Here is a 1,153,433-nt window from a genome sequence, read left to right as displayed (position 1 = left end):
CGCAAAATGCTTTAGGAATCATCTGGTGGAAATTTTATGGCCAAGGCTGATATTCAGCTAATATGCACAATTACAGCCTTAAAAGTTTTCAGGACTTGTAGAGTCACCTTGACTATCGGTATTCATTGTGTTCTGATTGTTAAATTTTTTAAAAGATTTTATTTATTTATTCATGAGAGAGACATACAGAGAGAGAGGCAGAGACACAAGTAGAGGGAGAAGCTGGCTCCATGCCGGGAGCCCAACATGGGACTCAATCCCGGGACTCCAGGATCATGCCCTGGGCCAAGGTCAGGCGCTGAACCGCTGAGTCACCCAGGGATCCCCCTGATTGTTAAATATTTTTAATCCTTCTTTTAGCAACATGATGTCATAGCACAAGAGAAATATATATCTATATCTATATCTATATAGATATATAGATTTTTTTTTTTTGCTTTAAACATGTCTTCATAAACTGTTTAGGATTCAGGCCCTTTCTTCTGAATAACAGTGACTGGGTTTATCCGAGTTTAGAAATGGTCAAGGAACAAGTAGAGAAGTGAAACTATCAGGAATAGGGGCAGGCATGGGGGTTGGGGATGAAATCATTGTATCATGCCTGGTTTTTTTTTTTTAATTTTTTAAAAATTTTTATTTATGATAGTCACAGAGAGAGAGAGAGAGGCAGAGACACAGGCAGAGGGAGAAGCAGGCTCCAAGCACCGGGAGCCCGATGTGGGATTCGATCCTGGGTCTCCAGGATCGCGCCCTGGGCCAAAGGCAGGCGCCAAACCGCTGCGCCACCCAGGGATCCCTCATGCCTGGTTTTAAAGATGGAGACTAGGATGTCAAGATATGGTTTTCCAGAGGTGAAAGTGTCAGGGACACAGGAAGTCAGAGTTAGATTGCTATTTATATGTTAAGAACAAGGAGGTGAGATATCTTTTCAAAATCCTGTTTTCATTTCCTTTGGGTATATACCTACAAATGGAATTTCTGGATTGTATGGCATTTCTATTTTAAATTTTTTGAGGAACCTTTGTATTACTTTCCATAGTTGTTGACATATTTATATTCCCATCAACAGTGTATAAGGGTTCCCTTTTCACCACATCCTCTCTAGCACCTGTTGTCTCCTGTCTTCTTAATGACTTTAACAGGTGTGAGGTGATATCTCACTGTGAATTTGATTTGCATTTCCTTGATGATTAGCTATACTGATCATTTTTTCATGTACTTGTTAGCAATTTTGATGTCCTTCGTGGAAAAATATTTGTTTAGCTCTTCTGACCATCTTTCATCAAATTGTTACAACCCTATCAATGGATGAATGATTTTTAAAAAGTTGTAAATACGATGGAATATTCTTCAGTCATCAGAAAGGAGAATATCCTGCTATTTGTAACAACATGGATGGATTTGAAGCACATTATGCTAAGTGATATAAGTAAGACAGAGAAAGACAAGTATTGTATAATAACACTTCTATGTGGAATCTAAAAAAAAGTAAATCTGAAAAAAAAAAAAACAGAGAGTAAAATGATGGTTACCAGGGAAGAGGGAGCACAGATGGATATTGATGCTATCTGAGGGTATGAACTTGCAATAAGTCCTAAATAAGCCACAGAGCTCTAATATACAGTGTAATAGTTATGGACAACAATATTGTACTCTAATTATGTAATGTGATAAATATCACTATAATTACAACACATTACAATATATAAATTTATCAAAGTAATAGCTTGTAAAACCTTTAATTTACCCAATGTTATATACAAAATTTAGTCAATTTTTAAAAAGGAACAAGGGAGTTCAGAAGCACAGGCAATAACAAGACTGATCACAAGAGGCCCACCCTGTCTCCAGCAGAGAGTTCAGCTCTGCTGACATTCAGCACCCACTCTTTATCAGCCTTGGTCAGGTTAACCACGTGTTTCCCCATCAGCCTATTCCCCTACTAAGGCCTAAATAACATCTCAAATATTGACTGTCAGCTAAATAGAAACTTTCAGTTTATTCCCTTTAAGAACTACTGAATTTTCCTCTTCCAGGAAGCAAGGCAATGTTTTTATACAATGCATGTGTCGTGGTGAAGGAGTGGTACTCCAGGACTAGGTTAGTGTTGTAAAGGCAAATGTGCCAAGATATTCCATTTTACCTTGAAATAGACTTTTTATTTTATTTTTTGAAAGATTTTATTTATTCATGAGAGACAGAGGGACAGGTAGAGACATAGGCAGAGTGAGAAACAGGCTCCCTACAGGGAGCCTGATGTGGGACTCGATCCCAGGACCCTGGGATCACAACCTGAACCAAAGGCAGATGCTCAGAGCCACCCAGGTGCCCTGAAATAGACTTTTTAAATACTATGCAGACTCATAAAATGTTCTTGGCCATTCCCAGGTTACAAATGCATGCCATTTTAATATCTCTCATCTTACTAAAGTCATTGGAGATCAACCTACTGTATAAAATTGTCAAAGTACTAAAGAAGTACATTTCTACCCTTCATTCATTAATGTAAATGTCGAAATCCTAATCAACAGCTCCCAGTGCTTACAGCCCTGAGAAACACCATCAGACTCAATATTGCTTGATGATTTCTTCAATAATATTCTGCAGAATCACCTTCTATATGGAGAAAATGGTAAAACTCCTGACTGGATTCAATTTGACATTTTTAATGGCCCAGAAAAAGCTTCTAGATGGTGAAATAGTATTGCTAAATGTTTCCTAAATCAAAAGGGTAGTTAACAATATTAATCCTGCTCAAAATATGCAGAGTTCTGACCAACTGAGTCAACAGAGCACAGATAGCAAACTCTACAGGTCATTTCAAATATACCAACCTCTGTTCTGGCTCTGGAGGATTATATTAATGTTGTATTTGCTGACTCAAAATTATAGAATGCAGATTCTCAAAAAGGAAGGGCCATTCTTGGACTTTGCCTTTCAAAATCCATTTTTAAATGTCCTATCAGTATCACATAATCTCACATTACCTTACTTCAAGTAAGCATTTATGCTTCAAGGTAGCAAAAGACAGAAGTTGTAGCATATTCAGAGAGTTGACAGCAAGACATTTCTGAATATTACAATACTTGCAGCAGTACGAAACAGGGGCCATGGTATAGAAGCATGGCCCTAATCTGTTAAGGCACTTTCCACAACTTTGTTTCAAAGGCCCATTCTCCAAGGTTATTGACCTTCAGAAATAAAATAATGACAGTCGATGTGGCTGAAAGCTTCCCCAGATATATATAGTGTGGCTCCTCCACAGAGATGCTTGCACTTGTTAGGGTTAGAGGGTGGAACAGAAACCTATTAGGAAGTAACTAGATAAACATCCTTGGAAGTGCTGTTTTAGAAGGTGATAACAAAATTTCCTAAAGTGTCTTCCAGAAAACTGGGAGGTTATAGGAAGTCCATGCTATAGACACCATTTATATGTACTTATCACCCACCTCCTTCTGCCAAGTACTTAAAGTCATAAGCATAGATAAAAGAAGAAAAATCAAATAGTTTAAAGAAACATGGCAAATGGAAAGTAGTAAAAATTGGGTGGGGGAGGAGACAGGCCACCAGAAATAGACACCTATGGTCCTATGGAGCTATTGAAAGTGGGCTTCAGATTTGGTTTTAAGTGATCAGCCCAAGTGAAGAAGGAAACTTATCAGTTATAAAATTTAATGTGGGCAGGAAAATAACTATCTGAATGCAACCTTTGCATCTACATGCTTGAGAGTTAAAATTATATCTTTAAAATTGAACAAAATGTGGTAGCATCTGAGTCTCAGGAACTCATATCCAAATGGTTATAATAATACTGTTCATCCCAAATGCACTAAACACAAAGGACAGAGATGTTAAACGGTAATTTTAAAATCCATAAAAAATAAGCTTGATAGTTGAATGAGTTCTCAAAAATCAAAACATCTTGCTTTATAAAAACAAAAAAGTAAAAAGACTTGAAACCCTCAGAAATCAAAATTCAGATTTCAAACCACACATTGAAGTTTTTAATGAGTTCTTTTGCTGCCAAAGAGCAGAACGAAAGGGAAAAACCATAAAGAACTGCAAAGGAAAAAAAATCAGCTTTTGTTGTAAACTGGCCAATATAAAAGCTACAGGCCATTCCAGAATTGAGGGAAGCACCAAGTATTAAATGATCCAGATTTAAAATGGCAAGAACTCACAAAAATTACTCCAGTGAAGCAAGCAGAAGAAGATCTTGAGGATGAAATCTAGATGTTATGGGCACCTGGGTGGCTCAGTGGTTGAGCGTCTGCCTTTCTCTCAGGTCATGGTCCCAGGGTCCTGGGATCGAGTCTCACATCGGGCTCCCCGCAGGGAGCCTGCCTCTCACTCTTCCTATGTCTCTGCTTCTCTCTCTGTGTCTCTCACTAATAAATAAATAAAATCTTAAAAAAAAAAAAAAGAAATCTAGGGGTTAAAAGCTGTGGAAGTAAAAACACCTATAAATTCTAAGCACTCTTATAACAGAAACATCTTCATACTGAAGATCTCCCCCCACACACACACACACATACACACCACACACTTGCTGATTATAAAATGGTGCTGTCGGGGCTGGATGAGTGTTGTGTATTTAAGAAGCCTAGTGTCATTTATTTGTATGCTAGAGGAGATGGGGACTACATGCTTGTGCAGTTCTTAGCTCTAGCCAATTCTATCATTCAGCTTCTTTCTGTTACAAGAATCCCAAAACTCTACAGAATATGAATCAAATCAACTTGAAACTTTTGGCTCAGATTCAGTCCAGTTGCTCCCATGCAGACATAGAGTGAATCCTTTTCTTTTGAAAAAAACAAAAAAACTAAAAACATGATGAGGCAAAAAAAAAAATTAAAGCACACTAAAAAAAACTCACTAAAAATGTTTAACAGAGGCTGATTAAATTCAAACACTGGACCCCACAGGGCTACAAATGTAATAGTGACATTTGCAAGGTGTGTGTGTCCATAAACCAGTAATTTACACTTGTGAATTACTATCATGAAAACACTGAAGCCTCTCTTCTCCCAGACTTGGAAATGGTATTGCCTTAGCATTGAGAGAATAAATGAAATAAAATTAATTATGCTCTGCCAACATGACTATTGACAATAACGAACATTCTTAGAATCTGGCATGATTTTACACCATTTTATAAAAGTGTCTCTTAGTTCTTAAAAGATTTGTCTCTATTATTAGAGCTTTATTATTAACGACTGAAATTACAAATATACAAAATATTCTTCAGAAATAATTTCAGAACCCAAGGAATATGTGAAACCCTTAGCCAAAGGCAAAGGCCAATGCGCCCACTCATCTAGCCTATAGAACAGAGGTAAAGCATTCTGTAGAGTTGATCCCGGTCTTTCTGGTTCAAATCCTTAGCCCCACCTATCCTCTCCAACACCAAGGATACTTAGACCACCTGACACAAGGTCTCTCATCGCTCCTCCCTTCTATCCCCAAACCTCACCTTGGCCATACTTTCCTTTCCTAAATCACAGAGTATTAGGTGTTCCACTTGTACTCTTTTCTTCCCAACCTATTTCTTTCTTTAAAAGATTGTATTTATTTATTTGAGAGAGAGCACGCACAAGTGAATGAGTGATGAGAGAGAGAGAAAGAGAGTATGAGCAGGGGGAGCAGCAGAGATAGAGGGAGAAGCTGACTCCCCACTGAGCACCGAACCCGATGTGGGACTCCATCCCAGGACCCTGATCATGACCTGAGCCGAAGGCAGAAGCTGAACCCACTGAGCCACTCAGATGCCCCCGATCCTAGTTCTTATTCCATCAGCCCACCCTTTTTCGGGGAGCATCTTCAATCTCTTCTTCTCTATTGCTCTCTTCTCTCTACATTAAAAACATGCCCAGGTCACCCACCCCTCCAAGTTGTTTTTTTTTTTTTTTAAGGAAAAAAAACCCCTGTGACTTTGTGACTTCTTTCAGTTACTATCCTAATTCTCCCACCTGTGATATAAGCATTTCCTCAACTGGCACCTCCCTTCTTCTCATCATACAATTGTTTTTTACCTTTAGCAATCTTTTTTTTTAAGTTTTAATTATTTATTCATGAGAGATGGACAGAGAGAGAGGCAGAGACATAGGCAGAGGGAGAAGCAGGCTCCTCGTAGGGAGTCTGATGTGGGACTTGATCTCAGACTCTGGGATCACGCCCTGAGCCAAAGGCAGGCATTCAACCACTGAGCCACCCAGGCATCCCACCTTTTGCAATCTGAACTGCCGTCGTGAAAACTCCCCTTTCCAATGTCCTTTTCATTCACTCACTTAACAGGTATACATTGACCACTTACCATAAGTCAGGCACCATGCTAGGAAAATAAATGTATATAGTGAAAAACTCAATTCTTATCAGGAAGATAAGAACTCAATTGTTAACTCAATTGTTATCGGGAAGCAATGAAACAAAAATGAATAGACTACTCAAACTAATCATCCCTGTTTCCTCTGCAGATGTATTGGAAACTGTTGACCATCACTTGTCTTTTGTGTAGATATTCTAGTTCTACTTCTTGAACCCTCCTCTATTGGCTTTGCTAGTTCCTTCTCTAACTCCAGTTGGTGGGTTTGCTCCAAGATTCAGGCTTGAAGTCCTTTTCACATTCTGTACTCTTTCCCAAGGTACTCTCTTTCCTCTTCTGACTTCAGTTTTCATCTATGTCACTTCCATTACAATCCAATTACTCTCCTAAAACGCCATTGTACAATTGTACATTTCAGCCAAATTGTTGGATAGCACTACATATTACTTGACCAGCACATTAAACTCAGTCTACCAAAAAGAAACCAGCAGTTGTTCTTCCAGACTTCCATTTACGTGCCAATAAAAATCTTTTAAAATATTAATAATGAAAAAATAATAATAACAGAAAACACTGAGCACTAAGTGCCAAGCACTGTTATATAGTGATATACATTTAGCATCACACAAATCTCATAATAACTTTACAGAACAGACATTGTCATTATCATAATTTAATGGAAAAGGAATCTGGCACTCCAAAAATTAAATAACTTGCACAAAGTTAATAGCAAGGAAGGAAGGAAGGCAAACTTCAAACCCAAACACACTACGCTAAACTCCTAAGGACTGGTAAGCAAAAATCCAAGCAGCAGGAACTAACTCTGCAATGATTCATTTTCACCCAGTCCATTTTGCTGAATGTCAAGGACATCATGACCCAGCAGCCAGGGTTGTAAGAAATTGGAGAAAAGAATATTCCAATACTATTTTCTTTCTTTAATGAGTACCAGTGAGACATTTGAATATCTCCCTCACTGTACAATATGAATAATGCTTCTGAGTCCACTGATTCATTCATTTACTACACATTGGTGAAAGTAGCTCCGATGAGCCTAAATTGTACTAGAATTCGAGGTCAATCTGCAACATGTCACGAAAATACAGAGCAAGAAACTATTGAGAAGACTCTTATGAACATGGTGCTTCTAAATTTTCATGACCATAAACACTTTGGCATGGTAACTGATTCTCCTTGTACTCTTTTTTTTTTTTTTTTTTTTATGATAGTTACAGAGAGAGAGAGAGAGAGAGAGGCAGAGACACAGGCAGAGGGAGAAGCAGGCTCCATGCACCGGGAGCCCAACATGGGATTCGATCCCGGGTCTCCAGGATCGCGCCCTGGGCCAAAGACCGGCACCAAACCGCTGCGCCACCCAGGGATCCCCTCCTTGTACTCTTTGATCATAAGGGCATTAAAGACTCCCTTTTAATGTCAATACAAGTTGTGACATATGAGCCTAACAAGAAATGTCTTCACATTAGTCCTTCTTAAATGGTGAAGAGAAGAAATACATTGAGATTTATCCAACCTATGTATACCTCAAACCTATTCTATACTACAGAGGCCCCAAAGAAACAGACCAGGGAAAACAAACATATCTTGACTCAGTTAAGGTGCACAATGATGATAATTCATATTTACTCCAATACTCCAAACTTCAAAATATGCTCACAAAGAGACATCATATCAATTTATATAAAAGAGAACAGAAACTTTGCTTTCAGCAGAATAATAAACTGTACTAAGTCTATCTTTTAGGCACCTGTCCAGGCCCCCCAAGTTATAACCTCAAGTCTACCCACACACCTTTCTGTCATGTTCATCTCATTCTACATATCTTCTGGACTTTTCTTTTGTCCCTATCACCAATCTTCCAACTCAGAAGAGTGGGTCTTTCAGAAAGAACATACTTCACTAATCCATTCATTCAAGAAAGATTTCTTGAACTCCTACTATGTCCCAGGCACTAAGCTATATGTTAGGAATTAAACTGTAGAAACAGAGGCTTGCTCCACCACCAACAGGAAACACTGTAAGTTGCACAAGATGTAAATGTCCTGGCCCCATCTTATTGGCTCATCATATCAGATTTGTCCCTCCCAACTCCAGTTTTTGTTTGCTCTTATTAGACTTAGAGATAGTTTCTGAACTCAGGGATCACGGTTTGGTTCATCAGCATTCTACTTTTAGACTATATCCACTCTTTGGCACCCTGTCTAGTGTCTATTCACAGAAGCCGCCAATCTGGCTTTGAAGTAGAAACTTCAACAGTAAGAGCTCAACTGGTTTGTAAGCCCACCATAGATACTAAGATACCTGACTTCTTTCTTTGAATTCCTGCTCTTACATCTTTTTTTCAGTTCAGTTATCCTCTCATCTGTACTGGTCTTATTTTCCCCTTCCATCCTTCTTGCTTCACCCTTTTTGTCCTCTGGCCTGTACCCTTTAAAACCCTGGTAATCTACACTGGTAATCTCCCAAGTCACTCTTTGATAGAGCCTGAAAACCCATCACACATTTCTTGATGGATTGTGCATATTTTCCAGACTTCCTGGATACCAAGGCTGACATAGTTGACATGGAATCCAGCTAGTCCAATCAAAGATATGTACTTCAGTGAGGTCCTTAAAAACATCATCCTCTGGGTCATTTGCACATTGTGGTCATCATCATTGTTGGGCAAAGATCTAAGCTTCCTACTTTGGTAGATGTAAGGCTTTGGATTCTGGTCCTCTCCAGAGGTTTGGGAAACCTCCCGAATTCCATGGCATAAGAAGATGCCCATATTCACTTGATGGGATGAGCACTGGGTGTCATACTATATGTTGGCAATTTGAATTTAAATTTAAAAATTAATTTAAAAAAGAATTATAACTTTAAGGGTTAAACACAGCCTGTTATATAACAGGCTCTAGATAAATGCTAAAACAAACAAACAAACAACAAAAAAGATGTCCATATTGCCTCAGTGGAAGACTGGACCTAGCCCTCAAACACTCCCCAGCAACAATGTATTGCAGTAGAATGAATACTAGACTGGATATCAGAAAGTCTGGGTTCTCCTCTTATGCCACTGATTTACTTCGAGACTATGGGCAAGTTCTTTGGGGGCAGCCTTCTGGTAACTCACACGCAGAATGTAGAGACCATTCTAAGTCATACTCTATTTTCAGCTCACGATGTCCACAAATCTGTTTCTGCAGCCTCTGTAACCAATAAGAGAGATTTTTGTAGCCATTTTATTCTGTTTGGGAAGCCACATGTTTATGGTTCCTAGACCACTGTGGCTACGCTGGGTAGAGCTACGTACGTAAAAACAAACAAAGCCCAACAAAACAGAAGCATCAAGATAAAATGTGGGCTGCAGGTGCTTCTGTTTCACATTCAGACACAACAAAATTCCAGCAGAGCAGAGCTCACAGTGGTCAGTGTCCTGGAAACCGCCGCCTGAGAGTGTTACAAGAACCACCAGTAAACAGAAATCTCACAGAGGAAGACATAGACATGGCCAACAAGCACATGAGGAAATGCTCCGCATCACTTGCCATCAGGGAAATACAAATCAAAACCACAATGAGATACCACCTCACACCAGTGAGAATGGGGAAAATTAACAAAGCAGGAAACCACAAATGTTGGAGAGGATGTGGAGAAAGGGGAACCCTCCTGCACTGTTGGTGGGAATGTGAACTGGTGCAGCTACTCTGGAAAACTGTGTGGAGGTTCCTCAAAGAGTTAAAAATAGATCTTCCCTACGACCCAACAATTGCACTGTTGGGGATTTACCCCAAAGATATAGATGCAATGAAATGCCGGGACACCTGCACCCCAATGTTTATAGCAGTAATGTCCACAATAGCCAAACTGTGGAAGGAGCCTTGGTGTCCATCGAAAGACAAATGGATAAAGAAGATGTGGTTTATGTATACAATGGAATATTACTCAGCCATTAGAAACGACGAATACCCACCATTTGCTTCCCCGTGGATGGAACTGGAGGGTATTATGCTGAGTGAAGTAAGTCAATCGGAGAAGGACAAACATTATATGGTCTCATCCATTTGGGGAATATAAAAAATAGTGAAAGGGAATAAAGGGGAAAGGAGAAAAAATGAGTGGGAAATATCAGAAAGGGAGACAGAACATGAAAGACTCCTAACTCTAGGAAATGAACTAGGGGTGGTGGAAGGGGAGGTGGGCGGGGCCCGGGGGTGACTGGGTGACGAGCATTGAGGTGGGCACTTGACGGGATGAGCACTGGGTGTTATTCTATATGTTGGCAATTGAACACCAATAAAAAAATAAATTTATTTAAAAAAAAAAAAGAACCACCAGTAAAGCAGTAAACCGAAAGCACCGTGGTAGCTGATGGAGGAGACAGAAGTGCAGAGGCCCCTCTGCAGACGAGTTTCTTCCTTTCATTGAACCACTCCAGTAGCAGGAACCAAACCGCACCCCCCTGAGACATTTAAACGATGTTCATATTTTAGCACTTGAACATCAGCTCTGGGAAGACCTAAAATGGGGCTAAGCGAAAATTGGCTAACATTTGCCTTGACATTGTCAGTGGCCTTTCTCTAATGTCAATGATGGATTTGCATAATGATGCTGTAAGCTTGGGGAAAAACTGTGCACAGCAGGAGGTTTCCTGGCTGGCTTTATGGTTCAGTTTAGCTCAGCGGTGACTCTCAAGATGAAGAAAATCTCCTTTCAGAAATGCACCCAGTGCACAGGTTCTCAGACAGAAGAGTAACAGCCTAATGACCATTTAACTTACAACCTGATTTCCAACTTATAATTAAGATAGGCCCGATAAGCAACCAATTGACTGGGCAACCTTTTGCTTTGGTATCAAAGGGGCTTCAGAGAAGAGAGAGACCCAGCGATGTTACCTCATAAATCTCTTCTTGATTAAAATTCTTTTTAAGCTGGCCAGATGCCTGATAGAGGCCAACTTCTAAAGACTGCCTCTGTAACAGGTGTGTGAGATTGTGCAATCCTCTCTTTCCAAGGTCACTACCAGTCATAAAATGTCTCTCTCGACTGTGTCCATAAGGGAAAAATGCTGAACTAGCTGAGGCCCGTTCAGTCACCATCTATTCAGTGGCCCCCCTTTCATGCGGGGGCACCAAATAACCTCAGGCTCTTTCCCAAGTGCTTTCTCCTGATCCACCCCTGCTCTCACAAAAGGTTTGAGGACCCTTCTCCTAGTCCCTGAGGACTACCCTACAGGATCACTTCTCATAGTCTGTCAAGAGGCTGTCTAGTTTTGTTCTACTTCCGGTTGTGAACAACAGATCCCATTTTCTAAAATGTTCAAGGAATATATAAAAGCTCTTGCAATACCTTGAGAGGAAAAATTAGAAGAATAAAATTCTTAAGGTACTGGAATGAAGCTGTTACTACAAGGGGACTCTCAGGAGCAGGCAGCCAGTGGACAGACAGATTTCTGAAGGCAGCAGGCTCGCTTGGCATCTGGGAAATCACAGCATTTGCATCAGCAGTGAGATGGACCTGTACCCACGCAGACCATATTTCCACGCAGACCATATTTCCACGAAGACCAAACAATATATTGCATGTTGAGATTTCATGGCTTACAAAGCCCTTTCTGTCTTTTCATATAACATATTATATATTTTTTCATTCTCTCATTGATTAAAAGAATTTCCACACAAAGTCTGGATTCATCTATGGAATTGATAAGTATCCAGGATTATTTCAAGCAAAAATGGCAAATAACCCCTTTTCATTCATTCACACTAATTAGGTTCAAAATGGAATTGTTTCTTTGTTTGGTTGTCCTGCTTCTAAGGCACTATCACGAAGAATCTGCATGTGTAGTTCTGCTCTGATCATTTTATCCTGTCCTGTGTAGAAATAACTTTTACCAGACTTCAAATCCCGCAGAAACATATCTTCCAGCTTATGTCTGGTCTGAACCAGAGTTGCAGCTTGTACAATTTGCTAACCGGCAATTGGCCCTAGAACCACATAAACACAGAATAGGCAGATAGATTGATTCAGAATTTCTGATTTTTTTAAGGGCAAGAGGGCACATGCCTAGCTTCTCTAAGGCGAAAAGGCAGCAGCAGAAACAAAAGCCACATCCATTTCTTAATACATTATTATTATTATCATTATGATAACACTGCCCTTGTACAGCACTTTACAATTTACCAAGCCTTTCGACAACCATGATATCATTTGATACTCACACCAGCCCCGTGGGGCAGATGTTCATCAACACAGGCACTTGACAGATGAAGAAATTCAGGCACAAAAAGGTTAAGTGACTTACCCAAGGTTGCACTGTGAGTTGGAAAGCATAAGAATCAGTTGCCTTCTGTGCTGGAAAAATGAGGAATGGAGGTATCTGAAGAACTCACAATTCTGTCCCCTAAGAGTCCTCCTGATTGAGAGGAATAGAACTAAAACTTTCATTTGGCGGTGTGTGGCATGCTCATCTTTATTTCCACTAGTGTTTGCAGTGTGTGAAACGTGCAGAAGCAGCAGACATGCAGGCTGCTCAGTGAAACTGGCATGATGCAGATGTGATAGCTAATATTCGATAATGAGCTAATGCTCGACATTATGTGCCAAATAATCAATGTGCACTGTAACCTAAGCACCACAAAACCCCGATTAAGGTGTGGATTCGTTTGGATTTCATGATTGTTTATTTCCTGATAATCTTGGTAAATGAAAATCTACCCCTCAGCCAGCCCACCTGACAAAGGCCAAACATGAACTTGTTGAACATTCACAGAGACAGACACATCTTAAGACTGAGATATTCCACAAGATCTGTTGGGATTAAATTCCATGTCCTTCAATAGCCGTGTTCCCCAGTCTCTCTGGAGTTTAACAACAAATACCAATTAACAAGAACATGGCAAAACCTTCTTCTCCCCTTCCTGCTGAAATTTTTTTCCAAAAGGGAAAAAGAATTAAATGGAAGTGCTAGCATATTCTATGAAGGTAGGCTTTCAAATATAAAAAAAAAAAAATAGGAAATTCGCAACATTGGTAGCAAACTTTGCTTTCCTTAGAGATGTTTTTAAGGTAATTTGATATTCTGTATTCTACAGGCCACTTCTACAGGGGAAAATGAAGTTTATTCACGGAATTTTATTGTTGAAAAATAGCTACTAAGCCTGCTAGCGGAAATGTGTTTATGTGGAAAGCTGCACTTTGAAGAAGGTAATTACTACTTTTATATGTTTCCATTGCCACTGCTCAATTCTCATTTTCATAGTTGAAAAAGAAAAACAGGTTTAAATAATGCAATGCTTATTAGCGTACAAATATGGACCTAATTGTCTCTTTTTGACTCTTAGAAGTAATTGGCAATGTCTTCTATGTAAGTGGGTTAAGAAATGTGCCACAGATGCAATTATAATAAAAACTTTCATTTGGAAATTGCAACCTTATCTTCATTGTCTTTTAGTAGTTCCACAATAGCTCCCTGTCACTCTGCACTCTCCTTAGAGGATCTGTTATAAGGATATGTGTAGAGCAGTAAAAACAATATACCCAGTGTATTGAATTATAGCAGTCCATCAGCGCCCTGTAGCACTCTGGAATACCACACATACTCAGGTTGCATTGAACAAAGCCAAAAGGAGAGTTGAAAATAAAAGCAAAATGGTTATTTGGCATGAAGTAGACCTTGAGATAACCCCCAGGTTTTTTTGTTTTTTGTTTTGTTTTGTTTTTAAAATTAGATTCAGTTTCCTTTTCAACTGGACAAAGCAATTCAGGAAGTAGCATGGCCTGACTGTTCTAGAATTTTCTTAGAACTCTTTTCACTGACCTTTTCTAAGCCTCGAAAAATCTTTCCGCCTAACACTGCACATTTCTTTTTCCTATGAGCTTAGAAAATTCCTCTCACATTTCAAAACATGTGCTAGAGATTGATGAGATTTTAGTTAAATTTGCTTGATGATTATAAACACTCATTTAAAAAACACTAGGCTCATTTCTATATGTGATTTCTCAACCTGGGAAAGTAAAAAACTCAAAAAAACAGATTTCTTTTTTGTTGTGTATTGCCAAATACTAGTTTAGCTGATTGTGTTTGTTTGTTTGGTTAGATTTTTATCTAGAATGAGTAATCTAATTGCCATTTCATAGATTCCCATATATATATATATGAATTTCAAAATATCCTTGCTATGTATATTCCATGAAGCCAGTTTTCAGTACATTTGTTTTATGTTATACTGACATCTATGGACTCCGTAAGAGAAATTCAGCTTTTTAGAAAAATTCTCTTGGCTGCTTATAAGCAACTTAAAATGTAACTCAACTATGTAAGATGAAGAATCTCTAAATCTACTACGAGTAAGCCACTGGCTAATCTTTGAATCTTATCACTTAACTCAAAATCATTACAAAGCTCTTCTACCTACCTACAATCAAAACTTAAGGAAGAGGTGCTGAGTCTCCACTAGTAAAGCATTAGCATCTCCTCTTTAATGAAGGATGGTCCTTATTAGTGAGACAATAAGGGGGGGTCCTGTCAGAGCATACACATTTGTTTACTGTATTCTTATGATAATATTCATTACTGTAATTACTGTGTCAAATACTGCACTAAATACTAGGGATATAATAATGCATAAATAGACACTGGCCCTGCCCTTAAGGAACTCACAGTCTAATGGAGGAGATGGAGAAATAAAACAAGCAATTTACAACAGAGTATGATAAGTACTATGATAGGATATATTTGTCAGAATAGGCTAAATGCTATAACAAATCTCAAGATGTCGGTGGCTTAACTCTGTAAAGGTTTTTTGCTCATTCAAGTCAAAGTCCAATGTAATCAGAAGGAGGCAGAGGGGCCTCTACTCCAGTCATTTAGGGACCCAGACTCCTTCAATCTTATAATAATAACACCACCTTCAAGACATGGTTTCTAAGATTGTTGTGGAAAGAAGGAGAGCTTGGGAGAAAACACAACCACCCTTACCTGGCTCTGCCCAGAAGCGCCACATCAATTCTGCTCACATTGCACAGGGGAGAACCGATCAGATGGCCCCACTTACAAAGGAGAACTAGGAAAGGTAGTTCAACTGTGTCTCTAAGAGAAGGAAACAGGCTTGGTCAACAACTATTGATAAGTTGATATAAATACTGGCAAGTAGAGGAAGCCAAGAAAGTAAAAAAAAAAAAAAAATCCTCTCAAATCTAATCTTATATATATTGTTAGAATAAGAACCGTAGAAAACTGGAGAAAATGGAGGAGAAAGTTAACTAGTAACTAGCTAACTAAGAGCTAGATAATGAATAACTTGGGTAAGCCAAGAGGCTTAGAATGATAATTTCACCTATAAGTTCTCATTTCTTGCTTGACTGTTGATAACTAGATGTAACTAGTGTTGACTACACAACCACTTCAGTGAAAATAACAATAAGCAGAGTAAACCAAAAAGCTTAAAAACTCAATCTTTCAAAATCTAACTTTTTATTTTTTTGTTAAATAGCATAGCAACTCAGAACTATATAAAACTAGAGAAAAAAGAGAAAAAATGTATAACTAGTTACCTAGTAACAAGATAACTAACAGCTACATACGACAGACAACTACAATTGGAATAAGCCAAGAGAATCAGAAATGCACATTCCACTCCATACTAATGTCCCATTTCTTACTTGAATAACAATGGGTTACTAGACATTGCTGGTTGTAACGATGTAAATAGTTAACTAGAGAGAACTAGAATAACTAGAGGACACCAAAAACTGAAAATCACATTCTTCTCAACTTTAACTTCTTATTTCATGCTCTGAGTATTGTCTAGCTCTGGATTTCCTCATTATTGTAATATGTCCCCTATTAGGGTGCCTCACTGTTTCATTGTAAACCCTATCTGCTCCTACTTCATACTACCCTGATGTTGAAGAACAATTCCTTGACTCAATGGCTACTTCAAAATGTATGCTCCATTACAGGTTAGAGCCCAATACTGCTGGATCGTGCTTAGTGGTAGTGGGCCACAAAAAGCCAGGTATGGAGTAAGGTCCTGTTTATGCAAAAGGAGAAGGAGCTGCTAGAACATGGAATATATCTGAAATACAGAGAGAGCCAAGCAACCAGATAGACAATGGAAGTTATGGGAAAGTACATTTGCAAATGGCATAATCCCAGATCGAAGTCACTTGAAAAGAAAAATAAAATTATTGGCTCATATAACTGGGAATCAAGGTACATCTGAAATATCTAGACCAGACACTCAAGTGATACCATCAGGAATATCTCTGTCCATCTTTTGCCTTTGCTTTTCTTTGTTTGTTGGCCTCATTCTTTTCTAATAAGTTAGGTTTTTCTTCATGGCAGGTTTTTTGTTATGGCAGGGATGATGACTGCTTACAGCCCTCTTTCTCCTAGATTTCTGACACAGAAAGCAAGGCCATTTTTCTCTAGCTCAAAATTGAAAACCTCAAGGAAGGACTCAAATTGGCTAAGCTTGATTACATGCTTAACCCAGAACAATCAATGTGGTTAGAGGAATGAAGTTTTATGTTTGGAGGGGCCTGAGTCAGAAGCCCACCCCTGTGACCAGTGAGACAGGGCACTATGATTAGCAGCTGCCTCACCAGAATCACTCCATTGGACAGGAGAAGCATTCCCCCAAAGGAAGTGGGGATGCTAGACAGTAAAACCAAATACAACCAGCACCAGGTCCAAGAACCTATAATTTAATTTTTCTGAGAAAAGTCCAAACCTGGACCTCTATTAAGATATTATCCAGGGATTTGACACAGATTGGAACTAAATTTGCTCTAGGATGTTGCTAGCTGAAGGATATTTGTGCTGTTAGAGTCTTTATTAGGCAGTCACATCTAATTAAGATAGCAGGAGGCATGGTTGGAATTGAAAGACACAAAGGTGAAGCCACATTTGGTGTAGAATGGAGGACTCTCAAGAGATATGTAATCTAGAAGATGTGTAATCTTATAATAAGTCCAGTGAGGCAACCTGTATATTTTACTACAATGGGTACAAAAATGGAGTCATTGATCAAAAATCCAGGGATGATGTACTGAAGAGAAGTGTAATGTACTGACTAAGGTGTCAAAGATGAAACCTCCAGATCCAGGAGATGAATCAGGCCATAATTGGAGATGTAATGGCCAAGGAAAGATAGGGTGCAGGATGTTTGCCCAAAGATGCATATATTTGTGCATATTTTTGAGAGAATCCAGTTTAAAAACAACGGAGAGCATCATAACTCCAAAGTTGTGACACACCTATGACCAAATTGTGAAGGTCCATGCATAAAATAGTGTTTGGATATACTAAATTATATAATGCATATAAAGTATTTTTTACAATGAGCACATATTAAGTATTCAGTCAATGGTTCTATCATTAATACTACTATTACTATGCACATGGCATTATGCCCATACAATATATATAATCTGTGACAATTTTATTTAATAGGTATTGCTCCTCCATTTTATTTTTTTAATGGAGTGAAACAATAAAAACAAAAAGAAACACAGTAGGGGAGAAGGTAGGAACTACTATGATAAAAATATGGAATGCTTCATGAATTTGCATGTCATCTTTGTGCAGGGGCCATGCTAATCTTCTCTGTATCATTCCAATTTTTGTATATGTGCTGCCAAAGCGAGCACTGCTACTCCATTTTTTTATTTTTATTTTTTTAAGATTTTATTTATTTATTAATGAGAGACACAGAGAGAGAGGCAGAGACACAGGCAGAGAGAGAGGCAGAGTGAGAGAAGCAGGCTCCATGCAGGGAGCCTGACGTGGGACTCCAACCCTGGTCTCCAGTCTCACACCCTGGGCCGAAGGCAGGCGCCAAACCGCTGAGCCACCCAGGCATCCCATTTGAAACAATTTGCAAAGATAACAGAAATGTTCATTTGTGGAGTTGGAATTTATTTTTTTAACTTTATTTATTTATTTATTGGAGAGAGAGAGAGAGAAAGAGACAGCAAGCATGAGCAGGGGAATGGGCAAAGTGAGAGATGCAGGGCTCAAACCCAGGGCCCTAGGATCATGACCTGAGCCAAAGGCAGATGCTTAACCAACTGATCCATCCAGGTGCCCTGCAGAGCTAGAGTCTAAATCTAATCTGTATGACTCCAAGATGTGTATTCTTACCAGTATGCTACATCTCATGGAATGCTGGTGATATCCTATGAATGACCAGGCAATTTACAGTCTATATTTGATGTTTAGAGCATGGTGTAGACTCTGGTAGTTGGCATTTTTATCCCTTATAGGATGAGAAATCTGTTGTTTAGAAGGTTGACTTGACATTTCTGGAGTTTTTCATAGAATTAATGATGCCACTAGAGCTGTGCAGAATGAGGTGTTCTACTCACTCAAGCAAGGATATTAGAGTACATCATATTATAGCTGTACATCACATTATTGCTCAGGTAGACTGAAATCCCAGGGTGTTCTAGTGCATAACGAGATACAGTGTTGTTCATAAGTCTCTGGGAGACTTCAGGTTTGTTACACAGGGGAACATGATGTGATATTCACGTTATCTACCTTCCTTGGAAAGTGGATTTCTCATCTTCCTTTCAAATCTATATCAATTTGTATGTCTTCCAGAAATGTAGGCAAAAGAAAATGTAGCCTAAGAGTCATGCATGGATAAGAGGCTTCAGGCCTCAACCCTGGACAGTGAAAGCACGGAAGCCTTAATAATAGTTTAAAAACTCCAGTGGGGGGCAGCCCAGGTGGCTCAGCGGTTTAGCGCTGCCTTCAGCTCAGGGACTGATCCTGGAGGCCCGGGATTGAGTCCCGCATTGGGCTCCCTGCACGGAGCCTGCTTCTCCTTCTGCCTGTGTCTCTGCCTCTCACGTGCTCTCTCCCTCTCTTTGTCTCTCATGAATAAATTAATAAAATCTTAAATTAAAAAAAAGCTCGTGGGAAATGCAACGTGGTTGGGGCTAGCTCTTTGTAAGAAGTTCTTAAAACCTTTGAACTTATGGATTTATAACTTAGTTAAACCTTTTGGCAGAAATCATCACCCCAGGCATTTGGGGGATAGTCTAATCACCCTCAAAGTTGAAGGTACCACCTTTGGCATCTTGCTTATTAAGCCCAGTTATGAATCCTACATATCTGGGATGCTTCCTCAGGGCAGCCTTTGCCATTTCCTGGATGGTTCCTACCTACTCACTATGCTTCTGAGATCCATGGAACATTAGGGTCCTATCACATATATATTGATGTTTCTAGGGAGGAAAGTAAAAATCAAATTAAATCAAATCAAATAAAATAAAAACAAAATAAAATTAAAAGATGAGGTCAAAATGTTTGGGAAATAGTGGTTAAATTTTCAACAGGTTTATCACCCATTATGGGACATCTTAGAGGTTTTTTATAAGCTTGTATATGCTATGAATCTTTAGGAGAAGCAACTAATATGAAGTTTTCCAAATGTATTTGACCAGGGTTTGTTTCTTCTTGATGACTACATACTACCATCTTATAGAAAACTAGTATGCTTCCATGAAACACAGCTTAAGGAATGCCAGTCTAGGCTAGTGCAGCAATAATAAGTATGATGTATATCCACTGTATTTATACTAGGGGATCAAGGTGGTGTCAGAAGTTTCTGGCAGCTCATCTAAAAGTTCTCAAGTCAATGCAGAGAAAGATCAAGAAGAACGCTATCCCCACCAGGCAGCATGTCTGACAACAAGTCTTTCGAACTCAGAAGCCAATGTCTGACACAGGTCCTTTGAGCTGCACCTTTGAGGTGCACCTGAGCTATACACCCTCCCCCTGCTTTGCTCTGCTCTGCTCAGTGTTGAAGGTTGGGGTTTATTGGTGTATACTGCAGTTTTGTCACTGGCATGGAAGCTCCTCTCTACATCCCAGTCATAATGGCATTAACCCTGACTATTTGCCTCGTTCTCATACCCCTCTCCCTGGTGACGATACATGATTAAATGATTGACTATGATGAGTAAATAAAATCACATATGTCTTAGGAGGTAAATTAAATTATATATGTAAAGCACTCAAAATAGTGCCATATGACATTCACTCAGCAAATGTTAGTTCCCAAATGGATCTTGCAAATCTCCTTAAAATCTGTAGCATCCATTCAATGCTTTTACTTTTCATTTGTGCACATCTTGATAATATATGGAATTTTTTTTAAAGCACAAACATGAATCAACTTCATTTAAAAAATTAAAATAGCTACAGAAACCTGTCACAAAAAGACAAGTACTATATTATTCCATTTATATGAAGTGGAGTAGAGTAGTAAAATTCATGGAGAGAGAAAGTAGAATGGTGGTGGCCAGGGGCCGCGGGGGACAGTGGATGAGAAGTTACTAATGGGTAGGGAGTTTCAGCTTGGGAAGATGAAAAATTTCTTGAGGTCCATGGTGTTGACAGTTGTACAACAATGTAAATGTACTTAGTGTCACTGAATTGTATACTTCAAAAATGGCTAAGATGGTAAATTTTGTTTTGGGTTTATTTTACCACAATTTAATGTTCTTAATTAAAATTAAAAATATAACTAAACTAAAATGTTTCTCTCTCTTCCTCTTCTCCTTAAAAAAACCTCTGCCTCCCTTTAGTCTCCTATTCAACTAGCTTTCCATACTGCCACTAGAATGGTGAGTCTGGCCACAATCCTCCGTATTAACCACTATGAGATAAAATGCAGTATTCACCCTGACATGCAAGGCTCTTCCCTTAATGCCCCTACCTAGCCTCATCTCCGAACACTGCCCTGCTTTGTATCTCTAGTCAAACCACACAAAATTGCTCTTATTTTTCCAAATGTGGTATTTCATGACTTCTTGTCTTTGCCTAAAATGCCTTCTCAGACTCCCTTATCTGCCTGACAAACACCTCATCCTTCAAGGCAAGGTTTGGTGGGGCCTTCTTTGACACCCTCACCCCCTCAGGCCAGGCAGAACACTGCCTCTTTTGTGCCACCACTCTCCCTAATATGGCACTCTATCACCGCAGGTAGCACGCTGCATTGCAATGGTTTGTTTATATGTCCATGCCTGTCACTAGATTGGGAGGACCTCAAGGGCTCATTCATGTTTGTATCCCCAGGGTTTAGAGCTCATTGCTTGCTATGTAGGAATTGATTAATGCATTGTTGAGTGAGTGAATAAATATAGAGAAGTGGAACCACTGATCTGTTCATTTTTATCCCGGTTTCCACCACTACTATCGATAGAAATTCCAAAACAAATTCCTTAAAGACATTGTGTGTTGTCTGGGCAGCAGGTTGATCCATACCTGGTGACAGAAAAGAAAGAGTGGCCAACCTCAAACGCCTAAATGTGTCTGCCTTCTTTTCTGCCCCTAAAGAAACCACACCAGGCTTGGAACCAAGAATGTTTCCCTTTCACACTGTCTAACTAATAAAGGATTTAGAGTTGGGGTAAGGAGTAGCACCGGAGGGGACTCCCTGAAGGAAAAGGAAATTTTTTCTGGTTTTCCCACATTGGAGCTGAACTCTGTTTTTCATAGAAATGCAATTATATATGATGCACACACTATTATACTTCAAGCATATTATGGGTTAAGTAGCCTTGGGTGAGCTGGTTTGGGAGTATGCCTATAATTTATAACATTGTTTATATGGGAAAATTGTTTCTGAGTTCAAAAAAACAAACCTTTGGAACGTAACTTGGTGACTTCCGGAATTCTTTTAGAAAGTACCGTCAGCATATCAATAGAAATCTAGAGATACATGAAAATGAAATGTTTTAATATATGATGATGGCTACAGTTAACGGTCACATTACAGGTATTCTGACTAGATTATACCAACTCTGGTCTGTAGTTCTTGAATTACACATTATTGCCACTTGGTATTCTATACCAAGGTAATCGAAATAAAGTTGAAAGAATGGAAGTTTCCGTTTTGACCCCCTCTCACAAAGGTCTACTGTTCAGTACAACCTATGAGTGTCATACAAGATTCCTGCAACTTTGCTTTAGGACACAAGCAGCCAGCAAAAGGGACACACCCTCTTTCAAGCACTTTTACAGCAAAATGTCAGGCCATGAAAATGACTCACTGGCTTACAGTTTGTCATCAGGGTAAAATATTCCCTGAAATAAAACAGTCTTCTGTAGGGACCCTCTGTGCGTAAACAGATGCATTTGCAAGCCCACATGACCTAAATGGTTATTTCTGGCCGTTCTCCTTCCCACATCCAAATGTTTGTGATATATTACTATGCAGTTGAAGGCTGCAAGGCAATATGCATGATTTGAGAGGAAACAGTTCATTTACTGACACTACACAGAAAAGTTGAAGAAAGAGGCTTTCTTAAAAAAAAATAGAAGCAGAAATCTAAAACTGCTTTTAAGAATCACCATTTTCCTGTTAGAAAAAACAATCATGGATATCTGTCAAATACTAATGACAGGTCTGTCAATCACACCCCAACCGCACCCCTCCATGTTTTCAAGAGCTTGTCTTCTTATTGTAAAACTAGCTTTTAACTATTTCCAAAGCAACAGAATTATATTGCTGCTATGTGTGACTGAAATGCATGACAGGTTGTTTGGATTGCAATCCCAAGGCCCCAGTTATGACCCTACCAGGGAACACACTCTCCTCATTCAATAGAGCCTTGTGTCTACATAATGTCAAACAAATGGTAGGGCACTAAACAAATAATGAGCTGATTCAGTAACCTGTGGAGTGTCTCAGGTTGGGCCTACACCAGAGGTTGGCAACTTGAAATTCTTCTGAGAGGCACAGTCAAGCCTGTTCTGTGAAGTTGAGGAATTGTCTGGGCCACCCTCCGACATCTCATCTTGATACACAGTTCTGAACATGTAGAACACATTAATTCATTAAATACTTAAATGAATGGACTTTAGGGAAAGACTCTCAAATCTGTATGAGGTGTACTAAAGTCACCTGATTTTGTACTCTTTTATCCATCTGATTCATACTCATTTAAAGGAACCATCTACTCAGGCGTGCAATATTTTTTTTTTTTTTAAATTTTTTTTTTAATTTTTATTTATTTATGATAGTCACAGAGAGAGAGAGAGAGAGGCAGAGACATAGGCAGAGGGAGAAGCAGGCTCCATGCACCGGGAGCCTGATGTGGGATTCGATCCCGGGTCTCCAGGATCGCGCCCTGGGCCAAAGGCAAGCGCCAAACCACTGCGCCACCCAGGGATCCCCAGGCGTGCAATATTTTTAAAAATGTTCCGCCAGAGACATCTTAGGCTAAGGCAAATTAAGGGGACTGATCTGCTTGTCTGCTGACTTAGGGCAATACTGGGTTCAAAAAAAGCCATATATTAAGGGTGGGTTCTATGGAGGGTAGGAGTAGGCAATGAGCTGAAGTGTTCAGGGCAGGTGACAGAAAAGATAGGGTTTCTCAGAGGGGCAAACTCGTCCTCTCTACCTCTGCTTTTCACAATCTCCGAATTCATCTTTTCATCCTTCCCTCTAACCTCAACACAAATTGGATACCCAATCATTATCCAAGCTCAACTTTCCTGCCTTTCCTATGAACATTTTTAGTGTCCCATTTAGTATGGACAGCTCTTTTTTTTTATTATTCATAGAGGCACGGGAGGGGGGGGCAGAGACACAGGCAGAGGGAGAAGCAGGATCCATGCAGGGAGCCCGACGTGGGACTCGATCCCGGGTCTCCAGGATCACACCCTGGGCTGCAGGTGGCGATAAACCGCTGCTGCCCAGTATGGACAGCTCTACTGACTAATACATCCATTACACAACTGGATTGTAATGTATCTAAAGAGAGGGACCTTGACTTCTGTTTCTTAGGATAGCTATGCAATGCTGGACATCTCTTCCCTTCTTGCTCCTGGTAGATATATTTTTTTTAAAGATTTTACTTATTTATTTACAGGAAACACAGAGAGAGGAGTAGAGACATAGGCAGAAGGAGAAGTAGGCTCCCTGTGGGATCCCGATACAGTACTCTATCCCGGGACTCCGGGATTGCCCTGAGCCAAAGGCAGACACTCAGCCATTGAGCCACCAGGTATCCCCCGGTGGATATATATATATATATATTTTTTTTTTTTTACAAGATTTTACTTACTTATTTGAGAGAGAGAGAGAGAGCACAGGTTAGGGTCAGAGGTAGAAGCAGACCTTCCACTGAGAGGGGGGCCTGATGGGGGTGCTCGATCCTGGGACTCCAGGATCATGGCCTGAGCCGAAGGCAGACACTTAACAGACTGAGCCAAACAGGCACCCCTCCTGATAAATATTTTACCTTGATCTTCTTTGTTTACATACATGTACAGGGCCCTCTGATTATTAAAAACAACAAAAACATAAATCTGCCTTCTGTAAGGTTTTCTCTTCAATCTGCTTCTTTCTTACTAGAGTCTTTTCCCTAGGTGATATCATTCAGTCTCAGAATTTCCACTATCCATCACACAGATGGGGTGTTTGTTTGTTTGTTTGTTTGTTTTTTACACAGATGGTTTCTTATTGGTGGTCCCCAGCTCTGATTTTGCCTCAGAATTCCAGTGCTACCTCTCCAAAGGGACTGACGATCTGGATCACTTGCTGTCTTCTCATACTTGGCTTGGGAACAAAATCCCCCTCTTCCTCGCAAACTGACTTTTCTTCCCTGACATACAGATCCCTGCTAATGGAGCATGGGATAAGTTCAGTAAGTTCAGCTTATTTCAACAATTATTTATTGGGTGCCTACCATGAACAAGATATTGAGCCCAGAAATCATGCCAGCATCTTTAAATGTTCCGTCTCATTCTCTGCCTTCAGCCTATCCAGAGGCTCGGTCAGTTCTTCTTGTGAAATGTCACCCATGTCCAAACCTTCCTCTCTATTCCCTTTGCCACCCACTCCAGCAGTCCCAGGACTCGTGGTTTTAAGCTTGCCTTGGAATTACCATCTACCTGGTTTCCATGCTAGTATCTCTCCTTCCTCCATTTCAGAGGTTCTCAAACGTTGCTGCCTATTAGTGAAACTTGGGGATCTTTTTAAAAATCTAAGGCCCAGGGACATTTGGGTGGCTCAGTTGTTGAGTGTCTGCCTTAAGCTCAGGGTGTGATCCCGGGTCTTGGGATTGACTCCCACATTGGGCTTCTTGTAGGGAGCCTGCTTCTCCCTCTGCCTGTGTCTCTGCACCTCTCATGAATAAATAAATAAAATCTTAAAAAAAAAAAACTAAAGGCCCTGGCTCACACCATTAAATCAGAATCTCTTGGGTTCAGACCGTGGTATCATTATTTTTGTAAAGCCCCCCAGTTGTGCATCCAAGCTTGTGTGTGAGTCAATGCTTATTTCATTCTATGCACTACTGCCAGGACTTCTACAAACACTGCTTTCCTTTTATGTAACTTACTGGCTCAAAACCTTTAATAAGCTTCCACTGCCCAGCATCAAGGCTCCTTACAATCTGACTCAATTCAGTCTCATGAAACCTGTACTGCTCCACCTCCATGACCATCTGCTGAACACATCTTCTCTGCTTATCCAAATCTCACTCATCCTCCAAGGTCCAGGTCATCCAAGAAGAAACCTTCCCTAAGGAATCCAGACCCACAGTAATTATCTACCCTCTGGGCACCTCTAGCACATTTGCCTATATCACCTTATATGGGTTAACATTCTCTGCTTTTATGTTTCATTTTCGTAATTAGTTTCTAAGTCCTGGGGACATAAGTCTCTATCTGCTTTAGATCCCCCACTGTACTTAGTCCAGTGCTTTGTACATTATAGACATTCCATAAATATGTGGTTGGTTTATGTCCAACCTATCAAAAAATGTTACAATCAACATGTAACTAACTTTATATGTTTGTGCTGTGTTGTAATATAAAATTAAGCAGTATGCTTAATCTCTCCTCTTGTCACTAGACTAACTGACAAAAAACAGGACAACGTCACTTTCAGATGGGACTGCTTATCTTGAATACCTCCTGGGTATAGCTAAGGCATGTAGATATACCATATATAATAAACCCAAGGGAGGCTATTAACAATTCAACATTTCCTGTTCGTGTGGGAATGCTAATTCCATTTATCAAACAAGGACAGAAACATTGTTTCTTTAGGCTGGTCCTCCCTTTTTGGCTCCTCCGGGTCCAAGGCTATAATCCCTATGGAGCCAGAGAAAGGAGAAAACCCTCCCACTGACCTCCTGACCACTGGCTTAGAAAGTCAGGCTGAAAATAGTTAAAGATTTCTATGTTCAGAATTGTTGAAATGGGCCATTTGTGATTGTGGTGTAGTATAAGAGGTACTAGACCTGGGGCCAGAGGGGATGGGTTCATATCCCAGATCTGTCATGTAATTGTCCTGTGATTTTTAAGTAAAATACTGAGCCTCTATGAACCTCAATTTCTTTATCGATGAAAGAGGATTAGTAATAAATGGTATAGTGTTTGGAGGACTAATAAATAAGACTTTATGTGTAAGTATTCCTAGCACGCAGTAGGACCTCAATAAATGTTCGTATATTTGAATAATAATGCTAAAATATGTTATTTGCTTATTTAGCCTAAAATGCAAATATTTTAACAAAGGGGAGACATCCAGTTCTTCAATTAACATTCCATACATTTTTAAATTGCTTTTTATTTGGTAATAATTTCTAATAGGGGCGCTGGGGTGGCTCCATTGGTTAAGCGTCTGCCTTTGGCTCAGGTCTTGATCCCAGGGTCCCAGGATCTAGTCTTGCCACCAGCAAGAAGCCTGCTTCTCCCTCTCTCTCTGCCCCTCCCCCCATTTGTGCACACACGTGCGCTCTCTCTCACTCATTCTCTCTCAAATAAACAAAGTCTTTAAAAAAATTTCTAATTTAAAAAGTTGCAAGAATAAAATGGCTTAAAGAATACTCACATACCCTTTACCCAGATTCACTTATAATTAACATTTTTAATCATTTTCTTTTATCTATCCAATCTATCTATATTCCTGAATCATTTGAGGGTAAGTTGCATGCATCGTGACCTTTTGCCCCTAGTACTTCGGTGTATATTTCCTAGGTGTAAGGATATTTATTCTCTTATGTACCACTTAACAACTTCTATGATATTAACATTAGTACAATATTTTATCCAAGCTTTGCCAATTGGCCCAATAAGGTCCTCTATAGCATGGGGTAGGACTGAAACATTTTCCATTTGTTTTCTCAATATCTCAGTCCTTCCTGCTTCCTCAAGAATCCTCCTTTCCCCACCTCTAATATTTGCAAACTAGAGAAAATAAACATATTGTCACACTGAAAGACTTTGAACAAAGAGCCTTTTAAAAAAGAAAGGAAGCAAACCAATCATGATGAGGATGGGCATACCATTTGTCCAAGTAGATTAAGATATTAAAAGCATGGCCATGCAGAAAAGATTTTAGACATTTTTTTCTCTGAAAAAGAATGTTCCAGAAAGAGAGAGTGAGAACTTGACCATGGTGGAGATCAAGCCGAAAGCTAGGTTTGGAGAAGGATTATGTCCTCCAAACTTAATAACCAAAGAATGCTATTAGGAACCTGGGCTCATTTGGGTCCTATTGTGGGTTGAACCATGATCCGCAAAAGACATGTTGAAGGCCCAGCCCACAGAGCTTGTGAATAGGGTTTTTGCAGGGGTGCCTGGCTGGCTCAGTCCAAAGAGCATAGGAATCTTGATCTTGAGGTTGTGAGTTCCAGCCCCACATTGGGTTTAAAGATTACTTAAATAAATAAATAAAAATTTAAATTTGTTTAAAAAGAAAAAAGAAAGAAATAGGGTCTTTACAGATATAATAACTTTAAGATAAGGTCATTAGGGTACACTCTAATCCAATATGACTGGTGTTCTTAAAGATTTTATTTATTTATTTATTTATTTATTTATTTATTTATTTATTTATTTGAGAGAGAGAGCAAGTAGGGGGAGGAGCAGAGTGAGAGGGAGAAGCAGACTCTGCACTGAGCTCAGAGCCCAATGCAGGGGTCAATCTCACAACCCTGAGGTCATGACCTAAACTGAAATCAAGAGTCAGACACTTAACTGACTGAGCCACCCAGGCACCCCAAGACTGGTATTCTTTTAATAGAAAAAAAGACAGACACATACAGAGAAAAACATTATGTGGAAATATAGAGACACATAGAAGAAAGATGGTCATGTGAAGACGGAGGTAGAGATTGGAGTATTATGATGCCAGAAGCCAAGTGATCCCTGGGGTTCCCCTCTCACCTTTAGAGGGAGTGAGGCCCTGTTAACATCTTGTTTTTGGACTTCTGGACTCCAGAACTGTGAGAGAATAAATTTCTATTCTTAAAAGCCATTCAATTTGCGGCACTTTGTTATAGCAGCCCTAGTAAACTAATACACACCCTTATTCGGGCATTGATGAGACATTTACTGAATAACTACCACATGCCAAGCACTATGCTAGGCACCAAGGAAATACAAAGATAAGATGGGACCTATTCAGGACGCTTGGGTGGCTCAGCAGTTGAGCATCTGCCTTGGGCCAAGGGCGTGATCCCAGAGTCCTGGTATGGAGTCCCACATTGGACTCCCTGCATGGGGCCTGCTTCTCTCCCTGCCTATGTCTCTGCCTCTGTGTGTGTGTGTCTCTCATGAACAAATAGACTCTTAAAAAAAAAAAAAAAGATGGGACCTATTCTCCCTTTAAAAGCTGACTTCAGTTTTCTATGATGGATTGGACTATTATTTTCAGGATCCCAGAGATGCCTTTACCTAACCTATAACCTGGCAAACACATGTTCTTTGTCTTATTTGCCCGTGTATGTAGCATATTTAGGTACTCTAAAGACCACGTTTCTCCTGGCATTTTGGACTATACCATTTATCCAAGGACACAGTTCTTCACAAGCTCACTCTCCCTGGGGTGGCTATGAAAGAAGAGTGGGGACGGTTCTAGGACACCTTTCATGTTGTTTCCTGCCCGTATCTTTCCTGATGTATCCATATTCCCAGTGATATTTTTCCTGCTCTAAAATGAGCTCTTCACACATTTCATGAAACACTATGCAGGGACCACAATGTGGCACTGTTTCATTCTTAAAATTTAATAAAATACACAGTTCATTTTGTGTGACAAAATGAGGTCTTCACCTCAGGGCTTATGGCTTGGGAAGGGGAGAGTGCATATCTAAGGCCCATTAAGTGTCAACCTCAGTAATGGAGCCCAGGTCATACCTCTTGAACCTTGATACCCTTGGGGCAAGCCCTTGGCAAATGGATGAAGTAGGCAGTATTCGTCTTTATTTTACTCCTACATCAGTGGTTAGAGACGCCATTTTCCATAATGGTCCCACCTTCTCCCCGCTGCCTACACCCAGTAAGGTGCCCTGACTTGTGTCCTTCCACATTCTTGCTTTGGCTGTGGTTATTCTGCCTGCTAAGGTAATAACTCATAGCAAGGGGTCAGCTAGAGGTGTGACCCCCCACAACAGAAATATTTTCTTTTTAAAGGGGACTACCTTAGAGATGAAAAAGCCATAAAAACCAAAAGGAATATAGCTGTAAGGATGGACTGGCATGCAATGGGTCGATTGTTTGGGGCAGGAGTCCTGTACTCTGTCATATTTGTGAAAATTTTTGTACATCTCCTGTGATTCTGGTTTGAGTAATTAGGCAATGAGGTAGATAGTGGTGTCACGCATGGACATGAGGGATACAGGAAGAGGCAGGTGAGAATTATGGGTAGGGATGGAGGCAGATGATATGTTTGGTTTCATAGATATTCATTTTAAGATGCCCATGTAGCATTCAGGGGATTTCAGCAGGCAGTTTGATACATGGATCGTATAAGAGATGTGGCAGGTGGTACTAATTTTGGAATCATCAGTCAACAAGTCTCCTCATTCTTCTGTGAGGTCATCATAAGTCTGGCTTCTGAGAGAACATTCAACAGCAGGTGGATGAGACATTTTTAAAGGGATAGACACTTGCAGGTATCCTTGAAACACTTTCACGGTCTTGGCCACTAGCTGGCTTTAGCTCTCCCACTTCAATCTAACTGCTCTTGACCCAGGAGAGGTATGTGGACTCTGGTTGTGAAGTGCGATGTAGGCAGTGGTTAAGGTATTCTCCGGAGAGTGGCAAGAGACCCTAGAAAGTCCAATGTCAGCCTTCTTGCCCCCACCAAGTAGCATTTATGAATCAAGGAGAAATGGACAGAATGAGTAAGAGGTTGTACACTCTTGGCTTTGGCTGTCCTCGTTCTTAATGCTTTGTCAAATCTTCCTGGCCTCCAGTTGGTACACCCTCCAAACCATTCTGTACACCATCAGGTGGTTCTTCATAAAACACCACTTTCATCAGTTCCCCCAAACCTCCAAAAGAACAATTTCTATTTGTTTTAGTCCATATTCAAAGTTCCTCAAAATTTTAGCCCTACCTTACAAAGCTGAACTAAACCTTACCTAGCCTAAACAAATGAATAAGTAAACATTTCCTGGCCTCTACACAAACTGTCTACTCGGTCTGAAAACAAACCAGAGTTTTTCAGACTGTAAACTCTTGTAATGTTATTATCCCACAACCTTGGAATACCCTCTACTAACTTCTCTACCTATATTGACTTCATTGAACACATACCATATACCTCCTTTGGCAATCAAAGTTCATTCTGCTCCCAACCTTCTCTTCCCTATTACAGTGAGCATGGTTACAGCAACCATATAGTCAGGATCGGATGACAATTTGGCAAATGTATCTGTGCTATGGGACAATCAGGGAGACACTACTTAAAACGGAGGCTATTCACTCCTCTGAATTGTATGGGAGAACTCCTTGCCTCATTAGTTTACCATGTTGTCTGTCCAGCTACACTGGAGGTATTGGAGGCTGAAGTACCCCTCAAGGCACCAATCACATGGTAGATATGAACTAGTTTTTTCAGTAAGTGTTTGTGTTAGGACTAGCGGCTGATGTTCTTTGTTGGAGTTTGGCAACATTATTTAGGCATGGCCCATCCTCTAAGAAGGCAGTGCACAAGGAAAATTAATGAGAGTAGACTAAATTCCGCAGAAAATACATTTTAACGGAGGAGATGAGCCCTTCTGCTGAGTAAGCTGAGCCCTAGTAAGGCGATCCTGCCTTCTTCTGAAGAGCTATGGAAAGAAATCACCTTGTGGGTGGTGAAACAGTTAGTCTTCATTTGCAGGGGGGATTTTAAGTGTCTTTATGGCTTTAGTCTGCCACAAAAGTCTCCCCATATTTAACATCTGCTCCTTCTTCAAATTACCTCAGCATTTTTCTAAGACGCTGTGAATATGAGCAAGGAGCTCTCACTTTTCGAAAGTGTCCAGCCAAGCCAAAGGGACATTAACTAGAGGTAGGTGGGGAAGCGGACCAAGAAGCTGGTCTCACCAAAGGAAGTTAGTTTATTCCCTGGGAAAGAAATGAAATGTGAGTTGAGTTCAAGAGGTAGAACAAAAACCATTTAAACTCCTCACGGCTAGACTAGAAATTGAATGGAAGCGGTAGATGAGATGGTAAAATAGGGCAATAAATAAGTCAGAAATTTCCTGTAACCTTGGGAGAGAAGGTGATAGTGTCAAACTGCTTCACACTGTTTTTGGATATCAAGAGAAGCTCTAGGAAGTCAGCAAACGTTTTTCTATAAAGGGCCAGATAGTAAATGTTTTAGGTTTTACAAGCTACAAACCTATAGTCTTGGTGGTACAGTCTCCTTTTTTTTTTTTAATGATCCTTTAAAAACATGCTTTTTAAAAAAAGATTTTATCTATTTGACAGAGAGAGGATGTGATTGAGCACAAACAGGGGGAACGGCAGAGGGAGGAGAGGGAGAAGTAGCAGGCTCTCCACTGAGCAGGGAGCCTGATGCGGGGGCTCGATTCCAGGACCCTAGGACCATGACCTGAGTCTAAAGCAGATGTTTAACTGCTGAGCCACCCAGGTACCCCTAAAAACACTTTTTTGTTTTGTTTTGTTTTTTAATTGTAGCAGCAGTTTGTCCACCTTTACTATAAAAGATGCTATATGTGTAAATTTCAGTTAGATTTCAACTTGAAAAATTCTCTTCTTGTGGTTATGATTAACTGCAGAATGGGCAGTGGAAACCCTCTAGGATAAATACGAAGATGATTTTGAATGAGGGAAAGACTAAAACCTAAGACTGACTAACTAGGGATCCTCAGCCAGCAAAGAAAGCAAGTACTCTCAGCCCTGAGTGGCTAGCTGGAGGAAGGGAGCAGGTTTGAGTGAACCTAAGTCTGTGCAAAAGCTGTTCAAAGTGGGGGGAAAATAGGACTGTGATTTGAGCAGGACAGTGAGCATCTGGCCAAATTAAAGCTGGGGAACTCCCTCAGGAGCCTTCATAACAGACCCAAACACAGTCTGGAAGCCGGGGTCAAAGAGACGCAAATTTTGAGGGTGTTTTTTGACCACAAAGGCAGGGGGAAGTCCTGGGCTTTGTAATTACCAAGCAACTGAGACTGCACTTTGGGAATAAGTGAAATTTCTGCAAAATGTAACTTACCTGCCTAGGATCAGTCTAAAATACCATAAGGGGTACACCCTGATGGATGGAAAGAAATTATGCCTGAAAAATTGGAGTCTGGGGACACTGGGAGTTCTGGTGCAAGAGAGGAAGAGGTTAGAAAGGTTGCCTTTCCCCTTCCCCCACAGGAACCACTTTTCACTAGGGAGCACAAAGCAGGCCAGAAGGTAGAAACTACAGACTTTCTAAAGCACACCTGACAAATATGCTTATGAGAAACCAAGGGAGGAGCTCCCCCCTCAAATGCTGACTGAAAAGACCTGAGGGCAACAAGTCTTAAACTGAGATCAACTTGTCAGGAAGATAGGAAGAACAATGCCTCGCTCACCCAGCTATAGCCCAGGGCTAGAGTGCTCAGAACTGAATAAATGCTCAGTGCCTAATTGGGAGGAGGAAGGGTTAGTGTGGGTGGTAACCACACTTACCACACGTGTGCTGAAAATAACCCTATATTTCAGTTTCCACAGTCTTTCCACAACCACTGTTTGATTTGAAGCTCACAAGCCAGTGTGATCCTAAGATAGGACAGAGATTATTTTCCCAAGTTTTACAAGACAATGAAACTGAGGCTCTGAAGGGTTGAGCTTGGTGCCCAAGTTCACACAGCTTTCAAATAACAGCAGCACACTCAAATCTCTCAATATTCCAAGTGCAATGCTCATTGAGAATTTAAAAGGCTCTTAAAGATTTATTCATTTATTTGAAAGAGAGAACACTCGAGAGCGGGTGTTGGGGGAGGCAGTGGGAGAGGGAGAGAGAATCGCAAGCAGACTCTGCACTGAGTGTGGAACCTGACTCTGGGCTCAATCTCAGCAACCTGAGATCATGACCTGAGGTGAAAGCAAGAGTCTGATGCTCCACTAACTGAGCCACCCAGGCCCCCCGAAAGGGCTTTTAAATGGAAACAGTTCCAAAGCCAGAGTCTGCATTCTCAAGAAAATGTTGAGGCTAACCTAAGAAAGCCACAAAGATGCAGTTGGGATAGTTTTTCATCCCAAACCCTTCATACCCAGGGTTTTCACCTGAAGCAGAAGGATACACTAAGCCATGACTTAACCTGCTCAGTTTATTACAGATGCTGAGAAAAATAGCTTTGATTTTGGATTTAAATGCAAAGTAGGATGGGGGAATTGAAAAGGGTTATAAATGACTCCTGTGCTAGGTGTTGGGGATACAGCAGCAATTAGGACACTGTCTATGACCTCAGGGGAACCTCAAGTCTAGTTGGGAATCCCAAGATAAATAGCTACAAAACAATGTGATAATTAATCTGATAGAGAGGGGAACTAGGATGAGAACTGAAGCCCAGAGAAAGAGGGGCAGGAAGTCCCACAGCACACCACCATGCTTCCCTAACACACTGACCCAATGCCTATCCCACTCCTGTACAAGACGGGAACAGTAATGCTGGAAATGTGATAGTACATGAAACGTGACCCCTCGTGAAATGAACTACATACATTGTAAAACGTAAGTCATGGCTCTATTGTTCTATTACAAGATGTAAACTGCAATTTTTTTTTATCAAGCTAGACACTATAAACTGAAAATCTATGAGCAGTATTCCCTTCTTTTCCACCTTCTGACACTATGCTTCTAGAAAGGAGGCTATGGCACTGGAAGGGTGGAACACCAAACTTGAGTTAAAAGTCTGGTTGGTTAACATCACCTGGGTAGGAGCATGACTGGAGTGCTTATAGGGTAATGTTATGTTCCCAGATTTATGCTCTTTGATCTCCTGGAGATAACGAAGGAGGAAAGTTTATCCAAATGGAGCTTCAACCTACTGGCTTAATTTTGCCACAAATGGAACTGCTGTTGAGGAAACCATAGTAGAAAAAATATTGTCACTTAGGATGGAAAAACTCATACAAGTTTCCTGCTATTACCTTATTGCAAGAATCTCAAGTACTTTGTTCAAGCCATCTATTGTCTTTTACATAGAAATTACTTGGCTTCACCAGTTTCTTTGTTTCTTTTTGTCGATCCTTGGTATAGAAATTTAAGCTTGTGTAGAAATCACCTGGTTTCACAGACGGTGATTACTTTATTAAATAAAAATAATAATAGCTACTATTTATTGAGTACCCACCATGTTCCAGGCCTGTGTGGACAACATCATGAAACCTCACAGATTTAAAGGTTTACCGGCCATTCCTACACCCCTGCAACATGTAATCTTCCTAAGTGCAGGCATTTAGCCTGTTTTGTTTACCAGTGCATCCCAAGTGCTTAGAAAAACGTTGAAAACATAGTGGATCCTCAATACATAGCCAATAGATTATAAAATTGAGCCTTGAGAGGTTAAGTGATTTATCCAAAGTCACATAATCAATTGAATATGGGGATCTTAACCCCAGTTCTATCTTAATGACAATCTCTTTGTTTCTTCCACAACACTAGGCTGCCTTTTGGTAAATGCGTTCCTGGTTTACGGTTGTGATGGAGGCATACGAAGTGACACCATCCATAAAGTCATCTGGAACCATCTTCTTGACATCAAAGTTACTGGTGTCTTTCTAATTCGTCTACTCTCCGGCACTCATGCCTGAACTACCTTTCTTCTAATCTCAAAGCATTCATTTGCTAGGCACCAAGTAAACATACCACCTTCTGCAGAGACAGTTCACACCCACATTTCCACACCACTCTTCAAAACTCTCCGTTTATACACCAAGATCAAGGCACTGGGCAAAAGAAGGATGTGGATGACACTTCTGATACAGCTCCCTACTCTGGCATTCAGAAAACTTGTCAGCACTCTGACAAATGTCAGCAGTAGAGAGTTGCAAGGAACCCCAAACATCATCTAGCTCAATGCCTCACCTAGTGCTGGAGCAATTCTAAAAAATTACTAATTCAGGCCAGTCCATGGGTATCACTAAGGGGGTAGGCAAGAGAGTGCCAGGATGTATGCAAAATTACAGGATAAGCCTGAAGTTTCTTCCTGGACCAATAATTTTCTAGATTGGGAGACAAAGTTAAATAATTCACCTACTGAATAAATATCACTTTTATATTTAAACCACTTCTGATATAGTTTATCACATAGAATACCCAACTCAACTAATGTTTAAAGATAAACAGGAGACTGGGGTACAGGTTACTGCTCAGGGAGTATTTCCTTGAAGAAGTGATATTTGAATTGTGGCCTGATGAGTAAGATTCAGTTAGCAAGGGGAAGAGAAGGAAGAGAATGGAATGAAGGGAGGTATGTGTTGTGTCCTTGGCAGGGAGAATAACATGTGTAAGAGTTCTAGGATGGGGAAAAATGCAGGATTTAAAGAGGTGGAGGCCTGAGTGCCCTAGGCCCACACTCCACAGTGAGAATGTTCTATTATCCCAAGATCTCTTGCAGCCCCTGCTAGGAGTCCTTTTTGCTCACATCCTGCCAAAACGCTGAAAATCCTAGGGGAGAAGGTCCAACAGCTTGGAACTGAGATGTTCACAGCTGTTCCAGCATCACCCCCAAATTCCTTAGCTAAGACCAGGAAGTCAGGAACACATAGTTATCATTGCTTAAGGATTTTTAACACATTTGCTAAAACCATCCACTCATTTAGATTAGAAACTGCTTGGTATAAAAGTAAACTAGTCAGGGGGATCTCTGGGTGGCTCAGCGGTTTGGCGCCTGCCTTTGGCCCAGGGGGCAATCCTGGAGTCCTGGGATTGAGTCCTGCGTGGGCTCCCGGCATGGAACCTGCTTCTCCCTCTGCCTGTGTCTCTGCCTCTCTCTGTCTCTCTATCATGAAAAAATAAATAAAATCTTAAAAAAAGTAAACTAGTCAGTGCATTGTACACACCATCGCAAGTAACAATATCAGCTAATATTTATATATTTGATCTTCACCATCACTTTTTGAAATAGGTGCTCTTACGGGTGCCTGGGAGGCTCAGTCAGTTGATCATGGCTCGGGTCATGATCCCGGAGTCCTGAGATTGAGCCCCACATCAGGCTCTCTGCTCAGAGCCTGATTCTCCCTCTCTCTCTGTCACTCTACCTACTTGTGCTCTCTGTGTCAAATAAATAAATAAATCTTAAAAAAGAAACTGATGCTATTATTACTTTTATTTTATGAATGAGGAAACAGGCTCCAAATGTACCCAGAGTCACATAGCTAGTGAGCAACAGAACAAAGACTATGACACCAGGTCCCTCTGGTGCTAAAACCCATATACTTAGTACCATGCTGCCCTTCTGAGCAGGGTTTGTAGGGAAGAGAAATTATGAGGACCTTAAACCCTGTAGGCCACTAAGCAAACCTGTTGTTCTACCCTCTGGGATTCCCTAAGATTGGATGGAGGGGCATGAAGAAATAAACTGTGTCAACTAGCTACCAAATGCCGGGCCTCGTGATAGGTAACCCTAAATGTGTTATTTCATTTAATCTTCAGAGCAACTCCTCATGGTGAAAAAATTATTATCCCCTATTTATACATGTGGGAATCATGGCCCAGAGTGGTTAAGCTATTTACCTCTTTGGTGAGTCCTGGAGCTGTGACCAGAATCCAGGCTTTAGCAATTCCCAAAGTCTGTACCCTTTCCATGAGAGCACATCAAAGATGGCTTAATATTTAACCCTTCCCTGGTTACATATTTGCACTTTAACAGGGGTATTTCTTGTGTGAATCTCACAGGACCATGGACTGGGAAGCAAGGCTGAGTGGGGACGGCAGGGTGGGCCTGCCTTAAATCACACCGGAATGGCATTGACCTACCTTCTTCCTGTAGTTCCTGAAGTGGGGCCATGTGCCAGGGAAGATAAATCTCCACTCCTGTCCCAGGCTTCTTCTCCTTCAACTGGGATAACAACTCTCAGACATTCTGGCAACCATAGAAACGGAGAGAGAGAGAGAGATTGAGAGAGAGAGAGGAATCAATCAAGAGTTTATTTGCAAAGGGTAATGTCAGAGGACAGACTTCCTTTAAATCCTGCTAACTCTGTACAGTTAAAAAGGTTACTGGCTCAGGAATTTGATTTCCCCCTGACTTGCTTTCAGTGGTTTGTTTTTTATCATTGACCAGATCATATTCTTTCTCTCATCCCACCACCTACCTTTTGCAACGCAGACTTGGATGTGTGTTCTTAAGTCTTCCCACCTCTCTCTTGCTCTGGCTAACCTAGGACTTTGGAAACAAACCCTACTGAGAAGTATGGACAGCCTGGGCCTTTCTAAAATCTCAAGCTGCTGAAGGAGATATGGTATTTAGTTAAGCTGAAGTGAAGCCCTGCATAAATCATAAAGAGGCCAACCTGGGTTACTCAAACAGGACCCTAGGAGGTGCTTGGGGAATAGTCTTGCAGGCAGCTTTATTTTTCTACAGCCGATTTACTTCCAAAATGCTGGGGCCCATGAGTACCCCAGGAGTAACTTGGCTCCCAGATGCTGGAGCGGGTCTTGGCCTTGGAGCACAGTTCTGGTGTTGTTTCCTGAATTCCCACATTGCTGTTTTCCACACATGGATCAGGCTTCATACTTCCTGTGTCTGGACCGTTTGTGTGTGTGTGTGTGTGTGTGTGTGTGTGTGTGTGTGTGTGTTTGTGTTTATATACTTGCAAAGGGTGGAAAGTGGGGAAGAGGGATCCAAAAGGAAGAATTTATGTTTCATATGCGTCCCTTTGTTCCCTTCCTGTTCAGATAAAGCTGCTATATTCTGACCAGCTGGCTTCTGCATGTGCAGGGCTAGTATCCTTGTGCATAAATAGGAGTGAGTTTAGGAGTTGTCCTGAAGAAGGCTACTTCTCAGTGTTTGGCTAATATATTATTTTGTAGGGTGTGTTTTGGGGGCAGGGGAGGGAGAGTTATGTGGGGTCTTAAATCCTTAGGATTTATTTTCCCTGGTGTACGTGCTTGCCTCTGCTTTTGTTTCTAGATGCATTTAAATGATTTAGTTGTTCACCAGGCAATTAGAGGAAGATGTGCTCATTTCACACTCCCAGTTGACTTGGTGGGTGGAGGAGAATGCCACTCAACACAAAGCACTATGGTTTTGTGGTCTTTCCCTCTAGAAGAACCTAGCCAGGGATGGAGGAATAGATTACAAGCCACATTCTCCTTCCTACTTTTCCGGTACACTGGGCCAAAGACTGCATGCAAAGGGCAGATTTTCAAAAAATTAAAACATTTCTTAATTGTCTAAATTAAAAACCAGGAAATTTCACATTAAAACATTTCATTTCTGGTTGCTCTTGACAAATCACAAGTCCTGGACACATGGAGCCTGCATTTCCCATGGTGTCGACCAAGCTGCTCCCTTTGCATGCCTGCTTTGCTGCCCAGAAGAAGGCAGCCTCGATCATTACCCTTGCCTCCTGACACCTAGCCTGAGGGTTGTCACCTCTAAAAAAATTTTTTATTGCAGTCAAATACACGTAAAATAAAATTTACCAGTTTAGCAATTTTTTAAGCATACAATTCAGTGGCACTAAATACATTCCAAATGTTGTATAACCATCACCACAATCTATTTCCAGAACTTTTTCATTATCCCAAACAGCAACTGTGGTCATTAAACAGTAACTCTGCATTCTTCCCTCTCCTCAGGCCCTGATCAGCACTAGGCTCCCCTCTGCCTCTATGAATTTGCCTATTCTAGGCACCTCATACAAGTGGAATTGTATATTTGTCCTTTTGTGTGTGGCTTCTTTAACTTAGCGTAATGTTTTTAAGGGAGAAACTGATTTTTTAAGTTGCCTTCTTTTTTTTTTTTTTAAGAGCATAGACACTGATTTTTATTGCACATTAAAGGAGCAGTTGCATTTTAGTGGGGGGAGGAGGCCAAATGGGTCAGTTGGTTTGGTGTAGAGGCTCTTTATTTACAAGCTTAAAATGATCATTATATCCATTATTAATACATGGAAGGTCTTGATGTACTTGGGCAACCCAGTGTCTTTACACAGGTGTTTTAGTTAGTGGCTAATTCTCCTGGTATCCCCCAGACGCCTCAACAGATTTTATAGTTAGGATATGAAGACACAGGGATGCTCCAGGGATTAGTTAAATGTGTGTGGCATAATTTGCTGTATAAACTCACTCTCTGGAACTAGTTTTCACTCCCTGCTCTCAACTTCCACAGCTTTTACTGTCAATCCCATTCATTTAACACTTAGCACACGCTTGTTAGTTGTCTTTTTCTGTACATACCCTGGAAGGCAGGAGCCAAGTCTCATCTCCCTTTGTTTTTTCAGTCCTGTCCATAATAGCAGCTTGATCAATGTTTGTTGATGTTGGCCTTCCCCTCCCCCTTCCTTTTAAGTAGAGCTGGCAAAGCATAACTTTAAATTCAAACCCAGTTTAAACAAACTGCAGGGTTTTCAGGGTAAAAACAAAAGGAAGTCTTGCGTGGCAGGAGAGAAGGAACACCTAAGACTCTTGAAGAACTGGGCCAAGCCCAGGTACCAAAAAACCTGTTGTTTGCCACAGGCCTAAGAAGTGACTCATGCATAGCCTGAATCCACCATTAAATTCAGAGCTCTGTTCACTCTACTCCATCAAAATTCACATTTGGAGAAGAACAGTAATGCCCCAGGCAGGATCTGAGGGGGGTATTAAAGGATTTAAGTATTTTAGGGGTTTCCATAGCAGGAAGGCCCTAGTAGCTGTAGGGAAGACAGGCTGGAACAGTCTTTTGAGGGCAACTTCAAAGCCGGGGACAGACATTCGACAAAGAGCTACCACGCCTTTGCCACTAGGATTTGCTTCCCAGCCTTTTCCAAAATGGCAAAAGATGGGAACGAGCCTCAGTGGCCTCTCAATAGGGGGACACATAAAAGTCTTGGCACATTTGTGCAATGGAACATTGAGCTCTCATGAAAAAGAACTAAGTAAAGGAAGTTATACTGAGATGGAAGGATATTAAGAAATGTTGAGTAAAGAAATCCAAGGGGTGCTGTGACTGATGATCCCACTTATAAGGGGCAAAAATGGAACATCTCAATGTCAATAATATATTTTGAAGATTACACACCGGCAGAGAGAGAAGGGGAGAAAGGGACTATAAGAACAGAGTGGTCGAGAAGAACTCTTTACCCCTTAAGGTACAGGGTTGATTTTATCATGTGCATATAGAACTTTTTCCATTTTTCCAGCATTGTTGATTTTAACAAGTATCCCCCTGCTGCCACTATGATCAGTAGGAGTCTGCAGCATATACCCGCCCTGTCTCTGCCATCCACTCTTCCAAATAAGGCTGGAATAATCTTCCCTTGTCTCACAAGCCAGGTGCCTCCATGTCTTTAACACTCAAAATCTTACTTTCCCCATTAAAAATCACCCAAATAACTTCACCTCACCCATCTCCTGAATTATACCAAGAATCCATCTTGCCCATGTTCCTGCTTCTGAATCTTTGAGCACCCTGCACATCCAGGCTACCCCACCGCATGCCAGCAGCCTATTACTCTTCCTGGACCCCGTAATATTCTAGGACCCTGTTCACAGTCAGGTAGTGTTTCCTTTGCGCACATTTCCTCTTATGTGCCTTGATCCATGGCCTCTCAGGAGGCTCCCTTTGGGCAGGCTTGAATTGGAAGTCGTTTTTTTCACAGGCATGAGTTCATCATAATATCTCTGCATTGTCAAGACCTTTACAACTAGACTCATTTTCATCTTGTAACGTTTTCTAGGAAATATGGATCTGCAGAGAATGGTGATTTCCATGGTAAGTGTTCCCTCATGTATGTTTTCACAAGCTCACTTTGGAGATACACAGCATGATTTCCTCTTTCAGTACCAGCACGACAATAGATTTAGGTCCTGGCGCCACTGCAGAACTGTTTAAAAGAGAAATCTCACCCACCCTGGTTAGGAAAGGGATAATTTATTATTCTAATTGTGGGGATCTGACTTCATATCCACCCTCAAAAGTGTAGGAAAAGAATTCACTTTTAAAAATAAGGTCACAAAGCCTACACACCTTGGATGTAGATGCTTAAAACAGATGAGCAGAATATTTGATTTTCCTGGACACATTCAAGACTGTCCATCATGGGACATATACAAGGAGGAAGACATACATGTGTGGAGTGCTCTGTGGTTTCCAGTTTTCACACACATTTCATTTTATTTTCATATGCCAGTGTTGTTAATAGGGTATGTCTTACAGCTTTTATTTACAGATAGAAAGATTAAGGCTCGGGGAAGTCAAGCGACTCAAAAAAGTTGCACAACTGGCTGGTAAGTGTACAGTCCAAAGTGAGTTCCTCCCTTCCAAGTTCCGTGTCATTCTGTTACCCCTACAGTGTTCCTTTGGGCTTTTGTTTCCCAGATGTAAAAATGGTAGATTTTCAGTGTCCCAGGATGCTGTTCTTAAGTGTCTGTGCTCTCAGGCAGGATCAGTTTTTCGCAGCCGGGAAACGTGAACAGCACAGTGATACTTGACGTACTTCTTCCCCCTCCGGGCCTCATGAATTAAGGGGAAAGAAAAGTTACCTATTTGGGAATAGCGGGCCGGACCTTGCCACAAAGGTGTACGGGAGCCAGCCGACGCCACACTGTCGCACTCTCTCGGGAGACCGAGAAACCTAGCGTCTCTTCTTTCTCTGCTCAGCAGTAGCCGGGGGTGGGGGGTGGGGGGGAGATGGAGAGCGAGACAATAGTCTCTTGTTCAGTTTTATTAATTTTGAGAGCGGGTGGGACAAAAAGATCGGACCGACGACGCAAGTGACCAATCCCGACCGAATCCTGGACGGGGATTCGCCAATCCGGAGCAGCGAAAGAACGCGGGGTGGGACTTAACTCTTCACCGCCCGCCCCGCCCAGGCCGGCCCTCCCAGACCGCCCCGGAGGCGGAGACTCCGCGGAGCCCCGCCTACACCATCCCCGCTGCCAACGCGGCCCGCCAAAGGGAAGGGGGGCGGGGATGCGGGGGTGGGGTGGGAACCGGGAGGCTACCGGGAGCAGAGGAAGAAAGAAGGGTGTCGCGCAGAGCTGCGACCTGGGTGGGGGCCTGCTGGTCATAGGAAGCAAGAAGGGAAGGAAAACGGAGGAGCGCTGCTCCTTCCTGCATTATTTTGAGCAGGCTTTGCGAGAAGCTGCTTTTCAGCATTTCTATTATTTGTGTTTCTTCCTCCCGCTGTGGGGCGGGGGGCTGCACGGGCTCTCCCACGCACCTCCCCTCCGCTGGTGTCGTAGATTATTGTTGGAGTCTTTGCAGAACCCTTTCTTTCCCCCCAGCCAGCGCTTGCGTAGCCTCTCAGGGCCGCAGTCAGCACGTTGAGCCACGTTAGCGGATGGACGAGAACTAGGACCCTTCGCTTTCGCTGGAGTGGCTAGACCCCGCCGTTCAATTGTTTCAAACTTCCCCGCCCCCTGGCCCCGCCTCTCTTCCGCCCCCCGCCCCTCCAGGGTCCTGGACTGCTCCCTCCCTTCATTCCCCGCCCTCTACTCCGCCCCATTCTCCAGTCCACCCCCCTCCCACCCCCCCACCCCCCGCTCCTGGGCGGTCCTAGCCGCGCACCGCAAGAAGAAAAGCCACCCATTCGTCCTCCTCCCCTACCTCCCATCCTTTGCCCAGGAGCTGCCTTCATCGCAGTCACGCCCCTTCCTTCCGAGGAGCTTTCTGGCTGCCTAAGCTGGTCGACCCCCTGATTTATTATTCCTCCATCTCCTTTCTGTTCTGCCTCATCCTCTCTTAGTTCTCACCGCCCCCTCCACCCCCCACCTCCAGCCTGTCTTGCGTCCGACCATCTGCTGCTCCACCCTCTGGCCCGGTATCCTGCCTGTCCACTGCCACCAAGGAGAGCCCGGACGGAGCAGTGAGGAGCGGAGCAGCCGGAGTTGGGGCTTCACCCTGCCCATCCCTGGCCTCCGGCCCGGGACCGAAGCCACTTGAGCGAGCAGAGAGTCGTCACCTTGTCTTCGGTGCCTTCAGGGGTAGGAGAAGCATGGTTACTTTACGCGGGGAACTGGGGCAGGAATCCATGGTGGCATGAACTTGATCGTGCCCTCGGCGTGAGTGAGTTAATCTAGATGTGTCTGGTGATGCCCGTGTGTTCTACTTTCTTTGCAGCTGGTCGTTGAGTTTTCCAGGATGAGCAGCAACTTAAATCGGTTAAAGAGTGTGCGCTCCTCTCCCGTCCTACGGAATGCTAGTGGGTACCAGTACTTGATGGTACTTTTACTTCCTTGCTCCTGGGATCCTTGTAGGTCCCTAGGTGATTAAGCACAAAAAGGAATGAGGGAACTTCAGGTCTACATTTACTAAGGAGGAATGTGTGCGCTTATCTCAGATTGCAAGATGCGTTCCTCCCTAAATGCTTAGGGTTGGGGTGGGGGCCCACACTGCCCTCCGCCGGGGGCTGTGAATTCTTGAAGTCCTAAAGTCTGGGAGTAATCTACCATGCTACACTCCTTTTGGTCTATGTGTGTGTGTGTGTGTACATGTATGGTGGTGAGGACTGGATTGCCCAGTATCTGCTTTAGAGATGTTAGTAAGGACTTCTGCAGGATCATGCAGGTGTCTTGAGGCTCCCAAGCCCGGGTCACTGTACATTGGTGCGTTAGCAGCAGGATGGATCGATCAATATATGAAAACAAAGAAAAGGAAAAATGAGAGGGAAAGTGACAGTCTTTGTAGTCTGGTAAATTGCCACTAATAGTAGTTTAATAATCATCTGCAGCAAGGGACTAGATACAATTAAATGAGAGAGGAAAGGGGGCGTTTGTGAGAAACAGCATTAGCAATCTCTAGCATGTGTTTTAGAAAGAATCGTAGAGTTATGTCTAATGTAGCTCTCCTTCCTCCTTCCATTTGCCACCCTTAGGTTAAGAGTAGAAGTTGGGAAGCGTTTAAAACTTTTTTGAATATAACCTTTTTCCATTCAGAGAGGAAGATAATTAGTCACCATAATCTCCAATAATGGAGGGCTAAGGTTATTTAAGTCTCCTTGAACTAGGTTTTGTGAAAAGTCCTTTCGTGGGCCAGCCTTTGTGAAGCTTTCTTGGTTAGACCTTTCAGCACCTTCATTTAGGAGCTAACAATACTTTGAAATAGCATTTTGGATGCAGGATAAATTTTCACCCATCTCCCACCTCTCTCCAGTCAGGCAAGCGTAGCAAACTTAGAAGGGTGGTGGTATTTAGAGACCTGTTACCAAGATGTCACCAACCCATTGCTTGTTTGGGAACAAATCATTCACTTTATTTTTAAATAGTTGTGTTGGTTGATTTTAACAGGGGGAAAGCAAAGCAGTAAGGGAGAGAAAGAATGTTACAGGGCGACAATTTTAAAGGCTATCGTCTTTCAGATCAGCTAGGAGGGAAAAGTTGGCCTGACCAAACTACATTTTATAACTGGCCTGGGACATTTTAATAGCCAGGTGGTTGTAGAGTAGTTGCATCTATTTACAGATGATAACTCAGGTTCCAGTTATTCTGTAAGGGTTTATCCGGTGTCATTTACAGACACTTTCTGGCACTACATCATACTTCATTTTAAGATCCTTCTTTCTTTGGAAAACTCTGTGGCTCTGTAAAATTGAAAGTGCTTTTCCTAACTTCATAGTCTAGATAGGCAGTAAATCTCTGACCATGCTTGTTGTAGAGTCACTTTTAGGGTGAAAGTGGTGGATCTGTTTACCTACGTAAAAGATTTTAGAAGGAAATTTTAAAATTCGCGTTCAATGCTATTTTGGATTTGGAGATTGGAAGGTCATTTCTGGTTTGTGAGATAGGAATTATTAGACAGATGCAAACCCATGGCACTTTGTGGAGTTGCTTTTTCTGAAGCTTTATAAAGAGTGAATTAGACTTTCTAGAATGCCCTTAAGAACAGTCTATTCAGAGCGCAGAGGGATGGATGCTATGACCTTGAGGTCCCATTGAGTGCCAGAATTCTAAGTGGGTACATCTGCTTCTGTGCCTCTCCTAAGAGCTCTCTCCCAGGGCCTGTGCCTTCTTTAAAAGGGTGTCTTTGTAATTAAGCAGCCTGTCTCCCCCATCCCCCTTTCTTCCTTTGATCCAGCTTTTTAAGGCCTTTTTTTCCATTTGGAGACAAGAGGAGTTTCTCACACTCTCCTAGTCCCCTCTTAAGGTTTCTTTTCCTTTTTTCCCCAAAGAGTCCCCCGAAGTTCTTGGGATGGTTAGAAGTTGTTTTGTTTTGTTGGGGTGGAGGGAATGTTACCAGTGAGGAGAGGTAGAGGATATATTCCTTCTTGGGAAATGCTTGTGGCCAGGTAGCCTCCTCCATGGAGACTGAGCGTTTGGAATGCATGAGAACAGTCTATTCTTAGGGACTATCTGGAAGAAATTGTCCTTTGCACCCATTAAGTGCAGCTAAAACCCACTGAAAGGGGTGGAGAGAGGTGTGTGTGGTCGTGGCCCAGCCTTTTAGGATGGTAAGTGGGTAAATGTTCCCAAATCTCCTATTACATCACCTCTTTCCCCCATGGATTCAGTGGGTTTGGAGATCTGCTTGACAGGTTAATTAGCTTGGGACTAAACCAATTTGTTCAGAATTGTGCTCTATTGATTTCCTGTCCCCAGGAATTTTTGTTGGTGGTTTTCTATGATGAGTTGTCTTTAGTCTTTCTTACTTTTTCGTTCCTTGCTGCCTTTTGTGGACTTCGGTCCAAAATCTAGGGTCCCACCCCCAAGTCAAAGGTTAGAATTTGGTCCCAGGAACTAGGAGGGTATGAAACACGCTGTACATCCTGCACTGCTCTCCTCCATGGTGGGCTTCTGACCCCTTTTAACCCAGAGAAAGGAGGGAAGTTGCCCCTTCCACACACAGCACACAAAATCTGAACTAAAAAAAAAAAAAAAAAAAGGCAAAGGAAAATAAGAGGTCATCTGCTTTATAAAAGAACCCACTGCAAGTTTCATTGAAAGAACTAGCTTTCCTAGTTAGTGCCTTTGAGCTATGACTTGTTAATATAAAAATTCACTCTGACTGGGTCTTCTCAGAAACATCTTTATTGCATAAAGGAAGACATTAGAATTTTGTTGTAATGATTATAGCTTGAACTAAGTGAGGCCATTATTTGGCCTTTGAAATCTTTTTGTTATATGGGATAGAGTAAATTGTCTAAGTCATTTTGGCTTGTAATAATGCTGACCATGTTTAGCTCCAGCCTACAGCCACTTGTAGAAGGGAGTTAGTATGACTTTCTGAAAATAAATCAGACTTCACAGATTTTGATTAGTCTAAGGATGGGACTGCCTACCCCATATAGGTAAAAAATATATATATATATTTATTGTATTTGAATAACCTCAGGACCCAGAAAATTGCTTCTGGTAAATAACAGCAATTGATGCCATTTTTAATCGAAGCCTATACAATAAATTTTCCTAGTGAGCCTATTGGTGAATGGGACCTGGGCTCTAGGCCGACCTCTAACTTAGTTTACCACCCTTGGCAAGTCCTATTGTAAATTGTGAGAAGTTGGACAGGGTGATTTTGAGAACCAGTTCTCAAAAGTTTATGGTGCCCTTCCTACACTTCTACTTGTGATGTGAATGTGAATGATTCCTCCTAGAATGAGGTACAACGATTGTTAGAGATACAATCATATAGTCATCTGGATGTTTAAAAAAGCCTAAAATTATATATCAGTATAAATGCATTGTGTTTTGTATTTTAACAACATATCAAATTAAAGAGCTACGATCCTGCCCAAAATTTCATCAAGGATCTCATCATCCTAACAGATCACCCACTTGTGTTTTTCCTAGTTCAAATCCTTGTTTCTGTATTTAACATGAATTTTACATAGGTAAAATATGTGTGTGGGGGGGTGCATAGAAATTTACAAAGTTTCTTTTAAATACAAGCTCACCTAACACTTAGCTTTGTAAACCTGTGTGGAAGAATGAAGTGAGAACCTGAGTATGCATGAAGAATCATGTATGTCTGTTCCTTGAGTGCCAGGAGAGACTAAGAGACTTAATAAGTAATCCCTAACCCTTTCTGTGATTCTGGGGGGTTCATATATCTAGCAAGGCTGTTCACTCCACTCCTTGGACTGCCTGTTACCCCTCCCCCATTCTTTTCAAGCAAAAAGGAAACTAGGGTCCACTGTTTACTTTGTCTAAACCATTAGCAATGGATTCTTAAATCACTGTAGCATGATATCCCATCAAGAGAGTACACATTTGGGTAGACTATAAAATTTCCCCAACGAGAAAGGAAAAGCGGGAAGGCACAAATGTTATGGTTTCATGGCTTTGGAAATAATATGTTTAAATTAGACTAAAAAATAGTAAGGAAACTCAGGATTTGAGACAAATAAAGACCTGTAGGTGTGGCAGGATGACCCACACATAATGGGTTCTTCATTTGAGGCTCTCACTCTATTGTGGAAGCTCAGCTACACAGTCCTTTAATTTTCCTTTGATAAAGAGAAAGTATGGTATACATAAGTTCTCCATTTTGGATGAATTCATTCCTGGAAACCAGTGGCTCATTGTAAATTAGATTAAATTTCTTTAACCAGAATAGAAAAGTGAAGTATGGGTTTTTAGTCCTTAGAAAGTTCCAGCAAGGGCACTGGGGTGGCTCAATGATTGAACATCTATCTGCCTTTGGCTTAGGTCATGATCCTGGGGTCCTGGGATCGAGTTTCTTATGGGCCTCCCTGCAGGAAGCCAGCTTCTCCATCTGCCTATGTCTCTGCCTCTCTCTGTGTCTCTCATGAATGAATGAATGAATGAATGAATGAATGAATCTTAAAAAAAAGAAAGTTCCAAAAAATTAAGTAATTCGTTAATTTTTAAAAAATAAAGTCCATGGGCAGCCCCGGTGGCCCAGCAGTTTAGCGCCGCCTTCGGCCAGGAATGTGATCCTGGAGACTGGAGATCGAGTCCCGCTTCGGGCTCCCTGAGTGAAGCCTGCTTCTCCCTCTGCCTGTGTCTCTGCCGCTCTCTCTCTCTCTCTCTCTCTGTGCCTCTCAAGAATAAATAAAATAAAATCTTAAAAAAATAAAAAGTACATATTTTATGATATGTATTCATGGGGAAATGCAGGTGGATATATTTGCTAATATCGCATAGCTTTTGCAAATCTGCTTTTTTTTTTTAACTCTATAGGCTGTCCTTGACATTTGTAAAGGCACTTTCATTATTGCCCCAACTCCATGAAATATCGTTAGACTGTGTGACTTGACGCCAGGATCTGAGTTTCTGTGCCCAGCCCTCTCTGACTTGCTATGTGACCAAGGGTAAATGAATTAGCTGCTCTGAGCTTCAGTTACCCTTCTGGGAAGCAGGGATATTAATACTTCACAGAGGTGTTTAGGCATGCTTCATATTAGACACAAGCTTCGAGATCATTGGATGAAAGGTGTTTGCATGATGGCAGAACAGGTTTATTATAAGGTCCTGAGCAGGTGTTCACTTTTAATGAGTTTTTCTCTCTTATAGTATACAGTGCCCTTCAGTGCCCTATTGCCTTACTGACTATAACTGATCATCCTAACATTGGTATTACTGACACTCCTGGCTCCTAAAAAACAATTAAACATTTTCATTCTATGCGGTAAGTTGAAGTTCTAATAAGAGGACTCCAGCATCCTCCAGGATGATGAAAAATACCTTCAAAAAGAGACATTAGTTGAAATGTGCCATAGAGATCAATGAGTTCTTCAAAGCCCTTCCAAAAGATTAAAAAGAGTACAAATTTCTGCGTGTGTGTGTGTGTGTGTGTGTTTTAAGGGAGAAAGTTTTAGTAATATTTGCTTGTGACACATACTGATGATAGCCAGTAACTGAAACCCAGCCATTGTAGTGTTTTATACACAGCTGGTTTTTATTAATGATGGAATATTTATGCTTGCTGTACAATTCGTGGCTCATTTCCATTTGTATGTCAGAACTCAAATACCCCCAAAGCAACATTAAGATAACATTAAATATACATGTGGCCAAGCTAGGAAGAGTGGATTTTGGGGGGTCTCCCTTATTCTAACTGGTGTTGCTTCAGATCACCATAATTTGACCCCCAACTTTAGGCATTGGTGCTGATTTTTTTTTCCTTTATATAACTCATAGCAAACTTCACATTTTGATCCTTTTGATATGGACAAATGATCTCCCCCCCCCCTTCATAATGCAGATGAAACTGATGTATGTGTTTTTTAAGAGCATATTTTCCCTGCACATGCTTCTCATTATCCGAGAGGCCTGGACTCAATCAGTAAAGGAGCAGAGAAACCACATAATTGAAAGGAGAATGACGGTGGTGCATACTTGGAATATTTGTGGGAAGGGGATTGCTGACATCAGAAAATGTAGTGGCCTGAGTGTTAACAGCATTGAAGAGAAATAAGCTTTCTGTGTTTCTGTGCATTGAGAATTATTTTTAAGGGGATAAAAAAATGGGCCAGGTTTGACATCCTTTTATGAAGTTGCCCTGGAAACTTTGATGAAGGTTGTTATAGAATAGTTCAATCAAAACCTTCCCCATTAGGAAGCTAATTAGTACATCACTTACTCATTTTGGTCGTTTTCAAGGGGCAGGATTTGCATTGAATTAATGGCATTTCTTTCCATATGACAGCAAACTAAGATAAAAATCACAGATGGGGAAAATTATTTAGATAGTCTATTTTGAAGAAGTCTAATTTCATCTTTATTACATTTAGGTTTTTGGTTCAGATTTTTGTTTCACTCTGTATACAGTGGTCACATTTTAGTTTAGTAACCAGTTTTACTTTTTGGATCATGGGCTGTAAACCAAAGGTTATTAATTTGAGTTTTCCGTATGAATTGGAGAAATACAATGAACGACAATAAGCCATTTTATTAAGGTAACATTTGCTTTTTTTCTGCAATTAGTTTCTCTTTGCTCAGTGTGTGTGTGTGTGTGTGTGTGTGTGTGTGTGTGTGTGTCTGTCTTTGGGGGAGGCGAATTGTTTTTTTAAAAGCAAACAATTTTTTCAGCTAAGAAAATTTGGATGACCCTCTCTATCCCTAAAGAGCATTCTGTCTGCCCCAGGCTCTCCATTAGGCTTTCATGAGGGCACTGTGATGACTTTTCTAACCTGGTACTTTTTGTGACCTGGCTAAGCAGTTATCTGTTGGCAGCCTGGAGGAGATTGGTCATGTTGGGAACCGGAGTGCAGGATTCCTAGTGCATTCGTTCTACTGTACTCTGTCTTTTTTAGGGGAATGAATACTTGGTGCATGAGATTTCAGGGCCATTTGTAATAGAACAAGAAGTACTCTGGAGCTAAATGCGTAATATGGGCCTGGCGTGGTCCTTTTCTCCAGAGCTAGTAGAGAACAGTCATTCTGTACGTATATTCCCTGATGCTCTGCCTGCAGCATATGCCTACACTAGTTTCAGAGAGTGGGAAAGTTGGCTGGGTTATATGATTTGTACTTTAACTGACTTTACCCTAGGCCTTCCCGGGAAGGCAGAGTCTACATTTAGTTTTTCAATGGCAACTCAGTCAAGACAGGTTCCCGGGGCTTGCAAGTCAGGGTGAGGAGGAGGGGCTGCCTTTGGGGAGTGACTCAGGCCCATTGGTATGAAGATATGAAACTCTGGCTTCCTTCCATGCACCTGCTGGATGCCACACCTGCAGTCAGCACCTGAGCCCCACTCTGACACAAAAACCAGGCTGAAGGCAGATGGGGCTCCCTTCAAAAGGGGTACAGCAGAACAGGGAACTCCCAATTACATTAGTGCAGCACTCCTGCCAATTATATTTAACTTTACAGTGTGGATAAGGGAAAGTGTCTTAGGTATTTTCTTATAGGTGCAGCGCACTGGCTTGCTCAAGAGTCCCCAGAGAAATTCGCTTTCCTAACGAGTTTCTCTTGTGAACTGATCTCTTAAAGACTGGAGAGTCAGGTCCATAGAGGTTTGTGTCTAGTAACCCAGCCCAGGGCAGAAAGTCACCAGACCTGGGTTGTGATCCTGGCCCCACCAGTAGGCCCAGTAGGCCGCAGTGAAACCTTGGTCAAATTAGGTATCATTAGCTACCTGATCTGGGCTTAAAGCTTCTCCAGTTGTAAAATGGAATCAATGACATCTGCCTTTATTTCCTCGCAGAGCGGCTGAGAAGGACAAATACCATAACAGAAGTGAAAGTGGTTTTCTCTCCTTAGAAGAAAAGCTGAGAAACTAAAGGTAACAGAATTATTGTTCTTACTCTTGTAGGTCTTTCATTACTTGTCTTCTCTTTCTGTTGCTTCCAGCAAAGTCTTTGGGAAGTTGTGATTTACTCAATATGCAATATGCAGATCTTCTTGGATATTTCATGTACCAGTTATCGTTTTAGGTGTTGAAAAGGATACAGAAGAAAGTTATGCACCCAGCCAGTGACCTCTAAGATCTTATATTTCTAGCTCAATCTGATAGAGTGATTTCGGCCTGGGTATTTAGAAGCTTAGAAGACAAAATTAACTTCTTTTTCCTCTGTCTCTGTCTCTTTTACTCTCTCTGCATTGCAACCAGGGACTTCTGTCCCTGGGGCATGTATTGAATGTCTAGATTGAAGGTATGAGGGGCAGGTGGCAAAGCAATGGGGTAAATAAAGAAATTCCTCTCTCATTACCGCATTTGCAAAGTATCTGATCCTTGAATGATCATTTCTTTCAGGGGGTCCATCCTTAGCTTCATTCTTGGTTCTGTTCCGCTCCTGCCCTACAGGTCCTAGCTCACTCTTTGACCTTACCTGTTATCCATATGCTAACGACTCCCGAAGATCTATCTCAACCTATCTTTGGCCCCTCCCTTTCCAACTTCCCCAACATCAAGTCCATTATCAGATGTCTCCTATTCGGCTTGTTCATCTTTTCCTCTGGGAAGCTTTGCTCAGGCGGAGCAGAGTTTTTGGCAGGGTCCTCTGTGTTGCCAGCATGCTTCCCGTTGGATTGTGCCCCCTCTGCTTGACGGGGGAGCTTCTTGAGGACTGGACTCTGGTTTATTTCTCCTTTTTATCCACCCTAGGGCCTAGACAATGCCTGGCTACAGCAAATGATCAATAAATATTTGTGGAAATGACATTGTGTGTGTTATTGTACTGCATTTGAGATGGGTCCAAAGTCCAGTGGCAATACCACGGAGGGAGAGAGAATTAATTTTCCAGATTGAGCAGAGTTGGGAGTGGAGGGAAGATGGAGAAGGATTAGAGAAAAACCCTCAAGGAGAAGGTGGAAAGTGTACCTGGCCTCTTCTGAGAGCTCTGACTAAGCAGCCCAGGAAAGAAATGCCTGTTGTGTCTGCTCTTGCTAAGACAGGGCATCTCTGGCCTGTTGCCGTCTCCACTTAGGACTGGATGACTTTTATGGTTGGGTCTGCAAATAAACCTCTGTCTATAAGACATTGACCATTTCAGACAGGTGCCACATAGTCATATAATATTAAACAGGGCTGACCTTAACTGTGCCACCCTAACTGTGGCTGAAAATAGAGGTACACACACAGGCTCATTGGTCATGTATGCTTAGTTCTATACAGAAAGATACCCTTGAAAATATATTGAAGATTGGCATCTGAAAACTAACAAATGTAATTCTCCGAATGTAGCAGGCTGGGTCACTAGAACTGAATGTCTTCAAACTGACTGTCAGATCTTTCCAAGGGCAAAAATGAAACATGATATAAGCCATTACAGGCCATGAACCTGTTCTCACCCACCTGATGCTTTTACTAATTAGCTTCTTGGCTGGGTGGCAATTTGGGGCAAGTGCATGCAAGTTGGATTCACAGGGGAGCCCACATTCCACTCTGCCATTTCGCAAGTCGCTGGGATACTACACTGCTTCTCTTGGCTTCTTTCCTTCCCAGGAGTCCTGGTCTGCCCTGGTGAAGAAATGGGAGAGGAGAACTCTTCCTTAAATGAAGGAGAGGTTTCATGGGGCTTTGGTATTTTGCTACTCTTATTTTTTTTTTAGTGGGCTGTCTAAAAGCATTCATGCACCTTGACCCATTAATTTCACTTGTGGAATTCTGTCATTAGATAACACTCCAGAATATTGAGAAAGGCTAAATTTTAAAGACGTTTTTGTAACATTGTTTAGACTAGGACAAAATTGAAAGCAATTTAAATGTCCTAATAATTGGAGAATGGGTAAGTGAATCTTGATACACTCCTGTCATGGATTATTACAGAATCATTGCAGTGCTTGTTATGAAGTCTACACCACAGTCTATACCGTGGAGAAAGTGAAATGTAGGATCCGAAATTATATGTACATTAATATGTCATGGCTTTGTAAAAACACAAATGCACACAGAAAAACCTGAAGGCAATCTATTCTGTTTTGCTAACAATGCTTAGGTTGAGGTACTGAAATGGTGAGTGATTTTTCCCCCCTCCATTATGAATATTTGCATGTTGTGTTTATATTACTTCTAAAAATAGAAATAAAACAAAAGTGAGTAGTATAGCATTGAAGGTAGGAAATTGGTAAAGCAGGTGGCTTCTAGGTATATTTTTAAACTTTTCTCAGTTTATGCTCAGTCTGATTGCATGGAATGTGTATCCTTTTCCTGAGGCAAGGAGAAATAGGATGGGATGACATGCCCTGTTCCTCCCTTAGAATGGGTTGTGTGGAGGGAGGTGATGTGGTAGGGGCAACAGGATTCTTCTTGTTACTCAATATGTCACTGCTCTTGAACACTTCAGGGTTAATCACCTTTGTTGCCTATTAACATGTTCAAGTTAATTGCTTTAGAGTAAAGAAAAGTAAAACTGGGACCCAGTTGGCCACACCTTTGAGTTAACCATCTCAGAAATAGATACCTGACACTGATTGTCATGAGATTTGGAAATGCCAAGGCCTTGCTGTGGTTCAAAATAATCTTCCAACATAATCTAGATATAAGTAGAACTAGAAGCAAAGAGGTGGGGCCGCCTCAAAGCCTTTTCTTAAGCCAGTGCTGGACTTACATAAGGTCAAATTCCAAGTTAGTATGATGTTGGCAAGACCCAGAACATGGCCATGGACACATTGATCTGTGGAGGTTCATGTTACTCTCCGACTCACCTGCAAATCTTGGCCTAAAAGGGAAAGGTTTTGCAAGGTCCTTCTGTCATACTTGTAGCTACACACAACTCTCTGTCTCACCTCCTTAAATTTTTCCCCCTGCCGTTAACATTTGACTTCTGATGAAATTGGAAAATTGGTGGTAGCATTGAGCCAGGTTTATAGTCTCTCAAAACCAGAGTCAATTCAATCTCATAAATGTTGATTAAGCATCTTCTATGTACAAGCTAATATGCTAGATCATATCTTACAGTGGAAGGACTGTTGCCCTGGGAGTCATAAAACCTGCATTCTGGCCCTGGCTCTGACCCCTGTTAAACTCTGGCACCTTCATATACAGACCACTAGATGGTCTTCTTAGAGTCTTTCTAGTTCTAGCTTTCGCTGATCTAAGAACCTCTGCACAAAGACTGAGTTGCGAGTAAAGGTTTTAAAGAAAACCTTAATTCATAAAATTGCTGTGGTCTTCTAGAAAAAAAAGGCCACTTTGAAATTATTATAATATTAATAGACTTTATTGAGCCTTCACTATGTTCCATGCTCTGTGCTTAGCACTTTACATGGATTACCCACCCCCCCGCCCCCGCAGTCTTTATAACAACACTATGAGGTATGAGCACCATTATCTCTATCCTGAAGATGATGAAGTGCAATTTGGGGAGGTGAAAAGAAATGTATGAGGTCAGCTAAAAAGCCATAGATCCAGGATTTGAACTTAAGCAGTGTGAATCTAGGCCCAGGCTCTTAACCATGGTGTTTATACTGTCTGCCCGTCACGCATAGAAAGGTTAGAGATAACCTGCAAAGGGATTACTATTTCTCACTTCCCAAAGGAAGTAAATTAGTATCCTGGGTCGCAGGACTGTTGGGCAGGGTGTTCTCTAGGACACTTTAGGCTGAAACATGGACTGACCTGAGAGGACACGAGAGAATTCAGAGGGCTGTTTTGCCTTTCTCTTTGTGTGGGAGTGTGTGAGTGTGTGTGTGTGTGTGTGTGTGTTCAAAAATGTATGCACATAGATATGTAGACATAGGGGAGACTTTGAACTGGCTCCTTTCCATTTAGCTGGAAGTAAAATTATATGGAACAGGGAAATTTAGCAGAGAAATGGGTGTCTTAGACTTAGGTTCTTCATCTTGGTTGTCAGAGTGAGGGTGGGAGGAAGAACAGGGAGAGGAGGTAGAAGGGATAGATAGAAGATCTTATAGGGATATTTCAAAATTTATCTGAAGGCTAGGAACGTCGTCTGTCCTGGCCACCTTGTAATGTTGATTTTTCTTGGACACGGCTTGAGAAACATCTGGGCTCTCACTAACGTGTTTTGGTTCAACCTAAACTGGGCTTGATGGAGGTATCCTGGGAGAGGCCAAAGACTGCAAATATAGTAAGAATTTAGATTGGCCTTGCTGCCCTGTTGTTGTTACAGAAGAGTTGAATATATAGATTCAAATTGTATTTTTAAAGAGAGGACCATTGGAAATCCTTTTTTCCAGTATCAAATATCCTCAGGGACAGTCTGTTTGTCCAGGAGAAACAAGGTTATTTTATTGATTGAAGATGATGTCAGAACCCTGGCAGTGGCGTGATTAAAGCTGCAGGCAGATTGAAGGTTGCAGAGTTCATACTATTTTAGTTCTTGCGCATGAGACAAGGAATCCTTTCCCTTCTTTTCTCTAATAAATAAATGGAGTAGTGTTTTCCTTTGTATGTGACTCTTAACATGTAGGCAAATATAAGTTCTTGAAGAAAAAAAATCTAAACGGGAGAGGAATCAGCAAAGGTTTTTTCTTAGGCTGATTTCTTTTCCTCTTTTAGACAGAAACAAAAAAGGCCAGGGGGTGGGGTGGTGGAGAGGGACTATCTGTGTCCGGTTGACATAAAGTGATTTGGGTTTTGCAAAGGATATGGACGAGAGGGGACAGAATTAAGAGAAGAGAGTTAGATTTTGGGCAAGTGAAGTTTTCTTTGTGAGAAGCTAGGTAAGAGGAGCAAGCCAGTCAAAATCAGCATGAAGAATCTAAATCATCCTGGAAAATAATTGTATGGTGCTTTCTTGCCAGGGGCTCAAGTTTAAAGGCCCCAGGCTGTTTTCTGCATGTTTCGGTTGGAAAAAAAAAAAGACAACTGTTTTGTTCAGAATCACACAATAGAAACACGGTGGTTTTTATTTACCACACTCTGTTAATAATCCAGCTTTGATTCCAATTAGAAGTTGTTCCTCTACTTTGAAACTAGGAAAAGACACCCTCAAGTAATTACCTTGCATATTGGAGATGATTTTGCTTTTGATTGTGATTATATGTTGAGCCAAAACAAGATTGAAAGACAAATTTCCGTGTTTGCTCACTCTGTATCTCTTCACTTGATTTTTGGCAACGTTGCAAGGAAATAATGTTAAATTAATCACTGTGTGGTTTTGTGGATTTTTTTAAAACTTGGATGTTTTGGACAGGCTCCCAAAATACAGGGATGCTTGTGCACTTCCTTTGCATTGCCTTGCTCTTCAAATGGCATCTCTGATGTGGATTAAACCCTTTCTTTTAAGTGACATGAGTGAGTCATGACTAGGCTAGGACAGAAAACAGCAATGTGGATCATATGCATCTCACATAAACACGAACTCCTCAGTTTCATAACCATTTTGGTTGGGCCTGCAGGCCTTGTTAGAGGGTCAGCACAGTAATCAGAAATGAGGACTATCGCGGATCCATATCTGGTGGATGTTTGCATCTAGCCTTTACAACGTGAGTCCAGTAGTTTACTTTTGGGGAGATACTGGAGCAGTGGAAGTGCTGAGAAAGTGAGTGGAGACATCTTATCCTTGGAGAAGAGTTGCTGCTGTGTGTTGAGAAGAGCAATCACCTCTGCTGCTCCAGTGAGAACAGATGGGCCGTCAATCAGATTGTAAGCTCCGTGAGGGCAGACACATACGTGGTGTGTCTTCTGTATCCTTCCTTGTGTCTAGCTCGAGGCTGGCAAATGTCTAGAATAGCCAGTATGCAATAAATACTCAATGACTTGGGGGAAAAGCAGTTTGGATTTTCCTCTGTCCGCCTGAGGCTGCAGCAGTTAAATCAGGTGCTTCACTGAGTATACTTAAAAAAAAACAAAAACCCCTGCCTTCTGATGACTGCCTTCCCTTCTGGGGTGTGGGGTAGTGAGACTCATCTGCCCTGATACTGATAGCAGTTTAAAAGTCGCACCCTTCAGGCAACATTGATTATGTCTTTTGTCATCATCCACCATTCCAACTCAGAGCAGAAGCAGCAGCCTTTGGGCGCTGTGAGGCGAGAACAGAGCAGTCCTTTCCAGTCTCAGACCTGAACATTTCCATCCTCTGGAGATTGGTAGTGAGATTTCTTTTTGTCCTAACGGAAAGGGATTCTGTCACTCATATAAGACGCAAACACACGGGAGAAGTCATTCCTTTGGAAGGACTGGTTTGGTTAACTGTGCTGGCCATTGGTGGCAAAATAGAAACGACGTTTTTATTTCTCCCTCCCTCCCCCTCCTGAACATTTCAGAGTGACCAGTGGTTGGACTCTTGGCGGCGCTTACCCTGAACCTGAGTGTTAGGGGAGAGGGAATCTGCCGTTGCGGTTTCTGGAGCTGCTCATAAGCAAGAATTCCCTATCCTGATCAAGGCTTTAAGCCTAAAAGAAAGCAGAAATAGGTATGGACCATCTGTGTGTGTGTGTGTATGTGTGCGTGCCTGCGTGCACACCTGTGCGTGCCCCTGTGCGTGAGCGTGAGCCTGTGTGCGTGCAGGGTGGGGCGGGCGTGGAATGGGAGGGGGTGGTGGACTCTCAGGGTCTGGGGCCGCTCAATGTCTGGATTTCCCTGCCTTGTAGGATGAGTTTGCAAGTGATTTTGTTTTAACCATACATGCTCCTGTTTCCATTTTTTGAGAGAGGAAAGGTAGCTTGGTAGTCATCTTTCCAGTATAAAGGTACCAAGAGAGATGTATATGTTATGCTTGTCAGCCTATCAGAAAATCCATGCAGTCTGACAACATGCATACAGTCTGACAGTTTAAACACAGGAGTCCCTGGGGATACCTGGGTGGCTCAGCGGTTTGGCGCCTACCTTTGGCCCAGGGAGCGATCCTGGAGTCCTGGGATCGAGTCCCACGTCGGGCTCCCGGCATGGAGCCCGCTTCTCCCTGCTCCTGTGTCTCTGCCTCTCTCTCAATCTCTGTGTCTATCATGAATAAATAAATAAATCTTTAAAAAAAATAAACACAGGAGTCCCAGATGGTCACTGGGAGGGAGGGAAAGGGCAGGCTGCTCAGGCCTTTGGTGCACCCTTCCCCAGAGAATATGATGAATGGGATTTTAAAAGGGTCTTTGGAAGGTTAACTGTGGGTTCAAACTGCTCTTTAGAACAATTGGATACCAGGTAGCAGTAATGATGCAAGAAGTGCAAAAAAAAAAAAAAAAAAAAAGAAGAGAAGATGACCTTTTTCTATCTACCATACACATCTTCTGGCCATTCCCTGCAAGACTAAAGGAAAGGGATCATGTTTCCAGAGAGATTGGAGGCTGTTTAATATCATAGAAATCAGAGCCTGGGAGCCAGGATTCCAGAGTTCTCATCTAAGAACCCGAGGCTGGTTAGGTTGACCTTTACTGTGACTTTTTCTGTGACATCATGCCCATTCTCCAACACTACTTAAGATCCTTAGAGTACAACTTTCATCACTGAACATGCGTATTGAATTGCAGTACTTCACACGACAGATTTTGTCCAAAGATTTTATGAGCCTCTGATGAATTTCTACGTACCGTACCATGCAGAGAGAGAGGGAGAGGGAGAGGGAGACAGAGAGAGAGAGAGAGAGAGAGAGAGAGAGAGAGAGAGAGGTCACCTACTACTAGTTTCTCAGGTGGCAAAATAGAAGACAAGAAAAGAGGAAACCATTGCTTAGGTTTACCTGTAAATCCATTATCATGATTAGAACTTGAATCTTGAGTTGTCTTACTGCCAATACCTGTTTCACTCAATCCATATTTCTTCCTTGAGAAGAATTAGTGGTGGTGGTGGTGGTGGTAGAGGGGGAGGGATATGATAATTGGACCCTTTCTAGAAGGATGACCTTTTTAGTGTTCAATTTCTAAATGCTGTCAGAGGCACACTTCACATGAAAGAGGGCTTCCCATTTAAGCTCCTCCTAGCCAAACAACAACAGCAAAAACCAAAAACCAAAAACCAAAAAAACCTCAATGACTATTCCTGGATGGCTGAAAGAGAAACTTTGTCAATAGTAATTATCTCAAGCCCTTCTCTTATTAAGCCAAGGCGAATCCAAAATGGACAATACAGAAAGGATTTTTTTTAAAGCTATGTTTCAGAGTTTTATGAGATCAGAGAAAACGAGTTGCATCAAGCTGGGATCATTTCTATATGGTGCAAGCGAAGCTCTCGTCACCTTGTATTTATTTTAGTTATTATTTGGCATTTTGTAGCTCCCTCCACATGATGACCTGCTTTACAGATCCTGCCTATACATTCTCCCTACTGGCCTGCCCCAAGTCCCACAGCCCATAAGAGTTGGACCTTTTATTTAAATAGAATACAGAGAGATGAACTTTCTGAGTAAGGACCTAGGAAAATTGCCCTCTCTGGTCACCCTCCCCGACTGCTCCAGGTCTCCCCAGTTCTCATAGAAGTTAAGTCAAGATTGGATATTTAACCCATGCTAAAAGCAAAAAGAGGAAACAATGAGCTCTTATGCCCCTGAGTTCCTCATCATATCAATGGTAGATCCAGGAGTCACCAACAATTAATCCATTAATTCTAGATTCAATTCTCTACTTTGTCTCTGGAGTGGAATCCTCACCCCCAAATACCCATTTTCTTCCCCTTTAGAGGAATGATTTATCCATCAACTGGGTGTTAAGCTTCCTGTTTCCCCTTCCCAGGTCAAGGGCAGCCCAGGTGCCCAATTTCTCTCTCTCTTCACAAGGCACCACCAGCAATAGAGATGAGAAATTCTGAAGAACAGCCAAGTGGAGGAACCACAGTGTTGCAGCGTCTGCTACAAGAGCAGCTTCGCTATGGCAATCCCAATGAGAATCGCAACCTGCTTGCCATACACCAGCAAGCCACAGGGAATGGCCCTCCTTTCCCCAGTAGCAGTGGGAACCCAGGCCCTCAGAATGATGTGTTGAGTCCCCAAGACCACCACCAACAGCTTGTGGCTCATGCTGCTCGACAAGAACCTCAGGGGCAGGAAATCCAGGCAGAAAACATCATCATGGAGAAGCAGCTTTCCCCTAGAATGCAGAATAATGAAGAACTCCCAACCTATGAAGAAGCCAAGGTCCAATCCCAATACTTTCGGGGCCAACAGCATGCCAGTGTTGGAGCTGCCTTCTATGTCACCGGAGTGACCAACCAGAAGATGAGGACTGAGGGACGCCCATCGGTTCAGCGGCTCAATCCTGGGAAGATGCACCAGGATGAAGGACTCAGAGATCTTAAGCAAGGACATGTCCGCTCCTTGAGTGAACGACTAATGCAGATGTCATTGGCCACCAGTGGAGTTAAGGCCCATCCACCTGTTACCAGCGCTCCCCTCTCCCCACCACAACCCAGTGACCTCTACAAGACTCCCACAAGTTCCAGTGAATTCTACAAGGCCCAGGGGCCACCTCCCAGCCAGCATAGCCTGAAGGGCATGGAACATCGAGGCCCCCCACCAGAGTATCCCTTCAAGGGCATGCCACCCCAGTCTGTAGTGTGCAAGCCCCAAGAGGCAGGGCACTTCTATAGTGAGCATCGTCTGAACCAGCCAGGGAGAACAGAGGGGCAACTGATGAGGTATCAGCATCCCCCTGAGTATGGAGCAGCCAGGTAAGAGAGTTCCCTTTCTGTCATTTCCTGGCCTCATCCCCAACCAGCTTCTGCTGTGTGTTGGGAATCTTAAGGGAAGAAATGGGCAGGTGTTTGGTATAAGAAACTCTGCAGTGCATGTCTGGCCCCTGGCTTAGTAAATTTCCTGCGAATCTGAATTTCTAGCCCCTTCAGCCATAATTAGTGCTGTAGTAACATTCCCCTGACTTTGTAGGTTGAGCATGGCCCCAATTGCCTAGTGGATGAACAGGAACGCAAGTCTTGGTTTCTACAGCTATATGCTGTCCTGTCTCCTGGGATTGTGAAGAAAGGGTCCGTGTTCCTCTTCTTGTGAGTTGTTAAGCCCTTCCTTGAGAAGCGGAAGCAAATTATCTTGAACGTTAATGTGGAATATCGTATCCCTGTCAGTTATTCCCCTCCACAGAATGCTCATCACTTCTTTTTAGGAACGAATTGTTCTGCAGAATTACTATGATTCTTTCGGACACTAAACCAATACCTAGATATTACTGTGGGGGGAGCCGGATATGTGCAGGTTCAGAATGTCACTTGCCTTGGACATCCTTGCAGTTCATGAACTCTGGGCTGCTCCGTCTTTCCTCCGTAGAGCGTTTGTTAGTTGCCTGTCACGTTTTTGGACAACTAAGTTAAACTCCCATCATGTTACATAGAACTTTGGGTCAGATTCTAAGATGCAGAGAGAATAAAATCCCCATGACTTCTTTGCTACTTGTCATTGGTTCAGGAGGACAATTTCATGTTATTCACTTATTCCTAAATGTACTTCTGCAGGATTTGGAGGCCCATTGTCCCAGTGCTGTATCGACCAGACCTTACGATTCCATGATTCTGTTTGTTGTTCCTGTTGTTACTGTTGGGGCCATGTCTCTGATCGGTAGTCATTCGGCATATGGGGCAGAGGAAAGGATTCCACTGTGGCCAACAACGGTGGCAGTTTTATGTGGTATTTCTGTCCTGTTACCTTGGGTAATTATGGATAACTGTGAGGTTTGAAGTCCCTGGACCTGGGTGGGTGGGGGTGCTTTTTCCAGATCAGGCCTGTGATCTCTCTGACATCTAACTCTTTGCCTCCTGTCTCCTCACTTATTTGGGAAAGAACCGCTTGGCTTGAAATTCATTGAGTGACTCAGGAGAGAAGGCAGTCAGGGGGTGGGAGTAAGGTGAAGGTAAGGGAATAAGGGAATGCACCTAGAATTTCCTGGTATTTCATCACCCCCCACCCCCATCCTGTTTTACAGCCAGAAGCAATTCACTTTGGGCTCCACCCATAACTTGGCCAGTTTAGGATTTTTTTTTTCCTTCTTAACCAAGGTTGATTTCCTAACCTTTTTCAACCTCTTGTGTGCAGCTTTAAAGGGGAGGAGCCTAAGTTCTGATAAGTGGCTTAGAACAGGAAATAGGGCAATGGACAGGGCACTTCCGGTTTAAATGAGAGCGAGAACCTGATTCCCATCTGCCCAATGAAGCGGAAGACCAAGGGAGGGGTTGGTCATTTGGACTGCTTAGCTTAGTGGAAACCCATTCAAGCCAGCAAAATGTCAATGAAGCTGAGGATTTTTGTTTTACTCTTCCCATCAGCATGTAAGAGTCAGTGGGACTCTGTCCCTTATGTGGATGGGCTGACGTCTGTTGCCTTGTGGGAGGGGAGTATGTTGGCTGGGGTGTGGAGCAGAATCTGAAGCCCTGCTTAGCACAAGGCCCGCCTTCCCAGGAAAGCTATTTTCAGAACTCATTCACTAGTATTGTCTGTGATCTGAAATGACTCCCACAGTGTTTGAAGCTAGATGGAAAAGCCCTTTGATCTGCCTAAATAAATAATAAGGAGCCCACAGAGGGATTTTTTTTCTTGCCATACTGATTAAACCACCAGAGAAATTTAGCTGCATATAATTTACAGGAGTATACTTATAGTTTCTCCTCCCTCCTATATTATCTGTGGAGCTCTCTCCCTATCCCCCAAAACAGTAGAGCCCATGCTGATTCTTCTCTCTTGAGTAGAATTTTAATACACAGGTTAGCTCTATAGTTTTTTTCCCCCTTTTATGGGAGAGGAACAGGGTACTTGATATGTTCAGAAATAATCCAATCTAAAACAGTCCTGATCGGAAGATGCTCTGTGTCAAGTTTGGGTCTGCATCAGACAAATTTTGGCAATAAACTTTCTTCAGGGACTGGCGGGAGGGAATGGCACCTATGGACAAATTATTGGCAAGGGGAGGTAGTTGAACTGCTTTCCAGAAATGTACTGCTTTTAGGTGGTGACACATTTTTCCTCCTTCATTTCTTTGAGCCAACTTGGGAGACACTTGGTGAGTACCTTTCCAAGTAACTGCTGCTAGCACCAATTAGAGGACAAAATTCTTAGTTCTTAATCCATAAATTACAGATCAAGATTCACAACAAACTCTTTGAACAAATTGCTGTTCACAAAACCTTTGGTTTTCAAGGTATGGTGAAATGCTAGAGATTTGCTGTTAGAATTAACAAAATGTTATAAGCAATTTTCTTATTACTTCGTCTTCGCTATGCCCTCCTCCCCACTTGAAAAAGAAATATCCCGAATGCCCAGAACTCCAGATGGGAAACAAGGCCAAGCCATCGGAAGAATTAAAGAATTTCTGAATCTTTGTCTTTCTGAGTGCTGAGCCTTCTCTGCGTCTGGGGTTTACACAGTTATCAGCTGCTTTTAAAAATTAAAACCTTTCTGTTTGTAAAGCAGCCACCTCCTTTCAATTGTTGAAATCATGCCCAGATCTGAGGTTTCTTGAAATCCTTGTTTAGTGGAATCTAAGGGTGACCTAACTCCGTAGTTCAGAGCCGAGCTGGTTGTGCAAGAGAAACAATCAAGAATTTGCAGCCCTCTCCAGGATTCACAGATCCACCGTCACAGAGCCTAGGAAAGGCAGTTTCTGTGGGCAAAATAAATTGGGTTCCAGGCTGTTGGTGGCACCTACTCTGGTGAGAGTGTGCACATGTGGGTTTGCACACGTGTGGGCCTGGAGTGTGTAGTATGTGGGTGTGGGGAGGGAGGCGGTGTGTGTGTGTGTGTGTGTGTGTGTGTGTGTGTGTGAGAGAGAGAGAGAGAGAGAGAGAGAGAGAGAGACTGAGGAGGGTGGGGGCTCCCAGTGAGGTGGCAGGGTAGAAGGTGCTGTGTCAGCTCTTGATGGATAGGCTTTTGCTTTCCTTTTGTGTCCTCCCAAGCTATCCTCTGGAGGGAGTTCCCCTGGCTTTGGGGGAAGGACTGTGATTTTGGTCATTGGTCTCTGCCCTGCATGTATGCCATGCCCCTTTGCCACAGAGCACGGGCAAAGGGGGGGGGGTGCAGGTTGTCCCGGGAAGGAGCAGGATGAAGGGAGGGAAGGGGCAGGGAGGCAGGTCAGGGCTTCCACAGGATCATGTGATTCTATTGTCTGCAGACGACTTGTTGTTTCTGGTTAATATGCCAGCAGAGAAGCAATTCCTGCTGCTGTGCAGTGGAAGCACTTGGGGAGTGTGCCGTTCACCCAACTGCCACCTGTATTATTACCATCATTACTATTACTTTTATTATTTAATCTTGAGTGTAGTGGTGCTTCCTCTGACATCCCTCCCCCACCCCTGGCTCTTCCCCATCCCTGTCATGCCTCAGCCCTTCTCTGGGTAGGGTGTGTGTGTGTGTAGTGGGAACTTCACAGGATTGTTAATACAGTCCTGCTTTTTTTTTTTTTCCTGTGGTGGGTGGATGCTGGAGCCCAGATGGAGTTGGTTGGCTGGAGGGCTCTCTCTCCTTTTGTGACTGCCCAAGCCTTGCTTCTTGTTTGCAAACCTGCCAGGGATGGAATGCCTTGATTTTCTCAACATCATGGTGCGCTGAAATCTGCTTCCTTTTCCAGCCTAGGGGAGTCGGAAGGGCAACTACCTTGTCTCCATTATCTCTGAGTAGAGCTCAGAGTCATGGCCAGAGCCACTGCTGTGGCTTATCCGTCCCAAGAGAGATCTCTTTCCGGAGACCTTGTGGTCTCCTCCTTCCCGAGGCCCCTGAGGGGCCATGTACCATCTGTCCAGGGCATGGAGGAGCCCTTCAGCCTCCAGGCAGGAGGGATGTCTCAGTGGCCAGTCTGTTTGAAGGAGAGGCCTGGACTGCTGCTGGGGCCCAGAGGAGCTGGTGGGCAGGGGGGCGAAGCCCATTTCAGAACTGGGCATTCAGTCTTGAAAAGAGAACACCTCCCAGGCCCAGGGTTTCCAAATCCTGGCCACAAGGATAAAGGTTAATTTGGTTGTTTTTCTGTGACATTTTGAGAGCTGGATTGGAGAACATGAAATGTAAGGCCCTCTCTTCTGCCCAGGAGATCCAAAAGCCCTAACATCCCTGTACATTATATTTTAACCCTAGGGATATATAAAAATTATAATAGCTCTTACTCAAAGAGGAAGGAGCACACAGAGTCCATTTTACCCCTAAGGAAATTGAAGATTCCTGGTACAGAAAATGGGAGAAGACTCTTATCCCAAATAAATTTATAAATGGTTCCCAGGCTTTTGATTTGACGCCTGTTTTGAGCATTTTCCAAGAAAGGTAACATACAGTAGTGACTTTCCAGGTGTAATAATGGGAATCCTGTAAATTATTCTGTCTGTAAGTAGGTCAAGTGCCTTCTTTAAATATCCAGCAATTATTTGATAGTGCCATATGTATGAAATTGGAAGAACATCAGTATACCAAAGGCATCGATGGGGCTGAGATACAGAACCCAGGGCCCGAGCAGGTTTGAGGGCTCTGGCAAGCATCTGGGTTATTACTGGGTATCAATTATCAAGTGTTTGGAATGATTTCACAGATGTAAAAAGCCCTCACAGTGAGGATCTCTAGTAGAGATAGATGTGTGAACAATAACTGAAATGTATAACTGAAATGTATGTGGGAGGGATGTGCTTTAGCATCTGGAATGCCAGTTAAAAGTTAATTGCTCCTAGTGATTTGTCCCAGTTCCACCATGAATTTTATGCAATTTAGTGCAAAGATTAAATGGATATCCCATAAGTTAAATCCCTAACAGGGTCAACCTATCTCGCTGGGAGGTAGATAAGAGACTCTGTAATTCCTGTCGAGCTCAAAAATGAGAGGAGCCCAGTATTTTTGTAATTCATCTGTGACCTTAGGAACAAAACAGGCTCATGCAGATTAAGTAACATGAGCAAGGTTACACAGCCAGTAGGCAGTAGAAAAGGTTTCCAAATTCTGTTGGGATCCAAATCCCATGCTCTTAGCCATCTGTCTTCCTTGGATTGAGAAATATCAACTGTAGGACAAGCATCCACAGGATGTGGGAGTATATGAGGTTAGTTGGGCACGGGCTGGGGGATGAACAAACTTTTCGTCTCCATTGTATACCTACAGATATTCCTGCTGGTAGCAGTGATGGTGGAAGCGATCCATTCACATACTCTTTGTTTCCCTTAATGGCTAACAAGTACAGTATTGGGTGTGAAAATGGGAGAGACACATTAAATAATGTACTGAAGTTCTCTTTATGGAACTTTCTATAAGAAATAGATTGGGGAAAAAAAGAAATAGATTGGGAATTTGAACATATGTTGTGTGGAAGTCAATGTATTATGGTAGTGGAAGAGGCAGAAAAAGTGAATGTGGACATAAGGGTTCTACCCTGGCACTGCCAATTAGTCACTCGGTAATATCTGACAAATTGTTTCCTCTCTCTTGGACTTCAGTTGCCCAGTCTATCCAGTGAGAGAATGGATTAAATTATTTCTTGAAGGCTTCTCCAGTCTTTACATTTTGTGGTTCAATTCACCAAAAATAGTATGACAGTGTTGCCTGCAATCCCTTTCAGATCTTGGTATCATTGCTCCTAATGGGCCTCATTCCATTATTAACTGCACTCAACAATAATTATTTGGTGTCTTTAATGTAATAAGGATCTACATATCCTCAAGTCATTTTTTTGTGAATGTATGCATTATGAAAGAGAGTTGCCAGTATCGAGAAGAGGACTGGTTGTGATGTGACTGCAGTTTGCCATTTCCTGGTGGGCAAGTGGAACACACTTTCTGAATTGGACTCTTTGCATATGCTGACTGCATATAGAATGTCAGAAAAGGTTGTGCTTAAGATAATGACGTGAGGGATCCCTGGGTGGCGCAGCGGTTTGGCGCCTGCCTTTGGCCCGGGGCGCGATCCTGGAGACCCGGGATCGAGTCCCACGTCGGGCTCCCGGTGCATGGAGCCTGCTTCTCCCTCTGCCTATGTCTCTGCTTCTCTCTCTCTCACTGTGTGCCTATCATAAATAAATAAAATTTAAAAAAAAAAAAAGATAATGACGTGAAAATTACCTTCTGGAAGACTCATTTAAAGTGCTTACACTTGAGCAATGAGAGCACAGGTGCACATCACTTAGATTTTCGCCAAAGGACCCGAGAGGTCACCTGGTTCAGCCCTCCCGGGGATCACACCTCTGCGGGGCACTCGAAGCTCAAGCCTGGAAAGGGCTGTGGAGGACTTTGCAGAGATTGCCGAGTCTAACCCTGCCTGCTCCTCGTTTTTGCAGGTGTCCTGGGGCGGGGGGAGGGGGCAGTGACACCGGAAGGGAGGTGAGCAGGCTTCCAGTGCCGCCGCCCAGCGCCGCTGGAGAGAGCTTAACCCTAGCACGCCCTCCGTGTTTTACAGGCCAGCGCAGGACATCTCGTTGCCGCTGTCGGCCCGGAGCTCACGGCCTCACAGTCCTACTTCTTCCCTCACGTCTGGGGGCTCCTTATCCTTGCTCCAGTCTCCGCCAGCCACGAGATTGTCTCCTGCCCAACACCCCTTGGCCCCCAACCAAGGAGACCACTCAGCTCACCTGCCTAGGCCCCAGCAGCATTTCCTTCCGACCCCGGCTCACCAGAGTGATCATTATCGGCTCCCTCAGCCTGGCCTGAGTCAGCCCCCTCCGCAACAGCACCACCACCACCATCACCAGCAGCAGCAGCCGGGAGAAGCCTATTCAGCTATGCCTCGGGCTCAGCAGTCCTCCGCCTCCTATCAGCCAATGCCAGCCGACCCGTTCGCTATCGTTTCCAGAGCCCAGCAGATGGTGGAGATCCTGTCCGATGAGAACCGGAACCTGCGGCAGGAATTGGAAGGATGCTACGAGAAGGTGGCAAGACTGCAGAAGGTGAGGCCTCCGTTTCGGGATATTGGGGTCTTCTTTCAGTCTCATGTGTTTCGAATCGACACAAGTCTCCACTCGTTGGTGCCTTCACGACTTCCGCACGGGTCTTCTGGATTCCCGTGTCCGAAGGTTACGGGTGGATCCCAACTTTGGAAAAAGCCTTCTGCCTGTCTTTCTAGGAAGAGTCACATTTTACATTTATGGGGTGAGAAAAGAACTTATTTGTACAGTTTTCCCAGACACCATAGCCCTGATGAAAACCTAATTGATGGTTTTTGAATTCCAGGAGGCTGAGAAACTTTTTCATAAGGTCAAGAACACTTGACGATGCCTGTATAGGGGAAGGTCCTGCCAGCCTAAAGGCCTTTTGTCTTGATTATATTTTCCCAAATAACTGAATTTGGGACTTAAATGTAAAGCCATAATTCCTACAAAAATCTCCCCACTGACATTAGATCCTGCCCTGCCTTGTTCTGGAAAGGGCTTAGAACACTTTTCCAAGTGGGAGTTCTCATAGTGACTCTTTTTCAGCACCTCTTCCTTTGCCTCCTTTTTGCTTTGGTTTTTCTCTGCAGCTCACATTCAACATCTGCTGTCTTTCTCTGGTGTGTGTGGGGGGCATGAGGGGCTTACCACCACAGCTGGGTGACAGGTGACAGCCCTAGGCTGAGGAAGTAGAAAAAGGAGTGTGCATCCCATAGAGTTCACATTCTTTCCTGGGCCCCTCCTGTCTCCTCCAGCTGGAACTTTAGCTCTTGAGTGCCCTAAGCTAGGAACCTTAGCTCTTGGCTGTCGGTAAATAGGGTTATACCTTTGGCAGCCTCTTGGCAGCTTTTGTCATTGTGGAGCTCATGTGGTTTGATCTCCCGACAATGTGAACTGTTCCGGGGAGGTGAAGGTGAAGGTGTGGGAGGGAGGGGACTTTGCCCGGTTTTGTTCAGCAACTTTGTCCTTAGGAGACACCCAGGAGTGGAAATTTCAGGGGCCTGAATGAAACTGAGAATTCGTAAACACCAGATCTGGGTCTTGCAGGAGAGGAGGGCTTACTGTCAACTGAGAGTTTTTATGTAACTGCAACCCCCCCCACACACACACAGTGTTCCAAAATCTGGATGGCGTTTTGTTGGGGTTCAGGGATAACTGTTGCTCCCTGGCTTTGTCCCCAGTTTTACATTTTCTGCCTCCTCTCATTGAACTATACCCACCCCTCCCATCACATCGGTGCAACAAATTAATCATACTCACATGCTGAAGGCGGACTGGCCCGGTTTGGCTGATTGGGTTTCACTGTTGACACCCCTCCCCAAACTCTCTATTCAGGGTGGCCCCAGCCCCACCTTTGATGTAGTAATCGGGAAGGTGAGTGACAGGGAAGAGGTGCAGAGTAGGATTTGTAGCGTTTGCTGTTGCTTGTTCTCCAGGGAAGGGTAGGATGCCTCGACCAAGTATAATTGGCACAGCTTAAGGGCTGGGGGGAGTGAAGGTTGACCCAGTGCTGCAGTGGGTTAGAGGCCTAAGTGGGGTGGAAGAGGACAAAGAAAGTGGAAGGAGAATGGTGGTATCAGCTGATTCTAGAAAAAAAATACAGAGGCCCGAGGCTCCTGAGCAGAATAACGAGACAGAAACCCACCACCACCTCCCTCTTCCTTGCCCCCACCATCCCGGACCAAACCAGTGGATCTGCCCTTTTGTGACTTCTTTTCCTGGGAGGTCCTGTCGATGGATGCAAAACTTGCCCTTTTGGAGGGTACAGTATCTACAAGGTGGGGGTGGATGGGAGGGGAGTAGAGAAAGATCTCGGTACCAGATCTGGAAATAGTACTCTGAACAGCGTGAGTCAAGGGCCTGCCTTCCAGGTGCGGCATTCTGTGGGGAACTGAGAAGCCTTGCCCTCTACAGGCTGCCTAGTGCAGACTAATACCAACCCTGCTCTTTCAAATGGTAATGTTTATTTTCTGTACCCAGCACTTCAATTTCATGCAAAAGCTTTATCAGGCCCAGGCCTTGCAGATCTTGTCTCTAAATGCCATTCACCACCAGTTTTCACCTTCTGTGCTGCTATCTTGGTGCCATCTGCAAGGAGAAAAACACTCTGGGAGTCTGCTCTTTTCTGTGGTGTATGCCTCATTTGTTTGCAGGCAGCCCTGCCTCGGGCATAATTTTGGAGCTGGGCAGGTGGAATCTGAGTTGTTTGGTAACCCCACCTTTTCCCCAGTCTCCCACTGGGGGCCTGATATTTCTCCCCATAAAATACCCTGAGCTTTGTTAAGGATAGTGGGAAACTGAGAAGGAATGCAGAATGGTTGCAGGAGTCAAATTTAATTTGCAAATTGTTTAATAGGCCACGGGGTTTATTTATCTTCTTATACAAATTATATGCAAATATCTCTGTGGCTATTTCATGTGCAGTGAAGCCGTACTGGTTACAGAAAGACTGGAGTCTAATTTCTTATTTTCTTCCTGATTCGGGCTGATTTGGGGCAAGACCCTTTCTTTTTGATGTTTTGTGTGTATGGTTTTCCACCCCCCCCCCCATTTTACAAGATTTGCAGTGGTGTCATAACACACAACTCTGAGCATGAATTTCTGTTCAAAAATCTGTACTGGTTTCCCACTGACTACGGGATAAAGTCCAAATACCTGGCATTGAAGCCCTTTTATGATCTGACTCCAGTCTATCTTTACAGCCAGCTCTCACCAACTTCTCCCTGTGTACCCCACAGTGTCCAGCCAAATGAGACTGCTGGTCATCCTGGGAATGCATTTGCTCACTCAGAATAGAATACCCTTCCCCTCACCTCTGCTCATTGAAATCTGACCTAGGTTTTAGGATCTGACTCGAAATGCCACCTTCTGCCTGAAATTGGTCTCCTCTCCCCTCATCCCAACCAGGAATAACCTTTTCCTCCCTGGCACCTTCGTAGCACCCACTTCTGCTGTTCTGAGTAAGGCATACTTCTCTGTATTCTTTTACTTCATTAGATTGAAAGCTCCTTGAAGGGAAATGATCGTGTCCTCATTCATATTTACAGACCCCATGGGTATTTTAAAGAGTTAAAGAGTAAATATTTGGCCATTGGCAAAGGTTTGTTAGAGTGAACTGAATTACTGCATAAGGCTGAGGTTTGGAGTTTTTAGGGTTCGCCTTGGCCACTAACTTGATTTCAGAAAGATGACTTTCACTTTTCTTTTTGCTAAAGTGGGAAGAGGTGTTCTTGTGAAGGCTGATAGCAGGGCCAATAGAAATAAATATGGGAAAGTGCTATGGACACTCTGGAATAATGTTATCTACATACTATATACATTATTAATAGTATTTTGAAAATTAAGAAAATTCTTACGCAGAAATGAAAATCATTTATAACTGTACTTAGGAAATTTATTCTCTCCTACTACCTTCTCTGAAGACAGAAACTGTATTTATTTTTAACCTGAGGGAGTCTGATGACTCTGTGAGTTAGTTGCTCAGCTGAAGGTTGACTTTAGAAATCCTTCTTGAGAGGTGCCTGTATGGCTCAGTCAGTTAAGCGTCTGATTCTTGGTTTTAGCTCAGGTCGTGATCTCAGGGTTCTGTGATTGAGCCTTGTGTTGGGCTCCACACTCAGCAGAGAGTCTGCTTGAGATTCTTTCTCCTTCTCCCTCCCTCTGCACCTCCCCCACCCAGTACTCAAGTGTGTGCACACACTCTCTCTCAAATAAATAAATAAATCTCTTTAAAAAAAGAAAGAAAGAAAGAAAGAAAGAAGAAATAAAGAGAAAGAAAGAAAGAAAGAAAGAAAGAAAGAAAGAAAGAAAGAAAGAAAGAAAGAAAGAAAGAATCCTCCTGGGAAACTTTTCTCATATGACTGTGTTATGCTGGCCTCCTAGCCATCTGTAAAGCCCTGGGAGAAGCCGTCATTAAGGATTTGTATATATGTTTTCAGACCATCTTTCCCATTAAGCTCCTACCATCCCCACTATCTTTCCTTTTTTTTTGTTTCAGGTGGAGACAGAAATCCAGCGTGTCTCAGAGGCATATGAGAACCTTGTAAAGTCATCCTCCAAAAGAGAGGCCCTGGAGAAAGCCATGAGAAACAAGCTTGAGGGTGAAATTCGAAGGATGCATGACTTCAACAGAGATCTGAGAGGTGGGGTTCTCACTTCTGAAGCATTGGCCAAGATGGTGAAGGGAAGGGCTGAGGGATGATACATTGAGACTCTCAGTACTTGTCCAGCCCACTAGTATGGCCAGTAAATTGCAGAGCATAGACTAGGCTAGGTTTGGGGGACTGCAACTGAACTTGGTCCCAAGCTTGCTTAATTGAAGTGAGGTGAGCTGATGTGTTAATCAGACAGTAACTGCCCCACCCAACCCTGGGACTCCTGGACCCACCTGGCCTGCCCCCACAATCCATACTGCCTCTCTTCCCTTACAGATTTTGCAGAGGAGGCCTGTCTTTGGCTGTGCAAGCTTGAAATAGCAATATCCTCCATTGTTTCTGGGACTCCTTCCTTTTATTTTTACCTTAACATGATAATACTGAAGATGGTGACAAATGACCACTTCAACACCTTTAAAACTGATGACTTTGGAGATATTTTTTATGTCTCTAGATTTAGACTGTCTAATTGATAAAATGAGACAACTGAACTTGGTACTGCTCATGGTCCCCTCCTAGCTTTGATGTTCCATGATTTTAAAGACCTCATAATAACTTTGATGCTCTTTCACCTGGTGAATGAAAGATGTCACATATTCAGGGATAGATTCCTTCATTGGAATTTAGAATTCTGCACTTAGGTTTTGTCAGGGTGGGGTGAAAAAGGTATTAAGCACTCAACTCCTCCTTTCCAAACATAGTTTATTTTTGTTTGCAGCTCCATATTTTAAGTGTATGTCTGTGTCACCTATGCCTTAGTAACAAGAAGAAGCAGGCTCATTCTGCCTAAGATCAGTACTTAGACGGTAAACACCACGTGCTTGGGAGTTTGTATATGAGGCCCTGTTGATTGTCTCTGAATTCCACAGAGCGTCTAGAGACTGCCAACAAGCAGCTTGCAGAGAAGGAATATGAGGGATCAGAAGATACTAGAAAAACCATCTCTCAGCTCTTTGCAAAAAGTAAGTCTGACAGCTCTAGCAGCAGGTACTAATGTGTGGTTGGGAGTCAGATATGTAAAAAGGTTACACAGTTCTGCTTAATCCTTCTAGAATAGCCAGGGCAGAGCAAATGCCATCTAGAGATTCTTTTTCCTGTTCAAGCATAAAGTTGGGATTCTTGTTTTTTTGTTTTTGTTTTTTCTTTCTAGGCCAAGAAGGCTGCTTGCTGTATTTAGTCACATCAATGTGGCTTCTTCTGTATTAAACCAGAGAAGCCCTTTGATACCACTGCTTTTGTCACAGCTAGCTGAAAAGGACCTTAGTGAACATGGGGTCTCTTAATGTTGGAGGGATTTATTGTTGAAGGCTCCATGTGCTGGCTCTGGTAGAGATGGAATTAACATGGAGGATTGATGATTAGCCTTTAGAATACTGAATCTGCACCTGTGCCTCCCTTAGTTAAACACCCTGTATTATATCATGTCATTGCATACTGGCACAGTGCAAGGGGAGCTAGAGGAGGACCTCAGCTATGGCCTGAGCTACTGCCTCTGGCCATGGACTTGAGGATGTGGGGAGGGCAGAACTATGTCTTCCTCATAATAGCATTTCCTTTGTCTGGAAATACTCCGAGGACCATGACAATGAACTAATCCTCCTCTTTATTGGTCCCTAATAGACTCCACCCAGCTAGACAATGCCTCATTCTTTTCAATTGCCACAATAAAACCAGCAATAAAAACTCTGCAGTGGATTGAGCCCATAGGGGGAAACAGATGAACTACCCTCAACTTCTGCAAATGCCCGTAATTGGTGTTCCCTACCCCCAGTCTCCGTCACCATGGCTCCCAGCTGGAGTAGTGCACAGTAGGGACTTGTCAGGCCCCATCTTTGCAGGACCTCCACATGACCCTTTCAAGTCACTCCACGCAGCTTCCAGTCCGCTTTTACAAGTTTATTTGATCTTTACTTACAATATCCCCCTCCCTTCCTGGGGTTGCTCTGTTGTGTGCTGGCCTCAGAAGTGGGGCTTTTTTTTTTCTTCCTCATTTCCCTGAGCTTCCTGTTTCTTTGTCAGTATGTCTTAGAGGGAAGAATGTAGTTTTTCTGGTGTCATCAGTACCTAGTATAAATTGTTGTGAAGTTGCTATAGTGGTGTCACTCACGGTTACCCTGGAAGCTAGTTCCCTGATGGAGAAGGTAATGGCCTCCCAGGACAAAAAAGAACAAAAGAGAAAATGTATGGATTCTGGCCTTTGGATCTGCTGGTTAATACCCTTCCTCCTTGTGTGGCGATGGTATCTCAGGTGTCCTGGGAGCTCTGCTGGTGGTTTATAAAATGTGGGAACCTAGTAGATAAAAACTGTATTTGCAGCAGGGGGAAATACTGCCACATGGTTCTAGAAGGGAAAACTAGACTCCACTTATAGCAAGCAAGGAAGAGGGCATGGCTTGTGGCCTCAGTTCTTTTTGCCTTTGGACATCAACCGGGGGCTGCGTGGTTGGAACTGTGGCGAGAGGCAAGAAAGCTGTCTTGAAAAGCCTCCCCTGGGGAATGTGCTCCACTTCCCTTGAAAGGCCAAACCGACTCAACCCAAGGAGAAGGCAGTCTGGTTAGAAAGAGTTTAGAACAGCCTGGCCTTAAGTTTGGGCTCCACTGTGTACTTACTCACTAATTGTGAGACCTCATACCAGTTCCTCAAAGCCTCTGGGTCTCTGCTTTGTCATATACAAAACGGGGAAGAGAGAGTAACACTTTCCCTGCAGGGTTTTCTGAGGAGTAAGTTACTTGATGTGCAATAAGTATTCAACAAATGCTCATTTCTTTCCGAGGTACAGCTGAATAGATATATAAAGTCAGAGTGGGAAGGAAGGTGAGACTGCCCTCTTAGTTTCTCTTATAAACTTAAGTATCGTGGTCTCCAGAGGAAGGGCACACTACCTCCAAATGAGAATCCAAATTGCTCCTTTGAGTCTCTGGTATGAGGTCTGTCCTAGTTAAAAGAGGAGGGACCTAGAAATTCAGAGGGGATGAACTACGTGTGTCATGGGCTTCTGTACCTACAACACAATCCTGGATTTATTTCAATTGGAAATTAATGTTAGTAAAGAGTAGGGTTTGGAGTTTTATATATTCTGTGAAATACCATTTTCATTTTTTTAAAAGATTTTATTTATTTATTCATTATTCATAGAGACAGAGAGAGAGAGAAAGAGAGAGAGAGAGAGAGAGAGAGAGGCAGAGACACAGGCAGAGGGGGAAGCAGGCTCCATGCAGAGAGCCTGATGCGGGACTCCATCAAGGGTCTCCAGGATCACGCCCTGGGCTGCAGGCGGTGCTAAACCACTGCGCCACCGGGGCTGGCCCCCATTTTCATTTTGATTTAATATATTATCATGAGATAATGGGAAAATTTGAGGGGCTTAGTTGCTCCTACCACTTGAAGAAATAAAATTGAAGAGGCAAGCCTACCTGTTCCTCTGGTGTGTGTGTTTGTGTATTCTTTGCATAACACCTTTCATAACACTTTGCATCTACTTTCACATTGCTTCTGCACAACCATTGTTAAGTGACTTTTCTGAATTTACACAGCAAGTTAGCAGTAAAGCCAGCGAGAGAGTGCAGATCTTGGGTCTGCTGGTTCTTTTAGCTGTGTGTTAGAGAATGTTTAGTAATGGGTATGATTGTCAGTGTGCTCGGGTAAGTTTTTGAGCCAGCTCTGGAATGGCAGTAATGATAATTCATGTCTTGATAGATAAGGAAAGCCAGAAGGAGAAGGAGAAGCTGGAAGCTGAGCTAGCTACTGCCCGTTCTACCAATGAGGACCAACGGCGACACATTGAAATTCGAGACCAGGCCCTGAGCAATGCCCAGGCCAAGGTGGTCAAGCTGGAAGAAGAGGTATGTGTAGTTTTCTTAGGTAGCATATGAGCCTGAGGTGGGAAAGAACTGGGGAATCAAGGGCACTGGGGTCTCTCCATTTTGGTGTACTGGCAGCTACACAGTCCCCCAACAGGAAGGTACCATCTGCTTTTTTTTTTTTTTTTAAAGATTGATTGATTGATTGAAGAGAGAGTGCATGAGAGAAAACACAAGCTGGGGGAGGGGCAGAGGGGAGAGAGAGACTCCCAAGCAGGCTCCCCACTGAGAGTGCAGCCTGACTCCAGGCTCTGGGGTTCAATCTCACAACCCAAGCCAAAGTCACAAGCCAGACACTTAACTGACTGAGCTTCCCAGGCACCCTACCATCTGCTACTCCTAGTTAGAGCTGTGCTGATGTGAGTGGACTTTGATTTCTTTTCTCCTCTCTGCAAGTTCCTTCCTTTGGCTCCAGAATAGAAAATCACCAAGGTCAAGGAGCAATTTCCATTTGCTCCTTCACATAATAAGCTAACCACCCCCTCCTAGTTCTTACTATGGACCTAGCTCTGCCTTAAGCCTATGACAAATATATACTTTTTAATTCCTCCTCTTTTAGGGCTTTAAAGCTTTATCTTAGGAGAACTATAAAATGATTCCAGATATTTTAAAGTACTCCAAGGATCTTAAATCAAAATAGTCCTGGTCTCCCCATACTCGGTGGGAAGTTGGTCTCCTTACATCAAAATAAATAAATAATCTTAATGGCTATGCCCCTTGTCCTAGGATTTATTTTGCAGATTGGTTTTGAAGTAGAAGCAATCTTGAAGGGGTCTGGAACGGGTTGGGACCCAGGGACAATTTACAGTTTATGGCAGGCCAGGAGCTGTGCCCTGGGTCTTCCTGGCTAGATTGTGCAATGTAGGTACATGGTGAGGTGAAACTGTCGGTTATTTGTGTGCAAGGATGGAGTTTTTCTTTGACAAATACAGGGGCTCCCAAACCACAAAGCATATGATAAATATGTATCTGATTAGTCTTAATGTATATGTTATTAGATTGCAACACTGAACTGTGTTCATGTGAAATAGAGGGAATGTGCTGCTGGTCTGTCATTAATTAATCTTGGATGTCCGTTGTCATTGTATTGAAGTACTACTAACTCTTCGATGTTTTGTACTTCAGGGAATGGGTGTGTTCCAGCAAAAATTGATGCCAAAGTGTAACTTGGTGAAGAAAATTTCACAACTCACTCACTATTCTAAAATTTGAATTGTTTTAAGAGGAAAAAATCACCTCCATTGTGACAAATTGGAAGCTTTATAAACTTGAGACCAAAAAAAGTGTTTAGTGACCCTCAGCATTTTGCCTCTTGTATTTGAGCTGTTTTTCCACCTTTCATTGATTGCCTGCTGCTTCTCTCTCAGTAGAGGAATGGTTCTAGTTCCTAGAGTCTGACTTATAGATATCCTTTGCTTTGGGGGTGGAGATTAAAATGCTTATTGGAGGGGCGCCTGAGTGGCTTAGTTGGTTAAGCGTCCAGCTCCTGATTTCCACTCAGATCATGATCCTGAAGGGTTGTGAGATCAAGCCCCACATGGGGTTTGTGCTCAGCAGGGAGTCATCTTGAGATTCTCTCTCTCTGCCCCTCCTCCTGCTTGTTCACACTCTCACTCTCAAATAAATAAAACTTAAAAAAAAATGCTTGTTGGAGCTGGGTTGTGGGTTCATACATTTCCAGTAGGTAAGGTCAGCTAGCCAATGATGTCTTTGACCTGAATTGCTTAATCATTAAACTGCAGGTTGTATAAAATCAGGCTAATGTCTTGCTTCATCAGCTGTCTACATCAGAAATTCTGCAAAGTTGCTTTATTGAACATAAGGAATACTTGTATATATCTGGTATCCAGACCTAGGAGCACACCCTTTAACCTTTTGCTACACCTCATATATTCTTTTTCTTCCTTTCTTTTTGAGGAAACCACAGAGTAAATTACAGAACAAAGATAAGACTGTATTCTTTTGGAGAAGGGAACACTGAGAGACTGGCTGAGAAGTAGCTTGCTGGTGGTCACATGGCAAGTTTTGGGTAGAGCCAGTAATAAAACTGGAATCTCATGACTCTTCATTCCCTAGACCTTGCTGCTTGTCTCCCTGGCTGAATCATCCTTTGGTTCCATTCCCAAAGAGAAAATGTGGGCACTTGTTCAGATCTAGTAACCTCTGCATCTTTTCATTAAAAAAAAAATGTGTCGCCCATTGGGTCCCCCTTTCTCAACAAGACTATGAGAAGCTTGTCCAGACTGATTTGAGATTAGGGTATATACACAGCCCTGCTGCCCCTCCAGGAAGAGTACCCTTCTAGTAGGAGATAAATAGGGACAAAGACCCTGCAACTATATTGGTTTGCTGTGTCTTAGGGCTCAGTGGCAACTGGTTGTTAATCATGAAAATAATATACAATATACATCTAAGAAGAGGATGTTAATTTGTAATTCCCACTGGGCAGCCCTCACTGAAAGAGTTGCCTGGTATATATTTCTGGCTTCAGACTTCTGAGGCTTTTCTGGACATTCGTTCCAGAGATTTTTAGTTGCTTTCCAGGGCCCTGCCCCCAAACCCATAGATCTACAATTTAAGAAAGAAGTTCTAAAAATTGGACGAGGATTAAATCATGACATCTAGTAGCTATATCTCTCAAATAAAATCCTCAATTATTGCTAATTTTTTTAGCTCTCATCCAGCTTGTACTTTTGCGCAGAGTCTAGTTGTTGGGAAATTCTGAATTGTTGCTAAAGGAGGTGGAACATTTGATGGACAGAGCAGGCTGGGAGCCTTCTACCCAATGGAATTGCAAAGGCAGAGGCCATGTAATGTCTTCCAGACTCTCAAGCTTGGTTACCTCTAGCACATGTAGGAGCTTGAAACATGTCTCAGGAAAAAATCCACTGATTTTTATTTTCTTTCCTGTTTTAGCAGCCTGTCAGAACTGGGTTTGCTCCTGGGTGGTGGTTGTCTTATCTCCTTTTTGATATTCAAAGGAAAATATCCCTTTTTCTTACCCTCAAATACATAAATTAATCATTGGATTTTTGCTCTTCCACTGTGACTCAAGCCCCATTAGGGCTTGTTCTATCTGGGGTACAATTTTAATGTATGGGAACATTAGGGAAGGTAGCTCTGGAGCTAGTCTAGTAAGGAGTCTTTATTGTTCACAAAATTAGTGAATATCTCTAAATCAAGAAGGGTATTCATGAATAGAAAATGTATCCATCTATGTGTTGGAGATAACTTATGTAAAGTCATTTTTGAAGGCAGACGGATATGTCAGACCTTTGCCTATGTCTCATATAAACAGAGAATTTAGTTATGGCTTACACATGGCACCATGAGTTTTCCTTAGAAGTTCTTCTAAGGGAAACCTCTGTAGTCTACTTAGCAAATGAGAATGAAGGAAACTTTCCCAAATTAAGTCGTTGGTCTAGGGATCTTTTCTTAGCCAACTAAGTGCAAGGTCAGGTCAATACACATACCGAATTATTATGTTGTACACCTGAAGCTAATACAATGTTATATGTCAGATATATCTCAATAAAAAAAAGATGGTCAGGGAAAAATTATGACTAGTTTTAGTGGTCCAAGAACCCTTGCATACATTTATGTCTTTCTCTGTACAAAGTCCTCATTTAGATGCTCTTCCTGAAATTCATTTCATTTTTCTAATCCCATTAAGTCTCTTGCTCGTGATACTCTTCACTGTACTCTAAGCTCTATACAGAAATATGCCTCAGGCTTACAGAGAACCTTCTCCTGCAATCACAACTTCTTCCTCTTCCAAACTCAGCAGAGATTCTCTGATGGACCCTGTTCTGTTGACATCAGAGGAGGTATCTTGCTGGGAAGGTGCTAGCACTTTTACTAAAGGAGAGACCTGGTTTTTTGGTGATTCATTGTGATCCAGGTCTTGCCACAAATCTGCAGCCTATGCAGCAAACCCCAGCCAAGGTAAATGGTGCCTTTTCCATCCTTGCCCTTATCTTTTGGGATATGTATGAAGGTTGTACTGAAGTGGAGGCTCAGTAAACTCCAAGTCTAAAGAACTATGAGTCCCACGGCAACCATGGTGTTCTCGCACGCGAAGGGACCTCCCCCAACTTCTCCCCCCTCAACTACCACTAATTTGATCTCACTGGAGAGTTTTGACAGATGCCTGGCATATCCCACTCACAAGGCTCAAGGCAGCCCAGGCTTCTGGCTGACTACTGTCTTATGATGATCCAGAGCTGAACCACTCCTTGGGTAATTGTTTCAGGAATGGTGGGGAAAAGGCCTTGGCAAGATCAAAGATGGAAGATGCTGTGGGTGGGCTGCTTACTAAGCGGAGTGCACTAGAAGGGACAGAGGGAATGTGGGAGGGCTCGAAACAACAACAACAACAACAACAACAACAATAAGAACAAACCAAACCAGTGAGCCTTGTTCTTCAGCTTTAGGCTAGAATGACAGCCACGGAGATTCAAGGAAAAGGGGCCCAAGTGTTAAATTTTTCTGAACTGCAGTGACCTGGGATGATTTAGACATCGCAGTGATAACTCTTGATGGCTGTGCATGTTCTGGTGTCCTTTTGCCACTCCACTCAATTCTTCACAACAAAATTCATATTGTTTCCCTTCCATTTCCACCACTCTTTCATGGCTGATCTGTCTTTCTTATTTCTAATTCCCTTGCCATTTAATTGATTTGTCATTTGGGTTTTGGAGATGGACAGTTTTATGCTGTCACACTTATCCACACAGTACCATAACTAGTCCCCTTTTTCGGTGTTAGAGGAAGATGTGCTAGGCAGAGACGCTTATGTCTCATCCAAAATAATCTTCAAACAATAGCATATTGTGTGAATTCACACAATAGTTATGATGGATTATAAATGTGGTTGAAAGATCTGAGGGTGCTAATTATGTGTGCATTTAGAGCATTGATAAGAATTCAGATGATGTACATTTTGTACCCAGGAATCTTCCAGGGTGTTCTGCTGATGGATTATTGGCTTATTTGAAGGGTACTTCATCCAAGGACGACATTTCCCATATTTATGGCAGCATTTTTTTAGAGAGAGAGTGTGGAGAAGAGGAGAGGGAGAGAGAGAGAATCTTAAGCATGCTTCACACCCTGCATGGAGCCTGAAGGAGGGCTCTATCTTATGACCCTGATATCATGACCTGAGCTGAAATCAGGAGTCTGAGGCGCAACTGACTGAGCTGCCCAGGTACCCCCGGCAGTATATATATATTTTTGAAGTAGGTGCTGCTCCACCCAATATGTTAAGAAATCATGTCCCCACCCCAAATAGAGATGGAGTGACCTCTCAGAACTTGTGTTTCTCAGTTTTTCCTATGATTTTAACTTTTTACATTTCCAAATTGGAAGCCTTGTGTAATTTCTTTGGTCTTCTCGACAGAATGAACTCGGTTCTCTTGGTAGCAATTTTCTAGAGGTGCTTTCTACTCTTCACTTCTTTTAATATCCACCAGTAGACCACAGCCTCTTGGCAATAGATGGAGACAGCTCACTAATACCAGGGTAGTGTTACTAAATTGCTTCAGAGGGAACTCTTACTTGGAGCCAGGGGTTCCTCATTAAGGCTAATTCAAGATCACACAGAAATCACGGAAGGGCCATGGGGCAACATATAAACTAGTTGTATGAAGGAGAGGGGCAGAGAAGATACACTTTCACTGTGACCTCTGTGACACGGTGAGTGGGGTTGTGGCAATGGAAGGGAAGATGAAAATCAAACATAATGAAGGTTGTCCTCTATGGCACCGGACTTAGCTCTGCATAACTACTTTTAATGTCTTATAGCTAATGAGTTGTATGCATGTGATGATGTTCATCCAGCCAGTAATAATAGCCTACCCCCTCTACCTATCCATCTGTATATATATTTTCATTATTTTTTTAAGACTTTACCTTTTTTAATAGCAGTTTTAGGTTCCCAGGAAAACAGAAGGGAAGGTACAGAGATTTTCCATCTACTCCCTGCTCCCACACCTGCATAGCCTCCACCATTATCAACACCATCCACCAGAGAGGTAAAATCTGTTACAATTGATGAACCTGTGTTCGCACATCAGTGATCCAAAGTCCATAGTTTATATTAGGGTTAACTCTTGGTGTTGTACCTTCTGTGGGTTTGGATAAATGTATAGTGACTATATCTACCATTATGGTATCATACAGAGTATTTTCACTCCCTAAGAATTCTGTATTCTGCTTATTCATCTCTACCACCTATGTATTTTTTTAAACTTTTTTTAAAACATTTCCAAATATATTATTGTATCTTCCACCACGAGCCTTGCAAGTTTTGTCTTCTTTTGACAGATTAGGAAATTAAAGTGCAGACAGTGATAAATCTAGGACAAAACCCAGATCTCTTAATTCTAAAATATCCTACACTATGCTTTGTCCATCAGCATATAAATGGAAATGGTCAATGATTAAATTACTTCCTTGCAAATGGCTGAGATAAATGGGTACTCTGGAGCCCTAGAAGTAATTTTGTATATAGCCATCATTTAAAAAATAAATTTGAAAGACATCCACAGTTGTTGGAGGGAGTGAAGGGATGCCATCATGTGGTATTCATTTGCAGGGATCAGATTTTCCTGAGTCAGAAGGGGGTTAAGAGATCTGCCAAATGCTTGGGAATGGGTTCAAATTATTGCAGAAGTGCAATGGAAAAATATGATTGATTGAGCTCGAGGGTATTTGCCCTATTCTTCATTGGATTGCCTTTCTGCTGTTCTTCCCACTTTATGATTCCCTTTTAAAAATTTATCTCTGAATCAGAATAACTTGAAACCCTTAACTTGACTTTCCAGACAAAGTAAATACACTGATGAATGTGTTTATTGTTCATATATTTGTAGTGTTATAGCTAAGCTATGCACATTTTTATTCTTCTATTTGAGAGCTAAATAATATTAACTGGTCACCAAGAGGGTAGTGAACAATGAAGTAGAACTAGAATCTCAGAGAGATGCAAAGGAATAGAAGGTCCCTGCCCTTATGGGGCTTTTGGGGTACTGCTCTCCAGTGGGGCAGGGACTTTGTGTTGCTTCCCATTGCATCACTACTGCTCTCAGATGTAGAATAGGGCCTGACATGTGAAAAGTATTCAGGAAATATCTATTGAGAGAATGAATGAATCCACACATGAATAAAATCTTATACAGTGACTACTAATAGAGTACACATTATGAGAGGCTTTTGAGAAAAGCAGCAATCAGGGTCCAGTAAGATTAGTCAAGGAAAAACTCCTGTAGAGTTTAGTGATATGGTGAGGAGGGATGAAAAAATGATCAGACTAAAAACCAAAAAAAGAAAGAAAGAAATGATTAGATTAATACAGAGGTTGATCATTTGCAAGATAGGCCTGGTTGAATTTTAAGGCAATAGGAGGCTGGAACGTTTTGATAAAAGCATTTTTAAGAGCCATATCTAGACTGGACAGGGGAGTGTGCTAGCAGATTGGGGGAAATGAAAAGTATCAAGTAGCATGAGATATGGATGGGAGAGAAGAACTCTGGCCTAAAGAAATGAGATAGAGGGGCACCTGGGTGGTTCAGTGGTTGAGTGTCTGCCTTTGGCTCAGGTTGTGATCCTGGGGTCCTGAGATCAAGTCCTGCGTTGGGCTGCCTGAAGGGAGTCTGCTTCTCCCTCTGCCTATGTTTCTGCCTCTCTGTGTGTCTCTCATGAATAAATAAATAAAATCTTAAAGAGAAAAGAAGTGAGAGAGAAGGTATGAAGGTGCCTAGGATATAGTAGGTACCTAATCAATACTACTTGAATGGATATGCTAGCAGTAGATTGCTCTGTTCTTAAATAAAACAGTCCCATAACGTACTACTTGAGGAAGTCTGTTATAGCAACTGTATATAGGATGGACTGTGTGTCTGTGTGTACATGTGCTTATATGCAGATGGGAGAGGGCAACTGAAAGTATGGAGATCTGTTAAGTTGTTCTAATAACTTAGTTGTGAAATTAGAATTTAAAACTATGTAGGCTAAAGGAGCACCCAGGTGGTGCAGTTGGTTGAGCGTCCAGCTCTCTGTTTTGGCATGGGTCATGGTCTCAGGGTTGTAGGATAAAGCCCCATGTTGGGCTCCACACTCAGCACAGAGCCTGCTTGAGATTTTCTCTCCCTTTCCCTCTGCCCCTCCTGCTTGTGTTCTCTCCCTCAAGTAAATAAATAAATCTTTAAAGAAAAGAACTATGTAGGCCATGAAAATATACGGAAACAAGAATATGAGATATGTTAGAATTAATACATAGTAATAGAGATTGGGTATGGTGGACAGAGGAAAGAAGAAAAACAATAATTTCAAGATTTTGAGACTGGAAAAATAGAGTAAGTGATGATAATGACTGAACTATCAAAAGGATAGCCTTTTTAGGAAATATAAAAGCAGTCTGGGACACATTAAGTGTCAGAGTGAGAAATCTTGCACTTGGCTAGAGGTCTGTGACTAGAGAGTATGATAAAATTAACATGTGAATATAAGCAGTTGTTGAAAGTGGGGATAAATGAGATCTCCAGTAGTGCGTAAATGCAGATGAAGGATTCTCCACCTCAAGGCTATTGGCATTTGGGGCCAGATAATTCTTCACTGGTAGTCGTAGAGGAGGCTGTCTTATGAACTGTGGGATGTTTAGCAGTATACCTGATTTCTACCCACAAAAAGCCAGTAGAAGCCTACCCCTAGCTATGACAGCCAGAAATGTCTCCACACGTTACTGTGTGATCCCTGGGGGAGACATAGCTCCCAGTTAAAAACCATCAGTATAGAAGCAAAAGAATAAACTATCATAGATTAAACCTTTGTGGTATAACAAGAGGCAGAGATGGGGTTGGAAGGGAAGGTGAGTCTAAAATATCAAGACAGAAAGTAAGATTGATTTAAGGAACCACAATAGGAGAACATAGAATCAAAGAAAGCAAAGGAAAGGGAGCTTTGACAAGTTTTTGAAAATTGGTGTTTGGTAAGAAAACTTGAATGGATAGAATGATTTCCCCTATTCACTGAATATCCAGAGGGAATTTGGTTTAAATGATGGATTTACTTGGCTTCTTCTAGAGGCCTGTGGGTACTCATCTTTAGACCTGAGCCACTACCTTGACTTCGGAAATGTTTCAAGTAAACTTTTCACTTTCTTGAATACTGAAGACATAGAAAAACTATAGGATCATCTAGGATTCTATGGAGAGTACACACATTATATGTTCTGTCTTTTTCATGTACATTCATACAAAGGCAGAACTTCTGTTTTGTTTTTACCTCCAAGAATGTGCTCATACAGAATTCTAGGATTTTATTTTGCCTCCTTTCTTAATTATTGGTCAGTGTTGAAGGTGAAAGGGGAAGAGCAGATCCACGAAATATTTGTGAATTGGAAGACTATCAGAGCCCATCTGAGACCATCTATGTAACCTAGTGTGGGTTTCTTTTTTAATTTTTTAAAACTTACTGGTCAGTGCTCTCTCCTAAGACTAAGAATGCCATATCCAAGGGCAATGAGCCATGGGGTCCTCAGGAACCTTAAATTATTTAACCATGCTGAAGAGTCAAGTATGAAAAGATAATAGAATAAGGTAAGATGGGAGGCCCAATCTCTAGGAATCCTAGACAGACAGCATGCAATATATATTCCTACATATTTTCAAAAATGTTGTAATCTTTGTTTGGATCTTAAGTTTTATGTGGAACCCTAAAATATAAAACACATACAAGAGAAGGTATCTGATACAACTTACCTTCCATAGTGGTCTCTGAATCACTCCACAGAACAGTTTGAAAATCACTCCATTGTCTTGCACTTTATTTACAAAGGACCAGAGAGTAAATAGTTTCAGTTTTGTAGACCACACAGTTTCTTTTGCAAGTGCACCTGCTCAACTCTGCCTTTTTAGCCGGAAGGCAATGATAGTCAGTATGTAAAGAAATGGGGATGGATGGATTTGGCCTGCTGCTGACCATTTTGCTTTGCTGACTCCTATAACCCTCCTCATTTTTTTTTACAAATAAGGACCCTGAAGCCAAAAGTAGGGAAGCAAATTACCATCAATAGTGGAGCTAGAACTAGAATTCAAGTCTCCTGATTGCCACTATGTTCTTTTACCTTTCATTTTGCTGTCAAATAGAAATAGCTGATTCTTGTGTGTGCGTGCATGTGTGTGTGTATGTGGTGGGGAATGAGCTCTGCCTAAGGCTCTTTCAATGGTAATTTTGACTGTAAATATTTATTTCTCACAAAGTGGAGGTGCCCCCAAGTCAGGTAATTTGGAGAAAATATGGTGTCCTTGCAGCTACCTAGTCCTTGCTTCTAATTGTATTGCCAGTGAATGGCCTTGTCCCATAAAGATATCTGAAGCTCTGTCATATGAAGTGTTTGAGGCTTAGTTTTTTTTTCCTTTTTGTTTGGCGGGGGGGGGGGGGTGGCAGAAGGTGAGAGAGTCTTAATCAGTCTCCATTCCCAGTGCAGAACCTGGTATGGGCCTCGATCTCATAACCCTGAGATCATGACCTGAGCTGAAATCAATGCTTAACTGACTGAGCCACCCAAGCACCTTGAGGCTTAATTTTATATATCTTCCTGGGGGAAAATGGCTAGATTTTTAATGTCTTTTTTTTTTAATCTTTAAGTGTAGTTGACCTACAATATTAGTTGTAGGTGTACAGCATTGTGATTCAACAAGTATGTACATGATAAAATGCTTACCATGATAAGTGTATTACCATATTATTGGCTACATTCTTTATGCTGTGCTTTTCATCCCCATGACTTACATATTTTATAATTGGAAGTTTGTACCTCTTAATCCCCCTCACCCATTTTGCCCATCCCCCCCACTGCTCTCCTATTTGGCAACCACCAGTATGTTCTCTATATTTATTAATCTGTTTCTCTCTTTATTGTTATTTGTCTCTTTGGTATGTCTTAATTAGACACTGATATGATAATGAGAGTCACTGAAATGAAAACCATATCTAGGCTTTCTGGCATGAATGTTCAAAGTTGAAAGGATTAGAGCATGTGTGATTTGGCATTAACTTTCTCTTCAAAAAAAAGAACAATTTTAAGTACTTTTTGTACTGGGCAGTCTACTAAGCACTTCATGTGTTCTCTCATTTGATCCTTTTAGAGGTATATCACATCATCATCATCTCCATGTTGATGAATAAATAAATGGAAGCTCAGAGAGATTAAGGATCTTATCTAAGGTTGTAAACCTAGTGTGTGGTAGAGCCAGGATTTGAACACAGACAGTCTGAGGCCAAAGCTCATAACCATAACCATTTACTATGTGGCCTCTTTCTTTACCTAAGAAGGAACCACTGACATTTCTGATGACCTTGAAAGATGAAGTTGGGAACCCAGAATGTCCTAATTACCAGTTTAACATTTGAGGAGCTTATCACAGGAGACAATATACAGAGGAGAGGCAGAAAACAAAAGGAGCTTTATCATGATGAAGGTAAAAATGAAGCAAATAACGATTGTAGAGGAGTTAATGAGCCATACAGACCTACCTTTGTTTTTTTCTAAATATGGGTGAGGTCTAGGGGCACCTGGATGGTTCAGTCACTTGAGCATCCGATTCTTGATTTTGGCTCAGGTCATGATCTCAGGGTCGTGAGATGGAGTTCTGCATTGGGCTCTGCGATGGGTGTGGAGCTTGCTCAAGATTCTCCCTCCCCTTCCCTTTGCACCTCTACCTCCCTCTCTAAAATAAATAAATAAATAAATAAATAAATAAATAAATAAATAAATAAATAATCTAGGAAACATAGAGCACGTAACTTAGAATATAGCTGACTTGTTGATTTCATCTATAGGGTCTTGCATTGGTAGAATCCTAGAATTGTCCTTTTCTGTCATAATTTGTCCAGGGATTAAGTATTTACTAGGTGACTATGGGTATTTATGGGTGAGCTATACCTGTTTTTCTTATAAAAAAGGTAGCAGGAGAATAATGCCAGCAGCAATAGTCTCGGTACCTTATATATAACCATCCCAGTGGCAAAATATAATTGGATTTTTTTGGCCTGCTTTGTGGATGTTGTCTGACCTGCATGCCTGTCTTCAGCCATTTTCCCTTCCAGAAGGTTGGCTGAGTAACTCCTACTGCTGGAGATGCTTTTGCTAAGATATTAATGTTTCCTTTTTCCAGAAAAGCAGGGCATGGAAATAACCACCTGGCCTTGGACTGCTTATTTTTCAGTTCTCTGAGCTTACACCAGAGTACTTTACCATCAAGGCAAGAACTGCATGCTCACTTTAATTGCCTTTAAGTATAACTGCTATAAGCCTAAGTAATTATAGTTAACATCCTGTGCATTAGCATTGTACTGCTCCCTTGGGATTTTCAGAGTGATTCACAAATAAATGCATTCAACTTTAAATAGCTCATGAGGATTATAGAACCCAGAAGGTGAAGATAGAGAATATTCCTTGCTCTCCAATTATTCAAAGCTTAGCAAATAGGAAAGCAGAGACATGCATGGCCTAACAGTCTTCATTGCTGTACTCAGTGTTGTTACAAATGGTGACCCATCCCAGGAAGGAGAAGTGTAAGCTTACTGAGAGAAAGAGAATGATGAGTATTGTTTTGTTTTATTTCCTAGGGAAATGTCTATTTGATAAAAAACATGTAGACTTCCAACTCACCTCAGCTGGTTTATAAGGCTACATTGAAGTAGGTCCCAGAATTAAAGGAAATGTCAAAAAATTATAGGAAATTTTTTTTTAAAGTTTTCTTAGTCACCTAGGCAAAGCATACCACAGATCTAGTAGGAAAATATGAGACAGGTTTTCTGCAACCTAGATAAAGTTAAGCAATTCTGATTTGGGGAGAAGGCAATTATAAGACAAGGATAGTTCAGCACATGCTCTTGCTGTCTGACTGGCCATTCTAGACAGCAATGATTTGAACTCATTACCATTAAGAAGTTGCCTGGTTTCCTCGATGGGGGGAGTCTGGCTGGTCCTGCTGTCTTGGCCCAGCTAAATGGGGGTGGGCAATACTGGAAGGGTAGGTAAGTTCTAACATTGCAACTATCTGCCTAGGTAGTTCAAAGGGCTTGGGAATTTGTTGACAAGTTAGAGTTGAGCTGAATCCTTCAATTTCCTTTTGACAAGGTTATTGATAATATTTTGATTTAGATCTTAATAGTGAAAGTATCCCTAACCTCAGCTTCCATGAAAATTATAATGACAGATATGACTAGCTCAGAGGGATTTCTGCTTTAGAAAGAGTCCATAGGTTGATTTTTAAAACAAATGTTTTATTTATTTATTCATGAGAGACACACAGAGAGAGAGGCAGAGACATGGGCAGAGGGAGGAGCAGGCTCTCTGCAGGAGCCTGATGTGGGACTCGATCCCAGATCCTGCGATAATGCCCTGAGTCAAAGGCAGATGCTCAACCACTGAGCCACTCAGGTGTCCCCATAGGTTGATTTTATTATCAAGAGAGGCACCCCACAAATAATGATGAAAAACATAACCTCCTCGGGGTTCCTGGGTGGCTCAGTGGTTGAGCATCTGCCTTTGGCTCAGGTCGTGATTCTAGGGTCCTGGAATCGAGTGCCACATCAGGCTCCCCACAAGGAGCCTGCTTCTACCTCTGCCTGTCTCTGCCTCTCTCTCTTTGTGTGTCTCTCATGAATAAAAATAATAATAAAAAGTATAACCTCATTGACTAACAAGCTGAGAAGGCTGCACTAACTCCTCTCTTCCTAAGTGTTGAGGAGGTATATGCCTTCTGTAAAGAGCCCTGGGATCCTCCTCATCCCACCATTCCCATGGAGCCAGGATTTAGCTTATGAATTACAAGGGTACAAAGAACTTAATTTCGTTGTCCTAACCTGATTCCACCTTTGCTTTTAGTTATGGTTCATAGGCTTGGAAAGAGGAAGAATCATGTTTGATTCATTTAGTCTTAGATTCAATTCATTAGTTCGAGTCTTTAGATATCTTTAAAGGTCCCAGAATAAGGGTGAGAAATTATGGTCCAATGTTATCAACTCAGGCTCATGACTGAGGCAGAAACTGCAAGTGACCTGTGTTCTTTTAATAAATATCTAGTGGGGCAATGCTAGTCAATGAGGAGATTAAAGACCCTTAAAAACCATTGTGTGGTAGCTTCACTTTTGGGAAGCAGAAATTGTCCAAAAGGACAGTGATGACTATAATGGATAATTACAAGGACCACAGACTTCAAAAAGACAATTCTGACTTCTTTGGATCTTCAGCACCCATTCTTTGTCACTTGGAGAGAAGACACTTATATAAGGGGGAAGGGGGAGTGGTTTCCTTTCCACACCAAATTAAGGTTTTCTCCCTGGAGAGCCCCCCTTTTATCTTTTATAATTTCTCTATTGTAATGACCAAAATAAGACATCACTGCCCCTGGACTATTCCAGTTTAGAGTGAAGAAGAGCAGAGGTGAGGACCTTGCCATAAGGATTATTATTTTAATAATTTTAAAAGCTTGCCATCTAAGACAGACTCTACTGTTGGAAATAGGTCTGGGGAAAATAAGGGCGGGGGAAGAAGAAAAAATGAAAGAGAGCTCCTAAGTCCTCTTCCTCGTCACATTCTCTGTATAAGTACAAGGCAGCATTCTACTCATCATGAAGGACCTTCTTACCATTCATTCTTTTTTTATTTATTTATTTTTTATTTTTGTTTTGTTTTGGAGCAGGACTGAAAGAGATCTAAACACAAAGCTGGATTTGGGGGATGCATGATTGATCCTGTTCTCTTTTGTTCCATCTTGCAACCCTCCCAACCTGGAATTCCAGCTGAAAAAGAAGCAGGTGTATGTGGATAAGGTGGAGAAGATGCAGCAAGCCCTCGTACAGCTCCAGGCGGCGTGCGAAAAACGTGAGCAGTTGGAGCATCGTCTTAGGACGCGGCTGGAGAGGGAACTGGAATCCCTGAGAATACAGCAGGTATGGAGACCTGAAAGAAAATGAGATCATTCCTGGTTGGTTATTTTTCATTTAGTGTCTGACATGGTGACAAAAACCACACTTGTGCTCATCTTTAGGTTTTTTGTTTTTGTTTTTTTTTTTTTTTGGCCCCTACTTGATCTTATTTCCAGACTGCTTTCCAATTATAAAGATGAAGTTGGCTTCCTTTGCTTCCTATCCTGGAAAAATCCTTAATGCCTATTATCTTTGCACCTTTTATTTTCAGATGAACCATAAGCCCTGTAAGAAGTAAGATGCTGTGCAAATAGACTCCTAGACAGTTTAGAATTGGATATGGCCTTTAGAGTCATCTGGCCATAGCCCTCCTCATTTTTAGATGAAAGAAAATCAAGACTCAGAAAAGATTGCATGATTCACTTAAGGCCACACAACAAGTTAGGGGCAAAGTAGGGCCCCAGTCCTAGGTGTTTAATGTCCATTTCTGTTGTGTACCATGCTGGCAGGCAAGAATAGTGATTACTTCTTTCCTGACCAAGGGAGTCTCATATTGAAGCCCAAGATAGAAAGTCCCATTGCCTTAAGAGGAAATTTGGATGCCCCTTGCTTCTGAATCAGAATCCAAACTGAAGTGGCTTGGGCAGTAATCCTCTCCAAGATTGAGGGCTCTTCGAATGGGACTCAACCACCACGGTTCTCTCACTAACCTGAGGGGTCTCTGTATCTCCCCAACCAGCGCCAGGGCAACTCTCAGCCCACCAACGTTTCTGAATACAATGCCACAGCATTGATGGAGCTCCTTCGGGAGAAGGAGGAGAGGATCCTGGCCCTGGAAGCCGATATGACTAAATGGGAACAGAAGTATTTGGAGGAGAATGTGATGAGACATTTTGCTCTAGATGCTGCTGCAACCGTTGCTGCTCAGAGGTAAGTAGCTGGCTGCCAGAGTCACTGCTTGAAGGGTCTGGGTGGGTGGGGGCAGAACACAAAGGTGACTGATAAAATGGATTTTTCCATTTCTCTTGTTATTTTCTGTAATGTTCTTTCCCTCCCCCTACCCCCAGTCTCTGCTTAAATGTGTTTTCTTTCATCTGGTGAAACAGATTGTGAGGGCAGAAGGTCAGGAATTTGAAAATTGACCTTAACTTATGAACTCACTAGAGTTATAGCTTGGCTCTCCTTGGGAACCAGAACAATTGCAGGTGGGATCAAGTGAACGTTTGCACACCTCCTTCACCAGAGCCACAGCTTCTTGCAGTTTTCTTTGTTTAGCCCCAGGACTGGAGTGGAGGCCTCTTCAGAGGAATGCCACTCAGAAATGAAATGTCATTCAGGAGTGGCTGCCGCCATTTGGTAGCTCTGACTCACCCAAGCTATGCCAAGGGCTATACTCAACATGGCTCCATCCTGCCCTTTGAGCAGGTCTATATTTGAAGGCCACACTCTCTGTGTTCATGAGTGCATGGCATGGAGATGGTCATATTCCATTTGGTAAGGGAGAGAAAGTGGCTGGAGGATTTTGTTTTATTTTATTTATTTATTTTGCCTCTGAGATTTCCCCCTTTCATGTGAAAACATTAAATCTTGATCTTGGGAGGAAACAGTGTTCTTACCCCGTTTATCTGTCTCATGGCTGTTTGTAATCATGAACTGGATAAGAGAGAAAGAAACAGCAACAAAAACTAAATTTGAATCATGAGGTGGCCTGTTTGTTGGAGAGATGGACAAGAGCCTTCGGCTACAGTTGGGTATCTGAGGGGCTGCCAGAGCACACTACACCCATAGAGTGCTGTTTTTAACGTTCTCCTAAACATGGTGAGCTGGAGAAATGTGGAAACACTTGCTAGAGTCTAGGCTGGGATGTACATCCTGTGCGGAGGGGGTGGAGGACACATTTATCTGTGATTCCTTCTCCTGCCAAATCAGAGGGAGGGCAGTGCTGGAGAGCTGGGCTGGTGGTTTGCAAACCTACTCTTAGTTCTCCAGGAAGACATCTCTACCACACTCTTCCCGTCTCCAGGTATCCTCTAAAAACATTAAAAGGATGGGAATCACCTCTGCCCTAATTTTAAGGTCCTCACAAGCTTAAGCTTACCTGTCTTTGTTTTCTGCAAACAGTGTGCTTCATACATGCCAGGGCAGTAACAGAGGGCACAGAAGCCCAGTTGTGCTCAAAGATGCTCGGGAAGTTTGGAGGCAGATTAGAAGCACAGTTAAGTGGAATTCTAGCTGCTACCTTCCAAATAAACTCCTGTACCCTGTGCTTATCCAAAGGTTACTTGGCAACCCTAACACTGAAAAGGAGATACAGGACAATTTCTGCCATCTTTGCGCAGAAGCTGAGACAGATACCGCTTATAAAGGTGTGCAACATGAACAAATGTTGAGTGGCCAGGGTTTTTGGTGCTGGGAGATTCACTGCTAAAACTGACTCCAACATAGACTTCAGATTAGGAAAGGCAGTGAAGCTAAGAGGTTGTCCCTGGGATCCTTGTATAAAGAAATGAACCCTCCCCCTTCCTTCTTCCCTGGAAAGTTTTGAGTATTGGAGGAAACCCCCTGTCAAACAGATTTCTTTCTAGAATCTGTTGCCTTCCATAAGGTAGATTTAATTTAAATCAAATTTGTTGAAATCAGTCCATAGAAAGTTTTCATGGAATCACTGTTTTCAGTAAAATGTGTGTGTTTATTATTTCATATAATAAAAAGCAGCCAGTATACACCTAGTAGAAATACCTGATGTTAGTTCCTCAGACAAACATCCTGTATCTGGACTGTATACTTTTTGTATGCCTTTTAATCCAGTCCACAGGAGGAATTGAGAGATTGTGTTCAAATTCCTGCAAAATGAGATTATCGGACTAGGTAATTTCTCCAGACCCTTCTCTTCCAGGATTATGCTAATTTTTTCAAAGATAATGCCTTTTATGCTTGGCCACAGAGATTCCCTTTTCTTCCTTTCTTTTTTTAAAGATTTTATTTATTTATTCATGAGAAACACACACACACACACACACACACACACACACACAGAGAGAGAGAGAGAGGCAGAGACACAGACAGAGGGAGAAGCAGGCTCCTTGACCCTGATACAGGACTTGATTGTGGGACTCTGGGACCCCACCCGAAGCCGGAGGCAGATGCTCAACTACTGAGTCACCCAGGACTCCCCCCTTTTCTTCCTTTCCTAATGAGACTTCAAATTTGGAAGGTAGCATTCAGAAAACTTCATTTCAGAGCCTGTGAGCTCTTCCACCTTCCCTTCCAACATCTCTTGCCATTGCTTTTCTGCCCAGTGGTTTCATTCTGCCTCCTCTCAACCCTAAAAATTTGACCACAGTTCTGCTCTTTGCCCCCTTTTTTAAAAGTTCTATTTATTTATGATAGTCACAGAGAGAGAGAGGCAGAGACACAGGCAGAGGGAGAAGCAGGCTCCATGCACTGGGAGCCCGATGTGGGATTCGATCCCGGGTCTCCAGGATCGCACCCTGGGCCAAAGGCAGGCACCAAACCGCTGCACCACCCAGGGATCCCTCTTTGCCCCTTTCAATGTAAAAGGTTTATGTTCTGTTTTCTTTCCAAATAATTTTTAAGTGCCTAGGATATTGGCTGCAGATGGAAAGTGCTCAACATGTATTTGAGTAAGGAAGGAGAGAAAGAAGCAAAAAGGAAGGAAGGAGAAAAGAAGTGAAAGAGAAGGAAATGATGTGTAACTCTGTAACTTAAATCTGTAAATCTAGTGCCACATTTTAATGGCCTGCTTGGTTCCTGTGTATTTGGCTAGTATCTCAGTATATTCCCAGTGTAATAGCTCATAGGTAGATAACAGGCTGCACATTTAGGAACTGTTGCTTGGGCAGTATCAGTGCTAGTTGTAGAATTTTTCCAATTAAGGTATTTCTTACAAATTAAGTAAACACCTAGTTCAAGTGTATGCTTTGATAAACATTGGCAGGTGTATACAATAATGGAGCCACTGCCACAATCAAGAGAGAGGACACATTCTAAAGTTCTCTTGTGCCCCTTCAACTTGATCCCTTCCTCCCCCATCTGACCCCAGGACAACAATCAATCTGGATTTTTTTGGCATTATAATTTTTCTTTTTCTAGACTGTATAAAAGATTCATATAGTATATACTCTTTGTGTTTGATTTCTTTCACCTGGCATAATTATTTTGAGATTCACACAAGTTGATGCACGTATTGGTAGTTTATTCCTTTTCATTGCTGAGCAGTGTTCCATAGTTTGGGTTATACCACAGTTGTTTATCCATTCACTCAAAAATGGATATTTGGATTGTTTCTGGTCTTTGGCCATTGCGAATCATGAAAATAGAGATTTGAATATAGTAACAGACAACTGTCTTTTCTCAGGTAGAAGACCTATTAGGTGATCTTTTCATACCCCTCTTAGCACTTGCATTCTATGAAGCACCACTTGTCAAAGGGAAAATAGTCAATGCAAGAAATCACATGTAGTATTTTCTACATAAGGTACTCTGCTAAGTACTTTACAATTATTGCTAATCCTCACAATAATTCTTTGAGATAAATACTATTACCTGTTCCACAGATGAGGAAACTGAAGCACAGACAGGGTAAATACTTTGCCCAAGATCACACACAGTTACTAAGAAGAGGAATTGGGATTGCAAATGACATTTTGACACTGTCCTCTGCTGCCTCCCAGAAATGATGATTTCAAGGTAGTGAAATAGGGATTATGAACCATTCAAGAGTGACCATTTGAGGTTTATTAATTAGTCACTTAAAAATATTATAAATAATCACAATAATATGACACACAGTATAACTCTGTATTGTGGTGCTCCTAGAGATTATCCAGATGCTTAATATTAGATGAGGGCAATCCTACGGAGTAATTCATCCTAGAGGGATGGATTCAGCAATGCAGATTGAAGTTCACAAGCGGTGACTTTATTTCTGAATAGCAGCAAAGGGATAAAAAGATAGTAAACCCGTGGGCAGCCCAGGTGGCTCAGTGGTTTAGCGCCACCTTTGTCCCAGGGCATGATCCTGGAGACATGGGATTGAGTCCCACGTCGGGCTCCCTGCATGGAGCCTGCTTTTGTCCCTCTGCCTATGTCTCTGCCTCTCTGTGTCTCTAATGAATAAATAAATAAAATATTTTTTTTTAAAAAGATAACAAACCAAATGGGCCAGGTAATTGACGAGTTTGCATTTTCTGAATTAGGTTGTTAACCTTCTCTGAACGTGCAATGTTTTGTGTTTATTTTGGGCAATGTAAATCTGGGAAAGAAGTAAGGAAGAGGAAAGTAAGAGGTAGAAGCTGGTCACACACATATTATACATGCCTATCTGTTCCTTCCTTGGAGGTTTTTCTCAGTTTCTGTCCATGACTCTCTCCTCGTTCTACCTCTTGTATTAGTTATCTTGTTCTTTACTACAGCTTCACATAGTAAGTCTGACATCCCTTAGATTAAAGCTAGAATTGTCAGCAACTTGTTGGATATTGTCATATGGCTATTCATAAGACATGTTAACTCCGATGTAACTAAAATCAAAACTCATTATAATGCTTTCCCAAAGATTTCTCCATACTTTCCTATCATGGAAAGTGAGTGGTATGCCATTTTTTTCTAGTCATTTGAATTAGAAACAACACAATTCTCATTCATTCTTCACTCTGTCTAACAACTACATTTAAGCAGTCTTCAAGTTGTAGCAATTCTGCCTCCTATGCCTGTTCCATTCCCCCTACTATTGCATCACTTCGTCATTTCAGTATCTCTTGCTGGGATTATTACAATAACCCTTCTGACTGGTTTGCCCAAGTCCAGTGTATTCCTCCCCTACCCCCTATCATATTTCACCCAGAGATAATGCTATCTTTCTAAAGCAGAGCTTGGATCACATCACTCCCCTCAAAAAGCTCTAATAATCTTCAGTGCCAATTGTAATAAAGTTCAAATTCCCTTCTGTCCTAATTAAATTGTTTGCCTGTTTACTTTCTTTTAAAGATTTTATCTGTTTATTAGAGACAAAGAGAAACCGAGATAGCAACAGAGATAGTGAGAGAGAGCAGGAGCGGGGAGGAGAGGGAGAGGCAGGCTCCCCAAGCAGGGAGCTTGGGGCTTGAACCCAGGACCCTGGGGCTTGAACCTGGGACCCTGGGAACCATGACCTGAGCTGAAAGATGCTTAACTGACTAAGCCATCCCAGGTGCCCCTTGCCTGTTTATTTATTTTTTTGCCTCGTCTTGCAAGTCTCCTGCAGTCAGGGACTAGTCTTATGCATGTGTAGCCACTTTTTAGCATCGCAGTAACTTCAAACACAGTGTCGTACTCATAGTCGAGTTCACATATTAAATCAACAAAACGATGATACCCATTCAGGAAGGATGGATTTGAAGTTTAAAAGTTTAAAACACTAGATGTTTTAGTTAGGAAATCATGGGTGACATTCTAGAAAGCAATGTAAGCAATGTGATGAGAATTTCATTGGACAAAGGAAGGAGAGAGATGATTGGAAGGATAGTTGCCAGAAACTCATTTATTAAGAATTCAGATGGAGGATATTAAGCTCAGAGATCTACATTTTGGAATATGCAGGTGGTGTTTTCAAGCCAGCAGTTCACTCCAGATGTGTGTAAGGATGGTCTCAGAGTATTGGAAGTTAAGCAGGTCAAGTTGCTCCTTCCAAAGCTGTGCTTGCTTGCTTTTGCCTGAGCCATTGGCTTAGTAGCGCCAGTCTTCTAGAAGGAAGATTGATGTTGAAGGCCGTCCTGGCAGCTCTGTAGGAATTCACTAAGTGCCCCACATTTTCAGGCTCCATTCCTGAGGAGTTCACAGTGTCCATATCAATTAGCTGGCAGGGCTCTGAGTCCCCGAAATGGTCTTTTATGCAGTGAAAGTGGCATTGAGCCAGCACCGGCTACCCCAGTGACAAACCATGCGCTCATGTCCCAGTGTCCATAGACACCATGAACTCTTTAGAGCGGCCTGGCTCTGAAGCAGCCATCCCATTGGAACTATGCCCTGCAGGAATTGCCTCCAGGATATTATCTTGGAGCTGAAATTCTTTAAAGTCACACTATCTTGTCTGCTACTCTTCTTCTACCTACAGACTTTTCTCTCATAACTAATAGATGACTGTATTCAGTGTTTTTACTGTGCCTGCCACCATATCTTTTACAGGCATACTTTGACTTCTTCCCCCCCCCCCCCCCAGAATGCCATGAGATGTAGGTATAATGCTGATTTCTATCTTGCATAGAAAATTTCATATCTTGCATATGAGCTTACCGGGCTCATAGAATTTGTTAGTGGCAGAGTACTTGGGAAAGTGGGATTTGACCCTGGTGTAGTCTCTAGTCAGAACCTGTGCTCTCCACATTGCACAATGCCATATCCCCTTGGCTACTTTGGAACATAAGTGCCATTCCCAGTAGGACTATAAGCACGTGAACTCACCAGAGCAAGTGGAAAATTCTGAGATGCTAAAATATTTCAAACTTAGCAATTGATGGGAGCCACTTGCACTACAATTATTTCACCATTCAGATACATTGTTTTAGCTCTGCATATAAAGTACAAGCATTTGGGGAAACAGTGGTTTTATGTAAACTCACCCAAATTCCCTAACTTTAATACCAGCTTGCTGCCTCTTTATCCCCTGCCCTTTCCTTCCCATCTGCACTGGTCACAATCTCTAAGCTAAGAGAACACAGCTAGCTGCCAACAGAAAATTCTCCCACAGATCCTCGTTCTCATAGGAAGTATAATGAAACAGTGCCAATTCATTGTTTTTTTGGTCTATTGTCAGCTTTCCTTGAAGACCAATATAATTACATCAATATTCTTCCTAATCCCTTTTTCTTTCCCTCCAAGTGATTCAAAGGAGATCCAGTTTTCTTCATTCCCTTCACTTTTTTTCTACCACTAGTTCTAAATGAACTAAAGAAAGATGTATGACCTCATTTATCAAGACGATATAGGATTCCCATATGTCTTTGAGTTGTGCTGTGTAGACATCAGCCTCACCCACGGGCTAGACCCTCTCCCCACCAACACTGCCTTCCCTTCTTCCTCTTCCTCCTCCTTTTTTTTCTTCTCCTTCTCCTTCTCTTTCTCTCTCTCTCTCTCTCTCTCTCTCTCTCTCTCTCTCTCACACACACACACACACACACACACACACACACACACACTTTACTCCTTATTAATGAGTCTTTGAGTTAATGGCCTTAGAGACTTTCAAATGAAACAGGATGGTCCCTTGTGCAGTTGGGACCCTGGCAAGAGAACAGTCATGGGGGTGAGACTTGTTGAGTTGGCACTGGAATGTTTCTGATGTAGGTCAGATAGGAATTAAGTGGCACTGACTCAAAGGCCCTGTTTCTCACTTGGCTTGCGTGCCCTACCTGACCTTCACTGTTGATATGTTCATAGTTTGTTTCTAGCATTCGGGTATAGTTGTTATACATCTGTAGCAATGGCTGTCATTCTTTGTTTTTCAGCAAAGTCTAGCCGTTTCCCCTTTTCATAACTGTCATGAGAATAAAGTGGAAATCTATATCTTAAGTGTAATATAAATAATAAGATAAAGTGGAAATAGAAATATCTTCCCATTACCCGGCTATGATCGAAAACCTTGAAGGGACTCTCAGCCAGAAGGCTTTGGGAGCCTATCTGTCTAGTTTTGAAGGCAAGCCTGTGTTTCTCTCATGGAATCCTTCACTGACTTTTCTAACTGTTCTCAGGCTGAAAACCGCTTCTAGCTCTGAGTGCTGAACCTTCCCATCTTGGAGGTTCTTTTCAGTAAGTCATCCAGAAACCAGCCATTCCTAACAAGTCTCGCTGTAGCTTATGGCTTTCCAGCAATACTTTTGACTTGGGAGGGAAATGATAGGATTCATTGGTTTTGCTGCCTTGTCTTCTTCATCACTGTCATCTTCCTTCCCAGGGACACAACAGTCATCAGCCACTCTCCTAACACCAGCTACGACACGGCTCTGGAAGCTCGCATTCAGAAAGAGGAAGAAGAAATCTTGATGGCCAACAAGCGTTGCCTTGACATGGAGGGCAGGTAGAAAATCCATCCGGACCCTGGTAGATCTGAGAAGAAGGTATCAAGACCAGATAGATCAGAAGGGAAGGGCAGACGTCTTCATTCACAGCTGAAAAACCTGACAACACAGCTTCTCCTGACCCCCACATCCCTGCCAGCCTGTTACTTGGGATTTGAAATGCAGTGACCTTTACCTTGCTTTCCCCATTGGCCTTGGTAATTGCTTTCCATATTCCCTCTGCCAGAACTGTATCGCTGGTATTTGCACTCTGGGGTATTCTTTCTAGCATCGGACTTCAGCCCTGTGTTACAGCAGAGTGCACAGTAAAAAAACATCCATTCCAACTTGGAGGTAGGGCACCTGACACCTCTTATAAACTCATGATCATTTACTTATTAACTGAAATTGTGGCCCATTCATAGAAGTTCTTATCTTCTCACTAAATACGTTGTTCCCCTGACTCCAGTTTGTCACTATCGTACCCACTACATTGATTTACCTGCTCACATGCAGCTTCCCCCACAACCAGTACCTTCTTTTGGCCTCATGAGGTTTAAGCAACAACTCTCACATGCTCTACTATGTTCATTTGGGTGTGGAGAAAGGCATTTTAAAAAGCATGGCACACTGTCCCTTGCTTTACAACCCAGAAATAACTAAAGCACCCCTTAGTTGAAAAGACACTGGAAGCTTAAGTCCATGAAGGCCATGAGACCAGAACATGGAGGTAGCAACATCTTTATATGTTCTCTATCTTTGACTCCTAGGATTAAGACGCTTCATGCCCAAATTATTGAGAAGGATGCCATGATCAAAGTACTCCAGCAGCGTTCCCGGAAGGAGCCAAGTAAGACAGAGCAGCTGTCATCCATGCGACCAGCAAAGTCTCTAATGTCCATTTCCAATGCTGGATCAGGCTTGCTCTCACATTCTTCCACCCTGACTGGCACCCCCATCATGGAGGAAAAGCGAGATGACAAGAGCTGGAAGGGGAGCCTAGGTAATGACAGTAAAGACAATTAATGTGACCCATTTAAAGAGAGCCCTGGGGATGCCTGGGTGGCTTAGTGGTTGAGCATCTGCCTTCGGCTCAGGTTGTGATCTTGGGGTTCTGGGATCAAGTCCCACATCAAGCTCCCTGTGGGGAGCCTGCTTCTCCCTCTGCCTATGTGTCTACCTCTCTTTCTGTGTCTCTCTTGAATAAATAAGTAAAATCTTTAAAAAAATAAAATAAAGAGAGCCCTGACTTAGATATGTGCCCATTCAGCAAGGAAAAGGAGCGATGGTCCACATTCTAGCGAGGATGATATATACCAGGTTGGGTTTCTATCCTCCTGAAAGGAGCTCTTCCACATTTTGATATCTCACTGAAAGAACATTGATTGAATCCAAGGCCTTCAAAGATAAGAGTTCTGAGTTCTCCTTGGGTGGGAAGGAAGATAACTTCAGTTTCCTTTTAAAAATTCTCAGATCTGACCTTGCCACTTGAGATCTTTAGTCTTTGTCCAAAGCCCACATGAGCTTCATGTCAGTCAAGATTTCAGAATTCCAGATCTTCTCTGTTCTTTCCTCCTATATAATAGAAGGACTCAGAGTTCTAGTTAAGCTAAATGATGCTGGGTGGCAGGTTTTTGTTATCAGAATGTTCTGAGATGAGAATGGAATGTACTTTTTCATTCCATTCCTGTCCATGCCTTACCCTCTAATCAAAACCCCAGAAATATCATGGACACCATGAGGTACATTTTTAGATCCTGAGAAAACCAGCTTTGTATTTTAATTTTAGGTCTTTTTGTTGTTTCTGATATCCCTCTTGGTTCTCGGACACTTGCAGTATCCCTTGGCTAGAGGACGCTTTCCAGGGACCACGGTCTTGATTAGAACCTTCATTTACAAAATTATTTTCACACTCATCCATGACTACAAACTTCTTTCCCCAATCCTTCCCAGCTGACTGGTAGTGGATGATGTGGGTGATAAGTGGAACTGACTAGAAGCATTCTGAAAGCTCACTGGAAATCAGTGGCCGTTGGAAAAAAATCAAAACTGATTCACAGGACACCTAAAAGTGTCATCCACGGTGCTGGGGTGGAGAGTGAGGACCAGGTGGGATGAACCTGCCACACCCGCCTTCTGGGTTCTCCGGAGGCACAAGGAAAGTTCCTCCTGAACCTTCTACATGGAAGAAGAGGGCCAGTAGACGTGTGCATCTGGGTCCCAGGAACCCATACCTGCCTAACCCCTGTCTCTTTCTCCCCTTATAGGTATTCTCCTGGGTGGAGACTACCGGGCCGAGTCCGTCCCTTCCACCCCATCGCCAGTGCCGCCGTCCACGCCCCTGCTGTCTGCTCACTCCAAGACGGGCAGCCGTGACTGCAGCACCCAGACGGAACGGGGATCGGAACCAAACAAGACCGCCGCTGTCGCTCCCATCTCTGTTCCCATGCCAGCTGCTTCTGCCGCTGCTGCTGCCGCCATCACTGCCAACGCAGCCACCAACACTGCCACCGCTGCCGCCACCACCACCACCATGGTAGCCGCCGCTCCAGTTGCTGTTGCTGCTGCCGCCGCTCCAGCTGCCACTGCCTCTGCCCCATCTCCGGCCACTGCCACTGCCCTCGCTGCTACTGCTGTTTCTTCAGCTCCCGCCACTCCGATTCCCGCTGCTGCCTCTGCTGCTGCTGCTGCTGCTGCTGCTGTTGCTCCCACTGCTGCTGTTCAGGTTGCCTCAGCTGCTCCGGCTCCGCTTCCAGCTTCGGCTACCGCTCCAGTTTTGGCTCCGCAAGCGTCTCAGGCTTCTGCTTCGGCTCCGACTCAGGCACCAACTCCAGCTCCGGCTGCGGCTTCTCCTCCAGCTCCAGCTCCAGCTCTGGCCCTGGCTCCGGCTGAGGCTTCTTCAAGTCCAGCTGCCAGTTCTGGGTCCCGTCGTTTGTCTATACCAAGCGTGACCTGCAATCCCGATAAGACAGGTAATGATTTTTTTTAATAAATTAATTTTTATTGGTGTTCAATTTACCAACATAAAGAATAACACCCAGTGCTCATCCCGTCAAGTGTCCCCCTCAGTGCCTGTCACCCATTCCCCCCACCCCCCACCCTCCTCCCCTTCCACCACCCCTAGTTCGTTTCCCAGAGTTAGGAGTCTTTATGTTCAAGACAGGTAATGATTGTCCATACTGGGGAAGCTTTGGGTTCTGCCCTCAATTACAGGTGGTTTGTTGACCCGCTGGTCACTTGGCCACAGTCGTTCATGTGCTAAAGGGAATGGATCACAAGGCACAAGGGCAGCGTCTGTAAATGGCTTCTTGGGACACCAGGATGGGAACCGGGGTGAGCCAAGGCCCTTCTCCTAGTAGAAGCAAATGTTCAGGTGGACACGGGGAGGGGGTGTCAGGCAAGTCTCACTTTGCCATTGGCTTCGTGGCTTGGAAGGTGTCTGTTTCTAGGAATCGTCACCTTATCCCTAACTGCTTTCTAATCCCCTGTCTCTGTTTAGATGGCCCTGTTTTCCACTCCAATACTCTGGAAAGGAAAGCTCCCATTCACCTCCTGGGACAAGAGCCTGATGCAGAGATGGTAGAATATCTCATCTAAACGGCACATCCGAGAGCTGCGGTTGCTCAGCAAGAGTGCTTTTAATCATTTTTCCCTTTTGTTTGTTCTTATTTTGAGGGTGAGGACTAGGGTTGGGGGGGATGTTCTTTAAAGGGGCTTTCTATTGAGACGATGTAGTACTTAAGTAACACCATACAAACTCCAGCCTAGTCTGGTACACACTTAGAGTGTTACCTCTAAAGACCGATTAATCAGACTGTGCTCTGAAGTTTATTGTTGGGATTTATACAAATGCTAGGACTGTTAATAGCTGGATGTACATGAATGTTTTCAACATGTGTCATTTTATTTAGCCTTGCCATATTCCAGATCATTTTTATTGAAGAGCACAGTACGTTTGGAAGGCAGTGTGTAACATGTAGTTCAGAAGTGGGAAGCCAGAGAGAATTTGCACGTGTGCTGTTTTGTACACTTACCATCTAGGCAGCATCCAGAGAGAGAGAGAGCTCTCATCTCAGGCTCTTGGAAGAGAATAGTTTTGGGAGCTATGTAAGCTGGAGAAAAGGCAGGGGATATTGGGGTGTGGAAGGGTGCTGGAGCTAATTTTCCCTCCCGATTTCCCAGCTGCCCTGTGCCAGGAGTTTATCTTCATTTCAGTGGTGCTTTGGAAGTGGATTCTTTTGGTTCCCTCGTGGAAGTTCATACATTTCATATATATACTCTGGAGTAATTTATGCATTTGGATAATTAATATATTGCTTTCAGATGCTAGGAGAGTAAATTAGCTGTGTGATGATGTATAACTTCCTCTTTCGTAGGGAGTTAGACCATCAGAGGCCTTGATGGAGAGTTGCATGAGGTGCTGTGTGTGGCCACCAGCACAGCTCGCTTGCCTTTCCTGAGACCAATCTGCTTAGCGTTTATTTCTTCTCCAGCACAGACTCACTGGCTGTGTCACCAGTCTCAAATTTCTAGTCATTGGCAAAACGAGGAAGCATTTCTGGTGATGGGCCGAATGCTTTGAATCTCTGGTGACTACCCTGAAAGAACTCCTCTTGTTTTCCCCAATTCTTAGCATACGTTTTAAAAGGCATAGTTGACTATCACCTCCAAGGGAATAGCATCAGAAGCCCAAAGTACTGTGCTGCAGCCGGGGAAGACATGGGCTGTAGATGTATCCTTAGCTATGCCGTCTTACTGCCAGTGACTCCATCTCAGAATACCTTTGGAGAGCAGCAGGAAATGCGCATGTGGATAGGGACCAAGGAGGCCATGGCTCCAAGCTTTGTCATAGAGCTGCCTCCAGGGATGCAAAATGGCTGCTGATTGCCCCGGTCCCTGCTCTGTGTCACCTTTCTGCCCTTCATTAAGGTGACACATCTGCAGACAATGTCATTAAGATCAGTTTTCAGGGGTAGGGGAGGGTGAGGGGAGCGGGGGGTACTAGGTAAAGGGTGGGGGGTAGAACTTTGGGGATGTGTTAGTTAGAAGCCAAATAGAAGAGTAGGCCTGATATATTATGTTGTGGGGCATAGTGGCCAGAAGGAACTGTAGCAGTAGAGCCCTACCCCCTCAGTTTAGTGATGAGGCGTGTCTGAGACCCAGAGAGGTCACGTGACTTTTTTCAAGTTCACACAACACTGCTTTCCATCCTGCCAATTACCATGCTTCTTTTGGGAAACCCTTATCCACAACAAGCCTCGTTTTAAGAAAAAGCATCTTCATGGACCAGGGCATACGTATTTTGTAAGATGTCCCTGGCTTGAGTAGTCTGTCTGAGGTTCTAAATTCCTACCTTGCCTCTCCTGCAGTGCCTTTCGCAAGGTCTCCCCCTGGTCCTCATTTCAGCAGTCACATGAAACTCCCCCTGAAGAAATTGACCTCACTTTTTCTCTTGCTGTGGGATTGGCTGTCTCAGGTCATCTTAGAGGGTTCCTCGGTGACCACAGGAATGGCATATTTAAAATTATTTTTCTGCCATTCCTAATTCTCTTCCAGAGGAATTATTTTGTGGGGTAGAGGGAGAGTGATATGATTTTCAGCCAGTATTGACATTTGAATAATGAAGTGACCATCCTACACATTAGTCCTCAGTCGTCAAGTGAATCCCAAATAGAAATTAAAAGCGTAGTTGTGTTACTTCTAATTCACTTCTCATTCATACTATCCTTTGGCCATAAGGGAGAAAGTCCTCAAATAGTAGAAGCCACAAGTAGCAAACTTCAGGACTGCTACTTTCTAGACAAATAAATTAATCCAAATAAAATTAAACCTCTCATCTACTCCTTTTGTGGTTATAACACATTGCCAGAATTTTTGCTAGCTCTAGGAGCCCTGATTTTAATCACATTCTGTAAGGTGACAAATGTCCTACATTCCACACTATGTGGCAGCCATCTCTTTAGACTCATGTATTTTTGGGAAAGGAGGAAGTTCTTGGCTGAGGGTTACCTTGAACTTGCCACAGCATCTCTGCCCCCTCATACCAGAGGCAATCCTTTTGGGCTCAGTTTTTACTCCCAGGTAATTTGCTAAAGTGATATCGTACATCTAAGAGATGGAAGAAGTCCATGTCAGTGTATTCTGTTTACAAAGAAGGTAGATTCAGCCTTTTCAGAGAATCTCTAATAGGTGTCCTTTTAAAAATTCCGATTTATGGGAGAAATGTCATGTTAGTCACCTTTTCACAGTTGTGTGGATATGTAACATTTGGGGGCTCTTTCTGGACTCCCACTTATCTATGCATTTTACTGGAACCTCAGGACAGAAGGGTGACCTTGTTGTCTTAACTTGTACTGCCTGGTGGTCTCTGGGGACCTTTTAAGTCAGTTGTACCCCAATGTCCCATGTACAGAAAAACTTCATTAGAATGAACTTTACTTGATATAAAACTGCTATTAACAATTTTTTATTAAATAAAAGTAGCTTCAACATTCTTTTAAAATCATGTATCTGAATTGTTGTTTCAATGAAGGATTTATTTTCCATGCTGCTTTTGAGCTTTGGGATGATAGGATAGCAGAAATGGAAATATCTGCCATCATCTGCCATAGGAAACACCAAGTGTTCTTTTGTTACACAGTTGGGTGGGTACAACAATTGGAAAATGAACAAACTGTGCAAACTACTTTTTATGAAGAGCCTAAACACTCATAATGCGGCAGCTTAAGGTGTATACATAGGGACTAACTTTTATAAATGATATTCTCATGTCTGTTAGCCATACAATCTCCTGTTATCTCAATTGCTTATTCACATATGAAATGTGTTACTTCAAATGTGTGCATTTTTCCTAAACATGTTTTCAAAGGAAGGCATCCACTATGGGCTAATTGCCATCGATTTCAGTCTGCCATGATCCTTGGAAAGAGATCTCTCAAGTGTCATTCATCATCAGTAGGACAAGTGTCAGAAGTTTATTTTTTTCCAATAGCAACAATGGGTGACATGGAGTCATCAAACCTCCTTCTGGCCTCCCTTGTGATTAATGGCATGTGTTTATAAAATGGATAGCTGGGGTTGGCAGATGGCTAGAGAAGAAGCACCTTTGGTTGAAAATGTATGTGGCCCCATAATGATCGAGACCCTGTTCTGTAATTGAGCTAGTTCCAATAAAGTTAAGCAGGTTTGAATCCACGTTGTGCCTATCTTTTCACTGACAATAAAGTTAGCTATTTTAAAGTGCAGTGCCGTTTGGTAAATGCTTCGGTGTTTACCCAACAGAGGCTTTATTTATGAGGTATTGGTGATTACCTCCAATTTAGTATGCACTGAAATTGCCTTTCAAGGGCAGCATGCGACAGAATTTACATTTGCTTAAAGTATGGAATGTGATTATAAAGTATTAAGTAAGACAACACCACAGGCCACATGCTCTAACCAGTTCCTTTCTGTATTCAGGCAGCATAAATTAAAAGCTTTGCGTCTTTTTATCTCCTGTTACCAAGGGATAAAATGATGGCCACCCAAAGCAGAGAATTCATCCTTTAGTTAGCAATTTGGAAGGCCCCCTTGATGTTTCTTTTGTACCCTTGTTCTTATGCCAATTCATCAGTTTTGGTTGAGAGAGCTTGTTATTAAAAGCAAATCAAAACTGCAAACAAGTTGGCTTTTTTCACTGAAAATGTTAAAGCTGCCTTCACACTGCTCTCCCTGCACCTCCTGTTTACTGCTAGGTCCCACCCTGCTGAGGACGATGAGATGCCCCATGAGCTGGGCTCTGCAGTGACACTTTTTACAGTGAAATTGGTTTGATGGGTGTTGCAAAATGGGTGGGAAGAGGATATAGAATTCACGAGACTCTAAATTTGATTTGTTATGACGTTGGGCTGCATTCCCTTCATATTTATGATGAGTGTGTTGGAAACTATGTGTGAAAGCCCATTATGCTTTTTCAGGATGAAGAAGATGGCATCAAGTCAACCACACCTTCTTACAAAGCTTTGTGAAGCATTTCTTTCAGAAGTCTATCGTGCCCAGTTCTTAATGAACGGTCATTTGCAGGGAGAAAATTCAGTGTTCCTCCAAAAGTGACTGAGATTGCATTGTAGGAGCTTTGTAGATATTAGCTGGTATTATAACTGATGTGATCATCTGGGTGGGTACTTCATCTCCCCTTCCCCTGGGCCTCCCCTACTGTGATGAGCTATTCACAGTCTATCTGAGTTACACAGTTGTAGAAAAAAATACTTCCTGCTTCCCACCTTCTCCCAGTCCATCTTCTCTTGCAGGAAGGTTTTTATGGGAAAAAAGTAGTGTGATTTAGGTTTAGAATACTTTCTTCTGTGCTTGGCAGTCACCTTGATACTTGAGTGAAGACTCCTGGGGGACAGGACTCAGTTTCCAGAAAGAAAGCAATACTAAAATTTCATACCAGTACTTGCCTGTCAGGTGCACAAGCCAGCCAAATACAGGGTCTTTATTTTAGGCTCCCATGTTTTGTTTTGTTTTTTTTTGTTTGTTTGTTTGTTTGTTTGTTTTTGTTTTTGTTGAGTGCTCCTAACAATGGCTTCAGGCATGTTTGACTTGTTGAATAATGACATATAAGATGTTGCTATTACATAAAAGGCCCCAAAATTTAAAAAAAAGAAGAGTTCATGGTTCTGATTTACTAGAGAAAACGACACATAGACATGCACATACATATATTTATAATTCGCTGTGGCACACAAAATGAAAAAAGTTTGAACAAGATTCAGAACAGTGCAAAGGACAGTATGATTGTTGGGACAGTGCAGAGTATGTGTGTGTGAGGGGGGTGGGAGGATTAAGTTGAGCTTTGAAGGATGTGTTGGCGTTAACCCTAACAGCAGGAATAGCATGTGCAGAGGCAATGTCACTTTGTTGGACCTGCAATCAAACGAAGACCACTGTTTCCAAGATCAAAGGCCGGAGAGAACTACTCCAAATTTCAACACCTCTTAATGGAAACTTACAAGCTCACTCTATGAGGCAGTAGAAGGTACTGGTCCAGTAGTCAATATAACATGGGAGTTCTAGTCCTAAGTCTGCAGCTAAACAGATGTTTGCCTTTGGATAAGTCACTTCACAGGATCAGAGAGGTTTATTAGTAAAATGGGGTAAGAATCTGTCCTTGTGGACCTCGTGAAGAGGGGATAAGAGAGCTTCACAAAATGAGAACATAAACAGGTGCCAGTCAAAAACAATGGGCCGAATCTATAAGGATGAGGTTTCTGTAACTTTCTATTAAAGAAAAACTCAAACATACACAAAACATAATAGTACAAGGCACCTCTGTGTGTCTGTTAGTGGGCTTCAGCATTATCAGTACATGGGGACTCCTTCATTTATAACCCCTGCCCATCTTCCCTGTATTACTTTGAAGCACATCCCAGACATCATACCATTGCATCCATAAATATTTCAGTATGCATGAAAATGAAATTTTTAACAATGAAAAGTGTAAAGTGTTACTCCTGGAACCAAAGCATATAACCAAACAAGACAATAGCATGTCTATGCTTTGCCACTTACAAAGCTTTTGTTTGATCTCACAACTCCTGCCTTAAACCAAACCTACTTTCTCAAAATTGAAGGGGTACATTCTACAACCAAATATCAAAGGGAAATACATTTTCTTTTTAAAAAATATTTATTTATTCATGAGAGACACACAGAGAGAAGCAGAAATATAGGCAGAGGGAGAAGGCAGCTCCCTGTGGGGAGCCAGATGTGGGACTCCATCCCAGGACCCTGGGATCATGACCTGAGCCAAAGGCAGATGCCCAACCGCTGAACCACCCAGCAACCTAAAAAAGGAAATATATTTTCTTTAAAGGCTCCCAAGTGCAGGTTCCAAGCTATTTCTCCTCCACTCATAAAAAAGCTCCAGCTCCTTTAAAGTCCCTGTCATCTACCTGTTCCTTATTTATCATCATCTACTGATTGGTTCACTATCCTAGGATCACTGATGATTTTGGCCCAGAAGTCACAATTGTCCTCTCCAGGCTCAGATGACCCAATCAGCATCCTGGTCCTATTAGCTCAGTGTCCTGTCCAACTCCACTGACTGACCTCCACATCCACTTCACTTCAGCCTGCTGTGCTTTTGGTTAACCCAGATCTGGTCATCACGTAGAACTGATCCATCATGAAAATTCCATACACCAGTGCCCCCACTCTCTGGTCACAGGCTTCCATCCTCCCAGGTCTCGTACTCTGACTCTGTCTGCCCTTTGACTTCCAAGAGATCTGAAATCCTTTGATGTGCCATTTCCTCCTAGGCTTTTAGCCCTGACTTAATCTGGACTTCATGCTCAATCATCTGAACCCTCAAATCACACATACCCCGTAAAATCTCAACTACTCATTGCAAGCCAGAACCTCATGAGTCATCCTTGATGCCTCCCTCTTCCTCATCGCTGTTACCCAATCCATCATTAATCCTAACAAAATGAACAAAATCCATTCACTACTTTCCAACTATAGGCAACAACCTATTTTAGGCTACCACTATCTTTCACCTAGACTATTTTGTTTTTTGCTTTGTTTTGTTTTTTTTCTTTTATTTTTAAAAAAGATTTTATTCATTTATTCCTGAGAAAGAGCGAGAGAGAGAGAGAGAGAAAGAGAGAGGTAGAGACACAGGCAGAGGGAGAAGCAGGCTCCATGCAGGGAGCCCAATGTGGGACTCGATCCCCGGTCTCCAGGATCATGCCCTGGGCTGAAGGAGGCGTTAAACTGCTGAACCAACCGGGCTGCCCTCACCTAGACTATTTTGACAGCATATTAACTTTTGTGCCATGTCTACTCTTGTACTACTATTTAATTATATTTATTCAGCAACAATATATTTATTCTAGCATTTGTGTTTATATTAATGCAGCAGCAACTATAATCTATATCATGTCATTCCTCTGCTTAAAATCTTTCGAGTTTCCCATTGCAAAGTGAATAAAGTGCGTCACAAAATGTAAAACAACTAACCCGAAGTTCTACGGTTGATGGATTTAAAATTAAAACCCAGATATCTTGAACTCTTATTCCAGCAGGGTCATCATCATGCTTTGTTCTGAGTATCTTCTGTTCTCATGCTTACAGGACACCACTGCTATGGTGTCATTATTTTCTCTGATGTTAACCTAGAACAGTACTTCTTAAAGGCCTCTCCAAACCATCTGTATTGGAATCACCTCAAGTGTTTATTCACTGCCCACCACCTGGTCTTGCCCCCAGAGCAGTTTACCCTGTAGTGTTCCAGGGTAAGTAAGCCCCAGGAATTCTCATTGTAACAAACTTCCTGGGAGATTTTGATGTAGCTCATCCTGAGACTACATACTTGGACAAACATTGGCTGAGAATTTCCTGGCATTTATTTATCTTACTTCCCTTACCCTCTTCAGTCTCCCTGCTATATAATTGACACCCAACTGCACAAAGTTAAATGAATATGCCCAGTTTGGACATTAGCTCTCACACATACCTCTACTTCAATAGGCAGCCATCTTATTTTCTTCATTCACCCTTAGCATTGATGGCGAAATGGCTGTCTCTTCTCCCCAGATATGACTCTTAAGTGGATCCACTTAAGTGTCTGATCAAACAAGACATGTTGTTGGTTACTTTTATTATTGATTTACATGGGTTATAGACTTTGAAACAACCACAACCATATTTATGACCTTGGCCAGCTCATTTAGCCCCAGTGACTGTTCTGTAATATGAGGTCAAAGGATTATGGTCTCTAGTGTTCCTTCTGGCTCTTAACATTCCTTGACTCCATGAGACTAAATACTACCTCTGAGGTCATAGATTCTTTCACTTGCACCCAGAATTGGCCATGTGGCATGGATAAAAGACATTTTAAAAACTGAATATACTGAAAATATTCTGTAGGCCTAAGAGCTATTCATCAAGCTTCAATTTCTTCCCCACTAGTTGTGCCCATGCTTGACATTTTATTCGGTCTTGGCTATACCCAATCTGATCTCTTACTAGGCCTGTCATTTTCCAAAGAAGACATGTCCACAAGAATAAATTTCCCAGGAAAATCTGAGATCAGAACAGGAGGAAAGCAGGATAGTTTACATTTCTTTTAAGCCATGAGTCAATGATAATTTGCATTTATCCAATTGTAGGGGACTGAGTGGCACCAACAAAGGAGAGTAGAAGGGAAATAATCAAGGCATGTGTCACACTGCAGTAGATGGCCAAGAAAAGGAAGACACTTACTGAGCCACCATTACACCTTGGGACTAAGTGGAGCTATGGAAAGGGGAAAGAGAAATGACTTTTTTGTAACCCGTTAAGTGTTAGAAACTAGTTGCACAACAAACACATAGAATTTGTATTCTTCCCAACAGTCAAAGTTAAAGGATCCAAAAAATAAAAAGCATGTATTTCTTAGAACTCTTCTTTCTCTTCTCCCATGCCCGGGGGAGGTCCACATCTTGTGATTCTTGAAGTTTAGACCATTTGGAAGATCCTCTTAATTAAAAAGGACCTTAAAAAGTTACGCATACACTAGATACTATTTATTTAGAATGAGAAATCACAACTAATTATAATTTTTAAAAGCTGACAAATATCACAAGCATGATAATAAATAAAAACAAAATATTACTTTTTAAAGTTTTTATTTAAATTCCAGTTAGTTAACAGAGTGTAATATTAGTTTCAGGTGTAGAATTTAGTGATTTAACACTTCCGTACAATACTCAATGGTCATCACAACAAGTGCCCTCCTTGATCCCCATCACCTGTTTGTTTTGTTTCTTAAATTCCACATATAAGTGAAATAATATGATATTTGTCATTCTCTGACTAACTTATTTTGCTTAGCATAATTCCCTCTAGCTCCATCCATGTCATTGCATGTGGCAAAATTTCATTCTTTTTTATGGCTGGTAATATTCCATTGTATATACTACATTGTTATCCATTCATCATGGATTCATGGTCTGTTTCCATAATTTGGCTCTTGTAGATAATGCTGTTATAAACATCAGGATGCATGTATCCCTTTGAATTGGTATTTTTGTATCCTTTGGGTATATACATAGTAGTGCAGTAGCTGGATCATAGGGTAGTTCTACTTTTAACTTTCTGAGGAAACTCCATACTGTTTTCCAGAGTCACTGTGCCAGTTTGCACTCCCACCAACAGTGCAAGAGGGTTCCCCTTTCTCCACATCCTCGCCAACACCTGTTATTTCTTGTGTTGTTGATTTTAGCCATTCTGACAGATGTGAGGTGATATCAACACATTATTTTTTATTAACTGCCCAACGCACCTCCATAGTACTATTTTCCTATACTTTCCATCATATTTTTGTTTTCTTCTTCATATGATAATGGTTTTATAATATCCTTTTCTATAGAGAGAATGGGAAAATAATTTAGGCTTTGCTAGCATGGTTGATGAAAATGTACTGTTATTATTGATAGTTGAAAAGCTGACACATGCAACTTTACATACCTGAAGTAGAACTGATGGTCGTCGAACTGATCCAGGTTTGTCCTTTACAAATATAAGAATTCTGATAAATTGTATTTTATGTAATTCCCATCACAAAATGAGTAAAAGTGCTATGCATAGTTGTATACACTACATTATTGAGTATATTCTTAATGAAACAAAACGTCCTCTGTCTTTATACATTAGTGAGAACCGAATATTCTACATACTATTTTGCAAATCAGGTGGCTGAAGGCATTTAACATGGCTCGGCTTCTGGATCCATACATTTCAAACCTTACATGTTTTCAGTGTCAAGGACCATAAGACATGTTCGTATAGTGCTAAGACCTCTGGCTTTGCACCTTTGTATTACCATGCTGGATAGGTCAGCAGAGTGAGAAGCTGGGATATTTCTGGAGTCTATTCTTTTACTAGGATGGTTTATCAATAATTTATCTATACACAGGACTGACTACAAACCACATAAATATATGTCACTGATCACAAACTAAATTGATCTCCAACTGAACTTCCCCTTTGTTAGATCTGGAAGATGAGAGAGAATGTAATGGAAGTAAATCAGAGTGGAAAGAGACAACAGTTATAATGGGGTTCTCCAGAGAAACAACAACAGTATATGTATATGTATATGTATATGTATATGTATATGTATATGTATATGTATGAGAGAAACTGGCAAGTCCAAAATACTGAGGCAGAATTGCATTTACTCTGGGAAACAGTCTTTGCTGTTAAGGCATTCAACTAATTGGATGGGGCCTACCCATATTATGAAGGGTAATGTGCTTTATACAAAGTCTACCGATTTAAATGTTAATTCTAATCTAAAAAGATATCTTCATAGCAACACCTCCAGTGGTATTTGACCAAACAACTGGGCACCATGGCCTAGTGAAGTTGGCACCTGAAGTTAGTGATCACAGCAGAGACCCACCCTCCAACAGCACTGGTATGGGCCCATGCAATTCACATCCCACATCCAATCAATCCATCAGCAAATCTCATCAATTCCACCTTCAAAATATACTCAGAATATGATCATTCCACTGAGTTCTGCTAGTTTAAACTTCTGTTGTAACATCGTCTCTTCCAATTTCTTCATGGCTGCTTTGTATTTGTCAGCAGATTAGTTACTTCACTATTTTTTTTAATTTTATGGAGGAATATTTGCATACAATTTCTATCTACTCAGCAGTATACTTTTTTTTTTAATTTTTTTTTATTATTTATTTATGATAGTCATACAGAGAGAGAGAGAGAGGCAGAGACATAGGCAGAGCGAGAAGCAGGCTCCATGCACCGGGAGCCCGACGTGGGATTCGATCCCGGGTCTCCAGGATCGCGCCCTGGGCCAAAGGCAGGCGCCAAACCGCTGCGCCACCCAGGGATCCCTCAGCAGTATACTTTTTTAATGGTGTTTTGTTTTTGTTGCTCTTTTCCACTTCTTAAGACAGTATACTTTTGTCAATACTGTGTCAGTTCCTTTTTTATTACCCACCCTTGATTTGGATTATCTGGTCTCAGTTATTTGCAGAAGATTCTCACTATGGAAAATGGGCCAGAGTAGCCTTCCATGTTTCACTATCCAAAAGCTCAATTCTCTGGAGGCAGAGAGGCAGATATCTTCCTGAAAATGTGGCTTCTCTGTGGTTCCTTGGCTAGTCCCACCTCATCAGTCATCTGAGCCAAATCTAGTTCGGGAAGACCCCTGATCTACTCATCCTAGTGCCTAGACCTGTTATTGCAAGCTAGAGACATAGCTTTTACAAGTAAGGATGTACCAGTCAGTTTCAGGAAGTATATTTTTGTTGAAGCTTCCTGAGATCTGCTAGGCTCTTGCTATGCTCTCAGTTCTTCACTTCCCATCCTTTCTTCCCATTTCTCTCTTATCTCAGATACTTTTGGAAGCTGCAAGTTCATTTTTGCGTCTGTATATATCTGTCTTAGTGGATAGATGAAGATTGTAGGGTTTCTTTTATTCTCCTTGTTGCTTTTGTGTGATTTCCCAGGGAATGGAAGGAAAAATGCTTACATGCACTGTTTGATATTGTCAATCACCCTATTTTTGCTCATTATTATATCCTTAGAACCTAGAATAGTGCCTGATTAAAAAATAGGTGCTCACTGGAGCGCCTGGGTGGCTTAGTTAGTTGGGCATTTGACTGTTGAACTCAGGGTCATCAGTTTGAGCCCCACAGCTCCATTGGGTGTGAGACCTACTTTAAAAAAAAAAGTAAGTGCTCACTAACTTTTTTTTTTCAATCCAGCAAACTATATTCTCCATTCCTGTATCTAGGCTATTGTGGTTTCTGGAGAAAGATGAATAAATTGGTGCAACAATTTCAGAGGCTCCAATTTCAGCTGAGAACTTCTATATTTGCTCTTGGCCAGGTTCTTGTTCCCTCAGAAAGTATCTCACACATTTTAATAATATTTGTTCTTCCAATCCATAAGCATGGAATGTTTTTCCAGTTCTTTGTGTCTTCTCCAATTTCTTTCATAAATGTTCTATAGTTGTCAGAGTACAGACCTTTACCTCTTTGGTTAGGTTTATTCCTAGGTATCTTATGGCTTTTGGTGCAATTATAAATGAGGTCAATTTCTTAATTTCTCTTTCTTCAGCCTTATTGATAGTGTATAGAAATGCAACTGATTTCTGTGCATTGATTTTATATCCTCACACTTTGCTGAATTCCTATGTGAGTTCTAGCCATTTTTGGTGGAGTATTTTGGGTTTTCAACATAGAGTATCATCTTACCCAGAGCAATCTACACATTCAGTGCAATTCATATCAAAATACCATCAACATTTTTCACAGAGCTGGAACAAATAATCCTAAAATTTATATGGAACCAGAAAAGACCCCAAATAGCCAACAGAATGTTGAAAAAAGAACACCAAAGCTGGTGACATCACAATGCCAGACTTCAATCTATATTACAAAGCTGTAATCATCAAGACAGTGTGGTACTGGCACAAAAACAGACACACAGATCAATGGAACAGAATAGAGAACCCAGAAATGGACTGTCAACTCTATGGTCAACTGATCTTCGACAAAGCAGGAAAAAATATCCAAGGGAAAAAAGACAGTCTCTTAAACAAATGGTGTTGGAAAAATTGGAGAGCCACATGGAGAAGAATGAAACTGGACCATACACAAAATAAACTCAAAATAGATGAAAGACCCACATGTGAGATAGGAATCCATCAAAATCCTAGAGGAGAACACAGGCAGCAACCTCTTTGACCTCTGTTGCAGCAACTTCTTGCTAAACACATCTCCAAAGGCAAGGAAAACAAAAGCAAAAATGAAGTATTGGAACTTCATCAAGATAAAAAGCTTTTGCACAACAAAGTAAATAGTTGACAAAAACCAAGACAACCTACTAAATCGGAGAAGATATTTGCAAATGTCTTATCAGATAAAGGGCTAGTATCCAAAATCTATAAAGAACTTATCAAACTCAACGCCCCCCCAAAAAAATCCAGTAAAGAAGTGAAAGAAGACACGAACAGACATTTCTCCAAAGATGACCTACACATGGCCAACAGACACATGAAAAATGCTCAACATCACTTGACATCAGGGAAACACAAATCAAAACCATAATGAGATAACCACCTCACGCCATTCAGAATGGCTAAAATTAACAACACAAGAAACAACAGATGTTGGTGAAAGGAAGACTCTCTTACACTGTTGGTGGGAATGTAAGCTGTTGCAGCCACTCTGGAAAACAGTATGGAGGCTCCCCAAGAAGTTAAAAATACAGCTACCCTATGACCCAACAATTGTACTACTAGGTATTTACCCCAAAGAATACAAACATAGTGATCCAAAGGGGCAACTACACACCAATGTTTATATCAGTAATGTCTACAATAGGCAAAATATGGAAAGAGCCTAGATATCTACCAACAGATGAATGGATAAAGAAGATGTGGTATGTATACACATATTACTTAGCCATCAAAAAGGATGAAATCTTACATTTGCAGCGATGTGGATGGAATTGAGAGGGAGGCAAATCATAAGAGATACTGAACTCTAGGAAACAAACTGAGGGTTGCCAGAGGGGAGGTGGGTCAGGACAAAGGATAATTGGGTGATGGGCATTAAGGAGGGCACTTGATGTAATGAGCACTTGGTGTTCTATGCAACTGATGAATCACTGGACTCTACCTCTGAAACTAATAATACATTATATGTTAATTAATTAATTTAAATTAAAAAGAGAAAGTATTCCAGACAAAGCATTCTTCTCACTTGTCCTCCAAATACCCACCTCCCTCACTCACGGTTCGCCTCAACTCCCACCCCAATGTGAAAGCAGTTTTCAGGTGGAAATATGAGGTTCATATTAAAAATATATAGTAATAGAACATGCCATTGACCACTCAGAATATGCTTCAGTTCAATCAGCTGCTGTTGCCATGCTGGTGTTAACCAGCTCTAAATCAGCCTTATGACCACCCTCAATTCCCAGCCCTCTCCAATAGCAAACTTACCTATGGCTCTACTCATCTTTTTTCTGCCCCTGTCAGTCTCTGGGGATAAGGCATGCTTCTTCCAGATCAAGATCAACACCATCAACACCACCTTTGGTCTGGACTTCACCCTAATTTCATGTACTTTGGTCTACATGTAAAGTCCCCTCTTTCTCTTACCTGCAACCTCCCCTCTCCTCCCCTGTGTGTCCTCTCTATCTAATTAAGACACTTAAATTGCAGATAGCTCTTGTTTTATAAACTAGGGCACAGATGGGGAAGAAGCAGGGATTCAGGAAATGAGAGAACAAGGAGAGTGTCCCAATGTGGGGGGAGAAGGTGGACAGTGATTGGAATTTGGAATGGAGGAGGTTGAAGGTGGCCACTTGAGGACTTCCTACCCCAAGTGTCACTTGCTCTGAAACGGGATGGGCCCAGTCCTTGGGGTAGATTAGCAGACCAAGCTGTGGGGAGCTGGGACAAGTAGAGTCAGAGACAGGGAAGCTGAAGAGGGGGTAGCTGCTGAGGATACTTGCCTTTGATTATTTGAAGGGTTGCCAAGTGAAAAGGAAGATTTATATTCTGTGCCCCCAAGGCTAGGTCTAGGAGCCAGGGGTGGCAGCAAAAATGAGGAAGATTTATGCAGGCTGAGGAAGAGCTTTCTATCAGAACTATCTGAAAATGAAATGAGCTGCTTAGAGGATGATTAGATCCTCATCATTGGAACAATACAGTCCAGAGGCCAAATGATCATTTAACAGGCATTTGTCAAACTGTGTAACTATTCACAAGATTTCTTCAGGACAGGAGCACATTGGATTTATGTTTGTATTCTCAGTATTTGGCACAGTTCCTGGTTTGATGTCTGCTACATAGTAGATGCTCAATCAGTGTTAGTTATTAATGATAAAAATAATGGCAAGTTCCCAATGTTTTGTAAAATGAGTGCATTGTAATAGAATGAAAATAGCATCATGAGGATGAGGAGACAAAATGACCTTTCCCAACATACAATATTCTTGTAGTTGCCATAAAAATGGAATAAAATAATATATGTGAAAGCACTATGCAAGCTGTGAAGTACTATACCAACACTTAAGTATTTTTAGTGAGTTCATCTTTCTGGCTCAGCTCTATGCTAGACCTTATGGGCAACTCAATTATATAAAAACCTAGGTCCTTGATTTTTGAGAGGCTCACAATCTAAGGAGACTGAATAAATGTATATGAGATAATCGGAGGGTCTCTGGGTGGCTCAGTCGATTAAGAATCTGCCTTCAGGGATCCCTGGGTGGCGCAGCGGTTTGGCGCCTGCCTTTGGCCCAGGGCGCGATCCTGGAGACCCGGGATCGAATCCCACGTCGGGCTCCCGGTGCATGGAGCCTGCTTCTCCCTCTGCCTGCTTCTGTCTCTGCCTCTCTTTCTCTGTGACTATCATAAAAAAAAAAAAAAAAAGAATCTGCCTTCAGCTCAGGGCATGATCTCAGAGTTCTGGGATTGAGCCCTGCATTGGGATCCCTGCTCAGCAGGGAGTCTGTTTCTCCCTCTGCCTCTCCCCCTGCTCATACTCTTTCTCTCTAGCTCTCTCTGGCATTCTCTCTCTCTCTCTCAAATACATAAAGTCTTTTAAAAGAAAGAAATAATAGGAGAGGACTTCAGTACTAAACATGTGCTGCTATCTACTTAACAGCACCTCTAGTGCTCAGGGAGCCAGCGTGTTTCTGTTACATTATTGATGACTGCTGACATTCCTTAAGACTTCAGGATTAACTCTACAAGTAACTTGTTTGTGATCTTGGGCACTGTCATAGCTCATTTGTATCTCTATCTTCATCTGTCAATTGGGAACAATAATTCCTGGTTTACTCTGAGGACCAAATGGGGTAATGGACTAAAATGTACTTACTTAAAGTAAGCCATGCTCTACAGATGCAATCATCATTGTACAAGCATTTCACTTCTTTGCTCTTGTGCTACATACCTAGTATTCATTTTTATTACTCATCATGCTGATCATTGACACCCAATTTATCCTACTTCAGTACTCCTCCTTGGAGAGAGCATAAATCCACTCCTTGGGGGTACCTGTTGATTTTTTTTGTATATTTTTTATTGGAATTAGATTTGCCAACATATAGTATAGCACCCACAAACTACCAAAACTGGAACAGGAAGAAATAGAAAACCTGAACAGGCCAATGACCAGGTTGGAAATTGAAGTAGTCATCAAAAACCTCCCAAGACACAAAAGTCCAAGTCCAGATGGCTTCCCAGGGGAATTCTATCAAATGTTTAAAGAAGAAACAATACCTATTCTACTAATGCTGTTCTGAAAGATAGAAAGGGATGGAATACTACCAAACTCTTTTTATGAGGCCAGCATCACCTAATTCCAAAAGCAGACAAAGACCCCACCAAAAAGGAGAATGATAGACCAATATCCCTGATGAACACAGATGCAAAAATTATCAACAAGATACCGGCCAATAGGATCCAACAGTACATTAAGAAGATTATTCACCATGACCAAGTGGGATTTATCCCTAGGATGCAAGGCTGGTTCAATACTCATAAAACAATCAATGTGATAGATCATATCAACAAGAGAAAAAATAAGAACCATATGATCCTCTCAATAGATGCAGAGAAAGCATTTGACAAAATACAGCATCCATTCCTGATCAAAACTCTTCAGAGTGTAGGGATAGAGGGAACATTCCTCAGCATCTTAAAAGCCATCTACAAAAAGCCCACAGCAAATATAATTCTCAATGGGGAAATACTGGGAGCCTTTCCTCTAAGATCAGCACCACGACAGGGATCCACTCTCACCACTGGTATTCAACATAGTACTGGGGTACCTGTTGAAATGTGGGTTAAGGCAGACACTCCTTGGCAGAGCATATATACATCCAACCATTGGAGATGGCAACAGGGTGGGTGTGGGAGTTGAGGATGGGAGTTAGGGACTGCAGACTGTCCTTTTGGCATCTGACTCTTTGTCTGCGGTGTGCTCTTCTTTCCTGGGTTGGTCTTTACAGAAGCTATTTTCCAGCTGGGCTAAGTGTCTGTTTCCAGTCTTCCTAAATTGTCTTCTTGTAATTGACTGGTTTGTGACTCCCAGAATTCATATGGTAAAGCCCTCTTTCCAATGTGCCAGTCTTTGGAGATGGGGCTAAAAGGAAGTGATTGTGGTAGAATGAAGTCATAAGGGTGGAGTCCTAATCTGATGGAATTTGTGTTTTTTTAAGACAATGAAGAGAGATGTCTCTCTATGAGCAAGCAAGTAGGATAGGCCATGTGAACATACAGAGAGAAGGTAGCTGTCTGTAAATCAGGATGAGAGCTCTCACCAGAAGCAAAACCCCACTAGACATTTATCTTGGATTTCCCAGTCTCCAGAATGTGAGAAAATAAATATCTGTCATTTAAGCCAGCCAAGTTGACAGTATTTGTCATGGCAGCCTGAGATGACTAAGATACTTCTCATCACACTTTGGGCACATGCAGACTTGCACACAGAAGCAGTGGAAGAAAAGGCTGCAAACCAAGAGAAACAGAAACTCCACCCTGATTTCAGGCCCCTGAACACAAGGAGCGGTGGTGTGTGGTGTGTGAATGAATGGTGCCTATATTCCCAGACAAGGATCACTGAAGGTCAGTGTTGTTAGGTTTGTGGAATCAACAACTGTTTTCCAGCAAGGGGTCATTTGTGTTTTAAACAAAAGCCATGATTCTGAGCAAATTGCTGAAACCTTCCATAGTAAGGCTGTCTTGATTGAACCAGGAGAAGCTGAGTTGTTGAAGTAAGGAACAGTCTGTTTCTTTTTTTAGTGGTCAAGTTCTGTAGAGACATTCTGTAGCAGATGGGATTATTTCTGTAACTTCTTCTGCTGTGTTTTTTTCCTGTTTCTTTAGAACCAGAAGTAAATTAAAAATTGAAGTCCATTTAGAAATTAAACTATTTTTCTTTCCTTTTGTTTTTTTTTTTAAGTGTTGCTATTGCTGCTTCTGATTCTGTGCTCCATTTAACAGATCTATTTATTTCTAGGCATCCAAAGCCAACAGTGGCTCCTTCAGACTATATTGACACCTTAGCAGTCAATGCATCAAGATGGAACCAAAAACCACAGGCTTGAGGACTGCTTCCTATACAGACTGCACCAAGCTTACTTCACCAAGATGCCCAGGAAAACATTTGGTTTTCAGATGCTATGTATGACAGGGCCCTTGTTCTTTCTCATGGTCTGTGTGACCTGAGCTATGGATGCCTCTGGGCTATGGTTACAGCTACTTGCTATAGAAGGTTTTCTCAGTAAGTTTGTAATGTTTAGGACAACAGGACAGGTAGGTGATGTAGGCTTGGAAGGATTCAGTGACATCTACTGGCCAATCTTGACTATCTGTAAGGCACCACTTTAGAGTCATTGAGGCAGATTTCTTGAAATACAGGGTCCTGGAATATGTACCCCAAGGATATGATTTAGTAGGTGAGCCATGAGACCTGGGTATCCACCTATTTAATAAACTCCCATGCATAGTCTGGATTGAAAACCCTTGCCCTTAGAGGGTCTCCAAAATCAAGAGGTGGACATAACCAGAGAAGAGCCAACCTCAGCTTTCCTTACCTAGGTCAGTTCCAGATGCTTAGGCAGCCATGGTTTGAAGAAAGGCAGTTATTTCATGCTGATGCTTGATATATAAGGCAAAGGAATGATCTGTTATGTTTACTTTCAAATGAAGAACTCTGAAGTAGCACATTGAGCTAAATGGAATGAGAATATGTCATGTGCATATTGCTACTTCAGTGTCATTTAGTAAATATTCATGTTCATAATAAATCCCCGAAGTGGGCAGGAAGGAATTTTCCATGATACTGTTTGGTCAGAAAAATTGGTCCTACCTACTGATGTTATAACAGCTCCAGAACTTCAACCACATTTTTCATTCTTTCATGTATTTATTCATGTTCTGATTCACACCTTTAAGGACACTAATGATTAAAAAAAAGAAGCAGTAGCTGTCTGGAACAAATGTCACCAAAACAAAGTTGCACATAGGGTTGGACCATACACATGGGCAGAAGGGGCAAGAGCCTCAAAGAAATGTATGTGTTGTCATAACTCAACAGTTAGGTAGTACTTGCTAAGTACCAGGCACTGTTCTAAATGTTTTACACCTATTGATTCATTTCATCATTGAAATAAACTGAAGAAATAAGTATTATTATTCTATTTCATAGATGAAGAAACTGAGATACAGAGAGATTAATTAACTTGATTAAGATCACTGAGTTGTGAAGAAGCAGAGCTAAGAGTCAAAGGTCTTTGCTTAACCACTGTTCTATATTCCTTGGGAAAGGAATATTCCTTGATACCTGAAATCTCCACCACTAGAATTATGGTTTTCATTAACTGTAACAGCCAACAATGGTAATGTTTATTAAAATCTTACTATATATCAGGTATTGTACTAAGCATTTGGTCTATATGACTTTATCACTTAAACTTTACAGCAACTATCTTCATTTCAGAAAGAAGCTGAGAATCAAAGAGGTTAGTTCATTGTTCAAAGTCACACAGTGAGCTAGTGGCAAAACTTTGATTTGAAACAAGTTCGGTCTGAAGATCCCACACTCTTTTTTTTTTTTTTTTTTTTTTTTTAGAGCCCACCTTTTTAACTGCTATAGTATACTGCCTTCCACAAAATGGTGACACGATTACAGTAACATGACAAGAGACTTAGAGTTAAGAGCATTCCCCCTGGAGCCAGAATGCCTGGTTTTAAATTTGCTCTACAACTTTCAAGCTGTTGTGACCCTGAATCATTCTTTTCATTTATGAAATGAGGATGGTAGTGGTACCTGTCTCATAGAGTTGTGATGAGGATTAGATGGATTAATATAAGAAAATACTTGGAAGAACGCCTGTCACCTGATAAGCACTATGTAAGTACTGGCTGTTACTTGCATTATTTTCTGACAAGAAGTAGCCACCAGCCATTTCAGTAGAGTGTTTATCAGATGTTAGCTAGCTTGTCAGCCAGCAAAGCTCTGATAAACTGTGCTATCGGATTTGAAAGGGGTGGAGGTGGTATGGAGAAGGTTATTCCAGGCAAAGGCATGAAGGTAAAAAAATAGCATGGTGTGTTTGGAATTAAGGACTGCAAGGTTCTCAAGACAACTGGGGCAGGGCATATTTGAAGAAGAGTATCCAAAGCAGAAGTCACATAATATGAGTCTTTCATGAGTCTTACACAAAGATGTAGACTTGGCCCTTTGCAGAGTTAATGAAGAATTTAAGCAGGAAATGGATGTGACCAGCTTTGCATTCGGAAGAACATCACTCCGGCAGCACCCTGGTTGGATAGATTGAATGGGGACAGACTTGAGGTACATTGTTCCCATCGTTTTTTCCCTCCATTTTCCAAAAAGTAACAATTAATGCCTGAACTAAGACAACAAGAAGCAGTGAGAATGGGAAGGAGGGATGGATGTCAGAGATAATTAGGAGGTAGCATTTACAGGATGTAGTGAATGATTGAATGTGGTATGGGAAGGTAGAGAGAGGAGTTTAGGATGACTCCCAGGTCTCTGGCATGGATGTCTTGGGAGAATAGTGAGGCAATGCCCTAAGCGTACACGTGAAGAGAATAAGGGTTGAGGGGAAGAGGTACAGATAGTTGATTTAGTTTGGGACATGCTGAGCTTGAGGTACCTTTGGGACATCCATGATGAGATGACCAGTTGGCAGATGAGTATATGGGTTTGAAGCTCAGGAGAGAGATGTAGACTGAAGATAAAGATGTTAGAATCATCGACCTGTATATTGTATTTAAGCCCAGCTGAGACTGGGTAGGAATACTATACAGAAAAAAAGGAAAGAATCAGGGAAAGAACCCTGGCTTACAGCAGCATTTAAGAGGTGGACACAAGAATAGGGGTTAGTAATGGAGCCTGGGATGGAACAGCCAGAAAGGAAAGAAGAGAATGAATATGAAAGGTTTCTGTTGGGATTTGGGGTGAAATTTTGTGAGTACTTAGACAGCATTTGTCCATAGTATTTGGCCATGGTCAAATCCATCACTGCCAATCAGGTCTTTGCCCTCATGAGATTCCCAGGGAAAGACTTGCAAAGAACAGTAGCCAAATGGGGGACAAAGTACACTTAATAGAAAAGCTGAAAACTCAATGTGTGGCTCTCTAGGAAAGCTGGGTTGGTGTACATAGCTTAACTCGCAGGCCTAAGTAGGGCTTCCATCTCCTCCTCAAGCCTATCACTTTCTGGGTAGATCTGGAGGAAGCTGCAAGAAAACAGAGCCAAGAGCAAATTTTCGTGACCCCTTATACACTCAGGTGACTGAAAGAGTGGCAATAGGAGAGAGAACCCCAGTTTAATTAAAGACAGAAAATAGATGAGAGCAGAAGAGGAGCCAGAGAAACAAAGAGTAAAACAAGCTAGAGAGGGAAGAGGAAATCCCAGAGTGTGGAGAGTTTCAAAAGCATGGTCACTAGTGTGAAAAGCTGCCAGAGAAGTCACCTATATAAGGCAGCAGAGGAAATTGATGGACTTCTTGCCTCATCTTCATTTCCAGTCCTTATCCCCAAGCACTGTGGCACCTGTGGTAGAACAGACCATCATCATAAGTTTAATTGTCTTTTGCTAGCAACCTTGGTTGGCAAAGATGGTGCAATGTGGGGTGCTGAATTACAACCTGAACTTGCTCCTGGCATGTTAAACGCCATAGAGAAGGGAGTTGTAAACTGGTGGCTGGCAGACATGATTTATTTGGCATGAGCAGTGTTTGCCAACATAAAAAAAATCAGGAAAGTTCACATAAAAATCTCGATTTCTGTCCTGTTGAAATATAGGAAAATATGGCAGAGCTGAGCCTGTACCATGAATGGTCAAAAGTCATGGCTCTCATCTTTAAATAGACATGTAATCTTTAGTTTGCCACATCTATCCCTATTGCTTTGTATCCAGCTTGCTTCACTCATTTATGGCGATTGCTTAGCACTTTCCAAGTACAGGACTTTGGGAGAACAGGAGTTGGCAAATTTTTTCTGTACAGGGACAGATTAAGGCAGCCCGGGTGGCTCAGTGGTTAAGCGTCGCCTTAGGCCCAGGATGTGATCCTGGGGACCCGGGATCAAGCCCCACGTTGGGCTCCCAGCATGGAGCCTGCTTCTCCCTCTGCCTATGTCTCTCTCTCTCTGTCTCTCTCTCTCTCTCTCTGTCTCTCATGAATACATAAATAAAATCTTATAAATAAATAAATAAATAATAAATAAATAAATAAATAAACAGATAGGAAATAGTATAGGCTTTATGGACCATGCAGTCTCTGTATCAAATACTCTACTCTGGCATTGTAGTGCAAGAGCAGACACAGACATCTTTATAACTAATGGGCTTGGCATAAAATTTCATATATGGATTCTTTTAAAGATTTTATTTATTTATTTATTCATGAGAGAGAGAGAGAGAGAAAGAGAGAGAGGCAGAGACACAGGAAGAGGGAGAAGCAGGCTCCATGCAGGGAGCCCGACGTGGGACTTGATCCCGGGACTCCAGCATCATGCCCTGGGCCGAAGGCAGGTGCTAAACCGCTGAGCCACCCAGGGATCCCCTCATATATGGATTCTAAAATTGGAATTTCATATGATTTTCACGGTCATGAACTATTATTCTTTTCATTTTTTTAGACATTAAAAAATGTAAAACCTAAAAACATTCTTAGCTCATAGGCCACACAAAATAGTGTGCTTGAGCAGATTTCACTGCTAGGCTGTAGTTGGCCAACTCTTAGCCTAAAGAATCCGTAAGTTTAACATGGCTGGGAGCATTTAGATCAGAGGCTTCCTTCCCCCCAGTTAGGACATATGATGAGGCAATAAGTTGGGAAAATGTGGCTATAACTATGATAAAGATGAGACCGGCTTATAGACACAATTTTGGTTGACTACAGGTAGGATGTTAATGGATCTGGCTTTATAAACAGCCTCCACCATACATGCAAGTCCCAAAGACAAGGCAAGAATAAAGAACGCAGAAAAAGATACCCACTTGAAACCTATCAGGCAGAAGAGAGTGGGTGCCAAATAGTGACCCATATCAGGTAGACTCTTTTGTTAACCTCTTTGGATTTTGTCCTTCTGATAAATGATATGACTATTCCCCAGGTCTTAGGGAACTTCATGTAGGCAAGTGTCTGAAAGAGAAACCAGCCAAGTCTTATGGGGATAATTCCAAGAATGAAAAAGCTGTTAGACTGATCAAGTAGCCAACCTGACTGATCTGAATTAGAATGGGTCCAAAGGGTAGCTGTGTGTGGAGCTGGGGAAGAGGAGAAAAAGGCTTTCTTTTTTTTTTAAATTAATTTTTATTGGTGTTCATTTTACCAACATACAGAAAAACACCCAGTGCTCATCCCGTCAAGTGTCCACCTCAGTGCCCGTCACCCATTCCCCTCCAACACCCGCCCTCCTCCCCTTCCAACACCCCTAGTTTGTTTCCCAGGGTTAGGAGTCTTTATGTTCTGTCTCCCTTCCTGATATTTCCCAACATTTCTTTTCCCTTCCTTTATATTCCCTTTCACTATTATTTATATTCCCCAAATGAATGAGAACATACACTGTTTGTCCTTCTCCGATTGACTTATTTCACTCAGCATAATACCCTCTAGTTCCATCCACGTTGAAGCAAATGGTGGGTATTTGTCGTTTCTAATTGCTGAGTGATATTCCATTGTATACATAAACCACATCTTCTTTATCCATTCATCTTTCGATGGACACCAAGGCTCCTTCCACACTTTGGCTATTGTGGCCATTGCTGCTAGAAACATCGGGGTGCAGGTGTCCCGACGTTTCATTGCATCTGAATCTTTGGGGTAAATCCCCAACAGTGCAATTGCTGGGTCGTAGGGCAGGTCTATTTTTAACTCTTTGAGGAAACTCCACGCAGTTTTCCAGAGTGGCTGCACCAGTTCACATTCCCACCAACAGTGTAAGAGGGTCCCCTTTTCTCCGCATCCTCTCCAACATTTGTTGTTTCCTGCCTTGTTAATTTTCCCCATTCTCACTAGTGTGAGGTGGTATCCCATTGTGGTATTGATTTGTATTTCCCTGATGGCAAGTGATGCAGAGCATTTTCTCATGTGCGTGTTGGCCATGTCCATGTCTTCCTCTGTGAGATTTCTCTTCATGTCTTTTGCCCATTTCATGATTGGATTGTTTGTTTCTTTGGTGTTGAGTTTAATAAGTTCTTTATAGATTTTGGAAACTAGCCCTTTACCTGATATGTCATTTGCAAACATCTTCTCCCATTCTGTAGGTTGTCTTTAAGTTTTATTGACTGTATCCTTTGCTGTCCAAGCTTCTTATCTTGATGAAGTCCCAATAGTTCATTTTTGCTTTTGTTTCTTTTGCCTTTGTGGATGTATCTTGCAAGAAGTTACTGTGGCCAAGTTCAAAAAGGGTGTTGCCTGTGTTCTCTTCTATGATTTTTTTTAATTAATTTTTATTGGTGTTCAATTTACCAACATACAGAAAAACACCCAGTGCTCATCCCGTCAAGTGTCCACCTCAGTGCCCGTCACCCATTCCCCTCCAACACCCGCCCTCCTCCCCCCTTCCACCACCCCTAGTTCGTTTCCCCGAGTTAGGAGTCTTTATGTTCTGTCTCGCTTCCTGATATTTCTCAACATTTCTTCTCCCTTCCTTTATATTCCCTTTCACTATTATTTATATTCCCCAAATGAATGAGAACATACACTCTTCTATGATTTTGATGGACTCTTGTCTCACATTTAGATCTTTCATCCATTTTGACTTTATCTTTGTGTATGGTGAAAGAGAGTGGTCCAGTTTCATTCTTCTGCATGTGGATGTCCAATTTTCCCAGCACCATTTATTGAAGAGACTGTCTTTCTTCCAATGGATAGTCTTTCCTCCTTTATCGAATATTAGATGACCATACATATCAGGGTCGACTTCTGGGTTCTCTATTCTGTTCCATGATCTTTGTGTCTGTTTTTGTGCCAGTACCACACTGTCTTGATGACCACAGCTTTGTAGTACAACCTGAAATCTGGCATTGTGATGCCCCCAGCTATGGTTTTCTTTTTTAAAATTCCCCTGGCTATTCGGGGTCTTTTCTGATTCCACACAAATCTTAAAATAACTTGTTCTAACTCTCTGAAGAAAGTCCATGTTATTTTGATAGGGATTGCATTAAACGTGTAAATTGCCCTGGGTAACATTGACATTTTTACAATATTAATTCTGCCAATCCATGAGCATGGAATATTTTTCCATTTCTTTGTGTCTTCCTCAATTTCTTTCAGAAGTGTTGTGTAGTTTTTAGGGTATAGATCTTTTACCTCTTTGGTTAGGTTTATTCCTAGGTATCTTATGCTTTTGGGTGCAATTGTAAATGGGATTGACTCCTTAATTTCTCTTTCTTCAGTCTCATTGTTAGTGTATAGAAATGCCATTGATTTCTGGGCATTGATTTTGTATCCTGCCACGCTACCAAATTGCTGTATGAGTTCTAGCAATCTTGGGGTGGAGGCTTTTGGGTTTTCTATGTAGAGTATCATGTCATCGGCGAAGAGGGAGAGTTTGACTTCTTCTTTGCCAATTTGAAAGCCTTTAATGTCTTTTTGTTGTCTGATTGCTGAGGCGAGGACTTCCAGAACTATGTTGAACAGCAGTGGTGAGAGTGGACATCCCTGTCTTGTTCCTGATCTTAGGGGAAAGGCTCCCAGTGCTTCCCCATTGAGAATCATATTTGCTGTGGGCTTTTCGTAAATGGCTTTTAAGATGTTGAGGAAAGTTCCCTCTATCCCAACACTCTGAAGGGTTTTGATCAGGAATGGATGCTGTATTTTGTCAAATGCTTTCTCTGCATCTAATGAGAGTATCATATGGTTCTTGGTTTTTCTCTTGCTGATATGATGAATCACATTGATGGTTTTACGAGTGTTGAACCAGCCTTGTGTCCCGGGGATAAATCCTACTTGGTCATGGTGAATAATTTTCTTAATGTGTTGTTGGATCCTATTGGCTAGTATCTTGTTGAGAATTTTTGCATCCATGTTCATCAGGGATATTGGTCTTTAATTCTCCTTTTCGGTGGGATCTTTGTCTGGTTTCGGAACTAAGGTGAGGCTGGACGCATAGAACGAATTTGGAAGTACTCCATCTCTTTCTATCTTTCCAAACAGCTTTAGTAGAATAGGTATGATTTCTTCTTTAAACGTTTGATAGAATTCCCCTGGGAAGCCATCTGGCCCTGGACTCTTGTGTCTGGGGAGGTTTTTGATGACTGCTTCAATTTCCTCCCTGGTTATTGGCCTGTTCAGGTTTTCTATTTCTTCCTCCTCCAGTTTTGGTAGTTTGTGGCTTTCCAGGAATGCGTCCATTTCTTCTAGATTTTCTAATTTATTGGCGTACAGCTGTTCATAATATGTTTTTAAAATCGTTTGTATTTCCTTGGTGTTGGTAGTGATCTCTCCTTTCTCATTCATGTTTCTCATTATTAATTTGAGTCTTCTCTCTCTTCTTTTTAATAAGGCTGGCTAATGGTTTATCTATCTTATGAATTCTTTCAAAGAACCAACTCCTGGTTCTGTTGATCTGTTCCACAGTTCTTTTGGTCTCGATTTCATTTAGTTCTCCTCGAATTTTAATTAACTGTCTTCTTCTGCTGGGGGTGGGGTCTATTTGTTGCTTTTTCTCTAGTTCCTTTATGTGTAAGGTGAGCTTTTGAATTTGAGTTCTTTCCAGTTTTTGAATGGATGCTTGTATTGCGATGTATTTCCCCCTCAGGACTGCTTTTGCTGCATCCCAAAGATTTTGAACGGCTGTATCTTCATTCTCATTAGTTTCCATGAATCTTTTTAATTCTTCCTTAATTTCCTGGTTGACCTTTTCATCTTTTAGCAGGATGGTCCTTAACCTCCACGTGTTTGTGGTCCTTCCAAACTTCTTGTTGTGATTAAGTTCTAATTTCAAGGCATTATGGTCTGAGAATATACAGGGGACTATCCCGATCTTTTGGTATCGGTTCAGACCCAAGAAAAAGGCTTTCTGAGGAAGGCGTAGTTCAACCTGGGCTGGAGTTGATAAAATGGGAACATGACAGAACACACCTTAGGGCCAGCAAGGCATCCTGGGGACCTTGTCAGAATCCACAAAGTAGGGCACCTGGGTGACTTAGTGTTGAGCATCTGCCTTTGGCTCAGGTCATGATCCTGGGGTCTTGGATTGAGTCCCACATGGGGCTCCCTGTAGGGAGCCTGCTTCTCCCTCTGCCTATGTCTCTGCCTCTCTCTGTGTGTCTCTTGTGAATAAATAAATAAAATCTTAAAAAAAAAAAAGAATCTGCAAAGGTACCAGGTGGGCGAAGGTATCAAAAGATGTCCCCTCACCTGTATGTGGAGATGGAAGTAATCCTTTCTGCCATAGATTTAATGTTTGTATCCCTTCCCCCAAATTCATATGTTGAAATCCTAACCTCCAAGGTAATGGCATTTGGATTTTGTCCTTCTGATAAATGGTATGGCTGTTCTCCAGGTCTTAGGGGACTGCATGTAGGCAAGTGTCTGAAAGATAAACCAGCCAACTCTTATGGAGCTAATACCAATATTGAAAATTTTTTGTGAGGTGATTAGGTTATGAGGTTGGAGCCTTTGTGAATTAAATTAGTGACTTATAACAGAGGCCCCAGAGAGATCCCTCATTCTTTCCACCATGTGAGGACACAGAGAGAAGGCACTGTCTATGATCTGGAAAGTTGGCCCTCACCAGACACTGACACCTACTGGTGCCTTGATCTTGGATTTCCCAGATTCCAGAACTGTGAGAAATAGATTTCTGCTGTTTATAAGCCACCCAATCGATGATATTTTGTGATAGTGGCTCACATAGACTATGACACTTGCCTTCTAGTTAACTTAAAAAAAAAATCTTGGTCCCAATTATCAAAATATAAGCTAGTGTGGAAATGTAATAAGCATAGTAAAACGGCATATAAAAGCATTCCTTATTACTCTTCCACTAGATGCAGCCACTGTTCATGATTTGGTTCACTTGTCTTCCAGCGCCTTTAAAACATCTCTATATAGTTGAGAATTGTATATATTATTTTTAGCTCGCTTTCCCCCTCACTTGATCTTAATGTTACTCCATATCATAAAAATGTTTTGCAAACATGGATGCTATACCCCAGCAGTGTTGAGCATTTAGGCATTCTCAAAGGTTTTGCTATTAGGAACACTGTTTCTACTGATATTTTTCTTTGTAAATCTCTACAATTAAAATTATTTCTCTAGGAAAAATAAAGCTGGAAGTGGAACTACACGGTCAAATGGTATGATATTTTTAAGCTTTTGCTACATATTTTTGTCTAGAGAATAGATAAAATTTATGCTACATATTTTAAGCTCTATATGAAGATCTTTCTGAAGGTTTTCATTACCTTCACATTTTTCATAATCTTCATTATTTTGAATCATTTAAAAAACATTTGCCAGCACTTATTGTTTGTCAAAATTCAGGTGGATACAAAGAATTTAAAGATACAAACTGTTCTTTGGAGCTTGCCGTCTATCCAAAAGACAAGCCCCAAACACATAAAAAGTTACCAAATTCTACCAGTAAGAATTTCCCCTACAGGTAGACTTGTTAAAGTTCACCCAGGAAATATGAAGAAATATTCAGTGAAACTTTTGTAATAGTAAAACAAGTCAAACCAAACACACCAGCTAACAAAAAAAAAAACACAATGAAAAACCTGGAAATTACCCAAATGTTTGCCAGTAGGGCACTTGAGAAATAAATAAGTTAACAGGTAAATATTGGAACAGCCATACATTGGAATGTTGGGCGATAGCCTTGAAAATTGGTACAAAAAAGATCCCTAATATATGTTTTTCAGGGAAAAGGTAAGCAAGGGTAGGACCATGGGTATAGTACCCTCTTTGTGTGTGCATGCATGTGTGCATGTGTGTGAGAGACAGAAAGAGAACATTAATATAAGGATAATACCTTATCTACTTTTCCTTAATCCCCAAAGCTCTGAAAATAGAACATTTTTCCCTCCTAAATTTGGCCTAGATTCATTCTGGGGAAAACCTGATATTAACTGATGCATGGATATTTGCAGTCTTTGTTTATCCCAAGTAGTGTGAATTTTCACTTTGTTCCATAAATGTTAATGTGATTGATTAATACTGAATGTGTCTAATTTATGTTTTTGCTGTCCCAAACCCTGCTGAGAGAGAGACATACTAAATGTCAAAGGCACCCTATCACCATGTTAAAATCTTACAATCGTTGAATTCCAATATATTTCTGCCCTCAAAGGTTTAGGATAAGCAATTATGTTCTATAATACAGATACACATATATATTTCAGTATATGTTACTTTCTTTTCTTTTCTGGATGATACCACATGAAATATTTTATAGCGATCTTTGTGAGAGGGATTAGGGATGGCAAGGAAAGGCTTTTGCTTTTCATTTGGTACCATCCCATAGGTTGAATTTTCTCACCTTTATTTTTTTTTAAGATTTTATTTATTTATTCATGAAAGACACAGAGAGAGAGGCAGAGACATAGGCGGAGGGAGAAGCAGGCTCTCTGCGGGGAGCCTGATGCAGAACTCAATCCCAGGACTCTGGGATCATGCCCTGAGCTGAAGGCAGACACTCAACCACTTAGCCATCCAGTCATCTGGAATTTTCTAACCTTTAGTGTGTTATCACTTTATGTATCAAAAACTCCAACAGAGTCAGGAAGGGCAAGATTATGGCTCATTTTTGTTTCCTTTTTTGTATCTCTCCACATGAAAAATTAAGGTGAAAGTAACTAAATTTTGAAAAGAAATGCATTTACAGTAATAAAAATGGGAGAGCGGTCTGATAAGAATTAGGAGGTGCACATCCCCAAAGCCACACATATTCAGAAGCATGAGTGATCCCTGTTGCCCAAGGGAGCTATGGAAAGCTTGCATGGGGGTGCTGGGACTTCCAACTAGACACACACTTTGGATTTGGTTGGTAGAGCTGTTAGGGAGTTCAGATTGGGAAAGGGGTCCACATAGAGGCCAGAAAGTGAGAATGAGCTCCTGTAATCTGGGAATTTGGGAGACGGAGTGAAGTGAGGGATACCACCTACCCAGATGGTGCAAGAAGAGTGAAGGATTCTATTTGCCTCTGAGTGTTTTTCTATGAAACTGGAGGCTGTGAAGTTAAAGCTTGTCTCCTACTCTCAGCTACCCCCAACCCCCATTTATTCCCTTTTCCTCACTCCCTTTGTGGCTTTTCATTAAATAGCCTCTTTTTTAAATTCTCAGGATCCCAGTTGATGCTCAAGAAACAGTTACCACTGGCATTTCTGTGCATGTTAAAGATACGCACAGAATCATTTGGGGGAGAGAAGAGCCTTTGGAAATCAGCAAGTCCACCCGTCTTATAAACTAGAAAGGGAATATGAGATCAAGAGTGAAGCATCTTGCTAACTTGCTTAGCTCTGATGCAGAGCTGCAGGTAAAACCATCATCCACCTTACAGACCAGTTTCAGCCTCCTCTTCTTCCTTTTGTACTTACTGGTGGTACAATTGTTTCCCAGACTAGTCTATGATCTGCTAAGACTCCAGCATGTTATTGATGTCCAGAAAAGAGGAAACGAACATAAAAGCTATGGAACTGGGTGGTCACTAGAGAAGCATCATGCTTGTGTGGATTGGAGCCTGATTACTAGTGAGTTACCATGGCAACATCTGGGCATGCATTTCAGGCTCCAGGGAGAAGATAGAATTCTCACATACTGCCTGGCCTCTCATTCCTGTCAAGATGGGATTCATCACTCAGAGAGCCTGGACCTCCAACTGTCAAGTGGCAGGGGGTGCAGGAAGAGGGTGATGGGAAGGTGGACATTCTTTTCTTCCTGTTTGCAATGTCCTCATATTTGAAGGTGAATGAAGGGAGGGGGGGAGGCAGAAAAGGAAGGAGGGTGGGAGAAAGAAAGAAAGGGAGGGAGGGAGGAAGGGCTTTTTTTTCCCCCATTGGTACTTTGCTTGCAATATAAAACACTGTGTTGCCATTAACCCTTTCTAGCCTGGAAAAAATTGTTCTAGCTCTATGTCCTTCCTTGGAAATCCAGCTCTCCTTAACGTTTCTCTCCTGATTTCATATGCTGCTACAGAATTCCACCAATGATATGATGTGGCTGAGAGATTCACAAGCTTTTGCAGCAAAACTGAATGTTTTTTATCTTAAAGGGCTCTCACCACCTGGAGCAAAACCCAATGGACTGGGGTCAACAGTGAAACAAGAAATTTAAATGAGGACAGGTCTTGGGGGGTACCACAAGGTTCTGGCTGTATTGGAATTGCTTTGAGATCCTAAGGTAGGGAATGGATCAACTTTAGCTCAGACATCGGGAGCTTCAGTCTCCTGACCCAGCCCAAGCACCTTGCCAAATCTCAGTGGGGTGCTAAGAAGGAGGGTTTGTGGCCTTGGAAACTGAGAGTATACCACGTGACCATTTTGCGGAGAGCCCAGCTGGATGGCCTGGAAAGCATGATGATCTAAAGTGGATGGAGTAGGGCAGGAGAGCAAAAGTTTGCTGCGGGGTAAGTGGTGAGTGGTAGTGTTCTATCTCCTCCCTAGAGCATTTCTTTATTGCCCCAGCCCATGATGATTAAGTGATAATTAAGCTTCTGCAAAGCTTACTTTAATTTTTTGTTACGCAGTTCTTTAATCTGTGTCTTGACGGGCTAGATGAAGAAAACGACATTAGGTTTCCTGTGAGTATTCAATTAAAAAAAATGCACTTTAGAAGTGTTTAGCAGGGCAGGTCCCAAAACATGAGTGCTCAATAAGTCATATCTGTTATTTTTATCATAGCAGGGCTTTGCATGGTCCATAGTTAAGACCAACACGCATTGCTTTAGGTGGTACATAGGAATGGCATTGAAAGCAGCAGGTAAGGGATGCCTGGGTGGCTCAGAGGTTGAGCGTCTGCCTTTAGCTCAGGTCATGATCCCAGGGTCCTGGAATCCAGTCCTGAATCAGGCTCCCTACCTGCTTCTCCCTCTGCCTATGTCTCTGCCTCTCTGTGAGTCTCTTATGAGTAAATAAATAAAATCTTAAAAAAAGAAAGCAGCAGGTAAGGTTCTCACTTGTGCTATGCATACACGAGAGAGTCCCTCACCTCTCAGAATAGGTAAAAGAAAAAGAAATCCACTGAGCGCTATGAGCCAGGCAAAGTCCTAAATGTTTTACTTGCACTAACTCGTTGAATCCTTATAAAACCAAGCATTTGGGGCTGTCATTCCTATCTCCAGTCTACTGGTGAGGAAAGAGGCCCAGAGACGTTGGGTAACTGGCTGCAGGCCACACAATTCAGCTAGCAAGCAGTAGCGGAGCTGGATACGAACCTAGACAGTGTGGCTCCAGAGCCTGCACTCTTAACCACTATGTTATGCCCTTGCAAATTAGAAGCTGAAACCCCAGGGAAGCCTCTGGGGAGCTAGGAGGCCACCTAGAAAAGCGAAGGGGATTTAGCTGGAATGTGTCCAGACTCTTAGAAGCACATGGGTTTTGGGGTGGCCCCCACAGACCGAGCAAGCCCTGCCTGCGAACCGGGTATACCCAGGCTCTCCTCCCTGACTCTCTCGGAGTAGTTTCAGTTGCATTCCAGGGGAACCCGGCCTGGAAGCCTGTGGTTGTCCAAATGACTCACTCTGAGGAAGGGTATGGCAGAAATGGGGAAAGGGAAAGAGTGTTCCAAGGCTGTGGGCACCAGAAGAGCCTCAGCAAGTACCAGGCCGTGGCAACCCGTGAAGCTGGAAGCGAGAAGTCTGCCAGTTGCTGCCTGGCCACTGTGGGATGTGATCAGCTTTCAGAAACTCAGCTTCATAAATCAAGCCTCAAGGTCTTATCTCTCACTTCTTTCTTGGCTCCTCCTTGGCCACAGTCCTGTTGTTTATCTGGAAAGAATTTCAAGTGTTACACAAAGCTGAGAGGGAACGTAAATACTTGGTTTCGATGAAATAGTGCTCAGAGGGGGATTGGAAAGCTTCTCAGAGCAAGGGCTGGGTGGGAGCTTTTGAAGAAAGGGAAACTGTTACAGCTCCCAGACCTTGAACCACAGGAGCTGGGTGGTTAGGAATTCTGACCTACCTCAAAGTGCACAACTCTGGGGTAAAGCTTTTATTACTTGCTTTGCTTTGGGCTATTCTCAAATCTCTGATGATGTCCCAAACACTTGGAATATTAGGTTCCACCAGAGGAACTGCTACAGTCCTGTGGGTCCTACCAGTAGGTACTCACGTGGTGTTTTAATCATAGGGAGTATTAGAATTTTATCCCTAAAATATTGACCACCACCATACCTGTCATCTTACTGTTGGCATTTAAAGTTTTCAAGGCGTGAAGTTTTATCCCCCATCTTCAGGAATGCCCATCTAAAAACTAGAAGGGCATCTGAGATGCACCTGATCCAGCCCAGCTAATCTCTATTAAAGTGTAAATATCCCGGGTGCCTGGGTGGCTCAGACACTTAAGCATCTGCCTTTGGCTCAGGTCATGATCTTGGGGGTCCTGGGGCTGAGCCCCACATTGGGCTCCCTGCTCAGTTGGGGAGTCTCCTTTTCCCTCTGCCTCTCACCCCACTCATACTCTCTCTCTCAAATAAGTAAATAAAATCTTAAGAGAAATAAAGTATGAATCACTCTTTGATGTGGGTAATATATAAACTAACCTGAGGCTTGTGGGTTTTCTGAATTCCCTGCAAGTGTATGCAGAGTTTCATGTGCCCGTGCATGTGTGCATTTTAAAAAATTTTACCCATTGTGAAGCTCTTATTAGGCTGGAGTGTAGTCCTTTGTGTTAATACTTGGGAGTCGGTGTGGCACAGTGAAAGGAATGGGCTTTGGAGCCAGAAAGACCTGGCTTTGAATTCTGGCTACACCACTGAATAGCTCTGTGATCTTGAACAATGTAGGTAATTACTCCGAGCATCATCTGTCTATTAAAAAGAGAAAATAATAGCACCTAATTTGAGTTGGTATTGTGAGGTTGCAATAAAATAAGGTAGATCAAGAGCAGAACATGGTGCCCAGCACAGAGTAGATGCTTACTAAATATTCATTTATTCATTCAACAGATATTTAGTGAATGCTTCCTCTGTGCCCTGCATTCTCCTGTGTTCCAGAACTATAGCACTGAACACAAGTCCTTGCTCTCATGGGGCTTATGTTAAAAAAGTAAAAAAAAAAAAAAAAAAAAAAGTAAAAGTGCCAAAAAAGACGATAAGTTCCATGAAGGAAGCAAACAATGGGGGCTGAGAAGGAGCAAAATGCAAATGGAGAGAGGAGACTCATTTTGAGTAGGATGGTCAGCCTACGACCCTTGGACGTGGTCACACTGAAGCTAAGATCCAAAAGATGGGGAGGAGATGACTATGAGGAGGGGAGGATGATGTATTAGGACTTCATTGCCCTTAGAAGACACTATTATAAACTTCGTCAACAAAAGAAACATTGATTTATTGTCTCACAGTTTCCATGGGTCAGTGGTCCAGGCACAGTGTGGCTCGGCTAGGTTTTCTGCTCAGGGTCTCCCAAGGCCAAAATCAAGAGGTAGGCCGAACTGCATTCCTTAGACTCTGGGAAACAATTGACTTTTGAGCTCTTTTCCTTTTCGTGTTTTCCACATGGCCCCCTCCATCTTCAAACCAGCAAGGGTCACTTGAGTCCTCCTCATGCTTCTGATCTCTCTGACTTCCTTTTTTCTGCATCTCTCTGCTTCTAAGATCACTCAGGCGATCACACAGGGCCTACCTGGATTATCCAGGATAACCCTTCAATATTAAAGGGAGCTTGCCAGTGATCATAATTCCATTTGAATAATTCTTTCTTACTTTGGCTGTGTCATGCTCCATAACAACAAATGTGATGCCAGGGGGTGATGGTTAGGTGGTGCCCCAATTCTGCCTACCACACACAGAAAGGATACACCAAACAGAGGGAACAGCATGAACAAGTACAGGGAGATGGACTCCAGCTGGTCATATCTGAGGAACCAAAAAAGCCATGTAGCCAAGACACAGCAACCAAGGAGGATAATGTGGCAAGATGAGGTTGGAGAGGCAGGAAGGAGCCAGCTCACATGGGGCTGGTGGGCTGTGGTCAGGAGTCTGTGTTTTAGTCTGAGGCTGATGAGAAGGGAGGAAAGAGGTTAAAGCTGGGAAATAACATGATCTGGTTGACATGTAAACCATGTGAGAAAGATCATTCTTGCCCACTGTGTGGAGAATGAACTGGAGCAGAGCAAAAAACAAAAGGGAGAGAATCGCCGTGCGGGATAAGGATTTTGATCCCAATCCTTGATTCTGGCGCTTTTAAACCTGTTTCAGTGACTCACTTTTAGTGACAGAATGCTCTGTTTTCTTTGCTTGTCTGTTTTTCATAGGACACAGCATTCTCTAAGAGGAGAGCAGTTTACCGGGGCATGGATACTGCTGTGGGCTAGACTCCAGAGCTGGCCCTCCCTGTGTCCTTTCGGCCCCATCTGGTGATCTTGGCCAGGAATTTCAGGTTGCCATTTGAAATGCATTATTACAGTGGGAAGAAACGCAAGGTGCAAAGGCTAGTGAGGTTAAAAAAAAAAAAGTCCAGATTCACAGTCTAGCCTAACTCATCAGTGGAAAGCACGATCTTTTTGACCTCATTTCTAGGTGGGTCCTGTGATCTCAGGTGGAAACAGCTCTGAATCTACCTGGCAGCCTGATCACACAGGCTCCCACGGCCTCACGGCCTGGAGCTCTCTGAGCACAAAGCCCCCACTCTCACCCCTCCGGGGCAGTTTCCCACCCAGATGCCTCCTCTCCTGCTCTCCTGCTTTCAAGAATTTCTCTGATCTGTGCAATTGCAGACACTCAGACTTCTTTCTCCTACTTTCTCATGCTGTCCGTCCATTTACACACCTCTCATTGAGTCCTTCAAATGTCCCATTTTTCTAAATAACCCCTGTGTTTCCTTTCATCATTTCTCGGTCCTCTCTTCCCAGCGTTGCACATCTGGGGCTCTGCTGGCACTTGTCCATTCCTGCCTCTCACATCGACTTTGTTCAGCTCACCCATGCTCAGAACATACATTTGCATGTCTAAAGTCCCATTAACATTATGATTATGCCGTCCCCATTCATCCTGCAGTTTTCTCAACATCACATACATTGAGAAGAGGGAAAGAGTTTCTATAGGAGCCAGGATGCAGGTGTCAGAATTGTGAGTGAAGCCTTAAAGGTGGCACTGTTGGTTTCCTGAGAGCCTGGGCTGAAGTAGCTAGGAGTGGATTGAAGAGGCGCTGGAATGTCCACTTGAGGATTTTGTGGGAGATTTTAGGATCGGAGAAACAAAAGCAATATTGTCATCCCTTTTGGAAAAGTCTACCCAGCTTCAAATGAAGCAACGCCTGTGTACCGCCACATCTTTATATCTGTTTGGGGCTTTGGGGGCTTCTTTGGTGATGGCGGGGGGAGGAGGGGCGTGGGGAGAGAGGCAGAGAGCACAAGGGAGCGTGAGAGAGCCGAGGAGAGCACTAAGGCGGGAGAGGGACTGATAAAAGAAAACCCTTTTCAGGATTTTGAGAAAGCATTTGAGAAAGCATTTGAAAAACTATGGAGGGTGTGGGCTAGATGGGTTCTGGTAATTACGCTGAATGAGATAAGACATTGCTGCAAAATACAGCTCAGGTGGCACCTGTTTTGGTACCAAATTATTGTAGTAATGTCAAACACTTGTTGAGAACCTATAAATATGTTTTGGATCCTGGGCCAGACCTTTTACTTGTCCCACCTCATTTAGTCTTCATGGTTACATGAATGACAGTGGTTAGTATTATATTTACACTACTGTGAGAAAACAGAGGCACAGGGCATGGAAGCAACTAGTTCAAAGACACACATCTGGGAAGCGGCATAATCAGGATTCAAGCCTGGGTCTGGCTAACTTTGGTGCCCATACCCCTAATGACTAAACTACATTGGCATCATTGGCCACTGAGCAAACCATCATAGGGTCCCGGAAGCCCCTCCTCATCCAGCTGACCTTGGTTTCTGGGTCCTTCTCTCCTCCTTTGCTCCTATCCCTGGTGCCTTCAGTACTTTCTGAGAGGCCCAGAGCTCAGGGAATGGGAAAGAGTTGGAGGAATTGTATAGCCAGTTCACAGCAGAAACACCTCTTGGTGTCTGTGCTCAGGCAACCATTGGTGACTAAAGAAATCACAAGCTATCTTCATGTGAGCCAAAGACTTCTTTTGTATTTTTTTTTCACAGAGGAAATTAAAATCTGTATACCCTTCCATGTCTGCTCCAGGGTCAAGCATCTGCTGGATGTGTTAAAGCCCAAGACTCCCATCTGGATTTCTTCAATTCTCTGTCCTTTACCTTGCCTTCCTCCCCTCTGCCTCTCGGCTCTGTCTCCTGCCTCTCTGTTCCTTTATCGGATTTTGTCTCCCACTTCTCTGACTCCCTTTTCATTTTTACTTGCTAAACCATAGCTAGAAAAGAGAGTTGTATTTTCTCCTCTCTAGGGTCATTTCCTGGCTGGTCACATTCTCCTCTACTGACTGTCTCTGATCATCATATCCTCTCCTAGCCACCCATGTAAATGTTTAAGATTTAGGAAGTGAAGGCGGGGCGGGGGAGAGGGGCTGGCTGTTCCTGTTCAGTGTGGACAAAGATGAAATCTCTTCTCTTCACTAAAAAAATGGTGTGATGTGCCAATAAAACACAATAGCACCACTTTGCGAAAAGGTTGCTTTCACCTTCTCGGAATGCCCTTTTCAATATTTGATATTACAAGGCATAGGTATTACATAGCCTGTGGAACCAACTATAGAACTCTATATTTGTACAACTCACAATTTTTTGGGCTACAGCTCTGGGAAGCAGGCTGGACAAGCATGATTAACCCCATATACTGACAAGCAAGAGAGAGAGAGAAGCAAAGCTAGAGGTTGCACCTAGGTATCTCATCCTTAGCTCCAGAAATCTTTCTTTCCACTGTTTCATACCCAGTGGATATGCTACTTTCCCCGTGTGATCTGGATTTGAGGAGGGTGCGGTTGGAAGTAGCTTCTGGATGGTGCTCTTGAGTGACAGGAGACATACAATAAATAGCCCAAACATTTTCTAGAAGCTTTCCTGTGCTTTACATGCATGCATTTTTATTTCATTTCATTCTCACAGACCCTGATGTGATAAGTACTATTATTGCCCCATTTTATAGATGAGAAAACAACTACAGAGAGCTCAGGGACTTCAGTACTTAGCAGAAGTATTCCTTGACCAGCTCAGGCTGACATTACTGAGTCCAGGATGACAGATGGGGGTTATCACTCCAGTTATAACTTCGGAATTTGGGTCGTGGCATCAGATGCCCTGCTCTCACTCCCCATTCTCCAGACAGAAGTATCCTAGTCCTCATCTCTCAGAGTTGGAAGAGAATAGAAAATCCTATTCAGATTGTACATTTCTTCCAAACAAAATATGGAAATGATGAAGTGTACAATTTAGTGACAACACCCCAGATCTGACCTCATATAATCTAGGAGTTAAAAGCTCTAAGGTCTGTCAGAGCTGGGTTCAGATCCCTGTAATTATTGGCTTTTTGGCCTTAACAAGTCGACCTCAGTATAATCCAGTTTTCTTACCTTTAAAGGAGGACAATAAGAATAATAATCACATTGAGTTTTGTGGGAATTAAAGGAGAAAACACAGGTAAAGCACAAGAAATCTTCTTGAAATTGTTATTATGCTTTTCGCCATGTTTTCTTCTGTTACTTCTTTTGAAAGTCTCACTCGCCTGTCTGTGAGGTAGAACTGGGACAGAGACGGAAATGACTTACCCAAGACTACTCAGGGTCCTGCATCCCCCACCTGGCAGGGTGGTGTTGGCTCTGGCAACAACACGAGCTCCACCTCAGGGTCTCCAGCTCCCAGCTGCCTGTGTATGGTTTAAAGGGACTCCATTGAAAACACATGTGCTATGGTTACCAACCCCCACCGTTTTCTTTCTTTATTTTCTTTTTCTTTTTTTTTCTTTTTTTATTTTCTTCAGGGAAGAGAAATGAAACCAGATGCTATAAGACCCAGGGAAAAAAATCCCAGGAAAGTCTTGTTTTCAGTTAATTTTGTATATTTTATTGGCATAGTTTCTCTTCATCCCCTCTGCACCTCCATTGGCTTCACCCGTACTTGAAATGGCCCAGGCGAACAGAACAGTGCATTCTAAAGGCAGTGGGCATGGGAGGTCTCCTCTGTGTCTCCAGGTCTGGACTGGGATAAATTCCGTGTCCTTGGAGAGCGTCTTCCTTTTCTGCAGGGCTTGGAAATAGCTCAGTCTCTCGGGCTTCACACAGTCTCAGGTTCTTTCCTTCAGATTCTCTGGGTCTCTGTTGGGAGCAAGGAGCAGGCTGCCCCCCCACCACCTCCCCTGCTCTGGTCCCCTCTCCTCCTCCTCCAACAGCCTCTTCCTTTATGGCAGTTGCAGCTGTTGGGTCAGCCTGGGGGCCCCAACCTCCTCCCCACCCCCCTTTACCCCAGGTAAAAATAAATAAAATGTCAGTGAGCTGATTGCTTTTTGGATTGCACCTCCCCTCTTTCTTCCTGTTTTGAACTTTCTTGGTTTCTTAGTGGGAACTCCAAACCTTGCCTTGACTCTGGTATGGGTGTGATTTCCTCCTTCCTGGCTCCTGTTCCACTCTTCCCCTACTCCCTCCTTTCCTGGCTTGACTCTCTTATCTTTCTAATTGGAATTTCTCACCAGCAAAGGGTTTCCATCTTCTCCCAAATTAGTAAGTGTCTGGAAAGGATGGTGGAACTATGTTTTCAGGAACCCAGCAACTGGAGCCAAGAAGTGAAAATTTCTTTTACCCAAGACTCATGAGGTGACTATGAGCCATTCTCAGTGACAGTGCCATTTGGGTTGGGGAAGAGGGCATGAATCATCTTCAGGTTACCCCAAATAAGTTTCCAAAAAGTGTGCTTGCTTGCTCTATAGATACACCTTCAAGGCAAACCCCTTACTCTTCACCAGCCTCTCTAAACCTTTTCTCACATAAATACAGAATGTGAACACAAACAGTAGAAGACATATGGGAGTGGCGAGGGGGCAGATGCCCATTTATAAATCCTGGAGCTACCACTGGCCATTCACTTTACAGGCTACTGTCTTTTTCAAGACGCTGAGCGATACCAACATTTAACATCTTTGAAATGGATGGCAAAGTTTTGTTGAATTTAGCTGGTGTATATAGATCCCAGATTGTGACCTGGATGTATCGATCAGACTAGCAGCCTGTGGGGTGAATTTGCAGTTCTGTTTGGAATCGCTATAAAACTATACTCAATAAAACAGTTAATGAATATTGATTGAAACCCATATGCAGTATAGAACCCTATTCTATTCACCAGAATTGCACTTGGGCTTCTCAGGTAGGTCTGGAATGCATTAAAGTCATTGAGGTTGTGTGAAGGAGGAAGCAGCAGCTGGAAACAGGTTTAGAGATGTAAAACGCTTAGAAATGTTTTAGGGCAATGGGGCTGAATTGCAGGGGGCAAGTGAGGGAGCAGAGCCAAAGTGCTAGTTGTCTAAGTTGAGTCTAAGGCTGGAAACCAGCATGCATATCTCCTCTTGGGAGCACACCTGAAAGAACTAGAAACCGTAAGTCTGACTTTTGGATGGAGGCAAAGGTAGTTCCTCTCCTAGAGGGGTTCCTCTCCTCTGAGGAGTCAAAATGAGAAAAGCGTACTCAGATGTATAATGGCTAAGAGCATGGCCCTGGTGCCAGGCCATGTGAATTCAGCTAGAGTTTCCACTAACCAGCCATGTGACCTTGGGCAAGTCATTTCTCCCTGAGTCACTGTAATCTCATTTGGAATGGGGAGGCAATAATTATATGTGCCTCATGAGGACGATTAAATGAGTTCATGCAGGTATAATCTGGTACAGGCTGAGAGCTCAGCCATGTCCGCTAATATGTATTCAGCACCTATGACATGCCAGAGTCTGTGCTATGTGCTTTACACACACTGTCTCCTTTACTTATTGCAATCACTCTATGAAGTAGAAGCTATCATAATCTTTCATTTTCCAGATGAGGAAACTGAGGCTTAGAGAAGTTAAAATGATGATTATAACTGAGTGTAGAAGGTGCTATAACAGATGGGTGCAATAGGAGTGCAAAGATGGACATGTCGTACCCTGCCTGGGGAGGCATCACAGAGAGTGGCACATCTAAGGAGGTCCATTAAGAGGGGTGAAAGTACACAAAGGCAAATTCATGGTAGTTGAGCATAGCTGGGGAGTACAGATGTGAGCAGGGTATGTATTGCCAGGAAATAGACTTGAAGGTCGGCCAAGACCTATTTGTGTATGCCACACTAAGGATTTTGGATTTTACCCACTCAAGGACCATCAAGGACACAGAAAGCCTGCATACAGAGAGAGCATTCAAGCTAGCACTATTGAGGGTCTGCACTAACATAGCAGCCATGGCAATGGCGAGATAAGTCTGACTGCAATGCAGCCTCTACTCTGATGTCAAGAAGCTGACAATACAGTGCAGAAGACCGCAAATAGAAGGAAAACCAACAGTTACAATACAATGTGGTACATTTAGTGAGACACACACACGCAAAGGTGTTGGAAAATCACAGAGATAGAACATTGCTCTGGGGGTAGGGGATTCAGGAAAGGTTTCTCACAAGAAGGCCCTCCGGAATGAAGTCTTGAGGGGTGAGAAGATTTATCCAAGCAAAGAAAAGGTCAGAATAGGGTTGTCATTCTGGTTGTAGGAATAACTCAAAGATGCAGAGGTACACAACAGCATGGACTGTGGGATGGACCACAAGTATGTCAGTATTGATGGAGCAGAAAGTACATTGAGGGTAAGGGGCAGGAGAGTGGTTGGAGATGGGGTGAGGCAGAAAGGCAAAGGCCAAGTTTAAGGGACTTTCTATGCCATGCCACAGAACTTAGACTCATTTAGTAGATGAAGGGGAGTCATTGAAATCATTTAACCAGGGGCTTACCAGATGTACCGATGCACCCATTAGACTCGCAGTGGAAGGTGGGATAAGAGGGAGTGGGATTAGAAGAGGCAAGAACTGAAGCAGGAAAACCTAGTGGGAAGCTACAGTCCACATTTGAGATGATGAGGGCCTTGAGACAGTGGTGACAGAGAGGAGGGGATGACTTGGGGTGGGGGGAATAAAGGTGGCAGGACCTGATGGCTGGTTTGATAGTCAGGTTGAAGGGAAATGAGTTGAGGAGGATTCCCAGGTTTATGGCCTAAATGATGAGTGAACTTGGGTTTCACCAACCAAGCTAAAGAATAGAGAATAGAAAGCAGAAAATAATGAGTTTAGTTTTGGTCATCTTGAGTTTCAGATGCTTTGGAGGCATCTCCAAAGTAGATGTTCACAGGACAATTTTCAGTATATGAGTCTAGAGCTCCAGGGAGATGTCAAGGTGGAAGATTTAGATTTGGAAAGCTTCAGCAGATGGATGATGGTAAAAATCACCAGAGAGGATGAGATCACCTAGAGGGAAGATGTACAGTGAGAACTGAGAAGGGCCAAAGGTAAAAAATTGGAAGACTCTTACTATTAGAGGGGAACACAGAGGAGAGGGTCCAGGAAAGGTTAGTGCTTGTCTGAATTGTGTGTTTTAGGGACTGTGGGATTGAGTAAGAAACCCCAACATATTAACCTCAATCTTTCGTTCTTGGAACTCTGTAAAAGTTTTGTAGCTTATAAAATTGAGCATATTAACAAAGTTTAGGACTGCATATTTTCAACTTCTAATATAGTACTTTTTCCTGAATATTGTTGCAAATTGCTTTGCTGCAACATTTACAATCAAGTTTTCTGAGCTCCTTACCTGAAAGCCCCTAAGCAGAAAATTGGATGTATTTCTTTGTTTCATTGACCTAAAATGCTTTGAAGTGTCACATCCTTTTTGTTCCAGTTAAAGTTTCTTCCTCTTAGCTTTAACCTATACAAAGGACTCTGCACTAAACACAGTTAACATGGTAGGTGGTCAACACAACTCAAATGGCATTACCTGCATTCACTGTTTACCTAAACATGCACACTCTATCCTGTAACTACTAAACATGTAAGTAAGTTAGGTCTCTCTGAAATAGTGATGGCTCAATTTAAATCTTGCCTTTCAGGGGCACCTGGGTGGCTCAGTCGGTTAAGAGTCTGACTCTTGGTTTTGGCTCAGGTCAGGATCTCAGGGACCTGGGACTGAGCCCCACCCCATCTGGCTCTGGGCTTAGCATGGAGTCTGCTTGAGATTCTTGCTCTCCCTCTGCCCCTCCCCCACCCATCCTCTCCCTGTCTGTATCTCTCTCCAAAATAAATAAATAAAATCTTAAAATCTTGCCTTTCAGATTTTTGTTTTAATTATTTTTGGCACTGAAGGGAAAATTAGTAAAAGAACAATAAAAAAAACGAGTATGTAGATTCCAAGGGCTGTTTCCCTTTAGATTATTACAGCATGTTAAAAATTGATTGCAGTTGATATACAGCAGCTTGCCGAAGTCTATGCAACATGCCTCAAATGCAAAAATCCTTGGTGATGGACGACTGTGGGTAAAAACATACATGTATCAGATTTCTTCTCTGATAGCTTCCAGACCCCATTTTAGTGGGTTTGGCTCTCAAGGCAAACTCCGTTCGACAGCCCAGGAGTAGCACTCAGTCATTTCCACCACACTTGGCCTCCATTCAGCAGGCGGGCCTGACTAGCTGCTTACATCCTCTCTCTCCTAAGGGAGTAGGGAAGTGAGAGAGTTCCCTGGTGAGTACTAGGTTGCCATCTGCGCCGAGGGTTTTATAGGACAGAACCAAACTACTCTGCTTTTTCTCAACATAAATGTAATAAATCTCTGAAGATACTCTCTGGTTGGATTATATTAGAAAGCGACAGAGACAGAAAGTGAGAGAGAAAGGAGGAGAAAGAAGAAGGAGGAGGAGGGGGAGAAGGAAGAAAGAAAATGGGGAGGGATGCAGGGGGAGAGACAGAGAGACAGAGACACAGAGAAAGACAAAAAGAAAAAGAAAAGGAGGAGAAGGGAAGAGAGGGGAGAGCAGATGCATTATGCACTACTTTTCTATGTGTGATTTGTACTTGTAATGGTCTCAGGTGTGTCCTAAATCCCACAGAGCTATGTCCTTCCCAATGACTAGTAGTAACAATCCAATCCAAATGTGACCCTTGATTTTTTTCATGAGAAGAGGATAGAATCCTTTGTTTCTTACATACCTTTTTTTTTTAAGTACAGTTTTGGATTTTAAAAAAGAAAAAATAACTCTGGTCAATATTCTAATAGCCTGCTTCTCCCTGCCTCCCCTATACAACGGCTGTTCTTTGGCTGCTCCACGGGCCAGCCGTGCTCTCATCCAAGGCAAGACTTACATTGATCAGTCGAAGTGAGCTTGTTAATCCCTTGCCAGGCTACAGCTACCATCCTTGACACATCAGTCTTCACTGTCCAAGTCCCTGTCACTGCTGCCACTCTATTGTTCTCTGTCTACGAGAGATGAGAGGAAGGGAAATGTTTTTGCAGCCTTTGGCACAAAAAGAAAAGGCAAGGCAAAGGAAAAGCAAGGAAAGAACAGGAAAGGCAAATGGAGTGAAAAGCAAAGAAAGGAAAAAGGAAAGGAAAGGAAAAAGAACAAAGCACTGAAACAAACAATTAGGCTTCACACCTAGCTCATGTGGCTGTCCCTTCTGCTCTGCTCAAGACTTCATTAAACAAAGAATATTAAAAAAAATAAAATAAAGAATATTTCTTTGAGCTACAGCTTTTCCAGTCCCTACTGTGGGGTCAAGCAAAGCATATGATATGATGAAGGGAGGAGAGGCACTGGAATCAGGTCACCCTGGGTTCTCACTCCAGGACCTAGCATAGTGTCTGACTCAAATCAACCCCCTTTCTTCAGAGGTTTCTATTGGAGTATCCCTGCACCAATTCCAACACTCTTGGGCTGTATAGTTTTTTTTTCTATTATTGTGTAGGGCCAGTAATATTTCACTGAGAATCCACTCTTCTCATACCTGCCTGGCTATGAGGAAACCAGATTCCAATTGACAGGCAAAGTAGGCTGTGACTTAATACACGGGAAGATACACATGTACCCACACAGTGTGTACATGGCAAACAATCCAAGCCTAACAAAAGGTATACAACAAAAGCTCTACTCCTTGCACAGCAACCCTCAGTTCATCTTGTAAATGGAACCACTGCCGAACCTCTGTTAACTTGTCTGCTAGGTAAACTGTACCATGGAGAGGAAGTCAGTCTGAGTTGCTTCTGGTTTGCACAGGCACTGAAGTAGATGGTTCTTGGGCCTTGGACTCTCATGGGGATAATGGCCCTGAAAACAGGTAAGAGAGGAAGATGGTAAACATGACCTGCTTTACAATCTTGCCTCCCTTGGGCTGTGACTCTTAGATCATGGAATGGAAAGGTCCCATCAGAGGAATTTTGAAATCTGGTCAAGGAAAGGAAAGGCCAGTCCAAAAATCACACACACACACACACACACACACACACACACACACACACACACACACACAGCCATTTAGAGGCAGTGTTACAATGTTAGTCCCTAGGCCTCCAGCTTTCTAGGTCAGTGTTTTTTCCTCAATTCCCCAGCACCTCCACCAGTGGAACAAACCAGGCTAGGACTTCTGCTTCTGGCACCTTCTACTGCTACTCTATTTCCTGTGTCTGGACTCTTGAGCCTTGCAGATCTCCTGGGTTCTTAAGAGGGAGGGTTTTTTTCTCTTTTCTCCTTTTATTGGAGACATGATAGTTTTGGGGGCCCAGAGACATAGTTTTCAAACTCCAAAGTGATCTGGTTCACCTGAGCTGAGTGTTAAACAGCTGTTATTGAATCTCAATGAGCCCTCTATCCTTTTGAAAAAGGTATCGTACTCAATGGACTTTATTATGTTTGCATGATGACTGTCCTTCCAATGCTGCTTTAAATTGAGAGGAAAAAGTCTTTTTTTCTTTTTATTATAATGTTTCTGTTTGATTATAGCGTTCATACACATTGATTGACAAAAAGTGAATATTATGGAAGAATATTAGGAAAATACAAACCAATAGATGCTGTTCTTAAAATCTTTTTGTGAGCTGTCAACGAAATCCCCATTCTAGACACAAGAGGGAGCTTTTAGCTAAAAGGAAAATAAAGGCAATTGGATGTAGGCTCTACCATCTTTATTTTCTTTTTATTAAAATTGAACTTTGTTATCTTTGAAAACACGCTAATTAACTGATCATGGAATCATATAATGGTAGAGCCGATAGGCTCCTCAATCATTGAGACCTCTCTTCGGTGGTTGATACGGTTGCCTACTCCTTTCTTGAAAGATTCTCTTTCCTTTGTTGCTGAGACGCCACTCTATCCCTGGCTCTGCTCATAACTTTTAGACCATTTATCTATCTTTGCTCTCCACTTGAGTGTAGGTGCTTTCTTGAGCACCTCAACCATCTTGTCTTCTCATTCTGTCATATATAATTTATACACACTTTCCTTGGCTGACCTCACTCATTCTCAGTTTCAACTCCCACTATGTGCTGATGAATAAGTCACCATGCATATCTCCCGCTATATGTCTAGTCTATGCTGAGGTACAGGTATGCACATTCACTTAGCTCCTGGACAAGCCCAAGAATACCAAATCTGCTTAGAGGAAGATGAATTGGCTTGAACCAAGCAGGAATCAATTTGAAGGCTACAGAACAGGTTGGTTAAGGGAGCCTCTGGGTTTTCAGGATCCACAGGGGATCACCTTGGATGACTATATAAATTCTGATATTGTTGAAAGAGAAGAAAAAACCAAGCAACAAAACCAAACCCCTCTACACCATATGGCACAACAAAGAGAGCCCCTTAGAGCTGAGCTCTCTAATACAGCAGTCACTAGTCACAGTGGCTCCTGAGTACCTGAGATGTGGCTGGTTTGAACTGAGGTGTAAGCAGACATAAAGTGCATATCACGTTTAAAAGAAAGCAAAGTATCTCATCAGTATTTTTATATTGATTCCAGAACAACTCCTGGTCCCTATGATGTGTTAACTGATCACATCCCCTATGTGTGTTCAAAACATGTTAGATGCTACTATTATTAGACACTCACTTCTGGTCATTCCAAACTTCTTAATATTATCAAAAACTGACCAGACACTTTGATGCTTCTCTACCTTTGTGAAGGCTGTTTCTCCCATTTGGAGTGTTCTACCTTAAGTTCTTCACCTATTAAACTCCTCCTCATCCTTTAGGAGCTAGCTTAAATATCACGTGCTGTTTGAAGCCTTCCTTATTACCAAGAGTAATTTTCTCTTCCATGGCACTGTGTACATATTATTGCTATTATTACACAAATTGTAGCATAATTACACTTGTAGCATACTTTGTTTCCTTCATTAGACTCTTAAATAGGGCTTGTCTGCTTCCTCCTGTTATCTCCAGAGACTAGCACACATTTGGCACATAATAGGTTCTCAATAAATGCTTTCCAGGCTGAAAACTGAATTATCTAATCAAACCAGGTGAAGACATTGAAGCTCAGGGAATTGATGGCACTTTTGGGACAAAATCACACTTTGGGTCCCAGTGGACCAGGTTTTTTTTTCTTGTCCCTGAAAAGAACAGGCAAAAAATGACCCCAGAAAGCAGCTATAACTGGAAATAAAACATAGATTAACTTGAATCCTTCAGTTTCTCCACCTTGTGTGAAAATAGCATGAGAGTAAATCCCAAACCTGATACTGAATTAAACGTATAACTTGTATCAAAACTTCCACTAATTTCCGATATCAGGATGTTGGTTAATTTTTTTTTAATTTATTATCCCTCTTTAGCTGGCTGGACAGCAGCATCTGCAAGTGATTGTAGGGTCCAATATAAATGTGACTTTGATGGCAAGAATATGGAGTTAAATGCCCTGTATGCTAGTCCTAAATCTGATGCTAACTCTTCACTAAATTTCTTAAACTTCACATCTATGCAACCAGGGTATTGGATCAGATGTCCCCCAAAGTCTATCGAACTTGCCTGTGACTGTGACTGTGACTATGACAGAATCCTTCAGAGACAATGAGACTCTTATTTTTAGAGCTTTCTGGAGAACTTAGGCATTTCACTTAGGAAGATCTTTAGTTTACTCTCAGGTCAGCAAATCATCACAGAAATGATTGGAATAGTGTTTGTAGATTACAAAGTTTTTTCATATGCAATATTTCAGTTTGTAATGCCTTTTTTTTAGAGAGGGAGGAGGAGAATCTTAAGCAGGTGGAGCCTGACCTGAGGCTCAATCTCCTGACCCTGAGATCATGACTTGAAGTGAAATCAAGAGTTAGACGCTTAACCAACTGAGTGACTCAAGCGCCTTTGTAATACCTTTGTTGAGGAAAGCAGGCTGGTTATTATACCAACTCTGCAGATAATGGTGATGATGATGATGATGTTGATAAGAGCTAATATTTTGTTGAGTGTGCCATACATTATTATTAGAACTCTCATCCACTACCATATTGAGTTATTCAAGTATGATAAGATAAACTGACCAAGTTGGTAATGACAGAACCAGGATTTGGATCCAAACTGGCTCAATTTCTGTGTTTTATATCAATTGCTCATCTTACTGCAATAGACTGTTTGACTTGTTTTGTGCACCATTGAAATAAAGAATGAATAAACGACATTTAAAAAAATGATAACCCTTCACCCCTGGAAGCTTCTGCACTTTATCTTTTTAACTTGGTCTTCTCTTCTGGATGTATTATATTTTTGGTCACAGAACTGGAGCTGGCTCACATCATCTTGTTGGAGCTAATTCTGTGTCTCTTCCTTCACTGATTCAATGATTCAGTGATATCACCTTGGTGAATTGATATAGGCCATAATTGGAGATTTTTATGCCAAAGAAATATGTAGATGCTACAAATCAAGACCTATTTCCCCCCTAGAGAGCCAGTTGTTACACATTTATCAGCACATGTCTGGTTCTGGATGAAAGAGAATGCTTGAAACTTGTTTTGAAGTCTATTGAGTAAAGTGGTCATTTGTATTTGAGTAAATATAGCAGTGTAGACCACAGCATCTTTCTTAGTCTGGAGAAAGAGAGAAGTTATTATGCTTTTGCTAATTTCCAGGTACACCTAGACTTGAAGTGAATCTACAAAGCCAAGAATTTATTGATCCAAATTGCTGCTATTCTCCTTTTTTTGGGGGGGGGGGGGTCCTAAAAACTGAAAAGGTCAAGACTCTGATCCATTGTTGGAAAAGATTTCTAGGTAACTTGCTTCAAAGCAACTTATATGGGCTTAAGGAGCCAACCTAGTGAATGGCAATGCCTGGGGTTCTGATGACTGGTTCATAGCTCTTGTCACCCATCAATGTATCTGAAAAAGGCATTATTTGGAAATATTTTAATATGTACTGATTGTTAGTGGTATATGAACAAACATACAATCTATATATAATCATTTTGAGCATGTTTACTTGGCGTTCACACTGTTCAGTCATCAGAATCCCTGCAGATCCAGCTATTACACATGTTCACGTTTAAGAAGAACTTTGTGCCCCTTATAATAATTTGAAGCTAGAGCAATCTCTAGCTTCATTCTCTTGAGGAAAGAAATGGTAAAAGGTCTGATCTGATAGTGCACAGCATTGACTACATAACCACCTCATAAAGTCCAGCTGACTGAGTGATGTTCATTTCAGTGAACTGTGATTCAGATTCCTTTAAAAAACTAGTCTCTACCTGCTCTCCAGGAACCAGAAGCTCTGGATCACCCCAAGGCAGCCTCAATTCCCAAATCTCTGACTGGCACTAGTCTTTTTGCTATAAAATGTGCCCTACTTTTTGTTTCATGAAAATACCATCGCTGTACACACTGGGAATGGGACTATTTTGCTGGACGAGATTAAAACAATTCATCATTATTTATAAATTTTGTCAGGGTAGTATTTTAGGGAGCTATTGTATGGTCTGGATGAGTGGGCAGAGCTCTTGAGCTGGACTGATGGGGAAGTAAGGAAAAGCTGAAGAAAGTCACTAGAGCTCAGGCTTCAGGCATACTTCTTAGTAGCTCCCCCTGAGGAGTTGCCTCCATGGCCCACTCCCCAGGACCTTTGTGTCTAGCCACATGTGTGTTCTGAGAGGAGGGCCGACTGTGTGTTGGATGCAGGGCAGACAGTACCCATGAGGCCCCTTGCTCCAAACCAGACCTCTGTTGCCATTGCTATAGCCTCTGAGAGAATTTCCTTCAGGACCTTGTCTGGCCCCAAGGCTCTGAAGGAGAGGCCAAAGAAGTTGCACTATGGGACAAGGAAAAGACTGACTAGGAATCCTTGTGAGTGCTAGCTGAGAAAAATATTATGGGCAGGCTCAGAATGTGATTGATTGAAGGATATCTGAGTAGGCTTCCTCTCTTCAGGAATTTCTGCAAGGGCAGATACCCGAAGACGGAACATTCTGGAAGCAGCAAATGGTGGGGTGTGAGGTCAGATGTGTTTGGTGGAAGAACAGCTGCACTAAGCCCCCTCCATTGGGTGTTTCTCTAAAGGTGGAAGAATGAGGACAGAGCTTTCTGGAAAAGAGCTATGTGATAGAAGGCAGAGCATAGCAGAAGCTGTTTTTAGATAGGGAGACTGATGATCATATGTGATCATGACTCTAAAGATTCTAAGTAGACAGTGGACCAACTGCTCTAATTATGTGGATTTTCTTTCCTTTATCAAAGTTAGCACTTTTCAGCCCCTTCTGATTATAAGTTACATTACAGGACCAGCTTCTTTGTATTATCTTGATTTGTTTGTTTCTGGACTAGTTATTAGCTTTGCCCGATGCATCTAAGTAAATCTTACCTGAAGAAAGAGAGGGGCAAAAATCACCACCAACTACATGGCCAGATACTCTGAAATATATACCACTTGTTTACTGAAAAGACTCCGGAGGCACCTGGGTGGCTCAGTGGTTTAGCGTCTGCCTTTGGCTCTGGTCATGATCCCCGAGGTCCTGGGATAGAGTTCCACATCGGGATCCCCGCAGGGAGCCTGCTTCTCCCTCTGCCTATGTCTCTGCCTCTCTCCCTGTGTCTCTCATGAATAAATAAACCCTTAAAAAAGACCTGCATGGATGTGACTGGCATTGGTTTTTATCCCAAAATTCAATTTTGGTGAAGAAAAATAGGTAGGCACATGAGAAAGTCTCCTAGTAAGAGGAAAACACAGGACATGGGAGAGGCAAGTTTTGATAGAAGTGATGGAAGTCTTGTCTCACAGTGGGCAGGGAAGTCTAGAATAGTAGCAAAGTTGTCCTGGGTCATGGTAGAAAAGAAAGTGGACAGCTACTATGGGAAGGAAACTCCAGCTACGGTGGCAGCAGATGAGAAATCTGTCAATGGATAGGAAATTCCAACTACAATAGAAAGCAAATCTGCTTTCATAGTGGAACGAAAAGTGGGCAGCCACACAGCTATGAAATCCTGATTGTGGATGAATAGCCAGAAATCTTACAGTGGAAAGGACTATGGGCAACGAGGGGAGGACAGAGAATCCAAGGTAAGTCAGTTATCATTGATCAGGTCTTCGAGTGGATAGAGATGTGTGCAGATAGTGGCCAGCCAACCATGATCTGCAGGGTCAGCAACATAGAAGCAGAGATCTTGGAGACTGAACTGCTGGACTTTTGAGAGAAGTGCCATGAGGTGTTGAACCCTCCACCCCTGCTCCCAGTTGAGAGCAGTCACAGAAGGATCAGAATCGGAATCGAAAGGCAAGACCTCGCTCTACATGGGTAAGATATCAAAAAGTAAATTGAGTTTATTATAATGATTTTAGTGAATATTTGGAGGGGATTAGGAGATGTGTCTCATTGTTCTGAGCAGCATGGTCTTATGACATGGTAGTTGCAGTGTGTGAAAGGACAGCATTCAGAATGTGCTCAATCATGCCATACTCTTGGCTTTTCTTATGGTGGTCGGAGGATGGATTTGGAACAGTAATAATACCAAATAATGGTTAACAAGCATTTTCAATCCAGAGATTACTTTTCCTATCAAGAAGCATTTTTCACATTCAATATTTTTCTAGAAATGACAATGCTAACCATATTTTGAGTGTAAACATGATCATATCCAGAGGTTAAGATCAGGGTAAAAATTTGGCTCTGAAATTTATCTGAACAGAATCCTGGTTTAAGGTGCTTCTTCTTTTTTATTTCCATACACTTCTTAGTTGAATGTTGCATTATATAGCCAGGCAATGCTTTTCCAGCTCTTTAGAGAAAGATATCTCTTTGTATTTCCAAAATTATGCTAGAAAAACGTCTCAGGAATAGCAGCTCTTCAGAACACCAGTGATTGTATATTTAGCTGAAACTTATATTTAAAGTATTTCTTAAAGTGCTAATATAGCCTAACTTAATTTTTTTACAGCATTTTTCAACTAGAGTTAATTTGTTGGGAAGAGCTTTTAAGCTTTATTTTCTAACACCATAGAAAGATAGCACTACTCAAAATCAATTTATTAAACACTTTGAGATAGAGAGCTTCAAGAAAATTTTGGTATCACTCATCCTGTGAGGAGACAGGTTCAATGTTTTAAATGATTTCATCTAGAACATAGCTGGGGCTAGCGCAAATCTTGCTTCCAGGTAAATTCTCCTTCCATTATTCATATGGATGGATTGAACTTTAAAATACAGTCCTTACAGTGCAAACTTAAAAGCTTAGGTAAGATATTACAAAATCTCCAGACAGAGTTGTTGATTTTGTTGGCTTTGAGCTTCCATAAACATTGATGTTGATTGGCACTATGACTATAAAGTGGGAAATTTCAGCTTTAGCAGAATATTACAAGTTTTCTAGGTATGACTTTTGTTGGCCTTGGTCTTCTGTAGACAATGGCATCAATTGCCAATATTGGATCAGTCTTTGTGCACAACCATTCTCTTAATTCTCTGTTGCTTACTTTGCTGAAAGCATGAGGAAACACTACTTATAATAGAAATAATAGAAGTAATGATACTTCTCATGGACAAAAGCAGAGGGACTTATTTTATTATGTCTATCTCCTTTCCCTCCCTCCTTCTTTCTCCCTCCCACTGTCTCCCTCCCTTCCTTTCCTCCTCCTCCTTCTTCTATTTCTCCCCCTTATTTTTCCTCTTCCTCCTCTTCTTTTTCTTCTTCTTCTCCTCCTCCTCCTCCTTCTTCTCTGCATGAATCTGAATAAATCCTGAGTTGTTCTTTATTCCTTAAGCCACTAGACCAATCTAAACTTGGCCTGCTATATAAAATTATGTGTATTTTGAGCTGGATCTTAATGCCTCACTGCTATAAAATAGAAGGATAATTTATACAAAAGAACATATAGTGTTTTCTAAAAATAATTTTTATTGTAAAATCTAACAGATGTAAGAAACTCCTTAAATTGAATGTGCAGGTTAATCAGTTTTTATGAGGCAAATAGCTTTATAACCACAATGTAGATTAAAAAATAGAATTTTGCAATCCACCTATCCTAATCACAAGGCTTTCTCTCTCCTCAAAAGTAATAACTGTCCTGACCTTTATAGTAGTGACTTTTAAATTTTCTTTATAAATTTATCACTCAAACGTTTCTTCCTAAGCACTAGTTTAGTTATGCTTTCCCCTTCTCCATAAGTCTCTTTTAATTTAGACTATCCTGCTTGTCTTTGTAATGTATTTGTTGAAGAAATGGCGTCTTGTCCTCTAGGGTTTTCCGTAGTCTTGATTTTGCTTGATGGTATCATCTGTTGTAGTTTAATAGGTTGCTCTGTCCTGAATTTCCTATAGATGGGTAGTTGGTTCTACAAGCTGGATCAAATTCAAGTTTATTTTTTCTTTGGCTTCATAGGTGGTAGTGTGTTCTATTTGGAGGTATGTAATGTTTGGTTGCCTTTTTTTTCCTGCTATTAATGATCAATGCCACCAGTCTTCAGGTTGATGAAATTTATCCAGGAGTTCTGGTTGTTAGAAGCTCATTCTCTAAAATGAGAGACTTGTAGGAACAATATTCCTTGAATTCTCACATGTTGATAAAATTGTTTGTGTCTTCTTATGTGAAAATCAGCCTGGGTATAAAGTTTTTGGTTCACATGTTCGTTCCTTTGAGTATTTTAAATATGCTATTCCATTTTCTGATGGCATGATGATTTATTGTAATAGTCTGATGATAATCTAGTTTTCTCTCTTTTATGAGTGATTTTGATCCTTTTACTGATTTTTTCCCCTTAAAGTCTAATAATTTTACTAGAATATATCTTTGTGTTAGTTGCTTTGGCTAGGTCAATTTCCTTTTTAGATATGTAGCTTTAAGTCCTATTTCAGGAACATTTTCATGAATTACACTTTTTCAAAATTATTGTTCCCTTCCTTTGATTTTCTTCTTTGAGGATTGAGAGCCTATGAAAAGTGAAATCATTTTGAACAGCTGCCTGAGGGGCATCAACACAAGGATGAATACGGAATTGTCAATCAGTAATTAACGCTGAACTGAGATTAAATGTCATACGTTTGTAGTGAAGCCAACTTTCTATTGCAGAATTCAGCAGAGACAAAACAAAACAGATGTTTGGGTATGGTGGCAGGGTAGAGAGCAGGGAAAGGCAGGGGATTGAGGGATTCTAGAATGCTTGCTGAATACAGCTGAAATAGTTACCAACATATTTTTTGAACAAGAAGTAAAAAATACATGGAGGTATTTTTGGAACAGTTTCAATTTTTTGCTATTTTATTTTAAATGAAGAAGATGTAAATGCGTAACTAAATGTGATTTAATTCTTCATTTGTAGGAATATTTGTAATACATTAGCAAATCAGAAAATAAAATCTTGATAAACCTTTTGCCCCAACTTGATTTGAAAAAATATATTCTATACCTATATGTCATCATACAGATTCATAAAAACAGTTACACATGGATTTCTATTATGCAGTAATAATGCCAAAACATCCTGAGAGTTATTTCTGCTAAATTTAAGGCAGAATCCTTTAGTTTTTGGGTATTTTCTATGTTTGCACTAAGCTTAAGGTAATACTAGACAAAATTGTAGTATTAAAAAGTATGAAGTTTTATTGCTCTTTTTCTCATTCAAGTAGTAAATGTCCCTGTTTGTCAAATCCTTTTTACTCTACTTTAAATTTCCTCTTGTCACATCAGACACCATTGATGCTTATTGACTGGTTGGTTTTCTTTACCACTTTCTCCTAGGTTCCAATTAAGCAGAGGCAATGTAAGGAGCCAAGATACTGATGTTAGCCCAGAAAAAAATATTTGTGTCCACATGGTCTTGTCTTGAGTGGAAGGGGAGGGAGGGAGAAGCTAGATAAACATCAAATCTCATCCATTAATCTCAAGAAATTCTGTAGTCAACTTGGAGAATCTCATAAGAGTTTTATTCTTCTAGCCAGTGACTCCTTCTTTCTGTTACTACAAAATCCATTTTTTCTTGGCCCCCTTCCTTACCATTGTCCAGTCAGCAACCTTGACTAGGATGGTGAAATGATGTTGGAATGCACTGGGATCAGCCAAATAAGATCTGAACATGAGCTTCTTGACTAATTTATCCAGCTTGCAGCTCTTGCAATAATATCCCTCTAAAGGATCTCAGCCAATTTCTATCCCTATCTATTAAGATGTCTCTTGCTGCTACTCTCCACAGATGACTTCAGGATGGATACTTCGCTAGGAACACTAACGCCTAAACTCTTTGTTGGACCAAGGCAACATTACTGATACTGAATCCCTCCTTGTAACAGTTCTGCAGATGCCTACATTTAGAGTACTAATACTGCCTCAAAGATATTGCATCCTATTACTGCCAAAGCTGTTGGCACCAATATTGCTGATTCTTTGTCTTTCAATGTCCTATGGAGATTTACTTTGTTTACTGTAGCCTTCTTGCTAAGGGATTCAAACTTAGTTGAGGCCTGGCCTAAAATACATTCTGATCTACACCATGCTATACTTAAACTCTACATTCCCTCTGTCTTCAAACACTAGTCTACTTCTGTTGAATCAAATTTGTTCATCTTGGTTCTTCCCATATGATTCTTTCCCAGAAGAACCTTAGATCCTAGTATAATATCCTTCCTAGCTCCACCAAATATCCTGATAAGAAGAATAAGAACATGCACTGCTATATTCTTCCCTGCCCCATTACCCTCAGTAAAAAGTTTGTTGTTTAATTAAGAGTCTATCCCATAAAATAATCAGCCTAAGTAACAGTACTACTTCAGGTGAAATCTTATACAATATCAAGTCATTGGGAAGAGGGAAAGGTGGAGTCATCTGGTTATTGTCTATTCATTCACACAAGTTGCCACTGCCTTGTTGCTGCTGTACCTGTCTGATGACTCATGGGGCCCAGCAGAGAGCTGCTGTTCAGTGCCTTCTCGGGACAAAGTGATTTTCCTATTGCTTCTGTTCCACATTTGGAACATGAGTATATTTCATGAGATTTCTTTTTGTCCTATCATAGACACACATCCCATAGACATTTCCTTTCTGGGGTCATGACACATCACCACCACACTGCCAAGAATCAGGATACAGGCCTTTGTTTTTGTTATCTGCATACTTCTTTCTTTCAATTTCTACTGTCTCTTACCCAGAGCAATATCCAGACTGTGGGGAAAAAAAAGTCTCCCCACCATTCGCTACCCATACAAATTAATTTAATTCAACATACTTCTACCATATAGCTCAGCTGGGGTGGGGGTGGGGTGAAGTTCACAGGAGCTGTGTAATTATGCTAGACAACCTTAGAGTGGGTATCTAGCAGATGCCTGATGCTTGCTTTTATTTTATTTTATTTTGTTTTATTTATTTATTTATTTATTTATTTATTTATTTATTTTTTAGAATGTGGTTGTGTGGAGAGGTAGTCCACTCTTACAGTCTTCAGATTTGGGATTTTTTTTTCAGCTTTGGGATTTTTAACTGAAACTATGACAAAAAGGTCCCACTTTAAAATCTGTAAATCTTCATCAATAAATGTCAATATTCCCCCTAAAGCATAGCAGAAGTGCATGTACCTTCTTAACTCCTACCTGTTGTTTTAGGAACATTACTCTTCCGAGACTGGAGGGGACCTTTTCTAGAATCCTGAAATACCCTGATTGCTTAATGCAATCCAGAATGGATAGCACTGTGGGACTATTCCAAAGGGAGTGCTGGGCAGAGGTACTGAGGAAAATAAAATAAGGTGGTGTTTTAGTTATCATATAACAGGACAAATCAAGGCTACATGCTTAAGTTTCTTTTATGAAAGTAGTCATCAGTTAGTGTAAATAAGCCAGTTGTTAGTATAGAATTCTTGGGGAGAAAGCAAGCTCCTGTGGCCCAGGGATAAAAACATCTTAATATCTTTGTACGGATAGGTGAAGAAGGGCTGGAAAACTGGCACTGTGAAGAGCACACGCAATAGACTACTTTGAGAGTAGCAGATTACCTTGTTCACTAGAGGGCCATGTTACTAGAGATAGTCCTCAGTTCAATTCTCAGATGCTTGGAAGCACAAAGTTCATAGGAAATGTGGAAATTAAAAGAATTGAAATGTATGGGACAGACTTTATGGGCAAGTTTCAGTGACTAGTGTGTGTTTATGTGGCATATTGCATATTTTTTTAAATTTTGCAAGAAGACAGGAGTGTCTGAAACACCACTCAGAGAGGAGAGAGTTTGCAGAGATGTTATTTTTTCCAGTGTATGGTAACCATCATAACTCTTTATTTTTTTTTTAAAGATTTATTTATTTATTTATCATAGAGAGAGAGAGAGGCAGAGACACAGGAGGAAGGAGAAGCAGGCTCCATGCCGGGAGCCTGACGTGGGACTCGATCCCGGGACTCCAGGATCGCGCCCTGGGCCAAAGGCAGGCGCCAAACCGCTGAGCCACCCAGGGATCCCCTATTTTTTTTTTTATAAACTTTTCTCTTTCCTAGCACCATCTGAAGTTGTGTAGTCACAGGTTAGAGTTTCCCTAACCAATGTCTACTTATGCTACAGCATTTTAATGAAAAGTACCCTGTGGGTCTTGGGCCCAACTTATTGATTCTCCATTGGACAGCCTCCTCAGTTTTGGTGCAAGGCTAGAGGAAGCAAGACCCAGGGTCTCAGGATATCATTCAGTTGGGAAGCCACATACCTCCAGATGCCACACATGTGATAATAGTCGTAGCCCTCGGGGCAAGGCCAAAGTCCAGATGGTAGAATTTTTCAATTGTACTTATTCCCAGATGCTGGACTCTGAACAAAGGAAATTGATGGGCTGTCATCCTGTGGAAGTCCAAATTTAGTAAAGAAGGCAAATGAGATAACTTCAGTTGGAATCATTTAACCACAGAGGTCTTGACAGTACTAAAAGCTGGATCAACTGTCCTTTTTTCTCTGTGATTTCACAATATATTCAGTAAAGTCTAGATGAATTGTGTGATTTTTATTTTAATTTTATTATGAATTAATAAAAAGAAACCTCACTAGAATGGAGTCAGGAGGTTGGCAGAAAGAAGAATCTCCCACACCATACCACTCATAGTCAATAGCAGACCCAACAGGAAGAGACTTACCTTGTAACTGGATACTGCTTTACTATCCAAACAGGAGGAAGGAAGATTTCTTCCTCCTTCAGTAACAGTCCAGCCAATGAGAGACAGTCACAGCTCAGCCAATGAGAAGCCACTATACTTCCAGTTCCCAGTTTACCCAAAGGATTTTTTCTTTACAACAACCTCTTCCCAACTACCCGTTTTCCTCTCTAAGAAAAGTATTCCTTTCCTTTGTTATTTGTTCCTCTCTTGTGTTCCTATCTGACCATTTTCTCTTTCACTCCAGATCACACTTGAAAATTTTCTATGGTCTATGCTGGTAATGGAAGCTTAGATTATAAACTATGTATTGGATATGGGGCACATTGTCTTTGCCTGGGAAATGCTTTCTGTGGGAGAGTAGGTATCTAAATTAGGCTATTGCTGTGGTCACATTGGTCATGATTATGTTTTCTGTCTTTTGTGGGTATAGGCATAGAAGAACATTTCTGTCTCCTAATGTTTACCTGTAGCTTTTGAAATGGAATTGTGAGAGATTTGGCGTGGCAGTAATTCAACATCAGAGGTGGTTCAAAAGGCTCATGAGTTTACCCTAGACTGCAACATGTTACTATCCATCATCCCTCTGGGACAATGGAATGAGTAGAAAATGGGAGAGGATGACACTTCTTACACATTTTTTTAGAAGGTATTCACTTTGCTTTATTTATTTACTTAGTCAATTAGTTTAGTTGTGCATTTTGATTATAAGTTGATTCATCTTTGGGGAGATTAATTTTGTTAAAACTTAAAATTAAAAAAAAAAGATTGAGTTGGCAAAGGGATAGACTTTGTAATCCTACATTTTATAGAGAAGCTAAATTTTGAAGTAGCACATCACTGATAACGTGCGTGTTTCTTGCACATGTTAAACATAGCACTCTGATAAGTCTGGACAACACAGCTATGTGTAATTTAAAATAGGAAATAGAATTAAAGGATGACTTCTACACAAAGAGATGGAAAAATATTCCATGCTCATGGATTGGCAGAATTAATATTGTGAAAATGTCAATGTTACCCAGGGCAATTTACACGTTTAATGCAATCCCTATCAAAATACCATGGACTTTCTTCAGAGAGTTAGAACAAATTATTTTAAGATTTGTGTGGAATCAGAAAAGACCCCGAATAGCCAGGGGAATTTTAAAAAAGAAAACCATAGCTGGGGGCATCATAATGCCAGATTTCAGGTTGTACTACAAAGCTGTGGTCATCAAGACAGTGTGGTACTGGCACAAAAACAGACACATAGATCAATGGAACAGAATACAGAACCCAGAAGTGGACCCTCAACTTTATGGTCAACTAATATTCGATAAAGGAGGAAAGACTATCCATTGGAAGAAAGACAGTCTCTTCAATAAATGGTGTTGGGAAAATTGGACATCCACATGCAGAAGAATGAAACTGGACCACTCTCTTTCACCATACACAAAGATAAACTCAAAATGGATGAGAGATCTAAATGTGAGACAAGAGTCCATCAAAATCCTAGAGGAGAACACAGGCAACACCCTTTTTGAACTCGGCCACAGTAACTTCTTCAAGATACATCCACAAAGGCAAAAGAAACAAAAGCAAAAATGAACTATTGGGACTTCATCAAGATAAGAAGCTTTTGCACAGCAAAGGATACAGTCAACAAAACTAAAAGACAACCTACAGAATGGGAGAAGATATTTGCAAACGACATATCAGATAAAGGGCTAGTTTCCAAAATTTATAAAGAACTTATTAAACTCAACACCAAAGAAACAAACAATCCAATCATGAAATGGGCAAAAGACATGAAGAGAAATCTCACAGAGGAAGACATGGACATGGCCAACATGCACCTGAGAAAATGCTCTGCATCACTTGCCATCAGGGAAATACAAATCAAAACCACAATGAGATACCACCTCACACCAGTGAGAATGGGGAAAATTAACAAGGCAGGAAACAACAAATGTTGGAGAGGATGGGGAGAAAAGGGAACCCTCTTACACTGTTGGTGGTAATGTGAACTGGTGCAGCCACTCTGGAAAACTGTGTGGAGGTTCCTCAAAGAGTTAAAAATAGACCTGCCCTACGACCCAGCGATTGCACTGTTGGGGATTTACCCCAAAGATTCAGATGCAATGAAACGTCGGGACACCTGCACCCCGATGTTTCTATCAGCAATGTCCACAATAGCCAAACTGTGGAAGGAGCCTCGGTGTCCATCGAAAGATGAATGGATAAAGAAGATGTGGTTTATGTATACAATGGAATATTACTCAGCAATTAGAAACGACAAATACCCACCATTTGCTTCAACGTGGATGGAACTGGAGGGTATTATGCTGAGTGAAATAAGTCAATCGGAGAAGGACAAGCAGTGTATGTTCTCATTCATTTGGGGAATATAAAATATAGTGAAAGGGAATATAAAGGAAGGGAGAAGAAATGTTGGGAAATATCAGGAAGCGAGACAGAACATAAAGACTCCTAACTCGGGGAAACGAACTAGGGGTGGTGGAAGGGGGGAGGAGGGCGGGTGTTGGAGGGGAATGGGTGACGGGCACTGAGGTCGACACTTGACGGGATGAGCACTGGGTGTTTTTCTGTATGTTGGTAAATTGAACACCAATAAAAATTAATTAAAAAATAAATAAATAAATAAATAAATAAAGGATGACTTCTAGCATATACTTTGGACTTGAGGTAAATTATTTCCTGTGGCTTCTAGGGGTCATAAAGTAATAGAAACATATGCATTCAAATAAAGTCCAATTGAGTTGAATCCAGAGTTTAATTATTTATTTTCCAGGTGATCCTTTCAACACATTTCTTGAGCACATACTATGGGCCAGGCCTCTTGAGATCCATCTGTGAATAAAAGACAAACATTTCTGTTCTTGTGAGATTTATATTCCAGGTTCTATGAAGATACATATAGCAACAGCAAAGGCCATAAATGCAGCTTCAAAGTACATATAAAATTTTGATAATCCACTGATTCTTGTTAGGAACAGCAACACCATTGTCTGAACATTGTATTGATTACTGAGCCCTAAAAAATCAAGAAAGAAAACAAGATGCTTAGGATAAATGTCAGTTATATTCTCTAAACCCTGGAAGAAAAGGAGAGTCTCAGGGCTTAAACATTTTCCTATAGCTTCCCCCTTAATGAAGAAAAACTAAGGGAAAAATAATGGAATGCTTAAGGATAAAATACCCAATGATGGGGTAGATGGCAATATATAGAAAAAAGGTTGAAAAGGTTAAAATGCCTCTATTTCTCTTTAAATATCTTTGATCATCTAATTTATGAGTAGTGAAGCAAGGTGACCCAGGGCTTTCCCTTGCTTCATAAATGGAGTTTATGGGATCTAAGCTGTGTTGTAGGCTACTTGGGTATAATAAGCCCAGACAAATATATACCCTTGTCCCTATAGAAGGAGGTGAGAACCCAAGTTCTAATTCATAATACTGAGCATGTCCTTAAAGTTTCTTCTGTGTATGAATCCTTTGTTATTCTCACAAATCAAATATGGATGGTAGGGACAGTGGCAAAGTGCAGGGATAAATGTTATTTTGTTTTGTCACATTCCCAATACACATCCTTGATTTTTATTTAGAACATTAGAACAGAAAAAAATTCTTAAAGACCCTCCTGTTCCATGATCTTTAAACCACTAGTCACCATCCTTATTGGACTGTAAAGTCAGTTTCATGAGTCACAGCAAACATTTTTTTAAAACAGCAATAGAACTGGGGATCCCTGGGTGGCTCAGCTGTTTAGCGCCTGGCTTCGGCCCAGGGCATGATCTTGGAGTCCCGGGATCGAGTCCCGCATCAGGCTCCCTGTGTGCAGCCTGCTTCTCCTTCTGCCTGTGTCTCTGCCTCTCTTCCTTTCTCTCTCTCTCTCTCTCTCTCATAAATAAATAAAATCTTTATAAAAAAAACAGCAATAGAACAAAAACTATCAGAATCCTTTACCCACAAGTAGTGGTAGGTACTAGTCAGCAAAAAATGTTTAGTTCTCAACACACACAAAAAAAATCTGGTCGCCTTGTAAAATCTATTTCTTATGTAGGTCATACTCAGCAAAGTTTAGAAGTCACTTCTCCAATCGAGAATCTCTACTTCACAGAATAGGAAACCAGGTGAGACAGTGACTTCCCAGGCTCACACCATTAGTCATTATACAAATTAAAGTGCAGAATATTCAGCCAGTAGGAGGGAATCTCTAAAATGACAATGCATACAGAAGTGTGCTTTGACTACCTGCAAGACATTATTCTTCATTAAAGATAGAAATTCCTTCCTGTCACTGTAAAAGGAAGGAAAAATGGGAAAGCTACCATAGAAAAGCTTCCTCTTTTTTATACCTTCATGTGATGAACATTTTATTTAGTCCTCTGAGATAATGATTATATTTTTCTCTGGAAGCAGGGTATTTGTAATTAGGAAGCCCAAGGTATGAAGGATGCATCTTCTACCTTGGACATACCAAGAGATAAATGGGGGCATATTTATTTCACTGTTTTCTCTCCTCCGTATAGAATTGGTGGCCTACAAGCTTTCTGCCTGGGAACTGGACAAAGTCTGACTCCAGTGCATAGCGGACAGTGTATGATGGTGAACAGTGTATAATTGTGCAGTAAAAGGAGACTGTTGTCATTGAAAGAAACCCAACAAGAGGGCTGAGTTCATTCAGACTCAGCACCAGAGAGTGAGAATTTGAGCAAGGGAAACAAGCCTTTAAATGGAGGAATGAAGGTCACTGGCCGGGTGAGAAAATACCTTGGTCCCAGACAACCTGTCCGCACACTGCCTTTGTGTTTTCCTTCACATATAGCATCACTGTATCCCCCACACAGACATGGAGCAGATGGGATCTCTTAACATGAGGTGTGATTATTCTGTCCTTCTCATGGCCCAGGTGCATCTTTCCCTAAGGACCATTGTTCTCTACACCTGTTAGGGATCGGTTCCCTTCACATTCCCTCACCTGTCTCTACTGGGTCTGTGGGACAGGTAGGCCTCCTTAGTCAGAGGTGGGGCTCCCAGGTCCCTGAGAGACACATCTGAGCAACACAGCCTCTGGCTGCCCTTCCTGTGGTAATTGGTTCTTTTGACATATCTATGTGTGTATCAGATTCTGCTACACTCTTGGGAATGTGTGTCCTAGAGGTCAGTGGCCACTCGCATTCTACATTGCTCTCCAAGCAAGATGTGGCTTCTTTAAAACAGGTATGAAAGTCCTGCTGCCTTCTGAGGGATAACTCCCTCCTGTGTAGGCTTTCATCTCAGGTCTAGTCACAGGAAGGGTCTGATATACTCATCCCTAATGAGGAATTATTACACATTTGGGGAATGCAAGCAAAAGCATCTGTGCCATGTTAAAGCGTCAGAAAGGCTCCAGGTTCTGTTTCAGTTCAGAGGTAGGAGAGGGCGTGGCCTTGAACATAAGCACTTGTGTGGCACCTGAAGAGAGTCTTGGTGTGGGTCTTCTTGGTCAAATGGCACCCAAAGGGCCTCCTCTTGAGGCTCTGGGATTTTGCTCCCTCAGTCTTCCTCCAAAAACTGAGGAGGCTGTCCAGAGGAAGGTCAGTCAGCTGAACCCAAAAGCTGAAGTACACTGTTATTAAAATATTGCAGCACAGATAGACATTGGTTAAAGAGTCTCCACTCTCGGGATCCCTGGGTGGTGCAGCGGTTTAGCGCCTGCCTTTGGCCCAGGGCGCAATCCTGGAGACCTGGGATCGAATCCCACGTCGGGCTCCCGGTGCATGGAGCCTGCTTCTCCCTCTGCCTATGTCTCTGCCTCTCTCTCTCTCTCTCTCTCTCTGTGTGTGTGTGACTATCATAAATAAATAAAAATTTAAAAAAAGAGTCTCCACTCTGGGTGAACACATGAAGTCAGATGATACTTGAAAAAAGGAAAGTCTACCAAGGAAAGCAAATCTAGTATATTAATTTTTAAAAATACTTTAACATACTACAATCATTCATAGTATGCTTTGGGAAGTTAGAGGCAGGTGGGGATGACAAAGAAAGGGGTAAGGCTAAAAGCTCACTTTTTGTGAATAGAAAAGTGAAATACTAATAGCTTTCTGCAAAGATAGGTTTCCAGTTAAGAGGATCTATTGGTTTGACTCACAGTTCGAGGAAGCAGTTTTCTCATATTAAAACGTTGAAGGATACAATATTTGAGGCCATATGAAAAATGAGTGATTCCTATTTTTCTAGATAGCTGAAAAGTTATATATACATATTATACGCACACACATATATATAATATATATATTTTACAAGATGAGAATTCCTTCCTTTTACCATTAGAGGGTTGTCATAGGACATCATCCCAGTCATTTATACCTCTTAAGGAGGTATACCTTGACCCACTGCTTAACCCAGAGGGCAAACATACTCTTCTCTTTGAGGATATCTCTAAATAAATAAGTTAGGAAAAATAACCTCAATCTTTCATTTTAAAAGAAAACAAACATAACAACGGTGAAAATGTTTGGGATTTGTGACAAACTTGCCATTCATTTATACCAGCATTCTAATGAATATTTGTTTTTTTGTTTCTTTGCTGTTGAGTTTAATAAGTTCTTTATAGATCTTGGAAACCAGCCCTTTATCTGATACGTCATTTGCAAATATCTTCTCCCATTCTGTAGGTTGTCTTTTAGTTTTGTTGACTGTATCTTTTGCTGTGCAAAAGCTTCTTATCTTTCACAGTTATCTACAGAACTTTACGTCCAAATGCAACTGAATACACATTCTTCTCAAGTACACATGGAACTTTCTCCAGAATAGACCACATACTGGGTCACAAATTGGGTCTGAACCGATACCAAAAGATTGGGATTGTCCCCTGCGTATTCTCAGACCATAATGCCTTGAAATTAGAACTAAATCACAAGAAGAAGTTTGGAAGGATTTCAAACACGTGGAGGTTAAGGACCATCCTGCTAAAAGATGAAAGGGTCAACCAGGAAATTAAGGAAGAATTTAAAAGATTCATGGAAACTAATGAGAATGAAGATACAACCGTTCAAAATCTTTGGGATACAGCAAAAGCAGTCCTGAGGGGGAAATACATCGCAATACATGCATACATCCAAAAACTGGAAAGAACTCAAGTACAAAAGCTAACCTTACACCTAAAGGAGCTAGAGAAAAAACAGCAAATAGATCCTACATCCAGCAGAAGAAGAGAGTTAATAAAGATTTGAGCAGGGATCCCTGGGTGGCGCAGCGGTTTGGCGCCTGCCTTTGGCCCAGGGCGCGATCCTGGAGACCCGGGATCGAATCCCACGTCAGGCTCCCGGTGCATGGAGCCTGCTTCTCCCTCTGCCTGTGTCTCTGCCTCTCTCTCTCTCTGTGACTATCATAAATAAAGAAAAAAAAATAAAGATTTGAGCAGAACTCAATGAAATCAAATATTTGTTTTTTGAAGATACTTTCTTTTAATGTTTTGGGGGAAAACTTGAAATAAAAGCCTGACATTGAGAAGAGAAAGAGTAAGAAGGTCCTGAGGTAGAAGAAGGTCAGGTTTGCTAGACTGAAGATGACAGCATGTGCTACTGTTTTAAGATTACAGAAAATGGAGATACCAGTAAGGACATTTCTAAGATAGCAACAAAGAATAAAATGAAATTACAATGAAAAAAGCAACGAACCTCCCCCTAACAAATACACATTCCACACGGAGAAGGAATCACCCTAAAGGGCTCTCATATGAAGCTCTTATATACATGCATGTGAAAGACGTATAGATTTCTTGAAGACACATTGTGTGTGTGTGTGCATGTGAGTGCTTCTTTGGCATAAAGCTGCAAGTAGGATCCAAGCAGAGAGCAAGAGAAATAGGAAGGAAGAGTAAGAGAAGGCTATTGGCTAAAGTATCACTCTGAGGACACTCTGAGTACAACCAATCATTGTTAATTAATTATAGAACCTCAAGACAGCCTGGTTGAGCCGGGCGTCTCCAGGCTGGCCCAGCGGTGGCGGCGAGGGGACCAGGGCTAGGGCAGAGGGCGGAACTTTCTGGCTCGGCACGGCGGAGTGGCCGGAAGATGGCAGGATTTCTATAGTATCTCTAGTATGAGTTCCAGATCTTGGCCTTGTATCCAACAGTATCAACAGTCTCAACACCACCTTCTGGAGAATAAATGGGATTTGCACGAATTCCAAATTTTGAACTGAAAAACAGACTGCAGTGTTAATATCCTTTTCTTCTGGTTGTTAATAACAGCTCTTCAGAAAATTAAATGTCGTCAGAAGATCGAGAAGCTCAGGAGGATGAATTGCTGGCCCTGGCGAGTATTTATGATGGAGATGAATTTAGAAAAGCAGAGTCTGTCCAAGGTGGAGAAACCAGGATCTATTTGGATTTGCCACAAAATTTCAAGATATTTGTGAGCGGCAATTCAAATGAGTGTCTCCAGAATGGTGGCTTTGAATACACCATTTGCTTTCTGCCTCCACTTGTGCTGAACTTTGAACTGCCACCAGATTATCCATCCTCCTCCCCACCTTCATTCACACTTAGTGGCAAATGGCTGTCACCAACTCAGCTGTCTGCTCTCTGCAAGCACTTAGACAACCTATGGGAAGAACACCGTGGCAACGTGGTCCTGTTCGCTTGGATGCAATTTCTTAAGGAAGAGACTTTAGCATACCTGAATATTGTCTCTCCTTTTGAGCTCAAGATGGGTTCTCAGAAAAAGGTGCAGAGAAGGACGGCTCAACCCTCTCCCAACACAGAGCTAGATTTTGGAGGAGCTGCTGGATCGGATGCAGATCAAGAGGAGGTTGTGGATGAGAGAGCTGTACAGGATGTGGAATCGTTGTCAAGTCTAATTCAGGAAATCTTGGACTTTGATCAAGCTCAGCAGATAAAATGCTTTAACAGTAAATTGTTCATGTGCAATATCTGTTTTTGTGAGAAGCTGGGCAGTGAATGCATGTACTTCTTGGAGTGCAGACATGTGTACTGTAAAGCCTGTCTAAAGGACTACTTTGAAATCCAGATCAGAGATGGCCAAGTTCAGTGCCTCAACTGCGCAGAACCCAAATGCCCTTCGGTGGCCACCCCTGGTCAGGTCAAAGAGCTAGTGGATACAGAGTTATTTGCCCGTTATGACCGCCTTCTCCTCCAGTCCACCTTGGACCTGATGGCAGATGTGGTGTACTGTCCGCGACCGTGCTGCCAGTTGCCTGTAATGCAGGAGCCTGGCTGCACCATGGGCATCTGCTCCAGTTGCAATTTTGCTTTCTGTACCTTGTGCAGATTGACTTACCATGGGGTCTCTCCATGTAAGGTAACTGCAGAGAAATTAATGGACTTACGAAATGAGTACCTGCAAGCAGATGAGGCCAATAAAAGATTTTTGGAACAGAGGTATGGTAAGAGGGTGATTCAGAAGGCACTGGAAGAGATGGAAAGTAAGGAATGGCTAGAAAAGAACTCAAAGAGCTGCCCATGTTGTGGGACTCCCATAGAGAAATTAGATGGATGTAACAAGATGACATGTACTGGCTGTATGCAGTATTTCTGCTGGATTTGCATGGGTTCTCTCTCTAGAGCAAACCCTTACAAACATTTCACTGATCCTGCTTCCCCGTGTTTTAATCGGTTGTTCCATGCTGTGGATGTTAATGGAGATATTTGGGAAGATGAGATTGAAGACTAGTTAACTCCTACTGCTCAAGATAAGGAAGTGGAATGGTTTGCCCTAATCTTTTGTCGAGCACAGAAAATAACTGCAGGATATTTAGGGTACCGTTAATTCACTCTTCCTTTGTAGAAGATGTGGAAGAACAAGGTTTATATTTTCGTGTGGTACTACTGATTAAGGCACATTCATATGTTTTTCATTGTAACATAGAGAAAATTAAAAGCCAAAGGTTCAGAAAATGAAAACTAGAGAATATTAAATACTACAGTGTGCCCGAAGCTCTGAATAGTTAAAAAATAAATATTTATTTTCTTCCCCAAGCTTTAGGTAAGGAGAGGAGTCAAGAGTTAAAAACCTTTTTACCTGAAAACATCCCTCTAAGACATGTGGGAGTCCCCTCAGTATTACTCCTTAAAACTGGGATGGGTAGAAAGAAGCCTTATTAAAATTGTACTGAGAGCCTGATCTCATTAACTCCATGTTACATTCCTTTCAACCTAACTCTGCCAAGTTAGTATTCTTTGGAGGAAGCCCTTTATTCTGTAACTGATTGGATGACCCAATGTCATTTTGATCTACTGCTTTTCAGAATAGAAGTTTATAGATAATTTGAAAAATATTTTTAATGCCACAAACACTGTGGGTCACCTGGTATTTATTAGTGGTGTGCAGTCCACTGGTTTTGAGCCAAGTCTAGAATTTCATGACACTGGCCCAGAAGAATTGGAGTCCCATTCAACTCTTCGGGGCTATAGAGCCTAGATGCAAGATGACTTGTCTTTGCTACCTTTTTGTTCTACATTCTCTCCCTTTCCTCTTACCCTACCTTCCATCAGTGAGGACAATTTTAATATTAACTCCAGCAGCTCATATTTTTATTTCTGCTGAAGTAAGAGAAAGCCTAATATATTCCCAAGCTGAACAAGCTGTACTTTCTTTAATTACCTCCATTTTGAACTCCACACCATTGTAGTTCCAGCCTTCATTTTCTGAATTCTTTTTAAAGGTCTTTTCTAATGAGCTATGGAAATTTGGCTCCCTACCCCTTTTTGTAACAGCACTGTTTTGGGGGATAATTTTGGCTTAATTCCTAGATCCCTGTTTCTGGGTTTTGATGGCTTTTTGAAAAATTGTCTTTCCTTATGGTTTGGTGAATGGCTTGGTAGCAAAATAAGATTTTTTGAAAAAGAGGACAAGAGGGATACAGCTGCAGCTGTGAACAGTTCTTTTTACCCAAATTGTCATTGAAAATTGGGGAATCACTTTTCACCATTTTATGCGTGTGTATCCAGAGTCAGCAGGGGCTGTTTCTGGATTGTCAATGAGGCTGCTTAATCTTAAAAATAAAAATAATTTAAAAATTGTCTTAAAAAAAAAGAACCTCAAGACATTGGACAGGGAGTCTCCAAGTTGATGTGATGACCACTATCTTTTTTTTTTTGCTTTGGTGGACTACAAACTTAGGGTTTTTTGTCTAAATAAGAGAAAACAAACACAAATTTCCAAAAGTGAAGACAACCATGAAGTATCTCTTTCCTGGATAATGCTTGGGAACCACCACACTTTCCTTTGATGCCAGGACTTAGCAGAAGACCATATAATGTTTGTCCTTCTCTGATTGACTTACTTCACTCAGCATAATACCCTCCAGTTCCATCCATGTTGAAGCAAATGGTGGGTATTTGTCGTTTCTAATGGCTGAGTAATATTCCATTGTATACATATACCACATCAAACTCCAATAAAAAAGTATACAAAAAAAAAAAACAAGTTCAAAAAGGGTGTTGCCTGTGTTCTCCTCTAGGATTTTGATGGATTCTTGTCTCACATTTAGATCTTTCATCCATTATGAGTTTATCTTTGTGTATGGTGTAAGAGAATGGTCTAGTTTCATTCTTCTGCATGTGGAGACTCCTAACTCTGGGAAATAACAAAGGGTTGGAAGGGGAGGTGGGCGGGGGGATGGGGTGACTGGGTGATGGGCACTGAGGGGAGCCCTTGATGGGGTGAGCATTGGGTGTTATACTATATATCGAACTCCAATAAAAAATAAAAATAAAACAAACAAACCCCCCCCCCCAAAAAAACCCAGAAGACATTTTGGTTTAAGTAGCTCAGGGAAGGAGGCCTTGTGGGTTCATCAGGGATACTATTTCTGTGGCGGTTGGTGAGAGTGTAAGAAAGGTCAGTCAAAAAACTGGTTCTAGTGAGTCACCAAAATGAATGCAAAGGGCCTTTTGGGAAAGCAACTCCCTACTCAGGGGGCCCATTGACTAGAATCAAAGTCAAGGGAACAGTGGGCTCTGATTTAAAAAGGGGCAGAATAGATACCCACGTTTTTTTTTGTTTGTTTTTTGTTTTCATTTTTTTTAGCTAACTACCAGGTGTTGTCCTCCATTAAAACATAAAAATTATTTCCCATTCACCAAAAAAGGAAAATAAGACTAAAATGAAAATCAAGAAAAACAGGAGACTACCACACACAGCCCTATAAGTCATCAATACTTTCATTGACTTTTACACTTTCTGGAGGCTAAATTGATTTTTAGTTTTTGTTCAAAAGGGGCAAAGCTCAGGGTAAGGTACTGGCAATAAGCAAACCCAAAAAGGAGAAGGCTGGCCAGAATAAGGTCCCCTTACACAGTGAACCATAGTGACCAACCACAGCACCTAAAGGACATCCACCTAAATAGCAAAGAGGAAAATAAACAACAGAAACATATATTAAATAAATACAAAAGACAGAAAGATGAAAGCATCTAAACTATACTCTAAAAATTTTTTAAAGACTGTACAAAATAGTAGTTGTCGGGATCCCTGGGTGGCGCAGCGGTTTGGCGCCTGCCTTTGGCCCAGGGCGCGATCCTGGAGACCTGGGATCGAATCCCACGTCAGGCTCCCGGTGCATGGAGCCTGCTTCTCCCTCTGCCTGTGTCTCTGCCTCTCTCTCTCTCTCTGTGTGTGTGTGACTATCATAAATAAATAAAAATTAAAAAAAATTAAAAAAAAATAGTAGTTGTCATTGAGAAGGATAACACATGAAGTGCACTAGCCTTGGGTGTGGTGAGGTGCCAGAGTATGCATTTATGGCTCAAGTGATTTAGGAGGCCTTGGAACAGGGTGTCAGTAAACATCACCAAATTTCCCACACCAAGTAGATGGGGAGCACATGGCATCTCCTAGCATAATGTATAATTATTCTTCCCCTTCTCATTGTCTCCTGGTTTCCATTCCCCTGATGATTGTTTTCTCCTATATTTTTCAGCTATCATTCTTCCTCACAATTCCACGTTAGACTCTGTCAGATTAGGCCTGATTGGTATTAGTAAAAATCAAGATTTCTTTTTTTTAAATTAATTTTTATTGGTGTTCAATTTACCAACATACAGAAAAACACCCAGTGCTCATCCCGTCAAGTGTCCACCTCAGTGCCCGTCACCCATTCCCCTCCAACACCCGCCCTCATCCCCTTCCAACACCCCTAGTTCGTTTCCCCGAGTTAGGAGTCTTTATGTTCTGTCTCCCTTCCGGATATTTCCCAACATTTCTTCTCCCTTGCTTTATATTCCCTTTCACTATTATTTATATTCCCCAAATGAATGAGAACATACACTGTTTGTCCTTCTCCGATTGACTTATTTCACTCAGCATAATACCCTCCAGTTCCATCCACGTTGAAGCAAATGGTGGGTATTTGTCGTTTCTAATTGCTGAGTAATATTCCATTGTATACATAGACCACATCTTCTTTATCCATTCATCTTTCGATGGACACCGAGGCTCCTTCCACAGTTTGGCTATTGTGGACATTGCTGATAGAAACATCGGGGTGCAGGTGTCCCGACGTTTCATTGCATCTGAATTTTTGGGGTAAATCCCCAACAGTGCAATTGCTGGGTCGTAGGGCAGGTCTATTTTTAACTCTTTGAGGAACCTCCACACAGTTTTCCAGAGTGGCTGCACCAGTTCACATTCCCACCAACATGTAAGAGGGTTCCCTTTTCTCCGCATCGTCTCCAACATTTGTGGTTTCCTGCCTTGTTAATTTTCCCCATTCTCACTGGTGTGAGGTGGTATCTCATTGTGGTTTTGATTTGTATTTCCCTGATGGCAAGTGATGCAGAGCATTTTCTCAGGTGCATGTTGGCCATGTCCATGTCTTCCTCTGTGAGATTTCTCTTCATGTCTTTTGCCCATTTCATGATTGGATTGTTTGTTTCTTTGGTGTTGAGTTTAATAAGTTCTTTATAGATTTTGGAAACTAGCCCTTTATCTGATAGGTCATTTGCAAATATCTTCTCCCATTCTGTAGGTTGTCTTTTAGTTTTGTTGACTGTATCCTTTGCTGTGCAAAAGCTTCTTATCTTGATGAAGTCCCAATAGTTCATTTTTGCTTTTGTTTCTTTTGCCTTTGTGGATGTATCTTGAAGAAGTTACTGTGGCCGAGTTCATAAAGGGTGTTGCCTGTGTTCTCCTCTAGGATTTTGATGGACTCTTGTCTCACATTTAGATCTCTCATCCATTTTGAGTTTATCTTTGTGTATGGTGAAAGAGAGTGGTCCAGTTTCATTCTTCTGCATGTGGATGTCCAATTTTCCCAACACCATTTATTGAAGAGACTGTCTTTCTTCCAATGGATAGTCTTTCCTCCTTTATCGAATATTAGATGACCGTACATTTCAGGGTCCACTTCTGGGTTCTCTATTCTGTTCCATTGATCTATGTGTCTGTTTTTGTGCCAGTACCACACTGTCTTGATGACCACAGCTTTGTAGTACAACCTGAAATCTGGCATTGTGATGCCCCCAGCTATGGTTTTCTTTTTTAAAATTCCCCTGGCTATTCGGGGTCTTTTCTGATTCCACACAAATCTTAAAATAATTTGTTCTAACTCTCTGAAGAAAGTCCATGGTATTTTGATAGGGATTGCATTAAACGTGTAAATTGCCCTGGGTAACTTTGACATTTTTACAATATTAATTCTGCCAATCCATGAGCATGGAATATTTTTCCATCTCTTTGTGTCTTCCTCAATTTCTTTCAGAAGTGTTCTATAGTTTTTAGGGTATAGATCTTTTACCTCTTTAGTTAGGTTTATTCCTAGGTATCTTATGCTTTTGGGTGCAGTTGTAAATGGGATTGACTTAATTTCTCTTTCTTCAGTCTCATTGTTAGTGTATAGAAATGCCATTGATGTCTGGGCATTGATTTTGTATCCTGCCATGCTACCAAATTGCTGTATGAGTTCTAGCAATCTTGGGGTGGAGGCTTTTGGGTTTTCTATGTAGAGTATCATGTCATCGGCGAAGAGGGAGAGTTTGACTTCTTCTTTGCCAATTTGAATGCCTTTAATGTCTTTTTGTTGTCTGATTGCTGAGGCGAGGACTTCCAGTACTATGTTGAACAGCAGTGGTGAGAGTGGACATCCCTGTCTTGTTCCTGATCTTAGGGGAAAGGCTCCCAGTGCTTCCCCATTGAGAATGATATTTGCTGTGGGCTTTTCGTAAATGGCTTTTAAGATGTCGAGGAAAGTTCCCTCTATCCCAACACTCTGAAGGGTTTTGATCAGGAATGGATGCTGTATTTTGTCAAATGCTTTCTCTGCATCTAATGAGAGTATCATATGGTTCTTGGTTTTTCTCTTGCTGATATGATGAATCACATTGATGGTTTTACGAGTGTTGAACCAGCCTTGTGTCCCAGGGATAAATCCTACTTGGTCATGGTGAATAATTTTCTTGATGTGTTGTTGGATCCTATTGGCTAGTATCTTGTTGAGAATTTTTGCATCCATGTTCATCAGGGATATTGGTCTGTAATTCTCCTTTTCGGTGGGATCTTTGTCTGGTTTCGGAATTAAGGTGAGGCTGGACGTGTAGAACGAATTTGGAAGTACTCCATCTCTTTCTATCTTTCCAAACAGCTTTAGTAGAATAGGTATGATTTCTTCTTTAAATGTTTGATAGAATTCCCCTGGGAAGCCATCTGTCCCTGGACTCCTGTGTCTTGGGAGGTTTTTGATGACTGCTTCAATTTCCTCCCTGGTTATTGGCCTGTTCAGGTTTTCTATTTCTTCCTGCTCCAGTTTTGGTAGTTTGTGGCTTTCCAGGAATGCGTCCATTTCTTCTAGATTTTCTAATTTATTGGCGTACAGCTGTTCATAATATGTTTTTAAAATCGTTTGTATTTCCTTGGTGTTGGTAGTGATCTCTCCTTTCTCATTCATGATTTTATTAATTTGAGTCTTCTCTCTCTTCTTTTTAATAAGGTTGGCTAATGGTTTATCTATCTTATTAATTCTTTCAAAGAACCAACTCCTGGTTCTGTTGATCTGTTCCACAGTTCTTTTGGTCTCGATTTCATTTAGTTCTCCTCGAATTTTAATTAACTGTCTTCTTCTGCTGGGGGTGGGGTCTATTTGTTGCTTTTTCTCTAGTTCCTTTATGTGTAAGGTGAGCTTTTGAATTTGAGTTCTTTCCAGTTTTTGAATGGATGCTTGTATTGCGATGTATTTCCCCCCTCAGGACTGCTTTTGCTGCATCCCAAAGATTTTGAACGGTTGTATCTTCATTCTCATTAGTTTCCATGAAACTTTTTAATTCTTCCTTAATTTCCTGGTTGACCTTTTCATCTTTTAGCAGGATGGTCCTTAACCTCCACATGTTTGTGGTCCTTCCAAACTTCTTGTTGTGATTAAGTTCTAATTTCAAGGCATTATGGTCTGAGAATATACAGGGGACTATCCCGATCTTTTGGTATCAGTTCAGACCCGATTTGTGACCCAGTATGTAGTCTATTCTGGAGAAAGTTCCATGTGCACTTGAGAAGCATGTGTATTCAGTTGAGTTTGGATGTAAAGTTCTGTACATATCTGTGAAATCCATCTGGTCCAGTGTATCATTTAAAGCTCTCGTTTCTTTGGAGATGTTGTGCTTAGAAGACCTATCTAGTATAGAAAGAGCTAGATTGAAGTCACCAAGTATAAGTGTATTATTATCAAAGTATTTCTTCAGTTTGGTTATTAATTGGTTTAAATATTTGGCAGCTCCCACATTCGGGGCATATATATTGAGGATTGTAAAGTCCTCTTGTTGGATAGATCCTTTGAGTATGAGATAGTGTCCCTCTTCATCTCTCACTATAGTCTTCGGGGTAATTTTTAATTTATCTGATATAAGGATGGCTACCCCTGCTTTCTTTTGAGGACCATTTGAATGGTAAATGGTTCTCCAACCTTTTATTTTCAGGTTGTAGGTGTCCTTCTGTCTAAAATGAGTCTCTTGTAGACAGCAAATAGATGGGTCCTGCTTTTTTATCCAGTCTGAAACCCTGCGCCTTTTGATGGGGTCATTAAACCCGTTCACGTTCAGAGTTACTATTGACAGATATGAGTTTAGTGTCACCATGATATCTATTCAGTCCCTGCTTTTGTGGATTGTTCCATTGGACTTCTTCTTAAAGGGGAATTTTGAGAGTCCCCCTTAAAATTTCTTGCAGAGCTGGTTTGGAGGTCACATATTTTTTCAGTTCCTGCCTGTCTTGGAAGCTCTTTGTCTCTCCTTCCATTCTGAATGAGAGCCTTGCTGGATAGAGTATTCTTGGCTGCATGTTCTTCTCATTTAGGACCCTGAATATATCCTACCAGCCCTTTCTGGCCTGCCAGGTCTCTGTGGAGAGGTCTGCTGTTACCCTAATACTTTGCCCCATAAAAGTTAGGGATTTCTTGTCTGTTGCTGCTTTAAGGATCTTCTCTTTAATTCTGGGATTTGCCAGCTTCACTATTAAATGTTGAGGTGTTAAATGGTTTTTATTGATTTTAGGGGTGATCTCTCTATTTCCTGGATCTGAATGCCTGTTTCCCTTCCCAGATTAGGAACGTTTTCAGCTAGGATTTGTTCAAATACATATTCTGGACCTCTGTCCTTTTCGGCGCCCTCGGGAACCCCAATTAAACATAGGTTTTTCTTCCTCAGGCTGTCGTTTATTTCCCTTAATCTATCTTCATGGTCTTTTAATTGTTTGTCTCTTTTTCCCTCAGTTTCCCTCTTTGCCATCAACTTGTTTTCCATGTCACTCACACGTTCTTCCACCTCGTTAACCCTCATCGTTAGGACATCTAGTTTGGATTGCATCTTATTCAATTGATTTTTAATTTCTGCCTGATTAGATCTAAATTCTGTAGTCATGACGTCTCTTGAGTCCTTTATGCCTTTTTCTAGAGCCACCAGTGGCTTTATAATAGTGCTTCTGAATTGGCTTTCTGACATTGAATTGTAATCCAGATTTTGTAACTCTGTGGGAGAGCGGGCTGTTTCTGATTCTTTCTTTTGAGGTGAGGTTTTCCTTCTAGTTATTTTGCTCAGTGCACAGTGGCCAAAAACAAGTTGTATTGGGAAAAGGAGAAAAAGAGAGAGAAGGAAAGAAAAGAGAAAAAGAAAAAAGAGAAAGAAGGGGAAAAAGGGGGGGAAAAGAGAAGAAAAAGAGAAAGAAAAAGAAAGAAAGGAGAGAAAAAGGGGGGTGGGGTGGGGGAAGCAATCAGAAATCAAGAAGAAAGAAAGAAAAAAAAGCACAAAACAAAACAAAAACAAAAAAAAACAAACAAAAAAAAAACACGGAGGTGTATCTTCTGATTCTGTATACTTTAAGTCCCTTGACTTCCCCTGGAACTGGTCCGTCTCACTGGTCTTCTGGGGGAGGGGCCTGCTGTGCTGATTCTCAGGTGTTAGCACTTGGGGGAGCTGCTCTGCCCCTGCCTGGTGCAGGGCTCAGTGGGGGTTGTTTACCCCGTGAGGCCCCGGGAGGAAGCCACAGTGGCGGGGTGGCAGGTCTGGGAACCTGGATTCAGCTCCCGCAGTAACTCCGGGGCTCTCCGTCTGCAGGGCCTGGGGGCTCCGGGGCGGGGCCGCTGATCTGCTCAGCTCCGGGCAGGAGCGTCCTTGCTGTCCTGGGCCCTCCCGGCCTCTGCCTGTCCCGGGGGAGGCCGGATCCTGGGCTGTGTCCCGGCGCCCTGTGCTCCGGGGCCTGCGCTGTTGGATTCGCGCTCCCGGCGGTGCAGCCCCCTCCGCGGAGCCGCCGCCCGAGCCCCTCCGAGCTGCTCCGGGTCCCGCCGAGCGCGCTGCAGCCCTTAGGGAGCTCGGCGCACTCTCCCGGCGCACAGGTGCCTGTTAGTGTCCCAGGGAGCCCGAGGGCATCCCCGCCTTTCTGGGGATCCTGCTCCAATTCCCCGGGAGGCCTTTCCGCGGGGAAGGTTGGTGCAGCTCCTGCTCCTCCGGGACGGGGCTCTCCTGTCCTGGGGACACTCGCCCCGGCCTCAGCCCGGCTCCTCGCGGGGCCCCTCCCCCTTGGAGGCCTTTTGTGTCTTTATTTCTTTTCCCCGTCTTCCTACCTTGAGAGACGCGCGAACTCTTCTCACTGTAGCGTTCCAGCTGGTCTCTCTTTAAATCTCACGCCGAATTCGTAGATTTTCAGGATGATTTGAAAGTTTTCTAGGTAATTTGTTGAGGGCAGGTGATTCGGAGACCCTACTCTGCCGCCATCTTGCCCTTCCCCCCAAAAATCAAGATTTCTATGTATCGGTTCTCCTCAATCAGAGGGACAAAGGGAGCCAATGGTAAGGGGTGGAAGTGGGATGCTTCCTTCAATAAGTCCATAGGATGTCTTTTATGGCTCATTCTCTTTTTTCTCAATATGAAAAATTCACTAGCCTCATTGTCTTTTCCTATCCTCTGTGCCAAATTGGTTCTCCTGATTGGCCACACTCCTGTCACATTTTTCCAGTAGCTTGGAACCTAGTCACTTCGCTGCCAAAGATGTGGAGATTTCCTCACCAATCAGTGTTGCCCTAGCAACCTCCAGAGCTCCCTCTCAGGTTCCTCTCAGTCTGTGCTCCAGGAGAGGGATCTCATTTTCTATCTTCTGATAGAGGCTAAGAGACTTCCTTTGAGATCCTGTGTTGGTGTAGAGAGAAAGCTAGTACAAATTGCCACCAAAGTATATAACTACCTCCACTCTGGCACATTAAACTGACCTTGGCCTTCCAAAGCATTCTCACTGCAGCCTGGGCCTCAGGTATGCTTCTTCTCAGCATCTCAACTGATAAACTGTGACCATGGTTCCTTGAGGCTCCTTATACACTATCAAGGACTTGCATGTCTAGCCACATGTGTCCCCAGATGGAAGCAATGTTCAGAAGCAGTCAGAAGGCTGGAGACAGGGGTTAACAATGCACTGTTATTTAAAGGTAACAGAACAGGTAGACATTGACAAGGGAGAAACTTTTAGGACCAACAGGGTTTCACCTTGACCAACCACATGAATAAAGTCCTTCTGTGAAAACATAAGTTAAAAGAACTATATAACTTGAAACACAGAGTTACTATTAGTAGTATCCCTTTGTGGAATAACACCTGAAGGCCACCATTCCTTTCTGTGGTGTCAGGACATTTATAATAAGACTTTGAAGCTTAAGTGGATAATGGAGTGAGAATACTGATTTTTGAGGTGGTGCAAGGCAAGAGGGCTGCCAAAGATCTGGCTTCCAGTCAATAAAAAAAAAAAAAGCCAAAATGGAGAGAACCTCCTGAAAAGATAAACGCCTAGTTTTGAGGGTCCACCGGTGCACCTGAACTTAGGGTTCAAGAGAGAGAAGAATGCTCAGATTAAAACATTTAGGGCTCCAGAATATGCAGTCATCCTGAGGAAATCTCTAGGCCTTCATGAGGAAATCTTTATAATGCATGCTGCACATTTACTCTAGTTAACTACATGGTCTTATTCTCTGTTTTAGAGATAAGAAATCCATTCCTTTGCCAAAAAGGGGAAAAAAAATGAGAAAAGGGAGGTCTATCACATTGAGCTTTCCCAGTTGTTCATACTTTAAATTACAAAACTCAAGAGTGCCAAGTCTGCCCCAAGGAGAATCCTTTGGCCTGGCCTAGGTGGTAGAGTGTACTATTACTTAAAGACTAGAGAACAGATAGACACTGGTAAGAATGTCTTTAAGTTTTTAGGACCCACAGGAGTTAGCCTTGGCTGATGAAACAAAGGGGTTATTTTTTTTTTTTATTAAAGAAATAAATGAACATTTTCCAAACTAAAAAAATAAATTAATTAAAAAAAATAAAAAAAGAAAGAAACAAAAAGCATTTATTCCAGGGAACACTCATGCAGGCCTCCAGTCCTTTGTGTGAAAGCTACCACATTAAAACCTACTAAGATGTTTTCATTTCCTGATGATGTCTTTTGCTTGTTTGTCCCTTGTGGCAAGCATACCAATAATTTATTTTCAGTGATAGAATGTTTTTATTAAGGGCTTCCTTTATTCCACAGGCTAAACACTGGAAAGCATTTTTCCTACTCTTTCCCAAAGGAAGAAAACAAAATAAATGACAGTAAGCTAAGCTAGGGGATAATCCAAGGGCTTATACACAGTGGTTCAATAAACCCTACACATTGTATAAGCTCTACATTTTGTATACTTTGATGTATATTTTTAAAGCCAATTTTTATAGAAATTGGAGTAAGAAAAAGCACCTGGATACTGGACATTTGGGAATCTCACAAAGGGGAAAATCAGGTCATATGCATCAAGGATTTGCTGTCCTTTTGGGAAACATGGAGATAAGCTGATGCAACCTCAGTTAAAGGTACAGTACATTTTTGAGTCAAAAATTTGATTGTCATTTCTTATTCTGCGCCAAAATGGAAGCTCAGAAGGGGCAGCTGTTGCTTTGAGTAACAACTCATATTTTAATGATTTCTAGCCAAGCTCAGACCAGATGACCTTCAGGACAATTGGCCCATTAATCACCAGAATGCCTCATGATTATTTGATGTGATTCAGCTCTCTATTTTCACACAAAACTCTATTATTAGCCTTATTTATATCAAAGAGCCATAGGCACAAAGCCAGCTTTGGACAACCTGAATATTTGCATTTACAGGAAGATGTTGTTCTGCAAAGTGAGAATTGAAGCTAGCTGTGGTATGAGGAGATAATAGTGGGAGTGTGTGTCACTGGTAAAGTCATAGCTACAGCAGCTAGAGAGTGGTCTTCCCTACAGGTGGTGCTCTCAGAGATGACTTTGAAAGGTCCCACTCAATAGAAGGGTCCAAGAGCAGCCTTGGAACCCAAGCACTCCGATATGGACAAAAAGGTTCACTCTGAAAGCAGTGTTATGTTAGTTCAGAGGGCCTGACTTGCAAAGATGTTGATTACAGATCTAGCATGAATACTCATTTTATTCTTTCCCTTTTCTGACTTCACAGAAAAGATTTCAAAGACCTCCATCAGCCTTGACCACAGCCAACTCAGGATTTTTTTTTAAGATTTTATTTATGGGGGGGGGGGCAGAGAAACAGGCAGAGGGAGAAGCAGGCTCCATGTAGGGAGCCTGACACAGGACTCGATATCAGGACTCCAGGATCACACCCTGGGCTGAAGGCAGGCGCCAAACCACTGAGCCACCCAAGTGTCCCACCAACTCAGGATTTTAAGGTCACAGAGCACTCTTGGCAAAAGACAATATGAAGGAAGCTTAAAAGTTTGAGAGTCCTTAAGCTCCATTCCATTTCAGTAGGAAGCAATATCAGAGGTCCTTAGGAAGGGACTTGAGTTGTTGAATCATCATATCATTGGTCAGAGTTGGTTACACAGGAGCAATGGGAGGTTTTAAAGAAGTGGCCTCATGAATGTGCAGGCAAGACTGTCTGATATTCTACAGACTTTCTTCATTGAGGGGACCAGCTACATCCCTGGATGACCATAGAACTTGCTCATTAAGCCACTGGATTTACAGAAAAAAAAAAAAATCTCAGTAGCATACACCTAACTTCTAGAATGAATTCAAAATACCCTCTCTCAGTCCACAGGAGGGATGCACTGAAGGTCTTCAAAGGAGACAGTACAATGTTTGAAGCTAAAAGTAAGGACTGTGATGAGAACAGTAAGTAAAAGAAAGCAGGGATAGAAATACTATTATCAGAAAAAGTAAACTCTAAGTCAAAAACTGTTACAAGAGACAAGGAAGGGCATTGCATAGTGATGAAAAGGTCAGTTCACCAAGAAGATATAGTTGTTATAAATATTTATGCATGAAACCTCAGAGCTCCTAAATAAATGAAGCAAACTTTGACAGCCTTCAGGGTAGAAATAGGCAGCAACATAGAAATAGGAGATTTCAATACTCCACTTATAAAAATGTATAGAAAAATCAGACAAAAGATGAATAAGGAAATAGATGACTTCAACAACATCATAAACTATTTGGGTCTAATAGACGTATACAGAATACTTCACCCAACAATACCAGAATACACATACTTCTTAAGTACACATGAAATATTCTCCAAGACAGATCATATGTCAGGTCAACAAGTAGGTCATAACAACCAAGAAGCTTGAAATTATACAAAGTATCCCTTCTGATAACAATAGGATGAAACTAGAAATCAAAGCAAAAGGAAAACTAGAAACACCACAAATATGTGGAAATTAAACAGCACATTTTTAAACAACTAATGGGTCAAAAAGAAGTCACATGGATATTAGAAAATATCTTGAGACAAATGAAATGGAAATACAAAAACCAAAGCTTATATGATGCAATGAAAGCAGGGAAGTTTAGAGATTTGTGTACATGAAGAAAAAGAAAAAGGATCTCAAATCAACAAAATAATTTTACACATCAAGAAATTAGGAAAAAAACCCAACTGAACTGAAAACTAGTAAAAAGAAGAAAATAGTAAAGATTAGAACATAGGTAAATGAAATAGAAAATAGAAAAATAACAGAAAAATTCAACAAAATGAAGATATTATTTTTTGAAAATATCAACAAAATTGGCAAACCCTCAGCTAGATTAACTAAGAAACAGAGCATATTCAAAAACTAAATTCAGAAATGAGAGAGAGAGCATTATAAGTGATGCCAAGGAAATAATAAGGCTTATAAAAGAATAATGTGAACTATTATGTACTCCCAAAATCGGCAAACCAGAAGAAATGGATAAATTCCTAGAAACAGACAACCTATCAAGACTGAATCATGAAGAAATAGAAAATTTTAACATACCAATATGGTTGTGGAATCAGTAATGAAAAATTTCCTAACAAAGGAAAGCCTAGGACCAGATGGCTTCACTGCAGAGCTCTACCAAACATTTAAAGAAACAATTAACTTCGATCTTCCTGAAACTCTTCCAAAAATATTGAAGAGGAGGGAACACTTCTAAGCTCATTCTATGAGGCCAGCATACCCTGATACAAAAGCCAGTCAAAGATACTGCAAGAAAAGAAAAGAGCCCTGACGAATACTGATGCAAGAATTCTCAACAAAATGGCAAATTGAACTCAACAGCACGTTAAAAGGATTATACACCATAGTCAAGTGAAATATATTCCTGGAATATAAGGATGGTTCAACATAGACTAATCAATCAATGTAATATAACAAATTAGCATATGAAGGACAACTCACATGATCATTTCAAATGATGCAGAAAAAGCATTTGACAAAAATCAACACCCTTTTATAATAAAAACATTCAACAATCTAGGAATAGAAGTAAACTACCTCACCATAATAAAGGTCACATGCAAAAAGCTTACAGCTAATGTTATACTCATTGGTGAAAACTTGAAATCTTTCCAAGATCAGGAAAGAGACAAGGATGGCCACTCCCACCACTTGTATCTGCCATAGTACTGAAAATCCTAGCTACTGCAATTAAGCAATAAAAGGTAAAAACATCTAAATCAGAAGAGAAGTAAAATTATCCCTGTTTTTAGATGAAATTATGTTATATGTAGAAAACCCTAAAGATTCCAGAAAAACGGGGGAGGGGCAAGATGGCGGAAGAGCAGGGTCTCCAAGTCACCTGTCCTCAATAAATTACCTAGAAAACCATCCAATCATCCTGAAAACCTCCGAATTCGGCCTGAGATTTAAAGAGAGACCAGCTGGAACGCTACAGTGAGAAGAGTTCGCGCTTCTATCAAGGTAGGAAGACGGGAAAAAGAAATAAAGAAACAAAAGGCCTCCGAGGGGGAGGGGCCCCGCGAGGAGCCGGGCTGAGGCCGGGGCGAGTGTCCCCAGGACAGGAGAGCCCCGTCCCGGAGGAGCAGGAGCTGCACCAACCTTCCCCGCGGAAAGGCCTCCCGGGGAATTGGAGCAGGATCCCCAGAAAGGCGGGGATGCCCTCGGGCTCCCTGGGGCAGTAACAGAGGAACTGCGCCCCGGGGAGATGCGCCGAGCTCCCTAAGGGCTGCAGCGCGCTCGGCGGGACCCGGAGCAGCTCGGGGGGGCTCGGGCGGCGGCTCCGCGGAGGGGGCGGCGCGGCTCCGGGAGCAGCTCAGAGGCGGCGGCTCGGGCGGAGAAAGAAGCTCCGCGGAGGGGGGTGCGCGGCTCCGGGAACAGCTCGGAGGGGCTCGGGCGGCGGCTCCGCGGAGGGGGCTGCGGGGCTCCGGGAACAGCTCGGAGGGGCTCGGGCGGCGGCTCCGCGGAGGGGGCTGCGCGGCTCCGGGAACAGCTCGGAGGGGCTCGGGCCGCAGCTCCGCGGAGGGGGCTGCGGGGCGGGAGCGCGAATCCAACAGCGCAGGCCCCGGAGCACAGGGCGCCGGGACACAGCCCAGGATCCGGCCTCCCCCAGGGACAGGCAGAGACCCGGAGGGCCCAGGACAGCAAGGACGCTCCTGCCCCGAGCTGAGCAGATCAGCGGCCCCGCCCGGGAGCCCCCGGGCCCTGCAGACGGAGAGCCCCGGAGCTACTGCGGAGCTGACTCCAGGGTCCCAGAGCTGCCCCCGCCACTGTGGCTTCCTCCCGGGGCCTCACGGGGTGAACAACCCCCACTGAGCCCTGCACCAGGCAGGGGCAGAGCAGCTCCCCCAAGTGCTAACACCTGAGAATCAGCACAGCAGGCCCCTCCCCCAGAAGACCAGCGAGACGGACCAGTTCCAAGGGAAGTCAAGGGACTTAAAGTATACAGAATCGGAAGATACTCCCCCGTGGGTTTTTTTGTTTTTGTTTTTGTTTTTGTTTTTTTTTTTTGTTTTGTTTTGTGCTTTTTTTTTTCTCTCTGTCTTCTTGATTTCTGATTGCTTCCCCCACCCCCCCTTTTTTTTCTTTTTTCTCCTTTCTTTCTTTTTCTTTCTTTTTCTTCTCTTTTCCCCCCTTTTTTTCTTCTTTCTCTTTTTTCTTTTTCTCTTTTCTTTCCTTCTCTCTCTTTTTCTCCTTTTCCCAATACAACTTGTTTTTGGCCACTCTGCACTGAGCAAAATGACTAGAAGGAAAACCTCACCTCAAAAAAAAGAATCAGAAACAGCCCACTCTCCCACAGAGTTACAAAATATGGATTACAATTCAATGTCAGAAAGCCAATTCAGAAGCACTATTTTACAGCTACTGGTGGCTCTAGAAAAAACCATAAAGGACTCAAGAGACTTCATGACTGCAGAATTTAGATCCAATCAGGCAGAAATTAAAAATCAATTAAATGAGATGCAATCCAAGCTAGAAGCCCTAACGACGAGGGTTAACGAGGTGGAAGAACGAGTGAGTGACATAGAAGACAAGTTGATGGCAAAGAGGGAAACTGAGGAAAAAAGAGACAAGCAATTAAAAGATCATGAGGATAGATTAAGGGAAATAAATGACAGCCTGAGGAAGAAAAACCTACGTTTAATTGGGGTTCCTGAGGGCGCCGAAAGGGACAGAGGGCCAGAATATGTATTTGAACAAATCCTAGCTGAAAACTTTCCTAATCTGGGAAGGGAAACAGGCATTCAGATCCAGGAAATAGAGAGATCCCCCCCTAAAATCAAGAAAAACCGTTCAACACCTCGACATTTAATAGTGAAGCTTGCAAATTCCAAAGATAAGGAGAAGATCCTTAAAGCAGCAAGAGAAAAAAAGTCCCTGACTTTTATGGGGAGGAATATTAGGGTAACAGCAGACCTCTCCACAGAGACCTGGCAGGCCAGAAAGGGCTGGCAGGATATATTCAGGGTCCTAAATGAAAAGAACATGCAACCAAGAATACTTTATCCAGCAAGGCTTTCATTCAAAATGGAAGGAGAGATAAAGAGCTTCCAAGACAGGCAGCAACTGAAAGAATATGTAACCTCCAAACCAGCTCTGCAAGAAATTTTAAGGGGGAGTCTTAAAATTCCCCTTTAAGAAGAAGTTCAGTGGAACAATCCACAAAAACAAGGACTGAATAGATATGATGACACTAAACTCATATCTATCAATAGTAACTCTGAACGTGAACGGGCTTAATGACCCCATCAAAAGGCGCAGGGTTTCAGACTGGATAAAAAAGCAGGACCCATCTATTTGCTGTCTACAAGAGACTCATTTTAGATAGAAGGACACCTACAACCTGAAAATAAAAGGTTGGAGAACCATTTACCATTCAAATGGTCCTCAAAAGAAAGCAGGGGTTGCCATCCTTATATCAGATAAATTAAAATTTACCCCAAAGACTATAGTGAGAGATGAAGAGGGACACTATCTCATACTCAAAGGATCTATCCTACAAGAGGACTTAACAATCCTCAATATATATGCCCCGAATGTGGGAGCTGCCAAATATTTAAACCAATTAATAACCAAACTCAAGAAATACCTTGATAATAATACACTTATACTTGGTGACTTCAATCTAGCTCTTTCTACCCTGGATAGGTCTTCTAAGCACAACATCTCCAAAGAAACGAGAGCTTTAAATGATACACTGGACCAGATGGATTTCACAGATATCTACAGAACTTTATATCCAAACTCAACTGAATACACATTCTTCTCAAGTGCACATGGAACTTTCTCCAGAATAGACCACATACTGGGTCACAAATCGGGTCTGAACCGATACCAAAAGATCGGGATAGTCCCCTGTATATTCTCAGACCATAATGCCTTGAAATTAGAACTTAATCACAACAAGAAGTATGGAAGGACCACAAACACGTGGAGGTTAAGGACCATCCTGCTAAAAGATGAAAAGGTCAACCAGGAAATTAAGGAAGAATTAAAAAGATTCATGGAAACTAATGAGAATGAAGATACAACCGTTCAAAATCTTTGGGATGCAGCAAAAGCAGTCTTGAGGGGGAAATACATCGCAATACAAGCATCCATTCAAAAACTGGAAAGAACTCAAATTCAAAAGCTCACCTTACACATAAAGGAACTAGAGAAAAAGCAACAAATAGACCCCACCCCCAGCAGAAGAAGACAGTTAATTAAAATTCGAGCAGAACTCAATGATATCGAGACCAAAAGAACTGTGGAACAGATCAACAGAACCAGGAGTTGGTTCTTTGAAAGAATTAATAAGATAGATAAACCATTAGCCAACCTTATTAAAAAGAAGAGAGAGAAGACTCAAATTAATAAAATCATGAATGAGAAAGGGGACATCACTACCAACACCAATGAAATACAAACGATTTTAAAAACATATTATGAACAGCTGTACGCCAATAAATTAGGAAATCTAGAAGAAATGGACGCATTCCTGGAAAGCCACAAACTACCAAAACTGGAGCAGGAAGAAATAGAAAACCTGAACAGGCCAATAACCAGGGAGGAAATTGAAGCAGTCATCAAAAACCTCCCAAGACACAAGAGTCCAGGGCCAGATGGCTTCCCAGGGGAATTCTATCAAACGTTTAAAGAAGAAATCATACCTATTCTACTAAAGCTGTTTGGAAAGATAGAAAGAGATGGAGTACTTCCAAATTCGTTCTATGAGGCCAGCATCACCTTAATTCCGAAACCAGACAAAGACCCCACCAAAAAGGAGAATTGCAGACCAATATCCCTGATGAACATGGATGCAAAAATTCTCAACAAGATACTAGCCAATAGGATCCAACAACACATTAAGAAAATTATTCACCATGACCAAGTAGGATTTATCCCTGGGACACAAGGCTGGTTCAACACTCGTAAAACCATCAATGTGATTCATCATATCAGCAAGAGAAAAACCAAGAACCATATGATACTCTCATTAGATGCAGAGAAAGCATTTGACAAAATACAGCATCCATTCCTGATCAAAACCCTTCAGAGTGTTGGGATAGAGGGAACTTTCCTCGACATCTTAAAAGCCATTTACGAAAAGCCCACAGCAAATATCATTCTCAATGGGGAAGCACTGGGAGCCTTTCCCCTAAGATCAGGAACAAGACAGGGATGTCCACTCTCACCACTGCTGTTCAACATAGTACTGGAAGTCCTCGCCTCAGCAATCAGACAACAAAAAGACATTAAAGGCATTCAAATTGGCAAAGAAGAAGTCAAACTCTCCCTCTTCGCCGATGACATGATACTCTACATAGAAAACCCAAAAGTCTCCACCCCAAGATTGCTAGAACTCATACAGCAATTTGGTAGCATGGCAGGATACAAAATCAATGCCCAGAAATCAATGGCATTTCTATACACTAACAATGAGACTGAAGAAAGAGAAATTAAGGAGTCAATCCCATTTACAATTGCACCCAAAAGCATAAGATACCTAGGAATAAACCTAACCAAAGAGGTAAAAGATCTATACCCTAAAAACTATAGAACACTTCTGAAAGAAATTGAGGAAGATACAAAGAGATGGAAAAATATTCCATGCTCATGGATTGGCAGAATTAATATTGTAAAAATGTCAATGTTACCCAGGGCAATTTATACGTTTAATGCAATCCCTATCAAAATACCATGGACTTTCTTAAGAGAGTTAGAACAAATTATTTTAAGATTTGTGTGGAATCAGAAAAGACCCCGAATAGCCAGGGGAATTTTAAAAAAGAAAACCATAGCTGGGGGCATCACAATGCCAGATTTCAGGTTGTACTACAAAGCTGTGGTCATCAAGACAGTGTGGTACTGGCACAAAAACAGACACATAGATCAATGGAACAGAATACAGAACCCAGAAGTGGACCCTGAAATGTATGGTCATCTAATATTCGATAAAGGAGGAAAGACTATCCATTGGGAGAAAGACAGTCTCTTCAATAAATGGTGCTGGGAAAATTGGACATCCACATGTAGAAGAATGAAACTGGACCACTCTCTTTCACCATACACAAAGATAAAGTCAAAATCGATGAGAGATCTAAATGTGAGACAAGATTCCATCAAAATCCTAGAGGAGAACACAGGCAACACCCTTTTTGAACTTGGCCACAGTAACTTCTTGCAAGATACATCCACAAAGGCAAAAGAAACAAAAGCAAAAATGAACTATTGGGACTTCATCAAGATAAGAAGCTTTTGCACAGCAAAGGATACAGTCAACAAAACTAAAAGACAACCTACAGAATGGGAGAAGATATTTGCAAATGACATATCAGATAAAGGGCTAGTTTCCAAAATTTATAAAGAACTTATTAAACTCAACACCAAAGAAACAAACAATCCAATCATGAAATGGGCAAAAGACATGAAGAGAAATCTCACAGAGGAAGACATGGACATGGCCAACAAGCACATGAGAAAATGCTCTGCATCACTTGCCATCAGGGAAATACAAATCAAAACCACAATGAGATACCACCTCACACCAGTGAGAATGGGGAAAATTAACAAGGCAGGAAACCACAAATGTTGGAGAGGATGCGGAGAAAAGGGAACCCTCTTACACTGTTGGTGGGACTGTGAACTGGTGCAGCCACTCTGGAAAACTGTGTGGAGGTTCCTCAAAGAGTTAAAAATAGACCTGCCCTACGACCCAGCGATTGCACTGTTGGGGATTTACCCCAAAGATTCAGATGCAATGAAACGTCGGGACACCTGCACCCCGATGTTTCTATCAGCAATGTCCACAATAGCCAAACTGTGGAAGGAGCCTCGGTGTCCATCGAAAGATGAATGGATAAAGAAGATGTGGTTTATGTATACAATGGAATATTACTCAGCAATTAGAAACGACAAATACCCACCATTTGCTTCAACGTGGATGGAACTGGAGGGTATTATGCTGAGTGAAATAAGTCAATCGGAGAAGGACAAACAGTGTATGTTCTCATTCATTTGGGGAATATGAATAATAGTGAAAGGGAATATAAAGGAAGGGAAAAGTAATGTTGGGAAATATCAGGAAGGGAGACGGAACATAAAGACTCCTAACTCGGGGAAATGAACTAGGGGTGGTGGAAGGGGAGGAGGGCGGGTGTTGGAGGGGAATGGGTGACGGGCACTGAGGTGGACACTTGTCCGGATGAGCACTGGGTGTTTTTCTGTATGTTGGTAAATTGAACACCAATAAAAGTTAATTAAAAAAACAAAGATTCCAGAAAAACTGTCAAAGCTAATAAATCCAGCAAAGTTTCAGGATACAAAATCAAGAGGCAAAAATATGTTGCATTTCTAGATGCTAACAAACAATCTGAAAAGGAAATGTAAAGAAAAATTCCATTTGCATTAGCATCAGAATGAATAAAATCAGCACAGCAGCCCCTTCCCCAGAAGACCAGCTGGAAGGACAAGAGAAGGGCAAGTGCTTGACCAAGCAGTGCTGGAAAGTTCCAGGGAAAGTCTGGGGACTTACAGTATATAGAATCAGAGGATACCCCTCCTTGTTTTTTGTTTTTTGTTTATTTTTGCCTTTTTCTTCTCTTTTTCCTTCCTTTTAAAAGTACAACTTCTTTTTAGCCACTCTGCACTGAGCAAAATGATTAGTAGGAAGAACCCACCACAAAAGAATGAATCAGAAACAGTACTCTGTACCACAGAGTTACAGAATTTGGATTACAATTCGCTGTCAGAAAGCCAATTCAGAAGCACAATTATAAAGCTATTGGTGGGTCTGGAAAAAAAGCATAAAGGATTCAAGAGATTTCATGACTACAGAATTTAGATCTAATCAGGATGAAATTAAAAATTAATTAAAGGGGATGCAATCCAAACTGGAGGTCCTAATGATGAGGGTTAATGTGGGAGAAGAAGAGTGAATGACATAGAAGACAAGTTGATGGCAAGGAGGGAAGCTGAGGAAAAAAGAGAAAAACAATTAAAATATCATGAGGAAAGGTTAAGGGAAATAAATGATAGACTCAGAAGGAAAAATCTATGTTTAATTGGGGTTCCAGTGGGCGCCAAAAGGGACAGAGGACCAGAAAGTGTATTTGAACAAATCATAGCTGAGAACTTCCCTAACTTGGGGAGGGAAACAGGCATTCAGATCCAGGAGATAGAGAGATCCCCCTCTAAAATCAATAAAAACCGTTCAACACCCCAACATTTAATAGTGAAACCAGCAAGTTCCAAAGATAAAGAGGAGATCCTTAAAGCAACAAGAGACAAGAAATCCCTAACCTTTATGGAGAAAAGTATTAGGTTAACAGCAGACCTCTCCACAGAGACCTGGCAGGCCAGAAAGGGCTGGCAGGATATATTCAGAGTCCTAAATGAGAACTTGAAGCCAAAAATACTTTATCAAGCAAGGCTCTCATTCAGAATAGAAGGAGAGATAAAGAGCTTCCAAGATAGGCAGAAACTGAAAGAATATATGACCACCAAACCAACTCTGCAAGAAATATTAAGGGGGCTCTGTAATAGAAAGTGGAAGTCCAAGGGAACAATCCACCAAAACAGGGACTGAATAGGTATCATGATGACACTAAATTAATATCTTTCAATAGTAATCTGAAAGTGAATGAGCTTAATGATCCCATCAAAAGACGCAGGGTTTCAGACTGGATAAAAAAGCAAGACCCATCTATTGCTGTCTACAGAGACTCATTTTAGACATAAGGACACCTACAGCCTGAAAATGAAATGTTGGGGAACCATTTACCATTCCAATGGTCCTCAAAAGAAAACATGGGTAGCCATCCTCATATCAGATAAGTTAAAGTTTATCCCAAAGACTATACTAAGAGATGAAAAGGGACACTATATCATACTTAAAGGATTGATCCAACAAGAGGACCTAACAATCATGAATATTTATGCCTCGAATGTGGGACCTGCCAAGTATATCAACCAATTAATAACCAAAGTAAAGAAATACGTAGAAAATAATACAGTCATAGGACACTTTCTGCAAATGACAGACATTCTAAGCATAACATCACCAAAGAAAAAAGGACTTTAAATAATACACTGGACAAGCTGGATTTCAGAGATATATACAGAAATTTGCATCCAAAGACAACTGAATGCACATTCCTCTCAAGTGCACATGGAACTTTCTCCAGAATAGACCACATACTGGGTCGCAAATCAGGTCTCAACTGATACCAGGAAATTGGGATTGTCCCCTGCATATTTGCAGACCAGAATGCTTTGAAACTATAACTAAACCACAAGAAGAAGTTTGGAAGGATTTCAAACACGTGGAGGTTAAAGACCATCCTGCTAAAAGATGAAAGGATCAACCAGGAAATTAGAAAAGAATTAAAAAGATTCATGGAAACTAATGAGAATGAAGATACAACCGTTCAAAATCTTTGGGATACAACCAAAGCAGTCCTGAGGGGGAAATACATTGCAATAGAAGCATCCATTCAAAAACTGGAAACTGAAATACAAAAGCTAACCTTACACTTAAAGGAGCTGGAGAAAGAACTGCAAATAGATCCTACACCCAGCAGAAGAGAGTTAATAAAGATTCGAGCAGAACTCAATGAAATAGAGACCAGAAGAACTGTGGAACAGATCAACAAAACCAGGAGTTGGTTCTTTGAAAGAATTAAGATAGATAAACCAGGATCCCTGGGAGGTGCAGCGGTTTGGTGCCTGCCTTTGGCCCAGGGCGAGATCCTGGAGACCCAGGATCAAATCCCACGTCGGGCTCCTGGTGCATGGAGCTTGCTTCTCTCTCTGCCTGTGTCTCTGCCTCTCTCTCTCTCTCTCTCTCTCTCTCTCTCTCTCTCTGTGTGTGTGTGTGTGTGCGACTATCATAAATAAATAAAAATTTAAAAAAGGAATAATTATTTTAAAAAAAGATAGATAAACCATTAGCCAACCTTATTAAAAACAAAAGAGAATAGACTCAAATTAATAAAATCATGAATGAGAAAGGAGAGATCACTACCAATACAAAGGAAATACAAATGATTTTAAAAACATATTATGAGCAGCTATATGCCAATAAATTAGGCAATCTAGAAGAAATGGACGCATTTCTGGAAAGCCACAAACTACCAAAACTGGAACAGGAAGAAATAGAAAACCTGAACAGGCCAATTGCCAGGGAGGAAATTGAAGCAGTCATCAAAAACCTCCCAAGACACAAGAGTCCAGGGTCAGATGGCTTCCCAGGGGAATTCTATCAAACGTTTAAAGAAGAAATCATACCTATTCTACTAAAGCTGTTTGGAAAGATAGAAAGAGATGGAATACTTCCAAACTCATTCTATGAGGCCAGTATCACCTTAATTCCTAAAGCAGACAAAGACCCCACCAAAAAGGAAAATGATAGACCAATATCCCTGATGAACACAGATGCACAAATTCTCAACAAGATACTAGCCAATAGGATCCAACAATACATTAAGAAGATTATTCACCATGACCAAGTGGGATTTATCCCCGGGACACAAGGCTGGTTCAACACTCATAAAACAATCAATGTGATTCATCATATCAACAAGAGAAAACACAAGAACTATATGATCCTCTCAATAGATTCAGAGAAAGCATTTGACAAAATACAGCATCCATTCCTGATCAAAACTCTTCAGAGTGTTGGGATAGAGGGAACATTCCTCAGCATCTTAAAAGCCATCTATGAAAAGCCCACAGCAAATATCATTCTCAATGGGCAAACACTGGGAGACTTTCCCCTAAGATCAGAAACACGACAGGAATGTCTCTCACCACTTTTATTCAGCATAGCACTAGAAGCCCTAGCCTCAGGAATCAGGCAACAAAAAGAAATAAAAGGCATTAAAATTGGCAAAGAAGAAGTCAAACTCTCCCTCTTCGCAGATGACATGATACTGTACATAGAAAACCCAAAAGACTCCACCCAAAGATTGCTAGAACTCATACAGCAATTTGGCAGCGTCACAGGATACAAAATCAATGCTCAGAAGTCAGTGGCATTTCTATACACTAACAATGAGACTGAAGAAAGAGAAATTAAGGAGTCAATCCCATTTACAATTGCACCCAAAAGCATAAGATGCCAAGGAATAAACCCAAACAAAGAGGTAAAGGATCTATACCCTAAAAACTACAGAATACTTCTGAAAGAAATTGAGGAAGACACAAAGAGATGGAAAAATATTCCATGCTCATGGATTGGCAGAATTAATATTGTGAAAATGTCAATGTCACCCAGGATAATTTACACATTTAATGCAATCCCTATCAAAATACCATGGACTTTCTTCACAGAGTTGGAACAAAAATCATCTTAAGATTTGTGTAGAAGCAGAAAAGACCCCGAATAGCCAGGGGAATATTAAAAAAGAAAACCATAGCTGGGGGCATCACAATGCCAGATTTCAGGTTGTACTACAAAGGTGTGGTAATCAAGACAGTGTGGTACTGGCACAAAAACAGACACATCGATCAATGGAACAGAATAGAGAATCCAGAATCCAGAAGTGGACCCTCAACTTTATGGTCAAATAATATTTGACAAAGCAGGAAGGACTATCCACTGGAAAAAGGACAGTCTCTTCAATAAATGGTGCTGGGAAAATTGGACAGCCACATGCAGAAGAATGAACCTATACCATTCTCTTACACCATACACAAAGATAAACCCAAAATGGATGAAAGATCTACATGTGAGACAAGAATCCATCAATATCCTAGAGGAGAACACAGGCAATACTCTTTTTGAACTTGGCCACAGCTACTTCTTGCAAGATACATCTATGAAGGCAAGGGAAACAAAAGCAAAAATGAATCATTGGGACTTCATCAAGATAAACATCTTCTGCACAGCAAAAGAAACAGTCAACAAAACTAAAAGACAACCTACAGAATGGGAGAAGATAATTGCAAATGACATATCAGATAAAGGGCTAGTTTCCAAGATCAATAAAGAACTTATTAAACTCAATAGCAAAGAAACAAACAATCTGATCATGAAATGGGCAGAATAAATGAACAGAAATTTCATAGAGGAAGACATAGACATGGCCAAGAAGCACATGAGAAAATGCTCCGCATCACTTGCCATCAGGGAAATACAAATCAAAACCACAATGAGATACCACCTCACACCAGTGAGAATGGGGAACATTAACAAGACAGGAAACAACAAATGTTGGAGAGGATGTGGAGAAAGGGGAACCCTTTTGCACTGTTCGTGGGAATGTGAACTGGTAGAGCCACTCTGGAAAAATGTGTGGAGGTTCCTCAAAGATTTAAAAATAGAACTGCCTTACGACCCAGCAGTTGCACTGCTCAGGATTTACCCCAAAGGTACAGATTCAGTGAAATGGCAGGACATCTCCACCCCAATGTTTATAGCAGAAATGTCCACAATAGCCAGACTGTGGATGGAGCCTCGTTGTCCATCTTAAGATGAATGGATAAAGAAGATGTGGTCTATGTATACAATGGAATATTCCTCAGCCATTACAAACGATGAATACCCACCATTTGCTTTGACATGGATGGAATTGGAGGGTACTATGCTGAATGAAGTAAGTCAATAGGAGAAGGACAAAAATTATATTGTCTCCTTCATTTGGGGAATACAAAATATAATGAATGGGAATAAAGGGGAAAGGAGAGAAAATGATTGGGAAATATCAGTGAGGGTGACAAAACATGAGAGACTCCTAACTCTGGGAAACAAACAAGGGGTAGTGGAAAGGGAGGTGGGTGGGGGGTTGGAGTGACTGGGTGAAGGGCACTGAAGGGGGGCACTTGGCGGGATGAGCACTGGGTGTTATGCTATATGTTGGCAAATTGAACTCTAATAAAAATAAATAAATATATAAACAGACTAAGACATACATCCAAGTGGAATAATATTCAGCCACATAAAAGAAGGAAATCTTGTCACATGCTAAAGCATGGATGAATCTTGAAGACATGATGTAATGTGAAATAAGCCAGTCAGGAAAAAAGACACAGATCGTAAAGGTAGTAAATATTATGTGTTTTTTAAACCACAATAAAAAAAAAAAAAAACAATGGTTTTCAGATAAACAAGGGATCTGAGATCTGACTGTCTGAAATTGACCATTGCCTTCAATAGTTTTATGAACTAAGAGGTCTAGGACAAGTTTGTAACAGTTATGTTTCAGTTCTTCCAATTATTAAAATCGTATAACATAGCATTTATTACACAGAGTTGTTGTCAGGATCAAATGAGATAATCTATGTAAAAGCACTTACCACAGTGCTTACTACTCAGGAAGTACTTAGTATTTGTTAGCAGTGATTGCTGCTAGCTAGGACACCCTTAGGCTATAATTCTAAAGTAGAGGTTTTTATATGATGAGGGAAACAAAACTTGAATTCTGATGACCAACATATTTTTCCTCTCTTTTCTCATAGACCTCAGATGGGTCAGAGAAGCAGCATCATGAAGGTATAGAGCCAGTACATTTTTGATGCCCTATTTCCCTTAAATTAGCCAGCTACATCCCAAGACTAAAGTTTTGTCTATTCAGCCCACTAAATTCACCAGAGAAAGAGAAAGAATAAAGGGTTAGAAGTATAACCCTAATTTCTACAATGATTTCAGAGCTTCCTCTCTTAACTCCATAGAAGAGGAGCACTCATGAGGGTCAAAGGGACAAAATAGTGTGATGTGGAGCTGTAAAGAAAGTTTAGATCGACAGAACTTGGATATGCCTCCTTATTATCCGTGAATTCTTATACAAGGTTTCTTTTATTTTCCTAAATATTTTATTTATTTTTGAGAGAGAGAATGAGCAGAGTTAGGGCAGAGGGAGGAGATAGAGAATTTCAAGTGATTTTGTGCTGAGCATGAGCCCGATGTGGGGCTCAATCTCATGACTCTGAGATCATGACCTGAGCTGAAGAGTCAGACACTTAACCAACTGAGCCATGCAGGTGACCCTTAGACAAGTTTTTGACACAGATGTACTTCAGTTTCCTCAGTCGTAGAATTGGGAATATAAATGTGAAAAATCCTCACTGGATTGTTGTATGGATCAAATTAGATAGCAAATGCAATCTCACCTAGCATAATGCCTGGCACAAAGCAGTCATTTAATAAAATGTAGCTGTTAATATTAACCAAGGTGATCCTTGGGCCATAGTTTTGGACAGTAGAGCTTTTGATGTTATGCAGGGAGTCATTAAATCTTTATGTCCTTGGAGCAAGCTTACTATATCCTCTCTCCATTGCTCCTTTGATTCATTTGATATTGCTGGGATGTTTAGTGGGTATAGAGAGAAAGCTCCCACCTTGAATCGAAGTAGGGAGAGTAATTGGACTATCTCTGCTCTAGATACAGAGACAAATATTCTCTTTCTCTCCTAGGGTTCTCCAGTCTTAGATTTTAGAATTAATTTTTAAAAGAAAAGAAAAAGCCATTGGCTTAGCACTAAGAGGTCAAGGAAGCTGCTCTGCATATATATGTTTAGCCTTATGAGACTTAGATGGAGCCCAAGGTGGCCCCAGATTGGCTCACTAATACCACAGGGAAGAAACACTGACACAAAGAGACAAAGAAAGACACTGCAGATAACTGGACTGAAGGAAAAAGTGGCTCAGCCACAATAGCATGGTACACTCAACACACTAGGGGACACCCACAAAATGCCATATCCTAGTGAACAGGAGACATTGTACTGCAGGGCATTACAGGACTTCTTCTTCATAAGGCCACTACTTTCAAGAGTAGGAGATGCGACTGACTTTTCTAACATACAGAAACAGACACGAAAAGTTAGACAGAATGAGGAGACAGAAGAATATATCCCAAATGAAAGAACAGGACAAAATTATAGCAAGAGACCTAAGTGATATAGAGATAAGAAAATACCTAATAAAGAATTTGAAATAATGATCATAAAGATACTCACTGGACTTGAGAAAAGAGTGCAGGACATTAGTGAGACCCTCAAGAAAGAGATAAAAAAAGGAGTGATCAGAGATGAAGAACACAATACAGAAAATTAAAAATACACTAGATGGAACAAATAGAAGAAGACAGGAATCAGATTAATGAATCAGTGACCTGGAGAACAGAGTAATGGAAAGTAATCAAGCTGAGCAGATAAGAGAAAAAAAATTATATGAAATGAGAATAGACTTAGGGAACTCAACAACTCCATCAAGTGTAATAACATTTATATTATACGGGTTACAGAAGGAGAAGAGAGAGAAAGGGGGCAGAAAATTTATTTCAAGAAATGATAGCCGAAAAATTACTGAATCTGGGAAGGGAAACAGAAATCCAGATCCAAGAGGCACACTATCCCCCAACAAAATCAACACAATGAAGTCTACACCAAGACACATAGTAATTAAAATGGGAAAGTGCAGGAATAGAGAATTTTAAAAACATCAAGAGAGAGAGAACTGGGTGGCTCTGTTAGTTGAGCATCTGACTCTTGGTTAAGGCTTACATCATGATCTTGGGGTCCTGGGATTGAGCCCTGCATTGAGCTCTGTGCTCATTGCTGAGTCTGCTTGTCCCTGTCCGTCTGCTCCTCCCCCTTCACTCTCTCACTCTCTCTCTCTCTGGAATAAATAAATAAAATCTTTTCTTAAAAATCAGTAGAAGAAAGCAGTTACATATAAGGGGAATCATATATGGCTATCAGGTGATTTTTCAGTAAAAAATTTGCAGGCCAGAAGAGAGTCCATGATACATTGAAAGTGCTGAAAGGAAAAAAATCTGCAGCCAAGTATATGCTGTCTACAAAACCAGTCATTCAGAATAGAAGGGGATATAAAGAGTTTCTCAGACATAAAAAAGTTAAAGAAATTCATGATCACTAAGCCAGCCTTACAAAAAAATGTTAAAGGGGACTTTTTGAGTGAATAAGATAGTATGTAAGAGTAAGAAAAGTAGAAATCACAAAAGCAGTAAAAAATAAGTGTATCTATAAAAATCAGTCAAGGGATGCACAAAGTTAAAGAGTGAGAGGTATAACACCATGTACTTAAAATGTGAGATGGCAGAGGACTAAAGAATGATTTCAAAATTAGGGTTGCCTGGATGGCTCAGTCAGTTAAGCATCTGCCTTTGGCTCAGGCCCTGATCCGGGGATCCTGGAATCAAGTCCCACATTGGGCTCCCTGTTCAGCAGGGAGCCTGCTTCTCCATCTCCCTCTGCCCCTGCCCCCTGCTCATGATCTCTTACTATCTCTCTTTCTCTCTTTCTCACTCTCTCTAAAAATAAATTAAAAACTTTAACAAAAGAGATGCCTGTGTGGCTCAGCGGTTAAGTGTCTGCCTTCTGGCTCAGGGTGTGATCCTGGTGTACCAGGATGGAGTCCCACATTGGGGTCCCTGCATGGAGCCTACTTCTCCCTCTGCCTGTGTCTCTGCCTCTATCTCTCTCTCTCTTTCTCTCTTTCTCTCTGTGTGTGTGTGTCTCATGAATAAATAAATAAAATCTTTTAAAAAAACAAAAAAAGAGAATGGGTTCAAAATTAAGCTACTATCAACTTAATATAGACTGCTCTATGCAGAAGACGTTATATACAAACCAAATGGTAGCCATAAATTGAAAACTAGTAATAGACACACAAAATGTAAAGAGAAAGGAATCTAAGTATATCACTTAAGAAAGCCTTCTTCTTTTTTTTCATGAGAAAACAGAGCAAGGGATGAAAGGAATAGAGAAGAACTACAAAAACCACCATAAAACAAGTAAGAAAGTGGCAATAAACATTTACTTAACAATACTTACTTTGATTGTAATGGACTAAATGCTCCAATCAAAATATATAGGGTTATAAAAGGGATTAAAAAAACAAAAACAAACAAAAACAAAACCAGACCCAGGATGCCTGGATGGCTCAATCAGTTAAGCATCCCACTCTAGATTTTGGCTCAGATCATGATCTCAGGGTCATGACATCAAGATCCACATCAGAATCTGTGCTGGGCATGGAGCCTGCTTAGGTTTCTCTCCCTCTCCCTCTACCCCTCTCCCCATTCTTTCTTTCTCTCTCTCTCAAAACAAAACAAAACAAAACAAAACACAACACAACAACTAAAAAACAAGACCCATCTATACTATATGCAACTTATAAGAGACTCATTTCAGACCTAAAAGACACATGCAGATTGAAAGTGAAAAAATGGATAAGCATTTATCATGCAAATGGATTTTAAAAGAAATCTGAGGTAGCAATACTTATATCAGACAAAATACACTTTAAAACAAAGATGGGGGATCCCTGGGTGGCGCCGCGGTTTAGCGCCTGCCTTTGGCCCAGGGCGCGATCCTGGAGACCCGGGATCGAATCCCACGTCGGGCTCCCAGTGCATGGAGCCTGCTTCTCTCTCTGCCTGTGTCTCTGCCTCTGTCTCCCTTTCTCTGTGTGACTATCATAAATAAATAAAAAATTAAAAAAAAAATAAAACAAAGATGGAAGTAAGAGACAAAGGACACTACATAATCATAAACAGAGCCATCCAATAAGAAGACATAAAAATTGTAAATATGCACCCAACATGGGAGCACCCAAATACATAAAGCAGTTAATTGCAAACATAAAGGAGCTTATTGAGAGTAATAAAATAATATTAGAAGGCATTAGCATCATATATATAGATATATATATCAATGGACAGATTAGCCAAACAAAAAATAAGGAAACAGTGGCTTTGCATGACATATTGGACAGGTGGATTTACCAGATATATTTAGAACATCTCATTTTAAAACAGTGTAATAGTGGTGCCTGAGTGGCTCAGTTGGTTAAGCATATGACTCTTGATTTCAGCTTAGGTCATGATCTCAGGATCCTGGGATCAAGCTCCATGTCAGGCTCCCTGCTCAGTGAGGAGTCTGCTTGAGATTCTCTCTCTCTCCTTTTAACCCTCCCCCCACCGTGCATCCTCTCTCTCTAACAAAAATAAATAATTCCTAATAAATAATTAATTAATTAATTAATTAATTCTTAAAAAAATAAAAGAGCACAATACACATTCTTTTCAAACACTGATGGAACATTCTCCAGAATAGATCACATATTAGGCCACAAAACAAGTCTCCACGAATTCAAAATGATCGAAGTCATAGCATGCATTATTTCTGACCACTGCACTATGAATATAAAAATCAACCACAAGGGGATCCCTGGGTGGCGCAGCAGTTTGGCGCCTGCCTTTGGCCCAGGGCGTGATCCTGGAGACCCGGGATCGAATCCCACATCGGGCTCCTGGTGCATGGAGCCTGCTTCTCCCTCTGCCTATGTCTCTGCCTCTCTCTCTCTCTCTCTCTCTCTCTGTGTGTGTGTGTGTGTGTGTGACCATAAATAAATAAATAAATAAATAAATAAATAAATAAATAAATAAAAATTTAAAAAAAAAGAAAAAAAAATCAACCACAAGTAAGAATCTGGAAATAGCACACATATATGGAGGTTAAGTAACATGCTATTAACAATGAAAGAGATTGAAGAGGAAATAAAAAATACTTGAAGACAAATGAAAATGAAAACACAGCAGGGTAAAATATTTTGGCTGCAGCAAAAGTGGTTCTAAGAGGGAAGTTTATAGCAATACCAGCATGCCACAAGAATCAAGTAAAATCTCAAATAAACAACCTAACCTTCACCTAAAGGATCTGGAAAAAAAAAGAACAAACAAAACCCAGAATCAGTAAAAGGAAGGAAATAATAAAGAAATAAATAAAATAGAAATAAAAAATAGAATAGATCAATGAAACAACGGGCTGGTTCTTTGGAAGAAAATCAATAAAATTGCTAAATCTTTAACATCAAGAAAAAAGAGAAAAGACTCAAATAAACAAAACTACAAATGATAGAGGAGAAATAACAGCTAACACCACAGAAATACAATTATAAGAGAATGTAATGAGAAATTATATGACAACAAATTGCACAACCTAGAAGAAATGGGTAAATTCTTAGAAGCATATAAATTACAAAACTGAAACAGGAGGGAATAGAAAATTTGAACAGGGTGATAACCAGGAATGAAACTGAATCAGTAACCAAAAAACTGCCAACAAACAAAAGTCCAGGATCAGATGGTGTCACAGATGAATTCTACCAAACATTTGAAGTAGTTAATACCTGTTCTTAAACTATTCCAAAAAATAGAAGAGAAAGGAAAACATCTAAATTCCTTCCATGAGGTCAGCATAACCCTTATACCAAAACCAAATAAAGACAGTACAACAAAAGAAGAATAATTACAGGCCAATATCTCTGATGAATATAGATGCAAAAATTCTCAACATAATATTAGTAAACTGAATCCAACAATACATTAAAAAAATCATTCACCACAATCAGGTGGGATTTATTCCTGGGTTGCAAGGATGGTTCAACATTCACAAATAAAAAAAATAAAATAAAATAAAAAATAAAAAAAACATTCACAAATAAGTCAATGTGATACACCACATTAAAAAAGAAAGGATATGATCATATGATAATTTCAGCAGATGCAGCAAAAGCATTTGAAAATGTACACCATGCATTCAGGATAAAGGCCCTTAGTAAAGTAGATTCAGAAGAAACATATCTTAACATACTAAAGGCCATTTATGAAAAAGCCACAGCTAATATCTCATTCAGTGATAAAAAACTGAGATCTTTCCCCTAAGGTTAAGAATAAGACAAGGATGTCCACTCTCATCACTTTTATTTGACATAGTCCTGGAAATCTTATTCATATCAATTAGGCAAGAAAGAGAAATAAAAGGCACCCAAATTGTTAAGGTGGTAGTAAAGTTTTCACTATTTGCAGATGATGTGATACTATATATAAAAAGATTGAAAAACCACCAGAAAACTACTAGAACTGACAAATGAATTCAGTAAGGCTGCAGGATACAGAATCAATGTACAGAAATCCGTTTCATTTATTTACTTTTTAAAAAAGATTTATTTATTTATTTATTTAAGAGAGACAGAGAGAGCAGTGAGCAGGAGGAGGGGCAGAGGAAGGAGGAGAGAACCTCAAGTAGACTCTCCACTGAGTGCAGAACCTGATACAGGGCTCTATCCCATGACCCTGAGATAGTGTCCTGAGCCAAAATCAAGAGTTGGACACTTAACTGACTGAGGTACCCAGAACTGTACTCTGAGAATTATAACACATTGGTAAAAGAAACTGCAGGTGACACAAACAGATGGAAGGATATTCCATCCTCATGAATTAGAAGAATAAGTATTGTTAAAATGTCCAAAGCACTTGAAGCCATCCATAGATTTAATGCAATCCCTATCAAAATACCAATAGCATTTTTCACAGAACTAGAACAAATAATTCTAAAATTTGTATGGAAGCAAAAAAGACCCTGCATAGTCAGAGCCATCTTGAAAAAGAAAAACAGAGCTGGAGGTATGACGATTCCAGATCTTAATTTATACTACAAAGCTGTAGCAATCAAAACAGTATGGTACTGGCACAAAAATAGATACATAGAACAATAGAACAAGATAGAAAATCTGAAATAAATCCATAATTATAGTCAATTAATCTTTGACAAAGGAGGCAAGAATATGCAATGGAAAAAAGATAGTTTCTTCAAAAAGTGGTGTTGGGAAAATTGGACAGCTACATGCAAATGAATGACACTGACACTGGCTCACTTTTTTACACCATACAAAGAAATAAAATCAAAATGAATTAAGGACCTAAGTGTAAGACCCTAAACCATAAAAATCCTAGAAGAGAGTATAGCCAGTAATTTTTCTGACATTGGCCATAACTACATGTTTCTAAGCATGTCTCCTGAGGCAAGGAAAATTTAAAAAAAAAGCTATTGGGACTACATCAAAATAAAAATTCTGCACAGCAAAGGAAACAGCCAATAAAACTAAAAGATAGCCTACAGAATGGGAGAAGATATTTGCAAATGACATACCCAATAAAGGGTTAGTATCCAAAAAATACAAAGAATCACTTAACACTCAAAAATCAAATAACCCAATTAAAAAATGGGCAGAAGACATGAAAAGGATTTCTCCAAAAAGGACATCCAGATGGCCAACAGACACATGAAAAGATGCTGAACCTCACTCATCATCAGGAAAATGCACATCAAAACCACAGTGGAATATTATTCAACCATTAAAGGAAGAAATTTTGGAATTTGCAACAACATGGACAGACCTAGAAAGTATAATGCTAAGTGAAAGAAGTCAGTCAGAGAAAGACAAATAGTATATGATTTCACTCATATGTGAAATTAAAGAAACAAAAGAAACAAAGGGGAAAACAAGAGACAAACCAAAAAACAGAGTCTTAACTATTGAGAACTATCAGATGGTTACCAGAGGTGAAGTCGGTGAGGGGATTGGTGAAATAGGTGAAGGAATTTAAAAGTACACTTATTTTATTTATTTATTTATTTATTTATTTATTTATTTATTTATTTACCTACTTATTCTTAAATTCAATTTGCCAACTTACAGAATGAAACACAGTGCTCATCACATCACATGCCTCCCTTAATACCCATCACCCAGTTACCCCATCCCCCCACCCACCTCCCCTTCAGCAACCCTCTTTGTTTCCCAGAGTCTAGAGTCTCTCATGGTTTGTCTTCCTCTCTAATTTTTCCCCCATTCAGTTTCATCTTCTTCCCTTGAAACCATATCATAATTGTTGTTCTCCAATTAACTTACTTCACTCAGTGTAATACCCTCCAGTTCCATCTACATCAATGTAAATGGTAGTCATTAATCCTTTCTGATGGCTGAGTAATATTCCCTGGTATATTTATACCACATCTTCTTTATCCATCCGTCAAAGGACAGTTTGACTCCTTCCACAGTTTGGTTATTGTGGACAGTGCTGCTAGGAACATTGGGAAACAGCTGTCCTGCCATTTCACTACATCTGTATCTTTGGGGTAAATCCCCAGTAGTGCAATTGCTGGGTCATAGGGTAGCTCTATTTTTAACATTTGAGGAACCTCCATACTGTTTTCCAGAGTGGCGGCACCAGCTTGCATTCCCAACAACAGTATAAGAGTGTTCCCTCTCTCCACATCCTTGTCAACATTTGTTGGTTCCTGTCTTGTTAATTTTAGCCATTCTTGTCAGTGTAAAGTGGTATCTTATTGTGGTTTGGATTTGTATTTCCCTGATGAGAAGTGATGTGGAGCATTTTTTCATGTGCTTGTTGGCCATGTGTAGGTTTTCTTTTTTTTTTTAAGATTCTATTTATTTATTCATGAGAGACACAGACAGAGAGAGAGGGGCAGAGACACAGGCAGAGGGAGAAGCAGGCTCCATATAGGGAGCCTGTTGCGGGACTCAATCCTGGGTCTCCAGGATCACACCCTGGGCCGAAGGCAGCGCTGAGCCACCCGGGCTGCCCTGTGTAGGTTTTCTTTGGAGAAATGTCTGTTCATGTCTTCTGCCCATTTCTTAACTAGATTATTTTTTGGGTGTTGAGTTTGATAAGTTCTTTATAGATCTTGTATACTAGCCCTTTATCTAATATGTCATTTGCAAATATCTTCTAATTCTGTAGGTTGTCTTTTAGTTTTGTTGACTCTTTGCTGTGCATAAACCTTTTATCTTGATTAAGTCTCAATAGTTAATTTTTTCTTTTGTTTCCCTTGCCTTCATAGGTGTATCTTGAAGAAGTTGTGGCTGAGTTCAAAAAGGTTGCTGCCTGTGTCCTTCTCTAAGATTTTGATGGATTTCTGTCTCACATTTAGATCTTTCATCCATTTTTAGTTTATATCTGTATATGGTGTAAAAGAATGATCTAGTTTCATTATTCTACATGTGGTTGTCCAATTTTCCCATCACCATTTAATGAAGTGATTGTCTTTTTTCCATTGGATATTCTTGCCTGCTTTGTCAGAGATGAGTCAACCATTGAGTTGAGGGTCCATTTCTTGGTTCTCTATCTGTTCCATTGATCTATGTGTCTTTTTCTGTGCCATTACCACGCTATCTTGATGATCACAGCTTTGTAATATAGCTTCAAGTCTGGGCATTGTGATGCCCCCAGCTTTGGTTTTCTTTTTCAACATTCCTCTGGCTATTTGTTGTCCTTTTTAGTTCCATACAAATCTTAGAATTTTTTGTTCCAACTCTGAAAAAAGCCCCTTGTATTTTGATAGGGATTGCATTGCATATGTAAATTGCTCTGGGTAGCATAGACATTTTCAAAATATTTATTCTTCCAATCCATGAGCATGGAATATTTTTCCATCTCTTTGTGTCTTCCTCAACTTTTCAGTGTTCTGTAGTTTTTAGAGTACAGATCCTTTACCTCTTTGGTTAGGTTTATTCCAAGGTATCCTAAGATTTTGGGTGCCATTGTAAATGGGATCAATTCCTTAAATTTCTCTTTCTTCAGTCTCATTTTTAGCATATAGAAATGCCACTGACATCTGTGCCCATTGATTTTGTATCCTGCCAAGTTGCTGAACTGCTTCGTGAATTCTAATAATTTTGGGGTGGAGTCTTTTGGGTTCTCCATATACAGTATCATGTCATCTGCAAGAAGTGAGAGTTTGACTCCTTTGCCAATTTGAATGCCTTTTTTGGTTGTTGTTGTAGTTGTGTCTGATTGCTGAGGTATGTTGAACAACAATGGTGAGAGTGGGCATCCTGTCCTGTTCTTGACCTTAGGGGAAAAGCTCTGTTTTCCCTCACTGAGAATATTCACTGTGGGCTTTTCAGAGATGGATTTATTATACTGAGATATGTTCCCTCTATCCTTACACTCTGAAGAGTTTTAATCAAGAAAAGATGCTGTAGCTTGTCAAATGCTTTTTCTGCATCAATTGGAGAGGATCATATGGTTCTTGTCTTTTCTTTATTAATATGATCTATCATGTCAATTGATTTACAATTGTTGAACCACCCTTGCATCCCAGGAATAAATTCCACTTGGTCATGGTAAATAATCCTTTTAATAAGAGTACACTTATCTTGATTAGCACTGAGTAATGTATAGAACTGTTGAATCAGTATATTGTACACTTAAACTAATTTAACACTGTATATTAATTAATTGGATTAAAAATATATAGTTAAGTTAAAAAATATTTTCCTTCTTTTATGGATGATTAATATTCCATTGCATGGATATACCACAATTTCTTTATTCATCAATCAATGGACATTTGAGTTGTTTCAACTTTTTGGCAATTGGGAAATGTGCTGCTATGGATATTCATGCAAAAGTTTTTGTTTATATACCTGTTTTCAGGGGGTTATTTTTGATATATATCTAGGAGTAGAATTGTTGGATCATGTGGTAACTATGTTTAAAAATTTCCAGGAATAGCCAAGCTGTTTTTTAATGGCAGTTGTGAGACTTTACATTCCCACCAGCAAAGTACAAGAGTTCTGCATTTTCCACTTCCTCTCCAACACTTGATATTTTCCATGCTTATTATTATCATTGCTAATATTACAGTCATGTTACTGAATGTAAAGTGGTATTGCATTATGGTTTTGATTTACATTTTCCTAATTACTAATGATGTTGAGCATCTTTCATGTGCTTATTGGTCATTTATATATTTTCTTTGGAGAAATATCTACTCAAGTCCTCTGCTCACTTTAAAATTGCATTGTTTGTCTTTTTTATTTTGAGCTATAAATGTTCTTTTTCTTTAAAATATTTATTTATTTATTTTAAAGAGAGAGAGTGAAAGAGAGAGCATGGAGTTGAGGGGCAGAGGGAGAGGAAGAGAGAATTTCAAGCAAACTGCTGAGCATGGAGTTTGACATGAGGCTTGATCTCAGAACCCTGAGATCATGACCTGAGTTGCAATCAAGACCGGATACTTAACCAACTGATCCATCCAGGCACCCCTGAATCATAAGTGTACTTTACATTTATCACTGTATCCCCAATACCTGACACACAAAAGGCAGTCAATGAACATTGTAGAATGAACAGTGGTTCCATCAGTAGTATGACAACAATGTCCTCCAAGTCATTTTTCAACTTAATGTATGATATGTCCCCACATTATTTGAGAATAGTTTTAAAATTTCTAAAATTTTTCCCTAGATAGGCAAATTAAGTTCTCAGAAGGGTAAAAGTGACTCTCCAAGGTCAAACGGAAAGTCTTTCACTTGTAGAGTGATTCCCACAGCATTAATTTAGCTTGTGGCATCCCACAAGAGTAAAGGAGAAAGACACAGGAGACTGTTCAAGGCCATTCTAAGGTCCTTGAACCTGCTTTCAGCCTCCCTGCCATTCCTCGAAATTTCTTTAAATTCAAGAAAGAAAATCAGGTAGTACTACTGTTGATGGTACTTTGCCAAGTATGCCAAATGTCAGCTACTGAGTGGCCCCTAAAATGCATTAAAAATGAAAGAGACTTGTTAAACAAGCTGGAGGTACAATTGTATTTCTGACTGAGACTGGTTTCTCACAGCTCATCCTTGGTTACCTCCGGACAATGGTTGGTCGATAAAGCACTTAACGCTGAAGGATTTTTAACCACTCTGCCCCCTTCAACCTCCATGTTCCCGCATCCTTCCTGAGCCAGTTCTTTCTGAGCCAGGTTTTATTCTTGAGAGGCTGTGGTGTGTGGGTAACAGGATGGCAAGAAGAGGACTGAGCAATCTTTGTCTCCTTCACAGATCCTTGTCTCTTTACCTATCCTTTAAATGTGGATGTTTATCAGGTTTTTTTCTGTCTTTGCCCAAACATTAGATTAGCATCTTGGTCATGTCATCTACTCCTAGGGCTTATGTATTCCATACTTGAACTTTCATCCCAGAGCTTTCCTCTGAGTTCCAGACCCACATAACTACACATGTACAATACACCAGAATGATACAGAGATGCTTCTCACCTAATAGCCAAGCTAAACACAATTATTTACAGCTCTTCACTGTCCATCATTAAAGAAAAGGGGTGTGGGGAGATTATACTGCAATCTGCCTTTATTCTTGTCTTAATGAAGTATATTTCCATGTACCCAGGTTCTCAAAGCAGAAATGCAGGAGTCATACCACATCTCTCCATTTCCCTCAAACCTTTTTTGGTCTCTCCTCTCTGTTCCCATCCAGCCTGTCTTCTATTCTCAAGTCCTTTTCTGAATCCATCTCTTACTAGACCTAAGAGCTCTGTGGCTTGGTCACATAACTTTTCTAAGTCTTAGTTTCTGCCCTGAAAATGGAGGTAATGCTTATTACTTCATAAGGCTGTTGTGAGGATCAAATTTACTATTCAAATTTAAGTGACAGTTTCTTGATAAAAAGCAAGTCCTGCTGGCAAAAATTAGGCTATATTTGCTCATAATTCCCAGCAAATATCCATGGTGAGAGACTCCTGGGAAGGTCTTGTAGATAGAAGGTATTTTAGAATCGCTGCTGGGCCTACAATGTCTCCAGAAAGTAGAACTGCATCCCACAAAGAGAGAGAACAAAGTTCTTTTGCTGCCAATTGTATTTTACTCACAGCTGTCAAGAAAACATGGTGCATGCTGTATGTTATTAGGCAAATGACCAAATGTGCCCTGGGGTGATCTTAGCCCAGCACCCAAATACCCAGGGAACAAAGCTGAGGTTCATAGAACAGGGCCTTTCCTATTGTGTGATCCTTGCTTCCTGCAGCTGTTTCTTCATGGGATTTTGTGGGCAAGTAGTCTGGCTGATAGCACTGTCTCCACTGGCCAGCCACTGACCCTATCAGATTGCTCCTGTGGAAAATGCTGTTCTATATTTCCTGAGCCCTACATCTCATTTCCTGAGCATATTTTAGTAATCCTGTAACCCTCACTTTTCCTTCAGCCTCTTAGCTATACCAAGATGGCAGGAGACACATTCATCCTTTCAGCTCTTTTAATGTCCTTCTGTAGTGTTGTTGCCCAGATCTTTTGAAGCAGCTGGATGGGCTTCACCATTCAGCAAAGCTAGTAAAGTGTAGTAATGCTGTGATAACCGACTGGATGCCTAGGAACCAGTCTTTGTGAATGAGGTCCCCAAATTGACAAAGCTCCGTGACTTGCTTCAGGAAGCAGAAACAAGGATTATAAGGATTTTTTGGTTCTAGAATGCTGCTTCTCTTGTTTCATGGAAACTTTTCTAACCCAGTTAGATTACCCTGTGGGAAATGAATCAGGGTGGTTTAGAAAATCAGTTAGGCCATGAGTGGTTACTCCTCCAAATTGTTTGGTGGGCTGTGAAGACAAGGACGTTAGTGCTAGAAAGGCTTCAAAAGACACTGATGGCTTTGTGATGGGAGAGGTGGAATGGGGAAGAATGATAGAGGAGATACTGTTGAGAGACTTGGGAGGAGATCATTTGTTTTTTCAGCTGTCTGGACCATCATTTAGTACACTGCCCTAGGAATAGAATTCTAGTCAAACCTTGATTAACTGGAGTATAAGAGAGTGGATCTTCTGTTCCTAGGCAAAGCAACCTCATAATTAGTTCAGTACTAGGATACTTTGAATGCAGAGGCCAAAAAGTAAATGAAAAGTGAGGTTTGGAAGTTGTAAATGCCAGACAATTACTGACAGAATAAGAAAGCTTTGAGAATAACCTGGGACCTGGAAATACCAGTTACAAATTTCTGTATTTTACAAGGAGACAGTTTTCAAATATGAATCAACTAATGCCTTAAAGCAGGCAGTGGCTTCCCATTGCTCTGACTTAGGCTGGACCAGAATATAGACCCTGTCTATCTTCTTAACCCTTTGTGCTTCCATTACTTAACACAGTGTCTGGTGCATGTTGGTGATTTGTAATTGTTGGCAGGTGGCTGCCTTTCTCCAAGAGGGCAACAATCAGCATGGGTGATGAATCCTCCTCATCTAATATATAGGACTTTTTAGGAATTTCATTTAACATCTTGATGAAAACTTTTTCTATTTTTTTCTTTTTAAAAGATTGTTCATATTCACTATAAAAATGCTCACAGAAAAATATTGGTAGTTGTTAATATAATACAATTTAGCTTAACTTACATTATACAATGTGGACTGAAAATATGGTATATAATTTAAGTATAAAAAGAGGGGACATGGGCAGCCCCGGTGGCTCAGCAGTTTAGCGCCACCTTCAGCCCAGGGTGTGATCCTGCAGACCCCGGATTGAGTTCCACGTTGGGCTCCCTGCATGGAGCCTGCTTCTCCCTCTGCCTGTGTCTCTGCCTCTGTGTGTGTGTGTGTGTGTGTGTGTGTGTGTGTGTGTGTGACGAATAAATAAATAAATAAAATCTTTAAAAAAAGAGGGGACGTGCAACCTGGTTTATTTTTCATCTGTTATAAATATAATAAAGAGCCTCTCTCAAAAGTTTTTAAAGCAGGAAGCAATGAATCTTTTAGGACACTGTCCTAGGAATGAAATTCTAGTCATTCTACATTCACGAAAAATTTACCTTTGATTTACTTCTATGTAATACACAAATTATACTCTAAAAAACTTGAAAGTTAGCATAGCAAAAATATTTAGCATAGCAATAATATGTTTAGTGTGTATAGTGGGTAGACATCTATATGTAACACGTGAAACAACTATGGAAACCACCCTATTTTGGTTCATATTGTATGTTACTTAAAAGTCTACACAAATGAGGACTGAAATAATTCCTTAAATCTGAGTTCTAGGGGTGTGCTGGAACTGGCTTGTACCAGCTCATGAGAGTAGATTGTGTATATTATCTTCCTAACTCCACTTTTACTGACTTCAAGTTGGTAGTTTACAATTGGCCATGGTGAGAGTATAAGCAAATGCCACCAATCAGGGCTCTCTTGCTCCCCTGCCACCCAAGTCCAGTTATTAAATATTTATGAGCACACTACATCATTAATTCACACTATCAGTTCACCCCCTGAAGACAATCAGAAAATTCAAGAAAATAGTTGTCAGTTCTGATTTTCATAGAAAAACAAATACAAGTTTCATCTCTAGATTTTCAGTCTAAAAATGTAATCATAGCTTAGGCAAGGTGTACCTTCCATTTTCAACCTGCATGGGTGACAGGTCATGGGGCCTTTGTGGTTTTAAATTGGCAAGCACTTATATTCAAGCTCTCCAAAGCTCAAGGATAATGGTGCTCTAGAAATGCCTCTAGAAATAAATGGCCCTTTCTTATAGACTAGAAAAAAATACGAACCCCATAGTAAAAAGAAACTGTTTAAAAAAATCCAAAGTATCCACCAAATAAGCAGCTTTGACAAAAGAGCAAAAAATATCTTAAAGTATATGCTATGAGGTTTGTTTTGGGGTTAATGAAAATGTTCTAGAATTAAATTGTGGTGAGGGGTTGCACACACAACTTTGGGAATATACTAAAAAAACTGAATTCCACACTTTATCAATTTTTTTAGATTATTTATTTATTTATTCATGAGAGACACACAGAGACAGGCAGAAACATAGGCAAAAGGAGAAGCAGGATCCCTGCAGGGAGCCTGATGCAGCTGGCTCCCAGGACCTCGGGATCATGCCCTGAGCCAAAGGCAAATGCTCAATCACTGTGCCAGCCAGGCACCCCTGAATTCCACACTTTAAAAGGTGAATCTTATGGTATGTGACTTACGTCTCAATGAAGTCAGTAAAAAAGAAAAGTTAAGTATATTGGCAAACAACATAAACACAGATTCAAAGGATAGTTAACAGAAATACATTTTCACGAGTTTACTGAATATGCGGCTTATATTGATCTCTAGTGTGTTGTTAACTTCACAGATTCTAAAAATCTGGTGAGAATTGATTGGCACCTCAACAAAGATGAAAGCAAGTAGCATTTTTAAAAATTTCACTCCACTCCCTTTCCTTTTCAGCTTCTTTTTCCTAACAATTGACATAATGTCTCTATCAGTGTGGGCTTAAACCAGGGGTCAGCATCATTTTTTCATTTTTTTTTCTGTAAAGAGCCAGATAGTAAATATTCTAGGCTTTGTGGACCATGAGATCCCTGTCAAGAGTACCCAAATCTGCAATTGTAGCATGAAAATTGCCACAGATGATACATAAATGGATAAGTTGTGCTGTGTGCCAATAAAACTACAAAAACAGGCAGCCTATAGGATTTGGTGCATAGCACAGTCTCTGGTTTGCTTACCCCTTGTCTAGACTGCAAAATGTTGTGGGGATGTTGATTTTGCTTGAGAAATTCTATTACATAGAGCAATGTTTTGCAAACTAGATTTGGGGGTGGGATATATATCGGAATCATCTGTCACCATGTCATGTCTTTGCAGGATCTCTTATTCCACACTGATCAAAGGCAAAAAGTATTCCCTGGGTCCCTGACCAATACTCATTTTCCTATTATTAAAATATTATATACCATCCTATCCTCTAAATAAATTACAAGTAGTGTTTTCCTTTTCAGCGCTTCCCCCATGATTTTATGAAAGTAAGGCTGAGGAGCAAATTTTATTTTATCTTATTTAAAGATTTTTTTATTTATTCATTTGAGAGAGAGAGAGAGAGCAAATGCACAGCAAGGGGGAGGGGCAGAGGGAGAGGGAAAAGCAGGCTTCCCACTGAGCAGCCCAGATGCAGGGCTCTGTCCCAGGACCCTAGGATCATGACCTAAGCCTAAGGCAGATGCTTAACTGACTGAGCCACTCAGGTGCCCCTGAAGAGCACATTTTTAAATGAAAAATTACCTAGAGCCACAAGGTGCAAACAAGTTTCTTTTTTCCTGAAAGAATTATCAACTTAAACTAAAAACAGGAAACCAAACTTTACCCAATAAATTAGATCATTCTTTAGTATACATTTAAGTTTTCATATTATTCCACTTAAGGGAACTGGGAACATAGGGAAAAAAGGATAAAAAGAGCTAAGTAAAAATGATTTCCACTTGGAGTTGCAAATGATGATCAGTTCTCCAAATGGTAGGTGTAGTCATTAAGCAAAGGGCAGTTTTTTTTTTAATTAATTTTTATTGGTGTTCAATTTACCAACATACAGAAAAACACCCAGTGCTCATCCCGTCAAGTGTCCACCTCAGTGCCCGTCACCTATTCCCCTCCAACACCCGCCCTCCTCCCCTTCCACCACCCCTAGTTCGTTTCCAGAGAGTGGAATCAACTATTTCTCTTATGTTGAAATTTTCAGCCTTATCTCATACACAGTTATTATGTGTATGTTAATATTGAGTTATTTTTAATGACAGAAGGTCTAGCATTTCCCCTTATACAGCCCTATATCTGAAGCAGTGAGTCTTAAAGGGACACCAATGGGAGATTATAAAACTTAACTCGGGAGCTCACACTGCCAAAAATCTGACATTCCACCTACGAGGTTATCTGTCCCTCTCTCAGAAACTGCCCTAGTAAGCCATTATTACAGATGGGAATGTGGTTTATCAGTACGTTGGGGCAGGGAAAAAATGATTAAAAACTGCTGATGGAAAGCAGCAAGATAGACAAATGCATGCATGAATATAAGATTGTATCACTGATAAAAGACAGGATGCCGACTTGTATCCATAGTAGGCAGGAAAAATTTTAACTTTATTAAATAGTTGGGGTGCAATAAATCTGTCAAACTGCTAATTCATTTATTCTTCTATTTTGAATTATTGCCACAGAATGCTAGAAAACAGGCCTGATAACCTTCATAACATTCTAGGAAGGCAAGTAGGATGTTAGAGAAGTAAAGATACTTTGGATTAGTCTAGTCTGCTCTATTAAGTTAAACTGGTTACCATTCCTCCTTCCAACTCATTTTGTTTAGCAAAGTTCCCTATTCACAAGGCAGCTGGGAGTGGAAATGAGACACATATGCCAAAAACTAACACAAGGTAGGAGGTGATAAGTTTCCCAAAATAAATATGGAGTGCCAGGGACATTCACAGGTGGGAGAGATGACATCAGGTTGGAGCAAAGCACTAGGCAGAACTCTATCAAACTCTGGTTATCTTCCCAAGCACAAAAGCAGTCATTGGTGCTTTGGGATCAGTTAGACACTGGCTTTTGGTAGTGCTGTCTTTGTTAAAAAGGCATTATTTAGCTTTTTCAACGTGTGATTTTAAGTTTCCTAAATGTAAAGTTGTTACATCTTGGGGCCATAGATTCCGCTGTTGGAGTATTGGACAATGGAAGTCAGTAAGGGGGTCGGCGGGAGAGGTTATTCTGTCTTACTTTGTTCGGACATGTGTGTTCCGTCGTTTCCAGCAACGTAGGTCTGCCACCTAATATATATGGTAGAGATTATTTAGGGCTTTTGAGGAAAGTTAGGGAGAACCTCTATTCCTCGGCAGACCTATGGCTGAGTAATATGAGACAGATATGTATTTGCAGCACCCGAGTGCGTGCACACATGTACACACACACACACACACACACACACACACACCGACTTGGCAGCTGTGAGGATGGAAGTGGGGGACTCTGTGCCAGCTAAGCTACTTCAAGTGCCTGCAAGTCTGAGGCTGGATTTGAAGCCTCCAGCGTGTTTGGAGTTAATTCCCATTAGATTGGACTCCGCCCCTCTCTCCCAAAGGTAAAGCAAGGTTTTCAGGCATCACTGCAAAGAGCAGCTGGGATTCCCATCCCCTTCTGACAAGCTGTGAGAAGAAGTTGTTTCTCAGATCTGAGTCTGAAGAGAGGAGACAAGTCAATCAGCTTCCGTAGTCAGAAGGTAAATTTGCAACTTGGGCCAAATGCAATGGAAACAGCTGGCTTAGAGAATGCTTTTGCTCTCTCTGTGCTCAGCCCTTCTTCTCCCTTTCCTTTCTCAGGCTTCCTGTACTTTCATCTCACAGCTCAGAGAAGCTGTTTTCTTCCCAAAGAGGGTCTGGTGCATTTTTTACTCCTTCAGACCCTGTTGTTTGCACAGAGGGTAAGAGGAATCTGGGCTGGATTTCTATTTCATATTGACGTGGTTTGAGGACCTAAGGGTTAACTGCCAGCTGGTTTCCTCAAGAGAGTTAGTAACTTGAGGAGAGGAAGTGCATATCTCTGGGAGTGGAGGGAAGGACTTTGCTCTGACCTGTCTATAGAAGGAAGAGTGGATCTGGTTTGCTGGTGTGCTGGGCTGATCTCTTAGGCCTGCCTAAATTGGGATTTGGGGACCAAAAAGGGGTGATGGGGTTAAAGTGAAATGCAGATGTTAAAGTCAGTCAGGCTAGAAACAAAAGATTGTATTCACTCTGTAAATATTTATGAGTTCCTACTATGTGCCAAGCATGATGATTTAGAGAAAAAACTGAAATAGTTTGACTGTAAATCCATTCTCAAAAAGAACACTGGGCTGAGTGGTTCCATTTTGTGGTGGGAAACTAAACACAGAAAGAAGCCGAGGGCTAAGAAGTCACTGGAAGAGTGGCTGGAGGAAAGGGAGAGGAGAGGGGAGGGGTGTTCTACTTCTTGGGAGACTTCAAGTCTTCTCTATTACTTATGGAGGAATGGTATCTTTTCCAGTAGAGGGAAGAATAATGGGCACTTATACTGGTGTTAGGTGTACACCAGATTTTATATCACTTTAATTATGCTTAATCATCTCCATTTTATAGATAAAAACTGAAACTGAGAGATTTTCAGTGATCCTCTTAAGTTCATATAAGGGGAAGACCTCTGGACCCTATCTCAGATCTGATTCCAAAATCTGGACCCTTTTCACTAAAATGGTTTTTCTCAATCATTAGTTCTCATCAGAATCAATAGAGAATCTTTTAAAAATGCAAATATCATAAATTGTAATTCAGTGACTGTCTTCATCTGCATTTTAAAGCACTGAGGGTGATTCTTTTTTTTTTTATTTTTTTTATTTATTTATGATAGTCACAGAGAGATAGAGAGAGGCAGAGACACAGGCAGAGGGAGAAGCAGGCTCCATGCACTGGGAGCCCGATGTGGGACTCGATCCCGGGTCTCCAGGATCGCGCCCTGGGCCAAAGGCAGGCGCCAAACCGCTGCGCCACCCAGGGATCCCACTGAGGGTCATTCTAATGTAGAAGGGTTGGGTCCACCATTTTGAGAAATGCTTTTAATACACCACACTGCCTCTCATGTCTGCCGAAGTGGTTGGAGATGCATCCGGCTTACCTTCTTCGTATACTGGCCAGGTTCACTAAATGGAGGTGGTCAGCTGTGGTGGCATGCTATTCCCAGTTGAGGTTACAGGTAGAGGGTCTACTGGGCAACAGTAGTAGGGCTGGACCATGAGGTGTGGGGAGATGCAGTACCAGTTAGCTCACTGTTGATAGAGCTTAACCGTGTCTTGCCATAGCAAGCTGGTAGGAGTGATTTCTAACTAGTGGAGGGGACTCCTAACTGACCAACTGCTAACTGAAAGTGGTGGCATCTATCCAGCCAGAATAAGAAATGGGATGAAGAGCTCTAATTGGCACCTCAGTTTCCAAGGCAGAAGACAAATGGGGAGCTCAGTGAGCACCATTTTTTTTTTTTTTTTTTTTTTTTTTGCAGGGAAGGGAGAAGTTCATATGAAATTTAGGGAAATCATTCCAATTTCCACCTTTCCAACCACAAATTATGGAGAAAGAGAGTAGCCCAGGACCTGACATAGAGCTTCTTTGTAAGGGCTCTCTCTGTCTGCATGGCCAACTTGATTATTTAGAAATGGCCTTCCAGGTTGTCAGTGACTCAGTTGATCTTCTGACTCCACTTACTCCCTAACTTCCTGCCTTCAACTGCCTTACCTGACTGTCAACATCTCAGATGCAAATAAATAAATAAAGCCAACACAGCTAGTTTTGCTAATCTTTCTATTCAAGAATAAAAGAGGAGGGAAGAAGAGGAAAAGCACAGAAAGAGGATCAGCGAGTATGACAGCTGAGGAATTTGAAAGACAAGGCTTAGGTGAAAAGTGAAATATTAAGCAGAGAGTAGATTGGTGGGGAGGGGGAAGTGGGGACTTGTTGCTCAATGAATATAAAGTTTTAGTCATGCTAGATGAGTAAATTCTAGAAACCTTCCGTATAACTTTATGCCTAAAGTTAACAGTACAGTGTTGTGCACTTTAAAATTAACAGGATAGATCTCACATTGTATCTTAACACATGCACACATACATACACCAAACCAATACAAGGAACTTTTTGAAGGTTATGAATGTTTTAGTACCTTGATTGTGGTGATGGTGGTACAAATATAAGCATACATCAAAACTCATTAAGATGTGTGCACTAAATGTGTGCAATTTTTTGTATCCTGATTAAACATCAATGAATTTTAAAACAGTGAGATCTTCTTTGAGTCACCAAGATACAAATAGGAAACAAAGCCCTTGGAGTAGCTACATCATGAGATGATTTCAGGCATAGGAGAGCTTGGAGTAACAACCATTGCAGAGATAAATAGAGGAGGAATAACCCCTGAAGGACTCAGGTGGCATTAAATGAGGAAAGAAATACTTAGGAAGGGGTAGTAGATTCTTTTTGAGCCTGTGTCTGAAGCAGAAAGATCTAGAATGTTCAGGTTCAGGCTGCTTATATACCCAAATTGATACAAGGGATCAGATTGGGTAAAGACATTTCTCTGGAATGTGGCTCTTTTTACCACTGGAAACATATGCCTGTGTATCTTGCTCATTTCCTACAAAAGTCTCAACACTGAGTATGATGCAATTGTAACAGGGTTGGCAGGTAGGCAATGTGCACCATCTGGGGGGCATGAGGAGAAAGGCCTGTTCATATTCCTTTGCCAACACCAGTGCCAACAAAGCTGGTCCTCACAGACCAGTCTGAAACCAGTAGTCTTGCAGCCACAATTTCCTTAGCAGCTAGAAGTCAGACATGACATTTCTAACCACCTAGTATTCTGGTCATTAACTCACTAGTTGCTTTGCCTGGACCCTGTTATCTTCGGTAAAGTAGTGCTTTCCTTAACTCAGAAGTTGTATGACAAAGCTCGAGTGGAAACAAAAGTATTTGAATTTTTGTGTATGGGGGCTGGGGAGAAAATGAGATAAAAGAAGGATTTGATTCCTTTTCCTCCACTCAGAAAAAAATAAGAGCAGTTTTTCCAGTTTCACTGATATTAAGTGCCTATGTGTGAGTACCTACACAGAGTGAAAAGGTGATAACAAATGATTAAAAACATGGCAATGAGACACCACAGAGAGAGTAGAGTGCTCATTTTGGGAGGGAAAGAGCTAAAGGTAAGATCCCAGCATTCTGAGTTGATTAAGGGCTCTCATCTGGAAGACCAGCCAAGCTATTCTCCTCTGAGGATGTGACCAAAGGAATTGGCCTTCAGTTAGAGCAGAAAAGATTCCAAATGATATGTAATTAATGATTTATTGACAATGAGAGTTGTTAAGCTACTGAGAAAAATCGGAGAGTCCTCTTCTCTAGAGTTCTTAAAATAAATAAATAAATAAATAAATAAATAAATAAATAAATAAATAAATAAAAGCAATGTAGTAGCCATTTTACCTGTACAGCTTAGGTGGATTTCCTGCTCCAAAAGATTGAAGTTATTCCTACTCATGAGTCTGCATTACACTGACGACCATATCTCTAAAGGTTAGTGAGCACTAGCCTCCAGTAAGGACAGTAAATGCAGGACACACTTTGCACTTCCACTCTGGTTGTTACAACTTTTGGGCCACACTCACTGCATCTTATACAACTAGTCTCAGAAACAGGTATGTGACCCTTTTAGGAGATGGAGGAACTAAGGGATGAGGGACCATGTGACACCTAAAGAGAGAGGGTCAGTAATCCTGTCAATGCCTGATTACTGGACCAATTAGCAGAAGCACCAGGGTGAGTTCTTGGTTTCTGAAATCTAGTGTGGCTATATGGCTAGAATTCCAGGACAGGGAAACAGAGCCATTGCATGTATGACATATACAGGAAGAATAAAGATAGAATGAAGTATAGCACTGTGTATGATTTTTATTTATGTGAGTGCAAAGAGACTTGGCTAGTTCCTGGGAATGAACTTGGAGGACTGTCATGAAGGGACATCCACTGTAGGCCATACAGGAACTAAAGGCATTTGTTTGAATGCACTTCCAAGTCTGGGAAAACATGTAGTAGTGTGCCTGCAGACTCCACATGGCCCAATGCCTCCCTGTCCAGTTACAGGAGAAGCAGCGTTGAGGCTTATTGTATGCTCTGAAAACATTGAGAATTGGATTTCTGAGCTCTCTTTCTTGACTTCATGAGGTCACATCTATGACTCCAATGAAGTTTACATTCAAAACACATAGGCTTCGTCTCTCCATTGTTTAATGCCATGGTTACTTTTAACTTAATATTGTTTGAGTCTTGGAGAGGGAACATTAGAGATTCTCAGCTTGCCTTCCACAGATAGTGCTGGTGCACCACACCTCTAGTCCTAAATAGGGTGACTAATTTTCCTAGTTTTATCACTGTAAGTCCCACATTCCAGGAAACCCACACTGTAAGTCCCACATTCCAGGAAACCCCTCAGTCCCAGGAGAACTAGCATGATTGGTCATCCTAGTCCTCAGTGAAATAAGGACAATGAGTCTTTCCTAAAGTTAAAAGTTTATTTAAAAGGTTTTATTTATTTATTCATAAGAGAGAGAGAGGGAGGCAGAGACATAGGCAGAGGGAGCAGTAGGCTCCATCCAGGGAGCCAGATGTGGGACTAGATCCTGGGACTCCAGGATCATGCCCTGGGCCAAAGGCAGGCTTTAAACCACTGAGCCACCCAGGCATCCCAAATTAAAAGTATTTATATTCTTTTTTTAATTTATTTTTATTTTTATTTATTTATGATAGTCACACACACACACACAGAGAGAGAGAGAGAGAGAGAGAGAGAGAGAGAGGCAGAGACATAGGCAGAGGGAGAAGCAGGCTCCATGCACCGGGAGCCCGACGTGGGATTCGATCCCGGGTCTCCAGGATCGCGCCCTGGGCCAAAGGCAGGCGCCAAACCACTGCGCCACCCAGGGATCCCAAAAAAGTATTTATATTCTTAAAGCCAATGAGTTTCGCTAAAGCTAAACATATGTAACTTAAACTGGATTTTATGGTTCTGCCTAACATCTTGGCTTCAAAATTCCATTTTACAAGTAAAATTATGGTGGCAGTGGTTGGTAGTATTGTTTTATTAAACAGCCTGATGTGCACAGATGATGATAATATTTTTTTATGGATTTAAAAAAATAAATAAAATATTTTGTGTATTGGGGCACCTGGGTGGCTCAGTCAGTTAAACATCTGCTTCTTGGTTTCAGCTCAGGTCATGATCTCGGGATCATCAGATCAAGCCCTGCATGTGGCTCCACACTCAGCATGGAGCCTGCTTGAGAGTCTCTCTCTCTCTCTCTCTCTCTCTCTCTCTTCCTCCACCCCTCACCATCCCTCGTGCTTGTGCTCTCTCTTTCAAAATAAAGTTGTATTTGAGATTATTTGAGAGAGAGAGAGAGAGAGAGAGAGAGAGAGAACACACACACACACACACACACACACACACACACACACCATGAGCAAGGGAGGGACAGAGGGAGAGGGACAGAGAGAATCTCCAGCAGACTGTGCATTGAGCACAGAGCTGGATGTGGGGCTCCCATCTCACAACCTCAAGATCATAACCTGAGCCAAAAATTGAGTCTGACTCTTAAGCAACTGAGCTACCTAGGTACTCTCAGATAATGGTACTATGTCAGAACCCCACCTCTTATTTTTGTATAGTTTGGTACCATTCCGTGACACAGTTTCCTTCTCTACCTTAAATTCTCTGCCCTCCTACTAGTTGTCATACCAGGACTTTTGATCTCAAGGTGATGATAACTATGGGCAACATATGGGGTTGGTTCTGAGAACATTTGCTGAGCTTGAAACAGCTTATGCTCTTGTTTCGCTGGTTTACACACTGCTTAGAGAAAGTGGCTTTCCTCCGACCTTTCCAGTATGCCCCTCTAGTTCTTTCCCCATTATTAAACATTTTTTGAAATCCTGGCTGGGAAACCATGGAGGCTTTTAATTGTAATACCATTGGGGTGATAAAGGAGAACATGGGGGAAGGTGGTGGGTGAATGGGAAATGGGAAGTCATGGCTGTGCCATGAAATTACTGTGCAACCCTGGACAAGTCACTTAGATTTCTGATCCTCACTGTGCTCATTTGTAAATTGGGAGTGACACCTTTCTTACCCAACAGAGAAGGTTGTTGGGCAGAGTTCATGAAATACTGGCTTTGGAAAGGAATACGATGATGCAGCCCTAAGTGTTTGTCAGCTGGTTTCCTCTCATCCTCCTGCCTGGGCTTCTTCACCAGGAAGTGAGACCATAACAGAAAAGTGCTGCTTGCATTTTTCATAATCTTACAGACTCTAATATAACAAGCAGAGGCATTACCTCATTGTGGCCAATGTACCTGTTTTCTAACAGCAGTTACTTAAAACTAGTTCCACTTCTCCTCCCATTGGCTTTCAATCCCTCATCACATCTTCTCGCTCCGCACCCCCCCCCCCCCTCAGGCACAAAGCCTCATTCCCAGGGGACCAGCTCAGGGCACTTTCTTCCCAAGCCCTAACATTCCAAAGTAAGCACCTGCAATTTATGATCTCTTCTCCCTTCCTACACAAAACACATAGCACACAATACATATGTTTCAGGAGGGGAATTGTGGTGGACTGACAACAGAGCATTATGCTAAGAATCAAATAACTGGGCTCTGGCCAGTGTACCTCACTAACCCTTTACTCTTGGGAAAATTACTTCCTCTTTGGATTCCCATCTGCAGAGTGATGGGGGGAGGGCTGTTAGTACTCTGTGGTAGAAAAGTGCTGGCCCAGGAATCTGCAGATCGGGTTTCTTATTCCAGTATTGCTGTTTGCAAACTTATTCTGTGGCTTGAGTGAAATGATTTCCCCCTTATATGCAAAACAAGAAGGTTGAATTAGCTGATTCATTAAGGTCTATACCAGCCTGGAAATTGGCTGCTTCTATGAAATGGGTTTCATTAGACAAACATGAATTGGAATGTCTAGTCTGTGCCAGACACTGTTTAGTGGTGTTCATGAAAGGGCTCATAGCTGGGCATGGTCCCCAAGACCCCGACTACAACTGCTGCTTGCTCCTGACAAGGTCCCAAATTTGTGGTATGGTGGCCAGTGACTTCAATCCCCTTACCTTGGGTCTCCCACAGCTGAGCTCCTCTCCCATCACCTGTAGCTTTAAGCAAGGGTGATGAATCCTGGCAAAGTTTCTGAAATATACCCCACCATCTGCCTGCTGGAGACATTCACAGTGCTGTCATCAAGCTGCAATGTGGTCTCTGCCCTAATTGAGGCCAGAAAGCAATGGCAGATTAATGGAGTTGGGAGGGAAATGGTTGGTTTTCGACTGAGGGGTCTGTGAAAGCCATTTGTGAGCTGGACTGCGAAGATTAGATCTGAAAAGACTCTGAGTGTCTTGAATCTGAGATTACTTGTTCCAGAAAGCACCCTGAGAGGTCCTTACAGCTATATATGTATGTTCCTGCTGCCAGGCAGGGGTACGCGATCCATTTCAGAGAGAGGAGAAGCTTTTCGGACTATGCTGAGCAAAGGAAGAGGCAGGTTTTCTTAGTTGCTCATCTAGAGTTAAACAACCCTCACTGGTTGGAAACTTGCCTCCCCATATTGTTTTTGGGAAAAAGTGACTGAACAATGCTTACTCCATGATAAGCATGAGGTATGAGACAGGCACCCCTTGTTTAATTTTACACATTTCATCCCTGTGAACAGCTCATACTGATACACTACTGGACATCCTACATAGGTCAGATGGGCACATCCTATAACTCCATCGTGAGCTCTCCTTCCCTCTTCTCCCTTGTAGGAGGGGCAGCCCTGTGAGTTGTCTTCCTTCTTCCTTCACTCTCTGAATACAACTTGATTCCTGACCCTCTTGAGATATCAACTCCTTCCGGGCATCTGAGCCCGGACCAGCAAGACCATTCCACTAACAGCTGAGGATTCTCTGGGAGGCTTTGGTTTCCTTCCAGCTTCCCCCTTGCCACTTGTTTCATGCTAGATGTCAATAGTTGAAAGCTGTCTGATTAGACTGCATTTGAGTTGGCAGAACAGTCACTAATTCAGTTCTATGGTTCTTCTATTTGTTGTAGCCTAGAGACCCTAGAACTTTGAATCAGCTGGGAGGAAGGGAAGATGGGAAAAATGCTGGAAAACAGAATCCCAGAAGGACCTAACTGGGCCTCGAGAGAATAATCTTATCCAAAGGGAAGAGCCAAGTGGTACATAAATGAGCCCTAGGACTGGCCAGCCAGATGAAAAATAGGCCAATGGAGCCTACATGCTAACTTTCTGAATTTGGTGCCATAACCCAACTCATCTCCCCATCCCTGCAGAGAAACCTGAGACCATGAGGAGCAGCCTGACCCTGGTGGGAACCCTCTGGGCCTTCCTGTCCCTTCTTACTGCTGTGGCCAGTTCTACCAGTTACTTCCTGCCTTATTGGCTCTTTGGATCCCAGCTGGGGAAGCCAGTGTCATTCAGCACATTCCGGAGGTGCAACTACCCTGTGCGGGGAGAGGGGCACAGTCTGATCATGGTGGAAGAGTGTGGGCGCTATGCCAGCTTCAGTGCCATCCCAAGCCTGGCCTGGCAGATGTGCACGGTGGTGACAGGTGCCGGCTGTGCTCTGCTGCTCCTCGTGGCACTGGCTGCCGTCCTGGGCTGTTGCATGGAGGAGCTCATCTCCAGAATGATGGGACGTTGCATGGGAGCAGCACAGTTCGTGGGAGGTAAGACTGTGTTGCTGGGATTGGGTAGGTCCTGGAGCTTGGTGGTGAGGGTGGGGGTGGGAAGTGCCTTATGGAGAAATCTACTCTCAGCCCCTCCCCTTTACCCAACCCAAAGGCTATGAATGGGCACTCCTTTGAAACACCCAGCCTAGGATGCCCCAAAGTGCCATCTACATCAACGCTTTATTTGCAAAAATATTGGCTAGCAGCAGGGTTGCTTTCTGTTGTTTTAGCCCTCTGTTTTCATCACCTGCTGCCTTAACAGTGCCCATTTAAGGATATTATCCAGGTCTGCTTTCCAGAGGCAGCAAGGTATACTCTAAATACACTTGATCACTAAGTGCCTCAATCACTAGCAGTTATCTCAGAGGACAGTGATCTGATAAACATATATACACAAGTGCTAATTACTAACAAGTTTGATGTATAGTCCTTACCAAAGAAATACAGCTTTACTAGTGAAATACTAGGTACCAAACAAACTGTAGGTGACTGCTTACTTGACCTATACCTAAGGCCAGACCTGTATGGTAGCCATTGAGAGTCTATCCCAATTTCTTTTTTTTTTTAAGATTTTAATTTTTTAAAATTTATTCACGAGAGACACACAGAGAAAGGCAGAGACATAGGCAGAGGGAGAAGCAGGCTTCTTGCAGGGAGCCTGAGGCAGAACTCGATCCCAGGACCCCGGGATCAAGACCTGAGCCGAAGGCAGATGCTCAACTGCTGAGCTACCCAGGTGTCCTATCCCAATTTCTTAGGGCCCTGACACACCCTCTTTATTTTTCCCTCATTCAGTCTCCATCTAAATTCCATGTGAAGACCTGAGATGTTGGTGGTGCATAGTTGGGCTAGGAAAGGGCCAAATGCAAAAATGGCAGACTGCAGGAAGGCAACAACGGCAGCTTAATTTGAACTTCATGAGAAGAAAAAGTTTAGACAGACAGGCAAATCTGCATGTGAATATGTGAATTTTATTTTATACCTGGATGAGGCACTGGGAAGAAGTGCTGGTAGAACCTGTTGCTGATGTGTGGTTGTTGCCCATGAAGTTTTAGAATCATTACTCAATTCATTATCATTGTCATCTCCATTAACGGCACAGTGCAGGAGCCAGGAAACCTGGAGCCACTTCTGGGTCTTGCCCTAAGTTGCCCTGTGGCCATGGGCAAATGATAATGACCTCTTTTGTTTTCATCTCCCTTCCATCCTTGAATTTGTTCATTGGCAAGATAGTGCAGATCCCAATTTTCTTTCTTCTCTCTAATGACTGTATTCGGGTGGCCATAGAGTGAGGTGATAGTGGTCAACAAAGACAGTGGTTCTCAGCAGGGGCTGATTCCTGCCCCACCCCAGACATTTGGTAATCTCTTTGAGACATTTTTGGTTATCACAACTTGGGAAGTGTGCAATTGGCATTCAGTGGATAAAGGTAAAGGAACAAGAACAAGACAGCTTCCCACTTCTAATAACAAATAAGTATCCAGCACAAAATACCAATGGTGCCAAGGCTGAGAAACCCAGAACTAAGATATCATAGTTTGCTGACCCACTTATAAAAAAGCACCAGATTCTTTTGGTTAGACCGTTAAGGTGATATTTTCTGGTTTCCTCTTTTCTCAGACTTACTGTACAAGTTTTAAATATGAATGAACATTCTAATCTCCCTTATATCTGCATTTTTCCACTCTTTAGCTATTAATGTTTTCCTGGCCAAATTGGAACATCATTAGATTAGTTTCTATATTCCCTCTTGAAAACCGTAATACAGAACCAGTTAACTAAGGCTGATCTAAGCCAATGACTTTGTCTCCCTTTGGGGCTCTATTACAAATGAATATCACAAATGAACCTTTAATGGGCTCACTTTTCACCTGCATTCTTGGGCATGCTATAGATAGCTCAGCACTTTTATGGACACATCATTTTAGGAAATGACACTTAGTTGACAGAAGAAAGGGGTGGCCTTTGCAACTCATATTTATAGTCTCAGGGCCCAGTTAAGTGCCTGGCACAGAGGAGGTGTTCAGTAACTGTAATAGGATGAATGCACAGCTAAGGCAACACCTAGCATATGTTGGGATAAGTTGGACATGTGAGAGCTGGGTTCAGTCACACCTTTCTTTTTTTTTCCAGGCTTCCATTCAGGAGGGTTAGAATCCTGAGTCCTTTTATCTTCTGATTTGAGAGTGACAACTTAGCTTCACCTGGATTTCTAAGAGTTGCCAGCAGGGAGTTAGGAGGGGCTAATTGGTGGGAATCAGAAGGCCAATAGCAATAGCTTCCATCAGACTCCAACCATTAAGAGTGGCTCCTGTTCCCAGCTTACTTAGGCTTGACTGAGACTTTTACAAAACCCTTGTGGTTATCCATATGACACATTTTAGTTAAGCCCACTTCCCAGGTTGAAAAACTCAAAAGAAATTCTTGAGGAGATATATGGGTAGGTCATGGAGCTTTAGACACTCATAGAATGAATGGGGAAGAACATTGGCTGAGTGGCAGGTGTCATATGGAGGAAGTCGAAACATCAGTACCATTTTCATCTCATATGATTCCCCATAATAGAATGATTCTCCATTGACCCTTGCTCATAAAACCATGGTCACAGTATTTATTCTTAGATGAGGTAAAGTTCAAGAATAAATTGCCACTTGACAGTGGTCATGGAAGGAGTCTTCAAGACCCAAGGCAAGATTTATCCCTGGACACGTGAATGATATTGGACAGGTTGCTAAATTTCCACAGCTTCCCATCCATAACTCCAGCCAAATAAGGATCATTCCTACCTCCTTTTTAGAAACTTGTGCCTGTCACAGTTACATCAGATGCGAAGACTACTTGGATGTATCATATTTTCTAAGAGCCTGTTGGCAAATGACCATTACCCAAGGGTCTTCAGAAACCTTGGATCTGACCTCTTAGAGATATGCTTTGCCAGTGTCAGGAAGCCAAACCTGAACAGCATGTTTAGCACAATGGATGAAAGACACAAGAGAAAGAGCTGTAGGGGTTAAGTTTAAGCTTATTATTCAGCTGAGGGGAATTGATTTTGTTGCTCTGGGCCTGGCGGCTTCTCGGCAGCTAGTGCATTAACCGAAATACATCAGGGGGTGGAGCCAATTTGTTTTAGGTCTGGTTTATCTCTGCCAGACCCCAAACCACTGAAGAGATCGAGTATACATTAAGAACTACCCCCTCCCCCGCCTGACTCTTGTTCCCCAGTTTGGCAGCTGCCCACAAAGATGAACGGTGGGAAGTGGGAGAGACAGGAAGAAATAAAGAGCTGCTGGCCTGAGTCAGACTTAGCAAGGTGACCTGATGGGGCCCTTGGGTCCCATTTGCTCCACCTGCAGCTGATCCAGCTGGACAAGCCTAGGGTCCAGAGAGCCTTCCACTGGGACCTTCATGCCTTGCTCCAACCGGTGAAGGAAACATCTGGCCAGGAGATTATTTCAACCCTGGGGATCCAGAGATTTCCAACCAGCTGGCCCCCAGTCCCTGAGAACAAGGTCATTATTCACATTCCCCTGTGTATACATATGAAAGATGCTTGTGAATTGTTCTCTACTTCAGTGAGAGCTAAACAAAGAAGAAAGAGTTGAGAAGTAAATATAAGGAACTTGGCAGGAAAAAGTGTAAGATATTGGATCGGGTTACTAGAGGGAGGCCAAGAATCTTTCTGGAGCAAGGAATGCATCAGGATCACCTGGAGTGCTTTAAAAATGTGAACTCCCCATCTCTCCCATCCTCTTTCCCATTCTGATATACATAGCAACAGGTGGAAGTCTGGTGTTTTGAAAAATCTCCCCAATGACTCTGATGTGTATGCTGTGTTCCCTTTCCCCAACTCAAGTGACAACCACCACCCTGGACATTCTTTATTATTAAGGAGCTATAATTCAACATACTCAGACAGGCACCAGTGTTTGAAAATTGCCATTGGAGACAGATCACTGAGAACTTGAATCAAGAAAAGGGGGCTGTTTTTCTAAAAACCATTATCTTCTCTGGAAACCATGCATTTCCTGGAAAATCCTTCAAAGTTTCACTGGCATAATTTAATTTATCCTTCCATGCTGAACAAGGATAAAAGTGGCTTTCTGTTTGGGAAAATAGTATTTAAAGAAGTTAACCAACTAGCAAATACTTAGGTAGCAAATTGGAGCAGAGCAGAGAATATGGGTCAGGGTTCCTGACTCTCAGCCCTGGGCTTTATGCACTGCTACTACTGATTTTTCCTTTTCACCTTGAAGATGAAATGCTATCACAATGTTTTTCAGAGTGGTCCATGAACCGCTTGTAAAAGAATTACCTGGGGTGCTTGTTAGTGCCATTCTAAGCCTACTGAGTCAGAACTGAGGCCTTCCACTCTATTTTACACAGCCTCTCAACTGATTTATTTTTTACAATACAGTATAAAATAGTTCAGATGTATGCACCACTCAGCTTAAGAAATAGAATATTACCGGTACAGTTATAGTCTCCTTCATATCCTGATCATAGTCCCTTGTTCCTACAGCAAAGGTAACTACTGTCTTTGATTTGTTTTTTATTATTCTCCATTATGATTCCAGTACATGCTAAAATTTGAGAACCTCTGCTCAGTTTCACTAATACTGTTGCTTTTTTCTAGAATTCCCTCTTCCTCCATCTCTGTCTGTAAACATCTGCCTGTTTCTCAAAGTCTGTGTCAAATGCAGTCTCTGTGTGAAGCCTCCCCTGATTTACTTTAAATCTCTCTCACAGAAGTAAATTGTTGTATAACTCTGAGAGAGAATATGGGGTCAAATGAATGGGAGAGTTGAGTGGGGAGCTCCCTGGGAAGGGAAAGCTGAGATTATAGCTGGAGGGAGGACTTATAAATTTTCTACTGAGTTTGAGTTGAAGAGCAATAAATTGAGCAAATTAATAACAAAGTAACAAATCAATAATATAGCAAATTAATAACATTAATTATTAATTAACAAATTAACGACAATTACTAGGCTTAATACTAAGTCTAGTATTAAACTAACACTAGATTTCTGCTCAGGTAGTAAATTCAAACTACCTAATATCCATATTTGAACAGATATTTGGGGATGAAATGGGGAGTGTAACAAAATGGTTGCACACTCAGTATTTGTACTTGTGAATGGCTGGGGGTGGGGAGAGAAGGTGGTTGGTAATACCCAGGGAGGGGGCTTTCTCTTCCCAGAGACAAAGATTTGGCATATGCCTCATGGAAAATGTGGAGTTAGGAGGAGGTTATGCAACTGTTAGGATATGAGGAAGTAGTAATTCTGGCATCAGTGGAAGGTTGGGTGTAGCTGGAAAGTAGCTACAAGGAGGGTTCTAAGTTCTGTCCCAGAAGGTAAGTCTGAGAGTATGTATGGGCATCAAGGTTGCCTGTCACAAGGGCTGCAACTGAGTAAAGTGTTGAACTACAGGCCTCTGCTTGGTCAGAGAAGTAAATTCAAACCATAGTAACCTGTTTGCGGAGGACATTTGGTACATTTTGAGATGGAATTCTTGTGGAAAGAACAGTTGAGGAAGGGAAACAAGATGGCAGCTCCAAAAAAGCTCTAAAGAGTTTTTTCTCCCCCTTTCTAGAGGCAGGTGAGAATAAGAAAGTACCCAGCTGAACCAAGGGACATATGTGGTTGGAGGGGTAATAAAACCAGGAGTTAGCAATAGCACATAGAGAAGTGGGAGCCAGGGCTACAGCTCATATGTGTCAGGGCTGGGATTTAAACTAGTTTTCCCTGCCATCAGAGCTGCTGTTCTTCATATTTTTAGTGGTGTCTTTCTTAAGTGTTGGTACCAGGACCAGATACATTAGCATCACTAGGATGCTTTTGAAATGACTATTCCTAGGTTACAGTTACTGAATCAAATATCTGTGACTGAGGCCCAAGAATCTACATTTTTAATAAGCCCCACTCTTCCAGAAGGTGGCAAGGCCTGGCACTGGCAAATGATTTCTGCATTTCTATTTGAAGCTCATCTTCAAAATCCCAAACTGATGAGAACTGTTGGAAACAAATATAACAGGATAAATTGCCCTGTGACCTCATTTTTAAACTATGTGTCCCAGGACACAACTCTCTCTAGCTATGAGCAAACATGATGGAATCAGCTGTCAGTTACAAACATCTCCAGGAAGCATGTGTACAACCTACTGCACTCATCTGTCTAAAAGGCAGGAGGGAGAATAGGGGATGGGAGGAGTAGGAGGGCCAGTTGGGTAGAGCATGGGGCCACATGCACTGGGGCAGAACACATGCCTGGCCAAGATCTCTAGTCTCTGGCTTGGTGCCTGCAAAAAATTACAAGATAACAACTCCAACTTTCTAATCAAGCCCCGTTGAGCATTTGACTTTTCAGCTGTTGTTTTTTTTTTTTTTTTTTTTATGAGGACAAAGAGGTGAGGAAGAAATTAGCATGGAGAATATAAGTGGAAAGTGAGAGAGGAGTCATAGGGAGAGGCTTCTGTTTAATAATAATACGTTGTTGTTGAGCACTTTCTATAAATTAGGCACTTTATAAGTATTGTTTCTTGAAACAGCCCAATAGGATGGAGTACTATTATTCTCATCTTAAAGGCAAGATAACCAAAGCACAGAGAGATTAAGTGACTTGCTTAAAGTCACACATACTGTAGATGGCAGAGTTGGAATTTGAACTTAGATCTTGACTGATTGCAGAGCTCATTCTTTTTTTTCCATCTTATTAAAATACAATTGACATATAACACTATGTAAGTTTAAGATGTACAACGTGATGATTGGATACACATACATATTGTGAAACGATGTTTTAAAAGATTTTGTTTATTTATTCATGAGAGATACAAAGACAGAGGCAGAGACATAGGCAGAGGGAGACGCAGGCTCCCTAAGGGGAGCCGGATGAGGAACTTGATCCGAGGACCCTGACCTGGGGATCACAACCTGAGCCAAAGGCAGACACTCAACCACTAAGCCACCCAGGTGCCCCCATGTTGTGAAATGATTACCACAATAAGGTTAGATAACACATCCACCACCTCACCTCTTTACATTTTGTGTGAGTGGTGAGAACATTTAAAATTTACCTTTTTAATAACTTTCAAATATATAATACAGTATTGTTTTTTTAAGCCACTGGGTTGTGCTGTCTCTATGGATCTAATGCCCTTAAGATTCCTAGTGCTTGCTAGAGATATTTTTGTCAAAAGGTGATCATTTCTGGACACCTGTCTCTAGAACGGCAGAGCTTCTAAGGGTTGATGAGCCCTCTGATTAGTGAGAAACAGTGTTGCCAGTCACTGGCTATGTGGCCATAGATAAGTTAGTTTCTCTTTCTGAGTCTCAATATCCACATCCGTATGGGGACGGATAGGAGTAGGTAATTTCCAGAGGCCTTTCCCTCTCTAAGATTCTATAGCTGTAGCAGGTGTCTAGGATGTTCTCTCATCCCTGCTATGAAGATCCCCTCAGAAGACTTCCCCCTTGGGTAGCATGGGCAAAGGAAGCTGTCAGGTATCCAGAGCATACTCTGAAGCAGATGCATTTATTGGGCGCTTAGTATGTACCAGGTCCTGAAGGTACACATACTTTAGCGAGTTCCCTCAGACCACAATCAGTTGTGAAGCATATATATCACAGGATATTTTAATCACAGGAGTAAACACAGGGTGCTATGGGAACAGAGAGAAGGAATATGTAACTTAGTCTGGGGGCAGGATCGTGAGGAAGGCTTCCCGGAGGAGGTAATTCCTGCTCCTCAACATGGTCTGTGACTGAGGCCCAAGAATCTACACTTTTAATAAGCCCCACTCTTCCAGAAGGTGGCAAGGCCTGGCACTGGCAAATGATTTCTGCATTTCTATTTGAAGCTCATCTTCAAAATCCCAAACTGATGAGAACTGTTGGAAACAAATATAACAGGATAAATTGCCCTGTGGAATAGACCTACTAGTCCTACTAGACCTACTAGTAGTAGGTCTGAGGAACAAGAGGGGACTGAGAAAAGTAGAATGTTCCCCTGCCATGTTGAGACAGACACTTGGTCAGTACAAATTAATACCTGCTTGCAAAATCAGAGTTCATGCCTATTCTCAGGGATCTGAACATGGAGGGTAGAAAGCAGAACTGCTGCTCTTTTATGAACTTATGTTCTTTTCTTCCTGATTTGTGGGGAAAAGCTCACTTTTTAGTAACTTCCCTCAAAGGATATATACTAGAAGCAGGAAAAGGCTTAGATTTCATTTCCAATTTTGTCCTTAATCCATTGTGCATACTCTGGGCTCCATATTCTGGCTCACCTTCTCATCTTGTAGGGCTTCAGTTTATCTGTGGTACAAACAAACAAAACAAAGGAAGCCCTAAACAAATGGGAGTGTTGTTCCATTGCCACTGGATAAATTTCAGAGCCTAGATAAGTCTTTGAGTGACCGGTTTCATTTCCTTTAAGACTCTGAGACAGTTAAGAATGCCTTCTAATTTTAAGCATTCCACTAAAGGGTATTTTTAGCCTTAATTGGTCATTCTTTTAGTTTCTAAACCCGCTCTCACTGTCAGAAAGTTACTGCTGTTTTCCTATTTAAACCTTTCTTGCTATTTCTTAAGGCCCTCATCTTTTTCTCTGGACTCATTGAATATTGAGAAAAGCCAATTGCCTTGTTGTGGACAAGCTTAGAGTACTTTGTGATCTTCTTAGAAAGATTCATGTTAAGGCAAATGGGGCTTATTAGCTTCTCAGAGTGTATATGGAATTTTCCTTGGTAGGGAAAGAGAGGTGAAGGTGGGGTGTCCAACAGTCTCTAGAGTAGCCTGGCCTTTCACTGTCTGGCTGAACCTAGAGCTCTAGAACCTATAAATATGCCATTCATTCATCATGGATCAAACACCTGCTCTGTGGAGGTTCTGTGTTATGTGCTAGTTTCTGCATTTATATTCGTGGCACATGACTTCCCATAACCTTTGGTGTGGTACCTGAGTATAGTGTCCTTGTTATTAGGCTCTCTTTGTTGCAAGTAGCAGAGACTCACTTGAGCTCTCTCACTGAAAGGGAGTTTATTCTAACACAAGGAAAATGGAACTGGAAAGACATTGGGAAGGACTGGATTTTCTCTAGCTCTTTCAGGGGGAGTATGGAGTTTTTTGTTTTATCTTGTTTTGTTGTTTTGCCATGATGTGTCTGCTTCATGCCACTGGATCCTCTTCCTCCAGCAATCAGTTCGCTCAGCTTCCTCAGAATTGATGTCTATTCATAACTTTGTATTGAACCTGGATTCAGCTTGACACAGACTTGATTCTACATCTTGGTGTTTTTTCCTCCTAACTTCTGTTCTATCTGCTAACTAGCTCAGCATCTCTGTTTCCTGATTAAAATTTTTTCCAGAAGGAAGAGTCTGGCCCAGCTCATCTCTTCATGCCAGGTTATGATGTCACCCATCACTGGAAAACCAATGAATTTGGTTGCTTTTGTGTCAGATATCAATGCTTAATCTAACCCACTGTCACCAAAGGCACGGGGCAAAGAGGGGCTGGTGTCATAGGTTATAAAAGGTAAACCTAGGCAGTAAGCAAGAGCTTAGAATGAGGCCATTGCCCTTAGAAGGCAGTGTCAGCAAGCAGCCCCAGATTGGTACCAGCTTCTCTGGAGTGACCAAATAACCTAAACAAAATAGATGTGAAGACAAGGGGGGCATGGTGGAAGGTATTGGAAGCCAAATAATAGAGAAATGCTTAGCATAAAGCTGGAATCATTTCTCAGAATAAGAAAGTCTTTCTGGAAGAGGGATTGCAGGGCCCTCCTCACCAGGAGAAGCCTACCCAACATGTATGCCTCCTAAAGATCTCAGTCTGGCAGCCGAGTCCAAGTGATAGAATTCATAACCGACCTTCAACTAGTAGAGACCTATCTGACTAATCTTAGAAAAGGCTGAATTTTAGGAAAGAGTAGCAGTCTCTACCTTGCTCTTCTTTGAAAACCAGACCAAGATAGAAGAGGAATCTGAATGGGGAGGCCAACCTAGCTTTATAAGTCATTGTCAAAAACCTTTGGGTTGTAAAAAGTACACTGGCCTGTCTCAATTCCTAATATTGCCTTTTCTTTATGAATTTTTCCCTCTCCTATCACCTGCAACTTACCACCTATGGCATGGCAAAAAAAAAAAAAATCCTGGGGAGTTTGTAGTGTCATAGACATTTAGGGTTATAGGGGAAACTTAAACCCTGAACAGAAGAGGCAGAAGTTGAGCCGCATTAATCCAGAGAGAAATTTTGGGTGACAGAAGACCTGTTGTACATTTTTTCTACCTGTGTCTATGCTTTTCTTTCCAGGGCTGCTGATAAGCTCAGGCTGTGCATTATACCCATTAGGATGGAATAGCCCAGAGATAATGCAAACATGTGGGAACATCTCCAATCAATTTCGATTAGGTAAGGTGACCTGGGCAGGATGGCAGTGATGGTTCAATGGGAATCTGGTTTTCAAAGTGCCATACCTCTTGGAGGGGACTCTGCTTGGTGGTGGTGCTTGTCTGAGTCTGTCATTTTGTTAGCTTGTGGGAAGTGGTGGCTTGGCCAGATTCATTTGGCCTTGCTAACTCACAAAGGACTTAAACTCCTCTTTTTAAATTATGTCTCTCCACATCTTTTATGCACTTTTACACAGAGTCCTGTGACCAGTTTTGGGAAACCCTACCTACAGGGGGATTTCAAATGCTTAGAGATTGATGATCTGGCATTCTCTGAAAAACTCCTAGTTGCTATTACTATTTCTTTCGAAGGCACTCTTTTCCAACTATAAGGCAACAGTATCTCTTCTCACTCTTTACCAAGGATATAACAAGAGGTAATTTGGTTTACGCCAAGCATTCCGAACCTAGACTAAATATGGGAAATTGTTACTGGCATTGTTACGTATTACTGTTATGGTAATGGCAAGAACTGTTAAATATTAGAATGGGTGACAGAAGTAGCTCTGGAATCTTCTGTGGTTGCCAATCCTCTCTGAGAATGGCTTAAGTTCACTAATGTGAATTAGGAATAGATCAGTCTCCAACAGAAAGACTTCAAAATATTTTCCCAACCTACCAAGATGGAAAGGAGTAGAAGGGGAAATGTCTAGGTTTCCTTGAGTATTCTCCATTGTAGGAGAGGATTTTGGAATAGTGAGGCCACCTATTACCTACAGCTTATGCTCCTATACTTCCCTTTCTCTCTGTTACCTCAGAGAGGTTTTTGAGTCTCACTTGGCTCGATTTTGGAGAAAGGAGTTGTTCACTATAAAAATATAACATGAGGGAAGGGCTATTATAGAAGATGTGACAAACATGGACCTGAGACTGTCCAGTGTTACTGGCTCAGGCCAAAGCTGACTAGCACTTTCTGCCATAGGTGAAAGGAGTAAATGTTTGGGGCAGGTTCTGAAGAAAAAGGTAGCATGCCACTGGTCCAATCAGCTGGGATGGAGAAAACGGATGATTTAGCACATTTCTTCTACTTGGTTGTTAGACACGATTCTCCTTTTTTATAATAACAGCTTTATTGATATAAAATTCACATACCATAAAATCTGCCCTTTAAAGTGCACAATTAGTAGTTTTCAATACATTCACAAAGTTGTGCAATCATCCTCATTGTGCAATTCCAGAATATTTCTATAGCCCCCAAAAGAAACCCCTTACCCATAAGCAGTCACTCTCCATTCCCCCCTGCATCTGGACCCCAGCAACCACTGTCAATATAGATTTGCCTATTCTAGAAATTTCATGTAAATGGAACCACATAATATGTGGTTTCTATGTCTACTTCTGTTACTTAGCATATTGTTTTTAAAGTTCATCTATTTGCAGCATGGGTCAGTACTTCTGCTTTTCACGGCTGAATAATATTCCATTGTATGGCTATAACACATTTTATTGATCTATTCATCAGTTGATGGATACTTGGGTTTTTCCACCTTCAGGCTATTATGAATAATACTTCTATGAACATTTGTGTACACATTTTTGTATGGACATATATTTTCATTTCTCTTGGGTATATTTCTAGGAGCAGGACTACTAGGTCAAGTGTGAATCTATGTTTAAGCCTTTGAGGAAGTTTCAGGCTGTTTTCCAAAATGGCTGCATCATTTTAGATTTCCACCAGCAATGTGTAAGGGTTCCCATTCCCCAACATCCCCGCCAATACTTATTTTTCATTTTTAAAAATTGTACCCATCCCAGTGGGTATGAAGTGGTATTCAAAGTGATTTTATTTTTTAAAAGATTGTATTTATTTATTCATGAGAGACACACAGAGAGAGACAGAGACATAGGCAGAGGGAGAAGCAGCTCTCTGCAGGGACCCCGATGTGAGATTTGATCCCAGGACCCCAAGATCATGACCTGAGCCAAAGGCAGATGCTCAACCACTGAGCCACCCAGATGCCCCTCAATGTGATTTAAATTTGCATTTCTCTGATAACCGATGATGTTGAGCTTCTTCTCATTTACTTTTTGAACATATCCTTCCTATATCTTCCTTAGAGAAATATCTATTTAAATTCTTTATCTATTTTTAGCTGGGTTATTTGCCCTTTATTGTTACTGTTGAGTTTTAGGGCTCTTTATGTATTCTGGACACTAAACCCTTTTCAGATAGGTGATTTGCAAGTATTTCTTCCCATTCTGTGGGTCATATTTTACTTTCTGATGATATGCTTTGAAGTACAAAGTTATTTCATTTTGATGAAATCCAATTTTGTCTATTTTCCTTTTGTTTCTTGTGGTGTCATATCTAAAAATATATTGCCAAACCCAAGGTCATGAAGACTGTTTTGGCTATTCTGGATATCTTGCATTTCCATGTAAATTTTAGGTTCAACTTGTCAATTTCTGAATGAAAGCCAGCTGGGATTTTGATAGAGTTTGCATTGAATCTGTATATGTTTGGAAAGTATTGCTACTTTCACAATATTAAGTTTTCTAATCCAAGAACACAAGATGGCATTCCACTGAGTTAGACTATCTTTTTTTTTCAGTTAGATCATCTTTAATTTCTTTCAATGATATTTTATAATTTTCAGTATATGTCTCACACTACTTTAATGAAATATATTCCTAAGTATCATAATTTTTAAAATTTATATATTTACTGGGACATCTGGGTGGCTCAATGGTTGAGTATCTGCCATCAGCTCAAGGTGTGATCCCAGAGTCCTGGGATTGAGTCCCACATCCAGCTCCCTGCAAGGAGCCTGCTTCTCCCTCTGCCTATGTCTCTGCCTCTCTCTCTGTGTCTCTCATGAATAAATAAATAAAATCTTTAAAAAAATATTTATATATTTACTTGAAAGACAGAAAGTAGGGGAGGGGTAGAGGGAGAAAAACTTTAAGCAGACTCCCCACTAAGCATGGAGCCCAATGTAAGGCTCAATCTCACAACCCATGAGATCATGACCTGAGCCAAACCCAAGAGTCAGATGCTTAACTGACTCAGCCACCCAGGTCCCTGTATAATTTTTAATAATATTATGAATGAAATTGGTTTCTTAATTTTATATTTGAATTTTTCATTGTTACTACATAGAAATACAAATGATTTTTCTATAATGACCTTGTATTCCTCAAGCTTCTTTTTAAATGGGTTTAAATTTGCCAACATATAGCATAACACCCAGTGCTCATCCCATCAAGTGCCCCCCTCAGTGCCCATCATCCAGCCACCCCCAACCCCTGCCCACCTCCCTTTCCACCACCCATTATTCATTTCCAAGAGTTACGAGTCTCTCATCTTCTGTCTCCCTTTCTGATATTTCCCACTCACTTTTTCTCCTTTCCCCTTTATTCCCTGTCACTATTTTTTATATTCCCCAAATGAATGAGACCATATAATGTTTTCCCTTCTCTGATTGACTTATTTCACTCAGCATAATACCCTCCAGTTCCATCCACGTCAAAGTAAATGGTGGGGATTTGTTGTTTCTAATAGCTGAATAATATTCCATTGTATACATAAACCACATCTTCTTTATCCATTCATCTTTCGATGGACACCGAGGCTCCTTCCGCAGTTTGGCTATTGTGGACATTGCTGCTAAGAAACATCGGGGTGCAGGTGTCCCGGCGTTTCACTGTATCTGTATCTTTAGGGTAAATCCCCAGCAGTGCAATTGCTGGGTCTTAGGGCAGATCTATTTTTAACTCTTTGAGGAACATCCTACATTTTTCCAGAGTGGCTGCACCAGTTCACATTCTCACCAACAGTGCAGGAGGGTTCCCCTTTCTCCACATCCTCTCTAACATTTGTGGTTTCCTGCCTTGTTAATTTTCCCCATTCTCACTGGTGTGAGGTGGTATCTCATTGTGGTTTTGATTTGTATTTCCCTGATGGCTAGTGATGCGGAGCATTTTCTCATGTGATTGTTCGCCATGTCTATATCTTCCTCTGTGAGATTTCTGTTCATGTCTTTTGCCCATTTCATGATTGGATTGTTTGTTTCCTTACTGTTGAGTTTAATAAGTTCTTTATAGGTCTTGGATACTAGTCCTTTATCTGATACGCCATTTGCAAATATCTTCTCCCATTCTGTAGGTTGTCTTTTAGTATTGTTGACTGTTTCTTTTGCTGTGCAGAAAATGTTTATCTTGATGAAGTCCCAATAATTCATTTTTGCTTTTGTTTCCCGTGCCTTCATGGATGTATCTTGCAAGAAGTTACTGTGGCCAAGTTCAAAAAGGGTGTCGCCTGTGTTCTCCTCTAGGATTTTGATGGAATCTTGTCTCACATATAGATCTTTCATCCATTTTGAGTTTATCTTTGTGTATGGTGCAAGAGAGTGGTCTAGTTTCATTCTTCTGCATGTGGATGTCCAATTTTCCCAGCACCATTTATTGAAGAGACTGCCTTTCTTCCAGTGGATAGTCTTTCCTACTTTGTTGAATATTAGTTGACCATAAAGTTGAGGGTCCACTTCTGGATTCTCTATTCTGTTCCATTGATCTATGTGTCTGTTTTTGTGCCAGTACCACACTGTCTTGATGACCACAGCTTTGTAGTACAACCTGAAATCTGGCATTGTGATGCCCCCAGATATGGTTTTCTTTTTTAATATTCCCCTGGCTATTCGGGGTCTTTTCTTATTCCACACAAATTGTAAAATAATTTGTTCCAACTCTCTGAAGAAATTCCACGGTATTTTGATAGGGATTGCATTAAACGGGTAAATTGCCCTAGGTATCATTGACATTTTCACAACATAAACTCTTCCAATCCATGAGCATGGAATATTTTTCCATCTCTGTGTCTTCCTCAATTTCTTTCAGAGGTTTTATGTAGTTTTTAGGGTATAGATCCTTTACTTCTTTGCTTTGGTTTATTCCTACGTATCTCATACTTTTGGGTGCAATTGGATTGACTCCTTAATTTCTCTTTCTTCAGTCTCATTGTTAGTGTATATAAATGCCACTGATTTTTGGACATTGATTTTGTATCCTGCCACTGCTAAATTGCTGTATGAGTTCTAGCAATCTTAGGGTGGAGTCTTTTGGATTTTCTACGTAGAGTATCATGTCATTGGCGAAGAGGGAGAGTTTGACTTCTTCTTTGCCAATTTGAATGCCTTTTGTTTCTTTTTGTTGCCTGATTGCTGAGGCTCGGACTTCTGTACTATGTTGAATAGCAGCAGTGAGAGTGGACATCCCTGTCTTGTTCCTGATCTTAGGGGAAAGGCTCCTAGTGCTTCCCCATTGAGAATGATATTTGCTGTGGGCTTTTCATAGATGGCTTTTAAGATGCTGAAGAATGTTCCCTCTATCCCTACACTCTGAAGAGTTTTGATCAGGAATGGATGCTGTATTTTGTCAAATGCTTTCTCTGCATCTAATGAGAGGATCATATGGTTCTTGGTTTTTCTCTTGTTGATATGATCAATGACATTGATTGCTTTACGAGTGTTGAACCAGCCTTGCATCCCTGGGGTAAATCCTACTTAGTCATGGTGAATAATGTTCTTAATGTATTGCTGGATCCTATTGGCTAGTATCCTGTTGAGAATTTTTGCATCTGTGCTCATTAGGCATATTGGTCTATAATTTTCCTTTTTGGTGGGGTCTTTGTCTGGTTTTGGAATTAAGGTGATGCTGGCCTCATAGAACGAGTTTGGAAGTATTCCATCTCTTTCTATCTTTCTGAACAGCTTTAGTAGACTAGGTATGGTTTCTTCTTTAGACGTTTGATAGAATTCCCCTGGGAAGCCACCTGGCCCTGGACTTTTGTGTTTTGGGAGCTTTTTGATGACTGCTTCAATTTCCTCCCTGGTTATTGGCCTGTTCAGGTTTTCTATTTCTTCCTGTTCCAGTTTTGGTAGTTTGTGGTTTTCCAGAAATGCGTCCATTTCTTCTAGATTGCCTAATTTATTGCATATAGCTGCTAATAATATGTTTTTAAAATCGTTTGTAATTCCTTGGTGTTGGTGGTGATCTCTTCTCTCTCAAATCATGATTTTATTAATTTGAGTCTTTTCTCTTTTGTTTTTAATAAGGCTGGCTAATGGTTTATCTATCTTATTTATTCTTTCAAAGAACCAACTCCTGGTTTTGTTAATCTGTTCCACAGTTCTTTTAGTCTCTATTTCATTGAGCTCTTCTCGAATCTTTATTAACTCTCTTCTTCTGCTGGATGTAGAATCTATTTGCTGTTCTATCTCCAGCTCCTTTAGGTGCAAGGTTAGCTTTTGTACTTGAGTTCTTTCCAGTTTTTGGATGGATGCTTGTATTGCGATATATTTCCCCCTCAGGACTGCTTTTGCTGCATCCCAAAGATTTTGAATGGTTGTATCTTCATTCTCATTAGTTTCCATGAATCTTTTTAGTTCTTCTCTAAATTCCTGGTTGATCCTTTCATCTTTTAGCAGGATGGTCCTTAACCTCCACGTGTTTGAAATCCTTCCAAACTTCTTCTTGTGATTTAGTTCTAATTTCAAAGCATTATGGTCTGAAAATACACAGGGGATGATCCCAATTTTTTGGTATTGGTTAAGACCTGGTTTGTGACCCAGTATGTGGTCTATTCTGGAGAAAGTTCCATGTGCACTTGAGGAGAATGTGTATTCAGTTGCGTTTGGATGTAAAGTTCTGTAAATATCTGTGAAATCACTCTGGTCCAGTGTATCATTTAAAGCTTTTGTTTCTTTTGAGTTGTTGTTCTTCGAAGACCTGTCAATTGTAGAAAGTGCTACATTCAAGTCACCAAGTATAAGTGTATTTTTATCTAAGTATGTCTTAACTTTGGTTATTAATTGATTGATATACTTGCAGCTCCCACATTCGGGGCATAAATATTGATGATTGTTAGGTCCTTTTTTGGATAGATCCTTTAAGCATGATATAGTGTCCCTTTTCATCTCTTCCTACAGTCTTCAGGATAAACTTTAGTTTATCTGATATAAGGATGGCTACCCTGCTTTCTTTTGAGGACCATTTGTATGGTACATGGTTCTCCAACCTTTTATTTTCAGGCTGTAGGTGTCCTTATGTCTAAAATGAGTCTCTTGTAGACAGCAATAGATGGGTCTTGCTTTTTCATCCAGTCTGACACCCTGAGCCTTTTGATGGGGTCATTAAGCCCATTCACGTTCAGAGTTACTATTGAAAGATATGAATTTAGTGTCATCATGATACCTATTCAGTCCCTGTTTTTGTGGATTGTTGCCTTGGACTTTCTCTTTCTATTACAGAGTCCCCTTTAATATTTCTTGGAGAACTCGTTTGGTGGTCACATATTCTTTCAGTTTCCGCCTATCTTGGCAGCTCTTTATCTCTCCTTCTATTCTGAATGAGAGCCTTGCTGGAGAAAGTATTCTTGGTTGCATGTTTTTCTCATTTAGTACCCTGAATATATCCTGCCAGCCCTTTCTGGCCTGCCAGGTCTCTGTGGAGAGGTCTGCTGTTACCCTAATACTTCTCCCCATAAAAGTTAGGTATTTCTTGTCTCTTGATGCTTTAAGGATCTTCTCTTTATCTTTGGAATTTTCAAGTTTCACTATTAAATGTGAGTTGTTGAGTGGTTTTTATTGATATTAGGGGGGAACCTCTCTATTTCCTGGATATGAATGCCTGTTTCCCTCCCCAAATTAGGGATGTTCTCAGCTATGATTTATTCAAATATATATTCTGGACTTCTGTCCTTTTTGGCACCCTCGGAAACCCCAATTAAATGTAGATTTTTCCTTCTGAGGCTATCATTTATTTCCCTTAACCTATCCTCATGATCTTTTAATTGTTTTTCTCTTTTTTCTTCAGTTTCCCTCCTTGCTATCAACTTGTCTTCTGTGTCACTCACTCATTCTTCTACCTCATTAACCCTCATCGTTAGGACCTCTAGTTTGGATTGCATCTCATTTAATTGATTTTTAATTTCTGCCAGATTAGATCTAAATTCTGCAGTCATGACGTCTCTTGAATCCTGTATGCTTTTTTCTAGAGCCACCAGTAGCTTTATAATAGTGCTTCTGAATTGGCTTTCTGACATTGAGTTGTAATCCAAATTCTGTAACTCTGTGGGAGAGAGGACTGTTTCTGATTCTTTTGAGGTGAGGTTTTCCTTCTAGTCATTTTGCTCAGTGCATAGTGTCCAAAAACAAGTTGTACTGGGAAAAGGAGAAAAAGAGAGAAGAGAAAAAAAGAAAAGAAGAAAAAAAAAACGGGGGAAGCAAACAGAAAACAAAAAGCAAGGGGGAGTATCTTCTGATTCTATATAGTGTAAATCCCTCGACTTCCCCTGGAACTTTCCAGTGCTGCTGGGTCAATAACTTGCTTTTCCCCCTGTCCGACTAGCTGGTCTTCTGGGGGCGGGGCCTGCTGTGGTGATTCTCAGGTGTGAGCTCCTGGGGGAGCTGCTCAGCCCCCTGCCTGGTGCCCGGCTCAGTGGGAGTTGTTTATCCTGTTTATCCTGTGAGGCCACTGTGAGGCTCAGTGGGGGTTGTTTATCCTGTGAGGCCCCAGGAGGAACAACAACAGTGGAGGCGGCCAGCTCTCCAGCCCTGGCGTCAGCTCCCACAGTAACTACCACAGCTCCCAGTCCACAGGGGCCTGGATGCTCCAGGGGTGGGGGCGCCGATCTGCACATTTCAGGGCCGCCCAGTGGCAGGAGCGTCCTTGCTGTCCTGTACCCTCCCGGCCTCTGCCTGTCCAGGGGGGTGCGCTGGATCCTGGGCTGTGTCCCCCAGCGCCCTCAGCTTCAGGGCCTGCGCCTCTGGAATCATGCTCCCGGCCGGGCAGCCCCCACTCCGTGGAGCCTCCGCCTGAGCCACCCCTGAGCTGCTCCCGGGTCCAGCCATGCACGCTGCAGCCTTTCAGGGAGCTCGGCGCACTCTCCCTGGGGCGCAGTTGCTCTGTTAGTGTTCCAGGGAGCCCGAGGGCATCCCCGCCCCTCCTGGGGTCCTGTTCCAAATCCCTGGGAGGCCTTTCTGCCCCGGGAAGATTCGTGAACCTCCTGCTTCTCCGGGACGGGGCTCTCCTGTCCTGGGGACACTCGCCCCAGCTAGCCCGGCTCCTCGCGGGGCCCCTCCCCCTTGGATGCCTTTTGTTTCTTTATTTCTTTTTCCCTGTCTTCCTACCTTGATAGAAGCGTGAACTCTTCTCACTGTAGCATTCCAGCTGTTCTCTCTTTAAATCTCCCACCGAATTCGTAGGTTTTCAGGATGATTTGAAAGTTATCTAGGTAATTTGGTGGGGGCAGGTGACTTGGGGACCCTACTCTTCCGCCATCTTGCCCCGCCTCCTGTATTCCTCAAGGTTACTGAACTCCTTCAATTCTAATGATGTTTTGGGGGCAGATTTCTTAAGATTTCTATATACAAGGTCATGTCACCTGAGAATAGAGATAGTTTTACTTCTCCCATTCCAATCTAGATATCTTTTATTTCTTTTCATTATCTCATTGCCCTGACTAGAACATCCACAACAATGTTGAATAGAACGGGTGAGAGCAAACATCCTTATCTTATCCCTGATCTTAGGAGTAAAGCATCCAGTTTTTTTACCATTAAGTGTTGATGTTAACTATGTTTCTTAGTATGTGGCTTTTACTAGTTTGAGAAAGTCCCCTTTTATCTATTCCTAGTGTGTTAAGTGCATTCATCATGAAAGTATTTTGTCAAATACTTTTTCATCACCTACTAAGATGATCACATGCATTTTATTGATTGCTCTTCATATGTTAAACCAACCTTGCATTTCAGGGATAAATCACAGTTGGTCATTGTGTATAATCCATTTTATATGTTGCTGTTTGGGTTGTTGGCACTTTATTGCGGATTTTTGCATCTGTATTCATTAGGAATATTAGTCTATAGATTTCTTTCCTGTGATGTGTTTGTTGGATTTGGGTATGAAGGTAACATTGGCCTCATAAAATGAGTTGCTACTTTGATTAATGTAAAATGCCAAAGTAAAAAATTGCAGACATGATTTGTATATAGTCATTTGGCAGTTTTCTGCACTAATCACCACCCCCAAGGGGCTAGTTCACAAATGGGCAATTTTGTGTGTGGCTGCCTTTGTTTCCAGTTGATAGCCATCAGTCACGTTCACCACAGGATAGTTATTTTTCTCTTTCTTTTTACTCAATTTTTTAAATTGTTTATTTTTCCATTGCATTATCCTCTTTTATTTACCCTTGTCTCCACTATATGTCTTCCCAAGGGCTCTAGCTCCCCTCTACTCAGTGCACTGAATACTGTTGTTCTATGAATATTTAGGGTTGAAAGGATTGCTGAATCCTGCTTGAGTTAAGCCCTCCAGTTTCCTTTTTTTGAATCACCCTTTGAAAGTCTTCCCACTGTCTAAGTGTCTCTCACCCATGAGCCACATTTCCTGACCATATTCTTTAATTACAGGCCTCTGTATTAGCCCTTTCCTGGTTAATGGTGAAAAGAAGAAACAACCTGTGCTATCCTTGACCCTTTTCTGGTCAGCTGCCCAAACATACATGATAGTGCCAACTGTATTAGCAGCTGTTCCCTCATAATATAGAGGGTCCAGGAGCAGCAGCAAAACATGAAGTAGAATTAAAAACTATATTTGGTGATATGTTGTGAATACCAAGCTATTAATACCAAAGTTTGGAAATACCAATGTGAAAAATATAGCCTTTCTCCTTAGATCTTTCTTTGACACTTTAGAGATTCTGGTAGTGTTGAAAGAACCCTCGGAACACCTTGGATATTTTGTGGATGGATGAATGAAATAGAAGAAAAGTATCCAGTATGCATACTTTTGTTTCTTTTTCCTTGAGAGGCAGTATTGTAGACTGAAAGATCATAGGCTCTGGAGCCAAAGATCTTAGTGGCTATCTAGGCATTGCCACCTATATAGTGGTTATGGGGGTAAAGTCATTTAATGTCTGTGTCTCACCTTCCTTCTCTGTGAAATCGAGAGTAATAATAATACCTGTTCCCAAAAATCTTCTCCAAAAACAATTTTCACATTTTATCCAGTGGTAGGTTTTTCTACTCTCTTGCTTGTGTATTTTGATGAACAAAATTTAATGATTATAATAATAAAACATAAATCTTTCCTATTAAAAAATACCTGCCCCAGTGTTGTTACAATGAAATAATAAAATATATATTAAAGTACCTAGCACGGCATTTGACTTAAAGTAGATGGTGGCCTTAAAAGATAGTAGAGCAGAATGTGCAAGAGAATAGACTATCAATTGGTGGTATTATTTTGATTCTGCTGTAGGCTCTATACTCTACTATGCACTCTGTATTTTGGAAAGGAAGTTTTAGAGTTAAGAAAGACATGAACCCTGCCCAAGGAACAAAACTTCTTACTCTGACTTGCTTGAGAGGGATGAAAGGAATGTGTAGAACAATGGAAGCAGACATTGTTAGTCTGCCAAGGTGATTCTGAGAGTAGGTAAAACAGAATTCTACTCTGAGACTCTGAATGGCCTCCTTTGTTTTCCAGTAGAAGGGGTCACATTCCTGTCTTTATCTCCTGTTTCCCTGACTTGGCATTTAAGTTATCCTGAAACATCCACAGTTAGGATTTTTAGTCCTAATCTGAATTATCCAAGATATAACTTGTATTAAGACAGCAATTTTGGTTGTCTGTATTGGACTAAAGATAGCCACAAATTCTTTGATGCTCTTCCGATAGCCTGGATCTATCTCTACTGCTTATCCCCTAAATCTGGGCTGGCCTATAACTGCTTTAATCAATTGAGTATGGCATAAGTGACAAAAAGCTCATTCTAGGCCTAGCCTTTAAAGCACTTGTAGTTTCCATATTGGTTCTTGGACATCTGAGCCATCATATGATAAATTTGACTACTCTACTGGAGGGACCAAATGGAAAGCCCTGGAGATGCTTGGAAATAAAGAGAGGCCCGGCTAGATCCAAACTTCCAGCCATTCCTTCCAAGGCACCAGACATATAAGTAAAGCAGTCCTGGACCCTCCATTTAAGCCGCCTGAATACCACTGAATGACTTTGGTTAAAGCCAATTGCAGTGGGAAATATTGCTCAGCTGGGCCCTGACCAAATTGTGACCAATAGATTCTTGAGATATAATAAAATGGATGTTGTTTTAAGCTACTATGTTCTATACAACAATGATTGTACAACAAACGAACCAGAAAAATGCCAAGTTATATACATATAAATTTAAGATTATTGTTTTTAATCGAAAGTAATTTATGTATGTGATAAAACAGTACATAAATGTATAAAATGTAAAGTCAAAGTCTTTTTCCTAATGCCGACTCCATTCCCAAAAGGAGCCATTAAATTTTTTTTGCATCTCTCCAGAACTTTTAATAAATATAAAAATATGAGTGTATCTTTTTTTTTTTAAATTTGTATTTATTTATGATAGTCACAGAGAGAGAGAGAGGCAGAGACACAGGTAGAGGGAGAAGCAGGCTCCATGCACCGGGAGCCTGACGTGGGATTCGATCCCGGGTCTCCAGGATCGCGCCCTGGGCCCAAGGCAGGCGCCAAACCGCTGCGCCACCCAGGGATCCCTATGAGTGTATCTTTACTTTGTCCTACCAAGAACATATTATGTATCTATTTAGCTTTGTAGCTAACTATACCATTCTGCACCTTGCATTTTTCACTTACCAGTATCTCTTGGAGAGCCATCAATGTTTATAGATCTTCTCTCTACATTTTAGGCATGTCATATTTTCCCATTGTAAGGATAGCCTAAACTCTATGAAGGTAGAGATTTTTTCTGTGAGATCAAGTAACTTGCCTAAGGTTACTCAGCTGATAAATCGGCAGAGCTGGGATTTGAATTCCAGAAGTCTGGTTCCAATAGGAGTTCCTGAAATGATGGAAATGTTCTGTGTCTCATGTTCCACTGTGTTCGCCTTTAGCCAGATATTATTGTTGAACAACTGAAATGTTAGTCTGGTGGGACTAAATGTTGAATTTAATTTAATAGATGTTTAATTTTATTAATTTAATTTATTTAATTTTACTAATTTAAATGTAATAGCTCCAATGTGACCAGTGGCTGCCATATTGGAGAGCAGGGCTTGAGAGTCTGTACTTCTAACTGCTATGCTCCTCTACAGAGAACAAAGAGTCTACTAAAGAGGCTTAGAAGGAAGATCCAGGGGGACATATAAAGAAAAATAAGTGCAGGGTCACAACAGACAAGAGAAAGAGAGTACGTCTAAGAAGAGGGTGTAGTCACTTGTGTTTAACACTGATTCAAGTTGCTGAGGATAGAGAAGTAACCATTGGAGTCAGCCAGACAAAAGTAACCTAGAGGGGCAGTTTGGCAGTTATAGATACTGGAGTAATTGTAAGATGAGGAAAATGAAAGCAGCATGTGTAAACAATTCTTTCAAAAAGTTTTGTCATGAGGGAGAGCAGAGAAACTGAGCTGCTGGAGGAGAATGAACATTCCAGCCTTTTCAAAATCCTCTTAGATCCACAAAACTTCTAGGAAATTCTTTCATACTGACGGGCCCATCACCCAAAAAAGCCCCACTGAGGATCAAAGCTAAATACTTCAATAGGACATAGCTGATTTCAAGCTAGCTTATAAAACTAATGTATTATCAATAGTAGTTAATTCTAAGGTAAGGTCTGTACCTTCTATCAATGGATCACATTTGCAACATGTTCTCATGAATATTATCTAACAGATTTTCAAAAGTGCATGGACAGCAGATAGTAATGTGCCCATTTTATGATGATGAAACCCTGAGGTAGGAATTGGTAAAGTGATTTGTGTAAGGTCATATAGCAAGTGAAAGGCAAAACTGTGAATGGAGCTTATCTCATAATTCACTGTCTTGTTTGTGACTACAATGATTTTTCCCCTTCTCCATTGATTGAGGGTATGTGTTGAGTCATCTATGAATTTCTCAAGATATGCTTTAGCTCTATTGTTTTCAGAAACACATGTCTGAAACATTGTGGAAAGTACCTAGTATTGCATCTTGTCTCCTTCACTTCTGCCTTCAGCCTAAGCCCCCTGTTGATCTTTTAGTATAATCAGGGTACACAAATATAGAAGGCAGCAGCTAAACCTGATGGGATTCTGGAAGAGGTCATAAGTGGAATGGACGTGTGTGGGAAGTTTTTAAAGTGCCTCTAGATTTGTCTTGCATTAATAAAGACACCTAAATTGTCTAGCTAACTTTGATCATAGGGGAAAGATATACAAAGGTTTTTGTTTCATATGCTTCAAGATCATATACACTCTACCTAGGGTCACTCTCTGGTCTTTTAGCATATCTACTCATTACAATAAGACTTGTCTTTGTCTGTCTTCTTGAAAGAAAGGGATTGGGTGGGGCAGGAAATGGAATATATAAGATCAGAGGTGGGTTGGAGAAGACAGGGCTCTCCAGACAAAAACACAGTTGCATAAGGAATCCCCAAACTCTGGCACTCCAAAAGTTTGCCTATCACCAGCTAGACCCCAAGACCTTGCCTTTACTGCCTGCCTGCTTGGACTCACCGACCTTTGTCACACATTTTTCCTTAAGCTCTTTCCAGCTTCTCTCTTAACTCAGGCAAATAGAAAGTGAAACTGCCCCTCAGGGCCATAGTGACTGCCCCGACAAGACCTCCAGCCTGCCCAGACTAGCCAGCCACTTTTAACTTAATCTCTGACTCGCACCTGTACAGATGGATCATGAGTGGCCTTTAGAATGACTGCTGACTACTTTTATTATAATACTAAAATCTCCACCCAAGGAGGAACCTCAGCCTCATTTATATAACATACAATGTATGTATAGGCACCTTTCCTTAAGGTGCATTTGTGACCTTATGCCAGCCTCTACATACAATGACAAGGCACCCCTATCTAAATGTTCTTCCTCACCCTAAATAAAGAGAACCTATCCACCCTTGCTTGGGAACTCACAGCTTTGGAAAGCTATTCCCTGTGATCCCTTTATATACTGCAAATAAAATTTACTTTGTGCAACAGCTCAAACCTGGTGCAGTTTCTGACTCACCAAGGAGCAAACTCATGTTGGTTCGGTTATATGACCACCTTCCTCCCACTGCCTCTCCTGTTTCTAGGATCTTCCCTCATGTCTCCCAGTCTATCCTCCAGGTCCCCTGCTGTCCCAATCCTTGGTCAGTGCCTGCTAACTAACACTCTGGAAACATACCTTACCTGGCTCTCACCCACCAGAGTCATCAGTTGAGCAGTTTAGGGAATTGACTCCTTTCTTCTTTTTCTCCATTAAATAAGAAGAAATTAACTTGTTTGAAACCATAAGAGACCCCTGAATAGCCAAAACAGATTTAGGAACGAATAAAAAAGCTGGAGGCATCATGTTTCCTGATTTCAAACTATAATACAAGTCTATAGTAGGCAAAACAGTATGATATTGACATAAAAGCAGATATATACATTAATGGAACAGACTAGAGAGCTCAGAAACAAACCAACACAAATATGTCAATTAATTTATGACAAAGGAACCAAGAATATACAATAGGAAATGGAAATTTTCTTCAATAAATGGTGTTGGGGCAGCCCCAATGGCCCGGCAGTTTGGCGCCGCCTTCAGCCCGGGGTATGATCCTGGAGACCCAGAATCGAGTCCCCTGTCGGGCTCCCTGCGTGGAGCCTGCTTCTTCCTCTGCCTGTGTCTCTGCCTCTCTCTCTCTCTGTGTCTGTCATGAATAAATAAATAAAATCTTTAAAAAATAAAAATAAATAAATGGTGTTGGGAAAACTGAACAACCACATATAAAAGAATGAAGCTGGACAACTATCTTATACACAAAAATTTACTCAAAATGGATTAAAGACTTAAACATAAGACCTGAAAACAAAAACTCCTAGAAGAAAACATAGGAAGTTAGGAAGTAAGCTCCTTTAAAGGCAACCTACCAAATGGGAGTCAGTATCTGCAAAACATATATCTTGATAAGGGGTTAATCTCCAAAGTGTATAAAGAACATATACAACTCAATAGCAACCCCCCCTCAACCAGACAATCCAATTTAGAAAATGAGCAGAGGATCTAAATGGTCATTTTTTTCAAAGAAGACATACAGATGGCCAACAAGTACATGAAAAGTACTCAACGCCACTAATCACCAGGGGAATGCAAATCAAAATCACAATGAGATATCACCTTACACTTGTTAGAATGGCTACTATCACGAAGACAGAAAATAACAAGTGTTGGTGAGGATGTGGAAAAAAGAGAACTCTTGTGCATTGTTGGTGGGAGTGTAAATTGGTGCAGCCAATGTGGAAAATAGTGTAGAAATTTGTCAAAAACTTAAAAACAACATTACCATATAATCCAGGAATTTCATTTCTTGGTATTTATTTGAAGACAATGAAAACACTATCTCAAGAAGATACATTCAATCCTCTGTTCATTGCAGCATTATTTACAATAACCAAGATATAGAAACAAACTATGTATCCATTAATAGATGAATGGATAAAGAAAATGTGGAATATGTATACAATGGGATATTATTCAACCATAAAAAAGAAGGAAATCTTGACATGTGCAACAACATGGATAGGACTTGAGGGCATTCTGCTCTGTGAAATAAGTCAGATAAAGACAAATACTCTATAACCTATAAAGCCAACCAAACCAACCAGTCATGGATACAGAAAACTGATTGGTTATTGCCAGAGGCAGGGGTGGGGGGTGGGTGAAATGGGTGAAGAAGGTCAAAAGATTCAAATTTCTAATTATAAAATTAGTAAGTCTTGGGGGTATAATGTACAGCATGGTGACTACAGTTAATAATACTCTATTGTATATTTGAAAGTTGCTAAGAGTAGATTTTAAAAGTTACAAGAAAAATATTGTAATTATGTATGGTAGAGGATGTTAACTAGACTTACTGTGATGATTATTTCACAATATATACAAATATTGAATCATTATGCTGTACACCTGAAATGAATATAATATTATATGTCAATTATATCTAAATAAAAAATAAATAAGAAATTAACTCAAATATTTAAAACAGGGGGGATCCCTGGGTGGCGCAGTGGTTTGGCGCCTGCCTTTGGCCCAGGGCGCGAATCCTGGAGACCCAGGATCGAATCCCACGTCGGGCTCCCTGTGCATGGAGCCTGCTTCTCCCTCTACCTGTGTCTCTGCCTCTCTCTCTCTCTCTCTCTCTCTCTCTCTCTCTGTGACTATCATAAATAAATAAATAAATAAATAAATAAATAAATAAATAAATAAATAAATAAATAAATAAAACAGGGGGAAAAACCCAAATATTAATCAGGAAATTGCACTGAAACCTACAATGAGAGGGACCTTGCAGATTAATCAGTGGGCTTATTTACAGTTAGTTAGTTAGACCCAGTAGGGGCAGGTGACTTTTTCAAGGCCCACAGCAAGGGACTTGGGATGAGCTTCCTGATTCTCAGGCATGATGTAGTTGCTGCTCAGTGGCAATCCCATCCCTGTTTGATGAATGAATCACTCAGTAAGAAGGGGAAAGTCAGACAAAGGCTTTCAACAACAGCTCTGTTAAGTGCAAACTTTCCCACACCTTAATTTGATTAAGTAAATGAAAGATTTAAGCTGAGAAAGATGTTTTGATGATTGTTAATTAAACTCTGGCCATCAGATAGAGATTTCAACAACTTGATCCCACACAAATAAATTCTAAGTTCAACATTAAATTAATGCATTTCACTCCACCTCTTAGTTTTCCTTCATCAAGTCTCTAATTGGCATCAACAACAGTGGGAGTCAGGGAAGAAACTCAAGGAAAGATTATCTAGTGGTAGAATGGACTTTATTTAGCATAGCTGCATCTGAGCTCTGTGACCTTGGGCTAGTTTTTCAGCATACAGGAGTTTATTGCTACCTCCTGAGGTCATTGTAAAGATTAAATGAGATCACAAATGCAAAACACCTAGTACAGTGTTTGGTATACAGTTACCAGTCAACAGTCATTGTCTGGTATCACCATCATTATTATAATACCAATTGTTGAGATGGAAACGTTCTCATTACAGCAAGGAGACATTACTTATCCCACAATGGCTTAAAAACACAGGATAAACTCTCCCTCTTCGCCGATGACATGATACTCTACATAGAAAACCCAAAAGCCTCCACCCCAAGATTGCTAGAACTCATACAGCAATTTGGTAGCGTGGCAGGATACAAAATCAATGCCCAGAAATCAATGGCATTTCTATACACTAACAATGAGACTGAAGAAAGAGAAATTAAGGAGTCAATCCCATTTACAATTGCACCCAAAAGCATAAGATACCTAGGAATAAACCTAACCAAAGAGGTAAAAGATCTATACCCTAAAAACTACACAACACTTCTGAAAGAAATTGAGGAAGACACAAAGAAATGGAAAAATATTCCATGCTCATGGATTGGCAGAATTAATATTGTGAAAATGTCAATGTTACCCAGGGCAATTTACACGTTTAATGCAATCCCTATCAAAATACCATGGACTTTCTTCAGAGAGTTAGAACAAATTATTTTAAGATTTGTGTGGAATCAGAAAAGACCCCGAATAGCCAGGGGAATTTTAAAAAAGAAAACCATAGCTGGGGGCATCACAATGCCAGATTTCAGGTTGTACTACAAAGCTGTGGTCATCAAGACAGTGTGGTACTGGCACAAAAACAGACACATAGATCAATGGAACAGAATAGAGAATCCAGAAGTGGACCCTGAAATGTATGGTCATCTAATATTCAATAAAGGAGGAAAGACTATCCATTGGAAGAAAGGCAGTCTCTTCAATAAATGGTGTTGGGAAAATTGGACATCCACATGCAGAAGAATGAAACTGGACCACTCTCTTTCACCATACACAAAGATAAAGTCAAAATGGATGAGAGATCTAAATGTGAGACAAGAATCCATCAAAATCCTAGAAGAGAACACAGGCAACACCCTTTTTGAACTTGGCCACAGTAACTTCTTGCAAGATACATCCACAAAGGCAAAAGAAACAAAAGCAAAAATGAACTATTGGGACTTCATCAAGATAAGAAGCTTTTGCACAGCAAAGGATACAGTCAACAAAACTCAAAGACAACCTACAGAATGGGAGAAGATATTTGCAAATGACGTATCAGATAAAGGGCTAGTTTCCGAAATCTATAAAGAACTTATTAAACTCAACACCAAAGAAACAAACAATCCAATCCTGAAATGGGCAAAAGACATGAAGAGGAATCTCACAGAGGAAGACATGGACATGGCCAACATGCACCTGAGAAAATGCTCTGCATCACTTGCCATCAGGGAAATACAAATCAAAACCACAATGAGATACCACCTCACACCAGTGAGAATGGGGAAAATTAACAAGGCAGGACACAACAAATGTTGGAGAGGATGGGGAGAAAAGGGAACCCTCTTACATGTTGGTGGGACTGTGAACTGGTGCAGCCACTCTGGAAAACTGTGTGGAGGTTCCTCAAAGAGTTAAAAATAGACCTGCCCTACGACCCAGCAATTGCACTGTTGGGGATTTACCCCAAAGATTCAGATGCAATGAAACGTCGGGACACCTGCACCCCGGTGTTTCTAGCAGCAATGGCCACAATAGCCAAACTGTGGAAGGAGCCTCAGTGTCCATCGAAAGATGAATGGATAAAGAAGATGTGGTTTATGTATACAATGGAATATTACTCAGCAATTAGAAATGACAAATACCCACCATTTGCTTCAACGTGGATGGAACTGGAGGGTATTATGCTGAGTGAAATAAGTCAATCGGAGAAGGACAAACAGTGTATGTTCTCATTCATTTGGGGAATATGAATAATAGTGAAAGGGAATATAAAGGAAGGGAAAAGAAATGTTGGGAAATATCCGGAAGGGAGACAGAACATAAAGACTCCTAACTCTGGGAAAGGAACTAGGGGTGGTGGAAGGGGAGGTGGGCGGGTGTTGGAGGGGAATGGGTGACGGGCACTGAGGCGGACACTTGACGGGATGAGCACTGGGTGTTTTTCTGTATGTTGGTTAATTGAACACCAATAAAAATTAATTTAAAAAAAACACAGGATAATAGTAGAAAGACCTGCATTGAAATCAAGCCCTGCCCCTTAGTGGTTGTGCATTTTGGGGCCTGCTATTTAACCTCACTGTGTCTCCATTACTGGGGATTGATAAAGAGTTTTCCCCATAAGGTTATTGAGAAGATTAAGTGAAGTGATACATACGTACAAAGCATTTAGCATAATAGCATGCACTAAAGGTAACTTGTGTTAGTAGGTAGTGGGTCCAGGTCTTAAAAGCCTTGTAAGGGAGGATGCCCCAGGCTTGGCTTCTGGGAGGGAGGGAGAGACCCACTCCAGGCCTGCAACAGAGGCTACCCCAAGGCTTTGTGTGTGCTCCCTGTGTTTCCTCTCTCAGAGGCCCATTTCCTTTGCTCTCTCATCATTTCCTCTCATTCTTGCCAGTTCAAAGCCTTTTACGGTGACTCGGGGTTTGGACATTATGGGTTCAGTTTCCAGACATTTCCTGTTACCTTTCCTTTCTATCAGTTTCCTTTTTCATGGACATTCTGTTTTCTTGTGCTCCCTCACCAGAGCACAATGAGGTGGCTAAACATTCTCATGTCCACAGAAGGGCAGCAGAGCATGGTAAAAACAGTCCTGGACTGGGTATCAGGACAGCTGTGTTTTAATTTTTCAAAATATGCGTGGGCATGTCACTTCCTCAACTTGAACCTTGGTTTCCCTGTTTTGAGAGAGAGAGAGAGAGAGAGAGAGAGAGAGCATTGACCTATACTGATGAGCAATTGGAAGGCCCAGACACCTTCCAAGTCCTTGCTATGACCTACCTTTGTGATGAGACCTTTGATCAAATTTCATATCTATCTATTGTATTCTTAAAAAAAAAAACAGAAGAATAGGGGCTCCTGGGTGGCTCAGTCAGTTAAGCGTCTGCCTTCAGCTCAGGTCAGGATCTCAGGGTCCTGGGATTGAGCCTTCACATGGGGCTCCTTGTTCAGTGGGGAGTTAGCTTCTCCTTCTCCCTCTGCCCCTCCCTGTCTTACTTGTGTGCTCTCTCTCTCTCTCTCTCTCAAATAAATAAATAAAATCTTTAAAAAAAACCCAGAAGGGTAAACCAGTCTATGTAAGGCAGCCTTCCTAGAGTTGAGGAGACTTTTAGTATCACTTACCCATGGGAGTGAAGTCCAGGCATTGGCTCAGTGAATTGGGAAAAAGCAACTCATTCATCAGGCAGCATCAGCTAGAATGCCCTGAGGAGCCTGTCCTTCTGGAAAACTCGTAGCTCAGGTGTTGCTTAAGGTTTTTCAGTTGTCCTCCCAGGTCACACAAAGAGGTGTTTCCATCTGGAGAAGTTGGGTGAAGCTGGAACAGGCAGGAGGCAATCAGTGAGTCAGGGAGCAACTTAATTTAACCATATATCCCTGGTGCCTGGCACACGCTTGGGTGCTCTCTAAACGTTGCCCTGAGTGAATGGAACAAATTGCAAGGTGGCTCCATTGCCATTTTCTGTGTGACCAGAACCAAGTCATTTCAGCTTCGTATATTTTTGTGCTTTTTATTGAAATATATTTGACCTATAACATTATGTAAATTTAAGGTGTACATGTTAATATGATACATTTCTATATCACAATACCATTGACATTGCAGTGATAATTAGCACCTCTATCATATGACATAATTATTTTTTGTAGTGGTTGGAATAATTAAGTTCTAGTCTCTTAGCAAGTTTGATGATTATGATACAGTATTATTGTCTATATTCACTATACTGTGTGCATTAGAGGTCTAGGGCTTATTGATTACTTGTTGCAAGTTTGCTTAAAAGCAATGTCTGTTCTATCTCCCTGCCCCTTTCCAGCACCTGGTAACCATCATTTTACTCTCTGTTTTGGACCACTTTGGCTTTTTTAGATTCCTCATATACATTTCACTTCTGTAAACCTAGTTCCCAGTGACTACGATGAAGATGATTTTATCTCTTGAGGGATTGTTTTGGCCATGAAATGACAAAGTGCACATAAATGTGCTCGATGAAAACAATGCCCTAGAGCTGTAAGGCATAGAAAATGAGAAAACTTACCTACTGTTAGATTCCTCCTCCCTATCATTTTAGCGACTAAACTTCAGTGCCAATTTTCTCACTGACCATCTTCTATTAAAAATAGTGAAGAATTCAAGTAATGAGACTCTATACACCCCCATGGGATGCTAAGCTATTCTTAATTTTGAACAGAAAAAAAAAATGGTGCTGCTTATAAACATTTCTGCCTTTCCTGAAAAGAGCCTGCATGAGAAAAGGGTGCTTACACCTGGCATAGTCGATCCCTAAGATGACTTCCAGCCTGATGACTCCAGAGGGTGGCAGCCTCTAAAAGGACCTCAAAGGGCAGGTTCTGTTTTACTTGGCCTTGTTTTCCCACGTAGTGCCTTGCAGAGGGTCTAGCAGGCTCCCCTATTGAAACAGTAAATGCAAAATTGTGAACTGGTTGACTGTCCAACAGACCACCACGAGATGGCGGTAAAGGCAGGTGAATTCATCCTGTTCTCTGTGCTTTCTCCATCCCGCCTCCCGCCCTCAGGTCAAATAGGGTTCATGCTTCATCTCCTTTCTTCCGTTTCCTCTGCTCAAACTTACTTCTATAAACCTCAGTAAGTCTTCTTTGTTCCCCTCACTTTTAGTGAGTGTCTTTCCCGGGCTGCTCTGGAACGACACAGTATCCTAAGCCTTCTCCAAAAAAATTAAAAATATATATACATAAACAGAAACCAGTTTTAAATAGGGGTGTTGGTACAGTAGCGCCCATTTCACGGGGCTCTTGTGAGGACAAAATGAAGTGAGGCACCTAAAACTTAGTACAGGGCCTGAACTCAATAAACATCAACAAGAACTGCCATGATTATTGTTGTTACTCTTACAGGTTAGATTACCCAGGTTATCTAATAAGTGAAAGAGCTTTCAAAGGTAGGGATCAGAGGGAAAACTGGGAACAGTTCTTGCACATCCCCAGGGCAATTCTTTGGCAAAGTTAGAGTTACAGGGGTGGAAATATATGTCTGTCCACTGTGTTGCATGACTTTCTCAAACAATTTTCACCAAGTCCCACTCAGATGAATTGGGAAAAATTGCATACACATGTATCTTTCAAAAGAAAGCCTGTAAGCACTTCATCAAGCACACTGTAGGTCCTTTTTTCTATTTTTAAAGATTTATTCATTTATTTGAAACAGAGAGAAATAATAGAAGGCAGGAGCTTAGGGAACAGAGGGTCCTAAGCCGACTCTGCGCCGAGTGCAGAGCCCAACGCAGGCTGGATCTCAGGACCCTGAGATCACGACCTGAACTGAAACCAACGGCTGACCACTTAACCAATTGAGCCATCCAGGCACCCCCACACCATAGGTTCTTAATTAAAGTTTGACTTTCATCTAAAAGTTGGATCAGTTTGAACTAATGATAAGGTCTCATTCAGGTGGTTCCCCACTGGACTGTGCTTTGCAATCACAGGGGCCTCTCCCCAGAGAGAATAATTCTATAGATCTGGAGCAGGGCCTAGAAATCTGCATGTTAAAGCTGTCTCCAGACATTTGTGGGAACTAGTGGGCTAATTGAAAAATGTTTAGCTGAGAGGAAAGGGGACCCAGAAGTATTGCTTATTCTGGGTGCTGTGCTGAGTGCTTTATATGTGTCATATCATTTGACCTTCACAGCTGCTCTGTGGTGTCACTTCCATTGTGCCCATAGGACTGCTAAAACTCAGAAATGTTAAATGACTTGTCCATAGTTTCAGTTTGTAAATAACAGGTCATGGTTGCAAATACCATTCTCTGCCATCCTCATGTTCATGTGCCAAATGACTTCCTGGGCACACATGGACCTGGCCCAGTCTCAACTCTCTGGCTAAGTGGCAATCTTTATCATATACTTATCTGTCTGCTCAATGACTTTCTCTATAATGACATTCCTGCCTCTAGCTGGGACCTGATGAATGAATAAAACAAATACAAGAGGATTAAATGAAATAATGGATAGAATAGGTGCCTTGTAAATTGTAAAATGCTATACACATATCGGGTGGTATTATTTGTGGCATTGATTGTTACCCAGACATACTGGGCCCAAGGAGAGCATTTAGGGTCTATATCTATTGGCCAATGGAACATGGATAGAAATAGCTGATGTTCAAACCTGGACTTGCAGATATGGGGCTAAGTCAATGGCTAGAATGAGGGTGCACCTGCTTCTGAATCTTGAGGTCTATCAGCTTGCCTGGTCTGGCATTCTAGCATTAATAAGAATTTGAAGATTCTGGCAGAAATATATAAAAGTAGAGCAGTGATGTGGCATGCTGCAGGAGGTGAGGACATGTGTGCCCTTGCTCCTTCCTCTTTTTGGACTCCATCTTTGCAGTAGAGGATGCAGCGGCTGCTGTTCAGTCTTGCTGGAGGACATCAGTCCAGAAGATCAAGTCTTGATCCTGACAGGTATATCCCCTAGAGGATGAGGCTATCCTGGGTCAGTGTGGAGTGGAGGCTCTGATCACCCTGGAAGTAGCAGGCCACGTACTTGGAGGTGAAGTCCATGGTTCCCTGGCCCATGTTGGGAAAGTAAGAAGGCAAACTCCCAAGGTGGCCAAATAGGGGAAACAGAAGAAGACAAGCTGAGCCAAGCAGAGGCTGCAGTGCAACTGGCACTTTGTCAATGTTGTACCCACCTTCGGCAAGAAAAAGGGCCTCCATGCCAACTCTTAAGTCCATTGTAATCCTGGCTTTCCCCAATAAAGGGACCTAGTCCAGTCAGAAAAAAAAGTATATAACACTCAGTAAGCATATTATGGACACTTACCATATATAAGATACTGAATGAGACACTGTACATTATTTTAAGAATTGAAACACATAGTCTTCAAGAAGCTTTGAGGAGACATTTTATATATATATATATATATTTTTAATATATCTATACATATTTAATATTTATTAAATATATATTTTATATAATATACATATTTAACATATATTATACATATATACACACTGCATAGCATTATAGCATTTTAAGAATTGAAAAGCATAGTCTTCAAGAAGCTTTGAGGAGACATTTTATATATATAAATATATATATACATTTATAGACATTTATTAAATACAACTATAATGATTTTAATCCCAAACCATAATGATATCAATTATCAGAAGTATTAAATACTGCTAAAGCACTTGAGAACTCTAGAACCCATTTTCTTTCTCTTATCAATCTTTTTCATCTATTTTATAGAAAAAAACCTCTGACTTTCTCCATATTCCTGAAGATACTACACACCACTTTCTTTTTTTTTTTTAATTTTTATTTATTTATGATAGTCACACATAGAGAGAGAGGGGGGGGGCAGAGACAGAAGCAGGCTCCATGCACCGGGAGCCCGATGTGGGATTCGATCCCGGGTCTCCAGGATCACGCCCTGGGCCAAAGGCAGGTGCTAAACCGCTGCGCCACCCAGGGATCCCCTACACACCACTTTCTTGATCCATTTCACATTCTGTGGCCAAAGTGATCTTTCAAAAATGCAAATCTGGTGTTATTCTTTAGCAATGGTTCCCCATTGCCTACAGGAAAAGGACTCGGGAAGCGTGGTCTATAGGGACCTTGGCCATCACTTCCATTAACACTCAAGCTCCTCCTCTTTGCCCTGAAAATACCACATTCTTTCAAACCTTCGCAACTTTGCATGTGTTCTTTCATTGTTAGGAATACCCTTCTCTTTCTCAGTGAGCTAACTTCCTACTTTTTCTTGAAAACTCTTTGCCCCCTTAGAACTGCACTTCATGCCCCTCATCTGTGTCATTGTATTGCTCTATGTCACAGCACTTATCACACTAAGTCTGTTTACTTGCTCCACTTCTGTCTCTGGCTCCCTTTTACTCAATCTAGTTTGTTGATCTTACCTATGTGAGAACAATGTATTTAAAGAGCTTACCACGATGACTTTATTAACTGAAAAAGTTCAAGTGGATGCAATCAGAAATCTATTGAGCAGATGCTAGAGGAGAGGGGCCAATTTCTAAGAGGCCAAGTATCTTACAGAGTACATGCTGAGTCAAGCAGGTCCAGAACTTGGTTTTTTACTAGTCTCTTTGAGGAAAGTACTTGTCTTAGTCTGTTTGGACTGCTGTAAGAGATGCCAAAGACTGAATGATGTATAAACAACAAATATTTTTCTCATAGTTCTGGAGGCTAAGAAGTCCAAGATCAGGGTGCCAGCAGATTTAGTGTCTGGTGAATTCTTTCTTCCTGATTCATATGTGGCAGTTTCTCGCTGTGTCTTCACATGGCAGAAGGGGGAAGGGAGTTCACTGGGGTCTCTTATATAAGGGCACTAATACTATTTATTAAGGCTTCACCCTCATGACCTAAGTGTCATGAGGTGTCCCAAAGGCTCCACTTCCACATACATTCACATTGGGCATTAGGGTTTAACACATGAGTTTTGGGGAGATGCAAACATTCAGTCTATAGCAATTTCCAAATCTCTTCTGAAATGCTGCTGCAAGTGTAGTTTGATGAGCTATAAAAAGAACAACATAGAGTGACATGAAGGTTTATTCAGGGGCAGGTGGGGGACAATCTCGAAAGACCCAGAAGCACAATTTAAGTTGACCTGAGACATGCTTCCTTGCCTTTATCCTCCATTGAAGAGAAAAGATGATTGGAGTAACTAAACCTCAGGATAGCTATGCAAGAAATAACATAAATAGGAAAGACTGGTTGACAACATACAAGGATGAGTCAGAAGCAAATGCTTACTAGTGCTGGGGAAGGTTTCAATGGCAGGGTTCAATTTTTTTGGCAAAGTGTAAGAGAAAACAATCAACCATATCAGGGCATCTCTGTCACCATGAGGATTTGGCTCTTTATTGAGTGCTACCCTGACTTTCTAACAAGTAGCTAGAAACAGTGGCTACTAACAAAAACATGGTTACCTGAATTACTGAAGTTTTTCAAAGGATTTTTTTTTTTGTTTTGCCTTTTTCTCTGGCAAGGGAGCCTAACAGGCTTCTGGAATCTTCAGTGGGTTCTGGGCCTCCAGTCTGGTCTTCTGTTGATACTCATGTTTAGCCTAGAGAGTGAGAAGAGAGCTATCCTCATGGTTTTGGCTATCTTTTCACTGGGGGCTACAGTGGGGTGGGGGTGGGGAAAGGGTGTTTGGCAATTGTCCTTGAATTCATTGGCTTTGCTTTATTTTTTACAATTATTCATCCATCCTGAACCTAGCAGAAAAAGTTCTCTCTTCATTTAGCTTGGCTGCATTGAAAATATTTTTATGCTGCTACCTATGGAGACCCTATAGTTAGCAGTATCTTTCTGAACAGATGGGACCACCAGCTTCTTCCAAACCCTTGCTGCCTGCTTAATACAAAATGCAAGTCCCCATGGCAAAAATATGTTGAATAAGCAAATAGCAACCCTATCATTCCCCTCCCCCCACCATACACACCAAACAGCAATTTGGGAGGTGGGTTGCAGCCCTGGTTTCATAAGCTCAGATGGTGCTACAGTGATGAGAGGAGCAGCTGATTTTCCTGAGCTGGGTCTGCTCTGGAAAAAAACTCCATCTTTATTAAGAAGAGGTCTGTTGAAGAGCTCAACCTCTCCACTCTGTCCCTAGGTACCAGATTCTCTAGTGTTCTAATCTTATACTAAGGTTTTCTAAGCAAATTCTCCCTGCCTTTCTTTTCTTCTTCTTCCACCTACTCCATTGACTCTCCCTTAGATTCTTTCTTCTGTAGATCTCTCTCTAGTTCTTCTTCTTTCCCTCCATAGAATTCCAAAAGAATCTTAGGTATCTCTCTGTAGCTGAGGTGACTGCTCTCAGGGCCAGTGCAGGCAGCCTGGTTTGAAATGATGAAGGCTGTGAAGGCCCCTCAGGTGGCTCCTAGACAGACATCTCTGCATATCTGTTCCATCTATTCTGGAAGGTGAAGTTGAGGGCAATATTCTGGTTCCCACTGCAGATCCTCCTCCATCCTTGGGGTCACTTCTTCCTTTATTTTGCCTCTGAACCTAGAGCAATGTCTCTCAAGTGCCCTGATTATTGGAGTATATAAGATGATAAAACAATATTAGTATTGTTCTATTTGCATTCTACCTGAACTACTTCCCCAAATCCTGACGACATGAGTTCCTAGAATTTGGATGTCATTTTTGTATAGGAATATAGTCTACAGTCCACACCCCAAAGATGTTTACATTGTTAAACAGCTTTATCCTTCTTGCCCTACCCCAAAGCTCAAGCTACTTCACAGTCCTCATCCCCTCCACCAGCCTCTTTCTTACTACATATCCAGGGCTCCTGACCTCTGATCCTGGGTCACAGCATGCCTTTTCCTAGAGTATTAGCTCCTAGAATTAGACTTTTGGCAACACTTTCATCAAATCAAAACTTCATATTATCTGAAAATTCCATTTCATCTAGGCTAGTCAGTGTTGGAAGTGTTAGTGGTCATTATATACTTGCTACATCCTTGCTTCTCTGTCTCTTCCTCCAAACTTTCAGGGGCCTAGACTTCTATCAGATGATTTTCTAAAAAGGAATACTTGAAAAACCCAAAAGACAGACTTACTTCATTTTTTATTTTTATTTTATTTTTTTACTTCATTTTTTAATGAGGACTTTAATAAAGCAATTTCAGATTCATAGCAAACTTGAGGGGAAGGTGCAGAGATTTCCCATATGCCCCCTGCCCCTACACATGCATAGCCTCTCCCTTTATCAACATCCTCCACCAGAGTGGTATACTTTTCACAACTGATCAGCATACATTGACACACCATAGTCACCCAAAGACCATAACTTTATGGTTCACTCTTGGTGTTGTACATTCTATACATTTGCACAAATATATATTGACATGTATCCACCATTATACTATCATACAGAGTATTTTCACTCCCCTATCAACTAGCCATGCCCTGCCTTTTCATCTTTCCCCAGACCTACCAACTCATGGCACCATTGATCCTTTTACCATCTCCATAGTTTTTTCCTTTTTCAGATGTTATATAGTTTGAATCCTACAGTATGTAGCTTTTTCAGTTTGGCTTTTCACTTAATAATATATATTTAAGTTTCCTCCACGTTTTTGATGGCTTGATAGCTCACTTCTTTTTTTATTTTAAAGATTTTATTTTTTTATTCATGAGAGACACACACAGAGAGGCAGAGACACAGGCAGAGGGAGAAGCAGGCTCCCTGTGGGGAGCCCAGTGTGGGACTCAATCCTAGGACCCTGGGATCAAGCCCTGAGCAGAAGGCAGATGCTCAACCACTGAGCTGCCTAGGCATCTCAATAGCTCACTTCTTTTTAGTGTTCAATAATATTCCATTGTCTGGATGTACCAGTGTAAATTTATCCATTCACCTATTGAAGGATATCCTGGTTGCCTCTGAGTTTTGGCAATTATGAATAAAATTGCTATAAGCATTCTAGTGCAGGTTTTTGTGTATACATAAGTTTTCAACTGCTTTGGATATATACTAAAGAACATGATTTCTAGATCATATGGTATAAGTATCTTTAGTTTTATTAGAATTTGTCAAACTGTCTTCCAAAGTGGTTTACTCTCCTATGCCTTTTCCCTCTTTCTCCAAGCAGGACTCCTTTCTTTAGATTAGTTCTCCAGCTTGTTGGGTTTTAAGCTGGCACTCTGAGCATGGCCTCTGCAAAGAGAGCCTCTCTGTTAGACTCTTTCCTACTCTGATTCCCAATTCTGATACCCATGCCAATACTAGACCCCACCAAAAGCATCAGCCCATGGCTAACTCCTCCCAGTAGTTCATAATGATTGATTTACAGTTGGCCAGACACCATGTCCCTAAGGACATAGGACTGGGGCTCTATGGAGAGGGGGGGTCAGTTTAAGTAGCAGCCAGTGACAGTTTGTTCTCTAAACAGCAGAGATGTAATAATATAACTTAATGCTGAATCAAAGAAAATAAAGTCAAACTCCAAACCAATTTGATTTGCAACTTGGAATAAAAGCAATGTGTCTTGATTTAAATGTCAGGCCCACTGCTGAGTGATGATTTAATAACTTTTATGAGGGATCTTGTCACAGCAAATTCAACACTGGAATAGAATGACTCACAGATAGTGTGTTAGAAATTATACAGAAGAGCAAAAAAGGAACAAGCTTCTCTCGGGGATCCTCTAGAAACTTTGCATAAAGCCAATTTGCAGTTAGGACCTCTTTTCTCTCCCTATCCTACCACCCAATCTTTCTCTTCACAGATACCTATGTATGTATGTAGAGACAATCCCCAGCTGTGGTGTCAGCTCACTGTATTATTTTCTGAGGACATGAAGAACAATTCTAGCATGGAGGCTTAGAATTGGTAGAGTCAATCTGAAAGGTGAGGCAGCAGTGAGCCTGGCTATTTCTGAAAGGGACCTCAAGAACTCATCTAGTCTTTATTGCTCTGTCTTTAGGCAGGCACTTAACTACTTTCTCCAATTTTAAGAGTGAGAGGGCTGAAATCCTATGGGGTTAAGAGATTTCTTCAGACTCCTGTCTCCTGACTCCCAGGGAATCAGTGCTTCCTCCTGAATACCTTGTGAGATCTCTCTCCTTAACTTCCCCAGCTTCCCTGGGCTAGCATACTAGAATTCTCAAAGCTAACCATGCTCCAGTTCCAGTCAGCTTCCCAGGTCAGTAGGAAACCATGCACAGCTGTTTTTAAGGAAGAAGATTCCATTCTGCTGGCCTAATATTCAGTCATCAAGATTCATTTTGGAGGTAATTCAAAGTGTAAATATTTGATGTTTACCTAGATGAGGGTTGCTTGACCTCAAAAATACTGACATTTTTTGCCAGATCATTTTTTGTTGTGGGAGGCTATTTTATGTATTGTTAGATGTGTACCAGCATCCCTGTCCTCTGGTTCAGTGGTCTCTTCCTAGAGTATACAACTGCCTCCAATCCTTTTTATACAGAGATTGTAGGTTAATCTTCCCAAACTATACTTCTAACTCAGTCATTCTTAATGGAAAGCAATTCACTCCACCCCTGCTTCCAGGAATACTTGACAATGTCTGTTGATATTTTTGGTTTCCATAACTCAGAGGGGAGGGATAAGGGGCAGGCATCTAGTAGGTAGAGGCCAGGGTGCTACAATACACAAGACAAGCCTCCCCACCCCAGCCCACCACACCTCACCTCACTCCCATACAACAAAGGTTTTTTGGGGGGCCAAAATATCTATAGTGCCAAGGTTGAGAAACCTTGTTTTATCATGTCATCCTCTGATCAGAAAATTTCCATGATTCCCCATTGCTCATGAGAAAGATGCCAGATTTCATGGCTCCTCCTGGTCTAGAGTCAGCTTATTATTTGCCAACTATAGCTCCTTTTCTGAAGCAACTCTGAATGGAGTACTGTTTCTGAAACATGTGGTCAGCTTTCTCACTTATATAACTTTGCTCACACCAACCACTCCCACTACCTAGAATGCCCACTTCCCACTGCTTAAGTCAAGTTGAAATGCTATCTTCCCTGCAAAACCATTATCTGAGCCTGAATTCTCCCAGACACAAATAATTCTTCTTTTCTTAGATGTTCCTATAGTATTTCCATCATATGTCTCTTAAAGCATTTATCATGTTCATAGCAAAATGGAAATTTTAGGTTGGAAGGGGCTTTTAAAAATCTGTCTGGCAGAATTCGCTTCACTTAAAGCAAAGGAAATTGAGACACAGAAAGCTGAAGTGATTAGTTGAAGGCATACTTTCCCATAAATCTTAGACCATAGTAACTTGTATCCTTGGCTCCACTCTCCTGGCGTGGTTAAAATAGATGACCATGGACTTTCAGTGCTGGCATTCACATCTGAACTCTGACACTTGTAAGTTGACAGAGTAACTTGTCTCTCTGAGACTCTGTCTTCTCATCTGTTAATGATAATAATTGTGGCTGTCATGAGAATCAAATAGGATGGTGTATCCAAAGTGTCTGGCACATAATATGTTCTTAACAAATGTTTGTTAGATGAATAATCAATGGTGCTTCAGAGAGTAGGATTTAGGAATTGGTGATGGTCCATGGACTTCACTAAAGAGTGATTGGAGGTGAAGGGTGATAGTTCATTGTCACTGCTCCTTTTTTTGCACCCTTCCATAGAAAACACAAATTCCTTTATAGGCCATTGGACAAATGTCCAAGCTTTCTGTGAAGTAGGTGAATATTGACAGCAGCTCTCAACTTGAATATATAGTTCTTGAAAGGTTTGCTTTTTCCCCCTCCTTTTGCAATGCTACTGATATAACCTCTCTATTTCCTCAGGCAGATAACAGGTAGGGTTGTTGGGAGAAGGTTGGATAGAAGATCTACTTACTCTACTTCTCCTGGGCAACCTACATGGAGCAGCTTAGAGTTGAGGTGCTGTTCAGTGGCCTAACAGGAGTCTCTGTGAAAGGCAAGTCTGAGTGCATTTGTTGTGGCAAGGGGAGCACTTTGGTCCTGGCTCCTGTGATACCTGGCTCCGACCTGACTGTTAAAAGGTTAATCAAGTCCTGTTAGCTAGCTCTTCACTCTGGAGCTGCCCACTCTGTCAGCTTTCTTCCTGCCTAGGGCTTTGGGGGAATCGCATGCTATGCATTTATTCCTTTCATTTACAGAAACAACTCTTTTCCTGATCCCAGGGTGCATGTATCTAATAAAAATATCCCTGCTACTCTAATGGAGGGATGACCTGACAAGCAACTCAAGAAAGAATGAGACGTCTGATGCCTTGTCTAGACTACATTGGGAGCATGCCAGAGAAGAGGAAGTTGGGTCCACCCCAGAGCTGGCTCCTGTCTACTCTACCATGTAAGCACAGGAGATTTTGGTTAGAGGGATTATGAGAGAAGCTCAGGTGAACCTATTACAAATTAATTTAGATTCCTCCTCTTTAGGGCTTACAGGTCAAGGGTCCTGGAAGAGAAAAATGGCTTTCGGGGGATGAGGAAACCAGTAGAGGGCAGAGTACCAGATTGATAGTAGAGACTTTGGTCTGGATCCCTGCTTCTACCTCCCTGCTTCTGAGAGAGTTCCCAGGGCTATCAACTAAGCCTCACATTCCTGTCTGTGAAATGGGCACAATAAAAACTGCAGCCTTCCCTAAGGATGGCTGAAGTTGAAGGTTTGCCCATCTCTAGAATTTTCACCTTGTGAAACCCAAAGCATTGTGTAAAACCTCCTAGTTTTAGTGAGTATGTGTGTATTCTAAGGGGAGGTGTGACAAGGTAGGGGGAGGGTACAAATTAATAAATTTGTATTTGCTTCCTCAATATGATATTCTTCAGTGGACTCTTCTCAGAGTCCCAGCTTTATTGTTCATGGTGAGGCCACTTTGTAGATAGTTGAATTATTTTTTCTAAGAAGGGTACTCTTTCAAATTCACTCCATCTGTCTAAGGATTGCTTTGTTTCCATATCTACTATAGTCTGGCTCTCACTAGTATTTTTTGTACGGGGCCATCGGACTTCAAGAAGTTATATGACTGCCACCATCTATTGGTAGAGTACTATCTCTGCTAAAGAACTAAAATTGTCACATTGGCCATGGCAAGGGATAAGGGATTCACTCATTCATTCAAGTATAGAAGGAAGTATACACAATGCTAATGAAGACCTCTGATGAAGGAATTTGACTTAGGGAAGTCAGGGAAGGCTTTGCTAAGGATTTATGATTGGGCTGAGCTTTGACGAATGACTAAACATTGACTAGGCAGAGAGTGGTGGGAAGTATTTGTTTTTATGTGCACATGCAGTAAGCATTTCAGGCAATGGAATATGCATAGGCCTTATGGTAGTAAGGACTGTAGCACATTCCAGGAACAAATAGAATAGTACTATAGCTGGTTTTATAACTTTAATAAAAAATTTAAGCCATAGGTTTGGATGTTGAGGATTAAAAATTCAAGTGTACCCATCTTTGGAGTATTGTTAGGCTAAAATATACATAATGATCAACCACTGTTAACAGAGCATGGGAGGCATTATCAAGAAAGAGACAAATACATTTGCACTGTTGAGCCAACAATCTGGAAGCGGGTAAAAGGCAGATGAAAAATATATGATATGTAAATTTTCCTCTTAATTTGTCAAACAGTAACCCACGTAAGGGATGCATGAATAAACTCTTGGAGGGCTACCTGGTTGAGGTGACTTGAGCCCACTGGCGTCAATGTGGGAAAGCTTCCTGAAAGTACTAGATAGTGTTCTGAGAAAGATATGAATCGATGAATAAGAGGAAAGAAGCTGTTTCTGGCAGGAGAGAGAGTATGAATAATAATTTGGTGGTGGTAGGAACGCTATTTCTGAGATAAGAAATTGAGGGTAAATTAGGCTGGCCTGAACAGAGGAACAAAGGAGTTTAACTTGGGGCCATCTTATACTCTTTATATGACATGCCAACTAGTCAATTAAAGGAAGGAAAATTAAGGTTCACTGAACACCATGTGAACAGAAACAATTGGTTATTAGGAAGTAAATTGTCAACATCAGTCTTGACATCTCCAACTGACTGACTGTAGTCAGGAGTAGCTTTCTGCAAGACTGTGAGGTAGGTGAAGGTCACTGCCTACCTCTTTTCTTGGGGCCCCTCTGCAATTTTCCATTAGTGGCATCTGCTCCAATTTCTGGAGTCTTGTTTGCTTAAGCACTTGATTTTAACAATTCATTGTTACTCTGTTCCCTTATAAATTAATGGCTCTCCTTCTTTCTTTGGGCATTGACATTTTTGGATGGAATGTTCTTTGAGAAAACACAAATATTTCAAAGGACAGAATCTACCTCTGATCGAAAGGCAGGTGGTGGAGTGGATATTTTTGAGCAGGTGACCTTTCCTATTACCCTTCAAAATGAAACTACCACCTTACAAGCTCTGACTTGATTCCAATGCGTATTTTTTCCCTGGAGATGCTGAAAGGGGTAGGTTAAGATAAAGGCATGTAACAAGGGGCAAGGGATTTTTATTTTTGTGCCTGTCAAATCTCCTGATGATGCAGAAAAAAATGGTTCTTTGGAAATAGACCCTGTACTGCAGTACATATGTGTGGTGAAAAATGTAGAGCTTTAGAGTAGAGATTTGCCAGGGTTTATATCCTGACTCTACTGCTGTGTGATCTTTCACAATTGCCTTAACCTGTGCCTCAGGTTACCTCATCCTACATAAAACAGAGATAATAAAGAGTGCCTATTTCATATAGTTACTGTAATGATCAATGGGATGTATGTCTAAGGAGTTTTGCATAGTTCTTGACACTTGATCAAGTTGTTCTTATCATCAACTTCATTAGCAGTACCACCACCACTACCACCCACACCACCCTCAGGTTCCTACTGTAACAAAATGACATTTTATAACTTCTTACTAAAGCAAATACCAGCCATTAGCAAAAAAGGAAAAGAAGAAACAAGAAGCCCAGTTGCACTCAGTTTCATAGTTTCACATTAACCCTAACACCCCAAGGAGAATGTCTGAGAAGACAACACAACCCTCATGTCTCTGTCCCTATTTCTACAGGTACCTGTCGGCTTGGCTGGGCCTATTACTGTGCTGGAGGTGGAGCAGCTGCAGCCATGTTGATCTGTACCTGGCTCTCTTGCTTTGCTGGAAGAAACCCCAAGCCTGTCATGTTGGCAGAGAGTATCATGAGGAACACCAATTCTTATGCCATGGAGCTTGACCACTGCCTCAAACCTTGAGTTTTGGCAAAAGATTGGAGAGAGTGGGAAAGAGAAAGGAAGAGAGCCTTGAAAAGAGGCCACTAATGTGGCCTCCTGTTTGCATGCTTTTTAACTCACCATTCATTTCCACCTTCCCATAAGCCAGTAGGTCAGTGGCTATTTACAAAATTCATCAACAACAATGATTCTCTTAAATGTTTACCTAGCTGGTGAGTACCCACTAGCCCTCATGTCCCAGAGTGCTCCTTTATGCAAAATAAGGAGAAGATCCTCACCTGAAAGGTAACTTCACAATCAGGCAGATCTTCAGAGTTCTACAGCTCCTGTCTATCACTTAAAGGCTGTGTAGGAACACATGTGCAGGGAAGGACCAGGAGATGAACAGGGCTGGTTCCTACACTCCATGTATATGGCCCTCCCCCTGGTATTTATTGCCATATCCAAACGTCTATGGAATGCCACTGTTCAAATTTTTGCAAACTTCTCAGGACTATACCTTAACTCTTCCTATTTTCTCTTGCTTCTTTTCCTTTCCACTTGTGGGGAAGCCTATGGAGAAGGTGACTCACAATGGGGAAAACACTAATCAAGGATAGTTGCATAGAATCTAAAACCCCTTCCTCATTATGCTTTAGAATATTCATAAGAGTTCATTTTGTGTTCTGGCTGGGTGACTGGCATCAAAATAGTGGCAAGTATTCCCTAATCCCTTATAGATACAGAAATGGCGTTCATCCAGTGTTCTGAGCAGAGATTAGCATTTGTTGTACACTCAATAAACATGAATTCACAATGATGATGACAAAGATGTTTCTGCTGGCACCTTATTAAAATTTCTATTAGAGTTCATTTTTATTGACTAGGAAATTCACAGTAGCTTTTTGTCCCTATAGTCATTCCTTGCATGATATAAGTTTCTCTTTCTGTTTCTAAGATTGCTCATCAAATGCCTTTCCCTCCATCATACCAGGAGTGAATTAGACATGAAAGAGCACAGCTCTGATTTCAACTAGGGCTGATATATTTTTAGGGCTGGCCTCCATCCCATCGGTGCTCAAAGCTGACAGACAATGTAGAAGAACTTGGTGTCTCCCAGGGACAGAATTTGTCTCCCCCTCCCCAATTAATTCAGGCCAGCTCTATTGTTCTATAACTATAGCTTTAGGGATTAGGGAGAGCCTGTGACTCAAAAGGCCAGCTCATCTGTTTCTATTCTTAATCACTTCAAAGTGGTTTAGGTACAGCCCTACCTGGAAGGGGAGAACTAGCAAAAATTGGCCTTATTAGTTACATGCCATTTCAAGGGTCAGGGTCCTGATATTGACCTTATGTAGGTAAGTGAATTCAAGTATATACTTCATTCATGAGCTCATTCATTCATCTAGTCACTCATTCAGGACACATCTCTTGAGTATCCTACTGTATGCCATACTTTGTGCTAAGTGCTATGGATAAAAGGAAGAAACCGTTTCTCACCCTAAAAGAGATAGTGGTGGGCATCGTCAGACATGTAGATAAATGATTGCCAGTGTGTTGCATGGAGTCTAAGTGCTAGTAAGTGAAGTAGAGGGGGCTAAAGGATCATGTAGAGAGGCTATTAAATCAACTTGAGGCGAGGGGGTTCATGAGAAAACTTCATCGGAAGGATGATGCCTAAGATAAGTCTGAGAGCTGAGTAGGGGCAGTTAGTCAGCAAAAGCAAGAGGGTACTAGACAAAGGAGCAGGAAAACCAGGAGCATGGAGACATGAAAGAATATGGAACCATTATGAAAGCAATGAATAAGGTTGTACAAAGTGAGTTGGCCAAAAATGAAGCTGAAAAGGGAGATACTGCTCAGATTCCACGAGGCTTTCTACCCCAGGACAGGGAGTTTGGATTTTATCCTAAAGGAGCACCATTGGAAGGGAAGTGACATGAACATATTTATGTTTTCTCAAAGATCAGTTTGACAAAAGTAAAGAGAATGAAATAGAATAGGGAGAAACTAGAGATGTTTTGGTAATCCAGGTGTAAAAGGAACCAGTCCTGATTAAGGTGGTAATTGTGGGGCTTGAGCAAATGGATGAATGTGAAAAAAGATATTTAGGAATTAGGTCCCACAGCACTTAGTCTAGTGGATACATGTATGTGAGGGCAAGTGAAAGTTTGCGGATGACCACTTTGGGATATGGTGGTTCCTATCACCAAGGGGGGAATACTAGAGGAATAACTGATGATTGAACTGGTGTCAAGAATTATCTTCCTCATGGAACTGGATTAAGTATTTAAGGTAAGGGAGTTGCACATGCCTCATTGGAAAGGAAGCAGTGTAATTTGGTTTGCAATTATAAGAAAGATGACTAAGAAGATAACTAAGAACAGGTAAAACAAAATGGAATCAGCTCAACCTCATTTTTATTAGGTAGACAAAATAATGCAACTTGAACTTAGGAAACTCCATGATATGGAGAATATGTCAAGCATTTGAGAAAAGGCAGACCACTCTCCTTAGAAAAGACAGACCAGGTGATCTCTCTTCTCAGGATAGGGAACCTTCTGGAATTCTGTGGGATGGAATTTGTGGAAGTGGTATATATCTTTAAGCCAGGGTCTTGGCAGAAAATAGATGGCATACTCAGTAAGGTCTACTTAGCCAAGATGAGCTTAATGCAGGGGGGACCATTTATTTTATTTTATTTTTTAAAAAGATTGTATTTATTTATTCATGAGAGACACAGAGAGAGAGGCAGGCATAGTCATAGGCAGAGGGAGAAGCAGGCTCCATACAGGGAGCCAGATGTGGGACTTGATCACGGGACCATGGGATCACGCCCTGAGCTGAAGGCAGATGCTCACCAGCCGTCCTGATGGGGGACCATTTATGGTGGAATGTGCAGGATTAAAGGACCTGCTGGTGCTAGTGAGACATAGAGATACTATGAACAGTGAGAAGCTGTTATTACCCCTAGGACTTAAAGGGCAAGGGGAAGAAACTGTTGGAACCTAGCAAGAGCTATTCTGGTGCAAGAGGGGAGCTGCCTGATAAGAGCTGTGACTTGAGGTAGCATAATGTGGACTCTGCTTAAATGCAATATAGCTGGTGGAATGAGGGGAGAGGGGTATAAAATCTCACTCTCTTGACACTCTGATCTCCTGCCAGTGCCCACCATTAGTGAGACCTAGCCAGATGCCAGCTAGCAAAGAACCCTGTTGCTACAATCTGTTGAGGTCAACTTTGGTACAGAACATGGCAAATAATAAGAGCACAGAATGGACTTTGGGGGTGGGAGGAGCAAATGGAAAATAACAGCTCAGTGAGTGTACTTGGCCCTTGACACTATCATTCCCTTATACATTGCTCTTCAGGAACCCTGTGCTTTTTAGAGTTCAGGAAGTCTACATGGTCCAGACACTCGAACACACTGGGAAGTAGTTACACCCTAAAGAGGAGACTGAGCAGGAAGGAATTAATTCCAAAGAACCATTTTAAATGACTGTCACCTTGTATAAAGTACTAGCTAGTTGGAATGCTTCCTCTCCTTTTCTAGGGGAAGGGGATAATATTTAAAAGGGATTTTTTTTTTCTTTGAGGAAACCAGACCTTTAGGGGCTTATAGTGAAAGAGGGATTCAGCCCCTTGTTCAATTTGAATTTAAATTCCTTTCTGCCTGTGTCTGTTTTCTTTGCTGCCAAGCCTTATTTTTGCATATGTCTGACTAGCCTGTTTTTCCCCCCTGTGGCCTGGAGTAGACTCTTGAAAGCTAAGCCTACCTCCTCTGGCTACTGTTGAACAGAGAGGAAGGAGAGATCATGGGTCAGGTGGAGGTCCAAATGAATCAAATGAGGACCTTAGAGACTGTGATTTGTCCCATGCCCGGCTGGCTGCCATGCTTCCCACCTGTGTACACAGATGGAGTGTTGTACCACAGGTCCTTTACTGGAAACACGTAGACCTTTTGGCAGGAGGTGGTGACAGGTGGGATGCTATTCATCTGGACAAGCTCACAATCCACTGATTATTTCATAAGAGCCCATTCAGCAGGACATTCTTTTAGGAAAGAATGCCATAGTGGCAGTAATTGCTCAATTAACATACCTTGATGTCTGTATGGTTATAGTTTCTACATCTCGGTATACTGCAAGTGTTTAGTCACTCAGGTATGTCTTAGTCAATGTCTTCTCCCTAATGTCCCTCATTATCCCTGCTCCTAGGGGAGTAGCTCCCTCCATTCACTTGTAGCGACTGGGGATTCCAGGCACTGGGATCCTACTTTGCCAAGATGGAAAGGAAACAAAGGAAACAAAGATGGAAAGGCTCTGACCTCTAGAAAAGGGGTTTTGGCTTCTGTAAGAATTGGTGGCAATATAAGTTTTTTGTTGGATGAGAGGAAACCCTGGGTAGATGAGGGGATAAGGAAGCTGTGGAGAAGCACAGGCTTTATAAATCGTCAAACACAGTGCACTAAGAGGGAGGGTCTGGCCCCTTCAAAATGTGATAAAGACTTTCTTCAGTCTGGCTTTCACTTTTGGTAGAAGTACTAATGTGGAGAAACTGCAGGATGGTATTTGGTTCCAAGGCAGCCTGTTGGTGGGGGAAAAAGAAAAGGAAGCTTCAAGAAAATAGGGAATGCATTTTGTAAAAGACGGAAGGCATTGCACCTGGTGGTTTAAGGGGAAAGGTGTGCTGTTTCTAGAATAAACAATCAATCTCTTACCAGGCCCAGTAAAGCTTTCCCAGCAGACAGGAAGCATGGCCCTTTCAAGGAGTCATCTCTACTCCATGACCTTGGTTTAAAAGCATTTCCTGAGCTTCAGACATTTATTACTGGCCTCTCTTTCAGATGTAGTTTTCATTTTCAATTTTCATTTTGTCTACTTATGAGTTTAGGCTCTCCCAGTGTTGATCTCTTCTCTGAATGCATCGAACCCCCACTGAGTTCTCAAAGCTAACAGCAAAATAAACAGTTGCTATGTGTGCACACAAATGATTTAGATTTTCATTATACAGAGCTGCTGATATGTTAAGAGGTAGCAGTAGGGGGAGACAAAATGCTTGGTTTTGACTGCAGCACTGTATCCTGTTCCTTCCTCCCTCTCTAGAAACGAGGCCCCAAAGAACAGTACTTGGGAAAGGGGGGCATTGAGGCCAGCTGGCATCCATGAGGGCAGCCCACAATGTTGTCTCTTTTTCATGTAGTGCGTCTACTTCCTGGAGAGATGGTGGCAACTACAGAAAGGAAACAAAGCTGCTAGAAAGGTCAAGGGGAATAAAAGAGGGGTAGATAAAGAGGTAAATATTGGAATCATTCCAGAGATATGTTGCTTCTTCCCACTGTGACCTATTAGAATCTCATTTGGGGAATTTTGGGTTTCTTTCCATGATATCTCTTTGTATCTTCTGAGCTAAAATACTGACCCCTAGGTAACATGGTAGAGTGAAGACTGTCAAGGCTTTGGAGCTCAGGCAGATGAGGTTTGACTCCCAGCCTAAAAATTTCCAAGCTGTGTCTCCCTGTGAAAATTACTTAACTTCTCTTTGTTTACTAAGCTTTCTAAGACAGCATCTCCTATTTGCTGTTGGCCTTCACATTCCCCAGGAGCTATGGTAGGCATTTACCATTCAGCAGCTCCATACCTTTCACTTCAAACTGATTATTCTAACAGTGATTTGTAATTCTGGTTCACATTAGAGTCCTCTGAGAAGCTTTGATAAAAGTTTGATGCCTAGGTCCCACCCCAGTTTAACTGAGTCAGAATCTCTGGGGGCCACTAGACCATCCCATCCCATTTTCATTATTGATATCATCTCCTGGCCTCCTACTCATCTTTCATTCATTGAGTATTTCAGCACGTGGTCTACTTCTTGTCAGCCATCCTTTTGGAAATTTCAACATTCATGTGAACTTCTGTGTCAACTTCTTGGCCTCCAAGTTCTTTGGCTTCCTTACCTCCAATTATATTTTCTTCCAACTAATCTCTGCTGCTCACACTCTTGAAATTAGCAAGAAACACACCATCACCTAAATCTTGATTCTAAGCCTCCCATTCCTGACCAACACCTCTTAACTTTTCAGTTCATGTTCTTAATATCTCCATTCTATCAACTCTTTGATCCCATCCTACTTACTCAATCTAGGATCCATAGTTCATCAATGTAATCATCTCTTGAATAAATGTTCCACTCTTTTGCTCCTGTCATATATTTGTCCCACAAAGCCTTAATACATTTAAATTTAATAATATACATGGTCTGTGCTTGTACCAATTTCCCAACCATTGAGAGAGGAAAACAATAACTGTTCTTGCACCTTTTCTCTGTCGACACCCACTCCCTTGATGAGTTCATCTACTCTCATGGCTTTAAATATCCCTACTTTTGCTACTCAAAATGTGAGCTATAGTTCAAAAACATAGGATTGCATTAGAAATTTAGGATCTTGGGCTCCATCCCAGACCCACTGAATCATAATCTGCATTTTAGCTAGATTCCCAGGTGCATTAAAGTTTGAAAACCAATGATCTATACCAGTGATTCTTGGCTCTGATTGCAAACTGAAATTAGGTGGAGAGTTAAAAGTCTGCTATTGCCAAGGCCAACTTTCAGAGAATCTTATTTAGGTGGTCCAAGATGGGGCCTGTACATGTATAGATTTTGTAAGTTACTATGTGATTTTAATGTGCAACCATGATTAAAAAACACTGACTTAAATATTGATAGCTCCCAAATTAGTATCTTCTGGGTCAAACTTCTCCCATGAATTCCAAGCTCATAAGTCCAACTACATACTCCGCATATCTACTTTTATTTATTTTTTTAAATTTATTTATGATAGTAACAGAGAGAGAGAGAGAGAGGCAGAGACATAGGCAGAGGGAGAAGCAGGCTCCATGCACCGGGAGCCTGATGTGGGATTCGATCCCGGGTCTCCAGGATCGCGCCCTGGGCCAAAGGCAAGCGCCAAACCACTGCGCCACCCAGGGATCCCATCTACTTTTATGTCTAATAGGCTTTACAAATTGTACATATCCACAACCAAGAGCCAAACCTTCCTCCCTAAACCTGCTTTCTATAATTATCCCAATCTTAGTAAGTAAATGGCACCATACTTATTTGGTTATTCCCCTACTTCCTTTGATGGCCCTTCTCATTGTTTTCTGGCTCTTCTGCCTCCTCTCAAGATGCAGAATCTCCCCAGCTGATCTTATATATATGATGATGATTTAAATATGATTAGGTTGCTCAAGTCTAACCTATGCAAAGAAAATTACTAGTTTCCTTTTTCCCCTCTCTAACCATTACTCCTGCCAAAAATTTGAAAGTTAATCTCTGATTCCTTTTCTTCCCTTGGTCCCTACTTCCAATCCATGTGCAGGTTCTATCAATTGTTTGTACAAAATACATTCCTTATCTGTTTATTTCTCTTATCTTTACTGGTACCATCCTAAGACATTACTGATTGTATTGTCTTATACAATGACAATGCTAATACAGAAAGTATTAGCAACTTGGCACTAAAAAGGGGATATCCTAACCTGACAACAGATTTCAAGCCTTCAACAAATATCATACTAAATGGTGAATTCTAGAAATATTCTTATTTAAGTAAGGAAAAAGTCATTGAAAAATATTTCAGTCCACAACAACAATCAAAAATATAAGGTACTTAAGACTAAAACGAAAGATGTAGAGGAAGTTACAAAACATTGCTGAAGGGCATGGGAAAAGACTAAAAGGAGAGACAAATGCATTTCATGAATTAAAAAAACTTGATACTTCAATGTGTCACTTCTCTCTAAATGAATCTGTAAATTCCATGCGGTTCCAATAAATATTCCATCTGTTATTTTTTTCTTAGTGTAACTTTACTTGCTGATTTTCACATTTGGATTCATATATCAAGGCTTCATGCAAAGCTATAATGATTGATAAGTGTAAAATTGACACAGGGATCAACACATAGACTGATGCAACAGAATATAGGATTGCTATAGACTGAATTGTGTCCCTCCAAATTCATATGTTGAAGCTCTAACTGACAGTGTGATAGTATTTGGAGATGGACCTTTAGGAGGTAATTAGGTTTTGATGAGGTCATGAGGATAGGACTCTTATAAGTGCCCTTACAAGGAAAGATACCAGAGAGTTTGCTCTCCCTTTCTCTTTCTCCATCATGTGAGAGCACATCATGTTCCCTGAGACTACCCCTCAGTATCATCTTCAGAGTGAAAATTCATGGAGAAAAGCTTCTCCAGCTGGTATACAAACCAGGGGAGCAAGAGAAGCAAGCTTGTTGTTGTAGACTTGATACACAGCAAAACTGAAAGGTACAGTGTTGTTCATGTATAAATATAACATGACACACACATTATATAAATATATATGCATATATATCTATATGCATATACATATCACCAAGTTTTCTATATACGTAATATGTGTATATGTGTAATAAAAACAGGAATAATAAGCACTAAATTTAATAGAGTGGTTATTTCTCAGGATAAGAATAAGGAAGTCTTATTTTCTTATATTCTTGCTTCATTTTCCCTCATAGCATGTGTTTGTTTATTGTTTTCCTCTCCTTCCCACTAAAATGTAAATTCCATAAAAGCAACCAACTTTTCTTACTTGTTGACTGCTGTGATCCAAACATCCAGTACATTGCCTAGTACACAACAGGAACTCAATAAACACTTGTTGAATAAAATAGAGTGGTTTACACATCCATAAGCAGGTATAATACTGTTGGCCAGGGTTATACTGAGGGTTAAAATAGCATAGGTCTGTGAACATGCATAGTGTTGAGCTTATCATCTAGGTACTCAGTTACATCAGTCTCCTTTTTTGTTCTATTCTGGATTTACAGTTTCTCTGTCAAACTATCTCAATAATGTATGGAACACTCAAGGTTTGGTTTCACTTCTTCTTAGCTGTACAATCTTAAGTTTTTAACCACTCCATGTCTTAGTTCCCTGATCTATAGCCTAGGGACAGTAATACCCACCTCATAGGTTGGTTGAGAGTATTAAATGATATAAAGACATTAAGCACTTAGCACAGGACATGACACATAATAAGTGTTCAATAAATATTTACTGTTTTACTACTACTACTACTACTACTACTACTACTACCACCACCACCACCACCTCTACTACAAAATAGGCAATTGCTTGTGTGGTATAAGTTCAAGAATATTTGGAAGGTTGTGGTGTTTTGTTTTTTGTTTTTTTGTTTTTTTTACTAAAATAATATCTTCTACACCAGCCAGACACTTATATATTAAATTTCACCATTATTCTTTGGTTTATGTCTGGTCCATTCCAGTTGCCTCTTATAAACTTCATTGGAAATATATTGTCAACAGTTTTGCATCATTAGTTTTGTGTAATATCTTGTTTTCCTCCATTCCTGGGAAGATGGGGAACATGAGGGCCTGAGTACAAGCTTGGGAAGAGAAATGAAGGGACACATTCCAAAAGCAACCTTGGGTTACTTGCCTTCTTTTTTAAGGATGGTCCTGTTCAAAATTGTTTCTAGTCATCATTCTCTTTTTCAGCAGGAAGCAATTCTCTAGCATCTGTTACTTACAATGTGGGTGAGAGATGGGAAACCTGTGAGACATCTTTCTTCTGTTAGGGTTTCCAAGTGTTCCATGTCTGGAGACTATTGCTAGCTGTTTTATGTCCCATCATCTTTTTAAATGTTGTAGATCTACCATGAGAAACCAATCCAAACTCACTACACAGGTGCTATCGGGCTGACTTCTTCCTGGGCTTGTGAATATTATCCTTAGTTCTTCTGATTATAAGGCTATATTATTTTGCTCATATCTTATTTCATGGACATGTGCTAGGACTCTTTGAAGTGAATTCTGGAATAATTATAATTGGTGAGTCAATCGGAGAAGGACAAACATTATATGTTCTCATTCATTTGGGGAATATAAATAATAGTGAAAGGGAATAGAAGGGAAGGGAGAAGAAATGGGTAGGAAATATCAGAAAAGGAAACAGAACATAAAGACTCCTAACTCTGGGAAACGAACTAGGGGTGGTGGAAGGGGAGGAGGGCGGGGGGTGAGGGTGAATGGGTCATGGGCACTGAGGGGGCCACTTGACAGGATGAACACTGGGTGTTATTCTGTATGTTGGCAAATTGAACACCAATAAAAAATACATTTATTATTAAAAAAAGAACACTGGAGAAAGGGAAAAAATTATATGTGTAAAGGTTTGTGCAAATACCTATACTTGGTTGACCTCTTTTAAAAAACAATCTTATTAAAGTATAAACATCACAAAATTCACCTATTTTAAGTATACAATTCTTCTATCCTTAGTACATTTATAGAGTTCTGCAACCATCACCACAATCCAGTTTTAGAATATGTATGGTTGACTTTTGAATGTATTCCTTGTACCATAACTTTTTTTTCATTTTTTAAAAGATTTTGTTTATTTATTCATGAGAGACATAGAGAGAGTGACAGAGACATAGGCAGAGGGAGAAGCCCTGCAGGGAGCCCAATACTGGACTCGATCCCAGGACCCTGGATACTACACTTGATCTTAGTCAAAAGGCTGAGAAGCAATGATCCCAGGACCACAGGATCATGACCTGAGCCAAAGGCAGATGCTTTAACACTGAGCCACCCAGGTGCCCTCACTTAGTATTCTTGATGGGAATCCTAGAGAACACCTAAACTTTATCTATATAGTTGTATGGAATAGGTGCCTTCCAACAAAGTGGTACAAAACAAGTTTCTGTAGAATTAATATAATTCTGAATGACCATAAGCTTTTATACTACTCATACAAGTAAAGTGTATTTAGTGACATGTGTGGGAAAAATATGTAAATCATGCAGAAGACTGATTTGGATATTCTTTTGAGGCCAGGATTGCATAGGACTAGTAACCACTAATTGCTTCAAAAGACAAATAAAAATTCCAGTATCTCAACACAACAAAATTTATTTCACCAGGTCTAATTCATGTTGGTGGGGATTTTCCTCCAAGCAGTGAATCAGGAATTCATGTTCCACCCATTTTGTGACATCAACACCTGAACACATAGCTTCCAAGATCATAGGAAGAGAAAAGAAATATGAAAAAGAAACACTAACTCTTAGTCCCTTGTACCTAGAAATAGTACATATGACTTCTGTTTAGAGTCCATTGGTCAGCGTTAGCTACATGGCCCCAACCTGACTGGAAGTTTAGGAAAATAGGTTAACACTTAGATAATTATGTGATCAAGCTTCAGTGCTTTTTTTCTCCTCCTTCTGCCCCTTCTTTAAGTCCTCAGAATGACTAATATTTCACAATCTTCTGATTCCACATTTTTTTGCTTTTAGAAATTAGATTCACTCTTGGTCATTTAAAATGTATACTTCCAGCTAGATTGTAATATTATGTTCACCAAGCGGTGACATAAGTGAACATACTGGTCTTCAGCCTGCAAAAACCTCCTCTAAAATCGTCAGTTCTGTACAACAAACTGTTTTACTTTATCAATTTGTTAAGATTAATTCTTTGTAAAGTTCATACATCTGTACCAATAAATATCCATGTTTTTATGGATCTTTTTAAAAAATTTTTATTTATTTATGATAGTCACACACACACACAGAGAGAGAGAGGCAGAGACATAGGCAGAGGGAGAAGTAGGCTCCATGCACCGGGAGCCCGATGTGGGATTCCATCCTGGGTCTCCAGGATCGTGCCCTGGGCCAAAGGCAGGTGCTAAACCACTGCGCCACCCAGGGATCCCTGTTTTTATGAATCTTTAATCATTTCTAGTTTTATTGAGATTTGATTGACAAATACATATTGTATAAATTTAGATACTACAACATTTTAAGTTGTATAATGTGATGATTTAATACACATATACATTATGAAATTATTACCATTATCAAGTTAATTAACACATCCATCACTTCACATTATTACCATTGTGTGTGTGTGTATGTGTGAGTTTGAGTGTATTTAAGAATCTTTAGATTGAAAAAAAAAAAGAATCTTTAGATTGCATCGATTACTTAACCAGCTCAATAAATCACCAATGATTTTGGTCACTGATTATCCTTATTTGGTGTTTATGGTAAATGTCACGAAGGGGTGTCTTTCCCTGTGTTCTAATTTCCTTTTCCTCAATCCTTGTCATATTTAATAACATTGTAAAATGATGTACTCAAGGTCAAGAGCCTAGAAACGAGAGCTGCCAAAAAGGCCAGCAGACATGGGATCCAGTCCTGGCTCCTGCTGCAATTAACTATATGACTTTGGATGAGCTTCTTAACCTCTCTGAGTTGTCTTCCTTATCTGAAAAAAAATTATAAGATCTGCCAATGATAAATGAGTGGTCAGGGTGACCTCCAAAAAGCAGCTTTGTGGTTGCTGTAGTTAGCTAATTTTCCCTACTTGCATTCTAGGGCTTTTTCCTTCTCTGAGAGCCTTACTCCTGGGGTCCCAATCTCTCCCTCAATTTTTGTGGTGCTTCTCTTCAATTTATATATATATATATATATATATATATATATATATTTTTTTTTTTATTGGAGTTCAATTTGCCAACATGTCGCATAACAACCAGGGCTCATCCCATCCAGTGCCTCCCTCAGTGCCCGTCACAGTCATCCCAACCCCCTGCCCACCTCCCTTTCCAGCACCCCTTGTTCATTTCCCAGAGTTAGGTGTCTCCAATTATTATAGATTGAAATATAAATTGTGTTTTTATAGTTTTTGTTGTTTCATTAAATGTCCTTATATTTCTATACTCCCCGTATATTGCCACATCTCAGTCCCAGCTCCCTCACTCCCCCAAAATGCAGTGTTTTTTGACCGAACTTTATACATTTCATCTCTCTTTTCTAGGTCAGACATGCCCTCATTATTTATACAAAATTCTGACTCAGTAGCATTCCAGGATCTAGAACTAAACTCCAAACTCTTTGGCATACAACCTAGGGAAAAAATGACCTTTCTCATTCTTATGCAAGCTTTCCCTCTCTCTGACACTACATTTCCACACAGATCTGTAAGCTCTTTCACACTTCTGCTCTAGAAGCCAGGACCAGCACATCTCCACACCATACTTTAGATCTGAGTCAACGGTAATGTAGGACATTAGCTCATTAACAACAAAATTGTCTTTTCTTACTCTAAACTGTTGCCAGACTAAGGTTTTTCAATTAGCAAATTGGAAGAGGGAGTGGTTCCCCCCCCCCCTTTTTTTGCATAGCTATTCTGTTACAGCTCAAAGGAATCCATGTAAATATACATGGCATATATCTATATGATAGGTATAGAGCAAACTCAGATACAGGGTGGAGGTATATATGAAGACCATCCTCTATAATTTATCTTTTCCTGGTTGCTCTAGAAGGAAAAAGGCTAGAATCTTCATACATCTTTTTTTTTTTTAATTTTATTTATTTATTTATGATAGTCACAGAGAGAGAGAGAGGCAGAGACATAGGCAGAGGGAGAAGCAGGCTCCATGCACCGGGAGCCCGATGTGGGATTCGATCCCGGGTCTCCAGGATCGCGCCCTAGGCCAAAGGCAGGCGCCAAACCGCTGCGCCACCCAGGGATCCCGAATCTTCATACATCTTAAGTTTCAAGAACTTTTATTATTTGTATGGCTCAAATGCTACTATTCAAATATATTTATTTTTCATACCTATTTGGTTCTGAAGAACAATGCACATCTCTTTCCTTCTGTAAATCATAGCAATGCATGAACATTAACCCTCTACTCAATCTGATTCCCAGCTGCATCACTAACTGAAATGTATCCTGCTTTCATCTCTTCACTCATGCACTATCAATTTGTAATTTAGACTATCAGATGTGACAGCAGTCAGAAACCCATTTGATTTCTAAATGATAAAATAAACATGAACATTCAAATAAATTGAAATATTTTAAAAATCAGCAACTCAAAGACAATTAGGGATCCACTATGAAATATAAATGGCTATCCTCCACCGCTACACACTATTGAGCCATTTTTGTAAAAATGGAAACCATTTTTTGGTCAACCATGAGGGAGAATTATTTCACAAAATGGTATTCTGCCACAACTATAAATTCAGTCACTCTTTGTAGTAGAAACCCAATGATTACACTGGTACCTGAAATGATGGGATTAGTAGGTTCTGTTTTATTTCCAGAACCATGACAAGAAAAGGAGACGTTTGGGAAGAGTCTGAGTATTGCTAGCTCTTGGATGTGTATTGATTTATGGGCTCACAGCTCTGCAAACTTGTGTGTGGGGAAGAAGGAGGGGTAAAGAGTGTATGTGGGTGCACACGCATAAACAAGTGTCCTTTGATTACTGTGGTAGGAAGAATTCTAAAAATAAATCCCCCCTTCCTGACCAGGTTGCATTCCCTAATATGATGATTACTGCTATGATTACATTATGTTATATGACACAGTTGACCTTTAGAGAGTAAGATTATCCCAGGGGGCATAATCTAACCACACGAGCCCTTAAAGACAGGAAATACTTTCTGGCTGGTGGCAGGAAGAAAATGGAGAAGGGGAAGTCATATTCAAAGCATGAGAAGGACGTGAAGTGCTATTGCAGATTAAAATATGGAGGGGGCCATGTGAGAAAAAAATACAAGCAGCCACTGGGAGCAGAGCATGTGCCTGGCTATAGCCAGCAAGAGGTCCCCAGACTTTAGTCCTATAACTGTAAGGAACTGAATTCTGCCACAACCATAGGAGCTTGGAAGAGAGTCCTAGGCTTCCAGATGAGAGTGCAACTGGAACTTATTTTCAGCTGACAACTTATTTTCAGGCTTAGAAGGCCCTAAAAAGAGATTCTAGTCACATTATGCTATACTTTTGGCCTATAGAACTATGAACTAGTAACTATGACTTATTTTAAGCTGCAAAGTTCATGGTAATTTGTTAGGCAGCAATAAAAACTAATACATTACTGAATTAATCTTGCCTCAGGACCGTGGAGCTCCTGAAGGCATGGATCATGTCATGTCTATGGAAAAGGCACACTATTCCTAACGTAGTCTGTCCAGTGCATACTCCAGAATTGTTAGCTGGTGACAAATAAACTCACTGGGCCAGGTGCAATTGCTCAATGTGCTCATTGCACTTGGAGTGTCATTGAGCTGCTTCTCTGGTTCACTGCTACTATTAAACTGCTGGCTGGAAAACAAGGGCAAGAGAGCCAAGGGGTTCAACTTAGGTTCTTTCTTCCTGTACAACAGATAGCAAGGGTCCCTCAGGCACACACGAGTTTAACAGCAACACTGTGTGGTCTTAAATAAGCAAGGCTGGGCTCCCTCCGGGACCAGGGAGATGATATCAAGGATAAAAATAAACCACTAGGCACTTGCTGCCCTCGTTCTTGGGCTGATGAGCCAGATGATGAAGTTGCACTTTTAACATGATCATGAGAATGGAAAAGGGCTCACTCCTCCTTCAGTTCTCATTAGAGTCTTTGTCCAGGGAGAGGCTATATTTACAGGTGCTTTGCAAAATGTAGCTTCCTTCCTGTTCTCAGCGGGGAGGGCAGTAGTGGCCACTGCAATGTTGGCTTGCTTTCCCTTCTGCCTCCATCTCTTCCTTTTCTTCCTCCTTTCTTCTCTTCCCCTGCCCCCAATTTCTGATTTCATTTTCTTCCTATTGAGCTGTTTGGTTGGGAGAGTTAGAGCCCCAGAGCAGTGGCAGAAAAAACCTCAGCCTCTCAGAGTGAGATAAATGCCCTTTATTCTTATTTGAGTTTCTCACTGTCTAGAGTGTAAGGATAGAAAATAGAACAGTCTAACAGAAGCAGAGAGCAAGACCTTTTCAATGGTGTTTGGAAAAGACTAAAATAGGGGGCAGAAAGGAGGATGAGGTGACCCTGTTCCTGTTCCTTGGTAGTCACTCAGTCAGCATTTCTGGAGTGCAATGACATTTACTGTCATTTCATGTCATGTCACTAAATAGGGTACAATGCGGTTTCAGTACAAGTGTCCCACTGTGTGCCCGGACATTTGCCGTCTGTTCTAGGCCTCTAAAGGAAACATAAGATTTGGTTCCTGCCTTTAAGAACTAATATGTTGCCAAGGAGCAAATAATCCGTTTATCAAAAAGACAAGGAGTCCTAGGATCATGCAGAAGAAGTGAGGGGACAGGGTGTTGTGGGAATGGAGGAGAGGAGTGGAAGGAATGTGACTTAGTAAAAGCAACAGTCATGGTTTTTGAGGTACAGAGAAAGGTTCTTTGCAGCATGTGGTTAGGAAGGATGATGGAAATATAATTTTATGGATGCAGGATGAGGTAAGGATGAACAGTCTTGTGCCCAGTTGTCACAGAGTTTTCATATTGTTCTGAAGTGAATTGTGTCCCCCTAATATTCATCTGTTAAGGCCTTGACTCCCAATGTAACTATATTTGGAGAAGGACCTTTAGAGAGGTGATTAAGGATAAATGAGGTTATAAGGGTGGGAAGCTAACCCAAAAGGACTAGTGCCCTTATGATAACAAGAAGAGACACGAATGGTGTGTACACAGAGGAAAGGACATGTAAGGACTCAGAAAGATGGCGGCTAAGGAGAGAAGCATCAGGAGAAGCCAATTCTGCTGACACCTTGATCTTGGACTTATAGTCTCCAGATGTATAAGAAAATAAATTTATATTGTTTAAGACACCTCGTTTGCGGCATTTTGTGATGGTAACCCTAGCATCTAGGTAACCTAGATTAACTCACATGTGAAGGAAAGTTGTTCTTAAGCTTCAAGCCCTGGTTCTCAATGTTCGATGAAGGTCATCCTAAAGTCATTTACTTTCATGGTGAAAGGTTTACACGTGCTAAGAGTGGTGGGTGCATCAGCACTGGAGGATACATGCAAGTTCTGGCACCACTTTCAGCTGGATGACCTTTTTTTGTAGGGGCATTTTTGCCTCTTTGATGAATTAGGAAATCAATAAGAATAACTTGCTAATGCATGGATATAAAGTTCAAGGTGAGGATCACAATAACCTTGGCATATTTTTCAAAACACTAATGTTCCACTGCTTTGCTTCCTGTTCCTATTGAGGGTTCCCAGTTTTGATATTGCACGCCATTTCAAGTCAGTAAGGTCTGCAGTCTTGTGAACCCATATATCTCTACTTCTTGCTCTTGATAAGACTTCTAGTTCAAAAGGAATCAGCACATTCTGCCTTTTGGATGGGTAGAGTCAAGAACATAATCCATCTCATGGTACCACCATTAGGTGCTAGGTGAGAAGAAAATGCCTCTTCTGAGGTCAAAGTTGAGAATGAGTAATGAATCAGGAGAGTGGTGAATAAGGGTTCTTGGTTCTCTCAGCTATCAGATTGCTCAATAGATGAGTCTCAATTTAGGACCTACTAATGCTTTCTTGTGTTCACTCTTAGAAAAGGTGCCCCTGAAAAAAAAAAAAAGAAAAAAAAGAAAAGGTGCCCCCGGCTTTGGAGGAGGTGTGTGGAGTACTGTGATTTCTCATTGTCAGAGAGGATTCCCCCATCTTAGCTCCCTCTGCTTTTTATTAACTAGGCATATATTATCTATAATTGTCAATTCATAAAGCCTGAATACAGATCTGTTCATAGAGATTGGGAGCCTGTGTATAAGAATGGGATTTTAAGCTCATGGACACAAGCTTCCTGGTTCTCCCCTGCCGCTAAACCTAGTTACTTCTCCCAATCTATTTTCGACTTCTACTATGCAAATATACACATCACCCACCTGAACTGGAGAGGCCAAGAACCCCTTGAAGCCCATACTAGAAATTCTTAGTACATCTGAGTAAGTGGCAGAATGATTGAGCATCTCTTCCTTTGGCTTTGATGAGCCTCTGACCCAGGCAAGAGATTTATTTCTGTTGTCAATGTTATTTTAGGGCTTAGGAAGTCTTGTCTACCTGATTCTTCAGTCAATCATAGGCAATGGTAAAGAGAGGGCTGGCAGGCAACAAGGTCCACTGGGGACAGTGCAGGTTATTTTGAGCTTATCTTATTCTTAGCCAGCAGCCTGGGGCGTTGGTGTCTGCACATGATTCAGTTTTGCCTGGTGGTGGTGGCAGCAGGACACTTTGCTTCAGGTGCATAGCATTCAATATTGCAGAAACGAATTGTGGGAAAAGCAGTTTCCTGATGGCAGCTTAGTCTCCCAGTAGACCTGGAGGGTCAAGAGGAATATTTCATGTAGGCAGCCTGCTATATAAGCAGGTGCAGAAATGCCAGTGCCCACAGGGAAGCCTGGTATTTAAAACAAAAAACAAACAAACTCATACCATTATATGTCTGGTCTGATTTAGAAGTCTGATAAACTAAGACCTCCATCGTTCTGATGGGGTAAGAATGGCAAGGAACTGGGCAGAGGGAGAGGGGCTGATAAAATGTATTAGGGAAGCGATGCCTTACTCTTTGTGGCCCTCCATCTAAGAGAACTGCAAAGGAAAGCCAACACCTGCACCTTCAGTGGGTCACACACTAGAGGATGAGTTACACTGGTTTCCAGTAAGCCCTTTTCCATTGTCTCTACACTTTTAAATCCTTGTTGTGAAGAGTTTTTTAAATAACGTTAACCCTTTCTTAACTTCCATAGGCATGTTTAGCACAGTGCTGGCCACATTGTAAGTATTCATTAAGTGTTGAATAAATGGTCTATATTGGTAGCTTTCATACTTTAAAAAAATCATCAAGACCCCTTCTCTGATTATACTGGTGTTGAGGGGGATGGGGGTAGCAGAACTATGTCTTTCAGCACTCCCTTCACTATATTCTATGGGAAAGAGTCAAGAATGCTGAGATTCCTTCACCAAGGATTCATTAAGTGTCTATGGTTTGCCCATCCCATAAGCATTCTGAAGTGTTTCAAAGGAATAGAAAGATTTATCATGGAGAGGACAAAGCTTAAGATGGACAATAAAATGTATATGTTAAATATATATGAGAGAACCAGGGAACCATGAGGAAAGAAAATATCACATTGGGCTGGATTCCACAGGAAAGGTTGGCTTTAAGCTAGGTCTTAAAATAAATGAAAACTTTCAGTTTACACAAAGAGTGGAAAGTGCTCCAGATTGAGGCTACAGTGTAAGCAAAAGCAGAGGAGAGGAAATGAGCATAGCAGTTGGCACAAACATGGAGGAAGGGGAGTGGTAGTGGAGCAGCTTGACTGTATAAGTAGAGGAGGGTGTGTGTGCCCACATGTGTGTGTGCACACGTGCATGTATGTTGAGAGGAGTGAGATTTACAAAGGATCAAGTGGGAGTCAGATGATGGTGATCTTGAAAATCTGCCAGAAGAATTTAGGAGCTGATATGCTGTGACATAAGGAACACATGCATGGAAAGGATGAAAGTCCACAAGTCAGTGTAAGAAGTTACTGCATTAATCCAGGTCAAGGAAGGGAAGAAACTGAGGAGCGTGGAAAGGATTGACTCAGAGGATACCAGTTCCGGAATCATATACATGAATTACCTCTGCTCTTCGCCTTTATTGGCAGGATGGGGTATGGAAATTTCAGACTTCTCATAAGGTGATTTTAACTTCACTGAGAGAAAGAAATCCTTTTCCAGGTCCAAAATACTTTTCATTCAACTTAAATTCTCTTTCTTAGGGAAGCAATCATGATTTTCTTTTTTTTAAAGATTATGTATTTATTTATTAATGAGAGACACATAGGCAGAGACACAGGCAGAGGGAGAACCAGGCTCCATGCAGGGAGCCTGATGTGGGACTCAATCCCAGGTCTCTAGGATCAAGCCCCAGGCTGAAGGTGGCGCTAAACCACTGAGCCACCCAGGCCTCTCAATCATGATTTTCAAAATAAACCAAGTAATAACAGGTTCCCTCTCTAGACAGTTTGTTAACTTTTTTCCTCTACTTGAGGAAATCATTATATGAATTTTGAATAATAAAACTTCTCTGTATCTCTTTAGACTGTGATTTATTAAATCTCAGATTTCCTATTAGATTATTAAGTAATTCTTGATGTTTATCTACTAATACTGTTCTTGTGAGAAGAAAGGATGGTGTTCCTGGTGTATTAGGATGCTGTGATGTGCCTTCTAATGTTGTTATAGTAAAACAAATGGATTATGTCAGTAAAAAAAGAAAAGAAAAAATTACTACTGTGACTCAGTCCTTATTGATTTGGACTGGGACAAACCAATCTGGAAAATTACTATTTGCATTTTCTTGTAGGCTGTATGGCCTACTCCACTGCAATCCATTTTTGAAGCAAGTTTCATCCTTAGTCAATAGCAACACCAGCCATCTGACTATTCTAGGAAGTCCAGCGCATTTCCAATAAAGACAAACAGCCCAGGGAAGGCAACTTCTAACTGAGTACTGGCTTGAGCCAGTACCGACCTGCCTTGAGGTATTGGCTTAGTGTGGCATCATGTTTGGTGGCACTCAGATTGGGTATACAGTGAGGATTTGTTTTAAAGTATCTGAAGAAAATTATACAGTACAATTGGATTGTAAGGATCCTGGGAACATTTGCTAGAGTTATAAGCTCTAAACAATAAATTTAAGCAGCCAAATCTACATAAGCAGTGCCGCAAGAAATGTGATCAAATCTGAAGTTAGTGCATGTATTCCTTCTTAGACCTGTAGTATACAGGCATGCTTTTCCAATGTTGCCAATTCACAGCCTGACCATGATTCAAATACCTTCACATGGGGTCCAATTTTAGGTGTCCTCTCTAGGTTAAGGTATTAGAGCAAAGAAGTGGGGGTGGTAGCAATCAAGGGATCATAAGGCCTAGGCAAAGGAAGTTCACAGAGAATGGAGAAGAATACATCAGGATAGGTAAATATGACCAGCTAAGAACATTCTCTGTACCTTGGGGATATGATGACTGTCATCATCATGAGTGAATTTGACTCTTTATGAGAAAAATAAGAAAGGATCGAGACACCAGGGATAGGAGGCGAGGGTGGTGCCATATATCACTGTGAGGGCCATCCAATGAGAAGTATTTAAGAAGAAACAAAATAGTCAATTCTACATATTCAATATATTTTTTAAATAACTAAACTATCACATGAACTAAAGAACCACAAGTGAATTGATATATCTGTCCTTACAGGTTTATATTCCAGAGTGGGGCAGGAGACTGGCAAGAAACAAAATAAACAGATTCTTTCCTTGAATGATCTCGTCCAGTTCTGTGGCTCTATTTACCATCTATAGTCTAACTCATAAATTTACATATCTAGCACGGGACACATCTCCCTGGGACTCCAGACTCATTTATTCAATTGCCAGTTTAATATCTCCACTTAGGTTATGGGCCCCTCAAGTTGAATATGACCAAGAGAGAATTCTTGATATTTTTTCCCAAAATCTGTTCCTTCTACACCATATCCCATCTTGATAAATGGCCTCATCCAGTTATTCAATTGAAGACCTAAAAGTCACCCTTGGGTCCTCTCTTTTCCTCACCCTCCTGCCTTCAATCTTTCAATAAATCTTGTCAATTCCACCATCAAAATACCTTCTAGATCTAATCATCTTCACTACTTCCAAGGCTATCACCCCAATCTGAGCTGTTATCTCTCACCTAAACAACTGTAAGAAACTCCTAATTGGTATCCCTGCTTCCATTTTTTTTTTACCATCTAATCCATTTTCCATAAAATAGTCAAAATGATCTTACATACTATGAATTAGATCATATCACCCTTTCACTTAAAAACTAATGATTTCCCATGACATTTAGAATTAAATGGTAACACTTTTTCAAGGCTGCCCACAAAGTCTGGTCAAGATCTGGTCAAGATTATTTCTACAATCTTATCTCCTATCAGCTTTTCTCTCTCTTCTTCTCACTAAGCCCAGAACACACTGGTCTCCTCCCTATTGGTTGAACCAGCAGCCCAAGCCCTTTCTCAGCCTGCCCTCTGCCAGCCCTTTGCCATTTATCTTCTCTCTGCCTGCTGCGATCTTTCTCTGGATCTTCACATGGCCTGCTCCTTCCTATGTTTCCAGATAACTTCAGAGTAGCCTTCCCTGACTATCTAAAATAGACCCGACTCTATATTTTTCTAGCATGGCAGCCTATTTGTTTTTTTTTTCATCATACTTACTGCAACTTGGAATTACTTCACCTGTGTTTGTGTGTGTGTGTGTGTCTGTGTGTGTGTGTGTCTGTGTGTGTGTGTGTCTGTGTTTATGTCTCTCCCATTAGGATGCAAGATCCAGGAATGCAGGGGCAATGACCATCTAATGTCCATGTCCAACTCAGTAAAAAGTGTTTTAAATGAACAAATGAGGGGATAAAGATTCTGAAATATAGGCATTATGAAGGTCTGAAGAGACTTAAAACTTAGGTTTTCTAGGCCCCAGACCTTGACACCAAGGACTATTCAGGTTAGGTATAAACTTTCAGAATAAGATTAGACCCAGAGCACATGGTATGGAAGCCAGAGCAGTAATTTCATCTGTAATAGGTCAAAGAGAAATACTGAAATAATAAATTCTGGTCTAGTATGAAGTTGGCCCTGTTAACCAATGTCCAGGGAACATAGAACTTTTCATTCATTAGAAACAGAGTACTACCTAACAAGAAGAAATAAATGCTTTTTGCATTAGACAGACCTTGGTTTGAACACTAGCTTAACACTGAGTGACTGGGCAATTTATTTAGCCTATCTAAGCATCAGTTTTCTCATCAGTAAAGTGGTTACAATAATACATCTACTGCATAGGGTTATATTGCAAGAACTAATAAGGATAAAATGTAGGACAGAAACTAGCACATAATACAAATGATGAACAAGAAGAACAAGAATGAGGTGGAGAAAAAGAAAAAATGAGCTCTCACAAGTTTACAAAGTCCTAGGATTCTGTCTATATCATTGTCTTGGTTTGGGTTCTCAAGAAGGTGCCTGTGATGGCCTGGCTGTAGCCATAGCTCCATGACCATACCAAAACCCAGTCAATTCATCAAGAAAAATAGAATTATTCAGGATAATTATATGTCCTAGGGCTCAGACCATAGGCCAGCGATGGCTTACTAGCCTAGCAGTTCTATGCCACCAATATCCATGTGGGTCACTTGACACTAAATCCTCCTCATAATTTAAGGTGGAGATGTATTGGTGTAGCAGAGTTCCAGATGGCCATGGAGCCAGGAGAAGCTTAAATATGGCTTCCTTCAAAGAATACCATAAATGCAGTATTGTCAAAAGAAGCCACTTAGCTCCAGAATGAAGGCATAAATTCCGAGAAGTAATCATACCAATAGTTGTTCTTGATGCACAAATAGAAGCAGCAGTGAATTATCAATCCTAAAATTAGAAAAGAATATTTTCTATGAATATTTGTAGTTCATTATTGACTTTTGAAGCTCATTATACAAGTACTAAAATATGGCATTTTATGATTACTTTGGATAATTATATATAGACAAAGAGAGCCAAACTCCCTTTAAAATCAGTGGGAGATATGCGTGAAGGATGAGCGATAAAATTGGCCCCTATGTATTTTTCAATTTTGCCTGATGTAGAATTCAATATTTCAAAATGACAAAAGACTCATCTTGTTTTCAAATAGACTATAAAGCACGATAACAATAATTTATTTACATAGCTGTGTTCTTCTGGGAGCTCACAGCATTTTTGCAGCTGTTCTCTTAGCTATTTTCATATTGGAAGGAATAAGAGTTTTTATTCTCTGCTTTTTTTCTAGCTATGGAAACTGAGGTACAGAGTAGCTCAGACATTTACTAACAATAGGCTATTGATACATTTGTCTTTTAAAAATGAAATTAATAAGAATGCCTGCCGTATCTCATACTGCTGCTTGCTATAAGGGCATGGATAAGATGCCTCTTGTGTGACTTCAAACTATTTTAACCTCACCTCCTACTTCAGCCACTACTGCACTGTTTATTTCCCTGAAGACCTCCAACCTGACATTGCTTCATCTTAGACCCATTACTGTTATCTTTTGCTCCCTACCCTGTGGTTTTGAGGACATCTAGGGTTTGGATGTCCTTGGGGCCAGTCTTGACCAATGGGAGCTTGAGTAGGTGGATAAATGCTTTCCACAGTTTCCCTCTAGTCTGGTAGTTCTGAGATATAATCATTTAGATACATCAGTTTCCAACCATTCACAAAGATACCCAACTCAAGAATGTCTCCTTGTATTGTCTTTTCCACCCTTCCCTGTTTCACTTCCCCATCTTTCTTTTTTTTAAAGATTTTATTTCTTTATTTATGAGAAACATAGAGAGAGAGAGATTGAGAGAGAGAGGCAGAGACACAGGCAGAGGGAGAAGCAGGCTCCATGTAGTGATCCCGACATGGGACTTGATCCCAGGTCTCCAGGATCAAGCCCTGGGCTGAAGGCGGCGCTAAACCACTGAGCCACCCGGGCTGCCCACTTCCCCATCTTTCTCCCTGGAATTGCTTTCCAAATCTATTAACTGCACCCAAGCCTCTCCCTTGGGCTCTGCTTTTAGGATAACTAAGGCCAAGATAGAATGACATGAAATCACATAAATGAGAGAAATTGAAAACCCAAAAGTGCTATGTAATATAAGCTATTGATATTACCTATGTAATGCTAGCAATATTCATACCAATTATAACCATCATAATTAATGCTCACATTGAAGCTATTGAAGGACTGAAGCAAAAATTGACAGGTATTTTTGAAACTCCAGAATCACCATAAATCAGTAGTATGCCTTTTTCTGGAGGAACACAAAAGTCTCAAGGGGTTCACAAGCAAAGAGTTAAGGGAATCAATTTCCAGGGTCATCTCAATTTGCATATGTATGATTCATAAAATTGATCTGCTGGAGAACATGCTTGCAGTCAAGATGTCCTACCAAGTTTTCTCTTTCCCATCTATTATTTTACAATCTTCCTTCTCTCCCTACACAAATGAGAAGCAGAACCCTACTCTTAGTATAATGGATTCAATCTTCAGGAATATGGAAGTCCTAAAAGAGCAAAGCAAAGATTGCACTGGTAAGAAATAACTTATGTGAACTCACTTCTTAATGGTCCTGTAGCTTCTCTTTAATGTGCTGTTAATTTCCACACATAGATTAAAAATGCCCTCATAAGACCAGAACATGTACTTATGTGTAAATGTAGGACAAAATGTTCCTAAAATGCTATTTAGAATGTGATGCCCAGAACTTTAGAAAACCAGTCTCATTTAATTAGGAAAAAAAAATCTTTCTCCTTAGCTGATATGCTTTACTAATTCTGTCAAATGAATAATTAGAAGCAATAAAATGAATAATTTTCAGCAATAAAATTAAATAACAAATCTATCTATATATAATAATTCTCAAAATGTCTTCCTCTCTATGTATCCTGAGTTTTAGTCACTTACAGAAAATTTAGATTAGGAAACTGAAATATAGCATATAAAATATGTATATAGGTCTATACATATATGTTCATGTGTTTGTAGCCCATGAAGCAAACTCTAAAATGCACAATTTCCTATTTTTTAGTTTGTGACTTCTTATTTTGAAACAATTTTGGATTTTGCCCTTGTGATTAATATAAATCTTGGGGGAGATACTTTGAGACTATGTGAATGTCCTGGTTATCTATAAATTTTGCCTACTATTTTGAGCATCTGTTGATGGAACTTGTCTGCTACAATTGCTATGGGGTGTTCTAACACTGTGGTACTCTATTTCCCTCATTTTTTCTACATTTGTTATTGGTATTATTAAGGAATATCTATCCCTCCTCCATTCATTCATTCATCCATTCATTCCTTCATTAAATTGTATATTTTATCAGTATGGACTCATGGATATTTCTTGTGTCTTTTTAAAAAAGATTTGTATTTATTTCTTCATGAGACACACAGAGAGAGAAAGGCAGAGATATAAGCAGAGGGAGAAGCAGGCTCCGTGCAGGAAGCCCGATATGGCACTCGATCCCAGAACTCCAGGATCATGTTCTGAGCCAAAGGCAGACACTCAACCACTGAGCCACACAGGCGTCCCTATTTCTTGTGTCTTGATGGGCTATATACTGTACTGTTGTTATTTATTTTCTCAAATTGTTCCAACTTCGACCATTGGTTTCTTTAATAATTGAGAAAGAAATCCTGTTGCAAGTCAGATGGTTTAAATTAATTGACTTTCAACAAAATGAAGGGACTATCAGCTGATTGATCATTAAAAACAATGTCAATGAGCAAACCCTATAATTTTTTATATGTAACACAAAGATGTTCAAAAAATTAAGTGACCAATTACATTGTAATAGTAATGCTTCCATCTCCAGGGATCCCTGGGTGGCTCAGTGGTTTAGCGCTTGCCTTCCGCCCAGGGCGTGATCCTGGTGACCCTGGATCGAGTTCCGTATCAGGCTCCCTGCATGGAACCTGCTTCTCCCTCTGCCTGTGTCTCTGCCTCTCTCTCTCTGTGTCTCTCATGAATAAATAAATAAAATCTTAAAAAAACAACTTCCATCTCCATATACTTATTTAGGTGGTCAAGATTTCTTAATATTTATTCTATAAAAATTAGAAGAAAAAATTGAATCAGTATTAAATCACCTAAATCTACACTTTCAATAACATTATCCCTTTTCATATTTAGCAGTTTTTAAAAAATTGTAATATATTTATATAACTTTATCAATTATGTACTACTCATAATAATTACTCATAATTACTCCAAAAGAAAAAAAAAGCTATTACCCACTATGATAACAAGAAATTTAAAAAAATTAGTCTACAGAAATATGTGAGGGTGGTCAATAAAATGCTTTTAAGTATATTACCATAATATTCTGTAGGGTGAGTAGAAAAGAGGCACAAGTTCAAGGAGAAAATGTGTTCACATATTTTTAAATAGACAAGGTTGGGCATCAAATCTCTGTGGTATTTTGATTACATTGGATATTTTTATAGGGATAACATGGTAGTTTTTTAAAAACAAGTCAGTATCTACAATATGCTAGAGAAGATAGCCTTTCCAACTGCAAAATTTATGATGCAAGTTAGATGTTAGTCTAAACTTGTACCAGGGAGTACATTGTTTTTCAAAAGTCTTTTGAGAGTTACATAAGAAAAAAAAAGGAAAGAAAAAAAACTGGTACAAATGATTGGCAAAAGTTTGTCAAAGTTTTAACAAAGTGATCAAAATTGCTAATGATCTATAACTCAACCTGATTTCACAAACATGCTTTGGGCAGACCTGAATTGTGAAGTAGTCCTGGGAGCTACTGTAGCTGCTTTTTCTTGGGCAGGTGCCCAGGGGCCATGCCTTTCATTCAGCAGAACCTCATGAAATGGCATTACAAAATAAGGTATGGGTAGCTTTGTAGGATATCATCCTTTTCCTAGGACCCTTCCTTTCTCATTACCTTCTCTCAACTCCCTTTAGCTAAAAGCTGCTCGTGGAAAAGGAGCTGTGTTTTTGTGGTTGCTTGTTTGTTTGTTTGTTTTTTTTTTGTTTTGGCTAGTGTGTTAAAGCCTATGAGTGGTCCTTGTCAGGGGAAGCTCATTTAAGATAGAGAAAAGAAGTTTCCGTAGTTTAGTGGTCATCACGCTCGCCTAACACACTAAGATAGAGAAAGGACATGGCTCTGCCCCCTAGGAAAGCAATGGTTGACCTTAGCAAGAATAGGTAGCAAAGCCTTTACAAAAAGCATACCAGCAAAAAGCTAACCCCTCGGGCTCCCAGCACCTCTGTTTTTACCTTCTACTGATAGGCCTGGTATTTGGGGGGAATGGACTGAGTGGATACATTTTGCAAGATTTCCTTCCTCTGTAGTCAGTCTGTATGTTACCCTGATCAGTCAAACATGCAATGGCCATCCTTTGCCAACTGTGCCTAGCTAGCTATCACCAGCAAGGCTGCACAGATAACTGTCCAGAAAGGGATCTGGGATTGAAAGTAAGTATGTTTCTCAGATGAGAGATGGATATCCTCTGGAAAGTATAAACACTTATATAAAACCATTTGTTCCACAAATATTTTGAGTGTCTGCTATGTGGTGGTTAAACTCTAGGCACTTGGGATATAACAGAGGAAAAGCAAGCCAAGATCCCTGCTTTCCTGAAGTTTATATTCACTTTGACAATCATAGCTAATACGTTTATGGTATCTGTATTAGTGCATTTGGGCTGCTATTACAAAATACTATGAACCTAGTATTGTCCTATTGTACTATTACAAAATACTACAAACCTAGAAATCATTTCTCACAGTTTTGGGGGCTGGAAGTCTGAGATGGGTACCAGGGTGCCAGCATGGTCATATGAAGGCCATCTCCTGGGTCTCAGAATTTTTGTTATATCCTCACATGGTAGAAGAGGCTAGGGAACTCTCTGGAACCACATTTATAAAGTATTAATCCCACTCATGAGGGTTCTACCCTCATGACATAAACACTTCCCAAAGGCCCTATCTATTAATACCGTCACCCTTAGGGGTTAGGTTTTAACATTTGAATTTTGGGAGGAGATGCAAACATTCAGACCATTGCAGCATCTATGTACCAGATCCTGTTTTAAGTGTTTTACACACATGAACTCTAAAGCTTACCACAGTCCTGTGATGTAGGAGCCTTTATTATCTTTTTACTGAAGAGGAAAACTGAGGCCTAGAAATTTTAAATAATCTTCCCCCAAATTTTTACACAGTCATTATTAACATTAGTAAAATAGATGTTATTTATCTTACTCATGCTATCCCTCCTAGACAGAGTCCAGAAAACTGAATAACTGTTTTGTTTTTTAATGTGGCCAAGTGCTCTGTGACAGTTGCTTTTGTATATCAGCTTTACTGAGCTATGAAGTGTCCAGATACTTGGTCAAACATTATTCTGGGTATATCTGTGAGGGTATTTTTGGTTGAAATTAATATTTAAATTCTTAGACTGAGAAAAGCAGATTGCTCTCCCTAATATGGTTGCTCTCCACCAATCATTTGAAGGCCTGAATAGAACAAAAAGAGAAGATTCACTTTTACTTTATTATTTTTAATTAAAGCTAATTTGTGCTCATTATATAATAAGTAATAAGTCAAACAAAACAGATATCGATTTATCTATCTTCACACTTCCATTATCCTCTCCACACAGTTAACCAGTTTGACACTGAATGTCAATATCAGTTGTGAATTCTTGTGTTTTGTTTGGCATTTCTCTGATTACTAGTAATTTTTTAAATGGGCTTCTCAGTTATATACAATTCAACTTGGGTCACTGGTCTATTTCTATCTTTTCCCCAGTTTTTCATTGGATATTTTATCTTTTTTTTTTTGCAAGATGTTTTAATATGTCCCATATATAAGCCTTTTATATCCTATATATATTGAACATTTTTTTCTCAGTTAATATTTTCCACACCCTATTGTTTTTATTGGGACATAATTTATATAAAGTGGAAAAATCCTAGGATGAGTTTTGACAAGTGTGTACACCTCTAGCCACAACCTCAATCAAAATATAGAATACTTCCAGCACCCTAGGATTTTCCCTTGGGCAAATTCCCTTTCCCAGACAACACTGCCCCAAGGTGGCTCTCTGGATTGATTTTAACATGTCCTTGAATTTCTTATAAATGGAGTCATTCAGTGTGCACCCTTTGTGTGGCTTCTTTTAAAAAAAAAGATTGATTGATTTAAGAGAGAAGGAGAGAGAGACAGCATGAGCGAAGGGCAGGGGCAGAGGGAGAGAGAGAAGCAGATTCCCTGCTGAGCAGGGAACCCTATGGAGGGCTCAATCCCAGGACCCTGAGATCATGACCTGAGCTGAAGGCAGATGCTTAACTGAATGAGCCATCCAGGTTCCCCTTGTGTGACTTCTTTTACTTAACATAATGTTTTTGAATTCATCAATGTTTTGTATCAGTAGTGTGTTCTTAAAAAAATACTGAGTTGTATTTCACCTTATGAATATATTATAATTTCATTATCTTTTCTATTATTCATGGATATTTGGGTTGTTTACAATTTTTGGCTCCTATTAGTATAATGACTATTAACATTTGCTACAAGTCTTTGGATAGATACATGTGCTCATTTATCTGGGATAAATACTGAGGACCAGACTGCTGGACCACAGGATAAGCATATGTTAAGCTTTAGCAGATAATACCAAATTGTTTTCCAAAGTGCTTGAATTAATTTATACTCCCAACAGCAACATATGAGAATTTCATTTATTTCACATTCTCCTCATCAATTGGTTTCATCAGTCCTTTTGATTTTAGCCATTTGGCAGGTGGGTATTGGTATCTCATTGTGGTTTTAATTTACTTTCGCTTATCTTTTGACTTTACATTTCTGGTTTCTCTTGTGGAGTCATCTCACTTTGATGTTAGTGGCATTTTCCCCTTGCAAGGAAAATCAAGCTGTGAGAGACTTGGACAACTGGAAATATAGATACAGAGGAAGGAGGCCAGGAAGTTTATCCCCGTGTTTAATAGACTCTATCATGGTATATATAACCACTAGTCATTAAGAGCTAGAATTGGGTCAAAATTCTTGAATCCATATAGGGCGTAAGACAATCTGAGTTTTCTAAATCCAAACCTCTCACTTGGGTTTGGACAGTGGGGTGGCTTCTACATGTAAATTAATTACATAGCTTAGCTGAAGATTGTTTGTACCAGCTTGGAGAGCAGGAAGACAACATGCAGACACTCAAATCTTCTTGGTAACAGCTGGTTCAATGTACAGCAGAAATCCAGGCTAGTTGGTCCATGAGCTCATATATTTTGGTTGGCTTTCCCAGTGTACTAGCTTCAATTGAAGCCAAAATTGAAAGATTCAGGAAGTTCACATAAAAATCATTCACATTTATCTACAATCAGCTGGAGCTGAGTAATAGCCAGGCCCCCCTCAATTGGGCCTGGTGATGTGTTCTCCAGCTTGTCACAGTCTTCGACATTTCCCATTGCTCTATGACAGGGCTGAGTATGAAGTTTTATCATGTCAGTCCCACATTACTCATTTATGTTATTCATCATGTTCCTATAGGTAATTGAGTTTGTAACTTGATATAAAGTACCGTGGAGAAAAGATTACATAAAATATAAATTTTAAAGACTAGCATTTATTAATGATGTACATGAATGGATGGTGGAGGAGAATAAAGGGAATAAGAGAGAGAAAGAGAGACAGAGACAGAGGCAGAGAGAGAGAATAAAGTCCTCAGATGGGACTACTTTACTTACTGGGCTCCTTGGTACCTTGAAGTTATAAATGTCCTTCTATACAACTTTACATACAACAAATATAAAGAATTATCTTTAGAAACTTCAACAAGTTGCAAGAGGTCCTTTTCTAATTAATTATTTTTCTTTGGCATTGGTATCATGACACAGAATTTTGAACAAGGTTTTCTTGTAACATAGGGAGACTGTGGATGCTTCTGGCTGGGAAGGAGTGAGTGTAGTAAAGTGCCTGGATTTTACTCTTGGGACCAACCCTCAAAGAGTTTCATCCCTTTCTTGACCCATTTGAAAGTAGCTCACTTCCCCAGCTAACAAAGAAGTTGGGTGCGTGAAGCAGTAGCAGTGACTATGCTGGCTAGCTTCTTAAGTTTAGATAAGAGGTTCATTAGTTCAGTGCACCAGAGGCACATGGAGGGCATATCATATCCAAAGTAGTGGAGCCTTATCCCAGAGTTTCCATTAAGTAGGTCTGGGGGCGGGGATCCCAAATAATTTGCACCTCTAACAAGTTCCTAGGCCATGCTGATGCTGCTTTGGTCTACTTTGCACTGGTGGTCCACTTCCCACTGATCTCAGATGTGGTTTCTGGACTCTGAGAATCCATGGTGAAATTTTTAACCTCTGGTGAAGAGGGATAACTCATTGGAGACTATTAGTGATTTATACTTATGAGGGTTACACATAAGAATTTTAATCCATAAGAATTTTAATTGCTTGTTCTTAACAGCAATTACTATTTACTCTGATTTTTTTTCTGCAAATAGTTCAAGAATTGGAAGTATTTAATTATAGGGTTTTTTTTGAGACATATATGCAATTAGTGGAAAATTGACTCAATTGAACCTGAGATCTAAGGTCTTCATTTTTCCCTGGGGAGTCACTCCAAGTAGGCAGCCAAACATACTCTGCCTTGTGTTTTTTTTTTTTTTATGATAGTCACAGAGAGAGAGAGAGAGAGAGAGAGAGAGAGAGGCAGAGACATAGGCAGAGGGAGAAGCAGGCTCCATGCACCGGGAGCCCGATGTGGGATTCGATCCCGGGTCTCCAGGATCGCGCCCTGGGCCAAAGGCAGGCGCCAAACCGCTGCGCCACCCAGGGATCCCTGTTTTTTGTTTTTTTACTAAAGCTTGGGAATTTGCCATGATCGGGAAGTGCTGGGCTTAAAGGGACCAGTGTAAAACAAAAAGATCAGGCAGGTTCTAAAACTAGAAGGGGCGTGCTGGGAAAGTGACAAAAGGATCTTTTCCTCTCCTTGATGGGTTTAAGAGTAACATCTTAATGTTCCCTAGAACAACTTGGTCAAAAGCCTTCTTGCTAAAGCACACTGTCTCTGTCTCATCCTTACTGCTGCCAACCATTCCAAGGTCACCAATCCATAACTTTTTGCTTGTCTGTGTTCTTGCAAAATCTGTATACGTTTTTAATTTACATAAATGTTGTTCTAAACCTCACTGCTGCTTTTCCGACTTAACTCTAATATTTCATGATTCATCTATGTTGCCAGGTGCATCTCTAACTTCAGCAGGCATTAAAATTATCAGGGGAAGCTGTAAAAATATCAATTTCTCAGTTTCACTCCAAGAGATTCTTGCTCACCTCTGGCATTGTTGGTGGGAATGTGAACTGGTGCTGCCACTCTGGAAAACTGTGTGGAGGTTCCTCAAAGAGTTAAAAATAGACCTGCCCTATGACCCAGCAATTGCACTGCTCGGGATTTACCCCAAAAATACAGATGTAGTGAAAAACTGGAACATCTGCACCCCAATATTTATAGCCAGACTGCGGAAGGAGCCTCGGTGTCCATCGAAAGATGAATAGATAAAGAAGCTGTGGTCTATATATACAATGGAATATTACTCAGCCATTAGAAACGATGAATACCCACCATTTACTTCAAAGTAGATGGAACTGGAGGGTATTATGCTGAGTGAAGTACGTCAATTGGAGAAGGGCGAACATTATATGGTCTCATTCAATTGGGGAATATAAAAAATAGTGAAAGGGAATAAAGGGGAAAGGAGAGAAATGAGTGGTAAATATCAGTGAGGGTGATAGAACAGGAGAGACTCCTAGCTCTGGGAAACAAACAAGGGGTAGTGGAAAAGGAGGTGGGCGGGGGTATGGGGTGACTGGGTGACAGGCACTAAGGGGAGCACTTGATGGGATGAGCACTGGGTGTTATGCTATATGTTGGCAAATCAAACTCCCGTAAAAAATATACCAAAAAAAGATTCTTGTTCAACAGATATGGGGTGGTACCTAGAAATCTATATTTTGAACAACTTTATCAAGATACAATCTACATATAAAATTCACCTGTTGTGAGTATACGGCTTAAAGATTTTTAGTAAATTTGTAGAGTTATGCAACAGTCAGCCTAATCAAGTTAGAAATCTTCATTTTAGCAAGCCCCAGGACCTTCTGATGTAGCAGGTCTTCAGACCACCCTTTAAGCATTATAGAGATTAATAGAATGGTTTTTGTGACTCTAACAGCTCTGTTTCTTCTTCCTAGATCTTTTCCTGGCCCTCACCTGTCTCATGCCTTTACCCTTCTCACTCATCAGGGCCCTCTATGCTTTCCTTTCATATGATGTGAGTTGTACTAATGGCTCCCATGCCTCTCATTTTTCTTTGCTCTTGCCCTTCACACATATATCAATATTTACTTGTTAGATGACCCCATCCAAAAGGCATATGCTAACTCAAATAGTTGCCTATTCTTTCATTTACGTGGTTCTTAGACCTCACTTAAAAATAATCTTTTAAACTGTGGAGAGGGAAACTAAATGAAGATCATAGGGGCTTCATGTCACAAGGCATATCGATCAGCCAAAGAAGTGATGTTGCTTGGCTGGGAAAGAAGGTGTTTCCTCATGTGAAAAAATAAAGCTGACCCAAAAAAGTGAAGCAAGAGGCCAGCTGTGGGTCACAGTTTCCAACCATCTGCAGGACCATGAGCACAGTAGGATCAATGATTGCTATCTTATTAGTTCATGTGTATAGTGCTGCTTTTCAAGACACAAGCAACAGCATCTCAAGTTCTTTCAGGGGCCTAAATTGGGAACAAAACCCAAAGATTGCTGCTTCTGGCTTTCAGGTAGATCCTGGGGATAGACGTCACTTGTAGGTGTATCAGACTCTGTGTCTACATACAACACCCCAAATTCTAGATGGCTATAATATGAACTTAGTAAACCACTAAAAAATATCTAGAGTTTTCTTTTTTTTAAATTTAAATTCAATTAGCCAACATATAGTACCTACTTAGTTTCAGATATAGTGTTCAATAATTTATCAGTTGCATATAACACCAGGGGTTCATCACATCATGTGCCCTCCTAATGTCCATTACCAAATTACCCCATCACCCTACCTACCTCCCCTATAGCAACCCTCAGTTTGTTTCCTAGAGTTAAGACTCTCTCAAGGTTTTTTTTCCCTCTCTAATCTATTCCAGTAAAAATATTAATTGAGCAACTATGATGTGCCAAGCACATTAGTTATCTGGGTCATTGGTGCACTTAATTAAATTCACCAGTGAAAATGGGAAAAAATATTTTGACCTTGGCCCTGAAGCTCTGATTCAATAGGTTTGAAGTAAGGTTATAAGCATTGCTGAGGAGGGACATGGTTGAAAATCATGGCTGTAGAGAAGGGGTTCCCAAACTTTTGTTTCCTCAATGTCAAAACCACAGTGCAGAAATGCTGGTTGCTATTCACAGCTAATACTAAGTTCATGCCTGTAAAAACAGTAACTCAGCATACTGTTTTTATACATTTTCTTCCAAACCCTCTGTAGTGGCATGACCACCATCCTACTCCCTAGAAGTAGGTGCAATGTGATTAGAATTCAGCACTCTGACAAATATGATGCCCCTAGAGGCTCCCTGTAGGTTACATTGTTTTTGGCTCACTACTGTACTGTAAAACCTCAGTGCAAAACTGAGAGTATCTGCTTTTTAAAAGGGTAATACATATGTCTAATATGGTAGGCAGAATTCTAAGGTGGTCCCCATAATGGGCTGGATTGTGTTCCCCTACAATTCATATGTTGAAGTCCCAACCTCTAGTTCCACAGAGTGTAACAGTATTTGGAGATAATATCTTTAAAGGGGTAATTAAAATTAGGATGTTAGAGTGGGTCCCTAATCTAATATTATTGATATCTTCATAAGAAGAGGAAGGGATGGGTGCACAGGAGAAAAATCTATATGAAGAGGCACCAACAGGGGCACTATCTGCAAGGCAAGGAGAGAGGTCTCAGAGGAAACCAAACCTACTGACACCTTGATCCTTGGACTTCCAGAATCATAACTGTGTGAAAATAAGTATCTGTTGTTTAAGACACCCAATCCATAGTATTTTGTTATGGCACCCTAACAAAGTAATACAAGCCCTGAAGACACCTATCCCCTGGTTTATACATACCTTCTCCCAATTATTCAATCAAAAAGAATTTTGAGTCTAGATACTGCTGTGATTTTGCTGATGTAATTAAAATTCTGTATCAGTTATCTTTAAGAAAGAGATTATTCTCTGTGAGCCTGACCTCATCAGTGAGACTTTTAAAGGGACTGGCCTTTTCCTCGCAAAAGCCACTAATTTCAAGTGCAAGACGGATTGAATATGAGGGAGATTCTCTGTTGCTGAAAAGGGCCATATGGCAAGGAATGTGGGTGACCTGTACTAGTTCAAAGCAGCCTCCAGCTGACAGCCTGCAAGGAAATGGGAACTTCAGTCCTGCGATCATAAGGAATTGAATTCTGGCACAATTACACAAATTTGGACGAGGACCTTGAGCACCAGATGAGAAAGCTGCCCACCTTGGTTTTGGTCTTGGGAAACCTTGAGCAGAGAACCCAATCACGCAATGCCTAGACTTATCTACAGAAATGTGAGCTAATAAATGGGTGTTGTTTTAAGCTTCTCAGTTTGTGGTAATTTGTTATGCAGCAATAAAAAATGAATTTGCATTTTTATGAACAAAGCCTAGTAGGTAATATTTCTTAATCTCAAGTATGCATCAGAATCACCTGGAAGGTGATATTCTTGGGCTCCATCCCAAAGAGTTTGACACAGTATATCTGGGATGAGTCACAGGAATCAGCCTATTTAACAAGCTCTTCAGGTGAAAGTGATATGTTGGATTGAAAAACATAATGTGAGAAACAAATTGATCCATTGGTTTCCGCCTTCTGCTGAGATGCCTCATGGATGGCTTAGAGGTAGAAGAGGTTTTTGGAGGGGAGGATGTTGTTAATAGAACAGAGTTCTTGGACTCGAACTTCAAGTTAAATCATAAAATTCCTCTTTGTTTTTTTACATAGTACCTTTTACCTTTTTCCCCATCCCCTTTCATTTATTTGACATTTTAGCCTTACATGAAAGATTTTCCTTGAATAAAGGATTCCACTATTTAGAAAAAAAAAATAGTGTGTGTGTAGCTTTCAGATTAAACTGTGTCATTTGTTTGCTAAGAGCTATCTTCGTACCACGTACTGTGTTGGATGATAATTACTTGAGGCACACAGATATGGGAGATGCCTCTTACCTTTCTTGTTTACCATTTTTAAAAATATTTATTTATTTATTTGTTCATGATGGACAGAGAGAGAGAGAGCGAGAGAGAGAGAGCGAGAGAGAGAGAGAGAGAGGCAGAGACACAGGCAGAGGGAGAAGCAGGCTCCATCCCGGGAGCCCGATGCAGGACTCCATCCCGGAACTCCAGGATCGCGCCCTGGGCCAAAGGCAGGCGCTAAACTGCGGAGCCACCCAGGGATCCCCTCTTGCTTACTATTGTATTCCCAGTACCTAGCGCAGGGTTTGACGTATAATAGGTGCTCAGTAAATTTTGAACACATAAATTAACAAATGAATAAATAACACTAATTAGGCTACATTGTAATTATTCATTTATTTGTTTGCTTTCTTTGTTAGACTGTGAACTCATCAACAACAGAAACCATGTCTCTTTCATTGTTCTATCACTGTCACCTTCCACCTGACCTGATACCTAGTAGGCACTTAATATCTGTTGAATGAATAAATTAATACAAAGCAGGTATAAGACCTTGCCATGGCAACATAAATTTAGTATAATAGAACCAGAAAATAGAACTTACAGTTAGAAAGCCATAAGCTCCGTGTATGAAGATGAGATATTTTGTGTGCTTTAGGACTCAGCCAGAATGATAAGCTGTAGCAACTACATTAGACAATATCAGTGTGACCTCATTTTTCCCTTTTCTGCCTCTTTGGCAGGTTTGATTGCCAGGTCTGTAGAGGAATATGCTAGGCTGCTGTTTCCTCCTTAGCAAGCAGTCAGACTAGCTGGATTGTAGCTGGAATCTGAAAGGGACACTGGGAAGGCCCCATGCCTTCTCTTCAAATGCATATACCACTGGGAGGGTGAAGGCTCAAATCTCCATTTTTCCATTTACAGTGAGTAACTTCACTTAGATAATCAGAACCCTTTCACCTGCTACCTGACTTTAACTTGCTCTCATTTGAGATTTTTGCTTGAGTAAGAAGAAGACATTGTGAATCTGTCACTTGCCGCAGAGGTAGATGGGCAGGCAGAAGACAATTGGCAACATGAGCAGAGTAAGGGTCCAGAGGCAGTATGGATTTAGCAGAGGTTAGTATGAAAGTTATTGGTCCTGAATTCAAGCTTCTCTTACTTCACATTTTACCAAGAATCTACTTGGACTCTGTCAATAAACCAGCATGCCAGCTTTGTCATCCGAGTTTTGACTGCTCCTGGTTGGAGCTACCATGATATAAGGCATGGCTCCACTAACCCTACACTTTCTCATCATTTTAACCTACAGATGGATGACTTTTTCACTCTTCCCAGGTTTGTATGTATTTTGTGTCTAGCTCAGAAATCGATGAGATAACATTGTACCTAGTTGGCCCTGCTAACTTTATGCTGATCATTGGATACAATAGAGTTGGCCATGTGTCTTAAACAATAATAAGGACAGCAAAACAGTACAATTGGGAAAAGCACAAGACCTGAAAATAAGAATCTCAGTTCTACCACTTAGTGGCCTTGGAAAAAAATAACCTCTTTTGGCCTCAGTTTTCTCATCTGTTAGTAGCACCTGCTGTACTCACCTTATAAAATTATTTTAAGGGATCCCTGGGTGGCGCAGCGGTTTGGCGCCTGCCTTTGGCCCAGGGCGCGATCCTGGAGATCCGGGATCGAATCTCACATCGGGCTCCCGGTGCATGGAGCCTGCTTCTCCCTCTGCCTGTGTCTCTGCCTCTCTCTCTATCTCTCTGTGACTATCATAAATAAAAAAATTAAAAAAAAATTAAAAAAAAATAAATAAAATTATTTTAAGTGTTAACAGAAAAAAGGATAACAAAGCCTACTGAAGATTATAATGAGCTATAAATATGTAAAGTGGTTATCTTTAAAGTAATGGGCTCAATAGAATGAACCAACAATGTACCTTCTAAATCAGGACAAATTTGGAAGTGAAATAATTAACAGTTGTTAATCTACAATGGGCATAAAATGGGACTATCCTAGGCAAATCCAGGATATGGTCACCCTTACATTGACTTTTATTTCATTCTGTCAAATCTGCCACCTATTTGCATGGCTTTTTTCACACCCCTTTACTCTAAAACACTGCTTCATCTTGTGGACCAAGTATCCTGTTCAGGAAGAGCAAGAAAATGTATGTGTATGAGAATATGTGTATTCTTTGAAATACCTGACCTAGAAAAAAGTTGGGCCATGAATAAGGTTGCTATTACAACCTAAATATTCCCAAATAGCTTCAATGCTCAGCTTTGACTAATGATTCATTATTCAAATGGGCTCCAGTTTTTCCCTGGGCTCTTTTTGTTTCCTCCCCTCTAATATTATAGTCTTTTTGCTTCTGACATGTTACTAAGTATAGTGTAAGGCAGATCTACCAGGTCCCGTCTGGATAGCCTCCCCAGCTGAGCAGCCAGACATAATAGCCTGGGGCACATCTTGTGTAGGTAACCTGGAGAGAAATTGAGAAGTGGCTGACTTCGGTTCTTGCAACAGAATAAGCAGGTGGCCAGCTTTGTTCAGGATTTTGGCTTAGGACGCAGCCTTGTCCTTTTCTGATGGGGTTTTCCCCCAAATTTCCACCTAGGACAAAGGAAGGAACTCACCTCCCTTTTGAGAATGGAAAGGGCTACTCTCAAATGGAAATAGATGAGAAATGATAAAGCCAAAGACCAAGTGGCTGGCCTAGTTTCTCCAGTATTCTTTCTCATCTCATAATGAGCCTTCAAATTCAGAAGGCTGAGTGAGCATACATGAATAAAACTCATTGGATAAAGTGAGATGAAATTTATAGCATAATTAATCTGACACATATTTAATAGTAATTAGTAAATATTATGTAATAGCTAAAGGCAGATATGCTGTTTTTCCATCAATATATATATACATATTAAGATATTAATGCAAATTATCATAATTAGAATTTATTTTAGACAATAATATAAGTATTTCTCTTACTTATGGACATCTGCCTTTTATTTTTCTTTGAAAAAAAAAACACACCCAAACCACTTTGGTTTAGTACCATATTATGGCAAAACTAGGCTAGTGCAACAACCACTTAGCTGGTCTCTCAATGGTACCTAAATCATCATGCTCTGTTATTCAAAGATTGTGAATGGTTTCCCTTTGACTTCTAAAATCTGACTCAAACTGATGTTTCCTGCCCCATCTCTTGCTGTCCTCTTACTGAAACTCTTTCCTCTAGCTACATAGATTACTATCTTATGGGCATTTTTAAATTTTTATGCCAAAGTTTCGATGGTATATCTGTACCTTAACTTAGAATGCAAAACTGCATGTGCAAAATCCTACCTATAAAGTGGAAAGAATCCTGGGTCAGGATACAGTAGGTCTGGATATTGGTTGTGGCTCTGCCATTAATTTGCCATGTGAAGAATGTAAGAAAGCCAATTCATTGCTCTGAGTTTCAACTATCTAGATCTCTAAGGTTCTTTCCAATTTGAAAACTAAAAAGAAAGAAGAAAGAAAAAAGAAAGAAAGAAAGAAAGAAAGAAAGAAGAAAGAGAGAAAGAAAGAAAGAAAGAAAGAAAGAAAGAAGAAAGAAGAAAAGGAATAAAGGAAGAGAAGAAAGAAAAGAGAAAAGAAAAGAAAAGAAAAAAGAAAAGAAAAGAAAAGAAAAGAAAAGAAAAGAAAAGAAAGGAAGAAAGAGGGATCCCTGGGTGGCGCAGCGGTTTGGCGCCCGCCTTTGGCCCAGGGCGCGATCCGAGAGACCCAGGATCGAATCCCACGTCAGGCTCCCAGTGCATGGAGCCTGCTTCTGTCTCTGCCTCTCTCTCTCTCTCTCTCTCTGTGACTATCATAAATAAATAAAAATTTTAAAAAAAAAGAAAGGAAGAAAGAAAAAACCATTGGTTAACAAAAATAATCATACCTATTTTCAAGGTCTAGTTCAAGTACTATCTCAACCCACAGCTTGAGGCTTACAATGACCTCTCCCTGTTTTGAGCTTCCATACTGCTTTCTTGCCCTCATGATTATAACATGGCTTCTTTAGCTCCAGTATCACTAACCCTGTCAAAAGAACAAAGGAGTAAAGTCTTCACGTCAGGATTCCAAGTAAAATCCTGAGATTTGCTCCGATTATGCTAACCACCAAATTAATAATTGTGGTCAGGGTAATGTCATACACTGCTTGGCTTAGGCTTGGGTCACATGTTTCACCCTCTAAGGTTAAATGTGGTCTAAAGTTTGGAAGGAGTGTTCAAGTCCATTACCAGAAGGAAAATGGACCTTGGAGCGGCAAATGTCCACAATATTGTCCCAATGCATTCATTCCACACTGCATTGTACAGTGGTTATTTGCACACATGCCTTATCATCTCATTCATTCATTCATTCAACACATATTTTTGAGCAACTACTATCTACCAGGCAGAGTGCTAATTGATGGGGACTCTATGGTGAACAAGATTAAGTGCCTACTCTCACAGTATTTATATTCTGGTGGAGAAGACAATAAATAATAATAAATAAATAAATGAAACAATATCAGTTGTAGTAAGTTTTTTTGAAGAAAACACAGGAGAGGAGGGGCAAGATAGCGGAAGAGTAGGGTCCACAAATCACCTGTCCCCACCACATTACCTAGATAACCTTCAAATCATCCTGAAAATCTACGAATTCGGCCTGAGACTTAAAGAGAGACCAGCTGGAACGCTACAGAGAGAAGAGTTCGCGCTTCTATCAAGGTAAGAACGGGGAAAAAAGAAATAAAGAAACAAAAGGCCTCCAAGGGGGAGGGGCCCCACGAGGAGCCGGGCTGAGGCCGGGCGAGTGTCCCCAGGACAGGAGAGCCCCGTCCCGGAGGAGCAGGAGCTGCACCAACCTTCCCGGGTGGAAAGGCGCTCACAGGGAGTTACAGCAGGACCCCAGGAAGGCGGGGATACCCTCAGGCTCCCTGGGACACTAACAGACACCTGCCCCCGGGGAGAGCGCGCCACTCCCCGGGGCCGAGCTCCCTAAAGGGCTGCAGCGCGCACGGCTGGACCCAGGAGCAGCTTGGAGGGGCTCGGGCGGCGGCTCCGCGGAGGGGGCTGCACGGCCGGGAGCGCGAATCCAACAGCGCAGGCCCGGGAGCACAGAGCGCCGGGGACACAGCCCAGGATCCGGCCTCCCCCAGAGACAGGCAGAGGCCAGGAGGGCCCAGGACAGCAAGGACGCTTCTGCCCCAAGCTGAGCAGATCAGCGGCTCCGCCCCCAGAGCATCCAGGCTCCTGCAGACGGAGAGCCCCGGAGTTACTGCGGGGGCTGAATCCAGGGCTCTAGAGCTGGCCCCGCCACTGTGGCTTCCTCCTGGGGCCTCACGGGATAAACAACCCCCACTGAGCCCTGCACCAGGCAGGGGGCAGAGCAGCTCCCCCAAGAGCTAACACCTCAAAATCAGCACAACAGGCCCCTCCCCCAGAAGACCAGCTAGAAGGACAACTTCCAGGGGAAGTCAAGGGACTTAAAGTATACAGAATCAGAAGATACTCCCACGTGTTTTTTTTTCTTCTTTTTGATTTCTGTTTGATTCCCCTACCCTTTTTTTCCCTTTTTTTCTTTTTCTTTCTCTTTCTCTTCTCTTTTCTTTTTTTATTCCTTTTTTCTTTTTCTCTTTTCTTTCCTTCTTTCTCTCCTCTCTTTTTCTCCTTTTCCCAATACAACTTGTTTTTGGCCACTCTGCACTGAGCAAAATACCTAGAAGGAAAACCTCACCTCAAAAGAAAGAATCAGAAAAAGTCCTCTCTCCCACAGAGTTACAAAATCTGGATTACAATTCAATGTCAGAAAGCCAATTCAGAAGCACTATTATACAGCTACTGGTGGCTCTAGAAAAAAGCATAAAGGACTCAAGAGACTTCATAACTGCAGAATTTAGATCCAATCAGGCAGAAATTAAAAATCAATTGAATGAGATGCAATCCAAACTAGAAGTCCTAATGACAAGAGTTAACGAGGTGGAAGAAAGAGTGAGTGACATAGAAGACAAGTTGATGGCAAAGAGGGAAAATGAGGAAAACAGAGACAAACAATTAAAAGACCATGAGGATAGATTAAGGGAAATAAATGACACCTGAGGAAGAAAAACCTATGTTTAATTGGGGTTCCCGAGGGCGCCGAAAGGGAAAGAGGTCCAGAATATGTATTTGAGCAAATCCTAGCTGAAACTTTCCTAATCTGGGAAGGGAAACAGGCATTCAGATCCAGGAAATAGAGAGATTCCCCCCCCCCAAATTCAATAAAAACTGCTCAACAAGTCGATATTTAATAGTGAAGCTTGCAAATTCCAAAGATAAAGAGAAGATCCTTAAAGCAGCAAGAGACAAGAAATCACTACCTTTTATGGGGAGAAATATTAGATTAACAGGAAACCTCTCCACAGAGACCTGGCAGGCCAGAAAGGGCTGGCAGGATATATTCAGGGTCCTAAATGAGAAAAATATGCAACCAAGAATACTTTACCCAGCAAGGCTCTCATTCAGAATGGAAGGAGAGATAAAGAGCTTCCAAGACAAGCAGGAACGGAAAGACTATGTGACCTCCAAACTAGCTCTGCAAGAAATTCTAAGGGGGGACTCTTAAAATTCCCCTTTAAGAAGAAGTTCAGTGGAACAATCCACAAAAACAAGGACTGAATAGATATCATGATGACACTAAACTCATATCTTTCAATAGTAACTCTGAACGTGAACGGGCTTAATGACCACATCAAAAGGCACAGGGTTTCAGACTGGATAAAAAAGCAGGACCAATCTATTTGCTGTCTACAAGAGACTCATTTTTGACAGAAGGACACCTACAGCCTGAAAATAAAAGGTTGGAGAACCATTTACCATTCAAATGGTCCTCAAAAGAAAGTAGGGGTAGCCATCCTTATATCAGATAAACTAAAATTTACCCCGAAGACTGTAGTGAGAGATGAAGAGGGACACTATATCATACTTAAAGGATCTATCCAACAAGAGGACTTAACAATCCTCAATATATATGCCCCGAATGTGGCAGCTGCTAAATATATCAATTAATAACCAAAATTAAGACATACTTAGATAATAATACACTTATACTTGGTGACTTCAATCTAGCACTTTCTACACTCAATAGGTCTTCTAAGCACAACATCTCCAAAGAAACGAGAGCTGTAAATGATACACTGGACCAGTGTATCTGGATTTCACAGATATCTACAGAACTCTACATCCAAACTCAACTGAATACACATTTTTCTCAAGTGCATGCGGAACTTTCTCCAGAATAGACCACATACTGGGTCACAAATCGGGTCTGAACCGATACCAAAAGATTGGAATCGTCCCCTGCATAGCCTCAGACCATAATGCCTTGAAATTAAAACTAAATCACAACAAGAAGTTTGGAAGGACTTCAAACACGTGGAGGTTAAGGACCATCCTGCTAAAAGATGAAAAGGTCAACCAGGAAATTTAGGAAGAATTAAAAAGATTCATGGAAACTAATGAGAATGAAGATACAACCGTTCAGAATCTTTGGGATGCAGCAAAAGCAGTCCTGAGGGGGAAATACATCGCAATACAAGCATCCATTCAAAAACTGGAAACTGAAATACAAAAGCTAACCTTACACCTAAAGGAGCTGGAGAAAGAACAGCAAATAGATCCTACACCCAGCAGAAGAAGAGAGTTAATTAAAATTCGAGCAGAATTCAACGAAATGGAGACCAGAAGAACTGTGGAACAGATCAACAAAACCAGGAGTTGGTTATTTGAAAGAATTAATAAGATAGATAAACCATTAGCCAGCCTTATTAAAAAGAAGAGAGAGAAGACTCAAATTAATAAAATCATGAATGAGAAAGCAGAGATCACTACAAACGACTTTAAAAACATATGAACAGCTATACACCAATAAATGAGGCAATCTAGAAGAAATGGACGCATTCCTGGAAAGCCAAAACTACCAAAACTGGAACAGGAAGAAATAGAAAACCTGAACAGGCCAATAACCAGGGAGGAAATTGAAGCAGTCATCAAAATCCTCCCCAGACACAAGAGTCCAGGGCCAGATGGCTTCCCAGGGGAATTCTATCAAACGTTTAAAGAAGAAATCATACCTATTCTACTAAAGCTGTTTGGAAAGATAGAAAGAGATGGAGTACTTCCAAATTCGTTCTACGCGTCCAGCCTCACCTTAATTCCGAAACCAGACAAAGATCCCACCGAAAAGGAGAATTACAGACCAATATCCCTGATGAACATGGATGCAAAAATTCTCAACAAGATACTAGCCAATAGGATCCAACAACACATTAAGAAAATTATTCACCATGACCAAGTTGGATTTATCCCCGGGACACAAGGCTGGTTCAACACTCGTAAAACCATCAATGTGATTCATCATATCAGCAAGAGAAAAACCAAGAACCATATGATACTCTCATTAGATGCAGAGAAAGCATTTGACAAAATACAGCATCCATTCCTGATCAAAACCCTTCAGAGTGTTGGGATAGAGGGAACTTTCCTCGACATCTTAAAAGCCATTTACGAAAAGCCCACAGCAAATATCATTCTCAATGGGGAAGCACTGGGAGCCTTTCCCCTAAGATCAGGAACAAGACAGGGATGTCCACTCTCACCACTGCTGTTCAACATAGTTCTGGAAGTCCTCGCCTCAGCAATCAGACAACAAAAAGACATTAAAGGCTTTCAAATTGGCAAATAAGAAGTCAAACTCTCCCTCTTCGCCGATGACATGATACTCTACATAGAAAACCCAAAAGCCTCCACCCCAAGATTGCTAGAACTCATACAGCAATTTGGTAGCATGGCAGGATACAAAATCAATGCCCAGACATCAATGGCATTTCTATACACTAACAATGAGACTGAAGAAAGAGAAATTAAGTCAATCCCATTTACAATTGCACCCAAAAGCATAAGATACCTAGGAATAAACCTAACCAGAGAGGTAAAAGATCTATACCCTAAAAACTACAGAACACTTCTGAAAGAGATTGAGGAAGACACAAAGAGATGGAAAAATATTCCATGCTCATGGATTGGCAGAATTAATATTGTAAAAATGTCAATGTTACCCAGGGCAATTTACACGTTTAATGCAATCCCTATCAAAATACCATGGACTTTCTTCAGAGAGTTAGAACAAATTATTTTAAGATTTGTGTGGAATCAGAAAAGACCCTGAATAGCCAGGGGAATTTTAAAAAAGAAAACCATAGCTGGGGGCATCACAATGCCAGATTTCAGGTTGTACTACAAAGCTGTGGTCATCAAGACAGTGTGGTACTGGCACAAAAACAGACACATAGATCAATGGAACAGAATAGAGAATCCAGAAGTGGACCCTGAACTTTATGGTCATCTAATATTCAATAAAGGAGGAAAGACTATCCATTGGAAGAAAGGCAGTCTCTTCAATAAATGGTGCTGGGAAAATTGGACATCCACATGCAGAAGAATGAAACTAGACCACTCTCTTTCACCATACACAAAGATAAACTCAAAATGGATAAAAGATCTAAATGTGAGACAGGATTCCATCAAAATCCTAGAGGAGAACACAGGCAACACCCTCTTTGAACTCGGCCACAGTAACTTCTTGCAAGATACATCCACAAAGGCAAAAGAAACAAAAGCAAAAATGAACTATTGGGACTTCATCAAGATAAGAAGCTTTTGCACAGCAAAGGATACAGTCAACAAAACTAAAAGACAACCTACAGAATGGGAGAAGATATTTGCAAATGACGTATCAGATAAAGGGCTAGTTTCCAAGATCTATAACGAACTTATTAAACTCAACACCAAAGAAAGAAACAATCCAATCATGAAATGGGCAAAAGACAGGAAGAGAAATCTCACAGAGCAAGACATAGACATGGCCAACATGCACACGAGAAAATGCTCTGCATCACTTGCCATCAGGGAAATACAAATCAAAACCACAATGAGATACCACCTCACACCAGTGAGAATGGGGAAAATTAACAAGGCAGGAAACCACAAATTTTGGAGAGGATGTGGAGAAAGTGGAACCCTCTTACACTGTTGGTGGGAATGTGAACTGGTGCAGCCACTCTGGGAAACTGTGTGGAGGTTCCTCAAAGAGTTAAAAATAGACCTGCCCTACGACCCAGCAATTGCACTGTTGGGGATTTACCCCAAAGATACAGATGCAATGAAACACCGGGACAGCTGCACCCCGATGTTTCTAGCAGCAATGTCCACAATAGCCAAACTGTGGAAGGAGCCTCGGTGTCCATCGAAAGATGAATGGATAAAGAAGATGTGGTTTATGTATACAATGGAATATTACTCAGCCATTAGAAACGCAAATACGGGATCCCTGGGTGGCGCAGTGGTTTAGCGCCTGCCTTTGGCCCAGGGCGCGATCCTGGAGACCCGGGATCGAATCCCACGTTGGGCTCCCGGTGCATGGAGCCTGCTTCTCCCTCTGCCTGTGTCTCTGCCTCTCTCTCTCTCACTGTGTGCCTATCATAAAAAATAAAAAAAAAGAAACGACAAATACTCTTTTTGCTTCAACATGGATGGAACTAGAGGGTATTATGCTGAGTGAAGTAAGTCAATCGGAGAAGGATAAACATTATATGTTCTCATTCATTTTGGGAATGTAAATATTAGTGAAAGGGAATTTAAGGGAAGGGAGAAGAAATGTGTGGGAAATATCAGGAAGGGAGACAGAACATAAAGACTCCTAACTCTGGGAAACGAACTAAGGGTGGTGGAAGGGGAGGAGGGCGGGGGATGGGGTTTAATGGGTGACGGGCACTGTGGGGGGGCACTTGACGGAATGAGCACTGGGTGTTATTCTGTGTGTTGGTAAATTGTACGCCAATATAAAATAAATTTATTAAAAATAAAAAATAAAAAACAGAGTGAGGTAAAGACACAAAGACAAGGGTATTAAAAAATGAACTGATCAATTATGATAGTGATTTGGCTCCATGAGGAAAGAAAAGAGTTTAGTTCTGTTTTATTTGCCATTGCATCTCTAACATTTTTCAGGAATGATGTTGGACTCCTCTGTAATTCATCCATTCATGCATTCATCCAACCATCCGGCTTACTCTGACAAACACTCTGCAAGGTACTGTTGATATAAAGTCAAATAAAATATGACCTTTTCCCTTAAATAACTCATGATATATTGAGAAAGAAAAACAAATGAATAAATATTTAGACGGATCATTGAGGCAGTATTGTAGACAATGGACTGAAGGAATACCTCCAGATGTGATTGCAACAGATGAAAGTTGCTAATGGTCTAAACTGAGGCAGTAATAGCAAGAATGAGTATGAGGGAAAGAAAAAAATATATTTAGAACACAGGGTTGATGAAATATAGAAAATTACTGGAGTGGTTGTAGGGGATGATGAGAAGGAAAAATAAAAATTGAGGTTGAATGAATCTTAGGTTTCTAGCTGGGGTAACTGGGAACTGTCATTAATATAGAGAGAAAATTCAAAAGAAAAAAATAGATTTAGGGCAAGAGTTAGGAAAGAATATTAAGCGTTCAATTACTGAGTTTTTGAATTTGATGTTTTTGTAGGATATCTAGGGGCAATTGCCCAATAAGCTTTTTAGGCTTTTAGATATTTGAGTCTGATGCTTAAGAAAAACATCTGTACTTGTGATAAAGATTTAGGAACCTCTAGCCTACTTGTCATAGTTAAAGCTGTAGGAGTGGATGAGATCACCCAAGGAGATTATGAAGCATGAGAAGAAAACCTGAGGAAATAGCAAAATATAAGTGTTGAGAAAAAGGAAAGCGAAAAGCAGTGGAAGACACTAAGAAAATCTCCGTAGTCAATATTCCTTACAAAATGTTCTTTCACTTGGAATGAGATAGGTTAGTAGCTAGTGGGAGCCAGTGATTCTGTGCACAAATTGGAATTCAGCAACCACTGCTCAGCGGCAGTTTGCGATTCAGTCTACACCCCAATATGTCAGTCCTACCTCATAGATTTCCCACAATTGACTTTGATTCCCAGTGTGTGTGAATATCATGGGGAGACTGGTTGAACCCAAAGGTCAACCCCGAGAAGCTTTCCAATAGTAAGTCTTTTCTCTGCTATAAAAATTATTTTCTTCTGGAAAAGAAGTCTCAAAGGTGAGAGAATGGGAAGAGAAAACTATTATGGTGGAAGATGGACAGGGGTGGGTGGAAAGTGGGAACCATCTGGATATCTGGGGAAAATCATTTCAATCATGCAAAGATTGAGTTACCCAGGTTTTAGCTGCAAAACCTTTAGTGAACACGTAAACACTCAGATATGATATAAACACTTCGTGCATTTCCATTCTCTCTCTCTCTAAATAGTTGGTTTCTCTTTAGTAATTTTGGGCCTTACCCAAGTCAAATTTTTTGCATTAGAATTTCAGTAGAACATGGTTGTGTTCACATCCTGTTCTTCACCAAAAAGTACTGTTGGCTAAGGCAAATCATTTGAATAAGTGTTTTAACTTATCAAGGCATCATGTATTGCACAATAAAATGAAAAACTCTTAGATTTTCAGCTCCATAGTTTTGACAGTTGTGTACACCCAGGTCAGGTCAAGTTTATAAGCTGCTTTCATTTCCCCCTGGTTATGTTTGTACAGGGTTCTGTGGACCATTTCCACTGATTAAGGGCTTATCTCTGGCTCAAGGCTTTGACTCAACTCTCTAAAATGTGGAGTTCAGGGTGTTCCTGGTACTTGAGTCATTCTCTTCTCCTGATCTGAATGCCTGTATTCCCCAACCCTGAAAGACTCAGTGATCAGTCTTGTCCCATTATGGCCTTTTCAGTCTTCCCACAACAACCAAAATGCTTTTTAAAAAGTTGTATATATTGCTCACATTATATTTCTATCAACATGCTTCCCTATAAAATGGATAGCCCCTCCTTTTTTTCTCTTTCATAGTACCCTGGCTCTTTTCTTCATAGTATTTAACACAAGCCATAATTATTTCATTTATCTTTGCAGCTTCGAACACATTAATTCAATAATGATTTCATTAACAAGTTGATCTGTCAACATTGAGTCTTGCCCTTCTCTGTTCCAGTCTTGACCCTGTAATCAGAGTGATATTAGAAAAATGTATAGTTGATCCCCTTATTCATCCTGTCAGAAACTCTTCAATGGTTTTATGTTTGAATAAAGTCCAAATTTCTTAAGGTTACTACTTTACTCTGGATACACCGCTGTACCATGGTAACAAGTTAACCCCAGAATCTCAATGGTAATTTATCTATTGATCATTATATGTTTCTGATATAGGTGGGGGAGAAGTAAGGGAAGCCTACTTCATACCACAGAGGCATTTGGAAGGTGTGGCAGCTGGTGGCCCTATTATGTAGCTGAACTACCTACAGTGTAAATACATTATATTTTAGACACTTTATCCCTCACAAACTGTCTCTCTACTAGTTTTCTCTAGCAACCATGAAAGAGCTAAGCCCTAATGCCCTAAGAAAGCCATTGTATGTAATGCATTAACTTCTCTTCTATGCACCTATAACAGTATTCTTTAGGCATAATCTTTGGGAGGATTGAAAAAAGTCACAAAAATCATTTTCTGTGGTTTGGATAAGGAACCTTGGTTGAGAGGTCCCCAAGTCTGGGAGGATTCCTGACACATGGTAGGTGGAGGATCTATGTCTATCTTTTTAAAATAAAGGAATCTGTAAAAATTAAGTCTAGAAGAGATCTTGTAAATCATCTAATCTAATGGTTTTCAACCCTGGCTATGCATCAGAATCTCTTGAAGACCTTCTTAAAACTTTAGATTCTTCACTCCACTTCTAGAGATTCTGATTCAATACATCTGGCAGGGGAAACCAGGAATGTATATTTTTAAACAAGACCCTCTGGTGATTGTAACACAGTTATTTAATTAGTGTTTTTGGCTAATGAGTGGGCACTTGAGTATCATATTTTATTTCCACAGTTGGAAGGAAGAAGTTCATTGGTTTTTTTCTCCGGCAAAGCCAACACTCTTATCCTTAAGTTTTAAAAAACAGTTCTTCCTGAGATTAAATTGAGCTGTAACAAGGCTAGATGCTTGTGCAAGGTCTTCAGCTCTAATATTCTTGGAGATTTCACTTTTAAGCCAGAGCATCTCTTCTTGTGGAAGAAAACAATTGGGGCACTTGCTCTTAGGAATGAAACCTTCTTCTAAAAAAGATGGTAATAGCAAGAATAAAGCCAGATGTGTTGGAAAACACTGTATGATTATGCTTGTTTCAAATCTCAGATGAGTCAAGAGTCCCGGTTCTGAAGAGACTCCTCAGAAGTCTACGAAGACAGCTTCTACCTGTGCCAATCTCTTCAATGTGACAAAATCAACTGGAAAATTCTAGGATTTTAAGCCTACATTCTTTGGCCTAACACTGGTGTCTTTTTCATGGTTACATCTTTCAAAACACATCATGGCCAGAACCTTAGCTGTGCAGAGAAGTTTTCTGGGCTATTTGGTTGAATAATGGAGCATAACCTATAGCTGTTTAGGGGCTGCACACAGGGCTTGGAAAGCATGCTGGAGTATATAGGTGCCAGCTCAGTGGAGAGTTTAAATATTTGGCTCACTTTCTCAAACTTCACTTCATTTCATCAGTAGTGAGGGGAGAAGGTCCTTTCCTTGCTATTGGAAATAAAACATGTGTTTCCAACACAGTTCCAATGGGAAATTCCTTTCACCAGTCCCAGCAAAACACAGCCTAGAAGAGTTGTATGTGTGTTTGGTGCAATCTTTTCCCTCCATGGTCTTCAAGACTGAAGACATATGTGTTAATGTAATAAATTTATAAAGCACATTTTATATAGTTCATTGACCAACATTTCCCAAACTATATTCTGATATACTGTAGTCCCTCAAGACACTGAGAAAGATGAATTCCATTATAAAATAAATCCAGTAAGGCTGCATATTTCAAATCTCATTCTGTACATTTACTGTCAAAATAAAGGGCTATAGAATGTCAGTGTTCATTACTGTATAGTTATACTGGCCCTTTCAATAATGAAAGGTTTGCTTTTTGCTTTTCCTTTCTGAACTAGAGAATGGCAGAAATGGATACTAGTACATAATCCAAATAAACCCTAAATGCAGGTTTTGCATTGCATTGGATGACTTCCAGAGGCCCCTTCACTAATATTTCTCAGTCTTTGAGAGCACTTTCCCAATGGTGATCCACAGTATATCATAAAATATTCCTCTAGGAAAACCTTTCTGCTTATATGACTGAGGTATGATGGGTGTAATAAAGACGAACAGGTTTTATAACTGCAGCACTTCTCAGAGCCTTTAATAAGATAATATGCATAGTAAATGTACAAAATGAGATATGTTGGAAATATCAGAACGCTGTCTACCACACCTGTCCTACATTGGGTATGCTGAGAATTCTGGGATTTGGACTCCTCTTCCTAGAATATCCCAATCTCAGGGTAGTTTCTCCTCATTGTCTCCTAAGAATTCCTCTTTCAACCAGGAATTTACTCCTTAGGTCAATAATGTAACAACTTAATTAAATCCTCAGATGTCTCTGGCTCTTAAATCTGGCAGAATTTCTTATTCATCTCTCCACAGCTTTTATTTTCTGGACTCCACTTCCCTTGCAGGAGTCTTTATTCCTACTTTTGATTAGCTGCTCTCTGAGAGTGTCCTTATTCCATTTTTTTCTTCTTTGCCGCCTTTAGTACTTCATCATTGTATGGCCTCTGACTGTTCTTTGAAATAAACCAGATTCCTGTTATTGTTGTTTAACATTCAAGGGACATGGGATCTAAAGTTTTCTTCATAGCTTCTAATCCCTTTTTCTTGATTAAAGAGAAAATATAAACCATCAGCCATCTCACAGAGGAATTTCGTGTCATTTATTCAAATTTCCTGCACTAGAGGTAGATACGTTTTCTATTCTTTAATCATAACAGAATCACTGTTCTACCCGGCAGTGAAAAACAATCTCCAAAGGGTAACATGCCCATTTGGCATGAGATGGGCCTAGCTTTGTATTTAATGAAGCCAAATTAAATCTGTTTCCACAGGAGAGGGACCATTTCCAACATTCTGCAGGATTGGTTTTATATCCACCATAAATTAGATAATCAACTAATATTTATTAAGTCCCTGTAATAGACCCAGAACTATTTTAGATTCTTAAACTATCCAGAAGAGAAAATAAGACTTGATGTTTGTCATAAAAAAAAAAACTGGATAATTTGTGGTTCTCCCAAAGAAGGCCTCCTTTGGATTAAACGAGACACATGACATGAATTCCAACAATATCATGGAGACATGTGAGGATGTGCTTTAGAGTATGGAGAAGATTTCATTGGCAGAGGCAAGAAGGAGAGAATAAGCATGAATTCAGATGCAGAACCAAGCAAGGTATAAAATAATATTTTCCTTTTCATTGTTTTTATCTTCATGAATGACTTCCCATTAAAAAACTCCAAACAAATAACTTCTCAATAGTGGGTTAGAACATGGGCTTGAGTTTTCTTGTGATTCTTACTGGTAGGGCAAGGCCACTTTTAACTTATATGCTGTCCAAAGCTGCCATCTGCCCATCCATATGCTCTTCTGTTTCTATTTCCTCCAGTTTATCACTACTTTCGTCTGCTTCAGGCTCAACTACTGATACTCGGTACAGATTTGAAAGTTGCCCTGCACTTGCACTTCCTCTTCTGTTCCTTATTTTTCTGCCAGCACTCTTATTTTTATAAGCATTTATAAGGTGCTTCCTCTAAACCAAGACTTGTGATCAGGGATGGACATGAATAACAAAGATCAATAAAACATGCTTCTACCCTCAAGGAGTTCATAGTCCAGTGGAGCATGGGGACAGATAAGATGACACCAATAACTCTCAATCAAGACAAACTGGCTAGTGCCATTGGAAATGCTAAAGCATGTTCCTAAGAAGAATGTGAGTTCTGGCTTTCTCAGTTGGGCATATAATATTTGTTTTCACCTATGCATTTTATAGACCTCAATTATGCCACGTTTTGCAATAAAAAAGTATGTGTATATATGCATGTGTGTGTTTTCCCTGGCTGGCTACTATATGGTCTCCATTCTGTTTTATAAGTAGCCGTTTGATCTCTTGAATGGCTGAAATGTCATTTTATAATGAGCTGAAGTTATGCACTCTGGTCTATTATCCTTCAATGGAACAGTTTCTGGTGGTGCTGTGGGAGGAGAGGGAAGAAGCTAAGACAAAGCTGTTCTTCTTGGCCAGGAAGCATCCCTTTGACATAACACCTGGGATTGGTGGGAAGAAATAGCAAATAAACTGAGTCACTGGCACCAGTGTTGAGTCAGGCCTTCCTATGAAATGGCATTCCTTTCATCCTTGCAGAACTGAGGAGAATAAGTCTCATCAAAATAAGCAGTTTCCTAATCCATCAGAAAGGAGGCTCCTCTATGCTGACTTTTGAGTCATAATGAAAATTTGATAAGATAGCAGGCAGGAGGTAGCGTCTGGCTGTACTGGCCTGATAACAGTCTTGTGCAATGGATGGTGTGTGGCTTTGGAATGTAAGACCTGTAAATGCAGCCCACACTTGACATGATGGCAATAGGGAAATTTTCAGAATATATCTGCCTCAGGAAAACTGACCCAACTCTCTACCCAGTCTCTTCAAAGTAATAAGCAATACTGCACACTAGTGCCTACTAAGACCTTAGCAGTAGCCATGATGAAAGAGATGGCCACAGAGATGCTAAGGTAATAGTTGCTTATTATTTGTACAAATAGAAGAATATGTGGGACTGCGGTGGAAAAGGGCTGGATGGGTTATAGTGAAAAAAAAAAAGTACTATCTGCTGAGTCAGTGTGGACACAATAAGAGACCATAGGTACATTTCTCTTTTTTTAAAAAAAAATTTTATTTATTTATTCATGAGAAACACACGGAGAGAGGCAGAGACACAGGAAGAGGGAGAAGCAGGCTCCCTTCAAGGAGCCCGATGTGGGACTCGATCCCGGATTCCGGGATCACGCCCCAAGCCAAAGGCCAACTCCCAACCACTGAGCCACCCAGGCGTCCCAATAGGCACATATCTAATGACCTATCCTTCTATTCTATTTGCTGGTTGAAGCTCTGTGATAGTGGTCCTCAATATGTGGGTGAAGGGGAACAGAATAGGCCATTCCAAAGTATGCCACTTTGGCCTAAGGATTATCCTGAGCCAAAGGCAATTCAGAAGCAGCAAACACAGGAAGAGCTCTTTGCTCTCCCCCATCTGCCTAAAAGAAAGGCATAAATTTCCCATTGTGAAATGTTTCTCATCCCCTCTTCCATACTATGAGAACAACCCTTATAACTAAACATAGAAAGTTGGTACAAGATGGGTCTGCAAAAAAGACATTACCAAAATAACCCTTAACTTCCATTAGTTTCTTCCATGTACTTTCCCATAATTTACCATACCTATAAGCCAACCCCTCTCCTTTGTACTCTCTGTCACTTCTTCACAATTTGCAGGCTCCAGGTACAGAACCTAAAAGAATGGAGTGAAAATATTTTCCTTCCCTACAGGGGCAGGGAAGTGGTATTGGAAATACTTGACATGCTTTTTGAAAAAGTTGCTCACCCCTGACTTTCAACTCATTGAGAACTATTGCTCTAGGGAAAACGCAGACCTTGAGGCCAAACTAAATGAAGTCAATTTGACTCTGCCTGATGATTTACCCTGATTCTGCCCCAGTTCCAGTGAACCAAGCACTTTGTTATTTCTCTTTGAGTAATCCTCCACTCTATACCCCTGTTTCAATAACTAGGCCTTTCTGCAGCCCCTGACATAAGCTCCTAAAAAGATAGCTTCCGCAGAACCCACATTCTTCTAAAGAAGTGGTTCTTTAATCTGAGAGTACACTGGAATGATGTGTATTCTGCCAGTAAATACAGGCTGCCTCATTAAATCTGAATTTCAGATAAACAACAAATAGTTTTTAGTATATCTATGATGAATGCAATATTTGAGACATAATTGTAATAAAAATAATTCACTATTCATCTGAACTTCAAAATTAACTGGATTCCTTTTTTTTTTTTTTAATCTGGCAACCCAGTCTGGGAACTTTGTTAAAAATGTAGATTTCTGGGTCTTACTCCCAGAATTCTTACTTGAATTCTGTTTTGGGGAATTTCTAACAGGTACATTGGGGCAGGTATTTAGCTAAAAAATACACTTTATGAAACAAGCCCTCACCTAATATTATATACCTGTTCGCAGCTGCTGTTCCTGGTACTTCTAGGTACCCTGGAACCTTAGTCCTGTACCTGGCCTCTGTTCCAATTCCAAATGCCCAAATGCCCAGCACTTGTGTGTCTATGCAAGGAAGCAAATTGGTATAAAAATACTTCTCAAAGCTCATAGCTCTAGGGAGTAGAGAGGAATTGTGTGAATGATTCAAAGTACTCTCAATTGATAATGGTAATTATAAAAATAAAAACAACAATATCTGTCACTTATATAGTACTTAGTATGTGCCAAACACTGTTCTAAGTGCTTTACATATGTTAACTCCTTTAATCCTCGCAACAATCCAATAATGTAGTTACCGTTATTATCCTCGTTTTAAGATGAAGAAACTGAAGTACAGAGATTTTTAAGTGACATGTCTAAGGTCACACAGGAAGTACATGGCAGAACCAGGCACTTTGATCTATTTGCAGTCAATTTAAAACAAATCCTTGGATGGCAGCATCCACTAATGTCCCTAAACAAAATTGTAGAGTGGGAGGTTTGTTTTTCTTTTCTGCACCTACCTTCTGGCCACCTTCTTTCCAGCCCCTAATCATTTTCCTGTATTTTCTAATTTCCTCCCCATGTCCTGCAACTTAGCTCAGCTGTCTGGATTCCCTAAACCTCACTAAAAACCCCAGGGCACAGAGACTATTAAGGCCCTTTTTGTTTTCAAAACTATTGTAACAAGACCGTGCAAGAGATCTGGAGAGTTACAGGGACAGGGAGGTGTGTCTGTATGTCTAAATGTCTGTGTTCTGGACTGGGCGAGAGGTATCCAAGTGAAAGTACCCATGTAAAACCTCTAGGTAAATGTGGACAGCTTTAAGGAAAACTGATGATCAGTTATTACTGTCAGAGTAAAATACACCTGACAGTTCTTATAACTAGAGTAAACAGGAAGTTTGTCCCCCTCAAAAAATTGGAGGTAAGATTTGACTATTCTATTGACTATAAAATCAAGCCTTATTCTATTAAACTGAGCTATATGTATCTCCTCTCTGGTCCCTGGAAATAGTTCCTGACTCAGAGGAAACCTGCTCCTTAAGCTGCAGAACTCTGGATAGAATATTTCCTGTCTGTGCCCTAATTAATACCTCAGTCCAGCTGAGTATAATTGGCCTAGAATACAGAGCTGTGTTCAGTGTCTCTTGGGCTGGCTACACAATAAGAGTTCAACCAAAGCTACAGAAGAACTTGTCAGCAGCAAGCAGAGACCCTAAGAAATGAAGCTATTCATGAAGGGCTGGGGAGCAGTAGAATGTTTTTGGAAGAGAAAAAGCAACAGAATAAATAAATTGGTGAAGCTAGCTAGGCAGGTTTAGTTTAGGGTTTTTTTTTTTTTTGTCTCTTTCCATGAAGAGAGAGTATTGGGAATGATTCATTTATTTAGTCAGCCATTCACTCATTCAGCCATTCCTTCAACATTTAATGTGGGTCTACTATGTGTCAACCACTATTTAAGGAGCTAGTTATACAAAACAGGAAAAGGAAAAAAAGTTCCAGCTTTTATGAAGTTTATGTTCTAGGAAGGAAAGATCCGGTGCAGAATTCTGTGATTTGGAGTCAGTAACGTGGATCAAGACCATGTCATATTGACCCATTGAGGTCATTACAAGCAGCGAGCCTAGGGTCACTAGCAGCCAAAAGTCAAAAGTAGAAAGCAGAGCTAAGTATTGCCATTTGAGTGTCCTCTCTCATTGCTTCTGGGTCAAAGTCTACTTGTGCCTCAGCGTCTCCCTTCTGTTCCTACCATCCATAAAGCCTTTTCCAACAACTGCTGATAATAAAATCTCCTCTTGTAATCTACATCTGTAGTCCTGCACTTGGTTATGCAGGGTCTCATTTCTTAGCCATCTTTACATCTATTCTTACCTTGGTGGTGGTAGGGATGGCCAAGAAGGTCTTTAGCTAATAGAATAAAAAGTGAGTCTGATTCTTTCCTATAGAAATCCAGGATGCCTTAATGTCTGGCTCTATCAGATTCCCTGCAGATGTTAGTCCCATTCTGATCCTCAAATATGACAGTGCATCAATATTAAAGGAGTTATGAAGACAATTCACTCTTCCAAAAGATTAAGGAATTCCTTAGTCACTCCTGTTTCATTTATGAGCAAATAGGAAGTCGCAATCTATATGGTCCTGGGGCTGGGTTATAAGGGTGGAGCCTATGCATCTTGGTTAAAGTTTTTAGTTATAAAGAGTCAAAACTGGGCAGCCCAGGTGGCTCAGCGGCTTAGTGCCACCTCCAGCCCAGGGCCTGATCCTGCAGACCCGGGATCGAGTCCCACGTCAGGCTCCCTGCATGGAGCCTGCTTTTCCCTCTGCCTGTGTCTCTGCCTCTTTCTCTCTGTGTGTCTCTCATGAATAAATAAATAAGAATCTTTAAAAAATAAATAAATAAATTACCTATCACAAGCCCAAATTCTCTAATAAGTCCTCTCTAATATTCTCCCTGCGCTTTGCATTTTCCCTGTAGCAGGGAGTGATAAACTCAACTTATTCATTTGCAAGGTGTTTTCCTGGTGGTCTTTGGCTAGAGAGCATTGAGGAGCCTGGGACTTCTAAGATGAGGAATTCTTAAGACATCGAAAGGGTGTTCAAAAGAGCAGGCTAGTTGTAGCTCCCAGATAACCTGGGGATCCCTATTCCCAAGGCGGACCACAGCCAATGACTGATTGGAGCAACAGTACAAAATATTCATCTTTCTATGTCAAGATAGGATATACTCATTGAAAGATCCATTTATATATGCCAAGAGCTGCCTGTAGGATCAGGTTAAGGCAGATTTCATCTGAAAACACATCCTTGCTTAGCTTCTTCCCCTTCCCTATTTTCCTCACAGATTTCTCCTGAGAACATTTCCTTAATAAATCATTCACACAAGAATTTCCCATTTTGACTGTTGTTCTGGTGGCATGAACAGCCCAAAATAGCCAGATAGCTGTCTTCTTTTCTAGATAGTGGATATATTGTCGTATCTCTGTCCAGAAGTATATCTCCTTTGAGTACTGAAATTTCTAAACCTGCAGAATCATACCATTTTTGAGTGGGCTATTAGATATAATATTGAAAAAGATACACTACAATTTCTACCCCTTGGTTACTGGAATACTGGTTATAACAGAAACAGCACTATTGGCCAGTAGTTCAAAGTATATGCCATGTCCTATAGGATAGCAATTTTCAGATCTTGATTTCTGGAAATTCCATGGATGAGTATTTAATAGGTAATTGCACTGCTCTGCCCGGATAACTGTTAGATAACTGGTTAACTAGATAACTCCAAGACATCTGGTTAATGATGTATGTGGTAAGATCAGTGAGTCTTGTATTTTTTATCACCTTCTTTCTTTCTCTATAAAATAAGTTTCTTGTAAAGTATACAAGGCAGTGGAAAGGATATTCATTAAGTCTATGGATGGTGGTGTTGGCAGAATCATTGCAGGCTGGAAAAGCAAATCTATATCAGAGTAAATATCATTCTCAGTGAGGAAAGATGGGTTCCTCTTCCACAGTGGAGGGCATCCAATGTAATCAGCCTGCTACCTGGTCACTCTGGAAAATGGGGCCCTATTAGTGGCTCAGTATGGGCCTCTGTTATTGGCATGTGGGAACTCAAAGAGACTGTAGCCAACTTAGCCTTGATAATGGGGAGTCCATGCAGTTGATGCTATGCATAACCTCTGTCTCTACCCCCAAGGACACTTTATGTGTAAATTCATTGAGCAAGCACTGGAAGAACTGGGAAGAGAGGCCGACTGACATCCATAACAGAGACATTTTGTACACTTGACCATTGACAGATTTCTCCAAAGTAATGACCTTTTGGTGAGTCATTATACAGGACACAAATATTCTTAGGAAATGGTGCAAATACTAGTCCTATAAAGCATTTGAGAGCACTTAATAAACTTTGAAGTGTCATATATATATATATATAAAATGAGTTATTGCCATAAAGGAAAGACTTTCATGAACTCTGTTTAACTTGGAGGGCCAAGCCAGATGCCATGACTTCCTTGGGGTATGGTCCAGGCTGATGCACAGGGCCCATAATTTCGAATTGCTTTAGCTCTCAGTTTTAGACCAAGAGGCCCGTGGAGCTGTCAGAAGTGCCATGATCTGGAAGAGTCCATCTGAAAGAAGGTTTGTAGTCTACTTGTGGCTCAAATGGTTTTGAAGGTTTGTCTCAGTTAATGGATAAACCAACATGTGGGTACGTGTTCTGGATTAATAACTCCCTTCATGGGTGACTCTGAAAACCAGGGGAATAGATAATGAGGAAGCCATAGGGAGTTTTTATTGGCACTAGAGCCAAAGGAATTACTTTTATAAGAATATGATGTTCTAAAACAATTCCTTTTTCTTCCCTACCTCAAATATTGGAATGTGTCTCACAAGTACAAAGTAAGATGGATAAGTGATGGTCTGCTTCCTTGGACTTATGTGGATGATCAATTTAAATGGCTCACAAAAATGTCCACTCAGGCTGTGTTTGTGTGCATGTGTGTGTGTATAACTCATCCATCCTTTGTGTGTACTCCCACCCCAAATTTTTAAAAAGCATTATTATATCTTTATAGTGCAACATCAAAAGGTAAATGAAAAAGCATAAGACTAAAGAAGAGTGGAGATGAATGATGTTTCTGGAGAAGTGAGGCTTGATCTGAAATGTATAGACCATGGATGGACATAAGGAATAAAATTACCTTTGACGAAGACTGCGGGGTTTGCTGTTATGCTGATAGCTATAGGTAATCTTAATTAGACAATGCTATAAAGGTAAGGGGGAAAACACTTGTTTTGGCTTTCTCAAGGTCTTGGCTCCCTAGCAGCAGCAGCTTACAGTGAGAACAGCAGGTGACATTGCCACATCTCAGAATACCATGGGCCAAAGCATTAGGGACTATTGAGCCAAAGCCCTCTAGATTCCTAACCTCAGAATCTGCTTTCTGATTTTTTGCTTCATCTTTCCAAAGAGAAAGGTCACATACCTATCAAGTGGCAGAGCCAGGATTCACATGCAGGCTGCCTAGTTCCAGAGCCTCAATTTAGATGATGGCACAATTTCTGCTTGCTGGGATTGGTGACACTGTGTGGGTTGTCAGCCTCCTCCATTTTGCAAACCTCCACTCAAACTTAAGGAAAAAAAGAAACCTGCAGGTTATTTTCCCAAAATAAACCATTCCCTATTATCCACCAGCCCCATTCCTCCCCACTTTCTATACCTAAATCCTGAGGTGTTTCCATCATTTTTTCGACCTCTCCCGAAATTACATTGCAGAGAACCAGTACCAGGTACATCCAGCTGAGGACCATTGGAGTCTATCCCTGCAGGTTTTGTGTGCAGAAGATTGAATTCTCAATTACATTCTCTCTGCTTCTGTGCCCTGCATCCTGGAGAATCATGAAGCAAGCCACAGAACTCTCGGGGATTTGGTCATTAGTTGTCAGGGCTGAAAACTTTTATGTGGCTCACTGTAGAGCAATGGGAGGTGGTGAGGACACTAAGTTATTTTAAAAGACACCAAAGATTATTTCTGACTGTCCTTTCCACTGAGGCTTATGTGCAATTTCAATACACAAGAATATCTTCATCAAGTACCCTGTGCCCAGCACTAAGCTAGTTGTTATGAGAGATCCAAAGCTCAAGAAATGTTTTCTGTTGCTAGGAGTCTTTAATCTAGTTGAGAAGACATGATATACACCTAACAGATCAGTAGAAAACACTTCATAATTATGCAAAAAAACTACATGTAACCTCATACCAGTAAAAAATGTGCTATGGAAAGTCAAAACAAACAGAAATAATCATAGCAATAGTAATAATAATAAGACTTAATAGTGAAAGGGAATATAAAGGAAGGGAAAAGAAATGTTGGGAAATATCAGGAAGGGAGACAGAACACAAAGACTCCTAACTCGGGGAAACAAACTAGGGGTGGTGGAAGGGGAGGAGGGCGGGTGTTGGAGGGGAATGGGTGACGGGCACTGAGGTGGACACTTGACGGGATGAGCACTGGGTGTTTTTCTGTATGTTGGTAAATTGAACACCAATAAAAATTAATTAAAAAAAAAAAAGACTTAGTGTTTACGCACCTGAGAAAATGCTCTGCATCACTTGCCATCAGGGAAATACAAATCAAAACCACAATGAGATACTACCTCACACCAGTGAGAATGGGGAAAGTTAACAACGCAGGAAACCACAAATGTTGGAGAGGATGCGGAGAAAAGGGAACCCTCTTACACTGTTGGTGGGAATGTGAACTGGTGCAGCCACTCTGCAAAACTGTGTGGAGGTTCCTCAAAGAGTTAAAAATAGAGCTACCCTACGACCCATCAATCGCACTGTTGGGGATTTACCCCAAAGATTCAGATGCAATGAAACGCCGGGTCACCTGCACCCGGATGTTTCTAGCAGCAATGTCCACAATAGCCAAACTGTGGAAGGAGCCTCAGTGTCCATCGAAAGATGAATGGATAAAGAAGATGTTGTTTATGTATACAATGGAATATTACTCAGCCATTAGAAACGACAAATACCCACCATTTGCTTCCACGTGGATGGAACTGGAGGGTATTATGCTGAGTGAAGTAAGTCAATCGGAGAAGGACAAACATTATATGTTCTCATTCATTTGGGGAATATAAATAATAGTGAAAGGGAATAGAAGGGAAGGGAGAAGAAGTGGGTAGGAAATATAAGAAAGGGAAACAGAACATAAAGACTCCTATCTCTGGGAAACAAACTAGGGGTGGTGGAAGGGGAGGAGGGCGGGGGGTGGGGGTGAATGGTTGATGGGCACTGAGGGGGGCACTTGATGGGATGAGCACTGGGTGTTGTTCTGTATGTTGGCAAATTGAACACCAATAAAAAATAAATTTATTATTAAAAAAAAAGACAGTGTTTATTGAGCACTGAATATGTGGCAGGTATTTCCCAAGTACTTGAAAGTATTAACTTCCTTAATCCTCTCAACGACTCTATTGAGTGTGGTACCAGTTTTGCCCCACTTTTAAAGATGAGGAAATTGAGGTACAGAGCAGTCAAGGAACTTGCCCAAGGTCTCACAGATGGTGAGTGGCAGCACTTGAATTTAGACTTAGACAGTGCGGGGCAACTATTGCCTGGAGCTCTAGTCTGCCTCCATTTCAGTGAATTAGTTGGAGTAGCCTTCATAAATGGTGTGGGATTGTCTTCCAGCTCTGAAGTCTACACTATAACAAGGCTTGAAGGATGATGTAGGTTTGGAGGATCAGGGAGTATATTGCAGTTTAAAAAATAGTAGAATCACATTGGTTATAACTTGCTATCTTTTTATTGAGCCCCTACTAGGCAACTTTCTTTTGCAATGCAATGGATTGTTTGCATGTCATACTGAGACAATGTGATATACAATAAGAAGAACATGGGCTTTAGAGTCAGACAAATCTAGGTTTGGTTTCTGGTTCTATCCTTATTAGGTGTACAACTATGGTTTAGTTACTTAACCTGTCCTAGTTAAATACAAAAGCACATTGGCTTTAATCAGTTCTCTTTTTATTGCATATTTGGTAGGTGCCATGAGCTTTACCTGAATTATCTCATTTAACCCTCATGGCAACTCATGAGCTAGGAATTACTATCCTGATTGTACAGATGAGAAAACTGTCCAAAATCAAATTATTAGTAAGTAGTAGCATAGGGATTCCAGTCTTAGTTTGTGATTATGTTCTATCACTGTCTGATATTCCCACTCAGCCACTACCAGTCTAGGCCATGATTTTAGCTAAATGACGAGAGTTAAGATTCAGTTTAAATGTGCAGAGCATTGAAAAAGATTCTTAACTGACCCAAATGCTTTGCCATTTGACTGCAATTTCACACAAATTAAAAGAAAAACAAAAAGAAGGGTTCCTGGGTGGCTCAGTCAGTTAAATATCTGACTCTTGACTTCAGCTCAGGTTATGATCTGGGGTCCTGAGATCGAACCCCAAATAGGTCTCCATTCTGGGTGTGGAGCCTGCTTAAGATTCTCTCTCTTCCAGGTACCTGAGTGGCTCAGTGGTTGAGCATCTGCCTTTGGCTCAGGTTGTGATCCCAGGGTCCTGGGATGGAGTCCCACATCAGACTCCCCATACGGAGCCTTCTTCTCCCTCTGCCTATGTCTCTGCCACTCTCTCTGTGTCTCTCATGAATAAATAAATAAAATCTTTTTAAAAAAGGATTCTCTCTCTCCCTCTCCCTTGTCCATCCCCCACTAAAGAACTCTATATTTATTTAGGTTTACTAAATGTTTAACTATTAACCTAAATATTTACTTAGATTATTGAATGACTTATTATTTAATTGTTTTTTTTTAATTTTTATTTATTTATGATAGTCACAGAGAGAGAGAGAGAGAGAGAGGCAGAGACACAGGCGGAGGGAGAAGCAGGCTCCATGCACCGGGAGCCTGATGTGGGATTCGATCCCGGGTCTCCAGGATCGCGCCCTGGGCCAAAGGCAGGCGCCAAACCGCTGCGCCACCCAGGGATCCCTATTTAATTGTTAATATAGAAACATAAACAGGCAATGTGAAGGGATAAGCAAATCAATAACAACAAAAATACAAAGCACTCAAATAGGTCCTTTTATAAAAATTAGTATATACACGATAAAGGTGCACATTAGAGTATTAAATAACAAAAAATTCAACCAAGTAAATTTTTAAAAAAGATATTAATTCATGAGAAACACAGAGAGAGACAGAGACATAGGCAGAGCGGATGTGGAACTCGATCGCAGGACCCCAGGATCATGACCTGAGCCAAAGGCAGATGCTCAGCCACTGACGCACTCAGGTGCCCCACCAAGTAACTTTTAAAGATCTAACTGGCTTTCCGAATTGATTAATGTATCAGGCAACATTCCATCTAGCAAGTAAAGAAGAGCTTCAAAGGGCTACAGAAAAGGGAAAATTTTTAAAGTGGAGAGGGAGTAGAAAAAAGGAAATTATTAGCAAAAAATCGATTGTCTTAAACAAAGTTGCCATCCCAAGGGGAATGGAAGAATGATATATCAGTAAAATTCGTAGTGCTGACCAAGAAATTTCTTGGTAACAGACTAAAGGTTACATTCTGGGAGGCTGAAACAGCAGTTAGATTAGGTATTAAGTATTAGTTTACTGACATCAGGCCTTAACTTAAATAACACCATATGGGGCTTGCAATTTTCTTTTTTTTTTTTTTAAGGTTTTATTTATTTATTCATAGAGATGCAGAGAGAGAGAGTAGCAGAGACACAGACAGAGGGAGAAGCAGGCTCCATGCAGAGAGCCTGACATGGGACTCTATCCAGCGTCACCAGGATCACACCCTGGGCTGCAGGTGGCGCTAAACCGCTGAGCCACCGGGGCTGCCTGCAATTTTCTTTTTAACATAGAAAAAGTTCCTTTTATGTGCTGAGCATCTTTATATATATTAACACCCATAAACTTTACAAAGGCCCTATGAAGTAGATATTACTCACTTTCATTGTGTGGATAAGGATAGAAGCTGAGAGAGATTAAGAAAGTAGGCCAAAACTGATACAGCTCGTGAGTAAACAAGACATAAACCCAGGTTATCTGACCCCACAGCCCATTGACCTATTACATCACACTGTTTTAGTATGACTACAACATGCAAACTATCCACTGCATAGCGAAAGCAAGCTGCGGGGAGGACACATAGCAAAATAGTGGTAATGTCTGTTTTAGGGTGGTTGCCTTATGGATTTTAATTTTTGGCTTTTTGCTTTTGCCTATCTATATAATTAAAAAGTATCTGTTATATAAAAATAGTAATGAACAGTGGAGAGAGTAAAAGATGTAAAGAGAAAACCAAGGTAACAGGACATTTTCTCTCTTAGAAGTTCTCAAGGACCAAGACCATGCTTCATGAAGGTGCTCTGTTAAAGTATATTATTGGAATCTCAATCTTACCTGAAATAGCAAGAGAGTTTGAGTTATGCTTAGTTCTCTGAATCTTACTCAGAGACTGGAAAGGCGACACTATGTACCACAGCTAGCAGCTGGGGTATCTGGGAACTACTAAAGCTATTCTTTTCGATCATCCCATCAGATATACATTTAACAATGTCTCTTGAATATAATCCCTCAGAAGGGACACTGGGAGATAGCTTATACTATACATGCACTCCAAAAGTTAGTCCAGGATTAATATGTGCTCATTCTGCATGGCAGAATGGTAGTCTGGTTGAAATGATTAACTAGTTGGTAATTTTCAGTATAAAAGACTGAGACAGGGCAGCCCGGGTGGCTCAGCGGTTTAGTGCCACCTTCAGCCGAGGATGTGGTCCTAGAGTCCCAGGATCGAGTCCCATATTAGGCTCCCTGCATGGAGCCTGCTTCTCCCTCTGCCTGTGTCTCTGCCTCTCTTTCTCTCTCTGTGTTTCTCATGAATAAATCAATAAAATCTTTAAAAAAAATAAAAGACTGAGACAGACCTTCTTTAAAGCAAGTCATCTTAGTATCATCATCAGCAGCAGCAGCAGCACCATTAACCCTTGGTGAGTAGGTAATATGTGCCAGGTCCTGTACTAATTGATTTACATGTCATTGACTCTCACAATAAATCTTGTCAAGTACATACTATTATTATCATCCCCATTATACAGAGGAGGACGCTAAAAGACAAAGGAACTTGCCCAAGGCCACCGAATTGCTTTAGCCAGGGTAGAGAAATTCCTTCTCCTGTCTTGACCATTGGTTGAGATTGTTACCTAATTGCATCTGAATTAAACCTAAGGAGAGGACACCAGCACAGGCACATTTTGCCTCTCCCTCCCCAATCATTGCTGGTAGGACTACGTTTTGCCTGCAAAGTGATGGCAGTGAAAAGCATGAGGAGGGATCCCTGGGTGGCGCAGCGGTTTGGCGCCTGCCTCTGGCTCAGGGCGCGATCCTGGAGACCCGGGATCGAGTCCCACGTCGGGGTCCCGGTGCATGGAGCCTGCTTCTCCCTCTGCCTATGTCTCTGCCTCTCTCTCTGTGTGTGACTATCATAAAAAGAAAAGAAAAGAAAAGCATGAGGATTTAAGATTTAGTCTGCTGAGCATTAATTGACCTTTGTCTGATCCACGTGTACACTGAAAATACCTGTGCACTCCCTGCCTGCCTCTCAGAGATGTTTTTCCATGAGTGGTTCTCTGTGTATACCAGAGTCTATTTCACCTGTTGAAAAGATAAACCATCAATCACAATTCCTGCCCTTGAGGTACTCACCATCTAGACAAATGGTAATGTTGTTTGTGGATAGCATAACTGCTTGCACAGAGAAAAAAATGTGGATGAAGCACACACAAGCAAGGCTAAATCCATTGAAACAAAGATGGAACATTCTGCATAAATTGAAGCCTTGGGGAGAATGACTAAGAAGGGGGTTTACCTGTTGGGAAAGATAGTACTCACAGAGATTTTGCACTAACTTTTGAATGTATGAAAGTCAATTGCAGGACCTTTCTTGAAGAAAAAGAAAGGATGGCATAAACATGGCACATAAAGGTGTGAGAGAAAATCTTGATATTAGCAATATTGAGAGAAGGCTTGAAAGAAGAAATGGAAAGCCTGAGTATGAGAGTATTGAGGGGAGAATACATATAGCTCTGAATTCACTGGATAAGAAAGAACTTGTTTTTATGTAAGAGAGAAGGCACATGGAAAGTGAGAAATAGTTAAGAAAGCTTTTCTACTCAGGGTGGGGGGTAAATATGGATGTTCAATATTTTATAGTAGAAGGAAACTGATGTGGCTCTCTGGATTCAACTGATCTGTTGAATTATTGCCTCTAAATTACTCTCCCTGCAGGTAAAGGCTAGCTTCTCACACAGAAAAGAACTGGCATTTACTGCCTACTTTCTGTGTGCCAGAATATGGCTTAGCCCTTTACATGTATTATATCATCTTCAAAACAACTCCACAAAGTACAATCCCTAACAGATGGGAAATTTGAGGCCTGTGGAGATAAAGTGACAAGTCCAAGTTCACACAGATTGTAAGTGGCTGAGCTCAGGGCTGCTTGACTCCAAAGCACACATGCTTTACCAGACACTTCATCTTGGGCAATCTACCAATCCTTCTGTTCTTTACAATATGTGACAGACCTCAAGAAACTAGTGAGACCAGCAGGCAGGCTAGTAGCCCTCTGGTGAGTTTTCTTGTACAGGATATACACAATCATTTATGATTCCACCTGCTTCTATTATTAAAATCCACACATCTTGTGAGGTAATAGTGTCACTCTCCAGTCCTCGAAGTTATATTCCTTACTGGGATACCCCATAGGGAACAATCATGACCAGTTTTTGCTCATTGGCTTTCTTTGTTGAAGAACATCTGAGCAAATCAGGCAACACATAGAAAACAGAGAAGGGAAATAAATGAGGCCTTCCAGCCATTAAAGCTCCAGTAGGCAGTTAACATATGAATTCATCTATGGCTTTCCATTAGTTACAGGAAAATGTAAACATAGATCTAGAAAGTTCTGGGTACTGCCTGGTCCCAGAGAATATCAACAATTTGGGGTGAGACAATTCTTCTAAGAGACTAGGCCACAAAGTTTTCTATAAATGTCTTTTTTATAAGAAACTCTAGTAGATCCAGAATCCCTAAGATTGCATTCATGATCCTATTTATATATTTTCCTCCTATTTTTAATTTTAAAGTTTTCTAAAATATTTTAATTGTGGTCAAAAATACATGACATGAAATTTACCATCTAAGCCATTTTAAGTGTACAGTTTAGTGGTGTTAAGTATATTCACATTGTTGGGCAACAGATCTCTAGAACTTTTTAATCTCGCAAAACTGAAATTCTATATCCACTAAACAACAACTTCCCATACCCCCTCCCCTAGCCCCTGGTAAACAACATTCTACTTTTTATTTCTATTAACTGGAGTAGTTTAAATACTTCAGATAAATAGAATCATAAGGTTTTTATCTTTTTTTGACTGGCTTATTTCACTTAGCATAACATCCTCAAGATTCATTTAGATCCTATTTTTATTTTCATTACTTTTAAAAATATTTTATTCATTTATTTGAGAGAGAGTAGAGAGAGAGAGAGCATAGGGGGAGAGGGAGAAGCAGACTCCCTGCTGAGCTGGAGCCCCACATGGGGCTCAATCCCAGGGCCCTCGATCTTAGGACACTGAGATCACAACCTAAGCCTAAGGCAGATGTTTAACTGACTAAGCCACCCAGGTGCCCACTACCTATTACATTCTAAATACTACTCTAGTTTACCAATACCATGGATCTTCCTCTTATAGTACTAACATAACTCTGTGCATTCTTATCTCTAAGCATAATGTATCATATTTTTATTTAAATATATATGTTGATGCCTAGCTTCTCAAACTAGAAGCCAGTTAATTCCTTCTAGGGCAAGAACAATCTTCTCTCTCAAATGTCCTCAGATGCATGTAGACTATAGACTAGTGTTTGCACAAAATATTGGTAAGAACTTGAGTTCTAGTCCTGGTTTTATCACTTAACGGTTTCATGACCTTGGACAAATTTTTTGCTTAGCTTGTCTGCGTTTTGGTTTCTTCATCCATAAACTGAAGATAATAGTAGCATCTATCTGCATTGGGGTTTTGTGAAGATAATGACTTAATGCATATGTGAGGTACTTAGAATAATTCCTGGAACATGGTAAATGCTCAGCAAATATTAGCTAGTAGTGATAGTAGCATTATTTAGGGTCAAGTGGAACTGAGTTTAAATCCCAGCTCTGTCAATGATTAAATATACATGCATGCTGTGCCATTGTGAGCTTGTTATGGTATACACACACATACATTCACATGTATGTATAGGAGCAACATCCTGTGATACAACTGTGTGACAGAGACAGGTGATATTTTTACTACCAACCTCCATCTGTGTTCTCTTCTTTGGCATCCAGTAAGATTGGACTTGTCTTCCTGTTCTGCTCCCCTTGTATGCTGGTTGGATGTGGAGGCTCTAGTAGAGAACATCAAGGGCTTAGAAGAAGATGGGAGGAGACTGGAATCCAGAAATACCCCTGGGAGGCTGCCTGCCAAACAACTTACTGGACCATGGAGTGAGTGAGAAATAAACTTTTTACTATATTAAGTCCCTAAGATGTTGGGTTGTTTGTCATAGCAAGTAACCTTTAAAACTAATATAATGATTTGCTAATTTTTCATGCTCAATATTCAATTGTATTAAAATTGTAGCAGCCTCAACTGAAATACACAAATTCAGGTATAAAATTCATTTCTAACCAAAGGCATTTCCTGCAGTTCTGTATAGCAGGGAGGATGATCAGGCAAGTGAGGTACCTAAAGGTTTTTCAATGACTCTCTGCATCCATGACTGCTTGTCATCCCCTGGCATCTGTGTGTGCTAGGACATATATGCCCATGGATCCCTTAAATGGAAGGGTTATGGCTATAAGCCCCAAAAAAACTTCATTTAGAAACCCAAGCCATTTTCAGGCCTGGCCCTTACTTGCTAAGCAAAGCGAGTTTGCATGTACTCCCTCTCCAGCAGATACTTTCCTGTGCTGAGCTGGCTGACCTGCCCCAACCTCTCCATAAAGATGGTCCACTGTGCCATGATTCCTTGGGGGGAATTAACTTGCCCTTTGCTTTGGCTTACTGGCTGACTATATCTCAGGGACATCTGTTCAATGGCCAGTTTTGGCCTTGGAATGGGCTCCAGATCCAGCATTTTGGGGCTGGTGATGAAGCATACATAGGGAGCTCTACCAGTCCAGCACTCTCCACCCACAACATGGCCCCAACACACATAACTACATGCATTCTTACTGTGCCTGCTGCTAAAATATAACCCTCTGAGGACTCTAGTAGAGGTAGCTCCTAGGCTGACTGTTCCAACTCTCCCACTTCATATTAGTAGTCTAGGGAATTGGGCTCCCATCCATTTTAATTTTGAATAAGAGAAGTTGGAAGAAGAATGGAGATATGGAGGATGGAGATGCTTTGCTGCTAAAAATAATGCTGAGAGAGATAAGGAGAAAAGGAGGAGGAGGAAAAGGAAGAGGAGGGAAGGAGAAGGAAAAAGAAGAGACAGAGAGATGCCAGAGGATAGGAAATCTGAAATAGAAAGGAGTGGGGGATGCTACAGGGAATAGGGATAGAAATAAAAAAAAAAGAAAAGAAAGGAAGAAAAATCAGAATAGAAAAAAACTTCAGGACACAAAATGAAGGAAAGACATAAATAGAGATGAGAGAAGGAAACAGACTGAGAAGTAGCAGTAGGGGAATGACAACCCTGGAGCCATTGAAAGGAGGAAGGGGGAGTGGTGGCAGGGCTTGTGCTTCAAACAGCTCAGATAATGCCAAAGGAGAAAGGCTAAACCTGCTGTGGCAAGCCTTAGGGTAAGCCCACTAGATCGTGAGCCTTCTGTAAGGCTCTGCTGACTCACCTGGGACCATCTCCAGAGTGTTCTCTGATATCTTAAAGAACTCATCACAAAGTTGCTGAAGCTTTATCTCATCATGTGTCTGTTATGAACACTGAATCAAATGGGGAAATATGAAAGATAACTGTCACTGGCCACTGCTCTTTCAGTTTTTGGTTCAGGACCCTAGATTTGGGCTCTGCTCTCAGAACAATGGTGAAGGAAAGAAAGGAACTATAAGGAAATCTGACAGGTAGGTAAAGGGTACTGGGTCAAATCGCCATTCACCACAGTCTCCCTTGTTTCTCCAAGGGATTCAGAGAACTGTAATCATTTAGAGGAAAGTAAGAGCATGAAGGGAATATGAAAGGTAGAGCTGGGATAATATGGGAAGCCATGTTGTTAGCTCCTACACCTCCTCTTGATGATGATGGCAGAGAAGAGGAAGTATATGCCAATTTGACAAGCCTGACAGACCCACTCCTTCCTTAGCCTCCCAGACTTAATGCCAATCCCTCAGGTCACAAGGGCCTCACAGAGACATGAAGCCTAGCTGAGCTCGGTAATCCTACTCTCAGGGTGACCATTAGGTGGGTAGGGTTAATGAAGAGTTGTTGGAGGCCAAAGGTGAGTGGGAAGTTTTGTAAGTTAAATACCTCCTACTCCTAAATGCTCCCAATTCTCCAACCTTACTTCTGTCTTTCTCCCTATCCCTCTCCCCCTTTCTTTCTCCTTTCTCTTTTTACATCTGATACACACAGATGGATTATTTATATATTTATACATATGATATAAATATATCGTGGTATATAACTATGTTATATCATAATATATATCGTATATTGTTATATACCATGATATAGTCATCATTGGCCCACACATGGATTGATTGATTGATTGATTGATTGATTTATAAGGCCAATATGATGATGGGATGCCTGGGTGTCTCAGTGGTTGAACATCTGCCTTCAGCTTAGGTCCTGATCCTGGGGTGCTGGAATTGAGTCCCACATCGGGCTACCTGCAGGAATCCTGCTTCTGCCTGTGCCTCTCTCTGTGTGTCTCTCATGAATAAATAGATAAAATCTTTAAAAAAAATAAAGCCGTTTCTAATCGCTGAGTAATATTCCATTGTATACATAAACCACATCTTCTTTATCCAGAAACGACAAATACCCACCATTTGCTTCAACGTGGATGGAACTGGAGGGTATTATGCTGAGTGAAATAAGTCAATCGGAGAAGGACAAGCAGTGTATGTTCTCATTCATTTGGGGAATATAAATAATAGTGAAAGGGAATATAAAGGAAGGGAGAAGAAATGTTGGGAAATATCAGGAAGGGAGACAGAACATAAAGACTCCTAACTCGGGGAAACGAACTAGGGGTGGTAGAAGGGGGGAGGAGGGCGGGTGTTGGAGGGGAATGGGTGACGGGCACTGAGGTGGACACTTGACGGGATGAGCACTGGGTGTTTTTCTGTATGTTGGTAAATTGAACACCAATAAAAATTAATTTAAAAAAATAAATAAATAAATAAATAAAAATAAATAAATAAAGCCAATATGATGAACACTTGTGAACCTACTGCCCAACAGAAAAACAAACAAACAGGGCAGCCCAGGTGGCTCAGTGGTTTAGTGCCACCTTCAGCCCAGGGCCTGATCCTGGAGACCCAGGATCAAGTCCCACGTCAGGCTCCCTGCATGGAACCTACTTCTCCCTCTGCCTGTGTCTCTGCCCCTCACCCCCGTGTGCCTCTCAATAATAAATAAATAAAATCTTAAAAAAAAAGAAAAAGAAAAAAACAACTAAGACATCACCAAGAAATTTATATCTGTTTATGTGCTCCTAGTCTATCTTATCCCTTTGTTCCCTTTGTTGCTACCAGAGCTAACAACTATCTTGTGTTCACAGTTTATGGCTCCTGTGATTTATTTCCCATTTGATCACATTTGTATGTATACAATGGTACTTTGGCCACTCAGTCATTTACCTAACCATGTGACCAAAGTCAGATTTCTCACTGTTTTTGAGTCTTAGTTTCCTCTAATAAAAAATGATAATAATATCTGCCTCAGAGGGTTGTTGTGACAATTCAGTGTCTTAATGCATATAAAGCACCTAGACAAGAGCTTTGCAGATGACTACAGGTAATAATAACAGTAACGTGCTGATATCACCTAAACTGCCCCTTTTTTCCATTTGTTAACTCATGTGCTATCTCCAGAAAGACTAACCTAATTTCCTTAGTTGAAACCAGTTGTTTGCTTTCTCTACATTCCCATGGTACCTATTCACACCTTCATTCTGGCCCATGTTTCCTACTAGTGCTAATAACAAGTCTGTTGTCCTTTAAAGCAGTAGTTCTTAATAATATAAGTACATTAAAATCATCTGAGATCTTTAAGAGTCCTGGTCTAAGCCCTATGCCAGACCAATTAAATGAGAATCTCTAGGAGTGAGACCCAGACAACAGCATTTATTATAACTTTTACAGATGATTCTAATGTATAACCAAGGTTAAGAACCATGCCTTGGAAAAGAAGTCGGCAAATCGTGGCCTACAAGCCAACTCCCACTCACTGCCTATTTTTGTAAATAAAATTCTGTTGGTCCATTTGTTTATGTATTTTCTATGACCAATTTTATACTATAATGGAACAGTTGAGAGTTGTAACAGATATTAATGGGGCCTCAAAGTCTAAATGATTCACTATCTGAATCATTACAGAAAAAATTTGTTGACCCTTACCTTAGAAAATAATTTGAGTATAGGGACCATGTCTTATGCATCTCATTTTTTTCTAAATATGGCTAACACAGTGCTTTGTCCATAGCTGCTTAATAAGTGATTGTCCAAAGAATGGATAGAAATGAGGTAAAAGGTCCTGTCTGCCAAATTCAAATCTGAAGTTGATTTTTCCAGGAGTGCTGACATCAGCCAGTATTTTGAAGTATGTGAATTCCAGTCTCCTTGTTGGTTGGGAGAAGATGACCTTGAAAGAGCACTGGAAACAGAAAGGAAAGCTACCTTGCCTTGCTCCTTAAATCAATTCTCAGAGAACAGTGCTGGCCTCTCCATTGCCATACAGCATTCTTTAGTTTTAGGATCTCTAATTGGCTTCCATCACTCCCAAGTCCTTCCAGTTTGAAAAACACTTGAATTGATTGCTTTTTGGAGATCTCTTCCAGATTTGTCTTATGGGCCGTCTTGTGGTTTAGTTATTTATTTCACAGTGGTTAAAAATTGATGCTGTGGAGTCAGGCAAACCCAGATGTTAATCTTGGTTTATGATGCTGGACTTGCTGCTTGCTGGCTCTAAATGTGTTTCTGAATCTGCAAAATGGGCATAGAAATGCATACTTCATAGGGTTCTTGGAGTAAATGAGATAATGCCTGTAAAACACTGAGTAATGGGCATAGAAATGCATACTTCATAGGGTTCTTGTAGTAAATGAGATAATTCCTGTAAAACACTGAGTACTGGACAAACGGTAAACACTCAGTTAAAGGTTGCTCTGACTTTCTTCATTATACCTATCATTGTCATCAAAGGTCTCATCCACTCTGTCATGTTGTAAGCAAGGGCCTTATCTTAGCCATTTCTGCCTCCCTGCCATGCCTGGCACATAGTGGGCTCTCAGTGTGCATTAACTGCTTGAAATATATAACCTGTCAACCCAAATAAAGCCATGGCAGGGATGCAAATGTCAGGCTCCACCTCACCTCTCACTTTTTACTGCCTGGATCCTTAGGCATCTGGGTGTTAATCAAGGCCATATATCAAAAATAGGCACTGACATATGTGGTAATTTTACCAGCCTTGGGGCTGTCAAAAATTAATTTGTCTACATTCTCCAAATGAACAGTAACTTTATTAAAATTCCCACCTGTGACAGATACATAGCACATTAATTTTTCCTAGGGAAAGGAACTGCCACTGAAGTTATATTCCTAAAACATTTGTCACAACAAGTCTAAATTACTAAGATAGTGCTTAGATTCAAATCTAGAGGACATATAAAAGCCAGCCTCCCAGTCTTTGACAGGAAAAAAAGATATAGAAAACATATTCTAAGGCTCGCAACCATTTTTCCTGCTTCAACACTGAATTGGGCTCAGGGACTACTATGTTAGCCTGGGAATAATGTGCTGTGTTTTGGAAATGTCATTGTATTAATAAAATGCTACTGTACAGAGGCTCCCAGGCCAGCATGTCTGGACATGGCCACTTCCATTGATTTACTTAAGATTGTCCTCAGGAGAATAAACAGGGTAGATACCTCAGTCAGTGAGAGATCACTGTGGGGCAGCTCAAAATTCTTGTCAGTTCAATAGCAATCAACACAAGATTAAAGGTCAGGTCTCCAAGTACTTAAAGCCAATAGCAAAACCCTCAGAGAGGGAAGTTTACTTTCCCTAGCTCAGGTTTCTTCTTTCTGTGACCTTTGCCTGGCTACCACATGAATCCCACAGTGGGTGATACATGTCTTTATACTTGGTCTTAAATTAATGACAAAGCTTAATGTAGACTCTTCCCAGGGAGAGTCACATTTATTTAGAAGTTACTGGGTTCAAAATAAAAGATCGACATGCTAGTAGTAGATAAATCTGAAGAAATTCATGCCAAGACACTTCTTAGTCAAAGTTCTATAAACTAAAGACAGAAGAAAATATTCTGTAAGGGAGAAATAACACCTGGCTGCGAGTGGGATTTGGGGGGAGGGTGGGATGTAACAGTTAAACTTACAGCAGATTTATCATCAGAAACTATGGAGGCCAGAAGAAAGTGGCACAAGATTGTTAAAGTGCTGAAAGAAAAGAGCTATCAACTGTAAGTCCCACATCCAGGAAAAATATCCTTCAGGAATTAAGCTAGAAGATTCTGTATTAGAGTGTTAAAAGTGGGAAAGAGTGCATAAGATTGCCCAATACCATCACTGCAATGTAAGACTCCTCCCACCCCATTACTAGGCATTGATTACTCGAATTGATATATTAGGCTAAAAGTAGTATAGTTTCCATAGGGAAAATCATTTTATCATGACTCTGGGTTTCAAAACACAGAAAATTCTACTTAATATGCCTCTATAAAAGGATTTTATTCACTTACATGGCTAAACATCATCAGGCATAGCTAGATTTTGTGATTCAAAAACCATCATCAGGATTTAGTTTCTCCCTACTCCTAAGTTCTGCTTTCTTTAAATGTCTGTATTGTGGTTGTTGTTGTTTTAGAGAGAGAAAGAGAGAGGGACAGAGAGAGAAAGAGAGAGAGCAAGGGAGGGGCAGAGGGAGAGGGAGAGAGAGAATCTTAAGCAAGGTCCATGCCTAGTGTGGAGCCAATGCAGGGCTTGATCTCATGACCCTGAGATCATGACCTGAACTGAAATCAGAGTTGTACATTTAACTGACTGAACCACCCAGGTGCCCCCAGGATGTCTGGGTTCATGAATGGACTCTCCTTTTACTTAAAGATGGCTGTCAGCAGTATTCCAGACTATATCTTTCCATATTCCATTCCAGTAGAAAAAAATGAGAGCACTTGTACAACATTTCCAAGAAAAGCCATAAAATTCACTCTGATTTGTAAGTTTAGGATACAAGTCCACACGTGGAGTAGTCACTATAGTCAGGCAAATGCTATGTGACCATTGATTTAGGCCTGGGTCTCAGGGCTGGAGGTGGAATTCCAGCTAGGAAGGTGGATTGATGTGGGAAAGAAATTGAGTCTCTATATGAAAATTAGGGTCCATTGGGAAGGTAAAACGCTTGCTGGGGAGGTAAACAGCAAATGCCCCCCACAACCAAACCTAGACAATCTCTTAGAGTTGTTTGATGCAGAAAGTATGCATGTTGATAAAAGGGTGCCAATAAAATTTATTTATTTAGGCTACCAAAACATCCTTTACAATCCTCTACAAAATCCCACTGTTTTGTTTAACTTTTTTTTTTAAAGATTTTATCTATTTCAGAGATAGAGCAACATAGATATACATAGAGAGATAGGGAGAGGAAGAAACAGAGAAAGAAAAGCAGACTCCGTGCTGAGTGCAGAGCCTTACACAGTCCTACAACCCCAAGATCATGACCCAAACTGAAATTAAATTGGGCACCCAACTGACTGAGCCACCCAGGTGCCCCCAAATCCCATGGTTTTATCATGAATATGGGGTTAATTTAGAAATGAGAAACAAAAAATAAGAATAAATAGGACATCTGAAAGGAGAAATATAAATAGTGAGATGCCCCAAAGGCTGGCCTGATTTACTACTTCAAAATGTTGTGAAAAGAAATGTTGGGAAATATCAGGAAGGGAGACAGAACATAAAGACTCCTAACCCTGGGAAACGAACTAGGGGTGGTGGAAGGGGCGGAGGGCGGGTGTTGGAGGGGAATGGGTGATGGGCACTGAGGTGGACGCTTGACGGGATGAGCACTGGGTGTTTTTCTGTATGTTGGTAAATTGAACACCAATAAAAATTAATTTAAAAAAATAATAAAAAATAAAATAAAATAAAATAAAATAAAATAATCAAAATGTTGTGGATCAGAGGTCAGGAAACTTTTTTTAAAAAAAGGCAAGATAGTTAGCAGGAAACTTTTTTTAAAAAAAAGGCAAGCAAGGCCCATATGTTTAATGGGCCATACATATCCTAGCATGAAAACATCCATGGAAAATAGGTAAATAAATGTGTTTGGCTGGGTGCCAATAAAAAACTTTATTTTTAGAACAGGCAGTAGGCTGGATTTGGCACACAGGCGGTCGATTGTCAAATCCTGTTATAGAGGGATAAGTAATGTACTATGTGGGAATATGAGCTCTATTTTTAGATGTATCTGGATTTGAGTCTTGCCTCTTACTCACTAGCTCTGTGTCCATGGATAATTTCCTTAATTACCCTACACCTCAATTTCCTCATTTGCATACTAGAAATAATAATAAAAGATATCTAAGAGAGTAATTGTGAAATTTAAAAGAGAAAATGCACATAAATCAGAGTATAATGCCCGGCATGTATGTATGTAAGTAGTCAGTAAATTGTAGCTATTATTATTATTATCATCATTATTATTATTATTATGAATGTCAGTAGGAAGAAACTATAGGAAAATCTTGTGAGAGGGAAGAAACACGGTAGTGTTGTTTTAAGGATACATATTTATTAAAACATTCCAACTATATTTTTAGAGTAGTGGCATTTGTGTCATCAATTACAACTTAGGAAAGAGAATTACAGCGTTCAGAGAAGAGTCCACAATTAGTCTTCTCTCAAGATACTGATGAAACCCAAAAATTCCCCAGAATTACTGGATGCCTTTTAAAACCATCAGTAAGTTTTTAAAAAGTATTTTGTTCAAATTTATTTTGTCTCAACATTATATGGTCTCATTCATTTGGGAAATATAAAAAATAGTGAAAGGGAATAAAGGGGAAAGGAGAAAAAATGAGTGGGAAATATCAGAAAGGGAGACAGAACATGAGACTCCTAACTCTGGGAGACGAACTAGGGGTGGTGGAAGGGAAGGTGGGCAGGGGGTGGGGGTGACTGGGTGACGGGCACTGAGGGGGGCACTTGATGGGATGAGCACTGGGTGTTATTCTATATGTTGGCAAATTGAACACCAATAAAAAATAAATTTATAAAAAATTATTTTGTCTCCACACCTGGAATTCTGCATGCATTTGTAATGATTGTCCTTCACTAAATACAGAGCAAAGCTGGAGAAGATTTGGAAAGGGCATCTGGAGAGATTAATGGTTTATATGGGTGAATGTATGAGGGCCCTCTATCTTCAAATTAAATTTATCACACTAACTTTATAAAGGTATGTTGAGCATTAAATGCCGAAATGGATATTCCATTTTTTAGTAATGTGAACTTAAATGAGTATCATTAACAAATTAAATTACTCAGCACAAGGCCTGGCACAAAGTAGGCATCCACCAACTACTAGTTCCCTTTCTTTAGATGCACACAAAGTTAGACTTTATGCCCAAAGGGATGAGTCTTCCATTCACAGGGAAAACTGAAATTCTACATGGTTCTCCACTGAGTTACTATAAAGCAAATGGGGTTGGTGGAATACAGTCACAACTAGGCTTTTCACTGAACTGGACCAATAAGAGAACCAGTGCAATGTTAGATATATACTAGAAATTAGTGTGCAAGAAGCAGGTTCAAGTAAACTCAAGAACCAAAGCCAATACCAGGAAGTAATACAGACAATTTAGTGCATAAATGCTCAAACTTATAGCAGCAAACAATGGCTGGACAGCATGGTCTGTGTACCAAGATCTTTATACTGACTCTGCTAAATAGTGTAACTCACTTCTGGAACTTCTTTTCTTAAATGTGGGTAGTGAATCTTGCATGAAGATGATATTGAAGATCCATGACACTATATTCCCTTGAAGGATTTTCCATTTTCTTGGCCAAGTGAGACCTGAAGCTTCATAGGGAGGCAATGAAACATACCCACCAATGTAGAAGGCTTTACAAATATGACTTAAGTTCCCAGAGCTCTCTCAAGGGCATGTGGTATTAGATTTGCCAAGAAGCTAGTATACCCTATATGCTCTATTTTGTTTCAGGGATGACTATTGTGGTCATAGGCTAGATGATGCTGGATGGAAAAGATCTTTCCAAGTCAAGAAAAGGGTAATATCTGTTTTACCATCCTGGATAGAGGTAAAGGCAGTGACAGCATGGGTCCTGTGTGCTGCCATCTGGACAGATTAGAGGTGGTGAAAGGACAATTATACATTCCTCCCTCTTTAAATGTGCTTGTCAGGGGCTCATAGTCATGTGTTATGTTATTACTCATGACGATATATTCTAATGGTTAGGGTGAACTGTGTAGTATTATAAGAAGCAGTTACTTATGGTAGGTATCATGGTTCTGGGTGTGAGCAGAGGTAACTGCAGGAATTAAAAACCATAAACATTTTGGAATTTTATTACAGCTGTAGACAAATGAGAAAGAATAAAAGGAGGATGACTGTTGATGTAAAGTTCCCAGGGAGGCCAATCTTCAGTTCTTCAGTGAATTCACAATGGTTCACACTGTGGTGATGACTTTGTATAGTGAGAATCTTATTTTTTTTCCAGTGCACTCAGTGGTAGATTAGAATCTGGAGGACTAAAAAAAAAAAAAAAAAGATTCTGGAGGACTGATGCTATTAAAACCCACAAAAAAAAACTGATATATAAGCCAAAAGCAAATTCATATTTATTTATTTACTTATAATGAGAATTAACTGCAAAATAGGCTAGAATACTCCATGTCAGCTGGTTAGTGAGTTCTCTCCCCATAACAAAGTTTATATGGGAACATAATTACAATCATATTACTTCTACATGGGGTCACAGCAAGGGTGTTAGGTGGCAATCTTAATGGCCATCTCACTTTATGTGGACCCCACTGTATGTGCACCTGGTAAATCATATATAATCAACATGCCCTCTTTGAGTTTAGAGATTACCAATGCCCTATGACTCTTTAATTGCCCCTTTTTCTAGATTCTCTGAAGACCATTCTATCACTAAAAATTCCTTCTTCAGACTTATCATAAAATGATTAGATTTTATCTTGCTGGATGGCATCAATCACATAGCAGATCTGCCTTCCTTAAACTACAATCTTGGTTGGACTTGGGGACTCCTCAAGCCTTTTGCAGACTACATCTTCAAGTAGGTTACCTCTCATCTGTTCTCAGTAGATTTTAATCAGTTTCACTCTCAGATAAGTTAACTTGGTATAAGTTCTTAGAAAAACATCTGTGTAACTTTATACTAAATAATGAGTTTATTCTATTGAAATGGATGGTGTTTTTATGATGAAATTTGGAAGAGGTAAACAAAATGATGCTAGCTAGTAGACAGTTAAGCATTATCCCAGTATCCTATTTCTATGCTCATTCTGATTGTTGAATCATATCACATAGAGCACAAGAATTCCTTGACTGGGAACTTATCAACAAGGGGTTTCTTGAAATGGGGGGATTTATAGCCCAAAATGAATTATCTGTTCTGAGAGGCTGTGAAATCTGAAGATTTCTTGGAGAAGAAGGTGATGCTGCTGCAGAGGGAAGGTCCAAACAGGAAATAAGGTAATGCATCTTTGTGAGAGAGCACATAATGATAAATTATGTCCTTAAGATAAGAAAGATTGGTGATGAATCCAACTGAATGATTCCCATCAGCATTCTGAGACCATACTGGGGTCAGTAAGGAAAGTGACTGGAGGCTACTGGGTTACTGTTTTGTTACAGCATTGGGGGTGCTAGATCAGGATACCTCCAAGTAATCCCAGAGACACTTAAAGTTTAAATAGATCTACTTGTTAGAGGCTTTCATACAATCCCAGTACTACAGTGAGAATTTATTGGCACAACTGGAATATGTGCATCCAGGTTTCCTTGTTATGAGAACATGTGGAGTAAAGTGGAATGTATAGCAAGCTATTGATAAAGGAGACCCCTTGTAAATGCAAATAAGGGTTGGCACAGTGGTGAGTGAGGCACTGATGGGAAAAATGATTTGTTAGTGCTACTGGATGAAAGAGGTAAGGGCCTAAGTGGATTTAAATATTGTCAAAGTTAGCATAATTCCCCAGAAACAAGGCCAAAGTACAATGACACTTCATGTTCTGAGAAGTCTTGATGGCTGCTAGGGAATAAGGAATTACTGATCTTTCTTTTAATCTAAAATCAATTATGGGGACATACATCCACACCAAGAAGCAAGGAACAGAGGACTGACTATTACTAGCAAACATCAATTGTCACTAGTTATCCTTAACATTATAGAGAGTTTTGTGTCTCAAGCATGGCACTACTTTCATTCAGAAGCATTAAGAATCCATACATAGAGCTGATGTGTGCCAAGAGCACAACACAAGCAATCAAACCCCTCAATCAAATTAAGATTTATGTAACTATGGTGTTGATGTCCATGTCCCAGGACTTGTCAGAAGGGATTGTTCAGACAGTTGTCTGCCATTATTTACTTTTCACAATTCTCAACTAGATAAGGGTCTCCAGAGGTGGTCCATAAGGATATACAACTTAACATCAATGGCAGTGATCCCAAATGGTGACCACACTGAAGCCTCTAGAGTCAGAAACTACTATAGGGCCTGACCCTAAGTCTTCAGTAGAGATTTATTTAACCAGATTCCCTTACCTGCCAGGTAAGGCAACAACGACAGGCTGTAGACATAATTATGATGAGACTCCTTCCCCAACTTTCATTCATATTTATCAGAGGTCATTATCCTAGACCTGGCCATTTTGACTTGGCCATTAGCCATGCTATAGCATAAAGTAGGTTGTTGAGGAAGTGGGGAGTAAGATGGAATTAGTAGGGCTTGGCTAAAAATATGTACATGCCTGAAAGGCTAGTTCTCAAGGAAGTGGACCGACAGTGCCAATCAGAGTCTTCAAATGGCCATGCCATCTGGTTTGTCAATAGCTAAGAGATCCAGGTTTTTTGAGCAAGCAGAAGTCTTTTAAATGGCAACAAATTACATAACTGTATGGAATGGTAGTAGAGTTGTATTTCCATGAAGGTTGGTTTGTGTTGAAGCTGGACTCCAGTCAATAGGTGGAGCAGGTTCCAGACTCCAGTAGAAAAATATTGGTAGGATATGGAATGCAATTAGGAATTCAACCAAGGATTCCTAAATGAACAGGGAACTAGAATGCAGACCAATGAGGGTGAGGGTGAAAGTCTTGGGCCTAATCTTAGGCACAGAAGACTTAGGCCAACAAACTCAACCCAGATCTCACCCATTGGAGGGAATGGGGTTGCCAGGGCACTTCCAGGGTTGTTTTCATTGGCTCAGACTGGCCAGAGTTTTGCCTACAGACTTTCAATCCTCTTGGGAATTTGGTACCACCTGCAGGAAGTTCCAGTGAATTGTTCTCATTATTGTTGAGTTGGGTTTGGTTTGGTGATGGGTCAGCAAATGAACAAGACCTAGTTATTTAAATTCCCAGAAGTACATGAGTTAAGTTGTGTCATAGTTCCCCACCTGTATTTTAAATGCTAGCACAGAATATAAATCTTTAAGGCTGGAGGTAAGAGGGATATAACTTTGCAAAATGACCTGCTCTCTTACTGGTGAGTTGAGTTATTTATCCTTGCTGGGGCTCGAGAACGTTTGGCGAGGCAATCTCTTGTAAAGTGACCAGCCTGGCTGCAGTAGAGGCACAACTGAGCTTCTTGCTGGCGGGCTCGTTTGGCTGGGGTGAGAGGTGGCTGGCTTCCACGCAACTGTATAGGTTCTTCCTTGGGTGGCAGATTTGTGGGGCTGGAAAAGGCTTGGTGGTGGATTAGGGAAGCCAACATTGGGAACTGGGTCTCTGACTGAAGAAGCTCTGGCCTGTCATTACGTTTCTTGTCCAACTGAATACACTGAGTGATCAGGTCTGGAAGGTTGTTCATCATATCTGTGCCACTCACTTCATTGTTGATGGAATCAGCTAGTCCTTCTTGTAAGTGATCACTCTGATTGGCTTCATTACAGATCAAATTTTGAGCAAGGAGCTGGAAAGTAGAAGCATCCTGCTGAGAAGAGGAGTTATCCTCTTTGTTCAGAGGGTCTATTTCCTGTTTTATAGGCTCACCGAATGATTGCTGGAATTCAAGAACAAACTTCTCATACTGTTTTAGCAGAGTGTTCTGGTCAGGCCTGGATATGACTCCACAACCTTCCATCTGCTGAGAAAGGTAGTCAAGAAAGAACTTGATTTGGACATCATCTGCAGGATTGGGGAACTTGAGAGTTGTCAACCGTGCAGGAAATCCTGAGATACTGGCAGGGTCACTGTGGAACTGAGAAAGATGTTCAAGTAAACACGTTACAGACATCATTGGGGTGGTCAGGGTTGGCATGACTTGGCCCCTCAGATCAGGGTTCTCTTCAGTCAGATGTTGTATTTGTGGTGGCAGAATCAGATTCTCTACTTGAAGGGAGGAATGCTCTACTTGCAAGGTAGATGGTGATTCTGTGTACTTCTCCATTGGGTTTTCTGGAATCAAGCGAGACTAGGTAAAATTAAGTGCCAGTACTGGAAACCAATGTGTGGACAGTAGGGTTTCCTCTATCATCAGAGAGATAGTGTCATGAGTAAGTAGCCAAAACTGCTACGTATAAAACAGTTGCAAAGGGATGCTGAGAGCTGAATTCGAGAGATGCAAAATTGTTGTCCACTATTCACTGTTGCCTCTTCTCATGGAGAATGCCAATGTTCTGCACATTCAGAAGTGATAAATTACCTTAGGACACATAGAGGATTTGGAATTAAGAAGGCAAATACAAAAGTCACAATAGATTTTTCTCTCCACTCCCTTTCCTTGTAATATAGGGGAAATTTGCCCTCAAACTAAGACTTCGATTCTAAAGTACCTCTTTTTTTTTTATCAAAAATCAAAGAAATTTATAACCCAAAGTGATCTTAGAGATTATCCAGGCCAAATTCATAATTTCATGAATGAGAAAACAGAGACCCAGGAAGGTAAAGATGTTTGCCCAAGGTCACACAACTACTTAATATCAGAGCTGGCACACTCATCAGTACTGCTGTTGAAAACAGCACTTCCTTCAGGACCACAGATGTACTCATTTGTACATGTTACTTGAGCATGATGATGGTTCATGCCCCCTTACTACTTAAAATATAATCTGGGAGCCAGCACCATCAGCATTACCAGGGAGACTGTTAGAAATGCAGACTCTCAGGTCCCACCCCAGACTTCCTGAATTAGTATTCCACTTAAACAGATTTGCCAGGTGATTCAAATATGCACTGAAATTTGAGAAAAGCTGCTCTAGAGAGCATGTTGACCTACTTGAAATAATGACTGGTTGGACTTGAACCTCAATGCTCCAATCCCAGCATGCATTGCTATAGTGATCTGATGGCTGTAGGGGTAGTTAATCCATATTTTTCTAGATTCCTAGTCTTTATCTAAGGTCACATTTGGTTGTCATGAAGATGCTTAAGATGCCATAGGCAAGATGTAGAGGTGAAGTTGGGAATTTAGTAAACAAGAACAGAATATTCTTAAAAGTATAAAGATCAGAATGTTTAGTAGTCATCCCTGCACTGATAATAAGAATAAAGCAACCTGTTAGAGTTAAAAACAAACCTAAAATATATGGCATATAAGTTGAACTATTCTGCAGTGTAATTCCCCTAATTGCCCTTTCCTTGTGTAGCATACCATTTAATTGTATTTACATTGGCCACTAGTGGGCAAAAATGTGCATCATTGAATGTAATATTTTTTTCTCTAGGTTTTAGTTGATGGGTCTTCCTCTCTGGACCTGTGGAAGAGATTACTGGAAGACTGAAATTGTATAAGATTGGAGGCCAGAAACTTGGCATTAATTAGTTGCATGACATTAAAGAACTAATTTGGGTCTCAATTTCCTCTTTCATCTAATGAGGATGACTATCTTGTCTACTTCAGAGGGTTATGGTATCAATGAGATAGTAGATGGTTCTCTGAGTGACAGAAAGAGAGATACTCCCAAGATTGTTCCAATGCAGCTAACAATACCATTTGTCATATATGGCCAAGATAGGGAGATACTGTCATATTCTTTCTTCCTTCCTTTCCATATCTCACCATTCTGGTTAGTCTACCTTTCCATTTTCCAGGGCCCCATCAATGAGTCTATTCCTGCCAGTCCAGTTAGGTGTCATTGAAATGTAAGATGTTAATTAATTAATGAAGGTTAGTAATTGGCCTTTCTCAAGTCATTCACTATTTCCTCAAAATTTAATGTGCATGAGAAACAACTTGGTCCTAATCCCCAACAATTTTGATTCAATAGGTGGGGTGGATGCCAGGAATATGTACATTTAACAAGCTGCCCCAAAGATTTCTGATGGTTCTAGTCCTTGTTAAAAACCCACCCAGATGAACCTCAAGGAATAAAGTCATATTATAGCATCACAGAGAAGTAAGAATGGGGAGGGGACATATTTGGAAGCAGGAGGCCTTCAAATGACATAGAATAATAGGTTGCAGCCCATTCTACTTCTGCATAAAGTCCACAAAGAGCCCACACTGTTCTTCACAACTGTACTTCCCTCACAGACAGTGGAGTGCAAGAGTTTAGCATGTAAATTCTAGAGTCAGACTGACACGGGTCCAAATCTTGGCTTGGCCAAAAGTTGTGTGACTTTGGAAAGTTGCTTAATCTCTCCAAGAATCAGCTTCCAAACTTCAAAATGGATGTGATTTTAATACTTTCCTCATAGTATTGTGAGGACTAAATGAAATGAAAAGAGATTAGGTAGCTTCATGCAGATGACAGGTGCTTCATAAATTTAGCTATCATTTTGCTAGGTCCATGGCCTGTTATCTATGTTTTAGAATTTAATTTTTAAAAATTTTTGAAAGGTAACACAGAGTATGTACTGTTTATTATATAACACTCCCAGTGGTATCTGGGAATATATCCCCAAATTAAGCCATTAACATTTCTGCAGGAAAAATGTCTGATATTCATATTAAAAAGAGACAAAGACTAAGTTAATATCAGTTTAGGTCATATTTGGTACTAAATTAATGAAAAATAGCTTCCATTTTACAGAGCTTTTAGATTTTAAAAATGAAAATAAAGGGTATGGACCTTTCTACCAAAATCCTCTTTGGGTTGGAAAAGTGCGATTTTAACTTTTCCTTCTCTGTTCCTGCCTTCTGCCCTTTCCCCTCCACCCTCAGCAATTCCAGAACATCTGTAGTAATCTCCTGTTTCTTAATAGAATTATGTATTCAAGGTGGCAGAGCATATAATTTTTCTAATTGTGTATCATTGGTGAAAAACTTGCCAAAATTATAAGCATTTGCCCAGATGCTAATCATACAATGGCACTGTTGTCGATGGCAATTGTTTAATCTCTCAAAGAAAATCTATCTTGTCTTATCATTTTGGAAATAGCTCTCCTTTTAGAGGTCAATGGCCTTCTATCAGATTGTTCCAGTAGATCCTGGGGTCAAGCATGCCAGTCCGGAGGAGCTCCAGACCTCAATCTTGGGGAGATAAAGCAGAGACTGAGCTGAAACCTCAAACGCACAGGTTTGGGGAATCAGACTAGTGAGCTTGAGCCAGGCCTGACAAAAAACTGCATACGTTTAAGTTTTTAGTTGACTGCCGTGTGTTTCAACTTCAAAAACAGCAAGACAAAAATAGGTTTAGTAAACACTAAAAAGGCCATTTGGGCATTTGTGTTCAGTTTGACTCCAGGTCATGGTTGACTGTTTCCCTGCATGAAACTACTCCATGCTGGAGTCCTCTGAAACTCCATTTGGTGAAGAGCCTGAAGTACCTTGCTGCTTATAAGAGAGATGTTTGTCCTTTTACTACTTAATTTTCAAGGTGTTCTACGCAATCCTTTGGAGAAGCTTTCAACTATTGCCTTCCAACTACCCAGAGCACTTGCATTTTTACTCCTGAACTCCAGACGATCTAAAGGTAGCTTTGGCCATGAGAACTAAACTGAGACATAAACAGGACTCAAGAGGTGAGCATAAGTGTATACTGTTTAAATTTGTCTAGAGATTTGGGTATGACCCTAGCTAGCTCTACCATCATTTAGACAGACAACCTTGGGAAAGTCACTTCCTCTCTCTAGGACAGTTTCTGTAGCTGTACAATGAAGAGATTGGGTTTCTCAAATTTTATCACATATAAGACATTCTGATTCAAGAGAGCTAGAAGGAGACTCAGAAATCTATATTTTTTATAGGCACTCCAAATGACTGTGGCAAGAGATCTTCAGATTTTACCTTGGGAATATTGGGTGACTGTCCAGACAGAGCTCTGACATTTGTCAGAGATTCTCAAGTTTCAGGGTACATAAATATCTCTTGGGATTTTAACATGCAGATTCTTGGGCTTTAACCCTAGACAGTATAATTCAGTAGGTCTGGGATAAGACCAGATAACCTGCATTTTAATCAAGCCCTGCAGATGATGTTGATGCACAAGTTTCTCTGATAATGCTTGAGAAACTCTTGGTTGAATATGCTCAAAAGATCCTTTCTGCTTCAGCACTATCTACAATTTTTGAAAGTAGAAAATATTTGGTTCCAAAAGTGGCACCTGAAGTGTGTGATATGTGGGTTGCTTCCTTCCAAGGCTCTTCCTGAGGCTGTATGGTCATATCTAAACAGTGGGCTAGTGCAGGCCTACCTCAGAAATATGAAAAGTAGCTGGCTTGGGGACAAGAGAGAGGGTCACAAATAAGCTGACCCTGCTCTTAGGTTCTATGGTTCCTGTTGGGAGATTTGCACTGCTCTGCTCTGCCTGTGAGTGAGGCAGAAAAGCCATCCAAATATCCTCATATTCGAGATAGAACAGCAGCCCAGCTGGGGTCAACCTGGCCACTGTTATATCTCAGACTTCATACCTTCCTTTAACCTTCAACCTTTCTTCTGGCTCAGCTGGCCCCATGGCCAAGCTGCTTATGAAGTTAAACATGTCATGAACACTCTCTACAAGTATTCCCTGGCAGTTTTCCAGTTGTCCCTTCTACTGTGCATAACTCCATTAAGGAGCCACACTTGCTATACCAGCCTTCCTCCTCTTTGCACCTATTTAACATTCCTCCTAAGGTCATATTTCCCTGTCTCCTCCTTTTCCTGCCTTCTCCCTTTTGCTTATTGTCTCTGCTGGCAGCCATGTCACATGGCTGAATGATCCTGCTCAGTCACCAGCTAGAACCTTGGCTGGTAACATCATCCCGGCAATAATGACCCATGTGCATCATTATTTTCTCTCAATCCAGCAGAGAACACCTACAAAGAATGGGTGAGTTTTTATACAAAGGCAAAAATAAGGAGGCTGGGCCGAGGGCAAGATTATCCACCAGACAGGCATCCTAAGACAGTAACAGAGCATTGTGAATAAAATATTATCAGCATATAAAAGAGCATTACACAGAGTCCAAGAAAAAAAACCCAAAACAGACTCCATTTTGCCTCTTTACTATATTTGCCTACTTGGTTCAGCCCCTGAGGGGTACCAACATTATATGGGTCTATATTTCACCAAATCATGATTTCAGTGGAAGTAGCTGTGTCCTGGAGGTTTGCAAACTCCCGAAGATCAAGTGTGCTCGTACTTACAACTCACAGAAGATGTTACAACACATGGCAGACAAGCTCTGTAGCAGGATTGAGTCTAAGTCTCATTTCAATCCTACAAGTGTTGAGGACATGGTGGGCCTCTGACACACTGGAAATGAAGAGGTTTGTATCTGTATTTGCTAAGAATGGAAGAGACAAGTTGCTTTTATCCTCAAAGACACTGTATGGGTCTTTGAGGTAATAACACTTATGATTTCTTGAGTGCCTAATTTATGCCACTTTATATACCCTGGTACTAGCTGTCTGGAGCCTTATTTAAAAGTATTCTGGACTTGTGGCTGGCCTCACTAGTAGAATGAAGTGAAGAACTGTCAGTGTCTGCCACAGACTGTGGAAGAACAAATGCAACGTGTTCAACATACATTTGCCACATCTCTACCAGAACACATAATCCTCATAGCAGTCTCATGAAGTAGGTATAATGATTTGCATCTTCCACAATAAGGAAATCAAGCCCCTACCTCCACTTCCAGACATGCAATCATGCCCACCTCTGCTTCTAATCTCTCTCCCCTCATCTGAAAGCCTCTTTCTTTCTTCTCCCTATGCCCAGCTCACATTCAGTCTCCTTAATGCAGCCTCCTCTGACTACTCAGCCCTTATTAATATCTCATTCCCTGAGCTATGGAAGGACATGTGATTGTATGAGCTCTCCAGGAGGAAGCCTCTTTCCTTTGAATCCCCATAATATTTTGCACAGGGCTGGTCCCATAAGCTTTATACAAATCTGTGTTGATAGATAAACAAAAGAATCTCAACTGGTAGTCTGATGTTAAAATTATGAGAAGAAAAAGAAGACCTGGAATCTAGTTATGAAAATCTTGTCAAAACAGGAGGAAGCAACTGGGGGCATAGAGTCTCAGTAGACGTGGCTTGGACTTGAGAAGGACCTGCAGGCATTGGTATTACCAGTTCTTAGCTTTTCATTCTCCTGTTTTCCCTTCTTCCTTAAGCTTCATATATTCAGTGATTTTATTTTCAATCAAAAACAAATTATGGGATCTGATAAAGACTTCTGTATTACTTCTTGGTTCAGGAAAGCAGTCTGAGGTGAAATAGGTGATGGAGATTAAGTAGCACACTTGTTGTGATGAGTACTGGGTGATGTATATAGAACTGTTGAACTGCTATATGGTACAGCTGGAACTAATATAACATTTTATGTTAGCTATACTGTAACTAAATCTAAAAAATGGACAAGTGTTCAGGGTGGTTTGGATTAGTAAATTTCACAGCTGTCACATAATTCAGGAATGAAGTTGCCATTGGAGTTCTGAAACTGAAATTCATATATATATATATATATATATATATATATATATATATATATATATTAAGAAAAAAGAAAGCAGGCTGAGGGGATGTTATACAAAACTGAATTTGCAATTTGCCACGTTTTACAAGAACAATGTGATAAAATATTTTAAATTGAGACCATCTCAGTAAAGCTGGATTGAGCTATTACCATACCCACCTAAGCACCATCTAATCAATATGTGAAAATATTACAAGAGCAACAAAAAAGGACGATTAGTTTCCCATCCTCATTGAGCTTCACTATGTGTATAAAGATTCAAATATCTTAAAAACCACTTTAATATTCATTATTTCATTCATTATTTCATGGCTACAGTTTTGCCATTTTCCAGGCCATAAAACCAAAGCACTGAGATATTAAGTCAAATCAAGGGGCAAAGAGGAAGGGTGATACATGTATAACTTTCTCTGAGGGACTCTCATGTAGAATACTTGTTCTCAGGGGCAAGGAAAGATGAAGATGAATTTGGGAGGGTAGGGGTGGAGATAAGATGAGCATTTTCATAAAGTAAGTTATGAGTTCCACATCATTGGAAGAATGTAAGCAGAGTTAGGAATACACTGGGCAAAGAGTTAGAGTGGGGATTCCAAGAATCAGATAAGAAGAGGCATCATAAGGATGATCTAGTCCTTTCAAAGCTATAGATTCTATAACTTCTATAACTTGCTTGAAGACACAGCTGAAATATGGGTGATGACACTGACTGAGAGTTATATACAATCTAGAATCTGATCCTCAGATTCACAGCCAAACTGTTTGTCAGTTTGAGGGCTTAGCGTGGCTTCTCTGTCCATCCCCAATGCCCCCATCATTTCAAACAGTATATGCTGTTTTGAACAAACTATTAGGGTAAGAATGGAAAAAATTCTGATCTCCAGATCTCAAATAGTCATAAAATTAGCCCTTTAAATTTGAAATGAAAGGTCTTCTCCTGCATTCATGCTCCCTGATGTCTCTTTCATCTTTAATTCATTAAGTGCAATTCACTTAGTGCTGAATACCACTTACAACTGATGAGCTGACAGAGTTTAGCCCACTTAGATTTGAACTTTTTTTGCATTTTCAAGTCCCTGTGGTATGCATGCAACCTGTGGCCCTGTTCAAGATGGAGAAAACTTAATATAAGCAACTTAGTATATATCATGCTTTTCAATTACAAGAAGCCTTCTAATAGTCACAGCTTAGAGAAAAGTTTCAACTTTACAGATGAAGAATTTGATGCTCAAGAAATGGAAAATGATTTTGGTCATGTTTATGACTCTCTTTGTTAAGTTTCAATTCCAAACCCTTTCTAGTCAGTCTTTCTCTCCCCTCCCAGCCTTGACTATGAGTAAATGAGCAATATAGGGATTGTAGAGTATAGTGCAGAAGCAACCTTTTAATATCATTCAATAATTGGTAACATCCCACACATATGCAGAACATTTTATGTGATCTATGTGTTCTCCTCCTGTCTCATCATCATCTTGATAAACTATGAAATAGGCAAGGGTGTATTCAACATTCTCTCCAACAGGTCAAGAAAGACACTTGTTTAGTATTAGACCTTGGACTAGAATCCTCAACTCTTTCTCATAACAGTATATCCTGGAAATAGTCCAAAGCAGTAGAAAAATCATGCACTCTGGAGTTAGACACAATTTACATTAAAATCCCAATCTGAATTCAAAGCCAAAGCTGTGAGACCTTGGGCATGTTATCACTTTGAGCCCCAGTTTTCACTTTTATAAAATCTATATTGCAAAGTAGCTATGATGAGTTGAGACACTATGTGTAAAGTTCCTTGCATCCAGCAGACATCAGAGGTAGAAGCCACTGAGTTCATATTTTCTACAAACACTGGAAGGTTGAGTATAAAATATCATTCTTACCAGCTCCAGTATCATGGGATTCTGGAGAAGGTGATTCTACCCAAGTCTCTTGGTGTGGAACAAGTGTCTTAAGCTTATGCTAACTCCCTTAGCATATAACCTGCATTAGTGTTTTTCCTTTGCAATGCTCATATCACTTATAATTAATTATTATATGCCAGTTTTCCCTACTAGACTGAGTTAAACAGGAGAGGAATCAACCAATTTCATTTCTGTGTCCCCAAGTCCTAGCATATTTCCTTAAACATTGAAGTGCTCAGTAATTCTTTGCCAGAATTATAGTATCTGTCCATGACAGCCATAGTTAAAACTAGATATTAGCCAAAGTGGTCTTACTGTTCTCCACTCCCTATATGTCTCTTCTATTACTTTTCTCTGATGTGAGCAAAATACCCATCCCTGCTCCAATGTATCTCAGTATGTTTTAATATTATAGATGCCTGAGTTAACCAGGTAGAAATATAGACAAAGACTTATGTCAGTGGGACTAATGCTCAGGAAGGCAATACGTCAGTCCTACACTTCAATGACCTTAGAGCAGTGAGAAACCTCAGAGACCCTTTTGAATGTACTTTGCCTAGAGGAATGGGTTGTTTAGTTTCTTATAAGAGTTTCAGATTAGCTCAGGCCCTAGGTCAAGACGATTATTTAGCAAATTTGGAAAGAAAACAAATGCAAAATCATCCAGACAAGAGTTATTTAAGATATTTTCAATTACTCTCAAGTGAAGATAGGAGAATTACTTACCTCTTACATGTTGTGTCCCAAGCAGTATCAGGTCACAGTGGGATAGTTTCTGGAAGATTTGAAAAGACAAAGTGAGAAGAGGTGGGATTCTTTAGCATCCCAAGCAGCAGCAGTAACCCTAATTCTGTGCTCTTCCTGCTAGAGTGCTCTGTTTTCACAGGCTGACATTCTCCACCCCTTTGGCACTGGGACAGACACAGAGTGGTAGAGCTCTGGGCTCTGAGAATTGAGAGTTGTGTGACCTAAGGCAAATTAATCTCTTTGAGCTTCATTTTCTTTCCTTTTTTTTTTTTTTGAGCTTCATATTCTTTATCATAAGATGTGCCATATCCATTCATTCATATAATAAAAATTGACTGCATGTCTATTATATGCACTGTGTAGGGAAATGGAAGATAGTAATAAGCCCACCATAGACCATGGGCGTTCTAGAATTACTAATGTATGCAAATTGCTTGTCACAGTACATGGCTCATAATAACCATGTAATCAGAGATAGCTATCATTTTAATAGTCTGAGATAGAAGGGATTGGCAAGGGATTAAGAGCCCAGGCCTGGGTTGTAGTTATAATTCAGAATATTAGGTCCACATGTTAGTCATGAAAACTTGGGCAAGTTTTTTTTAACCTAACATACCACAATTTTCTCACCTGTAAAATAACTAATAATGATCACAACTGTATATTAAGCTTGGGAATATCAAATAAGCATGAATGTGAAACTTTCAGTAAGTATTCTTCCCTCTAAAGTTTAATGACTCAGGACTAACACAAGTCTAGTTGGATAAAAAATAAAAAGCCTTTCAAGGAGTGTGTCTCTTGAGCTGCTTGAAATTTGTCTAAGGCAAGAAGAAAAGTGAAAGGAGAACTATTGTTAGAAGGGCTGATAACTGATGATATTCTAAGTAGAGCTATGGCAGAGAAATAGCTTATAGATGACACACAAATAGTTTCCTTCTTCACATCCATTACAGGTGAGAAAATGCTGTCATTGTATGTGTGGCCTTGGCTTATAATGCACTTCAAATACCTACTTTGCAAACCCCTTCTGTCTTGAGCCCCAGATATCAGCAAAGCCATGTCTTCTTCTCTCATCTTGTTCATAGATCATATTTCCAATAATGCTTAGTCATTTCCACCTACTTGTGTTTCTGTGTTCTTGATGACCTCTGTATCTAGGATGGTGCCTAGATCTTTGGAGTGACCAAAGAATAACTGGGGACACAAAAGGATGAGCAGTAATGTGACTTTACCAAAAGATAGCCTCTGCCTGGCTTTTAAAAAAATCTGAGGGCATACTTTATAGACAATAAAATTCAATTTAAAAAGTACAGACAATGAGCTTTGATAAATATGTACATTTGTATAACCACTACCACACTTGACATACAGAATATTTCCATAACCTCCAAAATTCTGTCATGTTTCTTTGCGATCAGTTCTCCCATCCCTGGTCCCAGGCAACCTCTAATCTACTTTCTGTTTATATAGATTTGTCTTTTCTGGAGATTTCATATAAATGTAAGCATATAATATGTGGTCTTTTGTGATTGGTTTCCTTCACTTAGCATAATTTTGAGGTTCATCTGTGTCATGGATATATCAATACTTAATTTATTTTTATTGCCAAAAATATTTTATTATATTGATACACTATATTTTGTTTCACTTTGGTTTTTTAAATTAAAAAAAATTTTTCTACTGGAGTTCAGTTTGCCAACATATAGCAAAACACCCAGGGTTCATCCTGTCAAGTGCCCCCCTCAGTGCCCATCACCCAGTCACCCCAAGCCCCGCCCACCTCCCCTTCCACTACCCCTTGTTCGTTTCCCAGAGTTGGGAGTCTCTCATGTTCTGTCACCCTCACTGATATTTCCCACTCATTTTCTCTCCTTTCCCCTTTATTCCCTTGCACTATTTTTTATATTCCCCAAATGAATGAGACCATATAATATTTGTTTTTCTCTGATTGACTTACTTCACTCAGCATAATACCCTCCACTTCCATCCACGTTGAAGCAAATGGTGGGTTTTTGTTGTTTCTAATGGCTGAGTAATATTCCATTGTATACATAGACCACGTCTTTATCCATTCATCTTTCGATGGACACCGAGGCTCATTCCACAGTTTGGCTATTGTGGACATTGCTGCTATAAACATTTGGGAGCAGATGTCTTGGTCTTTCACTGCATCTGTATCATCAGGGTAAATCACCAGCAATGCAATCGCTGGGTGATAGGGCAGTTCTATTTTTAACTCTTTGAGGAACCTCCACACAGTTTTCCAGAGTGGTATCTTGTTGATACCAGTTCACATTCCCACCAACAGTGCAAGAGTGTTCCCATTCTCCTTTCTCCACATCCTCTTCAAAAATTTTTGCTTCCTGTCTTGTTAATTGTCCCCATTCTCACTGGTGTGAGGTGGTATCTCATTGTGGTTTTGATTTGTAGTTCCCTGATGGCAAGAGATGCAGAGGATTTTCTCATGTGCTTGTTGGCCATGTCTATGTCTTCCTCTGTGAAATTTTAGTTGACATATTTTGCCCATTTCATGATTGGATTTTTTGTTTCTTTGCTGTTGAGTTTAATAAGTTCTTTATAGATCTTGGATACTAGCTCTTTGTCTAATATGTCATTTGCAAATATCTTCTCCCATTCTGTAGGTTGTCTTTTAGTTTTGATGACTGTTTCTTTTGCCGTGCAGAGGCTTTTTACCTTGATTAAGTCCCAATAATTCATTTTTGCCTTTGTTGCTCTTGCCTTTATAGATGTATCTTACAAGAAGTTGCTGTGGCCAAGTTCAAAACTGGTGTTGCCTGTATTCTCTAGGGTTTTGATGGATTCTTGTCTCACATTTAGATCTCTCATGCATTTTGAGTTTATCTTTGTGTATGGTGTAAAAGAATGGTCTAGCTTCATGCTTCTGCATTTGGCTGTCCAATTTTCCCAGCACCATTTATTGAAGAGACTGTTCTTTTTCCAGTGAATAATCTTCCCGCTTTGTCGAAGATTAGTTGACCATAGAATTGAGGGCCCATTTCTGGGTTCTCTATTCTGTTCCACTGATCTAGGTGTCTGCTTTTGTGCCAGTACCACATTGTCTTGATGATCACAGCTTTGTAGTACAACCGGAAATACAGCATTGTGATGCCCCCGGCTCCGGTTTTCTTTTTCAATATTCCCCTGGATATTCGGGGTCTTTTCTGATCCCACACAAATCTTAAGATGATCTGTTCCAACTCTCTGAAGAAAGTCCACAGTATTTTGATGAGGATTACATTGGCTGTTTAAATTGCCCTGGGTAGCATTGACATTTTCACAATATAAATTCTTCCAATCCATGAGCATGGAATATTTTTCCATCTCTTTGTGTCTTCCTCAATTTCTTTCAGAAGTGTTCTGTAGTTTTTAGGGTATAGATCCTTTACATCTTTGGTTAGGTTTATTCCAAGGTATCTTAGGCTTTTGGGTGCCATTGTAAATGGAATTGACTTCTTAATTTCTCTTTCTTCAGTCTCATTGTTAGTGTATAGAAATGCCATTGATTTCTGGGCATTGACTTTGTATCCTGCCACACCACAGAATTGCTGTATGAGTTCTAGCAATCTTAGGGTGGAGGCTTTTGTGTTCTCTACGGACAGTATCATGTCATCTGCAAAGAGGGAGAGTTTGACTTCTTCTTTGCCAATTGGAATGACTTTTATTTCATTTTGTTGCCTTATTGCTGAGGCTAGGACTTCTTGTACAATGTAGAATAGCAGTGGTGAGTGGACATCCAGGTCATGTTACTGATCTTAGGGGAAAGGTTCCCAGTGTTTCCCCATTGAGAATGATAATTGCTGTGAGTTTTTTATAGATGGCTTTTAAGATGCTGAGGAATGTCCTCTCTATCCCTACACTTTGAAGAGTTTTGATCAGGAATGGATGCTCTATTTTGTCAAATGCTTTCTCTGCATCTATTGAGATGATCATATGATTCTTGTTTTTTCTCTTATTGATATGATCTATCATATTGATTGCTTTATGAATGTTGAACCAGCCTTGCATCCCGGGTATAAATCTCACTTGGTCATGGTGAATAATCCTCTTAATGTATTGTTGGATCATATTGGCTCGTATCTTGTTGAGAGTTTTTGCATCTGTGTTCATCAGGGATATTGGTCTATCATTCTCCTTTTTGGTGGGGTCTTTGTCTGGTTTTGGAATTAAGGTGATGCCAGCCTCATAAAACCAGTTTGGAAGTATTCCATCCCTTTCTATCTTTCAGAACAGCTTTAGTAGAATAGGTATTGTTTCTTCTTTAAACATTTGATAGAACTACCCTGGGAAGCCATCTGGCCCTGGACTTTTGTGTCTTGGGGCGTTTTTGATGACTGCTTCAATTTCTTCCCTGGTTATTGGCTGTTCAGGTTTTCTATTTCTTCTTCTTCCAGTTTTGGTATTTTGTGGTTTTCCAGAAATGCATCCATTTCTTCTAGATTGCCTAATTTATTGGCTGCTCATAATACATTTTTAAAATCATTTGTAAAGACTCCTAACTCGGGGAAACGAACTAGGGGTGGTGGAGGGGGAGGAGGGCGGGTGTTGGAGGGGAATGGGTGACGGGCACTGAGGTGGACACTTGACGGGATGAGCACTGGGTGTTTTTCTGTATGTTGGTAAATTGAACACCAATAAAAATTAATTAAAAAAAAATAAATAAAATAAAATAAAATCATTTGTATTTCCTTGGTATTGGTTGTGGCTTCTCCTTTTTCATTCGTGATTTTATTAGTTTGATTTTCTCTTTTGTTTTTTATAAGGCTGGCTAATGGTTTATCTATCTCCTGGTTTATTAAACTCCCGACTTGTGGATCTGTTCTACAGTTCTTCTGGTCTCTATGTCATTGAATTCTGCTCAAATCTTTATTAACTCTCTTCTTCTGCTTGGTTGTAGGTTTTATTTGCTGTTCTTTCTCCAGTTCCTTTAGGTGCAAGATTAGCTTGTGTATTTGTTTTTTTCCAGTTTTTTGAGCGATGCTTGTATTGTGATGTATTTCCCTCTTAGGACTGCTTTTGCTGTATCCCAAAGATTTTGAATGGTTGTATCTTCATTTTCATTAGTTTCCTTGAATCTTTTTAATTCTTCTCTAATTTCCTGGTTGACCCTTTCATCTTTTAGCAGGATGCTCTTGAACCTCCACATGTTTGAGTTTCTTCCAAATTTCTTCTTTTGATTGAATTCAAGTTTCAAAGCATTGAGGTCTGAAAATATGCAGGGGACAATTCCAATCTTTTGGTATCAGTTGAGATCTGATTTGTGACCCAGTATGTGGTCTATTCTGGAGAAAGTTCCATGTGCACTTGAGAAGAATGTGTATTCAGTTGAGTTCGGATGGAAAGTTCTGTAAACATCTGTGAAATCCATCTGGTCCAGTGTATCATTTAATGCTATTGTTTCTTTGGAGATGTTGTTCTTAGAAAATCTGTCATTTGCAGAACGTGCCTTGTTGACGTCTCCCAGTATTAGTGTATTATTACCTAAGTATGTCTTTACTTTGGTTATTGATTGATATACTTGGTAGCTCCCACATTAGGGGCATAAATATTCATGATTGTTAGGTCCTCTTGTTGGATAGATCCTTTAAGTATGCTATAGTGTCCCTCTTCATCTCTTACTACAGTCTTTGGGATAAACTTTAATTTATCTGATATGAGGATTGCTACCCCTGCTTTCTTTTGAGGACCATTGGAATGGTAAATGGTTCTTCAACCTTTCATTTTCAGGCTGTAGGTGTCCTTACATCTAATATGAGTCTCTTGTAAACAGGAAATAGACGGGTTTTGCTTTTTTATGTAGTACAAAACCCTGCATCTTTTGATGGGATCATATAGCCCATTCACGTTCAGAGTTACTATTGAAAGATATGAATTTAGTGTCTTCATAATAACTATTCAGTCCATGTTTTTGTGACTTATTTCTCTGGGTGTCCTCTTTCTTTTACAGAGTCCCACTTAATATTTCTTGTAGAGCTGGTTTGAAGATGGTCACATATTCTTTCAGTTTCTGCCTATCTTGGAAGTTCTTTATCTCTTGTTCTATTTTGATTGAGTGCCTTGCTGGATAAAGTATTCTTGGCTGCAGGCTCTTCTCATTTAGGACCCTGCATATGTCTTGCCAGCCCTTTCTGGCCTACCAGGTCTCTGTGGAGAGGTCTGCTGTTAATCTAATATTCCTCCCCATATAAGTTAGGGATCTCTTGTCTCTTGCTGCTTTAAGGATTTTCTCTTTATCTTTGGAATTTGCAAGTTTCACTATTAAATGTCAAGGTGTTGAATGGTTTTTATTGATTTTAAAGTGGGACCTCTCTATCTCCTGGATCTGAATGCCTGTTTCCCTCCCCAAATTAGGGAAGTTCTCTGCTATGATTTGTTCAAATATGCTTTCTGGTCCTCTGTCCCTTTAGGCATCCTCTGGCACTGCAATTATATGTTGGAGGCTATCATTTATTTCCCTTAACATTTGCTCGTGGTCTTTTTATTGTTTTTCTCTTTTTTCCTCAGCTTCCTTCCTTGCCATCAACTTGTCTTCTGTGTCACTCACTCTTTCTTCTACTTTTACCCCTTGTCATTAGGACCTCCAGTTTGGATTGCATCTCATTTAATTGATTTGTAATTTTGGCCTTATTAGATCTAAATTCTGCAGTCATGAAGTATCTTGAATCCTCTATGATTTTTTTCCAGAGCCACCAGTAGTTTTATAATTTTGCCTCTGAATTGGCTTTCTGACATTGAATTGTAATTTAAATTCTGTAACTCTGTGGCAGAAAGTACAGTTTCTGATTCTTTCTTTTGTAGTGAGTTCATCTTTCCAGTCATTTTGCTCAGTCCAGAGTGGTTGTATGAGCAGGCTGAGTCAAGAATATCAACCATGATCTAAGTAAAGTTCATGCTAGATGATTCTGACGAGGTCAGAGACCAAAAATTGAAAACAAAATCCAAACAAAATAAAATAAAAGGATCACTAAAGTGAAAAACAAATTTTAAAACAAAGTAGTAAAAAATACAAGGCCAGAGATCCTAAAGAAGAAAAGAGGAAAAAGAAGAAAAAGAAAAAACAAAAGAAAGAAGAAAAAAAAGAGGGGACTGGGAGATGGTGGTGGTGAAGAAGTTGTAGTGGAGGGAGAATGTAGTCTACCTGAGGGGTTCTATAGGGTGATCCTCTTGTTTCTGAGTATATTAAGTTCTGTCTATTAGAAGATGCTCAGTCCCAAATTTATATAAACCAGCAATAGTTGTAGAAAGCCCCAACACTGACCACCAAAACATAAATGAGATAAAAGAGGGGGGCAGAATGGGAATGAGGAATCTCACAGAATGAACCAGCATAGTATACCACTTGCTTCTGGATGCATGCTGATCATGCTTTAGAAGGTATTAACTTCCATCATTGTAGAACAAAATGAGGCAGAGTAAAAAACACAATAGAAAACAAAACAAATATCTTGTATATCTCCCCAAAATGAGTTGAGTATGTTGAAGGGAATCTAGAAGTGGAAAATATATCTAGGACCTGTAATTGTAGAAATATGAAAGTCAGAAGGGAAGAATCCTACAAATGAAGAGGTGGTAAAATATTGTAGTTAAGGTGGGAAAAGAGAAAAAAAATAGAAATTTACAGTGTGATATAAAAACAAGTTGTACCTGGAAAAGGAAGAAAGAAAAAAACCGGGGGGGGGGGGCGGATATCCTTTGGTTCTATATACTGTAAATCCCTCGAATTCCCCTGGAGCTTTCTAGCGCTGCTCAGAAAAAAACTTGTTTTTCCCCTGTCCTTCCAGCTGATCTTCTGGGGGAGGGGGCTGCTGTGCTGATTCTCAGATGTGTGCACCTGGGGTAGCTGTCCTCCCTCCCCTGCCAGGTGCCGGGCTCAGTGGGAGCTGTTTATCCTGTAAGGCCTCTGTTCCCTGGCGGCCCTGCCTCTCCCAGGCACAGGGTAATACAAGGAGGAACAACCACACTGGCAGCGGCCAGCTCTCCAGCCCTGAAGTCAGCTCCTGCAGTAACTCCCGCAGCTCCCAGTCTGCAGGGGCCTGGATGCTCCGGGGCAGGGGTGCTAATCTGCACAGCTTGGGGGCTAGGAGAGTCCTCGTTGTCCTGTGCCCTCCCCACCTCCCCCTGTCCCGGGGGGAGCACAGGATCCTGGGTTGTGTCCCTTAGAGCCCTGAGATCCAGGGCCTGAGCTGCTGGAATCACAGTCCGGGGCCACGGCTCCCGAAGGCAGCAGGGCGCAGCACCCTCCGCAAGGAGCCGCTGCCTGAGCTGCTCCCGAGGCCCCACCGGGCGGCACTCCAGCCCTTTACTGAGCTCGGCCCGCGGGGTGTGGGGCGCTCTCTCCCAAGTGCATTTCCTCTATTAGTGTCTCTGGGAGACTGGAGGCTCCACCACCCCTCCTACGATTATGCTCGATTTCCCTGCTAAGCACCTTTCCATCTGGGAAGAATTGGTGTGGATTTTTAAAGTTCCCGCCTCTCCAGGGCTGGGCTTTCCTGTCCTGGAGGCTCTCGCCAGAGGACCTTAGCCCGGCTCCTTACGGGGCCCCTCCCCCACTGGATTCTTTTTTATTTTTATTTTCCGCCTTCCTACCTTGCTAGGAGTGAAAGCCCTCCTCCCTGTAGTGTTCTGGCTGTTCTCTCTTTAAATCTCAGGTCGAATTCGTAGGTGTTCAGGATGGTTTGAAATTTATCTAGGTAAGTTGGTGGGGACAGGTGACATGGGGACCCTACTCCTCCACCATCTTGCCCCACCCCCTTCATCACCAAATTAATGAGAGGAGCGGGTTCAACCAGGATCTCTGTCTTTACAAAGGTCCAGTTTTAACTAGTATCATAGGCCTACTAAACCTGTCCTTTGCCCTCCATACAATACATCTCATCTGGAACTCTTCTGATTCCAACGTTAAGAATCCAAACATGCATCAGCAGATCATTGAAGAAATCCCACTCTTCTGTTTTAATCATTACATTTTGCATTATACCAAGAATTTATACTCTAAATAGAGCCAAAATCCCAAGAGGAGGCAAATCACATACATCCTAATAATATTCATGCTTTTAGTTTGGGAGATAATATTGTCTCCTTTTACTGACAGTCCTTAAGTTGTCAATTCTCCTAAACACATCAACAATCACCCCTAAAAACTCAAGATTAGACTTTTTAACAAAGTAATGACAGCTTAATGAATATAGACCTTTTCTCACACCTTCGACAGATGACCTGGGGACCCTACCTCTCTGCAATCTTGCCCTGAACCCCGCCCACCCCCCGTTTCACTTTGTTGATGAACATTTGGGTTGTTTCCAGACTGGGGACATTACAAATAAAGCTGCTATGAACATTAGTGTACAAGTCTGTATGCAAATATATACTTTCATTTTTTGGGGGGTTAAATACCTAGGAGTAAGTCATATAATAAGACTTTTTAACTTTACAAGATACTGAAAACTATTTCCTAAAGTAGCTATACCATTTTGCATTCTTACCAGCCGTGTATGCGTATTCTAGTCATACACTCTTGTCAATACTTGGCATTGTCAGGCTTTTACATTTTATTTGTGTGAGTTTTTATAGAAGATCCTGAAGGGCCATGAGCCATTTGTTCTTTCTCCTATTGGCTGCTCATTATCATCCCTATCCCTATGTTGTTTAAAGAATATTGTAAGAAATGGGAGGAGAAACTGCATTAGGGGTAGGGCATTGGGAAAGCTGCCTTTACCTATCCAAAGAGTCTTCATGGGGACAAGGAAGCAATCTAATTCTGTGAATAACAAACACTAATATAATAGAAGCTTCAAAGAGGCAGATTTGGGATTCCTTATAGCATAGAACTTCCTGAAGTTTAGAACTGCCTGACAATAAAGCAAACTTCACTAAGAAAATAGTTGTCATTGGAGGTACCTCAAGTAGTAATTGGATGAATCCTTCAGGGATGTTCTCTTTTTTTTTAAGATTTTATTTTATTTACTCATGAGAGATACAGAGCAAGAGAGAGAGGCAGAGACACAGGCAGAGGGAGAAGCAGGCTCCATGCAGGGAGCCCGATGTGGGACTCGATCCCGGATCTCCAAGATCACGCCCTGGGCTGTAGGCGACGCTAAACCACTGCGCCACCGGGGCTGCCTGGAATGTTCTGAAACTGATAAAAGTTGGATGAGTGTCCTCAAATGTTTCTATGAGAGTGCGAAGTGTACAATATTGAAATTTTGTGACTTCAAATTCTCTACTCTCTGCCTTTTCACCTGGACTTCTGGATGACCCACAATCCTTAATGCCCTGATGCCATAAATGTCTGGAAATCAATCCTTACTAGAGTAAGCTGAAGGTTTCCCTTTTCAGCGTCGGAGTTGTAGCACATTCCCCAAATAAGAAGTGATAATGGTAGAATTTCAGGCAAAGTAACAACCAGTGAGTAATATATTTTGGCTAGAATCTCCCACCTGTCACCACTCACATTAGACATAGCATCCCTAGATCATTATCTAGTCTACCTACTGGCTAATAAATAATGCAGGACTTAACAGAAGTCAAAGAGAAAGGAAGCAAAGCTTCCAAATATGATTTTCAAAGCAGGGCAATGGATGAGGACTAACAAACTCCTTCTCAGCTAGGTTTTCACATCCGCATAGACCTATCAAAAATTGTCCATCTGCCAACTCGTTTTTTATATCCAACACCCTCTAGCACTGATATGATACTGTATGTTTTTAGAATAGTGCTTACATCGACCGACAGCTTTTTTTTATATATACCCATCAGGAGTGATGTATTTTTTATTCATCTTCACACTTTAAGTGTCTGTCAGACTGTCAAGTCGTCCTATCTTCTGTAAGGATGTATCACTGTAAAGGAAACTGGTTGTGACTTGCCACAAGACCTCCGGGATTCAGTCTGCAGGGAGACCCTGAAGAACTGTGTCAAAGTAAAATGTCTCCAAGCCACATGATCCCTCCCCTTCTTCATAAAAAATGAACCAAGAAAGAAATATTATGGAATTGCACTAAGAAAATATTTATTTGGATCTGAGGTCAAAGTTGTATACATGAGTAAACTAAAAATGGAATCAGTATACTCAGGGATGGCTAAAGAACCAGCTATTAAACAGATTTTAGTTAACCTATAATGGAGGCAGAGCACTGGGCTAGGAGGCCTCAAGTGTATTTGTCACAGCTGCATATTTTGTGTTCCTCTTCCTTCCATCCTTTTTTTCTGCCCAGATGGCTTTTAATTGTTCTCATGTGCAAATACCATTTGTAAAGTATTGGCAGACTATTTTTCAAAATCCTGAGAGAAGTATCTATGGGTAGCATCATCTTGAAATATGAAGTTCCCTCATCTAGGTCATTCTAGAAACATAATTGAGACACAGAGAAGGAATATGATTGAGTCTCAGTGATTCTAGGGGAAAGAAATTGAACTGTTAACTTTTTATTATATCCAACCCCAGGCCCCAGAGAGAGGACTGAAAGTCTAAGTATCAACAGTGGTGGAAGCCATGGTTGTGAGAACTCAGTCAACTTTGGCTATCATTATACAGGATAAAGGAATGCTGAAAATTTGGCATTACCTTCACAATAGAGTGTTTTGGACACAAGATTGTACTCCAGCTCTCCATATGCCTACCTTTGATTTTGTTATGTAGGTGAGGGATTAGTCTGCTGAAAGCCCTCATGACCCTACCAGCATTGGCTCAAGAACCAGCTTGAGTTGAGGCCTGCTGGTGAAGCATCTGGGAAGATAGAGCTATGAAAAACTGGAGAAAGCTAATAGGTTACTTCCCTGATTCTGGGTTCTATATAGATATTGACTTCCGTAGTTATTATTCAATTAAAGCTTGGTAGCTTCTATGATCTCCCAAGTGACTGAACTTTGCTAGGTTCAGAACCCACCCTTCATGTCACAGGTTTCACTATTTAGTGAAAGATGAACAACATGAAGCACAAACTCAGTTCAGTTTAATTGAATGGCTTCTCTGGCTTTATCAGCAGGTGAGTTAAGAAGGAAGCTTTGCTCAAAGTTCTGGGTAGTTAGTGTGACAACCAGATAACCATGCTTTAAAGCAAATCTATTTATTGAACCTCTGGGAAATCTATAGGATCCAAATCAACTTGTGTTCATAAAGATGAGTAGGAATTTTACAAAGACAAAAACCATATTTGAAAAATAATGAAAACAGGTGTTCAGTTACTGCAGGTATATAGCCTTTTGTACCAGCTTACACAATGGGCACTGGGCCCACCCCCAACAACATTAAAAGAAACTAAACACCTGATGGGTATGGGTTCCAAGGAGGGAAACAAATAAAGTCCACAACCACCACTTACAGAGTATTCCCTCTACATTAGTAATTTCATTTAATCATGAAAATAAACTAATGAAGGCATTATTAGCCTCATTTAAAGAAATTGAACCTGAAAGATTAAGTGGTTTGCCTGACTCCACAGTGAGTAAGTGGAAAAGACAAGATTCAAATCTATCTGACACAAAAGCCAATATTTTTAACGGATTATGCTGGACTCCTTGGTAGAGATGATCTGGTTACTAATATGCTGGTCTTGAGGGAAGAATCAATTTTTTAACTGGTGTAAGCCCTTGAGTTTGTTCCCTCTGCATCCCTCCATTCATTATCTGCCATTCCACTGTTCCCTAGTTCTTTCCCCAGGGAAAACATACGGAAATTTAGGATAGCTGAGATAGGAAAGCAGGCAGGAGCCAATGGCCAACATAAATTTGGAGTAATTCCTGTGGAATTTTTTCATAATTTCCATGTACTATAACTAATGATTTGAAAGACACTGATTATTCCTGTTTTATAGATGGTTAACCCAGAGGATAAAGTGTCTACTATGGGACTCAAATGCCCTCAACACTAGTCTAATGTTTCTTATTTAATAGGCTATCCTGTGACTGTTTTAGGGCTTCCTGTTGAGTGATGAGGAAATGATCCATGCAGTAGAATTAGTGTTTTGTGTCTAGTGCAAAGGGACAGACTGAACGTTATACTGAACAGCAGAGCTTGAGTTGTACTTCTCACATCTGGAGTGCTAGAGAAGCCAGTGGAAATTTACTCTGGAAGTTCTATAATGAAAAAAACAAAGCATTCCTCCTTTCACAAATTGGAGGAAAAGTGATTTATCAGGGGCTGCAAAGGAATTCTCTGGGTATTCCATATCTCTCATCAATATTTATATACATATAGAACTGGGAAACAAATCATATTTGCCTTCAGAAACACTACTCTATGTTCATGAGGAGACTGATAATTTTATGAGATCTATTGATTTTTCCTAAAATAATATGATTTAGTCTTGAATTCCCATGCTCACAGCTGAGGAGATGAGGGGTTGGCACTTTCAATTATGAAGATTTTTTCCATTGTGTGGCATAGGCTAAGGTTTTTTCAAATATCTATGACTTCTCCATCCAACCTTCACATTTCCTCATTAAATATCCATAACAAATCATTTTGATAAAGAGGAAATGAATCAAAGTTAATTTAGAAGAAGAAAACTCTAGTATGGTATTTATAATAAAATAATATAAAAACTATGAGAAGATTTTTCACAGATATTAAATTTATATTATAATTCAAAGCAAATAAGTTTTTGAAATCACATTAATATTTTCAAATTTGTATGAGCTAGCATGGAAAATTTAAACTTAACCAATCTGATAAATATCCTTCCTAAAGGGATAAAAGAGAGAAATAAGGGGCAGCCCAGGTGGCTCAGTGGTTTAGTGCCACTGTCAGCCCAGGGCATGATCCTGGAGACCCGCGATCGAGTCCCACGTCGGGATCCCTGCATGGAGCCTGCTTCTCCCTCTGCCTGTGTCTCTGCCTCTTTCTCTCATGAATAAATAAAGTCTTTAAAAAGAGAGAGAGAGAGAAATAAGATGCGTGTCTTTGTATTTAATAATCTAATGGATTATCATATCCTTAAGAAATAAAGGGTTGGGGGAAGGAATGGGTTAAACAGCTGATGGGTATCAAGGAGGAAACTTGTGATGAGCACCTGGTGTTGTATGTAAGTGATGAATCACTAAATTCTACACATGAAACTAATATTGCACTGTATGTTAACTCACTGGAATTTAAATAAAAACTTGGAAGAAAAAGAAATAAGGGCTTAAAAAAGAAATTTTAAAAGTCTTTCTTTATGCTTTGTTAATAGTTCTCAAGACAACATTGGTTGGCTCATTTTGGATTCTTCCTAGCTTCCTCCTCACATTGGGTTTTCTTCAGCCTCCTTTCTGGCACCTCCTAAACCTTCTGCTTTCCTTCCACCTCCATCTCTCCTACCAAAAATGAGCTCAAATTCAAAGGAAGCCAATTACTGGAGATGTGTCATGAGTGCATGGAGGGTTTGTTAGCAATCACTTCTTTCAAAATTGTTTCCTTTACAAACTATAATTTCCAAAAATGAAAAAAAATTCTCCCAAAAGACTGTAATGCTATTTCATAAAACTCTCAAGGAGATCAGAATAGTAACTGCATAAAAGTTGTAGCAAAAATTATAAACAATCACAGAGGTGCCAAGCACATGGGACTGTCTCCTTCAGAAAAAAAGCAAATGGATGCATATCTGTTATTCAATCTGAGTATGTTCTGAATAAGAATTCAAACATGTACAAGGGACTATGAGTATTTTGGATGCTTGGTAGTGTTGGTAGGGGGTGAGTATTGGTGTGGCTTTACCTATAGACTCAGCTAATACAGGAGATCGATGATGGGCCTGGGTGGCCCAAAAGACAAAAATAATTTTGTATCTAAAATTTCAGCTTTGCTTTAAGTTTCCAGTCATTTGAGGCGTTTAGAAGTTGCCACTCTATTTTAACAACAAATAAAAAGCTGAACAAACTAAATAAATATCAATAACTTTTCTTAGGTCTGGCAAAGAAGTGAGGTCACAGGGCAAACCACTGCCCAAAGATGGAGAGATACACGGAAGATGCAGAGTCACAATTTACTGGAGTAGAAACCTCCATGGGAATCAGTACTGGGTAAAAAAAATCTGGACTATAATTGAAAAATTGCTGGAAGCTCAGTGTAGACAACTCTAAGAGTTAAAAATCCCAGGGGAATCAATCATAGTAGAGCCCACATTTTTATGAGTTTTGCCTCCAGGAGTTCAATGTGACTCTCACAGAGGATAAAGGAGGAAAATTTCTTTGTGGTTCTAGCTGGAGAGGAAAAGAAATGACTATGAAATATGCTAGAGCATTCTTTTTTTTAAAAGATTTTACTTAATTATTCATGAGAGACAAAGAGAGAGGCAGAGACACAGGCAGAGGGAGAAGCAGGCTCCACATAGGAGCCCAATGTGGGATTTGATCCTGGGTGTCCAGGATCAAGCCCTGGGCTAAAGGTGGTGCTAAACCGCTGAGCCACCCAGGCTGCCCATGCTAGAGTGTTCTATTCTTCTTAACAAGTCCTGTTGTCAGAAGAAATATTTTACCAGATCCTAACCTCCTGGAGTTTTAGCAAAGTCTAACCTACTTGGGGAAAGTGAAATAACCAATGTCAGCCCCTCTAATTTTCCACACAAGGAAGGGAAATACACAACTTTAGCCCCTCCCCCTTAGCCATCCTGTCCCACCTAGGGGAAGAAAAAAAAACTGGGAAGCACTGGTGAATTTCACAGTTCAGAAGCATAGGCTTTTCAGAATACTGAAACCTAATCATAGGACTATAGAACGCTTCCCTTCTCCTGAGAGTTTACTACTACACTATTAAAATCCTACTTACTGTAGTTTCTTTTACTTAATACATCATGTTTATCTTTAAAAAAAATCATGAAGCATAATAAAAGGTTAAAAAACATAATTTGAAGACACTGAACAAACACCAGAACTAAAGTCAGATATGGCAGTAATGTTAGAATTATCAGAACAAGAATATTTTTTAAAACTATAATTAATATGCTAAGGACTTTAATGAGAAATATAGATTACGTGCAAATAATTGGTAATGTAAGCAGAGAGATAAAAATTTTAAGACAGAATAAAATAGAAATGTTAGAGATCAAAAACACTGTAACAGAAATAAAGAATGCTTTTGATGGCCTCATTAGTAGACTAAGCAGGGCTTTAGAAGAATCTCTGAGACTGAGATCGGGGATATGACAATAGAGGCTTTCAAACGTCCAACAAACCTGGAGAAAACCCAGAACAGAATGTCCAAGAACTGTGTGAGAATTACAAGAAGTGTAATATATACATTAATGGGGATATCAAGAGAAGAGATAAAGGAAAAGAAGCAATATTTGTAGCAATAAAGACTTAGAATTTCCCTCAAATTAATGCCAGAATTTCCCTCAAATTAATGCGAGACACCAAACTAAAGATCCAGAAAGCTCAGCAAACACTAAGATAAGTTCAATGCCTTCTCCAAAAGGCTACACCTAGACATACCATTTTCAAACTTAGGATGTCAGAGACAACAAATTTTGAAACAAGTCAAAGGAAAAAAACACTTTACCTATAAAGGAACAAGGATACGAATTACATCTGACTTCTCAGAAACCAAGCAAACAAGAAGAGAAGAGAATAAAATATTTAAGTGTTGAGAGGAAGAAAAAACAACTTAGAGTTTTGTATCCTATGAAATTATCCTTCAAAAGTGAAGGAGAAATAGACTTTCTCAAAGAAAAATTGAGGGAATTTATTACCAGTAGAATTGCCTTAAAAGAAGTTCTTTCTTTCTCTATTTTTTAAAATACTTTATTTATTAATGAGAGACACACACACACAGAGGCAGAGACACAGGCAGAGAGAGAAGCAGGCTCCATGCAGGGAGCCTGACATGGGACTCGATCCAGGGTCTCCAGGATCACGCCCTGGGCCGAAGGCAGCGCTAAACCGCTGAGCCACCCAGGCTGCCCAAAAGAAGTTCTTTAAAGATAAGGAGAATGATATAGGTCAGAAACTCAGATCTACATAAAGAAAGAATATCAGAGAATGAATAAATGAAGGCAAAATGAAAATTTTAATTTTTCTTATTCTTGACTTATAAAAATAGAAGCTTGTTCAAAATAGTAGCAACAATGTATTCAATTTTATGTGATTACATACATATAATTGCTTATGTATATGTATGTATAAGTGAAATGAGTGACAGCAATGATACAAGAGATGGGAGGAAGGAATTAGGAATATTTTGTTATTTTAAGGTACTTGCATTACCAATGAAGTGATACAGTTTTATTTGAAAGTGGACTTGGATTTATTGTAAACATATATTGTAAACTTTAGGACAACCACTAAATAAAGTAAAAAGAAACTGCAACTGATATACTAAGAGAGAAAATAGTGTCATGTTTTGAGTATTATATATAAATAGTATATATAGTATTATATATAATAAATGTAGTATTATATATATAGAAGGTTGAAATCATACCAATTATCTTTTCTGACCACAATGATATAAAATTAGAAATTAATATATATACACACACACATATATATATATATATATATATATATATAGGAAGAAAAAATGTGTAAGGTAATAGTAGGAAAAAAAAACAAGAGTAACAAATAGAAAGCAACAAGAAGTATAGTAGATATTAATCCAACGGTATCAAACATCACTTTAAATACCAATGGTTTAAACGTACCAATTAAAAGACAGAGACAGTTGTGGCGGAGTAAAAACACAAGACCCAACTATATGTTGTTTATAAGAAACCCAATTTAAATATAAGGATGCATAGATTAAAAGCAAATGGCTGGAGGAAGGTATACATGCTAACCCTAATAAAAAGAAAGTAGGAGTAGCAATATTAATTTCAAACAAAGTAAAAATTTATCAAGGATAAAGAGGGACATTATATAATGATAAAGAGGTTAATTCTCCAAGAATACATAGCAATCATTAACATGTATGCATCTAAAAAGTAAGCCATAAAAAATGTGAGGCAAAACTGATAGAAATGTATGTTAAAGTAGATGAATCCAGTATAAACATTGAATAGTTCAATATTCCACTGCTGGACAGATCCAACAAACAGAAAATAGAGAAGACATAGGAGAACTCAATCATACTATCAAGCAACTAGATATAATGGACATCTATAGATTACTTGATTTAACAACAGCCTAGTACACATTCTTCTCAAATGCACGTGAAACATTCACCAAGATAGACCACATTCTGGGCCATAAAACACTAACAAATCTAAAAGAATAGAACTCAAACAATGTATTCTATCAGGTCACAATAAAATTAAACTTGAAATCAAAAATAAAAAGATAGCTAGAAAATCCCCAAGTACTTGAAAAATAAGCAACACACTTCTAATACATAGATTAAATATAAAAATCTAAAGTGAAGTTGACATACTTTTTTTAAAAAGAATATTTATTTGAGAAAGGGAGAGATACATAGAGAGAGTGCATGGGGAGGAGGCGCACAGAGAGAGGGAGAGAGAAACTTTAGCAGACAACCATGCTGAGCATGGAGCCAGATGCAGGGCTCAATTTCAAGATCTGAGCTGAAACGAAGAGTTTGACACTTAACGGACTGCACCACCCAGGCTCCCCTACAAATATTTTTAATTGAGTGAAGATGAAAACACAATTTGTGGGATGCAGCAAAAGCAATGCTTAGAGGGAAACTTACAGCATTGAATGTATATATCAGAAAATAGACCTCTAAGATCAATTATCTAAGTTTCTAGTTTAGACAAATAGAAAAAAAGGAGCAAATTAAATCCATGGTGAGCAGAAACAAACAAATGATAAGAATTAAAACAGAATTCAACAAAATTAAAAACAGGAAATTAATACAAAAAAGACAACAGAACAAAAAGTTGGGTTTCTTTTACAAAATTAGTAAAATCAATAACCTTTGAGGTAGGCTAACAAGGAAAAAAGAGAGCAAATACTAACAGAAATAGAAGAAATAAACAGTGATAAAATGATAGTTGGATACTTTAACACCCTCTTGAGTAGTGGATAGGTTATCCAGACAGAAAATCAATAAGGAAACAGTGAATTTGAATAACACCATAGACCAAATGGACCTAACATATATACAGAACATTCCATTCAATAGAAACCAAGTACACATTATATTCGAGTAGACATGGAACATTTTCCAGGATAGAGCACATTGGCCCACAAAACAAGTGTTAGCAAATTATAGAAGGTTGAAATCATACCAATTATCTTTTCTGACCACAATGATATAAAATTAGAAATTAATAACAGAAGGAAAATTTACATAGCAGTTAAGCAACACACTCCTGAATCACCAAAGAATCAAAGAAAACAAAGGGAAATTTAAAAAATACCTAGGCACAAATAAAAACGGAAATATAATTAATATCAAAATGTATAGGATACAGCAAAAGCAGTCCTAAGAAGAAATCTTATAGCAATAAATGCTTATGTCAAGAAAATAAAAAGATCTCAAATAAACAACCTAATCTTAAACTTAAGGAACTAGAAAAAAAAAAAAGAAGAAACTAGAGCCAAAGTTAGTAGAAAGAATGAAATAATAGATAATAGAGCAAAAATGAATGAAACAGAGAACACAACAATAGAAAAGATTACTAAAATGAAAAATTTTTTGAATAAATAAAATTGATAAATCTTTAGCTAAACTAACCAAAAAAAAAAGAGGACCCAAATAAATAACATTATAAATGAAAGAAGAGACATTACAACTGATAATGCAGCAATACAAAGAATCATAAGAGATTACAATACACCAACAAATTGGACAACCTAGAAAACAGAATAAATTCCTAGAAACATATCACCTACCAAGACTTAATCACGAAGAAATAGAAAATCTTAAGAGACCAATTATGAGTAAGGAGATTGAATTGGTAATCAAAAACCTCCTAACAAAGAAAAGCTCAAGACCAGATGGTTTCACTCAAATTTTACCAAACTTTTAAAGGATAATTAATGCCTATCCTACTCAAATTCTTTTAAAATTTTCAAGAATTCATCTTATAAAGCCAGCATTACCCAGATACTAAAGGCAGACGAGGGCACCACAAGAAAAGAAAACTACAGACCAATATCACTGACAAGTATAGATGCAAAGATTCTTAACAAAATACTGGCAAACTTAATTCACATTAAAAAGATCATACACCACAATCAAATGGGATTCAACACTGATTTGCAAGGATGATTCAAAATATGCAAATCAATAAACACAATACATCACATTAATAGAATTAAAGATAAAAATCATATCATCGGGATCCCTGGGTGGCGCAGCGGTTTGGTGCCTGCCTTTGACCCAGGGCGCGATCCTGGAGACCCGGGATCGAATCCCACGTCGGGCTCCCTGCATGGAGCCTGCTTCTCCCTCTGCCTGTGTCTCTGCCTCTCTCTCTCTCTGTGACTATCATAAATAAATAAAAATTTTAAAAAAAAATCATATCATCATCTCAATGGGTGCAGAGAAAGCATTTGACAAAATTCAACATCCTTTCATAGGAAAAACTATCAACAAATTGGGTATAGAAGAAACAAACCTGATCAGAATAAAGGTCACATGTGACAAGCTCAAAGCTAACCTCATACATCATAGTAAAAGATTAAAAGCTTTTCCTCTACGATCAGAAACAAGACAAGGGTGCCCCCTCACACCACTCCTATTCAACACAGTACTGGAAGTCCTACCAGAGAAATTAGGCAGAAAAAGGAAATAAAATCCATCTGAATCAGAACATAAAGATGTAAAATTATTTGCAGGTAACATGATTTTAGTTGTGAAAAATCCTAAAGACTCCACCTAAAAACTGTTACATCTAATTTAAAAATTCAGTTATACTTCAGGATGTAAAACATACAAAAATCAGTTACATTTTGATACATTAACAAATGAACTATCTTAAAAGAAAATTTTTAAACAGCCAATCCCAAATCACTTACAATAGCATCAAAAACATTAAAATACTTAGGAATAAATCTAACCAAGGAAGTTAAAGATCTGTATACTAAAAACTGTACAATATTAATGAAAAAAATTGAAGAAGACAAATAAATGGAAATATATCTTGTGTTCATGGACTGGATGAATGAAATAATCATAATGTCCATAATGCCAAAGCCAACCATAGATTCAATGCAATCTCCATCAAGAATCCAATGGCATTTTTTACAGAAAACAACACAAAAGGACAATCCTAAAATTGTTTAGAATCACAAAAAGATCCTGAAAAGCCAAATCAATCCTGAAAAAGAAAACAAAACTGGAAGCGTCACATTTTCTGATTTCAAACTATATTACAAAGCTACAGTAATCAAATAGTATGGTACTGGCATAAAAACAGACACATAGACCAATGGAAGAGAATCAAGAGCCCAGAAATAAATCCTTGCAAAGAGGGTCAAACTAATATTTGACAAGGGAGCCAAGAATGGGGAGAGGATAGTCTATTCAACAAGTGATGCTGGGAAAATTGGTATGTACATGTAAAAGAATGAAGTAGGAACCATATCCTACATCACTAACAAAAATGTAATTAAAATGTATTTAAAAATTAAATGTAAGACCTTAAACCATAAAACTTCTAAAACAATATTTATGGAAAAATCTTACTGACATAGGTCTTAGCAATATTTTGGATATGATACTAAATGCACAAGCAACAAAAGCAAAAATCAACAAATGGGACTACATAAAGTTAAAAAGCTTCACACATCCCAATGTTTACAGCAGCAATGCCCATAATTGCCAAAATATGGAAAGAGCCCAGATGTCCATTGACAGACAAATGGATAAAGAAGATATGTGTGTGTGTATATGTATACACATATATACATAGATGTATACACACACAGGCAGGAATATTACTCAGCCATCAAGGAGAATGAAATTTTGTCATTTGGGAGAGGAGGGGCAAGATGGTGGAAGAGTAGGGTCCCCAAATCACCTGTCCCCACCAAATGACCTAGATAACCTTCAAATCATCCTGAAAATCTACGAATTCGGCCTGAGATTTAAAGAGAGAACAGCTGGAACGCTACAGAGAGAAGAGTTCGCGCTTCTATCAAGGTAGGAAGACGGGAAAAAGAAATAAAGAAACAAAAGGCCTCCAAGGGGGAGGGGCCCCGCGAGGAGCCGGGCTGAGGCCCGGGCGAGTGTCCCCAGGACAGGAGAGCCCCGTCCCGGAGGAGCAGGAGCTGCACCAACCTTCCTCGCGGAAAGGCCTCCCAGGGAATTGGAGCAGGATCCCCAGAAAGGCGGGGATGCCCTCAGGCTCCCTGGGACACTAACAGGCACCTGTGCCCCAGGGAGAGTGCGCCGAGCTCCCTAAGGGCTGCAGTGCACACGGCGGGACCCGGAGCAGCCCGGAGGGGCTCGGGCGGAGGAAGAGGCTCCGTGCAGAGGGTGCTATGCGGCTCCGGGAGCAGCTCGGAGGGGCTCGGGCGGCGGCTCCGCGAAGGGGGCTGCGGGGCGGGAGCGCGAATCCAACAGCACAGGCTCCGGAGCACAGGGCGCCGGGACACAGCCCAGGATCCGGCCTCCCCCCCCCCCCCCCCCCCCCCCCCGCAGAGGCAGAGACCAGGAGGGCCCAGGACAGCAAGGACGTTCCTGGCCGGGGCTGAGCAGATCAGTGGCCCTGCCCCAGAGCCTCCAGGCCCTGCAGACGGAGAGCCCCGGAGTTACTGCGGGGCTGAATCCAGGTTTCCAGAGCTGCCCCCGCCACTGTGGCTGTTCCTCCTGGGGCCTCACGGGGTAAACAACCCCCACTGAGCCCTGCACCAGGCAGGGGGCAGAGCAGCTCCCCCAAGCGCTAACACCTGAAAATCAGCACAGCAGGCCCCTCCCCCAGAAGACCAGCTAGACTGACAAGGTCCAGGGGAAGTCAAGGGACTTAAAGTATACAGAATCAGAAGACACTCCCCCGTGGTTTTTTTGTTTTGTTTTGTTTTTTGATTTCTGTTTGCATTCCCCACCCTTTTTCCCCTTTCTTTCTTTTTCTTTCTCTTTTTCTTCTCTTTTTTCCTTTTTTCTTCCTTTTTTCATTTTCTTTTTCTCTTTTTTTTCCTTCTCTCTCTCTCTTTTTCTCCTTTTCCCAATACAACTTGTTTTTGGCCACTCTGCACTGAGCAAAATGACTAGAAGGAAAACCTCACCTCAAAAGAAAGAATCAGAAACAGTCCTCTCTCCCACAGAGTTACAAAATCTGGATTACAATTCAATGTCAGAAAGCCAATTCAGAAGCACTATTATACAGCTCCTGGTGGCTCTAGAAAAAAACATAAAGGACTCAAGAGACTTCATGACTGCAGAATTTAGATCCAATCAGGCAGAAATTAAAAATCAATAAATGAGATGCAATCCAAACTAGAAGTCCTAACGACGAGGGTTAACGAGGAGGAAGAACGAGTGAGTGACATAGAAGACAAGTTGATGGCAAAGAGGGAAACTGAGGAAAAAAGAGACAATTAAAAGATCATGAAGATAGAGTAAGGGAAATAAATGACAGCCTGAGGAAGAAAAACCTACGTTTAATTGGGGTTCCCGAGGGCACCGAAAGAAGAAAAACCTACGTTTAATTGGGGTTCCCGAGGGCACCGAAAGGGACAGAGAGCCAGAATATGTATTTGAACAAATCCTAGCTGAAAACTTTCCTAATCTGGGAAGGGAAACAGGCATTCAGATCCAGGAAATAGAGAGACCCACACCTAAAATCAATAAAAACCGTTCAACACATCGACATTTAATAGTGAAGCTTGCAAATTCCAAAGATAAACGGAAGATCCTTAAAGCAGCAAGAGACAAGAAATCCCTGACTTTTATGGGGAGGAGTATTAGGGTAACAGCAGACCTCTCCACAGACACCTGGCAGGCCAGAAAGGGCTGGCAGGATATATTCAGGGTCCTAAATGAGAAGAACATGCAACCAAGAATACGTTATCCAGCAAGGCTCTCATTCAAAATGGAAGGAGAGATAAAGAGCTTCCAAGACAGGCAGGAACGGAAAGAATATGTGACCTCCAAACCAGCTCTGCAAGAAATTTTAAGGGGGACTCTTAAAATTCCCCTTTAAGAAAAAGTTCAGTGGAACAATCCACAAAAACAAGGACTGAACAGATATCATGATGACCCTAAACTCATATCTCTCAATAGTAACTCTGAACGTGAAAGGGCTTAATGACCCCATCAAAAGGCGCAGGGTTTCAGACTAGATAAAAAAGCAGGACCCATCTATTTGCTGTCTACAAGAGACTCATTTTAGACAGAAGGACACATACAGCCTGAAAATAAAAGGTTGGAGAACCATTTACCATTCAAATGGTCCTCAAAAGAAAGCAGGGGTAGCCATCCTTATATCAGATAAACTAAAATTTACCCCGAAGACTGTACTGAGACATGAAGAGGGACACTACATCATACTTAAAGGATGTATCCAACAAGAGGATTTAACAATCCTCAATATATATGCCCCGAATGTGGGAGCTGCCAAATATTTAAACCAATTAATAACCAAACTGAAGAAATACTTAGATAATAATACACTTATACTTGGTGACTTCAATCTAGCTCTTTCTACCCTCGATAAGTATTCTAAGCACAACATCTCCAAAGAAACAAGAGCTTTAAATGATACACTGGACCAGATGGATTTCACAGATATCTACAGAACTTTACATCCAAACTCAACTGAATACACATTCTTCTCAAGTGCACATGGAACTTTCTCCAAAATAGACCACATACTGGGTCACAAATCGGGTCTGAACCGATACCAAAAGATTGGGATCGTCCCCTGCATAGCCTCAGACCATAATGCCTTGAAATTAAAACTAAATCACAACAAGAAGTTTGGAAGGACTTCAAACACGTGGAGGTAAAGGACCATCCTGCTCAAAGACGAAAGGGTCAACCAGGAAATTAAGGAAGAATTGAAAAGATTCATGGAAACTAATGAGAATGAAGATACAACCATTCTAAATCTTTGGGATGCAGCAAAAGCAGTCCTGAGGGGGAAATACATCGCAATACAAACATCCATTCAAAAACTGGAAAGAACTCAAATACAAAAGCTAACCTTAGACATAAAGGAGCTAGAGAAAAAACAGCAGATGGACCCTACGCTCAGTAGAAGAAGAGAGTTAATTAAAATTCGAGCAGAGGGATCCCTGGGTGGCGCAGCGGTTTGGCGCCTGCCTTTGGCCCAGGGCGCGATCCTGGAGACCCGGGATCGAATCCCACGTCAGGCTCCCGGTGCATGGAGCCTGCTTCTCCCTCTGCCTATGTCTCTGCCTCTCTCTCTCTCTCTCTCTGTAACTATCATAAATAAATAAAAAAATAAAATAAAATAAAATAAAATTCGAGCAGAACTCAACGAAATCAAGACCAGAAGACCTGTGGAACAGATCAACAGAACCAGGAGTTCGTTCTTTGAAAGAATTAATAAGATAGATAAACCATTAGCCAACCTTATTAAAAAGAAGAGAGAGAAGACTCAAATTAATAAAATCATGAATGAGAAAGGAGAGATCACTACCAACACCAAGGAAATACAAACGATTTTAAAAACATATTATGAACAGCTATACGCCCATAAATTAGGCAATCTAGAAGAAATGGACGCATTCCTGGAAAGCCAAAACTACCAAAACTGGAACAGGAAGAAATAGAAAACTTGAACAGGCCAATAACCAGGGAGGAAATTGAAGCAGTCATCTAAAACTTCCCAAGACACAAGAGTCCAGGGCCAGATGGTTTCCCAGGGGAATTCTATGAAACATTTAAAGAAGAAATCATACCTATTCTACTAAAGCTGTTTGGAAAGATAGAAAGCGATAGAGTACTTCCAAATTCGTTCTATGAGGCCAGCATCACCTTAATTCCAAAACGAGACAAAGACCCCACCAAAAAGGAGAATTACAGACCAATATCCTTGATGAACATGGATGCAAAAATTCTCAAGAAGATACTACCAATAGGCTCCAACAACACATTAAGAAAATTATTCTCCATGACCAAGTAGGATTTATCCCCGGGACACAAAGCTGGTTCAACACTCAACAATGTGATTCATCATATCAGCAAGAGAAAAACCAAGAACCATATGATACTCTCATTAGATGCAGAGAAAGCATTTGACAAAATACAACATCCATTCGTGATCAAAACTCTTCAGAGTGTAGGGATAGAGGGAACTTTCCTCGACATCTTCAAAGCCATCTACGAAAAGCCCACAGCAAATATCATTCTCAATGGGGAAGCACTGGGAGCCTTTCCCCTAAGATCAGGAACAAGACAGGGATGTCCACTCTCACCACTGCTATTCAACATAGTATTGGAAGTCCTAGCCTCAGCAATCAGACAACAAAAAGACATTAAAGGCATTCAAATTGGCAAAGAAGAAGTCAAACTCTCCCTCTTCGCCGATGACATGATACTCTACATAGAAAACCCAAAAGCCTCCACCCCAAGATTGCTAGAACTCATACAGCAATTTGGTAGCGTGGCAGGATACAAAATCAATTCCCAGAAATCAGTGGCATTTCTATACACTAAGAAGGAGACTGAAGAAAGAGAAATTAAGGAGTCAATCCCATTTACAATTGCACCCAAAAGCATAAGATACCTAGGAATAAACCTAACCTAAGAGGTAAAGGATCTATACCCTAAAAACTACACAACACTTCTGAAAGAAATTGAGGAAGAGAAAAAGAGATGGAAAAAGATTCCATGCTCATGGATTGGCAGAATTAATACTGTGAAAATGTCAATGTTACCCAGGGCAATTTACACATTTAATGCAATCCCTATCAAACTACCGTGGACTTTCTTCAGAGACTTAGAACAAATTATTTTAAGATTTGTGTGGAATCAGAAAAGTCCCCGAATAGCCAGAGGAATTTTTAAAAAGAAAACCTGGGGCCTAAAAGAATAAAAACCTAAAAGAATAGCTGGGGGCATCACAATGCCAGATTTCAGGTTGTACTACAAAGCTGTGGTCATCAAGACAGTGTGGTCCTGGCACAAAAACAGACACATAGATCAATGGAACAGAATAGAGAACCCAGAAGTGGACCCTCAACTTTATGGTCAACTAATATTCGATAAAGGAGGAAGGACTATCCATTGGAAGAAAGACAGTCTCTTCAATAAATGGTGCTGGGAAAATTGGACATCTACATGGAGAAGAATGAAACTAGACCACTCTCTTACACCATACACAATGATCAACTCAAAATGGATGAAAGATCTAAATGTGAGACAAGATTCCATCAAAATCCTAGAGGAGAACACAGGCAACACCCTTTTTGACCACGGCCACAGTAACTGCTTGCAAGATACTTCCACGAAGGCAAAAGTAACAAAAGCAAAAATGAACTATTGGGACTTCATCAAGATAAGAAGCTTTTGCACAGCAAAGGATACAGTCAACAAAACTAAAAGACCACCTACAGAATGGGAGAAGATATTTGCAAATGACGTGTCAGAAAAAGGGCTAGTTTCCAAGATCTATAAAGAACTGATTAAACTCAACCTCAAAGAAAGAAACAATGCAATCATGAAATGGGCAAAAGACAGGAAGAGAAATCTCACAGAGGAAGACATGGACATGGCCAACATGCACATGAGAAAATGCTCTGCATCACTTGCCATCAGGGAAATACAAATCAAAACCACAATGAGATACCACCTCACACCAGTGAGAATGGGGAAAATTAACAAGGCAGGAAACAACAAATGTTGGAGAGGATGTGGAGAAAAGGGAACCCTCTTACACTGTTGGTGGGAATGTGAACTGGTGCAGCCACTCTGGAAAACTGTGTAGAGGTTCCTCAAAGAGTTAAAAATAGAGCTACCCCACGACCCATCAATCACACTGTTGGGGATTTACCCCAAAGATTCAGATGCAATGAAACGCCGGGACAGCTGCACCCCGATGTTTCTATCAGCAATGGCCACAATAGCCAAACTGTGGAAGGAGCCTCGGTGTCCATCGAAAAATGAATGGATAAAGAAGATGTGGTTTATGTATACAATGGAATATTACTCAGACATTAGAAACGACAAATACCCACCATTTGCTTCAACGTGGATGGAACTGGAGGGTATTATGCTGAGTGAAGTAAGTCAATCGGAGAAGGACAAACAGTGTATGTTCTCATTCATTTGGGGAATATAAATAATAGTGAAAGGGAATATAAGGGAAGGGAGAAGAAATGTGTGGGAAATATCAGAAAGGGAGACAGAACATAAAGGCTCCTAACTCTGGGAAATGAACTAGGGGTGGTGGAAGGGGAGGAGGGCGGGGTGTGGGGGTCAATGGGTGACGGGCACTGAGGGGGGCACTTGACAGGATGAGCACTGGGTGTTATTTTGTATGTTGGTAAATTGAACACCAATAAAAAAATTTTTTGTCATTTGCAATGAAGTGGATAGAACTAGAGGGTATTATGTCAAATGAAATAAGTCACTCAGAGAAAGACAAATACCATATGATTTCACTCATATGTGGAATTTAAGAAAAAAAGCCATGAACATAGGGGAAGGGAAGAAAAATAAAATAAGAGGTAAACCAGAGAAGGAGGCAAACCATAAGAGACTCTTAACTATAGGGAACAAACTGAGACTTGCTGGAGGGGAGGTGGGTGTGGGGTTGTGGTAACTGTGAGATGAGTATTAAGGAGTGCATTTGAAGTAATGAGCACTGGGTGCTGTATGCAACTGATGAATCACTGAATTCTACATCTGAAATTAATAATGCAGTTTATGTTAATTAAATTGAATTTAAACAATAAAAAATTTTTAAAGCTTCTGCATAGCAAAAGACGTGATCAACAAAATGAAAAGGCAACCTATGGAATAGGAGAAATATTTGCAAACCACAAGTCTGATGAGTAGTTAATATCCAATATATAAGGCATTCATACAACACAAAAGCAAAATAACAAATAATCCAAATAAAAAATGAACAAAGGATCTGAATAGACATTTTTCCAAAGAAGATATTCAAATAGCCAACAGGTATGTGAAAAGGTGTTCCGCATAATTAATCATCAATGAAGTATAGATCAAAATCACAATGCAATATCACCTTATTTCCTGTTACTATGGCTATTATAAAAAATATATAGAGAAATGCTGAGGAGGTTGTGGAAAAATAGGAACATTGGTGTACTGTTGGTGGAAACATAAATTGGTATAATCATTATGGAAAACAGTATGGAGTTTCCTCAAAATATTAAAAATAGAAGTACCGTATGATCCAGCTACTCCACTTTTGGGTATACATCCAAAGAAGATGAAATTATTAGCTCAAAGAGATATCTGTACTTCAACGTTCATTGCAGCATTATTCACAATAGCCAAGACATAGAAACAATCTAAGAGTCCCCTGACAGATGAATGGATAAAGAAGATGTGGTATATAAAACAGATGATTATTTAGCCATAAAATAAAAGGAAATCTCTGCCATTTGCAGCAACATGAATAAACCTTCAGGTGTATATTTTTGAATATATGGACAAACTGATTCTAAAGTTTATATGAAGAGGTGAAAGTACTAGAATAACCAGCTTGGTATTGAGGAGTAGAAAAAAGTTGAAGGACTGGCACTACTCAACTATAACACTTGCTATAAAGCTGCAGTAATCAAGAGAGTGGCATCAGTGAAATAACAGGCAAACAGATCAATGGAACAGAATAGAAAGCCCAAAGATAGACACACATAAATATAGTCAACTGATCTTTGACAACAAGCAAAGGCAATACAATGGAAAATTCAGTCTCTTCAACAAATAGCACTGGAATAATAACGACATCAACATCCAAAACAAATTAATATAAATACAGACCTTTTACCCCTCAACAAATTTAACTCAAAATGGATCATAGACCTGAATATAAAACACAAAACTGGAAAGCTCCTAGAAGATATCATACTAGGAAAACCTAATTGACTTTGGGTACAGTGATGATTTTTAAGATAGAACACTAAAGGCATGATCCGTTAAGGAAATAACTGATTAGCTGGACTTCATTAAAACTAAAAATTTCTGCTCTATGGAAGACAATGTCAAGAGAATGAGATTAACCTCAGACTGGGAAAAGATATTTGCAAAACATACATCTGATAAAAGACTCAACCAAAATATACATAGAACCCTTAAACTCAATAGTGAGAACACAATGTCATTTTATTTTATTTTTTTTTAATTAATTTTTATTGGTGTTCAATTTACCAACATACAGAAAAACACCCAGTGCTCATCCCGTCAAGTGTCCACCTCAGTGCCCGTCACCCATTCCCCTCCAACACCCGCCCTCCTCCCCTTCCACCACCCCTAGTTCGTTTCCCAGTTAGGAGTCTTTATGTTCTGTCTCCCTTCCTGATATTTCCCAACATTTCTTTTCCCTTCCTTTATATTCCCTTTCACTATTATTCATATTCCCCAAATGAATGAGAACATACACTGTTTGTCCTTCTCCGATTGACTTATTTCACTCAGCATAATACCCTCCAGTTCCATCCACGTTGAAGCAAATGGTGGGTATTTGTCGTTTCTAATTGCTGAGTAATATTCCATTGTATACATAAACCACATCTTCTTTATCCATTCATCTTTCGATGGACACCGAGGCTCCTTCCACAGTTTGGCTATTGTGGCCATTGCTGATAGAAACATCGGGGTGCAAGTGTCCCGACATTTCATTGCATCTGAATCTTTGGGGTAAATCCCCAACAGTGCAATTGCTGGGTCGTAGGGCAGGTCTATTTTTAACTCTTTGAGGAACCTCCACACAGTTTTCCAGAGTGGCTGCACCAGTTCACATTCCCACCAACAGTGTAAGAGGGTTCCCTTTTCTCCGCATCCTCTCCAACATTTGTTGTTTCCTGCCTTGTTAATTTTCCCCATTCTCACTGGTGTGAGGTGGTATCTCATTGTGGTTTTGATTTGTATTTCCCTGATGGCAACTGATGCAGAGCATTTTCTCATGTGCTTGTTGGCCATGTCCATGTCTTCCTCTGTGAGATTTCTCTTCATGTCATTTGCCCATTTCATGATTGGATTGTTTGTGTCTTTGGTGTTGAGTTTAATAAGTTCTTTATAGATTTTGGAAACTAGCCCTTTATCTGATATGTCATTTGCAAATATCTTCTCCCATTCTGTAGGTTGTCTTTTAGTTTTGTTGACTGTATCCTTTGCTGTGCAAAAGCTTCTTATCTTGATGAAGTCCCAATAGTTCATTTTTGCTTTTGTTTCTTTTGCCTTTGTGGATGTATCTTGCAAGAAATTACTGTGGCCAAGTTCAAAAAGGGTGTTGCCTGTGTTCTCCTCTAGGATTTTAATGGAATCTTGTCTCACATTTAGATCTCTCATCCATTTTGAGTTTATCTTTGTGTATGGTGAAAGAGAGTGGTCTAATTTCATTCTTCTGCATGTGTATGTCCAATTTTCCCAGCACCATTTATTGAAGAGACTGTCTTTCTTCCAATGGATAGTCTTTCCTCCTTTATCGAATATTAGATGACCGTACATTTCAGGGTCCACTTCTGGGTTCTCTATTCTGTTCCATTGATCTATGTGTCTGTTTTTGTGCCAGTACCACACTGTCTTGATGACCACAGCTTTGTAGTACAACCTGAAATCTGGCATTGTGATGCCCCCAGCTATGGTTTTCTTTTTTAAAATTCCCCTGGCTATTCGGGGTCTTTTCTGATTCCACACAAATCTTAAAATAATTTGTTCTAACTCTCTGAAAAAGTCCATGGTATTTTGATAGGGATTGCATTAAACGTATAAATTGCCCTGGGTAACATTGACATTTTTACAATATTAATTCTGCCAATCCATGAGCATGGAATATTTTTCCATCTCTTTGTGTCTTCCTCAATTTCTTTCAGAAGTGTTCTATAGTTTTTAGGGTATAGATCTTTTACCTCTCTGGTTAGGTTTATTCCTAGGTATCTTATGCTTTTGGGTGCAATTGTAAATGGGATTGACTCCTTAATTTCTCTTTCTTCAGTCTCATTGTTAGTGTATAGAAATGCCATTGGTTTCTGGGCATTGATTTTGTATCCTCCACGCTACCAAATTGCTGTATGAGTTCTAGCAATCTTGGGGTGGAGGCTTTTGGGTTTTCTATGTAGAGTATCATGTCATCGGCGAAGAGGGAGAGTTTGACTTCTTCTTTGCCAATTTGAATGCCTTTAATGTCTTTTTGTTGTCTGATTGCTGAGGCGAGGACTTCCAGTACTATGTTGAACAGCAGTGGTGAGAGTGGACATCCCTGTCTTGTTCCTGATCTTAGGGGAAAGGCTCCCAGTGCTTCCCCATTGAGAATGATATTTGCTGTGGGCTTTTCGTAAATGGCTTTTAAGATGTCGAGGAACGTTCCCTCTATCCCAACACTCTGAAGGGTTTTGATCAGGAATGGATGCTGTATTTTGTCAAATGCTTTCTCTGCATCTAATGAGAGTATCATATGGTTCTTGGTTTTTCTCTTGCTGATATGATGAATCACATTGATGGTTTTACGAGTGTTGAACCAGCCTTGTGTCCCGGGGATAAATCCTACTTGGTCATGGTGAATAATTTTCTTACTGTGTTGTTGGATCCTATTGGCTAGTATCTTGTTGAGAATTTTTGCATCCATGTTCATAAGGGATATTGGTCTGTAATTCTCCTTTTTGGTGGGGTCTTTGTCTGGTTTCGGAATTAAGGTGATGCTGGCCTCCTAGGACGAATTTGGAAGTACTCCATCTCTTTCTATCTTTCCAAACAGCTTTAGTAGAATAGGTATGATTTCTTCTTTAAACGTTTGATAGAATTCCCCTGGGAAGCCATCTGGCCCTGGACTCTTGTGTCTTGGGAGGTTTTTGATGACTGCTTCAATTTCCTCCCTGGTTATTGGCCTGTTCAGGTTTTCTATTTCTTCCTGTTCCAGTTTTGGTAGTTTGTGGCTTTCCAGGAATGCGTCCATTTCTTCTAGATTGCCTAATTTATTGGCGTACAGCTGTTCATAATATGTTTTTAAAATTGTTTGTATTTCCTTGGTGTTGGTAGTGATCTCTCCTTTCTCATTCATGATTTTATTAATTTGAGTCTTCTCTCTCTTCTTTTTAATAAGGTTGGCTAATGGTTTATCTATCTTATGAATTCTTTCAAAGAACCAACTCCTGGTTCTGTTGATCTGTTCCACAGTTCTTTTGGTCTCGATATCATTGAGTTCTGCTCGAATTTTAATTAACTGTCTTCTTCTGCTGGGGGTGGGGTCTATTTGTTGCTTTTTCTCTAGTTCCTTTATGTGTAAGGTGAGCTTTTCAATTTGAGATCTTTCCAGTTTTTGAATGGATGCTTGTATTGCGATGTATTTCCCCCTCAGGACTGCTTTTGCTGCATCCCAAAGATTTTGAACTGTTGTATCTTCATTCTCATTAGTTTCCATGAATCTTTTTAATTCTTCCTTAATTTCCTGGTTGACCTTTTCATCTTTTAGCAGGATGGTCCTTAACCTCCACGTGTTTGTGGTCCTTCCATACTTCTTGTTGGGATTAAGTTCTAATTTCAAGGCATTATGGTCTGAGAATATACAGGGGACTATCCCGATCTTTTGGTATCGGTTCAGACCCGATTTGTGACCCAGTATGTGGTCTATTCTGGAGAAAGTTCCATGTGCACTTGAGAAGAATGTGTATTCAGTTGAGTTTGGATGTAAAGTTCTGTAGATATCTGTGAAATCCATCTGGTCCAGTGTATCATTTAAAGCTCTCGTTTCGGGATCCCTGGGTGGCGCAGCGGTTTGGCGCCTGCCTTTGGCCCAGGGCCCGATCCTGGAGACCTGGGATCGAATCCCACGTCGGGCTCCCGGTGCATGGAGCCTGCTTCTCCCTCTGCCTGTGTCTCTGCTTCTCTCTCTCTCTCTGTGACTATCATAAATAAATAAAAATTAAAAAAAAAAAAATAAAGCTCTCGTTTCTTTGGAGATGTTGTGCTTAGAAGACCTATCCAGGGTAGAAAGAGCTAGATTGAAGTCACCAAGTATAAGTGTATTATTATCAAGGTATTTCTTGAGTTTGGTTATTAATTGGTTTAAATATTTGGCAGCTCCCACATTCGGGGCATATATATTGAGGATTGTTAAGTCCTCTTGTTGGATAGATCCTTTGAGTATGAGATAGTGTCCCTCTTCATCTCTCACTATAGTCTTTGGGGTAAATTTTAATTTATCTGATATAAGGATGGCAACCCCTGCTTTCTTTTGAGGACCATTTGAATGGTAAATGGTTCTCCAACCTTTTATTTTCAGGTTGTAGGTGTCCTTCTGCCTAAAATGAGTCTCTTGTAGACAGCAAATAGATGGGTCCTGCTTTTTTATCCAGTCTGAAACCCTGCGCCTTTTGATGAGGTCATTAAGCCCGTTCACGTTCAGAGTTACTATTGATAGATATGAGTTTAGTGTCATCATATCTATTCAGTCCTTGTTTTTGTGGATTGTTCCACTGAACTTCTTCTTAAAGGGGAATTTTAAGACTCCCCCTTAAAATTTCTTGCAGAGCTGGTTTGGAGGTTACATATTCTTTCAGTTCCTGCCTGTCTTGGAAGCTCTTTATCTCTCCTTCCATTTTGAATGAAAGCCTTGCTGGATAAAGTATTCTTGGTTGCATGTTCTTTTCATTTAGGACCCTGAATATATCCTGCCAGCCCTTTCTGGCCTGCCAGGTCTCTGTGGAGAGGTCTGCTGTTACCCTAATATTCCTCCCCATGAAAGTCTGGGACTTTTTTTCTCTTGCTGCTTTAAGGATCTTCTCCTTATCTTTGGAATTTGCAAGCTTCACTATTAAATGTCGAGGTGTTGAACGGTTTTTGTTGATTTTAGGGGGGGATCTCTCTATTTCCTGGATCTGAATGCCTGTTTCCCTTCCCAGATTCGGAAAGTTTTCAGCTAGGATTTGTTCAAATACATATTCTGGCCCTCTGTCCCTATCGGCGACCTCAGGAACCCCAATTAAACGTGGGTTTTTCTTCCTCAGGCTGTTATTTACTTCCCTTAACCTATCCTCATGGTCTTTTAATTGCTTGTCTCTTTTTTCCTCAGTTTCCCTCTTTGCCATCAGCGTGTCTTCTATGTCACTCACTCGTTCTTCCACCTCGTTAACCCTCGTCGTTAGGACTTCTAGCTTGGATTGCATCTCATTTTTTTTTTAATTAATTTTTATTGGTGTTCAATTTACCAACATACAAAAAACACCCAGTGCTCATCCTGTCAAGTGTCCACCTCAGTGCCCGTCACCCATTCCCCTCCAACACCCGCCCTCCTCCCCCTCCACCACCCCTAGTTCCTTTCCCCGAGTTAGGAGTCTTTATGTTCTGTCTCCCTTCCTGATATTTCCCAACATTTCTTCTCCCTTCCTTTATATTCCCTTTCACTATTATTCATATTCCCCAAATGAATGAGAACATACACTGTTTGTCCTTCTCCGATTGACTTATTTCACTCAGCATAATACCCTACAGTTCCATCCACGTTGAAGCAAATGGTGGGTATTTGTCGTTTCTAATGGCTGAGTAATATTCCATTGTATACATAAACCACATCTTCTTTATCCATTCATCTTTCGATGGACACCGAGGCTCCTTCCACATCTCATTTAATTGATTTTTAATTTCTGTCTGATTGGATCTAAATTCTGCAGTCATGAAGTCTCTTGAGTCCTTTATGGTTTTTTCTAGAGCCACCAGTAGCTGTAAAATAGTGCTTCTGAATTGGCTTTCTGACATTGAATTGTAATCCATGTTTTGCAACTCTGTGGGAGAGAGGGCTGTTTCTGATTCTTTTTTTTGAGGTGAGGTTTTCCTTCTAGTCATTTTGCTCAGTGCAGAGTGGCCAGAAACAAGTTGTATTGGGAAAAGGAAAAAAAGAGAGAGAAGGAAAGAAAAGAGAAAAAGAACAAAGAGAAAGAAGAAAAAAAAGGGAAAAAGAGAAGAAAAAGAAAGAAAAAGAAAGGAGAAAAAAGAAAAAAAAGGGTGGGGTGGGGTGGGGGAAGCAATCAGAAATCAAGAAGAAAGAAAGAAAAAAAAAGCACAAAACAAAACAAAAAGAAACACAAAAAAAACAAAAACAAAAACAAAAACAAACAAAAACAAAAACAAAAACCACGGGGAGTATCTTCTGATTCTGTATACTTTAAGTCCCTAGACTTCCCTTGGAACTGGTCCGTCTCTCTGGTCTTCTGGGGGAGGGGCCTGCTGTGCTGATTCTCAGGTGTTAGCACTTGGGGGAGCTGCTCTGCCCCTGCCTGGTGCAGGGCTCAGTGGGGGCTGTTCACCCCGTGAGGCCCCGGGAGGAAGCCACAGTGGCGGGGGCAGCTCTGGGACCCTGGAGTCAGCCCCCGCAGTAGCTCCGGGGCTCTCCGTCTGCAGGGCCTGGGGGCTCCCTGGCGGGGCCGCTGATATGCTCAGCTCCAGGCAGGACCGTCCTCGCTGTCCTGGGCCCTCCCGGTCTCTGCCTGTTCCAGGGGAGGCCAGATCCTGGGCTGTGTCCCGGCGCCCTGTGCTCCGGGGCCTGCGCCGTTGGATTCGCGCTCCCGCCCCGCCGCCCCCTCCGCGGAGCCGCCGCCCGAGCCCCTCCGAGCTGTTCCCGGAGCCGCGCAGCCCCCTCCGCGCGGAGCTTCTTCCTCCGCCAGAGCCGCCGCCGCTGAGCTGTTCCCGGAGCCGCGCAGCCCCCTCCGCGGAGCCGCCGCCCGAGCCCCTCCGAGCTGCTCCGGGTCCCGCCGAGCGCTGCAGCCCTTAGGGAGCTCGGCGCATCTCCCGGGGCGCAGTTCCTCTGTTACTGACCCAGGGAGCCCGAGGGCATCCCCGCCTTTCTGGGGATCCTGCTCCAATTCCCCGGGAGGCCTTTCCGCCGGGAAGGTTGGTGCAGCTCCTGCTCCTCCGGGACGGGGCTCTCCTGTCCTGGGGATACTCGCCCCGGCCTCAGCCCGGCTCCTCGCGGGGCCCCTCCCCCTTGGAGGCCTTTTGTTTCTTTATTTCTTTTTTCCCGTCTTCCTGCCTTGATAGAAGCGCGAACTCTTCTCACTGTAGCGTTCCAGCTGGTCTCTCTTTAAATCTCAGGCCGAATTCGTAGATTTTTCAGGATGATTGGATGGTTTTCTAGGTAATTTGTTGAGGACAGGTGACTTGGAGACCCTACTCTGCCGCCATCTTGCCCCTCCCCCCCACAATGTCATTTTAAATAAATGGCCTCAAAACCTGAACAGATATCTCATCAATGAAAATATACAGGTGGAAAGTAAGCATGAAAAGCTGTTCAACATCATATATCATTAGGGAATTGTGAACTAAAACAAATTTTTTATATATTTAATTGGAGTTCTATTTGCCAACATACAGAATAACACCCAGTGCTCATCCCCTCAAGTGCCCCCCTCAGTGCATATCACCCAGTCACCCCATCCCCCTGCCCACCTCCCCTTCCACTACCCCTTGTTCATTTCCCAGAAAAACAAAAATTTGATACCACTCACACACCTATCAGAATGGCCCCAAATCCAGAACACTGACACCACAAAATGCTGCAAGGATGTGGAGCAACAGGAACTTTCATTCATTACTGGTGGGAATACAAAATGATACAGACACTTTGGAAGAGTTTGACAAGTTCTTACAAAACTAAACATACTCTTACCATGCAATTCAACAAACATGCTGCTTGGTATTTACTCAAATGAACTGAAAATGTATGTCCATAAAAAACTATACATGGATATTTATAGCAGCTTTATACATATTTTCCCAAACTTAGAAGCAACCAAGATATTCTTCAGTAGGTGAATGGATAAATAAACTGTGGCAAATCAGACAATGGAATATTATTCAGCATCTAAAGTAAATGAGCTATAAAGCCATGAAAAGACATTGAAGAAGCTTAAATGCATATTACTAAGTGAAAAAAGCCAATCTGAGGGATGTCTGGTTGACTCAGTCAGTTAAACTTCTGCCTCTTGATTTTGGCTCAGGTCATGGTCACAGGGTTGTGAGACCGAACCCTGCCTCAGGCTCCACACTGAGCATGGAGCCTGCTTAAGATTCTTTATTTCTCCTCCATCTGACTTCTGCATTTGCACCTGCATGTGTTCTCTGTTTCTTAAAAAAAAAAAAAAAAGCGAATCTGAAAAAGCAGCATATTATATGATTCTAGCCACATGGAAAGACAAAACTGTAGAGACAGTTAAAAGATTAGTGATTTCCAGGGGTTAGGAGGGCAAGAGAGATGAATAGGCAGAGGACAGTTATTTTTAGGAGTGTGAAACTATTCTTTATGATATTCTAATGATGGATAAATGTCATTATACATTTGTCACAACCCACAGAAGATATAATACCAAGAGTAACACCTGATGTAAACTATGGAATTTGGGTGACAATAATATATCAGTGTAGATTCATATTATAACAAATATACTAACCTGATATTTGGTAGTAGAAGATGCTGTGCATGTGTATGTGTGTGTGTTTGTGTGTGTGTGTTTGTGTAGGGACAAGGAGTATATGGAAAATCTCTGTATATCCCATTCAATTTTGCCGTGAACCTAAAGCTGCCCTAAAAATAAAGTTTATTAATTAAAAACAAGTATTTTTTTAAAAATTACCAGCTTTATTTTTTCCCTATCTGCCCCATACATAAGGGAAAAAATACCAAGGCTGGCAAGAAGCTCTATCCCAGGTAGACATGATGACATTAATGCTTTTAAACTATTTCTCACATTGGGCCACTGCTACCTTGTTTGCTTTCGACTGGTTGCAACTTTAGCAGAGTTGTGCACATGGAAGATCTGTGTCTTGGGCACTAATCCAAAAAGGTCATTAACTGAAAGCCCAGATGTAGCAGTTGCCAAAAGATTTATTTTCAACCTCCTCACACAATGGTAATCAACCTTTATGTTTTCAATGAGTGTTTTTCAATGCCTGTGAACTTTTCTATAACTCAAAGTCTAGAAGATAAATCAGATAGAGTGTAGCTAGACCAAAGAGAATTTCTAAATGGAAATAATTCTGTCAAATATAGACTCTCCAAGGATATTAACCAAGCCTATGTATCTGCTGCCTTGTAAATAGTATATTTATTAAATATTTTTCAACACACTTCATAGCATGTCCTAGTGTTGTTATAACTGTACTTGAGCTAGTTTGAGTATTTTTGTTTACATTAAATCTTGAATTATCAAGTCCCAACTGGAAAACACTCTCTTTTTGGATTTACATGGCCGATTCTCATCAATCCATGAGTGGACTTTGCAAAAGCTAAAGACAGGTTTCAGCAATGGGTACTGAGCATCCAGATTTGAAAAAGGAAACTGGACAAAGAGAGGGAAGATGGGAAAGTCAAAGCCAAGTAAGTCAAGTCCTGGTTCTGGGATTTAAGATATTAGATAAGGGGAATATTAGATAAGCACAGTCCCAGAGCCTGGGCAGAATGTCAATTAATGATTCTACTAGTCTGATTCAAATAGGGATCAAAAGCCAGAGAAGATTGTCATGTACTGTATTTTCCAATTTTGTATTCATTCATTCGTAGCAAGATAGTTTAAAAAAAGATTTTATTTATTTGAAAGAAAGAGGAAGACAGAGAAATCATGAGTGGGAGTGGGAGGTTGCAGAAGGAGAGGGAGAAGCAGACTCCCCGCTGAGCAGGTAGCCCAATGTGGGGCTCTATCCCAGGATCCTGAGATCATGACCTGAGCTGAAGTCAGATGCTTAACTGACTGAGCCACTCAGGCACCCCACAAGATAGTTTTTTTAGCATATAAAGAAACCCCTGAGGTAGCAGACTAGGAAACTGAAAACTATAGTCTGAAAAGCACTGGGCTAGATAACCAAGGTACTTGTGGGAGGTATTGTTGACCAGTAAATTATAAGAATCTCTGCTTCCTTTTCTATGAAAGATTGAACACGTTTGAGCTTAAGGACTTGGGTCAGTCAGTAAGCTGCTTTATTTTTACAAGTCTGTGATTTGTACACTCACTGACCAAATTCTAACCAAGCCTGAGGAGCAAGTCAATCCATTCTCCCGTCACTTATGAAAATGGAGGTTTTTAGTGAACAAGTAAGAGAAACAACCTCCCCCACTCACATGTAACAAATGAAACAAGACAAAAACGTTTGTAAAATTACCACTCAGTATAAGTATTTTTTTCTAAGTACTCTTTTTTTAAAATATTTTATTTATTAATTCATGAAAGACACAGAAAGAGAGAGAGGCAGAGACAGAAGCAGGCTCCATGCAGGGAGCCCAACGTGGGACTTCATCCCAGGTCTCCAGGATGAGGCCCTGGGCTGAAGGCAGCGCTAAACCGTTGAGCCATGCAGGCTGCCCCTAAGTACTCGTTTGAGTCAAATCCAATCCTACCCAAAAATGTGAGGCAAAACACTTGGGGAATAATGACATAAAATGAAAGAATCAAAAAGAGGAAATGAATGGTTTAACACTTTTACAATTAGCCATTTGGTAGATAAGGCAGGTATTACTATTTCCATTTTACAGATGGGGAAACGGTCTCAGGGAGGAAAACCATGACTAAGAATGCAGGGAAGGACTAGAAGCCAGGTCATCTTATTTCTTCTCCAATGCTTTTAACTACATCTCAGCTTGTTGTATATGGAAAAGAACTAAAAACTAAATGAACATTTTACAAGCAGAACGTAAACTCTTAGGAGTCAATACTTGACATCATATTCCTAAAGCTTTTGAGAGTTGGGATAGACAAGTAGGCAGGACTGGTCTTGATCATTAAGCTCCTCCTGAAAGTATCTCATACCTAGCAAATTTATTTCTGTTATCAAAAACAAACAAACAAACTAGTTGCTAGTGAGTCAGGGATGAGTAGAGCAGTAGTAGAAGATAAAACCAGGGAAGAAAGACTTCATTTTTTAGTAGCCCTGGGTTATACTAAACAGATACTCATTATTAGCATTTGCTGTATATACCAGCTATCTCTCATCTTGCAAATGATCTGTATACTCCAGGACAGAGATGACAAATAGGTTTCATTTCACATGGCAAATCCAATTGATCGATAGTGACCATCTGCAATCTTGTATTAAGAATGATTCTGAGGTTGATTGCAGATGAGAAAAAGTGCTGTGATTTATTTATAATATCTGCCATGAGCATAGGACTGGGGGGGCAGCATCTGTGCCAAGCATTTGCAAGTTTTGTAAGAGCATGAACATTTGCAAGTTTTGCAAGAGCATGATGCAAAAAGATCACATAATGAGGCAGTTTTACAGAAGAGCCAACCCAAACTGTCAGGCTGAACTGAAAAAAGGGATTCTTTAAGAGTTCAGGACCATCACCTTAAAATGGCCCCTTTACCTCTAAGTGAAGCTCTCACTGCAACAAGCAAACAAATTTGTGTTTTATCAATCCCATACTGAAAAACTAGTTACTTTACATATAGTGTTTTGTTGACCTCTTGTTTTGGTCGTTTAAAAAATTCTTGTTTCAGGGGACCCACATTTTTCTACAATGTTTTCTTAAGTTCCATATAAAGACCCATCCTCTCTCTGCCTATCATGCTAATATGGAAAAAATGTTTTCAGGGTGTGAGGCTGTTGCTTTGGATCCAATGTGCCATTTAAACTTTGGATTAGTTTTTGTTAGCCAAGGCATTATTTATTATTCTATTTATTCCACTATGAGTTACTAGTGTTTTTCTCTTCACAAAATGTTTTCTAGATACGAGGCTATAAAGAGTCTTCCCAAACAGCTCTCTCTAGTTCCTCTGATGGTAGAACTTTCTTGCAGGTTCATTGACTCAGTCTTTTTAATGAAGACTCATCTTCCATCAACTACTAGCTATGTGATTTTGGGAAAATTAATTCATCTAAGCCTCAGTTTTTTCACCTGTAAAATGAAAATAATGTCCATACTCCTTCCACAGGGTTGTTGAGAGGATTAAATAAGAGAACACATGGAAACCACTTAGAATTATGCTTATCTTATAGTAGTTGCACTATAAGTGTTATTTTTTGCTATCTCATCTCCTAGGAATAATATTTTTCACTCCAATTATTTATTTGACGGCTAAACACCAGAGTATCTATATTTATTTAGATTTGCTATTTTGAGAAAAACAGTATGTGAGAGCACTTCATAAATGACAAAACATTATAAAAATACTCCCAGTAATAAAATTTTTATATTATTACTATCTTTGATAAAACTGGTTCTGAGATTGATCCATCTACATATTTAATGTTTTTGTTTGGTCTAAAACTATCTTTAAATGTATGTGTTCTATGTACTAGCTTTTTTACATATTTCCTTACATTTAGTTAAGTTCAACCACGACTTACAAGAATTCTCAATGCTTCCAGCAACTATGCTAAGCATTGTTGTGGATAACATATAATTAAAATACCAAGTCCCTGAACTCAGAAAGCTTATGGAATCAAAGGCAAAGACTCATGAATAAAGAATGCAAGAGTATATGGAAATGAATCCCCAACTGAAGAACGTCATCAAATATGTATATTACAGACAGGAATTACAGCATGTAATCTAGAAGGATCACATTTGTGTCATTCAAAGCATCACATCAGCTTTTACTGTGGATGCTGATGGTCGTTAGGCCGTTAATTTTCCCACTCTTTCTTTTGTACATCAAGGATCCATGTCTTCAGAGTGGTTGGGGATTGCGGTATCTTGGTCTAATAAAACTATCTTCCCAGTTACATAAGAGAACTACAATTATGTTGTCCATGAATTCTCAATCACTAAAGAATCAGAACACATCTTTTACAAAAGTTAATGATAATTCAGGAGGCACTTCATGAGCTGCAAATGCATTGGGGCCACTAATAGGTATAGTAATTATCATTTGACAGGACTAAAGAAGAATTCTCTTTATTTAAACTCTCCAGGTTGAATTCTGGGTAATCAATTCCTCCCATTTGTTTTTTTTTTTAATTTTTATTTATTTATGATAGTCACAGAGAGAGAGAGAGAGAGAGGCAGAGACACAGGCAGAGGGAGAAGCAGGCTCCATGCACCGGGAGCCCGACGTGGGATTCGATCCCGGGTCTCCAAGATCGTGCCCTGGGCCAAAGGCAGTCGCCAAACCGCTGCACCACCCAGGGATCCCAATTCCTCCCATTTGTATAAAACTTTACATTTTTGGTGCTTTCATGTATTTTTGTACACTTTTGCCTCATGGTAACCTATTACAAAATAGATGGAATAGGTATTCATAAGCCCCTTGACAAACCCAGTTCTAGTCAATGAACTTTAATGACTATGTACTATGTGCCAGTAACTATGCTATTCGTGTAAAAATATATTAAAAATGTACAGTTTTTGAAAATCCTAGCATGGCACTTAACCCATGGAAATACAAAATGTAATGGGAATACAAAAAGGCTAGCTTTAATCCTGCCTAGATTAAAGGAAGGAGAAAGCTCATAAAAGTGGTGGAACACTGGGCCCTGACCAGAAAGTAAGATTTTTAACTGTGTAGAAAAGAGAGAAAGGACATACTATATGGACAAAAAATTTAGCATAAGCCAAGAATGGAAAATGTGGACATGTATGATGAAATCTGGGACTGCTGAATACACTTGTGATCCTGTGGGGCCACACATTAGGGTATGTGGCAGAGAGTGATGGGAAATGAAGCTAGAAATATAGATGGATTAAATTAGGAAGGGCTTTGAATGCCATGCATGTACATAAAAATAACTACTTCCAATTTTAGCATTTCCTATGTGCCAGGTAATGTGCGACATGCTTTAAGTATGCAATATCATTTTCTCCTCATAACACTTGCACGTGACCAGTATTGTTTCATCCCATTATATATTTAGTTGAGAATATAAGTGGCAGAGCCAGGATATAAATCAGGTGTTTCTCATGCCATAGCCCATGCTCTTAACCACTCTGAAACACTGCCTGACATACTTATTTCGCTGTTGGAAGGATACTCTTCCCTTCCTGTCAAGTCCCATGAATACTTCCACTTTATTCCCCCTCTCTTAGCTCCCTACTTTGACTCTTTCATATTAAAATATCTCTCCGACAACAAATTGAGTTAGAATGGACTGCTGGAGGCTATTTTTTTAGTCTACCAGTTCCAACTACTAGAATATTTTGGGGCACTTTAGAGGTCAGCCAGTCCTTCAAGCCTGGGTAGGGATCTTGCCTTTGGTTCATCAAGATGACCCACCAACTGTTTCATTGGCAAAATGCCCCTGCCTATCCCATGTCCACTGGATGAATTATCTGAAGTTATCTGGACAGCTCTGTGTATGTGTGTGTGTGTGGGGGGGGAGATATAACAGGGTTAATCGATTTCTAAATCTTTCTTAGAATTTTATGGAGATTCATAAAGAACTTCAGAAGAAAAAAAAATCACAGCCACCTACCTACTTTCCTAATGACAGCTTAGCTCTTCTCAGAGAAGAAATTTCCCATTTCTGGGTGTGAATAATTTTCTCTGCTTTGGAGCCATACCCTGTAATCTAGGGAAGTTGACATTTTCGATTCTGTAATAGGGTGAAGACATTGGTTTGATGATTTTCCTTTGCCAGAAGCTCTTTTTCTTTTATGGCATATGGCAGCCCGTGCTGCATCTGTTACGATTGCCAAGAGTTTAACCATCCTCTGGGGAATCTTTGCAAAGACAATGGGTCTAAACCTATAAAAGCATCCCCATGGCCCTCTCTTATTACAAAAAGAATTTCAGTCCCTTTAGCCTTTCTGTGGGAGTAAGCTTGTCACCTGATTAGGGTCACTGGTTTACATAAATAAACGTGCCTTACATATAATTTTGTATCCTTCCAAGTAGCTTCATGCTTTTTAAAATGTGGTCTTATGTGGTAAAGTAAGCAGAGTAAATACCACTGTTCTTCAGTATATGAGGAAACTAAAGCCTAGAAAAATTTATTATTCTTTAAAGGAAATTCAATTTGGAGTGGAAGTAAAATTAGAATTCAGGTCTCCATACTCTCAGGATTGTGAAGACTCTACTTACATCACATTGCTTGAATAAGGCATGAATAGGTTGACCCCATTTGCCTAGGCACTTCAGTATTTATATGTTATTTTTTCCTTTATCACTTAAGAATCTCTGAGGCTCCTAGAGTTCTGGCTGAGGATCTCTAGCTACCTAGAACCAACTAGATATTTGGAGAGGCTCCAGGAAGAGCTGCTCCAAGGTCCAGCATACTGGGTAGGTATACAGTTGCAGTGTTGTTAGGTTAAGTATTGATAAGTCTCTTCTGTGCCATAGTAGCCAATAATGCCTAATATTTATTTATTGTTTGTCATGTACTAAGCACAGTAATATATGCTTTGAAGGGTTTACCTCATTTACTCCTCCTAACAATCTTATGAAGTATGTGCTATTTTTAATCCTCATTTTTCATGCTCTTAAAAACACTCAAGTCTGCTGCCATCCTAATAATTGCAGTATTAGGGACCTTCTAAAAGTCTGATGGTAAAGACTAGAATTACGAAGTTAATTTATCATGTGTTGGGATGCCTGGGTGGCTCAGCAGTTAAGCGTCTGCCTTCAGCCCAGGTTGTGATCCTGGAGACCTGGGATCAAGTCCTGCATCAGGACTTGCATGGAGCCTGCTTCTGCCTATGTCTCTGCCTCCCCCCCCCTCTCTCTTTCTCTCATAATAAAATCTTTTAAAAAATTATCATGTGTTTTCCTCCCTAATTCTTGTCTGATTCATATTTTTAACAGCTTTTTTGAGCCATAAGTCATACCATATAATTGAACCATTTACCAAGTACAATTCAATGTTTTTTAAAAAGGATATTCACAAAGTTTTGCAACTATCACCACAAATTTTAGATGATTTCCATCACCTCCAAGAGAACTAATCTCTCAATTTTGGTGGCACTTTGTCTTATTTTACCTTAATTTAGTAGAGAATTGAATGTGGCTTGATTCTAAATCTATTCTGGCCAAAGATCTAGAAGTATGGTCACAAACCTGAAAGTTATAGGGAAGCAAGAAGATAACATCAAAGAGTGGTTCTGCATCAATATGGAGAGGACCATGGTAGATCAGGAGGAGTCTGCCTTGTAAAAGGGAGCAGCTGCAATTGAGTCATTTTGAAATGTGGACTCAATTATTTCTCAGAAATAAGCCAGAACTATGGAATTTTATATAAAGTTCTCCAATTTGTTTTTGCATGATAGCAACTGAAATAAAAAAATAACGCCATAAAAAAAAACAAAAAACAAAAAAAAAAAAAAAAAAAAAAAAAATAACGCCATGTGGGCAAAACAAAGAATATCTGTGGGCTGCATTCAAATACTGAGTTACTATTATATGATCTCTGCAATCTAGAAACAAGGAAACTATCCTAAGTTTCAGTTTTCTTGACACTATCTTTCCCTATCACTTGCCCATCTACCAAACTGGAATTAGAGTTCTCTGGACTTAAGGCTTTGATTTGGGTATGCTTTTGCCCTAACAAGATATGGTACTAGAGAGCTTCTTGGGATGCCACAATAATAACCCTTCCTTCGTATTGATCTATCTTAGATCTGTGCTCATATCTCTGAAAAGAGACCTGAATGGTATATCCCTTGTGACAGTCAAGAGATACTAACAAATTTACCCTACTGGGGATCCAAACCTGATGCCCAGACTCAAGATGTCCCCAGGAGTCATTCTGAATGGAAGTGCTTCTGGCTCTCTAATCCTCTGATTATATCCCTAACATCAGGACAATTTGGTTTGCTACAGAGCATCCAGCACTGACATATGTCCTCCTCCTTTGGATCACACTGTCTACCAGGTGCTACTGCTTGCCTTTCACCATTAGGGCTAATTCTAAGGGTTGCACTTGTATGAATACCTACTTACAGGTTGTGTTAAGAATTAGAAATAATGTGTACTAAATCCCTGGGATAGTGTGTGGACCTTGGCAGATGCTTATTAAAAAAAACACAAGTACTGATTATGATTCTGCTGGGAACTTCTGGGAAGAGGGGGAAAAATAGCAGCTCTTGGCCAGCCCACCTTGCCAACAATAGAAGTGCAAGGTTTTTTTAGATGTTGGAGTTCATCTGCAAAAATAAGTTCATAGGCATATCCTTTCCTCAACCTGGGCCTCATCTTGCCCCTATATCCCTTTTTCCTACTGCACATAAGAATACATGGCTCCAGTTAGAATACTAGCTGGTGCTATGAATGTTTGTTTGAGTTACTAAGCCCACCAGGTAAAAGGAACATTAGCCTGACACTGAACACAGCCCAGCCACTGCATTCATTCTCTTGGCAAGTCATATACAAGTGTTGTTCCTTTAGGTTCACACATCACAAGCATCAGCTTTGCAGTAATAAAAACTGTAATTTTAAACAATGACATTATACCTTTTAATCCACTATGTTCAGTGCTGAATGGCTTGAAAGAAGACAGGTAGAAAGGTGTTGTGGGTTATATTGTGCCCCCCCCCCCATCAAAGATATATTGAAGTCGTAACTTCTGGTATCTGTGAACGCAACCTTAGTTTGAAATAGGGTTTTTGCAAATGTAATCAAGATACAATGAGGGCGTACTGGAGTAGGGTGGGCTCTTAATCCAATATGAATGGTGTCCTTGCAAGAAAAGGAGAAAAGACACAGAGACAGACGCACACAGAGAAGACTTCCATGTGACTGCATAGGCAAATACTGGTGTTATGCAACTGCAAGCCAAGGAATGCCAAGGACTACCACCAACAACCAGAAGCCAAGAGACAGAGTCTGGCCTTGCCAATGCCTTGATTTTTGGACTTCTAACCTCCAGACCTGTAAGAGAATAAATTTATGTTGTTTTAAGTCATGAAGTTGTGATGGCTTGTTATGACAGCACTGGGAAACTAATAGAGGACATATAGCAAAAGGAACATGCCCTTGGAAGTCAGACAAACCTGAGTTCATGGTTCAAACCAATCTTGGCTCTGTCATTTTCTAACTGTGGCCTTGGACAGATTATTTAACATCTCTGTAAAGAGTTCTTTTACTCATCAATAGAAAAGAATAACACCAACTATAACTTGGGTTATTATGAACATTAAATATAATATTTGAAGTTGAAAGCATCTATCACTTAACAACAGTGATTATTTTCCATCATCATAAATACGTTTCTGCAAAGCAATTTGGTACAAATATACATAAAAGTTTCAAATGTGCATGATCCACTCATTTCTAAGGTAAATATATAACAATAATTTTTAAATGTAATTTAGTAATTTCTAAATTTCTAACCAACTGCTAACTATATAGATGACTGAAATGCATCTACTACAGTGTTCATAGTAGCAGCATTCATGATAGGAAAAAAGTGACATGCCAATTAAGAGTAAGTGAATAGGGATGCCTGGGTGGCTCAGTGGTTGAGCATCTGCCTTCAGGTCAGAGTGTGATCCCGGGTTGGGGATCGAGTTCCACATCCAGATCCCTGGGAGGAGCCTGCTTCTCCCTCTGTCTATGTCTCTGCCTCTCTCTCTGTGTGTCTCTCGTGAATAAATAAATGAAATCTTTTTAAAAAAAGAGTAAAGTGAATAAATTGTGGTATATTCACCCGATGAACTACTATATAACTATTAAAATGAATGCCCTATATAGGGCTTCTGGGTGGCTCACTCAGTTAAGCATCTGTCATCAGCTGAGGTCATGATCCTGGAATTCTCAAGCCCTGCATGGGGCTCCCTGCTCAGCAGGGAGTCTGCTTCTTCTTCTCCCTCTGCCTCTCCTCTTACTCATGCTCTCTCTCTCTCAACTCAATAAATAAACATTTGTTTTTTTAAAAAATGAATGCCCCATAATTACAATATTGTAAATGTGTTAAATAAGAGATGTCAAAAACAAAATAACTATATACTCTATGTAAAAATCTGGCAAAACTAATATATGCTATTGGAAGTTCTGATAGTGCTTACCTTTAGGGGTTGTGATTTATGAGGCATGAGGAAGGCTTTTGAGGTACTGGTCCTATTTCTAGTATGAGTTGCTTATATGGGTTTGTTCGCTTTGTGAAAATTTTTTAAGCTGTACACTTATGATATATGCATTTTTCTGTATGCACAGTATGTTTTAATAAAAATGTTAAAAACTTCATACCACTTGACCTAATAATTCCACATTGAAAAGACACCCTAAGAGAAAACCAAATATGTCTGAGAATAGACAGCACAGTAATATATGTAATAGATGCTACAAAGAAATTTATGCAAATATACAACAGGAGAGACATGGTTTAATTATTTATGATATACTCATATAATATTATGTGAGAAAGGGTTTTTTATATCCAGTCCTTCAAATAAGGAGTTCTTATTTATTTAAACAACTCTAATAGATGGTTAGTTAAAGGGATCTTTTTTGTTTGGTATATTTTTTTATTGGAGTTCGATTTGCCAACATATAGTTTAACACCGAGTGTTCATCCCATAAAATGCCCCCCTCAGTGCTCATCACCCAGTCACCCCATGCCCTACCCACCTCCCCTTCTGCAATCCTTTGTTCATTTCCCAGAGTTAGGAGTCTCTCATGCTTTGTCACCCTATCTGATTTTTTCCACTCATTTTTACTCTTTTTTCCTATAATCCTCCTATTTTTTAAATTCCTCATATGAGTGAAACCAAATAATGATTGTCCTACTCCGATTGACTTACTTCACTCAGCATAATACCCTCCAGTTCCATCCACATCGAAGCAAATGATGGGTATTTGTCGTTTCTAATGGCTGAGTAATATTCCATTGTATATATATAGACCACATCTTCTTTATCTATTCATCTGTCAATGGACACTGAGGCTCCTTCCACGTCTTGGCTATTGTGGACATTGCTGCTAGAAACATTGGAGTGCAGGTGTCCGAATGTCTCACTGCATCTGTATCTTTGGGATAAATCCCCAGCAGTGTAATTTCTGGGTCGTAGGGCAGTTCTATTTTTAACTCTTTGAGGAAACTCCACACAGTTTTCCAGAGTGGCTGTACCAGTTCACATTCCCACCAACAGTGCAAGAGGGTTCCCATTCCCCTTTCTCCACATCCTCTCCAACACTTTTTGCTTCCTCTCTTGTTAATTTTCACCATTCTCACTGGTGTGAGGTGGTATATCTCATTGTGATTTTGATTTGTATTTTCCTGATGGAAAGTAATGCAGAACACTTTCTCATGTGCTTGTTGGCCATGTGTATGGCCTCATTGGTGAAATTTCTGCTCATGTCTTTTGCCCATTTCATAATTGGATTGTTTGTTTCTTGGGTGTTGAGTTTAGTAAGTTCTTTATAGATCTTGGATACTAGCCCTTTATCTGATATGTCGATTTGCAAATATCTTCTCCCATTCTGTGGGTGGTCTTTTAGTTTTGTTGACTGTTTCTTTTGCTGGGCAGAAGCTTTTGAACCTGATGAAGTGAAACAGTTCACTTTTGCTTTTGTTTCCCTTGCCTTCATAGATGTCTCTTGCAAGAGGTTGCTGTGGCCAAGTTCAAAACCGGTGTTGCCTGTGTTCTCCTCCAGAATTTTGATGGATTCTTGTCTCACAATTAGATCTTTCATCCACTCTGAGTTTATCTTTGTGTATGGTGTAAGAGAATGGTCCAGTTTCATTCTTCTGCACATGGCTGTCCAATTTTCGAGAGCCACTTATTGAAAAGACTATCCTTTTTCTAGTGGAGAGTCTTTCCTGCTTTGTCGAATATTAGTTGACCACAGAGATGAGAGCCCATTTCTGGGTTCTTTATTCTGTCCCATGGATCTATGTGTCTGTTTTTGTGCCAGTAACACACTGTCTTGATAATCACAGCTTCGTAGTACAACCAGAAATCTGGCATTGTGATGCCCCCGGCTCTGTTTTTCTTTTCCAATATTCTCCTGGCTATTAGGGGTCTTTTCTGATTCCACACAGATCTTAGATGATTTGTTCCAACTCTCTGAAGAAAGTCCACAGTATCTTGATAGGGATTGCATTAAGTGTGTAAATTGCCCTGGGTAGCATTGACATTTTCACAATATAAATTCTTCTAATCCATGAGCATGGAATATATTTCCATCTCTTTGTGTCTTCCTCAATTTCTTTCAGAAGTGTTCGGTAGTTCTTAGGGTATAGATCCTTTATGTCTTTGGCTAGGTTTATTCCTAGGTATCTTATGCTTTTGGGTGCCATTGTAAATGGAATTGACTCCTTAATTTCTCTTTCTTCAGTCTCATTGTTAGTGTATAGAAATGCCACTGATTTCTGGGCATTTATTTTGAATCCTTCCACATTGCCAAATTTCTGTAAGAGTTTTAGCAATTTTGGAGTGGAGTCTTTTGGGTTATCTATGTACACCATCATGTCATTTGCGAAGAGGGAAAGTTTAACTGCTTCTTTGCCAATTTGAATGCCTATTATTTCTTTTTGTTGTCTGATTGCCGAGGCTAGGACTTCTAGTACTATGTTGAATAGCAGTGGTGAGAGTGGACATCCCTGTCGTGTTTCTGATCTTAGGGGAAAGGCTCCCAGTGTTTCCTCATTGATAATGATATTTGCTGAGGGCTTTTCATAAATGGCTTTTAAGATGCTGAGGAATGTACCCTCTATCCCTACACTCTGAAGAGTTTTGATCAGGAATAAATGCTGTATTTTGTCAAAAGCTTTCTCTGCATCTATTGAGAGGATTATATGGTTCTTGTTTCTTCCTTTGTTGATGTGATCTATCACGTTGATTGTTTTACGAGTGTTGAACCAGCTTTGCATCCTGAGGATAAATCCCACTTGGTCATGGTGAATAATTTCCTTAATGTATTTCCTTGGTATTGGTTGTGATCTCTCCTTTTTCATTCATGATTTTATTAATTTGAGCATTTTCTCTTTTCTTTTTAATAAGGCTGGCTAATGGTTTATCTATCTTATTAATTCTTTCAAAGAACTAACTCCTGGTTTTGTTGATCTGTTCTACACTTCTGGTCTCTATGTCATTGAGTTCTGCTTGAATCTTTATTATCTCACTTCTTCTCCTTGGTGTAGGTTTATTTGCTGTTCTTTCTCCAGTTCCTTTAGGTGTGAGGTAAGCTTGTGTATTTGAGTTTTCTCCATTGTTTTGAGGGATGTTTGTATTGTGATGTATTTCCCTCTGAGGACTGCTTTTGCTGTATCCCAAAGATTTTGAATGGTTGTATCTTTATTTTCATTAGTTTCCATGCATCTTTTCAATTCTTCTCTAATTTCCTGGTTGACCCTTTCATCGTTTAGTAGGATGCTCTTGAACTTCCATGTGTTTGAGTTTCTTCCAAATTTCTTCTTGTGATTGAGTTCTAGTTTCAAAGCAGTGTGGACTGAAAATATGCAGGGACAGTTCCAATATTTTGGTATCAGTTGAGACCTGATTTGTGACCCATTGTGGTCTATTCTGGAGAAAGTTCTATGTGCACTTGAGAAGAATGTGTATCCAGTCACGTTAGGATGAAAAGTTCTGTAAATATCTGTGAAATCCATCTGGTCCAGTGTATCATTTAAAGCCCTTGTTTCCTTGGTAATGTTGTTCTGAGAAGATCTGTCATTTCCAGAAAGTGCCGTGTCTAAGTCTCCCAATTTTAGTGTATTATTATCTAAGTATGTCTTTACTTTGGTTTTTGATTGATATACTTGGCAGCTCCCACATTAGGGGCATAAATATTCATGATTGTTAGGTCCTCTTGTTGGATAGACCCTTTAAGTATGCTATAGTGTCCCTCTTCATCCCTACAGTCTTTGGGGTAAGCTTTAATTTATCTGATATGAGGATTGCTACCCTAGATTTCTTTTGAGGTCCATTTGAATGGTAAATGGTTCTCCAACTTTTAATTTTCAGGCTGTGCATGTCCTCAAGTCTAAAATGAGCCTCTTGTATAAAGCAAATAGAAGGGTTTGCTTTTTCATGTAGTCCAAAACCCTGCATCTTTTGATGGAATCATTTAGACCGATCACATTGAGAGTAAGTATTGAAAGATACAAATTTAGCATCATTGTAATACCTATTCCATTCCTGTTTTGTGGCTTATTTCTTTGGGTTTCCTCTTTCTTTTACAGGGTCCCCCTAATATTTCTTCCAGAGATGGTTTGATGGTCACATATTCTTTCAGTTTCTGCCTATCTTGGAGGCTCTTTTCTCTTCATCTTTGAAATTTGCAAGTTTCACTATTAAATGTCGAGGTGTTGAATGGTTTTTATTGATTTTGGGGGGATCTCTCTATCTCCTGGATCTCGATGTCTGTTTCCCTTCCCAAATTAGGGAAGTTATCAGCTATGATTTGTTCAAATATGCTTTCTGGCCCTCTGGCCCTCTTGGCACTTTCTGAAACCCCAATTATACCTACATTCTTCCTTCTGAGGCTATCATTTATTTCCCTTAACCTTTCCTCATGGTCTTTTGTTTTTCTCTTTTTCCTGAGCTTCCTTCCTTGCCATCAACTTATCTTCTATGTCAGTCACTCTTCCTCCACCTCATTAACCCTCATCGTTAGGACCTCCAGTTTGGATTTCATCTCATTTAATTGATTTTTAATTTCAGCCTGATTAGGTCTAAATTCTTCAATCATGAAGTGTCTTGAATCCTCTATGCTTTTTTCCAGAGCCACTACTAGCTTTATAATTGTGCTTCTGAATTGGCTTTCTGACATCAAATTGTAACCCATATTCTGTAGCTCTGTGGCAGAGAGTACTGTTTATGATTCTTCCTTTTGAGGTGAGTTCTTCCTTCTAGTCATTTTGCTCAGTGCAGAGTGGCTGTATGAGTGGGCTGAGGGAAGAGTATCAACCCGACCTAAGTAAATTTCACTCTAGATGATTCTGATGAGGTCAGAGACTAGAAAATGAATACAAAGATCAGAACAAAATAAAACAAAAGGATCACTAAAGTAAAAAACAAATTTTAAAACAAAGTAGTAAAAAACTAAAAGGCCAAGCATCTCAAAGATGAACAAAAAAAGAAAAGAAAAAAAAAACAAAAAGAAAGAGGAAAAAAAAGAAAAAAGAAAAAAAGGAGAAGAATGAAAAGAAGAAAAAAGGGGGGGGACTGGGAGACTGTGGTGGTGAAGAAGTTGTAGTGGAAGGAGAATGTAGTCTACCTGAGGGGTCCTAGAGGGTGATCTCTTGGTTCTGCATGTATTAAGTTCTATATATTAGAAGATGTACAGCCCCAAATTTATATAAACCAGCAATACTTGTAGAAAGCCCCAACACTGACCACCAAAACATAAATGAGATTAAAAGAGGGGGGCAGAATGGGGATGAATATCATATATAATCTCACAGAATGAAGCAGCACGGTATACCACTTGGTTCTGGGTGCATGCTGGTCATGTTTTAGAAGGTATTAACCTCTGCCTTTTTAGAACAAATGAGGCAGAGAAAATAAAAAACACATAACAAACAAACAAAAAAAAAAAACATATCTCGTAGATCTCCCAAAATTGATGTTAAAGGTAATCTAGAAGTGGAAAATATATCTAAGACATGTAATTGTGGAAATATGAAAGTCAAAAAGGCAGAAACTTAAAAATGAATAGGTGGTAAAATATTGTAGTGAAGGTGGGAAAGGAGAAAAAATATTGGAAATTTTTAATCTGATATAGAAACGAGTTGTACTGGAAGAAGTTGGGAAGAAAGCAAGGGCTACCCTCTAGTTCTATATACTATAAATCCCTCAACTTCCCCTGGAGCTTTCCAGTGCTGCTTGGTCAAGAACTTGCTCTTCCCCTGTCCTTCCAGCTGGTCTTATGGGGGAGGAGCTGGTGTGCTGATTCTCAGGTGTGTGCACCTGGGGAGCTGCCCTGCCCCCCCCCCCCCGGTGCCAGACTCAGTGGGAGCTGTTTACCCATGAGGCCTCTGTTCCCTGGCAGTCCCGCGCCTCCCAGGCACAGGTTGAAATAGGAGGAACAACAACACTGGTGGTGGCCAGGTCTCCAGCCCTGGAGTCAGCTCTCCATAGTAACTACCACAGTCTGCCAGTCCACACTGGCCTGGATGCTCCTGGGGCAGGGTGCGGGGAGCACTGACCTGCTCACTTGGGAGCCCCCAGTGGCAGGAGCATCCTCGCTGTTCTGTGCCCTCCCCACCTCTGCCTCTCTGGGGGGGAGTGCAGGATTGTGGGCTGTGTCTGGTTGGCACCCTGAGATCCAGGACCTTTGCTGCTGGAATCGCGCTTCCAGGCTCACGGCTCCAGAAGGCAACAGGGTGCAGACCCCTCGGCCAGAGCCCCCGCCTGCCTGAGCGGCTTCTCCCTGAGGCCCCACTGAGTGTGCGCTCCAGCCCTTTACCGAGATCAGCCCACAGTTTGCAGTGTAATTTTCCCCGGGTGCAATTTCCTTCACTGCCCCTCCTATGATTCTGCCTGATTTCCCTGCTGAGCACTTTTCCGTCTGGGAAGAATCTGGTACAGATTTTTAAAGTTCCTGCTTCTCCGGGTCTGGGCTTTCCCGTCCGAGAGGCTTTCACAGCCTAGCTTTAGCCCTTAGCCGGCTCCTCTTGGTGCCCCTCCCCCACTTGATTCTTTTTAAATTTATTTTTTCCCCACCTTCCTACCTTCCTAGAAGCGCAAACCCTTCTCTCTGTAGTGTTCCAGCTGTTCTCTCTTTAAATCTCAGGTCGAATTCGTAGGTGTTCAGGATGATTTGAAAGTTAATCCAGGTAAATTGTTGGGGCCAGGTGAGGTGAAGACCCTTACTCTTCTGCTCTCTTGCCCTGCCCCTAAAGGGATCTTAAAGATAGATGTAATCTCTTACTTTGTACCTCTGTTTTGTTTTATTTGTTTGTTTTCATTTATGAGGGAAAGTAACTTGCCTAAGACATGTATTTGCCCAAGTCAACTTGTATTCATATCAAAATCAGAAGATAATGAAAGAGGAATAATTTAGGATTAGACCACACAATTTTAACTTGAAGAGCCATTAAACATCCAGTTATTTGAGAGATAGCAAGTCTTTGAACTAACATATAATATTCAATATATAGTGCTGAAATAATTGTCTAGCCATTGGGGAGGGAAATAAAAGTAGATCACCATTTTATTTCTCACACCAGAATAAAGCCCAGATGGACCAAAGAGGGTAACTGCAGAAGCGGCAGAAAAGAACATGGGAGAATTTGTAAAGAAACAATTTTGGAAGGTGGAAAGTTATTCTGAAAGAAACTCAAACCCTTGAAGCCCTAAAGGCAAAAGACATATAAATAAGACAATGAAACATTTAAAAATTTTTCACGGGAAAATTAATATGATGAGAAAAATTCATAGAAAAGTTGAAAGCTAAAAAAGTCTTCAAAATATGGTAAAGAATAAATTTCCTTGATATAGAGCTTTCACAAATCAAAAAAAAAAAAAAAAAAAGAAAAAACCCAAAACCCCAAATCCCACAACTCAATGAAAAATAATGAGGAAAGGAAATTAATGAGAAATTCACAGAAAAACACAAATGGCACATGAAAACAATTAGAGTTTTTTAGTACTTATAATAGTCCAAGTACTGTTCTAAGTGATCTACACATTTGTTTCTCTCAGCAACCCAAAAAGTAGGTACTTATGTGATTTTCATAGCTAAAGAAAAACAGACACAAAGAAGTTAAGTGACCTGCCGAAGACCATACAATTGATAAATAACAGTGCTGGAGTTTTAATTTATCCTTGATTGTATATACCCTTGTACTATTTGAATATTTTTACCATGTGCATAGATATATTATTTTTCAATTCAAAATAATGCCAACTGTCAAATATAAAGATTGCCAGAGGGGAGGTGGGTGGGTGGGTGGATGGGTGAAATAGGTGAAGGAGATTAAGAGTACACTTATTTTGAAGAGCACTGAGTAATATATAGAATTGTTGAATCACTATATTGTACACCTGAAACTAATATAACACTATTTTAATTATACTTGAATTTAAAAAGTGACAAATTTTAAAAATAATGCCAAAAGCAAAAATAATTACATGAAATATTGTTCTATATGAGCTAAATGAATATGTTCAGATTCAGATTCAACTAATACTTTTTAGGGCATAATATTAATCATATTTTATTCTAAGCACCATCACAAACATCTCTTTTATGAACCCACTGGGTAAACTGGGAAGACAGAGACTCAGCAAAGTGCATTTTTCTGTCTTTTGCTCAAAAACTATAGGAGAAAGCCCACACTTTCTTATTTACTACTAGACTGTAGATGCATAGGTGATACAGTTTTGTTGTTGACATAACCCTCTATTTCTTTATTTTCTCTCAACAATTATAACAACTACTATTTACTGAGTTCCTATTATATGTCAAATGCTGCAATTTATAATTCCTATTTCATAGTGACAACCCTAGGAGGTAGACATTATTCTAACCTTCACACATAGAAGAGGGATCTAAGCCTAAGAGAAACTAGGTAACTTACTCAAAGTTAAGTAACATAATTAACTTACAACCCAGATCTGTTTGTTTATAAAGACCTGATCATAACTAGTATATGATTTTATGTTCTTAATTTTAGGAAAAATAAATAATAGCTACCATTTAATGGGAACTTACTAGGTTCTTGGAATAGTACTAAATACTTTATGTGAATTACTGCATTTAATGCCTATAACAACCCCATGACATAGCTTCACAATTTTTGTTATTCCTTTTTAAAGATGAGTTAATTGATACTGGTGGTGATGGGGAGCAGTATATAACATGTCTAAGATTATTCAGCTAGTAAGAGAAATAGAGTTTGAACAGGATTATCTACATGGCTTCAGAGCCTGTGTTCTTTATTCTAAATCACATAGCCTAAAAGAGTGGCTGATTGAATAAAATAAAAAATAGCAAACTGTATGCTGCCTAAGGGACATTTCGGCTTCCAGGACACACATAGTTTCAAAGCGAAGGGATAGAAGAAGATATTCCACGCACATGGAAACCAAAAGAAAGCAAAGGTACTTATATCAGACAAAATAGAATTTAAGTAAAAAATTCTAAAAAGAGATAAAGGAGATCATTTATATAAAGATAAAATGGTCAATTCATCAAGAAGACATGATAATTATAAATATATATGCATGCAACATTGCAGAACCTAAGTATATTCAGCAAATAATAACAGATCTTCCAGGAGTAATAGGCAACAATATAATATTAGGGGACTTCAATATCCCACTTTCAACAATGGATAGATTATTTGACAGAAGTTTAATAAGAAACATTTGGACTTGAACTATATTCAGATAAAATGTACTTAACAGAACTATAGAGAACATTCCATCCAAGAGTAGCAGAATTCACATTCTTCTCAAATGCATGTGGAACTTTCTCCAGGATAGATCAAATGTAGTTACAAAACAAATCTCAGCAAACAAGATAATTGAAATTACATCAATTATCTTTTCTGGGCAGGCCGGGTGGCTCAGCAGTTTGGTGCTGCTTTCAGCCCAGGGTGTGATCCTGGAGACCCAGGATCGAGTCCCATGTCAGGCTCCCTGCATGGAGCCTGCTTGTCCCTCTGCCTGTGTCTGTGCTTCTCTCTCTCTCTCTCTCTCTTTCTGTGTGTGTGTGTATTTCTCATGAATAAATAAATGGGGTCTTGAAAAAAAAGGATCTTTTCCAATCATAATGTTATAAACCTAAAAATCAATAACAGGAGGACAACTGGAAAATTCATAATTATGTGGATATTAAACAACATACTCCTGAACAAACGACAGGTCAAAAAAGAAATCAAACAAGAAATTTTAAAAAATGTATTGCAACAAACAGAAATGGAAATACAACATACCAAAGCTCATGGGTTGTAGCAAAAACAGTTGCAAGAAGAAAGCTAACAGCAATAAATGGCTACATTAAAAAAGAGAAAAAGAAATCTCTCAAATAAATAACCTAACTTTACACCTCAAAGAACTAGCAAAACAAGAACAAACTAAGCCCACAGTTAGCAGAAGGAAAGGTGTAACAAATACCAGAGCAGAAATAAATGAAATGAAAATAAAAAAACATTATGAAAGATCAGCAAAACTAAGAGTTGGGGTTTTTGAGAAGATAAAACATAATTGGAAAACCTTTAGCTAGAGTCCCAATAAAGAAAAAAAGAGAGAGGACTCAAATAATAAATGAAAAGAACATTACAACTGATATCACAGAAACACAAAGGATCATAAGGGACTACTATGAGCAATTGTAAGCAAACAAACTGGACAACCTGAAAGAAATGAGTAAACTCCTAGAAACATAGAACCTACCAAGTGTGAGTCATGAAGAAATAAAATTTGGACAGACCAATAACAAGGAAGGAGATTGAATCAGTAATCAAAATCCTCCCATCAAAGGAAAAGCTGAGGATCAGATGGCTTCGTGGGTGAATTCTAACATTTAAAGAATTGATGCCAAACCTTCTAACATTTAAAGAACTGATTGTGGGCAGCCCTGGTGGCTCAGAGGTTTAGCGCCGCCTGCAAACCACTGCGGGATCCTGGAGACCCAGGATCAAGTCCCACGTTGGGCTCCCTGCATGAAGTCTGCTTCTCCCTCGGCCTGTGTCTCTGTCTCTATGTATCTCATGAATAAATAAATAAAAATCTTTAAAAAATAAAGAATTTATTGTCCAAAAATACTGAAGAGGAGGGAATACCCCCAAACACATGTTATGATACAAGGATTACCCTGATACCAAAAATAAGGATAGTACAAAAGAAAATAAAACTATAAGTCAATACCCTGATGAATATAGATGCAAAAATTCTCAGCAAATCAAATTCAATGGCACATTAAAAGGATCATGCAGCATGGTCAAGAGGAATTTATTTTTTTAAGATTTATTTATTTATTTATTCATGATAGACATGGGGTGGGGGGTGCAGAGACACAGGCAGAGGGAGAAGCAGGCTCCATGCAGGGAGCCCGATGTGGGACTTGATTCCGGGTCTCCAGGATCATGCCCTGGCCAAATGCAGGTGCTAAACCGCTGAGCCACCCAGGGATCCCCCTTAAGAGGAATTTATTCCCGGCATGCAAGAATGTTTCAACATATGTAGATCAATAAATGTGATATACCACAATAGAACAGAAGACAAAAATCACATGATTATCTCCATAGATGTGGAAAGAGTATGTGACAAAATTCAACATCCTTTCATGATAAAAACTCAACAAGTTTGGTAGGGAAAATAATTAAAAAAATAATTAAAAAAATAAATAAAAAATAATACATGACAAACCCATAGCTATCATACTCAATAGTAAAAGGTTGGAAGCGCTCCCTGTAAAATCAGGGACAAGAAAAGGGTGCCAATCTCACCAAACCCATTCAACATTGTACTGGAAGTCCTAGCCAGAGAAATTAGGAAAAAATAAAAGAAGAAGAGAAGGAGAGAAAGAAAAGAAAGAAAGAAGAAAGAAAGAAAGAAAGAAAGAAAGAAAGAAAGAAAGAAAGAACGAGAAAGAAAGAAAGAAAGAAAGAGGAGAGAGAGAGAAAGAAAAGAAAGAAAAAAAGAAGAAAGAAAGAAAGAAAGAAAGAAAGAAAGAAAGAAAGAAAGAAAGGAAGGAAGGAAGGAAGGAAGGAAGGAAGGAAGGAGTGGGTTATCCAAATAAAATAAAAAGTGGTTGTAAAATTTTCTGTTTGCTGGTGGCATAATCTTGTATTTTAAAAATTTCAAAAAATAAAAATAAAAAATAAAAAATTTCAGACTTCACCCAAAAACTGTTAGACCTAATAAATGAATTCAGTAAAGTTTAAGGATACAAATCAATTTACAAAAATCAGTTGCATTTCTATATGCTAACAATGAACTATCTGAAAAAGAAATAAAGTAATCCCATTTATAATAGCATCAAAAATGATAAAATAATTAGGAATAAATTTAACTAAAAAGTGGAAGATATATAGACCAAAAACTATAAGACATTGAAAAAGTAAATTGAAGGGGACATAAATAAATGGAAAGATATCCTGTGTTTATGGATCAGAAGAGTTAATATTGTTAAAATGTGTATACAACCCAAAGTCACCTATAGATTCACTACAATTCCTATCAAAATTCCAAAGGTGTTTTTTATAGAAATAGAAAACAATCCTAAAATTTGTATGAAACTACAAAGACTCTGAATAGCTGAAGCAATCTTACAAAAGAACAAAGCTGGAGGTATCACACTTTCTTATTTGGAACTATATTACAAAGCTATGGTAATCGAAATAGTATGGTAATGACATAAAACAGACCAATGGAATAGAATCAATAACTCAGGTATAAGTCCATCTATATAAAGCTAACTAATATTCGACCAGGAAGCCAAATATACTCAATGAGGAAAGATAGTGTCTTCAATAAATGGATAGCCACATAAAAAAAGAATGATCCCTATTTTACACCACTCATGAAAACTTACTCAAAATGGATTAAGGACTTAAACATAAGACCCAAAACTATAAAACTCCTAGAAGAAAATATAGAGTGCAGGGGTACCTGGGTGGTTCAGTTGGTTAAGCACCTGATTCTTGGTTTCAGCTCAGGTCATTTGTCAGGACTGTGAGATGAAGCCCCACATCAGGCTCCATGCTTATCCCTCTCCCTCTACTCCTCCCCACTCTCCCTGTGAAAATAAATAAATAAAATATTTTTAAAAAAGAAAGAAAACATAGCATGGAAAAACTCCTTTATCTTTGTCTTGGCAACCAATTTTTGGATAGGACACCAAGATCATAACAAAAGCAAAAAAAAAAAAAATCAGTAAGTGCAATTACATTAAACTAAAAAGCTTCTGCAGTGCAAAAGAATCAATACAATGAAAAGGCAACCTATGGAAAGGAAGAAAATATTTGCAAACAACATATCTGATAAGTGACTAATATCCAAAATATATAAGGAACTCATACAACTGAATAGTAAAATAATAAATGATCCAATTAACTATGGGCAAAGGATCTGAATAAACATTTTTCCAAAGAAGATATTCAAATGGCCAACAGGTACGTGAAAAGGTGCTCCACATCACTAATAATCAGAGAAATGCAAATCAAAACCACAATGAGCTATCACCTCACATCTGTTAGAATGACTAGTCCCCAAAAGACAAGAGATAACGGGTGTCATCAAGAATATGGAGAAAGGGAACTCTAATGCAGTGTTAGTGGGAGTATAAATTAATACAGCCACTATGGAAAACAATATGGAGTTTCCTCAAAAAATTAAAAATAGAAGTACCATATGCTTAGAAGAAATCCCACTTCTGAGTATATAGTCAAAAAAGATGCAATCTCTACCTGTACTTATGTGTTCATTACAGTATTATTAATGATATCTAAGACATGGAAATAACCTAAGTGTCCACTGATGGATGAATGGATGAAGAAAATGCAATACACACACACACAAACACACACAGACACACACACACACACACACACACAGGAATATTATTCCGCCATAAAATAGAAGAAAGTCTCTGCCATTTGCAATAGCATGGATGGACCTTGAGGCCATTGTGCTAAGTGAAGTAAGTCAGACAGAGAAAGGCAAATACGGTACATGATCTCACTTATATGTAAAATCTAAAAACATCAAACTCAGAAAGAGAATAAAATGGTTGCCGGGGGCTGAGTGGTGGGGGAAATGGGGAGATGTTACTCATAGGGTACAAATGTTCAGTTATAGGATGAATAAATTCTAGGGATCTAATTTACAGTATGTTGAAATAGTTATTAATACTATATTTTATACTTGAAAGTTTCTGTGAGAGTAGAGCTTTAATGAGCATAACAACAAAAGTAATAAAATGGTAATTATAAAGGTAAAGGATGTGTTAACTAATCTTTTCTCATCAGCATTTTGCAATATATACATGTATCAAATTATCACACTGTACACCTTAAACTTAACAAAATATTACATGTCAATTATATCTAAATAAAGCTGGGAAAAAAACATATAGACTATGTTTTTAGGAGGAGGCCTTTTCAAACCAAATACTATTTTCCAACATCAGGATCTTTCCCAGTCCAGTGATTGAACCTACAAGAAACAGAAGTAAATAATATATTGACCAGGTAAGATGGAAGGATAAACACTCTAAAACAAAGCAGTCCTACACAGTATGAACTGAATGTTTGATAGGACTTCAGGGAAGACAGATAAGAGAGGCCATTTGAAGCCTTATAAAGGAGGCTACTTTCAAGGAGAAATGGGATTTGAAGAGAGAGGGGAAATAAAGCATTGTGAATGGCATGAGCAAAGGTTGAAAGGCAGAATTGAATAAGTTTAAGGCTCATATCATCCCTAAAGTGGAGGAAATTATTCTCACCAATCCACAAAGATTCCTGAGAGGTAAGCAAGCTAATACCAGCATTCTGCCTGTAGCCAAAAAGTGATGAGATGCATTTTTATTTTAGAGATATGGAACCAGGAAGAATTATTTGAGGGGAATTCTTTGAAAATGTGACTGTCAGACCACATTCTATCTCTAAGTCACAATTTGTCTTGTGGTGAATTCCTGGTACATCTGGCAGATCTGCCTCCAGTCTAATTGCCACAACCCAATCAAAAGCCAGTGTGTATGAAGTTATGGATTATCCACTTCTGTAAGCATCTACAAACATATGACCCAGCCCCCCCCCCCACACACACAAGCACCTATACTGCTATTAATATTAACACCTGAGTGGACTAGAGGGTTGCTTTTCAGGTCAAGTGACATAATAAAGATTAAAGTGTTGTGTAAACCATACAGCCAAATATGAAGTGTATTGTTGTAATGAATGACAAAGCCTCTAAAATGTTTGCATATAAGCCTTTAGGATCTCAGAGATTTTAGAGGAAAAAATCACACTGGTTATATCTTGAAAATAAAACTAAAGTGATACTAAATGAAACAGTTGTGCTAACACATAGGGATGGTGCTTTTATTTTTTCAAAGGTTTTTCTCATCCATTTTCTCATTTGATCCACAAAACAACAACAACCTGATAAGCTAATTAGGCATTAACCTTTGGAAGGATCACTTTCTTTTTTAAAAAATAAGGTTTAGTAAATTGCCAAAGGGAACACATTGTACTGGTAGCGGCCACAGATCTAAAACTCAGGAATCTGGACTCCTAAATCTAGCCACATTGAATCAAAATCTCTAAGAGTTTTGTACGACTTTGCTATTACTTCTATAACAAGTTACCACAAACTCAGTGACTTAAACCAACACAAATTTATTATCTTACAGTTCTGAAGTTCAGAATGTGAAGTGAGTCTCAATCAAGGTGTCAGGAAGGGCTGTTTTCCTTCTGGAGCCTCTAGGGGAGAATCCATTTTCTTGCCTATTCCAGCTTAGAGAGGCTACCTGAATTTCTTGGTTCATGGTCTCTTCGCCCATCTTTGAAGCCAGAAATTGCATCAAACTGATCTCTGATTCCATCTTCTCTGATTCTGTCTCTTGCCTCCTTCTTTTACCTTGAAAGGCCCCTGTGATTACACTGTACCCACTTACATAATCCTTATCTCAAATCTTTAATCATATTTGCAAATCCCCCTTTTGTCACATAAGGTAACATATTCACAGGATATGGGGTTTGGATGTGAACATCTTTGGAGGGGGGTACATCATTCTGCCAAGAATCTGCATTTTAAGATTCTCTAAGTGATTCTGATGTAGGACCACAACTGTAGACCAGTGATCTCTGAATTTCATGAATGGTGCACACTTATCTGTAAACAAATTTAGTACTGATAACACTAATATATATTTTACAAACTACATACAAACAAGAAGTAAAAAAGGATGCAATTAAATAAAATTAACAATAGAAGTTTGAGACTTTCTTTCCATATCCCAAATCATTGTCTTGTGTACTCCTTGGGTTGCCCACTACTTTGGAAAATAATGTTGTAGGTGACAGTCAGCAAAGTTTTTCTGTAAAAAAGCCATATAGCAAATATCTTTGACTTTATATGCTATATAGTCATATCACAAAGTCTGCCACTGTAGTGCAAAAGCAGCCATGGATAATATGTAAACAAATGGGCATGACTGCTGAAATAAAACTATTTACAAAAATAAGCAGCAGGCTGGTTTTGCCTGTGGACCATAGTTTACCACAGGCAATTAGCTGTGTTATTCTTTTGTGTATTTCTCTTTTTTTGTACTAAGAATTCATTTCTGCTATGGCACTTTATTATAGGGGTGCACATTTTCCCAAGAGCATAACCATAATCATGACTACAAGTCTTAATAAGTGTCAGCTGAGACAGCTGCTAGCCCACTGCCCATCCATCTTGTTTCCCCTCCCTGACATACCTCCTCTTACTATGTCTTGTCCTAGATAACTGGGTGCAAAGTCAGACAGACCTAAAGATTGGTGTAGCTCCTGGAGTTATTTCTTGAGTTTGAGATAAAGAGAAATAGCCATTATTTTATCGTACTGAAAATAATAGTCTCCCCACCCTCCACACACAAAGCTACTATTTTCCCATAGGTACGGATGTAATTACCAGAGGACAAGAGTCAACAAAGAAGAAAAACAAAAGGAATGATGGAGCTTGTAATAACCATTTTACAGCTTAGAAACACATATTATATAGAATATTACTGAGATTCTGTTCCCTTGTTTTCAACTGATGACTTTATCTGCAATGATTTCATAGCAAGAGAAATTTAGGATAGGCAGAGATACCATGAAGGTACAACAGTAGGCTCTTTGGAAAGATGAGATCACTTATGTTACTTTGGTCTAGTGGGATCAAGAGACTCTTGCCTCCAAAGTGGACTATCTTCTCATTGTCAAAGAGATCTTAGAATTTATTAAGCCAGCTTCTTCCCTGTTGGAGAAATCACTTTGTCATCAGCCGGGACAGAGGTCTTTTATTATCTCTTGTGATGAGGGATGCAATACTTCATTAGGTATTTCATACTACTCTTCTCATAAGATTTTTCTTGAGCATACATTGAGCCAAAATTTGCCTCCTGTAACCTCTTTACCCTCTGACAATTGGTCCTAGTTGTTTTGCCTAGAACCACACAGAATAAGCATAATTCCTCTTCTTCAAGGACAAAAATGTCTTCAAAAAATTGTGCCATATCTTTCTTGTTTTATCTCCACCAAACAAAAGATTATATTTCTTCAGTCATTCCTCATATGAAATGGTTTTTAGAGCTTTTCCAATCCTGGCTATGTTCACATTTGTAAGTGTTCCTCTTATGATTTGGTATGTAGAAGTAGTTATTGTATTCCAGATGGAATCAAATTACCAATAGCTGATATTTTTGAGTATTATTATGTGTCTGATATAGTGCTAAGCCCTGTAAATGCATTTGATTTAATCTTCCAGCATTTCTATGGGGCAGTATATGACTTTAAAAATGAAGGAACTGAGGCACAGAAGAAAAGTGAATTACCTAAAATCATACACCTAGGATGTAAACCCAATTTGGCTCCAAAGTCCATGCTCCACATCATTAATTTATGCATAACCATTACAGCCAGTGATGGGTTTTTAACACAGCCATGTATTAATTATCTTGTATTAAGTTTGTAGGAAACTAATAAACAACAATTAAAGAAATTCAGAACTTTCCTCAACTAAACTGTTGGCAAGCTAATTCTCCCCCATTCTTTACTTCAGTACATTATTTTTAAACATAAATGTTCAACTTTACATTTACTGTTGTTAAGTGTCATTTTGTTAGTTTTGAGCAAACACTTTCAACTGTTATATTAACATACTAGCTAGTCCTCCTTTGTCATTTCTACATTTGCCAAAAATTCTATGCCATCAAGGAGATTTCATAAAAATATTGACAAGAACAGGGTTTAATACATCTACAATGGAAACAGCATGGAGCAGACATCAGGAGAACTTGGTTTTAGCATAGCACTAGTTAGTGCCTCTGTCCTAGCAACTTACTTAAGCTCTGTGAGCCCAGTTTATATTTTTCCAAAAGTGGTAATAATCTTTGTCCTACCTACTTAATAAAATTATTGGTAGTATTAGATAATAGATATGAGGATATGCTACAAAGAATGGACTGCTATACAAATTAAAAATAAAAGTGTGTGTGGAAGGTTGGTGATATTGTCATGTCTCTAGGTTGTTTTGAAGAAAACAGTCCATGGACTCATAAGCACTATAAAAATATGTGTCAGCAATAGGCCAAGAAGGACTCCAGAGAGTACAACCTGTGGCTATCATAGTTCAAATCGAAATCCCTCTGCCACTTTTTGGCTCTGAGAGCATAAGCAAATCACTTAACTCTTCTGAACATGAGTGTTTTCATCTTTAAAATGGCGATAAAAATATCCAAGGATATTCTGTGTAACTTTTTAAAATATTCTAAGATCCTTGCATTGTCTGCTAAAAAAGATAAGAGCTAATTTATATTAGACTTTGATAAGTCAAGAAAAATATAATTTCTAAGTGAACCACTAAAAAAATATAACAACAGAGCTAGAGGGGGGAAAAGAAGATAAAACAACAACTACCATACAACAACTACCAAAAAAAAGCACCTTGAAACAGATTGAACATAAGGAAGAAAAACTGAGATCTATATTTATAACCAAATAAATCACAAATCATACCAAATATAAATGGACCAAGTGCTTCACTAAAACAGAATTGCCAAAATGGATTTGAAGGAAAACAAAACAAGTATAACTTTCTTACAAGAAACCCATCAAAATAATAGTGATACAGAAAGTGTAAAAGTTAAATGATAGAAAAAGTTATAGCTTGCAAAATTAACCAAACAGAAGTTGGTTAGCTATATTAATGTTACAAAAATAAACTTTAAGGAAATAAAAATTATTGAAGATAAAGCTACCTTTCAAAATTATAAAGGATTAATAAAACCCATTTAACAATTAGAGTGAGTTTATTTTTTTTTAAATTTTTTTTTTAATTTATTTATGATAGTCACAGAGAGAGAGAGAGAGGCAGAGACACAGGCAGAGGGAGAAGCAGGCTCCATGCACCGGGAGCCCGATGTGGGATTCGATCCCGGGTCTCCAGGATCGCGCCCCGGGCCAAAGGCAGGCGCCAAACGGCTGCGCCACCCAGGGATCCCTAGAGTGAGTTTAAATATGTCTCTCTTATAAAATGATAGAAGCAAAATATCAGCGAAGACATGGAATATATTTTAAAAATCAGCAAGAGTGTGGAATATTTGAACAATGCCATTAACCAAATTAATCTAACTGACATTTATAGATGATTACCCAACAACTGCAGAATACATATTATTTTCAAGTCCATGTGGACCATCTACCAAAATTGACCATGTGTTGGACCAAAAATCAAGTATCAAACATTTCAAAGACTGAAATCATACAGGATAGGTTCTGATCACGCTAGAAATAAGTAATGAGTAACAGATAACTAGAATGTCCTCCATTGTTTGAAAAGTTAAAAATACACTTCTAAATAACCCATGGACCAAAGAGAACATAGCAGTGAAAATGAGAAAATACTTTGAATTAAACAATATTGAAAGTTCTACATCCCATAACTTCTGGGATATATGTAAATTTATTCTTTTAGGAAAAATCTATAGTCATAGAAAGCATCTTTAAAAAGAAGAAAGGTTGAGAATCAGTGACCTAATTATTCTTGTCAAGAAGGTATAGACCAAATAGTTAATTAAGCCAAAGAAAAGAGAAGAAGATAATAAAAAATAAGAGCAGAGATTAAGCAAATTAAAAATGTATAATTAGAAGGACAAACAAAGCTGAAACTTAGTGACATGCATTGGTAACACTGAACAAGGGAAAAGAGGGAATCCACAAATTACTAGGGTGGCTATATATCCTGGTTTACATACCCTGTCATTCTAAAAATCATTTGGCTCTGGATGATAAATTATGGCCATCCTGCAAATCCTCCAAATCAGAAATCAAAAGTATACATCACTATAGATCATCGTCTACAATGCCTTCTCTCTTCATCCTCACTTTTCACAAAGACATGTTTAATTCTCCCCTTTGTTCTATCTCCACTGCTACAACCTTAGTCCAATTTACCAACTATCTGTCAACTGAATCAGTGCAATCCAGCCTTCTAAAAGCCTTCTCTACTTGCAACCAAAGTGATCTTTTTTAAAATGACAAAACCAATTAATTTGTTCCCAGGAGAGGGGTGTCACATTTAGCAAATAAAAATACAGAATTCCTAGTTAAATTTGGATTTCAGATGAACAATGAATAATGTTTTAGTGTATGTAGGCCCATGCAACTTTTTGGGATATATTTATATTAAAGTTATGTTGTTTTCTGAAATTCAAATATTACTGGTTGTATTTTATCTGGCAACCCTAGCCTTTAACAAAAATGTATGTGCATAATATATTACCTTTGATTGTATGTACAATATTTTACAGCAGATTTCTAGGGTTTATTCTATCTAGCCTATCTACCTATTCTATCTAGCTTAACTTAAGCTTTATGTCCAATGATTAGCAATTCCCCACTTCCCCCTCCCTCCTCCCAATCCCTGGCAACCACAATTCCACTCTTTGATTCTATGAATTTGGTTGTTTAGAGACCTAATATAAGTGGAATCATGCAGTATTTGTCTTTTAGACTGGATGATTTCACTTCTCATAAAGTCATCAGGGTTCATCCTGGTTGTTGCACATTATATAATTTCCACCTTTTTTTAAGGCTAAAGACTATTCCATTTTGTGTATATAATACATTCTCTTTATTCATTTCTCTGTTCATGGACATTTAGGTTATTTTCACATCTTGCTTATTCTGAATAGTGCTGCAATGAACATGGGAGTGTTTGAGACCCTGGTTTCTTTTGCATAAATACCCAAAGTGAAAATGCTGGATCATAAGGTAGTTCTATATTTTTTTAAAAATTGTATATATGTATAGTGTTATACATATATATAATATGTGTGTGTGTGTGCGTGTGTGTTGTTTCAAGTTTTTATTTAAATTCCAGTTAGTTAAAATATTAGTTTCAGGAGTAGAATTTAGTGATTCGTTACTTACAAATAACATCCAGTGCTCATCTGAACAAGTGCCCTCCTTAATACTCATCACCCATTTAACTTACCACCCCCTTCACTACTCACTTCCCCTCCAACAACCCTCAGTTCGTTCTCTATAATTAAGAGTCTGTTTTATGGTTAGCTTCTCTTTTATTCACCATATGTTCATCTGTTTAATTTCTTAAATTGCAGATATGAGTGAAATTATATGGTATTTTTCTTTCTCTGACTTACTTCACTTAACATAATACACTCTAGCTCCATCCACATCATTGCAAATGGCAAGATTTCATTCTTTTTGGTGGCTGAGTAATATTCCATTATGTATATATATTGCAAATTCTTTATCCATTCCTCGACTGATGGACATTTGAGCTCTTTCCATAATTCGGCTATTGTTGAAAATGCATGTATCCCTTCAAATCAGTATTTTTGTATCCTTTGAATGAATACAAAATAGTGCAACTGCTGGATAATAGAGTAGTTCTATTTTTTTAAAGAGAGATAGAGAATTGGGGGAGCAGAGAGAGAAGGAGAAAGAGAATGTTTCATGCCCATGATGGGGCTTGACATGGGGGGCTCCCTGAGAGAACACCCTGAGATCATGACCTGAGCCAAAATCAAGAGTCTGATGTTTAACTGACTAAGCCACCCAGACACCCCAGGGTAGTTCTATTTTTAACTTTTTGAGGAACCTCCATACTGTTCACCATTTTGCCTTCCCACGACACTGTGTAAGGTTCCAATCTCTCCACATTGTCGCCAGCACTTGTCTTTTCTCTTTCTTCTTCTTTCTTCTTTTCTTCTTTCTTCTTCTTTTTCTTCTTCTTCTTCTTCTTCTTCTTCTTCTTCTTCTTCTTCTTCTTCTTCTGATTATGCCCATCATGATAGGTATGAGGTGACATCTCATTGTGGTTTTGAGTTGAATGTCCCCAATGATGAGTGACATTAAACTTTTTTCCCTATTTTTGCCACTTATATATCATCTTTGAGAAATATCTATTCGTCTTTTTCTTTTTTCTTTTTTTTATTTTTTTATTAATAAATTTATTTTTATTGGTGTTCAATTTAACAACATACAGAATAACACCCAGTGCTCATCCCGTCAAGTGCCTCCCTCAGTTCTTATTTTAAATTCAGTCTATTAATTTTCCTGCTATTGAGTTATATGAGTTTCTTAAACATTTTGGAGATTAATCCCTCATTAGATATATAGTTTTGAAATATTTTCTCCCATTTGTAGGGTACCTTTTTATGCTGTTGATTATTTCCTTTGCTGCACTGATTGTTTTCCTTTCTTTTTATTTGATTTGCTTTCCTTTGCAGATGATTTTTACCTTGAGGTAGTCACGATGTTTTTATTTTTGTTTTTGTTACCTGTGTTTTTGGTGTCATATGTATAATATCATTACCAAGATCATGAATATCTTTTCCTATGTTTTTTTCTAGAAGTTTTACAGTTCTAGGTATTACATTTAAATCTTTCATCCTTTTGAGTTGATTTTAGGGTATGATGTAAGATAGATGTCCACTTTCATTTTTTTGCTTATGGATATCCAGTTTTCCTAACACCATTAGTTGAAGAAACTATCTTTTCCTCATTGCTTATTCTTGGAGCTCTTGTCTAAAACCAGATGACCAAACATGCATAGATTTACTTGTGAGCTCTGTATTCTGTTCCATTGATCTATACATCTGTTTTTAGGCCAGTATGGCTAAAAAACAGTCTGTTTTTATTATTATGGCTTTGTAATAAGGTTTGAAATCAGAAAGTATGATGCATCTAGCTTTGTTCTTTTTCCTCAAGATTGATTTGTCTATTCATGGTCTTTTGTGGCAGATTTAGGTGAATTCAAATGAACATTTTGCCCTCAAAGAATACCAATATAGTACTTCTCTGTTTTACTATGGAAGTTTAAAACTGCTACCTTACTTTTTCTGTTGCAAGTGCCCAATAAACTCCACCAACTCCTCTATGCAGAACATAGGGGCCTAAGAAGTCAGAAGAAATGTAGAGGCTTCTTAGATGAACACCTTTTATGAATGAGGTGTTCAATATATTGACAATATATTCAGCCTAGAACAGGGCTTACAAACACAAAGACCAACAGATGTCTGGAAGGTCAGTAAATTGGATGGAGCAAATAAAACACTTGGAGCTCTTGTTTTGATATGTTTTCTTACTTTTGATGGAGATATAGGTACAAAAATTTCCCTTTTAAATATGGTATAAGAACAAAAGCAGCGCAAATGTGATGATAAATTGTAACTGACATTCACCTTCAGTATTATAGGAAGTGATGGGGACTGCAGTAAACTGGAGAGTCAATGCCACATATAAAGAGTAAGCAACACAAGCATGATAACAAATGGCAACTACTCTTGGCCTCAGTGCCAGGGAGACAAAGGGAAGAAGGAATAAGTGGGTGATAAACCAGAGAGCCCAGGTTAAAAGGGGGTGTCACTTTTTCATGCCAGCTGGTTGATCCCTTGTGGAAATGAGAACCTCTTGTTTCCTGATATTATGATTTTTAAAAGATTGATTGATTGATTCATTCATTCATTCATTCATTTATTTATTTATATAGGAGAGAGAGAGAGCTCATGAATGAGCAAGGGGAGAGGCAGAGGGAGAGAATCTTCAAGCAGATTCCCCACTCAGCATGGAGTCTGATGCAGGGCTTGACCTTATAACCTATGAGATCATGACCTAAGCTGAAGCCAAGAGTCAGACATTTAACTGACTAAGCCACCCAGGGGCCCCTTTATGATTTTTTTAGAGTAGATAGAAATCTGGATATTTATGTGAGATCTTATGGTTTTTTTAAATGCTGATAATTAATTCAATTTTTTAAAAACCATGTTCAGAAAAGGAAAATAAATAAATTAAACACTGTGCTGGCAGACAGACAGAATTATAAGCTGGATTGGCCCTTGACTAACTATGTGAGGCCTCTAAATCTAGTTACAGTTAATAGATTTCTAACTTTCACCCATCAAAAGGGATGGAACAAACAAAAACAAAAGACCCAGGAAAGAAAACCAAGTATTAGTCTAGGAGATAAGAGAAGATATTCCTCAGAATCTAAGAATGGACAGAGCATCAAGGAAAAGACATATATCAGAAGCACTCATGCTACAGAATAGTCACAAATATGTCAAACATCAACCTTGAATTGTACCTCAGAGTTTGTATAGTTTAACACCTTAATTTAATAGCCGAGACAGCTAAACCACAGAGGTTAAGAGGGTTGCTCAAAATCAAACAGCCAGTTAGTACCTTGGTCTCATGATTCTTTGTCCAGTACTCTTTCTACAAGACCATGTTTTCTCTAGGGGGTCAAGTCAGTGAACTTGTTAATAAAGCAGTCTTGGAAAAAAATGATAAATGTTTCCCAGCAATTCAAATGACATGCCTTTATTTTCCTCCTTATAGACAGCTATGAAACATCTGATTGTGACCAAAACTTTGTGGTTCCTGTGTACAACAGACAGCTACATGGATTGTAGTCTGTTACTACAGCCAACTTGGTGGGTCAAGTAAACAAAAAAGAAAGTCAATAAGAGCAAAACTCTGAACATTTAATTTTGGCAGAGAAAGGCGTAGGGATTGCAAGGAGGTGGTATGCATTTATTCCAACACATCTATAGGAAACCAAGAAGCTGAGTTGCTTCCACTTCAGTACTTTAGAAGCCTAGGAATGAGTTCTGAGTTGAACAGGGCAAAGTGTGATTTCAGAAGCCTTAAAATAATGTTCATGCCGCATACTTAGTTACTCAAAACAAATTCAAGATGTTTGCTTCTGTGAAATTATTTCACAGCTCCCTGCTTCCTTTCCCTTATTTAGCACACTTTCACTTCCAAGAAAGTCTGCTGAGAAACTCTTTTTTTCCACCCTTCCTTAAAGCTCTCTGGTTCTTCAGGTCCTTGCCATTATCTGATTGCTTATCCTGGATGTACCATGACATAATTGTGTCGTCTCCTTTTATCCCCCTAATATTGGATGTTTTTCTTAAGCCATCAAGGTCTAGAGCTTTGAGCTTTTCTCACTCTCTTTGTCACAATGATTCACTCACAGATTTCCCAAGAAAGAGCTGCCAAATTCACTAAGGAAAGGATGATATAATGCAAACACAGCTTCTGCCATCCAGACAGATCTGCATTCAAAAGTCCCAGCAGAGTCACTAATCAAGGACTTGCTTCTGAAAACTTAGATATAGACAGCGGTCAGAAGGCACGTGCAAATGTTAATATAACATGGATACACATCAGCTCAAACTGCCTTGGGAACCAGAACTTTTACACATGCACACACATACATACACGCAATAACTCAGGAAAGGGGTGAGCTAAACCAGAGCTGAATAGCTTTTAATCAGCCAGTGAGGATTTCTTCATAAATACCACATGCTTAGGGACACCGGCATGGCTCAGTGGTTGAGTGTCTGCCTTTGGCTCAGGTCGTGATCCCAGGATCCCAGGATCAAGTTCCATATTGGGCTCCCCGCAGGGAGCCTGCTTCTCCCTCTGCCTGTGTCTCTGCCTCTCTCTGTGTGTTTCTCATGAATAAATAAAGAAAATGTTTAAAAAATAAATATCACATGCTTAGAAGATACCAAGAAAAGGAAAAAAATATGGGTTGTCTCCAAGGACCTTAAGTTCTGTATGGGGAGACAAAAAATTACCAAGCATGGACTACTCAGATATTTGGCAGTTAGACTTTGAGGTTTACTGAAGACGTATAATAAGGAGCATACAAAGTACAGAGATCATTGTGTTCTGAAGCAATAGTCAAAAGGCTTCGTGGAGTAAGGGGGACTAGAGCTGGGTTTTGAGGGTTAACTAGGACTTGGATCGATGGAAAAGAGAGTATACCAAGTTAGAAGAACTTTAGGCATGTGAACAGGACTATGAAGATGGATAATATAGATCATCCAGAATAAGGCTGAGAATTAATATTGGTGAGTAGTGGGGACATAAGATGGGATAAGTATTTTAAAAGTCAAAATAGTGAAAGGGAATAAAGGGGAAAGGAGAAAAAATGAGTGGGAAATATCAGAAAGGGAGACAGAACATGAGAAACTCTTAAGTCTGGGAAATAAACTGGGGGGGGCGGGGTGGAAGGGGAGGTGAGCGGGGGGTGGGGGTGACTGGGTGACGGGCACTGAGGGTGGCACTTGATGGGATGAGCACTGGGTGTTATTCTATATGTTGGCAAATTGAACACCAATAAAAATAAATTTATATAAAAATAAATATATAAAAAATAAAATTCAAGCAGAGGAACTGGTATTAAATGTGTCAGGAAACAGAGAGCTATTCCATGTTCTTACACAGGGATATGAGTTGATCTAGATGTAATGTACAATAGGGTTAGATGGAAGAAAGGAAGCTTGTTAGGAGACTATGGCATGAATGCAGATATGAGGTGAAGGCAACTAGCTTTCACAAGAAGGGCAGGCATGATAATGAATGTTTAATAATTTTTAAAGATTATTTTATTATTTGAGAGAGAGAGAAAGAGAGACCGCACAATTGGGGGGAGGGGCAGAGGGAAAAACAGGCTCCCTGATCCGCAGGGAGCCTGACTTGGGGCTCAATCCTAGGACCTTATGCGGTGCTTGATCCCAGGACCCACTAGTCAGACTGTAAAAACTCAGTATTCACAGATCACTGGATAGAGTACACTGAAGAGTTTCACCTCAAAAATAAAAATAATTAGTCCTAGACTAAGTAGCACCACAATCCCACCTATCAAATCTTCAAAGCAAACCCAAAGGGATTATTATGTTTTGGAGTACATGTCCCAGAAAAAAAGCTCAAGAATATTTATAGGAATACAAAAATATCCAGCACCCATCAGAGTAAAATTTATAATATCTGTCTTCCAAACAAAAATTACCAGTCATGCAAAGAAGCAGTTAAATATAACCCTTAATGAGGAGAGGGGAAATCAATTAATCAAGATTACCACAGAAAGAATACAGATAACAAAATTAGCAGACAAGGACATTTAAAGTTACATAATTTTATTCCATATGTTTAAGAAATGAAAAATGAAACACATTAAGAAGACATAAAAATAAGAAAGAATAAAATGAAGTTCTAGATGTGAAAAGTACAATGTCTAAGGAAAAAAAACACTGGATAGGATTAATGGCAGAGTAGATATTACAAAGAAAAAGATTAACGAACTTGAATACAATATAATAGAAATAATAAAAGATGAAACATAAATAGAAAAAATACTGGAGGGACGACTGGGTGGCTCATCAGTTGAGCATCTGCCTTCGGCTTAGGGTGTGATCTTGGAGTCCCAGGATCGAGCCCCCCATCTGTCCTGCATGGAGCTCCCTGCATGGAGCCTGCTTCTCCCTCTGTCTGTGTCTCTGCCTCTCTCTCTCTCTCTGTGTCTCTCATGAATAAATAAATAAAATCTTTTAAAAATATACTGAAAAAAAATAAAAAATAAAAAAATAAAAATAAAAATATACTGGAAAAAATAGAATGTCAGAGACAGTTGTGGGATAACTTCAAATATTTTGATATAAGTGTAATTGGTCCTTGAAGGAGAAGTCAAAAGGGATGAACAGAAAATATATTTGAAAAAATATTGGCCAAATTTTTCCAAATTTGATGAAAACAATAAATTCACAATTCTAAGAAGATCAAAACCCCTAAAAAGAATAATATGAAGACAACTATAGCAAGGGATGTCAGAATTAATCTGCTTAAAAAATAAAGATAACACCTTACAAGTGGAAAAATAAGGAACACATCACCTATAGAAGAACAAAGATGAGAAGGAGAGAAGATATCAAATCAAAAGAACAACAAAAGAAGAACACAGTGGAGTAAAATGTTTCTAGTATTAGGAAAAAATACTGTCAAACTAAACTACTTTACCAAAGGAAAATATCCTTTAAAAACAAAGGAGAAACTGAGACTTTCAAATATACAAAAGCTGAAATAATTAATATCCAACAGACCCATATCACAAGAAATGCAAGTTAGTCTTTGTGCAGGAGAAAATGATACTAGACAAAAATATAAATTTACACAAATTAATGAAGAGCTTCAGGAATAGTAACAACATGAATAAATACAAAGACTTTTCCTTATAATTTAAAGCACGTTTAAGCACAAGCAACTGTTTGAAGTAAAAATAAAAACATGTGTGTTGGAGTTTATAACATATGTAGAAGAAGTAAGATGTATGACAAAAATAGCATAAAGATTGAGGAGGAAAAAATAAAAGGATACTGTTGTAAGATTTCTATACTATGTGTGAAGTGGTATACAGCACTTAAAGAGGGACTGATAAGTTAAGATATATATTATAAACTGTAAACCACACAACAAAGGGCTATAGTTAATAAGATAAAAAGGATATGAAACAGAATCATGAAAATTATCCAAATCAAAAGAAGGTAGAAAAAGTGGAAAATAGATGGAGAAAATAGAAAATAGATAGATAAGAGATTAAAACTCAAACATAAAAATAATCAATTAGATGTAAGGTCTAAACACTCAGACTAAAAAGCACAGATTATCAGATTTGATTTTAAAAGGCGAAATTCAACTATGTGTTGCCTACAATAAACCCACTTTAAGTATAAATACATAAAATAAAAGTAAAAGTAAAAAATAAAAGTATGGGAATAGATAGAATATGCAACACTAATCAAAAGAAAGCTGGGGTGACTATATCAGACAGTATATTTCAGTACAAAGAATATAATCTGCAATAAAGAGTCTAACTTAATCATGATAAGGGGTCAATGCATCAATAGGACGTAAGAATCCTAAATGTTTATGCTTCCAGTAACAGAGCTTCACAATACAAAAAAAATAACTGATAGCTCTACAGGTAGAACAAAACAAATCCACAGTTAGAGCCAGAGGTTTAAAAACCCTTTCATAAATAACTGATAGAAGAATTAAACAGAAAATCAGTAAGGATACAGAAGACTTGAATTATACTATTAACCAACTTTGCTAAATTAGCATTTATGAAAGACCCAACAGCAGTAGGATACACATCCTTTCTGAGTGTTCATGGAATATTTACCAAAATATCCTGTATTGTTAACCATAAAATGAGCTTCAAACATTTTAAAGGATTGAAGCCATACAAAGTATGCAGTATGACCATAGTGGAACTAAACTAAAAACCAATAACAGAAAGATCTCTGGGAATCTGCAAATATTTGGAAACTAAATTTAAAAATTCTTCTTTTTTAAAAAAAGAATTATTTATGGGGTGCCTGGTGGTTCAGTGGGTTAAGCCTCTACCTTTGGCTCAGGTTGTGATCCTGGGGTTTTAGGGTCGAGCCCTGCATCAGGCTCCCTGCTCAGCAGAGAGCCTGCTTCTCCCTATCCCCGTCCCCCTGCTTGTGCTCTCTCTAGATCTCTTTTAAAAATAATAATAAAATAATAAAATAATAAATTTGAGGGAGAGAGAAAGAGCACATGAGCAGGGAGAGGGGCAGAGGGAGAGAATCTCCAGCACACTCCCTGCTGAGCACAGAGCCAAATGTGGGGCTTGATCTCACAATCCCAAGATCATGACTTGAGCCAAAACCAAGAGTCGGACACTTAACCAACTGAGTCACCTAGATGCACCTAAATTTAAAAACTAAATTTAAAAACTCTAAAAAAAATCATGAGTCAAAGAAAAAATGAAAATAGAAAGTATTTTGAGCTGAATGAAAATGAAGATGCGCTGTATTAAAATTCAGGGATATAGCTAAAGTAGTACCTAGAAAAAATTTATAGCATTAAAATGTTTATATTAAAAAAAAGAAAGGAGTCAAATCAATAACCTCAACTTATACCATGTGATTTCACTTTTATGTAGAATCTAAAATATAAATGAATAAACAAATAAAAAGTAGAATCAGACCTATAAATACAGAGAAAAAACTAATGGTTGCCAGAGGTGAGGGATGTAGGAGAAGGGAAAATGGGTGACAGGGAGTGGCAGACACAGGTTTCCTGTTATGGAAGTCAGGGGAATAAAAGGTACAGCATAGGGAATATAGTCAATGATATTATAATAGCGTTGAATGGAGACAGATGCTCACTATAATTGTGGTGAGCATCGTATAACATAAAGAGTTCTTGAATCACTATGTTATACACCTGAAACTAGTGTAACATTGTGTGTCAGCTATACTAAAATAAGACATACATATATATATATAAGCACTAGTAAAAGAGCAAATGGAACCCTAAGACATGAAGAAAAGAAATAATAGAGACCAGAGCAGAAATCAATTAAATAGAAAACAGGAAAGACAGTATTTGTAAAGCCAAAAGCTGGATCATTGTAAATGTAAATAAAATAACAAAGCCAGACTCTTGAGAATTTTAGATAAAATGAAGGAGGAAGAGAAAAAGGAAGGGAAGGAGGGAGAGAACACATAATATCGGGAATGAAAGGTGACATCAGTAAAGATTCTATAAATATTTAAAAATAATAAGGGAATATAATGAACAATTTAAGCCAAGAAATTCAACAATTTAGATGAAATGGGCAAATTCCTTGAAGGAAAGGAACTGCTAAGGTTCAATCAAGAAGACATAGAAAATCTGAATAGCCCTACATCGTTAAATACATTATAAAATCTTCCCTCAAAGCAATCTCCTGGTCCATATGGTTTCAGTGGGGAATTCTGCCAAATATTTAAAGAAGAAATAATACTTATTTTACAAAAACTTCTCTAGAAATTTTAAGAAGAATTATTCTCTAATTAAAAACAAAGGCATTGCAAAAAGAACAATACAGACAACACTCTCACGAACACAGATGCAAAAGATTCCTAAAATTTTAGCTAATCTGATACAACCATATATAAAAGGGACAATACAATGTTACTAAAGGGGTTTGTCCCAGGAATAAAAGATTGGTATAATATTCCAAAAGTAAACAATACAATTCATCATCTTATCAAATTAAAAAGAGCAAAACTACATGACCATCTCAAAAGATATAGAAGAAGTATTTGATAAAATCCAACATCCACTTCTAATAAAAAGTTCTAAGCAAACTAGGAATTGAAGGAAATTTCCTCAACCTAAAAATGAGCATCTACATAGAAAGTATAGCTAACATCATACTTTGGCAAAAGACTAAATGATTTACCCCCTAAGAGTACCCTAACAAGGGAAGAATGTCCACTCTCACCACTCCTATTCAGCATCATATGGGAATACCTAGTATGCAATGGGGGGCAGTGAGGAATGAATAAATTACCTGGATTAGAAAGAAAGAAAGAAATCTGTTCCTATTAGCAGAAAATATGGGGCAGCCCCAGTGGCTCAGCGGTTTATTGCCACCTTCGGCCCGGGTGCGATCCTGGAGACCCCAGATGGAGTCCCACCTCAGGTTCCCTGCACGGAGCCTGCTTCTCCCTCTGCCTGTGTCTCTGCCTCTGTGTGTGTGTGTGTGTGTGTGTATCAAATAAATAAATAAATAAATAAATAAATAAATAAATAAATGAAAATATTATTTCTCATGTAAAATAATCCTAAGGAATCTATAAAAACCTACTCTAAATAGGTGAATTTAGCAAAGTTATAGGATATATGGTCAATAATACAAAATTCATGGAAAACTTAAGTATAAACTTCCCCAAATATATGCAAGATCTGTAGGCTGAAAACTATAAAATAGTAACCAAAAATTTCAATGAAGATTTAAATAAATGGAGACATATACTAGTGTTTTCATGGATTGGAAGACTCAACACTTTTAAGACGTCAATTCTTCCCTAATTGATCTATAAATTCAAGTTGGTTTAGATCAAACTTTATTTTTATACCCCTCCCATCCCCACCTCTCCACCATGACTATGAATATGTGGTAGCTTGTGTGAATAGCTACCATATTCCACCATGAATATGTGGTAGCTTGTGTGAATAGCCAAATTAGAATTAGACAGTTAAATTACTCCATTGCAAAAAATCATGTTACATGGAAGGCTATAGGAACTACAATAGCCAAAACAATTTTGAAAAAGAATAAAGTATAAGGAATCAGTCTATCTAATTGCAGGACTTACTATCTAGCTACAATAATCAGGACTGTGGGGTATTTATAGAGGAATAGACACATAGATCACATAGATACAACAGAGCATCTAGAAACAGGTCTACATATATATGGTCAATCAGTTTGGACAAAAATCCAAAGGCAAACTAATGGAGAAATAATGGTCTTCTCAACAAATGTTGCTGAAACTATTGAATTCAAGTCATACAAAATATGATTGTAAAACAAACAAAAAACCTTTTATCATAACTTGAACCTTATATAATGGCTAATTTAAATGGATCAAAGACCTAAATGTAAAATCTAAAACTATAAAAACTTCTCGAAGAAAACAGGATCAAATCCTGGGGATCATGTATTAAACAAAGATTTCTTAGTTATATACCAAGTGCATTATTTTAAAAAAAATAGATGAATTATACTTCATCAAACTTGAAAATGTCTGTACTGTGAAAGACACTTTAAAAAATGAAATGTTACAGACTGGGAAAAAATATTTGCAAAACACATTCCTGCATATATGACAAAGAAGACTTGTTCCCAGAATAAATAAAAACTGTCAAAACTCAATAATAAGAAAACAAATAATCCAGTTAAAAAAGGGAGGGGAGACAAAAGATTTGAAAGGCTACTTACCAAAGGAGATATATGAATGGTAAATAAGCACATGAAAAGGTAATAACATCATTCGTCATTAAGGAAATGCAAATTAAGCCTGTAATGAGATAATATGTATATTAGAATAGATAAAATAAAAAATACTGACAATACCAAGTGCTGATAAAGATGCAGAGCAACTAGAACTCTCATACACTGATGGTGGGGATGGAAACTGTTTCAGCCACAATGAAATAGTTTGGATGTTTCTTATAAAGTTTATCATATCCTACTGCATGACCCAGCAATCTCACTTCAAAGTATTCATGCAAGTGACATAAAAACTTATGTCTATATAAGAATATTTATAGTGCTTTTACTAATAATCACCCAAAACTCATAATCCAAACTTCTTTCAGTGATCACCTGGATAAACAAACTGTGGTTTATCCTTACAATGAAATACTAGTCTGGGATAAGAAGCAAAACTATGTATGAATCTTGAATCCACTGTACTTCGTGAAAGAAGTAAGGCTCAAATGACTACATACTATATGATTCAGTTTATATGACATTCTAAAAAAAAGCAAGCATACAGGGACCAAGAATAGATCAATGATTTCCAGAGGTTGGGATTTGCTGAGTAGTTTAGTACAAAGATGAGCATGAAGAAATTTTTTTTCAGGTGATAGAATTGTTCTATATTTTGACTGATGATGGTTACTGGACAGCATGCTTTTGTCATAAATGATAGAATGTATTCCAAAAGAATAAAATTTACTGTATGTAAATTAAAAGCTAGAATAGAAATAAACATCTCTCTACTAAAAAAAATCAGTCGCATTAACGTTGTATATAAAGGAAAAAGATCTTATGATCATATCAATAAGTGCATTAAAAGTGATAAAAGTCAACATCTCAGAAACAAAAAGAATTGTTAGAAAACTGTAAGTAAAATGAAATGTTCTTATTCTGATTTAAATATATGCAAATTTGATTAAAATATATGCAAAACATGTACAGCAAGCATTATACTGAATGGTTACATGTTATAGCTTTCCTTCTGAGATTCAAAATAAGACAAGATGCTTGCTATTATTACCCCTATTAAACATTGTATTTGGATGTCCTATGCAGTGCAATTAGGAAGGATAAGATATAAAAAGCAGAATTGAAAAGGAACACATAAAAATGTCATTAATCTTGAACTATATGACTATGTATGTAGAAAATAGAAAAAAACAGCTCTAGAGAAACTACTAAAATTAACAAGTGAATTTGGCAAGGCTGATAGATACAAAGTCAATATACAAAAGTGAAATGCACTTATTTATACCAGTAACCAACATCTGTAAAATAAAAAAAAATATTTTTACATAATATCTTAGATCAGTTTCCCCGATCAGCATTCGTGAGAGGGCCTTCATTCTATTTTGGCACGTGCCTCCATCTCTGCCACCTTGGATATTCTACTTATGTTCTCATGTGCTAGCACTGGAGTTGTCGATGATAGAGGTTAGGCAATGTAAACTGGCCAAATAATTCTGTTGACTTGGTTGTTAGTGCCTCTTCCATGTCAGATGATTCTGATGGGCTTTAACATGTGATTTAAAGATCTTCATACTTAGGTGTCTCATCCTATAGGTCTATCCCCACTCCCTAAGTCTATCACATGCCTCTTTCCCAGACTTTCTTGTCCCTGATCTTTCAATCTTTTACTGTCATAAGTTCTTAAATATTCTTGATTTAGACCACTTATTTTTCCACACAAATTAAATAACCAAGTTTGCCACCTAAAAATCTGTCCATTGGGAGAATCTCCCCTCCAATCTCTCTTTCAGACAGAATGTATGACTCCTCGTGTTTAGGCTCAGTGTCTTTCTGAGTGGGGTTGTACTGCAGAAGTCCACTTTTGGTTTTGCACCTACATAGTGAACTGACATGATTGCAAACCAGGCTTGGTCTTTTTCCCCATTAATAAGCCAGTCATAAGAGATACCCCTGTACCACCACTATCACTTATATGGCATAAGTGTGAGCTAAGCGAAAGATACAAATACAATAGTGATGGATGACATGAAAATCTGGTCCATCTACTCATGCAACCTTCTTGTGCCATTTGGCCTTGCTCATGACCGATCCCAAATATACCACTTCCATCTTTCAGTGAACTGCTGCTAGCTCCATTAAATCTTATAACTCAGTCTACAATCTCTTACAGCCCAACTCATGATGGATAGTTCTGGCCACATAGCCACTTCATGTTCCATGGTAAGATGGAAGTTTCAACTCTACTATGGTTTAATAGCATGTTAGGGACTGTTTTTCAAATGGTATGTAACTTTCCATTGAAAGTGGTTTGGCTTTGCTTCAGAACATATCGGTCTATACTGTGATTCTCCTATTGAAATTTGTAATAAATTCCACATGGCATCTTTTTCTATCCCAATACCTTGAATACCATAGGGTTTGCTGGGAATCTGGGAAGGGAAACAGGCATTCAGATCCAGGAAAAAGAGAGATTCCCCCCCTAAAATCAATCAATAAAATCAATAAAAACCATTCAACACCTAGACATTTAATAGTGAAGCTTGCAAATTCCAAAGATATGGAGAAGATCCTTAAAGCAGCAAGAGAAAAAAAGTCCCTGACTTTTATGGGGAGGAATATTAGGGTAACAGCAGACCTCTCCACAGACACCTGGCAGGCCAGAAAGGGCTGGCAGGATATATTCAGGGTCCTAAATGAGAAGAACATGCAACCAAGAATACTTTATCCAGCAAGGCTCTCATTCAAAATGGAAGGAGAGATAAAGAGCTTCCAAGACAGGCAGCAACTGAAAGAATATGTGACCTCCAAACCAGCTCTGCAAGAAATTTTAAGGGGGACTCTTAAAATTCCCCTTTAAGAAGAAGTTCAGTGGAACAATCCACAAAAACAAGGACTGAATAGATATCATGATGACACTAAACTCATATCTCTCAATAGTAACTCTGAACGTGAAAGAGCTTAATGACACCATCAAAAGGCGCAGGGTTTCAGACTGGATAAAAAAGCAGGACCCATCTATTTGCTGTCTACAAGAGACTCATTTTAGACAGAAGGAGACCTACAGCCTGAAAATAAAAGGTTGGAGAACCATTTACCATTCAAATGGTCCTCAAAAGAAAGCAGGGGTAGCCATCCTTATATCAGATAAATTAAAATTTACCCCGAAGACTACAGTGAGAGATGAAGAGGGACACAATCTCATACTCAAAGGATCTATCCAACAAGAGGACTTAACAATCCTCAATATATATGCCCCGAATGTGGGAGCTGCCAAATATTTAAACCAATTAGTAACCAAACTCAAGAAATACTTTGATAATAATACACTTATACTTGGTGACTTCAATCTAGCTCTTTCTACCCTCGATAGGTCATCTAAGCACAACATCTCCAAAGAAACAAGAGCTTTAAATGATACACTGGACCAGATGGATTTCACAGATATCTACAGAACTTTACATCCAAACTCAACTGAATACACATTCTTCTCAAGTGCACATGGAACTTTCTCCAGAATAGACCACATACTGGGTCACAAATCGGGTCTGAACCGATACCAAAAGATCGGGATAGTCCCCTGTATATTCTCAGACCATAATGCCTTGAAATTAGAACTTAATCACAACAAGAAGTTTGGAAGGACCACAAACACGTGGAGGTTAAGGACCATCCTGCTAAAAGATGAAAAGGTCAACCAGGAAATTAAGGAAGAATTAAAAAGATTCATGGAAACTAATGAGAATGAAGATACAACTGTTCAAAATCTTTGGGATGCAGCAAAAGCAGTCCTGAAGGGGAAATACATCGCAATACAAGCATCCATTCAAAAACTGGAAAGAACTCAAATTCAAAAGCTCACCTTACACATAAAGGAACTAGAGAAAAAGCAACAAATGGACCCCACCCCCAGCAGAAGAAGACAGTTAATTAAAATTCGAGCAGAACTCAATGAAATCGAGACCAAAAGAACTGTGGAACAGATCAACAGAACCAGGAGTTGGTTCTTTGAAAGAATTCATAAGATAGATAAACCATTAGCCAACCTTATTAAAAAGAAGAGAGATAAGACTGAAATTAATAAAATCATGAATGAGAAAGGAGAGATCACTACCAACACCAAGGAAATACAAACGATTTTAAAAACATATTATGAACAGCTATACGCCAATAAATTAGGCAATCTAGAAGAAATGGACGCATTCCTGGAAAGCCACAAACTACGAAAACTGGAGCAGGAAGAAATAGAAAACCTGAACAGGCCAATAACCAGGGAGGAAATTGAAGCAGTCATCAAAAACCTCCCAAGACACAAGAGTCCAGGGCCAGATGGCTTCCCAGGGGAATTCTATGAAACGTTTAAAGAAGAAATCATACCTCTTCTACTAAAGCTGTTTGGAAAGATAGAAAGAGATGGAGTACTTCCAAATTCGTTCTATGAGGCCAGCATCACCTTACTTCGAAAACCAGACAAAGATCCCACCAAAAAGGAGCATTACAGATCAATATCCCTGATGAACATGGATGCAAAAATTCTCAACAAGATAATAGCCAATAGGATCCAACAACACATTAAGAAAATTATTCACCATGACCAAGTAGGATTTATCCCCGGGACACAAGGCTGGTTCAACACTCGTAAAACCATCAGTGTGATTCATCATATCAGCAAGAGAAAAACCAAGAACCATATGATCCTCTCATTAGATGCAGAGAAAGCATTTGACAAAATACAGCATCCATTCCTGATCAAAACCCTTCAGAGTGTTGGGATAGAGGGAACTTTCCTCGACATCTTAAAAGCCATTTACGAAAAGCCCACAGCAAATATGATTCTCAATGGGGAAGCACTGGGAGCCTTTCCCCTAAGATCAGGAACAAGACAGGGATGTCCACTCTCACCACTGCTGTTCAACATAGTTCTGGAAGTCCTCGCCTCAGCAATCAGACAACAAAAAGACATTAAAGGCATTCAAATTGGCAAAGAAGAAGTCAAACTCTCCCTCGTCGCCGATGACATGATACTCTACATAGAAAACCCAAAAGCCTACACCCCAAGATTGCTAGAACTCATACAGCAATTTGGTAGCGTGGCAGGATACAAAATCAATGCCCAGAAATCAATGGCATTTTTATACACTAACAATGAGACTGAAGAAAGAGAAATTAAGGAGTCAATCCCATTTACAATTGCACCCAAAAGCATAAGAAACCTAGGAATAAACCTAACCAAAGAGGTAAAAGATCTATACCCTAAAAACTATAGAACACTTCTGAAAGAAATTGAGGAAGACACAAAAAGACGGAAAAAATTCCATGCTCATGGATTGGCAGAATTAATATTGTAAAAATGTCAATGTTACCCAGGGCAATTTACACGTTTAATGCAATCCCTATCAAAATACCATGGACTTTCTTCAGAGAGTTAGAACAAATTATTTTAAGATTTGTGTGGAATCAGAAAAGACCCCGAATAGCCAGGGGAATTTTAAAAAAGAAAACCATAGCTGGGGGCATCACAATGCCAGATTTCAGGTTGTACTACAAAGCTGTGGTCATCAAGACAGTGTGGTACTGGCACAAAAACAGACACATAGATCAATGGAACAGAATAGAGAACCCAGAAGTGGACCCTGAAATGTATGGTCATCTAATATTCGATAAAGGAGGAAAGACTATCCATTGGAAGAAAGACAGTCTCTTCAATAAATGGTGTTGGGAAAATTGGACATCCACATGCAGAAGAATAAAACTGGACCACTCTCTTTCACCATACACAAAGATAAACTCAAAATGGATGAAAGATCTAAATGTGAGACAAGAGTCCATCAAAACCATAGAAGAAAACACAGGCAACACCCTTTTTGAGCTCGGCCACAGTAACTTCTTGCAAGATACATCCACAAAGGCAAAAGAAACAAAAGCAAAAATGAACTATTGGGACTTCATCAAGATAAGAAGCTTTTGCACAGCAAAGGATACAGTCAACAAAACTTAAAGACAACCTACAGAATGGGAGAAGATATTTGCAAATGACATATCAGATAAAGGGCTAGTTTCCAAAATCTATAAAGAACTTATTAAACTCAACACCAAAGAAACAAACAATCCAATCATGAAATGGGCAAAAGACATGAAGAGAAATCTCACAGAGGAAGACATGGACATGGCCAACATGCACATGAGGAAATGCTCTGCATCTCTTGCCATCAGGGAAATACAAATCAAAACCACAATGAGATACCACCTCACACCAGTGAGAATGGGGAAAATTAACAAGGCAGGAAACAACAAATGTTGGAGAGGATGCTGAGAAAAGGGAAACCTCTTGCACTGTTGGTGGGAATGTGAACTGGTGCAGCCACTCTGGAAAACTGTGTGGAGGTTCCTCAAAGAGTTCAAAATAGACCTGCCCTATGACCCAGCAATTGCACTGTTGGGGATTTACCCCAAAGATGCAGATGCAATGAAACGCCGGGACACCTGCACCCCGATGTTTCTAGCAGCAATGTCCACAATAGCCAAACTGTGGAAGGAGCCTCGGTGTCCATCGAAAGATGAATGGATAAAGAAGATGTGGTTTATGTATACAATGGAATATTACTCAGCAATTAGAAACGACAAATACCCACCATTTGCTTCAACGTGGATGGAACTGGAGGGTATTATGCTGAGTGCAGTAAGTCAATCGGAGAAGGACAAACAGTGTATGTTCTCATTCATTTGGGGAATATAAATAATAGTGAAAGGGAATATAAAGGTAGGGAAAATAAATGTTGGGAAATATCAGGAAGGGAGACAGAACATAAAGACTCCTAACTCTGGGAAATGAACTAGGGGTGGTGGAAGGGGAGGATGGCGGGTGTTGGAGGGAAATGGGTGACGGGCACTGAGGTGGACACTTGACAGGATGAGCACTGGGTGTTTTTCTATATGTTGGTAAATTGAACACCAATAAAAATTAATTTAAAAAAAATCAATGCTCCCATCTTTGAGTCTGCGCATGGAGTTAAGAGGAGCAAGATGCCCTGAAAAGCAAGAGAAATGTCTTTTTAAATGATGATAAATACTGCACAACAGCACTGGGAGTGACTCTTCTGCCTAAAGTAACATCTACTATATGAGACTTTCAGTCTGCAAACCAGCTGAAGATACCTGGAGCAAGGCAAATGCTTGCCCTTCTCAGAATTCCAGACAATGGTGCCTTCCTTTCCGTTGCATAAAGCAAACCGACAGGTGGCAGTTTGCATTTCAAACTGCTTTTCAAAATATTTGCATATGAATTATACCTAGAAAAAAAATCTCTTTACCCTAGTAAGAATGGATTCTTATTCAGCTGGGATTAATAATAATTATATTAGCCTGGAGAAAATGATAAATATTTATAACCAAATAACCTCTTTTTTTAATACATTAATTTTTATTGGTGTTCAATTTACCAACATACAGAATAACTAACACCCAGTGCTCATCCCGTCAAGTGTCCCCCTCAGTGCCCATCACCCATTCACCCCCACCCCCCACCCTCCTCCCCTTCCACCACCCCTAGTTCCTTTCCCAGAGTTAGGAGTCTTTATGTTCTGTTTCCCTTCCTGATATTTCCCACACATTTCTTCTCCCTTCCCTTATATTCCCTTTCACTATTATTTATATTCCCCAAATGAATGAGAACATACACTGTTTGTCCTTCTCCGATTGACTTATTTCACTCAGCATAATACCCTCCAATTCCATCCACGTTGAAGCAAATGGTGGGTATTTGTCGTTTCTAATGTCTGAGTAATATTCCATTGTATACATAAACCACATCTTCTTTATCCATTCATCTTTCGATGGACACCGAGGCTCCTTCCACAGTTTGGCTATTGTGGACATTGTTGCTAGAAACATCGGGGTGCAGGTGTCCCGACGTTTCATTGCATCTGCATCTTTGGGGTAAATCCCCAACAGTGCAATTGCTGGGTCCTAGGGCAGGTCTATTTTTAACTCTTTGAGGAACCTCCACACAGTTTTCCAGAGTGGCTGCACCAGTTCACATTCCCACCAACAGTGTAAGAGGGTTCCTTTTCTCCGCATCCTCTCCAACATTTGTGGTTTCCTGCCTTGTTAATTAATCTGTCTTCATAGTCTTTAAATTGTCTGTCTCTTTTTTCCTCAGTTTCCCTCTTTGCCATCAACTTGTCTTCTATGTCACTCACTTGTTCTTCCACCTCGTTAACCCTCGTCCTTAGGACTTCTAGCTTGGATTGCATTTCATTCAATTGATTTTTATTTTTTTTTAATTTTTTTAATTATTTATTTATGATAGTCACAGAGAGAGAGAGAGAGAGAGAGAGAGAGAGAGAGAGAGAGAGGCAGAGACACAGGCAGAGGGAGAAGCAGGCTCCATGCACCGGGAGCCCCATGTGGGATTCGATCCCGGGTCTCCAGGATCGCGCCCTGGGCCAAAGGCAGGTGCCAAACCGCTGTGCCACCCAGGGATCCCTTCAATTGATTTTTAATTTCTGCCTGATTGGATCTAAATTCTGCAGTCATGAAGTCTCTTGAGTCCTTTATGCTTTTTTCTGGAGCCACCAGTAGCTGTATAATAGTGCTTCTGAATTGGCTTTCTGACATTGAATTGTAATCCAGATTTTGTAACTCTGTGGGAGAGAGGACTGTTTCTGATTCTTTCTTTTGAGGTGAGGTTTTCCTTCTAGTCATTTTGCTCAGTGCAGAGTGGCCAAAAACAAGTTGTATTGGGAAAAGGAGAAAAAGAGAGAGAAAGAAGGAAAGAAAAGAGAAAAAGAAAAAAGGAAGAAAAAAAGGAAAAAAGAGAAGAAAAAGAGAAAGACAAAGAAAGAAAGGAAAAAAAGGTTGGGGGAAGCAAACAGAAATCAAAAAGAAAAAAAAAAAAACAGGGGGATGTATCTTCTGACTCTGTATAGTTGAAGTCCCTTGACTTCCCCTGGAACTGGTCCGTCTAGTTGGTCTTCTGGGGAAGGGTCCTGATGTGCTGATTTTCAGGTGTTAGCACTTGGGGGAGCTGCTCTGCCCCCTGCCTGGTGCCGGGCTCAGTGGGGGTTGTTTACCCCTTGAGGCCCCAGGAGGAACAGCCACAGTGGTGGGGGCAGCTCTGGAAACCTGGCTTCAGCCCCTGCAGGAACTCTGGGGCTCTCCGTCTGCAGGGCCTGGGGGCTCCGGGGCGGGGCCGCTGATTTGCTCAGCTCCGGGCAGGAGCGTCCTTGCTGTCCTGGGCTCTCCCGGCCTCTGCCTGTCCCGGGGGGAGGTCGGATCCTGGGCTGTGTCTCGGAGCCCTGTGCTCTGGGGCCTGCGCTGTTGGATTCGTGCTCCCGCCCCGCAGCCCTCCCCGCCGAGCCTCCGCCCGAGCCCCTCCGAGCTGCTCTGGGTCCCGCCGTGCGCGCTACAGCCCTTCAGGGAGCTCCGCGCACTCTCCTGGGTGTGCAGGTGTCTGTTAGTGTCCCAGGGAGCCCGAGGGCATCCCCGCCCTCCTGGGATCCTGCTCCAATTCCCCGGGAGGCCTTTCCCCCGGGAAGGTCGGTGCAGCTCCTGCTCCTCCGGGACGGGGCTCTCCTGTCCTGGGGGCACTCGCCCAGGCCTTAGCCCGGCCCCTCTGGGGCCCCTCCCCCTTGGATGCCTTTTGTTTCTTTATTTCTTTTTCCCCCCGTCTTCCTACCTTGATAGAAGCATGAACTCTTCTCACTGTAGCGTTTCAGCTGCTCTCTCTTTAAATCTCAGGCCGAATTCGTAGATTTTCAGGATGATTTGAAGGTTATCTAGGTAATTTGGTGGGGACAAGTGATTTGGGGACCCTACTCTTCCGTCATCTTGACCCTCCCTCCCAAATAACCTCTTGAGGCTTAAATATCACATGAAAAATATAGCTATTGTTGCCATGAGAAGAATGCACAATGGGACATGGGCAAAGGGTTAAGATTCTAAAGCCCAAACTCCATTCTCAAGGCTACTGGGGGCAGGTTAGATGCTGCAATGCTCACTCCACGAAAAGCAGGCAGTCAGAATTAGTCTCTAGTAAAACTGTAAAGGTCTGTTAATACTGGATCCAGATCTTGCATTTTTTTTCTCTATCTCTACACCCTTCCTTCTTGATTATCTCATCCAGTGTCATGGGTTTTATAGCCTCATCCCACATCCTTCTCCAAACTTGATTATAAAAACCAGTTGTCTTCTTGACATCTTGTCTTTTTAATTTGCATCCCAAACTTACTAGGTCCAAAACTGAATCTCAAAACATATACAGAGTTCCTCATCACAATTGGCAACTCCACAATTCAGATTGCTCAGATTCAAAACTTTGGAGTCATCCTGGGGCCCTCTCTTCTCTGACAGCCACATCCAATTCATTAGGAAATCTTGTTGGCTCTACATTCAAAATATATCCAGAATCCACCTTTCTTACCATATTCACTGCTCTTGTGCTGGTTTTTGCCACCATTTTCACTTGCTTCTGATCATTGCAATATATTTCTAGGTGATCTTCCAGCCTCTAGCCAGAGGGATTATATCAAAGCATAAGTCAGTGTCTTAGTCTATTTGGGCTGCTATGATAGAAATACCATAGACTAGAAACAGAAATTTATTTCTCACAGTTCTGGAGCCTTAGAAGTCCAAGATAAAGTGTCTAGCAGATACAGTGTCTGATGAAAACCTACTTCCTGGTCCATAGACATTTGAATTTTTGCTGTATCCTACCATGGTAGAAGGGGTTAAGAAGCTATCTGGGGCTTCTTTAATAAGGACACTAATCTCATTCATCAGGGTCCCATTCTCATGACAGAAGCATTCCTCAAAGACCCCACTTTCTAATACCATCAAATTGGGGATTAGGTTTCTACATATGAATTTTTGTGAGGGTTGGGAACACAAAAGTCAGTCTATGGATATCAGATTTGAAGATCCCTAAGTACTTTGGATAGTGTTGCCACATAGTGGACACTTAATAAATATTTACTGATAAAAAGTAGATTTGTCTTTCTCCTTTTTCCCTTCCAAGGAACTCAGAAGTTCCTCTTTGTTGCCCAAAATATAAAGAAATCATTTATTCATTCAACAGGCATTTATTTATTGAATGCCTACTATGTTCTGTGAAGGGCTGATGTAAGTACTCCATTGTCTACCTGGCTGTGGAAGACTCTGAATGGGAGTTCGATACCCTTACACAGATGCACTGAGTTTTATTACCTTCCTATTAGGAAGCTCCTGAGTAGTCCAGGCCTGACAGTGAGAGATACACCTTCAGGAAGGATGTCTTTTTACACAGAATGGGAGAGCAGCACTTGCTATCACAATTTAAGATATACCCTAAAGCCAAAGGCTTATAAAATATCTTGGCATGGGGTAGATACTCTGTGGGGGCTCTGCCAATGGTCCCATACATGGGACCTAAATCTGCACTAACAGGTCTTCTGGTGCAAAGGACAATTATAGGAGATACACAGCTTAGGCAGGAGCTGCCACAGCCCCATCATTTCTTTCCTGTTCCTTTGCCCTAAAGTACAAGTGGGTACACTACATGTTCAACAAAAAGAACATGGGCAAGAGACACTTTTGGTCTCTAAAAGGTTAGAATCAGTTTGCAGGTACACTCTAAGCACCATGTGCACATATATTCTAAATACCTGCAGCACATGATTCACCCCAAAACTCTTTAAAATTGGCTTAGGTTATTAAGACCACAATACCAATGTTTGGTTATTAACAGTCCTAATAATTCCAGTGATGCCTCATTTATCCAGCTGGTCTGCAAAAGAGAATCTTCCAGGTCACTACAGTTGATACCTTAAAGTGTCAAAATGTGCATAATCAGTCTAGCTTGTAAACTCATAAGCTTTGAAGAGACCTCTGAGTTTAATCCAAGTCCTTTATATTGTCTAGCCCAGGGTTTCACTTTGGCATTATTGACTTTTTGAACCAAATAACTCTTTGTTGAGGGGAAAGGGCTCTCCTGTTCATTGTAGGATCTTTAGCAGTATCTCTAGCCTCTACCCACTAAATGCCAGTAACACCCCTTCCCCGGGATGACATATTGAAATATGTCCAGACATTGCCAAATGTACCCTGGGTGAGGGAAAAAAATCTCCCCTATTGAGAACCACTGATCTAGTCCAAAATCTTCACTTTACAAATGAGGAAACTGAATTTGATTTAAAAGTTAGTATGTGGCCAAGTAGGACTAGTATATGAAATGGCACAGTCACCATCTGCCCTGTTTCACATGATAGGAAATTGGGTATTATCCTTGATTCCTCTTTCTGTGTCTCTCTCTGATCATACATTCACAATGTCCTATCAATGCCATTTCTAAATCTCTATCAAAGCCATCTTCTCTTCATTGATAAGGCCACTGTCTTAGACTAGGCTTTCATTTTCTTTCATTTGGATCACTAAAACAGCCACCCAACTCTACTCCCTGTCTACAGTCTTGCTTCCTATCCACGCTGTAGCTAAAGAAAACATTTAAAAATTTTAAAATTGATTCATGTTACTCAGTAACTTAAAACTTAAAAAAATTTTTTTTAGTGGCTTCCCATTGTCTTCATGAAAAATGTCAAACATCTAAACCTGTTATCTGGCACTCACACATCTTTCCCTCCCCACTGAACCACTTGTATTTCCACAAATATGCCATATTATTTTTCATTTTCTGTCTAACATATGTTTCTTCTGCATAGAACTATTCATCCTCACTTATTTTTGTCTGGCTAACTTATTAACTCAGACATCACATCCTCCAGGAAGCCTTCCCTATATGCTAATATCCAGTGTCTCTCCTGTGCAGTCTCTTAGCACCTTGCTAATCCCCTTCTAACGCTGCATTTTAAACATTTGTTCCCTTGTCAGTTTCTCCCACTAGAATGTGATCTCCAAGGTGGCATGGGCTATGTATTGTCAACCATTCTATCCCCAGTGTTTGACACATGGCCGAGTGCTCAATTCATATTTTACAAGTAAAAGAATCAATGGAAGAGATTAAATTGTTGAGTTTCAGTTTTTTTTTCATTTCAACATTCTTTAAAATTACACACAGAGGGCTCTGCTTACTTAAAGAGAAGGTATCTAATATAATTTAGGTTTTTTTCTTCCTAATGAGTCCTTAAGCATTGTGTGGTGCTTTCATGTAATGATGCCTTTAGGTACTTCTAGGTCAAGTTATTATTTGCCGTGGCATTCAAAATTCCCAAACAGCTGAAAGTTTCCATTATTGGGTCTTTTTAGTTATCAGTTTCCACTCCTGTGTCATTTCTTGAAGTTATCAGTATGTCTGACACTAATAACCTAGCGATAGGAATGGGGGCATTCTATGCTTTGTTTCCTTTCTATTTTGTGGTTTCCCATCTACTATAGACAGGGAAAGGAAATGGCTGATTATACCAAAGCTGTATACAAAATAAAACTATTAATATAGGGTGAGGATGAAAGGGTTTTCTTGCTGTATAAAGGATATGAATGTTAGGACATGTAATAGCTATTTTGACTACTAGTAGTCCTTTGTACAGCTTCCTTGCTTCTCAACTGTGCTCCAGGCAGGACAACTTGCCTGAAAGACAACCACCTAATCATCTCCATTACCCCCATAGCTGGGAGCCCACACCCTATTTATTGGAGTCAGAGTGGGCCTCTCAGGATTCTATTTCAGGGTTGGTCAAAGCTGCCTCAGACCAGATCTCCAGCCTTACCATTTGACACTTTGGGTACTCAACTAAGGAAGAAAAAATTGTCATTTTTATTCTGTCCCTATCAAGTACACACAGAAAAAAATTATAGGTATTATTTGTGAATACTACAAATGCGAATACATTTGAAGTTTGCACAAAAGTTTACGGATTGTGAATTTAAAAAGGGGGATTCTTTCAAAAGAAGAATTTGGCAGGCAGGGGTGCATGAAGAATGCATGTCAAACCGCCTGAGAAGGCAGCCTAGCATATTGGTGAAATAAGCCCCTGAATAAACAGATACTTAACTCTGGAGAGCAGAACAGTTATCTGGATGGAGAGGCTTAATTGCATGATCACATATCCTGCCATAAACTCCAAAATCATATCTCATCTTTCCCTAGAAGCAGCTGCTGGGCAGGGAGGGGTGTGTGGTATGTTTAGACTTTGTGAGAAGTCACTTGCCAATGCATGCACCTGAGTGTGTCATCTGTGTAGCTTATGTCAGGTCTGCATATATGATGACAATGGTGGTGATGTTGGTTATACTAATAATTATTACCTTGCCTTTTTTGAATATTCTACTTTTCAGAGCTCTGTCACATCCATTATCATCTCTTTTTCAAGAGGAAACCAAGGGACAGCAAAAAATAAATGACTTACTCAAGATCCCACAGCTAGGGCAGAGCAGAGCTAAACTAAAACTCAGGTCTGCTGATGCTCATGTACTTTCTATCTAATTACCTCCATTGTCATCACATATTGGTGTTGTCTAATGACTGAACAAAAGAAGCCTCTCTCTCTCCTTGGGGAAAAAGTTGAAAATGCCTGTGGGTTACTGCAAGCCACAGCTCAAACAGAATCTGAGTTTCCAGGAGGCCATCAGAGGTGAAGGAAAGAAAAGAAGGTCTTTAATTTAGTAGGTGCTCTGCACTAGAGGAGCTAGACACTTCCTGAATAACCAGAGGGGCTTAGCCAGGATGGCAGGCTTGGATTGGAAGACATCTAGCTTAAATAATCGGGGAAGGAGGAACTTAACTTGGGTTCAGAGGCAGCCATAACTGAGAAGGCAGAGGAAGACCCTTTTCTAAGTTGGATAAACCTGGGCCTATGGCCTACATTGTTGCAATTTGTACCTTCCTAATATCCTTACACTTAGGTAGCATGAGGTTATAGAAAGAGAATAGGAGTGAAAGGCAAACTACATAGGCCAGAAATCATGGGAATTCAAGTCAGAAGGACATTTAGAGGTCAATTAGTCCTATTAGTGGTTCAGACAAATCTCTAACATCAACATTGAATTCCCTGGGTAATTCTTTCTACCTTGAGTCAGGTGAACTTCCCAGGAAGTCTACAAACTTCTTATGAAGTAAGTTGAACTGGCACCAAAAACTACTTATTGGTGATTTGAAGGTCTTAATCTATGAAGAGTAAACCCTTACATAGCAGAGTGTCTCCTAGCCAGAGGAATGACAACTAGCAGAAATAAGTTGGAAGTATCTAACCCTGGTATGATAGCTTAACAGTATTTTAAGTTGTTTATAATAATTTAAAGGTATTTTCCTCCAAGAAGCCTTCCCCAACCCTACCGAAAACTGGATTAAGCACCTCCTTTATGCTTGTTTACACAATGACCTACTCACCTTCTTATATCCTATACATGAATTGCAATTACAGGTAATCTCTACCAGAATGTAAACTCCATAAGGGACTCTGTCACTGCTGTATACCCACACCTAGAACAGTGTGTGGCATACAGTAATATGCAGTAAATATTTTTTAATTGAATTAATATTAGTAATAATTTGACCTCAGAAAATGCATCATTTCAGAAACCATTCATAGCAGTATGATACTAGTCCATACCAGTAAATAATCTAGACTTTATTTAACCTACTTCATTCTCTTTTCCCCATCTGCTGGCCATTTAATCATATTTCTTCTTTCTCTTACCTCTTTTTTTTTTTATGTCACATTCTGCTCTGTATTGCTTCCCACCCTCTGGTGCCATAGCAGCTCAGAGATGCCCTTGTTATTTTTTCCTCCCCAGCTATGATCCATGCTCTGGAGCTCTTCTTTACTCCTTGTACTCCCACCAGCAACCCCCCATCAAAAAAGATCCATCTTTCTTTCCCCAGATCTCAGTGAGATATTATGCTTGAATGCAGTTCTAAATTATAAAGTCATGCCAAGATGCTGATGCTCAACTCAACAATTGTTTTAGGAATCTTAGGACTTCCAAAATTATTATTTATCAAGAGCCCATTTCTGAAGCCCCAGTGCTTTAAAGCCAGAGAAATAAAACTGCCATATTGGAATTTCAGTTGGGCTTCATTATTTGTGAATATGTCCTAGTGGGGAGCGGTGGCATGTTAGGGAGGGAGTGCCCTCCAGACTACACAATGGCCTAAGCAATAGCCTACCTGATCTCACTGTGATTGCAACCTTGTGTCAGGGAAACCATGGAAGAGAAAACCCAAGTCAATCACATTTACTTTCTTGGAAAGTTATCGGAAACTTTGTTAAAATTAACTTTGCAACTATTAGATAACATAGATTGTTATTACTCGTGTTCTTCCTGTTCCCATTTAATCCAACAAATTCTACTGAGTGCCTGCTTATAATGTGCATGGAACTGAAGGAGTTGACACTAGTGTCAATAATGCCAATAATGATTAGCTAAAGCAAAGCCCCTTAATAATCAGAAATTATTTCCCCCTCCCTCCTCACCCATCTTCCCCCAAAATATCCTCCATTAGTGCCTCTGGCTCCCTAACTAGCTGTGTGTTCCACTGTGTTTACCTCCTGTATGTCCTGCTTATGGGTCAGTCCTCAAACTGCTGAACAATTTGTGTTTAATATGGAGAGTGAGTCATATTTATGTCAATGGTGCTGAAGGTTAATGGTGTTTCAGATAATGAGCTTTTATTTAAAAAAATACAACAGCAAAAATAGGAGCATGTTAAATCAAAGGGCATTTCACAAAGTGCAATTGAACAGGAGCTGGTGTGTATTTTTGCAGTGAAAATGTGAGTCAACTTCTGTCTCTTGTTAATCTACCGCATGGTTACAGTTACACTTAAGATGCACATATCAGAAGCTTAGTACTGATTGGTCCCACTCTGGTGTAAGTGTGTGTGTAGGGCTCCCAATCTATGGGCAGTTGGCAAGCTGCTGTGGACTCCTGGAGATGACACCAACAATAAGCAGGGGTTTTATCTCACAGATGACCCCATCATTTCCCAATGCATTTCCCTCTTGCCCTTGATTTAAAAGCAGTTGTCCTCTTGGTAATGATTTCAATGCAGATAGCACCTTGTCCTGGAGACCCTCCAAGCATTTAACAGGGAGAAATAATGATGCATTTCTTGGTTTCCCTGCAGATAAAAAGGGCCATAGAGCCTTGCAGAGCTGATGTATTTCCAAGTCATGCTCTCTGGCATCGAGTGGGCCTTTGCTGCCAACCTGCAAACCTTTTACTGTTTTCACTGACTTCCAAGTGTTCCCATCACAAAGTCTGATTCAGAGCTGATCTCTCCTTAAGTCTCAAACTCACTGCTCTCCTACTTCTCCCCTCCCCTGAACAGATTCATTTGCCTCCTTGAGAAGGGAATAAAGGAAACCGAGGTTTGTGGTAAAAGAAGGGAGGTAAATAAAGTTGGTTGTAGAGTACAGTTTGTGCTTTTGCCCTGCAATCTTGGGAGAGATATAGCTCAGACCGTAAAATGGTATTTGTACATGTTAGAGACAGGGAATCTGAGATGTGATAGAATAACTATCCTGGTTTGCCTGGGCCTAAGGGGTTTCCTACGACTTGGAGTTACAATGCTAGAATCAGGACAATCCTAGGAAATCCAGGATGGTTGGTTACTAGATGTTGGTAAGAGGCTCATAGAGTCTGTTGGGAGAAGACACTGTAAAAGTAAAACTTCTGTGTAGACCTCTAAGCCATGGTATTATAGTGAAGCTTTTCCAAAACTTTCTTTATCAGAAGCTTCCCCTGTCCATTTCTATGATCTCATTTCTTACCATGCTGCCCTTTGCTCATTCTGATCCCTCTGCACTGATTTTTTTCGGCTTTTCAAACACTCCAAACTGAGTCCATACTGTGGCTGTTCTCTGTGCCTAAAAACATTCTTTCTCTAGATCTTTACTTGGCCTTTTCCTTCTCATCTTTCAAGTCTTGACTCAAACTTCACATCTTCAAGGAGACCTTCCCTAACTATTCACTATAAAATGGCCCCCTCTCTTTGCCTAGTCTCTTGCATATTATCCTCTTTCTTCCATCATACTGCTTAGAACTATAGGGGATCCCTGGGTGGCGCAGCGGTTTGGCGCCTGCCTTTGGCCCAGGGCGCGATCCTGGAGACCCGGGATCGAATCCCACATCGGGCTCCCAGTGCATGGAGCCTGCTTCTCCCTCTGCCTATGTCTCTGCCTCTCTCTCTCTCTCTGTGACTATCATAAATAAATAAAAAGTTAACAAAAAAAAAAGAACTATCACAAGTGATTTTATCAATCTGTTCACTTGTTTATTACGTGTCTTTCAATGAAATGTGTCACTAAATGAAAACTCCATGATGGCAAGAACCATGCCGTTTCTGTTCACTACTCTACCACCTGCAGCCAGAAGAGTAGCAAGGGCTCATTCTGTTTGCTCAATAAACAAATGCATGTGCTCATGAACTGCAAGATGTACATCACTGGTGGGGATGTTTTAGAAGTACTAGCTAAGAGACAGCTTTAGTTTCATGATCATATCTGAGTAACTTCTTAGAGGGACATTTATACAAAAAGGATCTGAATGTTTATGGGTCTTGCAAATATTCTCTGGATCTTTGTAGAAAATGAGGGTAAAAAAGGAATCTATAGTTACTTGGGAGTGGCACACATTCTTGGTAGAAGGTGGCTGTCAAAGTTGGGAAATGGAGAAAGAGAATTTAGCCTCCTTGGAGTCAACGACTCAGCAAAAAATCTGGCCCTACAAATGGGCCAGATATGGATTCTTGTTGCCATGAAAGAGTGTACATTCACCAGAATTAAGGATAGAGCCTCTTGATTTTCAATTAAGCCTCAAAATTTTCAATTAACCAAAGTGAGAATATAATTAAAGAGAGAGAGAGAGAAAGAAGGGGGGCAAGAAGGTATGGGGGGAAGGGTAGGGAGGGGTGGGAAGGGACAGTAAGGGAAGGGACTTAACAGGAATATTAAGCACATTTATGAGGCCAAAACAGTTCTCATGAAAGATACTCAGTAAGACTGTCCAGACAGAGAGAGGAACCTCTACTCTGTATGAAGAAGGTAGAGCATAAAGATTGGATTACAGGATAGAGTAAGGAGGTTGCTTAATGAAAACTTTTGGAGTTTTCTCTGAAAAGGGAGCTATCTGATCAAAATCACAAATAATGCATCCTAGAACACTCAGTCTTGAAAAAAATAATAAAAAGAAAATTATAAAGTTATATTTTGAACTTTTTGGAGATCGAAGTCATAAGTAAACTATAGGGGCACCTAGGTGACTCAGCTGGTTAAGTATCCAACTCTTGACTTCAGCTCAGGTCATGACCTCAGGGTCTTGAGATCAACCCCTGCATTGGGCTTTGCACTGAGCATGGAGCCTGCCTGAGAGTCTCTCTCCTTCTTCCTCAGCCCTTCTACTCCTCCCTGTCTCTCTCTCTCTCTAAAAAATTAATAAATAAATAACCTGTAAAAGTTACCTATTCCCATAAGGCAGTGGGAGGAGCAGTGAGAAAGAATGAGGAAATGGCTAAAAACAGAGACCCTAGGGATGAGAGTAGGAGCACAGAGATTTTTAGTTGATCTTCTAAAGCTATACACTAAAACAGTTGCTAATTTCTGTGTGTGTGTGCGTGTGTGTGTGTGTGTGTGTGTGTGTGTATGAGCAAATGCATGTACTTTTTTTTTTTCCCAGTTGGAATAGCAACCTATCTGGGGAAGAATTTCTTCCCTAAAGGAAGATAGCACTGCAATAGGGAAAATAAACTCCCAGGCAAACATTGGAGTGTTTTCGTGTGTGAAATTATGTGTGTACAATTTGAAAAATGTGAGGATTAGGGATCAACCCCTCCCACACACTATGCAGACAGAAACATACAACTTTCGACTCTTCTCAAACTTAACTACTAATAGCCTACTGTTGACTGGAAGGCTTACCAATAACACAGTCAATTGATACACATTTTCTATGCTATACATATTACATACTATATTTTTATAATAAAGAAAGCTAGAGAAAAGAAAATGCTATTAAGAAAATCATAAGGAAGAGAAAATGCATTTATAGTACTCCACTGTTTTTATTAAAAAAAACATGAATAAGTGGACTCATGCAGTTCAAACCCATGTTGTTCAAGGGTCAACTGTATGTATTTAAGTGACATGAATATTTTATTCCTTGTTCTGTGCTGTCTAATTCAAAATTAATTTTATTTAGAACAACTAAAGGTTTTCATCCTTTCTTTTTCTTCTGTTTCTCTTCTGGAATACAAAGAGCACTCTGCCTTCCTAGGCAATAAGTAACTCCAGAGACATTGGAATAAGTCATACTATTATGAATTGGGTTTCATAACGATCTTAAATGACTCATTGTGCCTATCAGGTTTAATGAAATGCTTCTTCTCCAGTTTTAAATAAGCATAGAGTAGGGAAAATGACACAAAATTACCAAGAGAGGAATGGAATGAAGAAACTCACTTACCATAATATTCTTGTAAACAAAAGGCCAAAGACAAATGTTGAAATGAGTTTAGGAAAGGGAACCAAAGAACAGAAGGCAGACATATATAGTAACATAGTATGAGGATGGAGGAAGGGGATCTAAAAGTTCAAAGATCTGTCAAATTAATACAAACAAGAGTCATTTAAACTGGATGTTTTGTGCCCCAAAAGAGTTCCTCTTAGCACTATTCTGATCTAGGTCTTTTGGTAAGCAACAAAAACAATGGTTGATTAGAGTTTGCATAGTTGTGGGATTTCTAAAGTTTTTTCTCTATATTCTATTATCTTACACTTTAAAAAACAATCTACATCTTGATTTAAAAAGAACCTGAATAGGGAAAGGTGGAGTCAGTATTAGAAGAGGCCAAAGGATAAAGAAGATCAGTTTAAGAACTGTATCTGCCAAAAAAATAAGCAGTGAGTAAGGGATGGGGAATATGAAAGAAGAAAACAAAATGACATTCAGACAGTCAGGCTCAGACAGAACAGGCTTAATGCATACAACTCTTGTGAAAAAAAAAGGCTAAGACAGGATGCTTATAGAACAAATATTTTTTTCTTGCAATTGCTATTATTATGGTTATTTTGTGTTAAATGCATAAGAACCTCTGGCTTTTCCATGTTCCTATAAGAACTTCACTCTGATCTAGTAAATTGCTGCCTCCATTTGAAAACTTGTAGCTTTCAAAATGTGCACTAGTTCTGGTTAGGGAGAACTTATATTGCCTCAGGAAACTGTACAATGTTGTGGCATCTAGAGAAGCAGCTTCGGACAGCTCCAAAACATGCTTCATTAAAGAGCCTGGACTTCAATGCCAGTGGCCGTCAGTGCTAGCTAAGAGAGAACTGTCAGAAGCACCAATTAAGTAAAAACAGATTCTTGCTTGAGTTTTTCTTTTGTCCCAGCTAACAGGGGGATGAAAGCACAGGAGCGTAAGAACCATTTGAAATAGAGGAGGAAAGATCACCCCGATTCTTAACTGTAAATCCTTAAGCTAGAGAAAGGGAGAGCACAGGAGACTAAAGTTTTACTTTACACTGGCTAGATTTTTCATTAACTAAAAAAGTCTTAAGGTTCAAGGTAAAGCAAACCTTATAGCTGAAAGTATGGAAAAGCTATATACTATTCCCAGGAGTCATTATGGAACAGGAAAAGGAGACTCCATAGCATGATTTAAGACAATATGGGGTGAACAAACAAAGCTATTTCCTGCTCAGACCTCTTCAAGTTCCAGTTATTGTTTATTAATTAGCTGGTTATAGTATCTAAATGCTTATCTTCGGGGATCCCTGGGTAGCTCAGTGGTTTAGCCCCTGCCTTTGGTCCAGGACGTGATCCTGGAGACCAAATGCCAAATGCCTGGAGACCTGGATCCCAAATGTGGGATCGAATGCCACGTCGGGTTTCTGCATGAAACCTGCTTCTCCCTCTGCCTGTGTCTCTCCCTTTCTCTCTCTCTCTCTCTGTCTCTCATGAATAAGTAAATAAAATCTTTAAAAAATTTAAAAAATACTTGTCTTCATAGAAAGATAAGGCGTTTCTGATATTTAACTAAAGAATAGAATTCTTTGGTTTGACATACTGTAGACCTAATATCTTTATTAGCTAAACATTGACTCCTGTTGTTTGCCTCTCTAGCAGCCATACTTCTCTTCCAGCAATGATACACTGATTGTCCTTTGAGGAATTCATTCTTCCTTGACTTTTAGTCATTATGGTTCGGACGGCTTGATTCCATCCCCTAAGTCCAGAGATGGGCATTGACTACAAATCAGCAAATTTCATCCTCTTGGCCAAAGTGATTAGTTCAAGGATGAATAGAAGACTTAATTTATGCTAATTATGGAGAATGAATAGGGCTAGTGCAGAAACTACTACAAGAAATTTTGTCTTCCCCTAGATAATACAGAGAAAATGAGAAGTCCAGAATTGCAGCCATTGGTAGCACTCATTTTGTTATCATGAGGTGGGAAAAGTTAGAACTGCCAAATATCTACCATGAGGATGTAGTCAGGACTGCAGAAGTCATAAAGTTGTAGAGAGGCTGGATTGTCAGTGACATTGTTTGAGTTGTTGGATCAAGCTTTATTTAACTCCAGGATTTTAAGTTATATGAGTTTCCTCTACACATCCTCTTTATTATATAAATTACTTTGAGATGGTTTTTAGTCACTTAAAACATAAAGAATTCTGACAGATAAATTAGTTTTATCTTGGTTTCTTTCTACAAAATGGGCCAGTTGGCTTTGACCATGTTTTATCTGCCACGTAAGTGTGATCAGCTGTTTCACATATGCATCCTAGAATTGGTTGAAAGTGAGTTTGAAAAAAAAAAGTGAGTTTGGATCATTCAGTGGAAACTCATTCCCATGACTACAAAGAAAAATTTAAAGAACAAGGCACATGCTTAGGGCATATGAATAGTATTGATAGTATAACCAAAAATCCTATTACTATCTATTATTTTGGGGCTCTGGACATGAGGATCAGATCATGCTTAAATGCTTGTCTTCCAGACAGGTGTCTGAGCACCTGAAGTTAAGTTGTATGTCAGTGTTTGAAAGGTCCTCGTTAAGCTTGTCTAGTATAACTACTCTAATTTGTACATGGGTAAGCTGAGGTTCAGAGGGAGGATGATCATCAGTTCACAGAATTATTAGCCAAACACACCTTGATTATATCAGTGTTGTTTGTATTTGGACATACAACCTCAATGTTATTTGTATAGACACATATAAACTCCCTGCATATACAGATGGTATCCTAAGAAGCCATCAATGCAGCATGCTTGATATTTTAATCTTTATGCTGCCCTTGAAGCTAGGTGGCTATTGATTTGAGAAGACTGCAGATGAGATTAAGGGCATTGTCTTAATCTTCTATGTGCCAGTGAGGTTGACATCAGTTATTTTTACTTGTCCAGTATCCTCTATTCTAGTTAAAAAGCCCACCACTTCTTTTTGGCTTAATCACTCCTTCCAGATCTAGAAATTGGCAAATAGGGATCCCTGGGTGGTGCAGCGGTTTAGCACCTGCCTTTGGCCCAGGGCGCGATCCTGGAGACCCGGGATCGAATCCCACGTCGGGCTCCCGGTGCATGGAGCCTGATTCTCCCCCTGCCTATGTCTCTGCCTCTCTCTCTCTCTGTGTGTGACTATCATAAATAAATAAAAATTAAAAAGAACACTTTAGAAATAGGCAAATAACCCAGGATTGGCCAATAAAAGGACAATATCATCCTGGTTTGAAAGTGAGCAGATATCCAAACCAGTTCAATTAGAGAAAATTTGGACACTAGTAGAAATTATTAGAGATGAGGAGCTTGTGGGTTTTTTTTTTTAATTTGGTTTGGTTTGTTTTTTTGCCAATGTTGTTACACTGGTAAAATGTTAAGTTTAGAGATACTGCCTTCTTCATCACCTTGTTGGGGATAGCTTCCAGCACAAAAGAAAGCAGAACCTAAAGGTGATAGAGATTCTTAAACATATCATTTGAATTCCCCGCTCTAGTCAGCCTTACTCCTGGAACTTTCAGATATGTGACCTGGTATAGTCCCTTTTATTTATTAAACTAGTTTGAACTGTGCTTTCTGTCACCAAAAGAGCCCTACGGTAGACTTTGATTTCTCTAAAATCTACAGATGGCACACATAGTAGATATGAGTTGTCACCTAGCCAAAGCCTCCTTATTTGAAATTGTCCACCTAGTTTTAGACCCTGATGAAAGGATAGTAGTCATATTTTGGATTGAGGTGAACACCTGACCCAGAAGTTACCAATCCATAAATTATGTTGAGGTAATTATTTGGACATAGTGAGTGACTAAATGAATTAGCTATAAGGTCATCTCTAGTTGGGCCAGAGTTGGTGCCATGGCAAGACAGAGTCACTTACAAACCATAGTTATGGGAAAACAGAGAAACCATGAATCAATATAGAAAGCTAATCTGTAAGGAGAGAACAGTTAAATGAAGTACATAGAAACAAAGAAACCATGTAGCACCAAGAAAAAAGGAAGATACAGCTGCCTAATGATTTTCTATACAAAACACTGTGTTTTTTTCCCTTCATTCCTTCCGGAGCCATGCCCTACCTTGGTCCTTCTGATGCAACTTTCCTTTGTAATTTAAACTAGCCTAAGTGGACTTCTATTCTTTACAACTGGCTTCCTCTTTCACCCACAGATACCAGCATTATGCCAAAGGATGAGGAAAATTCATTACAAACCTACCTGGACTAGAGGAAATAGAGCTAAAAGCAGAAGACTGTGAGATGTCTGTAGCATGAATTTTGAACATAAAGACCACCTGTTAAGCCTCAATTCCTTGACTCAATTTGAAGCCTAACAATCTGTGGACTGGCTTCCTTGTGAATGGAAGCTAGGAAAGATCTCCCCCACAAGTGTTTATAACAATGTTTAAATTATCATCTCAATTACTCTTTGTGTACACATCCATAAGCACTGTGCCTATCAATAAATGAACTCTGTGTGTATTCAGAAGGCTACTGTGGTAACATCAACATCTAGATCCAGTTCGCATTTGATGGGCACCTTCCCAGCTAGTATGGCTTATGGGATTATGTCTGAGATTTAAGGGAGAACAGGTGATTCTCATTGTCCTACATGAGGTAAATTAAAACAGTCTGAAAATGAGTGCCTTAAAATGTGGTATTATTCTGTTCTGGTCTGTTCTGTAGCTATACAGAAAAAGAAGGCTAAAATGTTCCTGGGGATTAAAAAAAAAAAAAAAAAGATCCAGTGATGCCTGGCAGGATGGGATCACATGGCCAAAGCAGCAAACACTTTTTATGGAATTCAGGTTCCCCCAACTAACTCAAGATCATCTTCCAGACGGCCAATCAATTCTTAGGATGATGCCATGCCAAGGCAGGAAAACAAAACATAATGTGGTCCTGGTCCCATCTTGCCACTATCCCTCTTAAATTCTTTTCTGAAGTGGCTCATGGGGACAGTGAGAGATTGGTTAGAAATAATGAGAGGGTTTCATGTATATAGGATGCATGTGAAGCATTTGCACAGTTCCTGGTACACTGTGAGGACTTGGTAAGTGGTAATTATCCATATTAGTGTTATTATTGTTATTACTATTTTATCATTAGTCTTAAATATTCATATTTGCTGTTCAAGATACCCTTAAAAACTGGCTGCCTCAAAGAGTCAACCTCAAAGAGGCTTTAGCACCAGAATTTCAGGATCTCTTAGCATTAAAGCACTTTCACATTTAAGACCTCATTTCTGTTCTGAATAAAGTTTGGATTTATAACTGGAAGATTTTAAGTCAGTTTTCTAGCTAGAACAGTTAAAAGTAAAAATAGTAAAAGCCTACTGTATTCAAGTCATTACTGTTGCAGGAAGAAAATGCTGAGAAAGGCAGGGGGGGGCGGGGGTTCCCTCTTCATAGAAGCACTAAATAGCTTAATTTGCAATGTTGATGACATGCAAATATTTTCAGTTTTATCAGTGCATAACCACAACTCTAAGTACTGAACAAAAATGGGGTAATAAACCACTTTATGGGGCTCTATTTATGTTTTAATAAATACTCATGATGCTAACAGACAGGCATATAAAAGTTTTACAAATATTAATCTAATTATCTTCAGAACAAGTCATAGAGGTAAGTTAGGCTCAATTATGTGTCCATCACCATTTTACTTTTGAGAAACTCCAGGCAAAGAAGGGCTATGCCTATAGCCTACCATCATGCAGCCAGTATGTAGCAGAGCCTGGTTTCAGACCTAAGCAGCCTGACTCGTCTGTGCTCCATACAATAATGCTGCACTGCCTCCCTCTGCAACTACACCTCCTTGAGAGGCTATGGACTGATGCTTTCCCAAGTAATTCCCCTCTCAGTTTCACCTTCTCAGCATCTTCAGACTTCTGGATAGAAAGCTTCTGGCAGCAAAATTATGCATTTGCTTTGTCCACTGCTCTATCTAGAAGATAAAACTACTGGCCAAAGGGAGGCATGGAATAATTGTACAGTTGCATGTGGGTACTGTAAAGGTAGTAGTCAGAACCATGGAAACAATTCTAGCTCCAACTCTAAGGCACTAGCTTCTATTTCTTTAACTGATGAATCAAAAAAAAGTCATTTGCTTTTCCTTTCCTGGACATTCACTCCATAATACACCGAACATCTCTTTCATTAGCCAATTACTTTCTTGGCTTGAATAAAAGAGATGGTGGGGTAGAGTTCTTTTTTTCTCAAGGCCATAGCCTTCATCTTTAACTGGTTAGACCACTTGGTAACAAATTCTGAAGCAGAAAGAGGGCATCCCTGTGGAGTCAGAGGGAGGCAAGGATAATGTCAGGCACACAGAACAGATGGAGTCATACTCCTCTAGAGAGAGAAAATGACAAGTTGATATCAGAACCCATTATGCATCCTTTATAGTTCATTGTATATAAATGTTTAAACTGAATGCAATTCTTTTTCTTAAAAATAGTATAGTATTTATACTCTGGATCCAGACTTCTTGTGTTCAAACCTAATTTCTTTAATTAATCTCAGTCTTGCTACCTGTGTGTTGCTCAGCTGTTACCTTGGGCAAGTCACTACTTTATGCCCCTGTCTCCTCATTTCTAAAATGGAGATAATAACAGTATTTACTAATAGAAGTGTTGTGAGGGTGAGACGAGCAAAAATATTTAAAGGTATTATAAAGGGTCCGGTAAGCATTATATATATCAGATAATACAGGGAGTTCTTATCTCTCCCTGTATCCCCAAATTCTCCACCATACTATTTACTCAGGCCACTGACTTCATTTCAATTCTAGTCATCTTTAACCACTTGTTCCTTGGTTTCTGTCCATGATCAAACAGAAAAAAGACAACAGCACATACAGTCAGGTTTTGGCACATGCGCAGACAGGAATTTGCCATATGGGACCTACTTTAAGACACAGTCTCTAGGAACACAGTACTGTACATTCAAATGCTGGGTCTGTCTGAAAAGTAGACATGTGCCACTTTCTGATGGCAACAATCCAGTCATGTTAGGTTTATGTTACTATCAGGAGAGATACAGCTATGTGGTCTGTTTTCTCTGTGTCTTTTTGGTTATCTGCTTATTTGTTTGTTGAGTTTTGCTTTTTATCTTGCATAAAAAAAGAGAGAAATAAACTAAAAGAAGAGTAAGGACCCCCTAACTAATCTGGAACACTAAAAGCACAAGCTAAAGTTATCCCTTTAATCAATTTTAGCAATCAAAATACAGAGATTATATTACTCATCAAGGAGAGAGGAAGAAAGTCCCTAACTGCTTATAAAGGAACTGATCAGGAGCCAACCTAACAAAATCCTAGCACCTGAAGTAATTCTGGGAACATGTCCAATCATAAATGGAGCATTTTAATAAAAACATAAGACCAGGACTTAAAAATACTGCTTAATAAATTCAACTAGTGTGATATATACCAAAGTGTCCCTAAGTGTTGATTGTTTACACCTGCTCTGTAAGATTATATTTAGAATGCAGTAAAGTCATATCTTGGTGAAAAAGCAAAGCTCTCAAAACATTTCCTGGTTTTTATCTGTATGTTATATAAAATATATGGCTTAGAATTCAGTTCATGAAATTATATGAATCAATGGATATACTGCAAAATTATTCTAGCGATAGGGAAATTATTACGCAAAAAGAAGTCTTGGATGCCAAACCTGTAAACTCAGAAGTATAAAGTTATGACAGATATTATAGCCACAGTTTGTACTTGAGGAAATAATTTGAAGATTGGTTAAGGGGCTGTCCAATAGTTCCACAGCTGGTCAGCAGCAAAAGTAAGAGATCAACCCTGTTACCTACCCCTTCTTTAGGCTGGAAACCACTCAATGGAGAGAAGATTCTATAGCTTTTTATTTGGTGGGTAATGAGCCACTTAGTTATATGGCATAGAATTTTACTTTCAGTCCTGCCTAAATAATCTAATTGGTCCTAGAGATAATTTCCAGCCAAAGCAATAGAAGGTCTCAGGTTCCTATTCCCCATCTCACCTCAGCTACAGATTTGCCCAGGGGTTTTCCTTGACTGTATCTAGTTCTATCAGGACTGATGTGGTCTGCTTTTCTCCAGACCTGGACCTTGAAACAATTAGGGAGTAGATAAAGTTTGACTTCTACACTGTCTTTGTGTATCTTCTCTTTTCCCTACCTGGCCAAACCTTACCTTTCAAGGTTCAGTTCAAGTTGCACCTTCCTGGTGAAGGGTTTTTTTTTTTTTTTGACCATTCTGGAAGGAGAAGTAATCTCTCACCGCTTCTGACTCCTATAGCATATAATATACTTGTCACCCTTTTAACAGTTACCATATGTCTTAATGATTATGGTGATAGTGATGGTGGTTGTGGTAGCTAAAATTTGTTAAATGTGTCTTTATACTAGAAGTTTTTTATGAATTATCTCACTCTTCATCACCACCCTCTGAGGTAGGTTCTTGTCATCTCTCTTTGAAGATGAAGCAACAAGGCTTAGAGTGTTTGGGTAACTTGGCCAATGTCACATAGATACTAAATGGCAGGGCCAGAATTCAAATAGGGTTTTTTTTCTGTCTCCATCTTCCAGGCTCTTAATCACTATATCACATTTTTTTTAGGGTGCAGTCCATAAACAACAGGCATCAAAGTCATCCAAACATAGTTTGTTTCATTTTGTCTTAAAATTTCTGAAGGACAATTTTTGAGAATGAAGTCTGGGAACCTGAATGTTCTCTAGCCCCTTGGAGGTTTGGCTATTCATTGAAGTTTGTGAGAACCACTACACTAGAAACCCTACTGGTAGCAGCTCCCTTGGGTTTATATAGGTTTTCATGCTCACAGAGCTCCTTGATACCCATTATTTCTTGCTGGCTATTTATTCCTCTTTATATGACTTTATGTTTTGTGTCTCCTGACTAGAGCATAAGAGACATGGTTTCTCTCTGCATGGCCTGCTCACTGCATACCTCAGTATTTTGTACACATTCAGAGTTTTCAGTTAGCCTACTCTTTGTGATTGTCAAATGGTCTCTGCTGCTTCAGAGAAGATATCATTGTATGTTTCACACTAGAGGGGGTATTTTTGCCTCCTGAGCCATTCCACAGAAGTGACAAAGGGTGGCTTGAATTTCAAGCATTTCTGTGTCCTGCTCAGTCCATTAAAATAGGGAAGGGGCATCACAATGGTTTGATCTTTCTGTCTCCACAGGAAGAATGGCATTTGAGTTCACTGCTAAGATTTTCCTTCCCTTTCTGGATGTCTTTTTTTCATCATTAGCTCCTTGCTACTGCCTCTCAGGGAGAAATGTGCTTACAGAAGAAGTTGAAGATATTGGAGGCCTGATGCATCCTGGGTCACAGAAGGAGTACTTTGTGAGATTACTGATAGGAGGAGTGTGCCTTTGGCCACAGTGATCAAACATTAAGATGATAACCAAATTTTTAAGCCTTTTATTAGAAAATTTATTTTTTAGAAAAGAAAAATAATATATTTTTAATGTAAAAATAATGTATTTTTTCAAGTACAAAAATATAAAATGCTCATCATAGATTACTTGGAAAATAGAGAAAAAGGCAAACAAAAAAATTCCTTGGGTACCCCATCATTTAAACAAAACCACTGTCAACATTTTTATATGTAGTCTTTCAGTCTTTTTTTCTACACAAGTATGTGTGTTACACATTTTTTTAAAATGGAACAATATTGTACACACGACTTTGGGTCTTGATTTTTATCATATCAATAATAAATGATGAACATTTTTTCCTATATTATTAAATACCCTTGTACAAAATATGATGTTGGAAAAGTTTATAAAGTGGTTAGATGAGGTTCTTATTTTGCTTTTTAAAAAAAATCTAATGGCCGTCATATCTGCATTAAGGATACTTGTCTTATTTTTCAAGACAAGTAAAGAAGGACCAGAAGTAGGGGCCAAGTTGGTCCAGTGAGCCTGTGGCTAATAGTCAAGCTAGAGTCCCATTGCGGCTTGGTTCATAAACCAAAGTGAGTCATAGGATGAAGCTGGGAACAGTATCCAGGGAACCAGAAGAGACAGAAAGAGCATAAGCAAAGTTTCAAATTACAGTATGCATGCTGAGAGTAATACTCAGAGAGGTCCAGATTAGTTGGAGGCCTAGCATAGGCAGAATCAGAGGTCAGGGATCAATGCTAAGAAGGCTAAATGTAAGCAGGAGGGCAGCATAGAGTCTGAGTGTACATAGGTGTGGATTAGGTATTCAAGACAGAGATAAACAAACAGTTGGGGAATACAGAGGGACCAAGTACAGGAACATAAGATCTGAGTCCGAAGCAGATCAACACAATAGTGTGATAACAAGTCCTTAAAGAGGGGATGTCTGGATATTAGCAGTCTTGGTGAAGGCAAATAAGAGTACAGTAAGAACTCTACATAGCCCTAGGGTTGTACTTATGGAACTGCAGTCCAGAGTTCCATTATAGTTGGAACAGCAACAACTATAGAAACTCTACTTGTTGACTAAAGGCAAGAGGATTCCAGTCATTGCTGGAACTGTCAGAAATCACTAGCCAGCAATAGACATAAGAGAAGGGTTGAAGGTTGGGCTGACAATACAGAACACCTTTGCAGGATAACTTTTTAAAAACCATATGAAAATGGAAATTGCTAATATTTGGCTCAAAAACTGTCAAATAATGGTTTTGCACAGTTCAAATCATATAAATCCTTGGCAAAAGAGGTGAGTGTCAGGTTGAGAGGAATTGGGGTTGGTGGAGTTCTGGAATATGGATTAATTAAGGAATTTGGTCATGTGAACTACAAAGACATGTAGTTTTACTGCACCAAAAAAAAAAAAAAAAAAAAAAAAGCTAACTTCAAGCCCTGTGTATAGTAGTTGTTCAGTAAACATTAATTAATAAAACATTGCTCAAGGCAGCACCAGGGTAGTCACAGTGGGAGATAGGAAAGAAGAATGTTTCACTGGGCTCTAAAATAACATTCCTTTTTGAAGAGAAACAAAACAATTAAAGAGAAAAAGATACTCATTTTCTTAGCATGTAGAACTAGAGCACCATAAGCAGTGAGCATGTAGGAGTTCAAAGAAGGGAAGCTGGAGATCAATATTGGGAGAAAGGCTGAAGAAGGTTTCCAGGTGGAGGGAAAAATTAGAAATAGGAAAGGTTTGGATAAGCAAAGGGACAAGCTATCTCTCATCACCAAGTGCCTTACCAATTATGACCATGCTTTCCAAACTAGTGTTCCTCAAGATAGATTATGATGACGACCAGTTCATCCATCCTAAAGAATGTTCTGCAATACACTATTCCTGAAATGCTTCATTTTCAAAGATTTCCATAAGTCGAAGTTGGTAAATGCTGCAATTTCCTTTTGGAGATTCACAATGCATATTAGCACAATAAACACTCTGAAAAGTCCTGCAATAAATAAAGAAATCAGTTCTAATGTTGTCTCATCCAGTATTTCTGAAAATAATTTGATTATGTGAATTTTTGTTTGAATAAATGCTTACGAACATTCCATGCTGCTTGTGTGCTACAGAACACACTGTAGAAGACACCGCTACAGAAAAGTAAACAATTTAAATTTTCTATCAAAATCTCCTGAAATGAGGGATAACAAACAGAGAAAACAGAGTAAGGGTCTCAGGAGTTAAGTACCAACTGCTGTCACTAAAGAGGGTGAGGGAGAAGAAATGGACCTAAAAAGTTGGCTTATTTATTTACAGAGTCATAGTTGGAAAATAGAGTTCTAAACCAATACCCATTTCTAATTTCCTTAGCCTGGGCTAAGATGCATATGGTATTTGAGTTTGTTAGGTTTGATAAACATATAACCATTTCAGCTTCAGGGTGAGAGTAAGCACACATGAAAACACCTTTTTTATTTTTTTGGACCTCCTGTTGCAAAAGTTCTCTGTCTCTGTCTCTTTTTCTCATCTATCTCTCCTATCTCTATCTGATAACTAGGCTCTTTTTAATTTTTAAAAAGATTTTATTTATTTATTTTATTATTTATTCATGAGAGAGAGAGAGAGAGAAGCAGGCTCCATGCAGGGAGCCCAACGTGGGACTACTCGATCCTGGATCTCCAGGATCAGCCCTGAGCCAAAGGCAGTGCTAAACCGCTGAGTCACCTGGGCTGTCCACTAGGCTCTTTTTAGTTTTTTGTTTTGTTTTGTTTTGTTTTAAAAAGATTTTATTTATTTATTCATGACAGACACAGAGAGAGAGAAGCAGAGGGAGAAGCAGGCCCCATGCAGGGAGCCCCACGTGGGACTCAATCCTGGGTCTCCAGGATCAGGCCCTGGGCCAAAGGCGGACGCCAAACTGCTGAGCCACCCGGGCTGCCCACTAGGCTCCTTCTGTTTCAGTCCTCCTAGTTACTGAGAATTGAGGTATGTCATTGGCTTTAGGAAATAGAGACATTCCCATAGTTTTTCTTGCTTCCCAGGAGAGTTTGGCTTAGCTATATCTTGGCTATAGCTGATGAGGAAATCACGTTCCATGATGGAGGGCTTCCTAGAGGCATCCTTTCCCTGGAGACATGTAAGCAGAAGGTTTTAATCACTTAGCAAGATTGTCAGGAGGTAGAGGTTAGTCTTTATGACTTCCGACCCTGAGTTTAGAATTAGGTTGATGATTCTCAAATCTCTTTGCACGTTAAAATCTCATAGCTTTTTGAAAATGCTAATGCCTAGCTTTCCCTCCAGATGAATAAAATCACAATCTGAAAGGTGGGTCCTAGGCATCTTATTGTTAAAAGGCCCCAAAATGATTCTAATATGCATGCAGAGTTGAGAATAGCTGGCTTAGATATTTTTAATTCTTCATTAAAAGTGCTAATCCTGGTATGATAGATCCTGTGATTTCATTATTTCATGCCAGATTTATATTCCAGCAGAGTATGTGTCCGCCAACATGGGATGATTTGAGAGGGAACTGGGTAGATTTATCCCTCCTGAGTTCCTAGATTCTCTTTGGGCTAACCACCGTGCTAGAAATTCTCCCTATTAGAGATATATTATTTTATGTTAGCCCCCCAGAGTCCCCTCTTAAAATGCAAATACTCTCTGGAGACCGAGTGCATTAAAGTCACTGACACCATGTTGTTTAATGGATCAGACTGTCACCTAACAAGGACAGGAAGGAGTAGGGAGGGTACATAGGGAAAAATATTACTTACTCAGAGATTATTCTAAGAATTTCATCAAAAGTTTACTGTATTCCTTTTCTGTACTCCTCCATTGCCCTCCCTTTTCAGTTTTAAGATTACTCATCTGACCCCTCTACATTTGCTGCCTGTGAACTAACTGTGAGTCATTTTTATCTATTTTGTCCCAGTTGGTGATAACATATTTGGTATTCTATAAAGAACTGAGATAAGTGAGGGATTTTTTTGATATTAACAATTTCTTTGAGTTTTTTCCTCTAAGCAATATAGTCAGAATAGCAAGTAATGCAGGTTGTGCCTATATAGGCCAACAAATTACCTAATTACCAAATTGATTGACAATTGGTCTGCCAAGTTAATAAAATCATCCTAATGAATTTCAGCAAAAGCAAAAACAAAAAAGTGATTTGACTCCCCAGCCCTACTGGGAACCAGTTATTTGAGAGACCTAACCAAACTGAACTGAAGTTCTGGTACCATGTTGTCAATTTCATTGGTATCTTCTCAACCCATCACCTGGCCACTGACTAAACCACTGGATGGGGTTTTGACTTCCAACTTCTTAGTAGACAGTTTTAGGTTTCCAGTGGAAACTGAGTATTGCAATTGTCATTTAACCAGTCTCTCTACCTGTAATTTAGGGGTTGGCAAACTCTGGCCCACAGGGCCAGATCCATGCTGCTTTCTTTTTGTAAATGAAGTTAGAGTGACACTCTATTTATTAACTCAGCCTGATTTTATACTATAATGGTGGGGTTGAATGTTATAACAGAAACAATATAGTCTAAAATATATACTATGTGACCATACCAAAAACATTTTCTGGCCCTTGCTCTTGTCTCTTCCTCATTGATCCTGCACATCTTTTTTTCATTTTTCTAAAACACCAATTTCTTCCTGTCACTCTCCTGCACAAAAGTCTCAAGGGCACAAATGATATTCAGCTGGTATACACTGTCATAGCCTTATTCTTCTCATTGTTAGTGCCCATGCCATGCTGATTATGTATTTTGAAAATCATCTTTGCTTAAATGATTTTTATTTGCATGGTATAAAATCAAGCTCCTTAGCTTAGCATTCAGGGCCCTTTCTAATCTTCTTTCTTGTTCCATGTATAAATCATCTTTGCTTTGTATAGAACACACCCAGCTCATCTTTTATGTTGCCTTTTCCTTTAAACCATTTATTTATTTTGAAATGCCAGCAACTAAAGAGAAGCAACACAAACTGAACACATGCCCAGTGAAGTAGAGCTACTGGAAGAAGAGCTACTGGAAGAAGCAGATGAAAACTTAAATAAAAAAAAAGTAAGAGCACTGAGGTTCAAGTAAGGAAAACATTTTTTTCTGGAATAGAAAAATAATTTTCATCTATCTTATTCTGTAAATAAGTTGAAACAGAAGATTGTCACTATGAAGACGTGAATTGGTATACATACATTAGGATAGGTGGACTGGGAATCTGTTTATGCTTGATAAGGACTTTATCACTTTATAGACTCTTATAAAACCCCGGTTCATAGAATGTAAGTCATTTTTATTGGTATCACCTCCACATGTGATTTCTGATCGATGGTATAAGTAAAATGGAGAATAAGCAAAAAAAAAAAAAAAAAAAAAAAAAAGGACTTAATCAATAAGGGACATACTTTAAGAGAAACTCTGTAACAGTTTAGAGCAGTATCACAAAATACAGCCTACAAGTTAGATCTGATTTGCCACCTATTTTTGTATGGCCTGCGAACTAAGAATGCATGTTACATTCTTAAATTGTTGAAAATATTTTTAAAAAGAATACTTCATGACATGTGCAAATTATACGATATTAAAGTTTTAGTATACATAAATGAAGTTTTATTAAAACACAGCTATACTTATGTATTATCTCTGATTTATGCACAAAATAAAAATGGGTAGCTGCAATAAAAAAGGTCTGCAAACATAACATGTTTACTATCTCGCACTTTACAGAAATTCAATCAATCCCTGGTTTAGAGAAGTGCTGTCAATAGAACTTTCTGTGATGATAGAAATGTTCCATAAATGTGCTATCCAAAGCAGTAGCCATTAGCTACATATGGCTATTGAGCACTTGATATGTGACAAGAACCAATGAATTATTGAATGTTTATTTTTACTTATTGTTAATTATGGCAAATATAAATAGTCATATGTAGTTTGTGGCTAGTGGCTATGTATTGGGCAATACAAGTTTAGAACAAAAGTAGTAGGAGGGGCAAGATGGCGGCAGAGTAGGGTCTCCAAGTCACCTGTCCTCAACAAATTACGTAGAAAACCATCCAATCATCCTGAAAATCTACGAATTCGGCCTGAGATTTAAAGAGAGACCAGCTGGAACGCTACAGTGAGAAGAGTTCGTGCTTCTATCAAGGTAGGAAGACGGGGAAAAAGAAATAAACAAACAAAAGGCCTCCAAGGGGGAGGGGCCCCGCGAGGAGCCGGGCTGAGGCCGGGGCGAGTATCCCCAGGACAGGAGAGCCCCGTCCCGGAGGAGCAGGAGCTGCACCGACCTTCCTGGGGGAAAGGCCTCCCGGGGAATTGGAGCAGGATCCCCAGAAAGGCGGGGATGCCCTCGGGCTCCCTGGGACAGTAACAGAGGAACTGCGCCCCGGGAGATACGCCGAGCTCCCTAAGGGCTGCAGCGCTCGGCGGGACCCGGAGCAGCTCGGAGGGGCTCGGGCGGCGGCTCCGCGGAGGGGGCTGCGCGGCTCCGGGAACAGCTCAGAGGCAGCGGCTCCGGCGGAGGAAGAAGCTCCGCGGAGGGGGCGGCGCGGCTCTGGGAACAGCTCGGAGGGGCTCGGGCGGCGGCTCCGCGGAGGGGGCTGCGGGGCTCCGGGGCTCCGGGAACAGCTCGGAGGGGCTAGGGCGGCGGCTCCGCGGAGGGGCTGCGGGGCGGGAGCGCGAATCCAACAGCGCAGGCCCCGGAGCACAGGGCGCCAGAACACAGCCCAGGATCCGGCCTCCCCTGGGACAGGCAGAGGCCGGGAGGGCCCAGGACAGCAAGGACGCTCCTGCCTGGAACTGATCAGATCAGCGGCCCCGCCCAGGAGCCCCCAGGCCCTGCAGACAGAGATCCCCGGAGCTACTGCGGGAGCTGACTCCAGGGTCCCAGAGCTGCCCCCGCCACTGTGGCTTCCTCCCGGGGCCTCACGGGGTGAACAACCCCCACTGAGCCCTGCACCAGGCAGGGGCAGAGCAGCTCCCCCAAGTGCTAACACCGGAGAATCAGCACAGCAGGCCCCTCCACCAGAAGACCAGCGACACGGACCAGTTCCAAGGGAAGTCAAGGGACGTAAAGAATACAGAATCGGAAGATACTCCCCCGTGGTTTTTTTTGTTTTTTTGTTTTGTTTTGTTTTGTTTTGTTTTGTGCTTTTTCTTCTTTCTTCTTGATTTCTGATTGCTTCCCCCACCCCACCCCACCCCCCTTTTTTTTCTTTTTTCTCCTTTCTTTCTTTTTCTTTCTTTTTCTTCTCTTTTTCCCCTTTTTTTCTTCTTTCTCTTTTTTCTTTTTCTCTTTTCTTTCCTTCTCTCTCTTTTTCTCCTTTTCCCAGTACAACTTGTTTTTGGCCACTCCGCACTGAGCAAAATGACTAGAAGGAAAACCTCACCTCAAAAAAAAGAATCAGAAACAGCCCACTCTCCCACAGGGTTACAAAATATGGATTACAATTCAATGTCAGAAAACCAATTCAGAAGCACTATTATACAGCTACTGGTGGCTCTAGAAAAAACCATAAAGGACTCAAGAGACTTCATGACTGCAGAATTTAGATCCAATCAGGCAGAAATTAAAAATCAATTAAATGAGATACAATCCAAACTAGAAGTCCTAACGACGAGGCTTGACGAGGTGGAAGAACGAGTGAGTGACATAGAAGACAAGTTGATGGCAAAGAGGGAAACTGAGGAAAAAAGAGACAAGCAATTAAAAGATCATGAGGATAGATTAAGGGAAATAAATGACAGCCTGAGGAAGAAAAACCTACGTTTAATTGGGGTTCCTGAGGGCGCCGAAAGGGACAGAGGGCCAGAATATGTATTTGAACAAATCCTAGCTGAAAACTTTCCGAATCTGGGAAGGGAAACAGGCATTCAGATCCAGGAAATAGAGAGATCCCACCCTAAAATCAACAAAAACCGTTCAACACCTCGACATTTAATAGTGAAGCTTGCAAATTCCAAAGATAAGGAGAAGATCCTTAAAGCAGCAAGAGAAAAAAAGTCCCAGACTTTCATGGGGAGGAATATTAGGGTAACAGCAGACCTCTCCACAGAGACCTGGCAGGCCAGAAAGGGCTGGCAGGATATATTCAGGGTCCTAAATGAAAAGAACATGCAACCAAGAATACTTTATCCAGCAAGGCTTTCATTCAAAATGGAAGGAGAGATAAAGAGCTTCCAAGACAGGCAGCAACTGAAAGAATATGTAACCTCCAAACCAGCTCTGCAAGAAATTTTAAGGGGGAGTCTTAAAATTCCCCTTTAAGAAGAAGTTCAGTGGAACAATCCACAAAAACAAGGACTGAATAGATATGATGACACTAAACTCATATCTATCAATAGTAACTCTGAACGTGAACGGGCTTAATGACCCCATCAAAAGGCGCAGGGTTTCAGACTGGATAAAAAAGCAGGACCCATCTATTTGCTGTCTACAAGAGACTCATTTTAGATAGAAGGACACCTACAGCCTGAAAATAAAAGGTTGGAGAACCATTTACCATTCAAATGGTCCTCAAAAGAAAGCAGGGGTTGCCATCCTTATATCAGATAAATTAAAATTTACCCCGAAGACTATAGTGAGAGATGAAGAGGGACACTATCTCATACTCAAAGGATCTATCCAACAAGAGGACTTAACAATCCTCAATATATATGCCCCGAATGTGGGAGCTGCCAAATATTTAAACCAATTAATAACCAAACTCAAGAAATACCTTGATAATAATACACTTATACGTGGTGACTTCAATCTAGCTCTTTCTACCCTGGATAGGTCTTCTAAGCACAACATCTGCAAAGAAACGAGAGCTTTAAATGATACACTGGACCAGATGGATTTCACAGATATCTACAGAACTTTACATCCAAACTCAACTGAATACACATTCTTCTCAAGTGCACATGGAACTTTCTCCAGAATAGACCACATACTGGGTCACAAATCGGGTCTGAACCGATACCAAAAGATCGGGATAGTCCCCTGTATATTCTCAGACCATAATGCCTTGAAATTAGAACTTAATCACAACAAGAAGTATGGAAGGACCACAAACACGTGGAGGTTAAGGACCATCCTGCTGAAAGATGAAAAGGTCAACCAGGAAACTAAGGAAGAATTAAAAAGATTCATGGAAACTAATGAGAATGAAGATACAACTGTTCAAAATCTTTGGGATGCAGCAAAAGCAGTCCTGAGGGGGAAATACATCGCAATACAAGCATCCATTCAAAAACTGGAAAGATCTCAAATTCAAAAGCTCACCTTACACATAAAGGAACTAGAGAAAAAGCAACAAATAGACCCCACCCCCAGCAGAAGAAGACAGTTAATTAAAATTCGAGCAGAACTCAATGATACCGAGACCAAAAGAACTGTGGAACAGATCAACAGAACCAGGAGTTGGTTCTTTGAAAGAATTCATAAGATAGATAAACCATTAGCCAACCTTATTAAAAAGAAGAGAGAGAAGACTCAAATTAATAAAATCATGAATGAGAAAGGAGAGATCACTACCAACACCAAGGAAATACAAACGATTTTAAAAACATATTATGAACAGCTATACGCCAATAAATTAGGCAATCTAGAAGAAATGGACGCATTCCTGGAAAGCCACAAACTACCAAAACTGGAGCAGGAAGAAATAGAAAACCTGAACAGGCCAATAACCAGGGAGGATATTGAAGCAGTCATCAAAAACCTCCCAAGACACAAGAGTCCAGGGCCAGATGGCTTCCCAGGGGAATTCTATCAAACGTTTAAAGAAGAAATCATACCTATTCTACTAAAGCTGTTTGGAAAGATAGAAAGAGATGGAGTACTTCCAAATTCGTTCTATGAGGCCAGCATCACCTTAATTCCGAAACCAGACAAAGACCCCACCAAAAAGGAGAATTACAGACCAATATCCCTGATGAACATGGATGCAAAAATTCTCAACAAGATAATAGCCAATAGGATCCAACAACACATTAAGAAAATTATTCACCATGACCAAGTAGGATTTATCCCTGGGACACAAGGCTGGTTCAACACTCGTAAAACCATCAATGTCATTCATCATATCAGCAGGAGAAAAACCAAGAACCATATAATACTCTCATTAGATGCAGAGAAAGCATTTGACAAAATACAGCATCCATTCCTGATCAAAACCCTTCAGAGTGTTGGGATAGAGGGAACTTTCCTCGACATCTTAAAAGCCATTTACGAAAAGCCCACAGCAAATATGATTCTCAATGGGGAAGCACTGGGAGCCTTTCCCCTAAGATCAGGAACAAGACAGGGATGTCCACTCTCACCACTGCTGTTCAACATAGTTCTGGAAGTCCTCGCCTCAGCAATCAGACAACAAAAAGACATTAAAGGCATTCAAATTGGCAAAGAAGAAGTCAAACTCTCCCTCGTCGCCGATGACATGATACTCTACATAGAAAACCCAAAAGCCTACACCCCAAGATTGCTAGAACTCATACAGCAATTTGGTAGCGTGGCAGGATACAAAATCAATGCCCAGAAATCAATGGCATTTCTATACACTAACAATGAGACTGAAGAAAGAGAAATTAAGGAGTCAATCCCATTTACAATTGCACCCAAAAGCATAAGATACCTAGGAATAAACCTAACCAGAGAGGTAAAAGATCTATACCCTAAAAACTATAGAACACTTCTGAAAGAAATTGAGGAAGACACAAAGAGATGGAAAAATATTCCATGCTCATGGATTGGCAGAATTAATATTGTAAAAATGTCAATGTTACCCAAGGCAATTTACACGTTTAATGCAATCCCTAAGAAAATATCATGGACTTTCTTCAGAGAGTTAGAACAAATTATTTTAAGATTTGTGTGGAATCAGAAAAGACCCCGAATAGCCAGGGGAATTTTAAAAAAGAAAACCATAGCTGGGGGCATCACAATGCCAGATTTCAGGTTGTACTACAAACTGTGGTCATTAAGACAGTGTGGTACTGGCACAAAAACAGACACATAGATCAATGGAACAGAATAGAGAACCTAGAAGTGGACCCTGAAATATACGGTCATCTAATATTCGATAAAGGAGGAAAGACTATCCATTGGAAGAAAGACAGTCTCTTCAATAAATGGTGCTGGGAAAATTGGACATCCACATGCAGAAGAATGAAACTGGACCACTCTCTTTCACCATACACAAAGATAAAGTCAAAATGGATGAAAGATCTAAATGTGAGACAAGAGTCCATCAAAGTCCTAGAGGAGAACACAGGCAACACCCTTTTTGAACTCGGCCACAGTAACTTCTTGCAAGATACATCCACGAAGGCAAAAGAAACAAAAGCAAAAATGAACTATTGGGACTTCATCAAGATAAGAAGCTTTTGCACAGCAAAGGATACAGTCAACAAAACTAAAAGACAACCTACAGAATGGGAGAAGATATTTGCAAATGACGTATCAGATAAAGGGCTAGTTTCCAAAATCTATAAAGAACTTATTAAACTCAACACCAAAGAAACAAACAATCCAATCATGAAATGGGCAAAAGACAGGAAGAGAAATCTCACAGAGGAAGACATGGACATGGCCAACACGCACATGAGAAAATGCTCTGCATCACTTGCCATCAGGGAAATACAAATCAAAACCACAATGAGATACCACCTCACACCAGTGAGAATGGGGAAAATTAACAAGGCAGGAAACAACAAATGTTGGAGAGGATGCGGAGAAAAGGGAACCCTCTTACACTGTTGGTGGGAATGTGAACTGGTGCAGCCACTCTGGAAAACTGTGTGGAGGTTCCTCAAAGAGTTCAAAATAGACCTGCCCTATGACCCAGCAATTGCACTGTTGGGGATTTACCCCAAAGATTCAGATGCAATGAAACGTCGGGACACCTGCACCCCGATATTTCTATCAGCAATGGCCACAATAGCCAAACTGTGGAAGGAGCTTCGGTGTCCATCGAAAGATGAATGGATAAAGAAGGTGTGGTTTATGTATACAATGGAATATTACTCAGCAATTAGAAACGACAAATACCCACCATTTGCTTCAACATGGATGGAACTGGAGGGTATTATGCTGAGTGAAATAAGTCAATCGGAGAAGGACAAACAGTGTATGTCCTCATTCATTTGGGGAATATAAATAATAGTGAAAGGGAATATAAAGGAAGGGAAAATAAATGTTGGGAAATATCAGGAAGGGAGACAGAACATAAAGAACTCCTAACTCGGGGAAACGAACTAGGGGTGGTGGAAGGGGAGGAGGGCGGGTGTTGGAGGGGAATGGGTGACGGGCACTGAGGTGGACACTTGATGGGATGAGCACTGGGTGTTTTTCTGTATGTTGGTAAATTGAACACCAATAAAAATTAATTTAAAAAAAAGTATATAAAAAAAAAAAGAACAAAAGTAGTAAATAATTTAAGCAAAATCTAGACATTATGGTGGTACTGGTGGTCATGAGAAAATAAATAAGCAGAACTGGCAATCATGATATCAGACAAAGTAAATTTACGGTTTAATGCACAAAACAGAATCAGCGGAATATTAAAGTAATGGTAAAAATCACACATGTCTGTATACAAAACTACATTAAAAACTACATAAAAACAATAGCTTTTATAAATAAAAGAAAAATGTCATAAAATAAAATGATAGTGTGATATCATATATACCATTATGAGATCAGATTGCTGTAGTAAACAAAAAAATAATATAAAGAAATTGAAGAAAACAATCAACAAATTTGATTGGCTAACTATATATAGGAACTTATGTCCCTCAAAGAACATACATTCTTTGGTATGAACATGGAACACTAACAAAATTGGTCAGATATTTGACAAGGAAAACCATAAAACAATGATAAAACATTGTACTGATTGAAGTCTTTGATCATTAACAATATTAAAAATAAAAAGTTGGACATAAAAATTTTAATGACTTGGAAACTGAATTAAGAAATATTTCTTGATAACCCTTGGATCAAAGAGGCTATAAAAGGAAATTATAAAGTACCAAGATGGCATGGAAAAGAGAATGCTTTATACTAAAATCTATAAGACACTGAAAACTGTAGTCAGATGAGAATATATAGCCTTAAATGTCTTCATCATAGATGAAGAATGAAAGTAAAGAAATTTACTCATCTTCAAAATAAGAAAAATAACAAAATAAAGTTTAAAAAATAGAGATAGAAGCTAAAACTTAATGAAATCTAAAAAATAAATAAATAAAAAGCAAATAAATCCAAAGCTGATTTTTTTTAGGAAAATAAACTTTTAAAGTTCCTGTTTCATAATGACAGCCAGAGTGCCAAAATCAATGCATAGGAATAAGAAACAAACATAATCATGAAAAGAGAAATAATGAAACTCGACAACAACAACATTGAAAATCTTTCCAAAAGTGACCCAAAAAGAAGTGAAAAACTTGACTAGACCAACTATCAGAGGAAAATTGAAAAAGTAAATGTGTTACCATTGAAAAAGGCTTTATGTGGGACAGGAGTAGTGCCAAGTTTTATATGACCTTTAAAGATTAAATGTTATTATGATATATAAATAATTCCAGGCCATAGAAAACAATGGAAGGCTCTCTGATACATTTTATAATGTGAGAAAAATTTCCATTTTAAATTTGATAAAAATAATATTTGAAAAGACTTTGCATACAATTGAACCTAAACTGACATTAATCCAAACAAGATTGTTATGAATTACAATGTTAACTGGGGTCTCTCTAAGAAAATAACTCAAAAAATAGACTAAAATAAATGACAAGGGAATTAAAATGATATATTTGAAAATATCTATTAAACACAGAAGAGGCATTTCATGGAGGAATGTAGGAACAAAAAGACATAAATCATATAGAAAACAAATCACAAGGGGCTCCTGAATGGCTCAGTTGGTTGAGATTCTGACTCTTGGTTTCAGCTCAAGTCATGATCTCAGGGTAATAAAATCAAGGCCTGCCTTGGGCCCCATGCTGAGGGATTCTCTCCCTCTCCCTCTGCCCTCCCGAACACACACACTCACTATCTAAAATAAAACAAATTGGGTGGCTCACAGGTTAAGCGTCTGCCTTCAGCTCTGGTTGTGATCCTGGGGTCCTGGGATTGAGTCCACATCAGGCTCCCTGTATGGAGCCTGCTTCTCCCTCTTCCCTTGTCTCTGCTTCTCTCTCTGTGTGTCTCTCATGAATAAATAAATAAAATATTTAAAAAAATAAAATTAAATAAATTAAATATTTTTAAAAGAAAATAAATAATAAAATGGCAAATGTAAATCCTGCTTTATCAGCAATTGCATCAAATGTTAATGGTTAAACACTCCAACTGGAGGCAGAAATTGGGAGAATAAATATATGATCTAACTACATGCTATCACAAGAGGCATTTTAAATTCTAAGGCACAAATAATTTGCAAGTGAAAGGATGGAAAAAAAGATATACCATTGAAATAGTAACCAAAAGAAAGGGAAAGTAGCTATACTAATATCAAATAGACCTTAAGGCAAAATTTGTTACTACAAAGAAGGACATGTTATAATGATGACAGGATTAATCCATCTAAAAAACATCACAAGTTTAAGCACATATGCATCTAACAGCACCAAAATGAATGAAGCAAAAGCTGACAGACTTGAAGGAAAAAATAAACAATTGAGCAATAACAGTAGGATTCTTCAATACCTCACTTTCAATAATGGATAGAATAACTAAATGGAAGATCAACAAGAAAATAGATTATTGAACAATGCAATAAACTAATTAGAAGTAACTGATACCTATAGAACACTCTACTTAACAACAGAAGAATTCATCTTCTTAAGTACAAAGTTCCCTGGTAGTCTATTGGTTAGGATTCGGCACTCTCAAGTACACATGGAACATTCTCCTAGATAGACCAAATGTTAGACAATGAAACAAACCTTAATAATTTAAAAGAATTGAAATTATACAAAGTATAGGGGTGCCTGGCTGGCACAGTCAGTTGAGCATCCACCTCTGGGTTTCAGCTCAGGTTGAGATCTCAGAGTTGCAGGATTAAGCCACATGTCAGGCTCCCCATTCAGCGAGGAGTCTGCTTGAAGTTTCCTCTCCCTCTGTTCCTCCCCATAAGTGCACTCTCTCTCTCAAGAAAGAAAGAAAGAAAGAAAGAAAGAAAGAAAGAAAGAAAGAAAGTCTTTTAATAAAGAAATTATATAAAGTATATTTTCTGACCACAATAGGAGAAACTACTAAGAAAATTAGAAACTAATTTGAGAGGAAACTAATTTGAAAACACAACGTACCAAAACTCTTGGGATGGAACTGAAAGCTTTCAGAGGGAAATTTACAGCTAATGATGCCTATATTTGAAAAAAATAAGATTACAAATCAATAACCTAATCCCCCATCTTAGAAAACTAGGAAAATAAGAGCAAATTAAACCCAAGGCAAGCAGAAAGTTGTAAATAAAAGACAATAAACAAATCATTAAAAAGGAAATAGAAAATAGAAAAACAATAGAGAAAGCCAACAAAACCAACAGTTGGTTCCTTAAAAAGGTAAAAATTGAGAAACTTTTAGCTATATTGACCAAGACAAAAATAGAGAAGACTCAGTTACTAAAATCAGGAATTAAATAGAAGATATTACCACCCACCTTGCAGAAATAAAAGAATTATGAGGAAAATCTAAGAACAATTGTATGACAAAAGCTTAGATAACCTAGATGAAATTAACAAATACCTAGAAAGAGACAAACCACTAAAATTGTCTAAAGAAAAATGAAATATCTGAATATAATAATAAGTAAAGAGGTAGAAATAGTAATCAATAAATTTCCCACAAACTCAGGACTGGATGGCTTTACTTTTAAATTTTACCAAAAGTTTAGGGGATCTCTGGGTGGCGCAGCGGTTTAGCGCCTGCCTTTGGCCCAGGGCGCGATCCTGGAGACCGGGGATCGAATCCCACGTCCGGCTCCCGGTGCATGGAGCCTGCTTCTCCCTCTGCCTGTGTCTCTGCCTCTCTCTCTCTCTCTCTGTGTGACTATCATAAATAAATGGAAATTAAAAAAAAAATTTTTACCAAAAGTTTAAAGACTTAAGCTCTTTTTTTTTTTTAAATATTTTTATTTATTTATGATAGTCACACAGAGAGAGAGAGAGAGAGAGAGAGGCAGAGACACAGGCAGAGGGAGAAGCAGGCTCCATGCACCGGGAGCCCAACGTGGGATTTGATCCCGGGTCTCCAGGATCGTGCCCTGGGCCAAAGGCAGGCGCCAAACCGCTGCGCCACTCAGGGATCCCTCTTTTTGAAAATAGAAGACAAAAAATAACACATTCTGATTTATTCTATGAAGCCAGCATTGCTCCAAAACACCATGACCAAGTAAGAGTTATCTCAGGTATAGCTAACATTATGCTTAATGGGGAAAACTGAAAACTTTGCCCCTAAGATCAGGACTAGGACAAGGATGCCCACTTTCACCACTATTCTACATTGTACTGAAGGATATTATCAGGCAAGCGAAAAAAATAAAATATTTAGGTTGGAAAGAAGTGAAATTATTCCTATTTATAGATGACATTATCTTGTATATAGAAAATTCCAAAGAATCCATAAAAAATAATATCAAAGCTAATAATGAGTTCAGCAAAATTTTAGGATACAAGACCAACATACAAAAATCGAGTCTTTTTATACACTAGAAATAGACAACCTGGAAATAAAATTAAGAAAAATAAATAATTTCATTTACAATAGTATCAAATGTAATAAAATATTTAGTAATAAATTTAACTAAAGTACAAGATCTGTACACTGAAAATTACAAAACATTATTGAAAGATATTTAAAAAGATATTAATAAATGGAAAAATCTACCATGTTAATGGATTGGAAGACTTACTATTAATAAGATGGCAATACTGTTGTAACAAATTTACCTACAGATTTAACTCAATCTCTTTCAAAGCCTTTCTGTTTGTTTTGCAGAAACTGACAACTGATCCTAAAACTCATGGAACCCAAATTAGCCACAATAATCTTTAAAAAGGAAAAAATTGTGGGACTCACTACAAAATTATTTCTGCATTTCAAAACTTACTACAAAGCTACAATGATTAGAACCACATGGTTTGACACAGGATAGACATATAAGTGAATACAATATATTTAAAAGTCCAGAAATAAGCCTTACCATTTTTATCCGTTGATGTTTGGCATGAGTGAAAACATTACTCAATGGGAGAAAGAGTAGTCTTTTCAACAAATGGTGCTGAAACAACTACCTATCCACATATAACAGAATAAACTACTATGCACCATTTACTAAAAGTAACTGAAAATGGTTTAAAGACTTGAATGCAAGTGCTAAAATGATAAAACTCTTAGAGAAAAAAACATAGGCATATACCTTTGTGACTTTGGATTTGGCAATGGTTTCTTGACATCTAACGCATGCAACAAAAGAAATAATAGAAAAATTGGGCTTTATCAAAATTAAAATTTCTGAACTTCAAAGAATGTTGTCAAGATAGTGAACAGAAAACCTACAGAATAAAAGAAGATGTTTGCAAATCATATATCCAATAAGATTCTAGTATCCAGAATATAAAAAGAGCCTTAAAACTCAGAAAGACTCCTAACTCTGGGAAACGAACTAGGCGTGGTGGAAGGGGAGGAGGGCGGGTGTTGAAGGGGAATGGGTGACGGGCACTGAGGCGGACACTTGACAGGATGAGCACTGGGTGTTTTTCTGTATGTTGGTAAATTGAACACCAATAAAAATTAATTAAAAAAAACTCAATAATAAAAAGAGGACATAAAAGTGGCCAACAGGTACATGAAAAGGTGCTCGATATCACTAATCATCAGGAAAATGCAAAGCAAAACCACAATGAGATATCACCTCACACCTGATAGAAGGGCTATCATAAAAAAGACAAGAGTCAATAAGTGCGGGTGAAGATGTGAAAAAGAACCTTTTTACACTGTTGGTAAGGACTATAAATTGGAGCTGCCACTATGGAAAACAATATGGAGGTTTCTCAAGAAATTGAAAATAGAACTACCATATGATTCAGCAATTCCACTTTTCAGCATATTTCTTTAAAAATGAAAACAGGATATCAAGGAGATATCTGAACTCCCATGTTCATTGCAGCCTTATTCACAATACCCTAAATGCCCATCAACAGATGAATGGATAAAGAATATGTGGTATGCTATTCGGCCATGAGAAAGAAGATAATCTTGCCATTTGCAACAACATGGATAGACTTTGAAGGCATTATGTAAGTGAAGTAAGGCGGATAGAGAAAGAAAAATACTGCTGGTTTCAATTGTATGTAGAATCTAAAAAAAAAATTCAACTTCATAGATATGGATTATAAAAGTAGTTGCCAAAAGCTACAGAGTATCAGGGAAAACAACTAAATAATAAAAAGACAACAGAGGGTTCCCTTTTCTCCGCATCCTCTCCAACATTTGTGGTTTCCTGCCTTGTTAATTTTCCCCATTCTTGGTGGGAATGTGAAATGGTGCAGCCACTCTGGAAAACTGTGTGGAGGTTCCTCAAAGAGTTAAAAATAGACCTGCCCTACGACCCAGCAATTGCACTGTTGGGGATTTACTCCAAAGATGCAGATGCAATGAAACACTGGGACACCTGCACCCCGATGTTTATAGCAGCAATGTGCACAATAGCCAAACTGTGGAAGGAGCCTCGGTGTCCATCGAAAGATGAATGGATAAAGAAGATGTGGTTTATGTATACAATGGAATATTACTCAGCCATTAGAAACGACAAATACCCACCATTTGCTTCAACGTGGATGGAACTGGAGGGTATTGTGCTGAGTGAAGTAAGTCAATCGGAGAAGGACAAACATTGTATGTTCTCATTCATTTGGGGAATATAAATAATAGTGAAAGGGAATAGAAGGGAAGGGAGAAGAAATGGGTAGGAAATATCAGAAAGGGAGACAGAACATGAAGACTCCTAACTCTGGGAAACGAACTAGGGGTGGTGGAAAGGGAGGAGGGCGGGGGATGGGGGTGAATGGGTGACGGGCACTGAGGGGGCACTTGATGGGATGAGCACTGGGTGTTATTCTGTATGTTTGCAAATTGAACAGCAATAAAAAATAAATTTATTATTAAAAAATGCAGAGAGATATGACCATATAAAAAAGACAACAGAGTTTAAAAATAATCAAAGAATTTCCATAAACATTTATCACAAAATGGCTGATAAACACATATAAAGATGCTCAATATATTTTGTCATCAAGGAAACACAAATAAAAATCACAGTGAGATACCACCTTACATCCACTAACTCTGCTTGTTAAAAAGACGGAAAATAACAAATGTTGACAAGGATGTGGAAAAATTGGAAAAAAGTACCCTCATACAATACTGATATGTGGTAATGTACAAAGGTCCAGCTGCTCTGGAAAAGTTTGCAGTTCTTCAAACTGCTAACCATAAAGTTACCATATGACCCAGCAATTTCACTTTTATGTAAATACTCAAAAGGATGAGTACATATGTTCACAGAAAAACTTGTATACATATATTCATAGGAACACTGTTTGTAATATCCAAAAAGTAGAAATAACACAAATATCCATCAACTGATGAATGGATTAACAAATCCATGCACTGTAATATTAATTCAGTCATATTAATGTAATTTTAATTAATTCAAAATGTAATATTGTTACATATTAATTCAGCCATAAATGACGAGTGAAGTACTGATACATGCTACAATATGGATGAACTTTGAAAACATGTATGTACAGTCTAAAGGAGTGAATTTTGTGGTATGTGAATTATATCTCAACATGGTAGTAATAATACAATGAAAATCTGTGAAAGCTAGGGTACTACATGCTACAATCTAGAGAGTGTATGAGAAATCTAGGAAGGGTAGAATCTTTAGATCAAAAGATGTTAATCAAGTATCAAAATATATTTGATCATTCAAAATTAAAAACTTCTATATGGTCAAATATACCACAAAAATATCATAATCAAAAATTCATAATGCTTATGAAAGAATATTACTATCCATAAACAAAGACTTCTTTTAACCTGGGAGGAAAATGACAAACCACTTAATAGAAAAATGGGTAAAAGTAATGAATATAATCAATTCATACAAGAGTAAAGACAAAAAGATTCACTAGCAGCCAGGGAAATACAAAGTAAAATAAAAATGAGGTAATACTTTAAACCCATTATCTGGCAAAGTTTAAAGACCAATAACACCCACATATTACTGGCAGAAATGTGACATATTATATCTATTTTGGAAAGCAATCTTGAAACATCTATTAAAATAAAACATTAATTTGCTTCTTAACTCAGCAATCCCATTCCTTATAGTTTCTTCCATTGTAATAAAGGCATATGTACAAGGATGTTTATTGCTACATTGCTTGTACTAACAAACTTACAAAAGCAAAAACAAATTAGAGAATACCCTGTACTATAGGGAAGACTGAATAAGTTATTTATCTACTCCACAGAATGTTATACAACAATTAAAATTAATATAGTAATGCTACCTCAGATGACTAGGAGAAGTTTCCACAAAGTATCCTTGATTTAGAAAAACAATATGCAAAAATGTATGTATAATATAATCCCACTAAATAATGACAAAATCCTATATATGTGTGTACATGAATGAGCATGTATGGAAGAATATATCCTAAGAGTAATATGGGTTGCTTGATGGAAAGAAAAAAAAAAGAGAAAGGAGACTGAAGCAAAAAGAAAAGGAAAAAAAGCAAACTTGCAGATTATGATCACATCTGTATAAAATTATATATGCATCTATATATTTTTGCTTTAAGTATTTGTCAATGAAAGTCTTACTAAAATGTTTAAATATATTTTCTTGCCTTACTAAGCATTCAACATGTTTGGGTGCTAGAATCTGTCTTCCTGGTTTCAAATCCAAGCATTGCCATTTATTTGCTGTGATCATAATTAACTTATCTATTCTCTCTGTGCCTTAGTTTCCACCTATAAAATAAGAAAGATGACAATACCTACCTTATAAAATTGTTTTGAGGATAAAACCAGATATCACACATGAATTGCTAGGAAAAAGTGCATATAGTGATCTCTCAATACGCATTAGTTATCATTATCTGTAGGGACTTCATTTTGATATGTGGTAGGAGAACTATACCAAGACTGATAGGAGACTTGGCTATTACCTTGGACAAATCACCTATTTACTATAGTGGTCTTAAGGTCAAGTAAGAAAGTTAATGTAAATGTACTTTTCTTTGTGAACTGAAAAGATCACAACAGTTTTTTTTAAATCATTATTATATAAGACTGTAAGACTCTAGTAGTACAAAATGAGGAGACATATGTAATCATTCTAAGAAACCTCCTACAACAAAAAAAAAACTGAAAACAGCTTAACTTCAAGCAAGTCATTAGTAAAAAATGTTATGTCCTTATTTTACTTTGATGTTATATGATACTGGAATTGGTTGGGGAAGAATTATTTTGATTAGGTGGAATTATAGATACAATAAGAAGCGTCATATAGAACTTACCTAGCAAATTTATACTTATTTAAGTCACTGCAAATGCCCCAAATGCCCCAAGTGCCCCAAAGCTATTAGGTCTGAAAAGCTACAATTTCCAAGGTTTTGATTTCAAGGTACTTGGCAGTCCGTAAGAATTCTGCATATATCTATAAAACTAAGGGTTGAAAGAAGTATGATAGGTTAGCCTGAAAAAAACACCATGGTTGGATTAAATAGTCATTAATAATATAATGATGCACTTTCTGATTATGGCTGGGAGTTTTTATTCATTTAAATAATATTTTAAATGTTCAATTTATTGAGACACATTGCTTAGCAGGAGAGTGTATAGGAAAGATAATGTGTGGCATTTAGACTCAAAATGCCTGGGTTCATTCCCAATTCTGATATTACCTAGATGTTTGACTTTGAGCAAGTTACTAATCTCTCTGTCCATGAGATACCTTTGTCTTTGTAGGCATTCAGTAAGTGTTCATTTTATTTGGTATTGTAATAAACATGTTATAATGGAGGCATGATGTTCAGAAGAGTCAGATGAGTGGAAAAGCACACTGGTCATTTTAAATTTTTTTCAACATATATAGGGAAGCTTCCCTCTTCAATTTGTGAGTCCATATCCCCAGAAAATACTATCCGGCAAATGGTCACTATGATACACAGAGGGAAGCAAAGCAAAGAGCTCCTTAATAGTCTGTCTTACAAACCCAAGACTTGGACATTGAGGCAGATGTTGCTTTGATAGGAACCTCAGTCTTCCTCTATTATTTAATGACTGTAATAACCATTATCTTCCCTGTGTGGCACTCATGCTGCTACTTCTCACCTTCTTTTCAAAACAAAGCTAAACGCTTTTTACACAAATATTTAGAGATGTTTAAAGACAAGTTAAACAGGTATGTGTGAGATTTGACTTTTTGTTGATGCTATTAGGAAGTAGTAACTGGAATTTAAGACAATTGTGTAACTGTGAACTTGATGCCATAAACTAAAGCTTATAGTTAATGTTTATTAGCTATAGGTAGAGTCAAGAAGATATTACTTTGAACTCCAGATACATCCCAACTAACAGCTTTGAGTAGTTTCTACTCCTCTAATCACCCCACTCTTTCTTTTTCTCTGCCTCTATCATTAATCACATCTGCTTTGTCTAAGATATCATTTTGTTACTCACAAAGCAAATCAATGGTTTCCCTAAGGTTTTATTGCCTGACCTTTATCACCATGGATAATATTCTATACATAAAGGGCATAGAACAGCTACTTCAGTATGTCCATCAACCTTGTCTTCAGTATGTTTATACTGTTGAAAGTTTGGTCCTTCAAATGAAGAAGATAAGTAAAGGAAACGGAATAAAGGTAGGGAAGGACAAAGGGAATCTATTATCTGACTAAATAGTGGGTACCTGCATTACATATGAAGACAGAACTAGACTTTACAAATTCTAAGACTTTCACAATTTCCCACTCTTCACGGGGCCTGAAGACACATACAAAGATTAGGTATCTTTATAATAAACTGTTAGTTGGCAAAGATTGGATATGGCTGCAAAAGTTGACTTTTGGATCCTCGCCTTCACAAAAAAAGCCCCACACATAGGTCCCATGCAAGCCTAGCTCCATTCAAGACTGCAGTAACTCTTAATATTTGAGTTCCCATGTAGGAGATCTCAGTGTTGGTCTATAGTCCTGACATTTAGAAGAACAAAGAAGATTTTAGAATGTTCTCTCCCTCTCTCTCTCCTCTTACTTTTTGCTCTTGGGATGATTATAGGCATATTAAGTTCATTCAGTTCCCTATTTATAGATTGTTATGAAATCTGGCTGTCAGTAATCAATAACCCAGGGTTTGAAACTTTCAGAAAGAAAAGTATCTTTTGTAGATATTAAAAGGTGTGCTTTTTATAAAGAGTAATTAAGGCACAGTGTCTGAATTGGGGGGAGTGATGATGATATCACATCATCTATAATGAGTACACCATGTAATTCAAGTGTCTTAAGAAGCTGGTAAAAGAGAAGTCATATAAAGATTAAGAAGCTGAAGTGTCGATATTTCAGTAAGGAAAAAATAGCTCTTAACAAAAGCTATCTGACATTATCACTAATATTATATAACAACCTGATCACACATATTTTATTTCACTCATCAGAATGATGAGGGCTCATGTAATCTCCTTCAACTGTGAAAATTATTTGCTTATTCATTCAACAAACATTAACATCTTTTATGTGTCAGGGATTGTTCTAGGTGGCTCTGAAGACATGTTGATCAAAATAGATATTGTATAAATCTGATGGTGTCAATTGCAATGGAGAAAAATAAAGAATGGCAGAAGATAGGGCAGGACAGAGACTTCTATATTGGATTGGGTGGTTAAGGAAGGCCTCTCTGATGAGGTAACATTTGGCCTAAAGGGAAGAATGTTTCAGAGGCTGGAAGAGAAAGTTCCTAGTCCATGAGATACAGAATTGAGTAAAATTGTGACAGGTTCTGGTATACACAGCAGAAAGCCACCTGGGGGACAGGGGCAAAGTGAAACCCAAGTCAGAAAGGAATTTGTAAGTTAGAGTTGCTTGTACAAGTTTTGCTGTTGGTGTGTTGCTTGACATACATAGATGTTTAAGAAATGTCTGTAAAATAAGGGCTATGTGTAATTACAATGAGCACCAATTTCAGGTATAAGAGCGATTAGAAACGACAAATACCCACCATTTGCTTCAACGTGGATGGAACTGGAGGGTATTATGCTGAGTGAAATAAGTCAATCGGAGAAGGACAAGCAGTGTATGTTCTCATTCATTTGGGGAATATAAATAATAGTGAAAGGGAATATAAAGGAAGGGAGAAGAAATGTTGGGAAATATCAGGAAGGGAGACAGAACATAAAGACTCCTAACTCGGGGAAACGAACTAGGGGTGGTGGAAGGGGGGAGGAGGGCGGGTGTTGGAGGGGAATGGGTGACGGGCACTGAGGTGGACACTTGACGGGATGAGCACTGGGTGTTTTTCTGTATGTTGGTAAATTGAACACCAATAAAAATTAATTTAAAAAAAAAAAGAGCTGATTTTGGTACAAGAGCTCTCACCCTTTAGCAACTTTCTACATCATTGTTGAAACAATATCCACAAATAAAGTTGTTAGAAATTATTCATGACAGTGATCGGAGGCGGAACACAGCATTAGAAAGAACATAAACTTTAGAGTCAGATAGATCTGAGTTTGAGACCCAACTCCATCAGGTCCTTCCGTGCTGTGCAACTGTGAACAAGTTATTTAACATCTGCCCCAACCTCCTCATTTATAACATGAACATAAAAGTGACTTTCTCACACATTTGCAAATATTATAATGGATGGGGCATGTGAAATCCCAAGCACCACGTCTGACACATACTTAAATAGTAACTCCTCCCTGTCCCTTACACATAACTGGTGCTTTAAAAATAAACAAATTTACCTGGCATCACCACATTTGATTTACACAACAGCCCTGGAAGGGTGGGGGAGCAGTGCTACAGTGAGCAATATGGACTCAAAACACTCAAAAATATTCAAGGGAAGGGACAGTCCATTGTCAAGTGAGCCCAGGGAAGGATGGTTTGTTCTGTTTAAGTCCTGTCTACTGGGCAAAGAGTATACATCAGTCCTATCTGGAAAGGGTTGAGGGTATATTTATGAAATCACTGATAATGACTCCTTGGGGATTTTTTAAAAAAAAGATTTTATTTATTTGCTTGACAGAGAGAGAGAGAGAGAGAGAGAGAGAGAGAGAGAGAGAGAGAGCAAGGACAAGCAGGTGGAGCAACAGAGGGAGAAACAGATTCCCTGCTGAGTGGGGAGCCAGACCTGGGGATCCATCCCAGGATGCTGGGATCATGACCTGAGCCAAAGGTGGGTGCTTAACTGACTGAGCCACCCAGGAACCCCAATTCCTTGGGGATTTTTAAGAGATGTTTAAATTATGCCACATCTACTAGGTTGAACCATATGCACTTTCTGATATTTGACCAGTTTTTGCCTACAAAAATTGCAATTTCACATTGTTCAACCTAAAACATCATGACTGATTTTTAAGGGACTTTAAAAAGTTTTTTTGCTTGTTTATTTTCTTTCCTTAAGGCCTGACTGGGGGGAGGCTTAGAAATTACTTGTTCTTCTCTGTTCCCCTGCAAAATAAGGGCATAAATGATGTTTACTTGGTGCCAAGAATGATGAGTACCATGTGACTGTCAGATGATAATGTCATATTATTAGCCCTTTGTGCATTTCATATTTACAGCAGCATGTGGCTGAACTCAAGCTTGTCTTTTATCTTCCTCTTGTTCTGACTGGGGGCAGCCAAGTCTGATAGGTCTGTAATTTGAACAAATGCTGTGAGGGAGACTAAAGAACAGCAGGAACAAATTGGTGCCATTCTGTTCACATGCTAGAGAGAGAGTGTAAAGAGGCAGTTTACTTCCCTGGTTGGGAGAAGTGGGAGGGAAAGATATGGACTGTTAGCTGAGAGTAAATTGCTACTATATAGAAAAATGAACTGAATGGATTTTTTTTGGTTGTGGGAGTGTTTCATACAGAAGGGGTTAGTTAGCACCATGTTTGATGGTTCAAGATGACATCAATGAATCACAAAATATTGGACCCTGAAAAGATCTGTGAGGTTATCTAGTCAAATCTAGTGGAGGAAATGGAGGCCAAGTGAAGGAAGCAACTTTCCCAAGATCACATGGCTGGTAACTGTACTCCCCCATATGATATATGCCTAACCCAGGGAGCAGGTCTAGGTGTGTGAGGGGAACCAGAAACAACAAGATTGACTTGACCTTTCTTGATTCTTGGTGCATCATCTTTCCTATGGATTGGTTATCTAATATAAATATGAGTCATTCATAATCAGAGATATGCAAATTAAACTATTCACTGGACTATTGCTTCACACCTCTCAGGCTGACAAAAAAACAGAAATTTGGATATTGCTAAGGATTGGAAGGGATGAGGGTAAAAAGGAACGAACTCTCCTTCACTGCTGGTGGGAGTCAAAGCTGGTGCAGTCATTCTGGAGAGCAATCTGGCACAACTTTAATCTAATGATAAAAACACATATTTTATAGCCCAGCAATTCTCTTCCTGGTATATACTCCACATGAATTTTCACATGGGTCCATATGGGGACATGTACAAAGATGTTCCCTGCGTCTATGCCCAGGGAGGGAGGGAATTGGCAGCTAGCTGAGTATTCATTCCTGGGAAAGTGGAGAGGTAAAATGTGACGAATGTACATTCTGGAGTGTAATGTCCTAGTGAGTAGCATCAGGTTAGAGGCATACAAAGAGCATGGATGACTCTTAAATACATAATGTTGAGAGGAAAAAAACTATAATAATGAAAAGAAAATACATAATAAATATCATTTACATAAATTAAAATGCATGCATGTAAAACAATACATTTGGAACAGTACATTCAAATAAAGAGACACCCAAAAACACATAGGCATGGTTACATATGTTGGGGGAAGAAAAAATGGGGAGGGGAGGTAGGGGGCTAAAAGGGGATAAAATTAAAATGAAATAAACAAGAGATAGAATGCCAGATTCACAAATTTTAAGAGAAAACAGTAGATTTCAAATACGTGTTTGACTTGAGATTCACTTTGGACTTTGTCTCCAATCTTGTGGAGCATAATCGTGGGGGTGGCATGGGGAACGTTATTGGTTCTGCCCTTAAGGCTACTGTGGTACAAGAATTTGAGAGGCCCTGAACTATTCATGGTAACCATGGGCTTCACGTATGGATCAAACTGCTCTACCTTGGCCCCTTCACTAACAACCTTCCATTCAGCATTCCCTGAGTAGATATCTAGGCCAAAGGAGTTGCTGGACCTACTTTGTATTATTTTCATTTTCAATTCTTGGTCATTTGGTTCCTGAAAGGAGAGCTCTCTGCCCTGATCACCTCTGTCCCTACTCTTCTTCCAACTTCTGGAGCTTTCCCTCCTCAGCAGAACAAAGGATTATTCTGCTTCCTATTGGGTTCTCCCAGGAGTATTTGCTGTAAGAACTGCCACTCTGTATTCACTTCCCAGGCAACAGGAAAATATTAATTACAGCTAATGATGATCCACAATTATTTTACAACTTCCCACTTTTCCAATAAAAAGGAAGATTTCTGCTGAGCCCAAAATTTGGGGGGATGGAATTAAGAGTCTGAAGCTGCACGAAGAAGGCAGAAGAAATAGGGGCTTCTCTACTTCAAGATCATCCAAAGGAGCCTGGTCAGACATGGAGTGTGTATGGAAAGGGAGATCTTGGGAAGTCTTAAAAACTTATAGAAGAGCTGGGCCGGTGGGACAGGTTCATTAGCAATAATGTCCTCTATTTATTAATAGCACATTGATGAGGAAATTGATAGAATAATTTGTGAGGCTCCAATGAAAGAGCAGATGTGGGAATAGTGTAAAGTTTGAAGCCAATTGTAACACTTAAGTATTTTCATATTTACAGTCTGTTTAGTTGCCAAAGCTCACAAAATTTCCAACAGACATCACCTACCATTTTTACAAAAATCCTTTCTATACCCTTAATCTGGATCACCTTCCTCATCACTACTGAATCATCTACTTACTTGGCTCTTTTGCTCATTTTATTAGGTATCTATCTCCCTGTTGTTCTGTAGTATTTATCCTAACCTCCAACAAAACGGTAAAGGGAGATGAGCTCTTGACAACCAGGGCCAAAGTTCCCATCCCTAGGATTACACGTGACATTAGGAAGCGGTATGTGACTCCAGGAAAACTAGCACCAGGAATCGCTTAAACAGTTTTATCCTATATTCTCAACTTTTAAACCTTCAGTAGATATTGAAACGTGCGATCTAGAACCAGATAGACTTGAGTTCAAGGCTTGGTTCTTTCTTTTTATACTAAATTTATTTTTTATGGGTGTTCAATTTACCACCATACAGAATAACACCCAGTGCTCATACTGTCAAGTGCCCCCACCAGTGCCAGTCACCCATTCACCCCCAACCCCCGCCCGCCTCCCCTTCCACCACCCCTAGTTCGTTTCCCAGAGTTAGGAGTCTTCATGTTCTGTCTCCCTTTCTGATATTTCCCACATATTTCTTCTCCCTTCCCTTCTATTCCCTTTCACTATTATTTGTATTCCCCAAATGAATGAGAACATAACAATGTTTGTCCTTCTCCGATTGACTTCACTCAGCATAATACCCTCCAGTTCCATCCACGTTGAAGCAATGGTGGATATTTGTCGTTTCTAATGGCTGAGTAATATTCCATTGTATACATAAACCACATCTTCCTTATCCATTCATCTTTCAATGAACACCGAGACTCCTTCCACAGTTTGGATATTGTGGACATTGCTGCTAGAAATATCGGGGTGCAGGTGTCTCGGTGTTTCATTGCATCTGAATCTTTGGGGTAAATCCCCAACAGTGCAATTGCTGGGTCGTAGGGCAGGTCTATTTTTAACTCTTTGAGGAACCTCCACACAGTTTTCCAGAGTGGCTGCACCAGTTCACAGTCCCACCAACAGTGTAAGAGGGTTCCCTTTTCTCCGCATCCTCTCCAACATTTGTGGCTTCCTGCCTTGTTAATTTTCCCCATTCTCACTGGTGTGAGGTGGTATCTCATTGTGGTTTTGATTTGTATTTCCCTGATGGCAAGTGATGCAGAGCATTTTCTCATGTGCTTGTTGGCCATGTCTATGTCTTCCTCTGTGAGATTTCTGTTCATGTCTTTTGCCCATTTCATGATTGGATTGTTTGTTTCTTTGGTGTTGAGTTTAATAAGTTCTTTTTTTTTTTTTTTTAATTTTTTATTTATTTATGATAGTCACAGAGAGAGAGAGAAAGGCAGAGACACAGGCGGAGGGAGAAGCAGGCTCCATTCACCGGGAGCCTGATGTGGGATTCGATCCCGGGTCTCCAGGATCGCGCCCTGGGCCAAAGGCAGGCGCCAAACCGCTGCGCCACCCAGGGATCCCAATAAGTTCTTTATAGATCCTGGAAACTAGCCCTTTATCTGATACGTCATTTGCAAATATCTTCTCCCATTCTGTAGGTTGTCTTTTAGTTTTGTTGACTGTATCCTTTGCTGTGCAAAAGCTTCTTATCTTGATGAAGTCCCAATAGTTCATTTTTTGCTTTTGTTTCTTTTGCCTTCGTGGATGTATCTTGCAAGAAGTTACTGTGGCCGAATTCAAAAAAGGTGTTGCCTATGTTCTCCTCTAGGATTTTGATGGAATCTTGTCTCACATTTAGATCTTTCATCCATTTTGAGTTTATCTTTGTGTATGGTGAAAGAGAGTGGTCTAATTTCATTCTTCTGCATGTGGATGTCCAATTTTCCCAGCACCATTTATTGAAGAGACTGTCTTTCTTCCAATGGATAGTCTTTCCTCCTTTATCGAATCTTAGTTGACCATAAAGTTCGGGTCCACTTCTGGATTCTCTATTCTGTTCCATTGATCTATGTGTCTGTTTTTGTGCCAGTACCACACTGTCTTGATGACCACAGCTTTGTAGTACAACCTGAAATCTGGCATTGTGATGCCCCCAGATATAGTTTTCCTTTTTAAAATTCCCCTGGCTATTCGGGGTCTTTTCTGATTCCACACAAATCTTAAAATAATTTGTTCTAAATCTCTGAAGGAAGTCCATGGTATTTTGATAGGGATTGCATTAAACATGTAAATTGCCCTGGGTAACATTGACATTTTCACAATATTAATTCTGCCAATCCATGAGCATGGAATATTTTTCCATCTCTTTGTGTCTTCCTCAATTTCTTTCAGAAGTGTTCTATAGTTTTTAGGGTATAGATCTTTTACCTCTTTGGTTAGGTTTATTCCTAGGTTTCTTATGCTTTTGGGTGCAATTGTAAATGGGATTGACTCCTTAATTTCTCTTTCTTCAGTCTCATTGTTAGTGTATAGAAATGCCATTGATTTCTGGGCATTGATTTTATATCCTCCACGCTACCAAATTGCTGTATGAGTTCTAGCAACCTTGGGGTGTAGGCTTTTGGGTTTTCTATGTAGAGTATCATGTCATCAGCAAAGAGGGAGAGTTTGACTTCTTCTTTGCCAATTTGAATGCCTTTAATGTCTTTTTGTTGTCTGATTGATGAGGCTAGGACTTCTAGTACTATGTTGAATAGCAATGGTGAGAGTGGACATCCCTGTCTTATTCCTGATCTTAGGGGAAAGGCTCCCAGTGCTTCCCCATTGAGAATGATATTTGCTGTGGGCTTTTCGTAGATGGCTTTTAAGATGTCGAGGTAAGTTCCCTCTATCCCTACACTCTGAAGAGTTTTGATCAGGAATGGATGCTGTATTTTGTCAAATGCTTTCTCTGCATCTAATGAGAGGATCATATGGTTCTTGTTTTTTCTCTTGCTGATATAATGAATCACATTGATTGTTTTATGAGTGTTGAACCAGCCTTGTGTCCCGGGGATAAATCCTACTTGGTCATGGTGAATAATCTTCTTAATGTACTGTTGGATCCTATTGCCTCGTATCTTGTTGAGAATTTTTGCATCCATGTTCATCAGGGATATTGGTCTGTAATTCTCCTTTTGGGTGGGGTCTTTGTCTGGTTCTGGAATTAAGGTGAGGCTGGCCTCATAGAACGAATTTGGAAGTACTCCATCTCTTTCTATCTTTCCAAACAGCTTTAGTAGAATGGGTTTGGTTTCTTCTTGAAACGTTTGATAGAATTCCCCTGGGAAGCTATCTGGCCCTGGACTTTTGTGTCTTTGGAGGTTGTTGATCACTGCTTTAATTTCCTCACTGGATATTGGCCTGTTCAGGTTTTCTATTTCTTCCTGCTCCAGTTTTGGTAGTTTTGGCTATCCAGGAATGCATCCATTTCTTCTAGATTGCCTAATTTATTGGCGTACAGCTGTTCATAATATGTTTTTAAAATCGTTTGTATTTCCTTGGTGTTGGTAGTGATCTCTCCTTTCTCATTCATGATTTTATTAATTTGAGTCTTCTCTCTCTTCTTTTTAATAAGGCTGGCTAATGGTTTATCTATCTTATTAATTCTTTCAAAGAACCAACTCCTGGTTCTGTTGATCTGTTCCACAGTTCTTCTGGTCTCAATTTTGTTGAGTTCTGCTCGAATCTTTATTAGCTCTCTTCTTCTGCTGGGTGTAGGATCTATTTGCTGTTTTTTCTCTAGCTCCTTTAGGTGTAAGGTTAGCTTTTGTATTTGAGTTATTTCCAGTTTTTGAATGGATGCTTGTATTGTGATGTATGTCCCCCTCAGGACTGCTTTTGCTGCATCCCAACGATTTTGAACGGTTGTATCTTCATTCTCATTAGTTTCCATGAATCATTTTAATTCTTCATTAATTTCCTGGTTGACCCTTTCATCTTTTAGCAAGATGGTCCTTAACCTCCACGTGTTTGAGGTCTTTCCAAACTTCTTGTTGTGATTTAGTTCTAATTTCAAGGCATTATGGTCTGAGAATATGGAGGGGACGATCCCAATCTTTTGGTATCAGTTCAGACCCGATTTCTGACCCAGTATGCGGTCTATTCTGGAGAAAGTTCCATGTGCACTTGAGAAGAATGTGTATTCAGTTGAGTTTGGATGTAAAGTTCTGTACATATCTGTGAAATCCATCTGGTCCAGTGTATCATTTAAAGCTCTTGTTTCTTTGGAGATGTTGTGCTTAGAAGATCTATCGAGTGTAGAAAGAGCTAGATTGAAGTCACCAAGTATAAGTGTATTATTATCTAAGTATTTCTTCACTTTGGTTATTAATTGGTTTAAATATTTGGCAGCTCCCACATTCGGGGCATATATATTGAGGATTGTTAAATCCTCTTGTTGGATAGATCCTTTAAGTATGATATAGTGTCCCTCTTCATCTCTCACTACAGTCTTCGGGGTAAATTTTAGTTTATCTGATATGAGGATGGCTACCCCTGCTTTCTTTTGAGGACCATTTGAATGGTAAATGGTTCTCCAACATTTTATTTTCAGGCTGTAGGTGTCCGTCTGTCTAAAATGAGTCTCTTGTACACAGCAAATAGATGGGTCCTGCTTTTTTATCCAGTCTGAAACCCTGCGCCTTTTGATGGGGTCATTAAGCCCGTTCACGTTCAGTGTTACTATTGACAGATATGAGTTGAGTGTCATTATGATATCTATTCAGTCCTTGTTTTTGTGGATTGTTCCACTGAACTTTTTCTTAAAGGGGAATTTTAAGAGTCCCCCTTAAAATTTCTTGCAGAGCTGGTTTGGAGGTCACATATTCTTTCCGTTCCTGCCTGTCTTGGAAGCTCTTTATCTCTCCTTCCATTTTGAATGAGAGCCTTGCTGGATAAAGTATTCTTGGTTGCATGTTCTTCTCATTTAGGACCCTGAATATATCCTGCCAGCCCTTTCTGGCCTGCCAGGTGTCTGTGGAGAGTTATGCTGTTACCCTAATACTCCTCCCCATAAAAGTCAGGGATTTCTTGTCTCTTGCTGCTTTAAGGATCTTCCGTTTATCTTTGGAATTTGCAAGCTTCACTATTAAATGTCGATGTGTTGAACGGTTTTTATTGATTTTAGGTGTGGGTCTCTGTATTTCCTGGATCTGAATGCCTGTTTCCCTTCCCAGATTAGGAAAGTTTTCAGCTAGGATTTGTTCAAATACATATTCTGGCTCTCTGTCCCTTTCGGTGCCCTCGGGAACCCCAATTAAGCGTAGGTTTTTCTTCCTCAGGCTGTCATTTATTTCCCTTAGTCTATCTTCATGATCTTTTAATTGTTTGTCTCTTTTTTCCTCAGTTTCCCTCTTTGCCATCAACTTGTCTTCTATGTCACTCACTCGTTCTTCCACCTCGTTAACTCTTGTTGTTAGGACTTCTAGTTTGGATTGCATCTCATTCAATTGATTTTTAATTTCTCCCTGATTGGATCTAAATTCTGCTGTCATGAAGTCTCTTGAGTCCTTTGTGCTTTTTTCTAGAGCCACCAGTAGCTGTATAATAGTGCTTCTGAATTGGCTTTCTGACACTGAATTGTAATCCAGATTTTGTAACTCTGTGGGAGAGAGGACCGTTTCTGATTCTTTCTTTTGAGGTGAGGTTTTCCTTCTAGTCATTTTGCTCAGTTCAGAGTGGCCAAAAACAAGTTGTATTGGGAAAAGGAGAAAAAGAGAGAGAAGGGAAGAAAAGAGAAAAAAAAAGAAGAAGAAAAGGAATAAAGAGAAGAAAAAGAGAAAGAAAAAGTGAAAAAAAAAAGGGTGGGGGAAGCAATCAGAAATCAGAAAGAAAAAAAAACAAAAAGAAAAAAACACAGGGAGTATCTTCTGATTCTGTATACTTTAAGTCCCTTGACTTCCCCTGGAACTTGTCTGTCTAGCTGGTCTTCTGGGGAGGGCCCTGCTGTGCTGATTTTCAGGTGTTAGCACTTGGGGGAGCTGCTCTGCCCCCTGCCTGGTGCACGGCTTAGTGGGGGTTGTTTACCCCGTGAGGCCCCAGGAGGAACAACCTCAGTGGCAGCGGCCAGCTCTTGAGCCCTGGATTCAGCTCAAGCAGTAACTCTGGGGCTCTCCGTCTACAGGGCCTGGAGGCTCCGGGGCGGGGCCGCTGATCTGCTCAGCTCCTGGCAGGAACGTCCTTGCTGTCCTGGGCCCTCCTGGCCTCTGCCTGTCCCGGGGGGAGGTCGGTCTTGGGCTGTGTCCCGGCGCCCAGTGCTCCGGGGCCTGCGCTGTTGGATTCGCGCTCCCGGCCGCGCATCCCCCTCTGCAGAGCCACCGCTCGAGCCCCTCCGAGCTGCTCCCGGAGCTGCACAGCCCTCAAGGCTTGGTTCTGCCATGAAGTGCCAAGGAATCTAATCTCTCTGAATCTCAGTAGCTTCACACTAGCAAGTGCTTGGCATGTAAATAGCATTTGTATGTCTGAAGAATTGAATTGAATGCAGATCTGTAAAATAATGATGAGCTTTTTAAATAGGACTGTGAGATAAGCAATATGTGGATAAGTTATTAGTATAGTCTAAGATATATATATATATATATATATATATATATATATATATATATATATTGATGTATGGAGGCATTCAAACATGGACCACTTTCCTTTTTGTATTTCTCTCCCCTCTAAATTCCATGCTGAAAATACTCACCTATTCTGCCTTTCTGCCCATTCTCTTTGGTATCCTTTAATTTCCCGTTGGTATACATTTTTTTTTCTTTTTGGCAAGGATAAATGATGAAAAAGATGAATTCAGTACAGTGTTTGTTCCTGAGATGGCAGTTGGGTTACACGGGGGCTTCAAATGTATTGTTAATGTCTCATTTCTTATACTAGGTAGAAAGTACATAAATGGTTGTTATGGTAGCATCCATCTTTATGAGTTTGTCATTTGAACAAGTTTTGCTGGTTCCTATGTCCCTTAATCACCCTCTTTTTCCTCCATTCTTTCCAGAGCAATGTTATCTGCAAGATCTATAACTGTTTGGCCCTCATATTACCATACCTATTTTCAATCTACTTTTCTAAGATTAGACATGTATTTTCTAAAGGGAGAGGAGGAGAGAAAAAAAGGGATGTGGGTAAGGAGAAAGGAGAGAAAGGAAGGGGAAAGGAAGAAAAAGAGAAAGGAAATGAGTAGGGAAATGGGGAGGGAAAGGGAGAGGAGGAGGGGGAAAGAGAGGGAGAAAAACTATATAGGCAACTTTGCTTTATTCCTCTTGTCACTCTGGAATCCTATAGCTCTGGGACCAAGCCCCAACTTCGTCACTTTTAAGCTGGGTGACATTAAGCAACAGTCTTCATCTCTGTAAGTCTTAGTTTCCTCAATTTCAGAATGTAGATAATTACACCCACCTTACAGGGCATCATGCGGACTGAATGAGATCATATGTAAGGTGGGAAGTACATCAGAAATTTTCAAACTTTTTACCATCTTATTATCTTCTTATAAAGCTGAATCTTATTATCTTCTTATTATCTTATAAAGCCCATCTTATTATCTTCCCCAACCACCACAACTCTGGAACCTTGGTTTTGAGGGGATTTTTTTGTACTGAAATATATAAAGTAACTATGCTTTTCTAAAAAACATAAATAGTTGCCAATCAGAACAGTTCCAAAGGTCAGTATTACATCTGTGAATTGCTAAATTCTTATCCAAAAGAGAGGAAAAAACACTTTTTATTCTGAGGAGCCATATCTTGAGTAAGTGTTAAATTTCAATTGACTTCAATTGCTCCACATCTAGAAATTATTAAATGATAAGCGTTTGCAATATACCTCCCAAACTATGCTCCCCTCTCAACGCCCCCACCCCCGCCCTTCCCCCAGGCTCACAATCCCTAACTATGGTTGGGCTATGGAGAACATGTTCTCAGCTCTCTTTTTTGATGCAGAAATAATAGGTAAAAGAAAATACACAATAAAGAACTGAGCTAGGGAAGAGGGGTAGGGGAGAACAGAAAGTCTCCATGAGCTTCATTTGGGAGAAAGATCTAGGGAGACAGAGCTGGGGAGAAATGGGACCTTTGGTGTGTGGAAAATATGAGAGTTCAGGAAATGGCCGAGGGAGTTTTGAAGAGCTCTCTCTGTTCCTTATGAATGTACTCTGTTCTTGACACTTTAATTTCAGAAAGAGCTTGCTGTGAAGATATCAACTGCTCTTCGATTCATTTGATGTGGGACTTGTTTTCCTTTGCTTATAACAGTGAGAAATGGGGCCATGATGCAACTGGGCTTTATTCAAATTATACAGCAAAATCTCTTAAACCAAGTCAAACTGTTTTCTAAACATACTGACTCATTCCATAAGGAAAAGAACACAGTCTTTAACTGCAAAATGTTTCCAAAGTTCTTCCAGGAGTCCTGAGGTATTTTCTCCAAAATGCATTAACTTCGTCTACAGCTAGGAGTCAAGCTCTGCTCTTTATTTGGCAGGATCTGTATCATTTACAACCCAAACCTTAGATTTTTAATGACAAGCTGTCATTTATTGAACACTTACTCTGTTAGCACTTTATAGATACCATCTTATTTAGTTTTCTTATAATAACACAATAGTGTTATTGTCCCTATTTTATAGATAAACAGATCAAGAGTTGAAGTGACTTTTCCAAGGTCACCCAGCAGAGCCATAATTCAAACCCAAATCTGTCCAATGCTGTGACTTGTGCTTTCAATTTACTATACTTTGCTGCCTGGAAAGAGACTAATGGGTTACTTATCTCACAAATATAAACATTTTAATTATATACCCAAGGAATGACTCTGTACGAAGTTAGCAACAGAGATGTTTTTGAGTGGGGGACTATTTCTTCCTGAAACCGTGAGCAAACCTCTTCTTCCTGAGCCTTGATTTCTTCCACTCTAAAATCTCTTCTTCCTGAGCCTTGATTTCTTCAACTCTAAGAATACGAATACCTGCCATACAAGGTTGTTTGCACGATTGATTGTGAAAAGAAATATAATACCAGAGGTGCTCAATGAATAGTGGCTGTTGTTGTCAAGAGAATGAAGGAATTTTTATTTTTTAATGGATATTTATAAAGGAAGCAGTTCGTTCAAGTGAACTAAGGTAACATTAGCTGTGGACAAGGCAATATGTCTAGTATTAATTATTTTTAAGGTCATATCTTTTTTATTTTTATTTATTTTTAATTTTTTAAATTTTATTTTTTATTGGATTTCAATTTGCCAACATTTAGCATAACACCCAGTGCTCATCCCGCCAAGTGCCCCCCTCAGTGCCCATCACCCAGTCACCCCACCCCCCCACCTCCCCTTCCACTACCCCTTGTTCATTTCCCAGAGTTAGGGGTCTCATGTAGTGAATGAAATTTACAAGGAATGGGTTTGGGTTGAGAAGGTCAGAGCAAACACTTTAAGACTTCTCTTAAATGCACAAGGGTACTAAAGGGGAAGGTGTCTATGAAAGTACAGAAAGGGAGTAAAAGGACCGAAAGGAAATGAATGTGAAAACTGGACAAATCAAGGAAATAGGGTGAGTTAGGAAATAGGCCAGAGCACCTACAAGGAAGATTTTAAAGCAAAACTCTGGAAATCCTAGATACACTAGCAGGTAGAGAATGCCTTTTAAGTTGTACTTAATTGTGGCTTACATGGTATAAGGAAGAAATGTGAGCTCATTACTAATATGTGAGCTTTCCTAAATATGGAGGAGGGGAAGAAAAAATGTCTCAGTGATATTGACCACATGTGCCTTCTAGAAAGTTTAAACAAGTTTATTGAATCAGAATTCTTGTCCAATGGTCCCCATTCCCACTGTCAGAAATGAAGCATGTTGGGATCCAGTGATTAACTTGTTTCCCTAGAACTTATCTGAGGACCATCTTAAAAGTACAGCTAACAGTCCATGTTTCCATCAGGAAGTCAGATGGAAAAAAGGTCACAGGAAGGTCAGCCCTCCCTCAACAAACTGAAACCGAGGAAGAAAATCATCTAGGGCCTCAGCTTCTCATTTCTGCCTTTTCTTCTCCTTCAGTGCTCTCCTATCCTCAGCCTTCTCACACACATTTCCATTTCTTTCATTCACATGCACGTATAACCTACTCCAAACAACTTCCCAGACCTTAAGGCTTCTTCAGGGCACAGCTTCCAGTGGTGCCATTAATACTGGAGCAGCTTATACAGCTTTGACAGTGTTGATTAAATCTCACTTCAAGTACCCATGGGCAGAGAAGAAGGAAAAAAGATTTCCCAGGGCAATGTCAGAGGTATAGCCCAAAGGGATTTGTTGCAAGACTGGAATTATTTTTGCTATCTCTCGTTTTATTGTAAAACAAAAGAAAGTTATATAAATTTCAGTCTATTCTACTAGATACTGCTATAGACTGAATTGTAACCCCCATGCGATTCATATGTTGAAGTCCTAACCCCCAATGTGGTGGTATTTGGAGATGGGTTTGAAGGGTACCAAGGTAGGAGGAAATTTTGGTTTTGATTTATTAGAATCATCCTAAACCTCCTGCATCCTAAACCTCCTGCATTTCCATATCAGTGAAGTGATTTATTCCATCGAGGGTTTGGGTATACTGGCCCCTGTGAGTCCCTGATAAGAACAGGAAAGGCTAGCACATTGAATGATTAATCCAGAACAAGAAATCAACATACAACTGCTGCCCCAATCCACTCATTCACCTAGACAACCACTGTTTACCAAACCTCTACTATGTGCTAAGCAAAAGACCAGATATTGAACATACAGAGAGAATTTAAACACAACCTGAAATGGGGAAATCAGACAAGGAAGGGGTGACTGGTATCCAGGAGAAAGGGAAAGATGCCCTTTTACCCCTATGCTCAACCTGTCCTCAAATTTCCTACTTATTAGCCCTTTATCCAATCAGAGAACTAGAATTGCTACTTATAAATAGTGTGAAGCTAAGTACTGAGAAAAAGTGGGGCCTTACCCACAATAGCTCATTTTTCACAGCACCAATTTGTATAGACTGTTAGCTATGTGTTTGCTTTCAATATTTGCTTTCATTATGGAATTGGGAAGATCCAACCCAGGAATAAAAAGATCATTTAAAAAAGGCTGCCAATGAGTGGATTGGGGCAGCAGTTGTATGTTGATTTCACTCTGAGCTTTGTCTCAGAGTAGCAGGTGATTTAGTTTGCTATATTTGAACAATGCTCAAAGTATTAAATTTATCTTCTCCCAGTTGAATATCAGATTTGAGACCTCTTAGGGACCTCTAAACCAGCTTACTCCATTCTAATCCTGGTGCTTTAGCAAAAACACCAAGTAAATGGTATTATTTTCAGTCAAAGTTTTATTTTAGAAGCCCCCACAGATCTCAGGTACTCCCCATACCTACTTTTGCTTGTAGCTAATAGTACTAGAGAAGACCTTCCAACTGGAGCAGACTGTGATCACAAGATAAGTATGCAACAAATGAGTCCACCTGCGCATGGCAATGAGGAAAAGGAGAAAGCCAGTGAGAGAATTATGAGGGGGAGATACCAGGCAGTTCTTGTTGAGAGACCAAACATGAAAGAGCAACAGAAAGATGATCAGGGCAAGATTAAGAGACTTTAACAGTTCTCCAAATTCAAAATAACCAAGCTAAGGTATAGTAAGGATTATGTATGAATGTGAACCCAGGAGGCAACCAGAAAAATATGCTGATTTGGGGTGAGATGAATTGATGGGTGAAAGGGAGGGAAATTGAAAGATACTTGAATGGATAAAGAAGATGTGGTTTATGTATACAATGGAATATTACTCAGCCATTAGAAATGACAAGTACCCACCATTTGCTTCGATGTGGATGGAACTGGAGGGTATTATGCTGAGTGAAATAAGTCAATCGGAGAAGGACAAACATTATATGGTCTCATTCATTTGGGGGATATAAAAAATAGTGAAAGGGAATAAAGGAGAAAGGAGAAAAAAATAAGTGGGAAATATCAGAAAGGGAGACAGAACACGAAAGACTCCTAACTCTGGGAAAACAACTAGGGGTGGTGGAAGGGGAGGTGGGCGGGGGGTGGGGGTGACTGGTTTACGGACACTGAGGTGGCACTTGATGGGATGAGCACTGGGTGTTATTCTATATGTTGACAAGTTGAACACCAATAAAAAATAAATTTATAAAAAAAACTTTATGAATGAAATTCACTGAATGGATGCATGTGTGTGTTAAAACTGGATAATAATAAAAACAGTTGAAAATCACCAAGAAAAAAAAAGAAAATGAAAGATACTTTTAAAAATACCCTGAGGAATCTCATCATGTGTATCCTATAGGGCCTGTACAATAGCCCAAAGATATTAAGAGATCATTTGCAGTGAAATAACCCTGTAAAGATAAAAATTTGCCATGAAGTTACTTCCTCAGATAGGAAAGCAACATCCAACCAGCCTGGGGATCCAGAATATTGACATGCTATTTCTGGGGTAATTTGGATTAGTGGACATGAGCATGGGTTTTTGTGTTAGAAAAGGCTGGGTGTGGGTTTTTCTCAGGGACTTACCTAATTGGGTGACCTTGAACATGTTAAACTCTGAACTTCAGCATCCCCCACTGTCAAGTGAACACAATATAAGTGCCTGCCTACAGGCTTGTATGAATTAAATGAGATACTGAATGTAAATGGTTGGTGCAGAGCCCCACACATAGAAAAATGTTGAATATGGCAGGTTGAGGATGGTAATGCCAGCATGAAGGGACCTGGGATCCCAGAGGTGGCATATTCATACAAGGTTTCTAATAGATGCCGAGAAGAGAGGGACAGGGACCCTGAAAAGAGCACAGAAAAGTGCCTAGGACAAGTTCCTCATCTTTCAGATTTTAGCTCTTAGTCATGTGTACAGACAACACTAGGACCACTGTAGAAGCTCTTCCACTTTGCTCCCACCAGCCTCCCAGGGAGAACAGTTTCCAACAGAGGTGGCAGGGAGCGCTAAATGTTGTGGGGAGACTGGTCTCCACTGCATCCAATGCCTCGACACAAAGCCAGTATAAAACAGAAAATGTTTGCCAAACATAGGGCTCACCCAACCTGGGCAAATGGTTCTGCTTCCCTCCTTCCATCCCTCCCCTCTTCATAAGTGATTACTTCCAAGGACACCTTTTTTATCCAGTTAAAAGATAAAACATGTTAGTTAAGAGCTCTGGGATCAGCTTACTATGTTTGAAAGCTACTCCTCTAGTAACTTGTGTGACCTTGGACAAGTCATGGAATCCCTCCAAAGGTTGGTTTCCTCACTTGTAAGATAAGAATAATTAGAATTGACCTTCTTTACAGGATTGTTGTGAGACTTGAGTGATATAATACATGTTAGGTTCTTTTCTTGGAGCCCTGCCTATGTCTAAATTCTAGATAAGTGATTGCTATGGTTATTTGGTTGTTACATATTGTTCTTTTAACTAGCACACCATAATTCAGTCCCAGACTGGAAATGAGATCTGAACAAATGTACTTCAAAATCAAATATTCATTGAGCATAACAATGCTGGAGGTTTTTTTTTTTGGGGGGGGGTATCAAGATGGACACCGAAACACCCGCCCACAATCAGCTCTCACTTACAAATCTGTCATTCTCTCCCCTCCCAATGACATTTGGCCAGGGGCTTTTGAAAACCAGCAATAGGTTTTGAAGGGAAGCATTTCCTCTGCATCCTCTACCTCACCTCACCCCAAGTTACCACCAAGGGGGCAGCAATCTCGTCAGACCAATCACAGAATTTCAGACCAGGAAGGGAAAGGCCACTCCAGGTCATCTAGTGAAACCTTCTCTGAGGTCCAGAGAGGCCAAGTGGCTTTTTCAAGTTCCCACAGCAAATTCATGGCTGAGCTGGCAGTGGAAACCAAACTCCCTAATTCTTGTGCAGCTTTCCAAAGGAGGCAGCACGTGACAAAATCTGAAAATTGCACAATGTCCCTCCAAGAGTACAGCACTGGCTGTACAATGGCATATATTATACAGGGAATAACAATTGTGTTTCTTCTCTCTCTGCTGAGCTGTATTTGGCAGTTGTTGGTACTGAAAAAGGTGTAGCTGTAATTCACTATGACTACTTCTCATCCTCTCCATGAACATGCCATGTGTTCAGCCATTTGCTTGCATATAGATTATTTATGTTATGAAGAATCTGCATATCCACCCAGCCCAGATATAGGAGCTACTAACAGCTCTTGAGGGGTGTGGAGTATTTTTTTTTCACCTTTTGACAACCCTTGGCATTGTTCCTGAAGCGAAAGGGATTCTTAAAAAGCTTTTGGTGACAGTCAAATCTCTTAGTAATGTGTCAGTGTTTGTGGAAGAGAAGCAAGGAGAGATAGGGAAGGAGATATGGAAGAGTAGGGTGGGGGAAGTGAAGCATGAGGAAAGAGTGGGTGGAAGGAAATAAGACAATAATGGGGAGCTCAAAAAGTTTATTAAGAGTTATTATATCTCATTCTAGAACAATATATGAGAGTTTCTCAAATCATGTGTTGTGGAATAGTGTTCAGTGGGCTGCCGCACAGGTAATATTTTTGAGTCAAAATAATTTTGGGAAAGAAAATTCTGGTAAGCAAAGAGTAATCAGTTTTCTTTACTGCAGGACTACTTGGTGTCTTTTATATGTTGACCACATCCCCATAAGATACTGCATACAATGCTCCCCCATATTTCTTTGGGGAACATGCTTTCAGTCCTTTCATCAAGAATAGGTCCCTCCAAACATTTTTAATCAGTAGTAAAACTAGAATTGCAGCCTACATCTACCCATTCAGGTGTTTATTAACATCTGCCAAAACAAGTGCATACCTTTACAGTACCCTAGGAGATAACATACTTATATATACACACACACATACACAGAACAGGCTGGTACCTTGAAGGGCATCTTGGCCACCTTCTCATGTGAAGTTTCCTTCCCCATTGCTAACACTATTGGCTCTAAGCACTGCTGTCTTCCTAGCATGGCCTCAGCGCCACAAAAAGACACAACTGGAGTTGTGAACTTTATCCTTAGGCAGCCTTCCTTGGACATCAGCCACAACAAGGTCCAGATCCCTCACTTTGAGGACTAAGGTCCACACCCAATTTCATGACCATACTCAAATCAAAAAGAGGAAGAAAGCAACATTAGCCTCTGTAAAGATCATAAATGTAACACTGGGGTCAGTAGTTGGGGGAAGATAGTAGTTAACAATTATTACTTTGTCAGCACTAGTTAGTGGGTGGCAGTAATGTTGTAGTAGTGGTTGTAGTATAGGCACCTCTACATATTGAAATGTAAAACGTTATTCAGAACATGTTATATAGTAGATTAACATAAAACGCAATCTTTTTTTTTTTTTTATAAAACGCAATCTTATATTTCATTGTTTTGAATGGGAAAATAACAGTACATTCCCAATTCATCCAAAGCCCCAACAAATATTAAATATTTATAAAACATTCCTAATTATTGCTTAAACACTCTTAAATAACTATATGTCAATTCATAAAGTATTTATTAATAGTATAAAGCATTTAAAACATCAATGTCTAATTATTTAACACTTTATAAACTCATCAGTAGGTACTTTTATGTTTGGTATACAACAATTTACAATTTCAGAAACAAATTATATTTCCTTTTTGAACTGCAATGAACATACACTGTAATTCAAATGAACAATGAAATGATATGTTTGAGATTCTCAAGACTCTGTCCCCATGGACCCTGGTTGATAGTATCCTCAGGCACTTTATTTTATTTTATTTTATTTTTTCCTCAGGCACTTTAAATAAGCAAACACTGAAACTCATGGATGGGCAGCCCTGGTGGCCTAGCAGTTTAGCATCGCCTTCAGCCCAGGGCGTGATCCTGGGGCCCCGGGATGGAGTCCCATGTCTGGCTCCTTGCATGGAGCCTGCTTCTCCCTCTGCCTGTGTCTCTGCCTCTTTCTCTCTCTGTGTCTGTCATGAATACATAAATAAAAATCTTTAAAAAAAAAAGAAACTCATGGACAGATAAAGTCTTAGGAAAGAAATGTGGGGGAGATGATAGTAATGTTTTTTACTAGTTTTTAATAGTGATGCTTTACATCAGGTGAGACCCAAGATGCCATCTTATCCAGAGAGGAGTATGCTCTATATTCTTTGGATGGGACTTACACATGACTTGAATGTTTCATTTGAGGGCTTTCAATTTGAATAGTGAATTTGGGGTAGACGTTTTTGTAACTTGTTATAATGATTGTCCAGATAGTGAGAGTTCAGATAGCAAGAGATATCTATATAGTAGTAGTGGTAGATTCTCATTTATTGAAAACTTCACTTACGAGCAAGATCCCTGTTTGGCTCATTTAGCAATGTATTCCTAGGGTCTAAGCACAATGCTCAGCACATTGCAAATGCTCAACAAATATTTGTTCAATGAATGAATTGAGCATAAACTAAGTAGCAGGCACTAAGCAATTTACCTGTGTTATCTCATTGAATCTTAATATTAACAACTTTATGAGGTAGGTTTTGGCATTATTCCCATTTTTCAGATAAGGAAACTGAAGCCTAGAATTGAAGAGGAACTTGGCCAACATTACATTTATGTGTCAGGGCAAGGGACTTGAACCTCTGCCTTCCTGAGTCCAAAACCAATGTTTTCAACTATTATCCTATCTATACGTGATTCTCTTCTCTCATTTAAAACTTCAGATACCGGGATCCCTGGGTGGCGCAGCGGTTTGGCGCCTGCCTTTGGCCCAGGGCGCGATCCTGGTGACCCGGGATCGAATCCCACATCGGGCTCCCGGTGCATGGAGCCTGCTTCTCCCTCTGCCTGTGTCTCTGCCTCTCTCTCTCTCTCTCTCTCTCTCTCTCTCTCTCTCTCTGTGACTATCATAAATAAAAAAAATTAAAAAAAATAAAAAAAATAAAACTTCAGATACCTGTTTGGGTTCCTTCCATAAGCTAGAGTGGTTTCTGATACCTCATGTCAGAAACCTTGAGAAAAAAAAAAATCTGCTTCTGAGAATTATGAATTCTGCACATGATTTCACTAATACTGTTAGGCCAAGCCTTTAATTTTTTTTTATTTATGATAGTCACAGAGAGAGAGAGAGAGAGAGAGGGAGAGAGAGAGAGGCAGAGACACAGGCAGAGGGAGAAGCAGGCTCCATGCACCGGGAGCCCGATGTGGGATTCAATCCCGCGTCTCCAGGATCGCGCCCTGGGCCAAAGGCAGGCGCCAAACCGCTGCGCCACCCAGGCATCCCAGGCCAAGCCTTTAAATGCTATGACATATTTTGTTTTTTTTTCTTTTGTTAGCATCAATAATAATTATAACTACCAAATGTTGAGCCTTCATTGTGTGCCAATCAGGCACTGTACTATGTAGTATTGTTTATAGGAAAACCACAAGCCCAAAATGGTGTCACGTAGGCCAAATCATCAAAACCTAATTTAATTGTAGTTTCAACCTCCCCCAGAATTACAGTCTTAATCAGTTAGCCAGGAATTTTTTGATCAGAGCCAATGAAATAATCTGCCATGTGGGCCCTCCCTGTTCTCCTAAGGAATATGAGGTAATCTGCATGATAAGACCTCCTGTTCTTCCTTTTAGGAAGTGACCTTGCCTGGGACAAACCTTTTCTTTTGCTAATAACTTCTTACCCCACCCTCCTTCCTATAAAAAACTTCCATTTTGGACAACTTGGAGCTCCCCTCTACTTGCTAGATGGGATGCTGCCTGATTCATGAGCTGATTAACAAAGGCAATCAAATCTTCAAATTTACTCAGTTTAATTTTGGTTTTGTTTTTTTTTAAAAAGATGTATTTATTTATTTGAGAGACAGAGAGCATGCATGCATGAACAGGGGGAAGGGCAGAAGGAGAAGGCAAGAATCTCCAGCAGACTCTCTGCTGAGCACAGAACTGAACACAGGGTTCCATCCCAGAACCCTGAGATCATGACTTGAGCCAAAATCAAGAGTTGAGTGCTCAACTGACCAAGCCACCCAGGTGCCCCACACTTTGTTTTTTTTTATCAATATCCATCATTTCAGTTAACCTTCAAAGTAGCCTGATGACATACTGTTATAATTCCCATTTTATAGACAAGGAAACTGAGACTTGGAAAGGTTAACTAACTTACTTAGGCAAATGTCCAGTAAATGATAGAGCTGAAATTTGAACTCAGTGTGTCAGATTACAGAGCACATGATTTCAGTCACTTATCATACCACTGATGACTAGCTGATAAACCAGCCCATATGACAAAACAGCAGACCTTACTGCTGCTGCCTTATCAACTGTTGTCAGGCCTTGATGAAGTCCCACCCTCCTTCTGTTGGCTTTTATAAATCCTACTGTTTTTCCATACTAAAACCAATTTCCACTTCATCCAAGAAGCCTTCCCCGACTTTTGTTTGAAACCTCAGTGATTGCTTTCTCTGCTAGGTACCCTCCATCACTGCATGTGTGAGCCTCAGAGAGTTGTCAGTTCCTACTTCCCCTGCACTGGCATCCAGCATCTCTGGTGTAGATGCCTTCTGTGCTCTCACTGGTTGGACTGGAAGCTCACATAGTACAAGACCCAGGTTCATTGTGAAGGGGAGCAGAATATGCCACCACTAGATATGTCTCTTTGGTATAAAGATTATATTGAGTGAATCATTTTTAAGAAACAGCAAACACAGGAAAAGCTCTGAAAACTGAGAAAGAAGTTGCTCTTTTGTAAGGGATACTTACATTTATTTTAAAAATCTCCACTTGTAAAAAAAAAAAAAAAAACTCCACTTGTAAGGGTATCTCTCTTTCTGTACCAGAAGGAGGAAGATGACCAAATCTCTAGAAACTCTTATCAGTGGGCAAGTCAATGAGTTAAACATGCATAATAACTTTACTTTTGTTTACTGTGCTTTCCCTGGTAACATCCCATAACCAGTTCCTCATTCCCTCCCTCAACATCTTTCTTTTGTTTTTATTTTTTTATTTTTATTTTTTTAATAATAAATTTATTTTTTATTGGTGTTCAATTTGCCAACATACAGAATAACACTCAGTGCTCATCCCGTCAAGTGCCCCCCTCGGTGCCTGTGACCCATTCTTTTGTTTTTAGCTGCAGATAGCATTTAAGGTGGTGGCTTGGGTCATTTAGGGGAGATATTCAGTTTTCCTGGGTCTCTCATGTATGCAGGAGGTATACATGCCATTAAACTTCTGCTTGTTTTTCTCTCATTAATCTGTCTTATATTACAGGAGGGTCTCTGGCAAGAATCTGGAAGGGTAGAGGGAAAATTATTTTTCCTCCCCTACCACTGGTTCTGGTTATGTATTTCTTCACCATAAATACAGTGCCATGAGTACAGTAGGGACAGGAGAGTATGGCTGCAGTGTCACAGGGTATAGGTGAATCTTTTTGTTGTTGTTGTTACTGAAGCAATGTACATCTACTGTTAAGAACTTAGAAAATATACATAAGAAAAATGGAAAAAATACTCTTTCATCTAACCACCTAGAAAGAACCCTTGTTAACAGCTTAACAGTTTTGTGCACATTTTTTTTACGTGTTTTATGCATGCATGCTCATAGATTTTACCTATCAGAGCTCAAACTATTTAAACTAACTTGTAACTTGCTGTTCCAGTAAAAAGACATAGTGAATATTTTGCCATGGCACTGAATGTGCTTTTACATCATTTTTAAAAGAGTATATAATATAGCATATAGCATACAATAGAGTTTATTTAATGTATTTCTTAAATATTGAACATCTAGATTATTTCAAATTCTTTGCTATTCAGACAAACTTGAAGGAACCTAAATGTTATTGCTAAAGGAGTGATTAAATAAAAATGGTACGACCATTCAGTGGAGTATTATGCCTGTTACAAAGCTTAATATAGAATGCCTACGTGATGATATGGAATGATTACCAAGATATATTATTAAGTAAAAAGAAAAAAACTGGAGGATCATGTGTGTAACATGGCCTGTATTTTGGGTAGATGGTTTTATTGAAGAGATTTTTTTCTGGAAACACATATAGATATAAAAAACACAACATGGTAATTAGTGGTTTTACCTGAGAAGGCATGGGACAAGAATGGGGCAGGAAGAGGCTTTTTCCCCCTTAATTCTATACCTTTCAAAAGGATTGAATATTTTATCTTGTGCAATATGTATACATATATACAGTATGGTGATGCAAAACCTTGTCACTAAATATTTGTACATACTTATGATATAAGATTTTTCAACATGTTGGGAAGGAAAAGGCAGGGACAAGTTATATTGTCACTGAGTAGCCAAGGACATTGATAGAGAACACACTGTCAGGAAGAGTAAACATGTCCCCTGGGAAGGCCCAGGAGGCACTCTGCTCCATTGCAGAGTTGCTGAAGGCAGGCTTCCCAGATCAACCCACAATTGCAGACATCAGAGCCCAAGGGGAGAGTGAGGCTTCCAATTCTTGCTCTAAAGCAGTGCTTTCTCAGTGTGTTCTCTGAAGCCTTCAGAGGGTGCTGAAAGAGATGCCAAATTGCCTGGCTGCCATTTTGCCCAAAGTAGATTCATCTTTTAAAGAATTTTAAATTGTGGTAAAATGCACATAACATAAAATTTACCATCTTAAACATTTTTAAGCATGCAGTTCAGTGGTATTAATAAAGTGGATTTACCTTTAAACTTATTCATACATTGTGGCTCCATAGTTAGAAAACATTTGATCACTAATGCTCTAAACACAATATTTCCTGATTTTTCCAGGCCATGGCACAGGTGAAAAATGATACAGTTTGTATACTGCATCAAAGTAGAATGAAAAGCAAAAATGGCTATATTGCTTATGGCCAAAGGCAAAGTCTGCTGATGGGACTCTGGCTGCCTCAGTATCTACCAGGGCATCTGGAAGGATGAATAGCTCAGCACACCTGTAACTCACTCAGGGCATATACAGTAGCTTGATACCTTCTGTCTGGTGTGATACAGACCTAGAAACCAGTAACAGTAGTATGGCTTCTGTACTGTGCTATAGGCACACACAAGAGGAAAACATTAATTCTATCTGGGGCTGAGGAAAGATAGAAAATGAGTAACATGAAAGATATTATCTTCTCTTCTAGAATTCCTATGGTAGGTGAGACAGAGTTCACTGGAATGTAAGAAAAGGCAGCCAGCACTGGAAAAGGAAAAAAGATGGACAAAATCTGTTCTCCCATTTCCTCAACTCCTGTCTTTTTGACCTAAGAATAAGTTAGGGAGAAAAAAAGGCTGAGGAAGACAAGGGCAAGAAAAGGGATTCTCAAGGGGGGAAAACTCAGAAAGGAAAAGAAAACAAGAGAGTAGGGAAGGATACTCTGAGGTCATACTGAGAGCTGGTAGGGCAGGGGTATAGGAGGAAGTCACAGTATCTCTACAGGTTTGGGGGTAGTGAAATATAGAATGGAGTAAAGCTAAAAGGGACTTACTTAATTCTGCCATAACTCCTAAGATGTGCCCAGGAATTCTAGAGTGGGACCAAAATTCAAGATGTCTTAAAATATGCATAAGTATTAGCCAGATAAAGGGGAAATGGGCCAACAGCATGAATTAAGGCACTAAGGCAATTCAGAGAATTGGTGAACTTCAAGGTCCTTTGGTGTGGCCAGTTTTAGGGTGCATGGGGAAGTGATGGAAAATGAGACTGGATAGAGAGGAAAGTCTAAGGATTAGAGGAAGGGTATTATACTATAAGGCCAGCCTTGGCAGCTGCCTCCATAGGGCCTTGGCATCTCTGAAGGAAAATCACTTTCCATCCTCCACCACCTGCAGTGTGGCAAAGGACAAGCAAGGAAATAAATAGCCACACAGTTCATTCCAGTATAAAAGAATATATTTCAGCAACATTTTTTGATAATATATTTTAAAATACAACTGATTGTTGTCACTCATCTGATTTTGGAATTGGAGCATTTGGGTACAATCTTTGTGTACTTCAATATAAAACACTCTATACAAATTGCATAGCGATTCCAATGGGAAAAAAAAAAAAGAATGGAACTTAATGACCTGTACTCAGAGTGCTTGATGAAGTTGGCATTATAGACGATGAAGGCAGGAATGGAAATAAACCCATTAAACTCACTTTTTCTGGGATGCTGCCCATCAGCCACAGCTGAAAATGATTGGCCATAAAACCTCAGAAGTTCAAGGCCCTGAATTTGGCTCTGAGGTTTGGAGTTGCAGAAGGACAGAAGGAGAGGGGTATGGCTCTGGTGTGTTCCAGCAGCATAGGTAGGCTGTCCCTGTGGCCCCTGATGTTCCTGTGTCCTGTCTCTAGCAGGCAGGCTCCTATAGTAAGGGCCAGTGATATGTTTGGTTTGGCCTTTTAAGGATTAGGGATTATTGAAATCACTTAAGAGCAACAAGTAAAGAGAAGAGAAGCTAAGTGTCTACACTTCAAGTGGGCCTGAAGAAAGGAACCTGATGGAAAATACCAAGAAGCATAAAGCCTCCGAAGCCAAGGAGAAGAGAGGATGTTAGGAGGATGAAGAAGGCAACAATATCCAATTAGGATGGTTTCAGTGGTGGGAGACTATAGAAGTGAGATGAAAGAACACATCAGTTCCTGCCTTGAGAGGCTTACTTCAAGGTTTCTGTGAGCTCCCAAAATAATTTTGGATGCACTTAAAAATAATGAATTAATTTTCAAGGAGATTGCTCTTGTGTTGCCTCCATAAAATCTTCTATAGTGAAACATAGGCATACTGAAACTCATGGTCATACTAAAAATTAAATGCCCTTATTTTTGGGGGGCAGCCCTTGGAGACAAAAAAAAGTATTATAAAGTTGAGTTATTTAAAAAAAAAAGTATTTGTAGCAATATCTAATAATAGTGGACAAACCATGTCCTGTTCAAAGATTGGTACACTGCTGGGTCTACTAGAACATACATGAGTTCTCATTAAAAGAGATTCATTTAGTATTCAGCAATCAGACCAGGTATTGAGCTTGCTAATTACTAATGAAATGAACTTCCTAGGATGTTAGCTATGTAAAAGATACCAGGGTAGCTACAATGAACATGCTATATATTCCCAGAAGACTAAGTCTGAGTTAAAGTATCAGGGTTAAAAGTAGTGTGAGATGTCACACTATGTAACAGATACACAAACGTTCTGAGGGACAAATAGTTGTTATTTTCGAGAAATCCTAGAACACACTGAAAATATTTGATCCACTGCCCTCATTTCCCAAAACCTTGCCTATGTTGTGGGTTCTAAGCCTGCTTGGGCTTATGCAATTAGTATAAGATTATCTAAATCTGCACTCAAAATCTGTGTACCTCTAACAATTATCTACAAAATATGGGTCTATAGGTATGTCTCTGGAGAGAATTGGTAGCTTTCATGTCATTCCCAAAGTGGTCAAAGACCCTCCACCCCCCAAATAAAGAACCACTTCTAGACTTATTTTATTTAGGAAGAACCATCCCAGTAAGGTTTCTTGAGTGTAGGACTTGCTATTTTATACATATTGATCAGTTCTAGACATCTAGCCAATGGGGCAGCACCTGTGGAAACTGACTTTGGAGTTTATGCTCAAAAGTAATAGACTTAGGGAATTTGGCCAAGTCACCATTTAGACTGTGTCTAATATTCTGAACAACCACCAAGCCATATGATTTCCATGTCCAAAAACTGGGAGGCTGTTTCTCAAACAATGTAACCTTAGAAACAGTTTTATGACCAGGAAATATTATAGATTAGAAACTAGTGTACTTTTAGTTAATATGATTGCCTTTGGTGCCAGAAAGAAAATTAATTTTAGCCAAGAACCATTTTAATTCCCTTTGTTCCATCCCAAGGGAGGTATAATTCCACCAGACACTCTGCTGTTCGGGTGCCTGCATGAGCCTGTCACTTCATTTTTATTGATTAAGATCACAAAAGTCATGAGCAGACAGTATACAGGTAATAGTGGCAGGTAACCATAACATCCTTGAAATCTCACTGGAAGTATATGATTCATTTTAACAAACTGAACAGATAATGGATGCCCTTTGTAGAGTTGGCAACTAAAGGGCAAGAATAAAGCAAAAGTTGGGGAAGATAAAGAACATATCTATTAGTGGAATGCATGCTTTCAGAATTGGGTATATAATTGTAGTTGGGGGCCATTAATGGAGACCCTCTGTGACTCAGCTAGCTACAGAAGGAAGATGAAAAGTACTCCTAACAGAGAGAACAGCTTGTCATATCTATCTCTTTAGACATCTTGCCCTCATAGACAATAATGACCATACCTGACATTTCCTTTGAGTTACAGAAAACAAGAGTTACAAAAAGAAGAAAAATCAAAGAGCTGCTGGAGGTCCAGATTGGCTTGTCCTTTGATTCTCTGCAGGCTGCATGTGTTGCCATTAGCAATTCTTAGGACAGAAGCTTTCACAAGCACAGTAGAAAGAGCAAAGTTTCCCTCTTTACACAGTAGATGTGTTCTTGGGAACTCAGATGGAACTTGAGAACTGAAAGTCAGTGAGTAACAAAACAGTTGGTTCTGTTAAAAGAATATTTGGTTTTCTAGTAAGGTCTTTATTAAAAAATTATATATATATATATATATACACACACACATATATATATTTCTAAATTATATAGCATATATTCAGACTTTTTCCTTATTGAATAGAATATATATATTTTGGATTTGAGGTATTTTGATCCATACATTAAGGGGTGAAATCTTTAGGTCAGCTCACAGTCCAACAAAAAGAAATACTGAGATGTACTTAGATTGTGAGTTTAACAAACTAACATTTTCTAAAATTTTAATTTTATGTAATTTTAATAGAGTTTGTGTTATAAACTAGATCCCATATTAAGTGCCTATTTAAAGGAAACCTCTAGGCAAGGAATCATCTTTTAATAATTGTGATGCTAAGCACCACATTTCATAGTACTGTGTATTCAAATTTTTGCTTATCAGGTGCTTTTGGAAACGGAGACACATGGGTATTCAATGTGGGGAACAGGCTCCAGAGGCCCTTGCATTGCTAATCATTATCCAGCAGCACTGTCAGTTCTCCTAATTTGGGGAGAAGGGGGTATAGAGAGATGCCAGACCACAGGTAGTTTTTCCTTCTCAAAAAGCAATAGGAAAAAACAAAGAACAACTAAAGGTCTTCTGTTTTATATATCCTTTCTTGGCCAAGAAAATTATTATAGTCTGGGTTCCTGGCTGGCTTTCAGCTCTGGAGGGGGTGGAAGCATCAGAAGTGGCAAACACATTTGGATATTTTCAGAGACTTGAACAGAGGCAAAAAGCGTGGAGAATACGGAAAATGCACATTCACTCCAGAGGTTATTGACAAGATTAATTACCTCATAACTGCCTTAATAGAATGACTCCAAGCATATTGCAACTATAATTATCCATAAAAATCCTAATGAATTCAATTTCTTCAGAAATCACCCTGCTGCAACTGGTGAGTGTAAGAGAAGTAGGGGGAGGAGGCAGTCCAGCTCCTAAGGAGGAAAAGCAGGAGGGAAAGATAAGGAGAGGTGGTTGGTGAAACTAGCAGGTGTCTAATTAGGTCAAGTAGTTTCTAGTGAATGGTGTTTATTCTGGCTTTTGCCTTATGATGTTTTGTAATGATCTATGGACTCCATTTTTACATGCCAGTGTTTCTGTTGAAAACATGCCCAAACATCACTCTTTCCCTCCCCCCCCCACGACCCCAATGTATTGTGTGTGTGTGTGTGTGTGTGTGTGTGTGTGTGTGGTTGTGTGAGTACATATACACACATCTATATTCATGAACTTGGCTCAAACCCTCTTTGCAAAATGCACACTCTAAACAGTGGGCCAACTCTCATCCTGGTCAAACTAAAAGGAAAGAAATCTTACTCAGTGGTGCTCTCCACATTTTCTGTATCCTGCTACCTACTTGGGTACCTTCCCACTTCCGGGACTTTCATGTTGCCTCCGGACTACTTAGGACCCTTTTCCAATACTCTTCTCCCATGCAAGGACCTACTTAGAATTGGTCCTGCCTCCTTCTTCCCATGTAAAATGTTCCTATCTTGCATCCTCTTCCCACAAAATAGTGCTGTCACCCAGCTGTTTTACTGAAAATGTAATGACAAAGAAAGGTATTTTAGACTAGAAGTCAGAATGACCCTATACCACTTAATGGCCATGTAGTTTGGGGGAAAATCACTAACTTCTCTAAACTCTAGTTTCTTTCTCTGAGAAAAATGGTTAAAAAATGAAACTTGTTCTGCCAATTTCATAGGTCAGCTATGTGCCCAAGTTTACCTGGATAGTATGTGATAGCAGAGGTGTATGGACATAGGTTCACAGACTCTCAGTCCAGTGCTCCTTCTACCACAGACTACTAAATGGTACAAATAGGAATGTGCAATACTCATAAAAAGTATTAATGCCATTGTCCTTATTTTATTATTGGGTTATCAGTTTGTAACATGACTTCTTACGGCAATCCTTCCTCTTCAGTCAGGACTATCTGTCATTGTCATTACCTCTCCACATATCATGCCTTGGTTCATTTTTCTTTTTTTTAACAATTTATGTATTTTAGAGAGAGAACAAGAGAACACATGAGCATGGAGCCCAACACAGGGCTCATTTCATGATCCTGAGATCACGACTCGAGCCAAAGTCAAGAGTCAGATGCTGAACCAACTGAGTCACCCAGGTGCCTCATTGGCTCATTTTTCTATGTGAAAAAGTTAAATCTTCAGATTCCACCTATTTCACAAAGAATTAACTCATGATTTCATTCTGTATTGACAGCCTCCTTTTTTGAAGACCTACAAACCTCATCTCTACCAAGAAATATGGCAGTTGTTTATAACTACTCTCAAATTGTTCTCTAGTTACTCATTACAATTAATAGCCTGCATTTTTTAAGTCTCCACAGTATTCTAAGACAATAACTTTAATAATCTAGTACTTTCAATACTCCACAATATTTCCTGACCTAACTTCCAGCTCTATAGCCTACTGCTCTCTGACATATACACTTATGCCATGTACAGTCTTAACTAGTTAATGCTGTCTGCATGTTCCATGTTTACCTGCATGGCAAACACAGTACAGCATTGTGATTAAGAGTACAGCCCCTAATATCAGGAGTAGACTACTTGAGTTCAAAAGTGAGCTCCCACTTACTAGCTGTATACCTTAATCTCTCTGTGCCTCAGCATTCTCACTTTTAAATGGGGATAATAACAGTACCTATCTCACCTACCTCACAGGGTTGTGGTAAAGATTAAAGGAGTATACATATTAGGTATATATATATTATAATCTTGGAATGAACATTGGAAGTATGCATGTGTATACATATATATACATACAGCATTTAGAATTGTACAATCACATAATAAGTGTTCAGTAAATATTAACTATTATTTCTTGCCTGCTAACTATCCACTAGGCTTGTTACATACATTATGCCATTTCATATGCACAACAACCCTGTGACATAGGTTCTGTTATTACCTGCCATTTCACAGATGAGTAAAATAAAATTTAGAAATGTTAAAACGTTAGTCCTAATCATACAAAACAAAGTAATAAATCCAATTTTCAAACCCAGATTGATCTGGATTCTAGTCAATGTTCTTTCCATTACACACTGTTTATTCAAATTTTCTTTTTTACTATATATCCTTTGTCTTCCCCATAGGACTATAAACTTCCAAGGGCAAAATCGATATTTTGTAATACTTTTAGATCCCATGCTATCTCTGCTGTAATCCTCAGTTTCTATTTACCACAAAGTTGGCTTCCAGTATACATTCACTGACTTGAAAAGCACATCAAGCCTGGAAACTATAATCCTCCAGGCACATGGGCATTACTTCTCTTATTGCTGAACTCATGAAAAGGGTTTCCTGTCTAAGACTTATCAGGCTCCCTGATCATTCACTACCAATCCAGCTAGTTTCTTATACCTTTTTCCCTTTGTACTTGTCAGACTAGATAACCCCTATTTCAAGAGATGAAATGAGGAGATACTTGTGACTCAAAGGGTCTTGTGCATGTTCAGGTTTAAGTTCTATTCATTCATTCATTCAATTATGTATGCCAATTATGTGCATCATTATGTGCCAAGTAAGTTTCTAGGTGCTAGGGACAGACAAGACTGTCCAGATTGAAACTCCAGACTCTATATTAGTGTTCACTGATGTGAGGATCACCTCCCTACAGAAGGATAATACTTCCCTCTCCCTTAAGGTTAGGGCGTGGGCATTTGACTTATTTGGGTCAGTGTAATAAAACACATGTCATTTCTGGGCAGAAGCTTTAAGACTTACTGTATGCTTGGCTACCTGTTATTTTTCCCTCTATAGCAATGAGCAGCAATGTTATAGATGATGACTATTCCATTATCCTAGGTCTTAGAATAAGGATGGCATAGAGAAGAGCCCCAGGCAATTCACAAGAAGTATGAAAAATAAACTTCTGCCAATTCAAGCCATTGTAATTTTTCAGGTTATTTCTTATTGCAGCATAATCTAGCACATCCTAATTGATAGAATTAGAGGAGGAATATAAAGAAAACAGCATCCCACTCCCCTTTGCATCTGCTGCTATGGATTTACTAATAGCTGCCTAATTGACTAATGGGGTTTGGAAGGCTGAATATGAGCACACTTGAGGGGAAACAATGTTAAATATCAATCATAGCTACACTAATACCCTCAACAAAGTAGGTAGCTCCTTCCTTATAGAATGTCAGTAAACACAGACACCAGTATGAGAAAACTGTACACATATATTTGCATAGACCCAGGGGAGCTAAGCTTGTGTGCTTCCTTCACTAACAACTTGGTAATCAATTTTTTATGTCGTACTATTTCTTTTGGTTGTTTTCCATAAAAGAAAACTTCTAACATTCTCCCTGGGAATCTATTCACTGTACATTTTCCAAGTAAATATCTGTGGTCTACCTAAGTAATCATAACTCCATACTGGGCTGTGGCAATCATGAGAATGAATCTACAAAGAGCATAATTGAACAAGGCCCTAGCTGCTGCCCTCCAAAATCTATCAGAGTATTTGTCCCAAGTCACACTTCCTACAGGCTACTCTCAACTGGGTATGGCAGAAAAATTAAGGTAGGACCATCCCTGGGAGACATGGGACCCCTCTGATAGCTGATGCTCCAAAGCCTCACCAACCCTTATTTATACTGCTCAGAAGTCTAGGACATTTCCCTGGACTTTCCTTCCTTGTCCACTTTACTCAGGGCCAGACTTAACATGTGGTCTAACAGCTCTCCCAGCCTTTAGTAACCCTCTCCCCATTTTCTCTCATAAGCGTTTCTCCTAATAAAATCCTTGGACATCAAGTCTCATCCTGGTATCTGTTTCTCAGAGAACCTTGACAAATATATGGGCCAATTTGCTGCCAGTCCTTAAGACGTCACACCTGGGATCTAGACCTGGAAGAAAGAAATCATGCCCACTTATACCATGCATATCTTTCAAATGAATGTCTTCACTGGTATGCAAGCCCGTTGAGAGTAGGGAATGTGAATCAATGTTTGAGTCCACAAAGCCTAGCCCAGTGCTTAGTACAGAGTGGGTACTTAATATATTTTTGTCAAATCAACAAGTCAGTGAATGCTCCCTAGTTTAGTGGCTTGTAAATTATACTTCTCAGAATCCTTCACTCCTAGAAGGGAGTTTAGAGACCATTTAGTCCATGTAGGAACAAACCTATTTTGTACTAACACCTGGAAATCTCGTTTGCTGACTATAAGAAATCTGATGCTACTACTCTTTGACTCATTCTAGGATTCAAGAATATTTTGGTCAGGTCTCCTGGGTGGCTCAGTGGTTGAGTGTTTGCCTTCCACTCAGGGTGTGATCCTGGTTCTGGGATCAAGTCCCACATCAGGCTCCCCGCAAGGGGCCTGCTTCTCCTTCTGCCTGTGTCTCTGCCTCTCTCTGTGTGTCTCTCATGAATAGATAAATGAAAAAATTTGGAAAAAAAGTATTTTTGTCAAGATATATTTTCTTATATCTAATCTCATTCTTTGATGGTACTTTAAATTGCTTATAGAAGATTGTCAGCATTCTCTTTATAATAACCTTTTTATGTTTATATTTACTCACTCATATATTCTTTTATCAAACAGAGTATATTCTATGGGCCCAGTTCTGTGATAGGCACTAGAGATACAAGATAAGATAGTCCTGAATTCCACCCAAGCTTTTAGCTTAGTGAGACAAACAAACATTAAATAAATAATCCAATGACTAGATATGCACCTACAATTTCTGGTAAGTGTTGTGAAGGAAAATGACAAGGTATATTATAGGAGCATGAAATGGGATTAACATAATTGAGGTTGAAGGAGTTAGACAAGGTCATTCCATGTTGTGATATTTAATCTTAGATGCTATTTTTCAATTAGTTTCCTTGAGAAATAGTCTGTGCTTTAATTGATCCTGCTACACATTTTATTTCATTTTACATGCTTCTCTTTCTGCCAGGAATACTCTTCTTTCTAGTCTTCACCTGAGGAGAATCAACAGAATCTAGCAATAGATTATATGTAGGGGTAAAGTAAAAGAAAAGACTCAAGAATGTACCCTAGGTTACTGGCTTGCAGACTAGAAGGGTGAAGGTGGATAGGCAAGTCCATTGGTCTACTTACAAAACACCTACTGTATTTAACCACTTCTTACTATATCCACTGCTATGGCTTTAGTCCAAGTCATCATCATCTCTCCCTTGGACTTTCACAATAGCATCCTGACTGGTCTGCCTGCTTCCATTCTGGCCCCTTCCAGTCTATTCTCCTCACAGTGGGCCAGGAATCCTTCCAAAATCTAATGTCATTCCTAACCTCAAAACCCTACAATGACTTTTTATCATTCTTGGAATGAAAATCAAATTCTTTTTCTCATAGCCTACAAGTCCCTATATGATCTGGCTCCTGGCCACCTCTCTGACCACATTTCTTATAACTTTTCTTTTGACTTCTTACTCCAGCCATTATGCTTTAAAAAAAAAAAGATTTGTTTACTTATTTATTCATGAGTGATACAGAGAGAGAGAGGCAGAGACATAGGCAGAGGGAGAAGCAGTCTTCCCACAGGGAGCCTAATGCAGGACTTGATCTAGGATCTGAAGATCATGCCCTGAGCCAAAGGCAGACACTCAACCGCTGAGCTACCCAGACATCCCCATTATGCTTTTTCTCAAACATACCAAGTATATCCCCATTCAGGGCATTTGCACTTGCTGCTTCATGTGAAATATTCTCCCAGATATCTGCATGGCTTATTCCTTTTTGTTCAGGTTTTCCTTAATTAATATCTTCTTCAAGAGACCTTCCTTAATCATCCTATCAAGTACAGTATGCTCCCCATCACTCTATAGCTCTTTAGTCCACTTTGCTTCAATTTATTTATGTATTTATTTATTTAAAGATTTTATTTATTTATTCGAGAGAGAGAGAGAGAGAGAGAGAGAGAGAGAGAGAGAGAGAGGCAGAGACACAGGCAGAGGGAGAAACAGGCTCCATGCAGGGAGCCTGAAGTGGGACTTGATCCTGGGTCTCCAGGATCAGGCCCTGGGCTGAAGGCAGCACTAAACCACTGAGCCACCCGGGCTGCCCCGCTTCAATATATATATTTTTTAATAATAAATTTATTTTTTATTGGTGTTCAATTTGCAAACATACAGAATAACACCCAGTGCTCATCCCATCAAGTGCCCCCCTCAGTGCCCATCAACCATTCACCCCCACCCTCCGCCCTCCTCCCCTTCCACCACCCCTAGTTCCTTTCCCAGAGTTAGGAGTCTTTATGTTCTGTCTCCCTTTCTGACATTTCCCACCCATTTCCCCTCCCTTCCCTTCTATTCCCTTTCACTATTATTTATATTCCCCAAATGAATGAGAACATATAATGTTTGTCCTTCTCCGACTGACTCATTTCACTCAGCATAATACCCTCCAGTTCCAACCACGTCGAAGCAAATGGTGGGTATTTGTATTTCTAATGGCTGAGTAATATTCCATTGTATACATAAACCACATCTTCTTTATCCATTCATCTTTCGATGGACACTGAGGCTCCTTCCACAGTTTGGCTATTGTGGACATTGCTGCTATAAACATTGGGGTGCACATGATATACATCAAAAAGCCATTGGACTTATTTGTTTTTTTTAAACTCATTCCCACCAATAAAATGTAAGCCTCAGAAGTCAGAAACCTGTTTATTGTATTTCTGATACCAAATATTGTGTTTGATACCTAATATGTAGGAACAGTGGTGGGAGAAGACAATGAGTTTTGTTTGGGATGTGTTGATTTGGAAATGATTTGGGGACATCCAAGCTGGGATATCCAGTAGGCAGTTGCATAGTAGAGTCTGGAGCTCAGATCATGTTGGAGATTGAAATTTGAAAGCCATCAGCATAGAGATGATATTTTAAGCCATGAGATTGGGTAAGGATGAGGTAAACTAGAAAGGACTGTATAGTGAAAAAAGGAGAGGACCCAGGACTGGGTCATGACAATCAGCAATATTAAAAGCAGTAAAATGGATACCATTCTTCCTTAATCTTTTTCCTTCAGCCTCTCCTAATTCTTCCTTGGCTCTTAAATGTCTATTTCCAGAAGGTTTGTCCTAATTTGGCAGAACACTGGGTTAAAAAGAGGCAACTACTCCTACATACACAAAATAAAACCCACCCTCAGAGAGTAACATTTTTCTGGATCTTCTAAAGGATGAGCCATATTTAGGAAGGATCTATCCATTGAAAATATGCTTGAACAATGTTTATTATGGTTTGTGATTTAGAATTACTTAAATCTATGAAGATACTGTTATTAGGAATTCCATTAATATTAAAACTGGGCATATGTCCTTGTAACTACTAGATCATCCTTGGCCTTCATTTAATCTACTTTCTGTGCTTGTCCCTCCTTCTTTTTAACTGAAGCACATTTGAAACCATTTAGGAGAAGCTGAACCAATTCTCATTCTTCAGTGTCTGGAACCCAAAAGGAGACAGGTCCATAGATATAAGCTCCCAAAAATGGGATTTTCAACTTTGATAAGCAAGTACATTGTAATCATTGGGCATGCACACTGACTGAGCCTTTGTTTTTAGAGAAATGAAAGCATCGATATTTGTCATTTGGCTTAGGTTGTAAAAGAAATGAAAAACCAGGGGACTTCAACTTTGTTGGATGCTTTAAGAAAATGTCCTTTAAATTATTCAGGGTCCATTTTTCTCCATCTAAGAGTGCACAAAGTGTCAGATTAATTTTCAGCAGTTAAGAATGAAGGCTCTGGAGTGATTCTGTGATCAGAGTGGGCAACTGAAATATGCTAAATTAATGACGCCTGGGACATTTCTCTTTTGTGTCAGAGGCACAATAAGCTTTCAGAAATTAAACAGTGTGAGCAGAGGAGTCATACAAGGCTGGATACCAGGTGCTTGTAAGTCATGCTCTAAAGGAAAAGAGGAAGGGTGGCACCTTGCCATTAAATAATTATTACAGCCTGACCCAGGCAAAAATTCCTTTAGATCACACACAACCACCTAAGGTACTTTGGTCTCTCAAAATGTAGAGAACGTTGCCTGCTTATCCCTAAATTTGGCATGGGCAGAAGACAGAAGGTTTGTGGAAGGCTACAACCACTTGAGATTCTAGGGTGAGAAGGTTCAAGGAGAATGCAAAAATAATTTTCCCTTACCTTTGGATTCTGCTTTTTCATAATATATGCCGTATGTTACAGTTGGTGAAAATGAAGCTGAGAGAGTGCTAAGTGACTTACCCATAATCATATAATCACAATCATTAAGAGAAAAATATGGGATTTGAATCCAAGCAATATTTTTTATATACTAAGTCAGATATTTGCTCTTTTTTATTATATATATATATTTATTGAAGCTCAATTTGCCAACATATAGTATAACACCTAGTACTCATCCTGTCAAGTGCCCTCCTCAGTGCCTGTCACCCAGTCAGTCATTTGCTCTTTTAAATTTGATTAAAATTTTTGAAGATGAACTTTTATTGCCTAAAAGCCATATGTATTTGTACATAAATATTATAATAAAAGTGGAGCTGATCTGGTTGAAAGAGAAGGAAGCCTGGAGTGCTATGAACTAAACCTTAATTCTGCCTCCCACTTCCTGACACAGCTACTCTTTGGATCCTGAAGCATTGCTATGAAATTCTAGGATTTTCAAAAATATAAAAAACGTAATTTTTAAAAATATGGAATTGTTTCCTTTGAGCATCTACTCATAATTTTCAGGTATGTACTAGATTGGCAGAGAATTAAGAGTAGAGATGAAGATCAAGTTCTGGAAAAGATATGGTCAGAGGAGCAGGTTATGAAATACCTTAAGTGCAGGGGTGATGGAAGAGAAGTCAGAGTGAGGTTGACATGACAAGATGAGAAATTGGAAGATGAAAATTTGCTACTTTTTTCTCTGCCTACCACACACATCTCCCATCTCTCTGAACTCCCAATGTAATCATATTTATTTTAGAACAGCATTTACATTACAACACTATAATAACCTTTGGCTATTTCCATTTTGCTGCACAACTTCTTTTTTTTCCTGGAATTAATAATTGTCTAGGGTTTCTAAGTTAGAAATATTTTTTCTTCAGATTTTTAAAAGCATGGCTCCATTATCCTCTGTCTTCCTGTTTTGCTGTTAAAAAGTCCAAAATGATTCTTGATGTTTTGTTTGTGACTTTCCTCTACCCCATCCCAGAAAGCTTGTGGAATCTTCTTTTCTCCCCAGTAGTCTGAAATTTCATAATAATGTGCTATGTCGTGAGCTCATGTTTATTCATTGTGCTGGGCACTAATTGGGCCCTTTGAATATGGAAATTCATTTTCTTCACTATGGGAAATTTTCTTATATTATTTTGCAGATCATTTCTTGTTTTCCATTTTCTCTGTTGTCGCATCTGTCTTTCTGCATTTCCTATTATTTAGATATTGGGCGTCCTTGATTGGTCCTTAAATTTTCTTACCTTCTCTTATCTATATTCTACCTCTTGCCTTTTTACTCTACTTTTTGTGAGATTTTCATACTTTATCATCCACCCTTTCCACTTATTTTTGTTTGTTTTTACTATTATGTTTTAAATTTCCAAGAGGTGTGTGTGTGTGTGATTCCTCTGAATGTTCTTTTTTTTCTTTTTACATAATCCTCTTCTCATTTCATAAATTTAATACAAATATTAGCTCTCTGATGATATTTATGGTAGTGCTTTCTGTGAGCAAGGGATTTTATTCCCACAGTATGGTCTCTGTTTCCTCTCTGTTGCCTTTAACTATGTCTTTGTTTTGATTATTATCTTTCAAAGTTAGAGGCTTTAATAAAATCATTGAAATGCTTGGCTCTCTGCTCATATATTGACAGACAAAAGAGCTGATTGGAAATTCTGAGATCATGGTTGAGATTGTTGACGAAGAACTTCACTATAAGTAATATAGACATATGTCCTGGTATTACCAGGACACTCCCGGGTTATGCCTGCTGCCCCAGCATAATTATTAACGAAGCCTCCTTTTACTCTCAAAAATGTCCTACTTTATATGATAAAATAATTGGATATTGTAAATACAGGGTGATCTGTCTGGGCCATTTGTTGGAAAACTGAATGTCAGTATATTTTTAGGTTTTTCCTCTTTGGCTGGTCAAATTTCCCAAGAAATACTCTTCCATCTTCTTACCTGGAGGTAAAAATCTGACTGCCAATATTTGAGGAACTGCCAAAATAAAACGTTTAAAAAAATTAAAACAAGATGTTCACACAAATTGAGGGTTGGGCAGATTCAAAGAATATTTTGAGGAACTGGACATGACTTATAATCACTTAAGAAGCAATTTTAAAATAAGATTGATTGATTAGATATACTGGTTAATGCCCAACAAGGCAATACAAACAATAGACTTTGAAGTTACATTTTCTACTATGCAAAAATGATTTGCACCTCTACTGGGTAAAACCTGCAAGTTAACTATAACTTCCTAGAGTCTGGGTCTTTAATACAAAAACTAAAGTCAAATAAAGATTTATTTCCCTAGAAAAGTACCATCATTGGATGGGCTTCTTAAGAAATGCTCCATATCACATCAAAATGACCTGCTGCAGTCTTTTAACCTTACTTCCAACCTTTGGATAATTTTTCCAAAGAGGGAGGCAGGGCAAGATGGCGGAGGAGTAGGGTCCTCAGCTCACCCGGCCCCACCAACTTACCTAGATAACTTTCACATCATCCTGAACATCTATGAATTTGACCTAAGATTTAAAGAGAGAACAGCCAGAACACTACAGAGAGAAGGGTTTTTGCTTCAAACAAGCTGAGGCAGGGAGGGCACAGGACAGCGAGGACTCTCCTGCCACCGGGCACCCCCAAGCTGTGCAGATCAGTACCCCCGCTGCCCTGGGAGCATATAGGCCAGTGCAGACTGGGGGACTGTGTTAGTTACTAGTGGGGAGCTGACTCCAGGGCTGGGGACCTGGCTGCTGCCATTGCTGTTGCTCCTCCTTGTGTCACCTTGTACCTGAAAGGGGTGGGGCATCTCACCCAGGTGCACACACCTGAAAATCAGCACAGCAGCCCTTCCCCCAGAAGACCAGCTAGAAGGACAGGGAAAGCAAGATCTTGACCAAGCAGCAATGGAAAGCTCCAGGGGAATTCGAGGGATTTATAGTATATAGAACCAGAGGGTACCCCTCCTATTTTTTTCCCCTTTTTTCCAGTACAACTTATTTTTTGTATCAGATTATAAATTTCCAATATTTTTTCTCTTTTCCCACCTTAACTACAATATTTAACCACCTCTTCATTTTTAAGTTTCTTCCATTTTGACTTTCACACTTCTACAATTACAGGTCTTAGATATATTTTCCACTTCTAGATTCCTTTCAACATACTCAACTTATTTTTGGAAGATATACAAGTTTTTTGTGTGTGTGTGTGTTTTTGTTTTCTCTACCTCACTTTGTTCTAAAATGGCAGAGGTTAATACCTTCTAAAACATGACCAGCATGCACCCAGAACCAAGTGGTATACCATGCTGGTTCATTCTGTGAGATTATATTCTCTTGTCATTCCCATTCTGCCCCTTTCTTTTATCTCATTTATGTTTTGGAGGTCAATATTGGGACTCTGTACAAGTATTTCTGGTTTATATAAATTTGGAACTGAGCATCTTCTAACATACAGAACTTAATATACTTAGAACCAAGAGGATCACCCACTAGGACCTCTCAGGTACACTACATTCACCCTCCACTACAACTTCATCACAACCACCATGTCCCAGTCCCCCATTTTTTTTCTCTTCTTTTTTCCTCTTTACTTTTGCTTTTTTCTCCTTTTTTTTCACTTTTTCCCCCCTCTTTTCTTTTTCTTCTTCTTCTTTGGGATTCTTGGCCTTTTATCTCTTACTACTTTGTTTTAAAATTTGTTTTTCACTTTAGTGGTCCTTTTCTTTTCTTTTTTTTTAAAAAAAGATTTTCTTTATTTATTCATTTGAAATACACCGAGAGAGAGACAGAGACACAGGCAGAGAGAGAAGCAGGCAGGGAGCCCCATGTGGGACTCGATCCTGGATTTCCAGGATCATGCCCTGGGCTGAAGGCAGCGCTAAACCCGCTGAGCCACCCAGGCTGCCCCTTTTCTTATATTTCATTCTGATCTTCTTTTCAATTTCTGGTCTCTGACATTGTCAGAATCATCTAGGGAGAAATTTATGTAGGTTGTGATTGATACTCTTGACTTAAACCACTCATACAGGCACCCTGCACTGAGCAAAATAACTAGAAGGAAAAACTCACCACATAAGAAAAAATCAGAAACGGTACTCTCTGCCACAGAATTACAGAATTTGGATTACAATTCGATGTCAGAAAGCCAATTCAGGAGCACAATTATAAAGCTACTAGTGGCTCTGGAAAAAAGCACAAAGGATTCAAGACACTTCATGACTGTACAATATAGATCTAATCAAGCCAATATTAAAAATAAATTAAGAGACGCAATCCAAACAGGAGGTCCTAACAACGAGGGTTAATGAGGAGGAAGAGTGAACGACATAGAAGGCAAGTTGATGGCAAGGAAGGAAGCTGAGGTAAAAAGAGAAAAGAAATTAAAAGGCCATGAGGAAAGGTTAAGGGAAATAAATAATAGCCTCAAGAAGGAAGAATCTACATATAATTGGGGTTCCAGAAAGCGCCAAGAGGGAAAGAGGGCCAGAAAGCATATCTGAAGAAATCATAGCTGAAAACCTCCCTAATTTGGGGAGGGAATCAGGCATTTAGATCCAGGAGATAGAGAGCCCCCCCAAAAAAAATCAATGAAAACTGCTCAACATCTCAACATTTTATAGTGAAACTTGCAAATTCCAAAGATAAAGAGAAAATCTTTAAAGCAGCAAGAGACAAGAGATCCCTAACTTATATGGGGAGAAATATTAGATTAACAGCATACCTCTCCACAGAGACCTGGCAGGCCAGAAAGGGCTGGCAGGATATATTCAGGGTCTTAAATGAGAAGTACATGCAGCCAAGAATACTATATCCAGCAAGGTCTCATTCAGAATAGGAGAGATAAAGAGCTTACAAGATAGGCAGACACTGAAAAAATATGTGACCACCAAACCAGCTCTGCAAGTAATATTAAGGGGGGCCCTGTAAAAGAAAGGAGAAACCCAAAGAAATAATCCACAAAAACAGGGACTGAATAGGTATTACGATGACACAAAATTCATATCTTTCAATAGTTATTCTGATCGGGAATGGGCTAAATGATCCCATCAAAAGATACGGGGTTTGGACTGAATAAAAAAGCAAGATGCATCCATTTGCTGTCTATAAGAGACTCATTTTAGACCTAAGGACACCTCTAGCCTGAAAATGAAAGGTTGGAGAACCATTTACCATTCCAATGGTCCTCAAATAAAGCTGGGGTAGCAATCCTCATATCAGATAAATTAAAGTTTATCCCAAAGACTGTAGTAGAAGATGAAGACGGACACTATATCATACTTAAAGGGTCTATCCAACAAGAGGACCTAACAATCATGAATATTTATGCCCCTAATAAGGGAGCTGCCAAGTATATCAATTAATAACCAAAGTAAAGACATACGTAGAAAATAATACACTCATAGTAGGAGACTTCAACACAGCACTTTCGGCAAATGACAGATATTCTAAGTACATCATCACCAAAGAGAAAAGGGCTTTAAATGATACACTGGACAAGGTGGATTTCACAGATATATACAGAAATTTTCATCCAAACACAACTGAATACACATTCTTCTCAAGTGGACATGGAACTTTCTCCAGAATAGATCACATACTGTGTCACAAATCAGGTCTCAACTGATACCAGAAAATTGGTATTGTCCCCTGCATATTTTCAGACCAGAATGCTTTGAAACTAGAACTCAATTACAAGAAGAAATTTGGAAGAAACTCAAACACGTGGAGGTTCAGCATCCTGCTAAAAGATGAATGAGTCAACCAGGAAATTAGAGAAGAATTAAAAAGATTCATGGACACTAATGAAAATAAAGATACAACCATTTAAAATCTTTGGGATAGAGCAAAAGCAGTCCTAAAGTAAATACATTGCAATACAAGCAGACCTCAAAAAATTGGAAAAACCTTAAATACACAGGATTACCTCGCACCTAAGGCAACTGGAGAAAGAACAGCATATAAAACCTACACCCAGCAGAAGAAGAGAGATATTAAAGATTTGAGCAGAACTCAATGAAATAGAGACCAGAATAACTGTAGAACATATCAACAAAACAAGGAGTTGGTTCCGGGATCCCTGGGTGGCGCAGCGGTTTGGCGCCTGCCTTTGGCCCAGGGCGCGATCCTGGAGACCCGGGATCGAATCCCACGTCCGGCTCCCGGTGCATGGAGCCTGCTTCTCCCTCTGCCTGTGTCTCTGCCTCTCTCTCTCTCACTGTGTGCCTATCATAAATAAAAAAAAAATTAAAAAAAAAAAAAAAAACAAAAAAAAAACAAGGAGTTGGTTCCTTGAAAGAATTAATAACATAGATAAACTACTAGCCTTATTAAAAAGAAAAGGGAAAATACTCAATTTAATAAAATCATGAATGAAACAGGAGAGACCACAACCAATACCAAGGAAATACAAACGATTTTAAAAATGTAGTATGAGCAGCTATATGCTAAATAATTAGGCATTCTAGAAGAAATGGATGCATTTCTGGAAAACCACAAACTACAAAAACTAGAACAGGAAAAAATAGAAAACCTGAACAGGCCAATAACCTTGGAGGAAATTGAAGCAGTCATCAAAAACCTCCGAAGACACAAATGTCCAGGGGCAGATGGCTTCCCAGGGGGAGTTCTATCAAAGTTTTAAAGAGGAAACAATACCTATTCTACTAAAGCTGTTCGAAAAGATAGAAAGGGATGGAATACTTCCAAACTCATTTTAAGAGGCCAGTATCACCTTAATTCCAAAACCAAAGACCCCATCAAAAAGAAGAATTATAGACCAATATCCCTGATGAACACAGATGCAAAAATTCTCAACAAGATACTAGCCTATAGGATCCAACAGTACATTAAGAAAATTATTCACCATGACCAAGTAGGATTTATCCCCGGGACCCAAGCCTGGTTCAACACTCGTAAAACAATCAATGTGATTCATCATATCAGCAAGAGAAAAACCAAGAACCATATGATCCTCTCATTAGATGCAGAGAAAGCATTTGACAAAATACAGCATCCATTCCTGATCAAAACTTTTCAGAGTGTAGGGATAGAGGGAACATTCCTCAGCATCTTAAAAGCCATCTATGAAAAGCCCACAGCAAATATCATTCTCAATGGGGAAACACTGGGGGCCTTTCCCCTAAGATCAGGAATAAGACAGGGATGTCCACTCTCATCACTGCTATTCAACATAATACTAGAAGTCCTAGCCTCAGCAATCAGGCAACAAAAAGAAATAAAGAGCATTCACATTGGCAAAGAAGAAGTCAAACACTCCCTCTTTGCATATGACATGATACTATGTAGAAAACCCTAAAGACTCCACCCCAAGATTAGTAGAACTCACACAGCAATTTGGCAATTTAGCAGCATACAAAATCAATGCCCAGAAATCAGTGGCATTTCTATACACTAACAATGAGACTGAAGAAAGAGAAATTAAGGAGTCCATCCCATTGACAATTGCACCCAAAAGCATAAGATACCTAGTAATAAACCTAACCAAAGAGGTAAAGGATCCATACCCTAAAAACTACAGAAGACTTCTGAAAAATTGAAGAAGACACAAAGAGATGGAAAAATATTCCATGCTCATGGATTGGGAGAATTAATATTGTGAAAATGTCTATGCTACCCAGGGCAATTTTCATGTTCAATGCAATCCCTATCTAAATACCATGGACTTTCTTCAGAGAGTTGGGTCAAATTATCTTAAGATTTGTGTAGGATCAGAAAAGAATAGCCAGGGGAATATAGAAAAAGAAAACCAAAGCTGGGGGCATCACAATACCAGATTTCAGGTTGTACTACAAAGCTGTGATCATCAAGACAGTGTAGTACTGGCATGAAAACAGACACCTAGATCAATGGAACTGAATAGAGAACCCAGAAATGTGCCCTCAACTCTATGGTCAACTAATATTCAACAAAGCAGGAAAGACTATCCACTGGATAAAGGACAGTCTCTTCAATAAATGGTGCTGATAAAATTGGAAAGCCATGTGCAGAAGAATGAAACTAGACCATTCTCTTACACCATACACAAAGAGAAACTCAAAATGCTTGAAAGATCTAAATATGAGACAAGAATCCATCAAAGTCCTAGAGGAGAACACAGGCAACACCGTTTTGGAACTTGGCCACAGCAATTTCTTGCAAGATACATCTATGAAGGCAAGGGAAGCAAAGCAAAATTGAACTATTGGGACTTAAGATAAAAAGCTTCTACACAGCCAAAGAAACAATCAACAAAACTAAAAGACAACCTACAGAATGGGAGAAGATATTTGCAAATGACATATCAGATAAAGGGCTAGTATCCAAGATCAATAAAGAACTTATTAAACTTAACAGCAAAGAAACAAACAATCCAATCATGAAATGGGCAAAAGACATGAGCAGAAATTTCACCAAAGAGGACATACACGTGGCCAAGAAGCACATGAGAAAATGCTTTCATCACTTGCCATCAGGGAAATACAAATTAAAACCACAATGAGATACCACCTCACACCAGTGATAATGGAGAAAATTAACAAGACAGGAAACAGCAAATGTTGGAAAGGATGCGGAGAAAAGGAAACCCTCTTGCACTGTTGGTGGGAATGTGAAGTGGTACAGACACTCTGGAAAACTGTGTGGAGTTTCCTCAAGGGTTAAAAATAGAGCTACCCTGTGACCCAGTAATTGCACTGCTGGAGATTTACCCCAAAGATACAGATGCTGTGAAAAGCCGAGACACCTGCACCCTAATGTTTACAATAGCCAAACTGTGGAAGGAGCTTCGGTGTCCATCGAAGGATGAATGGATAAATAAGATGTGGTCTATATATACAGTGGAATATTACTCAGCCATTAGAAACGACAAATACCCACCATTTGCTTCAACATGGATGGAACTGGAGGCTATTATGCTAAGTGATTTAAGTCAATCAAAGAAGGACAAACATTATATGGTTTCATTCATATGGGGAATATAAAAAATAGTGAAAGGGATTATAGGGGAAAGGAAGGAAAATGAGTGGGAGATAGCAGAGAGGGTGATGGAACATGAGAGACTCCTAACTCTGGTAAATGAACAAGGGTTAGTGGAAGGGGAGGTGGGCAGAGGGATGGGGTGACTGGGTGACAGGCACCGAGGGGGGCACTTGATGCATTGAGCACTGGGTGTGATACTATATGTTGGCAAATCGAACTCCAATAAAAAATATGCAAAAAAAAAAATCCAAATAGACCTAGATAGAGGAAAAGCCTGGGGCTTCAGCATTCAGATTCATTTCACACAATCCCATGTTCCTTATGATAATCAAGCTATCAGCTGGTCACGGTATCCCATGGCCAGAGACCCTAAATGTCTTACCATCTCTAGAGAATACATCTTTAATTTAATCCTGAGGTAAAGGAGAGGTAGTAACCTCTAGTGTGGAGTTGAGGGGGCACATCTAGGGACCTATTTCTTTTTCTTTTAATTTTTATTTAATTATGATAGTCACAGAGAGAGAGAGGCAGAGACACAGGCAGAGGGAGAAGCAGGCTCCATGCACCGGGAGCCCGACGTGGGATTCGATCCCGGGTCTCCAGGATCGCGCCCTGGGCCAAAGGCAGGCGCTAAACCGCTGCACCACCCAGGGATCCCTAGGGACCTATTTCTTAAACATCTTACTATCAATCCTCCTTTAATAGCTTCCCCTTTATGCCCAGTTCAAGCGGCACATGGTGCCTTCAGCTGTGATCCTTTTGATGATACTGCAGAGTAAACCATGTTTGTTCTAAGCTTTCCCCACTGCCAGGCTAAAATTCATGTTTCTTAGATTTGCTAATTCTGTTAATCTTGATCCATTTGCTTTCTATCTCCCAAAATATTGTTGTCTTCTCTCCATTTCCATTTGTGGGCTTTATGCCTTTAAAACAGAATCATTTTGCTACAGTTTAGAAGGCATTTCAGGAGGTTTGATGAACTCTCCAATGTCAATATCTTTGGATCTTTCTTCCAAAACTGGTAAGATTTCCCAGCAAATATGATTCCAACCTACCTGCAGAGTATAGTCCTGGCTGCCAACTTTCTAAGAGTTGAGTAGGGGAAGAAAACAGGAGGTTCCTGATTTCAGTATGCATAGATTCACATACTTCACCAGCTTTAAATACAGCACTCTTACCTTTTCTGGGTTACACTAGAAGTTTTCACTGGACCCAAGAAATGAGGAAAACTCATGGAGGGAAATTAGATCCATGTGTTCAATACACCAGCATGTTAACTCCTGAAGTCTGAGTATTTTTTCCTTTTTTATTAAAATTCACAGGGATAATTATAAATAAGAAATTTAGCTACTCAAGTCATTAACTTAGGACAAAACCAAATGTGTATTTTGTGAACTGAACATTTTATTCATTTCCCCAAAACAAAAAATGCACAACTAGGGCTATGTTAAGTGTACTTGAAAAGTGTGTAACAGTGCCTAGAACTCAGTAAGTGTTAATTATTTGTTATTATTATTTGAAAACAAATGACAGATGTAATAGGTAAATTTTAATGAAGTGATGAACTGTATCAGTGGACCCGTATCCATTTGTTAATGTGACCATCTGTTTCCTTTGCCTTTTGCTATACATTTAAAATTAATTCAATAAATCGTATGGTTCAAGCATCTTAATTTTGTCTGTGAGCCTTTCTGCTCTATGACCTATAGGATAGTCTTCTGGTACCATACTTTGAGATGACCATTGCATGAAGGTAATTTACCACACCAAGTTTCTGAGGTCAAAATTAATTTTAAGTGTTGGATAGTACAGAGTTACACTGATTTTCTTACTGAAAAATTATTTAGAGCTTGCAATAGACTAGTGTGGAGTATGGCTTTCTAAGAAGGAGTTATAGTATGCTCTATTTCTCAAACTTTTTGACAATATAAACTTTTTTTTTTCCTCAAGAGAATCTCATGAGGCTAATGTTCTACAGACCATACTTAGGGAAAGGTCTCATTAAGAAAATAGGTACTGCCATCTTGGTGCCTTTTCAACATCAATCTCTTGTTCATGTTTCCTTTCACTTCTGCCCCTGAGCAAAATGATTGGATTTACTGACACATTTTAGCAAAGAATATGGTTGAGGCTGTCAAAAGGTTGACTGGTTTGAATAAATGTCCACTTTAAATTGAAAGCCAAATGTAGTGGAAAGAAAATCCATAGAGACTGATGAATGAAGACCTTGGAGACCTTCTAAAAGATGACAGGTAAAGGAAAGAATGGCTGGTGAATCAGGCTCAGAAAATAACTACTGAGGCTCCCAAAAGTTCACCAGAGAGAATAACAGCCAAATGAACTTAGTGCTAACTCTGCACTATTTTTTTTCAAATATTGATTATTTCATTTTTTTCCTTTCCAACCATTCTGTGAGATTGGCCCCAGTTTTCTCAGAATTTTACCAGTGTTACTGATGCACAGGAAACAAGCAATTTACACAAGGTCACATGGTCAGCAAATTTCAGAGCCTGCATTTGAACCCCAGTTTGGATGCCTCTAGAGGTGCTGTTCATAAATATCATGTTAAATTCTCTCATTGAGGGGCGCCTGGGTGGCTCAGTCAGTTGAGTCTGACTCTTAGTTTTGGCTCATTATGAGGGTCATGAGATTGAGTCCTATGTTGGGCTCCGCACTCAGCAGAGTCTGCTGGAGATTCTCTCTCCCTCTCCCTCTGACCTTCCCCCCTACACATGCTCTCTCTATCTCTCTAAAACAGATAAATAAATCTTTTGAAAACATTCTCTCATTGGATTAGCTGTTAAAAGAGTCTATCATGACAATTTCAGCAAAAGAACCACAGTTAACTATGAGAGTAGTCCAGGGCTGGTCTAAATGGCACATTCCCACCTTTAACCACACCAACACATCCTCCCCTGGAGGGAGGCCTGGAACTTTATTTAGCTCTGTGCCTGGTACCCTATGTAAATTTGGTAACTTCAAGATTTTTTTTTACCCAGCTTTTGGACAGCTTTCATACTGGAGAAAAGAAAAAAAAAAAAACTAGACCTAACTAATGTGTTAATAGAAGATAATGGCCCAATAAAAGCAGTAAAATGTTATGTGTAACATGCAGATGTTGATGCCAAATTATTGGGGTTTGAATCGGCTCGCCATTTATCAGCCGTATGATTTTTCATAAATTCCTTAATTTTTCTGTGCCTCGGTTTTCTCATCTATAAAATGGAGATAATAAGATCTTTCTGATAAGGCTGTTGTGAGGATTAAATGAGTTCATATATGTAAAGCAAATAGAGCAGGGTCTGGCTCAAGATATGTGCTCTATCCTAGTTATGGTTATTATCCCACTAGTAGGACTATATCTGTTTATGGGAAGCTTTCTGGAGCTAAAGAAATGAATCTCAAAAAATAGAATTTCATATTGCTTCCTATAGGATTCTTAACATTGTATTTGTTTGGCATGACTGACCTTTCTCAGTCAGGAGGTTTGCTCTTCCTTTTACAACTTCTTCTCATTAGGTTTTTGCCCTTTAAAGAAGTTTGTGTTATTACTGTTTTAAAATACTGCTGAAGTTTTCTAATTAAGCTCTGCAAATCCCCTGAAGTGTTTACAGCAAGGACTCAGAACAGACTGCTGACTTCTAAAGGAAACACATCTTTCCACGGAGAATAGAAGACTTTCCTCTGAAAGGCCCCTCCAGCCCCACAATTTCAATGTATCTCACATCAGACTTGCCTTTTCATCCAGATTGGCACCTTCCTTCCCATTAGCCCCTGGCATACCACACCTGAATGCCCCACCTCCAACACGGAAATCCTACTATGGAACAGTGGCTCAGAGCTTCAGAGTCAGACAGACCTGGACTTGAGTTATTTGCTACTGGTATGACCTTAGACACACTACTAACTAGAATTTATCTGAGCTTCTATTTCCTTTTCTGTGAAACTAGGATAACAATATTTACCCCCTCATAGGGTATCTGAGGATAAGATGAGAAAAAGCATGTAAACCATCAGACTAAGTGCCTAGCACATAATAGTAGTCAACACCTACTCAGATTTGCTGTGCTGGCAGTGTTCTAGCACTTTTTACGTGTATTTACTCATGTAACCCTCATAATTCAATGCCATGATTACCACTATTATCCTTATTTTGCAGACGAGAAGATTCAGGCACAGAAAGGTCAAGTTATTTGCTCAAAGCCACAAAGTGGAACTAGTATTCAAGTCAAGGCAGGTTAGCTCCAGAACTCATGCTCTTATTTTAACTACCCCACTCTTTCACCTTCCATGCAATATGCACTCAAAATTCTCACCATTTTCAACAAATGATGGTACCTACTGAATGCCAAATACTATGTGCCAGAGATCATGCTGAAAGCTTTGCATACAGGAATGTTAATTAATCCTAAACCCTATGAGGTATGAATGCTTCTCTCCATTCTATAGATAAAGAAACTGAAGCGCAGAGAGGCAAAGACACTTATTTAACTGGCCCAGGTAGGAAGTGACAGAGTTGGATTCCAATCCCAGATCTGTATGATTTTAAAAATCCATGTTTCTAGGCACTACTATTCATCTTCCTGAAAGTTCTTTTCTCATATCATGGGGGAAAAGAATACTCCTGTTTTTAAGGTCACCGTGAAGTTGCTATAACCAGATGAGGATTGTCCATAGACATTGCAAATCACTTCATTAAATGGAAGATTCTTTTGTCATGAGATTTCAGTTGGGTATAAGAATATTAACATACCACACTTAGGTCAGGGAGAGTGTCACACTTAATGCCATCAACTGTGAATATTAATTTTAGGTTCTAAATGGCCACATTTAGAAGAACCCTGGAAGATAAAAGTCTGGAAAACAGCCCTGAACACCTTACTCTTATTTAATTGTTTCAATCTAAAATATAGTCTTTTCAAAGGCCCAGTGGCGTGTGAAATGGATGTGCTATAGTATGAAGTGATCAATAAAAGTGATCATGCCATTCTTTTACTCAAAAGCCCTATAGAATTAAAATCAGTAAGTTCAGATTGACATAAGAGAGCCTCCACTTATTTTCCTAACATGAAACCTATATTCTAGTCAAACCTTTGTATTCACTGCTACCAAGTACACCTTTTGCAATTCCTGCCTCTGCATCTGTGACTATTGCTTTCCCCCTCCTCCATGCCCATCCATGCAGTCCCAGCTGAGGATCAATCTTCCAGATGAATCGCAACTCCCAATGATCCCTTTGCTTCTAAATTTATAACTCATCTCTTTTCCCTACAGAAAATAATGTGAGACATGATCATTCAGGGCCAACATACGAAAATGATGATTTGACTTATTAATTTTTGGGTTTCTCAAATTATTTCAAGAAAATATCTGTGTCACCATGATTTTTAAATTGTATAATGATTGAAAAATCTTGCCTCCAAACCAATATCATAAACTGCTCAATGGCAAGAAACATATAGGTCTTCAATCCTTCTTTTTTTTTTTTTTAAGTGTTCCTAACTTCTACCTCAGTTCTAGGTACATAAGGGTTTGTATTAAATAAAATGAATGAAACAGAGTAATGCTATATGCAAACATCTAAAAAGGACAGACAACAGCAATTAATTATATGGATGAGTATGTCACAGAACAAAGAGAATAAATTAAGCAGTTGGCTGGGGGAAATTTTGTCTATCCCAATTCCTGCCAACCTTTCAACATGTTCAAACTGTCAATGATATATTTTTTTTTTAATCTTGCTTCTTTCAAAAGATTGATCTCAAAACAGCTCAGGCTTTCTGCCATTTCTGAGTCATTGCTAATCTCACACTCTGTCTTTATATATGAATCATTAGATTCTCCCGCCTTATCCTTTTGTCTCTGAAAGCCCTGCTTGTTCTCCTTAATCCCATCAGAGAGTATCAACTTAGTTCTCATTGTGTTGTTCTTATCTCTTTCCTGCAAACCCTAACTGATGTGGACTACTGTTGTTTCCTTCCGTTTTTTGCTCTCTTTAGGACCAAATCTTTCACAGCACTCCCACAGATTAGAGTGGGTGCCTCATTGATTCCTGACTGTGCTTTTTGCCCCTGAGGGGCTATGATCCCTAATAGGCACAGCTGGCCTATACATCAGTTACCTGTGTGTTCCTGAAGGACCTTAAAAAAAAGCCCACTAGCCTGCAAATACTTCTTTACAGTCGGTGATTCAGTAGAGAAGCAGCATTTCACATTACTCAGTTCTCTGGGTTAAGACTTGAGAGACCTCCATTCTCTTCAGGTGTGTATCCTCTTTTCCTCCAAGCAGAAGGCACTTCCAAGCACCAAACATCATCATGCCACCTCCCAATGGCCAACCCATTTCTCCTTCAGTGAATGGTACAGGCCTACCTGCTAACTGTCTAGAAAAGAAGGACCTAGTCCTAGAAAGAGAGAAAAAAGAAATGAAATAATAAGCTGATTCAGTTATAGCAATTTGAACCCATGCCCAAACTCCATAACCTCTCCTCTTCCAAGCAGGTTGACCTGTCCTCTGTCTTTGTCCCTAGGAATTTTGCTGAATAATGCCACTGTCATAAAAACTGGTCTGAGCAGAGGCACTAATAACAGCTAGCGTCTTAAAGCATTCTACTCCTATGTCAATCAAAACAGTCATTTGTTATCAACAGAACTGAAAAACCAGAACTACAAGTAATGTGACTACATTTCTTTTTCTTTTTAAAAAAAATTTATTTATTTATTCATGAGAGACATAGAGAGAGAGAGAGGCAGAGACACAGGCAGAGGGGGAAGCTGGGTCCATGCAGGGAGCCTGATGTGGGACTAGATCCCGGGACCCCAGGATCACGCCCTGGGCCGAAGGCAGGCGCTAAACCGCTGAACCACCGAGGGATCCCCTGTGACTACATTTCTAAGCTAGTTAATGTTTCATGGTTCTGCAGTATTATATAAAGAGCTTTATTTCATCATTGGTAATTTTTAAAAAATCATCCAAACCAGTTGACGTACCTGAGGAGATTCCAAGTACCTAGTAAACAGGATGATTCTTTCACCTTCCAACTGGTAGATATGACCCCTAATGAATATGATTAAACTTTCTCATCTAAAGGTGGGCTTTCCCAACAGAGTTTTTCCAGGGGTCAGAGAAAAGGCAATTGATTGTAGTAGAAGAGGGAAGGGAATGGGTCCTCTCGAAGGAGGCTGCCAATACTTTGACTTGACTGATATTATAAATGGTCCTACCTAGCATTCTGATTATCCTTCTTCGTAATTAATCCTCTCAAGCCACAAAGCTATGCACAATTATGTTTTTCTCCAGAGGGAACACCATGCTTCAGCATTACTGTAATATATGGCTAGAAGTGAATTGGACAATAAGAGGAGGAGAAAAGTGAATTCTAGTGTTCAAAGATTACAAATAATGCTTAGATACTTGGTTCAGTACTCTTCGTTTGAAAATGAATTATATTGTACCTAGGGACTAAAAAAACGCCACCTAGGTGAAAAATGACAGGGGCAAGTCTACATCTTGATCTGGGAGATAGGCTTTCAAGAAAAAGAGACGTGGATCAAGCCCAGTCCTATTTCTTTTTCTTTTTTTTAAGATTTTATTTATTTATTCATGACAGACAGAGAGAGAGAGAGAGAGGCAGAGACACAGGCAGAGGGAGAGGGAGAGAAGCAGGCTCCATGCAGGGAGCTTGACACAGGATTGGATCCCGGGTATCCAGGATCACACCACGGGCCAAAAGCGGCACCAAACCGCTGGGCCACCAGGGCTGCCCAAGCCCAGTCCTATTAAGCATGTGACCCTACATTTTTTATTTAACTTGGTCGAACCTCAGCTTCTTCAGGTAAAAAACAGGCATCCCCTTCTCACGGAGTTGTCATGAATTTAATTAAGTTGCATAATGCATATTTGGATTGGTACATGGGAGGTACTTAATAAGTGCTACTTCCCGTTTCTTCTTTTTCCCTAATGGGAAATCTGTGTTTGAGCAAAAGGCTTGGAAACTTGGGTTGTCAGAGCAAGAGGAAGCTGGGAGTTCATCATGTTGAATTACCTCCTTTTTACAGACAAGGAAATAAGAATTCACAAAAGTTGGGTCTGCCTTACTGGCTTTTTATAAAATAGGAATGGAGCTACCAATTCTGATATCAATACTCCAGGAAAGTCTGTGATTTACTCCTATCCATATCTGCAACATGAAAAGGAGGTGCTCTTCTCCAATCTTTTCATAGGTTTTCTACGAGAGAGAGAGAGAGAGAGAGAGAGAGAGAGAGAAAATTCAAGGATAGACTTGCCATTTCCTGAGATGCGAAAGACTATGGGAGAAGCAGGTTTGGAGGTAAAGATCAGGAATTCCATTTTGGAAGTAGGAGTCTACAAGTTAGAGAAGATGTCCAGACTGGGGATATAAAATTGGGGGTCATCATTGTACAGTTAGTATTCAAAGCCTTGAGGGGTGCCTGGACGACTCAGTAGGTTAAGCATCTGACTCTGTTTTGGCTTAGGTCATAATTTCAGGGTCATGAGATCAAGCCCAGCATGTAGCCTCATGTGGAACTTCTTGCTCAGCAGGGAATCTGCTTGAGATTTTCTCTCTCACTCTCCTTCTGCCTCTTCCTCCTGCCCCTGACTAACACTCTCCCCTCCAAAGGAATTTAAGCCATGATTCTGGATGAGATCACTGACAGAATGAGTATGGATAACAAAAAAAGGGGGTTGTAAGATGGAAACCTGGGGATCACAGAGATCAGAGGACACAGAAAGGAAGAGGAATCGGCAAAGGAGATTGAGAAGGAGAACCAGAAGTGGGCCAAGTCCTAGAAACCAAATGAAAAAAGTATTTTAGGAAGCATATTAATTGTGTTAATTGCTGCTGATAGGTCTAGCAAGATAAGGAATAAGAACTGATCACTTAACTAATGAAGTAGATGCCATTGGTGACTTTTACAAAGAAAAATTTTGGTGGAGTGATAGAGGAAAAAACCTGATTACAGTGAGCACACAAGAGAACTGAGGACAGCAAGTAGAGCATTTTTTAAAAGGTTCATTTATTTGTCTTAGATAAAGAAAGAGAGAAAGAGAGAGCGCGCGCAAAAGCAGGGGTAGGGGCAGAGGGAGAGGGAGAGAGAGAATCTCAAGAAGACTTCCCGGTGACCCTGGAGCACAACACAGGGCTTGACTCCTTGACCCTGAGATCATGACCTGAGCCAAAATCAAGAGTCAAATACTTACCTGACTGAGCCACCCAGGCGCCTGCAAGTACAGACAAATTTTTCTGAGGAGTTTTGCTAAGAAAGTGAGCTGAGAACCAAGGCCACAAATATATAGCAGGTGGAGTTAAGACAAGTTGCTGTTTTTTGGGTTGTTTTTTTTTTAGGATGTTAGCAGTAACAGTTTATCTATATAGCAGTAAGAATGAACCACTAGAGAGTGAAAATCACCAATGCAGGAGATCAAGGGAAGAATTGCTAAAGTGATATCCTTGAGTAACCTAGAGGTGTTAGGTTACTAACACAGGGAGGAGTTGGCCTTAAATAGGAGCTGAGATCATTCTTTCATTGTAACAAGATAGAAGAGAAAGAATATGGGTACATTTTCAGTGGGTGGGTAGATGTGGGAGTCTGTGGGACTTCTATTATGACTGTTTCAGAAGGTCAGCAATTGTAAAGGGATGTGAGGGAAGAAATGTTGAGGGTTTGAGGAAGAGGGTAAAGTATACAGAGAGAATGGTTGAATGGACCAAGGAAAGGGAGTGGCAATCAGAACCAAGGGTCTAGCTGAGATTGTCATGAAAATAAAGAGAAATCTGTTAACACAGGGCTTCATCTATATTCCCTCCAGCTCCCTAGCCTTCACCCCTACTCCTTTCTTTTCAATTATACAATAAAGTGGGCCTGGACCATGTCGTCAACTCCAAGCCATCTCCTTTTTGCCTTTGAGATGATCTCTTCTGCATAGCTCCTGCATAGCTCAAGCTGAAGGAGAAGCAGCCAGTTTGAAGTACCTTGTTAGATTTTGGAGAAGGTAAATCTGGGGCACCTGTAGGACATCCAAGTGATTTCAGATCTAAGGCTTGAGTCAGAGCTCTGGGCTGTAGGCACAGATTTTGGAATTGGTTCTCATGGCTAAGAGAATGGATGGTGTTATGCAGGGGAGGAAGGAGATAACAGAAGGGAAGAAGGTTCAGTAAAGAGCTGTGGAGTCTGACTACACTGAAAAAGCAGGTAGGGGTAACGGGAGGAAGATTTTATAGAGAAACAAACAGGGGACATGCTACCTAACTTTCACCTGACCGCTGTTAGGGAATGTTTGAAAAAGCACAAGTATGAACCCTGCCATTTTCCATCTATTTTTCACTATGCCATGAGCTGGTTGCTGCCTCAGTGCTTTACAAATTTTCCTGTCCCTAAGGATCTCAAAGGACAGAGTGTTCCAATGCTGTACCAGCTTGAATCATGGATGCTAGTTAAAAAAGAGGAAAACAAATTAAAACCCCCATATGTCCAGGTTACACAGGGACTCTCCCTTCCTCTCTTTTTCTGAATCAAGCCCTGTCCCTGGGAGTTAACATCCCTTCACATCTGTACACTTTTTACTTTGCAAAGAGATTTCATGACTGTCAGCCAAACTGGATCCTTACAGAATCTCTGTGAAGTGAGCAGATAAAGGATTATAACCTTCACTTCACAGTTGAGGACCCTGAGGTCCAGGCAAGCATAGATATGTAGAGTCACTCAGATGGTTGGTGGCAGAGCTGCGTCTGGAATGCAGGTCCTCAGCTTCCAGGCCTTGTGCCCCATCCCCAGCAGGGCACTGAAAAAGGGCTTCTACTGGGTGGCTGTTCTCTATGTGCTCATGAGAACCTGCCAGTCACACCTCCAACACTTGCCTCAGCTTAAGAGCTAATTTAGAGCCTCCCATGTTTCTACTACCATGCTAGTGCTTATGGGGTACCTCAAACAAGGTACAGCATGGCCCCTGTCCTCAAAGAAATGACAACTTCTGTATTCACCTTTATACTATCCCAGCCCTGGGGGTGGGGGTGATGGGTAGTGAGGGCTAATGATGAAGGGTGGGAAGATGGGGAAAGAAAGGAAAAACCAGAGTCCCTGCTAAGCGTCAGGCACAGTGTAGAGTACATAGGTTATATGTATATTGGTATGATGTTTGTAATACATATGTTCACACACACAGTTTCCATAGATTAACACTTAGCTAACTCCAATACATGGAAAGGGCTCAAAACAGTCTCTGGTACTTAGAAAACACTAAATGAATGTTAACTATTCTTCTTCCCCATCGTTATTATCAGCAGATATATCTCAAAGTTTGGAGAACTGCAGTGTGTGTGGAGCTGTTTACAGAGGAAGGTGGGAAGGCTCCAAACATGAATTTGATTGACCTCAATGCAATAGGGACCTGGAGCTAAAGAAACTGCTGAGGTTTGCTTGGCCATGGTGCATCTCTCTACACACTAGCCTAGAAATACCACTGTTAGGGTTGTTGAATTTCCAAATATTTGGGTAATAGTAGTACTAGTAGTCATTGTCATCGTCATCATTGCTGTCATCTTTTCCCCCCTAAATTCTCTCCTGGACACTATGGTTTTAGCCAGACACACCTGACTATCCTAAATCATACTCTGCCACCTCTCCCTTCACTCACTATAGCTGCTCAAGCCTCTTGCTTTGCTGAGAAAATCAAGGTCATCAAGGGAGACTTTGCTATTCAGCAACCACTCCCATTGTTGACTCCTTTTCTCCAGTCCCAAAGAATAAGCTATCACTCCTCCTCTCCAAGGCCAACTCATCCACTTGGCTTCTTTTGCCCCCTGTGTTCTCAGGTACACTGCTGTATAAGGTATCCCATCCCTCTCATCCTTAACCTCATTCCCTCTTGCTGATTCTTTTTCCACAGCACAGTAACATGCTCAAGGCTCTTTTACATTAAACAAAACTGAAAACCCTTCTTAAAATGCAACCCCTTCTAGCTGGCATCCTCTTGCTTTCCTTCCTTTCCCAGCAGCTCTTTGAAATGATAGTCCACCCTCACCATTTTAATGCTCTGATTTTTCATTAATACCTCAACTTATTGCAAATTGTCTTCATCCCTCACAATGCCACTAACACCACTCTCCCTGAAGTCACCAGTGATCTTCATAATTCCAAATTCTATTGATTCTCATCTGTCATCTTCTTAATTGATCTCTGTTGCATTTGACATTATTGCCTATTCCCTTAAATGTCTCTCTCATCTTCTGATTTCTTTGAAACCATTCTCTCATTGTCTTCTATCTCACTCCCTTGCTGACCATTCATCCTTTGTCTTCTATTCCAGATTCTCTTGCCCTGCACAATCTTCAAGTATTGTGCTCCAAGAATTCCACCTCAGCCCTCCCTGGGTGATCAGCTCTGAACCTGAGGACTTAGAACCGTATACTTCTCTCAACCGCTGCCCTTAGTCTTCTGTTTCATAATTGTCTTTCTATTTGTCTACAATCTCCTTGAGATCAGAGTCCATGCCCTGTTCATTCTTATATTCTCAGTGCTCTGCACAGTGTCTATTATGTTATGTACCTTACATCAATTTGTTTTGTAAATGACTTAAAGCTAAGATTTGGCCTTAGTTAGGCTTTACCAAATTGTGAGTCTCCCGGGATCAATTGCCAGGTTTACAATTTATACTTGATATCAGGTAACCATTCAATGTTCTGAATGAGGCTAGATAAACCCCTTAGCCTGCCTATTCCTCAAGGCAAAGTTGCTTACTTAAAAGTAGATATTCATGGAGTTCTTTATGATCCTGAGGCCCAAATCTGCAAAAGCTCTCTGCTATCGTGTTTAGACTCAGTATAAGGAAGGTGATGTATAGGTCTAGCTGGATTGAAGCAAGAAAGATGGGGCTTAAATGAATGGAAAATGAGAGGCCTGATGTCTATATGCTCGTTTCCATCAGCCTTGCAGAGACATTTGCCTGGATATGTAAAGACAGTAACACTGATGACAGGATATAAGAAGGATGGTAATTGTATTAATTTGGCTATTTGTGTATTCAAGTTTGATGTTAAAAAAAATTTGCCTTTAAAAAAAAAAAATTTGCCTTTAGAAGACCAAACCCTCCCTTTGAGACCTATTATCGACTCTCTGCTGTAACAATTCCCCAATATAATATCCCCACCTCCAGACAGTCAAGGCCTTCCTCTTTGAAAATTCAGCCAGATAACACAAACCTTTCCTTCTGAATTAATTGCACTTACTGCAATCTTTTTACTAGGTGCTTATTTCTCAATTGCAGAGTCAAAGACCTCCATGAGCTGAAAGAGAAGAACTTTAATGGGCAGTGGGACCTCCTTGGAACTCCAAATATCAAAGCAGATGGACAGTCTTAAAAGTTGTACTTGCTTCGATGACTCAGATCCATTTCCTTCAGGGGGTTCCATGAGCTGGTACAATAAGCATAGATAAATTAGATACTGCAGCCAACAGCCCTAGATAAATTTTTCTTCTTTCCAGCCAGCTGAGATTCTGTACCCTACCATTCAAGAAAAAAAACACACAAAAAACAGAGCTTTCCATCCAGGGGAGTCAGAAGACAGAATTCTATCTATCTCAAGCTTCAAATAATTGGCCTTATTGAGATCAAAAGTTCATATCACGAGAAATAACTGAAACAGGTTTTCCAAGAAGAAGAAAAGCATCTGTCTAGCCAACCAAAATTCTTTTTATAATAATCTAGTGCTAACCACCTTAGAAAACATTTCCCAATCATAGCTAGAGATTCCATGTTACTATCTTCTCAGTCCTCAAGAAAGTCCTGGGTGGTTATAGAGAAAATATGAAATATTTTAGAAATATTATAGAAAATAGAACTATGATTTGGTTAAGTGCTGAGAACAGAAAGACAGAGGATAGAGTTCCTGGGAATTACTTTTGTTGCTGATGGTTAGAAAATGAGTCATTCTCATCATGACTACCACTTTTTCTTGAAATGGAGATTGGAATTGCTTGTCCATTGTTCCAATGAAAATTTCAAGGCATAGAGTCTAGATGTATGGCAAAGAAGCCATCTGGGTGGCACCGTACTGCATACCCCTGGTAGGTTCATTACATAATATCCAAAAATAAGTTCTCCAATAATTATGAAATGGTTATTAGGTGCCAGGCACTGTGCCAAGCCTACATTATTTCCTTCAACCCCTGAAAAAGCTCTGGGAACTAGTAGTTATGATTATCATCATCAGTTTACAAATGAGGAAACCGTTAACTTTCATATTATTAGAAACCCTGATGGAAGTAAAGATTCTATTGAGAACAGAACCAAACAAAAATACGTAAGATTTCTATGAAGAGGACTTTAAACTTCAAAGTATCAGTGAGAGGTATAAAAAAACAGCTGCACATATAGAAAGACACACTGCTCTTGAAAATGAAAAATCGATATTGTAAAATAACAATTCACATATTAGTCTAAAATTTAGTCTATTTATTTGTTATGCAAATGAAAATACCAACAGGACTTTTTGGATTTAGACATGTAGGTATTAAGTTCATGAGGAAAAATAAACATGTAAGAATAGCCAGAAAAGTGCTGGAAAATAGACTATAAAGCTATGGTAATTATAACATTCTCTGGCTAATAAGAAAACAAACTGATCAAACAACTAATCACTTTTCTCTGAAGAGAAAAGTGTTCTGAAAGAGCACCTATACAGATAGGAGTTTTGCACTGTGTAGATGTTATTTAAAATCTGTCAGGAAATGAAGTATTCAATAAGTCATGTTATTGAATTGATGATTGATTGAAAACTGATGTTATTGATTGTTATTAAATAGGCTAATTCCCTAACCAGAAATACATCCCAGATAGTAAAAGACTTAAAAAATAAAATAGTAAAACTGTTAAATGAAAATATGGCAAGATATTTATAAATTAATCTAATATTGAGGAAGGCCTTTCTAAGCAACACACAAAACCTAGGAGTCAGACAGGAAAAGACATAAATTTCAATATGGAAAATATTTTAATTTCTAACAGCAAAAACTATTCTAAACATTCAAAGAAAAAGGAAACAATATTTACAGCATAGGATAAAGACATAATTTCATTTATATATAAAAGTTTCTTAATAACCTATAATAAATACAACTAAATGAAAATGGATAAACAATAAGGACACACAGTTCACAGAACAATTTTTAAAGGCTTTTAAATTTATAGTTAACTTCACCCATAATTAAATGTATATTTTTAATTAATAGATTCATTTTCTGGGATCCCTGGGTGGCGCAGCGGTTTGGCGCCTGCCTTTGGCCCAGGGCGCGATCCTGGAGACCCGGGATCGAATCCCACGTCGGGCTCCCGGTGCATGGAGCCTGCTTCTCCCTCTGCCTGTGTCTCTGCCTCTCTCTATCTCTCTGTGACTATCATAAATAAATAAATAAATAAATAAAAATTTAAAAAAAATAGATTCATTTTCTAGTGAAGTTTTAGGATCATAACAAAATTGAAATGTACAGAAATTTCCTATATGGCCCTTGTCCCCACACATGTATGACCTCCCCCACTATTAATATCCCCCACCAGAGTGGTACATTTGTTGCAATCAATGAAACTACAAGGACACATCATCATTCAAAGTTCAGAGTTTACATTAAGGTTCACTCTTCGTTTGTACAACCTCTGGGTTTGAACAAATGTATAATGACATGTATCCATCATTATGTCACCATAGAGAGTATTTTCACTGCCATAAAAACCCTCTGTGCTCATTCTATTCATCGTGCCTCCCCGCCCCTCAACTCCTGGTAACCACTGATCTTTTTACCTCTATAGTTTTGCCTTTTCATTATACAATATGCCTTTGCATTATACAGATGTATAATGACATATACCCACCATTGTAATTAAGTGAATTTTTTAGCGAGAATATTTTTAACCATCAAAAGAGAAGACTACAAAGAGCTTTATGCTAACTAAACTTAGGAAAATTGTCTCCAAACCAACCCATAAAGAAACAGAAAACCTGAAAAGCCCTAAAATTATAGTTGAAAAATTGAATAAGTAGTTAAAAATCTCCCTCAACCAAATTTCAAAAAGCAAACGTTCAAAGAACATATAATATCTAATTTACATGAATGTTCCAGAAAAAATTCAATTCTTTAATGAGCCTGGTTTAGTTTTGACATCAAAAGAGAAAAGGACAAAACAAAAATGAACAATTAAGCCAAGCTCAATTATAAACATAAACACAAACCACTAAATAAAATATCAAAAAACCAATCCATCTATATATATCACATCATGGCCATGTTTGGTATATCTGAAGACTACAATGATGATTTAACATCCTATAAAAAATATATGTTTGTTAACATTATATCAAACAGAAAAATAATTTGATGAAATGCAGGAAATGTTTTTGATATATATTAACACCTTTTCTGGATAAGAACTCTCAGAAAACAGAGAACAAAAGTTAAACTTCTAGGGGCACCTGGGTGTATCAGTCAATTAAGCATCCAACCCTTGATTTTGGCTCAGGTCATGATCTCACAGTTGTGGGATCATATCCCACATCAGGCTCCACACTCAGTGTGGAATCTGCTTCTGATTTATCCCCCTCTCTCTACCCCTCTCCTTGCTCATGCTCTCTCTCAAATAAATAAATAAATTTTTAAAAAGTTAATTTTCAAAAAGAAATAACTGTGGAGATAGTGAAAAATAGTGATTGCCAGTGGTGCTGTGATGAAATGAATAGGCAGAGCACAGAGAATTGGGGGGACAGTCAAAATACTCTATGATATTAAAATGATGGATATATGTCACTCACTATGCATGTGTCCACACACCCATAGGATGTACAACACCAAGAGTGAATCCTTAGGTATACTATGGACTTTGAGTGACTGTGATGTGTCCATATAGGTCCATCCATTGTAAAAACTGCACCATTCTGGTGAGGAATGTTGATAATGGAGGAGGTTGTGCAAGTGTGGATATAGGGGGTATATAAGAAATCTCTGTATTTCCCTCTCAATTTTGTTGTAAACTTAAGACTACTCTAAAAAAAAATACTCTTTTTAAAAAGTTGATGTCCTTAATAAAGGCTACCTACTGGAAAATGTATAACTATAACTGGTGATACCTTTGAAATATTTGCTTTAAAGTCAAGAATACATGAAGAATGCCTACTGCCACTGATTTTAGTGAATATTATACTGGGAAACCTGGCCAAATCAGCTGAACAAGAAATCAAATATTTCAATATGGGAAAGAAAAAATAAAATTGACATTGTTTGGACATAATGTTTGCCTACACAGAAAACCCAAGAAAAACAATGAGCTTTTAAAACTAAAATATTGTTGGATACAGTTAATGTATAAAGATTGTGTTCTTATACATTAAAAGTAAAATAATAAGTATATATATTATTACAATAGAAAAAATACAAGTATTAAAGAATAAATCTAACAGAAATATGACTTATGAAGAAAATTTAAAAGATTATTAAAAGCATAAGAAAAAAAATTAAAAAAAAAGAAAAAAAGAAAAAAAATAAATAAAAGCATAAGAGAAGATACAAATATATAAAGAAACATCAATGTTCATGTGCCATATTCATGGATAGGAAAATCAGTATCACAAAGATTATAATTTCTTTGAAGTTATTTCATAAAGCAATACAATTCCAACAAAATTTTTCTTCAAAAATGAATTGTAAAATTTATGCTAAAGAATAAAAGGACAAGACTAGCCAGGATAACAACAAATATAATAATAATAATAATAATAATAATAATAATAATAATAAATGGGGGGTTTACCTTCAACAAAACCAGAACTTAAAAAACTATCATTATTTTAATTTTTTTGAAAATATTTATTTATTTATCACCACAAAGCAGATTTGGGGCCCAATCTCACAACCCATGAGGTCGTGACTTGAGCAAAATTAAGAGTTAGACACTTACCTCACTGAGCCACCCAGATGCCCCTATTTTAAACTTTTTATTGAATAAATTTGATATAATGTCGTATAAAAGTATTTATTTATTTATTTATTTATTTATTTATTTAGTTAGTTAGTTAGTTAGTTAGTTAGTTTTATATTCCAGTATAGTTAATATATAGTGATATATTAGTTTCAGGTGTACAATATAGTGACTCAACAATTCCATACATCACCAGTGCTCATCACGATTGCCCTCTCTAATCCCCATCACCTATTTCCTCCATTCCTCACCCATTTCCTCTCTGATAACCATTAGTGTTCTCTATAGTTAAGAGTCTACTTCTTCATTTGTCTCTCTTTTTTCTTTGCTCATTTTTTAATTTCTTAAATTCCACATATGAGTGAAATCATAAAGTATTTGTCTTTCTCTGGCTGACTTGTTCTGCTTAGCATTTTACTCTCTAGCCCCATCCATATCATTGCAAAAGGCAAAATTTCAGTATTTTTTATGGCTGAATAATATTCCATTGTAAATATATATACCTCTTCTTACTTAACCATTCATCTATCAATGGCCACTTGGGTTGCTTCCATAATTTAGCTATTGTAAATGATCCTGCAATAAACATAAGAGTGCATGTGTATCCCTTCAAATTAGTGTTTTTGTACTTTGGGGATAAATACCCAGTAGTATATTTACTAGTTTCTAGGGTACAGCTCAACACCTGAAAAACAAATAATCCAATTAAAAGTGGGCATTCTAACATCATCATCAGGGAAATGCAAATCAAAACCTGTTATGTTGATTGTTATTTGTTTCCTTCGATGTATAAATTTGAAGTGTAAAATGTGTTACTTTGGTATATTTATATATTGTAATATAATTGCTATTGTTGCAATATTTATCTCTCCTTGGCCAAACTACCCAGGCTCCCCTGGGCCCCTTCTTGCCTAAGCCTCAACCTTAGCTTATAAAGGCTGGAATAAAAACTTTAACATGGAAAAAAAAAAAAAAAACTTTAACATGGTTTCTAACAGCTCAAAGCCACATGCCCATGATGACCTAGTCCCCTTTTAAAGTTCCTTCCTGTGAAAACTCAAGTCTGCCCATAGAATTTATTGCTCCAGCCAACATCTGAAGATAGAGCCCCTGTCTCCCAGTCTCTGTGGGAATATCAGAACCTAACTTTAGTAAGGGCCAGTTAGCAAATCCAGTTGGATTTCACGTGGACAAAACCCCCTCCTACTTTTTAATCTTTCACTTCCCTGACTCTACTGAGTCCTTGCACCCCTCCCTCATTCTCCCTTTAAAACTCTGTCATTTCTGTATAAATCGAACCTGAGTTCACACTAGTCTCTTTTTCCTGTGCAATAGTATATTATTGATTATAATCTATCCCTACAACTTTAATTAGTGTCCATATTTGTTAATCTTTGACAACATCTAACTGTTCCACAGGAGGAACATGGATAAATAAACTATGTTTTCTTTGTAAAATGGAATACTACATAATAGCTAAAATAAGTGAACTAGATGTACATATATCTATGTAAACCTCAGATATAATTGTGAATAAATAAAAGCAAGTTGCATAAACCTCAAAAATAAATTTAATCTAAAAAGCAAGTTGCAAACACAATATGATATCACTATATAAAGCTTAAAAACAGAGATACTACATATTAATGTGGGTGTATATATCATATATATGCATATACATACATATATAGAATGATACACATTATATATTTGTTATAAATATTATTACAGGTCATTACCTTGTATATATTTGTAATGTATATTAACATATTGCTATATAATATACATATTATATATATATGGGTAATGATATATATCAACATTAAGGTAGTTATCTCTGAGGATGAAGGGAGAGGAAAAGGATTGGAAAAAATGGGATTCTAGTTATTTCTATAACATTTTATGTCTTCTTTAAAAAGAAAGAAGAGGGAGAGATGTGCAGCAAATAAGGTGAAATAATAGCATCTACTTAATTGTTGCTATGTCTATAATACTATTTCCTGTGCTTTTTGTGTGCTTGAATTTTTTGTAAATAAAAATGAAAATGATCACCTAAGTGTCCATCTTCTAGATTAGCAGAAATGAAAATTTAATAATGCACAGCATTGAGAGGGTGTGAAGAAGCAGGCAATGTCTTACATTGGAGGTGGGCACACAGATTAATGCAACCTCTTGAGATGGCAATTATACAGTACTGTTTAATTAAGAATACCTGTTTTCTTTTACTTGGCCAGTACAATTTAGAAATATATTTCCAGACCAGCACACAAAGAAAAACATTGCTCATCGAAACATTGTTGCAGCATTGATTATAATAGCAAAAGATTGCTAACCTAGATGAACATAAAACAAGGGTCTGATTACAGAATTTATAGTTCACCCATGTGATAAAATAGTATGCAACTATGAAAAAAAACCATCTTGATTTGTATGTGCCAGAGGTTGGCAAAGTACAGCCCACAGAACACATCTGGCTTCCTGCTGGTATATAAAATTTAATTGGCACACAGTCAAGCCTATTTGTTTTTGTATTATCTGTCTACAGCTGCTTCCATGCTACAGCAGCAGGATTGAATATTTGTGACACAGGCCATATGGCCTGCAAACTTAAAACATTTACTATCTGGTCCTTTAGAGAAAGTCTGCTGATCCCTGGAACATACTGATATGGAAAACCTTCAAAAACATTGCTCAGCATTCACAGATATTTCTAGATCCTCCAGTATATGTCAGACATTTTTCTAGGTGCAGAAAAACAAACAAAAACTCCTGCGTTCCCAGAGCTTACTAGAATTATTATATGTAAAGGACAAAGTGCAGAGAAGTGTATGTAGTAGGCTATCATTTGTATTTTTAGTTGTACATTTACTTGTATGGAAATAGAACATTTTTGAAGGGATTCACAAGGAAATAGCAACAGTGAATGCTTCAGGGTAAGGGTTGGAAGACTATATCAACATAGGGTAATTTACTGGTCATTGTTATGAAATGTGATGTTTAGTTGAATGTGCACTACACACACACGCGCGCGCGCACACACACACACACACACATACACACAAAACCTAGCTTGAAGAAACCAAAAGTGAAATTTAGTGGGCAAAATGAAATCCTGTCTATAAGCTGAAAATGCCATTGTATATGTTCTGAATGAAGGAAAAGTCACTTAAACAGCTCATCTGAAAAATACTCCGACACCTTCGTTAACTATAGGCTACAGATGAACCAATCATATGGCATGGTTGCCAAAAAGGCTAATGTGATTTTAGGCAATAAAATAGTTTTATTATCCAGATCAAGAGAACTTATTGTTCTACTTTACTATATACTGTCTCAACCATAGAGTATTATGCTCATTTCATCTTTGTGTGTCATAAATTAGGAGAGATATTCCCTTCATCTAGGGGAGAATTTCCAGGAGGGAGAGAAGGAACTATGAAAGTGCTGAGAAAGATTAGTTTCAAGAAGGAAGTTTCAAGAAGGAAGACTTAAGGGAAATAAAAGATCCATCTTTAAATATGTGAAGGCAAGAAGGGTTAGTCTTATTTTATATACGTCCATATACATTCAAATAGCACTACTAGGACCTGCACAATCATGAGTTAAGGGAAGCGACTTTTGGTTCAGTATGAAAATGTTCTAACAATTTGGTTGCAAAGTGGAAGCAGAGTGGAAGAAAATTAATATTTGCTGTCTACAACATGTATGCATAATACTAATCTTCACAGCAATTTTGCAAGGAAGGTATTATTATCTATTTTCTGGAAGAGAAAATGGAGTCTCAGAAATGTTGAAGACTTCAGGGGCAACCCATTTGAGACCTTTCTCACTCTCTAGAGAGCTCTTTTTCTTTCCTTTCTGTTCTCACCTTCATTTAATGAACTTTCTGTTCACTTAAAAAAATAAAAAAGAAATGTTGAGTAACTTCATCTCAGACTCTACTGCTACTAGCAGCAGGGTAAGGATTTAAACTAGCTCTCAACATGCTACTAACTTGGTCCATACATCTCATCCTGTCCCTCCAATAACAAGTAGCCAGAATGCTCTCTTTAAAACATAAATCTGATCGTGTTACTTCCCTGGTTACTTTCCCTGGAAATTTCTTGGCTTCACTTAAGAAGCCCTTCATGATCGGGCCCTTGCTTACCACTCTCTAACCAGTTGCTACTTGGAACTCTACTGTAGCCACACAGAGTATCTTTGAATTACTCAAATACATATTGAAAAAAATAGTATTTTAATGGAAAACTATGCATCCTTTACAGCACACTTTTCTGGGTTATCAGATTCTATCCCTGTTCTTTGTCTTTGAGCCATTTTGTAAGTCACTGTAGGTTGTGTATAACTGAGAGATCTGTAAGTTATGTCCTATCTAGCAGTGATTTAGTTGACTCCTCCCTACCCCATGTTAATACCAGTTTTGTCATTTTTGCATTTTTTTCTCAATATTCCTTTATACCATATAAATCTGTCCGGTTTTGACACCAGTTACAAGATCTTCCTGGTTTGCTCATATCATTTAGTAATGAGCATTTTAAATACACATGCATTTTTATACATGTATAAGCACCATGATTTTACCTTTTCCTGAAATTATTTTTTAATATGTGCCATGCTCTCTCCTTTCTTATCTCTCTTTCTTTTTTTAAAAACAGATTTTATTTATTTTTTCATGAGAGACACACACAGAGAGAGAGAGAGAGAGAGAGAGAGGCAGAGACATAGGCAGATGGAGAAGCAGGGTCCCTATGGGGAGCCCCATGCAGGACTTGATCCCGGAACTCCAGGATCACACCCCAAGCTGAAGGCAGACGCTCGACCACTGAGCCACCGAGGTGTCCCTCCTTTCTTACCTATTTCTTTCCTCATGGCCTTCACATAGTCTGTTCCCTCTATCTAGAACAGCTTCCTTATCCCATTTTCTCCTGTTGTTGGCAAAGGGTTAATAAAATATCTGTTGAATGGAAGCAACAGGAAAGTTAGAAGAAAGAAACCAGCCACCAATCCAGATCTGACACCAAAGTTGTTGCTTTTTTTCCAGTTAGGTTCATGCCTTTCACATCTTGCACATCATCTAAATGGTCTACCTCAAAGTAATGAACTCCCCGTCACCAGAAGCATTCAAATTGAGCCTGGATGCAGTATGGTGGAATTCTGGCATTGAGAATGTTAAGTAAAAAAATATTGTGACACTTGTGAAAACAGTAAGGAAGATTTATTCAAAGAGTATTGCAATAGGGGTGCCTGGGTGGCTCATTTAAGCATCTGCCTTTGGCACAGGTCACGATCTCAGGGTCTTAGGATTGAGCCCATGTTGGCTTCCTACTCAGTGAAGAGTCTGCTTGTCCCTCTCTTTCTGCCCCTTTTCCCTGTTCATACTCTCTTTCTTTTTCAAATGAATAAATAAAAATTTTAAAACAACAACATAGTATTGCAATCGAGTTACTGCACTAGGGTAGGAAGATTGAGCTGAGTTCTGGCCACAACAAAGAGAGCTGGGTATTTATAGCCAATGGGCAGGGTGAGGGGATCAATAGATAGAAAAGTATTTATAGGAAATATCAAAGGGGGGATTCTTACTAAATTAGCCTAACAGGATTCTTGCTAAAGGCAGGCCAAAGGCATAAACAACAAGAGTGAGGGATGAGGAAGTCGATCAGATATCAAGAGTAATTAGATATCAAGAGTGGGAGGATTACTTACTTATCAGGATTCTTTGCTAAAACTAAGCTGAGCAGGCCAAAGACAGGGCAGGGGCGTAGTCAAGAAGAGGACTTAGAGAAGCATGACTATGTATGTAATACATTAGAACCCAAACCTATATGATATGTCTGTGGACACTTCAAAAGAAAGCAAGCCTAGAGCAAAACGAGTTCCACCTCTGTGAGTTTCCCACAGGACTCTGACACCAGCCCATGTGGCCTTTTGTTTTTTTTTGGTCTATTAAGTTCTGAGCAGAACCTAGCAAGGAAAGCATAAAGATGACTTCATAGTCAACTTCACAGTCACATTTCTGAAGTGTTCCTGGAAGGCTTCCCACTGTGGAATTCTTAGGGAACAGCCCCATGCAATTTTTAAGTGGAGCTGCTTCTATTTATGTGGGCAAGTCATATCAGTAACTTGCAAAAGAGAGAGAATGGAAATGAGTTCAATGAAAAGGTGAAAACACTTTGCCATAGACTCACCTCTTGCCTAGGAGCCACTTCTTTAACATTCATCAGAGAAGGTACCAGAGGGAGTTTCTATGGTACACCACATAGGTGCATCCAGCTAGGATGATATGCTCACCTACCACAGAGGCCCATGCTTTGTACCTCAAGAGACAGAAGCCAAATCAGTAGCATAGAAGAAGGAATGACATCCCACTAAAAGCCTTAACATGGCTCCAAAGCTTTTCATATCTATTATAACACATCAAGCATGGAGTAATTCCACCATTAGCATCACTCCATTGGGCTGAAGCACTTAACTCCAGAAGCTTACATAAAATAGGACATGGGAAGGATAACCTATTAGCCCTTAATAACCGGCTGTATGACTTTGGTTGAGGTAATTTCCATCTCTGGGCTCCAGGATCACCAAAGTAAAAAATGGGGGCTTTAGCTGGTGCAGCCACTCTGGAAAACAGTGTGGAGGTTCCTCAAGAAGTTAAAAATAGAGCTACCCTATGACCCAGCAATTGCACTACTGGGTACTTACCCCAAAGATACAGATGTAGTGAAACAACAGGATACCTGCACCCCAATGTTCATAGCAGCAATGTCCATAATAGCCAAACCGTAGAAGGAAACAAGATGTCCTTTGACAGATGAATGGATAAAGAAGATGTGGTATATATACACAATGGAATATTTCTCAGCCATTAGAAACAACGAATACCTACCATTTAGTTCGATGTGGATGGAACTGGAGGATATTATGCTGAGTGAAATAAGTCAATCAGAGAAAGACAATTATTGTATGGCTTCACTCATATGTAGAATATAAGAAATGTGAAAGGGATTATAGGGAAAGGAGGGAAAGTGAGTGGGGAAAAATTAGAGAGGAAGACAAACCACAAGAGACACCTAACTCTGGGGAACAAACAAAGGGTTGCATAAGAGGACGTGGGTGTGGATATGTGGTAACTGGATGATGGGCATTAAGGAGGGCACATGATGAGATCAGCACTGGCTGTTATACTATATGTTGGCAAATGGAATTTAAATAAAATATTAAAAAATAAATGAGGGGTTTAGGCCAAATCTCATCCAGTTCTCATTTTCTATGGTTCTATGTTTCTTTAGCCCAGGAGGGCACTTATTATCTTCTAGAAGGAGCTACCTAGTTAAGAGAGTTCAGAATAGGCAAGTTGTGATAGAGGACAGGGAGAAAGAAATGTACAAAGTGGGGATACTGTGGAGTCAAGTCTGGCAGGGCACCATAGCCAGGACTTGGGCACCCACAGTTGGAGCTTAGTATTATTAATTACAAACTTTACTTATCACATAATTTTGCAATGCACAGGCTCCATCCACCCTCCATGTTCACACACAGATCCATGCATACACACAGTCTCTCTCTCTCTCTCTCTCACAGTCTCTGTCTCTCCAAATATAATAGTTTACAATAGACACTACCTTTTCTTTCAATAAGCAACCTGACATTGGAGGTTATAAACAAACACTTCCCATGCTCCTATTATCAGAGCAATACTTGCTATGTGATTGAACTTAGAGATTAATGAGCTTGTAGTTTGGCAATTTACACGTTTAATGCAATCCCTATCAAAATACCATGGACTTTCTTCAGAGAGTTAGAAAAAATTATTTTAAGATATGTGTGGAATCAGAAAAGACCCCGAATAGCCAGGGGAATTTTAAAAAAGAAAACCATAGCTGGGGGCATCACAATGCCAGATTTCAGGTTGTACTACAAAACTGTGGTCATCAAGACAGTGTGGTACTGGCACAAAAACAGACACATAGATCAATGGAACAGAATGGAGAACCCAGAAGTGGACCCTCAACTTTATGGTCAACTAATATTCGATAAAGGAGGAAAGACTATCCATTGGAAGAAAGACAGTCTCTTCAATAAATGGTGCTGGGAAAATTGGACATCCACATGCAGAAGAATGAAACTAGACCACTCTCTTTCACCATACACAAAGATAAACTCAAAATGGATGAGAGATCTAAATGTGAGACAAGAGTCCATCAGAATCCTAGAGGAGAACACAGGCAACACCCTTTTTGAACTCGGCCACAGTAACTTCTTGCAAGATTCATCCACGAAAGCAAAAGAAACAAAAGCAAAAATGAACTATTGGGACTTCATCAAGATAAGAAGCTTTTGCACAGCAAAGGATACAGTCAACAAAACTAAAAGACCACCTACAGAATGGGAGAAGACATTTGCAAATGACGTATCAGAAAAAGGGCTAGTTTTCAAGATCTTTTTTTTTTTTGTTTGTTTTTTTTTGTTTTTTTTTTTTTAGTTTTCAAGATCTATAAAGAACTTATTAAACTCAACACCAAAGAAACAAACAATCCAATCATGAAATGGGCAAAAGACATGAAGAGAAATCTCACAGAGGAAGACATAGACATGGCCAACATGCACATGAGAAAATGCTCTGCATCATTTGCCATCAGGGAAATACAAATCAAAACCACAATGAGATACCACCTCACACCAGTGAGAATGGGGAAAATTAACAAGGCAGGAAACCACAAATGTTGGAGAGAAAAGGGACCCCTCTTACACTGTTGGTGGGAATGTGAACTGGTGCAGCCACTCTGGAAAACTGTGTGGAGGTTCCTCAAAGAGTTAAAAATAGACCTGCCCTACGACCCAGCAATTGCACTGTTGGGGATTTACCCCAAAGATACAGATGCAGTGAAATGGCAGGACACCTGCACCCCGATGTTTCTAGCAACAATGTCCACAATAGCCAAAGTGTGGAAGGAGCCTTGGTGTCCATCGAAAGATGAATGGATAAAGAAGATGTGGTTTATGTATACAATGGAATATTACTCAGCCATTAGAAATGACAAATACCCACCATTAGCTTCAACGTGGATGGAACTGGAGGGTATTATGCTGAGTGAAGTAAGTCAATCGGAGAAGGACAAACATTATATGTTCTCATTCATTTGGGGAATATAAATCATAGTGAAAGGGAATATAAGGGAAAGGAGAAGAAATGTGTGGGAAATATCAGAAAGGGAGACAGAAAATAAAGGCTCCTAACTCTGGGAAATGAACTAGGGGTGGTGGAAGGGGAGGAGGGCGGGGTGTGGGGGTGAATGGGTGACGGGCACTGAGGGGGGCACTTGACAGGATGAGCACTGGGTGTTATTCTGTATGTTGGTAAATTGAACACCAATAAATATACATTTATTAAAAAAATGAGCTTGCAGTTTAAGAGAAAGCTTTTTTTAAAATTCCTTTTTCTTTTATTTAATAACACAGCTCTTTGTAGGAATGCTGGAATAATTTGGGCCAGGTAAGATGGTATGAAACAGTTTATTTTAAACTCTTTTCACTTTAGGTAGATTTCATGGCACCTACCAATGCTGTTTATCTTTATGACAAAGAGGGAAGCAGCTGATAGTATGGAAAAAGTTCCACTTAAATCATCTCTCAGAGCTCAGATAGCAGAGAACTCAGAGATTGATCTGTCTCTCCGGGTGTCCTTTGGTTGCTGCTCACTTTCCATGTTTTAGCGTATCTCATTTTCATAACGTTCAAAGACACATTTTTTATTAGAATGCTTACAACTTCACCAACTAAATCCTTTGAAATCGAAGTGTACCTGTTTTTCTCTTAGGCATTGGGGCACTTTTTAAAATAAAGCTGTATATCTGCTTTAAAATGAAAAGCTGGGGCAGCCCCGGTGGCGCAGGGGTTTAGTGCCGCCTGCAGCCCGGGGTGTGATCCTGGAGACCCGGGATCGAGTCCCACATCGGGCTTCCTGCATGGAGCCTGCTTCTCCCTCTGCCTATGTCTCTGCCTCTCTCTCTCTCTCTCTCTGAATGAATAAATAAATAAATCTTTAAAAAAAATAAAACAAAATAAAATAAAATAATAAAATAAAAAGCAGTTTCATCCTAGCTTATTACCACCAGGTATTTGAGGGATAGAGACTGGGAGTTATGGCTATAAATCTTTCAGAAATGAGTGCTAGCCTGCAAGGTCAATATGGAGCAATTTCTAATCTCTTATCCTTGATTATAACACATACACCCACACCCACATTATATATGATCTATGTAAGTGTGAAAAATAGTCAAAGATAGTAAAACTAACCTTATATAAAACTTGGTTGGATCAAGACTTAATTTGTTTACTTTAAACATTGTGAATATTGGAAAACTCCCTTATTAGGCCAGAAGTTTTCAAATGACCTGATGTGCGGTGCTTTGACAGGATATAAATAGGGCCCATGCCACAAACAATGTCTTTCATCTTTTTACACATGGCCACTGAAGGAAAGAAGAAGAGCAGAACAAAGAAAAGGTAGGAATGAGCAGAGAAGAGGAGGCAAGGTTAGAAAAGAAGAAAGAGCTTGATGTTGGTCAAAGCACCAAGAAACAAAGATCTAACACACAGATTTTTTTTTAAAGAAATTAATACAATCCTTTGTATTTCAACAGTGGGTAAAAATGGACAGAATTTAATTTCTATTTAAACTGTAGCAGAGCGGGCATTTCTTTTTTCTTTAAGGTTTTATTTATTTATTCATGAGAGACAGAGAAAGAGAGAGAGGGAGAGGGAGAAGCAGGCTCCATGCAGGGAGCCTGATGTGGGACTCGATCCCGGGGCTCCATACCAGGACTCCAGGATCACGCTCTGGGCTGAAGGCAGACGCTAAACCCCTGAGCTACCCAGGGATCCCCAGCAGGCACTTCTTTTTTTTAAGATTTTATTTATTCATTTATGATAGACACACACACACACACACACACACACACACACACACAGAGGGAGAGAGGGAGAGAGGCAGAGACACAGGCAGAGGGAGAAGCAGGCTCCAGGCCGGGAGCCCGATGCGGGACTCGGAATCCCAGGATCACGCCCCGGACCAAAGCAGGTGCCAAACCGCTGAGCCACCCAGGGATCCCCCCAGCAGGCACTTCTAAATTACTTCCTTTTTCTCATTGAAGGAGCATCCATAAGTGAAGCTCTATGGCTGAAAATAGTCTTTTTGAGGATTAATTTGTTATATGGTAAAGCGCCTCAAATAGTGTCAGTAAAAATGCTGGGGTTCAGAGCAAATGGTCAAGAAGGAATTCTTGAGACATCTTCAGTGCAAAATGGTGGTTTTATTAAAGCATGGGGACAGGACCAATGGGCAGAAAGAGCTGCACTGATGTTTTGATGGGTGATTGATTATATACTCTCAAGTGGGGATAATAATCTCTAAGGAATCTTGGAAGCAAAGTTTCCAGGACCTTGAGGAGACTAGCTGTTGTTAGGATAAGGCCATTTACTACTGTCTAGTAAAACCTTAGTCATGAGACCCTTCAGATATATATCAGTGGGCTATATGCTTAGATGACTATTGCTAATATTTATCTTGGGGAGGGGGGAGTAATAGAGATGAAAGAAGTTTCCAAAGGAATTTTTATATGTTAAAGTAGACTAACAGGATCCTGAGTGGTCAGGATAATGTTAAGCTAAGATTGCATTTTGCCCTTCCATTAACATGGAGGCAGCTGAGTTCCTAGGGGAAGGTTACTGCCTATTTCAAGGACTTGTCAATGGGCTGTAAATAGTATGGAAATTTAATTTTCTTTTGCCTTTCCCACATCAAGTAGGTAGTAAATATTCAATATATAGTAGCTACTCTTACTACACCATCATAGTCAATATCACAGTTATCATCATCATTATCATTATCATCATGTTACATTTTCCCAGATAAAGATCTTGAATGGGAAACCATTCGTCTCTTACTGTTTCTTAAATAAATCCACAAAATACTCATATTTGTGCTCTCAACTACACACATAAATAGGATGATCTTTGAAAGTATGACCTGTCGGCTAAATATAAAATAAACTGCAAATGTGATCTTTTCCCTCTGGGGGCTAAATGTTCCCCACTACTGATAACAGCCAAGCATCTGATGACCAATTGCATTTTTTATTTTGCAACTTTAAATATGGCTTGCCATGTAGCCATAACAATGCTTTTGATTAGTCTTCTTTCTCCTGAAACATCTGCATACAGAAGGTGAATTATCAATTATCGCCTTACCACTTAACTCCACTGAAGCCCCCATATGCATGCAGCATTAGCCTAGAGCTGTACACACAACAATGCAATCTCTGCTCTGTGGACATTTAAAGCAGTAACACCCACAAACATAAGTGATGCCGAGTCTGGGTCTACATAACATTCCCACTCATCTGTTGGTCAGTCAATTCAGCCAGAAGAGCTGATTCTAGTCCCATGTAGTTATAGCTATAGACAATCAAGCAAGCACAAGGCTGAATTAATCAAGAACCACACAATTTCACTTCAGTTCTCAAAATCTTAAATCTACACATGGGTCTTTGTGATTATATGAAAGAAGGAAGTTATGGATTTAAGTAGGAGATAATTATTTCTTCCTCTTACAGGAGCAGTGCAAGAACATCCTACTCTATTATTCCAAGAAGGTCACCCATGGGAGAACTGGATTCATCAAGGGGCAAGCAATGGGAGTTTTGGTTTTGCATTAGGGATCCCCAGAGAAACAGAAATTGAATGTGTGCATGTATAGGAGAGAGACAGATTACAAGAAATTGGCTCACATGATTATGGATGCTGAGATCAGACCCAGGAATCCAAAGGCAGGAAAAGACCAATGTCCAGCTTGAAGGCAAAAAGGCAGAGAGAAAGTATTCTTTCTCATTCAGCCTACCCACATTGGGAAGAGCAATCCACTTTACTTGGTCTACCAATTCAGGTGTTAATCTCATCTCAAACACCGTAATAGACAGAATCAGAAATAATGTTTAACCAAATATCTAAGCACTCATAGCCCAGTCAAGTAGACACATAAAATTAACCATCACAGGATCTAAGGGTTGATCAAGAGGAATAGTCAGATAAATGAGTAAGCTGTTCACATACTCACATACTGGCCTTCATTCGACATCCCCCCCAAATTTTTATTCATTGGCATCAGTATTGCCCAAGGCTTATCACCCATCAGCACTTTCTGTTTACCCCAGCAAGTGTCCATAAAGGGGTTTCATTGAGTTTAGGAGGGTGAGAAGATAAGACTGTTTCCTTAACCCACTCACTAACCTCACTCTGGCCACATTGAAAACTATGGAATAATCCCACCTTTGTTTCTCTCCCCAGCCGCTTTAGAATACTGGGCTCTGGTTGACACCTTAAAGACAAAGAGCAGTTCACCCTAAGAGGGATGCTCCCAGGACTTTTAAAATGAGCTGGTGCCAGCAGCAATAGGCTATCACTCAGAATAAAGCTGGACTGCTTTTATCTCACTTTTCAGGACCATTTCTACTGCTACCTTGTAGCTAACCTAGGTTCTTATTTGTGATTCTACCTCCAATATTGACTCTGCATAGCTAAATATATCCTCCTGACATCCCCCCCAAGGGATTGTTTTGGAAAGAAAATAATCATTCAATGAGCACTCATTGGTTTTTGACCCTTAAACTCTCTACTTAAATTGGATCTGGCTTTGACTACACTTTAACCCATTTTTAACTTGGTATCACTCCCCATATTCAAACGGTGGACCACAATGGGATAGTTATCCTGCTATAGAAGAGAAACTTCCTGGAAATATATTGAAGACTCTGGTTCTACCTTTTCTTTCTCTTCATTTTCCCAATGCCACGATTCTTTCTCCAAATAGCCTGGCTCCTCCAGGAGCTATAAGAATGATAGGGTACATGAGATACTGTGTTCAAAATAGGCACTCTCCTAACAGATGGTGCAGAATTGTAAGTTAAAGAGAGAAAGCCATTGTTAGGCAACATTTCAAACAACAAAACCAAGTTGTGGGGATTGGGGAGGCAATTGTGTTTTGGTTCAAAGTAGCAAATTACCTGGATGCCTTACAGTATCTGACAATCTAAGAATATCAAATTACCCACTGAAAGTCTGGCTACCTAAGATGCTTTTCCCAACTGCACATTATTTGCTCAACAAATTTTCTGCTTGCAAGTCTCTGAGAGGAAATTTCAAAACGCTCTTTTCACCAGTAAAGAAAAACAGATATTTTTTCAAGAGACCATAGAAAGAATCTACAAAATAAAACACCAAATTTCTCCTGGAAATAATTATAGCTCCCTGTAGCAAATGATGCCTTCCACTTACATTAATTAAGCATGATAACCTACATAAATTACCACCAACCATAGTATAAAATAAATGTCTATTCCTTTCACCTAAGACCTCAAAGATTTGAAGATGCTTAACCCCTTTGTCATAGATGGGGAATAATATTAGCCAAATCTGTTGACATGCAAGCATAATTGGTGGCAAATGAAAGATGTGGGAGGCCCAATTCTGCAAGACTAGCTTTCATGGTTGGAGAAAACCAGTCCTTTCTGTTTTCAGGGGATCCAATTTAAGTCAAGACCAATAGAATCTTCAAATATTGTTACTATGACCAAACAATAATCATAACCAGTGATTGGAATCTCCAAGTTATCTTCCAGAACAGGTCCACCTTGTCTTGAATGGTGAAGTGGCATGATATAGGGGAACAAGCATGAGCTTTGGCATCAGACCTGGGCTTAATATTTGGCTCAGCCACTTACTAGCTTTAAGACATTAAGCAAATTAGTTAACCTTTGAGTTTCATTTTCCTTATTTATAATCAAGATGATCTTATATACTAACTTCAAAGAATTTTTCTGAATAGCAAACAAAATAAAGCATCTCAATGAGCCCATTATAGTTCCTGGTACCATGTTTTGTGCCCAATAAGTGAGAAATTTAAAAATAAGAAGCCATGCTACAACATGGAGGAACTTTGAAAACATAATGATAAGTAAAAGAAGCCAGTCACAAAAGACGATATGTTGTATGATGCCAATTATGTGAAATGTCCAGAATAGGCAAATATAGAGAGACAGAAAGTCAATTAGTAGTTGCCTAGGGCTGGGAATGGGGAGTGAGTGATGGGGAATGACTATTAATGGGTACAGGTTTCTTTTTGAGGTGATGACAATCTCAGTCATTTAAATGATATATTTAGACCACTTAAAGTACTCATATGTAGGGCTTAAGTCTGCTATTTTATTATCTATTTTCTATTTCTTTGTTTGGCTTTTTTATTCCTCTGTTTCCCTTTACAAGCCTTCTTTTGGGTCACTTGAATATTGAATAGAAATTTGGTGTTGACAGTTCCTTCAGCGCCACTTCCTCTGACATCAATGGCTTTAGATGAGAATTTCACTGACATTTGAATTACTGGCTCCCTACAGGTAATTTATTGTTTCTCTTTAGCCTCTTTCAAGATTCTTTCTTGTCTTTAGATTTCAGAATTTTATTACAAGGTCTTGACATGGGTTTCTTTGGATTTATCCCTTTTGTGATGTATTTAGCTTCTTAAATCAGTAGGTTTATGGTTTTTGCCAAATTTGTGAAGTTTTTAGCCACTATTTCTTCAAATATTTTTTTTCAATCTACAGTATTTCTTTTCTCCTTCCAGGACTTTGATAACACAAATGTTAGATGTTTTGTTATTGCTCACTGTCACTGAGGCTCTGCTCATTGTTTTTTCAGCCTATTTTATTCCTGTTGTTTAGATTGGGTAATTTCCATTGACATTTCTTCAAGTTCATAGATTCTTTTCTCTGTCATCTCCAATCTATTATTGAGTCTGTCTGGGAAGTTTTTTTAATTTTTTAAGTTCAATCATTACATTTTTCAATTCTATAATATTCCCGTGGTTCTCTATATTTTTTATTTCTTTACTGAGATATTCAATTTTTCATTTATTTCCAGTGTTTATTATTGTCCAATGAAGCATTTTTATGATTGTTACTTTAGAGTCCTTGTCAGATAATTCCAAAATGTGAGTTCCCTCATTATCAATTATCTTTTCTCATTCGAGTTCTGGTTTTCCTGAATCTTGGTTTAACAAGTGATTTTCAATTATATCTTAGAAAATGTAGGTATTATGTTGTGAGACTCTGAACCTATTTAAACTTCTTTATAGCAGGCAATCACCATATTTAAGCACCATATGCAGGTATAGGTGGAGTGGGTATTCAGCTTCTGTCTGGGCCGGTTAATACTACCTTAGCAAAAGTTGAGGCTAAATCAAACCACCCCACTTGAATGGTTAAGTGAAAGTTCAGCTCCTCTCTTCACCCCATTGATACTCTTTCAGTGAATATGGAGCACAAACTCACAACAAGAGGGTGTGAAATCTCAGCACCCCTCTGAGCCATGCTAACACCATGGATAGAGGAGGAGACAGAGGACCAACTCTACTTTGCACATCCATGTTCTGTCTTGTTGCTGCCATGTGTGAGTGAAAGATCAGCTACCCTTCTGAGCCTGACATCAACAAGGGGAAAAACAGAATGCTCATTTGCCCAGCCCTTTATACCATAATTCAGTCTTGTGTGAATAGCAACTCAACTCCCCATTGGTCTCTCTACTAGGCCCTGATAACATAACCTTGCTGTTCCTCACCCTACTTTGTTGATATTTAGCAGGGGTAGAATCTCACCTCCCCACTGGGCCCCACTGCTTCTGCCAGTATAGGGATGGAAAATCAGCTCCTTCCTGTATAGCCCTCCCAACACCACCCCAGAGAGGGAATCTGAATATCACCTAATTCCACAGAGCAAGAGGTAATGGGGTGAAAGGGTGAGAGAGTAGATCAGCTCCCTACTCTGCCCATTGATGCTACATGGATGAGGAACTCAGTTTTTCATCTGTTTTCCAGGTGGGGATATAGCATAAGATCTGTTTCCCAGTGGGAGAATTGGAGCATAGCTATCTGTTTCTGCAAGACAGGAGGATGGGGTGGAAAGTAGCTTCTCTTTGGCCCACTAAAACTATGGGAGGGGTGAGGTATAGTTTTTTTTGTAGGTGGCTAGTTGGAGTAGGACAGGTATTGCCAAAAATGTTTCTTAGATCATTCTTTCCCCAGTGCTTTGGCTAGGAGTAACAGGCTTTTCCTGATATTTTTTAGCTGTGTGTGTTGGTTCCAGGATAGAGGCTACTTCAGTATGCTGTCTGGGATTTATGGGAGGTAAAAAGGGAACTCAGCAAAATTACTTTTGTGTTGTTCCTTAAGTCCTGAAGTCTCTAAGACAGTCTGCCTTCTTTTCTCCTTTAGGTGATTTCTTGTTTATTTCATGTGCTAAGTCTATGGTTATTGGTAAGAGAGAGACTATGAAAGGATGAGGCTGCTCCATCTTGTCTGCAAAAAGGACATTCCAGTGCTCTTTGTAATAGCAATAAGACTGAAAATATCCTAGTTGTCCATTAAGAGGATAATAGAATAATTATACCTGGTGAAGTTCTTAAAATATAAATTCAACTAGCCAACATATAGTACATCATTAGTTTCAAATGTAGAGTTCAGTTAATCATCAGTTGCATACAACACCCAGTGCCCATCACATCACGTGCCCTCCTTAAATCTCATCACCTTGTTACCCCACCTACCTCCCCACAAGCAATTTCTTAGTTTGTTTCCTATAGTTAAGAGTCTCTCACGGTATCATAGGGGAAGGGAGGGAAAATTGAATGGGAAGAAATCAGAGAGGAAAATATCTGGTGTAGTTTTAAGGTGAACTACCACAGCAATTATAAGGCACGGGCTAGATCTGTATATATCACCATGGGCACATCTTAGAAAACAAAGGTGAGTAAAAAAAGTAATATATGGAATAATAAGTAAAATATGATGCCAATTATATAAATAAAAATTATATATGCAAAGAACAATATCCACTGTTTATGGTAATATACATAAGAATCTAAAATTTATTGTACTACTTGTCTCTAATGTGGAGAGGAATGAGACTGGGGTAGTGGTTAAAAGGGACTTTAGCTTACTTTTAATGTCATAGTGCCTAAAACAGAGTAGAAGGAAATAAGACAAAATGCCAAAAGTTAATTATAGTACTGGAGAGGGGATATGGGTACTATTATTCTTTGTACTTTTCTGTACTTCGTCTCACTGGAAGTCAAAGGACACATTCACTTTGTAGTAGGAGCCATGTTAGTGAAATAATCTCTTAAGAAGTGGTCAAGGATGCCTGGGTGCTCAAGCAGTTGAGCATCTGCCTTTGGCTCAGGGCATGATCCCGAGGTCCAGGGATCGAGTCCCACATCGGGCTCCCTGTGAGGAGCCTGCTTCTCCCTCTGCCTATGTCTCTGCCTCTCTCTGTGTCTCTCATAAATAAATAAATAAAATCTTAAAAAAAAGAAGTGAGCATTTTGCAGTCTCTAGTGAGCCACCTTTTTAACTCTAAAAAAGGATGTCATGTTCCTTCAGTAGATCATGGCTTTTAGCCTTCTTCATGTACCAACCTCACTGAGACCCACTCAGCATCATTTGACTCTCAGTAAAAACTGCTCCTCATTCATACACAAAAAATGTAGTAAGTGCCCCCTCTCCATGCTAAGTGCTGAGCATATACTCGTGAATAAGACACTGGCAATGTTTAGTAATAAAATATATCATATGAAAGCTATAATAGAAATGTATACAAAGCATATACCTCCATTATGGCAACATTCAGACTAATTTCCCCTTAGAGTTTGATATGGTATAATAATTGAGCTGTAAAAGCTTGAAGGGAGGAAAAAAATCTGTTTCCCTCCCTTAGGTTGTACTTCAAGTAGAGAAATATAGAAGCCAATCTTTAGAGAATAGTAGCCATCTGCCTCACTGCTGGCTGCAATTCTTCCCTTATGAACTTGCTCTTCAGAGGCTACTCAGCTTTAAAGGAGATCAAGCTGTAGGTCACTATCCTGATCCTCAGGGAATTTTCAGGGCAAAACTCCAGCCCCTGTGCACTTTGTGAATTGTATGAGTGAAACAGCTATGTGGCAAACCACTGTACTCCCATAGGCTGATATCTAATTGTCCCACTTCCTCAATGAACCACACAAGCCTTCCCTCCATGATTCTAATGTGAATTCTTATGAGCAAGGCAGCCCTTGAAGATGCTACTAAAATAAAACCATCTTGGCAGCTGACCTATCACTACATAATGCTAGTCCTGATCAAAAGAAGAGGCAACTTGTCTGAAATCTAGGATTATTTACTAAAGACCCTTTAATTCTAGGGCTCTTTGTGTGTTTTTTTTTTCTGAAAGTTCTAAGAAAAAGCCCTTTTCTTGCTTTTTTTAAAAAAAATCTTTTATTTATTTATTCATGAGAGACACAAAGAGAGAGGCAGAGGCAGAGGCAGAGGGGAGCCTGATGCAGAACTCAATCTCAGGACCCCAGGATCATGACCTGAACAAAGGTAGATAATCAACCACTGAACCACCCAGGTGTCCCCCTTTCCTTGCTTTTTTTCCAGCTTTTAGCGGCTTCTCATTTCTCTTGGATTATCACTCCCAACTTCAAAGCCAGCAATGGCATCACTTCAACTTTTGCTTCTGTTGTCACACTGCCTTCTGCCTTTAACCTTCTGGCTCTCTTGTACTAGGACCCTTGCAATTACATTGTCCCCACTCAGATAACCCAGGATAATCTTCCCATCTCAAAATCCAAACCTTAATTTAATCACACATGCAAGGCCTTTTTTGCCATGTAAGGTAACATATTCACAGATTTCAGAGATCAGGATGTGGACATCTTTGGCTAGGTTGAGGTATTATTCTACTTTGTTCTTTTATCCACCTCATAGTCTCGACTCCTGATCCAAAATTTGTCTCCAGTGTCTCTACTAATTCTTGATATTGACCCTGGTTTGAGTCTGGACACTGTGGATTTCTCTAGCTTTTGGTTACTCTGACAGGATAATATATTTAAAAGTGTACCTAGAGAGTGAAGAGCAGGCACTGTCCCATGGAGAGGGGGAAGGAAAGGACATTTAATCCTCACAATGAACTTGTGAGGTAGATACTATTATTCCCATTTTGTAAATGGGGAAATTGAGACTCATTGAGACATCATTTATTTAGATCACACAGGAAGTGGCAAACCATAGTGAAGAAAATGCTGTGTGACAGTGGGTTCCCATAATCAATCCATCAAAAGTAAGCAAAAATAACCAGATAGGTGTACTGCTAGGTTCATTCAAGCACTCATTTCCCTTCTCTCACACGAAGGCCAACACTGCAGTATAAATTATTTCACATTTTCTCTTCCCTTTCATCTTTTTTCCCATTCTACCTCCACAGCAATAACTTTCTCCATTTCCAAAAACATGTGGTGCAGCCTGGGATGCATGATGCTATATGAGTACTTGTAAGAAGCTATTTCCACAAACATTAATAGCACTAAAATGGATAATTTCCTCAGCCTTACTCATGTGTAGATTCTTGGAAGCTGAGATTTCCCTATATGCTTGTTGTAATATTTCCCAGATTTAAACAGCAAAGGACAGAGTGGGAGCAAGTCAGAATCCCTACACAGGAATGGCTTCTTCCTTGATGCATCGATAAAGCCAGTCCGTGGACCTTCTTGGAAGGGTGCCAGGTCCAACTTCTCAGTGAGACCTTGGCTAGCGCTTATAGAGTTCTAAATTAGCTTGGCGTTTCTATTGGATACAACTAATATTTATGCTTTTGCTTATGTCACAATAACTAAAATGATATTGCTCAATAACTTGGGCAGAAATATTTTAGAGCTCTGGGACTTAATTCCATGACAAGCCATATTGTTAAACCCTGACTTCACAGAAGACACAATCAGATGTACTGTACACTTCTAAGGCAAACAATAGCCCTGGAAGTGAAGGCAAATTATGGGGGGTTACTTTGGGCCTAAACTAAAGGAATATAGCTATTATAAAGCATTAAGTCATTCTGGGAACTTAGCAGAGCCATTCTAGAACTTGAAACATACATGTTGAAGACCACTCTCCTAAATTGAGCAGGCTTCAGTCTCAGGCTTAACTCAAATTTGGGATGTGTTCATGTCAATTGCTACTAAGGAGATATTCTAGTCTAGGGTAGCATTTGTCATTTATCCTTGACTGAAGCCACTGATATAAGTTGGCTATGGAGAGTAAGTGGTAGGTCGTAAAGAAGCCAAAACTGAAATGTCTATTCATTTAAGTTTGATATCATCTGTGGCAAATAATTCTATGAACAGGCCTTAATAATATTTCTTAGTTTTGCTGCCAGAAACAGCTTGAACTTAAAAAAAAAGAAGGCAAGGTGCCTGAATCCTGAAAACAGGCAAGTCTGAATCATAAGCTCCAAGAGCAGAATCCCGGAACATATCTAAAAAGCCAAGCCTACCCTCCCACTTAATATATACTAGCCAAACCTCAAAGCCAGGGTGAATATAAGCAGTCACCAGACCAAAATCATAAAGCTCTATGGTGCACTCCCCCTCTCTTTTGCTCCATTAAGTATAATGTGATCATAATGACATTGTTTGAGAGTTACAAATTAAGCCATCCAGGTTTGCATTTTACTGGGGGGAGTGATGTTGATCCCATTTGCCTGAGGTAGAGATTAAAAATCAGATTTTCTAGAGTACAAAAAGGAGCCCATCAACCTGGCTTCTCTCCAGCCACTAATTTCTCTGGCAAAGACAGAGGAAAAGGAGAAGGGAGGACAGGTGGGTAGGTGAGATTCAAAGATTACTCATGGTTCACAGCCCTTAACCCAAGGGCAGCCTGTGGAAATCACAAACCTTTGCAAGTTGACCACTAGTCCCAGAGCTGACCATAACTATGGAGATAGCATTCCTATATTTAAACTAAAAACCCTGGGGGTCCCCAGTCCCCAGAATAAATGGTGTTAATGATGGTGCCACTGCAGTGGAAGGCCCCAGGAAATTCAATTATTTTGCATGAATCCAGGTTAGGTTTTTATAGCTGCTGGTTTTTCCATGGTTATGTCCCACTTATGAAGGCTGATGACCCAATAGGAGGAACAAAGGGATAAGAGTATATAAGGTGACACTACAGCCCTGAAGTACCAGAACAGAATGTACTGGTTAACAAGTCTACCATTTACTATTTGTGGCAGAAAGTTTTTGTTTTTTTGTTTTGTTTTGTTTTTACTTTTTAAACTATTTTGTTTGTTTTATTCACTTGACGGGATGAGCACTGGGTGTTTTTCTGTATGTTGGTAAATTGAACACCAATAAAAATTAATCTATTTTAAAAAATAAAAATAAAAAAAAGAAAGTTTTTGGTTTTGTTTTTAAGGCAAATCAATATCCATATCATATTGCCTAATAATGCCAAAACAATAGGGGCTAGGGAATTGGTGCTTGTTGTATATCTCCTCTGTTGCAGGGCACTATGCTAGCAGCTTTACCTATGGTATCTCACTTAATCATGACTGCATGTCTGTGAGGGGTACATTATTAACCCTGTGGGACAGGAGAAAAACCACACTACAGCTCAGAAAGATTAGGTGAATTGCCCAAGGTGACATAGCCAGTAAGGGTTCTGACTTCAAAATCACAATCAATAGATCATTGACTGTTGAGAAAAATCTTCCAGTAAGTAAAACCAAAGTTCTAGAGTGACAATGGAACAATTTAGTAAGTCCAACAACATTCTTTTTACTGCTACTCTTTCAGTAGCAAATGGTTGACTCTTGTTTCTAGATATTTCTAAAGACAAGTGTTCAGTCCATTTGGATCACTTAATCACCAAGAGTCAGATACACTCAGTTGGTACCTATGCCATACAAAAACATATAGAAAATGGATCTAATTACTCCAAAAATGAATTTAATAGAAATAAACCCATTTCAACAGCCACTTTGAAGAGATCTATTATTTTCTTTTACCCTCACAATTCCTCTGTCAGATAGAGCGGAGACTATAATTTGGATCATACTGATGGAAAAACTGAGGTTCAAAGAGAGCTAACTTGCCTACTATTTCCCAGGGAGGAGATGGTGAGGCTCACAGTATGACCCACATCTTCTGACTTCTATGAAGATACCAGATATGATCCCTTTACTGAGTGCATCTATGCTACTATTGGCCTTAGCTGACATTTTGGGGCTTTATTTCCTGTAGTTGAATTGAAATTACCTGCTTTCTATTTCTTTTAACTTTTCTGACATTCCACTGGCTCACCTGAATTATAATACCTGCCTATTCCAAGTTCACCTACCTGGGCTTCTAGTTCTAGTTTACTCTGTCTTATTGTCAGTAATATGCTTTTTTGGCCCCTTTGTCCCCATGTAACAACCAAAGATCAATTTCACTGAAGCAGGGGAACATAGCAGTTAGGCACATGTGCTCTGGAGTCTGACTCCCAGGGCTTACATCCTAGCCCTACCACTTATTCCTCATATGACCTCAGGCAAGTCATATAACTTCTCTCAGTCTCCTCATCTACAAAATGGGAATGATAATAATATTTACCAAATAGGGTTTTTGTATCACATATCAGAAGGCAAAGTCTTTATCACAGTAATATACATGATTGAACAAAAGCATTGACTCTTGACTCTCTAGATCTAGAGAAAACTAGATTTAAAGTGTTATTACAACTTGTGGCCATTAGTAAGTTGCTGAATGTATCTATGCGTCAGTTTGTTCATCTGAAAAATGGGGATGATAATAGTACTTATCTGTATAGAGCTGTTGAGAGGATTTAAAAGAAAATACATCTAAAGTATCTGGTATATGATAAACAATACATAGTAACTATAATAATTATATTTTTAGCCTGAATGCCTGGCATGGTGCCTGACACATGCTCAGTAAATATTTATGGAGTGGAAGTGAACAGCCTAACACCTGCAACAGGAGGGACAAAATAAGCAAAACATCATCCTTTGAAAGACTGGATCTGAGTAGACAAGATAATTAGTAGGATGAATGAGGATTAACAATGTCCAATCCTTGTGGGAGTACATTTTTTCCTATAGAGGGGACACCTTTTTTTGTATAAATGTCAAGTTTCACTCATCTCACAGATGGTTTGAGTATCTGGCGTTTTGTCGTTATCAGGGAGTCAGTGAGGGAAGACTGGGTGCAGTTGCTTGGTTTTAGGAAATTGATTTGAAATTTTTTTTGAGATATTCCCAACTAATCAGATCTTGTTGAGACAAAATTAGAATTACATGGAGGGAAAAAAAAAAACCCTCACAGATTTCACTGTATTACAATTAAAATAAGAATAGTTTGAGGCACCTGAGTGGCTCAGTCAGTTGAGTGTCCACTCTAATTTTCAGCTCAGGTCATGATCTCAGGGTCATGAAACCGAGCCCTGAGTCATGCTCCATGCTGGGCGTGCAGCCTGCTTGCGATTCCCTCCCTCTCTTTCTGCCCCCCCATCCTGCAATTGTCCATTCTCTCTCTCTCAAATAAGTAAATGAAACTTAAAAAAAAAAAGAATAGTTTCTTTGAACTTGTGGGTATGGTACGGAAGAAGTCAAAGCAAAGTCTGTCATGATTCTGGGCCCCTGCCCTCACCATCTACCACCCTCCTCAACTAAGGCACTTTCAAGAAATGTAGTCTGCACTGATTTCCCTCAATGTCGTTCAAATCCTTACTTTTGACTCAGTGATACCCTCCAAGATCTCTGCATCCACAAGAGTGAGCACTGAAAAAGGCTGTTGAAATACAGCTCTGCAACCCTCCAGTCCCTGGGCTGTCAGCAAGTGCATACAAGTATGTCTAAATATTGTCACACCATTATCTACCACTTCTCAGTGCAGACCAACAGCAAGTAAAGTCGCTTGCTGTTTGGCAATTCAGGGAGCTGTTCTGAATCTGGGATCCAGAATCAGCCTAAGGCAAGATAGCAAAGTCTGTAAAGTTAGTCTATTGAGTCATAAAATTCCCATTTTTGAATGGCCAATTTTACTTTTAAAATACTCCAGTATTAAAAAAATACCCCAGTATTCTCCTCCTTCTCACATACTACTATTCAAATGCAATATTAACCGCTGCTCTGTTCTGATACCCAGTCAGCCCATTCTGGCCCAGTGTTAAATCTCACTTGCCTTAATCTCACTAAGCATTATAGAACACCTGACAAAAGATGCTGCACTCATTTCTACACAGGTATCAATAGCAGCTAGTGGCTCCCCACTCACAATGATTGTACATTGGAAGCAGCCTTCAATAATGCCTGAGTTGAAAGAAGAGCATTCCAGAATGTCTTTAGGTATCACAGAGTTATGTAGAGTTGGATAATCTCCAGCACACCAGCCTGGCAGCCATCATCCTAGGGGATCCGGGCCTAGGCTTGCAAACTCCAGACACATATGGCTCTTTCCTACCTGTAGGCCAAAGGCTGAGTTGGTGGACTGGTATTGGCTGTTTCTTTGACAACCTCTTCATAACTCCATCAGCCCACTGAGCCTGGTTACCATTCAAAGAGACCACAGTGCATGGAAAGTAAATTTTTATACACTAGAACTTTAGTATGGACATGCAGTACATCTCAATCCCAACTTTCTCTCTCCTGACTTACTCAGAGCCCTGAAAGCCATAAAAAACATGAGGCAGGAGGGGCAAGTGGCTATCAGGCAAGTGAGCCATTTGCAACTTAGCAAGGTGAAGGGCAAGTAAGGCTATAGCTCCCACACGGGTGAGCAGTCCTGACCAAGGCTCAGGGTGTTGCTGAGTCACCAAAGACAAACATGAATGCTGTTCTTTTTGATGGATGGGACAGGGAAAAGTATTCAAGGTTGATAAAGGAAAGCTACACTTATAGATGTTGCTGCCTTTGCTATCAAATAATTCAAGATACAGAGCCATGGGTGACATTTGCTGGCATAGGGCAAATGTATGAATAATAAGCAGCATTTATAAGTGCCTGGCACTTCCCATAAGTTCCTATTAATCTTTATAATGATCCTGCAGGGTCACTCTTACTCTCATTTTATATCTATGGAAACTGAGGCTTAGAAAGGAGACTACCTCTCTATACAGCTGATCAATATTGGACATGGGGTTTTGAGTTCATGTATGTATGGCTCCAAAACCCATGCTCTTACCAATGTGCCCCCATTGCTTTTTCTGCCCCATGCTACTCTGTTTTAAGCAGAGTGGACCTGCTTAGAGGTCCAATAATGATGCCTCTCTGTAATCCATCCCATAGCAATGGGAATAGGGAAATGATACAGGAAAGGCTTCAAGGAGGAGGCTGCAGCTGAGGAGAGCCTTGAGGGATGGGCAGAATTTTCACAGAGAGAGCTGAAGGGAAACAATCTTCCTGAAAATAGCTGCATAGTATGCACATAGTCACAGACTGAAGTGGGATTAAAGGCATGGATTTGGGAGTGAGAGAGTGCTGGCTTTAAATCACATCTCTATACACTACTCGATGCATTCGATGTCCTTCCCCTTCCTATGTGACTGCCAACTTCCTACTCACACCCTCTCACATTCACCCCTTCAAGCGTGCAAGTGCCAGTTTGTACTGGCTTGCAGGAATCTACTGTGCACGTGGCTTCCCAACTTGGAGTTCAAGGACCTCACATATGTAGCTGGAAATAAATCATGGTGGAAATATGTACACCACAAAAATTGGCAAATACTACAAATCAGACCTTTTTTTTTCTTTTACAAAAGAAAAGGTACCAGGATACCACCATGCAAACTCTCTTGAGGTAGAGCCAGAGCATCTGTGTTCTTTTAAAACCTCCACATAATTCTGCAGACTGGCCATTGACAAAGCTTCTTGGGGCAGTGGATCTCATACTCTGTTATGCATAAGAATCACTGGAGGGGAGCCTGCTAATATGTGTGCTAATATGTGCTATTTCTGGATCTTTCCTAAAATTCTGATTAAGTGGGTCAGGAGTGGATCCCAGGAATCTGTATTTTTATAATATTGCCTCCTGACCCCCAACCATGATGATTCTGCTGGAGGCGATCTAGGGTATTTAGTCTCATCTCAAGTACACAGGCACTGCAGGCAATGCAAGCAGAGCAAAATGCAGGGCTCTTAGCTCATGCCAATCACAGACATCTGAGAAATTAAAAAAAAATCACTCAAGTTTCTCACCAGGTTTTCTGTTTTCACCATTGGGAAAGCAATTGATAAAAGGGTTGGAAATAAATCTCTCCTCATAATGAAAGTGGCAAAAAAAAAAAAAAAAAAAAAGCACAAGAACAAAATGCCCAAAGTAAAAGAAAGCTTACCATTTAGGCATAGTGATTCTCCCAGCCATCTCTCTGCCCAAATCATACACTATATACATGCATAATGTACTAGAGAAGATTACTAGAAAAATAAGTTTAAGATAGACCAAAGTCTAGTCTTGGAAAAGAGATGAGTTTGGAGAGTGGGATGGAGAAGAAAATCGAAAGGGCAGAGAAGTACCGTAGGTAAGCAGGCGGCTTTTGAAATCAAACTGCCTAGCTTTAAATATTTGTCCTGCCACTCATTTGTGGTATGACTTCAGACAAGTTATTTATTAACTCTGTGCCACACATTCCTTATCTGTAAAATAAGGCTGTTATAAGTAACTGCCTCCTGTGACTGTCATGAAGATTACATGAATTAATATTTGTAAAGTACTTAGAATAGTGCCTGGCACATAAGAAGCCCTGTATGTGTTTGTTACATAAATAAATGGCCAGTTAGAAAAGAAAACATTCCTTAGGGTTATGGGCTAGACATTCTGTTCATGGCTGAATTAGAATCTGACCACTTCTTTAATGAAAATCAAATTGGTGGGGAATGCAATATGGATCCCGTCCAGTAAACTCTCACCTGCCTGGGAATGGAAACCACTATGATCATTTTATGTGACCAATGTGAGAGCTTGCCTGCCATTAAAGTGACATATGAGTGAATGAGGAGTGCAAACATCTCTGATATGAGTGGCTGGACTCTTTTTCTGAAAGAATATGGAAGGCTCATAATTATTTGTATTATTCATAATACAAATAATGCAATTCTCCAAACTCACTTGGTGTTACCCAAAATACAGAGTTGCACTATTCACTCTATGGGCCATATCTCTTCTGGCATGAGTCTCCCTCAGACTGACTATCCCTGACTGCTCAAGCAGTCCCAGGCTATACCTATTCTGGCTGTAACAGTAGGGAGCAATCCTGGGCTCTACCAATTCAGAACATGTGGAGAACCAGGTGAGGGCCAAAGAAAGAAGATAGCTAATCAACAGATATTCAAAACTGAGGCCTAAAAGGGAAACATGAAGGAAATAGCAGTTTTACCAGGGAAGTTGATTGTGATTTCCAGGAATTCTAATGCATCACTACATGAGGAGGAAGATAGTATTATAAATCTCCATTAAGGAAAAATGAGCAGTGAGATACTCCATCAGTAACTTAAGTTGGATATAAAGAAGAACTTCCTGAAAGAATACGGGAATAGACACTGCTGTGGATTGTTGGATAGGGCAGAGAGGGGCTGCAGGTCCTCATTCAAGTGGAGTTTTGAACTTACAAAAGGTCTGCTGGAATATTCCCAACATAGCTCCTCATAGAGAGAGGGAAATAAACTAAATGTCCCCTCAAGATCTCTTCCTATGAGTCTAATAACTGGAAACATTCATGGTGATAGCCTGAAGGTAGCACAGATGTCCCTAGGGACAGGAAGATGCACAACTGGGGGCTGTGTCCTCTTTTATTGACCCACATTACCCAGAAGATGTTGTCTCACAGGGGAGGCAAAGGTAGTAAGCACCTTACCCCATCCCCAGCTTATCCTTTGTCTTTAAACTATTTGTCTCATTTAAGATAGTCAGGTCCAAGTTAGATTAGATTAAAGCAAGGAAATAGGATTCTTTTAAGTAGATAATATAAAACATGTCTAAGGAAACTCAATGATAATTGCATTATCTCTGGCATGTTGTCAGGGAATTATCTGTATTGTATTAGGTGGTGGAAAGATGCCAAAAAGCTATTTAAAATGCAAGCCCAGTTGTGCTAGTCAATTAGCCATTGGTTACAAATGAATTAAAAAGCTGGAAGTTTTCATATTCATAATTCCAGTCACCCTTCTATACCGACAGTGATGAGAGCTGAATACAATTAACAAGTGACAGCTTGAACAGGCAAAAAAAAAAAATCCTTGTGATGATAATCTCATCTCCTGACCCTTCTTCCTCTATCCCGTACCCAGTTCAGGCTGCTTGCAAAATGTCAGCCAAAGGAGCAGTGTTCAGCATCCCATGCACGCTTTGGTCACTGCTGAGAATTGTCAATAGTTCTCTTTTCATGATACATTAACACTTGTATTATAATATGTTCAATCTGGACTAAATGAGGGTGAAAACACTGGTAGTGATTTCCCTCCCTCGACCCCCACTTCTTTCACTGGTGACTAGAAAGAAAGTACAAGACAGTTGTCAGCAATATGCCAGGGCCAAGGGACCTTCTTGCCAATTACATGGCATCAGCCCCATTCAGCATTTCTTTGACTGGATCCTAATGAATGACTGAAAGCTCTTTACTGTTAAAAACAATACAAAAAGAGCACTTCTCTGGCTGTGGCTGTGAAAGCTGGGCCTATTTCTGATTCTAGAAGTCTGCAGTTCTAGTTGATCTTCCAGGCTTTAGAATGTATTTCCTGTCCCTAGAAATAAGAAGATGCACTATAATAGAATAGAATAGAAATAAGAAGATGCATTATAATGGATGGGGGTGGGGGGAGAAGAGAGTGGAATTTCTGGAGACAACATAGGGAGAGTATTGTCTTCCCATCATTTTTGTTTCCTGGTCATGACTACAGACCTTGTGTGTCTAGTGAGCCTCTATATATTCAAGAAAACCACTTAAGATCTTGACTTCTTAGGATACTATACAGTTCTCATAGTGCTATCTTAGAACTCACTCTTGATTCTGAGAAATGAGCTCTTTTTAAAATATTTATTTTATAACGAGTGAACAAATGAGAAGTACAGAAGGAATACAAGATGAGCTCAAGATCTTTTAATTGTTTCACACTCATTGTTTCTGTTGTCTAGAACAGAACCTCACAGGAAACAAAACCATCTTGAACAATGAAAGCAAACTAGAAACCCCAAAGGAGTTCCATTCAGCCCAAGAGATGCCATAATAAAGAATTAAATCTTTATTTTTGATAGTCCATTGCTCCTTCCTTTGCTAATACCCTGACTTTCCTTAGGAAAACAACTTCTCATGTTATCTAGATGAGGCTGAGCCCCTCTCCCTGACTTCACAGAAGAGCAGGTGACCCAATCCTGGCCAGTAAGAGTAAACATCAAGATATTAACTAAAATTACCAGAAAAGAGGATTTTCCTGCTAGAATTGCCAAGCTAATAGAATATAAGCCTAGAGCTGTTAATGCCCATCTTTCTCAGCATTTAGGAAAATGTGGCTGAGACCAACAACATACAAAAAAGCAGAACCAAAAAGTAGAAATAGATTCCTTATGACCTGGCCAGAATACCCTGATCTAGCCATGCCTGGTGCCAAATATCTCCACTAGACTGTTTGGTTACATGAGCTAATTTTTCATTCAAAACCACTTTGAGAGTTTTTCATTTCTTACATAGAACTGAAAAAGTACTGATTCGTACACAACCAAATAATTATATCTGTTATTTAAAGAGCACTTTGGAGTTCTTTTTAATCCAATTAATTGAATGATTTCTGGCTATACTGCTAATGGTGTCACTATTGCCTCAATTGTGCCATTGCTTCAACTTGACTAGAGTTCTTTTAAAAATATTATGAACCTACAAAAAAACAAATATTTTTCAACTCAACAAATACAATTGATCTAGGTTATAAAAAAAAACTTGACCTTATTCTTAGTTTAAGAAGTCACTATTTCACCATACACTAAACCTCTTTTAGGATTAAGGAATTTATTTTCCCCCATTTTCTCATAACTTTATTATATATATTATATATAGGCACTATGTAAATGTTTTTGCATTACTGCAGTCATGGAAATTATATTTATTTATTATTTCACTTATTAAAAATGTTCCATGTTTCTACCTGTTTAAAAAAAGAAGTCACTGTTTCATAGGTTTAAAAAAGTACAATTATGTTCTAGGAAAAGGGGCAGAATCCATTTAAGGAAAAACATTAGTGTCAAGAGTCAGCTATAAAGCTGCTGTGAGAAGTTTTTAATGAGTAAACATAACTGAGTATATAGAGAGGAAACTACTGATTTGACAGTTTAGGTGGAGGCAGAGATAAAAATACTAGAATGATTTGAATCTAAGGGACTGGGAAAACAGAGAAGGGGGAAGTAGAGTAAAGGCTGACAAACACAGGGAGAATGTATAGAGGAAGAATGATTTTTCTATCCTAAGCAATCCTTAGAACAAAGTCACCAATAGTCTAACTGAGCTATATATAGCATAAGGGCAGAGATCATGTACCACATTACAAAATATTTTGGAAAGTATGTCCAAGTACATGTAAAATTATTTGCCTATAAATGATGTACATAATCCATCATGAGTCACTAATATCTCTAGGCAAAATATATACTTAGGATAAGATATGATCATTAATGATAATGAATATAAATAGAGGTGTTTTTTTTCCAAATAGTCTTCTCAATAATTTTTTTTTTGTTTTGTTCTGTTGGAAAACTGGTTTTCCAAACTAATTAGATCACCACTTTTTTAACCTGATAAATCAATAGCTGATGAAAAGTTCATGCCACAAATAGGAGAGGTGCCAGCTCTGCCATTTTCTTGTTGTTCATTTGTGCTTATGTCATGAGTATGATCTTGAATCCACAGTTGCTTTGAAAAAATATTTATGAAGCCACATACCCATTTTATGTTAGCTTAAAATCAGATAATATGATTCGTAAATTCACTGAGCTAAACATATCTAAACTGCAATGTAGTGCAATGTTCTGAAAGCAAATCAGTGAGTTTCTAGTTGTGGAATTCTTACCCTTCCTTCAGGATATTTTATAAATTTTAGGTGGCATGAGTCCCTTTAACATAGATAATGAATAAAGGTACAAATGTTAATTTAAGTATTAAATATAAGTATATCCTTTCATATAATGAAAGTTAATATATCACTAGATTTTCTAATAGTTTCTTCAAGCACACCATTCTGGAGTCCACTAATCTAGAACCCTCCACAGAAATGCATCTTCCTAAAAGCCCTAAGTCGTTTTATTTATCATACACCAGATCAGTCTAATGTGGTATTAGGAGCTACTCTGTCTACTTTATTTTTATTGAAGTATAGTTGACATACAACATTATATGAGTATCTGGTGTACATTTGACATTTATATACATTATAAAATGATCACAATAAGTCTAGTCCCCATCTGTCATCATACAAAGTAATAAGAATATAACTGACTATATTCCCCAGGTTGTACTATACACCCTTGTGACTTAGTTATTTTGTAACTAGAAATTTGTACTTCTTAATCTCCTTCACCTGTTTTGCCCATCCTCCACTTCTTTCCCCTCTGACAATGACCAGTTTGTTCTCTATATTTATGTTTCTGTTTTGTTTTATTTGTTCATTTGTTTTTAGATCCCACATATGAGTGAAATCATATGGTATTTGTTTTTCTCTGTCTGACTTATTTCACTTAGAATAACACTCCATAGGTCCATTCATGCTGTTGCAAATGGCAAGATTGCATTATTTTTGTGGCTGGGTAATATCCCATTAGATTCTTTATCCATTCATCTATCGATGTACACTTGGGTTACTCCCACATTTTGGCCATTGTAAATAATGCTGTAATAAACATATGGGTGCTTATACCCTTTCAAAGTAGTGTTTTCATGTTCTTTGGATAAATATCAGAAAAGAAATTGCTGGGTCATATGGAAGTTTTATTTTTAATTTTCTGAAAAACCTCCATACTGCTTTCCATAGTGACTACACCAACTTATATTCTGACCAACAATGCACAGAAGTTCCCCTTTCTCCACATCTTCACCAACACTTTTGTCTTTTTTGGTAATAGCCATTCTGACAGGTATGAGGTGATAACTCATTGTGGTTTTGATTTGTATTTCCCTGATAATTACTGATTCTGCCTACTTCTTAAAGCCAAAATCATCTTGTAGTCTTTGTGACTCCTAAAAATAAATTTTAAAAGGCAAACTTGTTTTCTTTGCTTATGTGTTGATAAAGAAATTAAAATGTAAATACTGGTAGAAGCAACATAAATTTCAGACACTGTCAACTATAGTCTACCATGACTATGGTTACTTCCAGGAACTCAGATTGTTATACCATAGCTGATAACCCAGCAGCACTAATGTCTACAGAGTGGTAGCTGCTTAAATCACAGGTAGAATATCTAATCAGAATTGTCAACAATGAATCATTAACCCTTCAAATATTTAGTGAAAACTGCTGGATTAAAGTTCTCATTAAGTGTACAGAGGCCAAAGACTTTGGAATAAGCGAAAAGATATCCTCAACTTATGGATAGATGTTGATGGGCTGCTCCACTGTTCTTGGGGGCAATGAGACAATTTTTCACCCTACAGATACTAAAGAGGACTTCTTATACCTTTGTATTAGAAAAGGTCAAAAGCCAAACTCCTTTGGCTCAGTGGGTTAAGCATTGGACTCTTGGTTTCAGCTCAGGTCATGATCTCAGGATTGTGAGATCCAGCCCTGTGTCGGGCTCTGTGCTGGGTGTGAAGCCTGCTTAAGATTCTCTCTCTCTCTGCCCCTCCCCTCACTCATATGTTCAAAATAAATAAAAATAAATAAATAGGAAATAAAATAAAATAAACATACTCAAGGAGACAATTCCATTCCAAGGCTCTCTAAGCCAATCATACTCTCCATCTTCACAAGTCCATCAAAAATAGGAGCCATCCAACATCATAGGAAAGCTCTTCATGGGGAGGCAAAGAAAGTAGGGGAAAGGGAGAAGAGAGACACCAAATTTAACCCAGAATTTTCAGATAAGTTTCATATAAGTTCTTATAACCAGAACTTATAGACAAAATAAGTAATGGGCCAGAATAGACAAAATATCCCTCCAGTACCCAGACACTAATCCCCAAAAATTCTTTCTTTAGGGATAAATTCATTTATGGGGGTACAAGGCTATGGCAACCATCAAAATATGAATATCCTATAGTTAGATATATGGCGATTATAAAGTCGTGATGTTCTAAAACATTCACTGAAATCACTCTTTTTGCTTAATTGCAGCATTAGTGCCTAATATGGTAGAATATTTTATTTGGATAAAGTTCAAAGAAGAATTGTATTTCAAACTTCCACTTGCTTCACCAATCTTCTCTGAAATGTCCCTGACAGATAGGTCTCCAAAAGCTGACTGGGAACTCTTTCTTTTTTTCCAAAGCAGCTCAGTTAATGTATGTGTTTCAAATTGAATCCAGATTGACTTCCTAGAATACATACTTGGATTTGGTGCTGCTTCCTAGCTTCATTCTGGAATCTAAGAAAGTAACACTGCCTTTCCCCAGCACTTGACATAAAGGAAAACAATATTGACAGATGTGAAATGTCCTGATCTTCATGTGTTGAAAATTAATCTGAAAGCCTTTAAATATACTCAGTAGCCCTTATGTATTACTGGTAAGAGTGTGAAATAGCACAGCTACTTTGGACAATATGGTAGCTCCTCAAAAATTTAGCATAGAATTACCGTATGACCCAGCAATTTCACCTCTGGGTATATATCCAAAAGAATTTAAAGCAGGGATTCAAACAGATATTTGTTCACCTATGTTCATTGCAGCATTATCCACAGTAACCAAAAAGTAGAAACAACCCAAGTGTTCATTAACAGCTGAATGGCTAAACAAAATGTGGTATACCCATACAGTGGAATATCAATTAACCTTAAAAAGGAAAGAAATTCTAGCACATGCTACAACATGGATGAACTTGGAAACATTAAGCTAAGTGAAATAAGCTATATACAAAAGGACAATTATTTTATTATTCCATTTACACGGGGTAACTAATCAAATTCATAGATACAAAAAGCAGAATGGTGGTTGCCAGGGACTGCGGGGAGGAAGAATGGGGAAAGATTTTTTTCTTATGTATATAACACTTTTTAAGAAAACTAGTCAAATCTGAATACTGTCTGGAGTTTAATTAATACTAATACGAAATCTATATCTAATATTATTCCACATTTTATCTCCACTGCCTAGCACAATGCTGATATATTACTTAGCACTCAATAAATACTTATGGGATGGAAGGAAGCAAAGAACAAGGAAGAAACTAAAACCCAGGTCAATCTAATGTCAGAGCCTATGCTCTTAACCACTGAACTACACTGCTGAATTGTTATAGGCTGCAAGCATGAAATTTTGGCCAACACTGATTCAGTCATCTGCAAGGTTCACAACAAACCCAGATCCATGTGCTGTGTCAAAACAGCCAAATCAGCAGCAGGAAGAATTCCTAAGACAGTCTTACTCTGTGTGCCACCCCCATGGTCCAATTCTAGGCAGCACTGTTCTTACTGGAATACACATTCTAATAAAGTATCCTACCACGCGGAGCTGGTCTGAGGTGTGGCTCACACAAGCAGATCCACAATTTCCTTGGGAAGCAAATATGCCAATGGACTTTTCCTGCATTCCAGTGGCCTCAGTACAAGAAGCATCCATTTCACCTTCTGTCCCTCTGTTTTAATTAGTCCTCTTTCTAAGCTCCTCAGTGGCTTTGCTCTAAAAAAGTTAAAATTAAAAGAACATTTTCCTGATTAAATCCCCTCCCTGCACTTGCAAACCTTCAGTTGTCTATTTATGACTGTGAGCTTCATTTTACTAAGTTCTATTTCTAGGCCGCTAATATCATCTCATGCAGAGAAGGATGTATTCAGCATTCCATGTGGTGTCATTTTCTGAAGGGGGTGAAGTCTCATCTCCAATGCCTTATTATTCTTTTTTTACAGGGAGTTTTAGAACACATAAACCAACTGTTTTTGAAGGAATAGCTCCCTTATGTCTTTGCCATTCCTATTACTGGATTTTAACAGTGAGGAATAAATGCATATCCCATGACATAGTAGAGACAGTTCTCAAGGAAAAATAGCTCTCCTTCAGGGAAAACATGATTTTCTCTAGGACTTGGTGAAATCCAAGCTAAATGAAAACTTTTATTCTCAAGTTCACAAAGAAGCTGAAAAATCTAAGACCTGCTCCAAGAGCCTTTTCTTCCTTGGATGTGATGCCCTGAAGCCCATCTGAAAATTTCGGTTGAAACTTAAATGAATGCAAATAGACTGACTCTGTCAATGGTTTGTATTGCTCTTTGTGGAGTCCCCACTGGCTCTACACAGCTCTGTTTGAAACTGGGATGAAAAGATACAGGGATTTCTGATCTTCAGGGAAGTAATAAACATGAATTTTGGATAAGATATAATGAGAAATGTAGTAATGTACAAGAAATGAAAAGATTAGCTCTGTGTGCCAATATCTAGAAGGTTCTTGTTATTATTGAACTAAGTCATACAGAACTGAACATGGCATGACTGCATGTTATCATATAATCTGTTATATCATATTTTGTAGCTTGGTCATAATGAAATCTACCATCAAATAAGCACTTAATATTTGTCAGCCACTGTGCCATGTACACATTTATTCAATTTTCACAAAATAACCTTATAACTTAGGTACTATTACTATTCTTATTTTTCACATGGGGAAGCAGAAGTACATAGAAGTAAATAACTTGCCCCATGATCACAGAGCTCATAAGTAACAAAGCTGAAATTATAATGCAGATCTGTCTGACTCCAAACATCATACTCTTAACTTCTCTCTTATAATGACTCTCAGATAAGACAAGGAGTAAAAGTTTAAGAGGACTAGGCAAGAAAAATGTACACAAAGCATGAAATGATCATAGTTGGGCTGTTTTTACAGTAAAGCAAACTCTAAGAATCTAAATATTCTAAGCCAGTTTTGAAATAAAACTGAAAATTATCCTAATGTCTAAGAAAACACCTTTGGAAAAAGAACATAGTTAGCAAGAGGAGAATTTCCAGAATAGGCAACCTATAAAGAGAGAAGTAGATGGGGGCAGGGAGGGTTTACTGTTAACAAGTATAGGATAATGAAAATGTTCTGGAATTAGTGGTGATGATTGCACAACTCTGTGAATATACTAAAAATCATTGACTTATATGTTTTAGAAGAGCAACTTTTATGGTATATCTCAACAAAGCTGTTATAAAAAAAAAAGAGGTGAGAATGAAATCAGAAGGCTTAAGTATATGATAGTAGAAACTTACTTCAGAAATAAAGATCTAAAAGGGCTGGAAGTTCAAGACCATTTGTGATCTACTTCTCCTGAGATACTAGGAGCTCTATTCCCAACGTTTCCAGAACACCTTGGAGATAGCAGTACTGCCTGCCCACACTACAGTGCCTCCTGGGCATTTGTGTATGGTGGTAGGAGTGGGTGGGGAAAGGATAGTTACATAGAACCTTCTTTCACTGGTGCATTTTGGTAAACAGGTTGATCCTGCTTCTAACCCAATCCTGTTTATAGAGATCCAATTGATGCATCAACCTGAAAGTCAATGTTATCATCACTAGGAACCCAAGAAGAGTTCACTGTGAACTCATAAAAGGATTTAAAGTCTAGAGAGACCACAGTATAGTCCTTCAGCCTGTGATATCACATTGGGGCTTTGCTACATATCATACCTGGATGGTTCTTAAAAGGATCAAAAATAGCCCTTTCTCCCAAAGACTGCAGTTGAACTATGTTCCTCAGGTGAATTTCTGGCCTAAAAACAGGATAGAATATCTATGGTTGTGTCTTTACATACACCCTCAGGCTTTCTGATAATTTAGCCTGTTTTTAAGCAGCTTAAAAGGTTTCCTTATCTAGCAAGACAGATAATGAAACTGACTTTCTCCTTTGATTAGAATAGCGGCTTAATTGAGGCCATAGGTACATAAGAGCTATATTGACTTTTTCAGTCTCTCCAAGTGACTGTTTACTATTACTGTTTACTATTTACTGGACATCATCCTAGCTCCTGGAAACAATTTTAGTGAACAACTCAAGGATCTTATTTTTTTGATCGATTACAGAAAGAATACAGATAAACCGTTGCCAAGACATCTCTTGGCCTCAGAACTACTATTATAAGGACATGATCCTTCAAGCAGAACGATATCTGGGTTTGACTAATGATGGTAAGGACTGTCAGATCAAATATGTCTCCTGAACTGGTCACTCCCACTATTTCCCAACACCACAGAGGTCCTATTTCCCATCACTTCAGAAGTCATAATTTGTATCAGCACCATTGATTTATAAATGAGGAACATGAGCATCTTCTCTACACAATCATTCAGTGACCTTTTTAGTTGAACTCCATTTCAACTAACAGTAGTTTCGAATCATAGTACCATCAGTTAATCTCAAGGGTAATTTCCCCTGCCATGGCAATAGATGCTCTGATTTAATCTTTAACTTCAGTATCATGAGTTCCTGTTCTTAGCAAACTGAACAGTGCCCTGGTCTAATAGCTGTCTAAATGGAATATATTTTCAGGCCATGGAATTCAATGGGGTCAATTTGTATAAAGTCTCTGATTTCTATTACTCCTGCTAAATATGTTTAGAATAAGCATAAGCTAGAGGAGTAGGGCCCAGTGTTGTGACCCTGCATTCAATTCTACTAAATACCAAATTCAGTGTTTCAAGCCATGTTTTAGATACCCAGAATTCAATGGGCTTTAGGGGCCTCTAGAGAAGCTTCAAGCCACAAGACTAAGACAAGCACAGGATCCCAACCTATCTTCTGCTTTACTAGAGCAATTCCATTTCTGTTTGATTTACTGGGGTTCTACAGAAGATTTCATTTGGAAACAATGACACCACTTTTAAAATATATATATTAATTTTATAAGCCACTACTGCAATTAATCCAAACATGATTGACCATTAATATGGATGGGGTCTCCAAGTAATGATATTGGAGTGTCAGGAATATGTCCCTGTTTAAAAATATGTGGTTAAGTTTGCCACCCATTAATTTATCACATCCTTTTTTGAAGCAATGCTTTCATCTTAAATCACAATCAAGTACTTTCAAATAGTCATACATACAAAGAAGAAAATAAAACAGGATTATGGGATAGCATGACCAGACTGGTAGACAATGGAACTATGTTAGATAGTATGAGAGTCAGGGAAGATCCTCAGGAGGTGACATTTGGGATAAGGTGATATGGAGAGAAAAACAAAACATTCAGCTGGCACTCAGTGAACCAGTGCAATATATACAGTGACTCAAGTTGAGGTCAGAGAATAATAATTCATGCAGCCACCAAATAAGTTTAAGCATGAATTGATTAACATTTGCAAAATATTAGTCCTGGGGCTTGTTGTGAAGGAGAACAAGTGAGAAATTGAGAAAACATTAAGGAGACTATTATAATAGTTCTGTTGAGCAAAGATGGTGACTAACTACAATGGTTAAAGGGGAGACTGAGAAAAGTAGTTATATGTGTGATATACTTTTAGAGGTAAATTTGAGAGCACTTGTTGAGGAATTAAATGTGTGTTGTGAGAGAAAGAGAAATCAAGGATGATCCTTGTGTTTTAAAAGTGTTAAGCATTTGGATGAATGATTCAGTACCACAAAGGGAGATTAAAAAATACTGTGTAATGAACATATATAGATTTAACCACTTCAGAGGAAGGAAGTAGGGAACAGAATCAAATGAATTATGTTTTGAGCATATTATGTCCACAATACCTATTAGACATCCAGAAGATACCAAGAAACCAATTGGATATAGGTGTCCAAAATACTAGGAAGATATAAATTTGGGATTAGTCAGCATAGAAATGATATAAAGGAAATAAAACTAAATGAGATCACCTACATAATGAATATAGATAGAGAATGAAGAATACAATTAAGCCCTGAGGAACCAGAGAAAAGGGTTTCCAACAAAATAGCAGAGAAAAAGCATTCTACCAGGTAGGAGGAAAACCAGGACAATATGGTGTCATGAAAGTTTGGAGAGGATAGTGTTTCAGAAAGGAGGGTGTGGTCGCTTCTGTCAAAAGTTTCTGAGAGGTAAAATAAGGTAAAGACAGAGTGATGGTGAGATTTCAGGATTTGCCAATGAGTTGGAAGACTGGAGGGAAAGGGGAAGTCATTATAGTCTTCCCACCTTTTCTGAGATCCTATCACTCAGCTGGCCACCTACTTTAGAGGTATAAGAATAGTTATAGTCAGTAGAGACCTTCATGAAAGAATAGAGAGAAAGCTATAAAGAGAAAGCTTTACAAATAAACACTGTTGCTTAAAACTGTTGCTGGGAGTGAGATCTGGCCCAGAAAATTTTAACAGATCAAGTCTTTGATTTACAAGGGACTAAAAGCAATAAAATGACCACAGATGTACCTAGAGAAAAGTGTACTTCTTCTACCACCCCTAGGAGAAGAACAATATTTAATAAATAGAGAGTCAAAGTATACACAGGGAACTTCCCATATTAACCCTGTGCAAACAGCATGTAAGTAATCTCAGCAGAAAGATGTGTAGGTAATTTAAAACCACAATCTATATCTAAAAAAGATATCCTAAAAGCCCTATCCCCATACGAGTATTGCAACATATAATCAACAAACCCTCTTCTAATGCACTGCCTACTTTGCTGGTCCATGTCTAGCCAGCACTTTCTCCATTGACTTGTTCCCCCTTCCCCCCCAGTATATATATTTTGACACATGGCAGAGATAAGGCTTCTGATCTAGACTGGTGAAATAGAATTATAATTACCACTGGGCACTCAACTGGCTAGTTCACAAATAAAAGATATCTCTATAACAGTTGATCTAAGTCTCTCATATTAAAATTAATGCAGATCAATTAACCCTTTGCAGTTAGGAAGTGTTCATGCATATGTGTGCATATGTGTATGCACATATGCATCTATGAATCTAGGCACACTGTACATTTGAGAAATTAGCTGCTCAGGATGATCAACCCAATTGTATTTACCTCCAATACAGGATCAATAACTTGATTTAAACCTTATTTTGTATAAACATAGTTCATAAATTATATGTGCTCCATTTTTAAGGTAAAATATCTTCATATAATTCCAACATCTGTTCCTTAAGTCTATTAAGGACGTCATTTTATGACCTCTTAAGTCATAAATGACCTCTTAATGACCTCTTAGGTCATCAAGAATTTCAATTATACAAGGACATTTTAGGGTAGCATAATCTATATGCTTTTTTGCCAGAAGGCTCCATAGCCCTGTGTATTTGCAGTTTATATATCCACCTAATCGTATCCCTCCACTCCTCATGTCAACTTTCCATATTGTACTGCTGTATGTGCACATATGCCTGAGGCAATCACTCTCCCTCCTAATTATCAGCCATCTTGGAAACCAGGCTCAGAAAGCTGTTAGAACTTTGAGAGGAATGAAAGTAAATATCAACAAGGTTGTAGCATACAAGATCAACACAGAAAAATTTACCACATTTCTATATACTGACAATGAACACATGGAAACAAAAATTAAAAACACAATGCATTTAAAACTGCCCCAGTAAAGTTAAGGTGTACACTTAAGAGAATATATATACAGGATCTGCATACTAAAAATTTAAAAATTCTGACAAAAAAATCAAAGAAGACTTAAATAAATGGAAATATATACCATATTCATGAATTGGAAGAATCAACATAGTAAATAATTTCCCCAAATTGATTTAACTTAAGTTTAAGTAATTTGTATCAAAATCCTAGTAAGATTATTTTAGAAATTGGACAAGCTTCTTAAAAAATTTATATGGAAAGATACAGGCCCTAGAATAGCTAGAACAACCTTACAAAGAAGAATAAAGTGGAAGAAATCATTCTGATATTAAGGATTACTATACAGTTAAATTAAGGCAGTATTGTATTAATGGAGACATAGATACATAGATGAATGGAACATAGATATGTTTATAGAACATAGAAGCCAGAAATAGACCCACACGAATATGCCCAACTGATTTTTGACAAAGACACAAAAGCAATTCAATGAAGAAAGGGTAGTCTTTTCAACAAATGGTGCTGCAGCACTTGGACAGTCATGGGCATAAAAAAAATGAACCTTGACCTAAGCCTCATATTTTATATAAAATATCTCAAAATATATCATGGACTTTAATATTAAAACTGCAATTTTTAAGAAAAATGGAGAAATTATTTAGGCTATAAGGAGGAAAATTTGATAAATCAGACTTCATCAAAATTTAAAACCTTTGCTCAATGAAAAACCATGTTAAGAAAATGAAAAGACAAGTTACAGATGAAGAGAAAATATTTGCAACCCATATATCTAAGAAAGTGCCAGTATAAGAATGCATAAAGAACTCTCAAAGGTCATCAGTAAAAATATAAACAATCCAAGTATAAAATAAGCAAAAGACATGAAGATAAATTTCATTGAAGAGAATATACAGCTAGCAAATAAGCATGTGAAAAGATGTTCAACATCATGAACCATCAGAGAGATGCAAATTAAAACCACAATGACATTACTATACACCTATTAAAATGGCTAAAACAAAAATAGTGACCACATCAAATGCTGGGGAATATGTGAGAGGGACTAAATTACTCATATATTGTCATTTGGAATATATTTTTATTTTTTTCTTTTAAAGTTCTTATCTATCTATTCATGAGAGAGAGAGAGAGAGAGAGAGAGGCAGAGACACAGGCGGAGAGAGAAGCAGGCTCCATGCAGGGAGCCCGATGTGACTAGATCCTGGGTCTCCAGGATCAGGCCCTGGGAGGAAGGCAGCACTAAACCACTGAGCCACCTGGACTGCCTGTCATTTGGAATTTAAATGGTATGGCCACTTTGGAAAACAGTTTGGCAGCTTTTTACAGAACTAAACATGCAAACTACCATACAACCCAGAAATTGTACTCTTGTATATTTATCTCAAAGAATTAATATTCTATGTGCAAATAAAAACATGCACAGATATTGATAGCAGTTTTATTCATACTACCCCTAAACTGGTTACAACCCAGATGTTAACAGTAAATGATTAACTGATTAAACAAATGTGGCATATCCCTACCATGGAATACTACTCAGCAGTAAAAAGGAACAGACTATTGATAATAGCAATGACTTGGATGAATCTCTCAAAAATTATGTATGGTAAGAAAAAAAACAATCATAACTTACTGATGATTCCATTTATATAACTTTTTTTAGGTGCATAAGCAGTTGTTTCCTCAAAACTATATTTTGGTTGACGTATAACTAACATACAGTGTTATATTAATTTCAGGCATACAATATAATGATTCAATAATACTATACATTTCTCAGTACTCATCAAGATAAATGTAATCTTAATCTCCTTTATCTATTTCACCTATTCTCCCACTCACCCTTCCCTCTGGCAGCTACTAGTTTGTTCTTTGTATTTAAGAGTCTGGTTTTTTGTATCTCTCAGATTTTTTTGTTTGTTTTATTTCTTAAGTTCCACATATGAGTGAAATCATATGACATTTATCTTTCCCTTACTGGCTTATTTTAGTTAGCATTATACCTTCTATGTCCAGTCTACTGAATGGGAAAAGATATTTGCAAATGATATATTCAATAGGGAGTTAATATCAAAATATATAAAGAACTTATACAACTCAACACCAAAATGAATAAATAAAAAATAAAAAACAAAAACAAATAATCTAATTAAAATGGGCAGAGGACCTGAATAGACATTTTTCCAAAGAAGACATACAGATGGCCAACACAAACATGAAAAGATGCTCAGCATCACTAATTGTCAGGGAGGTGAAATCATCAGGAAATTCAAAACCATAATGAGATATCACTTTCTACATGTCAGAATGGCTAAAATAAAAAACAAATGAAATAACAAGTATTAGTGAGGATGTGGAGGGAAAGGAACCCTTGTGCCCTATGGGTAGGAATGCAAATTGGTGCAGCCACTGGGTAAAACAGTATGAAAGTTCCTCAAAAGAACTAAAAAATAGAATTACCATATTATCCAATAATAAATGACACTACTGGGTATTTACTCAAAGAAAACAACCAACACTAATTCAAAAAGAATATTACTCAGCCATGAAAAAAGAATAAGATCTTGCCATTTGTAACAATATGGATGGACCTAGATGGTATAATGCTAAGTGAAGTAAATGAAAGAAAAACCAATCACAGTTATGTAACTTTTTTAATGACAAAATTACAGAAATGGGGAACATATTTGTGATTGCCAGGGGTTAAGGATGGGGTTGGGAGGGCAGTAAAAAGGTGAGTTTGGTTATACAAGGGCAGCATTTGACTCTGGTAGTGGTGGTCACACAAATCTGCTCATGTGACAAAACTGTATAGAAGTAAACACACACACACACCCAACATGTAAAATTGGGGATATCTAATATGATAATTGAGTTATATAAATATTAATTCTCTGGTTTATTATGTTCTATTGTTATGCATGGTGTCATCATTGAGGGAATGAGATAAAGTATGCTCTGGGATACCTCTGTATTATTGCTTATAACTGCATGTAGCAAAATTACCTCAAAATAAAACATTATAAAAATCAATCCACATAAAAAAAGTGAATAGGTAATGCAAAATCAATGTTCTAAAACAAACACATTTCTCATGCAGAAGGAGGCTCTCCTGCAGGCTCTTGATTGAACCTAATTTAATTCCTCACAGGCTCTTTTTCCCCTTATTACCTGGTTCTCAACTGTGTTCCCAATGAGTCAGGTGCTTTTTAGTCTTCTCTCTTTCTTTCTGTGTATTACTTGTATTTTTCTAGTTCTTGACATGTTTCAACGGCACTATAACCACTGATGAAAGGCACTTACTCTCTTAAAGATATCTTTGCAGGTGAGTGAAGAATTCTCCTTGGATGCTCTGGGACTGAATGTAAGCTATTGATACAACAAAGTAGAAATAGTAGAATGATAGAACAAGGAGGGGGTAAGACTCAAAGAATGGTAATAAAAGAGATCTTTCAAAGGGAGTATGACCAGAGCCAACCAGAATGACTGCAGACTCATGAATGATATTCCCACCCCAACTTCTAGTTTGTACCTGTTGGCTTTTGACTTAAAAACAACCCACCAACTTTGGTGCTCAAATTACTCCTACTCATATTTGGATGTCTTGGGTAATTGATCTCAATATCTGAGCTTGAACTTCTCTCTAATTCCTAATTTATTAACTGGATTCTGATGTCTGTTGCCTTTTGCCATCTTTGAATTCTTTGTATTTTGGCATTGGCAACCCATGATGGCATGGCTGACCATAAAGCCAAATAGCAGAGTGCCCAATCCAATCCCTAGAATTAGACTCCTAAATTAGACATCTTTCCATTTACAACATGGGAGATCTTAAACAGAAACTTATTCCTGTAGGTTTAAGTTTCATCTGTAAAGTGGGTATAATAATATTTCCTACCTTTAGGTTGTGGTGGAGAGTCAATGAGTTATATAAAGCACTTAGAAGAGTGCCTGGCACATAACAAATGAAATAATGCATGGAAAGCCATTACTCATGTGCCTGCTATGTATAAATGCTCCATAAATTTTAACTATGAGGACTACTACTACTATACTACTCTTCTTATAATTAAGAAAGGAAATTGTTTAAAACGTCAGAATAGATTATCTGAAGCAGAACTTTGGTGTACAATGTGATTAACAGCTAATTCTGGAAAGTATCCAGCATTTCTTATAAAATGTTTGAGCATTTTTGGTAGAGTTTGGTAAGCCCCAGAAGGGCCCTTCTGGGAAGTTAGATTCATCCAAATGGTCTTATACAGAGTTACCTACACATCAGTCAGTCTTGTGACAAGCCCTATAACTTTTAACCAGATATGCCTTTCTTGATTCTAATCTAACAATGTCATTTACTACTATTTCGTCCTATAAAGTCTCCATGAAAGATATAGAAAGGCAGACAGGGGAACTAGGAAGAGGTTAATGGAGCCTCTCACATCCATTATTCCACTCATTCTTCCTCAAGTAGCTTAAAAGAAAGATCAAATGTGCACATAGCTGGTCTTTTTGTACTCTTTTAAGGATTTACATATACTTGTCTCCATCTTGAATATTATCTCATACCCCTCTGCTCTCAGCTCATTAAACTCTTCCAGAGGGGTACCTGGGTGGCTCACTGGTTGAGCATCTGCCTTTGGCTCAGGTCATGATCCTAGGGTTCTGGGATAGAGTTCTGCATCAGGTTTCCCACAGGGAGCCTGCTTCTTCCACTACCTATGTCTCTGCCTCTCTCTGCATGTTTCTCATGAATAAGCAAATAACATCTTTAAAAAATATAAACTCCTCCATAAACGGATCTTTCTTTCCCTTAACACAGGTAAAGTTCCTTTATGCCTCAGAGCCTTTGTATCTGTTGCTCCCTCTTCTGGTAATTGCCTACCCACTTCTGCAACCCCAGTGCCCTTACCTAGTTTTACCACAAAGAATATTACCTAGCCCCTTAGCTTAGAAGTAATACATAGTTATATACTCCATGGTACTCCACAGTTCTCCATAGTAATATGCTACACAACTCCAATCCCTTGCTTTAGCTCTGACACAAATTTTTGTATATCTTAAAGTTCTTTTTTTAAAAGATTTTGTTTATTCATGAGAGAGAGAGAGAGAGAGAGAGAGAGAGAGAGAGAGAGGCAGAGACACAGGCAGAGGGAGAAGCAGGCTCCATGCGGGGAGCCTGACATGGAACTTGATCCCGGGACTCCAGGATCATGCCCTGGGCCGAAGGCAGGCGCCAAACCGCTGAGCCACCCAGGGATCCCCATATCTTAAAGTTCTTGTCACACAGTCAGTATTCAAGAGATGTTGGACTCTAAAGTAAATTCTATCAAATATTTAAAGAAGAGTTAATACTTATTTTTCTCAAATTGTCCCAAAAAGCAGAAAAGAAAGCTTCCAAGATCATTCTATGAGGCCAGCGCTGTCTTAATACCAAAACCAGATGAAGACACTACAAAAGAGAAGAAAAATACAGGACAATATTTCTAATAAAAATAGATGCAAAAATTCTCAATAAAATATTAGCAAACCAAATCCAACAATACATTTTTAAAAAATCATTCACCATGATCAAGTAGGATTTATTCGAGGGATGGAGGGGTGATTTGATATTTACAAATCAATCAGCATGATATATCACATTAACAAGAGAAAGGATAAAAACCATGTGATCATCTCAATAGATACAGAAAAATCATTTGACAAAGTACGACATCCATTCATGATAAAGCCTCTCAACACAGTAGGCTTAGAGGGAATACACCTTAACGTAATAAAAGCCATATATGAAAAACCCACAGCTAACATCATAGTCAATGATGAAAAATTGAAAGCCTTTCCTCTAAGATAAGGAAAAAGACAAGGATATCCACTCTCACCACTTTTATTCAACATAGTATTGGAAGTCCTAGTCACAGTAATTAGACAACTAAAAGAAATAAAAGACATACAAATTGGCAAGAAAGAAGCAAAACTTTCACTATTTGCACGTAACATGTTACTTATATACAGAAAATCCTAAAGACTCCACCAAAAAAACTACTAGAACTGATAAATTAAGTTAAATCACAAGATATAAAATTAATATACAGGAAATTGTTGCATTTCTATGTTCCAATAATGAAGTAGCAGAAAGAAAAATTAAAAAACAATCCCACTTATAATTGTACCAAAAATAATAAAATACTTGGGAATAGGGGCACCTGGGTGGCTCGGACTCTTAATTTCAGCTGAGGTCATGATCTCGGGGTCGTGAGATCAAGCACCATATTGGGCTTTGCACTGGGCATACAGCCTGATTAAGATTCTCTCTTTCCCTATCCTTTTGCCATCCACCCCCCAGTTCATGCTCTCTCTCTCTCTCTCTCTAAAAAAATAGTTAGGAATAAACTTAACCAAGGAGGTGAAATATCTGTACTCTGACAACTATAAAACAATGATAAAAGAAATAGAAGATGACACAAATGGTAAGATAGTTCATGGTCATGATTTGGAAGAACCAGTATTGTGAAAATGCCCAAACTACCCCAAAAATCTACAGATTTAATCCAATCTTTATCAAAATACTCAATTGTTATCAAAATACCAACAACTTTTTTCACAGAACTAGAAAAAAATAATAATAAAAGTTGTATGGAATCACAAAAGACCTCAAATAGCAAAAACAATCCTGAGAAATAACAAAGCTTGAAAGTGTCACAATCCCAGATTTCAAGATATACTACAAAGCTGTAGTAATCAAAACAGTACGGTACTGGCACAAAAATAGACACATAGGTCAAAGGCACAGAAAAAAAGAGCCTAAAAATAAGCCCATATTTATATGGTCAGTTAATTTATTAAAAAGGAGGTAAGAGTATACAATGGGAGAAAAGACAGTCTCTTCAACAAATGGTGCTGGAAAAACTGATACCTACATGCAAAAGAAGGAAAAAAAAGGACCACTTAGTTACACTATACATAAAAATAAACTCAAAATTGATTAAAGACCTAAGTGTGAGCCCTCCTAGAAGAAAACAAAGACATTAATTTCTTTGATATCAGCCATAGAAACATTTTTCTAGATATATTTCCTCAGGCAAAGGAAACAAAAGCAAAAATAAACTATCAGGACTAAACCAAAATAAAAAGCTTCTGCAAAAAAAAAAAAAAAAAAAAAAAGCTTTTACACAAGAACACCTGGGTGGCTCAGCAGTTGAGCATCTGCCTTTGGCTCAGGGCATGATCCCGGAGTTCTGGATTGAGTCCCACATCAGGCTCCCTGCAGGGGAGGGAGCCTATGCCTCTGCCTCTCTTTCTGTGTCTCTCATGAATAAATAAATAAAATCTTTTTTAAAAAAGCTTCTACACAGCAAAGGAAATAATCAACAAAACTAAAAAGCAACCTACAGAATGGGAGAAGATATTTGCAAAGGCTATATCTAATAAAGGGGTAATATCTGAAATATATAAAGAATTGATATAACCAAACACCAAAAAACCCACAAATAATCCAATTAAAAAATGAGCAGAGCACTTGAATATACATTTTTCCAAACAAGATATACAGACGGTCAACAGACACGTGAAAAGATGCTCAACATCATTCATCATCAGGGAAATACAAATCAAAACCACAATGAGCTATCACCTCAAACATGTCAGAATGGCTAAAACCAAAAATATAAGAAATTACAATTGTTGTCAAGTATGTGGAGGAAAAGGAACCCTCCCAAGCACTGTTGGTGGGAATGCAAACTGGTGCAGCCACTGTGGAAAACATTATGGAGGTTCTGCAAAAAATTAAAATTAGAATTATTATGTGATCCAATAATTCCACTACTGGGTATTTATCCAATGAAAACAACATACTAATTCAAAAAGATATATGCACCCTTATGATTATTGCAGCATTATTTACAATAGTGAAGATATGGAAGCAACCCAAGTGTCCATTGATAGATGAATGGATAAATGGATAAAGATGATGTGATATATGTGGTGGAATATTACTCAGCCATAAAAAGAATAAGCTCTTGCTGTTTGCAACAACATGAATAGATCTATGAATGGATCTGGAGGGTGTAATGCTAAGTGAAATAAGTCGGTCAGACAAAGACAAATACCATACAATTGCACTCATATGTGGAATTTAAGATACAAAACAAATGAACAAAGAAAAAAAGAGACAAACAAAAAAAAAATCAAACTCCTAAATCCAGAAAACAAACTGGTGGTTTTCAGAAGAGAGGTAGATGGAGGAAACGTTAAAATAGATAAAGAGGATCAAGAAAAAAACAAACAAGAAATGATGGATGGATGGATGGATGGATGGATGGATGGATGGATGGATAAATGAGTGGCTGGATAAGTGAATGAATAAGTGCATGAATGGATATCATATATAGGTTATAGAAAAAGTATACATAGTCACAAAGCTATAAGAATAAGAGAGGACAAAAGGACCTAAATTACCTTATAGTGTAATTTTTAACTCTCATAACTTCAGAAACTGAACCCAGGAAGAGAAACATGGCCTGGTTAAGACCTCTAGTTAGTGGTAAAGTCAGGAACAGAATCTAGGTCTCCCAATATCCAAGTTATTCATTCACTTATACATTTATCCAGTGAATATTTATTGGGAGCCTACTACATGCCAGACATCATTCTAGGCTCTATGTATATATTAGGAAACAATTCAGATGAAAATCCCTGTCTGCAACCTTCTTGCACTGTTGGTGGGAATGCAAGCTGGTGCAGCCACTCTGGAAAACAGTGTGGAGGTTCCTCAAGAAGTTAAAAATAGAGCTACCCTATGGCCCAGCAATTGCACTACTGCATATTTACACCAAAGATACAGATGTAGTGAAATGACAGGACACCTGCACCCCAATGCTCATAGCAGCAATGTCCACAATAGCCAAACTGTGGAAGGAGCCAAGATGTCCTTCAACAGATGAATGGATAAAGATGTTTTATACATATAACATTGTGTGTTATATACACACACACTGGAATATTACTCAGCCATCAGAAAAGACAAATACCCACCATTTTCTTTGACATAGATAGAACTGGAGGGTATGATGCTGAATGAAATGAGTCAATCAGAGAAGTACAATCATCATATGGTTTCACTCATATGTGGCATATAAGAAATAATGAAAGGGACGATAAGGGAAAAGAGGGGAGCTGAGTGGGAAAAATTAGAGAGGGAGACAAACCATGAGAGATTCCTAACTGGGAAACAATCAAAGGGTTGCAGAAGGGAAAGTGGGTGGGGAGATAGGGTAACTGGCTTATGGGCTTTAAGGAGGGCATATAATGAGATGAGCACTGGGTGTTATACTATATGTTGGCAAATTGAATTTAAATTTAAAAAATAAATTAAAAATTAACTATATATTTGGATTAAACTATAAAAAAAATCCCTGCCCTCATGAAGCTTCTTTACTAGTGGGGAGAGGAAGATGATAAACAAGTTAGTAAGAAAATTATGTGTTAGAAAGTGGCAAATCTATCTCTGTTCCTTGACCATATGCCAAACTCATTTTCAATTCATTTCTTCTTAAGAATAAATAAAAGGGGCATCTGGGTGGCACAGTCAGTTAAGCATCCAACTCTTGGTTTCAGCTCAGGTTCTGATCTCAGGGTCATGAGATCAAGCCCTGTGTGTCAGGCTACATGCTCAACACAGAGTCTGCTTGAGACTCTCTCTCCTTCTGCCTTCCCCCTTCAAATAAATATATTTTTTAAAAGAATATAAAGGACAGCCCAGGTGGCTCAGCGGTTTAGTGCTGCCTTCCTCCCAGGGCCTGATCCTGGAGACCCGGGCTCCCTGCATAGAGCCTGCTTCTCCCTCTGCCTGTGTCTCTGCCTCTCTCTCTCTCTCTCTCTCTGTCTCTCATGAATAAATAAATAAAATGTTTTAAAAAAAGAATATAAAAATAGTATATCCAAGTTTCTTTCCTTCTGTCCCATTTATTCACTCATACACATATCTCTTCAGAGCATGCTGCACTCTCTCTGGACTATAACAACCCCAGATCTCTTTAGTAGTACATTTTCTGCCCAGTCACATTTTTTTTTCCTGAATCCTAATCCCTCACCATGTGCTCAGTACCCAACAATCTGATGAGGCATTCTGCTCTGAACTTTTCTTCTTTTACTTCTCTGTACCATGCAAAAGAAGTCAGGGGTTAGCTATTTATGAGGCTGTGAAGAGAAGCCAGTCATAAAAGTGACATCTACAGAAACTAATTTGGGACTTCTGCTTCCAGAAATATGTGGTCGACATACTTTTCCCTATTTCTCCCACTAAGTACAACTAAAATCCTGAAAATTACATAAAAAGAAAACATAAGAAGATTCTGAAGGGTAAAGAGGAGAAAGCACAGAAGCTAGAGACCTCAGGACCAGGAAACAACATGGAGCTATGTCCCTGGGTTTTTGTTTTGCTCGTATATTTCAGACATGTAGCAGAAGAAATCAATAACCTGGTAATGCCAATGGGTGCAGCCCAAAAATTTGCCAACAAAAGTCTGTTCTTTCTAGCCAGAGAATTAGGAAAGAAGCCTAACAAGAGAGAAAACTTTTGAACAATACTGCAGTGCAATACTGCAATACTACTGTATTCCAACCATTCACCACAGAAAAACTTGTGGCTTCCTCCTAACCAGTACAGGAATAATGAATTACAGCTTAGACTTCTACACTCACAAGGTTGCAACGAGGCAGTCTAACTTCCATGCTAGGGTGGTACCAGATAAGGCTAAGCAAGAAGCTGACACTTTCTTTTTTTTAAAAAAAGATTTTATTTATTTATTTATTTATTTATTTATTTATTTATTTATTTATTTATGAGAGAGAGAGACGCAGAGACACAGGCAGAGGGAGAAGCAGGCTCCATGCAGGGAGCCTGACGTGGGACTCAATCCTCGGTCTCCAGGATCACACCCTGGGCTAAAGGTGGCGCTAAACCACTGAGCCACCTGGGCTGCCCTAGAAGTTGACACTTTGATCACTGTATGACCAGAATGAGCTTCCCCCTCCACATTGTCAGTGGAGGCCAGGTGGGGAAATTAGACTTCCACCCATCCCCAGCATTAACAGGGTCCCATTACTGTCCCTACTCCATCTAACTGCAGAATACACATTCTTTTCAAGTGTCTGTATACACATAGCAAGAGAGATTATATCCTGAGCCATAAAAAAAAAAACTCCAAATATTTAAAAGAAATAAAATTACACATAATGCATTCTCTGGCCACAAAGAAATCAAACTAGAAACCAATAATAGAAAGACAAAAGGAAAATATCTAAAAATCTTGGTAACTAAAAAATACATTTTTTTCTTTTTTTTTCTTTTCTTTCTTTCTTTCTTTCTTTTTTTTTTTGAGAAAGAGAGGGAGAGAAAGCACATGCATGAGCAGGGGATGAGCAGAGGGAAAGGGAGAGAGAATCTTAAGCAGGCTCCATGCTCAGCACAGAGCCCCACATAGGGCTCAGTCTCATGACCCCAAGATCATGACCTAAGTTAAAATCAAGAATTGGACACTTAATCAATTGAACCACCCTGGTGCCCCTAAAGAATGCATTTCTAAATAACATATGATTGAAAGAAGAACTCTTAAAGGAAAGTTTTTAAATATGTGGAAATGAATGAAAATATAACATCAAAATTTGTAAGTTATAGATAAAGCTATGCTAACCAGGAAATTTATAACAATAAATGAATACATTAGAAAAGAGGAAAGTCTCAAAACAATAATCTAAGCACTCCCTCAAGAACCCAATAAAAGAGCAAAATAAATACAAATCAAACATAAGGAAGAAAACAAAAGACAAGGAAAATCAATGAAATTGAAAACAAAAACAATAGGAAAAAAATCAATGAAACAAAGAGTTAATTCTTTGAAGAGATTGATAAAATTGACAACCCTCTAGAGGGAACCCTGGGTGGCTCAGCAGTTTGGCGCCTACCTTTGGCCCAGGGTGTGATCCTGGAGTCCCAGGATCGAGTCCCACATTGGGTTCCCTGCATGGAGCCTGCTTCTCTCTCTGCCTGTGTCTCTGCCTCTCTCTCTCTGTGTCTCTCAGGAATAAATAAATAAAATCTTAAAAAAAAAAACCCTCTAGAAAGACTGAGGAAGAGAAAGAGAGAAAAGTCAGAAATTACCACAAGGAAACTCATAGAATACTTATCACTCCAAATCCTGCAGATATCACAAGGATATTAAAGGAATACTATTTGAAGAAAAAAACCTCTACACACAAAAATTTGAGAACTTAGATGAAATGAGCCAATTTTTCAAAAAACAAAATCTAGGGATGCCTGAGTGGCTCGGTGGGTGAGCATATGCCTTCCACTCAGGGCATGGTTTTAGAGTCCGGGGATCAAGTCTCACATCAGGCTCCCTGCAAGGAGGCTATTTCTCCCTCTGCCTGTGTCTGTGTCTCTCTCTCTGTGTCTCTCATGAATAAATAAGTAAAATCTTCTTTAAAAATCTACCACAATTTATCCAATATGAAATAAATAACATGAACAGGTCTATCACTGTTAAGGAAATTAAAGCTGTAACTTTAAACGGCCCAAAAATTATCTATAAGCCCAGATGGTTTCATAGAGAATTCTACTCAGACACTTAAAAGTATTAGTACCAATTCTACACAATCTCTTCCAGAAAAGAGAAGAGGGAGTACTCCTCAGTTGATTTTATGAAGCTAGCATTATCCTGATACCAAAACCAGATAAAGAAAGTACAAAGAAAGAAAATTTCAGATTAATATTCCTCATGAACATAGACACAATAATCCTTCACAACATATTAATAATTAGAATTCAGCACTATATGAAATGAATTATAAATGATGAACTAGTGGGGTTTATTCCAAGGATTCAAGACCAGTTCGATATTCAAAACATTCAGTAAAATCCACTACATTTGCAGGTTAAATAAGAGAAATCAGATACTTATATCAATTGATGCAAAAGAAAAAAAAGCCTTTTACAAAATTCAACAGTTCATGATAAAAGTTCTCAGAAAAATAGGAATAGAAGGAAATTTTTTCACCTTAATAAAGAGAATCTACAAAACACCTAAAGCTAACATAATAAGTAATGCTCTAAGATTGAATGTTCTATTCCTGAGACTGTGAACAAGCCAAGAATGTATGCATTCACCAATTTTATTCAACACAGTGATGGAAGTTTTAGCCAGTATAAGGCAAGAAAAGTAAATAAAAGTCACACAGATCACAAAGGAAAAAAATACAACCATCCCTATTTACAGATGGCATGGCTGTCTATGCAGAAAATCCCAAAGAATTTATAAAGGTTTGCCTAGGACTAATGAATGAATTCAGCAAGATTGCAAGATATAAGATAAACATAAAAACACAGCTGTATTTCTATATACTAGTGATGAAAATGTACACATTAAAATTAAAAATACAATTTATTCAAAATATGAACTACTTAAATTTAACAGAACATGTACAAGACTTGTACGCTGAAAACTACATAATTGATGAAGGAAGTCAAATCATATCTAAATAAATGGAGAGGCATACCGTGTTCATGGATTGGAAGAACAATAATTCAGTATAGTAATGATGACAGTTCTTCCCAGATTGATAGATGGGTTTAATTCCTGACAAACTCCTATCAAACTGTCAGCAAGATGTTTTGTAGATATGGACAGGTTTATTCTAAAATTTTATGGAAGAGCAAAAGAACTAGAATAATGCAATTTTTAAAAAGAGGAGCAAAGTTCTAAGAATCAGAGACAAGTAATAAAAATCAATCTACTTGATTCCAAGAATTAGCATATAGCTGTAATAATCAAGATAGTGTGGTTATTAATAAAGAGATACACATAGATCAAGAGAACAAAATATAGAAACTAGAAATAGATCAACACAAATATGTACAACATTATTTTTTCAAAGGTGCAAGATCAATTCAGTGGAGGAAAGACAGCTTTTTCAACAAATGGTGGTGAGCACTTTGACATTTATGAGGGAAAAAAAAACAAAACCTTGACATGAACCTCAAACACACAAATTACAGTCCCCCCAAATTTCAAAGTGTGTCACTAACTTAAATATAAAATCTAAAATGATGAACCAAATAAAGGTAAAAACTTCAGGATCTAGGAGTAGGCAAAAATTTCTTAGACTTGACACCAAAGACATGATCCATAAAAGGAAATATTAATATATTTGTACCCAGGGGACCTTGAGAAGATGGCAAAGAAGGAAGACTTTAAGCTGACTCTGTCCCATGTTTACAACTAGATACCACTTATGGCCTCGTAAATAAACTGGAGAGCTACTCAAAGAAAGGCAGAACAAACTCCACAACTAAATGTGGAGAAGTCACACCTGAGAAGTTAGGAAGGGCAGAAACCGTGGTCAGGAGGGACCCACAGAAGGGAGGGAGCATGTGGAAGGAAAAGCACCAGGGATCCCACACAGGTAAAACAAATACCCATAAAGTCTGGCTTTGAAAACCAGAGGAGCTGAATTCCCTGAGATTGTATAATTAGCAGGACTTGGAGCTGGGGACTTTAAAAGCTGACTCACCCCTGGGTGAGCCTGGAGGGTGAGTGATAGCTGGGTCACCACCCTTAAAGAAACAGTAACTCATGGAGAGGCAACATAGAAGCAACAGCTTGCAGAACAGGAGGGAGATCTGTTTATACTGATTTCACAGCCTGTTGGAGGGACTTCTCTGGGAACAAAGTATCTGGCAGGTGCCATTTTTCTCCTTCATCCCCTGACATAAACAAAGCCACCTGTGGGAGGCAGCACTACACAGACACTTGCTACCTAATCTGCTAGTAGTGCACCCTGCTCACATGTTCTTCTGAGGACTTGCCCACTCCCTTCTGGCCTCAGCCCTGGCCTCAGGGCAAATTTGGTTAATGCTGTGGGTGTACACCCCGCACAGCCACCACACACACAGATGCTGGGCACTTCCTGCAACCACCACTTCCACTGTGCACTGTGCCCCTGGCTGCTGCCACCACCTTCATACCCCAGACCCCAGCGGCCACCATGCTTCAGGGCATCTGTCCTAGAACTAGCAGCTCAGCCCAAATTTTCTTTACACCACTGCCCCACCCCTGAGCCCTCCTGCAGTCATGCCACCTTAGAACTTGCCTGTTTGGGTCTTATTAACCCCACATAGAACAAGCACAGCCCACAACAGGAAGATAGTCAGTGCAGACATCCAGACTGAAACAAAAAGTGACTCAGACAAAACAGCAGGATGCAAGCAACACACAGAGGAGACTCCCCTGAAATGCCAGGTTCTGGTGAACAGGGAACAGCATGCTGCAGAGTACTATAGGCCCTCTTCTCCATAAAGTTACTACTTTCAAGAGCAGAAGCTGTAGCTGACTTTCCTAACACAGAGAACCAGAGACAGAGAGGTAGACAAAATAAGACAGGAGAATATATCCCAAGTGAAAGAACAAAACAAAATCATAGCAGGAGATCTAAGTGAAACAGAAATAAGTAATATGCCTGATATAAAGTTTAAAATTTTACTATTTTTAAATAATCTCCACATTCAACAGGGGGTTTGAACCCACAACTCCAACATCAAGAGTCACATGCTCCATTGGCTGAACCAGCCAGTGCCCCTGCCTGAGAGAGAATTAAAAGTAATGATAAAAAAAAATAATGATCATAAGGATACTCACTGGACTTCAGAAAAGGGTGGAGGACATCAGTGTGACCCTGATGAAGAGATAAAAAATAACAAACCAGAGATGAAGAGTTCAATAAATGAAATTAAAAACACAATAGATGGAATAAATAGCAGACAGGAAGCAGGGGAATATACATATCAATGACCTGGAGCATAGAATCATGAAAAGCGATCAACCTGAACGTATGAGAGACAAACAAATACTGCACAATGAGAATAGACTTAGAGAACTCAATGACACCATCAAGCAAAATAACATTTTTATTACAATGATCACAGAAGGAGAACATGGAAAAAAGGGGGCAGAAAATGTACTTGACTAAATAATAGCTGAAAACTTCCTGAAACTAGAGAAGGAAACAGAGACCCAGATTCAGGAGGCACAGAGGTACCACAACAAACTCAATCCAAGAAGATACACACCAAGACATAGTAATGAAAATGGCAAAAAAAAGTAGTGATGAAGAATTTTAAAGGTTATGAGAGAAAAGAAGACAGCTACATACAAAAGAAACCCCAAAGGCTATCAGCTGATTTTTCAGCAAAAACACCGCAGGCCAGCTTCTCCCTCTGCCTATGTCTCTGCCTCTCTCTCTCTCCGTGTCTCTCATGAATAAATAAATAAAATATTTAAAAAAAAATACTGCAGGCCAGAAGGGAGTGGCATATTATATTCAAAATGCTGAAAGGGAAAAAGCTACAGTTAAGAATACCCAATCAAGGAAAGCTATCATTCAGAATAGAAGGGGAGATAGTTTCCAGACAAACAAAAGTTAAAAGAACTCATGAGAACTAAACCAGCTCTACCAGAAATGTTATGGGGGACTCTGTGAGCAGAAAACAAAAACTAAAAGTAAGAGGAAGATAAATAGAAAGGACAAAAGTAGACAATTAAATATACCAGTAAAAATCAGTCAAGAGAAGCACAAAAGAAAATGATGTAAAATATGACGCCAAATTTCTGAACCATGGAGGGGAGAGAATGAGTTCTAAATTAAGTGACCATCAGCTTAATATAGACTGTTATATGCAGAAGGTATTACATATAAAACAAGTGGTAACCACAAATCAAGAACAGTAATAGATATGTAAAAAATAAAGAGAAAGGAATTCAAGTATATCATTAAGAAAACCAAAAAACAATGAAAGATAGAGGAGAAAGGATCAAAGAAAAGGTTCAAAATGATAAAAAAATAAGTAATTTCTCTCTCTCTTCTCTCTATCTCTCTCAAATAAATAAATAAATAAAATTTAAAAATACAATAATAGTAGAGGAACATTAACATTCCCCTCACATCAATGGACAGATACCCAAACAGAAAATCGACAAGGAAACAGTGGCTTTGAAAGATACACTGAACCTGATGGTTTTAACAAATATATTCAGAACATTCTATCCTAAAACAGCAGAATACACATTATTTTCAAGTGCACTTGAACATTCTCCGGAATAGATTACATATTAGGACATAAAACAAGTCTCAACAAATTCCAGAAGATTGAAGTCATACTATGCATCTTTTCTGATCACAATGCTGTGAAATGAGAAGTCAACCACAAGAAAAAAACCTGGAAAGACCACAAATACATGGATGTTGAAAAACATGCTACTAAACAATGAATGGGTCAATCAGGTATAAAAGAAAAAAATTAAAAGTACATGAAAACAAAGGAAAATTAAAACACAACAGTTCAAAACCTCTGGGATGTAGCAAAAGCAGTTCTAAGAGGATAGTTTATTGCAATACAGGCCTACTGTAGGAAGCAGGAAGAGTCACAAATAAACCATCTAACCTTACACCTAAAGGAGCTAGAAAAAGAACAAGAAACGCAACCTAAAACCAGCAGAAGGAAGGAAATAATAAATATTAGAATAAAAATAAACAATGTAGATACTAAAAAAACAATAGAACAGATCAAACCAAGGAAACCAGGAACTGATTCTTTGAAAAAAAAAATTGATAAAACTCTAGCCAGACTTATCACGTAAAAAAGACAATGACTCAAATAAATAAAATTGTAAATGAGGGAGGAGAAATAACAACCAACACCACAGAAATACAAACAATTATAAGAGCATATTATGAAAAACTATATTCCAACTCATTAGACAACTTAGAAAAAACTGGATAAATTTCTAGAAACATATAGCCTATCAAAACTAAAGCAGAAAAAAAAGGAAAATTTAAACTGACCAATTACCAGCAAGGAGACTGAATTAATAATCAATAATTCCCAACAAACAGAATTCCAGGACCAGACGGCTTCACAGGAGAATTCTATGAAACATTTAAAAAAGAGTTAACACCTATTCTTCTTAAACTGTCCCAAAAAATAGGAGAGCAAGGAAAAGTTCCAAATCCATTCTATAAGGCCAATATCACCTTGATCCAGATAAAGACACCACAAAAAAAGAGGACTACATGCCAATATTTCTAATGAACATAGGTGCAAATCTTCTCAGCAAAATAGTACCAAGATGAATCCAATAATACATTAAAAAATTATTTAGCACAATCAAGTGGAATTTGTTCCCAGGATTCAAGGGTGGTTCAATATTCACAAATCAATGTGATACATCACATCAATAAAAGAAAGAATAAAAACTATATGATCATTTTAATATATGCAGAAAAAGCATTTGACAAAGTACAACATCCATTCATGATAAAAGCTCTCTATTTATTTGTTTTAGTGAGAGACAGAGCGTACGAGTGAGTGGAGGGAGGGGCAGAGGGAGAGAATCTTCAAGCAGACTCCCCACTGAGCACAGAGCCCAACACAGGTACTCAATCTTACCTCCCATGAGATCATGACCTGAGTTGAAACCAAGAGTTGGATGCTTAACCAACTGAGCCACCCAGGAACCTCAACAAATTGTTTAGAGGGAACATACTTCAACATAATAAAGGCTATATATGAAAATCCCACAGTGAACATGATACTCAAAGGGAAAAATCTGAGAACTTTCCCCCTAAGCTCAGGAACAAAGCAAGGACTCCATTCTTATACTTTTATTTAACATAGTACTAAAAATTCTAGCCACGGCAATTAGACAACAAAAAGAAATAAAAGTCATAAAAGTCATTGAAATTGGTTAAGAGAGAAGTAAAATTCACTATTTTCAGATGACATGATACTATAATGTAAAATATCTGAAAGACTCTGCCATAAAAATTGCTAGAACTGATAAATGAATTCAATAAAGTTGCAGGATATAAAATGAAGGTAAAAAAATCTGTTGTACTTCTATAGCCTAATAATGAAGCAGTAGAAAGAGAAATTAAGGGAAAAAAATCCAATTTAAATTACACCAAAAACAGTAAGATACCTAGGAATAAACCTAACCAAAGAAATGAAATTCCTACACTCTGAAAACTAGAAAACACTGATTAAAGAAATTGAAGATGACACAAAGAAATGGAAAGACATTCCATGTTCATGAATTAGAAGATCAAATATGTTAAAATGTCTATACTACCCAAAGCAATCTATATATTTAATTCAATCTCTATGAAAATAACAACAGCATTTTTCACAGAACTAAAACAAATGACCTCAAAATTTGTGTGGAACCACAAAAGTCCCCAAATAGCTGAAGCAATCTTGAAAAAGAAAAGCAAATCTGGAGGTATCACGATTCCAGACATTAATTTTTACAACAAAGCTGTAGTAATCAAAATAGCATGGTACTGGCACAAACATAGACACATAGATCAATAGAATAGAAAACCCAGAAATAAATCTATAGTTATATAGTCAATTAGTCTTCATCAAAACAGGAAAGAATATCTAATGGGAAAATGGCCATCTGTCTTTTTTTTTTTAAGTTTCTTATTTATTCATGAGAGACACACAGAGAGAGGCAGAGACATAGACAGAGGGAGAAGTAGGCTCCCTTCAAGGACCCCAATGTGGGACTCAATCCTGGATCCTGGGATCATGCCCTAAGCCAAAGGCAGATGCTCAACCACTGAGCCACCCAGGTGTCCCAACAGTCTCTTCAACAAATGGTGTTGGGAAAACTGGAGAGCTATATGCAAAAGAATAAAATTGGACCACTTTCTTACACCCTACACAAAATCAACTCAAAGTGTATTAAATACCTTGATGTGAGACCTGAAACCATAAAAATTCTAGAAGAGAATGCAAGCAGTAACTTCTTTGACATCAACAATAGCAACGTTTTTCTAAATGTGTCTCCTGAGTCAAGGGAAATAAAAGCAAAAATAAATTATTGGGACTGCATCAAAATAAAAAGCTTCTGGACAGTGAAGGAAACAATCAACAAAACTAAAGGGCAACCTACAAAATGGGAGAAGATATTTGCAAATGACACATTGGATAAAGGGTTAGTATCCAAAATGTATAAAGAACTGATACAACTCAACACCCAAAAAACAATCCAATTTTAAAAAATGGGCAGAAAGCATGAACAGACATTTCTCCAAAGAAGACCTCCAGAAGACACATGAAAAGATGTTCATCACTCATCATCAGGGAAATGCAAATCAAAATGAAATGAGATATCACTTCACACCTGTCAGAATGGCTAAAATCAATAACAAAAGAAACAATAAGTGTTGGCATGGATGTGGTGAAAAAAGGAGTCATGCACTGTTGGTGGGAATGCAAACTGGTACAGCCACTGGAAAACAGTATGGAAGTTCCTCAAAAAGTTAAAAATAGAACTACCTTATAGTCTAGCAATTCCACTACTGGGTATTTATCCCAGAAATACAAAAGCACTAATTCAAAGGGATACATGCACCCTTATGTTTATTACAGCATTATTTACAATAGCCAAACCATGACAGCAGCCCAAGTGTCCATCATTGATGAATGGATAGGCAGATGTAGTATATATAAACAATATATTATTTAGCCATAAAAAGAATGAAATCTTGCCATTTGCAACAACATGGATGGAGTTAGAGAGTATAATACTACATGAAATAAGTCAGAGATGAACAAGTACCACATGATTTCACTCATAGGTGGCATTTATGAGACAAAATGAATGATCACAGGGGAAAATACAGAAAAATCAAGAAACAGAGGCTTGACTATAGAGAACAAACTGATGGTTATCAGAGGGGAGGTGGGTGGGAGGATGAGTGAAACAGGCGATAGGGATTAAAGAATGCACAGTGTTGTGATGAGCACTCAGTGATGTATGGATTTGTTGAATCACTATATTATACACCTGAAACTAATATAAAACTGTATATTAACTATACTGGAATTAAAAGTAAAAAATACATTGGAACTCCAAGAAAGGAAGGAAGGAAGGAAGAAATTTGAATTCATAAAAACTAAAAACTACTATGTTAAAGATGCTGTTAAGAGCACGATGAGATACCACCTCACTCCTGTCAGAATGGATAAAATTAAGAACACAAAACACAACAGGTGCTGGTAAGAATGAGAAGAAAGAGAAACCTTCTTGCACTATTTATGGGAATGCAAACTGGTGCAGCCACTCTGGAAAACTGTATGACGTTACCTCAAAAAGTTGAAAATAGAACTACCCTATGACCCAGAAATTGCACTACTAGGTATTCACCCAAAGAATACAAAAACACTGATTCAAAGCGAGTACATGCACCCTGATGTTTATAGCAGCATTATCAACAATAGCTAAACTATGGAAAGAGCCCAAATGTCCATCAACTGATGAATGGATAAAGAAGATGGGATTATACATATCTATATATCTATATATATATATAATATATATATATAGATATATAGATATATATAATATATATAATGGACTATGACTCAGCCATCAAAAAGAATGGAATCTTGCCATTTGTAATGACATGGATGGAGTTAGAATGTATTATGCTAAGCAAAATAAGTCAGTCAAAGAAAGACAAATACTATAATGTATCACTCATATGTGGAATTTAAGGGAAAAAAAACAGATGAACATATGGGGTGGGAGAGAAAAGAGAGAAGGAAACAAACCATTAGAGACTCTTAAATATAGAGAACAAACTGAGGGTTGATGGAGGGAGATGGGGAGGGGGGGAAATAGGTTAGATGGGTGATGGGTATTAAGGGAGGGTACTTGTTATGATGAGCACTGGGTGTTGTATGTAAGTGATGAATCACTGAATTCTACTATCTGAAACCAATATTGCACTGTATATTAACTAGAATTTTTTAAAAGATGTTGTTAAGAGGATGAAAAAACTGCAAATGGAGAGAAGTATTTATAATATACATATCTGACAAAAAACTAGCAACTAGAATATATAAAGAAATCTTCAAACTCAATAGTAAAAAATAAATAAGCCAATTAGAACATGAACAAAAGATGTGAAGAGACATTTCACTGAAGAGGATATACAGATGGCAATTAAGCACATAAATCAATAAGTATAAATCGATGTTGATGAGCACACCGTGCTTAAAGATATAATTTGTGACAATAACAGCACTTATGGAGTATAAAACAGAGCTATAGAGATACAAAATTCTTGTACAGTATTGAAATTCATTAGGTATTAATTTGTTTTGTTTTTTTAAGATTTTATTTTATTTATTTATGAGAGATACAGAGAGAGAGGCAGAGAGATAGGCAGGGAGAGAAGCAGTCTCATCGCAGGGAGCCAGATGTAGGACTCAATCTCAGATTCCGAGATCACACCCTGAGCCAAAGGCAGACACTCAACCGCTAAGCCACCTAGGCATCCCAATTAGGTATTAATTTGAAATAAATTGTTACAATTAAGATGTTATTGGAAATTCCCTGTTCAACCACTAACAAAATAACACAAAAGTATTCAGCAATATAAACAACAAATGAATGAAACTGGTACATCAGAAAATATCTATTTAACCCCAAAAAAGATAGTACTGAAGTAAGTGAGGAACAAAAAAGACATAAAACACATAGCAAACACAAGCAAAATATCGGACATAAATCAGTAGTTACATTAAGTGTAAATGGTGCTAAGAAATTTGGGAATGAATGGAAAGTCTTTTCAACAAATGTTTCTGGGAGAAACATGCAAAGAAACATGAAGTTTGACTCCTACCTCACACTATTTACAAAATTAACTTAACCTAAATATAAAAGCTAAAACAATAAAATATGTAGAAAGAAGCATTGGTGTAAATTTTCATGACCTTGCATTTGCAATGTCTTAGATATGAAACCAAAAGCACAAAGAAAAAATAAATTGTACTTCATAAAAATGTAAAGTGCTTGTGCTTCAAAGAACACTATAAAGAAAGTTAAAAAATCAGATATTAAGTACTAGTCTCCAGAACATAAAGCATACTTGCAACTCAATATTAAAATGAAAACCCAATTTAAAAAATGGACAAGGGATTTGAATAGACACTTCTAATAAAATATACATATGGACAACACATACATGAAAAGATGCTTAACATCATAAATCATTAGGAAAATGCAAATCAAACCACAATGAGATTCTACTTAAACAGCCACCAGGTACACTATAATAAACAGAAAATAAGAAGTCTTGGTGAGGATGTGGAGAAGTTGGAGCCCTCATAAATTGCTGTTGGGAATGTAAAATGCTGCAACCACTATGGAAAACAATTTGGTGGTTTCTAAAAAAGTTAAATGTACAATTATCATAAGACTCAACAACTCCACTCTTAAGTATGTGCTGAAAATAATTAAATATAGGTATTCAAACAAATGCATTCATACAAATGTTCATAACAGGACTGATCACTATAGCCAAAAGATAAAAACAACCCAAATGTCCATCAAATGATGAATAAACAGAATGTGGTATATCAATACAATGGAGTATTATTTGGCCATAAAAGTAAATGGAGTACTGCTACTTGCCACAACATGGATAAACCTTGAAAACATGCTAAGTGAAAGAAGCCAGACACAAAAAGCCACATAATGTACACTTTCACTTATATGAAAAATTCAGAAGAGATATATACATTGAGATAGAAAGCAGACTATGGTTGGTTAGGGCTGGGGGACAGAGAAAAAAGGGGAGGGACTGCTTAATAGGTACAGAATTTCTTTTGGGGATGATAAATATAGTCTGGAATTAGATAATAGTGATGGTTGCACATTTTCAGTATACTGAAAGGCACCAAATCGTACACTTTAAAATGGTGAATTCTATTGTGTGAATCCTATGTGAATTTAAAGAGAAAGAAAAAAATTATGTTAACTCACTTAGTGGCTTTATAATCTTTGCCAATTTATTTAAATTTCTGTGTCCAGCTTGTTTCCTCAAGTGTAAAAGAGTGATGGTAGCAGTAGTTACTTCATAGGGTTGTTTTTAAGAAAAAATGAGAATATAGATATAATGCCTCTAGCAGAGTGTGTAGTTCATAGTCATCATCCAGTGTATTACTATTATCATAAAAATAATTACTATTATTTGCTAGCCGAATGGGTATAAGTTATACCCAAGTTATATCCAAGTTTAAGGTGTTACAATCTGTAGTTGACCTATCCTAATGAGTATTTATTCTCCTTGAAGGGCATGTTTATAGTTTTCTTTTTTTTATATAATAAATTCATTTTTATTGGTGCTCAATTTACCAACATACAGAATAACACCCAGTGCTCATCCCGTCAAGTGCCCCCCTCAGTGCCCGTCACCCATTCACCCCCACCCCCCGCCCTCCTCCCCTTCCACCACCCCTAGTTCATTTCCCAGAGTTAGGAGTCTTTATGTTCTGTCTCCCTTTCTGATATTTCCCAACACCCTGTATTTTCATATCCATGGATGTGACTGTCCACTAACAAACTGCTTTCTTATTTTTCTTCCTCCATTTAATTTGTAAGATTACTGCCACTTTGACCTCTTCTTATCAATTTATGCTGAATATTTGGGAGAACCCACATAGAGCTAAACAATATCCCTAGTGCTAAAATCTTTGGAGCACCCTATCTTACACTTTTTAAAAATATTTTTATTTAATTTCATTTTAGTTAACTTACTGTGTATTATTCATTACAGGGGTAGAATTTAGTGATTCATCAGTTGTGTATAACATCAAGTGCTCATTACATCAGGTGCCTTCCTTAATGCCCATCACCCTGTTACCCCCAACTACCCACCCACCCACCCTCAGTTTGTTTCCTAGAGTTAAGAGTTTCTTATGGTTTGCCTCCCTCTCTGTTTTTATCTTATTTCATCTGACACTTTCCTGTGTAATGAGAGCCTATGACACAGGATGCCAAACATTGTTCAAAAATCACTCGATGAGATCACTGAAGGTAACAAATCTGAATTGGGGGGTCAGGGTCACATTTGCGAGTTTACCCTTCCCATTGGTCTTTAAAAATGCCTATGTCCTTGTTCTTTGATAACAAGAGAAGGGAGTTGCATTGGAAGGAGATCCTAAAAATATCATGGGGGGAGTTTGCATTACAAAATGCAACCAAAGAGTTCCACTTTGATTTAGTCCTGAGATACCTTAATACCTAATCCCATGGTGACAGTAGGCATAAAATCGACAATGTTTCTAAATTTCTTTTCAAGCAAAACTAGTCTAGGCTTTTCTCTATGACATTGATGATGTCAGGAATGGTAGGGAGGAAGGCAAGAAATGGATTCCCAGTAGTCATATAATTTATCAGTATTTAAAGTTAATGAAGAATTTAGATAGGCTGAATCCAAGTATATTGCTCTTTCCATGACATATACATATACATGCTTTCTAATGGGACTATATCAGAGATCAAGATTATTTCGATGGGAAGGAAGTATTAAGTAAAGGACACATGCAGTCTTTCAAGAGAACAAGTCAAGATGAGGTACTTGGAAAAGGAAGAAATGGCAACTAGTACAACATGAAGGCCACACTTTACTATTATTTTTGCTTTTTTTACCCACCGGTTCATCATCATCCCTACCTTCCATTACACTCCCCTACTCAATGCCCTGGTATGGTATTTTGTTTAGCATGCTCCAGGTGCATTCTTAGAGTATAGAGAAAGGGATTTCCCTATTGATAGAAGGTGAGTTGTGAACCTCTAGCTTAGAAGTCTGGCCTGAAGGCAATATATGGACACTAGCCACAGCACTAAATTACCCATAAATTACCATATTAAGCATTAACCACATGCAGAATGTTGACCTCAAAAAGGGAAATTATTTAAAGGGGAAACCAGGTCCTCCCATGAGATACAGCTATTTCATTTTTTTTTTTATTGGTGTTCAATTTACCAACATACAGAAAAACACCCAGTGCTCATCCCGTCAAGTGTCCACCTCAGTGCCCGTCACCCATTCCCCTCCAACACCCGCCCTCCTCCCCTTCCACCACCCCTAGTTCATTTCCCCGAGTTAGGAGTCTTTATGTTCTGTCTCCCTTCCTGATATTTCCCAACATTTCTTTTCCCTTCCTTTATATTCCCTTTCACGATTATTCATATTCCCCAAATGAATGAGAACATACACTGTTTGTCCTTCTCCGATTGACTTATTTCGCTCAGCATAATACCCTCCAGTTCCATCCACGTTGAAGCAAATGGTGGGTATTTGTCGTTTCTAATTGCTGAGTAATATTCCATTGTATACATAAACCACAGCTTCTTTATCCATTCATCTTTCGATGGACACCGAGGCTCCTTCCACAGTTTGGCTATTGTGGCCATTGCTGATAGAAACATCGGGGTGCAGGTGTCCCGACGTTTCATTGCATCTGAATCTTTGGGGTAAATCCCCAACAGTGCAATTGCTGGGTCATAGGGCAGGTCTATTTTTAACTCTTTGAGGAACCTCCACACAGTTTTCCAGAGTGGCTGCACCAGTTCACAGTCCCACCAACAGTGTAAGAGGGTTCCCTTTTCTCCGCATCCTCTCCAACATTTGTTGTTTCCTGCCTTGTTAATTTTCCCCATTCTCACTGGTGTGAGGTGGTATCTCATTGTGGTTTTGATTTGTATTTCCCTGATGGCAAGTGATGCAGAGCATTTTCTCATGTGCTTGTTGGCCACGTCCATGTCTTCCTCTGTGAGATTTCTCTTCATGTCTTTTGCCCATTTCATGATTGGATTGTTTGTTTCTTTGGTGTTGAGTTTAATAAGTTCTTTATAGATTTTGGAAACTAGCCCTTTATCTGATATGTCATTTGCAAATATCTTCTCCCATTCTGTAGGTTGTCTTTGAGTTTTGTTGACTGTATCCTTTGCTGTGCAAAAGCTTCTTATCTTGATGAAGTCCCAATAGTTCATTTTTGCTTTTGTTTCTTTTGCCTTTGTGGATGTATCTTGCAAGAAGTTACTGTGGCCAAGTTCAAAAAGGGTGTTGCCTGTGTTCTCCTCTAGGATTCTGATGGAATCTTGTCTCACATTTAGATCTCTCATCCATTTTGAGTTTATCTTTGTGTATGGTGAAAGAGAGTGGTCCAGTTTCATTCTTCTGCATGTGGATGTCCAATTTTCCCAGCACCATTTATTGAAGAGACTGTCTTTCTTCCAATGGATAGTCTTTCCTCCTTTATCGAATATTAGATGACCGTACATTTCAGGGTCCACTTCTGGGTTCTCTATTCTGTTCCATTGATCTATGTGTCTGTTTTTGTGCCAGTACCACACTGTCTTGATGACCACGGCTTTGTAGTACAACCTGAAATCTGGCATTGTGATGCCCCCAGCTATGGTTTTCTTTTTTAAAATTCCCCTGGCTATTCGGGGTCTTTTCTGATTCCACACAAATCTTAAAATAATTTGTTCTAACTCTCTGAAGAAAGTCCATGGTATTTTGATAGGGATTGCATTAAACGTATAAATTGCCCTGGGTAACATTGACATTTTTACAATATTAATTCTGCCAATCCATGAGCATGGAATATTTTTCCATCTCTTTGTGTCTTCCTCAATTTCTTTCAGAAGTGTTCTATAGTTTTTAGGGTATAGATCTTTTACCTCTTTGGTTAGGTTTATTCCTAGGTATCTTATGCTTTTGGGTGCAATTGTAAATGGGATTGACTCCTTAATTTCTCTTTCTTCAGTCTCATTGTTAGTGTATAGAAATGCCATTGATTTCTGGGCATTGATTTTGTATCCTGCCACGCTACCAAATTGCTGTATGACTTCTAGCAATCTTGGGGTGGAGGCTTTTGGGTTTTCTATGTAGAGTATCATGTCATCGGCGAAGAGGGAGAGTTTAACTTCTTCTTTGCCAATTTGAATGCCTTTAATGTCTTTTTGTTGTCTGATTGCTGAGACGAGGACTTCCAGAACTATGTTGAACAGCAGTGGTGAGAGTGGACATCCCTGTCTTGTTCCTGATCTTAGGGGAAAGGCTCCCAGTGCTTCCCCATTGAGAATGATATTTGCTGTGGGCTTTTCGTAAATGGCTTTTAAGATGTCGAGGAAAATTCCCTCTATCCCAACACTCTGAAGGGTTTTGATCAGGAATGGATGCTGTATTTTGTCAAATGCTTTCTCTGCATCTAATGAGAGTATCATATGGTTCTTGGTTTTTCTCTTGCTGATATGATGAATCACATTGATGGTTTTACGAGTGTTGAACCAGCCTTGTGTCCCGGGGATAAATCCTACTTGGTCATGGTGGATAATTTTCTTAATGTGTTGTTGCATCCTATTGGCTAGTATCTTGTTGAGAATTTTTGCATCCATGTTCATCAGGGATATTGGTCTGTAATTCTCCTTTTTGGTGGGGTCTTTGTCTGGTTTCGGAATTAAGGTGATGCTGGCCTCATAGAACGAATTTGGAAGTACTCCATCTCTTTCTATCTTTCCAAACAGCTTTAGTAGAATAGGTATGATTTCTTCTTTAAACGTTTGATAGAATTCCCCTGGGAAGCCATCTGGCCCTGGACTCTTGTGTCTTGGGAGGTTTTTGATGACTGCTTCAATTTCCTCCCTGGTTATTGGCCTGTTCAGGTTTTCTATTTCTTCCTGCTCCAGTTTTGGTAGTTTGTGGCTTTCCAGGAATGCGTCCATTTCTTCTAGATTTCCTAATTTATTGGCGTACAGCTGTTCATAATATGTTTTTAAAATCGTTTGTATTTCCTTGGTGTTGGTAGTGATGTCCCCTTTCTCATTCATGATTTTATTAATTTGAGTCTTCTCTCTCTTCTTTTTAATAAGGTTGGCTAATGGTTTATCTATCTTATGAATTCTTTCAAAGAACCAACTCCTGGTTCTGTTGATCTGTTCCACAGTTCTTTTGGTCTCGATATCATTGAGTTCTGCTCGAATTTTAATTAACTGTCTTCTTCTGCTGGGGGTGGGGTCTATTTGTTGCTTTTTCTCTAGTTCCTTTATGTGTAAGGTGAGCTTTTGAATTTGAGATCTTTCCAGTTTTTGAATGGATGCTTGTATTGCGATGTATTTCCCCCTCAGGACTGCTTTTGCTGCATCCCAAAGATTTTGAAAGGTTGTATCTTCATTCTCATTAGTTTCCATGAATCTTTTTAATTCTTCCTTAATTTCCTGGTTGACCTTTTCATCTTTCAGCAGGATGGTCCTTAACCTCCACGTGTTTGTGGTCCTTCCATACTTCTTGTTGTGATTAAGTTCTAATTTCAAGGCATTATGGTCTGAGAATATACAGGGGACTATCCCGATCTTTTGGTATCGGTTCAGACCCGATTTGTGACCCAGTATGTGGTCTATTCTGGAGAAAGTTCCATGTGCACTTGAGAAGAATGTGTATTCAGTTGAGTTTGGATGTAAAGTTCTGTAGATATCTGTGAAATCCATCTGGTCCAGTGTATCATTTAAAGCTCTCGTTTCTTTGGAGATGTTGTGCTTAGAAGACCTATCCAGGGTAGAAAGAGCTAGATTGAAGTCACCAAGTATAAGTGTATTATTATCAAGGTATTTCTTGATTTTGGTTACTAATTGGTTTAAATATTTGGCAGCTCCCACATTCGGGGCATATATATTGAGGATTGTTAAGTCCTCTTGTTGGATAGATCCTTTGAGTATGAGATAGTGTCCCTCTTCATCTCTCTCTATAGTTTTTGGGGTAAATTTTAATTTATCTGATATAAGGATGGCAACCCCTGCTTTCTTTTGAGGACCATTTGAATGGTAAATGGTTCTCCAACCTTTTATTTTCAGGTTGTAGGTGTCCTTCTGTCTAAAATGAGTCTCTTGTAGACAGCAAATAGATGGGTCCTGCTTTTTTATCCAGTCTGAAACCCTGCGCCTTTTGATGGGGTCATTAAGCCCGTTCACGTTCAGAGTTACTATTGATAGATATGAGTTTAGTGTCATCATATCTATTCAGTCCTTGTTTTTGTGGATTGTTCCACTGAACTTCTTCTTAAAGGGGAATTTTAAGAGTCCCCCTTAAAATTGCTTGCAGAGCTGGTTTGGAGGTTACATATTCTTTCAGTTCCTGCCTGTCTTGGAAGCTCTTTATCTCTCCTTCCATTTTGAATGAAAGCCTGGCAGGGTAAAGTATTCTTGGTTGCATGTTCTTTTCATTTAGGACCCTGAATATATCCTGCCAGCCCTTTCTGGCCTGCGAGGTCTCTGTGGAGAGGTCTGCTGTTACCCTAATATTCCTCCCCATAAAAGTCAGGGACTTTTTTTCTCTTGCTGCTTTAAGGATCTTCTCCTTATCTTTGGAATTTGCAAGCTTCACTATTAAATGTCGAGGTGTTGAACGGTTTTTGTTGATTTTAGGGGGGGATCTCTCTATTTCCTGGATCTGAATGCCTGTTTCCCTTCCCAGATTAGGAAAGTTTTCAGCTAGGATTTGTTCAAATACATATTCTGGCCCTCTGTCCGTTTCGGCGCCCTCAGGAACCCCAATTAAACGTAGGTTTTTCTTCCTCAGGCTGTCATTTATTTCCCTTAATCTATCCTCATGATCTTTTAATTGCTTGTCTCTTTTTTCCTCAGTTTCCCTCTTTGCCATCAACTTGTCTTCTATGTCACTCACTCGTTCTTCCACCTCGTTAACCCTCGTCGTTAGGACTTCTAGCTTGGATTGCATCTCATTTAATTGATTTTTAATTTCTGCCTGATTGGATCTAAATTCTGCAGTCATGAAGTCTCTTGAGTCCTTTATGGTTTTTTCTAGAGCCACCAGTAGCTGTAAAATAGTGCTTCTGAATTGGCTTTCTGACATTGAATTGTAATCCATATTTTGTAACTCTGTGGGAGAGTGGGCTGTTTCTGATTCTTTTTTTTGAGGTGAGGTTTTCCTTCTAGTCATTTTGCTCAGTGCAGAGTGGCCAAAAACAAGTTGTATTGGGAAAAGGAGAAAAAGAGAGAGAAGGAAAGAAAAGAGAAAAAGAAAAAAGAGAAAGAAGAAAAAAAAGGGGGAAAAAGAGAAGAAAAAGAAAGAAAAAGAAAGAAAGGAGAAAAAAGAAAAAAAAGGGGTGGGGGTGGGGGAAGCAATCAGAAATCAAGAAGAAAGAGAGAAAAAAAAAGCACAAAACAAAACAAAAACAAAAACAAAAACAAACAAAAACAAAAACAAAAACAAAAAAACACGGGGGAGTATCTTCCGATTCTGTGTACTTTAAGTCCCTTGACTTCCCTTGGAACTGGTCCGTGTCGCTGGTCTTTTGGGGGAGGGGCCTGCTGTGCTGATTCTCAGGTGTTAGCACTTGGGGGAGCTGCTCTGCCCCTGCCTGGGGCAGGGCTCAGTGGGGTTGTTCACCCCGTGAGGCCCCGGGAGGAAGCCACAGTGGCGGGGGCAGCTCTGGGACCCTGGAGTCAGCTCCCGCAGTAGCTCCGGGGATCTCTGTCTGCAGGGCCTGGGGGCTCCCGGGCGGGGCCGCTGATCTGCTCAGTTCCAGGCAGGAGCGTCCTTGCTGTCCTGGGCCCTCCCGGCCTCTGGCTGTCCCGGGGGAGGCCGGATCCTGGGCTGTGTCCCGGTGCCCTGTGCTCCGGGGCCTGCGCTGTTGGATTCGCGCTCCCGCCCCGCAGCCCCCTCCGCGGAGCCGCCGCCCGAGCCCCTCCGAGCTGCTCCGGGTCCCGCCGTGCGCGCTGCAGCCCTTAGGGAGCTCGGCGCATCTCCCGGGGCGCAGTTCCTCTGTTAGTGTCCCAGGGAGCCCGAGGGCATCCCCGCCTTTCTGGGGATCCTGCTCCAATTCCCCGGGAGGCCTTTCCCCCGGGAAGGTTGGTGCAGCTCCTGCTCCTCCGGGACGGGGCTCTCCTGTCCTGGGGACACTCCCCCCGGCCTCAGCCCGGCTCCTCGCGGGGCCCCTCCCCCTTGGAGGCCTTTTGTGTCTTTATTTCTTTTTCCCCGTCTTCCTACCTTGATAGAAGCACGAACTCTTCTCACTGTAGCGTTCCAGCTGGTCTCTCTTTGAATCTCAGGCCGAATTCGTAGATTTTCAGGATGTTTGGATGGTTTTCTAGGTAATTTGTTGAGGACAGGTGACCTGGAGACCCTACTCTGCCGCCATCTTGCCCCTCCCCCTCCAGCTATTTCATTTTCAATGTCTCTGGAAGTGTTTCTAAACCACTCTCAAACTTGCTAGGCCCAGGAAGAGGAAAAACAAACTGATATCATACGTAATTATGAATCTTAAGGAGAAAAGACAGAGAAATTGAATTGTAAAGTATTAATGACATTCATAAATTTCTCACATGAAGGGGAAAATCAGGCGAGGCTCCTATAGCATATAATCTATGAGAATGATTTCCCAATAAGACTTCACCAACTCTTAGTTCTCAAAGAAAGAAATGGAATCAGACTTTGTCAGAAACTTTGTTTCCTGAGGAGTTTTTCTAAGAATTAGGATTAGACAAAATCCCTTAGGGAGCTGGGCTTCTTTGATAGGCTTTGCACTAAGTAAAATAGATTCAACTGGCTTTTCCACTGGACCAATATGAAATTAAAATGGGAAAGATGGTTCCAAACTAAGCCAATACCCAAAACCTGAAATAGATCTATTCTGCTCCAACTATGGTCAACTGGAAAAAAAAATAGTTTAATCAACAAACATTCACAGAAACCCGCTGTATTCCAAGCACCTTTAAGAATTTCATAGGCAAGATGCCTGAGTGGCTCAGTCAGTTAAGCATCTGCCTTCAGCTCAGGTCATGATCCCAGGGTCCTGGGATCAAGTCCCACATTGGGCTCCTTGCTCAGAGGGGAGCCTGCTTCTCCCTCTGCTTGCCACTCCCCATGATTATGCTCTCTATCTCTCTCTTTCTGACAAATAAATAAAAAAATCTTAGAAAATAATTTTATAGGCACACAAAAAATATATATAACAGGTCACTGTCTTCAAGAGCTTACACACTAGTAGTGAAAAATAAACCATGAGTAGATAATAAAAAGAAACAGGAAAGGGCAATGGACCAGGAAGCCAGAAAATCTGGGCTCTAGTCTTGGCTCTAATATTCGCTTAGTATGAGACCACAGGCAGGTCCTTTCTACTCAATGGATTTCAGTTTTCCTACTTGTAAGCTAAAGAGGTTGAACTAGATTCTTATGGGCTTTTTTAACCCAGACATTTACTTAAAAATAATGTGTATATAAAAGTGTGAGGAAAATAATTGAACGTCCTATGCTAATGAGGGTTTAGTTATTTTGAAGATGAATTTCTTTTCTATTTCAAGGGCATGAGGTATCTTCCCAAAGCTTTGGGGTCACTGGAAGCTGAGGGTCATAGAAATACAATGCCAGGGATAGATAACATTTTCTCTCCAAGGATCAGTCTAGAAAGTTGGTGACTCATTCTAAGACCTCCTCAGGGCAACTATAGAGGGTAACTCCAAAGTCAGCTTTAAAGTTCCCAGACTCAAAAAAAATAAAAATAAAAATAAAGTTTCCAGACTCTCCTTTCTCATCATCTGCTGTCCAAATGCAGGAGGACTGAAAGAAGATACATATCGGGGCCATTACTTTGGCAAAGAGCCCAGTATCTGCCTGAGAATAAAGGTGGTGCTTGGTGCTCATAAATAAGACTGGTAAGTTGGTATCCTTTGTAATATTGTTGAGGGGACAATGCCAACTTCAAGATGAAAAGGCCCATAGGTAGACTGGAGGTGAAGAGAAGACAATGGAATGGGAATGGGATGATCTATTATAGAGATTATAAGCACAGGGTTTGGAGCCATTCAATCTTAGGCTTAAATCTAATTCTAGCACTTTGAGCAAAATGTTTAACCATTTATTGAGCCTCAGTTACTTCACGTGTAAAATGAGGATAATAATAATATTGACAATATCAGTAATATTGTAAAGATTAAAGAAGATATTGTTTATAAAGTGAGGGGCATGCACCCGACACCTAGTAGTTGCTTAATAAATAGGAACTACTAACATCATCATCATCATCAATTTCTCTCCACACTGGCAGTAAAGGTATTTCTAAATCATTCACATAACAAATGATTTATCAAAGGTCATTGACATTAAATGTTAAAAAGTCATCAATGTCTCCTATCTGCTCTGTGGTTTCAGATCCAAACTCCCTTTTTTGGTACTTAATGCCTTCCACAATTTGGCCTCATGCAGCCTCTCCCACGTCATTAGTCTTTGAAGCCATTTACTGGCAATCCTAGGCCTGCTTAATAGCTTTACAAATCTTAACTATGGCTAGGAGTGTATTAGGAGCTTTATCTCTTCCAATGAATAGGTTTGGTCTTAGTTATTCTTCCCCATGCAAGGTGTCCAGTGAGCCTGGAGTGACCCCTGGACTCATGTCCCTGTGGCCTTTCTGTCCCTTAACCCATGGTGATTCAGTCTAGATGATTGAACTTCTGCCTCAGTTTCTTGGTGCAAATGAAGACTATCTTGTCTGTCTGCCTAGATCTAACAAGTTCCTTCTCAGGAAGTTGAGTTCTGGGTTATGGAATTTCCAGATATGGTCAGAGTTCTTATTACAAGACTAATAACTGAGAACCAGGATGACACCCCATATCAGACTTTGAGTGTTGTCTGTCACCTAGACCCTTTTGCTCTCATGCCTCAGAAACCTCAGTACATTCCTTTGAGTAGTAGATTGGACTGATGATATTTTAGTCAGGGTCACAGGAGGAAACATGTCATACTTAAAGTGGTTAATTTAGGAGAGTTTAATGAAGGGGCATTTAAATGGTGTAGGAAAGTTAAGAGAATTCAACAAAGGATGATGAAGCACCCTAAAGCTAGCAATACCAGAGGAGCCTTTACCATCCTTAGGCCTAAAGGGACAAGTCAGGAGAAGCAGAACACAGAGAAAGACCTATAGCTGAGACTTTAGGAGATTGAACCCTTTTCCTCAACAAATTGTGGTCTTTGATTCAGCCACTGACAACTAACATGAACCTGAGGGGATAAGTATCTTGACCTCCATCTCCTCCCATCTTCTGGTGCTGTCTTCCACTGGCTTCACCCACCCGAAAAGGCTAATACCTAGTCTATATATCCATAAAGGTCAGCCTCCTGGAGCACAGACTAGAATGCAGAAAGGTAAGGACTGAGTCTAGAAAAACAAATGGAAAACACTCAGCACAAGTGAATACTTCTGTTGGAGACTACATTAATAGGTGAACCAGTTCTGCTATTACCAGTCCTTCCCTGCCCAAACTTCCTTGTGCTACTGATGTGCCTGCCATCCCAATGTCCAATTACTACTCCTCAGCTGCAAATTATGCCAGAGACTAGATATTATGCATCTGTCTGTATTCCCCTGTACCATCCATAATACTTGCTGACAGATTATTTTGCAAGAGTTACAATTTCTCCAAACTGTCTTCTTTATGTCTTGTCTGCCTTTCTACTCCAACAAATATTTCATGAGTTTCCACCATATATCAGCTACTGTGCTAGGTGGAGGGATACAAAGGTACATAAAAACATACATATTTTCTCTCTCTTGATTGCAATCAAGTAGAAGAGAAAATCACTAATTAAAGAACCACACTAGGAAATACAAGAGCTAATGTCTAGTAAATGCTCATAAAATACCAGGCACAGTGTGGTGGCTTTGTATTATGCCAAATTAGTTATAATCTGGAGCTATGCTTCTCAGATTTACTTTCCCTGTATGCTTCCAAGTTACAGTTGGCTAAAGAGAAATTTGCACAAGTTTTGAATGGTGAAAGTGAAGGAACAACGACTGTGACACTGAAGGTCCTTATGGGGCCAGGTTTCAGTTCATGATCATGGTTGCTAATCCAAGGACTCAGCTCACTGGCATGGAGCAGGAGTCTTGCCTACAGGTCCTCTAGCTTCCTCTAGATGTCATTCTTTAGATTCTCTGAGTTTTGGGCCAGATACATGTTCAGCTCCATGGTGAAGGATACCAGCTTTTCCGGGAGGTTATCCACATCATCAGAGCTGAAGGTGGTGAAAGATAGACATAGGTTCCAGATTGTCCTTGTGGGATATGGTTTGTCCTCTTAGGTTCCAGTTTGTTTTCTCTCTCTCCCCCACTTCCCCTGAACAACATCAAATACTGCAATGAACCTTGCTGAAGGTATTTAATTAGCTCCTACAATAGCATAATGTCTAATCCTTATAATAAAATATCTTTTTTCTCTATCACATATAGTGGTTCTGCTTCTCTGATTGAACTTAATTGAGACTTAAATGGGTACTATATCCCCATCTTAAAATATGTGGATACTAAGGCACAGAGAGATTAAGCCATTTGTCCAGAGTCAAGCAGATAATAAATGGGGGAGCCAAGTTTTGAACCCAAGTAGTTTTGTTTAAGAGTATGTGTGTGAGGGATCCCTGGGTGGCGCAGCGGTTTGGCGCCTGCCTTTGGCCCAGGGCGCGATCCTGGAGACCCGGGATCGAATCCCACATCGGGCTCCCGGTGCATGGAGCCTGCTTCTCCCTCTGCCTGTGTCTCTGCCTCTCTCTCTCTCTCTCTCTCTCTCTCTCTCTCTCTCTCTCTGTGACTATCATAAATAAAAAAAAATTTAAAAAAAAGAGTATGTGTGTGATTAACCACAATACGGTCTGCCTCTTAAATCTCAGTTTGAAACTATGCATGCAGAGGTAAATAAGTATGATGAGAAAAAGCACACAATTCTATAACAGCACAGCATATCACAAAGAAGCTTGAATGAGATTATATATCTATCTCTCTGTTTACTTATCAGTCCTATCTATAGGCTTAGAAAAATATATATCTTTAACAAAATAGCTGATGCAAGAGGAAAAGCCTAACCTTATTAAAATGAGTCAAAGGTGAAGAAAAAAATCAAGAGCATTTCCCCTCTCCTGACACCACTGTTGGGATATAATGGCTGTATACTCTACAACAAAGAGACCAGTATAGCAAGTGCATAACCATGCAGAAGGTGTTTGCAGTGCTGAACATTGATGAGAGGGTAGTGCTAAGTGTACTAGATTGGGAATCAAGAAAATCACCTTATAATCTTGGCTTTATCATTGATTAGTTGTGCAACTTTGTGCAAGTGACTTTCCTTCTCTGAGCCTCCGTTTCCCCTTTCAAAGATTATATGGTTGGACTCCATGATCTCTAAGATTCACTCTAGTTCCAGTATTCCATAACCCATGGCCTATGAAATTAGAGTCTGTCCAGGCTTTCAGCTCAGTTAAGAAAATACTTGGGTAATGATCTGGAGACGTCTTGGAGATTATTTTCATACTCTTGTTAACATTTAGATAATTTTGCTGGAGCTCATAAAGAGAAAGAAGGGATGGGTGGGCTAGTTTAACTGGTCATAAAACAGTCATGCAGTCACTGGCTATAGCCTATAATCTATTTCTCTAACCAAGACATCAAATGAGTTCTTGTGTTACAATAAAAGATATGAACACATTGATTTTGGAGAGGTGATCTCTTCATTCAAAAAGTCTCCAGGGGGACTTTTATCAAATAGCAGAATGTGAATGCAAAGCATGATTCAAGGTAACCACATGACCTTCTGCCCAGAGAATGATGAATACTTTCTGCCTTGGTCAGGAAGAAAAACATGAACTAGAATTGATTTGCTCTCTTCTCTTGGGAGAGAGTGGGAGTGAGGGCATTAGAAATTCCATTTTGAAAAGTCTGGATTCACATCTTTGTATTTCTTGATAAGTGAGAGTTAAGAAAAATAAAATACTTGTCCTGTTCAATTATGTTTATTGTTCTGCAGATTGAACTGAATACATTTTTCTAATTAAATTTTAAAATGATAGAGTTTTTAAGTAAGTGTGCAGTTCAGGTATCAGAGCTAAGGTTATAATTCAAGCAGCCAGCTCTTAACTGAAGAAAGGAAGATAACAGCTACAGATTTAGCATCATATCCTGAAGCATCTGAATCAGATAACTGAATCATTAGGTGTGTGGAGCAGAGTCTTCCTCTTATCTTAAGGAGCATGGGGTAAAGAGATTATTCTTAGGTCCATGAGGACCAAGGTCCTGAAGGTATACAGACGGGAAGAGATCACATTGCTTTGATCTCCAAGTCCATAAGGTACACTAACTACTAGTTCTTTAAGTAAGAGAAATGAATGACCTCATTTAATTAGAATGGAGTGGTTTTTAAGGGGGGAAAAAGAGGTTTAATTAACTGCTTGTTAATGACCCTATTTCAAAAGATGCAAAATCCCCAAGGGGAATTTATGTTGGAAAAAATAAGCTGATATCACAGGAAGTCATTTTTATCTCCTTTTTTTTTTTTTTGGCTTATAGTTGTTCCTTTTGTTGTGGCATTTGTACAGTTCACTCATTCACTCAAATATCTAATAGGCATGGATTTTATGTCAAGTACTATAGATATTATCATATTTCTTTGTCTTGAAAGAAATATGTTTTTATGTTAAGCCTCCAGAGCTGAAAGTTCAATGCCAATTTTAAGATTTTTCACTTCTCTTTGGAATTTTCTCCCTTTCTGGTTTTCCTTCAACCTATCCCTTTATTCCAGGTTGTAGGCTATCAGGAAAGTGGGAAGAAGGGTGTGGCATGCAAGATAGCATAAATGCAAGCCACAGTGGGCATATAAAGGAATGTCTACAAATGTCAAGACATTTTAGTGACCATATATATCAAAATTTGCCTCTGTTCTTTGGACTCCTTCAGGATTCTGATCAGTACCTGTAGACAGAAGTCTGCCACATCCAGCAAAGGATAGACCAAAGTACAGAGCAAATGCTTCTGCCCTAGCATTAATATTTGTCTTTAGAATCCCTTGCTCACAAATTCTGGTTTGCTGCTACATTGGATTTTTCAGCTTCTAAATCATGCTCATCTAGTTCTGGGACAGGACCCCCAACTCTTATCATCACTATCCATTCCCTTGTCCTGCTGTTTTATTTCATAGCATTTACTGTCTCCTAACATATATATTTTTCCATTTACAATTTGGATAAGCACTGTGGAGACAATTTTGTTTGTTTTGTTCACTCTGTGCCTAGAATAGTGTCCAATATATATATAATAAATGAATGATAACAGCCTGTTCTTTTTTGACTTGGCAGACTTTTTAGGCCTCAATCTCTATGTCTCAGCTCTATAGCATCAACCTCACCTTCCTATTCTTAGAGCATCAATCCTTTGCTTGCCCTACCTGATAACCAGATTCTGATTAATAAACTGGACCCATATATAACCCAGGAAAGAAAATAGCTAAATCAAAACACTTTTTGCATACAAAATGGTCATCCCACAAAACTATTCATTTATTCATTTTTCTTAAGCTATTTCCTATGTTACTGCATATGTGAGTATATAAAATGGTTTTGATCTAAACACATGAAGCACAAGCATAACTACCCACCACAGCCCCCCTCCAGGTCATCATACTTCTTCATTCAGGTTCTAGTTAACCAGATTCTGGTTAGCATTACTTTACTTATTCCCCCTCCTAGGCAATGTTTGCATTTTAAAGAGGAATACTTTAATGCCCTAGGCCTGACTAAAAGGATTGAAAAACTGGGGCCACATTAATTAGGGGGCAACAGAAATTGGGGCAACAGAAATTGGGGACCCTTTTAACCTCCTGTCAAGTCAGTTTAACTGGCCCCCTCTTCCACCAGCCCATTTGGTAGGCCATGCTTAGAAAATATTGAATACTAGGAATCTGTTCCTCAAGGAGGGGCCAAGCTAACCCACCACTTTTTTATTTACCAACTAACTCTTTTAATTTATGCCCACTAGGCCAAGAACCCAAGAGGACTCTTTTCTCTACTAACAATTCAAGAGACTCTTCATACTCTGTTTGCTCCCAGTATGTGTTAAGGACCTATTTTCTAAATATGTAATCAGAGGAGAGAAATACAGTGAGAATTGTGTACCTATCTACTTCAGAAGCATCCTTGGTATATATTTTGTCATCCCAGGAAATTAATGTGGAAACGGGTTGGGCTAGGAGGGCTTGCACTTTGCACATATTATCATAAATGAGATTGCCATGGTACCTAACAATGAAGTGGGAGGGGTGATATTGGGAGATCAGTTAAGTAGGCAGGTTTTTTTTTTTAAATAAACTTTGTATTTTGGGATAATTTTACATTCACAGAAAAGTTGTACAGGTAGTACAGAAAGTTCCCACATACCCTTTACTCAGTTTCTGCTAATGGTAACATCTTATTTAACCATGGTACATTTGTCGAAAGAAATTAACATTAGCGCATTCCTATTAACTAAATTATTTGATTTCACTAGTTTTTTTCACTAATTCCCTCCTACTGTTTCAGGGTCCAGTCTAGGATCTAACATTGCATTTAACAGAGCTTTTTGGTAGAATACGAGATCTTATCAGGAGGCCAAGCCATGGCTGATCTCATTAGGGAAAGCTGCTCACTCGGGATTCTTTTTCTGATTACAAATCCTGGTTAGTCTGTACTGTGTGGTGCAGCCAAGAGGAGTTTGGCTAAACAGCAAAATCAAAAAGGACATTGCAAGGGGAACGACATCTTTCAGATAATGTAAAAGCATGAGAGAAAAGAAAGAGAACAACATCAGGTGTCAAGTAGACATTAGGTGGACAAAAAAGGATTTTATGGCCGTTTTCCCAGAGCCTCCAAAGTTACTAATCAGAGTTTCTGAAAATGCATCAAGGAGAAGAACTCACCAAGAATTCAGTAGGACTTTATAATAAACACAATGACAGGGGCATGTTCAGGCATGAAAAAGCATTATGGTCAGGCTGACACACTGAACGAATTCCCTGCCTGTGACTCTATCAGGCATGACAAATCTGCATTATCAGGTAGCCATTTTGGAGTTACTAAAGTGTGACAAACACACAGAACGTTCTAGACCAGGAGTGTGCAAACTACAGTCCCACAGGCCAAATCTTGCCTGCTACCTGTTCTTGTAAATAAAGTTTTATTGGAATACTTAACCATTTCCATTCTCTTACATATGGTCTATGGCTGCCTTTGCACTACAAAGACACAGCTGATGAGTTGCAACAGAGACCCTTTGGCCCATAAAGCCTAAAATATTTACTATCTGGCCCTTTATAGGAAAAGTGATTGAGATTTAGTCAATAGGTAGAGAAATAAGGAGCCTGGATGGTCTCTAACAAGTAGAAGCTGTGCAACTGTCAGTCAAAATGTTCATCCTGTGTCAGAGGTCTGGTGCTTGGACAGTGGTATACCCAGTAGAAAGTGAAGCTTTCCTGGAGACTCTGGGAAAACCAGACTGTTGAGCCTGGCTTCTACCTCAGGACCTGGTTCTGAAATCTCTAATAAGAGTAGATCACTGAACCACAGAAAGCCCGGAAAGGCATGCTTGTTGGAAGGGGGAAGTAACTCCTGACCTGTGCTCCGAGAGATCTCTGCATGAGTATGGTAATATCAAAAAACAGAAATAAAGGAAACCCATAGGTATAATCTGTTTAAATATTTTCATGCTTTCTTTTGACAGAATTGCATCTTCAGGATGACTTGAAAATATTAGATTACCATCAGATAATATTTTTTATCATTCAAGCCTTCATTGAATACTTAGTATAGGGCCCTATGGGATTACAAAAAGGCATTCAACCATTATGATTTTAGTGAAGAAGAAAACACATGCACCCAACCAGCTGTAATAAAAGTACAATAGATAAAACATCAAAATGTCTAAATGCCTCCATTTAATCCCAATTCCCTCTCACTCCTAGGACTGCTCTGTACTATCTTTCTCTATATCACCTTTCCAACCTTTTCTATTGGGCTCTCTGAAACCATTTCAAGGTAAGTAAACTCTCTGATATGCTCAACTTCACATAACATTCCTTTGCTTAGTTGAAATCTGGCTCTGCCATAAGCCTCCTTTTTCTCCTCAAGCTCTCTCAAGAGTAAGCTGCTCATTTCCCTATGTCTCAGACATCATGTAACCATAATTGCCTTTATTATCTTCATTTTAGAGATGAGAAAACTGAGACTCAGAGAGGCCAAGTAACTTGCCCAATGTCACACAGCCAGTGAGAGGCATTGGAACTCAGCTAGGAATGATTAGAGCATTACACTCTTGGACCACACTAGACAGCCTTTCAAATCTTCTGTAATCCTCTATCATCATTTGTGGCTAAACGTGAAACATCAGAAAAATAGACTTTAAAAAACTCTAGAAAAGTACCTGATCCAACTGCCTGATGTTTCTGTAGGGGCAGCAGGAATTACACAGGCTCACTTTATGTTCTAGCAGCACCTGTTACCCACCCACTCTTCTTTCTTGGAACCAAATTTTGTCACCAGCAATCTAATTAAGTCTGGAGGCCAATTTTTGTCTGATAGAATATCTGCCAGAAGCCATGTGGAAGTTGGAACCAGAAGAGGTCAAAAGATATATAACAGGGAGAGCTATATGAGGAGAGACTGGGACAATGTCGTTAACTAGCAGTGCTCCCTAATTAGTCTGCCCCAGCACTTCAGTGTGCTGCAAACGAGCTATAGGTTTGCCAACATATTGATGAGATATGGATCCCTCAGCCTCAAAGTCCCAATACTGATTGCCTCTGGGTGCTACAGCTCACATCTTTTTACACCAGGATTCCATAGAAATATTTTCTACTTATGCCATAGTTGCAATTCAGGTGTTTGGAAAGCACTGACCTTGAAGATGGTGTGGAAGACAAGCAGGGTCCACCACAGTAAGGTGTAGTGATGGCACTCAAGGTGAACTGATGTATGGCTTTTTAGAACCATTTCAGGTCTCTTGATAAATCTTTTGCTCAGTATGCAAGAGAGATGCACAAGCAAAAATGGGCTTATTGACAAAGGTGAACATTTCCAAAATACTTGTGTCAGCCCTGATCAAATATGGGCTGAGATCTAGCTTGGAGATTACCAGAATACAATTGAAGTGATAAAGAAATATATATATATATATATATATATATATATATATATATATATATATAAAATACACAGAGAGAGAGAGAGAGAGACAGAGGAGTCTTAGAAGACTATATACCAAAATGTCAACAGTGCTGTCATTATGGTTTTAAAATTTCTTCAGGTCAGGATGCCTGGGTGGGTGGCTCAGTCAGTTAAGCATCTGACTGTGATTTCAGTTCAGGTCATGATCTCAGGGTCGTAAGATGGAGCCCTGCACTGGGAACCATGCTCAACAGGGAGTCTCCTTGAGATTCTCTCCCTCTGTCCTTTCCTCCACGTGCACTGTTGCAGACGTGCACTCTGTCTCAAATAAATAAATAAATCTTTTTTAAAATTAAAAAAAATAAAATTTCTGGGCAGCCCAGGTGGCTCAGAAGTTAAGCGCTGCCTTCGGGACCCTGCTTCTCCCTCTGCCTGTGTCTCTGCCTATCTCTCTCTCTCTCTCTCTCTCTCTCTCTGTTTCTCATGAATAAATAAAATCTTTAAAAAAATAAAATTTCTTCAAGTCTTTCTATATTTTCTCATTTATTTTAAAATTGAGTATGCATTTTCTTTTAATATAAAATAATAGCACTAAAGCTATCTTTATTTTAGAAAATGCCACCACAACAAATAAAATACTGCATGACCTTGGATACATTCAAACCTCACTTAAACTCAGTTTTTCTGTAAAACAAGGATAATTAATACCAGTACCCTACAGATTGTTGGAAAGATCAAATGAAATAGTAGCAGACACATAGCAGGAACTAAAAAAACCTGCACATATCTTTAAGCAAACAAACAAGCCCTGTATGAAAGAAAAGTGTCAGTGATATAAATACAAGATTGTTTCTTCAAAAAATTAAAGACAATGGAAGTCCTTGAATTCAGTCAGACTGCTTAGTTTTTGTGCCTCTAGAGGTCAGGAAAAAACAATAGATGAAGCAATGTAGGTAGAATGAGGAACCTTATTCTGAAAGAAGAAACTTACCTGAATTCTATTAAAACACTTTTCTCTGCCACTATTCACTGCCATGTTGCTTTAACTACTTTTTCCTTTTCCTGCTGATGTGGAACACTTACTGAATAAACCTAACGGAGTCCCCAAGTATGTCACTGGAAGATCCACCTTGTTATATGTATATTTAACACACAGATGGGCATCCGCCCTTTTTGGTGCTGACCATAATGATCTGAGACTCTCTAAGTACACATAGGATTTAGCTCAAACAAATCTGATCTGTTTCCCCTGCAAATTCTTGGTCTGTGGTATATTTTTTGCTCTAAGGAAGATTGTCTTATCTCATTATTTCCCATCAGGTACACAAAGATAGAGGCTTTCCATGTGTCTACCTTTAAACAGAAGAAATCAAATAAGAGAACAGAGTAGGGAATGCCTGTCAAGCCAAAAGCAGAAGATGAGCAACTGCAGCAGAAGGGGAATGGACTCAGAATATCATCATAAAATAATCAAAAATAATTTAAAAATAATCAAAATGGATAAAGAAGATGTGGTATATATATACAATGGAATATTACTCAGCCATCAGAAAGGATAAATATCCACCATTTGCTTCGATGTGGCTAGAACTGGAGGGTATTATGCTGTGTGAAGTAAGTCAATTGGAGGACAATCATCATATGGTTTCACTCATATGGGAAATATAAGAAATAGTGAAAGAGATTATAAGGGAAAGGAGGAGAACTGAGTGGGAAAAATTAGAGAGGGAGACAAACCATGAGAGACTCCTAACTCTGGAAAATGAACAAACGGTTGCAGAAGGGGAGGTGGGCATGGGGGATGGGGTAACTGGGTGATGGGCACAGAGGAGGGCACTTGATGGAATGAGCACTGGGTGTTATACTATATGTTGGCAAATCAAACTTCAATAAAAAACGAAAAATAAAATAAAAAACCATAATCAACATTACTTATGAAGCAATTACTGTGTATCAAGCCCTGTTCATACTTCACATACATCAACTCATTTAAATCTTCACGTCATGGGGTAGGTACTTTTACTATCCCATTGTAAGGATAATGAAATTGAGGCACAGGCTCACTCAGGTAATCCAGCTAATTAGTGGTAGAACCAGACAGCCTGACTGCCAGGTTTCTGTTTGTAAAATACAGCACTATTTCACCTCTCTAGGACACAAAGCACTTTCAAGCACACACTGCAGTTAATCTGAGTAAAAGAATCATGGGAATAAAAGGCACAGCATAGGGAATATAGTCAATAGTATCATAATAGTGTTGCATGGTGAAAGATGGTAGCTACACCTGTGTTAGGCATAGCAATTATTATATTGTATACCTGAAACTGATGTAAAATTGTATGTCAACTCTACTCCAATAAAAAGAAAAAGAATAAGAGAAACCCCTAAGAAGTGTTCCTTCTGAGTTTATACAGGCCATTTTTCTTTTTAAATGTCCATCTTTATCCCTACTTACTCACTTCTTCTAACCTGCAATCATCTTTACCCACACTTACTGACATTTGGGAGCTCCAAAAAAAACCTCAGCAGGACATTATCTCCAGAAGGTCCTGAAAACTTACCCCTTACATCTTCCCTGCCTTCTCATTCATCTGTGCTCACTGAATCTTATGCCATTGGTAGTTTGCCAATACACATAAAAAATGTTCTGTCTCCTGCACATGTACTACTTTTGTTCCTCCTGCCAATTCAGGCCATTCAAGAATATGGTATTTTATAGAAAATGAAAAAGAGAACTGAAAGAATTAAACACCCAAAGAATGTACTGTACCCCATCTCTACATTGCCTGTTAGTAGCCCCAAAGACTATGCTAGCACTTGGAGTGTTCTCATTGGGTAGAATCCCTGAAAGACATTGCTGAATAATATGGATCAGTAAGTTCTTACTAATCAGCACTTTTGTCAAGAACATTATATTAATTATTCTTTAGAGCTTTTAAGAAAGGCCTGATTCTTTGGATGGAGGAGGTTTCAACAAGTCAATTATTCCTCAGGTTGCAAATCTCCTTAATCTCCTTCCTCCTGAAGAGTGCTGCATTTTCTATATGAATTGATTTTAATGAACATATGTTCCATGTCTAATGAATATGTTCTCCATTAATGGTATTGGAGTGGAAGGCAGAGTGCTATAATGCTGGCACTCCTTGACAGGAAAAAAACCTTAGGAAGTCTCCAACACTATACCTGCAGGATCCAACCATCTGGGGGCTGGAAGAGCACCTAAAGACAGAGAAAGGAAATTGTTACAGTGACAGCTCATTTGGTGTTTTCCAAAAGGCCTTCCTTGGCAGTTACCTGACTGTGCAGAAGGAATAGAAAGCCAAAGTAATAGGAATGTGATAGGGATACAAAGCCAAAGTAATGAAAACTACAGCAAATAAACTAGAGCCAACCATATTAAAAATAAAAGAGAGCAGATTTAAGTCAGTGGGCTTTGTCAGTAGGAAATGAGATTTCATACTGGGGTTGGCCCAGCAGGAGACAAATGATTCAAGTTGAATAGATTCAATCAATCCAATTCCCCAAGGACTTTCTGGGGCCCACCTATGTGCCTGGCTTTGCTCTCAGAGCCAGGGTGGAGGGAGTAGTGGAGGTGGGATCTGAGGTAAGGATTATAAAAGAAAAATCAAGAAAAAAATCCTTTCCTTCAATGAATGGACCACTGAGTTGCAGAGAGAAGACACACTGACAAGTAGACAAAGGAGAGTTCATGCCAATCTATAAACAAGAGTTGGATAAGATGGTGCAAGCTACTGTATTTTCTCAAGACTAAGACCTCTGTATTTCTTTGGGAATTTTAATGATTCTGAAAATAAAGGCTGTCTTACAGTTGCTATGTATATTTCATATAATGTTTTATTTTATTTTCTGAAAAACTTTTTAAAAGCAATTGTGCATCTTAGAATGACAGAATATGGTGTGCAGGCTCTGATTCTTTGAAAATGGGAACAATCTCTATGATCCCAGTATGGGGATAGTTACCATATATGTGGAAGTATCTGGTCAGGTACCTGAAAATGAGGACAGTAGAATGAGGCAGAGAGAAGAAGGCATTGCTGTTGCGGATAATGATAAGGGACAGACACATAGCCTGAAAAATGCCAGAGACAGGAAGAAATGTGGCCTGGCAATAGGTAGGGAAGTCTGGCTGTAACTGAAGTTGTTTTACAAGACTAACAGGAGATCAGGCAGGAAAAACAGGTGGGCCTTGCACTTTTTAGGAGACTTACAGTATAAGGTATCCTATAATGAAATTGTCATGGTCAGGAAATGAGCAAATTGAGGAAGGCACCCTGAGGTGAGTCAGGAAGGTGAGCCTTTGATAGGCAGTTTTAAGGAAACAGACAGGAAGCCAGGAACCAGGCCAAAGTCAGATTGAGGGGGACTATTCCAACAGGAAAGGGCAGGCTGGAAGCAGATTATAGATAGATTTTTGAATCTAGATAAAGATAGTGAGACTCAGTCCTCTCTGGGCAACCGGCATAGTCAACAGCACTACCAGAGTGGCATGTCCTCTCCATGCTCCGCTGGGTCACCTGTGAGCAGTCAAAGGCTGGCAAGTATGAGGGGAAGACAGAGAAAAACAGGACTTACCTATACCATTATTCTATTATCTTAGCAACTAACTGGAGCAGAGAGATTAGACTTACCTAATACTTTCTTCCAGAAAAGAGTGTTTTTGCCTCAGCCGAAAAGCTCAGCCGGCATTGATAACTTCAGCAGGATAGTTATGGAGATAAGGGCAGCTAAGATGAAACCACTATTCCAGGAAGGACCATAAGTAGAGGGCAGAACTTGAGGTCAGTGGCTGGGATGCCTGCAGGGAGGGTCTCCACACACCCCTCTTCCCATCAGCTGCCTCATGAAGGATCATGAAACTCTAGCTTCAGGAGGCTACTTGGAATCAATGGAAATCACACAGGCTTTGGGTTAGACTGCCTGGATTCATTCTAGCTGCACCACTTACTAACTGGCTTCCCATGGACAAATCACTCCACCTCCAACCCCCAGACATGAGTTTCCTTAATTATAAAACTTAGCCTAATTTTACCAGTGAGATGATTGAGGTTTCAAAAGAATGCATGCTACTTTTATATCCTTCATCAAACTATCTCCCATGACTGCAGACAGAGCAAACTAGTTGCCCCATTCCCAAAGGTTCATGCAATTCCTGACAGTCTTGAATTAATAGAATAACACTTAAGAGTGGGTGCGCATTAGAGACATCCACACTACCCCTCCGCTTTCAAAAGGAACTAACAATTTAGTGAAAGCCTACTCTCCACTAGGTAGTTTTCATACTTCATCTCATTTTTTTAAATTTTTATTTATTTATCATAGTCACACAGAGAGAGAGAGAGGCAGAGAGAGACACAGGCAGAGGGAGAAGCAGGCTCCATGCACCGGGAGCCCGACATGGGATTCGATCCCGGATCTCCAGGATCACGCCCTGGGCCAAAGGCAGGTGCTAAACCGCTGCGCCACCCAGGGATCCCTACTTCATCTCATTTAAACTTCCCAATAGTCCTATTAAAGTAGATACTATTCGGGTACCTGGGTGGCTTAGTCAGTTAAGCATCTGACTCTTGATCTCAGCTCAGGTCTTGAATTTAGGGTCATGGGATTGAGCTCCACCTTGAGCTCCCTGTTCAGCATGGAGTCTGCTTGTCTCTCCCTCTCTCTGCTCCTCCCCCCACTTCTCTCTCTCTTTCAAAAAAAAAAAAGAAGTCTTTAAATGTAGGTACTATTACTCATCTCCAATCTACAGTTGAAGAAATTGAGGCTCAGGGAGCTTATGTGTCTTTTCTAACATCACACAGTATTTGAATGGGTCTGACTCCAGAGTTCACGCACACACTTTCCACTCCAAATGTCCTCATCACTGGTAGCAGTTTCTGGTTCTACTGTAAAAGGCTTTATCCTCAAGGAAAAGAAATGGAGGCTTCAAAAGTTCCTCAATAGAATGTTGGGAGGTACTTTGTGAAGTGAGGAAGATGATGCCCACTCTACCCCTTGCTGCAGCATGCAGAAACACACATTTGCAAAACTCTGGCCCAAGGAATAACACACTGGATCCTCATGTCAACCCTCTAAGGTATAGATAACTACTCTCTAAGGTATAGGACTATACAGGACTATTATTACCCCCATTTCAGAGTTAAGGATGGTGAATCTCAGGAATCTTAAATGATTTGCCCAAGGTCACAAAGCCAGGAATTTGACAGAGCCAATGTTCAAATGCAGGATTTCTGGCTGAATTCTACACACTTGTGTTCTTTCTACAATTTCATGCTGTGATTTGTACAGTTCCCCATGTGCTATGGATGCTCAACAAATAATCAATGACATCTACTGCCTGGCTCCTGACCAAGAGTAGAATGCAGTGCAATTGTGCTCCATGCATCTTAAAGCACTGGAATATAAAGAACAGATAAATGAAGAGAAGTGTAAAGTGTGTGCCAGGTGCTTAGTATTCATCATTTAGCATCAGCAGCGGGCGTCAACGTTGAGGCAATTCTATTTTCAGACGCTGCTAAATAAATTCATCTCCTTTCCCTGGTATGACAATAATAGTAATAAATTCTACTGACTTTTCAAGATGAAACTCTGTCTCCTTAGGCTCCTGAAGCAGAAAATACTGAGCAAAATTGAAGCAAAATCGGCGGCAGAAATTCCTCAGTAAATGACATTCAGGGGAGGCTTGTCTACTTCAGATGGCAAAGGACATGAAATGAATCCATGAATTACTGAGATGAAATCAATGACAATTAACCACAATAAAGGTCTCCTAAGTAGCTTAGTGCTAAAGTCACTTTTTGCCCTGAGGTGTACCCTCTCCCACTAAATTTTTAAAAATATTTTATTTATTTATGAGAGAGAAAGAGAGAGAGAGAGAGAGGCATAGGCAGAGGGAGAAGCAGGTTCCACACAGGGAGCCCGACGTGGGACTCGATCCCGGGTCTCCAGTATCATGCCCTGGGCTGAAGGTGGCGCTAAACCGCTGAGCCACCCGGGCTGCCCTCTCACTAAAAATTTTTAAGATTTATTTCTATGTTTAAGAGAGAGAAAGAGGGATCCCTGGGTGGCGCAGCGGTTTGGCGCCTGCCTTTGGCCCAGGGCGCGATCCTGGAGACCCGGGATCGAATCCCACATCAGGCTCCCGGTGCTTGGAGCCTGCTTCTCCCTCCGCCTGTGTCTCTGCCTCTCTCTCTCTCTCTCTGTGACTATCATAAATAAATAAAAAAAAAATTTAAAAAAAAATAAATAAGAGAGAGAAAGAGCATGAGGTGGAGGGGCAAGGAAGAGGGAGAGAGAATCTCAAGCAGACTCCATGCTGTGCATGGAGCTCAACATGGGGCACCATCTCACAATCCTGAGATCACAACCCAAGTAGAAAACAAGCGTCAGAGGCTCAATTGACTGCACTCCTCAGGTGCCCTGTCTCTCATACAATTTTATCTAAAGAACTATTTCAGTTTAACCAAGGCAGGTCAGGCCCACTAGGAAGTAGTGTAGTAGAAAGTACTTTGGGCAGGAGGTTCTAAACCAAATTCTATCACTAATGATGTCAGGCAAATCATTTCTCCTCTCATCAATGGGAAAATGTTGTCAGGCTAATGTTTTCTCAACTGGAAAACGACTGTTTGACAGTTTTTATCAGTTTTAGAATCAATCACGCAAGCACTGTCTGTCTAATATCCATCCCCCAAACCAACTCACCAATGAGAAGATTGCAAAAAAAAAAAAAAAGGAAAGCAGAGTTTTCCTTGATGTTACAAGCAGAAAACCTGCCTCCTTGGACAGTGGTTTGTTGCCCCAGGATGACTTTCTTCAATTAGGATTGATTCAAACTGAAACCATTTTTTCACAGTTTTTTTTTTTTAATTAATTTTTATTGGTGTTCAATTTACCAACATACAGAAAAACACCCAGTGCTCATCCCGTCAAGTGTCCACCTCAGTGCCCGTCACCCATTCCCCTCCAACACCCGCCCTCCTCCCCCTCCACCACCCCTAGTTCGTTTCCCCGAGTTAGGAGTCTTTATGTTCTGTCTCCCTTCCTGATATTTCCCAACATTTCTTCTCCCTTCCTTTATATTCCCTTTCACTATTATTCATATTCCCCAAATGAATGAGAACATACACTGTTTGTCCTTCTCCGACTGACTTATTTCACTCAGCATAATACCCTCCAGTTCCATCCACGTTGAAGCTAATGGTGGGTATTTGTCGTTTCTAATTGCTGAGTAATATTCCATTGTATACATAAACCACATCTTCTTTATCCATTCATCTTTCGATGGACACCGAGGCTCCTTCCACAGTTTGGCTATTGTGGCCATTGCTGATAGAAACATCGGGGTGCAGGTGTCCCGACGTTTCATTGCATCTGAATCTTTGGGGTAAATCCCCAACAGTGCAATTGCTGGGTCGTAGGGCAGGTCTATTTTTAACTCTTTGAGGAACCTCCACACAGTTTTCCAGAGTGGCTGCACCAGTTCACATTTTCACACAGTTTTAATTGTTGTTGTTTTTATTGGAATTCCAGTTAATTAACACATAGTGTAATATTATTGCTGTTTTGTTATTATTATTGTTAAACCAGATTGATTTGGTTAACTGCAGATCATATACCTGTGATATATTTGTCTAAAATTTCTTTCCAAAACTGTTTTTTTCTAAACAGCAAATGTAATTATATTTAATTAGAAGAAATGCAAGTTATTTCTAAAAATCTATACTGTTGAAGCTAGTTATAAAAGTTGCTGGGTATACAGGAATGACCCTAGCAAGTCACAGTTTGCATGTGGAAGAAAAGGTGTTAATCAGAAAGGCAAGGGGGGCATTTAAATGGATTTTCCCTCAAAAAAAAAAAAGAAGAAAGAAAGAAAGAAAGAAAGAAAGAAAGAAAGAAAGAAGAAAGAAAGAAAGAAGAAAGAAAGAAGAAAGAAAGAAAGAAAGAAAGAAAGAAAGAAAGAAAGAAAGAAAGAAAGAAAGAAAGAAAGAAAGAAAGAAGAGAGAACAGCAACCTGGCAGAGTAATCCTGGCAAGCACAGGGCCTCATGGTGTTCTGAGCCACATCAACCAGGCTGTCCCTCATTCTGCCTTCTTTGTCCCATAGAAAGGAGGGAAATTAAAGGTGAAATGTACAATGTATGCATTTGACAACAAGCTGGGTAATTACTCTTTAGGCAGAAATACTCTAGTTGGTTTTTGAAACTGCACTGTAATAAAATTCCAGCACTGAAGTTACAACAATCTTTCATGTGAATTAACTTGAAGATAGGATTCAGCATAGATTCTAAATCTCACTGATATATGAGGCAAAATTCAGGGTAGATTAAGCTATAACTCATAATTGTTAAGGATTAATTAAAAAGGTACCATATTGTATCTCCATGTTTAGTACTTTCAAAGTTTGCTCTGAAGAATTAACCTATTCATCTGTGCTATGTTTAGTTATTTTAAGATCTATAACTACAGATAAGACATAGACACAGATATTGTAAAGGAAATTTATAACAAATAATAGCTATAACTGGACTTCACAGAACACATGCCTACTGTTCAAATTCCCTAGGCCAATGAATCAAGATATATACTAACTACCTAATGTCAGCCTAATGTCAGAGTATCAGAAGTGCAGGGATACTAGAGGGATAGTATAACCTTTAGAGGGACAGATAACCTTTTTAATACTCATATTTTCAAGCTTTAGGTGAAAACAGAAATGTCGCATTCACAATTTGTATTTAGTCTCTAAATCTACAATGTAAAGATCAATTAAACTGATTGAAAGATTACATTAAAAGCAATTAACAAGATTTAAAATGATTGAAAGTGAGAAGCTTGTCTTCTGCTTATTTTGTTTCCCCCAATAGTGACTCTCATGATGTTGGGCTCATGGTAGGTATGAATTACATAACTAGTAAGTGACTGGGTGTAGTAGAGAAGAGTCTTAGATTCGCTACTTGGCTGCTTGGTTTCCCTTTAGAAGCTGCTCTCTCTCCATGAAAATTATCAAATTGACATAAGAGAAAACCATGAATTTGCAGTTAAGAGTCAAGAGACCAAGCAAGAATAAGGCCTGGCAAATAAAGCAAGAATGTCAATTTTACTTTCTGTTGGGGCTTACATAAAGAGAGTCAGAGACTGGAGGGTAATATTTGATTCTTAGATCCAGTCTACTGGGCATATCTCACTGTTACCTGCAGCTCAACATATCGAGTCATTATAACATTCCTCCACCACACAAAAATCACCTTCCATTAGGTATCTATATTTGTCATTGATACTCCATTCTTTGAATCCTCTAGGATGAAAACCAAGGTGAATATAAAATTTATCATCCAAATTAGGACACTTGAGAGCAAAAGGGGGAGCTATTGAAAATGATGCCAAGATAACTGGTTTAAACCAGAGCCTAGGGTCACACTTCACACATGACTCTTCCTTATCCTTTTCCAGTTAGTAAATCATGTCACTTTTTCCTTCCACATTTATCAAACCAATGCTCTCTGACTCCAGACTAATTCAACCTTAATTCATTATACCAGCCTGACATTCCTTAAAGCACCTTTTCAGCATGTTATTTCTCTGCTGAAGTCGTCAAAGTCTAACACATTTACTGCCAGAAATACCAAGTCTAAATGTCTGTGTATAGTTTTCTTTCCCCTCTTTTTTACTGAGGCATAATTGATATACACCATTATATTTGTCCCAGGTATATAGCAAAATGATTCAATACATGTACATATTGCAAAATGATCACCACAGTAAATATAGTTAACATCCGTCACTATACAGAGTTACACAATTTTTTCTTGTAATGAGAACTTTTAAGATTTACTCTCTTAGCAATCTTCAAATATTCAATACAGTGTTTAACCATAGTCTCCAGGCTGTATATTACACCCCCATGACATCAATTTTATAACTAGAAGTTTATACTTAGCATGATGCTTTCAATGTCCACCCATGTTGTTGCAAATGACAAGATTTCATCCTCTTTATGGCTAAATGATATTCCATTAAATATACACACCATACTTTCTTTAGCCATTCATCCATCAAGGAGCACTTAGGTTGCTTCCATAGCTCAGCTATTATAAATAATGCTTCAATGATCATGGAGGTGTATATATCTTTCAAGTTAATTTTCTTCAGATAAATACTTATAAATAGAATTGTAAGATCATATGGGGGTTCTATTTCATTTTTGAGAAACATCCATAGGTTTTTCCATAATAGCTACACCAATTTACCTTCCTACCACAGTGCGTGAAGATTCCCTTTTCTCTATGACCTTCCCAGCACTTGTTATTTCTTGTCTTTTTGATAATAGCCATTCTAACAGGTGTGATGTGATAACTCATTATTGTTTTGATTTGCATTTCCCTGATGATGAGTGATGTTGAGCACCTTGAGTGCCTGTTGGACACCTGTATGTCTTCTTTGAAAATATATGTATTCAGATCCTATATTTTTTAATCAGACTATTTCTGTGGTTTTCTTTTTTGCTATTTATTTGTATGAGTTCTTTATATACTGTGGATATTAGCCCCTTATGGGATATTTGATTTGCAAATATTTTCTCCCATTCAGTAGATTGCCTTTTAATTTTGTTGATAGTTGCATAATCTTCAATAGATTTCATAATATGGCTCCTCTCTATTTTCGCAACCATGTTGTCTTACCACTGTACATACAGGTACCTGCCATTCTAACTTGTGAGGAGCTCTAAAGTGCTTGAATACATCCAATGCCCTCATTTCCATGCCTCCACTCACAATAATCTCCCCAAAGGTAGTCTCTTCTTTTCCATACCTTCTTTTACTTCTTACAGTGACAGTCCCCCATGAACACTTTTCCCTCTCTCCTCCTAGAAAAGGAAAGTAAAGTAGGTTTCATCTTGCACACCAACTCTAACTAGTTGTGATTGATTGCAGATGCATGTTGAGAAGGACTCTTAATCTGAGTACAGGCCTAATGGGAATAAATCAAGTGATAGACTACCCGCATCTAGTGATAGATATAAGAGAGTAGAGCGGAGACACACAAACCAAATGTAAAACATTCCTACCCCAGATTCTTTCTACTATTTCATGTGGATTGGCCTAATCTCTTTCATTAGACTATTAGCTTCTATAGGTCCTAGAAATGTTTGGGGATATAGTAGAAGCTCAATAAGTACTTACTGATGAAGGTCTCTGGAATAAATGAGTGCCATTTCAATTTGACATCCCCCTCAGGGAACATTCTTTGGGGAATATAATGTTGCTGTTGTTTTTAAAAACACAGGCTTCGGAATCAGAGAGTTCTGGATTCTAACCCTGGACTGGCCACCCTTAGTAGCCAAGGCCCCTCACTTGCCCTGAGCAAGTGACACAACCTTTCTGCATGTCCAAGTTTCTTCATCTTTAAAATGAGAATGATGTTCATACCCACTTGGCACTGTGTGCAGGTGCGTATTTGTAGTTTTTAAAATATAAGGTCAATCATATATGCTTAGCAGACTTCCTGGCACCTAGTAGGTGCTTCAACAAATTAGTTGCTGTTGTCTCAGTTTGTGTTTTTGAGCTGCTGCCTGTCCATATTTACTCCTATGGCAGGGAAATCTCTATATTCTCTGTCCTCCAGGGCTTTCTCCCCTCATGTTGTTCTTTGCCACCACTCAAGAAAAAACAGAACTCAAACTTTCATTCACATTGAAGGGTAAAGGGCTTAATATGTTTGCTATTCCTATTTTGAAAAAAAGATGATGGAGGGAAGGGAGTGTTTTTTCTCAAAGGAATGAATACTTCTTGCTAACATGTTAAGAATGGACATATTTAAAAATTGGGCAGAAATTTTTCAGCTGGGGATAGGTACTATTTGTTTTTCACCGAGGCAACAACAAGGACATTGTTATTGCACGACTTTTCAGTTTACCAAGCTGTTTTACATACACACACCACACAAGCACTTATAATAAGCAGTTCCACTTGCATTTAAATTTCTTAAAGAGAAGAAACTTTTTTTATTCACTTCTGCTTATCTTTTCCTTTCTCATTCCACACAGTTTATATTGCAAACCTTTATCTCTTTCCTCAAATTCCTTAGCATGGTATTCAAAGCCCTTTGTAATCCATTTCTTACCTATCATTCAGAGTTCTCCCACTCCAAAATATACACACAAATAAATAAATAAATAAATATATAAATAAATATACACACAAGACAAACATAGACACCCACCCCCCAGCTCTTGTAAGATGTTCAGAAGTGTCATGCTTTCTCTTTCCCTCTACCTTCTATAACCAACATATCCAGTTTAAATGTCCACCTTCCTCAAAATTCTCCCTTAAATTCCTCATGTCCCACCCCTATTCAAGCTGAAATCATTTACATAGATAGTACTTGCTGCCTGATAAGCACTTAGGTGTGACTTTTCCTTCCATTCCCATAGCACTTTGCACATGTTTTTACTATTGCACTGATCACATTGTGCTATAAGGAGCCAAGCACATATATGCTTTTGGATGGTAGAGCTGATACCGTGCATCTCTATATCCCTCAGGCCAAGCACATTGCCTGATACATAAAGCCTTGTGGAATGAATGAAACTCCCAACATAAACTATTAAGTCTTTGACAGGCAGGTTTAGAGCCTAGGTCTACCTCCCCCAGGGGACTATGACTTCTTAAAGGCACAAACTTTTCAGTACTTAGCGAAGTAAAGGCACACAGTAAGTGCTTAATACGTATTTTACTGAAATGGTAGACTCCACAAATACCGACAAACACCTACCAATTCACAAGTCTCTGCTCCAGGTTATCTCATACTAACAGACAAGATGTATTCAGGTTCTATCCCAACCCTTAAGATGAAACCACACTCAGAGATAGGACAGCATACAAAAGACTATAGTAAAGTAACAGAGTGTGTAGTCAGACTTTAAGATATGTGAGAAGGTCAGGATCTGTATGAGCTGGGATACTGAGGCTCCATGGAAGTGTCTCTCTGGATGCTAGAGGACAGGATGTATTTATATAGTCACAAGAAAGGGGAGGGAGAAGAGTATTACAGATGTGGAGAACAACAGTGTCACAGGGATTGCCCCACAAAGAGGGACACACTCTGGATCACTGATGAGACCAATCTGGATGAAGTATATTTAGTGCAATGGGGAGAGAATGGCAGGTAGCTATGCAGAAGCAGATTACCACAGGTCTTGAATGACAAGCTGGGGGACTGAACATGCCTGGGGATAATGGAGAGCCCCCAGAGGTTTGTTCGACAAGGAATAAAGTAACAAAGTAAAGAAAGTGACAAAATGTTTGTCTTACCTTGTCTAGTCCATTATTAAATAGCCTATAAAAAACTGAGCTTCAGGATTTATTTGAATATAAGTACATTGGCATGAAGAGAGATATTTTCATAATTTCCCCTTGGATCTCATTAGAATATGAGATTAGTAATTTAACATGGCAATATTTGGGAAGATGGATGTCACATCTTAGATCAGCCACACAAGTTCACAGTGGTACTCAGTAAGCCACTGAACTTTTCTGGGACTTTCTTTCAGGCTCTCAAATATGTCTATCCTGCATCTGGCTCCAATGGAGACTTAACACACTGATGCTGAAATAATAAATGAGCAAAAGGTTCTACTCCTGCTTATAACCAAAATTGCTTATGATGGCTACAGTGAAGCTACTTCATATTTCTGCCTTAAAAAAACCTCATTTGAAGATGCTACAAATCGGGATGCCTGGTGGCTCAGTGGTTGAGCACCTACCTGCCTTTGGCTCAGGTTGTGATCCTGGGGTCCTGGGGTAGAGTCCTGCATCAGGCTCCCTCTGGGGAGCCTGCTTCTCCCCCTGACTATGTCTCTGCCTCTCTCTCTGTGTCTCTCATAAATAAAATCTTTTTTTTTTTAAAGGATGAGCACTGGGTGTTTTTCTGTATGTTGGTAAATTGAACACCAATAAAAATTAATTAAAAAAAATAAAAAAATAAAAAAATAAAGAAGACGCTACAAATCAATGTGACAAAGACAAAGACAGCAATAGAAAAATGGGCAGAGGACACAAAAAGGCAACACACAGAAAAGAAATACAGGTGACCAATAAGCCTTTAGTAAAGTAAAAATTTCAATGGTAATCAAAGAATGTAAATTAAAGCAAGAATGAAGTAGCATGTTTTTTCTAACAGATTGTTAAAGATTTGTAATATGGACAAATCTTTGTGACAAGAGTGAAGCATGCTGGTTAGTGTTACAATTGTGCAAATGTTTTGAAAGTCTGTCTGGCTATACATTTCAAAGGCCTTCAAAATGCATACTCTTTGACCCAGTATTTTCATTCCTAGGAATTGACTCTCAGGAAATTATCTGAGAATGACAAAAAAATTTAGCTACAGACAGATTAATTACATTATTATTTCTAACAATAAAAATAAATACAAACAATGTATATGTCCAACAATTGAAGAATTGTTAAATGATAGCTTAGTCTGTCCACAGTAGATACTATGCAGCCATTGAAAATGCCATAGATGAAATATATAATGACATGGTAAGATGGCCATCATATATCATTAAGTGGGAAAACATCATATAGAATCTAGTTATATTTGGTTAAAAAAAATTCTATCTGTGTGTGGATGTACATATGTATGTGCATGTGTGTGTGCATATATGTGTGTGGGGGTATACATAGTGATTTTCATAGTATGTGAAGAAAAAGAGGAGACCAAAAATGGTACATGCCAACATGTTAGTAGTCATTTCTCAGTGGTGAGACTGCAAGTCCTTATTACCTCCTTTTTGCTTGTCTGTATTCTATATTTTACATAATAAATATTACTTGTATTTTTAAAGGACTATTTTAAAAATCACATTAGGTATCTAATAAATATTTCTTTAAAAATGGCTTGTTTTGGGGCAGCCCCGGTGGCTCAGCGGTTTGGCGCTGCCTGCAGCCCAAGGCGTGATCCTAGAGACCCGGGATCGAGTCCCACATCGGGCTCCCCGCATGGAGCCTGCTTCTCCCTCTGCCTGTGTCTCTGCCTCTTGCTCCTCTCTGTGTCTCTCATAACTAAATAAAAAAAAAAAAATCTTAAAATAAAAGAGTCTAAAAAAAAAAAAAAAGGCTTGTTTTGGCAGCCCAGGTGGCTCGGCGGTTTAGCACCGCCTTGAGCCCAGGGCCTGATCCTAGAGACCCGGGATCAAGTCCCATGTCAGGCTCCCTACAGAGAGCCTGTTTCTCCCTCTGCCTGAGTCTCTCTCTCTCTCTCTCTCTCTCTCTCTCTCTCTCTCATAAATAAATAAAATCTTTTTTTTTTAAATGCTTGTTTTTTTTTAAAAAAAAGACATGAGCTCATTTAGAAGCATTTTTGGTCTAGGCTGAGATTATGAGGACTTCTTGTTTTACCAAAGGCAGGCAGTTTCCTTTCAGCGTTGGATGCCAGGGCCAAATGCTATTCAAGTTGCCTTTCAAGGCAGCCACCTCAGAAGCAGTGCATCATGGCAGGTAGGCCCAGGCTAGTGTGGTAAAACCAAGAGAAGTCACAAGAGCCATGGGGCCACAGGGAAGCTAGGGTCGAGTTCAGGGCAGTCAAGAGGTGCCATGGATCCAGAAGGAATGGACGAAAGGCAAGATCTTAGCAGGGGAGCCTGGCAAAGATCAGTTTTTACAGCACCAAACAGTGCTGAAGCATAATGGTGGGAGCAAAGTCTGCATTTAAGGGGAGGCCCAGAGCAAAGGCTTCAAATCAGGCAAAAAAGAATAACTGAAGAGGAGAAATTGTTGGAAAAAAACAGGGACAGCAGCAGTAGATGAGGGCATGAGTGTTGAGGCTTTCTATGCTAGGTTTAAGCAGCCCTCCTGGCATGGTGTGATTGTTTCCCTAGTGGATCTACATAGAAGTAGAATGACAGGTGTTAGGTCTTGAGGAGCTTCCAATTCAATAGCATCTCCTTTCCTCACTTAGGTTACCAATCACAAGATTTTTGGTTTTTTTCATTTTGAAAATAAGGAAAAAATTAAGAAAGATATTAAGAAATAAAGTTGACACTAAAGAATGTGTTTATATCTGCAGCCAAGTATATTTTCTCTTTTTAAAACCAAATTTACCCCCCTTCAAGTCATAAGCAACACTGGAAAGTAAAACATACATCCCAGAGAAGTACAGGAAGACAGGTGCTTGACCTCATCCTAGCCTCCCAAGAGGAAGAAGAAAAGGCTGGACTTCACCAATTCAGTATGGCTTCCAAACTCACCAATAAAATTAATCACTTATTCTCCCCCTGGAGAAGAGTGAGTGAAGGAGCAGAGAGAGGCCAAAAGTGCCACACTAATGGGACTCTCTCAGTGTGAAATGAGATATCCAAAATGAGGAGGAAGCATGCCCTCACTAACAGCAAGATCATATGATCTAAACATCTTCAGTTTGACTAGACACTGACAAATTGTTCATTAAAAATTCTGTGCCAATTTGCACTCCATTTTCTTCACATTCACAACATTAGGAATCATCAGACTTTTAAAAGTTTGCCAATGTGATAGGTAAAAAGTGGTGTCTGATTGTTTTCATGTGCATTTCCCTCCTAACTAGTGAAGATAGGCATGATTCTTTTGTCTTGTTTTGTTTTTACTTAAATCCTAGTTTGTTAATAATAATAATAATAATAATAATAATAATAATAATAAAAATAATAATAAAAAGCCTGGATGGCTTGATCGGTTAAGTAACTCTTGATTTCAGCTCAGGTCATGATCTCAGGGTCATGAAATCATGCCCACCCCCCACCCACTTTCAGGTTCCATGCTGGGCATGGAGCTTAAGATTCTCTCTCTCCCTCTGCCTCTTCTCCCTTCTCTCTCTCTCTCTCTCTCTCTCTCAAAATAGATAAATTAATTATAGTTAATTAAGATACAGTGTAATATTGGTTTCAGGGGTAGAATTTAATGGTGATTCTTAGCCATTCAGATTTTCTCTTCTGTGAATTGTGCACTTATACATTTTAAATTTTAATTTTTCTAATCAGGTTTTTCTAATCTAATAGCCTTTTTCTTATATATGTGTATATGTTCCTAAAATATTCTGGATCATTTGCCAGCTAAATGCTCTGCAAACATCATACATTCTGGGAAGTGTCTTGATACACAGAAGACTTGACTTCAACGTATTCATCAATGGTTTGTCCTTCGTATGTTATGAAATCTTTCCCAGCTCTGAGGTTATATATTTGACTACACCAAAATTGTAAAGTTTTGCTTTTTCTGTTTAAGCCTTTGTGAGGCCAAGTCTTCTGGTTACTAAAATGCAATATCCTTGTCTTTTTCTTCAGGACTACTTTTATTTCTTTCATTAAATGCTTTATAATCTTACAGTGTCTGTTACTTTTGTGAATGTATTTCTTTCCATCACATTTTTCTAAATTTAATTACTAGTGTATAAATATTCCCTTGATTTTTTGTTTTTGTTTTTGTTTCTTAAGAGAGGGAGCGGGGAAGGGCAGAGGGAAGGAGAGATAGAATCTCAAGGCTCCATGATGGCCCCAGGGGGAAGGGGGAGTTGTGCTCCATCTCATGACCCTGAGATAATGACCTAAGATGGAATCAAGAGTCAGACACTCAACCAACTGAGCCACCCAGGCACCCCTCCCTTGATTTTTTTAAAAATATTTATCTTGTATCTAGATCACTTATTGAACTCTCTTATTGGTAATAATAGCTTACCTGTACAATATATTGTTCCTTTTATTACTAGACAGTGTCCTCTTTTAACACTGTTAATGTTATTTGGCTTAAGTTCTATTTTTGTATGATACTAATTTTGCCATACTAGCTTTGCTTTTGCCTAGTACTTGCCTCATTTGTATTCTTCTTTCATTTTCATTCTGTTTATTTCTCTTAGGCTTGTCTCATAATGTGTATATAGGTGCTTTTTGTTATTTTTATTTTGTTTTGCACTCCTTCTTAATTTTTTTAAGTCAATTTGCCAACATATAACACCCAGTGCTCATCCCATCAAGTGCCTTCCTTAGTGCCTGTCACCCAGTCACCCCACCTCCTTCAACGATCCTTTGTTTCCCAGAACTAGGAGTCTTTCATGATTTGTCTTTCTCTCTAATTTTTCCCCACTCTGTTTCCCTCCTTTCCCTTATAAGCCCTTTCACTATTTCTTATATTTCACATATGAGTGAAACCATATGATGGTTTTCCGTCTCTGATTGACTCATTTCATTTAGCATAATACCCTCCAGTTCCATCTACATCAAAGCAAATGTGGGTTTTCGTCAACTGTGGGTATTCGTCCTTTCTGATGCCTGAATAATATTTCATTGTATATATACCACATCTTCTTTATCCATTCACCTGTTAAAGGACATCTTGGTTCCTTCTACAGTTTGGGTATTTTTGACATTGCTGCTATGAACATTGAGGGCTTTTTGTTATTTTTAATTCAGTCCAATAGGTCCTGTCTTATAAAAAGTTTTGTTTAATTAATATTGGTTGCAATTAATGATTTTTTTCCTGCTTTTGACATTTTTCATTTTACCAAACTTTGTAACTTGGCTTTTCTGTTTGTCGATTCCTACTTTTTGTTGAGTTTCTTTATTTCATTTTCCCTCTGTTGGTTGGAAATTATAACATATATTTTTTAGTGAGTATCTTTACATTTTTAACAAACATGAACTAGAGACTTCTGTATCCAGCATCTTCATCCTCCTTTCAAACAATACTGAACATCCACATATTTCCTCTGATTGGGTTCTAGAGTTTTAGTTAGATCTTCTATTATAAATGCACAAGTGTTATTTTATAGCTTATAGTTAATTAAATAACCATCATATTTTAGTGTTTTGTCTTCATCATTGCTGCTTGTACCCTATGCCTTCCTTCTGGGTTGACTTCCTATTTGACAAAATATAATCTTAAGTAATATTGTATGTCCACTACACTTTAATTAAAATTTCTTTTAAATGCAAATAAAGTAATTCTTTTTGTATTCTAAGATTTTATTTTTTTTAGATCAGTTTTTGGTTCACAGAAAAATTGAGAGGAAGGTACACAGATTTCCCATATGGCCTCTGACCCCACACATGCAACCTCCCTCATTACCAACATCCTTCTCCAAAGTGGGACATTTGTTAAAATTGATGAACCTACATAGACACATCCTTATCACTCAAAGTCCATAGTTTACATTAGGGTTCATTTATGGTTGTTGTTCATTCTATGGATTTGGACAAAAGTATAACGAGATATACCTGTGACTATAGTATCACACAGAGTATTTTCACTGCCCTAAAAATCTGTTTTTCTTCTTCATCTCTCCCTCCCCACTAACTCCTAACAAAACCAATGATCTTTTTACTGTCTTTATAGTTTTGCCTTTTCCATATTGTCATATACATGGAATTATATGGAGTATAACTTTTTCAGATTGGCTTCTTTCACATGGTAATATGCATTAGGAATTTTCCATGTCTTTCATATCTTGATAACTCATCTATTTTTAGTTCTAAATAATATTCCATTGTAAGGATATACTATGGTTTATTTATCCACTCACTTACTGAAGGATGTCTTGGTTGCTTCCAAGTTTTAGCAATCATGAATAAAGCTTCTATAAACATTTGTGTTCAGGTTTATGTGTGCAGTTAAGTTTCCAATTATTTGGATAAATACGGAGTGTGATGGCTGGATCATGTTAAAAGCATGCATAGTTTTGCAAGAAACAACCATAACATCTTCTAAAGTGGCTGTACCATTTTGCAATCCCACAAATAATGAATGAAAGTTCCTGTTGTTCAACATCCTCAGCAGTATTTGGTATTGTCAGCATTCTTGAATTTTGCCATTCTAATGTGTATGTGGTGATATCCCATTGGGTTTTTTTTCTTATATTCCATTGTTTTAATTTTCATTTCCCTGATGATATATGATGTGTCACATCTTTTCATATGATCTTTACCATCTATATATCTTCTTTGATGAGGTCTTTGTTAAGGTCATGGGTACATTATTTTTTAAATTGTTGAGTGTTAAGAGTTCTTTATGTATTTTGGATAATAGTCCTTTTTCAGACATGTCTTTTGTAAATATTGTATGCTAATCCATGCCTTGTCTTTTTATTCTCTTGATAGTGTATTTTGCAGAGCAGAAATTTTTTGTTTTAATGAGGTCCGGTTTATCAATTAGTTATTTCATAGTTCTTCAGGTGGTTCCTTTGGACAAACTGAATTTTCTCATTGTTGGATTCAATTTGCATTGGTGTTGTATATAAAAAGGCATCACCAAACCCAAGATCATCCAGGTTTTCATATATGTTATTTCCAGGAATTTTATGGTTTTGAAATTTACATTTAGGTCTGTGATCAATTTTGAGTTATTATTTTTTTTGTGTGAAGAGGATGTGGTCCATGTCTAGATTCATTTTTTTTGCATATCAATGTCCAATTATTACAGTACCATTTTTGGAAAAGAAAATCTTTGCTTCATTCTATTTCTGTTAATCCTTTGTGAAAGATCACAAAGGATTTGATCCTTTGGATTTGAGTATATTTATGTGGGCTTATTTCTGGGTTCTCTATTTTGTTCTATTAATGTATTCGTTTATTTTTTCCAATAATGCATTGCTTTGATGATTCAAGTGCCATAAGTCTTGAAGTGAGGTGGTATCAGTTCTTCAATTGTCCTTCTTCAATATTGAGTCCTTCATTCTCATTCTTTTATCTCTCATTATAAACCTTAGAATCAATTTTCTGTATCTGTTGATATTATCATGTAATTTTTCTTCTTTAGCCTATTGATGTGATAAATTACATTGATTTTTCAATGTTGAATCAAACTTGTATACCTTGGATAAACCCCGCTTGGTTGTGGGATATAATTCTTTTTATACATTCTTGGATTGAATTAGCTAATATTTTGTTGAAGATATTTGTATGTATGTTCATGAGACGTGTTGGTCTGTAGTTTTCTTTTATTGTAATATATTTGTCTTGTATTGACATTAGAATAATGCTGGCCTCATAGAATGAGGTAAGAAATATTCCCTCTGCTTCTTCTTCTGAATGGGGTGTAGAGAATTGGTATAATTTTACCAGTGAGCCCATTTGGACCTGGTGCTTTCTGTTTCAGAAGATGATAATTTTTTATTCAATTCCTATTTTAGATATAGAACTATGTAAATGGTCTATTTCTTCCTGTGTGAGGTTTGAAAGACCATATTTTTCAAGGAATTCATCCATGTTATGTCATCAAAAGTTATGAGCAAAAACATTCATGGTATTTATTTATTATCATTTTATTTGTCCATGGGATCTCTAGTGATGTCTTCTCTCTCATTTGATACCAATAATTTTTGTCACCTCTCTTTTTTTCTTAGAATGCCCAGAGGCTTTTTTATTATATCAATATTTTCAAATAAGCAGTTTTAGGTTTCATTGACTTCCTCTATTTTTTAAATTTCATTGATTTCTGTGCAGGTTATTATGATTTCTTTTCTTCTGCCTACTTTAGATTTAATTTGCTTTTCTTTTTCTGGTTTCTTAAGGTGGAAGCTTAGTTGTTGATTTTAGCTCTTTCCTCTTTTCTAATATATGCATTCAATGCTATAAATTTCCTTCATGGCATTGCTTTTATTGCATCGCACAAATTTTGAAAAGTTGTGTTTTCAATTCCATTTATTTAAAATTATATCCTAACTTCTTTGAGATTTTTCTTTGACCCATGTATTATTACAAGTGTTTTGCTTAATCTGCACATATTTGGGGGTTTTCCAATTGGCTTGTTTTATTGATTTCTTATTTAATTCCATTGTGGTCTGAGAACGTTGAATAATTTTTATTCTTTTATACTTGTTCAGGTGTGTTTATGGCCCAGAACGTGTTCTACCTTGCTGAATGCTCCAATGTGAGCTTCAGAAGGTGTATTCTGCTGCTGTTGGATGAAGTAATCTATATACATTTATAAATGTCCACTAATTGATCATGTGGTTGGGTTCAACTACGTCCTTAATGATTTTCTGCTAGCAGGGTTTTGTCCATTTCTGGTAGAGTAATATTGAAGTCTCCGACTGTAATAGTGTATTCATCTATTTCTTCTTGCAGTCCTATCAGTTTTTTTTTTGTATATTTTTTTCTACTGGAGTTCGATTTGCCAACATATAGTATAAAACACAGTGCTCATCCCATCAAGTGCTGCCCTCAGTGCCCATCACCCAATCACACCATTCCCCCACCCACCTCCCCTTTCACTACCCCTTGTTTGTTTCTGAGAGTTAGCAGTCTCTCATGTTTTATCACACTCTATGATTTTTCCCACTAATTTTCTCTCCTTTCCCATATCATTCCTTTCACTAGTTTTTTATTCTCCATATGAGTGAAACCATATAATGATTGTCCTTCTCCAATTGACGTACTTCACTCAGCATAATACCCACTGTTCAATCCACATCAAAGCAAATGGCAGGTATTCATTGTTTCAAATGGCTGAGGAATATTCCATTGTATGCATATATCACATCTTCTTTATCCATTCATCTTTTGATGGACACTGAGGCTCCATCCACAGTTTGGCTATTGTGGACATTGCTGCTATAAACATTGGGGTGCAGGTGACTCAGCTGTTCACTGCATCTGTATCTTTGGGGTAAATCCCCAGAGGTGCAATTGCTGGGTCGTAGGGAAGATCTATTTTTAACTCTTTGAAGAACCTCCACACAGTGTCCCAGAGTGGCTGTACCAGTTCACATTCCCACCAACAGTGCAAGAGGGTTCCCCTTTCTCCACATCCTCTCCAACATTTGTTGTTTCCTGTCTTGTTAATTTTCACCATTCTCACTGGTGTTAGGTGGTATCTCATTGTGATTTTGATCTCCCTGATAGCCAGTGATGCAGAGCATTTTCCAATGGGCTTGTTGGTCATGTGTATGTCCTCTTTGGTGAAATTTCTTTTCATCTCTTTCACCCATTTCATGATTGGACTGTTTGTTTCTTTGCTGTTGAGTTAAATAAGTTCTTTATAGATCTTGGATACTAGCCCTTTATGTGATATGTCATTTGCAAATACCTTCTCCCATTGTGTAGGTTGTCTTTTAGTTTTGGTGACTGTTTCTTGTGCTGTGCAGAAGCTTTTTATCTTGATTAAGTCGCAACAGTTCATTTTTGCTTTTGTTTCCCTTGCCATCATTGGTGTATCTTGCAAGAAGTTGCTGTGGCCAAGTTCAAAAAGGGTGTTGCCTGTGTTCTCCTCTAGGATGTGGATAGATTCTTGTCTCACAGTTAGATCTTTTGTCCATTTTGAGCTTATCTTTCCATATGGTGTAAGAGAATGGTCCAGTTTCATTTTTGTGCATATGGCTGTCCAATATTCCGAATACCATTTATTAAAGAGACTGTCCTTTAACCAGTGAATATTCTTTCCTGCTTTGTCAAAGATTGGTTGACCATAGAGTTGAGGGCCCATTTCTGGGTTCTCTATTCAGTTCCATGGATCTAGGTGTCTGTTTTTGTGCCAGTACCACACTGTCTTGATGATCACAGCTTTGTAGTACAACCTGAAAACTGGCATTGTGATGCCCTTGGCTCTGGTTTTCTTTTTCAATATTCCCTTGGCTATTCAGGGTCTTTTCAAATCCCACACAACAATTGAGATTATTTGTTCCAACTCTCTGAAGAAAGTCCATGTAGTTTTGATAGGGATTGCATTGAACATGTAAATTGCCCTGGGTAGGATAGACATTTTCACATTATTAACTCTTCCAATCCATGAGCATGGAATATTTTTCCATCTCTGTGTCTTACTCAATTTCTTTCAGAAGTTTTCTGTAGTTTTTAGGGTATAGATCCTTTACCTCTTTGGTTAGGTTTATTCCTAGGTATCTTATGCTTTTGGATGCCATTGTAAATGGGACTGACTCCTTAATTTCTCATTCTTCAATCTCATTGTTAGTGTATAGAAATGCCACTGACTTCTGGGCATTGATTTTGTATCCTGCCACACTGCCGAATTGCTATGAGTTCTAGGAATGGTGGCGTGGAGAATTTTGAGTTTTCTATATATAGTATCATGTCATCTGTGAAAAGGAAGAGTTTGATTTCTTCTTTGCCAATGTGAATGCTCTTTATTTCCTTTTGTTGTCTGATTTGCTGAGGCTAGAACTTCTAATATTATGTTGAATAGCAGCGGTGAGAGTGGAATCCATGTCGTGCTCCTGATCTTAGGACAAAGGCTCTCAGTGTTTCCTCATTGAGAATGATATTTGCTGTGGGCTTTTCATAGTTGGCTTTTAAGATGCTGGGGAATGTTCCCTCTATCCCTACACTCTGAAGAGTTTTGATCAAGAATGGATGCTGTATTTTGTCAATTGCTTTCTCTGCATCTATTGAGAGGATCATATGATTCTTGTTTTTTCTCTGATTGATATGAGCTATCACGTTGTTTTACGAGTATTGAACCAGCGTTGCATCCCAGGGATAAATCCCACTTGGTCATGATGAATAATCTTCTTAATGTAGTGTTGGATCCTATTGGCTAGTATCTTGTTGAGAATTTTTTGCATCTGTGTTCATCAGGGATATTGGTCTATAATTCTCCTTTTTGGTGGGGTTTTTGTCTGGTCTTGGAATTTAGGTGATGCTGGCCTCAAAAAAAACGAGTTTGGAAGTATTCCATCCCTTTCTATCCTTCGGAATAGCTTTGGTAGAATAGGAATTGTTTCTTCTTTAAATTTTGATAGAATTCTCCTGGGAAGCCATCTGGCCCTGGACTTTTGTGTCTTGGGAGGTTTTTGATGACTGCTTCAATTTCCTCCCTGGTTACTGGCCTGTTCATGTTTTCTATTTCTTCCTGTTCCAGTTTGCTAATTTCTGGTTTTCCAGAAATGCATCCATTTCTTCTGGTTGCCTAACTTATTGGCATATAGCTGCTCATAATACATTTTTAAAATCGTTTGTATTTCCTTGGTATTGGTTGTGATCTCTCCTCTTTCATTCATGATTTTATTGAGTTGCCTTTTTTCTTTTAACTAAGGCTGGGTAATGGTTTATCTATCTTATTAATTCTTTCAAAGAACCAACTCCTGGTTTTCTTTATCTGTTCTACAGTTCTTCTAGTCTTCATTTCATTGAGTTCTGCTCGAATCTTTATTATCTCTCTTCTTCTGCTTGGTGTAGGTTTTACTTCTTCTTTCTCCAATTCCTTTAGGTGCAAGGTTAGCTTGTGTATTTGAGTTTTTTTTCCAATTTTTTGAGGAAGGCTTGTATTGCGATGTATTTCCCTCTCAGGACTGCTTTTGCTGTATCCCAAAGATTTTCTTTTTTCTTTTTTCTTTTTTTTTTTGAGGGGGAGCCCGCTTTACTGGGGACAGACCACTGCACATGACCCATAGAGGAAGGCAGCCTAGGGGGTGTCCTATACATCAGGCGCAAAAAGGTACACGGGAGGTTTTGCTAAGAAAGATCAACTGGAACATGGTTTCCTCCGGGGGCATCCCCCACCTCCTCCCTTGGAGGGGTCAGGACATGCCCAACCATCTCCTTGAAGGTAGCTCTGGTCTGCTACAGATACAGTCCATCGGGGGTGCCCTCTTGTTTTTTTCATAAAGAACATTTTCTTTAGATTTCTTGAAATCTTCTTTTTTTACTTTCATCCGACGTTCTCTCAAGGCCATCAGACCTGCCTCTGTGCAGATGGCCTTGATGTCAGCACCAGAGAGGTCATCCTTAGCCATGATCAAGTCGTCCAGGGTCACATCATCGGCCAGTGCCATCCTGCTTGTGTGGGTCTGAAAGATGCACTTCTTAGTCTTTTCATCAGGCAGGAGGAACTCAATCTTCCTGTTAATGCGGCCTGGTCTGATAAGTGCTAGATCCAAGATTTCTATCTGGTTTGTGGCCATGATGACCTTCACATCACCCCTTGAATCAAATCCATCCAACTGGTTTAACAGTTCCAACATTGTTCATTGAATTTCCCTCTCCCCACCAGAATTTGAGTCATATCTTTTTGTTCCAATGACACCAATTTCATCAATAAACATGATGGATGGTGCATGTTCTTCTGCAACTCAAAACAATTCCCGAACGAGTTTGGGCCTGTTGCCTAGGTACTATTGAATAAGTTCAGAGCCAACCACTCTCAAGAAAGTGACTGAGGTTTGGTTTGCTACTGCTTTGGCTAATAAGGTTTTACCTGTGACAGGTGGACCATAGAGAATGACCTCCTTTGGGGTCTTAATGTTCAGGATGAGTGAGAGGAAGCTCCACGGATTCCTTAGTTTCCTGGATTTGGTTGTCCAACATCCCGATATCAGCATAGGCTTCATGGGGGCCTTTCTATCTTCATTACTGTGACCAAGGGAACCGTGTCATCCGTGAGCACCTCTATGACAGCATGCACCTTGTGGTTGAGCAGGATGGAGCAGCCTGGTTCCAGCAGATCCTTCTCTACAAAGGAAAGAATGCTGACATAGTGTTCTGAACCCACAGATGTAGACACGATGGCATGACTGTCATCAATGATCTCTTCCAAGGTTCCTACTGACATTGGGGTCCCCCTCAGATCATCCACCTTAGATCTTTCCTCCTCTTGCTTTTCTTCTAAAGGCTTCATTTGTTCCTGATTTCTAATTAATTCTTACTCCAAGAAGATAGTCTTTAATTCTAACTTCAATAATTTTAACCAGCATTGAGTTGAGGTGTCACCAGTGGAAGCTTGCTCGCAGCATCTGGTCCCTTTGTTTTCTTCTTTTTCCCCACTCTGGTTGGTACGGGAGGTTCATATTTCTTTTGCTTGTCCTTGTCATCCTTCTTGCCACCTCCAGGGACATGACCACGACTCTGACTTTGACCCATCTTGCTTCAGCCGCTCGAAACCCCCAAAGATTTTCAATGGTTGTATCTTCATTACCTTTAGTTTCCATGAATCTTTTTAATTTTTCTCTAATTTCCTGGTTGACCCATTCATCTTTTTGTAGAATGATCTTTAACCTACACATGTTTGAGTTTCTTCCAAATTTCTTCTTCTGATTGGGTCTAGTTTCAAAGCACTGTGGTCTGAAAACATGCAGGGGACAATCCCAATCTTTTGGTATCAGTTGAGACCTAATTTGTGACCCAGTATGTGATCTATCCTGGAGAAAGTGCACTTGAGAAGAATGTGTATTCAGTTACGTTCAGATGGAAAGTTCTGTAAATATCTGTGAAACCCATCTGGTCCACTGTGTCATTTAAAGCCCTTGTTTCTTTGGTGATATTGTGCTTAGAAGATCTGTCATTTGCATAAAGCTCCGTGTTGAAGTCTCCTACTATTAGTGTATTATTATCTAAGTATGTCTTTACTTTGGCTATTAATTGATTTATACTTGGCAGCTCCCACAATAGGGGCATAAATACTCGTGATTGTTAGGTCTTCTTGTTGGATAGACCCTTTAAGTATGAGACAGTGCTCCTCTTCATCATTTACTACAGTCTTTGAGATAAACTTTAATTTATCTGATATGAGGATTGCTACCCCAAGCTTTATTTTGAGGACCATTGGAATGGTAAGTGGTTCTCTAACCTTTCATTTTCAGGCTGGAGGTGTCCTTAGATCTAAAATAAGACTCTTGTAGACAGCAAATAGGTGGGTCTTGCTTTTTTATCTAGTCAAAAACCCTGCATCTCTTGATGGGATCATTTAGTCCATTTATGTTCAGAGTAACGATTTAAAGATATGAATTTAGTGTCATCATAATACCTATTCAGTCTCTGTTTTTGTGGGTTATTTCTTTGAGCGTCCTCTTCTTTTACAGGGGCCCCTTAATATTTCTTGCAGAGTCATTTTAATGGTGACATATTCTTTCAGTGTCTGCCTATCTTGGAAGTTTTTTATCTCTCCTTCTATTCTGAATGAGAGCCTTGCTGGATAAAGTATTCTTGGCTGCATGTTCTTCTCATTTAGGACCCTGAATATATCCTGCCAGCCCTTTCTGGCCTGCCAGGTGTCTGTGGAGAGGTCTGCTGTTAATCTCATATTTCTCCCCATATAAGTTAGGGATCTCTTGTCTCTTGCTGCTTTAAGTAATTTCTCCATATCTTTGATTTGTAATTTTCACTATTAAATGTCAAGGTGTGGAATGGTTTTTACTGATTTGAAGGAGAGGACCTCTCTATCTCCTGGGTCTGAATGACTGTTCCCCCCCCCCAAATTAGGGAAGTTCTCAGCTATGATTTGTTCAAATATGCTTTCTGGTGCGCTGGCCATCTCAGCACCCTCTGGATCTTCGATTATACGTAGATTCTTCCTTCTGAGGCAATTATTTCCTTAACCTTTTCTTGGTCTTTCAATTGTTTTTCTCTTTTCTCAGCTTCCTTCCTTGCCATCAACTTGTATTCTATGTAGCTCACTCTTTCTTCCACTTCATTCACCCTCCTCATTAGGACCTCCAGTTTGGATTGTGTATCATTTAATTGATTTTTAATTTAGGCCTGATTAGATCTAAATTCTGCAGTCATGAAGTCTCTTAAATCCTTTATGCTTTTTTTCCAGAGCCACCAGTAGCTTTATAATTGTGCTTCTGAATTGGCTTTCTGATATCGAATTGTAATCCAGATTCTGTAACTCTGTGGCAGAGAGTACTGTTTCTGATTCTTTTGTAGTGAGTTCTTCCTTCTAGTCCTGTTGCTCAGTGCAGAGTGGCTATATGAGTGGGCTGAGTGGTGAATATCAACCACGATCTAAGTAAATTTCACCCTAGATTATTCTGACGAGGTCGGAGAGCAGAAAATAAAAACGAAAATCAGAGCGAAATAAAACAAAGCTACTAAAGTGAAAAACAAATTTTAAAACATAGTAGTAGGGAGGCGGAGCAAGATGGCGGAAGAGAAGGGTCCTCAAGTCACCTGTCCCCACCAAATTACCTAGATAACCTTCAAAACATCCTGAAAACCTATGAATTCGGCCTGAGATTTAAAGAGAGAACAGCTGGAATACTACAGTGAGAAGAATTCACGCTTCTATCAAGGTAGGAAGACAGGAAGACGGGGGGGGGGGGGGGGGGGGGGGGGGGGGGGCGGATAAAGAAACAAAAGGCATCCAAGGGGGAGGCGTCCTGCGAGGAGCCGGGCTAAGGCCCTGTGGAGTGCCCCCAGGACAGGAGAGCCCCAGGAAAGCCCGTCCAGGAGAAGCAGGGGCTTCACCAATCTTCCCAGATGGAAAGGCACTCTCAGGGAGTTGAAGCAGGTTCCCAGGAGGGGCGGGGATGCCCTCAGGCTCCCTGGGACACTAACAGAGCACCTGCGCCCAGGGAGAGCGCGCCACACCCCACGGCCGAGCTCCCTAAAGGGCTGCAGCACGCGCCCGGCTGTACCCGGGAGCAGCTCGGAGGTGGCTCACCTGGCGGCTCCACCGGGAGGGGGCTGCGCGGCCGAGATCGGGATTCCGACAGTGCAGGCCAGGGAGCACAGGGCGCCGGGGACACAGCCCAAGATCTGGTGCTCCCTCCGGGACAAGCAGAGGCCAGGAGGGCCACAGGACAGCAAGGACACTCCAGCCTACGGTCGGCCCTGAGCTGAGCAGATCAGCGGCCCCCACCCCTGGAGCATCCAGGCCCCTGTGGACTGAGACCTCTGTAGTTACTGCAGAAGCTGACTCGAGCTGCTACTGTTGTTGTTCCTCCTGGGGCCTCACAGTATAAACAACCCCCACTGAGCCTCACAGTGGCCTTGCCAGATAAACAGGTTAAACAACTCTCACTGAGCCCTGCACCAGGCTGAAGCTAAGCAGCTCCCCCAAGTGCTTACACCTGAGAATCAGCACAGCAGGCCCCGCCCCCAGAAGACCAGCTAGACTTACAGGGGAAAAGCAAATTATTGACCAAGCAGCACTGGAAAGTTCCAGGGGAAGTCGAGGGATTTACAGTATACAGATTCAGAGGATACTCCCCCTTGTTTTTTGTTTTCTGTTTTTTTATTTCTGTTCGTTTCCCCACCTTTTTTTCTTCTCTTCTCTTTTCTTTCCTTCTTCTTCTTTTTTTCTTTTTCTTTTTCTTTTCTTCTTTCTCTTCTCTCTTTTTCTCCTTTTCCCAATACAACTTGTTTTTGGCCACTCTGCACTGAGCAAAATGACTAGAAGGAAAACCTCACCTCAAAAGAAAGAATCAGAAACAGTCCTCTCTCCCACAGAGTTACAAAATCTGGATTACAATTCAATGTCAGAAAGCCAATTCAGAAGCACTATTATACAGCTACTGGTGGCTCTAGAAAAAAGCATAAAGGACTCAAAAGGCTTCATGACTGCAGAATTTAGATCCAATCAGGCAGAAATTAAAAATCAATTGAATGAGATGCAATCCAAATTAGAAGTCCTAACAACAAGAGTTAATGAGGTGGAAGAACGAGTGAGGGACATAGAAGACAAAGAGGGAAACTGAGGAAAAAAGAGAGAAACAATTAAAAGATCATGAGGATAGATTAAGGGAAATAAATGACAGCCATAGGAAGAAAAATCTATGTTTAATTGGGGTACCCGAGGGTGCCGAAAGGGACAGAGGGCCAGAATATGTATTTGAACAAATCCTAGCTGAAAACTTTCCTAATCTGGGAAGGGAAACAGGCATTCAGATCCAGGAAATAGAGAGATCCCCCCTAAAATCAATAAAAACCTCTCAACAAGTCGATATTTAATAGTGAAGCTTGCAAATTCCAAAGATAAAGAGAAGATCCTTGAAGCAGCAAGAGACAAGAAATCACTAAGTTTTATGGGGAGAAATATTAGATTAACAGCAGACCTATCCACAGAGACCTGGCAGGCCAGAAAGGGCTGGCAGGATATATTCAGGATCCTAAATGAGAAGAACATGCAGCCAAGAATACTTTATCCAGCAAGGCTCTCATTCCGAATAGAAGGAGAGATAAAGAGCTTCCAAGATAGGCAGGAACTGAAAGAATATGTGCCACCAAACCAGCTCTGCAAGAAATTTTAAGGGACTTTCTTAAAATTCCTCTTTAAGAGGAAGTCCAATGGAACAATCCACAAAAACAGAGACTGAATAGGTATCATGATGACACTAAACTCATATCTTTCAATAGTAACTCTGAACGTGAATGGGATTAATGACCCCATCAAAAGGCACAGGGTTTCATACTGGATAAAAAAGCAGGACCCATCTATTTGCTGTCTACAAGAGACTCATTTTAGACAGAAGGACACCTACAGCGTGAAAATAAAAGGTTGGAGTACCATTTACCATTCAAATGGTCCTCAAAAGAAAGCAGGAGTAGCCATCCCTATATCAGATAAACTAAAGTTTATCCCGAAGAAGGTAGTAAGAGATGAAGAGGGACACTATATCATAATTAAAGGATCTATCCAACAAGAGGACTTAACAACCCTCAATATATATGCCCCGAATGTGGGAGCTGCCAAATATTTAAATCAATTAATGACCAAACTTAAGACATACTTAGATAATAATACATTTATACTTGGTGACTTCAATATAGCGCTTTCTACAATTGATCGGTATTCTAAGCACAACATCCCCAAAGAAACAAGAGCTTTAAATGATACTCTAGACCAGATGGATGTCACAGATATCTACAGAACTTTACATCCAAACACAACTGAATACACATTCTTCTCAAGTGCACATGGAACTTTCTCCAGAATAGACCGCATATGGGTCACAAATCAGGTCTTAACCAATACCAAAAGATTGGGATCGACCCCTGCATATTCTCAGACCATAATGCTTTGAAATTAGAACTAAATCACAAGAAGAAGTTTGGAAGGATTTCAAACACGTGGGGGTTAAGGACCATCCTGCTCAGAGATAAAAGGGTCAACAAGGAAATTAATGAAGAATTAAAAAGTTTTTATGTTCTGTCTCCCTTCCTTATATTTCCCAACATTTCTTCTCCCTTCCTTTATATTCCCTTTCACTATTATTTATATTCCCCAAATGAATGAGAACATACACTGCTTGTCCTTCTCCGATTGACTTATTTCACTCAGCATAATACCCTCCAGTTCCATCCACGTTGAAGCAAATGGTGGGTATTTGTCGTTTCTAATCGCTGAGTAATTGAACACCAATAAAAATTAATTAAAAAAAAAAAAGAAAAGAAACTGTATATGAGAATTCTTAGAACAGTTGAATTGGCAAAGATCCAAAGGTTTGTAAAGATCTCACTGGTGAAAACGTGGGGAAACCACGCTCCTATACATTACTGTGGATCTGTCAGGGCATTGTGTAAGGAACAATTTAGTCACATGTATCTAATATTTAAAGAAAAAGGGACAGAACATGAGAGAGAGACTCCTAACTCTGGGAAACGAATTAGGGGGGTGGAAGGGGAGGAGGGCGGGGGTGGGGGTGACTGGGTGACGGGCACTGAGGGGGGCACTTGATGGGATGAGCACTGGGTGTTATTCTATATGTTGACAAATTGAACACCAATAAAAAATAAATTTATATTAAAAAAAGAAAAAAAAAGAATTAAAAAGTTTAATGCAAACTAATGAGAATGAAGATACAACCATTCCAAATCTTTGGTATACAGCAAAAGCAGTCCTGAGGGGGAAATACATCGCAATACAAGCAGCCATCCAAAAACTGGAGGAACACAAATACAAAAGCTAACCTTACACCTAAAGGAGCTAGAGAAAAAACAGCAAATAGGTCCTACACGCAGCAGAAGAAGATAGTTAATTAAAATTCGAGCAGAACAACGAAATCAAGACCAGAAGAACTGTGGAACAGGTCAACAGAACCAGGAGTTGGTTCTTTGAAAGAATTAATAAGATAGATAAACCATTAGCCAACCTTATTAAAAAGAAGAGAGAGAAAACTCAAATTAATAAAATCATGAATGAGAAAAGAGAGATCACTACCAACACCAAGGAAATAAAAACAATTTTAAAAACATATTATGAACAGCTATATGCCAATAAATTAGGCAATCCAGAAGAAATAGACGCATTTCTGGTAAGCCACAAACTACCAAAACTGGAACAGGAATAAATAGAAAACCTGAACAGGCCAATAACCAGGGAGGAAATTGAAGCAGTCATCAAAAACCTCCCAAGACACAAAAGTCCAGGGCCAGATGGCTTCCCTGGGGAATCCTATCAAACGTTTAAAGAAGAAACCATACCTATTCTAGTAAAGCTGTTCAGAAAGATAGAAAGAGATAGTACTTCCAAATTCATTCTATGAGGCCAGCATCACCTTAGTTGCAAAACCAGACAAAGAACCAACCAAAAAGGAGAATTATAGACCAATATCCCTGATGAGCACAGATGCAAAAATTATCAGTAAGATACTAGCCAATAGGATATAACAATACGTTAAGAAGATCATTCACCATGACCAAGTAGGATTTATCCCCGGGATGCAACACTGGTTCAAGACTCGTAAAACAATCAATGTGTTTCATCATATCAGCAAGAGAAAAAACAAGAAAATTTGATACTCTCAATAGATGCAGAGAAAGCAATTGACAAAATACAGCATCCATTCCTGATCAAAACTCTTCAGAGTGTAGGGATAGAGGGAACTTACCTCGACATCTTAAAAGCCATCTATGAAAAGCCCACAGTAAATATCATTCTCAATGGGGAAGCACTGGGAGCCTTTCCCCTAAGATCAGGAACAAGACAGGGATGTCCACTCTCACCACTGCTATTCAACATAGTACTGGAAGTCCTAGCCTCAGCAATCGGACAACAAAAAGAAATAAAAGGCATTCAAATTGGCAAAGAAGAAGTCAAACTCTCCTTCTTCGCCGATGACATGATACTCTACATGGAAAACCCAAAAGACTCCACCCCAAGATTGCTAGAACTCATACAGCAATTTGGCAGTGTGGCAGGATACAAAATCAATGCCAGAAGTCAGTGGCATTTCTATACACTAACAATGAGACTGAAGAAAGAGAAATTAAGGAGTCAATTCCATTTACAATGGCACCGAAAAGCATAAGATACCTAGGAATAAACCTAAGCAAAGAGGTAAAGGATCTATACACTAAAAACTACAGAACACTTCTGAAAGAGATTGAGGAAGACACAAAGAGATGGAAAAATATTCCATGCTCATGCATTAGAAGAATTAATATTGTGAAAATGTCAATGTTACCCAGGGCAATTTACACGTTTATTGCAGTCTCTATCAAAATACCATGGACTTTCTTCAGAGAGTTGGAACAAATTATTTTAAGATTTGTGTGGAATCAGAAAAGACCCTGAAAAGCCAGGGGAATATTAAAAAAGAAAACCATAGCTGGGGGCATCACAATGCCAGTTTTCAGGTTGTACTACAAAGCTGTGGTCATCAAGGTAGTGTGGTACTAGAACAAAAATAGACACATAGATCAATGGAACAGAATAGAGAACCCAGAAATGGGCCCTCAACAATATGGTCAACTAATATTTGACAAAGCAGGCAAGACTATCCATTGGAAAAAAGACAGTCTCTTCAATAAATGGTGCTGGGAAAATTGGACATCCACATGCAGAAGAATGAAACTAGACCACTCTCTTTCACCATACACAAAGATAAACTCAAAATGGATGAAAGATCTAAATTTGAGACAAGATTGCATCAAAATCCTAGAGGAGAACACAGGCAACACCCTTTTTGAACTTTGCCACAGCAACTTCTTGCAAGATACATCCATGAAGGCAAGAGAAACAAAAGCAAAAATGAACTATTGGTACTTCATCAAGATAAGAAGCTTTTGCACAGCAAAAGATACAGTCAACAAAACTAAAAGACAACTTACAGAATGGGAGAAGATACTTGCAAATGATGTATCAGATAAAGGGCTAGTACCCAAGATCTATAAAGAACCTATTAAACTCAACAGCAAAGAAACAAACAATCCAATCATGAAATGGGCAAAAGACATGAAGAGAAATCTCACAGAGGAAGACATAGACATGGCCAACAAGCACATGAGAAAATGCTCCGCATCACTGGCCTTCAGGGAAATACAAATCAAAACCACAATGAAATACCACCTCACACCAGTGAGAATGAGGAAAATTAACAAGGCAGGAAACAACAAATGTTGGAGAGGATGTGGAGAAAGGGGAACCCTCCTGCACTGTTGGTGGGAATGTGAACTATTGCAGCCACTCTGGAAAACTGTGTGGAGGTTCTTCAAAGAGTTAAAAATAGATCTGCCCTACGACCCAGCAATTGCTCTGCCGGGGATTTACCCCAAAGATTCAGATGCAATGAAACACCGGGGCACCTGTATCCCAATGTTTATAGCAGCATTGTCCACAGTAGCCAAACTGTGGAAGGAGCCTCGGTGTCCATCGAAAGATGAATGGATAAAGAAGATGTGGTTTATGTATACAATGGAATATTACTCAGCCATTAGAAATGACAAATACCCACCATTTGCTTCATTGTGGATGGAACTGGAGGATATTATGCTGAGTGAAATAAGTCAATCGGAGAAGCACAAACATGTATGGTCTCATTCATTTGGGGAGTATAAAAAATTGTGAAAGTGAATAAAGGGTAAAGGAGAAAAAAATGAGTGGGAATATCAGAAAGGGAGACAGAACATGAGAGACTCCTAACTCTGGGAGACGAACTAGGAGGCGTGGAAGGGGAGGTGGGTGGGGTCTGGGAGTGACTGGGTGACGGGCACTGAGGGGGGCACTTTATGGGATGAGCACTGGGTGTTATTCTATATGGTGGCAAATTGAACACCAATAAAAAATAAATTTATATATATATATAAAGAAAAAATAAAACATAGTAAAAAATAAAAGGCCAAGAATCCAAAGAAAAAGGAAAAAAGTAAAAAAGATTAAAAGTAGAGAAAAAAGCAAAAGTGAAGAGAAAAAATTAAAAAGTTAAAATTGAGGGAAAAAATGGGCAGTACTGGGAGATGGTAGTTGTGAAAATGTCATAGCGGAAGTAGAATTTAATCTACCTTAGGGGTCCTAGAGGGTGATTCTCTTGGTTCTGAGTGTATTCAGTTATGTATGTTAGAAGATGCTCAGTCCCAAATTTATATAAACCAGCAATACTTGTAAAGAGCCCTAACATTGACCACCAAAACATAAACGAGATAAAAGAGGGCGCAGAATGGGAATGATGAAAGAATCTCACAGAATGAACTAGCATAGTATACCACTTGGTTCTGGGTGCATGCTGTTCATGTTTTAGAACGTATTAACTCCGCCATTGTAGAACAATATGAGGCAGAGAAAACAAAAAACCGTATCTCGTATATCTCCCAAAATAAAATTGAATATTTTGTTATCCAGAAGTGGAAATTATATCTTGCTAGAAGTGAAAACTCTTCTCTCTGTAGCATTCTGGCTGTTCTCTCTTTAAATCTCAGGTCAAATTCGTAGATATTCATGATGATTTGAAAGTTATCTAGGTAATTTGGTGGGACCAGGTGAGTTGAGGACCCCTACTCTACTGCCATCTTTCCCCGCCATCCAGTCCTATCTGTTTTTGACTACCATACTTTGATGTTCTGTTACTAGGTACATAATATTAAGGATTATTCTCTGTTTTGGGAGAATTGAGCCCTTTATTACTATGGAATATCCCTCTTTTTCTCCAATAGTTTTCCTTGCTTTGGTGTTTGTGCTGAAATTAATATAACTACTCACTTTTGATTAGTATTAGTGTAGTATATCTTTCTCCAACCATTTACTTTTTTAAAACATAAGATATAAAACTATAGAATTTTTATTTATTTTTAAAATTATTCATTTAAAGTCAATTTAGTTAACATATACTGTATTATTAGTTTCAAGGGTAGAGTTTAGTGATTCGTCAGTTGCATATAACACCCACTACTCATTACATCAAGTGCCCTCCTTAATGCCCATCACCCAGTTATCCCTTCTCCCCATCCCAACTCCCTTCTAGCAACCCTCAGCTTGTTTAATGGAGTTCAGTGTCTCTTATGGTTTGCTTCCCTTTCTATTTCTGTCTTATTTTGTTTTTCCGTCCATTCCTCCATGTTCATCTGTTTTGTTTCTTAAATTCCACATATGAATGAAATCATATGATATATGTCTCTCTCTGACTGACTTATTTCGCTTAGTATAATACCCTCTAGTTCATACAAATGGCCAACAGACACATGAAAAAATGTTCAACATCACTTGGCATTCGGGAAATACAAATCAAAACCACAGTGAGATCCCACCTCACACCTGTCACAATGGCTAAAATGAACAATTCAGGAAACAACAGATATTGGTGAGGATGTGGAAAAAGTGGAACTCTCTTACACTCTTGGTGGGAATGCAAACTGGTGCAGCCTTTCTGGAAAACAGTATGGAGGGAGGTTCCTCAAAATGTTAAAAACAGAGCTACCCTATGACCCACCCATTGCACTACTAGGTATTTATCGAAAGAATACAAGTATATTGATTTGAAGGGGCGCATGCACCCCAATGTTTATAGCAGTGTTGTCTACAATAGCCAAAACATGGAAAGAGCCTAGATGTCAATCAGCAGATGACTGGATAAAGAAGATGTGGTATATATTTATGTATATATAATGAAATATTACTCAGCCATCAAAAAGAATGAAATTTTGCCATTTGCAACAACATAGATGGAACTAGAAGGTATTGTGCCAAGTGAAATAAGTCAGCCACTTACTTTCAATCTATATGTCTTTATATTTAAAGTGGGTTTTTTTGTAGACAACATATAGCTGGGTGTTTTTTTTTAATCCACTCTGACAATCTGCCTTCTGATTGGTGCATTTAGACTACTGGCATTCAAAATGATTATTGATATAGATCAATTTATATCTATCATATTTATATTATTGTTTTCAATTTGTTGCCTTTGTTCTTATTTTTGTCTTTAACTCTTTTTGTCTTTTGTGATCTTAAATGAACATTTTATATGATTCTATTCTATCAACATATCTTATTCTATCAACATTCATTCTTCTATTCTATCAACATATCAACATATCTTAACAAGATATGTTAAGAGAGGTGATATTTATTTTATTTTTAGTATCTACATAGCTTTCGCAATATACATTTATAACTAATGCAAGTCACTTTCAGATAATTCTGTATTGCTTCATTGGTAGTGTGAACACTTTATAATAACAAAATAATCCTAATTTCTTCCTTTCTTCCCTTGTATCATTGCATTCAATTATTTCATTTATATATAATCATAAATTAGCATGTATACACATACATATACACCAAATATATTCATAAGCATAAAGAAATAATCTGTTGCTATTATTTTTGAATAAATTTGTTAGATCAATTAAGAATAGAAAATTTTTTCACCTTCATTTATTCCTTCTTTAATACTATAGATTTTTAATGTATATCTGAGTTTCTGACTTATATTATTCTTTTCTCTAAAGAACTTTTTTTGTATATATTTTTGTTGGAGTTCGATTTGCCGGCATATAGTATAACACCCAGTGCTCATCCTGTCAAGTGCCCCCCTCAGTGCCCGTCACCCAGTCACTCCATCCCCCCGCCCACCTCCTCTTCCACTACCCCTTGTTCATTTCCCAGAGTTAGGAGTCTCTCATAACAACTTCTTTTAACATGTCTTGCAAAGAAGATATACTGGCTACAAAAACCTCTCAATTGTTGTCAGAAAAAAAAATGTTTCTTTTACACCTTTTAAGGGTAATTTCACAGAATACAGAATCATAGGTTGCTAGGTTTATTTTCCTCAACTATTTAAATATTTCATTCTACTCTCATACTTCCATGGTTTCTGATTAAGTAGTTCTTTTTAAAGGTCCTATAAGTGATAAACTCTTTTAGTCTTCTTATATCTCAAAATGCCTTTTTTATCCCTCACTTATGAATGGTAGTTTATCTATAGTACTCTAAATTGATACTTTTTTCAGAACTCTGAATGAAAATATGCCTTCTACTACATACCTACAGTCTAGAATTTATTTAGCTTTTTCTTAAATTTAAATTTCTGTATTTTTATATTTCCAAGATTTCTAATTATGTGTATTTTTTATTTAATTTATGCCTGGCTTGGGGATCCTTGGGTGGCTCAGCAGTTTAGTGCCACCTTTAGCCCAGGGCCTGATCCTGGAGATCTGGGATTGAGTCCCATGTCAGGCTCCCTGCATGGAGCCTGCTTCTCCCTCTGCCTGTGTCCCTGCCTCTCTCTCTCCTCTCTCTGTCTCTCATGAATAAATGAATAAAATCTTTAAAAATATTTATGCCTGACTTAGTTTTTTAATGAATGTCTTTATATATATTTGAGTATTTTTTTAAATTAATTTTTATTGGTGTTCAATTTACCAACATACAGAAAAACACCCAGTGCTCATCCCGTCAAGTGTCCACCTCAGTGCCCGTCACCCATTCCCCTCCAACACCCGCCCTCCTCCCCTTCCAACACCCCTAGTTCGTTTCCCCGAGTTAGGAGTCTTTATGTTCTGTCTCCCTTCCTGATATTTCCCAACATTTCTTTTCCCTTCCTTTATATTCCTGTTCACTATTATTTATATTCCCCAAATGAATGAGAACATACACTGTTTGTCCTTCTCCAACTGACTTATTTCACTCAGCATAATACCCTCCAGTTCCATCCACGTTGAAGCAAATGGTGGGTATTTGTCGTTTCTAATTGCTGAGTAATATTCCATTGTATACATAAACCACACCTTCTTTATCCATTCATCTTTCGATGGACACCGAGGCTCCTTCCACAGTTTGGCTATTGTGGCCATTGCTGATAGAAACATCGGGGTGCAGGTGTCCTGACGTTTCATTGCATCTGAATCTTTGGGGTAAATCCCCAACAGTGCAATTGCTGGGTCGTAGGGCAGGTCTATTTTTAACTCTTTGAGGAACCTCCACACAGTTTTCCAGAGTGGCTGCACCAGTTCACATTCCCACCAACAGTGTAAGAGGGTTCCCTTTTCTCCGCATCCTCTCCAACATTTGTTGTTTCCTGCCTTGTTAATTTTCCCCATTCTCACTGGTGTGAGGTGGTATCTCATTGTGGTTTTGATTTGTATTTCCCTGATGGCAAGTGATGCAGAGCATTTTCTCATGTGCTTGTTGGCCATGTCCATGTCTTCCTCTGTGAGATTTCTCTTCATGTCTTTTGCCCATTTCATGATTGGATTGTTTGTTTCTTTGGTGTTGAGTTTAATAAGTTCTTTATAGATTTTGGAAACTAGCCCTTTATCTGATATGTCATTTGCAAATATCTTCTCCCATTCTGTAGGTTGTCTTTTAGTTTTGTTGACTGCATCCTTTGCTGTGCAAAAGCTTCTTATCTTGATGAAGTCCCAATAGTTCATTTTTGCTTTTGTTTCTTTTGCCTTTGTGGATGTATCTTGCAAGAAGTTACTGTGGCCAAGTTCAAAAAGGGTGTTGCCTGTGTTCTCCTCTAGGATTTTGATGGAATCTTGTCTCACATTTAGATCTCTCATCCATTTTGAGTTTATCTTTGTGTATGGCGAAAGAGAGTGGTCCACTTTCATTCTTCTGCATGTGGATGTCCAATTTTCCCAGCACCATTTATTGAAGAGACTGTCTTTCTTCCAATGGATAGTCTTTCCTCCTTTATCGAATATTAGATGACCGTACATTTCAGGGTCCACTTCTGGGTTCTCTATTCTGTTCCATTGATCTATGTGTCTGTTTTTTGCCAGTACCACACTGTCTTGATGACCACAGCTTTGTAGTACAACCTGAAATCTGGCATTGTGATGCCCCCAGCTATGGTTTTCTTTTTTAAAATTCCCCTGGCTATTCGGGGTCTTTTCTGATTCCACACAAATCTTAAAATAATTTGTTCTAACTCTCTGAAGAAAGTCCATGGTATTTTGATAGGGATTGCATTAAACGTGTAAATTGCCCTGGGTAACATTGACATTTTTACAATATTAATTCTGCCAATCCATGAGCATGGAATATTTTTCCATCTCTTTTTGTCTTCCTCAATTTCTTTCAGAACTGTTCAATAGTTTTTAGGGTATAGATCTTTTACCTCTCTGGTTAGGTTTATTCCTAGGTATCTTATGCTTTTGGGTGCAATTGTAAATGGGATTGACTCCTTAATTTCTCTTTCTTCAGTCTCATTGTTAGTGTATAGAAATGCCATTGATTTCTGGGCATTGATTTTGTATCCTGCCATGCTACCAAATTGCTGTATGAGTTCTAGCAATCTTGGGGTGGAGGCTTTTGGGTTTTGTAAAATTTTTTTTTAATTTTTTATTTATTTATGATAGTCACAGAGAGAGAGAGAGAGAGAGGCAGAGACACAGGCGGAGGGAGAAGCAGGCTCCATGCACCGGGAGCCTGATGTGGGATTCGATCCCGGGTCTCCAGGATCGCGCCCTGGGCCAAAGGCAGGCGCCAAACCGCTGCGCCACCCAGGGATCCCCGCTTTTGGGTTTTCTATGTAGAGTATCATGTCATCGGCGAAGAGGGAGAGTTTGACTTCTTCTTTGCCAATTTGAATGCCTTTAATGTCTTTTTGTTGTCTGATTGCTGAGGCGAGGACTTCCAGAACTATGTTGAACAGCAGTGGTGAGAGTGGACATCCCTGTCTTGTTCCTGATCTTAGGGGAAAGGCTCCCAGTGCTTCCCCATTGAGAATGATATTTGCTGTGGGCTTTTCGTAAATGGCTTTTAAGATGTCGAGGAAAATTCCCTCTATCCCAACACTCTGAAGGGTTTTGATCAGGAATGGATGCTGTATTTTGTCAAATGCTTTCTCTGCATCTAATGAGAGGATCATATGGTTCTTGGTTTTTCTCTTGCTGATATGATGAATCACATTGATGGTTTTACGAGTGTTGAACCAGCCTTGTGTCCCAGGGATAAATCCTACTTGGTCATGGTGAATAATTTTCTTAATGTGTTGTTGGATCCTATAGGCTAGTATCTTGTTGAGAATTTTTGCATCCATGTTCATCAGGGATATTGGTCTGTAATTCTCCTTTTTGGTGGGGTCTTTGTCTGGTTTTGGAATTAAGGTGATGCTGGCCTCATAGAACGAATTTGGAAGTACTCCATCTCTTTCTATCTTTCCAAACAGCTTTAGTAGAAGAGGTATGATTTCTTCTTTAAACGTTTGATAGAATTCCCCTGGGAAGCCATCTGGCCCTGGACTCTTGTGTCTTGGGAGGTTTTTGATGACTGCTTCAATTTCCTCCCTGGTTATTGGCCTGTTCAGGTTTTCTATTTCTTCCTGCTCCAGTTTTGGTAGTTTGTGGCTTTCCAGGAATGCGTCCATTTCTTCTAGATTGCCTAATTTATTGGCGTATAGCTGTTCATAATATGTTTTTAAAATCGTTTGTATTTCCTTGGTGTTGGTAGTGATCTCTCCTTTCTCATTCATGATTTTATTAATTTGAGTCTTCTCTCTCTTCTTTTTAATAAGGTTGGCTAATGGTTTATCTATCTTATGAATTCTTTCAAAGAACCAACTCCTGGTTCTGTTGATCTGTTCCACAGTTCTTTTGGTCTCGATATCATTGAGTTCTGCTCGAATTTTAATTAACTGTCTTCTTCTGCTGGGGGTGGGGTCTATTTGTTGCTTTTTCTCTAGTTCCTTTATGTGTAAGGTGAGCTTTTGAATTTGAGATCTTTCCAGTTTTTGAATGGATGCTTGTATTGCGATGTATTTCCCCCTCAGGACTGCTTTTGCTGCATCCCAAAGATTTTGAACTGTTGTATCTTCATTCTCATTAGTTTCCATGAATCTTTTTAATTCTTCCTTAATTTCCTGGTTGAGCTTTTCATCTTTTAGCAGGATGGTCCTTAACCTCCACGTGTTTGTGGTCCTTCCATACTTCTTGTTGTGATTAAGTTCTAATTTCAAGGCATTATGGTCTGAGAATATACAGGGGACTATCCCGATCTTTTGGTATCGGTTCAGACCCGATTTGTGACCCAGTATGTAGTCTATTCTGGAGAAAGTTCCATGTGCACTTGAGAAGAATGTGTATTCAGTTGAGGTTGGATGTAAAGTTCTGTAGATATCTGTGAAATCCATCTGGTCCAGTGTATCATTTAAAGCTCTCGTTTCTTTGGAGATGTTGTGCTTAGAAGACCTATCCAGGGTAGAAAGAGCTAGATTGAAGTCACCAAGTATAAGTGTATTATTATCAAGGTATTTCTTGAGTTTGGTTATTAATTGGTTTAAATATTTGGCAGCTCCCACATTCGGGGCATATATATTAAGGATTGTTAAGTCCTCTTGTTGGATAGATCCTTTGAGTATGAGATAGTGTCCCTCTTCATCTCTCACTATAGTCTTTGGGGTAAATTTTAATTTATCTGATATAAGGATGGCAACCCCTGCTTTCTTTTGAGGACCATTTGAATGGTAAATGGTTCTCCAACCTTTTATTTTCAGGTTGTAGGTGTCCTTCTGCCTAAAATGAGTCTCTTGTAGACAGCAAATAGATGGGTCCTGCTTTTTTATCCAGTCTGAAACCCTGCGCCTTTTGATGGGGTCATTAAGCCCGTTCACGTTCAGAGTTACTATTGATAGATATGAGTTTAGTGTCATCATATCTATTCAGTCCTTGTTTTTGTGGATTGTTCCAGTGAACTTCTTCTTAAAGGGGAATTTTAAGAGTCCCCCTTAAAATTTCTTGCAGAGCTGGTTTGGAGGTTACATATTCTTTCAGTTGCTGCCTGTCTTGGAAGCTCTTTATCTCTCCTTCCATTTTGAATGAAAGCCTTGCTGGATAAAGTATTCTTGGTTGCATGTTCTTTTCATTTAGGACCCTGAATATATCCTGCCAGCCCTTTCTGGCCTGCCAGGTCTCTGTGGAGAGGTCTGCTGTTACCCTAATATTCCTCCCCATAAAAGTCTGGGACTTTTTTTCTCTTGCTGCTTTAAGGATCTTCTCCTTATCTTTGGAATTTGCAAGCTTCACTATTAAATGTCGAGGTGTTGAACGGTTTTTGTTGATTTTAGGGGGGGATCTCTCTATTTCCTGGATCTGAATGCCTATTTCCCTTCCCAGATTAGGAAATTTTTCAGCTAGGATTTGTTCAAATACATATTCTGGCCCTCTGTCCCTTTCGGCGCCCTCAGGAACCCCAATTAAACATAGTTTTTTCTTCCTCAGGCTGTCATTTATTTCCCTTAATCTATCCTCATGATCTTTTAATTGCTTGTCTCTTTTTTCCTCAGTTTCCCTCTTTGCCATCAACTTGTCTTCTATGTCACTCACTCGTTCTTCCACCTTGTCAAGCCTCGTCGTTAGGACTTCTAGCTTGGATTGCATCTCATTTAATTGACTTAATTTCTGCCGGATTGGATCTAAATTCTGCAGTCATGAAGTCTCTTGAGTCCTTTATGGTTTTTTTCTAGAGCCACCAGTAGCTGTAAAATAGTGCTTCTGAATTGGCTTTCTGACATTGAATTGTAATCCATATTTTGTAACTCTGTGGGAGAGTGGGCTGTTTCTGATTCTTTTTTTTGAGGTGAGGTTTTCCCCCTAGTCATTTTGGTCAGTGCAGAGTGGCCAAAAACAAGTTGTACTGGGAAAAGGAGAAAAAGAGAGAGAAGGAAAGAAAAGAGAAGAAGAAAAAGGAGAAAGAAGAAAAAAAAGGGGGTGGGGGGAAGAGAAGAAAAAGAAAGAAAAAGAAAGGAGAAAAAAGAAAAAAAAGGGGGTGGGGTGGGGTGGGGGAAGCAATCAGAAATCAAGAAGAAAGAAAGAAAAGAAAAAGCACAAAACAAAACAAAAAAACAAAACAAAAAATACCCAAAAACAAACAAACAAACAAAAAAAACAAAAACAAAAAACACGGGGGAGTATCTTCCGATTCTGTATACTTTAAGTCCCTTGACTTCCCCTGGAACTGGTCCGAGTCGCTGGTCTTCTGGGGGAGGGGCCTGCTGTGCTGATTCTCAGGTGTTAGCACTTGGGGGAGCTGCTCTGCCCCTGCCTGGTGCAGGGCTCAGTGGGGGTTGTTCACCCCGTGAGGCCCCGGGAGGAAGCCACAGTGGCGGGGGCAGCTCTGGGACCCTGGAGTCAGCCCCCGCAGTAGCTCCGGGGCTCTCCGTTTGCAGGGCCTGGGGGCTCCCGGGCGGGGCCGCTGATCTGCTCAGCTCAGGGCAGGAGCGTCCTTGCTGTCCTGGGCCCTCCTGGCCTCTGCCTGTCCCTGGGGACGCCGGATCCTGGGCTGTGTCCCGGCGCCCTGTGCTCCGGGGCCTGTGCTGTTGGATTCGCGCTCCCGCCCCGCAGCCCCCTCCGCGGAGCCGCCGCCCGAGCCCCTCCGAGCTGCTCCGGGTCCCGCCGAGCGCTGTAGCCCTTAGGGAGCTCGGCGCATCTCCCAGGGCGCAGTTCCTCTGTTAGTGTCCCAGGGAGCCCGAGGGCATCCCCGCCTTTCTGGGGATCCTGCTCCAATTCCCCGGGAGACCTTTCCGCCGGGAAGGTTGGTGCAGCTCCTGCTCCTCCGGGACGGGGCTCTCCTGTCCTGGGGACACTCGCCCCGGCCTCAGCCCGGCTCCTCGCGGGGCCCCTCCCCCTTGGAGGCCTTTTGTTTCTTTATTTCTTTTTCCCCGTCTTCCTACCTTGATAGAAGCACGAACTCTTCTCACTGTAGCGTTCCAGCTGGTCTCTCTTTAAATCTCAGGCCGAATTCGTAGATTTTCAGGATGATTGGATGGTTTTCTAGGTAATTTCTTGAGGACAGGTGACCTGGAGACCCTACTCTGCCGCCATCTTGCCCCTCCCCCCATATTTGAGTATTTTAAACTAGCATATTTCAATATCATCTTCTGATTATGTTATTTCCACCTGCACTCAATTTATTTCCTAATTATTGATTTTATTGGTTACCTTCCTTAGACTTATTTTTTTAATTAATTTTTATTGGTGTTCAATTTACCAACATACAGAAAAACACCCAGTGCTCATCCCGTCAAGTGTCCACCTCAGTGTCCGTCACCCATTCCCCTCCAACACCCACCCTCCTCCCCTTCCACCACCCCTAGTTTGTTTCCCCGAGTTAAGAGTCTTTATGTTCCGTCTCCCTTCCTGATATTTCCCAACATTTCTTTTCCCTTCCTTTATATTCCCTTTCACTATTATTTATATTCCCCAAATGAATGAGAACATACACTTATTTTTTTTCCTCAATTTTGGAATGTTAATTTTCAGGCTCAACTTGAGCAAGATCAATCTTTCTTTTTCATCAATACTATCTAGTACATTTTTAGTTTCCTCTACTGACAACCACCCCTCCCCTCCTCTGTAGTTCAGGACCAGGTGTCTTAGGTCCTCTGTTTTGATAGGTTATTGGCGATATAGATATAATTGTTGAGCTAGTCAGAGATTTAGCTTAAGTTCTAGATACTAGGATATGTCTGCTTCCTCCCACTCCCTGGGTATATAGCTTTACACAAGTCATAACGCCTATGAATGAAAGCAATAGGGAGCCTGTTTTCAACCTTCTTTCAATGTAGAAAAGTCTGACCCTCAGCCTCAATGCATAAAAGACTAATATCAGCTCCTAATTCTGAGTAGCAAGTCTAGTTTTAATTCTTAATCCTCCTATCAAGCACTTTTAGTTCTTCTTTTCCAAAATAGTTGAACATCCATCTACCTCTGTTTACACCTAGACTAGGAATAAAATATACCTGTGATATTAACCTTACTTTCAGGGGTGTTTTTTTTCTTGTATTTCTGTGTAGTTTCTCATCCATGAGACTTTTACCTTATTTTGAGAACAGCTGTGTTTTCTACATCTCCTCTGTCTATACTTTATCCATCATGGCTGTGTGTTAGGAAAGGAAGAATTCTCCAAGCAGAACTAACCATGCCATTTTAAACAAATGACTCTTGAAGTGTCTTTCATTTGCTTTTATTTATGTTACTTATCTTTTAAATAATTTAGCTTTTAAATAATTTAGCTTTTAAATAATTTGACCTGTAAGTCACAGGTGATATAGGAAATAAAAATGTCCTTCTAGAGTTTTTATCAGAGAAGAGGACGTTGCTGTTACTCTCATCAGGAAACATTAAAGAGATTGAAAAGAAAGTCTCAAACAAGGTAGCTGAAACCACTGAGGAATTATTTCAGAATAGGCTGTAAAGGAGGAAAATAAAAAGAATAATTTTTTTGCACTGAAATCTAATGAGCAACCCAATAGCCACTTAATTTTGTAAGCACAATGTGGTGCTGAACTGCTGAAAGCATGGCCTAAAACTCCCATAGCCATGCAGACTAAGCCAAAAGATGGAATTTGGTGAAGTCTCAGCTTTAAACTATAGCTATATTAACCAAATACTAATAACAGGATTACTAATTATGGTCCCTAGGGAAATGATGGCAGTGAGAATATAGAGCAAAACCTTCCTAAAAGCTACTTCTCCATAGAAGCAATGAGAACACTGGCCTAAATAAATGGCAAAATCAACTTTTTTCAGAACTATGGAAATTAACGACAGGCAACAATCCAATCAATGTTTGTTCAAGAAAAATGGTTGAATCTGTAAGAGTTGTAAGCCTTGTCATATTTTACATGCTCTGCTCACAACCTCCACCCCACGGCTCCATAGTAATGTTGAATACCAACATGCCCACAATCACAGTGAGACCAAACAACCTAGTAGCTACTGGATAGGGAAAAATGGTTTCATAGCTTTGTCAAACTACTATTATCAGAATTGTCATTATTTGGCCTGTCTTGCAGTTCCATTAAACCTCATGTCTTTATTGGGCTTGTCTTTATCTGACCTAACTCAGACACTGCTCAATGTAAACAGCCTTTTCCTTGGAGTTTTGAAAATGATTTGTGTCAATAATTTAATATTATATCTGTGTAAGACAGCAATAAAACTTGGGGAACTAAGAAGGTGGCTTAAAAACCCAAAATAATTGGGAGCCCTGGGTAGCTCAGTCAGTTAAGCATCTGACACTTGATTTCACCTCAGATCATGATCTCAGGGTTGTGAGATCAAGCTCTGTGATCAGCACAGAATCTGTTTGAGATTCTCTTTCTCCCTCTCCTTCCGCTCTTCCCCTCTCTTCTGTCCCCTCCTCTTAGGGCTGCTGCTTATAGCTGGACACTTCACAACTCAACAGGCCATTGGATACATTATTTAGTGGAACTGGGGCCTCTAGAATTGGGCAGTGTGGTGGCCCTGTAGCCCTGGATCTTCTCAGCTCCACTCCCATCTTGTAGCCCCTTCTCTCTGGAAGGAAAGAGGAATTGGAAAATTCTGGTTATTATTTACAAAAGATTGACTTTCAGCATCTGAGCTTTGGTGCTAAACCCTGAAGCTCAATTTATAGTTATAGTGCACTGATAGACTGAGAGGATGCATGTGTATGCACATGTGCAACTGTGTGCTATTTTGGGGAGCGGTGTTTATTTTTAGTACTCCATTCTGGGGTTCTCTGATGCACCATGGCTGTGTAAACATGGTAGCTGTTCAAATGTAGTTAGTTCTTTCAAATACAGTTAGTGCTGGAAAAAAAAATGAGATGTACATAGTGGAGTTTAAAAAGTGCCAATATAGAGGGGCAGGGCAAGATGGCAGAAGAGTAGGGTCCCGAAGTCACCTCTCCCCACCAACTTACCTAGGTAACTTTCAAATCATCCTTAAAACCTATGAATTCAGCCTGAGATTTAAAGAGAGAACAGCAGGAAAACTACAGAGAGAAGAGTTTGCACTTCTAACAAGGTAAGAAGACAGAAAATAAATAATAAATAAATAAATAAATAAATAATAAATAAATATTAAGTGGGGGAGGCCCCCCCCCCACCAAGGAGCTGGGCTAAGTCCAGGCAGCAAAAGCCTCCAGGACAGGAAAGCCCAATCCCGGAGAAGCAGGAACTTTTAAAAATCCACACCAGATTCGTCGCGGAGGGAAAGGCACTCACAGGGAACTCAGGCAGGATCCCAGGAGGGGCAGTGGAGCGCCAGGTTCCCGGGGTCACTAAAAGAGGAGATGTGCCCCAGGTGAGAGCGCGCCACACACCAAGGCCGAGCCTGGTAAAGCGCTGGAGCACGTACCCCGCAGAACCTCGGGAGAAGCTCAGGCAGCGGCACAGCGTGGAGGGTCTGCGCGGCCCGGGAGCCCAGGGTGCTGGGGGACACAGCCCAGGATCCTGCTCTCCCCCCGAAACAGGCCAAGGCGAAGGAGGGCATAGGACAGCGAGGACACTCCTGCTGCCAGGCACCCCCAATCTGTGCAGATCAGCGCCCCCAGCCCCAGAGCATCAGGCCAGGGTGGACTGGGAGACTGCAGTAGTTACTGTGGGAGCTGACTCCAGAGCTGGAGACCTGGCCACTGCCCTATTGCTGTTCCTCCTTGTGTCACCCTGTGCCTGGGAGGATCAGGGCTGCCAGGGAACAGAGGCCTCACAGGGTAAACAGCTCCCACTGAGCTGTGTATCTGCAAGGGGGAGGGGCAGCTCCTCCAGGTGTGCACACCTGAAAATCAACAGAGCAGGCCCCTCCCACAGAAGACCAGCTGGAAGTACAGGGATAGAGCAAGTTCTTGACTGAGCAGTGCTGGAAAGCTCGAGGGGAAGTCGATGGATTTACAATATATAAAACCAGAGGATACCCCTCCATCATTTTTTTCTTTCCTTTTTTCTTCCTTTTTCCAGTACAACTCATTTTTAGCCACGCTGCACTGACAAAAATGACTAGAAAGAAGAAATCCCCATGAAAGAAAGAATCGGAAACAGTACTCTCTCCCACAAAGTTACAGAATTTGGATTACAATTTGATGTCAGAAAACCAATTCAGAAGCACAATTATAAAGCTACTGGTGGCTCTGGAAAAAAGCATACAGGATTCAAGAGACTTCATGTCTACAGAATATAGATCTAATCAGGCCGAAATTAAAAATCAATTAAATGAGATGAAATCCAAACTGGAGGTCCTAACGACAAGGGTTAATGAGGTAGAAGAAAGAGTGACTAACAGAAGACAAGTTGATGTCAAGGAAGAAAGCTGAGGAAAAGAGAGAAACACAATTAAAAGACCATGAGGAAAGGTTAAGGGGTATAACTGACAGCCTCAGAAGGAACACTCTATATTTAATTGGGGTTCCAGAGGGCGCCAAAAGGGACAGAGGTCCAGAAAGCGTATTTGACAAATCATAGCTGAGAACGTCCCTAATTTGGGGAGGGAAACAGGCATTCACATCCAGGAGATAGAGAATCCCCACAAAAAATCCATAAAAGCCATTCAACATCTTCACATTTAATAGTGAAATTTGCAAATTCCAAAGATAAAGAGAAAATCCTTAAAGCAGCAAGAGACAAGAGATCCAAAACTTACATGGGGAAAAATATTATTTTAACAGCAGACCTCTCCACAGAGACCTGGCAGGCCAAAAAGGGCTGGCAGGATATATTCAGGGTCCTAAATGAGAAGAACATGCAGCCAAGAATACTTTATCCAGCAAGGCACTCATTCAGAGTAGAAGGAGAGATAAAGAGCTTCCAAGATAGGCAGAAAACTGAAAGGAGGGACACCTGGTTGGCTCAGTGGTTTAGCGCCTGTCTTCGGCCCAGGGCGTGATCCTGGAGTCCTGGGATTGAGTCCCAGGTAGGGCTCCCTGCATGGAGCCTGCTTGTCCCTCTGCCTGTGTCTCTGTCTCTGTCTCTCTCTCATATATCTGTGTCTCGCATGAATAAATAAATTATATCTTATATAAAAAAAAAAGAAACTGAAAGGATATGTCACCACCAAACTACCTCTGCAAGAAATATTAAGGGAGACTCTGTAAAAGAAAGAGGATGCCCAAAGAAATAACCCACAAAAACAGGGACTGAATAGATATTACGATGACACTAAATTTATCTTTCAATAGTAACTCTGAACGTGAATGGGCTTAATGATCCCATCAAAAGGCGCAGGGTTTCAGAGTGGATAAAAAAAAAAAAGCAAGACCTATCTATTTGCTGTCTACAAGAGACCAATTTTAGACTTAAGGACACTTCCAGTCTGAAAATGAAAGGTTGGAAAACCATTTACCATTCCAATGGTCCTCAAAAGAAAGCAGGGGTAGCAATCCTCATATCACATAAATTAAAGTTTATCTCAAATACTGTAGTAAGAGATGAAGAGGGACACTGTAACATACTTCAAGGATCTATCCAACAAAGGACCTAACAATCATGAATATTTATGCCCCTAATGTGGGAGCTGCCAAGTATATCAATCAATTAATAACCAAAGTATAGACATACTTAGATAATAATACCCTAATAGTAGGAGACTTCAACATGGCACTTTCTGCAAATGACAGATGCTCTAAGCACAACATCACCAAAGAAACAAGAGCTTTAAATGATACACTGGACCAGATGGATTTCACAGATATTTACAGAACTTACCTTCTGAACGCAACTGAATACACATTCTTCTCAAGTGCACATGGAACTTTCTCCAGAATAGACCACATACTGGGTCACAAATCAGGTTTCAACTGATACCAAGAGATTGGGATTGTCCTCTGCATGTTTACAGACCATACAATGCTTTGAAACTAGAACAAGAAGAAATTTGGAAGAAACCCAAACATGTGGAGGTTAAAGAGCATTCTGATAAAAGATGAAAGGGTCAACCAGGAAATGAGAATAGAATTAAAAAGATTCATGGAAACTAATGAGAATGAAGATATAACCATTCAAAATCTTTGGAATACAGCAAAAGCAGTCCCAGAGGGACTGCATCGCAATACAAGCCTCCCTCAAAGAACTGGAAAAAACTCAAATACACAAGCTAACCTTACACCTAAAGGAACTGGAGAAAAACAGCAAATAAAACCTACACCCAGCAGAATAAGAGAGTTAATAAAGATTTGGGCAGAACTCAATGCCCAAAACCTACACCCAGCAGAATAAGAGAGTTAATAAAGATTTGGGCAGAACTCAATGAAATAGAGACCAGAAGGATTGCATAACAGATCGACAAAAACAGGAGTTGGTTCTTTCAAAGAATTAATAAGATAGATAAAACATTAGCCAGCCTTAGTAAAAACAAAAGAGAAAAGACTCAAATTAATAAAATCACAAATGAAAAAGGAGAGATTCCAACCAATATGAAGGAAATACAAATGATTTTTAAAACATGAGCAGATATATGCAAATAAATTAGGCAATAGAAAAGTATAGGACACATTTCTGGAAAACCACAAAATACCAAAAATGGAACAAGAAGAAATAGAAAACCTAAACAGGCCGATAACCAGGGAGAAAATTGAAGCAGTCATCAAAAACCTCCCAAGACACAAAAGTCCAGGGCCAGAGGGCTTCCCAGGGGAATTCTATCAAACCTTTAAAGGAGAAAAAAATGCTTATTCTACTAAAGCTGTTCTGAATGATAGAAAGGGATGTAATACTTCCAACTCATTCTATGAGGCCAGCATCACCTTAATTCCAAAACCAGACAAAGACCCCACCAAAAAGGATAATTATAGACCAATATCCCTGATGAACACAGATGCAAAAAATTCTCAACAAGATATTAGCCAATAGGATCCAACAGTACATTAAGAAGATTATTCACCATGACCAAGTGGGATTTATCCCCGGGATGCAACGCTGGCTCAACAGCCTTCAACGTGAAAGGAATCAACGTGATAGATCACATCAACAAAGGAAGAAACAAGAACCATATGATCCTCTCAATAGATGCAGAGAAAGCATTTGACAAAATGCAGCATCCATTTCTGATCAAAACTCTTTGGAGTGTAGTCATAGAGGGAACATTCCTCGGCATCTTAAAAGCCATCTATGAAAAGCCCACAGCAAATATAATTCTCAATGGGGAAACAGTGGGAGCCTTGCCCCTAAGATCACTAACAGACATGGATGTCCACTCTCACCACTGCTATTCAACATAGTACTAGAAGTTCTAGCCTCAGCAATCAAACAAAAAGAATTAAAAGGCATTCAAATTGGCAAAGAAGAAGTCAAACTCTCCCTCTTTGCAGATGATAGGATACTGTACGTAGAAAACCCAAAGACACCCACCCCAAGATTGCTAGAACTCATATAGCAATTCGGCAGTGCGGCATGATACAAAATCAATGACCAGAAATCAGCGGCATTTCTATACACTAACAATGAGACTGAAGAAAGAGAAATTAAGGAGTCAGTCCCATTTACAATGGCATCCAAAAGCATAAGATACCTAGGAATAAACCTAACCAGAGAGGTAAAGGATCTATACCCTAAAAACTACTGAACACTTCTGAAAGAAATTGAGGATTACACAAAGAGATGGAAAAATATTTCATGCTCATGGATTGGAAGAGTTAATATTGTGAAAATGTCAATGCTATCCAGGGCAATTCACACATTTAATGCAATCTCTATCAAAATACCATGGACTTTTTTCAGAGAGTTGGAACAAATCATCTTAAGATTTGTATGGAATCTGAAGAGACCCTGAATAGCCAGGGGAATACTGAAAATGAAAACCAGAGCCGGGGGCATCACAATGCCAATTTTCAGGTTGTACTACAAAGTTGTAGTCATCAAGACAGTGTGTTACTGGCAGAAAAACAGACATCTTGATCAATGGAACAGAATAGAGAACCCAGAAATGGGCCCTCAACAATATGGTCAACTAATATTCGACAAAGCAGGAAAGACTATACACTAGAAAAGGGACAGTCTCTTCAATAAATGGTGCTGGGAAAATTGGACATCCACATGCAGAAGAATGAAACTAGACCATTTCCTTACACCATACACAAAGATCAACTCAAATGGATGAAAGATCTCAATGTGAGACAAGATTACATCCAATCCTAGAGGAGAACACAGGCAAACACCCTTTTTGAACTTTGCCACAGCAACTTCTTGCTAGATACATCCATGAAGGCAAGGGAAACAAAAGAAAAAATGAATTATTGGGACTTAATCAAGATAAGAAAGCTTCTGCACAGCACAAGAAATAGTCAACAAAACTAAAGACAACCTACAGAATGGGAGAAGATATTTGCAAATGACATATCAGATAAAGGGCTAGTATCCAAGATCTATAAGAACTCATTAAACTCAACAGCAAAGAAACAAACAATCCAATCATGAAATGGGAAAAAGACATGAACAGAAATTTCATTATAGAGGACATACACATGGCCAACAAGCACATGAGAAAGTGCTCCGTATCACTGGCCATCAGGGAAATACAAATCAAAACCACAATGAGATACCACCTCACACCAGTGAGAATGGTGAAAATTAACAAGACTGGAAACCACAAATGTTGAAGAGGATGTGGAGAAAGGGGAACCCTCTTGCACTGTTGGTGGGAATGTGAACTGGTACAGCCACTCTGGAAAACTGTGTGGAGGTTCCTCAAAGAGTTAAACATAGATCTGCCCTATGATCCAGCAATTGCAGTGCTGGGGATTTACCCCAAAGATACAGATGCAGTGAAACGGCAGGACAACTGCACCCCAATGTTTCTAGCAGCAATGTCCACAATAGCCAAACTGTGGAAGGAGCCTCGGTGTCCATAAATAGATGTGGTATATGTATACAATGGAATATTACTCAGCCATTAGAAATGACAAATACCTACCATTTGCTTTGACGTGGATGGAACTGGAGGGTATTATGCTGAGTGAAATAAGTCTATTGGAGAAGGATAAACATCATATGGTCTCATTCATTTGGGGAATATAAAAAATAGTGAAAGGGAATAAAAGGGAAAGGAGAGAAAATGCATGAGAAATATCAGCGAGGTTGAGAGAACATGAGAGACACCTATCCCTGGGAAACGAACAGGGGGTGGTGGAAAGGGAGGCGGACCGGGGGATGGGGTGATTGGGTGACGCGCACTGAGGGGGGCACTTGACTGGATGAGCACTGGGTGTTATGCTATATGTTGGCCAATTGAACTCCAATAAAAAAATTTTTTTTAAGTGCCAATATATTCCTAAGGATCTAAAAGGCCATACAAATGGATAAGACTGTGTGCTTCCCCTGGAAAAACTGAAGAAATCCCTAATCTCACCTCTGCTTATCTTGAGGCTCTGCGTGTACAAGAAGGAGGTAAAGGGTAAGGCAGAGAATTCTGCCTTATATACCTTATAAGCTGGAGGGGTAACAACATGCCCCAACAATCACACAGAGACCCTCTGCAATGATTAGAAGATATTTTGGTTCAAATAATTTAAGGAAATCTCCATCAAATCATTAACTGACCACTAAGATAACTAATCAGAGACTTCAGTGACCATGCATGAAAACAACACAGACTATACAGAATTAGTACAGGAAAATCACTAAATAAACAAAACCAGCATGCCAATAATAATAACCAATGGCAACAAGAAACCCTGAGGGAGTGGGAATCCAATTTCCTACCTTGACACATTACGTTATTGAACACATCCAGTTTTCTTTTTTTTTAATAATAAATTTATTTTTTATTGGTGTTCAATTTGCTAACATACAGAATAACACCCAGTGCTCATCCCATCAAGTGCCCCCCTCAGTGCCCATCACCCATTCACCCCCACTCCCCGCCCTCCTCCCCTTCCACCACCCCTAGTTTGTTTCCCAGAGTTAGGAGTCTTTATGTTCTGTCTCCCTTTCTGATATTTCCCAGTTTTCAACAAAAATTTACCATACATGCAAAGAAATAAAGAATTTTGGCTTAGAGATAGAAAAAGAAGTACTCAGTAGAAATTATCCCTGAGAAAGCTCAGATGTTGGATTTATTAGATAAATATTTAAATCAGCTTTTTAAAATATCTTTTTTAAAAAACTGTGTCTAGAGAACTAAAGGAAAGTATTGGAATGATGCTTTGTCAAATACAGAACATCAGTAAAGGAATAGGAATTATAAAATAATGAAATAGGAAACCTGGAATTTGAAAGTACAATAATAATTGAGATCTTCAAGAGAGAGGCTCACCATCAATCTGAGAAGGCAGAAAAAGTCAGTAAACTTATAAAAAAAAGTCAACTGAAATTATCCAGTATGAGAACAGAAATATAAAATAAACAAAAATGAACACAGCCTAAGAGACCTGTAGACACCATTAAGACTTGACGGGATGAGCACTGGGTGTTTTTTTGTATGTTGGTAAATTGAACACCAATAAAACTTAATTAAAAAAAAAAAAGGTGCCAAAAGAAGATATGCTAACTATAAAAAAAAAAAAAAAAATACTAAAATACACCTCATGGGAGTTTTAGAAGAAAGGAAGGCAGAAGGAATTATTTGAAGAAACAATGGCTAAAACTTTGCTAATTTGATGAGAAGCCTTAATCTACAAGAAACTCAACTAATTCTAGGTAGAATAACTCAAGAAAATTCATACCTAAATACTGTTAAAACACAAAATGGAGATCAGACTTGAAAATTCCCTGAGCAAACAAAACCATTTAAGTCATATAAGTGAAACTTAATTTAGCTTGTTATGCTAAACAAACAAAACGTATCTTGGGCTGCTTCTTGAAAATGCCCCTGATAATCATAAAAGAAACTTAAGTCATCTTCCTAAAAATGGTATAAGGTAATTGCTTTTAATCTGGAAAGCTCCATTGTAATAACCAATCATAATAAACATTAAGCAACTTCCTTATTTTTCCCTTTATAAGCCATTCTGTTAACATCATATCCCTAACTTCATATCAGTCTTTGATTTGAAAGCTCTCAGTTTATGAACTGTTCTTACATGCACAAAAAATTCTTATTAAATACTCTATTGATTTGGTGATTTTTATTTTACTTTACCTGGAATTTTGACAACACATTATAATCAAATTGTTTGAAAGTCAAAGAAAAAATTCTTGAAAGTTTTGAGCCTAGTTATTTCTATATTTTTATGTTAAACTGTGTTTTCTGGTGACATATGGTAGCTACACTTGGGGCAAGCATAACATACAGAAAAGTTCGATCACTATATTGTACACTTGAAACTAATGTAATGTGTGTCAACCAGACTCAAATAAAACACTTAAAGTAATAATAAAATAATAAAATAAAATAAAATAAAATAAAATGTATGCTTTAAGACTATTTATGTCATCTCATATTCAAATAGCCAAAAACAAGCATTAGAATTACATTTTTATAGAAATGAATACTTACATGGAAAATTAAACGTATTTCTCTGTTATATTAGCTTACAGAAAGGCTGATTGCTTGAATCTTGGACCCATAATCAAAATGCTTACAGGCAAATTATTTCAGAGGAAAAAAAACTTGATTATTAAATAAATCAAACTATAAAAAACCATTACAGAAATATCTTAATAATCAACTTTCATTCAGTCAGTTTGATTGGAAAGTGGCTTATTTCTTAATTGATCACTCTGGGCAACTAAAAGTTATCAGCTCTTTTTACTTCCTACATAAATTGCCATTTTTCAGATAATCAAGATAATAACATGAAAAACCGAAAATCTACTTTACAGAGAATGACCCTTTTTTCTCCAATGTTTGAACCTTGTTTACAGCTTTAATGTTCCCATGGAGAATATGGTTGCTCCTTATCCAATACTAGAGATATAACTGGTTTTAGAAACTTGAGTTGAATATGTACCAAGTCCTAACCAGTCCTTGGACGTTGTGTTTTTAAAAATCAATTCCTTATGTCATTTGCTTATTCTTTCTCATCAAAGCAGTGGGTAGAAAATGCCAAAGAATTCTGCTTATTTGACCTTTCTATGGTCTGGATTTCAGATATATAAACAATTGTTTTACCTGACTATAAATTAAGTACTTTGAAAGCTATTGAACACTTTTTGATGACTGGGGAAATGTTTAGTAGGCTTTTGCATAGGCTTTTTAATGTCCTCAAGGGACATGAATAAGTTCATCCAACTTTCTAAAACACCTTACTTAAAGCCAGAAAGACTGCTGTAAACAGAAAAATCTGCTTGAACAGTGTGAAAGGACTGTGAACTTTATTGAAGAAAAAGTCAATAAAGACCCAAAGTCTTATTTTTCTTTAGTCTAACTCTCTAGCGGAGATAAGATTAGTATAAATCTGTCGAGGAGAAAACTTTAGAAACTTTACTAGACATGGAAGGGGACAGAGACCACTTCTTCCAACCTTCTTTAACAGGAATGCTACATAGTTGGGTTAATCTGCAGAGTAATAGCTTTCTTCCTAAAGGCCTGTGTGGCTAGACAAGTGAGAAGACAAGGTCAAGTTGCTACCAGAGTGGTAAGTCATTCATTTACTCAACAAATATGTAATAGAAAGCTACAACGAGCCAGGCACTGTTACTAGGCCCAAGAGATACTACAGTGAACATTAACAGACACAGGTTCCATTCTTATGGAAGTCACAGGTTAGGGAAGAATAATTATTCTCCAAGTTTCCAATGATAAAAACTTCCATTAAGGGTTTACTAAATGCCTTTCAAAGTACATTCCAAATTAATGTTAGGCATTAACCACTGAACCTTGGAGCCAAGAATGAAGTGATTTTCCCCCCACCAGTTTCCAAATTACAGAGTACTGAGAAAAAAAATCGAAATACCCACCCCTACCCCCACCCCATTTATAGCCCTCTAGACCATAGTACTATATCCTACAAAGCTATTAGGGGCAACTATGGCCATTTAGATTATGTTTGTTCCTCTTAGGCTAAGTCCGAAAATAGCACTCTTGATTCACCTATTTTTAGTATATGTGCTGCCGAAGTGAGCACATTGATTCACCTAAAGAAGAAAATAGGGGCATCTGGGTAGCTCAATCAGTTAAGTGACCGACTCTTGATTTCAGCTCAAGTCATGATCTTATTGTCATGAGACTGAGCCCCACACTGGGCTCTGCACTCTGTAGGGAGTCTCCTTGAGATTCTCTCCCTCTGCCCCCTCCCCACACATGCTCTCTTACTCTCTCTCTCTCTCTCTCTCTCTCTCTCTCTCTCTCTCTCTCTCTTTCCCTCATAAATGAATAAATAAGTCTTGTTTTAAAAAAGAAGAAAGTGGGATCCCTGGGTGGCGCAGCGGTTTGGCGCCTGCCTTTGGCCCGGGGCACGATCCTGGAGACCCAGGATCGAATCCCACGTCGGGCTCCCGGTGCCTGGAGCCTGCTTCTCCCTCTGCCTATGTCTCTGCTTCTCTCTCTCTCACTGTGTGCCTATCATAAATAAATAAAATTTAAAAAAATTAAAAAAAAAGAAGAAAGTACCCTGGGCAAGATACTATAACCATATCCCCTTGTTTGATTGGTCCTTAAAAGCCTAGAAATCTGTAGAAAGAACTACCTCCTCCCAAATGGTGTTTTGTTTAATGGATTTAGTCATATGTTCAATAAGCACATTAAAATCTGTGTTGACCTAGAGTTGCTCTCTCCTTCTGTTTCCCTCTAGCATTCCACTTGTAAACCTGCATGAATGTTAACATGAAAATTTTGTGATCAGAGGAGTTATGAGGTCAGGGCTCAAAACAGAATTGCTGCAAAATATTTTTATTAGTCATTGCTTTGAATGGATTAAAGCAGAATGAACAACTGCCTTGCTGAGGCGGACAAAAGGTGAAATTGTAGAAATAAATTGAACTCATTTTGCTTCCAGGAGAACATATAGACCACACAAACACCATCAAAATCTGTTTCTTTCTTCCCCAGTGGCTAATGAAAAGAAATAGTGAAAAGACATTCAGCATTGACATGAAATCATCATACTTCTCACTAACTTCAGTGCTGGAGAAGTAGCACAAATGGCTTCATTACTGATATTTCTTTACATAATGCCGAAGTGATAAAGGCAAACCTTGGTAATGAGCCATGATAAACTGAACAGTCAGTCCATACCAGGTTGTGGGGCGGGGCTGGAGAAAGTGGTGAAAAGACAAGAAGAATAAGTATATCCCAAATAGTTAGCATTTCTCAGTCTCCAAATCTATGAGTGCTTCATAATTGCGTTTGGCTCAACCCTGAGTTTTTTCCATTGAATATGTGCTAAGAGAGGCTGAAAAACCATGCACAAAAAAGGAAGCTTCCCGACAAAGAAAAACATCCCCAATAGGACAAATCTCTGTGAGACCATGCACTGATATCAGCATTCACAGCCAGCCAGGGACCGTCTTGTATGCCTGAACTTGGTTGAAAAAAACGTCCTTCTTTTTGGAAGAATTAAAAATGAAAGATTTAGATTCCTTAATGTATCCTGTGTACTCCTCTTTTTCTTGACTTTGTTTCAGACAATGTGGCCAGATCCCTTTCCCATGGGAGGGTGAGAAAGTGTGTGTGTGTGGGGGGGGGGGGGGTCCTAAGAAGTCCCTGCCTAATGTCTCTTTGAATCCCTTGTATAAACCAGATGGTCAGCAATAAGAAGAGTAGAAAACAAGGAGTGCTTTTTCAGAGTGCAGAGAAAATGGGTAGGTGGGAAAATAACCTCAATTAATGCTATCAGAGTAATGATTTTCAATTGTTTCTTCTCATAGTCTTCCATGTACCACATTTGCCTTTATTAAAGCAAAAGACCTGGTTGATCTCTTAGTATAGTTATTTAACCTGCATTCCAGCTTCCTCTAAAGCATCCACATATGGACATAAGGGGGTCCACGAACTTATGGAAATAGGCAAAAATGCATGGTAATATGTTTATACAACTTGAAAAAATGTTTCATACCTTTTTGTCGGATTCTCAATGGAGTCTTTTACTCTAAAAAGGTTAAACACCACTGTTGGGGGTACTGCCACTACTGAACATTTCTATGTCTTCCCTCTTGAATTTCAGTATATTAAAGCAGGGGATAGAGAGATAAAGGAAAAATGGCTATGTTTGGGTAGGTGATGGGGACAATTTGTTTCAGTCAGGAGCAATCTGTTAGAATCAAAAAAGCATCTCTACTGCCTAGGTTTCTGCCATGTTCTTTAACCTCGTCAAGATTACCTGCCTTCTCCATTTTATTTGCCCCTTCCAGAAGTGACCAACCATCAAACCTGACTTGAAAAACACTACCTGGCTAATAAATCTATTTTAAGAACATCATCTGTTCTAAGAACCTGGCCCCAAGATTCCTTTACATATACACCAAGATACTGTCCACATTTGGAATTCTTCCCATCTCATGGTCTTTATATTCATTTTCATGTACCAAATTGAAATTTCTGTTTCTAAGAAAAGCTACCAAGCTATATCCTGACAACTTCTAAAACATGGATAACTTAATTAGTGCTGGCCTAGCATCATTCTAGCTTCCTGGGCAGTGCACATATCCTTCACTTCATAGAGATGGTAGAATTGTCCTGCCAAGTTTTAGAGATAGCATTTTCTTCCCAAGGATCACCAGCATTTCTTTCAAATGAAAAAAAAAACCACTCCTTACAATGGGCTACAAAGTTGAAGGCCCCCCTGCCCCAGCTACTCTTACTACTTTTCTGACCTCATCTCATGCCATATTCTTTTCCTCTCTCATGTTGTTCTAGGCATATTGGTATCCTCACTATTCCTTGAATACACAAGAACACTCTAGCCTCATATCTTGTGTACTGGTCATTCCCTCTATCTAGAAAGGATTTATTACCAGAAAGCCACATAGCTGGCTCCCATGCTTGCTTCAGGTCTCTACTCAAATATCACCTGATCAGAAAGACCTTTCCTAACCACCTTATTTCAAACAGTAACTCGCACCCCAGGTTTCTCCTTCTCATTCACCTCCTTTTATTTTTCTTTTTTAGCATGTTTCACCATCTAACATATATTTATCTTCTCGTCCCACTAGGTTATAAGCTCCATAGAGGCAGGAACACTATCTACCATGTATTCCACACTTTCTCCCAGCACCTAAAGCAATGCCTAGCATAAAATAGATAATCATATTTGTTGAATGAACAATGAACACAGAGCTCAGTATCAAAGCTCTAAAACTGAGTTTCTCATTGGCAATTTAGGGAAAAAGAAAAAGTATCTGTATTAATCCTGCATTTCATTTCTATTCCAATGTCAGATGATACTTTGAAGTATAAGCTTCATTGATACACACACCAATTTTTTTGTATATATTTTTATTGGAGTTCAACCTGCCAACATATAGTATAACACCCAGTGCTCATCCCATCAAGTGCCCCCCTCCAGTGCCCGTCACCCAGTCACCCCATCCCCCAATTCACTTCCCCTTCCTCTACCCCTTGTTCATTTCCCAGAGTTAGGAGTCTCTCATGTTTTGTCACCCTCTCTGATTTTTCCCACTCATTTTCTCTCCTTCCACCTATAATCCCTTTCACTATTTTTTATTTTCCCCATATGAGTGAAACCATATGATGGTTCTCCTTCTCTGATTGACTTACTTTACTCAGCATAATATCCTCCAGTTCTATCTACATCAAAGCAAATGGTGGGCATTCGTCATGTCTAATGGCTGAGTGAATATTCCATTGTATGTATAGACCACATCTTCTTTATCCATTCATCTGTTGAAGGACATGGTGGCTCCTTCCACAGTTTGGCTATTGTGGACATTGCTGCTATGAACATTAGGGTGCAGGTGTCCCAGCGTTTCACTACATCTGTATCCTTTGGGTAAATCCCCAGTAGTGCATGATGTGCTGGATCATAGGGTAGCTCTACTTTAAACTCTTTGAGGAACCTCCACACAGTTTTCCAGAGTGGCTGTACGAGTTCACATTCCCACCAACAGTGCAAGAGGGTTTCTCCACATCTCCACATTTGTTGTTTCCTGTCTTGTTAATTTTCATCATTCTCACTGGTGTGAGGTGGTATCTCATTGTGGTTTTGATTTATATTTCCCTGATGGCCAGTGATGTGGAGCATTTTCTCATGTGCTTATTGGCCATGTGTACGTCTTCTTTGGTGCAATTTCTTTTTTTTTTTTTTTTTTTTTTTTTTTTTGTTTAGGATGTTGAGTTTCTTTTTAATTGATATGGTAACATAACATATGTATGTACAGTACTAAAATAACCATCACTGCAGATGTTTTATGGTAAAAAACAAACAGGCAAAGGGTCAAAGGGATTTTTTGGACCCTCAGACTCAAAGATGATCTTTAATTTTCAGTTCTTAAATATTAAACTTGACATCACCTTTTTTTAAAACATTTTATTTATTTATTCATAGAGACACAGAGAGAGAGATGCAGAGACACAGGCAGAGGGAGAAGCAGGCTCCATGCAGGGAGCCTGACGTGGGACTCCATCCCGGGTCTCCGGGATCACACCCTGGACTGAAGGGGGCGCCAAACCCACTGAGCCACCAGGGCTGCCCGACATCACCTTTGATAATAAAATTTGTTATCACAACATATATCAATGTGTGTTTGAATTAGGAAATAACATTTCTCAATGACTCAGAGAGAGGGGAGAGAGAATGTATATAAATCACTGAGCAGGTCATCTAGTGTATACCCATTCTTCCAACAACAAAAAAATATTGAATGTCTGGACCATACTCAATAAATAAAGTAAAACAAGTTCCTGCCATTGGGGGTAGGGTGGGAAGGGAAGAGAAATTAGAAAGAAATAAGTCAGTATGTAGTATGTCATGTTGTCATACAAACAAAAGAGAAATCAAAGAAGGGAAATAGAGGTGAGGAGTTTCAGGTGGTTTCAGGCAAAGATTCATTATACAGGATAGTCAGGGAGGGTTCCACTGACAGTGTGACATCGGAACAGAGACATGAAAAAAGTGAAGGAGAGAGCAATGTAGATATATGGAAGAAAAGCATTCTGGATAAAGGAAACAGCAAGTATAAAACCCCACACTGGCAGCATGCCTGCTATGTTGGGGAGAACAAGGAACCTGTAGCATAATAAATTAGGAGTTGGGGAGACGTGAGAGATGAATTAGAAAGTCACTGGTTGCCCCTAATACTACAATGGCTACCTATTTCATTCAAAGTGAAAGCTAAAATGCCTCTAATTTGGTGAAATTTCTGTTCACGTCTTTTGTCCATTTCATGATTGGATTGTTTGTTTCTTTGCTGTTGAGTTTAATAAGTTCTTTATAGATCTTGGACACTAGCCTTTTATCTGATATGTCATTTGCAAATATCTTCTTGCATTCTGTAGGTTCTCTTTTAGTTTTGTTGACTCTTTCTTTTGGCTGTGCAAAAGATTTTTATCTTAATTAAGTCGCAATAATTCATTTTTGCTTTTGTTTCCATTGCCTTCATAGACATATCTTGCAAGAAGTTGCTGTGGCCAAGTTCAAAAAGGGTGTTGCCTGTGCCTAAGATTTTGATGTATTCTTATCTCACATTTAGATTTTTCATGCATTTTATTTATCTCTGTGTATGGTGTAAGAGAATGGTCTAGTTTCATTCTTCTGCATGTGGCTGTCCAATTTTCCCAGCACCATTTATTGAAGAGACTGTCCTTTTTTCCAGTGGATCTCTTTCCTGCTTTGTCGAAGATTAGTTGACCATAGAGTTGAGGGCCCATTTCTGGGTTCTCTATTCTGTTCCAAGGATCTAGGTGTCTGTTTTTCTGCCAGTACCACACTATCTTGATGATCACAGCTTTGTAGTACAACTTGAAAACTGGCATTGTGATGCCCCCAACTCAGGCTTTCTTTTTCAATATTCCCCTGGCTATTCAAGCTCTTTTCTGATCCCACAAAAATCTTCAGATTTGTTCCAACTCTCTGAAGAAAGTCCATGGTATTTTAATAGGGATTGCATTGAACATGTAAATTGCCCTGGGTAGCTTAGACATTTAGACATTAACTCTTCCAATCCATGAGCATGGAATATTTTTTCATCTCTTTGTGTCTTCCTCAATTTCTTTCAGAAGTGTTCAGTAGTTTTTAGGGTATAGATCCTTTACCTCTTTGGTTAGGTTTATTCCTAGGTATCTTATAATTTTGGGTGCCATTGTAAATGCGATTGACTCCTTAACGACTCTTTCTTCAGTCTCATTGTTAGTGTATAGAAATGCCGCTGATTTCTCGTCATTGATTTTCTATCCTGCCACACTACCGAATTGCTATATGAATTCTAGCAATCTTGGGGTGGAGTCTTTTAGGTTTTCTACGTACAGTATCCTATCATCTGCAAAGAGGGAGAGTTTGACTTCTTCTTTGCCAATTTGAATGCCTTTTATTTCTTTTGTTGTCTGATTGCTGAGGCTAGGACTTCCAGTACTATGTTGAATAGCAGTGGTGAGAGTGGACATCCCTGTCTTGTTCCTGATCTTAGAGGAAAGGCTCCCAGTGTTTCCCCATTGAGAATTATATTTGCTGTGGGCTTTTCATAGATGGCTTTTAAGATGCTGAGGAATGTTCTTTCTATGCCTACACTCTGAAGAGTTTTGATCAGGGATGGATGATGTATTTTGTCAAATGCTTTCTCTGCATCTATTGAGAGGATCACATGGTTCTTGTATTTTCGCTTGTTGATATAATCTATCACATTGATGGCATATGAGTGTTAAACCAACCTTGCATCCTGGGGATAAATCCCACTTTGTCATGGTGAATAATCTTCTTAATGTACTGTTGGATCCTATTGGCTAGTATCCTGTTGAGAAATTTTGCATCCATGTTCATCAGGGATATTGGTCTATAATTTTACTTTTTGGTGGGATCTTTGTCTGGTTTTGGAATTAAGGTGATGCTGGCCTCATAGAATGAGTTGGAAGTATTACATCCCTTTCTATCATTCAGAACAGCTTTAGTAGAATAAGCATTTTTTTCTCCTTTAAAGGTTTGATAGAATTCCCCTGGGAAGCCATCTGGCCCTGGACTTTTGTGTCTTGGGAGGTTTTTGATGACTGCTTCTATTTTCTCCCTGGATATTGACCTATTCAGTTTTTCTATTTCTTCCTGTTCCAGTTTGCTAATTTCTGGTTTTCCAGAAATGCATCCATTTTTTCTAGATTGCCTAACTTATTCGTGAGTAGCTGCTCACAATACATCATTAAATTGTTTTTATTTCCTTGATATTGGTTGTGATCTCTCCTCTTTCATTCATGATTTTATTGAGTTACCTTTTTTTTTTTAATAAGGCTGGCTAATGGTTTATCTATCTTATTAATTCTTTCAAAGAACCAACTACTGGTTTTGTTGATGTGTTCTACAATACTCCTGGTCTCTATTTCATTGAGTTCTGCTCGAATCTTTATTATCTCTCTTCTTCTGCTTCGTGTAGGTGTTACTTGTTCTTTCTCCAGTTCCCTTAGGTGCAAGGTTAGTTTGTGTATTTGAGTTTTTTCCAGTTTTTTGAGGGAGGCTTGTATTGCGATGTATTTCCCTCTTAGGACTGTTTTTGCTATATCCCAAAGATTGTGAATGGTTGTATCTTCATTTTCATTAGTTTCCATGAATCTCTTAAATTCTTCTTTAATTTCCTGGTTGACCCTTTCATCTATTTGTAGGATGCTCTTTAACCACCACGTATTTGAGTTTCTTCCAAATTTCTTCTCGTGATTGAGTTCTAGTTTCAAAGCATTGTGGTCTGAAAACATGCAGGGGACAATCCCAATCTTTTGGTATCAGTTGAGACCTGATTTGTGACCCAGTATGTGGTCTATTCTGATTAAAGTTCCATGTGCATTTGAGAAGAATGTGTATTCAGTTACATTCAGATGGAAAGTTCTGTAAATATCTGTGAAATCCATCTGGTCCAATGTATCATTTAAAGAACCTTGTTTCTTTGGCGATGTTGTGCTTAGAAGATCTGTCATTTGCAGAAAGCTCCGTGTTGAAGTCTCCTACTATTAGTGTACTATTATCTGAGTATGTCCTTACATTGGCTATTAATTGATATACTTGGCAGCTCTCACAAAAGGGGCATAAATATTCATGATTGTTAGGTCTTCTTGTTGGATAGACCCTTTAAGTATGATACAGTGCTCCTCTTCATCACTTACTACAGTATGTGAGATAAACATTAATTTATCTGATATAAGGATTGCTACCCCAAGCTTTCTTTTGAGGACTATTGGAATGGTAAGTGGTTCTCTAACCTTTCATTTTCAGGCTGGAGGATTCCTAAGATCTAAAATGAGTAACTTGTAAATAGCAAATAGAAGTGTCTTACTTTTTTATCTAGTCCCAAACCCTGCATCTCTTGATGGGATCATTTAGCCCATTTATGTTCAGAGTAACTATTGAAAGATATGAATTTAGTGTCATTGTAATACCTATTCAGTCCCTGTTTTTGTGGCTTATTTCTTTGAGCTTCCTCTTTCTCTTACAGGGTCCTCCTTCTTGCAGAGCTGGTTTGGTGGTCACATATTCTTTCAGTTCCTGCCTATCTTGACATCTCTTTATCTCTCCTTCTACTCTGAATGAGTGCCTTGCTGGATAAAGTAGTCATGGCTGCATGTTCTTCTCATTTAGGACCCTGAATATATACTGCCAGCCCTTTCTGGCCTGCCAGGTCTCTGTGGAGAGGTCTGCTGTTAATCTAATATTTCTCCCTGTATAAGTTAGGGATCTTTTGTTTCTTGCTTCTTTAAGGATTTTCTCTTTATCTTTGGAATTTGCAAGTTTCACTATTAAATGTGAAGATGTTGAATGGTTTTTATGGATTTTTTGTGGGGATTCTCTATCTCCTGGATCTGAGTGCCTGTTTCCCTCCCCAAATTAGGGAAGTTCTCAGCTTTGATTTGTTCAAATATGCTTTCTGGCCTTCTATCCTTTTCAGCGCCCTCTGAAACCTCAATTATATGTAGATTCTTCTTTCTGAGGTTATCATTTATTTCCCTTAACCTTTCCTCATGGTCTTTTAATTGTTTTTCTCTTTTTCATCAGCTTCCTTCCTTGCCATCAACTTGTCTTCTATGTTACTCACTCTTTCTTCCACCTCTGTAGCCCTCATTGTTAGGACTTGTAGTTTGGATTGCAGCTCATTTAATTGTTTTTAATTTTGGCCTGATTTGATCTAAATTCTGCAGTCATGAAGTCTCTTAAATCCTTTATGCTTTTTTATAGAGCCAACAGTAGCTATGTAATTGTACTTCTGAATTGGTTTTCTGATATCAAATTGAAATCCCTATTCTGTAACTCTGTGGCAGAGAGTACTGTTTCTGATTCTTTCTTTTGTAGTGAGTTCTTCCTTCTAGTCATTTTACTCAGTGCAGACTGGCTGTATGAGTGGGCTGAGTGAAGAATATCAACCACAACCTAAGTAAATTTCACCCCAGATTATTCTGACAAGGTCAGAGACCAGAAAATGGGAACAAAGATCAAAACAAAATAAAACACAAGGACCACTATAGTGAAAAACAAATTTTAAAACAGAGTAGTACAAAATAAAAGGCCAAGAATCCTAACGATGAAGAAAAAAAGAAGAGAAAAAGCAAATATAAAGAGAAAAAAAAGGGAAGAGAAAAAAAAGTGAGGGGACTGGGAGATGATGGTGGTGAAGAAGTTGTAGTGGAGGGAGAATGTAGTCTACCTGAGGGGTCCTGGAACGTGATCCTCTTGGTTCTGAGTGTATTAAGTTCTGTATGTTAGAAGATGCTCAGTCCCAAATTTATATAAACCAAAAATACTTGTAGAAAGCCCCAACATTGACCACCAAAATATAAATGAGATAAAACAGGGAGCAGAATGGGAATGAAGAGAGAATATTAGCTCACAATGAACCACCACAGTATACCACTTGGCTCTGGGTGCATGCTGGTCATGTTTTAGAAGGTATGAACTTCCACCACTGTAGAAAAAAATGAGGCAGAGAAAACAAAAAACAAAAAAACAAATCTCGTATGTCTCCTAAATTTGAATTGAATATGTTGAAGGGAATCTAGAAGTGGTAAATGTATCTAAGACATTTAATTGTAGAAATATGAAAGTCAAAAAGGAAGCAACTTAAAAATGAAGAGGTGGCAAAATATTGTACTTAAGGTGGGAAAAGAAAAAAAATATTGGAAATTTTTAATCTGATATAAAAACAGGTTGTTCCAGAAAAAAAGGGGGGAGAAGGGAGGGGTACCCTTTGGTTCTATATACTGTAAATCCCTCGACTTCCCCTGAAGATTTTCATCGCTGCTTGGTCAAGAACTTGCTCTTCCCCTGTCCTTCCAGCTGGTCTCCTGGGGGAGGGGCTGCTGTGTTGATTCTCAGATGTGTGCACCTGGGGGAGCTGCCCCGTCCCCTGCTGGGTGCAGGGCTCGGTGGGAGCTGTTTACCCCATGAGGCCTCTGTTCCCTGGTGGTCCCACCCTCCCAGGCACAGGGTGACACAAGGAGAAACAACCACACTGGCAGCAGCCCCTCTCCAGCCCTGGAGTCAGCTCCCACAGTAACTACTACAGCTCCCTGTCTGCATTGGCCTGGATGCTCCGGGGGCGTGGGGCGCTGACCTGCACAGCTCGGGGGCACCCGGTGGCAGGAGAGTCCTCGCTGTCCTGTGCCCTACCCCCCTCCACCTGTCCCGGGGGGAGCACAGGTTCCTGGGCTTTGTCCACCCGGTGTCCTGGGATCCGGGGCCTGTGCTGCTGGAATCAAGCTCCCAGGGTGGCAGCTCCTGAAGGCAGCAGGGTGCAGCCCCCTCCGCGTGGAGCGGCTGCCTGAGCTGTTCTCTGAGGCCCCGCTGGGCGCGCGCTCCAGCCCTTTACCAAGATCAGCCCGCAGTATGTGTTGTGCTCTCCCTGCACACTCTATTGCACTTCCTCTATTAGTGACCCCGAGAGACTGGAGGCTCCACTGCCCCTCCTGTGATTCTGCCCGGTTTCCCTGCTGAGCACTTTTCCCTCCAGGAAGAATCAGGTGCGGATTTTTAAGTTCCTGCTTCTCCAGGGCTGGGCTTTCCTGTCCCGGAGGCTGTCAGCGCCTGGCTTTTGCCTGGCTCCTTGTAGTGCTCCTCCCACTCTTGATTCTTTTTTATTGTATTTTTTCCCACCTTCCTACCTTGTTAGAAGCAAAATCCCTTCTCTCTATAGTGTTCTGGCTGTTCTCTCTTTAAATCTCAGGTCAAATTCATAGGTCTTCAGGATTACTTGAAAGTTATCTAGTAAGTTGGTGGGGCCAGGTCCCCTCCTCCTCTGCCATCTTGCCCCACCTTCTCCTACACACTCCAATTTAAAATAAAACTCCCATTAATCTTTGTCAAATTTTCTTGTCCTTTTATCTCATAGCACTATTCAACATGTGTAATTATCATTTATTTATTTATTTTTATTTTTAAAAAATGTTTAGCATATGATTCTCATTAGAATGAAATCTGATGAGGAGTCTGGGACCTTGTCTGCCTTGTTCACTTGTATCACTAGTGCCCAAGTGACGGATTGGGCCCTGGATACTCTTAAAAAATATGAGTTGAATGAGTAAATGAACAGATAAAAACAACTTTCTGGAAGTTAAATATTCCTTTTTCTTAGCTACACTGTTCCAATGACAATGAAGGGGATGCAGCCTTAAAAAAATGGATAACTCCCTCAAAACCATTTTTTAAAGATTTCAAGTTGAAGTAGGGACACATAGGAAAGTAAGTCTCTAATTAACATGAATATTTTAATTCCCACTTTTGACCTGGTATGATTGCTCTTTATGTGGAGTCTGGCTACACATTTTGCAAAAAATAGTCAAATAGGAGGAAGTGGAAAAGGATGCTTTCTCAGAATTGGTTTGGTAAAGAAAACATAAGAAACACCTACAATTGCTATTGTTTCATTCTCCAGATCTATGAGAGAAGATGACATGTAGTACAGTCACAAACTTGTTTTAAATTAGACAATTTTGCTGACTGTCTTGACTTCAGATCATTCAAAGCTCATTGAAACTATTTTCACAAAACTATTTTCACAGATAGAGTAGATGCATGAGAACATGCATAAAACTTGTTCTTATTGTTTTCTTTGGAGCCACCATCAAATAAAACAACATTTGCATAGCTATCCATAATTGATCTTTTTACCTATATGAATTATTTCATTTAATACTTACTATTCTGTGTGATGGGTATAATGATATCACCATTTTCCACATGAATCAGCTATGACCTAGGAAGGAGCAAAGACATTCCTCAGGTTACGTGGCTGGTGGATGACAGATCAGGATTTTAATGAGAGAACCAGCATGAGGGAGAGCTTGACAGAAAGCATAAGAGACAACTTGAGGTAGGGGAGGGTCAGAGAAAGAGGGAGATGCAGACTCCCTGCTGAGCAGGGACCCTGACTGGGGGCTCTATTTCAGGACCCATGACCTGAGAGAAAGGCAGTCACTTAACTGACTGAGCTACCCAGGTGCCCTAAAGTCAGGATTTTAATCTAGATTTTTAGCTCTAAGTTCAGTGCTCCTTCTATGTTATCTATTTCCATATTTTCCGCATGGGGAAGCTTTGTTGTCTAGAGTGCCTAGGCCTTTCCTAGTTTTAGCACTGAAAGTCCTATTTTCTAAGAAGCCTCCCAGTCCCAGGTAAACCAGGATGGTTCATCACCCTAGTTGTCATTCAGATTGTATGTATAAGTTCACCCTCTTTCTACCGTACAGTGCCCATAACTAAAACACAACTGTGATGTCACCAAATTTGATGTTTGTTTTATCCCTGTGCTCCTATTTGTCATATGTTTATCCTTTGCATATAGAAAACAAAGATTTAGAGAAAATAAGTATATGTACTTTTTGTTTCATACCTAAACAGGCACTTAATAAAGTCTATTTAATAATTCTGTGATAGGCACCATGATTCATGTTTAGGAAAGTGCAATGAAGACTAGATTCAAGGTATGGGTCTACTCTTCATTTATGAGCAATACCTTTCCCTTCTTCTGGATCTCACTTTCCTCGTCTGAAAATAGACATAATAATCCCTGTTCTGCTCATCCCATAATGATGAAATAAGATATGTGTGAAAATAATCTAAAAAGGGCTTCGTATATTAGCAATGTTGTATTAGAAAAACAGGAGGTAGATGATGAGCCTAGTATCACCGGTAGCGTGTTTGTGAAACAGCTTGGTTCGTGTCGGCCATTTTTGTACTCAGGACTGCCCTGGAAGGCAGGCAGTGGATCATTAAGGCAGTGGAAATCAACAGATTAGCTCTGCCACAATCATATTATTCTGCCTGCACAGATATAACCTTAGCTTTGCCCTCATTATGGCCACCTGATAGCTGAGAACATAGCACTCTTTCATCCTTCTTGGAGCCAATTTACCTATTTACTGAATTTGCCAAATATGTTCCCTGCCTCTGGGTACAATTTGCAATAGGCAGGATGTCCAATCCTGCCATTAGTACCTAGACCACTTCTTGGATGACACAAAACTTAAAAATACCCCCATGGTAGTATTTCTAGATATTCAAAGTAAATGTAATTTAAGAAAACTAAGAATGCTAAATGCTTGCACCTTGGAGAGCTTGTAACCCACAATCTCCTCATCCAAAGAAGAAATGGCATGTCATAAACCTACTAGATCTCTCAAACACCCAGTTGTTTTTGCTAAAGAACTTGGTAATGAGTGAATGGCAAAAGCCTGAGATTAAATCTGAGTGGGAAAAAACTGATGCTAAAGAGACACAGAAGGGAAGAGGCATTTGCAGTTTAGCATTTCACCATACGTTTGGGCCTTTTTCCAAAGTCAGAATGAGACCCAGGATGAGGCTGTTGTCACAGTGACCATGACAGCTGAGCTAAGACAACGTCTTGAGGTTGGTGAGAAGCTTCCCCCCACACACACCTACTACCAGGAAAACACAGATAGCAGCAAAATTGTTAAATCAGTTGGTGCTTTGATACATTGCTACCATCCTTTATGATCCCCAGCTACATCCTCAACTGGTGATTATTTCAGACTGACTGACAGGCTAGCATCCTCTCAAGACAACCTTTTACTTTCTACCACCTTCTTGGATGATGATTGTGGGTAAAATTGTCAATAACCTCTCAGAGTGATGTTCTGCCCTTCCTTTTTGCCCCGACCAAAGTCTAATCTTCACACAGTAACCAGAGAGATCCTTCTAATTTTTCCATACCTCCCTATCTCATACTGAGTAAAAGGCAAAGTACTTACTATTACCTACAAAGTTCTCACCATCTACCTTCCAATTCCCCAGTTACCTCTCTGGCCTCATTTTTAATTTTATTTGTTTATTTATTTATTTGAGAGAGAGAGAGAGTATGCATGAACATGAGCAGAGGGAAAGGAAGAGGGGGAGGGAGAGAGATAATCCCAAGCAGATTCCTCCACTGAGGGTGGAGCCCTACATGGGGTTCAATCTTACAACCCTGAGATCATGACCTGAGCTGAAACCAAAAAGTTGGACAATCAACTGACTGAGCCACCCAGGGGTTCCTCTCTGGCTTCATATTTTTACTGCTGTTCTTGTTCACTCAACTCTTGCCACACTGGCTCCTTTGCTACTCTATATATGTATTATCCATTCCCCCTGCTTGATGATCTTTGAACTTGTCCTGTACCCTCTGAATAGAATGCTCTTCTCCATATTATTTGCATTTCTTCAGCCCTTTAATCAAATGTCATCTTCTAAGTGATCCCTTCCCTGGTCCCTCCATCTCAGACTGAAATTCTCATTCAGGATACTTTCAATACTATCACTTTTTCCTGCTTTATTTTTCTCCCTGGTACTTAGTATCACTGTCTAACATGCAGTGACATATTTTACTTACCTTTATATTGTCTGTCTCCCTCAAAAAATATTGTAAGCTCTAAAGTGAGGATTTTTGTCTATCTTGTATCCCTAGTACCTCTAAAAGGGCCTCATTCATAGCAGGCACTTATTAAATATCTGCTAAAGGAATTAATAATTGAGTGAACAAGTGTACAGGATTAATTCTCTGGGATAAACCACTGATGCTGTTTTCTTTTCAGGAAAAAAGAATGAATGGCTTAAACAATGAAAATACATATGCCTTCATTTGCAGATAAATGAACGATATACTGAGATACATAAGGGCAGGGAGATTGCCTTCCCTATCTGTCCTCAGAGATGCCATCATCACCCACTCCTTACCTGGGATGCTTAACAGATAAGACACATTAATTGGGTAAGATGCAAGGACTACTTCCGGCACAGGTAAAACTACTTTGATTTTCTAATCTATTCTAACATGGGAATTTATTGTGTGCCAGACCCTTTATATAACCATCTGAACTGCTCACACAAACTTATCAAAGTACACATAATTATTTTTACTTTTTTAAGATTTTATTTATTTATGTTTGAGAGAGAGTGGGGGGAGGAGCAAAGGGAGAGGGAGGGAATCTCAAGCAGACTCTGAAGTTAGTGTGGAGCCCTATTAGGGGCTCAGTCTCAAGACCCTAAGATCATGACCTGAACCGAAGCCAAGAGCTAAACATGTAACTGACCAAATCACACAGGCACTTCATTATCCTTATAGAATAAAAACTAAGAGAAATTGAGTGACTTGCTGAAAATAACATGACTAGAAGAATACAGACCTGGGTTTCAAACCCAGGTCAGTAGCACACCGAGACTCTGTTCTTTCTGCTCTACCATACTACTGTAGTTGAAGGGAGGATGTATACTCTTATCAAGATTTTCATGCTGAACAAAAGGTCAAAATCTTCAGACTTGGCATTACTTAGGAACTGCAGTGAGTATTTTCCATTCTCAGCTATGGAAGGCCTTTGCACAAATTATTTGCTGCCCTGGCCCACCCCTGTAGCACATCACAATAAATGTCAATCTTGCAGGCTGTTGACTGTATTTGCCTGTATGTCCCTCACTATATTTCATTTCCATTAGCAGAGCTGGAGCTGGAAGACCAAAACCAAAATTTTGCACTCTAAGTGTCACATAGCAGTTGGGAGAAGTGAAACACATGTACTCCTTGTTTATGATATGTTAATATGCACTAAGGAATTCCAAGCCTATATGATGGTACAGAGAAAATTCCCAGAAACAAATTGTTCCAATGAACACCAAATGAGTGGAAGACACTAGGCTTTCTTGAGGTCTGCCAAACGATATTCTTCCCCTTCTTTTTTTTTTTCCTCCCCTTCTTATAGCCACTCTCTCTCCCCAAAAGGAAAGTCTGTTATTCATTCAATGTATGTTGGATGAGCATGGTCAGGCCCTGTGCTAGGGGCCAGGGTGAATGTGATTCCATCTACTAGAGGAGACAGACATAATCCGATGATAAATGACTTCCTAATGTGGCAAAGACTATAGTGGGGGTAGAAAAAGGATCCAGGGATGCCTGGGTGGCTCAGCAATTAAGTGCCTGCCTTTAGCCCAAGGCATGATCTCGCAGTCCCAGGATGGAGTCTCACATCAGGCTCCCTGCATGGAGCCTGCTTCACTCTCTGCTTGTGTCTCTGCCTCTCTCTTTCTGTGTCTTTCATGAATAAATAAGTAAAATCTTTAAAAAAAGAAAAAATAAAAAAAGAAAGAAGATCCAGGGAGTACATACAGAGGAAAAAGTTTGACTTTTTCTAGAGGATGTAGAGAAAATTTTCCAAAAGAAATGTCAAAGAACCACTCAAATAATTCTTTTTAAATTAACTATTTATTGAACACCCAATATTTTTCAAGTTATGATGTTGGGCCATATTCATCTAGATGTTTACTTTAAATGAGGACAGTGAGGAGCTTACATTATGGCCAGTTCACTGAAGTGCAAGTAGTCCTGACTTCACCCCACACGTACTGATGGCTCTTGTATGTGGCCCAGAGCCAGAGAAGAATGTCTTAACACTGACCAATAACACTGTAATACTAGCCCTTGGTCACAAGGAGGGCAGATGAAAACCTAAATTAGCTTTCAAAGGCCAAAGGACACAGAATCCATTCAGTTGAGTGGTTTGGGAAACACAGGGCAGAGAGTGGGGGAGTGGGTAGAAGCCCAGAATATGGGACTACCAAACTTATATGAAAGTTTATAATAGCGCAATTCTGTGATTTTTTAATATTGAGTTTCTGCTTCTGCTTTTTTCTGAAAGATTATATTTATTTATTCATGAGTGACAGAGAGAGAGGGGGAGAGACACAGGCAGAGGGAGAAGCAGGCTCCATGCAGGGAGCCTGACATGGGACTCGATCCCAGGTCTCCAGGATCACACCCTGGGCCAAAGGCACTGCTAAACAACTGAGCCACCCAGACTGCCCCTGCTTTTGTTTTAGATGAAGGTATTATTGCTGAAAAAGTTTAGTAAAATAACTGGAATTTAAATAAACATCTGAAGAGAAAAATAAACCAATCCACTCACTTATTTTATAGGTATGGGAAACTGAGGCTCAAAAGAAATTTGCCCCAGACAATGCTGTGACATTGAGCATATGATTTTACTTCTATGAGCTTCAGTTCCCCCATCTGTGAAATGGAAATTATAATAGCATATTCCTCTTATTGTGTTTTGGAGGATTCATTGAGCTAATGCATTCAAACACTTAGGCCAGTGCCTGAAACATAATAGATATGGGGAAAAATTGATTACTACCATGATGATGATGATGATGCAGTTAGTTCCAGTTACTTATTTAAAACTCAAGTTTCCTGCTTTGCAAACCAGCATTCTATTCTGTATATTACATTGGCTCAGGACATGCCTCTCAGCAGCATTGGTCAGCATGAGTTGACACAGTTGATCACCCCTTCTTCAGGATTTACTTCTTACATTTGGGTTTCTGGGAAAGGCACTCACTGAGTTTGTCCTCCTACCTCATTGGCTGTTCCTTCTTAATCTCCTCTATATCCTCCTCATTTCCCTTACCATTAGCCTCAGGGCTCAGGCTTCAGGTCTCTCCTCTCTTCTACACTCATTCCCTAGGGCATCTTATTCAGGCCCATGGCTTTAAATTCCCTCTATATGTTGGAGAATCAAAAATGTTTATCTCCAGCTCAGACATCTCTCTCTGAATTCCATAGTCATGATACCAAACAAGAATCTCTATTTCAATATAGACATCTCAAAGTAAACATGACCAAAATAGAATTCTTTTCTCCTAAATTTGCTCTTCCTCCCGCTGTTCCCCATTTCAGTAAATACCCCCAACATCATCCCAGTTGTTCAAACCAAAAACCCAGACACCTTTTCTCTTTTCCTCCCATTCCATAGCCAGTCCATCAACAAGTCCTGTTGGCTATGCCTGTAAAATTCATGATATTCATGATATTCACTTATTTACCCATTTCTCATTCCTGCATTGCTAAAATCTTAGGCTAAGTCACCTCCAATCTAATCACTCTGTACTCACTCTTGCCATCTTATAGACCATACTCTGTAGCAGCCAGAGTAATCATTTTAAAATCATTATCAGGGAGGGGGGGCAAGATGGCAGAGGAGTAGGGTCCCCAACTCATGTCCCCACCAACTTACCTAGATAACTTTCAAATCATCCTGAAAACTTATGTGCTTATGAATTCGACCTGAGATTTAAAGAGAAAACAGCTAGAATGCTACAGAGAGGAGTTTGTGCTTTTAACAAGTACAAATCGTTTTTAGCCACTCTGCACTGAGCAAAATGACTAGAAAGAAGTTACCACGAAAGAAAAAATCAGAAACATTACTCTCTGCCACAGTTACAGAATTTGGATTACAATTCAATGTCAGCCAATTTAGCAGCACAATTATAAAGCTACTGGTGGCTCTGGAAAAAAGCATAAAGGATTCAAGAGACTTCATGACTGCAGAATTAAGATCTAATCAAGCCAAAACTAAAAAACAATTAAATGAGATGCAATCCAAACTGCAGGCCCTAACAACGAGGGTTAAGGAGGTAGAAGACAGAGTGAGTGACATAGAAGACAAGTTGATGGGATGCCTGGGTGGCTCAGTGGTTGAGCATCTGCTTTTGGCTCAGGGCATGATCCTGGAGTCCCAGGATCGAATCCCACATCAGGCTCTCTGCATGGAGCCTGCTTCTCCCTTGTCTGTGTCTCTGCCTCTCTCTCTTTGTGTCTTTCATAAATAATTAAAATCTTAAAAAATAAAAAAGAACACAAGTTGATGCCAAGGAAGGAAGCTGAGGAAAAAAGAGAAAAACAATTTAAAAGACCATGAGGAAAGGTTAAAGGAAATAAATGACAGCCTCAAAAGGAAAAATCTACATTTAATTGGGGTTCCAGAGGGCGCCGAAGGGATAGAGGGCAAGAAACTTTATTTGAACAAATCATAGCTGAGAACTTCCCTAATTTGGGGAGGGAAACAGGCACTCAGATCCAGGAGATAGAGAGGTTTCCCCCCCTTAAAATCCATAAAAACCATTCATCACCTCAACATTTAATAGTGAAACTTGCAAATTCCAAAGTTAAAGAGAAAAATCCTTAAAGCAGCAAGAGACAAGAGGTCCCTAACTTATATGGGGAGAAATATTATTTTAACAGCAGACTTCTCCACAGAGACCTGGCAGGCCAGAAAGGGCTGGCATGATATATACACGGTAGTAAATGAGAAGAACATGCAGCAAAGAATACTTTATCCATCAAGGCTCTCATTGAGAATAGAAGGAGAGATAAAGAGGTTCCAAGATAGGCAGAAACTGAAAGAATATGACACCACCAAACCGCTCTGCAAGAAATATTAAGGGGGACTCTGTAAAAGAAAGAGGGTGCCGAAGGAAATAACCAACAAAAACAGGGACTGAATAGGTATTATGATGACACTAAATCTATCTTTCAATAGTAACTGAACCTGAATGGGTTTAGTGATACCATCAAAAAATGCAGGGTTTCAGACTGGATAAAAAAGCGAGACCTCCCTCCCCCCAAAAAAGCAAGACCCATCTATTTGCTGTCTACAAGAGACTCATTTCAGACCTAAGGACACCTACAGCCTGAAAATGAAAGGTAAAGAACCATTTACCACTCCAATGGTCCTCAAAAAAAGCAGGGGTAGCAATCCTATCAGATAAATTAAAGTTTATCTCAAAGACTGTAGTAAGAGATGAAGAGGGACACTGTATCATACTTCAAGGATCTATCCAACAAAGGACCTAACAATTATGAATATTTATGCCCCTAATGTGGGAGCTGCCAAGTATATCAATTAATAACCAACGTAAAGACATATGTAGATAATTCTACACTAATACTGGGAGACTTTAGCAACCCAAAAACATAAGATACCTAGGAATAGACCTAACCAAAGAGGTAAAGGATCTATACCCTAAAAGCTACAGAAAACCTCTGAAAGAAATTGAGGAAAACACAAAGAGATGGAAAAATATTCCATGCTCATGGATTGGAAGAATTAATATTGTGAAAATGTCAATGTTACCTAGGGCAGTTTACACGTTTAATGCAATCCCTATCAAAATACCATGAACTTTCTTCAGAGAGTTGGAACAAATCATCTTAGATTTCTGTGGAATCAGAAAAGACCCTGAATAGCCAGAAGAATATTAAAAAAGAAAACCAGAGCCGGGGGCATCACAACGCCAGATTTCAGGTTGTACTACAAAGCTGTGGTCATCAAGACAGTGTGGTACTGGCACAAAAACAGACACATAGATCAATGGAACAGAATGGAGAATCCAGAAGTGGACCCTCAACTTTATGGTCAACTAATATTCGAAAAAGCAGGAAAGACTATCCACTGGAAAAAAGACAGTCTCTTCAATAAATGGTGCTGGGAAAATTGGACATCCACATGTAGAAGAATGAAACTAGACTATTCTGTTACACCATACACAAAGATAAACTCAAAATGGATGAAAGATCTAAATGTGAGACAAGATTCCATCCAAATCCTAGTTTTTTTTAATTTTTATTTATTTATTAGTCACACACACACACACAGAGAGAGAGAGAGAGAGAGGCAGAGACACAGGCAGAGGGAGAAGCAGGCTCCATGCACCGGGAGCCCGATGTGGGATTCGATCCTGGGTCTCCAGGATAGTGCCCTGGGCCAAAGGCAGGCGCTAAACCGCTGCGCCACCCAGGGATCCCCCATCCAAATCCTAGAGGAGAACACAGGCAACACCCTTTTTGAACTTGGCCACAGCAACTTCTTGCAAGATACATCCATGAAAGCAAAAGAACCAAAAGCAAAACTGAATTATTGGGACTTCATCAAGATAAGAAGCTTTTGCACAGCAAAAGAAACAGTCCACAAAACTAAAAGACCACCTACAGAATGGGAGAAGATATTTGCAAGTGACATATCAGATAAAGGGCTAGTATCCAAGATCTATAAAGAACTTATTAAACTTAACAGCAAAGATACAAACAATCCAATCATGAAATAGGCAAAAGACCTGAACAAAAATGTCACAGAGGAAGACATAGACATAGCCAACAAGCACATGAGAAAATGCTCCACATCACTTACCATCAGGGAAATACAAATCAAAACCACAATGAGATACCACCTCACACCAGTGAGAATGTTGAAAATTAACAAGGAGGGAAACAACAAATGTCGGAGAGGATGTGGAGAAAGGAGAACCCTCTTGCACTGTTGGTGGGAATGTGAACTGGTGCAGCTACTCTGGACAACTGTGTGGAGGTTCCTCAAAGAGTTAAAAATAGATCTTCCCTACGACCCAGCAATTGCACTGCTGGGGATTTACCCCAAAGATACAGATGCAGTGAAATGCCAGGACATCTGCACCCCAATGTTTATAGCAGCAATGTCCCCTATAGCCAAACTGTGGAAGGAGCCTTGGTGTCCATTGAAAGATGAATGGATAAAGAAGATGTGGTATATGTATACAATGGAATATTACTCAGCCATTAGAAACGACAAATACCCACCTTTTGCTTCGATGTGGATGGACCTGGAGGGTGTTATGATGAGCGAAATAAGTCAATCAGAGAAGGACAAACTTATATGGTCTCATTCATTTGGGGAATATAAAAATTAGTGAAAGGGAAAGGAGAGAAAATGAGTGAAAATATCAGTGAGGGTGACAAAACATGAGAGACACCTAACTCTGGGAAATGAATAAGGGGTAGTGGTAGGGGAGGTGGGCGGGGGGTTGGGGTGACAGTGATGGCACTGAGGGGGGCACTTGGTGGGATGAGCACTGGGCATTATGCTATATGTTGGCAAATTGAACTCCAATAAAAAAAAATTAAAAATATATATACAAAAATAAATTAATTAAAAAATAAAATCCTTATCCAGATAATGTGCTTCTGCATTGACTTCTCATTGGACATCCTTAGGCAAAGCAGCATAGCCCTGCTCTCACTCCCAGTGCACTCTTTCTCACTATCCTGCTTCTTTCCTTCCTAGTACTTACCACATTTGAAATTTTTTATACCTGTATATATATATATTTTTTTTACTTGCCTACATTTTTAGACGTCTTACACAGACACCCACACCCACACACACTGGCCAATGGAATGGCATTGCCATGAGGAAGGAACTTTATCTTCCCCATTGCTCTATCCCAAACACTTACAGTAGACCTTTAGCAAATATTTTTTTGAGCACATGAATGAAAATAGAGACCTCAATAGAGACTTGATTTCACTGGGTCACAATGTTCCCTGTCTCTGTGAAGCCCCATTCCCAAATGTAGTCCACATTCTAAGTAAGACCATAGGGAGTTTGGGAAGAAACTGCTTTCCACCTCATCTTAATCCTGACAGGTGAATTAAGCATCAATACAGCTCTCAGAGAGTATTCTTTTTGTGGCAAAACTGATTTCTCTAGTCTACAAAGGATTTTAATGAGAAAGGATCCATCATGATCAAAAGTACTATTCCAAACTATGCACATGATGAATGTTCAATAATTAAGATCTTCCAACTACTGTCACTTGTTTGGCACATTCCAATTATGGAGGATGCTATAAATAAAGAGACTAAAAACATCACCTGTTGCAAACATTGTATAGGAGAAGAGCTCCTGCACAGAACCCTTCTGGATAATAGCTCTGATGATGAATAGCTTATTGCTTCAGAAAGAAATGGACTTGTAAAACTATAGACACAGGGAAGGAGGAAAAGATCACACTGTGCAGGGTCACTCCAAGTCAGCATCAGGATCCTTGAAAACAGGTCAAAGTTGGAATTAAAAAGCAAGATTGTCCCGAAGCAACAATGTACAATATACAATTAGGGAAGCTGTCCAATGGATGAAGTAAAAAGTGCAAGGGTTTTTCAACATCTTCAGTCATTTGTCAGATACATGGGAAAAAAGAAGTAAAGGAATAGAAGGGAATTTGGCCTGAAGTTTATAGCACAGTAGGTTGCAACACTGAATTCATGCTAGAATCACGTTTAAATATTAAAAGCCACTCACGCCCAGGATTCACTCCCAGTGATTCTGATTTAATTAATCTGGAGCAAGTCCCAGGTACTAGTATACTGTTTAAGATTCTCAGGTGATTCCAAGGTGTAGTCCCCTTTGAGAACCAGTTTTTAGCTAATCCAAACCTTCAGAAGGCAGCCTGTTTCTTTAACTCTGGTTCTCAAAGTTGGTCCCCAGACCTGCAGCAACAGTATCACTCAGGAATATGTTAGAAATGCAAATCATGGGGTCTCATCACAGATCTACTGAATCAGAAACTCTGGGGACAGGGCCCAGTGATCTGTGGTTTAACAAGCCCTCCAGGTGATAATGCACCCCTAAGTGCAAGAACCACTGCTTTAACCAGAAGTAACAAATTAAAGTGAATATATTCCCCCCCAACTGTAATAGATGTAAATAGAGATGCAAGGAGCAACTAGAGGTACGTTGACTACAAACTGAACTGAAGCACTACAGCTGGATCTCGGTTTTTGTGCAATTCTCACTTGAAGAGATGTTAGTGAGTTAAGAATGAGCACTGAACCAAAATGTAAATATAAGATTAAATCCAAGTTTAGAAGATATCTGGAAATATTTAACAATTAACAACAAAGGTACTGGTTCATACTTAGAAGACTTTTTCCTTTTAAAAAATATTAGTCCTATAGCAGTGTTTTTAAAAAATTAGTGTGCTACAGAAACCTGTGGGTAACTTGTTAAAAATATAGATTCCTGGGCCCCACACCCAGATATTCTTACTTTATTTTTTTAAAGATTTATTTTATTTGAGAGAGAGAGAGAGCAGGGAGGAGGGCAGAGAGAGAGGGAGATAAGCAGACTCCCTGTTGAGTGGGGAGCCCTTCACGGGGCTGATCCTTAGAGCCTGAGATCATGACCTGAGCCAAAATCAAGAGTTGGACATTCAACAGACTGAGCCACTCAGGCATCCCCAGAGATTCTGATTTAGTAGGTCTGGAATGAGACCTATAAATTTACAGTTTCAGTAAGCTTTTTAGGTGATTCTGTTGTAGGTGGTCTTCTTACCAAACTGTAAGAAATGTACTCTATATGAACTTAATTTTATCAATGGGTTGATCAAAAAGAATTCTGATTGAATATTAATGTCAGTGGTCTAGATGGTAGATGAAATGTGTATGTTCCTTATAAATTTAATCATATGACCTTGCAAATAAAGATACTTACTGACATCATTCTGGTGGCTATATGCTAACTGGGAACAAAATAACTGACAGGATTTAATGGCCTCTTGAGTGCTGAATCCACATGCCAGAATTAGAAACTAACAACAATAATGCCAAAAATAAAGTGGACATGTGGAAGCTCACTGCAGCTTATTTTTTATTGTCAATTTAATTCTTGTTTGGGACCTACTTATTTAAACTCTATGAATAAATTTCCTGAGTTCATCTCAGAGTAATTTTAGGGTGTCTTAGAATACCTATCTTGGCATGTAAAGTAATGAAGAGGTCACCTTTCTGACTGACTTATACTACACCAGCCTAACACCATACATCTCTAGTCATAATCCATAAATATTCAATGATGGTAATGGCATCTGAAACATTCCCCTCTATTTCCAGCCTATGCCTGATGTATGCTAAAATAAGCCATAAATGGAAGATGAAGTAGTCTGCTATTCAGCTTAAAACGATATATTCTGTGCATGTACCAATTACATACATACACATACAGAAACACATTCATATCACAGGACTTTCAAACTCCACCTAGCTTTTTACTCTCTCACCTCAAGGTCTCGTTGAACTTAATAGAACAAGGACAACTCATTCATTGTCATAGACCAAAACCATTGTTTAGTCTCCTTAGGATGCTGCTTTGGGTATGACCTATCCAGGTGATTGTTCAGGTCTTGATCTTTGACTGATAGAAGGGTTTATCTTCAATAATAGGAAGTAACTAGTTCCAGGCTGAACATAAATCTAGTTCTGCCTAATAAACCTAAAAGTAAGAACTAAACTTATCATTCTCTTTCCAAGTGGTATCACTATGTCCCAGAACAAAACGCAAGAATATTTATAGGAATACAAAAAATATATGTACAACCCTAACAAAGTAAGACTCACAATATCTGGCATCAAATAAAAGGTCACCATGCATGCAAAGTGGCAGGAAAAAATGACCCATATGTGAAAATAACCCACCAAGACTGGCCCACTACTGGAGTATACATTACTATAAGCAGAAAAGGACACTTAAAATTTATTCTACTGTATTCTACTGTATTAAAAAGTTAAATAAAGATATGTAAGATATAAGAAGGACCTAAATAAAAGTTGTAGAGATGAAAACTACAATGTGTGAGATGGAAAATGCTACTAGATATAATTAATAACAGACTAGATATTGAATTTTAAAATGTCAATACACCTAAATCCACAAAGATAGTATATAAAACAAAACACAAAGAGTAAAAGGGAGAAAGAAGAGTAGGAAAGAAAAAATATTTGAAGATGATGGACAATAAATTTCCACATTTGATGAAAATATAAAAACACATATCCAAGAAGATCAAGAAAACTCGAACCAAAGAAGGAGGAGACGGAGAAGGAGGAGAAGGAGGAGGAGGAGGAGGAGGAGGAGGAGGAGGAGGAGGAGGAGGAGACCACCACCACAAGAATTTACATCATAATCAAACTTCAGGGAAGCCAGTGATAAAGAGAAAATCTTAAAAGTAGAGAAAAAAAGACACCTAATGTAGAGAAACAAAGAAAGGAATAACAGATTTTTTTCACTGGAAACAATGTAAGTAGGAAGACAGTGCAGTATTATCTTCGAAATACCAAAAGAAAAAAACTGTCAAGATAAAGTATCTTCTAAAAATAAAAGGGACAAAAATAAATAAATAAAAATAAAGGAGACATACCCATATACTCTTGAGTATATACCCAAAAGAAGTGAAAGCAAGGACTTTAACAAGTATTTGTACACCCATATTCAAAGCAACATTATTTACCATAGTTAAAAGATGGGAACACAAATGTTCATCAACAGATGATAAACAAAATGTGATATACACATGAAGTAGAATATTATTCAGTCTTAAAAAGGAAGGTAATTCTGACACATACTACAACATGGCTGAACACTGAGGACTTTATACTAAGTAAAATAAACCACTCACCAAAAGACAAATATTGTGTGATTTCACTTATGTAAGGTACCTAAAGTAGTCAAATTCATAGAGACAGAAAGAAAAGTGGTTGGCAGGGGCTAATAGCAGGGGAGTAGAGAGTTAGTGTTTGATGGGTATAGGGTTCTGGTTGAGAAAGATGAAAAAGTTCTGGATATGGATGGTAGTGATGATTGTACAACAATGTGAATGTACTCAATGCCACTGAACTGAATAATTTAAAATGGTTAAAATGGTAAATTTTATGTTATGTGTATTTTACTACAATAAAAAAAATATAAAAATGAAAGGGAATTAAAGATGTTTTCAGACACCAAAACTGACAAAATTCATCACCAGCAGACCCAACTGTTGGATGAATAAAAGCCAAATGCATGACAACTGTAGCACTAAGGCTTAAAGGAAAGAAATGGAAGCATACTGTTGTATGACTCCTATACTATGTGGTAAGTTGTATAATAACACTTGAAAACAGATTGTGATTTAAGACGTATATTATAACTCCCTCCCCAAATACTAACAAAATTACAAAACAAAGACTTAAAGTTAATAAGACAATAAATGAGATTAAATGTGATAAAAAAAATTTCAATTGAGCCAAAATAAAGAAAAAAACAAAAAATACAGGAAAGGGAACAAAGAACACATATGACAAATGAAAATTAAATAGCAAGAGGAGGGGATTAAACCTAGCCATATTAATAATTATATTAAATGTGGATGGTCTAAACACCGGAAATGACTCAACTGTCCATCCATGTGTGAATGGATAAACAAACTGTGGTATATCCATACAATGGAATACTGCTTATAAATACAAAGGAACAAATTGTTGATATGCAACATTTAGATATATCTCAAAATAATATGATTGAGTTAGAGAAGCTAGACAAATAAAAGGATATACTGTGATTCCATTTATATAAAAATCTGAGAAACATAAACTATTATACTGTGACCAAAAGAAGTTTTCTGGGGCTGAGAGGAGATTCCAAAAGGTCCTGTTGAAACTTTGGGAGACAATGGGTGTATGTTCACTAACTTTATAGTAATAATGGTTTCATGGATGTAGACATATGTGAAAAGATTAAATTATGCACTTTAAATATATACAGTTTATGTATGCCAGTTATACCTCCATAAAGCTGTTTTGGTTTTTTTAATGTACCATGGGAGTTCTGAGCAGATAGACTCAAAGTGGATCACAGTAGTAGGACACGTAGGCTAAGTTTCTTATCCAATGGGTCTAAGAATGATCTCTAGGGTAAAGTATCCTTTCTAGGTCTGTATTTTCCTTAAAATAATGGGAGTATGGAAAACCTTAAATTGTCTTAATGAATTAGTTTCATAGAACCTAAGATATAGAAGGATCTTAGTGGTCCAGTGATTTTCAAACATTTCTCCATAGAGCAATGGAATATTTCTGTGTTCTCTAGAGTGTATGAGGAGGTTGGTGTTGCAGGGGTGGAAAAGATATAGGAGGTAATTCTTCCTCTTCCATTCTGACTCAATTAGAGTAGCTCTACTCTTATCTGCTTTACATACTGAATTCCATAGTAATCTTATTTCCCCATTTTTCTTTATTTTTGAGAGGGGAGGATGGACAGAGGGAGACGAAGAGAGAGAATCTTAAGTAGGCTCCACACTCAGCATGGAGCCTGATGTGGGGCTCCATTTCACAACCCTGAGACCATGACCTGACCTGATCAAGAGTCAGATGGTTAGACTCCTAACTCTGGGAAACGAACTAGGGGTGGTGGAAGGGGAGGAGGGCGGGGGGTGGAGGGGCATGGGTGACAGGCACTGAGGCGGACACTTGACGGGATGAGCACTGGGTGTTTTTCTGTATGTTGGTAAATTGAACACCAATAAAAATTAATTTTAAAAAAAAGAGTCAGATGGTTAACCAACTGAGCCACCCAGGTGCCCTGAGTAATATTGTATTTTAAAAAAAAAAAGTACCCCATGACTAAAAAGATAAAAATGGAAAATCACAAGTATATCTCAAAAAGTGTGCTATGTGACTATTTACTACATCCATTTATTGTACTTATTGTAGTGTAGTAAAAATGTTAAAGAGATTGAGAGGTCCTGCTTACTATGCTAGTTACTCTAACTATAGCATAGCATAAGAAGGAAGAAGTTATTGAGCAAGAAAGCACAATGGGAAACCTAGATGACCTAATTTTTCATGAGCCAAATCTTTGTATAAAATGATATAAATCAATACTAATAACAGTAAACATTCATTGAGCACTTACCATATACCAGGCACTGGGTAATCACTTTACATACATTAAGTCACTAAGTCTTCACAACCACCTTATGGAATAAGAGCTATTTATCATCCTTACTTGTAAGATATGGAAATTGAGGCATAGAGGGATTAAGTGGTTTGCTGAAAAGCATAGAGCTATTAAGTGATGAAGCTAGGAACAGAACCTGTATATGCTTGACTCCAATGCACATGTTCTTGACCATTACATGCTGTTGCTCTGTAGATCAACTATTTTCAAACTATATGGAATTGGCTTATAGATTTGTTGGTGGTATGGAGAAAGAATGAGAAGGGGGAAGGGAATCTGACTCTTTCCCATCACTATGATCACTTTTTAATCATAACAGCGCTACTTCAGTTTGTTTAGATAAGATTTCCACTGGTTACAAGTTTTCACTACTAAAAAAAATGTAAAGAGATTTGAAAAGTACTGATAATAATACAATCCCTTCGTGTTACAAATGAAAATACAGAGGACACAAAGGGAATGTGCTCTACCTTCAGTAACAATAACAGCAAGTTAGTGGCAGGTCTTAACTCTGTCCAGCATTCTTTATTATATGTTATTATTTCACTATGAACCACAACAAGGTCCCATCAAAATTTTAGTGGAATATATGAGTTTTGAAAAATAAAAGTGATATGAAAGTAAGTAATGTCTAAAGAGAAGACCCTATTCTGAAATTCAAAGTGAGCTGTACACCTCCAGGACGTGATAGCCATCTCTAACATCCAATACTCAAGGTAAAATATTTTTGCTTGACCACAAGTGGGCACTGAAGTGCACAAATAATACAATGCTCTAATGTAACTTTCTTAGTGCTTATCAGGTAGGAGTCTAGGTAGGAATTTAAACTTAAGCTTCAGACATCAAGCTTTTCATAGGGCTATCCATGAAAACTGAAGAGAAGATAACGACATCCAACCTTGCATTTGAAAATGACTCATCCAAGTTCTGTCAGAGCCAAGGTGCTAGGTTTGGTGCTCATCCTCTATCTCAGATTTCAGGGTCATTTTTTGCAGTTCCAAACACTAAGACCTCTATCTCAGATGTAAATCTCAGAACTTTGAGATGGCCTATGAAACTCCTGAATTGTTGCACAAAATTTTGCATGTAAATGTGCATATTTCTAAAGAGTGAATATTTAGTTTTCTTTAGAATCTTAAAGGAGTTCATACCCCCTAAAAGATTAGGAAATGCTAGTTTGGACTGAGTTTTTATGAGTGAACTGTGCATTAAGCCCTTTGTGAGATCAGAGGGAAGTAAGTTGCTTGACCTATAAGCCCCAGCAATAGTAAAAACTGAAGCTGGGATTTTATATCTCTCCCTGCCTGTCAGTTTAATCTCCTTTGTGGGTAGCATGAGGGGAGAAAATTAAGAGAAACAAAAGCTAGATTATTTCTGTGTGTTCTGTTTATATGATGCCAGGTAACCTATTTAGTATAAACTCTTGCCTTTCAACCTATTGTTTCAGTGTCATGCAGAGGTAATCTGATACAGTGGGGAAAGTATTAGCTTTAGAGACAAACAGATCTGGATTCAAATCCAGACTCCACCATTTTGGGACAATTACTTAACTTCTTTGGGCCGCTGTTTTCTAATTTATAAAATGGGAATTATAGGAACTACTTCTTAATGTTATACACATTAAATGAGATTAGGTAAAGAGCCTGGTAAATAGAAAAGGCGTAATAAATAGTAGAATTTTTTTTATTAGAATTTACTATTATCACCATAGTCTTAGTCTTTCTACTCCTGTTTTTTTTTTTTTAAATTCCTTCTACTTATTTCTCTCTGTTCTGCTAAATCTATTTATTTTCCTGATTGGCCCCTTTCTTCTATCTTCCTTGCTTCCCCTCTTTCTTTTCCAGTATCTTTCTACCTTCCTCTCTTTAATCTCTCTCCTTCTCTCACCATATATCTGCCTTCCCTGATATTCACCTGTCAGGAAAGAGGGAAACATGAAGCAACTTGGAAGACTCAAGACACGAATAGTCAAGGGAAAATAAAATCCAAATTTCAAGGATATCAGGTCTCATTATTGAAGTCCTGCATCTTCACCTGAAATCTCATCTAGGGAATCCCTGGGTGGCGCAGCGGTTTGGCACCTGCTTTTGGCCCAGGGCGTGATCCTGGAGACCTGAGATTGAATCCCACGTCGGGCTCCCAGTGCATGGAGCCTGCTTCTCCCTCTGCCTGTGTCTCTGCCTCTCTCTCTCTCTCTGTGTGACTATCATAAATAAATAAAAATTTAAAAAAAGAAATCAGGTGAAATCTCATCTATAAATATGCAATTACTTCTAGACTTACCATGTCTCCTTGAATGGCTCTATCTCAGCCAAAATCAATGTCAGGTTTCCTGTTGTACTCGGAGCTGAAAATAAGTCCCTGGGTGCCATGGAGATTTGAAGTTCTCCCTAAGCTCTTGAGCTTTTACTTAAATGAAAAGCCAATTATCCAAGCAACATTTATCTAAAAACCTGTTTGCTACATTAATTAATTAAAATATGATGCAAGCCTACATACCAATGCCACAGAGACAAGGAGAGGGTTGACTAATTTTTTAAAAAACTCCTTTAAAGCAGAAAACAAAAAGGAAGGATATATATATTTTTTTTAACTTATGTTTTAACTTAAAACATAAATGTACATTCCTTTCCCAATATATTGTAATTTTTCTTGTATAAAATTCACCCATAAGTGTCATCAATGATTTCTAGTTTTGGTTCTTTCTGCATGGAGTCAAAACTTGTAAAGCATACTGAGTAAGGAATCTTACGTTGTGTGATCTCATTGCTTCTCAGCCTCTTGGCTAAGATCAAGTGTACTATGTTGTGTGATATTATTCTCAATTATTTATAGAGGTCATAATCCCATTTGGCTTGACAGCACCATTTTTAGTGACATGGATTACTGAATGTTTCCAAATAAGTTTAGTATTCTTTTGTTTTTATTATTAAATGTATCATATAAAAATAACTTATAATGTGTATGTAAAATATAGAGAATAAACATCAAATGAAGATCCACGTACTCACAACCCAATTTAAGAAATATATTATCACAAATAACTTTGAAGGCTCTTGTGTCAAGAACTGTGAAGGGTCTGAGATTTTATCCTACTTGCAAACTGACAAGTTGGCCTGCCACAGTTTCATGGATGCTGGCAAAAATCAATCTAATTGTTTATCTTTATGCCAATATCATAGTCATGATTAACGTAGCATTATATTAAGACTTGAAAATAAGCTAGTACAAGTCCTCCAAATTTGTTCTTTTTTGAATTTGTTTTGGCTAATTTAGGTTCTTTATATTTCCATGTAAATTTGAGAACCATCTTTTTTTGTCAATTTTTTTAAAAAGCATACCAACATTTTAATTGAGATTGAGTTAATCTGTAGATAAATTGTGAATAATTAACATTTTAATAATATCAAGTCTTCCTTCTGATTCATGGAAACAATATATCTCTCTACTTACTAAGGTCTCCTCTGATTTTTCTCAGTCTTACACATCTTTTCTCAGATTAATCCATAAGTATTTAACATATTCTGGAGCTACTGTTAATGGCATTTTTTCCATGGAAATTTTTAATTTTTGCTAATATATAAAAATACAACAAATGTTTCATTGATGTATAGTTGACATGCAATGTTACAATAGTTTCAGGTGTACAACATAGTGATTTAACAATTCTATATGCTATGTTTACCACAAGTGTAGCTACCATCTGTCACCATGCAACACTATTACAATATCATTGACTATATTCCTATGCTATAACTTTCATTCTTATGACTAATTCATTTCATAATTGGAAGCCTGCACTTCCCACTCTCCTTCACCCCTTTTGCCTATCCACCACCATCCTCTCCTCTGGCAACTGTCAGTTAGTTTTCTGTATTTATGTATCTGTTTCTGATTGTTTTATTTCTTAGATTCTACATATAAGTGCAATCACAAGGTGTTTGTCATTCTCTGTCAGACTTATTTCACTTAGCATAATACTCTCTAGGGCCATCCATGTTGTTTGCAAATCCAAGATCTCATCTTTTTTTAGGCTGATTAATATTCTGATATATATATATATATATCTCTTCATCCATTTATCTATCCATGGATGTTTAGGTTGTTTCCATAACTTGGCTACTGTAAATAATGCTGCAATAAACATATGGAGGTGTACATCTTTTCAAATTAGTGTTTTTATTTTCTTTGGATAAAAACTCAGTAGTGGAATTATTGGATCAGATGGTATTTCTACTTTTAACTTTTTCAGGGATTCTATATTGTTCTCACAGTTGTTGCAACCAATTTACATTCCCACCAACAGTGCATGAGGATTACTTTTTCTCCACACCAACACTTGTTATTTCTTGTCTTTTTGATTCTAGCCTTTCTAAAAGGTGTAAGGTAATAATATATCATTGTGGTTTTGATTTGCATTTTCCTGATGATTAGTGATGAGCATATTTTCATGAGTCTGTTGGCCATCTGTGTGTTTTCTAAGAAAAAAATGTCTATTGCAGTCTAATCAAGTGGGATTTATTCCAAGGATATGAGGATGTTTCAATATCCACAAATCAATGTGATATATCACATTAACAAAAGGATAAAACAATGATTATCTCAATAGATGTATACAAACCAATTGACAAAATGTAACATTTATTCATGATAAAAACTCTCAACAAAGTGGGTTTAGATGAAACATACCTCAACATAATGAGGGGCATATATGGCAAACACACAGCTAGTAACATACTCATTGGTGAAAAGTTGAAAACTTCTTCTATGATCAGGAACAAGTCAAAGATGGTCACTCTCACCACTTTTATTCAACACAGTACTAGAAGTACTAGCCACAGCAATAAGAAAAGAAAAAGAAATAAAAGGCCCTCAAATTGGTAAGAAAGAAGTAAAATTGTCACTGTTGTAAATGACATGATACTATACACTGAAAATTCTATAGGCTCTAGCAATAAACTACTAGAACTAATACATAAATTCATTTGGGGAATATAAAAAATAGTGAAAGGGAATATAAAGGAAGGGAAAAGAAATGTTGGGAAATATCAGGAAGGGAGACAGAACATAAAGACTCCTAACTCTGGGAAACGAACTAGGGGTGGTGGAAGGGGAGGAGGGCGGGGGGTGGAGGGGAATGGGTGACGGGCACTGAGGCGGACACTTGATGAGATGAGCACTGGGTGTTTTTCTGTATGTTGGTAAATTGAACACCAATAAAAATTAATTAAAAAAAACAAAAACAAAAAAAATTCAGTAAAGTGCAGAATAAAAAATTAATATACAGAAATCTGTTCTGTTTTTATACTCTAATAATGAAGTTGCAGAAAGAGAAATTAAGAAAATAATCTCATTTACAATTTCACCAAAAAGAATAGAATACCTTGGAATAAACTTAACCAAGGAAGTGAAAGACAGACCTGTACTCTGAAAACTGTAGAAAGAAATTGAAGATGACATAAAAATGGAAATATATATCATGCTCATGGATTGAAATAATTAATACTGTTAAAATGTTCATATCACCTAAAGTAATCAACAGATCCAGTACAATCCCCATTAAAAAGCCAATAGTATCTTTCACAGAACTAGAGCAAATAATTCTAAAATTTGTGTAGAATTACAAAAGACCCCAATGCACTCTTGAGAAAGCAGAACAAAGCTGGAGGTTTCATAATGCCAGATTTAAAGATATACTATACAACCATAGTAATTAAAACAATATGGAAATGGCACAAAAATAGACACATAAATAAATGCAACAGGACTGAGAGCCAGAAACAAATTCATACTTATACTGTCAATTAATCTATGACAAAAGAGGCAAGAATATACAATGGAGAAGACAGTCTCTTCAATAAACAGTGCTGGGAAAACTGGACAGCTGCATGCAAAAGAATAAAAATGAACTACTTTCTTACACTATACACAAAAATAAACTCAAAATGGATTATAGATTTAAATGTGAGACCCAAAACCACAAAACCTCTTAAAGAAAACATAGGCCATAATCTCTTAGACATTAGCCTTAGCAACATTTTTCTAGATATGTTTCTTCAGGCAAAAGAAACAAAAGGGAAACAAAAATAATTGAGACTATGTCAAAATAAAAAGTTTTTGTACAGAGAAGAAAACCATCAACAAACTTAAAAGGCAGCCTACTGAATAGGAGAAAGTATTTGCAAACAATATATCTGATAAGAGGTTAATATTTAAAAAATAAAGAACTTCTATACAACTCAACACCAAAATATACCAAATCATCTCATTTCTGTATGTTGATCTTCTATCCTGAATCTCTGCTAAATTCACTTAGTTTTAGTAGATTTTTGGTAGATTCCATCAGATTTTCTATATAGAAGATCATAAAGTCTTAAAATCATGACAGTTTTAGTTTTAGTTCTTCCTTTCTTATTCAGATTTCTCTTTCTTGCCTTATAGCAATGGACAGAATTGCCTGCCTACTGTTGAATACAAGTGGTAAAAGATGACTTCCTTGCATTGTTTCATGATATCAGAACACAAACATAGTCTTTCACCTTTACTCATAATGTTAGCTATAGTTTTCTGGCTGGTACACTTTAACAAGTTAAGATTTCTTTCTATTCCTGGTTTGCTAAGAATTTTTATCAAAAATGAATTGTGAGTTTTTGTCAAATGCTTTATCTGTGTCTATTATGGTGATCATAATGGTTTTTCTGTTTTCATCTGTTAATTATACTCATCTTTGAGAGTCAGCTTCTCAATTAAAAAAAAAAAAAAAGGATACCATACTCTGCCTTGTGAACTCTAAGTACCCTTTGCCTCCCCAGACTCTCAGCTTTGACTCCTCTAATTACAGATTTTAGTGGGCTCTGCCTGTATTTCCTCCTCCGTGCCATGGGCTGAATACACTCTTTAGACAGTAATCTAGGGCTCACCTTATTTTTTTCCTGTTTCTCAGGTACTATCACCCTTTCTTCAACAATACCCAATGTCTTGAAAATTATTGTTTTACATGATTTGTCCAGGTTTTTTTTTTTTTTTTAGCTGTTTTAGGCAGAAGGGCAAATCAAGTTCCTATCTTGGTTCCAAGCAGAACTCTCTGAGTATTGAATTTTGTCAAATGCTTTTGCACTGTCTATTTGAGAAGAATCTATGATTTCCCTCCTAAGGTCTATTAATGTTGTGAACTATATTTCTTGATATTCAAATAGGAAATCAACCTTTCAGTACAGGGATAAAATTAAACCATGAGTTAGTATCCTTTTTGTATATTGCTAGATTCTATTTGCTAATATTTTGTTAGGGATTTTTGTTCATGAAGGATATTGGCCTATAGTTTCCTTGTCTTTTATTTTTTTGATCTTCATATGGGAGAAATTCTGGCCTCATAAAATGTGCCATGAAATGTTTTCTCTTCCTTTATTTTCTAAATGATTTTGTGTACAGTTGATATTTTTTCTTAAATATTTGGTAGAATTTACCAGTCAAGCCATCTGGGATTGGTGTTTCCATTGTGCAGAGGTTTTTAATTTAATTTAATTTTTTTTTTTGGTTTTTAATTTTAAATTCAATTTTAAAAATTGATGTGGTGGAAGGGGAGGAGGGCGGGTGTTGGAGGGGAATGGGTGATGGGCACTGAGGTGGACACTTGACGGGATGAGCACTGGGTGTTTTTCTGTATGTTGGTAAATTGAACACCAATAAAAATTAATTAAAAAAAAAATTGATGTAAAAGAATTTAGATTTTCTATGTCTTCTGCAGTCAGTTTCATCCACTGAATTTTAAAGTTTAGTTACAGTATTTCTTTTTATTTCTAGAAACTCTATTTCATTACAATTCAAATCTGCTGGTTTATTTTTATACTTTCTTGTTCTCTAGAAATATTTTAATTTTATCTCTTGTTTTTTAAAACATAGAAGACATATTTTATAAACAATTTAAAGGAATAATTTGTGTCTCATAAATCCAACATCTGAAGCCCTTTGGGGATACTACTGATTTTTTTGTTGTTGTTGTTTCTGCTGGTGCTCATTCGTGGTGCCTTGACACATTTTATGCATAGTAATTTTGATAGTGGGCTACTCATTATTCTTGGAAAACTATTTTGGGACATTCTTTTTACGTTTTAATTGAGGTAAAATTCACGTAAGAGTAATCATCTTGAAGTGAACAATTCAGTGATATTCAGTACATTCACAATGTTATATTATCACCATATTTACCTAGTTCTTAAATATTTCTGTCAACCCAACTAACCTGTTTTCAGTATTAATGGATTTATTTATCCTGGACATTTCACATTAATAGAATCATATAATATGTTGTCTTTGGTGTCTGGGTTCTTTCACTTAGCATGTTTTCAAGCTTCATTCATGTTGCAAAATGTACAGTATTAATTTTTATGACTGAATAATATTCAATTGTGTGGATGTACCATAATTTGCTCACCTACTTATTCATTATTCAGTATTTGGATTGTTTCTATCTTTTGGCTATTGTAAATAGTGCTGCTATGAACATCCAGGTACAATATTTGTTTAAATATCAGTGTTTAATTATCTTGGGTATATAACTAAGGGTTGGAATATCTGGGTTTTCTGGTAATTATATGTTTAACTATTGAGTCACCTTCAATAGTTTATATTTTTCTAGAAGTCCATTTCATCTAATTTTTAACAGTATTAGCATGAAGTGCTTTACAATATTCTTATTAATATCTGCTATAAGTCCCTTATTTTATTCCTAATATTGTTCATTCAACTTGGTTTTCACAGAAATAACAATTTTACTTTTGTAGTCATGTTCCATTGATTGTCATTATATTAAAATTAAATTATGGAATTACAATAACAAGTTCAATTGGTTTAAACAGGTTTGGAAACAAATATAACCCCATCTTGTCTCTTATACTTCTCAGTTGGTGGCAGTAAGACTATTCTGACTTAACAGAGAGGAGTTTATCAGCTGCAAGCATTTAGTAGCTCCTGGGCATCAGTCAATAGGTTTTACAGAGGGATTGGAACATAGAGATAAAATTTTTAGCGTATATCAAATTTTCTGTATGCAGGATGAAAAGAGCTATGTTTCAATTTGCTGAAAGCATTTTAAAATTTTGAGTATAGTTGACAATGTTATATTAGTTTCAAGTGTGTAATAGAGATTCAACAAGTTATACATTATGCTATATTCACCACAAGTATTGCTACCAAATACACTTTCAACCCCTATGATCAGTTGTGTAGTGTTTTTCATGTTCTCCAGTAATATAGTATTTTTGGCAGGTTTTTTTTTTTTTTCAGAAAAAGAGAAACTTGTACATTCGAAGGCTTGTCTTATATATTAATGAGTTTCCAAATTCTAAAAAACCCTAGGTTTTATATACCCATGTGCAAATTCTTGACCTATGTAATGAAGACTTTTCTAATAAAAAATAATTCATGCACCTACATGAAATAACCTTCTATTTTTATGGCCATGCCATTAAAAATTGTATTTTGTATTTTCTTATTCCAGTATAATTAACATATAATGTTATATTAGTTTCATGTGTAGAGTATAGTAATTCTACAATTCTATACATTACTCAGTGCTCATCACAATTCGTGTACTCTTAACACTCTACCTATTTCACCCATCCCCCATCCACCTCCCTTCTGGCAACCACCAGTTTGTTCTCTGTATTTAAGAGTCTGTTTTTTTGTTTGTCTCTTTTTTCTTTCTTTATTTGTTTTCTTTCTTAAAGTTCACATATGAGTAAAATCATATGGTACTTGTCTTTCTCTCACTGATTTATTTCATTTAGCATTATTGCCTCTAGATACATCTATGTTGTTGCAAACGGCAAGATTTCATTTTTATGGCTGAATAATATTCCATATCTGTGTGTGTGTGTGTGTGTGTGTGTGAAAGAGAGAGAGAGAGAGAGATCTATTCATTTATCTACAGATGAACACTTAGGTTGCTTCCATATCTTAGCTATAGTAAATAATGCTGCAATAAACATAGAGGTGCACATATCTTTTTGAATTAGTGTTTTTGTTTTCTTTGGCAAGGAAAAGCTAAATTAAACTATTAGTACTATACTATACTAAAATAAAAAGATTTTTTACAGTGAAGGAAACCATCAACAAAACAAAAAGACAATGCACTAAGTGGAAGAAGACATTTGCAAACGATGTATCTAATAAAGTGTTAATATCCAAAGTGTATAAAGGACTTATACAACTCAACACCAAAAAAAAACATCCAGTTAAAAATATGTCATGACCATTTTGAAAAGAAAACCAAAATTTTGCTTTTGGTTTGGCCCCAAATGGGGACTAATAACAGTAACCCTAAAACTGAAGTTAACTATATCATGGGCTTTCTATATACATAATCCAAGAAAGCTGACTTAATTAGCAGGAAGGAGAAATGCTATGAAAACATGTTAACTCGTCATTTTTTTAAAGATTTTATTTATTTATTCATGAGAGACACACACAGAGAGAGAGGGCAGAGACATAGGCAGGGGGAGAGGCAGGCTCCATGCAGGGAGCCCAATGTAGGACTCGATCCCAGGATCCCAGGATCATGACTTGAGCTGAAGGCAGATGCTCAACCGCTGACCCACCCAGGTGCCTTAACACATCATCATCTTTAAAGAGATATAAACTACATCAGAGGCTGACCAATAACAATTGCAACATAATAAGAAATATATATTTGGTCAATGCCCTCTCTTTCTGAAACAGAGCTCCTAAAACTCTCATAATTTCCTGAGTGACAAGCATGCTAGGAGCACTGTTATCTCTAATATTTGGTCTTTCACCATGGTTCCTGACACAGAATTCCTTAACTCTTATAATTTCCTGGATGATGGAGGTGATAGGAGCAACTAACACAGATCTCCTAAATCCCTTGGAATTTTAAGGGTCATAGGAAACACCAACTTAGTGTTCAGAGTTGGAAAATTGGTTGGTGTGAGGGAAAAAAAGCCATATATTTGGTATCAGAAGTGTTGTGAGTAGATAAACAGTTTTCCTTTAACATGAAAGGTAGCAAGTATTGTAAATAACCAACAGATGAACATTATTACACATTAGACTGAATAACATTGTTCTTTGAGCTTAAAGCTGGCATAAGAGACCACAGATTTTATCATCCGGGCTCTCAAGATTTCTCTACAATCCTTTCTCTGGTTGGCAAACTTTCCCATTCCAAACAACTGATGTTTTAAGTTTGCACAAACTTCTCCAGGCCTTTTACCCCATCATAGTCAGATTCAACAGAATGTCTTTCTGACTTTATCAGAGGGGGGAAAAGTACCACTAAGTGTGAAATCCATCAGATCTCCTGCCTTAATACTCTAATAGTTCTAATAATAGCAACAATTTTTTCCTCCTTTCATATTTCAGAGGTCAATGTCTCCCCACATAAATTCAAGGCTGTCTTGGCCAAAGCTAACACATCCTTTCCAAGACTTACACATTTTCACATTCAATGCCAGGTCTTTCACATATCTACACTTTCATTATTGCTCCTGTAATTATGACAATGGCCTCTATCTCTACATTAGAATGCACTTCTTTCCATATTCACCAGAACTCCATCAATGGTCCCTTGTCTCTCCTGTATGCCCTGTCTCCCATTATTTTCTTTAATAAAATGGATCGATTGGTTGCTAATTTCATTGAACATCAATAATTCTGTACACTAAAAAAATGGAAAACAGAAAAAAATATATATATATTTAAAGATACCCATAATCTCACCACCCAAAAATAGATATTCTTAATATCTTGATATCTATCCTTTTCCTGTCCATTTCCATATATACAAATATATGCATATTTGTTATGGTAGCCAGCCTCCAAGATGGTCCCCAGTGATTTCCCTCCTGGTATTCACACCCTTGTATAGTTCTCTCCCACATTGCAACAGGGTTTGTTTGTACGTCAAATATCAGATGACAGAAGTAATAGTATGACATTTCTGAGATTAAGATAAAGAAGACTGTGATTTTTTTTGTTTGTCTCTGTCTCTTGCTCTTTCACTCACTCTGTCTCTTGCTCTGTCACTCACTCTAGGAGAAGCCAGCTGCCATGTCATAGAAACACTCTGGCAGCTATTTTTTTGTCCATATGATAAGGAAAAGAAGCCTCTGGCCAATAGCTGTGGAGGAACTGAGAGGTCAAGAACCATGTGAGTGAATTTGGAAGTGGATTCTCTAACTCAATCAAACCTTGATATGACCATAGCCCTAGCCAACAACTTGTCAGCAAATATGTGAGGGACTCTGAATGAGAGCCACTCAGGTAGGCCAATCCTATATTCTTGACCCTCAAAAACTATATGATATAATAAATATTTGTTGTTTGAAGCTGTTAAGTTTTAGTATAATTTGCTATGCAGCAATAGATAATTATTACCATAGTGTTCAGGAACCAGCTTCTTTCAAGAATATATTTCCATGTACAGAAATCTGTTGCATTTCTATACACTAATAATGAAGCAACAGAAAGAAAAATAAGAAAGCAATCCCATTTACAAATGCACTAAAAAATAAAAATAAGTTTCAGAATAAACTTAACCAAGGAGATAAAAGACTAGTAGTCTGAAAACTACAAAACACTGATGAAAGAAATTGAAGACAACACAAATGGGAAGATTGGGAAGATATTCCATGCTCATGAACTAGGAGTAAAAATACTGTTACAATTTCCATACTACCCAAAACTATCTATAGATTTAATGCAATTCCTATCAAAATACCAACAGAAATTTTTACAGAACAAGAACAAATGATCCTAAAAGTTGGATGGAACCACAAAAGTCACTGAATAGCCAAAACAACCTTGGGGGGGGGGGCAATCAAAGCTAAAGGTATCACAATTCCATATTTCACGTTATACTACAAAATTGCAGCAATCAAAACGATATGGTACTGGCACAAAAATAAACACACATATCAATGGAACAGGATGTATAGTCCAGAAACAAACTCACAATTATATGGTCAATTAATCTTTTACAAAAGAGGCAAGAAAATGCAGTGGGAAAAAAGACAGTCTCTTCAACAAATGGTGTTGGGAAACTTGTCAACTACATGCACAAGAATGAAAATGGACTACTTTCTTAAACCATACACAAAAATAAACTCAAAATGAATTAAGGACCTAAATATGAGATCTGAAACCATAAAAATCCTAAAATAGAGCACAGGTAATAATTTCTGACATCACTCATATCAACATTTTTCTAGATATGTCTCCTGAGACAAAGGAAAAGAGCAAAATAAAGTATTGGGACTACATCAAAGTGAAAAAAAACTTCTGCACAACAAAGCACGCAATCAACAAAACTGAAAGACAACCTACTGAATAGGAGAAGATATTTTTATTTTTATTTTTTTTTCTTTTTTTTTTTTTTTTTTATTTATGATAGTCACAGAGAGAGAGAGAGAGAGGCAGAGACACAGGCAGAGGGAGAAGCAGGCTCCATGCACCGGGAGCCCGACGTGGGATTCGATCCCGGATCTCCAGGATCGCGCCCTGGGCCAAAGGCAGGCGCTAAACCGCTGCGCCACCCAGGGATCCCGGAGAAGATATTTTTAATTGACATATCTGATAAAGAGTTAGTATCCAAAATATACAAAGAACTGATAGAACTCAACACCCAAAAACCAAATAATCCAGTTTAAAAATGGGGAGAAGACATGAATAGACATTTCTCCAAGGAAGACATCCAGATGGCCAACAGACACATGAAAAGATGGTCAGCATCACTCATCATCAGGGAAATGCAAATCAAAACAAAATGAGGTATCACCTCACACCTGTCAAAATCATAAGAAAGAACAAGTGTTAGTGAGGATGTGGAGAAAAAGGAACACTCTTGCACTTTTGGTGGAAGCAAACTGGTGCAGCCACTCTGGAAATTAGTATGAAGGATCCTCAAAAAATAAAAAATAGAACTACCCTATGATCCAGTAATCATACTACTGGGTATTTAACCAAAGAATACAAAAACACTAATTCAAAAAGATATATGCAAGGTTGCTGGGTGGCTCAGTCAGTTAAACAACTCCCTTCGGCTCAGGTCATGGTTCCAGGGTCCTAGCATGGAGCCCCATGTCAGGCTCCCTGCTCAGTGGGGAGTTTGCTTCTCTCTCTCCCCCTCCTGCCCACTCATGTATGCTCTCTCTCTCTCTCTCTCTCTCTCTCTCTGAAATAAATAAATAAAATCTTTTTTTAGAATGATATAAGCATCCCTATGTTTATAGCAGCCTTATTTACAATAACCAAATTATGGAAGCAACCCAAGTGTCCATCAGTAGATGAATGGATAAGGAAGATATATATATATATATATATATATATTACTCAGTTGTAAAAAAAGAATGAAATCTTGCCATTTGCAAAAACATGGATGGAGCTAGAGAGAATAATGTTAAGTGAAATAAGCCACAGTCAGAGAAAGACAAATACCATATGACCTCACTCATGTAAAGTTTAAAAAACAAAACAAACGAACAAAGGGAAATAGAGAGAGAGACAAAGAAACATACTCTTAACTATAGAGAACAAACTGATGGTTACCAGAGGGGAGGGGTGAGGGGTGAAATAGGTGATGATGATTAAAGTGTACAGTTATCATGATGAGTATTGTGCTCGCTTTGGCAGCACATATACTATCATGATGAATACTGAGTAATGTATAGAATTGTTGAATCACTGTATTCTATACCTGAAACTAATATAACACTGTATGTTAACACTGGAATTAAAATTAAAAACTTAACAAAAATATAAAAACAAAATAAAACAATGAAGAATATATTTCTATACATGATAATCCCACAGCTAACATCATATTCAATGGTGAAAAGCTGAAAGCTTATTATCTAAGATCAGGAACAAGACAAGAATGCTCAGGCTCACCACTCCTATTCAACATAGTTTTGGAAGTCCTAGCTAGAACAAGTAGACAAGAAATAGAAATAAAAGGCATGTAAATTAGAGAGAACAGTTAAATTGTCTCTATTTGGCTATTTTCAAATGACATAATCTCATATATAGAAAAACCTAAGGATTCCATTAAAAAAACTGTTAAAACTAATAAGTAAATTCAGTAATAACCCAGGATACAAAATTAGTGTACAAAATGTAATTACATTTCCATATACTAACAAGGAACTATCCAAAAAAAATAAGAAAGCAATCCCATTTACAATGGCATCAAAAAAACACTTAGGAAAAAATTTAACCAAGGAAGTAAAAGATCTATACACCAAAAGTTATATGAAAGTTATATGACATTAATGAAAAAAAAATTGAAGACACAAATAAAAGGAAAGCTATCCCATGTTCTTGGATTGGAAGAATTAATACTGTGAAAATGTCCATACTGCTTAAAGCTATAACCAGATTCAATGCAATCCCCATCAAAATTTCAATGGCATTTTTTCACAGAAAAAAAAAAACCTCTAAAATTTGTATGGAATCACAAAAGATCCCAAATAGCCGATGCAATCTTGAGAAAGAAGAAAGCTGGAAGAATCTTCACATTTCCTTGTTTCAAGTTATATTACAAAGTTATAGTAAGAAAAACAGTATTGTACTAACACAAAAACAGACACAGACCAATGGGACAGAATAGAGAGCCCAGAAATAAACCCAGATATATATGATCAGCTAATCTTTGATAAGAATACATACATAGTGGGGGAAAGGACAGTCTCTTTAATAAATGGTGCTAGGAAAACTGGATATCCACAAAGAAAAGAATGAAATTTTACTCTTACCTTACACTATACACAAAGACTAACTTGACATGGATTAAAGACAGAACTCTAAGACCCAAAACCATAAAACTCCTACAAGAAAACATAAGGGAAAAGCTCCTTAACATTGGTCTTAACAATGATTTTGTCATTGGTGGGAATGTAAATTGGTACAGTCATGGAAAACAGTATGGATGTTCCTTTAAAATTTAAAAACAAAACAATCTCACTTCTGGATGTGTATCCAAAAGATATGAAGTCAGTATCTCAAAGATATAGCCACCCTTCCATGCTCATTGTTGCATTATTCACAATAGCTAAGATATGGAAACCACTTAAGTGTCAATGGATGAATGGATAAAGAAAATGTGACATGCATATACACAATGCAATTTTACTCAGCCATAAAAAGAAGAAAGCCCTGCCATTTGCAAAAATGAACTTGGAGCTATTATGCTAAGTAAAATAAGCCAGAAACAAAAAGACAAATACTGCATGATCTTAGTTATATGTAGAATCCAAAAAAGTAAATCTCATAAAACCAGAGTAGAACACTGGTTGCCAGGGGTTGTGGGGGGATGGGGAGGGAGGGAGAGATAATGGTCAAAGCACACAAACTCTCAGTTATAAGATGAATAAGTTCTAGGTGTCTAATGTACACCATGGTGATTATTATTATTTTATTGTATACTTAAAATTTGTTGAGAGTAGATTTTAAATGTTCTTCCTCCCACACAAAAATGGTAACTATATGAAGTGATGGATGTGTTAATTCACTCAATTGTAATAATATATATGAAATCAAAATCATCACGTTGTACAACTTAAAAATTCATGTTGCACAACCTAAATATATATAATTTTTATTTGTCAATCATACCTTAGTAAAGCTGGGAAATATTAAAAAGAGCATATTTCTGGGTCTATAACTATGAGTTCTATATTATTATATTATTGTTTGTGTTATATTTTATTTTAAATATAAACCATAATTTGCCCAGTTGATCCCCTACTATTTCACACTTAGGTTGCTTCCAGATTACAAACAATATTATGAGTATAATTGATGTATATATATATATTAAATATTGTAGATTTATAGCATTATTTCCTTGGAATAAATTATTGAAAGTAGAACTGCTCATTTAAAGTCAATAAATGTCCTAACTCTGGGAAATGAACTAGGGGTGGTAGAAAGGGAGTGGGTGGGGGGGTGGGGGTGACTGGGTGATGGGCACTGAGGGGGGCACTTGATGGGATGAGCACTGGGTGTTATTCTATATGTTGGCAAATTGAACACCAATAAAAAATAAATTTGTGTTTAACCTTTCAAAATACATGGTCAAATTGCCTCCCACAAGTACTTTTTTCAATGTTTGAAAGAACTCACCTATAAAACTCTATGTGGTATTATTTGTTTGTTTTTATTTTGTTTTGTTTGGTTTGTGGTTTAAAAAAGTATATTATTTGACAATATTTGTCATAGTTACTTTCGACCTTTCTTGGGTCAATTTGTGTAATTTTCCTCAGGATTTTAAATGTGTGACATTCTCTCTCTCTACTATATCTACACTATGTCTGAGAGGATGTTAAGTGTATGATATAGACCCCAGACTCTGAAATCAATCTATCTAGGTTTGAATACTTTCACTTGGGCAAATTACTTATACCCTCAATATTTTCATTTGTAAAACAGCACCTGCTTCAACATCTTCACCACGTGTTGTATGGATGCAATTAATAAATATATGCACAAGTGTAGAACGCTTAGAATAGTCCCTATACTATATTTAGTCCTCAATTTTTAAGCCAAGACATATATTCATTTCCTGGGGCTGCCATTACAGAGTACCACAAACTGGATGGCTTGAAACAACTGAAATTTATTCTCTCAAAGCTTTGGAAGCCAGAGTCTGAAATCAATTTTCTATATGGTGCTTCTCTCTCCAAAGTTTCTAGGGGGAGAATCCTTCCTCGCTTCTTCCAGCTTCTGGGGGCTCCTGACATTCCTTGGCTTGTGTCAGTGTAACTCTAATCTCTGCCTCCATCTTCACATGGCCTTTTTCCCTGTGTCTCTGTTTTTCTGTCTGTCCACCAATCACTGTGTGTATCATTCTGTCTGCCCCAGTTTTTGGTGTGCTCACCAATCATTGGATTTAGGGCTTATGCTTATCCAGTATGACTTCACTTTAATTACATCGGCAAAGACCCTATTTTCAGTAAGGTCACACTCTGACATTCTAAGTGAACATGAATTCAACCACTACATAACATTTCTAATGTTGTGCTTCCTTTTTCCTTATTCCTCTTGTATTCTTGATTACTTTTGCCAGGAGGTTGTTTTTGTTTTTGTTTTTTAAGATTTTATTTACTTATTCATGAGACACAGAGAGAGAGAGAAAGAGAGAGAGAGAGAGGCAGAGACACAGGCAGAGGGAGAAGCAGGCTCCATGCAGGGAACCTGATGTGGGACTCGATCCCGGGACTCCAGGATCACACCCTGGGCTGAAGGCAGACACTTAACCGCTGAGCCACCCAGGCATCCCTCCCCAGGGATTTTTCAACTTACATGTCATTTCACAGTCTGACTCTTATACTCACTTATCAGTTTTTCTGGGTTTCTATTTTCTCATTTCTTCTTTCATAATTATGCATGCCTTCCTAATTTTCTTTTGCCTTTTCTAGCTTTGTGATTTGTTTTTCTCCATTTGACAAAAAAAAAAAATATGTGAATTTTTCTTCGAATAAAGCATTGGGAGTGTTCTCTAATTTGTTAATATGTTGTATTCCTCATTATTATATTAATAATATGCAACTGAAGTTTTCATCTTTGACCCCTTATTTATTTATTTATTTATTTATTTATTTATTTATATTTTAAAAAAGATTTTATTTATTTATTTGAAAGAGAGAGAGAGAGAGCACAAGCACAAGCTAGGTGGGGGAGGCAGAGGGAGAAGCAGACACCCCACTGACCAAGGAGCCGGATGTAGGCTCGTTCCCAGGACCCTGGGATCATGATCTGAGCTGAAGGCAGATGCTTAACCAACTGAGCTACCTGGGCACCCCTCCAAAACCTATTATAGGAAGTTTCCTAAATGTTCTGCCTGCTTTGATTTTGTTTATTAATTTCTTGTGTGTTTTAATAATTAGGCACATTGACTTGTGATTAGAGAATGTGAGATTATGACCTAAATCAGCTCTGCTTTTTGTAACATATTAAAGTTTCTTCTGTGGTCTTTTTAATATGAAAACATTATTGTAAAAGTTTCATGAACATTGAGTAAAAGTATGTGTTCTGTGTGGTACACAAAGTTGTAGATATAGACATAGGTATAAAGTCAAACTTATTATGTTATTGAATTTGTTAGTTCTCTTTCTTCTTTTTCTATTTGATCTGCTCAATACTAAGACATTTATAATTCAGGTGCTGCTACTTGCCAACCCAATAATCATTCTTTTATTTCTTCATCATTGCATTGCATTGAGCATATTGTCACCTAAATAAAAGGCCACATTTCCCAGCCTCCCCTGCTGCTCCCACCTGACTCATTTCTGTCTACTGTGATGTAAGTGATATATGTGTGACAGGGGCAGCTCCTCTTCTTCCTTTCTCCCACATGGAATGTAGCTATGATAGCTGTTCAAGCAACCATTTTGGACTATAAGGCAATACACTAATGATGGAAGAACAGCAAGACATAAGGCCCTGGAATATCTATACCCAGAATTCTTTCCATGAGGGAGAAATAAGCCTTTACCCAGCTTAAGCCCTTGCTATTTTAAGTTTTTCCTTACATGCAGTCAAAAGTAATTCTAATTAATACAAGTAGGTTAGTGTCTCCCACTAGGATCACAATTTTGTCAATTATTCCTTGTAATAGTCTTTGTTTTATACTGTCATGCTACACTAATTGGTGCATAGAAGTTCATGACTCGCGTTTAATGTAGACTTTAGCTTTTGTCAATAAAAAATGCTCTTTTTTCCCAACTAATACTTTATGTCTTGCTTTTTAAATTCATTTGATATTAATTTTATTTTTTTATTTTGTGACAATCTCCATTTCTAACTTTTCTCATTTAAACTTCAAACCGATGTAATCTTGTTTCTGTTCCCACCACTGCACTGAAATTGCTCTGGCTAAGGTCCCTTTATTGCTGAATTCCCTTTTTCTATTATCAATCTTCACTATACTTTATCCTTCTAGAACATTTCATACTTGTTTTTTAAGATATTGTGTTTTGTTTAGTTTGCTTTGTTTTTGGTTTTCTTTCTGAAACCCAGAGCCATATTTCTGACTACCTGGCTTAATCTTCCACAACAATCTCAAAACTGAATTCATCTTACTCCCATTTAAGCCTGTTTCCTTCAGTATACCTCATTTTGGTTAATATCTACACACCCAACCTTAGTATGATCCTTCACTCTTCTTTGGGCCTTCCTGTGTATTTCCAATTAGTTACCAAATCTTGTCAATCTTACTCAAAATTTTCTCTTCAGTGCTTTCTATCATAGCTATTGCTTTCATTTAGATGTACATTGTCTCTTTCTTGGACTGTTGCAACAGTTCCAGGGCCCCATTCACCTCTAGTTTTTCCTTCATCCTCCATAAAGCTACTAATCCCATTCTTTGAAAAATAAAACCAAAAATATTTGATTACATATCCACCTTGCTTTGAAAACAACTCTGTTGATTTTCCGCTGCCAAACTCCTTAGTATGATGTACAAATTCCTTGGCAATCTGACACACTCCATCTTCCACTTCATCTCCTACCACACCCTCCCCACACACTTCCTATGCTCCAACAATAGTAGAGTTCTCACATGACTAGAAAATTTACTTTTAGCCTATGCTTTCATGGCTTCATATTTTTGTACATGTTGTTCTCTCTGCATAGAAAGTCTTGCCTCTATTCTTTCTTCAGTACACTCTCATTAACCTTTCAATCCCCAGTTAAAATATCACCTACTCTGTGAAGCTTTCCCAGACTCCCACAGAGTTAGTAACGCGTCATTCTTTCTCCTCCATATGTATCCCACCATGTTGACCACACCACTGATATAGTACTAATCATGTTGTGATTATCTTTTGCAGTGTCTATTATATCCCTTCCACAGATCTAAAGCTTTTTGAAACCAGGAACTATCTTATTCAAATCTAGGATCTAGCACAATGTCTGGCTTAAAAAAGGAACCCATAGCCAGGGCCAGAATGAAGAAGATTCCTGGTCCTCACAACACCTACACCTTCCCAGCTCACTACTGCCTAAAATTTTACAATTCCACCCCTGACTTAATACCTAAAATTCTACCTTTCCACCTCTGACTTAAGACACTCGCTACTGTGAAAATATGTCTCTAGGATGGGCCAAAAGTGCTCATAGTCATTTTACCAGACCTTTTCCAAAGAATACATTTAGAGGGGTATAAAAAGTGTATTTTCAGCACCAGATACTTATTGGGGAAATGGAAGAAAACAGATAACATACTTTGTTGGCAGAAACTTTTTCTTTCCTGTGTCATCTTGGTAGATGAAAATGAAGTAACTAATGCTTTGAAAATAAACAATCATGATTCTTTTGGTTGAATACACTGTTACGTATTCCCTTCTCTCTTTCCTCTCCTGGAAATTCCATAGGGCCAAGGATCTTTGTTTTGTTTACTGATATATCCCAATTAATAATTATTTGAAATGAATGAATGAGTGTATATGAGACTAGGGGAAAGGATGGCTGTATTATTTGGATTTAGAGTTCCTACCCTCCTCTAACTATTAAAGAAGTCATAACCCACTGAGTCTGTTATATAACCTTTACCATTAAGGCATACCTCGATTCTAAGGCCTCTTCCACACCTGAGTTTGTGATTCCATTAGAATCATCTGATATTGGCATATCTGGGTGGAATGGGTGGAACTAGAGAACAAATACTTCCTCTGGACATACATTAAAATGTCAAATCATGATGACATCTTCCAATTGTACCCTCTAAGACTACTATGGATTTATAAGGATATTAACTGCCTCTAATAGAGGATCTTCCTGGTAATGGCTTTACCCTCTTATCTCCCCATTCTGCATACTGTTTTTCTATGCAGTGTGAGGCTCTTCTACTATGGGGATGGCTGGTTGGTTTGTAGTTCCCAAATAGGAAAATTTTTATTTGTAATGGTTACACCACACTGTTTAATGTGGCTTCAAAGGCACTGATGAAGCTCCTCTCAGGTCACTCTGCTTATAAGTCTAATGACCATCATTACCAAAACAACTTTGAGGATACATCTGATATATTCCCCATCAGACTCTTGCTAAACAAAGTGAATTTCAGAAAACATGGCCTCTCTGCTGATGACCTGGCTGAGTCTGAGGACCTCACTGCTGATATACTCAGCATAGGCTTGGGTCACAGGTGACAGGAATAAAACAACTCAAGCTAACAAATGGTATGTCTATGGTTGGTTGAGAGCTTATATCTGAAAATAATCAGAGATGGGTACCCAACCTTATATAAAGGATATTACATAAGAATATAACTATGGGCCAGATGATGTTCTAAATATTCATCAGCAATTACCTTATTTGATCTCCTAACAAACCTATGAGGTCGGTAACATCATCATACCCACCTTACAGATAAAAAAAACTGAGGCACAGAGATTAAGTAACTTCACAATCATCACTTCTCTGTGATAGGATCAGAATTTAAGCTCAGCCAGTCTGGCTCCAGATTCCATATAAACCCTGCTACTTTAAAGCTCATACTATTCAGCTAAATAGCCTTCTAACATTCTTGTTATAAACCAACTTCCCAGTCACTTTATCACCCACCACCCCCATCCTCTGCCATTCACTGAAAATTTTAGGTTCTCTCTCTTTTTTAAAGGATTTTATTTATTTATTTGAGACAGAGAGTCAGCACAAGAGGGGATGGTAGCAGAGGAAGAGGGAGAAGCAGGCTCCACACTCCAAATCTCTCTATTATTCTGCTGTGTGCACTCTATTGAGCAGGGAGCCCAATGTGAGGATTGAACCCAGGACCTTGAGATCATGACCTGACCCGAAGATAGATGCTTAACTGACTGAGCCACCCAGGCACCCCAATTTTAGGCTTTCAACTTCATCTAAACACTAATTCCTACCATCACCTTTAGTGACGTCCATGGCTATATAGATGATCCTACCGACACCCTGATCTTTCAGTTCTATTTCCAATTATCTTCTCCTCCTTCAGTGTACCTCAGCCATCTACTTTCACAGCCACACCCTCAACTTTGTCAGACCAGAACCTGATCCTTCTCTAAAAGTAATTTCTGACCTCATTCTCTTACCACAAATCTCTCTATTCTTCTGCTGTGTGTACTCTATTGTTTTCAAGACAATGAAGTTCTCGAACCTTACTAGGGCCACCTGTTCATTGAGCCCTCTATTTTAACCCTATCCATAGCCTCCACTTGCCTCACTTCTATCTATATTGAGCTTGGATTCAATGATCCATCACACCTCCAGCTCTTTGGATCCACTGTACTATCACACCCACCTAGCAAAATCCTGGATAAGTTAACCATCTCCTTTTTCTGTATCTGCACTCAGTCTGCTGAGCAGTGTTAGAAGAACCACCAAACTGCTCTCAATACTGCGTGGTGATTCTAGTTTACTCACTTAACTGGGTCTCCCATTCTCAAAATGATTTTCTATACTCTCCTTAAACCTCCAAACCCTTAAACGTTGAGCCCTCCTTCTCAGTAAATGGTCTCATTTCCTAGTAATCCACAGAAAATATAAAAAGGTCAGAAGAGGGATCCCTGGGTGGCGCAGCGGTTTGGCGCCTGCCTTTGGCCCAGGGCGCGATCCTGGAGACCCGGGATCGAATCCCACATCGGGCTCCCGGTGCATGGAGCCTGCTTCTCCCTCTGCCTGTGTCTCTGCCTCTCTCTCTCTCTCTCTGTGTATGTGTGTGTGACTATCATAAATAAATAAAAATATATTTAAAAAAAAAAAAGGTCAGAAGAAAACTGCCCCACCTTTGTATTATGAAAACTACAAACTTATCTTAAGGCACACTGGTTCTTTTTCTCCTTCATTTATGTTACAGTAGAAAAGATGTTCCTCTCCTCTCTAAGGCTAATTCTGTACGATTTGGGGACTCCACTATATTATCTCCTTTCTCCTTCCCTCCTGTTTAATTGGTTTCTTCCTGTCATGATATAAACATCTCAAAGGCTCTTCCACCTTAAAAATAAAGAAACCCAACTTCACTTGACTCCATATGCCCCACCGACTAGTCCCTCCTTTCATTTCCTTTTTTCTGCCAATTCTCTTGAATTCCCTCTTGAAATATTTGTCCCTTGGCCACCATCCTCAACTGTTGTTGGAATATCAAACTATTCTGATTTTTCTCCTATATCTCTAGTATGATCAGTCTCTTTTGTGGCCTTTACTTCACTGCATGATCTGTAAACGTTGGAGGACTACACAGTTAGCCCTCTGCCCTCTTCTATTTATACTCTCTCCCTAGGTATATTGAATCACATGACTTTAGATACTATCCATATGCTGACAACTTCTGAATCTTGTCACCAACCTTGATATTTCTTTGGAACTCCAGACCAACTCTTTATATTACCTAATATCTCTCCTTGGATGTCTCACAGGCATCATAATCTCTTCCTATCCTACCTGAACCCATATTCTTCCTCTCAAATATGCATAGCTGTCAGTTTCCCCATTTCAGTAAAATGGTATCACTATTCACCTACTTGCTCAAGCCAGAAACTTGGAAATTGTCTTTGTCACATTCCTCTTCCTTACTCACCACAGTCAATTCATCACTAAGTCTTATTGATTATATTTCTTAACTATCTCATTATTCTGTCCTCTTCTCTACAACCTGTGACTGCCTTATTCTAGGCCACCATTACTTCTTTCCTATATTATTTCAGCACCCTCTTAGCTAATCCTCCTGCCTCTAGTGTTCTTCTCTAACCCATTCTTTCTAAGCAGAGAGATCCTTTTAACATGGATTGCTGGTCATGTAACTCTCCTTCTTCAGGGACTTTTCATTTTTCTTAGAATAAACTTTAAAGTCTCTAGCATGGCAAATCCTCACATGATGTTACATAATTGCATAATCTAGCCCATGACTATTCCAGCCACTTTTTTTCTTGGACTCTATATAACAGCTGCTTTTACTTTCTTTCACTTCCTAGAACATGTTTTTTCCCAGGAATCCTCACATACTACTATCTTTGTCTGGAAATTTTCCCTCAAATCCAAGTGACAAGAAGGAATTGCCAATAGATATTAATGATTTTATGAATGTGGAGGCCTAAGGGAGAGGGAAGAATCCAAGATAAACTTATGTCTGGAGGACTGAAATAATAAAATTCCTGATTATATTTTATTTATCAAAATAAAATAGGTTTTCTGGAGAAAGTAGTCCATTTCAGGACAACTGAGTTTAAACCGATGGTTGAACATTTAAGTGGATAGGTATGGCTGTAATAGGTAAAGACCAGAGAAGCTGATTTGCAATGCCTATGAGAGAAGATGAGGAAGTAAGTATGGAGGGAAGTGAGGGTTTTCTATTTCATACTTATTGCATAAATGTATGAAGAATAGATTATTAGCTTTCCCATACTGGTCCTTTACCACACAGAATCCCAAAGCAGAAGGGGAAACCAAACACAAAATAAGTTATAAATGGAGGACTTAGAAAACAAAAGAGATACATGGAAAAAGAATAGCAACATGGCAATAGTAAGTTCTTCCTTATCAGTAATTACTTTAAAAGTGAAAGGATTAAAGTCTCTAATTAAAAGACAGAGATTAGCAGAATGGATTTAACAAAAAAATATAATCCAAAAAATATATATAATCCAAGTATATCCTGTCTTTAAAAGACTCACTTTAGAGCCAAAAATACAAATAGGTGGAAAGTGAAAGAATGGAACGATATCCTACGCAAATGGCTACCAAAAGAAAGCTGAGGTGACTATACTAAAAGCAGACAAAATAGGCTTGAAGTCAAAAATTATTAAAAGGGCCAAAGAAAAATACTATATACTGATAAAGTTTCAACTCATCAAGAAGATCTAACGATATAAACATATATACACCAAACAACAGAAACCCAAAATGCATGATTCAAGATTTAAGGGAGAAATAGTTTTAAAATAATAGTTGGAGACTTAAATACTCCACTTTCAATAATGGATAGAACAATGGGACAAAAAAATGAAAAGGAAATAGAAGATTGAATAATACTATAAACCAACTAGATACAAAAGATATATGCAGAATACTCTACCCAATAAATTTTTAACCTACAAAACAGATCTCAGTAAATTTTAAAATATTGAAATCACATAAAGTATATTTACCAACCACAATAGAATGAAGCTAGAAATAGAAATCAATAACACGAGGAAAACAAGAAACCTCACAAACATAGAATTTAAACAGCAAACTCTCAAACAACAAAAGTATCAAAGAAGAAATCACAAGAGAAAATTTAAGAATAAAAATGAAAATACAACACACCAAATCTTTTTTTTAAAGAGTTTGTTTGAGAGAGGGCAAAGGGAGAGAGAAAGGGAGAGAGAGCATGAGCAGTGGTGAAAGGCAGAGAGAGAGAGGGACAAGCAGGCTCTCCACTGAGCAGGGAGCCTGATGCAGGGCTCAATCCCAGGACCCTGGGATCATGACCTGAACTGAAGGCAGACACTTAACTGACTGAGCCACCCAGGTGCTCCCAACACATCAAATCTTATGTGATATAATGAAGGCAGTGCCCCAAGGGACATTTATATTGCAAACACCTATGTTAAAAAAAGAACTCTAATCAACAATGTAACTTTACACTTTAAGCAACTAAAATAAAAGGAACAAATTAAAACCAAAGTTAGCAGAAGGAAGGAAATAATAAAAATTAGAGAAGAGATAAACCAGAGAATAGAAAAAAATAGAGGAAATCAACAAAGCAAAGATTATTTCTTTAAAAACATAAAAAATTAACAATATTATAGATTGATTAAGAATAAAGGGAAGACTCAAATTACCAAAATAAGAAATTAAAGAAGGGACATTTTACTATCAATCTTACAAAAATAAAATGGGTAGTTGTATACAAAGAATGAATAAGAAAAAGAAAAAAGTAAAAAGTTGTATACAAAGCAATTAGAGAACTGAAAATAAAATGGAAACATTTCTAGAAATTAAAACTATCAAAACAGAAGAAGAAATATAAATTGTGAACAAATCTTTAAAAAGCAAAATTATTGAATCAGTTATCAAAAACATCCTATAATCAAAAATGTCCCAAAGAAAAGCTCAGTACCAAATGGCTTTACTGGTGAATTCTATCAATATTCAAAGAATAATTAAAACTATTCATCGTTAAACTCTTCCAAAAGATAGGAGAGAATACTTACTAAATCATGCTATGAGGCCAGCATTATTCTGATACCAAAGCCAGACCAAGACATTACAAGAAGACAAAGCTACAGACCAATATCCTTTATGAATACAGAGCAAAACGTCCTCAATAATATACTATAAACTGAATCCAGCAGCATATTAAAAGGATTATATACCATAACTAAGTAGGAGTTAGCCCAAGAATGTAAGGTTGTTCCAAGAAAATCAATGTAATATACCACATTAATAGAATGAAGGAAAAACTACATGATCATTTCTACTTTTTAATGAAAAAAGGAGCATGTGACAAAACTCAACATCTTTTCATGATAAAAACACTTAAAAATTAGGAATAGAACGCAATTTTGTCTACCTGATAAAGGGCATTTACAAAATACCTACCGATAAGTTTATACTCAATTATCAAAAAAATTGAAAGCTTTCCCTCTAAAATCAGAAATAAGTGAAAAATGTTCATTTTTTTCACTTCCATTCTACATTGGACCAAAAGTTTTAGCCAAGGAAACTAGGCAAGAAAAGGAATAAAAGGCATCCAAATTGGGATGGAAGAAGTAAAACTCTCTCTAGAGAAAACATCCTGAAGAATAAACAAAACAACTATTATAGCTAATGGACAAACTAGACAAAGTCTCAGCTTATACAAGATGAACATGCATAAATCACTTGTATCTATACATTAGGAATAAACAATCCATAAAGAAAATTAGGGAAACAATTTAATTTTTCAATAGCATCAAAAATAGGAATAAACTTAACCAAAAATGTATAAGACTTGCATACTGAAAACTATAAAACTATACAACATTCCTGAAAGAAATTAAAGAAAACCTAAATAAGTGGAAAGACATCGTGTGTCATAGTTTAGAAGACAATATTGTTAAGATGGAAATACTCTTGGGATGCCTAGGTGACTCAGTGGTTGAGCATCTGCTTTTAGCTCAGGGTGTGATCCCGGGGTCCCAGGATCGAGTCCCACATTGGGCTCCCCATGTGGAGTCTGCTTCTCCCTCTGCCTATGTCTCTGCCTCTGTGTGTGTGTGTGTGTGTGTGTGTGTGTGTGTGTCTCATGAAGAAATAAATTGTTTTAAATCTCTTTTTTAAAAAAGATGGAAATCCTCTTCAAAGTGATCTACAGATTCAGTATAAACACAACTAAAATCTTAATGGCCTTTTTTGGTGAAATGAAAAGGCTGATCCTCAAATTTATATGGAGTTGGGAGACCTTGGCTATGCAGATCAATCTTGAGACAGAAGAACAATGTTGGAAGAATCACATTTCCTAATTTTAAAACTCAATACGAAGCTACAGCAATCAAAAGAGTGTGGTACTGGAACATGGATAGACAAATTAGACCAATTGGGGTAGAATCAAGGGTCCAGGAGCAGCTGGGTGGCTCAGTCAGTTAAGCAGCCAACTCTTGATTTCAGCTCACGTCATGATCTCAGAGTCCTGGGATGGAGCCTCAAGTCAGGCTCTGTGTTCAGGGAGGAGTCTGCCTGAGGATTCTCCTTTCTCTCCTTCTCCCTCTAACCCTCCCCCACTGCTGCACATGTGCGTTTGCTCTCTCTCTCTCAAATAAAGAAATAAATCTTTAAAAAAAAAGAATTGCGGGTCCAGAAATAAACCCATATATCATCTATGGGCAAAATGATTTTGGACAAGGTGCCAAGACTATCTAAAGGGGAATGAATAGTTTTTTCAACAAGTGATGCTGGGACCAGATAGCCAGATGCAAAAAAAATGAAAGTGGATCCCTGTCTCACATCATGAGCAAAAATCAACTCAAGATGAATCAAAGACCTAAACATAAGAACTAAAAGCAAAAAATGTTCATGAGAAAACACCAAACTTTATCAAAATCATAACTTTTTTCTTTTTTTTTTTTACAACTAAGAAAACATGAAGCTGGAATTAAAACCAAAGTCTGTTGACTCCAAAGCTTACATTCTCTAATATAACCCACTCTCCAAGAGCCTTCCATAGCTAGCCCCTCATTACTCTGTCCATAATGATCTGTGTCATTGATAAAGAATAAAGCATAGCTCACCAGATACTCCTTCATACCCACCAATGCTCCAGAGAAAAATACTCGAATTAAAATTTTCATTTTTGTAGCACACCCTCCCGGAAAAAAATTGCCTATTCTTGAAAAGGCAGGAGAAACCACCTTTCTCAGTCCTACCCTGGCCTCCAGAGATTTACAAAGCCTGACCTGCAACTGGGGTGATTTTCAGGGGCCTCAGGAAGTCTTTATGTAAAAGGAATACCTGTACCCTCATGCTTTCACTTTCCTTACTAAAAGTAGATAGAGGCTTTATTTTTGGACAATTGGGGAAAAAAAGAAAGGCTTTAGACAGAGCTATTTGTGAGAGAGAGAATACGCTGGTATTTTGATTAGGGTAGATCATATCATTCCATGAGGGCAGATTTTAAATAAGCCAAGGGGATGGGGGCAGGCAGAATAGAGACTAAACCTGCCCTTCCTAAGGCCACACAGAGAGTCAGCTACAAAGCAGCAAGGTTTTATTTGGGGTCTTGTCTCTGTCACTATCATGGAGACTTAGGCAAGGCCCAATGTTCTCTAAATGTTCTGTGATGCTGTAATTCCACTTTATAAATTTGCCCAGGGCTAGCTGCATCTGCATTTCCATTAATGGTAGGCACAGCAAAGTCCTTAGCTAATCCATGAAGTATGGTTGTGTTTATACTTCTTTTATTAAGATTAATCACTATTTAAGGACTTATGCCTTGATTACAGGAATCCTGTTGTGATATGAGAATTTGAACACACTTCTGAAATGTGAAACGTGTTTTCAATTACTTACAGCCATTCATGGTTGCAATTCAGACAAAGCTTTTACTCAAATAAATTATTAGCCTTGGCCAGAGAATCTTAACTCATGAAAACACGAAGTTTAAATGTGCTGATTGGTAGTCCCTGTGTAGGTTTTCATGAGGGACATGTTGCTGTCTATATATGCACGGTATTGGCCTAGGACTTACTTATTCAAAGCAAGTGACAGTGATGTAGGTCTGGCTCATGGGAAACTCATTTTCTAAGGCGGGGGCTCACTCAGCCGATTTTGAACACATATTCTCCACTAACTCCTGCGTTTTCCTTTGCTGATATCCTGAGCAGGATCCTGCAACTCATATTAGCATTGTTTGACTCCCTGGGGCAGCGAGATGGCTGAGTTAAAACCCACAATCAACACTCCACAGAATTTTAAGAATCACCTTTTCTTCTTGCATTGCATTCCTTTCCTTTGTCTTTGCCACTGTCGAGTATTTCTCTAATGCAAAGGTGACTAGAAGCACTTTCCTTTGTAAATAAAAACCTGCCCTTCAAACTGTTCAATTTGTTAAAGCTTTTGTGATGCTGTGGTCATTTCAATGTTGGATACATTGTTATGGTGGCTATGTGTCACTTAGAGAGAAGTCACAAAAAAATTCCACATAGAGCTATGGTGATTAGCAAGACAAAGAGCAATCTCCCTAAGCAGAACCTTAAAGAATAAGTCACTGAGAACAAAAGAGAAATAAAAGGGGGAGAAAGCCAGGTTAGATTCAATCCAGAAACTGGTGATCCATGAAAATCCGTAACCCTTTCCCTTTAAGGACATAAAGGTCAATAGTTCCTTAGTATATTGAAGGCTGGAATTGTGCCTTTCCAGATCATTGCTATAATCGACACCCTACTTATAGTGAGTGCTCAACAAAAGTTCCATAGCGATGGGGAGGTGGCAATGATTATAACAATGAATTTAATCATTTGTCAAAATTTCTCGATTTGTAAGAACTCCTTTTTATGCTGTTTCCTCACAAAATATTCATACTTTCTGAGATTCTGTTCCGTACAAGATCGGGACATGCTGTGTGGGGAAAATTAAGGTAAAATAGGGTCTTTGAAATATGACACTAATTTAAATGGCAGTGGTTCTCAATGGGGAGGCCAATTCTGCCCCCTAGGGGACATGTGACAAGGTCTGGAGGCATTTTGGGCTGTCACAAGGTGGGGGGTGTTACTGGCATCTAGTGGACAGAGGCTAGAGATGCTGCTAAACATCCTACAATGCCAGCATAGCCCCTCACCATAAGGAACCATATGGCCCTTAAGGTCGGTACTGACCAGATTGAGAAACCTTGCTTAACAGGGGAAAGAAAATGCTTTTAATCTCTGGGTCTCTCACATCAATCTCACTTTGCCTGTGATATTACACCAAACTGTGGTCTACATGTCCCACTTACCACTATAGTCACAGCTAGAAGAGGAAAGAGAGTGTCTCTGAATGTTTAAGTCTCAATTGCATTATGAAGTCATATCTGGATGGTGTGTAAGTAAGCCAGGCCATGTGAATTAACCTCACATAGAAGCCAGGTAGATCTGGCTTCAATTACTAATAGTCACTATCACTTCTGACTTTGAACCCCTTCTGTAGTTGTAGCCTTTGGTTGCTAACTGCCCTAGGAGAGTTCAAACAGACATACACTCTCAGCCACCAAGTAGAAAACTGGAATATTTCCATATTCACAGAGAAAATGGGCCCTCCAGCCTCAAGGCTGACAAGCAACCAAGGCAAGTGTAGGCTCCTGTCCAAGTCAGTTTCTTCACTGCATTAGGAGATCAGTAGGTTTGTCCTAGAATTCCTATAGTAGTGCCTGATATTTGCATGGTGCTTTTAACTTTGGAAGGGATTTTATTTTGTATATCCTTGATCTCCTGAAGAGGTTAGCAGGGTAAGGTTAGCGCAAGAAGAAAATTTGGGATCTTATCCACAAACCAATGGGAAAGCATCAAAATTCAACAACACCCATAATCCCCATATGTTAAAGGCAATTGCACTGTATATAAGGCCTTTGCAGGAGATGGCTCCCAAGAATAGGGTTCTTCTCTTCCTGGGCACTGCTCCTGGTTGCATCCTAGGCTTGCCTGGAAGCCTCATCTAGACCACACTTTGGTCAGAGAAAGGGAGATGCCCCAAGGTCTTGTCCAGAGCCACATATCCTATTCACCCCTCACGCCAAAAGAGGAACCAGCTTGATGACAACATTGACCTCTTTTGTTTGGGAGGCTGTACACTTGAGGTTGTTGGCCTTTGAATTGGAGAAAGGCAAAGAGGTTCCAGAATCAAGTGATTTATTTCCCATCTGTATCATTGCCCAGTGTTTAGATACACTTCCTCAAGTGTTTCAACAGTATGGAGGGGGAGGCTCCATCGTCACCCCTCTCCCCCCTCACACACACAAACACAAACTCTTCATCCTCCAAGGCAATACTTTTCTCAGATGCCTTGCTCCCACAGAAAGCTTAATACTCTCCAGAATAGTAGGCCACCTCAGGGTGAAGGGTACTGAGGACAACAGAAAAACTTGCCTTGCTTGGTGCCCTAAGGGATTTTCCCAGAGTAGCCTAGGAGAGTTGCTAGGGATCCCACTAAACATAACTATGCCAGCTTCAAAGACAAGACAATGGAACACTTGGCCATTTAGACAGGGCAGAAGGTTCTGGCTCCTTCTAGAGCTCCACTCAGGTTCGTAGTGTGTGTGTTTAGGTGACAGCTGGAAGAACAAGGCAGCACTCTCTGAGACCTGGATATCTCTGAAAATGGGTAAGGGAAAGGGCTTCAGTTATCAGCCCAGCTTTCAGAAAACCAGAGCCTTGTATTCCCCTTTCTGGTGAGAGGTGGTGAGGGAGATAAACGACAAAGCCAAGCTTTGGGGCTATGAGGTTGGGCCAGCTAGTGGACCTAAGTGTCTGGAGGTTTCAGGTAGTACTCTCAGGCTTGTAGTGGGGGTGGATCCATCTGGTTGGTCCCAGGAAGGTTCAAGAGGGTCTGCGCTCTGGGCACAAGAGTTTGGGGGGGGGCGCTCACAGGACACAAAGGCGCAAAGATCAATGAGTTGCGCAAGTGTCTGGTGACACTGGTTTCCCCCCCCCCCCCCCCCCCCCCCCCCCCGCCATAGACACCACTGCCACCACGAAGCATCTTACTCCCTCATCCTCAATACCACTATCCGTCCCCACTCCCCACCCTCCTCCAATCTAGGCTGGTCTTGGGAGACCAACCCTACGGGTGAAAAGAACACAAACGGGAGAATCGGGGCAGTTCCCGGGCTGCCTGCGCTGGGTTACACTAAACCCGTCAGGAATTAAAACCAGCCCAGATGACCCCAGGTCAGCCCCTGGCAACTCAGAGTCCCGCTGTCCAGCTGTCTGGCTGTCCGGCTGTCCACCGGCCACTAGCCCGCTCTCATTGGCTCAACTCCCCTTACCCGGGGATGACCGGTGGCTGCCAGCACAGCCCCACCACCGCCAGCACCGAGCCTGGCCTGGGGCGAGGGGGTCATTGTCCAAAGCAGGGGGTACTCAAGCCAAGGATCAAAAGAGACTCTGCAAGCCAACCGCCCCAAGGCGCTCCGGTCCCCTCTACCCGCACCGGCGCTCAGCCCCCCAGTCTCTGCCACCACCCAGGGGAGGGGGAGGCCCGGGGAGAGCAAACGAATGAAACAGAAAATTTCGTACCGAGGGGGGAGAGATGAGGCGGTGGGACGGGGCAGCGGGGGCTGACTTGGGGTTGCGGCTTCAGCTTCCTTCCACCCCCGGCCACTGAGATGCAGAGAAGGCAGTAGCTGCTGCCCCTGCAGGCTGCCCCGTCCTCTCTTTCCCTCCCCCTTCTCCGCCTTCGCCCCCCCCCCCGCCCCGCCCCGCCCGCCCCTGCCGGGAGCTGGGGGTGTGTGTGGCTTCGGCCCGGGCTGGGGGAGGTGAGAGGTGCTTTCCTCTACCATCCACGGCTTTCTCCCTAACACGCACACACACACACACACACACACACACACACACACCTCAACCGCGCCGGTTCGCAGACATCCAAAGGGAAGGAGAAAGAGAACGGGAGCAGAGGGAAGCCAGGAGCAGATAGAAGGGAAAAGGAAGAGCTCAGGGTTGGACATTTTTGGAGCTAGGGGTGGGGAGGAGAAGGGGAGCGTACCTCCTCGATTTTGCCCTCCCCACCCCTGTTTGCTATTCTCTCCCCTTCGTTGTATAGCATTTTCCAGAAGCGGCAGCAGAAGGGGACGGAAACCTCTAGTCTAGAAAGATTTGGAGGGGTGGCCGGGTCTCCCACCAGCCGCTACCTGACAGCTGGGGAGCTTGAGTGTGCGTTTGTGCATGGAAGAGTATAAATGCGGTTCTCTCTGTGTGGCTCTCTCTCCTTGTCTCTATCTCCCTGTCTCTTCTCTCTTTCTCTCTCTCCCGTCGCACTCCCGTGTCGGCCACCCCTGTCAGTTTCCCGGTGTCAGTTTCTTCCCTGCCTCTTATTGTGTGGCTGGCTGCGGGAAGGGAGTGCGTGCATTTAAAGAGGCCCAGGTCGGGTCAGACAGCCCGGAGAAGCGAGAGAGAATAAGGCAGGGGGCAGGTGGAGCGAAGAGTTTCGGGGCGCTGACGGAGGCAAAAGGTGAAGAGGGCTGGCCAGCCACAGGAAGTTTGGGGATAACTGAGGAGCGGAGGGCGAAACCAAGGTAGGAGCCAGCCCACGCGCCTCTCACCACACCCCGCCCCTCTCCCTGTGCTCCACTGCCCACCGCGGGCAGCCTCCAGGCCGGGAGCTGTCCCAGGCAGCTGCTGTTAGCGCGCCTCCGGAGACCCAGTCTGGCGAGGCGGCGAGGCGGCCGCATCGCGCGCCCGGGCTCCCGGACACCAGACGACGCAGGCCCTCACAAACCAGTTGGCCCCCCAGGGTAAGTCGACAGGCGGCCCTGTGCCCTGTGCTTCGCTACTGGAGCGCTGCCTTAAGAGGTGGCGAGGTGCGGGTTAAATGAGGGTGCTGGGATGCTGAGGGCTGGGAGGCGCTGGTTGGCAGGCTGTGGGCTGGGGTAGTGGGGAGCAGAGCAAAGCCAGCAACAGATTGTTTTTGGACACAGGGAGACAGATACAATGGGCGAAAAGCTCTAGGGGTGTTAGGACAAGGTGGCTCTTGGCAAGAACCAAAAGAAGCGTTTCTTTCCGGATGTTCTACACCAGTGCTTTGCCCTAGCCCCGACAGTGATCTGCTCCATCCCTGGTTAGGTATCAGGCTCCCTGGGGAAGCTGCTCCTAGGCTTCCTCAAAATCTACCTGGAAGCTAGAGGGGCATGGGAATAAGGACACTAGCTCTTTTGCCAAAAGCCACTTTAAGATGCAAAGAGCTGGGGTGAACTCACGAGAGTCCATTTACCCTTCTTTATGTTTTGTTTCTTTTGAACTTAAGAAATGACCAGATTCATTTTCCTGGCTTCCTTAAAGGACCTAGGAAATGCAAATGGGGGTACATCAGTCAGATCTTTGCTCTAGAGTAGACACCCCCTCCCTCCAAATACATATACTGACTTGGACATTATCCTACCGCCATCACACCCCCCCCCCCACACACACACACATGGATACTGAGCTGTATTTGCAGATCCTGGTATTTCTCCACCGTCTCTAAGAATGTGACTACTACGGGGAGAGCTTCTTTTCCATTGCCAACCTGGGCTTCTGACTACAGTCAGGTATGCTGTGATGTGATGGCCAAGCAGCTAACAAGGTTATCACTCCCTCATGAAAAGCCTGAAGCCTAGAAACCAGCGTGGAAGACAGGATCTCTGAACTTTACCCGAGTTTATTATATGAGTAGGAGAGACACAGATGAATCAATAATGCTCCCTTTAGAGATTGTGTGAGGCAGCCCTCACTTCAAATGAGAAATAATTACTACATGACATAGTACCCAGACCCACTTATCTATTGCCATGTATTTATCTTCATAGTATTTAGCGAATATGACAAGTTTGTATATCAGCATTCATAATTGTCTTTTGTCAGTCTCAGGCTGGGATCTTTTTTCTTTCTTCTTTTTTTCTTTCTTTCTTTCTTTCTTTCTTTCTTTCTTCTTTTTTTCTTTCTTTCTTTCTTTCTTTCTTCTTTCTTTCTTTTTTGGTTTTTGGTGTTTTACAGATGATTTATATCATGTCTCCTTTCTGATAGACTCTTACAAAGCTGAGATATAAATGATGTCAAATAGTACCTTTCACTCACTCTTTAACATCTGCTTATTGTAACTCAAAAGGCATGAAAATACATTCACACAGAGCCAGTTGGTTTCAAAGTAAATATTCAACCTGGAATAAAGGAAACCCACAGGGGCAAGAGCTGCTGCTCTTGCTGTTTGCAAGGCTGAGGGAAAAACTGAATGCCACTTGAAATCTGTTCTGATCCCTTGGAGATGTTGCACTCATAGAGTTTACTATATATGTATATAGTATATGTGCATATATATGTATATATGCATACTGTGTATGTGTGTGACGCTTTCTTAAAGTTGTTGTTATATATATTAATATGTATTATATATATAATATGTATTATATATATATATATTAATATCGTGTGTGTATTTTTTCAAGGACCCAGATCAACCCCATACAATCTGGGCTTTGTGCTGCTGTAGTAGAAAGGGGAATTTTAAATTTGTGCTTCTAAAGCACCCAGACTCTTGTGTTAAACTTTCTATTTATTACTATGTTACCAGAATACAATGAATTACCTCCTTCCAACTCAGCAAATGAGAGAAACAGATTCTGCATTAAGTGAAGCTGTTTATGTTGTATCAGGCAATTTGTTCTAGTGCTTACTGCCTAGAGACAGAACAGAATGAGGATTACTCAAGTAGGATCTGAAAAGGTACCCATTCTGTTACTTTTTTTAGGTGACCATAAGCAAATATCTTCTTAGATAGGTTAAAATTATACTTTCCAATAAATAGCAAAGACCAGGTTGCAGACAGGTGGAGAAAAACTGGCAGTTTCATATTGGGGAAGAACTGAAAGTGTCCACAGGGATGAAGCCTAAGAAAGGTATAGGTCACTGCTCTGTTCTTGGTGATGTATCTGGTTCCACAATGGGTCTTGATCCACAATTACTCAGGGGACAAGGAGGTGGGTAGAACAGAGTTACAGAGCCAATGCAGTCCCCAGGTTCCTCTGGCTTCAGTATATGATCCAACATAGAAACCTGTACCAAATATCTCTCATCTCTGCCAACTACACAAGCAACAGTCCTATGATTCCATTCTTTCTAGAATTCACAAACAGAAGGACATACAGAACCATACACACTTAGAGAAGGGTGGGCCAGAAAAATAAAGATATGGTAGGGAGGAAGAAAAGAGGGACAGGAGAGAACCCAGAGATGTTTTGAAACACATGGAAAGAAAACCATCCAGGTGTTTGCTTTCTTTTGCTCAACTGAGAATGGAATTAGTCCAAAAAATTGATTCTTATGTGAAGCACACTAAAATTGCTTACGATTTGCCTTGTAAATACTGAGTAAACAGCAATAGACTTCCTTAGAACCAGAGAATTGGGAGCAATGGAGTACAATTTCACTTTTGCCACCTCATTTCATTCCTTTGCATATTAAATTTCAATCTATGAGCCATTCAGGTGCTTAATTATCGAGTGGATATTTCAAATGTGTCATGCTATTTCCTTCCAGCCTACTTCCAAATATTCTAATTTGTCTTTTGCCGTGGCTCCATCACTGAAGAAGAGGTACCAAAACATCTCTACCTGCTTTATTCCTGCCAAAGATGCTTGTTTTTAGCTAAGTACACTAAGCTGCTCAGAAGCCTTCTGTTAGCTGGTCAGGAATCTAAGGGGCAGGACCTTTCTCCCCAAAGCACCCTGCAACCTTAAGGTGTGACCAACGTAACCTGCCCAGGTCATTTTCCAGATTCTCAGGGAGGAGTATGACAAAGTTTGCATCCTACAGACAGAAATGATGCCTCATTCTAGGCAGAAATTTGCAGTAATCTGTTTTAGATCAGGGCGAAGCCGAGGCTGGCCACTAAGTCCAGAGCTTGGTAGCTAAGATTTCATAATGTCATTCTTTCTAAAACTCCCATGGCTTTCCTTCTGTTGATGGATCTCAAGTCCTTTGAGCAGTGAGACCAAATGACCCATCCTGATCGCAAAGAATGAGTTGTGAATGATTCAGCTGTGGTCTCATACACAAATGTGTGCATTGTGCTCAATCAAGCAACAACAGATGATTTCAAAAAGAAATAAAAGCTGGTGGGACAAAGCAAAAAAAAAAATCACAGTTCACTGGGTCCAGGGAACTTTGCATGTTTCCTAGGCTGGATTCTCCACCACCCATTGTGGGGTTAGCAGTTAGATGCTGGTAACCAGTGCAATTAGTCTAGCTTTTTGCAAGAACGAGCTGATGGTGGGAAACAAGCAGGGATGAGGGCAAGGCCCAATGCCCTCATTTCACCTACAGAAAAACTGAGGGCCAGGGAGTAAAAATGACTTGCCAAAATCATACAACTAGCTAGTGACAGAATCAAAACCAGAACCCAAGACTGCCTGCGAGTACTCAATAAATTCCCTAAAGCTCCCTGGAGATCTCTCCAAAGAGTCAAGGGAAAACTAAAACCAAGTTTGCCAAGATCACAACCCTCTACTTTCTTGCCATGTTTATATTTACCATGTTTACTGCCATATCCTTGTGACTCGCCTTCTCACCCTCCACCTGCTCTCAGTACACACACACACACACACACACACACACACACACACACCTATCTTGTCAGCTAAGAAAACATGGCATATGCCCACAGCTAGTATATTCAGTTGGAGGGAAGAATTAAACATGACAAATATTTAGCTTCCCACACTTATCTGGCTCACACCACCAACAGCAAGGTATCTAGAAAACTGATACTCTGCTGCACTCTGTTTTGAGAATGGAAACTGGTGGATTCCAGTAACTATGGCTCTGGCCTTGTACAGTCATTCTCAGAACCAGCACCCATAAATGCATGTGTGTACACACACACACACTTCCTGACAAATTAAAACAAAAGCAGCAGAAAAGACAAGGCAGATGGTTTTTATAGTAGAGTCTGAGAAGAAGGAAGGTTTTGGGTGGGGTGGGGAGTTCCTGTCTCCATTCTTTAGCTTTGATACCTGGTTTCAATTAATCCCACCCTAGATATTTTTTAGGATCTGAGAAAATAGGCTGATGCAAACATGTCTCTTAGAACCCAGAAGGATGATATGAAGAACTTCTATATTATAGTGAGGATATCACAAAGTTAGTAAAGAGAGGCTAGGATGGAGTGGGTTAGGGTCTTGCTACTCCAGGTATGTGGGCTCCAAACCACCATCCCCTGGGAGCTATTTAAAAGTGCAGAAGCTTAAACTCTTCCTTGGGCCTACTGAATTGGAATCTGATTTTTGTTTTCCCTTGACTTTTTGGATAGCTGTCCAGTGATTTGGGATGCCTGGGTGGCTCAGTGGTTGAGCATCTGCCTTTGGCTCAGGTCATGATCCTGGGGTCCTGGGATCAAGTCCCCCATATCTTGACTTGATGCTTCCTAAGGGAGCCTGCTTCTGCCTATTCTCTGCCTCTCTGTGTGTCTCTCATGAATAAATAAATAAAATCTTAAAAAAAAGATGTTCAGTCATTTGTTTGCATACTAACATTTGAGAGGCATTGAACTAGAGCTTATCCCAAAAAACATCTGAAGTCATTTGAAAATAAGCAATTATCAACAGGGCATGCAGGGACAATTCAAGTGGCTTATCACTGAAAGAATTAAAATATAAACTTTCCCTGGGTGCCCTTCTCCATTATCCAGTGTAAAGGCCTTAAATGTGGGCAAGAGAGTTTATTTAGAAGGAGCCAGACCATAGGATTGTTTTGCTTACCAGGAGGACCTGGAATTGGGGATACACACAGACCTGAGTTCAAATCTTGATTCTGTCTACAAATAACTAGCTGTGTAAACTTGTACAAGGTACTTTGTCTCCTGGCCTCAAATTCTTCATAAATATAAAGGGATTAATAATAGCACCTGCTGACACTGAGTTGTTATGAAGATTCCATGAGACATTATCAGGTGCTGGCATATCATTAATAATCAATACATGGAAGATATTATAATTAATATGATTTTGTCAATAATTTTAGTTTGCTAGAAAACTAGTCACTGGATGTCATGGTATAGGGCACCTAGCATCTATTTCTAATTGGTGTGAATCACATTGCGCTCTCTGCAAATAGAACATTGAGAAAGACATAAAAGTAAAATATATTTCAATGGAATGGAGGCCCCAAACAAATATTATTCAGAAAAAATTTAAGGTGGTCCTGATGAAATCACTCCATAGAATAAGACTACTATCAGAAGTGGCTCTATTTGGGGTGCCTGGGTGGTGTTGGACTCTTGATTCAGCTCAGGTGATATCTCAGGGTTGTGAGATTGAGCCCCACACTGGGCTCTGCACTCAGTATGGAGCCTGCTTAGGATCTTCTCTCCCTTTCCCTCTGTCCTTCTGCCCCCCCCCCACCCACTCATGTGCACACACATGCTCTCTCCCTGTCTCTAAAATGCACACACATACACACACACAAAAAAAATGACCTATTATATGGCATGTCTCAGAATTATGAAGTTAGAAAGTTAGTAGTGAGGCTCTTTCTGCATGTATGTACATATGTACAGTTGGCACACACATGTGCACAAAGATACATACACACAAGCTCTTCAATGGAGCAACTGTGAAAAAACTCAAGGCCAAAATAGCATTCCAGGGGCAGAACTAAATATTACTGATTTCTGGCCTGATAACAATCTGTGAAATGGATGAATAATAACCCTTACTTCATAGGGTAGATGTGAAATGATTCGGGTAAAAAAATGAACATAAAGGTATAGCAGAGAAACTCAAAGGGTATATTTTTAACCTGACTCCACAAAAGGAACAAAGACATTATATATAAATCCACCTAAGCTACAATGATTTTTCCCCCCAGAAAGCACTGACTTGTTATTAGATAAGAAATACTTTTCCTTGTCAACACATCTTAGAAAGGGCAGCTCAACAGCAACAGTTAACACTTAGAGAGTGCTAGGTTATGTGCCAAGCGTTTTACATGTCATGTCTCATGGAAACCCTCAAGACAAGTCCATAAGATAGGTACATTATCATCTTTATTTTACAAACAATACTGAAGCTCAAAGGAAGTAAGTAACTTACTCATTATAGACTTGAATGACTTAGGTAAACACTATACCTATCACTATTTTACAAGTGAAAGAAACAGAAAACTCCTACCTTCTCTCAGCCCATAGTGCTCTCCACCTGCTCAATTTTCTCACCCATAAAATATGATAGGTATAGTACCTGTGAATTTCAACAATGCTATGAATTTTAATAAACCTTATGCATTCCAATAAAACTACTAAGCACTCCAAAAACTCCTTGGTTGGCATATGTAGTCTGGGGCAACCTGATTGCATAGACACAGAGACAGGCGTCTCAGTAATTGGCGTATTTGAGACCTCCAGCTTCTATAGGCACTGAGACTTTATCCAATGGCTGCTGATTTTCAAGAGGATCAGATTGGTGCATCAATAATCTTATAATAGATAATATAAAATACTAATTTCGAAGATTTCTCTGATCACCCTCAATTAACAATAGCAATTGCTATCAATTATGGAACATCTTTGTATTGGTTCTCCACTGTGACCATAATAACCACAAATTTAGCAGTCTTGAACAACACACATTTACTCTTGTTATAGTTCTGGATGTCAGAAATCAGACACAGAGATCACCAGGCTAAAAACCAAGGTGTCAGCAGGGCTGCATTTGCTTCTGGAGACCCTAGGGGAGAGTTTTTTTTCCTCATTCAGGTTGTTGGCATAATTCACTTCCTTGCAGTTTTAGGACTGAAGTCCCAGTTTCTTTGCTGGCTGCCAGTCGAAGGCTTCTGGGAGCCCCCACACTTCCTGGTCTGCTGCCCCATTCCTCCAGCTTCAAAGCCAGTCAGGGCAGGTGAGTCCCATTCACACTTTGAATCTCTCCTACCTCTTCTTTCTTTGCCTGCCTCTCTCTCTCTCTCTCTCTCTCTCTCTCTCAACTCTACTGACTGCTGCTGCTTTTGAGAGCCCAAATGAGGACACTGGGCCCCTTGGAAAATCCAGGATAGTCTCTCTATTTGAAGTTCATTTAATTATTAACCTAATTCCATCTGGAAAAATCCCTTTTGCCATGTAACATAACACATGAACAGGTTCTGGGGATGTGTGGATATATTTAGAGGGCCATTATCCTGCCTCCCACAAACTTCTTTGCGATGAGTGCGACAAATATGTTATCTTAAGTAATCTTCACTATAGCCTTTTATAATAGGTATTATTATTATTATTTCCATTAACAGATGAGGAGACAAGATCAGGCAAGTTAAGTGGTATACCTGATACTGCACAGCTGGTAAATGGTGGAGGCAAGATTGAAATGTAGGTCTCTCTTCCTCCAACTCTTGCATATCCCCCTTGACCTGCATTATACTACCTCTTCATTATCAGAAAGCTCTTTTGGTTGTTATTTTTGTTTTCCATATTATTTTATTTTGTACTTTCTCTTTTAAAAAAAATATTTTATTTATTTATTCACGAGAGACACAGAGAAAGAGGCAGAGACATAGGCAGAGGGAGAAGCAAGCTTCCTGAGGGGAGCCAGATGTGGAACTCAATCCCAGGACCCCAGGATCATGCCCTGAGCCTCAGTGCTTTCTCTTTTTTATTTAAATTTTTGAATAGGTCTTTTATATCCATTGCTCAAAAATCAGAATATATAAAAGGATATTCAGTGAAAAAGCTACTCCCACTCAGATATTCAGTGAAAAAGCTACTCCCACTATCTATTTGGTTGCCACTACCCCTTCCTTATTTTATTTTTTTCACTCTAGAACTTCTGAATGCAAATGCAAAAAAAAAACTATGAATTGATGTTCAGAAAGATCTTTACATCATAACAAAATCTCTCAAACTATAGCTCAAATCTATCTTGTCCTTTTGCTGTATCCTCACCACAGTGCAACTTTGGAAGAGCTAAGATCCCTGTTAAAGGACAGATTTTTTGGCTAATCAGTCATTCAAGTAACTGGTGACTACACCCAGTTTCTAAAATACTCTACACTCCCTTTGGTCCCAGGGTGCTCATCTGAATACTCTGTACATTATATAACCCCAATGCCTCAATATTGTTATATGTCACAATATTGGGGAGAAAACCAAACAAATTCATGAAATATAGTGAGTATTAGCCTATATAGCAATAAGGTGATCATATTTTCAAATAAATAAACTCAATATCTTCTTTATGAGTGATCTTTGAAAAATTGCCACAGTTTTCAATCTAACTTGCAAAAGAATGTGAACTCTTACATGATTGTAAACATTGAAACAGACTCTTGTATAGTTGGGTATCATGCTATGCAGCAACAGGCACCAAAAAAACAAAAACAAAAACAAAAAACAGCACAAAAAATTACATTTAATTTTAAGCAAAGAATTGGCCAAAGCTGATAACAAAATCAATACACTACATTTAATTATTTTTGTTTTCCCTGCTGTGGACATTGGTCTTTAGCTATGACTTAAGAACTGCCCCTTCCCAGCATTATCAGTTGCATGCAATAGATACTTGCCCACTAGTAGCACACATCAGAACATCTTATCATCTCTTTTTGTTTCCATCCTTTAAACCTTCACATTTTGTTTTTCATTAGTGTACTCCAAAATCAATTTAGTAGTTCATCACCACTGTTTTTAAATTAAATCAATTAAAAGAGAAAAATGGGATTCACATGTTTAATGACATTGTTTAATGTAAGGGTAAACATTGTTTAATGACACTTGTGTTCAGTAACCCGTGTGTGTGTGTGTGTGTGTGTGTGTGTGTGTGTGTGTGTGTGTATACAGGTGTGTGTATATTAGGCCCAATGTAAATTGTTTTTCTTGCTGAGTTATTGTCAAAAAGTTTGACAAATATTGCTTTGAATGACTAGGACCAATGACTAGATGTTATAATCCTTATAACTAAATGAATCTCTGGGGTGTTTGGGTGGCTCAGTTGGTTAAGCATTGGACTCAAGTTCAGTTCAGGTCATGCTCTCAAGGTAGTAAGAGCAAGCCCCACATGGAGCTCTGAGCTGAACGTAGAGCTTTCTTAAGGTTCTCTCCCTCCCTCTGCCTCTGCACCCCCTTCACCATGCTCTCCCTCTATATACAAAAAAAAAGAAGAATCTCTGCCTATACATAAAAACCATGATCTTCTTGAACTATAAAGGCATTCCATGCTGTCCCTTGGCATTATGGTCCCTAATCTGTGGCAATGCCCAGAAGGCAGCAAGGATCTAAAACACAAAGGAACAAAATTTTTAAAATCCAATAAAAATGAGAATGTTCTCTCTATGGGATATAAGAACATCTGAAGATTTATAATATCTGCATTTGGAACTAAGCTTCCCAGTTGTCATTTCCCTTGCCATATCTTAGATACAATTACTCAGGGACCCTGGCCAGTGCTGAACCTGATCTGAAAGTCTGCAACTTACATAAAATATTTTACCTCAAGAAGGACCAGAGAACCTTGCGCTGTAGACTGTGCTATCATCTTCACACAGAGGTCATCTCCAGAAACTTCCTAGATGAGTGAAATTTAGTCTAATGATAACTACCAAGCAATGAAGAAAGATTGACAGAAAGGTATGTTAGGAGATAAACTGAAGAAAAAGCTGATGACACAGTGATGCATAGGTAAAGGTTTTTCCTACAATTTTGATAATGCAGAAGAGAGGATTTTTACATTTTTGTAGGGCATTTATGCCAAGGAACAGAAAAGTAAGAGGACTAATGGGGAAGAAGAGGAGAGTGTTAAGGAGCAATTAGACAATCCAATCTCCAAGTGGTACCTGAGACCCTACAATCAAGCCCTTGATATATATTCACTAAGTGTAGACTACACAGAAGGCACTGTGGGGTGCAAATATGCATCCTTTTCCCTCTAGGAACTCACAACAGGGTCAGGAGTGAGTGGGTGATAGGAGCAATCATAAAATGAAGTCATGGTATGGCTGAGTAGAACACTGTGAATTAATCCATTCATGCAGATATATGCTTACAGGAGACTGAGCTGGAAAGTTAGGTTGTGGTAAGATTGTGGAGGACTTGAGGCTGTGGCTAGATTTAATTTAGTGGATAAAAGGGAGATAGCAATCAATTTGGAGATGAGAAGTGAAATAATGGTAGCAATGTTTGGGAATGATTATTCTGAAAATGGTATGCAGGAGAGATCGATGGGGGAGCAAGAAATCACAGGCATATCAGTTAGGAAGCAATAATAGAAATCTAGGGATGAGGAGTAAATGGCACTGTGGTTATATAAGGAATCTAAGTCCAAACACATTTTGGTGTGATTCTAGCTCTGCCACTCTGAGCCTTGGTTTCCTCACCTATGAAAAGAAGATACTAAGAATACCTACCTCATAATGCTATGAAGAGGAAAATATAAAACATAAATATAAAACACTTGGCCCAGTACCAGCTGTTATAGTTGTTATTATTGTTGTTGTTACTGCAGTAGTGGGGAAAGGATGGGGCATAAAGGACACCATAACGGAACAAAGGAACAGTAGATATACTATGGTGAATGACTATATATGTGTGGTGAAAGTAGTCAAAAATGACTGCAGGTTTTATCCAGGTGACAGAAAACAGTGATGCCATAAGGAAAGGTGAAGGTGGGGTGAGAAGGGAAGATGATGAGTTAAGATTTCTATATTTTATTTTATTTTATTTTTTATTTATGATAGTCACAGAGAGAGAGAGAGAGAGGCAGAGACACAGGCGGAGGGAGAAGCAGGCTCCATGCACCGGGAGCCCGATGTGGGATTCGATCCCGGGTCTCCAGGATCGCGCCCTGGGCCAAAGGCAGGCGCCAAACCGCTGCGCCACCCAGGGATCCCTAAGATTTCAATATTTTATTAAGTTTGAGGTCAGAAAAAAAAAAGTTTGAGGTCAGGCAAAACATTCTCATGAAAACATCCATCAGAAAATTTGAGATGTGGGAATACAGCTCAAGAGAGAAGTTAGGAAATGAGATGAAAATTTGGGAATTCATAGGTATAGATATAAAAAAAATTACCTCTAAAAATAGATTGGAAAATCCCCAAGGGAGAAAGTCAGAAGAAGGAGAAAAGCAAATAGTTAAAGTAGAACTGTGTGGTCCATGTTTATTGGAGGGAGAAGGGGCAGAGAAAGAGTGACTGAAGGCAAAAGGAGATTTCTGTGAGACACTATAGAGAATTCACAAAAGAGAACATTCTATGTTCTGTGGACATAAGGATGTTTATGATCCAGTTGAAACAATTTGACTTATAGACTTGTGACAGAAAGCTTTATAAAGTATGAAATATGTAATAGTGAAATTCAGTTTAAACATATAAGCTCTCAGTTCCAAAATACACCTTATCTTGTTGACTAGAGAAGTAGAGAGGACTTCATGGGTATTTTAGCTCTTGAATGCTGAATGGCATTTGGAGATATATGGGAGGGAGTGCCTTTCAGATGAGAGGAATTGTCTGATCAAAGGTGAGGAGTTAGAAATGGGTGCATCAAGTTTAAGGGAGAGAGAGATCATTCTGACAGGAGTGAAGAAGAGAAGATTAGGAAAAGGAAGAGAGGAAAAATTTTCAAATCAATCACATAGCTAATCTCAAGTCCCAATGGAAGGAAATTTAAAATGTTAAGTCTCATTTTGGCTTTTAAGCTGGATGTTTCATGTCACTTTTTTCTGACATGGACTCCCAGCATTCTCAGTTAAGTGATTGAGTGGACAGCATTGCTGTATAAGGATGTATGGAGGAAAATAGCAGGTTAGGGTGAGGGGATGTGGGAGTGGGAGAGAGATGATGTATTAGGTTTGGAACATGCTGAGGTCAAGGTGCCAGTGGGACATCTAAGTACAGATATTGAATTGGCAATTAGATATATAGATCCAGACCTCAAAGGAGAAGTCTGGGCTGGAGATACAGGTTAGGAAGTCAGTATCTGATAATAGTAGCACAATAATAACATTATGGTAAATGAATATTTTATTAAATATATATTAACAACATGGGGATCCCTGGGTGGCTCGGTGGTTTAGTGCCCGTCTTTGGCCCAGGGCGTGGTCCTGGAGTCCTGGGATCAAGTCCCACATCAGGGTCCCTGCATGGGGCCTGCCTCTCCCTCTGCATGTATCTCTGCCTCTCTCTCTCTCTCTCTCTCTCTCTCTCTCTCTCTCTGTGTGTGTGTGTGTGTGTGTCTCATGAATAAATAAATAAAATCTTTAAAAAAATAACAACATGGTTCCAAGAGTTTTCCAAATAATAAATCATTTAACCTTCACAACAGCTCTATGAGGTTGGGTAAATAGTATTCATTGGAGCCAGGATATTCTTTTAAGATTTTATTTATTTATTCATGAGAGACACACAGAGAGAGGCAGAGACATAGGCAGAGTTAAAAGCAGGCTCCCTGCAGGGAGCCTGATGTGGGACTCAATCCCAGGACCCCATAATCATGACCGGAGACAAAGGCAGATGCTCAACCACTGAGCCACCCAGGTGCCAGGAATTAAACCCAGACAAGTGAACTCAAAGCCCATATTGTGAGTTACTGCTTCAATAGCAGGTGTTAGCCATGAAAGTAAAATCAATTACTCTAGCAGAGTAAACAAAGAAATAAGTCAACTATTGATCCTGAGAAATACCAACATTTGCCAGGTAGATAGATAAAAGAAGCTCTCAGAAGACTAATGATCATAAAGGTAGAAGGAAAACTGGAAGGGAGTGTGGCCTTCAAAATCATGAGAAGAGAAAAAAAGTGGGGTGCATCATCAACATTAAAAGCTTATCCATTGGATTTGACAAACTAAGGAGCCCTGAATAATGTAATGGTTAGAGCAGGGGCCAGCAAACCACAACCATGGGCCAAATCCAGCCCATTGCCTATTTTTACATGGACTGCAAGCTAAAAATGGTCTTACTGTTTTTTTGTTTTGTTTTGTTTTGTTTTTGTTTTATTTTTGAGAGAGAGTGTGTGTGTGTATATACATGTGTGCAAGCAGGGTGGGGGAGGGGCAGAGGAAGAGGGAGAAAGAGACTCTTAAGCAAGTTCCACACCTAATGCAGAGCCTGCAGTGAGGCTTGATCTCACAACCCCGAGATAATGACCTAAGCCAAAATCAAGAGTCGGTCACTTAACCGACCATACTACCCAGGCACCCTGGTCTTCATATTTTTAAATGTCTGAAAAAACTCAGAAGTAGCATAGTTCATGGCACATGAAAATCATATGACACAACTTCAGTGTCCATAAATAAAGTTTTATTGAAACACAATCATTCTCATTAATTTACATATTGTCTATGGCTGCATTCACACCACAAGAACAGAGCTACACAATAACACCAGAGACCATCTGGCATGCAAAGCCTAAAACCTTCACTATCTAGGCCTTTACAGAACAAGTCTATGGGTAACTAAGTTAAAATATGGGCTCTTATATCAGATTACCTCTGTTCAAATCCCAGCTCTACTACTCAGTGGACTATGTGACCTCAAGTCACTCAAAGGCTCTAACTACCCTTGTCTATTAAACGGAGCTTATAATAGTATTTAGGCCAGAGGGTTGTTGTAAGTATCAAATACAACTATTCATATAACATGCCCAACACAATGCCTGGTTATTAGTAAGAACCTAATAGATATCAGCTGCTGTTAATGTTCCAATGTGGTAGAAATGAGTCATGGAGACAGAAGCCCAACTGTAATCAGTAGCAAAAGGAATTGGAGATGAAAACTATACAAATGGAAACTATGCTTTTGAGAATTTTCAGTGTAGTTGAGGATGCTGGCAGAAGTAGCTTGAGTGGGAATTTGTATTTTGGATGGTGAGACTCAAACACATTCAAAGGCCGAGAAGGGGAGAATTGAGTGAAGATTGAGCATCTGAGAAAAAATATGGCACAATATACAGCGGAGGTAGGAAGTAGAGGATCAAAAGCAGAGGTGCAGAGATTGGCCTTAGAAAGGAATAGGAGCACCTCAAAAAGTAAAGTGAAATTGGATACAGATACAAGATTTGCCATGGAGTGGAGAAAGTTAATATCTCAAAAAAAGTTACTTTTCTCTATGAAGTAGGAGAAGCTTTTCTGTTATAAGGCAGGGGGCAGGAGGCAGGGGAACAGGGTGGATCCCCTTCCATGGGACTTTCAAAAGGAAACCAACCCAAGAAATTAAAAGAAGCATGTATAGAATAGCACTGTGGGCTTGGCGGAACTTAGAAAAATAACTTGGTGGCCCCAATCTGCACAGCCAGTGTGACTTTCTCTTCAGGTACTCAAAAGTCTAAGAGAAGAGATCTAGGAAATGAAGGGTTGAGTGGACTCAGGACTTGAAAAGTGTTGAAAGCCTTGGAAAATGCAATGTTAACCCTGGCACCACTTGATCCCACACAAGCCTGTCCTTGAAACCATGACCTTGTCAACAGACTCTGAAACATGTTCATCTTTATCCTGTCTGGTGTATCTAGTTTGCACAATGGCACAGCCTCCCAGACATTTCTGGATTTCTTTCCCTGAGATCTCTTTGCAACATGATAACAAAGACAGTACACTGGAAAAGTCTGAGGAGGAACATAAACTGTGACTTTTATGGAGAGAGTATGATACTGCTGAATGATGGGGGCTAGTTCCAGAGGTGGCTTGAGTACCTAGCAAAATTCCATGAGCCCGACAATAAAATCCTTTTTAATTTACAAGATGCAGGCACAAGCTTTATGGGGTGTCCCAGCATAGATCCAAATAAAATGCTACAATAGCTCGTGTGTTAGGTTTGGTTGCCTTGAGACCCCAGAGGTAAAGTGACAAGGCTAAAAGGCCACCTCCTGTCTGGGCAAACCAGAGGTAGAGCAGAGATGAGAGAAAGAGATGTGTCTCCCTAGTGGTCCGAAGAGGCTGGAGATGGAAGAAACAAATGCTTTGGCTAAGAATCAAGGTGGCAAGGAAGAAATGGAGCAATGGTTGCTCTCAGATAGATGCCCACTGAGCTGCCGTGGTGATGTGCAGCTCAGCTGACACAACAGGTTGGGTAGATCTGAGGATTCTGCACACACTAACTTCCTGCTGGTGAAATAGAGCCTCCTATAGGCATTTCCATATCTTGCCTTGACCTTCTGACTTAGGACTCAGACAAGTGTGTATTGCCCTTGGAGGCTGCCAGGCTCATTTGGTGGGCCTATTAAAATGATGTAGAGGACCAGTTTGCAGTCAGCACTGCACAAGGCACTTCCCAAAGCACTTTCTCATTTAGCATTTGAAGCAGACAGGAGCAGTATCAAGAGCACTGACCTGAAAGTCAAAAGAGTCCTAGGTTTAAGCACTAGATCTGCTACTTACTAGTGGGGTAACCTTAAGCAAAACATTCAGTCATTCTGGGCCTCAGCTTTTAGCATTTCTAAAATGAGGATCATAAGAGTGCTGTCCCTATAGATATGTTGTGATGATTAAGTAACAGTGCTTAGCGCATAGTCTGGCTTATGAGAAGTACTCCTTGGCTGCCATCATTATCATCATCGTTATTTTCATTTACCATAGAAAGACCCTGAAGCATGACTTCCAATAAAATTGGGCTTAAATGCTGGCTCTGCCACATAACCTTCCTGAGCTGGTTTCCTCATTCTAAGTTTAAATCAGACTTTCTGATCAAACAAGATACTTTGTGTGAAAAAGTACACAGTACTATCAAATGCTCATTTTCTGTTTGAGAGAACTTCACCTCATTTTATAGACAGGAAAACCGGCATTTTTATAGACCCGAGTGGCAAAGGCATTTACTCAATGAAACAATGACAAACCTGGAACAAGAACCCAAGGTCCTCTATTCCCAACCCATGGCTCTTCCCATTTGTACTCTCTGGGAGTAGTTGGTCCTTTACTGAGACTCTGTGCTAAGCAGCTAATCAACACAACCTTAGTTTTTTACCTGTAAAATGGGATGATAATGCTATCTAATTCACCAGATTATGAGGAAAAACATGTGTGTAAACATGCTTATAAGTCCCTGCCCAGATATAAGGGATTATTAGGACACTGGCAACTAAAGGGACTTTGATAAACTTCTCAAATGAGGCTCAATGTTGCAGTGACCTTGACAGCTAATAGCCAGGTGAGATACACCAGTATTCCTCCCAACCCCTCTGCTGTTCAATGGAGCGTTTCATGCACCTGCCATGCTTCATTTCTGAGTCTGTTTTCCTGCCTATCTCTGGCAAAGGAGAAGACTTTACCAGCTTCCCTGGGGCTGGCAGTAGGTCTTAAGAGGTTTGATCTAAGATCAGTGGATGTGGACAATGGGCAGAGGGCAAGGCACTTGAGACTACATGCCTTCCACTGGCCAGCTACAGCCTCTAGACAGACACAAAACCCCTGGCACCAAGCTGAGGAGGCAGAAACAATTAGGATGACCTCTCAGGGACACAGCTCTAGAGTCATTAAAAGCAGGGACATAATTGGCCTGCCAAATCTGAGACAGCAGACACACATTCTAACAATATGGCAAAACAGTTGTGTCGGTAAATAAATAAAGCAATATAAAAATAATTACTGAGGCTATTAGCGATTTTTTTCTTCTCTCCTTTCCTTCTCCCTGACACTGCTGGGCTCCGAGGCCCCACAAGAGTGGGAGCTAGTGGAAGAGAGGCAACAAAGGAAGGAATGGCTAGGACCAAGGACCCAGTTTGGCCAGAGGTTGTCAAAGCCCCACAAAATGTCTGCCTGCAAGTCCCAGGGATCTTTACAGTCTTCTCTGTGAGGAGAGCAGTCAGGGATAGGCTAAGAGTCACTCCCAAAGAGGTATGAAAGAGAGATGAGACTGGTAATAAGACAGAGAAATACCTAAGGCCCACTAGTCAGGGCCCCACGACTCAGCCCTTGCCACACGGTTGACTGGCCCTGAGCAAGGCTGAGGCTCCAGGTATATGAAGTAGCTAAGTAGAGAGAGTAGCAAGATGCTGCACTCCCCTCTGAAGGGGCATTCTTACCATGCCTTCCTTTTTTCTTCTCCCTAAATAAGCTCTGATCCTAAAGTGACAGTAATGGGGAAGGTCATTATAAGAGAGGTAAAATTAGAAGTGTTAAGGAAGAAACAAAGCTAGCCCCATTATCCCTTAAACCAGGCAATTTAGGTTTCTTTGTACTCTCCACTAGATTTCATTTAATTATTTTATTAAACATTTGGTATATGTCAGACACTAAGCATTTAACAAATATTAACTCATATAATCCTCAAAACAGCTCTATAAGATAAAGACTATAATAATGCCTCATTAAAAGATAAGGAAAGCAAAACATAGGGACATTAGGTAAATTGCCTAAAGCAACACAACTAGTAAATGGTGAAACCAGTATTCAAATCCAGACTAGCCCAATTCTAGAGAAGAAGTTATGCTCTTTGCCTCTATTTCATGCAGACAGTGTAAAATCAACTGTACACCAACCATGTTTCATTAGAATTTTGCATTTCTCTGTGAGTGTCCCTGCCATTATAACCATTGATGGTAGTCCCCATGAGGGCCAGAGACAGGCCTTGCTGGCTCATCACCAAAAACCCAGGGCTTAATATAGGGGTTGAGTGATTGCATTTATTAATGAATTACTGATTCAGTGAGTATTCGCTGCAAACCAACTAAGTGCCAAATAATGTGCAAAGTGTGTAGGATGGTGGGGGGGAGAGTGGATAAATCCATCTCCCTACCCCAAGCTTGTTTTACTTGTGAAAAACAAATAATTGCAATACCTTGTGATAGGAGCTATTTTCAATGTATTTAAAGAACTATTGACAACTCTGAGACCATGGGATCAGAGAAGCAGCAGGATTTGGTTCAACATAGAGAAGTTAGGAAGAGCTATCAGGAGTGGAGGTAACATTTAAGCTGCAACTTAAAGAAGGAGGTATTCATAAGCAGAGAACAGGTATCAAGTGAAGGCATCCCAAGCCAAGACAAAGGGATAAGGAAAGTCAGTGGGGACAGATAGTATGGTGTGGCTGGAGTCCAGGATATATGAGTGGGAGTAGCAAAAGATACCTTTGGAGAGCCAGGTAGGGGCCTACAGATCAATTCAAAATTGATCCTGTAGCCAGAATAAAACCATCAGTAAGCTTTTAAATAGGGGACGATATAATTGGATTTGTGTCATGGAAATCTCATAATCACCAAGATGGAGGAGAACATGTAGTCAGGTAGACCATAAAACAAGAGGGTGCAATAATCCAGTAGAGTGGCAAATCCAGATGGCAAAGTCCTGAACTCAGACAAAAGTAATAGGAATGGAGATAAGAGAATGGAGAGTAGTCTTAGAGGCTGTGCTGAGACCTCTTAGTGATGGGGTATGGGAGAGTCATAGAAAAGGGGGATTCAAGAAGGACTTCCAGCTTCCTAGTCTAGGAAACAAGATAGATGGTATCACCAAAGCAGATTCAAGATATATGAGGCAGGTTAAGATGGGGGTGATGATGAATTTGATATTAGACTTGTTGAATTTGAGGTATGTGTGGAAAGATTACATTCCATTGGCAGTGCTAGTAGGCAGTTTGACACATAGATCTTAAGTTCAGGAGAGAGATGTAGAAGGAGATTAGATTTGATATTCATTGCTGTATAAATCAGTCATTGAAACTATGTGCATGAGTGAGATTGGTCTTTGTTCAAAACACCTAGACTATGATTTGATCCATCCAATGTTGTAAGGGAACCCGTTATCTAAACTTTTCCATAGGGGAATTATTCCCCATACAACAGTTCTAGATGCTTAGGAAAATTAATCAGTTGCAATGGACAAAGCGGAGGATTGGCTCCCATTCTGAGGGCTTGAGCCAAAGACCCTGGGTGCATCCTTCCTATTCCTGAAGCTAACTGCCAGACATGTGTGGGGCTACCACAGTGGACAGCAACTCTATGATCTCTACATTGCAGGAAGGACTGCCTCTGTCTTCCAGGGGTGCCTTGCCTCTGATGACTGATTGGCTACTGAGACCCAGAGCAAAGCTTGGCAATAGCCTTTCCTCTCCAGAATAAAACAACGAACACAGAGAAGGAGAAGGAAATTGGGAAGGGACAGAATTGGAGGAAGTAGAGGAGGAGGAGAAAGAGAAAGGGCATAAATTTGATGCTAAATTGCTTGGTGACCTTGAGCAAGTAATTTCTCCTCTGTGTAACTTGGGAAATAATGATACCTACCTGATCTAGCTCACAAGAAATCCATGAGGATCAAATGAAGTAAGGAGTATGAAAATGTTTTTAAAAAATAAACTGTAAATGATGGGCACCTGGCTGGCTCAGTCAGAAGAGCATGTGACTCTTGAGCTTGGGATCCTGAGTTCGAGCCCCATTTTGGTGCGGAGATTACTTAAATGAAGACCTTTACAAAAATTCACTGTAAATGAAATATAGTATAATTCCAAGCACCAAGATCCTTGGGTTTTACTTTCCAATTTATCATTGATCCGATCAAAAATGGTATTCTACATCCATTTATTTTCCTATATATGGCAGAAGTGACCATGGAACTTTGTAATTTTGGAATGTGCATCTCTTTGGGGTGGGGTGAAGAATATGCTTCCTTGTAGATAAACTATTAGAAATGGCTTTGGGGGCACCTGGGTGGCTCAACTGGTTAAGTGTCTGCCTTCTGCTTAGATCATGATCCCAGGGTCCTGGGATTGAGCCCCATATCGGGCTCCCTGCTCAGCAGGGAGCCTGCTTCTCCCTCTCCCTCTGCTTGCTGCTCTGTGTGCTTGTGCTCTTTCTGTGTCGAATGAATATATTAAATTAAAAAAAATAAATGGCTTTGGAATAAGTAAATGTTTAAAACACTACATAGGTTTTTATATACTACCTGACATTATTCTTTTAATCATTCATATAGATTCCTTTAGTATCTCATTTGCTTCAAGGAATTTATTCAAGCATATGCTACTGAACCCAGTCCCTTGTGAGGAAAGGGGAAAAAATCTTTCTGTGTCTCTTAGCCTGCTCTACAGACAAAAGGGCTCTTTTATTTAAATTGATAAAATAAAAATAAAGGCATCATTCGTTTTCTAGGGCTGGTGCCTTCAGTTGCATAAAAAAAGCAGCAAACATCAATCCCTGAGATGTCTGGTAGCTCTCAAAGTCCAAAAATGACCATGGAGACATATGCTAATATCAAGCAGAGAGACAGTACTGCATGAGTAAGGAGGAAGACACATCAATGAATAAAAGCTATTCGGCCCCTACTGAGTAGCAGAAAATGGTAAGTCCAGGTAGAACCAGCAGACTTGCAATCTGAATGAAATAGCAAGAGAGATGAATCAGGACACAATGGAAATGATCTGTCATAATTTCAGTTGGCTCTGCCTATAGTCCAGACCTCAAACTGCCAGTCTACAATCTCTAGGATTCTTCCAGAGTCCCAAGATATAACAACACAAAATGGACTTAGACAACAAAAATAGCTTTCTAAGTCTCATCCTTTTGCAAATTAGCCTAAGAGAGCTTTAAACAGCTTCTAAGCAGGGAAAATATTTCTTATAATGCCACTGTTCTTCAATCTCAAGGACTGGAAGTGCAAGTCATCTGACTTTCCACCTATCCTTTGCCTTGTATATGAAATCAAGTCATTGAGTCATGTTCATTCATCTTTGACATGTTGTTACTCTGTATCTTACTACATTCCCCACTGCTACTACTGTTGTTACAGCCCTTATTACTTCCTGTCCAGACCACTCTAGTAGCCTCCTAGCTAGCCCAACTGCCTCCAGTCTCTCCGTGGCAATCCACCTGAACACTGTTACCAGATGTATCCTCCCTTGACATAATCCTTTTCTCAAAACTTTCAGTTGTTCTGTAACACAGGAAAAACTCACACTCCTTTCCCATGTATCCTAGGCTTCTACCATCTGGCACCAACTATATTTTCAATGTAATCTCCTTTCATAAACCCTTTATTCTACTATAGTAACCCCCAGCACAATCTATGCTCCTCCACATTTGCCTATATCATATATTCTATCAAGAATATAGTTCCTACACTAAACCACCCATCCTTCACAAAGTATTACCCATCCTTCAAGATCTAGCTCAAATTCTACCTCACCCAACAAATATATTTATTGCATTTTAAAGCCTTTGCTAGCCTTCGTAGTTTTTGGTGATTGTTCTCTCCTCTGACTACATAGGATAGTAACTGAATTTCACAATTGACCCTTTTAAATAATTCCCACTATATTATTCTTAGCCATAGTTTTCTGTCTAAACATTTTCTCTTCCCAAGTAGACTCAGCTCCTTTAGAGCAGCTACTCCATTCTGTATTTTTTTCCTATCCAATCCTCACACTACACCCTGAAAATGACATTGCCTTGCATACAATAGGAAGCCAGTAAATATTTTTTCAATTATTTTTATAATAGCATATTTACAATCAGAAGTCTTATTGCTTTGGGAGAGAGTTGTCAGGCAGCGTCAAAACAATTTAAAGGAAGTACAGTAAAAAGTAAAGTAAGTTGGCTATCTCTGCCACAACAAAATTGAATTCCAAGTCTAGAAGGAAAACAAATCTTGGTGATTAAATGGAATGGCTTGGAGATCCAGAGAATGCCTAAATTATATAGGAGAAATAGAAAGATGTCTATAACTCATAAAGGAAAATAAAGAAATTTTATCATTGGAATAAACTGTTCCTGGTTTTAGGCAGGAGACCTAACACATAACTCTTAATAACTTCCAGTTAGGAATTCACTTTAAGCTTCCTTATAGATTGTGGATTAGTGTTTTTTGTTTTGTTTTTGTTTGTTTGTTTGTTTTTAAAGAGCAGAGGTGAACCAGCACCAGAAGAACCTGTCTCTCTCTGGACTTTTTCCTTTACTCTCTTTCCCTCCTTCTCTTACACTGTTTCCTCCCTGCTGTGTCCCCAACTATTCCTAGGGCTTCTACACACACACACACACACATTCAAATGTGAATGTGGGGGGGAAGGGAAGAGAGAGGGAGGAGAAGAGAGAAAGGGACAGAGGGAGAGGGAGGAAAGTGAAGAAGAAAGGAGAGAAAACCTTGGTAAAGTTTGCACTTCTCTGCCTCCTTGTAGCATTCAAATTCAATTGGTGAGTGTGGGACTACTACAGTTCTAACCCAAAACCAAATGTCAGAGACTCTCAGAGAGCTTGTGTCCTGACCTACTCTGCCTTCACTCAGCTCCTCCTCTTGCTTCAGCTCTGATTTCAGGCCCCAGGATCATCTCAGACTTGAAGACTAATACCACCTTCAGTTCTCCCTGTAGCACTCCTCCTCAGATGGCTTTGCTTTCTCCATTAGCCTCAACTTGTGCCTGGCCTCCCAATGTAACAAGCCTGTTTTAATATCCAGGAACTAGCTCCAAGTATACCCTAGGGCTTCTACACCACCGGGAGTATAACAGGGTTGAGTGTTGATGTCCAGTAGGAGATGAAGGACACCTTCTGTCAACTCTCTTTTTCTTGTTTTGCCACCTGCCCTCTATGTAGCCTTCAGCACAGATTTGATCAAAATTGAACTTGGCCATAGAGTAGACAGAGCTTGGTACAGTCTAAGAAACCCTGTGGGAGTTTAATTAATAAACAGTTGCTGAGCAGTTTCAATTGCCTACACACGGAATCAGGCACAAATCAGGATGGAGCCAATCCAGGAATTGTTTTTCTTAGCATTGGAGGACAGTTCTAAGGATAAAACAGATTTAGGTCCGGGAAATGGCCAATTGTTAGAGAGTCTAAGGGAAAGCCAAAATTAAACCATTAGGCATTTTCCATCTAGTAGACCACAAAATAAGAAAATCAAGAAAGATAGGTTTTATCTTCCCCATTTCACAGGGGATCTGTAGATGCATAAGTTCAAAGAGAAAGCAAAATGCACCTAGCAAACCAACTCTTTCTTGGGAAGCCTTTCAAAATAGGCTGTCAGTCAGGAGTTTTCAGCCATTCTTTTTTTGCTTCTACAGCATTCATACAAACAACATACTCTAATTAGCAACATATCTCATGTACAGAATGATTTACTGTGAGAGTTTCCCTTGGGAAGTTCTGATGTTTATGTGCTCCCCCTGTAGAGAACCACTGAGCTAAATTAGGGTGATTAATTCAACCAAACACAGGAATCAGAAAGCATCAATGTCTTTGACACAGGAACTCAGATAAGGTTCTTTATTTCCAATCTGTTAATATCCAAGTAATTTATCATGCCAATGTATTATACTGATGAGATATCCTCAGTGTGCATCAACATTGGAAAACGTTAGATCCTACCTATATCATTCAAAAGACATATTACTAGTATTATTTGCAACCTCACTTGAGTTTATAAAAACAATATTTTTATTCTCTCATTTCAAGTTCTGAACAGTTGTGTGTGGCTACTCCTCCCTTCACAATGTATAATTTCACCATTCTGAGGTAGTTTGGCAGGGATTGTCAATTTAAATGTCTTCAGGGACCAGATCAAATAACATAAACGTGTGAAATGGCTGGATACAAGACAATTGGGAGTGGTGAGAACTACAGTAATCAGGAGAAGACATGCCCACTAAAAGACTTAAATTCAAACTTTTTTAAACCACATGCCTGCTAAACACATATTTCTAAGTTTTGGATTCAACTTTGGGCACCTAATTTCCTGCCCTTGGTTAGAACTACAAGGGAAGTGGGATGGGCTCAATAAGTCCTTAGCACCTTTAAGATAGATTGGTCATTTTGTATTTAGCATTACCAATCAATCAAAACTCTGTAAGGATCAGGTTCTAAATGAGTTTTCATAAAAATCAATTTTCTTATATTTAATACCACTCCCCTTATTCTACCCCCAGAACAAAGTTTTGTATTATACTCCTTTGATTTAAATATCTCCATAAAGTTTCTTACATTTACAATCAACATTGTCCCTAATTATTCTCTGTGAGAGCTATTTGGCATTTTGGAGAGTATGGATCTGACGCCCTATATTGGCCCTGTTCTGAGGTCAACACAGATGAAAACTCTGAGAAAGAGACATTTTAGGCCAAATTAATGATGGTAAGGATAGGCATGGAGTTCTTGAGTTAGCAGACAACTACTGGCTTGGTTGTTGGGATGTTTTCTATATCTTCCTGACCTTCCATCCCTAAACTCTAGCATAACTCAGAAGCTCCAGAGAGCTACATTGCCCACTGAGTGCCTACCCTGAACCATGCTCTTTGAATGGGTTTTACATAACCTGAACAGTTCTAGAAATTGAACTACATTGTGTGACAGAGATTTTAGCAACCAAAATAGCAGTATGCAATGAGAAGCTCTGCTGACGATGACAGCTGCAGAAACACTTTAGATGTAAAGTTTCTTAGAGGGCAGAGATCATTCCATATGTTGTGAATAGAATAGCACCAAATACATTTTAGTAGCGCTGAATAGCCATCCAGAAAGACAGAATGGGCTTGGTGATATGGTAGTCTATGAGTAGTAATGCATGGTGTCTTGGTGTGTTGGGGTTCTCATTTCACCATTGTTGGAATTCTCAAGCATCAGCAAAGCTAATCAAGAATCAGTATTGTTGGGGATCCCTGGATGGCTCAGCGGTTTAGCACCTGCCATTGCCTCAGGGCGTGATCCCGGAGTCCTAGATCAAACTCCCTGCATGGAGCCTGCTTCTCCCTCTGCCTGGGTCTCTGCCTCTCTCTCTCTCTCTCTCATGAATAAGTAAATAAATGAAATCTTTAAAAAAATCAGTATTGTTGTAACCAGAACCCATTGTGGATTTTTGAACAGGGAACTGATGGGATGGAAAGAGTTTGATGAAGATTATTTTAGTGATCCTGTCCCTTGTGTTTGAGGAACAGGATGAATAATGGTTAAACTCATAGGCTCCGGAGCCAGACTCTCTGGGTTCTGATTGCAACTCTAAGGCTATCTGTGAGGTCATGGGTAGTTTGGTGAACTTTTCTGTGCCTAGTTCCTTCGTCTATAAAATGAGGATGATAATAATGATATTTACATTACAGTGTTGCTGTCGACATTAAATATGAAGCACATGGAAGAAACAGTGCCTGACATGTATTGAATATTCAAATAAATTAGCTTAATAGCTATTAAGAGTAGAGTTGAAATCAATGTTCAGTATTTAAACATTTAAGGATAACTTCGCAAGTCACATTCCCTCTCTGGGTCTTAATTTATCTATCTATAAAATGAGATGATGGGACAATACATAGTTTTCCAAGAATATTTTGATAGTACAACATTTTATTCAAGATCAGTTGATACTACTTTTTAAAAATCTGAACTTTATTTTTTTTATTTTTTTAATAAATTTATTTTTTATTGGTGTTCAATTTACCAACATACAGAATAACACCCAGTGCTCATCCCGTCAAGTGGCCCCCTCAGTGCCCATCACCCATTCACCCCCACCCCCCGCCCTCCTCCCCTTCCAACACCCCTAGTTCGTTTCCCACAGTTAGGAGTCTTTATGTTCTGTCTCCCTTCCTGATATTTCCCACACATTTCTTCTCCCTTCCCTTCTATTCCCTTTCAATATTATTTATATTCCCCAAATGAATGAGACCATATAATGTTTGTCCTTCTCCAGTTGACTTACTTCACTCAGCATAATACCCTCCAGTTCCATCCACGTTGAAGCAAATGGTGGGTATTTGTCATTTCTAATGGCTGAGTAATATTCCATTGTATACAGAAACCACATCTTCTTTATCCATTCATCTTTCGATGGACACTGAGGCTCCTTCCACAGTTTGGCTATTGTGGACATTGCTGCTAGAAACATCGGGGTGCAGGTGTCCCAGCGTTTCATTGCATCTGAATCTTTGGGGTAAATCCCCAACAGTGCAATTGCTGGGTCGAAGGGCAGGTCTATTTTTAACTCTTTGAGGAACCTCCACACAGTTTTCCAGAGTGGCTGCACCAGTTCACATTCCCACCAACAGTGTAAGAGGGTTCCCTTTTCTCCGCATCCTCTCCAACATTTGTGGTTTCCTGCCTTGTTAATTTTCGCCATTCTCACTGGTGTGAGGTGGTATCTCATTGTGGTTTTGATTTGTATTCCCCTGATGGCAAGTGATGCAGAGCATTTTCTCATGTGCTTGTTGGCCATGTCTATGTCTTCCTCTGTGAGATTTCTCTTCCTGTCTTTTGCCCATTTCATGATTGGATTGTTTGTTTCTTTGGTGTTGAGTTTAATAAGTTCTTTATAGATCCTGGAAACTAGCCCTTTATCTGATAGGTCATTTGCTAATATCTTCTCCCATTCTGTAGGTTGTCTTTTAGTTTTGTTGACTGTATCCTTTGCTGTGCAAAAGCTTCTTATCTTGATGAAGTCCCAATAGTTCATTTTCGCTTTTGTTTCTTTTGCCTTTGTGGATGTATCTTGCAAGAAGTTACTGTGGCCGAGCTCAAAAAGGGTGTTGCCTGTGTTTTCTTCTATGGTTTTGATGGAATCTTGTCTCACATTTAGATCTCTCACCCATTTTGAGTTTATCTTTGTGTATGGTGAAAGAGAGTGGTCTAGTTTCATTCTTCTGCATGTGGATGTCCAATTTTCCCAGCACCATTTATTGAAGAGACTGACGATCCCAATCTTTTGGTATCGGTTCAGACCCGATTTGTGACCCAGCATGTGGTCTATTCTGGAGAAAGTTCCATGTGCACTTGAGAAGAATGTGTATTCAGTTGAGTTTGGATGTAAAGTTCTGTAGATATCAGTGAAATCCATCTGGTCCAGTGTATCATTTAAAGCTCTTGTTTCTTTGGAGATGTTGTGCTTAGAAGACCTACCGAGTGTAGAAAGAGCTAGATTGAAGTCACCAAGTATAAGTGTATTATTATCTAAGTATTTCTTCACTTTGGTTATTAATTGATTTATATATTTGGCAGCTCCCACATTAGGGGCATATATATTGAGGATTGTTAAGTCCTCTTGTTGGATAGATCCTTTAAGTATGATATAGTGTCCCTCTTCATCTCTCACTACAGTCTTCGGGGTAAATTTTAGTTATCTGATATAAGGATGGCTACCCTGCTTTCTTTTGAGGATCATTTCAATGGTAAATGGTTCTCCAACCTTTTATTTTCAGGCTGTAGGTGTCCTTCTGTGTAAAGTGAGTGTCTTGTAGACAGCAAATAGATGGGTCCTGCTTTTTTATCCAGTCTGAAACCCTGTGCCTTTTGATGGGGTCATCAAGCCCTTTCACGTTCAGAGTTACTATTGAGAGATATGAGTTTAGTGTCATCATGATTATCTATTCAGTCCTTGTTTTTGTGGATTGTTCCACTGAACTTCTTCTTAAAGGGGAATTTTAAGAGTCCCCCTTCAAATTGCTTGCAGAGCTGGTTTGGAGGTCACATATTCTTTCCGTTCCTGCCTGTCTTGGAAGCTCTTTATCTCTCCTTCCATTTTGAATGAGAGCCTTGCTGGATAAAGTATCTTGGTTGCATGTTCTTCTCATTCAGGACCCTGAATATATCCTGCCAGCCCTTTCTGGCCTGCCAGGTCTCTGTGGAGAGGTCTGGTGTTACCCTAATACTCCTCCCCATAAAAGTCAGGGATTTCTTATCTCTTGTTGCTTTAAGGATCTTCTCCTTATCTTTGGAATTTGCAAGCTTCACTATTAAATGTCGAGGTGTTGTTTATTGATTTTAGGGGGGGATCTCTCTATTTCCTGGATCTGAATGCCTGTTTCCCTTCCCAGATTAGGAAAGTTTTCAGCTAGGATTTGTTCAAATACATATTCTGGACCTCTGTCTCTTTCAGCACCCTTGGGAACCCCAATTAAACGTAGGTTTTTCTTCCTCAGGCTGTCGTTTATTTCCCTTAATCTATCTTCATGGTCTTTTAATTGTTTGTCTCTTTTTTCCTCAGTTTCCCCCTTTGCCATCAACTTGTCTTCTATGTCACTCACTCGTTCTTCCACCTCGTTAACCCTCGTCGTTAGGACTTCTAGTTTGGATTGCATCTCATTCAATTGATTTTTAATTTCTGCCTGATTGGATCTAAGTTCTACAGTCATGAAGTCTCTTGAGTCCTTTATGCTTTTTTCTAGAGCCACCAGGAGCTGTATAATAGTTCTTCTGAATTGGCTTTCTAACATTGAATTGTAATCCAGATTTTGTAACTCTGTGGGAGAGAGGACTGTTTCTGATTCTTTCTTTTGAGGTGAGGTTTTCCTTTCTTTTGAGGTGAGGTTTTCCTTCTAGTCATTTTGCTCGGTGCAGAGTGGCCAAAAACAAATCGTATTGGGAAAAGGAGACAAAGAGAGGAGAGAAAGAAGGAAAGAAAAGAGAAAAAGAAAAAAGAAAAAAGGAAGAAAAAAAACAGAGAAGAAAGAGAGAAAGAAAAAGAAAGGGAAAAAAAGGGTGGGGGAAGCAAACAAATCAAAAAACAACAACAACAAAAAAAAAACACGAGGGAGTATCTTCTGATTCTGTCTACTTTAAGTCCCTTGACTTCCCCTGGAACTGGTCCATCTCGCTGGTCTTCTGGGGGAGGGGCCTTTTGTGCTGATTTTCAGGTGTTAGCACTTGGGGGAGCTGCTCTGCCCCCTGCCTGGTGCAGGGCTCAGTGGGGGTTGTTTACCCACCCCCAGTGGGGGTTGTTGCTCCACTCTGGAGCCCTGGATTCAGCTCCCGCAGTAACTACGGAGCTCTCTGTCTGCAGGGCCTGGGGGCTCCGGGGCGGGGCCGCTGATCTGCTCAGCTCGGGGCAGGAGCGTCCTTGGGGTCCTGGGCCCTCCGGGTCTCTGCCTGTCCCGGGGGGAGGCCGGATCCTGGGCTGTGTCCCGGCGCCCAGTGCTCCCGGCCTGCGCTGTTGGATTCGTGCTCCCACCCCGCAGCCCCCTCCGCGGAGCCGCCGCCAGAGTCCCTCCGAGCTGTTCCCGGAGCCACGCAGCCCTCTCTGCGGAGCCCCCACCCGAGCCCCTCCGAGCTGCTCCGGGTTCAGCCGTGCGCGCTGCAGCCCTTAGGGAGCTCGGAGCACTCTCCCTGGGGCTCAGGTTGCTGTTTGTGTCCCAGGGATCCTGAGGGCGTCACCGACCCTCCTGGGGTCCTGCTCCAACTCCCTGCAAGCGCCTTTCTGCCCGGGAAGGTTGGTGCAGCTCCTGCTCCTCCGGGACGGGGCTCTCCTGTCCTGGGGACACTCGTCCCGGCCTCAGCCTGGCTCCTCGCGGGGCCCCTCCCCCTTGGAGGCCTTTTGTGTCTTTATTTCTTTTTCCCCGTCTTCCTACCTTGATAGAAGCGCGAACTCTTCTCTCTGTAGCGTTCCAGCTGGTCTCTCTTTAAATCTCAGGCCGAATTCGTAGATTTTCAGGATGATTGGATGGTTTTCTAGGTAATTTGGTGGGGACAGGTGATTTGGGGACCCTACTCTTCCGCCATCTTGCCCCTCCTCCAAATCTGAACTTTAGTATAAGAGAATGATATCCTGCATATGCTTTAGATCCTCTTAGTCCCTGAGACTGAGTGGTCCTCTTACTCTGCCTTAACTCTGATATCAGAATTGTGAAATAATAGGCTCCTGCCCCCAGCTCATATGCTCACACCAGCTGCTAGGGGACAGTAAAGATCATACTTTAGCAGTGAAAGCTACAGCAAGGATTTGACAGCAATATTTTATTCCTTTTGTTCCCTATAAATCTAATACTGGTCACTGGAATTACACAGACCAGCTGGTAGATAAAAAGACTAAGGTTATCACATTGGCTTTCTTCTTATCCTGACCTATTGTTGTACTGAATGTCAGGGTAAGACTGCTCTATAAAGTCCAGCCTAGGAGATCAGCGTCTAGCTAGGAGAGGAAATTCCAATATTGTTCTTTCTTTACTCGGTGGGGGCTCTGGAGAAGTCACTTCACTTCTCTGAACCTGGAGAAAACAAGAGTTTGCAATCACTGTCCTTTTCTCACAAAGACACTACATGGAGAGCAGAAACAAGATCAAAGGGGGTCAAAAGGTGCAAACTTCCAGTTATAAAGTAAATAAGTCATGGGGATATAATGTACAGCATGGTGGCTATAGTTAATAACAGTGTGTTGCATATTTGAAAGTTGCTGAGAGTAAACTTAAAAGTCCTCATTACACACACAAAATAATCTATGACTTTGTAAAGTAACAGATGTTAACTGGACTAATTGTGATCATTTCACAATACATAGAAATATTGAATCATTATGTTGTACACATAAAAGTTAATATAATGTTATATACCAATTATATCTCAATGAAAAAGAAAATGCTAACAAGCTGATACAAATCATCCCCAAACTCCTCAGGTCCATGGTTGCAAACAAAAATATTAACCAGTATGTTTCATGCCTTGACTAGGAGTCAGGGCCATACACATACACTTTCTTAATTCATCTGGGCAGCTCAGGTTGATTCCAAGTCTGCTGAAGTTACTCCTCAGAGCTACTCCCAGGGCTATGGTAACACATAAGGTGGACAGAGTCTTTGCTCTCACAACATTAACCCACTGTGTGGGTTAGTTATACCACTAACTGATAAGTGTTAGGCTTATCAGTTTTTCTGTCTAGGTTTGTTTTCTAATACAAAAAGCAGTAACTTGGACTGGAAACAAAAAGATAGGACAGGGGCTAGAGAAAAGACAAATAGTAAATGGCTTTAGTGGTCTCTCTCCATTATTATCTTTCAAGCAAGTCGTTCCTCTAATGGTGGACCACTGGCTACCTACAATGAAATCCTCTGGAGTACTTGTAAAAATATAACATTCCTGGGCACTGTTTAGACCCACTAGCTCTGAATCTGTGGTAGTGGGACCCAGGAATTTGAGTATTAATAAGCTCCCCAAGTGATTCATTTGTCCACTGAGAAACATGCTCAAGAACCAATCACTGGTTTGGACTAACCAATCACTGGTCTGACCAATCACCAGCTTCCTGAATCCAGTTGTAGCTGGAGAGAATTATATTGGGGAAAAGATTTTCTGGCAAGGTAAGTCAGGCAGGCACATAGGAATGTGGAACCAACAACACCTGTGGAAACTCTTAGCACATTATTTCTGTTCTTAAAATGAGGTGACTAGGTTTGTTCATTCAGGAAAAAACCTGAACTATATAAAGCCTGAACTACCTGAAGGTAGGTTTATATTTATGCCTCCAGAATGAATAATTAAAGAATAATGAAAAGAAATGCCTTTGATTGTGCTCTATAGATTTCTTGAGCTCCACAAACACAAATGAACTTATTTTATAACTAAAGAAACTAAGGCTGGGAACCCTGGGTGGCACAGCGGTTTGGCGCCTGCCTTTGGCCCAGGGCACGATCCTGGAGACCAGGGATCGAATCCCACGTCGGGCTCCTGGTGCATGGAGCCTGCTTCTCCCTCTGCCTATGTCTCTGCCTCTCTCTCTCTCTCTCTCTCTCTCTCTCTCTCTCTATCATAAATAAATGAAAAATTAAAAAAAATTTTAAAAAAAGAAACTAAGGCTTAGTGGGGGTAGTCATTCGTCCAAGGCCACATAGCTAGTTAATTGGTTATATGTCTTTATTAAATCAGTCATTGATGAGAAGACCAAACTTATTTGGTTTAGTTGCCTATCCGCCCACATTTGTCTTTCCTTCTCCTAATCCAAGAAGAAAACACCATTTTTCCCACTGTATTGTTGCCTCCCCATTAGTATTTATTGTTTATCAGCCGAAGCAGAAAATTCTTTTGAGATTTTGGGCAGAACATCTAAAGGAGATCTAATGAAGCTTTGTGACCAAAAGTGAAAAGATTCCAAGAACAGATCTTCAGCTGCTCTGATCAAGCCTTCAAATTGCTGAAGTTAGACTTTTGGTTCACAGCTATCTACTGGAGCAACCAGGAAAGAAAACGGTTTTTGAATAATTTTCAAGGCATATCAAAGATAACCCAACAATTGCAGCTGCCACTCTATGGTTGGCTGTAAATGTTGCCCATGATGCTACCCCCACTTTAGAGATGCCTATTAGACACTGGCAAGAGGAAGACAGTGCAATTAATGGTAAAAACAGCCCCTCTAAAAAAACAGAGTTAGAGTGAACATATGCCTTCAACTCTCTCAGGAAAATGAGCCAAAGCCAGCCAGTAAAATGTAGCTGCAGAGGCTGCCTGGCAGAGAATTTTCATACATCACTAAGCAGTAAAATGCACTAAACATACAGTACTATGTCTGGTAAGGACTTTCCAGATCATCTAGTTCAACTCCTTTCATTTTAGAACTGAAGAAACAGACTCAGAGAGGGAAAGTAACCCAGGGTCTCCCAGCTAGATCACTGGTTATAGACATTCCATAATGGTGGGAAGGCAAGTTTAGTGAGATGTCCGAATTGTAGACCAGTTTTTAAAATGCATCTCTCTTAATAATTCTACAGAGTTATAGAATAAATAAGTAAAAATGCTATTATATAGACCAATATTTTATAAGTTGGTCATCAGAAACATTTGGGGAGGGTTTTTAAGCAGATATGCCACTTATTAAGTATTCTTACATAGCGCCATTGTATACAGTTGTTTGGGTTATGCACTGCACAAGAGTGATGGGAATAAATGGGGGTTCAGCTTGAGCTGGTATACAGACTTATCAAGCTATGGACTTTGGTGTAAGCTGCATCTGCTTGAAGGAAGGTGAACCTTTTTCTAACTTTACAAAGGCACAATATAGATTAGCAGTGGCGTTATATCCTTGACTCCCACCTCTTGCAAGTATCACTGCTACTCCCTGCTCAACCCTGCTGTGATACCCCCAATATTTTTACCCCGATCTTAAAATATTAAAATCCCAATCTTGAAAAAGGCTTAATTTGGTGGCTGACCCTTCTGTGTCTCTGAACAGAAAAGCCCTTTCAATTGGTGGTACCCTTTTGCCTTCCTCCTCATCGCAAGTATGTAGATGCTCATTGCAAAGATTTTCAAGTTTTCTTGATTTTCTTGAAGAGGTCTGGGATACCTGGGTAGCTCAGTGGTTGAGAGCCTGCCTTTGGCCCAGGGCATGATCCTGGAGTCCCAGTATCAAGTCCCACATTGGGGTCCCTGCATGGAGCCTGATTCTCTCTCTGCCTGTCTTGGCCTCTCTCTGTGTCTCTCATGAATAAATAAATAAATTTTTTAAAAAAGAGAGAAGAGGTCTGTTTTATATATGTATATATACATATATAAATATACATACTACTGTACTAACATTGTGTACATTATAAAACAAACACAAGAAAGAAATTTAAAAGTATCCAATTTAAATATAACTTTATATATGATGAAATTAACTATATTTTAAAATAATTTGTAAATATATTAAAAGCTCTAAAATCCTTTTTTTTACTAAAACAGTTAATATTAAAATAATAACTTTAGATAGAGAGTAATGCGATTTAATAAGCTTAATTTTAAGGTCTTAGTTTAATTGTTCATTACTTAGCAATCTGAAGCTCCAATTCTAAGTTCAGTAATTTCAATTTTTGGTGGCAGTGGCTGTCAAACACACACACGTACACCAAAAAAAAAAAAAAAAAAGATATCTCACAAAGCCTTCTAGAAAATTTTTGTAGCCCACTTTATAATAGTTTATTAATTAGATTGTTGTTGGTTTTATTTGGTAATGTGGCTGACAATGAGCTCATTCTAGGAGTAGAACCTTCTAGGAGCAGAATGGCATTGGCTCTGCCATTTTCTTATTGTTCTCTTGTGCTTATGCTAGGTTTCTCCACAATCCCTGGTTTATTTGCAGGAAGGATTTCCAACTCTTTGCTCATTGTATGAGGATTAGGTCAGTTGAAAACTAGACAATATGATCTGTAATTCCACATAAGCAGGCCACACACAAACTGCAATGTGTTTCAATAATTTAGAGAGCAAATGAAAAAGTAACGATGATATCATAAACCTTCCCTTGTCCTGCCCTTCCTTCCTGCCCTTCAAATACTTCACTTATTATTCATGGTCTGCAACTAGCTGAATTCTCCAATTCCCCTATGAACTCTAGACCTATGGTCTTCTTGTATCTTCTCCCTAAGTAATCACAGGAGAGATCACAGCAGTTGGGAGACATGGACCCAGTAGGACTTCTCAGGGGAGGCTACATCTGAGCTGGGCCTTAAATAATGGGCGGAATTTTCAAGATGGAGAGAAAAGGCATTCCAGGAAGAGGAAACAATATAAGAACTTTCAAAAAGAGAAGGTGGTTGTATTTATAGACTTTAAGGATTGTCAGGCTTTAGGGTTCTAATCCCTAGTTCTGGCCGTGGTCCTCACCTCCGTCACATGTCACCATTGATTCCCTATGCCTACCTCTCTCATACCCACCCCCTGGATCAGAATCTTTGGGGTTGCAACCTGCATTGACATCTGTTTTATTTATTTATTTATTATTTATTTATTTTAATATTTTATTTATTTATTCATGAGAGAGAGAGAGAGAGAGAGAGAGAGAGAGAAGCAGAGATACAGGCAGAGGGAGAAGCAGGCTCCACGCAGGGAGCCCAACATGGGACTTGATCCCGGATCTCCCGGATCACGCCCTGGGCCAAAGGCAGTGCTAAACCGCTGGGCCACCCAGGCTGCCTGACATCTGTATTTTTTAAACAAGATTTGGGAACCACCAAAGTATACCATAGCCATCATCATGGTTATAGAGTCTTTTAACTCACATCCTGTCACTCTCTATTGCAGTATTGCATAGTGGCTCCCTGTTGCCTATGCAGCTAAACCCAAGCATCTTAGTCCAGCCTCTAGCACCCTTACCACAACCACCTCATCTCTACATGCCAAGATAATTTCTTGAGATCTTCACGTACAACAAATTTTATCCCTCTATTATTATTTAACATGTGGCAATCTTCTCCCTCGACAATTCACCCCCTTTGCTACCAATTCATATCACTCTCTTCAAGGTTCAGCTCAGAACATATTACCTTCAGGAAATATTTCCCATATTTATCTACACCACCCTGATTAATTCATGGTCCTACATCACCCCAAGCTGTTGGTAATTTTGTACCACAGTCAAACCTCACCTAGCTTAAATCAGTTGAACATTCCAAAAAATGAAGAAAAAGATCAAATTTAAAGAATGTGGAGCTTATAATACTTTTAAAATACATGTATCTACCTAAACTGTTGACTCTCCAAGTATTACAACATAGCAGCCTGGCCAGGTCGGCTTTATTAAGATTTGTAAAAAATTATAATGACTACAACAATTGGATACATGTAAGCTAGATACATATGAGCTAATTGGATACATCTAAGCTAATAGGTTACTTAAAAACAATTTTAAGTACATTAAATACTGTCATATATGGGAAGACTGATACCTGGTGCCATGTCCCCTCCCCTGCCACCTCTTTTCTCCAACCTCAGCGAAAGTGTACCTTTGTAATGCTCCCCACGTTCATAAACTTAATTAATCACACCAGGAAATTATTTCATGCACACACACACTTTCTTCCACTCCCTTCCTATAACTCCTCTCTGGGCCAGCTCTTGATCTATTGTACCAGAGTAAAACTCTCTACTATTTTCCCCTGAAGCTCCAGCTAGTCATTCCTCTATTAACTTTAAATAGTAGGGTATATACTAGCATCAGAAACAGTGTCATTGATCTCTAAATCCCTTTAAACATGAGGGAACAGCAGTTGATAAGCACTTACTATGGTAGGTGCTGTGATAGGTGTTAAGCATACCAAATTTCATTTAGTCCTGACGACAATCCTGAAAACATTGGTACTGCTACCACCATTTTATAAATGAAGAAATTAAAGCTCAAAGACTCTAAGTCATATAGCCCGAAAGTAGCAGGCTTAGAACATCTGAACTCAAAGTCCTTCCCTTACGATTCTGATCCACAGTTTGGGAAAGTTTCTTTAGACTCTCCAGGTCTTCACCATTCTCCTCTTTGATTCTCAAATTCAATTTGTTTTTACTTCAGGACTAGCTTTTAAAATACATCAAACAAATGATGATCTCTATTCATTGTCTTTCAAAGAATAAAATGGTAAAATATGGCCTACCATATTTTTTATTACCAATAGCTACTATTTCCAACATATTCTGAGTTAAATATTTATAATTCTGCTTTAGAAGGAAGACACTATATATACTTTCTTCCTACGGGAAAATGCAAATCAAGTTCCCAAAGTTGATTTAAATGTCAGATTCTAGAATTGAACCACTAGAGGCTTTATACTCATGAGTGACCTCATTTGTAAAGTGTTTTCATTTCTACAGCCAGACTGCTTTCTACTTGAGGACACTAATGTTAATGTTGCTATTTACTGACAGGTTTCCTTCACATTGCTTGATACTTTCATCTCATTCCTTCCCTGACTCTGTTACTGCTACCCTACCTCTTAGCACCATACCTAATGGGTAAGAGGATCCACTACTATACTAAATAAAATTATTTAGACCTTTCCATAAGCGTTCTATGACACATAAAGATAGACATAAACCAATTGAATAGACCAGAGAGCCCAGAAATAAACCATACATATGCTCAAATGATTTTTTGACAAGGCTGTCAAGACCATTCAATGGGGAAAAGACAATCTTTTTAACAAGTAGTGCTAGGAAAACTGGATAGCAACGTGTAAACAAGCTAGAACCTTACTTTATGATACATACAAAAATTAACACAAAATGGATCAAAGTCATAAATATAAGTCCTAAAACTATAACTCTTAGAAGAGTTCTTAGAAGAAACCATAAAAAAACTTCATGACACAGATCTGGCAGCAAAATCACAGGCAACAAAAGTTAAAAAAAAAGATAAATAGGACACCAAATTTAAAACTTCTGTGTATCAAAAGACACAGTGAACAGAATAAAGAGGCAACCTACAGAATGGAAGAAAATATTTGCAAATAATATATCTGATAAGGGGTTAATTTACAGAATAAATAAAGAATTCTTGTAACTCAACAACAAAATAAACAATTCAACTAAAAAATGTGCTAAGAACTTGAATAGACATTTTTTTCTAAAGATATGCAAATGGCCAAGAAACATATGAAAAGTTGATCAACATGACTAATTATTAGATGAATGCTAATCAAAACCACAATGAGTTACCACCTCACACCCATTAGGAAGGATACTATAAAAAAAATTAATGAATGAATAACAAATGTTGGAAAGAATGTGGAGAAAGCGGAATCCTTGTGCACTGTTGGTGGGAATGTAAAATGGCACAACCACAATAGAAAAAAATATTAGGCTCTTCTAAAAATTAAAAATAAGATTACCATGTGACCTAGCAATTCCACTTTCAGGTATATACCCAAAAGAATTGAAAGCAGGGTATCAGAGAGATATTTGTTCATCCTTGTTCTTAGCACCTTTATTCATAATAGCCAAAAAGTGGAAACAACCCAAACATTCATCAATAGATGAAAGGGTAAACAAAATGTGGCATGTATACACAATGGAATATTATTCAGCCTTAAAAAGGAAGGAAATTCTGACACATACTACAAAAGAGAAACCTGAAGACACTATGCTAAGTGAAATGAGCCAGACAGACCACCTATGGTACAAATTCTCACATTTGAGGTCCCTAAGGTAGGTATCTCAAATTCATGGAGATAGAAAGTGGAATGGTAGTTTCCAGGAGATGGGTGGATAGAATGGGATTTGTTGCTTAATGGGTATAGAATTTCAAAATTGCAAGATAAAAAGTATTATAGAGATTCATTGCACAACACTGTGAATGTACTTATAACACTACTGAACTGTACACCTAAAAATGGTTAAGGTAGTAAATTTTATGTTATATGTATTATACCACAATTTTTAAAAAAAGGCTCCCTGGCAAAACTGGTTCCAAATCAGATGAAACAATTCAATGACATCTTTTCTCAAGAGTGTTCAGCTTCTGTGTCTACTTCTTTCAAATTTAGAGCAGATGAACATTGCTTTGGAAAACTGGTAATCCCTGCTCCAACATTACTGAGGCAGAAGATGGATGGGAAAAACAGTAGATGTTGAGTTGAAAAGATATACTATATCAGTCAGGGTCTCAGTAGTGAACAGAATGCACCTCAGGTGTTCAAAGAGATTTTAATAAAGAGAATAAACAAAGGATTGGTGAAGCACCTAGAGACTAGCAACACCAGGGCTCCATTGCCAATCCTGGAGGTGAAGGAATAAAAAGAGGAAACAGTGAGAGAAGCAGAACCTTGCAGAAGGAGCTACGTAGCAGAATCTAGATTTAAGGCACTAAGGAAGTGACACCAAAGCTAAGAAAAGGCAGAGAAGTAATATAGTGAGCTTTCTCTCTTCCTATCCTTCAGTATCCTGCAGGAAACATCCATTGGCTGATTTCCACTGGAAAGCAAGCTAGCAAAGGACCTACGTTATGTTCTAAAGTTAGCCTCTCAAGGCAGAGAGCAAAGTAGAGAATAAACAAAGGTTATATGTGTTGGACGTGGCAAACAAAATAAGAAGCATACTTTGGTTCAAATACTAGACCTGTTAATAACCATGGACCTTAGGCAAGTCAGTTAATCTATTTTGATTGTTTATTCACAGGAATTTGTATGTAGTAACCCCAGTCCTGTTCCCTGACAGGACTCCTATGAGACTGAAACAAAATAACAAATGATAGGCTTCTTTTTACTAGCTCCTTTACATATAAGCTTAGGTTGTTTATTTGGTATTTTTCTTGATTCTTGTATTGCTATAAAATTCCCTCTTAGAACCACATTTGCTGCATTGCAAAGATTTTGGACCATTGTGTTTTCATTTTTGTTTCTATTTATTTTTTATTTCCTTTTTTATTTCTTGGTTGACCCATTCATTGTTTAATAGCACATTATTTAAATTCCATGTATTTGTGCTCTTTGCAGATTTTTTTTGTATGGTTGATTTCTAGTTTCATAGCATTGTGGTCAGGAAAGATGTGTGGAATGACTTAGATCTTTTTCAATTTGTTGAGACTTGTTTTGTGGCCTAATATGTGATCTATTCTAGAGAATGTTCCCTCTGCACTTAAAATGAATGTGTATTCAGCTGTTTTATTATGAAATTTTCTGAATATATTTGTTAAATCCACCTGGTTCAATGTGTGATTCAAAGCCACTCTTTCTTTGATTTTCTATTTGGATGATCTGTCCATTGAAGTAAGTGGGGTGTTAATGTCTCCCACTATTATTGTATTACTACCAATTATTTTGTTTGTTATTAACTGCTTTAAGTATTTGGGTGCTCCTATTCTGGGTTCATAAAAATTTACCATTGTTGTATCTTCTTTTTGAGTTGTTCCCTTAATGATTATACAGTGTCCTTCTTTGCCTCTTGCTATAGTCTTTGTTTTAAAGTATATTTTGTCTGATATAAGTATTGATACCCTGGCTTTCTTTTCACATCCATTTCCATGATAAATTCTTCCATCCCTTTACTTTCACAAGATCTAATGTTTATGGTTGATTAATATTCCATTATATTATATATATCACATCTTCTTTATCCATTCATCTATCAGTGGACACTTAGGTTGTCTTCATATCTTGGTCTTTGTAAATAAGGGTACAATAAACATAGGGGTTCATATATCTTTGTAAATTATGGTTTTTGGGGATGCCTGGGTGGCTCAGTGGTTAAGCATCATGCCCTTTGGCTCAGGGTGTTATCCTGGTCCCGGGATCGAGTCCCACGTTGGGCTCCCTGCATGTAGCCTGCTTCTCCCTCTGCCTGTGTCTCTGCCTCTCTGTATGTCTCTCATGAATAAATAAATAAAATAAAATCTTTTTAAATTTTTTAAAAATAAAAAATAAATTATGGTTTTCATTTTCCCTAGGTAAATATCCTAGATGTAAGACATAAAACCATAAAACTCCTAGAGAAAAACATAACTTGTAGAGGAAATCTTCCTAGAGGATTTCTTTGATATCAGCCTTATCAACATTTTTCTAGATATGTCTCCTCCGGCAAAGGAAACAAAAGCAAAAACAAACTAATGAGACTATATAAAAATAAAGATAATTTACACAAATGAAACCATCAACAAAACAAAAAGGCAACCTAATGAATGGGAGAAAATATTTGCAAATGACATTTCTGATAAGGTGTTAATATTCAAAAATATATAGAAATTACACAACTCAACACCAAAAAACCACAAAGAATCCAAATGAAAAATGGGCAGAGGACATGAATAGATATTTTTCCAAAGAAGACATACAGATGGACAACAGACACATGAAAAGATTCCCAACATCATTCATCATTAGGGAAATTCAACTCAAAACCATATGAGATATCACCTTACACTTGTCAGAATGGCTAGAATCAAAAAGACGAGAAATAAAACGTGTTATCAAGGATAACAAGGAGAAAAAGTTGGTGGAAATGGAAATTGGCATGTCCTCTATGGAAAACAGAATGGAGGTTCCTCAGAAAATTAAAAACAGAAATTCCATATGATTCAGTAATTCTACTACTGGATATTTACCCATATTATTTTATTGTTTTTGATGCTATTGCAAATTGGATCAATATATTTGTTTTTCAGAAATTTTGTGGTTAGCATATAGAAATGTTAATGATTTCTGTATGTTAATTTTTCATCATGTAATTTTTACTGAATTCATTGATTAGATCTACAGTATGTTTGAGTCTTTAAATTTTTCCATATGTAAACCCATGTTGTCTGCAAATAGAGACCATTTTAGTTATTGTCCAATTCTGATACATTTATTTCCTTTCTTGCCTAATTGATCTAAGACTTCCAGTACTATGTTACATAGGATTGAATAGAGTAGGCATCCTTGTCTTATTCGTGAGCTTAGAGGAAAAGCTTTCATTCCTTTCACCACTAAGTATAACGTTAGCTGTGGGCTTGCCATATATGGCCTTTATTATGTTGAGATATATTCCTTCTATGCCTAATTTGTTAAGTTTATATAATGAATGGATGTTGAATTTTGTCTGGGTTTTTTTCTGCATCTATTGAGATGATCATATAATTCTTTTCTTTCATTGTATTAATGTAATGGATCACATTGATTGATTTCTGTATGTTGAACCATCCTTGTATTCCATGAATAAATCCCACTTGATCATGAAGAATGATCCTTTTAATGTGATACTGAATTTAGTTTCCTAGCATTTTATGAAGAATTTTTACATCTATATTCATCAGGGACATTGACTAAAGTTGTTGTTTTTTGTGTTTTTTTTTTCCCTTGGAGAGTCCTTTTCTTGCTTCATAACAAAATGCTAGTTTTGTAAAATGAGTTTGTCAGTGTTTCCTCTTAAGTTTTTTGGAAGAATTTAAGAAGTATTGGTGTTAATTCTTCTTTAAATGGTTGAAATGGTTGGTAAAATTCACCAATGAAGCCTGGGTTTTTCTTCATTGGGAGATTTTCAATTACTAATTCCATATCCTTACTAGTTATTGATTGATTTAGATTTCCTATTTGTTCCTGATAAGTCTTGGTAAGTTGCACATCTCTAAGATTTTTTCATTTTCTTCTATATTGTCCAGTTTGTTGGCATATAGTTGTTCATAGTAGCTTCTTATGATCATTTGAATTTCAGGAGTATCAGGTTTTTGGTTTTTTTTTTTTTTAGGAGTATCAGTTTTAATGTCTCCTTTTTCATTTATAATTTTATTGATTGTTTTTTCCTACTCCTAATTTTGGGTACAGTTTGTTCTTTTTTGAGTTTCTTCAGGCATAGAGTTAGGTTGTTTATTTGGGGTCTTTCTTGCTTCTTAATGTAGGTTTTTATTGCTATGAATTTCCCTCTTAGAACTGCTTTTGCTGCATCCCATATGTCCTGGTATGTTGTGTTTCCATTATTATTTGTCTCAAAAATTTTTTTATTTCTTCTAATTTCTTCTTTGTTCAGGTGATTGTTGTTCAATTTCCATGTGATCATGAATTTTCCATTTCTTGTTAATGATTTCTAGTTTCACGCTATTGCGGCCACAGGAGGCACTTGGTATTATTTCAATATTCTTGGATTTGCTGTGACTTGTTTTATGGCCTAGCACAAGGTCTATCTTAGAAAATGTTCCATGTGCTCTTGAGAAGAATGTATATTCTACTGTTGTTGGATAGAACATTTGGTCTATGTTGTGTTGTTCTATTTTGCCGTTTCCTTACTGAGTCTCTGGATGATTGGTCCACTGTTGATAGTGACATATTAAAGTCCTCTACAATTATTATATTTCTGTTTATTTCTCCTTTTAGCCTTGTCTGTGCTTTATATATTTAGGTGTTCTGATGTTGGATGCATAAATATTTATAATTGTTATATCTCTTTGATGTATTGACCTGTTTATCATTATATAATGACTTTGTCTCTTTTTACCATTTTTAAAGACTGTTTTGCTTGATATAAAATAACTATTCCTGCTTTTTGTTGTTGTGGCTGTTTCCATTTCCTTGAAATGTCTTTACATACGTTCACTCTCATCTATGTGTGCCTTTAAGGCTAAAGTGATTCTCCTGTAAACAGCATATTCTTGGATCTTGGTTTTTAAATCCATTCAGTCATTCTGTTTCTTTTGGAGAATTTAATCCATTTACATATAAAGTAATCTTGACAGATAAGGATTTACTATTGCCATTTTGTTATTTTATGGAGTTTTCTTGTAACGTCATTGTTCTTTTGTTATCCTGATGTCTTTTTTGCACTTTGATGTCTTTTGGAATCAGTATGGTTTGACTTCTTTATCATCTTCTTTCATGTAATTACTACAAGATTTTTCCTTGTACTTACCATAGGTTTATATAAAATATCTCAAACTTGTAACACCTTATATTCAACTGAAAACAACTTAACTTCAGTATAATACATATATGTTATACTTTTACTTCTCTTCTCACATTGTAGGTTATTTCTGTTACACTGTACATTTTTTTATATTGTGTAACTAACAGATTGTGTTTATGATAATATTTGCTACATTTTTAACTTTTAAACTAGAGTTGTCAGTTGTTACTATTATCATACTGTAGAACCTAATTGTGACTATATATTTACTATTATCAATGAGACTTACACTATGCTTTCATGATGTTAACCAATGTTCTTTTACTTCCCTTCAACAAGTCCCCTGTAGAATTTCTTGTCAGATAGGTATGGTGGTAATAAACTCCCACAAGCTTTTTGTTTATCTGGAAAAGTCTTTTTTTTTTTTTAATTTTTTTTTAATTTTTATTTATTTATGATAGTCACACAGAGAGAGAGAGAGAGGCAGAGACACAGGCAGAGGGAGAAGCAGGCTCCATGCACCGGGAGCCTGACGTGGGATTCGATCCCGGGTCTCCAGGATCGCGCCCTGGGTCAAAGGCAGGCGCCAAACCGCTGCGCCACCCAGGGATCCCTATCTGGAAAAGTCTTTATCCTTCCTTTGTTTATGAAGAACAGCATTGCCAGGCATGTAGTTCATGGTTGACCCTTATTTTCTTTCAATATGTCATCCCATTCTCTCCTGATCTGAAAAGTTTCTGGTAAGAAATCTGTTTGTTGGGCATTGCCTTATATATAACTTCTGTCTTCTCCTGCTGACCTCAAAATTCTTTATCTTTGACTTTTGACAATTATAATGTGTCTCAGTGTAGCCCTATTTGGATTCAATCTATTTGGGATTCTTTGGGCCTCATGGATCTGCATGTCCACTTCTCTCCCCAGGTTCAGGGAATTTTCAGCTATTATTGCTTTAAACACACTTTCTATATCTTTCTCTTCACTTTCTGGAATTCCAAAAATGCTAATATTGCTTCTTTTCATTGTGTCCCATAATACACATAGGCTTTATTCACTCTTCTTCCTTTTGGTTCCTCTAACTGGGTAATTTCCAGTGTCCTAATCTCCCAAATTGCTAATTCTTTCTTCTTCATGATCAAATCTACTTTTGAAATTCTCTATTTAATTCTTCAGTTCCATTATTTTATATTTCAACTCAGGATTGTTGTGGGGTTTTTTTCTGATGGTTTCTGTTTCCTTGTCAAATTTCTTATTTTGTTCATGCATTGTTTTCCTAATTTCATTTAGTTGTCTGTGTTTTCCTTTACCTTAGTAAGCTTCCTTAAAAGGATTATTCTGAAATTTTTGATAGTTCACAGATCCATATTTATTTAGGGCTAGCTTTTTTGTTTTGTTTTAAAGATTTTATTTATTTATTCATAAGAGACACAGAGAGAGAGGCAGAGACACAGGCAGAGGGCTCCATGCAGGGAGCCTGACGCAGGACTCAATTCCAGGACCCCAGGATCACAACGTGAGCCAAAGGCAGATGCTCAATCGCTGAGCCACCCAGGCGTCCCTTCCCCTAGGGTCAACTTTTTGGAGTTGTATTAGTTTTCTTTGGTGGTGTCATATTTATCTGATTTTTATTATCCTTGATTCTTTATGTTGGTATTTGTACATTTGAGTAATTTACCAGTCAGCTCAGTTTGGCTTTCTGGGTGTATCTTCTGCTAATGTCTTTGGGTAGGTGGGGCCTGCGACATGGTCTATTTTGGGGTGAGGCGACTATTTGAGCTCTAAGAATAAGAATGGGGGTATACTACTGGCAAAGAACAATTGGATAACACTACTGGCTCAGTTCCCTACCTAAAGATGGGCTTTGCAGTTGCCTGAATTCTCTGATCAGGTTTACTAGATAGGCAGGACTGGGTACTATATTCAGTGGTAGAAGAAGTCATGATTTAACTTCACTGCATTGGAAGGGCAGCAGGCCAGGGTCCAGGACCTTTATAGCTCATTTGGAGGCCCAAATCAGGCCTGAGTTTACACTAGATTTTTTGGTCAGGTGAGGCCACCAGTTTTGCTCTGCAGAGCAGGAAAGCCATGGACTATGCTCTCCGCCATGGTACGTAGGGGTGTTGAATGGGTTCTGTAGCTTCCTGTGTGTTCTGGGTGGATTTTCTGGCTGGATAGGCTAAAGGCTCTATCAGTGATGAGTAGAGCTATGAATTAGATTCCCTGCCTGGGCACAACAGGAGAAGCAACTCTAAAATTAGTAAAGCTATTTGTTGTCTTAACTTAAGCTGAGCCATACCCCAAGTTCCCTGGCCAAACTGGGCCACTGGCTTTGCACCACAAACTATTGGCTCTGTCCTATCTCAGTTCAAGTACCATTGGGACACACAGCTTCCAGGAGTTGTCACCAGCCCTTTTGGTCAGATGCAATGGGAAGATACTTTCCACAATGGGTAGGGCTATGACTCAGCACCTTACCTGGGTATAGACACACCAGGCCCTAGGGCTGGGCAAAACTTTTTATCTGGGGATCTGAATCATGCAGATCTACACTCTGCTGAGTGCACCCCTGACTTGGTTCTGTAAATGAGCAAAAGCCACTGGTTAAGATTACTACTTGGGCACTGCAGGTATGAACTCAATCTGCCAAGATTTGTGTGCTGGTTGTTGCAAGTGATCCCCCCTTTTCCATTGCAGTCAGATTCCAAGTGCCTGGGCCCTGTCAATTACGCTGCAGTCCTCATGGTGCAAGATCAGAGTAGGGGCTCCCACAAAGTGACCCACAGTGCTAGGGTAGGCTGGTTCTTCTCCCTGAATTCTCTTTCCCCACTGAAGGAACAGGCAGCTCAGTACTGCACTGCCCTGGGCGAGGGGCAATGTGGTCAACATGTAACCATTTCTTTCACCCTTCTAATATAGTCTGTCTTGGTCTCTGAGATGCAGGGGGGACACTTCAACCTTGCCCTCATATTCTAGGATTCTCTCAGTGGTGTCTTGTTCTTAAACAAATGTTATTTGTTCTTCAGGTAAGGGGGAGCAAAGTCAGGAATGACCTATGCTGCCATCTTGATGATGTCACTCTCCACTCTTCAACCTGTTATTATTTTTGCTTTTGTCAAACCAATATTACCACCCATAAGAATGGAAACCAAGACATTAATCATTACTTTGTCTTTTATATTATACTATGTAGGAGACCAAGTATCCCTGAGATAATCATCTAAAGCAATATTGCTCAGCATGTGTTCATCCAGAATTTTAACAAATGTTACAAGGGGTGGGGAGAGTCATATCTGTGTGGAAAATTCTCGGATAAACAAAGGTAAATAGGCATCTTTACTGCAGGATTTCTCATAGCCTTTAATGTTCTAATGTGTATTGTGCATCTCTGAGAGCACTAAAATACATAGTTTTTTGCTTTGTTAAGTTTCTGTTAAACTTATTTGACTGTAGAACTCTCCCACCACTGTACCCACAGCCTCTCAAATTCCTTGGAATGATCTGAATTGCTACACCAACTCCTATATCCAGACAGCTTCTATGTACATTTCTTTCCCAGATATGTCATGTTACAATTAAAATATATGTTAGCCCATAGCATACGCTTTCTCTCTCAGTTCCTGCCCTGGTGACCCCTGGTTGGTGGTATTTCCAGATGCATTTGGGTGAGGGGGCATAAAAAGGCATAGCTTCTAACCTAAAGCAGATAAAAGGCACTTCAGAATGCCATGAATACAAGGTAGTCCCTTAGTACTGGCATCATTTAGGCAAGATGAAATGTGGCTGCTCTATGTGCAACTAAAAATAAAAATTCACATTTGAAAAACAGATGCAGAGAGCTTTCGCATGCCCCATGTCATTTCTAAACAACTGAGATAGGTATGATCATCCCCATTTAACAGATGAAAAAAACAGCAAGATTGTGTATATCTTTTAAGGTTACTTAGCAGAACCAGGACTCAAAATCATGTCTAGACGTTTGAATCCAGTGCTTCTTTTTAATACCTTGCAATGATCCAAACTCATCAGGTACTTGGTGCTAAGCATTTTACTGGTGGGACAGGAGGCAGGGTTGAGGATATGCTCTTGCCCTTGATTAACCTCCAAGAAGAGAGGAGTAGGCAGCGTATCTTTAAAGAGGTTTCCTTTTATTGCAAAAGTTAACCATACTCATTATAGAAAGGTCAGCAACTGCAAATAAGCAAGAAGAAGAAAAAAAATCAAAATACCAATAAACACCCATAACTATCCAGAAAAGAACTACTTTTGACACCTCGGTGTATAGTGTTCCAAACCCTTTTTTCTATGTATATTAGATTCTATTGTGCATTTTCTTTCATATGCTAGTGATTTGGAATTGGGCTGTGTCTTCCAATGGATGTTCACAATTGATGTGGTTGTGCTTCCCACACAAATATGGTTAGGGTTATCATATAGATGATGTGTCTAAAAATCATGGCATCTTAGAGTCAATTAGAAATATTTTTCCCCAAAATTATGTCATATTGCTGTTTGGAAGCTGCCTTTATCATCTCTCATATTTCTTGGCATCATTACATGTCAATAGATATATTTCTACAAAAAATATATTTAGTGGATACAAAGCAGTCCACTGACTGTATGTACCATATATTTTTTTAACCAAACACCTATTGCCTGACATTTAAATCATTTACAACTATAAAAAATAAATTGTTTACAACTATAAACAGCAATGACAACAGATACCAATTGAGTGATTGAGGTCTTACTAGATACCAGATGTAATAGTGAGTGCTAGACATAGGGCAATGTACAAAATAGATATGGACCCAACCTTCCAGGGACTAGTCTGATAGGGACAGCAGGCATTAAATCAGTAAACATATTAATAAATATTCACAGAGATTTATAAAATATCAAACATGATGAATTATAAGAATAATCTTTCTTTGGATTAGGCAAGCATGAAATGCTTCTCTAAGGAAGGGACAATTAAGCTGAGATCTGAAGGATGAGAAATAGTGAAGGGAAGGCTGCACCAAAGTTGACTCCCACAAATCAAGTATGAAATACCTACTCTCTTACCAATATGGAATGGTCTCCTTTTTTTCTGCTCTGCTGGGGAGGAGAGCTCATTTTTAATGAGCATTTTAAGAAATATTTCTAAAGTTGAACATTTATTTTTACTTCATGCCATTTCCTCTTCACCAGTAGAGCTAATCAATAGCACTGTGTTCTCACCTGTGACAAGCTGCATCTGCTACATAAAACCATAGCATAAACCTCAGGCAATGGTTCCAAAGTATGCATCCTCGGGCACTTTAGAGTGTACCGAAATCACCTGAGAACTTGTCAGAAATGTGAATTCTCAAGCCCCACCAAGACCAACTATATCAGAAATTCTATGGGTGGGGCCCAGCCATCTGTGTTGGAATAAGCCCTTTCCATGATTCTGTTATCTGATGAGGTTTGAAAACCACTTTCAAGGGGATACTCAATGGATATTTGTGGATGAATGTAGGTCATCTGACCAACAGAAACACCAAAGACAAATCAGAAATATGGGCCTCAGCTGCAACAATGACCAAAAAAATAAAAAAGGCTTGAGAAGAGAGTTCATTCATTCATTTATCCAACAAATATTTTTTGAGCAGCTACTATGCAGCAAACACTGTGCAAGGTGCTGAAGATTCAATAAAGAAGGCAAGGGTCCCTGCTCTCACAAAGCTGTCTGGTAGAGTAGTTCCTTGTTAGAGTTGGATGGCCAAGAAGAGTTCTAGCTTGAACCTTTCACTTTGGAGACAGGAAAATTGGAGCAAAAATAATATAAGTACATTATGGTCAGGATAGGGTAGACAAAAGCAGAAGGAGAGAAGTGGATGCAGTTGGTCCATCCAACTTGGTCCTGCTGAATCTCCTTTACAGACTGCTCCACAATAGAGGTGTATATTCCAGGTGGGAGAGATGCCAAGGTCTACATAGTTCTTATTATCCATGTTTTTCTCTAAATTGCATGCATCTTTTCCCTTTTCTAGGCAATATAGCCATAACTTCCCTCAATTCCTAAAATGTGCCCCAAAGATTTACAGTTCTATGTTAATGTGATACATAAAATAGAGTCACCTTGACTTTGCATTTCTCTAGCTTATGTAAGCTCTAACCTTTTACTGCAGTGCAACAGAAATGACAGATTCACTTTGTATAGGCATGTAAACAAACATTCTGATTCTAAATAATATACTGGGGGCCCTGGTGACTGTGAGAGCATGACAACCTGCAGGGGGTTGAGAATTAAGCTACTGATCCAAGAACAGGTTATAGAGCTAAACACCAGGCTCTGGCTCAGCTCATCCTCCCAGGAGAACTACTCATTGTAGTGAGAACTTTGGAAAGAGCTCCAGAACTTTTCCTTCCACTGGCTGTAAGCCAACAAAGCCATCCAGAGGAGGATTCTCATGAGATTGCCGTCCCACCAAGTTCCATAGTCTTAAATGAACTTTTAAAAAAATATTATTTTCTAATCCAGAAGAAATAAATTTTTAAAACAGAGGGAAAGATTTAGCCTGCTACCAGTTTTCTCTCCCTCTAGAGCAGGATCTCTTAACCTCAGCACTCTTGATGTTTTAAGCCAGATAATTATTTGTTGTGGGGCCATTGTGTGCACTGTAAGATCCTTGGCCTCCATTCAATGGATGCTAGTAGTTCCCCCACTCCCAAATTGTGACAACCAAAAATGTATTGAGTTATCACTCATGTTCCTTGCCTCGAGTTGAGAACCACTGTCCTAGAAATAAGTGCAATTAGAGATTCTGGACATTAACTCTTAGAGAACCCTATAGAGTATGTTTTCCAAGCATGATGGATCAAATAAGTCTATATACAGAACTCCACTTCAGGGTTCACATGAATAATTTGAATATTTAAATATAATATAATATAATATAATATAAATAATATAATATTTTTTTTCAACTGCCTCCCTTGACTTTAAACAACCCAGCATAATTGGAACAGTATTTCCACTCACTAAAGATGAATTTCTGAAGGCCAACATTTAGGGGCCTCAAATCAAGTTATGTTGACTACTCCTTATAGATGTATGGCATGTCTGTAACTTATTTGAGCTCAGTTTAACATTCATTGGTTATTTTCTATGTGCCAGGAACCTATAATCCTCATACCACCTGTATTAGTTTCCTGTGGTGGCTGTAATGAATCACCACATATTTAATGGCTTTAAACCACAGAAATGCATTCTCTCACAGTTCAGGAGATCACAAGTCTGAAATCAGGATTACTGGGCCAAAATCAAGGTTGGCAGGGCCACACACCCTCAGTGGGTTCTAGGGAAGACTCTTCCATTCCTTAACTCTTCCATCTTCTGGCGGTTGCCAGAATCCCCTGATGTGTGACCACACCACTCCAATCTCTGCATCTGTAGTCCCATTACCACTTCCTCTTCTCTGTGTTGTCAAATTTCCCTCTGCCTCCCTCTTATAAAGATGCATATGATTGAATTTAGGGCCTCCCAAGTAATCCAGGATAATTTCCCCATCTTAAAATCCTTAATCACACCTGCAAAGACTTTATTTTGCCATATGAGGTAACATTCACAAGTTCAGAAATTAGGACATGGATATTTCTTTTGGGGGGACAGCTATTATCAGTCTCTTACACCACCCTTGTGAAGCAGGTAAAATGCAAAGATTGTAACCTCCATTTTATAGATGAGGAAATACTGGCATAAAGAATTTAAGTGACTTAGAAGAGGTTGTATAATGAGAGACTGGCAGAGATGAGGCAAAAATCCACAGTTCCTAATCCCTCTTTTTAATTAACTATGGCCCAGAGGGATAGAGTCACTTTTCCCTTTCTTTCAGAAAACATAGTTAAAAGCACTGTGGAGTTTGTATAATCAAGAGGGATTAGGAAGTGGAGTTTCTAAGCTAGGGGAAATTATGGCAAACGTCATATCATGCTTGAGGGACTTAGGGGAAGGCAACCACATAGAATCTCCTCAATTATTCGAACAGTACAGGGGAACCAAAGTACATTTAACCTGATATTAGAAGGAGGTGAACTGTAGTACTTAAATATTAATTGAGCCCATGACAGCATGCTGTTCTATTTTCTATCAGCATTTACATTGGCAACACTGAGTAGGCAGTAGGCATATGTTACACACAATTTTACTAAACTTTTATATAATGGTCTCCAGTTGGATTTTCACAACACCTCTCTATGGAAGAGCAATCATTATCATCATCATCTCATTTTATGGATGAGGAAACTGAGGTTTGAAAAGTTAAGTGACTTTCCCAAGCTGCAATAAAATCCAAGCTTTCTTCCTCTTATCACAATTTTCTAAATACTATTGCTCACTTAAGAGTGCAATATGCAGATGTCTCATGAAATCATTGAGATGTCAGTATAGATGACAAATGCCACTTTATATGCATATGTATAGTCAACCCTCAAGATTCTAATATCCTTTAGGCACTTTTCGCGTAATTCAGATACATGAACAACAGGTGGCAGTAAGTTCCTTGGGTAAGTGGTTTGAATGATCAAATTTAAACTGTTAACGTGTGTGCTTACTGTAGACTACAACAAAAATTATGGATTTCTAGGACTTTACATTTTATAAAGAATATTATACTCTGCTGGTCTATCTTAAGTAATATGTTCATATATACTTAAAGATCAGGCACATAAAATCATTTATAGAAAAAATATACATATACATGTATATATTTGTTGTCTTTCAAAGTTGATCTGTTATCAACTAGTTTAACTAAAGTATGGTCTCATTCTCAGACTATAATTAGGATGTTGCATTCTACTTCAATCTGAATCTTTATTTTTAAATCAAATTCCTTCCTGACTAGTATACAGCATCAAGATTTTGATTTGCCTTACCAACAGAAGAGCCATGGGCTCTTTCTCTTAGGTAGAAAAGTTTTTATTTTCCCCCAGTTTGCATCTAAGACTTCATGGAAAAGGCTTCTAGAATGAGAAAAGACTAGGCAAGATAGTTTCTCCTTTTGAGTTTCCTGTCTATCTTTTCTACCTCTTCTTAGCAGAGAAACTATCAAACAGCAATATGTTGATTACTGAAAACACAGAGCCCCATAGCTTTTCTTGCTATAAGAATGAGGCAAATTTTTATTCTCGCCCTAGATAGATAGTACCTTAGTTTGTTAGGGCTACTATAATAAAATACTATAAATGGGTGACTTGTAAACAACAAACATTTATTTCTCATAGTTTTGGAAGCTGGGAAGTCCAAGATCGCGGTGCCAGCAGATTTAGTGTCTGGCGAAGACCCACTTTTTGGTTCATAGTTATCCATCTTTTCATTGTGTCCCAACATGGCAGAAAGGGTTATGAGCTCTATGGGATCTCTTTTTAGGAACACTAATCCCATTCATGAGGACTTCACCACATGACCTAAGTACCTCCCAAAGGTTCTACCTCCTAATATTGTCACATTAGTCATTAGCTTCCAATATACAAATTCGGGGGGGGGGGGGACAGAAGTATTCACTCTACATCAGATCAGAACATCCTTCCTCTGAAGTTATTTCCAAAGGTAAGGGCTGGCTTAGTGTAACTTTAAATTTACATGTGATGAGTTTCCATAGCAAACTGCTAACTACTTACAGCATCCCCATAGTACTTTCTGCCACAGGTAGGTTCTTTTTTCTTTCCAGGCTGTGATGCAAACCCAAGCTCACACTAAAACAGCAAATCAAAGAACCTACACATTTAAGCACTTTTTATATGGGTATGTTTGATGGTTACATCAAAGATACATTGGCACATTGTGGTTAACAGTGTCTAGTTTGTCAAAAACCTTAAAAGTGAGGCTGTCTAGGCTCAGCACTCTTCAAAGAACTGTGACAACTCAGAAGAAATATACACCACAGTTCTTGTCTCAAGAGGTTTACGATCCAGTTAAGGAGATGAGACTCTTAAATGAAGCATTTCTATAATATAAACATAATGTGTATATAAGGACTTATCAAAAAGAATGATTGCATATAGTATCAAGTATAATAGGCTATAGAGACAGGAGGGATTCATGGGGGAGAACTTAAATGATGGGTAGACTTTACATGAGCATATACAAGGAGCAAGAATAATTCAGGTGGAAGGAATAAGGCTCACAAAATCAGAGAGGTGAGAACAAACCTGGTAGGACTGCAGGCCAGAATAGGGATTTGCCTAGATGAAGAAATTAGGGTGGAGAAACGTAGCCTAGTTTTATCATGTATCGTTTTAAAGGCAGAGAGCTTGGAAAAGATGATGAGTCTATTAATACTTTTTTGTCTGCTCCAGTATGGGGTTTGGGCTTTAGCAGGAAGAATGAAGTTTCGGGTGGGAGAAAGTCTGTAGTTAGGATTAGTGATAAATCAGGTGTGGGGGACTCAAGAGGGCCAATGCATGAGAAGAGAAAAGGGAGGGACAATTACCTTCAGGAGGAAAGCCAAGGAAAAGGAGCAGAAAGCCATCAGCACTAGTAGAAGCCCAAAAAGAGAGGAGGGTTATGAGTTGTGTTTGGTATGGTTAATCTCGGAGAATGATAGTTATATGCACAGAATAGATCATTAAAGATGTTAGCTCAGATGAAGGAAAAGAATTAGAGGAAAAACAGTCATTCCTCTTGGAGCAACTGAGCACAGCCCATCAATAACATCAGAGTCCTTGGGTCCAATATGGCACCTGCTGTTTTTTCTCCAAATGTTCAGCACCATTTATCTTCCCTTCCTACAGATCATACATTTAATGGTTGTCATGTCGTTCAGGAAACTTGATTGCAACACTGTTATTTCATGGGCATCAGTTAGAAGGTTTATACCAAAGTCCTTGTAGAAGACAGTTTTCAGATAAGATATGCACTTGCCTTATCTGCAGTGAGCATCTGTCAGCCTCATCATAGGCTGCAAATAGAGAATTAGTTTCTAATCCTTAACATTCTAGCTTCCCCATACTGCTTTTCCTGAGTGGATTAAGACATGCAAATTAAGCTTAGTTTATTTTATTTGCATTTGAGTAACCATCCCACTGTCCATAGGTGACTGGTAAAACAAAAATATTTTCCAAGTTGGCCAGCTTGCCTAAAGCCTTTGAGAATGAGAGAAAGAATCAAGCTATAAAATATCTTTCCTCAATAAGGGGAGCCATGTTCATACAAAATGTTGATTTCTTTTCTACTACAGAGCTATATGCAATATAACCTGTAAAAAATAGATCAGAGATCCCTGTCATTTTCAAGGCACTTGTCCAGAAACCAACAAATGAAACCTCAGCAAGGTATCTTAAATCCTCTTTACCAGCTGAAATGAGGCAGTTGTAATAAAGGAAGCATTAAAGATACAGGATCTTCAAGATCACTAAAGAGGCAACTCCACCCCTTACCCCCAGGGTTGTCAGTAGAACATAGTAGCCTTAAGAGTGTGGACTGGATTGTTTAACTGCCAGGGTTCAAACCCCAGGTCTGCCGCTTATTAGCTCTGTGACCTTGAGCAAGTTATGTCAGCTGTCCAAACTTCAGTCTTCTTGTAAAATAATCACACTATTTAGCTCATAAAGAAGAGTAAATGGTTTAATGAATTTAAAATACTTATTATGGTATTTGACACATAGCAAATATTTAGTAGATGGTATGCTCATAACTATTTCCATTTCTTTCCAGCCATATGTAAAGTCATCAGTTTCACAGGTATTAGCAGGCATCTATAATTCTAATGCTTATAATTATTAAGAATTTTTATTTATACAAAGAAACATTCATTAATACCCTTGTACTGAATATAACAGATGCTATCATGGCCATATCTCTTCAAACTCACCACTTCAGATCATGCTACCCCAATTTCCTACTGCCGGCATTTGCATTTCTTTTCCTGAGGACTTCCTCTGGATGCCAAAACTTTTTTTGCCAATCTGTGTGGCAGGTTGGACATGTCAAGGCATTAATGTCCCTAAACCAGACTGACAGGAGTTAGCATCACTTCACCTCTCAGGTGAGATAATCCTGAAACAAATGACTTACACTGCCTCTCAGATTTTGTCCTGAAGGCTAAGGCACCAGTCATCCTCTGTGGTAGCTAGCTTTGATAATGTTCTCTTTAATGCCGGTTTTCTTCCCTTCCTTATTTTACCACCCCACTCTTCTACCAGTGTCCTTTCAACTCTCAAACAAACTACTTATATTTGAATCCTTGTCTTAGTTTGGGAAGCCCAAACAAAGATCTTCTCACAAACCTATGAGATAGGTAAAGGAAGACATCATAATTTTGAAATAAGTAGAGTTATGGGTCGTGGGAGTACTTAATGGAAGTGCTGGGCCAAAAACCCAAGTCTCTTGACCACCTACATTCTTTTTCTATTACCAAAAAAAATATATTGTAGTTTTTACAAGCTGTACACAGATTAATAATGTCCATAATTCCCCCATTATCCTCCTCCTCATTATGCATCAGTTGATCTCCCAGAAGTATATGCACACAAGGCAGGAAAGGGTCACACACGCTCCAACGGACTCATATCATTGAACTTTTCCATGTGTGACATGCATATTTATCAGTTTGTTCTTTAAGGGTATAAACTTAACTAGCCATCTACCTAATGAAAACTAAATTATGTCGGAATCTGGAAATGGATTGTTCTAAATTCATCAAAGAGTCTAGGTAGAGATGTTCTGAATTAGCTAAAACATTTTTTTAAGTGACATTTAGCATGGTGGTTACATTCATTGGTGGTTACATTGAATACAAATTAAGTTTCCGTTAGTTATTTGGAAGGAAATTGGGGATCCAGACGTGCTCAGGGCCAGGTGTATACATATCAATTCTCATTACATTGGGGAGACATACAAAAGAGCTGCTGGTTGTGTGCTGATGGTTCCCCAACCAATGCACTACTGGGTAATAAGGATTTATTTATGTAAGGCATCATGTTTTCCATGCTGTGTCTATGTTCTGTATCTCCTACCCAAAAGGAAAGTACACCATAACCCTGGGTACCAAAACTAAAGCTAGTTAGACTGAGCATCTGTTAGATGTAGAGCACAAGAAGGTTCTGTACATTGGGGTCTCTTATTCAGAGAGCCTCCTTAATTAATGGCCATCTGGTCCCACATGAAGGACTGTAATTAGGGAAGCAATGTACGACAGATACATCAGTGAAAAACTTGCCTGTGCTTGCCTTCCCTCCAAGACATTCAGTACTCAGGTGAATGCCAAGGTCACATTGGGCTATTTTTATTTTTCATAAAAAATGATTTGAGTCTAGAGGTTGGGATAAAATAAATCATTGATTGAATTAAGTGACAGACACAGGACTTACTAACATCTGAATGCTCCTCACTGAACTTGATTCAGCACAGATCTGCTGTTTTCATTGTCCTTGTTTTTTCCAGTTGAATTTAGTCTCTGCAAAACAATAATAGAGGCTCCCTGCAGCTTTAGGATACATAAAAGAACCAAACAAGACACTTAGCTTTGTCAAAAGGATCTGCAAATATCTTTTTCATTATGAACATAAGTGAAAAACTCCTATCATGGTATTCCTTAAGAGAATAATCAAAGGAGCCTTTTTCCTTTAAGCTCCCAAAGAATATTTGCCCAGGTAGAAATCATCTCTGTTCCAATGTTCAAATTCAGGAATGTGATCAAACCAGAAGCTTCTATTTTTGTGCAAAAATAAAAATAAAAAATAAAAAGGGGCTTCACCTGATCCTTGCTATCTACCTTATTTCCCCCATCTACAGGACCTATAGGTGAAAGCCTTCAGAGTCCTCAGCATTAGGTATAAGATGCTCATGAGATCAGAAACTGAGGCTGCAGGAAAGGTGCAACCCACTGGTATGCTTAAATTATGGCCCTCAGCTATGGCTTAATATATTTCTCTGAAAGGTGAAAAAATAAGAGTATCATTTTAGAACAGCGGAATCCAACATGAAGCACATTGTCACCTACCTTCTGGCTTTACAATAACTTGAATGTTACTGTAAAAAGTGACCCTCCACCTTTCCCAACCTCACCTTTTAACCTCAGCAATATTACTTAACTGTAATGTAGCTAAGAACCAGCAACAAAGCAAAGAGGGTACCTGAGCACCACATCCATGCATTTTAACACATGTGCTTCTCTCTCAAGGTGAGCTGTGATAGGATTTGATTGAGGATCCCTACGCTTGTATTTTATGCACAATTATAACCACGTTTAGCTATTTTATTTTTAATCCTACCAAAGATTCAGAACATCATGACAGTGGATGTTAAGACAAAGATAGGAGAACACTTACAGCAAAGGGAGAGAGGAAAAAAAAAAAACTAAGAAAAAGCTGACAAAATAACTGCAGTCTGGGAACATTTAGTGTTGGAGCAAACATTCTTATAGACTGTAATAGGCCCTGAGGGTATCACTGGATACAAATAACAGCATGGACCCCGAGTCATCAAGAAAAGATGAAATTATATTCAGTATATTCTACTTAAGGAGGTAAGGAAGTGTGCAATATATGTTAGAAAAGGTTCTAGCCAAAATGATTAAATTAAATGTCATTGAAATGCAAAGAGGTATATCTGAACTCCGGAAAACTGTTATCCAGAAAGATTCCTTTCTCAAGAGTTCCATGTATTATTATGTTTTTATTCTACATTATTCTGACTTCATATTTGACAGCCTTGGTCACCTCTTATTGAAACAAGGTGATGATTTTGCATCCAATACTCCTTTTTGCAGTGGAAAAATACATGTACCTGGTTTGGCCAAGTTTTTCAACTCTTGGAAGAAGGGGGGATCTTTATTTTTAATTGCATATTTTGAATGCTTCTAAGGGGTCACAAAACGTCCTGAATCTTTTATTAGCAGTGAATTTCCAGTTAAAATCCAGTACAAATATAGACAGCCCACAAAGTAGAAGAAAATTACCCACAATGCATCTTTGCAGTAGAATGCTTGTCCAATTAGATTACAAGGCAATTATTGTGATTTCTCATCTGTACACTCAGCACTTAGTTTCCATTTCACCTATAGCAACTACAGCTTTGACTATTTGTCTGATAATACCATAACCTACATTTTCTGAAAATGCCAAAGAAATGGAAGTTATCTATGTTTGTAACTTACAGTTCAGAGCTTTTGGAAAAGGGTAAGAATAAATGGACCCATGGCAGAAAGTGAGAGAGAGAATTGAGATGAAGAGGAAATTGTATTGCTTAGTTCTAATAGCTACTCCAAGGGCTAAAAAAGTACCTATCATGGAGGACAATGCTCAGAAAAGATTTAGGGGGAAAAAAGGTAAGGTGAAGATAGCAAAAAAAAATTGTCATGAATTTCCCAATAAGTGAAATGGTTACATTCCAGAGGAAGCAGCCAGTTTAATCTAGATAGGGCAAATCTGATTAATGTGGCTTTTGCCCGCCCTTTGGTGGCAGTTGTAGGAGGGGAATTTAAAAAAATCCAGAGTAGCCTTTGAGTGGATCTGAGCCTTCATTGTTAAGGAGTCCAGACTAGGAATGGTAGATGAACTACAAAAAGTGGTAAGTATGGACTCAGAGAAGAGGACTAATCAGGTAAACCTAGATACCAGAGAAATTTCCTAGCATGGTAGGTATGTAATAATATTTCAGAGCTGTGTTTAGCAAGAAAATATGTCTTCTACAGAACAAATGATATTTACAATTGACAGAGAAAGAAAGGAGACGAAACAAAGAACAACCCAAGAGGATACTAAATGCATCAAGAAAAGCCGTTTGTGGGGACATATTTTGAGGGAAGACCAGAAAATGGTCACTTGACTGAAACGTTGCTTGACTTCTCTTCCCATTACATTAATAATGAACAGAATCTTTTCCCATCATCCATCAACATTCAAATAGCTGTGTGTATCCATCCTCTAGGACTAATTCTAAACAAGGAGTCCTATGTGGAGAAGGCATATGGAGACCAGGGTTCCTTTTAAGGATCACTGGAGAGAAGTGTCTGTGGTGGCCAAAAGTAATAGCCTTCTCAAACCAAGCCTTCCTGAATAAGCCCTAAATTTAATGGCCCTGTTGAACCTTTTTGGTGAGAGTGATATCAGCAAAATGTCAGAGTAGGCAGATCCAAACTCCCATCCCTCCCTCGAAACATTGAAAAACAGCAGAAACTGGCAGCATCTATTTTGTCAGAACTCTGGAAAATAGTCAAGGATTTACAGAAACCAAAAAAAAAAAAAATAGTCAAGGATTTACAGAAACTAAAAAAAAAAAAAAAAAGTGCTGAATCAAGAAGAAAAGCAACTTCCACATTGTAGGGATGCTTTATGGCATTTTTACATGCCCTTTATCTACCCCCTCCCCAGCTCAACAGCAGTCTTGAAAACAACAAATTCCGTTTCTTGTGTGAGACCCTGGTTCCCAGTTCTAGAGGGAGTAGGCAGATCTTTTCTGATTATTACTATCTTTATCTCCTCTAAACTGTCTGAAAACTCCCCGAAGAACTGATGCAAGGCACTAATCTCTGTTTCACTTAGAAATCACTCGGCAGAAAAATAGTGGACTTTGCTCAAAACATTGTAAGGCAAATGAAAAACTTGCACTGACCTAGGGCAAAAGATTACAGATGAGACAAATAATAGGCTGCTTAAAACCTGAAAGAATATCTGGGAAGAGAGCTTTTTGGGAAAGGAGGGCATTCAAAAGTATCCATGTATACTGAGGAATTTAGAAAGCCACACACATTCCCAGGATAGGATGCATATTCAGAAAAGACCTAAGAAGATACCGAGTTTCCACCTCTGGCTGATCTCTGGGCTCAGTGTAAATAGGAAGCAAAGGCCACTCCCGAGTTGTAAACAATCTGGCTAAGTGTTGAAATTGAGTGTCCCAGCACAGAACCAATCTGCAAAGACTGGGAGATGTGGGCTTTTTGGTTTCGTGTTTTGGTGTTGAAGGGTGTGTGTGTGTGAGTATATGAATGTATTCTGGAGTTAAAGAAATCTCTGTCAAAATACAAATTAAATCAGTCATTCAGAGAAAGACAAATACCATATTATTTTACTCATATGTGAAATTAAGAAAAAAACAAACAAGCATAGGAAACAAAGAGAGAGAGGGAGGCAAACGAAGAAACAGACTCTTAACTCTGGAGAACAAACTGATGGTTATCAGAGGGGAGGTAAGTGGGGGGATTGGTGAAATAGGTGATGAGGATTAAGCAGTGCATTTGTTGTGATGAGCACCTGGTGATGCATGGAAGTGTTGCATCACTATATCAGACACCTGAAACTAATATCACACCATATGCTAACTGGAATTTAAATAAAAACTTAAAAAATAATAAAAATAGAAACAATAACAAAAAAAACTACACTAGATTAAAAAAAATACTATTTAAACAAAGTTAAAGGGAAAGAGGGATGCCTGGGTGGCTCAGTGGTTGAGCGCTTGCCTTTGGCTCAGGGTGTGATCCCAGAGTCCTGTGATCAAATCCCACATAGGGCTCCCTGCATGGAGCGTGCTTCTCCCTCTGCCTGCCTCTCTCTCTCTCTCTTTCTTTTCTCGAATATAAATAAAATCTTTAAAAACAAAAGGAAAAGAGACTTCACTGGGTATACATGACAAAAAAAAAAACAGCCTATGCAAAATAGTTTGAATTTTATAGACTTCTTGATCAAAAATAGTGAACTCTGTACTGGAATTAAAATTTTCAAAAAGAAAGAAATAACAAACTCTGGAGAAGTTTGATTTCCAGAGCTACATAATTATATTTTATTCAGGGATCCCTGGGTGGTGCAGCAGTTTGGCGCCTGCCTTTGGCTCAGGGCGCGATCCTGGAGACCCGGGATCGAATCCCACATCGGGCTCCCAGTGCATGGAGCCTGCTTCTCCCTCTGCCTCTCTCTCTCTCTCTCTCTCTCTCTGTGACTCTCGTAAATAAATAATTAAAAAAAATTATATTTTATTCAATATCAAGTTTTCAACAAAAGATCACAAGGCATATATAAAGAAACAGGAAAGTATGGCCCATTCACCAGAAAAAAAGAAGCAGACAAAAATCACCCCTGAGGGAGTCCATTGTTAAGAAGGAAATTTATAGTTTTACATGTCTACACTAAAAAAAAAAGAAAATTATCAAATCAATAACATAACTTGGGATCCCTGGGTGGCTCAGCGGTTTAGCCTTTGGCCCAGGGCATGATCCTGGAGTCCCGGGATCGAGTCCCACATCAGGCTTCCTGCATGGAGCCTGCTTCTCACTCTGCCTGTGTCTCTGCCTGTGTGTGTGTGTGTCTCTCATGAATAAATAAATAAAATATTTTTTAAAAATAACATAACTTTACACCTTAAGGAGCAATGCAAATACAAAGCTGGCAAACAAAAAGAAATAATGATCAGAGTAGAGATAAACAAAATAGGGAACAGAAATCTAATACAAAGAATAAAAGAAACTAAATGTTGGTTCTTTGGAAATATCAACAATATTCACAGACCTTTAGGTAAACTGACAAAAAATGAGAGAAGATGCAAATAACTAAAATCAAAAATAAAAATGGGTACATTATTACCAACTTTACAGAAATAACACAGATTATAAGAGAACACTATGAACAATTCTATGACAGCAAATTAGATGACCTAGACAAAATGGACACATTCCTAAACACTTACAAATTACCAAAACTGACTGAAGAAGAAATATAAATTCTGGGAGATTAATTTAGTAAAAAAATGAACAAAAAATTCCCTCTCAACAATGGAAAGTTCACTGGTGAATTCTACCATATATTTGAAGAGTAATTAACACCAATTCTTCTCAAATTCTTTGAAAAGATAGGAGAGAAAACTCCCTACCTCATTGTATGAGGCCAGCATAATCCTGATAAAAACATCACAAGAAAACTACAGAATACACCTTATGAATATAGATGCAAAAATCCTCAACAAAATACTAGCACATTGAATCAAATACCATTTTAAAGGTATTATATACTATGACCAGATGAGATTTATTCCAGATATGCAAGGTGGTTCACCATCAGAAAGTCCGATATAAAATATTACATTAAAAGAAATAAGGAGGAAAACCACATCATCTTCTTAACTGATGCCAAAAGACATATGCATCAAAGAACATTATTAAGAAAATAAAAAGATAAACTGTAGAATCACAGAAACGTTTTACAAGTCAGATATGTAATAAGGCCCTGGTATCCAGAATATATAAAGAACTTTTGCAAATTCAACAATGGACAGATAAGAACACAACTAAAAATGAGCAAAAATCTTAAATATACACTTCTCCAAAGAAGATATACAAATGGTGGACAAGCACATAAAAAGATGTTTAACAGCATTAGTCATCAGGGAAATAAAAATCAAAACCACAATGGGGAACTTCACAACCACTAGGATGGTATATAATTAAAAGAATAAGGACGGGGGGCCTGGATGGCCCAGTCAGTTAAACAACTGACTCAGTTTCCATTCAGGTCATGATCTCAGTGTTATGAGAACGAGCTTCACATCAGGCTCCATGCTCAATGGGGAGTCTGCTTCTCTCTCCCTCTCTTACCCTCTTCCCCGCCCCTCCCCCTGCTTGTGAATACATGCACTCTCTCTAAATTTTTTTTTAAAAAGGGACAATAGCAAGTGCTGACCAAGATACGGAGAAATTAGAACTCTTGTACATTGCTGATGAGAATGTAAAAGGTTCAGGCATTTTGAAAGGCAGTTTGATGGTTCTTCAAAAAGTGAAACAAAGACTAGAATTGTAATATGCACCTGCAATTCCACTTTTTGGTATTTATCCCAAATAATTAAAAACAGGTCCTCAAGCAAGTATATGCACACACATGTTCATAGCAACACTATTCACTATAGCCTAAAAGCAGAAACAGCCCAAATGTCATCAGTGGACTTATAAGGAAATAGTATATATACATTTATGAATTATATATATATATATACTTACAAATTATATATATATACACACTTACGAATTATATATATATATACATATATATATGTATATATACATACTTACAAATTCTGTATATATACTGGCTTCCTAGCCAAATTAAGTTTATGAAACTTGATTTCATAAATATATATATAGTGAAATATTACTCAGCCATAAAAAGCAATGAAGTCCCAATAAATGCTACAATGTGGATGAACTTGGAAGACATTATGCTAAGTGAAAGGAGCTAGTCAAAAAAATGTCATATATTATATGCTTCCATTTATGTGAAATATCCAGAATATATATATCCATGCAGATAGAATGCAGATTGGTGGTTGCCAGGGGCTAGAGTAGAGTTGAGGGTAGAGGTACAAATAAGAAGGAACTGCTTCATGAATTAGGGATTTTACTCAGTCATGATGGAAATGTTTTAGAACTAGATAGAGGTGATAGTTGCCCAACATTGTGAATGTATTGAAGCCACCAAATTGTTCACTTTTGAATGGTTAGTTTTATGGTATGTGAATTTTATCAAATAAATTATTTTTTTATAAAACCTTTTCTGGGGATCCCTGGGTGGCGCAGCGGTTTGGCACCTGCCTTTGGCCCAGGGCGCGATCCTGGAGACCCGGGATCGAATCCCACATCGGGCTCCCGGTGCATGGAGCCTGCTTCTCCCTCTGCCTGTGTCTCTGCCTCTCTCTCTCTGTGACTATCATAAACAAATAAGAAAAAAAAAAACCTTTTCTGGTGTTCAGTACATGTTTTAATATTTCAAATAGCTTGCCCCTATTAACATAATTAAGAATATACATGCTTCAGGGATCCCTGGGTGTCTCAGCGGTTTAGCACTTGTCTTCAGCCCAGGGTGTGATCCTGGAGTCCCTGGATCGGGTCCTACATCAGGCTCCCTGTTTGGAGCCTCCTTCTCCCTCTGCCTGTATCTCTGCCTCTCTCTCTCTCTCTGTCTCATGAATAAATAAATAAAATATTTTAAAAAAGAATATATAAGCTTCAGCAAACTGAAAACAAGATTAGCCAATTAGCAGGTGCAGGAATTGGAAACAGTAGGCTGGAAGAAATGCTTGCAGTTAAAATGACAATAAAAACACTGACTTTCATAGCCAAGAAGCCATTCCCAGATGCCAGTCTTTGATTTGACTAGATGCAGGAAAGATATACTCAGACCTTTCATCCAGGCAGAGACAGGAGGAAGCAAAAAATAAACTTTTAATTCCATGTATGAAGGTGCTGTTCTTTCTGCCATTTTACTTTTTGGCGAAGATGGTAGATTGTTTTCATTCTACTATGGAGGAAACTCTAGAGTGGGAGCCAGAATTTAAAGACAATTAAGCAAGACTGAGATTTCTCAGTTTATCTAGACTCTTATAGAAAGCAGTAAGCATGTTTTAAATGAAGGCTGAGTAGAATAGTGGAATAGACCTTGGATCTTAGAGTAAAAATGGCCTGGGTTCAAATCCTAACTCTTCCTTTTGAATTCACACTATTTACCTAGCCTTCTCAAACATCAGTTCCCTCTTCTCTTAAATGTAGATATACAACTCTGAAGGATTGTTGTGAGGATTGAGATAGATATAATATGCCCATCACAATGCCTGGCACAGAGTAAATACTTGATGCAATTTTTCTTCCATCAAAATACAAATGCCTTCTCCCTCCCACTTCATTTCCTTCCAAAAAAAGTAATTAGAATTGGTTGATTAGAAAGGACCAATAAACCAAAACTTCAATTACAAAAGATACCAAAATAATTATATTAGGTGATAAAGTAGAGTATCCAAAGCAATGCTTTTTTCACCTGGTAAAAACATCCTCCATGAGGAGGGATAAAAGCAGATTCCTCCAGAAGAGATCAGCAGAATAAGAGAAGAGGAGGCTGATGGGCAATTTAACCACAAAATCCTTGTCTTTTCTAATGACTCTATAAGAAACCAAAGATATCCACATCCCATAAGCAAAGGAAAGTTCACAGCTACTAAATGAATCACAATGAAATCATTTGAGTAGGAAAAGTAATGGTTTTCTTATACTCCCCAGGGGGTGCCAGGAATCTGAATGTTAATAGTAGCTTCACAAAGAATGTGCATGCAGATTCAGACAGATGTTGGTTCAATTCCCAGATCTCCTGCTCACCACCTATGAACCTAGTTAGTGCAAGTCACTTACCTTCTCTGAGGCTTGGAGTTCTTTCTCATTTATAATAAATAGGTTTGTTGTGTGTATTACACAGGATAATACATGTTGAGTGCTGAGTACATAGTCAATAACCCATTAATATTTATTCCTTTCCTCTTCCTATCACATGAAATTCTACCACATTTTACAGAAAGGGACTACTTTTTAAAGATGAGGCTGTCATGAAAATGAATCATACCCACCTTTCTTTTCATTCAAATGATCACTTCAGGGTCCCCTACATTAGGATATGTACATCCCTACTGGCTCAATTTAAAAGTTGAGAGACAAGAAACTTTTGTCAGTAGGGAATATAACACGCTACTGAGTTTAGCCCTAGTGTTTCTATTAACTAGCACACCATCTTTCTGGGCCTATGTTTATATACAGTAAATGAGCATCTTGGGCTCAAGTATCCCTTCTAGTTTTAAACTTACATGAAACATCACTACAGCTGACAGTGAATGACAAGTCATAACCTCTGCTAGCAAGAAGAAAAGAGTAATGGACTTACGGATATTTGAGGGACCTCAAATGGTCAACTAGTTTATTTAATTTAAGCCTAGCACCTAGGATAGAGATCACAAATACTTCCTTGTTGGCTTTTCCTAAAGTTTATTCTCCCTGAAAATAAGCATCTGTATTTTATATGCATAGAATAAAGAATATGCAAATAATATGGGTATGTAATAGTCACTATGTTAATGTAATGAATCAACCTAGTTTCAGACACATGATGATGAGTTCTTTGGTATGAAATGGTTTTGAGAAAATTATAAAAAGGGACCTAGAAAAGAGAATGTTGTTATTTGATCTAAAATATCAACATAGCCTACTTTCAGATCCAAGGACATTTTTTTTCTATTATCAAACTTACTTAGTTAAGCTTTGACCCCTGTAACTCAAAAGATAAAACATAACAGGATTTACAAAACTTCACAAATATGCACATACATGTGCATGTGCATACATGTCCTCTTCTCCAAAAAGAGATAGGGCCTATCTCTCAAATTATAGAATTAGATGGGATTCCAAGGAGTCAGCCAGTAAGTCAAGCAGTCTACCGAGGGTAGAGCTAAAACTTAGGAAATGTTGCTAAAGGGCAAATTCAAAGTCTTAAGGTCAAAGTCAGAAAGTGGTAACTATTGCCTCCATCTCCTTAGTCCAGGAAAAAAAGCAAAAACTTTGTTTCAGACTATTGAAAAGAAAACTAAATCTTATTCCAAGGGAGCTCATCCTTCTCTTTTCCCCCACATATCTCAAGATAGCACCTTCTTTCCATAGACAGTATATAATATAGAAATCCAATGTCATACAAAATCACTGTCCTTAAGAAGATTGCAATCCAGCCAAAACTCCAAATATGCACAAAGAAGTATAGACTATAGAGGCTAGAAAGGGTCTTTAGAGTTCATCTAGTTCAGTGGCTTTCACACTCTCTCATGAAGCTTTTAGGATCTCACAGGATCTCAAACCAACATTAAGAAGAGGTCTAGGTTTTTTATTTGTTGATTTGGTTTGGTATCCAGAAGACTCTCAGTCCATAGCCCTGTTTTTTTTTTTTTTTTAAAGAAATCCCTATATTGTCTCTATATTGTATTGGAGTTCCACAGATTTTGTTGCAGGAAAGTTTCCATAACCAAAACAAAAACTGAAAACCTTAGCTTTGATCCAAATTCCTCATTTCAAAGATGAAGAGATGGAGGTCCAGAAAAGTCGAGCAATCTCCAAGATTTTGCTGCAAGTGCTTAACCAAACCATGAAGTGTTGAAGTGGAGAATACATATTACCTTGTGGTATCTCTGCTACTACTAAGTGCCAAATAAGTGTTGGACACAAATCATGTAGGCAGGCAGAATCACAGGGGGGCTGTGGTCGGCAGAGGCTGCTTCCTAGAGGAGACTGGACTTAAACTGCGCTATGTGGGGAGGGATTCAACAATTGGAAGGAGAGGGTATCCTGGCAGAGATATAGTCTGAGTAGAGGTACAGGGGTGCTGATGCATCCAAAATGGTCTTCTAGCCATTCTTTGTGAAAATGGTGCCAGCTACCTATGTATCTTCCTCACAAAACTTTTTAATTCTTATTTTGGCAAAATCTGTTTCTACTAACCCTTTTAGAATGGTATCAGTAATGGAGGAGTCTATAAAATCAGCTTTAGCATGAGCCCTAATAAGCTGCAGTTTTGAAAATTGGCATGTTCACCTAATTCTTGTTTTTATCTCCAACAGCAAGCTTGGAAATAAAATATCAAATCCTATCCCATATACTAAAATACTATGATTTATAGGACTTTTTGATTATGTATGGTTAGATTTTTTAAATAATATCTGGGCACCCATTTCCTGCACATAATTTTGTTGAATTGTTGTAACCATACATGCACCAAATTGTTTCTGGAAGACGTTGTATCTCTATTTCTATTTAAAGACACAAAAGAAAGCAAGGGGTTCATATTGCCTTTAGTATAAATAGCATCTGGAAAAATTATAACAAATTGTTCTTGGTTAAAAGGAAAAAAATTGGGGAGTTGATATTATTACTCATTAACAATAATTGAGTTGCCTGACTTTTAAAAAAGATTGTATTTATTTATTCATGAGAGACACAAAGAGAGAGAGCGGCAGAGACACAGGCAGAGAGAGAAGCAGGCTCCATGCAGGGAGTCCAATGCGGGACTTGATCCCGGAACTCAATCCCGGAACTCCAGGATCACACCCTGGGATGAAGGCAGGAGCTAAACTGCTGAGCCACCCAGGGATCCCCAAATTGCTTGACTTTTTTATAGCATACTTATATCATGGATATAGGGTTAAATTTCATTACAGTAGCTCTTCTCACTATAAAATGGGAGTAATACAGGGGAGATGACTTACCAAAAATCATGCCACAAGAAAATTGAGTCAGATTTACAATTTTGGTCTCTTGATTCATAGCAAAGCTTCCTTTCTACAAATTCACTCTAATTTGAAATATTTTCTCAAGAATAATAAGATTGCTGGGGCACCTGGATGGCTCAGTCAGTTAAGTATGCCACTCTTTTAATTTCAGCCCAGGTCTTGATCTCACAAACCTGAGAGACCTGCATTGGGCTCCACACTGGGCATGGAACCTACTTAACAACAACAAAAGTATAATAAGATAGCTTGGGACTTTCCTCTATCTTTTCTCTTGTTCTTCCTGGAGAAGTCAATGTGGAAGGAAAAGTGTTTAGTAACGGTTCTCCAGAGAAACACAATAGCATGAGAGAGAGAGAGAGAAAGGATAAGAAATTGGTTCACATGACTATGTAGGCTGTCAATTCCCAAAATCTGCAAGGTGAGTCAGAGAGCTAGAAACTTTGGAGAACCAGTGGTATAATTCCAGTCTAAGTGCAAAGGCCTGAGAACCAGGAAGATCAATGATGTAAGTTCTAGGCCCAAAACTAGGCAGGCTTGAGACACAAGAAGAACCAATGTTTAAGTATGAAGGCAAGAAAAGACCAGTGTCCAGCTCAAGCAGTTGGGCAGGAGGAGTTCCATCTTACTCAGCAGTCAGCCTTTTATTCTATTTAGGCCTCCAACTGATTATATGAGGGCCACTGACATTAGGAAGGGGAATATACTTTACTTAGTCTATCAGTTAAAATGCCAGTCTCATCCACCATACCCTCACAGACACACTCAGAATAATGTTTACCAGATATCTGGGCACAAATGACCCAGTCAAGTTGACACATAAAATTAAGCATCACAGCAGGGATGGAGGAAACTTTTATCTTCTTAAGGAAAGGGCTTGAGTAATCATTAGTCCTCTTCGCTTCTGCTCAGAGATGGATAAGCATCTCTAAGAAAGTACAGTTCATTTTTAAGATGACCTACGATTGAATGAAGCTTCCAAGGCCAGAATTCCTATGGAAAAGATTTCTAGGGATTGAGAACACCATGTCCCTGCCTATATAAATAGGGGATGGGTGTAGTGTAAAATTACTAGTTTAAACTGCTCTCACTCCTTTTGCACATTTTCTTTTATTTGGACTAATCCCACCTTGCATCTTCCCCTCTGTTGGGACTCCGGCAGTACTTGGAGCATCAAGAACATGAGGATATCAGGCAAAGGCACTGAGCTACAGAAAAAACATGAAATTATAGCTGTAGATAAAGGTAGATTATAGAACCAGAATATAGAAACAGATCAAGAAAACAGTCTGGTTCCAGAGAGTTCATGGAAACTGCAGATCAGAATAAAATGACAGATCAGAGCCAGGCAAGTAATCAATAGAAGACTTCAGAAACTAGATGGCAAGGCAAATCAAGAAATTAGAATAGTAGAGGCTGATACATGGATCCAGAGACAAGAAGATTTGGAAACCAAATAACTGTCTCTGATAGGAAGCCTTTTAAACTTTTTCATAGGAGCTGGGACCTGCTTGCTGGGATCTGGCCAGTCCAGGACCAACATGTCCACAAAAATCAGGATCATGTCACATGATCATGTCACAGAATCAGGATCTTTGTCAAAAGGATTTTCCAAGGACTGTGAGAAACTCACCGGAGGCTGGAGGTTAAGAACAGATTTCAGGGGATCCCTGGGTGGCGCAGCGGTTTGGCGCCTGCCTTTGGCCCAGGGCGCGATCCTGGAGATCCGGGATCGAATCCCACGTCGGGCTTCCGGTGCATGGAGCCTGCTTCTCCCTCTGCCTGTGTCTCTGCCTCTCTCTCTTTCTGTGACTATCATAAATAAACAAAAATTAAAAAAAAAAAGAACAGATTTCAGTGTCAGGTGGGAAAATTGCAAAGAGAAGGCCAAGAAGGAAGAAGACAATAAAGAATTTTAAAGTAACTAAGATCTGTTTGTAACAAATCTTCCCCAATCTCCAAGGATGGGTTTAATACAGCTTCACTATATTGGAATTGAATTACATAAATGGTAAACAATAAGAAGGTAGAAAGTGCTAGTCTTGCTGTCAGTAACTCCATTATCAGTAAATCTTGCCCCATATATATATATATATATATATATATATATATATATATATATATATATCTAGTAAATCCCTTGGCAATTGACATTTTTTTCTCTTTTCCTAAGCTTATTCCAAGTTCAAAGACCTTATCAATCTAAATTCTTTTTATGTTTGTAATTTTGGAACTACCATGCCTTTTCTAGATTCCATACTCTCATTCCATGACAATTACACTAAAAAGCAATATATAGGTTTTGGTTACAAGGTCCTATCTGGAACAATGAATGTGCACTCATTCATCAATTCAACACATGTATTCTGCCAGGAATTTTTCTAGACACTAGAGATACAGCAGTGAAACACACACACACACTCACATCCCTTCTCATAAAGCTTGTATTCCTGTGAATTGTCCTCAGTGGAATGGGACTGGTAACTAGGAATTTTGACCTATCCTGGGATATACATGAAGAATCAGAAGCTCTTTCCTGCCTGTCTATACTTTAATGATTTAGTGGAGTATCTTAGTCCTAGAAAAGTACTCCTAGGGACCCCTGAGTGGCTCAGTGGTTGAGCGTCTGCCTTCAGCTCAGGGCATGATCGCGGAGTCCCAGGATCAAGTCCCACATCAGGATCCCTGTGTGGAGCCTGCTTCTCCCTCTGCCTGTCTCTATCTCTGTCTTTCTCTCTCTCTCATGAATAAATAAAATCTTTTAAGAAGAAAAAGTACTCCTATTTCCAGCAAATACGACAGCAGATTGGGATAAATGGAAATCTGAGTGTGGCTTAGAATATCCAATTTCCCTAATTCCTTGTTTACTTACCTACTCCAAAACGTACACCTAAGCTCTACTTATTGAGCTCCTGGGCCTCTTGAAGCCAGACCCCTTAGAGCTATCATTCAGAATCTACAAATACTTGACGGGATGAGCACTGGGTGTTATTCTGTATGTTGGTAAATTGAACACCAATAAAAAATAAATTTATTTAAAAAAATTCCCACCTCCTTGAAAAAAAAAGAATCTACAAACATTTATTGTTTTTTTTGCTAGAAATGCTCACATAATTATTCCATTTATTCCTCACAACACCCTGTGGGAGATGCAGAATGGGTATTCTTAAGCTTCCTAGACTTTGTGTTTCCCAGCAAGATGTGTCAATAACTTACCCAAGATCATAAGCTAGTAAGTAGTCCATTTGGAATATGAAAATTATTCTTTTGACTCCATGGCCTTGCTCCCTGGTGTCCATATGGGGGGCCTCTTTTTCCCCATCATCCCCCTATGTGCATGAAATAGCCACAAACACAGCACACACAGTAGCCCTTAGTCCTTGGAGCAGGTATATTCAATCATCTTGACTATTCAGTAGCTGTTATTCCCTTTAGATGCTACATTTGCATGGGGACACCAAGAAGGGACAGAGAGGTAGTGGTGGTAATGAGAGATTCATTCACTAGCAAGTGACTGACAGCCTGCACTTCTACCCCTATTTAGTTTGGATTGCAAAATCAGAGGTTGTGGCAGTTTCACAATAGAGGTTAATACAAAAACAGGAGAGCAGCTTCAGCCATCTGTATAATTGGTGAAATTTATGGATATTCTCTTTCACCATTGGTTGGTGGAGAAAACCTTCAGGTTTTTTTGACTTGGCTACAAGGAGGTAATTAGATGGATGCACCGATAACTGATCACCTGGAGGCCTTTCTGTGTTGTTTTTTTTGTTTGTTCTCATCCTGGTTTTTTTTTTTTTTTTACCTGCTTATCACAATTATTGTGTGGGTTGGCAGAGTGGACACCATTTAATATTGCAAACCCAGAGGGTTTCTTGGACCGCTACATCAGTTGTCAATTATATGTAAGGATGGGGCAGGCAGGAAAGCAAGAGAAAGCGATAGGTGATAGTTAATTCCCCCATAACCCAGTAGAATCAATAGCATGTTTCTACACCAACTCCTTCCAGACTTTTCCTTAAAGCTTCAAACAACAAGAAAGTAAACTGATTTTCTGCCACTATCTTCTATCCTCTTGTGACCCTGTGGTGGAGGTGGTAATAAGCAAAGACCCCACAGGCCAGAAGCAAATGGAAGTCATCAAGCAGGTAGCCTGAAGCAACTGGCAACTAGATAAACATCCCCAGAAGAGTTAAGAATTGACTGCTGTTGTGAGTGGGAAAAGTCAGCTGCCATCAGGCTATTGATTATTTTGCAGTAGAAAAATTATTCTCAGTGCCTGAACCTCTGGAAATAGGAATGAGAAGAAAACATTTTCAATAAATTACCTAAGCTGATCTGACAGGGATCTGAAACAAGCCCCAGCCCAAATCCAAAGGTAAGGAACATAGAATGCAGCTGTCTAAATTCAGTCATACCAGACAGTCCCTAGAGATTCCATTTTTTATTTTTTTTCTGCCTCTGCAAAAACAATACTTGCTCATCTCATCACATTGATAATGTACCATCAGCACTGGAGGAACAAACCGTATGTGTGCATTCTTAAAATTTGGGCCTAAGAATGTCACTCAGGTTAATGTTCTTTTGAGACCCCAGGGTGTTAAGTTCCTTTCTGAGTTCCTCATCAGATCCTTTTTGAGGAGTCAGAGCAAGAGGACTTTGGGACTCAAAGGTTATTTCCATCCCAAACTATCAAGACTCCTGGCCCACATTTCCCAACGTCCTCTAAGTTTCTGCCCTTAAAAGCCTATTCTCAAATAATTCCATCGCTATACTTTATCCTCACTGAGACATGGAGCCAATTCTTTTTCCAAATTCCTCATCTTTCAACAATTGGTTTAAAGAAAGATACGCGGCAGAAAAATGGGAAATTCAGCACAATTCATGACCTAACTCTCAGTACATTCAGGGTTAGAATGTGAATAAGAGGATGTATTCAATGTTAGGAATAATTTGGTTTTTTAAAACTCAAAGAATAAAAGTGGTTTTTGGCTGTAAATTGTTTCAGAATAAGGTAGTCATGGGAAAAGTGAGAAAGTTTAGATGAGAGATTTTAATCTCACCAGATTTCAAATGCTCCATCTGCCAACTCTTCCAACCATCAATAGATTCTACAGAGGGAACATGAGGTGGCTGCAATGAGCATTCCTGGAAGGCTTCCACGCCCTGGCCTCTGTTTCCACATATGTAAAATGGGAGGGTTATTTAATATTAGTTTTAACATGCCTTCTAAATACTTACATTTCCTTATTTCGAGTTCCCTCCACAGGTCCTTTGGCCACTTCCTAAATAGGCTTTCTCAGGCTGTGAAAGAATTGGCTCCATCTGTAGACTCAAAATTTCTGCTCACAATTTCATTCTTACTGAAACAATGGAAGACCTTATCTGAGGTCCTGTGGTAGGCAGAATTCTGAGATGGGCTGCCAAGATTCCCCGTCACTGGTGCATACACATGTTCTCCAAGTTATTCAATAAAACATTAATCTAGGTACTGCTCTGAAAGTGTTTGCAGATGTAATTAAGTTTCCAAATCAGTTGACTTTAGGTCTGGGTGGGACTGACCTAATTGCATGAGCTCTTTAAAAGCAAGGAGACTTCTCTGGCTGATGAGGGAGGGTAGGTTAGACATATAGCTAGATGGTTGGAAAAAAGCAAACATTCATCTTGTGAATTGCCTTTGGGGACCACATGACTAGGAACTGAGAACAGTCTCCAGCCAACAACAATTAGAAGAAAACCAGATTCTTCCAGCAACCTGAATAAAATTAGAAGAGGCCCTCAGCCTAGATGAGACATGTAGCCCTGGTCAAACACCTTGATTTCAGCTCAATGAGACCTTGAGCAGAGAATCTAGGAATGCTGTACCCAGACTTCTGAACCACAGAGACTGTGAGATGATGAACTTACGTTCTTTTAAACTGTTGTTTCTAGTAATTTTTATGGAGCAATAGAAAACTATTAAGGTTACTTTTAACAGTTATTTGAAATATTATTTATTTACTTATTTGAGAAAGAGAGTTGGAGAACAAGCAAGGGGAGGAGCAGAGAGGGGAAGCAGGCTGCTTCCCTGCTGAGAAGGAAGCCTTGACACTGTGTCATATCCCAGAACCCTGGGATCATGAGACAGACACTTAACCAACTAAGCCCACCCAGTTGCCCCTATTACAATTCCTTTTAGCCATGAAGTCCTGGCTCCTATTGCCACCTCCACTTTTTCTTTTTGAGATATTACTACGTTTTTAATTCTAATTCCTATAAAGTTAACATACAGTGTTATATTAGTTTCAGGTGTACAGTATAGTGATTCAACAATTCTATACATCATTACTCAGTGCTCATCATGCTAAATTTTTACTTTAAATTTCCCTCATTTGGGGAATTATTTCTTCATCTCATCGCTTCTCTGAACAGATGTGAGAAGGGTTTACAGATTATAAATCTGTAAGTGGAACAATGTAGCATCACTTAGCCACAGCTACAACTTCCTATCATTATTGAAATTAAAGACATGAAATCCAGTAATATGAAGTACCTCATCACATCACCCAGAGGATGGAAAAATAACTCCAAGATGATTCCATGTAGCTTCTAGACAAAGTTCCATGGTTCAATGCAAGCCCAGAGGCAAGATTAATTCCTTCATTCAGTTATTCAGAAATACTTAGGGAAAACTACTCTATAGCAGGCAGTGGGGACACATGGTAAAAAAAAAAAAAAAAAAAAAAAAAAGATGTCTGCCCTCATGGAGCTCACAGCATAGTGCAACAGAAATATAATGACAGCCACACTAGTCACCTTAAATTTTCAGTGATCCACCTTTAGAAAAGTAAATAAATACATGAAATTAACTGTGATGTTTTATTTAACCCAACATACCCCAAATATTATTTCACCATATAATCAACAATGCAGAATCATTGAGATATTTTACATTCTTTTTTCATACTAAATTTTCAAATTCTGTGTGTATGTCACATTCACAATGTATCTTATTTCTGACGAGCCACATTTCAAGTGCTCAATAACCACATGTGGCTGGCTCATGACTACTCTTCCAGACACCACAGGTGTATTTGACTCTATACAACCAACTATGATTATTTGTTATGCTATGAGAATTCTGAGGCTGTGAGAGCATTAAAACAAGGCATTAAACTCAGTCCTGAAGAAAGGGTTGGGGGAAAGAAAGCTTAGTGTTAACCAGGTGAATAGTGAGTACAAGGGTGTTCCAGGATGAGAGAATAGCATAAGCAAAGAACTGGCAATGTGAAAAGGGATGAGTATGCTCAAAAGTCATGGAAAGGAAAGCAGAGCATTCCCGGAGAGCCTCAAATATTTCAGACACTGCTGGAGTGTAGATGGGGAAGGAAGAAGTAAGGCCCAACACCCATCTTCCTCCACTACTCTCCATGTAATTAGCCTCACTGCATGCTGATCCACTCTGTCAGCATTGCTTCTTCCTACTTAAGGACCCTTGTAAGCAAACCCTGCCAGTCCTTTCTCTGCTTGGAAATATTATTCTCTAAACCTCTCCTACCCAGAGTCTATTAAACAGCTTAATTTAGTCATGAAGTTTGGGCCTATCTCAAAGGCCCAAAATAGTGGTTTTACAGTGCCCCCAATATTTAGGTTATGTTGCCACTACTATGGGCTTCTCTGCCTGTTCCAGAAGTCTCTCTCTTCTTTTTTTCTTAAGTCTCTCTCTCTCCCTCCATGAAAGTAATGATAATGATAACAGCTCACATGCATTTAAGTCTTTATAGTGTGCCAAGCTGAGTGATTCACATGGATTATCTCTTTAAGTCTCACAACATTCTATATTAGGCCCTTTGGTTATCCCTTGTTTAAAGAAAAGAATGGAAGCTTAGAGTGGTGAAATGATTTATTCAGGGTAATGCAGCCAATAGGTGGTACAGATGGGATTTAAACCCAAGGAGTCTGAATTTGCATAGTTAACATTAAGCTATAGTGCATCTTCACCTTCTTCACACACGCACAGACAGCAAAAGTTTAGTCCTGAGAAATACGTGGTTAGGTTGGACCAAGCTCTTAAGAAGGTGAACTGGTGGTCATGCTGAGGGAAGGGACCGAAAAAGGATGGAGAGCATCCTATTCCTTGTGGTCTTAAGGTAGTAGGATGTAGGGCCAGGAACAAAAAAGATATCAAGACTGACCTGCCAACTCTTCTTTCAGAGTATCTCTAGCTAGGCCAGCATTTATGCCAGCTCATCCCTACTCTGGGCTGCATCAGAGAGAAATTTGTAAGACTCATTATCTAATAAAATAGGTGTTGTTGGGACATACACACACTCTGATCTCCCAGAGGTGCTTCTCTTTAAGGTCTAATGTAATTGGTGTCTTAGGGCTGCTGGACTCATTTACCATCTCTGTTCTTGTTTCTGATCCAGGAGAGTAGAAAGAATAGATGGCAAATGCAATGTAGCAAGAGCTACATTGTCAGTCATTCTGAGCTGATGGAAGCACTAACCAATTCCTTCCCAACCTCATCATCCCTATCTAGCTACCTTCCCCACCACCACCATCTTTGTGGAGAATAATTAAGCTTGCAAGCACTGGCCACTATTAGTTAGAGCTGACTGTGATATTCAAAAACAACCCAAAACATTCTTTCTGATCTGCTGCCCTGGATTAGGAATGTCTTTGATACCTTATGATCTTCATTGGTGCCTGTGATCTCTAATTTGCCCTTGCATTTTAACAATAAACCCACTCCTCTTTAAATGGTAGAATAGGGACACCTGGGTGGGTCAGTCGGTTTTGTGTCTGACTCTTGGTTTGGGCTCAGGTCATGATCTCGGTGTCGTGGGATTGAGCCCCAAGTCAGGCTCCACGCTCATCAGGGAATCTGCTTGGGATTCTCTCTCCTCTTTCTCTCTCTCTCTCTCTCTCTCTCTCTCTCTCTCTCTCTGCCTCTCCCCCTGTTCACACTCTTTCTTTCTCTCTCTCAAATAAATCTTTTAAAAAAATAAGTGGTAGAAGAAAACTCTACTCATGGCAGGTAGAGATGGAGCTCAAGCCCTATAGAGACTGAATCAAGATAAACAACCTAATGATTTAACTCTTTCCTCAGCCACTGGCTGCCTTCTATTGCCCAGAAGAACGTTTGCTTAGTTCCCCCAATGTAGTACATTTGCCTTTCACTTGTCTTTGAAAATGGACAATTGGCAACTTTGAGACTGCTCTCCCAAACACAGCTGTGTGAGTGTACACACCCTTACAGTGTTCAAAAATTGTCTTGGTGCTTGATGGTAAAAAAAAAAATCACTGATTTCAACTGTCTTATAAAGGGGTACTAGATGAAGAGAATTGTGTCCCTTCCCTTAATAACAGTGACTTGTAAAGTGTGATCCCTGAACCATCAGCATCCACATACCACATGGGAAACTTGGTAGAAATTCAGATTCTCAGGCCCCATCCCAGTGCTACTAAATCAGCAACTCTGAGGGTGAAGTCAGAAGTCTTTGTGAAACAGAGGATTCTGATGCATACAAACATTTCAGAACCACTGCTTTACTGAATCCCTTCTAAAGTAAAACCCATAGTTGGAGAAATTGCATAAAAAGGCAAGAAGACAGAGAAAAGGTAAAAGTGGCTTTGGCTTTAACAGCTTTCAAGCTTGGATGAGCATTAGAATCATCTGGAGAGCTCTAAAAATACTGATGCCCAGGATTCAGACTCAGGTGATCTGACATGGGGCCCTGGTATTAAAATTTTTAACAAGTTACCCAGGTGGTTCTTTTTTTTTTTTTTTTTTTTAATTAATTTTTATTGGTGTTCAATTTACCAACATACAGAAAAACACCCAGTGGTTCTAATGTGATACCAGGTTTGAGAACCACCACTTGTAGAAATATAAGGTCAGGTGTCAGCTGGAGGGCTTTCCCCTTTCAGGTATCATTTGGTAAATGAAGCAGGGGAATGCCAGGATGGCTCCTGAGAAATAAGGAGGTATTACCAGTTTTAGAAAGGGAAGGCAAGGGAACTAATGCACATCAAGTGCCTGCTATGCACCAAGTGTTCAGAGACGCACGAGGCCCACACAGCCCTGGGCAAATAGATTTCCTGGAGCAATCACTGTGGAACATCTGAGGGGAGGTATTGGGATAAATAGATAATTAGTTCACAGAACCATACAGAGAATATGCTCATTACAATCATTCGAGGCATAAATGAACAAAAAAGATGGAAGAGCCAAGCATATATTTGGAATGGGTTAGGTACATCCCAGCTTAGAATGATAGACTAGATGACCTAAAAATTCCCCCTGATTTCTTCTAGAATGCTATGGAAAAGATAAAGACAGATATGATTTGGAAGCTGTTTCAGCATATTCAAAATTATGAAGAAAAGTATAGTACTATATCCAAAACCATTCTCCTCTAAAAGTTTGAGATGACTCAGGACTTAGGGAGGAATGAGGTCAAATATCATGACCCATTTTGGAGACTGGAACAGTGTTTCTTAATACGTGGAACTCGTTAGAAATGCAAATTCTCAGGACCCACCTCAATCCTACTGAATCAGAAATTCTGGGAATGGGCCCCTGCCTTCTGTGTTTTAACAAGTCATCCAGGTAACCCTGGTGCATGCTCAATTTTAAGAACCACACCTCTAATGTGTTCATTCAATGGATTCTCAATGGAGTTTTTTATTTTTCCTTTTTTCACATTAATAAGTATTCACAGAGGAGCCTGCCTATTGAGACCCTGATCACAACCTCTATAGAACTGCACTGGAAAATGCTGACAGAGGTGCAGGGCTACAGTGAGGACTGGCAATGTGGTTGGTAGGAAACACTAGAGTGGGCCTCTGAACCCTGATACATGCTTGTAGTGTGACCCTAGAAAGGTCACCAAACATCTCTGACTGAAAATCTGGCACACAGCAGGTTCTCAATAAATGTTTGTTATCTGAGAGGCACCTGGGTGGCTCAGTCAGTTAAAAGTCTGATTCTTGGTTTTGGCTTAGGTCATGATCTTGGGTTGTGAGATCAAGCCCTGCATCAGGCTCCACATTCAAGGGGACATCTGCTTGAGATTCTCTCTCTCTCTCTCTCCCTCCCTCCCTCTGACCCTCCCCCTGCTCAAGCACACACACTCCCTCTCTAAAATAGATGAATGAAGAAAATCTTTAAAAAATATTTGTTATCTGAGTACCTTGTAAGCCAAGGATTATGGTGCTGAAGGAGGCAGGGTATAGTTAAGGGGGCAGAAGTAAGATATATCTGAGTTTGAGTACTGGCTCTGCCTTTAAATCCATTTTTTAACCTGGAGCAAGGCACTTCCCACTTTAGTCTCAGTTTTCACAGCTATAAAATGGAAGAATTCTGATTATAAGACCTCCAAGCATTCTGTTGACATCTAAATTGCTCTGCTTAAAGATCTGTTCTGTGATACTGAGAGTTTAGTGACCCAGACAGTTTTTATAAATATATGGCCATATAAACAAAATCTTCCTGCAGCCTCAGAATATGTTTTGTATACATCATCAATTTCCAGCACCCAGCAAATGACTATAGGTGGTGGTTTAATCATTAATGTGTGGCAACCTGCAACCACCTGATTAAACACTGACCCAACCCATATAATAATTGGAGTTTTCCTAGCACATAGGAGTCCCTCTTCATGGTAGGAAACTGTTTGAGGTAGCTATGAAACATTTTGCACAAATGACAGTAAGCTGCTGTGTTCATTAGGGTTGTAGGACTGAGTGAACCCCTCAATTGCCCTTAAACATTAGAAGGTGAAAATATAATAAAAGGTCAAGGAAAATCCTCAATACATATAAGAGGGGAATGCAATAGAAAGGGATGCCAGAGGCCTAGGTGCAAATCCCTGCCCCCACAGTAGCTGTATGGGGACTGAGACCTGTCATTTAACTGTTCTAGGTATTTTCAGCTAAACATCTTTGCTGTAGGCATTTTTGCTCAAGCATTTCACTGCAAACATTTGTGCCACATAACTAATTGGCCATAAGGCAATTCTACCATAAAAAATAAAATAACTGGGGTGCCTGGGTGGCTCAGTCGGTTAAGTGTCTGCTTTCAGCTCAGATCCTGATCCCAGGACCCTGAGATCTAACCCTGCATGGGGCCTGCTTCTCCCTTTCCTTTTCCCTCTGCCTCTCCCTCTGTCGTGCTCTCTCCACCCCACTTGTGTGCTCTGTATCACACTCTTTCTCAAATAAATGAATTAATAAAATCTTTTTAAAAAGATAAAACAACTGGTTGACAGTTTGTTTTCATTTCTCCATTGATAAATTTCTGATTTTCATATTATATAAATCTTAGCCCTCATAATGGTCTAAATAAATCTTAGTTAGCCCTCATAATGGTCTATACAGTGACAAGTAGATATGGTAGTCTTAAAATAGTGGGTAACAACTACATATATTGACTTGATAGGAAATGTGATAAAAGTTACTGGAAGTATGAAATAAGAGTATAAGGCAAGACTGCATATGGTACTATCCTAGAAAATGGTAACATCAGTGAGCTCAGTTACAAATGCATTACAGAGCTAGCATTTCCTCTGCATTTTCCATAGAACCTTGGAATGTCTATCAACAGTCTGACAAGAACAAACAACATTGCAGAAAAGTTTCACAACACAGTACAAAGCTCAGTTACAAATATGTATGCTAGTATTTGGAAATGATACCTCTCTTAATGAAGGAAGAACTTCAGTAACAAAAATATTCAAAGTGTGATGCCAAACAAGGAAATAATGAGTCAACAAGCAAAAAGGAAAAAAAAAGTATAATACTATAAACAAAAGACTAAATACAAGGGCTCAGGTACAATCCACAAAATAGAATCAGTTATTTGCACAGTATTACCCTAAATCTACACACATTTTTAATGTATTCAAATAATTTGTATTTTACAATGATGTCTTTTAAATTTGTTATTCCTTTTTAGTATTTCATTATGTCCTTTTTAATGAATGTCCCTCTTTAATTTTTCATGATTTTATCTTTTACAGCAAAATTGCCTTATGGCCAATTAGTTATGCAGTGAAAATGTTCACAGCAAAATGCTTGCAGCAATGCTGTCTACAGCAAAGATCCATATGGCAAAAAGATCGGACACACCATTTAACATCACTGAGCCACAGACTCATCTGTGGAAATGAGACAATAACACCTGCTTCATAAGGTTTTTCTCAGGATTAAATAGGACAATGGACTATGTAAATGGCCCAGCATAGATAATCAGTGAGAGGATGTTATTATCCTGAATGACATTTGCATATGCAAGCAAAGGGAATTGTGAGATCCTGGTTACCTGCAATTTAATCAAACAGAAATAGGGAGAACCCTGGGTGGCTCAGAGGTTGAGTGTCTGCCTAGGGCCCAGGGCGTCATCCTCGAGTCCCGGAATCGAGTACCACATCGGGCTCCCTGCTTCTCTCTCTGCCTAGGTTTCTGTCTCTGTGTCTCTCATGAATAAATAAATAAAAATCTTTAAAATAAAAAAAAAAGGTTTGACAAGTACCTGCTACATACGGAGCTCTGCATACGGTTCTGAGAGGCATAGCTAAGAAATGGCAGGCAGAATCACACAAAATTGCCCATTCAAGCATTTTCCTGATGAACTCACAAATGGTATTGGGATATATATGAGCCTGTGCCTCATTTCACATAAAGTCTGATACTATGGAGGAAGGATTGATGTGCAAGAAAACAGTATCAATCCTCAAATGTTTAACAAAGTTGTGAATTGGATATAACGCAAAATGTGCAGTGCATGGAAGCAGAGTTAGTGGGCCCAGGGGCAGCCAATGAGCTCTCTTTTCTGAGTAACCTACTGAGATCCCTAGAGTTTCTGAATCTTTTTTCTTCAAAATACCTTCCTCTCGGGGATCCCTGGGTGGCGCAGCGGTTTGGCGCCTGCCTTTGGCCCAGGGCGCGATCCTGGAGACCCGGGATCGAATCCCACGTCAGGCTCCCGGTGCATGGAGCCTGCTTCTCCCTCTGCCCCCCCCCCCTCTCTCTCTCTCTCTCTCTGTATGACTACATAAAAAAAAATGTCTGAAGTATTAAAAAAAAAAATACCTTCCTCTCAGCCACCCATCTAACCCCACTCCCTTCCTTCCCGTTGGCTCATGGATATGATGAGGGGAATGGAGCACTCAGCCTCCACTGGAGAAGCCCTGGCATGCTAAAGGCTGCTTTGAGGAGCTCCCCTGTTGCAGGCAAAGGAGCTCAGCACAAGCTAAAGTGAGGTTGAGATGGATAATAGTCTCTGCACCCTGCGATTCCGCAAGCCTCCAGCCTCTACCAAGAAGAGGCAGCAGCAGCAGCGGCAGCATTTTTCCAAATCACAGTCCTGATGATGCCTGTAACTTTTCATTATAAAAATATATGCATAAGTCCGCAGAGCCCTGCCACTTCCACCTTCCTTGGGTGGCTGCTGGGTTTCACACCCACCAGATTAGATACATTCTGACTTGTTCAGGCACAGCCAGTTTAGATCCCTTGGTCCTGGAAGCAATAAAATCAGCCAAGGGGATTAAGGCCCGCTAAATCTAAGAAAAATTTGGGACCACTGTCCCAGGCAGGGGTTTCCCAAAGGCAGCTGCATCCGTCAGCCCATGATGGAATCAGATTCATCTTCCTCTCCAACGCTGCCAACCCCGCACTGCCTCATTAGGCTTAACTTGTCTTACCTTTGTCAAATTGGGGAGAACAGGACTTCCTTCTATAGAGGACTAAGACCACTCTGATTCTAGCCTGAACATTCCTCATGCTCTCCCCTGTGGGAGTAGGGGGCTGTCTGACTGGATCTCTACCAAGCAGGAAGTTTGGCTGCCAGTTACCTCTGGCCCCACATTTATTTCACAAACATTTACTTAACCCTTACCATGTTCCGGGTGCTGTTCTGGGCATCAGACACATAGTAACTCACTATTCCCATAACAACTCTGTGCAATGTGTACATTAAGTCCACTTTGCTGATGAAGAAACTGAGGCACAGAAAGATGAAATAATCTGCTCAAAGTCACAGAGTTTGTAAGTGGGAGACCTAGGTGTTGACCAGGTAGTCTGGCTCCTGAGCCTATTCTCTGAACTACTAGAATATCCTACCTCTTGAAGTAAGGTCTTTCTAAGGGGTAAATGGGCCAGCGGGAAGGCCAAAGGTCATACTCAGAGGTCAGCCACTTGCACCAGGGCTTGAACTGTCTTCTTCTTGCCCTGCTGAGTCAAGAGTTTATGCTCTGCTCCCTCTTCTGAGGCATCCAAGGCTCTTCCTGAATAATGAATAAATCTTGGCAGTGGTGGGGCCTGGATGGCTCAGTCAGTTAAGCATTGCCTTTGGCTCAGGTCATGATCCTGAGATCCAGCCACACATCGGGCTCCCTGCTCAGTGGGGAGTCAGCTTCTCCCTCTCCCTCTGCCTCTCTCTACACTCTCTCACTCTCTTGTGCTCTCTCTCTCTCTCGAATAAATAAATAAAATCTTTTAAAAATTGGCAAGAGTAATACAGGCATCATTGGTCATTAACACACAGGTGCAAAGCTTGTTATCATATTCAAAACCTAGCGGAATCCTGAGAATCAGGATACCCAAACAGGCAAGGTATAAAGACAAGGAAGAGAATTGAGGGAAGGTGTATGGCTAGAAGAGTTGCCCAGAAGAGCTAGGCCTAAGAATGACCACAATGAGGAGTCCTAACTAGTCAGGGATTTCATGTGAAAATACTGGGTCCCTGGGGCATGAGCACCCCCCCCCCAGTGGTGGGTGGATGTCCAGACTCAGAGTTGTCCTCATCATAGCTGTGACACTCCTCACTCAGTGAAGCCTGCCACCAGCTCATCTACCTTGTGGCGGCACTTAAAAGAATGAGATGCCTGCGAAACATCCAGATCAGAAGGAATTAGAAAGCCCTTTAACAGTCTGAATAAGCCACAGTTATTGACTGTGGCAGTGACCTGCAGATCCCCTAGGACATCTTGCAACCTGGACTTTCAGCTTATGGTGACTACACAGCCTACACGCTTGAACCACTCAGCTTCTCTCATTATGATTCAGATTATGATGAATCTTCCCTTTATCAAATATCTGATATGTACCAGACACTGTTCTGTTTTATAGGCATTAACTCATTTAATCTTCACAATAACTTTATTAAGTAGTTATTATTGTGAATAAGAAAACCAAGGCTCTGGGAAATAATTGGTAAAAGGTCACATGGCTAGTAAGTAGCAAATTGGGACTTTCTCTCTATCCCCAAAGCTAGTTTCTCTGTTTTTAAATATAGTAGAGTCCATGCAAAAAAAATGGTGACTTCTGCATGAGTTTCAATCAATCTTCTCACATGAATGTATAAAGGATTCTGAGTTCTGTAGCAGACCAAGGACCCAGTAGTTGGGCATCAGGGAAAAGGTGAACCAATGCCACTCACATCACCTACCAAATGACCCATCTCCTCACTTACATCCAACTCAGGCTCTCCTCACCAGGATAACTAACACATGAGCATGTGCTTTGTGCTTTTCACCTTGGACAGAGGGCCTACTTCTTTGTAGGGTACCTTTGGAGTACAGCCGGACACTTTATGAGACAGGAGATTCACCGGGAATAAATAAGATGTGGAGCAACTATTCCTCTCCCCTGTCACCCAAATTGTTAGGCCATCTTAAGCAGACTCCTCCATTTCAGTTCTTTAATATGGAGCTTCCCAAGCACTTGTTGAGAAGTAAGTACACCTTCCCTGCTGCACTGGAACTAAAACCACTCTGATTCCTGTAGGTTCACTGTTCATTTGTCAGAGTGACCTGGTTGGAGAGCAAGAATACCTGCTGTAGAGCCATTCAAAGGCTTTCATCTTGGACCAGGATCGCTCAGAGTGCATCAGTGTGCTAATAAACAGATTAGGGGGAACAGGGCCAAGGAAATGTTGAGAACATAGGGGAAGCCATAAGTCAAGGTAATAAATCTGTTACAAACTTGACCCCCTTGTACCTGGAAAGACCTTCAGGATCTGAAGACTCTGGGGCATGGAAGAAGGGAGAAGTTATTGCCATGTACTCTCTAACTCCAATCCATGTAGGAACTCCATTTCTTGTCAAATGAGGTTGAGAGGTTTGGACTCTTCTAGTCCAAAGAAAGCAGATTGAAGGAGAGTTTACTTTGCCCACCTCTATTCCTGGAAAAAAAATTTAAATAAATCTCTCTCAGAAAAGAGCAAAACATAGCTTCATGGCCAAGCCAGAGAAGTCACTTATGGGAAAGCGTATGATATTAATTAATAACATTCAGGCTCATCTAAACACCAAGTACATAGGTGAAACTGCATAGATTTCCAAAGCAAATTCATGAATTTCTCTCTCAAATTAGCTCCCCTTCCTGATTCTTCCATTCCTTGATCTCAGAATTGTCACTGAATATGGGAGATGAAAAAGAGAACACTCATGAAATCTCATGGATTCTAATTTCCCAATGTGGCTTGCATGCATCCTTTTCTTTCTAGCCCTGACCACCACCACCACCTGAGCCCCTGACTTTTTTTAAAAAGATTTTTGTATTTATTCATTCATGAGAGAGGCAGAGACACAGGCAGCGGGAGAAGCAGGCTCCATGCGGAGAGCCGGACACGGGACTTGCTTCCGGGACTCCAGGATTATGCCCTGAGCCGAAGGCAGTGCTATGAGCCCCTGACTTTTTCCACATCCCACCCACTCTGCCACTTAATACCTTCCAGACTGTCTTCCTGTCTCTAGAGCTGGCTTCATCACATGCTATCTGTGCACTCTCACAGGGACTCACACTTGGTTTAACACTGTGCTATCACTGCCTTGAAAGTTTTAATAATGTTTTAACAAAGGATCCTACATGTTCATTTTGCAATGGGACTCACAAATTATGTAACCAGTCCTGCCTATCTCTCCCTATCTGGATCTATCTTATACATATTTGTTATTTTTCTTACTAATGCCAATGACATCTCTAATAGCTCTCCAGTCCCCCTAAAATCAAACCCAAACCCCTACAACCTGACCTCTGTCTAATCTTCCATCCATCTCATACAAATTCAATCCAGTTCAAAATTGAGGATGGTCTTATCATGAACTAACTTCAGCAAAATGGTTAACAGCTCACATTTCGAAGTCAGACAAACCTGGCTTAGGGTCCTAGTACTATACTTACTGGCTGCGTGACTTTGGACAAATGCCTTAACCTCTCTGAACCTCCATTTCCTTATCTGTAAAAAAGGGATACCAATGGTGCCTATCTTATAAGGTCAGTATAAGAATTAAATGAGATAATATAAATAAATATCTAAGCACAGTGCCTGGCTCCTAGTAAACTCTCAATGAATATTAGCTGCTAATATTGTTGTTTGTTGTTGTGATGGTTACAGAGTTAAGTGGTTCTAGAAGTCACCATGTCTTTATTCCAGTCTAATCAGCCACATTACTGGCTGGATTTCAGGTATCTCATGGTGACCTGCCACGTCCCTCTACTTCTCTCTCATGTAAACCTCAACTATCTTCTTCTGGCTTTAGATCATCATAATTTGCATGCTGTTGAACTCTCTTCTCTCTCTGCTAGTGTGAGATCAACCTGATGGATCAGCAGAAGCTGCAGAGGCAGACTTGGAGAAGAATAAGCACATTTGCCAATGAGGACTTCTGAGGGAATCAGCTCTGGGAATTGATATTCAGGCTTTGAATACCACTCCTTCTTTCTCCCAAGGCCTAACCACTTCTCTGGCAAATCCCATGGTGGACTTTGGGAGATACATAAAGATTTTGAATGAGCTTTGTCCAGACATCTGTATGAAATGGCTCTGGGAATCAGATCAACTCTAACTTTGCAGCACAGATTGATCCTGAGCTTCTGAAGTCATTCACAAAGTAATCAGGGAAGTGGCTTGGCCTATATGAAGAGTAAGAGCCTAACTTGGGCCTTCTGCAAGGGTCCTTTGTGATACCCCAGCTGTGATGAGAACAGCTTCCAGCAGTGTCACTCCCTATTCCTTCCCATCCACTTACAGAGTGCTTTATCCTTCTTTTGGAGCAGATGTCCTCAACCCTGCCAATCCTGAGAATCACCTGTGGTACTCCTGAAACATACCAATGTTAGGCCACCCTCAGCACCAATTAAATCTGAAGGTCTGGCAAAGCATGTTGGTGATGTTGACAAGCTATCCCTGTGAGTTTAATGTGCAGCTAGGGCAAAGAACCACTGGACTAGACAAGATTAGCAGCACCTTTTTTTTTAAAACTGATCTCTATGCTTAGCATGGGGCCCAAACTCCCCACCCTGAGATCAAAAGTCACATGCTCTACTGATTGAGCCACGCAGGTGGTCCCCCACCCCCCGAGGTTAGCAGCCTCTTAATTAATCTCCTGGTTTCTATATCTTTCTCCTCCTTGACCACCTGTCTGACACCTACTTCTTAAAATATAAAGTCAAAGAGCCCCCTTAATATAACCCTATTTGCTTTCCTGTGATCTCTATTATGTACTCTACCCTTTAGCCACACCTGGTTCTTTACAGTTCCCAGAGGAACCACCTAGATCAATCCCACTGAAATTTTGTTCACATTGGTTCCTTGACCTAGAATGCCTCCTCTTCTTTGCTTAAACTAATGGTTCTCAAATGTGAGGGCTCGTTATAATACAGATTACTGGGATCCACCTAAGAATTTCTGATTCTGTTAGGTCTAAGGGGGACCTAAGATTTGAATCACTAACAAGTTCTCAGGTGATGCTACTACTGGTCAAAAGACTACATTCTGAGGACCACTGACTTAGAAAAATTTACCCTCTAAGTCAGGCCAGCTCAAATGCTACCTTCACTATAAAAACTTCTTTTCCCACCCCTACCTCCCAGGTGAAAGTGATATTTCTGCTCTGTTCTTCCATGGTGTTTTATCTGTGTCTCTGTTCATTATATTTGGTGTATTTCTGTCTTTTCCATTGAAGGTGGCTTTATATTGCAGGCATGCTTGCTTCTCCTATAATGCTTAATGATGCATTAATTCTGAAGGAGCCCTGTAAATATGTCTTGAATGAAACCATACACTCCAAAATATAGATGAAGCCTAGGTGTGCTCTGCAAACTGAACTCAGATCACATAGGATAACACCATTCTTCTCTGAATGCATAGTGTAAGCCCCAAAGGCTTCAGCTTTCCCTTATAACTCAGTAGAAACTGCTCTCCCCTTCCATAATTTCCAGAAGGCCTGTTTCAAATTGACACTGCAGTACCAGGGAAGGAATGGCTCTAGGAGGACTTCCCTTGGCAGACATTAAAGGAACAAATTTGTCTTCAGCATCTTTCCATTTCTCTTTAGTGTCTTCTTATCCCCACCCTTGTATCCCAAGCACCCAGGGTTTTCATGCCAGTCACTAGCTCTTCAAAACGCTCCACAGGAAAAGCTCTTGTGCTCCAGCCAGACTTTCTTGCTCTCTTCACATGCCCTTTGGTCTCTGTATTCTACTAAGATGCTCTGTTAAGAATATAGCATCTGGGTATGGCACCATGGTTAAGATCATAGTCTCTGGAGTCAAACAGTCCTTATGGACTCTTGGATCTACCACTTGCTAACACGGGGAAAGTCACTAAACTCCAATGCTATATTTTCTGTAATATAGGGATATCAGGCATACTTTGCACTGTTACCACAGGAATAAAATAAAATAATGTGTGTAAAGCAAATACCACACACTTGGCACATATTAAGTACTCAGTAAGTAGTTGTTATTACAAATGCATGAAAATGCTACTATTAATATCTAATGACAGCTTGTGGAGTTATCCCCTGATAACTCCACCTGATCCTCAGGCAGCCTTTGCATTCTAACAACAACCTAATCGGGGAGGGTCTCTGGGGAAACCCTCCATTTTTTTGCACTGCAGCTAGAATAGTCTTTTTTTTTTAAGCAACTTTCTCCTATTTAATTCCAAGAGTATATCTGAATTAGATACTCACCTCCTACCTTCAATTTTTGGACAGTGATCCTTCTGACTTTCCTTTGCTTTTTATAAAAAAAAATAGATTTTATTTTTTAGAGCAGTGTTAGGCTCACAGCAAAATTGAGTGGAAGGCACAGAGATTTCCCATATATCCCCACTTAGGCATAGCCTCCCCCATTATCTTTCACCAGAGTGGTACATTTGTTATCATTAGTGAACCTACAGTGACACATCATAACAACCCAAAGTCCATAGTTTACATTAGGGTTTACTTTCAGTGTTGTACATTCTATATGTTTGGACAAATATATAATAACATCTATCCATCATTATATTAGCATCCAGAATAGTTTCACTTCCCAAAAAGAATCCACTGTGCTCTGTTGATTCATTCCTCTCTCTTTATTAACCTCTGGCAACCACTGATCTTTTTATTGTCTCCATAGATTTTCCCTTCCCAGAGTATCATATAGTTGGAATTAAACAGTGTGTAGCCTCTTCAGATTGGCTTTTTTTCACTTAGCAATAGGCATTTACAAAATGATCTTTCCAGAATATAAATTGAGTCACTTTCTTCTTCCACTTAAACTATTTCCTGTTTACTTCACCCTTGCTTGTAGGACAAGGCTCTAAATTCAGTGGTTCTTAACTGGGGGCCATTTAAGGATATTTTGGTTGTCATAAATTCTAGGGGACAGTTTGACATTAGTGGGCAGAGACCAGAGAGGCTAAACTTCTGCAACTTTGATATAGGATCTAGCACTCCACACCCCTATGTACAATTGGGGTATTGCAAAGCCAGTGGAACCCCCACTGAAAAACATCCCCACTGAATTCTTTAGCTTTGTCTCACACTGCTCCCTTGCTGTCTGGACCCGTCATGCTGACCCTGTTTCTGGTGTTCCACAGCTTTTGAGACCTGCTATTCTTCCTACTTGGAACACATTTTTTTTCTGTTCAGTTATTTAACTCCTACTGACTCTTCCAATCTTAGTTTAAGCAATATTTCTCCAGGGAATCCTTCATTAACTCCCCATTATAGTGTATACTTCCTTAGAACTGTGTTTCTTTACTTCAGAATATTTAACTCAGTTTATAATTACATAGCCATTTGTGTAATTATTTGATTAATGTCTGTCTCACCCATGACATCAGCAGCTCCAATAAAGCAGGCATCACACCTGTTTTTGCTCACCATTGTATACCCAACACCTAGCCCAATTCTTGCCTAGTAGTCGGCACTCACTCTCTCTGAAATGAATGCCCACAAAACTACCCCTAGTCTTACTCAAATCCTAAAAGAGAGGGGTGGCTACCTACAATGCCGCGTTTCAGGGGTCTTAGAACAACTGGCTTACACTGAACTCTCTGAGTAGGAGGAGGAACTGGAAAGAGTAGAAAGAGTCTTCTCTTTAGCTATTCTGCTTCCATTCAAGCTTCTTAGAATGGAGTCACAATGGTTATCTTTCCAATTTCTTCCTGATTCCAAAATTACATATAGACATTCTGATAGATTGCTTCCTTCCAAACCTAATTATTTAAAACAGATGAAGAAGTGTTTAAAGCATGTTGCTTACTTGCTCTTTTGATACTTTCAAGATGTACAGGGTACCTGTCCAAATTTTGGAAAATTTGGAAAACATTCTGTCAAGGGTCTAACAGTCTTGGAACATGGTACTATAAGTGATGGAGCCACTTACACCACAATTCTTTAGTGAGCTTTGCATTGAAAATCAAGACAACATACTGCTTCAGTTCTATGTGGTTTGGAGGTAGTTTATTTGCCTTTTTAATGTGATAGCCTAGGCAATCAGAAAGAAAACAAACAAGAGATATGTACAGGTGTGTAATGAGAGAGGAGCTGCTGAGAAGAGTAGAAACATACTTCATAGGCACTGGATTCAAGGAATAGTGGTGCTAATCAGTGGAGAAAGGTGTATCATGGGCATAGCAGGTCTAACCCTGACAGTCTTGCTGGGTACAGGGGAGGCTGCATCTGCATTTTGCTGTCATTATTGGGATGTCTGCTATTTGAGAACATCTCCTGGACCTCTAAGAAGTAGCATGCAGCTGAGTGAGGTCAGGGTTAGAAAAGTCAGCTGCAACTTGCTGACTCCATCCTTACCCAAGCCTGAGTTTTGGATGACTGCCTTGTCCCTCCTTCCCAGGTCTTAGGTTACAGTTTGGGTTAGAACCAAAAGATCTGGAATCTCTTCATGTGGATAGCCTAGTGCTACTTTCTGACTGTCAGCCAATGTGTGGAAAACATACAGAGTGGCTCAGAGAGTTCTGGTGGACTCGTGTTTTGTAAAAACAGAGCTCCCCCCAAAAGCTCATTGTGACTCATCTGATTATATGGATTTAACACAGATGGAAAAACCAGAGTCTTCCTAATTTTTAAATCTCTGTTTTAGAGCATAAATTCACAGCCCCAAGCAAAGATCTGTGGATTAAACATTTTATATGGAGCTGCAAGTTCACAAACTTAAAAAATCCAAGTTTCAATAATCTTGTCTAGAGCTTTTATGTTTCTTTTTATTTTCCTATACTTGTCCACTATAAATTTTTTTTAAATTTAAAATGTTATCAATTTTTTAAAATAGGAAGAATCGTCATCAGTTGATATTTTCTAAGGTTTTTCTCCCAAAAGAAAAAAAATTAGAATAGAGAAGATATTTTTATTTTAAAAAGGCAATTCTCAATGTTAAAAAAAATTAGTAATAAAGAATTATATAAGAGCCTATTCTTCCCGTCCCTTATTCCCGACGTCCTCTGCCATGCCCCCCACCCCGAAACAACACATTTCCCAGAAGACACTGTTAATAGTTTGAGTCTTTTGAAAGACGTTATTTTATGGAAATAAAAGACTTTGCAGAATGGTTTTTAAATGCAGCCAGAGGGAGGTGGTCCTCAGTACTCATCACCTTAGACTGGCAACATTGACCAGATCCAGCTTTGACCAGATCCAAAGCATGGAGAAATGATACCATATAATAAGGCTATTGTCTCTCCAGATTTTCATCCCCAAGGGCTTTTGTAAATATTTTCCCCCGTGAGTCCCATGTTTTCACTTACCAAACTGATTTTGTAAAGGAAAAATTTATTTTTCCCACTCTCCAATAATCAAAGCCAAATATAACTGGCCTTCAAAGGAGGTTATCACAGAATATAAGCTGCTTCTTAGAGTAAGAAGATGCTAATAAGGGACATTACTTTTTCTTTCTTTTCAAATTTTTATTTAAATTCTAGTTAGTTAATAATGTACAGTGCAATATTGATTTCTAGTGTACAATTCTGTAATTCATCACTTACATACAATACCCAGTACTCATCATAACAAGTGCCTTCCTTAATTCCCATCTCCCATCTTGCCCATTCCCCACCCCCTTCCCTCCATCAACCCTCTATTTGTTCTCTATATTTAAGTATCTCTTCTAGTTTTTCTCTCTCTCATTTTTCTTTTTCCCCCTCCCAAATGTTCATCCGTCTTGTTTCTTAAATTCCACATGAGTGAAATCATATGGTTTTTGTTTTTCTCTGACTGACTTATTTTGCTTATAATACACTCTAGCTCCATCCATGTTGTTGCAAATGGCAAGTTCTTTTGATAGCTGAGTAATACTCCATTTTGTGTGTGTGTGTGTGTGTGTGTGTGTGCACATACCACATCTTTATCCATTCACCAGTTGATGAACATTTGGGCTCTTTCCATAGTCTGGCTATTGTTAATAATACTCCTATAAACATCAGGGTGTATGTGCCCCTTCGAATCTGTATTTTTGCATCCTTTAGGCAAATACCTCGTAGTGCAATTGCTGGATTGTAGGGTAGTTGTATTTTTAACTTTTTGAGGAAACTCCACACTGTTTTCCAGAGTGGTTGCACCAGTTTGCATTCCCACCCATGTTGCAAGAAGGTTCCCTTTTCTCTGCACCCTCAACAATACCTGTTGTTTCTTGTGCTCTTAATTTTAGTCATTATGACAGGTGTGAGGTGGTAGCTCATCATGGTTTTTATATGTATTTCCCTGATGATGAGTGCTGTTGAACATCTTTCCATGTGTCCATTAGCCATCTGGATGTCTTCTTTGGAAAAGTGTGTATTCATGTCTTCTGGCAGAATATTACTTTTCAAAGACCATCTCTTCATTCTTTCAACAAATTACTGAGGAATCAAAATATTCCAGATACTATTCCAGGCACTTGGAATACAACAGTGAACAAAATTACCAAAGTGCCTTCCCTGGTAGATATGACATTTTGTTGAGGTGAGACAAATGATAAGTAACAAACAAATAACAGATATCTCAGGTGGGAATAAATGCTATGGAGACAACTAAAGTGGAATGAGGTGGTGAGGGAACATTAGAAGTTGGGATGCTGTTTTATATAGGATGATCAGGAACTGTCTCTCTAATGGCAATATTTAAGTAGAGATCTGAAGAAAATGAGCAAGTGAATTGGAGCACTCTTGGAAGAAAGCATACCAAATGCAAGGATCCTGAATCAGGAGTATGTTCATAGTATATTAAAGAATACTGTTCTAGTCCAGTGTGACCAAAACACAATAAACAAAGGGGAAAGTAATAGAAGATGAGATCAGAGACGTAACTAAGAGCAGATCAGATACAAATTTTGCCCTTTCCCATGAATGAACTGGGGTGGGGGTCACAGGAGGGTTTGAGCAGAGGAGCAGTGTGATCTAAGTTAGGCCTAAGAAGGATCAATCATCTGTATGGAAGTGCTGAATCATCATATTCTACACCTGAAACTAATATTACACTGTATGTTAACTACCTGGAATTTAAATTAAAATATTTTTAAAGGATTTTAAAAAGACTCAATCACTTTGAATGGTATTTGAAGAAATGATTCTGGGCAAGGAGAGGGGAGGCAGGTTTCAGTGGGGAGGGACAGTGGCAGTGAAAGAATGAAAGACCAGGGTCAGTTAGGATGATGTTGTAATCATTCTGTTGAAAGGAAATTGAGACTATTAACCAGATGGTAGCAGAGAAAATAGGGAAAATTGGTCAATTCTAGATATATTTTGAAAGTAGAACTGATGGGGGCAGCCTGGGTGGCTCAGTCAGTTAAGCATCTGCCTTTGGCTCAGGTCATGATCTCAAGGTCTTGGGAACAAGCCCTATATCAGAGCCCCTGCTCAGCAGGGAGTCTGCTTCTCCCTATGCCCCTTCTCCTGCTCATGTTCTCTTACTCTCCTCAAATAAATAAAATCTTAAAAAAAGAGAGAAAGTAGAACTGATGAGTTGAATATGATGGGGGAAAGAAAGGAACTAAAGATTCACTCATTTATTCAAAAATATTTACTGAGCACCTTCTATAGGTACCAAGTACTAGAATAGTATGTGTGCTTGGGACACAACAAAGAAAAATCCCAAACCCCTTGGAGCTTGTTTTCTACTGGATAATAATAGCCCACATTTAGCACTTTCTATGTTCTAAACTCTTTGCTTTCTTGACTAATTTAATCCTCACCACAAATCAATAAGGTATGTATGTATGCATACATGGTATCTCCTCCATTTTACAGATGATTAGCCTCACAGAGAGAGTGATTAAGTTTTCTCAAGTCTCACAGATGGTAGGGAGCAAAGCTTTGTTACAAAATCAGGAAGTTCTGCTCGAGTTTGAGTTCCAACCATTACACTCCCCTGCCTCTTTTTTTTTTATAAATTTATTTTTTATTGGTGTTCAATTTGCCAACATATAGAATGACACCCAGTGCTCATCCCGTCAAGTGCCCCCCTCAGTGCCGGTCACCCAGTCACCCCCACCCCCCGCCCACCTCCTCTTCCATCACCCCTAGTTCGTTTCCCAGAGTTAGGAGTCTTTCATCTTCTGTCTCCCTTTCTGATATTTCCCACTCATTTTTTCTCCTTTCCCCTTTATTCCCTTTCACTATTTTTATATTCACCAAATGAATGAGACCATATAATGTTTGTCCTTCTCCGATTGACTTATTTCACTCAGCATAATACCCTCCAGTTCCATCCACGTCGAAGCAAATGGTGGCTATTTGTCGTTTCTAATGGCTGAGTAATATTCCATTGTATACATAAGCCACATCTTCTTTATCCATTCATCTTTCGATGGACACCGAGGCTCCTTCCACAGTTTGGCTATTGACTCCACTGCCTCTTTACCAGGACAGTATATCCACATCAAGAGTCAAAGCTGGACAACCTGGGTGCAAACCAGGATCCTAATTGCTAGACAACTCCAAGTATTTTGGCCTAAGAAAATGCAAGTTTGGGCAGCCCGGGTGGCTCAGTGGTTTAGTGCAGCCTTCAGCCCAGGGCCTCATCCCAGAAACCCAGGATCGAGTCCCACGTCAGGCACCCTGGATGGACCTCTGCCTGTGTCTCTGCCTCTCTCTCTCTGTGTCTCTGATGAATAAATAAATAAAATCTTTAAAGAAAAAAAAAGAAAATGCAAGTTTGCACTTGCCATTTACCCAATTATGGACAAAATTAATAGCCTAAGGACTGAATTGTGTGCCCCTCCAATTGAAATATTGAAACCCTAATCCCCAATGTAACAGTAGTTGGAGATGGGGCCTTTGGGAGGTAATTAGAATTGGGTGAGTTCATGAGGGTAGAGCCATCATGATGGGAATAATGCTCTTGTAAGAAGAGACATCATATACTCTGTCCCTCTCTCTCACATGCTCTTTCACTGTGTGTGTGTGTGTGTGTGTGTGTCTTTCTGTGTGTGTGTCTCTCTCCCTACCATGTGAGGACACAGTGAGAAGAATGCTGTATGCAAACCAGGAATGGAATCAGCAAGCAACCAGACTTCCTGTCTCTGTTAGTATGAACAATAAATTCACGTTGCCCACAGTATTTTGTTATGGCAGTCTAAGCTGACTAATAATACACCTGGGCACAGAAAGATTTGGTCCAGTGAGTTGTCTCTCTAAAATGTCCTGTATTGTTTGACACAAAATGTTATGTTATAGGACCATGTAAGTGTTAGCTCTAATTATCCACTAGAATGGCTAAATGGAATCCAAAAGGGCAGAAGTCATCAGACCTGCTGAGAACATGACACACTGCCAGGCAAATCAGGAGGCTTTGGTCAGAGAAACTGCCCTAGGATTCTTCTGTGGAAATCTGGAAATTTGGAGATATAATTTGGAGATATAATTATGGAAATTGCCCTCATTTTTGTTGAATGCTTACCATGCTGTAAGCTCTCTGCTAAAATGCTACAAATTCATCACCTCGGGATCCCTGAGTGGCGCAGCGGTTTGGCGCCTGCCTTTGGCCCAGGGCGCGATCCTGGAGACCCGGGATCGAATCCCACCTTGGGCTCCCGGTGCATGGAGCCTGCTTCTCCCTCTGCCTGTGTCTCTGCCTCTCTCTCTCTCTCTCTCTCTCTGTGTGACTATCATAAATAAATAAAAATTTAAAAAAAAAAAAAAACAAATTCATCACCTCATCTAATCTTCCTGGAAACCTCAGAAGGAAGATATTAGTATCTTTATGTATGAAACTAAGGTTCAGAAAGGCTCAGTGACTTACCCAACTAATAAGTGATAGGGGTCAAACTCAAACCCTCACCTGTTTGACTACCAACCACCACTGTTTCCCAGTGAGCCTTGCCAGATCACCCACTCACTGTTTCTTGGATTGCTTCCACTACTTAAATCAGGACTTCTTTGTTTATTTCCATACATGCTCTGGCACAATCTCATTCATACATGTGTCCCATCTTTCCCGTTCATTTAATGAGCTCGCTGAGGTCAGGGGCTCTAATTTGCATATCTTTTTACTTCCTAGCAGTTTCTGTTATGGGGATCTGCCCACAAGTGAGTATCTAATAAAGGTAGCTAATTGCAATCAATAAACTGCTTTAGGAATCTGCTGGGGATTCTGTATGCTTTCATCCAAGACAAGGTTAATATCACACTCGCAGGTAAAATAATAGCTTCCATGTCTTTAAGGCTTAATTAGTGCTCTATGCTGTGCTAAGTGCTTTCCATGCAGTCTCTTATTTAGCCCCGAAAGTATGAATAGGTACTCTCATTACAACCTCTAATATTCAGATGGGAAACTGAGACTCAGTGACATTTAAAAACAACTTCCCAAAGTCACTAAGCTAGTAAATGATACAGCCAAAAATCCAACCAACTCCAAAACACATTTCCTTAACCACTGGGGTTAAGGTGGAAATTATGAGCTTCAAGAATTTGTCTCAGGGATCCCTGGGTGGCGCAGCGGTTTGGCGCCTGCCTTTGGCCCAGGGCGCGATCCTGGAGACCTGGGATCGAGTCCCACATCAGGCTCCCGGTGCATGGAGCCTGCTTCTCCCTCCGCCTGTGTCTCTGCCTCTCTCTCTCTCTCTGTGACTATCATAAATAAATGAAAAATTAAAAAAAAAAAAGAATTTGTCTCAATGATGAAATGCAAATTTTTAAAATGTATATCTTCAAATTATTTTTAACAGCCTTATTGAGATACAATTGAAATACAATAAGCTCCACATATTTAAAGTGTATGACTTGTTTTGACATATGTATACACATATGAAATCATCATCACAATCAAGATGAGCGTATCCATAATCCCAAAGGTTTTCATGTTTTGCAAACATTCATTCCACCCCTACTCCTCCCCCAAACTGTCTCCAAGCACAAATTATTTTTTGAATGTGCAAGGCAGTAACTTAGAGATTCTGCTTGCCAATGATCATATCAGCTTTGCCCATAATAACTGGGTTCATTTGATTAGTGTCATAGTTTACTGATCTGTGACTTGGAATTCTCAGTGCCCAACTTCAGCTTCAGGCTGACATCCACACTAACTACAGTAAGAAGAATTATGATAAATTCTGAGTTAGAAATCTAATCTAAGGAATCAGCTGGGCTGATTGATATCTTCTTTTTAGAAATAAAAGATGTAGATTATTTATCAGATAGACCAAAACCCTAGGGATCATTTTTGGGCTTCTGTGTATTAGGAAAAATGGGTTTGGTACTTATAAGCTTTTGAAAAATCTCTAATTTACCCAGTAGACAGTTTCTCAGGTTATGACAAAGGTAGCAGAGCCAGTCAGCAACTAAATTCATTTTTTAATAAAAGCTACCCAACCTATTTATTTGATGAATGAACCTAGAAGTGATAGATTACTGCCTAGTTCTTATAAAAATAATGCATAGGAGCCCTAAGGATCTTTTCTCTATCAAATTGATATATCTATCAACTTTGCTCATTTGCTCAGGTGTGTTCTCCACCTGCACATTGACCTAACATTTTCACTCTAAATAGCGAGAAAAAAACTAGGAGTGAAAAAGGATCATATGAACATTTGGGCCCTAACAGATCACTATCCTTGGCCACTGTCACCCATCCATCAAATTCCCAGCCCTATTTACAAAATGAGACGATAGGGAAATAAGATTAACATCATTTAAATGGTCAGATAATTCAAAGAAGTATAAGAATTAATCTATATGGCATAGCTGATATGCCATAGCAGACAGGCAAGTGAAGTTGCTGTGCAATGAGGTGGTCAGGGAATCTGTGAAGGGGAGCTGAACGTAAACCCAGAAGAAAGGAGGAAAGTATTCTAAATGCATCTACCCACTGGGATAACTACTGTGTTAGAGGCAGGAATAAATGTGCAGTGGTATAGAGAGAAAGAAAGAATCCCCAGTGTTCAGGGCTGAAGGTATCTAATAGCCCTGCATTGCTGTCCTAGAAGGGATAGAAACATAAGAAAGGAGAGAGAAAAGAGGCAGAAAACTGGTGAGAGTGAGAGTGTTGTCAATTAGTTCTTCCGTCTTTTTACCACAATAAGTAGCAATCAGATGTCTGGGTTTTTTTAAATTTCAGACAAGCCCTTGTCTACTCATCAAAAATAAAGCAATTCTGCTTAGAGCAGCTTCTATTAGCAGCAGCAGTTAACATAAAAGAAAAAGTAAGCAAGGGAAGAAAATTCTACAGGGAAAACATCTTCCCTTGATATTCCTGTCAAATGATAGAAGTATTCCATGGTGGAAAATATCCAAGATAGGGGATCCCTGGGTGGCGCAGCAGTTTAGCGCCTGCCTTTGGCCCAGGGCGTGATCCTGGAGACCCAGGATCGAATCCCACGTCGGGCTCCCGGTGCATGGAGCCTGCTTCTCCATCTGCCTATGTCTCTGCCCCTCTCTCTCTCTGTGACTATCACAAATAAATAAAAAAACATTAAAAAAAAAAAAAAAAAAAAAAAAAAAAAGAAAATATCCAAGATAATTCTACCTCTGTGTAGTAAGCCATTGGATAGCCACGCCCTCTGATCCCCAACTTCTACACTGAAGTGAGGACACAATTCATGCAGGAGCCCAGAAAGCAATGAATCATATAAAAGAGCTGAGTCTGTCTTCTCTTGTTTCCATAGACACTCAGTGTGGGAACAGCACTTAAGGTCGGCTGTGATCTCCCAGGGGAGAATTTAGCCAAAGTGAGCTAAGTGAGACTATTGCAAACTTCCACTACTGAATTCTTCCTTTTATCTTAGAACCCTAGGATTTTAGAGCTCCAAAGGGACCTTAGGGACTACCAAATCTAACGCTTTTCTTCTTTTTTTTTTTTTTTAAAGAATATTTTAGAAATTGACTTTAAAAATAAAGAAAATTTATTTTTAATTTAGGACAGAACCTTACAGATAAATCTGATGACTTCCTCCCAATCTAGGATACCTCCTTGTGCCCCCGCCACTCTCCTCAGATGTAAGAACTATTATTAGTTTGCTAATTTTCTTTTCAGATCATATTTGATAATTCTACATACAAATAAACATGTAGTATTATTTTTTGTGTTTTGTTTAAAAGTTATCATACAGTATGTATCTGGTTTTCTTCACTCAGTATTGTTTTGGGATAGACCACTCCTTTATTTTATTTATTTAAGAGAGAGTGGGCAGGGGGAGGAGAGGCATGGGGGGGCAAGCATACTCTGCACTAAGCACAGAGCCCAGTGGGGGGTTGATCTCAGGATCCAGAAATCAAGATCTGAGCTAAAACTGAGTTGGACGTTTAACAACTGAGCCACCCAGGTGCTCCTAGACTATTCCTTTTAACTGCAGTTCAATATTCCGTTGTATGAAAGCACTGCATTTTCTTTATCCTCTTCCACCTTGATGGAAATTTATATATCTTCTTTATGGGAGAGAATTGAATCTCAAAGAAGTTACAGGACTGGCCTAAGGTAAGTTTTAGCATAGTTGGAACTAGAAACCAGATCTTAGATGAAAGGTAGATGAGTTTCTCAAAAGTTGGCTGTCTAGGTTCATTCATGGAAGTCTTAATTGGTCTAATATGCGGTTGGAACATCAGATTGGAGAATATGAAAATTCTGAGCATTCAGACATCCCACAGCTGGTAAGCCTAAGAGTCCTCCAACCAATGGCCTTATGTAGTGAAGAGCTTCAGAGCTCATAAATATTTCTTCTACCTTTGCTCATGAGGGTCTGAAAAATCTTCCTTTCAGACTTTATAGCTTTAGATCTTGAAGGGTTTTCCATCCATAAAAGTTCCCTGGACCCATTTTGAGAGTTAAATTAAGATAATGTGGCCATCAACATGGTTGATAACTTGGTTTATCAGTTCAAATGACAGAACAAAGTTATTATGGAAAATAGTCTCAGGACATGTATAACAGGTAAGTGGTTGGGATGAAGCAAAGAGAAGGAGAAAGGAAGAAATTGGACATACATTGATTGCCTGCTATGTGCCAAGCAATGTGCTAGGTATCTTACATACATATTATTACAATAAGATTATTAAAGCTACTTTCCATATTAGGAAACAAGAGCTCAGAAAGATTAAATAGCTTTCCCAAAGTCCATTTGTTTATTCATTCATTCATCTACTCAACAAAATTTTGCCAAGCTACTATTGCTCAGTGCTAGATGCTATGCTAAATGAGGAAATATATTGGTTAATGTGACAGACCCAATTTTTGTTCTCATGGACTTGAATCCATAAGAAGTTATGTACCATGAAAATGCAAGGTAATTAAGCATGATCAGGCACATTGGGTTGGGCACCGTGAACATAGATAGCAGTCAAATTATAAGCACCATGTGGTCTCATTTATTTCTTCAGTGACAATATAGTGAGAGCCTACTGTATGGAGGCAAAATTCTAGACACTTTGGGGGAAATATAAAGATAAATAATATAATGCATACTCCTAAGAATGCCCAGGGCATAGCAGATGTTCACTCAATACTTGAATACCAGCCTGGAAACTTTAGGTAAAAGACCAAGTGACAACCTCATGTTTCCAAGTGACTTGTCTTTTCAGATGCAAGGGAAATATTGCAGCAGGATGAAAAACAAGAGAGGGTAAAACAGGTAGAAAATGACAGAATATCAGTGACGGTGACAAAACATGAGAGACACCTAACTCTGGGAAACGAACAATGGGTAGTGGGAAAGGAGGTGGGCAGGGGGTTGGGGTGACTGGGTGACGGGCACTGAGGGAGGCACTTGACGGGATGAGCACAGGGTGTTATGCTATATGTTGGCAAATTGAACTCCAATAAAAAAATGTTTAAAAAAGATGATAAAGTTAAAAAAAGAAAATGACAAAATATCAGCTACCATCACTATGAAAGTGCAGTGCTATGTAAAATGCTTCAATCAACTGAACTAGGTACAACAAACCAGTTTTTTTGTCACCAACTGACAGGCAGGTGGCACCTTATTGACACAAAGATTAGCAAGTTCTTATTCTCTGACTAGAAGTAAAATGGCAAAGGAGTTTACAGTGTGTCTAGATGTGGGCTGGTTTTTTCTTAAGATGCACAGCAGAGAAGTGTCTGCCTTAGAGGTAGAGATCTTGCTGTCCAGGAAACTTACAACACTATACTACTATTATTTTCCAATCCCAGAATTTCTGCAGTTGCTGTAAAAAGTTTACTTTATATGTTATAAATTCCACAATAAGCTGTTAAAATTATTGCTAAAATAGTCCATTACATTCAAGGAGACTTAAATAAGAAAAAAAGTATCTTATATATTTACCCATGTAGCTTCCAATTTTAGTGCTTATCATTCCTTTGTGTACATCCATATTTCTTTCTTACATTATTTTCCTATTGCCTGAAGGTCTTCCTTTAATATTTCTCATGGTGTGGGTCTGCTGGTAATGAATTATTTCAGATTTGTAGTTTGAAAAACTCTTGATTTCCTTTTTCTTTTTCAAGACTTTTTATTCCCAGTGAAGGATTTGCCTTTTTTTTTCCTTTCACTACTTTAAAGATGTCTTCCCACTTCCCTCTAGCTCATGTTTCTGAAGAGAAATCTGCTGTCAATCTTTTTTTTTCCTCTGATAACTTTTAAGATTTTTCTTCCATCGATAATTTTGGGCAATAGATTAAGATGTCTCTTGGCATAGTTTCCTTCATGTTTCTTGTACTTGAGGTTTTTGGATCCATAAGTATATATTTCATCAAATTTGAAAAATATTTTAGATATTATTTTTCAAATCCCTTTTTGGACATCTCCTCTCTCTTCTCCTGTGGGAACTCCAATTACACATATGATGAAATTGTAACATAGCTCACTAATATTCTATTTTATTTTCTTTTATCTCTCTGTGCCTCACTTTGGATAGTTTTATCACTGTGTATTAAAGTTAACTAATGTTTTCTTCCTCATCATCCAATCTCTTCTTCACTGCTAATCCTATGCAGTGTACTACTTATCTCAGATACTGTACTTCTTCTCCTTTCTAGAAGTCAATTTGTTTTTTTATCTTCCATATCTCTAATTTATATCTTAAAACAGCTTTATTGATAGATAATTCATATATGGTGTGCATGTAAATAACACACTTAAAGTATATAATTCACTGTTTTTTAGTATATTCACAGATATGTGCAACCATCAATAGTAAAAAGCAACCACAATCCCTAAAGCCAAGTCTTCCATCTCTCAGCAACCATTAAGGTAATTTTTGGCTCTATAGATTTTTCTGTTCCGAACATTTAAAAAAAATGAATCATATATTAGGAATCATATTATGTGGCCTTTTTTGACCGAGTTTTTTCATTTATCATAATGTTTTCAAGGTTCATCAATATTGTTGCATGTATCAGATTTCATTCCTTTTATGGCCAAATGTTTTATAGTATGGATATAACCGTATTTTGTTAATCCACTCATCAGTTGGTGGACACTTAGGTGATTTCCACCTTTTATCTATGATGAATAATGCTGCTAAAAACATTTATGTTTTTAAGTTTTGTGTGCAAATACATTTTAATTTCTTTTGGATATATACCTTGAAATGGAATTGCAGGATCGTATAGTAATGCTATTTGTAACCATTTGATGAACTATCAGACTGTTCGAAGTAGTTGTTCCATTTTATTTTCCCAGCAGCACAGCATGAAGGTTCTAATTTTCTACATCACCATCAACACTTGCTATATCACTTTTTTATTATAGCCATTCTGATGTGTGTAAAGTGGTATCTCCTTGTTTTGATTTACATTTGCCTGATTAATAATGAGCATCTATTCATGTGATTATTGGCTATTTGTATATTTTAATTCCTTTGCATAGTTTTAATTGGGCTATTTGCCTTTTTATTATTCAGTTACAAGAGTTCTACATATGCTAGATAAACCCCTTATACAAACTCCCCTTTTTTATTTGAAAATATTTTCTCCCATTCTGTAGGTTATCTTTTTATTTTCCTGGAAGCATCTTTTGAAGCATAGAAAAGTTTTCAACTTTGACAAGGTCTAATTTATCTATATTTGCTTATGTTGCCTGGACATAAATCTTTTGCCAAATCTAAGATGTGAAGCTGTATGAGCCATCTACAACACACTACTGTCTCTGTCTCTGGATATTAGAATCACTGCAGAAGCATCACTATAATCTGTATGCAAGGAGCAGAATTCTTCTACCTAGGGACATGGGGTTTTGGGTTTTTTTTAAGGATTTTATTTATTTATTTATTCATGAGAGACACAGAGAGGCAGAAACACAGGCAGAGAGAGAAGCAGGCTCTACGCAGGGAACCCAGTGTGGGACTTGAAGTCTTTTTTATTTCCAAGAATCACCTTTTAAATAAATGGTAATGTGTTTCCTATGAGCAGTAATACCTCCAGCCTTTTAATCAGCTCACACCTTTATGGACATTAGACAGCTAATTGAGAAAAATTGCCCTGTGTCATTGGCCTATAGGTTATGTGCTTGGTGTAGGTAAAATAGATGTGAAAAGGAAATAAAAAAGGAAAAGGAGAAATACGCCCAAGAAACTGCCTTTTTCATAGTGTTTCAGAAGGCCAGCTGTATTATACTCATATGTGGGACTATGTTTTTAAATATTAAGAGAATAGCTGGTGTCCTTTTTCTATCTTGGCCTTACTGTCCACTAACAGGGAAAGCTGCTGACCATTCTGTCTTGCCCATATCCTCAAGACCATTCTTATATTGGGGGAAAAAATTGAAAGAAGAAAAGGAAACAAGACCACCCATAAACTTCAAAGGTTTAAAATACCCCCACAAAATAAAATTAGATTAAATACCTTTACAACAGTAGCCATGCCAAAAAATAAATAATCTAGGAATGTTCAGCAGTTCATGTAAGTAAAGCAACCAGAGAAAAATGAGGAAGGAGAAGTTGCTGTATAAAACCGGGTCTGTGATGAAACTGTCATTTTGACTTAAGTCCAAAATAATACTTTTTGCTCAGATTAAAAACCAAAATTACAAATGCGTTTGTATAATACAATAAATATGTTGAATGTATATAACATTTTTAACACCTTTGAGTAAGAAGAATATTAAATACCAGATCAAGCCCCACTAACCATAAATTAGCAATTCCCATACAAATTCCCATACCTGCCAATCTACTGAGCAGGTAGTACAAATTCCTGGTCTGCTACACTGAATTTCAAGGGGTAAAATACTACTGACTCCCTCCCCTAGTGTAAAAAAAAGTCATTTAATAAAGTTCCCTCAGTTCCTTCTAACCTCAAATCCAGGGTGACCTCTCAATGTCTACTATGAGTGGAATATATTAATTTAAATATATCACCTCAGAAAGAAATAGGTATAATCAACCTGTCACATGTATATAACTGTTGGAATGTCAGTGATACCTTCCTTTTTAAGATTTATTTATTTATTTATTTATTTATTTATTTATTTGAGAGTGAGAGAATGTGGAGAAGAGGGGCAGGAGAGGGAGAGAGAGAGAAATTCTCAAGTAGGTTCCATGCTGAGCATGAAGCCTGACATGAGGCTCAGTCCCATGACCCTGAGATCAAGACCTGAGCTGAAACTAAGAGTCAGATGCTTAAACAACTGAGCCACCCAGGCACCCCCAATGATACCTTCTTTAGACTTTTTAATTTTTCCAAGGTAAGAAGAAACCTCCAGTGGATGTCTTAGTCTGCTCACGCAGACATAACAAATTACCATAGACTTGGTGGCTTAAGCAACAGAAATTTATTTCTCAAAGTTCTAGAGGCTGGGAAGTCCAAGATCAAGGTTCTGGCTGATTTGATTTCTGGCAAGAGCTCTCTTCTTGGTTGCAGGAAGTGTGTCTCAACACAATGGAGAGAGTGACCCGAGCTCCCTGATGTCTCTCCTTATAAGGGCACTAATCCTGTCAGGGCCCTACCCTCATGATCTCATTTAACTTTAATTACTTTCTTACTCTAAATACAATCACACTGGACACTAGGGCTTTAACATATGAATTGGGGGGGAAATATTTTAGTTCATATCAGTGAAGAAATTTTGTCACTTGAAAGGATTTCAACTTGGTAAAGATCCAAGGGCAGAATGCCCTCTAGAGCTCAGCTGAAACATGCTGACTGTCTTCAAATACAATGTGAAGTGCAGCCCTGGGATCACTGCGGACAAGTCACACAAGGCCTTTCACTTTAATCACTGTATTTCATAGGGTATTCCTCACTTTTTCATTCTACACTGAATGGACCAGGTGAGAAAGCCCTAAAACATGGAATCAGAACACTTGGGTTATAATTCGGACTCCACCACTTAATAGTCCCTGGGTGGTATAGCAAACTCTTAATTTATGTGATGCTGAAAATATTCATCTACGGTTGACTCTTGAACAACATGGACTTCAACTGCATGGGTCCACTTGTATATGGATCTTTTTGATATAGTACAGTGAACATATTTCTCTTCCTTATGATTTTCATAGCAGTTTCTTAAGCTTACTTTATTGTGAGAACACAGTGTATAATCCATATGACATACAAAACACATGTTAATCAACTGTTTATGTTATTGGTAAGGCTTTGGTCAACAGTAGGTGATTAAAAAAAAAACCAGTAGGTGATTAGTGGTTAATTTGTGGGGCAGTTGAAACCTACACATGGATTTTTGCCCAAGCAGTCAGCACCCGTAACCCCTACATTGCTCAAGGATTGACTGTATTTTAAAAAATAAATGATAGCAACTCAGTGAGGTAGTCAAGGATATGTAAAATAGTTTAATGAGATGATGTATATAAAAGAGCTTTGTAATCATAAAGCCCTTGGAGAAATATTAGGGACCGCTGAACTAAATAGAGAGCTTAAAAGCCTCCTGACTTGAGACAATACTTCATCTGGGAGAGACAAAGGCCAAGAGGAACATTTTTAATAAGATACTAGTATTCTAAGATGCTAGTATTTGAGGATGTTTGAGGATCAACAGAAGTCCCACATTGTACAGTAAGTTGTAGACATAACTTACAGAGCTGCTTACTATAAGTAGTAGCACAGGATGACTAATTATATAAACATTTAAAATGTTCTGATCAATTGGTATTCATCAGATTACAGGTCCACAAATCACTGTTGTTCTTCAGGTTGAATCAAGGTGTTCCACAACCAAAATCAATCTGTGGTAGTCATTCCTTAATTTGCAAACACAATTTTAGTTCATGGGGAGAATTTTCTCCATTTCAGATTTTCAGTCACAGAATCCTCTTAAATCCTTGAGTGACTAGAGCAGACAGCAAAACAAATGAACATGTTAGCAGAACACCTAGCACAAGCACACCAGGTGTCATCAATGGCTTGATTTTGTTTATATGTGGTCACATACTTGTGTCTGCACTTTAAACTGCTAGGAAAAATACCCTGTAGTTATATGATGGTATGAAGCATACTGTCACAATCTGCCTTGTAAGAGCCATTTGCCCACAAAGGAAAGTAGTGGGGGAAAAGAGCAGGAGATGCAATTCAGGGCAATTTAATGTAACCTGAGGCAGTACTGGAAGCAGGAAAGTCTTAAAAGAAGCCAAAGTCTGAAGCCAAGAAGAACACAGTTTATATCAGCATTTAATCCAGAGAGCAAGGTATAGATAGAATAAGTAGCTGGGAGAACAGGGTTGAATTGAGCTGAGAGCTGAAAAATTTGCTAAACAGAGCTTTTGTGTGTTAGTATGGCCTTCAATTTACATGATGCTCAATGCATATTGAAGTAATAGATGCAAATTCTTAAAGAAGTTGGAATACATTTATAGCAATATTTTATAGGGTACACAGAGAGCATTCTGACCTCCAGGTGATCTGTTATCCAGATTTCAGAAGCACTAACATTAAGTTGTGGATAACAGAGCCATAAGGGATCACTAATAGACAATAGAGATACTCTGGCAATAGTCTTAATTCTCTTCTAACAACATACTCCTTGGAGTCTCTATTAGAAGAAAGATCTTGGGCTGGTTGCCCTTATGAAAAAAATTACTAGGATTCATTAAGATAGCTCTGAGCATTATGACTGCTATTTCTGGGAATCAACACTCAAGAGGCTATAGGCACAGACCTCAGAAAATCAGAGCAGCCCCACCTTTGGGTCCTGTTCTATTCTACTTTAGGAGAACTGGCATATAACATTGGACTGACCCCAGTGTCAAAGGAAATTATTATTCAATCTGAATGGTTTGGTCTATTCCATCTACAAAAACAATCCAAACCAATAACTGAGTCTCAACCTTCATTTCTTTTAGCCTGAATCATCACATTTGCCTGTCTTTATCGAGTGAACACATTGGTACTGTATCTAACCCAGTGGTCTCTAAGCATTCTAAATGTTGCTAATGCTCCGCAAACATTGTTTTAATAAAATGTTGGTCTGAGGGCTGGCCATGATCTTAGCAATCATCTATTTTGTCTTTCTCATTTCACAGAAAAGGAAACAGAGACATAAAGAAGAGCTAAATGTTACTTGTTCAAGTTCATATGTCAATTAGCAGAAGAGACAAGACTAGAATCCACGTTCTTAATTCCCAGGACACTATTCTTTAAACTGCACCACTTTACACATACAGGTATGCACCATTATTTCCAGGGACGTCCCCTGAGAAATTTTTAACTTTTGATTTAAAACTGTACTAATCTCAAATGTTGGGTCAGGCAGGGAGGTGGAGATCTAACCAATTTTGCAGGAAATGTATCCTTGTACAAAAGTAAAGCCCTCTCAGTAACAAGGGTGACCTGGTTTTAAAGATCCCAATATGCAAAATGAGAAAGTTACAAAATAGTCACACTGAAGGAGATTGCATTAGAAGGGACTACTCAGCAGAACTTCTTGAGTGCATTTAAGCATTTATGATTATTACTTGGCAGAATCCTCTGGGACAGAGAAACAAAGTTAAAATGCTAAGAACCACTGCCAGATGAAGACCAAGAAGAAAGCAAAAGAAACATCTTTGAAGTACAATGGAGGTTATGAATAAATAGAATCTGTTGACAGAAACTCAGTTTCCTCTAATAGTATCAGGGCCTCAGTCACCAACCCAGTGAAGAGCCTTTCTCAATCACATGGACAGCAGCACTATGAAGTCTTATGGTCACTCAAGCTGAAACTGCAATATCATTTTGAGGTCCTGTCTACCTCATCCCTTATAATATATCCATTACCAAGCCCTATTTTTCTGTGTCTTGGAAATAACTCTAAAATTCTTCCCTTCTGCATTCTGACTGCCAGCATTCTAGATGGGACTCCCTTATCTCATTGAAAAAAATCCTATTATCTCCTACTCTGATTTACCACTGGCACAGACATAGGAGTCATCTTATACAGCTTTCTTGATCACATCCTGTTTAAGAACCTAGAGTGACTCCCCAATGCCTACATGATCAAGACCTAGTCTCTCAACCAAATATTCAATATCCCCCAACAAATGGGCCCCAGCTTAGCTACTCCAACATACTTCCCTCTCTTCCCAAGCACTGCCATACCCAAGGTAGTACTAATTTGCACCTTTAGCTTCTATCCTCCTCCCACATATAAGAGAGGTGTTTTCCCAATTCCCACATCTGCCTATCTAAATCCCACTCAGCCTTTCAGACCCAGCTCTGGTTTACATGTCCCACATACCTTTCCTAACCACCTCCCCAAAACTCCAGCTGATCTTGATCTTTACAATTTTAATTAGTGCCAGCTATGCTCAAGGTACTGATCTTCTTGCTTCTTTAGAAATGGGAAAAACTAACAGGCAAAATTTGGAATCCATTTAATAAAGTCCTGGTCTGAAACAGACAATGTTCATTTAGCCCTTAGTATCTGTTACTATAGAGAGCGCCAGGCCAGCAGTTGAAGGATTCCCTAATCTTTCTTCCTCCCAAAAAGAAAGTAACATCTGTTGGACCATGCAAAATGTACTTCATTACCCATTTGTTACAGAATCACAGAATCTTAGAATATTTGAGAGGGAAGGGGCTTTAGATCATTAATTATACACAAGAAAAGTGAGGTCCATTTCTGTTTTCTTGGTATTCTAAGGTTTATTTCCCGTTATAGAGCTACTACTGGTAAATAACACAATTTTAAAAGAAATTTGACAGTACATATCTTTAAAAATGCACCTGGTTTTTGACTCAGTAATTCGACTTTCTGGGACACTATACTGAGCAAAAAACGTTGAATATTAAAAAACATATGTAAAAAAAATCACAGCTTTGTTTATAACAGTAGAGATAAACTGAAGACACCCTAAAGATCACCAAAATGGAGACTAGTTAAGTATATTATGGTATACTTGATCCAATCCAATAAAATATCAAATGGCTATTTAACATGATATTTTAACATAAGATGGTATTAAACCATACTGCCTCAATCTCACCTAGCAGAGTCACTTTTCCACTAGGGAAATTGGTGATAGAAAGGGCAGATGATTTAAAGAGTGATATTATTGATAATAATGTATGGGAAATTCTTACAAGATATTAAGTGAAGAAAACTGATAGAAAATGTATATACAGGATGAACTCACTTAAAATGCATAGGGGGAAGACTGGGAATCCTTGTTTAAGGAAATTGATTTTTTTCATGAAAATTCGTGATTTTCTGATTTAAGTAATTTTTATTTTAAAATAATTTCAGACACATGCAAAGGTGTAAGAATAGTAAAAGAAGTCCTGTGTACGTCTGACTCATCATATTCCCTAAATATTAGCATAAATAAACTTTTATTTATTTATTTATTACAGTATTGAGTTTTTTGGTTTTGTTTTTTTTTTACACTTATCATACCATGAATTCATACGAAATGGGTTCCAGCAGCTCAGACTCCTTTCCATTGGTTCTCACAAAGTGTGCTTCTCTGGGTAGAGCAGGCTGGAACTTTAGTTGAACCCAAGTACCTTTCGCTTTGACTCCCTTCTTTTTCTTTTCTATTTTTGTTTGTTTGTTTGCTCTTTTTTTTTTCAATTAATTTTTATTGGTGTTCAATTTACCAACATACAGAAAAACACCCAGTGCTCATCCCGTCAAGTGTCCGCCTCAGTGCCCGTCACCCATTCCCCTCCAACACCCGCCCTCCTCCCCTTCCACCACCCCTAGTTCGTTTCCCAGAGTTAGGAGTCTTTATGTTCTGTCTCCCTTCCTGATATTTCCCAACATTTCTTTTCCCTTCCTTTATATTCCCTTTCACTATTATTTCTATTCCCCAAATGAATGAGAACATACACTGTTTGTCCTTCTCCGATTGACTTATTTCACTCAGTTTAATACCCTCCAGTTCCATCCACGTTGAAGCAAATGGTGGGTATTTGTCATTTCTAATTGCTGAGTAATATTCCATTGTATACATAAACCACATCTTCTTTATCCATTCATCTTTCGATGGACACCGAGGCTCCTTCCACAGTTTGGCTATTGTGGACACTGCTGCTAGAAACATCGGGGTGCAGGTGTCCCGACGTTTCATTGCATCTGAATCTTTGGGGTAAATCCCCAACAGTGCAATTGCTGGGTCGTAGGGAAGGTCTATTTTTAACTCTTTGAGGAATCTCCACACAGTTTTCCAGAGTGGCTGCACCAGTTCACATTCCCACCAACAATGCAAGAGGATTCCCTTTTCTCCGCATCCTCTCCAACATTTGTGGTTTCCTGCCTTGTTAATTTTCCCCATTCTCACTGGTGTGAGGTGGTATCTCATTGTGCTTTTGATTTGTATTTCCCTGATGGCAAGTGATGCAGAGCATTATCTCGTGTGCATGTTGGCCATGTCCATGTCTTCTTCTGTGAGATTTCTCTTCATGTCTTTTGCCCATTTCATGATTGGATTGTTTGTTTCTTTGGTGTTGAGTTTAATAAGTTCTTTATAGATCTTGGAAACTAGCCCTTTATCTGATATGTCATTTGCAAATATCTTCTCCCATTCTGTAGGTTGTCTTTTAGTTTTGTTGACTGTATCCTTTGCTGTGCAAAAGCTTCTTATCTTGATGAAGTCCCAATAGTTCATTTTTGCTTTTGTTTCTTTTGCCTTTGTGGATGTATCTTGCAAGAAGTTACTGTGGCCAAGTTCAAAAAGGGTGTTGCCTGTGTTCTCTTCTATGATTTTGATGGACTCTTGTCTCACATTTAGATCTCTCACCCATTTTGAGTTTATCTTTGTGTATGGTGAAAGAGAGTGGTCCAGTTTCATTCTCCTGCATGTGGATGTCCAATTTTCCCAACACCATTTATTGAAGAGACTGTCTTTCTTCCAATGGATAGTCTTTCCTCCTTTATCGAATATTAGATGACCATACATTTCAGGGTCGACTTCTGGGTTCTCTATTCTGTTCCATTGATCTATGTGTCTGTTTTTGTGCCAGTACCACACTGTCTTGATGACCACAGCTTTGTAGTACAACCTGAAATCTGGCATTGTGATGCCCCCAGCTATGGTTTTCTTTTTTAAAACTCCCCTGGCTGGGATCCCTGGGTGGCGCAGCGGTTTGGCGCCTGCCTTTGGCCCAGGGCGCGATCCTGGAGACCCGGGATCGAATCCCACGTCGGGCTCCCGGTGCATGGAGCCTGCTTCTCCCTCTGCCTGTCTCTGCCTCCCTCTCTCTCTCTCTCTCTCTCTCTCTCTGTGTGACTATCATGAATAAATAAATAAAATCTTTAAAAAAAATAAAATAAGATAAAATTCTCCTGGCTATTCGGGGTCTTTTCTGATTCCACACAAATCTTAAAATAATTTGTTCTAACTCTCTGAAGAAAGTCCATGATATTTTCTTAGGGATTGCATTAAACGTGTAAATTGCCCTCGGTAACATTGACATTTTTACAATATTAATTCTGCCAATCCATGAGCATGGAATATTTTTCCATCTCTTTTTGTCTTCCTCAATTTCTTTCAGAAGTGTTCTATAGTTTTTAGGGTATAGATCTTTTACCTCTTTGGTTAGGTTTATTCCTAGGTATCTTATGCTTTTGGGTGCAATTGTAAATGGGATTGACTCCTTAATTTCTCTTTCTTCAGTCTCATTGTTAGTGTATAGAAATGCCATTGATTTCTGGGCATTGATTTTGTATCCTGCCACGCTACCAAATTGCTGTATGAGTTCTAGCAATCTTGGGGTGGAGGCTTTTGGGTTTTCTATGTAGGGTATCATGTCATCGGCGAAGAGGGAGAGTTTGACTTCTTCTTTGCCAATTTGAATGCCTTTAATGTCTTTTTGTTGTCTGATTGCTGAGGCGAGGACTTCCAGAACTATGTTGAACAGCAGTGGTGAGAGTGGACATCCCTGTCTTGTTCCTGATCTTAGGGGAAAGGCTCCCAGTGCTTCCCCATTGAGAATGATATTTGCTGTGGGCTTTTCGCAAATGGCTTTTAAGATGTCGAGGAAAGTTCCCTCTATCCCAACACTCTGAAGGGTTTTGATCAGGAATGGATGCTGTATTTTGTCAAATGCTTTCTCTGCATCTAATGAGAGGATCATATGGTTCTTGGTTTTTCTCTTGCTGATATGATGAATCACATTGATGGTTTTACGAGTGTTGAACCAGCCTTGTGTCCCGGGGATAAATCCTACTTGGTCATGGTGAATAATTTTCTTAATGTGTTGTTGGATCCTATTGGCTAGTATCTTGTTGAGAATTTTTGCATCCATGTTCATCAGGGATATTGGTCTGTAATTCTCCTTTTTGGTGGGGTCTTTGTCTGGTTTTGGAATTAAGGTGATGCTGGCCTCATAGAACGAATTTGGAAGTACTCCATCTCTTTCTATCTTTCCAAACAGCTTTAGTAGAATAGGTATGATTTCTTCTTTAAACGTTTGATAGAATTCCCCTGGGAAGCCATCTGGCCCTGGACTCTTGTGTCTTGGGAGGTTTTTGGTGACTGCTTCAATTTCCTCCCTGGTTATTGGCCTGTTCAGGTTTTCTATTTCTTCCTGCTCCAGTTTTGGTAGTTTGTGGCTTTCCAGGAATGTGTCCATTTCTTCTAGATTTCCTAATTTATTGGCGTACGGCTGTTCATAATATGTTTTTAAAATCGTTTGTATTTCCTTGGTGTTGGTAGTGATCTCTCCTTTCTCATTCATGATTTTATTAATTTGAGTCTTCTCTCTCTTCTTTTTAATAAGGTTGGCTAATGGTTTATCTATCTTATTAATTCTTTCAAAGAACCAACTCCTGGTTCTGTTGATCTGTTCCACAGTTCTTTTGGTCTCGATTTCATTTAGTTCTGCTTGAATTTTAATTAACTGTCTTCTTCTGCTGGGGGTGGGGTCCATTTGTTGCTTTTCTCTAGTTCCTTTATGTGTAAGGTGAGCTTTTGAATTTGAGATCTTTCCAGTTTTTGAATGGATGCTTGTATTGCGATGTATTTCCCCCTCAGGACTGCTTTTGCTGCATCCCAAAGATTTTGAACGGTTGTATCTTCATTCTCATTAGTTTCCATGAATCTTTTTAATTCTTCCTTAATTTCCTGGTTGACCTTTTCATCTTTTAGCAGGATGGTCCTTAACCTCCACGTGTTTGTGGTCCTTGCAAACTTCTTGTTGTGATTAAGTTCTAATTTCAAGGCATTATGGTCTGAGAATATACAGGGGACTATCCCGATCTTTTGGTATCGGTTCAGACCCGATTTGTGACCCAGTATGTGGTCTATTCTGGAGAAAGTTCCATGTGCACTTGAGAAGAATGTGTATTCAGTTGAGTTTGGATGTAAAGTTCTGTAGATATCTGTGAAATCCATCTGGTCCAGTGTATCATTTAAAGCTCTCGTTTCTTTGGAGATGTTGTGCTTAGAAGACCTATCTAGTATAGAGAGAGCTAGATTGAAGTCACCAAGTATAAGTGTATTATTATCAAAGTATTTCTTCAGTTTGGTTATTAATTGGTTTAAATATTTGGCAGCTCCCACATTCGGGGCATATATATTAAGGATTGTTAAGTCCTCTTGTTGGATAGATCCTTTGAGTATGAGATAGTGTCCCTCTTCATCTCTCACTACAGTCTTCGGGGTAAATTTTAGTTTATCTGATATAAGGATGGCTACCCCTGCTTTCTTTTGAGGACCATTTGAATGGTAAATGGTTCTCCAACCTTTTATTTTCAGGTTGTAGGTGTCCTTCTGTCTAAAATGAGTCTCTTGTAGACAGCAAATAGATGGGTCCTGCTTTTATATCCAGACTGAAACCCTGCGCCTTTTGATGGGGTCATTAAGCCCATTCACGTTCAGAGTTACTATTGACAGATATGAGTTTAGTGTCATCATATCTATTCAGTCCTTGTTTTTGTGGATTGTTCCACTGAACTTCTTCTTAAAGGGGAATTTTGAGAGTCCCCCTTAAAATTTCTTGCAGAGCTGGTTTGGAGGTTACATATTCTTTCCGTTCCTGCCTGTCTTGGAAGCTCTTTATCTCTCCTTCCATTTTGAATGAGGGCCTTGCTGGATAAAGTATTCTTGGTTGCATGTTCTTTTCATTTAGGACCCTGAATATATCCTGCCAGCCCTTTCTGGCCTGCCAGGTCTCTGTGGAGAGGTCTGCTGTTACCCTAATATTCCTCCCCATAAAAGTCAGGGACTTTTTTTCTCTTGCTGCTTTAAGGATCTTCTCCTTATCTTTGGAATTTGCAAGCTTCACTATTAAATGTCGAGGTGTTGAACGGTTTTTGTTGATTTTAGGGGGGGATCTCTCTATTTCCTGGATCTGAATGCCTGTTTCCCTTCCCAGATTCGGAAAGTTTTCAGCTAGGATTTGTTCAAGTACATATTCTGGCCCTCTGTCCATTTTGGTGCCCTCGGTAACCCCAATTAAACGTAGGTTTTTCTTCCTCAGGCTGTCATTTATCTCCCTTAATCTATCCTCATGGTCTTTTAATTGCCTGTCTCTTTTTTCCTCAGTTTCCCTCTTTGCCATCAACTTGTCTTCTATGTCACTCACTCGTTCTTCCACCTCGTTAAGCCTCGTCGTTAGGACTTCTAGCTTGGATTGCATCTCATTTAATTGATTTTTAATTTCTGCCTGATTGGATCTAAATTCTGCAGTCATGAAGTCTCTTGAGTCCTTTATGGTTTTTTCTAGAGCCACCAGTAGCTGTATAATAGTGCTTCTGAAAAAAAAAAAATAATAATAGTGCTTCTGAATTGGCTTTCTGACATTGAATTGTAATCCAGATTTTGTAACTCTGTGGGAGAAAGGACTGTTTCTGATTCTTTCTTTTGAGGTGAGGTTTTCCTTCTAGTCATTTTGCTCAGTGCAGTGTGGCCAAAAACAAGTTGTATTGGGAAAAGGAGAAAAAGAGAGAAGGAAAGAAAAGAGAAAAAGAAAAAAGAGAAAGAAAAAAAGGGGAAAAAGAGAAGAAAAAGAGAAAGAAAAAGAAAGAAAGGAGAAAAAAAGGGGGGGGGGGTGGGGGAAGCAATCAGAAATCAAGAAGAAAGAAAGAAAAAAAAGCACAAAACAAAACAAAAAAAAAAAAAACAAAAAAAAAAAACAAAAACAAAAACAAAATCAAAAACAAAAAAAACACGGGGGAGTATCTTCCGATTCTGTATACTTTAAGTCCCTTGACTTCCCTTGGAACTGGTCCGTGTCGCTGGTCTTCTGGGGGAGGGGTCTGCTGTGCTGATTCTCAGGTGTTAGCACTTGGGGGAGCTGCTCTGCCCCTGCCTGGTGCAGGGCTCAGTGGGGTTGTTCACCCCATGAGGAAGCCACAGTGGCGGGGGCAGCTCTGGGACCCTGGAGTCAGCCCCCGCAGTAGCTCCGGGGCTCTCCGTCTGCAGGGCCTGGGGGCTCCCAGGCGGGCCGCTGATCTGCTCAGCTCCAGGCAGGAGCGTCCTTGCTGTCCTGGGCCCTCCCGGCCTCTGCCTGTCCCGGGGGGAGGCCGGATCCTGGGCTGTGTCCCGGCGCCCTGTGCTCCGGGGCCTGCGCTGTTGGATTCGCGCTCCCGCCCCGCAGCCCCCTCCGCGGAGCCGCCGCCCGAGCCCCTCCGAGCTGTTCCCGGAGCCGCGCAGCCCCCTCCGCGGAGCCGCCGCCCGAGCCCCTCCGAGCTGCTCCGGGTCCCGCCGAGCGCTGCAGCCCTTAGGGAGCTCGGCGCACTCTCCCAGGGCGCAGTTCCTCTGTTACTGTCCCAGGGAGCCCGAGGGCATCCCGGCCTTCCTGGGGATCCTGCTCCAATTCCCCGGGAGGCCTTTCCGCCCGGGAAGGTTGGTGCAGCTCCTGCCCCTCCGCGACGGGGCTCTCCTGTCCTGGGGACACTCGCCCCGGCCTCAGCCCGGCTCCTCGTGGGGCCCCTCCCCCTCGGAGGCCTTTTGTTTCTTTATTTCTTTTTCCCCGTCTTCCTACCTTGATAGAAGCGCGAACTCTTCTCTCTGTAGCATTCCAGCTGGTCTCTCTTTAAATCTCAGGCCGAATTCGTAGATTTTCAGGATGATAGGATGGTTTTCTAGGTAATTTATTGGGGACAGGTGATTTGGGGACCCTACTCTGCCGCCATCTTGCCCCTCCCCTCTCGACTCCCTTCTTTTTCTGATTATTTTCCTTCACATGCTTCAGAAAGCTATCTCGGCTCTTTGAATGCTTAATATACTCAATATATACATTAATTCTCTTGGCAAGAATCTTGCCTCTAACTTGTTTACAATTATGCCAACAGCATGCTGGGTAACATTGTAGACTCTTCCAGTTTTGCCATGGTAATATTTGTGGGGCATTCCATTTTGAACAGTGTCCATTTGCTTAACACCTACAATATCACCTTTCTTGTAGATTTGCATGTATGTGGCCAAAGGAACAATTCCGTGTTTTCTAAAAGGCCTAAAGAACATATAGCAGGTAACTCTCCTCTTTCCCTTTATGTTGATCATTTTGGCAGATTACTGGAAGATGGCGATTCCAGTCAAAAGGGATAAATAAAACTTGTAAAGAAGTCCTTCTGCCCCATTTAAAGATTGTTTGGCCAATAAGCTCCTATGCGAACACTGTCACTTTAGATTCCAAAGTGACAGAAAGGAGACACTCATTTCTCATGGCCTGTGGAATCTGGGATGAAAGCCAGTCCGAAGACTAATAATCAGATGTAAGACTTTTAACCAATTACACTATTATTTACTGTAATCAACATTATCACATTCTGCCTTTCCCTTGACTACCTCAAGGAACATCATGCAGACAAAGTGATAATAAATGTTGAGCAACAGATTTAAACTTCCTGATTCAGCTGAATGTCTTGAGGGAAACATACATATTTTTTGTTCATACCTTCCCTCTAGTAAAAATGAAAAACATCAATTTAATCCGGCTGCCAGCAGTTCTACATAACTCCTCTGGACATCAAAGAGAAAGGAATAGAGTTGAGGACATTACAGAAATAAAAACACCACATATCCATAGCCATGAAAATGTATTATGCAAATGAAAGTACCCACATTTTAGCACAGATACTATATATTTCTATCCTGCATTTGAAAAAGTCCTCTCTGGTATAGACATTTTGAGGTAGAAGAGACATTTGGGTCATCCAGCACTTGTCCTATTGGACTCCCGGTAATGATGAAAATGCTCTCTATCTGTGCTGTTCACTATGGTAGTCATGAGTCACCTGTGTTTATTAGGTGCTTGAAATGTGACTTGTATAACAGCAGAACTGAATTTTTTTTATCTCATCTCATTTTAATTCATTTAGATTTACATAGCTACATGTGGCTAGCAGCTACCATACTGGACATTGGAGATCTAGACCTTTCTCCACTCTAGAAATTTCCTCTCCAGTTCCCCTGATCTCTTTGCAATCTCACTGAAGTTACCTTATGATAATGGTACTCAATCTCAGCTGCATATTACATTCACCTCAAGCACTATTCTTAAGCATCAGTGTGGATGGGGGAGAGGTACTATGACCCAAACATGGATATTTTTTAAAGAGGTCCTCAGGTGGTTTTAATGTGCAGCCAGATTTGAGAACCTTTGATCAATATGCTGATGATTCTTAACTCTATATTACTAGATCTCAATGCTGTGCTGCAGATGCTGGCTGGATCTTTCCTTTCTTATTCTCCACCCCCACCCAAAAAACCCCCTCCAACACCAATATAGCTAAAGGGAATATCATTGTCTAGTATTGCCCTCACTCAAATACTTCAGACTGTAATTACTGGACTTATTTCTGCCATTTTGCTATTTGTTTTTTATTTGTCTGAGATATTTTTTATTTCTCAATTCCTTCATTATAGCCTTCTGTTGTGTTTATATACATTTTTTAAGTAAACTCTACCCCCAACATGGGACTCAAACTTGTGACCAAGATCAAGAGTCTTGTGCTCTACTGACTGAGCCAGTCAGGTGTAGCAAAAAGAGGTCTATTCCATATGTTTTTAATTATTTTCTTAGTGTCTATCTTGGAGATTAATATCAACAACTTCTATGTATAGCAAGCTAGTTTCAGTTAATAATAGCGTAACTTTAAAAGTATAAAAACTCTGTTCCAATGCAGCTCCATTCCTCCTCCTCTATGTTATTATTGTCACAGTTTACATCTTTATATACTGTGCATCCATTAACATAGACTTATAATTTTTGTTCTATGCATTTGTCTTTTAAATCTTATATAGAAAATAAGAAGACTTACAACCAAAAAGTATAAGAATTTTGGCTTTTATATTTAGGTATTCATTTATCTTTACCAGTGTTCTTTATTTCTACATATGGTTTTGAATTGCTGTCTGGCCTGAAGGACTACCTTTAGCATTTCTTGTAGGGAAGGATTACTGATAATTAACTCCTTCAGGGGATCCCTGGGTGGCTCAGTGGTTTAGCACCTGCCTCTGTGTGTGTGTGTGTGTGTGTGTGTGTCTCATGAATGAATAAATAAAATCTTAAAAAGAAAAACCTCCTTCAGCTTTTGTTTATCTGGGAATGTCTTCATTTCACCTTCATTTTTGAAGGATAGTTTCGCAGAGTATAGAATTTAGGTTGAGAAGGGTTTTTTAAGATTTTATTTATTCATAAGAGACATAGGGAGAGAGGCAGAGACATAGGCAGAGGGAGAAGCAGGGTCCCCACAGGGAGCCCAATGTGGCACTCAATCCCTGGAAGCGGGATCGTACCCTGAGCCAAAAGCAGACACTCAACCACTGAGTCACCCAGGTATCCCTGAGAAGGGGTTTTTCTTTTCTTTTCTTTTTTTCTTTTCTTTTTCTTTTTCTTTTTCTTTTTTTTTGGGGGGGGGGTTCTTTTCTATAAACATTTTAAACATATTACACTACTGCCTTCTGAATTATATGGTTTCTGAAGAAAAATTGGCTCTTAATTTTATTGAGGATCCCTTGTCTGTGACAAGTCACTTCTCTTGCTACATTAAAGATTGCTTCTTTGTCTTTGTCTTTTGATAGTTCGATTGTAATGTGTCTTGGTGTGGCATCTCTTTGAGTTTATCCTTCTTAGAGTTTGTTAGTCTTCTTGGATAGATTGATGTATTTCATCAAATTGTGGAATATTTTGGCCATTATTTCTTCACACATACTTTCTGCCATTTTTTCTCTCTTCTCCGTCTACAACCCCCATTATGCATCTGTTGGTACACTTAGTAAGTGTCTCACATACAACTGAGGTGCTATTCATTTCTCTTCATTACCTTTTCCTTTATGTCCCTCATACTGGATAATTTCAATTGATATATCTTCAGTTTCACTGATTCTATCCCCTGCTTGCTCAAATCTGCTGTTCATAATTTGGCAAATACTACAGGGAAGGCCACTCTAATGCTGAGAAAATTCTAAGGAAGGTGGTGGGATATAAAACAAAGGTAAACCTGGAGAGCCTGGGGGGAACAGTCAGTTAAGCATCCAACTCTTAGTTTCAGTTCAGGTTGTGATCTCAGGGTCATGAGATCGAGCCCCACATGGGGTTCCATGCTCAGCACAGAGTCTGCTTAGAGTTTCTCTCTCTCTCTTCCTCTGCTCCTCCCCACTTCTCTGGAAAAAATAAATAAATCTTTAAAGAAAAACAAGAGCAATCTTGTCAGCTGATCCCTCTTTTTTCATGCAGCAATTCAATACATATGCATTAACCTGTCAAAACCTACAATCACAATTCCTTGAGAACAAAATCCATATTGGCCTGCTGGTACCAGCAAGCCACCACTAGGAATGTGGGCCACTGTCTCCAAAGCTTTATCTAAGCTAAAGGAGTGGGAGATGGTAGGTAGGAAGTTCAGTGAAAATGCTACAAAATTCTCTTGCCAAAATTTAGTGGCTTCTTTCTTCATTAAGTACTCATCTTATTCTTTTAAGTTTTTATTAAATACCAGATTTCAGAAAAAGTTGATTCTGATGGTTTTAGCTATGATAGTTTTTTTATGATAGATGCATTAGTGGAGAGATGGGTTTTTTGAATTCTCTACTTTGCCATTTTTTATGTCTTTTTTTCTTAATCAAAAATTTTATGGAAATATTTACACATTTATCCTTTCACTTAAACTTTAATTTTTCTGTCCAGCTCCATATAAAATCTGAATGACAGGGCCACCTGGGTGGCTCAGTGGTTGAGCATCTGCCTTTGGCTTAGGTCATGATCTTGGGATCCTGGGATTGAATCTTACCATCAGGTTCCCCACGGAGAACCTGCTTCTCCCTCTGCCTATGTCTCTGCCTCTCTCTGTGTGTCTTTCATAAATAAATAAATAAATAAAATATTTTTAAAAATAAAACCTAAATGGTATACTTTTTGTAATTTATATCTTAATTTAATTAAGAAATTATATTTTTATTAGTGTGAGTCTTTCTATTCAGCAACAAAATGTGCTTCTCTGTTCTCTTCAGTCTTGCTTTATACCCTTCAGTAACTTCTTTTACTTGTATCCTGTTCCCTTTTAAATAAATTAACTCCTGGACATCTTAAGATGGCACTATTGTGCACTGGATTTTTTACATTTCAATTTCTGAGTGATAGTGATGATTATAGTTAAGTTTTTTAAAGCTATCGTTATTTGTATATTTTTCTTACATTCTTTCACCTTCCCAAAATTCCTTGTTAGGTCTAACAGATCTTTGTAAAGTTTTCTTGGGTTGTTTTATTATACGATTACATCATGTAAATATAAAAGTAATTTTGTATCCTCTGCTAAATACTTATCATACTTTCGTGTCCTCTTACTACAATAGCCAGAACTTTAAAATTGAGTAATAGTGCTACTTGTGGCATCCCTATCTTGTTCTTGATTTTAATGGCAATGGATGCAGTATTTCACAACTTATTATATTTATTATTGCTCTGAGATAAATAGTGTTTTTGTGTATAAGTAGTTTACTTCTGTTCCAACTTTAGTTTTTTTTAAATAGATACTGAGTTACATCAAATTTCTTTTCATGTATTGATATGATCATGAAATCCTTCCTTTCCTTGAAGTCACTGACTTATTTATTGAATTATATTGACAATTTCTTCACATTGAACCATGCTTGCATTCTTAGGATAAATTCCACTTGGTTATAATGTATTATTCATCAAATTCACTACTGCTTTATAATTTGCTAATATTTTATTTAGAATTTTTGGAATTATTTTCATGATTGAAACAGTCTATAGTTTTTTTTGGAGGAAGTCTATAGTTTTCATCTTAGGTCATCTTTATTAGATTTTGGCATTAATATTACGCTTGCTCTGTAGAATGAATTCCTTTTGCATAATTTGAACTATCTTTAATATCAAAATAGCCATCTATATTTTTTAAAGTTCTATATATACAGCTGTGAAACCATTTGAGTGGAATGATTTTTAATTTCAAACTATTTTAATTTCTTCTATGATTACTAATCTGGTCAGTTTTTCCATTTATTTATGGTTTAATTTTGGTTTTAATTTTCAGAAAATATTTATGGTTTTAATTTTTCAGAAAATACAGTCACTTAGGATGTCTTCAGCTTCTTGTAAAAGAAAAGCAGGCCTAAAAGTGGGTTAACAAAAAGGGAGTTTTTATCTCACACAACTAAAAGGCTAGAAATTGAGCAACTCCTAGATTGGTTGATTCAATGGCTCAAAGACATCATAAAGGACTTGATGTATGCCATCCTTAGCATGTAGGCTGAATCTTTTAGGTTGGTTATTCCTCAGAGTTCCAAGGTGGCTACCAAATTCTTTGGTATCACAAGCAAATGACAACATTCAGAGGCAAAAAGGGAAATATTTCTTTTTTTACATCTCTTTTTCAGAACTTGGCCAGAATTGCAACAAATACTCAAACCTAGATCAATCACTGGCCAAAGAAATGAAATTACCAATACTGACTTAGTCGTAGACTAAATGAGGCTTTTTTCCTTGAAAGAAGGAGAGGTTTATTGCCTGAGCACATGGCTGCATGGAGGGGAGGAGGTTAAACACACAAACAAAAGCAGAGCTCTACCAACAGAACATTACCCCATCTCTATCCTCACCATCATTTCATTTAGCAATTCCATACAAATTTATTGAGAGCCTACTATGTGCCAGGCTTTGGGTATAGAGTAGTAAATATGACAGATAAGGTTCTTGTTATTATGAACTTTACATTTTGATTGGGAAAGCCAGTTCTTAAAATAACAAATATAAATATGATCATTTTGAATAGTGGTAGTGTTTTCTCGAAGAAAAACAAGTCAAGGTAATGAGATGGAGAGGAACATTTGAGAGGCTTGCTCCATTAGAAAAAGTGTCTAGGAAGGCTTACTGAGGAGATAACATTTGATCTGAAGCTTGAATGTTTAAGAGAGAGATTGTGAAGATCTGCTGGAGGAAGATTATAGGCAGCAAACTGCATGTGCAAAGGTCCCAAGGTGGTCACATGCTTGAGAGGTATGAAGAATAGAAAGTCAGTGTTATCTTAAAATAACACTGTGTTTTATATATCCATGCCTAAGCACATATTGTGTGTGTTACCTAGGATGACCATCCCTACACTGCTATCTAGCGAACTCCTACCAACTTTTCAAGCCATAGCTCGAATATTACTTTCTCTTAAATTACCTCCCCAGGTAGGGTTGAACACTTCCTCCTTCATATCCCTACTATGTGTTAGAATCCTAATCATATGATAGTACATTTAACGTATTTTCATTTTTCTCTCTCTCTAGACTGGGGGTTGCTTAAAGGCCCCACTACTAATATGCTGGGCCTGACAAACAGTAGGTACATAACAAGTATTTGTTGAATTGAAATACTGACTATCTACTATTCCTGGCACTATTATAGGCATTATGAAGCATATAAAAGAGCCTACTTTCATACAAGTAGTTAAAAATGTAGACTCTGGAGTCAGAAGTTTGGCTCTAATCCCAAGCCACCACTTACTAGCTGTGTGAACTAAAGTAATTTACTTAACCTCTCTGTGCTTCAGATTCCTTATCTGTGAAGTGGGAGATTATAACAGTAACTGTCTAAAAGTGAAAAATAATTTAAATAATGCATATGAAGTATTTAGTAACATAGTATCTGGCATATGATTAGTGCTTAATGTTAATTTATTATTATTTGTAAAGTAATGAAATTCTTGAATTGATAAGACTTAAACAAATGAGAAACAATACTGCAATAGACTATGTAAGAGAGTTTAAAGTGCCTCCTGAAACAGTAGTGTATCTTGACCTCAACAAAGCATTGCTGAATGTATGAATGAAGAAAAAATAGCCACAGTGTAGTCTGTGCTGGCCTGACCATTCTAGAGCACTAGCTTCATTTCAGAGCATCATATTTTAAAAGAAATGTGTGGGAAATATCAGAAAGGGAGACAGAACATAAAGACTCCTAACTCTGGGAAATGAACTAGGGGTGGTGGAAGGGGAGGAGGGTGGAGGGTGGGGGTGAATGGGTGACGGGCACTGAGGGGGACACTTGACGGGATGAGCACTGGGTGTTATTCTGTATGTTGGTAAATTGAACACCAATAAAAAATTAATTTATTAAAAAAATATAAAAATAAAAGAAACAAAATATAGTGTAACTAGAAGCAAACTACTAGAATGATCATAATTCCAGAGAAGGGGAGACTCAAGGTAGAGAGAGACATGAGAGCTGAAATCAAACATTTGAAGGGTTGTCGTGCAGAAGAAAGAGTTTTGCTCAGTGCTGCTCTAGAGAAAAGAACTAGGACAATGGAATAGAAATTGTAGGCAGGGTATTTCAGCTCAACATAGAAAAGCATTTGCAGAAAGTCAGCATTTACCACGCAGGTAACAAAGTGATGAGTTCCCCATTGGTGGAAGCACTCATTAGCTGAATAATCACTTAACAAGGATATTGTCAAGGGGACTTTTTCATTGGGCAGCGGATTATTCTAGATGACCTTTGAAGTCCCCTGCAGGAAGTTCAAGATCTGGACCTTTCTACGTAAGATTAGTATTATTACATTAAAATTAGGAAGTTCTCATGGGGCACCTGGGTGGCTCAGTCCATTAAATGTCTGCTTTCAGCTCAGTCATTATCCCAGGTTCCTGAGATCAAGCACCACATCACATCTGGCTCCTTGCTCAACAGGGAGTTTGCTTCTCCCTCTGCCTGCCACTCCCCCTGCTTGTGCTCTCTCTTTCTCTGTCAAATAAATAAATAGAATCTTTTTAAAAAATAAAACAAAATAAAATAAAATTAGGAAGTTCTTGAAGTGGTACTATGAAAGAGCCAAAATGCTCTAAAAATCAATACTCCACCAAATATGTATGTGTGCGCGTGCACACACACACACACACACACACACACAGAGTATTCCTCAGACTAGCCCACTCCTGTGCCTTTGTACATAAAAATTCCAGTTACTTTTGGGATTGGGCATTCAAGTTCCTCTTTAAATATAATCTTTTCCTAGAGGAGGTACAACTTTAAGCCACTTAGCCATCATCATCAGCTTCTATCAGTGCCTGGTACATATTCATTGAATGTGCTTGTTATCCACCATTTATACCTGAGATTGTTCAAATTTGTCTTAAAGGGCTCTGAAGAGATGCAGAAGTGGATAAGTAGGCATGGATAAGGGTGAGAGGTCACAAGGCCTTCACTATTCAAGCTCAATGCTTATAGCACAGAGTGTAAGCCATGCACAGATACCATCTCTCTCTAAATACACTTTTTTTAGTTAGGTGGAAAGCTAGGCTTTCCTCCTCACAGACAAAGTCCTGAGCTGGGCATTGATCTGGGCTGGGATTTGCACCCTGGCCTTCTGCCCAGCCCATTGATTTAGCTCTTTAAATCGAATCATTTAAGCCTACAAATGTCATAGATCCCATTAGACAATTTCCTCTGGCTAGCAGCACAGAAAAGAAAGAACATTATAAGCCCCCCTGAGGCAGACTGTTAGACCATTCCTAATGTTCCTTACTTGGTGGACTACATTCTACAAGTGAGGTTCACTTGTAGAAATGGCATGAAGTGCTGACTGGTTTCGTTTTGTTCAGTTAAGAACACACCTCAAGCCCAGTGCATAATAATGGAAAAGCCAACCTCATCTCTTGGCTTATGTTAATGGAAAATGAGTACAATCTGCCAAGTATAAAGGTAAAGGGTAATGGGAAGGAACCTTCCCAATAATACATCCTCAAGAGATGCCAGAAACTTTATCATTAAGTATTTGTTCCCAGAATAATGGCAAAGTAGGACTAACAGCAAGCATATGAAGAAAGGATTGGTCTCAGCCTAGAGCAAGGCTGAGGCTATAGCTGTAAGGAAGGATCAGATGGCACCAGCTGTGGAGAATGGAAGAGGGGAGGATACTAGGCAAGGCATTAGATGTCTACATAAGCCTACATGTAGACAGACAATGCGGAGAACCCATTTTACATCACTGTCAATGTGTAGTGTAGAGCTGGGCATGGATACATAAAAGAGATTTCCAAGACTGGACACCAGGCCTCTCCTTTCCCCTTCACCACCTCTTCCCTGACCTTATAGACACACGTTTCTGTACTCCCAAGGCCACAGCCACTTTTCTCATCAAGGAATCCACATTAAGGTGGATGTTGTTAGCCCCATGATTTCATATTCCTTCCAGCCGTAGTTTTAGAGATGTTGTGCCTTAAAGCAAAGGAGTGATTCCCTAATAGTACACTCTCAGGCAAACCTCTGGAGGAGATGTTTTTCTCCATGGGGAATACTACGAGGCTTCTCATAGCACAGCTCACTGGAAATGCAATAGACTAGACCAACTTCAAATGCAAGAGATGAAAAGTAAATCTAGACTCTGAATTGACTATATATAATCCAATTATACTTACTTCAAGTCTCAAATCACCATGATTTTACTGTCTTCTTTCTTTACTACTATAACCCACACATCTGGTACATAGTGAAAGCTCAATGAATGGTACTGCTTGTCGCCTTCATTAGTACTACTATTAGCGCAGGAAGCAGTAGTAGTAATAGTGCTGCCCTGGAACAGTGCCTGGGACATAGTAAATATTCAAAACTCTACTAATTATTTTGTTGCACTAGCTCCTGGCATAGTGCCTAGCATATAATAGGGCACAGATTTAGTTAGTTCCCCTCCTTCTCATACTGTTCTAGGACACACTTGTCTTTAGTTTACCCCACAGCTTTTCCTTACAGAAGTGGACAAGATCTTCCCGCAGCAACCGTGCTATGACACCATCTGAAAAGACATCTAGCCTTCTCTCCCATGGTAACCTCTTAAGTAGCAAATGGGCAACAAGTATTTAAGGTCATTTTTCAGATAGGAAAACTGAGGTTATGAGCTCTTGGCTTGGAATTTTAGCTCACCTCCAATCTTTGTACCTTATTATAGTCCAAAAACTATGCTCCCTCCAACTAGGCCGTGATCAATCTCACCACTGTTGTTCTTATGCTCTGCAGTGACTGTACTACCCTTACATTTTCACATTTAATTCATCTTCCAAAGACTGGCTTAGAGCTACCTCCTCCATGAAACCTTCTCTGCAATCTTCAGCCCTCACTGAGCCCTTCCTGAAATCGCAAAAAAACCAAATCAGTGCCACATAATTTAGCACTTCATGACCATGCCAACCCTCCAAAGTTAGATATTTGTTCATTAAACATTCACTTGTCAAGCACCTGTCATGTTCCAGACCCTCTGTGAGTACTTAGAAGGCAGGAATCAAGGTACTCCTACCCTAGTGGCAGAAAGACAAACATGCAGTTTGGTGACATTGGAAAAAAAAAGTCATCAAAGTAACAGTGGAGAACTCAGAGGGAGATTAGCTAACTTTCTGAAGCTGTTGGGGGAGAAGTTCACAGAGAAGGAGAACTATGAGCAAAGTGCTGAAGCTGAGAAGAAATTTATCAGGAAGAGAGAGTAGAATGAAGCTATGTGCAAAGGTATGATTATAAAAGGGGAACTCAGAGAGCATGGCTCGGTATGGCTAGAACTTAGGGTGAGATGGAGAAAGATGAGAGAATATCATGGAAAGTTTACTCATCTATTCATCAAATACATGTCAAGCATTCAGGGCATGCCAGGAACTTGGCTAGGTGCACGTTTTATGAAAACAGGACAGCGCAGTCCCTGAACTTAAGATTTAAAGCAAATTGGACAGAAGAGATGATTATTCAGTAAGACAAAGATATATGTAACTACAAATTGTGATAAGCATTAAAAAGGAAGAGAATACAATGGAGAGAAGAGTATGAAGGAACTACTTTAGAAAAGGTGGCTAGTGAGGGCTACTCTGTGGAGGTGACATTTTGTTGAGGCTTGAGAGATGAAGAAAGCTGGCAAAGAGAATTCTAGGAGATAATCAAAGTTCTTGAGGTGGCAAAAACGCTTGGCATGTTGGGAGAATCAAAAGAAGTTCCATGAGGCTAAAGAATAGCAGATGAGAGCAAGAATTTGAAGAGGTAAACACAAGCCCAGACCTAGGAGCCCTCAGAAAGGAATGTTGATTTCATCACAAGAGTAGCAAGAAACTAATCAAGGAGGAGTAAAATGGAATCAGATGTATATTCCATGGGACAACTTGGAGGTGGTGCCAAAGACCATGCAGAGGGGAAGAGAATAGAATGAGGATGACCAACTGTAAGTTTGTGAAATGGTTTAAGTGAGAGATGATGAAGGCATGGACCTATTCTTTCCTACCCTCCCAAAGTGACTAGCATAGTGCAAGGTACACTGCAGGCTTCCAGTGAGTTTACATTGATTAAATAAATATAACCTGAATCAGGTTGTTGAGTCTCCCTTCAGGAGATCACACTGTCTCTTCTTCCTCATCCTTGTTTTTTTTTTTTTTTTTTATCGTGGAGATAGAGTGGCAGTCTACAATTAGTATTATTAAAGTCATTTGCTGTTTAGTGGCAAATGCCTACTCTAAGTGTCACTTCCCTTTAGCCACTGCTGAGTTACTTGAAAGTAGCACAGAAAAATATCAGTGCTTCTCAAGACAGCCAAACAGCACCCGGCTCTCCTGAGACTTGGATGCAGAGAGAAATTTGTCATTTGGGCTTGTTCAGGGCAAGAGGTGACACTCACCTTCAAATACTAACTTCCCAGAAGATCACAAGCACATGAATTGCAAATGTCACTTGGTATAATATATGCTTCTTTCTCTGCCAAAGCAAGGATGTCATTACCTGGAAGAGTGAGGCAAACATTTGTAGAAGCTTCATATCTTCATCTTCTCTTCCATTCAGGAGATGAGACAAGTGGCCCTTTATCACATCCATTTCCTTTTGCTGGCAGAACAGTTTGGTAATGAGACACTTAAATTGATCTACCCAGCTCAGCCTCCAGAGGGTCCTGGAGGGCCCAGGGATGGGAGATAAAGGGGAGCCAGTCACCTTATGGATCTGAGCCTCATGTTCTCCCCTGGGGAGGATGAACATTCCTATCCCACGGGACTAGTACAAGGAGTCAGCAAGGGTCATGCATAAATTTGAGCTATAAACTATAAGGCAAGAACTCTAAACTGCTATTCATTTTATACAATTGAAGGCAAAGACTGTCTTCTTGGTTTCCCAGAGAAAGTGAAACACATTGTAGTAGTTCAATAATAGGTTTTACTTTAAAATCAATTCCATTGAAATCTGGTTTTAGATGTGGTGCATATGAAATAGACCATTCACTTCTGAGAACTGAATCGAACAGATTATCAGATCCATCAGCTCCTTGATTTCAAGTGGTAGAGGACAAAATTATGAATAGGTAGAGGCAGTACTTGACTTTGGTCTCTTGGAGCCATTACCTGCTCTCCACTGAACAGCAGCAAGAAGCAGGGTTTCAGTTAGCATGAAAAAACTGGTCAAAGGTAACTCCAACTTTGCATCATCAATCAGAAGTATTATGAGTGTCTTCAGAAGGGAAAGAAATAATTTGTGCCATGTCTTAGGAGGTTAACACTGTGCCAACTTCTTGATAATATCTCATCTGACTCTCAAAATAGCTTTATGAAGAAGGAATTATTCTCTAGCATAGCACTGGTACATAGCACTGGTACACAGTAAACAGTAACTAAGTGATAACTGCTATTAATGCTATTACAATTGATAACCTTAATAATAATAAACTGAAGTACAGTGGGCTTGAGTAACTTATCCAAGGTTGCAGAGCCAGGACTTGAACCAAGGTCTTTCCCACCCAAAAGTCTGGGCTTTTTCTACTATACCCTTTTGCAAGAAGAGAAAGATCTGATGTGAAAACAGTTGATTTTCCAACCCCTTAGCCAGGCTGCCTCCATAAACTGGCCACTTGAGATCTTCAAGCACCTAAGACTTTCTTTGGTCTTCCTCTCTCACAGGTTGCTAAATTGCTATGAACCATGGCCCAACTCTACTACAAAAAAGTCAACTACTCACCATACAGAGATCGCATCCCCCTGCAAATTGTGAGGGCTGAGACTGAGCTCTCTGCAGAAGAGAAGGCTTTCCTCAATGCGGTGGAGAAGGGGGACTATGCTACCGTGAAGCAGGCCCTACAGGAGGCTGAGATCTACTACAATGTCAACATCAACTGCATGGATCCTCTGGGCCGGAGTGCCCTGCTCATTGCCATTGAGAATGAGAACTTGGAGATCATGGAACTACTGCTGAACCACAGCGTGTATGTAGGCGATGCATTGCTCTACGCCATCCGCAAGGAGGTGGTGGGTGCTGTGGAGCTTCTGCTCAGTTACAGGCGGCCGAGTGGAGAGAAGCAGGTAAGAGAAATCCCTGCAGGCTGGGGAAACAGCCAGGAACAATAAGGTCCCTGAATCAGAAGCCTTGAAACTAGGGAAGGTTAGGTAGGCTGGAGTTAAGAAGCCCTATGATGGCAACACTCTCTTTTCAGAAATAGCATTAGTGATCTCAGTATCCTAGAGCTACCCTGCATGGCCCACACTGAGTTTTCCTCATTTGTCTTTTTCCCGTGAGCATTTGCCCATATACATTCAATACCTAGCAACCTGAAAGTGTACACTCCATTTCCAGAATATCTAAGCTCCTTCTACCCTATCTACCTCCTGCTCCCTAGCTTCATTTTCTTCCTCTACTCAAAGGTTACATTCTAGAAAGGAAGAGACCAGGAATGCCTGGGTGGCTCAGTCAGTTAAGCATCTGCCTTTGGCTCAGGTCATGATCCTAAGGTCCTGGAATTGAGTCCCACATCAGGTTCCCTGCTCAACAGGGAGTCTGTTTCTCCCTCTGCCCCTCATGCTGTGCTCTCTCGCTCTCTCTCTCTCTCTGTCTCTCATGCACAGGCATGTGCATGCGCAAAACTAAATAAAATCTTTTTTAAAAAAGGAGGAAACCAAACACAGACATGGGATTTGTCCCTCTCACCAGCCTCTCTCCTGGAGAATGACAAGAAGACCTTTAAACGTGAATGCCATGGCATAGATGCAGAGGACACAGGGGCTCATGTATTTTCTCAATGCCTGTGACGCAACTGCATTCCAGCCCTAAATAGTTGGGGTTTTGCCTCTGTGACCTTCCTACCCTCTGAGGCACTTAGATTTAATACTCTGGAATCATATTTGAGTCTTTCCTTTTCCTTGCATCTGTGTCCAATCTCCAAGCTCTATGGTTTCTTCTTCCCCAATCTCACTTACATATTTTCTTTCCTCCCACCACTGTGCTCCTCATCATTTCTCTCCTAGATGAGTGATTCTCAAAGTGTGGTTCCTGGACTAGCAGCATTAGCACCACCAGGGAAACTTGATAGAAATGCAAACACAAATTCTCAGGCCCCACCGCAAACTGAGGGAATGAGAAAATCTGGGGGGGGGGGGAGGCCCAAAAAACTGTGTTGACCAGCCCCCCCGGGGACTATGATGAACATTCAGGTTTAAGAACCACTATCCTACACTAACATGAAAATCTTCTAACTGGATTCCCTGCTTATAGAACCCTTTCTTTTTCACAAGCCATCTTGAGCAATGATGCTGGCTTATTCTCCCCAATACAGCATAACAATCCTGTCATTCCTCTCATGCTTTCAGTGACTACAAGGTCTCATTACAAGCAAAACCAGCACATGAAGCCCAGCACTCAGTACCCTACTTTTCTGGTCCTGTCTCCCACAGGTTTCTCCTAAGCCCCTTGTGTCAGGCAGGTTTCTTTTTCTTTTTTTTTTTAATAAGTTCTAGTATTTATTGTTTTTTTAATAATAAATTTATTTTTTATTGGTGTTCAATTTACCAACATACAGAATAACACCCAGTGCTCATCCCGTCAAGTGCCCCCCTCGGTGCCCGTCACCCATTCACCCCCACCCCCCGCCCTCCTCCCCTTCCACCACCAGTTCGTTACCCAGAGTTAGGAGTCTTTATGTTCTGTCTCCCTTTCTGATATTTCCTATCCATTTCTTCTCCCTTCCCTTCTATTCCCTTTCACTATTATTTATATTCCCAAAATGAATGAGAACATATAATGTTTGTCCTTCTCCAATTGACTTACTTCACTCAGCATAATACCCTCCAGTTCTGTCCATGTTGAAGCAGATGGTGGGTATTTGTCGTTTCTAATGGCTGAGTAATATTCCATTGTATACAGAAACCACATCTTCTTTATCCATTCATCTTTCGATGGACACCGAGGCTCCTTCCACAGTTTGGCTATTGTGGACATTGCTGATAGAAACATCGGGGTGCAGGTGTCCCGGCCTTTCATTGCATCTGCATCTTTGGGGTAAATCCCCAACAGTGCAATTACTGGGTTGTAGGGCAGGTCTATTTTTAACTCTTTGAGGAACCTCCACACAGTTTTCCAGAGTGGCTGCACCATTTTACATTCCCACCAAAAGTGTAAGAGGGTTCCCTTTTCTCCGCATCCTCTCCAACATTTGTGGCTTCCTGCCTTGTTAATTTTCCCCATTCTCACTGGTGTGAGGTGGTATCTCATTGTGGTTTTGATTTGTATTTCCCTGATGGCAAGTGATGCAGAGCATTTTCTCATGTGCATGTTGGCCATGTCTATGTCTTCCTCTGTGAGATTTCTCTTCATGTCTTTTGCCCATTTCATGATTGGATTGTTTGTTTCTTTGGTGTTGAGTTTAATAAGTTCTTTATAAATCTTGGAAACTAGCCCTTTATCTGATACGTCATTTGCAAATATCTTCTCCCATTCTGTAGGTGGTCTTTTAGTTTTGTTGACTGTATCCTTTGCTGTGCAAAAGCTTCTTATCTTGATGAAGTCCCAATAGTTCATTTTTGCTTTTGTTTCTTTTGCCTTCGTGGATGTATCTTGCAAGAAGTTACTGTGGCCGAGTTCAAAAAGGGTGTTGCCTGTGTTCTCCTCTAGGATTTTGATGGAATCTTGTCTCACATTTAGATCTTTCATCCATTTTGACTTTATCTTTGTGTATGGTGCAAGGGAGTGGTCTAGTCTCATTCTTCTGCATGTGGATGTCCAATTTTCCCAGTACCATTTATTGAAGAGGCTGTCTTTCTTCCAGTGGATAGTCTTTCCTCCTTTATCGAATATTGGTTGACCATAAAGTTGAGGGTCCACTTCTGGATTCTCTATTCTGTTCCATTGATCTATGTGTCTGTTTTTGTGCCAGTACCACACTGTCTTGATGACCACAGCTTTGTAGTACAACCTGAAATCTGGCATTGTGATGCCCCCAGCTATGGTTTTCTTTTTTAAAATTCCCCTGGATACTCGGGGTCTTTTCTGATTCCACACAAATCTTAAAATAATTTGTTCTAACTCTCTGAAGAAAGTCCATGGTATTTTAATAGGGATTGCATTAAACATGTAAATTGCCCTGGGTAACATTGACATTTTCACAATATTAATTCTGCCAATCCATGAGCACGGAATATTTTTCCATCTCTTTGTGTCTTCCTCAATTTCTTTCAGAAGTGTTCTATAGTTTTTAGGGTATAGATTCTTTACTTCTTTGGTTAGGTTTATTCCTAGGTATCTCAGGCAGGTTTCTTAATGGTCTCGCTTTCTTTGGAGCATAGTAGGAACATAGAGTAGGAACAAAAGAAATACAGAGTCATCAAACATGGAATACCACAATACATTAAAAAACAAAAATAGTACGAATCAAACCCCAAATCGCCAAGTGCTTAGATAAGAAAACACTTGACATCAAGCCTTATAGGATACAACCAAAGCTAGGTTAAAAAGGAATTCAAAGCTTTTCTACTTGCCTACCCAGTTAAACAAAAAGGAATGGAGGTAAGCTAAGTGATAACACACAGACCAAACATTGGAATTGACAGAGCAGAAAGACAGTAGATAAAAAAATTCACTGAGTAAAGGGCCTGAATGCCCCCATTCTCCATCAGCACCTAATAGAGCACAGCTATATGTCTACACTAGGAAAGTTGCTGTAATATCACTCAATAAATATTTATTTTATAAACAAATAGTATGTAGCCAGCACTGTGTTAAGCAGCTTATACCACTGAGTTCACTTAATCTCCCCAGCGACTCTGTCAGGTAGACACTATTATGACTGTCCCCATTCTACCAATGAGGAAAATCAAGTCACAGTCAAATCAGTTGTCCAAGATCACAGTGTCAGAGGCGGGATCCAAACCCAAGCAATCTAACTCCTAAACCTACCTGCCTAACCATTTGGCTATACTGCTAAATCTTGGGAATCCCCTCACAGGAGTTCTGAGACAGGGTAGATCAGTGAAGGACAGAGAGCTCTCTGGAAAGGACAGGCCAGAATTTGAATAATAGCAAAGCAGAGAGGTATGAACATGTTACCTACCCAGACCGTATCACGATTCCCATAAAAACTGATTTGTTCTGTGCCCTGTTTCCTCACAGCTCTGCTAAAGGCCTGAGTGATGAGTGATTTGCTGTGTTACTCTGAACTAAGGGTTACCCAGATAACCTGCTCTATGATGACCTTGCTCACCTCTGAGACTGTGTAGCCTTTAGCTCTATCCTTCCGTTGACACCAATCACATGCTACTATGTACTATTAGTCAATCTTACTTGAGTACATGTTTGGTCTCTGTAACTAGATTGTTTCTTAAATGTTGGACATAGTTTAATGCCCAACTGTTTCCAGGTTCTCCCCCAATACTACCTAACCCAGTGCCTAGTATATAATGGACGATATATAAATATTTGCTGATGAATAAGGAGTTACATGTATCCCTCAGAAAAGTACATGACTAGCTGATTGAATAAGACATCCTGGACTTTAATATTCAACCCCATTTAACTTCCTAACTGTTGTGAAAGAGAGGAGACTACAGGGAAGTTTCCAAAGAGGAGGCTAGCAATACCAACCCTATCTAAGTTTTGAACATAGGTTGTGTCTTCATTTGATGGCCCCCGTCTCCCTCATATTTCCCAGTACTCTGGCAAACCCTGAGGAAGAAAGGCACCAGAAAAACTTACTCTGAAATACAATCTAAGGCATGACCTCCCCTGGGGAAAAGCAGTGCTTAACTCACAGGAATGAACCACTAACGAACGGTGAAATGTCAGACATATGGAACAGGGGTAAAACTGTTTGGGACAGGCTGTCTTTTCCCAAGATTCTTTCAGACACACTGCCAATGTAGGACCTCCTTTGTCCATACTCCAATATCACAGCATATGTACAAATGCACAAAGCCAGCAGCCCCATCCCCAAGTCTTCTCCAAAAGCTTTCTCTTCCCACTCTGCTCTCTCTACCAACCCCCACCACCAGCCTCTGCTAAATTTTATTTTCTCCCATTGCTCTGACAATTGCTGTGATAAGTCATATGTCAGTAACTATAACAACAGCCTGCCACAGTGCTGGAGTTCTGCCTTTCTGGGAGATAGAAACAGGATTTGTTTACCTGAGAGCAATCAGGGATGTGAGCAAACACAGGCCTCCTGAAGGACCACAGGTCCAGCTTGGTAGGCTACTCTCAGGAAGGTGCCCCTCCCACACACAGAATCCAAACACCGGGCTTTTTCACCAGCCCTCCTCCATCTCTCCAAGGGACTGGGCATAGCTGACCTCCATCAGTCTTGGGTGGATAAACTAGTGCCCTTTTTGGCTTTACTAGGCAGAGTTTGGCCTCAGGATGGCAAAAAGAACCCTTTTGCTCAGCTCATCATGCTCTTTTCCCTCTTCTAGCTTATCAAAAGTGCTCTCAGATAAAGATCAGAGGCCAGGCATAAATGGCTAACACTGGCTTCAAGTATCAACGCTCACTTGGCAACCTGCATCTTTAATAGAGACCAAATCTTAAAGTAAAAATGTTGATGCTTTATCAGAATTTTCTACACCAGACAGGTATAAGACTGTACATGCATGAGTGTGTGTGTGTGTGTGTGTGTGTGGTGTTAGTCTTTTGTCTTCTTGTGTATGTGTTGTTCTGAAGTCTTCTTGCTGCTCCAGAAATCAGACCCTCATGGCAGCATCCACTCCCTGACTACTACAGCCTATTTGCGTAGTGGCAGATTTTGTGATTCCTTGGGAGTAAACACTCTTAAATAATTCTCAGAATTCAAAAGTTTTGTACTACAGAAGGTTTAATGCCAGCCTATTTCTTGTATATTAAGCCTTCCCCTTTGGCCCACTAACTCTGGGAGCCACTAGAGGAGTGTCATCAGCTAGAGGAGCCAAACCAGCTACAATCCACAGCAGAGTCTCATATCCATGTCTCTGGTCAAAACCAGCTCAAAAATTAATTGTTGTGCATATGGAGAACTTGTCAAAATACAGATGGCTGAGCCCCTACAGAGTCAGAATATTGGGGTTTGGGCCTGGAACCAGCATTTTAATAAGCCCACCCTCACCCATTTCTCAGTAAGAGGTCTATGACCCTCTCTGTATTTGTTTCCTAAGGCTGCCATAACAAATTCCCACAAACTGGGAGACTTAAAATAAATGCATTGTCTCATAATTCAGGAGGTCACAAGTCTGAAATGAAGGTACCATCAGGGTTGTTTCCATCTGGAGGCCCGAAGAGAGAATCAGTTCCATGCCTTGGACTATACTTGCATTAGTCTCTGCCTCCATCATCACACAGAGTTCTCCTCTGTGTCTTTTCCCTGTGTCTCTGGGTCCTGATCTCCATCTTCTTTTTCTTATAAGACACCAGCCATTGGGCAGCCCCAGTGGTGCAGCGGTTTGGCGCTGCCTGCAGCCCGGGGTGTGATCCTTGGAGACCCGGGATCGAGTCCCACGTCGGGCTCCCTGAATGGAGCCTGCTTCTCCCTCTGCCTGTGTCTCTGCCTCTCTCTCTCTCTCTCTCTCTCTCTCTGTGTGTCTCTCATGAATAAATAAATAAAATCTTAAAAAAAAAAGACACCAGCCATTGATTTAGGGCCCACCCTAATGTAGGATGATCTCATTTTCACTTGACATCTGCAAAGACCCTTTTTCTAAATAAGGTCATACTCACAGGTCCTGGAGGTTAAGACTTGAACATATCTTTTGAGGGGACACCTTGTAACCCATTCTACTCTCCATGAGAAATACCAGTCAGGCAAGTGGTTTTCAAACATTTTCAGAAGCAGAGCCTTTCATTCAACAAAATCCTGCCCAGATGTCAAACAGACAGACCCACACAGAGTTGCCCTAGTTTATGTGTAGATCAGGGCCCGAAGCTCCCACTTGTTCACACACATATACTCCTATACCTCCTTGGCCCCTGAGGATCAGGCATAGCTGGAAAACCACTCATCTCAAAGACAAAATGACAGACTAGAATTCAGAGTTTGAGGTGCTACCCAGGTTATAGCTAACAGGGTGACCCTAGGCAAGGTATGAGGTCTTTTACACATGTCCAGCTACAGAATCACCCTAAGGCTCAGTTTCCTCATATATAAAATGAATCTAACAGTACCTGCTAATCTCAGGGCTTGTCATTAGGAAGAAATAAGATAAAGATACATTAAAGGCTTTTGAAAATAATTTAAATGTTAGGCAGAGGTCAATTACTATTGCTCTCAGCTTCATTCCATCAATTTGACTTCACTTGTCATATAATGTGGAGAGACCAGCTGGCAAGTGGCACTCATCATAAGGAACCACTAGTATAATGAGAGAGAGAGGCTGGTCAGCAAGCTGGCCCAGTTCACAGATTACCTCCTTCTGCTTGGCCTTGATGACAGGGAGATGACTCTCCCTTCTGCTTTTAGGCAAGCTGTATAACCTCAAAGTCATCCTTTCTTGTTCACTGGTGTCCTTAAGGACTTAAGCAACAGGGAGGTACAGCTGCTGGTCTCAGCATCAACAGCCCACCCAAAGAATTTTCTTTCTTGGTCACTTGCGTCAATGCATGCAGGCGGAAAGAGGCTAAGCCAACCTTCTCCCCAAGGCCCACCCCTCTGGGCTCTGCCATAATTACTCATTTGTCTGTGGCAGATGGCTCCAAATTAAAATTGGTCTCACAGATGAGCTAGTGAGATTAAGTTTCAACAACACTGATAAGTGTTTGTGTTAAGATTGTAGAAAATCAGCAACAAGACATTCCATTTACTCCCTTCTATCTGACTCGTGGTCTCAAGGAGAGATTGCACAGTGTGGAGGGGAATGGTGAGGGCCTGGGCAAAGGTGACACAGAGAGGAAAATTAAGGAGTCTAACCTCTAAGTCTCAACCACTCAAAATATGAGAGCGGAAAGTAATGGGGAGAATGGCCAAAGTCCCCCTGCTATTCATAGACAACCTGAAATGGTAGAAAGAATAGGTTTTGCAGTCAGCCACTTATTAGATGTGTTTCCTTGCGCATATCACTTAATCTCTTCAAACTTCAGTTTCTTCATCTGTAAATGGGAACAACAATGGAGTCTACTTCAGAGAGGTAAAGTAAGAATTAAATGGAATAATGCATGTACATTACTTAGAACAGTGCCTGACACATAGCCAATACTCAGAAGTGGTAGCTAATAAAACCCCTACTCCTACTAGTTTGAAGCCTGCTGGCTAATATCATGTATCCATTTTTTTCAAAAATGTGTTAAGCACCCCCTAGCACATAGTAGCTGAGAGGTCCGGCAGAGTGACCTTGACAAAGTTGTTTACTGTAATTGAGCATCAGTTTCCTCATCTGTATAATGGGGATAATGATACTACCCATGTCCCAGATGGTTGCAAGATTTAAATGAGAATTATTTCTGGATATTTGGCATAATTTGTAGTACGTAACATTCAATATATGATACCTATATTCTTAGCATTAATACAAAATAGTATTAACATTATAAATTCTTTGTTACCAGAATTACCCAATCTAACAGAAAGTATTTGCCTTTTCATAAACTGAGTAACAGCTTTAATTCTCTGATTTTCATTTCAAAATGTAAGTTCTAGACCAAAAAATAAATGGGTTGTGCCAATCAACTCGAGATAATAAACCTTCTTGGGAGGATAAGGCCAGAATAACTGTATCATATCCTAGTGGCCAAACTGAAACACTGAGTTACTTTCTCTCCTGTATCTCTGCTGACTTTCAGTGGACAAGGCCTACTGCACTCATAGAGAATTGTAGAGTTTATAGATCATTTGGTCTGAAGCAACATGTCCAAAGTTCACTCAGCTGAATCTGAACTGGCAAAAATGCTTCCTGTCTCTCAAGCCACTCTTTCTGCTACTCCACTCTGCCTCTGAGGGCCCATCAGAAGTGGTGACCATTACAATGAAGCTGAAAATAAAAAAAGCAGCTCCAAGTAGTGTCTCTCTGAAACAACTCATTGATGATAGAGTTTCAGCAAATGATTAATTCTCTTCAGTTCTATTCAATTGTCTAAGTATTTTTGACTGCTAATTATATGTCTCACAATAAAATTGAAAGATACAGTGAGTGCTCTCAAGAAATTTATAGTATTGTGCAGAGAACAAGCATGCACATGCTGTCCTTCCAGTCCCCGCCCCTCTTAGTGAGCATGGCCGTCTATGTTCCAAGGGACACAAAAGATTTAAAACAGTGATATTCACCTCTCAGAAAGGAAAAAAATCATAATTACTTAAACTTGGTTTCAGAAAGACCAAGGGAGCTGGCTGTATAATACCTCACAAAGAAGAAACCAGGCAGTAATATAAAAAGCCAATCACTAAATAAAAACACATGTGAGTTTTTAGCCATGCTCTCTCCCTCCCTCCCTTCAGGGTTACAGCATCTCAGGGCTGCCTTTCTAGAGCTTCATGCTCATTGTTGTATATAGCCCTAACCGACATACACATGTCCAGCTAGGAAGTTTCCTATTCTCCTATCCCAGGGCAGGTATATCTTATCTGCCTGTGATATCATCCTCTCCTCCTTCACCTCACATGTTTGATTGTTTAAAAGACAGCCATTTTCTGTCTCCTTTTCACCCCAGGCTCATCATTGCGATTGTTTTTTTTCAGCTTATAGTTCTTGTTGCAAATTCAGTTCAAGTGTGAAATATTGGTGCAAAACCCAGAGCTCTCCTTCCGTTTCCCTTCCCAGCTGTCCTATCCCAGTGCACTAAACACTCCCTGGTACTGTTCCTTTTCATATGCCAGCAAAAACCATAGGACAGAAATAGAGCAGTGCAAGCAAATGTATGCTCTGTCGTCCAAAATGTGTGATGTGGACAATATAGGAAGACACTCCAGACACAAGTAGATACAGAGGTTTCAAAGTGGGGGACATTTTTAAATATAGGCTTTGAGCTGGAAAGGAAGAGAGAAGAGGATGGCACATGGGTCAGAGGGAAGCAAATGAGCAATGTTGAGGGGAGTGAGAATGGTGGTGGCCCAGTCAGAGTGGCTGGTGGAATGAAGGGTTGGTGATGAAAACAATGCTTGGGACTCTGTTACCTTCATAAGCCTTATGATGGAAGGTTCCAGATGCCACACCCAGAGTCAGAGCCCTGGGTCAGGTGCACCCTGATTCTTATCATAAACATCAATTATTAGGTTCCTGTGCTCATCTATCTGCCCTCCTTCTTTTTTCTCTGATCCTAGTTGGAGTAAAGGGAATTAGTCTATGGTCATTGGCTGAGCCACTCCTAAGTTGGAACCTTGATGAATAGCCATCACATCCCAGCTGGTGGTTACTTGTCCTCTGACTGGAAGTTGGGGCAGAGAAGACTGAAGTGGGGTGAAAGAAAAAAGCTGGATCCACTGATAACCCAGGGGACTGGTTGAACAGTGCTACTCCTCAGCAAGTATTTGTGAGGAGCTGGCCATATAGATCTTTAACTCTTTCCCCTTTCATCTATCTACTCCCCAGATGACATTCCCTCCCTCCTCTCTTCCAATCCCTCGCCAGACACACAGTTCCAATGTTGGTGTATCACTTTAATCTCATTGGTTGGCAACTCTCTTGGCTTCCATGATATCATGTCTACCTGGTGCTTCTTCTCTCTCTGACCACTGCCTTTTAGTCTCTTCTTCAGAGTCCTTGTCTTTATTCCCCTTCAATACTGGTGCTGCCCCGAGCTCTATCTCTTCTCCCTCTGTAGCTCAGTATCTATCAAGAGATCCATAATTTCTTTCTCGATTTCAGCTAGATTTACCCACCTAGATGTACCCCAGACCTTTACAATTCACAATGTCTAATAATAAAAATAGTAAACACGAATTTGCATTTATTATGTGCCAGGCACCATTCTAAGTACATAATCTACATTAATTTGTTTGATACTTTAATAAAATCATGAATGAGAAAGGAGAGATCACTACCAACACCAAGGAAATACAAACAATTTTAAAAACATATAATGAACAGCTGTACGCCAATAAATTAGGAAATCTAGAAGAAATGGACGCATTCCTGGAAAGCCACAAACTACCAAAACTGGAGCAGGAAGAAATAGAAAACCTGAACAGGCCAATAACCAGGGAGGAAATTGAAGCAGTCATCAAAAACCTCCCAAGACACAAGAGTCCAGGGCCAGATGGCTTCCCAGGGGAATTCTATCAAACGTTTAAAGAAGAAATCATACCTATTCTACTAAAGCTGTTTGGAAAGATAGAAAGAGATGGAGTACTTCCAAATTCGTTCTATGAGGCCAGCATCACCTTAATTCCAAAACCAGACAAAGACCCCACCAAAAAGGAGAATTACAGACCAATATCCCTGATGAACATGGATGCAAAAATTCTCAACAAGATACTAGCCAATAGGATCCAACAACACATTAAGAAAATTATTCACCATGACCAAGTAGGATTTATCCCCGGGACACAAGGCTGGTTCAACACTCGTAAAACCATCAATGTGATTCATCATATCAGCAAGAGAAAAACCAAGAACCATATGATCCTCTCATTAGATGCAGAGAAAGCATTTGACAAAATACAGCATCCATTCCTGATCAAAACCCTTCAGAGTGTTGGGATAGAGGGAACTTTCCTCGATATCTTAAAAGCCATTTGCGAAAAGCCCACAGCAAATATCATTCTCAATGGGGAAGCACTGGGAGCCTTTCCCCTAAGATCAGGAGCAAGACAGGGATGTCCACTCTCACCACTGCTGTTCAACATAGTTCTGGAAGTCCTCGCCTCAGCAATCAGACAACAAAAAGACATTAAAGGCATTCAAATTGGCAAAGAAGAAGTCAAACTCTCCCTCTTCGCCGATGACATGATACCCTACATAGAAAACCCAAAAGCCTCCACCCCAAGATTGCTAGAACTCATACAGCAATTTGGTAGCGTGGCAGGATACAAAATCAATGCCCAGAAATCAATGGCATTTCTATACACTAACAATGAGACTGAAGAAAGAGAAATTAAGGAGTCAATCCCATTTACAATTGCACCCAAAAGCATAAGATACCTAGGAATAAACCTAACCAAAGAGGTAAAAGATCTATACCCTAAAAACTATAGAACACTTCTGAAAGAGATTGAGGAAGACACAAAGAGATGGAAAAATATTCCATGCTCATGGATTGGCAGAATTAATATTGTAAAAATGTCAATGTTACCCAGGGCAATTTACATGTTTAATGCAATCCCTATCAAAATACCATGGACTTTCTTCAGAGAGTTAGAACAAATTATTTTAAGATTTGTGTGGAATCAGAAAAGACCCCGAATAGCTAGGGGAATTTTAAAAAAGAAAACCATAGCTGGGGGCATCACAATGCCAGATTTCAGGTTGTACTACAAAGCTGTGGTCATCAAGACAGTGTGGTACTGGCACAAAAACAGACACATAGATCAATGGAACAGAATAGAGAACCCAGAAGTGGACCCTGAAATGTATGGTCATCTAATATTCGATAAAGGAGGAAAGACTATCCATTGGAAGAAAGACAGTCTCTTCAATAAATGGTGCTGGGAAAATTGGACATCCACATGCAGAAGAATGAAACTGGACCACTCTCTTTCACCATACACAAAGATAAACTCAAAATGGATGAGAGATCTAAATGTGAGACAAGAGTCCATCAAAATCATAGAAGAGAACACAGGCAACACCCTCTTTGAACTCGGCCACAGTAACTTCTTGCAAGATACATCCACAAAGGCAAAAGAAACAAAAGCAAAAATGAACTATTGGGACTTCATCAAGATAAGAAGCTTTTGCACAGCAAAGAATACAGTCAACAAAACTAAAAGACAACCTACAGAATGGGAGAAGATATTTGCAAATGACATATCAGATAAAGGGCTAGTTTCCAAAATCTATAAAGAACTTATTAAAGTCAACACCTAAGAAACAAACAATCCAATCATGAAATTGGCAAAAGACATGAAGAGAAATCTCACAGAGGAAGACATGGACATGGCCAACATGCACACGAGAAAATGCTCTGCATCACTTGCCATCAGGGAAATACAAATCAAAAGCACAATGAGATACGACCTCACACCAGTGAGAATGGGGAAAATTAACAAGGCAGGAAGCCACAAATGTTGGAGAGGATGCGGAGCAAAGGGAACCCTCTTACACTGTTGGTGGGAATGTGAACTGGTGCAGCCACTCTGGAAAACTGTGTGGAGGTTCCTCAAAGAGTTAAAAATAGACCTGCCCTACGACCCAGCAATTGCACTGTTGGGGATTTACCCCAAAGATTCAGATGCAATGAAACGTCGGGACACCTGCACCCCGATGTTTCTATCAGCAATGTCCACAATAGCCAAACTGTGGAAGGAGCCTCGGTGTCCATCGAAAGATGAATGGATAAAGAAGATGTGGTTTATGTATACAATGGAATATTACTCAGCCTTTAGAAACGACAAATACCCACCATTTGCTTCAACGTGGATGGAACTGGAGGGTATTATGCTGAGTGAAATAAGTCAATCGGAGAAGGACAAACAGTGTATGTTCTCATTCATTTGGGGAATATGAATAATAGTGAAAGGGAATATAAAGGAAGGGAAAAGAAATGTTGGGAAATATCCGGAAGGGAGACAGAACATAAAGACTCCTAACTCTGGGAAACGAACTAGGGGTGGTGGAAGGGGAGGAGGGCGGGTGTTGGAGGGGAATGGGTGACGGGCACTGAGGCGGACACTTGACGGGATGAGCACTGGGTGTTTTTCTGTATGTTGGTAAATTGAACACCAATAAAAATTAATTTAAAAAAATTTGTTTGATACTTACAACCATCCTGTAATGTGGGATACTACTACTACTCATTCCTACATACGGAGGCATTAGGGTACAAAGAGGTTAAATAACTTTCCAAAGATTATACAGCTGGTGTGTAGACTAACTGGAATTTAAACCTAGGCAATCTGTCTGCAGAGTCTGTGTTCTTGCCTGTGCTAGCCTCACTTTGCCCTCCATATCCTCCTCCTCATCCAGTGTATCCTTTCCCAGGTCATGGCACCTTCATCCCTCCATATAGCCTTCCAGTGTTCTAGATTTGAAACCTTGCAGTGGTCTTCATCTTCACCCTATCCTTCACCCCCTCTACACCAAGTTAGTTACCAAGTCCCTTTAAAGAACTTAACTGAGGTAAGGAAGCAAACATATAAACAATTAGTCAAAATATAAGTGCTGTTAGAGATAAGAAAGTACTGTGTTTCTGGGATCATAAGTGTCTGATCATGTTACTCAAATGGTCAGGGTTGCTCCTTACTTACCGTAGAATAAAGTTCAAAATACTGGTGCAGGGTTGACAGTTTGAGGAAAGAGGGCTGGGAATTCAGGCTGAATTGTCACTGATAAATCCACCCCTAAGTTTAGGGGGATAGTGAGTCCAACAGATAAGACAGTATAAGGGAAGTGGTTTATTCTACCAGGAGTAGAAGGACTCTCCAGAGTCAGAAGGACAGCTGCCTTACTGAGGGACATTGTGGATTCAGGGAACACTTGGTTGCCACTGGCAGAATTAAATGACCCTAATTTGGCGTCTCTTTTCTATCCTAAAAAGTACAGAAGCCTTTGGAGGTCCTCTAGAGGGAAGGTAATCAGTGGATTGTTATTGCTTGTTCGTTAGTTTAAAACCGGGGGGGAGGGGTGCGTTGAGCCAGAAGAGAAAAAGGCACTGAAAGAACTTTCCAAAGAAATACAAATCAGAGAATGGAAAGGAACATGGTCCCAATTGCAAATCTCCTGTGCATCTACCACCTTTACCTCTTCCTCCAGAAAAGGGGGATGATGACCCATGGAGAACCCTTCTGAAGCTGGAGAGTGGAATTTTTAAATTTCCCTCTGGTCTTCAAAGACAACTTGGAGTGATTTGATGTTTGTGGCCACCACCAGCTCCATTATTCATATAAGGAATTGTGGATAGAATTTTTGAGCTAAAAATGACCTCTAGAGATCTTCCAATCTATCCCCTCATCATCTAATAGCCAGATAGTATCCCTCCACCTTCTGATGGGCCTATACAGTGAAGACTTCAATACCTACTGAAATAGCCAGAATTTAGAACAGTTTGGGCTTTGTCTACCCAACCAAAATGAAGATGTGTCACATTTACTCAAGCAGTTTTTTCCCCCTCCCACCCCGTTATTTCTTAATTCTCAAACTGAGGTTATTCAAGTATCAGGAACCCAGATAGCCATCACCCTTCTCCACAACCATGTTTATTTTAAAGTTTTTGCTATAAAAATAATACATGGTATTAGTCTCAAAACCCACTCCCTGGAAGTCATCATTATGAACAATATAGGTGTGTCCTCTTAGGTATTTTCTATGCATATTCGAACAGAAACATACACACAAACAAACATACACAGACTTCTTTTCACAAATGTTCTGCAACTTGTTTATTTTTCATTTCAAATACATTATGGACATCTTTCCCTGTGAATATACTTATTTCTACAATATTCTTTTTAGTGACAATATTATATCATACAAATGTGCCATATTTATTTAACCAGTCTTCTATTAATGAACACTTTGTGTCAAGGATATTTAAGTTTTTGGATTTTGCTTTTCTAAACAATGCTGTGATGAATATCTGTGCGTGTGTGTGTGTGTGTGTGTGTGTCTTTGAACACCTGTGCGATTATATGTGTAAGGTAAATTCTTAGGAATGAGATTATGGAATCACGGGGAATGTGCATTATTTAATTTCAACAGCTCTTGCCAAATTGCCTTCCTACCAACAGCGTGTGAGAAAGCCTGTTCTCTCACATCCTTGGAATCATAAATTGCAAAAAAAAAGTCAATGGTTTTGGGAAATCTTTATCAATCTGACAGCTAAATATGCTATCTCATTATTGTTTTACATTTGAATTTTTATTGAAAGTGGGATTTCACACCCTTTCATATTAAAAGCAATGTATTTTATTCTTCTGGGAATCAACTGTTCATTTTTTAACCCATTTTCTTACTTGAGTCTTCATCTTTTACTTACTGATTTGCCTAAACTCTTGGTATATTAAACTCATTAGCACTTTATTCATTCTTGAAAATTTTTCACCCTGATTTTTTATTTTTTTTTTATTTTTTATTTTTTTTTACCCTGATTTTTTAAAGAATAGTGATTTACTCAGAATTTTACAGCAAGTCTGGAGCAAAAAGCAAAGCTAATTGTACTATAGATTTTTAGCCTTTTTTGCATAAAAGTATTAAATTGTTTCAAGTGATGCTTAAAATATCTTAGTATCTCTCTGGTGTAAGAAAGCATGGATGAAAGAGTATTCATACTTAATCGTTCCTTTAAATTTCCCGTTTAGTACTTAAGTACCTTTGTTCAAAGGAAAGAAAGTCTATATGGCTGTTCTGGCTAGAGTTTATGAAGTTGGAGACATAGAAAAGAACCAGACAGACCTATATGTCAAGCGCAAGGGAAGAAGAAATGAGAGAGAGACAGGAAGAAGAGGGGGGCACCTGGGTGGCTCAGTCAGTTAAGTATTTGCCTTTGGCTAGGTCATGATCCTAGAGTCCTGGCATCAAACCCCACATAAGGCTCCCTGCTCAGCAGGGAGTCTGCTTCTCCCTCTGACACTCCCCCTGCTTGTGCTCTCTCATACTCTCTCTTTCAAATAAATAAATAAAATATTTTCTAAAAAAGAGAGACGGTAAGAAGGATTGATCTTTAGCTGAGGAATGAGTTATAACATCCAAGCAATGACAAAAATCCATCTAATCCATTCTTTGCCCTGACTTCATTGGCAGCAGAATTGCTATTTCAGAAAAAAAGGGAAAGTATCAAATTATATAGGAAAACATTTTCCTGAATTTACTTAGTAGGGAGGAAACATATGAGAGAAGAAATGTAACATGACAAAGCTATACTATTTCTGGTCTAGACTCTTCAAATTGTCTACATAGATCAAATAAATAGAATAGTTTCCAAATTCTTTCTTGACTTGATGCCATGCTGATATAATCACCTAGATTAAGAAAGTGTTTGGGACACTGAGAGAGTAGACAAATACCTGTGTCAAAACAGGATGGTCAGACAACCCTGAGAGATAGGCCAGAAAGATTCTTTTTTTTTTTTTATTAACTTTTATTGGTGTTCAATTTACCAACATACAGAAAAACACCCAGTGCTCATCCCGTCAAGTGTCGACCTCAGTGCCCGTCACCCCTTCCCCTCCAACACCCACCCTCCTCCCCTTCCACCACCCCTAGTTCGTTTCCCAGAGTTAGGAGTCTTTATGTTCTGTCTCCCTTCCGGATATTTCCCAACATTTCTTTTCCCTTCCTTTATATTCCCTTTCACTATTATTCATATTCCCCAAATGAATGAGAACATACACTGTTTGTCCTTCTCCGATTGACTTATTTCACTCAGCATAATACCCTCCAGTTCCATCCACGTTGAAGCAAATGGTGGGTATTTGTCGTTTCTAATTGCTGAGTAATATTCCATTGTATACATAAACCACATCTTCTTTATCCATTCATCTTTCGATGGACACTGAGGCTCCTTCCACAGTTTGGCTATTGTGCCATTGCTGATAGAAACATCAGGGTGCAGGTGTCCCGACGTTTCATTGCATCTGAATCTTTGGGGTAAATCCCCAACAGTGCAATTGCTGGGTCGTAGGGCAGGTCTATTTTTAACTCTTTGAGGAACCTCCACACAGTTTTCCAGAGTGGCTGCACCAGTTCACATTCCCACCAACAGTGTAAGAGGGTTCTCTTTTCTCCGCATCCTCTCCAACATTTGTTGTTTCCTGCCTTGTTAATTTTCCCCATTCTCACTGGTGTGAGGTGGTATCTCATTGTGCTTTTGATTTGTATTTCCCTGATGGCAAGTGATGCAGAGCATTTTCTCATGTGCTTGTTGGCCATGTCCATGTCTTCCTCTGTGAGATTTCTCTTCATGTCTTTTGCCCATTTCATGATTGGATTGTTTGTTTCTTTGGTGTTGAGTTTAATAAGTTCTTTATAGATCTTGGAAACTAGCCCTTTATCTGATATGTCATTTGCAAATATCTTCTCCCATTCTGAAGGTTGCCTTTTAGTTTTGTTGACTGTATCCTTTGCTGTGTAAAGGTTCTTATCTTGATGAAGTCCCAATAGTTCATTTTTGCTTTTGTTTCTTTTGCCTTTGTGGATGTATCTTGCAAGAAGTTACTGTGGCCGAGTTCAAAGAGGGTGTTGCCTGTGTTCTCTTCTATGATTTTGATGGACTCTTGTCTCACATTTAGATCTCTCATCCATTTTGAGTTTATCTTTGTGTATGGTGAAAGAGAGTGGTCCAGTTTCATTCTTCTGCATGTGGATGTCCAATTTTCCCAGCACCATTTATTGAAGAGACTGTCTTTCTTCCAATGGATAGTCTTTCCTCCTTTATCGAATATTAGATGACCATACATTTCAGGGTCCACTTCTGGGTTCTCTATTCTGTTCCATTGATCTATGTGTCTGTTTTTGTGCCAGTACCACACTGTCTTGATGACCACAGCTTTGTAGTACAACCTGAAATCTGGCATTGTGATGCCCCCAGCTATGGTTTTCTTTTTTAAAATTCCCCTGGCTATTCGGGGTCTTTTCTGATTCCACACAAATCTTAAAATAATTTGTTCTAACTCTCTGAAGAAAGTCCATGGTATTTTGATAGGGATTGCATTAAACATGTAAATTGCCCTGGGTAACATTGACATTTTTACAATATTAATTCTGCCAATCCATGAGCATGGAATATTTTTCCATCTCTTTGTGTCTTCCTCAATCTCTTTCAGAAGTGTTCTATAGTTTTTAGGGTATAGATCTTTTACCTCTTTGGTTAGGTTTATTCCTAGGTATCTTATGCTTTTGGGTGCAATTGTAAATGGGATTGACTCCTTAATTTCTCTTTCTTCAGTCTCATTGTTAGTGTATAGAAATGCCATTGATTTCTGGGCATTGATTTTGTATCCTGCCACGCTACCAAATTGCTGTATGAGTTCTAGCAATCTTGGGGTGGAGGCTTTTGGGTTTTCTATGTAGGGTATCATGTCATCGGCGAAGAGGGAGAGTTTGACTTCTTCTTTGCCAATTTGAATGCCTTTAATGTCTTTTTGTTGTCTGATTGCTGAGGCGAGGACTTCCAGAACTATGTTGAACAGCAGTGGTGAGAGTGGACATCCCTGTCTTGTTCCTGATCTTAGGGGAAAGGCTCCCAGTGCTTCCCCATTGAGAATGATATTTGCTGTGGGCTTTTCGCAAATGGCTTTTAAGATATCGAGGAAAGTTCCCTCTATCCCAACACTCTGAAGGGTTTTGATCAGGAATGGATGCTGTATTTTGTCAAATGCTTTCTCTGCATCTAATGAGAGGATCATATGGTTCTTGGTTTTTCTCTTGCTGATATGATGAATCACATTGATGGTTTTACGAGTGTTGAACCAGCCTTGTGTCCCGGGGATAAATCCTACTTGGTCATGGTGAATAATTTTCTTAATGTGTTGTTGGATCCTATTGGCTAGTATCTTGTTGAGAATTTTTGCATCCATGTTCATCAGGGATATTGGTCTGTAATTCTCCTTTTTGGTGGGGTCTTTGTCTGGTTTTGGAATTAAGGTGATGCTGGCCTCATAGAACGAATTTGGAAGTACTCCATCTCTTTCTATCTTTCCAAACAGCTTTAGTAGAATAGGTATGATTTCTTCTTTAAACGTTTGATAGAATTCCCCTGGGAAGCCATCTGGCCCTGGACTCTTGTGTCTTGGGAGGTTTTTGATGACTGCTTCAATTTCCTCCCTGGTTATTGGCCTGTTCAGGTTTTCTATTTCTTCCTGCTCCAGTTTTGGTAGTTTGTGGCTTTCCAGGAATGCATCCATTTCTTCTAGATTTCCTAATTTATTGGCGTACAGCTGTTCATAATATGTTTTTAAAATCGTTTGTATTTCCTTGGTGTTGGTAGTGATGTCCCCTTTCTCATTCATGATTTTATTAATTTGAGTCTTCTCTCTCTTCTTTTAATAAGGTTGGCTAATGGTTTATCTATCTTATTAATTCTTTCAAAGAACCAACTCCTGATTTTGTTGATCTGTTCCACAGTTCTTTTGGTCTCGATATCATTGAGTTCTGCTCGAATTTTAATTAACTGTCTTCTTCTGCTGGGGGTGGGGTCCATTTGTTGCTTTTTCTCTAGTTCCTTTATGTGTAAGGTGAGCTTTTGAATTTGAGATCTTTCCAGTTTTTGAATGGATGCTTGTATTGCGATGTATTTCCCCCTCAGGACTGCTTTTGCTGCATCCCAAAGATTTTGAACGGTTGTATCTTCATTCTCATTAGTTTCCATGAATCTTTTTAATTCTTCCTTAATTTCCTGGTTGACCTTTTCATCTTTTAGCAGGATGGTCCTTAACCTCCACGTGTTTGTGGTCCTTGCAAACTTCTTGTTGTGATTAAGTTCTAATTTCAAGGCATTATGGTCTGAGAATATACAGGGGACTATCCCGATCTTTTGGTATCGGTTCAGACCTGATTTGTGACCCAGTGTGTGGTCTATTCTGGAGAAAGTTCCATGTGCACTTGAGAAGAATGTGTATTCAGTTGAGTTTGGATGTAAAGTTCTGTAGATATCTGTGAAATCCATCTGGTCCAGTGTATCATTTAAAGCTCTCGTTTCTTTGGAGATGTTGTGCTTAGAAGACCTATCCAGGGTAGAAAGAGCTAGATTGAAGTCACCAAGTATAAGTGTATTATTATCAAGGTATTTCTTGAGTTTGGTTATTAATTGGTTTAAATATTTTGCAGCTCCCACATTCGGGGCATATATATTGAGGATTGTTAAGTCCTCTTGTTGGATAGATCCTTTGAGTATGAGATAGTGTCCCTCTTCATCTCTCACTATAGTCCTTGGGGTAAATTTTAATTTATCTGAAATAAGGATGGCAACCCCTGCTTTCTTTTGAGGACCATTTGAATGGTAAATGGTTCTCCAACCTTTTATTTTCAGGTTGTAGGTGTCCTTCTGTCTAAAATGAGTCTCTTGTAGACAGCAAATAGATGGGTCCTGCTTTTTTATCCAGTCTGAAACCCTGCACCTTTTGATGGGGTCATTAAGCCCGTTCATGTTCAGAGTTACTATTGATAGATATGAGTTTAGTGTCATCATATCTATTCAGTCCTTGTTTTTGTAGATTGTTCCACTGAACTTCTTCTTAAAGGGGAATTTTAAGAGTCCCCCTTAAAATTTCTTGCAGAGCTGGTTTGGAGGTTACATATTCTTTCAGTTGCTGCCTGTCTTGGAAGCTCTTTATCTCTCCTTCCATTTTGAATGAAAGCCTTGCTGGGTAAAGTATTCTTGGTTGCATGTTCTTTTCATTTAGGACCCTGAATATATCCTGCCAGCCCTTTCTGGCCTGCCAGGTCTCTGTGGAGAGGTCTTCTGTTACCCTAATATTCCTCCCCATAAAAGTCAGGAACTTTTTTTCTCTTGCTGCTTTAAGGATCTTTTCCTTATCTTTGGAATTTGCAAGCTTCACTATTAAATGTCGAGGTGTTGAACGGTTTTTGTTGATTTTAGGGGGGAGATCTCTCTATTTCCTGGATCTGAATGCCTGTTTCCCTTCCCAGATTAGGAAAGTTTTCAGCTAGGATTTGTTCAAATACATATTCTGGCCCTCTGTCCCTTTCGGCTCCCTCAGGAACCCCAATTAAACGTAGGTTTTTCTTCCTCAGGCTGTCATTTATTTCCCTTAATCTATCCTCATGATCTTTTAATTGCTTGTCTCTTTTTTCCTCAGTTTCCCTCTTTGCCATCAACTTGTCTTCTATGTCACTCACTCGTTCTTCCCCCTCGTTAAGCCTCGTCGTTAGGACTTCTAGCTTGGATTGCATCTCATTTAATTGATTTTTAATTTCTGCCTGATTGGATCTAAATTCTGCAGTCATGATGTCTCTTGAGTCCTTTATGGTTTTTTCTAGAGCCACCAGTAGCTGTAAAATAGTGCTTCTGAATTGGCTTTCTGACATTGAATTGTAATCCATATTTTGTAACTCTGTGGGAGAGTGGGCTGTTTCTGATTCTTTTTTTTTTTGAGGTGAGGTTTTCCTTCTAGTCATTTTGCTCAGTGCAGAGTGGCCAAAAACAAGTTGTACTGGGAAAAGGAGAAAAAGAGAGAGAAGGAAAGAAAAGAGAAAAAGAAAAAAGAGAAAGAAGTAAAAAAGGGGAAAAAGAGAAGAAAAAGAAAAAAAAGAAAGAAAGGAGAAAAAAGAAAAAAGGGGGGGCAGTGGGGGAAGCAATCAGAAATCAAGAAGAAAGAGAAAAAAAAGCACAAAACAAAACAAAACAAAACCAAAAAAACAAAACAAAAACAAAAACAAAAACAAAAACAAAAAGAAAAAAAAACATGGGGGAGTATCTTCCGATTCTGTGTACTTTAAGTCCCTTGACTTCCCTTGGAACTGGTCCGTCTCGCTGGTCTTCTGGGGGAGGGGCCTGCAGTGCTGATTCTCAGGTGTTAGCACTTGGGGGAGCTGCTCTGCCCCTGCCTGGTGCAGGGCTCAGTGGGGGTTGTTCACCCCGTGAAGCCCCAGGAGGAAGCCACAGTGGCGGGGGCAGCTCTGGGACCCTGGAGTCAGCTCCCGCAGTAGCTCCGGGGCTCTCCGTCTGCAGGGCCTGGAGGCTCCCGGGCGGGGCCGCTGATCTGCTCAGCTCGGGGCAGGAGCGTCCTTGCTGTCCTGGGCCCTCCCGGCCTCTTCCTGTCCCTGGGGGAGGCCGGATCCTGGGCTGTGTCCCGGCGCCCTGTGCTCCGGGGCCTGCGCTGTTGGATTCGCGCTCCCGCCCCGCAGCCCCCTCCGCGGAGCCGCCGCCCGAGCCCCGCCGAGCTGCTCCGGGTCCCGCCGAGCGCTGCAGCCCTTAGGGAGCTCGGCGCACTCTCCCGGGGCGCAGTTCTTCTGTTACTGTCCCAGGGAGCCCGAGGGCATCCCCGCCTTTCTGGGGATCCTGCTCCAAGTCCCCGGGGAGGCCTTTCCGCGGGGAATGTTGGTGCAGCTCCTGCTCCTCCGGGACGGGGCTCTCCTGTCCTGGGGACACTCGCCCCGGCCTCAGCCCGGCTCCTCGCGGGGCCCCTCCCCCTTGGAGGCCTTTTGTTTCTTTATTTATTTTTCCCCGTCTTCCTACCTTGATAGAAGCGCGATCTCTTCTCACTGTAGCGTTCCAGCTGGTCTCTCTTTAAATCTCAGGCCGAATTCGTAGATTTTCAGGATGATTGGATGGTTTTCTAGGTAATTTGTTGAGGACAGGTGACCTGGAGACCCTACTCTGCCGCCATCTTGCCCCTCCCGAAAGATTCTTGATAATGTAGAAGCGTTAAGTATCTTCTTGCCCTGCAGTCAATAAAATGTCATTAGCCCTGGAATAGAACAACCTTAACAAGCTTGAAAAGGGCAAGCCCTCTCTAGACTGATGATACCAACAACCTCCATTGTCTGTTAGGGTATTTTTTTTTCTACTTTGGTTTGAGAAGAGCTAGGAACTTGGGGAATTCACAAAAGGGATAAACAAAAAATCTCTTGTCTTTGAAACACATGAAGTGCTATTATAGACTCATGATATCTGGAAGGGGTGCAAAGAATAGAAGAAATCATGAGATTTCCATGACAAGAACCTGTACAAGCCTTGAATCATTCCAGACCACCCTAGAATCTGACCATTTCTCAACACCCCTACCACTTCACCCTAGTCCAAGCCACCATTACTTCTTACCTGGATGATGATCGGGGCTCCTAACTGATCTCCCTGTTTACCCTGTAAGCCCCACAGTCTAGTCTTTTCCTAATGGCAATCAGCCACCCTTTTAAGACATAAGTCAGACCATGTCATCCTGGTCAAAGCCCTCCCAAGCCCTTTCCAATGCTTTCAAGGCCCTGCATGATCTGGCCTCTTGCTCCTTGCTCTCATCTCGTACCACTCTCCCTCCCTCGATCTGCTCCAGCCATAGTCACCTCGTACAGGAATGGTCTAGCCTCAGTGGCTTTGCCTGAAATGTTCCCCATCCACATAGCTGCATGGCTGGCTCCCTTATTTTTCTTTAGATATTTGGTCCTGTGCTACCTCATTAGGCAGGCCTTCCTTGATCTCCCTATATGAAAATAACACCTTCCCCATTGCTTCCTACCTCTTTGCATCAAGATTATCCATAGCAGTTATCACCACCTGACATATGTCTGTTGCCTGTGTCAGCCTCTCTAGAGAAGTGACTTTGTGTGTTTTGTTCATTTTCAAATCCCCAGTGCCTAGAACAGCTTTCAGAACATGGCATGTATTCCATAAAGGTTGTTATTGAGATATAATTTACATAAAACAGTATATTAGTTTCAAGAACACAACATAATGATTTGATATTTTTATATATTGCAAAATTATCTCTATAGTAAGTGTAGTTAACATCCATCACCACACAGTTACACACATTTTTCTTGTGATAAAAACATTTAAGATCTACTCTCTTAGCAACTTCCAAATATACAATCCAGTATTATTACCTATTATCATCTTATTGTACATTAGATCCCTAGCATTGGTTTATTTTACATCTGGAAGTTTGTGTCTTTTGAACAACTTCATCCATTCCCCCCAGCTCTCACCCACCACCTCTGGCAACCACCAATCTCTGTACTGATGAGTTTGGTTGTTTTTAAGATTCTACATATAAGTGAGGTTATACAGTATTTGTCTTTCTCTGTCTGACTTATTTCACTTGGAATAATGTTCTCAAGTCCACTCATATTGTCACACATACGTAGTTATTTGAATGAGTGAAATGAATAGAATGACAGACCTAGAAAGATAGTCTAGTCCACCTCCTCCCCATCTTATAGATGGGGACAATTAGACTCACAGAGAGGAAGTGATTTCTCCAGGCTCAATGAACTGGCTCATATAGCAGAGCCAAGATGCACAACTTCTGATTTCCAAATGAGTGTTGCTTCCACTAATTAAAAAGTTGTTCTTTCTTGAGGTGTCTGGGTCACTCAGTCAGTTGAGCATCTGCCTTTGGCTCAGGTCATGGTCTCAGGGTCTTGGGATCAAGTCCCACATCGGAATTCCTGCTTAGCAGGGAGTCTGCTTCTCCTTCTCCTTCTGCTCCTACCCACTTTTGCTCTCTCTCCTCTCAAATAAATAAAATCCTCTTAAAAAGTTATTCTGTCTTGAAAGCCACTCAAGTAAATTCTGTGACATTCTATAGTTACCCATTCTGGAGTCTATCCTCCTTGCCTCTAAACTAAATTCTTCATCTTATAGGCTAAACAATTTTCTCTACTTCAGCTCTTAGTGAAGAGGAGAAACATTCTAAAGATATACAAACTTCCTTTCAATGAAATATTTGTCATTTCAAGGAGCTGATATTTGCTATGAACAAAATCCAAGACAAGGTTTCCAACCTCCATGGTGTCCCAAAAGACTTATATCAACTCCATGAAGCAAGCCTCTCTTGTTAGATGGCAGGAATCTAGAGACCCAAGGAAATAAGGCCACATAAATGTCTAAGTGACAATATTTTTTACTTCAAGTTAGTGCAGTTAGTGCAGGAGACCATTAAAATATATTCTCTAAAACTAAAACATATTTTTATCTAAAAACCAAACCTAAGAGCCCCTAATATTGCATCTGAAACATTCATCTGTGATAAAAATGTGATCATAATTCACAGCTTTTGCCAACCAAACAGCCTTCTCTTGGAATACTAAGGGGGTACTCAGTAGTAAGCCCTGGCTCAACTTTGATGCAGTTATTTTTCTGCCCTACCCGTTGAAAGTTTCATTTTCTTCTTCCAGTGTTAGAGTCTCCATTATTTCAATCACAGACTGATATGATTTCTAAACTGGCTGATCCCATTTGTAAACCGGAAGCAAGACAAGATGGGCTCATATAGTCTGTGGCCAGTACTAAGCTACTCTGGGCAATAGCTTGTCTGATTAGAGTGGAAACTGTTCTCTGGATGCTAGAACTGACTTGGGAGAAAATGCTATAGATCATCTTTAGGGGAAGTGACTCAAAGGAGCTAGGCTATCTTTACCTGAAAATCATTCTTTGGTCATTCCCACTACTTTTTCATTCAAACTACCTAGGAAGAATCCTGAATTCATAAGTTCAACGAAATGATTTAACTGGTAGTGTCAATTCCATCCCCCTTGGTCCTTAGGATTGGAGAACACAACCCAGTAGTCAGACAGAACAGTATGGCCTGATGTGAGCACTGAGCTGGCACTCTCAGTCTTGAGCTCCTTCTTTGGACTAGGCTGAAATTTTTCCTAAAAGACCTTTGAACCCAGCATCCATAAATTGATCAGATGAACAAGAAGCTACCTCCTAAAGGGAATGAGCTATAAGATAGAAAAGCATCTTTGGTTTGGTTTGGGTTTTGTTGTTGTTGTTGTTGTGTTGTGTTGTGTTGTGTTGTGTTTTGTTTTGTTTTGTTTGGCAGGGCAGACTGGACCAAATGGCTTTATTCACAAAAATCAGTATCACAAAGCACTAAAGAGTTAACATTAGTGAACTTCTTGCCAATAGTGGGTATAATATTGATGAAGCAACAGTAATACCTCATTTCTGATGCAGCCCATCATCATCTCCTCCTCCTCTCCTTACTCTTTCTTTTCCTCCTCTTTGGTTACTCTGGGAGTCTGGATTCTCACTTTCCCAGCACAGGCCAGGGTACCATGGACTTCACCTACAAGCATGTGATCAGCTAGTTTTGGAGGACCTGGCCAGGGCTTCCACCCTACACTGACCAAGGGCGGCCTCAGCCTCCAGAGGTGTGCCTGCCAGAAGCACCATTTCTGGAGTGATCTGGAGTGATTCCCTTAAGTGAGCTCCATGAGCCTTGATGTGGGAAACTGTCTTCCAGCCAGTTGTCTTGAGGATGTGTAGCTCCTGGGCATGGGCAAAAAACCACATATTGGCTACAGAACCAACTATAGCCATAGCTATCCCCCACCATGAAGATGAAGACAAGAAATAGGAAGGAGTACATCTTCACTGTCTGTTGTATCCCATGTCACTACTCAAGAAAGCAATCTTAATAAAGTGTTCCATACTAGAAAGAACAGCCCATGGGTGCTGAGTAGTGTTTCATCGGGAGGGAAGAAATGTAACCACCCAATTTCAAAACCATAATATCAGTAGTGAAGAGAAACAAAATGACATATCACCACAGGACATATTTGAGTACAGAATGGCCATTGGGCAGGAGTGTTACCAAAGGAATTAAACAACTATTATGAGGTTGGACTATGTCATCTCCAACATCTTTTCCAACCCTGTGATTTTGCAATGTGTATACCAGCTGTGGTGCATGATATGATGAATATGAATCTTAAAGTAGCATTCTCATGTTGACTCCATCCCTCAACTGTTTATGTGGCCCTAAGGCAAATTACTCAACCTTTTTATAGTTTAACCTCTTAGCATTGAAAAGCAAAGAGGTAATACTAAATAATATCACAGGGATGCTGTGAGGAAATTAACAATGTTTTGAAATTCTAAAACTACTTTATAAATCCACATGAAAAAGGTACTGTGCCTGACACATAATTGGCATAGCACAAAGGCAAGAATACAAAGCCCCTATATATAAAAACCCATAGAGGAGTTCACTAATAACTCGCAGGCAGTTATATCATTGATACATTTCTAGAATAAAACTGAATTTCTTGGGGTGCCTGGGTGGCACAGTCAGTTAAGCCTCCAACTCTTGGTTTCAGCTCAGGTGGTGATCTCAAGGTCATGAAATCCATCCCTGCATCTGGCTCTGTGCTCAGCAGAGATTTTCTCTCCGTCTCCCTCTGCACTTCCCACTCATGCTTTCTCTTTCTCTATATAAATAAATAAATAAATAAATAAATAAATAAATAAATAAATCTATTAAAAAAAAAACAACTTCCAGAGTTCTGGTGGATATCTGTTTTGCTGTGACCCACTTAATCATAGAATAGTCGGGATTAAATGAAACATAGTAGTAGTCTAGACCATTTCTCTGTCACTGCAATCAATCCAAGGTGTATTAACCTCTAGCCTCAGAAAGAGTTCAGCACCTCAATGTTAATTTGTTGGAGCAGAACCTTGGCAGAGTAAGAAAGAAATCCCAAGGCAATTCTGTGCAACTGTCAGGTGCCCCAAACTCTTCCAATGTATGTCTGGGGCCACCAGGGAGTCTCAAGTTTGTAAATGAACAGTATTATGAGAGCACAGATGAAGAGTTTGCTGGCAGCTAAGCCTCATCTTTGCATACCTGATTGCCTTTGCAGCTCTTTTCTGACAGTAGACAATCCCCAGCATCTATGGAGCCCTCTGTAATCTGGATGCTGTTTCCTCTCCCATTAGAAATTGGAGTGGAATAATCAAACATTTGAGAGCCTCAATCACTACCTCTTGCAACGTTTCATCACTCTTTGGGATTCTTGTCCCTATTAACTGAATATAAAGGAGAAAATTAAGCAATAGTGAATTCAATGTGGAACCCCAGTTCCTTTTAGACTCCTCCCATTACCCCTGGCTTGCATTCCTGAAAAGGTGTCCAAGTGAAAGATGTCATTGAAGCCCTAAGGTGTCTGTTACATATATCCTTTAGAGAGAGGGGAATGTTTTCCAAGTGACTGAAAGGTCATCCTTACATTTGAAATGTCTTTGCCTTTCCATGCTTCAGCTTTGGAGCATGTTTGACTTCAGAGAAATAAGGACAAGGCAGCTGATGTCTTCCTAATTCAGCTATGATCAGCACCTAGCTTACCTTTCTCTGGGAAGACAGAAACCTATACCCAGAGCCTGGGAGGGCTGTGGGAGAAAAATAGACATGAGACAGAAGAGACAATAGCTGTGGGATCAGAAGCACAGAGTACCTCTATTTTCTCCCATCTTCAACCAGAGACAGCCAAACTCCTGCCCCCTTTCTTTTAATACTTGGTCTGTTCTGACAAGAATAAAAGGCATTCTGCTTGAGAAGACACTATTGACAGTGCAGCTGCCAGTTCAAAGCAATAAAATTAAAAGTATTACTCAGCCATTAGAAATGACAACCCACCATTTGCTTCAACGTGGTTGGAACTGGAGGGTATTATGCTGAGTGAAATAAGTCAATCGGAGAAGGACAAACATTATATGTTCTCATTCATTTGGGGAATATAAATAATAGTGAAAGGGAATAGAAGGGAAGGGAGAAGAAGTGGGTAGGCACTTATATCATTGATACATTTCTAGAATAAAACTGGAGTTCTTGGGGTGCCTGGGTGGCAGAGTCAGTTATGGTGGAAATATCAGAAAGGGAGACAGAACATAAAGACTCCTAACTCTGGGAAACGAACTAGGGGTGGTGGAAGGGGAGGAGGGCGGGGGGTGGGGGTGAATGGGTGACGGGCACTGAGGGGGGCACTTGACGGGATGAGCACTGGGTGTTATTCTGTATGTTGGCAAATTGAACACCAATAAAAAATAAATTTATTATTAAAAAAATAAAAGTAATATCAGAGAGAGGAAGAAATTCTGGTGAGGGGAAACATTTTTCATGAGTTTTTCCTCTCAAAGTTTGATAGAGGGAAAATATATGAGTAAATGCAATACATATATGGATGTTAGTAAATCTTTGCTTGTCAAAGGCTGTGTTTGGAAATAACTTACTTGCAAATGATCCTGTCAACACGACGGGCACTAAGTTTAATCATACAATGACCTAACCTGCTTTTCTTATCAACCAAAAGTTACATACTTTTAAAAACATGTCTCACTTAATATTATGACCCCATAACTTAATTCTGGCCACGGTGTACCGAAGTATCAACTGTTCCTCATGATGTATGCTGCCATAGCCATCAGAGACTTTTGAATCCTGTGTTTCTGCTAAAGAAGAAAACAATATTCTTAAGAATTTTTTTTAAAGATTTTACTTATTTATTTGAGAGACAGAGAGAGAGACTGAGCATGAACAGGGAGTGGGAGGCAGAGGGTGAGGGAGAAGCAGGCACCCCACTGAGCAGGGAGCCAGACGTGGGGTTTGATCCCAGGACCCCAGGATCATAAACTGAGCCGAGGTCAGATGCTTAACTAACTGAGCCACCCAAGTGTCCAGAAAAAAACATACTTGAAATAAATTTTGCCAAGATGCCTGTGCTAGGTGGGTGTAAGCTTCTTTGCATTATCCAGGCTCAAGCCTCTTTCCTCAAAGGCTTCCCAACTTCAGCCAAGCCCTGCTACAGAGTGAGGGGCTCCTTATTGCATGGGTGATTCTGAGAGAAGCCACTAGGAAATCCCAGGTGGGGAGTTCAAGAAGAAAAAACCTCCTAACTACAAAATTCCTCAGGGTGCCTCCAGCAACACCAACCATAAAACATGTTCCCTGCCACGAATGGCAGTCACTATAGGTTTGTCTCATGTTTGCCTAGAACATCCATAACTCATGGAGTTTCCATTTGGATGATAACCAAGGGCCCTGCCTGTGCCGGTGCCATGAGATCCAGGTGTCCTGACTCCTTTTCGGTACAGCTAAGGATAATAGAACAATAGTATCATGCCATGGGAAGGTGACCTCCATGATAAGCTGCCTAGTTCCCTGCCACTGTAGCCCTTTGAGACCACCACCTCCAGATTAAGATACTTCATTCCCATGGGGTGACTCTTCTAGTACAGGCTCTGGGACTAATCCTGTTCCTATTCATTGAGACTCTGATCTGGAGGCCAACAGCTCAGCATCCAGTCAAACTGCTGGTCCCCTCTGAGTCTCCTATGTTGGTGGCTATATGAAAGCCTTTGCCTTATTGTCATGTAACCCCGCCTCTGCTTTTAAACTCTACTTTTCTAAACTGCAGGCAATTTTGTGCCACAGGGGGGATATTTGGCAATGTCTAGAGATGTTTTTGGCTGCCACACTTGGGGAGGAGGTGCTACTGGTATCAAAGGGGTAGAGGCCAGGAAGGCTACTAAATATCCTACAATGAACAGGACAGCCCCCCCACAACAATCCCAAAAATCATCTGGGCCAAAATGTCAAGAGTGCCAAGGTTGAGATATCATGGACTAATTCCAGTACCTGGGTCCCTATCTTATACTTATATCCTGCCCAGTATCCCGATTACATTTCCAGACCTCTCCAAAACCAACCACCTGCCTCCTAGACCTCTGCATACATCCACACTCTCCAGATACACTGTTCTGTACACATATTGAGAAAGCTATCTTATCCGTGACTAGCATGTCTGGACTGCTTCTGATGTCAGACACCCAACATTCTACCACCTTGAGTCTGTGTCACATGCCCATTAACACTCCAAACTCTGGATCAAACTGCTTGGATTAAAGTCCTGGCTCCTCCATTTGAGGAGGAGCTATGTAACCTTAGGTAAGTTGCTTTACCTTCCTGAGCCTCAGTTTTCTTATCTATAAAATACAAATAATGGCAGTTTTTACCTCATAAATGAGATAATACGTACCAAGTGCTTAGCAAAATTTCTAGCACATTATCAAGAATTTGGTAAATGGGGACACCTGGGTAGTGCAGTCAGTTGAACGTCCAACTCTTGGTTTTGGCTCAGGTCATGATATCAGGGTTGTGGGATCCAGTCCCAAGTCAGGCTCTGTATTCAGTACAGAGTCTGCCTGTGACTCTCTCCTTCTCCCTCTGCCCCTTCCCCTTATGCTCAAATAAAAATAAGTAAATCCAGGCGGCCCCAGTGGCTCAGTGGTTTAGCGCTGCCTTCAGCTCAGGGCCTGATCCTGGAAACCCGAGATTGAGTCCTACATCAGGCTCCCTGCATGGGGCTTGCTTCTCCCTCTACCAGTGTCTCTGCCTCTCTCTCTTTCTCTCTGTGTCTCTCATGAATAAATAAATAAAACCTTTTTTAAAAATAAGTAAATCTTTTTTTTATAAATTTATTTTTTATTGGTGTTCAATTTGCCAACATATAGAACAACACCCAGTAAATCTTTAAAAAAAAAGAATATGGTAAACTTTTGCTATTAGCCATCACTAAGGCATTTGTAAATTGCTTTAGCAGGTCTCTTTTATCCAGTAATTATCAACCTTCTAAAGCAGTGCTGTCCAATAGAAAATTCTACCATGATAGAAATGACTTTTATCTGTGCTGTCCAATAAGGTAGCCATCATATGGCTATTGAGTAGTTGCAATGTCGATAGTGTGACTGAGGAACTAGATTCTTCAAATATTACTTAAAAATAAAAATAAAATATTACTTAATTTTAATTAATTTAAGTAGCCGAATATGGCTAATGGTCCTCATAATGCATGACACGCTTCTAGAGTTTTTTTAAACCTAATATTCTACCAAAAATAAACTTCCAATAAACTCGCCTGGGGAAAGGAGTGGAATTCCCACTCCCTATCTTTCCAGCCATTGAGAATTATTGGCCTAGTGAGCCACTGTACTGATGGAAATGTGTTGCAATCCTCAGGCAGATTGGAATAGAAGAGCCTAAAACTGGTGTGACAAATTGTAGCTAGTTCTGCCCCTCCCCGCTCCAGTCAATCCACTGCCAAACAAGTCTCATAACCTAGAGCAGTGTTTCCCAACTGGGGTGATTTTACCTCCCAGGGACACTAGACAATGTCCAGAGATATTTGTGGTTATGAAATCTGGGGGAAGGGAGAACTGATAGTGGCGTCTAGTGGGCAGAAACCAAGGATACAGCTAAACATTCTACAATGTACAGGATGTCCCCCCACAACAAAGAATTTTCTGGCCCTGAATGTTGAGAAACTTTGCTCTGGAGGGATTCTGAAACAATCTCAGACATCTATTCTGCTCTTAAGGGTTTCCAAGGACAGGGGCGCCTGGGTGGTGGTTCAGTCAGTTCAGCATTTCTTGCTATCAGCTCAGATCTTGATCTCGGGATCTTGATCTCGGGTTTGTGGGTTCGGCCTATGTTGGGCTCCATGCTGGATGTGGAGCCTACTTTAAAAAAAAAGGTCTCCAAGGACAGAGGTCTCTAAACTCCCTGAAGAATTCAGTGCAATGTTTACACTAACCCTAGTTTACTCCCTTCGAATTACCTGGAAGAAAATTGTTCCTTTCCATAACAGGAATAGTTTCAAAAACCCAATTTTCAATCTGAATAGCAAATAAAAACGTTTCTAGGATGATGGAGGCTATAGAGAAGGAAAACTGGATCTAGTTCACCAATTAATAAGATATTTGAAGGAAGAAAGCCTTTGAACCTGCCAAAGTTTTAGAATGAATGACAGATTATGATTCCCAGGTAATAAAATGGCTGACCACATTACCCCAAAAGGTGATAAGTATAAAAGGGTAAAGAAATTCTCAAATGGTGTTGGATTTAGCTTCTAAAGTCATAAGTGGATAAAGATGTGGTCTATATATACAATGGAACATATATATATATATACAATGGAATATATTCAACGTGGATAGAACTGGAGGGTTTTATGCTGAGTGAAGTAAGTCAATTGGAGTAGGACAAACATTATATGGTTTCATTCATTCGGGGAATATAAAAAATAGTGAAAGGGATTAAAAGGGAAAGAAAAGAAAATGAGTGGGAAATATCAGAGAGGGTGACAGAACATGAGAGACTCCAAAAACTGGGAAACAAACAAGGGTTAGTGGAAGGGGAGGTGGGTGGGGGGATGGGGTGACCGGGTGGCGGGCACTGAGGGGGGGGCACTTGATGAGATGAGCACTGGTGTTATATGTTGGCAAATCGAACTCCAATAAAAAATATACAATAAAAGAAGAAATTCATAAGGGACTATTTGGAGAAGCCTGAAATATTAGGGCCATCCCTCTTTGAAACTGATAGCAAGGGGGACATCTGGGTAGCTCAGGGGTAGAGCATCTGCCTTCAGGTCAGGGTGTGACCCTGGTTCCAGGGATTGAGTTCCGCATAGGACTCCCTGTGAGGAGCCTGCTTCTCCCTCTGTCTATGTCTCCTCTCTCTCTGTGTCTCTCATGAATAAATAAATAAAATCCTTAGAAAAAGAAAAAGAAATTGATAACATGGAAGGAATTCACGCTCTCCCCCAACACATCCTATGCCTTTTTTTTTTTTTGCAATTTAATCACCACAGGGGTGATTTATAAAGATATGACAGTAAACAAAAACGGTAAAAAAAATTACAGCATTTGACATTTTTAAATGGCACCTATTAAAGACTGAAATAGAATTTGAGACACACATTCAGTACTTTAAAAGTTCACAGAAAACAGTGAATTAAAAGGCACTTTAAAACATTTAGATCTTTACTACCACTTAAAAAAAAAAAAAAAACCTTCTTGGTAGCAGTTTCTAAAACCCATCCTAGATGAGGAACAATTAGTATTGGCACCAGAGGATCCTGTTTGCAAATGGTAGGTGAGTCAGTCCACAGGATGTATTTTGGCCAGGGCTCTCTCGCACTCTTACTCTCCAGCCTTCTGTGGCAAAGTGGCAGTATGTTCCTTTAAGAACAGGCTTTGGAACACAAGCTCTGGCTTATTGGGAGGCAATGTGGATGAGACCTCTCACAGTTTGGAATACTGCCCGTTTCCATGTCCTATGAAACAATGTCAAAGAGTGGGGTTACCCAGGAAAGAGCTTGAGAGGCACCAAGTCACTTTACCCCTACAGTTTTTAACAGCATCCTGTGTGTCTGGATATGGTGAAAGCTGGGTTTGAGGGGACATGCTAAGAAAGGAATAGTTTTTGTGGCTTTACAATAAGCTCACAAGTTTGATGCTGGTCTTCCCAAGTCAGCCTACAATGGCGCTGAGCTATCGGCCTCCCCACCTACTCATGTGCTTCAGGTCCCCTTCCCTGCCTCTTACCCCTGTGCCAGTGAGACTTCTGAATGGAAGTCAGTGGACATAGGAGTTCAATGTTGGCACGTGGATGGCAGGATAAGGCATGGCATCTTGGCTGTAAGGCCCACAAGACTGAGATAGTCATTGGGCTAGATCACATATTTTAGGTCTTCTGAATTTCTCCATCCTGCAGTTTAGGTACATTTTCTCACACGTTGTCTTCAGGGAAGAAGTTGAAAAGTCTCTGTGTTCATTTTTGAAAACCAAACTAGATAATTCAGATTATAAACTCACTTTTCTGGGCAGCCCCGGTGGCGCAGCGGTTTAGCACCGCCTGCAGCCCAGGGCATGATCTGGAGACCCTGGATCGAGTCCCACGTCAGGCTCTCTGCATGGAGCCTGCTTCTCCCTCTGCCTGTGTCTCTGCCTCTCTCTCTCTTTCTCTCTCTCTGCATCTCTATGAATAAATAAATAAAATCTTAAAAAAAATAAACCCACTTTTCTTCTCCTAACTGAGCTTTGGGAAATTCTAAACTATACTACATAATGATCCCCTACTCTTGACTACACTTTGTCTAACAATAAACCAAATGCCTCTATGCAACAGCAACCCTCAGGGCCGGATATGATTCAATCTTGCAGATGTTTTACCACTAGACAGAAGAAAACTGATGACCTTATAATGTTTCCTTTGCTAAAAGATTGAGGATAGTCATGTAAAGAGAAATGATCTCCCCACCTACTCAGGACCTATGCCCACATTTAAAGTTCCTGTTAAGCACTAGTGTCCTACCTCTGGAGTTCTACGGCCAGCTCCCTGGATTGTTTCAGGTGTGGATAACTAAGAGAAGCAGGAATGTGAAGTCAATAATTGCTTCATGAATGTGACACAATCTCCTCTTTCAAGCCTTGTCCTTCAATTACATAACCCTTCAATCCAATGCCTGAATATGAATTGAGCAACTTTAAAACAAAACACCATTTGGCACATATATGGAGCATGTGATGAAAAGCATTATTGGCAAAGGGAATACTTTTTATATTATTTAACATGAAGTTGGCTTTTAGATTTCTGGCCTGCTTTTCTTTATACCTTTTTAAAAGGTCTCTTACCTACCACAAACTAACAGGAAGCCATTTTCTTTATCTAGCCTTATCCCACATTGCTTTGGAGAGTACTAGTGAGAATTACCCTATTATAACTGCTACCACAGTCTGAGAACCAATTGAGTTTAAAAGTTATCACCTAAGCTCCTCTAGGCCTAAACTGGTGCTCCCACTCATACCTATCAATTTTCAATGGTACGGCAATGAACATACCTTTCAAGCATATGGCTGTGAACTACTTAAAATAGAGATTGTTGGCTCTTTTTTTTGCATGAAAGACTTTTTCTGCTCATTCTGATTTTTTTTTTTTGGTTGGCAAATGTGCTTCTATCAAGATCAGTACCCACTGGAGGCACCTGGACGGCTCAGTCAGTTAAGTGCCCGACTCTTGGTTTGGGCTCAGGTCATGATCTCAGGGTTGTGAGATTGAGCCCCATGTCAGACTCCATGCTGGGCATGTAGCTTGCTTAAGATCCATTCTCTCTCTCTCTCTCTCTCTATCTCTATCTCTCTATCTCTCTCTCTCCTCCCTGCTTCTAAAAATCTTAAAATTTTTAAAAAATGTTTAAAAAGATCAGTATCCACTGGAAAAATTGGAAAATAATCAATGGTAGTTTGTATTGAATTTTATGATATAGTTGATATCAATCTGGTTCCCCTCACATGGTCTTCTGCCTTGGTTGGATCACTAAGGTTTCTGCATCTGGGTTCTCAGCCTGGCCCAGAAACTGTTACCATGCTACCCAAACTCACAGTAGTCATGTGATAAGAAATGACATGGAAAACTCTAAATCAGCTTGGTAGAATCCTCTTCTCAGCAAAGCAATCTATAAGAAAATTTTAATTTAAAATTTACCTGGTGACCTATAGAAAAACGAACCAAGAGCAATGGCCTTCCTAAACAGATATTTGTATCAAGCTCCACCATAGGACTATCTCTCCAGCTAACCACACTCATGTTGGCAGATTGAGGCTCCATTCCTTTGTGTGGTCTTAGAGATACAATGATGAGCCCTTCACTTCTGACATTTTTCCCATCTCCATAATAACCTACATCTTCTGATTCACTTCTTTTTAACTTGCTGCACCATTTTCACTATTTTTCTGGAGAGTGTCATATCTTAACTGTGCACAGAATGCCTTTACAGACAGCTAGCTCCCCAAAAGCCACTCACAGTATATGCCCTTCCTATATTGGCTTTTTTTTCCCTTCTCCTTCATTTCCATCTAAAGGCACATCTTACATTAGGAGTCAGTGGTCCCCGTTATTCATTATACTCATATTTTGCAAAGTAAGGTGTATGGAATGATTCATTTACACTTTGTGATCACCTAGATTTGAGAAAAATGCCTTTCTAGTTTTCTTCCAACTGGAAACCTAAAATTAGGTTTTACAACTAAACTCTTACAACCTATCGAGTTAGCTATATGCATTTTATCATAGACTTAGCTCTTATCTTTTGAAAAATTATGAGCCCCCATCTGATGAGTAATTGAGAATGGTTTTGTAGGCTTCCAAATCTTGAGCAATGCTATATAATGTTTATATGGGTTTAAAGAAGTTTAGTCAATAAGGTCAATTAATACCCAATAAAACCTATAACATATACTTATGTTATATCTGAATATTCAATGTTAGTATTGTAGATTTGTTTATTGATGTAACAAAATCAAACAGTTGGTCTTTTGCTGGTTTGAGGTTAAGTAGTATAGCAGTTAACAGTACAGACTTTGGAACCAAATTGCCTGTGTTCAAGCGCCGGCGACTACTTCCTAGCTATATGACCTTGGATAAGGTACTTACCTTCTCGAAGACTGAGTTTCCTCAGGTGTAAATGGGGATAATTCCTATGCCTATACTATAGAACCATGGTTAGAATTAAATGAGATACTCCAGCATGGTGCCTGGTGATGTAGAAATGTTAGGGTTCTGAGCAGTCAAGAAAGAATTCTTAAGACATCTTGGGTGCAAAAAGGTGGTTTTCTTAAAGCAGGGGGACAGCACCCATGGGCAGAAAAGAGATACAATGGGGTTGTGCCGAAGTGACCGACTATATACTTTAAAGTTGGGAGGAGGGGATTAGGGACAGCACAAACCTCCAGGGTACTTTGGAAACAAGGTTTCCAGGACCCTAAGTGGGCTAGCTATGTTAGGAAAAAGGTCATTTATTACGGTTTAGTAAAACTTCAGTAATGAGACCCTACAGATGTACAGCAGTGGGCCATATGCTTGGGGAATGATTGCCAACATACATCACGGGGGACAGAGATCAAGAAGTTTTCAAAGGAATTTCTATATGCTTAAAGTAGACTCACAGGATCCTGTGAGATTGTCTTTTGCTCTTAGCAAAGTATCAACATCCAGGCAGCTGAGCTCCCAGAGGAAGGTTACTCTGCCCGTTTCAAGGCCTTGGCAATGAACTATAAGGAATAAGGAAATTTAATTTTTCTTTTGCCTTCATTTCCCACATCACCTGGTATATGGAAAGGGCTCAATAACCAGTAGGCATTAGTATTTTTTTTATCCCATGTTAATCAGGCTAATGCTGGCCACTGTTATATACACTATTGATTTTTACATATCAATATTGACCTTTTTAAAATACCACATGAGTTCTATAACATTGTCCCCAAATAAGTTTTGCCCATTTTCGTCTTCCAACCTAGATTATATATACTTTGGCCTTGAAATCAGCTCAGATGATCTACAAAACCTTAATTTTTATTATTCCATTTTTATCAGAATAGGAAAAAGATTATTTCCCATCTGATGCCAATAGCTGCTCCAAAGTAACTCATGTATTATCACCCTTCTAGCTAACTGACCTTATAGGTAAGGCAGAGTGGGCAGCTGGTAATGTGACATGATTAGATGCTGGTGTTCTTCATTTTTTGAGTAATACAGAGAAATGAAATTTCATTTCCAGCAGCCCAAGGGAAAGGGGAAAAAGATTGAACATTGATTCTATCTGGCATGTTAGGGGCGGGGGAGGAAGGGATCCAGCAGGTAGAAAAAGAAGCCTTGCAGTTTCACTCAATCCAGGCACAAGATAGGAGATTTGTTTTCAACATGATGCTATCAGGCCAGCTGTGTGAGGAAGTGCCAATTGGAGAGGTTTGGCCTATGACCAGACAGCATTATGGGTATGAATTAGGTGGCTCCTGATAAGGGTCTGCCCATTAATTATAAATGGGGGATTTAATTTCAGAAGCTTGTGATAAAACTCCAGCAAGGGTGCCTGCCTAAGGCTGGTAACAATAGGGTTCAGAAAAATTCCAATTAGCAGATTGTGTCCAGTGATGAAGTTATGGAAATGAGTGTATAATTTGGGCCCCTTGAGTAAAATAACCTTGTAAAAGCTCCAGCTAGTCCTGAGAGTGGGGAAGGTAGAGCATTATTTATTCCTCTGTATCCTCTGGCAATGGAATTCAGGTGAAAATATAAAGAAGCTGACTTCAGCTCACTATGTTCACTGTACTGCATTTTATCTGATGAGCTCTGAGCCTAGCAACTCTGTTCTGTACTCATTAATCCAAAAAGATCCTAGAATATAATGCTTGCTTTTTGACAGGGAGACCTAGGGCAGATCCAGAAGCAAACTCGTTAGGGCTTGAATGCAAAGTCCCGGGGAGGTGGGCAAGGTAACTTTTTTAGTGGCCTTGCCCTAAGCCCACATCACTGCAAATTTTAAAACTCAATCAAGTCGGTTCATGAACCAGGTTTCCTTAGAAATGCAATTGAAGATAATGTGAGTGAAATCTAATTTCCTGGTGTGTTGATTTCCCTCCCCTCTCCTGATTTTCCTTTTAAAAATCATGATTTTTAATGGGAGGCCCAAAATCATTCAGTATAATTTTGGAGTTCAAAGAAAAAGCAGGGAGGAGGGGCAAGATGCCGGAAGAGTAGGGTCCCCAAATCACCTATCCCCACCAAATTACCTAGATAACCTTCAAATCATCCTGAAAATCTACGAATTTGGCCTGAGATTTAAAGAGACCAGCTGGAACGCTACAGTGAGAAGAGTTCGCGCTTCTATCAAGGTAGGAAGACCGGGAAAAAGAAATAAAGAAACAAAAGGCCTCCAAGGGGGAGGGGCCCCGCGAGGAGCCGGGCTGAGGCCGGGGCGAATGTCCCCAGGACAGGAGAGCCCCGTCCCGGAGAAGCAGGAGCTGCACCAACCTTCCCCTGTGGAAAGGCGCCTGCAAGGAGTTAGAGCAGGACCCAGGAGGGCGGGGATGCCCTCGGGCTCCCTGGGACACTAACAGGCACCTGCGCCCAGGAGAGTGCGCCGAGCTCCCTAAGGGCTGCAGCGCGCACGGCGGGACCCGGAGCAGCTCGGAAGGGCTCCGGCGGAGGAAGAGGCTCCGTGCAGAGGGGGCTGGGCGGCTCCGGGAGCAGCTCGGAAGGGCTCGGGGGCGGCTCCGCGGAGGGGGCGGCGCGGCGGGGTGCGCGAATCCAACAGCGCAGGCCCCGGAGCACAGGGCGCCGGGAAACAGCCCAGGATCCGGCCTCCCCCGGGACAGGCAGAGGCCGGGAGGGCCCAGGACAGTGAGGACGGTCCTGCCCCGAGCTGAGCAGATCAGAGGCCCCACCTTCGGAGCCTCCACCCTACAGACAGAGAGCTCTGTGGTTACTGCCGGAGCTGAATCCAGGGCTCCAGACCTGGCCAAGCCACTGTGGTTGTTCCTCCTGGGGCCTCACGGGGTAAACAACCCCCACTGAGCCCTGCACCAGGCAGGGGGCAGAGCAGCTCCCCCAAGTGCTAACACCTGAGAATCAGCACAGCAGGCCCCTCCCCCAGAAGACCAGCGACACGGACCAGTTCCAGGGGAAGTCTAGGGACTTAAAGTATACAGAATTGGAAGATACTCTCCCGTGTTTTGTTTTGTTTTGTTTTTTTGCTTTTTGATTTGTTTGCTTCCCCCACCCTTTTTTTCCCATTCTTTCTTTTTCTTTCTCTTTTTCTTCTCTTTTTTTCTTTTTTTCTTTTTTCTTTTTTCTTTCTCTTTTCTTTCCTTCTTTCTCTCTGCTCTTTTTCAACTTTTCCCAATACAACTTGTTTTTGGTCACTCTGCACTGAGCAAAATGACTAGAAGGAAAACCTCACCTCAAAAGAAAGAATCAGAAACAGTCCCCTCTCCCACAGAGTTACAAAATCTGGATTACAATTCAATGTCAGAAAGCCAATTCAGAAGCACTATTATACAGCTACTGGTGGCTCTATAAAAAACCAAAGAGGACTCAAGAGACTTCATGACTGCAGAATTTAGATCCAATCAGGCAGAAATTAAAAATCAATTAAATGAGATGCAATCCAAGCTAGAAGTCCTAACGACGAGGGTTAACGAGGTGGAAGAACGAGTGAGTGACATAGAAGACAAGTTGATGGCAAAGAGGAAAAAAGAGACAAACAATTAAAAGATCATGAGGATAGATTAAGGGAAATAAATGACAGCCTGAGGAAGAAAAACCTACGTTTAATTGGGGTTACCGAGGGCACCAAAACGGACAGAGGGCCAGAATATGTACTTGAACAAATCCTAGCTGAAAACTTTCCTAATCTGGGAAGGGAAACAGGCATTCAGATCCAGGAAATAGAGAGATCCCCCCCCCCAATCAATGAAAACCATTCAACACCTCGACATTTAATAGTTAAGCTTGCAAATTCCAAAGATAAAGGGAAGATCCTTAAAGCAGCAAGAGACAAGAAATCCCTGACTTTTATGGGGAGGAGTATTAGGGTAACAGAAGACCTCTCCACAGATACCTGGCAGGCCAGAAAGGGCTGGCAGGATATATTCAGGGTCCTAAGTGAGAAAAACATGCAACCAAGAATACTTTATCCAGCAAGACTCTCATTCAGAATGGAAGGAGAGATAAAGAGCTTCCAAGACAGGCAGGAACTGAAAGAATATGTGACCTCCAAACCAGCTCTGCAAGAAATTTTAAGGGGGACTCTTAAAATTCCCCTTTAAGAAGAAGTCCAGTGGAACAATCCACAAAAACAAGGACTGAATAGATATCATGATGACCCTAAACTCATATCTTTCAATAGTAACTCTGAACGTGAACGGGCTTAATGACCCCATCAAAAGGTGCAGGGTTTCAGACTGCATAAAAAAGCAAGACCCATCTATTTGCTGTCTACAAGAGACTCATTTTAGACAGAAGGACACCTACAGCCTGAAAATAGAAGGTTGGAGAACCATTTACCATTGAAATGGTCCTCAAAAGAAAGCAGGGGTAGCCATCCTTATATCAGATAAACTAAAATTTACCCCGAAGACTGTAGTGAGATATGAAGAGGGACACTATATCATACTTAAAGGATCTATCCAACAAGAGGACTTAACAATCCTCAATATATATGCCCCGAATGTGGGAGCTGCCAAATATATCAATCAATTAATAACCGAAGATAAGATATACTTAGATAATAATACACTTATACTTGGTGACTACAATCTAGCGCTTTCTACACTCGATAGGTCTTCTAAACACAACATCTCCAAAGAAACGAGAGCTTTAAATGATACACTGGACCAGATGGATGTCACAGATATCTACAGAACTTTACATCCAAACTCAACTGAATACACATTCTTCTCAAGTGCACATGGAACTTTCTGCAGAATAGACCACATACTGGGTCACAAATCGGGTCTGAACCAATACCAAAAGATTGGGATCATCCCCTCCATATTCTCAGACCATAATGCCTTGAAATTAGAACTAAATCACAACAAGAGTTTTGGAAGGACTTCAGACACGTGGAGGTTAAGGACCATCCTGCTAAAAGATGAAAGGGTCAACCAGGACATTAAGGAAGAATTTAAAAGATTCATGGAAGCTAGTGAGATGAAGATACAACCGTTCAAAATCTTTGGGATGCAGCAAAAGCAGTCCTGAGGGGGAAATACATCGCAATACAAGCATCCATCCAAAAACTGGAAAGAACTCAAATACAAAAGCTAACCTTACACCTAAAGGAGCTAGAGAAAAAACAGCAAATAGATCCTACACCCAGCAGAAGAAGAGAGTTAATAAAGATTCGAGCAGAACTCAACGAAATCGAGACCAGAACTGTGGAACAGATCAACAAAATCAGGACTTGGTTCTTTGAAAGAATAAGATAGATAAACCATTAGCCAGCCTTATGAAAAAGAAGAGAGAGAAGACTCAAATTAATAAAATCATGAATGAGAAAGGAGAGATCACTACCAACACCAAGGAAATACAAACAATTTTAAAAACATATTATGAACAGCTATGCGCCAATAAATTAGGCAATCTAGAAGAAATGGACACATTCCTGGAAAGCCACAAACTACCAAAACTGGAGCAGGAAGAAATAGAAAACCTGAACAGGCCAATAACCAGGGAGGAAATTGAAGCAGTCATCAAAAACCTGCCAAGACACAAGAGTCCAGGGCCAGATGGCTTCCCAGGGGAATTCTATCAAACGTTTAAAGAAGAAACCATACCTATTCCAGTAAAGCTGTTCAGAAAGATAGAAAGAGATGGAGTACTTCCAAATTCGTTCTATGAGGCCAGCATCACCTTAATTCTGAAACCAGACAAAGACCCCACCAAAAAGGAGAATTACAGACCAATATCCCTGATGAACATGGATGCAAAAATTCTCAACAAGATACTAGCCAATAGGATCCAACAACACATTAAGAAAATTATTCACCACGACCAAGTAGGATTTATCCCCAGGACACAAGGCTGGTTCAACACGCATAAAACAATCAATGTGATTCATCATATCAGCAAGAGAAAAACCAAGAACCATATGATCCTCTCATTAGATGCAGAGAAAGCATTTGACAAAATACAGCATCCATTCCTGATCAAAACTCTTCAGAGTGTAGAGATAGAGGGAACATTCCTCAACATCTTAAAAGCCATCTACGAAAAGCCCACAGCAAATATCATTCTCAATGGGGAAGCACTGGGAGCCTTTCCCCTAAGATCAGGAACAAGACAGGGATGTCCACTCTCACCACTGCTATTCAACATAGTACTGGAATTCCTCGCCTCAGCAATCAGACAACAAAAAGACGTTAAAGGCTTTCAAATTGGCAAAGAAGAAGTCAAACTCTCCCTCTTCGCCGATGACATGATACTCTACATAGAAAACCCAAAAGCCTCCACCCCAAGATTGCTAGAACTCATACAGCAATTTGGTAGCATGGCAGGATACAAAATCAATGCCCAGAAATCAGTGGCATTTCTATACACTGAGAAGGAGACTGAAGAAAGAGAAATTAAGGAGTCAATCCCATTTACAATTGCACCCAAAAGCATAAGATACCTAGGAATAAAACTAACCAAAGAGGTAAAAGATCTATACCCTAAAAACTACACAACACTTCTGAAAGAAATTGAGGAAGACACAAAGAGATGGAAAAATATTCCATGCTCATGGATTGGCAGAATTAATATTGTAAAAATGTCAATGTTACCGAGGGCAATTTACACGTTTAATGCAATCCCTATCAAAATACCATGGACTTTCTTCAGAGAGTTAGAACAAATTATTTTAAGATTTGTGTGGAATCAGAAAAGACCCCGAATAGCCAGGGGAATTTTAAAAAAGAAAACCATAGCTGGGGGCATCACAATGCCAGATTTCAGGTTGTACTACAAAGCTGTGGTCATCAAGACAGTGTGGTACTGGCACAAAAACAGACACATAGATCAATGGAACAGAATAGAGAACCCAGAAGTCGACCCTGAAATGTATGGTCAACTAATATTCGATAAAGGAGGAAAGACTATCCATTGGAAGAAAGACAGTCTCTTCAATAAATGGTGTTGGGAAAATTGGACATCCACATGCAGAAGAATGAAACTGGACCACTCTCCTTCACCAAACACAAAGATAAACTCAAAATGGATGAGAGATCTAAATGTGAGACAAGAGTCCATCAAAATCATAGAAGAGAACACAGGCAACACCCTTTTTGAACTTGGCCACAGTAACTTCTTGCAAGATACCCACAAAGGCAAAAGAAACAAAAGCAAAAATGAACTATTGGGACTTCATCAAGATAAGAAGCTTTTGCACAGCAAAGGATACAGTCAGCAAAACTAAAAGACAACCTACAGAATGGGAGAAGGTATTTGCAAATGACATATCAGATAAAGGGCTAGTTTCCAAAATCTATAAAGAACTTATTAAACTCAACACCAAAGAAACAAACAATCCAATCATGAAATGGGTAAAAGACATGAACAGAAATCTCACAGAGGAAGACATAGACATGGCCAACATGCACACGAGAAAATGCTCTGCATCACTTGCCATCAGGGAAATACAAATCAAAAGCACAATGAGATACCACCTCACACCAGTGAGAATGGGGAAAATTAACAAGGCAGGAAACCACAAATGTTGGAGAGGATGCAGAGAGAAGGGAGCCCTCTTACACTGTTGGTGGGAATGTGAACTGGTGCAGCCACTCTGGAAAACTGTGTGGAGGTTCCTCAAAGAGTTAAAAATAGACCTGCCCTACGACCCAGCAATTGCACTGTTGGGGATTTACCCCAAAGATTCAGATGCAATGAAACGTCGGGACTCCTGCACCCCGATGTTTCTAGCAGCAGTGTCCACAATAGCCAAACTGTGGAAGGAGCCTCGGTGTCCATCGAAAGATGAATGGATAAAGAAGATGTGGTTTATGTATACAATGGAATATTACTCAGCAATTAGAAACGACAAATACCCACCATTTGCTTCAACATGGATGAAACTGGAGGGTATTATGCTGAGTGAAATAAGTCAATCGGAGAAGGACAAACAGTGTATGTTCTCATTCATTTGGGGAATATAAATAATAGTGAAAGGGAATATAAAGGAAGGGAAAAGAAATGTTGGGAAATATCCGGAAGGGAGACAGAACATAAAGACTCCTAACTCTGGGAAACGAACTAGGGGTGGTGGAAGGGGAGGAGGGCGGATGGTGGAGGGGAAAGGGTGACGGGCACTGAGGCGGACACTTGACGGGATGAGCACTGGGTGTTATTCTGTATGTTGGTAAATTGAACACCCATAAAAATTAATTTAAAAAAATAAAAATAAATAAAAAAGAAAACCATAGCTGGGGGCATCACAATGCCAGATTTCAGGTTGTACTACAAAGCTGTGGTCATTAAGACAGTGTAGTACTGGCACAAAAACAGACACATAGATCAGTGGAACAGAATAGAGAAGCCAGAAGTGGACCCTCAACTTTATGGTCAACTAATATTTGATAAAGGAGGAAAGACTATCCACTGGAAGAAAGACAGTCTCTTCAATAAATGGTGTTGGGAAAATTGGACATCCACAGGCAGAAGAATGAAACTAGACCGCTCTCTTTCACCATACACAAAGATAAAGTCAAAATGGATGAAAGACCTAAATGTGAGACAAGATTCCATCAAAATCCTAGAGGAGAACACAGGCAACACCCTTTTTGAACTCGGCCACAGTAACTTCTTGCAAGATACATCCACGAAGGCAAAAGAAACAAAAGCAAAAATGAACTATTGGGACTTCATCAAGATAAGAAGCTTTTGCACAGCAAAGGATACAGTCAACAAAACTAAAAGACAACCTACAGAATGGGAGAGGATATTTGCAAATGACATATCAGATAAAGGGCTAGTTTCCAAGATCTATAAAGAACTTATTAAACTCAACACCAAAGAAACAAACAATCCAATCATGAAATGGGCAAAAGACATGAACAGAACCCTGATTAAGATCCAGGGAGAAATCTTGTTTGACAAATGAGGGCCCCAGTGTGGGAGAAGTTGGGATTCTGCAACCAACAGAACAAAGAATGCCCTAATGCAGGGCTCCAGTGATTGGAATTTGGAATGGGGGAGGCTGAGACTGGCTACCTGACCACATCCTACCTCAAGCTTCACTTGCTCTGGAAATGGGCTGGGCTCAATCTTTGGGGGAGATCCACAGGCAGAGCTGTGAGGGAGCTGGGGTGAGCTGAGGCTGATTCTGTTTACTTCCTCGATTTCAATTGCAATTATAAGCTGAAGACTCTCACACCTGTATTTTCAGCCTTGACCTTTCTTTCAAGATTCATACTAGAGTCATACAATTTCCTGCTACTGTTCCAGTAGGTACTTCAAATTCAACATGTCCAAAATTGAACTTGTTTTAACTCAAAAACTGCCCCTCCTCCTGTATCAACTATCTCAATTGATAACACCCCTATTCAACCAAGCATGCAACATCCTTGATTTCTTCTCCCTCCAGTACTAACTGACATGTCCAGTGAATGTCTTAAATCTGCTCTCTCCTGTTTATCTTTAGAATTATTGTCTAGTTTAAGATCCTCCCCATCTCTTCACTTGGACTAATGAGATTTTTAACTAGGGCTTACACTGGGAGAGCCGGTTGTAAACATCACTTCCCAACTCTGTGCTCTACAACATCATTGGTAGCTTGAAATTGGGAATACTTACACCATAGAAATTGACAAACACTACAGATCACGATTTTTATAGAGCTTCTTATTAATCATTTACCAGCACATTTAACACTGTCCATTCCCCAGTCTTGGGCCAAACTGATCTTTGTAAAACACTTGTTCAACTATGCCACTCTCCTTGATTAGAACTCTTCAGGGTTGAGCATCTACCTTTGGCTCAGGGTGTGATCCGGAGTCCGGGGATAGAGTCCCACATCAGGCTCCCTGTGAGGAGCCTGCTTCTCCCTCTGTCTCTGCCTCCCTCTGGGTGTCTCTCATGAATAAATAAATAAAATATTTTTAAATAAAAACTCTTAAGTAGGAGCCCCTGGGTGTCTCAGTCAATTAAGCATCAGACTCTTGGTTTTGGCTCAGGTCATAATCTTGGGGTTGTGACATGAAGCACCACATCAGGCTCCTCGCTGGGTGTGGAGCATGCTTATGATTCTCTCTCTCTCTCTCTCTCTCGCTCTCTCTCTCTCTCCATCTGCCCCCTCCCCCTTTCCCTCTCTATAAAAAAGAAAAAACAACTCTCCCCATGGCTCCCCGCGGCCAACAGGTAACATTAAATTCCTTAACATAACATATGAGGCTTTTCATCACATCATCTGGCCCCTGCTTAAATGTCCAGCTTCCTGTCCTACCTGGCCTTTATCTCATAAGTTATATGCTAGCTCAAAGGTCACAAACTGGTTCGCTCAAGCCTAAATTGTCTCATATACGTATTTTGTTGGGACTGCACACTGTCTTTATCTTTTTAAGCCAACATTTAAAACTTTAAGAAATTCTACCCTGCAGGGGATTAAGAGGTACAAACTTCCAGTTAGAAAACAAAGCATGAGGGATCCCTGGGTGGCGCAGCGGTTTAGCGCCTGCCTTTGGCCTAGGGCGCAATCCTGGAGACCCGGGATCGAATCCCACGTCGGGCTCCCGGTGCATGGAGCCTGCTTCTCCCTCTGCCTGTGTCTCTGCCTCTCTCTCTCTCTCTCTCTGTGTGACTATCATAAAAAATTTTAAAAAAATTTAAAAAAAAAGAAATTGTTAAAAAATATAAAAAAAAGAAAACAAAGCATGAGAATATAATGTACAGTATAAGGAATATAGTCAATAATATGGTAATAACTTTCAATGGTAACAGATGGTAACTATACTTACCATGGGGATCATTTTTATAATGTTTCAAAGTATCAAATCCCTATGATGTACACCAGAAACTAATAGGATATTGTATGCCCATTATACTTCAAGTTTTAAAAAGGACGTTATTCAACAACAAAATAAATTCTATGATAAAGTCCATATTTCTGGCTTCTTTTGAGCACTTACGACATTAGGCCCTTATGCATGCTTATAACAATTTTATAACGACAAGGAGTATAGCAGCAGATACCCCCTTTGAGAGGGTATGTGCTCTACAGTTCACTGGTTTCTATCATTCATTCATCCAAATTATGCATATACACCCACATATAGCCTTCATTTCTGTTACCATATCACAAAATCTTGTGTATTATGAGAAATCTCTCACTCTCATTATAGAATCTGTCTTTCTTTACCATGACTGTCCTGATGATAGACCATGGTCCCTTCCCTAGAAAGGGAAAGGCAGCAGGATAAGAAAAGAAGAAGCAGAGAGGGGAAGAGGAGTATAAATCTGTGGTCTTTGGGTCAGAGTCTCCACTATAAAACACCAGAATTGTGAAAACGGCAGGCAGGGACTGTCCTAGCTGGGGAGACCTCAGGATATTCCCTATAAAACCCATTTGTGAACCCTCCTTAGTCTTGGAATGTCTACCTTCTCAGATGGACATGAAAAGGAAAGACCCAAGGAAATTATTTCACATTGACTCAGATTATTGGAGCCAGCCTGGTTTATAAATGAGTCAATTTCTTAATTTGAAAATAGAAAATCTTTTTCTTTCCTTCTTCTTTTTTTTTTTTTTTGCCCAGTGCCTATCGTGTGTCTAACACTGTGCCAGATGCTATAGAGAAAACAAAAGCAATCTAAGACAGCTGTCTTCGACTCACAACCTTATTGATGAAGCAAGAAATGCATATGTGAAATAATTAAAGAAAATATAAGGAGGCAGCATCAGAAAAGTGAGATCCTAGATGTGACCTAGTGCCCACAACATCTGGGTGGTCAGTAAGGGGTAGGATCAAGCTAAGAGGAGGTGCTATGGAAGAAACCAGGGCTCACAATGGCCCTTCACTGGCAGAGAAATGGAGAGATACACACACACACACAGGGGATCCCACAGGGCCGTATACTCAGAGAGCAGTGAATGAGATGGGTGTGGCAACCTATAAATAATAAGGTTGACTGGAGAGTGGGAAGACATGGCTGGTCATTATAAACCAGTTTTCTTTTATCTTTTTTTAAAATGATTTTATTTATTTATTCATGAGAGACACAGGGGGAGAGAGAGGCAGATACACAGGCAGAGGGAGAAGCAGGCTCTATGCAGGGAGCCAGACACGGGACTTGATCCTGGGGCTTCCAGGATCACACCCTGGGCCAAAGGTGGCTCTAAATCAGTGAGCCACTGGGGCTTCCCCCAGTTTTCTTTTAGAAAGATTTCCTCTTTTGTGTTATGTACTCAGAAAGTCAAATACAGAATCAGATCCTCCTTGTTGAGCCCCAAGTCTAAGACGATGGAATCAGATGGCTCCAGAAAGCATTTCATATTCTAAGCAAAGACAGCAACTTTCAGCTCCACTACATAAGTGGGGCTAAGCATTAGTCACATGTACCATTGTCTGTCTTGAACAGGCTTGTCAGCATTGGTATAGAGGGAAAGAAAGAAGAAAGAAGAAAGAAAAAGAGTAAGAGACGTAGAAAGAGCAAGGAAGTGGGGGAAGAGAGAAAACAGGAAGAGCACCATGGTAGAGAAGACACATTCCTCCAATCTAACCCAGGGAATCCTGTGCTACAGGCTATCCTCCCTGCACCTGCCACCTCCTGCTTCTGGATCATAGCAGAGATCGAGAAATGCTTCTGCCCACTGGGAAGGGGCAGATTTCCAGATCTGAGCTCCTTTCTTCCTGGGCAGACTGTGACATATTGCTTACTTACCATCCCCCCAACTCAAGGCTTTATGTTGGTTGTGTGTTTACATTTATTACTGGGCCCACTTAGACCTACTTTGTAATTAGCCTGTAGGCTTATGTTAATTTCTGATATTATTCTTTCCTGTGTCCAATTTACTTTATGAGCCAGTTGCTCACTTCCTGCTGTCTTGTTTATAGCTGCTTCCTCTAAATGTTTGACAATGTCTTCTTGCTGCTCCATCCAAGTAATTGACGACCAGTTTTTAACTATCCCGAGGCTGATGCAACCACTCCATGAAGTAAACAGATTTCTTGCAAACTCCTCCCCGCGGTTCTCCTCCACCCCCTCCCACTTCCTGTTTTCTGGTCACTTTCCTGTTTGTGAATCCTTAATCAAGGTGGGAAGGGGCAAAGATGATGGAGACTGTAACACATCCTTCTGTCTGTTCAGCAATAACTGCAATGTTCTAAAAAACTTTTTTAAGAGTATAAAGAAACTATTGAGTAAAACAATATTTGTCTATTCCATGAGAATCTCAGTTATCCATGTATTGTTCTCCCCAACTCAAATGAGTATTTGGAAATATTTTCTTCGAAGTGTAGTAAGATCAATATTTCACAATTTCCTAGAATCCTATCCATGCTTTCAATACTCATCTCCATCCCTCCGTGAAGCCTCCCCTGACTACTTAAATCCTCCTCATTCCTTAGCTCTAGATCCTACCATGCTGAGACTCTTCTGTGGGTATAGATCGGCCTCCATTTCCCTATTACACTGAGAACAGCCTGGATCCCAAAACACACATTTTAAAGTCAAAAGATTTTTTTAATTCATTGGTCAGGTCCGGCAAACTCACCTAAAAATGCTCCTGAATGACCAAAGAACCCCAGACCTTTCTCCAATAGCTGCTATTTACACCAAGCATTACATCATAGACAGAATGATGTTATCAAAGTTCCTTTTTCTATTGGTAACCCCTCACCCAAGCCAAGAGGTCTCCATTTACAGAGCACTTCTTTCTGGCAATAATAGATTCTACCTTTCTAGACCTACAGCAAGTTGGAGGAACACTATCTGGCCTTGGTCTTTGATCCCCTGAAGTCCAATGTACACACAAAGTCAACAGAACCACTTGAGATTGTCTTTTCTTAGGCCTCTGGGGCTTGATTTAGTGGCATGGTCTTTAAGATTACTGGTTGTCTTTAGCCTTTCAAACAAATATTCCTAAGTCTCTATTGCTCATCTGGAACTGAGCACATGCTACTATGTACTCCTACTTACAATTTTATTTAAGTCTGATCCACCCAACCAAGCTCCAGAAGGTTAGAAAAAATACCCCTTACTTCTCTGTATTCCCCCATCATGTCTTAGACAGAATTGGGCATATTGTGGTTGCATAATTTTCAGAACCAAGCTCTAGAGTCCTATTGCTTGGGTTTGAATCTTGGCTCAGTTACTAAGAGCTATGTAACCTTGGATATGTTCTTTAACTTCTGTGTGCCTCAGCTTCTTCATTTGAGGAGAATATATACCTCAGGAGGTCATGGGAATTAAATGAGTAATACACGTGAAGTGCTGTGTGCTTGGCATACAGTAAGTATTCCACAAATAGCTATGACAAAGAGGGGAACTGACAAAGGAACAGTGATTCCAATTCCTGAATCACTAACATTGGATGGGCCCTATGCTCCCTCATCTCTCTTAGCCTTAATCCTGCCCTTTATACTTTTATTTTATTGTATGTAGGTCCCCACCCTGATGATGGATACCCAGTTCTCTGAGTTCACACCAGACATCACTCCCATCATGCTGGCTGCCCACACCAACAATTATGAGATCATCAAATTGCTTGTCCAAAAACGAGTCACTATTCCACGGCCCCACCAGATTCGCTGCAACTGCGTGGAGTGTGTGTCCAGTTCAGAGGTAGACAGCCTGCGCCATTCCCGCTCCCGGCTGAATATCTATAAGGCTCTAGCAAGCCCCTCGCTCATCGCCTTATCAAGTGAGGACCCCATCCTAACTGCCTTCCGTCTGGGCTGGGAGCTCAAGGAGCTCAGCAAGGTGGAGAATGAGTTCAAGGCTGAGTATGAGGAGCTCTCCCAGCAGTGCAAGCTCTTTGCCAAAGACCTGCTGGACCAAGCTCGGAGCTCCCGGGAACTGGAAATCATCCTCAACCATCGAGATGACCACAGTGAAGAGCTGGACCCTCAGAAGTACCATGACCTGGCCAAGCTGAAGGTGGCAATCAAATACCACCAGAAAGAGGTAAGCTGAGCTTTTTTCTGCTTTCAGGAAATCGTAAGCCCTCCAGGGTCCAGTGCAGCAGAGTAAGAGTCAGCATTTTCTCTCTACCATTTAGCCCTCTTACAAATGAATGGTTCAACAGGCCTCAAAAAACAGTAGGCTTATTTATCTAAGATACATACAGCCTCTGCATATTTTCCTTATGGACAGAGAACTAGGAAAAACACTGACCAACTAATTTGTTGATGGGGAAGTACTCAGTCTTTTTAAAAATGCTTATTCAGCACTTTTCTAGGTGTTTAGGATACAGAAAACAGGCACTGACCCTGCCTTCATGAAGCTTACAAGCTAGTTGTGGACATTAAGTAAATGATCACATTAGTAAATATGTAATTACAAGCAATGTAAGTGATCTAAAGGAGAACTTCTATGAGAACTCATAACAAAAGACCCTACCCTATATACTAGGGCCATGGTAGTTAGTAATCAAGGAGGGCTCATGGTCTGGATGCTTTTGGAAATGAATGATTATTGTGAATAGCATCTTTGATTAAAGGAATCTGAAACACTAAGGTTGTGTTTCATAACTGCAGCTCCCTGGTCCACTTTACATGAATACTTATGTTAAGCTCAAAAATCTCTCTTGAGATGCTTTCAGCATTTTACTAAGATCTTTAAGATGAAATTGTGACAAGGGGTAGAGAATTCAGCGGTTTTCCTTACCTTGCTAAAATGCAGTTCCACCTTTCAGAAGTCTAATGGAGATGACCTCCAGAGACTATTACCCTGAAGAGATGTGACATTTGAGACTGATGGGTAGTTGTGTCTGTCAATACAAATAACTTCCCAAAAAAACTAAAGAGATGTGACATTTGAGACTGTATGGGTAGTTGTATCTGTCAATACAAAACTCTCCCAAATAACTAAAGGAATTAGGGGTTATTTTTTCTTTTTTTACTTTTTTTGTTGTTGTTGTTGGTGGTGGTTGGTTGGTTGGTTAGCTGACTGGCCTTTGAACTAAGGGTTATATGGGCAGAAGAAAAACAAGTTTTAAATATGGATTGGAGGAATAGGGTCCTTGAAAAAATAAGTATATACCCTATAATATGGCTCAGTACCTTTAGTCTATTGAGATAATGCTATCAATACAAGAATTCAGTAATCAACTTTTATGTAAAAAATTATTGTAAAAATCTAGTTGGGTAATAGTGGGTTAATAATGTTCAGAGTTACATAATCCCCTCAGGAATAAAATCTTAACTTTAAATGGAATATAATTTACTATTTCCTGGAAGGCTTTTTCATTGTTGGCTTTAACTCATTACTATTCCTACTAGCACTCCAGTGGACTCCCAAAAAGAATTTAACTTGGTGATTCAAAAATAAAAAAGCTCAGAAGAATGAAACAAAATCTGATTCCAAAGTATGACTTTGACATGGAGTAAAATAGGAAAGCTTTAATCTCTTAGAAAACAGGTGTAAAACTATTGTATAATCTTTCCATGTGACATAGACCCTTGGGCATTGTCATATGGACATTTGTCAGATATTCCTAAAAAGTCCTGATTTCATATATTGTCCCATTTGTCAGATATATCATCCGAAAGTCTTTGAAAATTTTACCACTGTATTTATTCCTTATTACCATTGAAGTTAGGCAGAAAATTTATTATAATTCATTTTACAAACAAGAAAGAACTATATTTCAGAGATTTGTTCAGGATTATCAGATAAAGCCAGAAGTAGAACTTTCAGACTCCTGGTACAATACTGTCTCTGAGTGTACTCTATCTTCTGCTGTGTGGGGTTCTTTTATGCTGGTTTTGTACCTCCAAATTCACCACCAGGTAATTTAAGATGAACACACGTTCTTTGATTTGTGAATGAAAGTTTATTAGTTAAAATCTGTTAAAACACATAGCAATAAAATGGCATGGATCAACAGCAAATAAAGATGATATTCAATTATAATTTAATGACTGACATTGATCATCACATAAAGATGCAATTATGTAGTTGCAACCTCTCATGCACATTAGTCAAACACAGAAGGATAAAGACTTGTGCTTCCTAGTTCATTGCCAGCTCCAACCTATCTCCCTAGGTTTTCACATCTTCAAGTTTGTCTCAGAATGATGAGCCTGTCTCCCCCTTTATCCCTCTGTACCATACAAGAATTGGCTTTGGTGTTAGTCTCAAGAAGGTCCAGAAAAGAGCTAGTTTAAATAATGTACTAGCCACTTTCTCCATTCTCCTGGATTCCAATCAGAGGTATTCAATCAGTGTACTGCTAATTTAATTAACATATCTCCCTCTAATTGGGCTTTTAAGTGCATGACCTGTATTAATCGCCAACCAGCTATTTCTATCAATATCCCAATGGGTTATCCCAATAACCCAATGACTTAGGGTTAGTTAATTTGCATATTACAAAAACAAGGCTTTGTTCATAAACCTGCTTAGGAACTCTATACCATGGCTTTCCACTCTAAATAGCCGCATGACTATTCTATACAACTTACTGCTTTTCTTCTCTCCTGAAAATACTATTCCTTACTCGCTCTTGTTCCTAAGTATTTTATTATGCCTACACTTACTTATCACTATCAACACTATACACACTTAATACAACAACCCATTGTTTGGAGCGGGGTTACACTTGAACAGTTCTTAAACACATATAATCACACAAAGCAAACATTGCAATATATTTTATCTAATCCTGAGGCATCATTATAGTACAATCTTTCCATGTGACCCATGGAACCAGGAGGCTACCCAGCTTCAAACATCTTCCAGTTTTGACACATAGTTGTTTTATAGGCTGCTTCAAGCTTTATCTTGTTTCAAGGTCTGGAGTAGTCACACAGATTTCTCTTGATGTATTTTGATGGCCTGCTTGAGTTAGTTTGCTTGCTTGTGGTTTCTCATTAATATTAACAGTTTTAGTAAGCTCACACTAATCCATTGCAGAATTGCTATAAAGTCTATATTCCAGAGTTCTACCTAGGGGAATAGCCACCCTTCAGTATCTATCATATATGAGGAGCACCAGATCTGTCCATTTACAGTGAAATTGCTCACTAAATAGAATTTGTAACAGACTGATGGTCTCTCCTTGGATGTTTCCTGATTTTGCCGAAGTACTCCTGCTTTGGATTTTATTTTGACACAAAATTATAGCCAATTTCCTAAAGTCCAAATTCCTAGTGGAGAGTTTGTATCTTCCCTGGCTGTTTTCAAACCTTTTTTTTCCCAAACCTTTAATTAAAACGTAGATTCTATCTTTTAACTTTAACCAATTCCTCTGTGATTCTTCTTGGTTGCTACATGTATAGATTTCCTTGTTTAATTGTTATCACAAATCCTCCTTGTAAAACTGCTCCTAATGGAATGGTGGGATAAACCATTTCTTTTTGCTTTCCCAGCACTATATTTTAATTTCACATAGTCCCTTTGTGCTGCATCTCTTATTTGCCATTTTGGACATACTGCGATAGCTAGAGTCCCTTACTCTAGGAAAGTAAGGCTTGATTTGTCCACTTAGTGCAGTAGCCAAGTCCCTCAATCTGATGTCTTGTCTGGCTTGTAATTACCCACAGTAGTTGCTTGATGATCAAACTTTTATTTTTCCTCTTTGTGTCTTTGTGCACCTAAGTGTCCTGGATCCTCATCTCCTCTGTCTTTCCACGTAGCAGTCTATTATGGAACTTTCTCATAGTAACATGTTTGAGTAGCTCCCTAAGTTCCTCTCATTTTCGAAAGGGTCTGTGGTAGCTTTTTTTTTTTTTTTTTTGATACAGCAGTCTCTTTCTGCAATTTGTTACATAATTATCCTGAAATTCAGTGGCAAGACTGACTTATGCTTCTTCTGCTATTGCTCATCCACATTGGATCTCTAATTTTCCCCCACATTTACCTTTAAAAGCAGCTAATTATCCGTGTGTGTAGACCCTGCTTAGGATTAGATACAGCATCTGTCATGTTGGCTAGCTCTGGAGCTCTCTGTATTCAATGTGTTTTTAATCTTTTTGCCAATAATATGCTTTAGGACTCAATGAATTGGGTATAGTCTGTTTTCCACCAGCGTGAATTAACTTCATATCATTTCTTCACAATTTGAATACACCAATTTGTCCTAAATACACTTTAATGCCTTTACCAGTTGTTGCCCATGTTGTAGGACACAAAGGTAATTCTCTAGGAAGGAGGACCATAGTGATCATGGGCTTCTCTGAAGGGTAGCTATTTCTCCAAATGGAAATGAGACTGCTGTACAGCATGGAATGACTACAGGCAGTGAATTTCCCACACATTTATTGGGTCTCTTTCTGTTTTGATATGGGGAGGGAGGTCCTCCAACTATTGCATTTTACCCTTCTGCTATTTGTAGAATTATTGGGGCTAAATATCAGTTCCTATTTTATTCAGATTCATCATTGCTTCCATTTGTCAATAGTTAAGATTTCTATGTCAAAGTGGCAGCAGGTTCACTATAATAAGCCTATCAGCTATTCTTTGTAAATCTAGCTATACCCAAGAAGATATATTTTATCCACTTCTATTTGTGGACCATCACGTCTGAGCCTATGCCATGAGTGTTTGACTCTCCACTGGTGAACACTCCTCATGGGGCTTTGTTTAGATGTTCTAGTACTGGCATACTCATATCATTATATGATTTAATTAGTCCTTTCCATTTGAGGAACAATATTGAAGACTAGTTGCAGTGTGGGTCATCATTTGAGGGAAAAATCCTGCATCGGAACCTCTTGGCCTTGGCCTTTTCAAAGGTATCTTTCTGCAAAAGTTATCTGAAAAGCTTTCTACTGTTTTATTATCCGACAGATGGTGCTTTTTCAAAATTGCTTCCCCTGGTCTCCTATAGCATCCTTTGGTTGACACATCCTCTCCTAAAGGCCTAGTAAGGAGTTACAACTTTTCAAGTAAAAGTGTTCCAAAACTGTCTTGTCAATGTGATGTATTCATTATAATACAATCCTGGGGAATATTCCCCTTTTGGTTTCCATGTGCAGAACAATACCATTGGGTTCTATTATGTGATAGAGTCCATGAGGTCTTCACTCCGCTATTAGATGAGGAGTTTATTTTTTTGGTATTGTTTGCTCCTGTTATTAGTAACCCTAACAGGAGAACAAGGACAGGTAGAGAAAGAACTATATGGCTAACGTTGGAGCTTTTAAAAGAAACATAAAGAAGAAAAGAGATTAGCTTCTACTGGAAGTAAATCTAGTATTGCTTGTTCTATAAGGTATTAGTAATGAAAATATACAGAAGTAGGAGAAAACTCACATTGCTAACATTCAGAAAAGTATGAATCTATTTAAAACAGAAAAATGATCAGTTCTCACATGCTGCTGGGGGCAAATTAAATTTTAACCACTTCTTAAGTCCTCATTTATGCCAGAGAGTACATCTTCATATAAGTCTTCTATGTCTAACATCGCTTGATCTATGTCAAAGATTAAGTCTTCGTCTTCTCTTGGTGTAAGTATTGACTCTAAGTCTGAGAAATCAGAAAGGTCTGGGAGTGAAACTTCTTCAGGAGAAGATGCATCTGCTTCCATCTGTTCTGCTCTATCATTTTGCTCTCTACATGGAATTTGTTCTTGTGAAATCAGTTGTAAAAGCTCTTCAGCTATTCTTATTAACTGGGCTACACAATCAACAAGTCCACCAACCAGTTCGGGGATTGACACAGGCTCCATGCCTCAATGATCTCCTCAGTAGATAAATATTACTGAAAGTTGTAGCAAATGGGCTCTTGGTGATAATGGATCCTGTGGGGCTGATAGTTCCTGGGTTCTATGGTTGGTTTGGCCAAGAAATGAGGCTGTTGATATGATTATGATGATGATCAAGTACAGAATGAGGCCAGTGGTCCCACAGCACTTTTTGATAAAGTTGGTGAACCTCCCACAAAATTTATATATGGCAGTCTTGTTTGTGTTGGTAGTAAACTGCTATTACAACGACCACCAGACAGACTGCTACAGCCAAAAGAGAACGGCAAAGCAGATCTAATAATAGAAAAGAGAAATACAAAGATTAGTATCATTGAGCCTTTATCCATCCTACAGGTTCTGGCTATAGGATAAGGATGAAAGAGTATTCCTAGTTATTCACCCTCCTTTTGATGGTCTTATGAGGATCTCCCACTCATACTCACTTTCCTTCACACTTCTCATTTCTTTATCTCTTCTTAGAGGATTTAAGAACAAAGTGGGCATAGGTTGTCCATCTTTCTTGAACATCTCTATTAAGGGAGTTACATTCACTCAGAGTCTTTCAATTAATTCTGTCTTTATTAGCACCTTTACCTCACTGCCACTTATATCTGGTGCTGCTAAATTCTTTGTGTTTTTAGTCTTCTATTCATTAAGGCTTCCTATTGCCCCTGCAGTTTGGGTAATTTGTGAAACTAAAGTCCCACAGTCTGTCTTTTGCCAAATTTTGGACAATTTCTGTTATAAAATTAGTTCCTGGGTAATTTCCTATTACTGCCAATATTGCATATCTAACAGCTAGTTCCTTCAATATTGTTTAAAGTTACAGATATATTATTCTCAACTGCATGTCTGGTGTGCTCTGCAAATCCTCTTCCTGAGGAAGTTTATACTTCTATAAGACAATATTCTTTGTTTAAAAATCTAAAGATTGGCCCAGTATAATCTACTTCACACATTGGTCTGGTTTCACATGTACCACTCCTCTTAAAAATGAGTTTGTTGAAGATGCAGGTTTTTAGTAATTTGACATGTTTTATGTTGTTTACTTGTTGTTGGTTTGATTCGTACTTTTTTGTTCCTACTCTTTCTCCTCTGCTTACCTACGGCATTCATGTCCATATGCCATGGGGCTGCACGTACCTGTTCTGTGACCTTAAATTGAACTGACAAGGGAGTTGAGTTTGGACTTGGAGTCCCCAAGACTGTAGAGTCTACATTAGTTTTGGGGGTCAAATTGTCTCCACTTTAAATAGATTATTCTTTCTGTTCTGATAAGTTGGTACATGTCCTACCTGAATTGCTACATTTCTTTCATTGATTTTTTTTCTTATCTTCCTCCACCAGATTGTTTTTCCTGCAAGAGACCAGTCTGTAATGTTCCATTTATTATGGTATACATCTCCAGTCCATGGCTAATCAGTTTAGCTATATATCTTTGACCAATTTTTCCTTGGGTACATATATGCACATTGAATTTCTAGCCACCAGTCCTACAAATGGGGCGGGTTTTATTTCTCCAGACTCAGTTGAGCTTCTCCTAGTGGAAAGTATTAGGAAGCAGCCATCCATCTCACTCCTTTAGGGGACTGCCAAATCCATCAATGCCCTGTTTCCAGCAGATCTGACCAGAGTAGGGCCCAGAAAATCATAGGCACTAACTCCAGCTAACTGTACTCCTTAGACCTTTATCAGGGTATAGCAAACCATTGGCCACATGATCTGTGGTTTTTGCATGGAACTTGCTGGTCTCCATGGGGCCAACTTTGACCCACTCAGTTATATACTATCTCTACTTAGCATAAGTTCTTTCAGAACCACACATTTTTTTTAGTCCAAAACCCTGACAGTAGGTGTGAAGTTTGCCTCAAGAAGGGTGACAACCAGGATGACCAGAAGGCATAATTATTATTGGAGGTTACTTCTCATCTGAAATATGGGAGAATGGGCACTGGAGGTTATTTTATTAACTTAAAGAATCTTTGCCTTTTGATTAGAGAAAAAAAGCAGTCTGGTGGAAGGAAATAAGGGAAAGAAATCATTAGAGGAATTTGGCATTAATGTAGAGCATGGATCAACTCATCAGAAAGGAAACACAGAAGAAAGGTTTATATTAAATACTATTAAAGAGTACCATCACATTTTTCAAAGGAAGCAATAATAGACTACTATGGTACCCATAGCCCAAAGGCACAAGAGGAATACACTGACACAAAACAGATTTAACTTCTGGCTTCTCCTTTGGGTTTTTTTTTTTTTTTCTCAGCTCCTCTACCTCCCTCTTGAACTCTGTTATTCCTCCTCTTGATCAACAGACCTCCAGTTATTCATATCTATGTGTTTCATTCTATTTGACTCTCTCTGTATCTCCATCTTCCACTATTCCTTCCCACACCTTTTCTTCCATCTCTCCTTAAACTGAGCAAAATTTCAAAAATAAATTATATTCCACTTATTGAATTGATATTGTATTGATAAAGTTTTACATTAGACAATCTAAATGTAAAAGGCAGAAGAGTAGAACATTGCTGTTTTACAAAGATAAGTGTGGTCACTTTTTACTTATGCAAACTTTGATCTGTTCTCTCTATCACTTGGTCACCTTTAAGGGGAATACATTTCCTGACTTAGCCTTAACTCTATTGACCATTGTGTTAACTAATCCACAGTTCCTAGCTTCAAATCATCTTGGAACCTAGGATCTGGAGGGTATGGAGAAAACAAGGAGGGTGTTGAGAAACTGATAAGTCCTATAGTACTAAGAAAGAGTAAAACTATAGCATCAGCTTATTCCAGTTGCGGTAATTTTTAAAGCAAGCAGCCCCTGACACCTTAGTTTGCCTAAAACGGGTATTTTGGATAGTTTGTGCCCAGCTCCAACTTACCTTAAGGGCCATTTTTAAATATATCTCTTAAGCTTTTTCAGTTTAATTTATATGTATTTTTTATTGACTTCAAATTGGTATGTAACATTAAATTAGTTTCAGGTAGTCAACATAATAATTTGATATTTGCATGTATCACAAAGTGATCACCACAATAAATCTAGTTACCATCCATCACCATACAGCTGACCCCCTTCAGCCTTCTTGCCTACCACCCAATCCCCTTCTTCTCTGATAATCACCAATCTGTTCTCTGTATCTATGAGTTTTGTTTTGTGTATTCATTTGTTTTGTTTTTAGATCTCACATATAAATGAAATCATATAGTATTTGTCTTTCTCTGCCCAACTTATTTCACTTAGCATAATACCCTCTAGATCCATCCGTGTTGTTGCAAATGGCAAGGTCTCTTTTTTTTATGACGGAGGGGTATTCTGTTGTGTATATAAACCACATCTTCTTTTCCATTCACCCACTGATAGATATGTATGTTGCTTCCATATATCTTGGCTATTATATAATGCTGCAATGAACATAGGGTATGTCTATCCTTTCAAATTAGTGTTTTTATTTTCTTCAGATAAATACCCAGAAGTGGAATCACTATATCATATGGTAGTTCTATTTTTAATTTTTTGAGGAAACTCCACATTGTTTTCCATAGTGCCTGCACCAATTTATATTTCCACCAACAGTGTATATGGTTCCTTAAGGGTCTTTTTATTAACTGTTCCCTCTGCCTAGGATCCCTTCCCCTAGGGGGAAAAATGGCTTCTTGCCATTCTGGTCTCAGTTTAAATGTCATCTTCTCAGATTTCTTACCCTCCAACCTAAAAAAGCTCCCCTAACCATCCCTTTCTCATTTATCTGACAAAGAACATGTAACCAGAATATATAAAGAACCCCGCTAATCCCCATGCCCCCCTGCGACGTAGGTATCCCCATATGAAAGCCTGATGGCTCAGTTTAGGTGACTTTTGCAAAATGACAGGCCATCGGTGGGAGGCCGCCATCCACCCACTGCCTGCCTGTGCATGGCCAGGTGGACAGGTGCCCTCAGGCACTGCGGGTCCACGGAAGCTGGGGCGTTCAAGGATACGAAGTGTCAGTGTCTCTGATGTCAGGTGAACAGTCCCGTGTCCACGGACTGGGAGCTGGAGAGGAATCTGTCAATATGCGCAGAGAAGTAGGCTTGGAACAGGGTAGCTCTCGAGGCCTGGGCTTAGGGTGGAGTCTCAGGGGTGATCCTTCTGCACCGTGTGGTTTGGGGAACACTGCTGACTAGGGGATGGGTGGTGAGTGAAGTGGGTGAATGAAGTCAAAAGGTACACACTTTCCACTATAAACTAAATAAGCCACAGGATGTAATGTACAGCATGGTGACTATAGTGAATAATATTGTATTGCATATTTGAAAGTTACTAGGAGAGTAAATCTCAAAAATTATCATAACAAGAAAAAATGTTTTGTAACTACATGTGGTGATGGACGTTAGTGACATTTATTGTGGTGATCATTTTGCAATATATACAAAGATCAAACCATTCTGTTGTATATCTGAAACTAATATACTGTTTTATGTCACTTGTACCTCACTTAAAAAAAACAGGGCCCCTAGAACTCAATGATAAAAAGATAAACCAATTAAAAATGCGCAGAAGATTTGGACAGACATTTCACAAAGGAAGAAAAATAAATAGCTAATAAGCACATGAAAACATATTCAACATCATTAGTCATCAAAGGAATACAAATTAACATCACAATAGGGCACCACAACATACTAACTAAGCTGGCTAAAATTAAAGACTGACAATACCAGATGTTGACAAAGATGTAAAGCAATCAGAATTCTCACACATTGCTGGTGGGAGTATAAAATGGTACAACCTCTTTGAAAATGTCTGGCAGTTTCTTATAAAATGAAGCAAGCATCCACCTGATCCCGCAATTTCACCCTGTGGTATTTAACCAAGAGAAATGAAATTCACAAGAAGACTTTTAGAAGAATGGTTATAACAGCTTTATGCATAATAGCAAAACAAAAAAAGCAGAAAGAGCCCAGCTGTCAATCGAAAGGAGAATGGATAAACAAAATGAAATAAATTCATATAATGTAATACTAATCAGCAAGAAAAAGAAAGTCACTACTGATAGGGACCACAGCATGAATGGATATCAAAAACATTATACTTAATGAAAGAAGCCAGACATGAAAGAATACATACTATAGGATTCCATTCATATGCAACTCTAGAAAATGCAAAATGACCTATGATAGAAAAAAATCAGAGAAGTGGTTGCATCTAGGGGAGCAGAACCGATTGGGAAGAGGCACAATAGAACTTTCTGGGGTGATGGTAATGATTATATTTTAGATAGAGTTTTGTGTTACAAAGGAATATGAATATGCATCTGTCAAAACTCACTAAATAGTACTCGTAAGATTTGTGCATCTCATTGCATGTAAATTTTACTTCTTCCAAAAATGCAACCAAGCATAATCCCCAGCCTCAAGAACTATATATTAGATGAGATGACATGCCCATAAATAATTATTCTAATAAATACTCACATTTGTAGAAGATCTATTGTTTCTGTGAAACTCACTTGTCTTATATTAGGACATTTAATTTTCACACTCTATGAAGTTATAGATAGAATTGAGAATCAGAGAAATTAACAAGCTTGCCCACAGTCACAGGGTAAGTAAAGATGCAAAACTAAAAGTCAGTCCAAGTCTGACTCCTAAAAGTCCTATGCCAGATGGCACCAATTCAGGTGCCTACATAGGAGCAAAATTTGCCTTATTCAGGCCAGAGCTGACAGTTCATTTTGAGCAGGGATAGAACTAGAATGTTAAACTCATTTGCCATCCCTGGCAACTGGATGAATTTCAAATTAACTGTGAGCCCTAAAGCTCACAGCCTGGATGTGGACTGGATGGAGACAGCCTGATCAGTGCCCTCAAGGATCCCCATCATCTGTGAAAGAAATGCTGTGTTCTTTTATCTGCCCTTCCACTGACCTGCTGAATTGGCCCAAACACTCAAACTACTCACCTGTGATGGACCCGAGATGGATGAGAAAGTCAAGGTTCCAACTCCTGAATATTTTCAGGACTTTGGCTTTCAAGCAAGGATGTGAATGCTCCTGTCACAACTAAAAAAAAAAAAAAAGAAGAAGGATAAAATTGCAAAATCAATATGTAAAGATATCCCTGATCTGTGGAGACACAGGCAAGATAACCTAAAATTTCTGAGAGCACAAGGCCCTTCCTAAGTGAGCTGGTCATCAGGAGCTTTTTTTTCCACTGAGACATTTGCTCATTCTGGGCCCAAGTTGAAGATGAGGTTTGTCCCCAAGGCAAAAGGACTCTACTATCCCAAAAAGGAGAGATCTGCATAACATTTGAGGTGAGCATAATGGATTGGAAATTTGAGAAGCCTGAAATGCAGGATTAGTTTTCTTCACCTGAAGTCAGCTGAGTTCTAGGCTCCTTCCTGAGCAGGGAAAAGCTCTGTGAAATTTCCCACCGTCTCATGGTACTTCAGAGACAAATTCTCACTAGAGGGAAGAGGACTGCCACAAACACTACCAGTCCCTCCTTCAAAATGATACCTAGAGTTTGAAGCTAGGAGGCTGTGGGGTTTCTAATGAGTTAATCAACTCAAAACCATCCCCAAAGGGTACTGGGACAAGGTGCCAAAACATCTTGAAAAACAAAATTGGAAGACATACACTGCCAGATATCAAGGTTAGCTTTATAGCTACATAATTTTGACAGCATGGTACAAGCACAAGAACAAACAAATCAACAGAACCACGGCCAGTACCTCACACCACATACCAAAATTAATAATAATAATAATAATAATAATAATAATAATAAAATAGTAAATGGATCATGATAACATGACCTAACATGAATGATAAAACAATAAATCTTCAAGATCAAACCATAGGTAAATATCTTCTTGACCTTGGTAGGCAAAGATTTCTTATTTGACAGAAAAAAATATTAACTATGAAAGAAGATTCATAAACTGGATTTCATAAAAATAAATAATTTCCATTTATTAAAAAACTCCTTAAAAGGGTGAAAAGACCAACCACAAACTGGGAAAAAATATTCACTGTATAACAAAGGACTTGTATCCAGTATATACATATATTTTTTACAGTTTTTCAAATCAACAAGAAAAAGAGAGAATCCAATTTTTTTTAAAAAACTTTACAAAGAAATATCTTTTTTCTTTTTCTTTTTTTTTCCTGTATGCTTTTTTGAGTTCGATTTGCCAACATATAGCATAACACCCAGTGCCCATTCTGTCAAGTGCCCCCCTCAGTGCCCGCCACCCAGTTACCCCAATCCCCTGCCCACCTCCCCTTCCACTACCCCTTGTTTGTTTCCCAGTTAGGAGTCTATCATGTTCTGTCTGATTTTTCCCGATTTTTCCCGATTTTTCCCGATTATTTTCTCTCCTTTCCCCTATAATCCCTTTCACTATTTTTTATATTCCCCATATGAGTGAAACCTTCTAATGTTTGTCCTTCTCCGATTGACTTACTTCACTCAGCATAATACCCTCCAGTTCCATCCACATCGAAGCAAATGGTGGGTATTTGTCGTTTCTAATGGCTGAGTAATATTCCATTGTATACATAGACCACATCTTCTTTATCCATTCATCTTCCGATGGACACCGAGGCTCCTTCCACAGTTTGGCGTTACAAAGAATTAAATGGCACCTCACAGAAGAGAACATTCAAGTGGCATACAAGCATATGAACAGCTTTTCATTACTGTACATGAGAAAATGCAAATTAAAGCTACAATTAGACACACAAAACCCCACCAAAGAACAGCTAGCATGGAAAAAAAAACTGACAATACCAAGCATTGAGAAGAACAGGGAGCAACTGAAACTCTCGTACATTGTTGGTGAGTGTTAACTGGTATAAGTACTTTAGAGAACTGTTGGACATTATCTGCTAAAACCAAACGTACCTCTATCCCATGACCCTATTCTATTTCTAAGTATATAACCGAAAAGAAAAGTGTACAAATGTCCCCAAAATACAAGCACAAGAATACTGAAAGAAACCAGATGTGTAAAAGTGTGTATCATATAATTCCATTTACATGAAATTTTAAAAGTAAACAAAACTATGGAATGGAAGTAAACATAGTGATTACCTTTGGGTGGGGGGTTATTGACTGGCCAGGGATATGAAAAAGCTTTCTAGGGTGCTAGAAAGGTTCTCTGTCAAAATATGATTACATGTTTTTCTAAAAAATAAAATTCTGGGGTGCCTGAATGGCTGTCAGTTAAGCATCTGTCTTTGACTCAGGGCATGATCCCAGAGTCTCGGGATTAAGCCCTACATTGGGCTCCCTGCACAACGAGGAGCCTGCTTCTCCCTGTCCCTGCCCCTTGCTCATGCTCTCTTTCACTATCTCTCTCTCAAATGAATAAATAAAATCTTAAAAAATAAAATTTAATTTAAAAAATAAACATTCAGGGGTACCCTTACAATTTGTGCACTTCGCTGTATGTATATCTCAAAAAAATTATCTGACTTTTAATTGCAGGTCTCTTTCTTGTAAAACCAGTAGGAACAGCAAGACAGTGATGAGAGTCTTGCCAGTGTTTAGCAAGCCAGTCATCACGGCCAATGAAAATGGAATGAAATCTGAAGGTACAGAAAAGGGTCCCTTTGGCCCATTTGGCTGTCTACCTCAGGTCAGTGCTAACTAAGTAAAGCAAGAGGGCTTATAGCTAGATGTAGTCATAAACTAACACAAGATGAGATGACCCACATCTTCCAAGTAGCTTAGAAAGACAGCTGGGGCAGAGGCCATCCTATCCATCTGATAACTAGAGTCTTTAACCCATAGGTTCTTATTAATCTCACTTTTATGACATTTTTGTCAGCACAACTAATCAAGAGCCATCATTTTTCATTTAGCTGATAGTCCTACCCTGCTATTTTGTGGTGCTCATAACTAGCAAACTGGCAATAAGTGTCTAACAGTAGGATGGAAAAGGAGCAAAGAAATACAAATCCTCTGGGTCCATGTTTATAGTTGATAAGCTTCTCTGCATCAGGCAAGGTAAATTAGTTCATATCCAAGGGGAACAGAGGCAGTTATGTGGGAGAGATTAAAATGCGCCTTTGGTGAGTGTAGGTGCCAGGTTCCTATCTACAAACAGGAAATTTTTTTCAAAATGCTCCCTTCTCTGGTGCCGCAGTACCATTTGGATACATGCATTCAATACAGATATTTTTTTTAAAAGCCCTTCCCAGACCTTACTTCTTATTGCTGTCCCCACCCCTGAGGAAAACATCGAGAGGTCCTTGTCCCCAAATGAAAAATTTTATAATTTTTTAAAAGATTTTATTTGAGAGAGAGAGAGAGAAAGAGAGAGAGAGAGAGAGAGAGAGAGAGAAGGAGCTGGGGGAGGAGCAGAGGGAAAGGGACGTGCAGGCTCCATGGTCAGTGCGTAGCTTGACACAGGGGCTCAATCTCAAGACACTGAGACCATGACCTGAGCCAAAATCAAGAGGCAGATGCTTCACTGACTAAGCCACCCAGGCGCCCTGACAAATTTTATAATTTTGACATAGCTGCTACTCTCTGGGCAGGGGGATTACAATGAACAAAGCAATAGTATTTACCCTTTAAACTCTTTTTTTGAAGGGACAAACCTTTGCCTTAAAAAAAAAACTGTGTGCAATAAGGCATTTGCCTGTTATAGGATATGACATTTAAAATTCCCATGAACCATCTTTAATTTATCAAGAGAGAAAGGAAAGGATTGTGCAGCTGAGGAGCTAAACATGGTCCCTTCTTGAAAATATATGAAAAATTCAAAACAGAAACTGGAAAGAGCGGGAGTAGGAAATGTCCTTATGGTCAATTTAAACTGAATTCTACTGAATTTCTTTCCTCCTCCTCCAAATTTGCTCACTGCTGCAGAGAGAATCACAAATTCTTGCTTACCCTTCTGAAAAACAACTTAGTCACTGGAGAAAAACAACCACTTTTGAAAATGTATCTCTTGGTTATTTTCCTAGACAGACAAAGAGTTTCCTCAAAACTATCCAAACAGGAGAACAGCCTCCCCCCCCATCTTGACTTGGTAGGACTCTGCACAGGCTTGTCCCTGAATCTTGGCTCTGGTGAGAAGCCCACAGCCCTCCCCCCACTCTCAGAGACACTAAAAAGAGCTGTACTACTTCTAGAAAGGTTCTTGGCTTTTTAAATATTACCAGTGCAGAGGACAGGGTCTAAAATAAGGGAAATAAGGACGAAACTTGGAAGTAACAGGAAAAGAGATTTTATTTCCACATCTTTTCTCAAATTTCTGAGAAGGAAAAAGGCACATCGCTTTTGTTTGTTTGTGTATTTTCTTTGGGAGATACAGTCAAGCGATGCTAGTAGTTGTAAGGGTAGGATCATGTAGGATCTGTGTCAAACAGATCTGTGTTTGAATCACAACTTTTCCACCTATGACCTGGAAGGTGGCCAACCTACTCTGCCTCAGTTTCTCAACTGTAAAATGAAGTTAATAATGATCATGAGAACAACCTGAGTTAATATACACAACATGTTTAGAATGGTGCCTGGTATATAGGAAGCTCTTAATATATACTAGCTAATGTCATTGTTCTGGAAAAATTCTGGGATCCAATAAACAGTGTGTGGTGCATCCTGAGTACTGACTAGTGACCCCTAGAAGGAGGGGGGGGGACAACTGCAGGTTTTACAAAACCTAGAAGGAAGTACCAGATATGACAACTTAGCTCATAGTTGGAACTCACATGACTTTGAACTTGGGTAAAGATGTGAGGGATCAGGACTATCTTGTGACTCTTGCTCCCACATAACCCTTTCAGGAGACCTGAGACCAGTTAGGCAGGGAATCCTTGAAGATTGGTGGATCTTCCTGACCTAACTCCTTCTTGCCTTTGAAGCATCCACTCACTCTGGCTCCTCGCCCTGTCAGGTAGAAGCTGGCCATGCATCATACTGCTCATTGGCTAGTCCTCCAGTGTAGCACCAGCTGCATGGAGAAGGCCCTCCACTTGGTCTTATGGCAATAAATCTTTCAGAGCATTAACTAGCTATTCTTTGGAAACACTTACTTGGAGAGTAATTGGCAAAGTCATTCAGGCAAGATAATGAAGGTCATTATCCCGTGTCTAGCATGACTTCACTTGAACCAGCCCAGACTTTCAGATCTTCCTATGTGAATCATTTGGGTAAGAAAGGGAGCATCATACATATATCTTTGCATACTTCTTATCGTCTACTATCCTAACCTGGATTTAGTCTTGAGTTTCAAGAATACTTCTCAGAAATTTGATAAAAAGCAAGACTGAGCACCAGCCGTGGCTTCCTCTGTTTCTGTGGCAAATGTCAGCTTGCCAGGAGAGACCCAATTTGTTTCTTTTTCTAACTGTAAGAAAGATCAAAGGCCATATAGTTCTTCCGTCTGCCTGCAAATGTGCTCACTGCTTATCCACCAAAGGAAGAGTGCTTCTGTTTTTTTTCATCTCAAAATAAGATTCCATAACCTCCCTTGGTAGTTTATCTGTGTTTCATAGTTTCCTCCTTCTGCTAATTATATCCTCAAGTACTTTCACATACATTAATGTATTTAATCCTGATAACATCCTGTGCAGCAAGGATTATTCCTTTTTTACAACTAAGGAAATGAAGAACCAACATCGATAAGTGATTTTCCAAGATTTCACAGCTGGTTAGTAGCAGAGCAAGAGTGAGAATCTAATTCTTCAGTCTCTTGACCCTCTGTGCTGTACCTTACATGATGGTACCTAGTAATGCTCTGGGGAACTCCTGATCACCAACAGAATAAGAAACAGTGTTAAGATGGCAACAAGAACACAATATGGCCATGGTGGGTGGCTTACCAAGTAGCTCATAGGCCACAGGGCTTCTTGAGTATAACCATTTTATTGTACTCATCCCTATTATTGTTCCCAGAGTGCAACCACACTTAGAACATTCTAGTAAAAAGGAAAGATAGCAAAAACCTACATGAACATTAAAATCACCCAAAGACCATATGCTGCTCCACAGAAATAAAAAAAAAATAAGACTTCTCCATGTTTGACCTCTGAGATAAATACAATCAGAATAAATTGGAGGAAGGGAGGCAAAGAAAACATTTCTTAATATTCTATAAAGATAATGCTTTGCCCTTGGGCATGAATTTATTGTTTCCTTTCCCTCCGAACATTTTATCCTCTGCCTCTGTAGGTTCAAAAAGGGGCCAAAGGTTAGCATTTTAAACATGGGTAAAGAGCACATCCATTACCTATATGCTTGGCACTCAGAAAAGCACATCCAGGCCACAGTTCTTTGGTCTGGCAAGAGCCCTCAAGTGAAAGGCTGGATGGACTTGTCTTTTCAGGATTCCTCACAGAATTTTTTTAATATTAGCTAGAGGCAGGGGAATCTTAAGGCAGGTTTGGTTGACAAGAACAAAATCTCTCTCTTATCTCATGACCAATATTACCAGGTTAAATATTTCTGTTCTAAAACACACACTTTTAGTTAAATAGAATGGCCACTCCACTTAAGTATCCTTGTCCAAGTCTCCAGTGGCTTCCACACTTGACATGGTTGATAACTTCCAGGTCGTCTTATGTTCCATCTATAACTACTTCCTTAGCAATCTCATACAGGCTGTAAATAACACCTATATGCAGATGACTCCCAAATTTATTTATCTAGTTCTGACCTTTCTCCAGAATTTCATCTTTGTGTATCTAATTGCCTTCACCCTGACCTGTGAAATCTAAAACTCAGTATATCCAAAACTAGATCCTTGATATTCCCTCCAAAACTTATTCTACCTATAGCCTTCTCCAGCTCAGTAGATGGTAACTCTATCCTTCTAACTACTCGAGCTCAAAAATCTTGAGTTTTCTTTGACTTTTTTTCTTTTCCCCTCAATCCATAGCCAATATCCTTTTGGCCCTGCCTTCAAAATATACTCAAAATCTAATAATTTGTAATTGTGAGCCACTGGCATCTACCTCACACCTTGATTATTTTAACAACCTCCTCATAGGATTCCTTTTGCTTCACCCCAACCTCTTCCCAACACAAAAACCAGAGTGAGCTCTTTAAAATGTAAGTCAGGAGGTGCCTGGGTGGTGCAGTCATTTAGGCATCTGACTCTTGGTTTTAACTGGGGTCATGAACTCAGGATTGTCAGATCGAGCCCCATGTAGGGCTCAACACTTAGCAAAGAGTCTGCTTAAGTTTCCCTCTCTCTCTGCCCCTCCCCCTCATTCTTTCTCTCTCTCAAATAAATAAATAAATCTTTTAAAAAATAAATAAAATGTAAGTCAAAATGGGGTGCCTGGGTCTCAGTTGATTAAGCAACTGACTCTTGATTTTGGCTCTGGTCATGATGATCTCAATGTCATGAGATCGAGCCCTGTGTTGGGCTCTGTGCTGGGCATGGAGCCTACTTAAGATTCTCTCTTCCTCTCCCTATCCTCTGCTCATGCATGCACACACATTCTTTATCGTAATTAATTATAAAATAAAATGTAAGTCAGTTCATGTCTGTCCTCCTCTAATGGTTCTGCATGTCCTTCAGAGTAAAGCCCAGATCCTTATAATGGACTACATGGCCCTCCACAATGTAATCTACAACTTCATTTCTACTTCACTCCCCTCCCTCTATTCCAGCCACTCTGGCCACTTGACCATTCCCCAAACTCACCAGGCACACTTCCTCTGAAGGTGCTTTGCACTGCCTACTACTTCTGTCTGGAACGTTCTTTGCTCAAATATCTGCTCAAATATCCTCACCTCTTTGAAACTCTTTGCTCACATCTCATCTTCTCAATGAGAGTTACATGTTTAAACATGCACAGTGGGTATTCAATAAATATTTGTTGAATGAATAATAGGACTAATAATTCCTTACCTTTTGTATAGGATTTTATACTTTTTCTAGTATTTTCACATTATATCTCATTTGATCTTCACCGTTAACACATAGCATGGATAGGGTAACACAGTGTTTATTACCTCCATTTTACATTTAGAAAAATTGATACCCAGAGAGGCAAAACAATCTACCCAAAGTCATGTAACTGGAATGTAGTAGAACCAGAAAACTAGTTCCGTGCTCTTTTTCCATAGCCTCCAACAGTATACTGCAAAGCCCCCAGTCCCCAAGGAAAAGTCTTCCAGATCTTTTATTAGGACAGAGATATGGCTTGCTTATGCCATTAACCCAATGCCTCGAAGCTGAATGTGCTTCACTAGCTCATGGAAATGCAAACACATGAAGTCATCTAAAGGCCTGAGTTTATGTGGGGAGTCATCATGTGAATGTCAGAGAAAATAATGCCATTCCCACATGATGTTCTCTCCAAGAAAGAAAGCAACGTTTGAATCTACCAGCTGCTCAATGGAATAAATCATTTGTTTCTTCCTAACCAGCTCTATCTTCCTTTCACATTATTCAGTAAACCAAGTAGTTCTCCAAAGCAACCTAAGAGCAGAGAGCAGGAAATTACAGTCCAAGAAGGCACTACCTAAAGTGGATCCTAGTGGGTGGTCTCTTCCATAGTGCCACCATCCGAGCCACAGATCACCCATGTTGAAAGCTTTCCCTTCTATCTCTGCCATACAAGAAGAGTGGAGGCTGTCCCTTTAAATGTAACACTAAAGAGGAAGCTGGTGTTTATTTGGCAGGGTTGGAGGGAACAGGATACTTCATGCTTGGCACGCTGCTACCATTGGCATCCAATCCAGAAGCTGCTACATTCTGCAGGGGTGGCAACTATTTTGTCCTCGGGATAACATAGTGGAAGATACAGCTATATTTGCATACAGGCTTTTTAACAGAGACACCTGTCACCCCTGGTAAGCTTACAGGAGGCAAGAGAAATGGCAGGAAAAGGCAAGCCAAGTTCTCAGTGCCTTCTGGCAACAGAATCCACAGTAACAGAGAGGGAGGCCTTATCTCTTTCCCTAGTCCCCAAAATGTCATTATAACATGGATGTATCCAGTCACCCTCCCAAAAACTCCCAAGGAGACAAGGTTTCTCTTTATTGTCTTTATCCTTTGATCACAGCAAATCAAGTGGTTGAGGCTTGACTCTACTACCATGTCAGCTCTGCTGCCAGGCTTAACAACCTTTCCCTAATGAGATGAGCATCTATCCAATAGATAACCCTCAGGCTGCAAACAGAAGTGTCAACACGAGAACAGTCTACCAAATACCTGATGGACTTCAGATAACGTATGCATGGAAACATCATTGATAGCTCCAGACATCGCCAAGAGTCTCAGCCACACAGATGTGTACCCGACACTGAGCAAATAGGATGGATGAAGGAAAGAGATTATCTTTAAAGGGGAAAAATAAGGAGGCAGAGAATTGGAGGCAGAGAACCCTGAGTTTAAGTTTAAAGTTTTTCTTACCTTGGGCAGGTCGCAAAAGCTTGCCATAACTCACTTTCCTGACCTGCAAACAGGATGATGGTAATTCCTTGAGCAAGTGTTAACTTTTATCATTTCAACAGCTTTTAATTATGGGGAAATGCCCCTTTACTGTAGCTTGAAAAATAACAGCATGGCTTTTGAATTCAAACATTTTGAAATTTGATTAAACTCTACCTTTGACGCTGTATGGCATTGAGGAAGGCCCTTCTCTCAAAACCTGAGTTGATTCATCTATATATATATCAAGGATGACGATAACACCTATCTCAAGTAGATACTATAATACTCCGACAAAATAAGGTTGAAAATGTGTTTTGTAAACTATAAACAAAAACTATAAACTATGAATGTGCTTTGTAAACTCCAAGGCAAAGAAAAGTTTTCTTTAAAAGGCCTTGACTTGGGGATCCCTGGGTGGCTCAGCGGTTTAGCACCTGCCTTTGGCCCAGGGCATGATCCTGGAGTCTTGGGATCAATTCCCACATCGGGTTCCCTGCATGGAGCCTGCTTCTCCCTCTGCCTGTGTCTCTGCCTCTCTTTCTCTTTCTCTCCCTGTCTCTCATGAATGAATAAAATCTTTTTTTAAAAAAAAAAAAGGCCTTGACTAGAGTGATCAGTCAGTGACTTGATCCCTTGCAGGGACCAAGGGATTTTCCAGTACCCAGACTTTCAGTGCTATATATGGAAAGTCTTGGGCAAACTGGAATAAGCTGGTTACCCTAGTCTTGACTAGCCCTTAACAGAGTGAAGGGCCTAAGTAGGCCTTAGCTGGGATGACGAGGCCTTAACTAGATATAGGCCCTGGCTTCACCTTAACTAGACTCTAACTAGGCATTAACTAGGCTTAAGCCTGGCAAGGACCTAACTACACTCTGACTACAACATCACTAAGTTCAGCCCAATTCTGGGCTTTAACTGGGCTAAATAGGCCTTTAAAAGACTCAGGCCTTATTACACTTTAAAAATGAGGCTCTGGCTATCATGTCTTCTCTAGAGCTAGGTTCTGGCTAGGCTTAGTCCATGGCTAAACCTTAAGTGGGATTCAAATAGACCTCAAGTGGACTTAGGCCCTGGGGCTCCTGACTGGCTCAGTGGTTGAGCATCTGCCTTCGGCTCAGGTCATGATTCTGGGGTCTGGGGATGGAGTCCTGCATCGGGCTCCCCACAGGGAGCCTGTTTCTCCCTCTGCCTCTCTCTGTGTATCTCCCATAAATAAATAAAATCTTTAAAAAAAAAAAAAAAAACAGAAAAAAACTAGGCTTAGGCCCTGACGAGGACTCAGCTGAGCTTATTAAGCCTTAACTGAATTGACCAGGCATTAACTGCACTGATTAAGTCTTAACTGGGCTTAGAAACCTAATATCCCTTAACTAGGCCTTGACTATGGCTTCTCTAGATTTAGGCTGCAGCTAGGCCTTAATTAGATCCCAACTATACCTTAACTACATTTTGACCCTGGCTAGGGCTTAAATGGGTTCTAGCTAGGCCAAAATTATGTTTCAATCCTGGTTACGCCTTACGTGAGCTGGCCAAGCTTTAACCAGTCTCAGGCTCTGACTAGGCCTGAACTGAACCCTAAGTCTCAGCTGAGCCCTGACTAGGCCTTAACAGGACTGATGAAACTTTCACTGGGTTTTGGCCCTAGCTGGGCCTTAAATAAACTAACTAGGCCTTAATTGGACAAACTATCCCTTAACTAGTCTCAAGCCCTGGCTATACATTAACTAGACTCTTAGGTTCTGACTAGACCTTTATGGGGCTCTGACTAGGCCTGAACTAGGCTTTAGCCCCAGTTAGGCCTCAACTGGGCTGGCTAACTTTTAACTAGGTTTAGGTCCTAGGAATACCTTAACAAGGCTCTGGCTAGGCCTTAACCAAGCTCTGAAAAGGCTTTAATAAGCTTAGGTCCTGGATGTACCTCAAGTCGTTTCTGACTAAAAGTTAACTAGATTTTGGCCCCAACTGGTCTCTGACTAAACATAAAGTAGGCTTAGGCCATGGCTAGTCCTTATCATACTCTGAGGAGATCTTAAACCATGTTAGCTTTTAACCTTATAGGCTTAGGCTCTGCTATATCTTAACAAGCCTCTGGTTGGGCCTTGCCTAAGCTTAGGCCCTGTCTATACCTTAATTTGTTTCTAATACTGAACTAAGGTTAGGCTTTATCTGGGTTCTGAATAGACCTTAAATAAGCTTAAACACTGACCAGGCTTTAACCAGACTTTAACAAAGTCTAAACTAGCCTTAGAACCTGGCTGGAAAAAAAAAAAAGAACTTGGCTGGACATTCACTGGGCTCTAACACTTAACTAGGCTCTGACTACAATTATCCTGTGAACAGGACTACTTGCCCACTTTGCCTTGGAGAGTACCCACAAATTTAGTCAGGAGAGGCCCTGACTAAATCTTAACTGGGCTCTGACTACAATTTCACAAGGTTTAGACCTAGCTAAGTCCTAACTAAGCTGTGACTAGAACTAAACTTTGTTTATGCCCTTGCTAGGACTTAACTAGACTATGATTAGGATTTAAGTAGTCTTAGGTCCATTGGCCTTAAATGGGATTTGCCAGGACCAAAAGTAGGCTAAGGCACTGGCTGTGCTTTGACAATACTCTGATGAGTCCTTCACCAACCTAGCTTGCTTTTAACTAGGCTTAGGACCTGGCATAACCTTAAGAAGACTCTGATAGGTCCTAAACATGGTCTGGCTAAGTCTAACTGTATTCTGACTAGTAGTTAACTACACTTAGGCCCTGGGTATGCCTTAACTAGATTCTGACTAGACCTTAACTGGGTTATCTAGGCTTTAACTGAGCAACTAAGCCATAGGTAGGCTTAGGCTTCAGTTACATCTTAATTGGGCTGACTAGCCCTCAACCAGGCTGACTAGGCCTTAACTAGACTTTGAACCTGGCTGTGCCCTGGTTAGGCCTAACTATGACTATGGCTTAATTTAAGCCCCAGCTAGGCCTTATCTAAACTGTGCTCCTGGATAGGCCCTGGCTTTGCCTTAATTAACCATTGCTTAGGCCTAGCTAAATTGCAGTTAATAGGACTATACTTGCCTAAAGCCTCTTTACTAAAAGTAACCTCAATCAAAAACTCCTTTTGGCCCTCACCTACCCTGGTTTTCATCTGCCATTACCTCAGTTATCCTGCAGTTTCAGGCTGCTCTCTGAGACATAAATAGGAATGGGCATAATTCCACCTTATCCAACTGCAACAGGAAATAAGCTACTTCTAGCCTCACTGCAGCCAGATGTATTTATAATGTCACACGGGAAGCAACGACTGAATTGATAACCCCCAAGAAACCAGGGGATACTCTTTCACTTAAGACTCCACTCAGAAGTAAATCTTTTCATTCAGTCCAGATGGTCTGTACAACTGCTTCCAGGACACCTACATTTTGTAACAAGTTTGTAGCAGATATAGAAGAAAGGCTTCTCAAGGACAAGAGATAAAGTGACAGCTTTTGCCCATAATGTACAATTGGGAATTTAAAAAGAAAGATAACAGGGTGCCTGGGTAGCTCAGTCAGTTAAACATCTGACTCTTGATTTCAGCTCAGGTCATTGTCTCAGGGTTGTGAGATGGAGCCCTGTGTAGGGCTCCACATTCAGCTTAAGATTTTCTCTCCTTTGCCCTCTGCACCACCCCACCTGACTCCTGCTCACTCTCTCTCTCTCTGAAAGAAGGAGAAGAAGAAGAAGAAGAAGAAGAAGAAGAAGAAGAAGAAGAAGAAGAAGCAGCAGCAGCAGCAATGGCTTAATATGCCACAATTGCAGTAAAGGGAGTATAAGCTTCACAAGGCTGAACTCAAGAGCATTTGTTCACTTTGGCTCCACTAATCATTTTTGTCATCCTTATCAATTTAAATAGGTCTGTACAGTCCTATTAACCTCCTCAAGTACAGGATGACTCAGGATCAGCCCTGAATGAACTAACAGAAATTTGTGGGTACTTTCCAAGGCAAAGTGGGCAAGTAGTCCTGTTCACAGGATAGTGACTGAACAGGGCCTGTTCTTGTAGGATATAACCACTCCTTACATTAGGCTGTGTGCAGTAGTAGGTCAAAGGGACTGATCTGGGCACTAGGATCAGGAACCCTGTGCATTCATTTATCCCATAAGAATCTACTGATCACCTCCTATGTTCCAAATATGGTCCTAGGTCCTGGGACTATGATGGTAAGCACAAATAACCACAGCTCTGGCCCTCTCAGGGTTTTCATTCTACAAACAAAACCAAGGGCAAGTCTGCATAGCCCTGAGTCAAAGACTAGATAAAAACAATCTGTACCCTACAAACTCACAGGGCAAAGTCAAAAGCAATAGGCACAGATCAAAATGAAAGAATAGGTGTAGGAATTCGAGGGAAAGAGCTAGGCAAGTGGCCAGGGGGTCAGAAAAACAGACAGCAGCAACAAATGAATATCATCCTCACTTTAAAAAGATGGAAACAGTGAGTTGCTGAATATCACTTGGCTGTAAGTGGCAGATACAGGATTCTAACCCAGAACTGACTGACTCCAGAACCCAAGAGCTTTCCAGGGCCACCACACACCAGAACTGATGTCTGGCCTTAGAAATATAAGGAAATGAAGGAAAGAGCTTAAAGGATCTTCAGATTCCTTTACTAAATCCATGCATCACCAGCTCAGTCCTTCTTCAGTTCCGCCCACTTCTTGATGATCAGGCAGGGGTACGGTTATGATGGGAAAGGGAGGCATGAAAATCTGGTGACAAGCCTCAAGGAGTGTGGCATGGACAATGGCTAAAAAGAAAAAGATGGCTACAATTGTATAAAACCTGTGGGCTATGACCACTTTTGTGGGAAAAGAGACAAATGAAAAAGGATAATTCATGAAGATTCCTTCCTAGTCAATTACTGAGAAAAGGTAGGAATAGCCAGAAGGCTTGTGATTGTTGAATGTAACAAAAATCTCTGAGGGATTTACAGTAATCCCTGGAGTTGCTAGAAATGATAATGCTTAATAGTCCATATTCTCCCAACAGAACAGATCATTCTTACATGTAAATATGCTATCTATAATAAACAAAAATAAAATTAAGTTTCTTGGAAATAAGAGACTAGCCCCATCTCTCTGATTTATTCACCTTGACCCAATGATGGGAGAGAGTTGATTGCACAGAGGTGTACAGGAGAATTCCAGCTGACAGTAGGAAACTGACCTGCTTTAAGACCAAGGACTTTCCAAGGTTATTCTAGATGTAGAACCATCACTCCATTAAGTCCTGGAAGATGCCAATTGGTTCTGCATTTCTTCTCCCTGTCACTCCTCAAAGGGACTCAGAAGCAACTTAGTAATGCTATAGAAAGCCTCTTCTTTTGGGGCGCCTGGGTGGCCCAGTCAGTTAACTGTCTGCCTTAAGCTCAGTTCCTGATCCAAGGGTCTTGGGATTGAGCCCCCCCCTTCGGGTTCCCTGCTCCGTGGGGAGTCGCATCTCCTTCTGCCCCTCTCTCCCCTGCTTATGCTTTCCGTCTCTATCACTGAAATAAATAAAATCTTTTAAAAAAATAAAAGAAAATCTCTCCTTTTGTGGCAACTAGATTCTTTAGTCCAGCTCCTTGGTTAAGGTATGTAGGAAATTGTTTCAATATTCTCTATTTCTATATATTCACTAGATTCTTCATTCCTCCTGGGAGATCCTGAAGGGAAGGATGGAATGTACTCTCCACTCAAAGCCTGCTGGCAGGCTAACACTAGCTAATGACCTCCAATATCCATTGGGAAATAAAATGGCTCCATCATCTGATTTGTCAGTGCCACAGAATTCAGAAATTTAGTATCACACAATTAATGGCAGGCTTCCTTTTCTAGTCCTTTAATTGTTTCCTAGAATGAGATGTGACTTATATTCTAAACTAGTAATAATGTGATAAGGAGAAAAGAGCACACACAGTATAAGGAAGAAAATGTGTTTTCTAGCCTCTTCCCCTCCCACTCCTACCATCACCAGCACCGAGTCATCCTGGGCAAGTCATTTATACCTTCTGGTCCACAGTTCTTCCTTCCATAAAATGGAATAGCTTACCATTTAAAAAAGAAAATGGAGAGAAAGTGGACCGGATAAATGAAACACATTAGCATAGGGGATAAGACCATAGACTTTGGAGTTATACAGAATGGGTTGGAATCACAGCTCTCTATAACTTTATATCTATATGCCTTTGGCATGTGATTTAACGTCACTGATTTAACATTCTCTTCTCTGTATAAAGAGGCCAGATACTAATACCTGTTTTATGGGGCTGCCATGGGGCTAAAATCCAAGAATATACAGAAAATTCTTAGTTCAATAAATTAACATGCTCCATTAAGAACCAGGAAGAATGAGCTATGCCCTGTACAACCTTACTCCTTCTATCCGTATCACTTTTTGGTGTCATAAGACTATTTATCATGCACTTGATAAAAATGAACTGCCTAGTTTATTGGACTTTCCCATAGAGCAGCAGTAGGAAGATTTGCAGAGCACTACTCAGGAACCTCAGAAATCTGTAAAATGGTGGTAGAACAGGGCAAGGTATCAGAGCATTTTTCTTATCCTCACCCACAATCCAGCTCAACCCACATGAAATGTCCTTTGGGAACAATGGGCCCTGTTGTGATGACACATAAAAAATGTCAGGAAGAGGGGCACCTGGGTGGTTCAGTCAGTTAAGCATCAGACTTGATTTTGGCTCAGGTTGTAATCTCAGAGGGTCATGAGATCAAGCTCAGGCTCTACATTGGATATGGAGCCTGCTTGGGATATTCTCTCTCTCTCTCTCTCTCTCTCTCTCTCTCTCTCTCTCTCTCTCATAAATAAACACATAAATGAATAAATAAATATTTCTTAAAATGTCAGGAAGACACTTCAGGACTAACCTAAAGAATGAGAGCCCAGGACTCCTAGGTTCTCCACTCTGCTTGAGCACTGAAACATCCTGTACCTCTATTTTATACATTTTCTCTTTCTCTAATTTCCCCCATCCTCTGGCCAGTCTCTGAGGAGGCTACAGATGGAGTTATAATATAATATTTGAAAGATACTTTGAACAGAATAAGTATTATTAATTACTAGTTACACTTTGTGAACAAATTAATAAATGTTTCCCTTACAGTTGTAGAAACATTACAAACTGCTGCTGTAATTAGATGTCTCTCCGGCTCTGCTTTGATATTCAGGATCATAAGGGAAGTGTGTTGGCATCTTTTCAGTACTTTGTGTTTAAGTGCAAGTACTGAGCCATTAACTCACTCCAGGGAGAGGCAGAGAAAGGAATGAGTTTAAGATCTCAGAACTGAAAGCAAGTAACCAAGGAATATTATACATCTTCCTGAAGGCTGTGAATTGGACGCCAATGTTTCTCAGTGGGAAATGGCTTTGGATTGCCCCGGCTGAAGGACAAGGGTGCAACTAAGCTAGGCTCAGGTCACCTAGAGCAGTGGGTATCAACTGAGTCTATTCCCGAACAGAGCGCGCATGCACACACATACAAACACATACACACCGAGAGACATTTGGCAATGTCTGGAAATACTTTTCAATTGTCACAACTATAGGAGAGGGATAGAGAAATGTCAAACTGAACACCCAACAGTGCCCAGGACAGTCTCCTGGAACAAAGACTTATCCAGCCCAAAGCGCAAATACTGCAGAAGTTGAAAAAAATGTGAACTGGAGAATCTTTCCATCCTTCCCATCCTAACAACTAGCAAATATTCTTGAAGGCCTTTCTTGTAGGCAAGATGGGAGACCTAAGCTGTGGTCTCTACCCCTCAGGAAGCTTAAAGGGTTTTATTTTATTTTATTTTATTTTATTTTATTTTATTTTATTTTATTTTATTTTATTTTATTTATTCATGAGAGACAGAGAGGGAGACACAGAGACACAGGCAGAGGGAGAAGCAGGCTCCATGTAGGGAGCCTGACGTGGGACTCCATCCTAGGACCCTAGGACCACGACCTGAGCTGAAGGAGGCGCTAAACTACTGAGCCACCCAGGCTGCCCAGAAGCTCAGAGTTTAATAGGAAGACCAAACGAGCACACTAGAAGCTACCAGAAAATTAAAGAAGTATATCACACATAGCTAATTTTTTTTTCCTACAGAGTCTCTAGTGCTTTGAGAAGGGGAAGAACAATAGGCATGGCAATCATTCAGGAAAACTTAAGAAGACTTGGGTCTTGAACTGGCCTTTAAGGGAGAAAACTATTCTTTCCTTTTCCCTCATTGTTGGGAGAAAGATGAACCTCTGCTACCCATACTTCCTTTCTTCTCTTTGTCTATTTAACCAGCATCTTATAATCTGATTTCAGGATGTCACAGAAAGTGTTCTTTTACAGTTGACATATTAATTACCAGAGCCAATTGCCTGTCCTCAATATTAATCCTCTTAACCCGCATCCTTTTGAATTTTCTTCCTCCTTGACTTTTTTTTAAATAAATTTATTTTTTATTGGTTCTCAATTTGTCAACATACAGAATAACACTCAGTGCTCATCCCGTCAAGTGTCCATCTCAGTGCCCGCCACCCAGTCACCCCCACCCCCTGCCCACCTCCCCTTCCACCACCCCTAGTTCGTTTCCCAGAGTTAGGAGTCTTTCATGTTCACCCATTCTGGTTCTTTTTTGCCCACCTGTACAGGTAGATGTGCCTCAAAGTGCAGCCTGCTGTCTCGTTGTCATTCACCTCTTGCTCTTAGTTATTTTATTCATTCATTCATATTCACAAGGATCTAGAGTTCCTCAGGGGATTTGAGATAGGTATAATCTCATCCCATGTATTCTCCCTTAGTTATCCTATGCATTTCCATGGGCTCACCCATCTTCTGTAACAGGCAACTCCCCGGACTAAACCCCTGACTCTGATATCTTTTCTACACACCACTCCCACGTGCCCAGCTACCTCCTGAACACTGTATGCGGACACCTCAAATCCAATATATCCTAAACTTAGGGTGACAAACTTGTCCTGGTCTGCCCAGAACTTTCCTGGTTTTAGTACTGAGAGTCCCACATTCTGGGTATTCCCTCGGTAGCAGACAAACCTGGACCATAAGTCACCATACCTAAAGTGAACTCATTAGTATCTGTCCCAAACTCAGTCCTCCACTTGTCCCCTTTTATCATGTAATAACCTTCCACTCCTTCATGCAATCCATTACCAAATATTGCCAATTCCACCTTCAAAATATCTCCATTATCATAGCCTCATTTAACTCCCACTGCTCTAACTCAGGCTCTGTTGCCTCTCACTTGGAGAGTTACAACGGACTCCTAATCAGCACCCCCATCTCCAGCCATTCTGTCACCCCATCCCTATTCCCTTTGCCAATTCATCTTCCAAACAGCCAAGATTGATCATTCTGAAACAGACATCTGAGCACGCAGAGGTAAATATCTCAGCAACCTGGAAGTCTCACAAACTGAATCGTAAGACCAGGATTAAACCAAAGCTCCTGGGTATTCGAGCATGATGACTGCACAGTGTGATAGCTGAGGAATGTGGCTATGATGGACTAAAGCACCCCCAGTAATCATATGAGCTGTAAGTGAAAGGGAAAAAGCAAAACCAAACCAAACCAATCACCATACCCTTGAGAAGCCAGGAATTCTGAGTCTGTTTAGTTTTGCATCTCATTTCTTCAGAGGAGTATATGACAACCACAGTTAAGGCAAGTCAGCATTGCCAGGAAGTCCTGGGTAGTATAGACCAATTATGGCCTTGATCCTCATCTGGAACAGAATCATCTGGAAGTGATATTATGCAGAGATAAGACAGCTTGAGAGAGAACCCACTTGCTCCCTTAGGCTGTTAGGTCTTAATTCATCTGCGGTCCTGCTCCAGATTTTGGTTGCAAGAGTCATCGACTTTCCACACTCGACTAACAAGAAAAAAAGAGAATTGGTTTGAAAGATGTTTATGTCAGTGACAGGAAATATGTATCCCATTTGAATAATGGACATGGCACTCTAAATATAGATTACAAGACGTGAAAACTGGCATCCGAAGGAGAAGGGCAGGTGCTTTCCCCAGAAGGGAAAGAGAGCTCATTCCTACCTCCCTCGGCAAACCACATGTATGCTCTGTGTCCTCTCTGATACTTGCAAGTGGTGAATTGTTTATGAGGGAACTCACCTTGTGAGTGAAGAGTTGACCTTCACAGAGACATTAGGAAAGGATGGTTCTCAGAAATAGAAAGGCCATCACCAATGGCTTACCTGTCAAAGGTAGGAATTGCCATCATTCGAAGGTAACTTCTTTCGTCTAGGTAACTGAGAGATGGTGGCCACCCAGCAGAAGGTCCTCCTGGTGATGTTCCTGCCCTTTATTCCCCAAGATCTCATTTCTAGTTCTTTTGTTGCTTGAGAGGACACTGAAACATTGAAACATTTCACTTATCTCCCCGCGACCTTGCTTCTGAAATTCATTCTCCTTTCTCTATCAGAGACTTCTCCAGCCAGAAACATACACACACACACACACACACACACACACACACACACACACACCCCTTAATTGTTTAATAGTAGCAACACACTCCTTCTCCCTGAACCTGTGAGATAGAGGCCGGGGTCTCAGCCCTACAGGAGTTTAGAGTCTAATCAGGGAGGCCAACCAAGCACATCTGAGAACATAATGTATCCCAGAGTAATTTTTTTTCTGTACTTGCTACAGGAACTTGGAGAATGGGGAGGTGAGCACGGCCGGAATCTTGAAGAAAATTGCAAAATTTTCAAAGAATGGAATCATAGTTCATTCAAGTGTAACACAGGAAGAGGGATTTTGAAGATGCAAGGGAAAAAAACCATAGGATTGGGGGTGCACTCTCTCTTTCACATACATGCACACACACATACACACACACACCCTTCATTTTGGTCACATAATATGGTTCAGGCTTAAAGCATTAAACCGCTTGTTCAAGAATAAATCCTCAGCTGTCAACTACCTTCTAAGGCCAAAACCACTGTGGTCACTGCCTTGCCCTACTGATCCCCACATCTCTACCTCCAGCCCCAAACTTCAGTATTTTATTCAGCAACGCAAGGTCCTAGAAAAGTCAGCAAGAATAGGAACAAAACAAGTGCAGAGATTTGGTATTGAAGTGGCACTCACTATGTGCCAGGCACAGAGCTATGTTCTGGCTAACTGCTGTTATTACAACTCCAAATAATTTAACTACCTTTTTTTTTGAGATTTTATTTATTTATTTGAGAGAGAGAAAGTGAGCATGAGCAGGGGAAGTGGCAGAGAGGGACAAGCAAACTCCACGCTGAGTGGGGAGCCTAATGAAGGTCTCAATCCCAGGACCCGGAGATCATGACCTGAGCCGAAGGCAGACGCTAAACTGACTGAGCCACCCAGGTGCCCTGTAAATCCCTTTTTTAAGAGTTCACCATGTGCCAAGCATGCAGACACTGCTGAGAACCTTCCATGCATAGCACCTCACAACGATCCTCATAACAATCCTAGAGGATAGGTAATATTATTTCTATTTTTACAGATAAGGAAACTAAGGCACACAGACTTAGAAATATTTGTCCAAGGACCCGCTATTAATAAATGGCAAAACTGAAGTTTGACTTCAGCCTCTGTCTAACTCCAAAGTCTCCATACAGAGACTGTGTACTCTAGTGGGGAGAGCTGGGGGTCAGCAAGTTTTCTGTAAAGGGCCAGACAGCAGTTATTTCAGGCATCATGGGCCATATGGTCTCTGTTGTACTTTCTCAACTCTGCCACAGTAGCACAGAAACAGCCATAGATAATATGTAAACGAATGCATATGGCCGGATCCCAATAAAACCTTATTTTTTAATAAAAAATTTATTTTTTATTGGTGTTCAATTTGCCAACATACAGAAAACACACAGTGCTCATCCCGTCAAGTGCCCCCCTCAGTGCCCGTCACCCATTCACCCCCGCCCCCCGCCCTCCTCCCCTTCCAACACCCCTAGTTCATTTCCCAGAGTTAGGAGTCTTTATGTTCTGTCTCCCTTGCTGATATTTCCCACACATTTCTTCTCCCTTCCCTTCTATTCCCTTTCACTATTATTTATATTCCCCAAATGAATGAGACCATATAATGTTTGTCCTTCTCCGATTGACTTATTTCACTCAGCATAATACCCTCCAGTTCCATCCACGTTGAAGCAAATGGTGGGTATTTGTCATTTCTAATGGCTGAGTAATATTCCATTGTACACATAAACCACATCTTCTTTATCCATTCATCTTTCAATGGACACTGAGGCTCCTTCCACAGTTTGGCTATTGTGGACATTGCTGCTAGAAACATCGGGGTGCAGGTGTCCCGGTGTTTCATTGCATCTGCATCTTTGGGGTAAATCCCCAACAGTGCAATTGCTGGGTCGTAGGGCAGGTCTATTTTTAACTCTTTGAGGAATCTCCACACAGTTTTCCAGAGTGGCTGCACCAGTTGACATTCCCACCAACAGTGTAAGAGGGTTCCCTTTTCTCTGCAACCTCTCCAACATTTGTGGCTTCCTGCCTTGTTAATTTTCCCCATTCTCACTGGTGTGAGGTGGTATCTCATTGTGGTTTTGATTTGTATTTCCCTGATGGCAAGTGATGCAGAGCATTTTCTCATGTGCATGTTGGCCATGTCTATGTCTTCCTCTGTGAGATTTCTCTTCATGTCTTTTGCCCATTTCATGATTGGATTGTTTGTTTCTTTGGTGTTGAGTTTAATAAGTTCTTTATAGATCTTGGAAACTAGCCCTTTATCTGATATGTCATTTGCAAATATTTTCTCCCATTCTGTAGGTTGTCTTTTAGTTTTGCTGACTGTACCCTTGCTGTGCAAAAGCTTCTTATCTTAATGAAGTCGCAATAGTTCATTTTTGCTTTTGTTTCTTTTGCCTTCGTGGATGTATCTTGCAAGAAGTTACTGTGGCCGAGTTCAAAAAGGGTGTTGCCTGTGTTCTCCTCTAGGATTTTGATGGAATCTTGTCTCACATTTAGATCTTTCATCCATTTTGACTTTATCTTTGTGTATGGTGAAAGAGAGTAGTCTAGTTTCATTCTTCTGCATGTGGATGTCCAATTTTCCCAGCACCATTTATTGGAGAGACTGTCTTTCTTCCAATGGATAGTCTTTCCTCCTTTATCGAATATTAGTTGACCATAAAGTTGAGGGTCCACTTCTGGCTTCTCTATTCTGTTCCATTGATCTATGTGTCTGTTTTTGTGCCAGTACCACACTGTCTTGATGACCACAGCTTTGTAGTACAACCTGAAATCTGGCATTGTGATGCCCCCAGCTATGGTTTTCTTTTTTAAAATTCCCCTGGCTATTCGGGGTCTTTTCTGATTCCACACAAATCTTAAAATAACTTGTTCTAACTCTCTGAAGAAAGTCCATGGTATTTTGATAGGGATTGCATTAAACGTGTAAATTGCCCTGGGTAACATTGACATTTTTACAATATTAATTCTGCCAATCCATGAGCATGGAATATTTTTCCATCTCTTTGTGTCTTCCTCAATTTCTTTCAGAAGTGTTGTGTAGTTTTTAGGGTATAGATCTTTTACCTCTTTGGTTAGGTTTATTCCTAGGTATCTTATGCTTTTGGGTGCTATTGTAAATGGGATTGACTCCTTAATTTCTCTTTCTTCAGTCTCATTGTTAGTGTATAGAAATGCCACTGATTTCTGGGAATTGATTTTGTATCCTGCCTCGCTACCAAATTGCTGTATGAGTTCTAGCAATCTTGGGGTGGAGGCTTTTGGGTTTTCTATGTAGAGTATCATGTCATCGGCGAAGAGAGAGAGTTTGACTTCTTCTTTGCCAATTTGAAAGCCTTTAATGTCTTTTTGTTGTCTGATTGCTGAGGCGAGGAATTCCAGTACTATGCTGAATAGCAGTGGTGAGAGTGGACATCCCTGTCTTGTTCCTGATCTTAGGGGAAAGGCTCCCAGTGCTTCCCCATTGAGAATGATATTTGCTGTGGGCTTTTCATAGATGGCTTTTAAGATGTTGAGGAATGTTCCCTCTATCTCTACACTCTGAAGAGTTTTGATCAGGAATGGATGCTGTATTTTGTCAAATGCTTTCTCTGCATCTAATGAGAGGATCATATGGTTCTTGGTTTTTCTCTTGCTGATATGATGAATCACATTGATTGTTTTATGCGTGTTGAACCAGCCTCGTGTCCCGGGGATAAATCCTACTTGGTCGTGGTGAATAATTTTCTTAATGTACTGTTGGATCCTATTGGCTAGTATCTTGTTGAGAATTTTTGCATCCGGGATCCCTGGGTGGCGCAATGGTTTGGCGCCTGCCTTTGGCCCAGGGCGCGATCCTGGAGATCCGGGATCGAATCCCACATCGGGCTCCCGGTGCATGGAGCCTGCTTCTCCCTCTGCCTGTGTCTCTGCCTCTCTCTCTCTGTCTGTGACTATCATAAATAAAAATAAAAAATAAATAAAAATAAATAAAAATATTTAAAAAAAAGAATTTTTGCATCCATGTTCATCAGGGATATTGGTCTGTAATTCTCCTTTTGGGTGGGGTCTTTGTCTGGTTTTGGAATTAAGGTGATGCTGGCCTCATAGAACGAATTTGGAAGTACTCCATCTCTTTCTATCTTTCTGAACAGCTTTACTGGAATAGGTATGGTTTCTTCTTTAAACGTTTGATAGAATTCCCCTGGGAAGCCATCTGTCCCTGGACTCCTGTGTCTTGGGAGGTTTTTGATGACTGCTTCAATTTCCTCCCTGGTTATTGGCCTGTTCAGGTTTTCTATTTCTTCCTGCTCCAGTTTTGGTAGTTTGTGGCTTTCCAGGAATGCGTCCATTTCTTCTAGATTGCCTAATTTATTGGCGCATAGCTGTTCATAATATGTTTTTAAAATTGTTTGTATTTCCTTGGTGTTGGTAGTGATCTCTCCTTTCTCATTCATGATTTTATTAATTTGAGTCTTCTCTCTCTTCTTTTTCATAAGGCTGGCTAATGGTTTATCTATCTTATTCTTTCAAAGAACCAACTCCTGATTTTGTTGATCTGTTCCACAGTTCTTCTGGTCTCGATTTCGTTGAGTTCTGCTCGAATCTTTATTAACTCTCTTCTTCTGCTGGGTGTAGGATCTATTTACTGTTTTTTCTCTAGCTCCTTTAGGTGTAAGGTTAGCTTTTGTATTTGAGTTCTTTCCAGTTTTTGGATGGATGCTTGTATTGCGATGTATTTCCCCCTCAGGACTGCTTTTGCTGCATCCCAAAGATTTTGAACGGTTGTATCTTCATCTCACTAGCTTCCATGAATCTTTTAAATTCTTCCTTAATGTCCTGGTTGACCCTTTCATCTTTTAGCAGGATGGTCCTTAACCTCCACGTGTCTGAAGTCCTTCCAAAACTCTTGTTGTGATTTAGTTCTAATTTCAAGGCATTATGGTCTGAGAATATGGAGGGGATGATCCCAATCTTTTGGTATTGGTTCAGACCTGATTTGTGACCCAGTATGTGGTCTATTCTGCAGAAAGTTCCATGTGCACTTGAGAAGAATGTGTATTCAGTTGAGTTTGGATGTAAAGTTCTGTAGATATCTGTGAAATCCATCTGGTCCAGTGTATCATTTAAAGCTCTCGTTTCTTTGGAGATGTTGTGTTTAGAAGACCTATCGAGTGTAGAAAGCGCTAGATTGAAGTCACCAAGTATAAGTGTGTTATTATCTAAGTATATCTTAACTTCGGTTATTAATTGATTGATATATTTGGCAGCTCCCACATTCGGGGCATATATATTGAGGATTGTTAAGTCCTCTTGTTGGATAGATCCTTTAAGTATGATATAGTGTCCCTCTTCATCTCTCACTACAGTCTTCGGGGTAAATTTTAGTTTATCTGATATAAGGATGGCTACCCCTGCTTTCTTTTGAGGACCATTTCAATGGTAAATGGTTCTCCAACCTTCTATTTTCAGGCTGTAGGTGTCCTTCTGTCTAAAATGAGTCTCTTGTAGACAGCAAATAGATGGGTCTTGCTTTTTTATGCAGTCTGAAACCCTGCACCTTTTGATGGGGTCATTAAGCCCGTTCACGTTCAGAGTTACTATTGAAAGATATGAGTTTAGGGTCATCATGATATCTATTCAGTCCTTGTTTTTGTGGATTGTTCCACTGGACTTCTTCTTAAAGGGGAATTTTAAGAGTCCCCCTTAAAATTTCTTGCAGAGCTGGTTTGGAGGTCACATATTCTTTCAGTTCCTGCCTGTCTTGGAAGCTCTTTATCTCTCCTTCCATTCTGAATGAGAGTCTTGCTGGATAAAGTATTCTTGGTTGCATGTTTTTCTCACTTAGGACCCTGAATATATCCTGCCAGCCCTTTCTGGCCTGCCAGGTGTCTGTGGAGAGGTCTTCTGTTACCCTAATACTCCTCCCCATAAAAGTCAAGGATTTCTTGTCTCTTGCTGCTTTAAGGATCTTCCCTTTATCTTTGGAATTTGCAAGCTTAACTATTAAATGTCGAGGTGTTGAATGGTTTTTATTGATTGGGGGGGGGGAATCTCTCTATTCCCTGGATCTGAATGTCTGTTTCCTTTCCCAGATTAGGAAAGTTTTCAGCTATGATTTGTTCAAATACATATTCTGGACCTCTGTCCTTTTCAGCGCCCTCGGGAACCTCAATTAAATGTAGGTTTTTCTTCCTCAGGCTGTCATTTATCTCCCTTAATCTATCCTCATGATCTTTTAATTGTTTGTCTCTTTTTTCCTCAGTTTCCCTCTTTGCCATCAACTTGTCTTCTATGTCACTCACTCGTTCTTCCACCTCGTTAACCCTTGTCGTTAGGACTTCTAGTTTGGATTGCATCTCATTTAATTGATTTTTAATTTCTGCCTGTTTGGATCTAAATTCTGCAGTCATGAAGTCTCTTGAGTCCTTTATAGTTTTTTATAGAGCCACCAGTAGCTGTATAATAGTGCTTCTGAATTGGCTTTCTGACATTGAATTGTAATCCAGATTTTGTAACTCTGTGGGAGAGAGGACTGTTTCTGATTCTTACTTTTGAGGTGAGGTTTTCCTTCTAGTCATTTTGCTCAGTGCGGAGTGGCCAAAAACAAGTTGTATTGGGAAAAGGAGAAAAAGAGAGGAGAGAAACAAGGAAAGAAAAGAGAAAAAGAAAAAAGGAAGACAAAAAGAAAAAAAGAGAAGAAAAAGAGAAAGAAAAAGAAAGAATGGAAAAAAAGGGTGGGGGAAGCAAACAGAAATGAAAAAGCAAAAAAAAAAAAAAAAAAAAAACACGGGGAGTATCTTCCGATTCTGTATACTTTAAGTCCCTTGACTTCCCCTGGAACTTGTCCGTCTAGCTGGTCTTCTGGGGGAGGGGCCTGTTGTGCTGATTTTTAGGTGTTAGCACTTGGGGGAGCTGCTTGCCCCCTGCCTGATGCAGGGCTCAGTGGGGTTTGTTTACCCCGTGAGGCCCCAGGAGGAACAAACACAGTGGTGGGGCCAGCTCTGGAGCCCTGGATTCAGCTCCAGCAGTAACTACAGAGCTCTCCGTCTGCAAGGGCCTGGATGCTCCAGGGGCGGGGCTGCTGATCTGCTCAGCTCGGGGCAGGAGCATCCTTGCTGTCCTGGGCCCTCCTGGCCTCTGCCTGTCCCGGGGGGAGGCCGGATCCTGTTCTGTGTCCCCGGGCCATCCTCCTGAACAATCACCCAGTGCAACACCTGGAGCAAGATTTTTGCCCAGACCCAAAGCCATACTTATGGAATCTTCCATCCTGGCTTTAAAGAACTCCCGGAGATACATCAGCTTGTCAGCCCCCCAAAAGCTGTCCTTCCTGCAATCCTAACTTACCAGTCTTGCTCAATGAGAAATCCCCCTCCCCTTTATCTACTGAGTTGTCTCCCTTCCTCTGAAGTATGTCTTGTGTAATAATCCAGTTTTTCATTCTGGAACTTGTGGGAGTTAAATACAGGATCTAACTATATGACAAGGACCATACTGACTCAAATTGAATGTACTGTCTAGGCAAAGCCTGTGTAGGGTCACATATATAGTCACTTCGAGACTCTGCAAGCAGCAATGCTTCTCCATCTCATAACAATGAGAGCCATAATGATGAAAATAACTAACATTTATTAAACACTTCTTTGTCTAGTTCTCACAATAATCCATGATGAGAATGGCAATGATGACGCTTCTTTCTTTGCTGCCAGGCACTGAGTTAACTCTCTTCACCTTTAGAATGACCTTAGGACATGGGTTACGAGTATAATCCTCATTTTTCCAATGGGGAAACTGAGGTCCAGAGAGATTAAGCAACTTGCCCAAGGTCATCCAGCCAGGAAGTTGTGGAACTAGAATTTAAACCTCAGGTCTGCCTAACAATAGAGACCATGCTAACACTCTACCTTATTAGGAATATCTTTGTGTATAAGGCATACATTGCACTGATAAGCTAACAAGGATGTATGAGGAACACTATCTTACTATTGTTGGTGTTGAGAATGTTTCAAAGCATTTTCCCACCCCCATGATCCATTTGATTGTCCAGGGAGTCCTATGATGAAAAGGTCAGGTGGGTGGCAACCACCAATTGCACAGATACCCAAACACAACGACACACCTTGAGTTCCACCACAAATCACAGAGCAAAAGAGAGTCAGAGCTCAAGATATGTTTCCCAAATGGGTTCTTTCTTACGGCTAGGGGCTAAATTTCCTCCACCCCCTTTATTCTGATTTCATGCTGAAGATTTCAAAGTGGGCAGCTCACAGCACATCATGAAACCTCCAGCCAAACCTTCTTATATGAAAACTATTTGGGTGCACCTGACTCAATCTCCTTTCATGCCCCAATGTCTCAGGACCTGCCAAACCTGCACACATCTTGTGACCTGAAAAAAAGGACCCATGCCCTGAAGAACTAGAAATACTTCAGGCATGAATACCTGTTAACATAGATCTCTCCATTGTTCTCTTCTATTTATTGAATGATTACAAGTCCACAATTCCAAAATATACAATGTTCTGAAAAACCAAAAAAAAATTTTCCATAAATTTCCTATCAAAACTCATATGGTGACAAAACATGAAATGAACTGACATGAGGCAATTTATTGTCTTTATTTATCCCATTTAGTCTAAGCATTCATAGGTTTCACTGCTGTGATACTAATGTGTTTGACTATCGTCAGATTTCCAGATAAAATACAGGACATCCGGTTACATGTGAATTTCAGATCAACAGTGAACCATGTTTTAGTGTCAGTATGTCCCAAATATCATAAGGGGATACACTTAGACTAAAACACAATTCACTGTTGATCTGAAATTCAAATATAACTAGACCTCTTGTATTTTTATTTGCTAAATTTGGCAACCCTAATTAAGAGTGCTGCCTTAAATCCCACTGGGGGTGTTACCTAATATATAGTGCAGATGGCATATTAATGGCATATTATTGTTCTGAAATCTGACAAATTTAGAATTCCAAAACACATCTGGCCTCAAGGATTTTGGAGTAAGTACTGTGGACTTGTGAACCTGTACCATCACCCAGCACTGGGCTTGGAACTGCCCAGGACACCCAGCTCTCAAAGACTTACACCCTCAGAATTGGTTGCCTCTGGCTCTCATTTTATTTTGCCCCTGTTCTGTTCCATGGGTCGTTAATTGACCTAATCACACCCCATCTGACTTCTTATTTGGCTTTAATGAGTTTCCAGGCTCTCCTCTCCAATTGCCCTGACATGCTGGTTCACTTGCTCTCTCCCAGGTGAGAAGTTTTCCAAGACAGGCTCCTCTTTCCTTCTAGAACTCCCCTCTTGGAAGTAGGACGTGAGCTCCCACCGCCCTCTGCTGCCACCTCACGACTAGAATACGCCACTGCATTGGACTAAATTTCGCAGCACTAGATCCTTTGAGAGCCTATCAGCTCCAACAAGGGAGGATAACATCTGCCAGGAAACGCCATTTAGCAAATCCCCACTGCTGTATGTACGTGCAAATGGGTAACTGTATTTTTTAAAATACGTATTCTAAAACCGAATCTTCAGCATCTAGCCTCACTTTCCCTCAGTGAGTTCAAATTAGTGAGCCTTAACTCAAATGTGAAATCAGAGGGATGACTGCCAGTTGACTCATTTTATCAGTCTGTACTTCTATTGCCATTGACATTGGTAGCCAAGTACAGGAACCAAGTGCACCAGGTAACTGCAGCAACAGCCCGATGAGTACAAAATGTCTCAGTAATCCCTGCAAAAGCACTGCAGCTCCTTCTTTCCAAAAAAAAAAAAAATCACTGCAGATTAGTGATCTAAGTAGATTGACACCGTTTCAGACAGAGACTACATGTAAAACGTAGGGATCACTTTGAATTATGACCTGGGCCTAATCTACTTGCCAAAACCTACTTCTTCATCTCAAATTTCTGCTACCGTGGTAAAAAGATGAACCACTTCATAAAAGCACAGCTCAGGGGCAGCCTGGGTGGCTCAGCGGTTTAACTCTGCCTTCGGCCCAGGGCGTGATTGTGGAGACCCGGATCGAGTCCCATGTCGGGCTTCTTGCATGGAGCGTGCTTCTCCCTCTGCTTGTGTCTCTGCCTCTCTCTCTGTATATCTCTCATGAATAAATAAATAAAATCTTTAAAAAAAAAAAAGCACAGCTCAACAAGCTCACCATCATGGTAGGGAAGGAAAGTGTTTTGCACATTTGCCTCCTCTTTGGAAAATTGTGTGCTGACCTGGATTTACTTTTTGAGCGTTTTTCTCCTCATCAGAGCCCAGCCTGTTTGGCAACTACAAAACAAACCAACCAAACTTGCTCTATCTCAGATCATTTTTGCCAGCTGGCTTTTTAAATACACCCTTGTACACAACTGGACTGTCTTTTGAAGAACTGACATCTGAGGCAATGCAAGTTGGGCCTATTCCATTGTCTAGCCACTCACTGAAGGAGCAGAGTCAAGTTCTTGAAAGATGAGTAGACTTTTTCCAACCACACAGAAAGGCCCTTAGCTCAGAGCCTGCCATAGCTGGGAACTCAAGTTTTCTTCCGGATCCTCACCTTCTTCCCTGGGGAATGTTGGGGGGTGCTCATTATCACCTCTCAGATTTTCTTTTCCTCCAAGCTACTAAAGGAAGAAGTGTTTACAGCTGTAAGTCCCCCAGCTTGAGGTCAACTGCTCTCTTTTAGGAAACACACAAAGATAACTCAGTGCCAATTACTCCCGGGAACAACAGTCCTGAGCTGCTTAACAGAGCTCTGAATGTTAGACATATGTCAAGGTGACCTTTCTTCTAGTCTCATCTACTCCACTTCAACACATACCCAACAGTTTAAAATCATGCACAAATCACCAGTGAGGTGACTCAATGTAGGACCGACTTGTTTTATCCTGATCTGATTTTTCTCTTCCTGACCGCCTCCATGGCACAGAACAGAGTGGATTGTGGGAGTTAAGAAAGATTTTTTTTCTCCTCTGACCACACTGCCCATCCCTAGGGGAACCACTGAAAACTCAACTGCTGCGGGCTTTTTTTTCTCTGCCTTACAGCCTGGCTTCCTTCTCAAGAGCCCCCCACCACTAGATCCTCTACTCCAACCAAGGGACTTCCCCCTCATTTCCCAGTGTCTCATTAGAGACGGTGGTTGGGGGTGGGGAGGGTGGGGGAGGAGGGGGACGTGGGGGGGTGAACCTGGTCACTAACCAGGTTAGTATATCCTAAGCTCACTACTCTTAAATGAACACTTACTATAGTGCTTGACACACAGTGAGCACTCAAATGCTCATTAGTATTTAACCTCTCTGGGAGTCAGTTTCTCTCATCTGTAAAATGGGTGTAAATGCAGTACCAACCCCCTGGGTTTGTTCATATGTATAACATGCTTTTAAAATTATCCAAAACAGAAAATTCTGTGTACATTTAATCTGTGACTATTATGACTGGTATTAGAGAAATACTTGGAGGGTACACAGAATATGAGGTGAAAGAGAATTGTGTGTGTGTGTGTGTGTGTGTGTGTGTTGGGAAGTTTGGGGAAGAAAAAGTTCCACTTGGGTTATGAATTTGAAATGCCCACTAGGCAGTGAATATTCAGGACTGAAGTTTAGCAGGAAAGCAGAGAAGAGAATTTTCTCACTTTAACAAGTACAGTAAATGTCTGCAAAGCCCTTTGGGCTATGAAATGTCATACAACATACAAAATTGTCCCTCCCCTTCAGAATTTTACTATGGTAAAAAAGCTCTACATGAAAGTAAGTGTAACTAACATAGGTCGGGCTCTAAGGTACCTCAAGGAAGAAGCAAAGTGGTCTGGGTTTGAGGAAGAGGGATCGCCTCTGGCTGGGGCAATTACGGAAGGCTTCCAGGAGGAAGTGAGATTCTCTGATTTAAGGATTCTCTATAGCCTTTCCTTCTGACTCTCGTGCCTGCTGATTCGTTCCTTCTCCGAATGCCCTGAGTCTCTAAGTTGTCATTCCTCATGACAACGTAGTCACTTTTTCCTAATGCCAAATGGATCCAGTTTGAATGACTGCACGTTATTCTGACCTTTCTTTTTATGAAGTGGCTCTAACAGAAGAATCAAAGCGGTGCAGGGTTTTTTTTTTTTTTCTTTTTTATTACATCCTTACTTGGGAAAATCTCCCGAATTGGAAGGGAGTGGCCTTCACCAGTCTCTGGCCACCAACCAGCTGAGAACCTGAAACTTTTACCATCTGTACCGCTTGTGCTTGTGCGGGCTTCTGAACACAGACATTATTGCCTATTACTTGTGTCATGTGAGTTTGGCTGGTCTGTCAGTGAGATCCTGCAGGTCAGAGTCACTGTGGGTCTCTCCTGTGGCCCTCTCCCCACGCACCACACAGAACTGGTCATGGAGCAGGTGTACAGAAATACTTGTTGCAACACCTAAATTGAGTCACATTGCTCTTGCATTCCCTTAGCAATGAGCAAGTCAAATTTGGTTCTGCTTTGGGTTCAGCATGTGAATGAAGCACTAAAACCACGTGATCATTTAGACAGCTGTAGGAACAAAAGTTTAATCCAATGGACTAGTGAGGAGCTAAAGAAATAATTCTCCTCACTGAGTGAATGAAGTCAGAGCTCTGCCCAGATGAAATTGAACCAGTTTTCCTAGTTGTCTGGGGGAGGGTCAGGCTCTTTCTGGTAGAACCTGACGTTATTCCTATCAAGAATTACTCTTTCGATGGGCAAAGAGCTATTGAGCTCTTCCATTTAAAATGCAGCTTTATGTCAAAGGAAGAAAGTCAGGGCTTTTCCAAAAGTCCTATGTAAGGAAAAAATTAATTTTCAGCCCTTGCCTGAGAGCATTGGAGAAATAAAGCATCGAAGATTTTTAAAAATAAAAGGAACTGTACAGAGGGCCCTAGCAGGTTTGTGAAGAAAAGATGTAGATGGTTGGAAAGGGGAGTGCCATAGAGATCTGGGCTGGGGCTAAACTAGGAAGGTAAGATCTTCAGCCCAGATCTGAGTTTCTGATCATTCCTCTTCAGTGTTGCTGGTGTACAGGTCCCTTATAGCTAGGTAACTGGCTAATATGATACACTCACTTTTTTTTTGATACACTCACTTTAAACTGTTATGGTTTGGGGCACCTGGATGGCTCATTTAAGCACCTGCCTCCAGCTCAGGTTATGATCTTGGGATCCTGGGATTGAGCCCCACATAGGGTCCCCTGCTTAGCAGGGAGTCTGCTTCTTCCTCTGCCTCTGACTCTGCCTCTCCCTTCTGGCTCTCCTCTGCTCGTGTTCTCTCTTAAATAAAATATTTAAAGAAAAAGAAATTATATTCATGTTTTTAGGAAGTGGTAACATATGAAACTATTAACTAAACCTTAAATGTTAGTTTTTTTAAGATTTTATTTATTTATTCATGAGAGACACAAAGAGAGGCAGAGACATAGGAAGAGAGAGAAGCAGGCTCCCTGTGGGGAGCCCGATGGGAGAGTCAGGATTTGATCCCAGGAACCCAGGATCACACCCTGAGCAGAAGGCAGACACTCAACCACTGAACCACCAAGGCATCCCAACAGTTAATTTTTTTTTTAAAGATTTTACTTATTTGAGAGAGAGAGCATGAGCAAGGAGGAGAGGTGGAGGAGAGGGAAAAGTAGACTCCCCACTGAGCAGGGAGCCCTACAACATGGGGCTTGATCCCAGGATCCTGAGATCAGGACGTGACTCAAAGGCAGATGGTTAACTGACTGAGACACCCAGGCACCCCATAAAAACATGAATATAATTTAGACACCTTGACCCAAAGCAACAAGTGATAGGAACATTTCAATCACTGTGGCCAGGCCAGTGGGGACAATACCGGGAAATTCAGCTTTCTGCAGGCCCCAACTCATACCATATATGGATTGCCAGAGTGCAGTGTTTAAGGGCTTGGTCTTTAGAGTCAGCCACACCAGGGCTCCACTTCTGGCCCCACCACATACCACAAATGTGATCTTGGGCTTAGTTCCATCATCTGTGAAAGGTGTATAATGCTAATATCAGCCTTTAGGGTTGCTTTGGGGTGATGCATGTGAAAATCTGATACAATGTTTGGTACATTGTAAGAGCTCAATATATAGTAATTAATCTACGTTAAGAGTAGTTGCTAATTTCTTTTTTTAAGGTTTTATTTATTTGAGAGAGAGAGAAAGAGAGAGAGCACAAGCAGGGGCAGAGACAGAGGGAGAAGCAGACTCCCCGCTGAGTGGAGAGCCTGATGCAGGGCTCCATCCCAGGACCCTGAGCAGAAGGCAGACACTTAACTTACTGAGTCACCCAGGTGCCCCAAGAATAGTTCCTAATTTCAATTTCCAGGAGCTTTGTCTTAACTACCACACATCACTCCCCGTATACACTAAGGAAAGAAAGCTTTGGAAAGACAGCATTCCACCAAGGTTCATCTATCACATACCTATTTATTCAATCACTCATTTAACAAATATTTATCCAGTGTTTGCCTCGTGCCAGGTGCTTAGCAAAATGCTGGGAATATAATGGAAACTAAGATATGCTCCTAGTCCTTGACCAAGACCCAGTCTTCCAGCTTTTAAGAAGCTCTCATACTGCTCAAACCTTGTTTTGTTGTTTTGTTTTGTTTTGTTTTGTTTGAAGCTCCCTGGGGAGGAATTTGGGAAAGGACTCTATCCTTTTCCATAATCCAACAACCCAAATACAACATCACCTCCCACAAAAAGTTAAAAAGTCGCAAAGGGAATACACTTCCAGAATGGTGGAGTAGGGACTGCTGAAAATGCACTCGAAAAAAGCAACAAGGCATAGGAAAAATATTCCAAATAAACATTTCACAACTCTGAAAATTAACCAAAATTTTGCACCAACCAGAGGAACATGTATTCAAGAAAAACAGCTGAATCTTGGTAAGAACAGCAAGTTTTGTGGTATTTTAACTTGCCTATTCCTCTCTCCTTTTACCCAGTCCCAAGTAGTCTTGCAAATCAATAGACTTGGAACCACAGCAACTGTGAAAAGCAACAGCTTGGCAGCCATGGGAAAGGAAAAGATTGAGTTTGGAGCTCCCCTAAAAGACCTGTCCCCAGAAAATTGTCATTATATGACCTGTCTGGCAACTCCCCGGAAAAGCTCCATTTACAGAACTCATGTTTATGTGATCTTACTCAGGACCAACAATTTGTTGGAAAATTCAGCAGCAATTGTTTTGCATCACAGCCACCTGAAACAGTGGATAGTTGTTGAGGCAAACAATATAGGCTTAAACAAAAAAAAATCTGAATCCAGAAATATATAGAAAGCATTGTACATCATGACCTAGTGGAATTCATCCCAGTAGTACAGGAGTGATTAACATAACAAAATCAATGTATTACATTATATCCATGGAAGGGAGAAAAACACACATAATCATTTCAATTGACATAGGAAAAGTATTTGACATAATTCAACATCCTTTTGTGATTAAAAAAAAAACACTCAGAAAACAGATTAGAACTTCGTTAACCTGTGCAGCCCGGGTGGCTCAGCGGTTTAGCGCCACCTTGAACCTAGGGCCTGATCCTGGAGACCCGGGATCAAGTCCCATGCCAGACTCCCTGCATACATAGAACCTGCTTCTGTCTGTCTGTCTGTCTATCTCTCTCTCTCTCTCTCTCTCATGAATAAATAAAATCTTAAAAAAAAACTTCCTTAACATGATGAAAGCCATCTAAGAGAAAGCCATAGCTAATATCACACTTAATGAAGACCAGCTGAAAGCTTTTTCCTTAAAATCAGGAATAAGGATAGACTTATTGATAAATGGAATAAAGAGCCCAAAGTAAACCCTGATATTAATGGTTAGTTAATTTTCAACAAGGATGCCAGAAGAAGAATATAATGGGGGAAATAGTAAGCTTTTTCAAAAAAAAAAAAAGTGTGCTGGTACAAGTAGATATCCACATGCAAATGAATGAAGTTGGACCCCTTTCTCACACAATATGCAAAAGTTAATTCAAAATAGATCAAATACATAAACATAAGAGCTAAAGATTTCAAATCCAGAGAAGAAAACCTAGGTACAGACCTTTGTGACCTTGATAGAGTGATGGATTTTTAGATATGGCAGCAACAGCACAAGCAACAACATAAAACACAAATTGGACTCCATCAAAATAAAAAATTACTGTTCTAGTCGCCGTACAGTTTGGCCCTTAGCACAATCAAGCATACAACACACACTCCTCTGTTTTTCCCGCAATCTATCCTGAGGCATTCTGGAAATTGAGTAGAGATTGATTAAGTAACCTGTCAAATTTGAATTTCAGTATGCAAACAGGAATCAGGATTGTGCTTTTAAGGCTCACAGATGTTTTGGGCTTTGATACTACATGGTGGTGTAATAAAAACCTCCTTTATAATACTGTAATTGCAGTTTGTTCTGCCAGAATCCACACCACCCTACACTACTCTGGTCAGATTTAAAAACAGAAAATAAAAAACCTGTCCAAACTTTGTAAAATTACCAACTTCAGCCTAATTGAAAATCAGAGCAGAGGCAATGAAGATAGAGGTTAGATGGTAATATCTATTATTAAGAGAAGCTTCACCTCTGCACTTTTGCCTAAGAGAAAGTGATTTCTGGAGTCATAATCCTTGGGGATACACAAGGGGAAGTTGCAGGAGGTCATAAAGATTGCCACTGACGTGGTCCAAATATTTACTTGGTCCTGGCAGCATCAGGGAGCAATGTCATAGTACAGGGATTGGCAAACTATGACAAAAGGGTGCCTGGGTCGCTCAGTCAGTTGAGCATCTGACTCTTGATTTTGGCTCAGGTTGTGATCTCAGTGTTGTGAGATATATAGCCCCATATTGGACTCTGTGTTCAGCAGGGAGTCTGCTTGAGATTCTCACTCTTCTTCTCCCTCTCCCTCTCCCTCTCCTTCTGCCCCTCCCACTGCTCTCTTGCTCTATCTCAAATAAGCAAATAAATCTAAAAAAAATAAAGTGTTATTGGCACACACACATAGCCACACCCATTCATTTACATATTTACAGATTTTCTATGGCTGAGTTGCCACTAAAACAGTTGAGTAGTTACTACAGGAACTCTATGGACTGCAAAGCCCCACATATTTACTATTTGGCCTTTTACAGAAAAAGTTTGTCAGGGCTCCTGGATGACTCAGTTGGTTACACATCTGCCTTCAGCTCAGGTCATGATTCTGGAGTCCTGGGATTGAGCCCTGCATTGAGCCCAGCATTGGGCTCCCTGCTCAGCAGGGAGTCTGCTTGTCCCTCCCCCCTGCTCATTCTCTCTCTCTCTCTCTCTCTCTCTCTCTCTCCTCAAATAAATAAAATATTTTTTTAAAAAAAGTTTGTCAACTCCTGCTGTAGGACATCAGTACATCAGTCCAGATATCTCCACTCGGTGTCACACAGACAAATCTAACTCTGCATGCATTTCCATAAACCTACCTGTTCCAGCTTCAGTGTTCCCACTCTTGGTTGATGATGACACTAATAGCTACCAATTCACCCAAAAGAGAAGCCTCCCTCCCCTTTATAGTCAATCCACATGTATTACTTCCTTCCACCTCCTCACTGCATTTTGCATCTGAATTCAGCTTTCCATTTCCACTGCCATTACCTTAGTCTACATTGTAATCATTGTATACCAGGTTTCTAACCAGTCTTCCTGCCTCAAGTTTTGCCTGCTTTCTACCCTCCATTCATCTCCCACTCAATCCGCAGAAGGATCTTTCTAATGTCTAAGTCTGATCCTATTGCATGCATAGTAATATCTGCATCTAAAATGGAATGATCCCTTACTATGTGCTAGGCACAGTTCTAAATACTTCATATGTAGTAAGTGATCTTTTTTTCAAGATTTATTTATTTTAGAGAGAAGCATGTAAGTTGGGGCAGGGTAAATGGAGAGGGAGAAAGAATATCAAGTAGACTCCCCACCAAGTGTAGATCCCAACTTGGGGCTCAGTCCCACAACCCTGAGATCAGGATCTAAGCCAAAATCAGGAGTCATACGCTCAGTCGACTGAGCCACCCAAGCACCCCATAAGTGATCTTAATTCTCACACCAACACTAGCCGGTAGATGCTGTTGTCATCTCGATTCTTCAGACAAAAACACTGAAGAACAAAGAGAACCATGGCGATCTAGCTCGAGTCTCTAATGGAGAGTCTCAACTACTTACTCTACTACTGTGAACACACACAAACACACACACACACTCACACATATAAACATATCACTTAAGGCTCCCTATCTCTCTTAAGATGAATCATACTATTTGCAGGAGCCAAAGGTTATCATTTTAATCTTCTGTAACCCCTGTCTACCTCCCCAGCCCCATATCCTGCCATTTATGGCTTTGCATTTCAAGCTGTAGCCACGGCAGACTGCTCTAGTTCCTCATACAAATCATGTTCTTTTTTAACCTTGATGCCTTTAGTTATGTCATTCCTTCTGCTTTGGCTGTTCACTCCTTTCCCCTCTCTTCCCCTCTACTTAACCAAATTCTATACATCATGTACTGCTCCACTCAGGTATTGCCTCCACTAGGGAGCCTTGGCTGAGCAGTCCAGATTTGTTCTCCATTGTGCTCCCATTATGCTTTGTTCTTATCCATTTTAATTTTAAGCCCTTATTATACTGTTTTATAACCATCTTTTTATATATCTTTCTCCCTCACTAGACTGTGCATTCACAGTGCTCTTCCCACTGCATCCAAAAGTCTTGCTTAACCCTTCTAAATTTCTATACTTTTTTAAGGACATTTTTATCCTAGCCTCTGGCATAGACTGAAATGCCAAGAAGAATAGTAGTAAGGGACTATAAGATTGTGTCTTTCTATGTGACATAGGGCATGTTGGGGATCATAAGCATCTTTGAAAAAGATGAGATGACATGATTAAAAAAATTGACAGCTTATTTTTTTAATTTATGATAGTCACACAGAGAGAGAGAGAGAGGGGCAGAGACACAGGCAGAGGGAGAAGCAGGCTCCATGCACCGGGAGCCCGACGTGGGACTCGATCCCGGGTCTCCAGGATCGCGCCCTGGGCCAAAGGCAGGCACCAAACCGCTGCACCACCCAGGGATCCCAACAGCTTATTTTTGATAGTTTCATAAGAGTAAACAGCTTTGGGGTAGTCTAGACTCCCAAATATACAATGGCCCAAACGCACTAGAATCCTCTCAGTCATGTAACAGTCCAAGGCAGTTATCAGCAGGATAGTTCTCCTCTATATGGTCCTTGATGGATAAAAGCTGACAGAAAATCCTAGGTCATCCTGGGTTACCACATCCCAGTCAGCCAGAAGCAGGAGAGAACATGGAGGAACACACATGGGATACCTCTACAGACCAGGCCAGGAAGTACCACTCATCTTTTCTCTGCAGTCCCATTATTAGGAACCTAGTCACGTGGCCACATCTCACTGCAAGGGAGACTAGAAGGTGTAGTCTGTCCCACTGTGTGCTCAAGGAAGAACAGAATGGCTTTGGTGGGAAGCTAGTCACCTTCACATATATACTAACAGTAAAGTTGGGCTAGTCTACCTCGGGTGTTGGGTAAATGATGAAAGAATTTTATTTCCTTTGTCCTAGTAAGCTATATGGTACAGCTCTGTTTAACCTTTCCCATGGGAAGCTGGGAAATATAGGCAGTATTTAAAATCATGGCTGACTGTTGAGCTCCCTATTGAGTTGCTTACCAGGGAGTAGAAACTTGATGATGACTTGCAATACTGATGATTCCTTAACTATTAATCATTGACACTTTGTAGATTGCCTTTAAGTAAAATCCCAGCTGGGTTAGTACACAGCATTGTAATTTGGGCCCCTAAATATTTTCCCCTCCTCTGCATGTCTATAGTTGAGAGGGTGTTAATAGATGGCAAAACAGTAAGCTGATTTACTGTGAGCCAACCAAGAGGTGCTCAAAACCAAAGGGTAAAAAAAAAAAAAAAAAAAGACAAAACAAGCAGGGAGCTCATTTGCATTCTAAACCATAGCCACAGGCATGAGCATATTCCGTGCCAGTTTGTGTTTGCCCAAACACAGCACACATTTGTTGACCTCAGGTAAGCTCGGGGAACAAGTAAAAGTAAAAAAAGAAAGAAAGAAAGAAAGAAAGAAAGAAAGAAAGAAAGAAAGAAGGAAGGAAGGAAGGAAGGAAGGAAGAAGAAGAAAGAAAGAAAGAAAGAAAGAAAGAAAGAAAGAAAGAAAGAAAGAAAGAAAGAAAGAAAATATCCCCATGATTCTCTGCTAATAGATATGGATATTCCCAGTGAAACTTCATAAAATAACTGCCCAGGCTCTACTCCCCAGAGATGCCCAATTTGTGACCCAGAAATCTGAATCTTTTAATGTTCACTGTATGATTCTAATGGAGAGCCAAGGCTCAGGAACCATTTCTCTAAGATTATGGGAGGAAGAATAGGGAAGCATGCTAAAGCACAAACCCAACAGAGTGATTTTGCTTAATATATGAAACAAATATCTCTAAGGAAAAGCCAGTCTCATAGCTTGACACATAGAGCTGTCCCTGGGGTTAGACCCATTCATGGAAACCTAGAAAACAGGCCCTTTCTGGGGATTGGCCATGCAGCTGGCTGTAAACTAGGAGATGTATTATGAATGTAGACTTCCCCCTGGACATCCAAGATGCCTAATTTGTTCTCTTCTTTTCCCAGTTTGTTGCTCAGCCTAATTGCCAACAATTACTTGCCACTCTGTGGTATGACGGCTTCCCTGGATGGCGACGGAAACACTGGGTAGTCAAGCTTCTAACCTGCATGACCATTGGGTTCCTGTTTCCCATGCTGTCCATAGCTTATCTGATCTCACCCAGGAGCAACCTTGGGCTGTTCATCAAGAAACCCTTTATCAAGTTTATCTGCCACACAGCATCATATCTGACCTTCCTCTTCATGCTTCTCCTGGCTTCTCAACACATCGTCAGGACAGACCTTCATGTACAGGGGCCTCCCCCAACTGTGGTGGAATGGATGATATTGCCTTGGGTTCTCGGTGAGTCAAAGAAAGCAGGCTCTATGGCCAGATTGCCTGCTGTTCCTGTTTGAAGAAAATGCTGGAACAGGCAGAAAGACTGGCCCTGAATTAGGACATCATCTCTTTGTGCAGTGGGGAAGCCCTTTGTTGGGAGTCTCAAAAATGTGGTTCTTTCTTCCCTAGACCCTGGTCACTTAATATTACATGGCTCACAGTGAGATTGGCAGTGAACCCAGGGCTTAATTCTGCTAACCTAACATCTTCAAGGACAGGAGATTGTCAATTGGTTTAGAAGGAAAGCCAAGTATCAATCAGAATGGATTTTAGATAAGACAGGCAGAGCAAGTGTCAATCAGTCTATTCAATGCACTTCCTATAACTCAAGAGCACTTGAACCTATTGCTTTCTTGTAGCTACTCCACACAATCCCAGTACTTATTCAGGGTTCACATCCTATATGGGTACTAATTCCACAATCAGGAGGGGAACCCGGGAAATTCACACAATTCATGGTAAAAGTAACTTTACCAGTAGTCTCCAAGCATGGTTAGGTTGCATTGGACCCTCCAATGCACTGCTATCCCCCAAATCCTTGCTACTCGAACTGTAATTCCCAAATCAGCAATGTCAGCATCATCACTTGGGAACTTGTTAGAGAGAATTTCAAGTCCCACTGTGGAGCTAGGGAATCAGAATCCATTCCAACATGATCCCCAGGTGATTGGCATGCACTTTAAAGTCTAGAAAGCACTGCCTTAGACCACAGTCACACCTTTTACTGTCTCCTAATTCCAAGATTCAAGAAACATCTATGCCATCAGGCAGAATTCCACAAAACCCCACACACGATGAGAGGAGAAAAGAGAAAAGAGGATTCTAAATTATTTTGGGCCTCATTGCCTAGCTTCAGCCTCAACATCCAGTAATTTGGTTGGTGGTTAGCTAGCTCACCTCAAAACTTACTGAGTTTTAGCACATGGTAGAAACTAAAGACTATAGGATAATACTGGCCTCATTAATTTATTAATGAAATTAATAAATTTCCTACTCCAAAATTGGAAGGGGGTAGAATCAGGCACCCAAAATTGTACCAGCATTCCAGGAACTATAATAACAGTGCTAAAAAGTGAGTAGCACCCAGAAAAGTATGACATATGAGCATCTTCAGGTAATGCCTATCAGGATTGGCAAGTCCATAACTGAGAGGTGACACAGGAAAGAAAATGAGCTACATTATTATTGCCATGTCTGGGGCCTTCACTCCAGTGATCTCAATTCATTCGTTGTTTCTGCCTATCTTTACTCAAGGGAATCCTACTGTGATGACTATGATGACTATTCTGACCCTGTCTAGAAATAAACATCTTGCCTCCATTCCTCAGGTTTCATTTGGGGGGAGATTAAGGAAATGTGGGATGGTGGATTTACTGAATATATCCATGACTGGTGGAACCTGATGGATTTTGCAATGAACTCACTCTACCTGGCAACTATTTCCTTGAAGATTGTGGCCTATGTCAAGGTAACTTGGAATGTCTGCCATTTTTTAAGCAATTTATTTGGGTTACATTAAGCTTTAGCTCAGGGAGCAAGAAGAATTTAGGGGAAAAGTGCTGTTAACAGTCCAATCCATGCGGGAAAGTACCATACAAACAGGCACTCTTTCAATAGATTATAAGTAGTTTCCACCTAAGTGAAGAACAGAACAATTTACAAATGAATCTTTAGCTTCTTAAACTCTGACAGTAGAAGGGTCTTCAGCCACCCATCCACCCATTCAGTGTTTAAATCCTCTCTATTATAATATCCTTGCCAAGAAGATGGTCCACAGATGCTTCCATAAGTCAGGGACAGAAAACACACTGAATTCACAATCTCCAAAAGTCTCTCTCAACCCTTGTCACTTCATTAAAAAGTGCTACTTTGTGTTTTTCTGATATTACTTTCCCTGGGACACATCCATTAATAATCCTTCCCAGTGGGGTCAAACAACAAAGCTGTTCCTTTTCCTGAATAGTGCTTCCAATGTAAAACCATCTCTCCCTAACTTGCTGAGTTGACTCTTCTCAAAGCTAACTATTCACTCTTCCCTCAAGTGTTCTTTATATGACAGGTAGTAGAACCTTAGAAACTTCACTGCAGAGGACAGAGATCTTTAATCATCTCTGCCTCCGTCATTACTTCCAGCACAAAGATGACTATTCAAGATGTTATAAATCTATCTTTTTGAGTATCACTCAAGCTATGCCTCTCTACCAATTTAGATAATGTGTACACATACACACTACCTTAATGTTTTTCCACACAATGTACAGCCTAAATTATCCTGAAAAAAAAAATAGCCTCATGGCTAACATCTCACATTGGGTAGTCCGAGGCTCTGAGTTCAGATTTGGTGCTCATTAGATGATAGAATGGCTGGTTCCTTCTACCCTGAGTTGAACTTCTCCAGCATGAGGAAAAGCTGACAATCCAGTCTCCAAGATTGTCTAGTCAGTCATGCTTTTTGGCACTAACTCCCACATTAAGGAGTTTTAGAATGGGAATATGGCTGTCCCCCAAATCTCTAACAACTTATTTTTATATCCCTAATATGCATATTGCATAAATTTGAAGACCTTGGGAGTTAGTTATGTGGAGCATGAATATTGAATGCAGTCATGAAACATTTTTGAAAGAAGCCTAAGAGTATGCCTTATCCTTGTGGTGATCATTTAACACATACTTACAACTTCCTTACAAGAAAAAGCTGGTAAGGAAAATGTTTGAATCTCTCTTGTTAATGTGCCTGGATGAAATCCACGTGATTCTGGAACTCTGTTGACTAAGTAACACTGTTTGCCTTTAAAAAAACCTCTTCCTTTGGAAGTAGTATTTATACACAAGAGGGACAATAGATTATCAATCTAGAAATTGGTGGGTTTTGCTTAAAAAGGAAAGTTTAGAATAAATGATCAAGAAAAGGATTTACTCTTAAGGATATAAACATGTGTCTATAGATTCCCAACATTAGCTAATTTTATAACCTATCCAATTTCACTGGCAAGGGTTCCAAGGAGCTAGAATTTCCCCATCATGTAGTGGATGGATAAATCAGCTATATTAAGCTGAGTAAATGCCCCTCAACTGATAAACAACCCAAAGGATACATTTGCCAAAGAGCTGGAGTTCTTCTAAAAAAAAAAAGGAGAATTTATGAAGCAAGACATGCCACATGCAGATTTGGATTTGCAATGAAAAATTTCAAATGGTCAGTCTGGTCTGCTCATCCACAGAGACACACTAGTCTGAGATGAACTTCTCCAAGTAGGTTAAGACAACCTCTATGAAGCGAAGCCACAAGAGTTGGTCCCCGGACTCCCTTGAAACATTTCAGATCACTGTTGTACTAAAGCAGTACAGAAATGCCATGGGATAAACTGGCCTTACAGAAGATCCTTTATTAGAGCAAAAACAATAGTCAACAATATATATACTCCACTGCACATGGTCTGCAACAACAGAAACCAAAAGGTACATACCAAAGTACTCAAAAGGACAAATACATATAAGTCTGGCCCTTAGTGCCTCCCAGATAATCCTACAAATGGAGAATAATTACCTTTTTGTCTTCTAGGGTACTACCAGCTAGATTTATCCCACCATCACCTTACTTCCATATGTTCAAACAAAATGTGAACTTTGACACTCATTGAGTTGTGGTCCTTTCTTCAGCTAGTACTTGGCTGAAGACACAAATTCTCACTCTATCCTTATTATTATTATATCCCTAAATTAGGCTGGCCTTCTTCATATTTTGCTTCTGAGTTGACAGAGTGTGATTTATACCCCTTTGAAATACATGGAGGCCAATTTTCCATCTGTATTCCATCTCAAAGAATATAAGAAAAATCACTTGCCTCCTAGTATCGCTAACTCAAGAATCAGGAAACCTGAATGCAATCCTTGCTCTGACCCAAGCTAGATTACCACAGTTGATCCTTCTACCTCCCTGAGCCTGAGAATCTGCCTCTAAAAAATAAGCAGACTAGACTATATTAGTGGCTGTCAGCCTTTTAATTTTTCCCATGAAACCATATCTTGAAGTTAAAACTTATTAGGAATTTCAACACATTAAAGAGCTCAAAGATTGAATCTGGGTTGTGGAATCAATCTTCTAGGCCTCCTCTTTGGCTTCCAGAGAGGCTACCAGATGCCTCTACTGAACCTTCAGGCTTCAAGGAACACAATTTGCAAACCACCTGTGTTAGGCCAGAAGTCATCAAACTACAGTCTGCAGGCAAAATTTGGCCTGCTGCCATACCCATTTGTTCACTTATTCCCTGTTAGTTCTACAAGGAAGAACCGAGTAGTTGTGACAGGGACCATATACCCACCAAGCCAAAAATATCTACTATCTGCCCTTGACAGAAAAAGTTTGCTGAACTTGATGCTAAATGTGCCTCAAGTTTGTTCCCTGATCTCATATTCTATATATCTTCCTCCAAAGGTATAGATGCAAAACATAGATTTGCCATAAGAATCATGTTTCACACTTCTGAATATTCTGCACATCCAGACTCACTGTCCCATGGACAGCAGACTTCCCTGTGCTTACAGTTGTGATTATGGAAGGAGAAAATCCTGAATTGTGAGCTGTGCATGTTCCAGTTGATAATTCCTAGCTTTAAAACATACGTCTACTTCATTATCAGCAGTCTCCACCTCTTGCATAGTGCTCAAAACTTTTAAAGACATATCTAACATATGTGCTGTGATATCAACTATCATTTGAACATTTAATAGAGATAATACCAGACTGACTATATAGAAATCTCAGTTTTAGTGCTGGCTCTGCTACCAACTTGCTGTATGATCTTAAGCAAGTCACTCTGCCTATCTGGATTTCAGTTCCTCCATTTATAAAACAGGCATGAAAATACCCACCCCTCACAGCAATGCAGCCAATGTGGGGTGTTCTTATTGTTGTTTTTGGAAGGAAAAGTATCGAGATACAGGATTTGGCCAAGAGCATAGAAAACGTATTAGTCACCTAAAGTTCATCTGAAACAGAAGCACAAGTGTGGCAAGGCTTCTCCCAACTCCTCTGACAGTGAAGAGCATTGGATACACACAAATGATTTTAACAACACCAGTTTTGTCAGTTGTTGGAACTGAAGCACATCTTAGAAATGCTAACAATATAATTTGGCCCCCAATGCAACATTTTCTCAGAAAAGTTGTTTACATTTAGTCCTAAGAAATTGTGATATTTAGATGAGCACTCAAAGCAATATGCTTCAAATTGAATTCCAGGCAAAATCTACTTCTGTCTTGGGGAAGGTAATAAGCAAATTCTTATATTTCCATAACATCTCTCCTTATGGAGTACATGCTTTCTCACATATGGATACATAATCACAAACCTGTGCAATGGATAGGAGTAGATGTTATCCTCATTCTATAGTGAAATTGAGAGATACAGGCCATTTTAAGTTGACAAAGCCCAAGTCAGACCTACGGTCTCACAATGAAGCCATCTTTCTATAAGACTACTCCCAATGTTCCAGGAGTGGGAAGTCCAGGATGGGGCTGAGAAATGGACAACCAACCCCAGAAATACTGGTTCTTCCTCTCCTTCAACCCCCTGGTTCTTCATTTGTACTAGAAGGACATTTGAACTTGTAGGGCTGTCAAAGGAACTATAAATATATGCGAACACCACCATGTGGAGCAGTACTAAATTCACTACCTGGAAGGTTGACATGCTATCTGTAATAATATAAAATACATTGCAGACTGCTAAAATTCAGCAGAAAACTGAATGACCCTCTAAGGTTGCTCTAGCAGCCCCAAACTGCAAGTCAGCGAGGAAGTCAGGATAAACATTGCACACTGAGGTGGCCGAACCTATCCTTTATCATTCAGAAACTACAAGTTGCCCGTGATGCTCTGAAGAAAATGGGGGATTGGAGAGGTAAATATGATTTGAAATCTCATTAGGAACCAGAGTAATTTGTCCCCACTGCCTTGGGTATACCAATGGCTCTATTCCAGTGACACTCCCGAACAATCTGGTAAACTCACAGAAAATGTCTGTTGATAAACCACAGGTGGTTGCTCCAGATTATTGCTCCAAAATTCATTTTTCTCTGTGTTTATGCAGGGAATATATTTGGATGTGAGTGGGAGGAAAAGAGTTATTAGCATCATATATCGATTGGATGGGGAGGGGAGACAAATAGTGCCATGCGTGGGGCCTGTTGTATAAATGCATGCTTGATGCTTACTTTGGTGGCTTTATTTGGGTATTAGGAGAAAAAAGCAAAAAGTTTTATGAATGCCCACTGTACCTCTCATCTTGTGCACTTGTTTCTTTCAGTATAATGGTTCTCGTCCAAGGGAAGAATGGGAAATGTGGCACCCGACTCTGATTGCAGAAGCACTCTTTGCAATATCCAACATTTTAAGTTCGTTGCGCCTCATATCCCTGTTCACAGCCAACTCCCACTTAGGGCCTCTGCAGATCTCTTTGGGGCGCATGCTGCTCGATATCCTCAAATTCCTCTTTATCTACTGCCTGGTACTGCTAGCTTTTGCCAACGGATTGAACCAGCTATACTTTTATTATGAGACCAGAGCAATCGATGAGCCAAACAACTGCAAGGGAATCCGATGTGAGAAACAGAATAATGCCTTCTCCACGTAAGACCCTCTCTCTCTCTTTTGCCTTTTTCTGCTTTCTCTTTCTTTGCTCTATTGTAATCCACAACTTCGTCACTGTTTCTTGGCAGTGCACACAAAACTCACTTATGGATCAACCCAAAGGGTCTGAAGTGGAGGGAGGTCCTTTGCTCACTATAGAAGACTAAGAGAGGAAACAATTAGGTGAGGGAGGAAAGAGACAAGCACACAAATGGGCTCCCAGGAACTCATCTATAGAGTTAATTCTGAATGGTTTTGGTAGCTTCTCATATTTTTAGAGGAATTTGTGGGAAGGTGTCTTTTGCTGTGTTAAGGAGGTGACTTTTGAGCCCCCACCTAAGGATGGAGGCTGGTTGCCAGGGGAATCAACCATGTGACTGAAAGGTTGAAACATTCAGTCCCACCCTCAACCACCAGGGAGGGGAGAGGAGCTGAACATTAAGTTTAATCTCCAATGGCCAATGGGTCTAATCAATCATGACTATGCAATGAAGTCTCCACATAAATCCAAAAGGATAGGTTTTGGAGAGCTTCCAGAATGATGAACACATGGAGATTTGGGGACAATGGTGAGCCTGGAGAAAGCATGGAAGATCTGCACCTTTCCTCCATACTTTGTTCTATGCATCTCTTCCATATGGCTGTTCCTGAGTTATAGCCTTCTATGATAAACCAATAATCTAGTAAGTGAAATGTTTCTCTGAGTTCTGTAAGCTACTCTAGGAAATTAATTTAACCCAAAGAGAAGGTTGTGGGAAGCCCTCATCTATAACCCATCAGTCAGAACAGGTAACAACCTGAACTTTCAACTAACATCTTAAGTGGGGGAAAGGGAGTAGTCTTCTGGGGACAGAGCCCTTGATCAACAGAATCTAACACTATCTCCCTGTAGTGTCAGAATTGGGTTGAATTACAGGACACCCAGCTGGTGTTGGAGAATTGGTGGTGTTGGGGAAAATCCTCCCCGTATCTACATGTTGGGTTCAGAAGCCGTTAGTTGGCATCAGAAAAATGGAATTTGCTGAAAGAGCCCTGACTCATGGAAACTTGCGGTTTAGGAAGAGAAAGGAGAGGAGGGCAGGGGATGATGAACCTTTGATCCCTGGGTGTCTACCCACAGTATGCAACTGCAGCTGCACTGTGATCCATTACTAAAAGTAAAAATTAACAACGGAATTTAGAAATGGTAGTGTTGGGGGTGAATATTTTTCTTCTACCCTTCAAAGGTTCTTCCAGCTGGTCTAAGAATTAAATTGACGAGAGACAGATTAAGAGGAGAAAATCAAATTTAATTTCATATGTATGGGAACCCCACATATATGAAAGGTTCAAAGACAGAAAAGTAAAATGAGGTATATATGCCAACCTGAGCTAAGGAATGGGCTATAGCCCTGGGGCTTCAAAGGGTAATTCACAGAACAAGAAAAGCAGATGTTTGGCAATTAGGTGTTTGCCCTGCCATACAGATGGGTCACTTAAATAAAATTTGTCTCTGGTAAAAACTCTCATTTGGAGAAAATTTTCCAATTTGAATTCTTCTAGGTAGTTAAAGGAGGGGCAAAAATTTCTCCTGAGCCCTCTGGGTCTTGATTGCCTTCAGTTCAAAGCAATTCACATGCCAAAATGGCATACTTTGCGGAGCTTTATTCTGAACCACTTTAGTAGTAAACCCAACTCTTGAGGAGTTAGCTCATTGGATATATAAGGAAATGCAAAATAATAAGAACTATGCTAAATACACAATCCCTTGGTTATTATCCATAATAGCTAAAATGAAAGTAAAAAGAAAGTGCCGGGTTGGGCCTTGATGCTAAACCAAGCTCAGATTTGGGTCAGTCTGAATTTGGGCCACTAGACTCAAAGCCACCCCCCAAGGTAAAAATTGTACAGGGATAACAGAAGGTCCCTCTCAGACCTCTGATCACCAAGAAGGTAGTCAATGTGAGGGAGGGCAAAATCAAGAAATTATTGAAACCAGAGAGTATAATGTAAAAAGAATTGTTTTCATTTTGTGCATCAGTGTCATCAGCTTCCTGAAGAACCATTACTAAAGCAGATTATGAGAGTAACTAATTTAGGAGCTGTGTCTCTGGTCTTGAATACTGTGGAGTGGATGGTAATAATTCGGTTAATACAAGACCCATGGCTCATGACTGAACAATCACAGATGACTATATGTGATCCATATACACAGGAGGTTACTCCTAAGGGAATGACCAACCAGTTAACTGGATAAAAGCCACTGTAGGGTCTGTTTAACCTGGGCGGGGGGACATGTCAATTTCACATATCAATGCCAAGTGGAATACCCCAGAGGAAACTACTGACATGCTTCATATGCAAGCTACATGGAACTGGCTTTAAGATGACTGAGATATTTGCCTGCTGAATATGGCCATTACCTAGGTCATGGGGTTAGCGGGCCTCCTTCATACAGCCCACCCCATATAACCTTACTGCTCCAAAACCAAAAAATACTCTGGGAAGCCTTTGCCAATTTGAAGTCTCAGCTTTCTCTCATGGATATTAATGAAAACATTAGGCTAATTAACAATAGAATAGGAAGAGGCCACAAAGGTGGAAGCTTTTAAACAGTTATTAAGGAATAAGGTGAATAAAGCTAATCTTGAAAGGAGCAAAACAAAGAGGAAACAGAGGAGTCCCAGGACTCATCCCACAGGATGGAAATCTTTAAATGGTTGTTAAGAAAAGAGATGAATAAAACAGACATTGATCAGGTTAAAGTAAAGATTTTAATACAGCACTGTCAAAGGTTGGGAAGACCAAAGGGACCCCCGTGCTGGTCCCCCAACATTAAAGGGCCCCAAACAAGTATACTCTATTTATCCTAGTTTGGAGAACTTTAAACAGCCAGCAGGCAAAAATTATGATGAGAAACCTGACCAGCAATCATTTGGGGCAGTGTTTGGGCAGATTAATGAAATTAAAGATTAACAAAAAAGCCAGGGTTCCTTGGCTCAAACTCTGTCTGGGGACCCAATGCCTTCTGCACAAGAGTGGGTAAAATGGCCAGAGGGTGGAAAAGAGACTTTTCCAGGACTCATGAATACAGAAATCCTCATAACTGTGGTATCAAAACCCATTGGTGATGCCCTGACTCAGACCACAATTAGATTGAGAAAATACAAAAATGAAAGGGTAGGGATGCCTGGCTAGGTCAGTTGATACAGCATGTGACTCTTGATCTCAATGTCATGAGCTCAGGCCCCATGTTGGGTGTAGAGCTTACTTAAAAAGAAATAATAAACTAAAAATGTAAGAGTTGATACAATCATGAAAGGTAGAATGCTTGAGCAGGCTTTATTTTTTTTAATTTTTATTTATTTATGATAGTCACACAGAGAGAGAGGGGGGCAGAGACAAAGGCAGAGGGAGAAGCAGGCTCCATGCACCGGGAGCCCGACGTGGGATTTGATCCCGGGTCTCCAGGATCACACCCTGGGCCAAAGGCAAGCGCCAAACCGCTGCACCACCCAGGGATCCCTGAGCAGGCTTTATGTAAAAATATTTTGTCTCCTTTACCTAAACATTTTTATGGGAATGGATATTATAGTCTGGCTGGGGAAAACTTCCCCTACCTGGTATTATAAAACTATCAGTGAAATCCTATTAGAAGGGCACCTGGGTGTCTCTATGGTTCAGCATCTGCCTTTGGCTCAGGTCAGGATCCTGGTGTCCCAGGATCGGGTCCTGCATCAGGCTCCCCACAGGGAGCCTGCTTCTATCTTGGGCTATGTCTCTGCCTCTCTCTGTGTGTCTCTCATGAAGAAATAAATAAACACTTTAAAAAAAAGAAATCCTAATAGAGACTAGAGGTAGAATCAAAAGAGTCGATAGAATTAAGGTAAAAGTTTGTAGGAAAACTGGTATGTTTGAGTAGCCTTTATGTAAAGTTGGTTGCATCTGTTTTATCCAATTGCATTGTGGGGATGGACATTATATCTGATTGAAGAGTGTCTCTCCTACCTAGTATTGTAAGACAGAAGGTATGCAAATCCACCCTTCAAGCAATGTTAATTGGGCATGCTTCATAAGAACCAGTAAGATTGCCTGAGTCCACACAGTGTGGAATAGAAGTTGGAGTGCTCATAGGGACAAATTCTCCATGCCATAGCCCTAAGTAGAGCATAGACTGGGCTTACAATAAAAGCCTGTGAGCACCTCCCATTGAAAACTGCACCCCCTTTCATAGGAGTAAGCTAGAGAGGGGATAGGCTGAAGGCAAAATTAGAATCAGTTCACCTTCTGGGATTAACGTAAGGTTTCAAGTGGGCCAAAGGGCATCTAGCACTGATGAGAAATGTCTCCTTTTCCCACTTGGGACCCAAGGAGACAACTCATGAGACTGTCCATTAGTCCACTGCCTTCAGACACATGGAATTCCTTTTTTTTTTAAGATTTTACTTATTTATTCATGAGAGAGGGAGAGAGAGAGAGGCAGAGACACAGGCAGAGGGAGAAGCAGGCTCCCTGCAGGGAGCCTGATGTGGGACTCAATCCCAGGACTCCAGGATCACGCCCTGGGGCCAAAGGCAGGTGCTAAACCGCTGAGCCACCCAGGTGTCCCCACATGGAATTCCTGTACCTTGTCTTTGTAAACTCAACATCTACTACTCTAGGACCTTCAAGCCTCCAAAATGGCTTTTATTTTCTGACAAACTACCATTAGGGGAAACAAACAAGAAGAAAATAAGCACAGGAAAGGAAATTTGTTAGAATCCAAGAGAGGTCCTGGGCTTACCCTAGACTCAATGACCTACAACTTGTCCATTTCAATCCTCTAATTCTGGATAGTGCCACTCATCCCTGGTATTCACAGCACTGACCCCAAGGTCATGAGAGGGTTTGAGTCATTAAACTAAGGTACATTTTTTCCCCCTTAGCCCTATAAGTGAAGGCAGTTCAGTGAATTCAGACATTCTAGAAATGTGTTCAATAACAAAGGCTAGGGGAAAAAGAGTTTCTGCTCATCCTCATGTTGTACCAATAGAGAGGAGGGGAAAAAACCAGTGCTAGGTAGTCTACCCCTATTATTTGTTTTAGCAGCATTTCCTAAAATGGGTTACAAATAAACACAGTTCACAGGGATGTTTAAGAGACATAAAGACAGGATCTATGATCCAACGACTTTTGGAAATGCTAGGACAAATTTTAAAAGATTTCTTCACTGAAGGCCTTCTCAGAGATGTTTCACTGTGAATCCATGATGTAGGGAGAAGTTACACAAAATGCATTGGCCAGGATGACGTACCAATGAACAGAGTTTGAAAATTTTTGGCTCACTCGATTGCCCATTTTACAGCACCCACCCCCTGCACTAGGTCCCACTCCCTGCCTCTCTTCCCAGAACTCAGGAAAAAATATTGGAAATAAAGGAAATAAGACTCATGTGAGAGGAAAAAGAAGCCAAGTGGGTTGATGAGAAGGTAGTGGGGTTTTTTGGTTAAGCCAACCACACAACTGGTTACCTTGCTAGTGCCTCTTGACTAGGCCCTGCTACCTCTCCTGCATTACTCTAGAGGCAGAATTCATATCAACCTGTTTTCAGGATAAAGAGTAAAATCTGTAGTAGCTTGAGCACCAGGAGACTGCATTTGTTCACATGAAAGTGTTCAACAGAACTGAACACCTGAATACGAGGTGCTTTCCAGGAGGCCAGGTCCCCTGCCAGTTATCCTTTCATGTAAACTCTGCTGAAGAAGTTTATGAAATGCCTTCCTGCAAGTTTGTATAGTCATTATTAACACCTCTGTTGCCAACTAACATTTTGTTCCCATCACTTGCCCAGCAGGGACAATTAATTGACAAGAATGGGTACCTGGTGTACACAAAATTATACCTTGGGGTGTCAGGTATAAAGAAAGTTGTTACCTCAACTTTTCCTCTAAGTGTTGATTTTTTTCCCCCATAGAGGTCTGACTCAGCTTTATGTTTTCTCTTAAATACCTCAACTGAAGCATTTATTAAGACCTGCTAAAACACACCCCTTTGGGTCAGAATATCAGAAAACCTCAACTTTTAAGAGAAAGAAAAAGCAAGCTCATTTATATACCTGACATCAACTATGCCATCAGCTTATTGTCATCCTTTTCCTTCCGATTCTCCAGAGATGCCATTGCTATTCTTTGGCTTTAAAAAAAAAGATATTTTTCCTAGGTGCACAGTTCAGGAGGACCTCATTGTCCTTGCTGACAACCATAGGACAGTACTATTGCACGTTTTAAGTCTAGTAGTCTACCCTGGGCACACCTGGCCTTCATTTACTATTGAGAGAAGCAATTGGGAATGCATTAGCATTCTGCAGGCATGGGACTTGTGAGAGAAAATAGTGGAAGTGGCAAGAAGCTAACTTGTGTCTTATGTCTGTTTCTGAGGTCCCAGCTCTCGATTCCAGATGCCTCCTGAATGCACATGTCTGTGTCACAGGCCTCTCAAACACAAAATGTTCACAACTAAATTCCATTATCTCCATATCCCCACCCCAAACCTATTTCCCCTTCAATTCCTCATCTTATTAAGTGACACCAGCCAGAACCATAGGAGTCATCTATGACTCTTACCCTCTTTTTCATGTCCAGTCTCTCACCTAGCCCTGCCAGTTGTACTTCCCAAATATTTCTTGAATTCAGCCTCTACATGAGCACACACACACACACACACACACACACACAGAGAGAGAGAGAGAGAGAGAGAGAGAGAGAAATGCTGGTCTCCCTGCTCTAGTCTTCTCTCTTTCCAAAAATTTCCCACCTGCCTCACAGAAGTTTCTTTCTAAATACCAGTCTCATCTTGTTACCACCCAGCTTCATGCCTGCCAGATATTGGAATCATCTCCAGTGTAAAATCCGCTTCTTTACCATAGCACACAGGGTGTTGGTAAGCTGGACCGACGTCTCCAGCCTCTCACTCCTCTTCCCCATAGGCAACATCTTGTTCTTCCCAACTACAGGAGAGCATCTTGGCCCTATGGGCCTTGACACATCCCACACCATTCCCTCTGCCTGCTTGGAATGCCCATCTCCACCTGGCCAGCCTAGCAAACTCTCACCCATCTTTCAAGCCTCTGCTGAAAAATTACCTGCTCTTTTAAGTCTCTTCCTACCCATTCTAACTCTACTCTGTTACAGGCTCCTTCTGTGTTTGTTTGCATGACATTCTAAGCACATCTCCATGACAATATAACTTGTTGTATGTTAGTCATTGTTGTCTCTTTCACCCACCAGACAGAGATCCCTCCACTTTAGTAAGCCTTGCACCTACCACAGAGGCCTAAGACATAATGATGTTCGACATGCCCATCCTGTCCTCTATTCTAGAATACTTACTTCTGCACTGTCCCCCTCATATGGCTGAAGTATCTGGCCATACTGAAGATCTGAGAATCATATATTACAACACATGCAAAGCATTTAGCACAGTGTCACTCTGCTGATCCACTTTTAGCTTGCTGTCAGAGAAAATCCTTGGCATTTCTCCTACATCCCTCATCCTGAATTTGGGCACTTGGCCCAAGAGCAAAGCTCTACATTGATCCCTATTAAATTTCATCTCGTTAGTTCCAGCCCATTGCTTCATGCTGTTGAAATCTTTCTGAATCTTGATCCTGTCATCCCATCTATTAACTATCCATCCCAGTCTGTGTCATCTGAAAAATCTTAGAAGCTTGACATCTATTCTTATCCAAAGCATTGATAAAAATGTCAGACAGGCTTGATATTCACTGGGTGGAATATTGGGCAGCTATTAAAATGATAACACGGAAATATTCTATATAGACACAAAAAGCACCATACCCGAAATGTGTAATTCTTAAAAACACAAAAATTAGGGATGCCTGGGTGGCTCAGTGGTTGAGCATCTGCCTTTGGCTCAGGGTATGATCCTGGGTCCGGGGATCAAGTCCCACATCGGGCTCCCTGCAAGGAACCTGCTTCTCCCTCTCCCTATGTCTCTGTGTCTCTCATGAATAAATAAACAAAATATTTTAAAAACACAAAAATTATATACACTATGATTGCAAATATGTAACTAGATTTGCATATGGATGGCAATCTGTAAAGACAATAAAGAAATGTAAAGGTTGGGCAGCCTGGGTGGCTCAGTGGTTTAGCGCCACCTTCAGCCCGGGGTGTGATCCTGAAGACCCGGGATCCAGTCCCACATCGGGCTTCCTGCATGGAGCCTGCTTCTCCCTCTGCCTGTGTGTCTGCCTCTCTCTCTGTGTCTCTCATGAATAAATAAATAAAATCTTTTAAAAAAAATGTAAAGGTTAACAATAATCATAAAAGTATCTAATATTTACTGAGTTAGGTCTAGGCACCAGGACAAAATGAACTATACATGAATTAAATCATTTAATCCTCACAACCATGCTATGAGGTAGGCATTATTATTATTATTACCCATTTTACAGATAGGGACATTAGGGTACAAAGCAGTTACCCAGGCTGCCTCCAATCACATAGATGGTAAATGTCAGAGTCAGGATTTCAATGCAGACATATAACCTGTAGGCTGTGCTTTTATCCAGGGATGTAGGTATATAACCAGTTTTATAAAGCTACATAAAATTTGTTGTGTAAAGTTGCAAGCATCATGAATACATGCAAAAATATTGGACAGAGCCATGACCTAGCAGGTCACTTGGGACCTCCTTATAGACTAACTCCATTCATTTGTGGCTATTCCCACTTAATCAGTGGTGATTTCTCTACCCAGCATTCAGCCTATATTTTCCCAGCTTAGTTACATGAATACAACAAACTCAGTCTCTATCAAAGGTTCTTTATGTTCTGGCCAGATTATTAAAGATTGTTATCGTCTCCTGCTTTTTCCCCTATTTTAAGTGCATAGCCTTCCTGCTCCTCTTATCACAGGATGGTACCAATTATCTATACTTTACTTAGGTGTGTGCTTCTCCCATCATCTTTAACAGATTTATTCAATGAGGGATGCCTGGATGGCTCAGCGGTTGAGCGTCTGCCTTTGACTCAGGTCATGATCCCAGGGTTTGGGATTGAGTCCCACGTCAGGCTCCCTGCATGAGCCTGCTTCTCCCTCTGCCTGTGTCTCTGCTCTCTCTCTCTCTCTCTCTCTCTCTCTCTCTCTCTCTGTCTCTCATGAATAAATAAATAAAATCTTTAAAAAAAACCAGATTTATTCAACGAACATGTATTCAGCAACTGCTACATGCCAGCCAATGAGGATACTAAGATGGCACCCTTATCCTTAAGAGGTTCATTGTCTAATGAAGAACATGAGTAAATAATTAGAATAGCTGCCATTTTTAATGCTTATGCCAAACACTGTGCTGAGTGCGTTATATGCAGTATCTTATGTAATAGAGAAAAGTGGCTAGTTAAGCATGTGGGCTCCAGGATCAGAAGAGTCTGGTGCAAATCCTGCTTTTGCCACTCTCTCCCAGTGTGACCACTGGGTGCTTTAGTATTTCATCTGAAAAAAAAAATAAGTGTAACTATTTCACAGGATTATTCTGAGAATCCAACATTACAGGACTTGCAAAGCACTTAGCATAGTGCCTGGCACATAATAAGAACACAATAAATGTTAGCAATTAGTATTTATCCTTCCAATAAACTATTTTAGAGATGAGGAAACCTGACGTTTAAAGGCTATTTAAGTTTTCCAAAGTCAAATGGTTAATAAGGGGAGGAGTCTAAAGTTGGCCACTCTCTTTTACTGTTTCAGAGTGCGATACATATGTTTATAGAATCAGGCTAAGGTGCTATGGGAGAACAAAAGAGGAGCATCTAACCCAACCTTTTAGGGAAGGAGGCAGGGAAGGAATAAACAAGAGGTGGGCAGAGAAGGAGATGGGATGAAAGTGGAGGTTAGAAGTTGAGAGCATGGCAGGAGCATTCCACCCAGAGTTAGAAGCTTATGAAATGCGTGATGGAATAAGAAATTGCAAGTCCAGGAAACTGCAGAATGGCCCTGTGAAATACAGGATGACATTACTGCTTTTACCCGATGAGACTTTCTATTCCAGTTTACACTCCAATTCTTCACTTGTCTGAATTAAGTCCAGAGGGGTAAGCCCTCTCCATAGTCCTTCTACCTTTATAAGATGAACTCTTTATCTCATAGGTGAGACTTTCAGAAAGTGTCCAGAGGACTATAGTTCCTATCTTTATTCCACTGTGCCTCTCTTAGCTTTGTGATCTATTTGTGAATGGCTCTCAACATGCTCAAGTTTTCTCCTAACCAGCTGGGACAGATTTGTCTTTCATATATTTAATATCAAGTCTTCTTCAATCTTTGTAGCCTCACTTTGTGCCCCTTCTTGAGCTAGCAAGTTCCCTATGTTTGTTTACTCTCTGCTAAATAAAAATGGATTATTTTCTTTAAAATAATATCCTTTAAAACTAAAAAGATATTCTTTTGGCATTAGGATTCTGGGGTTTGGTCAACATCCCTTTCCATCCCTGTGATCTGTGATGATTTTATTATGGACCTGGCCACCAGGTCTATAATGCCCTAGAGAGCGGCCCTTTTCCTGTAAATTCAGCTGAGCCTAGAAGCCACAGGGCTTCCTACTGATGTATTACTAGAATGCTCTTATCTGCCCCATATGTCAGTCACCCATTTAACCTGGGTGTGCCTTTCAACAAGCCAGCTTCTCCTAGTGGCCAGGCCATATTCTGACATTTTGTGTGCCATATTGAAGGCATTCTCAGTATGAGTTATGAAAACTGAGGAGCAATCTTTCCACCTTTTTTCCCCCTCTCTTGTACAATTATACATATAGGATCTCCCTGACTAGAATATCACCACAGTTGAGGGAAGATTTTAAATGCCTAGACTTTCACTTTTAGGGAATCTTTCTATTAGTCATTGGAACAGCTAGTAAGCTCTACACTCAAGCATTAACCGTTGCAATTTTCATTATTTATGAGGATGGGGGTGGAGGAGTGTAACATCCTCGATTGGAAAAACAACCAATGAAGGGAGACCTTGCCAACATATCACTTGTCCTGGTTTGTGGCCTTGTTATCTGTCATGCAATGAACAAATCCTTACTGAATGTTTTCTATATTCGAGGTCATTCCATTCCTATTTGCTGCAGCTCCTTTCTGTTTTTCTGAACCACATTTGCCTTGGCTTCTGCTCTTCAGCTATTGCCTAGCTGCTTGTGCCACTACTGGCCTCCCACCTGCCCTGATTTCAAGCGTACACTACCACGCCCTGGTTGTGCCCTCTTGGTAGAACCAGACTCCTGAGCACCATATCTCTCCCAGTTTTGACTTTCTTCCTGGCTCTGTAATGCACTGTATTGCCTAGCCCTGACTTTTAGACTCTCCTGGAGGGACACCTGGATGGCTCAGTGGTTAAGCTCTGCCTTTGGCCCAAGGTGTGATCCTGGAGTTCAGAGATCGAGTCCCACATCGGGCTCCCTGAGGGGAGCCTGCTTCTCTCTCTCCCTTTGCCTATGTCTCTGCCTCTCTCTGTGTCTCTCATGAATAAATAAATAGAAAAAAAAGACTCTCCTGGAAATTCAGATCCTGTGTTAAGTCTGACTTGCCATATTCTGGTTCTTGTGCCCTGGCCTCTGAACTCCAGGCTCTCATCTGACTTTTGATTCTCAAATGCTTCACCAACCAGCACTTATTTTCATCACACGAAAAGCAAATTTCTTCCTTCTAGGCTAGCTCACAAGCAATGTGTTGCTGGAAAAATCATGGAAGTTACCTATGATGTTGAAAGAGCCATGTGCATGTTGCCTAGGCAGCCTTGAAGGGGGCGCTGTGAGAGTCAGGCCAGTGCAGACAGAACACAACCTTCATCAAAATGACTAACCCCACTGTGCATCCTACTGGTTGTGTCAATGGGACTGGAGTCTTCTAGACCTGAATCCATTGATAACAATAATAGTTCATATGTATTCATTCATTTATTCAACAAGTATTATTGAGTAGTTATCATGTACCAGGTACATAGTAGCTGTATGTCCCTGCCCTCATAGAGCTTACATACTAGTGGGGATGGACAGAAAATGAATATTTAAACAAAAAAATTACTTCATATAATTTTAGGGAGTTTTAAATGCTACAAAGAAAATTAAATGAGACAATAAGGTAAAAGAAAATTGGTGGAGCCACTTTTGGTAGAGTGACTGAGGAAAGCTTCTCTGAGGAAGTGAGATTTGAGCTGAGACTGCAGTGATGTTAAGGAGACAGTCATTCAAAGGTCTGGGGAAAGACCAATCCCAGAGAGAGGGAAGCTTTAAAACATTACCCCACATACCCCCTAAATGAACCCAAGAACAAATCTCTAAACCTCTCAAAATATATTGCACTTTAGGGGCACCTGGGTGGCTCAGCAGTTGAGCATCTGCTCTGGGCTCAGGGCATGATCCTGAGGTCCCAGGATCGAGTCCTGCATCAGGCTCCCTGCAGGGAACCTGCTTCTCCCTCTGCCTATGTCTCTGCCTCTCTGTGTCTCTTATGAGTAAAGAGATAAAAAAGACTTTATATATATATATTACACTAAAAACAACATATTTTGGATGTGCCTGCCAGGCTCATTCAGTTGGGCATCCCACTCTTGATTTTGGCTCAGGTCATGATCCCAGAGTCATGAGATTGAGCCCCACATTGGGCTCTGCACTCAGCAGAGAGTCTGCTTTTCTCACTTTCTCTCTCTTTCTCTCTCTCTCTCTCTCTCTCTCTCTCCTTCTGCCCCTCCCCCTGCTCACTCTTTCTCTAAAAATATATACATAAATAAATCTTTAAAAAATAAAAAGAACGTATTTTGAGCAATTGAAAAGGAGCATCTAATCTTAAAGTAGCATTACTTATGTTCTGCCCCTCATCCATGTGCTTGAGAAATAGTTGATTTCTGCCACCCAGAGCTGGCTGCCTTTTATTGCTACCTACACAGATTTCTGAATATAAGGCCAAAGAAACCCTAGACACTGAAAACGTATCATTGCAAAGTTGCATATTTGGAGACTAGGAGAGGAAACATAATTTATGGAGCAGTCTAATAAAATAATGCAGTGGTCTGAGGAGGTGAGGTGGAATTGTATTTGTTTTTTTAATGATTTTATTTATTTATTCAAAGAGACACAGAGAGAGAGAGAGAGAGGCAGAGGCACAGGCAGAGGGAGAAGCAAGCAGGGAGCCTGATGTGGGACTCAGGATCAAACCCCGGGCTGCAGGCGGTGCTAAACCGCTGCGCCACCGGGGCTGCCCTGGAATTGTATTTGAATTCTGGCTCAGCACTTAGAGCTGAGTGACCTCTGAATCTTTGCTTCCTCAGCTGTAACAATAAAGGTTTTACAAGAATAATAACGATCATGTATGGAAAAGTGCTTAACATGTTTATATATAGTAAGTTCTCAGTAATTGTTAGTTAACATATCATTTAAAATAATCTACACAACATGTTAATTCAAGGATCCCTAAACTCACCCACTGAGCTTAGCACTATGCTGGGCCCTGTCAGAACCACAAAAGAAGTATCAGAAATGTAACTTGTTCACATTCACTCAGCAAGCAAATGACAGAGTTGAGATCTTAACCTAGAACAATCTAACCCAAGCACCATATTCTTAACTACTCATTTACTGCCTTTATGTAATTAGAAAGGTGATAAATCATATGGTCTCAAGATGAAAGAGAAAGTTTGGCAAAGGAAGGAACCCTTCAAATAAGTCTTAGAAAAGTATAGGCTTTCTGTAGACAAAGAAGAGAAGGAAGATATTCCAGGTGGAAGAGAAAAGCCTAAGATACAGAAGCAGCAACAAACAAATTAACCCACTTGATTGGGCTGGGTAGGGAAAGAGACCAAAATATGTGACATCACCAGTCTCCCTGTTGGGATGGAAATCTGACAGGCCCCTTATTTAAGCAGATCCATCCACATTTTCTCTCTTTTCCTTACCTTTCCTAAAGAACTAACTAACCTGTTCTTTGACCTCTTTCAGGCTCTTTGAAACCCTCCAGTCACTCTTCTGGTCTGTATTCGGCCTTTTAAATCTCTATGTTACCAATGTGAAAGCCAGACACGAGTTCACAGAGTTTGTGGGAGCTACCATGTTTGGGACATACAACGTCATCTCCCTAGTAGTGCTGCTGAACATGCTGATTGCCATGATGAACAACTCCTACCAGCTTATTGCTGTGAGTAGCTTTGCTTTACAGGGGTGATTACTTGACTTCAGGAGTGGTCACACTGGCCTGGAGCCCACTGGAAGCTCAATGAAGCAGTGTGTTTGCATTGAGTATTTTACATTAGTTTTCCCACTTGTTAGAGTGAATTATTTCTTTCAAAGGCAACTTGGTTTGCACTCTTAGTCCACTGAATCTCAGTAATCTTGAAGAGGAGGTTTTAGTTAATAAGACTTTCTGGTAGCCTGTTAAATAATATGTTTAAAACTGTGAGTCCACTTTCTTGCCTTAGAAAGAATTCGGAAGGTGTGAGCACAGTTTGGCTATAACTTGTCACCCCACTAATCTCCAGGGTGGATTGAGTGGTTCTCTAGGTAAGGAGGGTCTATATCTCCTTCTTCACTGCAAACATGTCCTTCACAAAACTGAGCATTCCATTGCCAAAGACAACTTTCTCGGAGAATGACTATTTTTTCATCAAGGATATATGAGGGACACCTGGGTGGCTCAGTGGTTAAGTGTCTGCCTTCGGCTCAGGGTGTGATCCTGGAGTTCCAGGATCGAGTCCCACACCGGGCTCCCTGCATGAGTCTGCTTCTCCCTCTGCCTATGTCTCTGCCTCTCTGTCTCTCATAATTAATTAATTAATTAATTAATTAATTAATTAATTTTTTAAAGAAAGAATATATGAGAAATTGCACTCCACTGTGAGACATGCTTAAGTAGAGTCAATCACTGAATCTTTTCTTGACCATCATGCTATAATTTGGATCAGCAGTAAATGAGAAATGGTAAAGGTATAGGATATGAGAATGGTCCAGGCCCTGCTCTGGTTTTTGATGCCAAAATAAATATCTAATCTTAGCTTATTTTCTTATGATCTACCTATCATATTTTAAAATGGAGTATTAGGAGTTTTGACTATCTGAACTCTATCTGAGTTCCTGTTTAGTTGGGTATCAGTGGCTTTGGATGTTTAGTTCATAATAAGATGCTAGACCACTTCCATGGGTCTATCTGTTGCTGTAAGTTTTTGATATAACACAGAAGACAGATGAAAAGACCCGACTCTTGTCTTCCTTCATAGATGCTATTTCTCAGATTTGATCTACCACTGAGGAATCATTTAGCTTACAGAAAAACAGCTTAAGTTATTGGTTATATGAATATAAGTATACTGGGACGCCTGAGTGGCTCAATGATTGAGCATCTATCTGCCCTTGGCTCAGGACGTGATCCCGGGGTCTGGGATCGAGCCCACATCAGCTCCCTGGGGGGATCCTGCTTCTCCCTTTGCCTGTATCTGTCTCTGCCTCTCTCTCTCTCTCTCTCTCTCTCTGCGTTTCTCATGAATAAATACATACATACGTATATACATAAATATACACACATATTTTTACATACATATATATATACACACATATTGTCCATATTTCATAAATATTACTGGTGATAGTGACCATCTGTGATCCATTTCTATTAAGGACGAGGACCAAAGCGGAATGGGTTTATGTTGCAGCAGGAGACTTTTGAGCTTTCTATTTGGAAAAATTTCCTAACCATAGATAGCAATGAAATATATTCCCCTAGGTGGGTTTGTAGAATTTCTCTCACTGGACAGTTTAAAGAAATTAGAACGTAAAAATATCCATTAGGATGGGTTAGGTCTTAGGTGCCTCAGGGGGGACATATAGTGAAAAAATATATTAGGGACTCTAGTTCTAGTCCTGTCATTTATAACTGTGATCTTGAGTAACTTACTTTCCCTTTGTTGGCTTGAGTTTCTTCCAAAAAGAGGGTTAAAATGGTCTTTATTGAGATATAATTGACATATAGCATTCAGTAAGCTTAAGGTGTACAACGTGATGATTTGATACACATATATATTGCAAAATGTTTATCATAATAAGGTTAGTTAACGCATCCATCACCTCACATAAATGACCTTTTTTTGGGGGGGAGAGAACATTTAAGATAGCAACTTTCAAGTATATGCTATAACACTGTTAACACTGTTAACTAGAGTCACCATGCTGGGCCTTATGTTCCTAGAACTTACTCAACTTCTTTTTTTTTTTTTTTTTTGAACTTACTCAACTTCTAACTGTAAATTTGTACCCTTTGACTAACATTCCCCATTTCCCCCAACTCTGAGCTCGTGGCAGCTACCATTCTACTCTCTGTCTGAGTTTGCGTTTTTGATTCCACATGTAACTGAGATCAGCCAATATTGGTCTTCTTCTGCCCGATTTATTTGTCTTAGCATAATGCCCTCCATTTTCATCCATCCAGGAAAACCTTCTTTCTCATGGCTGAATAATATTCTGTTGTCCATATATATACCATATTTTCTTTATCCATTTGTCTGTCAAGGGACAGTTAGGTTGTTTCTATGTCTGGTCTATTCTGAACAATGCCACAGTAGGCATGGGAGTGCAGATATTTTTTTCAAGATAGTAGTTGCATCTTCTTTGGATATACACCCAAAAGTAGGATTGCTGAAGCATCCTTCATGGCACTTCTATTTTTAATTGTTTTGAGGACCCTCCATACTGTTTTCCATAGCAGCTGCACCAATTTCCATTCCCACCAATAGTGCACCTTGGTTTCCTTTTCTTCACATTTGCACTACAATTGCTACCTCTTATCTTTTTGATAATAGCCATTCTAACAGCTGTGACATGATAGCTCATGCTGGTTTTGACTTCCATTTCCCTCATGATTACCTATGCTGAGCAATTTTTCATGCACCTGTTGGCCATTTGTATGTCTGATACAGTGATCTTTAAAATCCCTGTCAGGGGATCCCTGGGTGGTGCAGCGGTTTAGCGCCTGCCTTTGGCCCAGGGCGCGATCCTGGAGACCTGGGATCGAATCCCACGTCGGACTCCCGGTGCATGGAGCCTGCTTCTCCCTCTGCCTGTGTCTCTGCTCTCTCTCTCTCTCTCTCTCTCTCTCTCTCTCTCTCTGTGTGTGTGTGTGACTATCATAAATAAAAAAATAAAAAAATAAAGTTTAAAAAAAATAAATAAATAAATAAAATAAAATAAAATCCCTGTCAGCTCTGACATCCTGTGAGTCTGGGTGTCTAGATGAACAGGCCAAGCTCACAAGGCCCCTTCTAGCCCTGAAATGCTGTCCATCTGCTGCTTTTGAAATGGAATAGCATTCAATTTTATACTTTTCTCTCTCTCTTAATAGTTCAAACCCAACCAGACCAAGAACTCTGGAATGATCTATGCTTACTACAAGTCTGTCTGTATAAAGGGGACAGGCCTAAAATCCCAGGGGGTTATTTTTCCACCCCTATGCCTAGCATTTCCTTACCCTGCCAAAGATGGCAATATTCATGCCGAGGCACTTGTCATTTTCTCCCTGGGTGTCTTGCAGCTGATTGCCCCTAATGGCAGTGGAAAAGAAATAGATTTTCTTGTCACCTAATACAGGGCTGTGGTGTCTCCCACTGAGCTCAGTGACATTTTGCTAGGAAGGGTGGAAATAGTCAACTCCTGCTCTCTTGTCACCACCCACTGGTAGCAAGTTGTGTTTTAATGCCACCTACTGTTGTACCTGAAGAAAACACCTTAGCTTGAAGAGAAAGCTTGGGGGTGGAGCGGTGAGGGTTTGCTGGAAGATGGCCTGAATAGGGTCTACACCATCCCATACCTATGGACTCATGGCCAACCACTCTGAATGCCATCTCCTACTTTGGGATCTTCTGGTAATGTGTCTGTATCATTTGGAACTGGATCCAGTGAGATCCTGATATTGGGCAATCTGATTCCAATAATATCTGGATCTGAGCAGTAAAAACCAGCAAGTAGATTTTATTCCACTTGCAACATCTCCACTTCAGTAGTCAATGCAGTTTTTAGAAGGCCCTGATATATCAGGAGGAAATGCTATAGCAAGGGAAGCCACTGAAGACAAATCTCTCCTACTTCAAAAGGTAACAACAGGCTGACTCAGTCTAAGTGGAGACTCAGTTGTTGACATGCTTTACTGGGGATGTGTTTAAGTGTACATTCTAGGACAGAGCTCAGGAACAGAAGGTAATAGGAATCCCTTGAAGGGTCAACCTCTTTCTCGATGCTCTGTGCAGGATGCAGAGCTGCTGGTGGAGTAGATATGTGGCTCTTGAGAAATTCATATTTCTGTGCCAGAGGAAGCACCACTGCAGTCACAGATAGTCAGTTTTAAGATATGGGGAAGCAAGGATCACTCCAGGCCTGTGCTCTGTGGTCCCAGCCAGCATCATCAAGTGAAGCTGGCCATATTTTATATTAATATTGTTTGTGATTAGCATTGATTTACTCTTCTTCCTTTATCCTTTTATCTTTCCCAAGCTGCTTATTTCTCTCTGTGACACTTCTTCCAACACATCCACCTTGTTGCTGCTGTTCCTCATATATATGTCTAGTTCCATCAAGTGAAGCTGCCCTTGATACCATTTTAATCAAATTCACCTTTATGAAAACAGTAGGTGGGAGGGACAGACCAGCTCCACAAAAACCCACTTACCTTAGGCCCTATTCCTACCTCCAACTCACCTACAAGGGGCATCTCTTTTGCCTGAGACTGATCCTTACAAAACATGAAACTTCTAATGATCTGTGTGATATAGCCTCGTTTGGCAAGTTACTAAGAACCCTCAGCTTCTCTGGCTTCTGAGGAGTGTTCACTATAAAGTCGAGATTAAGTAAATAGCACTTGCCTCACTGAGCCACATCTGCTGCAAGACTTGGGGAGAGCCCAAATACATAGAATTGATTAGCTCCCTTGGGGTGGCAGCATTTGGAGGCTCAGATAATGGATGAACTCTCCAACTGCAAAAGACAGTTATGCCCATGAAGACATTCATCAAAACAATCCCAGCACTACAAAGACAGTAAACAAGGCTGGAAGGGGCCACTGCATACCCAGGAGTTCCAAGGGGGGCAAGTGGTCTTCCTGCCCACACCCAGTCACTCAGAGACAACCTCAGATTTCCAAAGCACAGAGAAGACAACAACTCACACACCACACTATGATTTGTAACCCACTAGCCAGGCAGATAACCAACTGCTAAACACTGGTATGGCACCTAGTTGTGAAGACTGAAATTGAAATATCTCTCTCTCTCTCTCTGTGTGTGTGACTATCATAAATAAAAAAATAAAAAAAATAAAGTTTTTTAAAAATAAATAAATAAATAAATAAAATAAAATAAAATCCCTCCATACCAGTTGGTAAATAGCTGCCACTCCAGCTGTCTCTCTTGGATGCCCATGGATGACTTCACAATCCAGCAGGTGAAAGTTGATGCCTGGAATAGCAGGTATTTTCCATGCCTCTGTTCCAATGCTGTCTCTGGCATACACTCTGATGGGTCGGTTTCTAAAACAGTCTGAATGTCATAGTCATCATGGCAGGCAGAACACTAAAATGCTCCCCTAAGATTTCCTGCCCTAATCGTCAGGACTGTGAAGATGATGAGATGGCACAATTGTGATTATGTTGCATACATGGCAGGAGAGTTTTACATATGTAATTAAGGTCACTAATCAGGGAGATTATCCAGATAGGCCTAATCTAATCATGTCAGTCCTTTAAAAGTAGAATTTTCTCCAGCTGGTAACAAAAGAAGACGTCAGAGATTCAAAGCATGAGGTGGATTTGCTGTGCCATTGCTTGATGATGGAGGGAAGCATGTGGTAAGAAATTCAGGTGGTCTCTAGGAAATGAGCACAGCCCCCAGCTGACAGCCTATAAAGAAGTGGGGACCTTAGTACTACAACCACGAGGAAATGAATTCCATCAACAACATAAATGAACTTGGAAGCATATTCTTCTCCAGATCCTCTAGATAAGAGCTAAGCCACACCGACACTCTGATTTCAGCCTCGGGAAGGCCACTGTGAGTGGAGTGGAGTACACAAATCAGAGAGAAGTAGGAGATGATGTCAGAAAGGTAATGAGGGTCAATAAGAGGTTGTGTCAGGCCCGAGAGACCTTTGTAAAGACTTTGGTCTCTACTCTGAGTGAAATTGGGAGCCATGCGAGGGTTTTGGAGGTACATGATCTGACTTGCAATTTAATAAGAATATGCTGATTGAGGAGCACCTGGGTATCTGCCTTTGGCTCAGGTCCTGATCCCAGGGTTCTGGGATCGAGTCCCATGTCAGGCTCCTTGCTCAACAGGGAGCCTGCTTCTTCCTCTCCTTCTGTCCCTCCCCCTGTTCGTGCTCTCTCTGTCTCAAATAAAGAAATAAAATCTTTTTTAAAAAAAGAGTATGCTGATTGAAAAAAGACAGAAGTGTTGCACCAGCCAAGACCAGTTATGAGATCATTGCATTAACCAAAAATAAGAGCTGATCGTGGCTTAGAATAGCGTGGTCATGATGGGCACGATGAGAAATGGTCAGATTCTAGGTATATTTCAAAGCTACATCCAATTCTTATGGATCAGATGTGGAGTACGAGCAAAAGAGAGGAGTCCAGGATGATACCAAGACTCTGGGCCTGAGTAACTGGCAGGGTGGAGTGTTCCCTTACTGAGAGGCAGAAGTGTGGTAAAGGAGGAGGCTTAACATGGAAGACAGAGATCCAGAATTAAGTTTTAGACATACTGAGTTGGAAATGCCTGTTAGACATCTGAATGGAGATGTCAGGTAGGCAGTGGTCTACAGGTCTAGCAGAGAGGTCCAAGCTGCAGACAGAGATTTGGGAGTCACTAGCATGTGCATGGTATTGAAAGCCATGGGATTCGGTGAGATCACTAAGGGAGTGAGTATGGATACAAAAGAGAAGAGGTCCAAAAGTGAGGCATTCTAATGCATAGAGGTTGGAAAGACAGGACAGATCGCCCAAGGAGATTAAGAACAACCAGAGAGGTAGGAGAAAAATAAGGATAGCGCACTATATTATAATACTGTATTATCCCCAGGATACGGATAACATCATATGCTAAAGAGTGGTAGATCTGGGATTTGAATTGAGGTAGTCTGACCCCAGCATTCTTGAACTGCTACCCTATCACACAGACCTTGAGACCAGGAAGCACCTGGACTGCACTTTCACTGCTAAGTCCCCAGCACACCTTTTCTCCTTCCCTAGCTACATCACAATTCTGAACCACCAATCTCCTTGACCTACCAACTCCAATGACTAAAGGTTCCATTAGCATAGGAACCTCAAACACTTTATCAACACACCTGTATCCCTCTCTTAACTCTCAAGAATGGCTTCATCAGGAAACAGAAGAAAACATAAACCTTGCCAGCTTTCAGTCCCGTAAAGCAATCTGAACTATGGAAGCTATAATAAGTCTAAGGAAGAGTAGAGCCTCTTTCCAGGTGAAGGAGCTTCTTGATTCAACCTATAGAAATGTTATGATATTGGAGCAGAGCCATTTCAAATTTTAATAACTGTCTCTTTCCTTTGGGATACCCTCAAGCAATCTAGATATTAATTTTTCTCATTGTAGCTTGTGCTTTTCCCTACTGCCAAACCATTCCCTGGAATCCCATCTGGGATTGCTACATCTCACTAACAAGAAAGCAAACATTCAGAACCACAGAGGACATTTTAATAGTGCCCCCACTTTGGGTAACGTGGGACCTATGCAAACCTGCTAGTAATCCCCTATCAGTGAACAACCTACATTTCCTGGTAGGTTCTGAGAAATACACGAGGGCTTGGTGCTGTAAGTGATATGAAGGTAAAGACACAGTTAATGGGTTTAGGGGGCTTAAAGTCTACTTCAGAGGGAGAAGTCAGACATGAGTAAAATAGCAATAGTATTATCACAATAGATAATAACAGTGATTATAGAGAGAATGGGCGTAGAAGTCAGACTGCCTGGATTTGAGATCTGGACTGCCATTTAGTGTGCTTTGGGGCAACTTGACCTCTTTCTGCCTCATATGACTTCTCTGTACAATAAGGATGATAATTAGGCTTTTTATCTGCTGACTCTCTGATCCATCCTCTGTCCATTTCCTACACTGCTCTGTATCAAGGGAACTATATTCCCCACCATCTGCCGCCCTTTGGCTTCTTAGGTTTAACCAACCCAAAGATAAGAAGAAAGAAGAAGCTCATATATCTCTTCTGCACCCCAAGCCCCCTTTTTGTGGTACTTCCAAACAGCAGCTGTATTTCCCATGGGACTCACCTCCAGCTACCACAGGCATCCCAAGCCTCCTTGGCCCTAATTTTTGCAAGGCATCCCCATCTTGGCTCTAGGTCTCACCAGATAGCCCCAGTCTCTGGGCCCTGGTAACACCACTCACCACCTCCCAGTTGTCCCTCGAACTCTAGGGAGAAGAGCAGCTTCCTGTTGTTGCTGAATTGACAACTCTCTGAGTTGTCTCACTGTCCCGTTTGGCTCCTTATTGACATCCTAATCCCTATTTGAAATTTTCTGCTTAAAAGACCTAGAGAGATTTCCATTTGTCTGGCTATACCCCATCTCTCGGTACCTCTCTGATTAAGTTATTGGTGGGGTTGATTTAGGACAGGCAGACAGGGCTGAGACCTGAAGGTCAAATCAGAATAAACAGAAAAGTGGGGATAGCTTTCAGATCTCATTTCTGGGAGGGAAGTAGTATGCCAGTAAGGATCGGTCTGGTGTTGATCGAAGGCAATCAGGGTGTAGGAGCTGGCCTCATTCTTTTCTGCCTTCTATTCTTTGATATCCCATGAAAGTATCCTCAAATGGGAATAATGTCCTCCCTGCGCCAACAGGGAGTATGCCCCAGCAATGAAAAAGAAGCACGTAGGCAAATCATATCTCTAGGAGCTGGATGACAAAGTTCAGAGCCTGGAGCACCTGGGTGGCTCAGTGATTGAGCATCTGCCTTTGACTCAGGGCGTGATCCGGGGTCCTGGGATGGAGTCTCACATCAAGCTCCCCCTAGGGAGCCTGCTTCTCCCTCTGCCTATATCTCTGCCTCTCTGTGTGTGTGTCTCTCATGAATAAATAAATACAATCTTAAAAAAAAACCCAAAGTTCAGAGCCTACCTTTATAATAATAATTTTAAAAGATGGGGGTCTGCTCTTGTGGCCTTTTCATATCTCCATTCTGAGTCTTTATACTGCTGTCTCCATTGCTTAGCATAGTACCCTGGGCTAACTGCCTTGCCTGACTAATAAGCATGCAATGAATATCTAACATAAACAGTCTTTATTAATGTTATAAACAGGCACTCATCTGTTTCCAATTTATTATCATAACTGCTATCAATGATAACTACCATTTATTGAGCATTTATTATATTCCAGACACTATACAAAGCACTCTTCCTACATATTTTCTCATTAAATTTTTACAACTTTATGAGGCAGGTACTATTATAAATTCAATTTTATAGGTGAGGAAACTGAGGCACAGAGCTCAAAGTGACTTTTCCAAGGGGACACTCTTAATAATGGCACTGGCAGGTGTGTGTAACCCAAAGTAATCATCTTTCCTGCCTGCATTCCAACCCCTGCAAGACTCAAATGAACACACCCTACCCCCTCACTTCCCCTCCCCTCCCCCAACATTGGAATCCCTCAGCGTTTTCTTTCCACTTGGTTTACTGACGGTCTCCTGACTTCTAGCCAGAGGGATATCCTCTAAGGGTCTTTTCCTTGGTTCTAGAGACTACGGGCCTTCCATTTACCTCAGCTGAGATTCTCTGCCCCCTACCCCTAACACACACACACACACACACACACACACACACACACGGTGGCTCTTTTTCTCCTTCATTGTGCCTGTGAGCACTTCAAACTTCCAGTTTCTTCTCAGCTCTGCCCTGAATACTGCCAGCCTCCTCAATGAACAATCACACAATCCACCTGAGATAATCACACCCACAGAGGGTAAAAAGTTCAATGCTGGCAAGCTCACTGGCTTGACAAGAATTCCTCATTCAACTTACACATCCTGCCTTAGGACTTCTCATGCTGTCCTTCCCAGAGGGCTCTTGCAGGCCAAAAGCCTCTCTTGAAAGTATATTCCCACAAGCAAGTAGACTACCTATCCACCCTCCAGGTTCAGGGAAGTTTCGAGAGAGGAGCATATCCTCTGCTAACACTGCAGGGGGAGCCAAAGGCAGACTTTTCAGACCTCTGCCTCTTGCTTGGGCCAGGCCTGCCCCCTGCTGGTCTAACACAGAACTGGATTTCTCGAGCCCTTGGCATCAAGGCCCGTTCATGGTTTTGTCAGCCAGCAGTCCTGAGAGCCGCAGCTGCTGAGGATGAGAGCTCTCCACCTCAAAATGCTGAGGGCGTCCTTTGGCAGGTCTCTGTTGAGCGGCAGGCTGTGCTTCCAACAGCAGCAGCAGCCTCTAATGCCTGCTGTGACCTGGTAATGATTTTGGTCACTGACAAATATGCAAGGGGGACCGGAAGAAGACAATGAAGGGAAATGGCTTTCCTTCCTCCGCCCCACCCCGTCTCGCTGGGCCAAAAGGCAATCAACAGGGCAGATGGCTGCACTGCTCCTCTGCATCCCAGATTCTCCTGTCCTGGATGTTCATCAAGAACATCACTAGTTGTCATGGTGACTCTATCCCGAGTGACTCAAACAAAACAAGACCAAGTATGCAAATGACAGGAAGAGCTTAATGCCCAAAGCATCCCTCTGTTTACCTGCTGAGTGGTGGCGTTTACTACTTCACCCATTCATTTGACAATAAATATCCCTTGGACGAGATATGATAAATCAAGAGATAAATAAAGGAAGGATAAATTAAATAGACGAATACATTTAACAAATATTTATTGAGAGATTGCAACATACTACACTATGTTCCTGTCACTGGGGATACAATAGGTGGCAGATGAATAGGACAGACCCCTGCTCTCACGGGGTCTACATTCATGGAGCATTTTTACATGTCACAATTTGCATTTCATTTTTTACTTGAAGACTGCCCTTAACCTTTTCAGGGTCATGGACTGCTTTGATCATCTGTTGACCATGGACAGGAAAAATGCACAGATGAGCATACATGATCCAACTTGGCAGAAAAATCTCAGAGGGTTCACAAACATCCTCCCACTCCTCCAGAAATCCCTCACCTTAAGACCTGTCCTCAGCATGTGAATCTGTTTTAAGCTGTTAGGAGGCCACTGTCTCAGGGTAAATGAGTCCGGTCCCTTCCTGAGATCAGGTGTGCATACAGGGCCAAGCAAGTGAGAAAGACCATGAGGGAACTGTACCTTCCCCAGAGGACTGGGGAGGAGACAATAACAAGGAAAAGGGATTAGAGGCACAGAAGAACAATGTCACCATCATCATGACTTTGCACAGGATCAGGTCTGTGGCAACAGTCACCAAGCCAAAGGTGCCTTCAGCCACTCTATAAAATCACAACTATCAATGGACAATCTGTGTTCATAAAAATTACTTGACTGTGTTTGTATTTCATTTTTTAAAGAGATTTTATTGATTTGTTTGGGGGAGAGAGGGAGAGGGAGCACAAGCAGGGAGAGCAGCAGGGAGAGGGAGAAGCAGGCTCCCCGCTGAGCAGGGAGCCCAACACAGTGTGTGATCCCAGGACCCTGGGATCATGACCCAAGCCAAAGGCAGGTGCCTTGCCACCCAGGTGCCCTGTGTTTGTATTTCAAATTATTTCAGATCTGAGACTCGGGAAGAACCGTTCCTCGTGGAAGACCTGGCCTCCCTCTGGACTGGTCTCTGAATGTCCTTTTCATAGGCTACAAATCATATTTGTGGACAAGTCAAATGCCCACGGTCCAAAAGTCGTTGTTGGGCCATGAAGTTCTTTGTGGCTTCTACTGGTTCCCATTATTATTGTTCTGGGCACCAGGGGTCAGTTGACTGGAAAGCGAAGTGATGCAAATGATCTTTGATTTCTGAGCAGCTGAGGTTTAGAAACAAAATGTGAGCTCTGATCAAGCCCCAAGTCTGGCTTCAGCTACTTCTCCCTCTGCTCCTTCCTACGCCACTCATACTCTCTCTTAAATAAATAAATAACATCTTAAAAAAAAGAAGAAGAAATGTGGCCTAGAGAGTTAAAAGTAAAGTCCTGCTAAGTGAGGCCAATCGGGACAGACAAGTAGATTTTCCCATGCCCACGGGATCAGGCCCATCTCTCTCTTTGGCCCAGGCTCAGAAATGGCAGGCCCTGACTGGCTTGGTCTTGGTTATTTCTGAAAACTGCAGGGGGAGCTCTGCAAACCACAGCTTGCACCACCATCTGATTGCTTCTGTCCTCTGAAAAGAAAAGGTCCTCATCCTCCCCACATGAAAGATACAGGCAGGCAGAACAATCTGTGTCTCCTTGGATGAAGGGCTCACTTTACATTTCTGGAGACCCCCAGAAATGGTGACAGACAGTTCAGTGAACTTCAGGATCACCACATCTGCTGTGAATGGTGCCACCAGAATTGTGCAGTGTACGACCTACACGGCTGAATGCCAGAGCCCTGCAAAAGGTCTCTTCTGAAGCACAAAAAGCTGAAGGAAACAAGTGGAAAGGAAACCTGGGTTGGCAGAGGCCTGGCCAAGTGTGTAGTGGGATCTGTTTTCAAAATCTTGGAGCCTGAGCAGCATGCTCTGTCTCTGTACTTTTCGCAGGTACCTTTCTGACACACAGGAATAAACCTGCTGCTTATTATGAAGTCCCACCCTGTGCAATTCCCAAAGAGACAGTACAATGTAGCACCTTAGTGGTTAAGAGCTTGGGTCCTGGGGCGCCTGGGTGGCTCATTGGGTTAAGCGGCTGCCTTCAGCTCAGGTCATGATCCCAGGGTCCTGGGATCGAGCCACCCACGGTTGGGCTCCCCTCTTGGCAGGGAGTCTGCTTCTCCCTCCCCACCCCGCCCATCGCTTGTGCGCTCCCTCTCTCTCTCTCTCTCTCTCTCTTTTAAAGATTTTATTTATTTTTTTATTCATGAGAGACACAGAGAGAGAGAGAGGCAGAGACACAGGCAGAGGGAGAAGAAGGCTCCATGGGAGCCCAATGTGAGACTCGATCCCGGAGCTCCAGGATCATGTCTTGAGCTGAAGGCAGGCGCTAAACCATTGAGCCACCCAGGGACTCTCTCTCTCTCTCTCTCTCTCTCTCTCTCTCAAATAAATAAATAAATAAATAAATAAATAAATAAAATCTTAAACAAGAGCTTGGGTCCTAGCATCAACCCAACCCAGGCTGGAATTGTGCTCTGCCAGTTTCTAGCTGTATGTTCCTAGAGATGTTTCTTCACATTGGTGAGCCTTATTTATAAGTAAATAGTAAAACAATCTAGCTCAGTAGGCTGTGGTAAAGACCAAATAAGATGATATGCTTGAAAAATATTACTGATGGTCCCTTCACTGATATATCTGCCTTTGGCCTCCAATGAATTCTTTGTACAAAAATCTGTTGTAGGGTACATGGGTGGCTCAGTCGGTTTAAGTGGCCGACTCTTGGTTTCAGCTCAGGTCACGATATCAGGGTCATGAGATCGAGCCCCAGATCAGGCTCCATGCTGGGCGTAGTATCTGCTTGAGATTCTTTCCCTCTCCCTCTGCCCCTCCCACTGCTCACTCTCTCTCTCACTCTTTAAAAGAAAGAATCTGTTGTCCACCCAATCTGTGCTAGTCTCTAGGGCTGCAATAGCAAATAAGACAAAAGTCTCTAACCTCAATGGGCTTTCCTTCTAATGAGGAGCCTAAGAATAAATAACTAGGGAGAAATCCATTAAAGTGAGTTGTGATTATGGGTGCAAGAGAACACAGCAGAGTGCTGTGAGGTAGAATACCGAAGAAGCCTACTCTAAATTGGTTCTTCAAGGCAAGTCTCTCCGAGGAGGTGAGATTTGAGCTGAGAATGGACAAATGAGAATAAGCCAGCTCTATTTCCCTGACTAGTAAAAAATACAATTAAAACATAAACAGAAAAAAATTTTCCCCAAATCCTTCCTCTTTTACCCTGATCATTATATCTTGAGTCATTCTATGGAGACTCTTGGAGAAGTAAAGCCTTGAATTGCCAATTTAATTAGGGATGTGAAAGGGGGCCTAAGGAGCCCCCTGGGTACTGGCGGGCCCAAACCCAAGGCTCAGGAAGGCTATCAGGAGAGTAAGGAGCAGGGAATGAGGACACAAGAAGGTCAGGTTACTCAGAGCTTCAGATGGGGATTGGGTGTGGCAGGATGTTACAGATGTTTCCAGACCTTATCCGACTGAATCTTGTCTGAGCATGATCCCCATAGATAGTAAGTGAAAAAAGTAAGTGGCAGATCTGAGTGGAGGCAAGGTCAGAGGACGCAGTTTCTAGATCTGCTTTGCCACTAACTATATGCGTGACCCTCAAGAAGTAATTTATCCCTCCAGACCCCATTCACCACATACAACATCACAACAAGTGTACTGCCAACTGCACAGGATGGGTCTGAGAATCAAAAGAGAAAATGTCAAAGTGCCTGGAAAAGTGTAAAGCTCTAGACAAATGAGGTCTGGCTGTCTGATGTCTTTTTCCCAGGAGCAAGCTAAAGGTGAAACACTTGGCATTTTATTTTTTGGCCCCTCGTGTTTGAAACTGGCAAGAAAGCACTTACATAGAGAAGACAGTGGCTCTAGAAAGTGCTAAGAGGGTCCCCATGCCATGATGGCCAGCACACCTTGTCAGGATATCGGGGGTCCAGGATGTTGGCTCCATCAACTGAGCCCAGTAGGACCTGAGAGTCCAATTAGAGCTTATTTGCTTTGAGGACCACCTGAGATTTCACGAGAACAATTTTTGCAGTGATAAACTGGAGGCCTAGAGGAAGTAACATAGCTTGTTTCCAAGTCTCATCTATGATCTACATATTTCATGTATTACCCAGAGGCTTGTACAGTGCTGTTCCTCAGGCAAAATTTACCTATGCTGGGGCACCTGGGTGGCTTAGTCAGCTGAGCATCTGCCTTGTGATCTCAGCCCAGGTCTTGATCTCATAGTTGTGAGTTCGGGCCCAGCATGGATCCTACTTAAAAAACAACAACAACAGGGGATCCCTGGGTGGCGCAGCGGTTTGGCGCCTGCCTTTGGCCCAGGGCGCGATCCTGGAGACCCGGGATCGAATCCCACGTCGGGCTCCCAGTGCATGGAGCCTGCTTCTCCCTCTGCCTGTGTCTCTGCCTCTCTCTCTCTCTCTCTCTCTCTCTGTGACTATCATAAATAAATAATAATAAAATAAAATAAAATAAAATAAAATAAAACAACAACAAACTCACCTAGGCTGTGTGCTACTCCCCTGAGGCCCACCTCTCTTACATAACAACTGAGAGGGGTAGGTGTCTACTGGAAAAGAACCACATTTTTAATCTCCAGCATCCAGTTATGCTGAGTGCCCCTCTTGTTTCTTCCCCTCCCCCACCCTCACCCCACCCTTGGGTATGACAGGGAGGAAGAAGAGGAAGATCACTGAAACAGGCAAGATGACAACAGAGGTTGTCTGACAAGAGAGTAAGGGACTGCAATCCCACTGGTTGATTTCACAAGAATTTAGGAACTTAAAGCTGCCCAAATGTCATTGTGAACCTCAGATAGTAGATGATTTCTTTGAAAGCAGCAGAGTGGGTCAGAGGTGGATCACCGAGGAGGGATTTCCAGTGATACAGTGCTCTCACTAACTTGTTTGCCACTTTTCCTGCCATGTCCCTTGGAATCAGAGAGAGGAACATAACAGTCTATTGTTTGGGACCCTGTACTGTTTTTACAAGTGTGCTTCTGTTCCATTTACTAAGTGGAAGCTAAATAAAACCCAGTGATGCTTGTGAGGACCTCAAAGGACCATTTTAGAAGGTGCAAAGTAGATCCTTCTGCAGTCTCAGGGACCTAGTGCACCGAATCAATTTACAGCTGTTGTTGTTGTTTTTCCTGCCATTTTCATTGTCTTCAGTTAAAATATTTAAATATATTTAAATATTTAAAATATTTTAAATTATTTTACAAATTTTAAATTTTTAGATTTATGTGGAATCTTAAAAATAAAACTCAAAGGGAAGCCCAGGTGGCTCAGCGGTTTAGCACCTGCCTTCAGCCCAGGGTGTGATCCTGGAATCCCACATTGGGCTCCCTGCATGGAGCCTGCTTCTCCCTCTGCCTGTGTCTCTGTCTCTGTCTCTGTCTCTCTCTCTCTCTCTCTCTCTCTGTGTCTCTCATGAATAAATAAATAAAATCTTTAAAAATAAAAAATAATAAAACTCAAAAAAACTCATAGAAAAAGAGATCAGATTTGTGGTCACTGGAGGGAAAATTGGAGGAAGATGGTCAAAAGGCTTCCACTTCCAGTTCTAAGATAAATAAATACTGGGAATGTAATGTCCAATATGACAACTATAGTTAACACTACTAGTATATATTGGTATATATACCAATATATGTATAAACACACATATATGGTATATATTGAAAATTGGTAAAACTAGATAGTACAAGTTCTTACCACAAGGAAAAAATATTTTGTGTATCTGTATGAGGATGTTAATTAAACTTATTTTGGTAAATATACATAGGTCAAATCATTGTGTTGTATGCCTTAAACTTATATGGTAATATATGCCAATTTATATGTCAATAAAACCAAAAGAAAAAATAATAATTCTGCAAAGTTAAACATTATCAGCCCCACCCCAACCCCACCCCACCAAAATGAAAACTCAGAGAGTACCAAGCCTCAAGGACCATCAGATATCCTCCCGGGCACCTTTCAGCTCGTTGACTGTATTGTGCACACATTAAGAAAGGCTAGGGAGCTGCCTTTGCCTCTCCTTCCTGCACACTGTACTCCTTCCATAGTAGCCTGATAAGGCAGTTTTGTTCATGTTGCTGGGTGGCCTTATGACATTATCTTTGGGGGTGTACAACTATATTTCCCACTGTCCCATCTAGAGAGGGATGGAAGCTGGGCTGGGGTAGAGGGGTTATCCATGGAAAGATAGGGATAGACAGGGAGGAGGCAAAGCTGCTGGTCTGCTGCTTTGGACTGCTGAATACACCTGAACTAGCAGGTAGAATCGCAGGATTAATGTTTCCAAAAGTGTGGTCAACAAACACCTGCATCGATATCAGCCAAAGAGGCTTATTAAACAATGTAGATTTTCAGACCTCCCATCCCCACAGCATCATCAGTGTTTGTGGGTCTGAAGTGGGTTCCAGGAATCTGCATTTTGGCAAGCCCCCCCAGCCATGTCTAATATTCACTGAAACTTGAGAACCACTGATGTTGACAAATCCCAAGAAGTTCAATTAACTTCAATAGCTATGCTCAACGGCTCTATGCTGCCTCACTTTTCATAGTGTTACTTCTTTCTGGAAAGTTCTCCCCCAACCCCCACCTCTGCGTGCTGAAGTTGTTCTAGGGCTGGAAGCTGGGTAACCAGTAAAACAGTGACACAACCAAGCCCCCAGACGGTCAGAGCAACCACTTAGCAACATAATCATGGACAGGGATACGCAGGTGTTTCATGCCTGGGGAGGGGGTGCGGGAAGACAAAATGGCCGCCCACTAGACAACTGCATATGTTCCGTAGGGAGAAGGACCTGTTTGTAAACACCCAGTGAAGGGGCTCTTGCAGTCTGAGAAGGGCTAATTGGACTATTGAGGAGGTGTCAGAACTACGGTGCAAAGGCTGTAAAGTTGATACACCAGCATCACCAGCATCCGAGTCACTCTCAGCAGGCTCCAGAGTGATGGGAACAGGACATTCTAACCACCTGGCCACCTTGGGGAAGAGAGGAGGACTGCTGATCCCTGAGTGACAGGGAACCGGCTTCCCTCTAGACCACTGCACATGCGTACATGCGTAATAAACTGGAGGTGAGGGCACCGGAAAAGAATGGCCATACTTTTTTTTTAAGATTTTATTTATTCATGAGACACACACACACACACACACACACAGAGAGTGAGAGAGAGAGAGAGAGACATAGGCAGAGGGAGAAGCAGGCTTCATGCAGAGAGCCTGATGCGGGACTTGATCCCGAGTCTCCAGGATCACGCCCTGAGCCAAAAGCAGACGCTCAACCGCTGAGCCACCCAGGTGTCCCGAGAATGGCGATACTCACTGAGGGGACTTGCTCTACCTCAGGGCTTCCAAGAGAGCTGGACTACTTCCATATTCTGAAGATTCCTGTATATTTTTTAACTGAATTCAAACAAAAATGGAGAAAACTATGATATATTTTAAATGCTTACATCGTTTCAAAATGGCATTTTTAGCTTTGAGGCAAAACCACAATGCAACATATAACATTGGGCAAGGTCCAGAAATCTGCATTTTTAACAAATGCCCCATATGCACACCAACCTTTGAGAAGTGTGCCCGGAATTCTAACGGAGAAGGAAGTGCTCCAAGGGAGGTAGGCTTCCCTTGAAATGCCAGGGAAGTGAATTCTCTCGCCTCAGTTTGGAGTGTGTGTACCCACAGCAATTTGTGTTGCTTTCCCCTTATAGGGAAACAGAGTGGGTCCTTTGCCCAGATGAAGTTAGCAGCTACTCGTTAATGTGAAAAATGCCAAAATATCCCCTTACTCAAAATCACCCTCCCACCAGCCTGCCATTAGGCCCAAGATTTCTTGAGAGTAGCTTTTCTCCTTAACGGTTATTATTAGCTCTGCTTTGCTATGTCTATGCCTGCCACTCTCCCTTAGCATTATGTTATAAAGCTTTCCAATTTGCTACAGCAAGATGGTTGCTGGCAGGAGATCTAAGAGAGTGCACAAAAATTTGTCAAAAGCTGGTAAGAAATGGGCCGTGTGGTTTGATTGCAAGGAAAATAACCTTGAGCTTGGATTTGTTGAGAAATGTGAAATTGAACAGACGTGTTCATTTGACCTAGCTGTGGCCATGTGTTCAGAATCTGAGCCAGTCAGCAACATGTGAGGGTATGTTCTACAGTCACACTGGGATAGTGAATGGAGATAATGTAAAATAGAGGCCTGGTCTGCTCTACAGGACCTGAATATCTCAAAGGCAATGCACGGCACACATGACATAGAACACATATGTAAATCTATGTGTCATGAAGAGCAACTTATGGTAGCACCAAAGTCCTGAATATTTTGGAAAGTGTGGAAGAGGAAAACCACAGTCTCTGGTTGTATAAGTGTATCTTACACAAAAGAACCCTTTTGGTAGGGTTCTAACAGAGGCTGATCGTGGAGGATGTAATAGTTGAGCAGAAAGGGTAGGGCAGAGAGTATGAGAACCCAACACTGAAAATAAGCAAAGAAATAGTGTCTTATTTGTCCATCACGAAAGGTGAAAGGCTAGCCTCATGCAGTTGTATAAAAACCTTTTGAGCATCATACATTCAAGGAAGTTGTAGACAAATACAACTACAAAAGCCACATCTATCATCTTGCAATTCAAATTAGCGCCTTGAAATTGACAGATTGAAAATAAGACAGATTTCTACATGCCAAATCATCTTTTTGACCAGTTGTTCACTGCTACAGTCCTAATACCTAGTGTCTATATATATTGATGAATGAGTGAATGTATGAGTAAATACTTACTAATCACTTTACAACTCACACTGTTTAATCCTGCCAGGTGGTCTATTATTTCCAGATTTTCAGGACTCAGGTGTTAATTCTGTAAACTAATCATGTTTTGTGTGATACTCCTGCCACCACTACTGTGCAGTCATCTCTCTAAACCCAGCACCTAGCAGAGTACCTGTAATGTAGTAGTTCGTTGCTCAACATAGGAATCAAAAAATGGAGGCTAAGTGGACCATGAATTGATACATGATAAATGAATGGAAAAGGACTTTTTTTTTTTTTTTTTTGGAAAAGGACTATTAAGAGAGTAATTTGGGGATGCCTGGGTGGCTCAGCAGTTGAGCGTCTGTCTTTTGCCTAAGGCGTGATCCCAGAGTCCCAGAATCAAGTCCGGCATCGGGCTCCCTGCATGGAGCCTGCTTCTCCCACTGCCTGTGTCTTTGCCTCTCTCTCTGTGTCTCACATAAATAAATAAATAAATAAATAAATAAATAAATAAATAAATAAGAGAGAGTAATTTGCAATAACTTCTCTGCTAAATTAGTACATAGTAATTCCCAACCTGACCTCACCTGAGCCTTAGGGGCATGGAATGGTAGTAATGGGGGTACTTGAGCTGATTGCAAAATGCTTAGCCAAAATCATATCTTCTACCTGAATGGGATAGGGACAATAAGGGACACCAGAAAGACTCCTGAGCTCAAAAAGATATCTATGGTTTATAACGTGGCCCACCGTACAACTCTATTCTTTTTTGAGATTAAATACATTTTTCCCCTCAGAATTTTAGACTACTTTTAAAACAAAAGTTAAAAAAAATAAAAAAATTAAAATTAAAAATTAAAAAAAAATTTTTTTAAAAGGTAATAACTTCCTAGAGTTTAAAACACAAAAACCTTAACTCACACAGGAATTAAGAAAAAGAAAAGAGCATTTCCAGATACCAGGTTATCTAGGCAAGTTTGAAAATGTGACTCAGTTCATCTTAAGAAATACTTATTGAATAGTCACTTCATTTCAGGAACTACGGAAACATCCGTGGATGAAAGATGGGCTATTTGGGGCCATCAAAGGGTAAAACGAAAAATTCAAAGTTTGTTTCTGGTGTTATGGGCTCAGAAATGCAGTGGAAAGAACCTCGGTCTTCCCCTGCATGCCAGTTTGCTTACAGCACCATTGTCTCTCAAGGCAAGATGTCAAGGCAGTGATACTTACTATACCGATAATTGTGCACATATATGTGCATGTGTGTACAATTTATATACTGAAACTGTCTTAGTTCTGGGTCTCATCAGGGGCAATTCAAGTGTTTTTCAAGCATACTCTCTAATGAATTTGGAGGGAAAAAATATATATCCTTTTATACGTTTTCAGGTTGACATCTAGATATGTCATAAGTTTAAACCATTGCAAGTGATATAATTTCTGGAATGTGGTAAATATTGACATTTGAAATAAAACTACCTGATCACTCATTTAAATGTATCCAATGGACTCTGAATACCATAGTGATTTGTGACTCATAAACATGTATTTAAAAATTAAATGGCTAAAATCTTTAAGGGCACAAAGTTTACATCATTCCTCTCCTTCTTAAATTCTTATTTCTATTCATATCCCCACAGGATTTTATCCTGATGTTGTACAATTTTTGCTTTATGTATTTTATTACTTTGTTCACCCTATAATAGTTCTTCATAACAAAAATATAAATTAAATTTTAATTTTTTATTTCCTGTGGCCAGAAGGTAATAAACGTTAAAACATTTCCTTTGACTTTAGTTATGCTTCCACAGCTAGCAGTACAAAACAGCTCAAAAATACACAAAAACAATACAAATTTTGGTAAATAACTAAGACATAAAAATACATTTTTATTGGAAATGAATTTCTTAAATATGTGAATAGGGTTTTTCATTTCACACCTTATTCACATATTTAAGAAATTCATTTCCAATAAATTCAGTTATTATAGCCATAGAATATTAAGTAATATTCAGGAACACAATTCAGCATCAACTATATTTTTCTATTTTTATAAAAGTAAGTGCTAAGAAACCTTTTCATATTAATAAGTACATCTGAATGGACAGTTTTATTATGCCATTGTCATTCAGTTTTTTTGAACTCTGAGCTACATGCCAAAAAGCCACGTAACGATTTTTCATGAAATAATATTTTAATAATCTATCATCTGACAGCTTGGTTAGGTTCGCTTTATATTTTATCAACAGCAAAGAATTATAAACCACACGACTTAGAAAAAGATTTGTTACTCAAGATTATAGTCATTCATTTTCTCAATTTCTGGAAAGTAATACTGTGGTAAGAAGCCTCTGAGATGGCCCCCACTGATCCCCAGTTTCTGGCATGTGAACCCTTATACAATCTTTTCCCCTTGACTATGAGCTAGGGACTCAATTCTAACAAATAGAATATGGCAGAAGTGATGTCACTTCAGAGATTAGGTTACATGAAGACCATGGCTCTTCTCATTCACTACCACTGAATGAAGCCTGCTGCCATGTATGAGCTGTCCTATGGAGAAGCCCATGTGGCAAGGAACTGAGGAAGGTCTTCAGCCAATAGCCAGCAAGAGACTAAGATCCTCAGACCAAATGATAAATTTCACTTCACTGATATTAATAGATTGCGCTATGGAAGACACCACTGAATGTATGAAAAGACAAGATGCAGATGGGCAAAAAACATTTGCAAGTCACATTCCTGACAAAGAGCTTGTATCCAGAATATAAGCATACCTCATTTTATTGTGCTTTGCAGATACGGTGTTTTTTTTTTTTTACAAACTGAAGATCTGCGGCAACCCTGCATCAAGCAAGTCCATTGGCACCGTTTTTCCAACAGCATTTGCTCACTTTTTGTCTCTGTCTCACATGTTGGTAATTCTTGGAATGTTTCAAACATATTCATTATTATTATATTTGTTATGGTGATCTATGTTCAGTCTCTGACTTGCTGAAAGCTCAGGTTACCATTTTTTTAGCAATAAAGTACTTTCAATTTGGGAGCCTGGGTGGCTTGGTCAGTTAAGCATATGACTCTTGGTTTCGTCTCAGGTCATGATCTCAGTATCCTGGGATCAAGCCCCACATCAGGCTCCATGCTCAACGGAGAGTCTGCTTAAGAATTTTTTCTCTCTCTAGGGATCCCTGGGTGGTGCAGCGGTTCCGCGCCTGCCTTTGGCCCAGGGCGCGATCCTGGAGACCCGGGATCGAATCCCACATCGGGCTCCCGGTGCATGGAGCCTGCTTCTCCCTCCGCCTGTGTCTCTGCCTCTCTCTCTCTCTCTGTGACTATCATAAATAAATAAAAAATTAAAAATAAAAAATAAATAAATAAATAAATAAATAAATAAAAAGAATTTTTTCTCTCTCCTTCTCCCTCTGCCCCTCTCCCTACACACTCTCTCTCCTTCTAAAATAAATAAATCTTTAAGTACTTTCTAATTAAAGTATGCATATTGTTTTTTGAATATGATGCTATTGCACACTTAACAGATGACAGTATAGTATGAACATAATTTTTATATGCACTACAAAATGAAAAAATTCATTTGACTTGCTTTATTTATTGTGAGATTTGTTTTATTGTGATGGTCTGGAACTGAGACTGCTATATCTCTGAGGTACGCCTGTATAGTAAAAAAACTATCAAAATACACTTGCAAGAAAACAACACAATAAAAATGGGTTTGAACAGAATGGGTTCTGGGCAAAGGATCTGAATAGACACTTCACCACAGAGGATATATAGATATTGGGCATATGAAAAGATGCTCAACATTATTAGCTAGTTGGGAAATGCATCTTAAAATCATAATGAGCGCCAACTACTTATCTGTTAGAATGGCTAAACTTTAAAACCATGACAAATGGCACTTGGTGATGTAGGGAAGTGCCAAATCACTATATCGTGAATCTGACACTATTATAATCCTTTCTGTTAACAAAGTGGAACTAAAAATTTGATAAAAAATAAAAATAAAAACCTGGTAAGTGCTAAGGAAGTTACAGGGCAAGCAATGGGAATTTGAAAAACTGCACAGTGACTCAGGAAGACAGTTTGGCAGTTCATTATAAAGTTAAACGTACAATTACCATGTGATTGCAATACCACCCTACCTAATTAAGCTAGAGAGGTTAAACTTAGGTTCAACAAAAAACTTGTACATGTACATTCAGAGCAGCTTTAGTCACAATTGCAAAAACTAGAAACAACCCAAATGTTCTTCAAGAAGTGAATGAACAAACTTCATCCATATAACGGAAAATCACTCAGAACTAAAATGGGGGGTAGATGAATCTCAAAGCCAGTTTCAAAAAGGTTATCTATGGGGGTGCCAGGGTGGCTCAGTCAGTGAAGCGTCTGCCTTTGGCTCAGGTAATGATCCTGGAGTCCTGAGATCGAGTCCCGCATTGGGCTCTCTGCTCAGCGGGAAGGCAACTTCTTCCTTTCCTGCCTGCCGCTCCTCCTGCTTGTTCCCTCTCTTTCTCTCTCTCTCTGTCAAATGAATAGATAAAATCTTTTTTTTAAAGGTTATTTACTGTATGATTCCATTTATCTAGTATCTTGGAAGAGGCAAACTAAAGCATTGGGGATTGGAGCAGTGGTTGCCGGGGGCTAGGAGTTGGGGAGAGATTGATTACAGAGGGGCAACACAAGGGAATTTGGGGAAGGTGGTGGGATTGTTGTGCATCCTGACTGTGGTGGTTACAGCAGTCCATCCAGATCTCAAAACTCCTAAAAAGGTGTGTGTGTGTGTCTGTGTGTATCTTGATTATGATGGTGGTTACACAGGTATATACTCTTGTCAAAACTCATAGAACACCTCCAATGGGTCCATTTTACTCTATGGAAATCATACCTCGATGACGCGAAATTAGAACAACAACAAAAAAAAAGCCTCACGATGCCTGGGTGGCTTGTTATTTGAGCGTCCAACTCTCGGTTTTGGCTCAGGTCGTGATTTCATGGGTCCTGGGATGGAGGCCCCATCGGGCTCCATGATCCACTGGGAGTCGGCTTAGGGGGTCCTTTCCCTCTCACCACCCACACACTCTCTCTGTCTCTATGAAATAAAAAAAAAATAAATCTTTAAAAAAAAAAGCCTGCCCAAACCAATTCCACTCCTTAAAAATAACCACTGTTGACAGTTTGGTATGTACCTGTCTAGAACATGTAAGCATGTAATATAAAGGGTTCTTCAGTTGCATAAATGCCATCATTGTACACAATAGATGTTTTATGCTGCTTTTTTGCACTTCCAGGTCTTGGAGCTCTTAGATATATGGATAAGCGCATATATACATATAAATATTCCAGATATAAAAATGGTAATAGACCTACTATATTTGCAATAGCTATATTGCAAGCCATTTTGTGGACAGAACATCATTTACTTAAAGAGTCTCCCACTGTTGGATATTTAGGTCGTTGCCAGTTGTTTTGCTATGACAAGCTATGGTGCTACAGTGAATGACCCTATGCACGCACCTTTTTGCAAGTATAATGATAAGCTAAATCTCTAAAAGTAGGATTACTGGGTCCTGGGATATGTATAATTTGAATTTTCATACCAACTGACAGATTGCCCTCTATAGAAGCAAGATGAACTTTTAGAACAAGTCATGTGTGCATTTTGCAAGCTTCCCATTCCAAATTCTTTTTTTTTTTAATTTACTTATTTATTTATGACAGTCACACACACAGAGAGAGAGAGAGAGGCAGAGACACAGGCAGAAGGAGAAGGCTCCATGCACCGGGAGCCCGATGTGGGATTCGATCCCGGGTCTCCAGGATCGCGCCCTGGGCCAAAGGCAGGCGCCAAACCGCTGCGCCACCCAGGGATCCCCCCATTCCAAATTCTTGAACATCTCTCTTTCACAGGATCATGCCGATATTGAGTGGAAGTTTGCAAGGACGAAGCTCTGGATGAGTTACTTTGATGAAGGCGGCACCTTGCCACCTCCTTTCAACATCATCCCCAGTCCCAAGTCATTTCTATACCTTGGTAACTGGTTCAACAATACCTTCTGCCCCAAAAGAGATCCTGATGGTAGACGGAGAAGGCACAACTTGAGAAGCTTCACAGTAAGGCTTTTTAAAATTACATTTCTTTTTTAAACAAAAGTGTTTTCTATCTCCCCTACCCCTACCCCACCCTTCCAGACAGTCCCTACATTAAACAGCATAAAATCACTCCAATCACAGGAGTTTAGCTCCTGTGTTATTCTCTAGTCCTAATATTTAGAAATATATTCCAGTGGATGAGTTGCTGGGAGACCACTGATGGGAGCTTTCTGTCCTTTTTTAATTACAGGAACGCCACGCTGACAGCCTGATACAGAATCAACATTATCAGGTAAAGCTCGACCCAGAGACTAAACAAAAACAGTTCTTGGTCAGTTGGTGTGACCTTGGACAAGTCATTTAACCTCACTGAGCCTCAGTTTCTTCATCTGTGAAATGGGGGTGATAAAACACAACTCACGGGGTTGTTGAGACAATCAAGTGGTGAGCATGTATAAATGATTGTGTGTGCATGTGCATGTGTGTGCATGTGTTCTGGGTCATTAAGTGTTATCTATCATCATTGTCATTTACTAATACAAAGCAGAGTGACCACGTGCGTGCCATTCCCAGGAAGCTAAGTAAAAAAGAGACCATCCCAGGGTGCCTGGGTGGCTCAGTTGGTTGGGCTTCCGACTCTTGATTTTGGCTTAGGTCATGATTTCAGGGTCGTGGGATCGAGCCCCGTGCTGCATTCTGCACTCAGGACAAGCTTGCTTGGGATTCTCTCTCTCCTTCTCTCTCTCTGCCCCTCCCCTCACTCTCTCTCTCTCAAATAAAGTCTTTTTTAAAAAGACTACTTTACATCCCTATAAAGGAGAAGTGTACATTGACCTTAAGAAAATTGTCTGGATTATACGATTAGTAAACATTGAAATCGGCAAACTTTGTGACACCAAAGAATGATTTTATCAATTCTACAAGAGCAAAGAATAATTCTCATCTTACTAGGAATGTTAAAGTTTAATCCAGTCTGAAAGGAAGGGTATTGGACATGACCATCCAAGGATTATTCCACTCTCATTATTCTATAAATGTGAATCCGTGTTTCCCTTCTGTGTGGGCAGAAATGTTCCTTTTTTGGGTGAATTTGATCTTGCATGGCCCACTCTGCCACCACATTTAGACACATAGTAATTCTTCGTTTAGCCAATGGATTTTTGCAGAAAATGACTGTAACCGATGGATTTTGCAGAAAATGGATCCTAGGAGGATTTCCTATTGCAAAGGCAGTCTGAGCATGTTCTATTTCTTGGGTATGTTTCTTATTTTACTGAGAGCCTGAGAAGAAAACTTAATGCCTCTGTTGTTTTTTTTTTTTTTTAAATTTCCAGGAAGTTATCAGGAATTTAGTCAAAAGATATGTGGCCGCTATGATAAGAAATTCCAAAACAAATGAGGGACTAACAGAAGAAAATTTTAAGGTAATCAAATCATGAAGTGGTTTCTCATTTCACATTTCCTAAGCGTTATTTAATCTTCACAGCATTGGAGGTTTCTGGTGATCATTTCAACTGCCTATAATACAGCAAAAACGCCTACGGTTTTTATATTCTCTTAGAATGATCTGTCATTGGGGTGCCTGGGTAGCTCAGATGGTTAAGCATCCAACTCTTGATTTCAGCTCAGCCCCTGATCTCAGAGTCATGAGATCGAGTTCTGAGTCAGGCTCTTAGCACAGTCTTCTTGTCCCTCTCCCTCTGCCTCCCTCACTCCCACTCACATACTCTCTTGTTCTTTCTTTCAAAAAAAAATGGTCTGTTATCCAGTCAATGGAGAGATTTCATCAATCTCTATCACTACAATCAGCTTTAAGAATAAAAGAAGTTTGCCTTATGCATCCTTTTAATATTGTGGGTGTCTCCCAGTGTGAGAATTGAGGGCTTTAAGTGTTGTGGCAAGGATGTGCAGTAAGGGGCAACAGAGCAAAAGGAATATGCCTGCAAATGTAAAGACTTTCTTTACTTCAGAGATGAAGACCAACTAATCCAATATTAAATCTAAGATTTAATAAACTCTACCACGAAACATCAAAATTCTCATAATACTAGCATTAGCCTAAAACAATGGTTCTCAATCAGGGGCAATTTTGTTCCCTAGGGCGCATCTGGCAATGTCTGGGGACATTTTTGGTTGTCACACTGGATGTGTATGCTAGTGGCACCTAGTGGGTGGAGACCAAGATTGCTACTAAACATCTTACAAAGCACAGGACAGCCTCCCACAACCAAGATGATCCAGCTCAACATGTCAAGTGATTAAGAAACCCTATCTTAGAACACATGTATACTTTCTAAGGAACAAAAAAAGGCCATTATCCGGGGTGCCTGGGTGGCACAGTTGGTTGAGTCTGACTCTTGGTTTCAGCTCAGGTGGTGATCTCAGGGTTGTGGGATCGATCCCCATGTCAAGGCTCTGCATTCAGCACAGAGTCTGCTTGGGTTTTTCTATCTCTTTCCCTCTGCCCCTCCCCCACCAGACTCTCTCTCCCTCTCTTTCTTTCTCTCTAATAAATAAATCTTCTTAGAAGGCCTATTATACTAATCCATAGATAGGACTCATCTATTGAGGGCTTGCTATGTTCCAAGCATTCCACCAGATCCTGGGGTATCAAGATATCACCAGCCCCCACTCTTCAGAGTGACACACAGATGGTAACAAGAGAAGGACTGAGTATTCTGACAGGATAAACACACAGTGATGTGGAGACAGAGAGGAGGGACACTCAACTGGGATTTGGAGAGTTGGGGCAGCTTCTCAGAAGAAGCCGCATTTAAGCTGAGGCTTAAAGGAGGAGCCAGATAAAGGAGAGTTGTGGAGAAGAATGTTCTAGACAGAGAGAAAAGCACAGGCAAAGGGCCCAAGGCAAGAAATAATATGTCCAGGCAGGTGGACAGTAGAGAGCCCGGAGATAGAGTAGGAAGAGCTGACACAAGGCCTTGAAAAACCTTGTAGTCCTTGGAATAGCATTTCTTTTTTTGTTTAAGATTTTATTTATTCATGAGAGATACAGAGAGAGAGGCAGAGACACAGGCAGAGGAAGAAGCAGGCTCCATGCAGGGAGCCTGACATGGGACTCATTCCTGGGTCTCCAGGATCACACCCTGGGCCAAAGGCAGGTGCCAAACAGCTGAGCCACCCGGGCGTCCCCTTGGAATAGCATTTCTACTTTTACCCAAGGTCAGTGACAAGTTACTCAAGAGTTTTAAAAGCAGGGGAGCAATATGACCCAACTTAAGCTTTTAAAAGTTGTCTTTTAAAGGAGGATTCTAGCCTCTAGGCAGCCAGTTAGAGATAGAAGACATTTCCTGGGGACTTGAGTGGCCAGGAGCCCCACCCCCACCCCCTACGCCCGCCCCAGTCTTCAAAGAGGAGTCTCTAACCTGACATGTTCCACTTCCCTACTTTTATTCCTTAGGGTCCTAAAAGCAGTTTTCCTCTTCCCTAGTTTTTCTATATGCAGATATGCCTAGGAGAGCTAGTTCCTTAATTGCTAGTTAGCACTCTCACAGGGACAAGTCCCTTAGTGTCCTCGTGATAAGGGCCAACTGAAATCAACTTTACCAATTATACAGTTTTTCCAATGGCCAGCCCTGCCCACAGAATTCTTAATCTGCTTTTCCTGTGCTGGAATAATGCAAGATTTTCCTGGTAGTCTGTGTACTTTGTAATTTGCACTAGGCAAAACTGGGAGCCTTCCAAAGGACACCCAATGAGCAAGCCTATTTTGAACTCAAGACCAAGCTTCTTAACGTAAGGTGTCTTCTCTCCTGCCCTAGGAATTAAAGCAGGACATCTCCAGCTTTCGATATGAAGTACTTGACCTCTTAGGAAATAGGAAACACTCAAGGAGAAGCTTTTCCACGAGCAGCACCGAACTCTCTCAGAGGGACGATACCAATGATGGCAGTGGTGGGGCACGGGCCAAATCCAAGAGTGTCTCTTTCAACTTAGGCTGCAAAAAAAAGGCCTGCCACGGGCCACCTCTCATCAGAACTGTGCCAAGAGCCAGTGGCACCCAAGGGAAGTCAAAATCTGAGTCATCGAGCAAACGCTCCTTCGTGGGTCCTTCTCTCAAGAAACTCGGTCTCCTGTTTTCCAAGTTCAATGGTCATATGTCCGAACCAAGTTCAGAGCCAATGTACACCATTTCGGATGGCATTGCTCAACAGCACTACATGTGGCAAGACATCAGATATTCTCAGATGGAGAAAGGGAAAGCAGGGGCCTGTTCTCAGAGTGAAATGAACCTCAGTGAGGTAGAATTAGGTGAAGCCCGGGGTGCTGCTCCGAGCAGTGAATGCCCTCTATCCTGTTCCAGCTCTCTTCACTGTGCATCCAGCATCTGCTCCTCAAATTCCAAACTTTTAGACTCCTCAGAGGACGTGTTCGAAACTTGGGGAGAGGCCTGCGACCTGCTCATGCACAAATGGGGTGATGGACAGGAAGAACAAGTAACAACTCGACTCTAAGTCAAGCCGTCCCCTCCCCTCCCCCTGCCCTGCCCCCCGCTCTGGAACTCAAGAGAAAATTTGTAATTTCCCTGCTCTCAGAGGTGACATAGAATCTGATTCCCTCATTGCCCAACCCCCTCCCCAGAAAGGAGAGTGAAACTCCTCTATTTTCTTTTATAGCCACATTTTCCTTTTTTTTTTTTTTTTTGTTCTTGTCAGTGTGATTCTTAGTGTTATTGCTATTATTTGCCTTTTTATGCCTCTTAACATGAAGTCCGTTTCACAACCAACTGCAGGGGTGCTTACCCCGAATCAGCAGAGGTGCAGTCGGGTGCTTTACCCTTTGGCTTTGCTTTTCTTACCCTTGCTTCTTTGAAGCTCCAGGTGCCACTTTGCTACCATTGCTGTCGCACAGATCCCTGACCTTCCTCAGGATCTCACGCCATTTCCCCAGGGGCTGAGGGAGGTGCTTGGCAGTCCCCACCAGCTATCAGATGAGACAAGCCATCTCTGTTGCCCTTCAGTGCTCCATGCTGCCCATTCCAGTTCAATGAACAGCATCAAAGGGAGACTGAACAGACTCCAAAGAATTGTCAGCTTGTGGTTTCTAGGTAGAACTGGCCTTCTTGTTTTTGTTCTTAAACACAACTTCTCCTTACCATGGAGGGTTGTTGAGTGTTTTGTTTCTGAAAGATCTGTTAGTTTCCCAAAGTGTGCCAGTGAATATTTACCACGTAGTTATGTGTCCCACCTAAGAAGTTAGTGAATTCCTTTTCTGTGTTTGTGTGTTTCAGTTGACCCACTACCTTTTCAAATGTGATAGTATTGAGATTAGTATTTAGGATGTGTGCTGTTTTTAAAAACTTCTGCTGCACTCTAACCAGTAGTTGCTATATCTCATACATTGGCAAGAAAAATAATTAGCTGGTACATGTATAGGGTCCCATCGACTGTTGATAGTTTTAATCATTGCTATCAAAAGCATTTCTAAGGTGAAAGCCTGGGTTTGAAAACATTTTTTTAATCAGAAAAATAACATCTTGCTGCACTGTCGAAGTCTGAAAAGTGCATCTTCATTTTAATCACATTCTAATGAAAAAAACAATTTTAGGACTAGATAACCTGATTCCAGTTGCAGTTTTAATACTCATTGCGAGCAGTGGAATTGCATGTGTCAACTTACATTAGAAATATAACATAACCCTAGTGAATTCATGGAACTATAAGCGTGATCCAAATTCTACTGTCATCAAAGAAAGCTGCATTTATACATACAAATGACTCTCCAAAGCTTAATAGTACCTCATCAAAATCCAAATATGCAGGTTAAAAAATGAAATCTGTAACTGACCCAATAGCCACTGAGCAGATAACCTACTGACCTAGGGTGGGTTTTTTTTGTTTTGTTTTGGTTTGGTTTTTGTGTTTTTTTTGGTTTTAGGTTTTCTGGTTGCTTTTTTCTTTCTTTCTTTCTTTCTTTCTTTCTTTCTTTCTTTCTTTCTTTCTTTCTTTCTTTCTTTCTTTAACCAACATAGTACAGGGCTGTCCCCAATTCACACTCTAACATATGACCCAAACAGCCCTAGGTCTGGGTCCTAGAGAGTTAAATTAACAGTGCGTAGGCTCAGAAAAGTAAGAAAGTTAGGTGTTGTTCTGTAAATATCAACAGTAATAGAAATCCACCTAAATTCATGTGTCTACTTTCTGTTACAAGTAAGTAAAATGAAGCATTTTCAAACAATGCATATATGCCTCCAAAATAGCTTCTGACATTGTAGTTTCTGGGTTATTTGAATTGATTCCCATTTCTAGCCCTAGCTTTGGTGACTGATGGTCAAAATATTCCACATGAAAAAAAATTCCACGTGAAGAGACAAACTGGTGGGGAGGGGGGAACCCTAAATGTTGAATAAAGCTCAGATGCAAGGAAAAGTTATCACGAGAACAAGCTGCAACAAGACCCATTTGATAAAAGATTGTCCCCAAGTAATTCTTTAATCATATCTGAAGTGATTATTTACTCAACTCCAATTTCTCTCCCACTTCCCTCAGCGGAACTATCATAAATGAGGCTTAAAGGAGGAGCCAGATAAAGGAGAGTTTATCTCCTGATGTGGGCTTAATGACATCAATATCAGGTTATTTTCCAGAAGGAAGGTTTCTAATTTTACAGATTCAACTTTTCCAATTGTCAAATCTACATTCAATAATAAATGGCACCCGGGCTACATTCCTAATTCATACTGATGACACCAAAACCCAATATATGGCCCTATTTCTCACAAATACATGTACTTGTGATAACCTAGGTATAATTGTTCTGGCAGTTACTGCATCAGTTTGTCAGAAAACAATGGTAGCCATAGAGCCATGCTCCAAAATAGTCTTCTCTCAGTTACGTTCTGAGGAGAGAATGTGTATAAATTATAGTAGCCAATCTCAACTACTAAAAGAAACCAATGTCATATTTCATAAGCAGTACATTCCTTTTCAGATCGTCTCAGGGCTACTATGCTTATGACTTGGGCTTACAACTTCACTAGCTACCTTGAGGCCAGGGTCTGACAGGGACTGAGGCCAGCGAGCTGTTAAAGCCGAACAACTATTGCCATTACTTCCATATTGATGACATCAACATTTTTATTTACTCTAACTCAGAAAAGTAGGAACTCTAACATAGGAAGTAGGAAGGAAAAGAAATTTGTGTTCACCTTTGAACCTCTGGACCAGCTACTATCAAGAAAGGTATTTCAAGTACAGTGCTTAAATGTCATCTGATCCCAGAGAAAGTACAAGCCAATGTGAGAGTGAATTTAGAAACAGAAAATTGTACCTAAGAGAGTATCTCAGAGACAATCCACTGTATCTCAACCTCTATTCCAACCTCTTATTTTACAAACAACAACAAAAAAGGTGCAGAGACGAATAATGACTGGCTCAAGGTCAAAGAGCCAGTCAATAAACCTAAATCTTCTAAATCATAGTAGCAAAACATTTATTATTAAGCATATGTATTATATGGTATATATAGGAAATGTGAAAATGGAATGGCCGATACACATATATTTTTGTTCATTTGCCCCCAAATTTCAGACTGACATATTTAAAAGTAAAGTGAAAAATGAACTCCAAAGTCAAATATAATAATACATGGTGTAAAAATCATTTACTAGTTGTCCAAATATCTATACCACGGTTCACCTCCATTACAGTTGGCTTGTCACTTCTAGATACTTGTATTCATTTGTTTGATTCCACCATAAATCCATCAGAGTGCCCCAAATAATTAGTAAAGGTATAGACCTTATAAAGAAAATGTCTGATTTATATTGGAAAATGACCACTGTTGAAGTTATCTCTTCCACTTCCAACTTTAAGGCCAGTGGAGTACAAAGACAGAGGAAAGACTTCAAATTCAAGGTCATCATTTTTGGAAGATGCCAAATGGTATAGGGGTATAAATGCTCCAAGTTATATTTCTGTCCACTTACATCAGAATTTACAGATTTCTTTCTGCCTCCCATAGTCATTTTTCATTCTACTCTGACCTAATTTAGGCTATTTCAGCTAAGCCCAAAACATCTAAACATCTGCCTGCAATTTGAGTAAAGAACTTTAAAAAACCTAGGGCCTCTACCTTTTGAATGACTTAAATACTTTTTAAGAATTTTATAGTTATGGCAGTGCAAAAGCTCTCCTGTAAATTTCATTAAATTTCAGTGAAAAATATGAGCCACTACCTTAGCCAGAATATATCAATGACCATTCTTTTTTTTTTTTTTTTTTAATTTTTTTTTTTTTTATTTATGATAGGCACACAGTGAGAGAGAGAGAGAGGCAGAGACACAGGCAGAGGGAGAAGCAGGCTCCATGCACGGGGAGCCTGATGTGGGATTCGATCCCGGGTCTCCAGGATCGCGCCCTGGGCCAAAGGCAGGCGCTAAACCGCTGCGCCACCCAGGGATCCCCTATCAATGACCATTCGATGTTCCTTTTGCCTTGTAAGACTCCAGTGGTATTTTGACTAACAGTTTAAGTGGCCCAGACCTTGATTTATTAAACCATCAGGTAAAAAGTACTTGAAGTTAGGGAGACAGTCTTTCCTGTTTTAAAAGTACGTAAGAAAAACTGACCACATTATTCTGGTAATAGAGTTTTCAAAACAGAGCTAACAGATTGTATAGACATAACCAACATAAATTGATGTAATTTTTCAGATCATCTAAATAACTTCTTCATACCCACTTGTCAGCTTCCTCTTACCCCTGTGACTTTGCCTCAAAGCTATAGGCATTTTAGATTGTCTCTCTGGCTTGCTTTATCTAGATAGTTGTTCCAAATATCCACTTTGCTGGTGAAGAACTAGCCACTGGGAACCGAGTACCACAATTCAATGTGAGCATTACTTTAGTACAGAGAAATGCTATTTTTACTGGCTTTCCAGTGACTTTTTCCATCACTTTGTATCCAACAGATGAGGGTTTTGACTTGCGTTGCTTTTATGGGGATGTTTGTAGAACTGAGAACCTTTTTTTTCTTTTTTTTTTTCTTTTTTTTAGAACTGAGAACCTTATCTGTGTTATACACGCAGGCAAATGCACACGATGAAACTTAATAGCATTTGATCATTCTGGCCTTGGTCCTTCATCTTTTTTGGTAATTATTTAATCATTTTGAAGGGAGGGGGAACAGGAATAACTTTAATGGAAAGAAACTTCCTGAGATATGGTGAGGAATTTCTAAAATAAATTGCTGTGACAGTATCTGCTGTAGCACAATTGTTAATATTGAAAGCTCTCAGAATTTTGGGTTTCCAGTTTCATAAAAAGATAAAGCATTTAGGTCAGAAGGAAAAACCTACTTGTAAAAATTAAAATATGTGTTTTTGGTGATTTAAATTAAGTCTGCATACTTGAGATTTATTGCATACTTGAGGTAGTACTATTCATTTATATGCTGATATGTGGCCTAGGATTTCCACCTAAAGGCTGCATGGTAGTCCAGAGAAAAAGTTACCTGTAGGTGGTTTTGAACTTTACTTTTAGAGAATGAGATGTTCGGTAAGAAACAAAAGAGGCAATTGCTTGGGGTGATACAGGCAGCAGGCTAGGGTGCTCTAGCATTTTTAAGCTCCATATTTTACTCCTACTCTAGAGTGGGCTTACATCTTTTATTTGTTAGTTTATTGGATTTCAGTTGTGGTCTTTCATTTTGTAAAGATCTACCATCAGTGCTTGTGGTACTTGAGAGACATACACATAAGAATTATGTCTAAATATAAAACTAAGTGGAATGCTCGTATGCCAATAGCTAGCTTTCTTTTCTTATCTGATGTGAAAAGTAGTGAAGCTCTGTAGGAACTTCCTGTTACTACACAAATGAAAGGCAATTTTTGTAGTAACAGGAAGAGTCTGCCACTTTCAACCATCGTAATCAACCTTCATAAATCCATTAATGTAACACATATCTACCCTACTCTAATTGTTCACCCTCAAAAAGAAAAGCCTTTTGTACGACTCTCCAAATGGCTTGATAGAACCAAAAAAGACTAAAGTAGGTAAGAATGGCCTGCAATGTTAAGGTCATTTTCACCAATTTGCAGCCTATTTTGCCCTCTGACTTCACCAATGAACAGGTTTCAGGGAACCTAACATCCCAGGAGGTACACCTCAACACATGCACACACACATACCAAGGCAACATCCTCAGCACTTGAATGAGTAGGTGGCAGTGTGCCTTTTATTTTAGCCTAAGGTGGCCAACCATTTGCAAGTACAGCTAAGCCGGACTTGGCCATTTCATGCCCTTTTCCACAAAGTTCAACATATTCCCAAAATACTCAATGCCACCAACTGCCTTCCAACTTAGAAACCCTTTTGACAGTTCTCTGGTCTTATACAACCCTTAAAAATGACCCTTGGAAGACAAGACAAACAAGAGGCTTTCAACTTTTGCAGGGAGTGCTTGAGGTACTTAGATGCTGGTGGTATACTAAGAGACAGATGGAAAAGCTTCTAAAGAATGAGTACTGACCAGTGGTTAAAACCTAGGGCTAAACTGTCAAATTGCTGAACTCTTTAGGTGACCAAATTGAGATGGAGTACCCCAATAAAAAGTGTAGTTCCTGAATTAAAACATCAACATCACCCTCTTCTCACTCAAAAAATTCCAGAAGAGCAATAGTATGTGAAAACAAGCTCTGAAAAAACTGTAAATCATTTTTCAAAGGTCGGGTCAAATTTAGTTTGAATCTCAAATTATAGCAAGTTCTCACTTTGTGATCACTGTGTTACTAGGTTCAACAAAGACTCATAGTAAGGTTATATTTTAAATTGCGCAATATAATCGATTGGCTTTTATAAGTATACGTGTTTGACCAGCTACTGGGATTGATCTCTCCAAATTTTATCTAAGAAATAAAATGAATTTGTCAAAACTCTACATCAAAGAGAAATAAAAGGTAAAATTGGAGGGTAGTATAGAAGAAAGCTAAATTCTATACCTGGTGTCATCTTTTAGCCTCATAAATTTGGAATAAACATATCAAGTGAGATTACAAAATAATGAGATTGATATTTTCATAAGCATGCTGGAATATATGTGCCCAAATGAATGCTGTTCTTCAAAGTAATCACCTTTAAGCTGCATCCATATTCAAAGGCTGCCATTACTCAAATCATTGTGGACTTCTGCTTTGGGGAGGACTTTCAAATCCATAATACAACCTCTGAATATCCTCAAGTGGTAGAAAATCATGATCCTATAAGATAAAATGTTTAGAAACAGTCAAAAGTAATTTTAGATCCATGTTGGGTAAAAAGGTAGGTAATCAAGCTGAGTTCTATTTTGTCTGGTTCAAGTGCTAATACATAATAGGCACTTTAATAGGCACAAGTATAAAATGAGATAGTTTCTTATGTGATTGTAAAGTGACCTGAAACTACTCTTTGGAAACCAGTTAATTTTTTATCAACTTTATCGAGGAATGATTGGTGTACAATTATGTGCATACCTCTAAAATGTAGAATTCAGTGAGTTTTCGCAGTTGTATATATCCCTGGAACCACCATCACCATTAAGGTACAAAAATTTCCATCACCCCCAGAGTCCTCATTCCTCTTTGCAGTCTGAAATCTAGTTTTATTTTTATTATTTATTTTTTATTGTTCAATTTGCCAACATATAGAACACCCAGTGCTCATCCCATCAAGTGCCCCCCTCAGTGCCTGTCACCCAGTCATCCCCACCCCCCACCCATCTCCCTTTCTACCACCCCTTGCTCATTTCCCAGAGTTAGGAGTCTCTCATGTTCTGTCTCCCTTTCTGATATTTCCCACTCATTTTTCTCCTTTCCCCTTTATTCCCTGTCACTATTTTTTATATTCCCCAAATGAATGAGACCATATAATGTTTGTCCTTCTCCGACTGACTTATTTCACTCAGCATAATACCCTCCAGTTCCATCCACAATGAAGCAAATGGTGGGTATTTGTCATTTCTAATGGCTGAGTAATATTCCATTGTATACATAGACCACATCTTTATCCATTCATCTTCCGATGGACACCAAGGCTCCTTCCACAGTTTGGTTATTGCGGACATTGCTGCTATAAACATCGGGGTGCAGGTGTCCCGGCGTTTCGCTGCATCTGTATCTTTGGGGTAAATCCCCAGCAGTGCAATTGCTGGGTCGTAGGGCACATCTATTTAACTCTTTGAGGAACCTCCACACAGTTTTCCAGAGTGGCTGCACCAGTTCACATTCCCACCAACAGTGCAAGAGGTTTCCCCTTTCTCCACATCCTCTCCAACATTTGTTGTTTCCTGTCTTGTTAATTTTCCCCATTCTCACTGGTGTGAGGTGGTATCTCATTGTGGTTTTGATTTGTATTTCCCTGATGGCAAGTGATGCAGAGCATTTTCTCATGTGCTTGTTGGCTATGTCTATGTCTTCCTCTGTGAGATTTCTCTTCATGTCTTTTGCCCATTTCATGATTGGATTCTTTCTTTGCTGTTGAGTTTAATAAGTTCTTTATAGATCTTGGATAGTAATCCTTTATCGGATACGTCATTTGCAAATATCTTCTCCCATTCTGTAGGTTGTCTTTTAGTTTTGTTGACTGTTTCTTTTGCTGTGAAAAAGCTTCTTACCTTGATGAAGTCACAATAGTTCATTTTTGCTTCTGTTTCTCTTGCTTTCATGGATGTATCTTGCAAGAAGTTACTGTGGCCGAGTTCAAAAAGGGTGTTGCCTGTGTTCTCCTCTAGGATTTTGATGGAATCTTGTCTTGAAATCTAGTTTTAAACATGCTTGGAACAGTGAGTGGCAGCATTACTGAGTGGCAGCATTACTGAAATAAGGGCATAAAAAGCCTCCCAAGGAGGAAACATTAAAGAACACCATATGTAGATATAGAACCTCCACTGATTTGGGAACAACCATAATGACTCAACCCTTGAAACATTTGAGTTTAAATAGTAGAGCACATCCCAAGATCCAATAGTTTAATAGAACTAAACCCAGAATTGGCTTCCCAAACCTTGTATGAGCCATAAGAAATGACACTTTATGATGCAGGGATTCTGACAACGAAGCTGTTAGCAGGAAGAAGGGGCAGTAAAGAAAAGCCCCAGCCTTTGTAGAAAAATGGAGGGTGGTGGGGGTTGGACCCAGGAGGAGCTCTGGTAGAACTAACTAGGAGGTGGATCTAGAGGTAGGATGGCGGCAGCCAGTTGAATGTTCAAGTCATTTCAAAGTCACATCTTTTTCCTGTGTAAGGTCTAATTAAATGACTTAAGGTTTCATCACTTTGTGGTCAAGCCCTGCAGGACTCTTTTTAGGACACATATTAAGTGATCAGTTTAAATAACCAAAGCAATGTAGCCTGTAGTCCAATAAGCACAGTAGTAAATGTACTTAGTATACTTGGACAGGAGAAGAATTCTCAAGTATATAACAGGATCATTAGAACCAATGACACTAAAATGAATGTCATGTGAACTCATGAGGAAACCTCTAAACCCAAAGGGTTAACACATTAGTCTCTGGCTTTCTTAATGTTAAAGGGAATCAAATTTTATAAATGATTAGCTTTAAAAATTTTACCTGTTCAAATTACTCCTTTAACATAATAAAAATAAACCCATGTGTTTTCTTAGTTCAATTATAAAGGGAAAGACTTTCTCAAGGATATTTCAGTTAAGTATAAACAAATACATCCTTCTTAAGTGAAAACATTTTGTCTTTGTTTCTTATAACACAAGAATGCACACCAGTGGTAGTATTCAAGAAGATACCAATATTTAAACCTTTCACAGAATTATGTAGACAGTAAAAAAACACAGGTCGTGTTGAATTTACATTCTTAACCCTAGTTGACAGCCCCAATCACACATCGCCATACAGAAAACATTTGCAGCAAACTTAAGGTTAAAATTAGATCTCTTGGGCTTAATAATGAAAAGGAAAATTTCTTATGTGTTTGTGTAAATGGCATTTTGGCTTTGCCGACTACAATTTTAAAAGCTAAAACCACCTTGAGGAACTTTATTTGAATACTTTCTATAAGAAGTGCAAAGTTAGTGTCATCTTTAAGTGTATTAAAAATATTGTACAATGAAATGATTCTGTGTATTTTTAGCTTCAGTATCAAGAAAAATAAAGCATTGACCTTCCACCCGAAATGTCTGGCTGCTCAGAATCAAGGTGTTTTGTTTCTCCATTTTCCTATCATTAATATCCACTGATTATTAATAAACATTAGAAAACAATGGATTTTACACTAGAATTTAACCAGCAGACACTTGAGACCTCTGAAGTCCCATATATTTTGAAAAAGATGATTGAGAATAAACATTATTGATATCATCCTTATATTTACCATTAGACAAAGCTGTGACTATCGAATATTTAAAAACTGAAAGCAGCATTCCTAAAGAACTATGAGATAATGACACGAAGGGACCAAGACAGTTATAAAGCTCGACCTTACAAAATGAGATACTTTACAGGCCTTATCCTGAAAATTTCTTATTCTTTATTGAGTAACCAAAGTATGATACATGTTGTGTAGAACAGTTTGAATCTGTAGGCCAGAAAGAAGACACATAAACTGAAGTTAAGCTGGTTGTTATTAAACTAGTATAATCTAGAACACCAGGGTGGCTCAATGGTTGAGTGTCTGCCTTTGGCTCAGGTCGTGATCCCAGGATCCTGGGATCGAGTCCTGCATCGGGCTCCCTGCAGGGAGCCTGCTTCTCCCTCTGCCTGTGTCTCCGCCTCTCTGTGTGTGTCTCATGAATAAATAAAATCTTTAAAAAAATAAACTTAGTATAATCTAAGTACATTTGGGCAGTATTTCCTGAAATATCAGGAAAATGATGCTGTAAGTTTTTGTTTTTTTAATAAGGCACCTAGGTGGCTCAGTCAGTTGAAGCATCCAACTTGATTTCTGCTCAGGTCATGATCTCAGGGTTGTGAGACCAAGCCCTGCATGGGCTCCATGCTGGGCATGGAGCCTGCTTAAGATTCTTCCTCTCCCTCTGCCTTTGCCCCTCTCCACCACGCTTGCATGTGCACTCTCCAAAAAAATTTTGTAGTAATAGATTTCTTAGCAATTACCTTGCCCCTAGTTCATTCAGACTCTGAAACTTTATTGTTTTTATTCTACTAACATTAATTTTAGGCCACCAGAGAACTGATTAGCACATCAGAACAGTTTAACTTTCAGCCAAATAACTCACTTGCAAGTCCTGGTCTAATTATTTAAAGTATGATTGGGTAAATAACATCTACACATTAGTTAGGAAGAACTAAATAGGCAGTAACATAGCTGGAAAAGATCTGCAACTGGCATATGCAATAAACTCAAACAGTAATAAAAAGAACAAATTTAGGGCACCTGGGTGACTCAGTCAGTTGGGCATCCACCTTTGGCTCGAATCATGATCCCAGGGTCCTGTGATCAGGCCCTGTATCTGCTTTTTCCTTTCCCCACTAGTGCTTTCTCTCTCGCTCTTTCTCAAATAGATAAAATTTTTTAAAAAACGAATTTGAACACACTTTAAAAAAGGAATATATACAACTAGCAAATAAACACATGAAAAAGTGCTCAACATAATCTGGGAAATGCAAAATAAAACCACGGAGATACAACTTACTACACACCTACCACGATGGCTGATAAATCATAAAGACTGATCATTACCAAACTTTGATACTGCTGAAAAACAAGTGGAACTCTCATACATTGCTAGTGGGAGTGTAAAATGGTATGTTCACTTTGGAAAAATGTCTTGCAGTTCCTTACTAAATGTACATCTTAACTATGACCCACCAATTCCATTTCAAAAGGAATAAAAACAAATGCTCACAGGCTTCTAAAAAAATGTTCATAGCAGCTTTTTTCATACTAAAAACAGAATGGCTCAGGTGTCCATCGATAGACTGGATAAACAAATGATGGCATATTCATAGAATGAAACAGTGCTCAGCAATAAATGTGAACTACTGGCACACAAAACATGAATGAATCCCGAATACACTGTGCTGAAAGAAGCCTTATACAAGGGAGCAGATACTCTTTTTCAATTATATACATTCTGAAAAACTAATCTATGATGGGGTAAATATCAGAAGGAACAGTGGTTGCCTAGGGGACGGGCTGGGGTGACAGAGATTGACTAGGAAGGACCTTGAGGGAATTTCCTGGGGTGATGAAAATATTACCTTGATAAGGGTTTGAGTTTCATAAATGCAGGATTTATCAAAACTCATTACATCAAACACAAGATTTGTGCATATCGTTGCCTGTACATTTTACCTCAAAAGAGAAGAAAGTGAACCTTTAACAAATACTCAATTCTAGTTAACAATATTAATATTGCATGCTGAAATATTTAGGAGTGAGGTGTACTGGAGTCTGCAATTTTCTTTGTAATGCATAAAATTACAAGGATTTATAGATGGATATGTGAAAAGTAGAGTAAAATGTTAATTGTAAAACTTAGATGGTGGATATACAGATGTTCACTACACAATTATTTCAATTTTTCCATATTTTAAGTTTTCATAATAAAATATTGGAAAAAATAAGCAGTGAGTAAAGGAAAAGAACTAGGTTAACAAAAGCCAAAACTATACTGTGCTTCAAAACTAGAAGGGGGGGGGGAAACTTCTTGGATAGCTGAAGTTATTTTAGCAGAGCAAAAGGAATGAAAGAAAATTTTTTAAAATTCAACTGCTAAAGCAGGCAAAACAAGTATAGAATGGTGGGGTCTTTTGGGGGCGGGGGTTGGTAGGGCTAACCATATGGTAGAACTTTTGTTTCTAACTTATTGTGGTAAGAACACTTACTGGGACAGCTACCCTCTTAACAGATTTTTAAGTGTACAATATAGAATTGTAATCTATAGCCACAATGTTGTATAGTAGATCTCTAGAACTCCAACTTGGAGAAATGAAACTTACACAATTATCAAGATAAAAACTTTGAGGGATGCCTAGGTTGTTCAGTGGTTGAGCGTCTGCCTTTGGCTCAGGGCATGATCCTGGAGTCATGGGATCGAGTCCCACACATTGGGCTTCCTGCATGGAGCCTGCTTCTCCCTCTGCCTGTGTTTCTGCCTCTCTGTGTCATTCTTTCATGAATGAATAAACAACATCTTAAAAAAACCTCACTTTGATCTCACAAATATACCAGTAAGGAAATAAAATACTAGGTTTTTTTAGGTCTAGAACTTTAGTACCCTAGTACTAAGGTAAATTTTTTTTCTATAATTCTGCAAATGATTTGAAAAACCTGTATTGTTTGAGAAAGGCCATTAAGATCTGCCACAAAGATCCATTAGTTGATTAGGTGAAGGGACTGAACATCCACAATCAGTCATGTTTGCTAAGATACATCTGAACATTTTTATTCAGGGACTGGCCTGAATTTTCACGAGAAATGATTCCGTTTAACCTGAATATTGTTGAATCACTTCCCCCAGCCCTCTTTCACAAAAAAACCTAGCTAGTGGCAAGGACCATCTACCAGGGGGAAAAAAACAATAGCTGTTCAACAGTAAAGGACTTCTTGATTTCCAAGCTTCCTTCTGGCAGCCATAAGCAGTGAACTCAAAAGTGTTGATAGGGAATAGTGAAGCAGTAAAACCTGAAACAGTTCACTCACCTCAATTTCAACTACAAATGTTTATCATGGTTTAACAAAATTTAGTTTTACAAGTAGCTACTGAATATTTTTGAGAATTACAGAATTTGAATAATCAGTTGCCTACACCATAGGCTTCTCCCAACCCCCAATGTACCTTATTAGGTACCTAATCTATGGACCTTATGTAATAGCCTAAGATTGTTTTTCAGCAATCAAGGCAAAAATTTTCTAAAGACCTCAAATCTTAACTAACTTCGTAAACATTTACTCTCTATTGCCAGCTGCCAAGGTAGTTATTTTTTTATTTTCTTAATTTAAATTCAATTAGCCAACATATAGTACACAGTTTCAGATTTAGTGTTCAATAATTGATTAGTTTTGTGTAACCAGTGCTCATCATGTCATGTGCCTTCCTAATGTCCATCACCACATCACCCCATGCCCCCAATCACCTCCCCTCCAGCAATCCTATTTGTTTCCTATAGTTGAGTCTCTCATGGTTTTTCTCCCTCTGATGACTTCCCATTCAGTTCCCCACCCCCGTACTCCTATGATCCTCTATGCTGTTTCTTATATTCCACCTGCTAAGGTAGCTTTTCAGAAAAAAACTATTATGAAAAACTTCAAACACTAGAGGGAATAGCATAATGAACCCAAGCTTCAACAACTATTCAGCAATTAACATGCAGCTAATCCTTCATCTATCAACCCTGCCACCCCGATTTTGAAGTGATGCCCAGATTGGTCACTGAGGTGGTTGTAGTCCCATAGTTGTTACCTAAACTCAGGTCCATCCTTCCCTGAAGCTGTATCACACCCCATGCACAGGGACTCAACATATTCCTAAAACCGTCTTTGATAACTGAAGTATAAGACAAGTGTTCTAATCAAGCTGCTCCCATTGATTGAAGCTTAACATTCTAGGTGAGATGGGGGCAAACAAGAGGTTGTCTTTTGCTCTATTAATTCTCCTGAATTTAGTTTTTATTGCAAATGGAAATGTAAATGGATTGAAAAGTTTCATGTAAAATGAACATCTGTCCCAGATTTAGAAAAAGTCTAGATTAAGTTCATGTACCACTGTTCCTCAAATGGGCTATATTTCATTATTCATGGAGATTTAGGTCTGAATTAAGTCTGAATGTCTGGGTTTTCACATAAGAAATTATTTATTCTGACTTTTATTTCCAAAGCTAATTAAAAGGGCAGCCCAGGTGGCTCAGCAGTTTAGTGCTGCCTTCAGCCCAGGGTGTGATCCTGGGGACCCAGGATCAAGTCCCACATCGGGCTCCCTATATGGAACCTGCCTGTGTCTCTGCCTCTCTCTCTGTGTCTCTCATGAATAAATAAATAAAATATTTTAAAAAAACAAAGCTAATTAAAAGGTTATGCCTTAATTATAGGTTCCAAGGAAATGAAAGAGGTTTGAAAAATTCACAATTCTAGAATTTCAACAGTAAAACAGATTTAATATTTTCACTTGCTCTTAAACCAAAAACTGCAACTAATAAAACTGCAACTAATTCTGAAATCAAAAATACACAATAAAAAAGAATTATAATTGTTTTCCTCACTATAGAAATGATTCAGCTTTCTACCTTTGCTTGGTGTAATCAGATCTATCTCAGGAAGGGGGTGGAAGCAAAGGGTCAAGAACAAAACACGATGCCTTTGCAGCAGAGGAAAGACAGGAAGTTTTTGTAACATTAAGGGCCCTAAAGAGGTAATATGTAAAAAGAAGCCTACCATTATATCTATACTATAGGTTGATTAAACACATTAAGTCTTAGGGCTTTTTAATTAGCAGAAAAACCACTTCCTTTTTATCTGGAAGCTACTTTCAAAAACCACTGCAGACTTCTGCAACGGTACGGGTTTCCTTCACCCTCTCAAACTCTAAAACATTAAGGTCGGGATACACGTCTTGATTATTTCTTTGAGAAGACTTCTCATAATACATCAACAAGTGGACTATACTTGTATGTTAACAGACCATAAATACTGATTTCCACACTGGTGAGTTAACAATTAGGTTGACCTAGTATATACCACTGATTTCTGGTTTTCTGGTTAACTAGCATCTCATTAAATCACATTGATTATGGCAAATCGAACTCCAATAAAAAAATATATACAAAAAAAAATCACACTGATAAGTAATGGGACTCAAAGCAAAGCAGTAACCTACAAGTTTAAAAGAAAAATCAACTGGAAGGCTAAGGCAAACATACTTGTATCAAAACCACAAAATTTCCAGACCCACATTCTCAAAATAGACTATAACCTTCTAAAACACCACTTAGAAGCTAATTAGCAAACCACTGAGAGTTGAAGATACAGGACAATCACTTGCTGTGAGTTATGTGTATTTAGCATATTTCTGAAATACACCTGAACCACCTGAGATAGAGGTTCTGCTCTATGTTTTAAGCTTGACTAAAATAAACCCCTACTGAAAACATAAAACGATTCGTAGGCTGCCCAAATTGAGGACCCAGGAGATTAGGAGAGAAGCTAAAACATTAATGCATAGTCAGGTTGTTATACAGATGAGTGCACTGTTGTTCCATTTTTTACTAACGCCTGATGCCAACTGGTACAGCAAAGACTTAAGCTGAAGGATATAAAAACAAAACAATTCCATCTCTATTATGAAAGATGAGCCTTAACTAGTACATGGATTTGGAACACATTAATAACAATTATCTTGAGAACGATACATTAAAGATAGAACGTCTTCTTTAAAATGGTTTCCCCTCCAGTACTTTCAGCTAACTGCTAAGGCACCTGAAGCCTGGAGGTTCTCAATGATTATTTTTGCCTAGGGTGTAGGTGAAGGTGCAGGGAAAAAAGGACTGATTCACAAGCATAAATAACCTTTAAAGACAGCAATATAAATAGGTCCTGTGGCAACCAAAGAACACTTTTTAAGTAGCTGTTTGTCAGGTGAAATACAGCAAAGTATTCATTATGAAAAACTTACAGGAGAACTGGTGAATATAAAGGATCTTGTGGTCTCTGGATAGATGAAAGAGAAAAGACAGAAAGGCTGATGAAATAGGTCTCACAGAATGTCAGAGACAAGGCAGGCCTAGAGATACAAGGTACGTCTAAAAACAAAAACTGAAAGATACAACTATTGGAAGTACAGGACAATGAAAAATAAGTCTAAAGTTACATAAGATTAAAAAAAACCCCCACAACTTAAAAAGGGACATACTCAAGAGACAAAGACTAGATTTAGTAGTGTGCACCATTAAAGTCTTGAGATTGAATAACATTTTGATTGGGCCCAACCAGTTCATGTCATAAAAATTACTTTTTTTTTTTTTTTGACACCATGATAGCAGGGGAAAAACATTAGATCAATCAAATGTCTGGTACTCTTTTTGCTGCTACGAAAAAGAAAAAAAGAAAATCCCACTCATTTTAGCAATTTTAAATGCTAATTTTTATTTACTGCTAACTGTGCAAAGGACACCAATTCAATACTGTGCAGTAAAACAGTTACATAAATCCAGTATCAAACAATAGCATATGGGATAAATCTAAAGCAGAGCACCATGTGCCTTTGAAACTGATTATCACAGAACATAACTTAGTTCAGACAATTCTTAAGAACCTGAAGAGCTCTCTCATTTAATATTTAGTTATCCAGAAGCAACTGCTCTTGGTTTTGTTTTTTATTTTCCAGAAAAAAAGTGAAAGTTATTTCAGTTCTGCACGGTTTAGTATGTGTGACATCTGAACCAAAGAAATAGTTTGTATGATTTATTCCTTTTATCAACTGGAACCATCAGCTAATACAAAGTTGACAAGCTGGCTGACAGGAAATTAGCTGAATACAATGAAATTATGCTCAATATGGGGCTAGCTGTACATCCATCTCAATTTCCTTATCCACAACCAAAAGTAGTATTCCTTTAAAGTAGTATTTTAAATCAAAAGATAAAATAATCTTAAAGACAGATACAATAGTAACCACCCTAACCACCTAAATCACTTAAACACTAACATAAAACACTTCTTAAAAAAATCAAAACAACAAAAAATGGCAGTGCAAGAATACTTCATACTGCTGAATCTTACATATTCTGAGGTATGTAATGAGAAGCTGAGGGAGGTGAAGCAATATAGCCAACTGGCCCAGCATTCATAGCACCATGAATTTGAGGAGAGCCACCATATGCTGTACCAACTGGATGCCAAGGGGCAACATAGGGATAATCTGGCACAACAGGAAGACAGGAATCAAAACCCGGCAAAGGTGGTGGCCCATAAGGATCTGACATCATTGGATAATAGACTGCTCCATGAGGGACAGATGCAGGGTCAGCATTTGGAAAAGTACCTGAAACAAAGAATGCATACAGTACACACTTTATATACAAAGATTCACTAAAATATCAACATAAACAGATGTTCTTATAGGTAAATGTGAAACTTAGCACTAACTATAGGAAAGATCATAATAAATGTGGCAAGAGCAGTTTTATTTTACTTTTGTAGAGAGGGAAGGAGAAAGGGAGGCAGGGGGCAGAGAGAGGAGAGAACCTCAAGTAGGCTCCACACCCAGTGCAGAGCCCAATGCAGGGCTCGATCTCACAACCCTGGGTTCATGACCTGAGCAGAAATTAAGAGTTGGATGTTTAAGCAACTGAGCCACCCAGGTATCCAAAGAACACTTGAGATATGAACATTAGTGACTAGAGCAGGCTACCAAAAGATTATATAAAAACTCCCTAATTGGGATCCCTGGGTGGCGCAGCGGTTTGGCGCCTGCCTTTGGCCCAGGGCGCAATCCTGGAGACCCGGGATCGAATCCCACGTCAGGCTCCCAGTGCATGGAGCCTGCTTCTCCCTCTACCTGTGTCTCTGCCTCTCTCTCTATCTCTCTGTGACTATCATAAATAAATAAAAAATTTTAAAAAAAAATTTAAAAAAAAACTCCCTAATTAAAAAAATTTAAGTATGTGTGCATGTATAATGGGTCAATGTATTCTAACTAGAGATAGCTATCTTTCTAGGATGTTTTAGGTACCTACACACTAAATACATACAGGAACATTCTCTAGTCCTTCTAGCCAATTAAGTTCACATAAAGGTGGTTTCCAATTAAGTTATCCAATAGTTCCCACTGTGCCAAGTATTATCCAAATAACCATTTTATATTCCACTTTAGCATTTAAAAACCTTGGTGTCTACACAATCTGGTCCATACTTGAAGGTATAGTTCTGAAGAGCATCTTAAAGACCAAACATTTAAGTGTTATCTCCTGAATGTCATTAAGATCCTAGCATCACTTTTACCCCACCATTTTACCCCACTTTTGCTACCATGAGTCAGTTTTAGTGGAAATAGATGAAGTTCTGACCTTGCTATAGTGACTATGTAAATACTAAAAAGAAATCCTTCATTACCTGGGATAACTTAGATAAGCACATTCTGTGGAATGAAGACTGGCACTGCCTCATGGTTTACAACAATTAAGAATAGTTTTTGGTACAAAAACGCAACAAATGTTGACACTTTAATTTTTATTACTATGGGCCATATATCATATCACCACACTAGGAATAAGACTCTATAGTGCTAATATTCCCAAACCATTAATATGCTTTAAAGAAAGGGAGACAAAAGGAAATTCACATTTCTCACACGTACCAGGTACAGTATGCTTCTCTATCTGGTATATACATACAGTACATCTCATTTAGTTCTTATAGTAACCCTGGCAAGTCAGGTATTCCCCATTTTACAGAAATTCAGGCTTAGAGAGGTTAAGTAATTTAGGTGAGATCACAACTGTCAAGTAGCAGCACTGGAATGCGAAAAATTTGGTTTAGTCTACATAATTTTTTATACCTCTTGTTCATTCTTTTCCAACAAGGGAAGTCCAAAGATCCTATTCTGATTCCTTTAAAATGCCTGTCTATACTGTACTGTAAACTCATAGAGCAATCATCCTTATGGTCTGGCAGAGTAGTCTCAAACTCTTTGGTCTCAGGATCCCTGTACATTCTTAAAAATTCAGGATCTTAAATAGCCTTTATGTGAGTTATATCACATAAACTGTACTATGAATTTACCATACTAGGAATTAAAATGAGAAAGTTAAAAATATTAATTCATGTAAAAATAAGCCTATTAATGTTAACACAAATTAAACTTTTTATGAAAAATGAGTGTATATTCTAAAACAAAAATACTGTGAAACAAGTGGCATTGTTTTACACTTGTGCAAATTTTGAACCTATGGCTCAATAGAAGAAAACTGGATTCTTACATCTGCTTCTGTATTTAGTCAATTAGGATATGTTGTTTTTATGTATATGAAGAAAACCTGGCCTCATACAGATACGTAGTTGGAAAACAGAGAAGTCTTTTAATAACCACCCTTTTCAGATAGTTATAGATACTCTTTGATGCTACACCAAAACTAGGTAAGTGATAGTGGCAAAAGATGAGCAGCAATGTGGACTTTTTCATACTCTCTCAACAATGAAATCCACTGTTTTATCCTGCACTTTGAATAGACCTTTTACAAAATCATACATAGGTAACACCATGCATTGGATAACTGGAAAAGTATTTTACTGAGTTACATAGATTTCCAAATGTTGACACATTTCATCACACAATGTGAAAAAACATTAATTAATAGTCCCACCTATGTTTTTTCTTAAAGATTTTATTATTTTTAAGTGATCTCTATATCCAGTGTAGAGCTCAAACTCTCAACCCTAAGATAAAGAGTTGCATGCTCTACTGACTGAGCTAGCCAGGCACCCCAATAACCCCATCCATATTATTAGAAAAGTTAAATATTGAGCTGTCAAGCTCATGGTGGCAGATACAAGTATTACAAAGTTCTAAGTTTTATTTGAAAGCTGGTATTTTTATCTCCCCTACCCCCCAAGATTTATTTATTTGAGGAGAGCAAGACAGTGAGCACAAGCATATATGGGGTTAGGGGTAGAGGGAGAACAAGATTCTCTGCTGACAGTGGAGCCTGACACTGGGCTCAATCTCACGAGCCTGGCTGGTATTATGACCTGAGCTGAAATCAAGAGCCAGATGGCTCAACCAAGTGAGCCACCCAGGGTCTCTAAGGAATTTTTATCTTTGACAACAAATACATTTGGTTGTTTTTTTTCTTGAAGTGAAAGGCTCATATTATTTATTTGAGAAAATATCTGCCAGATCCTCAAGTCTAAATAACCATAGTTTGTGTATCATTCACAAGTAAAAACAGTGTTGCATGAAAAACACTAGTTCATCTCATTAGTCAACCTCATAAATCCTTTTAATTATCATACTTTAGTACGAATACTCCCCATTTTGTCACATGGAACATGAAGTCCAAAGATAAAGATTTAATAAAATAAGAACGTTTTTGAGTAAAAAAAAAAAAAAAACATCTAACTGGCAATTTTTGTAACATGGGTGTATACGGCAGTGAAGACACTGATTACTAGCACAGTTTGGTGCCCCCGTCTGGATTTGTGCTTAGGTGGCAGTGGTTTTTACTCATTACTGATTTCTGCATCCTCAAAGCAGAATATAACAGTGAAAGGCACAAATAAAAATCTTTAAGATCTGTATATTTTGATGAATACTTTTGGTTTCATGGATTCCTTGAAAGGGTCTCAGGTACTCCAAGGGTCTACATACTATGCTTTAAAAAACAAACAAACATGGGCCCAGAGGCACCTGCGTGGCTCAATTTTTTATGCATCTGACTCTTGATTTCAGCTCAGGACATCATCTCAGGGTCATGAGATCGAGCCCTGCATCAGGGTCCACATTGAACATGGAGCCTGCTTAAGATTCTCTCTCTCTCTCATCCTCTGCCCCTCCATACCCACTCATGCTCTTCCTCTTAAAAAAAAAAAAAAAGAACCCAAACATGAGTCTAGAATATGGACAAAATGAGGTATCTGAAGGTTGTTAAATTACATAATACAATCTAATTGTCCTTCTTGCAGGTACTCTCATTACATACTCACCATTTACCGATGCTTCCATCTGTGTGCCATCTTGTCTCCCCACCTCACCATACAACTGAGGAACGGTCTGATCTACCAGAGGAGGTGGCTCAGCATAGACTGGATAATTCTCTACATGAAGTTGCTGCTGCTGCTGCATCTGTGGCACATAGACCATGGAGTGCCAGTAGTTGTGGTGATAGCACTTGGGTAAGAAAGAAAAAAAACACTTTACTATACCTTTAAAGTAGTACAGTTCCTCACTAAAAAAAAGCTGGGCTATGATTTTCAGGTAGAGTAGCAGTGACTTTTTTGACCTAAAAATCAGAACATTTAGAAAATCTATCCTCTATTACAACTTTAAGATCTTTTGCAACAGATGTATCTCATATCTGAACATAGGAATTCTTTTAAGAAAGCATCCAAAGGAAATTACAGATATACAATGACCTGTATACAAAGACATGTTTTCTAGCATTATTTTTAAAAGCAAAATAGAGTGGAATAAGTTACAGGGATGAAAGGTACAACATAAGGAATATATAGCCTATGGTATTTTAATAGCACTGTATGGTAACGGGTGGCACAAATGATGGGCATAGCATAATGCACAGACATATCAAATTAGTATGCAGTACATCTAAAACTAATGTAACACTGTGTCAACTATACATTGATTTTTTAAAAGAAAAATATAGTGTACAACCTAAATATTCAACAATAAGGAACTGGATGAATTATGATATATCCATGATGGGATACAATAGAGGCAATAAAAAAATATGCTGTGAAGTATTTAAGAAAAAAAATGCTCATATTGTTAAAAGTTTACAAAATTACATAGCATGATCGATATTTTGTAAAATAAGCTATAATTACACACGGGATTTCACTTTTCTTTATACTTTAATATTTTTCACATGTACTACAATGAATACTATTACTTTTAATATATAAAAGTATCGGGCAGCCCGGGTGGCTCAGCAGTTTAGCACTGCCTTCAGCCCAGGGCCTGATCCTGGGGATCCGGGATCGAGTCCCAAGTCAGGCTTCCTGCATGGGGCCTGCTTCTCCCTCTGCCTGTGTCTCTGCTCCCCTCTTTCTCTCTCTCTCATGAATAAATAAAATCTTTAAAAATAAATAAAATAAATTTTTAAAAAGTATTAAAATAACTATTCTGCATTTCCTTGTATTCCCATGATGTAAAATGCAGAAGAATGTTTTAAAATGCCTCAGCCATCTGATATGAATTACATTTCCACAAGTAACTATAATAAACATAACTAAAGGCAAAGCAGTTTATATTTTCAATTCCTGAAACTGCATTTAGGAAATAGTCTCAAAGAACAAAAAAACCAACTTCACCGTTCTTAATTTATAAACGTGTGCCAGTTGGAGAAGATAGTTTTCTGGAAATGATAGGCCCAACATTTTAGTGAAATCAGTGTCTGGGAATATGAACTAATCTGAGCATTATCCAGGAGACTGTCTAGTTTACTATCATCTGCCAAATCTTAAAATGAATCATTCCTTTTTAGGAAATAAGCCATCTTGTTATATCTGAAGTCAGGTGTATTTTGGGGTGGGGGGGGGGGGAATAATGCCTGAAAGAATAAAATAAAAAAGCTCTTACCTGAAATCAGAGACACCTTTCAGGGATATTAAGCTATTTGTCAGTACCCTCACCCTTCTAGAACTCAGGGGAGTGTTAAAAATCAAGTGTTTGTAAATATCTATGACCACATAAGTGCTTTAAAAATAATACAGCCCTTTATCGAATTAGTCATGTTATTTTCATAGAACATGTAGAAATAACCATAAAAATATTTCAAGTAAGCAAGACAAATGACCCCTTTATTACTGAAACAGAAAAACATAATAAAGTGTTGGCATATACATGATGCTAAATACGGAAGCCAATAAATGCTAAAGTTGTGCTGTCAGGGCCCCCACTTGCTATAACAACTATTTTCTAAGAGGAATTGAAGCACTGGGAGGCTAAAATAGAAAATTCACTTGTATCATCTTCAGAGATATCTTTTATAAAGACAACTTTTGGGCTCCTCACAGTGTTCTTGGCTTTTAAAAGTTCAAGAGTCTGATTATCAAACCAACTTGCATTTTTAATCTAGAGTTTGTCAAAACAATTTTAACATGACTTACCTGCAATCCCAGATTGAAATAGTACTGCAAAACTTTTGTATCTAAAATTAAAAATCTTAATTTTAGTGACTAGAAAACATAAGCAATTAGAACTACCACTCAAAAGCTTTTTTCTTTGAGTATTAAGGTAGATAAAAATGTAGTCTTCCCGCATCAACACCACTCTCCATTCTACCTTGTAGTAAATAGTCATTTATCAGACACTATAGGTAAAAATCACTTTCTGATCCAAGGTTTAATTATAAAATATGTATTCTATATATTTTAAGACCAATATTTCTAGTCTTAATATTAGGTAAATGTTACAGGAATACTACCCTGCTAATATTTAGAAAGAATCCAGTAGGGGATCGCTGGGTGGATCAGCAGTTTAGAACCTGCCTTCAGCCTAGGGGCACGGTCCTGAAGTCCAGGGATCGAGTCCTACATTGGGCTCCCTGCGTGGAGCCTGCTTCTCCCTCTACCTGTGTTCTCTGCCTGCCTCTGTCTCTCTCATGATGCCTGCCTCTGTCTCTCTCATGAATGAATAAAATCTTAAAAAAAATCCAGTAAAGCCATTTTCTTCTTGTGAGATTTCAAGAATAAAATCTTGAGACAAGCAATTTACTACATAACCAATCTTAATGGTCTATTTTTTTTTAAGATTTTATCCATTTATTCATGAGAGACAGAGAGAGAGGCAGAGACACAGGCAGAGGGAGAAGCAGGCCCCGTGCAGGGAGCTCGACGTGGGACTCGATCCCGGGACTCCAGCATCACACCCTGGCCAAAGGCAGGCGCTAAACCGCTGAGCCACCCAGGGATTCCCTTAATGGTCTTCTATTAATGAAACTACTACACAATACAAACCAAGGCTCTACTAATGACAAGATTAATGATGCCTACTAACATAACTACTACTCTGTGAAAACAATTCATCTTGCTTTTATTTAACATGACTAACGTACCACACCACTAGAACTTCCAAAAAGAGGAGGCAATAAGAAAGGTAACTCAATAAATATTCTACGGTGATAAAAACTTCTTCATAGATTTTAAAATATTTCACAAATAAGTAAAAACTATATGTATGGGAAGAGAGGGAATAATCTTAGCATTCTAATTGTAACTCTAAATCTACATTATCGACTGATCTGGGATCCATGTATATTCTGATAAATAACTTGACTCCCATTAACAAACTCTCAGAAAACCCTTCTTTTTTTTTTTTTTTTTTTTTTAAATTTTTATTTATTTATGATAGGCACACAGTGTGAGAGAGAGAGAGAGAGAGGCAGAGACACAGGCAGAGGGAGAAGCAGGCTCCATGCACCGGGAGCCCGACATGGGATTCGATCCCGGGTCTCCAGGATCGCGCCCTGGGCCAAAGGCAGGCGCCAAACCGCTGCGCCACCCAGGGATCCCCAAAACCCTTCTTTTTAATTGGAGACTTCCCACATATAGAGATATGTTTACTACTATTTTAAAATAATCAGCTTTTATTTTGACCATTATGTAGGAGTATAAAGACTAAAGGTTAAGCTAAAGAATATTAAGAGATAACAGAAGGAAGTAAATCCATGGGATTCCATTCCTTGGGTGTGTGTGTGTGTGTGTTGTATTCACACAAAATTTAAATACAAATATCCATAGTAGTATTATTCATAGTAGCAAAAAAGTGAAAACCACCCAATTGTGCATCAACTAATAGATGATAAAATGTGGCATACCTATACAATAGAACATTATTCAGCTATAAGAAAAATGAAGTATGGATACATGGTACAACATGGATGAACCTTGAAAATATCATGCTAAGTGAAAGAAGCCAGTCACAAAAGACCACATATTGCATGATTCATATTATGTCAAATGTCCAGAATAGGCAAATCTATAGACATACAAAGTAGAATCGCGGTAGCAACGGGGGGGAAGAAGTGGGGACTGTTAATGGGTACAAGGGTTTCTTTCTGGGGTGATGAAAATGTTCTGGAAATAGTGGTGATGATTGTATGTATTTGTGAATATACTAGAAACCCATCAACTTGTACACTTTAAATGGGTGGCTTGTATAGTATGTGAATTAGATCTCCAGCTGTTAAAAAAAAGTTGGCAAAGACAGGGACTATAAAAACTCAAAACATCACTTCAAAATGTAATGGGGGTATCATGAAAATGACTTGATTTTAATAGGAAGGGGAAAGAATGAGTAGATCACCGTATGTTAGGCAAGGGTTTAGAAGTAAAAAAAATCAGGTGCACAGAGTTCTAGCAAAAGTAGAGATAAGGGGCACCTGGGTGGCTCAGTTGGTTAAGGATCTGCATTCAGCTCAGGTCACGATTTTGGGATCCTGGGATAAAGCCCCATATTAGACTCCCTGCTCAGCAGGGAGTCTGCTTCTCTCTCTGCCCTTCCCTTAGCCCCACTTGTGCTTATTCTAAAGTAAATAAATAAAATCTAAAAAAAAGTAGAAAGGTGTAAGATACAACTTTGGAAAAATAAGCAGTTTCTTATAAAACTAAACACACACCTATCTATGATCCATCAATTCCACTCCCAGGTATATGCTCAAAGGGAATAAAAACATATGTTCATAAAGACTTTTTACAAGAATATTCACAGCCTAATTCATAAAAGCCCCAAAATGGAAATAACCCAGATGTTCACCAATAAACAAGAAATTTTATACAATGAAATACTACTCAGCAATAGCAATTGGACTGATATATGCAGCAATATCAAAGAATATAAAAAATATGCAGAGTTTAAGAAGCCTTCCATAAAGATTACATATTGTATATTTATATGACATTCTAAAACAAGTGAAACTATGACAGAAAAAAAAATCAAAGAGTGGCTGCCTCTTGGGGATAAGTAGAGGTAGAGGTGGAAAAATACCGGGAAGGGGCATGAGGATAATGGTATATTTTGATGAAGATTTGGGTTACAAAGGTGAATGCACTCATTTCTCAAAACTCAGCAATTATACATTTAAGATTTGTGCATTATATGTTCAATTTACATCAAAAGAAAAAATAAACTCCAAACTCTAGTTAATGATACTTATACTGAAGTTTTTGTGAGGAAGAATATTGATGTCTACAATTTACTTTGGAATACATCACAATCGAAATGGATAACTTGATGGACAAGGAGATGGATGGAGGAAAAGACGGACAGATATGTGATAAAGCAAATACAGTTAAAGGTTAATGATAGAAAAAAAAAGGCTAATGATAGAATCTAGGTGATGAATACATGAACATTCATTTTGAAATTCAACTTTCATGTATATTTGAACATTTTCATAATAAAATGTTGGGAAATGCAAAATCAGCATTATGTGGTGACAGAGTAGATCTTAGGCAGGAATAGGTAAGTAAGAGAAGAAGAGTGACAGGATCAGGGTAAGTCAGGCAGAAATGAAGCACCAGTAACAATAGGAAACCAAGGTGTCAATGTGTTGTGTGGCCTGGAAAGAAGAAAAAAGGGAGATAAAAGATAAGGAATTTCATTATAGATGGAGTTTGAAATGAAAGTAAGAAAGCCAAGTGAAAACGTCTAGCAAGTAGCTACAGATAAGTACAAATTTCAGAGGCCAAGGCTAGATAGATTTAGGAATTGTTTATAAAAAGGTGATAATGAAGTTGTAAGGTAGAGAAAAAGAACAGCATGGAATTGAAAATCTTGGTAACTATACAGGAGCTGAAAAAATTGAAATAGAGAAGCAGCTAGAAAAATCCAGAAAATTTTACAGCAAAGAGGTATAAATTAGCTACAAAACACCTTTCAACTACAATTCTCCTTTGAGAAACACTGCCAAACTGATGAGCAACAAAGAACTTCCAATGGAAAGCTATCCCTTAGTTTAACTAAAGAAACAGGACGACATGGCTAAAATCCTAGGCAGATCAGACCCCTAATTTCTCAAAAACCAACTTCTCGGGGATCCCTGGGTGGCGCAGCGGTGTGGCGCCTGCCTTTGACCCAGGGCGCGATCCTGGAGACCCGGGATCGAATCCCACATCGGGCTCCCGGTGCATGGAGTCTGCTTCTCCCTCTGCCTGTGTCTCTGCCTCTCTCTCTCTGTGTGTGACTATCATAAGTAAATAAAAATAAAAAAATAATAATAATACATTATATGTAAAAAAAAAAAAAAACCAACTTCTCAAAATGCAAAATTTAGCTGGAATCCTAAACATCAAGAACTGCAACAATTTCATACACTTCTGGTAGGAATTTAAGAAATGGAGAAATTTTGGTATCAATTCCTGCTTTTTAAAATTTAAATTAAATTTGCCAACATATAACACCCAGTGCTCATCCCATCAAGTCAATTCCTGCTTTTCAAAAAATAGTTGAGAATAAAGATACTCAGCTGATAATGTTCTTCAAGACAGATCTGAAACCATCTAAAAAATCATCCACTTCTTGATTATGGAGAAGTTTTTCTCAGCTTTCAGTTCTTCCTTTCCTTAGTTATTACTTACCTAGCATTATGCTCTCCAGTCAATTTCCATTTGGTCCCCCCATCCTACCCCCAGTGGACAACCAAAGATATGCTCTAAGAAAAAAAAAATTCAGACTAAATAATCCTCATGCAAGTCTCAAAATCCCCTTACCCTGAGGCAGATCACTGCCACTTGGATCACAGGAATAAGGTGGAGGTGGTGGTGGTAAGTTTGAAGCCTCTCCGACCTCAAGAGGAGGAGGCGGAGGTGGTAGAGCAGCAGCAGCACGAATAGGAGCAGGAAGGTATGGATAGGATGGTGAAGCAATCACTAAAAAAGAAAAACAAAATAGCAATGTACAACTCTAATGCCTTATAAGCAGTAGTTCATCTTCTACTTCTTTTGGATCCCCAATATGGCCAAACAATTCTAATTCTTACAGTTTGACTTTAAGAACAAAAACTTAGAAGATGAATTGCCCACATTCTTAGACATGCCAGTTGAACCTGGGAGTTCATTATAGGTTATTTTGAGTTACAGTAATTACTTGAAATTAAAAGGAAAAAACCGGAAGTTGCAGAGTTTTGAGTATCAAGACTTTAAAAAATATCAGCCAATGGGTACATAAGTGAAATACCATTAAAGCAAAATTTTTACTTAGCTTAATACAAAGTTAAGGATGTTTTCAGCCATCTGCCATTCTTAGTAAAATCCTAAAATGTAGAAGCTAATAAGAGAGACTAAATTACAGATTACAGGTTTAAGTAATCCTTGAAGGTTTCTATTTGGTAGCATCAATACTAGAATATACGGCATTCTAAACCAGGACAGTTCCATTTCTAAGGACACACAGAATCTAAGGCTAGATGAAATATCTTATCCCTTTAACTTTCTATACCTATGGCTATAGTTTAAAAACAATATTCATTCAGGAGTTCCAATTTTTGACATAAGAAATTCAAGTACAATTATGTTTAAATATGAATAAATTCTTCCTCTACAAAGATAAAGGAAATGATGTTCCAACACAGTAAATAGAAGTTTCTCCTATACACATACCAGGTAAAGTTGTTAAATTTGACTAAAGATCAATGACACAACCCTTCAACTGAATCATTTTAGCCAATTAACTGTGTTACCTGCACTATAATTTTAATCCTGAGAAGTACATAAAGTTTAGTCTCATTCAATAAAGATTTAAGTTCAGAGTTTTAGAACACTTAATTTAGTACAGGAACAGTGCACACAAGCTGATTTTGGTAATTTAGCAAGAGGAATTTAAGGTCAAGTATTAGAAATATTCCATATTGCTTTCATTCACCAACATAAATATACTTATCTACACCCTTTACACAATTACAGGCTAACAATGATCAGAGATGTCTTAGGGTGATTTAAAACCTGGATAAACAATTCTTGGGATGCCTAGGTAGCTCAGTGGTTGAGCATCTGACTTCGGCTCAGTGCATGATCCTGGGGTCCAGGATCGAGTTCCGCATCAGGCTCCCTATGAGGAGCCTGCTTCTCCCTCTGCCTATGTCTCTGCCTCATTCTTGGTCTCTCTCATGAATAAATAAAATCTTAAAAAGAATTCTTCAGGGATGATGAAACTGTCTTGATTGTGACGGTGGTTAAACAATTCTATGCATTGTCAAAACTCAGAACTGGGCACCCAAAAATGATTCTGTATCTAAATTAAACAGTAAAATTTTAAAACTTGCTCAACTGTTCTGGAGTTTCATCATGTATGTAGAAATCTCCACTTTCACAGATTTGGAAGAGGCATTTAATTTTTAGAGTGTATCCAAATATTCTAAAGGCTTTATCAATTTGTTTTCTATAAAAAAAAAAAAGGCTTCTCCAACAAAGCTAAACTTATAGTCCTTTTAAACTAGCACTCAAATCACACCGTTTTTTAAAAAGTTAAGTTAGCAATTAGCTATAGATAGCAGAATGTGATTATGACCACTAGGTAAAAACCAACTACTAGACATGGAGATAGCTAAGGAAGTTCTCATGGGCCTGAGAGAATCAAAAGCAGAAAAAAATTGTTGGAGATTACTTTACCTGAACTCATCTTCCCTGAAAATGAGTATCATAGTAAGCCTCCTAAGAAAAAGCTTTTATAATTTCTAATTGCTCTAGAAATACCTGAGCATCTCATTTGTAAACTTAACAGGGCTCAATAGGTTTAACAGGTAGAATTTAAGGGATAGCTCCAAAACAGTACAAACTTCACTAAAATATTAATAGAAACAAATGTAGTGCATTCAAAATGCTTATTTCCCCTGTCCATGAAGCGGCAGTGTTTCAAGATGTTGCAGATAGAACATATGAATATATATAGTAAGGCTAGACTTCTCTACAGATCAAAGGGTGGGAGTGGGGGTGGGGTTTAGGTGCAGTGAGGCACAAAATTCAAGGTCCACCAATATAATGTATAAAAAGATCCATGATTAGTAAAAATATTAAAATTATAAATGAAGACAGGATCCAAGCTTGCATTTGCATGATCTCAAGAGTACCTTACTCAACTCACCCCTAAGCTTGGCCCATAGACCCTGTCTTTAATTTTGATACTTTACCATGGATTTTTTTAATTACTCTTGATTAAAATATATATATATTAGGGGCACCTGGGTGGCTTAGTAAGTTAAGCATCCAACTCTTTGATTTCAGCTCAGGTCATGATCTCAGAGTCATGAGATCAAGCCCATCATCAGGCTCTGCGCTGGGCATTTAGCCTGCTTAAGATTCTCTCCTTCTCCCTCCGTCCCTCCACCCTCCTCCACCCAGCTTGTGTGCATACACACATGTTCTAACAACATCAAAAAAATTACACTGAAGTATTATTTTACCTTAATTACTATTACTGTAGGCTTTTTTTTTTGGCATGGTCTTAAATTTTGCACCCAGGGCAAATTAGTCACTAGTTCTGGCCCTAACAAAAGCCTTGGAACGGTTACCAAAGTCAGTTAACAGTATTTAATGCCTATAAGGAGATTCATATTAAAAGCAACCATGCCATCTAAATGCCTGGCAGATAAGAAGTGACTTCATAATGAAGGATGGGCTGGGGCTGCCAGAGAGACACACGAATAACACAATGGGAAACACGAGTTGTTTCATCCAGAGGAGTGAAAGGAATGTTAAAGAACAATTAAATAGCAGCCAACCTAGCAGTTATAGCTGAGGTTGAGGAGTGACTCAAAGAATAAGAAGTAAAATAAATACAATTTAAGAAATATCTACACAGAACATAATCTGGCATAAACTGGTGAGTTTTCAATGACTGTACATAAATGAGGCGCTCCAATGCTTGATTCACTTGTCTTTTGATTTTTTTTTAAGCTCAGAGGTCTGTAAAGCAGACACCCAATGCTTTTTCTTACAATTAGCACAAAGTAGTAAAACCAGGGCCTACCTTAATGTTTTCAGTGAAAAATTTCTATGGTCATTAATGAACATAAATTGTTTTTGTTCCAGGCACTATGCCAACTAAGCACTTAATTTTTAAATTTTAAGTGAATCAGATACAGAAAACAAATCAAAATAATTTTAAGGTGGACACCATCCAGGTCAAGAAATAAAACTTTGCCAGTCATTCCAGAAAACATCTTTGCGTCCCAACCCAATCACAACCCTCTCGCTCCCACTATAATTTAATCATTACCCTGAAATTCACAGTAATCACTCCCCTATGGTTTTAAAACTTTTGTCACCCAAAACTGCCTCCCTAGATAATTTTTAGAAGTTCATGTCTTAAGTTTCTTTTAAGCTATTGGTCCTTTCTCCATCTCTGTCATTTCCTTTCAGTTTTTCTTTTGAAGATGTGGGCCCTTTGACCTGTTGAGTTTCCCACAGTCTGGATTTTCCTGATTATAGTCATGGTATATTTCAATTATGTTCTCTATTTCTTGCAAATAGGCAGCTAGATCCAGAAGACTGGATCAGACTCAGAATTGATTCCTTTGACACATCTACAGGTAATGTTTCTGCAATCTTCACAACTATCGCTGTTTAATTCGCATTTAGTAGGACCAAAAAATATTTACCTTCGCTGATTACTTAGAATACTAATACACAAACACTTCCCCTCATCTACTATTTGGTTACCCAGTGGTACAGTTCATATAAGGTAGGCAGGATAAATGCTTGATTCTTTCACTTTATTTTCCAGTTAAGAAAATGAACTAGTTTCTTATCCTAAGGTGACCAATTTTACAAATATCATTAATTTTTAAATTTAACTTATTTGGTATGTTCCAGTTTGCTGCAATTATCATCGTTGAGATTCAATTTGTTCCATCTTTGGCCACTGGGAACCTCGTCGAGATGATTCCTGAGTTCTTCTGACATTGGCCCCAGTACTCTGATAGCTTCCTTGTTGTCTAGTGTAACAAAACGATATAGGCTCATCTTGAACATTTCCTGCCCAGACCTGGAATCAGCAACCATTTCTCCACAGAGCTGCTTATTTTTTTTTTAAGTTAGAAATGGTATTTCAAGACCACAACATTTTTTGAGTGTTAAGAATATTCATGGTTTCCAGGCCTTTACAATGGACAGAGCTGGGAAATATACACATATTTAAAAATAAAATACCTGAATTTATATTGATACTTCCAATTCAAATTTGAGACCATAAAAGGTTTTCTTTAGCCTTATTATATTCATATTACCTTTCTTCCATACTGAGGCTCCTGGTTTGCAAGGGCACAAGGGAATAAAATTAGAATATCATACACTCACTCGTTTGTTTTAGCCAACATCACAGTCTCAGAATAACAGAATAACAATCTGATTATCTAGTTACAAGAACCTCATATGATTATTGAGAGGATTTAAAAATGCTTGGCACATGGTCTCTCAACTCTATTTTTAAAAATAGTTATACAATATCTACATTGTCCAAACATAAGGATATTGCCATTACATAGTATAGTCTCCACCTGTTAGGCCTCATTCTTTTTTTTTTTTTACAGTTTATGTAAAAATTTGACCAAAATGTAGAAGTACACTATTACATATGATACAGTTTCTAAGAATCTAAATGAAAAGTGTGGGTTTTATTCAATTGCACAATTTGCTAGTGTACCTTCTGGGTAGTGTGATGCTTAATAAATAGTGAGGGGCAGAGGATTTGGATAAGCTAGAAGCAGGATAATTTTGTCAGAATTGTAAACTTGGATTGGCCCCCACACTGCTGGGGAATGTGGAATATTTCAGCTGAGATGTTAAACAAGAAAGCAGAAATTACAACTAAGCCAAAATGTGCAGCCCTGCCTACAAAATACTCCATATCCAGTTTAATCAGGAGTTTCCTGGTCTTTTATTAACTTGGTCCTAAAGAAGGAATTAAAGTCCTACATAAGTAAATCCTCAGTTTGCCATTCCCTGAATTATAAAAGAGATGAAACTAGGCCAATTACTTTATCTCTACTTTGCTGTCAGAGAGGCTCCTTCCGCCCACTATTTGTTAAGAACTACTCAGTTATTGATGGCTAGTGGTCTTCCTGATAGAATTTCTCTAAGTAAGACTGGATTCTACCACACTTATTCCTGCTGAGTAGATGGTCTCAGATCAGAACAGACAAGCACGGGTCATTATTGGAATAAGCTATCGGAATCCCTGGGTGGACCAGTGGTTGAGCACCTGCCTTCGGCCCAGGGCATAATCCTGGAGTCCCAGGATCGAGTCCCCCATTGGGCTCCCTGCATGGAGCTTGCTTCTCCCTCTGCCTAGGTCTCTGCCCCCCACTCCGTTTGTCTCTCATGAATAAATAAATAAAATCTTTAAAAAAAGGAATAAGCTATCTGCTCCTCAGAGACCAACTTTAGAATGAAAGGAACATGTAGAAGAGCATAACATCAAGGATCTATCCAGAAAATATTTGGGTAATTATTATGATTATTTCCTGAGTATTGTCATGCTGACTACTCAGAGGATGTTTGTTCTGCATTGTGGAGTGTGGGAAAGGGCCAAGATGATTAAGTTAATCTTTCTATGGTTTATGACTTCCCACAAAGCCAGCCCCCCTCCCCCGGCTTTGTTTTGTTTTCTTTTTTTGCTCTGGATGGAAAATACCTACCCATATTATAATGTGATGGTCCCTGGCTACCTGTCATGTGACCAATAGTGGCCCAGAAGGTTATATATTCCTTGGCCTTTTAAGTTGACCCATGACTAGATACTGGAGTTGTTTTTGAAAGTGTAGGGTTGTCTATTCTCCCAGGAACCAAATGCCCTCAGTCTTAAAAGAGTTATGCTCAATATGAAATACCCTGCCTATCTTATGAATAAATGCAACTTAAGGATAAAAATAGAGCTGAAAAAGCTGGTGCCATTTGAAAAAAGGAAGGAATTAGATTTAACTGGTGCTCAAAGCTTCTCTGATACAAAATATTTGGTCATGTATTTGTAATTTGCTTGACATTTCCAGCAAAGCGAAGATTCAACAGCAAAAGAAACTTCTTACAAGAGAAGAGAAAGACATGGAGCTCTGGAGTTTCTGTCAGAACAAGACTCTTCTGTTTTGGTTATATACAGTTAAGTTCGTATAGTGTCTGATGTAAGCCCACATTCTCTTCCTTGGCCTGGGCAAGTTTTTCTTCCAGGTCATCAATGGTCTTTTCCAGTTTTGCAACCATTCTCTCTGCAAATTCAGCACGGGTCTCAGCCTCTTTCAGTTTGTCAGACAAAAGTTTGATTTCTTCTTATTTATCCTCCTTTTCAGAAACTTTTCAGACGCAGCCTCGAGTGACTTCAGATTGTTAGTGACATTCTTGAGTTCTTCTTCTAGGTTACTACATTTTAGTTCAGACACCTCAGCATGCTCCTCCACCCTCTCCAGCTCGCCCTCCAGGATGACCAATTTATAAGCCACTGCCTCCTACTTTCGGTCAGCCTCCTCAGCGATGTGCTTGGCCTCTTTGAGCTGCATTTCCTGAATCTCCATCTTCTCATCTTTCATGGCCTGTTTTTTTTTTTTTCATGGCCCGGTTTTCTATCACCTTCATTCCTCTCTTGCTCTCATCCGCAGCCTTTTCTGCCTCTTCCAGCTTCTGTGGCTAGTCACTCCTGAGCCCTGTCCAGCTCCTCCTCCATAAGCTGGATGCGTCAACTGAGAGCTGCCACATCCGCTTCAGCTTTCTTGCGCCGCTTGCAATTGGCGTCCAGCTCAGCCCTGTGCAGTCCTCCGCCTTGTCCGCCTGCTGCTGCAGGGCCTGAATCTTACCTTTCACTGCATCCAGGGAGATGAGGCCGGCTGTGGCGTGGAGGCACACACAACAGGGGGCAGGCAGTGGGGGGCATCTTCCCACCCCTGGCCCAGCCTCTGTCAGTGCAATGAGGTCACTGGCCCAGCCGCCGATGCCAGCACCACTGGCCACAGCTCGGCCTCATTTTCTTAATTCTTTAGGTCATTATACATTTAATACTTACCATTAGATCTTAGGTGTTGATTTATTTAATTGTTTTGGTAGTCTAAAAGTCAACTAATTCTCTGGTACACTGAAGTTCATCTAATACAACTTTCCACGATAATAGAAATCTTCTTTATCTGTGCTGTCCGATACACTAGCCACTGGCCATATGTGGCTTTGAGCATTTGGCTGTGGTTTGTGCAAGTGAGCGTGAGGATTTTATTTCATTGTACTTAATTAAAACAAGTTTTCACATGTGGCTAGTGATTACCTTGCTTAACAGCATAGCTTTAGTAGAATCTTCAGGAAGGGTTCATGCCAATGATATTCTCTGAAATATTACTACCTTTGTAGGCTTGAAAATCAGTTTTGGTTGGATATAAAATGTTTGGTTTACACATTCCTTATTTTAAATGTTACTCCATTTTCTTCTAGTATGAAGCAATACTGTCAAAGTTTGATGATTATCATTTTATTTCCTTTATATTCCATAGGCTCTTTTATCTGGATAATCAAAAGACTTTAACATCCAGTTATTTTACTAGAATTCGCTTGGTGTTGGCTGTTCTGGGTTGGTATTTTCAGGTATGCAGAGTATTGTTTCATTCTATAAAGTTTTTAATTTCAGGTAAAGTTTTCTGAATTTTAGTTTTCAGTATCTGTTCTTTTCTCTTACTTTGGTTTTCTTCTTCAGAGACTTCTATCACTGATCTCCTTTGCCCAACTTTAAGTCACTTTTGAATCTTTATCTTCCTTTTCTTCATTCTAGATACCACCCCCTTCTTACATTTTTAAGGCTTATCTGTTGTATATACTTGATCATGTTCTTTATCATTTAGTCTTCATTACTGAAATGACTGCCATTTTTAATGCTTTCTGGAGTTGTCACTTCATTTGAGTTTTTCTAATTCTGATGTTATTCTTAAGATTTTAGTTTAATTCCAGTTATTCTTTAATGTTTTATTATTTATATCTTTAGCTCATTCTGAAATAGCTGTTTAGTTGGTTTAGTTTGGTGGGCGTATTTCCGACATACTTTTACTGTCTATAGGGATATTATTTTTTTTGTTCTTAAAACATCTTTGTATAGGATTTCACCTTGATGCTTTTTCTTTACTATGTGAAATTATTATTCATGAACTTCAGAAAGAAGTGGATACAGAGTAGTTTTGTTTTTCTGTCATGTTCAAAAACATGACTGCTTTCTAGGATTCCATGGCTCTGTTCTTCTCAGCTTTGGTCTGAAGATGTTCTTTTCCCCTATCCCAATCACTTCCCATTCCACTCCTAGCAGTTTCTCCCAGTGAAGAATACTATCCTAAAAGGGAGCCCTGGCAGGTCAGTTTTGAGGGTTCTTAGGTGCCAGATTGCTCCAGAGCTTTTCAAGTCCTTTTACCGTGTACCCAAAGCAATTACATAGTACTGGGAGAAGTCAAATCACTTCCCAGTCTTAGCTGTTCCTTCCAAATTGGCCGCCCCACTTTCCAGTGAATTCTTATTAGCTCTTCTGGGGGGCCTTCTGTTCTTAGGTCCATCAGACAACATCCCCAATGCTTCCATGTTCTGGCTCCCACAAAGATCCTGATAGCATACAGATCTTGTGACTGCTGGTTTGCCCCTACCTGCTTAAGTTTTGGGGTTCATGGGGATACCTTGTCACCTCGTTTTATTGTAAATGTTGTGTATGGGTTTTGGTTTTGCTATTTCCATTTTTATTTGAAGACTCAGATTAAATAGCTATGTTGTTGTTGCTACCACCTTCCCAGAATTCTAAATTATATTAACTCACTGGAATTTCACAACCAGTTCATAAATTGGTACTACCAGTACCCCCAAGCTCATAGGTAAGAAAGGCTCAATACCTTGTCCAAAATTACATAGGTAGTGAGTTGTAAAACCAAAATTCTAATCTAAATGTCTTAAATTCTAGTGCCTCTATTCTTTCTTACAACATTCATGGGGAAATGATTCATTAAATACAAATGTATTTTATAGCAAACATTTTAGGAATGAAAATTCTGTGAAGTATGAAACACCTCTAGTTTAATTCCTGTATAATAAAACTTAACTCAAAGTTTAAGAAACTAGTAAAATCCTCTAAGTTTTCAGTAGGGTAGCAAAACAATAGATACAAAATCATATCAAAGCCAAATTTGCAAAAAAAAAAAAAAAAAGCCAAATTTGCAAGAAAAAATTTGAGACTCTGGCTCTCAAATCTCATGGATCCTTCAAATACAGAACATACTTTATTAAGCAGGTTAAATAAATTTAATACTAGAAATTAAAGTAATCCCATCTAATCACCAGAACTGTTGTATGCATGTTTATGAATAGGAAAAGAGGCTTCCCAAAGTAAGCAACCACTAATAACCTACCTGGTCTGCCTTGTATAGGGGGAGATACAAATAGAGGCTGTATAGCATTCTGTGAGGAAACTGAAGTGGTACTACTAGCTTGATTAGCTGCTGCACAGTTAAGTAAGACTGGAGCTGGAATATTATTGGCACAGGAAGCTGCAACTGCTGCAGAATTTACCATCACCTGTAAATATAGAAGAAAGTTTAGAAATCAAGTTTAGTGATTTTTCAAACATTATTAGTCTCTTATTTGATCCTTAGTTTCAAGACACAGTATTTTGATAACTAGAACACTGAGAAATCAATTTTTATGTAAACCACATATAGGTTATTTCTTTTAAAAGACCACAATTAACTTTAAGATCTTAATTTTAATTTATTATTTTTCTGAAAAAGTAATACATTAATAGGATTCAAAAATCAAATATAAAATTGCATATAATGAAATATTTTCTTCCAACCCCTTATCCTCCATCTGCCCAGTTCCCCATTTTCCAAACAGGTAACCTATGGGTTTCCTACATATTATCCAGAGATTTAAATGTTTATTTTTAAATGTATTTACATTTCTCCACACTAACACATACTTTTTAAGAGAAAAAATGCTTTGTGTGTGTAAAACTTCACGGGACTGCAATTTATTTTTCTGATGAGGCCACAGCACCCAACATAGCACTGTGCACAGAAAGATGTCCAATACATAGTAACAGACACTTCTCAATGCAGTCTCTATTTTCTTACCACCTACTCCTATGTGGCTGCTACCCATTCCGGTCCTCAGAAACTGTATTCAAAGTCACCAGTGGTCTTCATGGCAACAAATCCTAGTAGACTCTTGCTAGTCCTTATGGTGCTTCACCTCTCGGCAGCAACTGACACTTGACTACTCCTTGAAACATGCTCTTCCTGGTGCTTCCATAGCAATATACTCTCCTACTTTTCCTGTTCCCTTGACTATTCCTTCTCTGCCCATTTGCTAACATTCGGTGATGTACAAGCTCTGTTCTAGGTGTTCTTCTCAATCTCTTCCTTCCCCCAGGATTATCTTATTCACTCCCATGGTTTCAGCTACCTTTTTGACGCTAGCTCTGAATCTATTCTTTACACTTCAGTTTCAGCAAATGACAGATTATATAAGAGGTTCAGAAGAGACAGGACTCTAAGTAGTCTAACGCCCACACATAGAATAGTGTCTGGAACACAGCAGATAATCAATTTGTTCAATGAATTTACTAATTACTGTGCCAGGCACCACAAAATACAATAATACTTAAGCTATAAACACAAGTAACATCTTTTAAATATAATGAAAGAAGAACCAAAACAAAACAAAAGTCATTTCCCACCCATCTGACTGCTCGATAACACAATTAAGATTACCTTCTGGGGGTAGTTGTATGAGGTAACCGTGTCCTGAGCAGACATAGAACATGGTCTTCTGTCCTGAAGAGACTTTAATGAATACAGAAGTACAGTTAAGTAAAGGTAAATCAAGAAACCAAACAACACATCAATAAAAGATCTGCTTTGTTTCAACATCTCCTAAAATTAAGTGACAAGTCCTCTGTCCTTTAAGTATTCAGATTTGGAAGCAACTAAGATAATGTTCTTTATAATTCAGGTGACTGTGCTATTTCCTATCTATAGTGATCCTGATCATATTTTTCAGGATCATATATGATCCTGGATCATATCCAATTCTAGTCCAATGCAGAAACTAAAATAGAGGATTGTAGTTTACACACTTTTTTAGTGGACTTTCTTGACTTAAGAGCTTAAAATCAGTAGGACCAACAACAGTTCTGCTCATCAAAAACATTCCATCTACAACTGTAGCTTAGGACAAGGGTGGGTATCTGGTTATTCAGCTATATCCTAGCTAAGCAGGATGGAGTATAGTCCGAACACCACTCCCTTCTGGCTCAAGGATTTCTTTGTGAAAATGAAAATGATTTTAAAAGGCTCAGAGTTATGCATGACAAATTGTAACAAAAAACAAAAAACCTAGGAGCAGAAATTGGTTTAACAATGATAAGAACACAGAGGGAATCAAGGGAAGCAATCACAGAAAACAGAGGAATCGTAATACTGTGACAAAGATGAACCCAACTTAACATGGATTGCACATTTCTAAAGTCTATGTTCAAGTACAGCTAAAGCACCTTCCAAAAAGCAAACTTTGGCTTGGACTCAAAAGGCCTAGTGCGAATGCCAAAGAGTTCTACAGAAGGATTTTGTTGAGAGTTGGGCATAGAAATAAGTAGCAATAAATGTTTGTGGGGGTTTCTTTTTTAGAAGGCTCTGCCTGGACATCTGTAAGTCCTACATTGGTCCTGTTCCCCACAGCATGCTGTGAAAAACATTACTTAGAAACTTGCTATAGATTTGGTGATTGGAGTGTGGGAGGGGAACACATCCTGAAGAGACTAAAAGCTACTGGGACTATACAATAAAGCTCAGAATAAAAAGGAATATGTTGACAAATGAAATTAAAGGGATAAACTTGTCATCCTTGATGGGGAGATTTTTACTTGCTTTTCTCACTGGGGTGGCTATTTTAAGAAATGGCACAAGAAGCATATGATAGGAGAATAGTAATGGCAGAGTGGGAGGAAAACCTATTCCTCTAGAAGGGGCAAGGAAAGGGAAGAAGAAATAAGGAAGAGAACCACATATCATAGTTTTCTTCTTTCTTAAGATGTATCACCTAAACAGAGAAAACAAAAGTTTAGTACATGAAGTTAAGATTGTTTTTTTAAGACTTTATTTATTCATGTGAGGGGGGGGCAGACACATAGGCAGAGGGAGAAGCAGGCTCCATGCAGGGAGCCTGACGTGGGACTCAATCCTGGATCACGCCTTGGGCTGAAGGCGGCGCTAAACCGCTGAGCCACCCGGGCTGTCCTGAAGTTAAGGTTAAACATAGTTAGAGAACAGAGGGTTGTTATTCAAGTTCTTACAAATATTCCAGTTCTCCTGGCTACATGGAAAGTTGTTCTTCCTGGCCTCATTTAAAGTTAGGTATGAAAAAAAAAAAAAAGTTAGGTATGCCCACGTGATTTATTTGGCCAATGTGAGCAGAAATATTAAAAGCCAGTGTACAATTACCCTATCTTCAGTCCTGCAAAGTGACTGTGAAAGCACACATGTCCATCAGCCTGGGTCCCCTGAGGGACTATGATGAACAAAAGCCTGCTACCAACCTACACTACACATAGAACATGAGCAAAAATAATTGTCCTGTGTTAAGCCGCTAAGATTTGGGAAGGGGGGTGTTATTGCAGCATAACTTAGCTTGACTGAAATAGTAATTTGATTAGAAGTAGGGTGCTACTGTAATAAAAACCTAACTTGAAAATGAGATAATGAACTTGTGCTTCTTAGGGGAGGTTTGGAAAACAATGTTAGTTTTGTGTTTTGATTACTGTTGGCAGAGTTTAGCAACATATTTTAAGACAGATGTGTATAGAAAAGTAGTCTGTAGGAAGGAATGAAAGGGAAGAGAATACAGGGAGTAAGTCCTTGAATACAGGGACTTAGAGGGTTGAAGATGCAATTGTTTGAACTTCAAACTGTAAAATATAAAATTGATAAATACTTTGAACAACAAAGATCAGTTAAAACTTGGCTTTGAAACAAAAATCAAATTGTTAAAATCTGACTGCATTAAGATATTTCAAAGCAAGAGTCCAACTAAGAATGCAACACCCATCGAATCCTTGCAATTGAACAAAATGACTCATGGAAAAGCCTCCAAAAGTATGGCTCCTCCATCCCTAATAGGCTCAAGGTACTTGCAATCAAGTAGAGAGAGACACATAGGGATAAGAAAACAACTTACAGCAATTCTAAGTAGGATGTCTATTTAAAAAAAAAATTGTCAGTATGGCTATTAGCATATGAAACTAACAGGAATCAAACAGAGAAGCAGAATAAATTAATCACACAGCCAAAGAAACTATGAGCAGAACTAAAACCATCCAACTGAGATAAAACAACCCTTGGGCTCCCAATTTTCTCTAAGAAGCAGGCCGAGAAAGCTGCTCAGCTGCCAAGAAGGATTATTCCCCAATGCCTACACTTCAAATATGACCAAGGACAACCAAGGGCCCCAGAAAACAATGAATCAGAGAGGACCCCTCCAGGGAACACTCCCTGTGCCTAGGTTGAAGGCCCTCACGATGTCTAACCATGATGTCAGAATTGCTACAGGCCATTAGCTATATTTCTCCCATTCCCCCTCTTTTCTGAATGGGAATTTTTACTGACATTTTTCAGTCCCTGCTCCACAATTTTAAGTTGGGTATATAGTGGTTAACTTTGTATCTTTGGTTTTAGGCCTCCAGATGAAGAAGAGTCACATCTGGACCCAATATACAGAGTACTACACATTTCCCAAAAACTTTGGGCTCTGAGTTTAATTACACTAAGATTTGTGGATTATCTTCCGTGAGTTCCACCTGTGGAAGCAAGTATTTTGTCTGTGGGAGGGAGTTCGAGTTGCATGCTGTCCTTAGCACTGTTAAAATAACTTCCAACTTTTTGACTTTCAGTCACATAGAAGTTAGATACTTCAGTGGAACATACTCTGGCTAATGAAAATGAAAATGACACATGTCCTCATCTCCAGATGGAAGCTGTAAGAGCCAGTGTACCTTTTGTTTCCTGCCTTGGCAACCATGAATGGAGCTTCTATCAGCCTCAGTCCCTGAGCAGAGCCCTCCTGTAGACCTCCACTGGTCATGAAGCATAACCAGGAAACAAATTTTTGTTATATGAAGTAACTGAGACTTATGGCCCATTCTTATAGAAAAATCATACTAAAATCCTCTTAAAAATCATCACTGCCAGTGTTTGAATTTTCTCTTGTATCAACACATTAGAAGATCTCTAAATAAATTAATTTCAGGGTCTTAATTTCTTCATCTACAAAATGATGGAATGAGGCCCTAACTACCTCATAGGATTGTTCTGATTTAAATACATTTATATCTATTGCTCTTAAAATAGTGCCCTCATACACAATAGGAGGTATAAGTGCTTGCCATTATTAAATACCTACCAAGTTTGCTGTAGATTCAGTTGTGCTATAAACACCTGAAGTTTCATAGTCTGGTTCTAGAGAATATAGCCAAAGTAAAGTAAAAAATGAGCATTATTTTAGAACTTAAAATTGTATAAACAATGATGAATGTCAGATTATATCTAGATCTCACTGACCTGAAGGATAAATATATTCTTCATGATATCTCCCTACAAAAAAAAGACAGAAGAAGTGTTTATGTAGGGCTTTTTAGCTCAGCAGAGCCAGATGGCCAGCACTTGCTTTTTCTTAAGTTTTATGGATATATATTCAGAACTAAAATGTATATGGTCCTTGAAACAAGTGATGTGAACTTTGATACTAGTCAACAGATACTGAAGTCAGATATTGACTGTAAACAGGACAAATTTCTCCTCTGAAAATTCCCTTAGTTCTTAAGAGTTCAGACAGAGATGAAAACCCAGATGTATCTAATTTTTTTCAGTCAAACAGTAAAGTATGGTGACTGAGTTCACTGGCTCTAGACTTAGGGCTGTCTACATTTGAATCCTGATTAACTTACATCACTTTAGGGGAGTTATTTTTTTGTGCCTCAATTTCTGCACTATAAAACAGGGAATAAAAGTACCCAGATCATAGAGCGGGAAAAGAACACAGCACAGTGCTTGATATATAGTAAATGGTGTCTATTAAGTAATTGGAGTATAACCTATCATTTGCTTACATGGACATTAAAAGGGCATATCATGAACCATCTGTTTCTCAGCCTGTTTTAAGTAAATAATACATTTAAAATTGGTTTGTTCTCAGAGGATGGCTCAGTGTACTAAAAGGATTTTGCTTTAAGACTACTATACCATTAAAACACAGAGAAAGTTAATGATCAATTGGACAGTTTTCCACCAAATAAACTCCACAGTTCAAAACTGGATTTGATTCTCAAACACATCACTTATCAAACACATACATGCAACCACTCCAGACAGCAGGATTTAAGGTGAGAACAAAGATTTGGTTACTTTGAATATCCCACTACAGGTAAGCAATACACATCTGAAGGTGCCCACCAAGCTAAAGGGAAAAGACAAAAGGGTCATGCTGAGTAAAAGAGCAGAGAATATACATCCTTAAGCACATGCATGCACATGCATGGGGACAAAGTCTTCACAGATCATTCCTCTGCTAGATGTTCTGTCCTAATTCCTAGAAATACCTATTTTCTTCTACACATATAGAAAGAAAAACATCATAATAAAAACTTGACTGTTAAGTGAGATTGCCTCATACCTCCTTAATCCACCCAATTCCTCCAGAATTGTTTCAGTAGAATTGTCTGTAATGTCATTTTACAGTAAAATGGTAAAATAACAAGCACACCCCATGGTGAGAGGCACTATAGCAACTGTTAAGAACATACAGACAGATGTTTCTTAGTGTCAGATGTTGTCTTTAGTGTCAGACAAACCCAAATTCAAAATCGATCCCTGACAATCACAAAGGATCATATATTGCATATACTGCATGACTCCACTCATATGAAATGTCCAGAATTGGCAAATCTATTAAGATAGAAAGCAGACTGGTGGTTGCCTAGGGCTGGGGGTGGGCGTTGGTGGAGAGAAATGGGAAGTGGCTGCTAACGAGTACAAGATTTCTTTTGGGGTCATAAAAATGTTCTAAAATTGATTGTGGAGATGGTCATGCAACTCTGTGACTGTATTAAAATCACTGTATACTTTTTAAGTAGGTGAAATATGCCATATGTGGATTATATCTAAATAAAGCTATTATAAAAGACTTCAATCTCTGCCACTTACCAAGGGTATGACTTTGGCCATGTCATTTACCCTTTGAGCCTCAATCTCCTCATTTATAACCAAGGATACCATATTCCTTAGAGGTTCACTGTTAAGTATTAAGTTATAGTTATTTAGTACGGTGGATGACCAATAGGATACAATGAATAGTAACATTTTAAATAGACTTCTTTGGGCAAAGAAATTATTTTCTAGCCATCTCATAAAATTGCAACTAGTTACAGAAAAGCCCAAAGTAGTTCTACAAACAAAGGGTCCTCACCATTTGTGAGGTGCCTTACTAATAAGGAATAGATATTTTCCATACTGAAATCACACCAAATCAAAACTCAGTAAAGACCTATGCAGAGAGTTGAAAATAAGTTGTGACAATGTGGTGGCCTATAGAACTGGAAGTCCGTCCTTCTGAGAAAGACCAAGACATCTTCAAACACCTAGCAAGGTCTGAGACAAGAATTGATAACTCATTCAAAACAAGCTACCAGAACAGTGGGCCTGATGTGCCATAAGAATCACCTTTCAAAGATACATTTAACTGTAACTGACTCACCATGGTCACTCTGGCCACTGCCCTCCTCTGAATTCAAAGTCTGTTTGCCTGAGCTATGTCCTCGTCTTGAAACACAGTATCTTGAAGCAGCAGGAACCACTGTAGGGCGCCCTCTGTGATTCTGTACCAAAGACACACACATATACACATGCTGTTCAGGAAAAAAACAGCTCCAAGTATTTTAATGTAACTTAGAATCAAAAAACATGAGAAAATTATCAAGAAAACAGAAAATATTTTCCCATATTATGTAAGCCAAGATTATTGGTCCACCTCTACCCTTTCTCTCTAAAAATATCTGAGAAAAAGTTCTCCTCTCCCATCTTTAAAAGCTCTAAGATAAAAACTCATGTTTTTCGGAAGTGCTTTATTTGGTGGTTTGTCAAAACGCTAAAAATTTATCCACATTGCCTTTACTTAAAAGAAAAGAGAAAGTAAACAGCTTTTTGAATAAAGCTTCGACCTACTTACAGATAAAGTTGGATAAGCAGTCTCATCCCCTTCTTCAACTTCATAAAAGGTAATGGTTTCTTCCAAGCCCCTGGGCATTGGTCCACTCTCTGGGGAAAAGCTATACTGGCACTCCTTATTCATACAGTGCATCTGGCGGTGACTACGTCTAAACGAACTTAAGTATTAAGTAGTTCAGAGAAAAGAGGGAAAATGATTACATATGGTGGTAACTTGTTTCTAATTTCTAAATAACAGTTCACACTTCTCAATGTTGACATTTTAAAAAAATTAATCCACATTTGTTGCTCAGCAAGAAGCCAAACTTACCCATTTTGTGATTTTCAACATTTAAAATTCACTTACCGAGATCTATAGGAGAAGTTATCATAGCTCTGGCAACACCTTTTACCTGGGCCAGGGTAAAAACCAACTTTAGGGCCCTCCATGTTATGCCTGTTTATAAAGCGAGATGAATCCCTAAAAATGAAGAGAAAGGAGAAAACAACTCTATTCATAGTACTTGCATTGTCAATCTTTACGCTTAAATAGAATTAACACATCTTTCTAAAAATCTCCTAATAGAAAGAGCTGTGATCTCCTCACTCCTGGCATTAGGCCTATCCATTATTAATGGATACAGTGCTTGATGGCCCCACATGTCTTCAACCATTCCATATATCCTTAAATAGTGGGAATACAATTCTCCCAATAAATTCATTTGACAAAAATTTAAGTATACATCAGTCCCATCCTCTATGCAGACATCACAAAAGGGAGCTAAACTGTTAAAACATTTCTAAATTCTGGGACACTGGGTGGCTCAGTGGTTGAGCATCTGCCTTCCACTCAGGGCATGATCCTGGGGTCTGGGAACAAGTCCCACATCGGGCTCCTTGCGGGGAGCCCCTTTGCCTGTGTCTCTGCCTCTCTCTCACTATCTCTCATGAATAAATAAATAAAATCTTTTAAAAAAGGGTATTTCTAAATTCTACTAGAATTCTGTCCAGGAATTATTAACCATTTTTCAACAGAAATGTACATTATCTTGCAAGTCAGTTAAGCCTTACCTGGGCATCCCATATCCCCGACCTTGTCTCTGAGATGAATGTTGAGGATGAAAATGCTCATTAGACATAATACTGCCGGCTGTCTGTGGATAGTGCATTGGAGGGTCATGCCCATAATGCATACTGTGTTGAAGCCTGGGCGGGAGGAGGGCATCTCCCCTGCTGTAAGCCATAGTCATAAAAACCTCTTTTCCTCTAACTTTTTTGAACATCTTCTTCCGTTGTTTCATGTCCATCTCTGACATCGCTTTCAGGCAAAGAAGTATCAAATAAGTTTCATAACCAAAGCAAAAGATCCAGTCCACCCCTCCCCCAAATGCCTAGAACCATTTGGTAATGTATGGAGACATTTGTGGTTATTATTGCAACTGTGGGAAAAGGATGCTACTGGCATCTAGTGGATAGGGGCCAGAGATGCTAAGCAACCTATAATGCACATTATGCACAAGACAGCTGCCCACGACAAAGCTGCCATGCATCCTAAAATGTCAGTAACACACCAAAGTTGAGAAACTGAGAACAAGGCTTATCTATGTTGTCTTTTATTTAAAGATAAGATGTAAGTACAAGAAGGGGGAAATAATAAAAAATTTCAGCATACAAACCCATTTCTGGGACATAGCCCCCAGAAATTTTCTGGTAACCTCTTCCTTTCCGACTAGGCATAGCATTCCAGGCAGGAACAGGTGTGACTTGGGTAACTGGTTTTAAGTTAGCCAGTGGAACCACATGCCTTAAAGTTAAAGATACCACCATTAAGCCACTGCAAAACAGACTTAATTCTCACTGGATATATATACCTTCACCCATCCCACTTCATTTTCAAGTATATTCTACTTAAGCTTGTTGACACTAGCTACCCTACTGGGGTTTTCTTTTAAGGTTAGAAAAACCTAAGAGTAGTTTATATAATTTCACAGCTATTTGTAGCACATATGATGATTCAGAGTAAAAGACTGTCACAGACTAGTCTTCAAATGTTAGGGATGCCTTGGTGACTCAGCAGTTGAGCGTCTGCCTTCAGCTCAGAGCATAGCATCATCTTGATCCAGGGATCTAGTCCCACATCGAGCTCCCTGAGAAGAGCCTGCTTCTCCCTCTACCTATGTCTCTGCCTCTCGTCTCACTCATGAATAAATAAAATCTTAAAAAAAACCACAACTATCGTTGCCTTTCCTTGGAAGGAGATTGTATTTTCCCACTCCACTGGCTTCAGCCTCAGCTGTGTAACCCACTTTGACTAATAAAATGTGAGCAGACGCTTTAAGAACTAGCACATGGTTGGTCACGTTCATTTTTACCCTGTGATCATGGAAGACAGTATCTAGATAAAGCCTCTGCTGGCCTGCGTCCCCTTTGCTGATGCACTATGGATTGCTAAATAAGCAAGAAATGAACTTCATTGTTTTAAGCTACTGAAATTTTTTTGGTTGTAAGGGCAGCATAACTAAGTTTAATGGTTCTGTAAGTGGACCAACAGCATCAGTATCACCTGGAAACTTGTCAGAAGTTCAAATTCTTAGGCCCTACCACAGACCTACTGAAGTCAGAAACTCTGGGGATGGAGCTGTTTTAACAAGCTATGTAATTCTGGGACATGTTAAAGTTTGAGAATGACTGAGCTAGCTTATCGTGGTATAGGCAGAAGTTCAGTTGGTAAATCAGCTTTCCAATAGAACAGTTTTATACCAGAATTCTATTGTATGTAATATGCCTAGTAAGTTGGCTGTGGACTAGGGATCTGGAAACTTTTCATATAGCGGTAATAATATTTCATACTTCAGCATGTGCTTTTAACAATTTTAAATCATCTTAAGCTGGTACCAGATGGAACTTTGGATCTTTTACTAGCATCCTGGTAATTCTCAATTTAGTATTACAAAAAGGCATCAAGAGCCAAATATTTTAGTAATTAACAAACAATTATATTCTTACTTTTCTGCCAATTCTTCAATGAAGACTGTTACTGAATTGTTCTCATTTCCAACTTCCTGAATATGAGCATTATAGTATCTTCCACCTGATTCCAAGCGAACCTGAAAGGAGATAGGAGACAGTAAAAATACATCTAATCTCAAATCTATTGACAGATAGGTCTTCTGCCAAAAAAATAAAAATAAAAATACAATTTCTCTCCAAATGGAGTTCAGTGTCAACTTATTAAAGTGGTTGATAATCAACACTGCCATCCAGTCTCATTTAATAGAGGTGGCACATGCTGAAAGATCCTTACATCTTTTTGAAAGATCCTTATATCTTCTCACAAAAGTTTGTAATTAAAATTTAATGCAAACATTAAAAAAAATTTTCGGGATCCCCGGGTGGCTCAGTGGTTTAGCGCCTGCCTTCAACCCAGGACGTGATCCTGGAGTCCCAGGATCGAGTCCCACATTGGGCTCCCTGCATGGAGCCTGCTTCTCCCTCTGCCTGTGTCTCTGCGCTCCTCTCTCTCTCTCTGTCTCTCTCTCTGTTTCTCATGAATAGGTAAATAAAATATTTTTAAAATTTTCTAGCATTTTGTAAATGAGCTTTGTTGAACCTGTGACTAAAACCACAACCTTGGGAAAACAAATTACTGAGTTTTTAAAAGATGAACTAACCTGACACTTGTCTCCCAAATAGTACTGTCTCCCAGCATACTCCATGTAATCAGATTTTTGAAGTTCTATTAAAAGAAAATGAAGATTCAAGCTCAACCAAACTGCTCCCTTTCCCATTCTACATCATTTAATTTTCTAATTTACTTTTACCAGTGTTTTTGACAATGACACTCTTAAGGTAAAATCAGGGGCAGACGGGATCCTAAAGGGTCATTCTATTATTCTTGATACGGTTCTTTCCCTGGTCAATTTAAGGAGACCTGCCAAAACAGTTTTGTGCTACAGAACACAGATAGGTGGGAATCGGGAGGTTATAATCTTAGTTGGTCAAACACCAGTAAGATAACAATTTGAAGTAACACGCCTCAATTAAAAGAAAAAAAAAAACTTACACAGCTTCTTCAAATCAACTGTTATTTTCAACTTACTGTGTTCCACAGGAGCTTAACCTCATTCTAGACTGTCGGGTTATTAACTATACCTAAGTTCACCAAAGTCCAAGATGACAAATAGGAAGCATTAAAAATATAAATACCATTCTTAGCTCACAGGACCATACAGAAACAGCCAGCAGAATGGATTTGGTCTATAGGCCATAGTTTGTGAACATCTGACCTATTCATTTATCAGTGAGGGTAGTCCTAACATTTTAAATTTAAGACAGGCTTATTTGCAGTTACAAGTTTCAGGTACTCTTAAAATTATCAGAAGTTTATCTCCACTTAGTCTTTGCAAAACCAAAAGTCTTGGATAAACATCAGATTCTAAAAGATCCCTTTCCACTTCTAAACATATTTGTTTCTTCTTTGGATTTAAAATCATGAGGATGTACATAGGGCCTGGGTGGCTCAGTTAAGCATCTGCCTTCCCTGCTCAGCAAGGAGCCTGCTTCTCCTTCTCCCTCTGCCCCTCCCCCTGCTTATGCTCTCCCCCTCTTTCAGATAAAATCTTTTAAAAATATAAAATAAAATCATGTATCTAGTAAGCTAAAAGATACCAGGCTATTTTTGATAACAATACATTAAAAACACATAATCAGAAACAATTTGCAATATTTTTTCCCTGATCTGTCAGGATTCAAAAGTATGCTGTTGTATCATTACCTTTCCTGCTGTCCAGCCAAACATCAAATTCTACATTACGATAGATTTCTGGATCCAAGGCTTTTAGCACCTTATAGGGGAAGAGCATCTTTGATGGACTTTCTGGAGACTAAAACAAAAATAATCATGCTACAAATTCACCATCCTTAGCTTCAGGGGAAGAAAGAAGAATTAAAAGTTCTTCCTGTCTTTTTAAACTATATACATATGCCTCCCTTTTCTTGCTAAAAAAGAAATAAATGCCATAATAAGTTTTATTGTGTATTTTAAAAATCAGGAGATTAAAGCAGCAACATGCAAATAATCTACCAGGTTTTTTTTGTTTTTTTTTTTTTTCTACCAGGTTTTGGATGGCAGAAGGGAAATACTGCCTAAAGCAGCCAACAACTCAGGATTCATCTCCTATAAATCAATGCAACACACACAAAGATTAAAGATTCAGTCAGGCTATTCAATAAATCTCATCTTGATATATACACAGAGGTGTAGTGTGTCTGTACCCTAAAATCAACTGAAAAAAATCTGAAAATTTTATTTCATTTGTCAAAATCTGTTACAACTTCCAAGAAATTACCTTTTTCTTCCCCTTTCCTAGAATTTCACCATATCCAATACTGCTACTGTTCCCAAAATATCAGCACTTGGGGCATACACAAAGATTATTTTAACAGTATTTGCCCTATGTAGCTAGCCTCAAACTAAAGGTCTGCTTGATTTTAGGCCTATAAAAATGGTAAAAATTTCTCCCGTTTCTCTAAACAGAATTACTACCTATTTTCTTTGAATAGAATAGGACAAGCATTATATTTTTTAATGACAAAAAAAAACCCTCAGCATCAGAAGAGTGATTAAAGGAAATATCTATTGGATTTGTAACATTATTTTAACTTGAAAAACAGCTTCTGAAAATTCTCAAGTGTTGCTTGGAAACAATCTATATAATTCCATTAAGAACAAAAATTCAGACATTAAACACCCCTTGGACATTTTCAGATTAAGGAAAGTAAAACATGAAATCCTCCCTCACCCCATATAACTAGAACGGACCACATGACCTTAACTCATTCAAGTTCTGATGCTGCAAGCCAGAATTATGAAAATTCTTTGCCCTAGAAAATTTCAAACCTTTGCTTCTTCTGTTCCTTGACTGTACCCCTCTGGTGTATTTTCAACATTGCAGCAGGCACCCAACTCTTCAGTCCTAATTGAAAAGATTTAGAACAAAGAACTTTATATATATGCAGTAGCTGTTTTAAGTCTAATGACTATACCACCACCTAGTGGTAAAGTAACTCAGGTCTAAAACTGAGACCAATACTTTTTACCCCAACATTTACATTTATGCTTCCTTTGTATAAGTATATACTACAATATACTTAGAAGATGATTTCCTATATTTCACAGCTCCATCTCTTAAGATGGTCCCTATGATCCTTGCCTCCTGGTGTTCACATCCATGTATGATTCCCCTATCTCCTCAAGTTTGTTTCTAACCCATCAATAGATAGGACATGTTATTGTAGTACATAAGAACGTAGGGCCTGTATTGCTGGCCTCTCTTGCTGACTATAAGGAAGCAAGCAATCATGTTCACCAAGCCCACGTGGCAAGGAGCTGAGGGTTACCTCTGGCTGACAGCCAGGAAAAAAAACCCCACAAATTTCTCACTCCTACAGCTTCAAGGAACTAAATGCTGCCAAGAACTATTTGGGTGGAAAAGTGGATCCTTCCTCAGTCAAAACTCCAGGTAAGAACTCAACCCTGGAAAAAAAAAAAAAAAGAACTCAATCCTGGCCAACCTCACCATAGTCCTAGTGAAACCCTAAGCAGAAGACCCAGTTAAGCTGTGCCCAGATTCCCAACCCACATAATTGTGAGATTAAGTGTGTTAAGTTGCAAAATCTGTAGTATTATGGTCCTGGAGCAATAATAATGTATCTTGCCTTTTTACTACTATAGTTTCCATGTGCCTACCATCCTTAGGACAAGTCATCAGTGAAGAATGAAGCAATTTTTACCCTCATACAGGACTGCCACCCCCTGCATTCCCGAAGAAGTTTTAAAAACCCCTCTTCTACCAAAAAAATTTGCAAGGATTTAATATCCAAGAAATAAAATTGTAAGCAAGGCAAAAAGACCAGGTAACATCTGACTGGCAATGAGCCTATCTGAATTTCCTAGACAGACGTAGGAATCAAGAAATACAAGACAACATCTACTTTATTATCTCTAACACAAAGTTTTTGATGAAATCTGTTCAATAATAGTGGTTTCCTCAGAGGCCACAATCTACCCTCCTAGTGAATACCAAAGACAGACACTCAAAAGCTCCTCAAATGTCCCTTAGCCTGAGAGATTCTTTTCTACTACTCGGATGTGTGTCAAGTAACTACTATGAACCTCAGTTAGCAAATTAACAAAATGATGGTGCTGGTTTAGAACCAGTTTTTCTCAAATACTTACATCAGAATACCTGGGGTGTACTTGTCAAAAAAAAAAAAAAAAGGCAGATGCATGGCCCCACTCTGATTCCAAATTTTGTGAAAGTAGGCCCAAGAATCTGCATTTCTAACAAGCACTGTAAGTATACCCTCATATACAACTGAAGTTTTAAGGCCTGATCCTGGAGACCCAGAATCGAGTCCCACATCGGGCTCACTACATGGAGCCTGCTTCTCCCCCTGCCTGTGTCTCTGCCTCTCTCTCATAAATAAATATCTAAAAAAAAAATCTCCAAAGCTTAAGCATATCAAAATATAACATATCTTCATGGTAAAATTTCTCAACCCCAATTAAAAAATATATATTCATATACATATGTGTGTGTAGTTTAAGGCATAAACTTGTCAAGCCCCTTCCACTTTCAAATGATGATGCACAGAAACATGATCCTATAGCTGACATCCCCTTTTCCCTTTATTACCTATCCTCAGTTGAACTCTTGTAGTCAATATGGACATCTTCACTGCCAGTCAGAGCATTGTTTCTGTTCTTTTTGGAACCACTTCGAAACAATTCAACCGCAGTCTTCAACTCTTCTTCATCCACAAAAAACACATCTTTATAGAGAATTTCATACAATACAGCTAAAGGAAAAAAGCCAAAACTCTCAACTGTCAAAGTAAGATCTCTTTATAACAATGTGAAAACAGCCATAAACCACAATTTCAATAGATGCCAACAAAGTCTTAAAACGGCTGCTTATGGTGGGTCCCTCAATTTAAAGATGAGCAAAAAAAATGATCCAAAACACATCTAAGCATTGATAAAGCCTTCACATACCCTGGCAAACAGCTGCACTTGACTGAAACTGTTTTGAATATACTGAATCATAATGGCCATTACTTGAATAGCAGAGTAGAACCTGAAAAGAAAAACACACAGGACAATTAAGTGAATGTTATATATCTCACAACCATGAAATACTTGAAATTAAGTTGCTAATCAGAAATTGGTAACTAATTTTTAAAAACATGATTTTTTTTAGATTCCACAGATTAGGCAATATCATGCAGTACTTACCTTTGACTCATTTCACTTAACATAATGTATCAATTATATCTCAATAAAACTAAGGCAAAGTGAGTTTTAAAATTTAAATACAGATAAGTGCAAACTAGAACTTAGATTTTCTTCAAAGTGACTTTTAAATGCCAAGATTTACTACCAAGGCTACACTGTGAGCCTAAGTCACATTCCCATTAATATACCAAACAAGGACTGACTTATAAATTTCCAAATAGATGGGAACTTTTACAAACTAGGTAAATCTAACAGAAATCCTAACGGAAGTCAAAAAACCCAGCTTAACTTTGAAAACTGCCTGGAAAAAAAATGGAAACTCCAACTAAGAAAGGTCAATAACTGGAGGCAGTTGTTAAGGAGTAAAGCAATCCAGCTAACCAGAACTGAAAAAATAAGCAGGAAAAAAAACCCGGAGATAATGGTGTAATTTCTCTATTCATGTGGCAAGAAGTTAAATTTTGATTGGAAGAGGTAAAACTAAACATGAAATGGCTTTTATGTTCCTGGTGGTATCCCAACATAAAATAATAGTTCTCTGATACATACTTGTGGGTAAGTAGATGGGATGTAATGGCATTAAACTAGTGAAAAAATGAGGTAGATCTGTACTACCGATGAGGGTAAATGAGAAGAAAAGTAACAACATGTTTAGCATGAGCCCATCTACATTAAAAAAAATAAATGCAAAGAGAATGATAGAGGATACCTACCCAAACTTTATACATTTGCAAATCAGACATATATACACTGTTGTGCATGCAAATGCCCAACTGCTAAGTATTAGCTTTGTATGCATGTACAGATTAGAATTATACATGATATTTTCATGGTTGCAAATACTCAAAAGGTCTTACACCTTTTATATTCTTCTGCTTCCCAATGGGTGATGTTCTCCCTTTAATTAGCTCAATAATATCTCTAAAATGTATAGGACTCATTTAAAAATGGAGCTGTAAAATTGTAGGAACTAGGTACTAGGTATATGAATGTTCACTATACAAGTCTTTTAATTTTTCTCTATATGAAAATTTTCACAAAATAAAATGTTGAGGGAAAAAACTGAAGTGCAAGTTTAGAGTCCTGGTAAAGATCTAAATGTCTAAATTTCATCTCTGGCAATGCTGTATACAATTACTAAAAATACAAAAGCTACTATCCTCCTTCCTCAAAGAATTCTGATTATGTCACACCCCTGCTTAAAAACTCTGAATGAGTGTTTAGGAACAATTGTAAATGCTCTGAAATTTACTTTGAAATATACCAAAAATTAAGATAGATTGATAAATGGATAGACAGGTGATAAAATAAGGATATTCAAGTGGTGGGAATTAGAATATTCACTGTAAAATTATTTTAGCTCTTCTGTATTTTTTTTAAATCCTTATAATAAAATATTGGAAAAAAAGCTTCAATCGACTATTCTGAAAAGCCAAGTTCTTGGCATGGTCCCCTCATTATGTAATTCCAGCCTAACTTTTCAGCATTGACCTTTCCCCACCCAACTACTTGAGTCCCAAAGGGTCTGCTGCTTCCATGCCTTTGCAGAAGTCCTCTGAATAGACTGCCCTTCATACTTGTTTGACTCATTTTTTGGTATTCCATTTAAATATCATTACCATCATGAAACTCTCTAAACTTCCTCAAGCAGAGGGAACGACTTTTTCTTCTATGCTCTTTGTACATACTTCTATTATATATAATGGTAAGTGAAACTTATCATTTCGCTGTAAAATTAACTATTTGCATGTCTGTGTTCATCTGTTAAGCCCTTGGAAAACAAGTATTATGTTGTATTCAACTTGGTGTCCCCAAAGCCCAGTGAAGTGCTTGGTACACTACAGGGGCTTAATGTTGCCAAACAAATTAGACGGCAGTATCAATGATAAAACAAGGTGTCCCAATTTATACTTACTTTCTTCTTATTATTTTTTTATTATTATACTTACTTTCTAAGTTATCTCTTGCATTCTGCTCTATTCCCAATGCCACTTGCCTGGTTCAGGTCTTTTGTCTAGATTACTTTAACATCCTAACAGTTCTCCCAGTGTCTAGTCTTGTCTTATGATCATCAAAATGTTTCCTGAATTATGCTCCATGGTGTGAAATAAGACTTATAAAACACAATTACTGTATAGTCTGTACTCAAATAATCCAATAAGTAAGATCAGGTCTGTTCAGAAAAGTGGCTAACAACACTGAGGATAACTGAATGGAGAGAAAAAGGCTGGTGGCAGAGAAGCTTGGCATTTAGACTATGTTTTCCCATTAATTAGGTAATAAAAGATGATTTCTTACTATCTTGGTAAGCCAGCAGCATCATTCAATTTCTTTTATTTTAGTAAACATTCATTCATCTTCTTACCTTGTCTTCATAGCCATTATCTGTGACACAAGTTGGAGGCTTTCCAGGATAGCGATAAAGAATAAAATCCCGACTACATGGGTAGAAAACATAGGTGGTTGAAAAGAGATAATTTAATATATGCGAGAGATAGTTATAAGAACAAATATTTGGGCTTTCAAACTGCCCACCTTATTCATATAAAAAATCCAAATGTTTAAAAGAGGCTAAATAATGGTAATTCAAAGTAGACAGCTATAACTGCCCCTAAAGTTCTATGGATTTTTAAAATGTACCTTAATTTGGGGAAAGGAGGAGTAAAGAAACTAGATTACCAACTGTATGCATGTTTCTGAGTGTTGGAGACTCCCCACTCATTTAAAGCATGGGCTAGCAAATTTTACTTGGTAAAAGAACAGAGAATAAGCATTTCAGCTTTTGCAGACCATACAGTTTACTCAACTATAACTTTGTAGCATTAAAGCAGCCACAGACCATGATAAACCAGTACACAACTGTTCCAGTAAAATTTAACTTATGGACACTGAAATTTGAATTTCATACAATTTTCACATGCCAGGAAACATTATTCTAGTTTTGATTCAACCATTTAAAAACTTTTAAAAAAATTCTTAGCTTGAGGGGCATACATACACAGAAGGCAAATTTAAAAGCTGGCTCTTGGGGCAGCCCGGTGGCTCAGCGGTTTAGCGCCGCCTTCAGCCTAGGGTATGTGTGATCCTGGAGACCCAGGATCGAGTCCCACGTCAGGTTCCCTGCATGGAGCCTGCTTCTCCCTCTGCCTGTGTCTGTCTGTCTGTCTGTCTCTCTCTCTCGAATAAATAAAATCTTTAAAAAATAAATAAAAATAAAAGCTGGCTCTTGGAATGCCTGAGTGGCTCAGTGGTTGAGCATCTGCCTTCAGCTCGGGACATGGTCCCGGAGACCCAGGATCGAGTCCCACATATCAGGCTTCACTGGAGAAGCCTGCTTCTCCTTCTGTCTATGGTCTCTGCTTCTGTGTCTCTTATGAATAAATAAAATCTTTAATAAAATGAAGCTAGCTCTTAACTTAGAAGCAACAACTGATTAGCTATCTGCCCAATGCCTCTTCTATACCATTTCTGGATGGATTTAGTGAGAAATGAGCAGGGTGCAAAACACTGAACTTGAATGAGTACTCATGATAGGAGGATTCGGCCTTTACTAAGATATATGCCATCTCACTATTGTAAAAAACTGCAAAGGAGTCTTATGTATAGAAATCAACTTCCTTAAATGAACAATATTTCTACTAGCCTCTACCCTATAAATATAACTATTTTCCAAAACTGCACAGCTTCCAGAAATGCCACTTTTGTTGTTTTAATGACCAAAGTGATAGAGCAATATTTCTCAAACTGTTCCATTATCATCTCCTTAAAAAGCCTTTTTACTTTCCCTCTGAAATTTTAATACCACAGATATACTATCTATTTAGGTAATGTAATCCTTTGAAGAACCACAAACCACTATAGTATCTAATATCTTTTTGTCTTGAAGAACCAATTTCTACCCTCTTGGAAGTGTATATACTGCCCCAGTGAAGATGCATGCAAGAGGTACAAAGTTAAAAACAGAAGAATTCTAAGAAACACATTGATTTCCTACAGGAATACTAGCAGTTCTTAAAGTCCTTGATTTCATTCAAACGGACACAAATGCTAAGAGGCTCTCCATCCAAAAATTAACACCAATTAACTGTGCTTAGACTTCTTCATTTTATGTATCATTACATTAAATCCAAATTTTCCAAATCCCAAAAAGACTTGAAAAGAAACTATACACAATCATATATACACACTCAGTCTTTAAAAAAAGATTTAACTTACTTATAAATTAGAGAAAGAGCTCTTATTTCCAGCTGGCCAGCACTTTCCTAAACATAAATAGTACATAAACTTTTTAAAAACATTCTGTAACTAAAATATAAAAGTTTTTGCAAGTTCAACATTGTTATTTTAGATGTTTAGCACTGTTTTAGATAAAGAATTTGTAGAACACACTATAACTTGCTTTGAGGTTTGGGATACTGTATTACTCATGAACATAAACTTTTCTGAAAAAAATAGTCCTAAAGACCTTCTCAGTTAGCTATTAAGTAACAAGCACAGTTAATATGAGAAATTTAAAAGGCACAATAAAAATTGAATTAGTGTTAAGAAGTTATTAGCAGGGTACTTCATAAATGCTAAGTCCAGAACTATGGAAATAATCACAAAAATTATCTTTAGTTAAGTATATGTATAGAATTTACTTTTACATAAAAAGATAGCTACAAATCAGGGGAATTTTTTAATAAAAAAATAATAATGACTTCCTACTAATATTCATTACCATCCCTCCACCCCCATTAAGGTGAAAAGGCTTAGGCTTGTCTTATATGCAAAAAATCTATGGATGATAAAGTTGTTGACACACAATTCTCAACATTCAACACAAAACAGTAAGTCAATTGCCAGCTCTAGGTTTTGCAAAATCTGATTCAACACAGCTGGCTACTTAAGAAAATAGGTTGCATCTAGCTAAAGCGACACAGCTGAATGAATATTTAGGTTTACTATTCCAAATACTCTGAAAAGATTAAATTCCCGTATTTGATCTTACCTTGGGATCTCCCAACCGTTCCAGGTATTTCTCAAAAGATCCCTCCACATACTTCAAAAATAAAACAAACTTGACTTAACCAAATACACAGCATTACTAAAATCTGATTATATTCTGCAATATTATCCTCCAATGGGGTTTTGTTCAGCTCAACAATTATGGTATTAAATAACTATTTTGCACAGCACCTCAAGAAGATTTGCACATACACAAAAGTTAGGAGTGGAGACAAGCTGGAGTATAAAACTATCTTAGGAAATGGTCCTGGCTTATCCACATACCAGTGCATTTCAGCAAATGATAATACCTTTTAGTTTCTTTTGAAATGCCAACTTAAATAACTTGACAATTTCCATAAATCATGCAAGCCCAATAATTACAAGGATTTTAAATCTGATCGGAGACATGCATTTTTTTGCAAAGTTAAACTGAGGAACTTTAAAGGGAATTTTATTAGTTTCAGAAAAACCCAGGGCACAAGGGAATTTTTGAGATAATAGAAATGTTTGGTATCTTGATTTCAGTGGCAGTTGCAGGACTATATATTATTGCCAAATCTGAAAGTGCTAAACTTAAAATGGTGAATTTTATCGTGTGTAAAATATATCTCAATAAAAATAAACTCGAAGAATAGAATATATGTCTAGTTCCATGTACATATATCACTAGACTTAAAGATCAATTTTTTAATTTTGCTCAATCCCTTTTTAAACAGCTTGAGATAAATTGACATATAACAAACTGCTCATATTTAAATAGCAGAATCAAATACATTTTGACATATGTATGTACCCATGAAACCATCATGACAATTGAGGTAGTGAATAGATCTATCACCCCCGTAAGTTTTCCTGTGTCCCTCTAAAACTCCACTGACCCCCAAGCAACTACTGGTCTGATTTCTATCACTATAGACTGGTTTGCATTTTCTAGAGTTTTATATAAAGGAAATCATACAGTATATACTTTGGGGAGGATCTGCCTTCTTTCCCTTGGAATAATTGAGATTTATCCATGTAAGTTGTAAAATTTTACACAAATCTTGTTATTCAAAATATGGCTACTATTACTGTATCGCAAACAAAAGCAAGCATCACTTGGCAGTTTTGTTAAAATGCAGAAAATCTCGGGCCCCAGCTCAGAACTACTGAATCAGAATCTGCACCTTAACAAGATCTCCAGGTGATTTGTATGCACAAAAATACTTGAGATGCACTGTTTTACACCATGGTCTTGCATTTGAAGTAATTTCAGGAATAATCCTTTTGCCAGGTGTGGTAAAGTCTCTAATTAACTCCTAGGTAATAAGTTTAAAGTCAAGAAGCCTTCACATAGTTTTAAAATTCACTGAAACCTGTTGGGGAAAATTAAGAGTAAACCTCGAACAGCAGGCAAATACCCATAACTTACAGTCAGAAGAAAACAAATTGTACTGGAAGGGCTAAGAATGTTTCTTTTACGCCACATAAAAGGGCACACTACAAATAAGACCTTGGTAAAACCTCATTCTGTTAACAAGAATTCAAATATTCCAAAGTATACAAAGATGTCTTCTAAAAGTTGTTTTAAAGTCAATCATTAATGGCAGAGCACCAATTACCAGTTTGTCACATGAAAATATTAATGTTAAGAACTAGTTTGCTTCCCTACAATTAGGTTAAGATTCTTCATAAAATTAACAGAGGGGTTTCTGATTTATACATACTTGGAAGCATACATTAAAAAATGTTAACACAGCCTCACTTTTTGTCAACTATGATTACTTGTTCAAGAAAACAGTGGTATGCATAATACAGAATAGCAGTCAAAATATGACTTTTTAGGACTTGGGAGATTATAGGGGAGTATGTGGGGAGTAGAAAATAGTAGAAAGGATACAAATGAACTGTTTTTTCTTAACTTATAGAGTACAGAACAATTTAATTCTAGAGGCAGTCCAGAAGTATGCTAGCTAGGGGGAAGGCAGCTGAAAATAAGTATTTGCTCTTGTGAGGAGATTGCATGACATAATTTTCATTACATAGATGGTTCAAAGTTCATTTCCTATTTGCTACACACACTACTGACATCTTTACTTTGCACATATATTCTACTTACAGACTCAAAAGTTTGTTGATTTTCTCTCATATATGACACACAAGCCTTCCTGATTTCCAAATGATGGACCTGGCTGCAAAACAACTAAAAAGAAGAGAAAGACCAGCTCACTGTCAACAGTCATTTGAAATAGCTTTTAAATTAAAACAATGAACTGGACACTACGTCCCCCTTGTTCAAAACATATGTAGGAAATTGGGAAATTAAGTACTGACCTTTCTAAAATATGTTTTTGCCATCTTTAGTGGGATTGGGGAGAGATGGTTACCACCCCCACCCTTTTTCTACTCCTTATGGCACAACCTATAAATTTTTCCTTAGGCATAAAATTTAGAGAAAGATCCTTATAAAAGATCAGGATTTCAAAGTTTTCTGTAATTCTATTCTTAGCTCTCCTACATTCCAAACTGGCATTTAGAAAACAGAAAAGACAGCAGAGGCACAGCAATATATTTGGACTCATCAGCAAAGGCATACACCAAGCTAATAAGTGGCAGACAGGCCTGGAAGTCTTTACTAGGAAAGAGAAAAGGGAATTTTTTTTTTTTTTGGTGAGCTACAGGTCTTCTAGCTCCAGTATCATGCCATGTGTCAAACCCTGAAAACTCGGTATAGGGAAAATATACTTGTTTTCCTTTTACCTGCTCCGAAATAGCCCGAAAGAGGCAAGAGGCATCCTTGGCAGTCAGCTTTCGAAACAGCCCTAAGCTGCCTAAGTAGTCATCCATTGATGCCTCATTCAGAGACTTCTGGCTGCAGAACTTTTTCCATCCTTTATGCATTTTGCCAGGGGGAGGGGGAAGAAACACAAATGTGGCAAGAAGGAAAAGCAGGGTGCAGGTAGGAATAGGTAGCAGTGACAAGGGCTTGCTTATGCAGGTATCCGGAAAGCAGCCCAAGTCTAGGGATGAGAAGGCAGTTGAAGTCAGCACTGCAGAATCTTGGCACTTCTCAGGAGCAGGAGAAGCAAAGGGCTGGCTTGCCTGGGACAAGTCGGGACCCTGTGAAAAGAAGAGAAAAAGCCGATGCTCCTAGGAATAGAGAACTGGACTTGAGAAGACATGGGAGAAAGCACTTGGGGAGATACCTGTTGAGGAAGGATTGGATTAATGCAATCAGCCTAAGGTTGAGAGAAATATGCACAAGCAGCTGAGCTTTGGGACCAAAAGGAAGCCGAGTTTGCAGCTTAACTCAGGGCAACTGCTGCACGAGGCTGCAATAGGACTGCAACAAGGCTCAGGTGTATATGATGCAGCCTGGCCCACATTATATCGCGTTAAGATTTCTGCCCAAATTTCCAACTAGTCTCTGCCCAAGTTCCCTGCTCCCCTCATAATTTCATGGAGATGAGAGGAAAAAAAGATAGAACTCACTAGCTAGTAAGTTTAAGCAATCTCATTTGGTTCTACTGGATAATAACCCTCTGCTAAGATCACAGAAACTAAATCCATTTACTGTATTAGGAAACACTGATACAATTCTTGACTAATATTCCCAAATTACTGTATAGCATTAGCAAAAAGAAAACGTAGAAAGTGTTTTTTAGAAACTGGAAACAAAGTTTAAACTGAAGCAGCATGAAAGGAATGTCTTACCCACAAACTTTCTAACAGAATACATTTAAAATGCTGTGGGGCACAGCATTAGAGGTGTTGAACATAAGACTATTTCCATGTATTATTAGGGCAATTTTCTGGAAAAACTACTCTGGGTTCTAAGAAAACCAAAGTACATACGGCTTATTTGTAAGGTTCAAAAAATAGGACTGATCATTTACATTACTTGATTCCACTGTCAAGTGTCTCCTTTTTATTTAAATACCAAAATCAAGTCCCTTTCTTTTACTTAAGTGTTAAAAAATAAATTTAAAAAAATGTTGGCTTTGGAGAAATTGCAAAATTAAGCTGCTTTGAAAATTGTTTTTCTTCTATCTGTGGATCCAGTGGTATTCATGACTGCCCTGCCTATAGAAACGCATCAATAATCCTATAATTTAGGAATTAAATAAAAACATGGTTTAAATAAAGAATAAAATTTTGACTTCCTTTAGCGTATCAATTTGAAGTTACCTTTAATTTCTTTTTTAAAGAAACCAGAACACTAAGGAAATTACGCCTTTTGAAAAAGTCCTGAAACATGGTTTGGGAAGAGGGATCACCAACTTTTTCTAAGGCCACAAATTCATTGAGAAAAAATTAAATGTTATAATGAAAAAGATAACTAATTTTTGGCAGTTTTTACTTCTAGGAAAAAATGCTTCACATATATTCTTCACATTCTTCACATATATTGCTATTGAAACTAAAATTAAGGTACATAAAACTTTAATTAATACTAATCCACATACTTCATTATGATGAAGGGAAAACTGGGAGAGGAAAAAAAGAACTAGAAAACTAATAGAAGAAAGAGCAGGAAACAAAGAGAAATTAGAGACCATAAGACAAAAAGAGGAAAGAAACGAAAAGGAGACAAAGATAGCGAAAGTACACAGAGAAGGCACACAGAAAGACCCACACAAATATGGTTAATGGATTTTTGACAAAGATGCAAGAGCAGTTCAACAGACGGTATTTTCATCAAATGGTGCTACACAATGGCATTCATATAAAACAATGATCTTTAATCTATACCTCACATTTTATATAATTAAAATGGATCAAAGGCCTAAATGCAGACCAAAACTTCAAAACTTTTGGAAGAAAACATAGGAGAAAATCTTCAAGACCTTGAGTTAAGCAGAGTTCTTAGATATAATAAAAAGAAAATGAGTAATTAGACTTGATTAAAATTAAAAACTTTTGATCTGCAAATGACAGGAAAATGAAAATACAAGCCACAGATTGGAAGAAAATATTAATATATCCCATATCTGACTAAAAAGCTTTGCATCAAATATATAAAAAGAATTCACAAGTCAGTAACAACACAAATAAATGCCCAAATGACATGACTACATATGAAAATATAGAAATAGCTAATAAGCTTAAAAGATGTTCAAAGTCACTAGTCATTAGGAAAGTACAAATTAAAACCATTATGAAATATCAAAACACACCTATTGGCATGGCTATAATAAATACAGGCAAAAAAAGTGTCAGCAAGGATGTGGAGAAATTGAAACCTAAGTAAAAGAAGCTAGATGTAAAAGGGGTTTGATTCCAAAAGATACAGGATTCAATTTATATGAAAATACATCAAAAAGGCAAATCTATAGAGATAGAAAGCAGATTGGTGGCTGCCTGGGGTTGGGTGTGAATAAGCATTAATTGCAAACAAGCACAAAGGATCTTTTTTGGTGTGATAAAAAATGTTCTAAGACGGTATTATGATGTTTACACACTTCTGTATATTCACTAAAAATTATCATGCACTTAAAAGTGATGATTTCTAACAGCTTTTTAACTCACATACCATACAATTCACTCTAAGTGCACATTTCAATAATTTTTAGTACATTTACAGAGTTGTTACCCATCAGCAGTCTATTTGAAAGCATTCTCATTACATTCAAATAAAACCACATCCCATAACCACCAACCTAATCCCCCATGCCCACCAACTCTAGGTAACCAATCTACTTTCTGTGTCTCTGTATTTGCCTATTCCACACATTTCAGTAAACAGAATCATACAATTTATGTTCCTGTGTAGCTGGCTTCTTTCACTTAGCAGGAGGTTTTAAAGGTTCTCCCATGCACAGCTCTTTCTGCCCACTGGTCTTCTCCCCATGCTTCAATAAAACCTTTATCCATTGAAAACAAAATAAATTAAAAAAAATAAGTTCACCCATGTTGTAGCATTTATGAGTATTTCAATCCTATAAACTACATTTTATCAGGATGCCTTGATGGCTCAGTGGTTGGGCGTCTGCCTTCAGCTCAGGGTGTGATCTTGGGAGTCCTAGGATCGAGTCCCAAATTGGGCTCCCTGCATGGAGCCTGCTTCTCCCTCTGCCTCTCTCTCTGCCTCTCATGAATAAATAAATAAAATCTTCAAAAATATATTTTATCTATCCAGTCATCAATTAGTAGACATTTAGGTTGTTCCCACTTTTTGGCTTTTTATGACTAATGTTGTTATAACCATTCATGTGCAAGTTTTTGTTTGGACAGGTTTCTATTCTCCTGGATAACACCTAGGAATGGTGTTGCTGGATCTATGATTAATCATTTGAACAACTGTCAAGACTGTCTTCCACAGCAGCTGCACCATTTTAGATTCTCCTCAGTAGTAAATGAGGGTTCCCATTTTTCCACATTTTATCCATAATTACTGTCCATCTCTTGACTATAGCCATTCTAGTGGGTATCAAGTGGTACCTCATTGTTTTGTTTTGTATTTTCCTGATGGTTAACAATGCTGAAAACCTTTCATGGGTCTATTGACCATTTGTATGTCACTAATGAGATACCATTACATACATTTTAAAATGAATTTTTTTTCAACTGGTAGCAAGTGTTGACAAGGATGCAGAGCAACTGGAACTCTCATATGTTGCTGGTATGAATATAAAATAGTACAGCCACTCTAAAAAAAATTGTTTAGTACTTTCTATAAACACAAGAGTTGCCACATAACCCAGCAATTCCACTTCTCATTATCTACCCAAGAGAAATGAAAATTTCAGCTCACACAAAAACCCGTACATGAATGTTTATAGCAGTTTTATTCATAATCATGATTCGCCCCAAACTGGAAACAATCCAAACATCCTTCAATTGGTAAATGGTCAATCTGGTACATCCATACAATAGAATACTCTTCAGTAATAAAAAATGATGTATGAATATGCATGCATGAATGTACATGCATGAATCTCAAACCACATTCGGTAAAAGTAGATAGATTCAAAAGGCTACATGCTATATGACGGCATTTATGACATACAGGAAAAACCAAAACTACAAGAAAGGGCAAACAGGATCAGTTGCTGCCAGGAGTTAGGGCTGTAGGAAAAAGTGGACTAGAAAGGGATGTACGGGGGTGATATGAGTATTCTGTATCTTGACTGTGGTAGTGGTTACACAATTACACAATTGTCAAAATTTATACAACTATACAAGAAAAATGCCAATTTTATTGTATTTATTTTTTATTATTTGAGAGAGAGCATGTGCATGCACACAGTGGGGGGGGGGCAGAGGGAGGAGACTCCATGCTGAGGAGGGAGCCCAATGAAGGACTTGATTCCAGGTCCGTGGGATCATGACCAGAGTCAAAGGCAGACGCTCAACTGACTGAGCCACTCAGGTGCCCTGATTCTGCTGTATTTAAATTGAAAACTAAATAAAACAAAAAGTATCAGAAAGAATTTAGAGTTGAGGAGTTCACAGAATGGAGAAGATTGAACAGAAAAAAGAAGAAAATTAGAAGACTACTGGATGACTAACATCTAACCAACAGGCGCCCCCCCCCAAAAAATAAGTGGAAGGAAAGAAATGATGGTGATGATGATGACGAAAGGAAAATTCTAGCAGCGCAGGAATGAATAACCATATTTAGATGGAAAAACTCCATGAAGTAGCCAGAACAATAAAAGCAAAAAAGATCAGTAATGCACATACTACTTCTGAAGTCAGGGATAAAGATTCTAAAGCTTGCAGAGAGGAAAAATGGGTCATATACAAAAGATCACACATATGAACAATAAACTTCTCAACAGAATAACTAGAAGCTAGAAAAAAAATGAAGTTCAGTAATGTGAAGGAAAACTATTTCCAACTTTGAACTCTATACCAAGCTATCAATCAGATGGAAGTAGAAGTGTTTCCAAATAGGAAAGATTTTTTAAAAAGTATCATCTTTTCTCAAAAAGCTATGAAGAATATTTGAAACCAAAATAAGAAAGTTAAACCGCAAAGGAAGGGGGCACAGAGTCCTAAAAACAGAAGATTCAATGCAAGAGAGAGGCAAAAGAAATTTCTAGGATAAGGGTGAGGAGGAAATCCCTGGAAGACAGATATTCAGGACTAGAGAACGACCAGTTCACATAAAAGGGCACAGAACTCCAGCACAGACATTTCAAAAATAAATAATCAAAGCTGCAGATAACGTAATCTATTTAAACATACTAGGAAAGATGTGTATCTCTTTTGGGACCATTTGGGAATATTTTTATTATAGAAAATCAAGCAAATGAGGGCAGCCCGGGTGGCTCAGCAGTTTTGTGCTGCCTTCAGCCCAGGGCGTGGTGATCCTGGAGTCCCAAGATCTAGTCCCACGTCAGGCTCCCTGCATGGAACCTGCCTCTCTCGCGCTCTCTCTCTCTCTCTGTCTCTCATGAATAAATAAAATCTTTTTTAAAAATCGAGCAAATGAAAACAGAAAAAATAAGGTAAAGCAGTTTTATAGAAAAGGCTATGTAATCAATGAACACAGACTATATGACTCAGATGTGAATATTGTACTTAATCATGTTAACACTGAGAACAGAACTCACAAGAACTGATTAAAATAAATGTTTCTTTTTTATTTACCATCTACAGACTTCTTAATGTGGAATAGAACAGGAAGATAAAACCTCCTCCTCCATACTAGCATACATTTAAATTTTAAAAAATAGGAGTGCCTGGGTGGCTCAATTCAGTTAAGTGTCTGCCTTCAGTTCAGTTCATGATCTCTGGGCCCTGGAATCAGCTCCGAGCCTCGAATCAGGCTCCTTCAGCAGGGAGCCTGCTTCTGCTCCCCCTGCTTGTGTGCTGTCAAATAAATGGGTAGAATCTTTTAAAAAAATCAAAATGATGAAAACGAGTCTGAACATATTCGCTTACAAAACATAAAATGTAATATGGCTGACTAAAGAAAGCAGGATCAGAGATGGGGAAAAATGGGACCTAGAATTGCTGTTATACATCTAATAGAATTAAGCTAATATTTTATACTATTTACATGTATAATTTTAAATAAAAATTTTTAAACATACTCAATAAGCAAAGATATGATAGCATAATAAAATGGGAAAATAAATAGAATTTTATAGCTACAAGGGACCTATTTTACAGATGAAGTTTCAATTAATTATGAAATTTGTCCAGGTTTTCACATCCCATCAGTAACAGTACAAGGAATATATATTGTCTGACTTTTATACAATTATTATAAAGAGGAATCACTTATCAAAAAAAGAAAAGATGAATGAAGGTTCAGAGGTGGTTAGAACAGGTTACATTCCCCAGATTAGTACAATAGGACTTTTTAAAAAGACCTGCAGGACAATAGTAGACTTCATCCTGTATTTTAAAGCCATTTCATATTATTTAATACTGTCCTTCAAAGTACCTTATTGCACTTAAAATCCCCATTGGCTTACTATTCTTCTACATTAAACTACTCCAATCCTGGAAACCTCTAGAACAGTAGAAGGGCTCCATTAAAACAGATTACCTCATACAAGACGCGGATTCAGGTCTGGGTTGGGTCCCAAGAATTTCTAACAAGTTCTCAGGTGATGCTGATGCTGCTGGTCCAGGACCACTTTGGGAACTAGTGCTCTCCAACAATGTTGTTTTACAAACTATTAATCACCCCTGAAGAGTTTCAAGGCGAAAATTTCAGCAAATACTGCCCATTATAACCCAGTCCTTGAGTTCACAATGCCCATTAGCAGTATTAAAGGCTGTAAGGAATGCTGAAGTTCCCTGCTTAACTTTGACATGATCTTTTCCTTTTTTGACATGATCTTTTCCATAGGGGAATCTTTTACAAAAACTTTCCAAATCTTTCTGAAGATTTGGGAAAAGCCATCAAAGTTAGGCAGGGAACTTTAGCATTCAAATTAACAGGGTTCCTTTTTAAAGGTTTTATTTATTCATTTCAAAGAAAGAAAGCGAGCAAGCAAGCATGAGCAAGGGGGAAGTCAGATGGAGAGAAGCAGACTTCTTGCTGAGCAGGGAGTCCCATGCGGGTCTCAATCCCAGGACTCCTGGAACCATTACTTGAGCTGAAGACACTTGACTGAGCCACCCAAGTGACCCAGCAATACTTTTTAATGTATAATAGCTACTGCTTTTAAATTGTTTCAAAATTTGAAAAATGTTGCTGTACAAAATTTTTTGTCATCTATACCTACGGTTGCTGGAATAATTACATAAGGTACTGAATGTTAAGCGCTTAGCACAAAAGTGCTTAATTTATTATTTACTACTGTTAGCTGCTACCTGACAAAACAATTCACTAAGAAATTCTTTGGTCAAAAACAAACAAAAGGGAAGAACCAGAACAATTTCACCTAAATTCTACTGGAAATCAAGTCAAAGGTCAAATATAGCTCCCCAAAGCAGCTTTCCCCAACCCTAAAAGTTTCTTTCACTTCCAAAAGTAATGGAAAGAAAAGTAACTGCCTTAAAAACTTTTAGGCACTGTACTCTGGTACAGATTAAAAGAACATATTTAAGAAAATCAAATTAAAATAATGAACATTATTTGACTTGTTATGAAACTGATGTGCTTTAATTTTATAATTACTACTTTTTATATTGTAATTTAACCTGCAAATGTGACTTGTTTTAATTTGTAGAATTCTTATTTCTTCACTAATCAAATAGGGAAATTCTCTATAGTACAACACAATACTAGTTCTAAGATAACACTCCTTCAAGTTTCAACTAATTAAATGAGGTACTTGCCTGAAAAAAAATTTTAAAGCATACACTATCTGTGATACACAAGGTTTAATTATAAATGTATATAGGACATGAGGCTTCTGAGTTACTATTTTGAGAGGCAACATGGTAACTAACATGAAGAGTATTATGAATTTGGTTATGCCATTTTGAGTCAGTTTCCTCATTTATAAAGTGAAGATGTGCGGCATGTCTAAGCTCTCTTTCTGGTCTAAGGAACTGATTCAATGGTGGATAACAAATCTGTTGATTTGTTTGACCTCCCTTTAGATGGTCAAATTTGTGATCAACATTAACCATAAAAATAGCTTGTAGAGGGATTAACCTATTATACTAGCAAATTGTGGGGTTGACTGGCTCATACAAAAATGAGTTAATCTTACCTTGCAAATGAAATAAACAGACCTAGATTTTTAAAGGTATCAAAATTTATAATCATGTGTGGTGATGAATACTAACTTATTGTGGTAATCATTTTGCAATATAAACATGCACCCAATCATTACATCATATACCTTAAACCTTAAACAATGTTGTCAATTTTATCTTTAACTGGAAAAAATTAAAATGACAATCACATGTATGTAACAACTTATGAGCAACTGCTGCAAGGCAATCAGTACCAAAAAAAAACTTTAGCACTAAAAATCATATTTCACTTATTTTTAGTAGCAAAATAGAACATGGAGACAACTGGGGTATTAAATAACTCTACTGGCCCTTTTAAGGTTTTTCATTACTAAAAAAAAATAAAATAGTAAACATTTTGAAAACATTTTTAACAGCACCCTGGTACTAGAACCTGTTGCTACTTTTCGTAGTAGATATTTAAACAAGATGAACAAAGCAGGATTCATAATGGAACACAATCTTTCCAAAACAAAATTTGGCCAAAGGACCCTATTCAACCTCTCTCAAGCTTTAGCAGAGAGACAAAAAAGAATTGATTTCCCAGAGCAGTGAGCCTGAGGATATGCAAAATAAAAGAAATATTACCAAGAGCCATTTGCTTTTATTTCCTTCTCTTCCCCACTTCCATCAGAAGCACTCTAATATAGATTAGGGGAAAAAAGTAAAGTAATATTTTGTTTAAAAATGCATCATAATGGCACAGAAATATCAGGGGTTGTTTTTTTATTCAAGATACTTACAGCGTCTAGTCTAACAACATACAGGGGATTGAAGGAAAGGAGAATAATGACCAGAACACTCTTGTTTTGAGGAGCTCCCTTAAATCTCTAAATAATCCTTAATTCTCTAACTATAACCCTAACTAGAGACTATGAATTTAAATATGAAATTCAATGTAAACTGCTTTCTGTATCATTTAGGAGTATATACTGTAAATTCCACGTAAATATCTCTAAGTCTACTCTTACTTCTTAAAAACTCTGAACTGGGAAAATGTATTATTTCAATGACATTTTTTATTTTCAAACATGCCACATAATTGGTTTTATGTCTTAGAAATCACCTATGAAGAAACTCAGTTTTACTAATTCACAAATGGGAAAACTGAGATCCAGAAAATTACTTAGGCAGAGGATTTAAGAATGTTTTTCATTCCTAAAATTTGGGGAATGTACTATCCACCCACTGCACACTGGTAGTGGAGAAAGAACCAATGTTCTATACAAAAGGAGAAATGAATAGTAAAAAAGATGCAGTATATGGCCTCACAGACATCATTCCAACAGTGATTATCAGTTCAGCAAATACATTAGAAGCACACCTGATAGTAAATAAGGTACAAATCTGTATTGCTTTTCCAAATAGCCTATTCTAGTATACTCTAAAATAATTACTACAAACGAAAAAATTTCCATTTAGTTCCTTCTATCAGTTAGAAAACAGTGCTACACATTATGGATTACAGTTAATAGAATATTTAATTTCAAATTGTGCTTGCTATGTGTTAAACTTGGTAAGCTTATAATTTGTTTTGTGGTAAAACTGGCAATTACTAAACTTAATCAGCAGGCTTCATTATGAAGGAGTCTAATAGTTACCACCAGAGTACTAATGGACGAGGAATGAAAATACTTAAGTTGGCCTCATTCTGGAGATTCTTAACCTGTAGCCTCAAGGTACCTGGGAAAACTTCCTGAAATTCACTGCAAAACGTGTTAGTTGAGAGAAACAATAGTTCTAAATATTCTGAAGGGTTCCAAGTCCCAGAGGCTTATACTCATTCCTGAGCCTTAGAGAGCAGGACTATAACCATCAAAATAAAAGGACAGTCAATTAAAATAATTCTGGCCAGGATGTGGCAAAAATTCATGAACATAATAAAGTGAAATACCAAAACAGATGGCATTTAATAGTGTAAAAGACCCTAAAAATATTTTGAGAATCAATATCAGGGCCAAGAAGCATATATTCATTCCTGTTTGAAGCAAGCTAGGTTTGTTTACCTTCTGTCTAGCCCCTCACAAAAATTAGAATTTCTATTCAATATAAAGATTGCACTCATGAAGGAATTAACCATCTAACAAGGAATGAAATGTTTGGTGGTTGTCTTAAACCTTTCTCCATGTAATCTTTTACTTGAAAACACTATAGCTACTGCTTTAATAAACCTCTTGATTTTTAACATCATGTTTTACCAAAAATCCACAATAAGTACCATTATTTGACAGACCCTTCAATACTATTTGGATATACACAGGATCAGTACTGCTATGTTTTAATGCCAGTCCTGTCAATGTTTGATCTTACAAACTTCACCATACAATGTGATGGTCACATCTTTCTTCTGAATAAGAGACATACTAGATAGACTATAATGAAATAATTGTGTGCAAGATTATTGTGTTTCCTAAAGTCAATACCTAATCCTAATCAAGACAATGAGGAAGTGCATTTATTGTTTATGGAAAGCCTACTGTGCTGCAGGCAGAGGATTCAAGAATGAGTAAGACAGTTCCTCCTCAACTAGCAAGAGTTCCTCCAGAGCAGGAATCATGTCTTGAGTGCTTATACAAGTAGATTCTTATTATGCATTTACATTAATTAAAAGACTAAATGAGCAAATAAATGGGCTCGAGACATTTAGAAAGTAAAGCTAAAAAAACCTGGTGATCAATCAGATATAAAGGGTTAGAGATATAAGCCTGGAAGACTAAACATAATACTACCAATATCTCAGAAGGATAGGAGAAATAGGATTTAGACTGGAGCGCATTAAGTTTACCATGCTTAAGAGAATTAACAGACAAAAATGACCAGTAAGTAACTGGAAATACCCTTCAGGAGCTCAAATCAGAGGTGACGGATATAGAATAGGAGCATCAATAGCAGCTCTGGGAGTGTTGAAAAGTATCAAGAAAAATACATATAAAGAAAACGAGCAAAAATAGAACCTAAAATGGTATTCAGAAAAAACAAAAGAGCCAGTAAGTAACTTGCAACCAGGCAAACCACCCAGGAGAGTTTCTCTGCATTGATTTTGAGCAGCATTCAGTATGCTTTTAACAAGAACTAAAACTGAAATAACTAATATATTTCTAACAATAACTAAAACTGAAATAACTAATAGATCTATGATTATCATACAACCAAAATTTCTTGGAATAGTCCTCTAACTTCAAATATTCTGTCCTGTCACCATAAATGATGGAAATACAATGGAAATAAGCATTCTAACAATTACAATTCCCAGTCCATCAGACACTTACATAGCATAAAACTTCCTTTTTGCATTATGTTCTGAGCTTAGGTTCCTCATCTGCAAAATGGGCAATTAGTAGCTATTTCATATGGTTATTGTAAAGATTTAATAACTTTGTACCTATAATCTTAAGATTTTTTGAGAGCAACAGTGAGCACACGTTGGGGGGGAGGGGCAGAAGGAGAGAGTAAGAGAAGCAGAATCCCTACTAAACAGGGAACCAGGTGTGGGGCTCAATCCTAGGACCCTGAGATCATGACCTGAGCCAAAGGTAGACACTTAACCAACTGAGCCACCCAGGAGCCCCTGAGCAACTTTAAATAGTAGCTGATACATACTAAGCACACAACAGGTGTTAACTATTATTATTTTCCATTTCCCACTCCTTCACAAAAATATAGTATTGGCTGTACAGCAGAAAAACAGGTTACCACACTATTATCTGGACCACCGATTCCAAATCTTTCCCCAAAATCAGTTTCAAATAGTCTGTCCATACATCTCATTACGTAGGTTATATACAGATTTTTGGTCATGTCTGAAAATTTTACATTTTGAACAAATCAGTGATTAAATGCTTATACCATAAAAAAGGGCCAAGAAAAATGTCTACATTACTTCTAGTCATTACTAACTTTTTAGTCTCAGAAAAAACTTCCTCAAACTATCAAAGTGGTGGTACACATTTTTATATTGCCCTTTTTAGCAACATGATTTACCTTTAAAAGCATACACAGCAGTACTCTAAGGTGTCTAAAATCAGAGACTTGACAGAATTTTCAGATGACAACTAGTTGACCCTTGAACAACACGGATTTGAACTGTACAAGTCTACCTATATAGACTTTTTTCAATACAGTACAGTATTATACATGTATTTTTCTTTATTTTCTTCACATTCCCTTCTTATTAAGGATACAATATATAATACACATAATAGACAAAATATGTGCTAATGGACAGTTTATCAATAAGACTTCTAGTTAACAGCAGGTTATCAGTCAAATCTTCTGGGAGTCAAAATTTATATGTGGATTTTCAACTGTGCTGGGGTTTTGCACCACTAATCCTCCACACTGTTCAAGAGTCAACTATACCTTTAAATGTTCAGCTGCACTAGCTTAGCTACCACCAAATCCTTCCAGCTTTCTTTCCTCCCAAATCATAAGCAGTCATCAAAACTCCCTATTTCCCAGGGTCATCTTATACCCTCACATCACTTTTCATCTACTCCAACATCAACTTTCTACTATTCATACCTGTCCATCTCTAAACTTAGCCATTGATATAAATTGCTTCCTTATCCCTGGAAATCTAAACACCTCTAACAGAACACTGTTAATTAAACTACATTCCACTTACCCACTGACTTCAAGAACCTGAAACCCTGCCAGCCATGCAATGAAACCACACAAATTTCACTTAGAGTAAATATTCCAAATAGAATCTTGGTTAACCATTCATTTTCCATAAGGACCAATAACAGGTAAATTTGACAATTAATTTACCTTAGCCTCCTTCCTCAACTATAAAGTGGTTTGTAATAGCTAGGTTTAATATTCTCTTCTAACTCCAAAAATCTACAATTCCTTGTCTCAAAGTCTTCCTTTATTCAACTAGTATCAATCCTACCCATGGCATTTTGTTAAGATTCTAAAACCGCAAGAATCACAGGTTTCTAAGTCCAAGGTAAGTTTATCATACACCAAAGAAAAATCCAATTAAGTGTGAAATTCCTACTAAAATAAATTTCTAATAAATGAACAAAACTCTCCCTGTAAGGGAGTAAAGTAACTAAATACCAGGCAAACGATTATGCAGAATCAAAAAACTTAAAATATATATTATGGTATGATAAAAAGAGTTACAAGACCAGGAGTCAAGAAACTGCTTCCAGTGGCAGCTCTATCTAGACAAGTTGTAAACTTCTGATGGGACTGGACTAGATGATCTCAAAAATTCCTGCCAAATCAAAATATCCCTGGATTTTTAAGCTGAACAACTGATAAACTATTTCACAAAGGTATATAGTCAAAGGATAGCACTACACACAATTTAACACCACTGGCTTAACCCCCTGCTAAATGAAATAATGGAATCATGATTATATATTCTTGTGGGAAAGAAAACAGGATTTGGGGTCCATACTGTTTTACAGTTGTCATGTTTGAGTAGACCCTTTGTTTCTGATTCTCTATGGTTAGTCCTTCATGACAAAAAATAACTAAAAACCAAGTGATCAAAATACATTTTAAACCGTAATTTTTATCAATTAGAGAACCACATTTAAAAGAGCCCAGAAAAGTCAAATTATCTCCAAGTATTTGAAAAGGGCCTTTCCTATATAACATTAATATAAGATTAATGTATAATAATGATTATGGTGCTGTTAATTCTCAAACTACGTAGATGCAGATTACTCACTTTTTAGATTATTCTCAGCAAATTTTAATCCATGTTGGCTTCCTCCTGCTACCCAGAGTATTTCTCAGTCACCACCTTCTACTATTAGTAAGAATTTATTTTAATATTAACCTAAGTAAAACACAATCAGGAAACCAAATCTACAGAGACACTACATAAAGCACTGGTAAAATGCTTAGAATAGCCAACATCTTGGAATATTATGAAAAGTAGGTCTTTATAGTATATACTATTTTATGAACTGTATACAAAATTTCTACCAGAAAGCTATGAACACCTACAGATAATCTAATTTTATAGATCTCAAGACTACTTAATCAGAATTTCATGACGTATCAATCTTAAGTTACATGAACCCAAAAGTCATGTATTTAGGCTATTCTATACATCTGATCACATAATTGCTTATAAAACTAATGTTTTAAGTACATAAATTATAAATTCCTCTATGATGTTATAATAAATGTTTCAAAACTACTGAGAAAGGGCCTAACAGCAAGTTCTATTGGCCTAAGTCCTTTTTGACTTACTCTTTTCAAACCAATAAAGCTTCCATATTGAACAAGATTAGTTTGTCCTTTTCTCTTTGTATTTTAGAGAAAAGAGAATGAATCTACTCCACTGAAGTAGTTTCTCCAAGTACCACCAATCAACTAACTTGATCTTTAATCTTATTAATCTTTTTAAGGTAATGTTTTAACTTTTTATTTCACAGAACACAACTCATCATTTTAGCTTGTTTTTAAAAAATTGGCTCCTTAAATTGTACAGCTAAAGATACTGACTCTCAAATGCCTTTACCAATTTGTTACTGCTTCATTTTTTTTTTTACTCTAAGCAACACAAAACTAATAACTTCATTTGAGGTTCTTGTCAAAGTTTTCAGATTTATTTTTGACATGATTTCTAAATCAATTTGGGATTCTAGGATAAAACCTATGAATGCTCACTATATATTTTAACTAAAATATAAAGATTAAGCAAAAAATCTACTAAGTAGCAATAAGGATTTGGACCCAGATGCTAACATTCACACCATGAATTCTTCTATACATTCTATAGATGTGTAAATTTATTAATTTATATTATTCTGCAAATATATACTATGTATTTATAATTTGATTTAACCACATTCCATAGGTTGAATTTGGGAGGGGTGTTTTTAAAGTGTTCAGAGATTAGTGTTTATTTTTGTAATCCAACAACTTTATCCAAAAATGCAGAAAATTTTTCTGGCTGGCCAGGAGGAAAACATTTCAGTGTTGATAAGTCCATTGACTGTAACAGCCCCGGAAGCGTGCTAAAACAAAAGAAGAAAAATATTAGGTAACAAGGGAGAAAATTCTGTAAAATTCATTTGCCGCCCACTTGATGACTGAATCTAACTTCCAAGAATACTGTGATGCTTCTGAAACTGTACATGTGAATTTTAGTATACTTTTATTATATATATAGTTGACCCTTGAACAACATGGAGTTAAAGGAACTGATCACCTGAACAATTGAAAATACATGTACAACTTTCAGGAGCACCAGGGTGACTCCATCAGTTAAGCATCTGACTTCCACTCAGGTCATGATCTAGGGTCCTGGGATCAAGCCCCATCTCCTTGGGCTCTAAGTTCAGCAGGGATTCTGCTTTTCCCTCTCCCTCTGCCCCTCCCCCACTTGCTCTCTCTCAAATAAATAAAAATCTTTAAAAAAAAGAAAATTCATGTATACCTTCTGACTCCCCCACACCTGAACTACAAATACCCTACTGTTGATGGGAAGCCTTACCAATAACAGAGTCTATTAACACATTTTGTACATGACGTTACACACTATAATCTTAACAATAAACTAGAGAAAAAATGTTACTATGAAAATCAGAAGAGAAAACACATTTATAGTACTGTATTGAAAAAAATCTGTGTAGAAGTGAACCCATGTCATTCAAATCTGTGTTGTTCGAGGGTCAACCACACATACAAAAATGAAAGCAATATGAAGAGGTCTATGTAGTACCTGTCCATACCAATTCAACAGATACTGTATATTTTGTCAACTGAAATATTAAAGAAATGTTATTTCATTAAAGATGTAGTCATGGGACTTTTGAACATTTTTCAGGACTGGGCAGACATAAACCAAGGCAAAATTAATTTATGAAAACAGAATAAATGAAAACAAAAGTAACAGCTGCCAGACAAGAACAATAAGCTGGGGAGACTACTGGACCATGCATGAAGACTGTGAAATAACTTTCTTTTGTCAGTAATTGTACTACCATAAATCCACATATAATTAAGTAATGTACAATCACCATGCATGTTGGAAGTAAGATTCCAAACCATGACATAAGTATTACTTCAGAAATGTAAGTAAAGCAGCCACTTAAATTAGAACAGACATACAGGGGCAGCCTAGGTGGCTCAGTGGTTTAGCACCACCTTCAGTCCAGGGTGTAGTCCTGGAGACCCAGGATCGAGTCCCATGTCCGGCTCCCTGCATGGAGCCTGCTTCTCCCTCTGCTTGTGTCTCTGCCTCTCTCTCTCTCTGTCTCTCATGAATAACTAAATAAAATCTTAAAAAAAAAACCAGACATACAATCATCCAGCCTAGACTCAGGGGAATAAATAATATACCTAAAATGAAAATATAACCAATTATTTTTACCATATTCATGTCTTAAAATATAAGACTTCTCAAACTGTAAAAAATAAATTGGGAGACTTGCACAGCTTCCTTTTCAGCTTGAATAAGGAATCAGGATGTTTTGGGTATCAATGGTTTCTCCTTTTAAATGTACTAACATAAGGGGATCTCTGGGTGGCTCAAATGTTTAGCGCCTGCCTTGGGCCCAGGGCATGATCCAGGGTGTGATACTGGAGTCGGGCTCCCTGCATGGAGCCTGCTCCTCCTTCTGCCTCTGCCTCTCTGTGTCTCTCATGAATAAACAAAATCTTTTTTAAAAAATTAAAAATAAAAATAAATGTACTAACATAAAATCAAAGCTGATTAACATCTAGAATAAAAATACTCCTTAGAAATGTCTGGAAAAATTGACTTGCATAAACCAGTTAGTTTATTCTTTAAAAAAATATTAGCCCCTAACAATCTCTGCTACCCAAGGACACCTATGCCTACTATCAGAAGCCTACATAATTATTATATAGCTTCTTCCAACACAGAATACTTACAATAACGGCTTCTATGTTACACAGCCACCCTGATATTCCCTCTCCCCCAACATATAGGGATTAAGACGTCAATTGTTCCTGAAATAATCAATGAATTTGTCTCCTCTATAAAAACAGAAATTGTCTGTTTTGTTCACCAATATACGCCCAAGTACCTAGAATAATGCCTAGCACATAGTAGGTGCTCAATAAATATTAAACAAATAAACAAGTATTTACTGAGTGTCTAAGAGATGCAGTGAAGTTAAAAGAAAAGCCTTTAGGTTCTAGCCAGTTTCTCCTAAAACTTATTTTTCACTTTAAAATTAATTTCAATTATAACATAAAAGATACGTATTTTATAATACTTCTATGAGGCCTTTACTTTTTAAAACATCAAACTATGATAACTTTTAAAGTCAAATAATTGGGAATTACTGACCTGACCCTTTGGCAAGCTTCTAGTGTCTCAAGAATTAACAGAAAACCAACCAGCAATTTTCTTCATCCTTCTACTGTGTTGATCAGTTCTTGTTGAATTTTAATATACTTCTAAAAAATAATACTCCTTATCATAGTAATTCCTCGGGCTTAACATACTTTAATGGCTTCTCACTAAACACAATACAATCAGAACTCTTACGTGAGCTATCTCCACCCAATCTCATCTTCTATCTTCTGCCTTGCTTACCATACTCCTGCCACACTTAATCTTCCCTCTGGTTCCTCAACTCCAAGCTCATTCCTAACTTAGGGCTTTTGCAATGGCTGCTGTTCCTTCTTCCTCTAGAGCTTCAATCACATGACTACCTCTTGTTCAGGTCTCAACTCAAATGTCATATACTCATTCATGCCTTCCGTGATCAATCTAATTAATCTTTACTCCCAGCTATCTTATCACCCTTATTTTCTTCATAACACATTTCACCAAAAAAAAAAAAAAAAAAAAACCACATTTCACAACGTGAAATTATCTTGATCACTTAAACTGTTTACTATCTCCCACTAATAGAACATTAGTACCATGAGAGCAGGGGCTTTCCCAATGGATTTACGGAAGGTAAAACTTTAATTATAAAAAAAAATAAGCAAATGCCTTCTTTGTATAATGAAAAGCCAACGAACTCAAAAATCATATCCTCGGAGCCTTCAGTGCCCAGATGAAACTTACATACATGCCTACATACATTCAGATAATCACATGAAATGAAATAGGCACAGATACAGAAAGAAATATAACAGAAAACACACAGTGGAAGACAAACAACAGTTTCACAGGTGAGGAAAATCAAAGCGTTCGATAAGCAGAAGGTAAGAGGTTTAAAAAGACCGACAGGTCAGGTAGGTCGATAAGAATAGCTAGTGAGGATTTAAGGCAAGAGGTCAAATTATCAGTCTGTAGTATACCTGCAGGTACAGTAGAAGAGATGCCCGTCTTTATGTAGCTGCTTTGCCAATTCCAGCTGATGATTGTTCATCAACTTTTCGTTTACAACTACTACAAGTGGCTTTCTTTTTTCCAGAGTCTCCAAACAGCTTCCTGCACCTACAAAATAAATCAAAATTGTTTACAGTTAAAAAAAAATTAATGTGCTCCACCAAGCTTTAAGACAGAACTGAAGATGAAAAACTTAGCTGGCAGTGACAGGCACTGAGAGGGTCACTTGACGGGATGAGCACTGGGTGTTATGCTATATGTTGGCAAATCGAACTCCAATGAAAAAAATATACAAAAAATAAATAAAAATCAATTAATTAACTAATTAAAAAAAAGAAAAACTTAGCTGGCAGAACTACAAACCAGGCCTCTTAATTATACATTCAAAATAACAAAAGTCAAATGATCACTTGCTCTGTATTAAATGCTACAAAATTTGACTTGAAAAATATTCTTGGGATGCCTGGATGGTTCAGGGGTTACACGTCTGTCTGCCTTCCGCCCAGGGCGTGATCCTGGAGTCCTGGTATGGAGTCCCCCACATCGGGCTCCCCGCAAGGAACCTGCTTCTCTCTCTGCCTGTGTCTCTGCTTCTCTGTCTTTCACACTCACATGTAAAATGTAAGAAAAAAATTGTTCAAAGCCTATTTCTTCATGTCCAACCCAATTAGCTGGCTGAACATTTCAGCAGATCTAAGCCCAAATGCTAATTTCAAATTAGACAACTCTTTACGCATGACACTGGACAAATTATTTTGCTCCTGCGTTTAGAGTTTCTTACTGTACAGTTAGTCCATGTTCTTAATTTCTTATCCTTTTATCCCCAAAAGTTTTAAAACTTTTATCTTACCCAAAATAGTAACCTCTAATAAATGTTCTCAATAGGTATATTCAAATAAGTATCATACTCAAAAGGGCTACAGTGAGTTACTCTGATTTTACTTTACCTCAAAAAAAATTTTTTAAAAAATCCCTAAATTTCTGTTCTTAACTATCAAAACCTAAACCGTGGGATTCTAAGGCACTTTACCTGCGTGACTAATAACAAGATCTGCTTTCTGAAGATCTTCTTCCAATGAATCCTTGTACCTGTAAACATCCAGAGCAAATGACTCAGTACTCAATGGTTCAGGTACCACCTTTCCTCTACCTATCTGGAGGACAAGTCGGTTGTAGCCCAGACTGCTGAGGATCTGGAAAAAAGAAAAAAAAAAAAAGCGGGACTTTTAAACAGGCTTCCGTAAAAAGGACAACCGCCACCCCTAAAGTCGGTGTTCAGACCCGCGCGCGGGCCACAAAATCTTCTACCTGTGGCTGATTTTACTTTTCCAGAACCAAGCTGTGCACCCACCCACACACACACACCGTACCCGGCCCCGACAGGGTACCTCACAAACCCTAACGTTAAGATCTATGTGACTGTGCTCACCAAGCCGTCGAAAGGACAGGCCACGCCACAAGCAGACGACCAGGTAGAGACCCTGAGAAAGGTTCGAAAACTGGAAAGGAGACGAAGAAACGGCCCCGATCCGCCTCAGGGCTGAAGCTGTGCAAACCCCCGTTTGGAGGTGCCGCCAAGCCGCCAAACCGCCAAACCGCCAAACCGCCGCCCGAGGACGCCAGCCGCGAGGACGCCTGGTGAGACCGCGAGGCGCGGGCTCGCCCGAGTGCAGCGGGGGCAGGGCGGAGACGGCTCGCCGAGAGGAACCGGCCGGATCGAGTCGAGCCGGGCCGAGCCTGACGGAGCTCGTCGAGGCGGCCGGCGCTGACTACACGACCCCGAGCGAGCCTGAGGTACGTCGAGAGGCTGGCCCGGACCCCAGGAGCCCCACTTGGAGAGGCGGAGCAGTGGGAAGGAGGGGCGAAGCCGGAGGAAAGAGAGGCGGAGGCGGAGAGTCGGAAGGGAAAAGCCAGGGAAAGGAGGAGCCAGAGAAAGGACGGGGAGGAGGGGCCGGGAGGGCGGCAGGAAGAGCAGGCGGAGGCCGCCGAGGCGACTGAGAGCAGGAGGAGGGCCTAGCCGGGCGCGGGGAGGAGCCAGTAAAGGGGCGGCGGCACCTGAGGTAGAGCTGTTGGGGGTTCTTCCGAAGCGCGGCGTTCAGGAAAGGTTACCGAGGCTAGTGGTAAGACTAGCGGCGGCGGCGAGCGGCGAGCAGAGCCACCGTGCACGCGACTGCGCACCTCCCCCACTCACTTGCAGAGTGTCGTGAGCCGAGACACACGCAACGAGGTCGTCAAAGCTGGTGGTCCCTACTGTAACAAATACGCACTTCATCGCGCGGGTTCCCAGCCCGAATCGCAAGGGCCGGATGTGACGTAGAGGACGCCACGTGTGCTGCAGAGGCCGCGCTCAGCGGGGGAAGCGGAAGTCGGCCATGGCCGCCAGGGGGCGATGGGGACCCGGGAGTGTGGCGTGGGGGGAGGGGCGGGCGGGGGACCGAAGGGTACAAATCGCTTACGTGCCTGAAACTTGTGTGAACTTACTGAGCCCTCACAATGGAGAAGTGGGGAGTTGAAAAGTGGTAGTTAAAAAACAATGATGAAACATCACACCTAAGTGCTGTGGTTGTGTCATTGCTTGGGTGCCACAAAACTTTTGAATGCTACAGGACTTTGGGAATCTTTATTTGCTACCCTTTTTTGCCAGTTTCCCTTTGAGCTATGTTTTCACCTCAAGTCTCGAGAGCATGTGAAAAAAAAAAGTGCCTTTTCAAAATCACTCATTAGCATAGGCTCTTCAGACTACTTTCCTACAGGGTCTCTTGGAAGCTGCAGAATCAGTTACCTTCATTTAGCAAGCATTGTGTGTAAAATAGAGGCACTAGGGGCCTGGAGCATGCATCTGTAATTCCTTACTCATCCATTGAGCCCTTTAAAATGTAAAGTTAGGAGATCCCTGGGTGGCTCAGCGGTTTAGCCCCTGCCTTTGGCCCGGGGCATGACCTTGGAGACTTGGGATCAAGTCCCACATCAGGCTCCCAGCATGGAGCCTGCTTCTCCCTCTGCCTGTGTCTTTGCCTCTCTCTGTGTGTGTCTTTCATGAATGAATAAATAAAATCTTTTAAAAATAAATAAATAAATAAAACGTAAAGTTATGATAAATTTAAATTATGATAAAATGTAAAGTTACACATTAACATGAATAAATACCACAGATAACGTTACACTGAAGTAGTCAAGTACCCGGGAGGTGATTTCTCACGACTCCCTTCTTTCTCCTACCACCATTACTAGGATGATTGCCTGCTTAATATCATTCTAATGTTTTCTGTATTTCCTACTTAAAATCTGTCTTTAATTCATATTTGTCTTTTACCCTGCCTGGTTATGTACAGAAGGGAAGCTGCGAGAAGAAATTAAAGAGGAAAAGGATTAGAGGTGAATTAGGCCTAGAACTTAAGTGGGGAAGAAAACCTCTTAGGCATATTTCTCCTGGACTGTTCCTTTAAATCTCATAGCCTGGTTAATTGTCTTTTTTGGGGGAGTGATGTGCAGCTTCGCTTTTCTTGATAACAATATTCATGAATCAATGATAGAATGAAACAAACTACAGACTCATAACAGCAAATGTACAAAGATCATGGTTAAAAAATAAGCATAACAAGTTTTCTGCCTAATAAGAGGAATAAACTGAATATTTATTGAAATATGAAAACATTCCAAAATATTCTGTAAATCAGAAAAACCTTTATCTCTTCTTATGTCTGTGACCTTTTTTTTTCTATATGTAGAAGATACTTAATTAAAGGAGCAGTGTTCTGATTAGCAGAAAGAAAAGTGCACGTATAAATGGAATATTCTTAAATTCCCAGAAAAACAGAAAATTGAACTTCTAATATTTTTAATATGCTGGACTTTAATAAAGCATCTTCTTGCAGAAACTGATCCAGAAATGTTTTAAGGACCCAAGATTACATAATTAATGTAAAATTTTGGCAAGTAAGTCTTTTCTCTGTTTTGTCAGTGTTAAGTACAATACGAGAATGCATTTTATTTTACTTAAGTGTGTTTTTCCTAAACTTACACAGGCTTACTGAGAAAAGAAGTTAACATTACCTGTGAAAATGTTTATGATTATGAAAAATGTAAATTTATTTTCAACTACATTAAATAAATATTCTGACAAATTTTATTTCAACTACAAATATACTTTGTAGTATGCTAACTTGAAGATAGTTTCCAAGATCTTTAAACAACTTAGAATCTGGACCCATTAAGTTGGGTCAATCAATGGATAATCGTTGCATCACTAGAAACTTAATAAATAAAACAGATTATTGAAACATTGATTTAAGCTAAGCATAATTCCAATATGAATTTTATATGATTTTGCATCTTATTTTGAGATGCTATAGAGAAGCCATGTCTTGGAATTGTATAATGTCTTATTTTTGCCACTTTAGGAAGTTATAAAAAGGATTTGTGTGGCTGTGGGAAGTTTTGTCATGTGTATTCTTAAGCCTTGCTAGTCTGTAAAAATGTTTGCATATGCCAGATACTTCTATTTTCCACCAATAGAAGTTAGTCACTTTGGTCCAAAGTTATAATTAATATGGTAGTTGAGGCTCTTCAAAGAGTAACAGTGACAATTACAATACTGTGTCTGTTTTCTTTTTTCAAGGACAAAGGATAATTTTTGCCTAAAGCTGCTTTTTAGTTTTCAGACCTTTTATACTATCAAAAATTACCAAAAACCTCAAAGAGCTTTTGTTTATATGGATTATAATGTGCATTAACTATTATTTACCATATTTGAGATAAAAATGAGAAAAAAATTGTTTTGAAGATTTTATTTATTTATTCATGAGAGACACAGGCAGAGGGAGAAGGAGGCTCCATGCAGGGAGCCCAATGATGTGGGACTCAATTCCTGGACGCCAGGATCACAACCCGAGCCAAAGGTAGATGCCACCCAGGCGTCCCAAAATGAGAAAATTTTAAATATTTGTTGATTCATTTGAAAGTCGCAATGATGAGCACATTGTATGTTAATGTAAATGACCTATTTTTTATGAAAATAGCTTTTTTGCCAAACAAAAATTTTCATAAAAAGAATAGCATTGTTTACTATCTGGGCTAACAGATAGAAAGAAAGCCAGATCTTTGTTATCAACTTTTGCTTTTAATCCATTGCATTTCACACATCACATAGCCTCTGGAAAACTCCACTGTACACTCATGAGAGGAAGAGAGTCAAAAAGACAGATAACATCTTAGTATTGTTATGAAAATCATTTTGACCTCACAGATCCTCTAAAAGAATGTGAAAGAGTATTAAAAAATGACAGAATTTAGAAAGTGGATTTTATTTGCTGTGGCTTATAAAACCTAAGTCTGAAATGAAGCTATGAAATGTATTCAAATGTTTACAGCACCCCCTCAGTTTAGATGGTCTTACTTTCTTTAGTAATTAAATCTTCTACCTACAATACAAAAGGTTATTCTTTACATGCAGAATGCCTAGATAGCAGGTATTCTGTGTCTCACAAGAATAATTTTCTATGATTTCAGTTGCCTTTATTATCTACTTGATTATTTAAGGGGGAAAAACCCCACAGAACATAGGCTCTTCACTTAATGTGTTACCTTCTGTGTTTCTTTTCAAATGCTTTATTTGTATAGGAACCCCACCACCACCCTACCCCATCCACACCCTTATTAGCTGTTTCTCTTTTGGGGATTTCAGTTACCCTAGTCAACCTGCAGTCTGGAAATGGAAGATCCTCCTTCTGACTTCTGTCTTATCATCAGAAGATCAATAGTAGCCTAACCGTAGCTGTATCACAGTGCCTATGATCAGTCACCTCACCACATGTTATCACAGTTATTTTATCATCTCACATCATCACAAGCATGGGTACAGTATAAGATATTTTGAAAGAGAGAGACCTCATTTGCATAACTTTTCTTACAGTATATTGTTATAATTGTATTTTATTATTAATGATTATTAATCTAATTTATAAATTAAACTTTATCATAGGTTTGTGTGTATAGGTATGAAAAACATGGTATGTGGTACTATCTGCAGTTTCAGGCATCCACCTGGGGGTCTTGGAGTGCATTCCTTGTGGATAAGGGGGAGACTACTGTGCTTTGATTAAATAGGTAGGTAAGTATAGTTTCTTAATGATCCAGTCAAAAAAAAAAAGATCCAGTCAAGTGCACAGATGTCCTCTGACAATTCTTCATTTTGCCTTTCCAAAATCAGTTCCTGATTATCAAACAAATAAAATTTTCAGGATATTTTTTTATACCTAAAACTAAAACTTTTGGGGCACGTGAGTGGCTCAGTCAGTTAAGCATCTGCCTTGGGCTCAGGTCATGATCCTGGGGTCTGGGGATCAAGCCTCTTGTGGGGCTCCCCACTCAGTGGGGAGTCTGCTTTTCCCTCTACCTCTGCCCCTCCCTCAGCTCCTGCTCCTGTGTGTTCTCTGTCTCTCCTCCTTCTCTCTCTCAAATTAAATTTTAAAAATTAAATAAAACACAGCTGTCCCTAAAGTAAGATTTTCTGTTAAAATATTATTAATATAAACATTTTAGATTTTGTATGCTTTATGGGAGGTCCCTGGTGATTTGTTAGTGCCCTTTCTGTCTTTAATACTGTTTTTTTTTTAAGATTTTATTTATTTATTCATGAGAGACACAGGCAGAGGGAGAAGCAGGCTCCATGCAGGGAGACTGATGTGGGACTCCATCCCAGGACCCTGGGATCAGGCCCTGAGTCAAAAGCAGACATTCAACCACTAAGCCTCCCTGGCATACCTATCTCATAAGAGTTTTGTTTTTTGTTTTTTGTTTTTTTTGTTTTTATTTTAATTTTTTTTTAATTTTATTATTTTTTTTACTCATAAGAGTTTTGATGAGGGCTAACCCTGAAGGTAAAACAGTATTATAAGGATGCCTGGGTGGCTCAGTGGTTGAGTGTCTGCCTTTGACTCGGCCTGATCCTGGGGTCCTGGGATCGAGTCCCACATTGGGCTTCCCTCTGCCTGTGTCTCTGCCTCTGTCTTATGAAATATATACTGTACTCTGATAGAGTTTTGCATCTATTGAAGATTGGCAATATATAGAGTTGACAATATTAATAAATTAACCATAGCCATTAAATCTCTTAATGTTCTTGTTTTATTCTAAAGCATACCTGAAGGTTCTGCTATAAACTACAGGCCAGAATTTGCATCTTCAACAAAGAACAATCTCAGAGCCACATGGAAAGGGACCATTCGAGGTACCTCACATGATTGACACTCCAAAGAACAGACTTTGAGATTCAGGCTTCTGAGCTGACATCACTTAGGTAACTTTCAGACCATACCAGTGGACTATGGTAAGATTTCCAGGGCTCATTTTAATCCAGTGAAAGGCACAGATAGCATAGCATCAGATAACCAGGATGCATGTGCTAAACAATGCCTCACCTTCCATAAGATGCCTAATAATCTTTTTTCTTTTTTTTTCTCTTTCAAAATATTTCACAGTTATTCATCACGTGAAACCCAGGTATCCTGACATGCATTTTAGAAACAAAACAAAACAAAACAAAACAAAAAACCTCATACGTCCCTTCCCAGATAAAATAAACATGAAGCTATTGCTAAGAATCTAAAGGAAATATGGAAAATAAAGTAACGTTAGTTATCCCTATGATAAGTGTGGTTTCTTAATTATTTTATGTAACTGAGGAGGGAGCTATTTAATTTTTTTAAAGGTTTTACTTATTTATTCATGAGAGACACACAGAGAGTCAGAGACACAGGCAGAGGGAGAAGCAGGCTCCATGCAGGGAGCCCAATGTGGGACTTGATCCTGGGACTCCAGGATCATGCCCTGGGCTGAAGGCAGGCGCTAAACCACTAAGCCACCCAGGGATCCCAGCTATTTAATTTTTTAAGAGACTGTAATGAATGCATGCCATATTAACTTATTCATATTCTTTTTATATGTTTTGTTTCTGCTCTTGCTATTTTCTCTGCCTCTCCATCATTATGGATAACTAATCCTTCAAGATTCAGCAGAGGTCAATCGGAGAAGGACAAACATTAGATGGTCTCACTCATATGGAGAATATAAAAAATGGTGAAAGGGATTAAATGGGAAAGGAGAGAAAATGAGTGGGAAATATCAGAAAGGGTGACAGAACATGAGAGACACCTAACTCTGGGAAACGACAAGGGGTAGTGGAAAGGGAGGTGGGTGGAGGGTTAGGGTGACTGGGTGATGGGCACTGAGGGGGGCACTTGGGGGGATGAACACTGGGTGTTATGCTATATGTTGGCAAATTGAACTCCAATAAAAAAAAATTTGAAAAAAAAGATTCAGCAGAGGATGATTTCCTCCAGGAAGCCTTTCTCTGGCCCTTGTAAGTTACATTCACTATGTAAAATACTACTCTTTGTCTACCTCAGCCATAATTCTTTTTTTTATTTTTTTTTTATTTTTTTTTAATTCTTTTTTTTTAATGTTATCAGTTCACTTCTTTTATTATCAATCCATATACAATTACTTGTCTTCTGGTTTGTTGAAGCAATAGGTCAGACAACATTTGCCACAATAATGTCTGTCAAAGTGGCTAGCCATAAAAACTCCAGCACCACATTCATCTGAAGGGCACTCTCGACGAAGGTGACTGATTTTGCCATTCTCGTCCACCTTGTAGTATTTCAGGATGGCTAGCTTAACCTTCTTTCTCTTATGCTTATTCTTCTTGGGAGTGGTGTAAGACTTCTTCCTTTTCTTAGCACCACCACGAAGTCTCAACACAAGATGAGGAGTGGACTCCTTTTGAATGTTGTAGTCAGACAAAGTACAGCCATCCTCCAGTTGCTTGCCAGCAAATATCAGTCTCTGCTGATCAGGAAGGATTCCTTCCTTATCCTGAATCTTGGCCTTTACATTTTCTATTGTATCCGAGGGCTCAACCTCGAGAGTGATGGTCTTCCCCGTAAGGGTCTTCACAAAAATCTGCATCTTGGCCTCAGCCATAATTCTTGATGTTTAAATTACCTATATACTTTTTACTTCCTCTGCACTGTAAAATCCTAAAAGGTAGAGAGCATGTCTACCTCATCTCTGAATTCCCAGGATTCTGTGCTATCCCTGGAACTTAGAAGATCCTCAATAAATGTTTATTGAACTAAAAAGAGTTAAATTATTAGGGACCATCCTAGGCCCTGGGGGGATTAGAGATAATTAAAACATAATTCCTTTTCTGTTCTAATAATAGAGTGTTTGTTTTGTTCATTGGCTGACCAATGGTTTGTGGACTTTTAAAATTAAGAAACCATGGAATCCATTCTTTTTATCTTATGGACAAGAGACAGAGGTTCAAACAGATTGTGATTTTTCCCGGTATTGTAAAAGCAGAGTAAAGGGCTAAACCCAACGTTCCAGATGCCTGTTAAGTGCTGTCCTATACTATGCTGAGTTATCCTTTAATGATGAGCCTACAGCAGTGACATATGCATTATAAGGCAATAAGAGCAATATAACTTTTAAAGGAAGATAAATCAGAAATGCTTCTTCTTATGCGTTTCAAACACAGCACAACATAGAATCTTTGAGCCACCTAACTTGTGTTTAGATTTCTTTAATTTTTCATCAGTCATGAAAGGTTTATATATATCTTTTCCTTATTATTGTAAACATTTTATCAAAGCTGAGAAGTCACATGTTATAAAACATTTGTTTTTAATCTCTTTGTGGATCCACTGTGTTTTTGAAAAGCTGCCAAAATTTGACTCTCCCTTTCTTTTTGCCCCTCTAAAATGTTTTTGATACAATTGTCTTTTAG

At 39.6% G+C, this 1,153,433-nt stretch overlaps 7 protein-coding genes, 1 long non-coding RNA gene, 1 other non-coding gene and 4 pseudogenes across 31 annotated transcripts; 6 read left to right on the top strand and 7 right to left on the bottom strand.

Moving 5' to 3' along the window:
* The first annotated feature begins 13,183 nt into the window (after positions 1-13,183).
* Positions 13,184-36,679, top strand: LOC140596161 (uncharacterized). Its single transcript, XR_011998177.1, has 3 exons — positions 13,184-13,306; positions 13,417-13,528; positions 35,233-36,679. It is a non-coding gene; the product is annotated as an uncharacterized lncRNA (long non-coding RNA).
* On the bottom strand, positions 17,871-17,977 carry LOC112908453 (U6 spliceosomal RNA). Its single transcript, XR_003232930.1, has one exon. It is a non-coding gene; the product is annotated as a U6 spliceosomal RNA (small nuclear RNA).
* Positions 36,680-42,622: 5,943 nt separating the features above from the next.
* AMOT (angiomotin) lies at positions 42,623-107,974 on the top strand. Of its 5 annotated transcripts, XM_025983879.2 has the most exons (14): positions 42,623-43,704; positions 51,827-51,904; positions 58,294-58,442; positions 60,691-61,624; positions 68,310-68,796; positions 72,776-72,920; positions 73,802-73,894; positions 76,630-76,775; positions 91,605-91,754; positions 92,470-92,660; positions 100,678-100,800; positions 101,551-101,783; positions 103,048-103,752; positions 104,280-107,974. In XM_025983879.2, the coding sequence occupies exons 4-14, from the start codon at positions 60,753-60,755 to the stop codon at positions 104,375-104,377; spliced, it is 3,243 nt and encodes a 1,080-aa protein (XP_025839664.1). In that variant the 5' UTR covers positions 42,623-43,704; positions 51,827-51,904; positions 58,294-58,442; positions 60,691-60,752; the 3' UTR covers positions 104,378-107,974. The 5 variants fall into 5 exon arrangements, with proteins under 5 accessions (XP_025839664.1, XP_072599453.1, XP_072599454.1 ...); XM_072743353.1 differs by lacking the exon at positions 60,691-61,624 and having other exon boundaries at positions 43,263-43,704; XM_025983880.2 differs by lacking the exon at positions 58,294-58,442 and having other exon boundaries at positions 43,268-43,704.
* A 63,496-nt stretch (positions 107,975-171,470) lies between these two features.
* Positions 171,471-173,630, top strand: LOC140596304 (E3 ubiquitin-protein ligase RNF14 pseudogene; annotated as a pseudogene).
* Positions 173,631-219,678: 46,048 nt separating this feature from the next.
* Positions 219,679-475,119, top strand: LHFPL1 (LHFPL tetraspan subfamily member 1). 3 transcript variants are annotated; one of them, XM_072743350.1, is made up of 4 exons: positions 219,679-219,814; positions 228,471-228,866; positions 239,180-239,278; positions 474,810-475,119. In XM_072743350.1, the coding sequence occupies exons 2-4, from the start codon at positions 228,485-228,487 to the stop codon at positions 474,863-474,865; spliced, it is 537 nt and encodes a 178-aa protein (XP_072599451.1). In that variant the 5' UTR covers positions 219,679-219,814; positions 228,471-228,484; the 3' UTR covers positions 474,866-475,119. The 3 variants fall into 3 exon arrangements, with proteins under 3 accessions (XP_072599451.1, XP_025839675.1, XP_025839676.1); XM_025983890.2 differs by lacking the exon at positions 474,810-475,119 and adding an exon at positions 274,890-275,859; XM_025983891.2 differs by lacking the exon at positions 474,810-475,119 and adding an exon at positions 274,890-275,853 and having other exon boundaries at positions 219,722-219,814; positions 228,228-228,866.
* RTL4 (retrotransposon Gag like 4) lies at positions 257,094-775,625 on the bottom strand. Of its 12 annotated transcripts, XR_011998095.1 has the most exons (9): positions 775,473-775,625; positions 725,062-725,117; positions 450,206-450,284; positions 368,571-368,619; positions 336,032-336,175; positions 264,040-264,112; positions 261,635-261,779; positions 260,494-260,686; positions 257,094-260,048 (listed from the first exon to the last, which is right to left on the bottom strand). XR_011998095.1 is itself a non-coding variant. In XM_072743346.1 (6 exons), exon 5 carries the CDS (start codon positions 359,490-359,492, stop codon positions 358,584-358,586), a length of 909 nt encoding a protein of 302 aa, XP_072599447.1. In that variant the 5' UTR covers positions 359,493-359,747; positions 368,571-368,619; positions 450,206-450,284; positions 725,062-725,117; positions 775,473-775,625; the 3' UTR covers positions 353,609-355,605; positions 358,576-358,583. The 12 variants fall into 12 exon arrangements, 6 of the variants coding, with proteins under 6 accessions (XP_072599447.1, XP_072599445.1, XP_072599449.1 ...); XR_011998091.1 differs by lacking the exons at positions 257,094-260,048; positions 260,494-260,686; positions 261,635-261,779; positions 264,040-264,112; positions 336,032-336,175 and adding exons at positions 353,609-355,605; positions 357,651-359,747; XM_072743346.1 differs by lacking the exons at positions 257,094-260,048; positions 260,494-260,686; positions 261,635-261,779; positions 264,040-264,112; positions 336,032-336,175 and adding exons at positions 353,609-355,605; positions 358,576-359,747.
* Positions 679,849-681,154, bottom strand: LOC112932026 (26S proteasome regulatory subunit 4 pseudogene; annotated as a pseudogene).
* Positions 744,528-744,685, top strand: LOC112932084 (U2 spliceosomal RNA; annotated as a pseudogene).
* TRPC5 (transient receptor potential cation channel subfamily C member 5) lies at positions 775,566-1,065,309 on the top strand. Of its 6 annotated transcripts, XM_072743338.1 has the most exons (14): positions 775,740-776,686; positions 783,704-783,817; positions 879,455-879,541; positions 884,766-884,906; positions 907,023-907,421; positions 959,576-960,097; positions 1,012,389-1,012,725; positions 1,014,090-1,014,229; positions 1,019,069-1,019,391; positions 1,033,361-1,033,556; positions 1,058,928-1,059,131; positions 1,059,361-1,059,402; positions 1,060,445-1,060,534; positions 1,062,890-1,065,309. In XM_072743338.1, the coding sequence occupies exons 5-14, from the start codon at positions 907,044-907,046 to the stop codon at positions 1,063,580-1,063,582; spliced, it is 2,925 nt and encodes a 974-aa protein (XP_072599439.1). In that variant the 5' UTR covers positions 775,740-776,686; positions 783,704-783,817; positions 879,455-879,541; positions 884,766-884,906; positions 907,023-907,043; the 3' UTR covers positions 1,063,583-1,065,309. The 6 variants fall into 6 exon arrangements, with proteins under 6 accessions (XP_072599441.1, XP_072599444.1, XP_072599439.1 ...); XM_072743339.1 differs by lacking the exon at positions 879,455-879,541 and having other exon boundaries at positions 775,805-776,686; XM_072743342.1 differs by lacking the exon at positions 783,704-783,817 and having other exon boundaries at positions 775,835-776,686.
* TRPC5OS (TRPC5 opposite strand) lies at positions 965,473-965,880 on the bottom strand. Its single transcript, XM_026014915.2, has one exon. The coding sequence runs from the start codon at positions 965,803-965,805 to the stop codon at positions 965,473-965,475; it is 333 nt and encodes a 110-aa protein (XP_025870700.1). The 5' UTR covers positions 965,806-965,880.
* A 14,836-nt stretch (positions 1,065,310-1,080,145) lies between the features above and the next one.
* ALG13 (ALG13 UDP-N-acetylglucosaminyltransferase subunit) lies at positions 1,080,146-1,145,623 on the bottom strand. Its single transcript, XM_072743337.1, is given in 30 exon segments — positions 1,080,146-1,081,069; positions 1,084,729-1,084,912; positions 1,086,871-1,086,911; positions 1,091,473-1,091,631; positions 1,101,102-1,101,267; positions 1,102,464-1,102,535; positions 1,106,146-1,106,201; positions 1,106,304-1,106,336; positions 1,108,495-1,108,615; positions 1,108,966-1,109,122; positions 1,109,311-1,109,424; positions 1,110,015-1,110,261; positions 1,110,620-1,110,747; positions 1,111,950-1,112,050; positions 1,112,615-1,112,679; positions 1,113,718-1,113,826; positions 1,114,843-1,114,918; positions 1,116,641-1,116,803; positions 1,117,000-1,117,081; positions 1,119,605-1,119,677; positions 1,121,455-1,121,501; positions 1,122,230-1,122,280; positions 1,124,327-1,124,410; positions 1,124,968-1,125,171; positions 1,125,173-1,125,225; positions 1,125,228-1,125,291; positions 1,125,294-1,125,327; positions 1,143,613-1,143,751; positions 1,144,674-1,144,732; positions 1,145,073-1,145,623. Coding segments are annotated over 28 exon segments (3,021 nt in total). The 5' UTR covers positions 1,143,684-1,143,751; positions 1,144,674-1,144,732; positions 1,145,073-1,145,623; the 3' UTR covers positions 1,080,146-1,080,803.
* Positions 1,097,743-1,100,286, bottom strand: LOC112932059 (tropomyosin-like; annotated as a pseudogene).
* A 6,481-nt stretch (positions 1,145,624-1,152,104) lies between the features above and the next one.
* On the bottom strand, positions 1,152,105-1,152,613 carry LOC112932023 (ubiquitin-ribosomal protein eS31 fusion protein-like). Its single transcript, XM_072744728.1, has one exon. The coding sequence runs from the start codon at positions 1,152,608-1,152,610 to the stop codon at positions 1,152,143-1,152,145; it is 468 nt and encodes a 155-aa protein (XP_072600829.1). The 5' UTR covers positions 1,152,611-1,152,613; the 3' UTR covers positions 1,152,105-1,152,142.
* Between the last annotated feature and the right edge of the window lie 820 nt (positions 1,152,614-1,153,433).

This window comes from Vulpes vulpes, chromosome X (assembly GCF_048418805.1).
Source record: "Vulpes vulpes isolate BD-2025 chromosome X, VulVul3, whole genome shotgun sequence".
NCBI classification, from domain to species: Eukaryota; Metazoa; Chordata; class Mammalia; order Carnivora; family Canidae; genus Vulpes; species Vulpes vulpes.
Note: the sequence above shows the minus strand (reverse complement) of the source record. Positions and strands in the feature narration are given on the sequence as shown.

Coding starts and splice junctions, on each gene's coding strand:
- LHFPL1 (XM_025983890.2), top strand. CDS start 228,485: ATGAGGAGCAGCCTGACCCTGGTGGGAACCCTCTGGGCCTTCCTGTCC. Junction 228,867..239,179: donor AGCAGCACAGTTCGTGGGAG/GTAAGACTGTGT, acceptor TTTTCTTTCCAG/GGCTGCTGATAAGCTCAGGC. Junction 239,279..274,889: donor CTCCAATCAATTTCGATTAG/GTAAGGTGACCT, acceptor CTATTTCTACAG/GTACCTGTCGGCTTGGCTGG.
- AMOT (XM_025983879.2), top strand. CDS start 60,753: ATGAGAAATTCTGAAGAACAGCCAAGTGGAGGAACCACAGTGTTGCAG. Junction 91,755..92,469: donor AATCCCTGAGAATACAGCAG/GTATGGAGACCT, acceptor CTCCCCAACCAG/CGCCAGGGCAACTCTCAGCC. Junction 100,801..101,550: donor TGCCTTGACATGGAGGGCAG/GTAGAAAATCCA, acceptor TTTGACTCCTAG/GATTAAGACGCTTCATGCCC.
- RTL4 (XM_072743344.1), bottom strand. CDS start 359,492: ATGGAGAAGTACACAGAATCACCATCTACCTTGCAAGTAGAGCATTCC. Junction 355,606..358,587: donor ATAAATAACTCAACTCACCA/GTAAGAGAGCAG, acceptor TTTTTTTTTTAG/TCCTCCAGATTCTAATCTAC.
- LOC112932023 (XM_072744728.1), bottom strand. CDS start 1,152,610: ATGCAGATTTTTGTGAAGACCCTTACGGGGAAGACCATCACTCTCGAG.
- TRPC5 (XM_072743340.1), top strand. CDS start 907,044: ATGGCCCAACTCTACTACAAAAAAGTCAACTACTCACCATACAGAGAT. Junction 1,019,392..1,033,360: donor CAGAATAATGCCTTCTCCAC/GTAAGACCCTCT, acceptor GACCTCTTTCAG/GCTCTTTGAAACCCTCCAGT. Junction 1,059,132..1,059,360: donor ACAACTTGAGAAGCTTCACA/GTAAGGCTTTTT, acceptor TTTTAATTACAG/GAACGCCACGCTGACAGCCT.
- TRPC5OS (XM_026014915.2), bottom strand. CDS start 965,805: ATGGAGCCTGTGTCAATCCCCGAACTGGTTGGTGGACTTGTTGATTGT.